This window comes from Vanessa cardui, chromosome 10 (genome assembly GCF_905220365.1).
Source record: "Vanessa cardui chromosome 10, ilVanCard2.1, whole genome shotgun sequence".
NCBI lineage: Eukaryota > Metazoa > Arthropoda > Insecta > Lepidoptera > Nymphalidae > Vanessa > Vanessa cardui.
The window spans coordinates 5,460,953-6,535,234 of record NC_061132.1 but is presented as its reverse complement, the minus strand read 5'-3'; the positions used below and the strand labels follow the sequence as shown (position 1 = coordinate 6,535,234).

The following is a 1,074,282-nucleotide window of genomic DNA, read 5'->3' as shown; positions in this document are numbered from 1 at the left end:
AAAGAGTGACAGATAGGCAGTCAGAGTTATTTTCACATTTATAATATTATTATAGATAAATAAAGTTAATGTTGGTATTTGGTGCAGCATTTACTTTTTAAAATAAGACCAAGCCGCATTGAAGATGCCTGCTGGATGAAATATGCTCCAAACTTTTTCCACAAAGGGAGACGAGACCTTCGTCTTTCAGCGGGATATTTACATGTTGTTCCCTTACCTTTTGTATTCCATTACCATTTACCTAATGTAGTCGGTTTATAAACAGTGTATTTTAACAAATTCCATATAATTTTGAGACTAGAATTCAAATTATTTCTCACAATTAAAAGGCTTTTAGCAAATGTCAATTGCATAATTCAAGGAAAATCTTTGTTATCCTGTAAGTCCTCCCAAGCGCAATGAGCTCAATGCCCTAATAGGATGCTCGGCTAATCAAAATTGTTATATTTGAAGTTATTTGCTAAAATAAGCTTAAAATAGTGGCTACAGTAAGTTATTTAAGATATTTGATGGTTGGTACCTGTTATTTCACGTATTATTATACGTGCTTTTATTTGTAATATTTCCGCGTAACGCTATGTACATTGTATTAAATAAATTTGGTTTTATCTAAAGTATTTTTTTCTATTTATCATATCGCAAAATAGCTGAAAATTTAGTATATGGTAATCATATGTGATTTTTTAGAATTCTGTTAAATTCTTTAGTCACATATTCCATGAAAAGGGGAACGAAACATTTTCTCAAGCTATAGTGTGCTTTGTATTTATGGAAATTATGCGGACGTCTCCGTTTGCGAAAACAATTTACAAACAATACAGTAAAATTCAATTCCTAAAAACCTTTTACTTTTTCAATAAAAATCTTATCAAGTATCTATGAAATCTTTTAAAAACATTAAATAATAATGCAATACATAGTAATGTTGTATTCCCATTGCCAGGAAAATGATGCAGTGTAATATTACAGGCACAAAGGACTGTCTTTGTTGTTTGTCTTTTAATGTCTTTGTTCACAAAGTTGGTTCCTACCATTGACAATGTGAGTGTTCGTCAATATTTCTTACCGTGCCAATGCCAGGGGCATACTGACCAGTCCGACAACCTACACGAAATAATAAAATTAAAATGCACTTCCTGGCTCAATTACTATTAATGAACAGCGAGGACATATTTGTATGCATTTGCATCCAATTAATTGACATATTGATCAAATCGACCCACATAAAGTATTTTTTATTCACGAATTGTAAAACAATAAATTAATGGTTATTTTTAGTGTAAGTCTTTGCGTGTACAGTCGGACAGTGGTACTTACATGCGTTTGGCTATATCTCAATAGACAGTTATCTGATAAAAGCGTTTACGTCATTTTTTGACAAAAAGCTTTTGCAGCCATGCTGAAATAGCAAATAGTTTTCTACGAATGTAAAAGTTACGATGTTAAATTAAATGCTTTGAACATTATTATTTTCTCCAAGAATTTTGGAATTGTGTCCTTTTTTACATCAAACAGTAAATCGACGATCCTTTCGTCTTGGCAGGGTTTTTACCAGTGGCTGGGTTTTTCGGAACCATAGGAATTGCTGAGGCAATCAATATGAAAGGCGACGATGTGTGCGTTCTGTTACAAAAGTGTCATCTTTGTTTCAGTAGTTTTAAGCCTCATTGTAGCGGCGAATATGAATAAAGCAAAGCTATAGAGATTACCCCCAGATATTCAGGCTATACATGGCTATACATACTATAGTTTACATGACTTATCTCACTCACTCACTGCAGAACTCAGTCTATTCGCCAATACTAATAATGGTCATCTATGCATATATATTCAAATTTATCTGCATACATTACATATCTTTTAAATTTTAAGATAAACAAAAATAATGTGTTCCACATTCAAATTCCTAACTAATAAATTAAATCGAAATTTGATTTTAATAGGAATACACCATTTAGGTCAAATACAAGACGTGAAATCAATAAACATTTTTTTATATGATAATTGTTAAAATATAAATGTAGTTATTGCTTGTGATACTTCAATATGTTGGGCACTCGTCAAAGCTGTCGGGTCTAAATTGAATATTATGCACAAATTGAATCCGCCCTACTCGGGCACCTGTCAACAAAATTCATGCCCTCCGCGATATTGCCTCGTATTGTGAAATCACTTACGCGGTACAAATAGAATTTATATTTATCAATTTTATCGTAAACTACTTCAATATTTTTAAATTAATAAAATCTGTTCAATTTAAGTTTAATTACAACACATCGTTCTCATTAAATCATTCTGTATTTCACTGAAGAATAAAATTGATATTATACAATAAGTATCGGTTATATTACTTAAATTAAAGTAAAGTAACAGCTTGGTAAATTGCCCACTGCTGGGCTAAGGCCTCCTCTCCCATTAAGGAACGGGATTGGAATATACTCCACCACGTTGTTCCAATGCGGGTTGGTGGAATGCATATGTGGCTGAATTTCGATGAAATTAGACACATGCAGGTTTCCTCACGATGTTTTCCTTCACCGGCGAGCACCAGATGAATTATAAATACAAATTAAGCACATATATATATGTATATATAGTGGTGCTTGTCTGGGTTTGAACCCGAAATCATCGGTTAAGATGCACGCGTTCTAACCACTGGGACATCTCAGTTCGATATATTACTTGCAACTCTACTACTAATACAGGTTTATCTTTTGCCCAGAGGATCGGAAATGCGACTCAACGGGGAAATTAGACAAATATATTGAACAAATATATTGGACAACATCACATACATAACTCTGATCCCAATGTAAGCAGCTAAATCACTTGTGTTATGGAAAATCAGAAGTCACGGCGGTACCACAAACACCCAGACCCAAGACAACATAGAAAACTAATGAACTTTTTCTACATCACCCGGAGTGGCGTATCCATGAAAACCGGTATACACACTACTCGACCACGGAGGTCAAAAAATACTGCTAGCATTATTACCAACAATCCACGCAGTCAAGATTAATATAGTGAATATTTTTAATTCATATTTAAGGACTTAATGTTAATAATTCTTACGTTAAAAACATCTTACAATTTAGAATACACGTTCACCCTTATTCACATTTATAAATATATACATATGCCTTTTTTAGACTTATTGGGATCTTGTTGGACGAATCGCCGAAGACAATTCGTGATAAAAACCTCATAATAATGCAGAGGAAATGGAGTTATATTTATATATCAAAATCAAAATAAACTTTATTCATGTGGGATTTTACAAGCATTTTTGAATCGTCATTTAACAATTAAGTGAACCTACCACCAGTTCGGAAAGTAGATTATACCGAGAAGAACCAGCAAGAAACTCAGTAGTTACTCTTTTTCAACATTTAAAAAATACAATCATATTAGTTAAATACAAAGACATATTTTTGTAATGTATCCTGCCTGGAAGTCAACAGGTATTAATTTCAAGCTGTTTTATCTTATATAAAAACTGTTTATTGTGAAGAAGAAAGAGTAAAATACATACAAAGTTACACTATCCAAATCACCTATTAAAGATTTTTTTTCTTGTTTTGTTTTGAGACTTTTGTCCTACACAGACGTCAGACCATTAAGCATGTTAAAGTTGCTATTTAAAAATCTTTCTGAGACACGCATCGAATGTTGATGCTACTTCTTTCACGTCGAACTTTATGGTAAATTTTTAAGCCAGTATATCATCACATAGGAGAGCTAGGTAAATCGTTCAGCGGTAAATAGTTTACATACGTAGGGTCGAGGATTATTAAAAAAAAATCTCTCGAATATTTATCGAAGTCAAAAGTTAATAGTTATGTAAATACAAGCTATCCAGGAGTCTGGGATTTAGCATAAGATGTCATATAATCATTTCAACTACGCATCTCAAATGCAATTCGTACAATATACAAATTTGCTTTCCATCTTTTAAACGAGAAATAAGAAAAAAAATGTGTAATCATTTTGAAGAGTGCTTTTTAAAAATTAAAAATAAAACAAATACACAAAATTTGAACTTCATTTCGTTGGGTAAGCAAATATTAGTTTTTTCACACACATCCAATTTATGCTTCTTGGAATTAAGTTTTACATTTTATAAGCATTTCCAGGTAACGAATATTTTCCGTTTTCAATTTGAGAGGCAAGGAAAATATATTTCGACCAAACATTGAGCCCTTTAATCATTTTTGTTTAAATTAAGCTCTATACTTTCGGAGATAAGCTATCAGGAATACTTTGTAATGGATTTTTGTCGAACAAAAAGTAATTTCAAACCTAAATATGAAACAAGGGTGGGAAACTTGTGGTTTTCTCTGTTGCTGTATCTTCATTGAAAGGAAACCGATTGCTTTATTGTAATGATTATTGTTTTAAGGCAGTCCTACGAGTATATAAAGTTAACAAATAAAGTGTTCATGTAATGGGCATACGAGTGAAAATTTTGATGTTAAGAATCAAGATTTTCGAACATTTTTCATTTGATATTTTCAATAATTAATTAGTGATAGTGATAAAAATTGTAATACAATAATCATACATTTTAAACGGTTTATTGTGTTAATTATTATAATCGAAAATTAATGATGGTAGAAACATATTTTTTTTTATGGTATAGGTTGCCGGACGAGCTTATGGGCCGCCTTATGGTAAGTGGTCACCATCACCCATAGACAATAACGCTTCTTAGAAATCTTAACTATTCCTTACATCGTCAATGTGCCACCAACCTAGAGAACTATGATGTTATGACCCTTGTGCCTGTAGTTACACTGGCTCAGTCACCCTTCAAACGGGAACACAGCAATACTGAGTACTGTTGTTTGGCGGTAGAATAACTGATGAGTGGGTGGACCCAGAGGGGCTTGCACAAAGCCCTACCATCTCAAATATTATATAAATGTTATATTCCTCCTTAAGTAATATTTGCCTTTTATTATTATCAGGAACTTTAATTATATAACAGAATCAAATTAACCTTCATATACATAATCCATAAGTGAACCATTTTTCAGTTATCACGTTTTTCAGCTTTTTTCAAAATTTGTCAAAAATGCAACTATAAAAAATAATAAGAAAAAAATATCAATAAAAATAGTCACCCCTAATACCTCCTGGTGGATGTACGTCGAATTACCAATAACCCTGTATATCACGACGTACTTTAGTGGAGGATTGAAGAAACCTGCACAATTCGACCCGATAAAATTCAACCAATAGTTTTACTACTCTTTTTCAGATATTCGGACAATAATGAATGATTATTGGATCTCGTTTAGGAATTATTTCAGTTAGTAAATATTCATAATATTCATCAGTCACTAATATACCATTGCTGGTCTCCTCGCCCTGTCAGGAGAAGGTTTCAAGTTAATGGACGTTCCTTGGTACTTATGTAACAGAGTATCATTGAAATTAGTCACATATAGGTTACCTCGCTGAGTTTTTGTTCGATATGAAATACACGAGATGAAAACCAAACAGAAATTTAGTATGTGGAAATGCTTGCCTAGATTTAACTCCAAATAATTTTAGATGTATCCGTTCTAATCCCATGTGGAAAGAGTTCACTATCAAGAGAAGAAGAATTTACCTGGCACCGTAATAAATGCAGGTATTTACGTTTTATTTTACGAAAAAGTAAAACAAGCCAGCAATAAGTTTTATGTGTTGTATTTCAAAGATAATGTTCCACAAAATAAATACCAGTATACTAAAGAAAATGTAGCTTACGGCGTTTACATTGAAATTCATGAGATATCACCCGTATAGCGCGACGCCGATCGAGCTCCTTTAAACGGAGAATCAATAAAATTGGTATACTGTATGGTATTTTGTATTCGCCGAGATGATTATTTCTGGCTTATAAATAAAATTGCTGTATATTTTAATCTATTCTTACAAAATCATTTGTATTGACTAAGGATAAGACTTAAGGATTTTTGGACTTTTCAACTTTATGGTCGAAATGTAAGATGGTGCGACTTTGTATAAATTTCATTCGTTGACAATTGGGACTACAAATATAGATTTGTAGTCTAATATTATAAATGTGAAAGTAACTATCTCTGTCTGTACGTCACTTTTTCACGTCCAAATCAAAGAAGCAAACTTGAACGACGACGAAGGACATAGGCTACATTTTTGACCTAACCTAACCTAACACAAAACAACCAACCCCTAAACGATGGCGAAGCTGAGGACGACCACTAGTTGTTGTATAAGTTTTGATGCTTAACAATAATAGATGAATGAGTAAGAATTGAAATAAAATATTTGTGATTTTGATAATCGTATTCACCAAGTCACATGTTACCCAGTTTAGAAAGATGAGCTCATTATCTTTGAATGTATGTAATTCTTAAGATACATTATTGAAATGCTGAATTTTCAAATGGTTATGTGGGCGTATAAGACATTTCGTGTTCGACGGTGAAGACACTGTGAGGTGCGTGGGTTGAATGCAGATCTTCCACACAAACTCATTGCAGCAACGTGCTAGAGTAAGCTCTCCGAAAATCTTCTCAAAATATTCTCTAAGCAAAAGTTCGAAATTTTCTTTATAATTTTATCTTTAAATTATAACAAAAATGACATTAAATACTAATGATATTAAATACTCCTAAAACCTATAAATAATTGAAGCAGAGAGAAGATTAAGCCATACTAGCATAATAGTTGACTCATAATAATTTTACTGATTGGTGGTTGTTAAAATTGTAGGTCTTATATAGCTTGCAAGTTCAAATCAGGGAATCTCCTCTGAGCTACATGTGCTAATTTTCTGTGTACGATTCATCTTATGCTCGGCTTTGAAAGCAAACAATGTTGGTAAAGCTGCATTCGTCGGATGGAATTCGGGCATAAACGAGTATGACTATGTGACAAAACCAATGCACATATGTATATTCACAACTTCGACCTAATTGTGAGGGACTTGGGTTGAAGGAATATTTATTTATTAAAAAAAAAAAACGATATTATTAAATTAAAACCAAAACATCCATTAATTTATTCAATGATAATTCTAAACATCATCTTTACATAGTATAAAACAAAGTTGCTTACCACTGTCTGTCCCCATGTATGCTTAGATTTTGAAATGATGAGAAATGATCTGGAAATGTATGGTTACCTTTATACCAATGTAATACTGATACTAAATATTCTACAGAATTGGTTTATTTCCAACACATTCATCATCATCATCATCATCATCATCATCATCATAATCAGCGCGTTTTTATCCACTGCTGGACATAGGCCTCTCCAAGTGCATGCCACTGTGGTCTTTCTCCGGCCACTCGCATCCAGCTCCTGCCTGCCGCCTTGCGTATATCGTCACTCCACCTTGCCTGAGGACGTCCTACACTACGTTTTCCGAGACGCGGTCTCCACTCTAGAACACGTTTTCCCCAACTCGTTAGAAACATCTAAAATTATCAGTGTTTCTTTACTATATTGTCAATGTATCATATACAAAATCCTTCCTTTCAAATCACTCAATCTATATACATACGGACATACAGTAAGCGACTTTGTTTTATATTATGTAATGATTATAATCTAAAGTTATTTAAAATTTCAATCTGATATATACATTCGGAAGCGGTATTAATTTCAGATTACAAGTAACATTGTAATATATATATAAAAATATATTTTGATTTAGTAATCCGAGAAATCAATTCTCCGAATTTGTTCATTCGTAAATATGTTCAGTATCCGTTATTATTTTCGATATATATTTTTTATTCAGACAATTCTTACATTGTTACTGGAAAGGAGTTGATTGGATACGCATTTCGATACAATGGTTTGATTTCACAAAGAAAACAATTGCGCTTATATCGACTGTTATTCTTATGCGATATTAAGTAGATACTTTTTCATACGGGTAGAATTGAAATATTATGAAAAATATATGCTGTTTTATATTTATATGTGAGTAAAATTTGTCCCGAATATTATCAAAGAAAATAATTTTATGTGTGTTTATAGATAGAGTTGCTAAAAATCGGCCTACGGTGATTAGATCTTTCTATGAGTAAAAATCTGATACCATTATTTAATACCTAAATAAAAATAAATTTATTTAAACTTGTTTTCTTTTTCAATTAAAACTCTTTTTAGCTTTGAATTTAAATTAACTAACTTGAAAAAAATTAATTGTGTTGCTTCAAGAATATTTTACTGTTAGTTTTAAATTAATAAAATAAATTTGAAATGATTTGTGTTCAGGCGTTTATTTATAGTTTTGTTTTTTTTAAGGCAGCAGTTTCTGAACGATTTTTGCTATCTTTTCTTTATGGTATAGCATGGCGGACGAGCACATGGGCCACCTGATGGTAAGTGGTCACCATTACCCATAGACAATGACGCTGTGAGAAATATTAACTATTCCTTAAATTGTCAATTCGCCACTAAGCTTGGGAACTAAGATATTATGTCCCTTGTGCCTGTAGTTACACTGGCTCACTCTTCAAACCGGAATACAACAATACTGAGTACTGTTGCTCGGTGGTAGAATACTGATGAGTGGGTTGTACCTACCCAGACGGGCTTGCACAAAGCCCTACCACCAAGAAAATTTCAAGATTTAAACCGATACATTCTAGATCTATTATAATCTTCAGGTATGACAATCGTTGTAATGGTTGACCAATATTTATGCTTTAGTTCGTAATATTTTCATACCTATTACATAGTGAGACATGATTATAGTGCTCTTATAGAAGTGTTGATAGCTATGTGTAGAGCCAAATCAAGTCAATTAATCAATCAGTGGCAAGATGCCTTAACTCATAGGTACATTACCGCCAATTCGTTCCTTATATCTATCAAGATAAGTACTATATTAATAGCGTAAGTCGTTTTTTGTCCCAGTGATTGTGGGACGACGACAAAAAATAAATGTTAAGGTCTCATTTTTAAGAGCTCCAGCAGTAGATATGCAGAAAATTGAAGAGGATTCTTGATTGCAATTTACTAAATTGTTACGATTTGTTAGAAAAAAGTTCCAGCTGGTAAGAAAGCGGCGTACGCCTATATAATTAAAAAAAAATGAATCACATAAACAAAGTTAAAGTAAATTGTAAATAAACACCAACTCTCTCTGAACTCTAAATTGTATTTCAAAAATGTTACATAACTAAGCCGGCAAATGTAAATCAAAATAAAACAAAAAAACTGCAATAAAATAAAATAAAATGAAAATATGTCACACGTTTGAGAAAAATAAATCTTTCGAATAAACGCGAAGTTTGGCACTCACTAGTTGGCACTCACGCACTCACACACTGGCGTGTACTCGGGTCCAATGAAGACACGAGTACACGTGTCGGTCTGAGAAATGGATCTCAACGTGCAGGCAGGTAGGCAGGTGGTAGGGGTGGTACCACCCACTCATCAGATATACTACCGCCACAGCAATACTTAGTACTGTTGTGCTCTGGTTTGAAGGGTGAGCTATATCGTCTTAGCTCTGAAGGTTGGTGGTGCATTAGTGTAATATAAGGAATGTTTACCATGTCTTACTATGTGCATTCATCTTCTATGGGTTGTGGTGACATCCTACAATCTGGTGATCCATTCGCCCGTTCCTCAGTCTATTTAAATAGTTTTATTTTTCTACTCGCATTTGTGTGTGGTGAAAAATACACATGCATATACACATGTATGTGTGTCGACAACATAACATTTTCGTAAGTATACACACGCACCACACACACGCAAGAGTAGAATTAATACATTTATCAGTAACGGAACGTTATATTGTTATTTGTTTTACTCAATAATTATTCATTGGTTTTCATTAATTTCAATGTTCACTTAAAATATTGAACTGCAAAAATGTCGAAAGTTACACTACATGAGAACCTGAGATGGCCCAGTGGTTAGAACGCATCTTAACCGATGATTGCGGGTTCAAAACCAGGCAAGCACCGCTGATTCATGTGCTTAATTTGTCTTTATAATTTATCTCGTGCTCGGCGGTGAAAGAAATCGTGTAGAAACCTGCATGTGTCTGATTTCATCGAAATTCTGCCACATGTGCATTCCACCAACCCGCATTGGAACAGCTTGGTGGAATATGTTCCAAACCCTCTCCTTAATGGAAGTGGAAGCCTTATCCCAGCAGTGGGAAAATTACAGGCTGTTACTTTACGTTTTTTACAGTAAATTAAGTATACATTTAAAAAAAAGTGAAAGATATAAATACGATATACTTCTTATCGTTTGATTTATTGGTTATCGATGATTATATCGATTAAAAATATAATATCGATTTAAAGATCTGTTATTGCAAATAGCTTCTTGTATTATCTATCCAAAAATCTATTAATGTATATTCGTTGTATAAACATAATATACAGAAATCTGTAATATATTAGCGACCTAAACTGGCTTTGCACCATAGAAGTCTTCATTTACAATGTTCACAGATATTTGTCGCTACATTTTAAATCTGTAATAACTTCGAAAATATTCATTTAAATTACATGCTGTACAAATCCATATTGCTCTGTATAAATTACATGCAAAATGTATTTAAGGTACTTAATTTGTTGTTGTGTTGTTGCTTCGTATATAAGCCATTAAAATTGGTTGGCACAATTTTGATGATTCTTTTAAAATTATAAAGGACTTACTTTAAGGGTAGTTTGGTGAAAGTTTGGTAAGGTTCTGAGTATAGGATCCATGACAAATTAAGGGAACGGGAGGGAACGGAACAATTCTGAGGAGCACGTTAGCAATACTCGGTCGAATCTTTTATTTATGGGTTACTTGGATATTTAAATCACCTTCCGGAACGTGGTTATGTTCATGTAATTGTCATAATCGAATATTATAATTAACTAGCGACCCGCCCCGACTTCTCACGGGTGCAAAACTGATACTAAATATACTAAAGAATTTGTTTATTTACGACATCACATTGCAAACTTCTAAAATTGTCAGTGTTTCTTTACTATATTGTTCATTTATTATATACACAAACCTTCCCCTTGAATCACACTATCTATTAAAAAAAACCGCATCAAAATCCGTTGCGTAGATTTAAAGATGTAGGGACAGAGAAAGCGACTTTGTTTTATACTATGTAGTGATGGAACTCCTATACGGCTCGCAGTTACGGTGCGATATGGGGCAGAATTTCTTACTATCTTTAATCAATTTTTGTGTATGTGATGTGATGTCATATGATGTACGAAATATAGTTGGTCTTTTTCAAAGTTTTTTGCTGAGGTCGATTACAGCTCTTTCGAGGGATCCTTGTAGTTTACGCAGCATGACGTATTAAATCCGCATTTTCGAAAGTCTATTTTTGCTTTATTCGCAAGTTTCCTTTGAAATTGTCCTCGAAGTAGTTTCTGACTCATATAAACGAAACGCTTAATCTATCCATATTAAAAAAAATTGTTAGTCAACATCAGTTTCACTTAAATCAAAAAATAAATAAAAATTTTAACAAAAAGAAAAACCGACTTCAAACTAAACACTATTTTAAAACAAATGAATATGCACGAAAGAGTAATAAAAATAATTCCGTATTGAACATATTTTTTAGAGTCCTCCTAAGTAAAATGAAATGAAAAATATTAGACTACTTAAAAGTCGATTTACGATTATATAATGTAGTTATAATTATTGTTATATTTGGAGTCTTTAGGGATTCTTGTATTGTTTTTGAGAGACATACTGTAGGGATTTCTTGAAAAAAAAAATCAGACGAATTGAGAACCTCCCTTTTTGAAGTCGGTTGAAAACGGCTATTATATGTACATTAATATAGAACGTTATTGTGATATATTATCTTGTAACGAAAAAATGGGTTTTAATTTACAACTTCACTTTAGAAACCTGTTAAATTATCAGTGATTTTTTACTGTATTGTGTTTGTTTTATACATATAATACCTTTCTCTTGAATCATTAAATCTATTTAAAAAAATCACATCAAAAATGGTTGCGTAATTTTATTGATCTAAGTATACACAAGGACAGACAGATAGGGAAGTGACTTTGTTTTATACAATGTAGTAATAAATATATTATATCCAACTATTATACACTAATTACTATTATAAAAAATAAAAAAAAAAATATTACAATATAAGGAAATTTATTGTAGTCATTAATATTGTTGATCAAGTAATATTTTTAACATAAATTAAAATAATAATAACACAATTGAATGAATCATTTTTTTTTTCAATAAAGCTACGTATCGCTACGCTTTCCCTGGAACACGATCTTAAGTTCACGATAAGTATAATAACGATTTAGAAATATCAAGTGAAGTTAGTCGGATACAAGTTATCGAAGCGGTATGGAGTTATTACAAAAGGATTCTATACTCGAATTCAACCCGGATACAATACAGTCTTTGAGAAAACAATACGGCTTGGATACGCCGGGGAGGATCGAGGAAGCTGTCAGTCTATTACACGACTGGATTTACAAACAACCACATTTTATGAAAAAATATTTCGGTAAGCTAAATTTTGATATGGTCTCATATTAAAAGGTATTATATACTATAGAAGAATTTAGATTTTATGGCTTTTACGTATTGAAGCACTTCAATACATACATAATTTGAATATCTTTTATTTGTAGAACTGTTAACGAATAACTTTGTATTATATTTTGTTTGATAATGTATTTACTGTAATGTTGTCTTAAATTTTCGCGATTACACATTGAAATAAAACTAGCTATAACGGATTTGAATCGCGTATATTAATTATTTTTAACAAATAGACAAATGTCACCTTAGTCTAGACGTGACCACGAACGCTGTAAAGTGCTCGAAACGTCGGGATGTTAAAAATAATTAATATACGCGATTCAAATCCGTTATAGCTAGTTTTATTTCAATGTATTTACTGTATGTGATGAGTGGCAAACGAGCAGGGGTTCATGTGATGGTAAGAACTACCACCATCCATCGGTATTTGCAATACCGGGAGCTTGCAGGTGCCGGACTTTAATGAAGGTGTGTGCTCTTTCCTTAAAGGATCCCAAGTCACACTGTTGATTATCCTTAGTAAATAAATAAATAAATTTATATCCCATATTCTACCAACAAGCTGTAATAATTAGTGTCGCTGTGTTCTTTTGGAAGGGCGAGTGAATCTATGTTAAGGGATCACATAATATATGCTCAGACTGTCTTTTTGATTTTTGTATGAACAGATAATTATTTATTTTATTTTCAATTACTATATTCATTATTAGTATTGACTTCTCATTATCAGACAATAAACCTTAAAGATTTAAGCATGACCTTGCTTATAATATTCAATATTATAGTTTTTTCTTAGATGTTCTTACAAATTACCTACCAATGATATGTATATTTATTTCTCCTCATATGATATACGCGTGAGGTCAAAAATTTGAAGGTCATGTGTGAAAAAATCCATATCTCGTTTGTTATTTATATACTGAGTTTTAAATTGATTAGAATAAATTTATAGAGCATTGAACTCTGTGCAGTTAAGATGTTAAACAATATTTGATAAATTCTGAAATTAATTTAAAGCAAGGATTTTTTTTTAGTTTCGTAGACGGATACATAGTCTGCTTCTTAATGCTTATTTTCTCAGAGCTTATTGAACAAAAAATTCAGCCTTATATATAATAATATATAAAATCAGATGTCTTAAGTCAATCGGTATCACCGTCGTGGTCATTATGCATTTATAAAGATATTTATCGATATGTATATGTATTATCTGTTAAAAGATAACAGCTTGGTTGCAATCAAATTTAATTATCATTAATTATTATGAAAAAGTACGAGTATATTAAGACATGTTTGAAATTCATCACCATCTTTCGGAATACCAAAATTATCCTAAAGATTAATATATTTTTTTTAAATCGGCCACCTAATGGTCACTTGAGCAACAGTCTATAAATATCATAAAAAAATGTCGAATGGGTTAATTGTATGAGCACACTCGAATTAATCAATAGATTTTGTATTTAGAATTGCACTTTTTAGGGTTCCGTAGTATATTAGGAATCCTTATAGTTTCGTCTTGTCTGTACGTCTGTCTGTCCGACTGTCTGTCCGTCTGTCTCTGTCCTGGCTCGTTCTCCACCTTTTCTTCATTGATTGCCACGAAAATTGGTGGAGGGGTGTATACTGATAAACCAACATTTTTTTTTAAATAATCGAAAAATAATTATTTTTACAACACAGCGAAAAAAATAATTCGACTTATCCCATCGTGTGGGGTACCGTTAATAAGGTATCTTTAAATACAACAAAAATTGTCTTGAAACTATGTGGATCAAACCCACCAGTCTCGAGATATACTAATACAAAGTTAAAATTAGAGCGCCCCCCCCCCCCTTAACCTTTGAAATACTATTACAATAATTCTGAAAATAATGTGCTGTATACTGTAGGTATATAAGAAAGTACTTTCAACGAAAACTATAGCGAACTCTATATCATACATAGTTATTTTTATACAACTCGACCAACTTATGACGTGCAGTTGCCCTAACTAAATGGTAATGTATGGAAATAACTACCTACAAAAATATCAAAATAAGTAGGAATGTTACATACCTACATACAGAAGTGGGCCAGGGTAGAAATAGAGATTGCTAAATTTCCATCTTATGGCTACGGAACCCTTTCATGTGCGTGTCCGACACGCTCTTGGCCGGTTTTTTTATAAAATGGGATTGTAAACATGAATAACGTCACTAGTTATTGAGAAACTGTTTTATACAAATAAAATAATAATAATATAATCACAATCATAACAGTGTTCTAGTCAATTATTTGCACGTGCTCATATTTTTTTTTATAAAATTTACTTAATTGTATTCTTATACGTCACGAGGAAGAGTAAAATAGAGTCTTCGTTCGAGGCTCTTGAAAGAAGTAGTAGAGGCATTTTGGCAACTGTTGTTTCAAAATTGTTATTATGACAGTGGTGTCACATATTTAATTGAATATTATTTTTGTACCAATATTCATTCATGCAAAATTAAATGTTACCTAACCCTTGGATTCACAAAGTAAATAATTCGTTTTCAGGATGAGGTTTACTTAATTCTATTCCGTAATGTACACATGACTTGCCGGTTAACAAGCTTTAAAATTTTATTATAATATTCTCACGATTAAAATGTATATGGAATTTCTTTACAACGTACTTGATATATATGATAAAACATACATAGATTGATTGATTGTTGGTTCTTGTGTAGAAATCATCTAATTGAATGTACTTAACTCAATCTTATAAAATTTTAACAAAAAGAAAAACCGACTTCAAACAAAACACTATTTTAAAACAAATGAATATGCACGAAAAAGTTATAAAAATAATTGCGTATTCAACATATTTTTAGAGTCTTCCTAAGTTAAATGAAATGAAAAATATTAGACTACTTAAAAGTCGATTAACGATTATATCATGTAGTTATAGTTATTGGTATATTTGGAGCCGGTGTCAGCCACGGTGCCCTTGCCCCAACAATCAAAAGAAAGAAGCGATACGAGCCCCTTGATTGATCCAGTATATTATTGTTTAAAAGGTAATTTGTAAAAAACATATTTGTTAAAGTATTCTCGTTTTGATTTTTGATAGATATACTGTAGGGTTTTATTGGCTGACACCGACTCCAAATATAACAATAATTATAACTACATGATATAATCGTTAATCGACTTTTAAGTAGTCTAATATTTTTCATTTCATTTTACTTAGGAAGACTCTAAAAATATGTTGAATACGCAATTATTTTTATTACTTTTTCGTGCATATTCATTTGTTTTAAAATAGTGTTTTGTTTGAAGTCGGTTTTTCTTTTTGTTAAAATTTTATTTATTTTTTGATTTTAAGTGAAGCTGATATTGACTAACTAATTTTTTTTAATATGGATAGATTAAACGTTCCGTTTATATGAGTCAGAAACTACTTCGAGGACAATTTCAAAGGAAACTTGCGAATAAAGCAAAAATAGACTTTCGAAAATGCGGATTTAATACGTCACGCGGCGTAAACTACAAGGATCCCTCGAAAGAGCTGTAATCGAACTCAGCAAAAAAACTTTGAAAAAGACCAACTATATTTCGTACATCATATGACATCATATCACATACACAAAATTTGATTAAAGATAGTAAGAAATTCTGCCCCATATCGCACCCTAACTGCGAGCCGTATAGGAGTTCCATCACTACATAGTATAAAACAAAGTCGCTTTCTCTGTCCCTATATCTTTAAATCTACGCAACGGATTTTGATGCGGTTTTTTTTTAAAAGATAGTGTGATTCAAGGGGAAGGTTTGTGTATATAAAACATGAACAATATAGTAAAGAAACACTGATAATTTTAGAAGTTTGCGATGTGATGTCGTATATAAACAAATTCTGTAGTATATTTAGTATCAGTATTGCACCCGTGCGAAGCCGGGGTGGGTAGCTAGTTGATTATAATATTCGACTATGATAATTACATAAACATAACCACATTACGGAAGGTGACTCAAATATCCAAATAACCTATAAATAAAAGATTCGACCGAGTATCGCTAACGTGCTCCTCAGAATTGTTCCGTTCCCTTCCGTTCCGTTACTTTGTCATGGATCCTGTGCTCAGAACCTTACCAAACTTTCACCAAATTACCCTTGAAGTATATATTTTATAATAAAAAAAGAATTATCAAAATTGGTTAACGTGATTTTCAGTTATTCACCTATTTGTCGCGCATATACATAATGCAAATTTAAGACTTATGTCGTTTTCACATGGATACCATCATCGGAAAAAAAAATAAAAAAATGGGACCCCACGGGAAGCACTACCTTTCAAACAAAAAAAAAATTATCAAAATCGGTCCACCCAGTGAAAAGTTATGAGGTAACAAACATAAAAAAAAAAAAAAAAAAAAAATACAGACGAATTGATAACCTCCTCCTTTTGGAAGTCGGTTGAAAATAGTATTTTGTTGAATTTCATTGTTATTATCAATCAAGTTATTAAAATATTAATACTTTATTTATCGAATATTGATGTTTATATTACAATAATATTCATAATCGCAGCCACAAATAGTTGGTAAGCCCCTTGACTTTGATTTTCGTGTGCAGGTAATTTATGTTCATAAATTATCTCATCATTGGATCATGTAAAAATATCGAGAAAAATGCATGTAGCATTGACCTCTAAGACCTTTTGTATCATCCATATATCTTGTATTGTCTGCAAATAAAAAACGTATTGAAATCTATACGTGTAGTAACATTGGAGTGTCTGTTTATATTATTGGAACATACATTTACCAAATTAACATTTTTTACAATTTTTTCTGTCTGTTTGTTCTGGCTAATCTCTGGAACTACTAATTTTTACGGGAAACTGATAGAAAGCTGATGTAATAAGGAGTAACTTAGGGTTAAAAATAACAACTTTTTGTTAAGTCCAAACGCGCAAGAAGTCTTGGGCACCGCTAGTAATTTCTGAAGTTACAAAGTCCTTAAAAGATCATCTTACAATAACAGTATTACTTAATCACTAAAATCCTGAAATAATTGTCATCAAGATTTTACTTCCACAAAGAAACCTTATTATAAAATTAGTATTATGTTCGCTTAGAATTTATACATCTAAATAGGGTTTAGTGTTAATAAAGAACTGTAAAAACGAAGCCAACATTATCTTAGTGTGCGTGATAGCTACGCTTATATACATGTAAAACGTCATACTTTTATAATTGTGTGGGTAATAACTATTGACCACGTCTTTTCGTAGCGTCCCCATCTTTGACAGTTCATTATTAATCAAACGATGTTTGTTAATGAAAAATGTATCTTTTACAGAGAGAGACTACTTGGAGAGGACAATTATTATATGCAAGGGTTCCGTGGAGAGAGCAAAAGTTAAAATAGAAAGATTATGCACATTTAGGACATTGTATCCGCATTTGTTTGTGACCGGTGATGTTAAGAATTTTAAGTCTCTTACGGATTTGTGAGTATATAATTCTTTAATAAATACCAATCTAGACCGTCAAATTAACCAGGGAGGTTCCATTGAATAATTTTAATTATTAGTATAAATTCGAAAATCGATCGTCTTAAAAAAATTCTAGTACATTGCCAATACATCCAGGAACTAGGGGAGTATTCTTTCTACAATTGGGTGAAGCTGTGGTCGGAAGCTAACGACTTTGCTTATAAATTTTGGCATTGGCATACAGATTTCTCTCTCTGTACCATAACATCTTTCTATCAGAACGTTTTTCAAGATATATTAATATACATAGAAATTAAGCCCAAACATCTAAGCGGTAGGTCTCGTTTCTCTCTATATTGTATTACAAAATATGCATGTATATATATTTATATTTTTTAAGTCTATACAAATACTGTTAGGCTGAAAATTCGATTTATGTGCAATGGGAAATATCGTGAGTAAAATTTCATAGAAATTCTTCCACATGTGTATTCCACCAACTCGCATTGGAACAGTTTGGTGGGATATGATCCAAAACTTTCTCCTCAAATAAAGAGGAGGCCTTAGCCCAGCAGTGGGAAATTAACAGGCTGTTGTTGTTGACATATTTTATCGTTTCTGCCTCTGTCATCTGGGCGTCTCATTATAATGAAGCTCACTAATTTGTTAATAATCAAGTACAATAATAGACCATGGATCCCCCCGCCCATTAATGTTTGGCCTATCCCGATTACTTACTCCTGATAGTTACGATCAAGAATGTATGCTAAAAACATTTAAGCCTTGAGGTCTTTGTGCACTGGAGATTATTATGGACATTTATTTTATATCCAGTGCGTTATAAACTATATGGGTGTTAATTAACATTTTGATAGTAAGACCTCACTATCAAATGTTATATAGCGGAGAATAGTTCACATCGTTAAACATAATTCTCTCTCTTTCTATCATAAAAAAATTACACTCGAGTGAAAGAGATAGAGTAATGATAATTCGAAATGGTATAGTTAAATGTATAAATATAGTTACGTTTCTGGAGTTACTGTTAATAAACTACAAACTTCACAATTGTTCACTACGTACTAATACTATTGTATTTCTCTCATTAATTTAATGTGCTGTATTTTTTGGAAAACTATTTTGGTAAATTATAATTGGTTTAGCTCTGAGATGTCGTAGTTATTAGAAAAGTAGAATCTTAAGGGAAGATAGCTGGTTCGATTTGGGACAAAAAGAACTGTATTTTTACCTTAATATAAATAAAGTTTCTCGGCATATAAAAACATCGTATGGTAACCGAATGAATTACAGCTACATCTTCGCTCCAACTCTTTTCCTGGAGAGGATATTATGCCTGATGGTCCCAGTTGGATATCTATACACTTTTCTTATTTGAAATTATGTTTGTAATCATGCTTCATATGTCGATGTGTTTTAGAAATGGCGCGTTTCTCCCGAAACTGACAGAGGACCATTACAGAGTCTACATATTTAGAAATCAAGCGAAACTTCTAGAAAATGGATTCCATGAGTTTTACCGCTATTTTTTTAAGGTTAGGAAAATAACAAATCGACATAGTATATCGTTCCAATAATTATTGAGATTAACACTACCTAAATACCTAATTATGTGTCAGGTGATCTCCTGTTATCAATACATGAAACTATTAAAAAACTTGGCAAGGGAAAAACTTTAAATACAAAATATATTAACAGTAATTGTGTGACTTAATGAGTGCATGTGATATGAAGTACAATTGTTTTGGTAATTAATATAAAGTTGTTACTTACAGTTTAAAAGTTTTTACCAAAATGTCGTGGGTAGTATCAGCCGTCATCACATATTCTAACGCTAAACCACAAGAGTTTGTACATTTAAGCTTCGGTTCGAAGGGTGGCTGAATCACTGAATCGACAGGTTAGGAACATAAAATTTTATTTCCAGAGGTTGAAAAATGTAAGGAGCATAGTTTTTATATTTTTACTGTACCAATTTATGTAGGCTTTGGTAACTATTTAACATAAGGTAGTCTTTTCACTAGTCTGCCTACCTATTTTATGATTTAAATAATGTAAATATTATCATTGGGCCTTAACATAATTTGAAAACCGGTTACTTAAGTGATTATCCTTCGCAGTTAACTCTTATTTAATTGACCCTGATATTTGCATCCACTTAGACACGTTGACTGGTTTTTAATTATGAAAGCTTAATCCTTGTTAGTCAGGTAAGAAATTCATAAAATAGACCCATAGACAATGTATTGTAAGAAATATTAACCATTCCTAATATAACAGATGCGCTACCAATCTAGGTAACTGAGATATTATGCTCCTTTTGCCTATAGCTACTGGCTCATTGACCTTTCAAACCGGAACACAATAATACTGAGTACTGTTATTTGGCGGTAGAATAACTGATGAGTGGGTGGTACCTACACAGACGGGCTTGCACAAAGCACTACCACCAAGTGATTTAATATGTCTATAAAATATTTCAGCAATGCGAATATTTACAAGCTCACGATTACTGCAATGGAGTGGTGGTCTGTCTGGATTATAAAGACGCTGCGATTGTGGAAACTGTAAAAGCATTAAATGTTGTTGACTTGCGACAAACCTTGGAAGTGATGAAGGTACTTTACAAGTATACATTTCTATACATATAATAAAATTGGAGAGTCTGTTTGTAATATTAAAAAAAACTATTTTTTATCAAATTCATAATTATATGGTACATAATAAACGAAATAACGTTTTTTACAATTTTTGATCAGATAAACATAGTTTGTCTATTTGTTCCGGCTAATCTCTGGAACTGGCTGAACCAATTTGTATAGAACTTTCAATGGCAGATACCTGATGCAATAAGGAGTAACTTAGTCTACAATGAATAACTTTTTATTAAATTCAAACGCGCATGAATTTGCGGGCACAGCTAGTACCAAATAAATAGGGATGATAATGGTAATTTTTCTTCGAAGAACAGCAAATTGGACGAGCGATGCATTTGCAAACACAGGTGCACTTTATACTTCCTTAATTTTACAATCCGACGGAAGTGGAAGGAGTTCAGGTTCCGTAGAGTTAGGTCAAGAGTCCCAAGTATAACGCAATAACTTCACTGAGCCTGGCTCAACTGGCTCAACAACTGAACTCAGGCTCAGATCTATCGTTTAATAAGTTAGCCAGTGAACCAAACGAGACCAACAGTTTATAATGAAGTCCTCTAACTAAATAATGATAATCAGATCAATATTGCTTAACGATGATGATGATGGTGATATAGTAGGGATTTTTTTTAAAAGAAATGTTTTTTCAGAGATTCATAGTATTATTATTTTTTTAGGAAGGATATGGCATGAGAATCAAAGGATTACACTTCCTGTCCGAATCGAAAGCGATAGACATTATATTATCTATATTTAAACAAGTGTTCAGTGCAAAGTTGTTTGAACGAATAGTAGTACATAAGGATATTGATACATTATACGATTTTCTGCCTAAAGAAATATTACCAGAGGAATATGGCGGCAAAGAGAAATCTCTATCTGAACTTCATCGTAAGTCAATAAACATATTTTCTGCTTTCTCAACTGTAATTATTTATTAACATATGATGGTCCAGTGGTTATAACGCTAGAATCTTAACCGTTGATTGGGGTACTTCTTCTCTTGAGGAGAAGATTTGGAATTTCTCCTCAAGAGAGGAGGCCTTAGCCCAGCAGTGGGAAATTTACAGGCTGTTTTTGTTGTTGTCAACCAATCCATGACCAGATCCATGATCCATGAACAGGAAAAATGTTTCCTCTTATTTTGGTAAAGACGCATAACGATTGTCAAACGCTAAGCCGGCTGATAAATTCCTCGAAAGAATTCGATTGTACAAACTAAACAGCATAAAATCGCCATATCATATTTAAGTCTAGATGGTAGGACTTTGTCCGTCCACTCATCAGAACTACCGTCAAAGAGCAATTTAATACTTAGTTCTGTTGTGTCATTAGTGTGATGTAAGGAAAGGTTATTATTTCTTACAGTGCCAATGTTTATAGCTGGTGGTGACCCCTTACCATCAGATGGCAATATTAATCTTACAGTACCAATATCTTTGGGCTTAGGTTTCCATTGATTGGTCATTTTGTTGCCTTACTGCAAACTATTAATAAATATAAAAACTTATTTTTATTTGGATTTCAGAAAAGTATCTCAACATACTGAGCTCCAAGGATTTCACTGATTACATAAATGAAATGAATAAAGCGAAAACCGACGAGAGTTTGAGACAGGGAGACAATGATTACTGTCTCGGTGTCACGGGGACTTTTAGGAAATTGAACGTTGATTAAAATTAATCAATTGAGATTATATTGCTACGTATTACCATCTTCCTGCCCTTATCCCAATTTTATTTGCAGTAGGCGCAGCATGTCTCCTTCCATACTGCTCTGTCTGATGTCTCCACAAGTAACATTATTTCCAGCGATATTGTCTACGCACAATCCATCCATCATTTTTTTGGATAGACCTTCTTCTCTTAATTTCTCTTTCCTCAGCATAACATGTCCCTGCAAATATATTTCAACACTCAATAAGGATAAAAAAATATTTTGGAACGGATATGACGATATGAAGTTAATTGAAAAAGAGAGCTATATATATATATATAAAGCTATACTCTTCTGTTTATGAAAGACTGATTGTATATGTAGAGGAGAAATTTAAATGTAAAATATTTTATAGTTGTCTACCAAATTATTTCAGTGAAAAAGTATAAACTTTTAACGCGACACAAAAGTACGTAAATACGCAACTTTTTTTTTGGACCAATTTGATTAATTATCTGGTCGTTATGTAATTAAATGGAAATTTCATTTATCATTATATATTTTTATTTGGTCACATTTCGTTTCATTTTCTTATACCTACAATCACACGCAACTTTTTGGCGTATTTGTGTGTGTAAGAGTGTGAGTGTGTGTATTGAAATCTGAATAACATACCCTATGTTATTCCCCGTGATAATGTTTAACGTGAAATTTTGTGAGTAATTTAGATTATGTTAGTAATATATGTTTTAAAATATTTAAAAAGTAACTGGAATCCCGATTGGGGTAAATGCCTCCTCTAAATATTGACGTCAAATAATAACATACAAATAAAATAACAAAACTTCAAAAGTAAGTGGTAACCAGTTACACTTGAAGTTGGTTAAAATATTTAAATACATTTAATCAATTAGTTGAGAAAAGATATTTCTCAGAAGTTGCACATGTCATGTTTTTCAAAAATCTGTATCATTAATTTTAACAACATTAAATCCTAGATAATGACATGACAGTTCAACGGGCGGCCATGTTTGAATTTAACGGATGCGTTCAGAATATGTTTCAAATAATAATTTCGTGCCAGCTTATGGTAGATAATATATTTTATAATTTGCTTAGTTCCATTTATTTTACTTAAGCGAAGTAGTCGGTATAAGATAGTTTTATCGTATATTAAAATAAAACAATAGAATTTGAAACACAATGAAAACCGACATTAGTTTTAACTTCGTCCGAATTCCCACATCTGTGATTATTATTATTGCCATGTAGTTTCTTATCACGTATATTTTCAGTGCGTTATCGTCCTAATATTGTCGTTGGTATCATTCCAACCGCTTTTATGGCCTCTCAGGGTGATATAGCAGACATCATCACATTCCTTGTAATTTATGACCGTGCAAAAAAAATATAACGAATAATATACCGTGACAACTCATTACACGAACTGAAACATAATGGCGTAATAGATGCTTTTGCGTCTAATTTTACTGTCACGGTTAATAAAATAAGGGAAGAAAGTATATTAGGCGATAGTTTCTGTTTGCGTAATTGTTTATACCAGAACTGTGTTACATTGGTAAAGTCAATTACATTTTATTGTTGTACATACAAAAAAATATGTGAATAGTTTTTTTTATGATATAGGTGGTAAACGGGCAGGTGGCTCACCTGATGGAAAGTGACTACCATCGCCCATGGACATTGCAACACCAGGGGGCAGGTGCGTTGCCGGCCTTTAAGAAAGGAGTATGAGTCATCATTATTATTATAAAACTTTACTTGATAATTATTAACATTAAGACTTTAAATATATACAAATATTAATTAAAAATAGGTATTGTATAAGTCTTGACAACGTGGCATGGTTGCAAGAATGTTATCAGCATTTCTTTTTGAATCGCAATTCCGATCCTTTGGGCAAAAAATTAAACAACTCTCTCATCACCAGTGGAAGCACAAATTCGTGGTGTTATATTAATCTATTTATCTCTCGTAGTCTTATATCTTTAGTCGAGTTTCAGGAGACATATCGTTGCAGAGGAGTTTTGAAGCCTTGCCACTATTTTTTTGTCTAATTTAACAGTCAGCTTGCCAGTAGTATTACCCAGCTAAAACATCAAAAATACGACGCAAAATGTGAATCTTCATACATAATGTTATAATTTGAAATTATCTCATACAAAATACTGAACGCCTACATAAATTATTCCGGACCACATTTTGTACATAGAGACGATTGCTCTCAAAAACTTTCAGGCGTCACGTATCTCGAAGTGTACAAACCGGCCTAAGTAAACTCAACTCTGGTTTGATTTAATTAAAACATTCAGAACAAATGTATCTTATATTACTAATGCTGTTTCGGTATAAAGAAGAAGAAAATTTTAAGACATTTTTGACATAATCATTTCTCATTAAATATTAAGTTATTGAGTATAATTTCACCAACCTGGAACAACAATCACCAAATTGGAACAGCACGGTGGAATATGTATGTATATGTTCCTTCTTATTCTCCTCAAAAGGGAGAGGAGGCTTTAGCCCAAAAGTGGGAAATTTACAGACTGTTGTTGTTGTTGAGTATGATTTGTCTAAATAATAACAAAAAAAGTATCTCTGGCTCAGTAATTTATAAAACTGAAATGAAAGCCTGAAACATTTACTGCCTCGTTGGTCCAAATACTTATTGACTTTTTCAAACAAAATATGTAATTATCGATCTCGATATAGGAAGTTTAATGATACTCGTTTCAAAGAAATTACCTTGACCCTGCCTTTGATGTCCCTCTGGTCATTTCCGATTGCCGTCTTGTTATGAAGTACACTTCTTTTTATGTACACTTGTGTATTATAATAATAAAAATGTTTAGAGGCATTGACAAAGTCGGTCAGTTCAATATCTAGTTTGAACTCCCTTTTATATTTTTCCATAGCCAGGTGATATTCCATAATTAATGAAACTTATATTCCTTTTACTATAAAAAGTTACTCTGTGTTTACATCAGACAATAGACACAATAAGCTGAATACACAAATAAACTGTCATTGTTCTTCTATTTGCGAATAAATAATACTTTTTTGTAATACCTTGTTACTGATTTATTACCACCAGAAGAGTCAGAATCTTTATTTTGAAAATATGCAGATATTTCCCTAACGATAGGGGCCCGGTGGCCCTAAGTGCCCACTGGGAAGAAAGGTCTGATCATTAATATGACATAGCCGCGGAGTATACGAACGTTCATATAACAGAATAGAACGGGTGCACTAAATAAGTATAGTGGTGTAAGAGAGCATCATGTTTTTCATCTTGACGTACGTGTGGGTCTTACTTTAGAGGCGTGCCAATACAAAACATATAAAAATAAAATGACGGACCGAAACGGACGAACATATAGGCCAGGCCACCTGATGGTGTGAGGTAAGTGGTCACCATCACCCATAGACAATGAAGCTGTAAGAAATATTAACTATTCTTTACATCGTCAATGTGCCACCAACATTGGAAACTAAGATGTTATGTCCCTTGTACCTGTAGTTACACTGGCTCATTCACCCTTCAACCGGAACACAACAATACTGAATACTGCTATTTGGCAGTAGAATAACTGATGAGTGGGTATCCAAACGGGCTTGCACAAAGCCCTACCACCAAGTAGTATGCACAATAAACGTAATTTCTCGTAGCAGATGAACCATATTTTAATTAAGAGCACGCGAGAACCTTCTCCATTGTCAAATGTCTCTTAAAAAGAACCATAAAAAATGTTCGTTGTATACGGTTAGTACTTTATTATAAAGTTAAATTATTCTTCGCCACCGTTATTAGACTTTGTAACGCTGTTTACATTGTTTAAAAGTAAAAGACATTATTCTGTTATCTCTAAAACAATGTTAGAAGCTTTCATAATTTTATACGAAATCAAGTCGAAGGGGGAACTGTGCGTCATCTAATTCTTAGTCATTAGTTATAGTTTATGAAATAAAATGTACATCAGGTCGTTCATAAACTTCAATAATTAATAAAAGTTGCAATATCAGATGGCAATAAAGATATCGCGCTAGGCACTTCCCTCGAGAAGAAGATTGCAGCACATTCCATCACATATTCAATCAAACATATATTCTTTCAACATTTGGTTTTTATCTTACCGCTGTCTATCCCTATGTATGTTTAGATCTTTAAAATTGCGCAACGGATTTTAATTGATTTTTTTTTAAACAGATTGACTGGTTCGAGGGAAAGGATTTTCTATATAATACATGGACAGTATAATAAAGAATCGCTGATAGAAGTTTCTAAGGTGATGTTGTAAATAAACAAATTCTGTAGTATATTTAGTATCAGCATTGCAACCGTGTGATGCCGGGCGGGTAGCTGATTTGTATATATTATATCGGATTTATAATATTTATATTTTCTTGTATAAGATAAAAATATTCATAATATGCTATAGTCAAACTTACTAAAAATAGATACAATAAATGTGGCTATTCTGAAAACGCCGACTCCACTCCAGCATCCGTTGAACAGGAATGATGTTTCAACGCTCATGAATAAACGATTTTTGTCACGCCAGTTTTTGTCTAAAGGTCACGCTACCTTCAGCAAATAACGTCTTGTATGTATCACATTTTTGAGTTACAGAAACACGTAACCTTTTTTATGATCCATGGTTGATTCGATGATTACCTTTGTCTTTGGTCTTTGCATTCCTGGAATTTCAAATATATTTCCTAAGATGGAATTCAATCTAATACATCATATGTATTTGATTGCAAATTATCTGATTGAGTTTTATATACATATCAGCTTTGGAATCAATCAATCAATCGATCAAAATAAACTTTATTCAAGTAGGCTTTTACAAGCACTTTTGAATCGTCATTTTACAATTAACTGAAATAACCGGTTCGGAAAGTAGATTCTACCGAGTAGGACCTGCAATAAATACAGTAATTACTCTTTTTTAAAAATTTAAAAAATACATGTTAGTTAAACACAATTATTTAAATTAATATGGAAGTCAACACTCCACGATTATTTATCATCTTTAAAAACTTGTATCGAATAATATGTTTTTCTACCACTGTATTTTTTACAAACGATTTGAATTTACGAAACGGCAAAGTTAAAAATGTCTGCGGAATTTCATTACCTTATTAAGGATACTTTACCAAGCGGGCTGTACGCGTCATCAGGATATTGCCTATATTATACACTGTGTATCATTTGTGTTCATATTATACACTGTGTATCATCATTCCATTGTAGTTACAGAAGTTGTTTAGTTGTTTGCTTAAGTCAGAGTACCGGACTCCGTTGAGATCTTAAGGTTCATCAATTCATTTTGGAGACAATGCGCCTCCAGCAATAGAAATACTAAATTCTTTGACCATGAATCTCGACTATTCTGGAAAATAAAAAGTAGACCGATATATATCGATACTGACTGAAAGTGTTTTTAATTGTGTTGTAATTTTTATTGCTTTTAATGGAGAAATTATTATTTTTTCTAAACAAATATATAGTTACTTTATAGTTTGTACTTTTTTTGCACAAATTATTAGAGTGAGTTTTTGAAATTAGTTACTACTTTCTCTGATTCATTTACGCTGTTCACAGCGTCATAGTTTTTTTATCCTTCTGTTATAAAAATAAAAGACAGTATCATGTGCATACATTACAATGTCACAAGTTTTTTAACAAACGAAATAGTTCACATTAACCTAAAGTCCTAAAATTTTACCATGTACCCACCACATGGTAACATTTTGGGACCACCCATTGTACCAAAGCTCCAATTAATTTGTTGAATTACGGTATTTGCGGCTGAAAATTAGAAATTTACATTTTATCTTGTCACGTTTGTAGCTTCAGTTGTATTTTACTCACTATTATGTAAAAAATATCGAGTAAAAAAACAAACATTAGGTATAATAGAACCAGTAAGTAAAAAGTGGATCTCTTAACCTGGCTATCAATACAAGCTTGATATGAATTTATCTCGTTTGATATAAGAGATAATATAATGATTGTGTTTTGTTTTTGTAAGCAACGCAGTAGCAGCCTGGAGTTTGAAAATAAGTATTCTTGCATTTTACTAATTGGTATCTTATCTCAAAGGAATATATAACTTCGTGTAATTCACTTAAGAGGTTCTACGTTAAATGAACACGTGATAGATCAGAGGACTGACCGTCCAAATGATACTTATAACATATACCAGTGTTTAGTTTTTAAATGATAAATGATACTATAAAAAAATAACAAATGAATACTTTGAGAGAAATTTACAGATAAAATAAACGACGATTTTCCCTTTAAGTATTTTCAAATATACAATCAAAATATTCACTAATCTAAATAAATATTTATTTATAAAATATAATTTAGCACGAAATCGTCAAACAAACAAGATTTACCTCTTGTAAATACCTGAAAAATAAAAGCGTGCACCAAAAAAAAGGACACAAAATTTTGTAAACATTTTTTGTACAAACAATTTTCGACGCGTACGAGCTTTGAATATATTATAGCGACACAGAAAGGGCAAAAGACGTGTAAATATTTTACAAGGTCGGCTTTTTTGTTTGTATAACCAAACCCTAGATTACAAGTCACCTTTGTAAGATTGAACGATGAAAAATGATTTCGTATAAATAACCCTAAGTTATGGAAGTTCGAGAGTACTTCAACTAGGACATCTAATCTATTAATGATAAAAGCTAGAAATAAGGTTATATTGTTACAAATATTCATCTTCTTACAATAAATCTTCTTCTTTCTAATACATCATTGCTGATGATCATCATCATTATTCATTCATCAGCACCCATTCTTGTCCACTGCTGAACATAGGACTCAAATGCACGCCACTGTGATCTCTCTTCGGCTACTCGCCAGCTCCTGCCAGCCTTCTTGCTCAAATCTTCACGCAACCGTGCCTGAGAACATCCTACACTACGTTTGCCGAGAAGTCTCTACGTTTGGTCTCCACTCTAGAAATATAGCTGAAGATCGAAAGAAATTAATATATATTAAATAATTCTTCATAAAACTAAGTCTTTATCTAATGTGTGTCGTAGTATACAATATTGAGAATTGCAATCTCGAACTAACGACAGTTTTCCATATCACAACCACGAAAATATATTACCGATATAAAAATATTATTTTCTAAATCACCTTATAAGATATTATGAACACATATAAAAATATGAAAATGAAAGTCGAGTCTCCGGTTTGGAAAAGCGATTTGGAGTGAAATCCACTTGTGCTATCGACTGGATTATTTTAATAACTGAAATTTATAAAATGACGAAGACAGAAATTGTATCATACAATACCATAACAATTTATAATGTAATTTAAATCAATCAGTTAAAGAAATTATTAATTTCACTTATCTGTATGTGATAATGCAATGCAGTATTGGCGTAAACATTGAAAATCAATTAAATAATTATTTTGCCAATAAAGGCCAACATGTATTAGAAATATATAACGTACAAAAACATATAAAAAAAAATTTAACAAAAAGAAAAACCGACTTCAAACAAAACACTATTTTAAAACAAATGAATATGCACGAAAAAGTAATAAAAATAATTGCGTATTCAACATATTTTTTAGAGTCTTCCTAAGTTAAATGAAATGAAAAATATTAGACTACTTAAAAGTCGATTAACGATTATATCATGTAGTTATAATTATTGTTATATTTGGAGCCGGTGTCAGCCACGGTGCCCTTGCCCCAACAATCAAAAGAAAGAAGCGATACGAGCCCCTTGATTGATCCAGTATATTATTGTGTAAAAGGTAATTTGTAAAAAACATATTTGTTAAAGTATTCTCGTATTGTTTTTTGATAGATATACTGTAGGGTTTTATTGGCTGACACCGACTCCAAATATAACAATAATTATAACTACATGATATAATCGTTAATCGACTTTTAAGTAGTCTAATATTTTTCATTTCATTTAACTTAGGAAGACTCTAAAAAATATGTTGAATACGCAATTATTTTTATTACTTTTTCGTGCATATTCATTTGTTTTAAAATAGTGTTTTGTTTGAAGTCGGTTTTTCTTTTTGTTAAAATTTTATTTATTTTTTGATTTTAAGTGAAGCTGATGTTGACTAACTATTTTTTTTTAATATGGATAGATTAAGCGTTCCGTTTATATGAGTCAGAAACTACTTCGAGGACAATTTCAAAGGAAACTTGCGAATAAAGCAAAAATAGACTTTCGAAAATGCGGATTTAATACGTCACGCGGCGTGAACTACAAGGATCCCTCGAAAGAGCTGTAATCGAACTCCGCAAAAAAACTTTGAAAAAGACCAACTATATTTCGTACATCATATGACATCACATCACATACACAAAATTTGATTAAAGATAGTAAGAAATTCTGCCCCATATCGCACCCTAACTCGCTTTCTCTGTCCCTATATCTTTAAATCTACGCAACGGATTTTGATGCGGTTTTTTTTAAAAGATAGTGTGATTCAAGGGGAAGGTTTGTGTATATAATACATGAACAATATAGTAAAGAAACACTGATAATTTTAGAAGTTTGCGATGTGATGTCGTATATAAACAAATTCTGTAGTATATTTAGTATCAGTATTGCACCCTTGCGAAGCCGGGGTGGGTAGCTAGTTGATTATAATATTCGACTATGATAATTACATAAACATAACCACATTACGGAAGGTGACTCAAATATCCAAATAACCTATAAATAAAAGATTCGACCGAGTATCGCTAACGTGCTCCTCAGAATTGTTCCGTTCCCTTCCGTTCCGTCACTTTGTCATGGATCCTGTGCTCAGAACCTTACCAAACTTTCACCAAATTACCCTTGAAGTATATATTTTATAATAAAAAAAGAATTATCAAAATTGGTTAACGTGATTTTCAGTTATTCACCTATTTGTCGCGCATATACATAACGCAAATTTAAGACTTATGTCGTTTTCACATGGATACCATCATCGGAAAAAAAAATAAAAAAAATGGGACCCCACGGGAAGCACTACCTTTCAAACAAAAAAAAAATTATCAAAATCGGTCCACCCAGTGAAAAGTTATGAGGTAACAAACATAAAAAAAAAAAAAAAAAAAAAAAAAAAAAAATACAGACGAATTGATAACCTCCTCCTTTTGGAAGTCGGTTGAAAACTAGTTTTCTTGTAAACAAAATATGATTATTAATTAATAACAATAATTATGATATCAAAAGCTGAAACGAAACGTAATGAAAATGTTCTATTATACAAAATAAAATAAAACTACATTACCTAGTTTCAAATTATTTTGCAACATTTTCCTCTACAGTAAACGTTGCTGAAATACGAGGCAAGATGTAAAGGATATTAACGTTTCAATAATGTAAAATATTTCACCTGAATTCTTAATTAAAATGCTTTGGATATTTCTCGTGCTTCATTTTATTAATTCCCGTGAACTATTAGATATAAGACATTTGTAATTAATGAGTGACGAAATAGTAGCCCTTAAAATTCCCTCAGTGAAGGATAATCCATTCTTTTAAGTAAAACCTAGTTTATCCCATTAGATCAGAAGGACGTCGGTAGTTCAGTGAAAATGGAACTAGTGGGCCTCACGCGGTACATCGCGTTTTGTCAAACCAATTTTTCGGAAATTCGAAAGTTATGACAGGTTTTGTTCTTATATTGTAAATTGGAAGTCACATTGGGGGCCAAAATGATGGAACCTTTTTTAAATGAAAATTTTCAATGTCAAATAGTATTAGTGAACTACAGTTATAAGTGGGCTGTTTTTTGTAATTCTGATTTATTGTGTGTCTTTATTTGTAACGTGTATAAGATTTTAATTTAACATGGTTATTTATATTATTAAAATTATTAAATACGGAATATTTATGAAGTGAGACTTGAACCTCGTGAACAAGACATTCTTAGATAACATCGAAATATCGAGCTCCAACAACTAAAAATAAAAAACATGGCAATAGGCTATTTGACTGGTTTTTAAAATCCATTTTATATTAATTAGTAGAAGTTAAGGAATCCAGCAAAAGTTGATTTTTTTATTTCTAGTACATATTTACCGAAAAATATCATATTAAAAATTCCATATTTAAATAGCGTGCTAAAACGCTACTTGGACAAGATGGCGCTGCAATGGGGTCAGTGACGTCACTTTCTTGTGTTTTAATCTGTGTTACATATAGTAGAAAAGCAAGTAAAGAAAAAAAGTGACTTCATCATAAGTCACGTGACAAACGTTTGAAAAAATCATTTTTATTTAGGGAGGTTTGAATAAATTAATAAGTATTATTTTCAACTTTCATACACTGATTACAATAATTCACAATTTATTTTTCACATTGTCAAATAGCGGATAATATATTATCCCGTATTTAATAACTGTAAATAATTCAATTAGATAACTAAAACAACTGAACGAGGCGTAGACTTGGAGAGCTTATTCCAACACGTTCGCTCCTCGCTTGTTCCAACTGTATTTTAAAAGCATTATCGATACATCATATTGTTAATAACAACGCAAAGGTATCGATGCGTGAAACGTTGCTACAAAATATGACAATCGATACACAGTCCAGGGATGTATGTATCACAGTGAAATAACATTTTATGATTCTATTCCAATCATAACACGAGAAAAGCCAAATAAACAGTATTTGACAGCAAATTGACGCAACATAATTGGTCGAGCTTGATTAATCTATAATATTCTCTATGGATTTGCAAAAAATGGCGTTTTGAAATCGTTATCGAAATTTTTGAAGGAAAATTAAAATTAATTTAAGTAGTCAGTACAAACTCTTAATAGTGCACAATATTATAAATATAAGATTTACTAGCAAATCGCATGAAATACGTAAATTTAAGGTATTTCTTATCTTAATTCCTGAAGGAAAACATCGTGAGGAAGCCTGCATGTGACAAATTTCATAAAAAAATCTCCCACATGTGTATTCCACCAACCGGCATTGGAACAGCGTGGTGGAATATGTTCCAAACCTTCTCCTCAAAGGGAGAGAAGGCCTTTAGCCCAGCTGTGGAAATTTACAGGCTGTTGTTGTTGTTGTTGTATCTTAATTCCTACTTTTTGGAACAATAATGGAATGGAACAGAATTAGTAAGGTTTATAATGACAAATTTAGCTCTAAGCCTTCAAAAGAAGAGGTTTTTATACTGAATAAAGTTCTGAACCCTGAAAGTCAAATTTACCGATACTGTAAAATTTTTAAATTATCCCAAGTTTTGGTTTTGAAATACACCATACATATGAGGCATTTAACTTTTTCCAGTTTCTCACTTTTTTTAAACTTGGAATGCAATAAAGGTTAAACATGGTAGGAAATTGTTTTGTTGAATAAACATTTTAGAATGTCGTGTGAATATTGTCATTGTTGAGACCAGTACATAGTAATAAGAGGAAGATTTTTAAGCGGTCTCGATAGGGTCTTGTAACATTACACACAGCAGTATACACATTCACATATTTTGTAAAATATCTGTCAAAATAATTTTAAGTTTAAATATGTATAAACGTACAACATATTTCTTAGAGTCCTCCTCGGTAAAATTAAATTAAAACATGAGACTACTTAAAATTCGATTTACGATTGTATAAGGTAGTTATAATTATTGTTATATTTGGAGCCGGTGTCGTGTGAGGTAACAAAAAAAAAATAAAAAATAACAGACGAATTGATAACCTTTTTTAAGGCGGTTGAAAATATAGCCTAGTCATATATATAAATATATTTTCTGAAAACAAAATTTTTGCTATTTAAAAATATATAATATGTGTCATCAGTTACTATTCAATCAGTTACTATTACATACATGTAATAGTAACTGATTGATCAGTTACTTTTGGTGCCTGTATTAATTTCAAAATACTTTAAGTCGTTGTAATACTGTTTCTTTTAAGAAGTGTTTGTTATGTGGTCCTGTGTGCCTTATCTAGTCAGAAGCATCACGGAATCGCTAGATTTAACTTAAACTAAACAAATATCTTCATCATATAAATCGAGTCGCGTTATTCTAGCTAATGTGTCCTCAGTCTCACGGAGGTGTTAGTGCAAAAATTTTCCGTTTTGCGCACGGTACAATTCAAATTGGAGAGCACACGTAATTTGCACGGCGAGATGGAAATACGACTCGTATTACAAAATTTTCGAGATAAAGCGAGACGTGCAATTATGGTCAGAACCATCCTTTTTCTTACTTTTTATGGAGACGAGCAAGAAGATCAGCTGCGGGTCTATAGATGTAAGAGATATATTATTATAAAGTATCGATCTATTCACTCAGCGCACCCTTCTATATTAAATTAACAGCGTGCATTAGTATGAGTGACGTTTGTGCTTACAAGGTGTATTAGTGTGCGTGAAACGATTCGAATGAGAATAAACACAGAAAAAATATAAATTAGATTGTACTTGCAATAATTAAACGATTAATTGCAACGGACGGGCGTGCCTTCGAGTGAATGAACCTTTTACAAATACGTACGAACATCGGAACTAAGATGTTATGTTTTTTTTTATGGAATAGGTTGGCGGACGAGCAACCAGAGGTGGTGGCCCATATGGCCACCTGATGTTAAGTGGTCACCATCACCCATAGACAATGACGCAATGATTGTAAGAAATATTAACTATTCCTTGCATCGTCAATGCGCCACCAACCTTGGGAACTAAGATGTTATGTCCCTTGTGCCTGTTACACTGGCTCACTCAACCTTCAAACCGGAACACAACGATACTGCTTACTCTTGTTTAGCGTAAGAATATCTGATGAGGGGGTGGGCTTGCATAAAGCCCTACCACGAAGTAAATAAGTCTTTTTTTAATGAAAATAAACGAATGAATAGCCAATGATTGAATATGTTCCAAACCTTATCCTCAAAAGCTAGAGGAGGCCTTAGCCCAGCAGTGGGAATTTACAGGCTACTGTTGTTGTTGTTATTGTTGTATATGTTACAGCCAAATTAATAAATCTGGATATTATGTATAATGGCTAGCCATTTTGCATAATATCTACTCAATTTGGTTAAAGTGATAATGGACACAAAATTAATCACATTAACTAGCTATTATATATAATATCTTCGATGACTTGGATGATGTAATAAAACACGTAGGCATGTATTTAAAATTATAAAATTATATTTCAATTTGCCTTACCTAATCATAAAGATTATTTAAAAAATTAAAATAACATAAGATAGTAATTTCACGTCAATTAACATTTTTATAAAATTATTTAACTTTAATTTAAAGCTCACTGGCTATAAAACAAAAAAATAAAAACACAGGGATCAACACCCAATAAAGACAAAAATAATAAAGTTTTTAAAACGAACTGACATTAATTAACCAGGTCATAATTATTATTTATTCTTACAAGTAAGGCTCTTGTGACATTTTGAGTTACACATGAGGTTTGACTTTTTACATTTAACACCTATTTGAAACGCATTCTCAAGTACAGTTGCAATGCTGAAATCTTTGGCCGCCAAGATGTGACTCTTTTTTTGCACATTCCCTGATGGCAACTTCATTTTGAGGAACGGTATCTACTGTTAAAAACGTTTCTTTGCAGACAGTGAACTGATTCTTTGCGTAAAGTTGAAGATGAAGAGAGGGAGGGGTAACAAGTCGGCTAGACCGTATTTATTACTTTGACTAACTTTGACACGTTATTACGAATAATGTCCAGAGAAAGTGATTAATTTATTACTTTGTCTAGTGAATTTGGCCATTATATATAATGACCAGTCATTATGTATAATAGCTATTTAATCACTATGACTGTAACATATATTGATATATATGTTACAATCTTGATAGATTTTTGTTCAAAAAATCAATTAAATATTTTTAACCCAAAAATTTATCACTGCTTTTTTGCACTATATTAAGTATGTTAACATATCCATACATACATATATATTTGTTTAGTTGATGATGAGCTTGGTTAACGTTTAAAGAGTACTTAAATATATCTTCGTCCACTTCAATATTTACATTGTTAGAGAAAATTATTCAATTTTCTTTTATCAAATAATATTTAAGGGAAAGATTTAAGCAATGTGTATTTAGAAAAAAAAACGATGAAGCGTTCCGTGTTTTCATTTTTTCACAAAGGTCTGTAAATCTTTTAATGGATCAAAGAAAAGAAAATTAATTTATTACAATTAATATATATTTTTTATATCATTTAAGCAATGGAGTTCATAGATAACATGAATCGTTTCATAAATGTATAAATGTATTGTATTTACAGGCTGTAAATTTCCAACGGCTGTCCTAAGGCCTACTCTCCCTCTTCATCAACAGCCTGTAAATTTGCCACTGTTGCCATTGCCAGTCCATCATAATAATACAAATAAACTAAGACTACTACTTCAGAGCTATAGCAATATATATAATAGGTGTTATAGTTTTAACAAGTAATAACAATAATAACAACAAAAACAGCCTGTAAATTTCCCACTGCTTAGCCAAGGCCTCCTCTCTCTTAGAGGAGATGGTTTGGAACATATTTCACCAAGCTGTTCCAATGCGGTTATGACTGAATTTCTATGAAATTAGACACATGCAAATTTCCTCACGATGTTTTCCTTCATCGCTGAGCACGAGATGAACTATAAACATAAATTAAGCTCATGAATATTAAGTGGTGCTGGCCTGGGTTTGAACTCGCAATCATCGATTAAGATGCACGCGTTCTAACCACTTGGCCATCTCGGCTCTTAGGTCCAAGTAAATCAATAACAAATGACGTAAGTAAATGTACATGTATAGACTGCTTAGTGTATGTGCGTATATCCTAGATACGTAATACATCTTATTTATATGTTTCAATATATTGGTTGTGTACACCAAGGTAATTAGACGCATATGGGATATGACAGCGGTCTTGTGGTTGACAGCATATTGAAATGCAATTATCAACCTTATTAGTTTCGATCGTAGTATTGTTAAAATTTATTAATAAATTTTCATTGTTAATTATTGGCTAAGGACAGAAGAATCTCATTATAAATGACTATTGTTTTAAATGTGTTTCTTTTCTCTACCTTTAATGAACTAGATTCAGGTTAATTAATAAATATTTATACATTTTTAATAAAAACTTATTACAAGAATTTATACTATACCTTTTGTATTAGCTATATTTGCTGTTTCCTTTCAAGTATTTACTTTGAGTCCTCTTTTATTTATTAGCTGTGTTAGCAGTGATTTGTATCAATTGTATTATGTTGCAATTGATCTAAATGTTTTCACGAATGAGGTCAATTAAACGAATTTTCGTACATTTTTTATTTACAAAATTTTATGTACCGTTAAACTTTTCCCTAAATTATGTTATTCATTTTCTCAAATGATGATGATGATTGTATTGATATCCTTTTGAATGACTGACTTATTAACGCTCTTATTGTTATAGAGTGTGTACAAATAAGGGTTATTGTTTATAACGTAAGCAGGATGGCAGTGTAAATGGGCTACTTGTAGGAGCTGAGATGGCCCACTGGTTAGAACGCGTGCATCTAAACCGATGATTTCGGGTTCAATCATAGGCAAGCACCACTACATATATGTGCTTAATTTGTGTTTATAATTGATCTCGTGCTCGGCGGTGAAGGCAAACATCGTGAGGAAACCTACATGTGTCTAATTTCATAGAAATTCTGCCACACGTGCATTCCATCAACCTGCATTGGAACAGCGTGTTGGAATATGTTCCAAATCCTCTCCTTAATGGAAGAGGAGGCCTTAGCCCAGCATTAAGTAATTTACAGGCTGTTACTTTACTCTACTTTACTTTGATAGTAAGCATCACAACCGCTTACAAACATTGGTGCAGAAATTAATTTTAATTAATCCTGACGTCGCCAATGCGCCATCAACCTTGGGAACTGAAATGGATACACAAATAATACACCAAAGTATACGAGAGTGTTAACACTGCTAACTTCATAATTTCGGTTTACTACTGATTTTCTTGAACACAGGAGCAAAAAAGATCTGCAGGTTATCATCACAGATTTAATGTTGGTTAGACAACACTAACTATCCAAACAAATCGTGAACAACTAGCTATGCACAACATAGTACTAGTGTATTAATTTCTCAATTTAGGCGTTATAAATTGTAAAAACTCTTCTAGGGTAATATTAAAGTTAATAGAGGTATTAGCAATCAGTTATAATTAATTTTAAAATTATTTATTATATTCGAGTATAGCCAGGGCGTACTACTCTACCCCGGGAATCCCCTCTAGGTGTCGGAGGAACGCATAGGCGGGCCGACCGTTAAGGAGTCACGATAGCATGCGTAAGCGATCCCGTGGCGCCTGCCAAAAGACGGAGGGTACCGCTAGTTTTTTAATGAGTAAGCCCAGTGGACTCGGCGTCCAGGAACCCGGGGAGTGCCCCCCCCCCCCACTATCCATCACGTGGCACAAGCACGTAAAGCTTCTTGCCAGCGAGTAATAAAAGAGTGTACTACTCTAATTCTCTTATTAGAAGCTAGACCAGATTAACGAAAAATCTATATGTATTAATATCTAATCTATCAGAAATTCGAGTGTCTGTTTATAATATTAGATTCACTGATTTTATTTAATGAAAATATATACACGGTACATATACCATAACATTGTTTAGAATATTTTGACAGCAGTCTGTCTGTTTGTTCCAGCTGATCTCTGGAAAGGTTGGACCAATTTTGATGGCACTTTTACCGGTAGATAGCTTATGCAATAAGGAGTAACTAAAGCTACAACCATAACTTTCTTGTTAAATTCAAATACACATGAATTTACGGGCACAGCTAATCTTAGATATAGAAACATCTTATTATTGTTTGCATTTTAAAATAAAATGCAACGTAATGCAAGTATTGTATGAAACATAATAGTTGCAGATACAAGATCTCCGTAAGTAATTGCATTTTATTTTCAGAATACCGCAAGATTATTATAAAATTCACTCTTCTGGAAGTATAGTCGGCATTGCTCGTAAAGAGTTCACGAATCGAGCTTGACGGAGATTTCGCGATGCGTTCTTGTGGTTTTATTCTTTAAAATATTTTTCAATACTGTAATAATATATATCTTTGTAGGATTATACATTATTAAATATTTTAATAATTCAATAACTTTCTAATAAACTTATGTTAGTCATTGCTTATCAACCGTCAACGTATATGTAAATATAGAAATCAAATGGCTATGAGTAAATAAAATAGTAACTTAATAATATTTTGCTATTTTTTGGATATTTTACAACCTCTGTATGCCTTAACCCACCGACACGACAGGTTACACCTACGCTTGTTATGTCATTTTTAAGCGCGTTATTGGTACATGACAAGACGTGTCAGATCGTGCGGTATGCAACGCTTATGGGTTATGACAGTTCTTAAAGTATATATAGACATTTTACTGCCAAGATCAGAACAATTAATTATAAGTGGGCGTATATTCAAAGTATTTTTCACAAATTCAGTAAAGTGTTAATTAAGAAAATCAATTACACAGATATTTTCACAGTAGTTATAAATATCGCTACGTTAAAATATCACATACACAAACACACATAGAACACTGAATTTATTATAACATAAAACAGAAACTATTGGAAATTAGCCATTCGTCGCATACGTGGTGCGCTGGAAATCTTGAATGTAACTGCATTCAAGATGGCTGCCTCGCTAACATCGCCGCGCTTTATTCGAGCGCCGTTCGACTTCCATTGACACTCTTTTCGAGCCAGTACGAAAAACAAGATGGCGCATCATGCGCCGTCATATATAACTCAAAGGTGACTGATGGACTGACATAATGAGCAACATTTTTTGAGCCATCCAAAACCACTGGACGGATCGAGCTGAAATTTGGCTTGCAGTTACAAGTAATGACGTAGCATCCGCTAAGAAAGGATTTTGATAAATGAAAAAACCCCTAAGGCGATGAAATAGGGGTTTAAAGTTTGTATAAATCTTCTTAGATTTTCGACAGATTGAACTGAAATTAAAGATTGGAGCTACTATAATCCTTTATTTTATTACCAAATTCTATATATATAAGATACTCTAAGAAAGGACATAGGCTATTTGCCAAAAACATGACAACCAATACTCGAAAACGGGAGCGAAGCCGCGGGCGACTACTAGTAGTATATATAATCTTACAATGTTTTACCTTACACAATAACATAACTAAATATTATAAAACCTAACACATTAAAAAGCTCGCAAAATATGCGGAACCTTCTAATATTTGAAACAATCCTTCCTGACGTTGTCAAGTATTTCGTATTGCACTTTACTCGAGTAGTTTAAAGAGCTAGCACAAATACATTACAATTTAAATGTAATAACATATAAGGGATGTTTTAAATTTTATGGATATTGAGGTTCGTATTATTTTTTCAAATTATATACCATTTCACTATATGTATAACTGTATTTAAAAAAATGATTAATGGGTTTTGGCAAACCTTCTCAGTAGATTCCGAATCGAATGATTCAGAGGACGTAAAAGCCTACTTTTTATGCTATAGATTGGCGAACAAGCATCAAGACAATGTGATGGTAAGTGGTCATCACCGCACCTAGACAATTGCGCTGGACAATGGAAGATTAAACAGTCCTTACATGGCCTCCAACCCTGGGAACTAAGATGTTATGTCCTTACACTGGCTCTATCAACCTTCAAACGGGAACGCAAGAATACTATGTACTGTTGTTTGACGGTAGATATCTGATGATTGGAAGGCACCTATCCAGACTGACTTGACCGCTACCAATATGATCAAGTTCCGAGTCAGGCTACAAAAAAAATTGTATGTTTTCTTAGGAATAGTCTAGATTATAAGAGTTGCTATTTTTTACGCTACTGTGCGTGAAAACCATTGTATAAGTTGATCTAGTGCCCGATTAACTTCTAGTTATATCGAATTATAGAGGAATTAAGGGATAAAGAGTTGAATTGAATAAGCGTTATGCACACATTTGACACTACATGTCGATCGGGAGTTAGTTAAATTCCCATAATAATATTGGTTCATTATTCTCACATTTTCTTCTAAATGACAAATATCCCTTAATAGTTCAACGATTTTCTTAACTCACGAATTATACAAATTTATGATTTTTTTATTCGCTTGAATGTAAACAAAGCATTAATCAGATAGATGACCCAGCCCTATTGATAATAATATAAATCAGCTATTTCGTAAATAAAATTTCGAGACCCTACCGATGAGGCGTGGCTGTTGTGAGTTATGACTACAGCAGCGCTGCCTTCTATTGTCTTCTAGCCATTGGCCGCAGACAAAGTTTATTTTATCGCTATTAAGTGGAGTTGTGATTTTATTGGCTACTTATATCTAAATGTATTTTGTATATCCAGAAATGTCTTTTGTTTTTCAATTGACAAACGAACTTATTCTTGCTTTTGTATAGAAGACATACCCCATAATGGTGCAGTTGAGACATTTGGCAAATTACCTAAACATATCTTATGAAGGTTTTTCACCAAGGTATACTAATGTATGTTGGCCAAACATTTGACTTAGATTTTGTTCCAATTTCTTAAGTAAGTCTCCTCGTTGGAAGGAATTTCAGTAGAAATTCAAAAAATATTTGCTGTATTTATTCTTGCAATATTTGACTGAGATTTGTATCAACCACTGGGTAAATTAAGCTTTTGTTGTCACTCGCAGATGTGATTGAATGGTTGATAAATGATTTTTAATTGTGGAAAATACGAACTTTTACTTGATGTATTCCAATATTAAGATATTATTTGTCCATAATATCTTATAAATAAACATGTTTAATCTCTTTGTGTTAGAATACAATTCTTCAGTTATATAGATAGTTGCATTTTTATATTCTCGATAGCACACTTTGCTACTGGGATGATGGAATATCAAATAAAGTAGTTACGAGTTAATTTTGTGCATAGCATAAAGTCTTGACTTGGGAATCTAGACTACTCTAAATCTATGAATATAACATTTAAACTTACGCATTTAAATGTCTTTCATACTCAATATTTTCCAAATGAGTTTCAATATCGAAGTGATTTCTTAAAGAACATCACTACAAAAAATATTCTACTCAAACATTACATAGAAACAGCACTTAGCAGTTCGACTTTGCAATTATTTCCGTTACGCCCGATGAAGTTTTGATTTGAGCAACTGCGCATAATTAAGAATATACGTAACGATAAAATTTATCGTTCATGGCATATTATTGGGTTTTATATAATTATATGGATGATTAAATAAGTAAAAAGTTCTATGTATGGGTTATAATTTCGATGTTTATTTTTTTATTTGCGGATAGTTATTACTTTGTCAGAAGTTGCATGAAAGGCGCTAAATTTGACGTATGTGTATCAGACGTACTTTTACATAAGTCTATACTGAACAATGCTAATATTATTAATGTGATAGTAGCTCTGTCTGTCGCTCTTTCACGACCAAACCACTGAACCGAATTTGATGAAATTTGGTAAGAAGCAAACTTGAAGTCTAAGAAAGGACATAGGCTACTTTTTACGCCAAAAACATGACAACCAACCCTCTAAAACGTGCGAAGAGCGAAGCGGTTAGCGACAACTGGTAACTTATATAATTCAATGTTTACAGAATACACTGAATTAATAACAGCATATATGAGTATCTCATTTTCTATTATAGTCCTAAATAATTATTTAATGTTTACAAAATCAAAAACTTTTATATCAGGTACCCAATACTGATCAGAATACATGCCTGCATGTTATGCTGTCATTTTAGCAACATAAAATAATACATTAACACATTAGCATAATACAGTAAGAGATCAAGTGGAAATCATCTCCATATTAATTCCAATGTAATAATAATTTACAAATGAAAATATTTCGAAACAGTGGTTTATTTATTTTATTTATTTTTATGGTATAGGTTGGTGGACGAGCATATGGGCCATCTGATGGTAAGTGGTCACCATCACCCATAGACAATGATGCTGTACAAATATATTAACTATTCCTTACATCGTCAATGTGCCACCAACCTTGGGAACTAAGATGCTATTTCCCTTGTGCCAGTAGTTACACTGGCTCACTCACCCTTCAAACCGGAATACAATAATACTGAGTACTGTTATTTGGCGGTAGAATAACTGATGAGTGGATGGTACCTACCCAAACGGGCTTGCACAAAGCCCTACAACCAAGTAAATAACAGTAAGTACCAGTGTTGCCATCTGTATCTCCTTAGTCCGTCTTTAACTGATCATTTCGGGCTTAAAACCAGTAAGTATTATTATGATATACATTTCAATTTCCTTTAACTGTCGATAATTCATTTCGTGCTCAAAAGTAAAAGTGAACATAGTGAGAAATCTGCACGTATCTACAAACTTAAGCCTTCTCCTTAAAAGCAAAGGAAGCCCACAAACAGTGGGAGATTTAGAGTCGGTTCTTACTGAAAGTTTAAATTCCAAAGAGCCGATTTATTCGACTAGAATAAAAAATAACGAAAGGAAAATCTATCATAAAAATCTATCTAAAATTAAATCGAATTGAATTCAAATCAAAAACAGAAGCCAATATTTAAAAAAAACCCATCGCTCTTAAATAAAACGGATTCCAGTCATCAAAAATGCCATTATCTTGTTATGCTAATGAAGCTATATGTACGCTGTCGTGTTGTTATATTTGCTGTAGATCAAATGATTAATAGCCGTCATGACATGAACGCTCTCAAACATTGACCGATAATGTGCTCTAATTAAGCCATTAACATGCATGTCACATGATTGCATTGTAAATCAATTGCGCCTTATAGCTACGTCCATATTCACCTCCCGTAGGATTAAATTGTTAAGCAAACCATGTTTTTCAACAAACCGAATGTAATTTGTAACCATTGATTACTTAGCTGCAATTATTTTATCGTTGATTTAAATTACAGCGAATATTTTTCATAGATTTGATCGTGAATTTGTCTGAGCGTTCATTGTTATTTCAAATGTTTAAAAACTTTTTGTCAATACTAATATTATAAACGTGTAAATTACTCCACAGCTGAATCGCAAAGACGGTTTTTGAAAGGTGTTTCAAAAGGCTTCTGTTGGTCCAGATCAAATTAGAAATAACAAATTGTCTCCACAATACAATAAATATTTGTCTTAATAAAAAATAAGAATAGATTATTATTCTCGATTAACAATTTCATTTATTTATACCCATATTTCTTTATAAGATAAAAAAAATGATTAATATTTATATTAACGAAAATCTAGGTCTAGCACTAAGGATATTAGTAAAGCGCTTTCATTAAAAAAAATACTATAATTTGATTATTGGCACTTACTACATTTTTGTTTCGTGAAAATGTACATATCCTAGCGTATCTTATTTGTACTACCTAGCACGAAGTATCGTAGTAAAACGCTTTCATTAAATTTTATTAACTATAATTTGGTTTTTGGCACTTAGGACTTTTTTTTTTAATTTTAATTTACATATCTTATTTGTACTTCAAATACATCATCAAAACAAGTGAACAAGAGAAAGTTGACTATGGTTCAATTGATTTATTATATCATAATTAAGTGAACTATAAATAATATTCTTTAACAAGTGAAACACGTAAAAAATGTAATAGCCTTTTGATGGTCGTTTTTAATGGAGCAAGCATAGAAATGAGATCACGTGTAATCCCTTACACGTGTCAGTAAGGTCTTATATTTAGGTGAATACAGACGTAATCTTAATGAAATATAAGGATTTCTTCAAGTATAATAACCCTACAGGAATACTGATGACTCTCGAGATTCTTAGACAAAAGTTATCAGGGTCAATGACTTACAGAATGGTTGTGGGTAAATAATTTAAATAAAGAACTTTCAAAACAGAATCTTCAAATCTACAAGCTCGTTAATAATGTAATCAATGTTTGAAATATTTTAATACTCGCGAAAAAAAAAAAATCATAAAGAAGATTTTTTTCCTCGACGTTGACAAAGAGACACTCAGTTGTGATGCAGCTGTCACGACACGACCCGGATTTCGTGTCGCGTAAAATCACAAAAGGTTGGAATTATTATTTTTTTTTCATTTTAAAGTTCAAAACTTATACAAAAATATCACTCTCAAACAGTTAACGCAGCCACACAAAAGATTTCTGACCGTGTAATATTTTATACGAACAAAATATTTATCATTAAGGTATTTTTCAAAATCATTACTAAAGGAATAAAATAAAAGGAATAAATCCACTGTACAAACATTTATGAGGAGGATGAGGTCAGGATGGGTTGAAGATTTTCTTCATCAAGAGCTAATTCTGGGTGTCCATTCAGGTCATGCTTACCAATCCATTGTGAATGCAAATTAGCTCACAAGTTAAATTTCAACTATTTTGATGAAATTATAGATCAAATAAATATTTAGTTCGTACATTACATCTCTGTACATATTGTACGGTTTCCTTTATATTTTATAACCGGTAGCGAAATACAAGTACTACCAGGTAGCTCTGGCTCGAGACTAAACGACGAGCTTTTAACCCATTTGCTTAGTGTACAGTCAGAGTAAGAAAACGTCGTAAACTCTTAGTACCTTTTGAAACTAAAGGACTAAACCAACAACTGCATATAAAATTAAACTTACTTAATATGATAACTTAGTTCAAAATATTCTTTTTAATGGCGTAAGTAGTTAGTACAAATTTCAATTAGATACAATGTCTGCTACTGAATTGACAAAATATGTCTGTCAGTGTCATATACTATCGATCAGCAAAGCAGATTATCGCTCATACATAGGACACGAAAATAGATCTTAAGGTGACGCACCTTTTCTTACTCAGACTGTACATTAGTTACGACACTACCTGTCTAGAAACTGCTCAGCTGTTAGTATAATCTGTGATTATTTGCGACATTTGTTCTATTGTATAGCAAATACAATTATTTCTCGAAAAGACGAGGATTTAAATCTGATCGTAACAGAATATGAATATATTATATATGCAATAAATATTGAGCTGAGATGGCCCAGTGGTTAGAAAGCCTGCATCTTAACCGATGACTGCGGTTTCAAACTCAGGCAAGCACCGCTATATATATATATATATATATATATATATATATATATATATATATATATATATATGTATATGTGCTTAATTTGTATTTATAATTCATCTCGTGCTCGGCGATGAAGGAAAACATCGTGAGAAAACCTACATGTATCTAATTTCATCGAAATTCTGCCACATGTGCATTCCACCAACTCGCATTGGAACAGCGTGGTGGAATATGTTCCAAGCCCTCTCCGTAATGAAAGAGGAGGCCTTATACCAGCAGCGGGAAATTTATAGACTTTACTTTTACTTTACTATTGACTATGAATAATTTTAAGTATGTACTTAAGTTTAAAATGGTAATGAAATTACCTAGACGTTCATTAAAATATATTTATTCAATTAAATATCTAACACAAAGTAAATGGAAGATTTTATAATTAATCACTAAATAATATTAAAGTAAAGCTGAGAAGTCTGTTCGAGCTCATTAATTTGAGGTCTAAAAGTTCAATTTGAAACAAATTTATTGGGCTATGTAGCCCATTGAGGTTGGCTAAAGACTATAATTATCATTACGCTAGAAGCCGCAGAAGCGGATAACATTGAAACCGCTTAACTTACTAGTCTTATTAAATTAATTTAGAAATATTCCAAATAATCATCATTATTGAGGAAATTAATCTAAATCTAATTTCTTAAAGGACCCAACTAAGTATTCTTGTTTGAAATCTCCAGGTCTCATTGCTTCGTTTGATATGTGTTTACAGCATTCTATCAGATAATTTCTAGTGATATCTTCGCGTAATTCTTTGGAGTACATATCTGTAACAGTTGCATTAGCAAAAAGTATTATTTTTTAAACATAGACAAAGAAAAAAATAGGTCAACTGATCGTAATTGACTACCACTGTCCATAGACTACAAATACACTGGCTGAGTCATTCTTCAAACTAGAACAAAAAAAACCGAAAAATGGGGGTCGCCTATCTAGACGTTCGCAAAAGGCAAATTAAATATAAAGGCTTTGCAGCAAATTAGACTGAAATTATTACAACTATGTAGGGTCTCGTGATTGGAAGCTTCGGTTTCAATCCAGGTCTATACTTCAAATTTTTTGTGTGTTTAATCCATTTTGAGTTAGGTGGCGAAAACATTGTAAGGAAAAATTGCTTGGGTTGGATGAAAGACGCAAAAGTATATATACGCCAATTGATGGCTTGAGGTATACAGGAGACGGCTGTTTGAACTGTTCCAATGATTCATGGAATTGATTTAAGAAGTTATGTGCTTTTGGGGATTTAATATCAGAGTGGGTACATCTTAAATCTGGTATAATTATATTAAAAGAGTTATACCTTTAAATTCTTCTAGTGAAGGTTGTTCACCACCATAGTCCTTGGGTAAATATGTTTTCGGGACATATTTATGAAGATCCTCATCGTTGTCGTGGAACATGATACGTTCGAATATTTTAGGTTTGAGAAATTGTTTGAAAAGCGTCATCAAATGTTGAGTCAACGAATTCGTGTTCAAAACGTGTATCTCATAAATCTTGATGCCAATACCTTCCTGAAAGATCCAAATGTTATGATTATTTAAAAAGTTTTTAATTTGATTGAAATTTCAAATCAGACTTTCAAAAGGACAATGTGATGATAAAGTTCACATAAGAGCAAATCTGTTCATAGAATATATAAATATAATAAAATTGGTGTGTCTGTTTGTAATATTATATTATTTGTACACGTTACATATATCAAAATACGATTGTTTACAATATTTGTCGGTCTGTCTGTCTGTCTGTTTGTCCCGGCTAATCTCTGGAATGGCTGGAACGATTTTGACGGGACTTTCACTGGCAGATAACTGATATAATAGGGAGTAACATAGACTACAATAATATTTTTGTGTTATATTCAAAGGCGTACAAGGTCGCGGGCACGGCTAGTATACAAATAACAATTAATGTTCCTCTTTTATGCACTGCTAAAATATTTATCTGATTGTGGTGAAACTTTGTGAATATATTTGCGTATGCTAGCAAAAAAATACTTTGGCTAAAAAACGCCACATTTTTATTATCCAATAAATTTATGCCTTAAGTCCCTCGTGACTAGACCTTGAATGTGTCGTATCATTAGGAACCATACGATATATGTAATATATTTTGTGTGGTTTCAATCAGCGTGACACTGATTTCAGATTATATGTAATGTATAGAATAAACACAAATATAATTAAAGAAGCTTCGAAAACGGATGATATTATGCTTCATGTACGCAAACCGAAGTGAATTGTTTGATGGAATACGTTATATATACAAATATAATATATCTTTAGAGAAGATATGACCTTCAATCACCGGTGGTATATTTAAGTAAATTTTGTAATTACAATTAATTTAATCAGACAAGACTGAGTCGTGTTGACGTCATTTAGTTTTTGTTTTTGTTTCTCTTAAATATGCTTTATTATTTTTAGTATAGATGTACGTTTACGAAAACCGTCACAATACTTCTGTCTGCATCAGATGAACACTAATCATACTATATAATTAATACCTAATCGGTATCCTTGTCGACAATTGCGTAACTATTCAATGGGATTTGAACGCAAAAGAATCCATTTCTGATACATCAGAACGTGCTTTGCAATATTACTTGCAATAAATATGGTATTTCGAGTACAAAGGAATCACAATAGCATACGACTAAAAGTCTTTTACGATATTTTAAAATTGGATCCGAAGTTTACAGTTTCTTTTTCCTTAGCAACCTTATCCATTAAAAATCCTTTTGTTGAAGTAAATAAATAAGAAAAAAATATTGAAGAACATCACATACATTATCCTGATCTCAATGTAAGTAGTTATAGCACTTGTGTTATGGAAAATTAGTTGTAACGACGGTACAACAAACCCAAAACCACAGAGAAAATTAATGAACTTTTTTCTACATCGACTCTGCCGCGATTCGAACCAAGAACCTCGGAGTGGCGTACCAATGAAAACCGGTGTACACACTACTCGACCACGGAGATCGTCAAAGGTTTTGTTTTTTTAACGTACCTGTAGAATGTTTACGAATTTCTGCACTAAAGTCGGGTTGATTCGTAATATGTGTCCCAGGGTGGCGTTTTTCAGATCAAATATCCAAATGTCACCGATCATGTAGTCGAATTTCAAGCGCAGATCTCCTAACTGAAATTAAGTATCAATAAATTATATCATGTGATATAGAGCTGAGATGGCCCAGTGGTTAGAACGCGCGCATCTTAACCGATGATTGCGGGTTCAAATCCATGTGTTTATAATTTATCTCGTGCTCGGCGAAAACCTGCATATGTCTAATTTCATTAAAATTCTGCCACATGTGCATTCAACCAACCTGCATCGGAACAGCGTGGTGGAAAATGTTCCTCCTCCTTCTGGAAAACCTCTCCTTAATGGAAGAGGAGGCCTATTCCCAGCCGTGGGAAATTTACAGGCTGTTACTTTACTTTACGTTTTATATCATGTGAAATGAATATTAGCTGAACATGCATAATTCGTCATAAATTATATACCTTAACCTTTCTTATCCTCATGAAAATCCGTTCAGTTGCTTTAGAGTTTATTGCGAACAGACAGATAGATACAGTCGGGGGACTTTGTTTTATACCATGTAGTGATGACATCTCCCTTACGATTAAAACATAACATAAAAAATTTTTAACAAATTCGGATTGTATATATAAACAAATAATGTGGTACTGCGTTTAAAATATATAAACAATAATAAATGTTTTTACAAACAATAAAAAAATCTTATTTCCGACCGTGCGAAGCCGGGACAGACCGCTAGTATAAATATTTAAATAATAAAGTCTTCTCCGTGTGACCTTTCATGACTATAAAAGTCATAACTATTATTATTATCATACGTGTATCTTATAAGCAATTATATTTTGCATTAATTATCAACAAAAATGGCACTAATTAATTTATAAGGAGCAAAATTTCAGCTATACATGTTCATCAGACTTAAACGGCACGTGTAAAAGATACCTTTATAATATCAACTATAGTTCTATTCTGTAAGAATTCACATCTCATTGAAATGATGATAACTGACTATTAAAATGTCGCATTTAGATATAAAGCGTTGAGTTGATGAGTTTCGAGTATCTATTTACAGAATAACACTGCAAAATGATTTCGACAAATCCTGAAAATATATTTTAATGATTACAACGTTTTTTTTATGATTTGAACTTGTTGTTTTGACAAAGAGTTCCTTAATGTACTCATTAAATTAAATACATTGAATTGTATTTTCACTATTTTCGGAAATTTTCCTTAACAAACAGACAATTAAAAAGAACAGAAAACATCCTTTGGTGTTTTGCAAATAAGGAGATTAATTTAAAAAAGTATGTCGTATTCATTGGTGATAATGATTGTTTATTTTGTCGACAATTCTATTTTTAAATTTATTTGTAAAATATATATTCTAAATCCATTAAATATTCAAGTATATTTTCGATATGAATCAAATAATTTCAATCAATTCCAGCCAAGTGGCTCATCTTTGGAGATCAGTCAACTGCACAGGACATATAGTGCAAAGGTCTGTGCACAAACACAGATGCATCCTTAATTCCCGCACTTTCATCAATCTGATGGTCTGTTGCTGGTCGAAAATTTCTAATTTCCAATCTTCAGTCATATTAAGGTATACCAATATAGGCTTTCAATATAGCGATACAAACATCATCAACATTACATAGTATAAAACAAAGTCGCTCATCGCAGTTCGTTCCTATTTATGCTTATATCTTTAAAATTACATAACGGATTTTGATGCTGTTATTTTATAGATAGAGTGATTCTATACGAAAGTTTTTGTATATAATACATGGACAATATAGTAAAGAAATACTGATAATTTTAGAAGTTTCTAATGTAATGTCGTAAATAAACAAATTCTGTAATACATTTAGTATCAGTATTACACCCGTGCGAAGTTGGGCGGGTCACTAGTTTATTAATATATCTGTTCTTACCATAATAGTATTCCTGTATACTTCTTCGTTGCAGAAGCTGCTTGGGTCTGCGTCGTTTATTTTAAAAACGGATATCCGCTTTCCATTATACAGCTTCAACATAGCAGCTTGACGGCTGTAAATAATTAAATCATCAATAATAATCTTTATTTTACATACTATCTGTACACTGTATACACAAACAGTAACACTAATTCTACACAGCTGGGGCGATTTTATTGAAGTTGGTTCTGTGTTGATATGTGGTCATTGGTGGCTTCAATTGGACACAATATGTGACGTTGCGATTGATAAGTCCAAAATTTGATATCTCGACATATATATAACACCAAAATCTTCAAAAATAATCCCCATATTTCAATTCAGTGGCGGATTTAACAATAGGCTAAGTAGGCTGGAGCCTAGGGCGGCATATTTAGAGGGGCGGCAAATTTAGCCCAAATTTGTCTTACGGAAAATAAAAATAAAAACTTATAATTATATGTATACACAATACGTCCGTAATCCCTATACTCGCCACTACATATTGGAATAAAATTTTAACAAAAAGAAAAACCGACTTCAAACAAAACACTATTTTAAAATAAATGAATATGCACGAAAAAGTAATAAAAATAATTGCGTATTCAACATATTTTTTAGATTCTTCCTAAGTTAAATGAAATGAAAAATATTAGACTGCTTAAAAGTCGATTAACGATTATATCATGTAGTTATAGTTATTGGTATATTTGGAGCCGGTGTCAGCCACGGTGCTCTTGCCCCAACAATCAAAAGAAAGAAGCGATACGAGCCCCTTGATTGATCCAGTATATTATTGTGTAAAAGGTAATTTGTAAAAAACATATTTGTTAAAGTATTCTCGTATTGTTTTTTTGATAGATATACTGTAGGGTTTTATTGGCTGACACCGACTCCAAATATAACAATAATTATAACTACATGATATAATCGTTAATCGACTTTTAAGTAGTCTAATATTTTTCATTTCATTTAACTTAGGAAGAATCTAAAAAATATGTTGAATACGCAATTATTTTTATTACTTTTTCGTGCATATTCATTTATTTTAAAATAGTGTTTTGTTTGAAGTCGGTTTTTCTTTTTGTTAAAATTTTATTTATTTTTTGATTTTAAGTGAAGCTGATGTTGACTAATTTTTTTTAATATGGATAGATTAAGCGTTCCGTTTATATGAGTCAGAAACTACTTCGAGGACAATTTCAAAGGAAACTTGCGAATAAAGCAAAAATAGACTTTCGAAAATGCGGATTTAATACGTCACGCGGCGTAAACTACAAGGATCCCTCGAAAGAGCTGTAATCGAACTCAGCAAAAAACTTTGAAAAAGACCAACTATATTTCGTACATCATATGACATCACATCATATACACAAAATTTGATTAAAGATAGTAAGAAATTCTGCCCCATATCGCACCCTAACTGCGAGCCGTATAGGAGTTCCATCACTACATAGTATAAAACAAAGTCGCTTTCTCTGTCCCTATATCTTAAAATCTACGCAACGGATTTTGATGCGGTTTTTTTTAAAAGACAGTGTGATTCAAGGGGAAGGTTTGTGTATATAATACATGAACAATATAGTAAAGAAACACTGATAATTTTAGAAGTTTGCGATGTGATGTCGTATATAAACAAATTCTGTAGTATATTTAGTATCAGTATTGCACCCGTGCGAAGCCGGGGTGGGTAGCTAGTTGATTATAATATTCGACTATGATAATTACATAAACATAACCACATTACGGAAGGTGACTCAAATATCCAAATAACCTATAAATAAAAGATTCGACCGAGTATAGCTAACGTGCTCCTCAGAATTGTTCCGTTCCCTTCCGTTCCGTTACTTTGTCATGGATCCTGTGCTCAGAACCTTACCAAACTTTCACCAAACTACCCTTGAAGTATATATTTTATAATAAAAAAAGAATTATCAAAATTGGTTAACGTGATTTTCAGTTATTCACCTATTTGTCGCGCATATACATAATGCAAATTTAAGACTTATGTCGTTTTCACATGGATACCATCGTCGGAAAAAAAAATAAAAAAAATGGGACCCCACGGGAAGCACTACCTTTCAAACAAAAAAAAAATTATCAAAATCGGTCCATCCAGTGAAAAGTTATGAGGTAACAAACATAAAAAAAAAAAAAAAAAAAAAAAAAAAATACAGACGAATTGATAACCTCCTCCTTTTGGAAGTCGGTTGAAAATAATCTGGTAACTGACAGAAATATCCCCTAGTTTATAATCATACTGATAACGGGAAAAAGCCGATGTAATGAGGACGATAGAACACAAATCATAAATGTTGCAAAAAGTAGGGGCGGCAAAAATTGAATAGCCTACTAGCGGCAGATTTGTAAATCCGCCACTGTTTCAATTTACGCCCAGAGGGCCATGGGCCACCTGATGGGAAGTGGTCACCATTACCCAAAGACAATGAAGCTGTAAGCAATATTAACTATTCCTTACATCGTCAATGTGCTACCTTGGGAACTAAGATGTCATGTCCCTTGTGCCTGTAGTTACACTGACTCACTTTACCTTCAAACCGGAACACAACAATACTGAGTACTATTATTTGGCGGAAGAATAACTGATGAGTGGGTGGTACCTACCCAGACGGGCTTGTATAAAGCCCTACCACCAAGAAATGTATATACATCTATTTCTATGATTAAAGTAACAGGTGGCCCGTAAGTCCTTTAAAAAGTAAAATTTGAATAAAACGAACGGGGCGCGCGTAAGCAATGCAGGGGAAGCGGGGGGAGTTACTGCGGTTTCTGGGAATTTAGTCGCAATGGAGCGTTTTACCGGAGCGGACCGTGCGTTTTGTGTACGCGAGTTTTATCAAAACAACAATTCGGCAACCGTTGCGCGGCGTAAATTTCGAGAACACAAAGGTTTACACAACTTTGACGACACTCCAACTGTTCAAACGATTAAAAACTGGGTTGCTAAGTTCGAAGAGACCGGTTCGACGTTAGATAAACCGCGCTTGGGTCGCTCAAGGACGTCACGTACGGAACAAAATATCGACGCAGTTGCACGATCAGTTCGTGAAAATCCGACAGTCAACTCGTAAACGTTCCAGTGCATTAAACTTATCTAGGACATCGTTACAACGAATTTTGAAGAAAGATTTGGTTATGCACCCTTACAAAATTCAGTTGGTTCAAGAATTAAAAGAAACTGACGCCATTCAGAGAGAACATTTTGCGAATGAAATGTTAAATCGGTTTACTTCGTTCAATAACATAATGTTCTCTGACGAGGCTCATTTTCATATAACGGGCATGTAAGTAAACAAAATTGCCGTTATTGGAGCCCCGTTAATCCAAAACTTAAACACCAGAAGCCCTTACATAGTCCTAAAGCGACAGTTTGGGCCACTATGTCAGCCCATGGCATCGTAGGGCCTTACTTCTTTGAGGATAGCAGAGGGCGCGCGGTAACTGTTACTTCGGAGCGATATGTGGCTATGATCGAAGAGTTTTTCATACCAGAATTGCAAAACTTTTCAGGCTTTAACTCCAGGACATGGTTCCAACAGGATGGGGCAACTTCCCACACTTCTAATATTGCTATGCCCGTTATCCGTCAACATTTTCCTAGGAAATTGATCTCTAAGAGAGGAGACATTTCCTGGCCACCACGCAGTTCGGATATGACCCCGATGGATTTTTTTTTGTGGGGCTACCTTAAGGCTAAAGTGTATGACACGAACCCACGGTCAATTGATGCCCTAAAAGAAAACATTCGCAGAGAAATGGCAAGCATTTCAGCAGTGACGTGCCGAGCAGTGATCGACAATTTTAGACGTCGTTTGCAAGAGTGCCGTGATCGTAACGGATTACATTTAGATGATGTCATTTTCAAAAAATAATTCCCGTTTATCAAGCTTTATTTTCAAATAAAAATATTATTCATAATGTAATTAGTTTTATTTTAATATTTTTTTTTCATATCTAAGGACTTATGGACCACACTGTATATCGAAATCGACAACAGTAAACAGCTGCTATTAATCGCTAAGCAAATAATTATTCTTTAAAGTGTATAAGTCGATAATAAGGAGTGAATTTTGAAAAATATTTAAAGTTTGTGTTAAAGTCAATAAGTATAGCGTTAAATTAAATCTAAATTTAATCTTTTTTGAAATAAAAACAGCAAATTTCAAATTTATTCTTTAAGTTGCAATAGTGGTGTGCAGTGTTGGAAGTGAACGCGTAAGCGACGCATAATCCACGGCGCTTACGATCTTTTGGACGCTAACTTGACTGCAATTCAAGTATCGGTGTTAAGTAAAGTTGATTCTTTTAAGCTTCATCTACCTACATTATTGTTATTGTTATATAAACAAAATGGATTGTAAGCATTGCTCCGAAATTTTAAGACCTGAGGAAACAATCAAATGCACAGCTTGTCAATGTATGTCACATTACTCATGTGTGGGTATAAATGAAAGTGAATTTAAAAAGATTCTGCCTATGAATAAAGCGAAATGGAAATGTCCAGCTTGTAAAATATCTAAGAAAAACAATACTATAAGTCCAAAATTAAATACAGTGTCAGGAAAAAATAATCAAGCTCAAATCATAGATGTAAAATCGTTGATTGCTCACTTTGATGACCGTTTCAATAGTTTGCATTCCACAATGGAGTCATTCAAATCCTTTATCACTGAAGAATTTAAAAAGCTTTCAGAATCTGTAACTTTTTGGTCCACAAAAATTAATTCGATCGAATCTTCCATCACTTCTATTGTTGATCAAATAAATGATCTCGATAAGGAGGTTAATAAAATAGACAAATTTGGAACAGAACTCGAAGAGTTGAAACTTAAGTTTAAGGAATTATCAGAGAGTAGTAACAGAAATGAACAGTGGGTGCGACGCTCCAATATTCAAATTAATGGGATTCCACAGAAAAAGGGAGAAAACCTAGTTAATATTATCAAGACCCTCGGAAAAGCGGTTACTCCATAAACTTTGGTATGGATGTTGATTTTGTAACAAGGGTTGCGGTAAGGAATGATTCGTCTGACAATAAATCGCGACCTATTATTCTTAAAATGCAAGCACGTTACAAGAAGGACGATTTTCTTTCATCGCTAAGAAAATTAAAGAATTTGAAGGCGAGTGACATTGGATTTTCAGGTAGTAATAATCCTATTTATATAAATGACCACCTTTCCACCTACAACAAGGCTCTTCTGAATGAAGCGCGACGTAAATGCAAAGAGAAATGTTATCAATTCTGTTGGGTTCGAAATTGCACTGTTATGGTTCGCAAGACCAACAACTCACCAGTTATTCACATTACTTCCAAAGATTCTTTAAACAAAATTTTATAAGCGTTATTAATTTGTTAGTTTATCATATTAAATCATGTTACTTTGTTGAGGTTTTTAAGAAGTTTATTTACTTTTTCATATTTTTAGTTACTATTGTTATTATTTTAATAATATTTTTAAACAAGTTTATCCTAATGAGGTATGGATTTATGGACTTACAGGTATGTTTTATTTCTTATTTGGTATCTAAGTACATTGAAAAAAATTGTTTATTTAATATTACTATACACAATAATTATATTTACTATCAAAACGTCAGAGGCTTGCGCACTAAAACTGTGCAGTTCTATTCTAATCTGTTAAATTCCAATTATGATGTAATTTGTTTAAGTGAAACCTGGTTGGTTCCTAGCATATTTGATGAAGAACTTTTCGATTCACGCTATAACGTGTACCGAAATGATCGTGATTATGCACTTCTAGGTGTTAGTAAAGGTGGCGGTACACTTATAGCGGTACGTCGTAGCCTCTGTGTTGACATGCTGCACACTAGGATGCCTTTGTCTCTTCCAGGTGCTGATGTAACATTTGTTAGTATAGCAGTCGGACAGGGTTCAAGAAAACATAAATTATGGATTTTCTGCTGTTATTTCCCACAAAATCAACAACAGTGCGAGTCTGAAGCCACGTTTTTTGAATTCTTATCAGATTTAACGTTAAATAACCCTTTTGATAAATATATTGTTGTAGGAGATTTCAATATTGGAGGTATTGTATGGTCACATAAGTCTGATAATACACTTGATATCCAAAACCCGTCCGAAAATAATTTAAGTATGCAACTGTTTGCTTTTGTTTGCTTCTCTGGCTGGGGTCAGTATAATGGAATTTTTAATAGCAACAATAGACTGTTGGATCTCGTTCTGTCTAATTGTAGTTGTTCGGTCGAAAGAACTACACCCTTATCTTTGCCTGAAGACGCTCATCATCCGTCTTTTTCTGTCTTGACGGATATTACGTTGATTGAGTCCAATTTACGTTATGCGCCCCGTATTGTTCGTCGATTTCATGTTGCTGACTATGATGCACTTAACAATGCATTGAATAACATTGATTGGTTGAAGCAATTTGAAACATGCGACATAATTAACGCAGTAGATAAGTTTTACCTAATAGTAAATAGTGTTGTAGATCGATTTGTACCAGCTAAAACTGTATACGACGCTAAAAAATATCCTATATAGTTTAATAAGAGTTTGATTAAATTGATTAAAAAGAAATTATTAGTACATAAACGATGGAAAATTTATGGTCGCATTAGCGATTATAACAGATTTTCTGACCTTCGACATAGAACTAAATCGATGGAAATAGAGTGTTATAATGTATTTATTGTAAGGGCAGAAGATAATATTCATCATAGTTCCCGGAATTTTTGGTCATTTGTAAAATCAAAGAGAGGTAGCAACAACATACCTGACACCATGTTCCTTGGTAATACTATCGGTTCCGATGGCTCGTCTATCTCAAATCTATTCAGTCACTTCTTTCAATCTGTTTTCGAAGTAGATGATGGGAAAATAGCCGAGTATGATATTTTAAACAAACACGATAATCAGCCCCTAATTGGTACTTTTAACATATCACGCAGTACCGTTGAAAGATATCTCGCAAAACTCGATTCATCAAAGGGCAGTGGGCCAGATGGTTTACATCCTACATTTTTAAAACAATGCAGTAAGTCTTTATCACTACCTTTATATTTACTTTTTAACAAATCCATTAAATCAGGTATATTACCACCTGTTTGGAAAAAATCCCTCATTGTTCCTATTTTTAAACATGGTGATAAGCATAATGTTAAAAATTATCGTGGAATATCAAAGTTGTCAATCATACCAAAATTATTTGAGAAGATTATTTACGATGTTTTGTTTCCTTTAATAAAACCTCTGCTTATTACCCAACAACATGGATTTGTAACCAAAAGATCAGTTGAGTCCAATCTTGTCGAGTTTCTTGATGTTGTACTTTTAGCTATGGAGAGAGGACATCAAGTTGACGCTGTGTATACTGATTATTCAAAAGCATTTGATAAAATTCCACATTCATTACTAATCAAAAAACTTGAATATATCGGTATACACGGCGATTTGCTTAGATGGTTAACATCATATCTTCGTGATAGAACTCAAGCAGTTTCTGTCAAAGGACATATCTCTAGTTTCGTCCCCATAACATCTGGGGTACCTCAGGGCTCTCATCTCGGTCCCCTTTTATTTAACATTTTTATTAATGATATAGCAAAAAACTTTCAAAATCCTAATATTCTTTTATATGCAGATGATACAAAATTATTTAAAATCATAAAAAACAATGATGACTGCTCTAATTTACAAAACGATTTATTTATTTTAGAACAATATTGTTTGTCTAACGGTCTGCATCTTAATTTTGATAAGTGCTGTATAATAACATTTTCTAGGAAAAAAAATCCGATTTTATTCGATTACACAATTTCTAATCACTCAATTAGGAGGGTTACCGAGATTAGGGACCTGGGGGTGCTCCTGGATTCAAATTTATTGTTTGACAGGCATGTGACTAAAATTACTGCAAAAGCTTTCAGCATGTTGGGTTTCATATTTCGCCAGGGATGTGATTTTAGAAATATAAATACATATAACCTTTTGTATAATGCGTATGTAAGGTCCAATTTGGAATTTGCTTCAATTGTTTGGAATTCACAATATTCAAAGTATATTAAGGCTATCGAAAATGTAATTAATGCGCAAATTTGGATCCAATTCCGTTAATAAACTTAATATTTTGTCGCTTGAGAAACGCAGAGAATGCAAAGATCATATTTTTCTGTATAAAATTATAAATAACTATGTCGACTCAATGTACTTGGTTAACAACATTGATATCAAATGTCCTCATACCTCTGCCCGTTCAAAACATACCTTTTATGTACCTATATGTAAAACCAACTATTCCAAAAATCGTTTTTTGATAAGAGCATGTAATATTTATAATAAATATTATAGTAATGTGGATATATTTCACTTAAATCTGTTTAAGTTCTTACGAGTGTTAAAAAATAATATTTATCATTAACATTATTTGTAGCTTATTGTTTTGTTTCCTTTGCTTTTTTTTTCTTTTTGTTAATCTTAGAATTCATGTTTGATAACCTTATTTTATATACTTTAACAATATGTAACTTTTATTACTTGTTTTTTAGTTCACTCCATATTTTTAATGCAACAGTGGAAACTTTGTTGGCATTATGTTAGAATTATTATGTTATTAATTGTATGTACTATACTATGCTGTCTGTTTTCCTAAATAAAAAAAAATAAAAAAAAAATCTATATTTATATAATAAATGTGAAAGTAACTGTGTCTGACGCTCTTTCACGACCAAACCGCTGAACCGAATTTGATGAAATTTGGTAAGAAGCAAACGTGAACTCCGAGAAAGGAGATATACTTTTTTATACCTAAAACATGACAATCAACCCTAAAAGTCGAGCGAAGCCGCGGTCGACCACTAGTTTTTATTAACTAAGGATTTTAGGAGAAGAGTCGAGATGGCCCAGTGGTTAGAACGCGTGCATCTTAACCGATGATTGCGGGTTCAAACCCAGGCAAGCACCGCTGTTTCATGTATTTAATTTGTCTTTATAATTCATCTCGTGCTTAGCGGTGAAGGAAAACATCGTGAGGAAACCTGCATGTGACAAATTTAATAGAAATTCTGCCACATATGCATTCCACCAACCCGCATTGAAACAGCGTGGTGGAATGTTCCAAACCTTCTCCTCAAAGGGAGAGGAGGCCTTTAGCCCAGCAGGGGGAATTTACAGGCTGTTGTTGTAAGGATTTTAGGATGTATTATTACAACCCATCAACAAATTATTCTTTCTTTTCATCAAATTAAATATAAAATATTTTTATTATATTTTAAAATGATATTAACATATCGTACATGAAATCAACGAATAATAAGTATAATAATTTCAAGTATCTTTGTATGTTGATCATTTAAACCGAATTAAATTCATAATAATAATTACGCTTTGTCTAGTAATGTCTTTAAAAAAATGGATACTAATGTACTCGCGTGAGAATTTCTACGTCTTCGGCGCAATTAAAATAGATTTTTTTTCAATTCCACGCATTATTTGTTATTAAGGAAATTATTAAAAATGGAATAATAAGATTTTTTTATAAACGTCTTATTATAAAATATAACAGTTTCTTGGTGTTAGGGCTTTGTGCAAACCTGTCTGGGTAGGTACCACCCACTCATCAGTTATTCTAACGCCAAATAACAGTACTCAGTATTGTTGTGTTTCGGTTTGAAGGTTGAGTGAGCTAGTGTAACTACAGGCACAAGGGACATGACATCTTAGTTCCCAAGGTTGGTGGCACATTGACGATGTAAGGAATAGTCAATATTTCTTACAGCGTCATTGTCTATGGGTGATGGTGACCACTTACCATTAGGTGGTCCATATGTTCGTCCGCCAAACTATACCATAAAAAAATGTTGTGTTTTGGTTTAAAAATTCTATTCTTGTCGGCGATACGTTATAAGGAATCTTATTCCTTTTAAGCTATAGGTAGCAAACATGTAGAGGGCTCATATGTATGATGGAAGTGACTATCACCGCCTATGGATATGTGCAACACTAGGTTGCTTGAAGACGAGTTGCTGGCCTTTAGAAAAGATGTAGGTTCTTTGTTGAATGTTCTAAGGTCGTATAAGTTCGGAAAGCCGCTGGCGAAAGATGGTTCCTTAGAGTAGTTGTACGAGGTAGAAAATGTCTTAGAAATTGCGCTGTTGTAGATCCAGGAGGTTCTATTAAATATTGGAATTTGATGATTCAAAACTGCCTATTACCCATAAGAGCTTTCTTGAATACAGTATATTTTTTAATAATTACACATATCTTAATATTTTTTTATGTTTTTCAATTGTAACTTGTTACTCACTAAAACGTCCATAATTCGGTATCAGGTTCGAACAGAACTTTCGTTCTGGTTTGAACAAGTTCAGGTGCCAGAGATCTGCACCTGTAGAAGTAGTCGATTTTTTTCTTCGTTCTCTCTCGGGAACACTTGGAAAAAATGAACATCTTCTCAACGAAATCGCGGTCTGCAAAACGAGAATAAGCATTAGTATATAAAAAAGAACCTTATCCGTATCTGGTGTAGGAAATTTAGATGGAATTAAAATTATTTGACAAGAAGCATCCGCGTGTGATTTTGTTTATTTTCAGCATTGGGAATCTTTGCGATATTTAACAATCCAATTTCTTAAATATGGTCCAGTAATTAGATACGAGTTTTGAAATTTGAATTTTACTGCTTGTTGAAATAACGGCAAAAACTATTAAAGTTTCACGTATTTAATTTATATTTATAATTTTTCAAGTAGAGATAGACAATGTCATTAAAAAATCTATCTTCAACCATTTTATATTGAAGGATCATATGGATGGGACCGTTCATTCAACCATCACACATGGAAGGAGTGGCAGTGACACCAAGTTTTTTCAAGAAAACTTGGATGGAAAGCTTATAAAAATCCAAGAATGAAATACATCACAATTTCATTCTTGGATTTTTATAAGCTTTTTCTTCACAGAGCCTTATATGTATTAAAAAACATATGAACACATTATAACACGCATACTAATTGACGGTATGGTGAATATTATTAGTATCGGTATTGTGAAAAATTATCTTACTTATAGGTGCTTCAGCTAAATGAGGCTGTTTATAAAACCATTCGAGTATCGAATCGATGTCTTCTTCTAGTATGTTGTCTTTTATCCCAAACTCCTTGCGTATTTGAAGTTTCTCCTCATCTGTGTACGGATACATAGGATGGGATTCATTTATGTACATCTGTGAAAAATGAAATTAATTTTAAAAAACAATGAAGTTTTTTATACATTGTATTCAAACTCGGATATAGATGAGATAGATATCGCAAATGCGTCAAATTGTATGATATCTTGTAGTAATTTAGTGCTGTGACGCACATGGACGTCAAACGTCAAGCTTAGCTGGTCATAAATTCGAGCCATAATATGTTATTGAAAAATATATCTTATTACAAGACGTGTCGGTCTATTTTTATAAATCTCCTTTATTTCAATTTCGTGCGAATTTCCAAATTTAAATAGTCTTTTTATAAATACATATTGTTTAAATTTAATTATGACGATCTGGTACAACTTAAGCCGAATAAAAGTATCGTCATGATTCTTCTATTCTAATATTATTTGTTTATGATCAAATTGTTTTACTTAGTGGTGTTGTTTAAGTCTGGGTAGGTCTCTAAAATTCCGCAGACATTTTTAACTTTGCCGTTTCATAAATTCAAATCGTTTATAAAAAATACATGGTAAAAAAGGCATATTATTCGATACAAGATTTTATAGATGATAAAGCTGCATGTTGACTTCCAAGCAGGATATATTAATTTAAATAAATGAAAAAGAGTAACTACTGAGGTTCTTACTGGTTCTTCTCGCTAGAATCTACTTTCCGAACCAGTGGTAGCTTCACTTAATTGTAAAATGACGATTCAAAAGTGTTTGTAAAAGCGTACTTGAATAAAGTTTATTTTGATTTGATTTCAATAGTTATCCCATCGTTAAACAGCAATACTTAGTACTGTTGTGTTACAGTTTGAAGGGTGAGTAAGCCAAACTACAGATACGTTAGTTGACGTTACATCAAAACCCTTAGGGTTTTCAATGTATTGGTGATGTAAGGAATAGAAAATATAATAGCGTCAATATCTACGTATTTTGGAGTCATGGGTGTTCACACATCCAACTTCAAGACTGGCAGCTACTGAGATTTTTTTAAGTAAAAATTTAGTATGTTTAAACATAGAGTTGATCGCAAAACTCCTGTAATAATGGCTTGATATGCGATCAAATAACCATGTGAAAGCACACAGATTGAGTCATTAAGGCTTTTGCCATTCATACATTTTAATACTGCCTTCAACAAAGGTGTTGCATTTTATGTGTTCCAAGCCTTCTCCTTAATGGGAGAGGAGGCCTTAGTCCAGCAGTGGGAAGTTTCCAGGCTGTTACTTTTTACTTTTAAAGTAGAGAGTCCTATAGTCATGGCAAAAAAAAATTCATTAAACCAACCTTGAAACCAACAACAAATCAATAAAAAGCAATGGAAATCGTATTAAGACAATAAGAAGATTAAATTTATCAAATTTTTAAATTAAGATTATTATTGCAATAGACATACACTGAACGTTAATGAAATAATATCTTCCGTATTGTTGTTTGTATCGATACTTAGTCATCGACTCATAAAAATATTTTATCTATACCCAACCTCAAATGGACTAGACAATGCAATGTTTTAATGGCGATAGGATTGTGATTTACGCTGCACACGTGACAGTGACGCAATAATGTGTTCCACGTTATTGTGGAACATATTTAATACTAGGAGCCAGTGTAACTATGGGTGGTGGTGACCATCAGGTGGCAAATAATAACCATTCCCTGCATCACACTAATGCGCCATCATTTTTGCCAGCCAATAGGCTGGCAAAAATGATGCCATAGCGAAGTCAGGTAAAGTAACAGCCCGTAAATTTCCCACTGCTGGGCTAAGGCTTCCTTTCCCATTAAGGAGAAGCTTTTGGAATATATTCCACCACGCTGTTCCAATGCGGGTTGGTGGAATGCACATGTTGCAGAATTTCGATGAAATTAGAGACGTGCAGGTTTCTTCACGATGTTTTCCTTCACCGCCGAGCACGAGATGAATTATAAACATAAATTAAGCACATGTATATAGTGGTGCTTGCCTGGGTTTGAACCCGAGATCATCGGTTAAGATACACGCGTTCTAAACACTTAGCCATCTCGGCGAATATGCCATGGCCGTAGGTGAAATACAGGCACAAGAGCCATAACATTTCAGTTCCAATGTTGGTGGTCTACTGGCGATGTAAAAAATGGTTAAAATTGAATTTAATAAGTACTAGTGACTACATTAAGCATCAGATTACTTATTTGCCAGTCAGTACCAATGGTATTAAAAAATTGCCTCAGTAAAAATTGCGACTCCATCCGGGTCAAAGCGACTTTCGACAAAATTTGTTGTGTGTACTTTCGAACCAAACTTAAGTTGAGTAATTTGAGTGTCGATATTGATGTATCATGATGATAATTTAGAAAGGGTCTTGAATTACGTATTTGTACTATAATCATCTATAAACTATAATTTTGCAGGATAATCTCTAAATTGTGAGACAAATGGGCTATGTCGGATTTTTGGGTAAGAACCCTTACCATGGATTTACTTTAGATCGGAGAGGATGTAGTTTTGTTATTATATACTCACTGTACATGCATCATACTTCCATACTTCCATACTAATATTATAAATGCGAAAGTAACTCTGTCTGTCTTAATTTCACGTCAAAACTGTAACGATTTGAAATGAAATTTGGTACACAAATAGTCAAGAGCCCGAGAAAATATGTGATAGGATAATAGGCTGTTGTAAACAAAGAGGTCATACATAAATGTAATATTTTAAGTAATTTGTAAAGAAATTCATATTGAACTCGAGCAAAGCCGCGGGTAACAGCTATTTAAATATAAGTGTAGTAATCGAACCTATCACATATCATTAGCCAGAAATATCTGCTAATTCAATACGTTACGTCACAAGTCATGGCTTGCGTAACACACAACGCAATCAAATTAGTTGAAGTTATCATTACATGACATAATCTATTAGCTGCAAGAGTTAGACAAATGTAACCTTATTAATTGTCAACAACAACAGCCTGTAAATTCCCACTGCTGGGCTAAAGGCCTCCCCTCCCTTTGAGGAGAAATTTAGGAACACACACCACACTGCACTGCACGAGATGAATTGTAAAGACAAATTAAGCACACGAATTAGCGGTGGTTGCCTGGTTTGAACCCGCAATCGTCGGTTAAGATGCACTCGTTCTAACCACTGGGCTATATCAACTCACACTGGGCCATCTCGATACACACTCATTAATTGTCAAAATATGATGAATAGTTTTGGAACGATAGATATACTCTTATATGATATTCTTCTGTTTTGCTTTATCCACGGCGGTCATCTTTCACAAAGACTAGTTTGTTGTAGTTTCATAATTCGTATTGTAACTCAATGGTATATTTTATATTAATAGCGTGAGCCGATTTTTGTCTTAGTGAGAGAACGATAGCTGCATATAGAAAAGACGTCACGCTCTTATTTTAAAGCCGTAGATGATAAAAAGGAGTATTCTTAATTGTAATTTATTAAATTGTTTGTATTGTCATTATAAAAAGCGGAAGAAAGTTACTGGCCGATTATAGAAACAATTAATGTGCTTGACATTAACAATTTCATTTAGAAAAGGTTTCATTAGTTTAAAATGAAATGAAATTAAAACAAAAATTGTCATAGGGTTCGAAATACCTAAAAAATCTTATAAATATTACGCGAATATTTGCGGGTAACTATTAAGTATCTTGGTCCTTCTCAGTAGGATATAAGTTCCAAAGCGATTCAAAAACTTTTTATGAGTTCACTTGAATTAAGAATATTTTGATTTTTAAAATTTTTTAAACGTGCAAGTATCGTATGCAGTAAAATGTCAACATATCTCACTATATACAATTATTAAATATATGTACATATATACAACCTCTTTATCGGAAGAAATGCCGAATCAGACACAATCGGCAATAGTCAAGGCGAACTAACGACGTAATATGTTTTCCAAATCAAAATTCAAAATCTTCGAGCTTTGATTTTCGCCAGTTTTGCTACTGAGAATTTTTTCATGGGAAAACTAATCACTTATCAATGAATCGATTGTTTAGACCCTGGGACATCGAAATTTTCAGTATTTTAAGCTAAGATATAACAAAGTAGACCAGACCAACAAAAACAACAACAACAGACCAGCAAGTCATATATAATATCGTCAAAAAATATTATTATATTTCCTTAATTAAGTTATTATAAGTATTTTTAAATTGTCAAGTTGTAGGTTTAAACTTTATGTGTAAAATATACATATAGTTTGGTAAAGTAATCTACCAAAATAATCCTTCATTGATTCGTTGAATTTACATAAAAAAATAATTTAATAATTAAGGTATGTAAAAATCTGACGCAAAAAGAACTTTGAAATGAAATTTAAAGGCGATTATTTACGATTTTGTCAATTAATACAATGTTTATCTAATCTCTCGTGTAGTAAACAAGCAATTACATGAAAATGGACTAATTGGCTGAAACATTGCTTTAATCCTGAGAATATAAAAAGTCACGAGCTTCTAAGTGGATAAAAATAAATGTAAATAAAATCTTATAAATTGCATCAATTTCTATCGAAAATTAAATACTTATTAGACTTTAATTACCAACTATACCGCTGAATGTGCTATGGATATCTGAGATATAAGGCTGTATCTAAGTGTCATCGATAGACATGTACACATATAAAAATACACACATTGTAAAAGTAACAACACATTGACACTCGTGAGACAATATTTGTTGTTGAAGTACCTAGTATGTATAAACAGAAAAAGTTCATTAACCTCTCTAGATCCACTATAAGTTAAACCTTTAAAAAGTAACACTTAAAAAATCGCATGTAAATTATATAATTAAAAATATATATTTTTTTTAAAACTTTGTTGATTAGCCATCTGAATGTGACTGGTTTTCCAAATTCAAAATATCATGTATATTAATATTGTACACATACAAAGAAAATAAAAAAAAAAATTTACACTAAAATAAAATTATTTTTCAATGTTACAACACTGCACGTATAACTTACCTTTGAGTTTTTCGATAATAATGTATCCGATACAACACTCGGTCAAGACATGCGTCTTTGTAGACTACACGTTACGTTTTGATTATAAAACTGAAGCATCTCTTTAAATGTACACAAAAAAACGTTTCGCACGACCTTCTAATGTATTATATCAATTTAAAAAAAATCAATCAAAATACTATTATATACAAATATTATCTATGTTACTTGTAAGTTCAATAATAAAAATAATTTAATAATCATCCTCCTCCCCTTATCCCAATTTTATTTGGGGTCAGCGCAGCATGTCTACTCCTTCCATACTTCTCTCTCAGACGTCATGTCACAAGTAACATTCTTTCTAACCATATCATATTTCACACAATCCATCCATCGTTTCCTTGGTCGTCCTTTACCTCTATATCCATTCACAATATGCTCAAGGTCTTCCTCACAATATGTCCCTCATTCCTCCGCATTACATGCCCATACTATGATAGCCGCCTTCCACATAACTTCTCGGCTGTCGGTGTCACTTTCAAACTTCCTCTTATGTACTCATTCCTTACTCAAACGAAAACAATTCAAACAGTCGGCTTTAAATACACGAAACATTAAATATTCGTTGATAAATCTTGTTACGTTTTAATAGCAGATAATATGTAAATGTTGAATGTAAAGACGGAATGCCCTGTGATACGAGAAAATTTTATGAAATAGGTTGGGACGAGCATATGGGCCACCTGATTGTAAGTGGTCACCACCGCCCATAGATAATGGCGCTGTAAGAAATATTAACCATTCCTCACAAAGACAATGCCCCTCCAACCTTGGAAACTAAGCTGTAATGCCTTGTGCCCGTAATTACACTGGTTCACTCACCCATCAAACCCGAACACTGATGTTTGGCGGTAAAATATCTGATGAGTGGGTGTACCTACCCAGACGAGTTTACAGAAAGCCCTACATGCAGATTTCCGTTTCCGAACTTTTCCTTCACCCGAGATGCAATTATAAGCACAAATTAACCATATGAATATTTAGTGGTGCCTGTCTGGTTTTAAACCCGCGATCATCAGTTAAGATGCACGCTAACCTAACCACTCATCATCATCTCGGGTCATCTCGGTATTCAGATTCAGTTATCATCAGCAAAAAAAAACGATATTCAAACTTTATTTACAAGATGGTGGCGAACGCATATACGATTTCGTGGTCAGCAATTTCAAATCAACTCCAAAAATTGTAACTTTATTGTTTAAATGTATCGACTACTCTATCTATCGAGAACTCTAAAATATTTTGATCACTCATCGGTGTGTTGAGTTTGATTTAAAGTGGGTAAAAATATTAATGAATAAAAAAGTTAGTTAATTGTTAACCTGAAGAAGAATTTGCAATTATTATTTTTTAGTTTTCAGTTCATATCAATTTGTTTTGAAATAGTGTATTGTTTAAAGTCTGTTTTTTTGTTTACTGCCAAGTGAAAAGTAACTTTTACAAGATATATGTAATATAGTCAAACCTCCGATGGTGCTTTCGTACATATAAATAGTAAAATAAGTGTATAATGCATAATCTAATATATATATCTTGACGCCAGAAATTATCAAATTTAAAATTCATTGTATTAATATAATTAATAAAACTTATTTAACTTAATATAAAAATAATATAATATAATAATATAAAGATAAATTTATTTTATTTTATTAAATTGTTAAATACATGTAATGTACCGACTTGTTGAGAAACAAAAGAATATTTAATTCTTAGTTATTTATTTAAATAGTAAATAATAATGAAATACTATGATATACTACTTTTTTTTTGGTTTCTATAAATATTACAGTCTGTATAGGAGACATGAGCCCAAACTAGGTTGTCCTGTGCTAAATATAGTAGATTCTCATTCATTTGATAGAAAATATATTTTGTTTATTTTACACTGAACAGGAAAAAGACTAGACATAAAAAATATATTATCAGTTATGAAATAACAAATGGGCGCGACTCTATTTTCCTTGGTGGGTGTTACCCCTTAATTAAATATTTTTATTGTCTGTCCAGTTTTGCATTTGATATTATTTAACTGAAATATACTGGTGGTGTTTTCGTTAAGAATCATTTTTAGTGAATTCCCACAGCCTATGAGGAACCTACCAGCCACTTCAAGGATTTTATTATTAGATTACAAAAAATGTATAATATTCATTTAAAAATTAAAATGTAATTTATTTCAGTCTATATATATTTTGATGCAAAAAATATTCATTTAACGCATTAAGGCCTGGCTCTTGAACACGAAATTGAAACTTTTTTTTGTTTTAAAGCCTTTGTTTCGTATAATTGCTTAAGATTTTTTTTACGTCATATTTGTAAAATAAGCCGAGTCTGTAACTACACTTCTTGTACTGTATTTTTATAATTACAGTCTTTAAATGTCCGGTTAACGAGAAAATGCATTTTATATGCCTTTTATTTAGCCTGTGGTTGAATGGACTATGTAACTTCGAAGGTCAAAGTAATATAGTAATAGTCTTCCATGAATTTCACGTTTCTTCAAAAGATGTTTAGGAATTTCTAAACCTATATAGACTGTCAAGTACCATACAAGTTGGCGTTCCTGTGGCAGCACCTGCTACACCTTTGTTTTGCCACTTTTTAGTTCATTTTACCAATATCTCACTAGAAAATAATTCTCTACGTCTCATTTTTAATATAATTTAGGTAAGTTTTCTTAATAAGAGTAAATAAAACAAATAAGATATTAAATGAACAAAAAAAAAAAATTAGTATATGTTTTTGCCATACGACAACCAAAGATTTAAATCGTCAACTTACACTTGACGCGCTATAAGAGCTTGTACAATGTAAATTGCTTGGCGTCAAAGTGATGAAACCTTTTTTAAATGAAATTTAATTTCAAATAGTATGTTGTCATTTGTTCAGTTATTGGTGCTTTTTGATAACGACTCCCTTTGATTTTGTTTATATATATAAATTAGGCGTACATAAGTACGGTCATTTACTATTATATAATTTTTATTATATATAAATAAATTTTTTTATAGTTAATTTTTGTATCTGACAAGCTGTGCCCGCGAACTTGTACGTCTTTAAATATAACAAAAAAAAATGTTATTTTGGTATATGAACCGTGTATAAATACATATGCATTAAGTAAAAAGGGCTATTTTAATAATACAAACAGACGCTCCAATTTTATTATATGTTTGCACTTTTCGTAGACATGCTTAGATTATTTCATCTAATCGAAGCCTATTCAATTTCGTCTGCCTAGACACCTATAAGAAAATCTACCTCACTTAAACATATAAACATATAACAAACACTTAAAAATATTTATTTTTTCAAATGATTTGCATCAAATCACTCACAGAAAAAATTACAAAACAATTACAAGAAAAAATAAGCGCACATAATACAAATACTATAGTAACCTATGTAATAATATCAGTAGGTACAATATAGTAGGATAGTCTTCTGAAAATATATTGCGTTACCAAAATAATGAGAAGGAAGGAAGGTGAAATATCAAATCCATCTGATGATTTTAAATTAGCGTGTGGTGTGTGTTTTGATTATTTATTTACATTTTTTCACAGGAAACATTTCGTATGTAATGTATAAATGTAAATAAATGCACGACGCATTTACGAAGTAAGGATTGGTTCACATTTCGATACAAGCCTATTATTCGATACAAAATTTTATAGATGATAAAAAAGCGTGAAGTTAATACCTGTCGACTTCCAAGCAGGATATATTAATTTAAATAATTGTATTAACTAACATGAATTTATATTTTTTAAATGTTGAAAAAGTTTCTTGCCGGTTCTTCTCGTTAGGATCTACTTTCCGAACAGGTGGTAGCTTCACTTAATTGTAAAACGACGATTCAAAAGTGCTTGTTAAAGCCTACTTGAATAAAGTTTATTTTGATTTTGATTTGACTTTACAAGACTTTTACGGCGTCATTAACGGGGATGACTCTAACAGATGATATAACAGATGACCCATTTTTTAAATAAAAATAAAAACTTTAACATGAACCAGTAATATACGTTTGATTGGTGACCCAGCGTATTCACTGACTGGAACTCTGTTGTTTCGTTTTTCAACTCGGGAAATTGGAAACACGATTCGACAGGGAAGCGCTGGCATTCCCGACGCTTCTCTGCGCTCCCATGATTTGTACAGTAACTATTTTCACAAGGCTTTATTTAACTTGCAACGTCAGCCACTGTCTAGTATCCTAGTTGACATTTTAGATTTTTGTTTATTTCCAATGGCAATTGTTATCGTAAGCAAGACCTGATTCCATACACTGCATTGGCTCCGGACTTATCAACGTTATGTTTCAGCTTTCGTTGGTAGTTTTTCCTAACTGATACGATTTAGGAACCTCCAAGAAAAGGCCAGCAATGTACCTGCAAGCCCGGTGTTGCAGATATCCATGGGTGTTGGTAATATCTTTCCATCAGATGAGCCTCCTCCCCGTTAGCCCCGATTGTCTTTTGTATAGCATAAATAAATTGTCATCGGTACACGTGATATTTGTATGGCAACAATCAGTAAATATTTCGGTAAAATATTAATTCGTTTATACGTAAACAAGTCAAGTTTACAATTAAATGTAATTCATACAAAGCAATAAAAGCGCTTCAGTTACATTGTAAAATTAATATAAAATATATAATAATAAATAGATTTGAAAATTTATTAATTTTACGCAATATAAAAATGTTTTAAAATAAACACCTCTGTTCATTTTTAAATAGCAGTCTCTACAGATTATATAGGCTTATTCTATGCCAACATTCCACTAATTAGTGAGAAATTCGTCCATAAAACGAGTTCTTAACACGAAAACAGCCCAAGAAGTTAATATATATATAATAAAATAAGTAATTAAATAATAAGTATACCTTACTTCATTGTCAATTTTTTTATAAGGAAATTGTTACAAATTATGAGGCGAATCCTAAAATAGTTTCACATACATCCTTATTCGAGGTTCAGATTGATGGAACTCGTATTTAATTGGTCACATTTGTTCTTATCATATTATTATTGGTATTTATTAATTATTATTATATTATTACTTATGTTTAATTTAGATTTCAATAAATATTGTGCAATATGATAGTGCATGGCAGTGGCGGATTTACAAATCTGCCGCTAGTAGGCTATTTGCCGCCCCTACTTTATTTTTACAAAATTTATGATTTGTGTATACACCTACACCTCACCTCATTGCCTCCACTGGTGACAGGAGGGCTGGTTCGTTTTTAGCTCAGATGATCGGAAATGCGATTCAACGGGGAAATGATGCTAGCAAGTCAAGATTTATACAGTAACTAGTTTTAGTTCATATTTGTATATGTTTAAGCATTTAATGTTATTAATTCTTATGTTAAGAAATAACTCTATGAATATTTTGAAAATATAAGATAACTAACGACCAGCCCAGCTTCGCACGCGTGCAATTCTGGTACTAAATAAACTACAGAATTTGTTTATTTATTACATATTAGAAACTTCTATAAAATTATCAGTATTACTTTACTATATTGTCATGTATTATATACAAAAACCTTCCTCTTGGATCTCTCTATATATTAAAAAAAACCGCATCAAAATCCGTTGGGTAATTTTAGAGATCTAAGTATACATAGGAACAGACAGCGGTAAGCGACTTTGTTTTATACTATGTAATGATAATGATTATAACAATACTTATTTCTTATATACCTGCTTTGTTTTAGTTATTTACTGTATATAGATGTACGGATCCAGTAGGGTTTTTGTTACATCGTTCTTAATACAGTAGAATATAAAACAAAATGAATATTTAATTAAATATATAAATTTTCCATAGGCGTTGGCACCGTGAGAAAATTTTACTATTCCGTTACTACCTTAAGAAACTAAGATGTTGTGTTCTTCGAACCTTTAATTACACTGAGTACAATAACAGTAAACAACGTGTATTACCAGACGCTTAAAAAATAAGCAAATTAATATGTAATGATTAATAAACAGCCGAGATGGCCTAGTGGTTAGAACGAATCTTAAACGAGGGTTCAAACCTAAGCACCACTGAAGATTCATGTGTTTAATTTGTCTTTATAATTCATCTCGTGCTCGGCCGTGAAGGAAAACATCTTGAAGTAACCTGCCTGTGTCTAATTTTATAAAAAATCTGGCACATGTGTATTCCACCAACCCGCATTGAAACAGCGTGGTGGAATATGGTCCAAACCTTCTCATCAAAGGGAGAGGCTTAGACCAGTAATGCGAAATTTACAGGCTGTTGTAGTCGTTGTTGTTACTACCTTAACACATAACTAAGCTCTTATTTCCTTTTCATTACACTGGGTACACAACACGACAGTACACAACATTTAGTAACAGACGCTAAGAAAATAAGTAAATTAATATGTGTGATTGTATGATTAATTAATGCATTTAATGCGTAGAAGATATTACGGAGTTTGATAAAAAAAAAACGCAGAAACCGTATATTGCAAAATACAACATACCACGCGACTCTTCCGCCTCTACATTAAAATTTAATTTTTCAATAAAATTATTGCATACATAAACAAATACTTCCTCAATGAACTACTTGTATAAGTATCGTTGTACACAAAAACAATTTAATTTATAATTCACACAATTAAATAAGACGAATAATCAAGTTATAAAGTAATTATGGCAAGTCTTATCATTTAGATTGATCTTTTCAAAGCAAGTCTTTTAAAAATTAAAGCAGAACAATATTTATAACGACTTTTATATAAACAAGAAAATATCACAATGACACTACAATTATATAGAGGTTATATACAAATATTGTTACTTTTTTAATTATTTGTATGAATAGTTCAACGGGTTATGTTTCACAAACAATTAATGCAGCAGATATTGAAGTTATTTTTATTCTGCTGAGAAGAGTGGTCTGACTATTTACAATATTATTTATAGTACATAATTACACGAGAAATTTAAAGAAATCGATGTATTCACTGGCTGCTTCACAACATATTTATGGTAATATAACGTTTATTCAAAAGAATACAAAAAAAGTATTCCAGCAAAGCTGATATACAACATACTATGAATACAAGAAATAAGAATAAACTTGTAACCCCTAGTTTCCGTTTGCATACAGTAAAGAGAACGTTTTTGGGCAATGGTATAAGCATATATAATAAGATACCGGAAAATATAATCAATTTACTATTTTCAAAATTTAAAAAGATTATTAAGACTAAATTAATAAATAAATCATATTATTCATTAAAAGAGTACTATTTGGAAAGAAACGCCTGGACCTAACTCCAGGCGGTTCTTTCTCTCGGGTTCCATGATAGAACCCTAATTACTTGCTGTTTCATTCAGCATATAATTATTGACGATTCAAAAACGCTTCATTGTGAAGTTTACTTGAATAAAATTGATTTGACTTGATTTGATTTGATTTGAACAGTTTTGCTCGTTGGTTTACATTATCGTCGAATACCAAATGAATAATAAAGAAATATATAAACAAATCAAACGAATGAATACGCTATGATAGTACAATTTGGAAACATGATGTGTAGTTAGTATACACAACGAGCTATCGACCTTCTAGAATAGCAGAAAAAAAAATATTGGACAACATCTCATACATTACTCTGATCCCAATGTAAATAGCTAAAGCACTTTTGGTATGGAAAATCAGAAATAACAACGGTACCACATACACCCAAACCCAAGACAATATAGAAAACTATTGAACTTTTTCTAAATCGATTCGGCCGGGAATTGTAAACGGGACCTCGGAGTGGCATGCAAACCGATGTACACTACACGAACATAAAGGTCGTCAAAAAAGTAATGTAATAACCCACCACTGGGCTAAGGCTTTATATCCATTTTGAGGTTTGCAGCTTACTCAACCATGCAACTCCGATGTGATACACGTGCGAGAGTCTCACGGCGTTATCCTTGACGAGCACGTGATTAATTATAAATACCAATTAAGTACACAAATTCGTTGGTGCTTGCTTCGAACCCAAAAACATCGGTTAAAATTCATACCTTGTTACCGCTGGGTTATCACGGATCGACTAGTTTAGAAACGAAAATTAATTACGAGTAATGTCTTTATTTTTTTTACATTACACTACATTACATTACATGCCTTTAAATTTCCCACTGCTAGGCTAAGTCCACTCCCTTTTGACGAGAAAGCTTGGAGCATGTTCCATCACGCTGCTTCAATGTGGATCTATGGATACACATGCAGCAGAATTAGGTTAAATTTGTCACATACAGGTTTCCTCGCCATGTTTTCCTTCACCGCCGAGTTCGAGATGAATTATAAACCATAAATTACTACTCTACTTGGTGGTAGGGCTTAGTGCAAGCCCGTCTGGGTAGGTACCACCCACTCACCAGTTATTCTACCGCCAAATAACAGAACTCAGTATTGTTGTGTTCCGGTTTGAAGGGTGAGTGAGCCAGTGTAACTACAGGCACAAGGGACATAAAATTTTAGTTCCCAAGGCTGGTGGCACATTGACAATGTAAGGAATATTTAATATTTCTTACAGCGTCATTGTCTATGGGTGATGGTGACCACTTACCTTCAGGAGGCCCATATGCTCGTCCGCCAACCTATACCAGAAAAAAAAATTAAAACCCGTTTGAACCTGCAATCATCGGTTAAGATGCACGCGTTCTAACCACTGGGTCATATCGGCAATGTTGTTAAAAATATAATATCACAGTATTGTAATAAAAACTCGTTTATATTTATTTTAAAAAGAATGTATAACATTCTGTATTTTCTTGAAGATACAGCATCCACTTGCCGTTGTTAAGTGCAACGGAGTGTCATCGGTGTAACATGAATTCGTGTAGGCGACCTCTCTGAAAAGCGCCCGCTTAGAATAGGCCTAAGTATTTTTGACAGCTTAAAAGTCGGATATGTCGTTTCTGTTATATTTTTACTTTACATTTCTTCCGTGGCATATTCATACGAGAATCTATATTTGTGAATTGTTTTTTTTTTATACATACATATATGCTTTATTTAATGTTATCTATCATTTATTTATAAATAAATAAATATGAGACAACATCACATACATTACTGTGATCCCAATGTAAGTAGCTAAAGCACTTGTGTTATGGAAAACCAGAGGTAACAAAGGTACCACAAACACCCAGACCCAAGACAACATAGAATACTTATGGTAATCTACATCGACTCGGCCGGGAATCGAACCCGGGACCTCGGAGTGCCGTACCCATGAAAACCGGTGTACACACCACTCGACCACGGAGGTCGTCTATATATTATAGTTATACAATGCCTTACAGTCAAAGTGTTTTAAGTATATGCAGTTTCTATTTTTTATTTTAATAAAAATTTTAACAAAAAGAAAAACCGACTTCAAACAAAACACTATTTTAAAACAAATGAATATGCACGAAAAAGTAATAAAAATAATTGCGTATTCAACATATTTTTTAGAGTCTTCCTAAGTTAAATGAAGTGAAAAATATTAGACTACTTAAAAGTCGATTAACGATTATATCATGTAGTTATAATTATTGTTATATTTGGAGTCGGTGTCATTCATGTCATCATTTGTTTTAAAATAGTGTTTTGTTTGAAGTCGGTTTTTCTTTTTGTTAAAATTTTTATTTATTTTTTGATTTTAAGTGAAGCTGATGTTGACTAACTAATTTTTTTTTAATATGGATAGATTAAGCGTTCCGTTTAAATGAGTAAGTAACTACTTCGAGGACAATTTCAAAGGAAACTTGCGAATAAAGCAAATATAGACTTTCGAAAATGCGGATTTAATACGTCACGCGGCGTAAACTACAAAGATCCCTCGAAAGAGCTGTAATCGAACTCAGCAAAAAAACTTTGAAAAAGACCAACTATATTTCGTACATCATATGACATCACATCACATACACAAAATTTCATTAAAGATAGTAAGAAATTCTGCCCCATACCGCACCCTAACTGCGAGCCGTATAGGAGTTCCATCACTACATAGTGTAAAACAAAGTCGCTTTCTCTGTCCCTATATCTTTAAATCTACGCAACGGATTTTGATGCGGTTTTTTTTTTTTTAAATATAGTGTGATTCAAGGGGAAGGTTTGTGTATATAATACATGAACAATATAGTAAAGAAATACTGATAATTTTAGAAGTTTGCGATGTGATGTCGTAAATAAACAAATTCTGTAGTATATTTAGTATCAGTATTGCACCCGTGCGAAGCCGGGGTGGGTAGCTAGTTGATTATAATATTCGACTATGATAATTACATAAACATAACCACATTACGGAAGGTGTTTCAAATATCCAAATAACCTATAAATAAAAGATTCGACTGAGTATCGCTAACGTGCTCCTCAGAATTGTTCCGTTCCGTTACTTTGTCATGGATCCTGTACTCAGAACCTTACCAAACTTTCACCAAATTACCCTTAAAGTATATATTTTATAATAAAAAAAAGAATTATCAAAATTGGTTCACGTGATTTTCAGTTCTTCACCTATTTGTCGCGCATATACATAATGCAAATTTAAGACTTATGTTGTTTTCATATGGATACCATCATCGGAAAAAAAAATGGGACCCCACGGGAAGCACTACCTTTCAAACAAAAAAAAAATTATCAAAATCGGTCCACCCAGTGAAAAGTTATGAGGTAACAAACATAAAAAAAAAATACAGACGAATTGATAACCTCCTCCATTTGGAAGTCAGTTGAAAAGTAATAGAAACGTTTTTTTTTTTTCGTTTATATGACGCTCAATATTCCAGTAAATAAATATTGAATGGTTGGTTAGGATGACATTCACCACACTTTAGCAAATAGTGTGTGGAGTTATAATTCAAGATTAACTTATAATAACAATAGTCAGATACATTCAGTATATATAAATACGAAACCGCCGAATAGCAATACTTATTTTAGCACAAGCACAAGGGACATAACATCTTAGTTGCCAGGTCAGTGGCGCATTGATGTAGAGTTTTTACATCGCCACTGTACTGGTTGGTAAACACTCACCATCAGGTGGCCCAATTGTGCCCCACTAACCTCCAGCGAAGCAAACGGTTATCATAATATTTGTTTGTATACTTTATCCAATACTAATTTTTACACATAAAAATAAATAAAATTTTAACAAAAAGAAAAACCGACTTCAAACAAAACACTATTTTCAACCGACTTCCAAAAGGAGGAGGTTATCAATTCGTCTGTATTTTTTTTTTTTTTTTTTTTTATGTTTGTTACCTCATAACTTTTCACTGGGTGGACCGATTTTGATAAAATTTTTTTTGTTTGAAAGGTAGTGCTTCCCGTGGGGTCCCATTTTTTTTATTTTTTTTTCCGATGATGGTATCCATGTGAAAACGACATAAGTCTTAAATTTGCATTACGTATATGCGCGACAAATAGGTGAATAACTGAAAATCACGTTAACAAATTTTGATAATTCTTTTTTTATTATAAAATATATACTTCAAGGGTAATTTGGTGAAAGTTTGGTAAGGTTCTGAGCACAGGATCCATGACAAAGTAACGGAACTGAAGGGAACGGAACAATTCTGAGGAGCACGTTAGCGATACTCGGTCGAATCTTTATTTATAGGTTATTTGGATATTTGAGTCACCTTCCGTAATGTGGTTATGTTTATGTAATTATCATAGTCGAATATTATAATCAACTAGCTACCCACCCCGGCTTCGCACGGGTGCAATACTGATACTAAATATACTACAGAATTTGTTTATATACGACATCACATCGCAAACTTCTAAAATTATCAGTGTTTCTTTACTATATTGTTCATGTATTATATATACAAACCTTCCCCTTGAATTACACTATCTTTTAAAAAAAACCGCATCAAAATCCGTTGCGTAGATTTAAAGATATAGGGACAGAGAAAGCGACTTTGTTTTATACTATGTAGTGATGGAACTCCTATACGGCTCGCAGTTAGGGTGCGATATGGGGCAGAATTTCTTACTATCTTTAATCAAATTTTGTGTATGTGATGTGATGTCATATGATGTACGAAATATAGTTGGTCTTTTTCAAAGTTTTTTTGCTGAGTTCGATTACAGCTCTTTCGAGGGATCCTTGTAGCTTACGCCGCGTGACGTATTAAATCCGCATTTTCGAAAGTCTATTTTTGCTTTATTCGCAAGTTTCCTTTAAAAATTGTCCTCGAAGTAGTTTCTGACTCATATAAACGGAACCTTTAATCTATCCATATTAAAAAAAAATTAGTTAGTCAACATCAACTTCACTTAAAATCAAAAAATAAATAAACCGACACCGACTCCAAATATAACAATAATTATAACTACATGATATAATCGTTAATCGACTTTTAAGTAGTCTAATATTTTTCATTTCATTTAACTTAGGAAGACTCTAAAAAATATGTTGAATACGCAATTATTTTTCTTACTTTTTCGTGCATATTCATTTGTTTTAAAATAGTGTTTTGTTTGAAGTCGGTTTTTCTTTTTGTTAAAATTTTTAAAACAAATGAATATGCACGAAAAAGTAATAAAAATAATTGCGTATTCAACATATTTTTTAGAGTCTTCCTAAATTAAATGAAATGAAAAATATTAGACTACTTAAAAGTCGATTAACGATTTTATCATGTAGTTATAGTTATTGGTATATTTGGAGCCGGTGTCAGCCACGGTGCCCTTGCCCCAACAATCAAAAGAAAGAAGCGATACGAGCCCCTTGATTGATCCAGTATATTATTGTGTAAAAGGTAATTTGTAAAAAACATATTTGTTAAAGTATTCTCGTATTGTTTTTTTGATAGATATACTGTAGGGTTTTATTGGCTGACACCGACTCCAAAAATAACAATAATTATAACTACATGATAAAATCGTTAATCGACTTTTAAGTAGTCTAATATTTTTCATTTCATTTAATTTAGGAAGACTCTAAAAAATATGTTGAATACGCAATTATTTTTATTACTTTTTCGTGCATATTCATTTGTTTTAAAATAGTGTTTTGTTTGAAGTCGGTTTTTCTTTTTGTTAAAATTTTATTTATTTTTTGATTTTAAGTGAAGCTGATGTTGACTAACTTATTTTTTTTAATATGGATAGATTAAGCGTTCCGTTTATATGAGTCAGAAACTACTTCGAGGACAATTTCAAAGGAAACTTGCGAATAAAGCAAAACTAGACTTTCGAAAATGCGGATTTAATACGTCACGCGGCGTAAACTACATACACATACACAAAATTTGATTAAAGATAGTAAGAAATTCTGCCCCATATCGCACCCTAACTGCGAGCCGTATAGGAGTTCCATCACTACATAGTATAAAACAAAGTCGCTTTCTCTGTCCCTATATCTTTAAATCTACGCAACGGATTTTGATGCGATTTTTTTAAAAGATAGTGTGATTCAAGGGGAAGGTTTGTGTATATAATACATGAACAATATAGTAAAGAAACACTGATAATTTTAGAAGTTTGCAATGTGATGTCGTAAATAAACAAATTCTGTAGTATATTTAGTATCAGTATTGCACCCGTGCGAAGCCGGGGTGGGTAGCTAGTTGATTATAATATTCGACTATGATAATTACATAAACATAACCACATTACGGAAGGTGACTCAAATATCCAAATAACCTATAAATAAAAGATTCGACTGAGTATCGCTAACGTACTCCTCAGAATTGTTCCGTTCCCTTCCGTTCCGTTACTTTGTCATGGATCCCATGCTCAGAACCTTACCAAACTTTCACCGAATTATCCTTGAAGTACATATTTTATAATAAAAAAAGAATTATCAAAATTGGTTAACGTGATTTTCAGTTATTCACCTATTTGTCGCGCATATACATAAGGCAAATTTAAGACTTATGTCGTTTTCACATGGATACCATCATCGGAAAAAAAAATAAAAAAATGGGACCCCACGGGAAGCACTACCTTTCAAACAAAAAAAAAATTATCAAAATCGGTCCACCCAGTAAAAAGTTATGAGGTAACAAACATAAAAAAAAAAAAAAATACAGACGAATTGATAACCTCCTCCTTTTGGAAGTCGGTTGATAAAATTGGAGTGTCAGTTTGTAACATTAAAATGACAGCTTTTTACTTATATGTTTGTATACACCTTATAAACATGTGTTTGTTCCAACTAATCTCTGGAACGGCTGGACCGATTTTGTCGGGACTTTTCCTGGCAGATAGTTGATGTAATAAGGCGTAACTTGGGTTACATCAATAACTTTTTTGTGAAATTCAAACGCGCACAAAGTTTCGAACTGCTAGTAATACATGTAGTATGTTTGCTAGTGCGCTGTCTCTGTGTGTGTGTGTGTGCACTGTGCATGTGTTATGAGGGATGTTAATTTTTCCTTAACTTACAATGTAGTCAGGCAGTGACGACTTAACAGCACGTGAATCATTTGCAAAAAAAATAATAATATGTATATTATGCTAACAAAAATTGAAAAATTGAGATGAAAAAAATAATACAATGGAGTTAAAATTCATGGATAAATAACGTTTTAATTACATTCAATTAGCATACGTCATTAATTATAAACACATCATCGTTACATAGTATGAAACAAAGTCGCTTACCTCTGTCTGTCCCTATGTATGCTTAGATCTTTAAAATTACGCAACAGATTTTGATGTGGTCTTTGTTAATAGATAGAGTGATTCGAGAGGGAGGTTTTACTATATAATACATGGACAATATATTAAAGAAACTCTGATAAATATCGAAGTTTCTAATGTGATGTCGTAAATAAAAAAAAATTCAGTTGTATATTTAGTATCAGCATTGCACCCGTGCGAAGCCGTGCGAAGCCCGTGCGTGGGGTGGGTCGCTAGTAATTATTTTATTAATCATAATAAAATGTACGTCATGTCATGAAAGTAAAAATATATTTCATCAAGAATACTGTGAACTCAGTTTTTGATTTTGTCAACGATGATATCCTAAAAAGAAACACGTTTGCAAATATTTTTTTAAGGAAAAATATTTCATAGTTCAATGACCTAGGTAATAATTAAATATAATTGTTATTACTATCATAACCTTGACTGTCATAAAATAAATAAAAAATGCCTTGCATAGCTAATGCTTACATATTTTTGAAGTGTTAATTCCTAATGAGCGCGTAAACCGCTTTGTTACGTAACGCGTTACGGCGCTAGCCTATCAGGCGTCCCTTTCGTTTTCAGGCAGAGTAGACAGGCTAGAGGAAGATAGTCGTATTTCGGACAGTACAGTTTAATTTACGTCTGACCGGTGCCCCGAGACGCACACATATTCTATTTAAATTTATATTAATTTAAAAATAAATCATAAACTACTTTATATTTAAAAAAATACATAATAATAATAAAAAAAATACTATTTATAAAAAAAAAAAAAACAAACTATATTTTTTTAATTAAAGCTGTTCGTGTGTTTATAATAATTGAATTTTAAATTAATATTAAATGTATTTTATTTATTTCGTACTAAAATTAAGCATAATTCACTACATATTTATTTATATATAAAATAAAGTGCTTTTAAAAGCCTAACATATTAAAAATAAATATTAATGAGAAAAATATTTTATGAATTCTTTTTTAATCGTATATAGAACTAGCGACCCGCCCCGACTTCGAACGGGTACAATACTGATACTAAATAAACTACTGAATTTGTTTATTTACGACATCACATCACAAACTTCTAAAATGATCAGTGTTTCTTGACTATATTGTCCATGTATTATATACAAAACCCTTTCTCTTGAATCACGCTATCTATAAAAAAACCGCATCAAAATCCGTTGCATAGTTTTAAAGATTTAAGTATACAAAGGGACATAAGGACAGAGAAAGCGATTTTGTTTTATACTATGTAATGATAATGATTATAACAATACTTATTTCTTATATACCTGCTTTGTTTTAGTTACTGTATAGTGTAGTGCCGTTGTAATAGATCTCATTGATATTGAAATAGACAATCCTGAATTTGTTAATTTCTTAATTAGTTATCATGTCAATCAAGATCAAGGAAAACTTTGTTATATTCATTTTTACCAACCATCATTGGATTGCATTGCATCCTAACCAATGATTTCGTGTTTAAACCGAGGCAAGAACCACTATAATATATGTGTGCTTAATTAGTGTTTATAATTCCTCTCATCATGCGGTGAAGGAAATTATCGTGAGGAAACCTGCATGTGTCTTATTTCATAGAAATTCTGCCACATGAGCATTCTACCAACCCGCATTGCAACAGTGTGGTGGAATATTTTCCAAACCCTCTCCTGAATGGGAGCCATAGCCCACTGGGAAATTTACCAAATTTACAGGCTGTTACTTTACTTTACTATGTTTATACAGTTATGTACTATGCAGTTTCTAAAACCTTTTAATTTTATATAAACAGCTCCAAACTGTTCCTATAAACAGCACCGTTTAACCTCAAGCCATTGTGAATCAAAATTCCATTTTCGGCTTAATAAAGTCAATGTGGTCTTCAGTAAATTAATTTTCCTATAAGCTATTGTAGTATCGAAATAAGTTTTAAACTTCACTACCTGTTTTAATTAAAACAAGGTGGTTTGAGAGATATTGAACCTTTTTGCACAATAGACTCACTTGAGCCTCATCTAGACCACAATGAGTATTGTCTGTAATACACATTAATTGGTTGGAAATTAATAATTCACTCGCATTTATTTTGAGCAAACCTTAATTGTAACAATGGGTAAATAAAGAAGCCAAATGTTTTGATAATAATAATAAACAATCAAATCAAAATATACTTTACTCAAGAAGGTTTTGAAAGCAATTTTGATTCGTCATTCAAATTCAACGGTTCAGAAAGTAGATTCTTCAGTTATGTTAGCTAAATACAATTATATATGTGTGTAATGATGATAGAATAATAACACCTTTCACCTCGAGATGAATTATAAACACAAATTAATCGCATGTATGTATATTCAGTGGTGCTGTGGCGACGGCTTTCCACGCGAGATATTTGACAACAGATTTATAGAATATGACCTTTAAACTCGTGACGTAATTCTTCGCCGTTTTAACTCCAACTATTTCTTCACTCATTTATATGATGTTTAAGTAAAACATACTTGACATAGTTATCTGTTAAAACAATCTTAATCATCTACACGGATAATTTTATGCAAAGATTCAGGAATCACAAGAATAGAACGAACGGAACACATTTTACTGCGGAACCCTAAAAATGTAACTTATTATTTTAAAAAACCAATATATTGTTTTAAAAACTCACATATCATTTCAATTGTTTCAAATGACGTGTATATGTTTTGTCGTAAAAAGTCAATCAACGGAAGACATTAAAAACATATGATATTTTCAACATGTTTCACATTGGTAGTTTTATATTTAATGTCTATTTTTCGAGCCAGTTGATACAATAACAAGATTGTTTTCGCGTGAAGGTAAGCACTATAAAAATACGCCATTGTTTTCTAAGAAAATAAACGGCCACGTTTAGTCCTGTTAAAATAATCGACTATACCTCATGAAAACTTCAAACAACTTCAGTCCAAACTATATTATGCGGTCTATCTTATGTTTATATATGTAATAGGTTGGGGAAAAATTTTCTTCGTATTTTATATGAAAATTCAAAAAGGTTTTTTTTATAGTTTATTTACATTTGTTTGACTAAAGTATGTAGGTGCCATTTTGTTCCATAACTTTTTGCCATCTTGTTGGTAGTGACATAATCCCATTGCTGTGAAAAATTTGGGGCTTCGGATCGAAAAACTGCGACAAGTGGTTTTGGCAGTCCTCTCGTGATGTTAACCTGACACTGCCTAAGGAATTCTGCAGAGACCGAAACAGATGAAAATCTGAAGGTGCAAGGTCAGGACTATACGGGGGATGCATTAATACCTCCCAGCCAAACTCTCTTAATTTTTCTTGAGTGGCTAAAGATGTTTGAGGTCTAGCGTTGTCATGGTGAAAAACCACACCCCTTCTGTTGATCAATTCTGGCCGCTTTCTCTCAATTTCTTGCTTCAATCTCATCAATTGTTCTTAATACAGTTCTGAGTCGATGGTCCTGCCGGGCGGTAACAGCTCATAATGAATGATGCCCTTCCAATCCCGTTACCAGTCACAGCATTACCTTGTTGCGAGTTAATCCGGGTTTTGCCACAGTCTGTGAAGCTTGACCGGCCTTTGACCACGATCTTTTTCGCACGTTCTTGTCGTTCGTGATCCACTTTTCATCACCAGTTATCAGCTTCTTCAAAAATGGTTCGGTTTCATTACGTTGTAATAAAGAATCACAAATGAGTACACGGTTCATTAGGTTTCTTTCAGTGAGTTCATGAGGCACCCATATATCGAGCTTTTTTGTGTACCCAGCTTTATTCAAATAAGTCAAAACCGTTTTGTGGTCAATTGCCAGTTCTTCAGCTACATCGTAACTACTAATATGCCGATCTTGCTCCACTTTTTCAAAAATGGCATCAATTTTGTCCGTAACAGGGCGACCAGAGCGAGATGCATCTTTGATATCAAAATTTCCGGCTTGAAAACGCTTAAACCAAACTTGCGCTACTCTCACAGATACTGCATTAGGTCCATAAACATCACAAATTTTTTTCGCGGCTTGAGTTGCATTTTTACCTATTTTATAGTAAAATTTTAAAATGTATCGAATTTCTTCTTTAGACTTACTCATTTTAACAACAACAAAAACAAATGAAAATCACACAAATTCCTAATTTGAATTTGGAAGTGCCTTCTTTAAAATTAAAACTTTTTAATGACACCAAAACCAGCCAGATACAAATGGTATAGCCAAAGAGATTTTATTACAAGTTCATACATACTATATGCGAAAAGACTTTTTCCCCAACCTAATATTCGCATTTAAGGTAGAATGGTTCATACTTCCACCAACCCGCATTGGAACAGCGTGGTGGAATATGTTTCAAACCTTCTCCTCAAAGGGAGAGGAGGCCTTTAGCCCAACAGTGGGAATTTACAGGCTGTTGTTGTTGTTGTTGTTGGTTCATACTTCCTACAGTGCAACTGTCATTGGTTTGTTGTAAATTGTCATCAGGCGGTTTAAGTGTATAACTAATGTCTAGCCTGTAGATATTTGGTTACATATTATTTACTTGATTGAATTAGGTTTTAACTAAGTTATCTCTAAAGTCAAATGCTGCTATCATTATTGCCACCATTGCAAGCGGTCAAGATTTAAAAAGTAATTATTATTTGTTTTGTATCAATATCCGGAATCCATCTTGAGTCAAGCACCGATCTTTCTGCCCTAAATCAGTTTTTCCTACTTCCTCTCTATTACTGGCAGCCCTTGTTTGTTTTAAACTTGTTACTAGGTTACGCACTAGGTGACGTTTTGTCATTATAGCGTCGTTTTTTCACGCCGACATAAGTCAGCTCCTCAAATTTTATGTTAATTTACTTTACAACGTTAAATATTTAAGGCTACAAAAGCCTAAGTATATTTTTAGGTAAAACTCTCTATTTTTAATTCAAGTTTGTATGTATTTACGAATTTAATGTTATTAATTCTTATGTTAATAAATAACTTAATGATTGCAGTAAGGTAACATCCGATCATACGTAGTTCTAATTTATGTTTGATATCCTAAATAATAACAACGAATACACCGATCTCCTGTTAAAAATAATAGCAATTTCTTATTTAAATGATAATTGCTATTTGTAATTGATTGACTTTGGTTTATGGCAACACATTAGGAACATAATAAAATGTTATCAATGTTTTGTAGCTATTATGTACACGATATGAACAGAAATATTTAGCATAATATTTATCGTTATTGATACATAATTTATTTTTGCAACAGGCAATATACCTTAAATTTTAAGCAGACATTTGTGATTTATGTTTCCTTTAAATTTGTGTCTAGAAAAACTTTTCTAGTGCGTTCTTTATTTTATATATAGTTATACTAAAATTTACTTTTATTACCTCAATTTTTGTATTCATGAACTCAATAAATAATTGCAAATATCACAAAGGTACGTTGTGATAATTATGAATTTTATTTAACATATTACATTTTATGAGTATCTTATTTCATTTTATTGCATATTGTATAATTTATTATTCTTCGGATTTCATTTAATTACACTTTCTGTACCTACGTGTCCTTAATTTTTTTTTAAATTCTTCATTATCTTATATGTTATATTTATATAAATTTCAAATTCTTAATAAGACCCTGAGCCTCTACGATTTAATTCAATAGGGCACGTATACGTCAATAGACTATAAATCAATTACGGAGTTTGCGATAAATAATTGGTGTCGTCCTGTTCTGAATATAGGCCACGATAGCCAACTTCAAGAGAGTTTAGCCAACTACGCTCGACATATACAAATGTATGACACAGATGCACTCTCTGTTCCCAAAAACATAAGCCGTTGGGACAAATTTGGTACCGCTGGAAAGAGTTCCAATCAAACAGACCAACGACTTCACGTACATTTGGAAGAAATGGTGTGCAAATTATCAAGCACTGTCAATAACTTGTTTTTACTGAGAATATTTCTACTTCTACTATTGGGTGTTGTCTGTCATGCGTTAGGCCAAAAAAAGTCTATGTCCTTTTTTGGAGTTCAAGTGTGCTTTAAAACAAACTACATCAAATTCGATTCAGCGGTTTGATATTGAAAAAGCGACATACAGACAGACAGACACAGTTACTTTCACATTCATAATATTAATATAAATAATTCGCGTCTTATTGTTGTTTGTTCTTTAATATAAATACTTAAATCTTTGACTTATGTTTTATGTATATACCTATATGACTTATTGATATAAACCTAAATCCACTTAGCACCTTTCGCAAGTCACCAACGACCTAGTCAGTCAGTTAATATGAGAATTGAAGTTTTGTTTACAACTCTAATGTTTGATTGTTTCTAATTAATTTTGTAATTTACCTTTAAATGGATGTACATATTTTAGTTATAACAGTATTTTAGTAGGTACCTACTTGGTTAATATAATCTCGTTATTTTTTACTAGTTTAAGCAAATGTCTGTGTATGTATCAATGTAATATTTATCAATTTATGTATCAATGTAAATTTGTGTATACATATTTTCTTCTGCTCATTTTTCGTTTTCTTTTTTTTTTCATTTTTGTTATTGTAGCGAGTAATAGTAATTAATAGTTACATTAGCATGTAGTGTTTGCTTTTAAATGATTTTACATAATCTTTGTATGCATATCATCTAATTGTATATTTTACAAACCCAATAAATAAAATAAATTAAAAAAATGACATATAACTATATGACAAACAAAATAAAAATAGACTCTTTATCCCTCTTGGTATATATATAAGGTTGGGGAAAAAGTCTTTTCGCATATAGTATGTATGAACTTGTAATAAAATCTCTTTGGCTATACCATTTGTATCTGGCTGGTTTTGGTATCATTAAAAAGTTTTAATTTTAAAGAAGGCACTTCCAAATTCAAATTAGGAATTTGTGTGACTTTCATTTGTTTTTGTTGTTGTTAAAATGAGTGAATCTAAAGAAGAAATTCGATACATTTTAAAATTTTACTATAAAAAAGGTAAAAATGCAACTCAAGCCGGAAATTTAGAAATCAAAGATGCATCTCGCTCTCGTCGCCCTGTTACGGACAAAATTGATGCCATTTTTGAAAAAGTGGAGCAAGATCGGCATATTGGTAGTTACGATGTAGCTGAAGAACTGGCAATTGACCACAAAACGGTTTTGACTCATTTGAATAAAGCTGGGTACACAAAAAAGCTCGATATATGGGTGCCTCATGAACTCACTGAAAGAAACCTAATGAACCGTGTACTCATTTGTGATTCTTTATTACAACGTAATGAAACCGAACCATTTTTGAAGAAGCTGATAACTGGTGATGAAAAGTGGATCACATACGACAAGAACGTGCGAAAAAGATCGTGTTCAAAGGCCGATCAAGCTTCACAGACTGTGGCAAAACCCGGATTAACTCGCAACAAGGTAATGCTGTGTGTATGGTGGGATTGGAAGGGCATCATTCATTATGAGCTGTTACTGCCCTGCAGGACCATCGATTCAGAACTCTATTGCGAACAATTGATGAGATTGAAGCAAGAAATTGAGAGAAAGCGGCAAAGAAAGAATTGATCAACAGAAGGGGTGTGGTTTTTCACCATGACAACGCTAGACCTCACACATCTTTAGCCACTCAACAAAAATTACGAGAGTTTGGCTGGGAGGTATTAATGCATCCGCCGTATAGTCCTGACCTTGCACCTTCAGATTTTCATCTGTTTCGGTCTCTGCAGAATTCCTTAGGCAGTGTCAGGTTAACATCACGAGAGGACTGCCAAAACCACTTGTCGCAGTTTTTCGATCAGAAGCCCCAAAATTTTTACAGCAATGGGATCATGTCACTACCAACAAGATGGCAAATAGTTATGGAACAAAATGGCACCTACATACTTTAGTCAAATGTAAATACGAAGAAAATTTTTCCCCAACCTATTATATAAACGCCAACCAAGATAGCAGGACCATCTTCGATGCGGTATGCAGAGAACTCGTATCTATGGCGAAGCATGAGGGATGGCTTTGAATCTTTCAGTACACTCACTACTCTCGTAACACTTTTGTTTAATCATAAGATAATGAGGAAAACAAAATGAATAAACTTAATATGCATTTATATATGTCTGATGATTAGTGGTCTTTACCAGCGAAAGAAATTGGTGCTGTAAGAAACATTCCTAGCATATGCTACGTCAACATTGGGAACTACTTCCCATACAACAGGAACACAGCAATACCTAAGTATTACTGGCGGTAGAATACGAATACAGACGAATGGGCGGTCTATAGATTTGCAAACAAACTTACCAGCCGGATTAAAACCCGATCTAAGAGAGATATAGATACTTTTGAGATACAGTTGTGTAATACTGGAAACTGCTAAACTGAAGTGCCGGAACCTACGAGATACTCAAAAGGTATCCTTTATGTGAATCATAAGAATAAAATACTCTCACAATTTTTTCTACCATAATCCTATAACTTTTATACCCTACTTGGGTAAAAAAATTGTTTGCATGGTGATTTAAAAATGAGAAGCGACAGAGATTTTGTTTATTTTTTTTTATAATTTGTAGTGTAATTCATTGAATTGTCAATATACATGGTTGACTTCGAAAATATGTGTGCATTAAAAATGTTATAAATATTTATAAAATAGATTTCATTTCAAGTATTGTATTAATTAACGGAGACTTGTTCACTCAACAAACTAAAATTACAATAAACAATTTCGATCAGTATAACTGTGTATTATTTTTATTGATGACCATACGTATGGTACGTTTGTTGTGTATTAAATGCAATAAATATGGAATACTTATTGCATGTGCCTATAAAATTTGAGGGTTCTCCAGGATCCCATCATCTGACCCTGATATCCTCATAATGGTACCATCTCCAAAATCATCAAAATCACTTCTTTCATATATAAATATATACAATATACCCAGAACAGCGATCTTCACACGATTCTAAAAGAATAAAAGAAAATATAAATATAATTTTGTTTTCGAATAAAGTTTTTTCTCGACGTGTGATATTATTATGTACATTAAAACTAATTTTATTTTCAAAGCAATGAAATTCTAGGACTTATCAATTAAGAAAATTTGCGATATAGGCAGATCTTATATCACAAATTTGCTGAGCCGGTTCGAAAAATGTGTGGAGTTCACTCATTGTACTGTAAATACAGGCACAAGGAACATAATCTTTCAAAGGGTTGGTAGTGTATTCACGGTGTAATTAATGTTAATATATATCTCATAATCGTAATGTCTATGAATGGTGGTCTCCAGGTGGCCTTATATATGTAGATATGAAAAAAGGCTTCCTGCATATAATGTATATATATATATATATATATATATATATATATATATGTGTATATAGTAATGGTGTTTTTACTTTCACAAGTAAAATATGCTAAAAAACAAACATTTATGAAATACTTTTTTTACTATTTTTGATTAATCTTTATTTAAGAATTATAATTTTGAGTCTGTTTTCATTTTAGTTTCTTTATGAAATTGTACTTTTTTATAGATCGATCTTTATTCAATATAGAATTATTATACTTTCTTATTGGTTGTCAAATTTCTACCACCGTTTCGGGAAGAAAAATATCATACGATCGAGTGAAACATAGCGGTAAATTATTGTTTTGATCAAATATGTTTTCCTCCTCGGTCTCGGACCTCCTCGGTCGAGTGGTGTTTACGCCGGTTTTCATCAGTACGCCACTCCGAGGTCCCGGGTTCGATTGCCGGCCGAGTCGATGTAGATTATCATTAATTTTCTGTGTTTTTGGGTCTGGGTAAACAAAATCAGGAGTAACGACGGTACCACAAACGTGGTACCGTCGTTACTTCTGATTTTCCATAACACAAGTGCTTTAGCTACCTACATTGGGATCAGAGTAATGTATGTGATGTTGTCTCATGTTGTCTCATATATTGTAACGGTTGTCTATGTATGTGCTGCCTTATAAGTGTTTACACTAATTATTATCTCATAAATAAAACAGGTAATAAATAATTGTATTTATGTAATGGGCTATAATATCAAATTAACGGCAATAAAACAACTATTAATTATTACGCCAGTTAAAATAAATTTTACATACCGGTCTATATTTGCGATTTTAATATTAATATTAATATACTTAATGCACTATTATCACAATATTAATTATCAAAATCAACTTTTTATTGATGAACTCAATCAAAATTTTAGTGCGCAACCATTCAAGAAATGCGAGTTGTTATATCCTTTGTGACTATGATCCCTTTTCCTAAAACTTTAAAATTAGAACGAACTAATTACGAGTCGAGCCGAGATGGCCCAGTGGTTCGAGTACGTGCATCTTGACCGATGATTGCAGGTTCAAACCCAGGCAAGCACCGCTGAATATTTCTTGTGCTTGATTTGTGTTTAAAAAATTTGTCTCGTGCTTGGCGGTGAAGGAAAATATCGCGAGGAAACCTGCATGTGTCTAATTTCATCGAAATTCTGCCACATGTTCATTCCATCAACCCGCATTGGAACAGCGAGGTGGAATATGTTCCGAACCTTCTCTTCAATGGGAGACTAGGTCTTAGCCCAGCAGTGTGAAATTTACTGACTGTTACTTTTTTTTATCTAGTCTCTTGTGCCAAGCTCCGTTTGATCACAGACGAACGTCATTAGGCCTTAAAAATCAAAATCAAAATAAACTTTATTCCAGTAGGATTTTACAAGCACTTTTGAATCGTCATTTTACAATTAAGTGAAGCTAATACCTTAATGGCGTAACGAACATAAAGTCAAGAATATAATAAAAGTACAAGTATTTCGGATATTTTTATTACGTGATTATTATAAGCGCTTTTCCTTAAATAAACAGATCTCCATCTCCAGGATCATGTACCGTGCCTTTGAAGTTTTTATTGCTGCGATTGCGGTTTTTTTTTTTTTAATTAAAACTGCGTGCGTTTTTTCAAGCGTTTCTCTAAATCATATCTATATTTCATATCCACCCGTTATACTACTGATATTGATTGTTCTATAACTGATATTTTTCATAGTTGTTTAATAATATATTAATCGACGTCTAATCTTCTAAACGAACCAGGTAAACCCAGGTACTCTTCGTTGAACTTAACCGAACTACGTTTTGATTCATCTGTCACGAGCTTATTGCATTGATCGATTATTTTCTTCGATTCTTCAGTCTTGAAGACATTCTTCCATTGTTCTGTAAGAAAAAACAAAAGGAAATTATAAATAACTACTACGTAAAAGTACTATCTCCTATCAAATATAGGAACGAAATATTTATTTACCAAGCGGTTCAATGTTCATTTATTCAATGCCTATGTATGTATACACGGTACATATACCAATATAATTTTTTTTTCAATTTTTGTCAGTCTGTCTGTTTGTTTTGGCTAATCTCTGGAACGGCTGGACCGATTTTGACGGGACTTTCACTGGCAGATAACTGATATAATATGGAGTAACTTAGGCTACAATATTTTATTTTCTGTTATATTCAAAAGCGTAAAACGTTGCGGGCACAGCTTATATCTAATAATTCTGTTCCTCTAGGCAAAAAACGAACCAGCTCTCCTCCTATCACAAGCTTCACGGGTATACAAGGCTCTACAGCCAAGACAGATGCATACCATGTATCGTTATTATCACTTGATATATTAGGTTGGGGAAAAAGTCTTTTCGCATATAGTATGTATGAACTTGTAATAAAATCTCTTTGGCTATACCATTTGTATCTGGCTGGTTTTGGTATCATTAAAAAGTTTTAATTTTAAAGAAGGCACTTCCAAATTCAAATTAGGAATTTGTGTGATTTTCATTTGTTTTTGTTGTTGTTAAAATGAGTGAATCTAAAGAACAAATTCGATACATTTTAAAATTTTACTATAAAAAAGGTAAAAATGCAACTCAAGCCGCGAAAAAAAATTGTGATGTTTATGGACCTAATGCAGTATCTGCGAGAGTAGCGCAAGTTTGGTTTAAGCGTTTTCAAGCCGGAAATTTTGATATCAAAGATGCATCTCGCTCTGGTCGCCCTGTTACGGACAAAATTGATGCCATTTTTGAAAAAGTGGAGCAAGATCGGCATATTAGTAGTTACGATGTAGCTGAAGAACTGGCAATTGACCACAAAACGGTTTTGACTCATTTGAATAAAGCTGGGTACACAAAAAAGCTCGATATATGGGTGCCTCATGCACTCACTGAGAGAAACCTAATGAACCGTGTACTCATTTGTGATTCTTTATTACGACGTAATGAAACCGAACCATTTTTGAAGAAGCTGATAACTGATGATGAAAAGTGGATCACATACGACAAGGACGTGCGAAAAAGATCATGGTCAAAGGCCGGTGAAGCTTCACAGACTGTGGCAAAACCCGGATTAACTCGCAACAAGGTAATGCTGTGTGTATGGTGGGATTGGAAGGGCATCATTCATTATGAGCTGTTACCGCCCGGCAGGACCATCGATTCAGAACTGTATTGCGAACAATTGATGAGATTGAAGCAAAAAATTGAGAGAAAGCGGCCAGAATTGATCAACAGAAGGGGTGTGGTTTTTCACCATGACAACGCTAGACCTCACACATCTTTAGCCACTCAACAAAAATTACGAGAGTTTGGCTGGGAGGTATTAATGCATCCGCCGTATAGTCCTGACCTTGCACCTTCAGATTTTCATCTGTTTCGGTCTCTGCAGAATTCCTTAGGCAGTGTCAGGTTAACATCACGAGAGGACTGCCAAAACCACTTGTCGCAGTTTTTCGATCAGAAGCCCCAAAATTTGTACAGCAATGCGATCATGTCACTACCAACAAGATGGCAAAAAGTTATGGAACAAAATGGCACCTACATACTTTAGTCAAATGTAAATAAACTATAAAAAAAACTTTTTGAATTTTCATATAAAATACGAAGAAACTTTTTCCCCAACCTATTATAATAAATAACTTGCTCTCAAATTCTTGGTTGCTGTCTGCTTACATTTTTTTTTTAATTAAGATATTTATTGTCATTAGTGTAATCAGTTGTTACATACCGGCTAAATTAGCGCAACTAGGTCCATCACCGCCGTAGTCTTTTGGAAGAATTTCCTTAGGAATCTCTTTGTATAATTCCTCGTATGAGGAGTGAACGTGCAGTCTCTTCGCCACTTTCTCTTTAAGTCCTTGTTTGATTAAAAAAACAAATTTGTCTACAAATGAAGGAGCATTCAATATATGAATCCCTTTGATCTTCGTCCCATAGCCTTCCTATAAATTAAATTAAATTAATTCTAGATGAGTAAATACAAATTTTATGAACTTTTTATCAATTAAAAATTTTGTAATGACTTATAGCTAAAGTTTTTATGTCAAGTTCCAAATAATATAATATAATTATTTTTACACAATGATAATGCAGACAGACATAAAATAAGGAATATGTTAGATTTGTTATTACTAGATAGACCAGAGATATATAGGGAAATATTACAAGGATTCAAGCAACAGGCTCTATAAATAAAATTTTAACAAAAAGAAAAACCGACTTCAAACAAAACACTATATTAAAAGAAATGAATATGCACGAAAAAGTAATAAAAATAATTGCGTATTCAACATATTTTTTAGAGTCTTCCTAAGTTAAATGAAATGAAAAATATTAGACTACTTAAAAGTCGATTAACGATTATATCATGTAGTTATAGTTATTGGTATATTTGGAGCCGGTGTCAGCCACGGTGCCCTTGCCCCAACAATCAAAAGAAAGAAGCGATACGAGCCCCTTGATTGATCCAGTATATTATTGTGTAAAAGGTAATTTGTAAAAAACATATTTGTTAAAGTATTATCGTATTGTTTTTTGATAGATATACTGTAGGGTTTTATTGGCTGACACCGACTCCAAATATAACAATAATTATAACTACATGATATAATCGTTAATCGACTTTTAAGTAGTCTAATATTTTTCATTTCATTTAACTTAGGAAGACTAAAAAATATGTTGAATACGCAATTATTTTTATTACTTTTTCGTGCATATTCATTTGTTTTAAAATAGTGTTTTGTTTGAAGTCGGTTTTTCTTTTTGTTAAAATTTTATTTATTTTTTGATTTTAAGTGAAGCTGATGTTGAGTAACTATTTTTTTTAATATGGATAGATTAAGCGTTCCGTTTATATGAGTCAGAAACTACTTCGAGGACAATTTCAAAGGAAACTTGCGAATAAAGCAAAAATAGACTTTCGAAAATGCGGATTTAATACGTCACGCGGCGAGAACTACAAGGATCCCTCGAAAGAGCTGTAATCGAACTCAGCAAAAAAAACTTTGAAAAAGACCAACTATATTTCGTACATCATATGACATCACATCACATACACAAAATTTGATTAAAGATAGTAAGAAATTCTGCCCCATATCGCACCCTAACTGCGAGTCGTATAGGAGTTCCATCACTACATAATATAAAACAAAGTCGCTTTCTCTGTCCCTATATCTTTAAATCTACGCAACGGATTTTGATGCGGTTTTTTTTTAAAGATAGTGTGATTCAAGGGGAAGGTTTTTGTATATAATACATGAACAATATAGTAAAGAAACACTGATAATTTTAGAAGTTTGCGATGTGATGTCGTATATAAACAAATTCTGTAGTATATTTAGTATCAGTATTGCATCCGTGCGAAGCCGGGGTGGGTAGCTAGTTGACTATAATATTCGACTATGATAATTACATAAACATAACCACATTACGGAAGGTGACTCAAATATCCAAATAACCTATAAATAAAAGATTCGACCGAGTATCGCTAACGTGCTCCTCAGAATTGTTCCGTTCCCTTCCGTTCCGTTACTTTGTCACGGATCCTGTGCTCAGAACCTTACCAAACTTTCACCAAATTACCCTTGAAGTATATATTTTATAATAAAAAAAGAATTATCAAAATTGGTTAACGTGATTTTCAGTTATTCACCTATTTGTCGCGCATATACATAATGCAAATTTAAGACTTATGTCGTTTTCACATGGATACCATCATCGGAAAAACCTCCTCCTTTTGGAAGTCGGTTGAAAAGTAAGGAGACCAAACTAGAAACATTTGAAATTCTTTTTTCCTGAGAATACCTTACTCTACATTGAGTTTTCGTAACTAGAAATAAGTATTAGAAACACAGAATTAAGTGTTTTCAACCGACTTCCAAAAGGAGGAGGTTATCAATTCGTCTGTATTTTTTTTTTTTTTTTTTTTTTTTTTTTTTTTTTTTTTCCTCATAACTTTTTACTGGGTGGACCGATTTTGATAATTTTTTTTTTGTTTGAAAGGTAGTGCTTCCCGTGGGGTCCCATTTTTTTTTTATTTTTTTCCGATGATGGTATCCGTATGAAAACGACATAAGTCTTAAATTTGCCTTATGTATATGCGCGACAAATAGGTGAATAACTCCAAATTGGTTGGCACAATTTTGATTATTCTTTTTTTATTATAAAGGATATACTTTAAGCGTAGTTTGGTGAAAATTTGGTAAGGTTCTGAGCACAGGATCCATGACAAATTAAGGGAACGGGAGGGAACGGAACAATTCTGAGGAGCACGTTAGCAATACTCGGTCGAATCTTTTATTTATGGGTTACTTGGATATTTGAATCACCTTCCGGAACGTGGTTATGTTCATGTAATTGTCATAATCAAATATTATAATCAACTAGCGACCCGCCCCGACTTCTCACGGGTGCAATACTGATACTAAATATACTAAAGAATTTGTTTATTTACGACATCACATTGCAAACTTCTAAAATTGTCAGTGTTTCTTTCCTATATTTGTGTATATAATACATGAACAATCATGTATTATATACACAAATCTTCTCCTTGAATCACACTATCTATTAAAAAAAACCGCATTAAAATCAGTTGCGTAGTTTTAAAGATATAGGGACAGAAAAAGTGACTTTGTTTTATACTATGTATTGACGGAACTCCTAAACAGCTTACAGTTAGGGTGCGATTTGGGGCAGAATTTCTTACGTCTTTAATCAAATTTTGTGCATATGATGTGATGTCATATGATGTACGACATATAATAGCTCTTTTGCAAAGTTTTTTACTGAGGTCGATTACACCTCTTTCGAGGGTGGTACCTTGTAGTTTACGCCGCATGACGTATTAAATCCGCATTTTTGAAAGTCTATTTTTCCTTTTTTCGCAAGTTTCCTTTGAAATTGTCCTCGAAGTAGTTTCTGACTCATATAAACGGAACGTTTAATCTATCCATATTAATAATAAAATTTTAACAAAAAGAAAAACCGACTTCAAACGGAGTCGGTGTCAGCCAATAAAACCCTACAGTATATCTATCAAAAAACAATACGAGAATACTTTAACAAATATGTTTTTTACAAATTACCTTTAACACAATAATATACTGGATCAATCAAGGGGCTCGTATCGCTTCTTTCTTTTGATTGTTGGGGCAAGGGCACCGTGGCTGACACCGGCTCCAAATATACCAATAACTATAACTACATGATATAATCGTTAATCGACTTTTAAGTAGTCTAATATTTTTCATTTCATTTAACTTAGGAAGACTCTAAAAAATATGTTGAATACGCAATTATTTTTATTACTTTTTCGTGCATATTCATTTGTTTTAAAATAGTGTTTTGTTTGAAGTCGGTTTTTCTTTTTGTTAAAATTTTATTTATTTTTTGATTTTAAGTGAAGCTGATGTTGACTAACTATTTTTTTTTAATACGGATAGATTAAGCGTTCCGTTTATATGAGTCAGAAACTACTTCGAGGACAATTTCAAAGGAAACTTGCGAATAAAGCAAAAATAGACTTTCGAAAATGCGGATTTAATACGTCACGCGGCGTAAACTACAAGGATCCCTCGAAAGAGCTGTAATCGAACTCAGCAAAAAAACTTTGAAAAAGACCAACTATATTTCGTACATCATATGACATCACATCACATACACAAAATTTGATGAAAGATAGTAAGAAATTCTGCCCCATATCGCACCCTAACTGCGAGCCGTATAGGAGTTCCATCACTACATAGTATAAAACAAAGTCGCTTTCTCTGTCCCTATATCTTTAAATCTACGCAACGGATTTTGATGCGGTTTTTTTTAAAAGATAGTGTGATTCAAGGGGAAGGTTTGTGTATATAATACATGAACAATATAGTAAAGAAACACTGATAATTTTAGAAGTTTGCGATGTGATGTCGTATCTAAACAAATTCTGTAGTATATTTAGTATCAGTATTGCACCCGTGCGAAGCCGGGGTGGGTAGCTAGTTGATTATAATATTCGACTATGATAATTACATAAACATAACCACATTACGGAAGGTGACTCAAATATCCAAATAACCTATAAATAAAAGATTTGACCGAGTATCGCTAACGTGCTCCTCAGAATTGTTCCGTTCCCTTCCGTTCCGTTACTTTGTCATGGATCCTGTGCTCAGAACCTTACCAAACTTTCACTAAATTACCCTTGAAGTATATATTTAATAATAAAAAAAGAATTATCAAAATTGGTTAACGTGATTTTCAGTTATTCACCTATTTGTCGTGCATACACGTAATGCAAATTTAAGACTTATGTCGTTTTCACATGGATACCATCATCGGAAAAAAAAATAAAAAAAATGGGACCCCACGGGAAGCACTACCTTTCAAACAAAAAAAAAATTATCAAAATCGGTCCACCCAGTGAAAAGTTATGAGGTAACAAACATAAAAAAAAAAAAAAAAAAAAAAAAAAAAAAAAAAAATACAGACGAATTGATAACCTCCTCCTTTTGGAAGTCGGTTGAAAAATAGTTAGTCAACATCAGCTTCACTTAAAATCAAAAAATAAATAAAAAATTTAACAAAAAGAAAAACCGACTTCAAACAAAACACTATTTTTTTTTATAGTCGATTTACAATTATATAATGTAGTTATAATTATTGTTATATTTGGAGTCGGTGTCAGCCAATAAAACCCTACAGTATATCTATCAAAAAACAATACGAGAATACTTTAACAAATATGTTTTTTACAAATTACCTTTTACACAATAATATACTGGATCAATCAAGGGGCTCGTATCGCTTCTTTCTTTTGATTGTTGGGCAAGGGCACCGTGGCTGACACCGGCTCCAAATATACCAATAATTATAACTACATTATATAATCGTAAATCGACTTTTAAGTTGTCTAATATTTTTCATTTTACTTTACTTAGGAGGACTCTAAAAAATATGTTGAATACGGAATTATTTATATTACTTTTTCGTGCGTATTCATTTGTTTTAAAATAGTGTTTTGTTTGAAGTCGGTTTTTCTTTTTGTTAAAATTTTTATATAATAAAGCATTACAATGACCGAACAAAACGCTATCAGTCACCAAAACTATACCAAAAAATATTTTTTAAGTATTAACTGACATTTCCATTTGCTTTATTCATTTGCATATAATTTGTCATGATCATAGAATAATTGAGTCGAGATGGCCCAGCGGTTGGAACGCGTGCATCTTAACCGATGATTGCGGGTTCAAACCCAGGCATGCACCGCTGATTCATGTGCTTAATTTGTCTTTATAATTCATCTCGTGCTCAGCGGTGAAGGAAAACATCGTGAGAAAACCTGCATGTGACAAATTTCATAGAAATTCTGCCACATGTGTATTCCACCAACCCACATTGGAACAGCGTGGTGGAATATGTTCCAAACCTTCTCCTCAAAGGGAGAGGAGGCCTTTAGCCCAGCAGTGGGAATTTACAGGCTGTTGTTGTTGTTGTTGTATAGCATAATCATAAGGTGAGAAAGAAGTAGATAGATTCTGATTAACGTCTCGTAGGGAAATCTTATTCGTACGAAAACGAGTCTTCGAGATTCTTGAACACAGTAACCGAGCATTACAATTATTACTACATTACCTTGAACGCAATAACGCGAGTTCAAACTGAGACATGTTGTAATATTTAATGCATTTTATGTTTATTTCTCAAATAAAAACAACTACAAGTACCTCGGTCAAGATCTGAATGTACACAGTACAATGGTTATATTAATAATATACTGGCATTATTTGTCAACATATAAATGTTTATTTAGGTCGCTGTAAGAATTATTCGGCATTCCTTTATCGCCTTGAGGACTGAGAAGTTATGTCACTTAGGCCTGTAATTACACAGCTAATTGAGCTTATAAAGTGGAACTAAGGTAACTAAATAGCACTGTTTAATTTTAAAATAATATGAAGAGTTGATTTATTAAGAAAATTATTAAAATAATATTTTTGAATTTTTAAATTATATTTTCTCAACTGTGTCTTTTCCCGCGTTTCCCGGGTTGCGGGGAGAGGTGGATTTGTTAGGAGCTCTGTGTTTTTCCTATTGAGTAACTAAGACCATTATTTTTCTATTTCATTCAACGATATAAGGCGGACGTGCGAATAGGACTTCCAATGTTAAGTGTTTACAATCGCCCATAGAGTTTCAGCACCAATCTTAAAAACTGAAATGCTACGTCCCTTACTCCTGTGGTTACACTACTTACTTGGTGGTAGGGCTTTGTGCAAGCCCGCCTGGGTAGGTACCACCCACTCATCAGATATTCTACCGCTAAACAACAGTACGCTGTATTGTTGTGTTCCGGTTTGAAGGGTGATTGAGCCAGTGTAACTACAGGCACAAGGGACATAGTATCTTAGTTCCCAAGGTTGGTGGCATATTGACGCTGCAAGGAATAGTTAATGTTTCTTACAGCGTCATTGTCTATGGGTAATGGTGACCACTTACCATCAGGTGGCCCATATGCTCGCCCGCCAACCTATTCCATAAAAAATCCTTCAAACTGGAATACACAATAATATAAACTATTCCTTTTGTAGGTAGGATATATAATGTTATAACGAGCGGATAGTACCTACTTGGACTTGCCCAAAGCCCTACCACCAAGAAACACGTGTAACCCTGATAAATAAAAAATGTAATAAAATACTATACCGTGCATAAAATTTCCCCCTTCTTCAAAATAATTGGATTAAGTTTTGTAAGAAGCTGTACGTTGACATTGTTGAGATCTATTATGTATCTCTCCGAGAGACAGTAATCATGATGCAATCTGTATTCGCCTATCTGAAATAAGAAAAATTAATTATAACAAGTTTAATATATATATTTACATTTAATTATATATTGCCCGGAGATAACCAGACAAACGGGAAGAACTGGTTGTAGTAGGAAAAATTGAAGGCAAGAGATCACGCGGTCGACTACCAGCCCGCTGGTCCGAACAGATTCAAAATATAACTCAATAATCCGACCGCCCTGAGAATAGCCACACCAGAGTGGTGTTGAGGAAGCTAGTCGACACATCGGTAAAATCATTTCAGGACTAGCACGACCTTCAGTGATGAAGCATACGAAAAAGAACATAAGAAGAGATATATTTATATATATATAAATACTATAACAGTTTCCTCTCGATCACTTTGGGCCAGAACTGTTTCAAGTAAACTGATATACAAGGAAAACAATGGAAATGTTAGAGCGACATAGTGACATTGTTTTGAAATTAACGAATATTAGCTAAAGCACTTGTGCTATGGAATATCAGAAGTAACGATGGTACCACATTCACCCAGACTCAAGACAACATAGAAATTTAATGAATTTTTATCTACATCGATTCGGCCAGCAGTCGAACCTGGGACCCTGGAGTGGCGGAACTATGAAAACCGGCGTACACAAGAGTCGATCACGGATGTCGTCGAAATTTACATGGGCACCGTAAGATGTTTTAACCATTTCACAATTCCAATGGTCCACCAAATTTAATCGATTTTGTCCTGTGCCTGTTGTTACACTGATTGATTCCCTCAAGCCTCGAATATGTGATTAGTGGATTATATCTAATCAGAGGGGTATGCGCAAAGCCCAACCACCGAGATATAATCTGTATTTATAAGTCAGTGGTGAAGAAAACCATCTCAAGGAATACATCTTATGCAAAACATCAGTCCGGTGTTAACCCAACAGTGATATATTTACTTTATCACGTATATTGCTAGCAACCCGCCGCGGCTTCGCACGGGTGCAATACTACAGAATTTGTTAATTTAAGACAACCTTTTTATATATATATATATATATGTGCTTAATTTGTGTTTATAATTATATATTTATAATAACATCGTGAGGACACCTGCATGTGACTAATTTCATCGAAATTCTGCCACATGTGCATTCCACCAAACCGTATTGGAACAGCGTGGAGGAATATGTTCCAAACCCTCTCCTTAATGGAAGAGGAGGCCTTATCCCAGCAATAAGAAATTTACAGGCTGTTACTTTATTTTATTTTTTTGCTTTTTTGAACTTTATGTCATGATATAACCAGGATGTCAAATAAACTGAAATGAAGTAATATTTTTATTAGGACTAACTTTTATCCCAAATGACAAAAGTCTTAAGAAGTCTATTACGCTTCTGTAAAACGGGCCCAAATTTATTTTAATTAGGTCAGTATAATAATTGCATGTATTATGTGAATTATTAAATGCAATGTTCCATTACCCAAGTGCTTTATTAAAGCGAGCTCTTCTAGAATTTATGACATAGTTAATATAGTTATACATAAATTATCATTATGATCCTTGTGTTCAAATTTTCGACAAAGAGACATTATGAGTTTGCATTTTCAGTTTAAATTGAATGGGTGGGTGAACTTGTATGATCATTGTCATTAAAGTGATATAATATAATAAATATATTTGATATAGCAATCATTAATACTAAAACTTAAAATAAAATAAAAAATTTAAAAATGGAACATTAATTCCGGACATATCCATGTGTATAGACGGTTATGTCCGGAAGCAAACCAACATTACCTCTGTACAATAATTACGAAGCAAAGTCGCTTACCGCTGTCTGTCCTTAAATACTTGTATGCTTAAATCTTCAAAATTAAAGTGATTCGAGAGGAAGGTTTTTGTAAATAATACACGGACAATATAGTAAAGAAACACTGATAATTTTCGATTTGTAATGTGATGTCACGAATAAACAAATTCTTTAGAATGCTTAGTATCAGTATTGCACACGTGCGAAGCCGGGCCGTTCGCTAGTTAATTTAACATCTTGACATAATTATATATATATGTTAAAAAGTGTGTTAGTAATTTATGAAATTTAGACAGTGTGTATATTAATTTAATGATAGTTGCTTGACCTAACTACTGATATTTTTACCGGTTCCTTTTGATTCAATGTATATTCTGAATCAGTGGTATCATTACATTTAATAAAATTCAATAAAATAACGATTGTACCTCTGAAATTGTATTTTGAATATAGAACACTGATTGAGTAAGGAGGTTTCTTATGATTTTACTAGAATTGTTCTTGTTGATGAAATTAATAATAATCATACGTATAACCAAGTATTATGATAAATATGATTATTATTTGTCATTTCCTATTACGTTTACACCCGTATCTCACTCGTGAAATGTTGACCCAATTACGGTACGGCATGGATACGCTATTATGATGCTTATGTCCTACAAATATTATAAACATTAGTGTCAATTTTGCATATCAAATTATGACATTTAATAATCGTGTCCTGCAATTAGTGTCGAGTTTTTTCCTAAGAGTAGAGCATAACAAAACTTTTTTAATTAAAATCGAAATAATGCAGTTCGTTAAAGAAAATCATTCGAAAAAGATCTATACGCAGAACGTTCCAATTATGTTTATAAGATGTAAATTAACGAATCGTGAATTACACACTCGTAAATTTATAAGAATGTATACATACCATAAAACAATATCTTAAGTATGATAATAAACTAAAGTGCTCCCATTTTCCTGATATAATTTGTGTCACCATGACCCTGGATTGATCTGTAGGGCATAGTTTTGGCAATGGCACGTACAGCCTGCAACAAAAGTACGTTCATTTTTGAGGTTATACGAAAATAAAGTCCGCAGAATTTAATAGTTTTTTTGCTTTAAATTATGTATATGCAACTCCTACTAATATTTAAATATGAACGTTTGTATGTGTGGGTGATTGTTACACACACCGTGTAGTGTGAATGGGTTTGAAATATATAGCTCAGACATAACTTATAGGATACCTAACATCTATTCCTATACTAAGTAAAAACTGCTGCCTAAAAATAATTTTAAACATTTTTTTTACTGTTTATTATGATGCATTTACATACCAAAAACTATGTTGAATGTATCAAAATAAAATTTTGAAGTGGAAATTCTTAAGTCTAAATAAGAGTTTTCAGGGTCAAATTTGATCGCACGGTTTATACTTGTAATAGTTCTGACGCAGAACGATTTCATAACGTCATGAGTGTAAGTGCCGAGATGGTCCAACCATACGTGAATCACAAGTAGATTGCGTATTTAAATGCCGTTGGTCCAGTCCAGCTTGCATTTTAACCGATGATTGTGGGTTCAAATCTAAACACCACTGGATTTTCATGTGCTTAATTAGTATTCATAATTCATATCGTGCTCGGGAATCGTATATATATCTAAATTCCATAAATTGTACTAAATGTGTTTTCATCAACCCGCATTGGATCAGCGTGGTGGATTTAGTTCAAAAACCTCCTCCTTGAAGGCAAATTTTGAGGCCTGTAAATGTTGTATTCAAACCAGGAATCGTGGTCGTTTGCGAAAGAAACCATCGTAAGGAGAACTACGACACTCAACAGTTCATATTTAAAAAAAAACCACTATTCGATATTAAAAATTATTTCTAATACAAAGTTAAAAAAATGTAGGATTGACTATTACAAAACATTCACTTCGTCTGTTCACATTTAAATGGAAACTCATACAAATGGAATTTCTGCATTATGTTGGTATTGCATACGAATTACGATTAATGTTTACTATGCTTTGTTATATATGAATAAACAACGACCAAAAAATGCTTTGTACTGTTGTGTTTCGGTTTGAAGGGTGACCCAGCCATTATAACTACTAACACCAGGAGCAAAATATTTAAGCTCTCAAGGGTATTGGACCAATGCTCAATAGCATAAATCGTTAGTATTTTATATAGCACAGTTACATTTAATATGTAATATTTCAAAATTCGAATGTATTTTTTTAAAATATAATACAAAATATTTACACGCAATTCAGAAAGTTCTCGAACTCTTCGTAGGATTTGTTCAGACTCAATTCCGGCGTCATTCCTCTCATCGTTAAGAATTTGTCTATTTTTATTTTTGTCCCTTCTACGGAACCCCTTGACAAAATCCATAAGCGTTCCAGCATGTTTGTACCTGCAACGAATAATATTAATACCATTAAATAAATACCTAAATATATACTTATAGAATTAGGATAAGGGCCAATCAATTGCTTTGGAAGACAAGTTCTCTTCTGGCATCTTGAGAAAATGTATTTAACAAGACTTCCATAGTTCACTACCTTTATTTCTACGATTATTTTTATTAATACCATTTGGAACCAAAATATGGTTTGATAACCTCCCATATTATTATAACATCATAGAAAGATCAGTCGTTTATTTCGTTGTCCGAAAAAAATCCGATAATATTTACTTAGTAATCCTGGGTTACACTGGGTCCTGCGGACATCTGGATTTGCATTCATATAAATTAACTACTACGCTAATGAGGCATATGAACTTACGTAAGTATTGAAAAGCTTCCACCAAATGAGGTTGCTTCTTACACCAATCTTCGATCGCTTCCAAGCTCTCTTTGATTCTATTGATGTCATCTAAGTCGAAAAACTGTCGAACCTTTTTTACATCCTCCTGCTGTACTTCCAGAAGTGGATGATAGGCGATCGTCTCCATTTTATTTCAATTCCTAGAACAAAAATGTCTTATTTTTTCTTTGGTTCAAAAACAATTTAATCGATGATTACATTCTCAATGCAGACTAAATAATAGATACGCCAAACTGTCAATTTTCAAGTGTGGAATACACATAATATACTGTGTATTTCGTAATCAAATAATCTGATACGAAAGCAACCTGATTAGGCAAGAATCCGACGACTTCCTTGAATACAGGAATGATAGCATCGCTATCTTTCAGACTCTGGGTCGTAATTGACAATTGTTGGACAGTCAAATCCAACCTGAGGCTTGACCCCATCAGGAACTATAGATATATTCACAACTATTACAGCATATTTTAAGATTTAAAGTAAAAATGGTTGTGACTTTAAAGGGGATACCTGTTTTTCAGAATATATTGAATATTTATTCTGTTTCTTATGATGTAATAAATTGCAAAGGTACTTTGTACTACAAGTAGACAATAAAAGGTCACGGTTAATTTGATTGAAATTTGACCTCAAATGAATGAAGTCATTTCATTACACAACTGCTTCAGCAGATGAAAAACCTTTAGCAACAACAATTACCATAGAATTATATAAAGTTCAGAAGTCACACGATTTAATTGTATCAGTATAAATATAAGACTATAATTATGTAGATGTTATATATTATATCACACACAGTAACGATAAATAAATAAATAAATCAACCAGTAAACAGCCGTATATTAATACAATTTATACGTCATAATTACCTAATTTCTAAGGTTAGGTAAATTATTTTGTTACCCTGACAACGTGCATAATTTCATCATGACGACGTGAATACGGAACAAATCGATAAAGTTAAGTTGTGTTTGTATAGTAAAGTAACAGCCCGTAAATTTCCGACTGTTGTGCTAAGACCTCCTCTCCCATTAGGGAAAGGGTTTGGAACATATTCCACCACGCTGTTCCAATGCAGGTGGGAATGCACATGTGGCTGAATTTCGATGAAATTAGACACATGCAGATTTCCTCACGATGTTTTCCTTCACCACCGAGCACGAGATGAATTATAAACACAAATTAAGCACATATGTATAGTGGTGCTTGACTGGGTTTGAACCCGAAATCATTGGTTAAGATGCACGCGTTCTGAACACTCGGCCATCTCTCTCAGTGTTTGTATATTAATAAATAAATAAAATGTTGACAGATATTATCCAACATCTTATATAGGATAAATATTGATAAAGTATATGGCACATATAAGATCACGCTGCCAATAATTTCTTTGAGAGTTCTTGGATGAGCCTTTTTAGATAATTATGTCGGTGTAAATAATTTTATGAACACATCGCTGTTGAAATCAAATGACATCGAATCAAAACCAATTTATTTAGTCGCGTTATTTTCTTTTACCGTCGCGGAGATATATTCAGGGAATATTTAGTGACTAATCGATTATTTGAGTAAAATATTGTGGAATATCAAGGTAATTATATAGACAATATTTGATATGTATCTTCAAATATGTAATATAGTAATTGCTGGATTCAAGTCTCCCTCACTAAAACGGCTACAAACTTATTTAGTCACACTCCTCAAATGTGGATTGCTAAACAAAAATGTCACAGAATAAATGCAGGTTCCTTTGAGAGGAAATATCTTGTACCATATATGTGCTCGTATATCTAACACGAAAACATAGATCCGAGATGGCCCAGTGGAGGGCCGATATGGCTCAGTGGTCAGAACGCACGCATCCTAACCGATGATTGCGGGTTCAAACCCAGGCAAGCACCGCTGAATTTTCATGTCCTTAAGTTCTGTTTATAGTTCATCTCGAGCCTGGTGATAAAGAAAAACATCGTGAGGAAACATGCTTGTGTCTAATTTCAACGAAATTCTGCCACGTAAGAAACCCGCAACCAACCCGTATTGGAGCAGCGTGGTGGAATATGCACCAAACCTTCTCATCAAAAAAGGACGAGGAGGCCTTAGCCCAGCAGTGGGACATTGATAGGCTGTTGTATATCTAACATAAGTATTTTAACCTTATACGACTATTTTAAAATAGTACACCGAAATAATCATTATTTTGATTTTATTTATCTATGCGTGTTTTCGATGTAATCATCAGAACATGTTAAAAATACGAACGTAAAAACTGCAATGAAAAAAAAAATGAAAAAGGTAATCTACATCGAAATTCGTCGAGTTTTTAAAAAGTTATTACAACTTAAAAGTTTACATCACATCAATATTTGTGAAACGCTGTTTCACGTATAAATATTAAATAAAATAGCTGAAATATTAATTTCTGAATATATTTTGTGATACCATAAAAAAATTGCATGTTTATATAAGTAAAACGATTTTAAAATTGTACGTAACGTACTGTATTATTATTAAATGTTTATTTAAAATTTAACTACTAATAAGATAATGGACGAATTACCGTTTGCAACTTCGCGTTACTGCAAATTATTTTTATTTATTTCACGACGTTGAAACCGTAATTATATTTACTTACGTAATGTAAAGTCAAGGGTGTTACCAGTCAGTAATTATTTTAAACTAATACTAGCAGAACAAAACAAATCTCGTTTAGAATAATAAACTATTTTTATAACTATAAACAAGCTGAGATGGCCCAGTGGTCAGAACGCGTGCGTCTTAACCGATAATTGCGGGTTCAAACCCAGGCAAGCACCATTATACATATGTGCTTAATTTGTGTTTATAAAATTCATCTCGTGCTCGGCGGTGTAGGAAAACATCGTGAGGAAACCTGCATGAGTCTCATTTAATCGAAAATCTGCCACATGTGCATTTCACCAACCCGCATTGGAACAGCGTGGTGGAATATGTTCCAAAACTTCTCCTTAAAGGGAGAGGAGGCCATTAGCCCAGCAGTGGGAAATTTACGGGCTGTTATTTTACTTTACTACTTACTTTATAACTATAATAAGTGTATTGCCTCAAAGATATTGCGGAATCCGGATAAAAATCAATCACTTCTGTCTCGTTCCAGTCACGGCTCGATGGAGTTCCCTCGGAGTGATTTCAGATCGCTTCACTTATCTATATTGCGTGTGGCATGTGTGTGGCAGTGGGAAGCTGTCATCCCTCTAAGACTCAGGATCTAAACGAACGATTTCCCTTACGGTATCTCTGTCTAACTTCTTCTTTGTCTTCGAGACTACCCTACACGGACAACCAGAAGAAAAAGTCTACAAAAGTGGCCGAATGTTGGTTGAATTACATACATTAACAGTCTGTAAATTTCCTACTCCTAGGTCTTCTCCCCTTTGAGGATTTTAGTATATTCCATACATGTAGCAGATTTTTTATGAAATTGGGCTCATTCAAGTTTCCTCACGGTGTTTTCCTTTACAGCCGAGGACGATATATATTAAAAACACAAATTAAGCACATGAATATTCAGCGGTGCTTGTCTGAGTTTGAACCCGCAATCATCCATTAATTGGACGCGTTCTAATCACTGGGCCATTACGGCTCGCTTCACTGATACCGTCCCACCAATTCGTTCTTAAGATATCAGTCTCATAGAAGGTCACCTATATTCTTTCACACCAATTCTCAGGCGATCGCTGGCACAGTTTCTTTTTATGGTATAGGGTGGCGGACGAACATATGGGGCACCTGATGAAAAGTGGTCACCATCACCCATAGACAATGACGCTATAAGAAATATTAACCATTCCTTACATTGTCAATGTGCCACCAACCTGGGAACTAAGACGTTGTGTCCTTTGTGCCTATAGTTGCACTGGCTTACTCACCCTTCAAACCGAAACAAAACAATACTGAGTACTGTTATTTGGCGGTAGATTAACTAATGAGTGGGTGGTACCTACCCAGACGGGCTTCCACAAAGCCCTCCCACCAAGTAACAAAGACAGTTGCTCGCAAGAAAATGTCTTGTCCATATTTTTGGAATATCTGTTTCGTGGAATATTGATGGAACACAGGTACTTATCAAAACCGTTATCAGTCGCTTCTTGTTTTAATCCAAAAGGTTTCGTCGCTATACGGTAGCGTGCTAACTGTTCTTCCCGAGGAAGATCGCGATGGTCTACCAAAGTGAAATTATATAAATAAAAATTTTAACAAAAAGAAAAACCGACTTCAAACAAAACCCTATTTTAAAACAAATGAATATGCACGAAAAAGTAATAAAAATAATTGCGTATTCAACATATTTTTTAGAGTCTTCCTAAGTTAAATGAAATGAAAAATATTAGACTACTTAAAAGTCGATTAACGATTATATCATGTAGTTATAGTTATTGGTATATTTGGAGTCGGTGTCAGCCACGGTGCCCTTGTCCCAACAATCAAAAGAAAGAAGCGATACGAGCCCCTTGATTGATCCAGTATATTATTGTGTAAAAGGTAATTTGTAAAAAACATATTTGTTAAAGTATTCTCGTATTGTTTTTTGATAGATATACTGTAGGGTTTTATTGGCTGACACCGACTCCAAATATAACAATAATTATAACTACATGATATAATCGTTAATCGACTTTTAAGTAGTCTAATATTTTTCATTTCATTTAACTTAGGAAGACTCTAAAAAATATGTTGAATACGCAATTATTTTTATTACTTTTTCGTGCATATTCATTTGTTTTAAAATAGTGTTTTGTTTGAAGTCGGTTTTTCTTTTTGTTAAAATTTTTATTTATTTTTTGATTTTAAGTGAAGCTGATGTTGACTAACTAATTTTTTTAAATATAGATAGATTAAGCGTTCCGTTTATATGAGTCAGAAACTACTTCGAGGACAATTTCAAAGGAAACTTGCAAAAATAGACTTTCGAGAATGCGGATTTAATACGTCACGCGGCGTAAACTACAAGGATCCCTCGAAAGAACTGTAATCGAACTCAGCAAAAAAACTTTGAAAAAGACCAACTATATTTCGTACATCATATGACATCACATCACATACACAAAATTTGATTATAGATAGTAAGAAATTCTGCCCCATATCGCACCTTAACTGCGAGCCGTATAGGAGTTCCATCACTACATAGTATAAAACAAAGTCGCTTTCTCTGTCCCTATATCTTTAAATCTACGCAACGGATTTTGATGCGGTTTTTTTTAAAAGATAGTGTGATTCAAGGGGAAGGTTTTTGTATATAATACATGGACAATATAGTAAAGAAACACTGATAATTTTAGAAGTTTGCGATGTGATGTCGTATATAAACAAATTCTGTAGTATATTTAGTATCAGTATTGCACCCGTGCGAAGCCGGGGTGGGTAGCTAGTTGATTATAATATTCGACTATGATAATTACATAAACATAACCACATTACGGAAGGTGACTCAAATATCCAAATAACCTATAAATAAAAGATTCGACTGAGTATCGCTAACGTGCTCCTCAGAATTGTTCCGTTCCCTTCCGTTCCGTTACTTTGTCATGGATCCTGTGCTCAGAACCTTACCAAACTTTCACTAAATTACCGTTGAAGTATATATTTTATAATAAAAAAAGAATTATCAAAATTGGTTAACGTGATTTTCAGTTATTCACCGATTTGTCGCGCATATACATGATGCAAATATAAGACTTATGTCGTTTTCATATGGATACCATCATCGGAAAAAAATTAAAAAAAAATGGGACCCCACGGGAAGCACTACCTTTCAAACAAAAAAAAAATTATCAAAATCGGTCCACCCAGTGAAAAGTTATGAGGTAACAAACATAAAAAAAAAATTCAGACGAATTGATAACCTCCTCCTTTTGGAAGTCGGTTGAAAATATTAACAGCTGGTTTTAGACATAGATTGCGTCCCTTATATTTTCCGCGTAGATCTAGTAGTAGAGATCGGATAGGTAAGCAGATACCTTATTATTATTTATTGATTTAGTACTTTACTTCTGTTGAAGTAAGCGGTCGTAAATTTCCGCTGCGGTGTAACTTGTACAGGTTGTATTTCAATTGTAATGAAAACGATCACCACATTCAAATTAAAATTTAATAAAAAAAATCTGGATGAAAAACAACTCTTTATTGGCGCAGATTGAGGTTCCCTATATATTATTATTTAAACTTGCTGTACCTGCGGCTTTACCCCAGCGAAATTTAAATCCAAAACCATTTTACCCCGTCAGGGGTGGAGTTTCGTAAAATCCCTGTGTCCTAAACCTACCTGCCAGATTCCAAGTGTAATTGTTACAGTTTCTGAGATTTACATGATTAAGCAGTGGCTGCTATTTCGTTGTTATATACATATATAGATTAAGGCTTCTATTAGACGGTATGCGTTGTCCTTTACTCTTAGCCACTGATCTAGTTACCGCAACGATAACTGCACTCAGTAACGTAACGTAAACAACAACGTATATGGTCATATGTCTGACCACTTACATATATTTTTGAAACAATGTCACTATTTGATCCTATCTTGTGTTAATATTTTTAAAATCAAATCAAACAAAATACTCTTTATTGTACACTAGTTAATAAATCACATATTCACGGTTAGATGAAAGATGTACAAGAGGCGGCCTTATCGCTAACACAGCGATGTCTTCCAGGCAACCTTAAGGTAGAGGAAAACAGATATAGAAAAAGGTAGGGGTGTACAGAGCAGATATAAACATAATAAATAAATACAGTGTAATATTAATATACTAAAAAAAAAAAAAAAAAAAAATTTTTCTTTATTGATTGACTGTAATTTCGTTTTATTTTCTGCTTTACTTAAGTTATTAAAATTACATTATAATTGATGTATAGAGTTGGTTCGACCTGATCTTGGAATTCCATAGCATTTAATTACTCCTACTGCGCTAGTTAAATAATGTTTATGGATGTGGACCACTTACTATGTACTGACTAGTTTAGATTACTTCAGTATTATAATATTCTATAGATTTTTATATAAAAAAATTTAAATATATTGCTTCTTATTTCAGAGTCAACAATGAGGCACCATACATACATATATTCGATGGTGATGAGCAAATATTTGTAAGACTTCTCCTATACCAGTGTGATCGAACGCATACTTGAAGCTATCTGAAGTAGTTCAACAAAGAAACTTCGTAATGGCCTCCTCAAACAGGTATGGCTATAGCTTAACAAATAAATCGCCACTTATGACATTTTTGGTCCGAATCGACATGCAGGTGTTCTATCTTGACAATCATATGTTTACAATTATCGAGCTTGGAATAGTCAATAATGGCATAAGTAAATCTTTATAAGGACTGTTGTTTAATTAAGTTACTTAAACGTTATTATTGTAATTATTGTCTTGCTTTTGTTTGTCATCGGAAAATTATTGACGCACGTGACAGATGACAGGTGTCAACCTGTCGAAGAAAAGCGTGATTTTAGGTTAATCTTATGTCATATTTTGTAATGCTGACCGCCCTCGTGCATATTTCTGACTGGATTAGTGAAATTATGCAAAAACAAGCTTATTTTCACATATTATATGCTAGTAGTTCCCTGCGAATTAATTCGAATTTTAGGGGTTAATTGTGTCTAAGGACACTACGTCCTTCTTTTCTTTATTTTCTCGCTAAAAACGCATTACATTTTCCCCAGGTGAAGTGGGTGGGGCATGTGGGACACGTCGGTACCCATGACTGCGCCCTAATATACCGGAATACCCACTAAAAAACCAGTGATACCGTCTCCATATTTCAGCGACCTCCACACAATCGCCTTCACTCGCTACGCTGAAGCCCTGTCGGTCAGCCCACCTATTACTCCCAGGGTACTGAGAACCCTCCTAGTCCCCGCGGCGCCTATTTCAGCGAAGGGAGTAAATTCAATCGGTGCAGTGGTTTGGCCGTGAAAGAGAGGCAGATAGAGTTACTTTCATATTTATAATATTAGTACATGTTAGTTATATGATATTTACAGTTAACGTTAGCAATTATTTTTATTAGATGTAATTTAAGAATTATATATTAATTTGAAATAATTGTCAGTTTTATAGTCTAAGTATTTATAAAATCATTAATAACGTCGTAAATTTTATTAACTACTGAAGTGAAGAACCCCTCCATTATGTCTGACTTTGAATTTTATTGTAAGTTTCGTCGGTGATGGTGGTGGTCACTAATACATAGCAATACTTAGTATTGTTGTGTTAGAGTCGAGATGGCCCAGTGGTTAGAACGCATGAAGCTTAACCGATGATTGCGGGTTCAAATCCAGGCAAGCACCGCTGATTCATGTGCTTAATTTGTCTTTGAAAAACCTGCATGTGACAAATTTCATATAAATTCTGCCAGATGTGTATTCCACCAACCCGAATTGGAACAGCGTGGTGGAATATGTTCCAAACCTTCTCCTCAAAGGGAGAGGAGGCCTTTAGCCCAAAGGTGGGAATTTACAGGCTGTTGTTGTTGTTTTTTTTTTTGTTGTTGTGTTCCTATTTAAAGGGGTGACGCTGTTGTAACTACAGTCACAAGGAACATAATATCAGACCCAATGTTGGTAGCGCATTGGTGATGTAAGGAATGGTTGATATTGGTTACATGACATGGCGTGCTAATAATTACAAGAAACAGACGCACTACAATTAACTTGAAAAAAACGACATCAAATGCGTGAACACAAAAAAAAATCGTTCAAATTGGTTTATAATCGGCGGAGATATTGCGTATAATAAAGTTCATTCCCAATTTTTCACCCTTGGGGGTGGTTTTTTTATTATTAAATTTAAATGGGTGGTCCCATTTAAATTTAATAATTTTGAGGTATTACCTATACGCCGAAAAAAGATTTGTTCAAGTCGGTGCATAATTGGCGGAGTTATCGCGTAACAAACGTAGAAAAAAAACATACGGGTCGAATTGAGAACCTCCTCCTTTTTTTGAAGTCGATTGAAAATGAAATATTGTTGTATTTATTTTAGTAAACATATATATATGAACTTAAAAAAAGATTTTGGCACAGACGGATACTTAGATTATATTTGTGTATATATAAATAATTATATACTTTATGTGAACTGATGTGATAAGGTCAGGGCACCGCGAATGGTATTTTATTATTATAATTAAAATAAATTCGATAATTAAAATAATACTATGATTAATTTGATTTTAATAAAAAACAAAAGAAAGTATTTTTTATATAATGTCAATTTTTAAACATATTTATTTTGTAGTCGTTTAACTCAAACTAAAACCTTTATCTGATTTTATAGTGCGTATAATATTTGTTATTAGGAAAACAATAATTCAATCATTATTTTTATTTAATTTAGTCCATATGTATGTCTTGTATATGTTTAAACCAATATACATAAAACTGATATTTAGACCTGTTGCGGCTACATTTTACTATAATTAATATATTATTTTATAGCTATAATTCAGTCGCTTAAAATTAGACTACTGACGAACCAACGCTTTTCTTATGGTTGACAAATGAAAACAAATTAAATCAATATATACTTTACTTAAATAAACTTTTGCGAGAACATGTTTTTTTTTTGTCCTTTCGAATTTCATTAAATATAAACCTACCAATCTTACAATACAGACACGTTAAATGGACCTATATTTCTCTTTTTTTATGGTATAGGTTGGCGGACGAGCATATAGGCCACCTAATGGTAAGTGGTCACCATCACCCATAGAAAATGGAGCTGTAAGAAATATTAACTATTCCTTACATCGTCAATGTGCCACCAACCTTGGGAACTAAGATGTTATGTCCCTTGTGCCTGTAGTTACACTGGCTCACTCACTCTTCAAACCGGAACACAACAATACTGAGTACTGTTATTTGGCTGATGTGTGGGTGGTACCTACCCAGACGGGCTTGCACAAAGCCTTACCACCAAGTAAACACACATGTTCTCTACATAGTAAACAGACATGCACAGCCGCTTGTACGCTTAGTTCTATTAAACTAAGCAACGTATTTTAGTCATTTTTTATTAATATATAAAGTGATTGAAGAGAATGGTTTATTTGTATAATACATGCATATTATAGCAGAGTAAAGTCGAGAATTTCAAATTTTGTATGTATGTATGATGGATTTTTTTAATGCTTGTTCTTTAATCTAAAAGTTATTCATATATTCTTATGGTGTAGCTACACCTCCCGGCTACACACGGATAGACTAGCTAGTCTATACAGACAATAAAAAAGGAAGGTGTATGTCTGTAATATGAAAATAATCGCATTTTAATAAATGCATATGCATGTATACACGGTACATATACCAAAAAAACATTTTTATAATTTTTGTTTGTTCCGGCTCATGTCTGGAACGGCTGGACCAATTTTTATGGGATTCACTGGTAGATAAAATTGATGGAATGAGGAGTAACTTAGGCTACAAGAGTTTAAGAAATCGTGAGCACATCTAGTTGTACAAATTAGGAGTATTCATGAACAGATAAGTTTATCATTATATACGCATGTTATTATTATTAAACTTGTACGTCTTTTATATGAAAAAAATATATCTTACAGTTCTTGAAAAGAAATACTAAAGAAAACAATCGTGGTTTTATTTACTTGAATATATATTCCACAAGTGCTATCATAGTTTAGTAATAATTGTTGATGATTTTTGTAACACTTTAAATATAGGGCCTAGTATACTTTTAATTTACTATAGTGTCAAAATATAATAATAAATTAATAAAATAATATTATCATAAAAAAACGTCAATAATTCGTAATTCGAATTCGTTACGGTACAAAAAATTAAAAATCGACCTAATACACAAACGACAATTTTATGTTACTATAAAACTTGTGCAAGGCATACGAAGGAAAAAATATATAATATTACTTACCCGTGTAAAGTGACCAGCGGTTTGCAACACTTAGATACGACTAGTCTAAGGTTACACACAGCGTGCATAGGAAGGATAATATTGCACAATTTACTCATGTTTAATGTGTACACTTTTGTTAAGTAGATCTCGTTCGTATGTTGGATTATTTTATTAAATTGACATTGGAAATAGTATATAAGAAATACTTGAAAATTGAACTGTGATGGCCTCGTGGGGAAGAACGCGTGCATCTTAATTGATGATTGCGGGTTCAAACTCAGGCAAGCACCACTATATATGTGTGCTTAATTTGTGTTTATAATTCATCTCGTGCTCGGCGGTGAAGGAAAGCATCGTGAGGAAACCTGCATATGTCCAATTTCATCGAAATTCTGCCACATGTGAACAGCATGGTGGAATACGTTCCAAGCCCTCTCCTTAATGGAAGAGGTAAGAAGCAGCAGTGTGAAATGTACAGGCTGTTACTTTACTTTTACTTTTACATGAAATTTTTAAAAAATATCTGAAGCCCATATTAAAATCAAAATTATAAACAATATCAACTTAATTAGAATCATGGAAGTACGTAAATTAGTGCATGTTTCAGACCAGCTGAGTGTTTCTATTTCACTTAGCAATCTGTTGATAGAATTTTGACAATATTAAGTGTAATACTTTTATGTTGAAAAGAATTGTTTGAATTTGAATTTGGAGCATGATTTTTGTTTTCGATATGTTTCTGGTTACAACTACATATATTGTCCTATTTTGTTTATATCGTTTGCTCAGTTTACTTTCTATACGTCTCAGAGGAGCTCTACATTTGTTCTACTGACTTTGGCATTGAGGTCTGCCATTACTACAGTTAGATCTTCAAGCAGATCTCATTGCTCTGTATTAGCAGTAATCAGCTTAATAGCTTCGGTAGACGGTACAGTTTTGAGATCTCTATACTTTCTATATTCTAACAAATTAAAAGTATCTCTAAATTCACTTCCTAGTAGTTAATGAGAAACGGCCTCGTGACTAGAATTCCATACTTGCTCTCATAGGAACGTGGTGTCAATCATAAGACGAATCTTCCAAAAAAATTAATTCGTGCCGTGATTTTCCATTTGCCGCATCAAACATCGATCTAGCCGAGATGGCCCAGATGATAGAACATCGTGCATCTTAACCGATGATTGCGGGTTCAAACCCAGGCCAGCACCACTGAATTTTTATGTGATTTAGTTGTGTTTTAATTCATATCGAGCTGGTCGGTGAATTAACACTTCATGAGTAAACCTTCATGTGCCTAATTTCAAGGAAATTCTGTCATTTGTGTATCCACCAACCCTTATCGGAGCAGAGTGATCTCCCTCAAAAGGAAAAGGAGGCCTTAGCCTAGCTAGCTAGCTAGTAGCAAATTTATAGACTGTTAATGTCTTGTAAAAATATTCGGCCATTTTAGTAGACTATTTCGTCTGGTTGACCGTGTTGCATTTTTAATTAATGTCGTGCATTTCATCGCTCGCTGTGGAAAGTATTCTTCGTTGGGGTCAATTACGTGTCAGAGTATTTAATTATAATGACTTCAATATAATAGGTGAATAATAGCAACTAATAATAGCAATTATAGCTGTAACGAGGAACTCATCGGTTTTAACAAGGCTCTGGTGCACTACTGAAGGCGCGATATATTCATAGCGACTCGAGACTCGTGACTATGAGAACTAGCCAAGCCAGACCTTAGGCTATAATATATTACCCTAAGTTATGAAAATGAATGAAATTTTATGTAGTTATAAATAAATTCACGTCTGGCCATCGAACTTTTACCCATTTAGATTTAACTTCTTTTGTCGTTGAAGTCAACAACCAAGGTTTATCATAATATTGAACTTGGCTCTCATTTTACATTTATGTTTTTGATGGGATATCGATTAACTAAAATGGGTTGTTAATATATTATATGAAAGTTAGGGTGATAAGATTGAGAAATATACTTCATCTAAATACAAATTTTGAGGCTATGGAAATCGTTGAGGTCCTTTGAGAGTAACATAAAAATAAATTAATTTATAAATAAAGATAGCTAGCCAATAAAGATAGATAACTTATTTCATATCGTAAGATTTATAAAATCTGATTCGGTACAAATGTATAATATTGTTGAATTTTTCTGTTTGTAATAGCGTTACATTTTAATTTATTTATTATTTTTTTATTTAAGCAAAACCTCTTTCCTCGCCTTTTTCTGCCGAAAACTTATATTGTTTTCTATGCAGTTCCCTGGATCGCGATAAATAAGAGTGCTTTCACATAAACGGTAAAAAAATAATTTACAGGTTACATACATATATTGGCTAAGGCCTCCTCTCCGTTTGAGGCGAAGGTTTGGAACATAATCCATCACGCTGTTCCAATGCGGGTTGATGGAATACACATGTGACAGAATTTCTATGAAAGTAGACACAAGCAAGTTTCCACATAATGTTTTCCATCTCCGGCAAGCACGAGATGAATTATAATACAAATTAAGCATATGATTGATCAGTGGTGTGTGCCTGGGTTTGAACCCGCGATTATCGGCTAAGACGCACGCGTTCTAACAACTGAGCCATATGGGTCTTTATAATAAATAATTTAATTTCATCATCATGTGAAGATATCCCATACTACCTCAGTTCGCTCCTTCCGTTGGGAACCATTTATGAATACAAAAAGAGGCCTCGCTCAGCGAGATTGAATATCGTAGTTTTGTAAACTAAGAATTTATTATGTACATAACTTAAATAGAATATACCGTTCTGAGTAATCTGATGTGCATTCTACGAAAATATACTTTCATCGTGTAGCTTTTCACTTTAGAATCCTCATATTTAAAGATAAATTAAATATTTAGAATTATGCTTCAAGCAATGGGAACGACCAAATATTTATATGTGATCTGTATGACAAAAAAGGTGGAAAGTAAAATAAAATAACACGAATGACAATTTAAAACGCTTAGAATAAACGCATTACATTTTTTTGACGCTATAATAAATATTAATCATTCCTTACTATACGCCGTCTATCATAGGAATTAAGATGCAAATGAGAGTAACTGCTAGCGCGCATAGGTGATTTTTGTCACGGTGACTGTTTCGTCACTCTTGTCGAGTCCGTGAATATGTATAGAGTTCCGCGCACGTTACGACGTGACAATTGGGTGACATTTGTGTCCGCTCTTTATGATAAAAAATTGAAAGTATTCATATATTCACGTAAAAATTAAAGCGTGGGAAGAAATTATTACCCAGTATTCTCTTCGCTTTCTTTTTCTGCCGAGTCTCACGAGTTCACAAAGAACCACCGTCTCTTCGAAATCCAAAGTGGCTAATGACACTTCTTATTTCGAAAATGTTTTGTCAATGTCTTTATTAACTAGCGCACTCCACTTTGGAAACTTGACGTGACAATGACAAGCACTTTAAAGTCACCGTAACAAAAGTCATCAGTGCGCGCTAGCAGTAACATAGTACTTACCTGTTGTGTTGCTGTTTGGTATTAGAGCTGATAAGTTTGTGTACCATTCAAGACATGCACGAAGCAATGCTTTGCGGTATGTATTCAATTAAAAAATTTATTCTATTTATTTTATGTAGTTCTTCAAGAATGCGTACACGGATTATAATATTATAATACAACGAAAGTAAAATTTTATTCTGAGTGTCACAATTGCTTAAACAAGAACACATCGTAAACAAAAAGAAACCAACCACAAAAAGATATATTAATTTGATGTAGCTTCTTAATTTGAAAACTGTTCAAGTAAATTTTAATTAAAAGTAAATATAAAAAATCCATCAGTATATATAATACTTTTCCGTTACTGAGTGACTGAGTGACTGACAGACAACGCACAGCCTAAACCTCTGGACCTAGAGACTTAAAATTTGGCACACGTATGCCTTGAGTGTCCTAGAGGTTAACTAATTAAACTATTTTTAGGATATTTCAGAAATCCCAAGGGATAGGGAATAATATAATATATGGGACTTGTTCAGTATAAGCATTGTACCTGTGCGAAGCCGGGGCGGAGCGCTAGTGTAATATAAAATTATATATATGAGAAAGGATGAATCAATTTAGACATAATTTTCAACATACGAACAAATGAATGATTCAATTAATGCTTCTAGTATTCCTTGTACAAATTCAGGTAAACATCAGTAACTTTCGAGTGATAATAAATTTGCCACAATATATTCACGAACATCAATTTATTGCCATCCCCAAAGATGATGATGGTAGAAAGAGTATGTATGTTTTGTATTCTGATCTGCAGCACGATTCTGTAACAGATCACTTCGTATCTCTCTCGTGAAATATTGACAACCGATTTTCAGTGATACGCTATTTTGGCACGTGTATACTATAAATTTTGTAATTATTGTAGTCAAAATCGTATAGCACATTTTAACATTTCGAGCTGGTTTTTTTTTTGCGGCAAGTTCCTTGTTTCTTGTTACACTATAGTCTAACTTTCATGTAATTCGTAATTATAGATGTAGCAAATGTTAATTATAGGCATCAATCTAATCAAAGGGATCAGCTTAACTTTTAACTTTGTAATAACTCAATATCGAATATGATGTGGTTAATTCATCTAACTGAATACCTATTTTGATCACATAAATTGACAGGTCTAAACATGTTTTTTTTAGTTAAGCGAATTATTAATAATTTGTGTCGTTTGTGAAATAAGCAACCATCAAATGTATAATATTATAAAAGTGAAAACGCACGGCGGTGCATTAAGACAAGGAAGAAAGTGTCAGGCGCTGAACGTCTTGAGCTACCTAAAATTCTGCAATAAATTGATACCATATTAAATCTTCTCTCTCCACTAATTGAGAAATTTATCATGGCTCTTTCAGAACTGCGGTGGTCATGCATTTTCGGAAACAAGTTGTGGTTGTGGTCCTCGCTGATTTAAGCGCAAAATCGTCTGTACAAATCCGATAATGAATCTGGGAGGAAAGGCTATCTATGTATGTCTATCCCTATTATGCAGACTGCTCCTGCTAAATAAGGAGCAGGTTCAAATTTGGAAAAAGAGGACCCAGATCTTTCATTTGTTACCTCTGTTGCAACGCCTAGAGTATTGAATTGGAGAGTAAAGAAAAATGTGAAGATTCTATCGGACCATATACATCCGACTTCAGATATCTATCTCTAACGTGTCTGATGAATAAGCAAGAGTGCTCACCACTCTGTATAAGTGGTACCTTGGCGGTGAGGTACTAGCAGACCGCATGTACAGTGCTTTAAAAGAAGATTTGCGATGCGGTCACAAGGACCTGGGCAGGGCACCACGCCTTTGCCATCGCCGTAAGTATATTGGTCAACTGAAATTGAAGAGCTTCGGGTGACGTCGCCTAATAACTGGTCCTCCTAATGGCGGTACCCTGGATGGCCACGACCCCGCGATTATCACGCTGCTTCCGGAATTCCACCTGCACCTTGTTGTAACTTATTCCATGCAGTTTAGTAAGTATGGACACGAAGATGACCTCTTGCTCCATAATACAAGAGGAAATACATAAATAAAACGCAAGTATACAGAATGTATTATTATTTATTTGTTGACTTCAATCACACAAATTATCTATTTTACTTTTATATGTTGTGTATTGTTTTGAAGTAAAGGTAAGTTTTGTAAGCGCTGGGTCTAAATAATAAACTCAAAATAAATTAGACGAATAAATTCTTACAATAAATATGTATTTACAAAAAAACTTATTTGAATGAACACTTAACTAAAAACTTAATAATAGCATCAATAATCCCTTTTGAGGAAAGTTAATATACATATACAGAAATAACATTATTTAAATATTTAGATTGATGTGCATTGTCACGGTAAATATATTTAACTGACGTACTAACCGTAAAATATTTCAAAAAAAAAATTAATTACATACTGTGAAGAGATTTTATATTGATCTATATCACAATGTATTTAAGATACTTCATTTATTTCGTAAAAAGTAAAGGACAAAAAATAACCATTTTTGTTTATCCCTAAGATACAGAAATACATATACCATCGCGGACTTTTTTAAGTTGAGTAATACTTAGTATAGAATACTTGGTACATTATTTTGAACCTTGAATTATTATACTAAAAAACTTGAATCTTGTTTATATAATTATACTAAAAAACTTCCTCTTGTATCACTCAATTTAAAAAAAAAACACATCTTTTATACAATGCTACCTTTTATACGATAGTTCTTAATAAAAAAAAAAATATTGGAGAAATAATATTTAATGAATTTTAGATAAATTATCAATCGACACTGTTTACATTTGACTTTACGTGATCGGTTAATGCTTTTAACCAATTTTTTGAAAAATATTAAATTTTAATCTAACCTTTATTCTGAAGAGCTGGGGACAACTCTTTTACTTCAAGTATAGCTTGGCCGATTATCCGACCAACTAATCGGTTTCTGTAAAACCGAATAGGTAATCCTTTAGTCGGTCAAACAATGTTATTCTAATAAACAGATATGCTATACCCATACTAAACAACAGAAAAAAGTGTGCCGCGCTGGGGACCGTTTATTTTAAATTTCGTTACAAGTAAAAAGGATAGCTTGATAAAAACAATAAGTAAAAGGGATAACTAGATGTTTTAATTACGCAAAACGTATTACTACATAATTATGATGTATTATAACGTATTACTGGCGTAATTATGATGAAAACGACTAAAGGCAAACGTCCCAATTAGGACGTTTTCTAGTCTTCACTTTTTGCGCGTTAATGACATATCTGTTTACTAGAACATCATTGCGATCAAAGTAATAATCCGCACATCTCTAATAAATTTAAATTAAGAATTTGAAAATAGTTATTGAAAATTAAAAAAAAAAATCTTATATAAAATCCAATCCCTATACATATATCCCTTAGTTCTGGTATCACGATGTCGTCACTTATGTTGTCCAATGGGTACTCGCTCTAAGATAAGATATCTTTAAGAGTGAAGCAATGATCGCTTCCATTAAGTGGCCTATTTGCTAATCAGTTTTAAAATAATAATACAATTGAATATAAATTAATAATAAATTAATATGTTTGTTTTATTACTTTACAATTTAAATTATTGATTTGTATTTGTTAACAGAAGTGTACCATTAATAATATTAATATGATTATATTATACATTTTTATTAATGCCTTCACTTAACGTTTCACTTTGTTGTCCAGAAAAATCTTTGATTGTTTGTAAACATTGTTATTGGTCGTACTCGTACGATAACACACTTTTGTCATTTATTATCACGTGTTGAAAAAGAAAACGTTCTATTTTTAAATGTCATTTTTTAGGAACACACCATCCACCAACCTTAACGGTTCCTACTGGACAGATTCGTGGCACATTAATAAACGCTCTGTTCTCAATTACAAAAACAACTTCTTTTTTAGTTGTTTTATCAGCATTCCTTTTATTTAAATTAATATAATTATCATCTCTAAACACAATCGTACCATCGGAGTCTGAAGTCAATCCTTCTACCACTGTACTCGTAATTATTGCCCATATTATAACTACACAAGATAACTTCATATTTTATACTATACTGCCTTCGTACACGCGACTTGTTTCGGTCGTTTTAAATGTCTGACTAATAACAAAACGTATTGATAACGTCCCGATGACTTAATATACTAATTAATTAAGAGTTAAATATAGTAAAATGTAACAAGGAATTGTTTGTATGTTTTGTATTTTATGTGACGTTATGATCGCTATAAACTTTAGAGTTCTAGAGTTCTTCTGCGTCAAAGTTTTGTTGAATTTCAGTTGAAGTTCAGAAGGATCGATTGAAGGTTATTTGAAGTTCAGAAGGGTTACCTAATTGAAGTCCAGTTGAAGTTCAGAATGGCCATCTACTCGTTAGAAATTCCACCGCCAGACAGTAATATTGAGTATTGTTGTATTTTTTTTAGACTGAAGATCTTAGTTCACAAGGTTGGTGGCACATTGACGATGTAAGGAATAGCTTAGTTTTCTTACAGCTTCATTGTCTATAAGTGACTTACCATCAAGTGGCCCATATGCTCGTCCGCCAAACTATATCACAAAAAAATACCAAATTTAATAATAACTTACTAAAAAAATAATTTTATGTATATTTTTAGTATTTAAATAGAGATTTGGTTCGTTATGTTGGCTAGTTAAGATCAATGTAACGCTGTAGGTGTAACGTGTGAATTAAAAGAAAATCCAGGTATACTGTTTACTTAATAATTAAATTATACTGGTTCATATCTTAACCCTTATTGTTATCATTGTTTTAATTCATGCGACCTTTGAGACATATACATACATAAAAATGTATATAAATTACATGTAAATAATTTGGGTATAAAATGAGTATCTCTTCAAAACAAAAATGAGATAAATAATGACGCTGACTTCAAAACATTCAATGAAACTAGGTATGTTTAATGCTCGTTTACATAAGGCTAATTAAACAATCAGAAAAATGGGACGAACAGTAAAAAGTGAAATTTTCAAAGAAAATATTTCACATTGATTATAGAAAAAAAATTGCATTATAGGTTCAATGACCTGTCAAACTGGCAACGCCGCACGGCAGCGCGAGTGTTGGACATAACCGCTCCCCGCGCAGTCCCCTTTGACTTTAGCCTCCATTAAATGTTAATAATTTTGTGAATGAATGGTTCGGAGCGGCAACGTTTGACCTATTTTTGTTATTAGTATGTTTGATCCGCTAGTATTTAAAAAGATCTCGGATAAGGCCTCTTTATCCGACTTCTAAAATAGGAGGTAATCAGATCGACATGTATGTTTTTAATTTAATTGTATTTGAGTGTGTTGATCCATTTAGGCTTCCAAGTATGTGTGTCGAATTTTGTTCGTGTTTTTATGTTTGTCCAGGAATTTCTCGAAAACTAAAAGTCGTATTGGAAGATTATTTATAATCAGTCAGGGAGGTACACTTCAACTTAGGGAACAGTGTAAGTTTCATTAAAATCGATCTAGCAGTTTCACACACACAGTTTCCTTATTTATAGGAAAATAAGATGATTATCGTATAAATAATTTACATGATGTTTTTATTTTTGGTCGAATAATGCATTATTTGACAAAAAAAATTACATTCAAAACTGTACTCTAAATTTTACACCTTTTTTCGGTAGACAATTAGCATCGTAAGTCGACTAAAACAGCCGAGCAATTGTGTTCCTTAAAAACGTTGCTTTACTATCAAATAAGTATAAATTTTGTATGCGCCTTGCAACGGATAAATTATGTTAAATATTTAGTATATGGTGTAGTCATAGCCTGTTAATTTTCCACTGCTGGGCTAAGGCCTCCCTTCTCTTTAAGGAGAAGTTTAGGAGTATATATTTCGCTACGCTGCTCCAATGCGGGTTGGTGATACAGCTGTGGCAAATTTTTGATGAAGTTATAAACATGCAGGTTTCCTCACGGTGTTTTTTTTCACCAACGAATACAAGATGAATTATAAACACAAATTAAGCATATGAAAATTTAGTGGTGCTTGCCTGGGTTTGAACTCGCAATCATCGGTTAAGATGTACGCGTTCTAACCACTGGGCCATATCGTCTCCTTTTCTTTAATAAAGTACAATATTTCAAAAAAACTCGAAACTAATTCCAGGCCACGATTGTTAAATGTCATAATTTGATAAGCAAAATTGACACTAATGTTTATAATATTTATAGGACATAAGCATCATAATAGCGTATCCATGCCGTACCGTAATTGGGTCAATATTTCACGAGTGAGACACCGGTGTAAACGTAATAGGAAATGACAAATAATAATCATATATATCATAATACTTGTTGCTGTCGAAACGCTTGGCCCTTGGAGTAGTGGTGCAAAAAGCTTCATCAAAAGTATAACACCTCGCCTCATTGCCTCCACTGGTGACAGGAGGGCTGGTTCGTTTTTTGCCCAGAGGATCGGAATTGCGATTCAACGGGGAAATGCTGCTAGCATTCTTGCCACCATTCCACGCGGTCAAGATTTATACAGTAACTAGTTTTAGTTCATATTTGTATATATATATTTAAGCATTTAATGTTGTTAATTCATGTTTATACGTATGATTAATATTAATATCATGAACAGGAATAATTCTGTAAAAAGTATAAAAATCCTCCTTGCTTAATCAAAACATTATTTATTTAAAATTGAATTTTAAAGGCTGTTTCGAATCTCGGTCCAGTAAACCAGATATTCAAATCAAATCAAAACAAACTTTATTCAAGTAGGCTTTTACAAGCACCTTTGAATCGTCATTTTACAATTAAGTGAAGCTACCACCGGTTCGGAAAGTAGATTCTACCGAGAAGAACCGTCAAGAAACTCAGTAGTTACTCTTTTATTTAATAGTATTCTTATATTTAAAATTTTCTTTACGAATATATAATAAAACAAGATTTTTTGCCTAGCAATTATTTACATTAAAACCAAATTTTTAAATGTTCTACTAATATCACCGAGCGTCTAATAATCAAATGTTTATATTTGTTTTAAATAACAAATTATGAAGTGCGCTAATATAATTATAACACTTTACTCTATATCTTAGAATTGTTATGGAGTACTTACTTATACAACATTGATACCACAAGCTTGTGTTTTATTTTCTGTTTATTTATAGTGAGTTGTGACTGAATCAGAAATATCAACACAAATATATTTAAATTAAATCAAATCAAATCAATTTTCTTCAAGTAAACTTTAAAATTATGCGTTTTTGAATCGTCAAAAATTTAATACTACCACCGTTTCGGAAAGCAACTTCCAGCAAGAAGAAACGGCAAGAAACTCGCATAGTTTTCACTTTTCATATAAACAAATTTACAATGCTGTTATTTACCGTAATTAGTGTCCTATCATGGAACCCGAGCCTAGCTCCAGGGGTTTCTTTCCAAAAAGTACTCTTTTAATGAATAATACGATTTATTTATTAATTTAGTCTAAATAATCTTTTAAATTTTGAAAATGGTAAATTGATTATATTTCCCGGTATCTTATTATATATGCGTACACCATTGCCCAAAAACGTTCACTTTACCGTATGCAAACGGAAACTAGGGGTTACGAGTTTATTCTCATTAATGCTCCAAAGGCACTCAGGAATAATATAGCTTACTACCAGTACTTTTTTAGATTGGATCATTTATTCATGAAATTAATTACAAATAAACAAATTTGACCTCTCTCAAATATAGATGGATAATTGCTACAAAACCTCCCCCGAACTATATTGAGAAAAAAACACAAATGTATTTTGAATAGTGATTTAAACATCAATTTAAATGTAGAATGTTTTTTTTTATTCTTTACTCTTGTTTGTTGTATGATTATCTTGAAATAAAAAATATATAATATAATTTTGTAAGAAAATTAGTTTTTCCAAAACATATGACTATTACACGAGGTACTCGTTTATTTATATCCAAAACCACAATAATAACTATTTTGTATTGTCTAACAAAACAATTATTGGCTTTTTCTATATAAAACAATTGAAAGGACACGAATTAATTGTCTTTATTTAAACACAAATAATATACGGTAAACAAATTGCTAATATAAACAACTTTAACATTTGTAGTAACTTTAATATTTTCAACCGACTTCCAAAAGGAGGAGGTTATCAATTCGTCTGTATTTTTTTTTTTTATGTTTGTTACCTCATAACTTTTCACTGGGTGGACCGATTTTGATAATTTTTTTTTTGTTTGAAAGGTAGTGCTTCCCGTGGGGTCCCATTTTTTTTATTTTTTTTTCCGATGATGGTATCTATGTGAAAACGACATAAGTCTTAAATTTGCATTATGTATATGCGCGACAAATAGGTGAATAACTGAAAATCACGTTAACCAATTTTGATAATTCTTTTTTTATTATAAAATATATACTTCAAGGGTAATTTGGTGAAAGTTTGGTAAGGTTCTGAGCACAGGATCCATGACAAAGTAACGGAACGTAAGGGAACGGAACAATTCTGAGGAGCACGTTAGCGATACTCAGCCGAATCTTTTATTTATAGGTTATTTGGATATTTGAGTCACCTTCCGTAATGTGGTTATGTTTATGTAATTATCATAGTCGAATATTATAATCAACTAGCTACCCACCCCGGCTTCGCACGGGTGCAATACTGATACTAAATATACTACAGAATTTGTTTATTTACGACATCACATCGCAAACTTCTAAAATTATCAGTGTTTCTTTACTATATTGTTCATGTATTATATACACAAACCTTCCCCTTGAATCACACTATCTTTTAAAAAAAACCGCATCAAAATCCGTTGCGTAGATTTAAAGATATAGGGACAGACAAAGCGACTTTGTTTTATACTATGTAGTGATGGAACTCCTATACGGCTCGCAGTTAGGGTACGATATGGGGCAGAATTTCTTACTATCTTTAATCAAATTTTGTGTATGTGATGTGATGTCATATGATGTACGAAATATAGTTGGTCTTTTTCAAAGTTTTTTTGCTGAGTTCGATTACAGCTCTTTAGAGGGATCCTTGTGGTTTACGCCGCGTGACGTATTAAATCGGCATTTTCGAAAGTCTATTTTTGCTTTATTCGCAAGTTTCCTTTGAAATTGTCCTCGAAGTAGTTTCTGACTCATATAAACGGAACGTTTAATCTATCCATATTAAAAAAAATTAGTTAGTCAACATCAGCTTCACTTAAAATCAAAAAATAAATAAAATTTTAACAAAAAGAAAAACCGACTTCAAACAAAACACTATTTTAAAACAAATGAATATGCACGAAAAAGTAATAAAAATAATTGCGTATTCAACATATTTTTTAGAGTCTTCCTAAGTTAAATGAAATGAAAAATATTAGACTACTTAAAAGTCGATTAACGATTATATCATGTAGTTATAATTATTGTTATATTTGGAGTCGGTGTCAGCCAATAAAACCCTAAAGTAAATCTATCAAAAAACAATACGAGAATACTTTGACAAATATGTTTTTTACAAATTACCTTTTACACAATAATATACTGGATCAATCAAGGGGCTCGTATCGCTTCTTTCTTTTGATTGTTGGGGCAAGGGCACCGTGGCTGACACCGGCTCCAAATATACCAATAACTATAACTACATGATATAATCGTTAATCGACTTTTAAGTAGTCTAATATTTTTCATTTCATTTAACTTAGGAAGACTCTAAAAAATATGTTGAATACGCAATTATTTTTATTACTTTTTCGTGCATATTCATTTGTTTTAAAATAGTGTTTTGTTTGAAGTCGGTTTTTCTTTTTGTTAAAATTTTATTTATATTGTCATGAATATCTATCAACACAATTTATTGTTCATTTCAACTGTCAATATCATACAACCAACTTACAGTCACGACATTATATTATTTATATTATATGCCCATGTATTTTTATAAAAATTAACTCTTTAACTGATTATCCATGAGAATTAAAAATAGTACAAATTATATCCGCGTGGAATGGTGGAAAGACTGCCAGTAGTGTTATACTTCAGTGTTTGTCTGTAATGACGCAATAACTTAATTTGATTCAATCTTTCAGGCGATGATTAATATAATAAACTTTATATACAAATAACACTGAAAGTTACACTTACTTAAATTAATATTTAAAATTAAAGTAGTTTCGTATAAAAAATAAAGCAATCTATTCGATGGATGAATGCTATATGTAGATAGGTACTAGTTAATTATTAAAATATTTCATTTGAATACATTTACAAATAGCATAAGTGTTAAACTGATTACTTTTACAAAAATAAACGCGATTGGTACACTGGAAGTCCAAGACATATGCACGAATATGCTCAGGATGCTTTGACGTACGTTCGCAAGTATTGACAAGGTTGTAAATGTAATAACATCGATATTCGATAGAACCGGATAAAAGAGGACGTGTTGGATTGATGCAAACTTTTACATACTATAGAAATTTAATTAAAAATTTCATCGTAACTATATAGCATCGTATAAGTTTATGGGTGTTATGACCAATCTGCAGCCTATCGAGAACATCATTGGATGAGATGAAATAGATGACGAATATTAAATACTGCCCAGCGAAGCGGGCGGGTATAGCTAGTTTAGAATAACTATTTTAGTATTATATTCAGTTGCACTGTAATTATAGTTTTTCCTGATACATTCTAATAACTACTATTTGCTTAGTGGTTGAAATCTATCATCAACATTATTCAATACAAAGTATTTTAGTACAACTCAATTAATGGTCGTTATTTGCCCTAAATTAAAAACACAAGGATATTTTAATTATAATTTAAAGAATAACCGTTTTCACGGATTTTAAGGTTTCGCTTGATTGAATTGCAAAACCACAATCGTGTATGAGATAAAAACGCTGAGGATAGTCAGCAGTAGCGACGAGTTGACGGCGAACAGGCGCCAGACGGTGAACTTCACTGGACGAAGTTCCAGGAATTTTATTCCATCCAAAATTGTATTCCGTAGTTCATAGTCTGAAAAAGGAAGTGAATTTGTAATATCATGGACTTCAGAATTTACAACCTTTATCTTTTCCACATAAACGTTGGATTCAAGTGAAAGTCATATATTTTTTTCTGAACCGTTTTTCAAGACCTAGCTGCTTTTTGTATTTACAAACTTGATGATTAAAATATCGTTTGCGCCTTAACAAACTTACTGTTGCATATCCTAGATTGATTGGCCAGTATATTTTTTATCTTTTTCGCTTCTGCGCTGGCTAACTCTCCAAATGCAGTCGGAATACAAAATAAAAAGATATTAAGTACTAATTCAGTTGTCATATTAATGGATGCCTGTAAATAAAACATGTTTTGAATAGCTGATAACGAAACTGTAGTGATTTTAGCAGTATTTGAGGATTTTGCCGTATCGAGTGAAAATATACTGTCAGGAGACGGCCAATACTTACTTGAAATTGTGAACCCTTACTAATAAAGTCTGCGAAAATTAGCAAAACTAAGAAACAAATCGGCAAGTGTAACAACATCTGAAAAGTTCAAATTTTACTCAATTATATTGACAAATATTAAAATACCGAAAAGTAAATATTAAGCACAAGATTAATATATTAATTAATGTAAAAATCAAAGATTTCAATGTGCAAGTATTAAAACGGATTAAATTTCAGCATCCAAACGGATACATGTAACGTGTGAATATGACCTGTGCTTATGCGGACTATTTGACTCCATAACCATTAATATTCGACTACATAATATGCTAACTGATATCTGTATACGATAACTGTCGCCATCCCCTTACCAATAATTTCGCTGCGTGGCCGATATTTTTCTTATTATCTAATATATTTTTATAAGTTACCAAATGCTCCTTTAAGATCGTAGTGACCACAGAAACTTGTTCTACGTTGTCAACACATGATGTGCTAGAAAAACTTTCCATTCTTTTTCGCAGCGATTTTAGACGAATCCACAATATTTCAAACATTAGGATCCGGGTCATGTGACTTAGATGTATTGATAGTAACATTAGGAATTCGAATTCAAGCTGTCTTCCGTAATAATCGTTATTCAAAATCAATAATTTGACTACACGAGCAATGCGATACAAAATAATTAAAATAAAGAAAACAAAAGAAAAATGTGCTTCAGATTTTTCATCTCTACCAAATCCCAAATGATCAACTTTGTCAAAACCTTTTAAGTATTCGAAGAAATATTCGCCGTCGGTCAGAACTGATACTAAGATCGAGAAATTAAAAATAAACATCTTTGTGAGAAATGGTATGTACAAGTTTTCTTGCTTTAACTGAAAATATCGATCCTTACAGAGATATGTTGCAATGATTGCAAAAGTGACGCAATAGATCTTAGCAACAACAGTGAAAGCTAGACTGTTGTGGACTTTCGAATACAATCCACATACACCATAGCATTACGTTTCGTGGGCAACGTATGAGAGACTTGAATATCCATTATGGAAAAAACGTTTCAGAGTAGTAGTTCCGACGCGACAATTTTAATAATGATAAAAACAGGTGCTTTTTGTGGACATGAATATTTTCAATATAATTTACTTTTAATTTTAACCATATCCATTATAGAAACTAGCATAATTTACTTTAATAAGATTTTGTGTTGTGTTAGCTCATACCACGAAAAAGAAAGCTGTTCTTTTAGGTTCTCTCTTCGCGTCGAACTCGACTCTGGATGACCAAGGTAAATCTCCACCAACAATTCCGCGGTGTGATAGCACGATGCCGGAGTTGCAGTTGGCAAAGCACTTTTTTCCTTGGATATTCATAAGTCAAGTGGACCCGATGGCATCCCTCGAATCGTGCTACGGACATGTGCTCCCGAGTTAGCACTGGTCTTTTCCGGCAATTCTACACATTAGGCATCGTCCCGGACTCCTAGAAGACTGCTTTGATGCACCCGATCCCTTTAAAAAGGGAACCGCTCAGATCCGTCCAATTATAGGCCTATAGCCATCACCTCCTTGCTCTCCAAGGTAATGGAGTCCCTTATTAACTGCCAGCTCCTGAGGTATCTAGAGGAGAATCAGTTGATTAGTGTCCGCCAGACGGTTTCCGTCGGGGTCGCTCAGCCGGTGATCTTCTTGTTTACCTTACTCACAGGTGGGCGGAACCAGTTGAGAGCAAGGGTAAGGCATTAGCAGCCAGCTTGGACGTAGCGATGGCCTTCGATCGCGTGTGGCACAAAGCGCTTCTTTCGAAACTCCCTTCCTATTGGCTTCCCGGGAAATTATGCAATTGGATAACCAGCTTTTTGGCAGATCGGAGCATCAAGGTCGTTGTCGACGGTGCATGCTCTGATTTAAAATTCGTCAATGTTGGTGTTCTACAAGGCTGTGCTCTATCACCTACTCTGTTTCTTCTGCATATCAATGAATTGTTGCAAATCAGTAACATTCACTGCTATGCAGACGACAGTACCGTAGACACCTCATACACCGGCCGGGCTAATATATCGTAAATTTATCGTATCTCCTCTATTTGAGAATATTCTGATAGCCGCCATAGCTACTAGTATCGCAATACTTGACGTCGATGTTTCGAACCTTGTTCATTGGAAGGCAAAGCCAAATTGGCATCAAAAAAGCTCGGTGTGCTCAGCAAGGCAAAACAGTATTTCACGTCAGCCCATCGCCTAAAACTATACATGGCACAAATTCGGCCTCACATGGTGTACTGCTCTCACCTCTGGGCTTGACTTCTACTTATTCTAAAGTACACGTTTTACAAGATCCTGTATAATATATTATATTAGAGCAAGTTTTTCACCTTCCGACGGGCCTAGCAGGTTCAGTTATAATTTATTTTAAAGTAATAATAAACTGTGTAAAGTAATAAAAATCTGTGTTCACTAGGTTAGTTATTAGTTCGCATCGATTTAGAGCAGTCATATATTTACATAATTTACTTTAGTTGTGTGATTTTTATGATAAAAAACGCAGTAGTAACATAATAATAGCTTTATGATAGACTTTTCAAAATAAAGTTACCTTCACGAATGTGGTGCACATTTTAAAAATACATTATTTTTATTTTTTAATTTAATTTTGTTCATTTGGTTAAGATATCTTTTTAGAATCAAATTTCATTTATAGCTACAGCACACCATTCAAAATAACAACCGGATATATTAAGGACTTATAAATTGCTAAGTTCAGCAAGATTTTATGAATATATTCGACTGCTTAAAAGTCGATTTACAATTAAATATCATCAGCATAGTAACAAAAAACAATAATAGAATACTGAATATTAAGTATACTGTAACTAATACTGAATACTAAGTCTTAAATTTGCATTATGTATATGCGCGACAAATAGATGAATTACTTTAAATTGGGCCAACCGATTTTGATGATTCTTTTTTTATTATGAAGGATATATTTCAAGGGTAGTTTGGTGAAAGTTTGGTAAGGTTCTGAGCATAGAATCATTGACAAAGTATCGGAAAGGAACAATTCTGAGAAACATGCTAGCGTTCCTCGCCCTAATTTTTTATTTTTTATATGTTAGTTGGGTGTTTGAATCACCTTCCGTAACGTGGTAATGTTCATGTAATTGTCATGGGCGAATATTATAATCAAATAGTGACCCGCCCCGGCTTCGCACGGGTGCAATACTGCTACTAAATATACTACAGACTTTGTTTATTTACAACATCATATTGCAAACTTCTAAAATTATCAGTGTTTCTTTATTGTGGTGTTCATGTATTATATACATAAACATTCCCCTCGAATCACACTATCTTTAAAAAAATGTATCAACTTTCGTTGCGTAGTTTTAAAGATATAGGGACAGAGAAAGCGATTTTGTTTTATACTATGTAGTGATGGAACTCCTAAACGGCTTACAGTTAGGGTGCGATTAGGGGCAGAATTTCTTACTGTCTTTATTCAAATTTTGTGTGTATAATGTAATGCCATATGATGTGCGACATGACAGATATTAGCTCTTTTGCAAAGTTTTTTTTACTGAGGTCGATTACAGCTCCTTCGAGGGTGGTACCTTGTAGTTTATGCCGCATAACGTATTAGAGCCACATTTTCGAAGGTCTGTTTTTGATTTATTCCAAAGTTTCTTTTGAAATTGTCCCCGAAGTAGTTTTGTGATTCATATAAACGGCACGCTTTATCTATCTATATTAAGAAAAAATAGTTAGTCTACATCAGCTTCACTTAAAATCAAAAATAAATTAGACACCGGCTCAAAATATAACAATAACTATAAATACGTTATATAATCGGAAATCGGCCTTTCATTACCTAGGAGGACTCTAAAAAATATCTTGAATACGCAATTATATGTCTATTTAGAGATATGTAGTTTATTGAAGAGAGGTTGTTTTACGAATAATAATAAATAATCACAGAGTTGTTGCCGATAGCAGCTACATCACATATTGTTATAATTATTTTACTTTGTGCCAACTTTAAAAAAATAATTGAATACCATCCGAAAGAAATACAACATTACTTATATCTTTGTCATATATAAATAAAAAAATTAACAAAAAGAAAAACCGACTTCAAACAAAACACTATTTTAAAACAAATGAATATGCACGAAAAAGTAATAAAAATAATTGCGTATTCAACATATTTTTTAGAGTCTTCCTAAGTTAAATGAAATGAAAAATATTAGACTACTTAAAAGTCGATTAACGATTATATCATGTAGTTATAGTTATTGGTATATTTGGAGCCGGTGTCAGCCACGGTGCCCTTGCCCCAACAATCAAAAGAAAGAAGCGATACGAGCCCCTTGATTGATCCAGTATATTATTGTGTAAAAGGTAATTTGTAAAAAACATATTTGTTAAAGTATTCTCGTATTGTTTTTTGATAGATATACTGTAGGGTTTTATTGGCTGACACCGACTCCAAATATAACAATAATTATAACTACATGATATAATCGTTAATCGACTTTTAAGTAGTCTAATTTTTTTCATTTCATTTAACTTAGGAAGACTCTAAAAAATATGTTGAATACGCAATTATTTTTATTACTTTTTCGTGCATATTCATTTGTTTTAAAATAGTGTTTTGTTTGAAGTCGGTTTTTCTTTTTGTTAAAATTTTATTTATACCAATGTAATTTTCACAAAAGATTTGAATTTACGAAACGGCAAAGTTAAAAATGTCTGTAGACATTGAGATTGCAGACACTACCCAAACAATATCAATGTAAGTTGTTGTTGTAAATTATAACATACTTTTTCGTTTATTAATATAATAGAATGCTATATTTAGCATGTTAAGTGTTTAAATAAAAATAAATATTATGAATTACATCACGTTTAATAAAGACTTATTAATGGCATATCAACAAGGAAGGAAGGATGGAAGGAAGTCAGTAAATAAATCATTATTATTTTTATACATATTTATGTATGTATTTAAATAAAACTCATTATAACGGATTTGAATCGCGTATATTAGTGGTCACGGGTAGACTCTCTCCACGAACACTGTATAGTGCTCGAAACGTCGGGATGTTTAAAAAATAATTAATATACGCGAGTTTTATTTAAATGTGTAATAATCGCGGAAATTTAATAACTTTATGTATGTAGTAGTAGTATTTCAAAATATATTTAATTTACTGGTATATATATATATCTTTTTATATTAATATTTTTGATATTTCTTGTGGTGGTAAAGTATTGCGCAATGCCGTTTGCGTAGGTACCACTTCCTCTCCGTATATCCTACCACAAAACAGCAATAGTATTGCTGTGTTCTGATGAGTGAGCCAGTACAGGCACAAGGGACAAAACATCTTAGTTCCCAAGGTTAGTAGCACGTGCGATTGCTATTATTTCTTACGTCGCCTTTAACTATGGGTATTTATTAATGGCTTTTAATTGTCAACGGCAAAAAATCTGTTTTGAAATGGGATTTAAATGACTCGTCAGTTCATAATAATTTCAAAACATTATTTCCAACGTCTGAGATAGCATCCCAGAATTTGAATGTTGGAAGTGTTTATTTACTCTCGTGCCCTAAAAGGAACGTGATCCCAACTGTACTGCGCCTGAACTTCTATATCGAGTAATATGGAAATACCGCCGTGGTCGACATTGGTGACGTCAGGATTACATCGTAATCATTATTTATCAAAACGTAATAAGCGGTATAATCTCCAAAAACATGAGTTGTATTTTGATTTGTAAAATTAAATCAATAGGTCAGGATTTAAAAACAAAAATACCTTCAAAATGTAATGTGGCATATAAAATATTTTTAATCATATTAAAAAAGACGAATGTGTGCGTGCCTTTATTCATTGATAGGGTTACACCCACACAAAGAAAATATACAATTACACAATTGACAATAGGGCATTGTTACAAACGCTGCTTGTAATCTACAGCAATTACTCTGTTTACTTTACTTCGAATACTATATTTTATACGTATTTCACACTGTGATAGGCACACACACTGCTGTAAATGATAGTGTGTGTGTAACCGTATACGATTAGTCCGGAGTGGAACATCAATTTATTAGTTATATACGTAACGAAATAAGTATTTGTATAAAATCTGTTTTAGACTGGATATTTTTACTTTAACTTGGTCTGTGATACATCTTTAGACATAGATAAAATTTTAACAAAAAGAAAAACCGACTTCAAACAAAACACTATTTTAAAACAAATAAAAATGCACTAAAAATAATAAAAATAATTGCATATTTTACATATTTTTTAGAGTCCTCCTAGGTAAAATGAAATGAAAAATATTAGACTACTTAAGAGTCGATTTACGATTATATAATGTAGTTATAATTATTGGTATATATTTTTTTGAAAGATAGTGTGATTCAAGAGGAATGTTTGTGTATATAATACATGAACAATATAGTAAAGAAACACTGATAATTTTAGAAGTTTGCGATGTGATGTCGTAAATAAACAAATTCTGTAGTATATTTAGTATCAGTATTGCACCCGTGCGAAGCCGGTGTGGGTAGCTAGTTGATTATAATATTCGACTATGATAATTACATAAACATAACCACATTACGGAAGGTGACTCAAATATCCAAATAACCTATAAATAAAAGATTCGACAGAATATCGCTAACGTGCTCCTCAGAATTGTTCCGCTCCCTTCCGTTCCGCTACTTTGTCATGGATCCTGTGCTCAGAACCTTACCAAACTTTCACCAAATTACCCTTGAAGTATATATTTTATAATAAAAAAAGAATTATCAAAATTGGTTAACGTGATTTTCAGTTATTCACCTATTTGTCGCGCATATACATAATGCAAATTTAAGACTTATGTCGTTTTCATAGGGATACCATCATCGGAAAAAAATTAAAAAAAATGGGACCCCACGGGAAGCACTACCTTTCAAACAAAAAAAAAATTATCAAAATCGGTCCACTCACTTGTAATAGAAGGATTGTGATTGCTATTTTTAATAAACTTCTTAATTCTTAATCTGAGTTAATAAAAGAATTTGACTTTTTTTGTATAAAACAAGCTGTAATTCTATTCTCCGAGCCACATGTAGGGGATTGTACGGGAGAGACCGCGCATGCATAATATTGATACGATTCTGCAGCCTCTTCGATTCGTGCCGACGGCCATCGCGTTATATACAGGGTTATTGGTAATTCGACGTACATCCACTAAGAGGTGATAGGGGTGACTATTTGCAATAATTTTAATTGCTATACCCCCATATGCATGAAAAAATAACTCTCCTTTCAGGGATCTCTTCGTGAGAATAATGATAAGGATAGAATTCAGCATGATGCACTATAGAACATGCTGTGTGCACTGTGCTATGTTGTAGAGAGTTATAGTTTTTTACAGAGGACTCGCTTATTAAATCTTTAATTAGGCTATATTATGAAATGTCTTACTTATAACTTAGCTATTGAACTGTTTATGTATTTAAATTTTATCTTAAACTTGTATTAAGTACGTTAAGTGTGTAAGTAAGATTTTTTATATTGGATATTATTTTTGATTATTTTTGTGGGAATTTTAAAGAGCGACCTTTGGTATAAATTCATTCATGTTCGAATACGAATTCCTACCAGCGTCCTTTCTGGTCATTTTATTTCAGCTGCTTTGAAATAAATTCCTAGTTTTTATACATTTTTGGAAAGCTAAGAAAACGGTTATGTTTTTGAAACAATCTGTAGAACAAATTTCATAATGATTTTTTTTAGTTTTTAAGGCTTTTTTGAGGAAACAAAAATTAAAAAACATTGAAATAATATCGTTTTCCGTCTCCCATTTTTAAATTTGGGGTGATAATGATTGTTTAAATAATCACAAATATCCAGTGTTTATTCGTTTTTATAAATCAGAAGAAAAAAAATTGAATTTTATTGACACTTTTTTCTAAATAATGCATTTATTACAAATTTTGAAAAAAGGCTAAAAAACGTGATAACTCAAAAATGATTCACTTTTGAATCATGCATATGGGGATTAAAATTATTGCAAATAGTCACCCCTAGCACCTCTTAGCGGATGTACGTCGAATTACCAAAAACCTGTATAGTGGGTAAGAATCCCACATAACCCAGTTTTCCTCCCAAGGGCCCGGGTACCTTTCGAAAGATTTCCTGTCTCTCTTTATATCTAAGAAATATCTAAGAAAAGAGGCTACAATTTGTGTTTAACACTTACCAGCCCCTAAATAGCGAGGAATGTAAACCATAAAAAGATATATGTTCATTGACGCAATAAATATTTATCTTATTGTTATATATAGCAAGGATGTATAATAATTGTATATAGTATAGACGTCACAAACCGTCACAGGGAATTCCAGCGGTGTAATATGATGGAATAAGAAAACGTCATACCATTTGCTGCCATGGCACGTATGCGTTAAAAAAAATCCTAGAGAAAAATTTACAGTAACCATTACTCAATGGAAATATAAATCTATACATATAATAAAATTGAAGTGTCTGTTTGTAATATTAAAATAGCCGTTTTTTACTCAATGCATATAACACCAAAATAACATTTCTGTTTGTTGCGCCTAATCTCTGGAACTACTGGACCGATTTTGACGGGACTTTCGCTGGCAGATAACTGATATAATAGGGATTAACTTAGGCTACAATATTTTTTTTGTTATATTCAAAGGCGTACAAGGTCGCGGGCACAGCTTGTAATACAATATAATAAACTATAGCGATATATAGATAATAATATTTTTTTTTTTTAATAATTTGGACTACTTATGAGAGATATATAGATTTATTATTATGAATTACAGACGATTAAAAAAGTATTTTAGAATAAGAAAAAGAAGAAAAAGTTTATTTAGTACACGAATATTGTACAATTGGAAAAAATATACATGTTTTAAAAAAACAACCGCTACTGAATTTCCTCCTGAGATATCCTTGTTATTTCTACGAACAAAATATAATCAATTTCAAAAGTTTCTTTATTTTTTAATATGACAGCTAGATTCCACTCGTGACTTTGCCTATTTGACTTCACCTCAAGATGCTTCAATACTAACCTAACCAGAATATTATATAAACACATCACCTAAGCAAGGATCTCGGGTACAAGAAGGTTACGCTGCGTAAAATAAAATATAAATATAGCTGTAAAATTATTATTTCCAAACTCATTATAATTATAACAAACAGATACATAAGAACTAGGGCGCACTGGTAATTTTTGTCACGGTGACTGTTTCGTTACTCTTGTCTAGTCCATGAATATGTATGGAGGTGCGCGTACGTTACGACGTGATATTTGTGTCTGCATCTGTACATATTCACGGACTCGACAAGAGTGACGAAACAGTCACCGTGACAAAAGTAACCAGTGCGCGCTAGATCTCAGTTGATCAAGTATAAAATAATTATAGGACATTTTTTGACATATAAATTAAATAAAGAAATGAATATTGTCATGTCAAATTTATAATTCTATTGCCCCCTCCCCTCTCTCCCCTGGCCTCTTCATCAATTCTCATAATTATAGTCATTCGTCTCTTCTTTATTTAACTGAAACCTCATATTTACTGAACAACGATATACCGTTAAGCTTAAAGAACGACTTAGATAAAAAATGATAACAATATTTAATAGCATATAAAAAATATACTCTCTCTTACTTTTGACAAAATATTTTATTTGTCATAATGACATTTATCAAATAATGGGTTTAATTTAATTACAAAAAAGAAAAAGTCTGTAGTATCACTTGGTATATATAAAGTTTTAATTTTATGGGCGAGTCAGCCAGTAACTACATACACAAGACGCATATCTAACTACCCAAGAATGTTGACACATACGTCTGATGGACAAAACTGTATCTTATAAAGAGATAGAGACGAACTCTCTTTAGACTTATGGAACATTAAAAGCTGCCAAAAAATCACAAAATCATAACGCGATCCAAAACATTTAATTTACTAATTAAACATCCACAACGCTACTTATTATTGCTTTTGGAATGAGCGTTTTTTGTTTTTTTACCCCAAGATACTAGATTATAAATAACATATTATTAAATATTTGTTATTTCAATCTTGTTCTAATTTCAATCCACATTTAATCTTCTAAACGATCCAGGCATTCCTAAATATTCTTCATTGAATTTAATAGAACATCGCTTTGATTCATCACTGATTAGTTTATTTGATGTTTCCAAGATTGTTCTAGCTTGATCCGTTTTCAAATATTCTTTCCACTGTTCTATAAAAAAAAAATATAGCTGTTATGATATATGATATAAAATATTTTTCTAATTAGTAACATTACAATATTTATGCTGTACATGATCTTCTACTTTTAAGTATTTTGTATGAATGCTACGTTTAATTACAAGCTGCTACTGTTACTTTAAGTTATTGATAATATTATCATAACCATAATGGTCATCATTCCCTTGTCCTTCGAGGTCAATGAACTTGACGTGGCGTATTTGAGACTTCAAGAATATTGAGAACGCTTTAGCTGTTTTTGTATGGGACGTTGAGGTTTTAAGGTTGGTGATAGAAATGTTTGTTGAGTCTCCTTAATCGGTTTCAAGACATTTTAGTGGTTGGTCTGGACTCAACCTATTATTGTTTAATTAAAACCACTTATGAACAAAATTTATATCCACTCTTAATCAATATTTGTATTTTATCAGGAAGATTGACTTTTTTATGGTATAGCTTGGCGGACGAGCATATGGGCCAACTGATGGTAAGTAGTCACCATCACCCATAGACAATGAAGCTGTAAGAAATATTAAATATTCCTTTCATCGTCAATGTGCCACCAACCTTGGGAACTAAGATGTTATGTCCCTTGTGCATGTAGTTACACTGGCTCACTCACCCTTCAAACCGGAACACAACAATACTGAGTACTGTTATTTGGCGGTAAAATAACTGATGAGTGGGTGGTACCTACCCAGAGGGGTTGCACAAAGCCCTACCACCAAGTAGTGGGTCTCCTGGACTGGCTTTAATCAAGTTTTTTTCAAATATTTCATTTGGGGCAGAAAAATATCAAGATTATTTTAATTTGAAATAGACAGACTGGCACAAACGGCATTCTAATGATAAATAAAATCAGCATTGCTCAAGTCCATTGGGACTTTTCTTCGAAGTATAGTAGTGTAGTATAGTAGTAAGTTTATTACTACCTGCTAATTTAGCACAGCTCGTCGATTCACCGCCATATTCCTCCGGAAGAATTTCTTTAGGTATTTCCTTGTGTAGATCCTCGTATGAATTATGGATGTAGACTCTGCTGGATATTTTCTCTTTAAGAACTTGTTTTAATAAATTTATAAGTTTATCTACATATGGCGGTGCATTAACAAAGTGGATTCCTTTAATTTTTGTTCCATAAGCTTCCTGAAATAAAGAAACTATTTTGAATTAAAAGGATAATTTTAATTTTTAATATGGTAATAGAAATTAAAGCGGAGTGGATAACTGTCGTGAGTGAATCAAAGATTGAGGGATAATTCATGTTTATAGTTCCTGAAAATTGTTATTTAGTGAAAATCACATCCACTAATCCGCAATGAAGCAGCATTGTGGTTTATACGACCACCATCTATTTAATAGGAGTGGCATTTACAATGCCTGTTTGTTAGTACAGATTATTTTTAACTAAAGAGGACCTTAACACCTATACCTCGCCATATTGCCTCCACTGGTGATATGTGCTAGTTCTTTTTTTTGTCCAGAGGATCGGATTTGTAATTCAACGAGGAAACTCTGCTAACATTCCACGCATTCAAGATTTATATAGTAACTATTTCTAATTCATATATATTTTAGGTCTTAATGTTAACAATTGATATATCCCAAAATTAATAATGTATTGATGATTTAAGGGATATTAACAATTTCTTAGAGCGCCAATGGCCATGGTCCACTCAGGCATATTGGCAAATGGGCCACCTATTTGCCAATATGCCAAGCTTTATGTCTTTGCCAATAAGCAAAAGAACATGTTTTTTTGTTTATCTATTAATATGTAATCAAAAGTACCATTCAGTTTATCTTACCGTGCATACCGTTTCTCCTTTCTTCAAGAGCACTGGATTTATTTTTGTTATAATATTCATATTAACGTTTTTCAGATCGACAATGAATCTGTCTGACATACTATATTCGAAATATAATCTGTATTCTCCGATCTGGAATTTTATGTGTGATATGATAATGCAGTTTTATTCTTACATTGTTACTAATGTTGTAATTATTAATAATAACCGTAATAAATTAATTAATATGTCATTTTTAACCGTGGATTCAAGACTTGTAAGATCAGTTGGGCCATAGATCGTGTATTCAAACGTGTATCGTCCTGGGCAGTAATAGAAAACATCGTCAAGAAATCTACATTTTTCAAATTAAAATCGACCACATTTTGTAGTGCGTATGCAGTAAGAGGGGAAGTGGGGGGAAGGTTATTAAAGCTTCATATCTTTTCCATAGCCAAGCAGTAAAACATCGGTGGTTTACTTCATTTGTGACTTTAATTTTATACAAATAATAGCAATTATCAATTTTGCAGTCAGAAAGTGAAAAAATCAACACATAGAAACTTTTTGGTAAGGCTTTGTGAAAGGCTGTCTGAGCTGCTACACATCAGTTATAAATTAATACAAGACATAATATCTTGGCTCAAGCTTGGTTGCGCATTGGTGATATTAGGAATAGTTAATATTTCTTACATGGCCAATATATAAGGTTACCAATTACCATCAAGGGGCCTATTTTTATAATAAAAAAGAACTGTCATTTTATATCGAATGCGATAAAAGGAAGGCGTTAAAAATCCGATGAAGTAGACCGCTATTAATAGTGCACTAAAATTTTGCTTCGATCGGATTCCACGGCAAATATTAAAATAATCCGCCTAGCAAAATAACAAACTTTTTAATTTTATCACATATATTACCCCGCTTTACGAAACCCTGCGCCAGTGTGTAAGTGTATGTGTGTTGATAATAATTATTATTTTTATAATTACATAATTATATTTGTGGATAAAAGCGTGTGTTTCATTGAATGAACTGCTTACTGCTTTTAATATAATAATGTTTTTTTTTTATTTCATCAAATATAGATTTAGTAATACAAACTTTTTTTGTATAATTTATATAAATATTAGAAAAATTGACATACGATAATCAAGATATATCGTTGTGTTGTTTCTTTGAAAAAAAAAATATAATGCGAATACTTGAATCAATCACAGCAATCCCATCCAAAGACATTCCCCGCCCATACTCATCCATCAAGCCTATTAATACATACTTGTACATACGAATTTATACATATATGCCGTACGCTTATCTTTATCCCATCTGTATGGGATCGATGCAGATACATATCAATATACATAATCACAGAAGACTTAGGGCAGGCAATATACCTAATTATAACCTTCCTTGAGAATACTTTTTATTGGATCCCACACAATTTATACCTATATATACCCAATGGTCTTTTTTATGGGATTGGTTGGCCACCTGGGCAATATGGGCCACCTGATGGTAAGTGGTCACCATCACCCATAGACAATGACGATGTAAGAAATATTAACTATTCCTTACATCGTCAATGTGCCACCAACCTTGGGAACTAAGATGCTATGTCCATTGTGCCTGTAGTTACACTGGCTCACTCACCCTTCAAAGTAGCATATCTGATGAGTGGGTGGTACCTACGCAGGCGGGCTCGCATAAAGCCCTACTACCAAGCAAGTAGTAAGTTGGTAAGACGTCGCCACCACTGTTTGAAATTTACGTTGTAAGAAATATTAAAGATTCCTTACATTGCCTCAGCGCAGCTTGGTAACTTAGATGTTGTATCCCTTGTGTATTTCATTACACTGGTACACTCATCCTTTAAATACAAGTTAGTATTGCAAATATATTAAATACAAAAAATAAAAATCTTCACTTACCATAAAACAATACCTTAAGTAAGTTAAGAAACTGAAATTACTTATATTTGGATTCGTTATTTGTGATACGAATATTCTCGAATGGCAAACTGGGCTTAGATTTGGCAGCGTTATAAAAACTCTGAAAATCGTACCTTAATTTAGTGACAAAGAAAACGTATTGAAAAGACTCTTATATCGAGCGTATTTTGAATTGTTTTCTATAAATAAGACAACTAATGATTCACGACCTCCATGGTCGAGTAATGTGTACACAGGTTTTCATGGGCACGCCTCTCCGAGGTCCCGGGTTCGATACTCGGCCGAGTCGATGTAAAAAAACTCATTAGTTTTCTGTTGTCATGTTCTCATGGATCTGGATATTTGTGTTACCGTCGTTACTTCTGATTTTCCATATCACAAGTGATTTAGCTACTTACTTTGGAATCAGAGTAATGTATGTGATGTTGTCCAATATTTTCAATCGACTTCAAAAAAAGGAGGAGGTTCTCAATTCGAGCCGTACGTTTTTTTCCTATGTTTGTTAACTCCGCTAATTATGAACCGATTTGAACAAATATTTTTTCGGCGTTTAGGTAATACCCCAAGGATGGTCCCATTTATTTATAATAAAAAAAAACTATAGTAAAAAAACAACCCCCAAAGGTGGAAAATTGGGGATGAATTTTTTTATACGCAATATCTCTGCCGATTATAAATCAATTTGAACGATTTTTTTTTTGTTTACGCATTTGAAGTCGGTTTTATTTTTTTAAAAAAGTTAATTATCATTTTTTTTATTATTTTATTATTATTATTTAATAATCGATTAACTTACACATTATCTTGAAATTTTATAAATTCATCAACAGATTTATTGAGCATTATTTCTGGTATCAAGCCGCGGGTTGTCAAAATTTTATCGATTTTCTTTTTCGTTCCTTCGATTGATCCCTTTGCTAAAATGTGTATGCGTTCCATTATACCGCGGTCTGAAAATATACAACATGAGATAAAACACACACATACATATAAACACGCACATCCATACACATTTGTAAGTAATAAATCATTATAACACAGTTTGTTTTATATTTAATATAATTTATATTCAAAACTTAGAACACTAATGAAAAAAAATACGTACGAGTTTAACAAAAAAAAAAAAAACAAAATTACATTAACAAAAAAAGTAATTAAACTTAAAAAGCCCTTTCAATTGATACCCATGATAGGAATGTATTAAAAGTAACTATTCCGCCATCTTGGATGGTCAACCATATTTGATATAGAATGACGTCACAAAAGTTTTCCTGTATTGTCATCTAAACTAAACGTGTGTACTAAATTTCAGCTCAATCGGTTGAAGATATCTGCTTCAAAATTGAGTAACAAGATTCCACCCGAACAAGAATACATTGCAAGTTGCATAAAAGCATTAAATAAATAATTAATAATAATAAAAATCGTGTCATAGGATACTGGGTTGGAACAGAAACTATATATTGTGTGTTTATTATATATCAGACATTAAATTTTATTAATGATTCGATATAATTAAATGAGCCGAGATGGTCCAGTGGTTAGAGCGCGTGCATCTTTACCGATGATTACGGGTTCCAACCCATGTAAGCACCGCTGAATATTCATGTGCTTAATTTGTGTTTATAATCAATCTCGAACTCGGCGGTGAAGGAAAACATCGTGACGAAATCTGTGTGTCTAATTTCATAGAAATGCTGCCACACGTGTATTCCAAACCTTCTCCTCAAAGGGAGAGGAGACCTTAACCCAGCAGTGGTAAATTTACAGGCTGTTGTTGTATAATTCAATGACAAGAGACATATAAAAATAAAATTAGCAAACAGACAGACAAATGCGCTCAATGGATTTGTTATTTAATATTTACTACATATATGTAAATAATATATAAAGTACACATATATATGGTAGACGAGAACGTTATCCATTTTCTAGATATAAAAATTAAAAAACTAAACATACTCAGATATTGGACGGCGTCTTCTAAGTGACTCTGTTTCTTACACCATTCCTCGATTTCATCTAAATTTTCCTTAATTTTGTTTGTATCTAAGTTGTACTCTCGACGAATCTTTTCTATATCAGCATCGCTTACCTTTAGCAGAGGATTATTTGACGAGACTTCCATGATCTAAAAACAAGATAATATATAATAATATTATAAATGAAAGTGAAAGTGTCTCTGTCTGTCTGTCCGTCTTTCACGGCCAAACCGCTGAACCGAATTTAATGAAATTTGGTATGAAGCAAACTCGAACTCCAAGAAAGAACATGGGCTTTTTTGTCGTCATGGCAACCAACTCGTAAAACATATTTTTCTTAATAGTCTGAAATTAATGAGCGAGACGATTTCCTTATTGCGAAGTATAATATTATATTTTCGACTGGTCTAGTTAATAGTCAAGATTGACCAACGATTAAAACACCTTAATGATAATTACGAGTTGTAAACCTGACAAGGACAGATGAATTTTCTTGCTTAATATTTTTTAATAATATAGCAAGTCCCCAAATTAATTAAGGAATTATATTCACCCCTCCTTTTAAGATTATCACTGTATTACGAATGAGGACGACAATAACTTCGCTAGGTCTGTAAACCATTGCGCCGTTGATTGCTCAATTAGTGTTTATAATTCATTACCAACCTGCATTGGAATAACGTTTTTGAATGAACTCCAAACCTTTTCCACAAAATTGAGATTAGAGTAAGAGCCAGCAGAAAGCTTATTCGAGTACTAGCAATAGTTGAGTTTAAGCTTGGACGCGTGTTCCGTTCTGGGGAAGTATGATACAACTGTGACATTTATATACTGTATTAGATAATGTATCAGGTAATTGGTGTTGAAAATTATCTTTAAGTTGCGTGAGTATGCTAAAATTCTGACACGTGTAAACCTTATATCACGCTACTCTTAAACGTATGGTACGTTTAAGAGTAGCGTGATTGGATTCACATATCTTCTCCCTAGCAAAAGACCTTTGCTTATATTATTAAGCTACCCAACCCCGACTTTCCGTTAAGTAATTTATATTTGACGAAAAAATTAAATCAGTTATTATTTTGTATATTTTTTTTATGATATATAATGCAGTTTAGTTAGTAGTACAGGTTTGTGAAAGCCCTTCTGGCTAAGTAGCTAGGTAGAACGTCTAAATAGAGTTGCTATTTAGACGTTCACTAAGTACAAGGGACGTAACATCTTCGTTTCCAAGGTTAGTGGACCATTAGTGATGTTATGTGCCATATGACTGAAGTTACACTCACTGACCCTTCAAACTGGAACGCAAAACTCGGGAGTGTCGAGTGACCTACCTTTGGGTCTTATCGGCACTGCTCAGTGTAAATGACTACCATTGACACTTTTATTATAAACTTTTTATAAAGTTATTTTTCTCTATCATATAAATTGAAGATATTATAAAAGATTCTGTTATTTATGACGGATGAAGGTAACTTGGCAATTTTCTTCTTTTTCTTGTATCAGTGTGAACAATGATGACTAAATAACAATTTACAGTAAGAATTATAGTCATTTATTATTCAAATGTGAGAATAAATGATACTCTTAGCATTAGAGATTCAAATCCCTACCAATTTATAAAATAGGGCCTTTTTATAATAAAATTTACTCTGATAATATTAATAAAAAGTATAGTAATATAAAAAAAATCAAAGCACATGTCGAAAAACATTGCTAAATACAAGATTTTACTAAATATAAAAAAATTGGTCGACTTAGTTTTTGATTTCAAACTTAATCATTTTAATTTTAACCGACATAATCTTTAATCAAAATATTGGAAAAGTGGAGTTTCTTGCCGGTTTTTCTTCATAGAATCTACTTTCCGAATCGGTTTTAATTTGACATTTTATTTAATACTGTGATATGACGATAAAAAAGTGTATTTATGAGATATACCACCCACACATCAGTTATTCTACCGAACCAGTGTAACTACAGACACAAGGGACATAGCATCTTAGTTCCCAAGGTTGGTGGCACATTGACAATGTAAGGAAGAGTTAATATTTCTTACAGCTTCATTGTCTATGGATGATGGTGACCTTTTACCATCACTTACCATCGAGTCCATATGATCGTTCACCAACCTATACCAAAGAAAACACTTCAAAATTAGAAACAACTAATAAACTGAAAACAAAAAAAAATCTATGAAATTACTTGATCGACTTTAAACTATTACCTAAGCTGAAGTTAATGTAACTTAGATTAAAAATTATCTCCATACGAATTTTTGTTTTCGAGGAATTCGTGAACAATCATACGTGTTGAATCGGTTAATAAAAATTTTACCAAAAACAAAAACTGACTTCAAACAAAACACTATTTTAAAACAAATAAATATGCACTAAAAAGTAATAACGTATTCAACATATATTTTAGAGTCCTCCTAAGTAAAATGAAATGAAAAATATTACATTACTTTAAAGTCGATTCACGACGATCGACGAATTGATAACCTCCTTCTTTTTGAAGTCGGTTGAAAACAGTATGTTGTAGTACAGATATAAACAGACGTTTTACTTAATAACACAATAGGAATTATATGTTATTATAATAGTTTGTATATACTTGTTATGTAATTAGTATAAAAGTACTAGCCGTTCTAAGGTTTCACTTAATAACGTTTAATTACGATTATTAATCACTTAACTGTGATTACATTGAGGTAAGAAATACTATGTCTAGGTTATCGATGGCCTTCTTGGTGACATTTACCGGTTAGAACCGGTTCGTTGCTACCATTTAAGTCTAACTGAATGACTGACCGGGATTACTAACTTAAAATCTTGAATGTCAATTTAATAAAGTGTGTTAAGTATATTCATAGCATATAATTGTATGTACAATTAGAATATTTATGTTATCAGTTATTTTATAGTTAGGATTTGTGTAATCCTGGGTTGGTATCAAACCAATCATGAGATATTCTACCGAAGCAATGGTTGTGATCCGGTTTGGAAATAGTTAGCCAGTGTATTATCAGATAATCATTTCCATACCAATGAACATTAAAAAAAATTTTTTTTTTCATGTTCAATTCTTAATAGCCTTCACACAGATAATTAAGTTGTAGTTCTACTTCATTATATTTTTTATATAAATAACATAATCATCATTATAATTAAACGCACCTCGAGCCATATAATTTACAACATATAAAGGGTACTAGGTTCATACTTTTCGTTTTATTGCAACAAATATTTTTTTCAACAGTAACAATTTTAGTAAATTTATAAAGATGGCGGTGTTCCTGATTATTTTAGTAGAATAATTAGTAGCTAGTATAATACGGTTAAACAGCAACGATTATTTGTCGATTCGATTGCGATGAAGTGACAATTTGTTAGTAGAATCCCCCTCCTGACTCCCACTGCAGGTGGGTATAGGCTCTTAATGGAAAAATTGTTTATTCCACAACGTTGCCCAAATACTGCGGGTTGTATATATGTCACCGTAAAATTATAAATACGGTTAGATTATAGTCTATCTCGCGAGATAATGAACTATTGAAGAGTGTGAACTGTAACATACTGCTTATAATTTAACGCATTATTATTCGACAACTTATAATCTATATAAGTAAATTTCAGTTAAATCATAAAAACTCCAACATTATCGAAATGATATATGTTTTATTGTAAAAAGAAAGAAAGAAAAAAAAAGCAACAAAAATAAAAAGAAACATATTAAGTTAGATGGAATAAACGTACAGGATATTTCGACAGTTTACAATTGCGCGATATAGATTACAATCTAAACGGTATTTACAAATTTACGGTGACATATACAATCACGTGACGGAATATTGTTACACTAACAGTAAAGTATGAATTGAGAAAAAAATTCAATGATCACTTTGATCCTTACTCGGGTTTGAACTCGCTACCATCGATTAAAATATCGAAACGCATACAACTGGACGAATAACACTTCGTTATGGAAAAGCGAAAATGATAATTAAGTTGATAATAAACAAATATAACATTTGTTTGAAACTATCATTATGATCCACATATGTATTTTTTTTCTATAATAATTGATATAATTTGTTTGAAACTATCATTATGATCCACATATGTATTTTGTTTTCTATAATAATTGATACATCAAAGAATATATGCATATGAACTTCTTTGAAAATAAACGTTATATCGTACCAACGATAGTAATTGAAATTACTTACCTGTAAATTTGTTTATATTTTCTGTTCCAAGATGACGTTCGATTCTATTGAATTCTTAGTTCACAGTGTCGTTTCGCTGACAGGGTACAGATTGTATCACCAAACTCGTGTAGAATACCTACGAGTACATGTAAGGCGTTGTTCGATGGACGAGACTAGTACGCGATTAGATCTTTGATGTATAATACAGACTATTTACCTGCAAGCTCTTTTGATACAAGTTACGTCATACGATGCAAATTAAGTTCTAGAATTAAAAGGGCTCCGTACCCTAAGAGTTAAATTTAACCCTATTAATAAAACTGCACTATCTGCCTGACACCAGGCTGCATCTTATTATGTGATGGTTATATGTTTGAAATCACATATGATGTATGCCTGTTGCCGCTATAACAGATATTAATAAAAAAAAAAACAGGATAGAATAAATATTTAAAGGGGAAGCCATACATCAGACGTGACTTTTTTGATCGTTCTAGCTCTATATTTATATAACGGCATCAGCTATATTCTTGAAACATCCACAGAATATTTTATTATACAGAGTGACTTAAAGATGGCTGCAAAAATTTAAGGAGAAGCTAGTATAAGCAATCCAAAACTATTTAGGCCAAGGTTGTCATAGACGTCACGGTAGCATGCGTAAGCGATCCCGTGGCGCCCGCCGAAAGACGGAGAGGGTACCGCTGGTTTTTTAGTAGGTAAACCCGGTGGTCCTGGGTGCACTCGGCGTCCAGGAAACTGGGGAGTACCACCCCCCCCCCCCCCACTTCCATCACGTGGGGGAAGCGCGTAAAGCGGTTTTCCAGCGAAAAAAAAAAAAAAAGGTTGTCATAGACAAAGTCTGCCTATTTTTTTTCTAGCAATATTTGATGATTTTTTTTAAAAGACCCAAAAATCTGCACTTTTTTTTAAAATAGCTTAATATAAATAAAAGTAGTCAAAGTTTGATTTTATTTTACTAAATTAATGTTCAACCAATCTTCGGAAAGCAATTACCAAGCATGTACGTCATAAAAAAAAATACAGTCATTTTAAGTGTGTGAAATCTATCAAACAAAATTCTATTGAGTTGATTTCACATTAATTAATAAAAAAAGGAGATAACATTTTTTAGTTCAAGACTTTCTAAAAATATACTTGATTATCCCTAGTATATTATCTTAGTTATATTTTCCATTTTTATATAACAGTACGGAACCCTTCGTGTACGAGTCCAAAATCGCACTTAGCTGGCTTTTAGTTGAACACTTCTATTTTTCAAATTCGATCTCTATTCAATGCTGGATACTCGTATGAATTATTTTGTTAAAATTTTGTAATTACATCGACGTCAATTATTACGTTAATTAAACTAGGATATGGCTCTTAATGTAAGTTCGAACAGCAACTAGCTAAAGTTTCAAATTAATCAGATTAATTGTATGTATTTGTATATACGAATTGCTAATGGGTCGAAATTCGATTTGCATCCAATAATCATTTGTAACATAGATTGCTAACATTGATTGAATATGGGGCTCAAATTTTTGTTATGCTCTAGTTAGTAAAGTAACAGCCTGTAGATTTCCCACTGCTGGGATAAGGCTTCCTCTTCCATTCAGGAGAGGGTTTGGAACATATTCCACCACGCTGTTCCAATGCTAGTTGGTGTATTGCAACTGTGGCAGAATTTCGATGAAATTTGACACATGCAGGTATCCTCACGATGTTTTCCTTTACCGCCGAGCACGAGATGAATTATAAACACAAAGCGCATATATATAGTGGTGCTTACTTGGGTTTGAACCCGCAATCATCGGTTAAGATGCACGCGTTCTAACCACTGGGCCATCTCAGCTAATGCTCTAGATAGGCGCACGAGAAAATCGACCACTTTATGGTAAGTGTTACCATAAATAATGTGATAGACAATATCAGATTAATCAGGAATATTAATCATTCCTCTCGTCGACAATGCGAAAGCAACCTTATGAACGAAGATGTTTCTTTTATCTTATACGTGAAAACATTACTTGTAAAAAATAACATTAAAAAAAAAACACTGAGTTTCTTTCGCCGGTTCGTCTCAGGTCTAAGATGTTTTCTTCCGAACCAGTGGTGCATTTTTGACTATCATTAAGGAAGAACTATTTAAACTGAAACTCAAACTCAAATAACTTTATTTAATATAGAAGTATTACACTCTCTTATTGATGGTCACTTGACACAGTACCACCAGTTCGGAAAAGAAAATACCCTGACGTGAGAAGAACCGGTCTCATGTATTATATAAAAAAAAATAATATGAAATGTAATAGCCAGGAGGCGACCGTTTCATTCCCAAGGTGTGCTATCGATCATAAACTCATTAATTGTATAATAACATTTTGCACATAAGCGATCCTTAATATATTTTTTTAAATTTGGCAACAGAGGCATTTTGAATATAATAATACTGAGCATTGCTGTTTAAAATGAGAATATACGATAAGTGGTTGGTACCTACATAGACGGACTTGTACAAAGACCTGCCACCAGCCCTTAGCCCGCAATACATGAAAAGGAAGTTTTTGGAGCCGGCATGTACATATATATTCAACAATAAAAACATTATTATTATTACTGTTCTCGCTTTATTGCCTCTACTGGTGACTTGCCCAGAGGATCGGGGAACTGCTACGGGGAACGGGGAAATGCTGCTAGCATTCTTAGCATCATTCCACGCGATGTAGATTTATACAGTAACTATTTTTAATTCATATTTGTATATATTTAAGCATTTAATTATTTATAGTTTAATTGAAAAACTCTTTGTTTTAATAAGTGTAAAGTAGCCATGAGTTCTTTCTGCCTCGCACAACCACTTTGTGGAACCAGCTTTCGCCGGCGGTTTTTTGGAACCGATACGACATGGGAACCTTTAAGAAAAGAGCGTACTCCTTTCTTAAAGACCGGCAACGCACTTGCAAGGCCCCTGGTGTTGCAGATATCCATGGGCGGTGGTAGTCACTTTCCATCAGGTAAGCCTCCTGTTTGCCACCTATGTCATAAAAAAGCCATGAGGACGCGCAATTCAGGAACTCAAATTCGTAGTATATTCAGTAAGTCATACTTTTTATCAAAAGAAATAATCTGCGAATTAATGTGCGATTAACGTATAAGTTGTTTTTAAAAATACTTTAATGAGCTCATTTTTTTTTCAAGATCAACAGCGAAATAAAGTTTTACTTCTTTTTTATTTATTTTTTTGATGAATTATACTTCATCCGCTTTACATTTGTATCGTGATTTTTTAAATGGAATCTTCAAATTATTATGTGAATAAATTATTACACATTGTACGTCGTCTTATAAATATCACGCAAATTTGGCTCAAAGTTTATAGTAGGTATATTTTTTTATAAAGAGCAAGGCGTACGGTGATATAGACCACCTGATATAATGCGATCATCAAAGCCCATAGATAAAGGCGCCGTAAGAAATATTAACTATTTCTTACATGATATGTACCTGTAGTTACGAGTTCAATCACCCGTCAAACTAGCACACAAAGTAATGAGCACACAAACATACTGTTTGTCAATACGTTTGGCGTCAGAGACTGATGAGTGTGTGTACTTAAACGGACTTCCACAAAATCCTACCACCAATTGGAATTCATATATATTTTTTTATAGAATAATATAGGTTGGCGGACGAGCATATGGGCCACCGGATGGTAAGTGGTCACCATCACCCATAGACAATGACGCTGTAAGAAATATTAACTATTGCTTACATCATCAATGTGCCACCAACCTTGGGAACTAAGATGTTATGTTCCTTGTACTTGTAGTTACACTGGCTCACTCACCCTTCAAACCGGAACACAACAATCTTGAGTACTGTTATTTGGCGGTAGAATAACTGATGAGTGGGTGGTATCAACCCAGACGGGCTTGCACAAATCTCTACCACCAAGTAAAATATAATGTATTATTCAAGCAGGTTACACAAAGGAATTTGCAACAAAATATATTAATATAACTGGTTTCTTAGAATCATTGCAGAGTTGATCCTTTAATAGAATGGTATTAAAACTGTTAACACTCTCAAAATTAGTTCTTCAAGTTATTTATTATATTTGAGCTCGAGACTCCTTTTGGATTTTTTGAACAAAGATAAAATACTTAGGTCTACTTAATATTATATATAAAACAATTTACATATCTGATAAAAATAATAATCAAAATTATATTAGATGACAAAAGTAAATTTAATAATAACACCAAATTTCAACTTTGCAATAAATAGTATAAATTAATGAATGTCTTATATTAAAAAGAGATTAGCTGTAACAAACAGATAAACAGACATATAGACAAACAGACAATATGTAAATAAAAGGTGTGACAATGTGACATAGGTAAATAAAAGGCGGTTATTTTGATATTACAAACAGACCGCTCCCGTCTAGGTTGCCTGAGAACCTTATACCAATATATATTTTGTTTCTTACCATGTCACAATTTTATTTAATAATTAATCTATATTAATTTGCTTAAAGGAACCCGGTGTGCCCAAATATTCTTCATTAAATTTAAACGAACTTCGTTTCGATTCGTTAGAAACAAGTTTACTAGATCGTTCTATTATCTCCTTCGCTTCTTCAGTTTTGAAGTAATTCTTCCATTGTTCTGAAAATATAAATTAAATATATCCTTTTATTTCCTACTCATACAGTGTTTTAAGTTATCAGGTAAATGTATCTTTACAATACATTTATATTAGTAGCCGAGATGGCCCATTGGTTAGAACGCGTGCATCTTAACCGATGATTGCGGGTACAAACCCAGGTAAGGACCGCTATATATATGTGTGCTTAATTTGTGTTTATAATTCATCACCTGCTCGGCGGTGAAGGAAAACATCGCGAGGAAACCTGCATGTGTCTATTTTCATCGAAATTCTGCCACATGTGCATTCTACCAACCCGCATTGGAACAGCGTGGTGGAATATGTTCCAAACCCTCTCCTTAACGGAAGAGGAGGCCTTATCCCAGCAGTGGGAAATTTACAGGCTGTACATAGTACTAATTTTCTTTGTATTATTATTATTTTATTTTGACTATCTTCTTTGCTTATTAACAATCTTAATTAAAAAAATCGTAAATGCTACGAAAATAGAAAAGTAATATGGGTTGTGAGATGTGAATACAATATTTTGAATATATTATTATTTAATAAACATACAACATGAGAATACCAAAGCTTATTTACTTTTTTTTTCTTCTAAATCTATATTAATTTAATTAGACAGCAATCTGTCTAACTAAGCTATCATAGCTATCTAAATAAGAATCATAATAATAAGTGAATACGTATTTTATAATACAATTGCTGGAAAAACTAGTGTTATTGTCATTCTGGGGAAACAGGCACATATTTTAGTATGTCATACGTACCAGCTAACATTTGACAGCTTGGTTGATCACCGCCGTAATCTTTAGGAAGGATTTCTTTAGGTATTTCTTGGTAGAGATCTTCATACGTACGGTGTAAATAAATTCGACCTGCTAGTTTTTTATTAAGAACCTGTTTTAATAGACGTATAAGTAAATCCACAAAAGGTGGAGCGTTTATTAAATGGATGCCTTTTATTTTTAATTTGTATGCTTCCTGTAAAATAAGATTTTACAAAATTACAAAAAAAAAATCAAGGGGTTACTAATTGAAAAATAAATTACAGAAATTCTTTTTTTGTTACATATATAAATCTTTTTAAAACTTATATATGTATTTGTGACAAATCTTATAAATTATGTAAAAAATATTATTACCGTGCAAAGAAATTCTGCTTTCTTTAGTAACATCGGATCAATTTTTGATAGCATATTTGCCTTCACGTTCCTCAAATCTATAACCTGTCTATCATGAAAGCTATATTCGTGACGCGATCTCACATCAGCTATCTAAAAGTAACAGATAGAAATTGGTAAATGAAAGGATATAATTATTTGCTACGTTTAAAATTACCAAATAAAAATTGGAAGCACATTTACAGACACGGTAGAAAGGAATACTCGGAACCAGTGACTCGGCACAAACTAACTCTGTCGCTGTCATTGCTTAAGAGATCAAGAGTCACATATAAAAAGTTTGATACGAAATCAGTGATCAACATAAAAAATCAACAAAATTTAAAAAATGACCTTGAAAGTACATAATTGACATCTGCAGCATTTTACAGTTGATTAAAACCTCTTCGCATCTGCAGGACATTTATCTACTCCCAGAACAGAACATACGAAAAGTAAAAGTTCTCTAATGGTATTATGAGAATTGTCTTTAATGCCACTTGCCTTTTTGTTTTTGTTAAAAATGTATACAAAGTTTTAAAAATACTTACAAATATACCAAACCTCATTATGGTCAATATTTTCATGTCATCAAAGTTTTCATTCATTATCTTAAAAAGTGTAATTCTCGTAGTATCGAGTGGGTTTAGTCTTGGCAGTGTTGTGTACAAGCTGAAATACATTTAATTTTAGTAACAATAGTTGTATGTAAGACTTAAAAATTTTCCAATTTATATAATAAATAAATTGAGAGCCGAGATAAAATGCCTGCATATTAACCGATGATTGCAGGTTCAAACCTAGGCAAGCACCGCTTAATATTCACCTGCTTAATCGTGCTTATAATTCATCTCGTACTCAGCGGTGAAGGAAAACATCGTAAGGGACGTAACATCTTAGTTTCCAAGGTTGGTAGCACATTGACGATGTAAGGAATAGTTTATATTTCTTAAAGCGTCATTCTCTATGGATGATGGTGACCACTTACCATCAGGTGGCCCATATGCTCGTCCGCCAATTTATACCATAAAAAAAGTGTCTAATTTAACAGAAATTCTGCTATATGTGTATTCTACAAACTCGCATTGGAACAGCATGATGAAATATGTTAATATATTGCAAAACTCCTCCAAGGGAGAGGAGGCCTTAGATCAGCAATGGGAAATTAACAGGCTGTTGTTGTTGTTTTATATAATAAATAAAATGATCAATACAAACATGTTATCCAATAAAGTTTCAAATTCGTCAAATGAATGAAATACAACGAGTTCAGGCAGTAGACCTTTAGTCGTTAGTATTTTGTCAATCATCATTTTCGTTCGTTCAACGGAACCTTTCGCTAAAAGTAACACACGCTCAATCAAATGAGGTCCTGAAAACGTAAAAACAAAATAATAATCAACTAACATTATAGATAGTGAAGCAAAAAATTATTTAAAAATAAAAACATTTTAAGCACCAAGATTTTAGTATATACCCTAAATTCAGCATATACTAAACTTTCTAAGTCAAAACAAGCAACATCTTTGAGTTCTTAATTGTAACTTTATTGTATTGTGATTAGTTTTAAATTCGGTACAAAATTCAATGTTTTGCTAAATAAGATCCTAGGTCATAGAATTTGAAAACATTTAAAAGTGTCACAAGAACCATCTTTCCGCATCTGTTTAACGACATTTTTCAATTTTAGGACTCTTGATATACCGGTATATGCTGCTAAGTTCATGTTCATGGTATGGACATATTATAAGGAGGAATGAGGACCATGTTGCAAGGAAGGTCTTAAGGGATGTGGTTGGATATAGAGCTAGAAAATACTACCAAAAAAGCTATGGATGCATTGTGTGAAAAAAGATATGGTCAGAAAGAATGTTACTTGTAAGATGACATCTGACAGAGAAGTATGGAAGTAAAAGAGATACTGCTCTGATCCCAAATAAAATTGGAATAATGGCAGGAGTATGATGATATGATATACCTGTATATGGTAATGCTTCAACTAAGTGATCTTGTTTCTTCCACCAATCCATTATTATTTCTAAGTTTTCTTGGATTTTCTTTGAATCTAAATTGTAAGTCTTACGTATTGAAAGAACTTCTTCTTCAGTGACAAGTAATAATGGATGTTTTGATACAGCTTCCATTTTCTAAAATAACTCTTAATTTTTTTTAAAATGATTTACTATTTGAAAAATTATACTTAAAATAATGGCTGCTTCCCTGGCAGCATGGACGAGAATTTTGTAGGACACTACATACATTTTTTAAGTTCAAATTTATTTTGACTCAGAGACTCTCTTTTATTAAAAAATATCGTAATCGTCATTTGTACAGGAGCTCTTGTTCATTTTTATTTGTACATACTTATGTAAGAACTCAATGTAAATTGTGACATAAGTAATAGCGAGGCAGATGGGCCAATAGGTTATCTGAATGTATGTGATCTTCACAATCCAAACTGCTGTGAGAGATATTATCCACATCTAAGATATCCAATGCACCAACCGTGAGATTTATGACGTCATGTTCTCTTTGTCTGTTTATTAACTTGGTGTTAGTTTTGTCCAAGGTCATCTCTGTACATACCATTGACTCGTCACATATTTTACGAGCAAATAACAATACTTAGTATTACTAGTACTAGTATTCGAGTTTTAATGGTAAGTGAGTCAGTGTAGAAAAAACTATAAGATCCAAAAGATTTTGCCCTTTTATGTTCGAGCGATTTTATTTATGAAACCAATTATAAAACTTATTCGCAGTTAAAAAATAACATCACGTTTTCGTAAAAATAAAACCCTCCATATGCTTACCTGCACGTACAGTCAACACTTAAAAGTAATATTTTATATTTTTATGAAGAAAACTTTATGCGAGTAAAATGTAAATATTAAAACAAATTTTCTCCCAACTTTTGAACTAACATATTTTTTCTTTATCAGAATAAACACGTATTGTATAAAGTATCAATATCAAAAAGTACAAAGCGACCGAGTGATCGCAGATCTTTCTGGTCAATGATGTTTCTTTTCGAAATAAGGTGTTTTAAGATTACAATAATTATTACTTAGTAGTGACACTCGAATTCGAACGTCGAATACGTTCGAAAAAAAAACAAATTATAAATAAAATAAATGAAATTTTACTTGGTCGTAGGGCTTTGTGCAAGTCCATCTGGGTGGGTACCACCCACTTACCAGTTATTCTACCGCTAAATAACAGTACTCAGTATTGTTGTGTTCCGGTTTGAAGGATGAGTGAGCCAGTGTAACTACAGGCACAAGGAACATAACATCTTAGTTTCCAAGGCTGGTGGCACATTGACAATGTAAGAAATAGTTAATATTTCTTACAGCGTCATTGTCTATGGGTGATGGTGACCACTTACCATCAGGTGGCCCATATGCTCGTCTGAAAACTTATACCATAAAAAAAATGAAAATTTTTACTAAATGAAAAACCGACATCAAACAAAACACTATTTTAAAACAATTTTTTAGAGTCCTCCTAAGTAAAATGAAATGAAAATATTAGACTACTTAAAAGTCGAGTTACGATTATGTAACGTATTTATAGTTATTGCTATATTTGGAGTCGGTGTCAGCCAAGAAAACATCTAAAGTATATCTATCAAAAAAATATATATCTATCAAAATAAATAATGTTATGAGGTAACAAACATTAAAATAAATACAGACGAATTGATAACCTCCTCCTTTTTGAAGTCGGTTGTAAAGAAAGGCATATGTAGTGCAAATGCTTTACTGATTGGGCAGTAGTTGGAGCAGATTCAACGCTTGGCTTTAAAATAGAAGAAATAAGAGTTTTATTGAAATCGTTCGAAGTGTGCCGGTCGCTCGTTAAATGTTCGATTTTTAATTGTAAATTATTATTTATTAATAAACTAACTTTGAGACGAAATATCATTTAGATAAAAACAAGTCTTTTTAAGTAATTGCTGTCATTTACAAACTATTAATTTTAGATTTTAATCAGTATTTATTTAGTACAAGCTGTGACCGCGACTTCGTTTCCTTTTGAATTAGCCGGAACAAACAAACAAAAATTTAAATAACCTTACTTCGGTATATGTAGGGTACATATACCGAAGTAAGGTTTTGTACATACATATGTATTTAGTAAAGAGCGGTTATTTTAACATTACAAACAAACACTCTAATTTTATTATATGTGTAGATAACATAATTTAGTCAATACGGTTTAACATATTAAAAAGACTTCATCTCAAGTCTAGCAGATTTTTCATAGTATCTTCATAAATCTTTATCAAATTTCATTTAATAAATATTTATGACAGATATTAATTATCATATATATTAATAATCCAACAATTCTCTTAATATTATTGTTATTACGGCACAAAATAGCAATTCCCATGATTTAAATAAAAATAAAAAAAATACGAGTCGTATTCAATTATTGTGTGAAAAATTATACATAATTATTTACATATACGTTGAATCTAACTGTAAATATAATATATTAGTTTAATATCTATATTCTGTTAGATAATTTAAAATTATAATTTTGGCACGCTGTATTTTATATACGAAACCGTTTTCTATTCTTACTAATTAATAATTATTAATAAAAATCAGCACCTTTTCACATCTAATTTCCCAATGTTATAAAATAACTATTTAGATTGAATTGCTTTATTTTAATAACATGACAAAGAAAATCGTTAATAATTTTAATTTCATCATTACATAGTATAAAACAAAGTCGCTTACCACTGTTTGTCGCTATGCATGCTTAGATCTTTAAAATTACGCAACGAATTTGAATCCCTTTCAATAGATAGTGTTTCAAGAGAAAGGTCTATACATGGACAATATATCTGAACAAGAAAAAAATATCTGAAGTATATTTAGATAGCCTTGCACCCACCCATGCGTCCCGGTCGCTAGTATTATGTTAATATTAATCTTTAAGCCTCTTTTTTTTTACGTAAATTAATAGCATTTATTACAATTAATAGCATCAATTATGAGAAAATGCAGCTGAAACAAAATACGGCTGCGTCGCCGTCACCTAGCTAAAGGAAATACTTATTGAATGTTACGTCAATGTTCGGTTCAGTAAAAAAAAAATATTACATTACAAAAATTTTAATACTCGCGTTTGAACTAAAAGACTTACATTAATAAAAATAAGATTCCATGGAATAAACAAAAAAAAAGTATTTAATAAGGCATTTTAATGTTGTAAAACATTAAAATGCCTTATTAAATGTTTTTTCTCAATCATTGTTTTATTTAATTTTCAAGTTTACGGTGAGCATGTGTGTTTTAAATTTAAATAATACGGTAATCAGATGTACTAGTGAATTAATTATGATGTTTAAAAATAATCTCAATTTAAAAGTAAGTGAAACTTAAAGTTTAAACCAAAACTACAAGAAGCCTTTAGTCAAATAATTCAATAAGTTTGGAATAAAATATTTTCTATCAGTTATAAAAATAGGTATACCACAAGGATCAGTTTTCGGCCTTTTTTTATTTGTAGTATATGCATGTGATACATTTACGCAATAAAGGCTAATTGTAAATTTTTATTAAGTTTTAATTTCCAAATAAATTTCATCTCACCCTGTGTGAGAAAACAAGATTTAGAACAGCACAATATCTATCTTTAATTAAGCGATGTTATAATTTTCTTCAATTTTCAAAAATCGAAACCTTTCTTTTTGGAAATGAAAACTTTAAGCATGTATAGGTATAGAACTTCGCCTCATGGATTTCCTTTGTTTTTATTATCATTTAAACAAGAGATACACATAAGCAATTGAGCATAATATAATATAATACATATAAGGTACTTAAAAAAATGAGAAAGGTTTTCGTACACTTAGGTTTGCCATACCTAAACTGTACTAACTTATCTAGTTAGGCAGATAGAAATGCCTAAAAACTTAAGGTACGTTAAATGTGATAAACGTTCTCATCAAAAAACATAAAATCAGAAAGGGATAAAATAATGAAAATCATTTTTTGTAGCTATGCTTTTATTAATTTTACGGTTTATCTATGTCTCTTGATATATACACAATTTATATTATTTACGTAAATCCAAAACCATATTTAAATATTTCGGTGAAGTAAATTGTGCTGGTGTTTCACCAATACGTGAAATTTTGAGTCAGTAATTTGAATTATTACGCTTTCTTTCCCCTGCACGCATTACCATTCAATTAAAAATATTTCATTGTACACATCAAATATTTATATTTTATAATAAGATAAACGATGTACAACATAGCGAACTTAGCGCTAAGTATCGCTTAAATTCAAGTGATTTATTGTAATTGTATATTTGTTTTTGATATTTTAAGCAGTGGCGGTTTTCCTACCTGATTCTCTCTAATCAGGCATATTCTCACAATTAGCATCAGCTGCTTCGGCCTACTTTATTTGACTAATAAGTCAATCAACTTCACACTAGAGGGATATAAGTTTTGTTGATACTTGTGTAAAGGTTTATGGTATATGAATCGTGTATGTCATTTTTTTATCAAGGAATTTAGTAAGTTTTTGCATTGAATTCAATAAATATGTAATGGTGCCGACTGACAGCAAGTAAGCAAAGTCTAAAATATTAGTGTGTAATACGTATTTGGTATACTTTTTATATATAAAATATTGTTAATAGAATTACTAAAAATATGTTTTCAATATATTTAACAAATTGAACATTTGATAGTAAATAGTCACTCTTTAAATGACTAAAAATCCATACAATGACAATTCGCCATCTACTATGGTATCCATGAAATGACATTTGACCTTGAGGCTCAGTTAGATAAGCAAACTGAACCGCAAATACTAAGTATTAAGTGATTTATGTAATTGGTAGGACAACCAACCAGTGGGTGGGTACCCATCCAGATCCAAATATAATTAATCTACATTCAATCGCTTAAAAGAACCTGGCATGCCTAAATACTCTTCATTGAATCGAATACAACTTCGTCTTGTTTCGTTTGCGACGATTTTACTAGAATGTTCTATTATCTCTCTTGCTTCATCTGATTTAAGGTAATTCTTCAATTCGTCTGAAAAAAGTACATAAATTTAATTTATGTGTACACTACGAGAAATTTGTTGACAAACTAAAAAAAATCGTTAGTATTAATTCATTTTTTATTTATAAGCTGTCATTTAGAGAGGCGACCACAGAGTACCAATGTAATTCTGATAGATGTCATCGAACTAGTTCTAATTGATTAAAAGCACTTAATTAAATTGTTTAGATTAATGTTAACTTTTTTTATTTTTATTAATGAAATAGGTCCCTACCTAGGGACATTTTAAATATGCTTTATGATAGTCAGTGACAATCGCCATTGGCGCTGTTAGATATATTAACCATTCCCTACCTCACTAATTCCCCACAAATCTTAGTAAGTTAAATTTCATGTCCCTTGTGGTTGTAGTTTCTGGCTTACTTACCCTTCAAAACAGAACATAGCAATACCTACTTAGTATTGTTATATTCTGTACAACAAATGTAGAATAAAATTTAAAACAATACTAATTATTTATGTTGGGTTATCTATATAGTATGGGTATCTAATCAGACGTGTTCACACCAAACCCTCTAGAATATAGTTCCATAGCATCGAAAATGGTTTCAATACAAAATAAAACATGTGAACGATCAAACTGCGTACCAGAAAGCTTACTGCAACTTGGAAGATCGCCTCCGTACTCTTGGGGAAGGATTTCTTTAGGTATTTCTTTGTAAAGTTCTTCATACGAATTGTGGATATATATTCTGTTTGCAATTTTCTCTGTGACTATACTTTTGAATAGATAAAGTAATTTATCAATTAACAGTGGAGCATTTAGTACATGGAATCCCTTTACTTTCACGCCGTAACTTTCCTGAAATATTAAAGAAATATAATCATGGAAAGTAAAAAAAATATGTTGGTGTTATTAAAACCTCATCAGTAATAGTTAACATGACACAGATTTTTTCGAGAGAAGACAGCAGCGAGCGATCTGGAAGAGTAAATCACACAACGATGATTTTTTTCCGACATCATCAACAACCATCATCACAGCCAACCAGCCAAAATTGACTTTGTCCCTAAGTAAATCCTTTCGATAGTTTATGAGTGTGTTGCGTTCAAAATACGCGATAGAATTTTGTTATAAAATATGTAGTGATTATCATATATCTCCAATTAAGGTAAGGTAGGTAATAATAAATGTTACAACAACAACAACAATAGCCTGTAAATTTTCATACTGCTGGGGACTCCTCCCCCTTGGAGGAGAAGGTTTGGAACATATTCCACCAAGCTATTCCAATGAGCGTTGGTGGAATGCACACGTGGCAGAATGTCAATGAAATTAGACACATGAGTGTTTCCTTACGATGTTTTTCTTCACCGCCGAGCACTAGATGAATTATAAACACAAATTACAAGGAATAAAAACAAAATATTATTTACCGTACATATGCTTTCTGCTCTCTTCACGAGCACTGGATTGATCTTCGAAATCAAATTCGCCTTGAAACGCTGACAATCAATAACGTGTCTGTCTGAAAATACGTAGTCATGCCGAAGTCTTGTTTCCATGATCTATACTCAAAAATTATACATTTTGCGTGTAAGAATAAATACAAATAACAAACTTTAATATTAGTAATGTGCGTCATGACAATAATAACTTGTCATTAAATATTGCATGGGTGATAAACGAAGTGAGTTGTAACAGGATAACACTTTTAATTTGTATATTTTATTTATAAACTTGGCATTATAATTTAAAACTTATGACCTTGTCTTAAAGAAAAAAACAAAAAAAAATAAAACATTTATTCAAATCTGACGTAAATTATGTTGTATTATTCTTATTATTAAATAAAATCGTAAGTCATAAAATTTATTATGTACTTACAAAATTACCCAGCTTCGCAAAGGTCAAAATATTGAAGTCATCCAAATTTTCATTTAAATTCCGCCACAGAAAAACTCTTGTATTATCTTTAGGGTTTAGTAACGGCAATGGTGTTACCAATCTGAAAATATACTTTCATTTTTAAATAAAATTGGATAAAAGTCGCTTGCCAAATTTAAAACAATTATTTAAATTTTTTCCTGTTTAAAAAAAAGTAACAGATTATAAATGTCTCTATTTTGAGGTACGGGCTCTTTAATGTATCTGGAAATAATTTGCGACTAAATACTGACGCTGAGATGGCCCAGTGGTTAAAATTCGTTCATCTTAACCGATGATTTCGGGTTAAAACCCAGGCAAGCACCGCTATAAATATGTGCTTAATTTGATTTTATAATTCATCTCGTGCTTGGCGGTGAAGGAAAACATCGTGAGGAAACCTGCATGTGTCTAATTTCATCGAATTTCAGCCACATGTTCATTCCACCAACCTGCTTTGGAACAGCGTGGTGAAATATGTTCCACACCCTCTCCTTAATGGAAGAGAAGGCCTTATCCCAGCAGTGGGAAATTCACAGGCTGTTAGGTACTGTTTTACTGAAGCTGGACATATCACTCTTACGATGATTTCAATGGCAACCATAATAATTGCTCGCTTGCCAAGATTTTAACCACCAATTATCCATTAAGCTGTTCTGAGTCATCTTAATTTCTTATATAAAAAAATTAATTGCATATCACAAAATACATACATATTGTCCAGAAACATGTCAAACTCTTTCAAAAGAACATTTGGATTTGTCAGAACGAATTCCGATAGCAATCCTTTGGTCGTTAGTACTTTGTCAATTGTTATTTTTGTCGCCTCGACGGATCCTCTTGCTAATATGTGAAAACGTTCCAGAATATTACGACCTGTAAATCATATATAAGAAAATCAAATGCAGAACATATTTAAATTAAATATATTATTCAGATTGATTACGATTATGTATGTTATATGTTAAATGTTGTTATGTGTTATGTGTTATATATTATGTATGTTAAAGGAGTCATGTTATAAGGAGTAGATGAACATTACATTGAATAGTTTGTTTAATGGATTTGTATATCGGATTATGTTAGAGTTTATCGACCCATTCACGGATTTTAAAAGTAACATACATAAATAAAATTCCGATTTTGAAGCCACATAAATTGTATATAGGTCATGTAAATTGATTTTATTTATGTATATGCTTTCATTTGTTAAATATGTGTGGTATCTTGTCGTTATTTAATATTAATTTGTTAATAGTGTTTAAGTTCCATACGATTGACGAAAATTTCACACATTATTCACAGCGGTGAAATAAATATATTACTCGTATATATCACCGTAAGAATATAAAATTCGTTAGATTACAATTTGACGCGATAGATTGTAAACTGTCGAAATATTGTGAACCGTGAAATATGATTGCATTTTAACGCATAATTTTTCACTATATTGTAATCTATCGAAGTTAAACTGTTAGATTACGAACTATCCCGCGTCAGTTTGTCAACTGTCGAAAGCTCTTCCTGATTGGCTGGTCTTATTGTAAGATCGACCTGATATATGTTGTGTCTGTAGTAAGTAAGTTAAACTTACTCAAATATGGTACAGATTCAACCAGATGATCTTGTTTTTTCATCCATTCCTCTATAGCGTCCAAATTTTCATTTATTTTCTTTACGTCTAAGTCGTATAACTTTCGAACATATGTAACATCATCTCGAGTTAGTTTCAGAATAGGATGGTAAGATAAAGATTCCATTTCTGAAAGAAATTTCATTAAAAAAAATCTATAGAAAACAAACCGTCACCCAACATTTTACCTCCTCACGGGATGAATTAAAGAGAATTACCTATTACCCATTTTTTATCTAACTCAAACTATCGCGATACTAACTATCATCTGAAACGCTTTAGCAGTTTAAGCGTGCTGAGGTAACATACATAGTTACATGTGCCTTTTTAATATTAGGATATTTATAATAATACTATATGTTTTACTACTATAATTATGACCGCAAAAATAATTCCAATTATTTTATACACTAACTCATTCACTATAACTGGTACCCAACTATACTGTGTTGCTTGTTAGCGATATAATTTGTCATAAGGTTTGCACAATCTTCCAACAAGTAATTTCAAAGATCACAATTTTTACTTTAGCGAAACCTCACTATGACGATTTTAATATATTATATAATATTAAAAATATAACTGTACCTTTTGTAAGTACGACTATGTATAACCAAGTATTTATTATGAATAAGGTGTTTAAAATAATTTATGTAACTTTATATTATATTAAAAAAAAAAAAAACAATTGTGGGAAACATTTCACAAAATGTTTTCTCGACCATATCGTAAACAGCTGTTGTTGTTAATGTCTAACAAACCGTTGTAGTAAACAAAAAACAATGTCATTAAAAGTGTACAAGTATAAATAACTAGCGACTCGCCCCGACTCCGCCCGTGTGCAATGAAATGACACCACATTAGAAACTTTTAAAATTATCAGTGTTACTTTAGTATATTGTCTCCAATCCAATCCAATCCATCAGCCCATTTCCGTCCACTGCTGGACATAGGCCTCTCCAATTGCACGCCACTGAGATCGTTCTTGGGCTACTCGCATCCAGCTCCTGCCAGCCGTCTTGCGTAAGTCGTCACTCCACCGTGCCCGAGGACGTCCTACACTACGTTTGCCGAGACGCGGTCTCCACTCTAGAACCCGTTTCCCCCAACGGTTATCGGTTCTGCGGCAAATATGGCCAGCCCACTGCCACTTCAGCTTACTAATCCGGTGGGCTATGTCGATGACTTTGGTTCTCTGGCGGATCGCCTCATTTCTGATGCGATCCCGCAGAGAAATGCCGAGCATAGCCCTTTCCATAGCACGTTGAGCGACTTTAAACTGGTGGACCAGCCTTGCCATGAGTGTCCACGTTTCGGCTCCGTATGTCATGACGGGTAGGACGCACTGGTTGAAGACTTTCGTCTTAAGGCACTGTGGGATCGACGATGTAAAGATTCGACGTAATTTTCCAAACGCTGCCCAACCTAGCTGAATTCTTCTATTCACCTCGTCCTCAAGGTTGTTTCTACCAAATCGCAGAGTCTGCCCAAGGTAGACATATTTTGAACAACTTCGAGGACGGTACCGTGTATCGCAATCGGTTCCGGTAGAACATGTTCATTGAACATGACTTTGGTTTTATCCAAGTTCATCCGTAGGCCGATACGCATAGAAGAATCAGCCAGATCGTTCAGCATTTGTTGTAGGTCCTGCAGCGTTTCTGCTACGATGACAATGTCGTCCGCGAATCTCAAGTGAGAGATGTATTCGCCATTGATGTTGATGCCACGTCCTTTCCAGTTCAGCGTCTTGAACATATCCTCCATTGCATTAGTGAACAATTTGGGGGAAATAACGTCCCCTTGTCTCACTCCTCGATGCAATGGTATGGAATTTGTTTGCTGATTCTGTACTCGGACGGACATGGTGGCGGCTTCGTAGAGACATCTCATCACTTGGATATATCGCCAATCAACTTGGCAACGCTGCAGGGACTCCAGAACAGCCCAGATTTCAACCGAGTCAAAGGCCTTCTCATAGTCCACGAATGCAAGACACAGGGGCCGATTATACTCTTGGGACTTCTGTATAATCTGCCGCACTGTGTGGATGTGGTCTATGGTGGCGTATCCGGTCCGAAACCCGACCTGTTCTGGGGGTTGGAATTCGTCGAATCTTCGCGCAAGACGGTTCGTGATAACTCTTGAAAACAGCTTATAGACGTGACTCAGTAGGGTTATGGGACGATAGTTCTTCAGCAGGGTTTTGTCTCCCTTTTTGAAGAACAGGACGACCACACTCCTACTCCACGCCTCCGGAGTTCTCCCTTCGAAGAGGACAGAGTTAAAAAGCTTTTGGAGTTCCTTGAGTACCGGATTACCTCCTGCTTTTAATAACTCTATAGTAATACCGTCCTCTCCAGGGGCTTTTCCATTTTTAAGCTGTTTAAGAGCAATCTCGATTTCGCCAACACTGACTTCAGGCAGGTCTTCTGAGAAATGGCGTGTTAATGTAGCTCTAGAATCCTCATTTTCAGGATCAGGTCGAGGTGCATGCGATGCGTATAATTGGCCGTAGAAGTCCTCTACTTCCGAAAGAACTGCCGTCTTGGAAGAAACGACTTCTCCAATTGATGTGGTCAACTTCGTCAGGTGGCTCCTTCCAAGAGATTGTACGAACACCTTAGACCCCCGATTCTGCTCGATGGCTCTTTCAATCGTAAGAGTATTGGAGCACCGGAGGTCGTGTCGTACGCGCTTGCTGATCTCTCGGTTTAGTTGCCGCTTCTCTGACGAAGTGACAGGTGAGTTTTCAGGTCGTTTCTTCATTAGCCCTAAGGTCTCTTTTAAAAGTTTGGACTTCCTGCCCTTACGCTGCATGCCACAAAATCTTGTACCTTCTTCCCTGAGAATTCGAACTACATTTTCTTGGGTCTGGTTTACGTCTGTTGTGGTTTTCACTGCAGCGAATCGGTTCTCCAGGTTTGACTGGAACGTTTCAGATCCCGCAATGGGTTGGAGCAGCTTTGGTCGGAGCGTGGACTTCATCAGACGGACGCGCTCGGCCCTAAAATCGATATTCAGAGAGCCTCGGACAAGTCGGTGATCACTACCGTTATTGAACCTGCTGATCACAGAGACGTCTCTGAATATGTGCCTCTTGTCTGTCATGATGAAGTCTATCTCATTTTTGGTCATAGTGTCGGGGCTTTGCCACGTCCACTTCCTTTGGGACTGTTTCTTGAAGAAGGAGTTCATCAAGAAGAGCCCCTCCCGTTCGAGGAAGTTGACAAGCATTTGCCCCCTATGATTCCTACTTCCAAATCCATGGGGTCCTACTACCGATTCGCTGCAATTCTGTACTCCCACTTTAGCGTTAAAGTCCCCCATGACAACGTTGTAGTGGGTTTTCGTGGTGAAGTGGAGGGCCCTCGATATATCATCGAACAATTCTTCCACTTCATCGTCCGAGTGTGTCGAGGTCGGTGCGTACGCTTGCACTACCTTGAGGCTGTACCTCTCGGTGAGCTTTATTACGAGGTACGCAACCCTGTTCGACACACTGGAGATTTCCACAACGTTGTCAGCTAGGGACTTATTTACCAGAAACCAAACGCCACCTTGGGATTGTTGGTCTCCCTCTCGGAAGTACATTAGGTGGCCCGAATCGAGGGTTACGGTGTCCTCTCCCTCTCTCCGGACTTCACATAACCCTAATATGTCCCACCTAATTTTCCCAAGTCCTACCTCAAGTTGCGCCAGATGCGAGTCAAGTCGTAGCGTGCGTCCGTTGTACGTCGCAAGGGTCAGTCGGTTGTGGTGGCCTCCCGTAGCCCGGTGATTCTTAGCACCCCCCGTCCCGCCGTTACCATCGTCGCCACCATGACGAGGAATAGCGGGGCTGCCGGGAACTGGGGGCCGGGGCTTGTGTGAGTGCTGCATATAGAGGATATTGCCCATAATCGCCACGCTGGGCAGGCGTGTTGGCGATCGCAGAACGTAGCTACTCGCACCGGTGACGCTGCTGCCCGTCATCGGCCTGTGGTATTTAGCTACGTTTATTTTGATGGTTATACCGCCATCATTCGGTCGCCAGAGCCTCGTTTGCTAGTTGGCAGGATGCACCACGGGCAGGTGAGGTTGGCTTGGGGCGCTAAGATATAATTTGCGCCCCCTTACATCCCTATTATCTATGTATTATATACTAACATAGAGAGAGAGAACGAAAGTAATTCTACACAAAAATATTTTTTAAAATGTGTTTTTTTTTTATTGGAAACGATTTTGATTGAATTATTAATGATTTTTTTTTTAAATAATTCATATACCTTTTTAACATAAGAATTAACAACTATATATATTTAAGCATTTATTATCTTACAAAATTTATGATAATTAGATATACATATATGAGTCATGTTTTTTTCAATATACTTTTATAATTTTAATTGAAATAAAAATATTTAGTACGGTTTTGATTTTTAAATACGTTTTTTTATTGAAATATCACTTATTAGTATGATTATTGATTGGGTTATCGACACCGTATAGTGGGCCTCCCGTCACTTCCTCTCAGGGCAGGGCAGAAGAAAGCTAGATTCTTGGATGGGCGGAAAAGGATATAATTATTTATATACAGGATAAATAATATACGTATTGATTGTTAAATTAATTTAGTGACATAAATTAATGTTATGTTAGTAGTTTTATTACATAATATGATACCTAAATATTATTTCAGATAAAAACGTAGAATATATTTAAATATCAACTGATTCCATACCTACGAACTAACCCAATAATACGTAACATTTTTTCATATATTAATTATCATAACGTATCGAAATACTTGCCCAATCCTACCAATACATAAGTTTTTCCTTCCAACAATATCGATTGCTTAAAATACAGTACAAAAGGAAATTCATGACCTACCATCTCATCAAACGATCGTTCTACTATACTATAACAGTATCCATTGAAGTGTACCATTTTAATTAAGCCAATACACCGGAAGCAAAGTTATCTTGTAACAGACGTGTTCTATAAAGATACTGACTGATAAAAAGGAAATTGTTTTTCTTTTATAAATAATACGAATCACTGAGTTCGTTCGATAGATATAAATCAAACTCAAAATAAACTGTTACAAAAAACAATCACGTGAAAGTCTGTTACGAGACTAGAATTCAAATTATTACTTATCCATTTATTTTACGATGACATTGTAAGGTTTTAGTTTGAACCGAAATGGCCCAGTGGTTAGAACGCGTACATCTTAACCAATGATTGCGGGTTAAAATCCAGGCAAGCAGCACTGGATATATGTGCTTAATTTGTGTTTATAATTTATCTCGTGCTCGGCGGGAAGGAGAACATTGCGAGGAAACCTGCATGCGTCTAATTTCATAGAAATTCTGCTACATGTGTATTCCGCAAACCCGCATTGTAACAGCGTGGTGGAATATGTTCCAAACCCTCTCCTATGGCGTAACACCTAGCCGAGATGGCCCAGTGGTAAGAACGCGTGCATATTAACCGATGATTGCGAGTTCAAATCCAGTCAAGCACCACTGGATATTTGTGCTTAATTTGTGTTTATAATTCATATCGTGCTCGGCGGTGAAGGAAAACATCGCGAGGAAACCTGCATTTGTCTAATTTCATCGAAATTCTGCTACATTTTTATTCCGCGAAGCCGCATTGGAACAGTGTGGTGGAATATGTTCAACAACAACAACAACTTGCAAATAGTCCAGCAGTGGGAAATTTACAAGTTGTTGTTGTTATTGTATCGTAAGTTTAGTACATTTTACATCTCAATATCGGCACTGTTTTTATTCTGTTGTCCTTTTTTTTATTAATAAATTTTTCTTTTCACAAATATCTTATCCATAACTCTAGTGTATTTTATTTCTTAATTTGATTTTTGTGTCTGGATATTTCATGCAGCATCACAATTAAAGCTCGATATTTAACAACTTAATTTATTAAATATTACTAGGGTATGGGGTTTTTTTAACCGAGAAGTACCTTCTAGAAGCTCCGTAGTTAAATTTTAACAATATTTAAAAAATAATATTTTCAATTTTATTTCGGCATTTTTGTGGAAAAAAAAAATCAAGAACATATTGAAGTAATATCGTTTCCCGTCTCGGATTTTTAAATATGAACCGTTAATCATTGTTTTAATATTTAAAAAGAACCGGTGTTTAATCTTTTTTTTTTATAGATCAGAAGAAAAAAATATTTTTTTAATTTATTTTTTTTTAAATAAATTTTGGCTTTTTTTGGAAAAAATTCTATCATCATCAGCCCGTTTTTGTCCACTGCTGGACATAGGCCTCTCCAAGTGCACGACACTGTGGTCTTGCTCCGGCTACGGATGCGATCCAGCTCCTGCCTGCCGCCTTGCGTAAATCGTCAAAAAAAGGGAGACAAAAATCTATAAATTGCAATAACTCATAAATCGTTCACTTTTGCATTCTTATACTGGGTTAAAATGATTGCAATCGCCACCCCTATTAACTGCTAACGGAAATACTTCGAATCACCAATATCCCTGTATAATATATATCGAGGTTCCATTACCTCTCTTAATTAAACGTAGAATAAAAATCATTTCAACTCTATAGTTTAAGTAGATCCTTTTTATTAATAAGCTTTATGTTTGCGGTTTCCTTTGTGGTCGCTTTATATTTTTATTTATCATACTGCTAAACAGACAATCTCTTTAAAAAAATATTTCTATTTATTCTGCTTTTATTTCTGTAATTAACCCTTTACTTAAATCTTTAAAAGTAAAGACGTTAAATAATTCTTATCTCTACTTATTTAATTTGATATAAACAGATTCCAGCTTCGTAAAATTTACACCTTTACGTAATTAAGATAATGTTCCACAACAGAAATTATACTAAAACATTTTCCTCTTTAAACAAAAGGGAGGAAGATTTAATGACAATTTTTATTTAACATTTTTCATGTTTTATTTGCAACAAACAAACGTATTGGACACTAGCTGAGTTCGCGACCTCGTACGCGTTTGAAATGATATTATTGTGGCCTATGTGACTCCTTATTATATCAGTTATATGCCAGTGAAAGTCCCGTCAAAATCGGTCCAGCCGTTTCATAGATTAGCCGGAACAAACAGACAGACAGACAAAAATTTTAAAAATATTATTTTAGTATATGTACCGTGTATAGATAGATATACGGGAGCTGAGATGCCCCAATGGTTAGAACGCGTGGATCTTAACCGATGATTTCGGGTTCAAATCCAGGCAAGCACCGCTATATATATGTGCTTAATTTGTATTTATAATTCATCACGTGCTCGGCGGTGAAGCAAAGCATCGTGCAACCTGCATGTTTCTCATTTCGATGATATTCTACCAACCCGCATTGGAACAGCGTGTGGGAATACGTTCCAAACCCTCTCCTTAATGGGAGAGGAGGCTTTAGCCCGGCAGTGGGAAACTCCACCATAATAAAAAACTACGTCACGAATCACCCTATCTATTAAAAAAACCTCATTAAAATTCGTTGCGGAATTTTAAAGATCTAAGCCTATATAGAGCAGTAAGCGACTCTGTTTTATGCTATGTAATGATGACAATATTATCCTTTGTCGCTTCATAATGTGATACGCTAGTGTGATCGGTAAGAATATTTTATCCACTAAACTGACCTATATAACAAAAGTATTTTTTTAATATTTACCTTATAGCTCGTGTTCATTTCTATACTAAAAAAATATGTCAAAAAATTTATATAAGTGAATAAACTCGGAGGGTTTCTTCTAGCTTTTACGTAAATTCATTTTTTTTTTAAATTAATGTTGCTAGTACTTACAAATATAATTTTTAATTTAGGTTTTAAATCATTTTGAGGAAATCTTAATAGTTGGTGAAAATATAAATGTAGATAATTGAATTATTTAAGGACCCTACAAAATGCTGTATGTATTTAGAATTTTACGGACAAATAAAAAATAGCAGTGTGTGAATGGTACTACATGTGAGGCACATTTACATCCTATGCAGGCTTCCTCACGATTGTTTCGTTTATTGACGGTGACGAAATTAATTGTAAACATAGATCTAGCACATGAAACCTCAGTGGTACCTCTGGGGCTTGAACACTGGTCCATGACTCGTTTTTATAAGACAATAGACAATCCCTTCCACCACAAAAATAAATTGACTTTAATTTTTATATACTAGCAACCCACCCCGATTTTGCGAGAAATTACGCAATAAATATGTATATTTTCTGAATTAGATTATTATTTCCGTAATGTTGTACATATTATATTCCCGATAGTAAAATATATGTAGTATTATATATAGATATAATACTAATTTTATAATATGTATAGACATATTATAAAATTACTGTTACTGTTTGTAATATTTAAATACCCATTTTTATGTATGTTTAAAATTTTGCCTGCCTATCAGTCTGTTTGTTCCGGCTAATCTCTGGAAGGGCTGGACTGATTTTGACCGAACTTTCATTGGCAGATAGCTGATGTAACAAGACGTAACTAAGGCTACTTTTATTTTAAAATTATTTATTCAGACGTGCGTCTGAATTAGACTGAAAAATTTGAAGTCATCACAACTAGACGTTTGTATGAGTAAAGATACCTAAGAATTAGCCTATACGTTTTATTAACAGAATATTATATCAATAAAAATTTCAAATTACGATGAAACATTTTAATTGACTTACAATAGAAAATTAAAAACAAAAAAATGTTCGAAGTGCTTACTTTCTGACAATCAAAGCATTTTGTTTCATCAAAGAGACCTGAGCACGCTGACTAAGTTTCATCCAAGTTTTCAGTTAGTCTTATATTAATTTCACACTTGGCGAGTTGCTTGTCTCGGCTCAACATCGAGCAGGAAATGAAAATTAAATGCGCAGAGCGCCGCATAGTAACGAAGTGACAAATTTGGGAATAAATTGTGTTACCGCAGCGAAATTGCGAACGTTCATTGAAAAGATAGTTGGACGACACGTTTAATAAATAAATAAATAAATATGAGACAACATAACATACAATACTCTGATCCAAATGTAAGTAGCTGAAGCACTTGTGTTATGGAAATCAGAAGTAACGACGGTACCACAAACACCCAGACCCAAGACAACATAGAAAACTAATGGTAATCTACAACGACTCGGCCAGGAATCGAACCCGGGACCTCAGAGTGGCGTATGGAAACCGGTGTACACACCACTCGACCATGGAGGTCGTCTGAGGACGTTTGTCTGAACGAATTCCCGGTGAATTTTGATGCAGTGACGTGTCACTTTTATTGAAACAAATTTACTCTCGCGATGTTATCTGGCTTTTATAGTCTACTGAGTTTCTTGCCGGTTCAATTTCGGAACCGGTGGTAGCTTCACTTAATCGTTAAATGACGATTCAAAAGTCCTTGTAAAAGCCTACTTGAATAAAGTTTATTTTGATTTGATTTGTTTTATTATAAGACAGAAATCGAAGCCTTGGACTCAAACTATTCGGTTTAATATGAATTTGAATTTTTAATATTATTGGAAGAAAAATAAATAAAAATGCTTTGTATTATGTATTAAATTTGAGATACTCAATACTTTAAATTAATTAAAACATCATACATCTCTCAATAAAAATAGCCTATAAATTTTACATTGCTTGGCTAAGGACCCCTTCCTCTTTAAAGAGAGGGTTTGGAGCATTTTGCACCACTGGACTCACATGTGGCAGAATATCGTTGAAAATAGATACATGCCGGTTTTTGAATTATAAACACAAATTAAGCATTTCTTCTCATTTCACACCTCAATCATTAGTTAAGATGAACGCGTTCTAACCACTGAGCCAAAGAGACAAAACTGGCCCTGGCCATAGACTGGCACTGGCCATCTCTGCTCTTTTACTATATTGTAATTTACTTAATTGTTACAGTACAACAAATAATTAATTTTAGAGAAAAAGTTACTGGCCCCTCAGAGAGCGGTGTACGGCTGTTTAAACAAAAAACGAAAAACGATAACAAATTAAAATAAATTATTCAACAAAATACAATTCCAATATTAAAAAAATCATTTGAATATGGTTTCATCGGTTTTGGCGCGAGATATTTATGAGTCACTTGTAGTGAAATACATTTACAATGAAATTAAATCAAACAAAACCTTTCATAGCTATTGATACTCCTAAAAAATCTTTTGAATAATGCGAATTTTCGCAACCCGCTAGATTGTTATAAAAGTTCAATCCATACAAAGAATGATACATCTAGCCTTACGAGTATAACTCGAAATCGACGTACAATTTCGTTTCGTTGAAATATTCGGTTACCAATCCCCTTGGATTTGAAACGTATTAAGTCAATCCCTCACAAATATTCCGACACCGTTTGTTTTTTTTTATTTACAATTGGAAGGCAAACTGACAAATGGGATACGTGATGGTAACCATCGTCAGACTTTAACATTGTTGAAATATTATTTATTTCTTACACTGCAAACTTTAATATAATATATGTAGATTTTTCTTCTGGCAAATTATATTTATAATAGCTGAACCAGCTGATCTAACCGTGTGTAAATTATAAATTTGCATCTGTTATGCCCCATTTTAACCCCTCCAGGGGATAAGTCGAGATGGTCCAGTGGTTAGAACGCGTACATCTTAACCGATGATTGCGGGTTCAAACCCAGGCAAGCACCTCTGTTTCATGTGCTTAATTTGTCTTTATAATTCATCTCGTGCTCAGCGGTGAAGGAAAATGTGTATTCCACCAACCCGCATTGGAACAGCGTGGTGGAATATGTTCCAAACCTTCTCCTCTAAGGGGGAGGAGGCCTTTAGCCCAGCAGTGGGAATTTACAGGCTATTGTTGTTGTTGTAGGGGATAATTAAACTAAATAGACTATGCCCTAAACTGATACTCCAACTAGGTATGTCCATAAAATCTATACTTAAGATTATAAATGTGAAACTCTGCCTGTCAGTCGCTCTTTCACGACCAAACCAGTGAACCGAATTTGATGAAATTTGGTAAGAAGAAAACTTGAAATCCAAGAAAGGACATAGGCTTTTTTAGTTAACAAATGACAACCATCGGAAATTTGAGTCACATTCCGTAACGTAGTTATGTTCAAATAATTGTCACAGTCGAATTTGGTATAAAAAATATTTTGAATACCTAATTATTTTTTTCTACTATTTAGTGCATATTCATTTGTTTTTAAATAGTGTTTTGTTTGAATTTGGTTTTTCTTTTTGTTAAAATATTTATTGATACGTCATTTGCTCATAACATAAAGATGCATATCAAGTACTCGTACGAAGCGGGGGTTGCTAGTTTGATATAATTAATTATAATATCCTATGACGTATCACCGTATTGGAAGCTATATCGCTAACAATAATTAAGAAGACGTCAGTAATTTTAAAATTTCGTACAATATATCAATCAAATTATACGGAAAAAATCGTATACAAAAATAAAATTGTTGATCGAAGTTAAATTAAATTCAACTTTAATCAGTCATCGTTTCATGTTTTCAACAAAGAATGTTTTATACAGCTTTGCAATATCAATCCATAAAGCGTCCAAACTTCAAACACGATCTCCGTTATTTAATAAAACTTTCTATTCTTGTAGACAGTTCGCCGGAGGTTTTGCTGGAGCACGTCAAGAACAGCTGAGACCTGACGTGCATTGGGCGACTGAATCAATAACACTGTAAGCATGCTGAATAATATTAAAAAGAAAAAATCTTAAAAAAAAAAAAAAAAAAACTAAGATACTCTTTGTTGTTTTAAGCGCCTTACAGTTACGAAATTATGTTACGTCAACGTGTTATTCCCCCAGGCAGTCCTTCCTCTCTTTATTTTTATTTTATTTTTTATTTATTTATTTGGTTCTCCAACAATGTGTACACTAAATATATACAATTTTCAATGAATAAATCTTAAAATTAAGTGTCACAATTATTTACAGGAGAACTCAGCATGCACGAATTATTTAGCGGAAAAACATTTTATTATTTGTGATATAAATATATTATAGGAATTACTTTCATGAGCACAAATATTTAAAAAAAACATGGAAATTTAAAAGCAATTTGTTAATGTTATTTAATTATTCTTAAACATTATTAATTTATTTGAATGTGTCCATTATTTTAATAAGCGGTGGACCGCCTGCAATTCTTCGCGTTTATTCATCAGATGTTTTAGGAATTTCGAAACCTTATAACTGCAATTTAATCATCTACATTTTACGCTAGAATTATGAAATCATTTAAATGACATATTTCATTTTTTTTCATACAACCGTTCTCTTATCTGCTAGTAACTTTTTACTTTTTAAAATTAATACTCTGTAAATTGTAATAATAAAGTAAATTACAATCAAGTCCCCCCAATCAATCAATCCCCTTCAATTTTCTGCATATTAGCTGGAGCTATTCAAAATGAGGCAATGACTGTTTATATTTATTTGCCGCTATCCTATAATCACTGAGACAAAATGTGCTTACACTATTAATATATAAGATAATTTTTTTTTTTGTACATATGGCGGACGAACATATGGGCCACCTGATGGTAAGTGGTCACTATCACCCATAGACAATGAAGCTGTAAGAAATATTCACTATTACTTACATCTTCAATGTGCCACCAACTTTGGGAATTAAGATGTTATGTCCCTAGTACCTAAAGTTACACTGGCTCACTCACCCTTCAAACCGGAACACAACAATACTGAGAACTGTTATTTGGCGGTAGAATAACTAATACTCATCAGTGGTACCTACCCAGACGGGCTTGCCCAAAGCCCTACCACCAAGTAAAATTTTGGAAAATTCATTTAATTATTCTTAAACATTGCTAATTTATTTGATTGTCTATCATGTGTACAAAGATACGTCTCTCGATACTTGCGGATGCGATTAGCCGGAACAAACAACATACCAACAAAAAAAAAAGTTTTGTATAAGGTGTATACGTATATAAGATTTCTGTAAAAAGCGGTTATTTTTATATAAAAAACATACACTGCAATTGTATTATGTGTATAGATTGTGAAAAGAGCATATGTAACTTTTATGACGACCTCCGTGGTCGAGTGGTGTGTACACCGGTTTTCATGGGTACGCCACTCTGAGGTCCTGGGTTCGATTCCCGGCCGAGTCGATGTAGATTACCATAAGTTTTCTATGTTGTCTTGGGTCTGGGTGTTTGTGGTACCGTCGTAACTTCTGACTTTCCATAACACAAGTGCTTTAGCTACTTACATTGTGATCAGAGTAATATATGTGATGTTGTCTCATATTTATTTATTTATAACAATTATTCTCCAGCTTAACTTTTCTGAAAGACGCTTCATATTTTAGTATAAGTTTTATATAAATTGGTTTAGTCATTTTCAGTTCAGAAATGCACCAAAATGTTTCCTTAATCTTATAATAGTATATCTTTATTTTTAAATACAAATGAGCATATATCGCAGCTTCGTTAACTTAGACTGCACCTGTTTTCTTAACGAACTTCTTTTCAATGTTGTTTGTGAGATTGCAGGTCGTAAGGCGCCTTGGCATTTTACTCCTTAAATACATTTCAAGCCCTTCTGTGTATATACTATTCACGCTAGTGGATATCGGTCGTGATAGTGGTGTATAAGTGGGTAACTTGGGAATAATATAAATAAATAAATATTGTACAACATCACATATGTTACTCTGATCCAAATGTAAGTAGCTAACTGTGTTATGGTAAATCGGAAGTGACGACAGTACCACAAATACCCAGACCCAAGAAAACATAGAAATCTAATGAACTTTTTCAAATCGACTCGGTCGGGAATCGAAGCAAGGACCACGGTGGCGCACCCATGATACACAATACTCGACCACGGAGGTCTATAAAATATATGGTAACGATCAACAGTTTCCAAAATACAAACTACTAATTAAGGAAACGTATATGTACTAATTTATTTTGAATCTAGACTAAAGCACACGTTTTATAATAACAGTTTGATTACAAATATTACCTAGTGTTGTATTACGTATCTAATATTATAGTATATTCGAAAAATACCTTTACGTTTTATGTTATTTAATACTAGTATTTATAGTAATCGGCTTCTTCCAGAAGTCGCGGTCAAGCTCCATAACAGTATACTCCAACTTTACCATTGTAGCATTTCTCACAAAAATTTGATTTCGTTTAACAAACCAATGTATTCTCTATTAGAAAGAGATAGAGGCGTTTTTGGCTTTTAAGCATTTTGACTATAGAACATTTTGCGTTCTCATCCAGTGAGGCGAAGTAAGATTAATCGTGTGAATGATGCTACACTATCTAAGGATGAAACGAGCGAAACGGCGGTCTTCTTGCAGATAAGAAGGATTCTGTTAATTCAATATAGAAATAGCTTTGTTTATGTTGATGTTATTATAGTAATTCATTTTTACGGAAATAGATATTGGACATACAACTTTAAGAGGTTAATATGATTGCCCAATTTTTTTTCACTTTGATCCAGTGCGGATTGGTGGATGATGAAATAGCAGACTTTCCTTTAAATTAGACACATGCAGGTTTCATCACGATGTTTTCTTTCACCAATGAAGTCGAGATTAATTACAAACACATATGATAATTCGTTTATTTTTTTTTTACATCACATACATTACTTATCTATATCATATATTTGATGCGGTTTTTTTTAATAGATGGAGAGATTTGAGTGGAAGGTTTTTGTATAAGTGGACAATATAGTAAAGAAACACTGATAATTTTGACATTATTTACATATAATATAATATGAGACAACATCACATATATTAACTCTGATCCCAATGTAAGTAGCTGAAGCATTTGTGTTATGGAAATCAGAAGTAACGACGGTACCACAAACACCCAGACCCAAGACAACAGGAATCGAACCCGGGACCTCGGAGTGGCGTACCCATGAAAACCGGTGTACACACCACTCGACCATGGAGGTCGTCTACATATTAAGCATAATGAAAATTCTTTGGTGCTTCTGGGTTTGAACTCGTAATCTGGGTTAAGGTGCACGCGTTATAACTACTGGGCCACCTCGACCCTTAACAATCAATATATAGATAAACACCTCCCCAACCTATACACGTATTGTTATTTACACTGTATAACAATACGCACACATTCAACAGAAACACAAATACCAGGACCTCGACCTCTGCAGAGGCTTGCATAAACATTTGTTATTTGCTGGAATCGCATCAAGCCCAGCATAGGAGAGGGCAAATAAGTGTCGCACTAATTGACTGACATGTGATATGTTTGATTTTATACTGGAATGAATTGATGTTTCAGCGGTTAGAACTGCTTCATCTTAACTGATTATTCTGGAATAATCTGGACTCTGGAGTCGAACTCAGATAAACACAAAATGTCGTTCAATTTGTATTAATAATACATCTCTGTTCTCTGCTCTCTGATTGGTGGTGAAGGCGTCATGTGGAGACCAGTATGAGTCACATGTCAATGAAATTTTTGTTAGGGTATCTCTGTGGAATTCTCTCCGAACCTTCTTAAAGGATGGGCAAACTTTAGTCCAGTAGTGGTTTAGTTTAATTTAACTTCTAGCTACATTATATTATATTATAGGATATAATCTTCAATTGATTCTACGATAAGTGTTTTGTAGCTTGTGCATATTATTGTTAAAAATGTTGTTGCTCTGGACTAAAAATTTTATGTTTAATTTTCTAATTTTCTTCCAAGATAGTCAAAACATCCGATATACATGTACTAATGGTACTTTTTAAAGGATGTTGCACATGGTCAAATATGCCACCGGATTGTGATCCCCACTGCCCATAGATTTGGCCCCGTGTGTAATTTTATTGATCTCTGACATAACCAATGTACCACCAACTTGGTGAACTGATATGTTATATTTCTTTTCCTGTGGTTACTGGGTCACTCGCCCTGAAAAACGGAATGCACATTTGGTGTTACAAAATATGACAAGTAGTTGGTATCTATCCAGACTATCTACTACCAAGTAAAAATCTAACCTAAAGATTTAATAAAAGATCTTTCAAGCGAACTTTCAATGCGATGATGATAATAAAATCGAACAAATATAAATTTTGCTTTTGATAGATGTAACAAAATCGCGAAGCATTTGAATGAGAAACGAGACAAATACTGTTTTCATTATCAATAAAAAAATAAATATTTTAATCAAAATATTTCATGGTATCTGTTTATCACGTGTTACTAAAATAATCTTTATGATATTCGAAATAGAGTTCATTTTCGTCATCTTCGTTTGACACGTAACACATGCCCATTCTGAGAATATCAAGGATTGTGCTGACATTCCAATATGTATTATTGCGCCTTTACAGAATTGTATTATCAAGTATTTTGTACGTATTGACGCCTACGGATGTTTTTTTATGTTGCAATTTATTCGTTTATTGAAAGTATTTTATTTATTTGTTACTCAGAACATTTCACTGAGCTTGTAACAGACTTGCCCATATGTTTTTGGATATTGTTGGGATCCCATTTCGAGAACGTTTCACGCGTATATAAATTGATTCTAAAAACTTGGTCAGTTAAATAAAATCATACAAAAATATTTTACGGAATAAAATGAGTTTTTTGGAACGCTATTCATCTTAACAAGTTAATCGATAATTATGAAATTTGTATTCACATTGTCCGAACTACAATACAGGATATAAGGTTCTCACTTGGAAACTTGATTTTTATGAAATAGGTTAGTTGGAAGGGCAAATAGGTAATTTGGTGTTAAGTAATTATAACTTCAATAGATATTGGTATTATAAGAAATATAAAGTAATATAATTTTTTTTAAATTCAAACACACTACCAACTTTACTACGACTTTACACGATGATGGTTATAGGAGCAATGGAAAAATTGTTTCTTTCGTAAAAAAAACGACCTTCTTTCAGAATTAAAAAAGCCTACTTTTTTCAGAATCTGTAAGTAAGCAAAAATAGCGCATAAATATTATATGTGCAATTTTTTATACCTATATTCTAAGCCGTTGAACATAATCAAGCCGCTAATACTTACGTTACTATAAACACTTAAAACGATATTTTCACTGTAATGAAGCAGAAAATAATTTTATCTCAAACTTTGGCGACAAACTTGTGTGCATTCATTAAGTTATTTAAAGTAATTAGAATTATTATAAGTTCATGAAATTTGGCAAGTTGCATTTGACTAAGTTTTTAGTATCAAGTTTAAGTTTGGCATGTTATGCCAGACCAGCGGATCATTAAAATAGAATAAGTTCTGAAGCAAAATGTTTGCATCAATTAAGAAGAGAAAATTGTTCATTATTTAAGATTTAGTTTCATCATTATTTCCTTTAATTAAAGTTCAGACCTGAGTTCAAATATATTGCGTGATTCCGAGATTGCAATGTTCCTGATTTTGGGAAAGAGGCTTTTTCAGATCAAAATGAAGAATAATTAAAGAATCTAGTAAAAACTGCATTGGTATATATTAATGTTTTCTGAAATTTTAGAATTTCTAGCAATGTCATGACGGCTGCTGATCTTCTTACTGGACATCATTCTGTTCCTGATTCCTATCAACTACACCAATCATACTTATAGTATTCTGCTTAAATTCTAAACTTTTACTCAACATATGTTGTTTTGATAATGGCAAAAAAGAATTGTGATCTACGAGAATACATCATCCCTTTATCCCAATTTTATTTGGGGTCTTCTTCCATACTCTCTGTCTGACGACATCTCACCAGTAACATTCTTTCCAAACATATATCTTCTTTCACACAATCCATCCATCGTTTCTTTGGTCTGCGAGAACATAATCAAAAACATGAGGTATAACTTATGAAGCCAATGTATGATTTCTATATTGTGGGCGATTTCTTAAATTAAGAGTAGGATTATGGTGTCGACTGCTTAATAAGCGGCTGAGTACCAGAGCCTCTTTCTATTCGGTTTGCATCTGTCGGGCGAGATAGAAGTGTGTCGTAATTTACGTTTTTTCATATCCTTATCAATTGTTATTTGTTTTAATTTTTAAAGAATTTGTCTCATTTAATTCCAAATAACTGTTTATGTTGTAATTACAAATTTTAGTTTTAGGTAATAAATTGTATTTTTTTTTTTATTTAAACCGCTTCTGATTTCTAATAATATATTAATAAATCAATTAAAACATATTAAAATGCTCTAAAGAAAACTGTTATGCGAATTTAAATCGAAACAATACAACCAAATATACTCGATTCGTAATTAGGGTTAGTCTGAAGCGTAGTAATTATATGAATCGCAAATTAATTGACCCCGAATATTTCTTACAATAAATCTCTTCCGAGAGTAATGGGAGCATCAATTTCATCAAGCCCCATTTTAATAAACGGCGTCGGCTACAATTTATCATGGCAGATTATAGTAATGATAATACTTATGTTATTTTGGTTGCCTGTATAAATTTCTTATGAAATATTTTTGTTCATTATATTTATAATCTGTGTGAAATGAGGATGCCCATATTTATACATAATTTGCTCCAAGCGGATGACTTTTATAAATGATCTCCTTACCACGGTATTCATTATTATTAATTTGGACAAATATATTTTATACTGGTTTGGTTAAAATTTTACATGAAAAGAGAAGATACCTAGAAGATCGCGGGAATGGAAGAGGGCTTGGAATATATTCCACCACGCTGTTCCAATGCGGGTTGGTGGAATGCATATGTGGCAGAATTTTGATGAAATTAAACACATGCAGGTTTCCTCACGATGTTTTCCTTCACCGCCGATCACGAAATGAATTATAAACACAAATTAAGCACATATATATAGTGATGCTTGCCTGGATGCACGCGTTCTAACCACTGGGTCATCTTAGCTCCTCAATGTCTTTAACCTTATGACTTATACATAATTGTTTTGAACAGTATTAAGAATGTGAAAAAGAAAAAGAAAAATCTGATATTTATTATCGATAGCATTTTTTCTTTTTTCAACAAATGATAAATAAAATTTTAACAAAAAGAAAAACCGACTTCAAACAAAACACTATTTTAAAACAAATGAATAAGCACGAAAAAGTAATAAAAATAATTGCGTATTCAACATATTTTTTAGAGTCTTCCTAAGTTAAATGAAATGAAAAATATTAGACTACTTAAAAGTCGATTAACGATTATATCATGTAGTTATAGTTATTGGTATATTTGGAGCCGGTGTCAGCCACGGTGCCCTTGCCCCAACAATCAAAAGAAAGAAGCGATACGAGCCCCTTGATTGATCCAGTATATTATTGTGTAAAAGGTAATTTGTAAAAAACATATTTGTCAAAGTATTCTCGTATTGTTTTTTGATAGATATACTGTAGGGTTTTATTGGCTGACACCGACTCCAAATATAACAATAATTATAACTACATGATATAATCGTTAATCGACTTTTAAGTAGTCTAATATTTTTCATTTCATTTAACTTAGGAAGACTCTAAAAAATATGTTGAATACGCAATTATTTTTATTACTTTTTCGTGCTTATTCATTTGTTTTAAAATAGTGTTTTGTTTGAAGTCGGTTTTTCTTTTTGTTAAAATTTTATTTATTTTTTGATTTTAAGTGAAGCTGATGTTGACTAACTAATTTTTTTTAATATGGATAGATTAAACGTTCCGTTTATATAAGTCAGAAACTACTTCGAGGACAATTTCAAAGGAAACTTGCGAATAAAGCAAAAATAGACTTTCGAAAATGCGGATTTAATACGTCACGCGGCGTAAACTACAAGGATCCCTCGAAAGAGCTGTAATCGAACTCAGCAAAAAAACTTTGAAAAAGACCAACTATATTTCGTACATCATTTGACATCACATCACATACACAAAATTTGATTAAAGATAGTAAGAAATTCTGCCCCATATCGCACCCTAACTGCGAGCCGTATAGGAGTTCCATCACTACATAGTATAAAACAAAGTCGCTTTCTCTGTCCCTATATCTTTAAATCTACGCAACGGATTTTGATGCGGTTTTTTTTAAAAGATAGTGTGATTCAAGGGGAAGGTTTGTGTATATAAAACATGAACAATATAGTAAAGAAACACTGATAATTTTAGAAGTTTGCGATGTGATGTCGTATATAAACAAATTCTGTAGTATATTTAGTATCAGTATTGCACCCGTGCGAAGCCGGGGTGGGTAGCTAGTTGATTATAATATTCGACTATGATAAAAACATAAACATAACCACATTACGGAAGGTGACTCAAATATCCAAATAACCTATAAATAAAAGATTCGACCGAGTATCGCTAACGTGCTCCTCAGAATTGTTCCGTTCCCTTCCGTTCCGTTACTTTGTCATGGATCCTGTGCTCAGAACCTTACCAAACTTTTACCAAATTACCTTTGAAGTATATATTTTATAATAAAAAAAGAATTATCAAAATTGGTTAACGTGATTTTCAGTTATTCACCTATTTGTCGCGCATATACATAATGCAAATTTAAGACTTATGTCGTTTTCACATGGATACCATCATCGGAAAAAAAAATAAAAAAAATGGGACCCCACGGGAAGCACTACCTTTCAAACAAAAAAAAATTATCAAAATCGGTCCACCCAGTGAAAAGTTATGAGGTAACAAACATAAAAAAAAAAAAAAAAAAAAAAAAAAAATACAGACGAATTGATAACCTCCTCCTTTTGGAAGTCGGTTGAAAAAGCAATTACTCGATGAAACACAAACTGCAGATGCTGAACAAAACGCACGTGGCCCTGTAGATCCGATTTCGAATCTTCGCTTACAAAATGAATATCTATGTTCATAAACTTTGATTAGAAACTTTATTCGGGATCGTTATCAATTTATGAAGGGTCTACACTAGGCAACTTGGTTAAGATATCGTTATTTATTGGTTGCCTTTTTACCTTCAACAATTTACGCTCTTTGGTTTTATTACATAATACAAAGCTATATAATCTTGATACTCAATCTTAGTAAAATAATTGGAAATAGGTATCTTCTTTTTTTTTCTTAGTAGAAAATCTGTAAAAATATTTTGATTTTCAGGGCATAAGCTATAATAGTTTGTAAGTGTTCTGATTAAAATATGTATATTTTGTAATCGGTGTTAAACCTTTCTTCTTTTTCGGCAAATGTTCGCTAGGCTCTTCTGATGGAAAGTGACTATAACTGCCTATTTGGACATATTCAACAACCTGTTACAAAGCCTATTCATTCCATCCATCCATATCGTATATCAATGTCTTCTCATATATTTGAGTTTTCGTAAAAAATGTCGTGCATTCTTATTTAGTATTGTTGTGTTACGGTTTATTGATTGAGTGAGCTGGTAGCTGCAGGCAGAAGAGGCATAATATCTTAATTCGCAAGATTGGTGGAAAGTAGGTAATGTAATGGATAGTTAATATGATCAATGGTGGTGACCTCGAACCATATGCCAACATCTTATAATTAAACAGAAAAAGTCTCTCAAAACAACTTAAATACTGACAGAGGTCAGTTCCTTAAAAAAACAATAGAAATCTGCTTAAATTATGTGTCTTTAATGTAAAAGGTCATTGGTCGATGGCAGCGGTGACGCAATAATCAGCCAATCAGCGTTCAGAATTAACTCGGATTTGTAAATCTAGCTAATAAATGCGTAATCAAATTAAACCGACTCAAGTTTGAAAGCAAAACTTCCTTTATAATCAATGTTATCGCGTTTGAAACATCTTTATGTATTATTTCGTACATAATGAAAACAAATAATTATTTGTATATTTTCCTGCTAACGCTACTAAATAACATGTGTAACACTAATTGTATATTTTTTTGTTTCCTAATGTTTTAACTACTATTTTGAGTGGTACTGCCCGACAATAAAGATTAGTATTATAAATTTTGTTTTATATCGAAGTTCTATTTAAAAAATACGTTTTATAATATGTGTTATTTTTTAACAAATATATGTATACTTTTTATTTCATTTTATTTTATTTTCATAAGAGAAAACCAACAGTAGATACAATATCATATACAAAAATTAATTACATTTTAAAATATCAAGGTAAAAGTTCTGCTACTTACAGGTGAAAGTTTACAGTAGTAAACCCTTTCCTTATTAGGAGAGGAGGCCCAGCAGTGGGAAATTAACGGGCTGTTACTTTAATTTACTAATTACTTACAGGTAAATCTCACAATGCGTAATTATATAACACAATCTAATTATTGAAAATATAAATGAATCATAAGCATAATAAATAAAAATAGGAAATATAATTCATTTTTAACTATTATGTAATAAATAATAATTAATAAAACCATACGATTAAAATTGAGCATAAAATAAAATTCTTTATTTTTAAGATTGAATTGAAGGCGACTATCGTGACATATGTTTAAATCTTTTACTTTAAAACTGATGGTGAATATATAACTGATTATTTTTGATAGATTTGACTAACTTAAAACTGATGGTGATAAAGTTTCGTATAAAATAAGCCGAGCCGATGATAGACGAATTTCACTCATACACAATATAAGAAGAATTAAGCCATTCTGTACAGTGATCGCTAATCAAGATAATACATCTTATGGAGCTTGTTTACACTGAGATATTAATACCTTAAACAGGAGCTTATCAATACAAATGATTAACTGATTGGCGATACAAACATTTGTGTGTATGTGTTTGCGTGTGTGTGTCATATATACGGGCACGCGCACACACGTACTAATACTATTAACTAATGAGATCTCTCTAACATACTGTTTATATCTTTGTTGCACTTTATGTTCAGCAGAAAATATTCGCCACATGTAATCGGTTTAAGTTTTAAATTTGAATACAAATCAATAATACATAATAGTTAAAACAACGATGAAATATTAAGATGTATTTATTACTAATTAGGTATACTTATACGTATGTATTTACTTACTATCCGTATATACTCATAATAACTGGAATTTATTGCTATTTTCGGTATTTATTATTTTATCCATTCGTTTCATTCTTATTATTAATAATAGATCTCTTCACTGTTTGCGTATTCGCCTTTTGTTTTAAATAAATAAAAATTGGACACGATCATATATATATAATATATTTAATTTTGATTTATTCTAAACAATGAGACAACATCACATACATTGCTCTGATCCTATTGTAAGTAGCTAAAGCACTTGTGTTGTAGATAGTCAGAAATAAAGGTTCCACAAACACACAGAACCAAGACAACGTAAAAAACTAATGAACTTTTTCGATATCGATTTTGCCTTCGAACCTACTCTACCCATTAAAACGTACACACTACTCGACCACGATATTAAGAAAAATATTCATACAACTGTGATAATACATGTAAAAAGAAATCCTCACACTTGAAGCACCATTCGAAGTCGTTTAAAAATCATCAAGAACACTTTGTGTAAAGTAACGATCACCATTTGCAATTCCTTCTGCATCTTCCGGTGTTCCGACATCTTGAGGCAATAAAAACTCATGATAAGTACCCCCCACTATATATAAACGGTAATAATTATTTCTCATGAGACGTATTAAATTCAACAAGTGGATTAATTAACGCTCGAACAATAAGGTTGTTATGACTGTTTAATTACATGTCAAATTGCGCTATATCATTGAATTATGTATTGTGGTATTATGTTATGAATTAAGGGCGCTGTTACATATTCTGTGTGTTTTCGAATTATTTAATGCTTTTCTAATACATGCTTAATTTGTGTTTATAATTCACCTCGTGCAAAACATCGCGAGGAAACCTGCATGTGTCTAATTTCATTGAAATTCTGTTACATGCATTCCACTAACCTGCATTGGAACAGCGTGGTGGAATATTTTACAAGCCCTCCCCTTAATGGGATGGGAGGCCTTAGTCCAGCAGTGGGAAATTTACAGGCTGTTACTTTACTTTACTTTTTTTTTTCTTCTAATATAATACTTGTGATATTTTTATATTTACATAGTATAAAACTAATTTTCCTACCGCTGTCTGTCCCACGTATGCTTAGATCTTTAAAATTACGTAATGGATTTTGATGCGGTTTTTATCAATAGATAGAGTGATTCGAGAGGAAGGTTTTTGCATATAATACATGGACAATATAATTAAGAAACGCTGACAATTTTAGAAGTTTCGACTGTGATATCATAAAAAAACGAATTCTGTAGTATATTTAGTATCAGCATTGCACCCTTGCGAAGCCGGGGCGGGTCGCTAGTGAACAGAAAATTGTAGTAATAGGTCTTATTGAACACTGCAACTGGAACACTTCTGCTGGCGTTTACTCAGCTTAAAGACTAAGAAGAATGCCAGCGTTGGAATCAACGCTATAGGAAAATCTTATGGAAAGTTTTTTTCAATACTTATATCGCTTTAATTAAATTTGGAAGCAGTGGCTGATTTACCAATAGGCTAAGTAGGCTAGCCAATTGAATTTAGCCCAATTTATTTTTTATATTACAGAAATAATTATAATTATATGTAATACACATAACGTCCGTAATCCGTATACTCGCCACTACATAGCGGGTTGCAAAAAATATGTAGTAACAACGGGAAAAGCCGATGTAGTGAGGACGATAGTACACAGATACAGTTGCAATATCAGAATAAATGTAATTAATATGATTGGGAACTAAACTAACGTATTGAATTTCAAAAATACAGTAGGGGTGGCAAAAATTGACTAGCCTACTAGCGGAAAATTTATAAATTTGCCACTGCGTGGAAGTATCGAAGATCTTTATCACTATATCACTTTTTGTTTGAAGCTCGTCGTAGCGTCAAACCTCTTTACTTTGATTCCGTCATTTCGTGTTTTTAATTAAGTGGACACTTGATTCAATAGGCTTTCACTTTGAAATTTTAATGAGTGCCGCCCAAGACTTCTCTTATAAATATTTTGTTATATTTGAATACATGTTGTAATTGATATCGGATGATACGTTTGGAGTGTATTCTACCACGCTGCTCTAATATGGGATGGTGGATGACACGTGTCAAATTAGAAACGTATAGGATTCTTTACGATGTCTTCCTTAACGAGATGATTATAAACACGAATTAAGCACATGAAAATTCAGTGATTTTTGTCTGGGTTTGACCCCGTAATCATAGGTCAATATGCGCGCGTTCTAAGTACTGGGCCAGTCTCATATACTTAATATAAATACAGTATGATAAAATTACGTTTTAAATACTAGTAACATAAGTTTAATAACACAATGAAACTGAACTGAAACACAACTTTATATATTTAAATTGTTCCCAAATTTAGTTCTATATATAAAATGTTGTACATCGCTCTTCATGATCAGGTTCTGTAGATAGATTTGATGTCCTTCTGTATCGGCATATAAGCGACCTGATGGAACGTGGTCACCACTGGGCAGCATAACATTGGCGCTATTGTGAAAGTGTAGTAATTCATTGCTTCGACAGTGAACCGCCCGCTTTCCTTGTGCCTGTAATCACACAGGGGCACAAACCAAAACACAACAATACTATTATTTTTATTTATCAGTAGAAAATAAGATAATTGATACCTACCCAGTCCTGCATACAGTCCAAACAACAATTAAGTTTATAATAACTTAAATGGTTGTCCCTGACATAAGGAATTTAAAATTACAAATTTTATTTTTATGATATATTTTAGTGTAAAATGACGAACGAGTATTATAAAAATTAATAAATTCATTCGTATTACAATGGAATAAGAAACTTAATTCAATAAGTTTACTGTCATTTATGTCTTTTTAAAATACTGACTCGAGGGTAAAACTGAAATTTAATTTACCATCTTTCGTAATGCACTGAACAAATATTTCCACGTATGAAAATTTTCGTCATACCTTTCGTGAAAAGTAAACGAAGTAGAGTCATATATGTGCATAGAGTCGTGTGTATTTTTTACTCCATTTATTAAATTTCACTTTAGATAGTGCATAGTGTATTAACTTACACTTATAGTAAGAATATTACACTTATATTTATTAAAGTAGCTGATATATTTATTTAAGAATATATACATATATTATATTGAACAACATCACCTACATTATACACTGATCCCAAGGTAAGTAGCTAAAGCACTTGTGATATGGAAAATCATAGAAAAGCATAGAAAATTAATGATCATTTTCTATATCGACTCGGCCAGGAATCGAAACCGGAACCTCGAAGTGACGTAGCCATGAAAATCGGTGGTCGTACACACTACTCGACTACGGAGGTCATCAAAAGAAGGCGTTACAATGCCCTCTTCAATTAGTTTCTTAAGTATTATTAGATATCACTTGCCCTAATGTGTAGTAATTCTGCTATATACTAATATTATAAACGCAAAAGCTATTCGGGGAATCTAATTTATTAAGCACAGCTTAACTTTCTTAATAACAAATGGCTGCGATCGACAAATACTATTGTACATTAATGACAAACTGTAATCGCGATCTGTTGAAGGTTTAGAAGTTTTCCTGCAGCGCCATCTAGAGAGAGTTACGATGTGTTACACAAACTGGATTCAATTTACCACTAGGTCCACAGGACCCGGATTCATTGAGTCAGAAGATGACGCGGAGCCGAGGCTACTGGGGAGAAACAGCCCGAGTAGGGATGGAAATCTTGAGTAAGTAAATCGTCCACGATCTGATTCAATTTACGATCAGAAAAAAAACGAAGTACCGTACCGTGTCATAACTCGCTAATACCCACTTTTCTACTTAGGTGGTTTCGGTCACTATCGCTGCCGTACAACCTTTATTTGTATCGCAAGTTGACTGGAATAAATTCAAGATAACGAAACGGCCTGGCATATATTTCATTTACGGTGATTATAAAAATAATAATAAAAAATGCTACTAAGCCCTGCACTACTAAGTTTTTATCTTTAATATAATCTTGTATTCAGTAATATACCTTATTTAGTTTTGGCATGACTGTTAAATTTTGTACAATAATAAATGTAATATATAGTAACCTTAGACAGTGTCTCCGATAATACATTGTTAAGGGCAAGTTTTTCGATATTTTAGTTATTTCTAGTAGAATACATTATTATTATTAATATTAAGAGCCTGTAAATTACCCACTGCTAGACTAAGACCTCCTCTTCCATTAAGGGGTTAAGGGGTTGGAATATATTCCACCACGCTGGTCCAATGCGGGTTGGTGGAATGCACACGTGGCAGAATTTCGATGAAATTAGACACATGCAGGTTTCCTCACGATGTTTTTCTTCACCGCCGAGCACGAGATGAATACATACAATAATTAAGATAAACGAACGTATTTATGTACTACCGACTCGCCCCGGATTCTTGATACGTCCCTTTATATGAAGAAATTACATAAAATCACCATTAATTGTAGCCATTGTTTTATTCCGATATAACCTATATTAATGTAATATTTCAACCAAAATCCGTTTAGTAGTGATTTCGTGAATGAGTAACAAACATACATACATCCATCCTTACAATCTTTCGAATTTATATTATTAGTAGGATGTATTCAAGGTTTTCAAAACACGCGTTTTAGGATATTTGTGTAACTGTAAGAGATATTTATTTTGTATGAAATTTGATAGGCTTGTAATATGATATGCTAATAATTAACGTTCTATGAATTACGTTTCGATAATTTCACTTGAATATAAAATATATAATATATTAATGTTGTCTTAAATTTTCGCGATTATTACACATTGAAATAAAACTAGTTATAACTAGTTTAATAGAGTATATTATTTTTAAGAGTCGAGATGGCCCAGTGGTTAGAACGTGTGCATCTTAACCGATGATTGCGGGTTCAAACCCAGGCAGGCACTGCTGATTCATGTGCTTAATTTGTCTTTATAATTCATCTCGTGCTCAGCGGTGAAGGAAAATATCGTGAGGAAACCTGCATGTGACAAATTTCATAGCAATTCTGCCACATGTGTATTCCACCAACCCGCATTGGAACAGCGTGGTGAAATATGTTGCAAACCTTCTCCTCAAACGGGGAGGAGGCGTTTAGGCCAGCAGTGGGAATTTACAGCCTGTTGTCGTTGTATACAGTATATACGTTCTCAGAAAGTTGATTAATCAATCTCATTTATACGATTTTTTGTAAATATGAAAGTTTTCCCTATGAAGTTTGGAGAATTGGTCACTTTTGCTATACGATCGGAATATACATACATATATACCTAAGTGACAACAACTTTATGTGCCTTGTGATTAGATTATCATTCTGCAGAGGTTCTGGATTTAAAACATAAAATCCTATTGTTACTGAAGTTCGTAATAAGTATTTGGAAACTGTGTTATTTCAAGGAACTACCTAATACTTTACTATTAGCATTTTTTTTCCATCGAAATTAAGATGAAGTTTGTGAACTATAGGAACTGCCTCTATTATAGACGACGCATGTATGTCTAGGTACTCTGGGTAATTAACACGATGTTGTCTTAAATTTTCGCGATTATTACACATTCATCATCATCATCGTGAACCACGGAAGCTGTAAAGTGCTCAATACGTCGGGATGTTAAAAATAATTAATAAACGCGATTCAAATTCGTAAAAACTGGTTTTATTTCAATAATTAACATGGTTTTAAAAACATTCGACGGTCAGTATAACCTATTCAGGTTATATCTAATATTGTACATTCTTTTTAAATAAAAAGTGCTCAATGTTCTACTATTTTAATGTTTTTTTTTTTTCGTATGAGTTGTAGTCGATTTATTATTTTAGAGTCAAACTTTAATTACTAAATTTATTTCTTTCACAGGAGTACCCTTTTGTAACATTAAACTATTCATACACTTCGATGTTTGTCTAAAAACTCTTGGGTACCGTGAAAAATATTTAAATATTTATTTATTTTTTAGTTTTAATCATTGCCTCACGTCGATTTAAGGAATTATGCACCTTAACAACATTGGCATACGGTCACAAATGAAAATACAAGGTGAAGGGTTTTATGTACTATATGTATACTCGATCGATCAAATATCAGTGTCTGAAATTAGCTAAAGGAAACTTTAATAAGACTGTCCCTTTTAAATGTAGGTCTACCCAACATAATCCAATGACTATGGAACGTATAATGATCCGTTTTGGGCATTCAAGCACGTGAGTTTAATTTCGTAAATGTATGTTTGTCCACGAATTATTCGAAAACTGAAAGTCGTATTGAGATGATTTTTAATCTAAGTTAGATACATTTCAACTAAGGTAACAATGTATCATTAAAATCTGTTTAATACTTTCATCGATTTATATATTGTTGGAATAAACAAGCATAATTTGCGTCAAGTCACACGACTTCCCTTAAAAAAAGAAGGCGGGAGATTTTCGGCTGACACATTGGGATCGCCATTATGATTATTACTGTGTACTATAAATTACTGATGGTTATATGTGTTATTTAATAATTTATTTTCTTTTGTGGTAGGTTTATTGTTATTGTAAATTAAAGATAATTGTTTGTTAGCCTACTTCCTACTTCTGGTTCTAAAGATATATATTTGTGCATCTTGGACAAATAGAATATTATAAATGATGACAGGAAATTAAATATGTATAGAATTATAATTATATATTAAGATATTTTAGAATCCATTAATAAATTTTCAATTAACTTCGTCTTACAAATTTGATTGAAATAAAGACAAACCCTTCCAAATAAAAGGCTTGAATGACAATGGCCTTAATAGGTTGAATTTATATGGACCGGGGATTTTAACGTCGAATGTTTTGAAACCTTTGGGATATTATTGAAAACAAATCTTTGCCTTCAATTTATTGATGGCAAAAAATTTGGTGCAAAATATATTTATTATTATGGAACAAAATGATATTTAGTGATTACAATTGGTTAGGGAGCCATGAAAAGTCACCTTAAGGCTTAATGCCGAATATTTAGAATTCGTCCAATGTTTGAAAGAGAGGAACAGAGTAAGACATTATATGTTTTTTCAAGTCTTATTTCCATTTTTTTGTTAACATGAAAGCTACTACAAGAAAGATTGTTAAAGAAGGAAGGCAGAAAAAGAAGGTTCTGAACTGATCGAATTCATATAATAAAGATATCAAGTCCACGATACAAGAGTTTGATAGTACACATACACAAGCTTTATGAGTTACGAAAACTCATTACATTTTTTCAGATAAAACCATTTATTGGCTAGTACGTAGTTTATAATATCATTTCTATACATTTAATGACACCACAGCATCTGACGTCAATTACACGAATTTAATAGTTAAGTTAACTGGCAGTTTATAAAAAAAAATCCCATTACCCCAACACTTTACAGCGTAATGTTCGTTTCGATCCCGTTAACTGTTTTGGGTTTAAATAATGGATAGAATTTCGATTTCTGTTATACCTTCGAGTTTCAATGGTTATTTTTATTATTTTCACGATCTGTTCGCTTTTCGTGAGAATACCGGCCAGAGGGACCCAATTATACTTGATTACAGTCAGGCCTCAATATCAAATAGTTTTAATTGACCCCTAAGAGAGATAGACTTTTGATCCCTATGAAAAAGATCATCAGTTTCAATCAAATAAACGACTTTTAAAGATTTATTTTCAGTGAAATAATTAGAAAATAATATACTCTAGTCATATTTTGAGCGTGCTTGTTTTATTCTTTAACGTGCTTAATGGATTTCTTAAATAACACAATATGTATTGTTTAATTGTTTATTTTTTAATAAATTGATATTTTTACAAAGATACTATTCACATGAAAATTTTTACACCTAAATCATATTAACAGTTGACAATCAGATTTCGATAAAAGATGTCACACATCATATAAGAATTATTCTTAAATTTAAAGTAATATTTACAACAATGTACATATAGTTTTTTTTCATAATGATTACAATTTTATGAAAGTAAATTCGATAGTTAGTGTTTGTTTCAAAAATGATAAGTAATACATTTGATTGTAATGAAATCACAGCCAGTAAATCAAACGACAAAGAGAAATTATTTACAAATACAATATTATTTATTTGTTAACATGATCAAGCATTTCAGGTAATACGTTATACGCTACCATATTCCCCATTACAACCTTGGGTTCTTTCTTTGTTACTATAGCAACGATTTCTTCTGCAGGCGGTGGAGGCGGAAAATCTGCATTCGATTCCATCGCTAAAGTCATTTCATCTACACTTAAAACTACTTCCCTACTATCAATTTCAACTCTATTTCGTTCTACTGTAGAACTATCTTCCATTATACTGTACAAATTTTCGGACTTGCCTTTATACATTTGTCAGGAGCTCATATAATATGCCTCGCTTATATTAACCTCATCGTTTACAATGTTACTCTTTTGCGACCACTCTTTTTGTTGATGTTTTATACGATAAATTATTTCATCGTGAATCACACCGAAACACATAGCTGTTAACGCCAGGCCAATTAGTGTATAAGCCGAGCAGAACCACAAAACAGTGGAATTAATTGTGTAATATCTAACAGCGTTAATTGTGGTGTAACTCATTCCTGGAATAATATTACCAAAACCAATTGTGCTTAATGTCATAAAACAGAAATAAAAACCATCTGTAATACTCATATCGTCTAAATTGAATAACACAACCGCTCCTATTGATATATAAATGAATATTGCTCCGAGACAAAGAAAAACAGGAGCTAAAATACTAAGTCCATGCATTGATAATTTTGAATCAGTATCTGGCCAGCTAATAACATCCTCTTTTGCTGTACTAGTTGTAGGTCTCTCCGATATTGAATCTTTTTGACTGTCTGCTTTTAATACATAGCATTCTTCTGTTGGAGTTTTACTTGTGTTTTGACTGTTGAGCATTTCTTCTTGTTGTCTTTTCAGTTTCATTCTCCTTTCTTTTTCTGCCATTCTTCGTTCATCATAGCAACAGTAGCCGCAGTTTGAACAGAGACAGCAACATAGTGCTCTGCTGAAAACACTTCTTGCCATTTTTGATAATAATGACCCGACGCTTGAAAGGTATACAAGTGTTAATGGGATTCCAACAAGAGCATAAGCAATGGTGACGCTTTTCCCCATTACGGTCCGCGGAGCGATGTTACCGTAACCTGTAAAAAAATACATTGACTTCTTTATATGATTGAAATAAGTACTTTATGTTCGTTTTTAATTATATCGCAAAATTATTTAGAACTGTTTAGTATTTATAAATAATGTATATATTTGTGTCTTCAAAGAAAATCTTATTAATTAGTTATGTAATTATATAAAATATTAAATATAGTAATTTAGAAATACATTCATACTGACGATTTTACTTGATGGCATATTAAAATAAAGTGTTTTTCTTAATAACTTTTTAGCGAACCCGTAATATAAACAAAGACTTTTTAACTCACCAATTGTCGTTAAAACAGTTAACGAGTAGAAAAATGCCAGCGCCAAATTCCATTCGTGCTCCTCGTAATGGTTGCTAATGTCATTCCCGGTAAATTCACCCAGCGCCATTTCTCTGTAACTGACGCCATACTGCGACGCCATTTCTGTCGTGACTCTTTGCATCAACTCATTTTGAAACTTCAGAATTTCCTGTGCAGCTAACCGCGTCCAATTTTCTCTGTATAAAATATTTAACGAGACTGTTATTTCCCAGATATTTTCGACGGCTTTGCTTCTCGCATCCCAGAAATAGTTCGCAGAAAGCGTTAAATTTCTATAATCATTATCGTCTTCTATTTCTTTGTTATTTGTATTACTATCTTTATGTGTTATTTTTTGTTTATCAGGTAGTATCCTAGGTCGAGCAGGAACTTCTACACCACCTTCTATTGCTAAAAATATGACTGAACCTAGAAACGTATATGCCAATAAAACTGAAAATATAACGCCATTTGTTAGGCAGCCGATAATGAATTGTTTTCTTCGGTACTTTGTTGTTTTAAAACAAAAGCAACACACAACTTTCTGCCGCGAAGTTTGGGTTCTCTTTTTACTATTAGATGCCATCGAATCGGCATCCTGGCATTTCTCCAAAGGAATTGCTCCATTGAGATTGGGTTTAGCCAATGTATACTGTTCGAAACGGTTGATCGCTTCTTTATCCAATACTACATGGTTGATATCCATTTTTGTTGACTATATTCCAACTTTGTTCGTCGATAGTACTATCTCTTCTTAGTGGCTTTCATCTGAAACAATAATTGATTACATATTAATACAAATATTCCCTATTTATAGGAATATTTTTTTCTCTAAATAGGAGATCATTATTCAACATCTTCTAAAGCGGAGGAAAAATTAACGATAAATGAAAAAATATAGAATACAGTAATTATTAATGTTTGGCAAGGTATCTTATTTATTACATTTTAAAATCGAGAAAATACTTGAATTTGATTTATTTAAACAAGACTAAATATTTTATCTTAAAATTCATTTTATAATGATCATAAGATACATACAATGTTTTAAAGCCTAACATTATAGAGTAGTTGTACCGTAATTATGATAAAATTATTTAAAAAATTACTCCAAATTTACTTTCAGTTAGTACTACCTAATAAATAGTTGTTTTTATAGAGTGATGACACATATACATAGGTCAATGCCAGGTTATAATCTAACGAGATTATAAACTACCAAGAGGTTGTAAATTGTATTCAATTTTATAATGTTAAGGTTACGTTCAATATAAAACTGTCCAAGTACTCATGCAATTCTAAGGATTAAGGTTAAAAAAAAACACTTATAAATTTCTAACTTTTCAAATTTGGTACAAAACAAGTTTGGTGCTTTTCCTTAATTACCGTTCAGAGGGTGTTGAATTGGGAATGAATTGAGTTATATGAATCTGAAAATTTTAAATTTGACAAAATTCTATAACAATGGACCTTTTGATGTAGTCATATTTTATCAAGATAGAAATACGATTTTTTTTTATCAAATTATCTATACATATAATAAAATTGGAGTGTCTGTTAATATTAAAAATTTTTACTCAATGCATATGTATACACGGTACATATACCAAAGTAAACTTTTTTACAAATTTTTGTCTGTCTGTTTGTTCCGGCTAATCTCTGGAACGGCTGGATCGATTTTGACGGGACTTTCAATGGCGGATAACTGATATAAAAGGGAGTAACTTAGGCTACAATAATATTTGTTTTTTGTTAAATTCAAACTCGTATATGGCTGCGGGCACAGCTAGTTTCGAATAAAATTTACATATTATGTATATTTATTTTAATAATATACAATAATATAGTACAAATCCGTTTTCAAGACACGTACAATCGGCTTGAATTCGAGCGAGGATCACAAGGAGGAACGTTGATAGCACGTCATGAATAAAAAAAATATTTAACATTCGAGGAACCCCTTATAAGGTAAGTTCACACACCTTATGAAGGAAAGCCGAGAAAATTGATATTTTGATGGATTGATTTTTATTTTCACTTTCCCAACGGGATAGGAATGAAAACGTTGATTAAAGAATCTGACGCACTCTTGATTTGGGGTTAAACCTTTTGACCATTTATATCTTTGTTTTGAAATAGATTTATTCTTTGGATATTTTCCTACACAATTACTACTCAATGTTATGTCAAAATTGATTATTTCATAGAATAATGATTATTACATATGTGTAAATTAATATTCAATAGCTACTAAACTAGTAGGCGATATTTCTCGGTAAAATATACAGTCCAAACTAGTGGGTGCTGTATATCAAATTTAATAAACTAAAACTAAGATTTGAAAGTGCTTGCAAGTGGCAATTTGAGTATACTGTTATAAAAAAAACAGAGATGACCCAATGGTTTGAACGCGTGCATCTTAACCGATGATTGCGGGTTTGAACTCAGGTAAACACCTCTGAATTTTCATCTGTTTAATTTGTGTTTATAATTCATCTCGAGTTCGGCGGTGAAGGAAAACATTTTAAAGAAACCAGCATGTCTGTAAATCCGACAAAATTTGTAGCTCGGCCGTTTCGTTACTTAAATAAATATTGTATAACAAAAAAATAATTACAGTGGATACATTTATGTAGTGAATTGGGAGTCATATGATCAGTGATACAATGGTTTTGACAGGTTACACCTTCAATTGATTATTGCACAAAAAATGAACAAAACTATTATGATAAATATTAATATAATCTATACTAATTTATCATATCACAAATTGATCAGCTAATTGGATTGTTTTTAAGGAATTGATTGATGGACCCCAACCACATGGATTGACTGATTGATTTCGTACGAGGCGACCATGCTTGTAAGAGTTTAGTCAACAGAACAGATGATATATGAGTGTGATGATATATCACACATATTTGTATAAAGCACATTGGTAATTTTTTGGGAATCGAGATTTAAAGCAAGCTACTTTAAAACTCATTTTCTAAAATAGAATTTTGGCGCTTTAGCTCTTTTTCCACCAACAGTATAAATGTTTAATATTTTGTGTTATTCAGTAGCAAGTTTGGAATTTTGCAGTTTCAAAATTTCTACTATCGAAGTACAATCTCGGGCAGCACATAAAACTATTGACACTACGTCTTAACTCTTTTTGATCATGTTAAATTTGCTTTTGCAATAGGTTATGAAACTAGGAAATAAAAATAGCTCGTATGTTTTGCGTATTCGTCAATTATAGTGGCCAATTGGACCACAAGAAAGCTGATGTATTCGTTTTAAAGAAAGAGAATTATCCTGGTACATATCTTTGTAATGAAGTTACCTTCGCCCTATATTATGAGTTTATTACATAATATATAACAGACGCAATAAAATAAATTATCAACGTTTAAGAATAATTAAATGACAATGACAATATTTTAAGTAAAAATCTCCTATGAATTAAAGCAAAAACTGAAAATAGATTTAAATATATAACTGTATATAATAAAAAGAGACATAGAAAAAAAGAAAGAGATAGATTGCCTAGACCAATATTGTTCTGAATCCCGTGACGATTTCTGCCATTTCACTACATCATAGACCGTGTAAAAGAATACCGTTCCAAAATGAGAGGCTAATATGATAAGTAGTTATCATAATGACCTATAACACTAAGAAATATAATCAGTCTACTCGCTAATAATGCTCGGTCTACATTATAAGCAAACATATCCATTAAGCATGTATCCTCTCCTATAGTTTAAACACGGAAATACTAATTATTTTGCTTGAAATAGAATCGATATGATTAGTGGACGGGCTGTAGCTACCACTAATTCAAGTTAATTACTTGAATATCTTGCATTATATAGTTGGTTTCTCTCTGTGATTGTTCATGTGAAACATCATTTGTTTGATTCATGCACATGTGATTGTTCTTTTGGAATACTATATTAGCATTTATTATATGCCACAAACCAGCTGGTTTTGTTGCCATTAAAATATTTATCATTTCTTATATCACCGATGCGCTATCAACCTTCAATACTGAGGTGTTATATGCTTGTATTTACACTGACTCACTAAGCCTACAAATCGGAACTCAAGTGTCGTAACTATTAAGACAATCTTTCTTTGATTTAAATGGCTTGGACAGAGTCAATGAGCGAGGTGATTTTTTAAATACTCCGATGTTTGTATAATCCACTTAAGGAGTCACAGTTCACGTGTCCTAAGGGTAAATATGAAGCTTGACCTCAGCTTAGGACACCATCGACTTTGAGAGGGTAATATAAGGTGCAGGAACTTAAACTTACTTTAACTTATAGCTCATTAGACCAACGAGACTTTATTTCGCGTAAAACATAACATTCATAGCGTGTGTGTTTGAGCTATCATTTTAGCTCCTCGGCTATACCTCTTAGTCTATCATTACATAGTATAAAACAAAGTCGCTTACCTCTAACTGTACCTATTTATGCTTAGATCTTTAAAATTAAGCGTTTTTTGAATAGATAGAGTGATTCGAGATGAAGGTTTTTGTATATAATACACGAACAATATAGTAAAGAAACACTGAAAATTTTAGAAATTTCTAATGTGATGTCGTAAAATTCTGTAGTATCAGCATTGCGCCCGTGCGACGCCAGGGCGGGTTGCTAGTTAAATATAAAACATCTTTAGTATTCTTAGTCGCTTATTACTCTACTATAGATTAATAGAACAATATCGACTTCATATTTTGAGTATGGAGTTCTAAGTATTTTTTTTTATGAATCTGTTGGCGGACGACCATATGGGCCATCTGATGGTAAGTGGTCACCATCACCCATAGACAATGACGTTGTAAGAAATATTACTTATTCCTTTACATCGTCAATGCGCCACCAACCTTGGGAACTAAGATGCTATGTGCCTGTAGTTCCTGTAGTCCCTTGTGCCTGTAGTTACACTGGGTCACTCACCCTCCAAACCGGAACACAACAATACTGCGTACTATTGTTTAGCAGTAGAATATCTGATGAGTGGATGGTACCTTCCCAGGTGGGCTTGCACAAAGCCCTACCACCAAGAGAAAATAAAGAGTAAAGCCAGTCATATTAAATTCATTAAATATTTCATAAACAGTGTATATTCGTTGCAAAATTTGAATACATATTGTTCACCAATACTCAATAAATGTAATATGATTGACCGCTAATGAACCACATTCGGATTTGCAATCATATATCGGTTTAACAATTCCACCTCGAGTTAAGTCATGTCAATTGAGATATTAATATTTATTTATTGAAAGCGATCCCGCTTTATTAAATGCCATAATAAATTTTGCCTTTTTGAAACAGTTAGAACGAGCACCTGAACCGATGATTGCGGGTTCAAACCCAGGCAAGCTCTACTGAATAGTCATGTGCTTAATATATGTTTATAATTCATCTCGTGCTCAGCACTGAAGGAAAACATTTGACATAATTATGGGTCAAACTAAGAACCTCCTCTTTTTCGAGTCGGTTAAAGTACGAAAACCTGCTCCTGAATATTACAAATACTTTTCTGAAAACCGCATCCAAATAGCTTTAGCCAGACGCAAGATAATCGCGGACAAACATACATACATAAATACATACAAACAATCGAGCTGAGAACCTCCTTTTTTGAAGTTGGTTAAAAACCTGCATGTGTCTATTTTTATCAAAATTCTGCCACATGTGCATTCCACCAAAGCATTGGAACAGCGTGGTGGAATATGTTCCAAACCCTTCCTTTCCGAGCAGTGGGAAATTTACAGGCTGTTACTGTTACTGTACTGTTATAAATTAGAATTAAAGTTTCAAAACTGTATAGCTCTTTCATAGTTTAATTTTATGCGATATACCTTTAGGGTGGAAATGGAATGTGGTCAAAAGTAAACTTAGTTTAAATAGTCAGTTCGAAGTAATTAACTTCAATATACCCTTTTGTTTAATCCGGTGTCTATTCTGTGAACATAGTAGCATGTTTGACCTTAAATAAAACGAAAATTGTTCAGTGTTCTGCAAACGGTTGTGTGTACAGTCAGAAATTAAATCTACGTAAATAATTTTCATGTAAAGTTTATTATGCTACGATTTTTGAAGTCTGAATATTTTCCAGATTTAAAGAATTGAACATTATAGGAACATTTCCTTTCTTTTTTTGTAAAGGTCTACGTTCCTGGCCACTTATAAAAGTAGGTCTTATGAGATGCCTAGATGATTATTATTGGAATTGATTATAATTTCTGATCACACTAAACCTATAAATAAACATTAGTTCAAATAAATAGAAAGAAAAATCGTTAGAGAATTTTACTAATATAATATAGCTGTGAAGTATACAATAAACGACCCACACACTCGCACACACACACGAACACACACAAAGGAGTAAATGAGGTATCGGAGGGGAATGCTGGCATAAGATAGCGTCATATCATTTGCTGTCACAGCATACGATTCAGTTTGTTAGGGTATCAATAATTTGTACTGTTGTTAAGTTAAAAAGAATAAGAAGGCCAGTGTTATAAAGACACAATACATCACATGTTATTTAAAGGATTTATGTATTTATTAGCACAAATTATGCCAAAGGTCTTCCAGCCAACCTTTAATGAAACTGAAAGTTAGTATATGAGAGACAGTGTACAAACTTAAACTAAAAATTGTGTGTCTGGTTGTTAGTATTTCAAGTTTAAACTGATCATATCATGCAATTATGCACACACACTGGCAAAGTTACAGTAAAGGACAAAAAGGTGCCCATCACCTTTCGCTATCATGGGTGATAATTTAATATTCAACCAATGATAGATAGAAATAAAAAATAGGGAGATCGGATTGAAATAGATATAATTTTTAACATCAGTATTATATCTATTGTTATTTGAAATTGAAGGGAACTTAGCTGATAGTCATCTTAATTGAGTATTTACGTCAAAGGCGGTAAAATTGAAGGTTTTAGTAATTTTATTTTATCAACTAACACCATTAATATATGAAACTGATTTAGTTTTTTTATTTTTTTTTAATTCTATTATAATTTTGTTAAAGTTTCCCATAAAATATAACAAATACCGTCTTAAAAATAATGGTTCTAGGAATTAAAATAAAATGTATACAAGTATGAAAGTATGATGAAATTTTTAATTCAGCAGTCGAAATAATCCAAACAATCCCTCGGAACAATTTCCGTGAATAACGCGGTAGAACATTCAGAGTGATCCAAAATTTCTACGCAAAGCCAAAGGATCAAGCCGATCGGAAAGGGTTTGAAGGAATTTGAGTCGTTCTGCGTTGTATATGGTCAACTGGGGAGCACCCGCCCGGACGTGAGCAGTACTCTATGTGAAGAAGAAACTTGCTTGATTGAATTCAAGCAGGATTGCTGAATACACCAAGTTTTTCAGTTGAGAATTTGGATTTACCTATACAATTGACTGCGGAATTGAATAAGGCTCGAAACCTCAACACTAAATACTCCAATACTAGCTGTGCTACAGCCAGTATTGGAGTAGTCAATTGAAACTGTACCACCGGATCGGAAAAGAAAATACCCTGACCTGAGAAGAACCAGCGAAAGAAACTCAGCGGTTTTTTTTTTGTCTCATGTATTATACAATATAAACAATTTAAATGAAATGAAATAGCCAGGAGGCGATCGTTTCATTCCCAAGGTGTTGTATATAAGTAACAAGTTTGTGTCAATTATTAACTATTATTATTATTAACTATTTGATTTAGCCTGACTTAATGGAATTTTTGAATAGGCACAAGAACTATATGATAATATCCTCATGACGAATTTTAGCCGCGAAGACCAACTTCAAAGGAGACTACTTAACTATGCACAAGTAGGTCGGATAACCCAGATGCTCTCTCATGATCTGATTTATCAACGAATCCAGCGCGATCTGAAATATTTCAAGCGCTGGATCAGTGGATTTACTTTTCTCAAACACAAGAATGATAAAGCTCCGGGCTGCTATTCAGAAATTTTCATAGAAAACTCCAATAACTTCCTACAGGCTTGACCTGGGGCTCGACCCCAGGACCTCTGAATCTGCAGCGTCATATCTGGCCACTGGCTTAAGCCATAAAGAAGGGCTTATTGTTCAGTTAAGTATTGTACAGTTTTATGTTATTCGTAACAAAACAATGTCAGTACTAAGTTATTCCCACAGACAAATATTATACCGTTAGTTTGTTACGTCAGTTTTAAGTAACTATGACGTCATTAAAGTAATTTATTGATGTGAACGCAAATTTGTTGGGCTACGAACATCGCTTTTTTATTTTTACAGCATAGCTTACTTTATCAGTGTTTCAATTAAATTGTACTTTTGTTGCAAAACAATTGTTATCACCTTACGCGTCGATTCATTTTTCCTTAACTCGGCTTCATTATTGGGTCACTCTTTTCTATTTTGGTGATTTGTAATTATTCCATGACCAATAATACGGAGTTTGGCCTACATTGTTATTTATCTATTATAAATTCGACGATGTCCACACAGGAGCTTCAACTAAGAAGTGTCAAGGTCAATCAAGGTAAGTCTCTCTGGGTAGAACTCGTTCACCACATGTTGTACTAGCAAACAGTATCACTAACACTTAATGTTAAATGAGCCAGTGAAACTACAAGCACAAGAAACATAAAATCTTAGTTCTTAAAGTTGGTAGTACATGCTTACAATCAGGTGTATAATTTAACAAATTGTATACTCATTTAAAATAATTAAAAAAAAAACAGAAAATTCCATCGCAAAAAATGTGCACAATGTGAACATTTGCTTGTCAAATTACCTAACGCGTAGCACAAGATACGTGATAAGAACAAAAAGTCCTGAGTGACGTTTCGTCTGGAGCAATACCTAAAACTATTTCTTATTGTAAGCCATTACACTACAAAGACTTGAATAAAAGGAAGACTGAATATTGTTCTTTTTTTTTAGAGCTTTGAGTCTGGATAATATTTTTACTATCATATTTCATATTACTATCATAATTAATAAAATTATTTTTATCGTTTCTGAAAAGATGTTAAGATAAAAAGAAAACGGACATTTCTCTAAAATATCCTCAACCTGTGAACACGTTTATTCTTACTTAAAAATAATATTATAATTGTACCCACAGGTTGAGCACTTATTACAGTAATGGAAATTAAATTTTATTTCTAGTTGTAGAACTTGGTATGTGTGCAAGCATGTCTGTGAAAGATTTCTTAATAATACATATTTATTGCCTAAAAATAAAACAATTAATAATCAATAACTTTTAATAACAATTATATGATAAATTAGTATAACTAGATATTGTAATTGGCATGTAAAACCGTTTATGTTTTTACTGACCGTACTGGTGATGAACAGACTTCGTATTATCGTAATTACAGCGGTTTTTGCGTTTTGTGAGCTATTATAATAGCTAATAATGAGCTATTATAATAATATAGGCCATTATTACGCGAGTTAATTTGCGGTCATCAGTTTATTCTAATGTATTTAAAACGATACGTATTAATGTTCGAAAACATTCCGGTAAACTGAGGTTGATCATACAATTGTACAGGTCGAGTTGTACGGATAGCAGAAAAAAATTAGAACCATGGAACATTTTAGTTTTTTTTAAAGTTTAAATAAGATAAAACTAAAAACGATTCCTTCAAAATATTTATTTTCAACCGACTTCCAAAAGGAGGAGGTTATCAATTCGTCTGTATTTTTTTTTTTTTTTTTTTTTTTATGTTTCTTACCTCATAACTTTTCACTGGGTGGACCGATTTTGATAATTTTTTTTTTGTTTGAAAGGTAGTGCTTCCCGTGGGGGTTTATTTTTTTTTCCGATGATGGTATCCATGTGAAAACGACATAAGTCTTAAATTTGCATTATGTATATGCGCGACAAATAGGTGAATAACTGAAAATCACGTTAACCAATTTTGATAATTCTTTTTTTATTATAAAATATATACTTCAAGGGTAATTTGGTGAAAGTTTGGTAAGGTTCTGAGCACAGGATCACAAAGTAACGGAACGGAAGGTAACGGAACAATTCTGAGGAGCACGTTAGCGATACTAGGTCGAATCTTTTATTTATAGGTTATTTGGATATTTGAGTCACCTTCCGTAATGTGGTTATGTTTATGTAATTATCATAGTGGAATATCATAATCAACTAGCTACCCACCCCGGCTTCGCACGGGTGCAATACTGATACTAAATATACTACAGAATTTGTTTATATACGACATCACATCGCAAACTTCTAAAATTATCAGTGTTTCTTTACTATATTGTTCATGTATTATATACACAAACCTTCCCCTTGAATCACACTATCACTAAAATGAAATGAAAAATATTAGACTACTTAAAAGTCGATTAACGATTATATAATGTAGTTATAATTATTGTTATATTTGGAGTCGGTGTCAGCCAATAAAACCCTACAGTATATCTATCAAAAATCAATACGAGAATACTTTAACAAATATGTTTTTTACAAATTACCTTTTACACAATAATATACTGGATCAATCAAGGGGCTCGTATCGCTTCTTTCTTTTGATTGTTGGGGCAAGGGCACCCTGGCTGACACCGGCTCCAAATATACCAATAACTATAACTACATTATATAATCGTTAATCGACTTTTAAGTAGTCTAATATTTTTCATTTCATTTAACTTAGGAAGACTCTAAAAAATATGTTGAATACGCAATTATTTTTATTACTTTTTCGTGCATATTCATTTGTTTTAAAATAGTGTTTTGTTTGAAGTCGGTTTTTCTTTTTGTTAAAATTTTATGATTATAATTTATAATGTCAACTTTTTAGAATGATATTGAATGTTTAAATAACTCAGGATCTAAAGACCTTTTACACTCATTTAAGATATGTATAGCATATCATATACACTTCTTTTTGAGTGCTGACCAAGTATTTACCTATAAGAAATCAATACGAATTTGAAAATAACATAATATTTTATGTTCTCTCTTTTTTGCTTCTACTTTCTTTCATGTTATTTTTATATGAGGCCTTCTGGGTAAAGTCTCCTCTTCTTTTGAGAAATACTTGTGAAGCTTATTCCATTACACATGTTATAAAATTTAATCTCGCATATTGAGAACAAATCATGGTATCGACCTCAACTCTTAAGCTAATTTTACAAGACGTGTAATCGCATAATAAGCACACGCTTAGTTTTTATTAAATTAAATTTATCAGACTTAACACTGAACTGAATTCGAATAAATTAATTCTATCTCTAAAGGCTAGTCTGCACAGTGCGAAACAAAAGCGCGGTTTTTAATTTTTGCATTTCTGTAACTCTTGGAAATTATGTATGTACACGCATTAGCGATTAAAAGTTTACGCGGTAAAGTATTTGTTGTTTGATATAAATTTGACGATGTGCGGATTTGAGCAGAGAAAACAAAGTTTGTGCGGTGTGATTTCGTAATCCGGCTTTAGCCTTTACTTGAGTAGGATTACTTTGAGTAGGCTCGAGGTACCACCCACTCATCAGATATTCTTCCACAAGGGGAATACTTAGTATTACCGTGTTCCGGTTTGAAAGTGTGAGTGAGCCAGTTTTCAGACAAGGGACACATATTTGTTCCCAAGGTCAACTGGTGTTAGTGACCAATTAACATTTTCTGTCTCACGATATTTTCAGCTTTTACAGGCGGTTTTTCCCAACCAATAGGACTTAGAAACCAGACTACATAAATCATTATAATCAACGTGGGAATGTCTGCTAATGTTATATCCACTTGTATTAGTTATATAACTGAAAAATAGTGCTTAGCTAGTTAACTTTTAAGAAATACTCTTAAGAGTATTTCTTCATCTTGCCAATCTCTTAAAATTAGTATCAATGGTCTAGCTTTTCATTTTCAATATCCTGATATTTATTTCATATTTTTAACTAGCTGTTACTCGCACCTTCACTCGCATTTTAGCAGTTGTTAAAAAAGTAGCCAATGTCTATCTGTAGCCAAACTACCAAATTGAATTTGATTGTTATCAAATAGTTTGGACGTGAATAAGCAACAGGCAGAGTTACTTTCACATTTATCACAACATCAGTACAGAAAGAAAAGTGAAAGAAAAAGTAAAATAGATCCGATAGTCGTTTTTGAATTTAGAACTAGAATTACAATTTGACGGTTATAATATAAGAGCGAGATAGCATAAGCGCTGCAAGCTGTTATTATACTTCTAACAACACGAGAACTTTGATAAGTTAAATGCTAGCGCAACAAATACTAGGGTATTTATAAACGTAAAGTTTATTTCGTTTCTGCGAATATAAATTCGTTCATTTCGATACGTGATGCATGTGAGCTTTAGTTATAAGAAATTCCTTGTAACAACCTGGATTTATTCATGGAAGTTATACTATCGTGTATCATATAAAGCCACTGCCTGATCTCACTGTACCCGAAGGTTTCTAATTAGCGCCGAAATCGATTTATAACGATCTCGTAAAATTTAACTTAAAAAAAAACAAATTTTATTTACTTTTAGTCAATTAAATATAGATTAAAAAAAAATAATTAGATTTACATTTCTAATATATTTGTTTTATGTCGGATTATCCTTATTTTAAAAAAAATGTGTGGGATGGTATTTTTCTTCATTAGCTCTATTTAAATAAAAAATGTACGCCAAAGAGTCAATAAATACAGGTGATATTTATAAAGGTTATATATTTATAGTTAATGTTATTGATAACTACCATTTTGTTTCAGGCGAGTGTAGGCGAGATGGACAAGTGGTTAGAACGCGTGCATCATAACCGATGATTGTGGGTTCAAACCCAGGAAAACACCACTGACTGTTCATGTGATTAATTCGTGTTTATAATTCATCTCTTGCTCGGCAGTGAAGAAAAACATCGTGAGGAAACCTGCATGTGTCTAATTTCAAAGAAATTCTGCCACGTGTGTATTCCGCCACAATGCATTGGAACAAGGCGGTGAAATATGTTCCAAACCTTCTCCTCAAAGGGAGAGGAGACCTTAGCCCAGCAGTAAGAAATTTACAGGCTGTTTAATAACATTTCTTTTACGATTATAATATCATCTGTTATATATTACTAGCGAACCCCCTCTTCGCACGGGTGCAATACTGATACTAAATATACTACAGAATTTGTTTATTTACATCACATTACAAACTTCTAAAATTATATAAAAACCTTCCCCTCGAATCAGTCTATCTATTGAAAACAATCGCATCAAAATCTGTTGCGTCGTTTAAAAGATTTAAGCATACAAAGGGACATAGAGACAGAGCAAGCGACTTTGTTTTATACTATATCCGTATATACCAGTTGACTTCTAGGCAGGAAACATTACATACATATATAATTGTATTTAACTAATATGACTGTAACTTTTAAATGTTGTACTTTTTTATGGTATAGATTGGCGGACGAGCATATGGGCCACCTGATGGTAAATGGCCCGTAGACATTGCCGCTGTAAGAAATATTAACTACTCCTTAAATCGTCAATGTACCACCAACCTTGGGAACTAAGATATTATGCCCCTTGTGTCTGTAGTTACACTGGCTCACTCACCTTTCAAACCGCAACACAACAATACTGAGTACTGTTGTTTGGCAGTAGAATATCTGATGAGTGGGTTTTACCTACACAGACGGGGTTTCACAAAGCCCTACCACCAAGGAAAACTACTGAGTTTCTTGCCGATCCTTCTCGGTAGAATTTTCCAACCGGTGGTAGCTTCACTTAATTGTTAAATGACGATTCAAAAGTGCTTGTCAAAGCCTACTTCAATAAAGTTTATTTTGATTTTTGATTTTGACTATGTAGTGATGTAACTAAAATGAACGGAAGTTAAACAAAATATAAATCTGGGGCATGTTTCCTGTTAGCCCTTTATTATTGTGACACGGTTCATGTGCTTAATTAGACGAATTATTCCGATATATTATCGTTTCAGTCACGACACACACATCTTTTGTGTTTTATTAGCGACAGATGTTTAATTTTATAATTTATTACTTGGCATTTCTCACGTAAAATATGTTTATGTATATGGATTAATTTAGAAACCACAATTATTTAGAAGCTAGTTTATAACGCTGCAAAGCTCTGAACTTGTTTCTGAACATAAATAAAAATTTTAACAAAAAGAAAAACCGACTTCAAACAAAACACTATTTTAAAACAAATGAATATGCACGAAAAAGTAATAAAAATAATTGCGTATTCAACATATTTTTTAGAGTCTTCCTAAGTTAAATGAAATGAAAAATATTAGACTACTTAAAAGTCGATTAACGATTATATCATGTAGTTATAGTTATTGGTATATTTGGAGCCGGTGTCAGCCACGGTGCCCTTGCCCCAACAATCAAAAGAAAGAAGCGATACGAGCCCCTTGATTGATCCAGTATATTATTGTGTAAAAGGTAATTTGTAAAAAACATATTTGTTAAAGTATTCTCGTATTGTTTTTTGATAGATATACGTAGGGTTATGTAGGGTTTTATTGGCTGACACCGACTCCAAATATAACAATAATTATAACTACATGATATAATCGTTAATCGACTTTTAAGTAGTCTAATATTTTTCATTTCATTTAACTTAGGAAGACTCTAAAAAATATGTTGAATACGCAATTATTTTTATTACTTTTTCGTGCATATTCATTTGTTTTAAAATAGTGTTTTGTTTGAAGTCGGTTTTTCTTTTTGTTAAAATTTTTATTTATTTTTTGATTTTAAGTGAAGCTGATGTTAACTAACTAATTTTTTTTTAATATGGATAGATTAAGCGTTCCGTTTATATGAGTCAGAAACTACTTCGAGGACAATTTCAAAGGAAACTTGCGAATAAAGCAAAAATAGACTTTCGAAAATGCGGACTTAATACGTCACGCGGCGTAAACTACAAGGATCCCTCGAAAGAGCTGTAATCGAACTCAGCAAAAAAACTTTGAAAAAGACCAACTATATTTCGTACATCATATGACATCACATCACATACACAGAATTTGATTAAAGATAGTAAGAAATTCTGCCCCATATCGCACAATAACTGCGAGCCGTATAGGAGTTCCATCACTACATAGTATAAAACAAAGTCGCTTTCTCTGTCCCTATATCTTTAAATCTACGCAACGGATTTTGATGCGGTTTTTTTTTAAAATATAGTGTGATTCAAGGGGAAGGTTTGTGTATATAATACATGAACAATATAGTAAAGAAACACTGATAATTTTAGAAGTTTGCGATGTGATGTCGTAAATAAACAAATTCTGTAGTATATTTAGTATCAGTATTGCACCCGTGCGAAGCCGGGGTGGGTAGCTAGTTGATTATAATATTCGACTATGATAATTACATAAACATAAACACATTACGGAAGGTGACTCAATTATCCAAATAACCTATAAATAAAAGATTCGACCGAGTATCGCTAACGTGCTCCTCAGAATTGTTCCGTTCCCTTCCGTTCCGTTACTTTGTCATGGATCCTGTGCTCAGAATCTTACCAAACATTCACCAAATTACCCTTGAAGTATATATTTTATAATAAAAAAAGAATTATCAAAATTGGTTAACGTGATTTTCAGTTATTCACCCATTTGTCGCGCATATACATAATGCAAATTTAAGACTTATGTCGTTTTCATATGGATACCATCATCGGAAAAAAATAAAAAAAAAATGGGACCCCACGGGAAGCACTACCTTTCAAACAAAAAAAAAATTATCAAAATCGGTCCACCCAGTGAAAAGTTATGAGGTAACAAACATAAAAAAAAAAAAAAAAAAAAAAAAAAAAAAAAATACAGACGAATTGATAACCTCCTCCTTTTGGAAGTCGGTTGAAAAAGGGTTTTTCTAAATTTTGAGCATAGAGTGATTAATTTGTATTCTAAACAATTGTTTCCAAAGATTACACCTTAGCAGATAACTTTACTTGGCGTAGGGTGTGAAAGTACGTCTGGATGGGTACCACTACTGAACCACTCATCTTAAACTTTGCTTATAAGTAGGAGTACTTGTTATTATTATTTAAATAACTTAAGGTACCAATAATTATGAGTGACACTTTTTATGCATCTTTAAATTTAGATATGTTTGTTCCAATTCTACCGATAAAACAATGGACGATTTGACGACCTCCGTGGTCGAGTGGTGTGTACACCAGTTTTCGTGGGTACGCCACTCCGAGGTCCCGGGTTCGAAACCGGCCGACTCAATGTAGATTATCATTAGTTTTCTATGTTGTCTTGGCTCTGGGTGTTTGTGGTACCGTCGTTACTTCTGATTTTCCATAACACAAGTGCGATAGCTACTTACACTGGGATCAGAGTAATGTATGTGATGTTGTCTCATATTTATTTATTTATTATCTCGAAACAATCTATTTATTTCCTTAAGCTAAATACTGTATCGTAAGTATAATGTCTATATGTAAAAAAACAAATTAAAGAAAAATAAACAGTCTCGCTTTGAATGAGGCTAGATATAAAGATGCAGATTCCGAGGTTCTGATGTTCGAACTCCAAGTCGACTGACAAGACTTCCTGCATTGTGTTTTCAATTAAAAAAAATTGAGCAGTTCTATAGCCGAGATGTTGGATATGTATAAAGTCCCGAGTATTCCAAAACGCAGTTGATTATGCGCTTGAAATCTTTATTCTCGTGTCAGAATTGCCATCCCATTGGATTATGAAAGTGAGGTAATTGATATAGCAAGGCGCATGATATAATGATTCTAATGATATCAAAACTTAATGCACCCAAGTAAAGAAACTCACATATGAATTCCGCAACATTATAAAACATAAAAATGTTGGTAACCTAAAGTATATCTAACTCTTCTTCATACCGGTTCTCCTCAGTAGAATCTACTTTCCAAACCGATGGTAACTTTATATTAAATACAATCTCCATTCAGAGTTGTTTTTTATAAGGCTTCAATAAAAAATATTTTGATTTAATTTACATTTTACGTATTTCGTTAAGCTGTATAAAAACCATGAGTCCTAAATGCTTGGGCAAAAAATAATTCAATTATTTTTTAAACGAAACAAAAGGCGAATGACATCAGTCACAAACATGGTTAGTTTTCCGAACGTTAATTAAATATAAATAAAACTGACTGTGCCGTATAATATAAGTTTGAATGTAACAAAAAAAAATATTATTGTAGCCTAACTTACTCCTTGTTATATCAGTTATCTGCCATTGATCGTCCCGTCAAAATTCGTCCAGCCGTTCCAGAGATTAGCCGGAACGAGCAGATAGACAAAAATTGTATGTGACATAAGCATTGAGTAAAAAAGGGCTATTTTAATATTACAAACAGACATTCTTATTTTATTATATGTATAGATTAAACTTCATTATATTCGCAGTTCGACCATCCATCATAGACACGCGTCCGCTGCGCTTAATTAGACAAATTAAATGTATGGTTTCATCCAAACCTGTTACATGTTTTATAATGTACGAATGAACTATCAAATATATTCAAAATAATTAATATTATCATCTCTGTATTTTTATTTTTGATTCATTAAAATATATTAATGAATTCATTATTCTGGAAATAAAAGAGATCAACGCTGAGCATTATCAATGCTATGATCGGTAGCGAGGCGTGCTAGTAGAATATGCGCTCCTTCTACGAAAATGCCATGACGCAGAAGGAGGCAGCGAGACCGGAGCGGGAGTTGGGCGTGCTGCAGACGCCATTCACAGAAGAAGACCGGGGAGAAGGCAACAACGCAAATCGCACCTTCATCCCCTGCCTCAATATGGACCTCAGGGAGAGAAGGGTATGGCGGTTCTCTGTAGTCCGGGAATCCCCTTTTGGAATTGGAGGCCTGCATAAATGAGCTTAGTGTATTAGAGCGCAGTCTTAGGCACCAGTGAGTCCCACATGGCGCCTCACCTCGCCTCATCGAAAACGCGTAATGCGTTTTTTAATTATTGGCAACAACAGCTGCGCGCTTATTGGTTAAATCAAATAGCGTATGTTCTGGCTCACTCGCTTCCATTTATTTTCAAGAAATCACTCTCACAGATTGCAGGTAGGCCAAAAGGAAGATGTTAAACGTAGAAACAGGCAATAAAGCGCTTTTTGTACTGAATTTATTTCTCTATTGTTCTAAAGATATTCGCTGTATAAAATGTTGAATAATAATACTAATAATCAATTTACTTACCTCATCGGTTAATTAATCTGGTTTCCTTTATATTGTATCATGCTTATCTGTAACAAAGTAAAAAATATATTTAATACAGAGCTTACTAATAAAAAAATTGTAACGGTACCAAGCACATATGAAACGTCAAAATTGATGGATAGGTTTCTTTTATAAATAAAGAAAACCAATAATAACACTGGACTATACATTTATGTATGTTCGAATTGACACTACTCACTTAAATGATATGAAAGTTCCATATGAATCGGGGACCTTATCGGTCAATAGCGCAGTGGTTTTCGGGTCTAGGGATGGAAAAGTACACAGGACAGGTTCGATCACAACCATTTGCAATTGTTATCCTCACTCGTAGTACAAGCTTTAAGTTTAATTATAGGACACTCTCGTCACTGGATTGTTATTATGGTGAGATGTTAATTTACTTTAAAGAAGAAAAAATAACTAAACAGTATGATTATGATGTCCTGACGAATTTCGGCATTCGTGGTCAATCTCAAGGGTGACCAGCCACCTGTGCAGGATATATTACAATGCATAAATTTGCGCACAAACACAAGTGCACTATGTCTATGTGTGTGTATTCCTACACTCTGATTAATGCGACGAAACGGTAAATCCAGCACGACCGGATATAATTCAAGCAAGGACCAATGATTTGCTTGCAATTCAAGGTATACAACTTTCAGACTCCAAACTTTTACCGAGATTTTCGATCACACAATCCAATAATCCTGTTTCAGCCCCGCCTGGAGCTTGAACTAAGAACCTCGGAATCTGCGATTTTATATCCACACTCTAGACCAAAGAGGTCAAGTACAAAAATATAGTTATATTAATATATATTCAGTGAAAACCCTCAACTAAGTTTATACGTTTTCTAAAATATATATTTCATGTAGAGTTTGTAGTTCGCTATAAACTTTAACTTTTCCGTAGTTCCTTCGATTGTTGCAATTCTTCGAAGGCATAAAATACGCTTCGTAACGATATCCACGGACGCTAAAATATATGATTCCGTTCCGAGTGGTAAATACTGAATTTATGGCAATCTTCGAGTACGAATTGCACATTATTAGATATATGTACTTTGAATCGATATTGATTTTTAACTTGGTGGTAGGGCTTTGTGCAAGCCCGTCTGGGTAGGTACCACCCACTCATCAGTTATTCTACCACCAAACAACAGTACTCAGTATTGTTGTGTTCCGGTCTGAAGTGTGAGTGAGCCAGTGTAACTACAGGCACAAGGGACATAACATCTTAGTTCCCAAGGTTGGTGGCACATTGACGATGTAAGGAATAGTTAATAATTCTTACAGCGTTAATGTCTATGGGCGATGGTGACCACTTACCATCAGGTGGCCCTGATGGCCAAAAAATATTTCTTTACAATATGGTGAAGGATTATTTTGAGGATTTTATTTTTTTGAAGTGTAATGTTGTCTTAGATTTTCGCGATTATTACACATTGAAATAAAACTGGTTTTAACGGATTTAAATCGCGTATATTAATTATTTTTATCATCCCGACATTTCGAGCACTTTATAGCGTTTGTGGTCGAGGGTAGACTGACTGTCTAGTAGTACTAGTTTTGGAGTGTGTTATAAAATTCGCATCTGAAACACTTTAATTACTAAAATACAATCTAACAAAATTAATTTTTTTATAGGTGGAAATGGGCGACCTGATGGTAAGTGGTCACTACCGCATGTACGATGGCGGTTTAAGAAATATCCACCATACTTTACATTGTCAATGTGCCACCAACCTTGGCAACTAAGATGTTATGTCTCTTGTGTCTATATAATTATACCCTGGCTCATTGACCGTTCAAACCAGAGCACAATAATACTGCTGCTTGGCGGTAGATTATCTGAGGAGTGGGTCGTACTTACCCAGACGGGCTATCACCAAGGTTTTTTAGTATTTTTTGTAATATTTATAGTCATTCAACATCCCATGTCACCCTCTACTGGCGACATTAAGGCTGGTCCATAAATCGCTCAGAGAATTTGAACTGTGATTCAATGAAAACACTCCAAGCATTTCTGTCATCCCACGCAAGTATGTTTCATAGTTGTACATATTTATGTAAAAATAAGATATAATTTTTACGTTAGTACATTTATATATTTTATTTTGATCTCTTGATAAATATTAGTAAAGATGCCTAGTACGAGATATAAAAATATACAGAGAATTTGTCTGTTTATTTTAGTGACCTTTCTCTTTCTCTCTCACTGAATATAGTTATCCGATTTTAAAATATATTTATTATTATTTGGTTAATAAGTTAGCTATAACATAATACTATCATAAATGCGAAAAATACTATCATAAATGTGAAAGTAGCATCTGTTTGTTTATTGTTCTATTTCATAGCCAAATCATGAAACCAACTAAATATATAAAGCAACTTTGTATTCAAGCTTGGCACAGTTTTAAAGGCAGTTGCACGACACGCAGCTATAACAAGTTTGATGATTCCTTCGAAAACTTTCACTAATTACATTCATAACAATCAATTAAATACACCTGAATTTAGCGTTCCATCACAGGACACAAATTATTGGAAAAAATAGCATTGCAAAATTTATTTCTGCTCGGTGGAGGTTGCTTTCTAAATAAGGTGTTAATCTTGAAAATTGACGATTCAAAAGAGAGAAAAAGAAGGAGATTGTGAAGTTTACTTGAATAAATTTTATTTAAATTAAAGAGATTTGATTTGATCAAATATTTAATCATACAGTTAAAAAAAAATGAGCAGAAATTTATTTCTTTAGCTGTACTTTTAATTATGAAATATTATACTTACACTAACACGCTAAAGCTCTCATTACGGATATTAAATATCATAAAAGTTACATCAACGAAATACGTCTTTACAAAATAACACTTAGTAGACGTCTCAAAGTCTCCGGTAGTCTTTTAAAATTTAAGAAAACGATCGATCTTTGATATGTGAATAGCACGACACGCTGAACGGAGATCAGCGCCATAAATCTCTCCTTGGTGCATGCTCGCGGGTTTATTGCCACTAAACTGGTTTGCGATAACCGAGGTACGTGAAAAATGAATTTGCCGATGTACAACAACATTGTAAACTTATAAAACATGCGCTGTGAACTATTTTATGTGAAATATTTACGTTTTCCTTGTTGAGTATTTGGTTACTTGTTTTATTATTGACGGCCTATTATTCTATGCGCTAGATCATAATGATTACGGTGCCAAGTCGGGTGATTAAATCTTATGTTTTTTTTTAATATATCTTTTTCAGCAAAAGTATGTAGTTTGGAAGTCAAAAGTGTGTACATCCATGCCTCGAAGAGCACGTCAGTCGTTGCCAAAGCTATTGGTCGTTGCCGAAACCCTTGGTCGTTGCCGAAGTTGTCGGTCGTCGCAGAAGCTGTAAGTCAATAAATACCCAAACCATTGGTCGTTGCCAAAGCCGTTGGTTATTGCTGAAGCTGTTAATTGTTACCGAAGATGTTGGTCATTGCCAAAGCTGTTGATTGTTACTGAAGATGTTGGTCGTAGCCGAAGCTGTTGGTCTTGCTTCTGAACTTTTAAACTCCTCCATGACTTCCACGCTATCGTATTATGATATTATGATAACTTGTATTTGCGCACACATTTATGGACTGTAATATGTCCAGCGAAGTTGGGTGGTCTTTCTTGAAATTACTCGTCGTAGTCGTAAACATTAAAGGCGACATAATCATTACTTATTTTAGTATGTTATAGTAATCATTTACTACCACTACTTTAATTAATTATGGAGTAGGAAAGACATCCACTACCTAATTAATACTTTTTTATGGACTTTTCCTGCTATTTTCAAACTATCTGTATACCCCCAGTACTGACAGTTTTTTTAAAGTACTTTTGTATTGGCGCGTTATTGTAAAACAATTAATATTAACATGTTTATTTATTCATACTGCTTACGAATTTGAAATTTTGAATTTGTTTAATGCTCCATTTGTTAAATTATTTATCTCGGCCATGTGATGGCACTGAATGCTCTAAACACAAACAGACAAATTCTTTACCAACAAAAAATATATACTTTATTTTATTATATAAATATCATAGAATATTGAATATGCTATTTATAATATTAAATTTTGATTTGAGAAATATGGTAACATGGCATGCACTAAAATAAATTCCAGTACCTATACATTTTGAGATATTGCGACGAAAATAACGTGAAATAGATTGACATACTTGCTAGCGAATTTAGGTTACAATGTGGTACGCGAGAAAGTATTGACCAGGTATTTTAATAAAACAATTTTTAGGCTAAAGTATCAAAATTGCTTATAATGGTAACCGGGCTCGTGTTAATAGCTTGAGCTACTGTAATGTCATGCTACGCATTCCCTAAGATCCAAAGGGCCCAACAGTTAGAAACTGTTTAGAATTTTAAGACATCCGCTTTAAGTCATGTTTTTCAATAAAACCATATCGTTTAATATTAAAGATAAAACAAGAACAATCCTTTCAATCCTTATGAACACCGCGAAGAGTTACATTGTGATAAAGAATCTCGGTCGTATGTTAACAAAGAGCCTTAATAATGGATGTGACATCGATTGAGTAGTGCGTCCAGCACTACTCAATGCAGACGTTGCAATATCAACATTAGCTTTTTATATATTTTCGTTTATTGGAGTTATATATCGTTTGGTAAGTTAAAATAAAAATGTATTTTTTGTATAGCACAGCTGTCTTGTAAAATGCATGACGAAGTTGCTTGCTAAACCGTCTCTTGAGTGCCATGAAAAATGATTTTTATGTCATATAAATAACTATGATTTCAATATAAATAAGTAGATTTTTTTTAATTTCATTAATTATATGCTTGCAATTAATTACATTTATTTATGACGAAGAAATATAACTTCTTTTGCGCGTACAGAAATATGTATATTTTTTCGTTCACTTATGTATTGTTTCGATTTCAAAGTGTAGAATTATTATTAAGACATAAATTGTTCATCGAAATACAGGCCAGTCTAATAACAGGCAGTGCTAATATTAACCGTGTACACAATTGTATTGTGTCAATAAGTTATTTACTGTTATGATTAAACGAAGCTTTCTATTCCGAGCATTTTGTTGAAATAAATACAAATGCTATATATTATTTGAACAAACATGAAATCTTTAAAATGCTATCATGCAGTTAATTATAAGAATCCCATCCTGCAAAGTTACTTGGAAATCGCATTGCCTTGAATTCAAGAATACACTCAAGAATTGCTTTCTTTTAGGAATTAACGATGACGTCACTCTAATTCTCCGTACAATACGTGACGGATTGGATGTCACCATCCGCTGGCGTCTGTTGACACAGCACTAGTGGGAATCGGAAATAGGCACGAACGATTCTCATTTTTCTTCTATATCACCCGTATATACAGTATATCATAATGTTTAATGTATTTTGTTTTTTATGTCTCAGAATGCATTATATGACACTCAAAATAATGACACCGACTTCTTTAGTGCATTTGAGTGAAGATGGAGCGGCGGCGACTTGATTAGTGTAATAAAGCCTCATTTAAATGATTTTTTATGTCAAAAAATATACATTCGTTCAGTTAGAATTTCATTTCGTCGAGATTACCGAAGATGTTAGTCATTGCCGAAGCTGTTGATTGTTACCGCAGATGTTGGTCATTTTTCCACCAACCCGCATTGGAACAGCGTGGTGGAATATGTTCCAGACCTTCTCCTCAAAGGGAGAGGAAGCCTTTAGCCCAGCAGTGGGAATTTACAGGCTGTTGTTGTTGAGATTCATTTTGTTTCCTTATTATTTTTATTAAATTATTATATATTATTTTTATGCAGCCGTAGTCGTCTCTAACCGCCCGTTAACTTTTTTCCGCTACCTTAAATTTTTCTTTGTTAAATTTTAATAATTTAGTAAATTGCAATCAAGAATCTTCTGAAATTTTCTGACCATCTACTGGAGTTCTTCAGAGAGAGACAATTTTTTTACCAATGTTCTATGTGTAGCTATCGCCAAAATAACTGCGACAAAAATCGGCTTACGCGATTAATATATAAAAATATGTTATAAATTGAAAATTCTTCACGACAGAGATATAAACAATTTCACTTCCACTGTATGAATTGCACACACAGTTTCTATGACAGAAAAATATACGAGGAAAATTTACATTTGTGTCAAAAACTATCTACCGGATCTAATATGTCCCTTATGCCTTTAATAACATTAACTGCTTCGTTGGTGTATTGGCTTATTAAAAGGTCAGAGATCCTGAGATTCTGGGTTCAAAACCTAGGTACTGATAGAAAAATATTGCGTTTTTATATCGCAAAAATTTTCAGGAACAGAAGTGCCTTAGAAAACTATATTACATGTCATAAGTGACTTGGTGGTCTCTATGAACTTGTTCGCTGTAGCTGAAATTGGTCGGACAATATCTTCATCGATTACATGGAGTGTCTTACTCTGAAACCGAAATATAAAAGAGTATCATTTTGCAGTAGAGTTTCTCTCTAACACCCCCAAACTACTGTCTTCATTTATCAATTTACCAGTGAAAACAAACGAAATGTTTTGCATAATTAGTTCGATGTCTGTTATCGTAAAATATATACGCATAAAATAAAAGCATAGTTCCGAAAATATCAAAGGCAATGTAGGAATGACGCATGTAAAATTTTTGAATAAAAATATTTATTTAGTGGAAATATTGGATTGAAAATATTGTTTTATAAGATTTATATTTATTTGCTTAGTAATAAAAAAAAGTCAAAGTTAAAAATAGAATGTTATTTTATACTCATAATCTTTTATTTTATCAATGTCCTGGATTTTTTTTTACATTAACAACATGTATGTATTATTAAACAGCTCTTCCCAGTTCACAGTATTTTCTTTTCCAAACTGATGGTAGTGTATAATTGGACGTATAGTAAGTAAGAGTAATGCTTCTAAATTGAACGACACTGACAGCTATTTAACTTAGTCTACTAAAAACTTTTAAGATAAATAAGGTAGGATAATATTAAATATAAAAAAACGTAGACTTAATATCTATTGATTTCTACCCAGTGTAAATAAAAAAATATTGTTGCTTACTAACATAATAAAAATGGCCTGAAAGAGTAACTACTGACTTTCTTGCTGGTTATTCTCGTTAGAATTTTCCGAAAAGCTACCACAGCTTTAATTCAACTTGACGATACAAAATTGCTTTTATGAGCCTATTTATATAAATTATATTTTTATTTGATTTGTACATTACATGAAATTTACTTATAGCTCTTTTATTGTGTGTAAAAAATACTTTTTGATTGATATATTGAAGATATATCAACAATATACAATAATGCCCTATTTCACCTAAATATTTATATTTGATTATTTAATTTTACCTCCAAGGTTCCTATAGCAACTTTCGCTTCTATTCCTTTATGCCTTTATAAATCTACAATTACTAGCGTATATTCAGATGTCAACCTATGATGCCATAAAAGTACAAGGTCAACGATTTATTTCAATTTCCTCCATGATAGGAATTAATTATAGTTTTCAATAAATCGTACATCGTAAATCACAATACAATAATTTAGGCCCAAAATTATCACTGTAATATAATGTGACAAAATTAATAGTAGGTGTTAATTATTCAAACTTAACTCGTAGTTTTTATACAATTTACACCCAAACTTGTAGAGAGTATTAAAATGATTTAATCAATACACCTAGCCGAGATGGCATAATGGTTAGAACGCGTGCATCTCAACCGATGATTGCGGATTCAAACTCAGACAAGCACCACTGGATTTTCATATGCTTAATTTGTCTTTATAATTCATATGGTTCTCAGCGTTGAAGGAAAACGTCGTGAGGAAATCTGCATGTGTCTCTGTCTTGTTGTTGATAGCATCTTGTTTTTTTTTTCATTCATATTAGGTCTCGTTAAACGCCCTTGAAAAACACCAATATAGGTAGGCTATGTTATAAGTTTCAGTGACCGAAAAAATACCGTAAAGCTTATTAGCTACATAGACGATGATGCTCAAATACTCGAGCACAGCAAATACTCACTTTTATCCAACAAATATGAAATTGATTTTTGAATAGATCTATGGTTATTAGATACAAGAATAAGATAGATAAAAGAAAAACTCCAAAGAAACTGGCCCAAAATGGTGACTCACTAGCGCTTACTTAGTACTGTAGAAACTGAATTGGACCTCGTAATTCAGAGAGGTGAGTTATAATGGCAGCGACCTGGGTAAAACGTTATCGGACAATCTTAAACATATCTATCATACCTGTAATGTTCGGTTGTTGTATAGAAATCGGTTAAGGAACTTCTAAATAATCATATTATAAGGAGAACTAGTGTGACTTTCCGAACGTCATGTGTCAAGCTGACAGATAGCTTTTAAAATTCTTTCTCTTTTTGACCGAAGGTGGCACGAAATACGGTCAGGCGTATCATTGTTTTACTGTTATTAATTTAATATTATTAGAAAACCAGAAATTGATTGAAGTATTTTGTTGTTAATGATTATTATTTTATATCCTTGCAATAAATTTGTTATAAAAGTAATTTTGTTTTGTTAATAATATCATATATAAACAATAAACAAAACAGTAAAATAAAATCACTGCACACTGAATAATAGATCTTCAGAAGTAGTATATTTTATGAATAATAAAGAAATATAGCTTAATCAACAAGTGATTTCAGACAAGTCACAAGTTGAAAGAACTCAAAGAAAAATCAATTCTGCCCCATTCGTTTCCACCGAGCCGCATTGCAGTGCAGATAAGTGGAACAAACACCAAATATTATCTTTATAAGGTGAGAGAAAATTTGGAAAAATGTAACATTTATGGCTTTCTTACAATAATATTTAGACAATATGAGTTACAATTGGAGCTTTCAGCTCTCGGAGCAATACAGCCAGGTGCCAGATGCTTTGCCAAGTACTTAATAACATTGTCTGTACTGGTGATTTTTTTGGCATTCTTTTGTAACTGTTCGAAATTCAAATCTTTTTATCTTTTGTAAACAAATTAGTATTTACTTAAGTATTAAGAAATAATCACACCATGCATGATACATGGCCGTTCCTTGAAGTTAATATATGTTGTTGATTGACGGCCGTTCCTCGAAGCTAGCACCTGTGGCTACCATCGCTGCTTTGCTTCGCAAAACTCGCACACCGAGTGCTACCAGAAATTACCATAACATGGAGTGGGATTGTGGTATATATATATACTTCAGGCTACAGATCTTCACTCTTTGTTCTGACATCGAACAGATTGTCAGATTACAAGTTAGATATACTTAATTTCTCAATTAAATATTTAAGTACATTTGTTCGGTTTCATTCTGCATCCTCAACGGCAGCCCTACGTAATTTAAGTGTTAATGTTTTGGTAGGTGTTGTTGAAAAGCAAAATGTCTGTTTCCTTGTCATACCATAAGAGAATACCTAGCTGTGCGTATATATAGGTGGTCATAATGAAGCAACACAGAATAGTAAAATACTTGTACATAATGATAAGAAATTAAATTAAGTCTTTTGTTAAAGAACTCTATTCGAAACTTGCACTAATGTAATTATATTTGAATAAAATGTAATCGGTTTGAATAATCTCTATACATAATGGAATGTTTTTATTTGTTTACATTTTGCAGTGCAAAACCAATTACCATATTAAACAGGATCGTTTTCAACGATTTGAATATATTTGCCTAAAGGTACATGCATGGAACTTTGAATAATTACAATATTGTTGTAATCCCAAATGTTTTAAATTGGATACAGTGTTTTATAAATTTAGCAAATAACTATACAATTTACTTGGTGGTAGGGCTTTGTGCAATCCGTCTGGGTAGGTACCACCCACTCATCAGTTATTTTACCGCCAAATAACAGTACTCAGTATTGTTGTGTTCCGGTCTAAAGGGTGAGTGAGCCAGTGTAACTACAGGCACAAGGGACATAACATCTTAGTTCCCAAGGTTAGTGGCACATTGACGATGTAAGGAATAGTTAATATTTCTTCCAGCGTCATTGTCTATGGACGATGGTGACCACTTACCATCAGTTGGCCCATATGCTCGTCCACCAACCTATACCATAAAAAAAACAATAAAGATACATACATATTTTATGAATATTAAATTTGTAAATTAATACGATTTTAAATCTAAAAAATAAATATTTGTTATAATCGAGTGTCGAGAAATTCTCAGAACAGTCCATTGTCTAAAATTTGGCAGTTCTCTAAAATTTGACATTCTGCATGTTCATTGTTCAGCGCTTCAACATTCCTATCGAATTTGTTACCTCACTGTGCTTTCAAGCATACTTATACTGTATCCTGCGTAGGTGACTTATCTCCCTTGAGAATGATAAGATAATGACATAGAGCAATGACCGTTTAATGAATATTTTTTTTTTGATAGCCTAACATTAATATTGGCAATGGGTTTTAAATCTAGAAAATTTTATGCTCCAATTACAAAAAAAAAATTAAACAAATGCACATCACAGTATTTAATTTTTCCAATGATATAAATGAACGATTAATAATTCAATGCAAGTTAAACTCGAGATATTAACCAATCCGCACTGAAATAGTCTGGTACAAATATCTCTCAGATTTCTCATCAGGATAAAACTAAACTGGAATAGATGTACTTGATTTTAAATTAATATTCTGTTGCCATTTAATTCATACAATAAAAATAGTAAGCAATAAATGTATAGCTTGTACTAAAAATATTTATAATCGAAGCGTTGCATCATATTAAAACTCAACTCGCGTACGTAAATTAATTATCTTCAATTTCGCGATATTTTAAATCGGCGAGCTGTTTAAGGGTGTTAATGTTATTTTAAAATATTTCACTCCCCAGAATTTATACGAACATTTTGTATTTAATTTAATTTTTATATTATGAAAATGGAAATATTTATAGATAGTCATTGAAATTTTTATCTCGAATTTTAACGTCGATATGCCATATAATTATGCCATTCCAATTTTTTATTCAATGGAACCGAACTAAATCCAGATTTAGCCAAAATATAAAAACTCATATCTAAAGAAAATCTACTCCAAAATCTGTGATATTTTTTTAATAAAATATTCATATAATTTTGTTCGAAGTATAAGCTAAAATTGAGGAGGTAAACTGTTTACAATAGGAAAGCTGATATTAAAAAAATAAAAACCAAACATTCTAGACCGTACATCGCTTTATATCGCCTTATAAAATTCTTTAACGTCAAAATTCCATGAACATTTCAAACGATTTTTATATCTCATGAGAGCCGAGATGGCTCAATGGTTGACCAATGATTGCGGGTTCAAGCCCAGCAAGCGAGACTGAATATTCATGTGCTTAAGTTGTTTAAAAACTTGCCATATGTGTCCACCAACTCACATTGGTACAGCGTTTTGTAATTCGTTCCAAGCCTTCTCCTCAGCGGGAGAGGAGGCCTTAGCTCAGCAATATGCAATTTACAGGCTGTTGTTGTGGTTTGTTGTTATTGTCTCTCATTGATAAAATTATAGTGTTAGCTTTGGAAATAAATTCAATTTATCAAAAAAGCAACGCCGAGTACCTGACAATATACTTCTACTGAAGTATTATTTAAAGACTACGTTTGTGATTGATACGAGTAGTGATCATATTATAATAAGAAAATATAAAAATTTTTAAACGACTAAATCTTCAATGATTGATTTCCTGGAAACCTAAAAAAAATTAAGACTTTTGACTTCTACAGGACATCTGGAAGCAAATTGAAATGAACTGACATCAAGTAAACATCTTCGTTTATTAGAACCACTATTCACACTGTTTATCAGTAACATTATGTTATGCTATTTGCTTACTAGATAACATTAGAACACAAAACAAAATAAACTTTATATTTCACTGTAGAATTACTGATTAATGGATCCGACAGACCTTTACAAAATAAAACCACCAACAAATTTTATGGTAAATTTTATACCGATATTTCTGACGTAAAATTTTGTTGACGTATTCAAGTAAAAAAACTTTCACGTTTCGACTAGTACATTTTCATAACTTTCGCCTTCCCAGTGTAAACTATAATAATAAAAAGAAGCAACACCAACTTCTATATTCCAGTACCTTTGAGCTACAAGCGGGCAAATGTAAAGTAAACTCGAGAACCGTGGAACATTCTTCAAAGTAAACTTAGAAAAATGATATATTACGAGAGTTTTAGAATTAATTTTGTAGTCTCGTACCGTGCACGAAATTCAATTCCGTTAATGCTTGTTTGAACTGTTAATAATATTTTCAGTTTCATATTTTTCAACGTGAAATTAATCATGGCTAATTGATGTATGGAATTCTGTTTACACTAGAGTATGTATTTTGATATATCTTCAAAAATTTGTTTCATGGTCATGTGTTTCCGTATAAGATTGACTGCCTGGTCAACTGACCAGGCAGTCAATCTTATACGGAAACATGGTCCAAGTGTCCAAGGTTGGTAACACATTTGGTAACAATGTGTTACCAACCTTGAACACTGATGTCATGTCCCTTGTGCGTGCCACTAAATTGGCTCACTCTTCCTTATACAGAGATTTTCTTTTTGATTGGATATCTGAAGTGGTTGGTACATGGGCATCAATCTATATTAATATTAAAAATATGAAAGGAGCAGTGTCTGTTTGTCTGACGCTCTTTCACGAACCGAAACCAAAACCGATGAATCGAATTTGATAAAATTTGGTATGAAGCAAACTTGAACTCCAAGACTGTACTATTTTTTTATCTAACACATGACAATCAATACCCTAAAACGCGTGCGAAGCCGCAGGCGACTACTAGTATGAAATATGGAAAAAAATAAAGACTTACAACGTTTTTCTGTAAAACACTACTCAAATACAGCGTGTGAAACATATTGCTCCAAAAATTCGTTACAATAGCAATAAAGTACGAAGATGTCGCAAACGAAACGGTAGAAATTTTGTTACAGTTGGGGGCAAAACTCCCCTTTGTATAACACAACGATGTCTATTGTGCGCTGAGACAGATACTAATTTCCAACAATGCGATATACGTTCGCTGTATGACGAAACAAAACTCATGACAAATACGCAGTTAGCCTAATTTCTCGCGTGAACCATGAACCTTTGAAAGTATTAGTGAATTTCCGAATTTACCTGGCACCTTTGGGCACTTTGTTTCTCAAGAAAAACAGTTAAATAAAAGACAATTGTTTCAATATGTACTATAATTACTATTGTGCTATTCAATGATATAAAAACGATTCTTTAATATACATCACATATGTCTATTACTTAGACACTGGAGGCAAATAATCTGATAATACTCAATTAAACAAAAAAATACTTTATGACTAGTTTAATCTTGACATTATTGCTATATAATTATACGTTTTTTTTTTGGTTACTTTATTAACATAAGAATTAACAACATTAAATGCTTAAATATATATATACAAATATGAACTAAAACTAGTTACTGTATAAATCTTGACCGCGTGGAATGGTGGCAAGAATGCTAGCAGCATTTCCCCGTTGAATCGCAATTCCGATCCTCTGGGCAAAAAACGAACCAGCCCTCCTGTCACCAGTGGAGGCAATGAGGCGAGGTGTTATACTTTTGATGAAGCTTTTTGCACCACTACTCCAAGGGCCAAGCGTTTCGACAGCAAATGGAACAAAAAAGTAATTAGATATAATACACGAATATTTAGTTATTTTTTTGGCTTCAGCTTTTTCCGCAGCGGCACCGGCTCTTAACATTGTTTCTCGGATATGAGATGGGGTCAATAATTATACGTTGTTTCTTTGTCATTAGTAGTTAGTAAGTGCATAAAAAAAACAAAAGAAGATCACAGAACATTCGATTTTACACATTACTTTTTCTTTTTGAATGTTGTAAAAAAAGGTTTCATATATGGTAAAATAATGTTTATTAAAATTAAATTAATTAAGATGTATTATTTTAAATATTTTTTTTTTATTTGATGTTCGCACCTACGCTTTTTATTTTAAATAAAAAGCGTAGGCGCGAACATCATTTATGATCGATTATTATAACTATGCCTATGGATTTCAATCGAACATTGGTAGGTTTAGCCAGGGGAAGTAAAATCTAATCAGTGTTTATAATTTACTTAGAGCTGGTGACTAAGGATAAAATCGTAAGGAAGCGGTCATTTGTCGGATGAAAATCTCCCGCACGTGTATCCTTCCGTATTCTACCTTTTCCTCGAAAGGAAGAGGAGATTCTGACGTGGAACATTCATAATGGCTATAGATGACTTATTAAATGAATCGTTATTGTTAAAAGAGATTTTTAATGATTTATCTTATAGATAAACGATATAAATGTTAAGTAGCTTACTTTTCTATGAAGTAAAATCATTGAAGTTGGTCAGAATCGATATATTTATATCTGCAATATCACTTTCAGCTTATTTTTACTTACGTAAAGCGCTGTTGATTGTGTACAAGATTAAACAAATCATTTTATTATAATAGAAAAAAAATAAAGTAATAGCCTGTATATTACCCACTGCTAAGCTAAGGCCTCCTCTTCCATTAAGGAGAGGGTTTGAACATATTCCACCACGCTGTTCCAATGCTGGTTGGTGGAATACACGTGTGGTAGAATTTCGATGAAATTAGACACATGCAGGTTCCTCACGATGTTTTCCTTCACCGCCGAGCACGAGATTAATTATAAACAAAAATTAAGCACATGAATATTCAGTGGTGCTTGCCTGGGTTTGAACCCGAAATCATCGATTAAGATGCACGCGTTCTAACCACTGGGTCATCTCAGCTCTAGTATTATGATAATTAAGTGTAATCAATTAAGAGTTACTAGGAAATAATTTATTTTCAAGTGTAACTTACTGATTTCATAAATCGACCTCGCTCTAAATTTTCTTCGAGATTATGAATGGAATTAATTTTCCGACTTAGATTAACACTCGACTCTTAATTGCTTGTCATTTTATTAATTTATTATTTTGCCTGAAAATAGTACAACACAGAAAAGTATTATGTTTGTTTAAATTATAAATCATTTGCGACCTTTTACTTATGGAGAGCCTAAATATCTGTTGGGTATGACGTCATTAAAAATAATAATATATCTACTTTGACACGCCTTTTATTATAATTTCCCTTTTTTATATTCTTATATCTATTTTACTTTACTGTTGTGTATAAGAAAGGATAAAATGAATATACATACAATGTTCAAATTTTAAATATTCATAAATATGTTATGTATCCTTAATACAGAATTTCATGTAAACTTTGTTGAAAATGCCGGGAGTTATATCACGATCCAGCATCCCTTAATGGATTACTTTAAGCGAATTTTCTGTAAACGCACGCTCATAATATTTTTAACGCTGAACTTTATGTCTACCTGAGATGAATGATAATGTAAGGCTCGGGAATCATACAACCTCTTTCGTTGAAGTATTACATCATACTTGCAATAAAAATTAATTTCCCACTGTTGGGTTATTGAGAAATAATTGAATTTTAAGGCCGTTGTATCCGCTGATAGAATAATTTCGAACAATATTTGGACATTGTTCGAAAAAAAAAACAACAAAAATTTCAATTGTTGCAAATGTTTTGATTGAGGGATTTTATCTCGCAAGTCCGGTCAGAATATCTTCTGAAATAATCTCCATTCAGCCAAATGTTTCATTAGGGCAAATACTTTTTACAACATTGAATCTGAATGGTTATTATTCTGAACATTACATTTTTATGTGTCGACACAAAATGGAGGAACAGAAAGCGAATTTATTATTGTCATAACATTGGAAGTTTTTATAGAAGATAAACTGTTTAAACGATGAAAATGTTCAGTTATGTTTTCATTTTACGAGAGTCTTTTACTGTAAGGTTACGGCCATCAATAAACGTAGTTGGTCCTTCGTAGTTGAATGACCCCGTTCACTGTATGTGTCAATTTCAATTGCAACCGCTCTTAAGTTTTGCGTACAAAGGGCTCTTTTGTTGATATATTATTTTGGAACTCCTTGTTGGGTGATGCGTTTTTACTGGCGATTTGGAATTAATATTTTTTATTGGAATTACATGTATTAAGGAATAGAAAAAAAAATCGGAAAGCATTTTTTTCTTGCGGAAATGTCCTACTGTTTTGGTAAGGCCTATTCTTTCATCCTTAGAATAAATTTAGTAGATTGATGGATAATCTTATGACAAAATTTCAAATCCGATTAAAGCAAAATCTATGAATTTGCTAAATATAATAGGACTATAGAATAAATATACGGATATTCAGCGTCGCGCTACCGCTCTGTGGAATAAATTTAATTATCGTTCTCTTTTTTAAAGGTTGGCACCGCACCTGTAAACCATCAGTATTGCAGCTGTCTATGTGTGGTAATCCCATTGGACCATAAAAATCAAAAAAAAAAAATCGGCATTATAGATTTTTATCACTACCGCCGGTTTGAAACACAAAATACCCTGACCTGAGAAGAATCAGCGAAAGTTAATCATCCGTTTATTTCTTGTCATTTAATGCATTGAAATATTATGAAGAAATAGCCAAGAGAAGAAGGAAAAGGAGCATTTAACTCCTAAAGTGTGCTATCAACACATATGACCTTATTAATTGAATCATAACTTTTAACGCATTTTTAACCTTCTCATTAAATTTAATTTGGCAGCAGTGGCAGTTTGAAAGCTTTCTGATGTGGTAAAACCGAATACAAACTTGGATATATCAAAATAAAGAAACGTGCGTTATCTATTTACACTGCATGGAAAAATCCACAATCAAATGAAAATTTCTTTGCTCAGAACATGACACTTACAGACTTTCATTCCCTCGTGACTAATTTGACTGTATTCAGTTACGTCAGTTTCAAAATTGAACAATAATTTTGATCACACTCATCCAACAAACTTGTCACTTTCAGCGACCTTACTTGACGCAATCCATTCTCTCATACATCTTTGAATATACCTATATGGGATTGTGTTCTTTATTACGTGCAGCGTAGGGTGTATAATACCTTCACCTTACTAAGTCTATTTTCAACGCCATTATTCTTTACCTGCGTTACAAGAAAAGGAATGGTTTGATAGATACAGGTTGACTGATTGCCCTTGAATGGTTTCGAATGTTTTCCAACATTTCACATAAAATCGTTTTATTAAAAGTATGTATTTTAGTATTTCTGTTCGATTTCTTTTTTATGAAATATCACATAAAAATTAAATTAACTTGATTACTCCTAGCTAGATATTATAATTACATAGTATCACTGTCCCTCTGGGTGTACCCAAAGGTGGAGTTGGTAGTAACCTACTCGTCAAATAATCCACCGCCAGTCAGCATTCAGTGTGTTTCTGATATGGTTACATCTTGGTTTCCCACGAAGGTGGTGAATTGGATGTAAGAGATTGTATCCTATAGGTGACAATATGGTAGGAGTTTCACCTACTGGAAAGTGACTACCACTGCTATTACGATGTAAGAAATGGTCAGTAACAAGAACACATATTTGTCCAATTTACATGTAGAAAATGAAGGGAATGAGGTATTCAAATAAGTACTTATTTTGACGGATACTTTAATAGTTTTAGTATCGCCTCCATGTATCTCTGATTAGCCTAATAGTAGACTAAAACTATACTAAATTAAAGATATTGATGTCGGGATATTTATCATGTTTTTTATTTTTGTTTGGTGGTGAACGTGAACAAGACATTCGTAGATAATGTCGAAATATCGAGCTCCACCGAACAAAACTAAAAAACATGGTATATATCCCGAAATGAATAACTTTAATAATAAAAATAACCATGTTTATATAAAATCTTATAATAAATTAAATTTAAAAAAATCCGCCATCATGGATGTTCCGCCTTGCAGGATTTTGAATCATACAGACGCATACAAACTAATTTCAGCTCAATCAGAATCATAACTTCAAAATTTATTTTAAAGATTTCCCAAAAATATGTGTCGATTACAACTACAATTATAAGTAAATAAAGCTTCGAAATATAAATAAATAAATAATAACAATATTATTATAAATAGAGCACATCCTGTCGCCAGCGCTGTCACTTGTTTACAGAAATCCCGTCGGAAGTCATACGGCTTGTTATCTTGAAAAATTACGATAGTTTATGTTCTTTGGAGCTTGAAACAAGATTCTTCGTATAAAATAACACAGTCAGTACTCGCTTATTCGTTACGTGTCTCAATATTTCTTTTATATAAAGGCGGTATTCCACTCGAGCGACTGCTTAGCTTATCCTACTTCCCTGCGACACTCGATCGACAAACGCTCACGTAACAGAAATATTTTATCCGATAAATAAATACTAGTTAAAAAATGTGAGATATTTCTTTCAGCAACAACAACAGCCTTTAAATTCTCACTACTGAGCTTAGGCCTCTTCTCCGAAAGGAGAGGGTTTGGAACATATTCCACTTCGCTGTTCCAATGTGGTGGAGCAAACATTTGGCAGAATTTCTATGAAATTAGACACATGCAGGTTTCCTTACGATGTTTTCCTTCACCGCCGAGCACGAGATGAATTATAAACACAAATTAAGCACAGGAATATTCAGAGGTGCTTGCCTAGGTTTCAACCCGCAATCATCGGATAAGATGCACGTGTTCTAACCACTGGGCTATCTCGTCTCTTTTTTCAACGCTGATATGCATTATTAACATAAATTGAAAACATGATAATTCAGTGACTCTGATTTGGGTTTGATACCGCAATTACATCCCTGAACCAACTCGTTAGATATCCCCAAGTAACAAAAATTCATCAAAATATCTTTACAAAAATATCTATCTCATCATCATCCTCCAGTCCTTATCCCAATTTACTTGGGGTTGGCGCATGTCTTCTTCTTCCATACTTCTCTGATGTCATCTCACAAGTAACATTATTTCCAGCCATATCATATTTCACATAATCCAACCATCGTTTCTTTGGTCGTCCCTTTCCTCTTTATCCATCCACAATCATGCTCAAGACCTTACTACTATCTAGCGAATCAAATTTATAGGGCTTCGTGCCAGTCTGACTGGCAACTATTTCACCATATTTTTAAGACAAACCAGAATAAAAAAAAATGTTATTTGGGTATAAGTACCGTGTATACATATGCAGTTAGTAAAAATCGGTTATTTGAATAGTCCAAACAGACACTTCAATTTTATTACATGTATAAATACTAATTCATTTTGTTGTATCTGTTACTTAATACACAATATATAGTGCAGATACTGGGTATCACACTCGCCTCTTTTTTACATTTAAATTATGAGGACGACTAAGATAACGTTACTTAGAGATTGAGTGCAAAACGCAGATTTATCTGTCAGTCGACAATTTTCAGGAATAAAAAATCGATATTTTAATATTAAGCAAATACATAAATTACTAGTTGTCACCCTCAGCTTTACGCTTTTTGGGTTAGTCATCAGTTGTTCATTATAGAAAGTACAGAATATTATTCTAAAAACGCATATATCCAGTTAGGATTTAACTGAGGTTGTTATTTGTAATATATAATAATCGATCGAAAGTTGGATCGACTTAGTCATTTTTAAATGATAAATTTTGCATTACGCTTAAAGTAACGCGTTTTATAAATATTCATACATATAGCAAGCGTATTCAAGTCTTGATAAAAATTCACTACTAAAAATTCAACGCTATTCAAGCCCTCTCAATGAAACATTTCACTGTATCGTCGTTTATCGCTTGTATCGTAGACGTTGACAATAAAGCATTGTGAAGCATTTGAGCACATTCGTGTCATAGAAAATGGAGCTTACAAGACTTCTAACGGTAGCATAATGTGATTCCGTACGATCTATTGACTGATGCCAGTATTCATTTTATCTTTCCTTGTCTTTGATTGGATGATAAATAATTACAAGAATAAGAAATATGAGAACGTTTACTATTATTAATCTTAAATGTATGTATGACAATTCTAAGAAATAAATAAAATAAAATAACAAAATGAAAAACCGACTTCAAACAAAACACTATTTGAAAACAAATTAATATACACTTAAAAGTAATAAAAATTAGGCTGATACCGGCTCCAAATATAACAATAACTATAACAATGTTATATATCCAATTGAAAAGTTATGAGGTAACAAACACGATAAAAATACAGACGAATTGATAACCTCCTCCTTTTTGAAGTCGGTTAAAAAAGAGTTTTTCTTTTTACAGTTTGTCAACTGGTTTCTTATTGGTTTTATTACGCCACTGACACAGAAGAACTATCAGAAATCGGCATGTTTGAAGCTTTATCTCCTCCATAGGCGACTTTTTTTCTCTTTCTCTTTATTTTGTATAAAAAATCATACATTATTTAAAGTTTTTTTTTTTTTTCATTTTTAAGCGGATTTTTATAAATAATAACTTATATATTTTCAATGTGTGTTCATTTATTCCAGTGTGTCCGTTTCAAATGAATGTCTGATGACATATTTTTTTGAAACGTGTTTCAAATATAAATTTAGAATTAAAGAATAAATCTAATCATTGAAAATCTTATTCAATTTCCTTAAGGATATAAATAATGGTTATGGTTGAATTCTGAGTGTCTGTGTGTTAGTGAACAAAACTAAGTCGTTAAGTAAATGCAGAAAAGTTTCATTTAAGCATAAGATGTTAAGTGTAGGAAGTAACTTCTACGATTAAATCTCTCGAGTAAAAAACCTTCGTAACCGCGTTGAAAGAATTTGTGCTATCCATTCTAAATCGTTTTCAATTTAATATTCACATTAACATAAAAGCATTGGCATATTAGCGTGCATTGCATGATACACTGGGAGTTTACAGGTCAATGAACTCTTATCATTCAAGAATTAATTTGGTAATATATACTAATATTATAAAAGCGAAAGTATGGCTGTCTGTTGCTATCTCTCGAGACTGTACGCTGTAACAAATTTGATACCGAAGTTGATTTGATACAGTAAGGAAAGACATAGGCTACTCTTTTATGCCTATCACTTAACGACCGATCCCTAAACTGTGAGAATTTATAAATACAATAAGAGTGTTTATTCTATCTAACTGTATGAAGTGAATTCTTTGATGGGTTAATGGGGTTCTAAATTTGGTTCCTTGGATCTGTGAGTTTGTAGTGCAGACGAAAACCTAATTATTTTTTTAAATATTTAAAATAAGATTTTTAAGTCACACACACATTGTTCTACTTATGTTGCTTTCAAATTTGTAATAAATCTTAATTGAAACTCTTTCTGATTACAATAAAGAAATAAATAAATAGTTACAAACAATTATGAAATCTATAGCTTAATAAAACATAGTCTTAGTCATAGTAAACTGCAAGTCACGCGTTCGATTACACAAGCCCTAGCGTTGAACTGGAAATTTAGAGGAAAATTAGTCATCAAAATCTTTATACGTAGACAAGGATGGATCTGTGACAAGATTCCTATTTAACGAATATACAACTGGAGCAGGAAACAACAAAGAAACATGAAACTATTTATCAATTTGTATATCAGACAATTAATTCACAAATATACAATTACTATGCTCAAATTAATTCGACAAAATAAATGAAGGCGTTTGTATCCATATGTAAAAAAATTCAAAAATCAATTGACGCATGTATTTCTAAATAAACGAATAAAATATAATGAACATATTTTTGGAACAAAAATCTTTTACGCAACTTTAAAAGAGTGGATTGCGAGAAATAGTCTCTTTTTTATGATATATGCATTAAAATTTAGAAACATGTAATAAAGTACATATTGTTAAACTGTTTTGTAAAAATCGAAACTAATCACGTTGAAACAATGGTATGGAAGAGCCGAACCTTCTGGCACGGGTATTGTCATACTTAAAAGAAGGTTCCAACAATTATTGTAATAGTGATAAATTTTCAGACAAATAAATATATTTTTCATTTTCATTTTTTTTCATATAGTTTGGCGGACGAGTACATGGACCACCTAATGGTAAGTGGTCACCATCACCCATAGACAATAACGCTGTAAGAACTATTACAATTCCTTATATCGTCAATGTGCCACCAACCTTGGGAACTAATGTGTCATGTCCCTTGTGCCTGTAGTTACACTGGCTCACTCGCGTAAGATAAAATTTTATCTCACACCTAGACAAAATTTGCCCTCCTTATGTATCTCTTTGTCTCTCTCTATTAAATACATATTCATATACATATATTTAAACCTTGTTTCAACCCGGTTTTCACGCACATCTATTTTTTAAAACAAATATTAACTACTCCGGTTACTCTGAGGTCCCAAGTTCGATTCCCGGCCAAGTCGATGTCGAAAAACTTCAAAAGTTTTCTATGTGGTTTTGGGTCTGGGTGTTTGTAGTACCGTCGTCACTTCTGATTTTCCATAGCACAAGTGCTTCCGCTACTTACATTGGGATCAGAGTAATATGTGATGTTGTCCCATATTTATTATAATTTTACTTATTTATTATATTTTGTTTTTTAAAAAAATAAATGGTACCACACTTATTTTATAAACGAAATTTTATTATATATTTTTATATTGGTTTCCTTTACTTGTAAATTCAATAATAATTTATATCGTTCGTAAATTCAATAATCTGCCGGACGTCCAGTGGCGGCCAAATTTTTTCATTAATAAAATTATTAATCTATTTTACATTTTGTCTCGTTGCCCCACAAAAATAACTTATCAATTTAAACACTTTTGGCCCATTACGCGAGCAGTTCCAAAGTGCTCCCATTCTTTGTCGCGCAAATGTTTTAAAGGAATTCCCTCCAATAATTGATGGATTGTTTCCAGAAAGTTTCCGTGCAAATTGTTAATTATGGTAATTCGTGTCGGCGGGCCGAATTGATAAAGTCGAAAATTTACGAATAATTTCTTCCGCGCCTTATTTAAATAATTCATTTGTGACCGTCTTTTCGTGTCATGTTTTACGAAAACATCTTTGAAAATCTATAGTGTACGATATACCCTAGTGATAAATTCTGTCAGTACAAATAATAACTATCTGATCGGGCCAAGATCTCCTCCTCATTTACCAATAAGACTCGGAGCTCATTTGACGTTCCTATAATGTTGATAATTTGTTAATAGTGGATTTTTTCGAGCATATTCAAAAAATTAAGATTAAATTGTGGTATCCTGGACCTGAGCCAATAATCATCGATTTATTTGGGACTAGTTTTCGATCGTGCTTTCGCTTAAATTTTAGGGTTTAGGTTGTCATGTGTCAGGCAAAAAAGTAGCCTATGTCCTTTTTTAGAGTTCAAGTTTGCTTCATACCAAATTTCATCAAATTCAGTTCAGCGGTTTGTCCGTGAAAGAGCGACAGACAGAGTTACTTTTACATTTATAATATATTATGATAGATATAGATTTAATCCATGATTCCACCCATGAGCGGGCTAGGGTTGAATTATAAGCACAATAGCAAATGTCACAAGAGTCATAGACACAGAATATTTGTCAATACATTTCTGATATTTTCACTATGACGTTTAATGTTGAATTAAGTGCAAACTGTTCCACGACAATGAGCAAGAATTTCAACGTGAGGAAGTAAACATTAAGGCATATATAGTGCATCCAAACTATTTCGCCGAGTAAATATGCTGAGGACTTGTACAAGTGCCCTGAATAATCGTAACCTCGTAAACACGGAGATTGTACATGAGGTTGCGCGAACACATCACTAATGTCATGCATCCAACAGAGACTTATGACTAACAATAAATCCGATTATACGTTCGCTTTATACGGAATATTCTGTATCACACTTGCTTACGTGAGTAAATTCGTAGTGTGATTTATTAAACGGACTTCTTTTTATAAATCTTTTGGAGCTATATATAGCATATACGTTTGGGTGTTCACCACCACATTTAGTATTTATATGTTCCGATTTGAAGGGAGAACTCCAAGGTTGGTGGTTGACGCAATGATGACACTTTATAATCAGCTAGTCCTTCTGTCCTTACCTTTATCATCAAGTATATAATGTTCGTGACAACATCTAATTGTTAACAATAAGCTAAAATCATTATACCTATATAATTGCAGCATGTGTTACAAATGTTCTAACATAGGATCATCTTACTTCCCAAGGTTGGTGGCGTATTGGTATGTTGGCATATGAGGATTGGGGAATATTTCTTACACTACCAATGTCTGTGGACAATGTAAGAAATATTACCATCGAGCACATTTGCCTAGAAATATTAAATAAACAAATATTTTATATAACTAATTAGTTTTATTTTGGACTGTATAAACAAACCAATCGAACATATTATCGAGGGATTAATAGGTAGCTATTGATTCAAGCCTTTGTAAGTTTGTTTAGTAAAATTTTAATCAATATAGCTAGATAGTTATACACCTTCTAAACAAATGATGCATGAAGCAAAGCTTGCAACAAATAGGGTCAAACAGTGTCAGATTCAGAATTGTCTTTTGGAAACGGTTTGACTCCATTGAAGGTAGGTTTTAGAAAAACACTAGCAACTTACACAACAATAACAAAAGTGTGTATTTTATAATAATATTTAACAGACGAAGTTTCGAGCCCCCAAAACACAACCAGCACCCCCAATCCTCAGTCAGGATCAAACCTCCTACCCTCACATCTCTTTAACATTCAGTCACCAACTTCGAATTCATTTATTTATAAAGAACGAATAATAAAATAAAAGCGAAGAAAAGTTACATAAATTTGTTTATACTTATAATAAAATTCTTGTACTCTTAAATAAGCATTTGTTACAGTCGAAATATACTTTGCAACTCATTCAACGAATCGACATGTACAAATCGTACAACTCTTTAACAGTTGCTACAGATGTATTATTTCACGATGTACCGCGCTTAGTACGAGTAAGCCGATAAAAAATGGCACCGCCTTGTTACCGACGAGAATGCTTTATTTTACTCCCGTTAGTTGAATAAATTTTGCACGATTCTCTTCCCGATTATAAATAGAATCGCCAAATTCGCCATTGCTTTTAAAGAGTTTGTTTACTGGATGTGTCATCCTATTCCATCGATTACGATTTTATAACACTTATTTTATTTTAGGTACCCTGACAAGCTAAACATGAGCATGAATCGAGATGACCCAGTGGTCAGAATTTGTACATCTTAACCGACGATTACCTATTCAAACCCAGGCAAGTACTCCTGAATTTTCATGTGCTAAATTAGTGTTCATAATTCATCTTGAAAACACCAATCAGCGTGGTGCAATATGGTCCTAACTTTATCCTAAAACGGAGAGCAGGCCTTAGCCCAGCAGTGGGAAATTTACAAGCTTTTACTGTACTGTACTGACATGAGAACGATATGTTGATGAATGAGACAAACATTAGCCGTTGAAGTAAGTGATTCCTCAATGACAATCTCCGTGATCTAATTGTAGATTATCTCAATATCTCGTCTGTAGATACTTTGGCTTATTTACGGTGGTAGCTACACTTAATTGTAAAATTACGATTCAAAAGAGCTTGTAAAAGCCGACTTGAATAAAGTTTTTGTTTTGATTTGAAACTGATACCGGAACTCGCTTGCGGCTATTGATGGGTAGAGGTAGATAACAATCATGTTCAAGATCCATTACAATAATTATCGATATTAAACTTATTTTTCTTTCGGTAGAGGTGATTAAATATTCAATGTTCTAGTAGTCTATAATTATGTGAACGTTTTCTAACTTCCACGCACACTGGGTGACTTTTGAGCAATATTACTGGACGGAGCTGTGATAGCCCAGTGAATAGAACTTTTGGGTTCAAATCCAGACAAGCACCACTATACATATGTGCTTAATTTGTGTTTATAATTCATGTCGTGCTTTAAATTTTTTTTACTGGACGAACGCTTTAATTGAGGTTTTAAAGTTTACATCTGAAAAATCTTTAAAATGGGAGTTGCATAGTACTCTAATAGCATACATTATGGCGTGGTTTAAATGTCTACTAACGTGATCTATTATTTAATATAAAAAAAATATTAAGTACTTTATATTGCCTTAAAGAATTTTGATATAACACGTTTTTCCATTAATATACAAGCATACCATTTTTTTAGGTATATCATACATTTCTAAGAAATAATATTTTTGTATAGATAAAAGACGAAATCCGTCCGTCCATTACATTGGGAAGGAGCAGACTGAAAGACGTTAGGCGTGAAAGTGATTAATAGCTTAAATTTTTGTTCATTAGTCATTGTCAAAAGGTACGCATCTAGAATTGTTTATGATAGTTAATTTCATAAGTTTCAAAAATCATAATATTCCAATAGATATGCACGCGTTTGTGCAAATGTGTAAGTATCATAATAATTGTATTGGAATCAACTAATTTGATAATAAAATATAAAACTAGGTCCTCTATATCTCTATGTCTTTACGATGTGATTTCAATACGGTGCGCTTATCGATTCAATAAAATCATAGTGATTACTGGTATATTAACTAAGCTACATACAATATATTATTTCTTATTTTTGTCTAACGCCTTTTTTGAGGTAATCATGAAGTAAAGAATTCTTCTTTTTCCTTGTTCGAAGCTATTTGGAGTTGCAGTATGTCTTCCTTCCCCTCTCCTTTATTAATCGTCATCGTTCACATCCCTCTCCAGAGACTTTATTCATGTCATCTAAGGTGTCACTCTATTAGTTATAAAAAGATCCGCCAACTTATATCTAGGTAGTAGCTGAACAAACGCTTTTATTCGCGCGAAATTATGGAACACAAACTTCCAACCCCGTTTTACCCTCTCAGGGGGTCGAATTTCGTAAAATCCGTTATAACTGTCTACACCCTAGTCAACTTACCTGTTAAATTTCAAATTTGTATGTGTCATAATTTCTGAGATTTCCTAATTATTGAAAATTAGAACAACAATAAAGTCTAGTACATAGAAGTACCTTACATACAATTAAATAGCAATATATAAACGAAAGGTCAAACTAAAAAAAGAGTATAATGTATTAGTATTAAATGTTTTTTTTTTTTAAATAAAAAATATACTAACTTTTTTTTAGCCATTTCTATACTATTAGATCTTTGGACGCAATAAATTACGAAGTTTTTCTTATCCGCAGCGTCGCACGGTAAAAGCCTTGAGATCTCCCACGATATTAATCAAGGATTTCACATTTGATTCATATTCCTTTTTCAATGTCCATTGCTTTATTGAATTACATACGATCTTATTACCGAACAATTATACGTTGAAGGAATATGGACAGTGAATATAATAAGTAAATAAGGCTCATTATACTGTAGAGTATTCAATTATCTATATTCATGTAATATATATGCTATCTATTCATTTGGTATGTATATAAAAATGAGCGTAAATTCGCGAAAATATATATTTATATTTCAATGTCTCAAGAAGGTTTTTAAAAAAAACTCGTAATACACGTGTTATTTCAATTCACCCCTTGAAGGCGTAGAATGAGGGGTAAAAGTTTGTATGATACAGGCAAAATTTTATTAATATTGTGCAGGGGTCGAGCAAGTAATTGATAAAAGAGGTTTAAGTTAGTATTCATTAATATTCATACAATCTACATAAATGTAGAGTAACAAATGAGTTACTTACATACACACACATACAAAACACTCACACTAAAAAATTTGAATTCTTAACAAAAACATTAAAAATTAACCATTTAAAACGACGATGCAAATATTACTCACTACAAATCTTCTTGTATCAAGTATATTTTTTATCGTAGTATACATTCATCTTAAGGCAATTTTTAATTCATTTGTCACTATATTAAAATTAACTTCACAGGGCACTGTTTTCTTTGCACAAATAATGTTGTCCCGCCTTAACAACTCTTATAAAATTTGGCTAGAATTTTCCCGACAGTTAAACGAACCTAAATAAGCACTCAACACCGATATAACCTCAGTCTTTGAAGATGATAAATTATATTTCAGTAGTTATATGTTTCATTCTCATAAGTAAACATTTTAACCTGAGAAAATTGCGCCAAGTTTCCAGGTAGGATTTAAATTTTACGCTCAATTTTACCTCTCAACAACCAACAATAGCCAGAAATTTCCATGTACAAAGCAAGTTCAAAATTGGTTTTAGAGCTACTTCACAATTCCCTTTCAGTCGCGTTACCTGTTTAACTTGATTATGTATGAGTCTATTGGGTTATTTTAAAAACTTTCTTGAGACATTCAAATTTAAATGTATATTTTCTTGAACTTATATTTATTTATAGAAATTAAAATAAATGTTACTGGACTAATCCTGACTGTGTAGTAATGAAAATAATGCTAGTACCGTATCCTTGTTGACTCACAATTTCGATTATATTGAAAAGTCCGTTAGCCTGTCTTCAATGGAGGCGATGAATGTCAAAGTAAATAAGTCTGGCTATCTATTTCTTTTTAATGATGTGTTTCATTTCACCATGTGAGACAAACAAACAGGCAAATAGACAAAAATGGGAAGAAATATTATTTTACCGCCCGATTTTTAAGTTTCAAATATAACAACACAAAATTGATGGTTTGATTGTATAAAAATGTATCATTTTGACATACATTTTCATATATCATAATAATATATAACTGTACAATTGTACAAATTCCATAAAACATCAAACGTTATTCAATAGAAGCGTGTTCCAGCCATTGCAATAACCGCGATCTCATCCGAGCGTCTGTCTGTGTTCAATTTTATTCAAATAGCTTTAAGTATCGACAAGATTTATTTCAATAAAACGAAATTCATCCCTTTAATCAGATTAGGATTTTATTTAATTCAAATGTTCTTTTTATTTTTAATAGGAAACGACTACGGGACACTTAAATTGAATATTTTTATCATTTTATCATATTATAATCAAGAGTGATTTTTTTTAACACACTGCCGTAGTTATACTTGTACGAGTACATATGCGTAGTGAGTGCGTGCTTGTGCATGTGTGTGTAAATGTTTTTTTTTACTAAAAAGGTTGTAAGGTTGCGTCATTAATGTTTGTGATAGTATAATGTTGCCAGGTTCACGTGTAAACGATTATGAATTTAATGAATTCAATACATAATATTAAGATTATGATTTTTATGAAGAAGATTCAATTAATTATTTGTTTCGTTAAGATATAGAATATTATGATCTTTTTATTAATAACAGTTTTTGTAACTTCCTGAAAATTTCACAGACTTGAATTGTTTTGACAGCTTTGATTGTAAGTTTGTCTTCATATTATATGCCTTAAATGATCTTATACAAATATCGAGGCAACGATATGACCTCACGAGAAAAAGTTTGGCCTGTAGATAACTGTACCGACTTTTAATGGATCTACTTTCGCTCAAAAGTATTTTAGTTTTTTTGTTTCGTTTTTCGAACAAACAAATCCTATAACACATATTAATAGGATTAGTAGTTTTAATGTGAATCCGGAAAAAAATCAACAATTAGGAAAACGTATTACCAATATTTAGATTATAAAATTTGTACTAGGTGTGGGGATAACAACAGCCCAAGGATTGATCCTGCGATCATTTACATCGCTAGACGGCTCTTACACCACTGCGCTATTGACGATATTCTTAACGGAAATAACATAAGAACGATACTTCAAAACTTTCTTTTAACGGCAAAATTCAAATACACAATAAGTTAAAATTAAACACAGGATCAATATCAAACATATGTTCGGCAAAGTTTAAACATATATCTCAACAGTTAACGTAATACTTTATATTATATCCGAAATTGCCAATACAAAACTTCGGAAGATTTGTTGCCAGGCGATAAAATAACGCGTCGGAAAAAAGGGAAAACATTATTAACCATACGACGCGAACCCGAATGTTGGTGTTACAATCTTGGAAATATTCAAGACGTTCAATATTGATTTTTTTGGCACATTGGCTGCGGCAATATTTTTTTCCATTCTTGCGGTACGGGGCTTATTAGACCCCGTAAAGTTTAAGACACTAAAACTCTGATGTGATCGAATTTTATTTCTTCGTAGTAAGTACCTACTTAAGACCTACAACTGAATGCTATGGTGTACTTACACTATAGCATTCTGTTTTTATTAGGCGTCATATAAATATATTTATTACTTTCCTACAAAATATCAAATAACGATACGGCCTCCGCATGACAATTAATCTATGTCCTTCTTAGCCGCACTGCAAGGGATACAAGACACATACGAGGCGCATTAGACCTCGCTCCGCTTTGAACGTGTTAACACACCAACTACGGTGAAGCAAAAAAGATGGTTATGATTTATTAAAAAAAAAAATTATAAATTGTTGTCGTCTATCACCAATTCTAACTGAACTAATGTATTTATGACATTTAAAAAAATCACAATAAATTTGTTTCATAATTTTAACGCCAAATGTGATTGTGTGCTGTGTGACTTGCCGATTACTGTCAAATAAAATCGCAAGAATACTTTCATAATTTTCAAAATTAATAAAAAACTGTTTAATCTACACTGAGTTTTGCGAGCGACCCACTAGTAGAAATTTATTCGTGTAGTGTCCTCCTCTTTAGACCCTCATTACAATCCCGTGACGTACGTCAAGTACATAGATTCTATCTTAACATAAATTTCCAAAAATATTCTCAGACATATTTTTATTTATTGGGCATAAATTGTTTGTTTTTTAGGGCCTTATATTTATTTACTAACAATAAAAAACGTGCTAACGCGATTCACAAATGCTTTTATTTAACAATAAATTAAAAAAAGGTATTAAATATAATCAAATTTCATCTAAATCGGTTTAGAAGCTAGTGTAAAGAGTTAACTAACAGAGCTACTTTTGCAAGTCCCCCAGCCGCGTCTGTCTGTCTGTTCGCGATAAACTCAAAAACTACTGAACAGATTGTCATGCCATTTTTACATATAGATAGAGGGATTCGTGGCGAAGGTTTACGTATATAATTTATTAAGGTTTTGTATAAATTAGTTGAAATAGAACGACAGTTTTTAAAGATGTCGGAAAAAAGTAACAAAAAAATATATAAATATTATATATAAACAGGTCATGTCCACAAGAAAATAAATGTTAACGAATAAGACGTAGCAAGTAAGTAGACGATCATAAAATCAACTCAATAGCACATACATCAATAAACTCGAATCAAAATTAAAATCAACCCAAAGATCTTATAGAATCATAAGATAAATTACTAACACAAAGAAAATATTTGATTGAATCGATCCTAAACCATCTACATTGAAAACCAATGAGAAATTCAAAGAAATCCGTCGACGAAATCTTAATTAAAATCCACTTATATCAATCACATATCCCTACCACTCGAGTTCTTCCATCTTGCGATGGACCGACATTTTCGAGTAAGATCAGATCGAATGGAGGCCCCAACATTCATTACGTCAGATACTTATTGAACGTCTGAAATTGATGGAGAGCATCGATCTCCACGTTCTAGTCACCAATAAAATTCATTTTATCAGAATCTTATCACACATTGACTTCATCGAATATTATTCTAATTGGTCAGTTTTGTGGATGTCTGTCGTTTGATTGGTTACTAGAAATATATTTTGTTTGTGTGAGTGGATTATAATAGTATGAATTATAATTACAAGAGTATTCAGTCATGTAGGCATATCTTCGAAATTTCTCGACAAATATATGTTTTACGACGTTAAGGGTACCTTTTTGGAAATACTTCTGTTGCCCTGTATATATATTTTGGAATAATCACTATTATTTTCCTATATAGAAATGTCCTGTATGGCCTGACATTACCATTTGTGTTTTTGGATTATGATATTTGCCTCAAAGCTACAAGGTAATAAATAATAAAAACCACAAAGTGTATTATTTTAAGGAACAAATTTCATCTTTTTATGGCAGTTGTATTACAAACTGATTTGATATTTTTTTCTATTTTTTGTTTAGGGACGTTATAGTAGGCAATACATGCAATATTGTAATCCGGAAGGATGCACGTGACCTGACAGGAAATCTAATGACAAGAAAATAAATAGCAAGATAAACAAAGAAAGATTTGACACAGTTAAAGACAGCACGTTATTTGATAACAATAAGGGAGTTACTAAAGAGGTCTCTTGAGAGGGAAGGATATCAAGATATGAAAGCGAAGACCACACTTATCAAAACAAATGGCGTTGAGTCAAAAAACCTGGATCTCAATCGCTTCCGATAAAAATACGAATCCATTTCCTTAAATGCATACAAATGAACCATTAATTTAAAGTTTTACTGCAAATAATTGCTTCAAGAATACCAATTAATTAGGCCAAAAGTTTTATTATTCGCTGAAAAAATTAATAACAATGACAGAGCAGTTTAAAAGGGTCACTCGGTAGAACTTTTGTTTATTACATCCGCCCACCGAAGTTGGTTGAAAATAGTGAATAAAATTGCCAAAGAAGAAATCAAGCGAGAACTTTAACTGAAGTCGGTCCGAAGACTTGAAAAATAAAATTATGCGCAAAGTTGCTTCGACCGTCTTTATGTAAACACGGGCTACGGAACGGATGCGAATAAAAACTCCTTAAATGAAATTTCTTGAACATCTTTATATTTGGCTGAGAAATTAAACAACCGTATGAATCTGTTAAATATTAGTTTCCAATATTTAATTTATAAGCGTCTCGGATTCTATACGAATAAAAAAATACGTCGGAAAAAAATATAACCCAGTTATATGGGACTCGCCGGTTAAACTTCACGATGAGGTAATGTGTAATGCATTTTTCCAGTCAGAAAAAAACAACATAACTTATTTTTATTGTTTTATTCTCATTTGAAAGTAAATAAACATTTAATAATAAAAAAATGGTGCCACCATCGACGTTCCTTTTCTTATTGAGCAACGTGGAATTAGTCCTGATTATATCAAGAGACCCAACACACAGTAACTCTGGTTTCCTGGGAACGAAGACGGAACTTAGCATGGGACGTTGCATGTATTGACAATATGGCTTAATCTCATATCACTGGTCTTTGTGTTATGAGCCGGAGCCACCTCGTAAAAAGCTGAAGCGAACAAACGATCGAAATATTCGCCTCTTATTCCAATTTATTATATTTTTCGACCAGATCATCGGAATTACGATTCAAAGAGGTAATTCTGCTAACACTATTGTAATAATCCACGTGGTCATAATTATTACAGTAATATATTCTAAGTAAAAGGGATTAATGTAAAGTTTTTTTTTTAAATAACTTTATATAGTAACAGCCCGTAAATTTCTTACTGCTGAGATAAGGCCTCCTCTTCCATTAAGGGGAGGGTTTGGAACATATTCCACCACGCTGTTGCAATGCGGGTTGGTGGAATGCACATGTGGCAGAATTTTAATGAAATTAGACACATGACGATGTTGTCCTTCACCGCCGAGCACGAGATGAATTATAAACACAAATTAAGCACATATATATAGTGGTGCTTGCCTGGGTTTGAGCCCGCAATCATCGGTTAAGATGCACGCGTTCTAAACACTGGGCCATCGCAGCTCATTCTTTCGACTTTATGTATGTGTATTTAAAAGTTCCAAGGTTGTTATCGCATTAGCAGTGGAATGTTTAATATTTTATACAGCACCGATGTCAATTGGCGGTATCAACTTTATGGTGGCCTAATTGCCAGTGTACCTACAAAACAATAATTTTGTTTTTTTCGCTTTTTATTTAATGAGTAAACAAGCAAGCAAGTGTTCCTATGCCCACAGCCTATGGTCTCGTATGAAATCTCAACTATAAAATTATGTGAACATAGAAATTTAATAGATAAGGGCCATCTTTGTGCCTGTAGCTACACTAACTTATCCTTGAAACCGAAACACAACAATCTACATTGCTGCATGACTGTATATAGATGATTGGGTTCCTACCCAGATGGGCTTGCACAAAGCCCTACTAGCGCGAAAATACCAAATAAAATACGTTATTTGAAGGAAAATTTTCCGTAATATAATGTGTGTTGAGGTACATCGCTGTCTCTAGCGCTAAAGCGCTGACAAATACAAGGACGCTTTGCTTTGAGAATGCAATACGCGACACTATTTAAATTGCTTTTCTTTCCAAGCGTATTATTGTGAGGCAATTTTATTTATTGCTTATCGGCTATCGTCGTATACGTCAAAAGAAAATGTTATTTGTTTAAGTATTGTAGATCTATTCCAATATAGAGCATTATTGTTTGTTTACAGTTAGTTATCTCAAAATTTATATTCCAATTTTAAAAATAGGTTTATTATTAATAAAACTTAAATTTATTAATAAAAGTTATAGATTGTAGTTTAATATCATGGAAGCTGAGCAGTAACGTTTAAAGCAAGTTCGTAATATAATGTTATTTTCACCCTTTTTAATTTTTTTTATTTTTTTTTTGGAATAAATTGGCTTAGACATGGCGGATAAAAAAATGGACAGTAAGTGGCCCACTGCCCGTAGTCATTGGCGCTGTAAGAAATATAAACTATTCCTTGCATCACCAATGCGCCAATTTGGGAACGAATATTTTATATTTGTTGCGCTTGTATTTACACTGGCTTACTTGCTTTTCAAGCCGGAATAAAACCATACTAAGTGTTGCTGTTTATAAGTGTGTGGTACCAATCCAGATGGTCTTACATAAATCCCTAACAGGTATATAGATGCATTTTTTTAAATGTAATGGTATACATCAACTTTTTGTAATATTCATACCGACAAAAGATTCCCTTATTTAAAAATTTCATATTTGCTACCTCGATGGTATAAAATCATTTATTCCTTAAATTTTTGTCCCAATATTACGTTATACTCCAACAATTCGAATACAAGTACTATCTCGATTAATTAAACTGTCAACGCCATCTATTCGAAATTTTCGAAAACTAATTACTTTTAAAATGATTAACATACAAAAATGTGCCACAGAGTCTTACGTCATTCATTTTAATTGTTGCATTCAGCGACGAGTTTGTCTCTACATTTCTAACATAGTTAACAATGAAGCTACAACTTAAGGATGATTTAGTGTTGTAGGGAAGATATAAAGGAAGTCTTTTGTTTTCGTTTAAATTAATCTGAAGTTAGATTTAATTAAAATTAATTGAATTTTTGAATACCGAATTCCAAGATAGGAAATACGCTATCAATATATGACAGCCATGATAATAGCGCTCCCAGGAATCAAGAGATGGATAGAATATAATCATCGTAAAATTATTAAAACTGTTTATAATATTTCGCAACATTTGAAATTTCTTAAACAATTATAAATAAATAGAGGGAAAGAAAGTTTTTTTAATGAACAAGCTTTTATTTCTAACGAGCTTAAAATAAAAAAATAAAAATATTTTTCTTTAGAATTTAACTATTAAGTTTTAACGTCATAACTCAATTTATATAGTCCAATAACTTATCGTGAGATTTGCGTGTATTAACAAGTAAATTAAATAACTTGATCTGATGCATAAATTTTTGAAAATTTTTAAACTAAGTATTTACTTTTATATTACATTAATTGTATAATGAGTTAATGATTTGGTAGTAAAAATCTTTTTTTTTTTAATTTTACAATTTAAATAAAAAAAAATATGTAAAAAAAATCAAACTCTTAGATTTCTTTTTTACTTTTACTCTGGATGATGGTACTGCTTGGTTACGGTTGGGTGTAATATGACTTCAGTGTTTTGAGGCATGCGCCAATTATTTAATCTTGAAGTTTACTTGTATCTTACGCTCAGTTCCGGATTTGATTACCCTTCTCCAGAACAGGTTGCAAACTAATTCTGTTGATGCCTATCTTGTAATATTACACAAGTTAAAGAGAATCAACCTATGGTACAAATTTGAACAGTTCAACATCAAATTATAGAGTAAGTATAAGGTCATAAACCTCCTCAAGTACATCAAAATTTCAGACGGATTGGAGAGTTTAACTCGCCTTTGTATTTGTAACAAGTCATTTCATTTGATACCCGTATTTTAGGAAAGCATACAAAACTAAGTCTGCATTCCTCAAAAGTCCGCCCCTTGAATTCTGAGTGACGTCACTGTATTCCTCGAGTTATTCACTGCAAGCCTTTTTGATTTGATAGCCATATAGCAGGAGTGCTTTAAAAGTGTCTAGTCTTGTTAGGTATTCCACCATGTCAGATTTAGAACGACGTAACTTAGCTGAACAAACATTGTCATCATAACTAAATATGTATATACAAAATTTTAGCTAATCGGTTGAAAATATCTTTAAAGTAAAATGTAAGATACCCCACAGTTATATATGTTGCAAGTTACATAAAGTTTTTGATTTTGAGTCGAGATGGCCCAGTGGTTAGAACGCGTGCATTTTAACCGATGATTGCGGGTTCAAACCCAGGCAAGCACCGCTGATTCATGTGCTTAATTTGTCTTTATAATTTATCTCGTGCTCAGCGGTGAATGAAAACATCGTGAGGAAACCTGCATGTGACAAACTTCATAGAAATTCTGCCACATGTGTATTCCACCAACCCGCATTGGAACAGCGCGGTGGAATATGTTCCAAACCTTCTCCTCAAAAGGAGAGGAGGAATGAATATATTATTGTATCACCATAATTACATATACTATGTAATTATGATGATACACTAATGAATATAATAAATCAAAGTCACTTACCGCTGTCTGTCGCTATCAATACTTAGATCTTTAAAATTACGCAACAGATTTTGATGTGTTTTTTTTAATAGATAAAGTGATTGAAGAGGTTTTTGTATATAATACATGGACAAAATAGAAAATAAACACTGATAATTTTAAAATTTTCTAATGTGATGTCGTAAATAAACAAATTCTGTACCTAGTATATTTAGTATCAGTATTGCACCCGTGCGGAGCCGATCGTGTCACTAGTAATTTTTATTCTGTGAGTGTGTGTAAAGTGTAAAAAATCTAAATGTAGAATAATGATCTCAAATACTGTGTTTATGCATTAGCTTGTCATTATTAATTAGTCTTTAATTATAATTGTTCCTTTTTTTTAAATAGTTTTCCTCCCCCAATAGATCCTGTAGCTATACATTTCATTTCATTCAACATTGCAACATAACAATCTAAAAATGCATTTATGAACATATTTGAAAAAAGAATATTTTGATTTTTTAATTAAAATTATTTTTCATCTATAAACAAGCAAAGGTTTCTCATACGAAACCTCTACTTATATGTACTGCACAGAATACGACAAAATAGATTTGAAAAATATTTTAATGTTACATACAATAGATAACAAAAACAGCTTTTATATTATGAATTAGTCTTTGAAATAATGCATGTTGTTCTTAATTTTAAATAAAGAATAATTATGCAGTCCTTTGTCCGCATTCTGGTTTACATTTAAATTAAATACTGTACCATTGTTATTATAGAACCAAAAGTACGTCCATACAAATATTAAGATTCCTCGATATAATATTATATTTATGATAATTAATAGTGTTGCGTCATTTGTTTGTTCATATTTATTTTTCACTATCAATATCCTTGACAACCCGCGTGCAAAAACTAATGAGTTTTTGGTTGGCCGAGTTGGATAAATGTTTAGTTAAGACTTTGAAGTGTAACCAACAAACAATCTCACTTCGCTTTTATAATATGAGTAAGGCTTAGCCTTTAGGAGAGCTGAGATGGCCCAGTGGTTAGAACTCGTGCATCTTAATCGATGATTGCGGGTTCTAACCCAGGCAGCACCACTACATATATATGTGCTTAATGTGTTCTTAATTCATCTCGTGCTCGGCGGTGAAGGAAAACATCGTGAGAAAACCTGCATATGTCTAATTTCATCAAAATGCCGCCAAATGTGCATTCCACCAACCCAAATTGGAAAAGCGTGGTGGAATATGTTCCAGACCTTAGCCCAGCAGTGGGAAATTTACAGACTGATAATTTTTACTTTTTTTACTTTAGTCTTTAGCTTAGAATTGAATGTTATAATATTATTGGTACTAATATTCTACCGCTGAGATGCAATACTTAGTATTGTTGTGTTCCAGTTCCGGTGAGTGAGCCAGTGAGGGCACATCTTAGCTCCCAATGTGCGGTGGCGACCCTTTACCACCACCTATGTATTGGGTCCTTACACATAAAATTAGCATTTTGACGTACTGATCACATTGGACTTAAATAATCCTCATATCCTCTTTCGTTAAGAATTCTAAATTCAAATTTTGCAATTCATTTAGCTGGTACATTTGAGTTTTGAAAATAGTTATTCATTTGTTTTTTCCTCATTATTTTTTTCTTTGGTGTCTTATCGCACAATGGAAAATTAAAAATAATGGAATATTGACGAGCATGATTTCTTTTGTGGCACCAGTGCTGCAGAAACAGCTCGAAGCTAAAAACGCCAATTTCATATGTAAGCACCTAAAATTAATAAAAACATTACATAATTGATTACAAATTCAATCAACGCATTTTCATATATATTTTTTTTCACATCCGATGTTGATAAACAAGGTTATACACCAGAAACAATATTTTGTTTTGTTAATTGTGTTATAAAACGTGTAGAATTCGTAATTCGAATTTTACGTCATGAATAAAACATTCGACGTTCGAATGAAATACAATTTTGTATATTATGTATATTTGAAAGTCATTTATGAACAATTGAAAGTTATTTTCGTTGACTCCAATCAAGTGGAAATTTTGGTGAAAAAATGGCTTAGTTAATATTTCTTTTTTTTTATTTTAAATATTAACATTGTAATAAGTACGATACAAGTTTTCTTTGTTGGCTACATTTTTTGTAAGACAATCACAGCTTTTTTTAATATATCGTTTACATAAGCAATCATACTAATATTATAAACGTGAAAGTAACTCAGTCTATCTCAGTTATTTACACGGTCAAATCATTGAAAACGAATTTGATGAAAATTAGTTTGAAGCTAGCTTAAACTGTAAGAATGGACAAAGATGAGCGTGATGGAAGTTGGGCAACTAGTAAGGTATATATTATTAGAAATAATCATGAGCATTTAAATGTTGATAAAGATATAAGAGCGCTTACAGAGTGGTCCATATATATATATTTTTATTATTATTATAATTGGGAAACATACAGTATACACTACATACATTATACAGCAATTAATTCGTTCACACACCAATCAAGTTTCTACTTAAACTTTTTGTCGAAGTAACCTTGAAAATGTACTCCGATAATATTCCCCTACCCAACGATGATAGTTAAAGATTGATGGATGTAGCGCTTTGCTTAATATGCAAAAATCGCAAAATTTTGCCACTGCTTCTAAATAACGAGACAAAGTTCTTCTCGATATTTTTCACTTCATTTATATTGGCTCAAACATTGGCTCCGTACATAAAAATCAATAAAATTGTAAATATTTGTTTTCTTGCCACTATCAAGTGATTATCGGTTAAATTATTGTACAATTATTCGCGATTACCGTTTGTAGGGGGTTAACTTGGTGATTTTTGGTGTTTGAGGTCTAATTGTTATCTTCATAATATTAACCTAATAGTGCATATCAGAATAGTCTTTTCTGTTTAAACTGTAGAATAATAAGTGTTTGTTAGTTTTATTGCTGTCAATAGTGCTTAAAACATTCAGTGCATTACTTTGAGAAGGTGATTAAGTGTTTTTTTTTTAAATTGCAAGTTAGAAACCAGTATTTTTATTCAAACGCTCAAGAGGATTGCGTCCTTACTCCTGATTGGTCAAGAACCAATTGATAAAACCCAGCTGTTTTAAGTAAATCATCTTTTTCACAAAAAACTTCAGGAACAAACTGGCCGAAAGGTGTTAACGCAGCGTTATACGCGTGGAAACGAGTTCGATCCCGGGCGTCGCCTGCGATAAAAAGCTTGAATTTTCATTTTTTATTTTTTTATTTTTTTTTTCTCCTCATTTTGAGATTACACAAAATTAATTTGTAAAAAGACCATGGATGATAATATGAAACATCGTAGAGGTGTACGAGCGAACATTGCTTCATCCAAAGTGGATTCAAAAGTTATACCAGTCTCTAGTGAGGAAGTTCAAGATATTGTATCCAAAGAGTTCGACAAGTTGTGGCTTAAATTGGAAAATACTATAACCGATATAATCTCTGCGCAACTCAAACCATTAAAGGAAGAAATTGCAAACTTCAAAAAAAGTGTATCTTTCATTAATTCCGAGTTTGAAAATATTAATAAAAAAGTTGAACATATTGAAAAAGATGTCAAGTCTTTAATATCTACTAAAGCGATTATCGGCGAGTTAAAGGATATAACAGATAAAATTCAATCTGATAACAATGATCGTGAGCAGTGGGGAAGGCGATCCAACATAGAGATCTATGGTGTTCCCGAAAAGAAAGGCGAGAATCTATTTAATATTTTTAAGGACATTTCACACAGGGCAAACTGTCCGGTAAATATAAGTACTGACCTAGACTTCATTACTCGTGTAGCATCTAAGAATAGTTCTAAAAAGTGTAAGCCGATTGTAGTTCGTTTCTTGGCGCGCTATAAAAAGGATGATTTCTTGAGTAATGTGAGAAAGCTGAAATTAAAAGCATGCGACTTAGGTTACAGCAATGTCAATACTCCTATATTCTTTAATGATCATCTCACTAGTTCTAATAAGATTCTTTTACAGCGGGCTAAGAATAGAGCTAAGGATAACCATTATCGTTATATATGGGTAAAAAATTGTTCCATCATGGTCCGCCGTAATGATACAAGTCCTATTGTGCACATCTCAAGCGAAAAAGATTTAAACAAAATAAAATAAGAACTATGGTATTTATAAGCCTAAAATATATGGTATTAGGCTTTCGTTATTTGTTTATATTTTTAATTTTGTTATTCATGAATGGCTACAGTTTTTTTCCCATAAAAGTTGTCGTGACTTTAACATATAGTTTTTTATATAGCTACGGCTTTGTATTAGTTATTTTTTCAATCTTCAAATATTTATATTCAATAACAAACGATTGTTTTCTTATTATAATGTATTTTATTATTATTATTATGTTGCATTTTGGCAGAAAAATCAAAAAACCCTTATAAGAGCTTTTATTAAGTGTATTAATTCCTTATTTTTCAATGGCTGCAAATAATATTTCTATTTATTATCAGAATGTTCGTGGGCTTAGAACGAAAACCAACGACTTTTTCAGGAATATGATGATGTCTGATTTTGATGTAATATGTTTGTCTGAGACTTGGTTAAACTCTGGTGTTTATGATGCTGAGTTGTTTGACTTCAGATATAATGTGTATCGGTGCGACCGAGATTATGACTCGAGAGGTGATAAAATGGGCGGTGGAGTACTCATAGCTGTAAAACGCAAGTTTTCTGTCTCTTCATATAAGTCTATTATGTTATCTGGTGCAGCAGCTGAAGTACTGGAAGTAATTATTAATTTTAATAGCCAACCTAGCTCCAACTTGCGTATATACTGCTGCTATTTTCCGCATTCTTGCCTCCAATCAGATGCGTTGCTTGAATTTTTTGAAATGATATCGGATACATATACGAATAAACCTTGCGATACATTTCTGATTCTTGGTGACTTCAATATTAGTAATGCAAAATGGGGCTTACCTAATCTCTCTGGAAATATTAACTTAATTAATAATAATAGAAATGACCTCCTAATCAGATATTTGTATTGCTTTCTTAGTTTTACTAATTTCACACAGTTTAATTTGACATCGAACGTAAACGATAGACAATTGGACTTGGTGATGAGTGGAAATCAGTGTACAGTCTGCCATTGTGCTGATCCTCTTATTAAGGAAGATGGTTATCATCCCGCTTTGTTGATTCATACCTTTACTCCAAGTGTTAGTTCACTACGTCCCCTTTCAAGTACTATACCAATATTTAAGGCTGCTGATTATGATTCAATTAACAACGAACTTACGCAAATTGATTGGACCGATACCTTAGATTCTGATGATATTGAAATTGCTGTTAGTAAATTTTATGAAATAATAAATATTATTATTATTAAATACGTTCCTTTTAAAAAATCTTATGGCACTCGTTACCCCCCTTGGTACTCAAAGGCTTTAATAAAAATTATAAATGAAAAGCTTAAGTATCATCGAAAGTCTATGAAAGATCAAGTGACTATGAAACTTTTAGCTTGTTAAGAGAGCGCCAAAAGTCAATTCAAATTGAATGCTACGATAATTTTATTAAACATGCTGAACGAGTCATTAAACATAATAGTAATTTTTTTTGGAATTTTGTTAAACAGAAACAAACATCACACCAAATACCAAGTTCCATGTATCTAAATGACACACATTCTTCAAATGGCTCTGAAATTTGTAATATGTTTAACAATTTCTTTCAGTCTTCTTTCGAGGCTGTAAATGTTCAACCAATCTCTAGCCCACCTACTGTTACACATATGAGTAACGAGTATATATCTATTAGTTATATTGAATTATCAATTGAATCAATCAAAAATTATCTCAAGCAATTAGATGTTAATAAAGGCTGTGGTCCCGATGGTATACCATCTCTTTTCTTAAAATCTTGCTATAATTCCCTTGCTCAACCTCTGTTAATTTTGTTTAAGTTGTCACTTAGTTCTGGTAAAATTCCCAAGGTCTGGAAAGAGTCCTACGTAGTTCCAATTTATAAAACCGGTGATAAACATAACATTCAAAATTATAGACCAATTTCTAAACTTAATACAATAGCAAAACTATTTGAAAAAATTATTAATGATGAAATTTAACTGCTCATCTTTTGTACCCATTACTTCCGGGGTACCTCAAGGCTCCCATCCTGGTCCTTTGTTTTTCAATATTTTTGTTAATGATATAAATTTAATATTTCAATACAGTAATATACTACTTTATGCTGATGATTTAAAAATTTTTAAAGAAATCAATTCCATCAACGACTGCAACTTATTACAGAATGACTTAAACAATCTATGTAACTATTGTGATAAGAATTTTTTGACTTTAAATGTTGTAAAATGCAACACTATTTCATTTACCCGGAAAAGAATTCCACAAATGTATATGTATAATTTAAATAACATTTCTTTAAATAGGGTGTTTGAGGTTAAAGACCTCGGCATAGTCTTAGACTCTAAGCTTACTTATGCTTCTCACATTTGTTACGTAACATCAAAAGCTTATCGAATGCTTGGATTTATTTTAAGAGTTGGTAGGGACTTCAGACAGTGCTCAACTTTGGTTCTGCTCTATAACTCATTTGTTCGGTCTACCCTTGAATATGCCTCTACCGTATGGAATCCTCAGTATAAAACTTATATAAATGAATTAGACTCCATTCAAAGAAAATTCTACAAACACATGTGTTATAGAGCTGTATCTTCTGCTAAAATGCAACTCTTGTCTCCTCTTACTTTACGAAGACAAGCTAGAGACCAACTTTTCCTATATAAAATAATTAACAGTTTCATAGATTCACCTTTCCTATTGTCTAATATTGAATTTAATTGTCCACGAATAAATTCTAGATATAAACCATTATTTAATGTGCCGATTTGTAAAACGAAAAGTACTAATAATATCTTCTTATATCGTAGCTGCCAAAATTATAATAAAGTTTACTCAGATATTGATATATTATTCGAAAAAATGTATTCTTTTAAAAATAAAGTTAATAAGATTAATTTATGTATCAATTCATAGTTTGTTCTGACGTGTATAAATGTTTTGCCTGTAATTTAACTAACCGATGTAGCCATTAATGCCTTCAATTTTGTTTAATGTGTTTTGTTACTTTTTTTTTTTTTAATTTTGTTTCGTTTCATTATATTTATGTTAGATTTTATTCATAACTGCCGAAGAAATTCGTCAGTATACGTTTTTAATGTTTGATTTTATGTATGTTAGTCTTTTTTTTAACTTTAATAATATGTGTCTAATTACCAGTGGAAACTTAGCTGATATATGTAATTTTGTATATTCCTATCCCATAAGTTTATCTTATTGTTTGTTTCCCTAAAATAAAATAAAATAAAATAAAATAAATAAAATATTCATAAATAAAGTTTAAATAACGATGGAATCTTATTGTAGAAACGAAATACTATGGCCCAGAAAGGTTTTTATTTTCTTTTTTTTATGCGATAGGTGGCAAACGAGAAGGAGGCTCACCTGATGGGCAGTGACTACCACTGCCGAAGGATTAGGACTTAGTATTGTTGTGTTCCAGTTCCGGTGAGTGAGCCAGTGAGGGCACATCTTAGCTCCCAATGTGCGGTGGCGACCCTTTACCACCACCTATGTATTGGGTCCTTACACATAAAATTAGCATTTTGACGTACTGATCACATTGGACTTAAATAATCCTCATATCCTCTTTCGTTAAGAATTCTAAATTCAAATTTTGCAATTCATTTAGCTGGTACATTTGAGTTTTGAAAATAGTTATTCATTTGTTTTTTCCTCATTATTTTTTTCTTTGGTGTCTTATCGCACAATGGAAAATTAAAAATAATGGAATATTGACGAGCATGATTTCTTTTGTGGCACCAGTGCTGCAGAAACAGCTCGAAGCTAAAAACGCCAATTTCATATGTAAGCACCTAAAATTAATAAAAACATTACATAATTGATTACAAATTCAATCAACGCATTTTCATATATATTTTTTTTCACATCCGATGTTGATAAACAAGGTTATACACCAGAAACAATATTTTGTTTTGTTAATTGTGTTATAAAACGTGTAGAATTCGTAATTCGAATTTTACGTCATGAATAAAACATTCGACGTTCGAATGAAATACAATTTTGTATATTATGTATATTTGAAAGTCATTTATGAACAATTGAAAGTTATTTTCGTTGACTCCAATCAAGTGGAAATTTTGGTGAAAAAATGGCTTAGTTAATATTTCTTTTTTTTTATTTTAAATATTAACATTGTAATAAGTACGATACAAGTTTTCTTTGTTGGCTACATTTTTTGTAAGACAATCACAGCTTTTTTTAATATATCGTTTACATAAGCAATCATACTAATATTATAAACGTGAAAGTAACTCAGTCTATCTCAGTTATTTACACGGTCAAATCATTGAAAACGAATTTGATGAAAATTAGTTTGAAGCTAGCTTAAACTGTAAGAATGGACAAAGATGAGCGTGATGGAAGTTGGGCAACTAGTAAGGTATATATTATTAGAAATAATCATGAGCATTTAAATGTTGATAAAGATATAAGAGCGCTTACAGAGTGGTCCATATATATATATTTTTATTATTATTATAATTGGGAAACATACAGTATACACTACATACATTATACAGCAATTAATTCGTTCACACACCAATCAAGTTTCTACTTAAACTTTTTGTCGAAGTAACCTTGAAAATGTACTCCGATAATATTCCCCTACCCAACGATGATAGTTAAAGATTGATGGATGTAGCGCTTTGCTTAATATGCAAAAATCGCAAAATTTTGCCACTGCTTCTAAATAACGAGACAAAGTTCTTCTCGATATTTTTCACTTCATTTATATTGGCTCAAACATTGGCTCCGTACATAAAAATCAATAAAATTGTAAATATTTGTTTTCTTGCCACTATCAAGTGATTATCGGTTAAATTATTGTACAATTATTCGCGATTACCGTTTGTAGGGGGTTAACTTGGTGATTTTTGGTGTTTGAGGTCTAATTGTTATCTTCATAATATTAACCTAATAGTGCATATCAGAATAGTCTTTTCTGTTTAAACTGTAGAATAATAAGTGTTTGTTAGTTTTATTGCTGTCAATAGTGCTTAAAACATTCAGTGCATTACTTTGAGAAGGTGATTAAGTGTTTTTTTTTTAAATTGCAAGTTAGAAACCAGTATTTTTATTCAAACGCTCAAGAGGATTGCGTCCTTACTCCTGATTGGTCAAGAACCAATTGATAAAACCCAGCTGTTTTAAGTAAATCATCTTTTTCACAAAAAACTTCAGGAACAAACTGGCCGAAAGGTGTTAACGCAGCGTTATACGCGTGGAAACGAGTTCGATCCCGGGCGTCGCCTGCGATAAAAAGCTTGAATTTTCATTTTTTATTTTTTTATTTTTTTTTTCTCCTCATTTTGAGATTACACAAAATTAATTTGTAAAAAGACCATGGATGATAATATGAAACATCGTAGAGGTGTACGAGCGAACATTGCTTCATCCAAAGTGGATTCAAAAGTTATACCAGTCTCTAGTGAGGAAGTTCAAGATATTGTATCCAAAGAGTTCGACAAGTTGTGGCTTAAATTGGAAAATACTATAACCGATATAATCTCTGCGCAACTCAAACCATTAAAGGAAGAAATTGCAAACTTCAAAAAAAGTGTATCTTTCATTAATTCCGAGTTTGAAAATATTAATAAAAAAGTTGAACATATTGAAAAAGATGTCAAGTCTTTAATATCTACTAAAGCGATTATCGGCGAGTTAAAGGATATAACAGATAAAATTCAATCTGATAACAATGATCGTGAGCAGTGGGGAAGGCGATCCAACATAGAGATCTATGGTGTTCCCGAAAAGAAAGGCGAGAATCTATTTAATATTTTTAAGGACATTTCACACAGGGCAAACTGTCCGGTAAATATAAGTACTGACCTAGACTTCATTACTCGTGTAGCATCTAAGAATAGTTCTAAAAAGTGTAAGCCGATTGTAGTTCGTTTCTTGGCGCGCTATAAAAAGGATGATTTCTTGAGTAATGTGAGAAAGCTGAAATTAAAAGCATGCGACTTAGGTTACAGCAATGTCAATACTCCTATATTCTTTAATGATCATCTCACTAGTTCTAATAAGATTCTTTTACAGCGGGCTAAGAATAGAGCTAAGGATAACCATTATCGTTATATATGGGTAAAAAATTGTTCCATCATGGTCCGCCGTAATGATACAAGTCCTATTGTGCACATCTCAAGCGAAAAAGATTTAAACAAAATAAAATAAGAACTATGGTATTTATAAGCCTAAAATATATGGTATTAGGCTTTCGTTATTTGTTTATATTTTTAATTTTGTTATTCATGAATGGCTACAGTTTTTTTCCCATAAAAGTTGTCGTGACTTTAACATATAGTTTTTTATATAGCTACGGCTTTGTATTAGTTATTTTTTCAATCTTCAAATATTTATATTCAATAACAAACGATTGTTTTCTTATTATAATGTATTTTATTATTATTATTATGTTGCATTTTGGCAGAAAAATCAAAAAACCCTTATAAGAGCTTTTATTAAGTGTATTAATTCCTTATTTTTCAATGGCTGCAAATAATATTTCTATTTATTATCAGAATGTTCGTGGGCTTAGAACGAAAACCAACGACTTTTTCAGGAATATGATGATGTCTGATTTTGATGTAATATGTTTGTCTGAGACTTGGTTAAACTCTGGTGTTTATGATGCTGAGTTGTTTGACTTCAGATATAATGTGTATCGGTGCGACCGAGATTATGACTCGAGAGGTGATAAAATGGGCGGTGGAGTACTCATAGCTGTAAAACGCAAGTTTTCTGTCTCTTCATATAAGTCTATTATGTTATCTGGTGCAGCAGCTGAAGTACTGGAAGTAATTATTAATTTTAATAGCCAACCTAGCTCCAACTTGCGTATATACTGCTGCTATTTTCCGCATTCTTGCCTCCAATCAGATGCGTTGCTTGAATTTTTTGAAATGATATCGGATACATATACGAATAAACCTTGCGATACATTTCTGATTCTTGGTGACTTCAATATTAGTAATGCAAAATGGGGCTTACCTAATCTCTCTGGAAATATTAACTTAATTAATAATAATAGAAATGACCTCCTAATCAGATATTTGTATTGCTTTCTTAGTTTTACTAATTTCACACAGTTTAATTTGACATCGAACGTAAACGATAGACAATTGGACTTGGTGATGAGTGGAAATCAGTGTACAGTCTGCCATTGTGCTGATCCTCTTATTAAGGAAGATGGTTATCATCCCGCTTTGTTGATTCATACCTTTACTCCAAGTGTTAGTTCACTACGTCCCCTTTCAAGTACTATACCAATATTTAAGGCTGCTGATTATGATTCAATTAACAACGAACTTACGCAAATTGATTGGACCGATACCTTAGATTCTGATGATATTGAAATTGCTGTTAGTAAATTTTATGAAATAATAAATATTATTATTATTAAATACGTTCCTTTTAAAAAATCTTATGGCACTCGTTACCCCCCTTGGTACTCAAAGGCTTTAATAAAAATTATAAATGAAAAGCTTAAGTATCATCGAAAGTCTATGAAAGATCAAGTGACTATGAAACTTTTAGCTTGTTAAGAGAGCGCCAAAAGTCAATTCAAATTGAATGCTACGATAATTTTATTAAACATGCTGAACGAGTCATTAAACATAATAGTAATTTTTTTTGGAATTTTGTTAAACAGAAACAAACATCACACCAAATACCAAGTTCCATGTATCTAAATGACACACATTCTTCAAATGGCTCTGAAATTTGTAATATGTTTAACAATTTCTTTCAGTCTTCTTTCGAGGCTGTAAATGTTCAACCAATCTCTAGCCCACCTACTGTTACACATATGAGTAACGAGTATATATCTATTAGTTATATTGAATTATCAATTGAATCAATCAAAAATTATCTCAAGCAATTAGATGTTAATAAAGGCTGTGGTCCCGATGGTATACCATCTCTTTTCTTAAAATCTTGCTATAATTCCCTTGCTCAACCTCTGTTAATTTTGTTTAAGTTGTCACTTAGTTCTGGTAAAATTCCCAAGGTCTGGAAAGAGTCCTACGTAGTTCCAATTTATAAAACCGGTGATAAACATAACATTCAAAATTATAGACCAATTTCTAAACTTAATACAATAGCAAAACTATTTGAAAAAATTATTAATGATGAAATTTAACTGCTCATCTTTTGTACCCATTACTTCCGGGGTACCTCAAGGCTCCCATCCTGGTCCTTTGTTTTTCAATATTTTTGTTAATGATATAAATTTAATATTTCAATACAGTAATATACTACTTTATGCTGATGATTTAAAAATTTTTAAAGAAATCAATTCCATCAACGACTGCAACTTATTACAGAATGACTTAAACAATCTATGTAACTATTGTGATAAGAATTTTTTGACTTTAAATGTTGTAAAATGCAACACTATTTCATTTACCCGGAAAAGAATTCCACAAATGTATATGTATAATTTAAATAACATTTCTTTAAATAGGGTGTTTGAGGTTAAAGACCTCGGCATAGTCTTAGACTCTAAGCTTACTTATGCTTCTCACATTTGTTACGTAACATCAAAAGCTTATCGAATGCTTGGATTTATTTTAAGAGTTGGTAGGGACTTCAGACAGTGCTCAACTTTGGTTCTGCTCTATAACTCATTTGTTCGGTCTACCCTTGAATATGCCTCTACCGTATGGAATCCTCAGTATAAAACTTATATAAATGAATTAGACTCCATTCAAAGAAAATTCTACAAACACATGTGTTATAGAGCTGTATCTTCTGCTAAAATGCAACTCTTGTCTCCTCTTACTTTACGAAGACAAGCTAGAGACCAACTTTTCCTATATAAAATAATTAACAGTTTCATAGATTCACCTTTCCTATTGTCTAATATTGAATTTAATTGTCCACGAATAAATTCTAGATATAAACCATTATTTAATGTGCCGATTTGTAAAACGAAAAGTACTAATAATATCTTCTTATATCGTAGCTGCCAAAATTATAATAAAGTTTACTCAGATATTGATATATTATTCGAAAAAATGTATTCTTTTAAAAATAAAGTTAATAAGATTAATTTATGTATCAATTCATAGTTTGTTCTGACGTGTATAAATGTTTTGCCTGTAATTTAACTAACCGATGTAGCCATTAATGCCTTCAATTTTGTTTAATGTGTTTTGTTACTTTTTTTTTTTTTTAATTTTGTTTCGTTTCATTATATTTATGTTAGATTTTATTCATAACTGCCGAAGAAATTCGTCAGTATACGTTTTTAATGTTTGATTTTATGTATGTTAGTCTTTTTTTTAACTTTAATAATATGTGTCTAATTACCAGTGGAAACTTAGCTGATATATGTAATTTTGTATATTCCTATCCCATAAGTTTATCTTATTGTTTGTTTCCCTAAAATAAAATAAAATAAAATAAAATAAATAAAATATTCATAAATAAAGTTTAAATAACGATGGAATCTTATTGTAGAAACGAAATACTATGGCCCAGAAAGGTTTTTATTTTCTTTTTTTTATGCGATAGGTGGCAAACGAGAAGGAGGCTCACCTGATGGGCAGTGACTACCACTGCCGAAGGACATCTGTCACCAGCTAGCAGGGGCGGGTGCAGGGCTAGCAGGTGCGTTGCCGGCCTTTAAGGAAGGAGGGAGGAGTGAGTATGCTCTTTCTTTTCTTGAAGGTTCAAGTATGCCGGCATGTGTTGGTGGTTTTATTATTTTACCTCATCATCATCATCATCGTGTGTTTAAAAACAGTTTCGGTATCGGTACCGTTACCTCAAAGAAAAGTATCATATCCTGTATGATACTATGAAAGTAATCGAGCCATATGAACATCAGTTGTCTAACTTTTCTAACCGCGTATGTTGCAGAGCTGAGTCACCCTGTCAGGGATGGAATGGATGAATAAGGATTCCACTGAAGTTTTTAGTCTAAAGTGAATCCTAAATTTTACTTTCATTAGGTAAGGCACGTGGTAAGCATTTTGTCTCGGTGGAATCTCGAAGTTAACCATTTTTTTTTGTAATAATATTTTGTATTGGTGATGATGATTTGATTACGTCATCATTTTCTCTCAACCTTAAAAACTAATATGTTTACACTATTACCATTATCATAAAAAAGTTTGATCAATTATATATAACAAAAATAAAAGTGGTCCCAAAATTGATCCTTGTGATAATGTATGCTTCGAATATATTAATATGTCTACATACACTGTCAAAGCTGAAAACGCGTCAAACATAGCAGTTAGCCACTAAGTACAAGCACACTGGCAAAGCAGTATAGAATTACGCGAGTGTCAGGGTTATCTTTTCATTCTAAAGATTTTAATTGGTTTGGATCGGCTCGTTTGTTTCAGTTCTTCTGTACAATGTTACTATATATACAAATAATCTAAGAAGTCATGTTTTTTTATTTATTTTATAACATCCACAGGTTCGCAGATGCCTGTGCGTTTTTTAACATTCTATTTTAAACATTTTGGCGTTTTATATTTTTTACTAAACATCAGCAGATCTTCGCTGGATTTCATTCGTCTTCTTGGGAGACGTATCCCACACTGACTTTTTTTAAATATTTTAAAATAATATATTAATAAATAAAATATAATAAATAAATTACTACAATCCAGCGGGTCCTGGCCCGCGCTTGATCAGAGAGAGTACAGCCTCGGCGACTTTGATGTCGCGTTTATTTATAGAGGTCTTTAGAATTCGTTTTAATAATTCTTATAAAACTCCTTGTGGTAATATCGTGAGGAAACTTGCATGAGTTTTTTTTACGTTAAAAGGGGCAAAAAGACGTCTGCAATTTAGGCGCTATGTCCGAAGGTAAAATTCATCAGCTAGCATTAATTCAACCGATTCCTCGGAACGTTCTCCGTGATAAAATCGATAGAAGATACAGAGTTACTGTGGTATAAATCCAAAAAAAAAACAGATAATTAAAATAAAAACGTTAACAAAACATAAAATAATTCCTACATCAAATCACATACAATACAATTTTGTTACAAGACCTCAGATATGAATACAAACGTGTAACGTTCTCGTATAATTGTGAATTCGCCTTCAACAATGAGACACAGATGTTTCGCGCATTATCTTTAGGAAACAACTTAAATCTTGTAACGAAACATGTACCAGAGTTCCATAATTGGAAAACTTGAAAGGTGTCTGCTGTAAGTGGTTTGTTTTGAACGCGGACTTTCACTTTAGTTCCTACCTCCCAACTAATACTTTAAGACTGACTCGATGTTTATTTAAAATACGTGCTTTGAAAGCGATGGTTCAATGAGAAATTAATGCTTCTTAAATATAGATCTTAATTTTAAATACATAAACAATTCATATTACGTATCACCTTATTAAATATAAATAAACAGATTTATTTTCGTAAGTAATATTAAAATTAGTAAGTAACTCTATCTGTCTGCCTGTCGCTCTTTTACTACCAAACCCATGAACCGAATTTGATGAATTGTTAAGTATGAAACAGTATGAACTTCAATAGAATGATATAGGCTACTTTTTGCCTAACTCGTGACAACCAACCCTAAAATACAAGCGAAGCCGCGGGCAACAATTAGTTATCTATAAAGATTATTGTAGTTTTCAAAAAATGGACTCACTGGTTTCGTCTGCAATCCGTCTCTTCGAAGGATGCTACGCTATTGCTTACACACCTTTAGAACGGTATCCGAGTCCTCTTGGAAAACGCGTTATGTGGAATTTCTACCTACTAAAAACAATGTGACAGCAATCCTTATCACAGATCGGAGAGGCATCCACGCTTCCCGTGTTATTTTCTCGTCTAGTAAGGTCATCTCTCGGCGGAGAGCTTAAGGACGTGAAGACTATCTCACTGTGACCGAGGTGAGAAGGCCACGAACCCATGATAATGTTCTAAACAAGAAGAGGTTTTAATGCGAAATAAATTTAGTAAGTTAGTTGATGGCGCCGTTTATTAAATAACGAGGCTAGTGAAAACTAGTTTTGGTTGTGATGTACATAATTATTTTTATCATTACGTGGAATATGTTACAAACATTCTACCCAAAAAGGGAGAAGGTTTAAGTATCAGCTTTAGCCCAGCAGTAGAAAATCTGCAGGTTGTTGTTTTTAAGTATAAGACTAAATCGTTAACCGCTGCCTGTCCCTATATATGCTTCGATCATTTAGATATCAGTATCAGTATTGCACCCGTGCAACCTACATATACTTAACATTTGATTAACGAAAAAATATAATATAACAGCTCTATTACTCGTCAATTATGAGCCTCTGCTCAAGCCTTTGACCATCTGAGATTCATTATCGAATACGTCCATACCTTTACATTGAAAATTTTAAATTGAAGCTATTACTAAGCACAAAATAATTTTTGATAGATAAAGTATACGAACCATGCTACACAAATGTTAAAAGCTGGCCCGAGTATTATAATTCAATTTCATTAAAATATCATTTTAACAAATAGCGCTGTCTAAAATTGATTTTCAAGTAAAGAGTCATTTGTTAAAGATTTGTTCCGATTATTAAATGAAATGACAATGTACGTAAGCATTGCATAATTTATACATCACGGTAATTGCAATCAAATATATCGTCTTACAGTAAAGCATGTTATAAATACACCAATAAAAGTGTTTATTTTTTTTATGTGATAGGTGGCAAACGAGCGGGATGCTCAGCTGATGGAAAGTGACTAGCACCGCCAATGGACATCTGCAGCACCAGGGGGCAGGTGCGTTGCTGGCCTTTAAGGAAGGAGTAGGCTCTTTTTATTATTTATTGTTTGTTTTATTTCTATGAAATAATATAATTCTGAAGTTAAAAATTCAATTCACAAAAATCTCCCATTGTCCTAGTGCTTTTTTTCTTAATTATTTCTAAAATCGATTACACTTTTTATGAAATCGGATACACTAACAAAATTGAGTTAATTAAATATATAATTATAATATAAATTTTACTAAATAAATAAGTATTTCTAACACTTGTGAAGACCAAGCTTCAAGTAAACAAGAACATCAAATAATAAACGATATTTAATTTTACAATTTTTGTTACAATCATCCATTATCTTCCGTTTTTCATCCGATAGAACAATTCCGCTGTCAAATTCGAAAATATTATTTTTCTACTTTTATTTATAAAAAGGTCAAACTAAAAAGTATCTATTACATTTATATCATTCTGTGATTGAGATTAACTCTATATAAAGAAGCTATATAACCTATAGTGATTATTTATAAATATGATATTTAAAATTATTTATACGTATAGGCTTACACTTGATATCTTACTCATATTTGTGGTAAAGAGATTTTTGTTTTATGCCTGGAATTTGGTTTTTAGTGGGGAACTCAAGGGGTATTACGCGAAGTTATACATTAAATACTAGTTTATGCTTGCGGTTTTGTACCTACGCGCGGAAAGGGTCAGATGTTAATGAACTTATGAGTAGTTTTGAATTGAGGGAACGAAAGAGTATATTACGAATACTAGGAACATATATTGTTATATAAATATGAATATTTCCATATTTTCATATTGATAAAGTAAATCTTATTGTCGAGAAAACCGGGACCACTTACGTTATGTATCGTATTCGTTGACATATTTTTGGATTCATAGATTATTAGTAACATAAAGCTTTTAATAAGAGTGGGGACGTTGAATAATCCAGAAGGAGGGGTTTTTATAGAAATTGACGCAGACTATTTGACTACTTGAATTAATTGTATCGCAAATCAATTCTATTTAATAAAAGTCATAATATACCACGTATAGAGTATAATTGTTTTCTAAATTAGTTATAATTTTTACAAATTAAAAAGTTTATATAAAAAAAATATAATTTTTTTGAATAAAATTGCGAATAAGTGTTGCAATATTATAAAATAATTTTAACTGGCAACATTGACGGGAATAATTAATTATGTCTGGTAACTCTTTTTATGGATGCAATTAAACTTTACTTATTAGGGCACTGTTTCTTTATTTAAGAAAACAATAAATTTTGCTTAGATGATATTCACTTTTCATATAAAAACTCTATTTATTAAAAAAAAAATTATACTCTTTTTTTGTATTCACGATCTAATAAACACTTCCAAAGTTCCTTTTGACAGTTGTCATTTAATTAATACACAGTTTTGTCAAATGCATTTTTTTAACTGTTTGTTGCTGTTGGCCCTACTGGCCTTTACAGCGTCACCGGGTGCGGTAGGCGAGTAAAACTATTCAAGCCTTGTGACGAGAGAAAACTTAAGGGCTCAGAATACACGCGTCCTAAGGATGGTTTCTGTAAGGCCGGACCTCGGTTTAGGATGCCGTCGTCAACTGCAGGGAGGAATGACGTGTGCATTCATCGTAGTACGCCTAGGCGCCGACAAGTCGGTAAATAATCAACTACATATTTTTAAAGTAGAGACCTCTCGGTGATATGTGTTTGTAGATCACAGGTTCATCACATACACACAACTGCTGAATAGCAATATCAGCCAGTGTACTGGCACAAGGGACATAACATCTAAGCTACCATTACAAGCCGACATGGCCAAGTGGGTAGAAAGCGTGCATTTTAACCGATGGTTGCGGTTTCAAACCCAGTCTAGCACCACTGAATATTATTTGTACTTAATTTGTATTTATAATTCATCTCGTGCTCGACGATGAAGGGAAACATCGTGAAGAAACATGTGTCTAATTTCATAAAAATTCTGACACATGTGTAATCCACCAAACCTCCTCAAAAGGCAGAGGAGGCCTTTGTCCAGCAGAGGGTAATTTACAGGCCGTTGTTGTTGTACCATTATATGGTAACGTTGACTACAGACACAAGGGACATAACATTTAAGTCATTCATCCTTATATGGTGGCATTGTCAATGTAAAGAATGGTTAACATTTATTACAGTGCCAATGTCTAAGATTACTTTGCCAACCGATAGGTGGAACATTTGCCAGCCCACTTTTCATTAATTTTAACTTTGTAAGTAACACGCGATTAACAGAATCGTAAGCGCAATTAAGCAATAACATGTACATGCACTAAACGGAATATGAAAAATCGAAAACGTGCCGTTTTTGTTTTTTCATTGCTAAATATTTGAATACATTTGAATTTCATATAAAACTATTTACTTAACAGGGCTATTATAGTTTTATATATATTTTTTACTAGCTGTGCTCGCAGTTTCGTGAGCGTTTGAATTGAATAAGAAAAGCTACCAGTCGTAATTAACAGTATAAATTAGTAGCTTATGATTCAGCCTCAACTAGGCTTCTAGACATTCTCTCTCTGTAAAAATTTGGAGCTGAATTCACAAAGTTGCATTGATGCGTGTGAGTGGCAACACAAATGCCAGACACTCATTGATATTTAACACATTTGTATTCTAACTATGTCTTTCTTTAATGCAGAGCACAAGATTATTAACAGTAAGTGCTTAGTTAAAGCACATGAAAATTCAGTGATGATTGCCTGGGATTGAACACGAAATAGTCGGTTAAGATACACGTGTTCTAACCATCTCGCTATGAACATTTATGGAATATGTCAAATATATATGTGCTTAATTTGTGTTTATAATTCATATCGTGCTTGGCGGTGAGGGAAAACATCGTGAGGAAAACTGCATGTGTCTAATTTCATCGAAATTCTGCCACATGTGCATTTCACCAATCCGCACTGGAACAGCGCTGTGGAATATATTCAAAACCCTCTCCTTAATGGAAGAGGAGGCCTTAGCCCGACAGTGGGAAATTTACGGGCTATAACTTTACTATAAATGTTCATATTCAATGAAAATTTTCATAATGTAAATAAAGCACTATATAATACATATTCTACATTGGCTAAAGTAATTCAGTCCACTCAGAAGCGTTAAAGGGTGGCAATTTGCAAGCCGCCGGCTGGACCGACACCCATTGACAAGTAAATTGCTACCTCGGACTTGAGATTAAACGAATATTAGATTTGTACAATACTTACCACACTCGGTGGTTGCGACATTTTATGTTATGTTTTAATTATAACGTTATACAGTGTTGCCAGCTTATAAAATGTTTTTGACTGTAATTATTTTTGGCACTTATGGCAACATATTGAAAGTGAATAAATAATAAGTTTCTTGCTGGTTTTTCTCGCTAAATTCTACATTCCTAAATAGCGTTTTTTTTTATAATACATATTTGTTTAGGCAACTCATTTTACATAGACGCTGTGAAAGTGTGTCGCTGTAAAAAACTATTAATCATTCCTTGAATCGCCAATACGTCGCGATTTGTCAACTAAGGTATTATGAAGGAACATTATACCTTGTTGACAAATCGCGGCGTTTATGTAATTATACTTGCTCACTAACCCTTCAAAACCGTACGCAGCAATACCAAATAAATTTAAATTTATCTTTCCTTACATACTTCTCTTAATAATCTATTTGAATAAAATATATTTTGATTGTATTCAAATATACTTGACTCGAATGACATAAAACGAAGACTCTTATGAGATTAACAATGTAATGTTAGTATATATATAGTATAGTGGACAGATGTTCAATTTTCCTCAACCCAGTAAAGCCTCTATAGGGCAGTGTAGAAATGGAACACAATTCATGCCCTTTAATGATGTGGTTCTGCTGAGATGAGTGGTTTAATTATAACCTATTGTCATGTTAAGTAATCTCTTGTAGAGTACATGACAAAATATAATACATACTATAGTTACAACTCAAAAGAATATCATGGTTATTTTAAGTTTGCTATTTATTTCAGTCATGAAATTACAATATTTTCATTTTGAAAAGGATCCCAAAATAGATTAATCAAATTTTGTGATCAGTGATGTGTTAGTGGACACATCACATACATTATTCTGATTCCAATGTAAGTAGCTAATGCACTTGTGTTATGGAAAATCAGAAGTAACAACGGTACCACAAACACCCAGACCCAAGACAACATAGAAAACTAATGAACTTTTACTACATCGACTACACCGGGAATTGAACCCGGGACGACAGAGTGGCGTATCTATGAAAACCGTTGTACGCACTAATAGACCACGGAGGTCGACATAAAAAAGTTTACTAAATATGATTCACAGACAAAGCGTAATACCACGCGAGTACTCTAGACGGCTTTCTTCTCTGCGACATACAGACTGCTGACACTGTTTTTGGCATTAAGACGTATATCAAAAGTTTATGCTGAAACAGGATATCGCATTTAGCATTTAAAAGGGGATCGTAGCCTAAGTGTAATGCTTCAATATGGAAAATAAATATTTTGAATTTGTCTTTTCATAACAATACATAAATGTTTTCTTAAATTTAACTTAAGATGAGAACAGAAACGTATAACAAGTAAATGAATCATTTTTATACAAAATACGTCAATGTAAGGAACAATTTTAAGAGACGTATTCTACCAATATCGTCAAATATAAATATTAATAAATGAACGTAAAATCTCACCAACATAAAACATCCAATGTGTGATTTGTCCAGACCTGAAACAAATAATAAACTTGTTATTTTCATTCGTAATAATTCTACCAAAAGGTACATCCTTATAATATCCCGCAGGCTATCTTTTCGGCTTGAGAAATATGTGCGGAATTCAGACAATCAAGTGTATTCGATTTCAAATTCAAGGACACTGAATAAACATTATTTTTTTCACTTTCATACAAAAATTACTCACCCAATTAATATATAACGACCTCTAACGACCCGTCCGGGTTCGCACGGGTGCAACCCCGATGCTAAATATAATTCAGAATGTCTTACAGATTTTCAGTCTATAGACAATGCAAAACTGTGTACCTTCGTTTTAAATCTGTAATATCTTCGAAAATATTCATTTAAATTACATGCTGTAATGACCACCTTAATCCATATTAAATGCAAAATGTACTAAAGGTATTTCATTGGATAAGAATTAATGCTGTATTTGTTAAAGTCGTATCGAAAATAACCCTCGATAAAGGTAAAGGATAAAAATAGTTCTTGTAAGTTATCCATAACAGATAGACAGATAACACATAACAGATAAATTCAACAAAATCAAAATCAAACTAAACTTTATTCGAGTAGGCATGTTACAAGCACTTTTCAACCGACTTCCAAAAGGAGGAGGTTATCAATTCGTCTGTATTTTTTTTATTTTATTTTTTTTTTTTTATGTTTGTTACCTCATAACTTTTCACTGGGTGGACCGATTTTGATAATTTTTTTTTGTTTGAAAGGTAGTGCTTCTCGTGGGGTCCCATTTTTTTTTTATTTTTTTCCGATGATGGTATCCATATGAAAACGACATAAGTCTTAAATTTGCATTATGTATATGCGCGACAAATAGGTGAATAACTGAAAATCACGTTAACCAATTTTGATAATTCTTTTTTTATTATAAAATATATACTTCAAGGGTATTTTGGTGAAAGTTTGGTAAGGTTCTGAGCACAGGATCCATGACAAAGTAACGGAACGGAAGGGAACGGAACAATTCTGCGGAGCACGTTAGCGATACTCGGTCGAATCTTTTATTTATAGGTTATTTGGATATTTGAGTCACCTTCCGTAATGTGGTTATGTTTATGTAATTATCATAGTCGAATATTATAATCAACTAGCTACCCACCCCGGCTTCGCACGGGTGCAATACTGATACTAAATATACTACAGAATTTGTTTATTTACGACATCACATCGCAAACTTCTAAAATTATCAGTGTTTCTTTACTATATTGTTCATGTATTATATACACAATCCTTCCCCTTGAATCACACTATCTTTTAAAAAAAACCGTATCAAAATCCGTTGCGTAGATTTAAAGATATAGGGACAGAGAAAGCGACTTTGTTTTATACTATGTAGTGATGGAACTCCTATACGGCTCGCAGTTAGGGTGCGATATGGGGCAGAATTTCTTACTATCTTTAATCAAATTTTGTGTATGTGATGTGATGTCATATGATGTCCGAAATATAGTACACCAGACACCGGCTCCAAATATACCAATAACTATAACTACATGATATAATCGTTAATCGACTTTTAAGTAGTCTAATATTTTACATTTCATTTAACTTAGGAAGACTCTAAAAAATATGTTGAATACGCAATTATTTTTATTACTTTTTCGTGCATATTCATTTGTTTTAAAATAGTGTTTTGTTTGAAGTCGGTTTTTCTTTTTGTTAAAATTTTTATTTATTAACATTTAAAAATACAAATTCATGTTAGTTAAATACAATTATTTAAGTTAATATATCCTGCTTGGAAATCAACAGGTATTAACTCCACGCTTTTATATCATCTATAAAATCTTGTATCGAATAATATGCTTTTACTACCAATTTTGATCTATCTCGTAGAGTTCAGCCTGCGTTTGCAATGTTAGCGCAAAAAAATGTGCCTCTTTTACGACATCATTTTAGAAACCTCTTAAATTACCGGTTAATAAGTTATACTCAAAACATGCAGAATGCTTGGAAATTCTTAAACAATGAGTAAGGAGTCTTGAAAACAAAACAATAATAAGTCATTAGATTTTTACCACTGAATACTATAATATAAAATAAACTTTATAGAATGAGATACGAAGTATTAGTTAAAAAAACCTACATAAATGTATACATACATTTGTGAACATATAACATAAATGTATTTGTTATATTAATAGAATAATAACTCTAAATAGCAGAGTGATCGAGAGTATCGCATTGTATGTCAATGCGGGCTCAATATCTTGTAATCAACTTATCTCTATCAAGTGCTTCATCTGTTATTGATATTGATAACGTTAAAATATTATCTCATCAGTAACAGATACAAAATTATTATAACAGCCAGTGGTTACAAGATGTGAATCGTGAGAGAGGATTCTAAATTCAAAATCAAGGCAATTACCACTGAAATTCTATTCTTCTGTTTATATTAATCTCGTGCTCGTGAGTCAGGATACGCTACGTGTATTTTTTATGTTAAAGGTAGGCGGACGAGCATATGGGCCACCTAATGGTAAGTTATCATTACTCATAGACAATGACGCTGTAAGAAATATTAACTATTCCTTACATCGTCAATGCGCCACTAACCTTGAGAACTAAGATATTATGTCTTGTGCCTGTAGTTACACTAGCTCGCTCACCCTTCAAACCGAAACACAACAATGCTGAGTACTGTTGTTTGGCGGTAGAATAACTGATGAATGGGTGGTACCTACCCAGACGGGCTTGCACAAAGCCCTACCACCAAGTAAATACACCAATCCATGTCGGAGAATTGTGCAGCGTGGTAGGTGAGGCTCCAAACCTTGTTCTCAAATGGAAGAGGACTTTGTCCAACAGTTTGACAGACACCTTTTATAAATACTAAGGCATAAACAGATATATACAATATACATACACAAACAGTATTTATAAATATATCTATTAGAGTAATTGGTAAACGGAATAGTTATTCGCTATACTTATATTTGTAATTAATTTCTTGCATTAATGAAAATCTGCTATACATCGATTCACCGACCAACATCAGAGCACAGACATAAAATAAGTTCCAAACCCTCATCACCAAAGAAAGTCATTGCACACCAAAAGAATACTGACAAACATAATAAGCAGAGTATAACTTACTTTGGTATTCTGAAACGAGATCTCAAAAAGATTAAATTTGGTATAAAGTATGTTGTATACATGGCAATAATATTTCGTCTTCTGTTGAATTAAGAAATGATTCCATTGAAAGTGTTTCCGAAAAGGATAAATGGTTTACTGATTAATGAATCAGATTACTGATAGAATAACCTAACGCGAATTCGTCTGTGTATTCCAAGAAGCAGTCTTTAAAATTGGTGAATGAGTGTATTTTTTTTATAATTTAAATTATTTCACAATTATCTACAGATATAATAGAATTGGAGTGTCTGTTTGTATGTTAAAATAGCCCTTTTTTACTCAATGGATGTATACACGGAACGTACACCAAAATAACATTTTTTACAATTTCTGGTATGTCTGTTTGTTCCGGCTAATCTGTGGAACGGTTGGACCGATTTTAACGAGACTTTCACTGGCGGATAACTGATATAATAAGGAGTAACTAAGGCTACGATAAAATATTATTTTGTTAAATTCAAGCGGGTACAAGGTCGCGGGCACAGCGAGTGTTATAATATAACTAACGACCCGTTCTGGCTTCGCACGGATGGACATAAGTTTATTTTTATAGATTTTGTTGCTTTTACCAACATGTGTAATAGTTTTTTTCTATTTCAACTTATTTACAAAAAAACCTTAATGAAGGATACACCTAAACCTTACATATGAATCCCTCTACCTATTAATAAAAACCGCATGAAAATCCATTAAGTAGTTTTTGAGTTTATCGCGAACATACAGACATACAAACGCGGCTGGGGGACTTTGTTTTATAATCTGTAGTGATATTGCATCTACCATTCAACTTACTTGTACATAATAAAAGTAGTTAAAGTAAAATTTTTTAACAGTAATCTTCTAGTTAACCTGTGAGGTAAGCTTTATATGTATTTCTAATATCAACCAAACACGTCCAGCCATATTTTTGTAACAAACATACATTTTCAGATTTATATATTAATATATATGTCATACAATAAAGGCAAGTACAATAAAATTTTTAAACCACAATAAGAATTTTCATTACTGAAAACTTTGTTGTTTTCATATAACATTTTTTCTATGAGTCTTTTTAGTAACAAAAGTTCAAATGGAATTTTAATAATATGAAATAAAGGCAGGAAACTGGTTAGTTACTTTCGTATTGAAATAATATTATATTTTTGGTAATAAGAGGTTAACATACATATTATATAAATACTTTAAATACCTTTCAAAACGTATCACACAGTTGCTCTAATATGACAGTGGGGACCCGCAGTATTATAATTAGTGCAAATAATTCCTTTATATATATTCGTCGAATTGTTTTCGAGCTAATGAGAATCAATACTAATATCATTAATAGTTTAAATATAATTATTAAATTACGAAACAATTATTCGAAAGATATTTGACCATGTCCGGCTATGGTTTTGTAAAATTATGTCTATATATCTTCAAGGTTTTTCTTGTTAGAATCTTCATTTCGGACCGGTAGTAGCTTAACGACATATACATATATATGTATGTTATGTTTTTTATGTCAATCATATTTAAAGTTATAAACACATAACTTTATTTCTAGGATACTGATTATAACGAGTAGATACGTATTTAAGCGTTTTTGTATATCCTACCCGCAGGGGGAAATAAAGGTTAAAAATTTAAAAAGGAATATATTTTTTGCATAGATAATTCTAGCAGCTCTACAAGCAGTCTGATCTAGCTAACGAAAGTCGAACTACAATTATGGTGTATAAAGAAGAAGTCCTCAGTTAACGTAATACTTAAAATTATTCTATAATATAATCAATTTCGCTAGCAAAGCCGGGGTAACAGCTAGTCAGAAGTATTCTGAACACAGCACAGATGTGGACGGTTAGAAGTTATTAACGGAAATTTCTTTTAATTAAGTATAGAAATTTTCATATATTTTTTTAATTGAATAATTAAAAAACACACGAATATATTTTTGTTAAAAAGTGATTTTTCGAAATAGTTTTGGTAAAATCTACAATTATATAAGTACCTATCATAACATACGAAAAAAAAGGTTCTAGTACATTAAAAAAAAAATTATGAACCGGAAAATATAACGCGAAATAATGTACAAATAGTTTTCTAATGAATACGGAAGCATACAAATAACTCTTTATAAAATAAATATGATTAAACCTTTTGAAGCAAAAGTAATCAAATAAAGTCGGACGTAACTCAATGTGAGCATTTTATAAATAAACGAACATTTCAATTCCATTAACGTAACACAGGGGACAAGACTAAACAATGACTGGGAGACAAAGAAAAGAGATTTTTCCTTTTATTCAAATGAGAATCAAAGTTTCAAAACGTACCTCGGATGATTCCTGAACCGTATAACTTTTAACCGGTATTTTCATTTCTTATATTTACTCTGTCCGCTGCGACATTTACATAATCTGTGGAATCTATCGCGGCGGGAAAAACACTGGAACGAATCCGTAAACTGTTGAATGTTGACAAGACATTGCTTTTAAAAAGTCAACGTAAATTATTATCTGTGTTAAATGGTAAATTTTTTATCATTTTATTGTAGTGCTGATCTCAAGATTTAATGGATGGTTATTAATGAAAATTTTGCTCCGTAAGTCTGAAATATTTATAAATTATTTTCAGCTTTTATTAGGTTTGACTTTAAATAATCTCGCCGATATTTTGTTTTTTTTTATGTGATAAAACAACTTCGAGGTCAAATTGGGACTCTTTTTTTTTTGAAATTTTCTTCTTGATTGCTAATTGTTAAATACCAAAGAAAGAAGGAATTCATCATCCACTTGCCCTTATCCCAATTTTATTTGGGGTTGGCGGCATGTCTTCTCTATCCTGCTCTATCAGACGTCATCTCACTAGTAACATTATTTCTAACCATATCATCTTTCACACAATACAACCATCGTTTCCTTGGTCGTTCTCTACCTTTATATCCATCCACATCCACGCCCGAGACCTTCCTTACAACATGTTCCTCATTCCTCCGCATTACATGCCCATACCATGATAGCTGCCTTCCACATAACTTCTCGCCTATCAGTGTCACTTATGTACTCATCCCTTACTCCGGGATCTAGGATCGGGACTAACGGGATCCGTGTGGTCCCGGACTAGAATAGGACCTCCCCAACTTTACCCGTGGGTGTCGTAAGAGGCGACTAAGGGTATATATTAGGGCTCAGTGAATATCACCTGCACATTGGGCTACCCTCAGAGTGGTGGGTAAAGTACCACGATAGCATTCCCATGGAGGGTTAGCGTCAGGCAGGCGGCGGACTTTAAAATTTAAGCCGAAACATTACAATCATGAACAAAGAAAACCATAGGAATGATAGGACTAGGGCGTATCCCACAGGCGACGCGCAGAGGCAGCACCCAGCCAGCAGCACTGAGGGAAATGGACAAGGTTTGTCGCACCAAAACGGGCGGGTGCGACGTAAGAAGCGAGCTTGAAGTGTGAGAGAGGTAAAATTGAGGTGTGCGAGTTGGAATATAGGATCGATGTCTGGAAGAGGAAGAGAGCTAGCAGATGTTTTGAAAAGGCGACAGATAAATGCAGTGTGTCTGCAAGAGACAAAGTGGAAGGGTGCAAGAGCTAGGGAAATAGGAGAAAGATATAAGTTATTCTTTGTGGAAGTGATGGCAAGAGAAATGGTATGGGTATTGTTTGAGATAGAATGTATGGTGAATGTAAAAATGATAGACTGATAGCGATTAAATTAATTATGGACGCCGTGACACTGAATTTATTAATTGTGTACGCACCACAGTCAGACTGTGAGGAGAGCGTGACAGAAAAGTTCTGGGAGAACTTTGACTGTCTGCTGATGAATTTACAGTAAAATAAATAAATAAATATGAGACAACATCAAACATCACTATGATCCCAATGTATGTAGCTAAAGCACTTGTGTTATGGAAAATCAGAAGTAACGATGGTACTACAAACACCCAGACCCAAGACAACGCAGAAAACTAATGATAATCTACATTGACTCGGCCGGGAATCGAACCTGGGACCTCGGAGTGGCGTACCCATGAAAACCCGTGTATACACCGATCGACCACAGAGGTCGTCATACATATTTACAGGATACCAACGAAGGAATTATCGAGAGGAATTAAAACCAAATTTTATTTATTTTTTAATGGTTTAGGTTGGCGGTCGAGCATATGGGCCACCTGATGGCCACCATCACCCATAGACAATGACGCTCTAAGAAATATTAACTATTCCCGACATCGTCAATGTGCCACCAACCTTGGGAACTCAGATGTTATGTCCCTTGTGCCTGTAGTAACACTGGCTCACTCACCATTCAAACCGGAACATAACAATACTGAATATGTTATGTGGCGGTAGAATAACTGATGAGTGGGTGGTACCTACCCAGACGAGCTTGCACAAAGCCCTACCACCAAGTAAACTCTGCCGGCTATTATAAGTATAACAAGTGCATCTTAAATTATAACCCAAAGAGACCATATATAGACAATCCGACACGCAATTACTTCTACTGGAAGACGGACGGAAAGGCTTATGAGGCACGGGAGTGTAAATGAGCATGTTGTTATAAAGATAATAGCTTAAACAAAAAGTATTTTAAACTATTGGTTAAAATACTTTTCGTTTAAGCTGTTGGACTGTCATGCTGAGGGTTCCGTACCATAGAATAGGTATAACATCATACATTTATTGATATCGAGCAAAAATAGGAAAAAAATAAGTTTTGTATAGTTTTTTATATGTGAGCCACCCTCAAATATTTGTTTACTTTTATTTCATTAACTATAATTATTAAAGTAATAATACAACTAAGTATTTTGTGAATATTTCCAGTGTCTACCATTGTTGATATCGATCAAAATCCTGTTTGATGTATGAGAGCCTTACATAATACATATATTATACGAATTATAATATTAAAAAAAAAAATTACTAAACATTATAAAACAAATTACGCCGGCCGCGCCTGTTTGTCTATATATTCGCAATGAACTCCAAAACTACTGAACGGATTTTCATGCGGTTTTCAGTAACAGACAGGGGGATTTAAAAGAAAGGTTTAAGTATATAATTTATTAACGTTTTTGTGTAAATAAGTTGAGATAGAACGACATAATTAAAACATGTCAAAAAGATGAAAACATGTGTAAACAAAAGGTAAAAATAAAAAAAGGTTTTGTCCATCCATGCGAAGCTGGGATAGGTCTCCAGTAGTATATAAAACCGAATGAAAATAGAAAGAGACAGCGAAATCTCACCTGGAGGCGGCATAACGCTTTCCCCTTACATTACTGCCAATTCACTCAACTATAAGCCGCGTAAAAGAACTACGTTCCAAAAATATATATTTCCCAACAAATTCTAAGCTGTTATTTATGTAGGTTACTCACATACACATTTAGTAAGCACCCTCGTGACGTAAGCGATGACGTCAAAGATGTCTTGTGAGCGGGACATTTGTTTGACCTAATTATATGAATAGGGATTTACTTTGACGTTTTCTTATAAAAAAACTATTAATATAAAATATTACGTTACATACATTTTATATTAACAGCCTGTTAATTTCTTCCTCTGAGAAGAAGGTATGGAGCAAATTCCTCCAAACTACTACAATGCTGGTTGGTGTATACATATGTGGCCGAATTACAATGAAATTAGACACATGTAGGTTTCCCCACGATATTTTCCTCGACCGCCGAGCACGAGATGAATTGTAAACACAAATTAAGTACATGAAAATTAAATGGTGCTTGCCTGGGTTTGAATCCTTAATCGTCGGTTAGTTGCATACGTTCTTACTAATGGGCCATTTAGGCTTTAATATAATACTCAACTATATACATCCAAAGGGACATTTACTGAATATTACTTTGAATTGAAATGAAATTGTTTGTTAAAATATTCAAAATATATTTATGTTATAAATATTGGGTCTTTTTTACGCAAGCTTTGATTACCTCGACGATTTTATTGTAGAATAAATTTTTTTGAATAGTGTTCTTTTTCTATTTGAAGTGTATTCAAATGAGATATTTTAATCTTTAAATGAATATTTTATTTTAAATAATAAATTGTGTAAAGTACGATACAACTTAGATGTAGCATCAGCAAAATTCGTAAAACCGATCACATCCGAATTAAATACGCTATCCCAAACTATCAATATTTATTTCTTGGTTTCCTTGGATTTATTGAAAATGTCGATGCGACATCTAAGTTGTGTCGAACTATAAGCGTATCGCTCCTCAAGTCTGATTATCGGACAAATAAGTGCCATTTATTTATCTGTGATTTTCATATGAAAATGTTACATACTATTTAAATAGTTATACCGTAGAATTATGAATTTTCCTTCTTTATAAAATTATTGATGTTTTTTTTGCATCAGCGAGCCACACTTCGAAAGTAAATTTGCTCAAAATAAATATTATATAGCATTCATGATGTGAAGCATTACGATTGAAAAATAGCTTTCACCTTTTTCGGTAACAATTTTTATTATCATACTTTTGTTTGTTCACGTAATCAAGATAGTTTGCATTCCGTTGTAAAAAGAATTTAATGGAAATCGATTCGGTATTTTTGAAAAATTTCTATTTCAAAAAGTATGTATGTAATAAACAAAAGATATTTTTTTTTATGGTATAAGTAGGCTGAAAGGTACCGAGACAAGCTTATAGTAAGTGGTCACCACCGGCCTTAGACAGTGGCGTTGTAAGAAATATTAACCAATCCTTACATCCGGTAAAACTTGAAAACACTTGCGAAAAAAAAGTACTAATGGTACTTTATTACATACATTTTTATAAAATATTTTATAACAATATTACAACGCGATAAATCTTCATTAAAAGTATAACAACCCGCCTTTTTGTCTCTACTGGTAACGGGGAAATGCTGCTAGCATTCTTGTCACCATTTCACGCGGTTATGATTTATATAGTAACTGTTTTTAAGTCTTATTTGAATTAGTAAAGGCGTTAATGTTAATAATTATTTATTTAAACAAATGTTTAAAATTAGAACGACGGATGATATTCGAAAAACTTCAGCGTTTAATTGAATGCGTTGAGTACAGAACCACCTGTATTAACTCAGGTTTGACAGGTAACTGTCTAGGATACTTAGGTACTGTTTCAGGCGACATCCATCTAGATGTCGACTGAAATAGTACATATACCAATATAACATTTTTCCGAATTTGTCTGTCTGACTGTTTGTTCCGGCTAATCTTTGGAACGACTGGAAAGATTTTGACGGGACTTTTATTGGCAGATAGCTGATATAATAAGGAGTAACATAGGCTTCATACATAACTTTTTTAAAATCAACCGAAGTCTCTGACACAGTTAGTACATAATATAAACTATCGACTTCAATGCAAATCATAATTAAAAATGCATGCAATGCAACGCATTCAACTTAGTATCATAGTAAGCATTTTATGAGAAAATAGAAAAATTCCTTGCTTAGTCTGTAAACGGATCCTTTGACAACATCGTTACTAAAGTTGTAAGTTTCCTCAATTAAGACTTTCAAGTGGACTGATTTTATTAAATATGACACCAATGAACGAAAGTTATAAATAATGTATATTTGATTTAAATTTCGTAAAATAGTTTAGTTAAGATAACTAAGCGAGAGCCGAGATGGGTTAGTGGTTAGAACGCGTGCATCTTAACCGATGATTTCGGATTCAAACAGAGGCAAGCACTACTATATATATTTGCTTAATTTGTGTTTATAATTCTCGTGCTCGGCGGTGAAGGAAAACATCGTGAGGAAACCTGCATGAGTCTATTTTCATTGAAATTCTGCCACATGTGCATTCCACCAACCCGCATTGGAACAGCGTGGTGGAACATGTTCCAAGCCCTCTCATCAATGGAAGAGGAGTCCTTAGCCCAGCCGTGGGACATTTACAGGCTGTTACTTTACCACCAAGTCTAAGCACCAGTTGTGATTTTTACTATCCTCTTTACCTTCAGTATTTTTAATGGAAATTATACTAAAATCAGCATTGTGCAAGAAATAAAAGGCTTTTTATTTTATTTTTATTTATTTATTTTATTGTCATGTTTTAGTTAAATATCTATTTATTAATAAATAATAAATCGTAAGTAATTACTCGCTTGCGTTTCATTTAAAATGTTTATTAATCAATCATATGGATTGTCAAATAATATAAATGAGATTACACGAATCCGAAAGAAAGATTTAATTTATAGAAAAGAGTATTATTATTGACGTGATACATCTCAAAACTTCCTTTCTACTTAAGGCTTAGAGTTTAATTCAATAAACTAATTCGTTTTGTGTCGGCATATATGTGGTAGACATCCGCTCACAAGTTATCTAACGAAGTATTCACCAGTGAACATGAAGTGAATTATCAACTAGATTTGACCTCAATGGTGTTCTTCCGGATTTGAAGACGCTACCTTCAGTTAACAACCACGTATTTGAATTGTTTTTACTTACTTATATATGTATAAACAATTAAAGTAGTATCCGTGTAATATAAATAAATAATAATGAAATAAAATACCCATGAATACCAAAAGCAATTTCAATTTTATACGTTGTTTTTTTTCTCGTTGTTGTCTTTCTCTTACAAAAAAAATTATATTATTTAGATTAATCAAGAGTCAATATATTTATCGTCAAAAATCCTAAAGATATACGAAAATTATTTTTTTTTGTGAAAAAAAATAGGTGTGTGCCCATGTACGCCCAGTATTCGTTAGCCTACCCAAGATAATTCATGTACCTCAAAGAGTACTGCATTTTTTATATGGAAACGTGCTCTGGCCGATATTACAATATTCTTATACATCAGACATGATTATAAGGGAAAACATTCTTTATTACAACCAAGTATACTCATATATATTGTACATTTACAAATGACATTATTCTTTATTGAAATAAGTTCTTGTAAGCGCTTTCGAATAATGTTACGGAATTAAATTCAATACAACGCTACCTACCGTTCGCAATATAGATTCTTCTGAGAATAACTGGCTAGCAAGTCGATTGTCACTCTTTATTTAAAATGAAATTCACAGAAATCTAAGTTCTTGTAACAATGATTTTGTGAGAAATCAAAGTTTGATTTTATTTTAATATTAACGAGGTTGTATAATTTGAAAATGGAATCCGAGATAATCGTACGCCAGTCTTTGAACTACCTACTAAAATTACGATTTTTGTTTTAAAATTAAAGTTTGTCTAATCATTTTATATATGTATACTGAATTAGTAAGACTTGTTCAAGGTAGGTTTGCTTGCTTGCTTGACTTGTCTGGGTAGGGCTTTGTCTGCGTTGTCGGAATCCTGATCCCATAATAGTCTATTCGTTGTGTGTTTCAAACGGAAAATAACAGTACTAAATAGTGACCAAGGTCGGAGGATTCGTGGTCGTTATAAGGAATGGTCAATATTAAAATGCCAGTGTCTAAAGATTGTGATGACCCTTCAGATCATGTATTTTCACCAAAATTTGACTGAAGATTTATAGAAAGGCAAGGATCGCTTTTTATTATAATCATCTCTTAAAGTATTATAGGGGTACACAATATGTTCATATAAGTAACTATAATAACGAGAAATTGTTGAGTCAATAGTCTAATTTTAAAGCGAATGAAACTACAAGCAACACTACTTATATGAAAATATTATACAATTTGCAAGTCTGCCTCACTAAATATAAAAAATAAAATAACTTATAAATTATATACATAAATAGTTTTGTATACAAAGTCTGGTGTACCTGCAAATATCAGTGATCACTTGAAGGTACATGAATTATACTTTCTGTAATATAGAAGAAGAGGGTAGTACTTAATTATTGACGATTCAAAAACGCTTCATTGTGAAGTTTAATTGAATTAAATTGATTTGTATTGATTACTTTCTCTTTCTTTACATATTCACAATTAATACAAATGAATCACACATAAAAAATCTGCGATACTCATTTTATACTATAATATTCGAAAAAGCCGCGGGTATCGTTTGGGTCAAAATAAAAACACATTATTTAAATTATAATACATAACGCTTTTTGGATTTGTCGTTGTTGTACAGTTGAAATACTTGCCCAAGTAAAGTTACCAACATTAACTCAAGATTGTATAAATTTTGGTGACAACAAAAATAAATTTAAGGAAGTTTTGTCGCCAACGGGCGTTGACAAGAAAAAAATTGCCCCTGCTGAGACGCAGTTTTATGAATGTTAACTTTAATTTGTGATTTCTTATTTACAACAACTTACAATATTCAATAGGAAGTAATAAGTTTTGGCATACTTTTTTTTCATTTAATACAACACTACATAACTATTCAAAAGTGCTTTACAAGCCTATTTGATTGGAGAATATTTTGTGTTATGTTTATAAATAAATATATGTTAACGTATTTAACTTTTAAAAACTAGTATAATTTGGATGATCTTCATGGAAAATGTAACGTCCCAGCGTTGGGCTAAGGTCTCCTATCCCTTTGAAAAGAAGATGTAGCTTAATTCACCACGTTGTTCCAATTGGTCAAAACGGATTAGTCGATACGCATAAATTTGAACCCAGGATATAAAGAAATGCGAGATCTGGTCTAACTTAATTTATAGTAAATACCTTATAAAACCAAGGTTGCGCTTCAAATATTGAATTGCGAATGTTCGGTGTTAGATATTCCTTTGAGCCATAACGTCATAAAGTTATAGTCACACGTACTTTAAACTTTCCAAATTTAAAACTTTACATTTAAACTAATAACAAGACAAAATAAGGCATATCACTCAATACAAGACAACCTTTGAATGCTGAGTGTAAAGATTCAGTAGAAGAGTTTCTTGTTGATTATTTTCAATATAATTATCATCAGTTGGTACATCCTTTAATAAATAAATTTTTTTACAAAAAAAACCGACTTAAAAGAAAACACTATTTTAAAACAAATAAATATGCAGTAAAATGTATTAAAAATAATTGCGTATTCAATATATTTTAAGAGTGCTACTAAGTAAAATGAAATGAAATATATTAGACTTCTTAAAAGTCGATTTACGATTATCGGACGTAGTTATAGTTATTGTTATATTTGGAGCCGGTGTCCGACAATAAAACCCTACAGTATATCTATCAAAAAAATAACCACACGGCAAGCATAAAAGCTTCCAAACAAAAAAAAAATATCAAAATCGGTGCACCCATTGAAAAGTTATGTGGTAATGATCATAAAAAAAATACAGATGAATTGATAACCTCCTCCATTTTGAAGTCGGTTGAAAAGAAACTCTAAACTTACAGCAGAGCATGAGTTTGAAATGCCAGAATGTCATATGTGACGTTTATTATAATACTTCTAATATTTATGGGGCACACGTATCAAAATGGCTTATCACCGTAATCGTCAACTTTTCACGGGATATATGAATTCGTACATTAATTGTATCTTGTAAAAGTAAATGCATTTAATGTTAACTTCCTTTAATAAAGTATTTGTATAGGGATTTTCGATTGTTTTAATACTAGCTTTTTCCCGCGGCTTAGCTCGCCTTTTAGGTCAAACAAGTAGACTTTCTTGCAGTTCAAGTTTGCTTCATTAAAAATTTCATCAATTTCAAATAAATTAATATTAATGAGTATTAAAGTCACTTACGAGTATTTCATAAAAAATAATATGGAGCACCAAGATTTTCTAATGCAGCTTGGTCAATACACATGCAGCTGAATTTCAACCAACCAAGGAAACCTGCAGTGGTAGTTACCTTAAAATCTTACCCTACAAAGCACGATATAAATATTTACTCATACGTAAGTTCTTAATGAATATAGGAACGCTTTATATCAAAATTCCGTCATAAATATGAACGCCATTAATGAATATCATGACTCTCAGCTAAAGATAGTCGTGAGGGGAAACTATGGCATTAATTTTATGGCCAGGCCAATTAAATAAGTTTACGATCATCTGTCACTGTCGTGTTGATAGCGGTGTTAAATCACTCTTATTTTTCTGAGAATACTGATCTTAGATTTATTTTACAAATAACATGTACATTTTATTTTATAAATAAATAGTTTTACCCATGTATCCGGAAAAAGAAAGGGTTCCATATATAGGTTTTAGATATAAAAAGTAGTGTAGTCAATTAGCATTTTAGAGTGCACCACATGACGATCAGTGACCACCTCCTTCCATGGAACAATACGTGTTGGTATTGTTCCTTTAGTTACTCTAACTCACTCGTGGCGAGCTAAGTTTCCAAGAAATGATAGGTCCTTTTTAACTCCTAATATCAAGTTAATATTAACAAGTACGACTAAATGAAATGACCCCTTCACTCACTTCACTTCTCACAACACGGCCCTAATACTATTATATACTAGTTAAAATATATTATTTATTTCACCTTAAAGCAACAGATAAATGTCAATTTATAAGCATTTATAAACTCATTCTCTACGTCCGTCTGTTAACAATCTTTGGTGTAAATATTTTAATTACCGGCAGCAAAAATTAAACTATCGAATGCACGTTTTGACAAACATGTCTGTTAAGAGGAGAGGGTACCGCTGGTTTTTTAGTGGGTATTCTGGTGTACCGAAGCTAGCTCGGTGTTTAGGGCACCGGTGCGTCCCACAACCCCCCCTATACTTCCACATGGGGGAAACTCACAACCTGTTTTTATAGCGATTTCAAAAAGTAGGTTCGGTTGGTAAAGCATTCGAAGATAATAATAAAAACTTCAACAACAAACCACAACAACAGCTTGTAAATTTCCCACTGATGGCCTAAGACCTCCTCTCCCTTTTTGAAGAGAAATTTTGGAACATATTCCACCACGTTATTCCAAGTGGCGCCATATTTAAACAAGAGTATCATTATATCTCCGTGCGATAAATCTAAATCGATATCCAATTTAAATTATAGTCATGCCTCCATGGCGCAAATAAATCATTTCGCAAAGGGCAAAGTAGCTAACATGAATTTAATCTTCAGTTTTATCATTAGATGATAAGTAATTAAGCCTCGGATGAGGGTCGGACCTCATTACGATTCGATTCACAGGCCTGATTGGATTATAAGATAGGTATTGTTTGAAATGCTTACCTTTGTTTATACTTGTTAATGTTATGACTATTCAAGGTATATTTTGTGTTGACAATTTTTGAACATATACTTCTTTAGGCGTGTCGAGAGTTAAATTACATATATTATGGAATTTTAGATTATATACTTCTCTTTGTGAGTTGAGATTGGAATCGAAATGACGTCACAAATAAAACTGTGAAGTTTCTTAGCTAAATACATGTCGGCGCGAAACCACGAATTTAAGAAAACCACGTGTCCAGGAATGATTATTTTAATAACAATAACAATTTAAAATTGTTTGATTGTTAAATTAATAATTTTTATTGAATTGTGAAATGTTAGTCTGAAATATTTTAATGTTTGTAAACAACTGTTATCTTGAGTGAATAAGTCTAGCCACCTATTCTTGTTATTATTATTTATTAAATTATAGTTCCAAATATGTATTATACTTCTTATCTCTAATTATTGCTTAATATATATTATAAGCCGAACTTATTGCGGGTAGTTGGCGTACCTTCCGACTCGTATAAAAAAGACCCCTCGATGGACTGCAAGTCACTTTGTCATCAGTCGTCGGTCGGTAAGAGTGTCGGTACTTTCACTACTTAGCAGTAAGTTCGTTTATTTATAATTGTGGTTCTATGTATATTTATGTGTTTGTCATATCTGAAATTAACGGTTGTTTGTGATTGCTCAAAATTTGATTACAATTTGAATTATTGGTAAAAATTATTAATATATAATATATTTTTAAATAAATTAGCTATTGGTTGTTTCAATTGTATTTTTTAAATTATTTTTCCTTCTGATTGCTAAAATATATTATTTTTAATATACATTGTGCAATATGATAGTGAATGGTGAGACTGCCTGTAAATAGTGAAACTTTTGTTTACATAATTTTGAAATCTATTTTTTTTATTTTGATGTTATATTCTATTTACTGTTGGTTGTCTTAATGAAAATGATAAAAATAATAAATTAAAAAATAAATAGTTCATGCCAGTAAGACGCTTTCATCACGTTTACTCGCTATCAAGAATCTATTGAAAAAACTAGAATATCTCGAACGTGCATAATACAAATTTATTTTTGTCTGTTATATAATATAATACAACGAATGCTCAATCAATCTCGATCGTGTCTTCTCTGTCAAATAGTGTCTTTAGTGAATTCTGTGACATATTAGTACAAACAAAAGTCACAAAAAGTTCTAAATATAAATTTTACATGGAAGTATGTATATTGTTTTGCATTGTCAATGGCTAATTACCGCCTTCTTTGTTTTCTGTTTGAAAAGTTGCCTGGCTGAAAATGCTTTCATAAATGCAAAAAAAAAATACATTATGGGTCAATAAAGTATTAAAATTAAAATATTTAATTTTGTCCATTTTATTTGGGTTAATCCACTTTCTGTATAAAGGTGGTGCCATCATTTCGGTCCTTTACTTGCCCTTATTCCACTTATGAAGAAAAGTACCTCATAACTTGCAAAATGCAAGAACAACGTTTTGGCCACCTGGCTCATACAATCCAACAATGGAAGGCCTTTAATAGATTACTTTATCCACCACCCTTTAGGTGATTTAAGCGCTTATGTAACTGGATTAAAAATTTTAGTCGTTTCTATTCAATCGGTGACTAATCTTGAACGTAGAATAGATTATTCTGCTTGATCTATATTTAATGAAGAAATCTTTTTAGTGATGTTTAGTCAATGATTGTAATGTATTCTACCTATAAACTTATATTGGAATAACATGGTGAAATTACTGCTAAACTTTTTTCTTTAAAGTTTTTTCTGTTTTTTGCAAAGGTTGAGCCAAAATGGCGTAATAGTCGGAGCGCGTACATCTTCACTGATGATGTGTTTATTATTCACGTGCTCGACGGTGAAGAAAAACATCGTGAGGAAACGAGTATGTGTCTCATTTCAAGGAAATTCTGCCACGAGTGAATCCATAAACCTATATTGGAGCAACGTCTTGGAATATGTTCCTAATCTTCTCCTCAAATGGAGAGGACGCTATAGCCCAGCTATAGAAAATTTAAAGGCTATATCTACATGGCTACATACAAAGGTTTAATAAAGTCGTAAGTAAAATCATTACCAATTATTCCGTTATACTGGTGCACTCTACCATACTGTTGTTTGGCATATTAACAGGATATCTTTCGGCATAGTTACAAACCATATCTAACCTCAAAGCTGAGCATGAGAGGAATAATAAGAACCAACTAAGCCTATGAAAACTCAACTTTTCCGGATCAAAAACCACAGTCTTCGATTAAAACCCGCGTCCTCTATTTATTCACTGACCGAACGGCTCTCAAACAAAACTTTCCTCCTTCTAATTATACATGGATGAACATAACTGTTGACTACTAAATATAATTTACGAATTCATCGTTTTACGTCCGAAGTACAATCTGTTAGAGTGAGTTTGCTTTAAGATATAACAGTACTTTAGTTTATTAGAAAATTGAATGCCTAACTTTAATTAATGCACTGTCAAAGGTTTAACTTGGAGCCTGGAGATTTCTTGCAAAATTTGCATATATTCAAGTTCCAGCGAAGACCAGAATAAGTTACGATGAAAGTTATCAGTTATGTGGCATACTAGCTTTGTTCCATGGTTTCACTTATTTTAAATTTGGAATATGTTTGAACATTTATAATTATACCAGTTGAACCACACGGCTTAATACTCGCTAAGCGTTACTTCGCTCTCTACGTGGTTTTATAAGTTTTCTAAACGATTTAAATATCGAACGTTTATTTATTGTTTTCAGGCTGACAATTATAGCTTTATATTTAGGTAGAGATTAGCAGGTTGAAAAATAAACTTCTATATACATACACAAGACAGTTTTTTTTGTATAACTGTATAAGATAATCTTCTATTGATGGATCAACATTGCAGCGTTCACTTTAAAATAATAAGAAGATGAGGGTATAAAGACGGCTCTCCTTAACTAATTTAGTTTCTTCTATAGTATAAAGTCTTTTGGCATTGTACTTTAAAACAACGCAGAAGACTTTAAAACGATCTATGTAATCAAGATTCTGTACTTTTCTTAAAAAATCTATTTAACGAAAATGAAATCTCTTCAAAATCTTCAAAGTTAGATGATATGGAAAAACTCACTGTCTTATTGGTTTAGTGGCCAGCGAGGGCTTTACATGGCGGCAGATTTAAAGGTCTTGTATTCAAATGTCAATTCAGGTCACTAAAAGGTTATTGAGCTTAGAAAAAATTCTCAGTAACAGCAAGCAACTTAAGATAGGCAGCACTAGGTGTGTATACTTTTCATTGCATTGGATTTAACGTTACTTCGGATTATGAATGTGAGAAAATGAATATAGTGCTTGTATTAGATAGAGCACAAGTAGTAATTCCACTGCAGCCACAAACCACATACGAGAATGACCACAAAGGCCGTAATTATTCATATAAGTCAGGAATATAGCAAAATCATTTAGTATTCAATTATAGACTATATTATATTTAAATGAACCAAAAATTTCAATTAGCAATTCTACCTCAAAGAAGGATCGTTTTCCAAGATCCAATTAATCATTACACATCAATATAAATTTGGCTATTTAATAAATAGACAAAAAAATCATAAATTAAAAAGAAAGGAAAGCTGATATTCGCCATTAAACTCTGGAGATCAATCAACCATAAAAAACGATCACGATGAAATGTTGGAGTGTTTCTAAAAGAGGTGTTTGATCATTGATTTATCACGACACCTGATGATGTAATGGATTGCGTTAAATGCAATCTCCTTTTTCATTCCCTTGACGAAAATCTGACTACGTAATGTCAAAGCACGCCAATTTCACAGTCGACTTTCGTCAATTACCAGTCATTAATGACCTTTGTGACATTTATACGACGTGTCGGATTAATTCAACGCATTTGGAATATCAGATTTTCTATCCCAAGAATTTATTTACGTTAGTGTGTGTATTGATTTTTTTTTTAAATATATATTTCTTAAAAATATATTTTTTTTTGTTCTATCTTCAGTATCATTTTATGTAAAAAAAATGTAATTGATACTTCAAGACTCAACATTGTATTGTGATCAGAATTTCCAAAGCTATAATAAATTGCAAATATTTCTTATTGAATAAGGTTTTTGCGTTTTTATTCATTCGAATAGTTCATTTCATTTAGTTAGTCTGAGCTTGTACACGTTTCAAATATATTTTAAAGAAAAAAATATACAACGATTATTTATCGTCAGATTTCTCTGAAATGATTCGATTTTTTAAAAGTTTATCGAATTTTTCAAAGAAATAATTTGTGCTCTAAATAGTATTTTCTGATATAATTTATTTTTCATTTCATTTAAATGTACTCTCATAAGCCTTAATAGGTATTATGTTATGGGTGAGTGATCTGTGATAGGGCTCGGAACAGACTCCTTTGGTCTTTTTATCTCCCTTACAGGTTTGATATTTCATTGGAGTTGAAATCTACACTAATTCAACATGTCTTGACTGTCTACTAATACTACTAACTATTAAATTAAGTACTATTAACGCCATAAAATTTGGTGAGTAGGTTCCTTTTATTGAGAAGACACCCACTAAGGAAATAATTTTGGATATTCTAACCCTAAGGGGGAAGAAATAAGGATTAAAAGTTTGTATGGAAGTCCGTAATTTTTTAAGTTAGAAACATGAAAATTTATTTTGGGATAATGATTGAAACTGAATAGATGCATATTTGAGTTTCTGGATATTCTACCCTGATGGGTGAAATTTACACCAGTGTGCTGCTATATAAAGAAAATCTTGAGATAATATGTAAATATATTCAATTGCCGATCGAGCAAAGAAGCGAGCTAACAGCTAGTCACAAATATAACTCTTGATACTTTGGAGTCCATTTAATACATAGTATCCATTTATGATTTAATAAAATACCGCTAAAAGTAAAATATATAAAATAAAAATTATGTTGAAATTTTTCGATAGCAAACATTTTTTTTATTATTTATTTATAAAGAGTTAGAAATTAAACATTACAGTATTTCAAAACTATTAATATAAACATGCACTGTGTTTATTTGAACGTATTCGTATGATTGTAAATAATGAGACAGAATAAATATAATACGATGCTTTTTATATATTTTAATTAAAAAAAAAAGTGCGATTCGGACTCGTGTACCGAGGATACCGTGTCACCAAACCGATAGACAAACAGACACTGATGTAACGAAAAAAAATTACGATTTTCGGAAATTTTCCTGAATTTGTCCTGCAATTTATTGCTTTTTGCCAAATTTCATGATTCTAGTTCAACGGATAGTAACCTGTCAGTTTTGATTGCCTTTTTGAATGTACGGAAAATGCGATCAACATAAATGACCATATATTTTTATTGCGTGGTTTCGTAGAACTGAAGCAATTTAGTTATTACTTTCAACTCTATATCTATAAGTGTTTCTGAGAAAAAGTTCATGCTAGACAGACAGACAGATAACCAGATGGACAACGACTTATAAGGGTTCCTTTTTTTCTTTTATAGGCAAGGAACCCTAAAAATCCTCGCTAATATACGCTTCGCGAAGTGAGCCGGCAATGGCTACTATAAATAAATAAAATTTTAACAAAAAGAAAAACCGACTTCAAACAAAACACTATTTTAAAACAAATGAATATGCACGAAAAAGTAATAAAAATAATTGCGTATTCAACATATTTTTTAGAGTCTTCCTAAGTTAAATGAAATGAAAAATATTAGACTACTTAAAAGTCGATTAACGATTATATCATGTACTTATAGTTATTGGTATATTTGGAGCCGGTGTCAGCCACGGTGCCCTTGCCCCAACAATCAAAAGAAAGAAGCGATACGAGCCCCTTGATTGATTCAGTATATTATTGAGTAAAAGGTAATTTGTAAAAAACATCTTTGTTAAAGTATTCTCGTATTGTTTTTTGATAGATATACTGTAGGGTTTTATTGGCTGACACCGACTCCAAATATAACAATAATTATAACTACATGATATAATCGTTAATCGAATTTTAAGTAGTCTAATATTTTTCATTTCATTTAACTTAGGAAGACTCTAAAAAATATGTTGAATACGCAATTATTTTTATTACTTTTTCGTGCATATTCATTTGTTTTAAAATAGTGTTTTGTTTGAAGTCGGTTTTTCTTTTTGTTAAAATTTTATTTATTTTTTGATTTTATGTGAAGCTGATGTTGACTAACTATTTTTTTTTTAATATGGATAGATTAAGCGTTCCGTTTATATGAGTCAGAAACAACTTCGAGGACAATTTCAAAGGAAACTTGCGAATAAAGCAAAAATAGACTTTCGAAAATGCGGATTTAATACGTCATGCGGCGTAAACTACAAGGATCCCTCGAAAGAGCTGTAATCGAACTCAGCAAAAAAACTTTGAAAAAGACCAACTATATTTCGTACATCATATGACATCACATCACATACACAAAATTTGATTAAAGATAGTAAGAAATTCTGCCCCATATCGCACCCTAACTGCGAGCCGTATAGGAGTTCCATCACTACATAGTATAAAACAAAGTCGCTTTCTCTGTCCCTATATCTTTAAATCTACGCAACGGATTTTGATGCAGTTTTTTTTAAAAGATAGTGTGATTCAAGGGGAAGGTTTGTGTATATAATTCATGAACAATATAGTAAAGAAAAACACTGATAATTTTAGAAGTTTGCGATGTGATGTCGTATATAAACAAATTCTGTAGTATATTCAGTATCAGTATTGCACCCGTGCGAAGCCGAGGTGCGTAGCTAGTTGATTATAATATTCGACTATGATAATTACATAAACATAACCACATTACGGAAGGTGACTCAAATATCCAAATAACCTATAAATAAAAGATTCGACCGAGTATCGCTAACGTGCTCCTCAGAATTGTTCCGTTCCCTTCCGTTCCGTTACTTTGTCATGGATCCTGTGCTCAGAACCTTACCAAACTTTCACCAAATTACCCTTGAAGTATATATTTTATAATAAAAAAAGAATTATCAAAATTGGTTAACGTGATTTTCAGTTATTCACCTATTTGTCGCGCATATACGTAATGCAAATTTAAGACTTATGTCGTTTTCACATGGATACCATCATCGGAAAAAAAAATAAAAAAAATGGGACCCCACGGGAAGCACTACCTTTCAAACAAAAAAAAAATTATCAAAATCGGTCCACCCAGTGAAAAGTTATGAGGTAACAAACATAAAAAAAAAAAAAAAAAAAAAAAAAAAGAATACAGACGAATTGATAACCTCCTCCTTTTGGAAGTCGGTTGAAAAATTCAATTTCGGCTACGTCAGCCGAAATTGAGCCAAAAAGAGGAAACATACACTACAAAATACACAAAAAGGGAATGAAAAATAACCTACGAAACTACTACAACGCAAATAATTAAAGATTAATCTAAGCCCCAATGAAATGCAATATTTTTTATTTTTATGCTATACGAAAAATACCAAAACAAAAAGTTTGTTTTTTTTTTTAGGTCGGGTATATCCGACAATTGATCGAGGCCTCCTTCAATAGAATACTTCTCAAATAATAATAATGTCTCAAGCTGTTTCCGAGAAAACAATGAATATACTAAAAATACGTAGCCATAAAGGAACTTTGTCATTAAATCCCTAACTAATATATATATTCAAGTATTATTACACTTACAGGAGCTGGATGCGAGTAGCCGAAGTACGGTCACAGTGGCGTGTAATTGGAGAGGCCTATGTCCAGCAGTGGACAAACATGGGCTGTTGATGATAATTATTGCAATATACTTTTACTTTATGGTAGGGCTTTGTGCAAGTCCGTCTGGGTAGGTACCACCCACTCATCAGTTATTCTACCGCCAAATAACGGTACTCAGTATTGTTGTGTTCCGGTTTGAAGGGTGAGTGAGCCAGTGTAACTACAGGCATAAGGGACATAACATCTTAGTTCCTAATGTTGGTAGCACATTGACGATGTAAGGAATAGTTTATATTTCTTACAGCGTCATTGTCTATGTGTGATGGTGACCACTTACGATCAGGTGGCCCATAAGCTCGTCCGCCAACCCATACCATAAAACAAATAAACATACTTTAGTGAACAAAGATAATCATAGATGAAAATTAACTGCAGTAATAACTTGTATCCGCACGCGACTTGGCCCGTGCGTGAGGAGGAAGGACCATGGGAGGAGACTCATATATGAGAAAATCATGATAGTCAGTAAAGTAGGTGTGAAAGCGTAACAAAGAGACAAATAAACAGACTATTCGCTCTATCAACCTTACTTCACTAATGTGCCAAATATGGAACTCAAGCTGTTATGTCCCCTGTATTCCATTAGCTAATTCAACCTTTATGTTGGAACATTGGAACACTCTCAACAATTATATTGAAGCAAAGTGCAAGTACATATAACGACAGAAGGTACAGTGCAATTACCAATTATAATTCGACTAGAAGTAGGTCTCAAACACATATACCTTCTAACGAATGTACACTCAGAGTAAGAAAACCTTCGTCAGTTTTCAAATTAATTCCTTTATCAAGACATTAACTCTTAGTACCTTTTGAATCTAAACATCAAATCATTGCGACGCAATATGTCAATTTCAATCGGTAAAGCAGATTATCTGTCATACTGAGCACACGAAAATAGATCTTAAGATGAAGAACCGTTTCTTACCCCTATTGTACATTTAAAAATACCTTCTATATGCATATGAAAAAGCTGTAACAGAGCCTAGACGCCAGACGCCATACGTAGACCAAACGTATAATCAAATTTATTTATTATGACTTATTTTTATTGTAAAACCGCAGAACACAGCTGATATTATCAAATTACTGAATATTGTCTAATATTGAAATGGGCAAGTAACGAAAAACAGTTATGCCCTCAGACGATCCTCAGACGATCTTTGTAACTCTACTTGGTGGTAGGGCTTTTTCTTGGTGGTAGGGCTTTTGCAAGCCCGTCTGGATAGGTACCACCCATTCATCAAATATTATACCGCCTAACAACAGTACTTGGTATTGTTGTGTTCCGTTTTGAAAGGTGAGTGAGTTACTACATACACAAGGGACATAACATCTTAGTTCCCAAGATTGGTGGCGCATTGGCGATGAAAGAAATGGTTTATTTTTCTTACATTATGCAGCGTCATTGTTTATGTGGTGGTGACCACTTACCCCAGTTATTTTTTGTTATTATTATTATTTACACGAAATATTTATTACTAATACATCACATTGTAAAATTATTCATTCTCTTATTTCATAAATAATAAGCGACTTTTTACCAACCAAGTCGCTCAACACATTTCTCTTTTATTTTACACTATTTAGATTTTTTAAACAGAGAACCATTATCTGCTTTATTTCAAGAATCTCCTTACTAATTTACTATTAGCTAGTTCCTTGAAACTGAAACCTTGCCAAGTATCAAGTCTGGTTTATGCCTTAAGTTCATTTAGATGGTTGAACTGAAATCTAAAATTCTATTGCAATTTTAAAACAAGCGAAATTATATCTTATCCCATTGAGATAAGAAAAAGATTTGAATGGTCGTAGTTATAGAAGATTTCTACACGAGATGGGCCTTATAATGAGAGCTCTGTGATACACCTCCGACCATTATAAAGTTACACAATAAGCATGATTACATTGTATAATATGAAGCTTTTGTAGCGTATGAGAAGAAATTAGATGTCTTGCAGTTATATGAAATGTATTTTTTTATAATAAAACTGACGAAGGACTCATGTTTCTTGTACAAAATACTATTTATTCTATACTAGGAACCTACCCAAGCTTCGCACGGGTGCAATGCTGATACTAAGTTTACTACAGGTTTTTTCTTGTTTCTCTACTATATGCTGAGGTGGCCCAATGGTTAGAACGCGTGCATCTTTACCGATGATTTTGGGTTTAAACCGAGGCAAGCACTAATACATATATATGTGCTTAATTTGTGTTTATAATTCATCATGCTCGGCATTGAAGGAAAACATCGTGAGGAAACCTGCATGTGTCTAATTTCATTCAAATTCTGCCACATGTACATTCCACCGACCCGCATTAGAACAGCGTAATGGAATATGTTCCAAACCCTCTCCTTAATGGGTGAGGAGGCCTTAGCCCAGCAGTGGGAAATTTTCGGGTTTTTTACTTTACTTACTTTTACTCTACTATATTGTCCATGTTATATACAAAAACCTACCCCTCGAATCACTCTATCTATTAAAAAACCGCATCAAAATCCGCTGCGTAATTTGAAAGATCTAAGCAAACATATGGACTGACAGTGGTAAGCGACTTCGATTTATTGATTTACCATACTGCTTCAGTTAAATGAATTCAGGGTTGTAATAAATCGTCTGAGAGATGTCATATATGCAAAATGCTGCAATTAAACATAAATAGCGTATATATATAATTGATATTTTATTTTGGCCTAAAAGCGTCGCTGTCGGATCAAAGATCATGATTGATTTTTAGAGTAGTTATAAAGTTACTCCTGTAATCTTTCTAGACCTCTGATATGATATGGAAAGGAGTATTATTTTTACTTAAGTATTTATGGTAGTGATAACTTCTTATGCGAGGGTAAAACACATCACGTTACGTAACGCGTTACAACGTAATTTTATCCAGTTTCCCTTTCTCACACGTATACGGCAGCGGTAGGCAGGCTCTTTCTCTTTCACTTGCCCAGAATTAATTTTTAAGTTATCACTTCTATCTAGGTCCCAAGACGCAGACGTCCTTTTAACACACTTTTATTAGCTTCATTAGTAACTAACTATGTATGTAAGAAAATCTTGGAATCTTTATATTGACACACTTCCCGGTCTTCCTACGTAGCCTAATAGTAGTACTCAGCCGATGTAGTCAATAATTTTAATTTTTCACCATTTTTTTTATTTCTTATTTTTTTATTATTAATTAACTCTTATAAAAATAATTAATAAAATCAATTTAAAGTATAGTTAAATGTATTTATTATAACTTTGATACTAATATCTCTATGTATTTTTGATCATTTATGTTACCATGCTTATTTATTTATCATATATTTGATTAAGTTTTTTTTAATATATATGATATCATTCTACTAATCAGAGTTTACAAAAAGAAATGATTATATTTCTGATATCACAATTTGTTTAATTACAAAACACTTAAGCTTGAAACATTCTACAAATATAAATCACACGAAAAATCCATTAACATGCGATAAAAACACCCTTAGCTAAGCATTTAAAAAACTTAGAGAGTATTTCAAAACTTGCGCAGAAGTAAGTGCTTTACTGTTACTGAATTCCTTAGCGGGCGGATTGATATAGAATCACTTGGTGAAATTAAAATTTCATCCGGTTTTATTCTATCTCATCCGGCTGAGGGGTAAGTTTAAGATAAATTTTGTTCAATTGGTTTGATTTGATTGGGAGTTCATATTTAATACGGTTATTTTCAAAACTTTTTAATGCCAAGCTTACGATTTCGTGAAGTCGTTTTCATAGGAGAAGGTATTCTATAAAACGATCTATAAGTAATTTAAGCCCATTAATAACTGAACGGTATATAAAATATAATGGTATTAATATTAGTATATTTTAACCAATACAAATATGTATCGATAGCAAATAATAATATTATTATAGTATAAGAAACTTAAAAATCCGTAAAAACATCCGAAATGATAACATTTACTATTACTGGAGAGCCGGTACGTGAGCAACATGATCATGGCGACGTGACACAACATGGAGAGCCTGTAAATTTCCCACTGCTGGGCTAAGGCTCCTTTCTCTTTCAGGAGAGGAATTAGGCACATATCACATGTGATGACAAACGGACAGAGTTACTTTCGCATTTATAATATTAGTATGGATTGTGTATTTCAAATTCATTGCTTAAAAAATGCCACAAATACGCAACAAAACAAACAAAAAAACCTTTATTTATTTATTTATTTATTTATTTATACTTCATTGTACACCACATGTTACACATTATAATATGTTACAATATTATATATAATATTGTAGAGTACAACGGGCGGTCTTATGGCTAAGTAGCCATTTCTTCCAGACAACCCAATAAGGAGAGAGGTTGTATGAAAGTTGGGTAGGTGGTGCTAAGTCGGTAATATACATATATTGCATACAAATATCTACATGTAAATACTCATACAATGTACATATAATATATATATACATACATATACCCATACATTCATATATGTACATACACATACATACATATATATACATACACATACATACACATACATACACATACACACACACATATACATATGTAAACATATACATATCAATATTATAGACTAATAAATAATTATAACTAAACTAATAAATAAGCACTAATATAAATCGTCTCTATGCAGATTCAAGATAAAACTTCTTTAGGGAATTTTTGAAAATTAATAGTGTTTTGGATTTTTTTATATTTAATGGTAAATTATTCCACAACTTAATTGCCTGAACGGTAAAAGAGTCACTGTAGAATTTTGTTTTATGTACCGGTATTTTGAGTGTAAGACTCCGGGAAGATCTCAAAAGAGAAGGATCGCCTTGAAATTGAAACTTCTCCTTTAAATAAGAAGGAGCCCTTAAATTAAATAACCCACAGTACAGAAAAGACAAAATATGCAAGTTCCGGCGAAAGCGAATAGGGAGCCACTTGAGCTTCGAACGAAATACAGAAATGTGGTCATATTTGCGAAGGCAGAATATGAACCGGATGGCGAGATTTTGAAGTCGCTCAAGCTTATTGAGTTGGTCCTCGGTCAGATTAGTATAGCTTGCATCGGCATAATCAAGAATAGGTAAAAGGAGAGAATTTGCTAACATAATTTTGGTAGGAATTGGTAGAAGGGATCGAAGCCGTCGTAGCGAGTTCAGTGAAGCGTAGGTTCTTCTGCTCAGTTCTTTTAAGTGATCTGACCAAGATAATGTTTGATCTAAATACACCCCTAGATTTTTCACAACGGAACAGTAAGGTAAACAGGTACCATTGTACTCAACAGACGGTATATCAGCGTAATTAACCTTAGAGACCATGCCCGGACTACCAATAATGATGACATGTGATTTCCCGGGGTTTATAGCAAGTCCGTACAGTTTACTCCATTGGTGAATTTTCTGTAAGTCGTAATTCATGCCCTCAATCGCAATGTGAAGATTTTCAAGCGTAGTGTGGCGATAAATTTGAATATCATCTGCATACATATGGTAGGAGGAAGAAATATATTGGGAAATGGAATTAATGAAAATAGCAAAGAGCAAGGGAGATAAGACGCCACCTTGAGGTACCCCTGCCTGGACATTACACCATGAGGAAAACGTCTCATTAAGGCGTATACGTTGTCGACGGCCTTTGAGGTAACTCAGAAACCACTCAATCACTGATGGAGATATGTTAAAGGAGCTTAACAAACTCAGTAAAACATCGTGATCAACGCAGTTGAATGCGTTGCTAAAATCTAAAAGTGTTAAAATAGTGAGTTGTTTGTTGTCCATGGCTAACCGAATATCGTCAGTAACTTTAATGAGAGCAGAGACCGTACTATGACCTGCACGGAAGCCGGATTGTAAAGGATTAAGAAGTGAGTGTTGATTAAGGAAGAGGTTTAATTGGTGGAATACTAGCTTTTCAAGGACTTTAGATAGGAATGGTAGGATGGAAATCGGTCGGAAATCACAATAGTTGGTTGCATTCGACTTTTTCGGGATTGGGATAATAAGGGCATTTTTCCATGTGTCCGGGAATTTATTACAGGTGATGGAGTAATTAAGAATATGGACTAAGATATGGATAATAATATCTAGGATGGGTATGATCATGTTACGGCTTATGCAGTCAGTACCAACGGCATTCGAGGACACAGACAGTATGTTCCTTTTAACATCACATTCAGTGAAAGAGCAGAAGGTAAACGGAGGGAAGTTAGAAGTTGGTAATGATGAAAGAAAATTCAGCGTAGAATGTTTATCAAAATTTGCTGTTGTAGAAGAGGAGGAGAAATGTTTAATCAAGAGTTCGGTATCTATATTTATCGGGGTATTACGAGATTTACCAACTCCAAGTTTTTCAAGAAATTTCCAAGTTTTTGCGGTGTCGCCGTTTTCGACAGATCTGTGAGTATAGCGTCGTTGAGCATCTCTACATGATGTATTACAGTGATTTCGTGCCTTCTTGTATTTATCGCGATTGAGGTCAGAATTATTAATTTTATATTTCAGTTTAGCTCGATTTTTCTTTTCAATGAGCTTCTTTAGATCTTCCGTCAACCACGGTGCAGGGAGATGTTTCGTTCTAACTGGTCTTATAGGTGCATGTACATCGTATAACCCTACAAGCAAACTATTGAAGGTATCCACCTTCTTGTCAATAGAATCAGCAGCTATAACCGCAGACCAATTCAATTGACAAGCATCCTCGCGTAGACGATTTACATCCATTCCTCCAAAATTACGTAGCAGAAGCGTTCTTGATTTTGCTTTGGGAGGACATATTTTATAAGAGAGAAAAATTAAGTCATGGTAGGAAAATGCATCGGCAGAACACTGACCATGCTTAGAAACTAAATCAGGAGATGAGACCATAATGAGATCAAGGAGCGAGGGGGTACAGCCGGGAGAAAAGTGGGTAGCTGTGAGGGGTAAAACATGTAGATTGCAGGATTCGGTAATTGTTAATAGCTTTTTACTATTAGCGTCACCTTTAAGTAAACATGTATTAAAATCTCCCATTAAAATTGAGTGGCTGTAATTAGGGACAAAATTCTCTAGCAAATTTTCAAAACTAGGATAATAATTAATAAGAGAGGAGGGGTTGTAGAATACACCAAGAAGAATTTTAGAATAAGCAAGACTGACTTCAATAAGCAAATGTTCACCCGCATCGGGTAGAGGAGGTTGAGCAGACGAACTGATTACATTATAAGGAATATATGAGCGTAAGTAGATCGCAACTCCACCACCCCTCCTGCCGACGCGGTCATTTTGAATTAATTGAAAGCCAGGTAATGAATAGGATGTCGAAGGAAGACATGGTTTCAACCACGATTCGGAAATAAGAATAGCATGAACATTACGGCAGTCGAAAGAAGCAAGCATATCAGGATAATGAGCCGGAACACTTTGAGCATTGATATGGATAACATTAAAATTTTTCGGACAGTCTGAGAAATGTGAACTAAGGGTGACATTAAGTGAAGGAGGAGATGTACTGTGGAAACTTTCTTCACCGGACATTTCGTCAGACGACGACAGAGACATATAAAGGTCACTTTGTATACTGCTGTGAGACGACATAATAAATATTTAAATATAATTACAAATATAAATGTAAATATAAAAATAAATAAATTAAAAAATAAGGTGAAGAAAAAATTAATACAAAACAAAAACCTTAATAAAAATAGTAACTAAATTAAGTTATCAAAAATAGAAATATCATAGACTACCTACCAGCTGTACTGTACAAAAATTAAACATACGATACATTTTGCATAGATCAGAAAAAAAAAACAACGATAGCATAATTAAAAAATAATACAACTAAAATATGTTATCAATTAACATTAACTCTAACAAATTAATAAAGTAAAAAAATATCTATTCAGTTAAAAATTCGGACCCCTTTTTTTGCTGTAGGCTCTCACTCCACAAAAAAAAGTAATTCTGAACGCAACTATAATGTCAAACCGTCACTGTCAATAATCAGTATTCAGTCGAAAGCAGTATTACCTTAGAAATGTAAATATAACAAGGTATAAATAAAAAGTAGTTAAAATCATATCAAAAATAATAAAGAAACTAAAGTTAATTACGTTAAAATAAATGGAGAACTCGATAGAAAAGAACAATACCTACAGCAAAATAACGCGCAGAAAAGTGATAAGAATATATACAATAATTAAAGCGACCTGGCGGAAAATAAAGGAGTCGGCTATTTCTTCATAGTCCTTTTGGTTCTCGTTATGGTTGGCTTCGAAGGTTTAGAGACATCTTCATTCGGAGACGTGACGTAAGCATCGGAAGTGCTGGCATTGGAGCTGGGGACTGCATCTAGATCAGGCATGCTTGACAAACGGTGTCTTGTTCCATCCGCGCCCAAGACAAAAATGACACCATCACGAGTCCAGCATTTTGCGACTCCGAAGCGTTGGCGAGCTGCTACGAAGATCTTATGTCGTCTTTTCGTTAGAAACTCGGATATAGTTACGCCAGTGCCCTTCAAATTAGATTTTGATGTCCACACCTGGTTTCTGAGGGAGAACTCCTTAAACTTAATGAGAATTGCTCGCGACTTGCCCTTTTTCGGATTACCCAGCCTATGGCAGAGAGTAAAGTCACTAGATGTAAGTTGTGTAAGAGCGAGGTGCTTATTTAACAATTGAGCAACACAAGCAGCCGAGTCTTCTTTATGTTCCTCCGGGACTCCATGCAGTAGAAGAATCTTTTTCCGGGTGCGCATCTCCAAATCATCTTGCTGCTTAGAGAGGAATTCCACTTGAAGGTGTAGATTTTCTAGGGCAGTGAGCACAAATGTACGAAAGGAGTGGAATTGGGAGTTTATGTTTGAAGTGGGGCTCGCAGCAGGGATACTCCCTTTCAATTCACGCTGGAAGTCATTCATTCTGGCATTAAAAATTTGAGTGAGCTCGTCCAGTGTATGTTTGATTGACTCCATAGTGCCAACAAGGTGATGATGATTTTACAGTTCTACACAAATATAGTTTAAATAGCTGGTAGGTAAATATAGTTCACAGGTACATTTATATATAAATATACACAAAAATTGTAATTTTTTAAGAATATTAAAATCGGAGCAACAGTTAACGCATTTACTTATTTCACGCCTCATCAATATACAAAACAAACACCAACAATTTACTTTATTATGGATACAAATAAACATTTATTGTTGTAGAGTCAACAACAAACTAGTGTTGGGAAAATGTTGTTATCTTGTTCCAGCAGTCGCGGTATTACGGCACGCCCGAGGCGTGGCATTAAAATTGCATTTAGAGTATTTATTTTCACTCGCATTCACACATTGCGCTGTCGCTTATTTTTGTTGTTATGTTATGAAAAGGCTTAAGAAATTATGGTAATTTTGCTGTCTTGTTCCCTAATATAGTCAAGAATACACACACTTTCATTAAATTGGTATACTTGTGGAAGAAATATGCAGATTAATTGGTATCACTGATTAGTTTTCCTATCTATATAAATAGATGTCCAAAATAATTGTACCACCTTCTTGGTGTGTAGATGGTAAACGAGCAAGGTTCACCTGATGGAAAGTGACTGCCACACATGGACATCTGCCTTTAAGAAATGTAGACGATCTTTACTTGATTGTAAAAAAGTAAGTTTCTAAAAAGTCCATGCCCCTAACAAAATTTTCCTGACCTCTTATACCGAGTTTCTAGCATATAAAATTACAATACAATATGTAACTTGTTACAGTTATTAATTACGGAATATTTACCATGTTTTTTATTTTTATCCATTGGAGCTCGATATTTCGAGATTATCTACAAATGTCTTGTTTATGAGATTAAATGAGTCTCGTGAACGTTACTCACTGAGTGTACACTGTAATAATAAAAATAACCATGTTAATTTAAAATCTTATACAATACAGGTTGATTTAACATACATACGAAATGATTTTTAATGTGATAAAATATGTAGTGAAGTTGAAAAAAAAGGTTTCAATGAGAATTCAAATGTAAATCTATGAACCCATGAGCTGAATTTAAACTCGGGGCCCGCACCAATGAATTAATGTGCTTAATTTGTATTCATAATTCATCTCATATTCGCTGGTAAAAAAAAAAAACATCACAAGGACATCACAATCAGCATGCACGTTATTGAAGAGATGCTGCTACGTGTATCTATATGTTATCAACTCACATGAATGCAGCGCGGTAGCTAGTTGCCAAATCTTCTTCTGAAAAGGGAGAGGAAGTTTTTGCCCATCAGCTGGACATTAACAGGCTATTATTTTACTTTATTGAAGTTTCATACCTGCGGATGTTCTCACGTTTTTAATCCCCTTTAATTTAAACACTATTAGAGAAGTTAATTTACTCTAAAGTTATGTAAAAAATTGGCCAATTATTCTAAGAAAACTAGCTGAAGTGCCCATTTAACACCTTCCCCCACAATTCTCGTTCATTGCTTCACCAATTACAGTCTCTTAAATTGCTCTCGTATTCCGACTTCTAGTATTAAGATAAAAACTTGCTCAAAGTATTTTCATACATATAGATATAAAAGGATTAATGTGTGGTACATTCATTCATACTACTGATGATTGCGGGTTCAAACCCAAGCAAGCACCACTGATTCATGTGCTTAATTTGTCTTTATAATTCATCTCGTGCTCAGCGGTGAAGGAAAACATCGTGAGGAAACCTGCATGTGACAAATTTAATAGAAATTCTGCCACATGTGTTCCAACCCACATTGGAACAGCGTGGTGGAATATGTTCCAAACCTTCTCCTTAAAGGGAGTGGAGGTCTTTAGCCCAACGGTGGGAATTTACAGGCTGTTGTTGTTGTTGTTAATATCGTTGTCATATTCGCGCACATTTATTTTGGTTTTTGAATGTACAACGCCGCTTTCTAAGTGGCCAGTAACTTTCGTTTATTATCAAAACTTAACACTTTAGTAGATTGAAATTAGGAATCCTTTTCAATTTTCTTGATTCTACGACTGGAGCTTTACAAAATGAGACCAGAACCAATGGGACAAAAATTGTCTTACGCTATTAATATATAAGATAAATACAAACGTGTTATACTTCTTTAGCCACTAAACCATTACAACAACTAGCCATACCCGCCCGCTTCGCTGGGCATTTGTCGCAGAAAAAAAAATTGATTTTTCATTTTGTAATTAATTACTGATCATCAACAATGTACAAATAATAAAGAAACAAATAAAGAGAAAAAAACATGCGAGATCTAGTCATATTTAAAAAAAAAATATATTCGTCATCTATTTCATCTTCTTCAATGATGTTCTCGATAGGCTGCAGATTGGTCGTAACACCTATAAACTTATACGATGTTATATACATAGGTACGATGAAATTTTTAATTAAATTTCTATAATCTGTAAAAGTTTGCATCAAACCAACTCGTCTTCTTTTATCCGTTTCTATCGAATATAGCTATTATTACATTTACAACCTTGTCAATACTTGCGAACGCACGTCAAAGCATCCTGAGCATATTCGTACATATGTATGTTTGGACTTCCACTGTACGAATACCTTTGTCCAATATCAGCAGATACTATATCATTCGGTATTCTATCTCGTAAATAAAATGTACTCTTTGGCTCAGAGTTTTGATTGGTTGTATCGAATGTAGTTTAATCGTTCGTTCTCTACCATAGCGTACATGTCAACAATGAATTGTTAAAACAGTTGACGACACTTCAGAATATGGTTAGATTGATTGTTTCTAATAATTATACGATACGCAAAAAAACTCTTCGATGTCACAGAGCCTGTCGTGAGAATATTTTGATACAGTCCGAGATTATATCCATCATCTGCTCGCATAAACATAATTGGATAATAGTAATAATTGTCATACTATTGATGTGTTTCAGCGACACCTTGATTGTTTTTGTGTCGCTTAGTGATAACAATACCTCGTTTTGTAATTTCTGTACCGACAACTACAGCTGTGACTTCAGAAGCTACGGCAGCATTTCAGCATTAGCGATTAGTTGTGGTACTGAACATGCATCGAAGATCAATCTTTTTCTACGTTGTCCATGGAATAAATGTCCAGAAACTGGATTTTATTTAGATACTGAAAGAAGTGAACCAATCATATGATACATTTTAAACGTTGACGCGAAATTATTGTATTGTACAATATTTGTTGCTCCAAATGATGTCATTTCAAAGCAAGAATTGTAATTTCTAATATGCTAAAGGAAATATTCAGACTCCTCAGTAGTTCCCGTAACGTAGATAAGAAGAGGTTCTGGTGGTTCAACCAGTTGTGGTAAATACATTTTGTGAGTGTAGTAGCACTATATCAGCAGTTTTTTTTAAACATCATAGCGTGACAATATGGGCATACTATATTCATTGAACCAATGATCACAGATTGGTTCTAGTTCTTAACTTAGTCTATTTTAATCGTTGATCATCCAGTCGTTGGGCTCGGTCGTCAGGTTTTTCAGTATCTCTTGATAAAGATTCTTGTACGTAAATCTGAAACTTGATCATTACGTTGACTAACTGTTTTGGCAACTCTCAAAGTAGAAATTCGGATTCTATTTGTTTCTAAACGTATTTCTTCTTGGTATGTTGTTTCCGTAGCTCTTTTGGATGACGCTGCGCATATATTGTTGATGTTCCGATCTTTTGTTTCTTCAATTTCATGGTAGTTTCTATTTATATAAATTATTTTATTCAATGATGATCAATGATTTGCATTTTTTATTTCATATTTTATACTTATCGGTTGATGGACATATAAATGCATCGTGATACTCGTAAGGGCCATCTGTCGGTTATTTTTAATGATGCGGGTGAAATAATCACTTTCTCCGTGAAAAAATACTTGTACGTACTCATTTTCATGACAATCGGTTGAACGGTGTAGATATATTTATATCGCAGCGCTACTTGGTGGCGAGTTACATCAAAGGGGATAGTATAATCTCTTTATTCATTTGATCTGAATGATCGATCAAATAGTTCCTGAGTTTATCGATGATACACATAGAAACACATCTACTTTTGTATATAGATAGCCTATCATTTGCGTTTGTTCTCGAGTTGTAGCAGGACATACAGACAGACAAAAATGTCAAAAATGGTAAAAATTATGTCAGTCAATTATAAAAAGAATACTTATAACGAATTATGTCAAAAATAAGTGTGCCTGTTCAGACTCTAGAGATTTATATAATAGTATAGATTTAGTATTCACGTGCGATAGCTTTATTATTAGCGTATTTCATGTATTAATTTGGTGTTTCTATACCGAGAGTGATATATATATATAAACGGAATAGACAAATATAATCAGAAAGCTTCGAACTACTAAGCTATCAGGAGTGACAGGTGTTATTGTGAGTCAACCATAAAAGAGAGACAAAGGCTGTCATGGGATATTTTTTATATAATTTTAAGGAGAATATTTCCGTAATACATAATTTCTATGTAGCATTAAACATTAAGGTTGTACATGCGACGGAAGCTTAAAATATGAAGTAACTTCTCCCGATTTCCTGACATTTCCCTTCACTGCTCTGCTCCTATTGACTGTAGCGTGATGAAAAGTATACTATAACCAGCTCAGGAGTATGAAAAATAATTGTACCAAGTTTCGTTAAAATCCGTCGAGTAGTTTTTGTTTCTATAACGGTTATATGGACAGACAGACAGACAGACAAAAATTTTACTGAATGCATTTTTGGCATCAGTATCGACCCGTGATCACCCCCTGATAGTTATTTCGGAAAAATATTCCATGTACAGAATTGACCTTCCTACAAATTTATTATAAGTATAGATTAGTAGACAGTTAAACAAATAATTGGTAAGTGGTCACTCCTGACCTTGGACATTTAAGAAATATTACCCATTCCGTACATCGCCAATACACTATCAAACTTGGCAACTAAGGATATAAGCCCTTGGTACATGTAATTATTGGCTCACTCAACCTTCAAACAGAAACAAAACAAAGTAGTTAAGTAGTTCTATTGAGCGGTTGAATATATTGAGTGATAATTAGTCTGTAACCCAAGGGTACAAAGCCCTATTATCAAAACTTTGTCATTTTTTTAGTACATGAATGAATTAGATATTATCATAATAATATTGCTGGTAACATATCTATTATATTAGGTACGCTGCTCTATTTTATAACACTGCATAAAATATATTTTGGCAAACGTTTGCCGGCCAACAGCCCGACGCCCAACTCTCGTTGCGTATTGGCTTGGCTTTGGATTCGTTTTCTCTTACCAGACATTTAAATGTTCGATTTTTAAATGGTCTGATCAATAATTAATTGTACTTTCAATGCTAAAACAACATAATCAACAAGATTTTTTTTTTAACAGTAAAATCAAAATGCACCCAATTTGAAACGATGATGATGATAAAAAAATTTATACCTATTGGTAGGGCTCTACCCATCTGTGTAGGTTCCAATCACTCATCAATTATTGTACCGGCAAAAAGTGATGAATGAATGATGAAACATGGATGAGTAACCCAGTGTAGTCAGTGTAACTATAATCATAAAGGACACAAAATTCTAGTTCCCAAGGTTGGTGGCAACTTGGTGGTGTTCTTAAGTGGTGACTACTAACCATCAAGCCGTTGCCTACCTATATGTATATTATAAAGAAGTTATTTGCAACAGTGGTTTATTCACAGCCTGTTAGTTGGAGTCCAGTGGGTCACTAGAGCTGACTACTTGGCTCGTTTCCAAGGTACATTAGGGTGTTAGTAATATTTCTTTAAATTTAAAAAAGTCCCGAATACAACCCAATGTTATAAATATCGTCCAAAAATCCATTTCAGTGCCAAGTTTTTGCAGCTTAGCGCATATTTTAGAACTTACCATAAATATTTAATTAAAATTTATAGCAAAAACAAAGTTATTTTTTTAATATTAAATGTGTTTTGTTATAGTTGTTTTGGCTGAACCTTCTGATATAAGTTTTATGGATATAGGTTTAGTATTAAAGACATTAGTATCCAATTACTGTACAACTCGCATGTTCGTACATAAGCTTACTTTGGGAATAAGCGGAACCAGGAAAACACTTCACTACTCAAACTTATATACTATCCTTTTTTCTTCACGTATACATTGTTATTGAATACACAAACATTACTCAAACATTGGTATTTACAACAATGCCAAACATGAGCGCGATTTTATTTCGCTACAGCGACACCTATTATTTAAAAAATAAAACATATTAGAAATGGCTTTTAACTAAATACTTTTTGCGCAGCTCTATCTGATATTGAATAAAAAAAAGGTCAAGTAACAGCCTGTAAATTTTCCAATTCTGGGCTTAGGCCTCGTCTCCCATTAAGGAGAGGGTTTGGAACATATTCCACCACCCTGTTCCAATGCGGGTTGGTGAAATGCATATTTGGCAGAATTTCAATGAAATTAGATACATTCATGTTTTCTCACGAAGTTTTCCTTCACCGACGAGCATGAGATGAATTATAAACACAAATGAAGCACATATATAATGGTGCTTACCTCAGCTTGAACCCGAAATCATCGGTTAAGATGTACGCTTTCTAACCACTGGGACATCTCAGCTCAAAATGCATTTAAAATCTTACACTTAATGACACTGACTGACTTATACCGATTATACAATTACAACAAATGCACAAAATAATTAAAAAAAAAAAACATATTTTAACAAACGAATAAATACTTTTTATGATTTTGAGATTAACCTTAAATATATTAATTAAATGTCTACTTAATTCGAACATTCCCTTATCTCTTAAATTAATGAGACTTAGCGTAATATAGGGTCTTCTTCAAAGTTTACTGAAACTTAAACGAAAATTCCAAGTCTGTAAAATCCCACAGGAAACGCAACAATACGCAACTCTGCGGTTCGCACTTGACATATATTATAGCAATATCTTGGTATGTTTATATTATTCTAAATAGTGATTTTCTTTGTCTTACATGTTTGTATTGAGGAAACAGTATCGTATTCGAATATAGCTGTGATTTTTTTTAGAATGTGTAACTATTTTGCTGTCGGTCCTTTCCAGTAGAATCCATATTCATAACTCATGGCAATAATTAACGATACAAAATTACTTTAGTATTGTTTTTAGAACATCTCATTCTATGATCATTTTAATTAATTAGCCGGAAACGCCGGCTAATTAATTATTAGTATAAAACAAAGTCAAAGGAAATTTACGCAACAGATTTTGACGCGGTTTTTTCATAGATAGAGTTATTCGAGAGAAAGGTGTTTGTATACAATACATGTACAATGTAGTAAAAGACTACTGATAATTTTAGAAGTTTCTTATATGAGTCGTAAATAAACAAATTCTGTAATATGTTTAATACCAATATAAAACCCGTGCGAAGCCGGGGCGGGTCGCTATTAAACGTTAACATCTAAGTTCCAAGACCGTAACGGCGTAACTGATTACATAAATTGTATGGCAAATCTACAATAGGATCTCGTGCAACATAGCCACGCATTAGCTATTCCGTAATAAGAAATAATTCAAATAATACTGTCGTTTATACACAAGTATTATTTAAACAGTTATCCTCCAGGCCGCTATCTCCTGAACAGCCATTTATAACCACAGCCATAAAGGCTAAAATCCAAAGTTCGGCTTAAGAACTTAAGTCAGGTAATTATGTAAATTAACTCTCATAATGTGCATAAACTCGCATATAAGTGGACCAGAATATGAACTAAATTTATGTGGTTAACGACGTGACTTACTAACATTTCACCTCACGGAACTTGGACTGGTAACTTTAACAATCCACGAATTTAATTATAAATAAAATTATTAATGAGAACGACAGGACACAACTTGTTCAGCTATCTACATTCTTAATGATTGTCAACATTTTTATAATTGGCTTCAAACCAGACCCAAATGCTATATAGATTAAAGTAACTAACTTGGTGGTAGGGCTTTGTGCAAGCCCGTCTGGGTAGGTACCACCCACTCATCAGTTATTCTATCGCCAAACAACAGTACTCAGTATTGTTATGTTCCGGTTTGAAGGGTGAGTGAGCTAGTGTAACTACAGGCACAAGAGACATAACATCTTAGTTCACAAGGTAGGTGGCACATTGACGATGTAAGGAATAGTTAATATTTCATTACAGCGTCATTGTCTATGGGTGATGGTGACCACTTACCATCAGGTGGCCTATATGGTCGTCCGCCAACCTATACCATAAAAAAATAGATTAAAGTATTTTTCAAAATTTTGGGGACGTTCTGGTAGGTGTTTTGAAATTCGATTATTTCAATAAAAAGTAATAAATACAATACAAACAAATTAAATTTATACTCGCGTGTCGAAATAATTTTCCTGCTGTGTCAGATTTATTTAAGGCCTCCGTTACGCCATTCTTTACAAAATATATCTAGGGATGTAATTCGAAGATATAAATGTCATATTACGAGAAGTTTGTGAAAACTATAAGGTAAAGACAATAATAAAATAATTTTAGGACATATAAAAGAGATGTGGAAACTGAGAGTGTGACTTCAAATAAATCAGAATGATGGAGCAAAACCACATTAATTTGTCCCTGAGTGAAACAAAGTTAATTAGTGCAAGTGGTAGAGTATGATCATAATATAATAATTTCTTTAAAATTAGGCCATCAGTAACACGATGACATTTCATTTTTCGGTTGGTTTGGAATAACATTGGAACCTTCTACATTAGTTATTCTATTGTCGAAGAGCATTACTTTATTTTTTTCTGTTTGAACTTTGATGAGCCAGCCTTATTGAAAATCCTGGAGTCTAAGCACATAATATCCTCAATAGTTCTACGGTGCATTGATAGTAGAAGGAATGACCATTTCTCTAAAAATAATAAGTGTTATTTGACTCCTCGATTTCACGTTCTTATGTAATTCTAAGGCCTGACTGATGCATAGCCTAAACCAATTGGCCTATCGAGATGAAACTTAGCAAGGAAATTTATTATAGGTCTCAGGTCTGGATTGATTGATGATATTGATCTTGTAAGGGTAAATAGAGGATGAAAGTTTGACGACCTCCGTGGTCGAGTGGTGTGTACACCGGTTTTCATGGGTACACCTCTCCGGGGCCCCGGGTTCGATTCATGGCCTAGTCGATGTAGATTACCGTTAGTTATCTATGTTGTCTTGGATCTGGGTGTTTTTCGTGCCGTCGTGTCTTCTGATTTTCCGTAATATAAGTGCTTTATTTATTTACATTGGGATCAGAGTAATGTATGTGATGTTGTCTCATATTAAATAAAATATATAAATTATTTAGGATACTCTTTAAAAAAAAGTTTTGATGGAAATTTGTATTTAAAAGTTGTATGCATTTCAGTGATTAGGTTTCGCTTATGAGTAAAACAAAATCCGTATGCCGTTTAATTGTGATTATCTCATTAAGTGGATACCTAATATTACGATTAATATCACACAATAATAATATATGTATATTCAACAATGTAACAATGATATATTATGTACTGCTGATGCGATAGTGTAATAGACATATTGCATTGGAACCTCGGCTTCATAACAATAGAACGCAAATTACTAGAAATTGGGTGGTGCCTTGACTTGATGAATTTGATTATGATGATTAAATATTCATTTTCATAAAAATATGAAGTAAAATAGTAACAATCATTGTTTCATTACATGAACACGTTATCTAATTCGATTTTATATGTAACTAGCGACCCCCGCCTTCCGCGGGTGCAGTGATATGACATCACAGTGGAAACTTTTAAATATATCAGTGTTTCTTTACTAAAAACATGGAGTATTATATATACAAAACCTTCTTCTCGAATCACTCTATCTTTTAAAAAAACCGCATCAAAATCTGTCGAGTAGTTTTAAAGATTTAAGCATAAATATTTTCGTTTTCGTAAAATTTATAGTCGTATGTTTTGGATCCTCTGATATGCTCGTGAATAAATATATTTATAATCTAAAGAACTGATATGACCTTTGAGTAGAATTCATAGATTGTAATAGAAGATCACGACTTTAATATCATAAATATTAATAAATGTTTTCATAATTTTCAGAAGCGATTCTGTGAGTACTCCATTTTTCTCTGAATCATGCTGGATTATGATACCTGTGATTAAATTTCACATCATAAGCAATTTTCACCGCGAATTATTATTCCTAGATATCGGAACGGTATCGATAACGATAACAACAATTAAATAAGGTACAGCTTTAGTAATTAATTGCATGAGTCTAATGACATTGCCTCTGTTTTAACGTGCACCTGATTATTATCTTAATATGGATCTCAATATTGACTTCCAAAATACAGCGAAAGCTAGGTTGGAATTCAAGGCTGACATTAAATAATGTAAAGAAAACTTGTGTGTAAAAAAAAATAAAAAAAAAATAGGGCGTAGATGATCGGACTCGTAAAACTTCTTTCTCTACATCCTCCGTGGTCTAGTAGTGTGTACACCGATTTTCATGGGTACACTCTGAGGTCCTGAGACTTTCCGTCCATTAAAGGACGAATGCCTCCCCATAGAACGCAACTATCTCAATCTTGGGCAATTCGCATCCATCCTGTACTTATCACCTTTTTGAAATCACCATTGATTACGTTTATCATATAAATTAGAAAACATTTTACTTAGCATTATTTTAAGTACATATTTATAGCATATTAAGATATATTTTCGGCCACTGTTCAAGCTGAATCAACCACTACACGAGCTACTTCCACATCATGCCCTTTGGAACGTTTCATGAATATAACATGAAGAAAATTGTTGCACAAAATGAACTATTGTCTTGGATACGACAATAGTTGCCCTGGTTTATTTTCGAATATCCGTTTTCCAGGTAAACAGAGTTTTCATTCAGATAGCTCGCGCTGAAGCGAGGGCTTACGTTCAGATTTTTTTTATTTTTTTATTAGAGAAATTCGTTTACACTTTATATGAACGAGGTTTGCGCTAATTAAATTCATAGGTTTACCATTTTGTGTAGTTTAATTAAATTTCACGTGCAATATTATAAAATTTTAAATATTATTTATATATTTTAATTAATGTGATATATTGATGGAGAGGAACGAAAGGTGAGGGATGTGCATATTGCGATTAATGTCTGTATCTGTGATTTAAATAACGATAGTGAAAAATATAAACAAGTCATTAGATTGCCTCATTGATTTGACAAGATTTAAAGCCGAATATGCTGAGATCCTTATTTCAAAGACTAGATAAGGTCAATAGGAGTTTGGAAGTAGGTACTGTGACCACTACCATGTCTCGGAAAACAAGCACGCATTTTTTCCACGCCTGAACTCTTTGCGGCGCGTTAGCTTTAGTAAGGGTATAGATAGTTCGTCCATATTTTGATTTATTTAACTCATGATTATGATTACATAGTATAAAACAAAGTTGCTTACAGCTGTCTATAGCTTAGATCTTTAAAATTAAAGAACGGATTTGGATGCGTGTATTTTTAAGAGATAGAATAATTCGAGAGGAAGGTTTTTTTAATATAATACATGTACAATATAGTAATAAAACACTGATAATTTAAGAAGTTTCTAATGTGATGTCGAAAATAAATAAATTCTGTAGAATATTTGGATTCAGTATTGCACCCGTGCGAAGCCAGGGCAGGATGCTAATTATAAATACTTTCAAACACCATAAACTTAGATGTCTCAAACCTAATAGTAATGTTCACACTTTCTTCTATGTAAGCTTCATATAAATTTAGTGTATTCTTATAAGTAAAGCGATTACTTTCACAATTTCGAACAAAAGATCAACCGGTACATAAGGGATCTATAACGTGACGCCATTTTGTTATTTGTTACGAACGAAACCCTTTTCCGTGTCATTTGTTTGAGGGGACCTATTTCTCGCAACGATACATTGAACCAAAGATTGAGTGCCTAATTTGTAAACAGTCTTCTAACCATTCTTTGTTCAATATAAGTTTTTTGTATAAATTGCTTAATGTATAAATTCTTTATATATTTCTATTTTTTTTTATTTATATTATCGGAAATAAAAAAATAGGTACGTACTATTTTCACGTCAATTGCGTTAGGGTAATGTAACCTCAAATACAAAGTATTTTTAGGAATTTAAGGAAATATTACTAAAATATCTATTCAGTACCTTTAAATTTATTATGAATATTGAAATTGAAGATCATTTAATAATCAATAATCAACTTTTACATTAAACTGAGTTAAACTAAGCCTATAAAGAATATACTATGCAGCTGACATCATACGTTTGTAAAAGATTTATGTAACTTTACTCTGTGGTAGGGCTTTGTCTGATAGCACTTACACATACAACAACAGCCTGTTAATTCCCACTGCTGGGCTAAAGGCCTCCTCTCCCTTTGATGAGAAGGCTTGGAACATATTCCACCATGCTGTTCCAATGCGGGTTGGTGGAATGCACATGTGGCAGAATTTCTATGAAATTTGTCACATGCAGGTTTCCTCACGATGTTTTCCTTCACCGCTGAGCACGAGATGAATTATAAAGACAAATGAAGCACATGAATCAGCGGTGCTTGCCTGGTTTTGAACCCGCAATCATCGGTTAAGATGCACGCGTTCTAACCACTGGGCCATCTCGACTCATTACTTACACATACATTACACAGTATTTCGTGTTCCAATTTTGACATCTGAGTTTCTAAGATTGGAAAAATCGTTAAAACTTCGCCCACCACCTATGTCTATAGTGTGTAGTGTAGACTAATTTTCCTTGTGTTGGTAACCGATGTCGAAAAAAAACTTATTATCAAATCCCCCAAGAGTAACGCCTCATCGCGCCATTTGCCCACGGTTACATGCTCATCCATACGATTGTATCCTTTCATGTGATTATATGAGCACACTTTTTATAAAGCATTTCGATCAGAGCTGTATATTCTTATTTAACATTTATTCGATAAGCAACAAGCGAAATTCTTGACATTTCATTTGAGTTATGTTTAGGAGAAATTCTAAGTCAATTTTATCGGTCTTGAATGTGTATCAAAAACTGTCAAAATCTGTCTTCATTATTTAATAAATTTCTTCATATATAAGACCTCTTTGAAACATTCAAAATAACTTTTTAAGGAGTGAATTAAATTGCTGTAAATCATTTTATTTTATTAAAAGTACATAACAAAAAAAACAATTTTAAACAACAGAATTATCAAAGCTATAATCTTCAATATTTATGTATTACTTTGTAAAATTAAGAAGAAAATAAAAATATACGAGAAAATTAGAAAACGAGGTTGCATTTAAATAAATTTGCTATTTAGTGTAAAAAAAACGCTGGTACACTGTACGCATAATCCCGACCCACAATGTAAGCTACATTCTAAGTGTATCCTCGCTTGATTAGCACGGAACTAGGTCTGCATTATCCTTTTAAATAAAAGCAAAGAACAAATGATATTGTTGCATATTTCCATTGTAATATAAAACATGCTTAAACGTACATTTATTCAAATCTCTTAAGTCATTTTTTGAGTAAGTTTAAATTAGCACAGATAATTAATTGATTCTTGTAACCTTCCAGTTTTGACTGCTTTATGAGATACTACATAGTATAAAACAAAGTCACTTTCTCTGTCCCTATATCCCTATGTATGCTTAAATCTTTAAAACTACGCAACGGATTTTGATGCGGTTTATTTTTAATTGATACACTGATTTGAGAGGAAGGTTTTTGTAAATAATACATAGACAATATAGTTAGAAAACACTGATAATTTTAAAAATACTGATAAGATTCTAATGTGATGTCATAAATAAACAACTTTTGTGGGATATTTTGTATCAGTATTCCACACGTGTGAAGCTGGGGGACTAGTTGAATACAAAATAAATCCTTCAAAATAATCAGTAGGTATATTTAAATTTAGAACTTAAATATAGGTTGCCAATAACCAATTACTTAACGACGTCCCATTTCTTATAGATAAATAAAACATTTCGGTGTCGCTTGTCACATTTGTTTTCGATTTCGTTCGACTTTCCGAGACTTATTCCATCTTAGACACGAACATACTATTTAGCTTTTAGGGATCTTTAGGTCAAAGTACAATTATATTTATATATATTAGTTATAATATATAAAGTTCGTTCTCGTATGTGAATATCAGAATTGCAGTATTAGAAACATGCGTGTGTGTTATATATATTATTGTTTTTTATTGTATAGGTGTACACCCTTCAAACCGGATCACAACAATACTGAGCACTGTAGTTTAACGGAAGAATATCTGATGAGTGATTGGTACATATCTAGGCGGGCCTGTACAAAGCCTTACAACCAAGGAATACTAATATTATAAATACGAAAATAGCTCTGCCTAATTGCCTTTCGCGTACAAATACATTGATTGATTGATGTAGAATATTTAAGCCTAATAACAAACATTGACGACACAAATAATACGAGGGTGAAGGCGCGAGCGAAAACTAGTAGTTAATCCATATACATTAAATTTAATCCATTAAGTTAATCCATTTACATTTTGAGACGTTTTCAATATTATTCCCGCAAAATACGAAAAGAATCTCATTAAATGAAATCGAAAACAATAATGGAATACTATTCGAAACTGTCATATTTAAATCGTAACAAATGACAAATCTATTTTATTTATTTGTTTGTTACGTCTTAATGCGTACTCTTATTATTGTGCAGAAAGGGCAACATTCTTTTTTTTCTGAAATTGTCTTCACGCGTACAATATGTATTTAGACCATATATTCTATCGCTGAGCAGTGGTCTCCTTGTACTCCGGTTTGAAGGGTGAGTGAGTCATTGGTAATAGAGGAAAGCAGTAGTGACTATATACAATCAGGTGACCCATCGGCCGGCCGGGGATAATGCCAAATAATAATAATAATTGTAGCAAAATTTAAAAGAAAATAATGATTTTACTTAGTGGCTGTTCAAGTCAATCTGGGTAGGTACTACCCACTCATCAGATATTATACCGCCAAACAACAGTACTTGGTATTGTTGTATTCCAGGATTAGTGAGCCATTATAACTACAAACACAAGGATTATACCATCTTAGTTACCAAGGTTGGTGGCGTATTGGCGATGTAAGGAATGGTAAATATTTCTAACAGTGCCAAAGTCAATGGGTGGTGGTGACCACTTACCATAAGGTGGCCCACCGTAAACCTATAGTATAAAAAAAACGGTCTGCTATTAAATTCTCCGTGAAGTCAATTCCTACAGAACCCTCTCGAGTTTCCACAGTGAATCGTAATAATTTCTACAGTTCATCGGTATCCATTTGTCATTCTGGTTTCGTGAATCTATTTGCTTAGTAATATTCCGTATTTCTTATATCGTGGTTATTTAGTGTCATTGAGTTGGTTTCTGATCATGTTTACGATAGAATGATCTTCGAAAGGGACAGTTATTACGTGATCTTGAATACGTCTGAATTTGACTTTTGTATTCCACCAACCCACATTGGAACAGTGGAATATATTCCAAAACCTACTCCCCAAAGGGAGAGGAGGCTTTAGCCCAGCAGCGGGAAATTTACAGGCTGTTGATGATGATGATGATGAATACCGACACAAATGTTCCTTTACGTGGTAATTATTTTGAGCACTTATAGCTCCTCTTCAGGAATCCTATAAAAATCAGATAAATCAGTAGAAAAATGCGTCATCAGTCATTTATCATCATTTTCATTATCATTATCACCTTGTGTTTTCTTTTCATAGCTGGACATAGGCCTCTCCAAATGCACGCCACTGTGGTCTTTCTCCGGCTATTCGCATCTAGCTCCTGCTTATCAATCAGTAGAAAAATAATATGTAGATAGAAATTCTTCCATCTGGATGCTCACGAACTATCAGGATAAACTATCTATCTTTATTATTTCTTGATAAAAAAGAAGACTAAAAATACTTTTACGATTTAAGTTGGAGTTTTTTATTACTCTTAAAAATGTTGCTTTAAAAGAATTCAAGAAGCCTGAATAATGAAGTGAAATATAACTCAAAGAGATTTATGGTCTAGCTGAAACTACCACATAACGGCCTTAAATTGGTGATAACTTCTATTTAACAGACTAACTTTATCCTCGGAAAGTTTGTTCGGAAAATAAGTGATAAATCTATGAGGTCTGTTAGTTTGATAAACAGATGTTACAAGGAGTCCCTGGAGCACAATATCATAAAGAATTATTGGTTTATGACCTGAATCGGCAAGTATTTTGACTCAATCTTCTTGCTGAATAAGACATCTTTTTTTTTTATCTAAACAATGCCTTATTCCGTACTCACTTAATACGTATTCCGAGGTGTGGAATCGAAACTGTTATTTTCTTCCGCTAAATGCTGAACTTTGTGTTTACGTTAACAACTTCAGTGGTCAAGTGGCGTGTACACCGGTTTTAATGGGTCCACTCCGAGGTCTAGGGTTCGATTCCCGACCGAGTCGATGTAGATTAACATTAGCTTCCTTTGTTGTCTTTGGGTCTGGGTGTTTGTGGTACCGTCGTTACTTCTGATTTTCCATAACACAAGTGCTTTAGCTACTTACATTGGGATCAGAGTAATGTATGTGATGTTGTCCCATATGTTGATTTAACTATTTATAGTCTTAGTAATGTCTGCACTATTTAAACAACGCAAAGCAAGGCATAGAAGCAGGTAGATAATCACTTAACATCGGGGAAATCACGGATCAGATCAGAGAAAAACAGAAGAATAAAAAGATCAAATGATTCTTTGTGTTAATATTCGTATTATGATAAGTTCATTATGTTAGATTATTTTACTGATTTCTGTTCAGTATTCATTGGATTTTATAATGTCTCGTGAGCAAGAAATCAACTGACTAGCGTTTTAATCAAAGTCGGACAATCAGCGACTCCGTTCAATCTATGAGATTTTATAATTGGAATAAAAGGGAAATTTGATCGCTTTTAATATTAAAAATATATATAGTGTCTTACCTTAAAAGGTTTGAAGCTCAACATAATTAAGCACTTAAAATAATCCTTTTAAAACTGAAATCAAGTATTAATTTTAATCTTTTTGGAGGTATTTTACTATGTTATTTCACTACCTTGTTGGTGGCTATATATAAGGATTATGAGTTGGTTTCAAGCCCCATGTTAGGTTGATACGAAATTTAATGATAGTGTTTCTGTCAAAAATTCTCAAGAATAATTGGAGTATGGAAATTTGAAGTACCCTCTCCTTTGCCTCAAACGGCTCGTTAAGCATTTGGTCTTGTTCCTGAATTCCTTTCAGTCATGTCCGATTTTCCATCCCATCGGATCATGAGATTGAGGGAATAGCGCACCTGTGCACTATAACACGTCTGTGTAGCTGTCCGGTCTCCCTTGAGATAACCGCCGTGGCCGAAATCGGACAGGACATAATTAATGTTATCGTTAGTTCGTTGTGTATCTTTCAATAATATTGTTTAAGTGAAAATGATTAATAATATTTTAAAAGTCTGTTTTTAGAGCTCGAAATTAAACACCCCAAAATGAAACAGGCGAGAAAATTTGCGCCTGAAAGCTCCAAAAAATTAACCCAGTAAAATGATTGATTAATACCAAAAACTCGATTATGAGAAAAATTCCAACCCAGTTATCATAATATTGCATTAATACCGAGTTTTACTGAAATTAAAATATAAAAAGGCACATAAAATAAACAACCTTCAGTTATGTCAAAAATACGATTATGTCGTAATAGTTTATTTCGTTCAGTGAAAGTTATTAATGTCATTTGTGAGCTATATCAACCCGTCAATAGCTATAATGCGGCTAGGCTTTTTGGGGGATGACAAATGGCGCTTTTAGGGTGCCGTGTTATACTCAACACATTTCATCTACGGGATTATATTAAAATACATCACTTCATTTTCCTTATCACTTAAGTCGTTTTATGTAGTTGTACCAAAAATCTTTCTTAATATTTTTATTTTATAAATTCATTTAAATGTTTCTTGTTTTGTTAGTTTGGGATATATTTAGATAGATAGCTATCGTAAGCGAAAAACAAAAACAGCCAGTAAATTTCCCACTGCTGGGCTAAGGCCTCCTTTCCCTATGAGGACAAGGTTTCGAATATATTCTACCTCGCTTTTCCAGTGCGGGTTGGTGGAATGCATATTTGGCAGGACTTCAATGCAGTTAGACATAGGCTTACTACTGAGTTAGAACCCACAATCATCGGTTAAGATGCACGCATTCTAACCACTGAGTCATCTCGGCTCTACTCTTTCTCCACGATGCGAAAATTTGAGGTACATGTAAAGCATGACAAGCTGTGGATAGCACATATATCTTTTTTTATGGTATAGGTAGGAGGACGAGAATATGGGCCACCTGCTGGTAAGTGGTCACCATCACCCATAGACAATGACGCTGTAAGAAATATTAACTATTCCTTACATCGTCAAAGTGCCACCAACTTTGTGTCTAAACACAACTTTCAGCTTAACAGTGGTGTACCAATAATTATCTGTATTACAATATTTGTGGCTTGATCAAGTTTTTATATCACCCATAATTATCATTCACGTAATTAAGGCTAGATAGGTAAATACGGAATTAGGATGTATTATTAATTACAGACATGTTAACAACTACGCTTCGTTAGACAAGCTGTAATGTAATCGATTAATGTTAGATAGTTGTTTCAGTACCTCAAGTGGCTTAGCAATGAGAGCCTTGTTTAATATTTGAAATGTTTTGAAAACATGGAACATTTACGCGCTTATGAACGAACTCCCAATTCAAAGCTGTTAGAGTTGATCTCATTTTGCGACGTACAAATTTTGGCAACATTTTCAAATATTCAGTGCGCTATTTTATGATGCAGGAAGGATCGTTTATGGTTTTTGTTACTTCGTAAAGTGTACATAGTGTCTCTTTGTATATTTATGTCTTTAAATGTCCTCCTAGGACCAAAGTCTCTTCGACTCTTCAAGTCTTAGAAAATAAATTAGTCTAAGAAAATTTTGGTCAAATATGGGATATGCCCAAAATTTTCTTAGACTCCGATATTTTGATCATCACTAGAATGCATAACCAACATAGCTCTTTATAGTATTAAAATATACCACCTCAGTAAAATTACGGTCAGGTTGCAAGCAACAAGTGTTTTTGGGGTCATTATACTGGGTATATGAGGTTTCAAGCTCATTCCATCACGATCTAATAAGACGATGCATACATACATGAGAAATTCTCTATAAAGTGTGTTTAATGCGGGTTAAACGTGAAGCAGCTAGTTAGATATAAATTTATTACTATCGAACTACTGATATCTACTAGAGTCGCTATAAAAGCTATATTTGGAATATTGTTCTGGTATCAAAAGTAATCCCGTTTATGAGTATTATCGATAGTTTATATTTGGCCGACAGAGCATTGTCAATATTCGGAATGGGTTACGCTGGTACAGATGACAACTTACTGATAACAGTTGTGATGTTCTTTTATTATTTTCTATTAAGTCCTGATTCGGATACAATTAAAGATTGACAGAGTTCATTCCTCATATTTTTATTATTTTATATATTATGAAACAAACTCAGATTTTTTAATATTATGGAAGCGTTACACTTATTGATCGTCAAAGTAAATACTACCACAGGTTCGGAAAAGAAAATACCCTGACCTGTGAAGATCTGGCAGAAGAAACAGCGGTTATAATACAACAGTATATTCTCACAAAGCACAGCATAATTTCGTTAGTTATTATTTCAATCAGCACAACTAAAGCCTAAATCTATTTTACTGAGTACAGTTATATTATATACAGGACAGGCATGAATAGCTTGCAATAAATAAATGTCTAACGCAATTTTTACTCAGCGTTGAAACACTTGTATGCATGTATCGTTTGCCAGTGTTTAAAAGATTGCGTCTTATGTGTAAGAAACGTTTGAAAATAAGAAAAGTTCAAAGCAATCTTTACCTAGAACTTTGTTCATTTTTTGTATTAAAATTTAGCTTGCGCTGTAATATATCATCAGTTTTTGAGATTATTATCTTCATTTATGAACATTGGGTTCATTTTTAGAGAAAAATAGAAAATATATAAAATGGAAAGAAATTTTCACATTCAGAACTCAACTAAATACAAATAAAATTTAAAAAAGTTACTATAGAAATCATGAGTACAATCGTGTGGATTAGTGGCAAGAATGCTAGCAGATTTTTTCTGTTACATGGCAAACCTGATCCTCTGAGTTAAAAGTGAATCAGCCTGTCCTATTCTATCCTGGTACCTGTGGCTGTACAAGGCGAGGCAATACTGCTTATGAAGAAACTGATAAAACAGTGAGCCCGAATTTATGGGTCAATGAAAATATCCCATATCCATGACATTGAGATGAAACACATTTAAAGATAAACCAAAATGAAGCAAGAAAATCCATCAGACATCATATAAAGAAATTAAACCTGACCATAGACAAAAAAATCAAACTGTCAACTTCCATATTCAAATTCAGTTAAAACCAAATCGAGTTGTTCCAGAGATTGGATTAGTTCCTCCATAATTCACAAACACAAAATGTAAATGTTATTATGTAAAAGGAGTGAACGAATCACAGATTAAACACGAATTTAATTTCGCATGTCAATAAAACCCTTCAGCGTTTGAAGCGAATAATTCAAATTAACTTGTAAATTCGCCGTGTGTTATTCATACACATTTAACAATCAACAATTCCTGTTGATCGGCCTAAAGCAATGTACCGTAGAGAAATAAACCATCGCATCGGCAACATTATTGAATTCAACGCATCTAATAAGGATACGCCGAATTAACCCTATGTGGTGATATTGGGGTGTTCTAACAATTTTCGGGAGGTTTTCATTATTGCTGATATTTTTTTTCTATACTTTATGCTTCTAAGCAGTTTCTAGAATATTGAGTTGAGCTAGAAGATACTTATGGGCAACATGGTTTATTTATAGTTATGTATAACTATAAAATTATATATAATTTAAAAGATGATGAGATGAAACAGATATAATAATAATAACAAATATATTCGTATCTAAACCTTATCTTTTTCACCCAGCAATAATCATATCGAGCCATATAGTAAAAATTAATAGAAATATTTTCACAGCTAGTTGATGCCTTCTAAGATAAGGAGTAGATTTGGTGGTTATTTTACTATGCGGGTTCATGGAAAAACGTGGCTAATGTTTGTCCCACATAATATGTCAACAATAAACACATAAGCGTACTGATTGGTGCGTGCAAGAAAAAGAACCCACAATCATTGGTTAAAATTCACGTCTTCTATTCATGGGCCAATTGCCTTATTTCAATTCACAGGTAATAAAACTAACTTCAAGTGTATTCTAAGCTCTAATGTGATCTCATATATTACATTTTGATTAAGCCATTAAGTAGAAGATTAAGCTACTTTGCCAAACTTTCCGTTAGTGAGTAAATAGTTAAAGTTGAATAAATTAGTTTCTAACTTGTCAAGCATCGTCGTTTAAAGTAACCTGATTTGTTAATCTACACATATAATGAAATTGCAGTGTCTGTCTGTGATAATAAAATAATTGTTTTACTATGCATATGCATGTATTGTCTGTTTGTTTGCTCCGCCAATCAGTCAGCAGTAATCTCTGAAACTGCTTCACCGATTTTGACGGGACTTTTGTTTATAGATATATTTATATAGATTAACTTAGGATGCAACAACGACTTCTTTTGTTAAATTACTACCAAATCCAAACTACTTTTTAGTATTCGATTGATTATATAAATTAGGTATAGCTTTAAAATATACGTATTGTTTAGTTATTTGATTTCAATGTAGTTTTTTTCTCTCGTAATCCGATAGAACAAAAATTAACCAAATAAATATTTAAGCATCATAGGATTGTAAGAAATACAGAGTACCTACGTTTGTGCTATCGAGTATAATATGCAATTTGCAAGTCCTTCTTTATGATAGCCACAATGGACAAGGATGCTTTCATTATCATAATATAAATAACAATGTCTCAAGATATTATTTTAATTTGTGTATGGTTAAGGAAATCTTGCTTTTATGGAGTAATTAACTTTCTGTTATGTTTTTATATTTATGATTTTATGTGTCGTATAATATGTCCACAAAGTTTTACTTTGATAGATGCAGTAAAGATTTTATTTTTATAACCGACTTCAATAAACAGGAGGTTATCAATGCGAAATGTATGTATGTAACATTGTTAAAATTTATTATTTGTGAGTATGATGATGAACTTAGGTATTCAAACACGTGTGCTTTATTTCGTGAGTGTATGTTTGTTTGTTTACATTCGCAGGATCGCCGGTGGAGGCTGGATGAGGGAGGCAGAGGACCGATCAGCGTGGCGCGCTCTGGGGGAGGCCTATGTTCAACAGAGGGCAGCAAAAGGCTGGTGATGATGTATGTTTGTGTGTGTGTGTGTCCACGAATTTTTGACAGGTAAATGTCTTATCCAGATGATTATTTTTGATTTAAGTTAGGTATACGTCAACTTAGCAGTGTAAGTTTTATTAAAATCGGTCTAGAAGTTTCAGAGATATCGGTAAATTTCTCTTAGTAGTTATTTATTATTAGGTATTGTTTGATAACATTGTCTGACTCTGCAAAGTCAACATCAGGGCAAAGTATCCGATTGTTTAATATGCAAGTCTACACACTGCAAAATTAGTGTCGTGACGAAGTAAAGTTGGATCGTTTGTTTTAATTATTCTGTACTATGACACTTACTTGGTGGTAGGACTTTGTGCAAGCCCGCCTGGGTAGGTACCACCCACTCATTAGATATTCTACCGCTAAACAACAGTACGCAGTATTGTTTGTTCCGGTTTGAAGGGCGAGTGAGCCAGTGTAACTACAGGCACAAGAGACATAATATCTTAGTCCCCAAGGTTGGTGGCGCATTGACGATGTAAGGAATAGTTAATATTTCTCACAGCGTCATTGTCTCTGGGTGATGGTGACTACTTACTATCAGGTGGCCCATATGCTCGTACGCCAACCTATTCCATAAAAAAAAAAAACAATACAATAAATATACAATTTAATAAATAGTAATAACATATTAAGCAAGATATGCACGTGTTATTAAATAAGATTGTTATTTAATAAGATTGCTTATTAAATAACATTAATAACGCAAGTGATTTTTATTCAAGTGATTATGGGATAGCTGCACGTTAAAAGTCCGTTATGGTCCCATTTTGAAGCGTCAGCCGTAGATCTGCAGAAAAATAAAGAGGATTCTTGATTACAATTTACAAAATTGTGACAATTTAAAAACGGATTAACTTAAAAGATTTTCATGTAATAGAAACTAAAAGGTGCCTTAAACACTTCTTATAATAAATCAGTTATTTAAAATTTTAATATTAAGCCATTTGAAAATAAGTTTTAGATATAGTTGTTTTGGTTTTGGTAATATGTAAAATATAACCATATGAACTGAAAAAAGTTTTTATGTTGAAATCACAGAGCGTTACGATTTTATTAATCTTATACATACATACAACTATCAATACTAATATAATAAATACGAAAGTAATTCCATGTCTCCCTCGACATACTTAACCGAATTTGACATTATGTTACATTTTCTACAAAAACGACACACAGCAAATAAAATAATATTCTCGGCTACGTATGACATAATAAATAAATTAGATAAATTCTCGAGAAGTAATAGATGGTCTATGCTAGCACTAATTGTTTCTAACCCGTCTGCGATACCAACTTGATTAAACAGGCCGTCTCCGAGCCTAACGTTCGTTACCTGAAACCTTAATTTAGTTAACGTACCGCTGAATTAATCAAGATGTTTCTCTTCTCACTAAAATTTGATTACACGTTACGATACGGAGTTTATACCGATGTGTATATTCTTTGCTTGTCTATGGACTCAATTACGTATTGCTGTTTCAGTGATTTGTTGAATCAACTTATAATATGTATGTAACAACAAACCTTTTATTTACTATTATAATTATTGTATGTGACGTCATTGTTATATAAGAGCCGACGTGGCTGATTACGGGTTCAGATACTATTTTTTTACTGCAGAAGAGGAATATTCATGCAATTTATAACTTGGGCCCAAAAAATTCGTTAAGGTGTAAATTTAAAGAAATTAAAATAATGACTGTCGCTTCTCAATTTGTTTTTGATAATGTTATGTATGTACGCAAAAACATAAACGATTTTACCAAAAATTGTGACGTACATTCCATTAATACTAGGAACAAGAATAAACTTGTTACGCCTAGTATCCGATTACACAGGATTAGTAACTCTTTTTTGGGGCAATGTATACTTTTTTACAACAGGATCCCAGAAAACGTTCAACAATATTCAATTATAAAATTCAAAAGAATCGTTAAAGAGCGTTTGTGTGCTAAAGGATATTACAGCACTAATGACTTTCTAGTTGACTGCACACGTTGGGATTAAGATGTTCGCCTCCAGGCTGTTTAAAAAATAAGAATATGTTTATTACTGTAAATTGTAAATTGACATTATAAAAAAATAAAAAAAAATCCAGCTCTGTTAGATGACGAATGAAAGTACTATTGATCCAGGAAACTCAAATTTTATTTGGAACATTGCTTTACATATTGTAACAAAAAGAAAACATCTATAGCGCGATTTAATATCCTACTAATGCCATCTATTAATGACAACTAATAAAATAAGTTGATAAATATAAACATGAACATGCCGCCCGCCAAAAGGCGTCAGGCCTTTTAACTAATAACTATTAAAAAAACAAAAACAGAAACTAGTTACATTATACTATAAACTTTAACTAATACATAAATTTTTATAAATAAAAAAAAACCGCCTTCAAAAATGAACTAAAAAGAAAAAAATAATCAGTTACATCCATATCCAATTTACGATTTTTTAATCACCTCTCAAAGTCGGTGCCGACATTGCTACTATAGGTACATAATACATAATACATACATACAAAAACTAAATCTATTTATTGTATAGATGACACCATTAGACAAACCTTACTATCGATACAAATTAAATGATTTCAATATAGGAATTTATTAACTTTGTTGGCACCGACTTCAAAAGGTGATTAAAAAATCGTAAATTGGATATGGATGTAACTGATTATTTTTTTCTTTTTAGTTCATTTTTGAAGGCGGTTTTTTTTTATTTATAAAAATTTATTTAATGCTTTTCAGTGTTGTTTTGTTATTTATAATTACAATTGGTAGTGTTTATCATTCACTTTATTATACTCAGTACATTTCGGCTTTCGACTCTAAACATAACTCAACCCCGTTTCAATACGATGTGGACTGCAACTCAAATTAAGCGTTACCTAAGTTACAATAGCCTAATGTTAACTGCTCATCGCCAATTAGACAATACCATTTTTCCCGATGCAATGCCGTTAATCATTGAGGAATTCTCCGGGTAATCCACCATCAGCTAGACTTCATCATAGGCATGTTTACTAACATCAATTGCTTGACGACTATCTTAAAGAAATAGAACTAAACCCGTAAAATAGTTACTTACTAATAGGTTTTGATTACCAGTTGTGGTCTTCATCATCAGTTACACTTCATCAAATGTCACTTTTCGTGAGCATATGACCAAGGCACTTTGAATAAAACCAAAATCACTATAGGTGTGCCTATAAAATTTGAGGAGTTCCCTCGATTTCGCCAGGATCCCATCATCAGATCCTGATCTCCTGACAATGGGACCACCTGTAAAACATGCCCTTTCAAACAAAAAAAGAATTGTCAAAATCGGCCCAGCCATCTTCGAGTAATTCGGTAACATACATAAAAAATAAAAAAAAAAAAAAAAAAAAAGGCCCCGACGAATTGAGAACCTCCTCCTTTTTTTGAAGTCGGTTAATAAAATATTTTACTAATCCTCAATTGGTAATAAACACAGCTTGTGAATAGGACGTTTAACGATAGTGTTCTTACATTTTACACTAACAACACGGACATAGCCATCTGCCCCAGGATGTGTGGCAACTACACGACCCAATAACCACTTAGACGGTGGAAGTCTATCATCTTTAATAAGAACAATATTGTCAACCCCTATGTTAGTTTGAGATCTCAACCATTTATGACGGTTTTGTAACTCAGTTAAATATTCTTGACTCCATTTACGCCAAAAATATTGTAGTTTTTGTTGTAAATAAGTCCATCTATTATTGTAAGAATATACAACATTTTCATTGCAAGTTTCGTCAGGAATTGTAATTAGTGGCTCACCGATTAAGAAATGTCCCGGTGTTAATGCAAATAATTCATCATTATCATTTACAGTAGTTAATGGACGAGAATTCAAACAACTCTCTATTTGATATAATAAAGTAACATATTCTTCATAGGTAAGTTTAGTCTCACAAAGTGTTCTTTGTAAATGAAATTTTACAGACTTAACTGTAGCTTCCCATAACCCTCCCATATGGGGTGCTCCGGGTGGATTAAATTTCCATTCAGTTGAATCTTTAGCCAACAATTCAGCTATTTCGGGTGATAAATTAATCATACTTTGTTCAAACATCTTTTTTAATTCTTTACTAGCACCTATAAAATTAGTACCACAATCGCTTATAAGTTTTTTACAGTGTCCTCTTCGAGAGGTAAATCGCCTAAAAGCAGCTATAAAGCTTCCACTTGTAAGACTTGTGACTAATTCTAAATGAACTGCCTTAACTGCTGTGCATACAAAAACAGCAATATATGACTTTTGAACTCTATTTGACCCTCGACCACTAAAAAGTTTAAGCAAGACAGGGCCTGCGAAATCTACACCGCTTATACTGAAAGGTCTTTGTTGAGTAACTCGTTCTTTAGGTAAATTGACAACTTCCATGCATAGTTTTATAATGTGCATCAAGAACAATTAAGTATGAAAGTTTACATTTTTTGTCTAGTATAATAGGATGCTTAATAGAATCAGAGAGATTAGAGTTTTGTAAGCGACCTCCAACTTTTAACAAATTATTATTTATAAACGATTTAATTTGTTAATTTATTACTTTTACTTAAACCTTTATTATATTTAATTGCTGGATTGTTGCCCTTAAGTATACTTATTTCATTACTAAAACTCCTTTCTTGTGATATCCTAATCAAAGAATACAATGAATTCTGTAATTCATAAGTTGTTAGGTAATTGAAATGTGTACATTTTTCTATTTTCTTAACTTTATATTGACATTTATAAAAAAATTTAAAACAATATGCAATTACTCTAACTAGTTTTTGTAAAGTTGAATATTTATCAAAAACATCAAAACAATTATTAATTAGATTACTATGAACTAAAACTTTTATAGGTACACGAGTTTCTAATTCTGTGACTGGAATGTCCACTTGCTGTTTGATAAAGTTTTTATCACTATGCAACCATGAAGGTCCATTCCACCATAAATAGTGATTTGGAAGATCTAACGGGGAAATGCCACGAGAAGCAACATCAGCAGGATTCTCGTGAGAAACAACATGGTTCCATTTCTCCTTTTCTATAACATTTATAATTTCAGTCACACGATTCGCAACGAATGTACTCCAGTGTCTAGGAGGTTTTTGTAACCAGGCTAAAACAATTGTGGCATCTGTCCATGCGTATACGTTATTCGAATCAATATTTAGAGTAGCCTTCACCCTCTTTATTAATTTAGCTAACAGTACAGCACCACATAACTCTAACCTGGGTATTGATATCTTTTTCACGGGAGCTACCCTTGTCTTACTCTCTATCATAGTAATTTTAATGTTTGTAGATGTTATTATTCGACTGTAAATTACAGCTGAATAAGCTATATCAGAGGCATCAGAAAATCCATGCAATTCGACTTTCAGTATTTTATCTGACATGCCAATCCATCTATCTAGTTCTATCATAGGCATTTCTTTCAATTCTTGTCTAAACTTAACCCATTCTTGATTTAATGGTTGTGGAATAATATCATCCCAATCGAGTTTATTTATCCATAACTGTTGCAGCATATTTTTAGCCTTTACGACAATAGGAGCTAACCACCCGCTAGGATCATAAATTTGAGCTATGTCACATAAAACAGAACGTTTGGTTATTTTGTCTCCTTTATGTTTAAGATCTATTTTTAACTCAAATTTATCACTGATACTATTAAACCAAATGCCTAGTATCTGTCTAGTATTTATTGTTGTTGATTCTATTTTTGGGTGATTAGACGTGATTTTGTGTAAAGTAAACCCTCCTTTTTTAAGAACTTTAATAATATCTTCTTTGAGTGCAATTGCAGCTTCAATGTCAGTTGCTCCGGTTAGTAAGTCATCGACATAAAAGTCGTTCATTATAGCTTTAATTACTTCAGGTCTATAGTTACTGTTTTCATCTTGAGCAACTTGTTTAAGAGTTTTTATAGCGAGATATGGTGCACATGACGTGCCGTATGTTACTGTTGTTAAACGATAATGTTGTATTGGATTGTCGACAGTAGGTCTCCACAAAATTCTTTGATAATTCACATCTTGTTGATCTATCCAAATTTGTCGATACATCTGTCGAATATCTCCCAGAAAGACTATAGCATGACATCTCCATCGTAACGTAACATTGCGAATATCACTTTGAAGCGGTGGTCCAATTAATAAGTTATCGTTTAATGACTTACCGTTGCTAGTTTTAGCAGAACCATTGAATACCACACGTAGCTTTGTTGTAGTATGCTGTTCGTTTATGACAGCATGGTGTGGCAAATAATATACCTGTTCACTATTGTCATCAAGCGGCACAAGTTCCATATGGTTTTGGTCTAAATAATCAGCCATGAATTCCGTATATCTTTCCTTTAATTTTGGTTGTTTATCAAACCGTTTCTCTAAGATTGAAAATGATTTTAATGCTGTTGTTAATGAGTCTCCTAAGTTTGGTGGTTGAGTTATGAATGGTAATCTAACTTGATAATGCCCATCTTCTCTTTTAATATGAGTTGAATCAAAATATGCTTCACATTTCATTTCTTCATTTGTCATTACCTTTTTATTATAAATCGGTTCCTCTAGTTCCCAGAAACGACGAAGCTCTTTATCTATATCAGTTTTAAAATGATAATTATGAACATAATTATATGAGTTATTGCTTTTATTTATACTTTTTCCTGATATCAACCATCCAAGTGTAGATTGCTGAGCAACAAGTGTGTTATTTTCGTTTTTATGAACTATAATACCTTGCTGAAGAATATCTGGATAGACATCTGCACCTAAAATAAGGTCTATTTTGCCTGGCCGTTGAAACGATGAATCAGCTAATTTCAAACTATTAAGTTGCGGCCAAACAACCTTGTGCTCGCATTGTGGCAAATATGATGTTAGAGACTTTAATATATATGCCATAATCTTAACTTTAAAGCTTGGATTTTGAATTGATATTATCTCAAACTCGACGAAAGCCTTGGTTACAGTTCTATTAGAATCAACTCCTACTATATTTCCTATTATAGGTGTTCTTTTGAGTCCTAAACATTGGCAGGTTGATTCAGCTACTAGTGAGGCTTGCGAACCAGGGTCTACAAGTGCACGTAATACATGTAAACTATTATCTCTTTTTGACTGCACAGATACCATTGCCGTAGCTAGTATAACAGGACAACTATCTATGGAATTTCCCAGTGTGGTAACGTCATTTGTCATCTGAGTCGGTTGTAAATTATTCGCAGTAGATGGTGCCACCGAATAACCATGCAATAATGAGTGGTGTTTTTTGCCACATTTACGACATGAAGTGGACTGTCTACAAGTTTTGACTGAGTGGCCTTTTATCAAGCAATTGAAACAAAGATTGTTCTTTTGAACAAATTCTTGTTTTGAATTCGCACTCAATTTCGCAAAGTCTTGGCATCTATATATATAATGATCTTGCTTGCAATAGGAACACGATAAGTTTGATGATATGTTTGTGGCAAAACTTTTAGTAGTAGGCATTACTTTATATTGTATGTGTTCTCTGGATTTAATGGCTTCTAAAGTTCTAAATCTAAACTCTAAAAATTCAGACATATCTTTCCAGGTTGGTAAATTGGAATTAGATTCAATTCTTTGTTCAAATAATTTATGAGATTCTGGGTCCAATTTTTGTATTGTAATATATACCACTATGTCATCCCAACTTTCTGTCGGTATGTTTAAACTCTTCAAAGTGACCAAACATTCAGAGGTGACATCTAATAACTCTTTAATAGCCTTTGCAGATTCTATGTTAATTTTTCTTTGACTGAGTAATTTTCCAATAAAAGCATTAACTATACTTCTTCGATTATCATATCTTTTGTTTAAAATTTCCCACATAATATCGTAATTATTATCAGATACTTGTATCTGCTTGACAAGACTTTCTGCCTCTCCAAATAAACTTGACTTCAAATATTGGCTTTTGTTCACTTTATTTATTTGCTTATTTTCGTGAACTAAAGATAAGAACAAATCACGAAAAGATAACCATTCTTTATAATCGCCAGAAAATTTTGGTAAGTGAATCGGTGGTAACTTCGCAACAACTGAGGTATTTTCTTCCAAATCTATATGAGTTCTAGAAGTTGTCAGCACTTTTAACTCTATCTCATTTAACCGCTCTTTTAGACGTGTTTTAAAGTCTAAGTAAACGTCTAATGTTGTGTCATAAATGTTTTCAATAAAATATGCTAACTTTTTTCTATCATCTGTTGAAGCTGATGTCAAATTTGAATGTCGTTTTTGAAATTCGTCCCAATAATCTGTCAACATTTCTAGCCTAGTCTCTAAAAATGCTTTTGTTATTCGCTCCTTTGGAGATTTTTTAAAATTATCTAACATTTTTTTCATTTGCATAGAAATATCTATTTGGGTTCTCTGTAATGCTTCCATTTTAAAGTTATATCAACTAATCACTTAGCACGAAAAGTAATGGTCACAATTTAGGCTACAAATTTTAAGTATTTTAATAGAATAACAGCTAATGTCAATGTGTTTTTTGAATTTTTACAAGTCCAAATATTGAAATTATTTTAAGTCTATATCACTTTTCACCAATTGTCTATGTCCTTATTCTAGTACTTACGGTTACCAGTCCACCACCACTAGTCCGTTTGTATGCACTGTAATCCCGTTTTACACACACTTTGCCACACAAATCACTTCCTTTAACTTCACTATTCCTCTCACTCACTTCTATACCGTAATTCCATGGCAGCTAAGTACCATTATACACTCCGCACAATTTGCACTTTTCACACTGCACTTCGCGAACCGACTCGAATTTTCACTATTATTTAATCCGGAACGATAGGACCAATGTTAGATGACGAATGAAAGTACTATTGATCCAGGAAACTCAAATTTTATTTGGAACATTGCTTTACATATTGTAACAAAAAGAAAACATCTATAGCGCGATTTAATATCCTACTAATGCCATCTATTAATGACAACTAATAAAATAAGTTGATAAATATAAACATGAACAAGCTCAGTTTCTTTCGCCGGTTCTTCTCAGGTCTGAGGTATTATATTCCGAACCGGTGGTAGATTTTCGACAATCAATAATAAAGTTTAAACACTTCTATTTTGAATAAAGGTTTTTGACTTTGACTTTGACTTTGACTTTGAAATTCAGACAAGCACCACTGTATTTCCATGTGTTTAATTTGTGTTTGTAATTCATCTCGTGCTCGGTACTGAAGTATTACAGCGTGAGGAAACCTGCTTGTGTTTAATTTCAGAAATTGCGTCACATGAGAATCCACCAACCACCATTGAATCAGCTTGTTGGAATATAAACCTAAGCTTCTCCTCAAAAGCAGAGGAGGCCTTAGCCCAGCTGTAGGAACTTCACAGGCTGTACATGTAGTAAGCATGTATAAGAAACTTTTTTAATAAATATTCTATTTGATAATATCTTCCAGAGACAGAAGAGCTACTTCATTTCTCACTTCTATTAAAATTTTAATTCAACAGGCAAATGCTGGCATTCTTGTAACAATCTACGCGGTCGGGATTTGAACTGTAATTATTGTTTAATCACTACATATTATAAAACAAAGCCGCGTTTGTCTCTCTGTGTGTTCGACGTAAACTCCATAACTACTAAATGGATTATTATGCGGTTTTCACTAATAGACTCATGGATTCATGAGGAAGGTTCAGGTATATAATTGTTTAGGTTTTTGTGTAAATAACTTGAAATAGAATGACAATTACTAATAAAGAAATGTTTGTGTACAGTCAGAGTAAGAAAACCTTCGTCAGTTTTCAAATTAATTCCTTTATCACGTCATAAATTCTAAGTAACTTTTGAAACTGAAACACTAAACTGACAACTGCATATAAAAATAAACTTACATGGTATGATAACTTGGTTCAAAATAGTGTAACATCTTTGGACTATGTATAGTTTTTAATCAACATGAAACCTTTTTAATGGCGTAATTAGTCATAACAAATTCAAATTAGATCTTATACTGAATTGTCAAAATATATCTATGTATTATCATTCATACTGAGCACACCAAAATAGATCATAAGGTGACGAACCTTTTCTTACCCCAACTGTACATAAATATAAAAAAAAAAACTTATGTCTATTAATTATTGGTTGATAATTAAATTCTGTTGTGTGGAATATTCCAGCTGTAATAAAAGTTATTAAGATGACGAGGGAATGCATGTAATGAAATGTCATTTGAATAACACGCATAACATGTAACTTGTCGTGTCACTGGCAAAGTGGTTTCCTCTTTTAAATCTTAATAACTTCTTTTCATATTTCCGTGTGTTGGAATATTCCGGAAAGCAAATATTAATTTTTCCTGTTTATCGTTTTTTTTTAATAACTTAAATAAATAAATATGAGACAGCATCACATACATTACCCTGATCCCAATGTAAGTAGCTAGAGCACTTGTGTTATGGAAAATCAGAAGCAACGACGATACCACAAACACCCAGACCCAAGACATTATAGACAATTAATGACAATCTACATCTATTCCCTGGGTTTGAATCCGAAGTCATCGGTTAAGATGCACGAGTTCTTAACACTGGGCCATCTGAGCTCATATTCAAATAAACTCAGTGAAATATATTTCAGTCAAGTAAATGCCAAATTTGTTTAAAAACAAGTGCGTATTGGACTCGCCCACCGAAGGATTTCTTTTTTCAAATTATCATTGTATTTTACTATATTGTCCCACTTTAAAATAAAACGCATTAAAATTCGTTGCGTAATTATAAAGATCTAAACATACATAGTGATAAACAGCGGTAAGCGACACTGTCTTATACTATGTAATGGTTTAAAGTACACTAGCCATATTTAATATTGACTAAATATAGTTTGTTATAAATAAAGGCTTACTTTAAAACCTTGTTGTACAAAATGTCATAACTCAACACTGTTAGTAAACGTATTTAATGCCATAACTAAGCGGGATTTAGTTAATAGGTTTCTCACATACAAGTAAAGAGAAACCGCTTCTTAGTAAGTTCACGCCGGCTTGAATCTGTTCGCTCAAGGTTTAATCTAGAAAGTTTGAATTTTCCAACGTCGTTCGTTCATGCAGTTTTGGGTCGGAAAGTCAATTTATTATATGATTCTTACTTAGTGGATTCGTTAAAATTAGCAAAAGTAAAATCTAAGTAAAAAATGTTAAGTAATCCTTTGTAATTATTCGTATGTAAGGTGCTGTAAGAAATATTAAACGATTTTTCTACAGTGTTAATGCCTATGAGCAATAATGCCTAATGACCATCAGGTGACCCATATGCTGCACTATATATAAGATGTATGAATATTATATAAAATAATTCTACAACTTTTATTGAGATTATAATCTAAAAAACAGTCTACAATTTTATGCGTCTTCTGTTTTTTTTTTTTTTTTTGACACTTATAATATTTGCCAGTTCACTTTCTTGAACTTGAGTGGAAAAGTGGAGGGGGGAAGAGAGTTGGAGGAGGTCTTTGCCGACTGGCAAACAGATCTACAAATGATAACCAAGTAACAGATATTAGTCTAAATACTCTATTTAGTTAAGTTTATTATAACTTGTTTAGAGATCTGAATAAAAGGCTATTATTATTATATTATTATCACTTTCTTGAAAGGGTGTTATTTATCTTATAAAAATTCTGTATCCTTAGGTCTGGTATTCGGCCACTCTATAATGAGGCCATTTATATTATAACAACGGCCTATAAACTATAAAAATAAAATTGAAATGTTGCAAAAGATTACCTAACTACTGAGTTTCTTGTAGGTTCTTCTCGGTTGAATTTACTTTCCGAACCGGTGGTAGCTTCACTTAATTGTTGAATGACGATTCAAAAGTGCTTGTTTTTACAAGCCTACCTATTTGATTAAATAAGATTTTAAATTAACATGGTTATTTTTATTATTTAAGTTGATGATGTTAAAATATGTTGAACTCGTGAACAAGACATTCGTAGATAATGTCGAAATATCGAGCACCACCGAACAAAAATAAAAGACATGGTAAATATCCCGAAATGAATAACTTTAATATTTGACTAAATTTATTTTGATGTTGATTTGTATACCTTTTCAAGCAGTATATCGAATTTTGACAAATGACAATCTTGGTTTGGAATATATATAGCTGCTCCACTCAATAATTTATTAGATTCCATAATCGGTGGATGTACTTAGTTAGTAAGCTTATATTAATGCGATCATTATGGACCCTGTTGGGCATACAATAATAGCAGTAGTTAACTAATTAGTATAATTATGTATTTAATAGCATTACTTAATTTAAATTATTTAATATCATTTTTTCGTTTTTTATCTAACTGAAAAACTGTTAAACGACACAGAGCTTTTCGAAAGAGGTTTTATTGTATAAGTAACGCAGATACACTCTTTTTAAATTTAGACTATAGACGTGAGAACCTTACATTTCGTGTTCTTGTTATTTAATAGTAGCTTCACGCCCCGGCTTTATACGGGTATAATAATGGTCGATAGCAATGACTAAATTAAAAAAGAAAATTTCAAGGTTTTTCTAAAATTGGAATCCTTATTTGTATTTTAGTTCACTGCATATTTTTAATGCAACAGTGGAAACTTTGTTGGCATATGTTAGAATTATTTTGTTATTAATTGTCTGTATTATACTTACTATGCTGTGTTTCCCTAAATAAATAAATAAATAGAATGCAGATAAAACATACTCTTGTTTAATGACTCTAACAGAACGAATTATAGACACAATTAAAATTAAAAACTCAACGCTGCCCGGTAGGTTTACAAGGTTTGACGACCTCCGTGGTCGAGTGGTGTGTACACCGGTTTCATGGGTACGCCACTCCGAGGTCCCAGTTTCGATTCCCGGCCGAGTAGATGTAGATTATCATTAATTTTCTATGTTGTCTTGGGTCTGGGTGTTTGTGGTACCGTCGTAACTTCTGATTTTCTATAACACAAGTGCTTCAGATCTTACATTGGGATCAGAGTAATGTATGTGATGTTGTCTGCTGCTGGGTAGGAAGTACATATGTATTCAAAACATATTCTATCGCTACACAGATTTTTTTTAGTAATATTTTGTTTCGGTTCGAAGGTTGAGTGAGTACAGAGCATCTTAGTTCCAAAAGTTGACACATTGTTTTTATAAAGAACTAGCTACCCGCCCTGGCTTCGCACGGGTGCAATGCTGATACAAAACAGGTATTAACTCAACGATTTTTTATTATCTATAAAATCCTGTATCGACTTGTTTCTCTACTATATTGAATATACGGATATTTTTGAAAATACGGATTTTGATGTTTTTTTTTAAACCATATAGGCTTAAAAAAAATCAAAATCCGTTTCGTAATTTCAAAAATCTAAGCATGCATTGGGACAGACAGCGGTAAGTGACTTCGTTTTATATTATGTAATAACATAACACTGCTTAAGGCATCGATGTGTACGTTTAATAAAATAAAAAATAACGACTCTAAAACATACCGTAATTGATAAAAATTTAATAATCCATTTCATTTTATATGGCTGTACCGTACATACGTTTAACATGGCGGTCGACGATACAAAAGTACTTCAAGATACCAATTTGCTTACAGAATCACGTCCCTTAAAAATGGTAATGTGGTATATTTAAATTAATTTTCTTATCTGAACATCTGAACACATTGCGCCTGAACCTCCCCTAGTAAGATCAGAGTTAACGAGTGATACCATTCTCGCTCGGTTTCCCCTCTAGTTGATTAAAACACGGCGGCATTAAGATGGTTGTCGGCAAGAATTTGAGAATATATTTTTTGTAAGATGAAAAAATGAAATTATACAATGTTGACTTTTTATTTGGGTTTAGCATACATATTAATAAGGGTGTTTCGCAGTTTATATTACAAGAGAAATAAGAGTTTCATAATTGTTACTTCGTAGAATTTATTACGACAGGAGTAAAATATGCTGTTCAGTTGCGATGGTAAGCCTCGCCCGAGTTGATCAATGTTATTGGTGTTTCTGTGAATGTGAATTGTTTAAAATATTTTTATTCTAAATTCAAACTATAAGCTTATTTACGGTCTTTCAACTGATAGAATAAGTTACAAATATTTTTCTCATAATATTAATCCAAAAACGATTTTATTTTCAAGATATTTCTTCTTACTTGAGCCGAGATAGCCCAGTGGTTAGAACGCGTGCATCTTCACCGATGTTTGCGGGTTCAAACCTAGACAAGCATCACTGAATTTTCGTGTGCTTAATTTGTGTTTATAATTCATCTCGTGCTCGGCAGTGAGGGAAAACATCGAGAGGAAACCACTGGTACTCCACCATTGAAACAGCGTGGTAGAATACGTTCCAAACCTTCTCCACAAATGGAGAGGAGACCTTAGCCCAGCAGTGGGAAATTTATAGGCTGTTACTTTACATGATTTTTTTTATATGATAATATCGTTCGCAGTTATATTGAGAGTTGAATGAACTATTACGGAATTTTGATGTTGTTTGTTGTTGTCAATACGGAAAACCTATTAAGAATTGACCCCTTAAAATTCGGCTTTTAGAATCGGAATCCGGGTTAATCGGAATTTTACCCGATAGACTCCCATTATGGCCGATAGAATGTTTTGAAACAAGTCAATTCAATTCTTAGTTTAATGGCTTTTAGTTGTGCGAAACAAGTCATCTATGTCCCTGCGTAGAACTATCAGGATAGTCGACTAAGTTTTATCTATTCTCGTTTCTCAATTTCCTAGTAATATTTCTCACGCATTCAGAAATACACCTTAATAGTGGCACACGCCTTTATAATTAAATGTCCACGATAAAAATATAACCTAAAAACGACAAAAAATATACAGACCACGACATCCAGACAGCGTCAGCTTATCCATCTTGGTAACACGGACTGGACGTACATTCAACGCCTTTATATATGTACACACTTCAGAGTAAAACTTTGTAATAATTCCAAGCGTTTTTGACCTTAGATACAATGCCTCTTCTACATTTGAGCCTTCCCTCTGCTGATCAAGATTTCCTTAACACTTAATGATAATTAATAAATGGAATCTACGTATCTAGCCATATGGACTGGAGATGCATTCAACGCCTTCATATGTGTATACACTTCAGAGTAAAACTTTGGAATAATTCCGAGCCGTTTTTGACCTTAGATACAATGCCTCTTCTACATTTGAGTCTTCCCTCTGCTGATCAAGATGTCCTTAACACTTCATGATAATAAATTAATGGAACATGGTTACAACTAATATAGTGCTAATGTCGCAGAAAGAGGCTGCGGAGCGAGCGCGTGAGGAGAGCGCCTCCGCGGATTTGCTTCGACGAAGAAGACTGGGGAGAAGACAGCAGCGCTATGCGCAGCTTCTCCTCCAGCTGTAAACGTCGCCGGGAGTAGAGATGTTCTCTGTACCCCGGGAACTCCTCTAGCTTGGAAGCCCATGGTGGGCCAACCGACGGGACGTCACGGTAGAATGCGTAAGCGATCCCATGATGCCCCCCCGTAGAGACAGAGTAGGTACCGCTGGTTTTTTAGTGGGTATTCCGGTGCCTTCAGCGCCGGCTAGCATACCATACATACTTGCCCCCCACAATACTTTTTCAACAAGCAGAAATATCAGAATCGCTTAAACAGAGTTCAATGGTTGAGTAATAACATTATTTGTCAGTCAAGTACCAAAACATACATAATATATTTCCACTAATGAATGTCACTAGCAAACAGAAAGTTTTAATGAGTCTGGCTCGGTTGACTTGTTGACTTAAAATTTCTGAACCCGTAAGACTGTTTCGGGGTACGATTTCTTGTTAGCATAAGTAATATTAAAATTAAATAAAAACGTAACCATCTCATGAAATATAATGTTTTTCTGGTAAATTGCCTTGAAAACGATTTGAGTTTCAACTGTTTGGATACTTAATTGGTTAACGATTAATGCTGCATTGCTTACAATTGCTTCGTAAATAAGCCGTTATTTGTCGTGAAAAGTAAAAGATAAAAAATGGTTGTGGGTTATTCCTGATAGACATACATATACCAATGCGGACTTTTTTGTAGATCTGTTTACAAAAAAACTGTGTACTGTAGTATATAATTTTGAACTATGTCTTGTTTACCGAATACTATGAAATAGCAAAAACAATAAAACTTTTCTGATTCGATAAAGTCAAAGATCTGCCTATAAGACGATCTAGATATTACTCCATCGTAAGTGACAGAATTTCATTGAAATTAGAGTGTTTTGTCGGAGTAGTCGCGGTTGGTGCCTCTTGATTCAGTTTTTTTTTATGACATAGGTGGCAAACGAGCAGGAGGCTCACCTGATGGAAAGTGACTACCACCGCCCATGGACATCTGCAACACCAGGGGGCTTGCAGGTGCGTTGCCGGCCTTTAAGAAAGGAGTACGTTTTTTTCTTGAAGGTTCCCATGTCGTATAGGTTCGGAAAAACCGCCGGCGGTAGCTGGTTCCACAAAGTGGTTGTACGAAGCAGAAAATATTTCAGTTAAACATTATATTCTAAACGTATTTCCTTCCATGTAGAAAAACTGCAATTTTTGTCTCAGTTTAAGAAGCAGAAGAGTCGAGATGGCCCAGTGGTTAGAACGCGTGCATCTTAACCGATGATTGCGGGTTCAAACCCAGGCAAGCACCGCTGATTCATGTGCTTACTTTGTCTTTATAATTCATCTCGTGCACAGCGGTGAAGGAAAACATCGTGAGGAAACCTGCATGTGACAAATTTAATAGAAATTCTGCCACATGTGTATTCCACCAACCCGCATTGGAACAGCGTGGTGGAATATGTTCCAAGAACCTTCTCCTCAAAGGGAAAGGAGGCCTTTAGCCCAGCAGTGGGAATTTACAGGCTGTTGTTGTTGTTAAGAAACAGATTAAGCTCACACTCTAAGGCCATCTTTTGAAGGAAATCTATCCCAAATTTCCTTCCAATTTAAAAACGGCAAATGTTCTTTCAATAAAAAAAAAGATCACCGAATCCAGTCTCATCAAGTTACATTACAAGTATCGAATCCACTATTTTCCATTCTTATTCTATTCGTAGGGGTGGAATATTTTCTTTAATGCAAATGAGATTCCCCACAACGTATAACTTATACCGCAAAAAAAGCATTGAAATCTGTTCACAATCAGCGAAGATGAGCGAGCTATGTATACAGAAATAAAAAAAAATAACGCTGAATTGAGAATCAGTTTATTTTTCAACTTCAGCTGAGAATAAAATTTAGATACATAGATGACAATCTTATTTTATATACGGAACCAGTTTTGACAGTGCAATGATCCCATTATTCAAATGCAGAATACCACGCTATATATATTTATATGTTATTTACATACGCAGAGCTCAGAGGGCACTTATCAAAACTTTACGAACCGTATGAAGCTCATAGAATAAATATTTTACCTGCTGAGATACCGCCCTCAGCTTAACAGTAGACCCTTTGGAATTTGCATTAATTACACATCAGAATTCACAATTGCATAATTAGATTTCATAGCGTAGCTGTTTTGTAGGCTGAACGATATTACGCTAAAGGCTGTTCTTACTTACAAGATTATGGTACGATTTAAGTTTTAGTTGAATGAAGCTGAAAGTGTCCTTAATGTTTGTCGTAATTACTGTTGATTCATTTTCGGATTGAAACGCTGGAGTGTTGTTAGGTATTAACCATCTGATGTAGCCTAGCCTAGAGAGTAAAACCGAACCATACGCCGTGATGACAAGCAGATTCATTACTTCTCTATGTTATCTTGGGACGGGGCGTTTGTGGTAACGTCGTTACTTCTGATTTTCCATAACACAGGTGCTTTAGCTACATACATTGAGATCAAAGTAATATATGTGGTGTTGTCTAAATTTGTTAAAAAAAAGTGTACCTTTTTTGCTATTTTACACCATATTCATTGAACCATTCTAGCCACCACTTCTTTTATTTGTCACATTTGTGCTAATGTCTGTTCACTAACATTTCATTCACTAACAGTTTTACATTTTATATGATTTTGTTAAATGGTGATTCTAAAACAAATCAAAATATACTTTATTCGAATAGATTTTTATAAGTACCTTTGGAGCATAATTTTACATACTTGTATTAAAAAGTTATCACCGGAGTTATGATATGACGACCAGAGAAAGTCTTTTTAAAAAGATTTATTTATTTATTTATTTATTATACAAACATAACTTTAATTATTGGAAACTGGATTAAGACTGAATTAATTATAATATTGTGTTATTAAGTAAATTTCTAAAATATGTAACCCATTGTCTTCTTAACTGCGGTGTCAGCGGAATGTGTGGGAGTCGGCGCTGGAATGCGTGTATTACGCCGTGGTAACTCCTCCCTCCTTAAGATGGAAGCTGGTCCTGCAGCTTTCAGGAGCGTCCTCGCGACTTGTGTCCTTGTGTCTTGATTGTTTCTTATGTTTATTCCAAAACTTCCAAAAAATTAGGGTCCCAATTAATATGTATAGGATTAACGTGGGCCAACTAGGAATTGTCATTAAGTTAACCCAGTGAAAATCATCTTCTGCTTCTTGAATATCTTCGACTGTGTTCATGAGTTCATGGATGCTGTCTAACGAGATGTCTTCTAGGTGCAGTTCATAACGGACCTCTTCTTGATGTTTGAAATTTTGATCTGGTAACGGAATTACTTCATTAATCGTGATGGTGTTGCTGTGTGTTCTTATTGTTCTATTCATGATATTTATTTGGCAATCTTCTGAGATAGTTACTAGAAAAATGTTTGATGTTTTTCTGTAATTTGTTTTGTGTCCACACTGAGTTCTTATTACTTCTGGTTCTGGCATAATTCCTAACCAGGTATTTTCGTTGATCTTCTGGAGTTTTCCTTTGTTAAGATTCATGCGAGCAAGGGTGCAGTTTCCTTTTTGTTTCTTTATTAAGGCGATGGTGCAATCTTCAGATTTTTCCGTTGTTCTTAAGTCTAGCGAGTTGCAGAGCAAAGTGTCTTCGGAGATTCTCTTGCAGGGTTCTTCTGAGTATGCGTACTCTTCGCTTCCAAGGACAAGGAATTTGGACTTAGGTATTATGGTAAGGTTTTCTTTATTTGGGATAGAATATATGTGTATATGATCATAGATATTAAAGTCAATGGACGGGATTACTAATATAAATGTTAAAGAGTGTCTTGTACTATACGCTTTCACGCTTATAGACTTTTCTATTTTATGGATGTTTTCCATATTTATTTCAGCAACTGGTTTTAAAAAAGAAAATTTCTCTAAGTTTCTAATTTCTATAACTAAATTACGAGGATTAATAATACTAGGGTGCATTATACCTAACTGCGAAAATGACATAGCATCTTCTAATATCATTAACTTATCTAATAAAAGCTGTAAACTAAAACTTATTTGTACATAAATCTCTAAAAAGTGTAATTGGTTTGTAATAGTATTTGAGTTAACTGTAATGTTATGTAATAGAGATGCTAATCTGTTTTGATTTTCGTTTATTTTATTTAATTGATTAGAAAATTCATTAATTGTATTTTCTGCCAAAGATAATGTTCGCTTTTGAGATGTTTGAATATATGAAACTGAACTGCGAATTTTATTAATTTCATTTTCAAAACGGATTGCATCTTCGTTATCTAAATTGCCTGTAATTAATTTAACAACTGAGCCTAAGCCATTAATGATACCACGTTTAACTCTATTTCTAGGTGCTATAAACATTAACTTTTTATCAATTAAATCTAAATTATGTTCTATTTGATCTCTATATGTTTTATGCAGATTTTCTGATGCCTTATTATTTTCAGCTGCTTTTGTACTTGCATATAAGGACATTAGTTTAATAGAAATTAAACGTAAATCAGTTATATTATATGTACAAGCAAGGTTAAATGAATCAACCTGTTTAAGGACACGTCCTTGTTTAAGTAAAAGGATTCCATTATTATTATCTACGGGTTGAAATATTACGTCTGATTTTGACTGGAACACGAGGGATCCGAAGATGAGGGTCCTGGAACAAGATGAGGTCGTCGTAGAAGTTTGAAGTGAACTCTGATTGACTTAGAGTTAGGGTGACTACCTATTATCTCTGCTATATTATTAGGATGAAGGTGAATTATCTTATACGGACCTTTAAACACCGGCTTCGTTTTGTCGTTTCTCGCGGTTTTGGCTACCTGTTTAAAAACTGTTTCACCTACCTTAAACGTTATATCTTCTGCTGTCTGGTTACGCTTCGCTATTACCTGTTCTTTGTTTTTAGACACGTGTGCTGCCACGCATTCTTGTACGGCTTCAGCGTTCCTTCTATGCTTAAGAATATAATCTTGGTAAAATTGTTTAGTGTAATGAAGCTCTAAAGGGTTTCTAGATGCAGTATGTCCAAAAAGTAGCTCGTGAGGGGTATATTCTGTTGCCGAATGAATAGTGTTATTATATGCAATAATAGCAAATTTCATGATAATTTGTATAGGGTCATCCTTATTCGTCATCCTCTGTATCCTAATAATTTCTCCTATAGTTGAGTGGAATCGTTCTATGGGTGAATTTGAATTGGGGTTATAAGGGGTTGTAAAATGAATGTTAATGTCGTGTAGGGCACACATCTCCTTTATAACTTCGTTATCAAACTTACTGTCAGAGTCAGTTGTAATTTTCAAAGGGGTTCCTAATATTGAAAAAACATCAAATAAAGCTTCAGCTATGTGTACGCTACTAGTTGCATTTAAAGGGACTGCTTGAGCATATTTTGAAAGGTTATCAATAATTGTGAGGAATGTTGCACCTCCTGTAGAATATAAATCCATGAATAAATGTTCCATGGGTTTACTGGGGGTTTCAGTTAGGGCTAATCGGGGTCTCAGGGGATTTCGTTCATATTTAGCTTGTAAACATGTAGTACACTTATTTACAAACGCTTGAATAGTTAATAGCATATTGGGCTAATGATAATTTCTATGGATTTGCTTGTAAGTTTCCTGAATGCCACGATGGATTGTCTTTCCTTCGTGATATTTTTTAATTATTTCCTGTTGTTCTGTCTTATTTTCGACTAAGGTAACGCGTGTTGTACATTTAAAAAGCTTTGGACCTCTATCATTAAATATCGTTGTGTAGACTCTAGAGAATACTGGATATAGTTCGTCGTTATAGAAGTAGCAGTGGAATACGCGATCGGCAATAGTGTGCTGTTTTAAAAACTGTATTATTTCTTCCTCCGTGTTATTGACTGGGATAAATACGTCTTTGATAACCGTGCGCGAATTTGTTGATCTGTTTTCAACTCTATAATGCGAACCAGGAGTTGACCTTATATGAAATTGCTTAAGTTGTCTATCTATAGCGTCTTCTAAAATTGGTATCCCCTTATTCTCATTGTCGGGTTGTGTGTGGTTGGTCGAAATTAAATTGTCGGGGTCAAGAATGTCAGATTCTGTTCCTATACTGGGTGGTTGTATGTCAGGTCTAAGTGTTGCGTCGTTGTCATTATTAAAATTGTCGTCTATTGTAGGGGGTTCTTGTACTGTAACCGTCTCTTCTTCCTGTCTTACATTTTCGAATATCCTATTGATTATTTCGTCGTCGTCATTATCGTCTAAATTGACTGCTAGGGAATCTATACTTTTATGAAAGATTTTTACGCGGGAGAGAGCGTCTGCGTTTGTATTCTGTTGTCCTTTTTTATACACAACTTTGTAGTCATACTCGGCAAGTTTCAGTTTCCATCTAGTCAGTTTAGAGTTTGTGTCTTTTAGTGACATTAACCAAGTCAGGGGCCTGTGATCTGTGTAAATGATAAATTTACGACCATAAAGATATGGCCTGAAATATTTAACTGCCCAAACTATGGCTAATAACTCTTTTTCTATGGTAGAGTAACGAGTTTCTGTATCTGAAAGGGTTCTCGAAGCGTAAGCTACAGGTTTATCCGCGCCTACGGGGCCTTGAGATAATACCGCACCAAGGGCTATATCTGATGCGTCTGTTGTCAGTATAAAAGTCTCGTCAAAATTTGGATATTGTAAAATGGGTGCATTAGTCAAAATCTGTTTGCATTTCTTAAAGGATTCTAAAAATTCTGGGGAATGTATTACTTTTCTATTTTTCTTAAGGCATAAGGTCATGGGTTTAGTCAATTTGGCAAAGTCTTTAATAAATTTTCTGTAGTAACCAACAAGTCCTAAAAAGCTTTTAATATCTTTATGGGTCTTTGGCATTGGGAAATTCAAAACAGCTTTGATCTTGTCCTGATTCGGTACAAGTCCTCGCTCTGTCAGTTCATGTCCTAAAAATTTAACGTGTTTTTTCAAAAATTCGGATTTGTCAAGTTGTATTTTCAAATTATGGGTTTTAAATCTCTCAAAAACTTGTTTTAGTTTGTCGATATGTTCTTGTAAGGAAGTCGATATTATTATAACGTCGTCTAGGTACGTAAAAACGTTGTCAATACCTCTAAGAATATGATCCATTAGTCTCTGAAAAGTGCTAGGTGCATTTTTCAAACCAAATGGCATCCTAAGAAATTCATAGTGTCCTCTCTCTGTAGTGAAAGCCGTTTTCTCTATATCATCAGGGTGCATCTCCACTTGATGATAACCACTAGCAAGATCTAACGTGGTAAAGTACTGAGCTCGTCCTAGTCTGTCTAGAATGTCATTTATGTTAGGAAGAGGGTATTTGTCTTCTATGAGTCGGTCGTTAAGTCGTCGATAGTCTATGACTAGTCTCCACTTAACCTTTCCCGATGCGTCTGATTTTTTAGGGACGATATGAACAGGGCAAGACCATGGAGATATACTCTCACGGATGATACCTTGTTTTAATAAGTTATCTACTTGTTTTTGTATTTCTATTCTTTGTTGAGGGGGTTGTCTGTAACTTCTAACAAATATTGGGGTCTGGTCTGTCAGTCTTAGTTTGTGCTTAACAGCGTGTGTAAAAGAAAGTGGGATTTTTTCAGAATAAAATATGTCTCTAAAACGATAACAAATCTTATTAATTTCACGACGCTCTTCGTCATTCATGTGGTCTGTTCGTATTTTACGTAAATTTTCACACAATTCCTTATCTATATCTGGGTTTACTTTAATTGAATTTAATTTACATTTATCTAGGTCTGAGTTATTACGAAAACTTTCTAATGGAATATTTGCTGAGTTAGAAATTATTTTCTTCACGGTATTAAAATTAATTATTGATGTTTTAAATTTTCCTTTATTAACTTGAACTATTGCTGCAGGTGATTTTAAGCCATTAGACCAAATAAATTCGTCCTGGATGTATTGACCGTCAGTATAATTCGTTTTTACGGTTATAACTTTCTCACATCTGGGTTCTACAGAGATTTTTTTTGTGGGGTAGTCAAAGTAAATAGGTATCTCGGCAGTAGAAGTATGTAAAAGCTTGTTTTTTATGTCTATGTTACAGCCTAAAGTCTTTAATAGATCTAAACCTATAAGTCCTTTGTACTTCGGGTCAAAGTCAAAAATTAAAAATTTATGTATAATATCGCTATTAAATATTGGTGGAAGGGGTAAATAAACTACTTCTTCATGACGTGTAGTAGCATGTGCCGTTTTTACTTCAAAAGGTTCGTATTCTACAAAATTTTGAAAAACCGTTTTCCGAATAACTGTAGGGGATATCATAGAACGTGATGCTCCCGTATCTATGAGGAACTTACCTTGAAATTCCTGTAGTTCTATATATGGAAGGTGATCTTTATCGTGGTTATTAAGTTTTACTAACTCGAGCCTTCTTGGTCTGGACTTGAGGAAAAATCCTGCTGGGTATAGGTCTCCTCATTATGAGACTGATATTCGTGCTGGTTGGGGTCGCAACTATCAAAATATTCATACTGACCTTGCTGATAACCGTGGTCCATTCCATCATCGACTGGTTGTTCATACGATGAGGGTTCATTCGTGTAGAATAGTTCCTCAGCTGCAAACTGTGGCTTCGGTGGCTTAGATATCGATCTCATGGTCACATCCGAAACCTTTTGGGGATTAAATTGCTGTTGGGATACGTTATTTCTAAAGTTACCGGAAGAAGGTTTATAATTACCTGCTACTGGGCGGTTCTTCCATGGTAGCATGGATTGTACCCATTGCTGCCGCTGTTCCGGGGTCAAATTATTTTTTTGAGGGACAAAAGTATTAACTGGTTGATTAAATCTAGGGGCTGGATTATGAAATTTAAAAGGTGCGGGGGTCGGGAATTGATTAAAGCTTTTAATTGGTTCCTTAACCTTTGCTTGCGGTATATTAAAACTACTACTATTTGTCCGGTTATAAGCAAGTTTTGCCTCCTCTTGCCTAGCTATTACTATTGCTGATTCGAGTGTAAGAGGCTGCGCTATTCTTACACCTATCGAAACTTGAAATTCCAACTGGTTGGTGTATTGTTCTATTACCATATTTTCGTAATATGATTTATTTGAATGTGTGCCTACCGAAAAAAGTGTGTCTAATATGTCTCTTAAACGTCTGCCAAAACTCTCCGCATCTTCGCTTTTATTACGTCGCATTCTACTTAATTCCTGCATAACCTGTATTTCGTTTCTTGGTTCTCGTAGTCTCTGAACAAGAGCCGCTTTTATAGCTTCCCATGAAGTAAGGGAATCTTCATATGCTATGGCATCGATAGCGACGCCGCTTAATCTACTTTTAATTAAACATAAAATAGCGGGATGGTTTCTGGCTGTGGCTTCTAGTAAATTTAAGATATTTTCTACTTCTCTAATATAATAGTTTAATAATTTTGGATTGCCATCATATTTTGGCATAAATTCAGAAATTAGCTTGAAACTAGAGGAATCGCAATTTTCAAAAGACATTTTCTTTTTTAAATTTATATACTTTTTTCAATTTATATTTTACCTATTTATAATTTATTTGAATTTCAAAGTATATAGCGAATATAATAATATTCTATATTTTATGTATTATTTCAATTGAAATAGATTATGTATATAGATTTCTCTTTTTTTCGAAGTGAAAGCCTATAGCGATTTTAGCTTCTAGACAAAACACCTCTAAAACACTAATTCTATACGGAAGGAAATAGAGCACAGGAACATGGAATAGCGAGAGTACTCACCAAAATATCCTCTGCATCTCCTTTCCGGGTCTTCCGGTTTCCAGTAGACTCCTCCGATGCCGCCGTTGTAGACTCGTTGAGAAGGAAGTTGCGGTTAAACGATCAAAATCGTTCAACTGATCCAAGATTCTATTTTCTCAATTGCCGCAACTACTACCGACTGCGCCAGTTATGATATGACGACCAGAGAAAGTCTTTTTAAAAAGATTTATTTATTTATTTATTTATTATACAAACATAACTTTAATTATTGGAAACTGGATTAAGACTGAATTAATTATAATATTGTGTTATTAAGTAAATTTCTAAAATATGTAACCCATTGTCTTCTTAACTGCGGTGTCAGCGGAATGTGTGGGAGTCGGCGCTGGAATGCGTGTATTACGCCGTGGTAACTCCGGTTATGAATGTAGATTCTAGCAAGGCAAGAAACTCAGTAGTCTAATGCCTTATAAGGGATGTATGCCTATCTGATAAAGTAGGTTTTGATTTGAAGTGATTTACAATGAATTGAGTTAACCCTACGTTCCTAAATTCCACATAGAGGAATTTCCCAAATCTCTTTCCCAAAACGTGATGTTTTCTTGAGATATTTTTTTTAACCGCCATCTTTACGATTAATATTGTTTCAAACATCGATTTTATTTAGTTTTATTAAAGAAATACATTTTAAAACTGTTCATATAAGTTAGTTTTTACCAAATATAACAAAAAAAAAATATGTTTATGTACATATAAAAATTTTTTTTTTAAAATAAAATTATAAACTTTACCCTTTTAAAATAAAAAGGGTTAAGAGTAACGTATATAACGTATAAAACACAAGTTCAAATATGATGAAGCTTCGAACTGGAACTTGGAACTGATTATATCATGGAAAACTAAAAACCAAACACATTCACATCCCTTGAAATCACAACCCACATACAAAAAAAAATCTAGGACTGAATCATGAAAAAATAATATTAACAAATAAATAGTACATAAAAAAACTTGTGTAACTACTAACAATATTTGCGTTTAAAAAAGGTTAACAAATAAAAAGGATTTATATTTATTTAATATGCACATATTCTGATGCATTTATTTATTTCAGATTTGATGACTACATTCGCTTGAAATTCGGCTGAAACCGATAATTTGAAAAGGAAACCCATATAAGTTCAAAGCAAATTGGCCCTTAGCCTATATCACAGAGAGTAAATTTTGTTTCTATTCCGTTAAGCATTAGAAATTCACGTCGTATTTCTGGCAATACTAAGGATACAAGCTTGTCTGTATTTCACACTATTGTGTATAACTAACCAAACCTAGCTTGGGATATAGGCTTCCTCATGGTAATTGCCATAAAAGACATAAACTTAAATATATATATTTCTCAGAATATCTTACTCACTTTTCAAATCGGAACACAACAATACTGGTTTGTTGTTTGTTTGAAGATATAATGAGTAGATGCCTACCCTGATGTACATACTGAAAGCCTCCAGAATGACTCCTATCCCTACTAACTATTCTCCTATTAGAGGATAATGTTTCAATTTAAACTCAACAGCACTATAATTCTCACGATTTTTTCCTTGATTTTTTTTTTATTTCAATCACAAATTAAACAAATAGAAACCCATAATTATCAGTAAATGTTCAGGAGTTCTAACCACTTTATCGTCTCGGCTTTTAGTTGTATAATCATGTGAAAAAGAGACATAAGGCATCGACGAAGAGGAAGATCAAAATGTGATTTTTGATTGATGTTAAAAATGATATGTTAAGTTGTGAGCTCCTTGACGAAGACATCCTGGCTTTAACGAAATTCAAGACAAAGTACAGGATATCAGACTTTGTCATAAATTGGGCCTAATGGGTGGTAGTCACTTTCTAGTAGATGAGCCTGCCTGCTGGTAAATATATTTATACTAAAGCTCAAAATGGCGGCGCAAAGATTTTGAAGAGTCGCTGATAAGCCATGTCTGTGAAGCAAGTCACTTGCCGTCAGGTCTCATTCGATCGTATGTTTTTCCAAATCAAAAGGAATATAAAATAAACTTAATCAATATAAAAAAGTGAATTATTTGCATTGCAAATATTTTTGTTATTTTAAATATTCACTTGATGTCCATATCAGGAGTTTCTAGTTGAATGGACCCTTAAATTCTCTAAGAGACACAACCTTTAGTTTCTTAAACATTGAAACAATTCTTTTAAAACTTCACGAAGTTATCTGCGTCAGCTTCTTGTACAGAAATGTTTCATGCAAGAACTTATTATTTTCAAACAAAGCATTTATTGAATTGTCTATTGTAGTCATTCTTTTATTATTGAAATAAATGAAAACATCCAATGATCGAAAACAAATAATTAGATATAGAAAATTTCTTTCATTAACTAGGAGAAATGTATATTCCACTTTTAAAAAAATATAACTTGATGGTAAGTGGTCACTAACACCAAATAGCGCTGTAAGAAAAATATTATATTCCTTACATCGCCAATGTGATACAAATCTTGGGAAGATACTATGTCACTTGTGGCTGTGATTCAAACCGGAACCGGTTTGGACGTAGAATATCAAACAATTTTGTATTTTGAAATAGTTGAAAAAGAGTAACTACTTAGTTTCTTTCTGGTTCTTCCCTATAGAATTTTCAATCTGAAACGGTGGTAGCTTAATATAGTTTGAAAAAATACCATGATTTAAAGGTGCTTGAAGAAAGTATGTTTTGATTTTGCATATTTTAAAACAACCAACTTTGCAAAGGTAAAACTCGTACTAACATTAGCGACCGCCCTCTCCCCTTCTTTCCTTGCGTGATGATTTCTACCAGTTGACTCTACAACAAGACACGTATTAAAACTTCATTCCAGAATGGAAATATTTTACGTAATAAAAACCTGTAAGATGATGTCATAAAGATAGTTGTCTTTACGGACGATGCAAAAAATAACATAATTCTAAACAATTAATTCAATAATTCATAACAACTTATTTTTTACTTGTTATTTACGGTCTCATTTCTCTTTAAAACAACGCCACATTTAACTTTAATTAGTCTTAAAGAATGTCATAAAAAATTCTGTAAAGAATCGCTTGAATAAAGTTCGAAATTTTCTTTTAAGTTCATAATATTTTTCGCTCGTAATTATTTACTGTAATCCGATCACAAAAACTATCGCTTCATAATGTAAAACCGATACGCTCGCTTTAAACCATTCAAGTTATAATTCATGGAAGAGAAAAAAACTTGGAGTACGACTTAATTCGTGTAATAAGTTACGACTTTGAGAACAAAATCCTCGAAGCCATAAACTAAAGGATTAAAGAGCAATAAAATTTAATTTTACCGTTCCAAAACCAATATCGGCCATTTATACACAGATGATCACCGCACCCCCCAATTATAAATAAGACAGAGGCACAATTACTTTCTGGGACCACTTTAGAAACAAATGGCAGTGGAAACGTAATGAATTGAAACCGTTAAGATCGTAATGTACGACTTTAGGGTACCACGAAATTAAAGATATATAATATAATTATATATTTGTATTAAGTGGCTCGTTGGTCTATTGACTACCTCATAAAGCTGTAGATGTGTAGGTATGGTTTCCAAAACTCGGATTGCGGCCGTAAAAAGATATGGAGTTTTTCTGACAAGCTATTCTATACCAGTCTGAAGTTTCGAAGTTGACAGTTATACATTCACGTGCCTTAGCGGAAAGTCGTAGATAGCACTGGATCCCTCTCAAAAATGGATTGGATTGCCATCCAATTTGATTTTGAAAGAAATGTAGAATGCAGCCATATTGTGCAATTTCAAAATGACTTGAATATTTCCTGCCTTCTTGGTTGTCCTTTGCTGAAAATGTTTACCGTGACGAGATAGTTCATTGAAGATTTCTTGTTCAAAAATGGGTAAGAACAAATGAGATTTCGTAACGCAGTTGGCGAAAATCGGCATTGATTGTTATTTCTTGGAGGTAGCATAATGTGTAAGATCATCTAATTCAGTCACCACATCAATCACCCCGGGAATCCCCAAGGAGTTAGAAGCCGGCCGATCGTCACAGTAGCAGCCGAAGAGACAGTGAGGGTACCACTGGTTTTTTAGTAGGTATTCCGGTATACCAGGACGTACATTGCGTCCAGGGCCGTCGAATCACACATAGCTTTCATTTTCAAGAGGGGTTAATGCGTAAATTGAAGGCACTAAATGAGCCAGTGTAACTACAGCACTATAGAGCAGGTCATAACAACTTAAAATTTCTTAAGCCATCAATGTCTATGGTGAATGGTGATCATTGAAAATAAAACTAGTTTTAACGGATTTAAATTGCGTATATTAATTATTTTTATTTGCAATGCCGAATAAATACTCATTCTGTATCTGCCAATTGCTCTGGTGTTTAGCGGTTAACTAAACCACCTTAAGAGGAAATGTGATCCAATTGAAGGATACAGGCTACACAAAAGGCGTTTTTTTAAATTTTTAAACTTTGTCAAAGGTATGAAAGAATCTAAGTGAAAAAAGTATTTAAATTCAAAGAACGATGTATTTTTCAGCGGAAGCGCTGAGGGCGATTAGAATCTTACTGAGAGTGATACCAGCTTTTATTTACAACTTCCTTTAAAAGTAACTTTAAATTTATTTAAATACTTTAATTTAAAATTTTAAAATAATTGCAGATTAACATATTATATATATTTATGTAAACGAACTTAACCTTTCAACGTATGATAAATATATAATTTTAATCATTTTCTTATTAGAAACAAGAAATTGCAATTAATCTTAGAAAAAATCATGTGATAAGATTTTTTAATATTTATTTTTTTAGCTATTCTAAAATAGCTAGGCAGACAGTCAAACTACTATTTAGTTATATCATACTGATATAATGCGTTCTAAAATACAATAAATATCTTCATCTATATATATAAAAATGAATTGCTGTTCGTTAGTCTCGCTAAAACTCCAGAACGGCTGGACCGATTTGGCTAATTTTGGTCTTGAAATTTTTGTTGAAGTCCAGGGAAGGTTTAGAAGGTGAGTAAGTATGATAAAAATGCTAAGAATATAATAAAAACAACAAAATTGTTTTTCCTTAGAAATAGATTTATTAAAGGATTATCATTGTTTTTCTATGATTATCGATGTTAGACAATAAAACATTGATGTTTTAAAATTTATTTTGCATTATTTACATCATCGTTACATCAATTTTTCGAATTTATAAATATAAAAATAAGTGGCATTTTCGATGTCACTTTATAACTCAAGAACGGACTCACCTATCCTAACCAAATTTTCAGGGGTTGTTCGGACTATTTAGTAGATAGTTTATGTGAAGTTTGCACAAAATCGGTCGAGGGGTTCTTCATTTATCACATTTTTTGTAACAAATGAATTCAAAAAATGGCGGGTCATTTTATTAATGCAGATTTTTTAGACGGGGAATTGTACTGTCAAAATAAAAGTAAGTATTAATTAAAAATGAGTACACTGATCCACCAGTTTCAATAAGTAATACGAATAATTTCAATTTATTATTATCAAAAAAAAAATACATTTAAACGTACAGTGTGTGCATTTATTTTCATGTCTAAATATGCAGAAAAAGGTTAGTGCCATGAATTTTTATTCGTATCGATTGATGGTTCGTCCACTAGCACAAAATCATATCTCGAGATATGGTAAACTATATCATCAGTACATCGTTGACCTGCATGCCAAAATAGAAACTGACCGTCTTAATTTTAATCGTTAACAAAGCAAAATTAAGATCCGAAGAATATATTCATTTGCAAGATGCGATAGCGAATGATGCTAATGTAAATGGCATCGGGCGATTGACTATATTGCCATCTTCGTTTATTAGTTGCCCACGGCATATGAACGAATATGCACAAGACGCAATTTCTTATCATAATCGTATAATGGTCGACCGGATATGTTCATTACATTTACATTTAATCCGCAGTGGGATGATATTAAAAACAATTTATTTGAAGAACAGTCGACAACTGATCGTCATGAAATAACAGAACGTGTTTTTCGGCAAAAATTTAAAGCACTTATAGATTTAATCGTAAAATTATGTATATTTGGAGAGATGCCATATGTACTCCACTGAATAGCAAAAGAGGGGATTCCCTAATGCAAATGTATTAATTTGCCACTTCCTTAAAATAACTCCGGATCAAATTGATAACGTTATATCAGCTGAAACTCCAGATCAAACTCTTGATCCAGAGTTATTTCACGTTGTCGTTAAAAATATTGTTCATGGTCCATGCGGTGAGCTACATATGAGTTTGTTACATCTATTTCTCGAATTTACTAATTTCTTCCAGTCGCAAAAAAATGCAGATGTTAAACCATTACACGCAGTGTAACTGTTCTCCCGTGTGGTCCCATTTTAATGATGGTATCCATATGAAAACCACATAAGCCTTAAATTTGCATTATGCATGTGCGCGATAAATAGGTAAATAACTCAAAATCACGCAGGCAATTTTGATGATTCTTTTTTTATTAGAAAAATATATACTTGAAGGGTACTGTTATCTGTTAAGGGGTGAAAGTTTGGTTAGATTCTGAGCATGAGATCCAAAGTAACGAAACTCTTCAATTCTGAGGAACACGTTAGCGATACTCGGCGGAATCTTATATGGGTTATTTGGACATTTGAGTTACCTTTCGTAACGTGTTCAAGTAATACAAGTCAACAACAACAAGTCATAGTCGAATATGATAATCAATGCAACTCCTAAACAGCTTACAGCGAGGGTGCGGTAGGTGGGTTATTGTCCTTAGTCAAATTTTAATGTGCTTACGTTCGTTGCTGCATTTCAATATGATGTACGACATACATTAGCTGTTTTGCAAAGTTTTTTACTAAGGTCAATTAAATAAATAAATATGAGACAATCACATGCATTTCTCTGATCCCAATGTAAGTAGCTAAAGCACTGTGTTATGGAAAGTCAGAAGTAAATACGGTACCACAAACACCCAGATCCAAGACAACGAAGAAAACGAATGATAATCTACATCGACTCGGCCGGGAATCGAACCCGGGACCGTGGAGTGGCGTACCCATGAAAACCAGTATACACACCACTCGACCACGGAGGTCGTCATATTTGGACTTGGTATCAGCTCTTAGCTGGCTTGGTTTTATACGATAATATACTTACTCGATAACAACAACAACAAAAACAATAATTGCAACTACGTTAATATAATCGTAAATCGACCTTTGAGTACTCTAATGCTTTTCATTTTATTTTACTTAGGAGGACTCTGATAAATATTTTGCATACGCAATTATTTTTATTACTTTTTAGTGCATATTAGTTTGTTTTAAAATATTGTTTTGTTGAAGTCGGTTTTTCTTTTTGTTAAAATTTTAATTTATATAAGTATCTAATTGTTGTAACGTGACTATTTATGAGCAATATAAATCAGACAATATTTTCAAAATATTATAGGCAACAACACCATAATAAAACTTGACCACCTATATTATTTATTTGTGTTGTATTTAGTGAAATTATATTGATTTGTATTGCAAATGAGTTTCAAATTAAAACTTATGGTATAGCCAGTTTACAATAAATGGTTTTGCAAACTTTATGTTGTAAGGACTTAATTAAAGCGACATGGGAATTTATTACACAACCTCATGATTCCTGTGTGAAAATATAGAAAAAAATATTGATAGTGTCGCTTTTAATGTTAGTATCAGTTATTTATTGTTACTGTTAGATCACCAGTGTCGCTGCGTGCAATGGTTTCTATGCTTATCACATTTTGACTATTTAAGTATTTCGATTGTGGCAGTACGAAGTTTGCCGGATCAGCTAGTCTTTAATAATATTAAGAAAACGTCACTAAAGTTTCTTTTAATTATTATTAATTCTATCTATTAATCTGTTGATCTTCGTAACTCATGAACAAAATTTATTGAATTTGACTATAAACTCTTAGTAATGGAAATTTTTGTTACTTTATGGAAATTTCTTTATGCGTAACACCTGACGACCCTTAAAACTCAAGCAAATCCAAAGGCGGCAACTAGTACTTTATAATTTACAAAATTAATTTTATTTGATATATATCACACTAATAACTAAAGATTCATTAAATACAGCCAAGGAAAAAAGTCACTAATTGTATAGAAATATATAAGTTACGTTGGTCTTGTCGTAAGTTGAATGTATTATAAGTATCTCTATTTCTCCTAAAACTACGTGTGAAGCTTGTGTTTCGGTACGATAATGGTGACGAGGATTAGTATTGAATTAAGGGCATTTACTTAGCTAAATGGCTCATAATCCAGCTGACTATCGGTTTTAATTTAATTAAAGTGCTTAGTTAGGATATATTCGTACTATTATATTGAGACTCGAAATCATATTATACTTCAGTTTAATAGGCCTTTAAAACTTTGAAATATATAGAAAATAGTTTACTCATATTTATTTATTAATACTGATAAGGAAAAACAGCTAAATTTTAATATAACAAGGGGATTACACACAAGAGTATTATTTTATATCGTTTGCTGTCAGAAATTCTGAATATTAAAACAATTAAATCATAATAATTAAATAACATACAAAAACAATAAAAAGTATGACAAGTTAAGTACGTATGTATATTCCATTTCATAATGGATGGATAAACATATATTAATGCATTAATATAATACACCCACAACGTGAACACTACCTACATTTTAGCGCTGTAAAAACTGATAATTAAATCTTATATCGCCCTATATATCGGAACTAAATTTTATTTATTAATTAAGCATTTAAAGTTACTTGCAAAATTTTTTTGTGAACATACGTCAATTTTATAATGTTATCATCTGGTTTAAAAAGACAACAGACACTGTAATTACTGAGATTACATTAAATGATTTTCAAAATCTAAGAACTATACTTCTTGCAATGTTATTAAAAATCGAGTTGCCCATTTACCAAACACTCCTTCGTTTTGCCATCGTACAATAAATAATATAAAAAAAATACTGTATTCGAGTAGGTACTTATAAGGTCTTTTGAATCTTAATTTAACAATATTAAGTGAAGCTACCACATAAACACTAGAACAGCTAAATATAGAACTCATTAAACTTCGAAATGTCAATGTAATAAACTGTCAAAAATATGTTAAGGTAAGTTAATATCCATCAAAGAAACGGGAGAGTTAAAATGAACTTGATAGCTAATAAAATTTAGAAACCCCTTTCACAACGAGTCGCAGTTAATAACTCGCTTCCTTTGTCCAAATCAACTCGAGCGAGCAGACAAAAGACAGATTGGAAAACTAAAATGTTTTTTAGTTTCGTTCGGAAATACTGACGTTTTGTGGATCGTCAACCAAAGTAATCCAACAGATATTTGATGTACAGTCGGGGTAAGAGAACCTTTTCAAATTAATTCCTTTACAAAGTCTTAAACTCATAGTACATTTTGAATCTAAACATCAAATCATTGCGACGCAATATGTCATTCTCGATCGGTAAAGCAGATTATCGCTCATACTGAGCACACGAAAATAGATCTTAAGGTGACGAACCTTTTCTTACCCCGACTGTACATACCTTACGATAAATTAACTGTTTTATTTATCATATATGAGTGCATTGTTATTTAATACTCATACTAATGTTACAAATACTATTGTAACTTTGTCTGTATGTCTGTCTGTTTATTTTGTGACTAAACTCAAGTAATAAGCTTAAGAGTAATAAGCTTAAATTCTTAGGGCGTACATGGGCTACTTTTTTCACCCATCAGAAGGGCATTTTTGGGGACGAAATTTATAATATAGAAATTCTTGTAGAGTTTTCGTTCGAACTGAATTCCATGGGTTTCAAGGTAATTAAATGGTTTCTAAGTGGATTTTGGAGTTTGCACAAGCTAGTTACAAGTTGAGCTCTCAGTAACAGCGTTACCAAATAAGTAATAAAATACCAAGATCGTACATACAAATCCTGAATCAAGCTAAATTACCAGCTCAAAGTGAAGAATTTTGAATTTCTAACGTTTCCTAGAAGGCACTTGAAACCGTTTCTGCACCTGATATATTTCTTGGGTCCTATGGGAGACAGGAAATAAAGTATGGTATGAAATAAGGTATGTGTTGCTTAATCTTAACACAAACTCAAGCACATATAGATAATAATCAAGCAATATAAATAATAAATAAATTATTGGACTAAATCATAGACATTACTCCGATCCCAATGTAAGTATCCAGAGCACTTGAGTTATTGAAATTCAGAAGTAAAGACCACAAACACCCAGACCCAAAACCACATAGAAAACTAATCAAACATTGACTTGACCGGAAATCGAACCCGGGACTTCGGAGTGGCGTACCCACGAAAACCGGTGTACACACTAATCTACCACGGATCATTATTAGTCAATACTAGAAGAATATGTGAAGTAGTTGCACGACATTTTTGTCGTACGTCTGCTACATCAAGCGGCGTTTAATTTACGTCGGCTCAAACTCTGCCACTTTTATTACTGGGTCGAGATACTCATCAAATTAAATATTACAATCATGAATCTAATTTACTCGAGTCACTTTTTGTATTACACTTTTATGTGTCAAATTCTACATTTAAGTTTTAATATGTTCATATTTTGCAATAAAAACAATTAACTCTTAAACTAACTAACTAAAAAACTCACAAAACAAAATTGCTTATGTTTATGTATGACACTAAATTATTATCTTAGTAATTATTATATTATTAATTATCGTAGCCTTCTCATATGGTTGTCATGGGGTCACACCATAGCTATTGAAATTGTATTTATTTTGCAGAAAAGATCTCTATTAAATATTCATAATATGAGTTATAGGATATCATTAGGTGAAAATTTGAAAGAAAAATTAACTTCACTTTTTTTTAGTTATATTTACGACATTATAATGTCTATACGCAATAAATGCAATAATGTTCGATAAAAGCTGATATGTACATACTATTAATTTTATTGGATAGGATTGGATGGAATTTATTGGATACCTCCAGCCCCACCGGGTTCTGTGCAAGCCCGTCTGGGTAGGTACCACCCACTCATCAGTTATTCTACCGCCAAATAACAGTACTCAGTGTTGTTGTGTTCCGGTTTGAAGGGAGAGTGAGCCAGTGTAATTACAGGCACAAGGGACATAACATCTTAGTTCCCAACGTTGGTGGCCCATTGACGATGTAAGGAATAGTAAATTTTTCTTACAGCGTCATTGTCTATGGGTGATGGTGACCACTTACCATCAGGTGGCCAACCAATACCATGAAAAAAAGAAATAAGTAAGCTTGCTTCCTGCTTTCATAAGACACAGAGAACATTTTAGGCCAAATGTTATACGCCTACATTATAAGATACCGGAAAATAATATCAATTGAACATTCAACAAATTTAAAAAGTGATTAAGATAAAATTAATCAATAAACCCCAGCCATAATCGCCTTAAAGCTGGGATTCCAACGCAAGCCTGATAAATGATTGTGAATACTATTGGAGAGGTTATTTAAAAGATCAGCTATGCGACTTCCTTGCCGTTTCTTTGTAATGGAGGCCGCATTCTGAAACGGTGGTTAAGTCGAAATATTGGAAATTCAAAAAGTGTACTGTTAAGATTTTTATACATACAAATAGTGTTTATTTATTTTTTGTTAGAAACAAAAAAGTAATTTACGCGAAACAATGTTGATATACTATTACAATTATTGTTTTCAAACTAGTAGTCACCCGCGGTTTCGCTCGCGTCTTAGGGTATTGGTTCTCATCTATTAGATAAAATAGTACCTTATGTCCCTTCTTGGAGTTCAAATTTGCTTCATACCAAATTTCATCAAATTCGATTCAGCGGTTTGGCCGTGAAAGAGCGACAAACAGACAGAACTACTTTGACATTTTATAAGAATTAATATAGATTAAAAAATAAAGAGAAGCGACATTATGTTATCTATAAACACTTTGTTCATATCCCTTCATTATAGAAACATTTATATAACTTAGTATGTCTTGTGTACATATTTTAATGGCACTTTATGGAACCATGACAATTACACAAAACATTAACATTGATATTTGTCGGTAAAGCAACTAATTATATGGTTGAACGTAATGAACACGTGGTTAATTAATATTCGAATGACGATGAAATAAATACCCTTTATGTTGTAAACAGCGGAGATGGCCCAGTGGTTAGAACATTGTAACCGATGATTACGGGTCCAAACCCAGACAAGCACCACTGAATTTTCATGTGCTTAATATACGTTTATAATTAATCTCGTGCTCGGTGGTTGAGGAAAACGTGAGACATGAGGCAACCTGCATGTGACTTATTTCAACGAAATTCTGCTTATATATCCACCAACAAGCATTGGAGCAGTATAGAGTAATGCTCCAAGCCTTCTATTCAAAGAGAGAGGAGGCCTTAGTCAAGCAGTGGTAAATTTCCAGGCTGTTAATGTAATCTATAAAAAATGGTTCTCAATCATTATACCTATGATAGTTTACGGTGTTCACGTAATACAGTACCGTGACTAAAGTTATGTACTCATGATTCTAATTTACTGTAAAACAACAATTGATATAATTTGAAACGTATTAATCACACAATTGATTTAATCAATGCACTTACGTAAAACACACGTATTAATGTATTTCAGACGACAAAAGTTACAATGAAAAAGTGTATATTTATTTTTGTGAAAATTGTTGACATTAAGGCCTTAAAAATAAATAAATAAAACAAGTGCTGTAGAATTCATGATCACGTTCGTGTATTAATTTTATTCGATATTTGTCATTTACGAATATATTATAGGTTTTTGATCATGGTCGTATGGACTTCAGAGAGTTTTTTCAGAGATTTTCATCATTATCGGATATGAAAATGAAAGTTGTAATGAAGAAAATCCTACGCTACAGTATACTGTAGTCCGAAATCGCATTTCGTAATATCGTAAGACATCAATGAAATACGATAACATAATCACATATATAATCTTATAACATATTTTTTGAAATAAGAATAGTCTTCTAATATATATGTTAGTAGGAAATCACATATTTAAGAACAAACAACAACAATGACCTGTAAATTTCCCACTGCTGGGCTAAGGCCTCCTCTCCCTTTGAGGAGAAGGTATGGAACATATTCCACCACGTTGTTCTAATGCGGGTTGGTGGAATACAAATGTAGCAGAATTTCTATGAAATTGAACACATGAAGGTTTCCGCACGGAGAGCTCGAGATGAATTATAAACACAAATTAAGCACATGAATAATCAGTGGTGCTTGCCTGGCTTTGAAACCGCAATCATCGATTAAGATGGAATATTTTAACTTCCATAAATATGTGTTATATTGATTGAATTGTCTACCCACCCAATTTTGTTATAAAAGGCGAGCGTCCGTCTGTATGACAGGCTTCTTCGAGCCGTCGGAGAGATCGGACCTCCTCGGAGAATAATATATCCTGAGTTTATTTTCAAACCTTCGAGGATGGATAGAGATCCAAACCTTGACATTCGTGACGTCAGCATTGCTCTTTTAACCCTTAATCGGGCACAAGGAACTATTTTCCCACTCTTCTTATCTAGCTAAATTCCCCAACATTTTTAAAAATGGCTACCCTTAGGTTTTTTTACTGGTATATGCTTATAGCTTTCAAATGTATTTGACATTCAAATGTTTTTGACTCCGTCATATATAAAACGGTCGATATTAAGAACTATTAAGAACACGATAACCCTAAATAAATAAGATCAAAGAAATACCGATTTATGGTAAAAAATGTAACACTCAAAGCAACCGCTCAAATAATAATGAAATGTTATGAAAATTATGACGAAGCTTCACTCGTTTCAATTACAGCATAAAGTGCCGTTTTAGTCATTTTTCTTAAAAAATAATCCACTCGTAAAATATAATTAACAGAGATCCTTTGGGATAATTCCAGCTTGTGCACACTCAATGTTTTATTAATGCCAGATGCCGGCTACACCGCGGATCCGTATAAAAATTTCACACGAACCACTGGGATCTACATTAATCATCTGGAATCCGCAGAATTCGCCGTTATTAGGGGTAACTCGTGAAGGTTCCAACAACAACCTCTCTGTAATTGGAATGATATTGCACATTGGTATTCCGATAGTGAGGGAACGTCGATTCTAGTGTAAAAATAAAACATTTCTAACCTGTGTTTTGCGAAGGATTATCAGAGAATACTAATTGATAATGGTAATTGGTCTGATAATAATGTCGAACTATTTATTCGATGACTTTCAAGAAGAAAGACTTTTCAATTCAATAGTAATTTGTATGCAACCCGTCGGCATGTCTTGGGAGTAAAACAGATTTGTACGCATTGACGTCACACGGTATGACTCTCCTATCTCTCTTCTTCTCCCCTCCCTTTTTTGTTTGCTTATTAAAAATATACTAATTTTATAAACAATGTATCTTTAATTATAATAACCATGATATTTGATGCTTCACATCTCGTCGTTAACGGATTAATATTTATAATTTTCGGAAGTCATTCGTTCAAATTATATGGTTGATAGTTAGATGTTCTATATCCATATAGGCAGACTAGAAGGTACAGACCCAAGCACACAATCAACTATAGGAACTACGAGGACGTGGTTAATTAAGACATTGTGGATATTTTGAGGATCGCGGAAGGCCAATGCGGGTCTAACTCTTTGTCCAGCAGTGGACATTTGAGATGATAATGCTGATTGTGAATTTGTGACTAGCATACGCCTGCATGACTTCTTACAATAGTACCTAATATATCTGTTATAATGAAACTTATTATAATTCAGACTACCACAAACCATACTAATGTAGCTTTCTCGATTCCTAACTCTAGAAGACTCGTTAATAAACTCGCACAAATAAGTGTATAACCTCTGAACATACTATTAGCATAGTGTATTTAGCACGAACAATTAATTGCTTTTATAGTTGTTTAGAATTGTCATTTACTTCCTAACAGTTTGACTCAGTTAAATTTCTGGCAATTCCATATATCCATATAGCCTGGAAGCTTTTAGTATTTAAATACTATTTATCAATCTATATTAATATTATAAATGTGAAGGTAACTCTGTTTGTCTGTCTGTCGTTCTTTCACGGCCAAGCCAATGAACTGAACTTGATAAGGTTTGGTGTGAAGTAAACTTGATCTGCAAGAAAGGACATAAGCTACTATTCTTACAAAAAATATGATAACTAACCCCTAAAATGCGAACGAATCCGCGGGTCACAACTAGTATAGAATATGAAAGAGGAAATAAATATTCCACTGCTTGTCAAAGGCAGTTCATCCTGATAAAAGCTTTGGAACTTATTATTTAATTAAAAGTCTTTTATTATGTCAAACAAATATATTTTATATATAAAAATGAACACGCATACTCATGGTGAAAATTCAATTCAGAACCCAGTGACCCAGTATACACAAACGGAGACCTCGTCTTTTAAAAATTAAACAACTCTGAAATAAAGTTCCTCTAAAATAAAGAATATAAAATGTTATTTATATTCGAAAACACGTAACAATAGTTTTATTACAAAGGCATATTTTCCTTCTTGTTAACTTAAAAGGAAACATTTCGACAATATACGCTCGCATGGATATCAATGGACTGGAAAACGGTACTGGTTTTCGTCGGGTATTTTATTATTATCAATAATATATAATAAACGCCTTTGGGGTTTAATATTAGGGAATATTTAACGCTGTTTTGATACTGTCTATTGAATTATCATTTAATAAGACATTATTATAATCTTATACGTTTACTAGCGACCAATACTTGCAATACTCGTACTAAATATACTACAGAATTTGTTTATTTACGACATCAAACTGCAAACTTCTTAAATTATCAGTTTTCCTTTACTATATTGTTCCCCTTGAAGCACATTATCTATTAAAAAAAACTGCATCAAAATCCGTTGCGTAGTTTTAAAGATTTAAGCGTACAAAGGGACATAGAGACAGAAGAGCGACTTTGTTTTATACTATGTAAAGATTAATAATAATAGCATAAGCTGATTTTTGTCCCATTAGTTTAGGTCGATAACTGCATATAAAAAACTCTTATGTTGTCATTTTGAAGAGCTGCAGTATATTTTGCAGAAAATAAAAAAAATGTTTCTTCAATGTAATTTACTAAATTGTTATGATTTAACAAATAATTAAATTTAGAAAACCGAAAAAGTTACTGGCCGTTAAGAAAGCGATACTACTAGGCTGTATAATAAAAAAAATTAAAAAAAAAAAAACATATACTTTTGTTTTTGGACGTAAATGATAATGATTGTCTTGCAGTTTACAATTAAATAAAAAAAAAAACTTGTCATAACTTGAGATATGACAAACTCTTTTGAATGAACGCGAAGTATAATAAACGGGTTGTTTACACAATAATACATATCATAAACATGTAAACACAGAAGGTGACTTGGTGGTAAGGCTTTGTGCAAGCCCGTGAAGCGGCATTTCTTAATATTGTTGAGTTCCGCTGTGAAGGGTGAGTGAACCATTGTTACTCGTGACACGAGGGATAATATCTTAGTTCCCAAGGATGCTGGCATATTGGCGATATAAAGAATGTTTAAAAAAATAACGTAAGAGGCCTGACTAATTTAAAATGTGTAAGATATCTCCTTATATACAATTAATAATATAAAACAAGTCGCTTACTGCTCTTTATCCCTATGTATAATTAGATCTTTAAAATTACGCAACGAATTTTGATACGATTTTTTTTGAAAGGTAGAGTGATTCGAGAAGGTTTTTGTGTAATACATGGACAATGTATTAAATAAATAAAATTTTAACAAAAAGAAAAACCGACTTCAAACAAAACACTATTTTAAAACAAATGAATATGCACGAAAAAGTAATAAAAATAATTGCGTATTCAACATATTTTTTAAGAGTCTTCCTAAGTTAAATGAAATGAAAAATATTAGACTACTTAAAAGTCGATAAACGATTATATCATGTAGTTATAGTTATTGGTATATTTGGAGCCGGTGTCAGCCACGATGCCCTTGCCCCAACAATCAAAAGAAAGAAGCGATACGAGCCCCTTGATTGATCCAATATATTATTGTGTAAAAGGTAATTTGTAAAAAACATATTTGTCAAAGTATTCTCGTATTGTTTTTTGATAGATATACTGTAGGGTTTTATTGGCTGACACCGACTCCAAATATAACAATAATTATCTTATCTGACGATGGTAAATTTTTGAGCTTTAGTTTTATAACTTTTGAATTAATAACAACAACGTACTTTGTCATGTATCTAGCTGTGCTCGTAGGAAAATATTTATATGTTTTTTATGTTATAGGGGGCAAACAAGCTGAAGGCTCTAATGGGAAACGATCACCACCGCCCATGGACAACTGCAACACCGGGGGGATTGCAGGTCCGTTGTCGGCCTTTAAGGAAGGAGTACGCTCTTTTTTTCCTCTATGTGAAAGCTGGTTCCACATAGAGGTTGTGCGAAGTAGAAAGTGTCTTAAAAATCGCGCTGTTGTGGATTTTCAAGTGGTGTGGGTGGAATTTAATATAATATATATAGTAACTTATTAATACAATACTAGACAGCTTTTGTGATATTAAGTCGTTGGTGGGAGGCATCCGATATGGCAGCGGAGTGAAGGCAGTGCGACTTTATATATAGTCATTTCAGGACTGACCATTGAACTTGGTACCCATTTAGATCTCACTTCTTTTGATGTTGCAGTCAAAAACCAAGGCCTGTATTGAACTTTGATATCATTTCAAATTTACGTTTTTGATGGGATAACAATTATTAAAAGCAATACACACGGTGCTACTCGCCAGTTCTGTTACCTGAACTTGGCTGACACGCTACCGTGTGTCTAGGTATTTCAGGACTGACCATTGAACTTGGTACCCATTTAGATCTCACTTGTTTTGACGTTGAAGTCGTCAACCAGGGTCTATATTGAACTAAGATAGGATAACAATTATTGAAAGCAATATATTCTGATATATGTAGCATGTATACATAAATATGCGGTTATTTTAATATTTACAAACAGACACACCAATCTTATTACACGTATAGATTACGACTGTTTAATAAAGAGGTACGAACGTTACAAATTAAGTCAATTAAGCCGTTTCGTTCAATCGAATTACCGACTTTCGTTTCCTCGTATAACATCGAAATGGTAAATCCACCGTGAACTCAATTCTAAACATGACAAAAGATTTACGATCTTCACTCAAATTCTCGCCAAATCCCCGTAAAAGACGAATCCATTCATTGAACTTCGAAGTCCTATTTGTCGTGCTCGACGTACGTTTTAAACAAGGAAACTTTTATATCGTTCTCCATTATACGACAGAAACGCCTCGGGGTCGCTAAGTACAAAGCATGTTTATATGGGACTAAAGGTTTATATCCTCTTAAAATATATATCTAATTTACGCTGTATATTGATTAAACTTTGAACACGAGGATAATCTGTATTATCTTTTGTAATTGATTGCCAAAAAAATGTAAATCTATACATACAATAACATTGTCTCATTGTCATTGAGTGTCTGTTTGTAATATTAAAATAGCCCCTATTTACTCAATGCACATGCATGTATGCACGGTGCCTATACCAACATAATATTTTTTGCAATTTTTGTCTGTCTGTTTTTTCCGGCAAATCTCTGGAGAGTCCAAATCGATTTTGATGGGACTTTGACTGGCTGATATCTAATGGCATAAGCAGTAACTTACTTGAATTTAACAAAAATAACTTTTTCGTTAAACTCAAACAGGCACGAAGTCGCGGGCACAGCTAGTTTTGATATTTTTTACAAGCATTGACTACATTTGACCTTTTTTTGTTTTTGTTTGTTTTTTAGTAAGTTTACTTGGTGGTAGGGCTAAGCCCGTCTGGGTAGGTACCACGCACTCATCAGATATTCTACTGCTAAGCAACAGTGTTTAGTATGTTGTGTTGCGGTTTGAAAGGTGAGTGAGTCAGTGTAACTACAAGTAAAAGGAACATAACATCTTAGTTCCCAAGGTTGGTGGCGCATTGGTGATGTAAGCATTGGTTCATGTTTCTTACAGCGCCTTTGTTTATGAGCGGTGGTGACCAGTTACTATCAGGTGGCCCATATGCTCGTTTTCCAACTTATAGCATAAAAAAGTAAGTCGTAATTACAATCAAGAGACACAGCAACTCTCGACGTTGAACGACATAGACAACTAATTTTGCTAACAAAAGTTTTTTTTTTGTTAAATCTTTCTAAATAAATTGTAACAATATTTTTCTATATTTATATTAAGTGTATTTTTTGCTTTGTGCTTAAATCAAATAACTCACAAGTAATAATCATAATACAGTACAAAAGGAAATTTATTTCGAAATAGATTCTCAAATATATAAATGTCAAAATGTCATTGACCTTGTACAAATTAATCGATAAAATAAACAATTACTGAATCACATTGAATTTCTTGTTAGTTAATTCCTCGCTGAATAATCAGTATAACCAGAAAGTATTTATTCAAAAGGAAACTACCAAGCTTCTCGTGGGTGCTTCTCGATAGAATCGACACTCGAAACATGTTTCAATCGTTTTTATAAAAATATACGAATATCAATTTGTATTCGCTATTCTTATAATTGGGTGTAACATTGTTATTTATTATCAGAAATATTCAACGTAATCGGCGAGATCATGTTGATTTGTGTCAGACTGTCTAGATAGTTCGCCTACACATAATATGTAGGTCATATGTTACGTATATGTTTAGCGTTATAAGGTGAGTCAATGTAATTACATGTCTAAAGGTATAGTATAGGTAATAACACTTCATACCGTGGATATACGTGAAATGTTTCAAAATCAAAATAAACTTTATTCAAGTAGGCTTTTACAAGCACTTTTGAAACGCCATTAAGTGAAGCTTTCACCGGTTCGGAAAGTAGATTCTACCGAGAAGAATCGGCAAGAAACTCAGTAGTTACTCTTTTTCAAACTTTAAAAAATACAAAGTCATGTTAGTTACTATAATTATTTAAATAAATATATATTGTGCTTGGCAGTCAACAGGTATTAACTCCACGCTTTTTTAACCGTCAAAGTTATATAGAATATATCTTTATAATCTTAGAACTATATACGTAACCGTATATAGTTCTATTCTATTAAGCGTTCTAAATAACAAAAAAAAATGTTTATAATAGTTTACCGAATAGTAGAAAAGCATGTAGGTACAAGTACTTTTAAAGACGACCTAAAATTTTTTGGTAGAGAATTTGGTATATGAATAAAATGAGTAAAGATTATTTATAGAATAATATTTATGTTTAAAATGTTAATTTAATGTTGCTAATTTTAATTAATATACTATATAGGAAAGACATTGTTATATATATCTAACTCTTAACAACTATAAATAATCTATAGCATTTATATGTTTGAATGTTTATTCGTCATCCATGTAAAATATGCAAGAGTATCTAAGTTTTAATACAGTTCTGTAAATACTTCGATAAAGTGTTTGTAACATTTCTAATAGAAAGAGCCTTATTACTTAAAAAAGAAGTAAAGTAACAGTCTGTAAATTACCCACTGCTTGGCTCCTCCTCCATTAAGGAGAGGGTTTGGAACATATCCCACCACGCTGTTCCAATGCGGGTTGGTGGAATGCATATGTGGCAGAGATTCGATGAAATTACATACATGCAGGTTTCACAATGTTTTCCTTCACCACCGAGCAGGAGATGCATTATAAACACAAATTAAGCACATATATATAGTGGTGTTTGCCTGAGCTCGAACCCGAAATCATAGTTAAACTATGATTGTTTTATTTATGAGTTAAATATGGTGCACGCGCTCTAACCACTGTGCCATCTCAGCTCCCCTTATCCCTTACTTAATACAAAGTCTATCTTACTACCACTTCCCCCCACCACCTCTCCCCGTCTGAAGTCTCGCGCAGAATCTACTTTTTACATAAAAAATGTACAATATCAATATCTTAGATCGTAGGTAAGATTAGATGACCTATTTTCTTTTATCAATAACAGAAAAACTGCGCCCATAAAAGCATAAAACGCCACGTATTATTGTAGCATTTATTCGATACAATTTTAAAAACAGAAGGCGGTATTTGTTTGCAAATCAAATGCCAATATCGTCCCGATCAATACAAGCGGCTTTTACATATTTGCATAATAGGATTTTGTTTGAGGCCAACGATTGGCAAAATATCTAAGCAAATGTTTTGTTACGAATTCTATTGGTTACTGTTACAACAATACAGTTAGAACGAATTAGTGAATTAAAATTAATGATTTTAAGACTTTTCGTGTGATATTTGTTGCAATGATATAATTCCTCAGACATTTTTAACTTTGCCGTTCCATAAATTCAAATAATTTGTAAAAAATACATTCGTAAAGAGGCATATTATTCAATACAGGATTATACGGACGATAAAGAGGGTGGAATTAATACTTGTTGACTTCCAGGCAGGATTTATTACATACATATAAAATTGTATTTAACTAAGATGACTGTATTTATAAATGGAGTAACTACTGAGTTTCTTGCCGGTTCTTCTCGGTAGAATTTTGAATCGACGGTAGCTTTACTAAATATATATGTAGTTGTTAAATGACAATTTAAAAGTGATGTTATTAATTTCGGGATATTTGCCATGTTTTTTATTTTTATTCGGTCCACCGAATATCAAGCTTCAGCTCTATATTTCGACATTATCTAAGAATGTCTTGTTCACGAGACTGATCACAGTCTCGAGCTCCACCGAATAAAAATAAAAAACATGGTAAATATCCCGAAATTAATAACTTTATTAATAAAAATAACCTTATAATATTTAAAAGTGCTACTAAAAGTCTAGCCGTATAAAGCGTATTTTGATTTAGATTTTGTATACAAAGATGGCGATTGATGTAGGACATCAACCGGGCATTCCACAACACTACCACCACTTCTTTGGTAGTTTTTCATAATGAAAAATAGCAATCCTTTGAAGATAAATTGAACTAGCAATAAATAGAATCTATTCTCCCCATTCGAAAATATTCTACCAAAAGAATCCCACAGTTGGGCTAAAACTACTGCACATTTTGATGAGGATTCAAGACACATTATTCCAATCTGGGAAACGATTTACGATTTCCAACCACTGTGCTGTTTGAGGGCTATACATATAATAAAATGGATGCGTATGTTTATAATATTAAAATAACCTCTTTTACTAAATACACGGTACATGTACCAACGTAGTATTTATTTTAAATTTTTGTTTGTTTGTCCGTATAGCCGAAATAAACAGACAGACAGCTGTCTATTTCGGATATATTCCGGGCTGAACTAATTTTGACGACATTTTCACTGGCAGATAACCATTTTGTTAAATTCATACGCGAACGAAGTCGCGGGCATACCTAGTAGTTAATATTCTCATAAATAATAAATATACATTTATTACCTCACGTTACCTCCTCCATATTTAATTAACTTACCATCCGTTATAGACGCTATAAATAATGATATAACTTTATAAGCTCTGGGTTTATGTATCACTAAATATAATCAAATGAATATCAAACAGGCGTGTTAATTTGTTTTGTTTTTACGAATAATACATCACTTGTTATTGTTTGAAGGTGAAGCGTTAAATCCTCTGGAGGAAAGAACGTAAGTCTGATGATCGATGGGCGCTGGAGGCTGCCACCGCAATATGATTTACACAAACACGGCACGGTGTGATTATTCGGTTGACTTCGCTGAGATTTATCGCCAGCTCTCGCCATTTGTGAATGCCTCGAACTATATTCAAGGGATTTCATTTGCAAACAATTTAATTGGTCGAATTAAGTATTCGTCAAATTTGGTTTCTCAAATTCAAATTCCGATAAAAGTTACGTTTTAATGTTTCCTTTAAAATTAATAACATATTCCTAATAAATGAATATTTTTTTATTGTTATAGTACCGAAAATGTTCAAATAATCTTTTTTTAACCTACGCGAGGACGAGTGTTTCAATGGGTATGCTTAATGGCTATGTTTAAAACTTGTAGTACTATAATTAAACAAATATTGACTATGAAAGAAATAATAAAAAGGAATGAAAAATAAGTTTATTACGATTTAAATGTACAAAAAAACTATTTGAAGTCAATGTAAATATTTTAAATAATATAAATTGATTTAATTTAACAGCAAATCAAATTCAAAAAATATTTGTATAAAAATCTTTTGAAATGACAATTGCAACTTGAAACATGATTTGGTCAAACCGAAGTTCATCCAAGTTAATATTCGCGACAGTGCAGCAAAAATATTTTCACCAGTAAAAGTATCAATACACGAACTTAAGTATCCGTGTTATAAGATTCTCATAGATGTGTGTAAGGTTGATGATCGATGTGAAAGAACGGTCGGCTACCTTTATATGATTTATGGTAACCCGGTACTGTGTAATTATACGCTTGACTTTGCACAGATTTATAGTTGACCTTACAGTTTGCGAATGGTTCCGCTGAAAATCAAGGGTTATGGTCCGAAAATAGTTTCTACGGTCGAGTTAAAATAAACTATAAATAAATGAGATTGCTTCCAAAATAGACATTAATAAAATATTTTAGGTCATAAATATAACTAAAAGTAAAAAAAATTGTTAGATTTTATATTCTTCTGATTTAAATATAAAACTCCTTTGTGGCTTTAAAAAGACTTGAATGATTTATTTTAATATTCATAATTAAGTTATCCATCTACATGAACAGTAAACAATAATCTTTAAATTAATTAATATGGCTAAAAGAATCCCATTTAGATTTACCACCTCTTGTAAAAGCCACGAAGAATACCTATAATTATTGATTCAAATTATAAAAAAAAATACTTATTATCTGTTTTATTATTTATTAAATATAATAAAACAGATCATTACCATTTTGCTTAAACGAATTATTTTAGAATCTAAAATTAATACAAAGTATTTTTTTTATTTTATCTGTCATCGATTTATCATTACTATCTTAAATATTTTAATTATATAATTTAAAAAGCTATAATATAAATATTTAATTCAATAAAAAACATTTCCGATAAATTTCTATTGAATGACAATAAAAGAATTCTTGTCATGTCACCGGTCTAGGCGTAAGGTTCTAAGATTCCAATTATATTGGATTTAAATATCTTTGCACAATTGATTTTATTATCTGAATGAAATGCTTAATGAATTTTATCATAATATCATAACTATCACATGACAATTATAATTTGAAAATCGAACATTAAGTCTTAGTGTATAATGTATGTAAATTAAAAGTAGCTGATATATATTAAATATATTTGGGAAGGTTTTGACCTATTTTATTCGACACGTTATTATATCACAGATCACAGTGTTGATAACTATCGATCTATATATTTCGTAATAAACTTCCCATCAACATTCCACATTCAGGAATTCTCGTAACACATTGAGCATTCTGGGGAATACAACACAAAGCCCACCTAAGCGATCGTCGTGAATTCAGTAATTCTTCGTAACACATGATGTGGGAATCGGACAAGTTACGACCACAGATGAATCGGTGCCAACCATCAGTACTGAGTAAAAAGGAAACTTCACTTTAGGCTCACGCTTCTAGCAGTAGACTGGGAGAATAAGTTGATAGGATAAATGTTATTTCTTTACTTCTTGTCCTTCATAAATAGCTTAAGATTTTGAACGTTTTATTAACGCCTCTGGGACTCGCTCATCATAGTTAGCATGCTACATTTTCCATCATCAATACGGTTAAGCATAAGCAACTTATCCAAGACCACCTGGTTGCTTAATTTGACAAGCATAAATTTTGTCTTATTTCGAATCAATAAAAAAGAGAAGGAGAATGCTTTCTTATTCATGAATTCGTCCTAAAAATGTCAATTTCAGGCGACGAATCTGAAGAGAAACAAACCAACTTCGCATGACATCTGCACAAGTGTGCATGTCTTTACTTATTTATACTTTTTAAATTGATGTGCTTATTGATATATAACCAAAAACCGATTACATATTTTTTTAATTAAAAAAAAATCGCCCATAAAATTTAATCAGAGCTTACCTGAAATTCTTCTTGAAAGACTTAAAGGATAAATGAAATTTTTGGTGAACGCTTGAACTGACATTAATTATTGCAATTACAGCAATAATTTATCGATTCTGCAGCCATAATAAAAAAAAAAAACCAATAAAGCCACGTCAGATCCCACATCACACGATGGACAGATTTTAATTGAAAAGCAGTTTTATCAACGTTCGCAAAAGAAAAAGCAATTCATATTTTTTTTTGGGTGCGTCCAAAGCGTAATTGAGGGCAAATATTCAAATTTTATATTCTGTAGTCTTTCATTTATGAAATTACTCTTTTTTCTGTTTTGTAATTATTGTAAATACTTTTACAAGGTTTTACTGTGGATAAAAACTAGATTAATTAATTCGACTTAAATGTGAACGATCTTTGGGTGTGCAGATATTGATGTAACAGATCGATTAGCATCCAAAAACACCATCCATCTCACCAGGCCATCTCAGGTCCTCAGGTTGTCAGGATGTAAGATAAAAAAAAAATCCTAATAAAACTTTTTGGTGACTCATATATAAGAATCATATAAAGCTACGTAAAATAAAACTACTATACCTACGTGATGAGGATTTTTTATATAATTTAATTTCACTTTTATAAACGTTTCACTTAATAAAAGTCGCTGGGGTGTAAAACGAGCACCACGCTGGGGACACGACATTTTATAGCACAATCCAAGTAAACGCTTTTTTATCGCATTCTCCTTACACAATGTTTTGTCATTATTAAAATTTGCATGCATTATGAATTAAGAAAATGAAAATGATTACCGTGAAATTGAAAGTAGATACGATATTAAAAGTCTTTTAATTGGTACATAGTAAAATATTTTAAGCTTTGAAGAGATGAGGGAGTATGTACCCTAAAACAATCATACACTGGACAAAATAACATATGTATAATTAAAAGAATATAATTAAACATTAATCAATTAAAAGCGAGATGGTTTAGGAAGTAGATCACGTAAATCTGAACCAAAGAATACTGAATAAACCTGCGATAGTACACTGATCGTTGGCGGTAGTTGCAAATAATATTTTCTTTTGTTATTCAAATAGACAAATGCCACCTTAGTCTACCCGTGACCACGAACACTGTAAAGTGCTCGAAACGTCGGGATGTCAAAAATATACGCGATTAAAATTCGTTATAACTAGTTTTATTTAAATATATGTGGAAGCCCATGGATATCTGCAACACCAGGGATCTGTAGGTGCGTTTTTGTTCTCTAAAAACTGGTTGCACATAATTGGTGAAATCTTTTGGAGATATTCTTCTTGGTATATATGGAAACCCATGGATATCTGCAAGACAAGGGATCTGTAGGTGCGTTTTTGTTCTCTAAGACGGTCCAGCGAGAACTGGTTTCACAGAATGGTTGTGCGAGGTAGAAAAATCTTTTATAAATCACACTGTTGTGGATTTTCGACGATTCTTGTAGTGCAAATCAATTTTGGAATTCTGCTACGATAGACGAAGATGAAATTCAGAAGCTGCAATTAATTTAAACAATATAAAATGCGGTAGAAGATGCAGAGTGACCCGACGTCTCTAAAAGTCAAAGCACCAAGTAGGTGGCTATATAAGTAAAATACATAAGTAACATGTAATTTATACCTTATTGCACTCAGGAATAATGCAGCTTTCTTTCTGTGATTTTTTAATACATTTACTTGATGAAGTCGAGTAGTGGCACCGGTTTTTATACGTACGCCACTCTGAGGTCCCGGGTTCGATTTAGTAGAAACGATGTAGAAAAAGTTCATTAGTTTTCTATGTGGTTTTGTGTCTGCTTGTTTGTGGTACCATCGATACTTTTGATTTTACATAACATAAGTGCTTTAGATACTTACATTGGGATCAGAGTAATGGATGTGATGTTGTCCAATATTAGATTTAGCTAGTTCCGGAATTATACCTTACAAGCAAAATAAAAATTTGACTCCCTATAAAATTTATAAAGATTCCAAATGGTCACCGGACATTTATTTGTGTAACATGACGATCCAACCTTGAATAAAGAATATGTTGATTCAATGAATATTGGAATCATCAATCTGTCGGTTGTTTCATTTATTATTTTATTGAAAGGAAATACAATAAAGTCTTTATTAAGGCAGTTTAATGTAAACAATGTTATGGTACATCGTAAAGCGAGGATTAAGGACTGTAAACCCAGCGGTTGGTATCATAATTTTGATCTACATAGCACTTTCACTGCGGAACTTTGACAAACAATGGCCGCTTAAATTTTAATCCGTATAGACGAACATAAAATCTTAGAAAAGTTTATTCTTTTATTTATACAGTATGTACCAAAGATCTCGTTACACTGGTTTTGTAAATTTTTACACAAAAAGCAACTTAACTGCTGAGTAAAAATATATGTCATTTTAACTGATAGGTTTACGACGATGACGACCTCCGTGGTCGAGTTGTGTGTTCACAGGTTTTTATGGGTGACGCTGTGAGATACAGAGTTCGATTCCCGGCCGAGTCGATGTAGAAAAAGTTCATTAGTTTTCTATGTTGTTTTGAGTCTGGGTGTTTGTACCGTCGTTACTTCTAATATTCCCTAACAAGAGTGGTTTAGCTTCTTACATTTGGATCATGTGATGTTGTCCAATATTTATTACAGAAATCATAGAACAGTATATCTATAATAGATTCATATAGATTATCGATGTAGCGATTTTTTCATTTCTTCTCTACCATTTGAACGGAAATGAGACCCAAGCACTAATGACTTCGACAAGGCGTTAAATAGTCGCCGGCACGTAACCTTCGTTTCCTCTTAACTCGAAGGGTCGAACTTACTCCGATGTTTATTATAGATAATTGGGTATCAAATATTTTCTTTATGTTTCACAAGCTACCTCTCGTCTAATTGTATTTACAAAAGAATGTTTAGTATTTTACACAAAGTCAATATGTGTTTGGTTTTGATTAGAATGAATGGTGGAAATTATGTATACATTCATATAGACATGTTTCATCTTACATAATAAATAAATACATTTTCAATCTATCCTCCTCTAAGTTGAGATGGTCCAGTGGTTAGAACGCGTGCATCTTAATCGATTATTTCAGGTCCAAACCCAGGCAAGCACCATTATGTATATGTTTTTAATTTGTGTTTGTAATTCATCTCGCGCTCGGCGGTCAAGGAAAACATCGTGAGGAAATCTGGAGGGGAGGAAATCGTGAATCTGATTTGTGACGCATTTGTTTTGTCAAATACTTGAATTTTCTTACAGCGATATCACTAACTAAACTATATCAGTAATGTATGTATCCTTTCAAAGATCTACCTCACTAATAACTATCAAAAGTGCAATGACCCAGATTGAGGTAAAGTTAAGCTAATATTAGCATAATGCATTCCCGTGTTATAACAACTTTGATTCTCAAGCGATTCACGTTAATATGAAAGTTTTAGACAACATTGTGTATTAATAACTGTTGTGGACGGTTTTAAATACTTTGATAGGATACATGGTGTATTAAAAAGAAACATTATACCTTCAATTTGTACAATATGATTTTATAGGCAAGAAGTAAAAAGTAAAGTAGCAGCCTGTAAATTTTCCACTGTTGGGATAAGGTCTCCACTTCCATTAAAGAGAAGGCTTGGAACATATTCCACCACGCTGTACCAATGCGGGTTGGTAGAAGACACATGGCACAGAATTTCTATGAAATTAAACACATGCAGGTTTCCTCGTGTTTTCCTTCACCGCCGAGCACGAGATGAATTATAAACACAAATTAAGCACATATATATAGTGGTGATTGCCTGGGTTTGAAACCGCGAACATCGGTTAAGATGCACGCGTTCTAACCACTGGGCCATCTCAGCTATTAACAAAACTGATACTATTAATAAAACTATTAACAAGCTTTAAATTCAATTGTATCGAACTCTCACACGATCTACTCGTCCGTTTCAGAGCAGTCGCTTGTGAGCGGACATAAGCATCGTTCGCAGCGCAAATTCGATCTAATCCCGCGTATTGGTATATTCGCCAACTCGAACAATTTCATAACATTATGGTCTCATAGTTCGCTAGCCATTTGTAATGCAATTCGTTTCCATTGTCCGTTGATTCTTCAATTTCCTATAGACATTTTGTTGATGTATATCCCATTATGTTTGTAAATGGAAATCTGTATTTATTCCATTGTAACAGACGATATTTTATATATATTTCACACTAGCAGTGTGTATTTTACTTCGCTAGTGGCATTGTAATAGCCCATCGTAGGTTCAATTATTTATTTTATTTTATGGAAACAAACAATAAGATAAACTTATGGGATATGAAAATACAAAATTATATCAGCTAAGTTACCACTGGTAATTAGACACATATTATTAACATTACAAAAAGACAAACATACATAAAATCAAATATTAAAAACGTATACTGACGAAAACCTTCGGCAGTTATGAATAAAATCTAACATAAATATAATTAAACGAAACAAAGGTTAGGTTAGGTTTAGGTTCCACCCACTTATTAGATATTCTAACATGAAACCGCAATACCAAGTATGAAGTACTAGCGCAGCTGAATCACTCACCCTTCAAATCAGAACACAACAATACTGAGTACTGTTATTTGGTGGTAGAATAACTGATGAGTGGGTGGTACCTACCCAGACGGGCTTGCACAAAGCCCTACCACTAACTACTACCACTATTTCAGACCAAGCTCAAAGTTGATAAGATCGGTACCAAAATAAATTTAAAGATATAATATTAACACGTTGAACGCCGTACATATATTTCCTCAAACAGGAAATCTCATATTAAAACTCATAATACATCGTCTTTTTGTTGTTTAAATGATGAAATAAAAAAAGATATTGTGATAACAAAAGGTAACAAAAAAACCCCGTGTAATTGGATAATATTCATTGTGACACCGATGTCAGCTTCGGCCTAGATGTAATATTTTTCGTTATTTTAGCGTTGTGGGCCGCGCGTTATGCCGTTACTGCCGCCGTACCGGCAAAATTTATAGCACCAGCTCAAATATTTATTTTCTTTTAACTATGCAGTATTCCATCAAATAGATGGCCTATTAGGGTAACCTAAAATAGAGCAAAATTAATACGATATTGGTAATTTTTATTAAATTTAGTTTCGGCTGTTATCAGTGCTTTACGCCTTACATTATTTATTTTGTACCTGTTTTGAGGGTGTTGGTTGTCATATGTTACGCAAAATGCCCTTTCTTGGAGTTCACGTTTGCTTTATACCAAATTCCATCATATTCGGTTCAGCGGTTTGGTCGTAAAAGAGCGACAGATATACAGAGTTACTTTCACATTTATAATATTAATATAGATATAGATTATGTTTAAAATAAAACTAGCTGTAACGGATTTGAATCGCGTATATTAATTATTTTTAACATCCCAACGTTTCGTAGACTAGTCTACCCATGACCACGAACGCTGTAAAGTGCTTAAAAATAATTAATATACACGATTCAAATCCGTTTTAGCTAGTTTTATTTCAATGTGTAATCGCGAAAATTTAAGACAACATTATAGATTATGTTTATTCTACGACCACTTTCGTGCCGTCAGAGATCTTATCGTATTTAAAAATATATATTTTAGCTTTGAAACTGAATCAATCGATCAAAACAAATAACACTTTCCTTTGTATCAATTTATAGGACTAGACTATACATCAAATTAGTCGTTCCATATAAATATATTAAATACAACCTTCAAATAACCTATCAGAACCCTCCCCTTCTAAGAAAGAGAAGGTTTGAAGGATCTTAAAGCTTATATACTAAATAGTTAAAAAAGCTTATATAGTTTGAGATACTCAAGTATCAAAATTTCATCATGACTTATATTTCTTCTTCAATGTCGTACAATAGATGACTTTTATAGAAAGTCGAAAAATTAAAAAAACAACGATCCAGGTTTAAGGGGGCCGTCCTTACGGAACGCTAAAATAGCACTTACTAGTTTTTAAATATCTGAAAACTGGAGCATCGAATATGGATAAAAAATTACATGCAGTATCTTAATAGATATGTCTCAAGTTTCACATCATGATATATCTAAAATATACATCAATAACCTAGCATATTCATCGCCAACATGACTCCAAACACTGAAATCGACCTTTTTTATTTAGCTTTACTGAGCTATTTAGCTGTTAGTTTATTAATGTATTTTTGCTTAAAAAGGGTCTCAAAAGTGCAAATAATAAGTGTACCACATTAAATTTTTATTATATTACACAATATTTTAGTATTTTTTATTTAAATATTGGTTACTTTTTTGCATTCGTCGTCCATACATTTTAGTATGGAGAAAATCATTTGACGGTTTTGATTTTTTATTCGACATCGCTGTCAATAAATCTTCAGTCCCTCCCCAGAGCTCAAGGTGAGAGCACGTCAATTTTATTTCGAGCCGAACATTATAATTACGCGAAACGTCTACGCACACATTGATAAGCGAACATAAGGGTGGGGCCCGAGTGTCGTAGGACGCAATTGCTAATTTTTACTTTTCAAGGAATCAGGTGAACTGAACAAGTATGATTGCTAATTGGTTAATGTTTTACTTATCGTTGCTTATTAGTGCAGTCATTTCGTCGAAAAAAAGGCAAATAAATGACAATGAAAAGCCATGAATTCCGAAGCGCTAAGGCTGCCATCTTGAAAAAATGGTAAAATTTGTTCCCGGCAATAACTCGGCAATCCGATGAGATTCGAAAATTTTTACGAGAACCGCTTTTGTACCTTTTTTTGTGCTCTACAAAGATATCTTAATCATTTTCGCGTTCGTCGTTATCGTCATCATCGTCGTCATCGTTATGAAAATGTCGATCAAAAAAGTCAAAAACTCAGCAACAATTTTTGTTTTAAATTTTATTTTTGGTCATAAATATCGAAAAATTTGTAAGATGCATTGCGTAGCTCGATTGCCCGTTCGCTGGAATGGATATTCGAGTTGTGGAGATCATGTTGCACAAGTCTCGTGATTTTTAGTTTGTCTGAGCCCTATCTGATGAAGAAGATGGATACCTCGTCGCTCCTGCATGAGCTGCAGAGTCTCTGCTGAAGGAATTTCTTGCCTTCATCTCGCAGAATTCCTACCACTTGTACAAGTTTCTGGTCAACGTCGTTTGTTGCTTCCAAGGCAGCGAATCGGTTGCTATCTCCGGCTTAAAGCATGTTTGGTCTAAACGTAGACTTCATCAAATAGGCACGTTCGAGCTTGAAACGAATATCCAGAGTGCCTCGTACGAGTTGGTGATCACTTCCGGTATTAAACCCGGTGACTAAAGAGACATCTCTTAGTATCCGTCGCTTGTCCTTTATGATGAAATCTATCTAATTTTTGGTCATTGTATCGAAGCTTTGCCCTGTCCACTTCCGTTGGGCTGTTTCTTAAAGAATGAATTCAGATTGCTCCTCTTTTTCTAGGAAGTTCCACTCCTGATATGTCTTGGTACATATTTTCCTCTTCATCATCTGAAGGTGTCTTGTTGGGTGCGTAACCTGTACAACTTTGAAGAAGTACGCAACCCCTGTCAACTCACTGGAGATTTCGACAACGTTATTAATGAGATTTAAAATTAACATGGCTATTTTTATCATGAGACTCATGCATAAGACATTCGTAGATAATGTCCAAATATGGAGCTGCATCTAAGAAACATAAAAAATATGGTAAATATCCCATTTGTATTGAAGTTATTGATGAGGTCCTTATGCACCAGAAACCCGGTCCCGCCTTGAGATTGTTGGTTTCCCTCCCTGAAGTTCATAAGAGGACCCGAATCTAAGTGATTTTGTCCTCTCCCTCTCTTCGGACTTCGCAGATACCTCATAGGTATTATCTTATATATTTCAGTTCCTCTTCCAGTTGCACCAGATGTTCATCAAACCTAATCGTTTGTTGATACGATAAACCTAAAACTAAGTTTAGTTGAGTCGAGATGGCCCAGTGATTAGAACGCGTGCATCTTAACCGATGATTGCGGGTTCAAACCCAGCAAGCACCGCTGATTCATGAGATTAATTTGTCTTTATAATTTATCTCGTGCTCTGCGGTGAAGGTTAACATCGTGAGGAAACCGAAGAACAGCGTGGTGGAATATGTTCCAAACCTTCTTCTCAAAGGGAGAGGAGGCCTTTAGCCCAGCAGTGGGAATTTACAGGCTGTGGTTGTTGTAGGGTTAGTTTGTTTGTGGGGCCGTTCGTAACACGGAGTTTTACTGTGGCCACCGCCGTAATCAAGAATAGTAGAATAGTGGGGCCGTGGACATTTTGGTCCCTCTTTTGGAGTAAATGCTATACTCGCCAAGCTTGGCTTTCAGGCTGGAAATCGCAGGGCGTTCACGCATAGGTGACTATGTCTGTATCACTTATTTACGCTGTTTTAGATGTTCATCCTACCATCAATCGGTCGCCAGGGTCGCCTCGTAGATCAGGGTGCACCACATGCAGATTTGGATGACTTGGGGCACTGAGATGAAGTTGCGCCCCTTTAGGTACACTTTTACGAGCAATTACAGAAAATCAAAAATCGCAATTCGGCTTTTGGATACATGATTTCAAGCATCTTCAACTTTTAAAAGAAAAAAAAGGATTTGCATTCTGAATTTACCTCTGTAAAATCTTAAATATTAATGTACAAAATTTGTAATGTCGAATTAGAAATGCAAAACTGTGAGGATGAAAATTGTGGAAACCTGAATATAAATGAGACTGCTGTGTCTGGTTTTATGTCGAAAGGTACTGGTTATGCTGGATTAAAACAGGTTTCAGCTTATTTTGCAATACCCTGTAAATCTAAAAACCTGTACGATTAATGTTATACATGGAATGGAAGAAGCTGCATAGGAATTTGATTTAGTGTTACTAGACGTCGCAGTAGACATTAACGGAATACCTGTGATCACAGTAGTAACTCATACATGCTCGTCTAACAGATCATACAGAAAAAACTACACGGCTCTATCATTTAATGAAAGTCACTCTATCGTCATATATTTTTTAAATTATATTCCAAAGTATTATTATATTTCTCGGTTGACTTAACTGGAGAGTTTTACTGCTTTGGAGCTGCTGTTTTGTGGAGGATTTGCTGCCTCACAGTTGCCTAATTTTTTTTTCTAAATTCCAAATTTAAAACGAACGGTAACTCATACCATTGCTCATGATGTTGATGACGTTAGTCTGCTTAATTCTTAAATATTTAACTGCTTTATTAATACATTAGTTAGTACATAGTGCTAAGCAAAAATGTTGATATACATTCCTCTGTATATTGATGCTTAGTACTTTTTATGACCAGATCCCGTCAACGGCCCAACCCCTTTATTTTTATATACCTAATATAAAATAATTTTAATTGAATTATTTCATAAAAAACATTTTCTTGTGTTATTGACTTGTTTAACAAAGACAAAGATTTTTTATCCCCCATAACACCAAAAAATTTGTTTTATTTTTTTGTAAATGTATTATTAGTTTTTTCTGCTTCTGATTGTAATTTATATAAAAAAAGTTGTGTTAGGTATTTTTTTCATATCGCTGTTATCGTAATAATTGTCAAATTGTAATATTTTTTGTGTTTATTTAATAGATTTTAGTGAAATGAAAAAACAAAACAATATATTTAATAAATGCTTCCGTTATTTTATTTATTAAATATTAGTAAGCGACTATTTAATGTGTCTAAAATATTCTCAAAATAATAATTATTTATTTAGAAGCAACAAAAGCAGTTGAAAATCTAAAAATCATTAGGTATATTTGGCATCTTATTGCACTCGGACCGCACCCTTTGCTAACAAACAATTTAATATCGATTTTGCGAGTGACAACCTCATAGCTAATTACATTGCTCGTATTTAAATGTATTTTTATAAATCCTACGTTATGAATGCGCAATGAAAATATAATTTATTCGTTGGATCGACAAAAAGCAACTAAGTATTTCAGGGGATGCGTACGATACACCGAAAAATGCAAATTATTATTATTATTATTGTAAAATACCTATGTGTGTGTTCGAAAATAAATTCCCACGCTTAGAGACTGCGCTCTTAAAATTTATTCTTATTATATAAATCTATTCTAAATTCAAAATAGTCGAATTCTATCAAAAGAACCATTAAATCAATTTAACACATTGATAATGTCAAACAAAAGTTAAAAACAGTTACATTATAGTTGAACAGAAAAGAAAACATCCATTTATATTCAGCTGTTATTCATTCACCTTTTAGTTGCAAACTAACGAAGCGTGAAACAACACCGAGCAATATCTAAAGGTAAACTAAAAAATTGCGCCGTCCATCACCTCGATGTCTGACAGGTAACTTATTTTAGTGTGGCGGTAAAAAATAGAACTAAAACGCGTTCATGGCAGATCCTGTTCGCGTCTTTCTGTTGCGCTCGTTTCGAACAATAGCCCAAATTGATACAATGTTTTAAAACAGTTTTATGTGAAAATTATATTTTCTGTTATCATTGAGAATCTGTGGTCGGAACACGTAAATTTTAACTGGATTGCGAGTTGAAACCCATGTGCTACTAAATTTTAGGTTAGATTTTAATAATATATTTGTCATAAGACAATTGTTTTATTTATAATCATACATAATATGTATATGTATACAAATTATTTCTACCTTTCGATGCATATTTTTTTTTTAGAATTAAAAAAAAATAACAAATAATATGATATTCTAAAGAAATTTAAGAGAAGAGATGGGCCATTGGTTAGAACGCGTGCATCTTAACCGATGATGTCGAGTTCAAATCCAGGCAAGCATCACTGAATATTCATGTGCTTGATTTGTGTTTATAACTCATCTCGTGCTCGACGGTGAAAGAAAGGAACGCGAGGAAACCTGCATGTGTCAAATTTTATAGAAATTTTGCCACATGTGTATTCCACCAACCCGCATTAGAGCAGCGTGATGGTATATAAGGGGAGAGGAGGCTTTAGCCCAGCAGCGGAAAATTTACAGCTTGTTGTTGTTGTTGTTGTTATAAGAAAACTCAACATTTTTAGACAAGGCGTACTAGTATCTATAGTCTTACAAGTGATATGTGATTTTACTTGTGTATTGCTTACACTATAAAGTATTTAAAACATTCGTATTAAAATAATGATAAAAATCACTAACATTATTATTATTACATATATTTAAATAATTCAATAGAATGGCTCTTTTCATGAAACAAATGGCCAAATGTGTCACGTTATAAGCTTGTCATTCACTCACGTCACAATGTGATTCGGATTGAGAATATATTCATTCGTTTCTTACAAAATACCAGAGTATTTTGTTACGTAATTTATATATGTTTCCTGATATGAGTTCTTGCTCTTCCAACAGTAAGATTTACTGATTCAGTAACAAATACCTACTAAAACTGTTAAAAAAATATTTATTTGCAAAATCATACTGTAAATTTGGTTCACTGTCTTTAATTAAAAAAAAACAAGAAAGTCTAATGACTTGAAAATTGGCGGGAAATCGATAGACGTCAGAATAATCGATTCGTTGTAAGATAATTAAAAATTCTAAGAAGTAAGTAATTACTGTTTGCTAAAAATAAGTTATTTTGAGAAATTGTTCATAGTATCAAAAATTATAACAAAGATACATAGATATATAGGCATCTAATATTAAGTATTAGGTTAAGTTGATAATATTATAGATTTTTTAGTATAAAAATAAATCATTTGGAATAGTAAGACAACCTAACATCGAATTGATGGGTAATTAAATATCATTAATATATTGTTATTAAAAGTATAATCAAATACTAATAACAAACACACTCAACAGATTAGCTAAACTTTGCCTCTGTAATCGATTTTCCTTATAACAGTTCAAAATGATTATTTTCGGCACTCGATTAATTTTCAGGCGATCGTTGGCGTCAATTCAAAAAGTAGTTCACATAAAACTGCAAATGTAATATCTGGTATATTCGAAAAGCAAGCCGATAAACCGTTATTGGATGTGTTAAATCCTTAATTGGATTTTCAATTAATTGTATAATGCAACGGCGAGATATTTGATTAAACTAAATTTAATTAAAAGGGTAGTCTTTTATCAAAGGTTGCTCTGATTAATATTATAGTGTTTTGTACATGAACAAACAATTTTGAATATCGAATCTTCAATATTAATAATATTTGTATTTCTGGTCGATTTGAGCCATGATGGGTTATCTTAAAGGCGACCAGCCTACCATACTACACGATCAGGTACAAGTGTGTGCACAAATGACGGTAAATCTTAATTTTAATCTTGGTGGTAGGGCTTTGTGCAAGCCCGTCTGGGTAGGTACCACCCACTCATCAGTTATTCTACCGCCAAACAACAGTACTCAGTATTGTTGTGTTCCGATCTGAAGGGTGAGTGAGCCAGTGTAACTACAGGCACAAGGGACATAACATCTTAGTTCCCAAGGTTGGTGGCACATTGACGATGTAAGGAATAGTTAATAATTCTTACAGCGTTAATGTCTATGGGCGATGGTGACCACTTACCATCAGGTGGCCCATATGCTCGTACGCCAACCTATACCATAAAAAAAAAAAAAAATCTGATATAATCGAAAAGGATTCAGGCCCAAAACCCCATGGCTTTACGTGCTTTCCGGAAATTTCGGGCTTTACTCAGAATATTTCGATAGCAGTACCCAATAATTTCTAACTGACCTAGTGGGCCAATTGGTAAATCGCAGGTTTGAACCTTACAGGTCTGGGGAACACCCTTATATCTTTCCCCTTATTCAACAAGGCAGTCAAACTGAGTAAGTAGTAACAGAAATATGATATGCCTTCCGAACTGTAAAAGAAGTAGATGATACATTTTCAAAACATAAAAAAGCATAGCCAAGTCATGAGCCTAAAATTTCTAAAAATATTGTTTGAGATGAACTTTCTACTTTTAGTTAGATAAACACACTCTGGTCAAGATTTATATTTATGGACGAGTACGAAATTAATACATAGATAGTCACACTCAAACGCATATGAAAACTCGAGATTATTTTAAATGTATTTCTATAATAATAATTTTTATACACTTTTAATGAAAATGTTAAATTTGAATTTGAACTCTCTCGGCGCAAGTAAAAGCGCCATAACTTCCAAAGATTCACCGGTAATTTTTCAGTGAAATCTGAAACACTGAACAAATATTTACTTTACATCCAAAACTGCATTTATTGGCGTTTTAAAAAAATATTATTAAAATATACGGAATAAATATGAGTTACCTAAGTTTACTTTTCGTTGAATTTGAAAGACTATTTATTTTATTTCAAGTCAGTTGAACAACTGGATTTATTTCACCTTGGCCCAATAACTCAGAATCGTATTTACCTAAAGTTAAAATATAATTGTTTTTTAGTCGACAACATATAAGCAAATTTGGATAATCGAGATATTTCGATATAAAATCTATAAAATTCAATAATATGACAGTTCAACGGGCGGCCATGTTTGACGTTTACGGGTGCGTTCAGAAAGCGTGTTCCAAATAATAATTTCGTGCAGAGGTACTGCAGACTCGATGAAAACTTATCCACAGTAAATTATATATCAACGTTAATTAAAAAGTTATATGTTTTATAAAAAGTAGATGATAAGCCATATTTGTTTAGTTTTTTTATTATACCGGAGCGAAGCCGGGTTTACTGTCCCTATGTATGCTTAGATGTTTAAAACTACCTAACGGATTTTGATGCAGTTATTTCATGAGATAGATTCATTAAAAAGGAATCTTTATATGTATAAAACATGCACAACACAGTAGAAAAACAGTGACAGTTTTAGACGGAAGAAGCCGGGGCGGGTCGCCAGTAATTATATTAGTTCTTTTTAGTGGCATATTATACGATATTTGCCATGAACTTTTCATTACTTTAGCTAAAGCGACTGACCTGAATCTATTTACGATAGAACGCACATTATCGAGGTCAATGTTTGTACATTAAATAAAAAGTTATCGATATAAACTCATATAAAATAATTTATAACCTAGAGCTAATACATTAAATGCGAATATAGCTCTATCTGCTAGTTACCTCATCACAGATTCGACAAAGAACGTACCTAAGTTGGAGATATAGGTATATTTATAATTTTGCATGTTGGTCGATTTTATGTATTCAGAGAAATATTACTATATACCTATTATTTTCTTTTTTTTAATTAATTCATTTTTTTATTTTTTCTCGTAGCTTTGAAATGATTACCGTGGCTGGCAGTGCAATTGAAAAAGAGTAACTATTGAGTCTATTGCCGGTTCTTCTCGGTAGAATCTACTCTCCGAACCGGTTGTAGCTTAACTTAATATATTTGTTAAATGACGGTTCAAAAGTGCTTGTAGAAAGCTACTTTAATAAAGTATGTTAAAAAATAAAGTATATTTTCTTTTTTCTGATTGATTATGACTACGTGACACGACCATGAGCTTCTCCAATCCGTACTGAAGAAGCCCATCACAGTAGTTTTAGTGGCTAGGAGTCCCTCATATTCCAGACCAAGTGAACCGGATACCTTTTGTGAAGATTTCCACTGGGAAGAAAAATAAAATAAAATGGCGCAGTTATTTTAAGATCCTGTTTAAATTTATCATACAACTAATTAATTGGAAATAGAATTAACGAAAACAAAAACTCGTCGAAAATTTCAATTATAACGACGAAATGATTTAATTGATTCTAAATTCAAATTATTTATATCGGTACTTCTCAACAGCTACGACATTTCATTGACACAGACAACCCATTATATTTCGTAGCTATTTTTTTTCTGATTCAGTTTATTTTGCTATGTAAGTATAAGTCACTGGAAGATTACAAAATTCGTTAGATTACAATCTAACGAGACAGATTGATTTTTTTTCCATTAGTTTCGAAGATTACCTTCATACAATTGAATATATAAAAATAATAATAGTATCATCTGGATTGTGTGTGATAGGCGTTGCAATTCCTCCTTGGTTTGCGTAAAAGCTAGTAACTAATACGACTCGAGCGCCACCTATACTTAAATGATACCGCTAGCACTTAATAGCTTAAAGCACTTTCGAAACTATAAGCTATCAGAAACTTCTACATTAAATAGATGAATAGTTTATGCAGTAACTTCGCGACACAAACAATTCTCTTCTCAAATTCCAAGATCTCAAACAGAATTTAAGACAATTACGGTTACATAAATCTACTTATCACGACTTTTGTAGCCTCGTTCAAATACCTTTCCTTCCGCGTGCAAAAACTCATCTACACTCACATTATAGAGGAATGAAATTGGTTCGTTTACATGTAGTCATTATATGTCCAAATTATTGAAACAATTATAAAACAAAACTATGTATTAAAATGTGCATTATTCCTGAGGGTTACACAATGTACACAACAACAAAAGCCTGTAAATTAACCACTGTTGGGCCAAGGCTTCTCTCTTTGAGGATAATGTTTGGAACATATTCCAGCACGCTGTTTCAGTGCAGTTTGGAATACTGATGTGGCAGAATTTCTATGAAATTACACACATGCATGTTACCTCACAATGTTTTCCTTCTCCGCCGAGTACGAGATGAATTATAAATACAAACTAAGCACATAAATATTCTATGGTGCTTGCCTGGGTTTGAATCCGCAATCATCAGTTAAATATACACGCGTTCTAACCACTGCTCCATCGTATAAATTGCCGTGTAAAGCCAGGTCGGATTTGGAGTATGTCATTATTTTAATATGACTTAATAATATTTTGAAGCATATAAAGTCATATTCTAAGCACAAGTTAATGTAAATGGATAGAACTAAACACAGGTAAGGATCCTCTTAATGACGAGTATTACTTTAATTCCACATTTAGCGTGTCTATCTAGGTTGCCTGGATTATCTGGATAATCTGCACTTTGCCGGTTTTAGGTACATTAGCGGTAACATACACGATCAATTCACAGTTTTAATAGCTATTAAATAAGATAATACAAAAATCTACCTAAAATTTGTACTTTATTTTATTTATTTCTATTAACATTTTCCGGTGAGAACGGAGAGTTAGCCTATATCTACCAATATTGGTGGTGCATTGGCCGTATTGGAGCTGTTAAAATTTCTGACAGCGCCAATGTGTATTGGTGTTGGTGACCAATTACTATCTGATGGAGCAGTTATTTCTGATAGCGCCAATGTGTATTGGTGACAAATTACCATTAATTTTTATTTTTCTATTTTAAATTTTAAATACCTCATCAGATTTGTATTGCTGTCATTACAATCCTTATATCTCAGACTCTAGCTATAATACTTTTTTTGTTCGTAATGTCGACGTTGATGTTATCAAGTTATTTATTTATTTTTAAAGAAAAATGATTAAAAATCTTAAATATACACACATTTAATAAATATTCCTTTATGAAATAAATTTATTACAAAGTAACTAAAAAATAGGCGTAGCTCTATCATCGTGTATCTTCATGAGCTCAGAATATATAAAACACTAAAGCCTACCTTGAAACAAACATGCATTAAATAAAGACGGCAAAGTAAGATTTTTTAGGAAATTTCGGACGAAAGAACTTGCTGTTTCGTGTAATATTTATTAATACAGTCAATATCGAGAGAAGCAGGGCTACCGGGAACTGAGGGCCGTTTCTTATTGTGCCTCATTCCATTAGGGGGAAGTGCCCATAGTCACCACGCTGGGCAAGCGGGTTGGTAGCCGCAGTGTGAGGTCGACATCTTCGACAATTTGAGAGAACGCTGATGCCCATTCTCTCATGTTTCCACTGGAAAAAAAAATAAAGCCTGCGTCAGAGCCTCGTCTGTTGATCAGCAGGGTGTACCGCTAGCAAGTGAGGTTGACTTGAGTCCTGAAGGTGTTGGCGGGGATGAGTGACGCAGAGGACCGAGCAACGTGGCGCGCTCTGGGGAAGAAGTTCAGCAGTGGACAGCAGTGGGCAGATGATGATGATGATGACAGTCAATATAGCATTTAATATAATATTTTTTTTACTTAAACAATTTTGTCACTAACGTTTTTAGTTCATCAATTTCAGCTTTTAAAAGAGCCGTTAAAAACTATGCCTAAACAATAATTTAGACGACTTTAATTAATTACCTTTGTATAATATTTATTATGTAATTTTATGTATTTTTATATCATTTTATTATCTTATGTATGTATTACTGTATAATAGAGATATATATTATTTATACATAATATTTATATATGTAGCAGTATTAGTGTGTAAATATTTGTATGTAAATATATAACTGCACCGCCTACGCTGATGGTTTTGAAATCTCCCTCTGATTGGGTTGTCTGGAAGAGATGGCTAATAAGCCATAAGACCGCCCGTTGTACAACAGTCAATCTACGTCTTTTTTTAAATTCAATTTTTGTATTTTATCAATTTTGTGTTACTTTCTTTTTTTGGTTTTTTTTTTTGTGGTGTGCAATTAAGTATAATTCATTCAATTGTTAACATTAAATTAAAGTTTCTTGTTATTGATTAACCTTTCGAATAAAATTAACACGTGCACATACGATTATCTACAGTTATATATGACTACAGATTCGACTACGTGGGAAGATATTATGAGCCGCAGTTTCAGAGGGCCGAGGACGAGGGGTGAGGGGGCGGTGTGACTTTTTGATTAATGATATCTGTTAATCACAACTAATGTGTTGGGCGTACTTTATAATAAACAAAAACTCTATAATAATTACTGTAATCTATATTAATATTTGAGGACAGTATTGTTGTGTTTCAGTTTAAAGGTTGATTGAGTCATTGTAAGTACAAGCACAAGGGGCATAACATTATACAATTAACAATGAATCAATAGAAAGATTTTTTTACTTCAGAACGAATCACTTATTGCGTTGGCAATAGAGAACCGCACTTTCGATTAACATGAAAAATAAAAGCTTGTCGCAAATATTAAAAAAAGAACACTATTATATTTAACTATAATGACTATAAATTATATACGGTTTTTTGTATAATATGTTTTTGTCTATATTAGTGTGTTAATAAACGCATGTATGTATATGTTTGTGTATGTGAAGATTATTGCATGCGCTCGAATGAAATTTAATAATAATTATAATTGTTAAATAATTGTAGCCATATTTAGGCCGATAACATTAAAATTATACTTTAAGAACATACATAATTTATTGTATATAATTTAATATTCTATGTAAATAAAATAACAATAAATAACAAGCATACATGTTCTCGATGCAATCATTATTCAACCGAGTGATAAATTAAAACTAGTTCATTGTTCCACCCACTAATTACCTATTAAAATAATACCTATGGTTAATTGTAAATTAACCTTCAATACAAATATATGTCAGGAAACTTAGCTTTATTATACCCGATGCTGCTACGGATAGTTAATAGTTAATAAAAACGTAATCCCTTAGTTACCATCACTTAGATGCCTCCCCAAATAATCGGATACAAGATTCACATAATTTTATTAGCGCCAGCCTATCTTTCCCGAGGATATTACACTCGAGTTATTTATTTGAACGTCTTATGTTACCTTCATGAGGACTAATGTTCATGAATTATGTAATGGAAGTATTTCGTGATCCCTCTACTGAACCAAGAATTCGCCATTCGCGTAAAGTGCATTCGTACTAAAATATGGGCATACTTTAAGTTGTAATGTTTGAAAGTCCCCGAATATAAAACGGCAAGATTTAAAATACAAAAAATAAAACTCAAATAAACAATTATTCCTCTCACTATTAGTTTGCATCACACGGGTGATTTCATAAGTGCAAGATTAATATTGGATCGCGGACTTGCATATAGGCCATGTGATGGTAAGTGGTTACCACCGCTCATAGACAATGGCGCTGTAAGAAATATTAACTATTCCTTACACCGCCAATGTGCTACCAACCTTGGGAACTAAGATGTTGTTGGATGTTTTTGATGTGTGGATTCAACACTTCAAACTGGAACAACATTACTTAGTTGTTTGGCGGTAGAATATCTGATAAGTGGGTTGAGGATTCAACAGTGTTTGTAAAAGCCTACTTGAATAAAGTATATTTTGATTTTGACTTTTTTTTATTTCGTTCGAAGGATAAGTGTATCTGAAACAAATCGTCTTGGTTCCAAGGTTGGTCGTGCATTTGCGAGTGCGTTTCGTTGGCAATGAATTTTTTAAGCCATATCCCATTTGGATAATTCATTGGATGTTGGTATCAAATGGTCATGTTTGACAAATTTTCAGTCAGGAAGTTTTCAACAAGTCCTGGAGTTTCAGAAAAGCGAATTCACTGGAAATTCGATGTCTTGTACACAAAAACTTTCGGGCCACAAAGGGGCAGCCGCGAACTAGTCTCATCAATCAATCAGATTGTTACGTTGAAATTTGTTCGCGTACAGAAATACAGTTTGGACACAATTTCGTTGCTAATATGTTTGTTTTGTAGTTAGAGAATTATCAGATACTAGTAGGCGCCCGCAGCTTCTCTCGCATTTTATGGTATTGGTTATTTTGTGGCATGTTTTAGGCAAAATTTAGCCCATGTCCTTCCATGGTGTTCAAATTTGCTTCATAACAAATTTTATCAAATTCGGTTGAGCTATTGGTTAATGAAAGGGCATCAGACGGACAGAGCTACTTTGACATTTATAATATAAATATAGAAGTATAGATTTATAGGTGAATTCAGAATAAATTTAAAATATTGCCCTTTGTCCATCAGTGGACAACTTCCAGTTGAGATGATGATGAAAATAAAACAATTATGTTTTCATTTACAAAAACTTTACTTACACTTACATAAAATTTATTTAATTAGTCTCTAAGAGCTACTAAACCAATTAGTTGGACCCACTGATTTGTATAAGAAAAATATGATTTATTTTTGTCTGTCCGTATTTTAATCTAACAGTGTTGTACCGGGTAGCAATTTTCCAAACTTTTGGCAATTTAGAACACGTATAGCATTGCAAAATCTAGAGCACACTTGTGTAATATCTGTTCATATTAGTTAGACATGATGTTATTATAGGTTACATTCTACCGAAACCAACTCGAACTTACGCCTTCGAGGTAGAAACTTGAACGCGACCGACCGCGCTAAGTTTCTGTACACGTGTTCCAAGAACAGATGAAGTAATATTACGAAGATCGCACTTTCTAGTTACAAACATGAGCACGTTATCCCAAATTATGTTAGAAAATAATTCCTCCCACAAATCCACATTGGAAAAACGTAGTGAACTATGTTCCAAAACTTCTCGTCAACGAGCCTCAGTCTAACCGTGGGAAATTTACAGGTTGTTGTATTTGTTGTTAAAAATAATTCCATTTGTTACCCTTCCGCGTCTTAATTTTTTTAATATAAAATTGTTTGAAGGACTGGCAAATGGATGATGATTAGCGGACAGCATCCACAGGTGCTGTAAGAAAATTTAGTCATTTCATCACACTAAAACCCCACCAAATTTGGAAGCTGAGATGATATGTCACTTGTGACTTCAGTTGCACTGGCACCGTCACCCTTTAACCTGAAATCAAATCAAATCAAAATAAACTTTATTCAAGTAGGCTTTTACAAGCACTTTTGAATCGTCATTTTTCAATTAAGTGAAGCTACCACCAGTTCGGAAAGTAGATTCTACCGAGAAGAACCGGCAAGAAACTCAGTAGTTACTCTTTTTTAACATTTAAAAATACGAAGTCATGTTAGTTAAATACAATTATTTAAATTAATATATCCTGCGTGGAAGTCAACTGGTATTAGCTCCACGCTTTTTTATCATCTATAAAATCTTCTATTGAATAATATGCTTTTTCATCCAATGTATTTTTAACAAACGATTTGAATTTACTAAACGGCAAAGTTAAAAATGTCTGCGGAATTTTATTATAGAAGCGAATACCCTGCTCCAAGAAGGACATATTGACTTTGCGGAGTCGGAAACTTGGCGTTATAAGCTTATCCTTACTCCTAGTGCACATACAATGATTATCACTGATTTTATCAAAGTTAACACAATAATACTATGGTATTGTTGTTTGGCTGTTAAACATTTTATCAGTGGATCTAGATGGACTTGCAGAAAGAACTGCCAAGTAAACTTAAAAACTCAACTGACAATCATGAAATATAACATAAATGGAGTCAGGAGTGCAGATGATAAAAATGGTACTAAACATTAGATTTATATTCCTAGCCAAAAGCCAATTGTCAAGTCTTCTGTTTAACAAAAAACCTTCCAGCATAACTTAATATTTTAAATCTTCACTAATTACCTAAGCTAGCTCACGCTTATATAATTAAAAATTAGTTCGTAACTAGATTGAACTTGATGAGGCCTTCAGACTGGTATTCATTCCAAAGAGACCCAATATTTACGTATGCTCTACGATTGATTATATAGATAGAGATAGAGTAACTCATTGTTTATATATATATACAAGGCAAGCACCACTAAATATTTATGTCTTTAATTTGTGTTTATAATTCATCTCGTCCTCAATGGTGAAGGAAATCATCGTGATGAAACTTGCACGTGTCTATTTTCACAGAAATTCTGCCACATGTGTATTCCACCAATCCGCGTTGGAACAGCGGCTTGAAACAGCGGACCTATATATTCCGTTATGGAATATACTCCAAAAACCTTCTTCTCAAATGGATAGTAGGTCTTAGCCCAGCAGTGAGAAATTTACTGGCTGTTGATGAAATCTGATGCATAGTTTTAGTTCTGTAATTAGAATGTATCTTACGAAAGATATAATTTCTTATTTTCATTTAAAATAATCAAACTTATGGATTACTAAAAGTGTATTCTTATCTCGAGCGACACTGGCAATAAAATCATTCATTCAATCAGAGCAAAAATGTTTTAAATTTGGAACTTTGTTATTTTTACGTTGATAACGATGAGTTTGTGTTATGTAATCGGTTTGAGAACAAACCGTATCATAGATCCATAATCCAAAATTGAAAAGTATTGAATAGTTTGCCAGTTCTTCTAAGTACAAAACAATTTAATAAACTATATAGGTATTAACATTTCTGACGGCGTAAATATTATTTACGATGACTTCTACGTAAGTAATTTTTCAAAAAATCTCCCTAAAATAAGAAGAGGCTTTAGCCCAGCTTATACTTTTCATTTACATATTTATATTCAATCAAAATAAAAAAGCAAATTTGCAATTCATTATTCCAACTTCGATTGATTACCATTGTAATCAATTTATTGTATTTTAAATTCATTTTTAAAATAAAAATTACCTACAGTTTAATACATTAGATAATATAATGTAAATGTTACTCAGAGCGAATATATATACATATAATAAAATTGGAGTAATATTAAATTAGCAATATTTAATTTGTAATATTAAAATAGCCCTTTTTACTCAAATGTATATACACGGTACTTATACTAAAATAACATTTTTTACAATTTTGATCTGTCCGTCTGTTTGTTCCGGCTGCACCGATTTTGACGGGACTTTCACTGACAGATAATTGATATAATAAGGAGTAACTTAGGTTACAATCTTTTTTTTATTAAATTTTAATGCGCAAAAAGTGAACACAGCTAGTATTTAATAAAGACACAGGACACAAAGTTCGCGCAAATAAATAATTTTGCATAAACTAGTTTTTGGACTTAATCTCGGGTTGACGAGTTTCTGATGGCAAACTGTTTATTTATTGGTTTTAAAGTGGTTCGTAACTCATAGCAGTGATGCTGTAAATTCAGAAGCTAATTTCGCTAAATTATTATTAACGAGTTTCACTTGTTGACGTAGACTTTAGTTACGAAGCTTTATGACAAATAGATCTTCAAATAGTATATTACGACGAAGGTTTCTTAATATTTTTTAAAGTGGAAAGTTAACAGATGACGATGGATGAATTGTATGGAAGACGATATAATTAGAAAGAGTAATGATTAGAATGTTAATTGTGAGATTACGTCAGATATTATGGAAAAAGATGATACGCTGCGCCGACCACGAGTAAAATTGGGATAAGGGCAGAAGGATGCTGAATAAGTTAGCAGACTTTATATATTCCACTGGTTAAGGCCTTCTCATTCTCTGAGGTGTAGGTTTGGAAGTATCTTCTTATTGAAGAGAGCAATTGAACAATAGTACCCTTATCCAAGTAGGTTACAGTTCGGAACATATATACCATCTTAAGATATCTCATATACAATATATAACAGACACTAAATCGATATTATAAATTTAATTACAAATCCAATATACTATGTACAGTATAACTACAGCCACAAGGGAAGTAACATCTTAATTCTTAATTGATGGCATCAGTTATATGAGGAATGATGAATATTTCTAACAGTACAAATATCTATAGCCAGTGGTGAGCACTTAACGTCTGATCGCGGATTTGTTAGTCAACCTACATAACCTAAGACAAATATATACAAGCATCCAATAAGACTACCTACACATATATTAAATTAGTTGAGAGAAAACTTCGTGAGGGAACCTGCATATATCCAGTAAAAAGAGGACTATATACATATATCACACCAATAAGAAACAGGACAGGCTCTAATATTTTGAATTACACTGACTAATTTTAATGAAAATAAAAAAAAAATTAGAACATTTTCGTGAAAAACAAATCAAGAAATGACCTCTGACCCGAAACAATAAGCCAGACCTTGAGGTCTTGCAAGCGACCTCAAAAAATAGCTACTAAATAACCGAGGCACCAATATTCTAGCATTAAATATACTTTTAACAAAATACGAAAAATACATCTTTTAAGTAATACAAGTAAAAAGGTTTTTTACAGCGTATTTTAAAATTTTAGCTCTATTTTTAGGTAAACTATATTTTTCATAAGCATTTAACAACAGCAGTAGTTATTATATAATAAATGTTTAGTACGAAGCTACCCAAAATACGCCGCATAAATGCGCTTGAAAGAATTTTAGTTTGCATTTCTGTAATTACAAAACCCTGTTCCATAATACATTAATAAAAGGCACACTTTGAAGTTTTATACCGTTCGATATGACCACAGAGACATTTTATATCCTTAAGACATCGCTACGATATTGGTGACTCTTTAATAGCATTCAGAAAAATATGCAACATATACATATAACAAAATTGGAGTGTCTGTTTGTAGTATTAAAATAGCCCTATTTTACTAAATGCATATGTAAAATAACATTTTTTACATTTTTGTCTGTTTATTTGTCTGTTTGTTCCGGATTATCTCTGGAACGGCTGGACCGATTTTGACGGGAATTCACTGGCAGATAACTGATTTAAAAAGGAGTAACGTAGGCTACAATAATTTATTTTTTGTTAATTTCAAATGCGTATAAGGTCACGGGCACAGTTCCACTATATACTACAACTACTTAAAAATAAAAGACGTGATTTTTATTAAAAAGCTATATAAAACTGTCAAATAAAACACATCTGAGGCAAATGAGCTAAAAGCTCTGTTTAGTATAGTCTAGTGACTGTAATTGACCGGGAACCTTAAAATTAGTAGACTAGGGGTAAAAAAGGTTCGTCACCTTAGGTCTATTTTCGTATGCTCAGTATGAGCGAATATCTGCTTTACCGTTTGAGAATGACATATTGCGCCACAATGATTTGATGTTTAGATTTCAAAGGTACTAAGAGCTTAAGACTTGATAAAGGAATTAATTTGAAAACTGACGAAGGTTTTCTTACTCTGACTGTATATAGCACAACACAAGTATTCATCATTATTCAATAATATTATTCATCAGTGAACAGAAATAAAACAAAAATAATTACATTGCATCGATCAGACATCGTTTCGACATTAAAAAAAATTACCTACATGACCATTGCGGATAATTATACGTAGAGTACATAAAAACAGCTTATAAACATATTTAAATACCTTATTAAAATATAAAATATATATAAATATAAATATGAGACAACATCACATACATTACTCTGATTTCAATGTAAGTAGCTGAAGCACTTGTGTTATGAAAATCAGAAGTAACGACGGTACCACAAACACCCAGATCCAAGACAACATAGAAAACTTATGGTGATCTACATCGACTCGGCCGGGAATCGAACCCGGGACCTCAGAGTGGCGTACCCATGAAACCCGGTGTACACACCACTCGACCATGGAGGTCGTCAAATTAAATTCACTCTGTATTTAGAACATAGAATTGTTCACAGACGAAGAAGTAAAAGTGTGCGTCTTGTTCTTAGTGTGCGTGAGGTGACTAATGCATGAAAGCCGACGGCAAAAGTAAGGCAAAGTAACAGCCTGTATACTTCCCATTGCTGGGATAAGGCCTCCTCTTCCATTAAGGAGAGGGTTTGGAACATATTTCACCACGCTGTTCCAATGCGGATTGGTGGAATGCACATGTGGCAGAATTGCGATGAAATTAGACACATTCAGATTTAGTCACGATATTTTCCTTCACTGCCGAGCACGAGATGAATTATAAACACAAATTAAGCACATATATATAGATATATAGCGGTGCTTGCTTGGGTTTGAACCCGCAATCATCGGTTAAGATGCGCGCTTTCTAACCACTGGGCCATCTCAGCAACAGATAAAATAAAATTTAAATGATTGAATTATACTTTAGAAAGATATGTCATTACAGGATCATTTAAATTTAAAACTACCACCGGGTCGGAATATAGATTCTACAACAACATCACGGAAAGTTAATAAAAATACAACTAAATTTATTGCCTACAAGTCTACCGATTCTTAGTATATCCATTGATTCATCATCATCATCCTCCTGCCCTTATCCCAATTTATTTTGGGGTCGGTGCAGCATGTCTTCTTCCATTCTTCTATCTCATCGTCGTATTCTCACAAGCAACATTATTTCCAGCCACATCATCTTTTACATAATCCATCCATAGTTTCTCTGGTCCATTTATACACATAAGCATAACACAACAACAACAACAACAACAACAGCCTGTAAATTCCCACTGCTGGGTTGAAGGCCTCCTCTCCCTCTGAGGAGAAGGTTTCGAACATATTCCACCACGCTATTCCAATGCGGGTTGGTGGAATACACATGTGCCAGAATTTCTATGAAATTTGTCACATGCAGGTTTCCTCACGATGTTTTCCTTCACCGCTGAGCACAAGATGAATTATAAAGACAAATTAAGCACATGAATCAGCAGTGCTTGCCTGGGTTTGAACCCGCAATCATCGGTTAAGACCCACGCGTTCTAACCACTGGGCCATCTCGACTCCAGCATAACATAAAGCATAACACACACAACGTCATTTATAATTTATTTAATTTCAAATAACTCTTCATGTTACCAATTATGTATTTAAATTATATTTTCTATCATGTCTAACGAAGTTTTATTTAAAAAACTGATGAATATTGAATAAAAAGTACTTAATAAGCGAGACTTTAATCCTTGTAAATATTCACTGTAAATTCAGCTTACATTGCTTTAATGCTCAATATAATATAACGTTGATTAAGTTTATTATCTGATTAATTTAATCTGTGGCTTTTCCATGTATGTGTAATCTAGAACGTACATATATACTATTTTTAATTTAACACTTGCAACAACAACATGCACAGCCTGCAAATTTCCCACTGCTGGGCTAAGGCCTCCTCCCCATTTGAGGAAAAGGTTGGGAGTATATTCCACCAATGGTGATTTAAACATGCAGGTTTCCTCACGATGTTTTCCTTCATTGCCGAGCACGAGATTATAAGCACAAATTAAGCTCAACATGAAAATTCAGTGTTGCTTGTCTGGACTTGAACCCGCAATCATCGGTTACACGTTCACTGAGCCATCTCAGTTCGATTGAATTGAACTTATACATAAACTCGTGTCGGGAAGTTCAGAATATAAAACAGGAAGCCTTCCAGACAACCGTGAAGTAGATAAAAAACAATGTACAATTTAAAGAAAATTTATTTATCGAATAGAACTTTTATACCTGTGAATCTGTTAATGTTGTTTTATTATGTGGTATTAAATAAATAAACTATACTACAGTTAGTATATCAATTTTATACGCATACGTCTCTTACATATACACAGGTCTTTTTATTATCTTACCCCAACAAAGGACTAGTCTGATATCGATTATTATCAACCTTTATTGTCTAAGTTGAGGCGAGACGGCCCAGTGGTTAGACCGCGTGCATCTTAACCGATGATTGCGGGTTGAAACCCAGGCAAGCACCTCTGAATATTCGTGCTTAATTTGTGTTCATAATTCATCTCGTGCTCGGGATGAAGGAAAATATCGTGAGGAACCATGCATGCCACGTATCTATTCCATCAACCCGCATTGCAACATCGTGTAAAAGTTCCAAACTTTCTCCTCAAAGGAGGCCTAAGCCCAGAAATGGATAATTTACAGACTGTTGTTATTGTTGTTGTTTTTGTTGTTGTCCAAGTGTAAAAAGAATAAGTTCGATCTTCACATCTAAGTTGTTGTGACGCACAGACATACATTTACGTAATTACTAGCGATGGGCCGAAATTGTTTCACGTTCGGTTTAACCGAATTTCGGCTCGACGAACTTCGGTGATGTGTCGTGGGACATACAGTTGGAAGTTGCTTTCGCTTTATTATTTATAATATATTAAATGTAATAAATAACAAAACTTTGAGAATAATTACATGACGAAAATTAAAATGGTATTGAAATCCCGTATATAACAGAAAGAGACAAATAAGAGGAAAAGAGAGGAAAATATACTTTGGACGGGGGCCGGTTACGTAAAAAAATCTTTCTAAAAATATATCTGAAATAATACCTATATACTCAAGGTAAAATATACTTTAATTGGTACGCGATAAAAACTTAATTAATTTGTTCCTCTTAATTCACCAGTGCTTTTGCTTAGTCCAATATGCATAAAAAGACATATAAGCAATCTATACATATAATAAAATTGTTGTGTCTGTTTGTAATATAGAAATTTCCGCCTTTTACTAAATGCATATATTTGTGTATACACGCTACATATGCCAAAATAACATTTCTTTAGATTTATGTCTGCCTGTCTATCTGGTCATTTCGTCATTCTCTGGAACGACTGGACCGTTTTTGACAGGACTTTCACTAGCAAGATAGCTGATGATATAAGGAGTAACTTAGACTACAGAAACACCGATTTTTGTCAAATTATTTTATTTTGGCATAATATGTACCATACGAAGTCGCGGGCACAGGTAGTATGAAATAAAATTACAATGCTTTAACAAGTGAATGTCACAACTAATTCGGTTTATCACAAATAATATTTTTTAAAGTGATATATAGTAACTTCACGAAAATTTTCAATAAATACCTTATACATAAACAAAGGCTTATAATTTGATTACACATAGAGAGTAATAAGTTGATTAGAAGGGTACTTGATGTTATCCCCTGCAGACAATCTAATGTATAACAGATTACCAAAGTTAGCCAGGCAAGCGTCGCAATATCGAGACCACGTAATAGATATTTCGTCGCATATATCCATATTGCTAAGCTATTATTTGTCGGGGTTGATTTTATATAAAGAAACAATTTTCGGCTAGTAACGTTATTGCCTCCAATGGTGACAAGAGGGCTGGTTTATTTTTGCCTAGAAAATCGAAATTGCGATTCAACAGGGCTATTCAAATCCTGCTAGCATTCTTGTCAGTTTTCCACGCGGTTAAGATTTATATAGTAACTATTTTTAATTAATATTTGTATGTATTTACGCATTTAATTTTGTTAATTCTTATGTTAATACAGTAAAAAAAAAATGGAATTTTGGGTAAGAGGTCACCACTGTCCATAAACACCATCGTTGTATCATTAACTATTCCTCCACCAACCTTGGGAGCTAAGGTGATATAAAGTAAAAAAAGGTAATAGCCTGTAAATTTCCCACTGCTGGGCTAATGGCCTCCTCTCCCATTAAGGAGAGGGTTTTGGAACATATTCCACCACGCTGTTCCAATGCGGGTTGGTGGAATGCACATGTGGCAGAATTTCAATGAAATTAGACACATGCAGGTTTCCTCACGATGTTTTCCTTCACCGCCGAGCTCGAGATGAATTATAAAGACAAATTAAGCACATGAATCAGCGGTGCTTGCCTAGGTTTGAACCCGCAATCATCGGTTAAGATGCACGCATTCTAACCACTGGGCCATCTCGACTCTCTAGGATGAGACTCTGAAGGTGATATATGATTTATATATTAATTTTTTATAAGTATAAATAATATCTACACACATAAAAATTGGATTTTCTGTTTGTGATATTAAAATAAAATATTTTTTCTAAAAAGTAACACCGACTTCAAAGTGATCACAAAAAGTAATAAAATAATTTGAAAAATATTTTATTTACTCTTTTTTGTGTTATTTTCTCAAAATAGAAATTAAAAGTCCTTATGTAACAAATCGTAATTTGTTAATTTTTCAAACTATTAGTTATAGTATATTAACTATAAGTTTGCAGTTTTTTTATTCATATTCTTCTGGAGCATAATATTAGGTTGGGGAAAAAGTCTTTTCGCATATAGTATGTATGAACTTGTAATAAAATCTCTTTGGCTATACCATTTGTATCTGGCTGGTTTTGGTATCATTAAAAAGTATTAATTTTAAAGAAGGCACTTCCAAATTCAGTGTCACAAAATTAGGAATTTGTGTGATTTTCATTTGTTTTTGTTGTTGTTAAAATGAGTGAATCTAAAGAAGAAATTCGATACATTTTAAAATTTTCCTATAAAAAAGGTAAAAATGCAACTCAAGCCGCGAAAAAAATTTGTGATGTTTATGGACCTAATGCAGTATCAGTGAGAGTAGCGCAAGTTTGGTTTAAGCGTTTTCAAGCCGGAAATTTTGATATCAAAGATGCATCTCGCTCTGGTCGCCCTGTTACGGACAAAATTGATGCCATTTTTGAAAAAGTGGAGCAAGATCGGCATATCAGTAGTTACGATGTAGCTGAAGAACTGGCAATTGACCACAAAACGGTTTTGACTCATTTGTATAAAGCTGGGTACACAAAAAAGCTCGATATATGGGTGCCTCATGAACTCACTGAAAGAAACCTAATGAACCGTGTACTCATTTGTGATTCTTTATTACGACGTAATGAAACCGAACCATTTTTGAAGAAGCTGATAACTGGTGATGAAAAGTGGATTACATACGACAAGAACGTGCGAAAAAGATCGTGGTCAAAAGCCGGTCAAGCTTCACAGACTGTGGAAAAACCCGGATTAACTCGCAACAAGGTAATGCTGTGTGTATGGTGGGATTGGAAGGGCATCATTCATTATGAGCTGTTACCGCCCGGCAGGACCATCGATTCAGAACTGTGTTGCGAACAATTGATGAGATTGGAGCAAGAAATTGAGAGAAAGCGGCCAGAATTGATCAACAGAAGGGGTGTGGTTTTTCACCATGACAACGCTAGACCTCACACATCTTTAGCCACTCAACAAAAATTAGAGTTTGGCTGGGAGGTATTAATGCATCCGCCGTATAGTCCTGACCTTGCACCTTCAGATTTTCATCTGTTTCGGTCGCTGCAGAATTCCTTAGGCAGTGTCAGGTTAACATCACGAGAAGACTGCCAAAACCACTTGTCGCAGTTTTTCGATCAGAAGCCCCAAAATTTTTACAGCAATGGGATCATGTCACTACCAACAAGATGGCAAAAAGTTATGGAATAAAATGGCACCTACATACTTTAGTCAAATGTAAATAAACTATAAAAAAAAACTTTTTGAATTTTCATATTAAATACGAAGAAACTTTTTCCCCAACCTATTATACCAAACAATAACATAACAAAAGAAATGTTTAGTGAACCTCTACTTCTCTTCATAAAAGCTACAAAGAGGAGTATGAATCCATATATTAATGTTGAAAGACCTATTTCCTAACTTCTAGTAATTGAGGACTTACTTCTTCCATCATCAGCTCAGCAGTATAACATTATGATTGCCAGAAGCAAATGCCAATATAACTTCAGGAAATATGTAAAACACGGTACATGTGCCTATAAAAATTGGGGGTTTTCTCGATTCGAAGCGTTTGTTTAATAGATAGATTGATTCAATATGTGTATAATAAATGCACAATGTAGTAGAGAATGACTAAAAAACTTAGAACATTGACATTCATGACACAAGACATTCTACAGTATATTTAATACCAGCATTGCAACCGAGCGAATCCGGGGCGGGTCGCTAATATATAATTTATGTACACGACGCCAACATTTACTTGAAATTATAAATCATTTTTCTTGTTAATATTGAATATTGTCAAAGCGAAATTTGGATCCTCTTTATTTTAATACAACATATATGTTAAGCAATCTTTACAAGCATTTCATTCTTCAAAGCTTCGAAGTAATTATTATTTAATATTCAAATTATTTCACATGTATAAAGCAGCTTGTACATTTTCATAAAATGTAATTTGCCTAATTTCAAAACTAAATTGAAACGCTTAAATTCTAAACAAGCCATGCTAATGCTCTTATCAAATACTTGTCAACTGTGAAATTGAAAATTGCAAAATATAATAATAATAATAAAACGGCATTTACCTGGTTTCAAAGGCTGCGGATTGTGAGGTGAAAGTTCGAGTATTGGAGACAGTCAACGTCAGCTTTTTCTTATGATATGCTAGCAACCCGCCCCGCACATATGACAGCACAGTAGAAACTTCTAAAATTATTAGTGTTTCCTTAATCATTTTTTCATGTATTATATATAAAAACCTTCTTGTCGAATCACTCTATCTATTATAAAAAAAAACCACATCAAAATCCGTTGCGTAGTTTTAAAGATTGAAGGATACATAGGGACAGACAACGACTTTGGTTTATAAATCATATCTAGGGATAACTAATAAGTTAAGCACAGTCTACATTTAAAATATAATAACATTATATGATATATGTTATTTATATGATGTTATTATATTAAAATATAATAACATCATATAAATAAGATATAAATGAATAAAATGGCCCCAATTAGGAAAGGCTGATGTCATTAGCGATGGTATATTTGGAGCCGGTGTCAGCCACGGTGCCCTTGCCCCAACAATCAAAAGAAAGAAGCGATACGAGCCCCTTGATTGATCCAGTATATTATTGTGTAAAAGGTAATTTGTAAAAAACATATTTGTTAAAGTATTCTCGTATTGTTTTTTGATAGATATACTGTAGGGTTTCATTGGCTGACACCGACTCCAAATATAACAATAATTATAACTACATGATATAATCGTTAATCGACTTTTAAGTAGTCTAATATTTTTCATTTCATTTAACTTAGGAAGACTCTAAAAAATATGTTGAATACGCAATTATTTTTATTACTTTTTCGTGCATATTCATTTGTTTTAAAATAGTGTTTTGTTTGAAGTCGGTTTTTCTTTTTGTTAAAATTTTATTTATTTTTTGATTTTAAGTGAAGCTGATGTTGACTAACTAATTTTTTTTAATATGGATAGATTGCGAATAAAGCAAAAATAGACTTTCGAAAATGCGGATTTAATACGTCACGCGGCGTGAACTACAAGGATCCCTCGAAAGAGCTGTAATCGAACTCAGCAAAAAAACTTTGAAAAAGACCAACTATATTTCGTACATCATATGACATCACATCACATACACAAAATTTGATTAAAGATAGTAAGAAATTCTGCCCCATATCGCACCCTAACTGCGAGCCGTATAGGAGTTCCATCACTACATAATATAAAACAAAGTCGCTTTCTCTGTCCCTATATCTTTAAATCTACGCAACGGATTTTGATGCGGTTTTTTTTAAAAGATAGTGTGATTCAAGGGGAAGGTTTGTGTATATAATACATGAACAATATTGCAAAGAAACACTGATAATTTTAGAAGTTTGCGATGTGATGTCGTATATAAACAAATTCTGTAGTATATTTAGTATAAGTATTGCACCCGTGCGAAGCCGGGGTGGGTAGCTAGTTGATTATAATATTCGACTATGATAATTACATAAACATAACCACATTACGGAAGGTGACTCAAATATCCAAATAACCTATAAATAAAAGATTCGACCGAGTATCGCTAACGTGCTCCTCAGAATTGTTCCGTTCCCTTCCGTTCCGTCACTTTGTCATGGATCCTGTGCTCAGAACCTTACCAAACTTTCACCAAATTACCCTTGAAGTATATATTTTATAATAAAAAAAGAATTATCAAAATTGGTTAACGTGATTTTCAGTTATTCACCTATTTGTCGCGCATATACATAACGCAAATTTAATTGATAACCTCCTCCTTTTGGAAGTCGGTTGAAAAAATAAAGCGAATTCTACGCAGGTAACATCATGCGCTCAACTATTAACTACCTTTATGGAAAAAATATGGAGTTCGACCCACTACGCTGTTGCACTTTTATTTATCATTCTTTATAACATTCTGTAGAATTTGTATAGTTATGTTCTTAGTTCCATTTTTAAAAATAACATTAACTGTATATCTTTTTAGTTTATGTCAAAGAAATCAGATTTCGAAATCGAATTTCGAATTTCGTAAATAAAAAAAGACGAATATACGCAGGCGATACTAGTTTCAATTAAAAACCGTACACAGTCACAGTAACCGTGTTATACGTACGAGAGCATACAAAAATATTAGACAGTTCTATTGTGATTATAATTTTATTTTCCAACTATCGACCCGCCCCCGCTTCACACGAGTGCAATGCTAATACTAAATATACAACAGAATTTGTTTATTTACGACATCGCTTAGAAACTTCTAAAATTATCAGTTTCCTTACTATATTGTTCATGTATTATATATTAAAATCATCCTCTCGAATCATTCTATCTATTAAAAGAAACCGCATAAAAATCCGTTAAATTTTAAAGATCTAAGCATACATAGAACAGACAGTGGTAAGCGACTTTGTTTTATACTATGTTATAATGATTCTATCGTGGCAGTGGAACTAAAAAGGTTCCAAACCCAAGCCCCGATAGTATTTACACGTATTAGTATTCGAGATGGTCCAGTGGTTAGTACGCGCCTCTTTATCCCGACTCAGGAACTCGTGCTCTTCGGTTAAGGAAAACATTGTGAGAAAATATGCATGTATTTCAATGAGCTCCATGCTATGCCACCAAACCACATTACAGCGGGTTGGTAGAATAACCCCATAATCTTCTAGAGAGCAGAAGAGACCTTAAACCCAGTGAAACGTTAACAAGCTGTTACTTTTTTAAATCTGTAATTATAAAAAAAAATCTGTGTATGTTATGTAAAAATACATACTGCATTTGAAATATTATAGAGCGAGGTAGGGGCAATGAACTAAATATCGGATATTCAACTTATCCGAATATAATATAAATAGAAATTTTAATAAGAAAATCTAGATTTTAATCAAAAGTTCTTACAAAGAGCCTCACAAAAAATATATTATTTATAAAATAAAATGTTTACTTGAAATTTTTTTTTAATCTCAAAAAATATTGATTGTGTCAGACGACGGTGGTTTTACTTCAATAAAATTTTCATTACAGCGTTCACTCCTACGACAGCGTGAAATTAAATCGTTATTGGATCGCCGACCTTAGACTAGTACTTCAGATGCGAGAATCTTAAGCCTTTACGTAAAATATATATCGTTTCAATACAATTAAACGTAATTAATACACGTAATATTCTGTAGTTACATTTTAATGTATGAAATTTATGAATATTATAATATTAAAATATTTAGTGCTACGATTTTGTATTTACTACATATTATGAATTGTATTGCATCATTATATGTATTGTTACTAGCTGCCCGTCCCAGCTTCGCAAGAGTAGACATTAGGTTATTTTTATACTTTTAACTTTTATTCACATTTTTATGGTTTCGGTTGGCGGACGAACATATGGGTCACCTGATGGTAAGTGGTCACCATTACCCATAGACATACGCTGTAAGAAATATTAACTATTGACGCAACCGGGGACTTTATAATATGTAGTGATAGTTAGGAGGACGCGTTTAAATAATTGTATTAACTAACATGACTGTATTTTTTTTAAATGTTGAAAAAGAGTAACTACTGAGTTTCTTGCCGGTTCTTTTCGGTAGAATCTACTTTCCGAACTTAATTGTTAAATGACGATTCAAAAGTGCTTGTAACATCCCACTTGAATAAAGTTTATTTTGATTTTTTTTTTTTATATAATAAAACGATTAACCTGAGCGAGACAACCCTTACAACTATATATATAATCTAGAAAAGATTTAATCATAGTACGTATCTACTAGTGACGGTAAAGCTGGTTAATTTTCTCCGAAAATTGGAATTGCGACACAATTCCAAGAATTCGTGATTGTATGATATTTTACTGAAGACCCCGATGTCAAAAGATCGCTGTTTTTTTGAACGCATATCACGCAAAAGTCTCTGAATATTTTGGAATAAAATTTGTACCTTTATATTCATCTTATTCAGAGAAAGTTCTTAGGTAAATATTGTCATACAATATAATTCATATTACATTACGAAAGCAACGCGTAATCGCATTTTTTTGTTCCTGTATTAAATTATTTAAGACTAGCTGTTAACCGTGGCTTTGCTTGCTTGTAAAATACAAACATATTTACAAATTAACTTAAATTATATTGATGTAAGACCTCTTTGTAATCAACACTTTTTTCCAACTAATAAAATATTTTTTCTAAAAAATAACACCGTCTTCAAAGTGATCACTAAAAAGTAATAAAATAATTTGATTTAAACACGTGTTATTGAAATCGGCCAATCGTATGTAAATATTTCTTCATTTTGTTTTTAACTCAAAATCGTCCGACTTTAATATAGATCTGATATGGCATATATCATGTTACCATTCCAGGAGTATATTTTTTCTAACTAAAAAAAAATCATAAAAATCGGTTCATAAATGGCGAAGTAATCGGCGAACAAACATAAAAAAATATACGGGTCGAATTAAAAACACTCCTTTTTTTGAAGTCGCTTAAAAAGTAGCCTATGTCCAGGTTTCAACAACAAAAGTTACCAGTGCGCGCTAGTTCTTAGTGTACCAAATGTCATATAAATCGATCCAGTAGTTATAGCGAAAGCAAGACAGACACAGTTACTCTTGCTTTTATAATATGAGTATGGAAATATGGATTTTATCTAAATGAAAAGTTTTCATATAAAACAAACACACCTATCACAATAATCAATTACATTAAACATACCTCGCTGTCGTCGGGATACGTTAGTTGTTCATTATCTGTAAAGATAAAAAAAATGAATTATAAACAGATGACATTTATATATATTATATATTTAATATATATGATTCTAACTATGTCTGATAATTGAAACTTTGGAAGTTAAGTGACGTTATTAGAAAAGTTGAAGGAAAATTGTTTTTCATTGAGAAACCACGGTTGGAAGAAAGTAATGGGACTAGATGATATTTGAATGTGTGTATTGATGGAAGGAAAGAGAAAGCAATACTAAAAAAAGAGATGGCTGCTTCGTGTGAGTGATGACGAAATTGCTAGAAACGTTTGTATAGGTGACGTCTGACCAGAAAGAAAAGGTTAGGGTGTTAATAGACTGTAAAATTTAAGTTAAATAATAATAACTATATTTTTAAAGTTTAAATTTAACAAAGAAATGGTAATTGGATTGCTAAAAATGATTGATATTTTAATATTCATATTATAAATGTGAAAGTAACTCTGTCAGTCTGTTTGTCGCACTTTCGCAGACAAAACAATGACCCGAATTTGATGAAATTTATTATGAATCAAACTAGAACTTCTAAGAAGGACAAAAGATATTTTTTTACCTAACATGTAACCCCTAAAATGTAAAAGCAAAGCCAAGTGCAAGAACTAGTAAATCTAGATTGTTTATACAATCAGAACCAAAAGGAATAAAAAGAATATTCTTCATAATGAAAACCACTAAATAAATCAAAAGAAACTATAAAAAAAACATTGCTTCATAAAAATTGTAAATATGAATGAAATAAAATCTTTAATGAAAATCTAATTATTTGGCTACTATTAAGGTTGTCGATTAAGTCTTCGACCGCCTTTGAAGTCATTCTGCTTGTAATCGAAAGGCTAAGGACGAAAATGAGACTTTACAAGCTTGTACGTGCTGAGATAAAGTTAAACAAATTACTTTTCGTAATACACTTCGAATGAGAATATTTTTGACGATAATAATAATAATAAAATGAAGTTGACTTTTACTTTATTTTAATAACAGCTATGTTATATAAATACATATTTAAGCGAATGGGACAGCAGACAAATGATGGTGAGAGGTTACAACGAACAATAGACTCTGGATTTCCTAAAAACATTAACCATTCCTTAATTCATCAATGCAGAACCAAACTAGGTGCGACAACTGATTTGGGAACGTGTTATATCCATTACACTGGCTCACCATTAAAACAGAGACATAATAATACTAAGTAGAGTAAATTGTTTAATACAATAATGTTATATGTGAGTAGTACCTACACAGACTGGCTGGAGTAAAGCTGTAACCATAAAGTAAATTGATGTTATTGATAAGATACTATATTGCACACAAAACAAGAACTATGAAAACTTTAGAATTATACATAAAAGAAAAAGAGAAAGAAATAATACTAAAAAAGAACATAAACCCGTTGTACAAGAGACAAGACAAGAGACTTATGGCTAACCATCTTTTCCAGACAACCCAATTCGAGAGACACAATTGACACAATTTAATATGGCTTTCTCTCTTTAAATTATTAAAATTAAAAATACTACTATAATCATGTCATTTTCCTGGCATGATTTCATTTGAAGTACTTCTTAAATAACAGGAGATTACTTTCTTTCAACTGGTGTCCTCGACTCGAGTATACTGAAAATGTTCTCAGACGATAGTCAACTGTCCAGCAGACGTTATATTACTCACTCTCATAATTCTGTGATAAAACAATATCCAATCACTACCACGGCTGCAAATAGTTCATGCTCGAAATAACGCTGTAACTATATGTTCGGAAGTAAAGTAAATACTCCTGATATTTTCATTACCAACTATAAAATTTAGATCTAGTCAGATAAATAAAGTAAAAATTAGTCACTTAATTTCCCACTACTGCGCACAGTTCTGCTTATCATTTTGAGGAGAAGGTATGGAGTTCATTCCATCGCACTGCTCTAATACAAATGGAAGTACGAGACAGATTTTTATCGACTATGTACGTGCAGGTATCCACACGATAATTTCCTTCACCACTGAGCAAGAGATGAACTATAAATACAAATTAAGCTCATGAATTTGGTGGCTTGCCCCGGGCTTAGACTCAGAATGATGAGTCAAGATTCAAGTCTTGTAACCACTGAACCATTACGGCTCAACGAAATGTGACAGAATAAAGTACCTTGGGTCTGTCTATAAATATGTTGTTGGTATGAATGTCAGATATAGGTATGATTTGCAGACAAATTCATTGCATAATAATTTACCATGTTTGTATAACATATAAAAATTATAAAATGTTAATTCTGGATATCACGATATATTTTTTGAGTATGTTTTTCTAGACACAAGTACCCACAAGCTTGTTAACCTAATTTTCATAACAATCCAGTTTTCGGTTCGTTTAAAGCAAGAGAAATTTTGACAAAGCTATTTCTGCATCGCTGGTCCGTACGTCAAACATGAATCTGTTAATTCGAAAGTGCGGCCTATATTTTTTTAAATTTCATCACACATATACGTTCCCTTGATCCCGGGATGAGGGGCCAAACTTTGTTAATTTCACGTAAAGTTTCACTCTCGAGAGGGTTATTACGCAAGCGTGAAAAGTCGGCGAGCTCTAAAATAGACTGTACGATATAGAAACAGTATTAGAAATGCTGTACAGTCAAGAACTTACTTTCTGGTTTACAGTTGAAGATATTTGAACGTTATTTTTTAAAACTGTTATCTCTATATCATCATCATCGTCATTAATCTGTACATTATTCCAATGCTGGATATAAGCCTCCCCCTAGAAGCGTCACTGTTACAGGCCTATTCATCCACGTTATTGCAACTACCTTCCGTACATCATCACTCCACCTTACCACAGAAAATCCTACACTTGTCGATTCATGGTCGCCACTCAAGAATCTTCTTCCCCAACGGGTTTGAGTTTTTCGACACAAAATATCTAAGAAACCGTTTTCTCTAAAGGTTACAGCGCTCATTGTACCAATTTGCTCCACAGTTGGTGAAAATGTATTACACTCGATCATCCGACACAAGAAAGTTTCCTCGAGCAATTTTCCTTAACCGCCAAAAACGATAAATTATAAACACAACAACAACAACAACAATTAAGCCCATTAATACTTATCGATTTTTTCCAATTGATACGACTTTGGAACCTTTAAGAAAAGAGCCTACGTATTTAGCAGCGTTAGTCACTTTTCATCAGGTAAGTCTCCTGATTGTTTACTAAATATGCCACGAAAAATACTTGGTTTTGAAAACGCAATGTTTGGTCAAAATTGTCCGACTACTACGCCATTCCAGCTATCTCTTTACTTATTTCGAATTGTTTATTTCCGTTGAACCTGCAGGTTTTACAACGTCACCAAGGGGGTGGTCTGTCCTCAGATTTAGCCGGGAAAATAGAAACTCTTATCGTATACATTCTCATATATACTTGTGTTGCTTATAAGAGTGTCTCATGTGAGATCGTACCTCGGCTTAGAACGTTGTCTGTGAAAATCTACGAGTATACTTAAAATGTTCTCGAAGTTTTATTTTATTATGTGAACAAAACTTCAGAGTGATTTAGAGCTCTTATAAAGCCTGAAACAAACACACAAAAATTACATTTAAATATATTTTGATGTGGAAATCTTTTTGTACGCCTTGAGGTAAGACCGAGTGGTGTCGTGACGTCAAGGCGCTCTCTGATGCGTCATACCGCCACTTCAATACAAGAACTTGAAATTCATACTCGTCATGAGAATATTCTAAATTTAAATTTAAATAAAGATAAGTTTTATGTACATTTAGAAGAAGATTTGTAGGAATTGAGACAAATATCATTTCCTCTATACTCGGTGATCTATGTCCGTCGCATGAAAGCAACGTTCATTAATGAATTTAAATGGTATTCCCAAAGTTATTATAACATGTTCGATACCTAACGCTCAATTGATGAGACGATCACATCTGCACGACCAGGCAAGATAACTACAACAAAAGGCCTTTGTAAGTTCGAATCACTTGCTCGCACTGATGTGTCCTTAGCTTTAGAGATCTTGTACCACAGCCCTTTTATGCATTTACGATCCTAAAAATAACACCATTTCTGCATATTGAAATCGTTTTTAAAATTTTAATTTAATATATAGGGAAATTAAATATGTAAAAAATTAGAAGCACTGATTATTTTACGACGAAAATAAAATAAAAATAATAGAACTTGTAAAACAGGTTGCATATGTACCTTACTGTTATTCTCGGTTTATTATAATCGTTCATAATTTTTTAATAATATTTTAAACCGACTTCTGCTTATGAATTTTTCTTCTTAGGATAGCCCCTAGTTGGTCCCTTGGTATCTGATATTAAAAAGTTATTTTTGTGTCTTAAATTTTATGGATGCCTTTGAGGGATATGTAGGCTCTTTTCTCGAAAGTTCCCAAGACGATCGCAAAAACTGGCCGCAAAAACTGGTACCACAGAGTGGAACAATCACTCCCAAGAGGCAGAAAATGCCTTAATGCGTTTTTGTGGATTTTCGGACATGTCGGTGGTGTGGATAGATCGTATAATGATGCAAATTAATGAAATATCATCATCAGAAAAATAACACCAACATCATCATTACATCCTATATATTATCATAGAAAGAAAAATTATATTCTGCCAATCGTATAAAAGTATCAATATTTCTTAAAACCCAATGGGGTATTTTCGAAAGCCCTGTTTATTCTTTTCGAAGGATGCCTGAACTTTCGAGGACCAGTAAGACATACTACGTCTAGTTACGTTTCCAACTTACATCATCAATACATAGTTAACGAATTATCGCTAATTAAAATACGTAAATATATATTTATTTAAACTTCTTCAGAGGCAAAATTAACCTTTATAATTCAAAATAAAATTCCTCAAATATAAGTATCACTTGTCAATAAAGGACACTGAAAGATTAAGGCACCTTCCCTTAATGCCCTATTTTTAATTCCGTCAACACATTGCGTAAAATGAAAACTTACGTCAAACTAGTTGCAGCCCGCGGCTTCTCTCGCGTTTTATGAGTTGGTTGTCATGTGATATACAATAAATAAAAATTTTAACAAAAAGAAAAACCGACTACAAACAAAACGATATTTTAAAACAAATAAATATGCACTAAAAAGTAATAAAAATAATTGCGTATTCAACATATTTTTTAGAGTCCTAGGTAAAATGAAATGAAAAATATTAGACTACTTAAGCGTCGATTTACGATTTAATAACGTAGATATAGTTATTGCTATATTTAGAGCCGGTGCAAATAAAAAATTCAGACGAATTCATAACCTCCTTCTTTTTGAAGTCGGTTGAAAAAAGTAACCTACGTCCTTGGAGCTAAATTCTGTCTCATACCAATTTACATGAAATTCATTTCATTGGTTTGGTTGTGAAATAATAGCGACAGACAGACAGAGTACTTATTTTCCAAGAACAGGGCTTTCAAAAAATGTTGACTTCCAAGCAGGATACATTAATGAAAATAATTGTATTTAATTAACATGACGTTGTATTTTTTAAATGTTAAAAAAGAGTAACTACTGAATTTCTTGCCGGTTCTTCTCGGTAGAATCAACTTCCGAACCGGTGGTAGCTTAATTGTAAAATGACGATTCAAAAGTGCTTATAAAAGCCTACTTGAATAAAGTTTGTTTTGATTTTGATTTTTGATTTTGTAAGAGAATATTATTTATAGAACATTACATATTTATACAAGCACATAACGTAATCAGCGAGTCGGAATAAATGGCCGGAGCCCATGTTCCTCCTTGGTCCAAATCGTGAACTGACGGTCACGTCGTTTTCGCATTTTGGTCTCGTTACTGCCGAACACGCATATCTGTGTCACGTACTTCCACTGTTTCCATTATACTTGAGGGTTAACAAATATATCTCTGTTTTAGGTTATTTTCGCTTCTTGTAGTACAAGAAGATAATTAATTACAATGAAAATTATACTTAACGAAATTGATCTTGTCATTTTAGTATTCATATCTTCATTAAAATTTACATGAAATAGGAATGAGTTCAAATAATTTATAATTAAAAGTTATATCGTTTATAAAGTTATCTTTTATCTATTCTAATATTATAAAGTTGAAGAGTTTATTTATTGAATGCGTTTATCTCAGGATCTCACAGTATGATTTCAATAAATATGTCGTTCTTTGGATTTTATTTTAAAAATTTTACTGTTTATTTTATTTAATATAATTCATTGAATAGAAATTTAAAACAACAAAATAAAAAATAAAACCTTGTTTTTTCTCAAAATATATTTTTTAAATAACTCACTTACACAAATCTCAGCTACTAATAAGGAGTATATGTGTATGCAAACCGATGTCATTCAACGCACCAATGGACGCGCCAATGAATTTTCATGTGTGTGTGTAATTTGTGTTTACAATTCATCTTGAGTTCGTCTTTTGTCGAGTGAAGAAAAACATCGTCTGGAAACCTGCATGTGTCTTATTTCAACAACAACATCTGCCACAGCTGAATCTTCTAATCCGCATTGGAGTAGCGTGCTAGAATGCTCCTAGCCATCTCCCAAAGGAAGAGGAGGGTTAAGCCCAGCAGTGGGAAATTTAAAAACTGTTGCTGTATTTTATTGTAGAAATAAATAAAAGCATTGAGAATGCTCATACAGCAGCGTTATCATACAAGACATTAAACCTCTACAATAACTAACGATAACTTTACACAATGAAAACATTGGATTAATACAAACATATACAATGCATAGAGTCGAGATGGCCCAGTGGTTAGAACGCGTGCATCTTAACCGATGATTGCGGGTTCAAACCCAGGCAAGCACCTCTGATTCATGTGCTTAATTTGTCTTTATAATTCATCTCGTGCTCAGCGGTGAAAGAAAACATCGTGAGGAAACCTGCATGTGACAAATGTCATAGAAATTCTGACACATGTGTATTCCACCAACCCGCATTGGAACAGCGTGGTGGAATATGTTCCAAACCTTCTCCTTAAAGGGAGAGGAGGCCTTTAGCCCAACAGTGGGAATTTACAGGCTGTGCTTGTTGTTGTGGTTTTTACAATGCATTTCTCATTTTGATTGTATTTGTATACTTTTTATAACTTATATAAATTTCGGATAATGCTATGGTATATAATTTATAAGCAAAGGCTTACATGTTTGAATTATAAAGATAAAAATAAGTGTCTCAAGAGATATACGACGTATATTTATATCCTGAGATGTCACATTAAACATTAAAGCAATATTATTACTTCTTATAAATCTAACGCAAAATTTTTGGCTTTGACAGATATCACCGATCCAGTATAAGTATCAGCGGATATTATATGTCATAGAATTTAATGAGCTGAAAACCTCGAATCATTTCAACGAGTTTGATAAAAAAATCTTGAAGATTTATTTATCGTTACCAAATTCTACTTCAAAGCCTATTACGGTCTAGCGATATAAAATATTTAAAAATAGTCGTACAAGACCTTTTCAAGGAGCTTTTAGTATTTTTTCTTATCTTAATCTTCTTATATAATTTTAATATAAAGTGGTTTTAAAAATGTGTCTAATATTAATTCATTAAATAAAACTTATCAACATTTTTTAGACTATAGGTTTAAAAGTTCACGAAAATACTCAGGTATACGACTAAATATATGTTTAGTATCTTTATCAAATTAAAAACTAACTAAAGATATTTAAGAGCTGAGATGAGCCAGTGGTTAGAACGCGATGACGATAGACGCTTAACCGATGATTTCGGGTTCAAACCCAGGCAAGCACCACTATATATATATGCTTATTTTGTGTTTATAATTCATGTCGTACTCGGCAGTGAAGGAAAACATTGTGAGGAAACCTGCATGTGTCCAATTTCATCGAAATTCTGCCACATGTGTATTCCAGCACGCTGTTCCGATGCGGGTTGTATTGGAACAGCGTGGTGGAAAATGTTAAAAAACCCTCTTCTTAATGGAATTCCTCTTCGTCGTAAAGCTGTTACTTTACTTTTACTTTTACAGTACTACACTATAGAAATCTCAAACTACGAAATGATTACTATTACTTAAAGATTGAACTATACCAGAAGAATACACATTATTTCTAATATTCTAAAGAAACTTAATACATATAGGTTGGCAGTGTAGGTATAACTAAAGTAAAACTTTAAGGCTAAAAGAAAATTATTTATTAGTAGCGACCTGCCTATATGACATCGCAGTAGAAAACTCTAAAATTATCATTGTTACTTTACTAATTTTTTTATATATTCTATACAAAAACCTTCCTCTCGAATCACTACTACTACTATTAAAAACAAACCACATCAAAATAGATTGCGTGATTTTAAAGATCTAAGCATACATAGGAACAGACAGTGATAAGCGACTTTGTATTACACTATGTAATGATGACGATACTTTATTTTACCGATACTTAAAACTAAATCATACATATGTATTTAAATCAACAAAAGTTGCATGAATACAAGAAGCATCATCGCGAAAACAGGGATCTTTTTCAAGCAACCTTTGGCAGAGGACTGGTTGTAAAACAAATTTGTGAGGGTACTTACAAGTTATAAACTGTAACAAAAACATTACAAAACAAAAGAAAAACTATCATACAAGGATAGGAAATATATGATGAAATCATACAACTAATTCATTCAACAGGCTCTCTGAAACCGAAAATTTTGGAAAGTTAATATAATGAGTTACGTACCGTCAGTTTCGAATATAGAATTTCCTGAGGAAACCCGGTAAGCTCATTTCTTTACAAATCATATTACACGTATCGCGCATTAAAATCAACGAATATTCACTGAACGTGTTCAGCATCTTAAAGATCTTGTATATGATAATTTATATGCCTTATTTTTTAATGTTTCTAGCACAAGATTTCAATTTATTCATTGGCAATCGTAAACGGAATATTGATTATCTAACTTGTTAGGTAGGCAATTCATAAGAAAATCAGCGCATTTGTGTTTGTACCCACTCTTGGGCACTGTTGCCTTTGTCTGAGCAACAATGTCCAGAAATAAAAATGTTGTCTCATTTTAATAATCTAATGAGAAGGCATTGTAAAACCAATTGCAAACACTGTATTGTTATCGATTATAAACCGCCAGAAAGAGTCAATACATTTTTTATTGACTAGTTCGATTTTTAAAAATTCAGATATCCTGACTCTGTGTCTGCAATTTATAAGATACTTTAGGACCAACGAGTGTCTATTTATATGTAATTTTATATCATAAATATATATCATACCTGGGTAGGTACCACCCGCTCATCAGATATTCTTCTATCGCTAAACAACATTACGCAATATTGTTGTGTTCAGGTTTGAAGGGTGAATGAGCCAGTGCAACTAAATAATGGACATAGCATCTTAGTTTCCAAGGTTAGTGGCACATTGACGTTGTAAGGAATAGTTAATATTTCTTACTGCGTCATTGTCTATGGGTGATGGTGACCACTTACAATCAGGTGGCGCATATGCACGTCCTCCAAGCTATTCCAAAAAAAAACAAGATCAGTATCATAGTTTGAAATTAAATTGTTTCTTTATATCTCATATGAGACCAAATAACGTATCTCTGTAATGGAAATGCGCAGTGATTGTTCTGCACTAATGACTCTCTTGCTCAAAGGCCCGAATATGGTGTTTAGTTTGGTTCGTGTTTGATTTTGTATTGGGGCTGCGAATTCAAGAACAGTTTTTGCTTTAGTTCATTGTTTTGTTTTAACTTGCTTTAGTTTAAGCCTTTGTTCTAAAAAATAATAATAAGGGAATTCGAAATTTAAAAAATATATATTGTTGTTCGAACAGCGTTCTAATATTTTTGGATTCTTTTTCCAAATATTCAAATTAGTTCAATGGAAACCTACTAGTGAAATATGTGGTTTCTAATAGCTATTAATAGAACAAAATTAGTTTTTGGATCTGTTTGTGGCACATACATATAATCAAATACAAATACATATTAATATCCCACATTAAAACAATGGCTTAGCGGGACGAATATTGAAAATGTAACCACATCAAGTAACTTTTGGATTATTATTTTATTCGTCTATTTGTGGATTATTTATTTTCATGTTAATTTTTTTCGATTTTTAAGTGTCTTAATGACCATTTTGTTTTGATTAATTAATCATAATAGTAACTAAACTCAAAAATTGGACACCCGGCTAAAACAAATTTCTTTTACGTATCGCAAGTGAAAACCTAACATAACAACAATAACAACAACAACAACAGCCTGTAAATTTCCCACTGCTGGGCTAAGGCCTCCTCTGCCTTTGAGAAGAAGGTTTGGAACATATTCCACCACGCTGTTCCAATGTGGGTTAGTGGAATGCACATGTGACATAACTTCTATGAAATTAGACACATCTCGGTTTCCTCACGATGTTTTTTGTCACCGCCGAGCACGAGATGAATTATAAACACAAATTAAGCACATGAAAAATTAGCGGTGCTCGCCTGAGTTTGAACCGGCAATCATCGGTTAAGATGCACGCGTTCTAACCACTGGGCAATCTCGACACTAACACTAACATAAATATTCAAAATACGTTTTATTAAACAATCGAGTTTGTTATTATTTACTTAAACTGGTTGGAATTTCATTGTTGAAAGTTAGAAATGTTAAATGTATTGTAAAAAGACCCATCTTTTTACAATACCTAAAATTAATCATACATATTATTGATATGAGAGGAAAAAAAAACACATATTTCCCTGAAATAGTTCGCTATCAATAAATAAACAAACGGCGGGAAAACATCGAATGGTTTTTTAATATGTATTACTTTGATTCGGTTTGATTCATGGTGGTCTGATTCAATTTGATTTTAAAATCAATTTTGCGCTTTCGAAGTTTTAACTACCTAACATTCAATTTTTTTTTTTCAATAAAATTTGTCGAGTAACAGGAGTAACAAGTTTGTGATTGTTCCTTGTGCCAATGCTATGAGTATCACATTTTCTCATAAAAAAATTTTTTTCGTACATACATAACATTACAGAATATATATTGAGAAGCAATCTTTAGCTCCTAGGTTATAGATTGCGCGAATAGCCCTCTTCTGCAGCCAAATATAGTATGGATAGCAGCTGCGTTGCCCCACAGCATAATACTCGTAACTGAAATATACTAAGCGAACCGTATCAAAATCGGTAAATAATCTATTTTTTTTTTAACCGCAAATGCCGCAGAACTCAGTCTACCCGCCAATTCGCTAAAATGAGGTCCCCATTGCAACTTCGCATCAACAGTTAGGCCAAGAAATCCGCAGAATCAATTGGATCCATCGATTCTACATCTAATATTTATACTTAAATATATGAACATGCAGTTTAGGCTCACGCTTGTCAATTGTCTAAGTTTAAAGCGGGTGAAACTGTGAACTGTAACTACGTTATACAATAATACAACTACGTATATTATATACTAGTAGTCGCCCTCGGCGTCGCTTGCATTTCAGAGTGTTTGTTGTCACGTGTCAGGCAAAACAAGTAATCTATGTCCTTTCTTGGAGTTCTAGTTTGTTTCATACCAGATTTCATCAAATCGCTGAACCAGCGGTTTGGTCGTGAAAGAGCAACAGACAGATAGACAGACAAAGTTACTTATTATTTATTTATAAATATTAATTTAGATAATACAGACATAACTTTTCTCCAGATCGCAAGATTCAGACAGTAGTTTTATGTACGTTGGTTTAGTAGCTTTTGTTTCAGATAGAAAAACTTTATTCATCTATCCGTATAGAACTGTAATTTTAAAGAACATTTTTAAGCCAATCCGTCTTGTTCCAAGAGTCATAAAACTGTCGGTTACATCGGAGTAAATATATCGCCTGTAATAAAACTGAAGTCCGAATGATTTTGGTGATAAATCCGAGTTAACAGAATAATCTATTATTAATTCGCCTCAAGAAACACATCGCAAAGACTTCATGTAGGGAATTTACAACAATATTATGTACAATCATAGTAACATTGATCACTTCGATAAATTTTGTGATAATCATTGTGCACAAGAAGTAAGGATTGAAAAAGAGTAGCTAAGTTTCTTGCAAGTTCTGCTCGGAAGAATCTTCTTTCCGAACAGGTCTTGCAAGAAAAGCTTTACTTGATATAGTTGTTAAATGACAATTCAAAAGTGCTTGTAAAAGCTTATTTGAATAAAATATATTTTAATTTGATTTTCCAGTCTCGGGTTATTAACTAAATTTTCTTTAAGACGACAGTATATGTTTGGTCGACAATGGAATATGTGTCGGTTGTTAGTATTAGAGTCGAGATGGCCCAGTCATTAGAACGCGCGCATCTTAACCGATGAATGCGGGTTCAAACCCAGGCAAGCACCGCTGATTCATGTGCTTAATTTGTCTTTATAATTCATCTCGTGCTCAGCGGTGAAGGAAAACGTCGTGAGGAAACCTCCATGTGACAAATTTCATAGAAATTCTGCCACATGTGTATTCCACCAACCCGCATTGGAACAGCGTGGTGGAATATGTTCCATACCTTCTCCTCAAAGGGAGAGGAGGTCTTTAGCCCAGCATTGGGAATTTACAGGCTGTTGTTGTTGTTGTTAGTATTACTTTAATCTTATGTTAGGAAAACTTTGTTAAATAACGTTATTTTTGTATTTAGGCATTATAAAATAATTTTAACCCCATGTTTGACTGTATCATTCATTGATTTTTATTTGCTTAATTGTGAGTATATTTTATTTCTAGCTCCATTCTGCCTTATCCACCAACCCGCATTGGGCAACATGGTGGAAAAACCTGTATAACTCCGGTCCGTAAGCTATCTTTATGCAAAACAATACCGATCTAATTATACCTCCGTTACTAATTCAATCAAAAAATATATTTAAAAAAAAGCATTAACAATATTAGTATTAAATATTAGTAGAAACGTTTCGGCGTTCTCTAACCATGCATGGCAAATGTATGTGATGGAAAGTATTCGTTTTCGAATTTCGAATTTTCAGGAATCCGATGTATAATCTGCAGTTCCATTCCGCGTTTTAGGTTGATGTTCAAAACTGTGTTTATATTAACATATATTCATAGTATATGGTACATTTATGTTGTCATAAAATCTACGAAGAAGAACCGACAAGAAACTCAGTAGTTACTGAATTATTAAACAATTAATATATATTAAAGTTATACTAATATATTTTTAGTCTATTTTTTCAATTAAAATAGAGTATATGAATAATATTATCTGTAAAAGAGATATAATATTTGTCAAACAAAAAATTATTAGACAATCTATATCAATATTATAAATGTGAAAAGTCAATCTGTTTGTAACATTTTCCCGGCCAAAATACTTATTCTAATTTAATGAAATTTCTCGCGAAGGAAGCTTAAACCCTAATTTATAGTTCTATACCTAAAACCAATGAAAGAAGATTCAATCGCACCCGCACGCCCCCTAAAACTAGCAAAACTATAAAATATTGTATTTTGTTTAAACATATCAAAGATTGAGACAAAAAACATTTTTACTTTACCTCTTTTGGAACAGACGAACTTATCATTTTCAAAATATCTTATGTGTATGTGTGTGTGTAATAATTTGAAACCTTCTAATTCCTCGTGTATCATGAAAGTTTAAATTAATCCTTTAATCATTTCGACTCATATAACCTTCCCTAAAATTCTGCTTAGAATAGCCCTGAACTAGAATATTAAAATATTTAAGCATTACAGACAATATACTTAGTATCATATAAAAGATCTTTATAACAAAATGGAAGATTATTTTTAAGAATATTAAGAATAGAATAGAATATTTTGATATTAAATAAATATAATATATGAGACAACATCACATACATTACTCTGATCCCAATGTAAGTAGCTGAAGCACTTGTGTTATGGAAATCAGAAGTAACGACGGTACCACAAACACCCAGACCCAAGACAACATAGAAAACAAATGGTAATCTACATCGACTCGGCCGGGAATCGAACCCGGGACCTCAGAGTAGCGTACCCATGAAAACCGGTGTACACACCACTCGACCACGGAGGTCATCATTTTTATATTATTTGTTAGACATAAAGTAAAGTAACAGTCTGTAAATTTCCCACTGCTGAGATAAGGCCTTCTCTTCCATTAAGGACAGGGTTTGAAACATATTCCACCACGCTGTTCCAATGCCGGTTGGTGGAATGCACATGTGGCAGAATTTCGATGAAATAAGACACATACAGGTTTCCTCACGATGTGTTCCTTCACCGCCGAGCACGACATGAATTAGACATTGGCTCGGTAAAAAATATTAAGTAATTCTCAATTTGCCAATGCGTCCCTACTACTTTTTTTATACTACCTAACTCACACTGGAACTCAACCTACTAAATATTTCTGTTTGGCGGTAGAATAGGTGAGTGGTACCTACCCAGACGGGCTTGCACAAACCTAACTAAAAAGCAATATACTAGATTTGCCGATATCGCTATTTGAATAGGCTCGATATACCTCAATAATATATTCTAATACACGAAGCGTCCTTTGAAACTTGTCCAATACCTAACAAGTCGCTTTGTATTGATCCACACCAAAGATATGAAGGTTTCAAATTACTCATGAACTTAGTAACGGTATCATTATAAATCATATTCAAAGCAATTTTGAAGTATTTTTAATTGACGGGCTTGCACAAAGCTCTGGTAGCCAGTTAAAGTATACGAGCATGTTTTATATTTCATTATATTTTTCCTACCTCGTCAGATATGTTAGGAACCCGGTGTTTATGATTTATTGTGTCCTTGGATTATCTTCGTCAAAATGACCCGAGTTTGAAATGATCGATAAATATAACAACTCTTTTAAATGTTTATAATAAAAATAAAAATTTAAATACATATCTACGATAGAATAGAAGAAATTATTTTATTTGAGTATATATCACTAGAAGAATATAAATATTTTAAAATTCAACTTAAATATTATAATAAAAGGTTATCTTATGAAGTCTATTTCGTTAAGTTAACTCTATTTTAAGTCTAAAACTAAGGTCAATCATTAAAATTTATGATTTATTATCATTAGTTGTTTAACAAATAAAATATATTACAGGATATCAACAACTGTAAAGAATTCCAAGCTACACGAAGATTATCTTCACCCGAGTTAGACTAGCAGCTTTATAAGTCAATTGAACCTACGAGATAGATAATACACAGTGTACATTATATAAAATACACGAATAATATCAAATATAGATAACAAAGAATGGATGCGGGAAATGGTAGCCTGCAGCATTTTTCCTTTGAGTCGCCATTTTGTTCCTGAACAAAAAATGAACAAATCTTTCCATATTTAAAATATGAGAATATCATATGAAAGTTTTGCCAGAGCTAATACACAATAATACAAAACACTAACAAGAACTGTCCTTAATTGTATTAATGTTTGCAAAATATTAAAGTAGAAACTGTACTTAATTCTACGAGAGAATATGATCATGCTCTTCTATTGTGTTTTTTTAATCTTATTAAACACTCTCAGCCGAGATGATCCAGTGGTTAGAATAGGATTTTTTCACCGATGATCGCTGGTTCAAACGCAGGAAAGAACTTCTGACAATTGTGTTGATAATTCATCTCATGTGGGGCGTTGAAGTAGAACATAGTGGAACCTGTATTTGTCTAATGATTAATGATATATCCAGCGATCCTTGGACACATGTATCTTGAATTCGAGCAGCGTGGAATAAACTTCTAAAGCATTTCTACAAACTGTGAGGATATCTTAATCTAGCAGTGGAACATAACTCTTTTAGGGACAGAATACAGACAAAAAGCTGTTTTGGACGGTCCACAATCAAAATAATCAAAATCAAAAATATACTTTATTCGATTAGGCTTTTACAAGCACTATTGTGTCTTTACTTAACAAACTATAATAAGTGAAGCTACCACCGGTTCGGAATGCAGATTCTAACTAGAAGAATCAGCAAAAAATTCAGCACTTACTCTTCAACTTTTTAGACTAGACCAGATTAGACCAGCAACCATGTCATTTAATGGTATGTCATAATCACTCATTGAACGAATACTTTAATCACTTCTTAGCCAGAAACTGTACAGTAACAGAAACAGCCTGTGAATTTCCCACTGCTGGGCTAAGGCCTCCTCTTCCACCAAGGAGAGGGTTTAGAACATATTCCACCATGCTGTTCTAATGCAGGTTGGTGAAAAGCACAGAAATTAGACATGCAGATTTCCTCACGATGTTTTCCTTCACCGACGAGCATGAGATGAATATTATAAACACAATTAAGCAAATAGCGGTGCTTGCCTGGGCTTTAACTCGCAATCATCGGTGAAGATGCTCGCGTTCTAACCACTGGGATTTTTACACTACCAAACTAAAACAGATGGGACTCAAGTACAAGGTTTGTAAAAATTCTTCCGATCAAACTCAGCAACCGCGGATAATCTCGAGAACGCTTCTCGGATGTTCACGCGGTTGGTTTACTGTAAGTTCACAAGAGTCACCTTAACATATTATTCTTTTCTTATATTATAACCCCTTTATTCAACTCTCATAAGCCATGAAATGGCAAGACATGGGTGCTACAGAGCATATCTTATATGAAAATCTCAAATGTAACCCGATTGCAATTAAAATATTTGTTCGTTTTGGTAACTGGAGAAAAAAAATAACTTGCTCAACCTAGAATGGTTAGGTTTGGTTAGATTTTTTATAGATGTTGTTTCCGACTATAACCAGATATTAGTGACTATTTTGGAAAAATAATAAAATAATTGAGTAATTTAGACATAAATCGACTTCACTCGTTTTTAGGCATATTTGCTTTTATTTCCTGTCTTATATCAAAATCAATTGCTACAATATCATAGTTCATTGTAACATACGGATCAGCACCTATAATAGAACTGCGTGTGTCAGAATCTATTCATTATGTAGCGTTCAACTACACTGATCACACCCAAAGCGAATATTGTAGAAAATCATAAACATACAAATTTACACTGGTACTCAATAAAAGTCAAGAAATTTGGCGACTCCTGTCTTTGTCACACCGTCAACAAATGGAACTCTCTACAAGCTCACGTGTTCCCCTCCTCTCATACCCAGGGTGCCTTTAAACGAGGCGTGAAGGGGCGAGGGCGACTAGTGCAGCTTATTCTTACTGACTGTACCGATGGTCTTCACGTTTTGACTTCACTTCCACTTACCATCAAGTGGAGTTGAGTCATATACCTTTTCGGAAAGAATGAATAACAAGAATAATAGTATTTCTAACATAACAAAATTTTTATTTGAAACGGAAAAACATTGTATTGTGTGATATGTTTTTCTAGCCCTACCCAACCGCCATCGTGAAGCTTTCGCTTAGTTAGTTCTGTATAGTGTATAATATTTTATGGATGACCCATATCACGAACATTGTTTCAAAATATAAAAAACTTTAGACTCAGTGCAAAAAAGAACATAACAGAAATTTCGTAGGATCCTAATAGAGTGACTTAACAAAGAAACAGTCGAGATGTAGTAAGCCTGTCGAAAACAAAAGGCAAAAAACTTAATACAATGTAATATAGTTCTTATAATTAATGGATTAAGGGTTGCTATGTTCTGAATAGTTTAGTGACACAATAAGTTGGGTCTGATCCATGGCTCGGAATGTTTTGTGCCACACATCCTATCCGCATCTAATGTGCTGTTGAAATGTTTAAGCCGTAATAACCGTGTTTATGCGTACTTTAACGTACGCATTGTATTATGTAACCGCTTTGTATACAATATACGGTGTGGTCGAAAGTGTTGGGTTCAAATATTTACAAGAGAATTTACCTATTAGTTACCTTAGATTGGACTGTAAATTCAGTCAGCTCATAGTAAATAAAATTTTAATTTCCAATAATTTGGAAGAATTATAATTTAAACATTGCTATAGAATAAATTTAATTCGAAAAATCTCTTTAATTATATATAAATACTAACGACCCGCGGCTTCACACGAGTGAACTGCTGATACTTAAAATAATCCAGAATTTTTCTTGTTTCTTTAGTATTTTATACATGTTTTATATACAAAAACCTTCCTCTCAAATCACAATATCTATCAAACAATATATAAAAATCGATTGTATATTTTTTTAAAGATCTATAAATTAAATTTTAACAAAAAGAAAAACCGACTTCAAACAAAACAGTATTTTAATACAAATTAAAATGCACTAAAAAGTAATAAAAATAAATTGCGTATTTAACATATTTTTGAGAGTCCTCCTAGGTAAAAATAAATGAAAAATATTAGACTACTTAAAAGTCGATTTACGATTATATAACGTAGTTATAGTTATTGTTATATTTGGAGCCGGTGTCAGCCACCGGTACACGCTTCAACAATCAAAAGAAAGAAGCGATACGAGCCTCTTGATTGACCCAGTATAATATCGTATAAAAGGTAATTTGTAAGAAACATTTCTTAAAGTATTCTCGTATTGTTTTTTGATAGGTATAGTATAGGGTTGGCTGACACCGACTCCAAATATAGCAATAATTATAACTAAATTATATAATCGTAAATCGACTTTTAAGTAGTCTAATATTTTTCATTTATTTTTACCTAGGAGGACTCTCAAAAATATGTTAAATACGCAATTTATTTTTATTACTTTTTAGTGCATTTTAATTTGTATTAAAATACTGTTTTGTTTGAAGTCGGTTTTTCTTTTTGTTAAAATTTTATTTATTTTTTGATTTTAAGTGAAGCTGATGTAGACTAACATTTTTTTCTTAATATGGATAGATTAAGCGTGCTGTTTATATGAATGAGAAACTACTTCAGGGACAATTTCAAAAGAAACTTTCGAATAAAGCAAAAATAGACTTTCGAAAATGCGGCTTTAATATGTCATGCGGCATAAACTACAAGGTACCACCCTCGAAAGAGCTGTAATCGACCTCAGTAAAAAATCTTTGCAAAAGAGCTATTCGTGTGCTATGTCGTACATCATATGACATCACATCACATACACAAAATTTGATTAAAGAAAGAAAGAAATTCTGCCCCAAATCGCACCCTAACTGTAAGCCGTTTAGGAGTTCCGTCAATACATAGTATAAAACAAAGTCGCTTTCTCTGTCCCTATATCTTTAAAACTACGAAACGGATTTTGATGCGGTTTTTTTTAATAGATAGTGTAATTCAAGGGGAAGGTTTGTGTATATAATAAATGAACAATATAGTAAAGAAACACAGACAATTTTATAAGTTTGCAATGTGATGTCGTAAATAAACAAATTCTTTAGTATATTTAGTATCAGTATTGCACCCGTGAGAAGTCGGGGCGGGTCGTTAGTTGATTATAATATTCGATTATGACAATTACATGAACATAACCACGTTCCGGAAGGTGATTCAAATATCCAAGTAACCCATAAATAAATGATTCGACCGAGTATTTCTAACGTGCTTCTCAGAATTGTTCCGTTCCCTCCCGTTTCCTTAATTTGTCATGGATCCTGTGCTCAGAACCTTACCAAACTTTCACCAAACTACCCTTGAAGTATATATTTTATAATAAAAAAAGAATCATCAAAATTGGTTAACGTGATTTTGAGTTATTCACCTATTTGTCGCGCATATACATAATGCAAATTTAATACTTATGTCGTTTTCATACGGATACCATCATCGGAAAAAAATAAAAAAAAAATGGGACCCCACGGGAAGCACTACCTTTCAAACAAAAAAAAATTATCAAAATCGGTCAACCCAGTAAAAAGTTATGAGGTAACAAACATAAAAAAAAAAAAAAAAAAAAATACAGACGAATTGATAAACTCCTCCTTTTTGAAGTCGGTTGAAAAGCATTTATAGGGACAGACATATATAGAGATTTATCGACGGCAACGTTTATCAATCCGCAACAATTATTTGATTTCAACAGTTGTTATGCTTATAACCGTAGAAGTACCACAAGTGCCTCGTAAATGTTTTAAAACAATTTTTGTTACGTCAAATTATGCAACTTTAATAACAATTAAATTTCACCGTCAGAAGGTAATAATGAGATCGGTGTCAAATTCGGATCAGAATAGTGCGGTCTACTTGGATGACTGAAAAATATAAAGCGGAAAGTATCACGGTCACCCACATCTTTCATCAGCCCTCTGGCAAGTCATACATCTCAGAAAGCAACCATGAAACTCGGTAACCCATATTTCTTTATGATATACTAGCCAGACTTTCCAAACGACGAAATTTCCAAAATGTCTTCCCTTAGCGAATGCTAACGTTACAAACGAAACTATTGTTGCAAATGTCGCCTTTTAAAGTCAGTAGTTTTGGCTGTGCGTCAATTGTCAGTCAGGTTCAACTTTTATTATTATATGATTCTATGTTTTTACTTCTTACTACCTTTATTTATTTACAGACTGTATTGTACTCAAACTTAATACATATAGCACAGAATAAACAGGCTAAAAGTACCGATTGTTGTAGCGATTTCTATGAGGTAACGAATATTGCACAATTTAGCCGAAATGGTTAACTGTCTTCGTACCAACTTAAATTTTATAGTACTTATTTACTGATATGTTTTGTATTTATATTTAACACTATTTGTGTTCGAAAGTCGAACATAATAACTTCTATCAACTGACCCTATAAGTTGAAATTAACGATACTAAATAAGGTTTTATATTTTTCATACAACAAAAACAGCCTGTAAATTTCCCGCTGTTGGCCAAAGGCCTCCTTTCCCTTTGAGGAGAACTTTTGGAACATATTCCATATTTTACAGGTTTCTTCACGATGTTTTCATACTAATAGACTAATAACAATTGTTTCGAATCAGACCTTTTTAGCTTGAGATTCTCAAGACACTAATTCATATAAACTTTGTGTTCTTGTCTTTAGATATCGATTAGTAGGTAAGAAATCCAACACGATTGGTGAGATATCAAGCGAAGCGAAGTGTTCTCCAAGACTTTACGTGCTTTCCATGTCAGCGTGAAAGCTTCAAATTCCTAACAATTGATTTTAAGATTCTTGAGCGTCAAATTCCGAACTCTTCGATTTGTTGACATAAAAATTTAATTAATTTTATAGGGATTTCAACACGGGTCTTATAACCTGCAGAATTATAAGGAACCCAAACAACAATTTAATAAAACGAATGAGTTTGTATGTGTCTTTTAAATTGGCCTATTAAAAAAGCGACGGATTTTAATCAATACAAAAGTGTACTAATGATTAAAAAAATTCCTGAACTTAATATTTGGTGATCTGCAGGTAGGATATATACTATAATTTAAATCAGATTACTTTTAATTGTACTTTTAATTAAATGAGCCGAGATGGCCCAGTGGTTACAACGCGTATATCTTAACGATGATTTCGGGTTCAAACCCAGGCACCACTATATTCATGTGCTTAATTTGTGTTTATAGTTCATCTTGTGCTCGGCGGTGAAGGTAAACATCGTGAGGAAACCTGCATGTGTCTAATTTCACCGAAATTCTGCCACATTTACGTTCCAAACCCACTCCTTAATGGGAGAGGCCTTAGCCCAGCAGTGGGTAATTAATAGGCTGTTACTTTACTTTTTTTGTACTTTATTGAAATATGTACTGTGCAATTAAAGTGGAGTGCGTTGCCGGTTCTTCTCGGTAGATCTACTTTTGGAACTAGTGATAACTTTTGATTCCACACTGTAATATAAAACAAAATGCTTTCATAAGCCCACTTGAATAAAGAATACCTTTGCATTAAATTTGAAAAATACGTCTTATAGTAGTAATTTTATCCTAGAATTGGTATTTGAATTATATGTGACGTCCGAAGCGATATAGGATTTCCTAGGATCGTTGAATATGCAAAGTTGTCATCAGTTTCCATATACTATGAGAAAGCAAATACACGATAACTTTTACTTGGTTGCACTGGAAAAAATCTACTAAAGATACTCTGTGGTTGGGTCTCTTTATATATATCTTTTATCTTCATATTTATTTCTGGTACCTATGTTACAATAACTATATGTCGCTCGCAGATCTGCTCCGATTTAGAAGTACTGTCGTCAGATGCTAGGCATACAAATGAAGCCTATGTAAGTTCAGTAGTTTATATACGACGTATAAAAAGCTACTTTGGCATTTAAAATATTAGTTATTATGATAATTTCAAAATTAAAATGTATGAATCATCGAAAACAACTCTTCAATTGCAGCTCGAAAATGCTTGTGACGTATACCAAAATAACATATATTAAAAATTTTGTCTTTCTGTTTATTCCAGCTAATCTCTGGAATGGATGCATCGATTTTGACGAGCCATTCGCTGGTAGATAGCTGATGTAATAAGGACTTCGGCTTCTTTTATTTGAGAATGATGTTTATCTATCATTTTAATTTATACGCGCATGAAGTCACGGTTCAAAGCTAATTGAAACTAATTTGATACGAATGTCAAGCGGCAAAATTCGAAAATCGAAACACGGGCGTGAAATGGCAGAACGTTCTATGCGACATTGACTATAATTATTATAAAATTGACAAGATACACGTATCAAAATTCCGTATCAACTTTAGTCAGCTGTCAACATTTCAGGAGTGAAATGCGAAGTGAATTCTAACTAAATCGCACTGCAGAACATCTGAAGTGGTTTTCAGTTAGAAAGCTTTATTACCAAGGAAGATAATGAACAAGCAAGTCATCGATGTTTTTTCTCGGATACGTTTTGTATTTTGTAGCATAATTATATCGTTACATAGTATAAAACAAAGTCACTTGCCCCTATAGGTCCCTATGTATGCTTAGATCTTTAAAATTACGCAACGGAATTTGATGCGGTTTTTTTAATAGACAGATTGATTTGAGAGGAAGGTCTTGGTATATAATGCATGAACAATATAGTAAAGAAATTCTGATAATTTTGGATGTATCTAATGAGTCATATCATAGTCATGATATCAGTAATTGACTTTGAATTTTGAGTCAACAATCCAAGCCGGCTTAAAGGTTGTTTGTTAAATTGATCCCTTGAACGTGACCTATGGGTGAGATGGTAACCCAATTTCCTGACAGTCTGACAAAGCTAAGAACGCGTCTTAAAAATAGTTGCTAACTGTTGACCAACAAGTACACACACCTACTAAAGTAGTATGACCTTGAGCGCTTGTCACGCACACAAAGATAATAAATTGGCTAGTTTGTTTCTGTTCTTATATACATTAGTTTATATAATGAGGAGATAAAAAGAACTATTAAAGAAATATTTATGTCTATATATAGTTGAAATTATTTAATTTTTAGAACAAATATCAAATATCTCTTGTATTATAGCTTCCCTTTTTCGACAGTTATTGATATCGATAATCCCATAAAGTCTCGACTCAGATTTTCGACAGCCCGTTACGTAGTTCGTCAAAAAGCCACATCACTACATCGATATTGGCACAAACGGCTACTAAAATCGAAAAGCGTTTGAATTTAAGCCGGGAGATACGGGCTGATTGCAAAAAATGGGCTATATAGTAACGCCGGTCGTTAGTGTAACAGGGCATACAAAATTAATTTTCTCTAGTTTCAGTTCTTTTTTTGAAAATATATTATCATTTACTTTTTTATTCAAAATAGTTTTAGAAGTGGACTAATTAAATTTTGTATCGTTAATACCGGTAAATTGTTTTAGTGTTTTTCGTTGTTCAATTTTAGTGCTAAAATTTCTCTTTAATTATATTAAATTAATACACAGTTCACGAGTCGGATGCTGTATTACTTGCAAATGAAATAGATTTGAAATATTCCACTGTGATACGAACTAATTCTTATAGAAAAAAAACACTACTGAACGGAAATAATTACAAACATTCTATACACCAGTGTTGTATCTGTGGCAAGTCATCACATGCGCCATAGAAAACCAACGCATACTTATAAAAAATTGAGTGCGGTTTAATCAGAGCAACAAGCTATATACGGCCTATATAGTATACATATTTTATTTGGTCGACGCCACGAACGTAAAATATACATGTTTTCAACGTAACTGCGGCTACCGGTCGCTTTCCACCGAAAAGTGTGACGCCGCAAAATTAATACGAATTAAAAGATTTTATTTTCGTCCTTTGAATTATTACACGCGATGTAACGCGCTTTCATAATTTTACGTCTGTTTCCCTTTTATATTTAAACATATGACAATATTTAATGATTCCGTTGTTAACTTGTAAATAATTTATCAACAAGACTCTACGACTCAGAAAATATATCTATAATATATACATACATCTGCAAAATACGCTACTAAAGCCTGGCTTACATACAGGTCAATATAATAATTTTGATTTAGTCTAGATTTCCATTCTTACTAAACGTGAAGTGCGATAAAAAATTCTGAATATTAATTAAGCACTTATCCATAATGAGTGCTGAATTAGTATTCAGATTTTTTTAAATTATGATTCGAATTCAAACTCACGATCTTCAGCGGTGATCACGTATACTGCACTACAGCACTATGAACTCAGACATCTTAATTTTGTTGTAATATAAACAATCAGTAAACTTAAATTCTGCCACGTAACATTATGTTTATCCTATGAACCATTTTCATCCATGCTAAGATGTCATCCATTTTAAATTCATTTCTATCAATTATTTAGTTCAGTCATACCGCAAAAATCAGATGGACACAGACACATGCTTCATATTAGTCTCATATCAAACTAGAGGCACTACTGACCTCCTTTTAAACATTGTAACTATTTTTCAATATAACCTATATTCGGCGAAACAAATTCCAGGCATCAAAGGTGCCATATAAAAGTATTTACCATTCTTTAACGTAGAAGCGCGCCGCCAACATCGGGGACTACGATTTTTTTTATGTGATCGGTGGCAAACGAGCAGAAGGCTCACCTAAAGGAAACCACCGCGCATGGCCTGTCAGCCCTCTTTTCCATCTCTGCACAGGGACGGTGAGTCATTGGCCCATACCGCGAAAGAGAAAGCTGATCTTTTAGGCTCTCTCTTCGCGTCGAACTCGACTCTGGATGACCAAGGAAAATCTCCACCAACAATTCCGCGGTGTGATACCACGATGCCGGAAGTTAAATTCCGGCAAAGTGCAGTTCGTAAAGCACTTCTTTCCTTGGACATTCATAAGTCGAGCGGACCCGATGGTATCCCTCCAATCGTGCTACGGACATGTGCTCCCGAGTTGGCACCGGTCTTAACGCGTCTTTTCCGGCAATCCTACACATTAGGCGTCGTCCCGAATTCCTGGAAGACAGCTTTGGTGCATCCGATCCCTAAAAAAGGCAACCGCTCAGACCCGTCCAATTATAGGCCTATAGCCATCACCTCCTTGCTCTCCAAGATAATGGAGTCCCTTATTAACTGCCAGCTCCTGCGGTACCTAGAGGAGAATCAGCTGATTAGTGACCGCCAGTACGGTTTCCGTCGGGGTCGCTCAGCCGGTGATCTTCTAGTTTACCTTACTCATAGGTGGGCTGAAGCAGTTGAGAGCAAGGGGGAGGCATTAGCAGCCAGCTTGGACATAGCGAAGGCCTTCGATCGCGTATGGCACAAAGCGCTTCTTTCGAAGCTTCCTTCCTATGGGCTTCCCGGGAAATTATGCAATTGGATTACCAGCTTTTTGGCAGATCGGAGCATCAAGGTCGTTGTCGACGGTGCATGCTCTGACTTAAAATTCGTCAATGCTGGTGTTCCACAAGGCTGCGTTCTATCACCCACTCTGTTTCTTCTGCATATCAATGATTTGTTGCAAATCGGGAACATTCATTGCTATGCAGACGACAGTACCGTTGACACCTTATACACCGGCCGCGCTAATATTTCTCGGGAAAACGTCGAAGAGAACCGGAACAAACTTGTGTCTGAAATCGAGTCTTCATTAAACGAAGTCTCGAATTGGGGCCGGCTAAATCTAGTCCATTTCAACCCCAAAAAGACGCAAGTTTGCGCGTTAACCGCTAAAAAAACACCATTTGTCGTATCTCCACGATTTGAGAACATTCCGATAGCCGCTACAGGTAGTATCGGAATACTTGGCGTTGATATTTCGAACCTCGTTCAGTTCCGCGGTCAATTGGAAGGCAAAGCCAAATTGGCTTCAAAAAAGCTGGGCGTGCTCAGCAAGGCGAGACAGTATTTCACGTCGGCCCATCGCCTAAAACTTTACAAGGCGCAAATTCGGCCTCACATGGAGTACTGCTCTCACCTCTGGGCGGGTGCTCCCCAGTACCAGCTCCTTCCATTTGACCGCATCCAACGTAGAGCGGCTCGAGTTATCGACGATCAAGCCCTTTCCGATCTCCTTGATCCTTTGGCTTTGCGTAGAGATGTCGGATCACTCTGCATCTTCTACCGAATTTTTCACGGGGAATGTTCCGAGGAATTGTTCGGATTAATCCCGGCTGCTGAATTTCACCTTCGGACATCTCGTCAAAATTCTAAGTTTCACCCGCATCATCTTGATGTCCGAAAATCCACAACAGCGCGATTTCTTAGACATTTTCTGCCTCGCACAACCACTTTGTGGAACCAGCTTTCGCCGGCGGTTTTTCCGAACCGATACGACATGGGAACCTTCAAGAAAAGAGCCTACTCCTTTCTCAAAGGCCGGCAACGCACCTGCAAGCCCCCGGGTGTTGCAGATGTCCATGGGCGGTGGTAGTCACTTTCCATCAGGTGAGCCTCCTGCTCGTTTGCCACCTATGCCAAAAAAAAAAAAAAAAAAAAAAAAAAATGGCCATCTGCATTACCAGGGGGCTTGCAGGTGTGTCACCGGCCTTTAGGAAGGAGTACGCTCTTTTCTTGAAGGTTCCCATGTCGTATCGGTTCGGAAAATCTGCCGGCAAAAGTTGGTTCCACGAAGTGGCTGTGCGAGGCAGAAAATGTCTAAGAAATCGCGCTGTTTTCGATTTTCGAACATCAAGTATCAATAAGGGCGTTTTAACAATAAATGAACTGGCTCATTCTTCCTTCAAACAAGAACTATAGTAACTTTAATTTTATCTAAAAACACTTTTAACTATGCCCCCTTAATCAGGTTTACGCCGTCTTAAAAAGACTTTTTTTTAATAATAGAAATGAGTTTTCTAAATCTATATACAGCTGCTCAGGATTGCACAAAGTACAACCAAATAAGGTAAGAAGTACAATACAACAAAAAACGTTCTCTCTAGAAGTACTGCGGCCTGGTGTTGATTCGTGGTTTATTATTGTGTTTGAGGAGAGACTCGTTAGTGGTGGAGTGAAAATAAACGACGACGGTGTAGATTGTGTCAACCTCAATACTCCCGCTGGGAATTAAAGCGACGCCTCTGTGTAATTGACTGTGATTCGATACTATTGTTGATTGAAACCTCCTTAATAATGCATTATTTTTTTATGATGAACAAAACAAAAGAATAAATTTCATATTTACAACATGCATTTATGAATATCGGTCTTGCATCATATTACGCTAGCTGTTATGCCTTTGCCTTGTCATAATACTATTAAAAAAATAAGTATGAACATTGTCAAGGATATGTGTATCTCATTATCATTAAATAGTATAAAACAAAGTCACTTACCGCTGTCTGTTTCTATGTATGCTTAAATTTATGCAACGGATTTTGATGCGGTTTTTTTTAACAGATAGTTTGATTGGAGAGGAAGGATTTTGTTTATAATACATGGATAACATTTCTAATTTAATGTCGTAAATAAACAAATTCTGTAGTATATTTAGTATCAGTATTGCACCTATGCGAAGCCGAGGCTGGTAGCTAGTTGCTTATAATGTTTACCAGTAAACTAAATGGATTATTAACTCCAATTGATTTTATTTCGAATTAAATTGTTTACCTTCAACATCTGGATTTCATTTTCGTATATAATTACAATATTGTTGTGAGTTATAAATAAAGACATCATGTCTGTTATTTATGATATGGCTTGACACAGACATGTAATATGACGTAGATGTTTTCATGTCCTTCCATTAAAAATATATACACAGGCAAAGGAATAAGCTCGTACCGCCACGTAAGTGACATCATGACACGTTTTAATAGTTTTATTTTTACAACGAAACAAAAATTCTAGCTTATATTTGAAGACAAATAGAGAAATTTCGTTTTTTTTTTGTTCTGTATTTAAAATATATTATTCTAAATTTAATTGCAATCTTAAAAAAGAAATTCTAAATTTGATTTTCGATTTGATGATTATTAAAATTTCAACGTATTTAATATTTAATAATCGAACGCATTTTGACAGAAAATTTCACGCGTACTGTATTTTTTTATTAACATTTTATGTATGTATGTATGTATAAAGCCCAGGCATTTTTCACAGCGACCGTAAAGTTTACAGCCTACGTGGGATAAAATTTCATGATATGACATGTTCCTTTATAATACATGTTTCAAATTTCATCGAAAATTTTGCATAGTTTATACATACATTACATTAGACGGTGTCATTTTATAAGATCACTATGAGAATACTTGTATTAAAGCTGGCTATTTATAAATAATACAAGAAGAAAAAAATATATATTTAAAGAGGATTTTATCGAGTGCTTTTTTAAATTAGGAAGGTAGATTAGTAATTGAATTTTATCTGTATTGTTTTGTCACAAGCAACAAATTGGGTATACAAAATATCAGCTAAATTTTTGAATAGCTGCTAAATATTGAATAGAACTGGTTAACTATCTGACTTACTTACTTTTGTGTAGTGTTTCGGTTTGACTTACATTTCCTCAAAATCAGGTGGCCTGTTTGTTCTTTAGCCTATGTATATGTACACATATACCTATGTAAGCAGAAATGACAGCTACGAAAATAATAACTATGAATAATCTTTGAATCAAATAATTCAAGCTCTGCGGTAATTTCAGTGTACGTATTTGCACTGTCATCTGTAAACTGTTTAATTATTCATTTTATATAAAAGCCTTAGTTAAATTATCATGCAGGCCAGGAGGTATTTCTGTTTAACTAAGCGAAAATTTTAGCGCTTAAAGCGTATAAATAGAGCATTTACTAGTGTCAGCCATCTGGCCAGCGGCAATACGTCTTATTTTTTGCTTACATAGATAATCATAAATTTGAGGTCCTCATTTTTCTTGAAGGATGTTTGATATACATCGTCTCAACCTACCAATAGTTAATTATAATAATTTATGAGAAAAATTCGATTTTTAGTTTTCAAAAAAGAACCATAAATTTAGAGAAAATATCATATTTCGCCGGCGTTTTTACCAAGCAGGTACGACTTGGGAACTTTCAAGAATAGAGCGTACACATTTGTTAAAAGCCGGTACCCTATCTGCAAGTCCCCCTGTGTTGCTGTCCATAGGCGGTGGCAGATGCTTTCCATCAGATCAGCCTCCTGTTTCTTTGCCACCAAAATTCAATATTAAAGACATAATTATGATTCTTTCCAAATTTACTTCTTCCGACATGTATATTCGTAACCGGTTAACATATTAATAAGTTTAATTAGTGATTTGTGGCAGCTTCTTTGACCAACCCGCATTAAAACAGCGTGGTTGAATTTGCTCTAAACCTTCTCATCAAAGAGAGAGGAGGCCTTAGGTCAGCTGTGGGAAATTTACAGGCTGTTGTTGTTATTGGTGCAATGCCATATTTTTCAAATATGTAATAAAAAATATTATACCTTTCATTTTAAATGTATCCATTTTATAATTGTTGTATTATACATAAAGCGTGTTCACAAACTGCTTCGTTTGACTCTAAGTCTTCAGCAGAATATCATCGTCGCAGGCTACGTCGCTAAAAGCAATTTGATGCTGAATTGAAAACATTTTAGTTTACAAACACACGGATACAATTCCTGGTCCTTCTTTTCATTTTATATTTCTTTCATTGGTTATTTTATGAGGCGAATATTTTAAGTAACATCGACTTAGATTTAGTATAAGTTGTTGCGCTGAAATTGGCAATCACGTAACGCTATAATGTGTGTATACTAGCGACCTACCCCGGCTTTGCACGAGTGCATTACTAATACTACAGACTTTTACTCAAAATATACTAAATATACTACAGAATTTTATTCAAAATATACTACTAAAATTATCAGTGTTTGTTTACTATGTTGTCCATGTATTGTGTATACCAAGACCTTCTTCTCGAATCTCTGTATCTATTACAAAAAATCGCATCAAAGTCCATTGCGTAATTTTAAAGATCTAAGCGGAGAGGAGACGGCGGTAAGCGACTTTGATTTATACTACATTATGATAATAATGATAATGTGACATACTATAAAGCAAAAGTGAGTGTGAAAATACAAGTGCACTCAATTTATATGAGATATCAACAACGATACGAGCGAAAAGAACACTGGAACATATCACAGATTCTCCACAATATCAGATAAGAATTTCTTTACAACAAACTCTTTAAATAAGATTGGAAACGTTTGGACTTATATATATTATCTTAACACCAACGAAGTGTTAAAATTTCCACATAACATTTGCCAACTTTGTGCAAATTTCTACCGTCAAATACTATATTTTGTATTGCTGGTTTCAGTGTGAGTAAGTTAACCTAAATGAAGACTTAAGACTTTTGACCTAATTGTCTATAGGTAGTCCTCCTTGATTGATTGGTATTCCTTAAAATTTTTAGTTGATTTCATTCAACTTTACCTAATCCAACTCCTTTGGTATACATGAGTCCAAACTTCCAAGTGAATTTTGAAATAGTTAAGTCCATTGATTGACCTACCTATTTAATTGAATCGTTATATTATACTCAAGGCACTTGTGAAAATACATCACTTAGATATAAGATAAATTTTATTCGCTTTGTTTTTTTTTTGTGTGTCATATACATAAATGACATAAGCATGAGGCTCATATGATGGAAAGTGATTATCATCATCCATGGACTTTGCAACACCGGTATGCTTGAAGATGCGTTGCCAGCCTTTGAGGTCGGAATAGGCTCTTTTCTTAAAGGTTCCCAAGTCGTATCGGTTCGGAAAAACCGCCGGCAAAAGCTCCAGGGGTTGTGGGAGTTATTAAGCATAAATGTTTAAACAAAAATTATAGCAATTTATATTACGTGCAGTTGTGACTTTTTATCGTCTGACCGTTCAAGGCTACCTTCCTTATTTTCAACCAAAAAAGTTTTTTAGGAATATTACGTATAGAAGGTTTCATAGCGACACGCGATCGTAACTTTAAAGACACATTCCGAAGAGTTTTCAATATACAGAGTTGAGAACTATTTCAACAATCTGATGCCGATTTTCCAATAAACTTGAGACATTTGTATGAATGAATTGCTGAAGAAATAAAAGAAATTTAAAGACAGTTTATCTAAGATTTTGGATATGAATTTTGGAAATTAAATTAAATAATATGTCTTATTGAACGAAGTAAATTATTACAATTATAATATATTCATAATCATGTATAGTGAAATAGCCTTTATTGCTTTCACTAAAACCACAGTTTCGGATAGCAAAGTTCCTTTACATATTTGATATAGTTTGAAATACGTCTGCTGATTGTATTCAATGTAAATTCTAGCATATATGTTGTACTGTAGGAACATTTGTATCTAGTTCTGGATACAGAAAGGCTTATGTACTTAAAGCGATCCTTCGGCAGCAAGATGATAAATGATATTGCAATAGTTGATCGAACTTGGTTATGGTGGCAGGTCCGTGACAAGGACAAAAAACATATATCTATCAGCGCGTGAAGCTCAACTGCGATGTATGAATATATTATTAGTAGCCAACCGGCTTTGCACGACTGCATTTTATAAATAAAGATAAAGAAAGTGTTTAAGATACTAATCTTAAAAATGCGATAGTAACTTTTAAGGTTTGTTGGCCTCTTCACTACTGAACCGATTTAGATGGAATTTTGCTTGAAGATAGTTTGAACGATGTAAAAGGATAAAGGCTTTTTTAAGTCATCCGTCGAGGATGTAAAACGGAGGGTGACGATTTGTGTGATATGGATAGTGTTGTATATTGTTAGTTTTATTGTGATTGTAGGCTGTTCTACAAAGGCTTAGCCAGAAATAGCCATATACAAAATCAGTTTTTATTACATGTTCATAACTCTTTCTATTTTTAAAAATCGAATCAAAATCCTTTTGAAAAGGACTTGCAATTAGGACTTAATTAGGACTAAAAGGACCAAATTATACTTAAAGAGATACTCTTACTTTAAATAAGCTTGCAATTTTAGCATTACTACGATTCAAACTGGCTTTTAATATACCGTAAGGCTATTTCATTTATAGCTAATGCTGCTTTAGCAATAGCTTCTCATTGGACGAAATTCGAAGTTTAAGCTGTCAGCTTAAGTTACGTTTAAGCCAGCCTCGAAATATCGCTTACTTTCATTAAATCTTTACCTTTAAAGAAACTTTGAAGGAATTCATTTCATTATTAGTTTGCAAGCATTTCTTTTTTTTTATTTATGTCATGACGTCATTATGATTTTTTCACCTTATTCGATATTCAAATTCGAACCTAGTGAATCGAAAGATAATTTTTCAAACATGACACTATTGAAAAACTTAGATGATGAAGAACAAGCACGGCCATTGAACTATTATGAACTGGGATTCAACAAGATGCAGGTAACACACAATATTGTCAATCAAACAAGAAAATATACATATTTTTTTTTAATAATAAGGAAGAAGTTCCTATTATCTATTACATTTCTTTAGAAGGACGATAGCCACAACTCGATATCGAAATTGCTTTTTTCATAACAGAAACTTGATCCGCCAACAATATTAGTGACAATTTTGACTGTAATTATGAAATTATTGTTGTAATTTGTTCTTTATTAAATATTATATTACATGGCATGATATTAAAGATTGGCATAAATACATATGTATATACCTTTTATTTAATTTTAAAAGTTTATTAAGACCTAATTACTAAATTAATTTTATTATACATTAAAAGTATACTTTTTAGAAAAAAAAAAACGCCTATATTTAGGCGCGGGTTCAAACACGGACACTAATTGTTATCGTCGTTAAAAACAGCATTGTAAATGTGTTTTTTGTTTTTATTTTAATTACTGGAGGCTGCTTTACGAAACCGTGGTAGTATTTAAAAAATCGACATTTCAAACATGCTTCATTGAGAATTTAATATGAATAAAATTGATTTGATTCTCTAGCTTCCACTATTTTTTTTACAACATTGCTAGACATTATAAAATGTAGATATTGGAGCATTATTATCAAACGTGATATTATTTTGACATCTTAAACTACTGAAAACACACATATCTTATATCGTTTACGCTCCACCTCCCTTGGGAACTAAGATGTAATCGCTTATGCTTGTGGTTTCACAATCATTGGTTATTCCAGCCTTCATCTAGGTGAGTTTGCATAAAGTAATTTATACAAACTTTATGAATTAACAGTAAACATGAAATATAATTTATTATTAAAAACGTGTCTGACTAATTTTACACAATTATAAAGAGTTAGATAGTAGATACTTTCACGTTTTTGGTTATCGTCGGGTCATCATCCGTATCCCAATTTTACTTGGGTTCGGCGCAGCATGTCCTATCCTTCCATACTTCTCTGTGTGACGTCATCTCACTAGTATCATTATTTCTAACCATATCTTCTTTCACATAAGTTTAGTTTATCGTCAAGTGTTAGCCAAAATTAAAGTAACCTATTCTTCTTTTGAGTTCAAACTCGTTCCGTAGCAAATTTTATCATTTGCAGTTCAGAAGTTTTCTGTCAATTAGACAGACGGACTAAAAGTCATAGTCAGTGATTTTCGCATCTATAATATTAGTAAAAATAATTGGCGCTCCTCTATAACTCGAATTGTTTCAAATCAAGAAAATATCCAATTAATGTTTGAGAAGACTTAAATTAATGCCGACACGTGGCCCGTCGCCAGAAGGGAACTCTCAAAGGCAGGAATGTATAAGTTCTATCGGAAAATTAGAAAACTTGATCAGACTTTCCTCATTTCAGGTGACTCTGAGAGGAATCAAAAGTATGATAAACTTTACAAATGAAACGAACTAGTCAATTCGAGATTCATAGGAAAAAATATTTTGATTAAAACTTAAGTATTATTTGTATGTTATCTCTATCACTACATATTATAAAACAAAGTCCTCCAGCCGCGTCTGTTTGTATGTTTTTATTTTTAGGTTTATGTACCTAAAGGGAAAAACAGACCTTGCGATTCATCTTTCACCATGGCTGTATCTCATGAACCGTCATAGATACTTGAAATTTTTACAGACGATATTTTCTGTTGCTGTTTTTTATTATCTGTTATTATACAAGACAGTTTTTTAACGTTTTTATAGATAATGGTACGGAACCCTTCGAGCGCGATTCCTGCTCGCAAAACGACCGGTTTTTTAAAAATTAAGCGTGATAAGTCAGGCTCAGCTAGAATTAAATAAATCAGGGATTTCACAATTCAAATGATCGTATGTAATTATTTACAAAACGAAACTTCGCTTGTTACTTGAATAGTTTAACCATTTCTCTGTCCCGTGAGTCATAAGAATCATGGTCATTGTTTTATTTTCGTCTCTACTTTATACAGAGTGAAGTTATAAAACTTAAATCCAATAAAATCGTGAATAAGTTTCACAGTAGGATAATGTCATATCATACTAATATCATAGTTGTAAAAATTAAAGCTTTTGATAAAAAAATATTGATTTATAAGACATTACGTCTTGACTTCTATGCAGGATATTTAAAAAAATAATTGTATTTATTAAAATACTCTGTAATTCAAATGGTGGAAAAGACTACGATACGATACGATAACTACGATATCGCCCTATTTCTTTCTATTGTTTTATTCTGTTATGCAATACAAATTAATAACTTTTCATACATCAGTTGTATAATAAATATAACCATACTAATATTATAAAAAAAAATTGTTAGTTTGTATGGTGGTACTGGATCTAATGATAAAATAAAAAAAAACATGCAATATTACAGCCAATAAATTACATTATTCCTGATTGCTACATTAAATTATATTAAAGTCACATCAATTTATATCACATAATTGCATCCTTACAAATCCAAAACGGATATCTAGTATGTAAATTTCAAACAATTTCAAATAGAACAATTTAAAAAGGGGCTTATAAAATTACAGTATTTTCCGTAGCCGCGTAGAACTAACGCAAGTTACCCTTCATTTTATGAAGTAAACAGGAAACATCACTTCCCCGGAGGGCTGATAGCGAACCTTATTTATCTCGTGGTGAACAAGGGTTAGAGTGACAAATCCGTTTAAAATATAATAGCTTTCATGATTCACATCTTGTCACTGGCGCTAATGTTTGTTTTATGCCTGTTACGTAAAACGTGCGAGTTGGCGTATCTTATATTTCGATACAAAAAAAATCGATTCCTGATCAAATTTCGAAGTCATTCTGAATTCGATAATTCCTTTTGTGTTTTGATAGAGACTAATCTACACAAGACATATATGAATGCACATATGTGCGTATCTAATGGGATGACATTCTAACACTGCCGGAAACAGATCAGATACAAGATAAAAGACTACGTGTTCTAGATATAAATAAATAAATATGAGACAACATCACATATATTACTCTGATTCCAATGTAAGTAGCTAAAGCACTTGTGTTATGGAAAATCAGAAGTAACGACGGTACCACAAACACCCAAACCCAAGACAACATAGAAAACTAATGACTATCTACATCGACTCAGCCGGGAATCGAACCCAAGACCTCGGAGTGGCGTAACCATGGAAACCGGTGTACACACCAACACACCGTCACAGTAAGGCCAACTATGGAACATCAACAGAGATTTGAACCCGAATCATTAGAATCTGTGCTGCTAAACCAATCATTTAATTATATTATACTGATGAATTAACAATGGTCTTATTAATACCATCAATAACGTTGATTGAACTAATTAAGTTACGCGGTCGTGTCGAATGTATGGACATACAACGTGACGTATTTACAATATTTACTAACGTCAATATTGTTTCAACTAGTCTAGTATTAAGTCTAAATTAAAAAAATATATATTGTATCGTAACTTCAAGTACTAGGAAGAACTAATATTGATGTCAAAGAAGCTTGAATGCCTCGTATGTCAAAATGACAAATAACCATCTGATAAGGGATATATTCCTAGTACAACGTATCCCTAGGACTGGATCCTTATAATAAGGGCGATCACGGTTCGCTGTGGTCCGATCTTATCCTCGTTTAGTACCATTTTTATTTCTTTATTAATATAAATAAATATGAGACAACATCACATACATTACTCTGATCCCAATGTAAGTAGCTAAAGCACTTGTGTTAATGAAAATCAGAAGTAACGACGGTACCATGAACACCCAGATCCAAGACAACATAGAAAACTAATGATAATCTACATCGACTCAGCCGGGAATCGAACCCAAGACTTCGGAGTTGCGTACCCATGAAAACCGATGTACACACCACTCGACCACGGAGGTCGTCATTAGGTATATATTATATAATCATATATTAAAGTATATATGTATGTAACAATAGAACAGCACTTAGATTATGTAGCATTACCATTACCAGCCTGTAAATTTTCCAGTGCTGGGTTAAGGCCTCTCAAACGTGGCAGAATTTCGATGAAATTAGACACATGCAGGTTTCCTTGCGATGTTTTCCTTCATCGCCGAGTTTGAGAGAAATTATAAACACAATTTAAGAACATGAAAATTCTTTGCTTGCCTGGGCTTGAACCCGTAATAATCGGTTAAGATGGACGCGTTCTTAACCACTGTGCTATCTCGGCTCATATTAGTTCTTATTTCAATTCGAAAAGTAACTTATATACCTTAACAATATTATGAATATACTTTAAAACTGTCATTTCAACCATTGTTTCATTGTATTAATAATAGTACGACACAACTTAGATGTAGCATCGGCAACTTTCGTAAAACCGATCACATCCGAATTGAGTACGCTATTACAAATTATAAATATATATTTCTTATGTGAATATGATCTTTACACGAACGTTATAACTTGTAATATCATATGACCTAAATGGCCAATTTGACACGTCGATTTAAATGCACTTGCTTTCTTGAATAACGCCGAATGGCGCAATAGGGACCTATTTCTAGTGGCTGTTTTATTTATTGTATTACTGCCGATTTAGATGATAAAAAAGCATGGAGTTAATACCTGTTGACTTCCAAGCAGGATACATTAATTTAAATAATTGTATTTAATTAACATGACGTTGCATTTTTTAAATGTTAAAAAAGAGTAACTACTGAGTTTCTTGCCGGTTGTTCTCGGTAGAATCTACTTTCCGAACCGGTGGTAGCTTCACTTAATTGTAAAATGACGATTCAAAAGTGCTTATAAAAGCTTACTTGAATAAAGTTTATTTTGATTTTAATTTTGATTTTGATTTTATTGAATTTGCCGATGCTACATCTAAGTTGTGTCGCACTATACAAGGTAATACCTACCTCAGCAACCGAATTTAATATCGACCAAATAGTTCATACTCAAATGCCATTGTTTCAATAAATATCGCACAGTTACGACATTGAAAAGTCAGACTATTATAGAAACCTATTAAACGGGATATTTTGAAAGCATTAAATGTATACCAACTTTCTTATATCTGGATAGAGTGACATTCCAGAGTTATTTTTAGCTTGTCCTATTAGAAAAGTTTAAAGCTCATTTAAAAAAAAAAATTAATAAGGTAGGTACACCACTTTCTTAGTCAACATTATTATTTTGTCATGTTATTTTCTATTACTAAGGCACCACCACACTATAATAGCCAAAACAGGTTGCAAATGTTATTGCAGTTTCATTTCACGACTACCTACGTGATCAAGTATTGTGTACTACACCGGTTTTCAAGGGTACGCCACTCCGAAATCCCGGGTTCGATTTCCGGGCGAGTTAATGTAGAAAGAGTTCATTAGTTTTCTTTGTTGTCTTGGGTTTCGGTGGTTGTGGTACCGTTGTTACTTCTGATTTTCCAAAACACAAGTGCTTTTGCTAGTTACATTGGGATTAGAGTAATGTATGTGATGTTGTCCAATATTTATGATATGTATTTATATTATTTTATTAATAATTAGCTATGTCCGCACCCTTGTACGCGTTTTAATTAAAAAAAAAATGTAGCCTAAGTTACTCCTCATTGTATCATTTACCTGCCAGTGAAAGTCCCATAGATCGGTCTAGCCGTTCCAGAGATTATCCGGAACAAACAGACAGACAAACAGAAAAAAATTGTAATAGAAAATATTTTGGTATGTGTACCGTGTACAAACACATATGCATTGATTCAAACAGGGTTATTTTAATATTACAAACAAACATTCCAATTTCATTATATGTATAGATACTACAAATTTGCGTACGTTTATTATGACTTATCTCACACATTGATTTGAGGCTTTTTGACGCCGTAAATAGATTAAGCTTCATTAGAGTGACAAATGTAATGCGTTAAAATCAAAAAGGTACTCACTCGTTAAAGGCAGCGCAATTTGCTGTTTGGAACAACGCCAACATCACCTGAAACAGAAACGAATTTTGAGTCCGAATTGAATTTTAATTTTATCGACCTTTCCTAACACTTTCCTGTTAAGTGTATACAATTTATTACGGTAACGAACTTCGCTAACTTCGGTCGTTTGAATTCACTTTGGAACTCTTACTTTAAATTTTAGAATTTCGTATGAGATACACATCCGAAGTTCAACGTTAAATAATAATGACCTTAAGTGACTTATCGTGTTAAACAATTATTAAACTCTCGAAGAAAGGGGATAGTATTTCAACCGACTTCAAAAAGGAGGTTATCAATTCGTCTGTTTTTTTTTTTTGTTGCTTCTCTACTTTACTAGGTGGACCGATTTTGCTCCAAATATAACAGTAACTTTAACTACGTTATGTAGACCCAGCTTCAGATAAACAGGAACATCAAATAATTAACAATATTTAATATGATTTAAAATATTTATTTTTTACAGTTTTCCTTACAATCATCCATTATCTTCCGATCTTCCTTCCTTTAAAAGCAGATTAACAATTCCCATGTCAAATTTAATAATATTCTATTTCTACTTTTATTTATTAAAATGTCAAACCAAAAAGTATTCATTACATTCATATAATTCTGTGACTGAATATAGCTCAACAGCTAGAAGTAATACAACCTTTAATGATTATTTATAAATATTATATTTAAAATACTTTATAGGCTTACAGCTGTATTATCATAAATTGACTTTTAAGTAGTCTAATATTTTTTATTTCATTTTACTTAGGAGGACTCTAAAAAATATGTTGAATACGCAATTATTTTTATTTCTTTTTAGTGCATATTTATTTGTTTTAAAATAGTGTTTTGTTTGAAGTCGGTTATTCTTTTTGTTAAAATTTTTATTTATTTATTATATTTTTGTGCTATATGAAAATTCGGTTCATTGGTTAGATCGTGAAAGAGCGACAAACAGACAGTCAGACTGAGTTTATTTCACATTTATAATATTAGTACTGAAGTATAGATTATTTCTTTATTTGAAATAAATACCGATGTCTGGCATAATATTTTGGGCTCATCTAGCAAAAACACAATAAAGATAGAAACAAGTGTCAATTTCTCATTTTGGAACAATGACAATATTTTTAAAATATGGTATGTTTCAACATATATAAAACCTTTTTATACAATATTCAAATAGAAAAAGTAATGTGTAAAATCGAACGTTCTGTGATCTTCTTTTGTTTTTTTTTTTATTCACTTACTATCTACTAATGACAACGAAACAATGTATAATATTGCAATAATACCAAGATTAAACTAGTTTTTAAAGCATTTTATTGTTTAATTGAGTTCGGATTATTTGAGTTCGGACTCCAGTGTCTAAGTAATAGACAGATATATTCTTCGATTCGAGCAAAAGAGGTTTTAATGTCACGGTATTTGTCATTAATACGCCCATTTATGCGACATAAAATGTAATACTATTGAACACGATATAAGGTAGTTACTTTCACGTTTATAATGAATATAACGTATCCGATTACATTCTTTAAAAGACTTTACCTATGCGGTCGTATTCTGTTACGAACCATCATTCCCTTCCTATTTAGCTAGACATGATACTGTTTATTATTTATTTGGTAAGGGATCCAACTGGTTGCGTACCATTCATCATACATTCCACCGACAAGTAGCATTTGCAGTTTATTTGGTGGTGGGGCTTTGTGCAAGCCCGCCTAGGTAAGTACCACCCATTTAACAGATATTCTACCGCTAAACAACAGTACGCAGTATTGTTGTGTTCCGGTTTGATGGGTGTGTGAGCCAGTGTAACTTCAGGCACAATGGACATAGCATCCTAGTTTCCAAGGTTGGTGGCGCATTGACGACGTAAGGACTCGTTAATATTTCTTACGGCGTCATTGTCTATGGGTGATGGTGACCACTTACCATCTGGTGGCCCATATGCTCGTTCGCGAATCTATTCCATAAAAGAAGCGATGCTTTGGATTGTTATAACTATAGCTACATTTCAGTTACCAAAGTTAATGGCGCTTCCTAATCGTTAAAATCAATCAACCGTTATCATCAGGTGGCCTATTTGCCAGTCCGCCTACTTACACAAAGAAGGCAATGATATTACTTGGAATTAATTTTTCTCACAGATCGTCTGATATTTGTAGAGAAGACTTCTGTTACTAGGTTAGTAGGACTACAATATTGGTATTGAAATCGCTAAGTGTTTTATATCTCAATGCGTTATACAAGAAATCAGTCAGTCGATTTTCACAACACCCTTAGCTTGAGACGTGGGGGTTCCACTCCGTCGGATCCCCGCATGAAAATGAATAAAATATGACTACTTAAAAACCTCCGCCATTTTCTTTAAGATCTTAGAAGACATTACAAGGCTTTCACCTTTACTATACCTATTGAAAAATCACAAGATATCTTAAAGACTTTTACGATAACATTTCTTTTTAAGAATATTTTTAACAGATATTAATCATATCTATACAGTTCGTTCATTCGCATTTTATTAGAAAACCATAACTTATTATACTTGAATAATAGAATTATGCTTAGAAATAAAACGCCTTTGAATAATATATAATATTAAATCTGAGATACAGTATATAGCATAGTTATTCTGTCACATTTCTCGTATTTGATCCTGAAGTTCTGGGCTCAAAACTCCTCCTCCTAACAAAAGTTTCTGACCACTGGTCGATAAAAACCTAAGTTCCGTTCTGACTAGAAATTCACAGTAGCATCCCGAATTTAGTTATCACGTTAAGTTACTCATGCACTCAAGTTTTGGATTGCCATCCCATCAGAATATGTGAGTATACAAGTATTTTTGCGCCCTATAATATCTGCTCAACGCACTATTTGTCATTGAGGAAAGAGCCGTGACCGAAATCGGTCTGAAGGACGTCACCATGACAAATATTAAATAAGTGTGCGAGTACGAGACATTTAGAAATTGCCATAAAAATATATTTTTGTGATTTTCTCTCGCAGAAAAAGATCAGTTTTGTAAAAGTATGAATCTGTAACTTTCTGTTAGGTATCTTTAAAACTCCTATATTTTCTCCAATTATAAGATTATTTTGTATATTATTTTGTCTTTATAATTCATCTCGTGCTTGGCGGTGAAGGAAAACATCGTGAGGAAACCTGCATGTGACAAATTTCATAGAAATTCTGCCACATGCGTATTCCACCAATTTGCATTGGAACAGCGTGGTAGAATATGTTCCAAAAATATTTCTCAAAGGAAGAGGAGGCCTTAAGCCCAGCAGTGGGAATTTACAGACTGTTATTGTTGTATACGATTATATTTTGTTACGAAACTTACTAAAAATTATTCGCTCAAATCTCACATCTACATAATAAAAACATATTATTGCTTAAACTAATGCGTGATCATTATTTTGAGCGAATTAAATTATGTGTACGTATAACTTACACATAGATACACGAAAGGCACACGTGATCACATTATTATTTATAGTGCGTGATCATTATAATAAGCAACATTAGTATGCGTGTGTAATATACACATACATGTATACCGAACATTTTGAAATGAAGGAAAAGATACACACATACACAGTAAGCCGAGTTTCACCAAGTGATGAAATGAAATAAGGGTTTTTACACATATAAACTTCGTCGACTTATCCGATACAAAAATATTAAAGAAAAGTTTCTTACAAAGCGTTATCCATCGTTCGCAAACAACGTTCATTTTACAGCGACAAGCAAAGAAGACGAAAAAGAGCGAATAAAACTTGGTTACGTTACTATAGTTTAATATTATTTATGGACTTAATACCCTTCGTCTTGTTGCTTATGAAAATTTATTAACTTATTCATTAAAAACTTAATGATATACTTAGTTAATAAAAATATAGAAAATTAAACCGATTTCGGAATTAGAAACAAATAGTGAAATCAAAATGAAATATATTTATATCTTTGAAACTACAAGACTGATTTTAATGAAACTTACACTGTTAAAATTGAAGTGTATCTAACTTAGATTAAAAATGATCATCTCAATACGACTTTTACTTTTCGAGATTTTTGTGGACAAATATACAAACCTACATACACACATAAACTTACGAAATCCTAAATCATCTTACTCAAATATAATTAAATTGTTACAATGATACATACATACATGTCGAACTGATAACCTCCTTTTTTTAGAAGTCGGAAAAAATATAATATGATGGGAGGATTGAGAATTATGATATGAGGAAGTTCTAGAGCATTGATGTCAAATCAGAAGTAATGACGGTAACACAAACACCCAGACCCAAAACAACATAGAAAACTAATGATAATCTACATCGACACGGCCGGGAATCGAACCCGGGACCTCGGAGTAGCGTACCTATGAAAACCGGTGTACACACCACTCGACCACGGAGGTCAATTTAAATATGGTATATATTCCAAGTGGCATGTATATTTTTCGTATATCAGATAATCAATATCACCTTTCGCTATCAATAATTCTGTTGAGATAATAGGCGTTAATAGGTTAATCCTCTTCCATGTTCAGATTACTAACATATTAATGTTAACAATTGAACGTATTGTGTAATCTGAGGAATACCACATGTGAGATATGTCTTAATCTGAGCATATGACAATATTGTTTTTTAATAAAGCCTTTTTTATTTATTATCATGTTAACATATTTTGTAAAAGAGAATACTTTTATATCTATGTTAGTGTTGTATTCTTTCTGTTTTTTTCTTGTACTATTTTATACAGCCATACCAATAACGTTCTAAAATCGATTACACTTTTACGAAAACGGTATACACTAAGAAAATATGAGTTTATTAAATATATGATTATAATTTAAATGCATAAAGAAGTATTTCTAACATTTGCTAATTTTATCAAGTCATTCCCAGTGGTTTCTTCTATGTCGTCTCTCCAACGTCTTTGTGGTCTACCCACAATTCTTTTTCCCTGTGGGCCGGACCATTTCTTACTCTTGAGAGTCCATCGCTGGTCGGTGCATCTCGCTACATGACCGGCCCAGCTCCATTTCAGTTTTAGCACTTGGTGTAAAGCATCTGTTTTTTAATAAGAAGAGTAATATAATTCTGTAATTCGTAACTATTTATTATACATACCAGAATCGAAATAGATATGCAATAAGAATTACGTATACTTATTAAAGATAAGATAGATAAAAAGTCTCAACTTTTTCTATCTATATTAATTCGAGATTATATAATAGTGAAGTAATGACGTTTATTGAAAATAATTTTACGTACATATGTAGTGTCAATACATATATGTCATAATAATACTTTGAGATTCATCCGACATTGATTTTGATTGTATGTTAAATAATGACCTATAGTATGTGTGAATGCTTGGAAAGCATGTAATAAAGCCTTTGGTCCAGCGCCTGAACTCTTTCGAATAGTGTTATTCTTTCCATTATGAGTTTAAAAGAATAGAGATTGCACAAATTTGTGTAATATTATAGATATGTACTGCGACATTTATTTTTTTCCCTTGATACTATATAGGTTACTGGCGTGACCGAAACCGAGTTTTCACAGTAACCTTAGACTCATATGAACAACAACAACAACAGCCTGTGAATTTCCCACTGCTTGGCTAAAGCCTCCTCTCCCTTTGATGAGAAGGTTTGGAACATATTCCACAACGCTGTTCCAATGCGGGTTGGTAGAATACACATGTGGCAGAATTTCCATGAAATTAGACACATGCAGGTTTCTTCACGGTGTGTGCCCTCACCGCCGAGAATGAGATGAATTATAAACACAAATTAATCACATGAATTTTGGGTGGTGCATTGCTGGGTTTGAACCCGCAATCATCGGTTAAGATGTACGTGTTCTAACTACTGGGGCATGTCGCTCGTATGAACACTTAACTAAAAAACAAAAGAATACTATGATAACAAAGATTTTATACTACTCGAAACTGTATAATATTCTAGAATATGCTGCTGAAGTCTACATATGTATAAAGTTAAAGATAAGTCGAGAGAAACTGTGAGCCACATCAGAGCTATTGTCACGTGCGAAATTTTAAACTTTGTGTTCAACCAACGTACCGTCCGGCGAGCATCACATTTAGCGAAAACTTCGACGGTATTCGACAGTAACATTAGATGGTACGTTTATATAATACATAATACCTACCTACCTACTACATTATATTAAAACTTTTTGGTTTAATTTTAAAAAAAATACTTTATTTAAATTTGTGTCTGATGTTTAAATATTTGTTCACGAATATTATGGTATTTATGAAACAAAATCAAATAAATTTTTCACCGCTAGAAATGCAGATATTTAATTGAATATTTAAATACTTTTATTTCATATTTTATGTTTATTTATCTTGCGTATCTTTTTTTCAAGCCCGTCTAGGCTACACGACTACATTCGACGCCAAGCAGTGATAGTATTTTTGTGTCCCTGTTTGAAGGAAGTAGTGTAACTACAGGCACAAGGAACATAACACCTCAATTCAAAGTTCCGAGGTTAGTAGCACATAGACTATGTAAGGAATATAAAATTTGATACGTTTCTAATGTCTTCGGGTAGTTGATAAAGATGCAATAAAATTAATTACAGATACATAGTCACAACTTCAAAATCAAAACAAATTTTATTCAAGTAGGATTTTACAAACACGTTTGAATCGTCATTTTACAATTAAGTGAAGCTACCACAGGTTCGGAAAGTGCTTCTACCGAGAAGAACCGGCAAGAAACTCAGAAGTTACTATTTTCAACATTAAACTGAAAATTTTTCTTCTCTCTCTATGAGTACTTTTTTAAAATAGCATAAAGTTTTATTGTTAAATTATTTCCTTACCATATTTCCATTCAAAAAGATTATTTAGCTAATAGTTTATTTCTTACAAGCGCCAGGTTAGTAAATGATGGGTCAATACAATTACAGATTCTTAGAAACCGACCATTGACGGTTTGAAAATGAAGTCATAACAGTGATAACACCCGTATTTGTTGGGTCAGGTAACACAAATGGTACCATCATCGAGTAACCATTTCAATAAAAAAATAAAAAAGTAATTCGTCTCATTATCACTTATCAAATAGTCGACCAATTTAAATTGTGACGATCCGTGAAGATTCAAGTGTTGCCAGTGAGGTTACAGCTCTTTTAAAAGTCCGGTGGAAAACAGGTGACTATTCGTAAAGATACAAATGTTTTCGGAACGAAGTCCTTTTGCGCGGTTTACAGTATGAACTGGCGAAAATGGTCACGTAGGGAAACAGCGTCATTACCTCTCCAGCCGGCCTTTCTGTATTTCTATATCTTTATTTTAAATACTTCTTCATTTTTCTTAACCTATATATTTTTATTCTTATTGATACGGTATTTTTAAAAACACCTTGATATCATTGTATCTATACTTTCCATTGAGAGCATCTTCGTCCCAACTGACGACACCTCTCATTTTTCCCAGTCGAATAATATTCCCCTTGCATATGTCCCACAACTGGGCTGAACAGGAAAATTCGTTGTTTTAGGATTATTTTTTTTGGCATCTTCGATCGCGCTGTAATGCGGGATGGTTCATACACATATGTCAGAAGTGTATTTGACTTTCGCAGATTAGATCACGATGTTTTATGCGTTCTCCTCTGAATTATAAATATACGAAAGATTCAGTCACTTCTAACCACAAGGCCTCGGCTCTTTATACCCCATTGGTATTCTATTCACACAATACAAGAAAAGTATCTCGGCTTGATCTACTCCGTGTTTACAAGAGAAAACATTTTCGACCAAGTTTCTCTGGAATTCTCGGTCTAACGCTAGATTTTATTTTCTTCTAACATTGCGATTGTGAAAAAGGTGGAAATCGAACGATTGCTGGTTCGATTTTTAGTCTGTTTGGATCAACCTTTACAGATAAAAGCGGATGCCTGAAGTAAAGAATGAAGAGAAGAAACGATAAGATTCAAATATTCAAGCGAATGCAACAATGGACACATATGATATCGGTGTTTATACCTGAGTGTAGATATTAAAATAGAAGGAAATAAATAAGCGACTAGGCAACGATGAAGCTTAATTAAAACTTGATTCACGATGTGTCCCATTATTTTAATTGGTCACAACGACCCACAAATATCTGAGTTATAAGAAATATTAACCAGAAATTGTTGTACGCGGTTTGCTTGTCTTTTAGGGGTTGGGTATCATGTTAATATAGCACTTAGGGTATTTTTTATCCTATAATATGGAGCGGTTACCTTGGTATGAATTTACCCTCCCCTCAACCCGAACACGTGGCCAAAGGCCGCTAACAAATTACACAATCACACACACACATACCCACACACACACAATCTTAGTTTATAGAAAGGACTCACTACTACCAACTTTCCATAATATGTTCTCAATGATTCTCGATCTCGTCTGTACGTTACGCAAAAATATTTTCTATATTTTATGTCGTTAAGTTACTAAATGACTTTTGGGGACATTGCTTGATGTAATCACTTTTGGACCTTGGAATAAAAGTGCAAAATAAAGAGTTAACACCCCCATCTTAATGCCGTCTCTGGGGACAGGAAGTTCATTTTACACCTAGAAAATCTGAATTGCAATTCAACGCGAAAATGTTTCCAGAAATTCTTGCATTTCCAAATTATTTGTACAGTGATTATTTTTTGGTTCTATTCGTATTTACTTGATCTTTTGTCACTGTACATAATATATATAAATATGAAACTAAAATTCGAATTTATCATAATTGAAGTTTTGGTACAAAACTATGCTGATAATTTAACTGTGGAGGTATATATGTCCGTCTGTCTGATGCTCTTTCAAACCATCGAGCAATTCACCTAATGATCAACCCTTATAACGAGAGCAAATCCGCCAAAGACATACAGTAGTTATATAAATAATACAGTATATAAATATAACAGTAGTTATAAAATAATTTCGTGTCGGTTGGGCTTTGTGCTAGCCCGTCTAGGATAGGTACCACCCACTCATCAGATATTCTACCGCCAAATAACAGTACTCAGTATTTTTGTATTCCGGTTTGAAGGGTGAGTGAGCCAGTGTAACTACAGGCACAATCATTAAGAAAAAATACTTAATATTATACCGTGTAATTTATATTCATGATAAAAATGCATGGAATTAATATACTTTGATGTTCTTGCAAGTTTCGAAATGCACCAAGTTTCAAAAGAAAAAGGAGTAATGAGTTTCTTGTCGGTTCTTTTCGATAGAAACCTCATTTCGTTCTAGTAACTTTATGTAGAACAGAAATGACAAATTCGAAAAGTAGACGAATCAAAAGTTATGTAAATTTTGAAACAAATCTGACAATGATTTTATTAAAACAATACACAAACATAACTTATCATTATTTAAAAAGAAAATTATTTAGTAATTGCAAAAACCGACAACATCTCCAAATTCTATTATACAATTATCAATATGTCCAAAGCACCCAAACTTCCAAACAAATACAAACCCAATGATATTACAAACACCAATGTTATGGTACCATTTTTTTTCTCTTTATCTTTAACCAGTGCTAATATTTATTATTAAAAAAATAATGCTATCTATTTAAATATTAATTAAGAATCTATGTAATTAAGAAAGATTCGTAAGTAATCGAATTTATGTTACGTTTACATATAGTAAAGTAAATTACAATTACAAAAATAACTGAACACGAAAAACTAACATCTGTGAAAGACCTGTTGTTGAAACATTTGGTTAATGAGATAATGCTGGACAAAGGCTTCGTCTTCTATGTACGCGAAGTTTTTGTAACTACTCTAATGCATTTAGATACTCAAGTCTCAAAAGTTTATTCCTACATACAGAATTCCTCACGATGTTTTCCTTAGCAAACAAACACTCGTGACCTCGACACACACACACACAAACTATGTAATAACAATTACTTAGCTTTTATGTGTTCGTACCCTAAAAATATGACGCACCTGAAAATCGGCAGTGCTTTGAATTGGAAGTTGATTTATTATGTCAACTGTACCGACCCACTACCATCCCACGTGACATTGGCATATATACTTGATATTAACATAGCTAAAATGATAATACAATGTAAACAAAAACATTAATTTCTTCAGATACAATAACTTAAGTTATAGGTACAGATTAATCATTAAAATTATTAATTGAAAATATAAAAACAATTTAAGTCCCTACCAACCACCTCGTTATTTTTTTAACATAATAGAAAAACACTTAAAATATTGTTATACAATACAAGAGCTGAGATGGCCCAGTGGTTAGAACGCGTGCATCTTAACCGATGATTGCGGGTTTAAACCCAGGCAAGCACAACTGAAAATTCATGTGCTTAATTTGGGTTTATAATTCTCCCCGTGCTGGGCGCTGAAAGAAAACATCTTACGGAAACCTGCATGTGTTTAATTTCATCGAAATTCTGTCACATGTGCATTCCACCAACCCGCATTGGAACAGCGTGGTGGAATATGTTCCAAACTCTTCCTTAATGGAAGAGAGGGCCTTATCTCAGCAGTGGGAAAATGTACAAGCTGTTACTTTACTTTTTACTTTACAATTGTAATACAATATAATCAATCTAGAATAAAATAATTAATTTAATAAATAATTAATATTATTAAAGCCGGATTTCAAGGCTATTATTAATACAAAATATATCAACAATGTAACTTATTAGAAGAACACATTCTACACATGAAGAATTATTATATTTAATAGATATAACTGGCAAAGGAACCACCTGTTTATTGGTTGCCGCCTTCAGACATTGGCGCTTTATGAAATATTAATCATTCCTTACATCACCATAGCGCCGGAAACCTTGGTAATTACGATGTGTCCTTCGTGCCTGTAGTTACACTAGCTCACTCAGGATAATAGCCGGAACACAACCGTAGTTAGTATTACTATTTAGAGGTAGAATATCTAAAGAGAGGGTACCTAGCCAAACTCACTGAAATCCCTATCACAACGATTCCCGTGGTCGACTAGTGTGTACATGTGTTTTCATGGGTACGTCACTACGAGGTTCCGGATTCGATTCCCGGCCGAGTCGATGTAGAAAAAGTTCATTAGTTTTTTATGTTGTCTTGGGTCTTTGTGTTTGTGGTACCGTCGTTACTTCTGATGTTCCATATCACAAGTGCTTAAGCAACTTACATTGGTATCAGAGTAATGTATGTGATGTTGCCCAATATTCATTTATTTATAACTGGTCAATCATACAAAAATTGCCCGTTTAAAACTAGATAGTGAGAAAAAATGAGCTATCAATATAGTAAGTCATTATTTAGGTCCAAACTCATAGGTCATTAGGTCTGGTCCGTAGCAGTCTGGTAGATACGCTACTTTGTCACAATTTGATTGATGTTCCGATCGCTTCTCTAGATAAGACTGTCTAATCAATGTTCGGCAATGTTCAGACGAGCATTAGATTAAGTGATTACAAGCTAAATCGAAATTACTTCATTGATCTTAATATATACGGGGAAGTCATTTAAATGTTAATGAAATTAAACATATGATATATAAGGTATTTATTACTACAGTTTCAGTACTAAAGTCCTTGCTTATTAGTATTATTTAAATGTAACATAAAAATTATAATAACCAAAAATTTTAAATTGCTGCCTTTGTGATAAGAGTTGAGATGGCCCAGTGGTTAGAACGCGTGCATCGTAACCGATGATTGCGGGTTCAAACCCAGGCAAGCACCGCTGTTTCATGTGCTTAATTTGTCTTTATAATTCATCTCGTGCTCAGCGGTGAAGGAAAACATCGTGAGGAAACCTGCATGTGACAAATTTCATAGAAATTCTGCCACATGTGTATTCCACCAACTCGCATTGGAACAGCGTGGTGGAATATGTTCCAAACCTTCTCCTCAAAGAGAGAGGAGGCCTTTAGCCCAGCTGTGGGAATTTACAGGCTGCTGTTGTTTTTGTTGTTGTTGATATGCATTAATTCATGCATTTCGTACATAAATTAAGCAGGTTGATAACGCTTCCGCCACGGTAGCATATATATAGCAAGCGATCCCGTGGTGCCCGGCGAAAGACGGAGAGAGTATCGCTAGTTTATTGGTGGGTAAACCCGGTGTACCTGGGCGCACTCGGTGTCCAGGGCTCCGGAGAGTCCCACATACCCCCCACAACCACCACGTGGGGGAAGCGCGTAACACGTTTTTTCAGCAGAGAAAAAAAAAGGTTGATAACGCTTCGGTCTTGCTTTACAAATGCCAATATTTCTGACTTAATATTTATTTTACTAATACAAAATATAGAATAGTTCCTAATAAATTAACTTCATATTATAATTATGATTGAAGTATTAAAATTCAATGCTTATCAATTCTCATTAGCATCAGCTCGTAATAAAAATATTATATATTCAAGAACTTACCCAACCTTTAACTAATAATTTCAACAATATCTAAAACAATTTCAATGATTAATGACCTAAAATGTTCTCAATTTATGAAAATAAATGGCGGGCGCTCATCTCACCCAATATTAGGAAATCATTTTGATCAGACCTTTGCTATAAAATTAATAGCATGCAAAAACAACGACGTCCCGCCGGCGAATAATGTGAAAATATTACAATAGCTCAAGGAAAAAGCGAAAAGCGATTTTTTTTTCATTCAATACTTTATGGGCTGATATTTTTCGAGCGCTTAAAGTGATTTAAAATTAATACAGACATTCGCGTCAATTTGTTTCCTTATCCATGGAAATGGTAAAGTATTTTTTATAATACTAATATTTGGTGTTAAAATGTTAAGCTAAAATTTGAATCGCAGAAGAAAAAAGCAAAAACAATTTTGGTTTCTGATGAAAAAGAAAAAAGTACTAAGTGTAATCTATTCTAGATAACGTCCAGAGATTTGATGATTCCTTTCGAGCCGATTTTGGTCACAAGGGAACATAGATTAATAGCTATAGATCAACCTAAACTGGAAAGATGCCTTTTTACTTAGGTAGGCAATCCACGGCACTTTTGGATATAAAGATGATTTTTTTTCATGTCAGAGGTAGTAAACGACCAGGAGGGTCACCTGATGGGATATGGAAAGATTTATGTCTCTACTCTTTTGTGTCTGTAGCTATACTGGTTCACTCAACCGGAACACAACAATATTAAGTACGACTGTTAGGCGGTAGAATATCTGATGAGTGGGTGGTACCTACTTACCTAGTTGTGTTAAAACTGTCAACCAAGTAAGATTATTTATATATTCATATTTGTCCCTGTTTTCACCTCTAAAACTGTTATTTTTTCTCTACTATGTTCTGCATGTATTATAAATGTAAACCTACGTCTTAAATCAGTCTATATATTTAAGACGTAGGTTTATATTTTTTTTTTTGGCAGGTAGACGTGGAAAAAGACAGACATACATTTCGAAGCTCTATTTTTATTTAATTTTTAATTTATTGCAAAAGTACATATGTTTTAAAATTTACATTACCTTCGTATAAGTAGGCTATCACTACACTCACACACAAGTTTTCAACACTAAAAAATGGACACTCCTGTTGAACAGCTGGTCAAAAGTATGGAGGAACTTTCTTCAATGTTTAGAGGATGGGTGAGTTTGAAAAGAACTTAATACCAGCCAGCGCCTCTGCTTCTACTAATCCTACAATTAAGTCGCTATCCGCCGAGTTCTACGCATTTAAGTCCCTTGTATGGAAATCTTTGGGCCTACTTAAGGCCCAAATAGAGCTCATCGCCATGGGTTTGGATCGCATGGAGACTCACAGTCGCAGGAAGGTTCTTCTCTTCCATGGTGTCAAAGAGGAACAAGGTGAAGACGTCCTCAAGAAAACACTAGGGGTATTAACCGGCCATTTGAAGTTGTCTGATGCTACACCTGAACTAATTGACTCCTGTCATCGCTTGGGGGTGAAGAGGGATGCTTCCCGGCCTATCTTAGTTCGATTTGCCTCCGTACGCTTTCGCTCCAGAGTATGGAATGCCAAGACGGCACTCAGGGGTTCTAAAATAACTCTCTCAGAATTCCTGACAAAGGCCCGTCAAAGTATCTTCATAGAAGCTCGCAAACACTTTGGGATGAAGAAGTGCTGGTCAGCAGAAGGCGAAATAATCATCCTTCTTCCCGATAACTCTCGTAAGAAGATTTCTGCATTGTCCGAGCTCAAACAATTAGTCGCCCAGTATCCAAAGGGCAACAAGTGAACTCCGGTACTTTGTAGGTTACATTTAAATTTAGTCGGTTTATATGACGATGATACGGACGTTTGCATTGCAGGGTATAGTTAATTTCCGTTTTGTTTATTTTATGTTTTTAACTATTTTACTTTATAAATGAATTTTATAATTTTATTTCTTTACTACCTTATCTTAATATTATTAAAGAGTGACAACTAACAACTCAATGTTGAATGTCAAACGTCATTGTTTTTAAGTCTGGATTCGAGTCTTTTGAGCCGTAAGATTATCTGTTAATTTTTATTCTTTTTATTGTTTGTTTTTTCTATAGTTTTCATTTATGTCTACTAATTTGTTATATCTTAAATTTTAACACTTTCTTTATTTTTTGTTTGTTTTAGTTGTGTTCATTTTGAAGTGTAAAATCATTTTTTTTTCAGTCAACTTATGCCTGAGGTTTGTGTTTCGAATTAGTTGTTATTTATTTATTTTTTTGTTTGTATTTATTATTATTATTATTTTATATTTATTTACTTTATATTCTTTTTATTTATATTATAATTGATATAAGTATATATTTTAAGTTTAATGATTTTAGATGAAGAATATTTTTCTTGCTCGTCAGATGAATTCTTGAGTATCTCGAGTAGTAGTAGCAACACCTCGTCATCGGACTCAGAACCACTTGAAGTGAAGCTGCCAAAAATATTTAATAATCCTAATCTCCTATCCTTAGTGCATATTAACGCGCAGAGCTTAGTTGCTCACTATTCCGATCTTCTCACTTCCTTCAGCAACGGCGTGGTTGACGGAATTCTGGTGTCTGAAACCTGGTTAAAACCGTCGATTACATCTACTATTTGTGCTCTTCCAGGCTACCAGTTTTTCCGTAATGACCGCACTGATCAGGGTGGGGGTGGCGTTGGGATTTACCTTCGCAGTGACATTCCTGCCCGAGTAGTTTCTCTTTCCTCCTCAGTAACAAAAGGATTCCTGGAGTATCTTTTCCTGGAGATAGTTTTACACCATAAAAAGATCCTGCTGGGGGTATTATACTGTCCAAATGATAAAATTAACTATTTTGACATATTAGAAGGTGTTCTGGAAAATCTCGTCCCTGTGTATGACCATGTCATATGTATGGGCGACTTAAACACTTGTATATTAAAGAATAATTCTAGAGCACAAAAGTTAAAAACACTAACGTCATCACTTAATTTAAACATTCTCCCCATGTCCTCTGCGACACACTATTTTCCCAACAGTAGACCAACTCTAATTGATGTAATTGTCGTCTCTAACCCTAATTTTGTTTCCTCCCACGGTCAAATGACTGCTCCATTCTCGTACCACGATTTGATTTTCCTCACTTACAAAGTGCGTCCTACAAAGGTTAGAGGCAAAATTTATCTTCTGCGCGATTTTAAGCATATGGACCTGGATCGTTTGAGAGAGGATGTGAAATGTATTGACTGGTCGTCACTATTATCAGCTAATGATATTAATGCCATGGTTGAATCACTAACTACTGAGCTGATTAGAATATTTGATAAACATGCACCCGCTCGACCAGTACGGATGAAACATGCACCTGCTCCCTGGTTAACGCCAGTGATTAGAAGAACTATGGCTAAACGTGACAGAGCAAAAGCTCGACATAAAAAACTACCATCAAAGGAAAATCTTGACGAATACAAAAAACTTCGTAACATCTGCAACAGAATGTGTAGGGATGCTAAACGCCGCTATATTCACAGTAGACTTCAGAATACTTCCCAAGCGCAAGTTTGGGGATTCTTACGGTCATTAGGTGTGGGCAAAACCACGGATAGCTTTCAAACTACCGTGGACCTCAATGAACTAAATCAGTACTTCAGCACGCCACCTATAACATTAGATCCTGACACTAAGTCTGCTACACTTTCGTATCTATCTAATCTTGTTCCACCAGACCTGCCCCCTTTCACTTTTGAACCAGTCTCGGAGGAAACTGTTAAGAGGAATGTCCGATCTATCTCCACAAAAGCCATCGGTAGCGATAATCTTAGCCTGGATATGATACTTCCTGTGCTGGAGGATATTGCACCTGTGATCACTCACATTATTAATTTCTCACTTTCGTGCAATATCTTCCCAACACTCTGGAAGAACGCCTACGTTATCCCGCTACCGAAGACCTCCAATCCTTCCTCTTGTTCTCAATACCGTCCCATATCTATACTGCCTATCCTATCAAAAGTCCTAGAATCTATAGTTCACAAACAACTGTACTCCTACTTTACCATCAACAACCTCATGTGTCCTTTCCAATCCGGTTTCCGTCCATCACAGAGCACCGTCGGAGCACTGCTGAATATAACCGAGGACATTCGGTATGCTATGGATAACACCAAGCTTACTGTAATTGTTCTGTTAGACTTTAGTAGTGCTTTTAACTCTGTAGATCTTGACATTCTTCTTGGTACCCTCCGAGCGGTTAATATTTCTTCCTCTACCATTGATTGGTTTCACTCTTATCTTTTCGGGCGCCGGCAGTGCGTGAAAACAGAAAATTCATCGTCTGATTGGTCTAACTTATCTGCCGGTGTTCCTCAAGGCGGCATACTCTCTCCACTTCTCTTTTCTGTTTTCATTAATAACATTTCACGTGTCATCTCTTCTCCCTTTCATCTGTATGCAGATGACTTACAGCTGTATCGTCATTGTCAATTGTGTGAGTTGTCTGAGACTGTTGACTGCCTAAACGAAGACCTCTTGGCTGTTCAGTTATGGGCCAAATCTTTTGGCTTACTGGTTAACCCTGCCAAATCACAAGCAATGATCATTGGTAGCAGTAGGCTAAGAAGTAAAATTGACTGGCCATCTGTGCCCTGTATCAAGTATGCTGGGGTTCCAATAGCCTATCATGATAATGTAAAAAACTTGGGCCTGATCATTGACTGCAACATGTCTTGGACGTCTCATCTCAACGATGTTAGTAAACGTATGCATTTCACGTTTCACTCTCTCAGACGTCTCCAATATTTTCTCCCTTTCAACACCAAAATTATGCTCGCTCAATCTCTTCTTCTCCCTATTCTCGACTACGCTGATGTTTGCTTTCTGGATGTGACAGAGGAACAGCTTAATAAGTTAGAGCGCTTACAAAATCTTGCTATTCGCTTTATTTTCGGGCTACGTAAGTACGACCATGTGTCTCTTTTCCGCGCTCAACTTAAATGGCTGCCTATCCGATTTCGCCGTGATATGCACATCCTTTCGGTCCTTTTCAATATTCTCACAAACCCTAATATTCCTGAATACCTCAGCTCCCGCCTCAACCTGCTTCCTCCTTCAACCCGCTCCAGGCGTTCTTGTATCACTATGATGCTCGATGTGCCTCGGAGTAACAGCAAATTTCGACTTCAGTCGTTCACAGTACGAGCTCCGCTACTATGGAACAAACTTCCTAAATACATACAGGACAGTACTACTATCGATATGTTTAAAAAACGATTAAGACAGCATTTCCTGACACAAGTTTACCCTTCATCATAAACTTTGATATTAATACGTGTGTATCTATGTATATTATATATATCTATATATATCTATATATGTATATATATATTATATATATGTGTATGAATGTGTATTTATATAAATATTTTTTTATAAGTAATTATGTGTGTAATAAATAGAAGTATATTTTTATTTGCTATCCATTATATATAAATATATCAAATCTATCTTATTTTAGTCTGCACTACATTGCCCGCTGATTGACTCTTATCACTCACCTCCATAGGTTGACTGGAAGAGATCTCTTTTAGAGATAAGTCCGCCTTTGCTCATGTTTTTTCTATTTTATTATTTTCTGTAATGTCTTTTTAGTGCAATAAAGAATATATATATATATTTAAAAAACCGCATCAAACAACGGTGATCGACTTTGTTTAATACTATGTAATGCTAATAATTGTACGTACCTAATCTATAATCACAATAACACTTGATTAGAATCCACCGCTCAGCATAGGCCTCTCATTAGGATTGCTGTTATTAAAACGTTTCCAACGCTTATCCATGTGCAAATTTTAGTGAATTAATCAACAATTACTTTTCATCATACATAATTTAAATAAAGCAAACGTCTGTTGAATGGAACAACTAACCTTCTTTTCGAACCATTAGGCCTTAGCCAAGCAATAAGACTGATGATGATAAGATAAGGTAAGAATTCCTCTAATTCTACTTATAATATCTACGATTTAAATGAAAGTTTTCATATGTTTCAAACCGCTTTCAAAGTTGGAGTTGATTGAACAGAACAGTGAGCCTGTCACTTAAATTTTCGAGCATTGCAAACGAAATCCTCTTAAGACATATTACTAGATAGGTTTCGTAAATCGTTTATAACTTGAGCCTTAACCCGTTTCTCTCAAGTCCGTGCCTTGAACCAGAGGAATAATGATCACACATGACACGGGGGTGAATGATGAACGCTGTACGTTTCCTTTGAAAAAAGGTGATTGATACCTGAACATTGGAATATCCAAATATTACTTGTATTGCTTTTATACTACGTTTTTTGAGACCTGAAGTTTCAGCTGTTCATATTTTTACATACGCGCCAGCTAACAGCTTCATAAATCAGAATTTTTCATGCAATATGACTACGTTATGGCCTAACACAGTGTCTCTAGTTTCGAAAAGGCTGCATATTTTATATGCACATGTGTAAGCTGGAATATTTTTATATAAATTTAAATATTTTATATTAACCTACCTGGAATATAAATGAGGTTATATTTAATTCATTATTTTAATATAGTTTCGTTTTTAATAGCATATGTTAAAGTATTATTACGTTTTTACACATCAGCAAACAGTGGATATCGGAGTGGAGAATTATAATTCCCTCAGCCAATTTACTATGTAATTATATCTTATACTAGCTGTACCCGCGACCTTGTACGCGTTTGAATTTAATATATCAGTTATCTGCCCGTCACAATCGGTCCAGCCGTTCCAGAGATTACCCGGAATAAACAGATAGACAGACAGACAGACAAAAAATGGAAAAAATATTTTTCTTTTTTATATAGCTACCGTGTACGTACACAAGTCTTTTTTAATATTACAAACAGTCACTCCAATTTAATTACACGTATAGATATTATATATTGTTGGAGATATTAAATGAGGACGAATTATTTTTTTTGTCATATTTTCATGCCACCAAAAGCCTATTTTAATGAGCACACAAATGTGACTGTAAATATTATTGAAATAAGGATTTATTACACATGGCTTTATCGTATAGTCAAGCCGTATCACAGAACAGGGCATGATTAACACTGTCAGTTACCAAGTGTTACGGGTTGAAACAAAAATAGCTTCAACTACATATTATATATTAATAGCGTAAGCTGTTTTTGACCCTGTGATTACAACACGATAGCTTTACATAGAAAATTGGTTATCGTCTCCTTTTGAAGAGCCTTAGTCATAGGTAAGAAAAATAAAGAGGATTCTTGTTTGCAATTTACTAAATTGACGAGACTGAAGAGACCAGAAAAGTTACTGGCCAGTTAGATACCTGTACTACAGATGTATAAGAAATAAAAATGATAAACGTAAACAAATTTGACATCGATAAACTCTAATTCTTTTGAATAAAAACGAAGCTTCACGGGAGATACACTACTATTTTTTAAGAATATAAGTCTTATATACATATATACATTAATCAGTAAAGGAAAGCCTAAATTCAAATAATGGAACACATTCTTTTTTCATTTATTTTTGTATGCAGACACTCGTATCCGTGTCAATTTTCGATTGTTTTTTTTTATTCTATCACCCTCTGTTTGATCAGATTCATCCGTGAATCCGGCGTGTAGTAAAATTTTAAATCTAATCATCTAGTGAACTCCTCTTTAACCACGACTGATCTTTAGAACACAATGTTTAAGAGCCATAATGTTGGTAAGTACATATTGATTATAATTAGCCTTCTTATTATCCGCCTGCTCCTGTATCTGAATAAGAGCAATTTCTTTGTAAGCGAATATAATATAAGCTTGTTAGTGAGCACCGGCTCGCTAACAAGTATGCATACAAAATATAGAATCTATCTATAATAATGTACCTGGAACAGAGCTTTGATGTTATCGTCAGATGCTCGTTTGTTTAAAATGAAAATTTAAGGTACACTAACATTTCTGTTTCATAGTATTTCGTATGTGTTTATAATAACCAATAATTTCATTCAGTTTCTTACATTGTGGTATAAAACGTCTTATTGCTAGTGACTGGCTGATAAGATGGGACGCGAGGTCGTAGGGTCGAATCTCGGGTGGGATGTTAAACAACTATTGTAGTTTGAAATTTAACTGGGTATTATGGAACATAGATTTAATACTATACTGCTACTATACAATTCAAATGTTTATTTTAGTGGAAACCATCAGCGTTGGTGTTTTTTATTGTATAAGTTTATGTAGAACATAACATAGTCAAGGTTCATCGAATCTGCAGTACTTCTGCATGAAATTATTATTATTTTGAAAACACTTTCTGAGCGCACCCGTAAACGTCAAACATGGCCTCCCGTTGAACTGTCATGTCATTGAATTTTATGTATTTAATACAGAAATATGACGATTGTACGAATTTTGCGAATATATGTTCTCGACTAAAATTTTTAACGATCTATTATTGTGGGTAGTATAATGAGTATATCTTATTTGCACGAAATTATTAATATATAGATAACTAACGACCCGCCCGGCTTCGCACGGATGCAATACTGATACTAAATATACTGCAGCATGTTAATATAATTTATAGCTTTGTGTCATTAGACAATACAAACCTCTACAGACACATTACTTTGATATACCTTGTAGGATTAGAAACTTTTAAAATTATCAGTATTCTTTACTATATTGTCCATGTATTATATTCAATAACTTTCCTCTCGAATCAATCTATCTACTAAAAAAATCGCATCGAAATCCCTTGCTTAAAAGATCTTAGTATATATAGGACAGACAGCGGAAAGTGACTTTGTTTTATATTATGTAATGATACAAAATATTAGACACTATTGTTATATTAATGTTTATATTCCTTATATATTTTTGTTATTTCAATATTACGCTACTAGCAATAGAAGTTTTTCCTTTTATTATTGTTTGTAGCTATAAAAACTTTTTCTAATAGCACACAACTTAACAAGATTCAACAATCTTCAAGTTGAACATTTTAAACAGCTGTTTAACTAAGTTAACGATTTTGTGTAACCTTATAAACGTTTCCTGTTTTAATAAAAGACCGGTGGATGAAAGTTCTTAGATTTAATCGAATAGATATTTTTTATATTGGAATCCAGTCAGGATTCATGTTCGTTATTTGAAATTATATCATATAACCTTTCATTCAATTTTCATTGCTTTATTTATCTTATCTATATTAACATTATATCTATATCAATTTGAAAGTAACTCTGTTTGTTTGTCTGTCTGTCGCTTTTTCACGACAAAATCACTGAAACTGAAATTTGGTAACAAGCAAACTTAAACCATTTAAACCTTTTATTTTGCTACACACATACGTTACATAGATTATAACGAAAAAATGATTAAATTTAAAGAACACAGTGTAGCTAGCAAGGGGTTCATCTCAGTATAAGCTGTGCTAACGCACAGCACTGATTTTCAGATAGCCCCTGACTATTGGGTAAACATTAAAACATGCGCGCACACTTCAACTTGAAATCCAAGGATGGATATCGGCTACTTTTTTGCCTGAGACATAACAACTAACCCTAAAACGTGAAACCCTAGTTCTATACTTATACTAAATACCGACAACTTTGAAACACGTGCTATTTTATTTTTTTAATTTTTGAATGACATACTTCGCACGCTTCAACCGCCGAGTCTAACAGAAACATTATTCAAATATTTCCTTATGGAAAGAACGTGCGCATTAAAAGGGGATTTTTCAAATTTCATACCCTAAATGGGATAAATTTTAGTAGAAAATGTTTATGGAAATTTGTCATTATATCATAGTAAAAATATGAAATCCTTTCTGTTATAAAAATATGAAAACGATTCTGTTTAGAAATTATGGGTGATTGCTTTGATAGATCTGTTTTTTAAATTCGTCACCTAAGAGGAGAGTTTTGGGATAAAAATTTGTACATAAAAGAAATTAGACACTGGTCTTAAGGCCATCTTAATTTGTTAAGTGTTTATTCCACTACTACTCCACTTTTTCTTATGTTATAGGGGCAAACGAGCAGGAGGCTCGCTCGGAGTTCGCTCTTTTTTCCCAAAGGTTCCCAAATCGTATCGTTTCGGAAAAACACCAGATTCAGACCAGACCTTTTCTGGTTCCACAGAATGGTTGTACGAGGTAGAAAATGCGAGTTGGTAGTTACACATAGAGTAAGCTTCCATTTGACACGTATCGCAAACTTACGATGTTTTGCAAAATTTTCCCGGATTCGAATCCAATTTTCTTCGATAAAGTTACAAATGCTCTATAACCACTGGGCTATTTCATTTTATCAAAAACTTTAAAAGGACTATTTAAATTATAATCATTTAAATATTTGCATTTTATATTATATTTATTTAGTTTCGGTGTAAATTTTTTCATATTATCATAGAATTAAGAATTTATAATAATGATTTTCTATCCGAACTACAAGAAAATCGATGTACTAGATACTCATTAAAAGTAAAAAAATAAATATATTATTAAAACTATCTTGTGTATAACTTGAAAATGTATCATTGATCATTCCTACGGAAAATTTCAATTGACGATACAAGAATACGTCTTCATAGTCTTCATACAACAAATTCAAGTAACTACTGAATCCTGCCGGTTTCTGCCAGAATCTACGAACTGATCGCGAAGCTGCGGAGCGAATCGCTGACCTTTACATACTTACAAATATAACACGATGATTGGTTTTATGAGCCTACTTGAATAACAATAGTTTGTATTTGATATTAATTAAAAGTATCACATGTTTAAATTAAGAATGGTTGAGTTCTATTCGGTCTAAAAAGGCTTTCAAATTACGACTAAAACCTTATTTTGCTAACGCTACTTTCACGAACGCTAATGATGTTATAAACATAACTGACATTATTTAATCTGGCTGAGAGTTTTGGCAAAATATTACTCGAGTCACTCTAAGCTGTGGCCTATTTATGAAGCTAAAACCTTTTAGGATCAAGTAAACGAAAAATTAAAAACACCACAATATAATTACTTAGAAAAAAAATAATTAGCAGATTATAGAAGAGCTATTAGTAAATCAGATGAAACTATCGCATGAATATATTTTTTTATTACCTAGATAGGACCTTCCAAGTAATATAATTATTTTTAGTTAGTTCTTGTATTGCTTCTTCTACAACTGGAAAAGCCTGCATTTCATTACTTAGTATAAAACAAATTCGCTTACCGCTGTCTGTCCCTATGTATGGCCAGATGTATAAAATTGCGTAATGGATTTTGATGCAGTTTTGGACAATATACTAAAGAAACACTGATAATTTTAGAAATCTCTATTAAGAGTCTCGTAAATAAGCACATTGTCGCGCTTATATTACAAAGCGCTGGCTGAATCCTACGAGTTGGATCAAAATAATGTAATACAACAGCTTAAAAAGGTCTTAAAAAAACCTATGATGGAATATGTTTATGTATTTTCAAATGACAAAAAGCTGTGAACATTTAAGTCATTCTGTAGTCTATTTTGCATCAGTATTGCATCAGTATTACACCCGTGAGAAGCCGGGGCGGGGTCGCTAGTAACTAAATAATATATTTTAATACACGAAGCTTCCTTTGAAATGGCGTGAACTATTAACGCGGCTAAAACTTGTCCAACGCCTAACAAGCCACTTCGTATTGATCCACACTATCATAGATGTAAAGATTTAAAATGAACCAAAAGATATATTAACACTATAATTAATCATCATTTTAAAGTATAGTTTTATTTTAAATAGACAGACTGGCTATTGGCTGGTTAATTTGATAAATTGCTACCCCAAGTCTATTTGTCAAAACGGACCCGTTTTGGAACCCTTAGAAATACTCTTGGTGGTAGAGCTTTGTGCAAGCCGTCTAGGTAGGTACCACCCATTCATCAGATATTCTACCGCTAAACAACAGTACGCAGTATTGTTGTGTTTTGGTTTGGAGGGTGAGTGAGCCAGTGTAACTACAGGCACAAGGTACGTAGCATCTTAGTTAATATTTCTTACAGCGTCATTGTCTATGGGTGATGGTGACCGCTTACCATTAGGTTGCCCATATGCTCGTCCGCCAATCTATTCCATAAAAAAAACCATTGCATTGACGAGGCGCCACCAAACTCAGGAAGTAAGATATTAAGTCCCTTGTATAGTCAAAATAAGAAAACCTTCGTCAGTTTTCAAATTCATTTCTTTGTCAAGTCTTAAGCTCTTAGTACCTTTTGAATCTAAACCTTAAATCATTGTGACGAAATATGTCATTCTCAATCGGTAAAGCAGATTTTATCAGTCATACTGAGCACACGAAAATAGCCTTTAACGTGATGAACCTTTTCTTACCCCAATTATAAATATTACAGTATCTTTGGCTCGTGTAGCTTTTAAAGAGGGACGTCACAATACCAAAAAGTACTGTTAAACGGTTGAAATGTTATGATGGTATGGAGATGTGTGTGGGTACACCCACACAGACAAGCAAAAAGATTTAGAAAACTAAACAATTAATATGATCATCACAGATCTCCTACTAAAAGTTTTATATAAGATTGGTATTTTATTAAATTAAAATGAACTTAAATAATTATTAAAAGTTACTGTATATTCAAAGACAGCCAAGGAATCGAGGCAATATATTGTACGAGATAGCGAGGTTTATGCTTCTTGTAGAGAGAACACGTACATTTTTAATGAAGACACTTCTAGTACTTTATAAGTCCCTCACATCACTAAACTGTATTGGAAACAGCTGGTCGTAACATACCTACTATAGAACCGCCTTGTTCAATAGTTCATTTGAGTGAAGCAAATTTCAAGAAACGCTTATTAATACTTGTATATTACATGAAAATGTTTCAAGTAAAAACCAATAAATTCCAGTAAATAAATCAGGTTTAAACTTTACTGTTTACTGTTTAAATTTTACTGTTTTCCACGTTTCGCAAAACCTGATATGAAGTGTTAGGTATAATCGCCATTGATATCCAAGTAACAATATATTCACGTGTTTACCGAATTTCATGCAAGCGATGTATCACAAAGGTTTTACCCATTTCCACGTGAGATGTTACAGTACACATGAAGATATTTGTATATCTTCATCTACCTCTATTTGTATAGAGGTGCAATACCTGTCTTAATCAACATGATATTCAAATATAGATATGTGTATATAAATAATAAATAAATATTGGACAACATCACATACATTACTTTGATCCAAATTTAAGTAGCTAAAGCACTTGTGTTCTGGAAAATTTGAAGTAGCGACGGTACCACAGACACACAAAATAGGACATAGAAAACTAATTAATTTTTTCTACATCGACTGGGCCGGGAATCGAACCCGGGACCTCAGAGTGGTTTACCCATGAAAACCAGTATACACACTACTCGACCACGGAGATCGTCTATATAATATATAGATTTGAATTTGGTAATTTGGTATCAATTCTTTTGAACTTTAAATAACTTCTATTTGTATTAACACAACAACGCAATTATATACTTAAATTTTATTCAATATATGCTCTGTTAAAAAAATACAAGTATCCTTGTATTAACATTATGTATATTGCTTATTATAAAAATAGCTTATTTCCTGTCCCTAGTTTGCTTCATACCAAATTTCATAAAATTCGGTTCAGCGCAAACCGCTGAAAGAGTCATGAAAAAGTGTTGAAAATGGGAGTTCCACGAGGTTCAATTTTGGGTCCCTTTCTATTCCTAGTATATATAAATGATCTTCCTTTCTATGTTAAGGGTATTTGTGATATAGTGTCGTTTGCTGACGATACTTCGCTGATTTTTAAGGTTGACAGGAAAAAAATGACTATGACGATGTGAACGGTGCATTATCACAGATACACAATTGGTTTACAGTAAATAATTTAGTTTTAAATGCTCAAAAAACAAAATGTGTAGTTTTTACCCTACCTAATGTTAGCAAGCAAAATTATAATGTATCTTTAAATGGTGACCGTCTTGAAGTAGCTGATACTACGGTGTTTTTAGGAATAGAATTGGTTTCCAGACTTCAGTGGACTTCTTATTTATCATCCCTACAGGAAGACTCAGCTCCGCAACATACGCGGTTAGAAAAGTTAGACAACTAACTGATATTGATACCGCTCGTTTAGTTTATTTTGGTTATTTTCACAGTATTATGTCTTTATTTTACAAAAGAGAGCAATCCGGTTTATTATCTTGGAGCTAGAGATTCTCTTCGGGATGTTTTTAACAAAGTGGGAATACTCACTGTTGCGTCGCAATATATTTACAACAATATTATGTATATTCACAGTAACATTGATCATTTTGATAAAATCAGTGATAATCATTGTATGTGCACTAGGAGTAAGGATAAGCTTATAACGCCAAGTTTCCGACTCCGCAAAGTCAATAAATCCTTTTTGGGGCAAGGAATCCGTCTCTATAATAAAATTCCGCAGAAATTTTTAACTTTGCCCTTTAGTAAATTCAAATCGTTTGTAAAAAATACATTGGTAAAAAAAGCATATTATTCGATACAAGATTTTATAGATGATAAAAAAGCGTGGAGTTAATACCTGTTGACTTCCAAGCAGGATACATTAATTGAAATAATTGTATTTAATTAACATGACGTTGTATTTTTTAAATGTTAAAAAAGAGTAACTACTGAGTTTCTTACCGGTTCTTCTCGGTAGAATCTACTTTCCGAACCGGTGGTAGCTCCACTTAATTGTAAAATGATAATTCAAAAGTGCTTATAAAAGCCTACTTGAATAAAGTTTATTTTGATTTTGATTTTGCTAGACAGACAGACAGACAGACAGACAATTACTTTCACATTAATATGGATAATTTGACAGGAAATCTGAATCCATTGCATTAAAGCATAAAATGGAATCATTACTCATTAATCTGTGTTTGGTTATATAACAATCCTTTAAATTAATATTATGTTTTCAAGAATAAAGATCAAACACAAACACCTACACCATGAGTAATACATGTGTTGCTTGAATAAATATTCGTCGTGAACGTTAAAACCGCAACCAAGCGCAGCATTCGCTCAAGCAACAACTGAGCAAAGTCGTCACATCCATATCTATAAATATAATAAAACTGTAGTGTCTGTTTGTAACATTAAAATAAGCACTGTTTTACTAAACGTATATACTCGTATGTACACATAGTACACATAACAATTTTTATTTTTATTTTTGACCGTCTGTCAATCTGTCTATTTGTTCCAGCTATTCTGTAAATTATGAGTTTCAGAGATTAGCTGGAACAAACCGATTTTTACGGCACACGCGAATGCAACTCCGCCGTCACGTCTGGTACCTCGCCAACGACTTAATATCACAAAAGCCTAAGAATGAATGTGATGACTGTAGTAGAGTAGTGTGTACATTGGTTTCATAGGTACGCCACTCAGAGGTCCCAGGTTCGATTTCCGGCCGAGTCGAAGTAGAAAAAAGGTAATTAGTTTTCTATTTTGTCTTTGATCTGGATGTTTGTGGTATCGTCGTTACTTCTGATTTTCCATAACACAAGTACTTTTGCTACTTACATTGGGATCATAGTAATTTATGTGTCCAATATTTATATATTTTAATAACGTAAAATCTGCCAACTGAATAATGATTTTTTGTAAAAAAAACGCGCGCAAAGTCTCGGGCACGGCTAAAGTGTCGTATTAAATTTAATTGTTATTATTTATTACGGTTGAACAATTGTTACCAATCCAAACACTTAAAATCCCACATGACAAATTATCGTGCTCATTTATTTATTATTATTATGATTATACACAGAGTTAACTACGAAGGAATAGCTTATATTTCTGACAGCTCCAATAGGCGGTCTTAACAACAAGTGGCCATTTGACAGTCTGCTTAATGATTTCATATAAAAAAAATAATTTTAATTCCTGGATTTGAACCTTCAGTCTCGGCTTTAATAAATAACATTTAATTTAAACCGATATTATTTCAACTCAAGGCAGGTAATTATTTCGAGTTGCCGCTCGCAATTCTTTATAAAAAATGCCTCTTGCAGAGCAATAAATCTTCGCTTGTATTAACTGGGATCGTACATTTGGCAAAAAACAGCTATTACTGTGCTGTTTCTGCGTCATCCACTAACATAGACAGTTATACGTGTTAGTGAAAAATATTTATACTTTACGAAATGGGACTTTTAGATTTGTAGGCAAGAAGTGTAGGAAACATTAGGAACAAATTCTGCGAATGCGAAAACGTGTAGGTTTATAACGATTGTTGACATATATTTCTTGTTCAAACTCTAACTTTACATTATTTTTCATGAACAAATTCTAATTCATGTATTCTATATTTAAAATGGCTTTCAAAAACAATTTGGATTTGTAATTTTTTTTTGTATCATTAACGTCAGTTGTATTTCAATAAAAAAATATTTTATTAGTCGTACAAGAGTTTTCATTTTGATTGTTTAAAAATAAGTATTATTGTTTAGTACACAATCAAAAGCACAGATGAAAAAATAACGTATAATTATCTCTTATATGTATTATGGAATAGTATAATACATAGTATTCCTTGTTTATTCAAACAAATAAAAACAATTTGTTATTTTCTAATTTGGACCACACTTACGCTGAACAGTCACAATTTATACATTTATTTCTAACAAAAATAAAGTCTATTTAGTTTCATTTGTTTCACAAACTCCCCATTTCCTTCAAACGAAGAAGTATTCAATTACAACTTGTAATGTAAGCACTTCACGAATGAAGATATTGAGACGATGTACGTTATACATTAAATGCTTACTAACAAGCAATCGTTAAGACTCAATTTGACGACGAGCATTGTATTACAAATAACAAAAACAAACTATATTACATTAAATATTGTCTTACGTGGGCGGTCTTTGGTTAACTGATACTGCTCAAATTGATTACTCCGGGGAGGAGCTGATCCAACGCTATCAGTAAATACGATAGCGTATCAAGGCAAGTATCATTCGTTTGTTGTTTTTGGACGATAATTGATACATTACAAAAGTAAGCTTCGATTATTGGCAAGCGGAGTACAAACAATAATAAAGTAAAATTAAGGATCAAAGAATAGTATTTGTTTTCATTATGTAATGACTACTCTATTCATTATATACTATCATACTAAGAAATTAAGGAGCTGAGATGGCCCAGTAAGGAGCTGCGATGGCCCAGTGGTTAGAACGCGTGCATCTTAACCCATGATCGCGGGCTCAAACCCAGGTAAGCACCACTATATAAATGTGCTTAATTTGTCTTTATAATTCATCTCGTGCTCGGTGTTGAAGAAAAACATCGTATGGAAACCTGCATGTGACAAATTTCATAGAAATTCTGCCGCATATGTATTCTACCAATCCGTATCCGGAACAGCGTGGTGGAATATGTTCCAAACCCTCTCCTAAACGGAAGAGGAGGCCTTATCTCAGCAGTGGGAACAGGCTGTTACTTTACTATGAAAATGTTAAAGATATAAAATCATCTCAATGCTAAGCTTTGAAATTATTTGTTTCTTCGAGTAACGAAAACTGTTTAATGAAACCTTTAACAGCTTTTTTACTTCAAAAACTATGATCCAAATGTAAATAAAAACACGAATGACATCGAAGTGTCGACTGGCATTTGAATAGTAGCGTCCGCAAAAAACTATTGTTTCGATATAGACTATTTTAAAAATTCTTAAACATTTGATTTATATATTATGACAAGCTGAATCTGCGGTTTTACCCACAAATTTAAGGAATAGAAACCTCCAGCCCACCTTTCCCTCCTGGGGTGAAGTTTCGTAAAACCGTTCTGTGTGGATATCTACACCCTAAATGGAAACTACCCACCAATTTTTATGGTTCTTAGGTAAGATTTGCTCTAAAACAATCTTTATATATGTAATTATAATGGCTTTCCACGTTCATATTCTTAATGGAACGTTACGCCCCGTTTGCTCATCCTGCTTGCCTGCTCAGCCGAATTCACAAACTTACATTAGAACTTAATACTCAATTTTTTTTGCTAACTGTACAACCTGTCAAATAATGAACTCGGCTATAAGCCTTCGTTGTCGCATCGCTTCTTCAATGCCATCGAGTGATATTGAATTTTAACTTTGATTTAATAGTTGTCGACTTATTTTGTATTATACTGCACCTTCTATTTTATTAAACATTTCGATAAATTTTATGTCATTGATCTTTTAAAGGTATATAGAAATAACTATGACCTTGATTTGAAAATTTGAAACCTGTCAACTAACCCATAAAAACAAGTGAAGTCGCTGAGTTAGTTTAGTAAATTTTATAAGCTGTTTTCAAACTATTCGAAATAATATAATTGGCACATATATACGAACGTACATATAATGATACATACCGTGACTTTTACCTTTTTTTAACCTAATAAATGAAACACACAATCAAACCAGGATCTCATTATGTTAACATAACGTTATGTCCAATTGAACCACCAATTGGAAGAAGGAAATAAACGCCACTTTTTGACATATTCACTTTTATACACTCTTATATTCGTTAGACGTAGGGCTAAATATAATACATTTAAGGCAGGTCTGTCGATGAATAAATCAGGATTGATATTTTCTTAATAATCATTGGTGTCCTATAAGTTTATAAGTTGAGAGCAAAAAGTTATGAAGTTTTTTTATTATCACCGTTCCTATTTTTTGGATTTATTCCCTCCTTCCAATTGAAAGTTCAATTTATAACGTGACAGTACAGGTGTTCAGGATGAAAAAAGCTCCAAAAATTAATATAATAGTAACTACATTTTTGATTTTAAATCGAATTTAAGTAGTCTAGTATTTTTATATAATTTTACTTAGTAGAACTCTAAAGAATCTGTTGATCTGATAAAGTGGGTAGGTTACCAACCTTCTTGCGTGGTACACTCATAGATCTTACCTACATATTGATGAGTAGTAAAAGTAAGTCGATTATTAAGATGTAGAAGAATACGAAATTATATTTGTTTCATTTTAGTGCATACTATTTTGTTTTGAAATAGTGTTTTTAGCCGATTTTTATTAAAGATTTGAATTATTTGCTCAATTGGCGTTTATGCGAATAAATGAAATTCTAGTGTAATATTGTCAGAATTATTGTTTCAATAGTTTTTGATTGACATCTATATAGAAAGAAGAAAGTATGTACGAAATGAGATCGTTTGTAATGAAAAAGTCATTTTACAGATTTTTGCAATAGTGACGATGTCGTTCTGGATGAGCGATATGTCCTTTATTGGAGTTCAAGTTTGCTTTATAAATAAATTTCATCAAATTCGATTCAGCGGTTTGGTGGTAAAAAGGCGATACACAGACAGACAGAGTTACGTTCATATAAATAATATTATTATAGATTTTTCCAGAGAACACTTAGCGCACGAAGGCACTATCGGATCGGATATTAAGGAAAGTACACCCTTATACTAGTGAAACGGAAACGATTTCAGTTTTATTAAAAAGTATCTTAAGTTTCTTTGCAGTTTTATACGGATCAACGACATCGAAGTGTACTTTCAATCACTTACCCGCGGTATTAAAATAAATAAATGTTTATTTCATCAATAACCAAACAACAAAAACAGCCTGTAAATTTTCCACAGCTGGGCTAAGGCCTCCTCTCCTTTTAAAGAAAATGTTTGGAACATATTCCACCACTCTGCTCCAATGCGGGTTTTTGTAATACATATGAATACACATAAAATTAGATACATGCAGGTTTCCTCACGATGTTTTCCTTCACCGCCGAGTACAAGATGAATTATAAACACAAATTAAGTACATGAATATTTAGTGGTGCTTATGGGGTTTGAGCCCGCAATCATTGGTTAAGATGCACGCGTTCTAACCACTGGGCCACCTCGGCTCATAACAATATATAATAATAATTAACCAACACAGTACAATGACGTCACAACGGTTGACTTCTTCTTCTGAGTGCTACAAGCTCCCGTGCCAGAAAGGTCGCTCTTCCTTAACACACTCGTACTTTAATTCAAAGTTATAAGATGAGATAAGCTAAGAATTACAAAATATACTAATGAAAATAATGAGCGGTAGTAAGGGCCGCGTGTGTGTCTCTCTCTCTATGTATGTGTGTGTGTTTGTGTGTGAGTACGCATTTCTATTTCGTGGCTAACTGTATAGATGCCCAATCCAATCTACAAAATATGCTTGAGAAATCAAATCAAATCAAAATAAACTTTTTTCACGTAGGCTTTTACAAGCACTTTAGAATCGTCATTTTACAATTAAGTAAAGCTATATTGATAATAAGAGTCGAGATAGCCCAGTGGTTAGAACGCCTGCATCTTAACCGATCATCGATTCATCTCGTGCTCAGCGTTGAAGGAAAACGTCGTGAGGAAACCTGCATGTGACAAATTTCATAGAAATTCTACCACATGTGTATTCCACCAACCCGCTTTGGAAAACCGTGATGGAATATGTTCCAAAACCCTCTCCTCAAAGGGAGAGGAGGCCTTTAGCCCAGCTGTGGGAATTTATAGGCTGTTGTTGTTGTTGTAGTTGAAGCTATATATATAATTCATTATCTACATAATTCAAATTTTAAATCGTACCATTACAAAATATTTTGTAATGCAATTTTTCCGTTCAGTCGGGTGTGGCTGAACTTTACCTGTCATTGTCAGTAGAAATAATTGGTACTTAAATATTGGATGTACGTGCCAATTGTTTGAGCGAATATCGTGTTCAATATATTAATTTGGTTAGTTATTTTAAATTGAATTTGTTGAGTGAAATCGATAAATTGCTATAAATATTGTGCACAGTGTTGCCTGTGCTATGAAATGTTTGTTGTTACAATTATTCCCTCAACTACATTAACATTATGTTATATGTATATCATAAAATTAGAGCGCGTATATATATTTTTGATAGTAATAAAACGTTTCTTTTATTTCTTATTGCATTTCTACACTACAGTACAGTACACTACAGTATATATTTGCATTTTTGCAAATATACATATCTGGTAGAGAATATTTACCACCTTACGGTAAGTGGTCACTACCGTACCGTTCCATAGACATTAGTGCTGAAAGATATGTCAACCATTCCTACTGAGGAAATTTTCAAACCGGAACAGGGAAATACTGAGTATTGCTGTTTCACAGCCTGCAATTTTTCCACGGCTGGGCTAAGGCCTTTTCCTTCGAAGGAAGGTTTTCAACTTATTCCAACACGCCGCCCCCTTGCGGATTGATGGATATACATGAGTCAGATTTTTTGAAAAGAAAACTTAAAATCTACATTATCACATATATATGAAAAATTAATTATTATAATAGAAAATAATCCAGAAGTGCTTGACTTGGGAAAACTATTAATAATAATGATTCACATTTTTTTATTAACATAGATATTCATATAATATTAATCTGAAAGTAACTCTGTCTGTCTGTCCGTAGCTCTTTCACTGCCAAACCAATGAACCGAATTTGACGAAATTTTGGAATGAAGCAAACTTGAACTCCAAGGTAGGACATAGGCTACTCTTGCCTAACACATTGTCATGTGTTAAGTTAGATTAGAACAACATCCCCTTAAACACGAACGAAGACGCGGGTTACAACTAGTATAGATATAGTAAAAAAATTAAGATTATATATAGTTAAAAAAGGAGCTGTGATGGCCCAGTGGTTAGAACGCGTGCATATTAACCGATAATTGCGGGTTCAAACCCAAGCAAGCACCACTATATATATGTGCTTAATTTGTGTTTATAATTCATCTCGTGCTCGGCGGTGAAGGAAATTATTGTGAGGTAACCTGCATGTGTCTAATTTCATCGAAATGCTGCCACATGTGCATTCCACCAACCCGCATTGAAACAGCGTGGTGGAATATGTTCCAAACCCTCTTCTTAATGGAAGAGGAGGCCTTATCTCAGCAGTGAGAAATATACAGGCTGTTACTTTACTTTACTTTAAAAAATATATAAATCCACCGCTGCAGTATAATTTCAAATTTCATTCTGCGTTGGTTAATGTTTGTAATACACGAGTTAGAAGATCATGTTTCAACAAATATTTAATCATAACAAAGTATTGATTCTGTAATTAATCAAATCTAAAGTTATTTCGCGTAAATAAACCGATACGTTTAGGAATTGGATAGCCCGTATTTATTTACTAACAATTAATCCATATGATTTTACAGATTGTAAAATAAATTTCATATATTTTAATCTTTGGTTGAGGAAAGTTTTGAAGGGTATAGATATTATGCGGGAAGTGACTATAAACGATTCCGCAGACTCAATACAAGCATGTATTGATTTTGCGGAGTCAGATGTTTGACTTCAAGAATAACTTTAAAACATCTTATAACGACTTAGTCATTATTAATTTACTTGTTGTCGCCCGCGGCTATGCTCGCGTTTTAGATATTTGGTTGTCAAGTGTCAGGCAAAAAAGTAGCCTATATCCATTCTTGGTGTGGTTCTTGGCTTCATATCAAATTTCATGGAATTCGGTTCAGCGGAGTTACTTTCACATTTATAATATTAAGATTAATATATCCGTCAAAAACATTAATCGTTGTGTAACATACGGTCTCAGTAATACAGGAAACTTTATTTTAATTCAAAACGTATCCCGTTCTAATTACGCGGCCCATAAGCGCTGAAAAAGACGTCACGTATTTATGTTAGAGGATTTGAAGTTGCAATAGCCTCCAGATTTTCTTATGTTAGAAATTAGTAAATCATCATTACATAGTACAAAATAAGCCAAAAAAAAAGCGATTGGAGATGGCCCAGTGGTCAGAACAGGTGCGTCTTAACCGATGATTTCGAGTTCTAGCCCAGGCAAGCACCACTAAATTTGTGTTTATAATTCATCTCGTGCTCGGCGGTGAAGACAAATATCGTGAGGAAACCTGCATGTGTCTAATTTCATTAAAATTCTGGCACATGTGCATTCCACCAACCCGCATTGGAACAGTGTGGTGGAATATTACAGATTTAGATGCGGTTTTTTTAATAGTGTGATTCGAGAGGAAGGTTTTTGTATATAATAAATGGACAATATAGAAACACTGATAATCTAAGAAGGTTCGAATGTGATGTCGTAAATTTAGTATCAGTATTGCACCAGCGCGAAGCCAGTGTCGTCAATTGTATATTGAAATAATATGTATATTGTCTACATAACAAAATATATCATATGGAGATTAACCTACCACCAGTGGCGGGATTCTATTCGTTACATAAAAGTTGCATCACGATATTCGCCATTCGTCCACTAATCTGCCTGTGCGGCACGCCAATAAATATTTCACATAAAAAGTAGGAGGGTAGAATACTAAAACTTGATATTTATATTGTTCAGTGAAAACTCTTTGTGTAGGTGGGTATGAGTAGGTACCACCCACTTATCACATATTCTTTCATCAAACAGTAATACTCAGTATTGTGATGTTCCAGTTTAAAGAAGCCATTGTAACTACAGACACGAGGCATATAATTACTTACTTTACAAGGTAGGTAAAGCGTGGTGAATATTTCTCACACCGTCAATATTTAAGGGGCGACGGTGACAACTTACGTCTGCTGAGCTGATTGATCGTTCGCCTATTATATACCTATAATATACCTGTTTTTCTAATTTTTATAGATTATTATGTACTCGATAATAGGACCAAAATTTCAACTACGATTCACACAGAAGCACCACAGAGATTTATACAAAATAGTTCAGGGTTCCATAAATCAATAAATAAATAAATATTAGACAACATCACATACATTACTCCGATTCCAATTTAAGCAGCTTAAGCATGTGTGTTATGGAAAATCAGAAATAACGACGGTACCATAAACACCCAGACACAAGACATCATAGAAAACTAATAAACTTTTTCTACATCGATTCGTCCGGGAATCGAACCTGGAACCTCAGAGTGGCGAATACATGAAAACTGGTGTACACACAACTCGACCACGGCAGTCGTCGTCGTTCTATAATTCAAATTTCCTTTTATAAACAAAATGACGTTTTATTTAAATAGTCTTAGCAGATTTTTGCTTTTAAATTAAAAACGTTTTGACCTTTTCAAAATTGTTTGATTCAGCCTTGCATGAAACTACGGCTAAGTATTCAGTGAATTCATATCAAATACGAAAGAGAAATAAATTACTAGGTAGACCTTCGAACAAAAGCCGTCAATCCAATTTCCAATTGGCAATTCCGATGCAATTCTCATTTGAGTTAAAAGTTATTGTATCTACGATAAGATATATCATATATTTTAATTAATTCAAATAAAAAAAAACTACATCATTTCATAACACTAACAATAATACAAACACGTATTATTTAATTTAGTGTGATTAAAAGTAAGTGTGATTCATAATAATACTAGCGACCCGCCCCGGCTTTGCATGACTGCAATACTGATACTAAATATACTACAGAATTTGTTTATTTACGACATAACATTAGAAACTTATAAACTTATCAGTTTTTCTTTACTGTATTATCTCTGTGTTATAAACAAAAACTTCCTCTTGAATCACTCTATCCTTTAAAAAAATCAGCATCAAAATCCGTTGCGTAATTTTAAAGATCTAAGCGTAGATAGGGACAAATAGCGGAAAGCGACTTTATTTTATACTGTGTAATGATACAAAATGAAATTAATTTACTTTTTTTTACTAAAATGAGGCTCAATATATCCATTATAATGCCTCGTAATGTTTTATAGTCATCTGCAATGTCCCCTCTGCGGTTACCACAGCGAGTGTGCAAAGACTAAACCTATGTATTTACTAGCCTTGTTTAAAGTGCTAATTAATGTACGGCTGCAGGCTCCGGATCTAGAATAATAAAAGCCACACTCGGATACTCGTATCATAGTCTCATTAATCTCATAATATTTAAAAATAAAACGACCTGGTGATCTCTGTAAAAAGTATTTATGTTGTAATAATTGTGTACTACGAGTACATTTATATATTGAAATAAATCAAGCCATTGGTTAAGTAGCTTACTTTTAACGTATACATCAAGGTCCTGGATTCAAAGCCCAAATGTCACGCAAATAAAACATATTCCACCTCGCTGTTCCAATGCGGGTTGGTGGAATGCACATGTGGCAGAATTTCGTTGAAATTAGACACATGCAGGTTTCCTCGCGATGTTTTCCTTCACCGCCGAGCACGAGATGAATTATAAACACAAATTAAGCACATATATATAGCGGTGCTTGTCTGGGTTTGAACCCGCAAACATCAGTTAAGATGCACGCGTTCTAAACACTGGATCTCCGCTCTGTCAATAACTTTTTTAGTATAATTCTTGTGTATTGTTTATGTGTACGGGATCAATATAATAATTTTGAATGATTCATTGATTTTGGAATGATTTCTAAGTGTCAAAATAATTCAAAAAAACAATTTATTCTTCATTTTTCCTTTCCTATATTAGTGATGATTGGTCAACTTCCAAATAGGAAATATGATAAAATAAAAATGGGAAAATATGAACTGTCGCTCTGTCGGAATATTGACATGCAATTTTGGTAAAATGTTTGAACGTGATAAAACTAAGTCATCCTCTTCATCCCCTTAATTCTCATCCATCATAAATAAGCTAATTTAATTGATCGCTGTATTTTCCAACCCGAAATAGAATATCTTTATCATCATCATGATCATTACATAGTATACAACAAAGTCGCTTAATTATGTATATCTGTCCATATATATGTTTAGATCTTTAAAATTACGCAACGGATTTTGATGAGGTTTTTGGGTGATCCGAGACGAAGGTTTTTGTATATAATGCATGGTCAATGTAGTAATGAAACACTGGTAATTTTTGAAGTTTCTAATGTGATGTCGTAAATAAACTGAAGTATATTTAGTATCAGTATTACACGTGCGAAGCCGGGGCAGATTGCTAGTTCGTTTATAAATTTGTTTGTATGTGCCAAGATGGGGACAAAGAACTCTTGAACTTCACTAAAAGACTTGAATTTATATTCAAAATTCATCTCGTGCTACAGTAAAGGAAAATGTTCGTGAATCTTCGTATATAGGAAGGAATTTTAAATTATCGATTAACACAACTACTGCTCGGTATTATGCAATAACAGTTATATTATTCTTAGCACATTAAAAAGTAAAATACAATTGTATAACTTTAATTATTGTACGTTGGCATTTTGGGCTACTTAATGTCGATAATATTACTTGCCAATAATAAACCACTATCAGTAAAATCAAGTAGGAAATTATCAAGCGTTAATTTTCGGCATCTATTACAAACTTTCAAGTAAATAGATATTTTTTTTCCAAAAAGGGTTATTCTAACTTTGAGTCACGAGGTGTTCAAATAAAGTCCATGCACCGTTTTAATCACCGCATACTCTTCGTAACCAAGGTTTCTAATTATACTCCACACCTTAATTAAATCGCTGAAGATAAATTTTCATCCAACACGTTGTAACAAGTAATGGCGGTAAATTGCAAGTACTTGAGAACATTCAGGTAAAACGTGTTGAATTTATACAAGCATACCTGCTTTGGCGTATATACTTTAATTATTATAAGTGGCACTAAGTTACTCCACTTTTAATCTTAGTTGCAGATCCTGGCTCATCGCTAATGGGTTATGAAAATGTATTTGAAAATGAATATTTCAAGGAAGATATCGTTAGAAGTTTATTTAATAATTGCATTATCTGATTTAACAGCCTTCTGAAATCAAAGGCCTTAGTCCAGTTGAGAGACGTTTTAAAACTATTTCATGATATAGAGGTAGGGAACAACCAAAAAAAGGATGGATGGATAGTGTGAAAGACAACGTGGGGTAGAAAGAATTTTACTTGTGAGATGACGTCCGACAAAGAGGTATGGAAGAAGAGGACAAAATTAATATAACGGCAGGAGGATAACTTATATACATTATCTGGACTAATATTATAAATACCCATGTACTAATATTTATGATGTATTTCTGTCATCATGTTAGAACCACAGAACCGATCATAATAATTTTTGGGAGGGTCTCGTGCTCTGGGTACGTTAGGTTATTATAATATAGATAGTTGGTCGGCCAATTTGGCTACCCAATGAAAAGTGATCAGCATCACATCAGATTTGATGGGTACTACATCAACCATTAGTAAAACTTACCATCAATAAAAAAATCACATTGATGTAGTGTGTGATTTACATTTATTAAAATATACTATTTCGCCAATAACAGTTAGTACATACATTATAAAACTAAATTGGGGATATTGTTCCCAATTTAAATATTGACCACATAACTATTAACGTAAATAATTTTATATTTATGATATGTCTTTTGTTAGTGATAAAAAGTTATCATAAGATACCCTTACGTAAGCTACATTTTACTGTTTCGAAACTTAAGTTAAATCCACATGTATTAACACAGGGACTCGGTTCTACAGCATACACAGCTAGAAAATTTAGACAACTAACTTTGTATGTTTTCGTATTTTGGTGTATTGTGGTTTAACACTTTGTATATTTCACAGTTACCGTATGGTGATATTGAAACCATTTTCATTCAACAAATAAAGAAGTCTCCGGTTTTTTTTAAATCTTGGAGCCTTGTTTGATGTTCTTAATTAAGTAAGAACAGTTGTTATTTTAATTTGCCTAGCAAATATTGAAATTAAGATTCAAGTCAAATTTAAATCGAACCGTGACGCGTAGATACATAAATAATAATAATAATAAATATTGAAACCTACCCGAAACGCTCAGATTTTCAGATAGGTATCACAAAGAAACAATCATCTTCGCGTTTTAGAAGAACAATATAAAAGGATTGATGAGGTTGTCCTGACCGATTTCCGTCGGAGTAGTCAATTGCAAAGGTACCAGCAAACTATGCTGGATATATTTTAAAGCACAAGTGAGTCTGCAAACGCAGATACACTAGAATTGCCCGTACTCACATCATTCGCTGGAATTCGAATCTCACACAATCGGCCAGAGTTCAAACGCAGATGTTACGGCTTTATATATTATGATTATAAAGTGTACAAGTACATTCTCCCAAGTTCCAGTATCCGAAATGACCTCGCTGCGAAACACTCAGCGAAGTTTTTCGACAAAGGAACCGAATAAATTTTAATCCAACCATTGGGGTTTGAACCCAAAACCTCGGAATCTATCTCGTCCCTAAACCAACGAGGCAGTTGCCAAATAACGCTCATTACATAATCAAACAGCATATGTTATTTAGTATTTGACATCAACTCAGAAAAGTTGGAGTTAAATAATAACAGTAGTTAGGCTACTTTAAAATCAAAGAATTAACATAATCTCATCTAAAATCAACCTTCACATTTTTACATCGAAAACGTTACATTAAATCTGGAAGTGAAAATAAATTCAAGATGGCTTGAAATTAAGGTCGCCCGCGGCGTTCCTATATAAGGATTGCTTGACACTCATTTTGTTTTTGCATAATTCATTAAGACCTCCCAGCGCCTATTCGATTTTAAATTTTGTCTCCGGAGTGTACTACAATTACCCTAACCGTGTGCCGTTACGAAAAGATAATATCTGTTATAATCTGGCCTTCAAACGAGGCGTGAAGGTTGATCTTGCGGGCCGGCATGGCGAGGGTGACTAGTGCAGCTCATTCTTGTGCGTACTAGTCGTCTTCGCATTTGGACTCCATTTCCACTTACCATCAGGTAGAGTGTAATGTGCCTACCCGGGTAATGGAAAAAAAAATCTGAATTTAATTATAATCTTATACAGTTTTTATTTTAGAAAAGGCCGCGCAGTCCACGACCCGTACACGCAGTCTGATTGTGCCGTGACACAGAAAACAACAACGCATCCGGCGCGAAGCACTCTAATGAAAAACTATATGGCCTTGTATGAACTTGTGTGTTATAGTCTAGTGACTAGCTTACATGCAAGTAATATAAATGTCCCATTGGATTTAGTGAGCTATGAAATAGAGAACATAACATCAAAATATTGACTAAAATGACATCGGACAATTAAAGTTACTTCTGTTTGAGAAACGGGAAATACGTTGAAATTTGGCATTATTATATAAGTAACAAAACAAACTGACAATAATCATGTAGACTCCAAAAGTTTTGGCATGGAAATAAATAATAATATTTGTTTTGAAAATATAGACAATACTGTTTCACGAGTTACGTTTTAGTCATCAAGCTTGGTACCCTGAATTCAAATCAAATTAAATCACATCACATACTTTATTCGAGTAGGCTTTTACAAGCACTTTTAAATCTTTATTTAAAAACTATAAGTTAAGCTACCATCAGGTCCGATAGATTCTACCGAGAAGAAACAGCAAGACACATTAGTTACTCTTTTCAACATATAAAAATACAGTCATGTAAAATTGTGTTGGAAATGAGTATCCCTAAAATTTTCCTACTGCATTTTACAACAAATTTAATTTTAATTGGTTTAAAAGTTAAATCTGATATAAATGTATCTGATAACAGACCGAAATAATTTTCCATTTAAAATATTATACCAATTGGTATTCACTGTGATCAATCCTTAATCTCGATCTTATCTCTTTTAGACGTTTTGTAAATAATCTCAATGCCGTTTATTGAGATTAAAACTTTACTCGTCGTCAAATTCGAAACATTAAAACTGAAAGAATAGTTCATAGACGACCTATTATACTTATATTTAAATCGTAACAGTTATAGCCTTGATAACTGAAGGCTATAACATTTGAATCAGTTCCAAGTTTTAGCTATCCAACGACTTTTTTATTGCGCTTAACTTCAAAATAATCTGTTTAGGCGTTAAGTCTTCAACATTTTTATATCTCTAACTTTTAAGACTTTATGATTTAACTAGAAATATGTTTGTAATGAAACTGTTGAAAATGGTTTTATTGAACTACGTTACATAGTACAAGCTCATTATTGCATTTCGTATAATACATTCAACTTAAGAACATTTATAGGCTTCAGAACTTGAATTTGGATACACGTGACAAAAATCATACTCACTCCTAATCATTAGTAAGTTATAACTCATAAATGATGAAGAGAATCTTGCTAAATAGTATTATAGATACCTAACTCATTAACCATGTACTAACATTTTATGTATTCTATAGTTAAGCCAAAGAAATGACAGACTTAAATAGATTACATTTTAAAAATTGATATTTTAATTGGAATATTTAGTTGACCTTAAAATTAACGTATATTAAGATATTAGAAAGCTCACAAAAATTTAAACTTTCATATCCCCATCCGTAAATGTATTCCAATAACTAAAAAATCAAATACAATTTTTTCCTTTTTCACTAAGCGACACATTCGCAATCACATTTAGAGTCATACATAAGAATTTCTAATGGGAAAGATTGCAGGTTCTATTTAAACTGTTGCTGCAAATCTCTAAGCAGTAAAGTACGGTAAACGAAATAAATAAATTCGTAAAACAACTTAGGCCGTCGTGATAAGAAAACTCAGGTATAAATAAATGGGAGGGTAACCTCGCTGCAAAACGTTTTCAATGAGTAAATTTGTGTTTTAATCTGGGGAGACGTTAAGTGGGGAAGACCTTAAGCCACATATCCTATGCTCGAGTAAGCGCAATAATATATATCTGTCTCTGTTCTACACTGATACCAGGCACTGTAAGAAAGAGATGAAATATGTTAGACTTGAGTAGGGAAATGTGAACATGACGTAACAATTTTCTATTAATTATTACTGATCTTACGTTTCAAATGTACGTACAAACATGACATCAATTTTGTTTGTATTCGTAATATGATTGTGTTATTTTTTGGTTGTAAGAACATTCAAATATACGATTAGGTATTAAGAAGAAAGGCATACTCTTATTTTTCTTTAAGCATATTTTAATATTTATAGCTTCATAGGTTTAATGGCTGATAAAAAAGTTGGGGTTGCCTTTTAAGAAATTGGAAGATTCTCCCGTGTCTGGGATAGCACGAAAAGCCGTTGGTTCTGCGCGCGAATATTTCCTGTCGTGTTGGATTTGCTGTCTAATCCGATAATGAAAGTCCACTGGTGTTAACGTACTCACTTATGTACTATATGGCTACGCAATTGGCTGAACTGTATTTATATTTGTCACAGTAGCCAAAATCGGTCAGAACGATATCATCTTTAATATTCATAAGAGCCAAAATAATACCCTAAATACAACCGTCTCATCTGAAAACGCGAGATTTGAATCTGGAGAATATTATCATTCAAGTGAGAATTGGGTAGAAAGCCTACATCTGTCAAATATAAATTTACTAAATATGACTTCATAAATTTACTAAATATGAATTTATAAATGTACTAAATATGAACTAAATATGACGGATCAATCCGTCTGGATTTGGTGTCAAGTAGAAAAAATTCTAAAACCTTTTTTCCAAGACAGGTTTTCTGCATGATTGGATTATAAGTATATAAAAAATAATTTACTATTTATTATCTTAATGAAACTCTAGTGTCTAGATAATAAATTGCACATAATGCTATATTCTGCGAAACAAAATGTATCGTATTAAAAGCTGCATTACCCAAGTTAACTCTAGAGATTGTTAGAATATTATACGGAGAATGTATTTGAAATACCCTTGGCTAGGTAAAGTTTATTATTATAACATAATAGACTACATTTGAGACAAATATATGTTAAATTTATACATGGATTTTTTACTCTTAAAGCTAAAATGTCTATTGATAAAACGCAAGCAAACTGTTGGACAAGAGATGGCTTTGAATCGACGCTTCAGTTTGTGAAACTGATGGAACTATTCTCACCAAATATAGCAGCACCACTTTCTGTATTCTTGCTACAAGCGAACTATCAAGGAACCTAATAGCTGATTTTGAATGAGGTTGATCTTATATCTGAATTGTGTACCTTAGAATTCACAGCAAACAAAATGATGAGATTCAACCTATGGATGACGTTAGAGCAGAATCAAGGATTATTTCTGAAGCGTATCTATTAATCATGTATTCAAACAACTCACCAGATATGGCGCTGGGTAATAAACCTAAAGATATTGCAAGAGGGTGGCAGTTGTAGATGTGCAAAAACCTTTTTTTGCTGACTATTTAGGCAGTTAATGTTGAAATTGAAATAAAACTAGTTTAAACGGATTTTAATCGCGTATATTAATTATTTTTAACATCCCGACGTTTCGACACTTTACAGCGTTCGTGATCACGGGTAGACTGGTCAGTTTAAAATCCGTTTAAACTAGTTTTATTTTAATATTTAGGCCGTTTACACTTTTTTGATACAGGCAAATGCTCTTAAACATCTAAAATGAGACAAGATTACCCAAAAACTAAAAACCAATTACAATTACTTACAATTGCTGTCTAAGTATAATATAAGTGCAACTTATAAATTACGTCACACAAAAAACGGAATGAGGCCAATTATTATAACGGAACAAGGACAATGATTCAATCAAGATAATGATGATTTAAATCTTGATGGATCTCAATGGATCATTACACTATCAATAATTTTCATACAGATTAACACAGTTACTCTTGTTGAGTAACTCGTGAAATAAAACTTAAAAATGTGTTTTTACCAAAAATATTAACCTGCGAGCTAGATATTGATGAAGACTCTATTAATGTTAATCGCTTCACAAAGATAAAAGCCATACACGAACAGACATATATAATATAATATAGAATATATGTACAACATAATCAGTCGAATTGAGAAATTCTATCTTTTTGATGTCAGTATGATTACAAGAACACACATTAGGAACATTAGAAGTATTCCCTATTGGTACTCGCTCGGTACGATCCGATTACTAATATAATTTTAACGAAAAAAAAAAAAACGTAATGTATCTAATGTACGAAAAGTAATGTAGGCAATTTAAGCGCCTTATTCAGATCATAAATGTTAAAAAAGCCACGTGCTACCTACATTAAACCTGGCACTCAATAAAACCTCTTTGAATATTTTAAATTAACCTGTACAATGGAGTTTCGAATCGAGGGCACCTTTATCATCGTAGATACTGCTATTATCATGCTTCTGACAAACAACGAAATATCATTACCAATATTTATTATTTCACCAATTTACATTACAGGCCTATCTGATGAGGCTGTTCGTTAGGAAACACGTGCTTTGGATTAATGTATCGCTCAACTGAATGCTTAATATCAGCTTGTAGGGTTCATTATCGTAACGTATAAATTACATGCGTTACAAATAAATAAGATGTATGGAGTTCGTGTATTAAAATTTTGGTCGCTGAGTAACTAAATTTCACCGGAGGTAAATTTACAGCTAAAACGTATTATTACACTTTAGAGCAGATAATAGCATCAGTGAGTGTGAGAGTGAGGTTTTATTTAGATAATATAATATCTGAGTTAAGAGTACATAAGTGCGTTGATCAAAGAACGGCCTATGCACTATAAACTAAGTACCTTGATGGTAGTTGGGGTTTCGCAATTAAATACTGAACATTTTGGCGTAAAATATATACTGGCTCGTCTTGGGAATAAGACTGACTTAAATGCTGGGAATCAAATTATCATCAAGTTATCAGCAAGCAAAAAAAGTTAAGTGACGTTCAGTTAATGTGAGGTACATTAACAGGGACTTTGGTCGTAAGGGAAATTAACAGGCTGGGGACAGGCTCTCCAAATAAGTCTCAAATAAAATATTTCTAATCAAGTAGATATAAAATTACTTCTGATTAATCATGTAATAGTATTAATTTCAAGGTAAAACTACCACTAACTAGGCATGGAGATTCTAAGTTTGAGTACTGACAACAAATTTAACACTTACTGCTTTATTAAATAAGATGTCAAATTTAATTGGAGTCTATGTAACATCTTAATAAATAAATACGAGACAACATCACATACATTACTCTGATCCCAATGTAAGTAGCTAAAGAAGAAAGTGTTTTGGAAAATCAGAAGTAATGAAGGTACCATAAACACCCAGATCCAAGACAACATAGAAAACTAATGGTAATCTACATCGACTCGGCCGGGAATCGAACCCGGGACATTGGAGAGGTGTACCCATGAAAACCGGTGTACACACCACTCGACCACGGAGGTCATCAAAAATTGTAGAAGACAAGCACCAAGTTATAATGGAGTATGCTCATAATGTAGCTGATAGAATTCCTTTTAAAGGTTAATTAACTATTGCAGGGTGGAGGCATGTAATAGTGTTCTCGCTGACCCTGTATCAGAACCAGCACATGTTTTGTACAAATTAGTGGTCGGTATTTTTAAAAATCGTTGTAATTAATCCATGTATTAAGTTTTACGTTTTGTGAACACTAGGATGATGGCATTTCTTAAAGAATACTAAATTATTAAGACATCAAATTAATAAACTATCGAATATCCTTAGAGATGTCAAAGTTAAGTTCATGACTGCATATTATAGCACACACATTGTATTATGAAGTAGCTGTAGTCAATATTACTCACCAAAAATATTTGAAAACATTATCTCTAAGTAAAAAATGTATCCACATTTCAACTTGAACCAAACAGTAGCTTCGAAGATATTTAAATAGCCGTAGAAAAATACGTGGGGCGTGCGGTAAAATGTATTACAGTAAGGGCGGATCGATCACTCGACTTGATATCTCATTATTTAAAAGAATGTCGCGGGGTGAGCCCTAAACATTCACTTACAAAGCCAAGACGGATGGCTAGTCTTGTAAAAAATAATTGTATTCGATTGTATAATAATGATAATGTTATATCTCCTTATGTAATAGGTATTCGGACTGACAAATGGGCCACCAGATGTTAAGTGGTCACAACAATAGATATTGGTGCCACTAATCTTGGGAACTAAGATGTTATGGCCCTTGTGCTTGTAGTTATACTAGCTAACTCAACCTTCCAACTGGAACACAAAAATACCAAGAATTGCTTCACGGTGGCAGGAATTCTGATGAGTTGGTGGTACTCACACAGACGGGTTTGCACAAAACAAAGTATCTTAACCAATACCCACCTCAATTCTCAACGGATTTTTCAACGGCTTTACGTGCTTTCCGATTACATAACTGTCCAAAAATTTCAAGAAACAAATTGTTACCGTGGTTTTTTTATACAAATGGCGACAAAAAATCAGCGAAAATTTCCTAGCCTGCAATTTCCCAGAAATTAAACTAGCTACTCACCAAATTTCATATTAGAAACATTGACGTTATTAGAAATATTAAATCGTCCACACTATCCCCAAATATTGGGTATGTTGTAGCCCTTACTATGCCGACTCCTTTTCTGATCAAACGAGAACTAAGCAATATTGCCTTTTGGCGTTAGATTATGTGGGTACCTACCGAGACAAACTTGACACAGACTTAGTGGTAAGCCTGTGTCAAGTTTGTCTCGGTAAACTAAATATTTATTGGTTACAGCACCATTACCAATACATAGCATGTAATATGTATCAGAATGTGCCCAATAAAACATTGATTACAATAAATAAATTGTAGACAGAGACAGCTCATTAGCTATCTCTATCTAAAAATGTTCGAGTACTTTTCTGCTCGTTGAAGTTGGATTCGGCTGATTAGTTTAGTTATTGTGTAATGAAATTTACATATATGAACCTAATTACTCACTTCATCAAGTGCTTCGTAAATTTTGAATTTCGAACCAAATTTCATTTTGCATCAATTACGAAATTCAAATTCCATCTGTCATGTTCATAAAATATAAACTGCTCAAATGATCATCATCGGCCAACGTATGAGCCCCCATCGCGCAATGTGTTATGAAATATGATTAAATTTATTTATAGAAGCCATTACACATTCAACTGGTGCTTAAAATGAAATGACGTTTCCTATTACAACTTCTATATAAATAATTCATATATAATTAATGTTACTAAATATACGAGTATACCTACAAATGACGATACATAAATAACGTAGATGGAATCATTAAATAAATTGAATGCTTCTCTAAAATACTATAATATAATAGTAACAGCCTCTAAATTTCCCACTGCTGCGCTAAGACCTCCTTCCTTTGAGGAGAAGGTTAGGAGAATATTCCACCATTGCTGTTTGCTAGATTCACATGTGACAAAATTTCGTTGAAATTAGACGCATGCAGGTTTCCTCACGATGTTTTTCTTCACCGCCGAACTCGAGATGAATTAGAAACACAAATCAAGCACATGGAAATTCAGTGGTGCTTGCTTAGGTTTGAACCCGCAATCCAATGTCCAGGCCATCTAGTTCTTCAACATTATATTTGTTTATAAATCAAGCAAAAAAATATCAATTCAACTTATAAAATTGGATTATAGTTACAACTGTATACGTAATTCTATCTCTTCGTTCCCTGATCACGTCTAAACTGCTGAACCGATCGTAATTAAATTTGACATAGATGTAGTGATTACTCAAATCAAATTTGACTCGAATGATGTTGTGGGAATCAGTAACTAGATACGAAGACTAAATAGTTTCGCAAGTACAGCCTGTAAATTACCCACTGCTGGGCCAAGGCCTCCACTTCCTTTGGGGAAAAAGCGGTTTGGTGAATTCATACGTGGCAGGATTTTATTAAAGGTAGACACATGTTCCTCAAATGTTCTTCACAGCCAAGCACGAGATGAATTATTAACACTAATTAAGCTCATCATAATTCATTGGTACTTGACCCGTTACACGTACACGTTCTAACCACTGCGCCATCTCGACTCGTCTGAAAGTAACTAAAAACCTTATTAATGAATATCTAAAAGTATTGTTAAAATGCTCCTAAAGGAGAACTTTTAGACAAGCCAAATAATTGTAATAGCCAAGATGACACAAATTTCTAGAACAAATTATTCTTTACCGAAGAATGAGATTTCAAATCCGGTCAAATCATTTTTATTTGTGATATTTATATCCTTAAAAACTAAAAACATCGTGAGGAAACCTGCACCTTGAAACGTGAAGGTCTGCAAACTATGTCCTTAAAAGGAGAGTATTGCTGCTACAAGTTATATACAGTTAATCTATTTATGTGTATATAAAACAAGTTATTTCTCTTCTTTATTTTACAACCGATTAAATGGTCGAGCCAGACTCGACATAGTGAGCTTAACTTCTTCGCAATTAGCCTGGAAGTCGCACTTTCTGGGTTTGAGTGCGGCTTCACAATAATCTTTGAGTAAGTTGGGTCAGTTTAATCGACCGTCTCTTTTATGTAAAACCAAACTGATTTATGTAGTTTTCGAACTAAACTTTAAACCAACACATTTAATTTAAATGAAATTTATTTTATGTAGTATTATTATGGTAGCAATATTTACTTAGTTTTGTCTAATTTAGTTTTAAATTCGATAAGTGGAAGGCTGATGAAGAAGAAAGAAAAAAGAAGAATGAAGTGTTACTTAACACAGATTAATTGTGTCTATTTAATTTTATTGGTTGTAGAGATTTACAACTGAGTTCACAGGATTCTTCTCCAATATGATTTTTTAACTGATATTATTTTACTTGAGGTCACACTGCCTAATAGATATTAATTTTATGTTGTTGAAAAAGCAAGCATAAGCATTTCTTTCATAACCAATGCCGTTTTCAAATATTAAAACTATTTGAGCATTTAATAAATTCAATGGTGTAGATTTGAACCCGTAATCAAACGATGATTTCACATCTCGGCTCATACGATTATATTATACTATTTGTCGCTCGCGGCTTCGCTCGCGTTTTATGGGTTAGTTATCAGTTGTTATCGGTTATCAATTGTTAGCCAAAAAAAGTAGCCTTTTTTTAGAGTTCAAGTTTGCTTCATAGCAAATTTCATCAAATTGGGTTCAGCGGTTTGGTCGTGATAGAGCGGCAGACAGATAAAGTTACTTTTAGATTTATAATATTAATTTAAACAATTATATTAATTAGCATGACTGGATTTTTTTTAAATGTTGAAAAAGAGTTACTACTGGGTTTCTTGCCGGTTCTTCTCGGTAGAACCTACTTTCCGAACCGGTGGTAGCTTCACTTAATTGTTAAATGACGATTCAAAAGTGCTTGTAAAAGCCCACTTGAACAAAGTTTATTCCGATTTTGATTTTGAAAATATTAGTATCGATAATATAGATTGTACGTTCAGCTATCATACTGACTTTTTCTCTAAAAACGTAATAGATGTCTAAAAAGAAAAACATAACCAACATCACACGAACAAAATAACGAAAGAGATTTTATTAAAAATATAAATGTAACAAACGACGAAAATAGCTATGAAGAGGTAATATATAAGATATTCACAATAATACACAATACGACCGAGTCTGAAGGCCTTTTTTACTAATGTAAGTAGTCACACTGACAACATCTAGCTTCTTTTATCAGAATTTGTTTATTAAGACATTCAAATCAAACTTGACATTCCATTTATTCTATTATAAAATCTTCATTTGTTTTGTAAAAATTATGAAAAAAAATACTGATGTGATTAAAATAATTGCTATGGAAAATTTGTATGAAGTGTCAGGTTTCTGAATCGTTTGGTTCGTCCCAATATATAAGTTCACGACAGTGAAAATACAATACTTTGTAAAATTTAACTAAATAGCCTATTCATTCTTCAAAGACCAGTAATGCACCTGAAGGGCTTCGGTTTTCGTTATGATATTTTAGTTATCTATGGGCGGTGGTAGTAACTTTCCAACAAGGAAGCTTCCTGCTCGTTGACCAAAAATACTATAAAGGAAATATTATTTTTCTTGCTTCTAGTACTTCCCTTTAGATTGCCAGATTTAGGGTTCCTGTTCCGCTCCGCAGAGTTATACCATGCTGTTATATTACTCATAACCATCCACAATAAATGGGCTATATAACAACAATATTTTTTCAAATCCTTCCCAAGATTAATATATTCAAACGATCGGCCTTAACACTCATATGATATTGTTGGAAAATATTTATGAAATAACATATACATGTATCTAAATAAATAGCAAATAGGTATAAATAAAATACCATGTATTTAGTCAAGGCAAAGAGGCAAAATTGTATTATAACGTATTGTAAATATTTAAGGTACCACAGCTCCTTGGAAACCAAGGAACCTAAAATATTTATCATATCTGTGAAACTAGTAAAAAAATCTATTACAATAATATTTATGTTACAGTATTATTATGACATTGAAGGCAACATTCATATTTATTAATTTTGGAGATCATAGTAGATATATCATGAAGGTCAATTATATCGTGTTCAACACCAAAAGGGCCTAACTATAAAATCAACGTTTCAAGTTTGATATAAAATAGTTGATACAAGTTTGGTCCTACATAAATAGACCATTTCCGAGAAATTTAAGGATATTATAATACATAATATAATATATCAAATAGAACGATATATCACTGTTAGAGCAAGAGAAGACACTTATTTTGTTTATGTATGACAAGGAAGTGGAATATATGATCGTGTCACGTATATCAAATTCCTCCTACCGGATATTAAAGTTGACCGGAAGAGCAGACAGGCAGACGCGACTGCTTGCATAAGGAGTAAACAGTGACCCTTTACGAATTGTAAGAATAGATTGTTGGTACCAATACTGCATAGGCTTTAGATTATTTGTATATCTAGATAAAATACTTTATCACAAAATAACTACAAGAGACAAGTCGTAACTTCTTTGACATTCGGCAAACTACAATTCTATTTTACTAGTATTCGTGTACTTAGTTATCAATAGTTGGACCACTTTTTTAAATATTTTAAGAAGAGTTCGCAGCTGTGCAATTCTATCTAGACAACATAAAGCATTTAAAGTGATTAGTATCTGTTTGTTAATTACCGCTTTATTTCGAATATACTATTTAATCTGACTAATCTATCGATCTGAATTTTCAACTGAGTTCATTTGAAGTTTTCTATCGCTTATACGTTTGATTATAACGTAAATCACCGTTCAAAATCTTTTGACAGTTCACAATCTCGTATGAGTTATAATATAGAATGTTTACAGATGTACAGTCAGATTAAGAAAACCTTCGTCAGTTTTCAAATTCATTCCTTTGTCAAGTCCTAAATTCTTAGTACCTTTTGAAACTAAACATCAAATCATTCCGACGCAATATGTCATTCTCGATCGGTAAAGCAGATTATCACTCATACTAAGCACACAAAAATAGATCTTAAGGTGATGAACCTTTTTTTACCCTGACTGTACGTACACAAATAATCATTGAAATAAATCCTGTACAACATATAATATGTAAATATTGACGTCTGGAATGGTTGGTGCCTTGGTATGAGCACGTTTGGCTCTACCAAGCCACACCTCTAATCAAATGTTCAACCACCACACAGCATCATTTAGTATTGTTGTATTCCGACAAGAAAGATGAGTCGGTGTTACTGCAGAGGACGTAAGCTTCCAAGGTTGGTGGAGCATTGGTGATGTAAAAAATGCCAATGTATGTATATGGAAGGTCACCAATAGATGGCACATTTAGTCCATCCAACTATGGTATAAAAAAAGATTGCAGAATTTCCTCATTGAATCTTAATTCCAATTCTCTAGATGAAAAATGAACCATCTGCCAATCATCAGTGGACCCAATAATACGAGGTGTTTAACACGTACATTATTTATACAATAAACCCAATGTAATATCTCAAGTCATTACGTGGAGTGTAATTATAAGATAGAAGAAACCGTAATGACTATTTATTAAAGTACATCACACGAGTGACAATCCTTGATGTGTCAAACCCTCTTTGCGGTCTACCCTCTTCACCGCTCGAATTTTACTCATATCAAATCGAAACGCAAAGGAAAATATCAAAATCGTGATTTAAATAACATACAGCAATCATATTATCTGTCACATTAGTTCAATTTATTTCAGCAAATAATGTAAAGGCTTATTTCCATAAGGATTGTCTACTTATGTAAGGCTTAAGTTGCTTGACTGAAAAACAAACGAATGTAAGAAGATTATGAGCAAAATGATCAAGTCAAATTTAAATTGTTTAAATGGTTTATTAAACTTAGTTTTTTTGGGTATTTGGAATTGTTTGATATTTAAAAAAAATGTTCGATATTTAAAAAAAAGAAATAGTTAAATAGGAATGGTGGTAGCTTCACTTACTCCAAACGGGCTTGCACAAAGCCTTACCACCAAGTGGTAAGGCTATAGTTATTCTACCGCCAAACAACAGCACTTAGTATTGTTGTGTTCCTGTTTGAAGGGTGAGTGAGCCAGTGTAACTACAGGCACAATGGACATAATATCTTAGTTTCCAAGGTTAGTGGCGCATTGACGATGTAAGGAATAGTTAATATTTCTTTCAGCGTCATTGTCTATGGGTAATGGTGATCACTTACCATCAGGTGGCACATATGCTCGTCCGCCAACCTATAGCATAAAAAAAAAGTTTAATGACGATTCAAAAGTGCTTGTAAAAGCCCACTTGAATAAAATTGATTTTGATTTTAATTTTTTTTTTTTGTTAAAAAAACGAATGTATCTTAAGAAATGACTGCAGATTCTACCCTAGTTAAGCACTAGTGAATTTTCATTTGCTTAATTTGTGTTTATAATTCATCTCCTGATGCGAAAGAAAGTAACAAAATCTGCACGTGTCGTATTTAATTAAAATTCTGCCACATCCACTAACCATCTTTGTAGCAGCGTAGTCGATATTGCTTTAAACCTCCAAGAATGAGACCTTTGCGGGCTGTAATTTTCCTTTTTATAATCCTTAAATCATTCATTGCTATTAAATTTTTTAAACGTTGTTGGACGAGAAAATAAGCCACCAGATGGTAAGTGGTCACCATCGCCCATAGACAATGGCGCTGATCAATATTTGCATCTAAACCAAACTCATTATTGCGGACTCTCGACTTATCCTGTCCTTTTCCGACCTTTTTACAGGCGCGTTCACAAATCTTCTATTCACATAAGCAACCCAAAGCTTAATCATGACAAGGGACGTTTAAATTTCATCAAGAATCGTAAGCACCTTTAATTTAACGTTGAAATAAAACATTTAATCCGTCTGATCTGATTACGAAACGGTTAGACATTGAAAATAATTCTTATCAAATCTACAGTTTATGTAAAAAGCCACAGATTTCTATAATGTTAATTCAGATATTTTCTTGAATTCATCGGGATCCACGAAGTCAATCCGAATTACATGTAAACCAATTGTCGGAAATTATATTAGAATTTTTGTCAATGTGATATAAATTATATCATGTATGAATGTGTGTCTCACTCACACACACACACACACACACATATATACGTAATATATATTTTTATGAATAAAGATGATATTATAAGAAATGAGAAGAGATTTGTATTGAACTCTTTTGTTATTATGGTATGCTTAATCTTTAATAGTCGTAAGTAAGTTTGTTTGTAACGTTGTCATGTCTAAATTACATCATAAGCATGTATACTCAGTACTCACATATAGTATGATGTCAAGGGTTCACAGAAAAGGTCTAATGTACCCAACTTAACCTTCCTTATACGCAAGAGAAACCACGATCGGGAAATTGTGTAAATATTATAATTTTATGCCTTGAAAATTAATCACAATTAAATAAAAAGTAAATCAAAAAGATATTTTGTTTACACAACAACAACATCCCGTAAATTTGGCACCGTTGGGCTAAATCCTCCCCTCCGTTTGAAGTGAAGGAAAACATCGTGAGGAAACCTGCACGTGACTATTTTCAACGAAATTCTGCCACATGAGTATCAACCAACCCGCATTGGAGCAGTGTGGTAGTGGAGAATATGCTCCAAACCTTCTCCTCAAAGGTGATGATGAAAAAGGATTGATGTAGTATTAAAACAGCTGAATATTTTAATAAAAGGATTTATGTAAATGGTGGAAACAGCTGTTTAAAGTCTGTAGCCAAATAATTGACGACTATATCCTACTTGAAACAAACAACTTCAATCAATAATAACGGAGTATTATTATAATTGATACTTTTAAACCTTTAAGCTTTACTATGATTTTATAAATCTACAGACTTTCGTTAATATTATCTATAAAATATTTGTTAATGATACTCAATATTAACAATATATTATTAATAATATTTAAATTGAGCTGAGCTGGCTCGAGGTTATAGTACGCGAACATTAAGCGAAGATTGCAAGTTCAAACCGGTCAAGTACCATTAAATTTTCATAAGCTTAAAAATTAAGCAGAATAATGCCATTATTATAATTGATCTTGAGTTTGACGATGAAGAAAGTAGAGAACCTACATATATAATAATAGCTAGTTGTTGCCTGCGATTTCGCTCGCATTTTGAGGGTTGTTTGAGTCATGTGTTAGGCAAAAAAGTAGCCTATGTCCTTCCATGAAGTTCTAATTTGCTTTACACCAAATTTTATCAAATTCAGTTCATTGGTTTGGTAGTGAAACAGCAACAGACAGATGGAGTTACTTTCACATTTATAATATTAATAGAGTATAAATAAAAATTCTGTCGCGATTTTCAGTGTTTGAAACTGTAATCTGAAGGCTTTTTTCACGTACGGTGCAAGATTCAAGTTCAAAATTTGATGACGATCAGTTGAAGAATCATGAACTGATATACAGTATCAGTATAAAAATAAACAAGAATTGTCCCAGTTGGAACAAACGTGCTTTTAGAAAGTGTCATAATAATTAAACGACAAGATGATAAAATTATTTTTAAAATTCCATGTGAATTAAAAAAACGCAATCTATATATATATTATAAAACCTCATTGGTTTTTTAATATTATAAAAGTTGTCAGGATGCATTTTTCTCTCGTATCGTTTATGTCAGTTGAGTTCAAAATAATTGAATTCCAAAAAATAAACAAAATGACTTTACAATCTTTATATATAAAAATGAGTTGCTGTTCGTTAGTCTCGCTAAAACTCCAGAACGGCTGGACCGATTTGGCTAATTTTGGTCTTGAATTATTGGTGGAAGTCCAGGGAAGGTTTAGAAGGTGAGTAAGTATGATAAATATGCTAGGAATATAATAAAAAAAACAACTTTATTTTTCCTCAGAAATAGATTTATTAGAGAATTATTATTGATTTCCTATGATTGTCGATCTTAGACAATAAAACATTGATGTTTTAAAATTGATTTTGCATTATTTAAAACATCGCTACGTCTATTTTTCGAATCTATTTCTACAAAAATAAGTGTCATTTTTCGATATCACTTTACAACTCAAGAACGGGCTTACCTATCCAAACTAAATTTTCAGGGTTTGTTTGGACTATTTAGTAGATGGTTTATGTGAAGTTTGCTCAAAACCGGTCGAGTGGTTCTTCATTAATCACATTTTTTGTAACAAATTAATTCAATAAATGGCGAGTCATTTTGTTAATGGAGATTTTTCAGACAAGGAATTGTGCTGTTAAATTAAAAGTAAGTATTAATTAAAAAATGAGTACACTCATCCACCAGTTTCAATAGGTAATACGTCTTATTTCAATTTATTATTTAAAAGTACAATGTTTGCATTTGTTCTCATGTCTAAATATATAGAGAATAAAGTTACTGCCATGAATTTTTATTTGTATCGATTGATGGTTTGTCCACAAGCACAAAATTATATCTCGAGATGTGGTAAACTATATCACCAGTACATCGTTGATACGTATGCTCAAATAAAAACTGAACGTTTTAATTTTTTTCGATTCAAGCAAGCAAAATTAAGATCCGAAGAATATATTCAATTACAAGATGCGAATGATGCTAATGTAAATGACATCGGGCGATTGACTATATTGCGATCTTCGTTTATTGGTTGCCCACGGCATGTGAACGAAAATGCACAAGACGCAATTTCTTATGTACGAAAAATGGTCGACCGGATCTGTTCATTACATTTAAATGTAATCCGCAGTGGGATGATATTAAAAACAATTTATTTGAAGAACAGTCGACAACTGACCGTCATAACATTACTGCACGTGTTTTTCGGCAAAAATTGAAAGCACTTATGGATTTATTTTAATTATATCAGGTCCTAATTTTTTTTTGTTTTATCTGTTATTTATAAGTGCTGAATATTTGTGATGTTGATGTACCTTTTAAATAAATAAATATATTTACTCCATTGAATAGCAAAAAAGGGGATTTCCGCATGCACATGTATTAATTTGGTTGGTACTTAAAATTACTCCGAATCAAATCGATAACGTTATATTAGCTGAAATTCCCGATGAAACTCTTGATTCAGAGTTATTTCACGTTGTCGTTAAAAATATGATACATGGTCTATGCGGTGAGCTACATATGTTCGTTACATCTATTCCTCCATTTTAATAATTTCTTCCAGTCGCAAAAAAATACCGATGTTATCGATTAACATCGATGTTTAGAGCTCCATAAACATCAAGTATCAGTGTTCGGTATTGATGTCATTATCAACGCCATAATCATGCTTTTGTAACATGGCTTATGGATACGGCACCACAGACCACATCCATACAGTATGGTAGATTATACAGAAGTCCGATGAGTATAATCGGCCCTCGTGTCATTTATTCATGGTCTATGAGTAGGCCTTTAACTCGGTTGAACGTGGAGTTGAGCCGAAACGTGGACACTCACAACTAGGCTGGACCACCAGTTTAAAGTCGCTCAGCTTGCTATGGAAAGGGTTATGCTCGGCGTTTCTCTGAGGGATTGCATCAAAAATGAGGTGATCCTTCAAAAAAACAAAGTCATCGACATAACCCACCGGATGAGTAAGCTGAAGTGGCAGTGAACTGGCCATATTTGTCGTAGAACCGATAACCGTTGGGGAGAACGTGTTCTAGAGTGGAGACCGCGTCTCGGCAAACGTCGTGTAGGACGTCCTCGGGCACAGTTGAGTGACGATTTACGCAAGGAGGCAGGCAGGAGCTGAATGTCTGAACGGGCTGATGATGATGATGATGATGATGATGTTATTAGCGTGCGCATGCGCTCTCTTACCCGCGCTCACTTTACCCAGAAAGCCAAATATCAAACAAATGACGGCCTATTCCCAAACGCTCAACATAACCTCTAATCACACTTTACAATCGAAAGAAGAATGTATATTTGATAAACGAAAGAGTAATTTATCGTAATAACAGAACAGTTTGAGACGTATCAGTGTTTTTCCAAAACACTGAAAAGTTGAAAGTAAATCAACGAAAATACTTTTTTAGCAATTACTAACAAACAACACATAGTTCGGCGCGCAGGCAAATCGCAACTAATTTACCATTTAGGCCCCTCTGATTGGTCGAAACAAACCCCTCGCCTCCCGCACCTTATTCCGGAGATACAGGCAGTGCGCTCGCTTACCCACTGAGCTCGGTTACCCTTTACGATTATATACACCATAATAAAACTTGACCACCTATATTTTATCTGTGTTGTATTTAGTGAAATTATATTGATTGGTATTGTACATGAGTTTCAAATTAAAACTTATGGTACAGCCAGTTTATTATAATTGGTTTTGCAAATTTTATGTTGTAAGGACTTAATCATAGCGACATGGCAATTTATCACGTAACATCATGATTCCTGTGTCATTGAAAATATAGAAAAAATTATAGACAGTGTCGTTCTTAATGTAAGTATCAGTTGTTTATTGTTACAGTTCAGATCACCAGTTTCGCTGCGTGCAATGGTTTCTATTCACATCACATTTGGACTAATTTAAGCATTTCGATAATGGCAGTACGAAGTTTGCTGGGTCAGCTAGTTTACAAATATAATTACGATTGCACTTGTTTATTATTTGTCAAAAATCTGTCATCGGTTCTGTATGTAAATGTTTCCCTCTCTCAGATATTTCAACTACTAATACATATTTAATACTTGTTAAAGAAAAGTTTCTTCGGATATATTTATAAGTTTCACAACAAACTGGTTAAACTGTTTATTTTGGTGTTATAGTTGTCTCTTGTGATTTGAAATGAACGGAAATGATGTAATTATTAATTAAAAACCTATTCATAAAAGCCATGCCAAGTTAAGGAGATTTAATAAATACAACGGAATTATATTGAGCAGTTGATACCCGATTGGACTAAGCCTAGAACAATAATTAGGTCTACAAATATTGAACATCATCACATAAATTTCTCTAATCCCAATGCAAGCTAGAACCACTTGTAATGCAATGGTATTTGACTCGGCTGGGAATCGAACCCGGGACCTTGGAGTAGCGTACTTATGAAAACCGGTGTACACACTACTCGGCCGCGGAGGTCTAAGAGGTGTGATTGTGAAATAATTTGAGAGGGCTGCGTTCACATCTTATAACTACTGGGCCTTTTTTTATAAGAATATATAAATCACGGAAAATGTGGCGTTGAATCGTATTAATTAGAAATGCCCAGTAGAATATCATACATACATATTAAAAATATAGTTGTGACCGCGACTTCGCGTCACATTTGAATTTAACAAGAATGTAATTGTTTAGTTCGCAGTTTCTATATTAACTTCTTAATTCTGTAATAGCTGCCTATTTGCCTTTTGTGATTTTTGTTGGTAAGAGGTACCCAACGTGACGGCGGAGTGGTGGCTCGAGCTCAACGTGACAAAGCAACATAACTCAGTTCTGGTAGGTTATGTAAGATACATAACGACGTAAGGAATAGTTAAAAATTTCTAACAGCGGCAATAGGCACTGCGTCTCTAGGTAGTAGTAATGACCTCTTTACCTATCCTGGTGACTGGTAGTAGTAGTTATTCTACCGCTAAATAACATTACTCAGTATTGTTGTGTTCCGGTTTGAAGGGTGAGTGAGCCAGTGTAACTACAGGCACAAAGGATTTTAGTTCCCAAGGTTGGTGGCACATTGACGATGTAAGGAATAGTTAATATTTCTTACAGCGTCACTGTCTATGGTTGATTGTGATCACTTAACATCTGGTGGCACATATGCTCGTCCACCAACTTATACCATAAAAAAATAAAAAAATAGTAGTAGTTGCACAAAGTTCACCATTACAAGTTTTCTCAAAAGTCATATACAATTTCAGTTATAAATTTCTAGAAACAATTGATCCGACGAATAAAACCTGTACAAGCGAATTGTCGAAAGTCTAAATCTTCTAATATGTAACCAGGCTTCAAAGTAACACTTTCCAAAGGGGAAACGCTCGAAAAGGTCCTTTGTCCGACATGAGTAAAAAGCCTATTGTATTGAATCGACGTGTTGTTGACTTTGAGAGATATCCAATTGTAGGTTAATCTTTAAAGGATCGATTTGCACAGTAATACTACAAAAGGAATCATTATTATGTAAGAATTAATTGAACTTTTGATTGATATTGTCATGATCTTTTAAATATATTTATATAATTTGATTTGAAATAATAATATTTAGTATAGCTTTAATTTTTAAATACGTTTTTAATTGAAATAACATTTATTAGTATGATTATTGATTCGGTTATCGACACCGTATTGTGGGACTCCCGTCACTTCCTCTCGTGGCGTGGTGCGGCGACTGGTACTGCCTGGCACGAGAAAAACAAAAGGCGGTGGATTTTGAGCGGGCAGGGCAGGAGAAAGCTAGATTGGTGGATGGGCGGAAAAAGGATATAATTCTATACAATAAGCGGATAATTAATAAATGTATCGATTGGTAAATTAATATAGTGACATAAATGAATGTTGTGTGAGTAGTTTTATTACAATATGTTTTATTTGAAATCTGTGCGTACTGTATAACAATTGTTTTAGGAACAGAAAATAGTCATCATGTATCAACAACGACAATGCGTAGAAACTTCTTATGTATATTATTGTCATAAAGATTTGTGACGAATGGGCAACCTGATGGTCACTGATTACTGCCCATGAACATTTTTTTAATAATATATGCAGGATGAGCCAATGAGACACCTTCAGTGACGGTAATAAATACCATTGTCTTACTAATGCCAATGCTTCAACAAACTTGGGTAGGTTTGGCTGTGAAAGTGAAACAATAGACAGACACACAGATAGAGTTACTTTATTTCTATGGTAGTATAGTTTATATTTCAAGCTTAATATACTGATAACAATTTACTTGGTGGTAGGGCTTTGTGCAAGCCCACTCATCAGATATTCTGCCGCTAAACAACAGTAGGCAGTATTGTTGTGTTCCGGTTTGAAGGGTGAGTGAGCCAGTGTAACTACAGGCACAAGGGACATAATATCTTAGTCCCCAAGGTTGGTAGCGCATTGACGATGTAAGGAATGGTTAATATTTCTTACAGCTTCATTGTCTATGGGTGATGGTGACCACTTACCATCAGGTGGCCCATATGCTCGTCCGCCAACCTATTCCATAAAAATATGTATATATAACGCATTGTATTCCAGTATCGAGATTCTATGCGTTTTATTATTAATTTAATTACTATTCACAATATTACGACATCCTATAATCAAGTGAGATAGATATCTAATACGTAACCTAGTAATCAAAATCGTAAAACATCACAGGAAAATATAAAAATGTTGGATAAAATTCTACCCCATTTTAAAAACACTCAAAGAGATATGAGAATATATATTTTTATATATAAGCTATACTGATATCTACATCCACAACACCTCTTTGTTCGATGTAACATGTTAAGCGCATTTGCATGTAGTTAGTCTTTTTTTATTAAGCTGCGTTCAGATTTATTAATTTTATTCATAGTGTATTCCTACATTGCACTTGTATGTATCCATCGATGTTTATTACTACATATTACGCGAATGTGTAGACTAACCAGGTGATTTTTTTTTCAATATCAAAATATACTCTATATTAATTAGGCTTTTACAAACACTTTTGAATCGTTATTTAAGTGAAGCTACCACCGGTTCGGAATTATATAGTTACTCATTTTCAATATTTAAAAATACAGTCATATTAGTTAAATACAATTATATATGTATGTAATATTATATCCTGCCTGGAAGGTTTCTCTTCCTTTCTTTAATAAGTTAATTCATGCATACTGTCTGGCTGGGTACCACTCACACTTAGACACCAACTTCAAACAGCAATATGAAGAACTGTTGTGTTTTAGTTTGGTTAATGATTCAGCCAGTGTAACTAAAGACGCAAGGGTGATAACATCTTGACTTCCAAGTTTGGTAGCGCATTGGCGATATATCATAATCGACATTAGCACGTCCGCTTACCAATATCATAAAATGAATATAGGACTTCAAAGTCAGCATCCTTATTTCCTAACCACTGCACCAACATAATACTTACAATGAGGACATAATTAATTACAAAAGTTCCATTTAATGAACACCAAGACTGTGATTAAGCGCAACTGAGACTGGACTCGGTCTGTTTGAAGAAATAAAAAAAGTCTAGTTGATTGGACTCGATTCATCGTACTCGTTTTAAAATCGCTTTACGCACAAAGAGGTTTTATAAACTAATTTTATAATTTGAATTTAAATTGACGTGTGAAAATCTTGAGAAAAATATTCCACCAAATACTCGATTTACCTAACCGTATCCTATTTAAAACCTTTCGTAAAACTAATTAAAAATATCATTTTGGAATACTGGCATTGACTATCAAAAAACTAGTTCATACTGGTTTGAATTTACGTGTGAAAATCTGGAGAAAAAATGGTCCAAAAATAGTCCGTATTTATATTCATATTATTTTTAAAACCCTTCGTAATAATAATAATTAAAAACACAATTTTGGCGCAGTGGCATTAACGATCAAAAATCTAGTCAATACGTGTTTTACTTGAATTTTATGAATGAAACTATTTCAAATATCAATTTCTATACATGTTATGAACATTAGTTGAATTCGTGTAAAGCCAAAGCAATCAAATTCAATTCAAATATCAGTACCGTTCACAGACCTCCTTTTATGATAACGACATTTCGAGATTAATATTCCTATAGACCCTCGGTGTTTGAATTAAGCGTCCCATTTCTCCTCGAATGTCACAATTCGGACAAACAACATGATAAATAGAGCTTGAGATGCCATTATCATTCTATATTTTGATTATGAACAAGTGAACTAGTTAGGTTTAGTACAAGAACATCTGGGTAAGTACCACTCACCATATATCAACACCAACAGAATTACTTATTATTGTTATATATCGGTTTGTAGGGTGAATAAGCCAGTACAGATTTACAAGAGGAAAGTACTTGCATAGCAGAAATAATTGTCTCAAACGTTTCATAAAGAAACGTTACACGTTCCGTCCGAATAAGTTTGAATTATTGCATAATCTATTTATAATATTAAAGTTAAAGATTAATATTATAAATGCAATAATTCAAACTTATTCGGATAATTTATTCGAAGATAAAATTACGTTATAAGACTGACTACTTAATTAACTGTAGTGTTAGACTCACTGACCAACCACAACTAAGAGTACGTACTGACAACCATAATAAGATTGAGATTTTTTTAGCTTCTGTAATAACAACAATAATATTCTAAATTTAAAATAAAAAGATTTGCCGATGCATTTGTGAAAGCTTAATGTATCTGTATATGTGTGTGTGTTATTTTATATGTATTTGTAAAGTAAATATTAAATCGAATTAAGTACAGTATAAATCATTTACATATCGAAATAAGCTATCAAGTTTGCAAAATGAACTCGTGTATAAACATAACCCACGACATCGCAATCTGTTCCCAAACAATAAAATATTGCTGAATATTTTCCGTCTCAACCTTTTTCACACAGGCGTAACAAATCGCCTCCATATAAATCTATCCTATTAATTAATATAAGGTTTTGCAAGTATAATTCAAGATAGCCAGAGATTATTCGTGTACAGAAGTAACAAATATCTCATCATTTGACATATACCCAACCTGCCATGAAAAAAAAGTCCGGCTGAGTATCTTTCGCCGGTTCTTCTCGGGTCAGAGTTGTTTAATTCCAAACCGGTGATAGATTTTTGTCTACCACTACTTCTATATATATATATATATATATATATATATATATATATATATATATATATATATATATTTGACATTAACATGTTATACAAGACATAAAAGTACAAAGACATTAACATTTACGTCTTGTAAATGGTAAGTTGACTTAATGAAATGAATATTCCCGCATCCGCTTAGGAACGCAAATATGAAACGAGATTCGATACACAAAAACAAACAACTAAAATAACACGACATTGGAGACGGCTGTTTTTACATTTTCTCACTTTTATCCCTTTTCGGGAACGTATTTGTACCATTAATCTTTATCCCCGGGAGTACCACTTACATTTCGCATGTATGGAACAGTCATTTTATGAAAGCGAACGCCCATATACCCATAAAAGAATCATTTATAACGAACAAGGTCAAAATGGAATATTTTTTGTGATAATAAATCTGGTCGTGTTTAAGTTACGTGACTCTGATTCATATTTGGAAGCATACGACAGATAATAAAGATGTTTATTCAACAAGCGTGAATATGGTACATACGTCACTTCAAAAATTACAAGTACATTTAGTTTATATAAATTCTAAACGAAATTGTGAACGAAGTTCAACATTATTCTGTCTGTCTGATTTTGTCTTTCACTGGCAGATAACTGATGAAGAAATAAATTAGACTCCAACTATTTTTTTTTGTTAAATACAAACGCGCATGAAATCGCTGGCACAACTTGTTCAATATAAAGTAAAGTAACAGCCTGTATATTTCCTACTGCTGGGATAAGGCCTCCTCTCCCATTAAATAGAGAGCTTGGAACATATTCCAACACGCTGTTCCATTGCGGGTTGATAGAAACATGATACACACAAATTAAGCACATATATAAAGTGGTGCTTGCCTGGGTTTGAACGCGAAATCATTGGTTAAGATGCACGCGTTCTAACCACTGGGCTATCTCAGCTATATAGTTTAGACACGTTCCAGATCTAACGTTCGTGTATTGTGTAAAACAACCGAACACTGCCAACATTTTGGGACCAGGATGCCGCTTAGTTTCTCCCCCAAGAGGAAATAACAGAAATTAGACTTCATTAATTAAATGAGTTCGGAACTAACTTGATTGCTACATTTCCTGCTTAAATCAAGTTTAGGTCTCAACATAAACAACAGAGATATACTGAGCTTATTGCTCGATATTGGACGCTATATTTTTGGGAATAATATTTATGCTGACGTAGAATTTAAAGTGGTCTTTAAATTTAATTCCACACCGTAAAGTCACGATTCAACAATGTTTTTACGAGCTTACCTTATTATAGAATATTTTGATTTAATTAAGATATACTCCTTAGATAATGACATTCTTAGATAATGTCGAAATATCGAGCTCCAACGAACAAAAATAAAAAACATGGTAAATATCCCGAAATTAATACCTAGTAATAAAAATAACCATGTTAATTTAAAATCTTATATATATTCCTTATATTTCGGCAAATCTATCCTAAAACATGGAATAGTTCCACATCACCTGTTTTTAACGATTTAATTGTTTCACTAACATACTTAATGATTTTTATTATTTTTTAAGCACTAACTTATATATTAAACGACTAGTAGTCCCCTGCGGCTTCGTTCGCGTTTTAGGGTGTTGGCTGTCGTGTGTCAGGCAAAAAAGTAGCCTATGTCCTTCATTGAAGTTCAAGTTTGCTTAGAACAAAATGTCATCGAATTCGGTTCAGCGGTTTGGCCGTAAAAGAGCGATACAGGCAGACAGAGTTACTTTCACATTTATAATATTAATAAATATTTAATCAGTTATAATTATTTTAAGTGGACTATTTTGTTAATCTTATAAATTATCTATATCTCTACGTGTAATCTATCAATCTGCCACTTCTTTGTTTGCTGAGTAAACACTGAAGGTAAATTTATTTTTGTACGTAGGTGGTCCTCTATGTTATACGCTGTATACATTTATATAACTGACTGCCTCATTAATCTAGTGGACATAAAATAGATCCACAAAAATCAAGCCCAAGAAATTTATTGAGATTTTCTGTTGAAAAAAATTTCAATAAGAACTTTGAGTAACAATTAAACTCGATCTGGTCGTGTTGTACTTACTGCTCATGAAATGGACGATGATGAGAGAGATGATCTTCCTTAAGGTTGTCCGAAGTGTACGAAATCAGTTAGGGCGACATCATCATAGCGCTTGCCGATTTCCTCAATTTAATTTTATATATTTTTTTAAAAACCTTCGTCAGTTTTCAAATTAATTTCTTTATCAAGTCTTAAGCTCTTAGTACCTTTTGAATCTAAACATCAAATCATTGCGACGCAATTTGTCATTCTCAATCGGTAAAGCAGATTATCGCTCATACTGAGCATACGAAAATGGATCTTAAGGTGACGAACCTTTTCTTACCCAGACTGTACATTTTTTTTATGTTATAGGTTGGCGGACGAGCATATGGGCCACCTGATGGTAAGTGGTCACCATCGACTATAGACAATGACGCTGTAAGAAATATTAACTATTCCTTACATCGTCAATGTGCCACAAACCTTGGGAACTAAGATGTTATGTCCCTAGTGCCTGTAGTTACACTGGCCCTTCAGACCGGAACACAACAATACTGAGTACTGTTATTTGGCGGCAGAACAACTGATGAGTGGGTGATACCTACCCAGACGGGCTTGCACAAAGCCCTACCACCAAGTATATCAGCATCTCTATCAACTTAAAAATAAATATCATTATAATATATAATGATACTTAAACAAAGGCCTATATGTGAGATTTGAATTGCGCGTACAAGAAGTAGGACTTCTTTGGCCCGTCTATTTTGTGACAGCATCTCAGCCTCTACTAATTTGCGTTCCCTTTCTATCTCAAACACAAACAATCTTCTTTGTCGCGAGCAAAAAGCTTTGAGACATCACATGACGCGTCTTTACAATTTTACTCTCATTGCAAACGAAGAAGTTTTACTTCAAAAATAATAAAAAATATATTTTATATTCATTGCGGGTTCAAATTTTTTTCAAACTTTCAAGCAAACTCTCCGAAAGTCTTTAGTGAATTTACGGGATATAATTCAGAAATAGTTCGAGCACTTTTCATAAATATTTGATTACCATTTGTTTGGCATTAATAAATCTAAATCTAAATAATTAAACTTCATTCAAGTAAGCTCTTATGAGTTCTTTTAAAATTTCATTTAGATATATTTTTTTGGTATTCTACTATAACTGGTCATTATATAGTACTCTCCGTATATATAGGTATTATGAGAAATGTACGCCATTCGAATATTCTTTTTTATTAAAATTTTTATTAGATTTACATTAACTAATTGGGAATTTAAAAATATACACGGAAATTTTATTAAAACAGAGAGAAAAGGCAAAGCTGTGTAAACATGAATAACGCATCCACCATTATCTTAACAAACATTTTTTTAAGGTTTTAATTTAAATGTACATCCAACATTTGTTTGATATGGGTTAATTTTAATTTATTACTTTTTATTGTATTTAGTCAGCCTGCCTCAAAACCTTTAGAGACTAATCATGAGTGTACTGAGTGTACGAGCGGACGGTAGTATGATTAGGAAAAGGGGAGTCGTTATCTCGAAATCGGAGCTCTTACTTTCAAAGACACTTTCTTCTTAGGAGCGCTCTTGGTCTTCACACACTTGAAGAACTCAAGCCAAGGGACAGGTGATGTTATTCGTATGACAGGAAAAGGATAAGATTACTTTACACAAGCTAACTTCTAAACTCGGCGCACTCACGATGCCACGGCCCACATAAGAGGGTCAGTAAGTCATACGTCAAAATCTTACCATGGACAATGAACAAACTTACCACATATGCATTACTAGCTATCGCTCCCGGCTTCCGTCGAGTTTAAGGGGATGGTTATCATATGTATTGAATTTCAAGAAAGGACTTCTTGAAATTCAAGTTTGTTTCACACAAAATTTCATAAAACTCGGTTCATTGGTTTGGTTGTGAAAGACAAAGTTACTTTCACATTTATCATTCATAATTTTAGTATAGATTAGTACGCTACACTCACAATCATGACTAAAACAATTCGTTATGCAACAGCGAGATGGTAATATGAAATTGTCAGCAATGATCATGGTGATGAAAATTGTACTATCATATAAATAATACGAATACAAATAGAACAAATGAGAGTCAATAATCAGAAGTGAAATCAGGCTGAATAGTAACAATGAAAATCAATCAACCCCACACATCTCGATCTTTGTGTTTTGATCATACTGTATTAAGTAATGTTCTGTTTCTGAAACTCGAATTAAAGCTTTTATTTCTCATGTAATTTCTGATAAAAGAGCCTCTCTATATATGTATATAGGGCACTAGTTTTCGATGTTTGTATATATTAATCACAAATTAAGAATACACTAATTATGATAAGTATGTTACTTTCAGACATTTTTATCTTTGCCGTTTATATATTTATTTTATAAATTTAGATCATTAGTAAAAACTACTTTTTTTTTTTACAAATCAAATTATTCAGTACAAGACGTTTTGTGCAGTCGATAAAAAAGCGTGGAATTAATACTTGTAGACTTCCAGGCAGAATAAATTACATACATATATAATTGGAATAAACTAACATGACTGTATTTTTAAATAATGAAAAAGAGTCAATGACTGAGACTGAGTTTATTGCTGGTTCTTCTCGATAGAATCTACTTTACGAACCAGTGGTAGCTTAACTTAACATAGTTGTTAAATAACGATTCAAAAGGGCTTGTTAAGCCTACTTGAATAAAGTATATTTTGATTTGACAGCGGCTGGCCAGAAATGGATGGTTGCTGCCAGGGATAGAGAAAGATAGAATTTCTTATCTTAGACCCGTAGGGGGTCCACACAACAATACAATAGCACCCGAAGTGCTCGATAAAATTAAATCAGATTGTTATTTTTTTTATATTTGGTTAATCTGCATGTTATGTATTTTATATGTATTTTTGAATTTTGAATTTCAATTTTGTGTGGATATAAATAAATCTGTAATAATAATATTTATATAAGTAAATTAGTATTATAACGTAGTCTATCTTCTTAAGGAATCGAAAGGCAGAAGGTCGACTGGTCTGGAGAGCACTGGAGATTGAAGCGACTTATGATGGTCACAACACTCAGTCATGTGGTTTCAATTTGATATTATAATTACTTTGGGTCGGCAAGTACCTATATTGAGTTTTTCTGCAATCTCTATCTCTTTGATTTGAAATTCTTTGACAAGAATATTACGACTATAAGGTCGACCTAAATTTTTCTCAGAAATTCTTCAATAAAATGGATTATTTTCCTGGATTACTAATGTAATTCTGATATAATAAGCTTCTTAAGAGCTTGTTGGTACGAATTCTCATCAATATAAGATGAAAATTTAAATCTCTTTTACTATTATTACTCTTATTAAAGTAAGTAACATCCTAAGAAATTGAATCTAAAATATTAACAAGTATCTTACCAATAATTCCACCGCTAAATATTTAATTTTTGTTTCTGTGATCCACTTAAAGGGAAGTGACTTCACGATTGAAGGTCACGTGTAAATACTGTCTGTAAAGAGGCTTTTGATGATTTCCATGCCGGATAAGTGATAATTTTATTATTACATTTTATACTCTATGTAACTCATTGTCGAAAAAGAGTAACTATTGAGTTTTCGGTGTCCATTATCAATAGAATTTACATTGTCAACTGTTGGTAGCTTGAAACTTAATTAAATTATGTCTAAACTTTTAAAATCTAGGTGTCCGAAAATCCACATCAGCGCGACTTTTAAGACATTATTTTCTTCTCATGTACTCATGGCAAAAATAACCATTTACTATGTGATTCATTTTCATCGGCTGCTCTCCAAAATTTAAAAGATTATAGATGGGTGTGCAGTTTAGCAGAATCGAAAATTCGTATCTTGATAAATATAATATATAATTTATTTCAATATTTGCACTTTCTTAAAATGCAAACATATGCTATTAAGTGTTTGATGAACTAGCAGTTTAACCTGGGTGTTCCACAAGGACCAAATTTGGGTTTTTTTTTTCATATATATAGATCAGATTGGTCTTCTTTCCTGTTAAAGATATTTGTGATATTGTATTGTTTGCTGACGACACAATGCAATATCACTATTACACAATCGTTTGTATCCGCATATATCGTCCGTAACAGGAAACTGCAGCAGAGTTAGGTAGCTTTGCAGCATACGCGGCTAGAAAAGTTCTACACGTAACTGATATTAATATTGCTCGATTAATATTTTGTATATTTTCATACACATTTCCATTCGCCTTTAGAACGTATCTAAAGACATTTAAACTGTTTTTATTTTACGAACAATAACTATCTGTACTAATCCGGTGAGCTATGTTCTTTGACGAATCGCCTGATTTCTGATGCTATCTCTCAGAGAAACGCCTAAGTAGTAATAATAGGATTAGTAAGCTGAAGTGGCAGTGGGCGGTCTATGTTTGTCGTAGAACCGATAACCGTTGGGGAAAACGTGTTCTAGAGTGGAGACCGCGTCTCGGCAAACGTATTGTAGGACGTCCTCAGGCACGGTGGAGTGACGATTTACGTAAGACGGCAGCCAGAAGCTAGAGGTGGAGTGACGATGGCAATACGGCAGCGTGGAACTGAATGCGAGTACCCGAACAAAGACCACAGTGGCAAGCATTTGGAGAGGCCTATGTCCAGCAGTGGACAAACATGGGCTGCTGCTGCTGATGATGGTAATGAACTATTTGTAAAATCTTGGAGTTCGAAACTTCTTTTATCAAGATGCTTAAGATACTTTGATCAATATACATTCGGTTTACTATTTCTGATGATAGACAAAATGAAAAGGAAAATTCACTCTTGGTAAAGAGAAATAATTATCAGGCATTATATGTATGAACATTGCTTTATTTGAACTGCTATTTTGTTCAGGATAGAACTAACACCTACCCTTCAGTAGAGAAGGGGCATCAGAAAAAAATTGTCCTCAAGTAAAGCAATTAAAGAAATATTGAAATATTCATAATCTTTTAGTATTTTACGCTTTAAATAATTTATTTAGTTCCTTGAATTCGCAGTTTAACTAAATGTAAATTTAAATCCTGCTGCAAAATAAACAAGCGAACGACGAATCTTGGTGTTTTACTTGAAACTTAAGCGTGATTTATTGATGCATAAGAATTAAATTACTCGGTTTTAATAAATTACACAAAGAATATTTATATACCACTGGGTTTTAAGAGTGACATATAATGAATATTATCAGAATCACAGATGAGAATATAGGTCACCTTGTTGTATATGTTTACCTTCCATAGATCACATTCAATCCACCAATGTGGTGACCATGAGATCAAAGTTTTACGAGTATTTAACTAATCTATATTAATATTATAAACGTGAAAGAAACTCTATCTGTCTGTTTGTCTGTCGATCTTCCACAATCATAACCTTCAGAGGTTTTGGTTATGGAAGGATGTGATGAAAATTTGTATAACGTTTTTGTGATCAAAACTGAACAAGAAAGAACATAGGCTACATTTTTGCCTGATACATGACAACCAACACCATAAGACGCTAGCGAAGCCGCGGGCGATTACTAGTGTGTCTATAACCACACTGGCTTATGCTTGAAACTCGAGCACACTATTTTTTTAGTTGTATAAACATACAAGAATGTAAACATTGCTTGAAAATAAAATCTCTGAATAAAACCTTCTTTGTTAAAGTAAGACGATTAAGAGATTTAGTATAAATTAATACTGTAAGTCACAATGGTGAGTAGAAAGATGATATAATATAATGTTTTTGTTAAATGATAACTGCGAGAAATAGACACAGATTATGACGTCACCGGTTAGACGTCATGTGACATCGTGCTAGTTAGCAATCTTATTAATAATTATATTTTATTTCTTATTACTAGTGTATTCCTCGAACTTTCATAATAATGTATTAAATAGACACATATATTAGATTACAATGTTAATTAAATAGTACATAGCTGTGTTGTGATTGAAAGTGAGCCAATGTAAATATTGGTGTAAAGGACTTAACATTAGTTCGGAAGATTTGTGACACATTGCCTTTCTCTCTACATACGAGTCTATTGATTACGTCATTTGGTTATTTACGTTCTGATCAATTTAGCACAAAACACACCCTATCACTAAGAATTTAACATCTGTATGGTCCCGAATAGAAACATAACTATAAATAAAAATCAATGTATTTATTTGTTATTGAGGTAATTGAGATGAAAACTCACAGAAACGCATAAAATACAATTTACTTCTTAAGACAAGATATATCAATCATTGAAAAATACTACCCATTAAAATAACTTCCTACTGGGACGTTAAAGAAACGACCAACATTTGTATGAAACCAGTTTTCTTCTCAACGAAAGTTGGAGAGCCGCAACTAAAACTAGCACATGTTATTTTTTGCTTGTCTACCAGGACGGGACAGTTGTAAATCTTCCATCCCGTATCTTTGCTAGCCATAGTAGCTAAGAAAAAATAAGATAGATAATAAAAGATATATAGAAACAGCAAATTTATATAGCACTTTTTAATCTGAGGAGGAGTTTAACAAACAAAAACCTAGAAATTATGTAATTTTCAACAATAAAAATATTATTAATGTTATACAAAATATTCATCATTGCCCTGAAACTTTAAAATAAGATAACTATGTCATGTTTAGCTTCACACTTAATGAGGTCATCGTTTAATATAAAGATTCTGACAGAATCAGTACCAAAGGCTAGCAACATTTTCCAGTCAACTTCCATCAATTCAACAGAGCAAAACTGAAAAATTTTGAAGCGAGTTTTGATGAAAATTTTATTGTGAATGAATTGTTTATTTGCTTTTGGTTTTTATTAAAACTCGAAAACACTTTTATAGTTCCATATTTAATCGTACAAAACCCGCGCTAAAAGGACTAAATTACTTATTTATTCCGTCTAATGTATCGACTAATATGGACAAATGAGACAAAATACCCGATGGTTAAACATTTGAATATAAAACAATTACAATTGAATCACTTGAGGTTCATCATATAGTTTATTTATGTTGATATGGCAGTGAATAAAAATATTGTGAGGAAACCTGCCTCTCCTGTAAAATTATTTATTATTCAACACATATGGACTAAACGTTTTGCACGATTTCCAAGGTACAGAAGAAGTATTCGTGATACTGCTGTATGTGTTGCTACATCGAAGTGAAATTCGAATCCGTAACTTCATGTTTTCGGTTCTCATCTACATCTATCTATTTCAATGTCTTTTGAAATAAAAATGAATCACAGAACCCAAAAGTACCGATGATAATGTGGATAGAATAACATTCCATTTCCATAGTTAAATCCCCAAAATTGTGTTTTCGTCAGGAAGCTATGAATTAACATCGTCCTTTTAGAATACAGTGAGCATTCTAACATGGCCTAACATGTCAACATGCTGTGTTTCTCAGAAGATACACAGAATTCAACGTGTTAAAATAGATACTACACCAGCTATGTCGGTTGATGTAGCGTGACAAATTATACGTAGCAGCTTATATAGAAACTAAAACGTATTTAGTGGTCAATACTATACCGAAAATCAATTGAACTAGTCGGATTGCAACCAGTTTCCAAGTTTTAATAAGCTTCGCTATTCAATTACTTAATTCTAAATTTGAATAACCAATGTTTGAATAGTATTTAAGTCAATTATTTTATATTCTATTAACAATAGTACAATGTAAAATTAATATTAATGCATGAATTTATGTAAATGAGTTTTTTTCTTTTTAATATATAATAAGCATATATTTCTTTTTTTTTTTTAATTGTACAACATGCCTACACCGGAATATTGAAAATTGTCGCACATATTTTAATTATTGGATATTGACGTCAAAGGAAAATTTTTGTGTTAGTGTCTGGTGTTAGGGATAGACTTCAAGGATCGATTCTTGGACCATTTTTATTCCTCATATTCATTAATGTCATCTATATTGTAAGTAACAAATATGATTATATGATATAATGTATGTAGTGCTCAAAGTACTTCTCTAGATATTAAAATTATAAAAAAAAAAAACAAAAAATAGAGTCTGAGGATATAAGCCATGCTACACTACATTTGGTAAGTGTAAATGATCTAATGTTAAATAGCTATAATCATAATTCTTAGTTTACCACACCATATTATATTTAACTATATTATATAATATAATAGCTATTAAGCTATTTAATATATAAACTTATTGCAATCAATCCTTTGAGGGATGAATGGTCTTACTAAGAGTCCCACAAAACATTCAAATATGCTTTTAGTCAAATTTAAGGTTATATATAGAATCACCTCCTGATTATTTCTTGTTCAAATTGTTTATATTGTTTATGTGAACTAGGTACTACATTCTAGATAGATCTACCAGATAGTCCCCCTAGTGGCAAGTGTCCATCACAATATAACACATTTGTCCGTACGATTACCAACTTAAAAAGAGACTATCTATTTATTGAAAAAAAAACTGGATTGAAATATTTTCTTAAAGCAAATAACGTACCATTTAAATATCATCGAGCACGATTCGATTCATATTAAAAGAAAAGAAACTGGGTTGCCTGAAAATGCAGTCACGGGATCAGCGAACCGATATGTCAAATTGTGAAATTCATAGCTTTACATTTGAAATTCAACGTTCAGAGAACACTAAACGTCTTTGTAAGCCTCTTACAAATACTTCCAGCGGCACCGTAAGGGAGTGGAAAATCCAAGATAATCTGGCGACGACACGGTTTTGAAATTAGGACCCGACGAGTTTTTACATCTAAAATGAATTTTGTTAAGACAACGTTCGCTTAAATCGCCGAGTTGCGAGATACGTACTTATTATTTGAAGAAAATTTGTAGGATCTTTAGGCTTTTTGTCATTAGGCTTCGCGTCATCTAATAGACGAATACAACAGCGTACAACAGCAACAACGGCCTAGATTAAAAATAAATGAAGGTCGAATGTTTATTTTGTAAGTTGTATTAATGTTATAAGCGGCCCGATCCGACATGGACACAAGTTCTTTTAACTATTAATAATTTTGTTTCTGTTTTTAATAATTGTTATTCCCTTTAACTTATTGACACAAAAACCTTTATAGATTATATACCTAAACCTTTCTTATAAACTCCTCTATCTATAAGTGAAAATATAAAATCCGTTCTGGAGTTTTGGAGTTTATCGCAAACAGACAGACAGACTCGGCCGAGGGACTTATTTCATAATATGAAGTGATTTGCAATCGTTGATTTAGATTTTAACCATTATAATTGCAGTACATTCATATAATACGATTACATTACCTGTTGTTAATTTATCATCAAATTATATTTAAATTTACATATTATAATAACTTCATTCATCATGTAAAATCACATTTAGTTGTATTTTATTGAAGTTTGAAATTTTTATAAAATGTGAGTTTTATTTGAGTGGACGAGTTGGTATCGTGGTTAGTTTTTAAAGCTAAATATGTCGAGGTCTGAAGAGTCCTAGGTTCAAATACCTTATCTGCCCTGTATTATACTTTTTTAGTCGTCTTAGTAGTTATACAGTCGATATACCCATTATATATATGTAAACTTCTACAAAAATTTCTAATACATAATTTTCTTTTGACATTCTAAGGCTATTCTCAGAACCTACAGAAATAATTTCATCTTCTACAATATTGTCAATTTTGTTTTCAATCAATTTTGAATAATAAATCAAGTTTCAGATTTACATTTATAAGTAAAAGTCTAACGCACCTCTGACCTCTTTTATATAACATTTCACTAGAATTAATATATCTAGATAACATAACCGAAATATTTTACAACGCTTGTCCTGGGAACCGTTCTTAAAAGACTTTATTTGATATCTTAAAGTTAAATTGATCGTAATAAACTTTTATCAGATCTTCGGCCGGGGGAGCGAAAAATACTAAAATAGCTCTTAACGAGTAAATAAGATTTTATCCAGGGTTTTTATCTGTGCCTTGAAAAGATAAAATATTTAAAGATATTTTTGATCATCAGGTGAAAAAAAGTCCAAAACATTTTAAGCCACGAATCTCACTATGGTGTACGACTTAATTCTAATTTAATACTTTTAATCAATGATGAATGGATAGAGGACAATCATTTTAATATATTGTACAAGCGACCCGCCCCGGCTTCGCACGGGTGCAATACTGATACTAAATACACTACAGAATTTGTTTATTTACGACATCACATTACATAATTATAAAATTATCAGTGTTTCGTTACCTTTGTTTATTTTATATTCAAAAACCTCCCTCCCGATTCAATCTATCAATTAAAAAAAAACTGCATAAAAATCCGTTGCGCAGTTTTAAAGATTTAGGAATACAAAGAGACATAGCGACAGAGAAAGCGACTTTGTTTCATTATATGTAGTGTAGTTCAAAACAGTACCGTTTGCGCTTAAAGTCAATTAACAAAGCACAAGGTCAAATCTTTAAAATGGACTGCATGGAAATGAATGAACCACCGTGTTCTTTACAAAGAGTTCTTAAAGTAACAGCCTGTAAATTTCTCACTGCTGGGCTAATGGCCTTCTCTACCATGAAGGAGAAGGCTTGTAACATATTCCACCACGCTGTTCCAATGCGGGTTGGTGGAATGCACATGTGGCAGAATTTCAATGAAATTAGACACATGCACGTTCCCTTACGATGTTTTCCTTCAGCGCCGAATACGAGATGAATTATAAACAGAAATGAAGCACATATGTATATATAGTGGTGTTTGCCTGGGTTTGAAACCGAAATCATCGGCTAAGATGCACGTGTTCTAACCACTGGGCCATCTCGGCTCTTTTCTTTAAAATAGTTCTTAATTTAAAGTAATAATTTAAATTGGCCTGGCAAGCTATATTTAACCATATTTCACACGAATTCGTTTTAATTTGAAAAATATAAATATAAAATCATTGAAATTCGCATTCCCAACACACACCCACCAATAATTTTATGCTCGCCACTTACATGCATATTATAGAGTGCTGTTAGTACTACTTAATAAACTAAATCGTACACTGTAATTAGGCTAATGGCTGAATATATTCGCAATAGAGATGGTTGGTATAGGTTTAAAACGTACATCGTAACTTTTAATACTAAATTCAAATTTATAATTTCTATTTTGGACTAGCGACCCGCCCCGGCTTCGTACGGGTACTTGGTATGTCTTGATATATCGTTATATTGTGACCAAATTACATAATGTAAACGTCTTGATGTCCTAAAATCCACAACAGCGCGATTTCTTAGTCATTTTCTGCCTCGCACAACCACTTTGTGGAACCAGCTTTCGCCGGCGGTTTTTCCGAACCGATACGACATGGGAACCTTCAAGAAAAGAGCGTACTCCTTTCTTAAAGGCTGGCAACGCACCTGCAAGCCCCCTGGTGTTGCAGATGTCCATGGGCGGTGGTAGTCACTTTCCATCAGGTGAGCCACCTGCTCTTTTGCCACCTATCTCATAAAAAAAAAAAAAAATCATTGTAAATTGTAGTCAATGTATTATGCTGATTTATAACCTATATTACTGTAAAATTTCATCCAATATACGACATTGACTTCAATGTTCGTTAAGATATAAGTATCATAATTGCATATCACAGTAAGTCGGTTGTCATCATTTCAAAATGTGATAGACGAAATTAATTCTTACAGAGTCGCACGGCTGTTTGATTTCAATGCCTTCACGAAATATTAATTCGTTTAATAATGTAGACCCAGCTTCAGATAAACAGGAACATCAAATAATTAACAATATTTAATATGGTTTACAATATTTATTTTTACAGTTTTCTTCACAATCATCCATTATCTTCCGCATTTAAAGGCATATTTACAAATCCTATGTCAAATTTAATAATATTCTATTTCTACTTTTATTTATAAAAATGTCAAACCAAAGAGTATTCATCACATTCATATAATTCTGTGACTGTATATAACTCAACAGCTAGAAGTTATACAACCTTTAATGATAATCATTTATAAATATTATCTTTTAAATACTCTATAGGCTTACAGCTGACTCATTATTTCAATGACTAATAGTGATTAGACGGTGGATTATTGTTAAATATTAGCTAGGATTGCACATTATGATCTTACCCAATATGAGCAAAATAAACAGCAACAGATTCTGTTAAACAGCCGAAATCGCGACGATCGACTACTGTTACAAATAACAACTCTAATTTTAATAATTAATTAATATAAAGCGAATAAAAATTATTGTTATGCAGTACTAAAAACAATATTTTAAAAATACTCTACCTTTTCATCCGTTGATCAGTTTCGCGAAATGTAAAAGAAATATATATATTTTCAAAAGGTCCAGTCAATTTGCATCTTGTTAAAAAAGAGTTGAAAAGTTCGCTATCGAATGAGGTAATGGTGGGCGGTTCGTTAGTGGACGGAATTTTTTAATTATACGGAAGTAAGTAGACGCGGGCTACGCTTTAAATCAACTCAATTTTTTTTTTTTAATAAATCTTCGGAACGTTTACTGTAAATGATACCGAATATTATTAATTTATCTCGAAATTATCAGTATTTAATACTGATTATTTCGTATTAACTTTGAGTTATGTCGTATCGTATCAAACTTCGTAAATTACATAAGGAACTATGTCCATGTTTTCTGTCATGGAAATTGGCCTTTTTCTAATCAGAACCGGTCTTGCAGAACCCAGGATCGAAATGTGCAGTCTTTTGAACGAGTCATTAGAGTAATGAGTCACGTTGTCACAACCCACCTTAATCACAGAAGGTACAATTACCATAACATTACCATTTGTGTTTTAATTACAAAAATAATATTTACTAATTGTATTCATATACATTTTCGTTTATAAAAAAATTTGAGTTTGATTTTAAAGTTTCAGCTTTTACACGCTTTTATACAATACGGCAAATATGTTTTTTTTATAATTACATATATTTGATTGGATTTGAGATTTGTTGATGTTTTTGTTACATTTTAGCTACCGTACGTTTACTTTATATTTGACGTTTATTTTATTTATTTATTTATTAGGATCCAATTTAAAAAAAAAAGAAAACAAATATTGCACATGGGTCTTCCATAAGTTATGAATAATCTTACAATTTGAATGTACTTATTTTAAGAGTACAAGCGTCTGAACTAGGCCGAGCCTGTGTCTCAGACGCTAGACGTTGATAAATCTGAAAAGTTTTCATTACTGATTTTCGAATATTTTTAATAAATATTCACCACAATAATATTAGTATTTCACATTTGCAGATATTCATTAAATAACGAATACCATTTGCACAGCGTGAATGATAAATTAAATTTACGTTCGAATTAAAATTTAAGCTAGATTAGAAAGCAGATGAAATAGGATTTACATTTTATAAATTTTAGTATGAGATATAAACGTAGCATCAAACCTCGCCAAACCCGACTGTCTAAAACTTCCACAATTTATATATTTTCGCCAATATTTTTTTTATATCAGATTATGTAATATTTTTATAATGTTTAAGTACTTGATCATATTCAATGTTCCTTATAAGTAGCCTTAGTAGGTGCGTTGTCCAAAAATTGTAATTTGTAATAATATATTAAAATACAAGCCTTGTGTTGATTGATTAAAAAAATGTGATTCGATTTAGTCAAGCTATAATTTAAAAACGTATGAACGAATGAACGTCTAATAATATAATATGATACATTCATAAATTATTTAATTAATGAATCTATGCTATATATAAAATCCTATCCTATTATAAATGCCAAAGTTTGTGAAGATGTATGTATGTATGTTTGTTACTCTTTCACACAAAAACTAGTACAGATTTGGATGAAATTTCACAGTAATGTAGATTATATATCTATATTGATAATTATTTTAGGTAATTTCGTCAAAATATAATGATATCAAGTATCTGTGCGAGACCGGGGATCGTCGCTAGTATTTTATAAATATGTAAGATTTTTTTACGGGTGATGTTCAGACCTAATGGACGAAAACCAAATATTTTTTCCTGCAATAAAGTTAAATCATACCTGTTATAGGGTATAAATTATATTGATGCCATATTCAATAATACGAACCCGGGATGGGTCGCTCGTCAGTAATAAAATTATTATACAAAATGTTAGTAAGGAAATACGATCGTAAAAGACTATAAAATCATTTCTCTTCCCGTATAAAACTTATATAAAAGTTATACGGCTAAACATTCTAAGTAAAATTAATTGTACTGAAAGAAAAGGTTCATCACCTTAAGATCTATTTTCGTGTGCTCAGTATGAGTGATAATCTACTTAACCGATCGACAATGACATATTGCGTGATTTGATGTTTAGGTTCAAAAGGAAGGAAGTTGAAAACTGACGAAGGTTTTCTTACTCTGACTGTACCAAATAATAACTCGTCAAATAGAAGCACGAAAGCTCTAGCTGTATTTATTGATACAAGCAGCGCCCGCAAAATTGTACGCGTTAAAATTTAATAAAAAAAATATTATTGTACCCTAAGCAACTCCTTATTATATCAGCTACCTTCCAGTGAAGGTCCCGTTAAAATCTGTTCAGCCGTTCCAGAGCTTAACCGGAATAAACAGACAGAGAGACAAAAAATGTAAAAAATCTTATTTTGGTATATTATATGTACCGTGTATACATACATATGTATGGAGTAAAAAAAGGGGTATTTTAATAGTACAACACACACTCCAATTTTATTAGGTATGTGCATAGGTTATAATTTACATTTTCATAAATTACGTCCACTGAAGTGGTATATAAGTCTCGCATATAGCGATTTCCTGCAGACTTCTGAGCAGACAATTCAAGAGCCAAAGACCAAAGGTCGACTGAGCTCTCCTACGTAGCTGCCAGTTACGGACCGTCATGTGTTTTTTACGGTTGATTTCTTGTCAAATTTTATTTTATAAAATTTTAAGCCATTTGGTATAACCTTAAAACGAGGTTTTAATACAGTATTTGTAATAATGTAGGATTTTATATGAGTACTTCAAAGCTTAATTTTCCGTACTCGATTTTTGATGTCAAAGAAAAGTTACTTTACTTTTATTTACATATTATTATTTTATTTAAAAATACCAACGGGCTCATGCTTCTCACGGGAGAAATGCTGATGCTGATAAATATACTACATGTCTCACAACGTTCATAGTTATACAGTCTTAAGACATCACTTTAAAAACTAAAATTAATTATCGGTGTTTCAAAACGATAACAATGCAAATCACTCGATTGACACTTATTGCATAATTATTAAAGCTCTCATTATAAGCTAAACGAATCTTGCTGGTTTCTTCCTAAATAAATAACAACAATGTATTTTTAAATCATGAACTGTAGAATTAAAATAAATTCAGTACTTTTTATCTCGAATTAAATTGAGTTTATTAATTATTATTTAAAGTCCCTAGTAAATATGTAAGTTGTATATAGTGAACATTGGAAGGGTTTTAATTAACATATCAAATAATTATAAGTCGGAATTAATCCTCTCCTGCGGCAACAACACTGAGATACCAAAACATTAATTAATGTCAGGTGTCTAAAATAATCTCTTCGAATTAATCGAAGCAATCAATATAATTGAAAACCATCACTAAATTGGCAACTAAAACGAATTAATTTTATCAATTATATAAATCGGAGCTATTATAAAATTATTACAAATTACCGAAACATTCAAAGTTTTCGTTAATTATTATCGGTTCTGTAAATAAATATAACAAAATATTTATGAAATTTAACGAAAGGGGCAAATTAGTTTTCGATATAACCAATAGGGGTGTTCTTCTTGCAACATACATATATTTAATTATTATTACGTAATTAACAATCAGTTCGAAACGGACATTTTCTGAGAGGATGTTAATACTGATAAGACAAAAAATATTATTTTGTATTTATTTAATACTTGCCCGCACCAATGAATTTTTCTTTTACATTACAATAAACAATTAAAATTAACACAGTGTCGGAAAGATACTATAAGTACTAGAAAGTCATTTACTTACATGCCTCTATAATAATAATCTTTATTTGAAAATATAAGCATTACAGTATTTACACCAAGTCGCTTATTTACTAATTTAACTAACATACTAACTACCAGGGAAATAATTTTAGTAAAAACAAAATTACAATTAAATTTTTTAAATTAATTGTAATTTTTTTAAAAAATATAATTAATGAAATTTGCCGAACAAAATACGGCAAATTTCATTAATTATATTACTATAGATATATTTGTAGAATATATTACATGAAATATAATCAAAGTTAAGTGAAATGAGAGAATTTTAAAGCTATTACTATAAGAGAAATTTAATTTTATCTTTTCTGGGCAAATGCCAAGCGAGTGAGTGGTAAATAGCTTGAAATATGATTCAACTTCAAATATCGAAATGTCGACATAAACTTTTATAATGATTTTACAAAAAAAAAACTTCAAACACCTACACACTTAAAAAGTTTTAGAACTTTCCTAATCTTATTAATTAAAAACCGATAAAAAATTTCAAATTATTCATCAATATTTAGTTCACGTTTACACTCACAAGTAATTCTGGTTTATTAAAAGTTAAAGATAGATCAACTTTGTTTAGCTAAGTTTCATAATTAATGTTTCTACAGTTCTAACTTTAGGAGTGAAGTTTTAACTCGAGAAGACAGCCCTAATTATATTTTTAATTAAATATAATTAACGTTATCTTTCCGTGCACCTGAAAATTATGATATTAACACTTTGATCTGTAAAAATGCTCAATTCAAAGAAATTTGACATAAATTAATAGCAAAAAAACATCCATACTTCATTACATAGTATAAAACCAAGTCGCTGACCGCTGTTCGTCCTTATGTATTCTTAGATCTTTAAAATTACAAAACGGATTTTGATGCCTTTTTTTAATTAGATAGAGTGGTTCCAGGGAAAGGCTTTTGCATATATTACACGGACAACACAGTCAAGAAACACTAATAACGACTGAAATACTGTGTAACATTTTGTAGTATATTTACTGTCAGCGTTACATTCATCCGAAACAGGGACGGGCCGCTAGTATATTATAAATGTATAAGCAACTCTGTTTGTTATGCTTTACGACTAAATCACTACATGGTATTTGGTTTCAAGCAAGCGTGAACGGCAGAAAGTACTTGGCTACTTTTTGAACCTCTAAAACGATAGATGCCGCAGGCGACAACCAGACGCTTACAAAAACAAAACAAAAGTTATGTATCCTTATTACGTTAAGAATTACATTCGCTTGGAGCGAAAACTGTGAATCAAGTCAGTACTCGTTAAGTTAAAAACACATAGTCATCGGAACTTAATCACCGTGCATTCAACTCTAGGATAAGAAAATGTTCATTTTAAATCGGTTCGCAAGATTTAACTAATTGACAATCAACAACAACAACAACAGCAGCCTGTAAGTATCCTACTTTTGGGCTAAGATACCCTCTGCGTTTGAGGAGGAAGTTTGGAACATATTCCACCACACTGTTCCAATGCGGGTTGATGGAATACACACGTGGCAGAATTTCATATAATACAAAATAAGACTCATGCAGGATTTTCCGCGATGATTTCCTTCACCACTGAACACGAGATGAATTATAAACACAAATTAAGCACATGAATATTCCATCAGTGCTTGCCTGACAACCATCGGTAATGATGAACGCGTTCTAACCACTAGGCTCTCGGTTAACTAACAATAATTGCAAATTAATAAAAATAAAATAATAAAACTAAATGAAAGCAGAAATAGTCACCCTTATAGAAATTGGAATTTAGTGATTAATATTTCGGAGATCCTTTTGACCGAATTTCCATCATAGCGATCGTTCAGTACAATCACGACACAGTACATCGGCACTGGTGTATCCGAAAACACTCCATTACGTCACTCACTCAGTCTAATAGGAGGGAAGCTCGACACATTTATACTGAGACCAATTCAAAATTTCACCAGCACCACCTAGATGTCCGAATATTCACAACAGCACAATTTTTAAGACATTTTCTGCCTCGCACAACTACTCTGTGTAATCAGCTTTTGCTGGCAGTTTTTCCAAACCGACACGACTTAGGAACCTTAAAGGTACCGCACTACTTTCTTAAAGGCCGACATCGACCGGTACGCGCCATTCTCTAATCAATAATTGAAATTTGGAACACTAACAATAAAATAAAGCTCATTTAAAAAAAATATGATAAAATGGAGTTTTACCCAATAAGGGATTATTTTAAACAGAAAGAAGAATCCTCGCGTGCTTAGACTTACTATTTACTTACTTATAAAAAAAATGTTATTTACATATACTCCGTCATTAAAAAGGTGGAAAAGAGTAACTATTGATGATTTACCGGTTCTTATCGGTAGAATCTTTTTGCGAACCGTTGGTAGCTATATATTTAATTCAATACTATAACATGATTATTCAAAATTGATTCATAAGACTATTTGAATTACGAATATTTTGACTAAAAACATTACCCTCTTTCTCACTAAATAGACAAAAAATACACCAAAATCTATCCATTACAGACTGTCTCAACAAATCAAAGCTGTAAGTTAATAGACGTTCAAGACTGATGGAACTCTAAGGGCTTATTAGGGTTGCTATTTCGGGACACTACGTCAATGGCATTTCCAAGGAATGTGTCCCTTAGCCTATCGCTTCACCGATTGACATACTAAGCTTACAAATCACAATGCTTTGATAAACTGATACATATTTATACGAAATTTCATTATTTATAATTTACTAGTGACCCGCCACGGCTTCGCATGGGTGCAATACTGATACTACATATTCTACACAATTTGTTTATTTACAACATCACATTTGAAACTTATAAAATCATCAGTGTTTCTTTACTATGTTTATTTTTTACCATGTATTATATACAGAAACCTTTCTCTTAAATCATTCTAACTATTAAAAAAAAAGCATCAAAATCATATATAGGGACAGATAGGTAAACGACTTTGTTTTAATACTACATAAAGATTAAAGATATGTGTTCCAAATACTTAATTATATTTTAATTATGTCTCTACTCTTCAAAATCGTTGGAAGCAAATATCCCGTGAATTAAATCTATTCTAAGTTTTACCATTGTGACACCTCGGAACGTGACGGCGAACGGTATGCCACCATGCTCCCACGACATCAACCCTTTCTACTTCTATGTGTGGGGTAAAACGTATATGCTATACATTTCGTGAGTTCTCTATATTAGTGTGAGTGCCGTCACACATGCACCAAGAAATATATTTTTTGTATTAACGAAATTCGATATTTATATATTTTAGTTTTTTTTTATTTCTTAATTTTCTAGTAGTGTCTAGACTGTTCAAATTATACAGATGTTCGTGAAAGCATTGACGCTTGATATTAAAGAGTATGATATAATTCGAACACTATTCTACTTGCTTGAAAAGAAATTTAGAGCCATGCATACGCTTCGTCTATAAAAGATCACCTTAATGCATGTCTCAGCTCGGAGTAGTTCAACACAATAGAACAGGGTTAATAGAGATCCCCTTCAATCAAAATTAAGCCTCAGTCGAAATGCTAGTTCTGATGACTTAAGCTGGGTCCACACGGCTTATGACTTAGATACAGGCCCATATCCATTTCATTAAGATAAAAGATATAAGGCTCAAGACACAACAACGAATTTACAAATTAAAATTTCCATAGGAATTAATGTATGCCATAACGAAGTTTATAAACCTTTGTAAACCTCATACAAAATGTCGTTATATAAATAATGAATCATATTTACGTCAATTAAATTGATTAATTTACTAAGAGAATTGTTACAATCAAATGGACGAATTACAATTGAATACATAAATTACAGATATAGGTATTAATCAAAATAATTTATCGGAACACAGTTTGTCCCGCTACACTACTATGAAACTCCGGGATGGGATTTTTGATAGTCCGAAGACTGAAGGAAAATGTGTAAAAAAAATCTCATCAATAATAATAATATAAGTAATTGAATCAATGAAATTATCAGGTTCCTGTTAACAAACACTCAATACCAGAAGCATCATATTTGATATTATACATGGTTTTACTCTCGTGAATACTGCCTAGTACGGCAGATTCTCAGGGGAGGCAAAATTGTGAGAATAGGAACACATCTTTACCGTTACTGAAAATGCTTTTCATAATGAATGACCATTTAATTAATTAAAATTTATGCATCAAATCTTTATGAAAAAATCGTTAGTAAGATGGCATTTTTGGTTCGACGCTGACGTTGAATCTGGTACTAAGCATATCTGTGTTAAGAAGTTGATAGTGACTTGGGCAAAACGTGGCGCTTAGTTACTGTGCTTGATTTCTCTCCAATCGTGTCCAATTTCCATCCCATCAGGATAAGTATTTGAAGACTACATTGCATATACGCTTACATAACCAGCTGTATACCACCTTTACAGATTGCTAGTCTTCAAGATAATCCGTCATGACCTAAATAGGCCAGGCTAACTATATTACCTTTATTGAGGTTGACAAAATATTTGCTTGTTTTGATATGTTTTTCGTCATATTGTGTGGATATAATACCTGAAAAAAAAGAAAATAACAAATTAAAATACAGACAATACTCACAAGAAAATAGAATCGTGAAAAAAATTAGACAATAGTCATTATTATTTATGGCTTTTGTAGTGGAAACATTGATTTGATTGAGGAGTCTTTATAGTGTACTTATACTATTCAAAATCGTGTCATACATGCAGATGTTGGGCCATAAATTTACTTGGTGTTAGGGTTTTCCTGAGTCGGTAGGTACCACCTAATCAACGACCAAACAGTAATACATTGTTTTGTTGTGTTGTTATTGAAAGAATCTGAATCAGTGTAACTATAAGTACAAGGACACCTACCTACACCTAATAACACCTTAGTGTCCAAGATCAATGCATTGACGACGTAATTTTTAGAGTTCCAGTATTTATTGGTGTCTATTCTGATTAACTTTTTTTCATTGTGATTATTCTCTATTGTATAATTGTATTTTTTTTATCCAATTCGTGTTGTAAAAATTTATATTATTAATTAATTTTGAATTTTTCTTGCACAAATCTTCGCCATATTAATCATGACAATTACATCTAAAATATAAATCAATCAAACTTTGAAAATTAAATTAAATAATAGACAAGTACCTAATGTGTTATATTTATGAAAACCTTTTCTAGTAAAGTTATCGCATATATATATATAGAATTAGTAAATTTCGTAAGCTTATAAAACAACAAAAATATAATGATATCAGTAGGGACTAATAACAACATCGCTCGAAATTTTTCCTCTATGAAAACATCGCTCGGCAGCCACTAAGCCACAAAAATACATTAAGCACTTACACAGCGCTTTATTTAACACACCGCTTTTATGATACATTATTTATCATTTTGAAGTCTTATAATACTCAATATATTTTTAACGAACTTCTTAAATAAGTAGGTTGTCATTCGATACATTTTTATTGCTAAGTTCATTTTAAAATATTAAGTTCTTCAGCTGAACACGAATATAAAAAATACATTTAGAATTATTGATCTTAAGTCCTTAAATATATACAAATATAATAGTTACTGTATAAATCTTGACCACATGGAATAGTGGCAAGAATGCCAGCAGCATTTCCACGTTGAATCGCAATACCGATCCTCCGGGCATATAACGAACCAGCCATCCTGACACCAGTATAGGTAAGTTAATTATAAATATTACGTAAATTCAAAATTAACTTTTCGTAATAATACCATAATAAATAAAATAAAAAAATGATACCTGACGCAAAATTCTTCTACAGTATAAAAATCAGTTTTGATACATTACGAGCGGATTGTGAATACATTTTACTTACGTTCAATAAGCTACAATAACTTAAGCCGTTCTCATAACATACACGTTTTGGTATATTTTCATTTATTTCGACATATAATAACTGAAGGGTCAATCTTATTTCGGGATAAAGGGGATTTAAAGAAACAAAACATCTGCTTCTAACCGGCTTAACGTAATTCAGGATTTTTTACACTTTTATATAATATACACAAGCCCTGTCTGCGGTCGTGCGCATCGCCTTTGCTTGCGAAGGATTCTGTTTACGATTATTATATTTTGGTAACCTACCTTTTCATAAAGGTATGATTTACGTGCAAATTTTGTGATGATACATATACATCGTCCCCGTTTAATTTATTGCTTTATTAATATTTAGATATAAGAGTCTAGGTACAATTATGAGAGGTAAACTTCTGTTTGTCAGGAAGACTGTCCCTTACATTATATCAATTAAAAATATATCTTATATGGCATCGGAATCGGACAGGCTAATAGGGTGGAACGTCCTGATATGGTCATAACTGCTCGTAGGCTGGCGCCTCATGAAATTTTAATCATTTCGTACCAAATAACAACTTCGGAAACAAGTTTGAGGACTGAGATGTCCCTTGTACTAACCAATTTGGATACAACCTCGAGTACTGAGATGTAACATACAGTTCTACTGGCTCACTCGCTCTTCAAATTGGAACACAATAACACTAAATAGTTGGTACCTAGACTTGGGCTTGCACGAAACGGTACCAATCATATAATATCTTTGTTTTGAGTCACTTTAATTTCAATACTTTCTGCCAGACTTTTGTATTTCTTGGTTGGTGCGTGACTCGTCACGGCATGCGTAAGCGATCCCGTGGCGTCCGCCGAAAGCCGGAGAGGGTACCTCTGGTTTTTTAGTGGGTAAACCCGGTGTACTTAGACGCATTCGGCATTCGGGGTCCGAAGGGTCCCACACTCCCCCCACTTTTCATCACGTGGGTAAAGCGCGTAATGCGGTAATAATATTCCAGCGTTAAAAAAGGTGGTTGGTACGTGACTAACAAAATGAAGGTTCAATGACCTTTTAGTCAATTGAACAATATTACCACACTCATTCCGGGACATTACTACAGAATACTACTATCGACAAACTAGACCGTTACTCCCTCATAAAACAGCTATATCGTTAAACTTCCGCACACTGCATTAGCGTATTGCCGGGCTAACTTTGTTCACATTGAAGTTACACTTTGAATAAAGTCACAAGTGTACCCGTTACGAGTGACAATCACTTTAAGAAATAAAAAATATATTTTTTAGTTTCAAAGCTTCCAATGTTCCCAATTTATGACAACGCCTGTATAACGACTTACTATATATAAACCCAATACAGATTGCTGCAATAAGGTCTTAACCATCTTTTTGAGGCGTGAGAAAACCTCCAGTAATAATATACAAAACCATATTACGGTCTGAGTATACAGGGTGTTAATATAACAATGAGGTTTGTCATGCATATGGAATTTGCTTTCGCTACATTTTATTATTATTATTATTTTATATTAGACCCAATAACGATGGTTGGATTCTGTGAAAGACGATATGCCTAGAAATAATGTTACTTGTGACATGACGTCATTTTGGAAGGAGGCATGTAAAATTAAGAAAACTAAAATTGGGATAAGGGCAGAAGAATGATGTTAACTACTATTGGTAAAACAATAAAATAAACTAACGACTTTTGAGAATAATTAAATAACAATGATAGGAAGGTATTTAAAAAATTCCGTACGAATGATAACCATTAATCATAAATATTTAGAAAAACAGGCAAAGATTTTCTTGAGATGACGCAGAACGGCGTAGCGATTATCCTACGGGAAGACTTCTACCAGAAACTCTATCGTTATCCTCGTAAATCTCTTAAATAACAATCGTTGCAAAATAATAATAACGTGAAATAAGTGAACTAAATTCCTTAAATGATTGCCTCTGATTGGTTCTAATAAAAAAATAGATCTTATAAATCATTTGAATAATATTATCACGTATGTAAAACTTTAGCCAAGAGCATAGTTCTTTGACTTTACCTATATGATGTAAATTAGGGGATGATTAGTTGAACAAAACCCTGTCGTTTTCGTGTCAGAGTATGAGATAATTATGTACCTATCTAAACTATTTTTGAAAAGCATACGCTTCCTATCTGGAAATAGATACACCTGATGGCAAGTGGTCACCACTACGTAACCATGAACATAGACGACGTAAAAAAGTTACCAATGCTCCACCAACCTTGAAAATTGATACACCCCATTGATTTTTATGTCCCTTGTGCCTGTAGTTACACTTGCTCACTAACCTTTAAAGTAGAAGACAAGTATACTTGGTGGTAGAATATATGATGAGTGGTACCTACTCAAACGGACTTGCACAAAGCCTTGAACAACTTTGATGAGTAAGACCACATAATGGCCTTCTCCACATTGGTCTAAAATTTCAATGGTCTGCATAACGAACATGGCATGCACTTTACGGTACAGGCATGTGAGACAAAATATCTTAGTTATCTGGAACAGCTACACTGCTAAGCATCTGGTATTTGATAAGCAATCTATCAATAACTATATAGCTTATAGGTAGTCTACCTACCCCTTCACCTGTATGAAATCGGGACGGAAAGATGATAATTTAATTATTTATGTTACAAAATTCATCGATACTGATATGTCCTATCAGCCCTAATTAAAACATTCAGGGACCTATTCAAAGTCTGTCAAAATTTTATAAAATTCGCTCCAGACATAGAAGATATGTATGTATTTATTAAATAAAATTGGAGCGTCTGTCTGTAATATTAAAATAGCCTCTTATTATTAAATGCATATGTACATGTACTAAAATTATTTGTCTGTCTGTCTGTTTGTTCCGGCTTATCTCTGGAATCGCTGGACAGACTTTCACTGGTAGATACCTCATTCTGATCAGGGTACAACTATAACTTTTTTGATACATTCAAGGGCAAAGTCGCGGGCACAGCTAGTATTGTAGCGAAGTATTATATAGACATCTATAATAATATTATAAATACGAAAGCAACTCGGACTGTAACCTCTGCATGCTAAAACCGCTGAAACGATTCAGATAAACTTTGGTATGGAAATAGTTTCGAGTCCCAGAAAAAGACACAACAAATTAGAATTTTTGCCCCCTCTAGGGTGTACAATGGAGAGTAATGATTTGTGTGCTAAAATATAATGGTATATTATATCTCCTACATATTCATATTATAGAACATAAATAAGGCTTTACGTTATGTTTGTTTAAAACACATAAAAATACAACATATAGTATAGCCACGTTCGTATCATAAGGGTTTTGAACCTGGGACTTTTGCATGTCTAAATGCCGTATACCGTTGCGCTAATGACGTTCATTAGGACACCTGCAGAAAAGCTTAGACAGATTTAATATGTCACCTTATTTTACATATGAATAACATAAAAAAAAAACAAAGCCTTTCGTAATATATTTTTAATTAGTTGTCATTAAAGATTTTTTACATTTATCATGTGTATATTTGTAACTCATTGCGTTGCTTTTAATACAGCTACTTAGATATCTATCTATCTCTTTATCTATGTATATATCTATCTATTTTGCAGTGTACAGTGCGCAGTAATAACAAATATTATAAAAGTTTACACGTTTAATGTGAACAATCGTAGACAAACTTCCATAAAACGCAAGTAAATGACACTTATGCTCTAGAATGTTCTCTGGAAAGAGTTTTAAGAACTATCGCGACCAGCCAAAGAGCACAGATAATAAAAACTTCACTCAACATACTGCGTTATCAGAAATTTTATGATATGTAGTAAATGGCGATATACTTCACTATATATAAGATTGAACATAAATTTAATATCTTCTCATAAACTCAATTGGGGTAAATATTCATGACCTATATATCATAATTTCATTTTAAATTATGAAAACAGATAATAAAATTTATTTATTGGCTATGAAGTCTCAAGACTATTTTTATCTATAGTAATGTTTTTCGAAGAGTTTTCTCTTTATAGATAACTATATCTCTGCTTTATCACCGTTTGTCAGTCTATAAAATAATAATTTCATTAAAACCTCCTTTTTAGTACTCATTTATATACTGACTCAGTGTTGGATTTATATATTATATAAAATAAAAATCTGTTATAAAAAATGTTATGAATAATTCAATTATATTTTATTACATAATTATTTATTTATTGTAACAAGTTTTCGGAAATGAATTAATTGATGTTTGGCCATCACCCTGAGGGAGTTATTAGGCGCCCTTAGGTAAGTACGTCCTTTTGCCTTGACCTTGACAAATTCTAATTCTAATATCATAATGATATGAACCACTAGCTGGGCCTGCGACCTTGTACTCGTTTGAATTTAACTAAAAAATATATATAATTGTAGCCTAATTTACTCCTTATTATATCAGCTATCTGGTAGTAAAAAACCCGTCAAAATCGGTCCAGCTGTTCCAGAGATTAGCCGGAATAAACAGACGGACAGACCAACACTAAAAAAATATATTTATTTTGGTATATGTACCGTGTATACATATATATGCATTGAGTAAAAATGGGCTATTTTGCTTATTACAAACAGACACTCCAATTTTCGTATATGTATAGATTAAGACGTGAAATCATAAACAACCAAAGTTCAAACGCAATCAAAAGTTTAGTAAGAAAAACTATCATTATAATTATGTATACGTATAGGTTGTGTATACCTTTAGCTAATGCTAATTGATCAACAAATAACAAGACCGGAACTAGACGAAACCGAAATACGTCCCGGTTGAGTTATTACGGAAATGGAGGTTGTGTTCAATTAATAGAATAGTTTTGTTACAGTGATTCGAAAGTCATTACTAATTACTATATGTACAGTAATTAGTGAAACTTTGTTTAAATTCTAATAGTAATAATTTGCTCGGTTACAATAGATTTTAATTCGCTCGCTTTCATGGTAGTTGGTGTCTGGTTTTAAATATAAAAAATATTCCATAATAAAACAACAACAATAGCCTCTAAATTTCCCAATGCTGGACTAAAACCTCCTCTCGATTTGCAGGTTTGGAAAATATACAACCACGCTTTTCCAATGAGCCGGTGGAATACACGTTTGGGAGATTTTTTATGAAATCAAACACACGCAGGTTACCTCAGGATGTGTTCCTACACCGCCGATCACTAGATGAATTATAAACACAAATTAAGCACATTAATTAAGTGGCACTTGCCTGGGTTTGAACCCATTATCATCAGTTAAGTTACTTTCATTTCCTTAGATTCTTGCTTAATTCCAAATGTCGTCAGATTTGATTCAATTGTTTTTTCCGTAAAAGTAGTAGGTAAACAGACAAACAAGGGTACTTCCACATTTATAATTTTAGTATAGATAAATATGTTTGTCAAATTCATATAGCCATGTTTGATCACTAGATATAACATGTAAATTTTAAAAAAGTTTACGGCTGAAAATCCTGACAAGAACTGTGGCTAGCGTTGATTGAATTTGTTTGTTTTAAATAATAATTAAATGAACTATAATTGAAACTACAGACACAAGAGACATAACATCTTAGTTCCCAAGGTTGGTGGCACATTGACGATGTCAGGAATAGTTAATATTTCTTACAGCGTTTTTCTTTATGGGTGATGGTGACCACTTACCATCATGTGGCCTATATGCTATCAACCAACCAACCAACCTATACCATAAAAAATAATTTTTAAGTAAAACGTCCTTTCATCCTATGATGAATGATTAAGCTTTAGAGAAATAAACCTGTACCTACATCAGGATATTTTTACGCCTTGACAAATTAATTCTTAACAAAATATTTACTAACAAATTGTCGAAAACAAATTAAAATTGTGTGTGTGAGTCGATTGTGAAACGTTTTTTATCAATTCCTGTCAATTAGGGCAAAAATATTTTGAGCTGTTTATGATAAAGGAATGCGTAAAGTTTACTTGAACAACATTTCATTTTATTTATTTTATCTATGAAAAACATATATATACAAGCATGTATAGATAGCATATACTGTTTTACTATGCTACCAAAATCGTTTTATACATATATATACAAACATAGTAAGTAGAGTTAAGACAATTTCCCAGTTCGTAGCAATATTATATATGTATTTATTAAGCACATATATTGCTTTTAGATAATTTCAAATTCAAATTGTGTGTATTAAATACCCATATTGTTATATGTACTAAACAAACAATTCCTATCATAATATTACATATCAAATCAACTATATCAGGTATTATTTATTATGGGCTCGCTCACATCGTGGTTTGTATCGAGAGCTCTATTTTTTCTTTTGACTTTATGACAATTAATAATAATCAACTCCCAAGATTATAATTTAAAATGGCACATACCTAGGTTTCATTTTTATTGCCTAGCGTCATCAAAATTATTTCAGTATCATAAAATTTCACCTGTAAACATGTATTAAGTAATTATTAAAACGACCTAAGAGCAAATTAATTGTTTTTACATACAGATCTTTTCAAAATGGTGATGGTTTTGTCACAATTAAATAAATTGCCTTTTGAAAATAATTCAATGATAAGAAATGACATTGTTATTAAGACTCTTTTTAAACTAAGAAACTTTTTTTTAAATAATATATGTCACTGTAAAATTGTTAATACCGTTAGATTATAATCTATCCCGCGAGATCGTGAAGTGTCGAGATTTTGTGAACCGTAACATACTGCACACAATAAAATGCATTATTATTCGGTATTTTATAAATCTAAATTTCAATTAACCGAAATACTATGAACTATCGAAATTGTATATGTTTTATTGTAATTTAAATAAATATTCACAATTTTTCCACAGTTTACAGTTGCGCAAGATAGATTATAATCTAGCAGTATTTACAGTTTTACAGTGATATACATAACGGATACAGAAAGACTGAAAATTCGATCAGAATAATAACATAACGCTTAATTCTTACGTAATGTTTTTTATGATGTAGTTTTGCGGACGAGCATATGGGCCACCTAATGGTAAGTGGTCACCATCACCCACAGACAATGACGGTGTAAGAAATATTACAATTCCTTACATCGTCAATGTGCCACCAACTTTGGGAACTATATATATGTCATGTCCCTTGTGCCTGTACTTACACTGGCTCACACACCTTTCAAACCGAAACACAACAATACTGAGTACTATTATTTGGCGGTAGGATAACTGATGAGTGGGTAGTACCTACCCAGACGGGCTTGCACCAATCGGCATTGACATCGGCTCCAAATATACCAATAACTATAACTACGTTATATAATCGTAAATCGACTTTTAAGTAGTCTAATATTTTTCATTTCATTTTACTTAGGAGGACTCTAAAAAATATGTTGAATACGCAATTATTTTTATTACTTTTTCGTGCATATTCATTTGTTTTAAAATAGTGTTTTGTTTGAAGTCGGTTTTCAACCGACTTCAAAAAGGAGGAGGTTATCAATTCGTCTGTATTTTTTTTTTTTTTTTATGTTTGTTACCTCATAACTTTTTACTGGGTGGACCGATTTTGATAATTTTTTTTTTGTTTGAAAGGTAGTGCTTCCCGTGGGGTCCCATTTTTTTTTATTCTTTTCTGATGATGGTATCCCTATGAAAACGACATAAGTCTCAAATTTGCATTATGTATATGCGCGACAAATAGGTGAATAACTGAAAATCACGTTAACCAATTTTGATAATTCTTTTTTTATTATAAAAAATATACTTCAAGGGTAATTTGATGAAAGTTTGGTAAGGTTCTGAGCACAGGATCCATGACAAAGTAGCGAAACGGAAGGGAGCGGAACAATTCTGAGGAGCACGTTAGCGATATTCTGTCGATCTTTTATTTATAGGTTATTTGGATATTTGAGTCACCTTCCGTAACGTGGTTATGTTTATGTAATTATCATTGTCGAATATTATAATCAACTAGCTACCCACCCCGGCTTCGCACGGGTGCAATACTGATACTAAATATACTACAGAATTTGTTTATTTACGACATCACATCGCAAACTTCTAAAATTATCAGTGTTTCTTTACTATATTGTTCATGTATTATATACACAAACATTCCTCTTGAATCACACTATCTTTTAAAAAAATCGCATCAAAATCCGTTGCATAGATTTAAAGATATAGGGACAGAGAAAGCGACTTTGTTTTATACTATGTAGTGATGAAACTCCAATACGGCTCACAGTTAGGGTGCGATATGGGGCAGAATTTCTTACTATCTTTAATCAATTTTTGTGTATTTTATGTGATGTCATATCATGTACGAAATATAGTTGGTCTTTTTCAAAGCTTTTTTGCTGAGGTCGATTACAGCTCTTTCGAGGGATCCTTGTAGTTTACGCCGCATGACTTATTAAATCCGCATTTTCGAAAGTCTATTTTTGCTTTATTCGCAAGTTTCCTTTGAAATTGTCCTCGAAGTAGTTTCTGACTCATATAAACGAAACGCTTAATCTATCCATATTAACAAAAATTAGTTAGTCAACATCAGTTTCACTTAAAATCAAAAAATAAATAAAATTTTAACAAAAAGAAAAACCGACTTCAAACAAAACACTATTTTAAAACAAATAAAAATGCACTAAAAAATAATAAAAATAATTGCATATTTTACATATTTTTTAGAGTCCTCCTAGGTAAAATGAAATGAAAAATATTAGACTACTTAAAAGTGGATTTACGATTATATAACGTAGTTATAATTATTGTTATATTTGGAGTCGGTGTCAGCCAATAAAACCCTACAGTATATCTATCAAAAACAATACGAGAATACTTTAACAAATATGTTTTTTACAAATTACCTTTTACACAATAATATACTGAATCAATCAAGGGGCTCGTATCGCTTCTTTCTTTTGATTGTTGGGGCAAGGGCACCGTAGCTGACACCGGCTCCAAATATACCAATAATTATAACTACATTATATAATCGTAAATCCACTTTTAAGTAGTCTAATATTTTTCATTTCATTTTACCTAGGAGGACTCTAAAAAATATGTAAAATATGCAATTATTTTTATTATTTTTTAGTGCATTTTTATTTGTTTTAAAATAGTGTTTTGTTTGAAGTCGGTTTTTCTTTTTGTTAAAATTTTTCTTTTTGTTAAAATTTTTATTTATAACAATTGTATTGCAATTACAGATGCATAACCACGCGATATGGTGACACGAAATAGCTATTACTAAACATTAATTATTACCCGACTAAATAAAATATCGTTACAGTAACATAAAGCGTCTTTGAGAAAAAATGTAATTTATGTGCGACCTAATTTGACACTATAAACTGCCATCACGGGACTATTCCGTGCACTTGCGTCTCAATTACAAGCAGCTCAGCCAATTTCCGCGTTAATTGCTCACGAGCTAATAGATTGCGAGCTGTTGTGGATAATACAGAGCACCTGTAACAATCTGTCCCACAGGTGGACAGCGTCTTCTTGTTTGAAGTTACCTTATTCACACCTTACTTATTGACGTTAGTTTAGTTCTCGACAGAATATTAATTTATATAGTTACAAGCTGTGCCTGCGACTTTGTACGCGTTTGAATTTAACAAAAAGTATTGTAGCCTAAGTTAAATAGAATAAAACAACATATTAATTGTCTACGTGCAAATAAAAGTTACATTCTATATTTAAAATTTTGACAAATTCAATACACCTGCAAAACTATTTAATAAAAATGTATTTTTTATTTTTAATGACACATTTGCTCCACCAATGTGCTGTCCAAGCCGTTATTGTATCTTAATTATAATTTAATTAATGTCATTTTGACGTATGCGTAGTTTTATTACGACAACATAATACCATTTATTTTTTTAAGAACAATAGATCTCTCCGCGTTGTCACTCTGACCGGACAATGCAACTTCCCATAGACGTTTCGATTAGATATTTTTTATTAGTATGTTATTGTTAAATATTTTAATACATTTGCTAGATATTTGGAAATGGCTTGAAAGATTTAACTACATATAAGCACCCCACAGCAAGGAATCCCTATCTGTTTAAGAAAAAAAGAATACTCATCGGAGTATATAGGTATGTTTTTAGTCTGTTTCCAATATTCTTTGTTTCGACGAAATTCTAATTGCTCGGATTTGTCAAGACTAAATTGAAAATTCCTCTCGTTGCTTATCTGCTTCCTACGTATCTCTATACGGTTATATTATTTCCAATCATGAATTCTTATATCTGCCATGTTTATTAGACTACAGAAGGGTAATAATAATACGATGATTACTATTTGCGAAGTGGTTAGAAAAAAGTGAAAAATTAACGCTAATAATTTGCTGATAATTACTTTAAAATAGAGAAATATCACGCGCTTTGCATCTCAGTTACACGGAACTAAAGCAATTCCCGCTTTAATACCTATCCAGCTAACAGATTGCCAACTAACTTAATAGACGAGACGCAGAACATGTAGTGCATGTATATACAATATAATTGTTTGAAAGCGGTGCCTTTAACAAGTAAAATGGATAAAAGTATTGTTTAAAATTCTGAATAATTTAAACAATACATTTTACTTATATTCAATAATATTGCAATACATTAGCTAACAAGTAAATGAAAATAGAAACATTACACTTACTTATTGTCAAATCAAACACTACCACCGATACGGAAAAGAACAAACCCATGACCTAAGTAAAACCGGCGAAAGAAACTCAGTGAGTTTATTTTTTTGTCAAATTTATTATTTACAAATGACAGAAGTGATCGGAAATACATACGGCTGGCTTTGTTAGAGTGAGAGAGGAAGGGCATGCCTAAGACTGCTGCACGCGTAAGAGAAAGACAGACAGATTGGCGCCGTAACGCGTTACGTAACGAAGCAGTCTACCCTCCCATAAGAAGATGTCGCTTCAATAATTATATACAGTGCGGAACTATGTGAGTAAACACAATAAATTATCTGTTTTCATAATCATAATATCTATTATAAAAGTATTGCATACAATATTCCAATCAAAGAACGAGATGATAATCAAACAATAAATTTACATATCCTCTATTAAATTATGCACTACAAACGCTTCTTGATGAATAGATATTAAATTTATAATACGACACAGTTCTAATTAACTTATATCCACTTTAACTTTACATCCTTATCGCAATTTATTTGCAAATCAATTATGAATAATTGTTGTACAAGATCTCGACCAATGACATCACGTCATTCGCTGTCATAATTGTTTATTTGTCTTTGCGCTTCCTGTAATTGGGATAGTCTATAGAGACATACACGACAGTAATAATTAGTCCTTATTGAATGTGCATTCAAGATTAAGCAATTAGAACATTACTTAACTGTATTTAGTTGAGTTTTTTTATATAGATAGGTGGACGAGCAAATCAGCCACCTGATAGTGATTTGTCCGCATAGACAGCGCTGTAAGAAAAATTACCAATTCCTTATATCACCAATCTGTCACCAATCTTAGGAACTAAGATGTTATGTCTCATGTGCCTGTAATATCTGATGAAAGATAACCGACACAGACTGGTAACGCAGAGCTCTAGCACCAAGGAAAGTTAAAACAACCTGTAACTAACCCAATGTCTGAAACGCCTCCTCACTCACAGTATATTCATAAAAGGTATTGCCACATAAACCCACATTTATTTTCGTTTCTTTGTCCTTATATTATAAAATAAACTCGATCTCAATAGTAGTGAGCAGCATTGCAACAGCTAAATGGAGATCTAATTATGTTTGGTGGTAACTTAAATGGTCAATAAAAACAATAGTAGTCTGTAATGTTTCTCTTTATCAACTATTTAATACAAGCATCTAACTTGCTACCCCCTGTTACCTTTTTCCCCTGCTTCCACTAATTCTAGTTCAGGAACGCTAATACATATTTACATGTACGTATTAAACGGATATAATAACATTTTGAATACATTATAAACATGAACAGTTAAGCACAAAATACTTATAGTTAAAAGATTTAGAAACTATAATAGTTGCTACTTTTATTTCAGCTGATATTATTGCATTTAAATCGGAATCGTTTTGTTTTGTGAAATTTATATTTAGTTTTATCTGTTGCTATCTGATCTGTGCTCGTTCGGATTTTGCATTCAACAAAAACTATATTCAAATGCAAAAATATTCGCGTCCCTTTTTCCAAACGAGACAAAATATTCTGTAAGTTATACATATATACTACATCTAGAATATAAAGCACACATTGGTTTTATTTTGAGTATATAAATACTAGATATATTAAAAAACTAAACAAATAATTATTATTGAAAATTTTTATTCTGCTTCAAGCTTTTAGTCAATTTAATAATAATAGTAATAAGCATTTATTTCAGATTATTAATCCGTATACAAACAAAACAATTAATGTGTTATTAACAAAAATAAATGTATAAAAGGTTTAAGGTTTTTATCATAGCTTTTTGATTTAGAGGGTGAGACTACTGTCATATATGATATGACATTTCGGTTACCAAGGTTAAAGTACATTGGCAATGTAATGGTTTATTCTTACAGTACTAATATCTACGGTTGGTGTTCACCACTTACCGTGAAACACTGCCATTCTGGGTACGAAGATTAATTTAAAAAAAGAACATATCTATGATAATTACCTAAATAGATTTATCTTAAAAATTTTTGAATAATATAACCAGCTTGGCATGCTTTCACAGGCTAAAAACCAAGAGCATTACTCGAAGTTACAAGAAAACAATAACAATTTAAATGCAAAAAAGAAACAAGAGCTCACACCCAGTTTCATTGCCCCCACCGTCGTCAGGAGGGCTGGACCATTTTTCGCGAAGAGAATCCAAATTTATATTCAACAGAGTAATACTAATAGCGTTCACGTCACCGTTTCGCGCGGTCACGATTTGGACTGAAGTTATTTTTAAATTTTCCATTACCGCATTGTGTTCAAATTTTCTAACAAATATATATTTTGTGAAATTGAGAGTAATTTCGCTTAAGCGTTAATAATACGCTGAGGCTAAATTGAGGTTGAGGCGAGAAATAACAAATTAGTCGGCTGATACAAAGTTTTGAGTTATGAGTAAACAGATTGAAAGAGAACGAAATTTTCTTGAAAATCCTGTTTAGTTTCAACCTAGAGTTGAGGTGGCCCAACAGATAAACCACTTGAATCTTAGCCTCAGATTGGTTCAAGTTTGTGCAATGAATTTAGCTTTCTTTGCTTTTGAAATTCATCATTTGATGTATGCTTAACAGGTCTATATCAGGTAAAAAATCAATTTACATTTTTAGTTTAATTAATAAAGGCCAAAAAATTGAAGAGAGACTATCTCGCATTCCAAATATGAAATATTGTAATCTTAATAAGTAACCAATAAACGATGTATATAATAAAATTACAAAGCAGCATCTAATCACTGCGTAACAATAGACAATCTTCGAATATCCAATAAACCACTAAATATATAAACTGGGTACATTCGACCACTTATACATTTCAAGCAAATGCTGAATGGCTACGAATCATTGGGAACAACGATCGGAATTTCGTTCCCCTTAATTCTACTCGTACTCTTCTAACAGTATACCTTTCTCCCTCTAAATCTGTTCAAAAACAAATCTCTTGACTGCCCCCTTTGTAAACTATGGTAAGAAAATTGGATGAAACTCGACATGATTTCGTTAGTAATGTAAGCCCAAAAACCTTCGACAAAGTTTATTGTTCGGCACTGTCGCATAGGTTAATCTACTTTACGGTAACGAAATTGTCCAGTGGATGAATACTAACCAAGAGTTCCAATTTCCAATCTGTATAAATTCCACAGAATTTTGATGTGCTTTGTGTTAATAATGATGTAGATTGTGTGAACTGGGATACTTTGGTATTGTAAGCTCCAAAAATTCTCCATGAAAGCCAAAAGTTTTGTTATTAATTTTGGAAATAGAAGAGTTTTTATTTGGTTTACTAAATAGTATTGTATAATTTTTATTTATAAATTTGTTGTGATTTATAAACTTGCTCTACTGGGCCATCTCGACTCTAGATGTCCCAGTGGTTAGAACGCGTGCATCTTAACCGATGATTGCGGGTTCAAACCCAGGCAAGCACCGCTGATTCATGTGCTTAATTTGTCTTTATAATTCATCTCGTGCTCAGCGGTGTAGGAAAACATCGTGAGGAAACCTACATGTGACAAATTTCATAGAAATTCTGCCACATGTGTATTCCACCAACCCGCATTGGAACAGCGTGTTGGAATATGTTCCAAACCTTCTCCTCAAAGGGAGACGAGGCCTTTAGAACAGCAGTGGGAATTTACAGGCTGTTGTTGTTGTTGTTGTTGTATAAACTTGCACAAAGCAAGACTTGCACTATTGAGTTCAGCGGTTTGGCAGTGAAAGAGCGACAGGCAGACAGACAGAGTTCCTTTAACATTTCTAATATTAGTGTAGATATAAATAAAATACTTTATATTCAAAAGTAAATAATTTCTTCTAAAAAATAAATATGTACAGCTTAGTACAAACAGTGCTATAATTATTTTTTTTTTGTAAAAAAAAACCAATTTCCAATTACACGGACGAAGCGATTTGTAATTAAGGGCAGGTTTTATTTTCTACATTCATTTGATATTCAATTTACCATAAAAATATTTAAAACAAAAATATACAATTCTAATAAAAATATATAATATACAATTCCCCTGATATGTTAGAATTTTACTTACCATATTGTCATTAAGGTAACACGGCGATTCGCAATTTTACCAATAATTATTTAACAATTAACCTACCTGATTTTAATATAAAATGACGACTCATTTTGGAAGGATTTCTATATTGAAAACAGATATCTTTATGGGATTTTAACTGACAGCTGTGAAAAAGGTAAGGCCCAAATCTGTTTGGAATTTGAATTTAAATGCCAAAGGGATTATTGCTTTTCCGTAGATAAAAGATTAACTGCCGTATTTATATAAAACGAATGGCTTTGCAGTACGTAACTCATGATCATTTTCTCAAAAGAATTAGTGGTATAGGTATCCTTTGATAGACATATTGAATTAAATCTCGTTTATACAAAAGATATGGAGAGGATCTTTTGGAAAAGGAAAATCGAATATTATTATTATTTATTTTAGTAATAACATTGGTGGACTTACAAAAAAGGTTCGATTGATAGTAAGAGATCACCACTTCAAATAGACATCGGTGCCGTAAATTAGTTATTCCTTATCAATGCACCAACAGCCTTGGGAACTAAGATATTAAATCAAATCAAATCAAATCTATTTATTCAAGTAAACTTCACAAACAAGCGTTTTTGAATTATGTTCCTTGTGCTTATTATAGCACTGGCTCAAAGTTCCTTGGAACCGAAAAATAACTATAAGTAATGTTAAAACGAAACGAACATAAACAAAGCACTATCAAGCAAATCTTTACTTCTACTAATATTATAAACGTGAAAATAAGTCAGCCTGTCTATCTGTGGCTCTTTCTTTTCTCTTTTCTTTTCACTACCAAACCAGTGAACCGATTTTGATGAAATTTGGTATGTAGCAAATTTAAACTCCAAGGAAGGACTACTTTTTTGTCTAATACATAACAAACAATGCTTTTAAACAGGAACTACGCTGCGGGCGTCAATTACTAATACATCATTGTTAACCTCGAGAATTAATCACAGTGAAAAAAGAAATTATTTCACTGTGAATAATGCTTAAAATTACTTATAAATTATAGAGCTGAGATGGCCCAGTGGTTAGAACGCGTGCATCTTAACCGATGATTGCGTGTTCAAACCCAGCCAAGCACCACTATATAATATATACCTATGTACTTAATTTGTGTTATAATTCATCTCAAGCTTGGCGGTCAAGGCAAACATCGTGAGGAAACCTGCATGTGTCTAATTTCATCGTAATTCTGCCACATGTGCATTCTACCAACCCGCATAGGAACATCGTGGTGGAATATGTTACAAACCCTCTCCTTAATGGAAGAGTAGCCCTATATCCCTACAGTGGGAAATTTACAGGCTGTTACTTTACTACTTTTTACTTATAAATTTAAAATAATATAATCAAACCGCCATTTATAGATTAAAGATTACTAGTTGACTCCAATAGTTACCTTCAATCAAGAGAAAGATTTCAAGCGCAGCAATGCAATGTTAATATGCTAACGATCAAACTCCGGGCTGCTAATGAAAATATTTCATCAGAAAAACCAATAACATTGCTGGCAAGATTTGCAGTTTTTTGTGCACTTTAATCATAGTGGTTTGTTGAATATTTAAATATTTTTGGTATTAAAGAGATGATTGATGACAATCTCTTTTAATAATGGAATCTTGTAGAGCACGTAATATAAAATGTAAGGCATTTTTCAGGAAAAATCTAAAAAGAATTGAAAAACATTAATTTTCCGTCTGTCATTTTTAAATTTGGACCGATAATTATTGTTTAAATATTGACAAATATCCAGTGTTTAATCATTTTTTTGGTAAGAGTCGCTAAGACTTGGAACGACCTGCCTGCGTCTATTTTTCCTGATAAGCTGAACTCCGTAGCCTTTAAAAGTAGATTGAACAGGTTTCTTTTGGATGTTCGTGTACCACCTTTGTCTTTATCTAAACTTTCCATCAGGTGTGATGGAAGACAAACGCCTATTGCATCTAAATATGTGAAATGAAAAAAGAGTTAATAATAATGCATACTACACATTAAAGCCTTCTCGGCTTTATTGTATATTAAATCAAATAAAACACGTGGAATTCAAACAACGATACAAGCTCAAATCCAGCCCTTTTTGAATTTCAATTACTTAATTTGTTTTTATAATTAATCTCGTGTTCAGCGAAGAATCTTGTATGCGTCGAATGGAATTAAGGGATATGTTTCACCACACGTGTTTGTATAGCCAGTTTTTATTTTATTATTCAGACGTCCTGGCAAATTGACCAGCTAAGGGTAAATGCTTTTTCTATGGAGCATGTGAGTCACCTAATAGCTTTGATCACCACCGCCCAAAGACAAAGGCGCTGTAAGAGATATTTACCATTCCTTACATGGTGGGACCTACCTAGACGGATTCGCACAAAACCTTACCACCAAGAGGAGACGAAGGTTACTGATGAACATATTATATACATAGGTACTGTAAGACATGTTAATCCTTCCTTTTAACGGCATAGTGGTGGCAAGGATTAGCAGCGTGACTATAATATTATTTTATGCATCATTCTTAATTTATAGTTAATTAAGTTATTCCGTATTACATCAGCTATCCGCCAGTGAAAGCCGTGTCAAAATCGGTCTAGCCATTTCAGAGATAAGTCGGGATAAACTGAAGACAGACAAAAAATGTAAAAACGTTATTTTGGAATACATACCACGTATTTGGAATACATTTAGTAAATAGGTGCTTCTTCAATATTACAAACAGATACTCCAATTTAATTATATGTATAGATATACAACATCAAATATAAAATCATAATAACTCAAGCTATCTGTATAAGACTGAATCGGGTCATCATTTAGCGATGTACTTATTTATGTACGACAGGAAATGTAAAGACTCATGCCTTTGAATAAATGTATGTACAAGTAATACCTTTAATATACATTATGTTCAAACATTTCACGTCTATACAAAATATTTACCCATTCACGAGATGTTAAATTCCACAACTTACATCGGAAATCAAGTTGACGCTACACAATATTTAGTAAGTATTTGTTTGCACAAAAGATTTCCTTTAAAACGACACGATTCGTTTTGAGATTTCACTAAGCACAATATTTTCAATACAATTTTTATTTTAAACATAAATGAATGAACGAAATATTTTAAAAAAAGAACTACACAATCTTGGCATGACAAAGCTCGTATTTGTAACGATTTATATAATAAAATAAAATATATACATGGAATTGAGCCGAAATGGCCCAGTGGTTAAAAGGTGTGCATCTTAACCGAGGACTGCGGTTTCGTACCATGGCAAGCACCACTGAATAGTCATGTACTTAATTTGTGTTTATAATTCATCTCATGCTCGTGAAGGAAAACATCGTGAGGAAACCTGAATGTGTCTAATTTCATAGAAAATCTACCACATGTGTATTCCACCAAACCGCATTGGAACGGCGTGGTGGAATATTTTTGACTAGTCGTCAGGTGTTAATCATGAAGATATAGCTTATGTTCTTCTTTGAGGTCAAGTTCATATCAAATTTGCTTCAAAATAATTTAAAAATACAATCATGTTAGTTAAACACAATTGAATATGTACAAAATACATATATGTAATATAGTATATACACATGGATTTGTCTAATCCACCACTTCCTGTAAAAATTTTCTTTCACCGCCGAGAACGAGAGAATTATGAATACAAAACTGAGCACATTAATTCACCAGTGCTTACTTCGGGTTTGAACTCAAAATCATCGATTACAAATTCAAATATTATAACAACCGATCCATAACGTCTCTTATCTAATCTATACTAACAATAATCAAATAAATTCCACAACAAAAGGTGAAAACTCAGATAAAAATCTAACAAGGAATGTGAATGCGATTTAAACAAACTTCAGGAGGTATTAAAAGTAAAGTACAGGAACGATTGTTTCAGCTTAAAGTATACACGATAACATTAAAAAACTTTTAATGAGAAAGATAATACGCGTACAATATAGTTGTTCTTTAAAAAACGCATTTATTTTTTAATATGGCTGAAAAGTAGCCTTGTCAGTTAGCAATCCCATGTGGTACCAGGTACCATCGATTCTGTGTATCATATGATTATGATATACAGACAGCATAACTTTGTATTGAGTTTAAAGGGCCAGTCAGACGCAATTAAAATAAAATTTTTATAATAATCTCTGATCCCAATGTAAGTAGCTAAAGCACCTGTGTTATGGAAAATCAGAAGCAACGAAGGTACTACAAATCAGACCCAAGACAAAATAGAAAACTAATGAACTTTTTCTACATCGACTCAGCCCGAAATCGAACCCGGAGTGGCGGTGTATACAATACTCGACCACGGAGGTAATTAGTTAAAACATTTTTGGTCACAGGAATTAGAGAGAACCTACCACTAGCCCAATTAACAGTCCAGTACATACCATAGAAATAAAAAAGTAAGGCATTTTTTTTAGCGTTGTTATAAAGAAAATCTTGAAGAAAATTAAAAAAGTTTTTATATGTTTGTCATTCGATACAGAAATGTTAGTTTAAGCGGGAATATTAAACATATTTTAATTAGTAAACTTTACTGTCCCGCTTCTACGGCGAGGTAGTGATAAAGTATGACGATAATAAGGTTTTATTTTAATTAGCGCTGTCTATTTAAGTTTTTTATATTGAAGGAAAACGTAAAAAGAAAAATCGTTGTTTTTTTTTCAACTAATATAATCTGCTAATTACACATATAGACTCTTGAATCACTCTTTTAATTAATAAACGGCGTTAAAATCTGTTATGTATTTTAAAACATCTAAGCGTACATACGACGGGAAACCAATTTGATTTATATTATTTATAGATTTGTAAATAAACACATTATATTTAATAGTATATGTTAAAATAACACGTCATACTACCTACATAACATACATCATTCACTAGTCTGTGCATTTTCTATTCACACATTCAAATAACTTTCTGAAACGGCATTCAACATTACTGGAGAGCTCATTGACAGTATCATAAAGTTATATTTAAAAACCTAATGTTAATAATACACTTTTCCAGATTCGAATTCAGAGCCTCAAAATCCGCAGACTTAAAAGGCACAATGCACTTTTTTTGGTTTTAAAATATATTAGAGTTATTTAATACAATCTTGAATCTTGTAACATTTTTTTAATAGAATCTAATTTATATGATTGTATTAATTAAATGTGAAGCTACTTAAAATAGTTTCTATAAAGGGCAATCAGCAAAGGTAATTTCTTTCTATCGTCTATATTAAGACACCAATGTATTTTAATCAAATGCAATATTCTACTTTTATATCCTGTTACACAAATAGATTCGAGAATACCTATTTATCATTTTTATAACCTCGTATTTATTTATTAATGAAAATATTCAATTTTATACTGCAATAGAATTTAATTTGTACATGTAAGAAATTAGTATGCATACACGGTACATATACCAAAATAACATTTTTTTTTAATTTTTGTCTGTCTGTCTGTCTGTTTGTTCCGGCTACACCGGTCCAAATATAACAATAACTGTACAATACGTTATATAATCGTAAATTGACTTTTAAGTACTCTAATATTTTTCATTTCATTTTACCTAGGAGGACTTTAAAAAATATGTTAAATATGCAATTATTTTTAGTGCATTTTTATATATTTTAAAATAGTGTTTTGTTTGAATTCGATTTTTCTTTTTGTTAAATTTTTTATTGATTATTGTTAAATTCAAATCTGTCAAGGTCGCAGACACAAAACAATTAGTAACAAATCCATCCAATGCACTAATTTAATGTACTAAACATTTCTTGTTTGCATTTGTCCTTATAATTAATCGTGTTCACATACCCATCAAATAAGTAATGGCTCCTACGAGCCCAACAAGCACGACAAAGATTTTCAGGTGCTGAATTCGTGTATTAAACACGAACTACGATCAATGACCAGACAGAGCGGCTATAATATATATAAGTGAGAATGAGCGTCTAAGCCATGCAATCGATTATGAAATAGCAACGAATATTTTTGACCACTTTCATGATAAAATAGTATTCTTATACAATATAAGTCCCGTTCCTTCCCTGTCCCTTGGGAATTCTGAAATATCCTAAAAACAGTTTTTAGTTGTTGTTATAACCTACTTGCATGCTAAATTTGAAACCCCTAATAATTATAGTTACGGAGATAGAGCTACTTTGGTTCGAAAATATAAATCCCATTTATTCCCTATCCCGTGGGAATTTTGAAAAATCCCTTCTTAGTGCATCTCTAGGACACTCAAGGCATACGTGTGCCAAATTTCAAGTCTCTAGGTCCAGTGGTTTAGCCTGTGCCTTGTCTGTCAGTCACTTAGTAACGGAACAGTTTTATATATATTGATTCAAAGTTTTTACTAACAATCCGTAAATACTACTAAAAACACCCTTTTTGGAATGTTTGTCGCTCATTGTACCAAATCGCTAACTGCAGTTATGTGTGGCAGAATTTCTGGCATAAAATTAAAACACGGTGATCTTCTCTATTGGATTTTACTAAACAATCTCAACTATTTATGTCAATAACTAATTAATGGTACAAATGTAACAAAATCGAAAACAATATAACAACGCCACCAATATGTATTAAAGAAAGGAAAAAAAACTTATAATAAACAAGTCGAAGACTACGGCTTCGCTCTAGAAGGTTTATTGTCAGGTAAAAAAGTAGCCTGTACCCTTCCTTGGATTTCGAGTTTGTTTCAAATCCAATTTCATCAAATTCGGTTCATTGGTTTGGCCTTGTAGCCCAGTCAACGAAGGCCAAATTTCACGAAATAAAAATAAAAAATACGAAAGATTAGAAATTCGGTTACAATGTTCATTCTGGCTTATTAATGAACGGGTTAAAAGTCCTGAACAATTGTAGCTCCGAAATCGCCGCCATCTTGAAAAAAAGGCGCACTTACATAGTTTTTGCTAAATAACTTCGCAATTATGATATTTATTGAAAAAAATGTTTAAAAGTTGGAGAGCATTAAATTTTCTTTGAAAAAGCTAAAATGTATAATGTATAATGTATGTATGTATATTGTAACCAAATTTAAAAACTTTCGTATTTATTATTTTTATTTTACCTTCGTTGCCTGGGCTATTGAAAGAGCGACAGATATACAGACAGACAGAGTTACTTTCACATTTATAAAAATAATAAATAAATAAATATTGCACAACATCACATACATTACTCTGATTGCAATGTAAGTAGCTAAAGCACTTGCGTTATGGAAGATCAGAAGTAACAAAGCTACCACAAACACCCAGACCCAAGACGTCGTAGATACTAATAAACCTTTTACATCGACTCGGCCGGGAATCGAACCCGGGACCTCAGAGTGGCGTACCCATGAAAACCGGTGTACACACCACTCGACCACGGAGGTCGTCAATATTAGTATAGATAGTATACATTACCAATGATTTTAATGGTAAAGAAGGCGAAATGGTTATCGTTATGAAAACATTCTAGAATATTCCAAAACAGTTAACAGAGAACTGTTACAGGATTTTAATCCTCACAACTGTGTGAATGACGTAAATATCAACTCAAATGGAACAATTCAAGATAGACTTGGCACTGAGTAGATGCATATATCTCCCTTAACACCACAAAGCCTGTATCAACAGTCAAACAAGAATTACTGTGTTAGTAATCTCAAGGCACAAATTGCACGATGATACCGTACATTAAATAGACCAGATTTCTGTCAATTAATCTGATTGGTCGATTTCGAAAATAGAACGCTTCTGATATTTAAATTATTTTGCCCGTATGTTTTGTGATAACTTCAAAATTAACACTTTCAATATAGAGGGAGATGTAATACGCCTCATATTCATTTCCCTTGCAGCGCAGCTAAGAAAAACATAGTTTTGCCTGTTGTGCGGAGGCCGTAATATCTATTTGATATATTGTGCGAAAGTGATAATTATATTTTTATGATGCCTATTAAAAACAGAATACTACCTACTTTAATACGGGATCTCTTTGACCACTGAAGAATTGAATTTCGATCAAATCACATCGAGTTTTAAACGTTACGGGGTCTAATAAGCCTCGTACCGGTAATTTGAAAGTTGGCATACGAGGTCTTAAACGCCCCGTACCGCAGAAATGGAAAAAATGATGCCACTGCCAACGAGTTAATGAATATTAATTTAAAAAAAAAACACATTTATTCATTTTATGGACGAAGGTTGAAAGGAAGTTTAAGAAGTAAATTAATCACAAATAATTTGCAAAAAACGCAATTAACTTCAAGGTCTATAATGTGACAAAAACGAATTGAACTTGGCGTTGTTTTATTTGAGAAAGACGATGATCGCTATGTATATATAATTATTTGATTACAAATGTTGTATGTCATGCTATGTAATGTATAGTGTCTTCATAACAGTTAATTAGTTAACAGTGGTAGGGGTTTATGTAAGCCCGTTGGGAAGGTAACACACACATCAGACATTCTATCGCCAAATAGTATTTTTGTGATCTGGTTTAAAGATTGAATAAGTCAGTTTAACTACAGGTGCAAAGGATATAACATCTTAGTTACCAAAGTTGGTAGCGCAGATGTAGGGATTATTAAATATTTCTTACAATTCAATCGTCTATCATGTCATAGGGCGGTGGTGACCACTTAACATCAGGTGACCTAATTGCACATTCTCCAATATATACCTTACCAGCTTAGCTTACCAAAGCGTATAACCAACCCAAAATACCACAAAGGAAAAACATCAACAAATAGGAAACGAGAATCTGTCATTGTCTTTCAAACACAAAGTCACCACGTGACGGTTAGCAATGAAGAATAAGCGAAATATTTTTAGCGAAATCATCTCCAAAACATTGTCATGACAAATATTAAAAAACTGTCACGCTCAACTTCACGATACACGGTTTCCATATCAAAGATTGAAACAATTTTCATTGCAGCGTATCTAGCGCTATCGGGCTCGTGAAATTGACGTTTGAAATGTACACCGTGAGTTGCATTTACAATTTGAACTTACATGCAATCTCGCCTTTCTACTATGTACTGCAATATTCTGACATTGATACGATACCACACAATATAAACAGTAAAGAAATCGAGCAAGCGTTCATAAAAAATTTACTTTACGTAGTGTTCTTATTTTGAATTACCCGGACTTTTAACATAAAACGAATATAAGACCACGTGTTTTAAATATTATATAGTATGTGCAAATAATGTGCAAATGTCTAATACATTTAGGTGTCGATCTTGCATGCTCGTTTGTTTATTGTTATTTCAATTATAAATGCCAATTTATGCTAACGGAAAATGTTGAAAGTCATATTGTAAAGATAACTGAATAATTATAATTATAAAGGAGATACTAAATATTCTTTGTTATATGAGAGAAAGGGTATCACACCAATTCTCCTCAGTATAAATACATATATATCAAATCAAAATATACTTTATTCAAGAAGGCTTTTACGCGCAATTTTGAATCGTCATTTAACAACCATATAAAGTGAAGTTACCACCGGTTCAGAATGTAGATTATACCGCGAAGATCCGGCAAGAAACTCAGTCGTTACTCTTTTTATACTTTCAAAAACATGTTGTCATATCAGATAAGTCAACAAGTATTAATTCCACCCATTTTTATCGTTTATATAATCGTGTATTTAATAATATACATTTTTTACAAATTTGAATTTCTGAAACGGTAAAGTTAAACAATTAATTTAATTTAAGCATTTAGATATAAGAATGACCTATTTATGGGTCATTAGCCGGCCACGTCTACCCTAACGATTCCTGATTGTCTTGGCACTAAGACACGAGTATATCACAATTAACATCACAAAGCTGGAATTAATAGTCGTACGAGAGAATTGCGCTGCATAAGTACTTCGAGAACACAATGCAATTCAACAGTGTTTTGTTTCTCGTTTTTAGAATCTGCATTTCAAGAGATTTAAGACTCTTGATGCAAGATAATCTTACATGTAAAATAAATACAGTGAAACGAGAAATAATTTACTAAGACTGCGAGTTTAAATCAGGAAATGTCCACTGAATTGCTATGCGCCTAATTTGTGGATGTATTTCGTCTCGTATTTTGCGATAATGGAAATCATTTTGAGGAAATCTGAATGTGTCTAAACTCAATGAAATTTTGCCACTGGATACTGGAACATTGGAACCTTGTGATGGAATAAATTCAAAACCTCCTTAAAAGCAGAGGAGGCCGTAACCTAGCTGTGTTACTGTTACTTTATTTAATTTTAATATATTGCATATTAACATACCTATATTAGATAGTTAATTGTTGGTAGGTTGGGTGGTTATACTTCAAGCCCATCTCGGCTACCACCCTCCAATCAGATATTCCGCCGCCAAGCAGCAGTACTTAGTATTATTTTTTTCCAGCTTGAATTTTGAGTAAGCCAGTGTAACTACAGGGTGCATATTATCTTAGTTCCCAAGGTTACTGGTGCATTTCCCAAGTAAGAAATGGTTAGTATTTCAAACAGTGGCAATGTATATTGGTGGTGACCAATTAATGTGAGGTCACTATATAAGCAGTGATGAGTAAGATGTTAAATTCCTTGTGCCTTTCGATAGACACTGGGTCACTCACCCATCAAACATAACAATACTAAGTATTACATTTTGGTGGTAAAATTCATAAGCAATAGGTTTATTCTATCACCAAGTCTATTCTAAACAAGATGAACTGTTTTCATTATATCCCAAAAATGAAAAACATAACTTTGTATTTATATGTAAACTAAAATCCGTCAACTTTTTTGTGATTGCTATAAAGTTGAAAGGTTAAATCTCTATTGTAATAAAGATAAATTATTATTAGAATTCGTTATTCCATAACAATTTTCCAACAAATCTCTTTTAACTTATGGAAGCAAACACATTTAATATCCTAACTAATTATAAATTCGAAAAACTTTTATATTATCCTGTCATGAAATTTATCATACACGTTGTCAGGGATACAGGGGGTACTTATATGACTATCACCTGCCCCCTCACTGGTAGGTGAAGCCAAGGACAAATAGGGACACTAGTTTGGCAATAAAAATATTTTCCATTTTGTGAAAGTTTATTTCTGTTTTGCTTTATTATATTCATCTTACACCACATCAGCTACACGAAGCATATTTTATTAAATTTACTAAATATACAGTGATGTGATTATATAAAAGCCGTGATGGTGCAAAAGCCGGGATAGTCCAGGGGTTAAAACGCGTTCATCTTAACCAATGATTGCGGGGTCAAAACCAAGCAAGCGCCGCTATATTTTCGTGCTTAATTTGTGTTTATACTTCATCTCGTGCTCGGTGGTGAAGGAAAACATCGTAAGGAAACCTGCGTGTGTCTTATTTCAACGAAATGCTGCCACATGTGAATCCAATAATTATATTGGAATTTAACATTGGAACAGCGTGGTGTAATATGCTCCAAATCTTTTCCTCAAAAGGGAGAGGAGGCCCAGTAGTAGGAAATTTACAGGCTCTTGTTGATGTGTTTATATATATGCTTCGAAACCCATTAATCATATTATCTTAACGTGTGATTCGAACCCAGAGCTTCAGAATTTGTAGCCTTATATGTACTCAACTAGACCAAAGAGGCATTCAATTAAATTACAGTATTAACAAACGTTATTGAGTGTGTATTTGCAGTTAAACATTGATTTGCCTCTATCAGATCATTGATTTGATATTCATGTAAAGAAGACGCGGCACAATTTAACAATCACCCCCTAAATGTAATACTAATGATCTCAACTTCGAGAAAATAAGCCACAAAGAATATGTACATCAACGATGAAATTATTTAATGGAAATATTTAAGAGCACTCAGGCATGTTTTTGAAATCAGATTTTCGAATATCATATTGTAACTTGAATGATATAAATATGTAATATAGGTAGATGTACTTAACGAGTAGATGCTCGTAAATTTTGAATTGCTGGGCTTGTAATAATATTTTCGTTTACCGAACTGTGAAGCCGAACTGCTTGGTCATTGCAATTTTTATTGAAATAATGCATATATACAATTACGCAATATTAATCATCTTTATAACATGCATTTTTGCATACAATAAAAATGAAAATTATCCTCATGTGTTACCACCAAAAGTCCATTGGAACAGCGTGGTCCTGTCCTGTCCTCATGTTGCTTCTTTACGTAATGTAATTAATAAATGACCAATATCTCTCCTCCAATCATCTCCAATACCTCTTTCTGACTTATCGCATTTTTCATCAAGTAGACAGAGATAGCACTATAACATTACAAACAAAGCAAGCATTTAATACTTAAGTGCAATATTTGAAGCTAGAAGCGGTTATAGTTCGACACAACTTAGATGTAGCATCTGCAAATTCGATAAAACCGATTACTGCCGATTTATACAACAAATAGAAAAAAGCTCCCTATCGCGCCATTCGACGCTATTCGTTGCTGTAGATTCTCGCGTCAGTTTAACCCGAGAAAGCGAATGCGTGTAAATCGACCTGTCAAATTGACGCATATATACGGTCATATGATATTATAAGTTATTTAAGTTACGTTTGTATATAGATCATATTCACTTAAATAAATATTGATATTTTGGGATAGCGTACTTAATTCGGATGTGATCTGTTTTACGAATTTTGCCGATGCTACATCTAAGTTGTGTCGTACTATACTAAAATATAGATACATTTTAATGCAACACAATGTTTGAATATTTTTTAACGTGAAACGCATTATTTTTTACACATCGTGACAGTCGGCGCGGCAAACAATACACATACGAGAGCAATATCGAATTCGATGTAATTTAGCTCGACGTCGATACACGAATCCAATTCCGATGTAGCACTTTTCAGTGAAATTAACCAAATTTTGTTTGAGTGATTAGTTTGAATTGTTCGAAATGTTTGCGTGTTTTTTCTTCTAATTTGTTTGCATTGCAATACTGGCTAACCATCCCGGCTTCGCACGAATGAAATGTGATTAACTACAATTCGAAAGCTTATACGGATAGTGGATGATTCTTTTATGATACTATTAGGCAGACGAACAAATGGTACACCACGATGGTAAGCCCTTCAAATCAAAACACAACTGTACTAAGTACTGCTGTTTGACGGTAGAATGAGTGAGTGGTGCCTATCCAGACAAGCTAGCCCTACCACCATGAAAAAGTAAAATAATCTTAGGTTTAAAATGTTACCTTTATAGCCCGAGTAGAGAATGTTCCTAAGATAATTTCACCTTCGGACATCTCGCCAAAATCGAAATTTCAACCACCTTGATGTCCGAAAATCTTCAACATAGCGATTTTAAAGAGACATTTTGCCTCGCACCACCGCTCTGTGAAACTAGCTTTCGACGACAGTTTTTCAGAACCGATACGACTTGGGAACCTTGAAGAAAAGAGCGTTCAACTGTAAGCCCCCCGGTGGAGCAGATGTCCATAGCCAGTGGTAAGCACTTTCTATCAGGTGAGCTTCCTTCTCGTTTACCGTCCTGTGAGTTAATAGTCAGTCAGGATATACGATATTTAGTTTAGATAATGTTGAATTTGAAAATGTAGTTATCTCCGGCGGTTTAGTATGGAACCTCATATAACCTAATCACCTAATATCGCCGTTAATAATATTTCATTTTAATCGTCCGCCATGAACGTTATATAAAATTAAATTATCCTACACATTTAATATTACGTAAAAATCGAAAATTTTGGTACATTTTTTCCAAAAAGTCAGGATCTTGCACATGGGTACAAACACTACTTTAAAGAAAAAATATATGTATAAAGTACCAAAACATTGAAGAAATATTTTTGCATTTGATTGTGACTTTTTTGAGGAAGTTGGGATATATCCGTGGTAGGGTTTTGAGCAGAACCAATAATCGCTAAGCAGCAATATTTTGAAGCATTAATGAGCCAGTTTAACTAGAGGGACGAGGGTTATAATACCATTGTCAAAGTCAAAATTATTTTTATATATCTAATAACTTGCTTAATTTCAGATAATTTACACAATACAAAAATAAAATATAATATATATAATTATATCAGAATTATTTACATACAACAACAATCTCAAACTCAAACTCAAACTCAAATTCCTTTATTCAATATAGAAGCATTACACTTACTTATTGATTGTCAAATAAACACTACCACCGGTTCGGAAAAAGGAACACCCTGACCTGAGAAGAACCGGCGAAAGAAAGTCAGCGGGTCTTTTTTTTGTTATTTTTTTTTGTCAAATTAATAAGATACATAGTAGTATATGATTAGAAATAGCCAGGAACAACAACAACAGCCTGTAAATATCCCACTGCAGGGTTAAGGCCTCCTCTCCCTTTGAAGAGAAGGTTCGGATCAATGCGGGTTGGTGGAATACACAAGTGGCAAAACTTCTTTGAAATTAGACGCCGAGCATGAGATGAATTAGAAACACAAATTAAGCACATGAATATTCAATTGTGCCTGCGTGGGTTCGAACCCGCAAATATCGGTTAAGATGCACGCGTTCTAACCACTGGGCCATCTCAGCATTATTTACATAGAATACTTAAAATAATGTACACAAAACAAATTAATAATAGGTACTGTACAAATCATGAAAGCGTAGAGTTGCCAGCTTACTAAAAGCATTGCCCTTTCAATCAAAATTCCGATTTACCGGACAAAAAATGAACCAGCCTTCCTATCACTAAAAAATCTATCCATAAATATACAAAGAACAGTGCAATGACCTTTATAACCTCTTTTATGTCAATTCATTTTTGGTCAGTCAGCTTTACTATTTTCAATAAAAAATAAATTGAAAATAAAACTAGAAAATGTTCGAAACATGAAAAATTATTTATATTCTCCACAAATATTTGAAAATTTGGCTACTAAGCGAACTAGTAAACTAAATTAAAAGTTTCTAAGAAATAATTGAATACTTCATTTAAAAAAACTCTTCATAAATAACTATGTTAAATATAAATAGATTATTTGATCTTTTCGAAATTCAAATAAATCGTAACGATCAAGATCATTTAATTACTTTGTAAGTGAATCTCAGTGAAATAAAACAACAATAAAAAAATAATATATATTTTTTAAAAGTAATATACGTTTAATTTCATATAGAACCACATTTAATAAAAAGAGTCAGACAGAAAGAGAAAGAGAAAGACACGATGATTCCGTAAGGATTTCTGCCAGTTCACTCTCTTATAAACAGCGAAAAATGACATCTTTTCAAGAAAACACTATCAATTTTTATACTACTATTTATCTATTGTAAGATCAATCCCAAAGAAACACCACAATCTACTTATTAAGTTTATTAGACTTTACACTGCACTCATTTACATATACTATTCGTTCAAATATTATAGCAGTACTACAATATAAATTATACAATTATATCAATATATCTCGACTATAATTATATCAATATATCTCGACTAGACTTTCGTCTTTTCAAGTTCGCGCCAGAATGCCCCACCGCCAACCAGCCAAGAAGAATGTCACTTTTTCCCGCCATAAAACTCTGCTCCCGATTGGCTCATGTTCATGACATCACGTTGTCATCAGCCAATCGTCGAGCAGCCCGCCAAATATTTTACGTATTAAGTGTTGCTATACTAGAAATTAGTTTTTATAATCAAGCCTTTTTTTTAAATATAAATCAAAAATTAAAAGACCTAACACTATATTTATAGTAAAATTGGAGTTTCTGTTTGGAATATTGCCGATACTACTAAAAGCAAATTATATGCTTAGATAACGCTGCTTGCTTCTCCGTAACAAATCAAAATACATACATAAAATTGAAAATAGAGTTACAATACTCTCAAACTATAAGTGTTACTTATTATTACATAAAATATATTCATAATAAGTTATATAATTATTTACACGGTACATATACCAAAATACGAATGTGGTGAGTTACATTTAAATAGTACCAAACAAATAGCCCTTTGGAATGATTGAGTCAATGATGTTGTAGTAAACAGATATGTTATTAACGACGTTTGCCTTTAGTCGTTTCACGTAGTAATACGTTTTGCGTATTTAAAACAACTAGTTATCCCTTTTACTTATTGTTTTTATCAAGCTATCCTTTTTACTTTTAACGAAATGTAAAAATAAACTAACATAAACGGTCCCCGGCGCGGCACACTCTTTTCTGTTGTTTAGTATGGATATAACATATTTGTTTATTAGAATATCATTGGATTGAGTACATAGTATTTATTATTAAAAGAGATTGTAAAACATCAGCACTGTAAGCGTACGGCATTTATTTTTACTTTTAACTTGCCAAAGTGACTACAAAGAGCTGGCCTCGAAAAATACATCCTCATATGGAATTCCTGGCTCGTTCCAGTTTCCAAGTTGACTTAAACTATAAGGAATCAGTTCCTACTAGTTGTTCTCTTATGTGCTCACAATTGTGCATTATACTGCATTTTACTCCCGAGAGAAAATGCCGATTGTTTTTATTTTCAGACAGCGCAAACTAAAGCAATTTTTACGAATTTAAAAACGCTAGCGGAAAATACTAAGTAAGAACGGCTGGTTTATATAGAATTAAAAATGAAACGGTCTGGTGGATTTGTTAAATTTATCTCTTGTGTGTAATATGTTCGTATAGGTGTGTGATATACGCAGAACATTTTCACCGGTCAGAACTGGTTTCAACTGGTAATGTGGCTGGATTTAATTTTGACAAATCGGGGTCCATTTTTATTTCTGTAAGCGTATTATCTGATAAATCGGACTAACGGGATTTTAATGTTATTATCTGAAGTCTTAGTATTATACGTCACTTTGTTCTTGAAGAACGATAATTGAGCCATTAATATCATTATTCCATATTCAAATTTCAAGCTTCTTTAATTGACATTTTAATAATATAAGAATGATTTCATTTATTTTCTCTACAAATTGTAAATATTATAAATAATTAAGATTGATATAACTCTTTTAAGTGTGAAAACACTTGTCAGAATGCTTGCTTCTCCGCAACGAATCAAAATATATAAAAATTAAAATACAGTTACAATACTCTCAAAATAAAAGTTTTATTATTATCACATAAAAATATATTGATAATAAGTTACATTATTATTTATCGTTTACTAAAGCATTTGTATATTTTAGAAAAAAAAAAATTCCATCAAATGACTTGAAAATTAATCGAATTACGGACTATATATATCAAGGAAAACGTATTATAATATATAGAACCTTTTTTAAATGTCATGGCTGTATTCAAAGATTAATTTGAATTTGGAATTACTTTTTTTCGTGGAGCGAAATATATTTTCACGAACCACTATTAAAAATTCGATATGATGTTCGTGTCAAAATGAGTTTGACAGTATTTGTTTTAAGCTCGTTACTGTTACGAACAAAATAAAATTGGAAATATATTTTACAACTCAATGATTTATTCATTTAGTTTTTTAAAAGAGTATACAAAAAAGTATTTATGAAATGAACTATTTTTTTATAGACGGATTTTTCTCTTTTCAATTCGATTAATACAAGTGTTTATTGATACGTTAAGTCAGTTTATTTGTAGTTATGTGTGTTTGATGGATAATGTATAACATGTATTTTATTGGATATAGGAAGGCAGACTAACAAATGGACTGCACATTTACACTGACTCACTTATACTTTAAATCGAAACTCGTAGATAATAAGTGATTATGATTTAGATGGTATCCATTCGGACTTGCACAAAACCCGGGAAAGGTTTATCTAGTAAGTCATGTAGCAGCATATTTATGACTCATGTCTTAAAGATCACTTCTTCCCTTAAGGATGAGCTACCACCACTCTGCTACAAAAACTTAGTATGCCACACACAGTTTGACGATTATACATTATTGAACAACATCACATACATTACTCTGATCCCAATGTAAGTAGCTGAAGCACCTGTGTTATGGAAAATCATAAGTATCGACGATAACCCAACCGCCTAGAACCAAGATAATATAGAAAATTAATTAATTTATTCTACATCGACTCGGCCGGGAATCGAACCCGAGACCTCGCAGTGGCGTACCCATGAAAACCGGTGTACACACTACTCGGCCAAGGAGGTCGACTATCCATAAATATGTCTTTAAGCATAAATAAAACACATTCTTTATTATCCAACCACAAATATTTGAATAGCACAAGTCTTGTTAATAAATAATAAATCTTGCTTATTAATAATAATAATTGATGAACAGATAAACCCTTTTCATAATATACAATCATTCTCACTCAAACTTAATGAAGTATTTTAAAAAATTAAACAAAAAACGTCTATCGGCCCTTAAAGAATTGGTGGCAAAAATGCAAAGGGCTAATCTCGAGTCCTCATTTAAGCGACGGAAGACTGTATTTTACGAAAAATAATAGGCACCTCGATTTTTCGACTGCTTTATTAAATTGATGGCGCCGAATTTTTCGTCGACTCAACAATTTTTTTTTTCTTATCTTTATTAATCATTTTACTTGAACGCCCGCTTTTTTTAAAAGGCTTACTGAGCTTCTAAAAATTTAGTCAATACTAGCCCTTGTGAACGTCTTTGCTTTGACTTATTGTAACCTTTTCAATGAACGTTTTTGTATACATTCGACGACCTCCGTGGTCGAGTGGTGTGTACACCGGTTTTGATGGGTACGCCACTCCGAGGTCCTGGGTTCGATTCCCGGCTGAATCGATGTAGATTACCATTGGTTTTCTATGTTGTCTTGGGTCTCGATTTTCCATAACACACATGCTTAAGCTACTTACATTGGGATCAGAGTAATGTATGTGATGTTGTATCATATTTATTTATTATTATTATTATTATAGTGATTAGTTCAATTGCTTTAATTAATTTCAAATGATAAATGTATCACACATAAAAACCTATTTTCAATCATAAAGCTGTTAATTTCTCACTTTTAATCAACTGATTGACACTATTACATCAAATTATATGTAATTGATATGTTGTTAGTTACCTTTATAAATAATATATGTTGTACGAACAGCAAGGTCATGTAGCTGACCACGAGACACGAGTTCGGCGGTGGTTTAGTAAACACGTTTATACACAACTAATTAGTAAATAATGCTGTTAAATAATAATTAGCGTTTCCAATTTAAGTGTCACTCGTGACTCATCAAATATTCTACCGCAAATAGTAGTCATCGTTCTATTTTGGCTTGAAGGATCAGTGTAACTACAGGCACAACGTTTATAACATCTAGTTCTCAAGATTGGTGATACATTGGCGATATAGGGAATGGTTTAATGCGGTGGTGACCACTCAACATTAGGTGACCCATTTGCGCATCCGCCAAAATATAACATCATAATAAAATTGCTTGCCCTACATATAATAAAAAATTCGTTTTATATAAAGCGACATCCCTTGTTGGAAAACATTTTTAACTTATATAATGAATGCATTTACTGTGATCAAGAAACTTCTAGTAACATCTATCGTCAATTTGATCTACAATCAACTTCATAGAATCATGTTTTACAAAATTACAAAAACAACAACAGCCTATAAAATTCCCACTGCTGGGCTATAGAAGGCCCTCTTCCTTAGAGGAGAAGGTTTTTGGAACATATTCCGCCATGATGTTCCAATGCGGTTTGGTGAAAAACACATAAGGCAAAATTTCTATAAAATTTGACACATGCAGGTTTCCCCACCAAGTTTTCCTTCACCGCTGAGAACGAGATGAATTATAAACAAAAATTTAGCACATGAATATTCAGACGTGCTTGCCTTAGTTTGAATCATTGGTTAAGATTCAAGTGTTCTAGGCTATCTTGCCTCTAGAAAATTGTCAAGATTATTTCAAGGGTTTTAGGTTATTTACATAGTAATGTTGGCATTCATAAAATCTTCACTTAATCCCACCTTACCGAAGATACGCGTATTTCAAATACCTATACTGAACAAGCTAGTTATTCCTCGTTTGTGTATTTAGGACAGATAAGCCGTTTTCCTTGCCTTAAAATACATAAAATAATTTCTGGAAATTGCAACATCAACATCGTTCATTTTTCCATTTTTATTAAACCAAAGAAGTTACAATAAAATATATAGATTTATTGATTACAGCCGTTATTTATTACTGACTATTTGCCTTGATTTCGCTCGTTAATCCTATTTGTGAGATCTCTCCAGACATCTTGAATTACTGACCCTATACTATAAAACTTGCACGGTAATCTTTATCAAAGCCACAATAATCTTCATTTATAGTATATCATAATTGGTAAAGATTTTCGTTTATTATTTGCACCGTCATGGTAAGAAAAGGTTCGTCACCTTAAGATCTATTTTCGTGTGCATCAGTATGGGCGATAATTTGCTTTACTGATTGAGAATGACATTGCGTCTCAATTTCATTATAAGTCGCGTCTAGCAAAAAGTAAAAGTAAATATATGTTTAATTTTATACACAGCTATCTGTTAAGTGTTTTAGTTTCAAAAGGTACTAAGAGTTGAAGACTTGATAAAGGAATTAATTTGAAAACTGACATAGGTTTTCTTACTCTACTGTACATATGTTAGTCTTTTTTATTACATTTTTATATTTGTTGTAATTAGTATCAGTGGAAACTAAGCTGATCTTTGTAATATTGTATATTTTTATACCATAAGTGTCATCTCATTATGAAAGGTAAGTTTCCCTCAAATAAAATAAAAATATGTCTTATATCTTGCTTAGCAGCCGTGATTAATAATTGGTAAGACAGTCTAATCTATTTTACAATACTTTACTTAAAAGATTCTTAACGTGTGTGTCAAATATTATAAATCAATTTTGAATATATCAATTGGACTCAAGACTCCAACACATGGTGGCGAAATATCATTCCATTGAGAATTTAAGTATTTATCGGAACCTGTGAGTAATAAAGATCTATATGGAACAATTTGCAGGGATTACGAGTCACATTCAAGTGTGGTATTTCGCAGAGTCACTCCTCGCAATTGGTATGTTATAAGTGCATTCAGTATATGTGTATAGTTATACCTGTACGAGCTTGAACGTATTCTCATATGCCTCGTTAATTTCCATGATATCAACACAAAAAAATAAGTTCAACCTCTATGGTCGAGTTTGTACATCGGTTTTCATGGGTACGCAATTCCCGTTTTCTATGTTTTCTTGGATCTGGCTGTTTGTGGTAACGTCGTTTGTGGTGCTTTTCCATAACATAAGTGCTTTAGCTCCTCTCATTGGGATCAAAGTATATATGTGATGTTATCAAACATTTATTTTAAAAGAAAAATATTATATTCATATTTATGACATTTTACGTTTTAGTATTATGACTTGCAATTATATACCTTTGCAGAGGATTTAAGCAGAATGTATGGGTTAGTAAACAAACTATAATAGGTACGTTTGATTACAATATATGTTAATACGAGAACTACAGGTTACACACTTCGTGCATACATTTCGCCAAAAGGCGCCAAAAGACTCACTCCAAAGATTCACTCTCTTCACTGAAAATGTATGCAACAAATTGCATTTATTTGTATTAGTAGAGCCTTTTTTTATTCTTTTTGACACTCGCCTATTTATCTTTCAATCTATAGAATGAACGAGTACCTCTCATTTAACGTTATTGAATATCCCAATAAATTCATAAACAGTTAAGGGCAAACGCTAAGGTATAATATACAGTGTTCTAAATTTAAATAAAACATCGTTTTAACAAAACCCAATACATTTTATATTCATAATATGTTGACATAGCGTCTAAATATCAAGATTCCAAGTAACAAATACGCGTCTTTAGTACACAGTTTGCATTTCGAACGAATTTCAATTCTATATCCATTGTATAAGGTTAAATTTCTAATTCTCTTTATCGTTAAGAAGTGTAAATATGAAAAGCAATACGCTATGCGATGCTATTTACAAGTGAAGCAAACACCTAACTCGTTAACACGTATACTGAAAGCAGTGAAAAGTGTTTAATCGCGTTAATTTCCTGTATCCCGCTTCATCGGTACGTGAGGGTTTAGCAATTCGTGAAATGTAACACCTATTTGATTATCATTTAGCGAAACAGAACGTGTTATTTTAAGACAAAGTTTAAACAAAGTTATATCTTGATAAATTGAATTAATTCAATCGAATACCTTTTATCAACCGACTTCCAAAAGGAGGAGGTTATCAATTCGTCTGTATTTTTTTTTTTTTTTTTTTTTTTTTTTTTTTTATGTTTGTTACCTCATCACTTTTCACTGGGTGGACCGATTTTGATATTTTTTTTTTGTTTGAAAGGTAGTGCTTCCCGTGGGGTCCCATTTTTTTTATTTTTTTTCCGATGATGGTATCCATGTGAAAACGACATAAGTCTTAAATTTGCATTATGTATATGCGCGACAAATAGGTGAATAACTGAAAATCACGTTAGCCAATTTTGATAATTCTTTTTTTATTATAAAATATATACTTCAAGGGTAATTTGGTGAAAGTTTGGTAACGTTCTGATCACAGGATCCATGACAAAGTAACGGAACGGAAGGGAACGGAACAATTCTGAGGAGCACGTTAGCGATACTCCGTCGAATCTTTTATTTATAGGTTATTTGGAAATTTGAGTCACCTTCCGTAATGTGGTTATGTTTATGTAATTATCTTAGTCGAATATTATAATCAACTAGCTACCCACCCCGACTTCGCACGGGTGCAATACTGATACTAAATATACTACAGAATTTGTTTATATACGACATCACATCGCAAACTTCTAAAATTATCAGTGTTTCTTTACTATATTGTTCATGTTTTATATACACAAATCTTCCCCTTGAATCACACTATCTTTTAAAAAAAACCGCATCAAAATCCGTTGCGTAGATTTAAAGATATAGGGACAGAGAAAGCGACTTTGTTTTATACTATGTAGTGATGGAACTCCTATACGGCTCGCAGTTAGGGTGCGATATGGGGCAGAATTTCTTACTATCTTTAATCAAATTTTGTGTATGTGATGTGATGTCATATGATGTACGAAATATAGTTGGTCTTTTTCAAAGTTTTTTTGCTGAGTTCGATTACAGCTCTTTCGAGGGATCCTTGTAGTTTATGCCGCGTGACGTATTAAATCCGCATTTTCGAAAGTCTATTTTTGCTTTATTCGCAAGTTTCCTTTGAAATTGTCCTCGAAGTAGTTTCTGACTCATATAAACGGAACGCTTAATCTATCCATATTAAAAAAAATTAGTTAGTCAACATCAGCTTCACTTAAAATCAAAAAATAAATAAAATTTTAACAAAAAGAAAAACCGACTTCAAACAAAACACTATTTTAAAACAAATGAATATGCACGAAAAAGTAATAAAAATAATTGCGTATTCAACATATTTTTTAGAGTCTTCCTAAGTTAAATGAAATGAAAAATATTAGACTACTTAAAAGTCGATTAACGATTATATCATGTAGTTATAATTATTGTTATATTTGGAGTCGGTGTCAGCCAATAAAACCCTACAGTATATCTATTAAAAAACAATACGAGAATACTTTAACAAATATGTTTTTTACAAATTACCTTTTACACAATAATATACTGGATCAATCAAGGGGCTCGTATCGCTTCTTTCTTTTGATTGTTGGGGCAAGGGCACCGTGGCTGACACCGGCTCCAAATATACCAATAACTATAACTACATGATATAATCGTTAATCGACTTTTAAGTAGTCTAATATTTTTCATTTCATTTAACTTAGGAAGACTCTAAAAAATATGTTGAATACGCAATTATTTTTATTACTTTTTCGTGCATATTCATTTGTTTTAAAGTAGTGTTTTGTTTGAAGTCGGTTTTTCTTTTTGTTAAAATTTTTAATTTATACGTATTAGCATCTCGAACGCCTGGCTCTGAATGCTTATGTGACGAATCATTTTATAGTATGAAACAAAGTTGCTTACAGCTATCTCTATGTATGCTTAGATCTTTAAAATTACGCAACAGATTTTGATGCAATATTTTTAAATAGATAGAGTGATTCAAGAGCAAGGTTTTTGTATATAATACACGGACAATATAGTAAATAAATGCTGATCATTTTAGAAATTTCTAATGTGACGTCGTAAATAAACAAATTCTTTAGCATATTTAGTATCAAGACACGTGCGAAGCCGGGGCGGGTCGCTAGTTATATATAGATAAATGAATTAAATAAAAGTCGGGATGCCAAAAATAATTAATATACGCGATTCAAATCCGTTATAACTAGTTTTATTTAAATGTGTAATAATCGCGAAAATTTAAGACAACATTAAATGAATTAAATTATTATCTCACTATTGTCTACAAAGAAATTAACTAACTTTCATTTGAGTCATAATAATCTTTTTTTTTCTATATTAGTATAATTGAGTACGCTTTGTCAAAGTTTATATAAAATAAAACATCAAAGTAGTTTATACGACTGAAAGCCTTTGAAATTATGCTCTTCATTTTGATAGCGTCTCCTCGCTTGGCTTCATTTCTTAGTGTCACCCAAAGTATTTATTTAGGATAGCGACATTTTCATTGTCTAGTTCCATGCGGTAAGAATATGAGATAAAATAATACGAAGTCGTTGAAATAGTCCCCCGATAGTAAATAGCGGTAAGATCAGTTTCAGTACAATTTCAACGGGAGATAAATACGACCGGTGACTAAAAACATAAAATTATTAACTTTAGCGAGCCTGTTAATGTAATATAGAATTTAATTATACACTTGCAGCTTTCATAAAACCAAAAATCAAAATCGGAATATACTTTATTCGAGTAGGCTTTGACAAGTTCTTCTGACATGATTGACATTTAACAAATAGTTGTTAAATTAATATAGATTAAGTGAAGCTACCACCGGTTCGGAATGTAGATTCTACCGAGAAGAACCGGCGTACAACGTATATTGATTTATTTGTTATTTGTTTGATCAGAGAATTGTTAAGCGAGAATATTCTTAATCTGTTCAGCTGTTTGGGATTTAAGTAACTTCTACAGATCTGATCGATTAAAACTTTGCCATCAAAATAAAATCGTACATGAATAAATAATAAGTACTTTTTCAAGCTCCTTATCTGCTCTATCTTAGAATCTAAATCCAAAAATAAAATATTACCAATAAATTTTACTAAAGAATATTCTAATTTTAATATATCATACAGGATTAAATTAATATAGTATATTTTTATCAAATCGTTTAAACTTTTTATAAAAAAAGATCAAGAACGGTAATACTCTGGATTTGAAGCGAGCTATCTTTTTTATCTGTTGCCGTAAAGTATCCGCTCGTATCACAAGCATACGTGCTTCTGAGTTTGTTTCAACGCGCTACGATACTGAAGTTTGTTTTATTCAATACAATTACATTTATAATTTATAGCAAGTGTTGAAACATAAATTAAGTCATCTCGGCTCTGACGCAAATTATATTATTATATTAATATTATAAATGTGAAAGTAACTCTGTCTGTCTGTCTGTCCGTCGCTCTTTCACAACCAAACCGCTGAATCGAATTTGATGGAATTTTGAATGAAGCAAACTTGAAGTCCAAAAAAGGACATAGGCTACTTTTTGCCGCGCGAAAACGCGGTCGACTATTAATAACTAATATGAAAATTATTTTACTCGTAACATTTTTTTATGTTCATTTTAATATTAAATTTAAATAATGTAAGCGTAATACATTAAAATATTTTAGACGTAATTTTTTTGACCAATATTGACCGCCTTGCTGATCTATGGAATAGATTACATGACTCAGATATACAATCACGTGGGTTGGGTTCCAACCCCAACTCTAGCAATTAAAATAGATAAATAGATAGAGAGTTGAAATAAAACTAGTTATAACGGATTTGAATCGCGTATATTAATTATTTTTGACATCCCGACGTAGACTACTATGGGTCTACCCGTGACCACGAACGCTGTAAAGTGCTCGAAACGTCGGGATGTCAAAAATAATTAATATACGCTATTCAAATCCGTTATAACTAGTTTTATTTCAATGTGTAATAATCGCGAAAATTTAAGACAACATTATGTGAACCATATAGAGAGTTTACACCAAGTCTATACCGCGCAAGTGCTGTGATGTGCACTGCGCAGTCAGCTAGTGTCCTTTGAGAACGGCCGCCGTTGCCGCGGTAGGTCAAGAGAGCATTACAATCATTCAACCATTCGTTTCAGTAGGTATTCTGGAAGAACTCGAAACTCACCGCAGAATACGACCGCAAAAAGGTTGTATGTAATATGCAAAATAATGATGAGGATACATGGTTTGACGAGTGCGATGCGAAGTGACTTTTCACAGAATAGCACTGCACATAAAAATACTCTAGAATTGCATCAAAGAGTGTGCGTATAATGTAATGGATTTATATAATTATACAGGGTTATTAGTAATTCGACGTATATCGTCATATAAGTTATAAATAAGACATTTTGTAATATAGCCTAAATAAAGTATTAATAAACGAATCCAAGAAACTCTCTATAACAGAGCACAGCACCCACAACACGTTCTACAGTGATTAATGCAGAATTCTATTCTTACTATTATCCTTACAAAGAAGTACCCGAAAAAACGTGATAACTCAAAAATGGTTCACTTTTGGATTATGCATGTGGGGGTTAAAATTATTGCAAATAGTCACCCCTATCATCTCCTAACGAATATACGTCGAATTACCAATTGACGAATTACCAATAACCTCTATTTAATATGACGAATATCTTAAAACATAACAGTACCCACGAAAATAATAGCTAGCTGTTGGTATAGCAACAACTTGGACTTTACATTGCTTAAGTAATAAATAATAAACAATTTAACAACAACAGAAACAATTAAAAAAGAGAAGTACCGTGGGACTCAAAGTTAGAACAAAGTTTTCTTTGCATATTATAAATTAAAGAACAGACGATGAATATATAAACAAAGTTTGATTGTAAGTATTTGACAGACAATAAGAATTTACTACGTCCACACTTGTATTGAATAATATTCTTTATTTTATGAATATATTTTGACATGAGTTTTGAATAGGGTGTAATAATAGTAAAAAATAAATTAAGTACTTAAAATCGATTTATCGTAGGCACGAAAATATTAATACAAATATGATATAGTAAAATCTTCTCCGAAAACTGCTGCAATGTGCCGCAAAGTTTGGTGTAATATACACAATATTGGCGTTAAATTTTTCTTTAATAAATGAACAATATTATTATTATTATTACTAGCCGTGCCCGCGACATTATACGCGATTGAAATTAACAAAAAAAAAAACATTGAAGCCTAAGTTACTGCCTATTATAACAGTTATCTGCCAAGTCCCGTCAAAATCAGTCCAGCCGTTCCAGAGATTAGCCGGAACAAACAGTAAGACAGACAAAAATGTTATTTTGCTATACGTACCGTGTATGCATACAATTTGATTACATGTATAGATTAAATTCTGTTCCATTATAAAATTTAATGTTTTCATTAATAAATACGAGGTTATAAAAATGATAAAAAGGTATTCTCGAATCTATCTATTTGTGTAGCAGGATATAGAATAGAATATTGATTAAAATACACTGGTGTCTTAATATAGACGATAGAAAGAAATTACCTTTGCCGATTGCCCTTTATAGAAACTATTTTTCATTATTTAATTTTTTTTAATTGCATTGAGTAAAAAAGGGCTATTTTAATATTACAAATAGACACTCCAATTTTATTAAATGCATATATTAGTTCGAGTTATAGGATTGAATATAAAAACATGTGTATCCTGTCATTTCTATTACAAATGTAATAAGTTCTGACGTCGTATTAATGTGTATTTCATTGCTCCGGTTATGTTCAAGTTTATCCGAATCTGTCTAAACTTTCCCGACAAAATATTTAAAGCCATAATTCTATTTGTTTCGATACGCTTCCACTAATTCTAAACAATGTTTTATCGGGTTATTTTTTCAACGATGTTTTTTTAAATTCATTCATTCGCTCAGAAAATTGTTTTATTTTTATGTAGATACATTTTTACTTCTTTTATTAGAGTTGAATTTAAATTAGCTTTATTTTTGTTTCTTTTAGTTCATTTTAATAGAATTTTTATTTATATCTACGCTTAAGATTATATACATAATAACTTTATTATCTTTGTGTGCATAACTACTACATGTACTTAGTGAATAAATAGTGGCCAACGCTTGGCCAAGAGTTTACCACTATTCTTTTCTACGCGTTCTCAGTTTTGACAGTCAACCTACAAATATAAATTATATTATAATGGGTATAAATTCGTAATCTTAGGTCTTCTAAGGTCCCAACTATGGGAACTGATATGTTGCATTCCCAAATGAATATCGGTAGACTAATAATGATGTGCTTTGTTCAAAGCTATGAAAACACGTACAATTATCGTTAAAAAAATAATGATTTTTTTTTGGTAGACATAATTCGTACATCCGAGATATTTTCTTTTATTATTTCATCGATAAGATTCGTTTTTACGGGTGCGTTCAGAAAGTGTGTTCGAAATAGTAATTCGTAATAAATGTTTACGAGGTACAGTACTTAGCATATTTATATTTATAGAAGTCGCCCTCATCTTAGCTCGCGCGTTAGGTATTGTCATGTATTTTGGTGGTAGGGCTTTGTGCAAGCCCGCCTGGGTAGGTACCATCCACAAGCAAGGAGTTAAATAAATAGAAGCGCTTCGCAAGTACACCCGTTTTAGTAATTATTTGATATTTTTTCCTCATAATGTCATTTCAGATTAGAAATCAATATATATATTTTAAGTTATCCTGAACTTCCGCCCTGAACAAGGAAAATAAATAACGTTTCGTGTTGATGAGTTTTTTATTTGTTGTCTGTACATTTTTTTAGTCAAATGGTTTATTCGTAGCTTACCGTAACTGAGCGTAGCTCAACGTAGCTCGGCGTAGCGTTTCAGCAGATTAGAATAATATATCCACCGCTACTGTGGGTTTCCATTTTCGTAAAACGTTTTTCCTAATTCCTCAGTCGCGGTTCAACTAAAAATGGTGATGATTATGTCGTCCTTACCAATGTTGGTCACGATAACTAATCTCAACTGGTATCTACCAGCCAATACAGGAAATATTATTGTGCGCAAGTGTGAGGGCAAACTAGAAGGCTAATCTATCACAACGACGTTCACAAGACAATACTAACTCTTGTGAACGTCTTTGCTTTGACTTATTGTAACCTTTTCAATGAACGTTTTTGTATACATTCGACGACCTCTGTGGTCGAGTGGTGTGTACACCGGTTTTCATGACATAATATCATCATAAGTCATTTCATAAGATTCCCGGCCGAGTCGATGTAGATTACCATTAGTTTTCTATCTTATCTTGGGTCTGGGTGTTTGTGGTACCGTCGTTACTTCTAATTTCCATAACACAAGTGCTTCAGCTACTTACATTGGGATCAGAGTAATGTATGTGATGTTGTCTCATATTTATTTATTATTTATCACTCGCATAATCTGCTTGAATACATAGTTCCATCTTCCAAATTCCGGAAGATGGAACTATGTATTTCGAATCAATGTTTTTCGAAAAGAATACCCAACATCTTTTCACCGACCCGTCCTTGGGTATGAATCTAGGACTTCAGAATAAAGAATTATGTAAATTAAGGAGTTTGTAACGATCAAAAATAAACATCGATAATAATTAATACATTTGAATAATCAGCGACAACCCTAAGCCGTGTTTCTTTTATCCGTTATAAAATCATTGTATACATACAAAATTATAAGTATATAATTATAAATAAATTAAATCATCAAAATCACAAGAATGTTTTGTATCATTTCTCCCTCATTTTTATAATAAAAACATTCATTTAATCTCGTATGTTTGTTTTCATTACAGATATAATATCAAGCAAAACCTTAACAGTATTACGTCGACCCACATCGTTTCTTCGCCCCTGGAGACGAAAGTACAATCGTTTTTAGGGTTCCGTACGTCTGAATACAAAAACGGAACCCTCGTGGAAATAGGATCACTCGTGTGTCTGTCCGTCCGTCGCTTACAGTAAATTATCTCCGAATCTATTAGGCCGATTACGTTAAAATTTGGTACACATATCAATTCCTGTTACCCAAATACAGAGATGTGACATGAGCAGATGAAATCTGTATATGGGGGGTCATTTTTGGGGAGGAAGGGGAAAATTTTAAAAAAAATCTGAAAACTGCATCGTATGGCATAATAAATGAAAGGTCTTGTTGAGAAGATCTTAAATGTATTTTTTTGTAATTTTAAAATAAATAGTTTCCAAGTTATTCAAGAAAATAGACGAAAATTGACCATTCCCCCCCCCCCTTATCTCCGAAACTACTGAAACTAAAATTTTGAAAAAAATACAGAAATTAGTTTTCTCCTTATAGATTATAGGAAAACCTATAAGAAGTCCATGATATTAAAATAACATGGTAAATCACTCAATATTGTGCGTACCAACTTACATTTGCAGGTGGAATGTGTGGGGGAACATATTTTTTAACTCCATGTTAAGTTTTGTTGAATCGGTTTGTAGATGAAAATACAACCAATATTTTAGGAGATATTAACATCGTACGGAACCCCCTTCACGCGAGTTCAACTCGCACTTGTCCCCTTTTATTTTTTCTTTAGCTTTAAATTGTCAGAGAATACGATAAATACAATTAAATTATAATTATAGGATATATACTTCAAAGTTAGTTATATCTGCTTTTCTTAGCGTCAAATTAATTACGATAATAAAAAAATATACAAATATGTGGCTTCTAATTTAACGTGTTTTCAATTAATCATGTTTGTTACCTCATATCTTTTCACTGGGTGGACCGATTTTGATAATTTTTTTTTTGTTTGAAAGGTAGTGCTTCCCGTGGGGTCCCATTTTTTTATTGTTTTTTCCGATTATGGTATCCATGTGAAAACGACATAAGTCTTAAATTTGCATTATGTATATGCGCGACAAATAGGTGAATAACTGAAAATCACGTTAACCAATTTTGATAATTCTTTTTTTATTATAAAATATATACTTCAAGGGTAATTTGGTGAAAGTTTGGTAAGGTTCTGAGCACAGGATCCATGACAAAGTAACGGAACGGAAGGGAACGGAACAATTCTGAGGAGCACGTTAGCGATACTCAGTCGAATCTTTTATTTATAGGTTATTTGGATATTTGAGTCACCTTCCATAATGTGGTTATGTTTATGTAATTATCATAGTCGAATATTATAATCAACTAGCTACCCACCCCGGCTTCGCACGGGTGCAATACTGATACTAAATATACTACAGAATTTGTTTATATACGACATCACATTGCAAACTTCTAAAATTATCAGTGATTCTTTACTATATTGTTCATGTATTATATACACAAACCTTCCCCTTGAATCACACTATTTTTAAAAAAAAAACGCATCAAAATCCGTTGCGTGGATTTAAAGATATAGGGACAGAGAAAGCGACTTTGTTTTATACTATGTAGTGATGGAACTCCTATACGGCTCGCAGTTAGGGTGCGATATGGGGCAGAACTTCTTACTATCTTTAATCAAATTTTGTGTATGTGATGTGATGTCATATGATGTACGAATTATAGTTGGTCTTTTTCAAAGTTTTTTTGCTGAGTTCGATTACAGCTCTTTCGAGGGATCCTTGTAGTTTACGCCGCGTGACGTATTAAATCCGCATTTTCGAAAGTCTATTTTTACCTTATTCGCAAGTTTCCTTTGAAATTGTCCTCGAAGTAGTTTCTGACTCATATAAACGGAACGCTTAATCTATCCATATTAAAAAAAATTAGTTAGTCAACACCAGCTTCACTTAAAATCAAAAAATAAATAAAATTTTAACAAGAAAAACCGACTTCAAACAAAACACTATTTTAAAACAAATGAATATGCACGAAAAAGTAATAAAAATAATTGCGTATTCAACATATTTTTTAGAGTCTTCCTAAGTTAAATGAAATGAAAAATATTAGACTACTTAAAAGTCGATTAACGATTATATCATGTAGTTATAATTATTGTTATATTTGGAGTCGGTGTCAGCCAATAAAACCCTACAGTATATCTATCAAAAAACAATACGAGAATACTTTAACAAATATGTTTTTTACAAATTACCTTTTACACAATAATATACTGGATCAATCAAGGGGCTCGTATCGCTTCTTTCTTTTGATTGTTGGGTGCATATTCATTTGTTTTAAAATAGTGTTTTGTTTGAAGTCGATTTTTCTTTTTGTTAAAATTTTATTTATATTTATGTAGGTGGAATGGAGTCATATGCCTACCCGGAACGTATAAGAAAAAGCTTTGTGCAAGCCTGTGGTACCCTCTATTTTACCGCTAAACAGCAGTACTTAAAACTGCTGTATTCTTGCTTGAAGGGTAAGTTAGCCAGTGAAACTACAGTCATAACAAGGTAGCTCCTAAAGTTGGTAGCTCACTGCTGTGGTGGAAGGAACGTTTGAAATTTCTTATATCTATTCTTGGTGGTAGGGCTTTGTGCAATCCCGTCTGGGTAGGTACCACCCACTTATCAGTTATTCTACCGCCAAATAACAGTATTGTTATGTTCCGGTTTGAAGGGTGAGTGTGCCAGTGTAACTACAGGCACAAGGGACATAACATCTTACTTCCCAAGTTTGGTGGCACATTGGCGATCTAAGTATTAGTTAATATTTCTTACAGCGTCATTGTCTATGGGTGATGGTGACCACTAACCAGGTGGCCCATATGGTCGTCCGCCAACCTATAACATTAAAAAAAATCCAGGCTGAGGGTTAATAAAATATAACGTTTATATAAATAATCTTATAAAATATCAGATATTCTATCAATAAAAGGTATCATGTTGAAACGTTATTTATAAACCAACTGACGTTTTTAATTAAACGAAAATCATTATTTCAAGCGCTGCTGAAGTGCTTAAATAAACGACTAAGAAAAAAATACGTGGGACTTGATGAAGGCGATGTAATGAATTTCCGCGTTTTGATAGGTCGCAGGATACGAACGGTGGGTGTATCTCGCTTGAGATTACTATAATTAATTACGACACCGGCTTTTTAAAACAAAACATCGTAAATAAAATTTATATTAATCTATACTAATATTACAAATGCGAAGTAACTCTGTCTATCTGTCTCTGTCAAATCAATGAACCGACAACAACAACAACAACAGCTTGTAAATTCCCACTGCTGGGCTAAAGGCCTCCTCTCCCTTTGAGCAGAAGGTTTGGAACATATTCCACCACGCTTTCCCAATGCGGGTTGGTGGAATACACGTGTGGCAGAATTTCTATGAAATTTGTCACATGCAGGTTTCCTCACGATGTTTTCCTTCACCGCTGAGCACGAGATGAATTATAAAGACAAATTAAGCACATGAATCAGCGGTGCTTGCCTGGGTTTGAACCCGCAATCATCGGTTAACATGCACGCGTTCTAACCACTGGGCCATCTCGACTCGATGAACCGAATTTGACGATATTTGGATATTACATAGGATTTTTTTGCCTAACACATGATCAACCCATAAAAAACGAGCGAAGCCGCGGGCAACAACTAGTGTTAAAATAAGATCCAAGATGGCCGCGTTTAGAACATAAGAATCTCAAACTAAGATTACGATTTCAAATACAGCCAACATGTCTGAAAATGTGCTTAATATGTACATCTATTCATCTCATTCATCTCGTGATCAGCGTCTTATGTCGAATTAAATCATCCTGTTTAAGAAGCAAATGCATCAGCGCAACCGTGGAATATTACACAAACTTACTTTTACTGAAAATAGTCGCACATATATTTATAATTTCATTAAATAAAAAGAGAATTTTGACTTAAGTCCATTTTGTTGAGAATATTCGACTTCAATAAGTTAGGACTTTTTTATATATCCAATTTCAAACAACTAGCCGCTAGGTGTTGTCGCTATGAATTATCAATTTTCACATATAATGCTGCTATAAAGGCTTGAAAGGATTTCGGAACGATGTTGTTTTAAGCGTCTTACAGTAACTGGCATAAATCTTCACTTAAGGAAAAAAGCGTTATGACCCCAATCGACCTTTCTGTCTCTTTCGTTCTATGTCCGTCTCATTCTAACTCACTCAGCTTAATAAAACATGTTGTAAACTATTTTTGTAACGTTACTTTAATTTACACGGGTTTTTTAATATATATATTTTTTAAATTATTTTTAAATACGATTAATGAAATAACGTAAAAAAACCTTCGTTTCAACCGTTCGGTTCGGGTATCATACGACACATGTATACTTTTAATTATTAATATAAAATATTTAAATGTACATTTATTGACATAAGAATTATTAACAGTCCTGTCAAAATCTTCAATATATACAAATATAATAAAATGAATATGAATCAAAATATAAATATTGGACATTACATACATTACTCTGATCCCAAGCTAAAGCAATTGTGGCATGGAAAATCAGAAGCAACGACGGCACCACATACACCCAGACCCAAGACAACATATAAAACTAATAAATTCTCTACATAAAGTCGGCCGGGAATCGAATCCGGGACCTCGGAGTGGCGTACCCATGAAAACCGGTGTACATACTACTCGTCCACTGAGGTCGTCAAAAATAAGTTACTGTATAAATCTTGTATAAACATATAATTCTGTTATATATCTCATGTCCTCGACGCTATAAATAATAAGAAAAATTAAAACATAAATTTTAGTATTCATAGAATATTTTGTTATGGGAAAGTAGCGCGCGTAAGGTCCTAAAGTAAAGGAAGGTATGTTTAAACATCCACTGTGAGAGATAAGAATCACTTCACCTGGTTTTTCATATAAGGTTTATCTTGCTTAATCCTTTCTATCTTATCCAAAGTGACTTTTAAGCAAATATTTTTATTATAACAAGAACGTTTAAAAATTTCATTTTACAAATTCAATACGAATATTTAATCCTGATTGTTTAACTTCGCTTAGATACACAATCATATCAACGCGTTCATTAAAATTGAAATTTTTTAATTAAATATTATTCGTTTTCTTTTTTTTCGTTAAAGATGATTTCACTGAAAATTTGGTTTGAGTTTCGGATTTAGAACCGAAAATAGGACCGATAAGATCCGAAGAGAATATTAGTTTTTGTGCATTAGCTTTTAGTTAATTATCACGTAAGACCTTCATAATTATAATTAGTTGAATCAACCTGCATCAAAGTCGTCAATTATTGATATTACATAATACTTAATTTTATTTTTATATAATTTCAATGTTTTATTTTATTCATGGTATAACTATGTATGTACATTATAATTAAATTTGACATTCACAATATGTACCTACTTATTTTAAAGATTGACAATCAATATGACAAATTTTTGAATAATGTACGTAATAGTTTTAGCAGTAAAAAGCCATATTAGCTCAAAAAAAATTTATTTTCGTTTCACATAAAAACGCTTAAATTTACTTGTACATAAACGTTAATTCAATTATATTACCGAAAATGACTATAAATTCGTTATCAATAGTTTCAATTCGTATTCACATGATATTTAATTTTTATAGAGGGTTGTATAACTATAATCCTAACTGTAACGAATATTCTAGTCACGCAGGGACACGCAATTTCAACCTATACACGTTATTTAACTGAAATAACTTTATAGAAATAAATGTTTCTGAAGTAAATACAAGTCGTAACGTTTTGTAGTTTTATTTTTTAACGACTTAAAAAAGGAATATAATTGACCCTTAATATTTCACTGTGAGAAGAAGCTATGGCTCTGGGAAAAGAATTTGGAGCATTTGCTTGGTAATAGTGTCTGGGCCACTCATCAAAGATACCATTAAACGAAGTCATACTTATGATTTTAAAGGATGAGTGAGCCAGTGTAGCTACAGGCACAGGGGTTATAACATGCTGGTTATTGACGCATTAGCAACGTAAAGAATGTCTATTTTTTTTTAAGTTGTCGGATTAATAAATTTATAAACTGTATCATATGTATCTTTAAAAATTACTTATTATTATATTTTTTTGCCACTATGGCGCTATTGATCTTGCGAGATACAGTAAACTTAGTATGTGGACAATACAATCTGTGCAATGCAATATATTTACAGCAATATCATGTATATTCACAGTAACATTGCTCACTTTGATAAAATCAGTGAAAATCATTGTATATGTACTAGAACTAAGGATAAGCTTATAACGACAAGTCTCCGATTTCACATAATATTCGACACAAGATTTTAAAGATGACTTTGACTAACATGACTTGTATTTTTAAATGTTAAAAAAGAGTAAATACTGAGTTTCATGCCGGTTCTTCTCGATATAATCTACTTTCCGAACCGGTGGTAACTTCACTTAATTGTAAAATGACGTTTCAAAAGTGCTTGTAAAAGTCTACTTGAATAAAGTTTATTCTTGATTTTGATAGGACTAGTCCAGATTTGAATTGTCAGCCTTTGACAAGGCATTCACGCGTTCTGTAACCTTAGCGACCTCATTAACCATCTTGATCATAATTGGTTGCACGTATGTAATAATAACAAAAGCCCTTGCAATTGCTGGATTGGTCAAGCGACACATTATTATATTATACATAGAATTATATTCGATTATAGATTTATGTGGAAATCGAATATAAAATAGATGATCTAAATTCCTTTTTTGAAAATAATATAAGCAGGGAATAATTTGTTTTTATTACCTATTTATTTGTTTTATAATTTAAAATGTTTTATTATTTGTTTTATAAACTATAGGTTATAAAAGAAACAATCTAAGTACTTTATTCTTTATTAATTGCATTTTATTGAATCCTTAGCCGTTTATTTAGGACTGTATTAGCGTCCCTATATGTTTACATTGAAATATACTAAATATTTATTGCTGAATAATTAAATAAATGGAATCTTCATAATTATATTTAAATGTAAGAGTTTTCCATTCGAGCGTTTGGATTGGTCACTCTTGATCCCAATCATTTGTTTTACAAAATTCTACCTATTTATATGTACTTAAACCTTAGAATTGTTCTTTCCAAATATAATAACTTAACGTTTGAAGCTCGCATCTATTTATAATATTAAATAATAATTTAATTAGTTTATAATTACATTGTAAATTACCTTAACAATTTTGGTAAAGATCGGCATTTACAAGAACCTTCTTCGAAACTTTCTCCAAGAAAAAGATAGACTTACGTATATATATATATTGCGAAAAGTGAAACTACAGTGGCCTCTGCTCTGTATATTATAGTAAAAAACTTTACATTAAATATATGTAAGCAATTAAATTATGGATAATTTTTTACAAAAATCATTATCTATAATAAGTCATAGCTATTGTTGGCCTCAGAAAATATATTGAATGGAGGACACTTTGAAAAATGAAAGAACAAAGTCATCCTTTGTAGGCCAGTCGAAGACAATAAAAATTGTACTTGGACTTTGAGAAAAAACTATAATTTTCAAAGGCTCTCTTCGTCGCTTCCAAGATACACATTGTTCGTTTATTATATTTTAGTTCTTGTAATGAAATGTAAACTTACATAAAAATGTTAAAAAGATAAAGAAAGAGAATGGCAAGGATAATATAGAATGTATATTTTTAATTCATGGGTTGAGTAATGTTTATATTAGGTTATAGTACGACACAACGTAGGTATAGTATCGGCAAAATCAATAAAACTGATTACTGCCGAATTATACAACCAATAGATATAGCTCCGTATCGCGCCATTTGACGCTATTCGTGGCTATAGATTCTCGCGTTACTTCAAGCAAGTGCATATAAATCGACGTGTCAAAATGACAAATATATAAGGTACATATAAGATACATATGATATTTACAAGTTATTACGTTCTTGTAAATATCATATTCACATAAGAAATAAATATTGATAATTTGGGATAGCGTCCTTAATTCGGATGTGATCGGTTTTACGAATTTTGCGGATGCTATATCTAAGTTGTGTCGTACTATAACAGAATATTTGGAAAATTACGTCAAAAGATTTATTGAGACATTAATCAGGGTTTGTTTGAACTTGACGTTAATGCTAATTATTACTTTGTACAGGGTAAGTAGGCGAACGATTTGTCTATTAATTTAGAATACAAGGCAGACCATTTAAAAGATGAAGTGATGACTTTACAGATGTAGCTGGAGCGCTTTGGACTTTTAACGCAAAATGAACTTAAATAGAATAGTAGATATATGTAAGAGAAAACAAACAAAGATGTAAGAAATATATATAATTATTATATTTTATAAACAACATACTAACTACTAATACATAAACGTTGAAACTGTTATATATAAGTAACTATCGATCCGCCACGGCTTCGCTCGTATACAAAGCTGATAATAAATGTACTACAGAATCTGTTAGTTTACAACATCACAGAAATTCCTAAAATTATCAATATTTCTTTACTATATTGTCCATGTATTATAAACAAAAACCTTCCTCTCGAATCACTTTATCTATACAAAAAAACCGCATCAAAATCCGTTTAAAGATTTAAGCATACATAGAGATATAGGGACAGAGATAGCGACTTTGTTTTATACTATGCAGTGATAGTGATGCAGCAAGTATAATTTATACATATTATAAAATATTAAAAGGTATATTGGTGCCAAGTAATATATGTATTTGCAATCAATAAATTAGTTATAGACTTATATTTAATATAGAGTATATGTGAAGGTATTGTTGTGAATCATTTATTGGTACGCCTTGGGCGTAACGGCGATTCGAACTAAAGATAAGCTATATTTTTATTTTTCCATTTATTTATTGTACAACACAATATTATATTATATATAATGATATTTATATTCATAATGATATTTATATTTTAAAACACATATGTTTATAAAAAAAAAAATTGTAGGATGTAGAATTGGGTTACTTGATGGTAAGTGGTCACCACCACCATTCTTTAAATCGCCAAAGCGCTACCAACCTCGAGAGTGAAGGTTCTGTGGTATACATGCCTGTCATATACTGATGTCATAATTTCTATAGAGATATTAATTATTTTGTCAAGTAAGGGAAACAAAGTTTAAATACAAAATAGAAATGACAGAGCCCTGCGAAGGAGGATCGTTCATCTGACGAATCGTATAATTTTGTTAAGGGAATACAATTTACCACGAGTCAAAAGACCCTTTTAAGAGCATTTATTCATAAGCCGTACTCTGTTCAGAGTTTGTGTTCCACACATTTAACGCTAAACGAATTAACATATTATTTAATTTATTAAAATTAATTCATCGCTACGAAATACGAGATACAATACACGGCATGTATATAATTGTGTAGGAATCGTTGAAAGTTAATGGAAACCTACGCTTACTTGAAATATAGCCCAAAGTAGAGCTTAGTAGAGCAAGCAACAAACTATCTCTAGAAAGAATGAAGAGTACTTAGCCCAACAGTGGGACATCCTCTAGCTTATATATTTCATTACAATTTGATGCCTTAAATTCCGTTGTAAGAAACAAACATAAAAAAAGTGAATGACTTGAATTATTTTTTCCATTTTAAACGAAAAATAACGCGAGAGATTTTTCTGTCCCCAATCTATAAAAATGTACGCAAACTCCTGAGGTCTGATGACGAGCTGAAATTGTGTTTCAGGGCTGACCCGAAGATATTTTACAGATATTTTTCTTACAACGATTTCGTATTTAACCACAATAAAGATTATTTTTAAGTCACTAATTACCTCTAGAGCTCTTTAATACATATACATATATTAATCGGTACAATTGTGGAAAATTATTAGCATTTCATTTACAACTGATTGCAATAAAGTATACAACATCGTAATTATTTTTGTTTACTACTTAAAAATACAGAAACTTTATCATCATCGTATATTGGCAACACCGTTTTTTTGCGATAAGACAGTCTAACAGCATTTTCAATATTAAGACATAAAATAATAATCAAATGAATTTATTCGAACATTTATTTCATAAATTAGAAAACATTCGATTACCATTTCAAAACGGAACAATACGGTTTTTTTTCTGTTACATAATGAAAAATTAACTTGAATGTATCTCCACTATTACTTATTCATAATACAGTGGGTTTAAAACGTTCATCAAAAATTTAAATTCTAATGACGAGTAGTAACTGCCGGTTCAAAGCTGACCTAATTTTTTGCCCCACGAGCAATTATAAGTCGGCGATGTTATAAATGTCACAACGAAATATCATAGTTAAGGCGTATACTAATAGTAGAAAGGTTATATATCATATTATATTTATACAACTTATGAACAAATTTTAATGGGTACGCCACTCCGAGGTTCCAGGTTCGATTACCGAATCGATTTAGAAAAAGTTTATCAGTTTTCTATATTGTGTGATTGTGGTACCGTCGTTACTTTTGATTTTCCATAACACAAGTGCTTTAGTTACCTACATTGAGATCAAAGTAATGTATATGATTTCGTCCAATATTTATAAACAGTTTTAATTAAGTATATATACGATAAAAACTAGACATATTAAACGTGTATCATTAATTATAAACGTAGTATTAATTGCAATAAGTTGTGATTATTCTTTTTAATTCAAAGTAAAAATTATGAGTTATATAAGTGACGCAAAGCCCTGAAGACCCGACGGCAAACTGAATCTGTCGCGTTCAGAACTGACCCAAATTTTTTGTCCCACGAACAATTTCAAGTTCGTGACGTAATATGGTCTTGTAACTAAGGAGGTTTGTGGTTACTCAATCAAACAACGCCTACGAGAATTCCGTGACTTCTAGTGATAATTAAACAATGTTTACTTTAAATGTTGTAATGTCTAGATTTACGACCACCTTTTATTGTTTTAAATGAAATAGAATTAACGCGTTTATTTTAAAGTCCTTTTTTTAATTTCACCTGCTAGTAAACGTGTCTTATCAGGTAAGGATTTTTAAAACAGTTCTTTGAAACCATTTGAACTCGATTTTATGATGAAGAACCGGCGACTCAACTCAGTTGTTAAATACAATTATATATCTTGTCTACAAGCTAACAAGTAGCTTTATGATTTTTTATCATCTATTATATATGTATCTTGTGTTTAATAAGATTACGAATTTATTGATTTTTTATTCAACAAACAATTTGAATTTTCAAACGGCAAAGTTAAAAACATACAGAATGAGATTACTGACGCTTAGCGGTAAAATAATTAGTCAGTGGGTACATCCAAAGAAGTCAGCACAAAGCCCTGCCTAGTAAATACTATTAGGCAAACTAAATTTTATTACTTGTAGTACAATAATTGAATATATGAAATCTTGCTTTCATGCTTACTGTTATTAAAAAAAAATAAACAATTTTGAAATTAGAACTAACAAAACCTATAAATCGTTTTCAATTTTATTAATTAGTTAAACAAGTTGCTGTGTCTCGTTCTCTCACATGTGCAATCAAAGTTATTAAGGAAAGAAGCAAATAGTGCTAATCTGTAAGAATTCTCTTCATTTTTTATAAACAAAATGTTGATAACCAACTTATGGGTGATACGCCAATTTAATACGTGTATACTGTATATTTTATAATAATTAAAGTCAATGTCGCTTATCACGATTTGGTGAAATGCCAAATGTTCTGCCGTGAGTTTCGCTTCAAACATTGACGATGTTTAACATCCGCTACGTATGAGTAAGTAAATCATGAATGTAATGTTCATATGTAAGATCGATTTACAAGTTACATTAAATATGTATTATATTTAAATATCGACTCTTTACTTGTTGGTAGGGCTTTGTCCAAGCCCGTCTGAGTACCATCCGGTACTCAGTATTTTTGTGTTCCGGTTTGAAGGGTGAGCGAGCCAGTGTAGCAATGTAAACAGGCACAAGGGACATAACATCTTAGATCCCAAGGTTGGTGGCGCATTGACGATGTAAGGAATCGTTAATATTTTAGTCTATGGGCGGTGGTGAATTACCATCAGGTGGCCCATATGCTTATCCGCAAACCTATACCATAAAAAAGCACTCACCGTGCACACACACCGTCTTCACCTGCGCCTAAATCATATATCTTTATATTCCCGCGCTTTCCGCTATGTATGTCACTCGAAGTGACAGATACATAAATACACAGATAATATACATATCCATATACAATATACGTCCTATAATTATTATATTATTACAGATCTGTGTACACTACAATAAAATTAGATTCAAACCGAAAAAAAACCTGCCGTGTACTGGAAAGTACTAATTTTATTACAACCTAATTAAAAATATTTTTGATGACATTATAATTAAAAAGGTATCAGGCTAGCAATATTTTCAAGAATGCTATCATGATGACTCAAGTCTGATAAGTCTGGACTATAATTAAGCTTATGTTTTAAAAGATATCACAGTTTTAATTGAATATAATTATTTCATACATAAACGAAAATAAGAAAATATTTTTAAGCAGTTATTTTTAAAAAGTTAAAGAGTCATTTTAATAAAGAATTATTTATGTTAAATTAATTAATCATTTGTGACCTATTCAAATCATCATCATCATCATCATCAACAGCCTATTTTTGTCCACTGCTGGACATAGGCCTCTCCCAGTGCACGCCACTGTGGTCTTTCTCCGGCTACTCGTATCCAGCTCCTGCCTGCCGCCTTGCGTATATCGTCAATCCACCGTGCCTGAGGACGTCCTACACTACGTTTGCCGAGACGCGGTCTCCACTCTAGAACACGTTTTCCCCAACGGTTGTCGGTTCTACGACAAATATGACCAGCCCACTGCCACTTCAGCTTACTAATCCGGTGGGCTATGTCGATGACTTTGGTTCTTTGACGGATCACCTCATTTCTGATGCGATCCCTCAAAGAAACGCCGAGCATAGCCCTTTCCATAGCACGCTGAGCGACTTTAAGCTGACACGACAAGGCTGGTCCACCACCAGCCTTGTCGTGAGTGTCCACGTTTCGGCTCCGTATGTCATGACGGGTAGGACGCACTGATTGAAGACTTTCGTCTTAAGGCACTGTGGGATCGACGATGTTAGAATGAATCTTCGCGCAAGACGGTTCGTGATCACTCTTGAAAACAGCTTATAGACGTGGCTCAGTAGGGATATGGGACGATAGTTCTTCAGCAGGGTTTTGTCTCCCTTTTTGAAGAACAGGACGACCACACTCCTACTCCACGCCTCCGGAGTTCTCCCTTCGAAGAGGACAGAGTTAAAAAGCGTCTGAAGTTCCCTAAGTACCGGTTTACCTCCCGCTTTTAATAGCTCTGTGGTAACGCCGTCCTCTCCAGGGGCTTTTCCATTTTTAAGCTGTCCAAGAGCAGTCTCGATTTCGCCAATACTGACTTCAGGCAGGTCTTCGGAGAAATGGCGTGTTAATGTAGCTCTAGGATCCTCATTTTCGGGATCAGGTCGAGATGCATGCGATGCGTATAACCGGCCGTAGAAGTCCTCTACTTCCGAAAGTACTGCCGGCTTAGAAGAAACGACTTCTCCACTTGCTGCGGTCAACTTCGTCAGGTGGCTCCTTCCAAGAGACTGTACGAACACCTTAGACCCCCGATTCTGCTCAATAGCTCTTTCTATTGCAAGAGTATTGGAGCACCGGAGGTCGTGTCGTACGCGCCTGCTGATCTCTTGGTTTAATTGCCGTTTCTCTGACGAAGTGACAGGTGGGTTTTCACGTCGTTTCTTCATGAGCCCCATAGTCTCTTCCGAAAGGTTCGACTTCCTGCCCTTACGCTGCATGCCACAATATCTCGTGCCTTCTTCCCTGAGAATTCGAACTACATTTTCGAGGTTCTGGTTTACGTCAGTTGTGGTTTCCACGGCAGCGAATCGGTTCTCCAGGATTGACTGGAATGTTTCAGATCCCGCAATGGTTTGGAGCAGCTTTGGTCGGAGCGTGGACTTCATCAGACGGGCGCGCTCGGCCTTAAAATTGATATTCAGAGAGCCTCGGAGGAGTCGGTGATCACTACCGGTATTGAACCTGTTAATCACTGAGACGTCTCTGAATATATGCCTCATGTCCGTCATTATGAAGTCGATCTCGTTTTTTGTCATAGTGTCGGGGCTTTGCCATGTCCACTTCCTTTGCGGCTGCTTCTTGAAGAAGGAGTTCATCAAGAAGAGCCCCTCCCGTTCGAGGAAGTTGACAAGCATTTGCCCCCTATGATTCCTGCTTCCAAATCCATGGGGTCCTACTACCGATTCGCTGCAGTTCTGTGCTCCCACTTTAGCGTTGAAGTCCCCCATGATAACGTTGTAGTGGGTTTTCGTGGTGAAGTGGAGGGCCCTCGATATGTCATCGAATAATTCTTCCACTTCATCGTACGAGTGTGTCGAGGTCGGTGCGAATGCTTGCACCTCCTTGAGGCTGTACCTCTCGGTGAGCTTTATAATGAGGTACGCTACCCTGTTCGACACACTAGAGATTTCCACCACGTTGTCAACTAGGGACTTATTTACCAGAAACCCAACGCCACCTTGGGATTGTTGGTCACCCTCTCGGAAGTACATTAGGTGGCCTGATTCGAGGGTTACGGTGTCCTCTCCCTCTCTACGGACTTCACATAGCCCTAATATGTGCCACCTAATTTTCCCAAGTTCTACCTCAAGTTGCGCTAGATGCGAGTCAAGCCGTAGCGTGCGTCCGTTGTACGTCGCAAGGGTCAGTCGGTTGTGGTGGCCTCCCGTAGCCCGGTGATTCTTAGCACCCCCCGTCCCGCCGTTACCATCGTCGCCACCATGACGAGGAATAGCGGGGCTGCCGGGAACTGGGGGCCGTGGCTTGCGTGTGTGCTGCATGTGGAGGTTGTGCCCATAATCGCCACGCTGGGCAGGCGGGTTGGCGATCGCAGGGCGTAGCTTCTCGCACCGGTGACGCTGCTGCCCGTCACCGGCCTGTGGTATTTAGCTACGCCTATTATGTTGATGGTTATACCGCCATCAGTCGGTCGCCAGAGCCTCGTTTGCTGGTCGGCAGGATGCACCACGGGCAGGTGAGGTTGGCTTGGGGCACTAAGGTGTAGTTTGCGCCCCCTTACATCCCTATTTCTATTCAAAATGGTAAGCTAATTTATATTTCGTGTACTAACAAAACATACGTCATACTCCATACCGGTACAAGTTATAAGTAAAATAAAAATGTTAGTAAATCCCGATGTTCTTGATTCAATTAAAAATATATATCGTCGTTATCCTGTAACAACATAGGATTGTGTACAGTCAGAGCAAGAAAACCTTCGTCACTTTTCAAAAAAAATCCTTTATCAAGTATTAAGCTCTTAGTACCTTTTGAATCTAAACGTCAAATCATTGCGACACAATATGTCATTTGCAATCGGTAAAGCAGATTATCGCTCATACTGAGCACACAAAAATAGATCTTACGGTGACGAACCTTTTCTTACCCCGACTGTACATAGAAATGTCAAAATAGATAGAGTGCCACACTACAAAAGAATGTTATAAAACAAACAAACTTTATTATCTTAGTGTGCGTGTCAGCTACGCTAAACACTCATACGTCAAACAAACTACGTTACTAGTGTGCGTGTACTTGTTTGCCAAAAGATGAGAAACATATTTTTGGCGCTTTTCATTGAGTCCTTCATTTTTATTTAGAGATATAAATAATAATCAAAGCCAGTCCTTTATAATGTTCTGAAAAAAAGATTTACCACAATTCTTTTTTTAAATTTCGAACAAATAAAACGGCCAGTCTGGCGTTTAGAGCGGTTCGAACGAGTGAAAAACGACCAACGCAGCGCTAATATCGTGAAATATCTTACATAAACAACACCATTGGACAATTTTTCCTTGTATTTTTTCTTTGATAACTGTATTAATTTTATTTATACGTGATACTGGCCAGTAATAGGGGTTTTTAAGAATGTTCTCTTTACAATCAATTATAAAATTCTTTGATGGCCCCAAAGAAAAATAGTTAGGAATTTTTACTAAAAATATATTATACTGATTACCTTTGGGATGGTTATATCATCTGTAGACGGTCGTCATGCTGTCCACACGTGGGATAATTAGCATTTCGCATTTCTTTTCAATTATTATTATTGTCAGTCATTTAGTGTAATAAAAGTTATTGTTACATTCTTTATTTCGATAAAACGTAAAATAAGAGTGTTTTGTCGGTAGATTGTTTTTTTTTAATAAATTACCACTTCTGATTCTTATATATATATATATATATATATTATTATAATATATATATTTTTTTGTTACTCAAAGTTTTATTCAAAATTACATTACATGTATATTTTCTTTTCAATCCCAAAACCCAAAATATACTTCAACGCGTCATTTCACTGTTTCTTTAAGGGAGGGTCATTTTGTCGTCCATAGAAGGGGTGCCATCGATTTTAGACCTTGTTTGAATAACGCCACTTGTAAATTATTTTACCGAGTAAATTTAAACTTTGGTTTTACTCATTATCGTTTTGTATTTTCCTTGCTTGTTCAAGAACTTTATTACAGTGCAATTTCAATTTTCTCATTGCAGTTTTTTCTAGATTCACTTAATTTAATATCGATTAGATTCAATAGATACGACTCCACGTTAAATAACATACAAATCATATATTTATCTCACTTAGTGTGTGTGTGTTTTTTTTATGGTATAAGTTCGCGGACGAGCATATGGGCCATCTGATGATAAGTGGTCACCATCACCTATGGACAATAACGTTGTAAGAAATATTAACTATTCCTTACATCGTCAATGTGCCACCAACCTTGGGAACTGTGATGTTACGTCCCTTGTGCCTGTAGTTACACTGGCTCACTCACCCTTCAAACCGGAACGCAACAATACTGAGCACTGTTATTTGGCGGTACAATAACTGATGAGTGGGTGGTACCTACCCAGACGGGCTTGCACAAAGCCCTACCACCAAGTACTTAGTCTTACAAGTGTGTGTCTTAGCTACTTTATCGACTAAATAGTAAAGGCAGAAAAATAAAAAGCATTCGATGTAGAACTTACTTAAAATACGGAAGTTCCACTGAGCTTTTTAAGCTGCATGTACACGCGCTACACATATGTCAGATTTTTTCGCAACTATATTTACTTTAACCGTTTAGCATGGGATTACATACAATAACCGTGGAAATTAAATGGTGCTCACCCAGTTTTGAATCCGCAATGGCTTAGTTAGATATTATGAGATCACGTGCCCTAACCACTGAACATTACCAGTTTTTAATAACTGTTTAAAAAAAATATATCATGCAACCCGTTACAGTACACGTACTATAAATGAAAAATTATACACAAACATTTATATATAAATAATAAATAAAGGACAACATCACATTACTTGGTTCTAATATAAGTAGCTAAAGAACTTGTGCTATGGAAAATCTAAAATGATGACGGGACCATAAACACCCAAACCTAAGACATCATAGAAAACTAATGACATTTTTCTACATCGACTCGGCCGGGAATCGAACCCGGGACTACGAAGTAGAAGTATTTGCCATACACATAAAAACCGGTGTACACACTTCTCGACCACGGAGGTCGTTCACTAAATCAATATTTTCTCCTTGAATCTCACTCTTAATTAAACATCAGTATTGGCGAAGTCAATATATATTAAGCCATTATATATTATTAGCTATAAAGTAAAAGCTAGCATTCTCTAGAACAATACATGTTCTATATTGTATTGTTCATAAACGAGCAACTACGTCCTAAAATCGAACAATATGATACCTTTAGAAAATAATTATTATATTAAAGTTTGATTCAATATTATACAAGACTATCTAAAACTGCGGTTTTACCCGTACGAATTTTAAAAAACATTGCGTACATGATAAATCCTTGCCTGTAAATTTCCCACTTGGGCTGCCTCCTCTCCCTTTGAGGAGAAGGTTTGAAACATATTCCACCACGCCGTTCTAATGCGGGTTGGTAAAATACACATGTAGTAAAACATCGATGAAATTAGATACATGCAGGTTTACTCACGATGTTTTCATTCACCGCCGAGCACGAGATGAATTATAATAACAAATTAAGTACATGAACTTTCAGTGATGCTTGCTCGGTTTGAACGCGCAATCATCAGTTAAGATGCACACGTTCTAACCAATGGGCCATCTCAAACATTGCCTACAGCACACAAATCATTACCCCCAATTTTAACGCCTCAAAGAATTAAAATTTAGCCAATGTCCCGGGTCTACTCCCATACCAAATTGCATCTAAATCGGTTCTATGGTTTAAGCGTGAAGAGCTAACAAACAGTTACTTTTGTATCATTATATCACTTTAGATATATTTACTTAATAAAGCGCATCCTTCCGTATAAATATAATTACTATCTAATAAATAAAACTTCACAAATATAATCTAATGTATTTTTTTGCTGTCATTACATAGTAGTCTCACTCATACTGAGACACAATGTTAGCACGAGTGTCAATCACTCATACTAACACACGCCATGGAGAATATAACACGGAGTCGCCTTCATGAGTAAACAGATCTATACTCTATTTTATACCGTCAAGTTTAAAACAAATAGAAAATAATAAGAAAACTTTTGTTCGACGGCTTGCAACGGGAACAATGTACAAGTAGCCAGTATTAAAAATACCATCTATTAAAGAGGTTTTTATTCTTTATTTTCGATAAAACCTTCTTTTGTTTTTAAATCGCCCTCGATTATATTCGTTAAGGAAAAAAATATCTAGGTAGTATAATTCGAATTCACTTGGAATAAGGAATTCTCAGTTTGAATTATTTATCCTTTCCTTCATATAAATAAATTAAAATACGACCATAAATTTTTGACCATGCCTCCTAAATTGTATGTTGGTAGTTTCATTGTAAAGAAAAGATTATATACCTGATCTTCTATAACTTCCATATTTAAAATATACAAAAAGATAACAAAATACGTCACTTGATGTATATACTTTTATTACAAATAATAATACTTTTTTTACAATCCGTGGGAGCAAGAAGAATAACAAAGTTACTATATGTAAGTATTACATTTCATTATTTCTTCCTTTTATTACAGAAAGGAAACAGCGTTACACAGATAAAATGAGATACATAGGTATATAGAAGATCGATTCAATATTTCCACGAAACCCTAAAAATAAATATCATAAAATTTATTGATTCACTCAACTAATGTTTCCGTGAGTGAGATTCGCAGCCTTAAGATATGATCGTCGAACTATCTTTAAGTTAATAGTAAATAGAAAACTTGCTTGATCGTATAGTTAACTTTATAGTCTTTAAAACAATCTTCTTCGAAAGATTTTTTATCTGTGGCTTTGTAAATAAATATAGGAAATATAGGAACGAGCTGAGATGGCCCAGTGGTGGAACGCGTGCATTTTAACCGATGATTGCGGATTCAAACCCAGGCAGGCACCACTGATTCATGTGCTTAATTTGTCTTTATAATTCATCTCGTGCTCAGCGGTGAAGGAAAACATCGTAAGGAAACTTGAATGTGACAAATTTCATAAAAATTCTGCCACATGTATATTCCACCGGCTTTCATGTGTACGCCATTCCGAGGTCCCGGGTTCGATTCCCGTGCGAGTCAATGTAGATTATCGTTAGTTTTCTAAGTTGTCTTGGGTGTTTGTGGTACCGTCGTTACTTCTGATTACATAACACAAGTGCTTTAGCTACTTACATTTGGATCAGAGTAATGTATGTGATGTTGTCTCATATTTATTTATTTATATTTAGAACGATAATCCGAATGTCCTACACCTTCACCGGTACACTATAAGTAACCAAAATGTTATTACAATGGAATAAATGGTTTGGAAACTCAGAAAAGAGTTACATGCAAATAAAACATAAGTACTATTAAAACGCAGACTATGAACATATACAGATTAGGTCACTCAGAGTCCTAAATATGCCACGCCGTGACAACGATCAATACTCCTTCGAGGCATTATTGCAATAGTCCATATCTAAATGTTTACTTGTGTTAAAACTGTTGTATGAAATTATTTTTAAACAAGCAGTCGCTTGCGGCTTTACTGTAGAAAAAGAATAACTTCTGAATTTCTTGCCGGTTCTTCTCAGTAGAATCTACTTTCCGAACCGGTGGTAGCTTCACTTAATTGTAAAATGACGATTCAAAAGTGCTTGTAAAAGCCTACTTGAATAAAGTTTATTTTGATAATGTACGTTTTTAAATTTGTTTTTGCCGTAACGATCTAAATTTATTTTATAACTAAGCCATATTTTATTTGTGTGTTAATGTTATTCTTCTGAAATGGCGTTTTCATGGTATTATATTTTGTATATTTTTAAAATTTATTAGAATAGTTAGTGTCCGCGACTTCACTTGACTTTAAAAGATTTGTTCGCCAGGTGTTAAGTTAGTTAAAGTATCTTGTTTCCTCCGTTGTAATTAATACCTACGCATTTATAAAATTAGTATAGGTAACAGCCTGTATATCTATTGGTCAGCTTATATGTTAATATACTTCATTTTATTATATTATAGGTGGCAAACGAGCAGGAGGCTCACCTAATGGAAAGTGACTACCACCGCCCATGGACATCTGCAGCACTGGTAGCAGGTGCGTTGCCGGCTTTTGAGGAAGGAGTACGCTCTTTTCTTGAAGGTTCCCATGCCGTATCGGTTCGGAAAAACCGCCGGAGAAAGCTGGTTCCACAAAGTGATTGTGCGAGGCAGAAAATGCGGTGGTGCGGGTGAAACATTGTACGCCACAGACATCAAATAAATAAATATTAAAACTAAACAAAAAAAAGCCGAAAATCGTATTGTTCTAGTCAAACTTTTGTTCGAGCCAATAAAATAGTTATCGTATATATATTACGATATAAACCATATAATATTTTATTACTAATTTTTCGTGCATTCATTATTTAAAAATTCTTTATAATATTATTCCTTTTCACGATTAAGACTGATCTGCAAAACAAGTACACGCTCCGCTTAAGAAATGAGTCAAAGCTAAGTTCGTTTTATATAATTGTACTAAAAATATAAACAACGAACATTAAAACAACATAAAACTGTTACAACTTTTTAAGAAAATATCTTATCGCTTATAGTAATCTCTTTCAGAAGATCTTTGGATAAAGTACATCTTTGTTAAAATAAATAATACCAATTCAAATAACTACATAAAATATTTACTTTTTAAAGTATACGCCTGAAGTTTAATGTTGTATAATTATTTGTTACATGAACTTAAAAAGGTTATATCGTATCTTTTATATATATAATGAAATTAGAGTGTCTGTTTGTAATATTAAAATAACCGCTTTTTTACTAAATGCATTTGTATATTATATACACAGTCCATATACCATTTCTTACAATTTTTGTCTGTTTGTCTGTTCCAGCTAATCTCTGGAACGCCTGAATCGATTTCGATGGTAGTTTCACTGGCAATTAGCTGATGTAATAAGAATAATCTTAGGCTACAAATATAATTTAATTAAATAGTTGTGATAACTTACTAATATAAATTCGAAACAGCTTTTTCGGTCTGTCTGTTCTTGCATCATCACACAACTGAACTGATTTTGATTACTTTGGTATGACGCAAGCTAGAACACCAAGGAAGGGGCAGGAGGTGCTTAATCTTAATGTTTCTGTTTTGTTCCTATTATTTCTCCCCTTTTAATTTCTAAACCATTTATTCGATTGTGATGAAATTTTGGTAAGTTGACCGGTACGCCAGCAAAGATACCTGATTAAAAAAACATTTTTATTTCTTTTAATTTTTCGTTAATATAACTTTATATACGTCTTGTACCATATAAGCGAAGTAAGTGAAGCTGATGATATATAAAAATATCGAATCATATTATTAATTATAATAAATTAAATGAATCTTACAAGTACATATAAATAAAACAGTATGTTTCCATTTCGAAACGCCGCAATACCATTCTTCTGTTTTGTTTCCAACCTCAAGTTATTCCGAACATTCTAGAAACGACGTAGCCTGTTATGGGGTGGACCTGAATGTATACATCGACCCAATATTTACATGTAACCCTTTCTTTATTGTAAGTCAGCAAACATACGCTTCTTCTGAGCGTACTATTTACTACGATTCCGTATTCAATAAGATAGTATTGATATTTTTTCAACCGGATATTCCTTACGTTCGTTTTGATAATAATAAACAAAATGTAGACTTAATCGTACTATAGAACCTTCCGTTATATGATTTATTAAAGGAATTACTTCATTTACTTATTAAAATATTATAGCAAGACTGATTTAAAATATAAATAATATAATGTTGTGTCATAGAAGGATGACGTTCGCGGTTCGATCCTATCATTCTATTCTTAATTCAAATTAGGGCACGTTTTCGTGTAAAGAGTTTGATTATAGTACAACCTCATTGGACAGTAGTGCCATTTAATAAATAAGAAAAAATACAAATTTAAAAAATAACGGTTGTTTCTAATATTAAAATTTATAATTATACTAATAGTAACATTTTTACAGAGACCGTTTTAATAGAAACTACAGATCATTTAGTTTTTTGCCATATAAAATAACATACTTCATTTCTAAGATATTCTTAATTTATTCTTCAACGTATTTATATATCAAATGATAATAATTCAAATAATGTCGTTACTGACTTCGATTTTTGAATAAAAATCAACACTGTATACTACAGTACCTTCATCTCATCATTTTGTATGGCTGTTCTGGTTTGAAGGGTGAGTGAGCCAGTATATACGAATCCGTCACGACTGAGAGAGTTCAAGCGTAGACCAACGGCCTTACGTGTTTTTCGAGGCATGACATTGAAATAAAACAACGTACGTGCTGGTTTTACTCGGACAGACTGTCACAGACGAATAATAAATTATTGGCCGATACTTGCAATTTTCGATGGATTTTCAAATATGCACTAGATGGCGCCAATGATCTATAAAAATAGACGATATTGACACGGCCAACCCAATCCCAAACTCCAAACGTCAACCAATGATTTTTCATTGTTAATTAATTTATTCTTATAGAACAGTAAGAGCAAACGGGCCAACTAGTGGCAATTGGTTCCAACTGTCCAAAGACAATGATAACGTGAGAAATTTGAACCATGTCTTACATCACCAATGTCCCACCAACGAAATCACAAAAACTTAGTTAAATTTGGTTTTTGGATCATGAAACAAATACATCGATCTCTGCAGTCTTATAAGCTATCGATAAAATAAAATCAAAACATGTTAAATAAAAAATGGAATGGAACAACGACGCATAAGAACCTCACTATTAAGTTTTTATATTGGTTCGACTGTATATCCCTCAGTTATTTCGGCTTACATTGCTGTATTAAAAACACGTATACACACCCTGTAGACACTGAGTGCCGCAATGAATGACGAACACTGCAAATACTGTAATCCAATGATTTTATTGATGACTTCTTAAGTTCAATAACGGCTGTTCACAGTAGAAGATATTAAGAGGCACAAGTTATACGTGCCAACTGGATACCCTATTTTCTCATTTTAATAATAGAGCGCAATAAGACTCGACGAGAAAGAGTTCAAGTAAATTCCACACTTCGGATACTATTAAAAATTTATTGAGAGAAACCCCCAATTTTTATTGATACGGCTGAACTTGAAACAGACCTGAAGATCTTCAAACACATAAACTAGCCACTAAAATATCGATACAGTCCATTCCATGATAAGTAGAGTATTAACAATATGAAGAAAAGTTTATGGTGTTTCAGTTCTACCATTCAATTCTACACGCCTTATCTTCTTGCAAAAAGAATTAAAGTGTCAGTATAAATAAATCTAATCACAACGTTACAGATTAAATATTTCCTGAAAACAAACTACTACACTCAAAACCAACGTCTAATACGATACGATTTCTTTTCTCTCTTTTTTTTAATTCGAATAATGATAAAGGTCGTTTTTGAAAAAAGTTTTTATATGATTATAAATGGCATACAATATCTCAATAAAAAATGGCGTGATCATTATTAACCTTAGCCTTAGCTAATATATCAAGAACCTTTACGGCTGAAAATATTTTCACATATTATTCTCAGCGGGCTTACAAAGGAACGTAACTTCTTACATCTGACTTATACTGACGCACATAAATCGCAGTGTGTAAACGTATGTTTGCAGAAACTATAAAGTAAATAAGTTTGTAATCGTGAGCAAAACAAAACATGACTTCGTTAAATACACAGAAACAGCAAAAACGAATACGTTCGCAGTTACTTTGGAGTGCTATTGTCGAAAGTATACACTAAATCCCTGCACAGTGTCGCAAAGTTATGTGGAAGGGAAGTTTACCCGAAGATATTTTTCACTGCGCTTTTTGTATTGGAATGAAAATCTGTTCGATAACGCAACAACCCTTGGATTTTAAAATCTAGCTCTTGTGGAATAAGGTCGAAATTCGAATAAAAGTTTTTTTTATCTCGTATAATTTACAAGATAACAGGAGCTGAGATAGCCCAGTCGATAAAATATGTAAATCTTAGATATAGGTAAGAGTTTAAATAGATAAAAACGCACCAATGTAATTGAATATGCTTAATTTGAGTTTATAATATCTATTTTATGTCGCCTTTTTGTCTGTATATGCATAAGTCAGATAACCAGGAAGTAAGTTATATTTCTAGGAGTCAGTCAAGAATGATCTAATTATTATTACGTTTTTATTTATAGTTTGACCGATGAGAAAAAAGGCCCAATGATTGTATGAGGGTTCCACCGTCTTAAGAGATTGACGCCATATGAAATGCGGCCAATGTATCAATTTTCGGAACTAAGATGTTTCTAGTGCGTTTAGTGACACTCCCTTACCATTCCACTCAAAACACAAGCATACTAAGTTTGATGGTAGTAAAGTAGCAAGTATATCTGATGGATAGGTTGTATCCAGACAGACTTGCACAAAGCAGTAACAGCCTATAAATGTCCAACTGTAATGGCTAAAGTCGCCCCTCCATTTTTAAGAGAGGGTTCGAACCTCATTCTACTGCGCTCCAATGGATACTGAACCATTTTTCCCCTCCAGCCTATAAACACGAAATAAGCACATGAAAATTCGGTTGTACTTTTTCGGAATTGAACCCGCAATTCTCAATTCGACTTTCATTATTTACCAACATAGATATTATATCGTAGCAATTTATTAACATTACAACGGATATTATAATAAACATCTTTCAGTAAGCCTTTTATCAAAAAAAAATTGATAAAAAAAATCGTAACAAAACATCTCCATTGAACGTTCCAACAAAGGAATAATATCCTTATTCGGTCATATTTCTTGGAAGAATGCTTTTTATTTTCGGTCAACCGAGCGTCGGGAGGTATCTGACTCGACTATGACTTATTCTTTTCCACTACGACCGATATGCACTAGGAAAATATAAACAACTAGTGATCACGGCTTCGCTCGCCTTTTAGAGGTCATCAAGTATTAAACATGAAAACGCCTACATCCTTGGAGTTTAAACTTGGTACCACATTTCAACAACTTCAGTTCAATGAGGTAATGTTTAACAGACATGTCTGTTCTTTTTTTTATGCAATAGATTGGTAAGTGGTCACCATCACCCATAGAGAATCACGCTGTAAGAAATATTAAGTATTCCTTACATCGTCAATGCGCCACCAACCTTGGGAACTAAGATGCTATGTCTATGATGCTATGTATGTAAGTGCCTGTAGTTGCACTGGCTCACTCACCCTTTAACCAGAACTCACATACACAATACTGCGTACTGTTGTTTAGTGGTAGAATATCTGATGAGTGGGTGGTACCTACCCAGGCGGGCATGCACAAGGCCCTACCAAGCCTGTTCATGAATATTTAACAGGCAGTCATATAGTTACTTTCTACAGACAATATTTTTTGTAAAAACTTATATTAACAAATATGTAGACTTTATTTATTTTCATTGTTCTTAAGTTCGTTTATCTGAAGCCAATTTAAAACAAGTTATGTTTATCCTTAACATAAAAATTCATCTTAACTACCAATATCGCCCGTGTAATAAAAGCTTGTTTCTAATTTTTTCTATTCATTTACCAAAAGTTTAATGGAACTTTGATGTAATTACAGTTGAATATTACTAATCAGAAAACGCGAATTTAGTAGTTAATGCACATTAAAAATATATCCAACGACACAGTTTCCATTGAATATAGAATTCTTCTAAATACATATCCAGTTAAAATTCATTATAAGCAACTATTAGACTGAATAGGTTCAAAGAAGCAGCGCAATTCAAAGATCTTTTACTACAAGAAAGTTAATGAGTTAAATTCTTCACATTGCTTAAATATAAGCGGTCTGCTTTCGTTTGAGATTTTTTTGCAAAATTCGGAGATTTTCTAGCAATTAATTATCTTCATGAAATACATTGAGATAAATCCTTCTGTCTCTTTCTAATATATACTGTGAGAAAGGGTGAGTATAATATTTGGCATCATTAAAGTTCATACTGAGAAGCAGAATGATGTAAACTAGGCGGAATGAGGACCATGTTTTAAGCAAAGTCTTGAGCGTGGAAGTGGATGGATATAGAGGTACGGAACGACAAAAGAAACGGTGGATAGATTGTGTGAATAAAAATATAGTTAGAAATAATATTACTTGTGAGATGACGTCCGACAGAGAAGCATAGAAGAAGAAGACATATTAGGATAAGGGCAAGAGGATGGAGAAGCATAATTATAGTAGGAAAAATGAGCTGAGATGGGCCAGTGGTTAGAACGCGTGCATCTTAAACGGTAGCCATGGGTTCAAACCCAGGCAAGCGCCACTAATAATTCATGAGTTTAAATTGTGTTTATAATTCATGTCGTGCTCGGCGGTTGCATTTGTCTAATTTCATAGAAATTCTGCCATATGTGTATTCCATCAACCCGCATTCGTACAGCGTGGTAGAATTTTTTCCAAACATTCTCCTCAAGGGAGAGGAGGCCTTAATTTAGGCCAGCAATGGGATATTTACAGGCCGTTGTTGTTGTTGCATATGTTAAGCATATATATAAATAAACGAAATCTCATTGGATTTTGACGAGATCGCCGAAACGTCATCTGATTGACTAACAATTTACCAAAGTTAAAATAATAATTTAAAATAAATAATATAAAAAAAATTTCGTTCGTGAGTAGGGGAAAGGATTTTTTGGAAAGTTCAAATTCCATCGGGAAATGGGAGTTGAAACTTTGTATGAATTTCACCCGTACGAAGTCAGCGTGGACGGCTCGTATAAAATAAAACATTTGTTGTTTACGTACATACGGTTCGTACTGTCAATGTCAAACACAGCTGTCTAAGTTAAAAAACCCGTCAAGTCCGAGTTAAACTCACACACTGAGGTATCCTTAGCAACAGGCAAAATACGAACAGATGATGATAAATTGAGAGTCGAGATGGCCCAGTGGTTAGAATGCGTGCATCTTAACCCATGATTGCGGGTTCAAACCTAGGCAAACACTGCTGATTCATGTGCTTAATTTGTCTTTATAATTCATCTCGTACTCAGCGGTGAAGGAAAACATCGTGAAGAAACCTGCATGACAAATTTCATAGCGGTGGTTCGTGGTGGAATATGTTCCAAACCTTCTCCTCAAAGGGAGAGGAGCCCAGCAGTGGGAATTTACAGGCTGTTGTTGTTGTTGTTGATGATAAATTTACAGATTATTTTCTATATTCGTGCTACGAGATATTGTAATGTTAATATCACAACGAAGTGATCAATTACGCCTGTCTATATAATTTTTATTTTTGCCGACCATATTTCACCAACTATAACTCGAAAATAAATGCGTAGGAGAAAAATTAAAAGGTATATAATTTTAAACTTCTATGAATTTCCAGTTTTATTTTTGTTAGCAATAATTTACGATCGAATTTCGACCACCAACACCGACTATTGACCTTTAACCTCCCGGCAACGGTTGAATTTTGAAAACGAATTTTAAAAATTTGTAATAGTTCGAATTCGAACGCGCGTCTTTCTGTAAAGGTATCACACTGCACCATCTGAGCTTAAGAACAACTTAAGCTTACCTACAAATTTCCCACTGAGGCCTCCTCTTTCTTTGACGAGGAGTCAGGACCATTTTCAACCACGCTGCTCGAATGCGGGTTGGCAGATTCACATAGGGCAGAATTTCCTTGAAATTAGGCACACGTAGGTTTCTCACGAAGTTTTCCTACACCGCCGAGCACAAGATAAATTATATGCACGTGAAACCTCAATGGTGCTTGCCTTGACCTTGCCTAGGTTTGACGCCGCAGTCATCGGTTAAGAAAAAAACGTCTAACCACTGCACTGGTTCATTTCGGCTCAGGTTGAGTGAAATAGTGTACATGGATAAGGAGCTCAGTTTCAATTGGTAATAACTTTAATCCAAATTATAACATTACTTACAAATTACTTGAATTTACGTTGGGTCGAATGTAAACTGGGTCAAATGCTTTTCACCACGTAACGGACGGCCCATAGCAGGAAATACCACAAAAATCGATACATAAACCGGATGTAGTCCTTTATTTCTATACAAAGTAAAAGAATAATAGAACCTATATTCATTCTAGCTTTTACAATACGATACAATATATTTTTTTTATTTTATATATATGTACGTCTATACAATTACATTATATTTGGTTCAGTAGTTTGGCTGTGAAAGAGCAAAAGACATACAGAGTTACTGTCACATTTATAATATTAATATAGATTAATAATTTTATTTATATATAAAATAACTGATGCCAAATTTGTATTTTCAATATATTTTTTAATTCAAATAAGGTGAGTAGACTGACAAATGTCTCTAACTTTGGCACCGTTAAACAATAATAATATAATTTTTTTTATCGGCATACAGTGTGATTCATAGAGCAGAGCTGTATGTTAACCATGTACTAAATTAGGAGACCCCGTACTTAAGGGGCTAGTGGCTTCTTAACATCGCCAATACGCCACCAACTTTAGGTAATACAACATAATATTATCTCTAAAATTAACATACATATAATGAATGGGTGCGACCAAGACGAGCCTGCACATAGCCCAACCACCAAGTAATTATTTCACATAATATTAGTAAAATTAATAATTAAGTATATTCACGCTTAGTAAAACTTTATTAAAAATTAAATAAAATCAAATTGCATGCTTGCAAAATACTACTTTTTTTTCGATCGTTAAGTAAATTAAAGTACCTACCGTGCTACATAAATAAACTCAACATTACTGCAATGAGAACGCTAATAAACTGATAATTGGTAGAATCGTACTCCTCTAATTAAAAGCATTTAAAGCAATCAGGTCGAAGGAAATAAAATATTAAACGTAAAACCGAAAACCGTCACAGAGCACAGAGAAGCGCCACCGTAACGTAAAATTGAATAATTTCGCTAACGAAATTAAACTGTCGAGGCTCCTTTACGTGATAATAGTTATTAGAGCAAGTAGACTTGACATATCCGACTTGCTTTCACTGTAACGTTATTCAAATTGTATTGTTGATATAGTCTAAATAGACGTTGATATTTACTGAGTAAAGTTAAAACCAGGAAAATGAGAAAGCACTTTAATTTTGTTATAACGATATAGAAGAAATAACATAAACTGTCACAATCTTTGTCTCAGAATGTCAGGTTCTTGTCTTTACATCAACACTTTGATTGTTTCAATAAACAAATCACACTAATACTATAATTTACATTAGTCATGGATTTTGTGTGGATTTCTTATAAGATAACAATTTCAAAGTAATAGTCGCGCCCATCTTCGCTCTTTAGGGTGTTGGTTTACTCTTTAAGGTCGCGTTTTAGGGTGTTGGTTGTTATGTATCAGGCAAAAGCCTATGCCCTTTCTCGGAGTTCAAGTTTGCTTCATACCAAATTTCATCAAATTCGGTTCAACGGTTTGGTCGTAAAAGAGCGACAAAAGAGTTATTTTCACATTTATAATATTACTATACATTGACATTGATTGATACGTCATTTTGACATGTATGACTTTTAATTTGGCGTAAATCACTTTCTTATTTTTCTAATCTGTGGTGAGATTCGAGCTCATTCATACAGAATGGCTTTATAGATCATTTTAAATTATGAAAACGATTTATAAAATTTAATTTTATATTAAAATCCTTAACAAGTTGCCGTCTCACTGTAAACAGGGCCCCAAAGAGTGAAAATTCTCAGACAATTCCGACCCGCTAGCTGCATAAAGAATTTTATCGAGCCCTTAAAGGATATTAAATTATATCTAGATGAGTGCGCCATTGATAAGGGACTTTAGGCGTTTAAATAACACAATTTTATAAGAATTATAGTCTTTATTTGATAGGGAATAAGAACTAACTCACTTGAATTTATTTTAATACTTTTCTCAGGAATTAATAAAAAAACGAATGACGTCATCAATTTTGAATTATAATATCTATAAAAGAAGGCTTTCATTTGATATTTCCAGTTTTTTCTACCACGCTTCTTCATGCCTCTTGATTACACAGAAACCTTGAAACTAGATAACAGAACAGATAGATGAAAATTCAACACATTGCTCACGTCATTGTCTGTAATGCTTGCCCGGGCTTAAAGAAAAATTACAGTAACAGCCCGGCAATTTCCCACTGCTGGGCTAAGGCCTCCTCTCCCATTAACGAGAGGGTTTGGAACATATTCCACCACGCTGTTCCAATGCGGGTTGGTGGAATGCACATGTGGCAGATTTTCGATGTAACTAAACACATGCAGGTTTCCTCACGATGTTTTCCTTCACCGCCGAGCTCGAGATGAATTATAACAAATTAAGCACATGAATGTTGAGTGGTGCTTGCCTGGGTTTGAACCCAAAATGCTGAAACGTCTGCTGTTGTTATTAAGTGATTATAAATGAATAATCCGTGTTAAATAAATCGACCAAATAACCTCAGTATTAAAAATATAATCTGTTATGAAGTCAATATATTCCGGATACGACTTTATTAACCAAAGCGTAATTAAATTACATTTTCACAAAACGTATGAATATAAAATAACTGTATATTAAAACGGACTGTTCATTTATTCAATATTACGAACAGACGCACATTATTGCGGTTTAAAAACGATCCATCGAACCATAGCTGACGTGAAACTGTTACTACGGATAGTTAGCTTAGAAATTCATTCGATACGTGCTTAGTGACGAATAATAAGAGAACAAACTATCACTAAATATTATGAAACAAAGTCCCCCGGCCGCGTATGTCTGTCTGTATGTTCCCGATACACTCCAAAACTACTAAGCGGATTTTCGTGCGGTTTTCAATAATAGACAGAAGGATTCATAAGGAAGATTTAGGTTAATTAATAAATAAATTTTAATATACAAAGGTTTTTCTGTAAATAAGAAATAGAACGACAATTGTTAAACATGTAATAAAAAAACAACAAAAATATATATAAAAAAGGTAAAAATATATTAAAAAAATTATTCCCACCCGTGCGAAGCCGGGACGGGCCGCTAGTATAATTATAAAATACTTGGCAATAATAATTCGATGTTATCAACTTCATTAATCAATTAATGCGACAACACACAATATCATCTCCTATTGGGTTACCATTGGGTTACCTCACCAATAGTCAACGCAAAATGAAGTACACCAAGGTTTCACTTCTGCGAACTGAAACCCCTCTTCGACATAAATTCATTCAACCACAGCGGCTTCTCGATTTAACTATAGTAAATATTTAAACAACATATCTTATAATTTGATATAACTGAAAACAATTATCGAATGAACAGGGATCAGGTCAAGGTGTATAATTTATTACGATTTTGTGTAAATTGCTTAAAATTTAATAGTTGTTAACAATTATGTAACGGATAAATATTATAACAATTTAACCCTTGTGAGAACCTTATCTTGGCCGTGCGAAACTGGAAGTGGGTAGTTACTATGAGAGTTTTTAAGTTTTACGAACTAAGAATATATTGTGTTTATAATTAATATCGTGCTCGGCAGTGAAGGACAAACATCGTGAAGAAACCTGCTTTCGTCTAATTTTATAGAAATTCTGCCACATGTTTATTCCATCAAACCCACATTGAAACTGCGTGGTGGAATATGTTCCAAACCTTCTCCATAAAGGGAGATAAGGCCTTAACCCAGCAGTGGGAAATTTACGGGCTATTATTGTTGAACTAAGAAAATATTTACTACTCCTTAAATTAAAGCATTCTCGTCTCAGATTTTTAGCTAAATGAATAAATACGGTCGTAAATATTTTGGATCTAGATGAATTCCTGCCCGTATATTTTTGATATTCTACAAGAGTAACTGCGGAAAGCTATTATTTGTGTACTCGCATATGACGGAATTTCATACACATACAGGTATCCTCACGATGTTTTCCATTACCGGCGAACATAACATGAATTATAAATATAAATTAAGCACATGAAAGCTCAGTGTTTTCTAGAAATAACTTACATTCTTAAGTTTAGGTTTACGTGTTCCATCGTTAGCTATCTGAGCTTTTTACAAATTCACATATAAAAACAGAATTAACTGAAGCTTTGCGTGGCGTGATTTGAAGTTTATATGATTTTATTCATACTAATATTATAAATGTAAAAGTAACTCTTTCTGTCTGTATGTCAGTCATTCTTTACTAAAACGCTGAACCAAATGTGATATAATTTGTTATGTAGCAAATTTGAACTCCAAATAAGGACATAAGCTACGTTCTTGACACATGACAATAAAACCCCTAAAACGAGAGCAAAGCCTTTGGCTGTAACTAGTTTGATATATCTATATCTCCGATGAAAAAATGGATCACCCAATGGTAATTGGCCACAATCGACAATATGTGTTGGCGCTGGAAAACAAATTAACCATTGCTTATGCCAATGCACCGCCAACCTTGGTAACATGAATGCTATGTCATTTGTTCCTTACATCACCAGTGCATCACCAACCTTGGTAACGAAAATACTATGTTCATTGTGACTGTTACACTGACTTACTCAGCCTTCAAAATGAAACACGACAATAAAACAAATACGCGCTTATTACTGCTTGTTGTTAGAATATATAATGAGTGGGCGATACCTACCCAGGCGGGCTTGTAAAGCCCTACCAACAAGTTAATGAAATATTACTGATGTTTGTATATAATTTATAAAATCGAAGTTTATTTTATACACAAGAAAAAAATATAAATGTATTTTAAATTAAAACCGGCAAACGTTTCTAAACCTTGTTTTAATAAAATACATCACGTCTGAGTTTAATATATTAAATATTCTTTCTGGAATATAAATTTAATAGAAATACGATTGTAAATACAAATATTACTGTAAATAAAGTAACATTAACGTCTCCCAAGCGTTAAATAAAAATTCATAGAACGTTAGAAGTAAATTAATTTTTATTTATATAAACGCTGATTTAACGTCTCGTGGGTAACGTTTGAAAATAAACGAGCGAAGCAATAGAATTTAAACATAAAATAATGGGAGTCCCGGTGGTTCAGTAGATAAAACGTATTGTTTTTAAAAAAACATTATAAAACTCCTTGGTTACTAACCAAGGAGTTTTACTTTCAAGCGGTAAAAACCAGGGAGTTTTTACCGCTTGAAACTCCCTGCTCGCTTAACAAGAGTTTTTACCGCTTTTTTTAGAAGAATAATAGAAAGTAGCAACTTGTAAATGAGCTACTGAGCTACTGAAGGTTACTCCATGCTCTTCCATTACTGCTTAGTGGATACACATTTGTTAGACTTTCATTGAAATTAAACAAAGGACTATCATGAGCACGAGATGAATTATATGAATATATGACGAGTGGGCCACCTAGACTGGCTTACACAAAAATGTACCACGAAGAAAAATTCAAAAATATTTGGTGATATTGAGTAGGTAAAACAAAAACTACAGAGAAAGTCACTCTTAACTAATGTCAAAGTATATTTTTTCGATATTGGATTTGTTCAGAGTTTATCAGAATTTGCTAGGATGCTCCTGTATTTATATTTAATGACTATTAATAATTAATAACGTTTAAACCAAACGAACATTCGCAGGATCGCCGGTGGAGGCTGGATGAGGGAGGCAGAGGACCGAGCAGCGTGGCGCGCTCTGGGGGAGGCTTATATTCAACAGTGGACAGCAAACGGCTGATGAAGATGAGGATGAGGAAACAAAAGGAAGAACTGACAATAGGACTGACGTACCAGTGTTGGACATAAGTCCCAAAATCAAATAAAAACAAAAACTAATAAAGTCTTTTTAATATGAATTATACAATTAATTGATATTCATTCGTTTTGTGATAATATAATTTAATTATTTTTGGATAATAAAGTCATATCCGTAATATATTGGCTGCATAACAGATCATATTTTTAATAATGGTTTTGTTGACATTTTTATTCAATTACCATAATACCCAGCATTTGTGTAATTCCGCTGATCATTAAACACGGATTATTAATTTATATCGTACCATAACGATTATATGATCCGCTGTAGTCCAGTGGTTATATTACGTTAATTCCGAGATAGTCATCATGAATTTTTCTGTGCTTTATTTGAGTTTATAATAGATAACGTATAAATAAATTTATCGTGGTCAATCTTGCGTTGGATGACATTCTTCACGTATATGACCAGCAACCCAAAATTGTACAGAGTCGAGATGTAGAATGCCCAGTAGTTAGAACGCGTTCATCTGAACCGATGTTCCAAGCAAGCACCACTGAATTTTCGTGTGCTAATTTGTGTTCATAATTCATAAACCTGCATGTGTCTAATTTCAACAAAATTCTGTCACGTGTGATTAACCAACCTATATTGGAGCAACGTGGTGGGATATGCTCATTACCATTTCCTCAAAAGGAGAAGAGCCCTTTGCTCAGCACTGAGAAATTTACATTTTATTATATATTAATTTGTACATTACGTTGGAATAAAATCTTAACCTCCTCAATATAGTAGGAGGTCTTAACACAGCAATGGAAACTATACAGACTGTTATTTCAATTACTTCACTATAATAAATTTAACTTATAAAATTAAATGATTTGCGAGAAATAATGTACCATACACGCTACCTAAATCATATACGTAGATCAATCCAATTGATAAAATTCCATACTAACATAATGAGCGAAAACTAAATCGCCAATACTATAATTATAATTATGACCTACAATTAAAAAGTCATTAAACTCAAGTCGATTTCAAACTAAATTAAAATATACAAGTTACAACTAAAAACGGTTCAATATCAAACATTCAAACATATCTATAACATGAACCAAGATTGTTGAACTTCGCGTGACCGCTGGCTGTTATATTAAACCCTTATAAGCCTCAACCTTAAGGCTTAAGCGCCGAAATAATGTCGAAGTATAAAGGACTGGAGGTACTCAACGAACCTAAACAAACACGCGTTCGAACTGTGTGATTAACAACGATCGAGAAACAGAATAGAACTTTTAAAAAGTTAAGGATTTGACCATAATTGTAGACGCACACACACATATATAACTCTGTATGTACATATACATACTCTGTAAATGTATTGAAGTAACAGATATGGCTTATGGTTTCGCGTATGAATGTTTTGTCGTCAGGTTGTAGGCATAAAAAGTAGCCTACGTCCTTGCTTTGCCTTCAAGCTCAGTTCATACAAATTTCATGAAATTTAGTTCTATGATTTGGCTGTGAAAAAGAGACAGACAGACTGTGTGAAAGAGAGATTAATTTTCGCATTTATATTGTTAATGTGTGTGTATATTTTATAATGAGTTCTTTAAAACATAATTGTAAACACACCCACACATATACAAATACTGAGTCTCTTTTATTTATTTTTATATCAATCACGTGAAAACTGCTGAACGTATCGTTATGAGACTACAACCAAACGATGAGGAATCGTCCAGAAATATTACAAACTATATACAACTTGAATTTCGTTGAACGCTCCCAATTTTAATACCCAGTGAATATAATGCATAACAGCTAGTATAACACAGTATACGGTATATGAATATTTAATGTGTAACTCGTGTACTTAAGCAAAATTATCATTAAATTATAATAAGTTTACTTCTTGGATAATCAATACCATTTGTTATATATGCCGTATAAAAATCGCATTGAAATAAAGAAAATACGGTAATCTTCAAAATTTCTAAATCATTAAAACAAATTGATCACGAAAAAGTCACTTACTAATCGCAAGAAATATTACGGTTAATTTTATCTACGGTGTTAATGTAAGTGACCGCCTATTTTAGGTGGCCTATTGATCTTACAATGACAATTTAAAAAAAAATTGGATATATAAAATTGGATAATTGGTCTACTCGTGACCACGAACGCTGTAAAGTGCTCGAAACGTCGGATGTCAAAAATAATTAATGTAGGCGATCCAATCCGTTATAACTAGTTTTATTTCAATGTGTAATAATCGCGAAAATATAAGACAACATTAAATTGGATATAAACAACAAACTCGTACAATCGGCACTCATTTCACTCGAATGAAAAGCGCGATGTTATTCATTCTCTATTGAACTATGTCACAATAATTGTTCTTTGTAAAATTCCAACTACATAGCATAGAATACATACAACGCCACTGCTTCATAACAATACCACAAAGACAACTTCAGTTCTTCAGCCGCAAATACTTCGTGCAATATCTGTTTATTCTCAAAAAAAAGCCTACATTTTATAGAACCTTCGCATTAAATAGATTGACGGTGAAAAAACATTTTCTAGGCTGAAAAGCCGGCCTGACCTACCTGTGTTACATGCGAATAGTGGATAAAGATCAGGGTGACCATTCGATCGAATTATTATTGTCAGCTTATTTTTTTTAATAATTAACGTATCGTAAAAATATTCGTATCTATTGCCAATATTTGTCAATATTATGACTGGAATATGATTTTGACCTATTATACATATACCAACATATCTAATTCAATTCAATCAAAAATTGCAACTGTGACGTCATAATAGGACTTATTTCAACAACAACAGCCTGTAAATTTCCCACTGCTGGGCTAAGGCCTACTCTCCTGTCGAGGAGAACTTTTCCATTGCGGGTTGGTAGAAAATTTTTATTTTCTTTGTATTTTTGTTTTTGATTTATTTCAAACTACTATAAAAATGTTAATATCACAAAACTTAATATCATTAGTAAAACAGTTTTTTTTTCTTGGAAACTGTTTCACACTTCCGTGACCCTCAAGCTAGCGCTTACTCAGCAAAAAGAACTAACTTTGCCATTCAGAGAGGTAATAGTGCCAGCGACCCAAGTACAATGTCACAGGACAATCTTTTAGATGGACTTTTTCTAGAATTACTTTCATTTATTTTCTTATGTAAATCTGTTATCAAATTAAAACAAGAATATATATACATTATCTTATTCCGCGATTGAGATTAAAAACTTGTACGATAGTAAACGGAATGACACTCTTTTATATCGACAAATCTCATTTGAACAAATCTATTTCATCCTCCCATTTTTATTATTGGTTTTTTAAATTATAAATTCTGATGTAACACTACTGCCGATCATCTTTGGTCTATACATATAATAAAATTGTGTCTCTTTGTAATTTTAAAATAGCCCTTTTTTCTCAATGCATGTGTACGTATACACGGTACTTATACGAAAGCAACATTTTTTTATATTTTTGTCTGTCTGTCCGTCTGTTTGTTCAGGCCAATCTCTGGAATGGCTGGACTGATTTTGACGGGACTTTCACTGGCAGATAACTTATATAATAAGGAGTAACTTAGGTTACAATATTTTTTTTTGTTAAATTCAAACGCGTACAAGGTTGCGGGCACAGCTATAATAAGTTTGATGATGAAAATGTATTTCATTTAGCTTCATCTAGGTAGACGTTTTCATCAGTCATTCTATCATCAATCAGCTAGACTTCGTATTGCTTTGTTCTAGTTCAAAAGGTGCAAGAGCCAGTGTAATTACAGCTTCAACGCCATAGATCTCACAGATTCGGAGCAGGCTAGATAAAACAACGGCTTATTGGGGAGAGTGAAAAATATTGGCTTTAAACTTTTAAAAACCAAAGTATCACGCCTGAACTCTCCAAATTCGTGACGGATTGGTAAACAAAAACTTCACGCTTAATTGGAAAAAGGGAATATTAAAAGTAATTCTCTGAAAAAGAACTTTGTATAAAATATTTTTCGCCGTGATACAGGAGAGTGGGGTTCATAAAATACTCATTATTTATCTAATTTTTCTTTACAAATGACTACACTCATGATTTCAACATTTACAGCTAATATTTGTATTTAATTTTTTTTTAATGTTTATCCAAAATTATTCTCAACAGGTTCAACTTTTTCGATTATGTTCTTCAATAAAATAATTTGTATTCCTTTTTTATATCATAAATTGGAGTTGAATGCGGATAGGCAAATAGGATTCCTTACGGTAAGTGGTCACCACAACTAACGCCCTAAGTAATTATAAACTGATGAGAGTACCTAGATGGTTAGCATATCTTTATCATATTGGAAGAAAAAATTAACATTGTTTGAGTATTATGAACACAAAAATAATTGCTTAGAATTACTTCCTAATAAAAAAACATATCAATTATCTTGGAAGAGTTTTCGGGTATTACCTTTTTTATATAGTTTTATTTTAGTATTAGTAGATTGACAATGATGGCAGATACAAAGTAAATTCCCGATACAAATAGATTTAGAGGAAGCTGTAAATTTTCCGTGTATACATCAATAAAAAAATTAACATTAGTGAGGTTCGTTCAATGTCGTTACCAATCGTCTTATATTCCTAATAACATTAATTATTCCAATTTTATTTATAATATGATGAGAAGAGTCACTGTAATTTTTTTGTCACCATATAAAATATTCCCTTACCATTCTTCTACCAAACAGCAATACTTAGCAATGATCAATTTGAAGCTTGTGTGCAAGTAAAAGGAACACAATACCTTAGTTCCTTAGCTCAGTAGCTATTTAAGGAACAGCGGTGACAATTTATCATCACGTGGCCCATTTGCACGTAAGACAACCTATTTCATAAAAAATAACCCACAAAAAATCAAACAAAACATATCGTCAAATAAACGTAAAAAATATTACATACTCGTCTATTTGTCCTAAAAATATAATAGCGCCTCTCAAAACGTCACACGCTTAATGCCGAACATTCCTCAACTGCGACGAATTTGTGGTGAACCTATATTACGTTTGGAAGTTTATTCACGTTATGTAACAATACAACGCAAAGGTGGCAGTCTATTGATGAGTCGGGACTTCGGGCCGCTTAATATAATTTTATCTTTGACATGTTTTTCGATGTAAGTGTGAGAGTGTGCGAACTATTACTATATTAACAACACAAGTGCAATTAGAGATTATTATGATTAATTGATTTTCTTTCATGTTATTTATAGAAGTTTGTTCGCTATGTTTTGGATATACTGACACTTGTTACGACATTACTGAACTATAATCTATACATTTACAATACATATACATTAAGATGATATATGATGAGAGATAAGATTCACTTGGCGGTAGGGCTTTGTGCAAGCCCGTCTGGGTAAGGGACTTAGTTTCAAAGGTTAGTGGCGCATTGACGATGTAAGGATAAGTTAATATTTCTTATAGCGTCATTGTCTATGGGTGTTGGTGACCACTTACCATCAGGTGGCCAATATGGCCAACATTTAAATTAAGATGGATTCCAACGCTCGACAGTTCAGTATAATAACATAAAAACAATAACAATAACACAAAGTTAGTTATCGTCTATGCATACAAGGTACATATACCAACATACTCTTTGTTTTAATTTTTTGTCTGCCGTAACAAACATTACGGCTAATGTCTGGAACGGCCGGACTGATTTTGACGGGACTTTCACTGGCAGATAGCTGCTATACTAAGGACTTACTTGGGCTACTTTTATTTAAAGATATATATATTAAATATTATTAAGTCATTAACTGAACAATAACTTTTCGTTATATTCAAAAGCACACGAAATCGCGGGCTAATCTAGTTATGTAATATAAAACAAATTACGATAGGAATTTATGGCATTTAATATTCAATAATTAATATTGGTGAATAACAATCAGGTGAAACATTTAGGAAAAGCGTATCACACAATTATTATGATACATTACAAATTGTTAATTAAAAAAAATGTTTGCTATTTTGCAATTTAAGTACAATACCTGCATCCTCAAAGATCATTGATTTTTCCAATAATTATTAACATAAGAATTAATAATATTAAATGCTTAAATATATACAAAAATGGACTAAAAATAGTTACTATATAAATGGTGGCAAGAATGCTAGCAGCATTTCTCCGTTGAATCGCAATTCCGATCCTCTGGGCAAACGAACCCTTCTGTCACCAGTGGAGGCAATGATGCGAGGTGTTATACATTTAATGAAGCTTTATGCACCTCTACTCCAAGGGCCAAGCGTTTCGACAGCGAATGGAACAAAAAAGTAATTTGATAAATACGATTATTGATTGGGTAAAATTACAACAAAATGCGTATATCATTATATAAAGAGATGTGAAAAACACATCACCAAATTGTACTAATGGATTATTTTAACGTGTTTCGGTCCTTTTATCGTTCTTCCTTTGTTTTCCGTAACAATCACTCTTTCAGTCTTTGCGGTCCTTTTTCCAGATGTAAAAGGCATAGATTTAGTAAAAAAGTCCTACATATTTCACACAACAGGTCACAAATCATCATCATCATCATCAACCCGTTTTTGTCCACTGCTGGACAAAGGCCTCTCCAAGTGCACGCCACTGTGGTCTTTCTCCGGCTACTCGCATCCAGCTCCTGCCTGCCGCCTTGTGTATATCGTCAAGCAAAAGCAAACATAAATCGTTTATATGCTTTTAAGTAAAGATGTTTTCTCTGTTGAATGTTTAAACAGTTTATATCCCTGTAAAGTTTCCACTGCTGAGCTAAGGTCTCCTATCAGATTCACCTGGAGGCTCTCACATATATATCTATATATTAATTTTAGGAGTAAATCAATTATTTGTGAATAGTTGTGGAGGTCCCAAAAAATTGCCCCGGTGGCCCTGCCCTGAATGCGTACCTGACAACTAACACTACTTTACTCTGCATTCCATAACGAATTACCCGAATGATTATCCACATAAATGCTATCAAAGCCATCGAAATCGGTCAGAAGAACTATGCTCTTAAATTTAAAATGATGCACAATTTTCCACTCAAACTATTCATCGCCTACGGGTCTTGTATAGAATATTAAACCTATTTAACGCATCAATGCGCCGATTCCGATACTACCGTGTAGCGCCTGAGCTGATGAATGTCAACCACTCGCTCGGAATAGATTAGTCGATAGCTCTTACACTGTTTAATGAACTATTAAAAAGCACTTTATGAAGTTCTCTAAAGCACAAGTGCAATGCAAATATGTTAAGATTCGCTTTGTGAATGAATGATTCGTTTTAATGTTTCATGAAATCTTTTATGGAGACTTTTCTGAGTAGGAACGGGGCAACAGTTAGGTTAGGACCCCTTCTGCAACCAACAAAATTAACTGATAATTTTATCGTGATTCGGTGGAATAGTTAAGACGTCAAATCATAACAACAAAACATACATACAAATGTACAAAATAACTTTCGCGTATATATTATTGGTAGAGAGTCAATTCAATGATTTAGTAGTATAACTATGCAGCAAGTACCTAAATGGTATATTTTTCAAATAAAGAATGAAATAACGTACGTCCAAGTACCATGGGTACCAATTAACGTGATAATTCTGTCCAAATACGAACCTGTGAAATTCGATTAAGCTCCATACCCACTTCATCTCAGAACCGAACAAAAAATATGCAGAAAACATGAAACTTAATCACGAAAGTAATACGAAATTACGTAAAAACAATTTTCGACGTAAAATAATTCGACACCATACTTTCGTTGATTGTAAAAATATTTTACCCAAAATTATTTCACAAAAGGTTACGCTTTTGAATAAGACAAACCGCTAAAGAAGCTAGCGGAATATATTTTATACAAACATTTTGATATAAACTCGAATGACAAATTGTTCGTTCCAAAACACAAATATTCCGAATTAACTGTATTCGACAAAATGGCTGATTTACGATAAAAGTCGACATCTGTTCATTATTATTGAAAATGATACACTTTTATAACGTTAAGGGTTTCTATTTACGAATTTTGTCCCATAATATTAATCCACATTATATTCTGCTTCATATATTACTTCTATTCCTAATTTTTCATTGGTTTTTGCAATGTTTTTTATAAATATGTCCGGAAAACTACGAATCCAATTGATTTGAATATTCACATTAAATTAAAGCTTCATCAATTACGATATAGGTACAGATTTATAGTCTATTTCTATTATTTATTGTTTAACAACTGTTCTGAAGAATGCCATCAATATTATAACAGGTTTCTTACTATTATGTAACGTATATGCCGTAGCAAAATCATATACTCGTGTATGACGTTTAGGAAAAATCAAAGAAATATTGGTGTACTTTAAGGCGTATTTATATGTATCATTTTATTACAAACGTAGTAAATCTTTTATTAGAAGATTAAAGGAAATGTCTGTAGCTTTTTATATAATTTCATTAAAGTAATGAAGTCTGCTATGATAAAAAGGTCGCTCCTCAAGCATCAATTTTAGGTCCTATTATATTTTTAGTATATACAAACAATCTACCTTTTTAACTTAAATTTCCATATTTGTTACATTTTATAATGTACTTATTACTTTTTATAGTTAATGAATAACTTATTTTTGAATGCTAGTAAAACAAAACGATGAATAAAATAACAATTTAAATATACATTGAGTATCCAATGAATAAATCCGAATCACGTGATTAAGCAGTAGGTACTTATTAAAAGATTATCGTGCGAATTAAAATAAATCGATTGTTATTTATAAACGTACTTATGCAATTTAATTGGTAAAGTTATATTATTACAATTTCTCTATGTGGCTTTTATTTTTTCCGAGAGAGCACAGATTATTACAAACATTGAACATTTGACATATTCTTGTACCGCTTTCTCTCCAGTTGTCATTAATCTAAAATGTCGAAGGCACAAATGTTTACAGCCAATTTTTTTTATTTATCTTTTTCATCAATTGTAATATTAAGACATAATGAAATTAAATATTCATTCATACATAAATAAATTACCAATTAAACTTCCTACGTCACTTTTCTTAAGGAAATCCATTTCAAAGAACAGCTACTAAGGTGAATGGTAACGTTCTAGCGACTTCTCTTAGTCTCAATTGGTCAAAGAACGTTTCTTTAACCTAAACTAAGCTCGGATTCGTGTACGTACATTAATGAACACTTACCTTTAATTAGCAGTTAGCGAAGTCTCGACAGTTCCTGAAAGAAAACAGATTAAAAATAAGAGCTTGGTTACTGAGATATGTACTAATAAAATATTCTATAAAAAATCCCTAAAAAATAGAAACTAAAGAATATTACGACGACGAGTTTATCGTTATCGAATATTTATGAATTAAATAACAAAATATAGGTAGGCTGACTGACCAAAATTACTACCTACCACTAATAATGACTACTTTACTAAAATTCTGACGATTTTATTTCTATTTTTTTAAGGTAACGTTTTACGCATTCGGGAAATCAATTTTATCGAATATGTGGCACTTCTTTATAGTTATAAACAAAACATTTTACAAGTCCCGAAAAAAGAAAAAGTACTTTGTTCAAGCCCGTCCGGGTAGGTACCACCCACTCATCAGTTATTCTATCGCCAAATAACAGTACTCAGTATTGTTGTGTTCCGGTTTGAAGGGTGAGAGAGCCAGTATAACTACTGACACATGGGACATAACATCTTAGTTCCCAAAGTTGGTGACACATTGGCGATGTAAGGAATAGTTAATATTTCTTACAGCGTCATTGTCTATGGGTGATGGTGACCACTTTCCACTAGGTGGCCCATATGCTCGTCCTCCAACTTTTACCATAAAAAACACATTGAAAGGAAGCAACAAAAAATATAAACAAAAGGTAAAAAGTAGTATGTTTATAAATATGTAACATAGCATTCAGACGATAATAATGTATTTATTTGCAGTAATCTTAAAATTATTATTTAATTAAAATTAATTAAATCTAACACTGGCTCATTCACCCTTCAAACCGGAACACAAAATACTGATTACTGTTATTTGGCGGTAGAATAACTGATGAGTGGGTGGTACCTACCCAGACGGGCTTGCACAAAGCCCTACCACCAAGTAAAGTTGAATGTTTAACAATTGTCGTTCTATTTCAACTTATTTACTCAAAATTCTTAATAAATTATATACCTAAACCTTCCTTATGTATCTCTCTAACTCTTAGTGAAAACTGGACGAAAATCCGTTTATTGGTTTTGGAGTTTCTCGCGAACATACAAACGTGGCCGGGGGACTTTGTTTTATAATATATAGTGATTTCTACTCTTATTGAAATAAAGTTAATTTACGCGGTTACACTAACAAAAACCGTCACGTAAAAAAATATTAAATCTTCAGATGATCGGAAGGATCTCTCTTTCTTTTTTCTATCTGTCTCTTTTATGTGTTTACATTTCACATGTAACGATAACAAAAATTAATTTCAAGCAATGTTATTTAAACTGTATACAATAGAAAGAGACAGATAGAAAAAGAGAGAGAGAGATCTTTCCGATCATTTGAAGACATAACAAAAAGTTTTCAAAGAATTTAATAATAATTGTGTTTCTTATATTCAATTCTATTCTCAAAGTTTATTTATTTCATAGTCTGTTATTTAACATGTAATATACACCGAAAACATATCCTTATTTTTTTATACATAAATATTGTTAAATTAATTGCTGATATTTATTAGATTGTATTTAATAGAAATTGTATAATATTTTAGTTTAATATATTTCATATGTATGACATGTTTTATAAACAATTGTATAAATATTTGTATAGGGATTCATTTCCTGGATTTATGAACATATCGCTAAACATAAATATATATTATGAAACAAACAAATTTATAAATAGAAAACTAAACCTAAAATTTACAGTTAGTGAAATATAATAACACGTAAGCAATATTTATTTTTATAAAATCAAATTATTCCGAAAATATTATTCAAGAAATTTAACATGACAGATTATATTTATATGTAAAAAATATAACAATGACCTACACGAACATTAATTGCCTATTAGTTTTTTCCAAACTTTTCTAATTCATTTCCAATCTTTTTATGTCATAAAATTTAAAAATTCAACATTAACATGATTACATTTATTATCTTTCGGGCAATTTCATACACAGGCAACACCAAGCAATAAGCTGGGAGTAATATCTCCGTATTTATGTAATCAATCATTCCACAGACACTCCGAGTTTAAGAGTGTCAAATATATGTTTAATTCAAATTGTTTCTTGGTTTCAAAGCTACGTTGTCACAATATAATCTCACAAGATTTAATTTTATAGCACATACGAGTATTTGCCTCCGAAGAAACTCAAATACAGCGCGAGCGTTAAAGCGACCATAGATATACAAATCGACAGATCTACCTTTAATTAAATTTTTTTATGATACAGTTAGGCGGACAGGCAAATTACCTTATGGTAGGTGATTACCACCGCCTATAGGTCCTTACATCGCCAACGCGCCACCCACCTTTAGAACTAAGATATTATATCCCTTGTGCCTGTAGTTATAGTTACTCATTCAGCCTCCAAACCGGAACAAAATAATACTGAGTACTGTTGTTTGGCGGTAGAATATCTGATGAGTAGGTGGTTCCAAACTAGATTGGCCAGCACAGAGGTTTTCCCAAAGAACACAACTAAAATTATAATTAATGATCATTTCATTTAAGATAGATTAGAATATCACTAAACCACAGATCTTTTACATCGATCCATTTTATATTTTAATTTATTAATTGTTTTGTAGACTGATCAATTAAAATAATCTATTACGATTATAATTAAATTAAATAACAATGGTCCCCAAATGGTGTCATTATATCACTAATAATGACCGGCTCCTGTTAGGTCATTCATACGCCTACAACTTATCACACCCAAGCGATCTAGTCTATTGTCCGAAATACAGATAACATCAATTATTATGACGTGAATCTGTCCATCGACTAAGGGAATATTTTTTGTAAGCATAATTTTAGGGTAAGCCTACTCATAAGACAGCAGACGTTTAGAGAATCAAGTCACGGATCCTCTTGTCAAAAACAAGATTTCAACCTGCAGGATATTTTATTTTAATTCACGTGCGACCCTTATCGTAGTAAAATTTAAATAAGGAAAATTCGGAAGCACGTGACATAACAAAAAAAAATCCAAATTAATAATGTCCTTTTGTTTTGTAATCCAATAAAGAGTACAGAAATATTGCCTCAAATGTGTCAAAAAGTTTTGAAGACTAAGAAATAGGTATGAATAAATATAGGACAACATCAGATACCTTACTCTGATCCCAATGTAAGTAGATAAAGCACTTGTGTTATGGAAAATCAGAAGTAACGACGGCACCACGAACACCCAGAACCAAGATAACACAGAAAACTAATGAACTCGAAATCGAGACCTCGAAATAGCGTGCCCGAAAACCGGTGTACATACTATTCGACCACAGAGTTCGTCGTAAGTAAAATAATTAAAAGTATTCAAAAAACCGTTATTGTTTCTGAATATAATTATCTTCACTTTACTCTTTTTTTATTGGAACACCGGTTTCCCATCTTAAATTAGATTAACCCAACTGTAGGTTCATCCACTAATCCATAAGTAGCAAGGTTCTGCATTACGCCTCGTCGAACATTTTAGAAAATTCCTAATAAGAGGGCAAAACAATCGTCATTTTCTTTAGTACTTAATGAACATGTAAAAGTAACAATGATAAGGTTCTGTTAAAAGTTTTTTCAGAGAATTCGACAACTCAAATGAAACACTGGGGTATAAAGTTTAATGTAAAGCGGTCGAGTGTTTTAAGGCGTAGTGGCCTACTTTAGTAAAAGTCTTGAAGAAAAGTCGAAACTTGTACAATAGCGCAAATTATATAGATTGCTTTAGTGTCTTGCTGATTACTTTACACTTTCCCCTGTAAAACTTTAAATAAATATCAGGCTAAAATTACTTATATCTTGTGTATTCACTTTTTCATACATATAAGATATAAATAATTTTAGCCTGATATATATTTATTTATTTTACATGCTGTATGCAAGCCGCTACTCACCGGTCAGGGTGGAAGTGATTGGGAGATGCCTTTCAGCAGTGGACGTCTTACGGGTAATATGATGATGATGAAGGTTTCATCATCATCCTGCTTCCCTAATCCCAATTCTACTTGGGGTCGGCGCAGCATGTCTTCTCCTTCCATACCTCTCTGACGGACGTCATCTTACAAGTAACACGTCGACGTCATCTTTCTGGCCATAAAGTCTTGCACATAATTCATTCATCGTTTCTTCAGTCGTCCTTTACCTTTATATTCATCCACATCCATTCTCAAGACCTTCCTTGCAAGATGGTCCTCATTCCTCCGCATAATATGTCCTTACCATGACAATAATTATATATTTTCAAATATAAGAGAACCGATGACGCGTGCCAGTTTCCTTTCACTTGTATACAGGAATGAAATGAACCGAGCCTTCGAAGCATATAATAAACATAAAGATAAAGCCTTCGAAAAAATAATGATGAATTTCTTAAAATTATAAAGTAAAAAAGGAAAGTCTAGAATATTATGGTACATACTTCTAATAATATAATCAGTCTGTATGTTTGGACTAAAACAACAGCCTGCAAATATCTCAATGTTAGCCAAAGGCCTACTCTCCCTTTTTGACGAGAAGGCTCTCTGGCGAGTTTGTTAATTTTATTTGTCTTTTCATTTATTAAATTGAGTATCTAATATATCTTAATTGTCAAATTATTAATAAATTTTTAGAGTAAATTATAATAAGATCAAAAATAATGAAATTTCTTGATAATTTTTCAATTTCTAATTTTACTAATTCATTTAATTATACTTAAAGTAATTTTGCATAATAAAACTAAAACAGCAAATTTAAAATAGAAACGATTAATTAATTTGGGGCACTACACGTTCTTGAAGACTACGAATTTTCGAAAGACCGTTTACAATTATAGAATAATATAATTAAAAAACCCTCGTCACCTTTGGATATACGTGATCAAGTTTGTGCAATTATTACTTATTACGACTGACTTAAAAATAACGATTTTTTTTCTCTATTTAATTTAAATTTGGAATTAACTTCATTGTTTTCTTCTTACTGCATATCATTTAAATTTCGAATAAATTGTATTATTTTCTTACTTTATTAGAGCAGAGAGCAAGTGTTATAATTCATTAGTGTTCGTTTTGTTAACTTTTTTTTATGGATCTTTGGATAACATGTTTGAGTGTTATTATAAAATAATAGACGCAGGGAAAGGTATTGATGGATATTAGACTAAATGTGTACTGTTAAGACTACTAATAAAATTCCGCAGGCATTTTTAACTTTGCCGTTTCGTAAATTCAAATCGTTTGTAAAAAATAGATTGGTAAAAGAGGCATATTATTCGATACAAGATTTTGTAGATGATAAAAAAGCTTGGAATTAATACCCGTTGACTTCCAGGCAGGATACATTACATACATATATAATTGTATTTAACTAATATGACTGTATTTTCTAATGTTGAAAAAGAGTAACTACTGATTTTCTTGCCGGTTCTTCTCGGTAGAATCTACTTTCCGAACCGTTGGTAGCTTCACTTAAGAGTTAAATGACGATACAAAAGTGCCTGTAAAAACCTACTGGAATATAGTTTATTTTGATTTTACAAAATAAAACCTGTATCTTAAGCCCAATGTATATAATGAATGATTGTTGAAATGGCTAGAAAATCATTTAATTTATATTGATTCGTTTTCAGTAATTATTATCGGAAATATTTTAATGAACCAACAGATATGAACATCTACTTTTGATATATTTTATAACGATATGCTATCATTACTACTTGAAATTATTTTGAAATAATAACAGCGATAGTTGACGAGTCGCCACATGTGGTATATAAACATACGAAATAAATTTTAAAATTCTTCAAGTGTTTGGCACCGAGGTCAGATCCGTCGAGTGAATTTAAAACATTTTAATATAAAAGCCATTGGGAGTTATTTTCGACCTTTTAGCGCATTTCTGTTATTTTTAAATTTGTTAGTTTATATTTTCTTTTTTCAGTGTTGAATTAGAATTAATATTTAGTGCGGGAAATGTAGGTAAGGTCATATGGTTTTAATATAATTTATGAAATATACTTCGATTTAAAATATACGTTTCTCACTGAAATTCATAGGTTCGACTAGGTCGAAACCAAATTAATGTAAATGGTTACTTATTACGTTTGTTTCTAGGCCGTATCTATCGTTATTACATTGTTTTTTAAATTTAGAACACATAAATAAAGACATTTGTGTATGCATATGACATAATAGATACTTCTTAAATATATAGCTCTCTTTCTTTTTCCGTTTGCATCATATCTTCCCTTTCATTTAACGACGCGTACCTAAATGCGACCTATCCATAACTGAATTGCTATCTAAGTGTAAATTTAAATAATTTAATTTTTTTGAAATTAATATATTTAGGAGTCAGCAATATACATTCTATTTGAAGTCCCTGGTTCTTATAAATAATACGAAAACATTACTTAACGATTCAATATCAAGTGACCGACCCGTAAGAGGCTTGATAGGGCCCTGTCATCCAGATAAATATTGGAGAACATGTTTAGATAAGATAAAATTACGTACAGTCCGAGTAAGAAAACCTTTTTTCACTAATTCCTTTGTCAAGTATTAAACTCTTAGTACCTTTTGAATCTAAACATCCAATCATTGGAACGCAATATGTCATTCTCGATCGGTAAAGCAGATTATCGCTCATACTGAGCACACGAAAATAGATCTTACGGTGACGAACCCTTTCTTACCCCGACTGTACACGCTGAAGCTGATTCCTTACCATCCCTTGACCATATCTTTGAACCGAATTTAATGAAATTTATAATATAATAATTATATATATATATATATATATAATATGAAACAATCTTGAACTCCGACAAAGGGCATAGGCTTTTTTTCCTTACAATTGACAACTACTAGCTATTACATAGTATAGCATATTAGTGATAATTTTAGAAGTTTCTAATGTGGTGTCGTAAATAAACCATTTCTGTAGTTGGTACATTTTGTATCTTTGCGCCCAAGCGAAGCCGGGTCGGCTCGCTAGTGAAATACGAGTTTATCGATAGCAAACACTTGTGGTATTCTTAACAAAATTTGTTTCGGACGGTTTCGCCAATTTAATCGTAAGCGCGGCCGCGACATAAGGCCCATTACCGTCTAGTCCCCTCTTATCTTGTTAACGGTTACGCTTCCTTTTAACTTTGACTAAATCCGTTTCAGAACCTTTTATTGATAAATTTTCGCGACCTTTTATAAGTTTAGCGACACTTAAAAAGAGTCGTCAGTCAATTATATTCGCAGCGAATAGAATGCTTATGGATTAATTATTTTATGTGGAATATGTTTTATTCGAAATAAACGAGGTGCCTTTCCAGAAAAACATAGATTTCTCTGTCTTGCGGAGATGGTAACGTCTCTTTGCTATATTAGAGGGTAGAAATAAACATATTTATATGATGCCCATTGAAAAGAGAATGCTGAGTGAATGTACCTGCTTTTATACGGGATCTCTTTGACAACGTACCGCACTGAAGAAATAAAAATCGATCGCATTACTTCACAATCGAGTTTTAGTTTCTTAAATGTTACGGTGTCTAAGGCCCAATAAGTTCATAATTTTCATACGAAGTCTTAAACGCCCCGTACCGCAGAAATAAAAAACAAGTTATGCCGCAGCCAACAAAGAATCTATAATTTCTGAAAAAAGAGTTCCTACTATGCCTTAGTCGCTAAGCCATTGGAGCATTATCAGACTAATTTGAATATAGAACAATAATAATAGAATACTTAATTAGCAATATTATGTTACACTGCTTTTAAATTTCGAACAACTATATTAAACGAATACGCAAGAACAATATTCGTACTAAAAGAACTGTAATAAATACGAAAGAATACACTTATCCCGTGAAGACTTGTAGTGTTTGATTACAAGTGGAACAAAGAACCTCATCCATCGCGAGGCCTTTGTCTCCTTCGAAAATAAGGCCTCACACTTTGTAACAGTGACGTATAGTACGACACAACTTAGATGTAGCATCGGCAAAATTCGTAAAACCGATCACATTCGAATTAAGTACGTTATCCCATATTATCAATATTTATTTCATATGTGAATATGATCTTTACACAAACGTAATAACTTATAATATCATATGACCCAATATATTCGTCAATTTGGCCGATTTACTTTCTCGGGTTGAACTGAAGCGAGAATCTATAGCGACGAATGGCGCGATAGGGAGCTATTTCTATTGGTTGTATAAATTTGCCGATGCTACATCTAAGTTGTGTCGTGCTATACACATATATGAGCGCGTATTTTAGCCGAGTAAGGACGAAAACACGTCTCAAATAGGGTCGCACCGCACAGGGATCCGAGTAAGTGGTTACTTAATGTGACTTTTGAGTATAGTTTTAAAGATTGACGTAGCGTGTACTGAGTCTACGTTACGTAAGTTCTAAAACTTTGAAATGTTTAAGTTATTTTTATCTTCGTACCTTTTGGTTTTATGTTGTAAAGTTTAATTGTTCACTTTCTCCCTTGTGTTAAAAATAACATTAATTCATAATGATACGTCAGGAAACATATGGTGAGGAAGGCATTGAGCATGGATGTGCATGGATATAGAGGTAGTGTACAACCAAGGAAACGATGGATGGATTGTGTGAAAGATGATATGGTTAGAAAGAATGTTACTTGTGAGATGACGTTTGACAGAGAAGTATGGAAGGAGAAGTCATGCTGCGGCGATCCCAAATGAAATTGGGATAAGGGCAGGGGCTGATGATGACGTCAATAAAAAGCAACTATGACCAGACCATGAGATAGGACTTTATGCAAACCCTTTTGAGTAGGTAGAGTACATCTCATCAGATATTCTACTCACATACAAAAATACTCAAATACATCAAGATCATCTTTGAGCTGTACTACATCCAACGCAAGATAAGAATAAATAATTTATAATAAACAGGTACATATATACATATATTAAATGTATTTATATATGCGATAAACAATTAAAAACATACCTTTTAACATAAGAAAATTGAATAAAAACTGAAACAAATTCATAATACGAAATAATAATAAAAAGAGCCTCTTTTCTTACAATATTTTATTCGAAAATAATCCAAACAATCCAAGGCATAAAAATTCAATTTAAATGAAGAGGAAACACGTCCGAAACACCTCTCTCTTATATTTGTAATTTATTTTGTACGAGGTGTTTTTGCGACTTAATGCTCACGAGGATTGAATATGGTAATATAATCATACTAGCTGTTACGCGCCCATTTCACTGGACATTAAATAAACCCGCAGAAAAAGGGTTAAGGATCAACGAAATTAAAAAAAATAATGGCCTATTATTACCATCAGTGGACGAACCCGCGTTGATTGCTCATATTCACATACCGACTTTCAGAGTGTCTCACATGTAAGATTTTGATAGACGTGTTCGTTAACATTTCACAAATTATTTTACTTAATTATAAAATTATATTATTAGTAACTAAGGTAGATTGGCACTTGACTAGTTAAGCTTTTAGATTATAGTTGTGAATTTGACTAAATCTGTGACAACCAATCAAAAACGTTGGCGAATCACAGCGACTTCTTGTGTTATTGTTAGTGTTATTGTTTTGGTTTTACTCACTTTTAAACAAGGGTAATTACAGGCACAAGGGCACACAATCTTGACTCATATAATGAATGAATAAAAATATCACTACAAATTTGGTTCTAATTAAACATCAGACTTTATTAGGATGAACAGACAATATTACATTTAGTTACTGGTATTTTTTAAGGCGTCCGTATTTATATCCTTATTGTACTATGCTGTTTCAATAAAGGTTATTCAAATTCCAAACGATAATTTCCTTAACAACGCGCACGATATGATTTTAACACACAAATTAAGCACATGATACCTGAAGACCTAAAGCGCAAAGCGCTTTACAAAGTCGCTTCTCAAATACGCTCTAAACATAAAGCGATCGAACTACTCGAGAGTTTGATCGCTTCATGATTGAACGCGCTAATTACTGCCGGTATGATTTGTGTGTTTACTGATAAGTATAACAGACTGAACAGTGTTTACTACAGAAATAATAATGGCAATGTATTATATTATTATCTAATTTTAAAAAAAGGTTAGGTTTCGGACTGTGCAATTTCTTTATAATAAAATAATTTTACGTTTACTGCAGTATAAATTATAAAATAAATGTTTAAAAAAATAAGTTAACAGATAATAACAAAATATACTTCTAAAAAAATTTACAAGATTATTAAATGTAAAGTAAGTGAAAATCGTGTAAACCAGAACGTTTATTGTTAAATACATACAGCTCAAAGTCAACGACCTCATGACATACGTAAATACACAAAGACACACACATATAAAAATATTACTTTTAAAAGTAGAAGCTATTGCAATAACCGCAAGGTAGGCGAAGAAACCTTACCAAATACCTTTGTGTACGAGTATATATTGACATACATAAACACACACACATAAAAAATATGACCTAGGAGTAGAAGCTATAGCGATAGAAGCTCGTAGAAGTGAGTTAAACATACAAAACAAACGGTGATCAATCAGTTTTATTAGATACAAGTAAAACCTGATAGAATATGAGATTTCCTAGATATCTGTTAATTGCTAAAGCTAGAATGCTACTTATTTTTAAGTTTTTTTTATGGAATAGGTTGGCGGACGTGCATATGGGCCAGCTGATGGTAAGTGGTCATCATCACCCATAGACAATGACGCTGTAAGAAATATTAACTATTCCTTACATCGTCAATGCGCCACCAACCATGGGAACTAAGATGCTATGTCCCTCGTGCCTGTAATTACACTGGCTCACTCACCCTTTAAACCGGAATACAACAATCCTGCGTACTGTTGTTTAGCGGAAGAATATCTGATGAGTGGGTGGTACCTACTCCGGCGAGCTTGCACAAAGCCCTACCACCAAGTTACAACAAAATTATTATTATATATATGGTTCTGCTTGGAATAATACACATACAAAGCAAACTCAATAGTGATTGGTAAATCGATATAAATAATCACACACACACACCAATACCCATTTAAATGTATTTATAAAGATAGCAAATAATCTGTGAATTGTTATAATAACACTTTTCAATTTTTAAACACGTAATTGTTATTTTTATTGTCATTCAACTGACGCTACTAACATTATAGGGTTCCTTAGAACACAAGAAGCCTTGAATAAAAACCTTTAATAAGAGTAAAATTCAAAGTATATATTGCATTTCCAAACAGGATAAATCTAAGATACTGTACTATTATAGAAACCTATACAAGAATTTCATCAAACCTAATCAAAATAAACTTTATTCCAGTAGGCTTTTACAAGCACTTTTGAATCGTCATTTTACAATTAATTGTAGCTACCACCGCTTCGGGAAGAAGAACCGGCAAGAAAATCAGTAGTTACTCTTTTTCAACATTTAAAAAATACAAAGTCTAGTAGCTTAATACAATTATTTAAATTAATATATCCTGCTTAGTATTGATGCAGGATCAATACTTAATACTAAAATATACGTACGATATCGATGAATATTGTTTAATTCGAATATCGAATTAATGTGTCAATTCTAGTCAATCGAGAGCAAAATTGATTTCAACACCCTGAATTTTAAATTCCTTAAGTTTAATTGATTATATGTTGTATTCGTTTGAATTTTATAACGCAAATATACTGTTAAAATCGCACAGTGTGGTTCCGACATAAGAATCATAGTCCTTTGACATCTCTATAGGTTTTTTTGATAGGTTTCCGTGGAAAGCTAGATAAACGATCACTTTGACAAGCGGTTTGGATTTCTTTCTCTTATTTTATTCGTTCGTCTGTCGACTAGCGATTTCTGTATAACATTGGTATTATGTAAAAATCGCTAAAGAAATCGAAGTTAGAAAACGCTTCGACGATTTTATCGAATGCATTTTGTCAAACGAAATGAAGAGAAAAAAATTGTTCTGGAATCGAAATGATTGTAAAATGAAATCCACACTAATATTATAAATGAGAAAGTAAATTTGTCTGACTGTTTGTCTGTCTTGCTTTCACACCAAAACCACTAGACCGATTTAAATTAAATTTGGTACACAAATAGTCTAGAGCCTGATAAAGAACGCTACTTTTTGGAAACAAAGGGTTAAAACCTTTTTATATACAAATCATCAACGTAATATTTCAAGTTATTTTGTAAATATAATCATATTCTTCGATAGTAAAGCCGCGGGTAACAGCTAGTTAAATATATTTTACTTACTCTATATATATATTAGACAATGCGAGTAAATATGAATAAATAAATATTGTACGGAACCCAGTAGCATTGATCAGATTCAATCTTGTACAGTTTTTGATTGTGGCTTTTAGGCATTCAGCTGCCATCACAAACCGATTTTCGCTGTTACCGTCGAAATTAATTTAAATAAAAACGCCACACACGTGTTTGCACTGAGTGCTCATACATTCAGAGTTTATCACGCCATAAAATATTTCTTTCAACGCCACCTCATATTATGGGACGTTATAAGAGAAAAATGCTACGTTACATAAAAAGTCTATTGAAGTGATTCCATTTATTTCTTTCATCTTTATCAAATTCATTGACTTAATGAACAATTTTATTGAAATCATAAGATCTTTTTCTAATCCATTTATATGAAAGGCGGCGTCCTGACTGCTTGTGTCTCTGTCGTGCGATCTGTCAAATCGTAGCCTAAATTAGAAGGCATAGAGATTTTGAATTTGGAAGTAAGTCCGTGGTACCTTCATATGTCTTCAACTTCACTAAATTGACCGATTCAAATCATCTTTTCATCATTTTATACTAGTTTTCGCCTGCGGCTTCGCTCGCGTCTAAAAAGTTGGTTGTCAGGTACTATATACAATATATCGAACGCAAGGTTGATGTCACACCGAGTCATGCTTGAATGCGACCGTTGGAAGGGAGCTCACTCTGATTTTGAAGCTGACACCGAACGGACGTGTTCGTTCGAGAAGCGCTATCTATTTGTGTATTTGTATCTATCTAATTGTGATAATTAAAATAAACTTAATTTGGATCCAAGTGCTTCGAGATATTTTATTTTGCTTGAGGTACCCTATAATGTTGTGTGAAGATACGTGCCCACTAAGTCAGGATTACCATGTTATTCGATATATTTATATTATAGCCTGTTTGTTATTCAGATGTATAAGCTATATCATTGTAAAGTTTCATTATCATGAATTATTACTCGATTAAATATTACATTATTAATCGATTCCGTTGTTTTAGTGTGAAAGGGCAACGTTCATACAAACTTTCATCTTTATAATTTGTAAGAGTTCATGAGTATGTCATATTTTCTTTAATTATTTATTTTTGATGCATAGTGTGTTTTTAAGGAATAAATCTTGTTTCGTTTGATAAAGTGTTTCGGTTTACAAGGTGAGTGAGGCAATGTAATAGAAATTAAGATAAATAATAAATTAATTTCTTAGTTGTCAAGGTTGGTAGCGCAACCTTTAGAAAATACTTCTTACAGTTTTTAATTTATATTTCTTTACTGGGGCTTTATGTTAAATCGTCTTTGACTTACTCATTAGATAACGACAAACTGCAATACTAGTATAGTTTTGAAGGACTTTGAAGGTTGAATGAACCAGTCTATTACGGACACAAGGGACATAAGATCTTGGCTCCCAACGTTGGCCGTGCATTGGCGATGTTGGGAATGGTTAATATTTTTACAGCGCCACTGTCAAAGCTAGTGATCACTTTACATTAGTGGCAAAATATATCAGTCAATATATAAAATAATAATAATTTTGTTTACTCATAGACTTGTTTAATAATAATCTTATAACATACTAGCGACCCGCCCCGGTTTCGCACGTATACGAAACAGATACTAAATGTACTACAGAATTTATTTATATATCGGGACAGACGGGGTAAACGAATTTGATTTATTCTATGTAATTATAATAATGGTATAATATATTTTTACGAGGCCGAGTTTAATAACAAGAAAAAACCAACTTCCTATAAGCGGTGTCGAATTACATTAATTCACAATCTCTTAGAACGAGTCTACCCATTTTAAATAATATTAAAATACAACAATGGATCACTTCTAGGTAACTTTTATATCATTGGATATGACGTCACGGAAACATATTACACGAATATTACATTTCAATAATAATAAGAGCCTTTGATAGTAGACTTGGTCTAAGAATACTCATACCACTCACGTAGCGTTCATAATTTTACCGTATAATATTACCTTGGTTACCTTTATCCATTACAGACAGGTAAACAATGAAATTGTTCTTACCTGTATCTTTACTAAGATGTATGTAACGCTGGAAATGCCATATGTTTGGACTTTTTACTGGAATACATATATCACGCTACGAGCGTTCGATTGAGGATATTGAAACCGCCTGGAGCAGCTAGATACATAATAGGGCAGTTAGGTATATAAGAGGGCGTTGAAACAGAGCATCCCATAGCTTATTTGTCGTATAGAATAGTAGAATTCTTAAGTTTATTTATCAACCGACTTCAAAAAGGAGGAGGTTATCAATTCGTCTGTCCTTTTTTGTTATGTTTGTTACCTCATAACTTTTAACTGGGTGGACAGATTTTGATATTGTTTTTTATTTAACAATAACTATAACTACGTTATATAATCGTAAATCGACTTTTAAGTAGTCTAATAATTTTCATTTCATTTTACCTAGCAGGACTCTAAAAAATATTTTCAATACGTAATTATTTTTATTACTTTTTAATGCATATTTATTTGTTTTAAATTAGTTTGTTTGATGTCGGTTTTTCTTTTTTTTTAATTTTATAATGAATTGAAATGAATTAATTTTATATATGTTACACAAATGTTAATGTCAGATTGATCTCAAATCTATACCAGTAACTGAGAAATTAACTATTTCTATTATCTCTTCACGCTTACAGTGCAAATCAAATTTTGATAAAATGAAATGTGGAGATATTTTAGGTCCCAGGGAAAGACATATGCAACCTTTTTTTTAATTCTTTACTTGGGCGGTAAAATAATTCTGTGTTATAGGTAAAGTTTTATAACTTCAATTCAGCTAGTATAACATTATCATAAAACCTTCATCTTCAAACACCCATAACTTGACAACCCCAAAAACAACAATAATTTGGATTGTCTGGAAGAGATGGCTAATTTGCCATAAGTCCGCCCATTGTATAACACATGAATTTTGATCGTTATTACTAATTTTGTTTTATTTTTTTGTGTTGAATCCTAGACTTTCTTTATTTTTATTTTCATTAATAACTTAAACAAATGTAGTATCATATTTTTCTATAAAAGATTACCTCAGAGATGCTCGAAAGTAGTGTGTCCATTAAAACAAAATTTTAACACTTTATGAACAGAACATGATATAAAGGAATATTTTAAAATGATTGACTCATAGTTTTCATAGCGGTATCGACATCAAACGCAGTCTTAGCAGTTTAAATTTAAACAAAAAAGATTTTTTGTATGCAGATGAAAAGCTTCATCGAACTCGGAATGCTTTGAAAAAAGAAACTTTATACACAAAGATTTAAACTCTTAAACAACTCTTTAAAACGTTTCAAACATGCGTATTAACTTTGCGAGAGTAATATAATTTCTTTTTAAAACCATACTCATGTGTTCAAAACTTTCAATGTGGTTTAAAGACGTTTTTCAATTTATAAGTACTTTTATTAAAAAATTGAACATTAGTAACAGCTTGTATATATCCCACTACTGGGGTAAAATCTCCCTTTGAGCAGTAGTTTTTGGAGTTTATTTCACCACAAAAAATCATTTTTATTAGATATATGCAAATTTTCCTTCGTCGATGATCAGGAGATAAAATATAAACACAAATGAAGTACATGATTTTCTTGGTGGTAGGGCTTTGTGCAAGCCCTTTTGGGTAGATCTGGCCCACTCGTTATTCTACCGCAAAATAACATTACTCAGTGTTCCGGTTTGAAGGGTGAGTGAGCCAGTGTAGCTACAGAAACAAGGAACATAGCATCTTAGTTCCCAAGGTTGGGGGCACATTGACGATGTAAGGAATAGTTAATATTTCTTATAGCGTTATTGTCTATGGGTGATGGTGACCACTTACCATCAGGTGGCCCATATGCTCGGCCGCCAACCTGTACCATAAAAAAACAAGAATATTCACTGGGGATTGCCTGGGATTCACGCTGCAATCATCGGTCACACGGCACTCGTTCTCTCGACTACACCACCTCAGCTCGGAAAAATAGAACATAGAATTTTATAATTAATTTCATAATAACGTCCCGTCCTAGCCTCGCATCGGGGCATTAGGAGTTTACCCCTGACATAGTTTTAAATAATTATATATAAACAAAAAATATCATACCCATTATAGTCATTAAGTTTGCAATTCAGCATGTAATTAAAATCCAGTTAGCGAACAAATGAGTCGAGATGGCCCAGTGGTTAGAATGCGTGCAACTTAACCGATGATTGCGGGTTCAAACCCAGGCAAGCACCGCTTGACCTTCTCCTCAAAGGGAGAGGAGGTCTTTAGCCCAGCAGTGGGAATTTACAGGCTGTTGTTGCGGCGAACAAATGAACTTGAAAAGCGAAAGAATTTGATGTGATTTTCACTATTAGGTACTGAGATGATTTCTCATAAATTACATTTTTAGGACTGACGTTAAATCGAATTGTATTGGACGGTGTACGAATTGACATGTTCTTTTACCGTCGTGATTATTTTTCCTCCACAGCTTACTATTGATTTGTGTGTGTGTAGCGTGACTATTATGATTTTATTATGGAGACTAACTCGAGGATTTATGTGGAAGCTAACAGTCAATGAATGGGCATGTTAGGCGGAAGAATGAGGAACATGTTATGAGGAAGGTCTTGAGTATAAACGTAGATGGATATAAACGAAGGAGACAACCAAAGAAACGATGGATGGATTGTGTGATGGACGATATGGCTGGAAGGAATGTTACTTGTGAAATGACGTCAAAATGAGAGGTATGGAAGAAGAAGATATGATGCGCCAACCGCAAGTAAAATTGGGATACAGACAGGAATATGATATTCTTGATACTAACCGTCTCTGCAACATATATAAAGGGCACGACACAGGTGTACTCTCTCTCTCTGTGTTTACTTACTCTCATATTCTGAGGTCTCACTTTTAACTTCCATTTCTGAGCTTTTAAGCTTGGGCTCTCGGCCCCTTGTTCTATAGCAAAACCCAATAGCTTTTTATCGGACTTGGCGTTTTGGAAAAAACACTTCAGCCTTCGGGAGCTGAGGCCTTAATCTAACCAACAAACTAAAGGTGTATATAATTTGTAAACGATACTTTGTTTTTATTTATTTATTAGTTTTTACTTTACAAATACTTCATAAAACAACATCAACTTCGATGTTCAACTTCTACCGGGTGTCATGTGATGGCCACATTCTTTTTTCTAGTATATCAACGACACTGAAGTTTTTCCAATAGTATTTGAAAAACATTGCGAAAAAAATATTCATTTAATCCTTTCTATTTTAAAAATAAACGACGCATCGTCCACCGACAACAACTGTTGAAATTTTAACAAAAAAATAAGCTTTATTTAAAAGTTCTATTGAAAGCTCCACACTAAAACATGTTAAAGGTTCAATAGCCGACACTTTACACTTAGCTTTTTTTACATAGGTAGTCGGACTGGCAAATGGATGATAACAGGATAAGCCATGGACTTTGGAACTGTATGAATTTTTAATAATTTCTCATTAGACCGTCACCAAGATTGGGAACTAAGATATTTTATTCCTCGTGCCTGTTTCAAAATCAACATAAACTTTATTCAAGTATGCTTTTACAAGCACTTTTGAATCGTCATTTTACAATTAAGTGAAGCTACCACCGGTTCGGAAAGTAGATTCTACCGAGAAGAACCAGCAAGAAGCTCAGTAGTTACTGTTATTCAACATTTAAAAAATACAAAGTCAAGTTAGTTAAATACAATTATTTGAATAAATATATCCTGCTTGGAAGTCAACAGGTATTACTCCCGCACATTTTAAACCAATAGAACAATACTAAGTATTGATCTATCAATGAACTAAAAATTATGAATCGTTAGCATTTTATTTCTCTCATAAACTAATTAATTATTAATATTTTTAAAAGGCATTGCAGCCACAGCGGCTATTCTCAAGACTATTTGCGCAATTCACTTTGCTGAATCAATACAATAGTCATTTGAACTCTACGAGCCTGCCTTGTCATATAACGCATGATACAATCAATAAATTCTACTAATATTAGGATTCAAATATGCTTTACTAAATCTGTCATCTTTAATATATTTTATTTAAATGATATATTTATATGCATTGTTATTACGTTCTCGAAGAAGTTGTCCGTACCTTACGTGTATCTTTAATTTGTTTTTATTATTAATTATGATATATATTATATTAATAATGTCTTTAAGAGTCTCTAAGTAAATGTTATATACATATTGATTTCAGTATTAATCATGATTATTCAAGTTTCTTAATAACAACATTTTTTTGGTCCTAAAAAGAAAGAGAGAAAGAAAGAAAGAAAGAAAGAACGAAAGAAAGAAAAAGCATTAAGCAAACTATACATCGGCAACTAACAAGGAAACTTAAGACGTTACGCCCCTTGTGCCTATAATTATACTGGAACACTTCAGTCGAATAGTTCAAACAATGATATAATTACTGAGTTTTCGATTTGGCAGAAACGGTTTTAATTAAACGTCTCTTCTGGACAAGTCCGTATTCTGTGCGAACACATATGAATTTCGAGAAATGAAAAACGTTTTCATGTTTGCATACATCGGACAGGTTATTTCCTCGTCTGCCAATGTAAGTCCTACGTGGAAAAATGGAATAATTACATAACCGTCGTCTGTTCCAATGAAGATTCTATTCATACATTTTGTCCTCGCTTATCATTTCAACTGTCTCCGTGAACATTTCAACGAATCGATATTCGTTGAAATGTTTCGGCTTTTGTTTTTTAAGCGCCGTTTTTATGGACTATAATCATTTGCGCATGGAATGTTTCCATGGTTGTTTCTATTAGTGTTATATTATACTAATATTATAATATTGATTGTTGATTTGTCATGCTTGCTTAGCCGTTCCAATCTTGTATTTTAAATAAAATATACTAACATTTAACCTGACCTAACATTTAATTGTAATGCTTTACTTTAAATATCTAATAGGTAAAAATATTATAACAATAAATGCACATAATGATAAAATACAGAATACATTACAAACGGATATTAAGTATATGCGATCTCCTTTTCGAGAAACTTTTTACAGATTCGAATTATAATATTTCGAGTATTTATTTATGTCTAGATGGACTATCAGAGGTGAGAACTCGTCAAAAATATGTGGCCACTAAGTATACGCACACTAATAAATTTCGTAAAGTTTTGAACATTTTTCATTTTTTTTTTATTTTACAGCTATAGTAAGTACCGTTCTGTAACCAGCCAGTAATAATATTTGTAATGGCTATCATTTAGTAAATTGTAGTCAAAGTTTCTCTTTACTATTTTGCACATATATGGCTAGAGCTCTTCAAAATGAGACCATCCGGCTTTCGACATGGACCTATCGGATAAGCACTGGAACAAAAATCAGCTTACGCTATTCGTATATAAGGTAACGGTATATGTAATGTTAATACCAGACCTTTTTCGATCCAATTGCACACGTGTAATTAAATTGACCTATCTACGCCGTTGCTCTCCTACTTACAGATCCTCCCAATCAGGATGTTTGTTTAGTAGATCCGTTCTGAAATACCTTGTGTGAACCAGCCATTAACTTAACAAGACGTCAAAGAAATATTCGCTAAGCTAATCATTTTTATTAATAAATTATAGTAACAGCCTGTAAATTTCCGCAAAGGCTAGGCTAAGGCTTCCTTTCTCATTAAGGAAAGTGTTTGGAACATATTCCGCAACGCTGTTCCAACGCGAGTTGGTGGAATGCATATGTGGCAGAATTTCGTTGAAATTAGACACATGCAGGTTTCCTCACAATGTTTTCCTTCAGAGATTAATTATAAATACAAATTAAGCACATATATATAGTGATACTTGTCTGGGTTTGAACTTCGGTTAAGATGCAAGCGTTTTAAACACTGGGTCATCTCAGCTCAATAAATTACTGTTTCATAATAAGTAAGGTAATAAAATAAACAGGGTATGAAAACTGCAGTGTTATTATTTGGTAAAAAATATGGTCTCACTTAACGCGAATCGGGTTTTACACAAAGCAAAAACGATTAGACCCCATAACACCTAAGTTTATTGCCTCCATAAATGTTTGTCGGCATCGGGAATAGAAAATATCGATTATCGCTGAAGCCGGTAATAGTAAGCGACTGCTTCGTTGGCTACGTATCCCCATATCCCCACTCACGACTAGTTCCAACCCCAAGTGGAAGAATAAAAGATTTTTTAATAGTTTTTTCTTCTGTAACACTACAGTCTAGATTTAATAGTGTACTATGAAGGCACAGAAAAAACATAAATATCTACAAATTATAGTTATTAAATACGGGATATTTACCACGTTTTTTTATTTTTGTTCGGTGGAGCTCGATATTTCGACATTATCTACGGATGCCTTGTTCCGAATTAAAATAAAAAACATGGTAAATACATATATAATATACACATTTAATAATAATACATATTTAATATCTGTAATAATAAAAATAACCACGTTAATTTAAAAATAATAATATCTACAAAGCCAAAAAACACATACAAACAAACACACACACACACACACTTGATAATATAATTATGTTATAGTATTTTATTAATAGGTAATAAATTAGGTTTTGTCATAAATACTGTAAAATTAAATAAATGAATAGTTTCTAGCCTGTAAGACCATAGTTACAATAGTACAGGGCAATCTAGCTTAAGCGTCTGTGTCCCACGCAATGGTACTTATTTTTGGGGCACATTAATGTAAACTGTAATATCTGTAGGAGAAAATAAATAAATTTATTATTATTATTACATAATATATCACGACTTACGTCTTACTTACGTTAATCTTAAGTGCCCGATGCCCGATTATTGTCCTGCCTTCATCCTTAATAGAATTTACCCGGAAGAAATCAATGAAGGAGACTCTTTTATATTTTTTATGTGAAATAGAAAAAACATAAATAACTTGTATATATGCGTGCACAGTATGTATGGATCAAATTTTGTAACTGTATTTAAAACAAAATATTAAATGCTGTACAAAATATTAAATAAGAGTCGAGATGGCCCAGTGGTTAGAACGCGTGTTTCTTAACCGATGATTGCGGGTTCAAACCCAGGCAAGCACCACTGATTCACGTGCTTAATTTGTCTTTATAATTCATCTCGTACTCAGCGGTGAAGGAAAACATCGTGAGGTAACCTGCATGTGACAAATTTCATAGAAATTCTGCCACATGTGTATTCCACCAACCCGCATTGGAACAGCGTAATGGAATATGTTCCAAACCTTCTCCTTAAAGGGAGAGGAGGCCTTTAGCCCAGCAGTGAGAATTTACAGGCTGTTGTTGTTGTTGTTGATTAAATACTAATAAAACTATCTTGTGTAATAAAATGTCGTAGCTTAATTACTTTAAATGTTTAGTAAAAATATGTTTAGTATCTTTGTAAATTTCTAGTTGTAGCCCGCGGCAAATAAAAGACAAAAAAGGAGCCTATGTTCTTTCTTGGACTTCATTGAAATTTCATCAAAATCAATCATCAATCGGTTCGGTGGTTTGATCGCGATTTGGTTGGAGCGACAGATAAATACAGACAGACAGTTTCATATTTATAATATTAATGTATATTATATCATAGTTTGAACTATTCAACTGAAATGTTCCAGTATAATTATAGGCACAAAGGGCATAACATCTTAGGTTTCAATGTTGGCTGAAGATGTAAGGTATGGTCAATGTTATTTAAGAGTGTTCAATGGCCAATGTTGGGGGTTCATTTGTAAAATAAAAAAAAAAAAAAAAACAATTTCTCAAATAATTAATCGTGTGACACAACTAGAAACTAATGCAGGTGTATGTTAAAATAACAATTATTTTAATCATATTTTTAAAATAAATTAAAAAATTATATCGCTATAGAAAAATATTATGAAAAACAAACATTTCAAGCTACGTACAATTTAATGCAAGTGAGCTTGACACTTGACCTTTTTTGTCCACCATCTTTAATTTTTCTTGAACTTCACTTTGAAATGAGTTCTAAGAATAGAAATGAAGAGACAGAAGCCATGCCCCAGTTACGCCTATTAATAACGACGATTTTTGGTTAACGAACGCTTAAACAGGAGCTAAAAAGATTATCACGATTGAATTTTATGTTAAATCTCCTTCAGTTTTTAATCGTTTTTTACTAACTTTAACGTTAAATTATTTTCAATTTTGCAACCCTTTTATTAACTGGGTTTTTGCGATGGAATTTAACTAACCTATTGAGTTGAGTTATGATATGAGGTAAATAAATATGAGTCAGACTTGAATTGACTTTAATAAGTTAGAATTTTATTTACAAATATCCGAAGTGCGAATTAAAAAAAAATAACAAAAAAACTCGAGATATACTTAATTCAAGTAGGCTTTTACAATCACTTTTGAATCGTCATTTAACAACTATATTAAGCGAACCTAATATGTAGAAAGTAGATTCTACCAAAAAGATTCGGTATACCCTACCTCAGATACCCTTTTTAAACATTTAAAAATTCAGTCGTGTCAGTTTAATACAATTATTAAATGTAATATATCCTGCCTGGAATTCAATAAGTATTAATTCCACGCTTTTTAGTAGTGAATAACTCCTTTTAGCTCTGAGCTACTTCTGTAAATTTATTGACAGAGAAATCCAATAACTTATATTGATCCGACTCCGCATTCGAAGCGTAGACGTAGATAACAGTAATACTAGGCTAACAGTAAAAAATGAAAGTACTAAAAGCAATTATGTTACGCCACTGTCTATGAACGAAGGCCAACGTGCCAATAGGTGGTACATTTGCTCGTCTGCCTTACTAAAACAAAATAAAAAAAAAAACTTTAGGAATATCTGTTTCATCCTTATAGGAAACATAATTAACGTGATATTACTAGAGTTGGAACAGCGTGGTGGAATATGTTCCCAACCCTTTCCTTAATGGAAGAGGAGGCCTTATCCAAGCAGTGGGAAATTTACAGGCTGTTACTTTACTTTAATAGAATTTTATAAGCAGCGCAAATACTACTCGACTGATTTTAATGAAAATTGCACTGTTCCCTAAGTTGTAGTACACCTAACTTAAATTAAAAGTGATTATCTGAATACGACTTTTAGATTTCGAGAATTTCGTAGACAAATATTACACCTAAGAAATTAAGCACACTTGCTTGGAAGGAAATCAAATCTATATATATAGTATAGTATATACTTATAACCTCCTCTTTTTAACGGTCGGTTTAAAAACATACTAGCACATATACCAACTGACACTAACATTAAAATTACATATGCATCCGACTTTCAATTCCCTACCTGGCTTACATTACTTATTTTATATTGGATTCATGACTTTCTCGCGTCCTCTAAAATCGGATGTGTTACATACTAGGTTTTAAGGTAGGACCTTATAAAAAGTGCAAACGTCACGTAAAACCCTGGGGACTATTTCAATTCTATGGTCAGAGCAGACGGTACCTACCAAGGAAAATTTTAATTGTCTTGAATAATTTTACCCCGGAGAGCTATAATTCCACAGCGGAATATATAATGCGAAATGTTTTATTTCATCACTTCGCACGTTTTCTGTGGTTTTGTAATAGTTATGAGGGGTAAGTCGTTTTGTACGTAATTTTAAAGCTTAACATGATATAAGAATTTGTGAAATGTTTTACGTTTTAAGCCGTCCATTTGCAAGGTGAATATTTGAAAATTTTTATAGGAATGTCTTTGTGTTTAAATGCGTAGTTATTATATTTATGTGTGTGTATATATATTTTTATGTGTTGTCTTTCTGTAATCTGTGCAACTTATTCTATATTTCTTCTTTCTCGCCTATCCTAAGTACAAATCACGAGAGTTGCACAAATAAACAACTGGTGTTCGTTGCAATTATGTGTTATGTTTTAAGTTGATGCTGTGGCATAGCGCATTTAATAGGGCAACGAAAGCAACATTTTTAGGTCAAGATTAAGTGCAACGTTTTATATGTAACGCTATAAAAAGATTCTATTACAAAAGTACGGAAACAGATTAAATATATTCAACTTAGTTCGATAAAAAAAAATACTAAATTGTTTGATTGTCCACTGGCTGTAATCACACAGATTCATTCGCTCATCACAAATAATCAGATTATAGTTTGCCTTCGGAATAGTTAGGAAGTGAAACATACAAATACAAAATTTCTTAGTTGTAGGGCTTTGCCCATTAGGAAGGCACTAAACACTCATCAGATATTCTATCGCCAAACAACAGTACCTACTTCGTATTGTTGCGTTTCGGTTTGAAGGGTGAGTGCGCCAGTGTAATTACAGGCACAAGGGACATAACATTTTAGTTCCCAATGATAGTGGCGCATTGGCGTTGTAAGAAACGGTTAATATTTCTAGCAGCTCTAATGTCTATGGGCAGTGGTGACCACTTACCATCAGGTGGGCCATATGCTCCTCTGCAAACATTTAGCATAAAAAAGAGTTATTATCATTAGACATCAAGAAAACGGCTGATTTATGGGGTATTTCTCTAAAGGTGATAAATTCGATTATTGATGTGATTGCACCTTATCTTGCTTTAATATTTAATAGTTGTGTCCAACGTGGTATATTTCCTGACCTGATGAAACATAGTAAAGTTATTCCAATATTTAAATCTGGTAGTTCTTCAGACCCCAACAACTATAGGCCAATTTCAATTCTACCTACCCTGAGCAAAATATTTGAGAAAATAATTCTAAATCAATTATTAGAACACTTTAACAAACATAATCTGCTTCATAGTAAACAATTTGGCTTCACGAGGGGTCGCTCGACTACAGACGCTGGTATCGAGCTTATTAAGAATATCTATGAAGCCTGGGAAGAGTCACGGGATGCCTTAGGGATTTTCTGTGACTTATCCAAAGCCTTTGATTGTGTTCAACATGAGACTCTGGTCAGGAAACTTTATCACTATGGAATTAGAGAATGTGCGCTCGACCTTCTGACTTCCTATCTTAACAATAGAATTCAGAGGGTTGACGTTAAAGGAAAAAGGTCTCCTGGGGTCTCAGTTGGTATGGGGGTCCCTCAGGGATCAATTCTTGGACCTTTTCTGTTTCTCACATATATAAATGACTTGCCCTTTCTTGTTGGGAACAAACATGATATAGTATTGTTTGCTGATGACACCTCCTTAGTTTTTAAAACTAATAGAAAACAGGTACAGTACGACGACGTAAACAATGCTATAGCTGATATAGTACATTGGTTTAGCGTAAATAATCTTAAACTAAATAATAATAAAACTAAAATTGTGAAATTTAGTACGCCAAATGTACAAAATGTAAAAGCCGATGTACTCATCAATGGGGAATCGATGGATCCAATTGATTCTGCTGAGTTTCTTGGCCTTACTGTTGATGCCAAGTTGCAATGGGGCCCCCATATTGACGGATTGGCGAGTAGACTGAGTTCTGCGGCATTCGCGGTCAAAAAAATTAGATTATGTACCGATGTTGATACGGCTCGCTTAGTATATTTCAGCTACTTTCATAGTATAATGTCATACGGTATTGTGCTGTGGGGCAATGCAGCCGCTATCCATACCATATTTGTGCTACAGAAGAGGGCTATTCGCGCAATCTACAACCTAGGAACTAAAGAATCGTTAAGGAATAAATTTAAAGAAATCAAGATATGACTGTTGCTTCTCAATATATATTCTCTAATGTTATGTATGTACGAAAAAATATTAATGATTTCAGATTTGAGAAAATGTGATACTCATAACATTGGTACAAGGAACAAACACAAACTTGTTACTCCTGTTACTCGACTGCGTAGAGTCAGTAACTCCTTTGTGGGGCAATGTATACGGTTTTACAACAGGATACCAGAAAGCGTTCAAAATGCCTCTGTTGCCAAATTTAAAAAAATTATTAAGGAACGCTTGTGTGCAAAAGGTTATTATACAATTAATGAGTTTATGATCGATAGCACACCTTGGGAATGATACGATCGCCTCCTGGCTATTTCATCTCATATTAAATTGTTTATTTATATAATACATAAGACAAACAAAAAAAAAAACCCGCTGAGTTTCTTTCGCCGGTTCTTCTCAGGTCAGGGTATTTTCTTTCCGAACCGGTGGTAGTGTTTCAATTGACCATCAATAAGAAAGTGTAATGCTTCTATATTGAATAAAGATATTTGAGTTTGAGTTTGATCAAAATATATAGATAGGTATAGCGTTGTTTCTACCAAAAGTTTGAATCTAGAACCTCGAATTGTGCAAAATCATAAACAGTCCACTAAGCAGCCAACGCTTGTAGATACAACTTAAGTATTGTTAAAAAAGTATCCATTACTTACGGTACGTTTACCAAACCAAGTTATTGAATCATTTTCGCTTTTTATAATGAAACAGTAAGTGTTATACGGCGCCCACAAGTTCGTAAGCGTGATTTATGTTAATGTAACTTACTCGCTTCGTCCTACATCTACGAGCTTACTGTTAGTAAAAAAATACCTTTTGATATATTTTCATCTACTATTTTAAATTAAGACGAATAGTTTTCATGATAAAATTACTTGTTCATTTACACTTAATATCAAATCAAATCAAATCAAAATAAACTTTATTTAAGTAGGCTTTTACAAGCACTTTTGAATCGTCATTTTACAATTAAGTGAAGCTACCACCGGTTAAGAAAGTAGATTCTACCGAGAAGGACCGGCAAGAAACTCAGTAGTTACTCTAGCGTTAATACAATCATTCGTTTCTATATTTTTGAATTAATTTCTGATGTCAAAATTAAGCATTTGGAAACCCAGTTTAAAATAATGAGTCGTAAAAAAAAAACATATTATTAATATCAGATTGCTAAGCTAAGGTATCTCAGGAAGAAACAGTTCAGGAGTTTTCTCAAACTACTCCAATGTGGATTTGCTCACGACGTTTTTCCTTAAACATCGGTTTCAAAAAATCAAATACAAAGTCAATAGTGCTCGGATTTGAACCCGCAATCTTTGGTTAGGTTACGTGTTCCATTAAATGATAAATAACCAAACATTTGATTTGTTCCAATTTTCCTCATGGAACATAAGCCACTCGCTTCTACGACACTCACAGGTTGAAATGGGGTTATATTCTGTTTTACCGGTAACACGTATTTGAAATAAAATAAATATAAAAAGATAACAATGTTGTTATTGATCAGAGATGATACAAAGATCAGAACACGTGTATCTTAACCGATGATACTTAAAATTAAAACAAAGTTAGAAAAGACTTATTGGAATGAAACAATTTTAAAATTTGATTCGCTAAAAAACATACTAGTGATAATTGTATTAGGATGATATTTTTAAGACTGCCTCGTTTTATCCGCTTTTAAAATTCACCAATTTTTTTGTGTTTGATGGCAAATAACCTAAGACAACATAGAAAGTTAATGAATCATTTCTACATCGACTCGACCGAAAATCGAACCCTCGGAGTGGCGTACTCATGAAAACCGGTGAACATACTCCTCGACTACGGAGGACCACGGAGGTAACTCCGGAGGTCGTCGTTAATAATTTTAATATACTTTGTTTCATTCTAGGCAATCTTTACTGAGTAACAGCACTGATAGGTCGAACTCCACCCTCACTTTAAAAAAATCATTCTAAAGTAAAAATTTAATACTTTGTATTGCTGTTTCCTCTAAAATGTTGAAACAGTGTTATTATAAGCACAAAGGACATAACATCTTTGTTCGTATGTTTGCTGTTACATCAATATATGTAATTGACGCATAGCAATCAAAATTGTTTTTTTTTCCTATTATTTACATCGCCAATATTTGGTAATGTTTGGTCCATTAATCCAATAAAATATAACACGCTTTGTTTTAATATTACTAGTATTTTAATTGAAAAACAGGAATTGTACAGGTACATAAGACAAATTGATATTTTATGTGAAATGATAGATTTCAAACTCCACTCGGCTGCAGCTCTCTGCGATTGCATTTTTCATCGCAAACATATAAAAAATCTAAAAAGTAAGAACCAAACGTGCACCAAATGTTCCATACAATAACGAAAAGCATCTCACTTTTCAAATCCTGTAACAACCTCTAAAACTGTGCCAAATACCAAATCGATAGAAATAACAGTCGCTGAGAAATATTTTCGTAAAAATATAATCCAATTACTTTATACTAGTTTCCGCACGCCGTTTCAAACGTGTGAGAGAGAAAGGTGAATGTGTGTCCTTTTCTAAGCTCGTGACAACGTGTATGCATTGTCCATGACGATTAGTTGATAGATAGTTTATGTAGAATAATTTGAAAGCTGTGACATAACTTACTTATATTTCTTGGTGGTAGGGCTTTATGGAAGCCTGTCTGGGTAGGTACCAACTAATCTTCAGATACTCTACCAACAATAATATCAGTAATAAAATGTTGAGTTCCAATTTAAAGGTTGATTGAGCCAGTGTAACTTCAGACTCAAGGAACATAACATCTTAGTTCCAAGTCTTACAGTGATGTAAAGAATTGTTAATATTTATACCACTTACAACAGGGTTGGACCATTTGCTCCGCCTACCTATATCATAACAAAAAAATAATGTTATTTCTACAATATTCAAAAAGTCATATTGGATTCTATTTCAATAGCTTTTATTTAGATCTATTCCACATTTATATATAGAGTTATAAATACCAGACCGCTGAACAACTTAAATGGCGATTCATTGCGATATTTTTTTCCATTAATGTAACATTCGGATCGTATTTATAGAGCTGCAGATAGGTCGCGTGTTCAAAACAATTCGAACAAGTTTTAAAAATACTATGAGTATTGACTACACGACACAGTACGGGTAAAAGTATAGATTGGTAAATTTTTATATCTTTTAATTTAGAATAAAGTATAGGCTGAGCTGAGATGGCCCCGTGGTTAGAACGCGTGCATCTTAACCGATGATTGCGGGTTCAAGCCCAGGTAAGTACCACTATATATATGTGCTTCATTTGTGTTTATACTTCATCTCGTGCTCGACGGTGAAAGAAAACATCGTGAAAAAACCTGCATGTATCTAGTTTCATCGAAATTCTGCCACATGTGTATTCCACCAATCCGCATTGGAACAGCGTGGTGGAATATGTTCCAAACCCTATGGCGTTGTATGAAATGGTTTCTTACAGAGCCAATTTCTATAGGTATGATGACAATATTTAAAAAATAATAATATGAAATACAGATGAATATATAGTATACCATCATAGAGAGAAACTTCGAAAAATGATTTTATTTATTTTTAAAATTATACTAGCACTGTCCCATAAGTAACTATTAATATTTACCACTCCATTTAACCACGACAATAGCCCAAAGGGCTTACATACATAGATGGCCCTTAAACCACAAACAATATTGACGCTTCAATGACGCTTAATTTGCGATTCGGATGTATTTAAGGGAATTCCCTTTGCAGTACGCATCAACGCTCACCTTCACAGCTTCATTTGCTCCGTCTGACTATTTAAACCTGGTACTAACCAGTTAACGCACCTTAATCTATTCGTTCAAATATAAAATTTACTGTAGGTCAGGCCAAGGTCTTTTTATAATACTTTTTCATACGTGATGTATAAGTTAAATGTTTTTAATTTTGGGTATCCATTAAAAACATGTATTTACGTTAATGTCTTAATTATTTACAATTATTAATTAAAATATATACTTCTATACTATAATATTATTAATGTGAAATCAACTCTGTCTATCTGTCAAACCACTGAACCGAATTTGATAAAATTTGGTATGAAGCAAATTTGAACTCCAAAAAAGGCCATAAGCTACATTTTAGCCTAACACATGCCAACCAATCCCTAAAGCGAGTGAAGCCGCGTGCATAACTAGTAGTTAATATACATATCATGACCGCGTGGAATGGTGACATGAATGCTAACAGCATTTCCCAGTTGAAACGCAATTTCGAGCCTCTGGCCAAAAATATTATCCAGATCTTGAAACAAATATTTAAGTATGTTTATGTTACTATTTTTGCAAGTAACTTTTTTTAATATTAGCATATTCACATCACATTAAGACTTCAATGATTGTTGGTTTGAGTTGACTAATTTAAAATTATTTTATATTCAATATTTTCATACAAATATTTATTCATATAAATAATTAAATAACATTTCAAAATTAGCGGAGCCGAGATGGCCCAGTGGTTAGAAAGCGTGCATCTTAACCAATGATTGCGGGTTCAAACCCAGGCAAGCACCAGTGAATAAAAAGTTAATTCTAAACCAGCAACCTAACCCTTATATATAACAAAAAAAATAGAACTCCGTCAAACTCTGACTGGCAGGAAGATTTATATGTATATATAAAACGATATTAATCGACTTACTTCATTCTCATCATTTAGACAAATTAATAAAACTTCAATTATGATAAAAACAAGATCACAATTGTATAACATACTACATCAATATTTAATCAAATATTTTTTTCAATCAGACGCCTTGATGAAATGGCTACGAATCAACTACTACGAAATGCGTAGCACTGCTACAGTGGTGTAGAGCAGCTACGATTTATGAAACGGAATGAAACCGACAGAATGTGCGCGGTGCGGCTTCGTTCTCAACGGAACGCTGCTATTTGCTTTATGAAGATTTTTTATGAGAATTCCTCAAGGAGTTGCAAATATTGTTCTTACTCTCAGAATTGTATTTTCCCACAATACATGCACGAATCTCTCATTCGAGTGAAGTAACGAAAGGGACCCTTGACTCAAAACAATAAATACATTCATGTGTTCATAAATGTTATGTTTGTGATATAATTTATTAACTACAGTCATTATTCGAGGTTATGAATGTAATACCGTCTGACAAATAAAAATGAGGAAAAGATTTAAACAAATACAGTCTTCGTTGTTTGATTGTGTCCAATATCGTTGAATGAAATTAACAATTTTACATTAATTACTTTTATGATTCGTATTAAAACATGAATGAAATATTGAACACAGTGTCAATACTTTTCAGTAAGTAATATGATTAAGATATAGGTAGCATATAGTGAATACTTTTTTTAATAATTGTATGTCTCTTTATACATATTCTACGTCCAAATAGCAATACTTAATATTTTTGTGTTTGATTTAAGTGCGACTTATAGTTAGTTCCCAAGGTTCTAAAAGGACGGTGTATATTGATAATATTCTTGGCCTACTTATTGCCATCAGTTAGAAAATTTGCCAGACTGTCTTCCTATGCCCAATAAAATAAAATAAAACAAATATTAATTTTTTATTTATAGTTATCCCATTGCTAATTTCACAACGCGATGTTTTAAATTCAGGCATAACAATTTTGGTAATTAAAACAATATGATTATACCGAATCAAAATATAAGCAATTTAGTTTCAAATATTCAAATTTATTAATAAACTATTATAGTTTTATACGCATAGTTTATCATATTAATTTATTTTAATTTGTATTTTGCAATATTCAATAATAATTACCATTGTTTACACTTAATTATTCAAGTAATTATTTATCATTTTATACACGCGTCATTCAAAATATCTATAAAACACAGTATGTTGAAAACAGCTGATATTTTTTTATTAATATTAAAATTTGACTTTATTTTAGTACTGTCTACTATCAAAGCGTTCAACAGCAACAGCCTGTAAATTCCCACTGCTGGGCTAAAGGCCTCCTCTCCCTTTGAGGACAAGGTTTAGAACATATTCCACCACGCTGTTCCAATGCGGGTTGGTGGAATACACATGTGGCAGAATTTCTATGAAATTTGTCACATGCAGGATTCCTCACGATGTTTTCCTTCACCGCTAAGCACGAGTTGAATTATAAAGACAAATTAAGTACATGAAACAACGGTGCTTGTCTGGGTTTGAACCCGAAATCATCGGTTAAGATGCGCGCGTTCTAACCACTGGGCTATCTCGACTCGAGAGCGTTCAACTAGTCTTTAAAGTAAACATCTACGTATATTTAGACGCAACTAGAAAGGTTCTAGACATACTTTACTTAATGGAAGCACTTATGGAAATTATTTATTATTAAAATGATACATATTGAGTGTAAGTATATAGTGAGCTATAAATTCATATACATAATAAGTGTGAGATGTATTTTCTTTCATGCAATTTGTTCTTGCCACAAATTACAATATTTCATGTCAAGTCAGTGACAGATTAAGATATTTATACTCTAAATCATTCATTAGAATTACTTCGAATAATTGTATTGAAAATTTTTGGCCGTCCATAAATGTTTTTTCGTTTTTGTAAATTACAAACATCTACATGTGTCGCTCATATAAAAATCTGGTATATCACAACGTAAAGGTTTCGTGGATTCATTACAATATTCTTTGGTAGGTAAATTGTATTGGCTGTTACTGTTTGAGTACTAGTACTCGGTAGCAGGTTAGGTTAGAAAAAAACATTGACGGATACATCTAGATGTGTCGTTGTGTCATACGTATGCATAAACACCGGTTTAACAAAGGTTTCGTGGCCTAATTACAATATTCTTTGATAGGGAAAATGTATTGCCTCTTACTGTTTAGGTACTAGCACTTGGTTGTAGGTTAGTAGCGACTCCATCTAGGTAGGGTAGTTACCATCAAACACTGTATTTGGTACTTTTTCAATTTGAGTGGTGAGTCAGTCAGTCATGAATGCAGGCATAAGGGACGCAACAACTGAGTTACCACCGTCGATAGTAAATTGGCGATCTAAGGATATTATACTAGTAATATTTCTAATAGTGCCAATGCATATGGGCGGTGGTGAACAGTTACCATAATGTGGCCCATTTGCCAAGATTTATGAAAACTGCGTCAAATGAAATTCTATCCTGTCTGGATTGGAGCAGCGTAGTGGACTCGATCACTCTACATGTAAGACTACATTCATTTTTTTGAAGACACAAATATTAGTCCCGACTTCGCACGGATACAAAAAGGAGACGTTACATGTTTCACAGTTAAAAAAATAATTTCAACTAAACGCTATTTAAACCATCCAATAATACATACTAATAAACAAAAAACATCAAAAAGTCCAGGACGTTTTTACGAAGGTTTCAATGACAATAAGAAAAAATATTAAACCTCATCGTCCCACCTTTAGGTAAATCTAGGTATTTTTTAAATAACAAAACTTATTTAATTCAGCTTAAAGCCACAAAAAATGAAGTCACAGCGATGTTCAATGAAGTCAAGGGTAGGCTTTTAATTCGGCCTCCCCTAGCGTCACCATTGTTGGTGCGAAACCCACGGCTATATCGCAAATGAGTAAGAGTAATTAAGGTAATTAACTTATATTTAGTTAAGTAATTATGTTGACGTACAAATTAATTTAAAATCAAATAATATACAATATAAAAAAATGATGAATAATAATGATAAATGATAATGAAAAATACATTTTATTTTGGTACCTTAAATAAAAGAGCTGAGATGGCCCAGTGGTTAGAACGCGTGCATCTTAATCGATGATTTCGGGTTCAAACCCAGACACCACTATACATATATGTACTTAATTTGTGTTTATAATTTGTCTCGAGCTCGGCGGTGAAGGAAAACATCGCGTGGAAACCTGCATGTGTCTAAATTCATCCAACTTCTGCCGCATATGCATTCCACCAACCCTCATTGGAACAGCGTGGTGAAATATGTTCCAAACCCTCTCCTTAATGGAAGAGAATGCCTTAATGAAGGTCATTTATAGACTGTTACTTTAATTTTTTTTACATAAAATAAACAAGATATTCTTTAATAAATATTCGTGTTGTCATATAGGTAGGCGGACTGTCAAATGGGCTTCAATGGTCCTGTAAGAAATAATAATCATTTCTTATATATCACTAATGCGACACCCACCTCGGGAACTAATATTTTATGTTCCTTATATTTACACTAGTTCACTCGCCATACAAACAATACCAAAATAATACTACGTAAGTCTTGCTGTTTGACGAATCTTAGAATACCTAATGAGTGCTTATACCCATATTACCCAGACGGGCTCACACAGAGCCTTATCACATAAAAAATCTAAAATTGTAATTGATTAGATTTTTACTGTTCTTTCAATCTTTTATTTTATTTTTAGGCAATTAAAATTGTAAGATTACTGACGTTACTTTAATTTTTTTTATAGCTGGTAGCTACCAACGAGCCGCCCCGACTTCACCCGGGACCAATGCTTTAACACTACAATAGAAACTTCTAAAATTATCAATGTTTCTTTACTATATTGTACATGTCTTATACACGAACACTATACTCTCCAATATATCTATTGAAAAAACCGCATCAAAATCCGCTGAGTTATTTTAAAGATCTGATATTACATAAATATAAAAATAAATTTTTATAAATAAAAAAAAACCGCCTTCAAAAATGAACTAAAAAGAAAAAAGATAATCAGTTACATCCATATCCAATTAACGATTTTTAATCACCTCTCAAAGTCGGTGCCAACATTGCTAATATAGGTACATAATACATAATACATACATACAAAAATTAAATATATTTATTGTATAGATGACACCAATGATTTCAATATAGGAATTTATTTACTTTGTTGGCACCGACTTCAAAAGGTGATTAAAAAATCGTAAATTGGATATGGATGTAACTGATTATTTTATTCTTTTTAGTTCATTTTTGAAGGCGGTTTTTTTTTATTTATAAAAATTTATTTAATGCTTTTCAGTGTTGTTTTGTTATTTATAATTACAATTGGTAGTGTTTGTCATTCACTTTATTATACTCAGTACATTTCAGCTTTCGACTCTAAACATAACTCAACGCCGTTTCAATACGATGTGGACTGCAACTCAAATTAAGCATTACCTAAGTTACAATAGCCTAATGTTAACTGCTCATCGCCAATTAGACAATACCATTTTTCCCGATGCAATGCCGTTAATCATTGAGGAATTCTCCTGGTAGTCCACCATCAGCTAGACTTCATCATAGGCATGTTCACTAACATCAATTGCTTGACGACTATCTTAAAGAAATAGAACTAAACCCGTAAAATAGTTACTTACTAATAGGTTCTGATTACTAGTTGTGGTCTTCATCATCAGTTCCACTTCATCAAATGTCACTTTTCGTGAGCATATGACCAAGGCACGTTGAATAAAACCGAAATCACTATAGGTGTGCCTATAAAATTTGAGGAGAAAAAAAAAAGGCTCCGGCGAATTGAGAACCTCCTCCTTTTTTTGAAGTCGGTTAAAAATACGTGTATTCTGTTCAAAAATATTACTATTATATTGAACTCAAATAATACGTTCACACACATGTAACTCAACAAAAGAGGTTCTACTTATTAGTATTACGTAATGTATTGATTTTTCTTTTCTATATATAAATTCTGTAATCACTCTATGCCTATATTTGATGTACAATTCCGAACGGTAAACGTATAATTGTATTTACAAATAACAATAATGTAATCAGCTTTATGTTTAAGTAGAATACAATGGTTACAAATCGTTTATTTTGACAGTTAGTGTAAACTTATTCTATGTATCATCAACCGAATAGTAATAGCCTATAAATTTCCCACTGCTGGGCTAATATCTGCTTTGAGGAGAAGGTTTGAGCGTATTCCAGCACGCTACTCCAATGTGGGCTGGTAGATAAACATGCGGCAGAATTTCGGTGGAATTAGAAACATGTAGGTTTATCCTCGATGTTTTCTTTCGAGGTTATAAACACAAATTAAGGACATGAAAATTCATGGTGTCTTGGGTTGAACCAGCAATCATCGGTTAAAATACACGCGTTCAAACCACTGCGCCATCTTGGCTCATTCTAGAAATCAATAGCGAACAAACGGAAAAATAAAAGAAAAGCAATGATATCGATAATATTTCGAGGTTGTTATTTGGAAAATAATTTCCTATCGCAAACTTTATAAACCAAACAATAGCGCGTTGAACGGTTGCAAACTATTTCAGTAGCCTAGCAAGTTTCCTTTTGTATAGAATCTTTACCGAGTAGGAAATGTTGTTTGTTCGTATTATTATTGCTAGATAGTCAAACTTTATCCTATTTTTGATCCAAATTGGATCAAAAATAGGATAAATCGTAATCGCCTAAGTTCATCGTAATATTCCTTTGCAGGCTTTATTTAAATAAATATTGAATTACACGTATAAATATATTGGTATATAAAGCGAAAACATTTTATGATTTTATACGTACGTTACATACGTTTTTATGATTTTATATAATTACACTGACGAAGGATTTTGAAGTTGATATATGGAAATAGTGTAGAATGCTAATATTTTTATATAATTTTTATATTAGTAAGTCACACGCACACATACATATACATTCAATGTGATACATGCATGTACACAAAGGTATCATTTTGATGAGCCTAAGTTGTTCTATCTTTCGAATCAATGTACATATCTTATATTTTTGAATTTCAACCAATAAAGGACCATTTGTACTTTTAAATAAAAAAACATAATACAGTTCAGTTACTTTCCATACTCTTTTTATTAATCGATTTTTTTAAGTGGCTCTATTGTTATTAATAAAAATGCTGGAAATATTACTTAAATTCATATAATTTGCTGTATAGTCTTATGATTATTAATGTTATTGATTTCGGGATATTTACCATGTTTTTTGTTTTGTACGGTGGAGCTCGATATTTCGACATTATCAAAGAATGTCTTGTTCGCGAGACTCGTGAATATCCCGAAATCAATAACTTTAATAATAAAAATAACCATGTTAAACTTATATAGTCATATGCTAATTAATACAAAGAATATTTAAGCTCCCACCGGTTCGGACTGTAGATTCTACCGAGGAAAACCGGCAAGTTCAGTACTCTTTTTCAATATTTAAAAATACAGTCATCATACTAGTAGAGTAGACTTCTTCATCATCAGTATGTTGCAAATATTTTATAAAAAAGTCAATGATATTCTAATAAACAGATATGTTATACCCATACATACTAAACAAGAGAAAACAGTGTGCCGCGCCGGGGACCGTTTATTTTACATTTAGTTACAAGTAAAAAGGATAGCTTGATAAAAACAATAAGTAAAAGGGATAACTAGATGTTTTAATTACGCAAAACGTATTACTACATAATTATGATGTATTATAACGTATTACTGGCATAATTATGATGAAAACGACTAAAGGCAAACGTCACAATTAGGACGTTTTCTAGTCTTCACTTTTTGCGCGTTAAAGACATATGTGTTTACTAGAACATTATTGTAAAAAGTTATAGTTTTTTATAATACCGATAAAAACTCGGCTTTGTAATTCACATATCCTGATAGGCAAAGGAAGTCGAAAGCGATTTGCGCTTGACCCAAATCCGCTTAAAACGGGAGACATCGCTGGGCCAGCACTTCAATCACATTTAGATCTGAAAAAATCCCATTCGTCGGCCGCTGGGGACGGCGACGTGAGAACTTGCTCCGACCGATCTACATGAGATAAACTCATTCAATTTTCTTTGCCAAATTAGCTTTTTACGTTTTTTTTTCTTTTAGATCTTCTCTGATGAGCAATTCTGAATGACATCCTTTTAATTATATTGTCAAAATATAAAGAAAAAAATCACTTCCAACTATACTATGGCTACATACTAGTAGGAAAAATATATACATTTTTCCTTAAAATATTTTGCGTGTCCCAAGATATATGGTGGAAGCCCGCCTGGTTACCACCTACTCATCAGATATTCAATCGCTAAATAACAGTATGCAGTATTGTTGTGTTCCGATTTGAAAGATAACTGAGCCACAGGCACAAGGGACATAGCATCATTGCGCATGGTGGCATGGTGGCGCATTGACGATGTAAGAAATAGTTAATATCTTACAGCGTCATTGTCTATAGGTGATGGTGCCCACTTACTATCAGGTGGCCCATATGCTTGTCCGCTAACATATTCCATAAAAAAATATAGTGATATACATACACAATGAGATATAAAATATTAATAAAATACATTTTATTACTTAGCACATGACGGTAACAAGTTGCATAACATACGGACCAGATTTGAGAGGGCCACTGGGATACAAAGGGTGAAATAGCATATAAAAGCAAATAAATGGTATGTTTAATACAGTTAATTTATAAAACAACAATTTGAATATTAATTCAGAAAACAAACATATATGCATATTATTCGACTAAAGAAAACAACCAGATTTGACCTTTAAAACTATTATCGGTCAAAGGATTAAATAGTTGCTGATTTGACTAACAAATTATGAAGTATGATTATTCTGATTTAACTAATATGATACGCGACACAATTGTTAATATGACACGGTTGTTAAAGTTTTAAAACATACTAGCAATCTAACCTACACGAGTAATAGTAATCTTATGGGATTTCCTTGTCGAATTTTATGAAATTTGATACACTTTTTTGCCTAACATTTGACAACTAACACCCTAAAACGGAGCGAAACCGTAGGCAATTGCTATGTAATCTTTAAATAAACTTTTATCTCAACTGACCATCAACACAGCGAAATTGTAATACTTTAAATCATATTGAAAAACCTAATAAGGTAACAGGCCTGTTTTTCTGGTCATATATAAGTAATCCTAATTATTTTTATAAGCTACCATAAAAGAGGATGTCGGTGTTAATGAACCCTTATTAATATTTTTCTGTGAAGTCTGAGAGCCTTAATACCGTGGAATTTTCTAAGGCCAGACCTTTTTGCTCGAAATATAAGGAGTATTGAGGTTTTGTACAAATACAAAAGGTCGTAGACATGAACTGCTTACAGGCTTATTTAACCACTAGCTATTCGGCCTGACTTCACTCGCCGATAACATGATTTTTGCGAAAGTTCAAACCTAAATAGCGGAAGTTCTCAAAAGGAACAGTTCGCATTGATTACACGCTCCTATTGGTCAAAGCATGATGGTTTATAGACTATAAATCTTTCTCGTTAGATAGACTATTCATCACAAAAAAATTGCATTTCGAACCACTACTTTCTGAGATTTACGCGTTCAACCAAACGCATATGTATATTTATTTACCACACAATCGATTGCTACAAATACAAGTAGAACAACTGCCTTATTACAAAATTATGAGTTTCTTTTTTATATAATAGAAAACTATTATTACTGTAGTTAATGAGGTACCAACGATTTGTATCGGCTCTTTAATTAATTGTTTACAGGATTTTCTATTAAGTCTCGAAAATCCCTATCATATATTGATACTATTAAAAGTAAAAAGTAAAGTAAAGTAACAGCCTGTAAATTTCACACTGCTGGGATAAGGCCTCCTATTCCATTAAGGAGAGGGCTTGGAACATATTCCACCACGATATGCCAATGCGGGTTGGTGGAATGCACATGTGGCAGAATTTCGATGAAATTAGACACATGCAGGTTTCCTCACGATGTTTTCCTACACCCCCGAGCACGAGATAAATTATAAACACAAATGAAGCACATTTATATAGTGGTGCTTGCCTAGGTTTGAACGAGCAATCATCGGTTAAGATGCACGCGTTCTAACCACTGGGCTCACTCAGGCTGCAACAAAACAAATCCACCGTATCGGCAACCACACGCACACACGCGGTTGGTACGCAACGATATTTATTTTAATAATTATATAAACATAATGCTTCTTTCAATAAAATAATTGTATATTCGTGAAATAAATAAAACAGATTCAGAGCACCTTTAGATTTTATCAATCACAAACAAACAAATCTTTTCATTTTATATATATTTATAACAACTCCAAACGATTCAAATATTTGTCTCGTATTCGAAATTATCTTTTCGTCCCATTGGCAGTTAAAACACTTGGACCTCTGGGTAATATCCTTATTAAAAGTATACCTTCATTAAAAGTATAACACCTCGCCTCATTGCCTCCACCGGTGACAGCAGGGGTGGTTTTTTTCCCAAATAAACGGAATTACGTTTCAACGAGGAAATGCTGCTAGCATTCTTGCCACCATTCCACGCGCTCACGATATAACTATTTTTAATACGTATTTGTATATGATACGTTAATAAATATGTTCTGCTTTTAGTATAATATATAAATAACTATTTAAAATGTAAGATTATACTACGAAATTTTATATTAAATAATTCTAGCTTAATATTAAATCCAAAAGTTATACTTAATTTATAATATAAACATAATCGAAATCTATTTTTATGTTAACGGTATTTATGCTATTGTTTTGTTTTGTTTTGCATTTACCATAAAGTTAATACAAATCAATTGAAACGGTTATTTTGCATAATACTTTTTGGTCTTAAACGCCACACATATCACTTTTTATAAAATCGATACACGGACTAGGCCGCCAAATAGTAGCACAATTTGACTTGGGCGCTTTGGAATAATCCCATACATAAATATCTTTGGGAACTGGGGGCATCCTTGGGAAAAGAGCGTACTCCTTCCTTAGAGGCCGGCAACGCACCTGCAACGCACCTGCAAGCCCCCTGGTGCTGTAGATGTCCGTGAGCGATGGTAGTCACTTTTCATCAGGTAAGCCTCTTGCTATGACCTCTGTTCACACTCATTCAAGCTTTAATCATTGCTTAGTATTGTTGTTTTTGTAGTGTTGCCTCTCAAGTAATTCTTGACGCTTTAATAAAATGTCTTAAGTGGAAATGGTTCTAGGAATCAATTTAGATATAGTTCAAATGGAATTCTCATTAATCATACGCTGCAGTTACGCTTCGCAGCCCAAGCGGTTAGCAAAGTTAGACGATTAACTACTATTGATACCGTTCATTTAGTTCAAATTCCGTATGCTATATAATTATAAAAAATATCTTAATTGCAAATTACAAAGTGACAATCTTGACATAACTAGGCGTGTTGCAAAGATGCCTGCAGGATGCATCGAGCGAATGCTATAACATATATATGTATATATGTTATAGCATTATCATATGTATGGTGATCACCAATTACTCGTATATATACATATATATGTTATAGCATTCGCTCGATGCATCCTGCAGGCATCTTTGCAACACGCCTAGTTATGTCAAGATTGTCACTTTGTAATTTGCAATTAAGATATTTTTTATAATTATATAGCATACGGAATTTGAACTAAATGAACGGTATCAATAGTAGTTAATCGTCTAACTTTGCTAACCGCTTGGGCTGCGAAGCGTAACTGCAGCGTATGATTAATGAGAATTCCATTTGAACTATATCTAAATTGATTCCTAGAACCATTTCCACTTAAGACATTTTATTAAAGCGTCAAGAATTACTTGAGAGGCAACACTACAAAAACAACAATACTAAGCAATGATTAAAGCTTGAATGAGTGTGAACAGAGGTCATAGCAAGAGGCTTACCTGATGAAAAGTGACTACCATCGCTCACGGACATCTACAGCACCAGGGGGCTTGCAGGTGCGTTGCAGGTGCGTTGCCGGCCTCTAAGGAAGGAGTACGCTCTTTTCCCAAGGATGCCCCCAGTTCCCAAAGATATTTAAAATTGAGAATCGGTTCCTAAAGATACTATAACATACAGATAACTAGTAATCCCATTAATAATTACATTAAAGTCAATTAAAAGTATTTCTTGGTTGTTTATCATTCCCTTCTTGCGAATGATAATAAAAAATAATCTAAATTTATCTTAAAGCTCAGCTGGATATACTAAATTATAATTACTTACAATAACTAAATAAAATGTCTTTATCGATTTCGATATGAGCAGTTTTGTGATAACAAAGTTTATTAATTATACACAATATAATAACAAAACTAACATATCTTGGGAAGATGTTAAAACTATGAGAAACCTTGAAAATATTAAGAATACATCTCCAAGAAACCGCCAAGTCTTTCCGTTACTAACAATATTACCGAAGTCGTCAAAACTAAAGAAAGGGCCAGACTTTGCGAGTTAACGAAACTTCTACACCAGTTATGGTTTGACATATTAAGTAACAATGTGACGACCAAAATATTGTTGCCAACTTTATTTTATTATTCAATACTAGCTGTGCCCGTGACTTCGTGGGAATTTCAGTTTAACAGATATGTTGTAGTTAGAGCCTAAGTTACTCTTTATTACATCAGCTTCCTGCCAGTCAACTGCCCATCAAAATCGATTCAGTCGTTCCAGAGATTAGTATGAAGAAATAGACAGATAGACAAGAAAATGTTAATTTAATATTACAAACAAACACTCCAATTTTATTATATGTATAGATTAGAATATCTCATAATTCTTACGTAACTATCGGGTTGTAATTTCGAAATGGCTTTCTAATTGGATTTCTTAGGCGCAATAGCTGTACAGATTGTATCGGAATAATTTTCTAACAGAACAATTTTCTTTAAATGCATAATAAATAGGGTAGAAAGAGTTCCTACAATATCCGGCTTTGCGTGCTTGCCAAGACACCGTAGTACACACAATCACAAAACTGCAGACTGTTACTGGAAATATCTCTATAGAAAACCCAATAATTTTACTAACCAGGATTTGAACCCAGGATCTCGGGAACTGCGATGATAGCTAGCCATCAACAAGTCCATCGAAAATGTTTGAATGACACGACAAAATGATTCCGCATTACCACGCGTTTTAATGTTTCCTACGTGAAATATACAAATATAACTCGCCCATAATTTCATAATAACATGTATAATGTAGACGCATTTCATTCCATTGTTAATACAAAGCAATCATATTTCAACCTTCTCAAAATGTCGCGACACATTAAGCGCTGAGAACAAATTACAATGCTCAATATTTGTACGCCATATTCAGAGTGAAAGCATCATGAAATTTCGAAAAGCGAGTAAAGGAAATTTCATTGGATCTTTAAAATATATTGATGCTCTCATAACTTATATCTATATACATTCAGTACATAGTTGAATATCAGCTTGAAAACATCCCACTGATGGACCTAGATTTCTTGGACTACGAGTAGATTTAGTTGCGATATTTTCCCAAAACAAAAAACGACTAAAGGAACACGACGGCAGCTAGTACTGCTAGCTTTTTGGAAGTTACCTTACCCTCATCGCATTTACAAAAGTTAGTATTATTGTGTGGGTAAATCCGGATAAGTGAGCCAGTGTAACTACACTGTTTTTTCTGCATGTTAGTGATATGTTCCAAATCACCAACATTCACTGCTGTGCCGACATTCGACAACAACGCCATAGATATCTTACACGAAGCACATCAACGAAAACCGGATAAAATTGTGTCACAACTCACTCAAAGTCTCCAACTCTGACTGTACTAAGTTATCCGCAAACAAAGTCAACCTCAGACTTATATTTTTCAAAACACCCCTTGGCTGCTAGCAAGGGATTCTTTGCCGATGATATTTCGAGCATCGCTCAATCCAAAAAAATGCACGAGGGACTTACGGGAAATAAAAACAAATCTGCCAACCTATATCAAAAAAAAATCCAGAAGTTCAATCCCCTGGGCCATTGTTTGGGAGCAATACAAGCTAATTTTATAAACATTACATTCCGAATTTAGTTTAAATCCAATTACACGATAAATAATATTCCATTCTGACCTAAAAAACTTTGCCTGCAAACATTGTTTATTTGTACCTATTCCATTGTAGCCGGATATTTACATTTAATAGATGCAAACGATAAATGTTTATCTACTTCATTGAATACAAGCACAATTTGATAAATTAATTAAAAATTTATAGTGAACGAGTACCCGGTGAGCGTTGCGACGAGCCAAATTGTCATAATAAACTGCGAAATTCGGTAAAGCGGAATAAATAAAGGACGCAAATAAAGGAATTAGAAGAACTGCGGCCGAAACGATAATTTAGTGAATAATTCAAGAAGTTTCTCGCTCAGCTGCCTTTCTGCCATCCAGGTGGGTTTGCCTTACACAAACCGCCATAAGTAATTCAATTAGGCACTCAGATTCGATACTCGATACGATTTAATGAAGACCTTCGTTATAAAAGAAATTTAAGATCGTTTTAGAGAAATCTGACTGTATATTGTTACTTTAAAATTTTCAGAACGGTTATTCTTTTCGTAACACTCAAAGGCCTTTCGAAAGAAATATTTATTTAACAATTTTTGGTTTAGAAATTTGATAGTGAGCATTCGTTCGAATTTCGTGTCCGAGGTATCTGAGAATATTAAAATGTTTAAGCAGTGTTCTGTATTCCAAATTGTTTTTATAGAACTTCTTTTGGTATATATATAGTATATACACTAAATTATTTGTGATTGGAACTGATACAGATCAATGAATAATAAACAGAGGTCGGTGGTTCAAACCAGGGCAAACAGAGGTACACCTTTCGTGTACTTGATTTCTCAAATTTCGCAAAACAAATATGCAGTGACAGATGAAATTATATCATTTCTGTATTATTTAATCCGCTGAAATATTATGGTAAAATAAGCACAAAAAATAGTCCTTAAAAATAGAGACGGCCTATAGAGCTAAAAGTACATATTAGCAAATATATTATCATAAAATATTTAGACTCTTTTGATACACTGAAGCGTTATTCCGATCTATTTTTACCGAATACCAAGGATTATTGATACACAGCAAAGTCACCTTGACTTAGCTTTGAATTCGCTACAATTTTTAAATCCATATAATAATTACATTCATTATAAATTTTCTTAAGAAACTCGTAAACAGAGACAAATACTAAAATATTCAAAACATGGTTAGGTGTTAATCTATCTCGACTTAATTGCTTTCCAACTTACTTAAGTTATTATGTTTAACATTGCTTTTGTTTGTTCGAGAAACAAGATTTGAACAACGATACAATTACGTATAGGATTACCTTCAGATTAGTCTAATATTACACTCAATTAAAAAAAACGGTTTAATCGAACCTTCTTAAGTGAATCTCTTCCAAAATTGATTGATGTACATCTAAGAAGATTTAAATTAACATTTTAGTCCACTTTAAAAAGGGTGAAGCTATGAATTAATTTGAAAAAAGAATTCTCCATTTAGATATCTCATCAATTATGATGTTTTTATATTTCGCATTTATTAGTTTAAAGTATTTACATTTATAGATTAAAATAAAACTGCTGAAAAAAGTTACTACGATATTAAAACTAATTTAAAAAAAAATTGTTCATCATGAGACAGGTAAATAGGCTTCATTGGTTGAGCTAAAGCTTATAAGGCGCAGATCCTAAAGGCTTCGTTCAATCTTCGGGTCAAACCAATAAAAAGTAATTTGGTTTTTATGTCAAGAAATACACAAAGAACTCTCGATGAAATTGCTTAATATCTTTAATATATATATTTAGGGAATTCTTTTATCCATACAACTGGGTAGAACAAATAAAAAAATTAAGAAATAAAAAACAAAAGCGCGCGAAACTGAATTAAAACGCCATTAATTTTTCTTTTTGGGCGCGGACAGCGAGGTCGATATTGGTGCGACTTGTAATTTGTTAAAAAATGTTCGTCGTATTTCATTTTGAACTTCTAAGCTTAACTTATTTTATATGATTCAATGTTCGAACTATTTTTCGTTTGTTTGTAAATCATCTTGAGTATTTTAAATTCTTGTCTTTTTAATCTATATCACTTATGTAATCTAAATATACATAATTATTTATTTTGCTTACAGTATATACAATAAAAAATGTTTTCCGTTTTCTTGGTAAGTGAGTCAGTCAAGCACAAGGGACACAACACCTCGGTTTCCAAGGTTTCGCATCGTCGCTTTGGGGTCGATCATTATTTCTAAACGCCAATGTGTTTATGCAGTAACAATTACCATTGGGAAGCCGATTTGACAAACAGCCTTATTAATTTAATTTATAAAGAAATATTTTAATTGAATTTTTTTTAATAATAAAATAAGTTCACATATTTTAATATTAATCAAATTGACGCTTTCGACATATTATAAAGGAAATACGCGCATCGAGATTTGACACTTGATTTTCATTTCCTATTCGCTTATATTCCTTCAATATTATATTTGCTGCGCTGTGACTACCAGACAGGATTTATCACATGCATATATAATTTATGACGATTAAAAAGTGCTTGAATAAAGTATATTTTGATATGAAGAATCGGTATCCACAATGTCAAATAGTTCCGTAGTTTGTTTTACTTTATTTATAGATAATATATTATTTTTATAAAATAAGGAATGACAAATCTAATGTAAATTATTTATATTATCCCTATTCACTTGGTAGGGCGAAATATTCTCCCGCCAAGTAATACTTTTTGTGTTATGTTCTCTTTTGAATGCTTAGTGAACCAGAGCAACTACGGGCACAAGGGACATAAAATCATCCCCAAGGTTGGTGGCGTATTGACGATGTACATGTTTTTTACATTGCCAAGTTAGGTTGCACATTTAGTCGCCTACTTACGCCATTAAAAATATGAATATCATAATGCCACTCATCACTCATATAAATACATAAACTATTTTATCGGTCGGGTCATTATACTAGTTTAATATCAGTTAAGATTAATTAATTGAAAATATCCGTCCATATATTCTTATTCATAAATATAAACCCTCGTTCGAAACAAGACTTGAACTAAACCGGTCCTTAATTTATTTTCTTTTAAAGTTTCTCGTAACTAAGTAAAACAGACTTAAATATAATAAATTCTAATACTATGTCAGTTAGTTGTACTTTATATAATAATTATTTTAAAATACGACAAGATTTATACAATTCTTAATGGAAACGTGGTAGTAAAACTGGGTCTTTTATGGTTACATAGAAATGCAATCAGACTGTTATGAAATTTTATGTTTCTACGTTTATTATTTCGCAAAGATACTTGAAGATATAATAAATAACACAACATGTTTAATAACAAAGAAATAATTAGAGAAAAGAAAGAAATAATAAAACAAAGTCGCTTTCCGATGTCCCTATGTATGCTTAGATTTTTAAAATTACGCAACGGATATTGATGGGACATTTTTAATAGATAGAGTGATTCGAGAGGAAGTTTTTTGTATAAAATACATGAACAATATAGTAAAGAAACACATATAATTTTATGTGTCTAATGTGTTGTCGTTAATAAACAAATTCTATATTTTTAGTATCAGTATTGCACCCGTGCGAAACCGAGGCGGGTCCCTAGTTATTAATAATTGACGTATTTACAAATTGTTAATTACACACGGTAATGGGAATTCGCATTGGTTTCTGTTGCGCCGCTAATGTTCCGTGCGCTCCACCAGCCTTTTGTATAATCAGAACATTTAAACATTTAAATTATTTCGAGCATCATTATTGCATGTCACTTTCTGATATTCCGTAATCGATTTCAGTGAGATTCGAATTTGTTCCGACTGACTTTTGTGACATATACATTAATTTTTTTATAGTTAACTATCGCGTAATGATAATATAATACTTACACTGCAATGAAATACAATTAATACCCTTTTGGTTAAAATTTGAAGCATAATTTCTTACGTCAATACTATCTTCTTTAGTATAATTATTATGAATTTAATATCAATTTCTTTCCATTGGTAATAAACTGTGCAATTCAATCATAAGAAAAAAATAGAATATTATTATTATGTGCTTGAGAGTATCAATAATATATAAACTTATTTGTAAATTATAATTAATAACTCGTTCATTTCATTTCACGAAATTAATTTGTAAGACAATTGTATTGTTTTAATAAAATATCACGTATAACGGAACTTACGAATGACTACATAAATTAATCATGTGGTGACAGTCGAAACCATAAAGTCGGCAATAAATTCAAGGCGAAGCCCATTTTCATACACAGATTCACGAAAATAATTGTCACTGGATGCAAAAGTTATTCTACTTATAAATGAAATAAAACCTCGATCAAAAATAAATTGTCTTTATAGATGCACGATTTTATTATAAATTTATTTTGTATTTATACATATACGTATATACTGTTAGTCACTGTTATTATTATTAACATTGACTTTGAAAAGTTATTGCTGGCTGAAAGTACGATACCTAAATAAATAAAATAAAAACTTACCATTTAAAAACAGAGTAAGTTTGCAGTCCCACGTCACAAGTCTTTTCAGCACATAAACACTAATAGTTAATTACTATTTAAACACTTTTAAGTACTTTAATACTTTTAAGTAATAAAATATTTACATTATTATTAATAATCAAAGAATAATTATTACGATCACTATAGTAACTAACACCAACACTTCACTCTTAAGCACAATAGTTTAAAACCTTCGCGTGTATCGAAGCATATATTTAAGAAAAATAAAACGAACGACACGACGTTTCAGCTGGCTGGCTAGCCTTAAACTGACTGAACGAACCTTGCCGACGGAATATAGCCATCCCTTTCGCACATCAGGCCTGAAACCTCCTTAGCAGAATATAAAGTTAAACTTGCAAAAATATTTAAGAGGCGATTAAGAGAGCATAATGCAACGAAATGCAGCCCTGAAATAATATACTATATGAACGTTTTATATTCGACGTTACGTGAGTCAACCCTTACTACGACAGCTTCTTGTTTTACGTGACGTTACGATAAGGCTGAATGCACATGAATCGTTAAAAACATAGTGATTCGTGTCACGAATGGGAGTTTGAATAATAAAATGCATACGGTACCATTAAGAATCAAAAGAAATATAATTGTAATTTCAATTATGAGATTTCTTTTTTATATTTCGTTTTAAATATAAAATTAGGGACCCGCCCAGCTTTCACACGGGTGCAATACTGATACTAAATATACTACAGAATGTCATTATATACAAAGTTAATAGCTTTTTGTCCTTAGACAATACAAACCGCTATATCCTTTCATTTTAAATCTGAAATATCTCTGAAAATATTCATTTAAATTACATCCTGTAAAGGGCTATATTAATCTATGTTAAATGCTCAATATATTTAAGGATATTGGATTAGGATTAACGCTGAATACTATACTCTTTTTGTACATTCACTTTCATAGCTTCGTTTTTAAGACATATCTTTAGCATAACGTAGGGTATAGATACCATCTACGCATCATATATTCCCATACATCCTACTAAATTTTGTGAGGATGGATGTATGTATGTTTGTTCACGAAAAAACTACTAAACAGATTTTGATGAAATTTTACACATATGAAATACATAGACTACAATTTATAATAATTTTATCTAATTTGATCATTTATAACGATACATATCAAGTATCCGTGGCTAGACCGGTCGCTAGGTATTCATATATATCAAAAGAAGAATAAAAAAGTATCTTAATTTTTTTATATTACATAAACCTGTATATGTACTCATTTGTATTTCTTCAATGAATTAAATACAGTCTACATACAGTCCAATGGCTTATAATACATAAATCTTAACCGAATATTGGGGTTTAAACCTGGCCATGTACAATGCAATTATTTAATTTGTGTATATAGTAATTTCTCACATCATTTTCTTTTACAGCTTGATATAAGTTGGTGTGCAAGAAAACATCGTGAGGAAATGCATCATTCAAGCCAATAAAGCAGCACAGCAGGCATAACCTCCAATGCTCAGTGGCATTTTTCAGTGAGAAATTTACATTACTCTTGTCACTTAACATATAAAACATATTCGTAATAAAATGGTAATGTCGGCACCATCGAAACGTATCCCGAAATCCAGACGGCTGACACGTCCTCGCGTATAGTACGACACAACTAAGATGTAGTATCGGCATTCGTAAAACCGATCACATCCGAATTGAAACGAAAGTACTCTATCCCAAATTATCAATATTTATTTCTTATGTCAATATAATCTTTACACAAACGTAAAAACTTGTGATATCATATGATCTAATATAATCGTAGATTTACATGCTCTTGCTTTTTCGGGTTAAACTGACGCGGGAATCTAAGGCGACGAAAAGCAACGAATGGCGCGATAGGAAGTTATTGTTATTGCTTGTGTAAATCGGCATTAATCGGTTTTATTTGCCGGTGGTAGCTTCACTTAATTGTAAAATGACGATTCAAAAGTGCTTATAAAAGCCTACTTGAATAAAGTTTATTTTGATTGATTTTGATTGGTTGATGCTGCATCTAAGTTGTGTCGTACTATCTATCTTTCTTAAATGTCAATCAGAATTCGCGACGGGTGCGATCACTTGAATTCTGATTTAATCTTCCAATGTCAGTCTTGATCTTTTGACGTCGATACCGATCGGTCTCGAGCGAATGGTCTACACTCAAAAAATGCTATTTTACAAGATTAATTTCAAGAAATGCCACCGCTTAGTAATCTCATTTGATTATCCATGATTTTTTTATCCAGATTATAATAGAAACGTGATTGTAAAAAAAAAGACATCACTAATAAGGCAAAGGCCCAGTTTATTTCACCAAAAAGTTTCAATATCACTACATTTATTTAAAACGGGATGTTCACCTTAATTTTAATATTATAATATAATATCGTGATCAAGACATTCGTAGATAATGTCGATTTATCGAGCTCCAACAAATAAAAATAAAAATACTGGTAAATATTATTAAAAACTTGTAGTAAGAAAACCATGTTAATTTAAAATCTTGTGTTCCAATATCATTCGATATCTTTATATACATACAACAACAACAACAGCAGTAGCCTGTAAATTCCCACTGCTGTGCTAAAGGCCTCCTCTCCCTTTTTTTAAGGAGAAGGTTTGGAACATATTCCACCACGCTGTTCCAATGCGGGTTGGTGGAATACACATGTGGCAGAATTTCTATGAAATTTGTCGCATGCAGGTTTCCTCACGATGTTTTCCTTCACCGCTGAGCACGAGATGAATTATAAAGACAAATTAAGCACATGAATCAGCCGTGCTTGCCTGGGTTTGAACCCGCAATCATCGGTTAAGGTGCACGCGTTCTAACCACTGGGCCATCTCTGCTCTTGTAACCACTGGGCCATCTCAGCTCTATTGTTTTTGTTAAGAATGAATGAACGGTGTTAACCTCATACAATATTTGATTTAAGGTCATTCAAGGTCGTGTAAACATTTTATACGTGCTGGATTAATGCGGCCACTGAAATATTTGTATTATATAACTTAACAAGTGCTGCCACGAAATTAATTGGATTCCGTAGCTATTATTTTACTTTGCGATACGACTAAGCCAGTCTTGATATACGTTCACAACATTTTATACAACAATACTGATTATTGTTGTTCTAGTTTCAAGGATGATTGAGTGTTAATGCACAAGGGACATACCGTTTTAGCTTACAAGGTAACGCGACGATGCAAGAGTTGATTAAAATTTCTTGCAGTCCCAAGTTGTGATCACCCTGAACGTTGACGAGGTACACACACACACACACACACACACATTACGAACAAACGAACACAGGAGACATTATCTATAAACTCTAATAATATATTTGTGAAAGTAACTCATAGTGTCTGTCGCTCTTTCACGACCAAAGGATTAATCAGAATTTGATGAAATTTAGTGTAAAGGAAACTTTAACTTCAAGGAAGAACATAGGCCTCGTTTTAACCTAACACATGACAAACAATCCCCTAAAACGCGCGTTAATATTATTAATTTAATTTTAATTACTATTGTTTGAAAGCAACTCTTTCCGTATATTATGTCTAGTCCTCTTTTACGGCCAAACCACTGAATCGACTTTTATGAAATATATTAAGAAGCAAGCTTCAGGAGAGGCTACATTTTTATGCAAAACACCAACAACATCTAAAACGTAAACGAAGCACCGTGTGATTCATAATGAGTTTATCTTACAAAGATTCTTAATTGCCAAACTATCACAATTCGATTGGGTGATTATTTGAGACGACCCGAGTTCGGATGAATGAATGATAACAATGCAAATTTGTATATATATTAAGACCAAAATGCTAACATGCTTCAGTCAGTCTATATGTGAGGTGTTCCATTTTAATATTCAAGATTGTGTCCAAGAATATAAAAAAAAATTGTACAAAGCGTTCACTTAATATTTAATCAATAAATAAACATTTTAACAAAACAAAACAGAAAAACCGACTTCAAACAAAACACAATTTGAAAATAAATCAATATCCACTAAAAAGTAAAAATAATAATTACATATTCAAAATAATATTAGAGTTCTTCTTAGTAAAATGAAATGATAAAAATTTGACTACTTAAAAGTCGATTTACGATTGTATAATGCAGTTACAATTATTGTTATATTTGGAGCCGGTGTCAGTCACGGGCACGCGCCTCACCAATCAAAAGAAAGAAGCGATACGAGTCCCTTTATTTATACAGTACATTGTAGTAAAAAAGGTAATTTGTAAAAAACATATTTCTTAATGTATTCACGTATTATTTTTTGCTAGATATATTGTAGGGTTTTCTTGGCTGACACCGACTCCAAAATCAGTTCACCCAGTACAAAATTATGAGGTAACAAACATAAAAAAAAATACAGACGAATTAATAACCTACTCCTTTTTGAAATCGGTTAATAAATAAATAAATATCAAAATCGAATCCCATTCGAAGCTATCGAGGAACATCCAAAAAAAAGGCTAAGAAAATAATCCTCCTTATTTTTAAAGTCAATCTCATAAAGGAGTTTATCTTAAACAGCGGAATTCTAAAAACCAAATCCACAAAAATAAATTATCAATGTTTAAGATTTATTAACAAATAATATCCAAGCGAGCAGTCCGACGGCCGAGTAATTTGTTTCGTCCATTTTGACCTAACCTTTACCATAAGTATATAAAATATTAAGTTTCAAGTCGACTAACTCTTATCATTTATATAAAGTGTCAATCTCACAACCTATTTCAAACTAAAAGTCTTCTAATTAATCATGGAGTTCAAAGGTTTATTCTTATTGAACAAACTTCGATAACAAAATCCTCAGTGAGAAATATGATATTGATTGAGTGATTCAAATTTAATTCGATACTGCAGATAAAAAATGAGATGCTATTTTTATGTCAATATCTTTTAAAATCGATAAAAAACTAAACAATTTAATACATTCTGAAAAAAATAATCTGAACAATTAAAATATTACTAGTTTTCGGCCGCGTTTGGGGCTATTATACCTAGTTGTTAAGTATAGAAACGCTCCATGGAGCTCAAAATACCTTCATATAAAATGTCTTCAAATTCTATTGAATGGTTTAACTGTGAAAGCGTATCAAGCAGACCGAATAATTGCGCATTTATAATATGAATGCAGATTAATAATAATAAATTTGATTTGTTGTGCTTTTGTGGAATAAACATCACTCATCCTCCTGCCCTTATCCCAATTTTACTCGGGGTCAGCGCAGCATGTCTTCTCCTTCCATACTTCTCTGTCAGACGTCATCTCACAAGTAACATTCTTTCTATCCATATCGTCTTTCACACACTCCATCTATCGTTACCTTGGTCGTCCTCCACCTCTATATCCGTCCACATCCATGCTCAAGACTTTTCTCACAATATGTTGCCCTAAAAGAATTTACGCGATATACCCATCTAAATATAAATAAAAAATAAACATTACAAATGTGTTTTTAGTAAAAACGTAGCCAAGGTCGGCCTACAACAGTACAATGTACGATTAATTATTGCACGAGGAGCATAGCATATTAGATGATCATGTTTGACGGCGCATTGAGGCCTAGAAAGGATCAAAAATAGAAGAAATATCAAAAATTATACCGCCAAACAGCAATACTTCATATTGTTTTGCGGATTAAAGGGTGATTGAACCAGTATATACACAAAGACTTACCATCATATTTTGGCGGCGCATTTGCGATGTAAAAATTGATTAATATTTCTTACAGCTCAAGTCTATGAGCGATGATGACCACTCACCATCATTGGTCCGTTCGCATATTTATACAAAAAAAAATATTTCTAGTTGGTCTAGCTTATATGGCTAATGAGGTCACAAGTTATATAGTCTAATCCCACATGAGGACTTCAAAATTTCTAGATTTTAATACTCAATAATGACACTTATTGTCACACTCAGAGCTCTTCTGGGTTTGTTAGATAAGTAACTCTCCTCTTACACATTAGTGATGCATATCTTTACCATTGGACAATGAAATTAAAAAAATATAATAGTCTTATATTTACGCACACGCCCGCGGAGTAATATCTCCTTCGGGAGACTTTAAATATAAATTGGAAATGCTTTGTTTTTTTTGGAAAAATCGTAACTAGTCTGTCTCACTTTGGGTACAATAAATAGTACTAAAAATAGTATATAAGCCAAGTAAGCTTAGTTTAGAAGGTTTTTGAAAAGAAGAATACCGGATGCGAATATTTACCTTACAGGGAAATAAAAATTACATTCATAAGAAAGATAACCGAACGCACTCAGACCACAAAACATAACATTCGGTCTACGATAGCCAATTCAGCTTCCCTTCGGCCACTCAATTAATCGCTAGAATTGGGTCTGCTACGAGTTGAAGGATCTCTAGGGGTGAAGTGTTCTCGTATGTTTCAACTATGTACTTGGAACCACTCGAAGCACGACACAGGGTAAGAATAACGTATCGTTTTAGGAATGCTTAGTGTAAGGCTTGAGGGTCAAACGTATTGGGTTATATTATATTTTTCCTTTTTTTCGATACTAGAAGTGGTCTTCATTAAATCCAATGTTATCGGTAATATTTTTTTCTTTTTTCCTTCGAAATAGGCTACGTGATACGATCACTACTACTCATAGATATTGGCACGAATTATGAACTTCCATCTTAAATAATCAACGCACTTGGATGTGCTTTTTATTTCACAAACTGGCTCATCTACTAAATCGAAACACAATATAACGAAATAAAGACTATTGACGCTGAATAAATAAGAACCACAAATTTGTTCCATATTAGTATATATATACGAGTATGCAGTGTTGCAAGGCTCTTGTTTATCTGATAAGGTTGCAGACCTGGATCCAAACGGCAGGTCAGGTCAATAAAAAGTTTTTCAAGAATTTCTCAGTAGCTCGTCACTAGAGTTATAAAGTTAGCAGTGCTGTAAACTCTAAGTACTTATTTTTAGCGCTGTAAACACTGCCAAGTTTACTACCCCGTTCGACGAAATAGATGATTTATTATTTATCGAGGAATGAAATATTTGTTTCTAAGATACAGTTTATTACAAAACTCTCAGAAATTTTGTCGTAATTTAACCAAAATCGGATGGCCCAGTGGTTATAATCCGTGCAAGCAAATATCACTTAATTTATAATTCATACCGTGCTCCATAGTGAAGAAAAAAATATCTTGGAAAAAATGCTAATATTTTACTTGCCATAACTATGTATTAAAAAAAATGTAAAACTTTATCACGTATGATTTCACTTCATATAAATAGTTGTTTAAAGTAAATCCTCTGAATCTCAATTTTTATTAGCTTTCATATTAAGTCCAATTTCAATCAATCCGAACATTTAATAAGAGACTGCTAGAGTTATAATTTCGCCCTGTAACTTTGTAAATTGTTATCAATTTCAGTTAAAACTATACTTCAATTTATAAGTCAATGATCAAATCAAATTTAGAAAATCTACATAAATATATACGAAAGATGTCCAATCTACAGCTTAGTAAAAAAATCTTTCAAAAGTTTTGTATGAAGTTTCTTTAAGTTTTCTACATTCATATAATGAGTTTATTTTTCAGCTTTATTGTATAAACAATTCAATTATATAATTAATTGCTGTAGACGCATTTACCAAGTAAATTGAATATAATTAAAATACATGATATATTAATTATTCCACCAAAGGTGCAATATAAATAGGTACCCTTTTATCAACTCTATAGGAGAGGAGATAAAAAAAATAATAATAATCATATGCATATAGCATATGATTATTACATAATTAATGTAAAATATTAACTACTAATACCCTTTCTTTCAAATCAAATCAAATCAAAATAAACTTTTTACAAGGCTTTAACAAGCACTTTTGAATTTAACAAAAATTCAAACAAAAATTTTAACAATTAAGTGAAGCTACCACCGGTTCGGAATGTAGATTCTACCAAAAAGAACCGGCAAGAAACTCAGTAGTTACTCTTTTTCAACATTTAAAAATACAGTCATATTAGTTAAATACAATTATATATGTATGTATGTCTATACAATTATGTCTGTAATTATTAATTATTAATCTTGTATCGAATAATATACCTTTCTTACCAATATATTTTTACAAACGAACTTTCTTCTAGGTACTACAAAATAATTTATATTGAACAATAAATTCACAGGAACTATTGTGAAATATTTGTTATTATCTGTGAGAAAACACTTTTGTTCCACGGGAGCAATGATTGTTTGAGTTCAACTTACGCACAGACGAAATTGACTACATTGTCTGTAAAGTTTAATGCAGAACTAATATTCTGCGGTAAAATTAAATTTTACCAAGCAGTTATATAACCAATCGTAATAAAATTATAATTATAGCAATAGTTTTCTTAATCTGGCAATACTATACGTACTCCTGAGACAATTTCTTAATATGTTCTGACAAAAATTATAAAAATATAAGTAGGCTGTAGGCATTTTTAACAATGGATAATTAAAACAATGAATCTCCATGTACAAAATCATATCCACCCTTCAATAGAATTTTAATATAAGTAACATAAAACCTTTTTAGTATCCATCTGCTAAGCATAGGACATGTCCTCCTTTCCTACTGAAGGAAGATTCACAGCTTGTTACATTGCGCTTTAGTTCACTAGAACAGATCGAGTGTGAATTAACAGATAATAATGATTATTAAAAAGCAATAAAATGTTTTTTTTTTTTAATACGTGTACAGTGCAATTTGTGCACAATCCATTCTGCCAATACTAGCGACCAGCCCTGGGTCCGCTCGGATGCAAAGCTGATATTAAATGTACTACGAAATTTAGTTTACATTAGAATGTATTATTCACAAAAATCTTCCTCTCGAATCACTCTATCTATTAAAAAAACTGCATCAAAACCCGTTGCGTAGTTGTAAAGATTTAAGCGTACAGATAAAGCGACTTTGTTTTGTACTATGTAGTGATAAATTAAGTTAACACAGATTATAAATACATTTATTTATAGTTGAAATAGAGACTTAATAACAACAGACATAAAATACTTGAAGTGAGCACATATAAATAAAGCAATTTTATTATTTCAAAGCGGGACCTACGAGACTCCAATATCACAGCCCATAACTCAGGCGGTAAAATTAAATTTGCAAGCAACTGCTCTCAAAATACAAGAGCAAGGTGAGTTGTGAACTATAGTCAATGTTCGTGTGTAGAGGAACTTATTCAGTTTATTAATTGTTGAACAACCCGGCTGGGACATACTCGCTTGTATTTCGCAATAACACAATCACGTGTAGCTTGAAACTATGTTGTGTTTACGAAGACACAACTTAGATATAGCGTCGGCAAATTCAATAAAATCGATTACTGCCGATTTATACAACCAATAGAAATAGATTCTTAACGCGTCATTCGATGCTATTCGTCGCTATAGATTCTCGCGTCAGTTAAACTGTCAAATTGACGAATATATTAGGTCATATGATATTACAAGTTATTACGTTCGTGTAAAGATCATATTCACATAAGAAATAAATATTGGTAATTTGGGATAGCGTACTTAACTCGGATGTTTTCAGTTTTGCAAATTTTGCCGATGCTACATCTACGTTGCGTCTTACTATACATATTGCATAGTATGTTCAAATTGAGAACACAAACTTCCGAGAATTCTATTTTTAAAAATTTGTAAATTTCTCCTCTACTATCGGACGCGTAATAGCATAATGAACTCATCATGTTTTCATTAAATTCTCTTCAGCCCATTTTTTTATCATAGGTATTCGTACTTGAGGTGTCCGAATTTGGAAGTCAGCATTTCCATTTCCATTAACTTTTTTAAATTCAAAAACTGCTTTTATATCTGTGCCTATTTGTAAATAATTATCATAAATTAGGTTGAATGGCGTAAACTATATAAAAAAACTAAGAAAATCGAGTCCTGGACGTAATCCTCGGCTTAAAAATACATTTGGACTTACGTTATATTAGACTTGGTATGCTAAGTGGTCACCACTGTCAAAGAATATTTCTGCTTTGCGGTAGAATGTATTTGGTTAACTATCCGGCCTGGGTACGCCTGCGTACCTAACGCATCAAGTAAAATGTTATTATTATGTTATATTAAGATTTATGGCCATCGAAACGAGTATTTCAATGGTTCCTTAAGATATCGCCCATTGTGAATTAGTTGACCGAAAGCCGTATGAACTGGTATGAATATGGGATGAGGCCATACAAAGATCAAGCTCTATGCAAAGAAGAAGGGAAAAGGCTCGCAAGTTACGTGGTGAACAAATGATGCAAAAGATTTTAAAAGAGTTAAGATCAACGACCAACTTGGCACCTAGAACGAGAACGGCCAACATGAAATGAAACCAGTAGAAGTAAGAGTGTACATATGTATATTTGAGTGAAAAAAAATATCAGCTTAGCAAAAAGTTACATATGCGGAAGAATATTATTATTATTTTTAGTTATAGATGAAAGGGGGAAAAGATTGTCAATTACGTTGTATGTTTTTATGTTTATTATCTTTGAACTAATTTACGTACCAACTTGGTGTTTATTGTTTTGTATTTGGGAGAGGAACTTTCTGGTCCCATTTCAATTTAAAGATATAATTTTGAACAAAACATTCATTTGTAAAAAAAAATATATAGGTAATGTAACAACAACAACAGCCTGTAAATTCCCACTGCTGGGCTAAAGGCCTCCTCTCCCTTTGAGGAGTAGGTTTGGAACATATTCCACGACGCTGTTACAATGCGGGTTGGTGGACTACAACTGTGGCAGAATTTCTATGAAATTGGTCACATGCAGGTTTCCTCACGATGACCGCTGAGCACGAGATGAATTATAAAGACAAATTAAGCACATGAATCAGCGGTGCTTGCCTGGGTTTGAACCCGTAATCATCGGTTAAGATGCACGCGTTCTAACCGCTGGGCCATCTCGACTCGAGTTCATCTTGAGTCGAGATGGCCCAGTGTAATGTAACATAACAATGTTAAATTGAAGCAGTCTATCCTGAAGAAGGGTTTGTAATTCATACTGACTACAACCGTTTTATTTCAAGGCTAAGCATAGACAATAGACTCAAGCGATAGACTATCGTGTAATACAGAACTTTAATTACAAATTCTCAATAGGTTTGGGTACCTTCAATGCTAACAACCCACCCTAAACAAGCATCGGTACTTATACAAATTAGACGATCTTGTTTTCCAACACTATATAAGACATATATCTATTTCTTCACATAGAAAGAGATTGTCTGTTGGTTTTTGCAACTAAAATGGCTGATATGTATTCATTCTGACTGACATAGAACATTCACATATTATTATAGAATACCTCACATAGTATAAAACAAACTTGCTAAATCTTTTTAACTTCGCAACGGATTTGTATGCAATTTAAAAATATACAGAGTAGGTACCTAATTCAAGAGAAAGCTTTATGGTGGTAAATATATTATTCTGAACAAAAGCCGAGATTTTGATTTAAATTTCTAAGGCGAATATTCAAGAATTTATACTTTTATATATGGTCTGTAATCTATGCCATATAATTTTTACACGTTTCTTCTCGCTTTATTCGCTCTCCGAAACGATTATAGTGTTTAAATATTAATAATTCAAAAGTCCATCGCCACATTTTTTGTGGCATTTTTTAAATTATATTTTATGCAAACAAGCAATGGGCTCACCTGATGGATAGTGATTACCACCGTCTGGTGGCATCTGCAACACCGGAGGGCTTGCAGGTGCGTTGCCGGCCTTTAAAGAAAGACGCTCGAAGTACGCTCTATTCTTGAAGGTTCCCATGTCTTATCGGCTCGGAAAAACCGCCGGCAAAAGCGAATACGAAAAAGTGTATACGTACATATATACTAACCCAGAAAAAAGGATCAATCTTTTTATGTTTGTTCATCAATCTAAAAGTTGTATACAGACCCTTATTGTATCATGTTAAGCCAGGACGGGTAGCGGGTATAGGTAATAATTAATTATATAAACGTAGATGATGACTCAGGTAAAATGATATTTCTTTCATAATTATACTGAATATTTTGTAAGAAATTATTAAATTTACTAAAAAATTACCCTTACCTGATTGCAAATATTCTTTTAAGGACTGACTACTTTATTTTCCGAGCATCCCATACGTATCATATTATGTACTATTTTAATATTTAATTAGTCGATAAATTTGGCATATTATTACAAGTTAGGAATAAATTTCAGGATACATCCTACAATACCTACATGGACTAAGTTGACATTGATCTAACTTATTATTTTAACAAGGTTATTGAAATATGCTATGAAACATATATTTTTTTGTTTTATTTAAATTTACAACCAGTACTTTCATATTAATATAATTGTTGCGCATATTTTTATAGTACTTTCGTATTAATGTACTTATTGCGCGTATTTTTATATAAACACAAAGGTACAATTTTCTATTGTAAAAAAGAAGTAAAATAAGCTTTAAGTGCTGAAGCTGCTGGTGCATGGCCTCCCCTCCTTTAGAAGGAAAGGCTTTGAGTCTTAGACCACCAACTTCGTATTCTGGGCCCTTCAGTGGGCCCCCATCACTAGGCCTGAGCATATAGCTCGCCTACCCCACCCGGTGACGCTGTAGAGGCCAATAGGGCCAACAGCAATACACATTTCGAAAAAAAAAAAAAAAAAAAAAACTTAGACCACCACGCTGCTGTAATGCAGGTTGATGAAAAGACGTGACAGAGTCTTATTCAGCACATAAAAAATTTGAAACGATTTTTCATTCTCCACCGAGATCGATATAATTTATAACACACAAATCCAATGTTTCTGATCCTGGTCTAAATTCAGATTCATTGGTTAAGATTGGCGAGTTTCCGACTCCGCAAAGTCAATAAATTATTACTGTTTTCGTTTCTTTAAATAAAATCTACAAATTATTGTAACTTGACCGTTTTATTAATTTTAATCTTTCGTTAAAAAATATTTATGAATAAGTAATATTATTCAATAAAAGATTATGTAAATGATGAAAAAGCGTGGAGATAACACTTATTGACTTTCACGGAGAATATAATATTCAACTGACATAACTTGGTGCTTTAAATATTGTAAAGGATTAACTACCGAGTCTCATGCCGGTTCTTCTTGATGGAATATACATTCAAAAGTGATATAGCTCTGTATTAATACAATTATATAAAATTTCAAGTAGTCACATCTCCTCGTACGGAACTTGCATGTCTTCTGTCCTTGCGTATCAAAGCAAGCTCACTTTCACCGCATCAATTTGTTGGAGACTGTATTTTGTTTTCTATAGCAAGCGGGAATTGCCTCCTTCCACGCTTTAACCACACTTTCAGTGCTACCAATATCAAAATTAATTAAGTAAGTCTATATACATAATTTTAAATTTAGCTGGAGACTATGAGCCAACAAAAAACTGCCAGATTCCAGAATTATTGGGGTAGTCTGCAAGTGTCTAATTTTTTTTGTTTTCTTTTTTAGTGTGATAAAAATACTCACATAATTTTGCAAAAAGTTAATTTCTTAATTACAGTCATCAATGAAATGTAATGTAAACCTCGTTTGTTAACTTTAATAATAATATAAGTGACTTAAATTGTATTTTAATGAAATTGCTAAACTTTTTACCAAAACTGATTTTTTAATGAAAAATATTAAGTGAAATCTTTTCAGTGACAAGCTCAGCATAGAATTAATCACAATAATTCAATATTATTCATATATAATATATGTTATAAACCTTATGATAAAGTTATAATAACTATATATCACATATTATGATGTCAGAAAATTAATCTTATAATGAAACAACAAAACACATATTTTACTTTTTTATTGTCTATATTGCAATATATCTGACTGGTAAATCCATACTCATATTCCTATAGAAAAGCCCGTTCATTCCGCTACGAGGTGTGAAATACCGTCTTAACACTTCCCTCACTTCGGCGACTGTTATCGCCGGACAACCTTCATAACCAGACTTAATATAAACGGCATTGTTTAAACTCTGTGGATTGCAAAAGTAACCACCCTCAAATTTACTAAATGGATCCCCACTCTTCTTTTTACTGTCCTGTCGTATCAAGAAGACAGCATCCACTATTTCTGCGACTGTCTCATAAGCTAGAAAACATAGGACTTCCAAAGCTAGCGAGTTTATTTTTAGTTCTTTATTTGGATTGATCCATCTTTCCAGCTTAACAAATCCTTTACTAAGACCGTAACTCGAACGAAATGAACTACACCTAGCTTTGTGATAAGCTTCATATTTTTCATACGACATTGATTCAGTTATTTTTGATGCTCTTACTTTTCTTAAATAGTCAATAGCATCGAATTTGATTAAACTCATTTCATCTGTTTCATCGATTTCCTTTATGACATCGATGTGTGTGCGTTTTTTCTTTAATGTGACCTCTTTTTCTTCTTCTAAAATAATACCTGGTAGAATTGTTTCCGTTGGCGTAGTGACTGTTGATTGACGATTTTTATCAATACGGTCAAGCTTTATTTGATAATCGTGAAGTCTTTTTAATTTTACAGGATTTTTCCTCACTAAATAAATTATATCATAATTTGTTATTGTATTCGAGCCTCTCATAGTGGAGTTATTCAACGATTCTTGTAACATTGATCTCAGTTGTTGGAGAACGATATTTTCTACTAAAACAACTGTTGCAGCATTTGGATTCGGGTTATCTCCAAACCCATGCATCATGTTTGATATCTCTTTTTGGAAATTCGTACCTTCACCAGTAGCGTCAATAGTGAAATATGAAACCATTGTTTCTCTGTGATGTAAACGAATTATTCGAAAACAGCAATATAACTGTTTAGAAACAAATATGTACACTTATGTTCTATGAAATTATTTTAAGTATTTTAAAATGTATGTATGTTTATATTTACAAATTATATTTATTTAAACTGTACATGTCAAATGTCAATTATCCTAAACAAATTGTCTATGGAAAATTTATCAAAAAAAATCCTATTAACAACACTATCTAAGGAAAACATTCACATAATATACTTATTATATTTATTATATTACAATAATGTTTAACATTATGAACAAATAACAAAAAAAACTGTATAAATAATATCTAAGAACAACTAAGTGGTTGTTAGGTTAATTTTAGTTCTTTATTTTTTATTAATATTTTGTATCAAAATGATACCTATATTTCAGTTCAAAGATTCAATCAGCTGATTTTGACATAAGAATTTGACATATGTCATTAATGTTATTCAATATTCAACACTGATGGCTAAGTCATGATATGTCTGTATAGTGTAAGTGTATACCTCTAAAGAAGTAACTTATTTGAATTGTTGTGTAATATTATTAAAAAGAAAATAGTCATACCCTTAACGAGAAAAGTATGTATTTATATTAACGTTAAAACACTATTAATAGTTTATAAGACATTTCAGACACGTCATTTTTTTAGCAGTATCGTAATCAGAGCCGCATAGTTTAAAAGTCTTTTTTTGAATAGTTTATAATTTTAAAAAAAATGTTGACTCAAAGACTTTTTCGGAATCTTTCAATAATCGGAACAAAACACCAAATTAGATATTTATCATGCTGGTCATGTGGAAATAATATTACTACCATGGTCTCAAATCTCTTCTGTTCCAACTGCAAAGTCTTACAAAGACCTGATAAATCAGAAAATTACTTTAAGATTCTTGGCGTCAAGGAAACATATGACTTAGATGAAAATGAACTATCAAAGAAATATAAGGAATTACAAAAATATCTACACCCAGACAAATATGCAAACAGGTTTGTAATAACTCATTTTTTATTATATATTTATATTTATAAATACGATTAAATAATTATTAAATATTAAGTTCGTACAGAGATGACTTTCAATTAATTTTTAATATATAACGTAAAAGTTTCCAAAAATTAGTATCCAGTTTCAAATAACATTACAGAGCTTTTAATCTGCCATCATACAGTTAAAATAATTTAATTACAGTATTTCTTATTGCTTTCATCCCCTAAATAAAAAAAATCATCTAAAGTGTTTTTAAAATGACGAATACATTTGTTTAATTTTTATTTCAGAAATAAGGAAGAACAAGAAATATCTGCACAGTATTCTTCATTAGTTAATGATGCTTACAAGACACTACTAGAACCATTATCAAGAGGTTAGTCTATATATATATTTATAAAACTGCTATTGATAATAATATTTTTAATTTTCAACTTATGACTTCGGCCTAAAAATGTTAATTCATTCTATTATTTGGAGTTTTTAGTTCTGACAGGCATAAAAGATTATTTATATATTTCACAAATGTTAACATCACTTGTCACAATTAAGTGGAAGTAAATTGACAATCCCAGAAGAGCATGTATTGTAAATTCAAAAGAATACAGTTATTCTTGAAAAAAAATACATGTTATACAATACCAGACTTAGAAAATTGAATGATGTACCATTTCAAACTTCATAAATAAATTTAAAAAAAAAATTATGAATGAACTGAAGACTTACATTCAGTCAGCTGACTGATAAATGATGATGATATTGAGAGACAATTGATGCATATTTTTTTTATGATCAATGCTTTTTTAAGTAGTTAAGTAGCTATGGTAATGCTGTTCTACTCTACGGGGACCATACAGTAAATAATACATGACTAAATAAGCATAGTCATCACTTATTATCATGACAAATATTCTCTTTGTTCCAGGTGTATATATGTTGCGTTTAAGAGGTAAAGAAATACCTGAAAAAACACAATTAGACCAAGAATTTCTATTTAAAATTATGGAAAAGAATGAAGAAGTAGAAAATGCAGACACAGAGGAGGAAATAATGAGACTCGATAAAGAAAATAAAGCTGTCATCAAGGACCTACAAAAACAGCTGTCCACAGCATTCTTTGATGGTGATTTGAAAAGAGTTTTACATTTGTTGAGTCACATGAAGTATTACACGAGTATAGATAACCAAATACAGTCAGCAATTCGAAATAAAGGAATTTTTAAATGAAAATTTATTCTATTTTTAAAACTACAATTTTATAAAAATTGTTGATATTAATTTGTTACCAAATAAATTTAGTTGTTGATTTCTGTTTTTTTTTTCCATTATCATTTACATACTAAATTATGTATTATCATATTCTAACTCATAGCCATGATTTACCTGTTGTTACAGAAAATATATTTATGAAATTATACCCCTCTTTATTAAGTGATAATTAATTATCATTTTATTAACAATGATTATTATCATTTTACTGTATTTATTTATGTGCATACATTTAGAAAAAAAATAATTAAGTACTCTGAAGAAGTACTGTAGAGTACTACTACTACTTTTATTATTCTATACTAGTACTATAGTTAAACGAACGTGAATGCCCCTTTTGAGCACAGTGTATATTTTACAAATCATTCCAATAGCTAATTTCTTTTGGTTCAGTATGATCATACCCCATGCGTTTCAACACCTCTTCGATCATTTTTTTCCTTTAGCGTAATAATATATAATATTACTAAGTGTATAGCAAGGAGAAACATCTTAGCAACATCGTAACATCCAAGGTTGATGCCACATTGCCGTGATAAATGGAATAGTTCATATTTCTTGTAGCTACTAATGAACTAATGTCTATGGTAACTGCTTGCCATTGTCAGGCTGCAGTAAATAAAAACTACGAGTTGAATGCTTTTAATAAACTTCCTTCTTTTCAAAAATTTCGGGAATACCGGCATTATTTTAAGTTGCATGAAACAAATAGGTATATATAGTATACCTTCATTTAACAGTCTTGTAACTGTATTCTCACGTTAAGCTATTATCTCATAAGTAGGAGAAACCGTTTAACTGTGTTATCAGTTTTACCTCTTGAGGTATAAATTAAAAAAGTAGCCTAGGTCCTTGTCGGAACTTAAAACTAAATTTCAGCTGACTGAACCCATATGGTTCGGTGGTTTAAGCGTTCAGACTTCAGAGGTAGCAGGTAGTAGTAGAGTGACTTTGGATTACATGGTATTAATATAAGTCTCATAGTGTAAAACAATGTTGTTTTCGCCTTATTAGAAAGTTAAATGAAAGCCAAATGTCCAAACATGGGTTATCAAAGGAGGAGGTTATCAATTCGTCTGTATTTTTTTTATTATTTGTTACCTCATAACTTCTCACTGGGTGGACCGATTTTGATAAAATTTTTGACCGATTTTTTTGTTTGATAGGTAGTGTTTTTTAATTTTATCCTGTTCCGATGATGGTATCTCTATGAAAACGATATAAGTATTAAATTTGCATTATGTATATGCGCGACAAATAGGTGAATAACTCAAAATTATGCCAACCAATTTTGATGATCCTTTTTTTATTATGAAGGGTATACTTCAAGGGTAGTTTGGTGAAAGTTTGGTAAGGTTCTGAGCATAGGATCCATGACAAAGTAACGGAACGGAAGGGAACAGAACAATTCTGATGAGCACATTAGCGATCCTTGGCCGAATCTTTTATTTATACGTTATTTGGACATTTAAGTCACCTTCCGTAACGTGGTTATCTTCTAGTAATTGTCATAGTCGAATATTATAATCAACTACCGACCCACCCCGGCTTCGCACGGGTGCAATACTGATACTAAACATACTACAGAATTTTATATATGACAGAATTTTATATACGACAGAATTTTATATTTATTTACGACATCATATTGTAAACTTCTAAAATTATCTGTGTCTTTACTATGGTGTTCATGTATTATTATATACACAAACCTTACCCTCGAATCACACTATCTATTAAAAAAAACCGCATCAAAATCTGTTGCCTAGTTTAATGATATAGGGACGGAGAAAGCGACTTTGTATTATACTATGTAGTGATGGAACTCTTAAACAGCTTACAGTTAGAAATTCTGCCCCAAATCGCACCGATTTGGGGCAGAATTTCTCACTGTCTTTAATTAATTTTTTTGTATATTATGTGATGCCATATGATGTGTGACATATATTAGCTCTTTTGCAAAGTTTGTTTACTGAGGTCGATTACAGCTCTTTCGAGGGTGGTAGGTACCTTTTAGTTTATGATGCATGACGTATTAAAGCCGCATTTTCGAAAGTCTATTTTGGCTTTATTCGAAAGTTTATTTTGAAATTGTCCCCGAAGTAGTTTCTGATTCATATAAACAGCACGCTCAATCTATCCATATTAACAAAATTTAGTTAATCTACAGCAGCTCCACTTAAAATAAAAAAATAAATATAAATTTTAACAAAAAGAAAAACCGACTTCAAACAAAACAATATCTTTAAACAAATAAAAATGCACTAAAAAGTAATAAAAATAATTGCATACTTAACATATTTTTTAGAGTCCTCCTAGGGAAAATGAAATGAAAAATATTAGACTACTTAAAAGTCGATTTACGATTATATAATGTAGTTATAATTATTATTATATTTGGAGTCGGTGTTTGGCCTTAATAATACAGGCTTTCAATTTTGGCGATCTTATCACTATATAGCGATCTCTTTCAGGCAACCAACAATTAACTATTTCAGTTGTGCAATAAGATTTTCGTGACAGAACCCTACTTATGTTAGGCTTGGCCAGCGTCAAAGAGCTTTGAGCCAAACTATACATGGACAGACTAACTTGCATTTACCAGCATAACTTTCTTGATAAATTTGCAACATTCTTGATATATTTATGCCGTACATATATTCAATCAATAATTTCAGAGATTTGTATTGAGTAACGTATGCGTATTCGTGTCTGTGATGTTAACCAATAAAGGAATGTTAATTGTAAGGATAGTTGAAAGCCAACCTAAGTGCAGCAATCAAGTCACAGTGTAACTTAGAGATAGAACGGTCGTATAACTATCAGTCGAGTCGAGATGGCCCAGTGGTTAGAACGCGTGCATCTTAACCGATGATTGCGGATTCAAACCCAGGCAAGCACCGCTGATTCATGTGCTTAATTTGTCTTAATAATTCATCTCGTACTCGGCGGTGAAGGAAAACAGCTTTAGCCGGCGGTTTTTCCGAACCGATACGATTTGGGAACCTTCAAATAAAGAGCGTAGTCCTTCCTTAAAGGCCGGCAACGCACCTGCAAGCCCCCCCGGTGTTGCAGATGTCCATGGGCGGTGGTGATCGCTTTCCATCAGGTGATCCTCGTGCTCGTTTGCCCCCTATAACATAAAAAAGGAAAATATATTCTATATTAAAGAGTTACATCGTCTGTTTAATCCTGGATCTAGAATTAAGTAATTATTAAAGTAAAAATTTACCGTCATTATAAGCGAACTGTGAAGCAAAGTTTCAGAAACTTAGAAAATTTTAGAAGTGGTGCTAATTCAGCTTGCAAATATTGACCTGAAAATAATTGAGAAACAATAATTGAAAGTAAAATAGATTGTAAGATGAACAAGTAATTTCAAACCATTTTCCATCCAAATCCCTTGTATTAGTAAACAGTAGTACAAGCGCTTTACGCTTAAATGGAGTAGAATATAGAAAATAAATAATCATCCTAAAAAAAGTTACACCTATATTTTAAAAAAAAATGTTTTAATTGTGTTGTAAACGAGAAATTGAAGATGTTTCCTACAAATAACAACTACTAAGCTTAAATTTTTTGTACTCACATATCAATATAAAAATTCCAAACAATAATTACCTATGTTTTTCCATGCAAATTGTTATTTTGTTTTAGATACCACAGATAAACCATTTATCATTCTGATGTTACTATACCTATTATTAAAACTACAGAGTAAAAAAATGTGAGTAATTGATTGTAGTGCTTAATTATTCGTATGCTTATTAATTATATACAATTCAACTATCATTAAGCAGGTATCATCAATTACATTCAATTTCTGTGCTTTTTAAACACACGACGAAATAAGGAAATAAAACAATCATTATATTTAAAAAAATACCTTCGGCATTCTGACTGATTCTGATTACTCACGACAGTCACTCTTAGTATAAGCAGAGGAGTAGAACCAGATTTAATGGAAACAGAGGTAACAGCTCTAGGACCTTCACAAGAGAGATTCGGACAAGTTTACTATTAAAATGTAATGTGATAGGCTACATCTGCTGAGATGGCCCAGTGGTTAGAACACGTGTATCTTAATCGATGTTTTCGGGTTCAAACCCAGATGAACACCACAGTAAATATGTGCTTAATTTTTGTTTATAATTCATCTCGTGCTCGGCGGTGAACGAAAACATCGTGAGGAAACCTGCATGTGTCTAATTTCATCGAAATTTTGCCACATGTGCATTCCACAAACCCGCATTGGAACAACGTGGTGGAATATGTTCCAAACTCTCTTCTTATTGAGAGAGGAGGCCTTAGCCCAGCAGTGGGAAATTTATAGGCCGATAATGTATGCTACATCTAGATATAGTCGTATTATAATACCTTCAATTAATCAGGTAATAGCTATTTTAAAAGTTACACAAAAAAGGTTTTTTTTTATGGTATAGGTTGGCGGACGAGCATATGGGCCACCTGATGGTAAGTGGTCACCATCGCCCATAGACATTAACGCTGTAAGAATTATTAACTATTCCTTACATCGTCTATGTGCCACCAACCTTGGGAACTAAGATGTTATGTCCCTTGTGCCTGTAGTTACACTGGCTCACTCACCCTTCAGACCGGAACACAACAATACTGAGTACTGTTGTTTGGCGGTAGAATAACTAGTTAACATAGTATTATTGACAAGCCTGTCTGAAAGAAAGTAAAATGTTCAGATTAATTTATGCAATAATTATTACGGCCTCCACTATCTGTTCTAAGGCCTCAAGAGCTTTAAATCCGACTTTGTCTTTGAGTGTAATCACATAGTCTGTGTTCCGATTTGAAGAACGACTGAGCCAGTGTAGGCCACTGATGATGTACTTCCTATAATGGGTGTATATTTGTGACTACTTATCTGTAGGTGGTCCAGCTTATATAAATACCTAACACAAAAAAGTGCTTTGGCAAACACCAGTCTACTTTGTTACTTTACTCCTATAATCCAATGGGGCCATAATCCAATGATATAAATAGCCTCCACAGGAAATAGCTCAGTTAATAAGACCAATAGCTTTAAGTGTTTCTAATGGACATGGAACTTGCGAATCTTCAAGATTCCATGATACTAAGTGATTTTATAAACTTTGTTTTATGCGGAAATATCTAATATTTCTTATATTACCTTGGTTTATCTTTGGTACGGTTATAATAACGATATTGCATTAAGATAATGTTATGTCAAACGATTTAAATACGGCCTAATTTTCTTATAACGATGATTAATGCACATAAAAGTTACTATAATTGCTGGGCATATTTAATTCGTGGTATAGATCGATTCATCTGCTTTGAGACTTTACATTTTTATTAGTGTCTCCTTGATGTAATCTACAAAATCATACAAATTGCGGTTTATTAATTTATGTAAGTATCTAATTACTATTTTAAACACATGTAAATATGCAAGTATCGATATGTTACTATACGAATACTTGGTGGTAGGGCTTTGTGCAAGCCCGTCTGGGTAGGTACCACCCACTCATCAGTTATTCTACCGCCAAATAACAGTACTCAATATTGTTGTGTTCCGGTTTGAAGGGTGAGTGAGCCAGTGTAACTACAGGCACAAGGGACATAACATCTTAGTTCCCAAGGTTGGTGGCCCATTGACGATGTAAGGTAATATATCTTACAGTGTCATTGTCTATGGGTGATGGTGACCACTTTCCATCAGGTGGCCCATATGCTCGTCCGCCAACCTATAACATAAAAAAAAAAAAACTTATAATAAAAATACAAACACGACTTCATGGTAGCGCTTTGTATAAGCCTTTCTAGGTTGCTACCACCAATTTATCGCATAAAAATACTAAGACATGTACTACAGTGAAACTATAGTGGTTTGCTTGTAGTATATAAGCCTTACTACAAACATAATCAATATATCATCTTAGTTCCCAAAGTAGATGGCACATTGGCGATCTACGGGTGATTAATATCTCGTTCATATTCCAATGTTTAGGTGATGACTATTTACCATCAGCAAAACTATTAACTCGCCTTCCCTCGTAATTTAAATTAATAAAAATGTACCGTGAAGTTTATATTCAAATAGTAAATGTCATCATTATTTACTGCTATTTAAATAATTCTAAAATATGACTCTACATACTAGTCACCAAGCAGTAATTTTTATAAGAGGTAAACGTTTACGAATACGGTATTTTATTTAATAATAATAACAGAAAATTTTGTTTATATCTTATCTTTTATCTTAATGGTCTCTTTTTGACTTTTTAAACATTTTTATTGTGGTATAATTTATGTGTTTATTATAGAGATGCACGTGCAGTAGTAGTACATACTCTTATAATTTATTCAATGTTATGTATAATATGCCATATTAAAGAGACATCACTCTTTCATTAAAAATATTTCTTCATATAGGTACATATTTTTTAGTAATAAATACTTTCGATTTGACGTCCCTAATATATTGTGTTGTTTCAAATAATTTATCGATCCAACGAACTGGTATAATTTGATACATGGGTACAAGTAGTTTTAGTATAATGTAAACGTTCAAGATTCTCACATTGCGCTACATAATGATCTTCCTATACAGTTAGAAAAGTTTACGCTACCTCAGCTTAATGAAAGTTATATAGCATTTGAATCATCAGTCTAAAGAACTCTAGCAAAGTGCGCTAACATTCCGCGAAATAAACTACCATTTAATGTCGTAGGTTCAAATCGAAATTACTAAAATCTTGTTTTGGTTTTAAAATGTGGCTTCACAAAGTGAGATTGTTTTTGTTTCTGATTTATTTTATAAAAGGTAAGTACATATTCTACAAAATATTAGATTGAATTAAAATTTAAAAGATGGCAAAATGACCTAACGTCGAAACAGTTGGATCTGAAACGAAGATGAAGTAATATTGAATTTTTAAGTGATAAATTTATGTTTATAATTCAGGTTGCGCTCGGTGGTCAAGGCATGAAAAAGCTGCATGTGTAACGGATAATGATTCTATCTAATTTTCCACATGCGTATTCATATAAGCTTCTAATCTTCTCTTAGAAAAGACGGGACTTTGCCCAGTTGTGGGACCAGCTGTACTTTAGCTTTTCGTACGAGGCACAATGAGGAATGTCTTCTTATTCTATTATTACCTGGACTTTTGAAAGATATTTAAATAGGCTCTAACTGTAATTTTTTACACTTTACTTGGCGGTAGGACTTTGTGTAGTACGTCTGGGTAGGTACCACCCGTTCATCAGATATTCTACCACCAAACATTACTCAATAATGTTGTGTTCCAATTTGAGTGAATGAACCAGTGTAACTACAGGCACAAGGGAAACAACATATTAGTTCCCAAGATTGGTGGCGCATTGGTGATGTAAGGAATGGTTAATATTTTTATAGGCGGTGATGACCATTTACCATAAATAACATAAAGCAAAACAACAAAATGACTTCCAGGTTTTATACTTACGGTTATTTTTCTAGTTAATGCACAATACGATTTCCTGCGAGTGCTGAACGGGTCACCAACGACCATACAAAGGTATCCTATCCTCGCTCAACTGTTGCTGGACGTATGGGGCACACAGGAATACATACAGCATTGCGCTGGAGTGATACTTACATCACGTCATGTGATATCTGCGGCGCATTGCTTCCAATATAATCAGGAAACAGGTAGAAAGTGAGTGACACTTAAATAGTGATACTAGTTGTCTCCCGCGGCTTCGCTAGCGTTTCAGGGTGTTGGTTGTCATGTGTCAGGCAAAAAAGTAGCCTATGTCCCTTCTAGAAGTTTAAGTTTTCGCACTGCCAAATTTCATCAAATTCGGTTCAGAGGGTTTGAAAGAACGGCAGAAAGAGTTATTACATTTATGATACAGACATAGATTGATGATAAAAATATACAATAAGAGCATTAATTGCGCTTGTTACGTTCAAAGTCTAAATTAATTATACATTGTCTAAATGAATAGATCAGTATGTTCTTGTACAAGTTCCATTTAAATCAGTGACTCCCAAAGTTGTCCAGGTGGACCCCCAGGAGACCACGGGAGACATGATAGGGCTCTACGTAGGAGTGAATAAAAAATAGGGGTCCTAAAGATGTTAATGGGGGTCCACTAAAATTAATCGGCTTTTGATAATAAAGAGCAAAAATGTAAGCATTGGTATAGTAAAGTAAAAAAGGGACAGAACTCAGAAGCGACACAATTTTTATTGTTTGGCGACTTTTAGAATGTGGTAGAAATGTAGCAGCATGGGGTCCACCGAAACCAGTAAAATTTTGAAAGTGGTCCACGAGAAAAATAAGTTTGGGAACTATTGATTTAAATGTATAAGCTTAGAAGTAATTTTTTATTAAACCTTAGAAACAATAGCATCGGGAGAAAAGGTTGCCCAGCAATGGGTCATATATGTTAGTACATAATAATATAAAAGTCAACCCTCAAACTAATATTCATATAAATATTCTAGCTACTCATTTCCTCAATACTGGCGAATCCGTGTTGGTTCGACATATCGGACGAGAGGAGGTGTGTTGCATAAAATTAAAACAATTGTAACTCACTATGGCTTTGATAGTCAGTTTTATACCAATGATATAGCCGTAGTCGTTGTGGCTAAAAGATTTACCATTGGCAATTTGGTCAGTCAGGCTACAATTATTAAGCCAAAAAGTGAACTTATGCCAAATTCTGTCTGCACTTTGGTTGGATGGGGATCAACTGAGGTTAGCAAACTGATTATTTAATATCGAATCCAAAGTCCGAAACAAATATTTCGTAAACTGCATTAAAGAATTAATGTTTTTTTTTTGTGTTGCATGTAATAATATTGACAGTATTCCATTAATTACGTAGTTTTCAGTACGCAATCATCATCATTTTTAAAAATATGATGGCGTCTATTATAGAAATATTAATCATAGTGAAACCAAGACAAGTAGGAGAGTCTTTCGTCTTCGCTAGTGAATTAATCTATTTGGTGACGAACCAGGCATAAATATGAATATTAACAAATTATATTAATAGATAGAACAAATAAACAAAACACCAATTGTTATTAATATTAATAAATATTCTATTTTACTTTCTACACTTACTTTTTCAGAAAAATGGTCCACAACCAGATCAGCTTCAGAGGACAATGATGTTCGTGATAGATCAAGAATACTGCAAAGCACAGTATCAATCAATCGGTGCAATAATTGCAGACTCAATGATGTGTGCTGGACGAACGGATATCGATGGTGTTGACGGATGTTTTGGGGATTCTGGTGGTCCTTTGATTTACAAAGGCGTCGTTGTCGGCCTTGTATCATTTGGCTACGCTTGTGGTCTCAGATATTATCCTGGAGTCTATACAAAAGTGTCATATTATACGAATTGGATCATTAGTACAATATCCACTAATAAATAGTTTGTTTAATTCTACCTGGACTAATTATTATTGGACAATAATGGCCACTAACAATCTCAAAAGCTTAGCGCACGTTTTTGTTTAATGACTTGTTTACGAAGCTTTAAAATAACTTGAAAAATAAAAATATTTCAATACTTTTAGATCTCGTAGATAAACCATAAAACAAATATTTTTATGAATAAATTATATCCTGCCATACTAATATTACTTTTACCAAGACAATATTCGTTTATAAAATTTTGAATACCTAGTACTTTGCACGAATTAATTGAATCGTTGATATTAACATCCCAGTATTACCATTTTAAAATTATTACTGATGCCCATAGATAATATAAAATGACTGTAAATCTGTCAGTGTCAACTAAAACCGTCAAATAGATATCGGCAGTGCGTTTTGAGTGTATGTTAAAAATCTTAATTTTTCTCCAATAGTAAAATTATAAGTTATTTCAAAATAATAAATAAATATTAGTATATTCTTATAATATATATAATGGGTAAACAAGGTTTCGTTGCCATAGTCAAAGATTTTTATTACGACCCTTTCAAATGGTAAGTAGCTATAACCTCGAAAACGAACTGCGTAAATTCATGTTATGTATCGATCCACTGGTCTATAGTGTTCTACAATATCTATAATTTGCCCGATATTTATTCTTAAATTATAAGTGTTATTAACATTAGAAAAAGCATTAATTGAATATATTTTTGAATATATTTTGTGATTTTTTCGGAATGGAATGTGAATTTTGTATTTAATTATTTATATTAAATTTTTCTTTACTCAAATTTATTTATATTATTTATAATGTGCATTATTAAAAACAAAATCATTATTTTTGTAATACTGTCAGTATTTTTTATAATAAAAACAGAAAATGATCGATTCCACATATGTTTTTCTTAGTGTCATCATTATTACTTAAAAAGTTATTAGAAATGAAAATCAGAATATGTCTCATAATATTATAATTGAAAAATGTGCTATTGTCATTTATATAATCCTTCATCCGAGTGGCATGTTTTTATTTCATTATATTTCATGTATTTATTGAAAGTAAAATATTGTTAGGCAATTATGTTTTGTACATGTGATCTCCACAATTTTAATTGTATTGACTGTAATGAAAATAAACAGATGATAACAATTTTGTATCTCTTGCAAGGTTACTGTTGTACTTACTGAGTAAAAATATTAATGTCTAGGTGGTCTAAAATATTGTCCATTTAAATACATTAGACAATTTTTTTAAATTGATATTAATGACTTTTTTGTAGGTTTGTTAAATAATTTTATTGTAACTTTAACATATTATGTGAACAAATAAAAAAAGTATTTTTTCATTGAGGTAACACTAAATGATTTCTTAAATAAAATATTCTGAATCAATGTTTGTTTATAGTTATATTGTATGTAAAAGATATTACTTCCAGTATCTCATACATTGTATTATATTATTGAAGATATTTTTATACTACTAGTAAGAACAAAGTTCACCTTTGAAAACTTAGAGCCCTCTGAATTAGAAAAATAATTACAGACCTCAATTTTTTCACTAAAAACATTTGATAATCAATTTTGGCACTTTTAAGTCACACAAAGACACACATCATTGTTTATATATTATTTAAAATTTAAAATAATTCTACCTATACTCACAATTTTTTTTTTTTTTCATAAAAAGTCTAAAATAAAGAAATACTCTTTTCCAACCATCTAGATCTAGAATATATGTTGCCGTTTCATTCAATTTTTTTTTTAATTCTCTGCGATGCTTTTATCAATTGGTACCTATCATGTATTTTATTAAATAAAGTTATTTATAGATTTATGTAAACTGTGATAAGTAACAGTCTTTGATTATAAAGTTTATTGATCTGACATATTATCTTACAGGTCACTTGTGAAGAGTGTCGGATTTTTCGCATTTGGTGTCGCCATCGCGAGCGAGTGCACTGGCCTTGAAGTGATGCCCTCCGTTCCACAATAGTCAAATTAACCGCACAAAAAATTAGAAAAATAACGTTAAAATGCTAAATTATTTACTAATAACGTTATGCCTAGCACACGTTGCTGTGTGCCAAGTTCAGAATCCAAACATTGTCGTTATTTTAACCGACGATCAAGATGTCGTGTTGGGTGGCATGGTTAGTAAAAGTGTTAAAATGAAATATAAAAATAAATAGTTTTATTAAAATGAACTGTCGTTTTATTTAAATTTTTCAGAACCCAATGAAGAATGTACATCGCTTCATTGGAAATGAAGGGACTACTTTTACGAATTCCGTAAGTATACGTAACTTAATTTTATACATAACGAGCAACATTGTTCAATTATTATTTGAACTTATATTATTATCAACGTTGTAATGAACAATTATAGTATTATTTTTTAAATTATTTTATTAAAAAAAACTTACTTATATAAACAACTTCAAAAAGTTATTTCTTAGCAAAAGTAAATTTGTTTCTTGAACATAACAAATAGGATTTAATAATAAGTATATACTATGATTTTTTACATATAAAAAACAATATCTCCATATATATGGTGATTTGGATTAGATATGTAGTATGTTGTAATAATGTTGGCGATCGTCAAAACAAAACCCAGAACTTGATAATTATAACGAATTCAAGTGAAGATATATAACATTTATTATAGTTCGTCACGTCCCCGATATGTTGTCCAAGTCGTGCCAGCTTCCTCTCTGGTCTTCACGTGCACAACCACATGACTTGGAACAACAGCATCAGTGGTGGCTGTTACAGTCGCACCTGGAGGAAACTCGAAACTCGCACCTTCGCTACCGCACTGCAAGATTCTGGATACAATACGTTTTATGCTGGGAAATATTTAAATGAGGTAGACATACAGAATAATAAAATTATCTATATTACCAAGCTTGACAGTTTGCATGTTAGAACACTTTCAAGTTCAATCTTAATAGCAGTTGTTTTGATTAAACCTAATTGGCTAATTTATGAAGCAGAGCAATAACCATAAAATAAACGCTAAAGAGGATTTTATACAACCAATATTTATATTTTTACAAATATTACTATTGTATTAAATGAAACAGCGTGTTATTCGTAATTTCTATTTAATTCACAAAAAGTGCTAAAACAATTATATGAATATAATTTAAATAATCTATTTCAATAATATTATATTTCAATAAAATGTTTTTTTTATTCTTAGTATGGTGTCCATGCGTCTGGCGGTCCCGAACAGATTCCACCGGGATGGAGCGAGTGGCACGGCTTAGTTGGCAACTCTGTCTATTACAACTACACTATATCAAATAATGGCGTGCCAACTTATTCCACTGATCTATACCTTACCGATATCATTGTAAGTTTTTTTTGCCATTAATTATCTATTTGTGTGTTATTTAAATTAAAAGTAATTAGTATATCATTTCCATAATTAATATTTTTTAAATCTTTATCTTAGTATAAGAAGGAAACTATATTTTCAAATCTAGACACGCGGTAGCGTGTCAGCCAAGTTCAGGTAACAGAACTGGCGAGCAACACCGTGTGTAATATTACACGAACCATTTGGAGTAACTTTTGGCCCCCTCATAACTAAAAAACTATTTGACATAAAGAGAATTTTCTTACTAAAGAGAGCCTAAATTAAAAATTGCATCTTAAATCATTGTAAATATTTCAGCGAGATTTAAGCTTGAACTTCATAGAAAATCAGACAGAGTCGCAGCCTTTCCTCATGGTGTTGGCGCCCCCCGCTCCCCACCAGCCCTTCACTCCAGCTCCGAGACACCAGGGTGTCTTCAGCAACGTCACCACTGTCAGACACCCAAACTTTAATATTGCTGTCAATGTGAGTTTCTTCTTGTACCATATAGTTTAAGCAAAAGTATAATAGAGCTGTCCCATCTCAACTAGTGATGTGGTATGAGTCTTCTACTCATTGAATTATTTTTAGCGATTACATCGCTCCATAATACATCAAACAAGATATCAAGATCCCTACTAGCAGAATGTAGACAATTTTTTATAAGAGGGACCAAGTTTGGCTTAAGTTAAACATACTATTTGAAATATCATTTTTTCCGAAATCAAATAAAAAAAATAAATCAAAATACACTTTATTCAAGTAAGCTTTTACAAGCACTTTTGATCGTCATTTAACAACTATATTAACTGAAGCTACCACCACTTCGGAAAGTAGATCCTACCTAGAAAAAACTCCAAGAGACTCGAGAAGTTACCCTTTTTTAACATTAAAAAAAACAGTCATGTTCATTCGACGATTTTTATCGTCTGCACAATATTGTATTGAATAATATGCCTTCTTTACCAATTTATATTTACAAATGATTGAAATTTATGAAACGGCAAAGTTTACCAATAAACTGTAATATATTCAGGATAAGCACTGGCTCCTATCAATGCCCCCTTCACCGCTGCCCGCTGAGATGATACCAGACTTGGACAAAGTATATCGAAGTCGATGGGAGAGTCTCCTGGCTGTTGATGAAATGGTCGCGGATGTTGTCGAAGCTTTGGATTCCAACTCCCTCCTGACCAACACCTACTTAATATATACATCCGACAATGGATACCACATTGGTGAGTTATTTATATCAATTAAAATCTTAAAATGATGTAGGACATCAATAATTTATTAACATAAGAATTAACAACATTAAATTCTTAAATATATATATATAAAAATATGAACTAAAACTAGTTACTGTATAAATCTTGACCGCGTGGAATGGTAGCAAGAATGCTAGCAGCATTTTCCCGTTGAATCGCAATTTCGATCCTCTGGGCTAAAAACGAACCAGCCCTCCTGTCACCAGTGGAGGCAATGAGGCGAGGTGTTATACTTTTGATGAAGCTTATTGCACCATAATTGCAATTTACGTTTCGACATCATAATTTAATAATAATAATCACAAATCTTAATAGTACAGGCGGTAAAACTTTACAACAACAATACTTTACAATAACAATTTAACGACGGTTTATTTTAATTTAATTATTGAGTAAGTTTAAGAGTTTATTTAATATGTAGACTAATTATTACCACAGAGTTCAGCGACATAGTTCCTACTACAACACAGCCTCCTGACATTCTGTGTATATAATCTATTCGGAAACAATGAGATTTAGACATAGACAATACTACTTTTTAGTAACATGTATTATTTCTAATATTTTTTTTGCGCAAATATATTAAAAAAATACAATTAATTATGATCAAAAATGAGAATTGTGAAAAAATGCTGAAATTTTCGACTTTAAGTTATCCATTAAAGTAAAAGTTATTTTAAAAGAATATAAAAGCATATGGAACGTATCTATATTATAATTTAAACTTAATAGATACAAGTTTTTTACTAGTAGTTATCAAAGAGCTCAGCTCAGCTTCATTCGCTTCAAATAGATGACATCTTTTCAAAAATATATATTATTAAACTCATTTATATTTTCAGGTCAATTTGCTCAAGTTTACGACAAAAGGCAACCATATGAAACTGACATCAGAGTACCACTCCTCATACGAGGTCCTAAAGTACAAAAAAATGTTACCAATGACCAACCAGTCCTGAACATAGATTTGGCGCCTACGATAATGGAGCTGGCTGGTCTATCGCCACCAAAGAGTTTAGATGGAAAACCTATAAACTTTGACGCTCAGAATAAGGACTTCGAGCGGAATATGCTCGTTGAATATTACGGGGAAGGGAGGGATGGAACCGTGGATCCGAGTTGTCCTTGGAAATATGATAGCGATAACCTTGCTGTGAGTTATTTATCGTTAACTAATACAATCTTTGAAACTTGATGCATATACTTTAGTATGGGATCTAAGATGTTATGTCCCTTGTACGTGCAGTTACACTGGCTCACTCAGTCATCTAACCTGAACATGACAATACTTGGACAAAAACCACGTTTTCATTGAAATTGTTGCAACTATTTTTATTTGTCTGCAATTTCCAAAAAGCCACCAACATTGGTATCAATTTTGACATCGTGTTGGTGTTTTATTTTGATACCAACAGAATCATCGATGTTGGTACACGAGAGTAGCCAATTTCCATTAATTTCAGAAAGTTTTAATAAATAAAAAATATATACAATTCTTTACAGCAATGTTACCCGGAATACGACTGCAAATGTCAAGACTCTAAAAACAATACATTCGCCTGTTTGCGCCACATATCAAATCGCATAAACAAGAAATATTGCAGCTTCGCTGATTCCGAGGTACGATATTTCTTATATTAATTTCCTCATTCATTCAAATTAAAACAATATCTGTCTGCCTGACACTAGTATATATCCCTGACTGTTTATATAAAAAAATAAAGTAAATTTATAGCCTGTAAATTTCCCACAGCTGGGATAAGGCCTCCTCTTCCATTAAGGAGAGGGATTGGAACATATTCCACCACGCTGTTCCAATGGGGGTTGGTGGAATGCACATGTGGCAGAATTTCGATGAAATTAGACACATGCAGGTTTCCTCACGATGTTTTGACGTTTTCCTTCACCGACGAGTACGAGATGAATTAAAAACACAAATTAAGCTCAGATATATAGTGGTGCTTGCCTGGGTTTGAACGCGCAATAATCGGTTAAGATGCACGCCATCTAACCACTGAACCATCTCACTACTTACAAACATTAAATATAATAATAGATAAGTCAAAACTTTTAAATAAAACTAAAGTATCAAAATTATTCATTATAGCAACAGTAACTATAAATATATTTATACTTTTTTTCAGAACTTCACAGAAATGTACGACATAGACAATGATCACTATGAACTGACGAACATCATAGACAAGGAATTACCTTCGGTGAAACATTGGTACAAGCTGATGCTGTCACAAATGATCAGCTGCAAGGGATACAGCAACTGTGACAACCCGCTTCAACAACCCAAAATATATGGATAAGCTATAATATAAACATTATATAGTCCAGCTCATTATGATCCAGAATACATATGCATTTATAATGAATTGATCGAATATTTAACTTATACCCTTAGGAAATATTTTGTTATTCCGGTTATTATGTTTAAGTTACCTTTTAAATTAAAAATGTAGATTGGCTGAGTAGATATTAACTCACAGTTATTATTATTAAATAATCGTGATGTATTACTGTGCTGTGAAATGGAAGTGAGCCAAATATAAGGGCTGATGTTTAACATGTAGTTTAGGGCATTATTCAGAAAATCAAATCCTAGTTACACTGGGCTCGCCATTTTGAGGCCCCATCAAACTATGGCCTAACTTCAGGTCATGGCTAGGTAATATTGAAAGAAAATCTATATAAATCAGAAAGTTATTTGCATGGCTAATGTGTTAATATTATTAATAGATATAAAATTCTAGTAAGTTATCATTGAATATTATTAAAAATAATAAAAAATATTAGACGGACACAGAGACTTTTATTTAAATCACAAATAAATGTCATATAAAATATAATATAAAAAAAATAAATATCAAAACAACATCACAGTCAATAAGTCAACTTAATAATATTTTAATTGTACCTGAAATGAAACATACAACAAATCAATTTAACGCATTTATATGTGACAGACGATAAAATGCAATATTTCTAATGTTGCCACTAAAGAAAATCTTTACTTTGGCACTGCAAGTCACTCTGTAAAAATAATTATTGCCAGACTTCTAATCGAAAGACAATGTGTATTCTTTGACCACTAATTATAGCCTTAAATAGCCTAACACTAATAACAGGGCTATGTGGAATTCTTAGGTAGTGTTATCCTTTCGATTATTGTCCCAACACTTTAAAAATAGGCAATGAACGGGGCTGCCAGCATATTGACAATACTTGCCTCGTAAGTGTGCCGCTGGCTTACAAGCTTCAGTTGTTTCTATCGTGTACAGTCAGAGTAAGAAAACCTTCGTCAATTTTCAAATTCATTCCTTTATCAAATCATAAACTCTTAGTAACTTTTGAAACCAAAGCACTAAACTGACAACTGCATATAAAATTAAACTTACATAGTATGATAATTTCGTTCAAAATAGTGTAACTTGTTTAGACTAAGTCTTGTTTTATATCAACGTGAAACCTTTTTAAAGGCGTTATTAGATATTACAAATTCAAATTAGATATGACATCTACTGAATTGTCAAATATGTCAGTGTCATATATTCTCGATCGGTAAAGCAGATGATCGCTCATACTCGGCACACGAAAATAGATCTTAAGATGACGAAACTTTCTTACCCCGACTGTACAATTAGCATTTTATTTGTATATATTGTAATTGGTTTAAATACTGCTGTCATTTATAGACTTTTAGCAATAAAAACATTTCATTTATCCAAATTTAAATTGTGGCACAATAAAACAAAATCACAGAAAAATACTTACTAAAATTACATTGTTTATGTGATGTTACGTTTTAAATAAAATCGACAGTACATTATGTAATTCATAGTTAGGGAGGTGACGAGAAATTCGACAATTTAGGATTTGTTCACGTGTCCCATAAAATATCGATTAGTTTTCAGATCATGATGAATCGTTTTAGTCTAATTCAGATCTATCGTCGCATTTTCCAGTTACAGCATCTCAAATTTGTAACAAGGCGAAAAGTCATGTTAGTCTCTGAAGATAATGGACCAATCATTCTAGAAATAGTAAGAAATAAAATCCATGAGGCAGGTATGAAAAGGTATCTCATGGAAGCAAAATTCTGACGGACAAATTTTCTATGACCCTTCACAAAGTCGATATATCATTAAATATTTTTTATTATATATATTTTATAATCAAACAATATTAGTGCAAGTGATACACCCTAGTATGCCCTATATTTTATGCAAGAACACTATTTTAAATCAAATTAAATTGTATAGTTATCACTATTGAGTTCGTAGTCTTGTTTAGTTACTATTTACATTATACACTATATACTTGGACCCTTCTCTAACAAAGCCTTCTGGCGTTTTATCAAATATAATTTGAAAATAGAACGAGATTTAGACATAGACAATATTACTTTTTTTTTACAAGATATTAAGTACAAGAGTCAAGAGCCGGCTGACTATCCCCTTGGATCTTAGACGTGTTCAAAGAAATTTAAACGTCAACGTCAAAAGGACACATGTGCACATAACATAATATCCTTTTATTACAAATCTGAAGTGCTGTGAATTGACAATGCAACGTTACCGTACAGCAAACGCATTAATTAAAATTTACACACAATTAGAACTATTAATAATGTTTGCCACTTAACCAAATCATATAGAGTTTTTCTCGTCCGCTCCCTGGTGTAAATAATTTGTTTCAAACTATTATTTTAATATGAATATGGCAATATTTTTTCTCTTTTATATTCGAAATATGAAATATAAATGCAATTAGAGGTTGTCTTTGACAATAGCTGTGCTTTATAGACTAATTATTACTAAATACATCTATTTTTAATGTCAATGTACAATCGACTACATACAGATAATGATATTCTAAAGATCGCTTACTATATTCAAAATACGATTTGTTTTGCTTTGAATCACGCGTCGTACACAAATCTAACAATCCGTTAGCAGAACGAATCCTATCTTGAATATATCGAGAATTACAGGGCCATGTTATAGCACGTTTAAGCGTTAGTTTAACTATGTTCTTCCAAATTATAAAATCAATATATGTACATTCTGTTACCGAAACCATATTAAAGGATTATCAAGTGAGTTTTTAAAAAAAAACAATTTTCACGAACAATACTGTATGAGTTCCAATCATTTGATGTTTAATCTTAAAAGATTTAATTTTAATTCCGATACATTTTTCGAGAAACATGGTTACCATACCTAACAAATACGCACTCCACGTACTACCAAAATCGTTACACTATTAAGCTGTACATATACAACGCTTGAGATGCTTTGCTGTATCATGGCCCTAAAGGAGTGTCCACAGATTAACACCCACTGGGAGACTTAAAGCTTCACTCATATTCACGAGAATGATTCAAGTCTGTATATACCTTTGCATTGTACTAGTGGAATCTATGTCGAAACCACATGCTTTATGAACACTCCTTTATAATGAAATATGTTTTTAACTAAACACAAATATGAATAACGGTAACTACAATCGAGAATAAAATTGCGCTTTAGCACAGACTATACTACGCTAATGGGGTTGCCATCTATCCGAGTTTATACGCTTTTCTTTTTTTTTTGTGGTCACGGTATTATTAAGTCTGACTGGTTTTAATAAAAAAACAATAATTTATTTTCAACGAACGACCATAAAATAACGACATTCTATACGACTTTTCTTTCCTAAACGGATTTTAAAAAATATTTATTTTTTTAAGATGGCAATCCCGAGACGTTTGGAAAACATATCTCTAATGTGTGCATTGGATTCAGCACACACACAGCCATTTTCTAATATATTATATACATATATATATATTGTACATTTTCAATGATACAATTACTGACCTAAATATTTAAGTGACGGCGGGCACTTGCTGTTGGTTCTGTATAGTGAAGTAATCCGTTAATTTGCTCTGACAGTGGATATCTTCTTTGCTTATCAACGGACACGGGAAATACTTCTGCAATTAAAAAAAAATAAGGACTTGTAATCCTAATTAAGAAAGTCGCTAATGTGCGAAGTCTCTAATCATTATTTTTTTTAGAAATAAGTACAGTCAGCAAAAAAAGAGATTATCAAAAATATCGTTGAAATTTTTTTCAAGGAAGGTTTTAATTAATTAATATTTAATATTTTTAATATAATATAAATAATATAAATATGAGACAACATCACATACATTACTCTGATCCCAATGTAAGTAGCTGAAGCACTTGTGTTATGGAAATCAGAAGTAACGACGGTACCACAAACACCCAGACCCAAGACAACATGGTAATGGTAATCTACGTCGACTCGGCCGGGAATCGAACCCGGGACCTCAGAGTGGCGTACCCATGAAAACCGGTGTACATACCACTCGACCACAGAGGTCGTCGAGGATTAGCTTGTTACATGTAATAATTGGTGGTAATCGTTAACAAATCAACATGGTACACTTATGTATAAAAATCAATTGAACCACCAATTGAAAAAAGGGAATAAATCCAAAAAATAGGAACGGAGGTAATAAAAAAAAACTTCATAACTTTTTGCTTTCAACTTATAAACTTATAGGACATCGTTGATTATAAAGAAAATATCAATCCTGATTTATTCACCGACATACCTGCTTTAAATGCATAATATTTAGCCCTACGTCTAAAGAATGTTAAGAGTGTATAAAACTGAATATGTCGAAAAGTGGCGTTTATTCCCTTCTTCCAATTAGTGGTTCAATTGAAATTAAGTTATTCCTCTCAAACAGTCCAAATAAATATATTGCGGCAACAGTGTCAGTGTCTGTTGCATTAAATATATAGACCTGGGTCTATCATTGTGGGTGTGCACACATGGTATGCACAGCCAACATTGCCCAGTGGTTAAAGCGTCTTGACCAATGATTACGGGTTCAAACCCAAGTAATCACCAATGTATTTTCATGTGCTTAATTTGTATTTGTAATTCATCTCGAGCTCGGCAGTGAAGGAAAACATCGTAAGGAAACCTGCATGTGTCTAATTTTAGCATACTCCTGCCACATGTGAATCCACCAACCCGGACTAGAGCAGCGTGATGGAATATGCTCCTCTTGGAAATTTACAGATTCTTTATTAATTTTAAAGCTCAAAGAAGTTAATAGGCTAATCTATTTAATAACTTAAGTCTGCGGTCAGACATGACGAGAAAAAAACAAGTTTAAAATACTGGTACAAATTCATAAGTGTCATACTAACCTGCACAGCTTTTATACCTCCGGATATATAGACAGTCGGAATCACTTGCTTAGGCTTGAGAAAGTTGACGAAACGAATCAGTTCGGAGAAGCTGGAATGTTCACTGTACGGTATCCCTGAAACAACGTAACAATTAATCTTCAGCGGTTTTTGTATTCCAAAACAAAAACTATATTTTATTTTAGAACTATTTTATTTTGGAAAATTAATAATGAAAAACGATTGTGATTTCTTGACATAAAAATTATATTATCTTTGACAGAAAAAGATTTTATTAATACTCGATATATTTCGTTGATAAATGAAGATGAATTATAAATTCCTTTTACATACTCTATTGATTGATTGTCACAGGGCAAATTAAAAAAAAAACCTGACACAACATACCGATGCAGCGAATTTTAGCATTCAAAAGGAAATACTTATGATTTTCTTTTTATTTTAGAACCCATAAGGAGAACGTTGCGTATACCGTGGACAGCAAAAAGAACCAACAAGTCTATTCTCGAACAACTGAAGATAACTACCAGACTATCCACTATATGTTACCAACTAGCTCTAAGATATTTTGGTCATATTGCCGAAGACAACCAGACAAATCAAATCAAAATGAACTTTATTCAAGCGGGCTTTTACAAGCACTTTTGAATCGTCATTTTACAATTAAGTGAAGCTACCACCGGTTCGGAAAGTAGATTATACCGAGAAGAACCGGCAAGAAACTCAGTAGTTACTCATTTTCAACATTTAAAAAATACAAAGTCATATTAGTTAATACAATTATTTAAATTAATATATCCTGCTTGGAAGTCAACAGGTATTAACTCCACGCTTTTTTATCATCTAACAATCTGGATAAATTGATGATCGCGGTCGACTAACAACCCGCTGGTCCGATCAGGTTCAAAATATAACAAGACTCAATATTCCGACTGCCCTGAGAATAGCCGCACCAGAGTGGTGGGGAGAAAGCTAGTCGAACATCGGTAAAAGAATTTTAGGCACAACCTTCAGTAATGAAGCATACGAAAAAGAAGAAGAACTCATAAATATATCCCATGTAGGTTATACAATCGATTTAATTATCAAATTTAATTGAGATTGTTTGTCATGTATTAACCAAATTATATTTATTAATTTATAACTTATTTATGTGTTAAACTTTGCGTGCATCTTAACCGATGATTGCGGGTTCAAATCCAGTCAAGCACCACTATAAATATATGTGCTTAATTTGAGATTATAATTCATCGTGCTCGGCGGTGAAGGAAAACATCGTGAGCAAACCAAACCATGTGTCTAATTTCATCGAAATTCTGCCACATGTGCATTCCACCAACCCGCGTTCGAAAAGTGTAGTGGAATATATTCCAAACCCTGGAAATTTACAGGCTGTTACTTTACTTTACTTTTTGTATTAATAATTTATACCTTCTGCTCACAATACACATGTTTGATTTTGAACAATTGCAAAAGCCTACTTTAATCTATATTGTTAATTACATAAATGTAAAAGTAACTCTGTTTGTATGTCGCTCTTTCACTGCTAAAACGTTGGACCGATTTTGATTTAATTTTTTTGGTATAGGTTGGCGGACGAGCTTATGGGCCATAGACAATGACGCTGTCAGAAATATTAACTATTCTTTACATCGTCAATGTGCCAACAACCTTGGGAACTAAGATATTGTCTTGTGCCTGTAGTTACACTGGCTCACTCACCGTTCAAACCGGAACACAACAATAGTGAGTACTGTTATTTGGCGGTAGAATATCTGATGAGTGGGTGGTACCTACCAAGACGGGCGAGCACAAAGCCCTACAACCAAGTAAATTTGATATGAAGCAAAAGCAAGAAAGGACATAGGCTACTATTTTTGCCTAACACGTGACAAGCAAACACCTTAAACGCGAACGAAGGGGCGACAATAAGTATTTGATAATCAAGTGGTACTTGACCAGAATTGCACAAAGTCCTACCACCAATGGAATATGGTTCCCAATTAAGAAAGTCCAAAGAAATTACCATGTATTGAAATAAAACTAGATTATAACGGATTTGAATCGCGTATATTAATTATTTTTAACATCCCGACGTTTCGAGCACTTTACAGCGTTCGTGGTCACGGGTAGACGAACGCTGTAAAGTGCTCGAAACGTCGGGATGTTAAACGAACGGATTTGAATCTCGTATTTAATATACGCCATTAAAATCCATTAGAACTAGTTCTATTTCAATGTGTAATAATCGCAAACATTTAAGACAACATTAATTACCATGTATAGTGACGGAATCCTTCTCGACGGACGGGCTCTTGCCGTTCTCCCAGCCACTCGGCTTAAACGCCACGACTTCACTGAACGCTCCCTTGAGATTCGCGAGGTAACTTCGCATTTTCTGTAATAAAATATAATATACAAAAATTAAACAATCACAAAACTTATTAACTTCAATCGTTACAACTCTAATCAACACATATAATAAAATTGGAGTGTCTGTTTGTAATATTAAAATAATCGCTTTTTACTAAATTTTGTAAAACGTAGTCTGTCTGATTGTTTCGACTAATCTCTTGAACGGCTGAACCGATTTTGACGGGACTTTCTCTGGTAGATAGCTGATGTAATAAAGAGTTACTTTACTTTTATTTTTTACTTTTATTTTAAAATTATATACAAAATAATAATGTAGTCACTCTGCAACGTTCATATATCGTCCGGTACCACGCGTAGTCCTTACGAACGCCAACACTCCGCCGTCACGACGTACGTCTACTAACGATTTAATATCACAAAAGCTGCATTATACAGAATTAATAATTTATAGAAAAGTCTGTGAATGTGACAACAACAAAACAAACAAACAACAACAGCCTGTAAATTCCCACTGCTGGGCTAAAGGCCTCCTCTCCCTTTGAGGAGAGGGTTTGGAACATATTCCACCACGCTGTTCCAATGCGGGTTGATGGAATACACATGTGGCAGAATTTCTTTGAAATTTGTCACATGCAGGTTTCCTCACGATGTTTTCCTTCACCGCTGAGCACGAGATGAATTATAAAGACAAATTAAGCACAACACACAACAATTTTATTAAATTCCAACGCGCCCTAAGTCTCGGGCTAAACTAGTGTTAAATCTATACCAATATTATAAATGTGATAGTAACTCTGTCTGTCTGCCTGTCGCTGACGAATTCGATGAAATTCGGTGTGAAGCAAACTTGAACAAGGAAGGACATGGGCAAACTTGACAACTAAAATCCTAAAAGCAAGCGAAGTCGCGGGCGACGACTAGCAATATGTATATAAATCGCTTTATTTCTTAGCGACTTACCTCGTGAGCAGAGATGGCCCAGTGGTTAGAACGCGTGTAGCGTGACCAATGTCATGAATGCGGGTTCAAGCAAAAGCAAGCACCAATGAATATCCATGTACTTAATTTGTGTTTGTAATCTCATATCATATCCTCTCGTGGTCCGAATCTTCTCCTTAAATCGAGATGCCTTAGCCTAGCAGTGGGAAATATACAGGCTGTTGTTTTCGTAGTTACTAAGCAAGCATCACTGAATATTCATGTGCTTAATTTGTGTTTGTAATCTCATAACATATCCTCTCGTGGTCCGAACCTTCTCTTCATAGAGAGAGAATGCCTTAGCCTAGCAGTGGGAAATATACAGGCTGTTGTTTTAGTTGTTACCTCATGAGTCAAGTCCCGCATTGGCACGACGTGCAGTTGGCACGACTGGGGGGGCACGAGGCTGAAGCTCCGCCCCTCCACAGTCTGCAGTACGAGGTCCTTCTCGGGACACGCCCACACGGTGCAACCCACGCGACGTGCCATGCCGTGGAAGAATTTCTCTTTTCCTACATTCAAAAAATCAAAATCAAAATATCAAGTAGGCTTTTACAAGCACTTTTGAATCGTCATTTAAACAAGTATATTAAGTGAAGCTGCCACCGGTTCGGAGAGTAGATTCTACCGAGAATAACCGGCAAGTAACCCAGTACTTACTCTGTTTCAACATTTAAAAATACAGTCATTTCTATATGCATCTGCCATTTCTTTAGTTATATGTTAATGTAATAATGTTTAATTTGAAAATTAAAGAACCCAAGAACATTAATAAACCTTATGCTTTAGTTCAAAATATTCGATACTAGCGACAACTACTGTAACAAATATAGTAGTTTGTTTGTAGTGTTTCTCTAGTCTCTACAATATTGTCCATATATTAAATACATATAACCCTTCCTCTTTAATCAATCTATCTATTTAAAAAAACCGCATCCAAATCAGTTGCGTATTTTTAAAGATATAAACATACTTAGGGACACACAGCGGTAGGCGGCTTTGTTTTATACTAGCGACCCGCCCCGGCCTTGGGTGCAATGTTATGACATCACAGTAGAAACATCTAAATTATTTTTTTTATGTTATATGTTGGCGGACGAGCATATGAGCCACCTGATGGTAAGTGGTCACCATCAGCCATAGACAATGACACTGTAAGAAATATTAACTATTCCTTACATCGTCAATGTGCCACCAACCTTGGGAACTAAGATGTTATGTCCCTTGTGCCTGTAGTTACACTGGCTCACTCACCCTTCAGACCGGAACACAACAATACCGAGTACTGTTATTTGGCGGTAGAATAACTGATGAGTGGGTGGTACCTACCCAGACGGGCTTGCACAAAACCCTACCACCAAGTGAATTATCAGTGTTTCTTTACTAAATTGTCCTTGTATTATATATTATATAAAAAAACCTTCACCAAACACTATCTATTAAAACCGCATCTACGAATACATAGGGATATAGAGACAGAGAAAGCGACATTGTTTTATAATATGTAGTGATAGTGACTAACTTACCGATGGTATACGTGCCACAGACTATGAGTACGGATGAAAACTTCTTCCCGACTTTCTCGAGCGCCGTTTTCTTCTCGCGGAGCAGATTCAATGCCATTTCTAAGCTTTGGTCTTGTTTCGGAAAATCGTATCGGGGGTTGCAATATCTAAAAAAACATTTTGCATATTAAATAACGTGAACATTTAATGGTCATTTTTTAATGTTAAAGTTATTTGCCAATTGGGCACATGTTATTATGCACACACACAAACACAAATCTCACACACATGGATGATTAATAGCTTTATGTGTTTACCGAGGTACAGGACTATAAACATAGTTCTTATCCACGATACAAATTAAGTAGACGTTTAATTACAAGACACAAAAACATATCGTTTACAATTATTACAAAATGAATAAATAAAACAGTCGTAACGGTTTACGGATAAGGAAACTGTCAAGAGAGTTCTTGGCCAGCTTAAATACGTAAGTACCATCTAATGCTTAGAAAAGTAAAAACTTCTATAGACATACATATATACTTTGTACAACGATTTTTTATTAAAGAATAATAAGAATAATAAATATAAGCGTATAACTTGTGTTAGGAGTGGGTACGCCAATAGTAGGGTCAGAATCGATCCTGCGCCTTTATATAGCCAGGCGGCCCGCAAACCACTGGGCTATTGACGCTAAAACATTTATAGCACAAATATTGCATACAACTTACGTAGTGTCGAGATAAATTGTGTGTACGTCCTTATTCCAAAACACTGGATAAGATTCCATAATATCAGAGGCACGGAAATCACCAGTATGTAGAATGCTCTTTCCATTCGGCAATGTAAACACAAACATGAGTGCACCGGGACAGCTGGAACAATATAAAAAAGATAGATAAACAAAGATATTACTGGCCGAACCTGGTCTTCGCTCCACAACTACGCTTGGAATTGAGTTTGTGACGAAAATGTTTCAAAAACAGGAAGATTTATTCCCAATATAACAAAAAAGATAAAAAAGGGTTTTTCCATTTTTGGGATTTCAGTTTGCTTCGTACAAAATTACATCAAAATCGATTAAGTAGTTTTGATACATTAGTACGGTTTCGGATTTATAGAATAGGTACAGATATACAAAAGCTATCAAACCAACGTCCGCTCTACCATTATCCAAAATTAATTTATAAAGATATATAATCTATGTTGAATTTCATTACTAATTATGACTACGACAATAGAACAAGGACACAGGATCAAGAAAAATATGGTTTCATCATATAATAAGAAAAAGTAGATAAGTACAACTATATATAAGTTTTGTTGTTAGGATACAAAGATTAAAAAATGCGAACTAAAATCACAAAGAAAACAACAAATAATTCTTACTGGTTCGCGTCGATCGCTGTCACCTCCACGCCATCGATAACAATCGTCTCATCGAGATTTATAATATGAACACGCTTAAAACTCACTCCCAAACGCAAAACGCATAAATCCGCTAAAAAAATAAAACGCAAATTAGAACAACATCACGGATGCCACAAATATTACAACATCTATCAACTCACCCGTTATTTTGGAACAGAATAACATTTTATTGAAATTTCTGTTAAGTCCCATATAGTGGTCAGAATGAAAATGTGTTAAGAAATAATGTTTAACGTTCGGAATTTCTCCATACGAGAATGCATCAACGGCAAAATGAGTCCCTGTTGACAAACATGGTAATATCAAAATTTTGGTTCATTCCACGATCAGTGGCATAGCTAGGTGAGGAAGCTCCGGTGCATAGAAAAAGAATCAGGCCCTCACTACTAATAATTATCCTTTAAAATTATATAAATATAAAGATAATTAGTTTAGAGGCCCCTGAAATCCAGGGCTCTGATAGCTATTATAGCTACGTCACTGTCCACAAGCCTATCTTCGAATTACATCAAGAAAATCCATTATCACCTGTTACTATTTTATGATAGGGTATGTTTCGCGCAACTGCTGATGTCTTGTTCGATTTTGACTTAACTGGAAGCGTGAAGTGAATGGAATCTATATTTCGCCGAGGCGACAAAGACCCCGCACTTTCCTTTTTAGATTTCGACGATGAAGCCCGTTGTGCTTCAGATATCGATGATTTCACCTCCCGCTTCGGAGATGGCGATCGTGGCAATGAAATCCTTGGAGATCGCGACGGTTCAGGACATTGCTTATGTGATGTCCGTCCAATTAAATCTGCAACCACTGAATTCCTGTTCATTTCCTGCGCATCATCACGCCCTAGTTCCGCAGCATGACATACACTTGCAGGAGCATCATTCGCCAATGAGTCTGAATCTTTCACAGGAACCAAGGGCTCTATCTTCGAAGTATTATTACTTTTTAAGTAAGTGTCTATAGACTGCTGCTTCAGTTGCTCATTTTTTACATGTTTCCCGTGCTTAATAACAGACACGTAGGAAGGTTTTTGTTTAGATCTAATGTAATTATCGGTATCATTAATTTTCCGTTTCACTAATTTATAATTTGGTGGTTGAACTATAATGTGTGTAAGTTTCTCAATGGCATTTGTGTTCAAAATAAGAATTTTCGTATTCTCTGCTTTTTCTTCTGTGCCTGTCACTTTTTGTTTTTTAATTTCTAAGTTGACAGAGACTGCTTTTCGTTTTGATGTATTGAGTAAAGAGTCACTCATATTTATATCACTATTTATCGTGGCTTCGGACAAATCCGATCCTTCTAAAATTTCACAGTCTACATCTATGTCCGTCTTATTATGTGCTAATACAATTTTTTTTATGTTACTTTTTTTCGTATTTATATCAACATTATCACAATTTGAAACAGAGAAAGAAAGAGCTATTAATGGTTTCTCATGTACATCATAAATAATAGTTTTATCGCTATCAATACTTTTCGCTTTGTGTAATTCAGGCGTTGATGGAATCGATAATACAGAAACGTTTTTACTATCAATATTTTTATTATTGACCTCTAACTTTAAAGGAAAACTTCTTAGAGAAAAATCATCATTTAAACTGTTTATATCTTCAACAGCTGAAAATCCTAATGAATTAACATCGGAAATAATTTTCTGTTGACCTACATTGTGGATATCAGTTGGGTTACAGTTTATTTTATTTCTTAAATTTTCTTTATCAAGACTATAATCCTGTGAACAAATATTCCATATTACTATTTACAATCATTAGTTACATGACTATAGAGATTTATAAAATTAAGAAAGGTGTGAATGGCTTAACTCGGAAAGTAGATTTATTAACTTGTAATGTTGCAGAATGATATTGTATGGAATCTTTATTATTTATTTTTGTGTCAATGTCTGTAACAAGACATACCAGTTACTTTGAAATGACCCAATTGACGATTTAGCATTATTATTTAAATAAAAGGATAACAACAATAAAATTCTAATTGAGCTTAAGTTTTAAACAAATAACTATACAGAACATGATATCTGGTTAAGATTAATGCCATTATAGTGTTAAACTGTGAATTTGTCAAAAGTTGGGCCAATCATTAAATTGATTTCAACCAACAAAACTCAAGTCAAGTTTTGGAGTTGGCCCAATTATCAAATTAATTTCGACCAACAAAGTTGTTTGAGTCAACTAATGCCAAGATTACTGTGGCAGTGGTAAAAAGTTATTAAATATATTTATTTACCTGCTTTATACTGTTGTTGACATTTATACTTGCATTGTTTCGTTTTAATGTCAAAGATGAACGACTAACCGTTGAATTCTAAAAATAAAGTAATCAAACATAAATAAAATTTTTACTACTATTATAAAATACGAAAGTGGAAACCACTGAACAAATTTAGATGAAATTTTGTGTGGAGATAGTTTGGGGTTGGGTGAAGGAGATTGGCTACTTTATTTATTTATTTATTTATGTACCAACAGAGTATACAGAAAATTATGTAAATGAAAATGTGTACAAAGGGATAACTTATCTCTTACAAGAGATCTCTTCCAGAAACCCTGAATCTAGTGGAGATTATTTGTAATACATATTTATGGTGTAGGTACAATATCAATTAATTTAATGAATGCCTCAAGGGTAAAGTTTTAGAAATTGTGCACAGGTAAAGAAAATATTTTCCAAAGTGAAGTTCTAAGGGTACAAAAATAAATTAAGAAAAGTTTTTAATTGAAATGTAGAGACATATCTGTAATATTTTACTGAAACAACACTAATATTAAAAATATTCTCAAGCTACTTGTTTTAGATTAAGTTTTGGTACATGTGTACCCACTAAATAGTTTTTGTCCGATCATTATATATTTATTTACTTATTTTATGATTTTTATATAGTTCTTACAACTTTTTTATAACAATATTGGTATTCTTTATTGGATGGGTATTCTTTAAGATCATTTTAAAATGAATTTCATAGCAAGATATTTTAGAATAACTTAATATATTTCTTGTACATAAAGCCTTTAATTTTTAATTAATAGAAATGGTTATGGCATGGGTCAAATTTTGCTTTTAAATCAAATTGCATCATATTAAATTGGATGAGGTATGTTTGTTTTACTTAACTATTAACGATACTTAATATTGTATTTTTTTTATTTAGCTTGCACGTAATACGTGCCGTATTATTGTATAATATAATAAATATCATTTACTATTAAATAAAATAATAAGTACCTGAGTAAGAGATATATCCTTGTTAAATATTTTCACCGCCCTTGGATTTAAAATGGAAGGCAAATAATTATTAATATCTTCATTATTCATTTTCCATTGTACTAAATTATAATTATTATGTAAGAAATAAAGTAATGCCAAAAATTAATTGTTTAATTAAATTAATTTAATCAATCTCATACATCTATTAAAATATATATTGATAATGATATTGATAAATACTAAGTAGATTGTCTATAAATATTTTTTAAAAATATAGAAGTATTTAATAATAAATACGTCATACGCTATTGACACATGACAGTTGACAATTGAAATTGACAATTGATATCGCGGGTTACACATGCGTGAAGCGATAAATCGCGACATTACACATTCAGCAAAACGTTCAAACAATATTCCTATAGTGAACAAATCTATACTCTCCTACTTTTTACATGTAAAAAAATGTTTTAGAAGAAGTCTATTAAAATCTTTAAATAGATACAACTACATTACTCTGCAACGCAAATTTTAATATATTATAACGGCAACACTAGCAAATTCACGTGAGAGAATTATGACAATTAGTGAGATAATAAGATTTTTATAAAATTAAAAATATTAATTCATGAACTTAGTGGTCGGTTGTTATTTTTGTTTTAATTGAATGACATTGGATTGGAATACAATTTAATTTACATAATATAATTCATTTTCATGTCCGCACATTAAAAGGTTAAGGTCTAAAAATCCAAATCTTCTATAACACTCTGACATAATAATAATTGATTATATTATTAAATTAAGGCTGTTTAATACAAGATGTTTGCCATAATATTAGCGATTAGTAGAAATACACGTCAGGTAGGTCGGTCTATTTTATAGTATTGCCATATCATAAAGTTTGCCCGACAAATTTTATTATTTATTGATTTTTAATTATTTATTTAAAATTGACAGAATATTTGTTCATAGAAATATGGTCATTTTTTTAATGCAACTAATTTTAAACCAATAGTTTTTTAGTCTACTATTTGAAAAAAATAATAATGGTAGTAAAGTAAGGTACATTTTTATTACATATATGATGGAATATTATTTTTAACAGTGGCTACAAAAATTTAGTTCGCTACAAATTTTGGTATAGAGTGTATGTTTTTTATCGAAAAATAAAACATCTTGCGATTTTTAATATTATGTTGAGAAGTAGCACGCAAATTTGATTCTATTTTTAACTTCTGTAACTGGATTTGTTTTGGATGTAAGTATTATTTGAGTTAGCACTTTTATTTTTGTTAGGTTAGAAGTTGCATCAATTTCTGCTGACTGTCCCGAATGATTTCTGATAATTTAAATTAAGCTTATTATATTAGGGGCTGCAGTGGCTTTTTGTTTTGTAAATGCCTATAAACTGAGCCTAGAAAAGTCATTTTCCAAATACATTATTACACTTCAATGGTCATCAATAAAATCGATAATCCTTTAACTAATGCAATCCGTTTATTAAAAATAGCAGAAAATCGATGTCATCCAAGTGTAAGCCAAAAAATTATACGACATATTTATATGAAAGATCTATTATATTAAAAACCTGGAATGTTTTACCTTGTCCAGTATTACAATCAGAATAAATAATTTTATTATTATTTTATGTATTAATATTTATAATTATTATACTTCAATTCGTCTCCTTTGTTATTATATTTATTTTATGGTGTTTTTTCTTTTTATAAACATTTATGGGAAGTCTTAAATTAATTGAACTTTGTAATTCTCTTGACATGAAGAATCTTGTGAGATAGTGCTCTGTAGTTAATGGACTCAGAATAATGACCAAATTAGCTGGCACAAGACGTGCACGAAACCAGGCTACATCACTAGCTATACCTCGGCAAAACTCTATTACTGATAATGGCAAGACTCGTCAAAATTTAAGCCCAGAAGTACTGGCTTCTATGAATAAGGAGCAATTGAGAGCAGAATGCAGAAAAAGAGGTCAACGGACGACAGGAAACAAAAATGAGCTGGTATAAAGCTGTTTGCAAGTGTCTTTGTGCTGTGTGTTTATTTTTATTTTTTTTAGCCAGTGTTGTTGTGCTAATATTATTTTTAAATTTAGTGCATCATATTTATAGTTGACCACTAATTCTGGACTGTTTATTGTCTTTAATCACAATAATTTCAACTTTGAATTTGATTATTGTTCTTTTTTCACAATTGTCTTTAATTTTTAAACTATAGTAATATTTATCTAAAAGCAAATTATAATGCAATCCAGAAATAGTGGATAAACGGACTGTAATATATCCATAGACAAGATAGCTAATAGAGAAACACTCAATTTTATTTTTCTAAATGATTTCTATGCCATAAAGCACAAACACATAATAAAAGTCTGCTTTAATAAATAATTTTAAAATTACATCATTCCAATTAAAAGACTAAGTTGAAAATATTTGACCCATAATGTATTATACAAAAATAAAATCCCATCTCTCAGTATAAAGAAAATGGCCGGTTTTTTGAGAAACAGTTTCTGGGATTGTTGGTGTTAGGTGGTATTTTATGCAGGCTTGTGTTTAGGTACCTTCCACCCATCATGTCATATTCTTCCACCGAACAGCAGTACTGAGTATTGTTATTTCCTGTTTTAAAAGTGAGCCTTTACACCTACGGGATATTAACATCCTTGGTCCAAAGTTTGGTAATGCATTTGGTTTTCTTTGTGTTGGTGACCAATCAATATTAGGCTATTCTATTTTATTATAATAATTTAAAAAATATTATTTAAATAATGCACATTGCTAGACGGTGTGGTAATGGCTGTTAATTTTTTTTTTAATTATTTAGTATATTATTTAGGAAAGAATTTCTATTTACCAATGTTTTTATTTATAAAAAAAATTAAATAATGAAACGGTCAAAGTGTAAATATTTAGATATTCATTGGAATATATGAATGGAGTAAATAATTTTTTTTTTTAAATAAAACTGAATAAACCCTCTATCATGAAGTGGAAAAGTACTGAAAATAAATAAAATTGAAATCAATGCATTTAAAGTTAAAATCCAATAAATATTTAATCTACCAGTCTATGAATGTCTTGTTTACTTATACAGTATATTTGTAAATCATTAAATGATAAATATTATTAGAATCATGTTAGATAAATCATTCTTGTAACATAAACATTATTTCTAAGATAAAATAAGTATGCTTCTTCAATGAGGCTCTTATATTCACTTATACATTGTCATTTTGTATGATAAACCATCCAGTTTTCTAATAAGCTCAAAGTCAGCTTAACTGATTTGATTTTAATCTAAATGATGATTGGTCGGTGGTAGGTGATGACGTAATCAACGACCAATTAGCGTTCAATATTGAGTTAGATTAGTTGATATAACTTCGATCATGTCAGAAATTGGCGCCTAATTAAACTTGAAAGCTATCATGGGCTTGATATGTAGAATTTTTTGTGTTATTGTATGAATTCCATATAAAATGATACATAATTAGTAAAATAAATGCGGTACTTATGAATTAATATTAATGACAAACTCTTACCATAAAAAATACTCTTAAAATTTTATGAATACCGAAATAACGATGAAATTTTTTTTTTTTATTCGAATACTTTTATATAGGTTCGTGGCATTCTATACAAATCTCAGTAAAAATATATATATATATGTATAAGCTTGAGAGATTGCTTTCTTGATAAGAAATTACGATGTATATACTCATTAAATTTTATTTGTTCTATTTCTAACGTACTCTCCGTTATCTCTACTTTGTTTTGACACTGAAAACATTAAATAAAACGCCGCGAAGTAATAATAGAAATATAAAAGTACAAAGAGAACGTGTTTCACTTTTGATTATTATCTCGAAACAAACTGCTTTTTACTTTCCACATGATTATTATTGATTATACATTAAATGTGTCATTATTTTTTTTTCTAAAAATGTATTATTATTTTTATTGGTACGGGTCATTGTATCTCACAGAGTATACAATATCCTATGATAAACTTCTACGAGTCAATTGGGTCTTTTTTATATTTCCTAAATTGGGCTTTGAACTCGTTTAAGGGAATTCACTGTCGAATGAAACACGATAGGATAAGATGTGTTGTTTCTTTTTTTTCTTGAACTAATAGATGCTGATGATAAATATTATACAAACCGCGATGTAATTCGTTAGACGCACTTCACGTACTTTACAATCGTGATAACGAATTCATTCGAATTAAGTAAAATGCATCAGCCATAATTAAGTTTTGATTAATCTTATCACAACGTCATTAATTCACATGCTCGTCTTTCTAAGTAGGTAATTAAAATGTAGAATAATTATTTAAATCCGTATTTTTAATTGAGACCATTGCCAACGAAGATGTGAATTAAAAAAAAACATAGTACCTCCTTTATTTACAAGGTTACAATTGTCATGTAGATATTCGTAATGAATTCGTCAAAATATTTGAATTTAGGATTAGTTCCGCCCAACTCAAATGAGTTGAAATTTTGAGCCTACTTCAGGTGTATCGTGTATCAGGTATTCAATGTAATAAATTTTATAATAAAAAAAAGTTCAAATATTAATATCGAACATTGATTTATAGTTTAAATTATTCAAAATCTACATCATATACGATAATTATAGTTCCTCTTGTAATACTACGAATAAAAGAAACCTTAATTACAGAATTGCAGGTCACTAGTCTGCGTACGCGCCACGCGACGATCACGCCACATTGTCTTAGCATATATTATTTCCGTAAATCACTTTTCAATTCGATACAATGTAGACTTTGCTATATCAGAAATAAGATCGATAATCTATTATTAAAAATATATGTGGTGTATTATTTCAACCTTTGTTACTAGCGTCATAAAGTAGAAAATGTATTGAATTTGGTACACTGTTTTTCGTAGGTAAATAAGTTTAATTAATTTGGATGATCGCCACAATATCGTCAGCTGTTTGTATTAATTAATGTAATAGTATTACCTACCTCTGTACTATAAGAGTATGACAATGTTATCGTATAAATAATATGACTCCGGAAATATAGAGGATCATAATAGTTCAGTTCAATTCAATACATTAAGTTGATTAACTTAACATCAATTTTATTTTAATTTTTAATAGAAATAAAATGAAAATCAAATTTCGCAAATGGCAATTTTAGTGATTTTATTGATAGTTGGACATTTAAGCGTTCACACAATAAAATTCTAAATTTAAAAATATTTTTGTACTGGTAATGACGAATGAAAAAATAACTCAGATATGAATAGAACTATCTTTATTTTCAACTAGGAGCTGAGCTAGGGATTTTGCGAATGCTGAATATAAAAAAAAAAAAACATTTGAACAATAAACATTATTTTTTATAAAACAATGGAAACAAATGATGCTTCAAACTTCTTTGTTCGTTCGTAAATTACACACATACAAGATTATAACGGCGTGACTAAGCCAAGAGCGCTTGCATGCTTATAAATTATCAGAAATAATTAAAGTTCATTTTGTATTTCCTGAAAGTATATTGTATTCTTTAGAATTTTAATTTATTTTAAAATCGTGACTGTCAAACTAATCCTTGATCAGTACGTATGAATTTTACTTTTGGCACTGCGTCCTCATTCAAACAACCTTGTTTATGCCGCGACGGCAAGACAATAGATTAATGTTAATCAGCATGCGTACGCAATTAATTTGTAGACGATACTTTCCGTCTATAAATAGGAATCATTTGGCGATACCAGATTTTTTTGTCAAAGCGTTAAATTCTTAACTTATATTTTTATAGAATTTTTATCTTTAATTGGAAAACCAACCCAGACGTGATATGTTTGGAAAGTAGCGACTATGAATGTCATTTTAGGAATGAAAATCAAATCTAACTATATTTATTTTGTTGTTGTGCAATTTAAGTATTTCTTAAGCTTAGTAGAAATTAATAAATACTAATATGAAAGCTTACCAAACCCTTAAATGGAAGTGATCATTTTATACATGGGCAAAAATAATTTATATTTGACTATGTCAGTATATACAATTCGTATCTTATAAATATATGCATTTTTTGTTTTAGTTTAATGTACCTCATCTTTTTTTCTAAACATTCCCCGTACTTGTAAGTGAGTCATAAATCGAAGGATTAGTTACCGTTTAAAAATAGCTTCAAAGATAATATTACCCAGACCACAATCGTCGTTGGAACTTTGAATTCGAAATTTAAATTGGCAAGAAACGTCTTATTGGTTCCACTGAGCCCTGATAGTGAATGACCTCCAACGAGAGTGAAATTAAAATCTAGTGAGAGCGGTTCTTTTTGAAAGTGAAATGGTTTTTTGTAGTCGCGTGATGTCACAGTTCACTCATTCCACTGTAAGATCAAACGCGTTTTACGTTACAGAGCGTGGAAGTTCGAAATTTAAATTTTATGTGTTTTATCGTAGTTTATACGGCCATTAATCAAGTTTTTTTTTTGTTAATTTTTATTGAGCATATTTTAACGAGTTATAATCGCGCATAAAATTAAATAGTTTGTTGTTTTTTGTGAAAGTAACGAGAATGTAAGCATTGTTTTCTTTTTTCGTATTTAAGACAAGTTTTGATTTTTTGTTAGACTTCTCTAATCATTTTTAGATTATATGTCTGTTTGCTTTAAAGCGTATTATTTACTTTGCTATAAGAGAAATCAGCGAAACAGTGCCATAGTGTTGTTTGAAGGATGAGTTAGCAAGGTGTACGCACAAGAGATATAACATTTTTTTCGTATGCTTGACGAAGCATACTTGCCTTAAGGAAGTGTGATATTTCTACATTTCCAATGTATGTGGGTCCTTAGAATGAGTTGGCTCATTCGCACGACTGCATTCCAATTTTAAATTTAAAAAAAAGTTACCTTTATATAGGTTAAGGTAGTGATTTTGAAATAACGATTTTTTATCTGTTGTAAGTGGTAGTTTATCTTTAAGTTGTTAAGATAGGAGACTTATTGAGTTGTTTTTTTTTCATTTTGTATTTGAAATGAATACGATCAACAATGCATGCGTTTCGATCATTATGCATATGATTTATAAAGTCATAGTTATCGCACCAATGCACTTGCATAGTTGCATGATTTTTTAATATGTAGTTAGTCTTACGTAACTTACGTACTAGACCTTTTCCTATTAGATAAAAAAAAAATACCCATTTTTTTCTTTATTTTTAATCTGTTTATAGTATTCTTAATTATTTTTAAATAGCAATGATATACAATTAAATAGATATTGATGTATTTAGATTGAAATAAAAATCTCAATAAATTGATCGATTCTATATTTAAACTCAATTTTGTTTTTCATTTTCTTCTGGAAATATTTTATTCGGAATATACTGGAAACATTTATGAAAAATTTTTTTTAGTGATGTTCGATTTTTAAAATTAATAAAAAAAATAAAACTTTTTTTTTCAGCTGGCCCGTCTCGGGTATTACAAACTGGCGGCGGCAGTGCAAGTAGAAACCGAACAACGCACGCGCAACGGCTTGCACCACACACATCCGAAGGAAATCAAGTTAGTTGAACTGGGATGGAAATATTTCTTTTTATAATTTATTACTCGTGCCTTTATGACGTCAGCGATATATTACATTGGTACCGCTAAACAGCAATAATTCGTATCGTTGTGTTCCAGTTTGAAGGGTTAGTCAGTGTAACTACAGGCACCAAGACCATAACATCTTGTTAGACGGAATTAATCTGTGGAAGATTTACCAATAGGCTAAGTAGGCTGAAGCCTAGGGTGGCAGATTTAGAGAGGCGGCAAATTTAGCCCAAATTGTCTTTATCTTACAGTAATAAAAGAATCTTATAATTATATGTATACACATTACGTCCGTAATCCGTATACTCGTCACTACATAATGGGTTGCAAAAATAATCCAGTAACTGACAGAAATATCACCTAGTTCATAATCACACTAATAACGTGAAAAAGTCGATGTAATGAGGTCGATAGAAAACAAATCATAAATTTTCAGTTTCAAAATAAATTGGTATTGTGAACTAAGCAAAAGTATCGAATTTTAAAAGTAGTGGCGGCAAAAATCGAATATCCTACTAGCGGCAAATTTGTAAATCCGCCACTGGAATTAATATTTAAAATACCTTACGTACATGGGCGTTGCTTAACTTATCAGGTGGAAATTTTTCAAGCCCTTCTATATTCATTAAATAAACATATATAGTGTAAATCAAAACAGTATTCCATTTTTTTTTGTAATGATTTTCTTTAAAAATGATGTCGGATTCGATCAAACTATGTAACTTGTACCGTTATGAGTTATGGTATTAGTTATTACGCACGAAGCGCGCTTCCTCATTTCTAATAAGCGCAGCAGAGGTGTCAAATGTTTTTCCGACGTCTGTATGTATCTTCAAGTAAATAGGCGTTGTCGAGGTAAGCGTGCTCTATCTGAAATAGCGCACCTCAGCGCGACCTAACAACATCAGTGTAACCCTTGACTCGAAAGAATGAAAAGAAGAAACAAATTTGAATTAGGAATTTGTTTTGGTGTATTTTGTTTAACTAGGATTTTATTTTGAATGATTAACTGATTTGTTGAGTGAATGAATTCATTCATTCAATATAAATAAATAAATAAATATGAGACAACATCACATACATTACTCTGATCCCAATGTAAGTAGATGAAGCACTTGTGTTATGGAAATCAGAAGTAACGACGGTACCACAAACACCCAGACCAAAGACAACATAGAAAACTAATGGTAATCTACATCGACTCGGCCGGGAATCGAACCCGGACCTCAGAGTGGGGTACCCATGAAAACCGGTGTACACACCACTCGACCGATGGAGGTCGTCAAATATGAAAATTCTCACAATTCACTCTCAACCCAAAACGTAGTGATTTATGTCTGTTCCGTCGGTTTATTGATTGTCAACAATCTATTACGTAAATAATGACCCAAAAGTATCTCGAAAAGGATGTGACAAAATATTTTCATTTAATTCGTGAAGCGAAGGGCAATGACCTGTGCTGTGTAGGGGGACTTAATGATAGAAGTGCATTGAGATAAAACACATTTAGAAAGTCATTTGAAAAAGTTTCTGTTACATAAGTCGCTCAATAGAACTGCGACAAATGATTTGGCTGAATATTGAATAGTCGGTGGTTTTTTTTATGTTATTATTACTCGCGATGCTTTTTTGAGAGTTCTCAAGTTAATTGAGTTACCCTCTGTAAAATTTCTGTTTATTTAAATCCACCAATACCAATAGGCTAAGTAGACTGGAGCCTAGGGCGGCAGATTTAAAGGGGCGGCAAATTTAGCCCAAATTTGTCTTACAGAAATAAAAAAGAAACCTATTATTATAAGTATACACATTACGTCCGTAGTCATTATACTCGTTACTACATAGCGGGTTGGAAAAATAATCTAGTAGCCGACAGAAATATCACCTAGTTTATAATCCTACTAATAACGGGAAAAAGCCGATGTAATGAGGACGATAGAACACAAATCATAAATGTTGGGGCGGCATGAATTGAATAGCCTACTAGCGATAGATTTGTAAATCCACCTAGCTTGTGGTCATAATTAAAGATGAGATAAATTTTAAAAATATTATTCTATAATATCATTAACATCATTACCTAATATATAATATATATATCAAAGTCACTTACAGCTGCTGTTCCTATGTAAACATAGATTAGATCTTTATTTTTAAAAAATTAAGCAACGGATTTTGATGCGGTTTTTTTTATTGGATAGAGTGATTCGAGACGAAGGTTTGATTTGAATATAATACATGGACAATATAGTACAGAAACACTGATAATTTAAGAAGTTTCTAATGTGATGTAAATAAAACTTCAAACAAATTCTCTATAATTGTTTTCCGTACAATTTCATCCAAATGATGAGAATATAATGATGCCATGCTGAAAAAAATGATTTTACGTGTTTTACAGTCGTATTTTAAAAAAGTGTTAAATAATTAAGTATTTCAAGTATGGCAGCACTTTTTCCCCCTACTAAAAGTATGGGAAAAATAACAACGGTTACATTTTACCAAATACTTTCCAAAAATCCAAATGCAATACTGGTACAAATCGTTTGGCCATAAAAAAAAAATTACTCCTTTGCAGTGGTATGGCGGCCATTGGGAACAGTCGGAAAAGTATGGCAAGGTGATTTTCGTGAATGGCTACTCAACGATAATTAGCTATGCAAAAATTAGCCTGGTACAAATGGTTGAATTGTTCTATTAAAATTAATGCATTCGCGTCGGTATGGCGGGCTGAAAGCCACACCCGAGAAGTATGGCATTACGCTACCGCTTACTTCTTTTTTTTCGACTATCTGAAAATACAAGCATTTTTGTGGAACAAATCGTTCGACACTCGTTATTTTTCCGACGCGTTCGGTTAATGCCCACACGAGTGGGCCGCCGGTGCGAGCGCTACGACCATCATTTTCCTTTTTGCCTTTACGTGATTAGACCCCTGAAGAACCGCCATACTGGTACAAATGACCAAATATTTTGTCATTATCATCTCCCGGTCTAAATATTTAGTATCAATATTCCATTCGTGTGAAGTGAAATTTGCAAAAATCATATTACAAGATAAAATGGCCGTATATGCATGTTGACAGTTATTTGATTTGTCTGTTTGAGATTGATGTTCGGAATCCGATAGTCGGGAAAATAATTGAATTCCGATGCTTCGGATTCAGACCATTCAGTCACGTTTTCGATTTTGCTCGTACCATAAATATAATTCTACTCTTTTAAAATGTCTATGAAAGTTATAATGTAAAGTTACAAATTTGTAAGCTTTCATTAATAAATCTTTATCATTTCATGGTATAAAACAAAGTTGCTTAGAGCTATCATAAGATCTTAGTATACACAGGTATGCTTAGATCTTTATAATTATGCGACTGAATTTGATGAGATTTTTTGTAATCGATAGATTGATTCAAGACAATAGAAAAAAATTTAGAATTTTCTAAAGCGATGATGTAAAAAAGCACATTCTGTAGTATCGATTTTGATGCGGTTTTCACTAATAAACAGAGGAATTATTATGAAGGTTTTGGTACATACATACATGTAAATAATTTGATATAGAACGACAATTGTTGAACATGTTGGAAAAAAGTACTCAAAAAATAAATAAAAAGTAAAAATATAAAAAATAACTTATGTCCAACCGTGCGAAGTAGGGACGGGACCCTTGTATCGACTAATTTAAACATCGAATGCATATCAATTCCTTGATTAGTAAATGTGCATTATTTTTCATAATCAGGAAGTTTTAATTAATCACATTAACGTCAGAATCGTGGAAAATGGTTCATTATAGTATTCATAATACTATATAAAAAAATCCTACACTGTCAAGAATACGTAATGTGCTAAAGCAAAGCACATAATATCTGGCTCATTAATTTTCTACGCTATTAAAATGATTTACTAGATAATGACAGGTAAGAAGCTAATACTCGTCGCCTTCCAGTGATATGTTATATACATATATAGATGTATTAAATAAACATAACTATATCTTAAAGGTTTTAAAAGAGTAACTACTGAGTTTCTTGCTGGATCTTCTCGGTAGAATCTGCTTTCGGAACCGGTGGTAGCTTCACTTAATTGTTGAATGACGATTCAAAAGTGCTTGTAAAAGCCCACTTGAATTAAGTTTATTTTGATTTAGATTTTAGCGAACCGCCCCGGCCTCGCACGTGTACCTTCAATGTTGCTAAAAATATACTACAGATTTTTGTTGTTTCTTTATTATGTATTATATACAAAAATCTTCCTCTCGTGATCCTATTTACTGAAAATACAGCATCAAAATCTGTGGTGTAATTTTGAAGATCTAAGCATATATATGGAAAGACAGCGGTAAGCGACTATGTTTTATACTATGTAATGATGATGATGCAAGTATATGAATATTACTTCATCATGATCACTACATAGTATCATAATCCATAATACTGATTTATCGACTGCAACACTAATCAATCCTCAGCAAATATTTGATAGCAACAGTTGCTACGCTATAATCGTAAAAGCGTTACTAAACACGTATAAAACAAATAATACTACTGACACTTTTAGTTTATAAAAGTACTAGTAACCGCCCCGGCTTCGCATGGGTAATGCTATGACAGCACAGTAGAAACTACTAAAATGATCACTGTTTTTTTACTAAATTGTGCATGTATTATATACATGGAAAATCCATCAAAATCCGTAATTTTAAAGATCTAAGCATCGAGCTGAGATGGCCCAGTGGTTAGAACGCGTGCATCTTAACCGATGATTTCGGGTTCAAACCCAGGCAAGCACCACTATATATATGTCCTTAATTTGTGTTAATAATTCATCTCGTGCTCGACGGTGAAAGAAAACATCGCGAGGAAACCTGCAAGTGTCTAATTTCATCGTAATTCTGCCACATGTGCATTCCACCAATCTGCATTGGAACAGCGTGGTGGAATATATTTCAAACCTTAATGGAAAAGGAGGACTTAGCCCAACAAAAATTTACCAGGCTGTTACTTTAAGCGACTTTGTTTTATACTATGTAATGATTTGTCATTTCTCAAAGTAAATATTCAAACGTTGATTGCCATTTGTCATGGATTTCATGTCAATATGTCACGACTACTATCTCTACGATCTTTACTACAGTTTTATGTACAATAAAATCGAGTGTACATTAAAAATGATTGCTTACACATAGTGATGTTTTTATTTAAAGTAATTACATTTATATATTTATAACAAATATGACGACATGATGACCTCCATGGTCGAGTGGTGTGTACACCGGTTTTCATGGGTACGCCACTTTGAGGTCCCGGGTTCGATTCCCGATAAGTCGATGTAGATTACCATCAGTTTTCTATATTGTCTTGAGTTTGGGTGTTTGTGGTACCGTCGTTACTTCTGATTTCCACAACACAAGTGCTTCAGCTACTTACATTGGGATCAGAGTAATGTATGTGATGTCTCATATTTATTTATTTATTTAAGTAAAAAAAATGTGTTTTTTTTACAAATTTTAAGCGAAAACCTCTAATCTTTAATTAAATATACCTACTCTTTTCCAATCAAACTAGGAATGAAGATCGAAGTAGAAAAACTCTTTATTACACTTAACTACTTATATCCACTGATGTCTATTGTGCCTGTAGTTACCAATGTTACTTCAAATCTGAAATAATCGATACTAAGTAGTGCTTTTTGGCGGTAGAATATATCATGAGTGGACGGTATATTCCCCCTTGGACTTGCACGAAACTCTACCACTAAAGTAAAGCTATTTATAGTGGTCGCTGTAACTGAAATTGGTCAGGATCAACTTGCACCTTCGTATATGCTGGTCTAGCATCTATACGACAGATTTACAGGGTTTAATTACCAGGTCTTGGAAAGCATGAAAAGGCTTTGTCTTATCAGTCTCGACCTGTAAACTAAACCCACTCAGTAAATTTAAAAATGTTCTTTTGGGTCGATAGCGCTTATTACAGTCAGGCTAAGAAAAGGTTCGTCACCTTAAGATCTATTTTCGTGTGCTCAGTATGAGCGATAATCTGCTTTACCGATGGAGAATGACATATTGCGTCGCAATGATTCGATGTTTAGATTCAAAAGGTACTAGGATTTTTTTTTGGTGTAGGTTGGCGGACGAGCATATGGGCCACGTGATGGTAAGTGGTCACCATCACCCATAGAAAATGACGCTGTAGGAAATATTAACTATTCCTTACATCGTCAATGTGCCACCAACATTGGGAACTAAGATGTTATGTCCCTTGTGCCTGTAGTTACACTGGCTCACTCACCCTTCAAACCGGAACACAACAATACTGAATACTGTTATTTGGCGGTAGAATAACTGATGAGTGGGTACCTATCGAGACGGGCTTGCACAAAGCCCTAATACCAAGTAAAGTTATGACTTGACAAAGGAATTAATTTGATAACTGACGACTCTGAATGTACACTTGAACATATATTATTTTTGTCCTGTATGTAGTTTATAAGTCTTATTAAGTTTCATTCAGTTTTCTTTTTCCAGGACTAAAGTCGTATCAATGGATACAGACAGTTTCGTACTATGGAGGAAACCATTTATAACAATAGAATACTTCTTTCGCGAACTCTTAATATTATGCAACACAGGGTTACGGAGGTGAGTTTAAATTAATTTATTACTAATATTTTCAATTGTGGCAACCCTATCCAATGCTGCCAATTTTATATAGCATACGTTTGGGAAATAATTGAAATGACAGCTAATTATTAACATTTGTTTTTATTACCAATTCATTAAAGATTTTTTATTTTTGAAACAGACAGTGATATAAAACGACTATATTCGATATTCAAATATTTAAATACTTTTTGAGTGCTTATTATTCCTTTTTTTCTATTCCAGGTTATTAGCATATAAATTACTTGCATTAGCAATAGTCTTCTCTATCTCTGGTACAGCTGTATCGTATTATGTTAGTGGGCCACACCAACCTTATGTACAGGTATGCATCAGTGTTACCATTTCATTATTATTTTTGTTAGTTTATTTTATTTATTTATTGAAAATATATTATTTTTTTATTTTACTCTAGTTGTACACTTAGATATTGAAAATGTTTATATTTACTTTATACTAAAACTGTGTTAATAGTAGTTCTGTGACATTTACATTGTTAAATCGACTACACTACGTTAGCTCGAGAGTTAGCGCACACTCCGCTAATAATTGTTACCGTAATATAAATCTATTGTTTTTTAAAATTGCCTTCAGTGAGTGTTTTATAAAATTTGGAACGTTACTTTTTATATTTTGTCATGATTTTTTTAATACGTATAAAATAACATTTCAAGCAACTTAGCATAAGAAAACGATTTTCACTGAAATTCGAGTTAGCGTTGTATAAATTGTTGGTATCGAATGTTTAACAGTAATCGCTTTAATGTACTATAGCTTTCTTTTACGTAACGGAAAATAACATATAACATTTCACAGTGGTCTCTAGTTAATCTGCAACAATGATTACAACATTACCTAATACATTTAAATACTAATGGGTAATTGTTTCGAAATGGTTCCAGGAGGCAATCCTGACGCTGGCGTGGTGGGGTTGGTGGGTGATACTCGGCGTGTGCAGTTCGGTGGGTCTGGGGACGGGCTTGCACACGTTCCTACTGTATCTCGGGCCGCACATAGCGCGCGTCACGCTCGCGGCCTACGAGTGTGGCGGACTCAACTTCCCATCCCCACCATATCCTAACGAGTGAGTTGGACTTTATCTATAATATCTTCATTTTATTCAAGTAAACTTCACAATGAAGCGTTTTTGAATCGTCAATAATCAAATACTACCACCGTTTCGGAAAGCAGCTTCTAGTGAGAAGAAACGGCAAGAAACTCGCATAGTTGCTCTTTTCAAATAAACACATTTACAATGCTGTTATTGACAGTAATTAGCGTCCTATGATGGAACCCGAGCCTAACTCCAGGCGTTTCTTTCTAAAAAGTACTCTTTTAATGAATAGTATGATTTATTTATTAATTTAGTCTTAATAATATTTTTAAATTTTGAAAATGGTAAATTGATTATATTTTCCGGTTTAATTTCCGGATTATAAATGTGAGTTTTTATTTATATATTTGCATTGCACTCACATAAGTATAAGTATAATAATTTAGTATATATGTATTTATTATATTATAGATATTTATGTAAGCGTAATACACATTATATTATAATTATTTTATATTATATTGAAATTGTTCCTTTTATATAATATTATTTATAGTATCTAATGTTGCCCTATTTATACCTACTATATAACACTATCTCTTACAGCTGTGGGTTGGCTGGAAGAAATTTCTTTTAGAAATAAACCCCCCATTGTGAACATTTCATGTGTAAAATTACCGTGTAAAATTTCACAGTGCAATAAAGAGTGTTATATTATATTTGTATAATTAAACCTACATAATGTCATATTATACAGTAACACTGAAAAAATCGTGGAAATGATAGTTTAAGAGTAATAATATATTTTGTGATATCAACTGTTACTTTAAAACTTTAAATAAAATTTAAAAAATATACTTTGATAAATGTACTTAGAAGTTAACTACACAAATGTGTTCTACAGGTATATTTTTTTTTTTATGGTATAGGTTGGCGGACGAGCATATGGGCCACCTGATGGTAAGTGGTCACCATCGCCCATAGACAATGACGCTGTGAGAAATATTAACTATTCCTTACATCGTCAATGTGCCACCAACCTTGGGGACTAAGATGTTATGTCCCTTGTGCCTGTAGTTACACTGGCTCACTCACCCTTCAAACCGGAAGACAACAATACTGAGTACTGTTATTTGGCGGTGGAATAACTGATGAGTGCCTACCACGACAGTTATATACTTATTAAGTAAATCAACTAAATAATTTATTCAAAGTTACAGAATAATAACAGAAGCGTTTCGTTTTCAGTATAATATGTCCGGATGAGGTCGACCCTACGTACGCGGTATCAATCTGGAACATAATGGCCAAGGTGCGAATGGAGTCCATGCTGTGGGGCGTGGGCACGGCGCTGGGCGAGCTGCCGCCCTACTTCATGGCGAGGGCGGCTCGCCTCTCCGGCGGCAGCGTCGCCGAGCTGGCCGAGAGGGATGACTCCAGGACTGGAAGGTGAGAACGGAAACCAGGTTACAGATCATCTGCCACTTCAACACAGAAGGATGTAACGATATATACGAATTAAATAAAGTACAGAATACACATAGCCTAAGCTATATCTAGAAATATATCTGTACTTAGAATAATTTATAATATTAAGAAATTTAAGTCCCTTTGGGCCATATCTTTCAATAAGCAGGATATGCTCCAAGATCTAAAAAAAAAAATCACCGGCATTTGTGAATCCGCGGATGTTGTGAAATTAATTAAAAAAAAAAAATTAAATTCATTAGGTTATAGAGCAATATTTCCCATAGGTCTAAAGGATTTAGATACTCCATTTATTATTTGTACAGTAGTCCAAGATTTTTAGATATAATGCTCTGCATAAAATCCTTCTACGTGATTTTTCGATTGGATTATGTCGGAGGGTGCCCCCCAAGTATAAATCCGAGTTTCTGTCGTCCGAAACCTAGAAAGCATATGTCTCGAAAACGGTAAGTTTTACGTTAAAAACCGACGAAATCTTTTTTGTAGAGAACAAAATTTCCCACCTTTTTCATACCAAACTTTTCCTCCTATTGTTGATATTTTCCGATATATTTAAGTAAAAAAAAAAAAACAATTTTTTAGTTTTTGTAAAGTAACTCAATAATTTTTGGAGATACGAAAAAAATGTTTCAATTAAAATTTTATGCAGAGCGGACCGATTTTGGTGCTAAAATTCTTGGACTACAGACAAATAATGCATGGTACGGAATCATAAAAGAAGGTTGCAATATATTCCAGGGCGAAGGTGATGGTACAGAAATTGGTGCAGCGCGTGGGTTTCGCGGGTATCCTGGCGTGCGCCTCGATCCCCAACCCGCTATTCGACCTGGCCGGCCTCACGTGCGGTCACTTCCTGGTGCCCTTCTGGACCTTCTTCGGGGCCACGGTCCTGGGCAAGGCGGTGATCAAAATGCACATTCAGAAGATGTTCGTAATCGTCGCGTTTAATGAAACGCTTGTAGGGTAAGTTGTCTTTAGCGTTGTATTTTTAATTATGTCAAAAATCTTTAACTTAATTGTATTCGCTTGGTCATATCATCGCCACAATTAATCATCTTTGGTAAATAACTTGCTGGTGAAATGGTTTCCTGCATACAACAACAGCCTGTAAATTCCCACTGCTGGGCTAAAGGCCTCCTCTCCCTTTGAGGAGAAGGTTTGGAACATATTCCACCACGCTGTTCCAATGCGGGTTGGTGGAATATACATGTGGCAGAATTTCTATGAAATTTGTCACATGCCGGTTTCCTCACGATGTTTTCCTTCACCGCTGAGCACGAGATGAATTATAAACACACATATATATAGTGGTGCTTGCCTGGGTTTGAACCCGCAATCATCGGTTAAGATGCACGCGTTCTAACCACTGGGCCATCTCGACTCAGTATTTACTAAACTTTTATGTCACAATCACCATACCATTGTACTATACAATCTTTGGTACTCATGCTGGTGGAATGCGTATTCCCTGCATATTACATGCCAAAAATGTCTCATCAGACTCATACGACGTTTTTGAATTCAGATGATAATGATTGAGGATGATTCCTTTCTTTCCATCCTATCTTAATCCTAATGTATCAAAAGTACATGGTAAAATAAACTGTTCTTTTAAATTATAAAAAAAGACAAATTAAAGAGAGGGTCAGCGTTACTTTCAAAGAGACCAAAATGTTGGTAACATTGTAAATGATCACCACTGCCCATAGACAGTGGCGCCGTGTTAATTTTTTTTTAACACGTCTAATGCACCTCAAAATTTGTGACTACTTACACTGGCTCACTCACCCTTCAAACCGGACACCAATTACTAAGCGTTTCTGCTTGGCAGTAGAATATACATGTAATAAACTTTTGTATATTTTCTTGTTCCAGACAAGCTCTGTCGTGGGTCGAGAGAATACCATACATCGGGCCCAAACTCGAAGCGCCGTTGTTAGAATTTTTGCGCAACCAAAAAGCGCGCTTACATAAAAACGATTCGACGTCGTTACCGGAGAATCAAGGATCGATTCTATCTAGTCTCCTAGAAAAATTCGTATTGGCTATGGTCCTATACTTCGTGGTGTCGATAGTGAACGCTCTCGCCCAGAACTACAGTAAACGGGTTGGTAAGAAGAAGGGCAAGAAGAAGGAATAGGGGTTGAAGACGCCGAGTCACGTCATCGGCGGTCTAGGTAAGCAATATGGCAACAGGTTCACAGATAAAATTTATATAATAATAAAATACTATAGTCAATTATATTTGATATTGGTGGATCGAACTATCATAATGAATCATAAAATCAAAATCAAAATAAACTTTATTCAAGTAGGCTTTTATAAGCACTTTTGAATCGTCATTTTACAATCAAGTGAAGCTACCACATATGTTTTTTGAATACATATTCGTATATCGTATCCTTGAATCGATGTTCGAGAACACGATTAAAATTTGCTTCCATTAAAGCTGTTAACATTTTATCTGAAAATGAGACCAACCTAGATGTAGCGTCTGCAAATTCAATAAAGCCGATTACTGCCGATTTAGACCAATAGAAATAGATCCATATAGCGCTATTCGACGCTATTCGTCGTCGAGTGCATGTAAATCGATCGGTCAAATTGACGAATATTTTAGAAGTTATTACGCTTGTGTAAAAATCATATTCACATAAGAAATAAATATTGATAATTTGGGTTAGCGTACTTAGTTCGGATGTGATCGGTTTTACGAATTTTGCCGATTCTACATCTAAGCTGTGTCGTACTATAAGCGACATTAGAAATTCGCCACCTGATGGTAGTATTCACCATTCCCCACATATCAACATATCTGAATTTTTTTTAAATACATTCCAAATTTAAAATTTAACGTTCAGTTATTGTATTAGAATTAATAGGTTTTATTTTATGAATTAGCTTGAATGATTGAGTATTTTGAATTAAGTTTTTTTTTGCAACGTAAGCGCCATCTTGCGAACTAAGATGTTATATCATTGTGCCAGTCCTGGCCGACAACCAACACCAACCCAACGCGAGTGAAGCGGCGGGCAACAACTAGTATTTAAATAAAACTAGTTATTACGGATTTAAATCGCGTATATTAATTATTTTGGATATCCCGACGTTTCGAGCACTTTACAGCGTTCGTGGTCACGGGTGGACTAAGGTGACATTTGTCTATTTGAAGAACAAAGGAAATATTATTAACAATAACCGGAACGTTACTCAAGATACCAATTGATAAATCGTTGGCGGTTGTTGTTAATAATATTTCCTTTGTTCTTCAAATAGACAAATGTCACCTTAGTCCACCCGTGACCACGAACGCTGTAAAGTGCTCGAAACGTCGGGATATCCAAAATAATTAATATACGCGATTAAAATCCGTAATAACTAGTTTTATTTAAATGTGTAATAATCGCGAAAATTTAAGACAACATTAAGCAACTAGTATGTTCTAATTTTGAATCTGTATCCGCAGCGCGACGGTCAACAGACAGCAGAACGCACCCGCGGTAGTACACGACGACCACACGAACATTTGTGTTTACAGTTAAGCGTTTGCTCGACGGACGATACGCGCGTGTGATATGCCTTAGCTAACACCTTGTCCAGGGATTTTATTGCTAAATAGTCTTAAGTGTCTAGTTAATTGATATAAAAGACGTCTTTATGGAAGTGCGGGGCGTTCGGCGGTGTGAAGCGCTTGAATTGAGCTTTTTTTTTTAAATATTAGATAATTTATTTGTGGACTACCCACATAGTTAATATTAATAATTGTAAAAATAGGGGATTTTTCTTCTTAATTTCAAAGATTAAAGCAGAAGCCATTCCTTATTGACATTCTTACTAATGCAATATAAATATAATAATAAATTTAAAAATAAAATTGTTTGGACGTTTTCGTTTAAAATCTAACACCAATATTTCAATTATTTAATTAATTAAAATTATAGTTAATAAATAAATTTAAAAAAATACCCATGGATCACTTAACCCAATAATTTAAGTATAAAACATGTATCTCATCTAAATATCTGTGGATTTTATATGTGTACAATTTTAAGGATAATATTCTATAGGCGTAATTTGGTTTTGGAGCTGCGTGTTTAAATTAGTCGAATTATGTGCTACTCTGTACTGAAGAGTTAAGGATTATTTCCCAAACATTGTCTATGGATACTGATGTAAAAATAATAGCTCAATGTATAATACTAAAAGTCCATCAAGACTGAAAAATTTAACAAGCGTTAGACACACAACGCCTCGCATCTTCTATAATACAAATTAAGAATTAAATACGGTTTTTGTAAAATTATTATTTTTATGTTATGTCATTATAACTTTGCAAAATTATATTGTACACCTCCGAAATACAGGTTCTATGGTTTTGGTGACGTTTTAATTTTGACGTATATATTATCGTAAATCTCGTTCGTTCTGTTATTGAAATACAAAAACCGTATCTAATTTCAATGATATTGTTTTTAAAATAGGTGAATAATATATTTAATAATAGTTAATAGTTACCAACTTATCAGAGGCAAGTCATAACCTACGCCTTACTTAATGTTATGATCGCTAAGACTAGTAAAGATTGCACATTTATAATTTAAATTATTATAAATAAACCATTTTGACTTATATCTGTCACCGTAAGATTACAAAATTCTAGTTAGATTACTATCTATATCGTCAATAAACTATAGAAATATTATGAACTGCGAAATATGATTGCAGTTTAACGTATTATTCTTCGCTGTATTGTAATCTATTAAAGTTAATTAGATTACAATATGTCCAGCGTCAAATTATTAAGATTATATAATTCGTTAGATTGTAATCTAACGAATTTTGTAATCTCACGGTGAGATATCCATCTATAAAACACAATATAAATATAATTTATTATACACAATAACACGAGGAGCAACAAGAATACAGATAAAAAATGATAATTGATTAATTATCTTTGTCTTCGGTTTAATTTAAATTAAAAAAGAAAATAATATATATCCATTGCGTCCTTACAAGCGTTCTCGATAAAAACTAGTTAAAATAAGCGAAATGAAAATAATAGTAGTTGTTTTACACGTGTGTGGTGTGATTTGTAGTTTTTATAATTATTAATAATTAAACAATTGTAGCAGCTATTGCACGACAGTTTGTTATCTTGCCCTTATGTAATATTATTACGGAAACATTTAGTTTTAAATATATTAATTATTCTCTATGTATATATTTATATATAGCTTATTCCAATCAAAGAAGGGGTATAAAAATGCTGCTATAATTACAGTAGAAAAATCTTCACTAATATCCGACGACGACCTATGTGGTCCAGTGGTGTGTACACCGGTTTTCATGGATACGCCGTACTCCGAGGTCCCGGGTTCGATTCCTGGTCGAGTCGATGTAGAGTATCATTAGTTTTCTATGTCGTCTTGGGTCTTGGTGTTTGTGGTCTTTGTTACTTCTGATTTACCATAACACAAGTACTTTAGCTGCTTACATTGGATCAGAGTAATGTATGTGAGTTTGTCTAAATGTATATGTAATAACTACATAATATATAATCATCATACATCCAAATTTAGATGACGTAATGAATATTATAGATTAAATTTTCGACTATTGACATCGTGTCAATTTATTTTTCAAAGTTGTTCATTTGGATTTACTTCTCTTGTGAATGGAATAAGCTGTAAGGTAGATGTTTGAATTGATCGCTCAAAGAAAGGATAACATTATTATAATATAATATGTGCTATGGTATTTCATTTAGAAATATATGGTGCCTAAGATTGTATGAAGACATTTTGTTTGTATAAAAAGAGAGGCATTACATGGATATATATAATCTGTGCTAATAAAGAAAATATTTTTGAATGGAGACCGATACAGTGCTATCTACGGGTTAAACCATTTTGTTTTTTGGTATAATAACAAACCAAATTGAATAATTATATAATTAAATTATGTTTTTTAATTTAATTGCTTTAACGTTGTTTACTAGTATAATATATATTTTCTTTATTGGCATACATTATATACTTCCCCAGTCTTGAGTATAATATAGGAATGAAAACTCTGAAAAAAATATATGTGAAAGGAATAGTTAACAGAATAATTGATACACAATACCAGAAATATATTTAAATCCATTATATAAATTAAGTTCTTCTTTGTATGATAAGTTGGATAATTTCTTTGTTTTTTTCTTTTAAAATATATATAAAACTTTTGTTATACAAGAAAATATAGCATGTAAAAAACAAATACTAAAAGCAATAAATTTTACGAAATAATCATATTGTGCGTGACTAGAATACATAACTCATAAACTGACAATGTCAAATGAATGAAACATAATAGTTATATCATAATGATCTGATAATATAGATATATTCATTAAGGAAAGCGCGACTTTTAAAAATAATTATTTTTATTTTTTTGCCGTCTCTACTTAGTCGTAACACACTAAGACGCCTTGTAAGCACGAGTGTCACTCTCTTATAAATGAAAGCAGATAATTTAATTTAACATGACAGGCCGCGCTTTCGTAAGAAAATAAGAACTAGCGCGCACTGGTAACTTTTGTCACGGTGACTGTTTCGTCACTCTTGTCGTGTCCATGAATATGTATGGAGGTGCGCGCTCGTTACGACGTGACAATTGGGTGACATTTGAGTCTGCATCTGTACATAATATTCACGGATTTGACAAGAGTGACGAAACAGTCCAGTCACCGTGACAAAAGTTAACAGTGCGCGCTAGTTCTTAATCTATATATGTATGTATTACATTAAATTTCTACAGGTAAATAATTGCAAGGTAATTTGTTATAGCTATGTGCTAACTGACTTTGTTTAATATATTCATACATGTCATATTCACTTCTGACTTTGCAAAGATTTTTTTTATTATAGTTACTTATATTCTAGGATATATGCCACTTGGTGCTTCTAACGCCGATCAATTGAACACCTAATAATTTTGATATATTTGTAATAAACAAAATGTGTTACCATACTTAAATTATATTGGTATACTGTCTTAGTATTGCACTATAAACCAAATTTATTAAGAAGTTCAGAATATTTCTTACTGTATAATATACATTTGGCACCTTTCAACTATACTCGATGTACATATAGAAGACTTTAGTGTCGCCAGTCGAAATAATAAATAATATTTTAAATTATTCGAAATCAATTATGCATTTGATACATTAAATATGAGATAATTTGGAAAAAAGTGCCAAACATGATAATACGAGAATTGTGTAAATTGGTTACCAAATATTTTCTATTATAATATTAAAAGTGTACAAACGAACCGCGTGACTAAATAAAACAATTGACTACTTTCAACAGAAAACACTTGGTGCTGTTCCTATTTATTATTATTATTATATATTTTTTTAATTAATATCCAACCTAGTCGGTACTTTCCCTCAGCTCAAGCATGATAACAATAAAAAAAATCTAACTTTTAAAAATAAATTCCGATTTTCTGCATGTAAAACAAAGGCGCAAATTTTATTATATTTAAATATATATTAAGGCATGTTCTACACTGTCATCTTACGACATTAATCATATGCATTGTGTAGTGGTGTTTATTTAAACATAGACCTCTCTTTCTTGTAACCATTGATTTAACATTAGAAAGAGGGAGACAGAGCATTGTTTATTAAACCCGTCTCATTTATAGGTAAATTCGTATATTATTAATTAAAAAGACATTTTAGTAGATTTTTAAGGAACAGTATGTGCACGAAGCGAAGTCCAGTATTAATAAGTTTACTTATTTAAGTGTGATAGTGTATGTTTCAGTCGCTGGCATTCCTTTATTTATCTTGAATGAGATATAAAATTAATCTTTTTCTATATTTAATTTAAATTTCGAACATATTAAAACTCTGATGCAGACTTTAAAAATAATGTTTAGTAAATCTTATTCGGTTTGGGTAGTTTTAAATTTTGAAACAATTTCCAATATTTTTTTTTTATCTGGAACAGATTAGTTATCGTTTAAGACCTACGATTGATGCCAGTTCCATTTATAGGAAATAAATCTTTCGTTCACTTTCAACTCTGAAGTACTTATCTGTGTATAAAAATTTAATTGAAAATATTTTTATCATAAATTGTTATAATTTTAAAATGTAAAATCACTTTTTTTTCGTTTGTAAATATTTATTTCATTCTCATCTAAGCTTATAATATAATATAAACATTCCATATTTAGTTGATATTATGTATTTATGAAATCACCATCCCGCAGAGCAAAGCAAAGCTCTAAACTATCTTGCTTAAGTGAGTGTAGGATTATTCCCTAGTGGGAAAACGCCCTATTACTTTTATGGAATGTTATAATGTTTTGCAATTATATTTCTATTTATTATTCCGATTAAATATTGTAAAAAACTTTTCTAAATATTATGGAATGGTGTGTGTTATTAGAACTCAAAATTTGTCAAATATTCATTAATCTTTTATTACAAATTTCAGAAATTTAAATATACAATAACTGATCTGAAAAATACTGTACAAATTCTTTAATTAAGAATTACTTTGCACATGTCATCAGTAATATAAATGAAGAGAAATTATATTATTATTTCGATAAAATTAAATAAATGCAAATTAAATTTGCAAATTATTGTTTTGCGTTACTTTTCGATTGTTTAGTTTTTATTATTTTATGTCATTGTTTGATATTTAAAACATGTATTTACCATAAAATATTTAATTTATAAAAAAAATAGTGTAAAAATCAGTCATAGAATGTACACATTTAGTACAAAATCTGCTGTAAGATTATAAGTGTTTCTAAGTTTGAAGTTCATAATCTAAAAGCAATAATAAAGAGTGTTTATGAAAACATTTTTTGTTGTTTAATTTATAATAAACCTATTTCATATAAATAACTATCATTATAGTCATATTTTTCATACTAATATATTTTTTTATTACAGTCAATCAAATATTTGTTACAGCAAAGAGTATTGAAATGAAAAAAAAAAACATTTTAATTAAAAAAAAATGAGTTGTGATAACATTGTATCTAATATTTTAAATTCAATCCTCAAAGCTAAAAGTTATTGTAGTAATGCTTTTGTGCGATAAAATGTCGAAAACAGCGGATTTTATATTGTTATGAATGTTAAATTTATTAATAAAGAAAATGACGTGGAAAAAAAAAATATAGTGTGTGCTTTATTTCTTTTTCTTCCAGAAGTTTGTATAGTGTATCAGTTTATCATAGTTTCACTGTGAACCAGATCAAAATACGTCCACATCTTATAAATTTTGATACTTTAATCTACCAAGTACCCAGTATATTATGCTGTAAAATACATCTTTATACATCATATAATCATCTAAAGAGTCTAGTCACTGGTTGAATTCATTACCCTCTAAAAATCTTGGGACACTTTTAGATAATGAATGTTACTGGGAACACCTCTGTGTTCTGAGCACAGATGCCCGTGTGGAAAGGAGGTGGACTCTTTCGGTTTACATGGTCTCTCTTGCCCAAGGAGTTCAGGTAGGCTTTTCCGCCACGGTACTCTTAATGACATAATAAAAAGGGCTCTTGCCACCATCGACGTTATCCGGCTCTTACTGAGCCTCGTGGAATTAGTCGTGATGATGGTAAGAGACATGATGGATTAACATTGGTTCCCTGGGAACGAGGTCGGGCCCTTGTGTGGGACGCTACATGTGTTGACACACTGGCGCCATCTCATATTCGAGAAACAATGTTAAGAGCCGGTGCCGCTGCGGAAAAAGCTGAAGCCAAAAAAAGAACTAAATATTCGTGTAATATCTAATTACTTTTTTGTTCCATTTGCTGTCGAAACGCTTGACCCTTGGAGTAGTGGTGCAAAAAGCTTCATTAAAAGTATAACACCTCGCCTCATTGCCTCCACTGGTGACAGGAGGGCTGGTTCGTTTTTTGCCCAGAGGATCGGAATTGCGATTCAACGGGGAAATGCTGTTAGCATTCTTGCCACCATTCCACGCGGTCAAGATTTATCCAGTAACTAGTTTTAGTTCATATTTGTATATATATTTAAGCATTTAATGTTGTTAATTCTTATGTTAATAAATTATTATTAAAATTCAAAGATTAAGTTAGTAATGAACATAACTCAAAAATAGTGATATGACATGATGATAGACATATTTGTGTTCCCTAATTCATGAACTAATATCATTAAATTTCTCATCTTTTGATTGATAACAATTTCTTCGCTATTTTCAATAAAAATAATATCAACAATTTAAAATTTATGAGGTTTAAACTTTGAATGACAATCGAACGTTTTAAATTTATAAATTAAATGTGTTACAAGAAAATATAAAACAGTTGTTGATACATAAAAAATATTGTCATGTGAGCCGCACTCTATTAAAATCTGTATTGTTACATAGTTTTGGTAGACAAAAAATCTAAAAATTATAAACATCAAGTCCCTAATCATATAAATTATGAATACTTTGTTAATAAATGATGATCACGTGGAATGATGGCAAGAATGCTAGCAGTAATTTACCGTTGAATCGTTGTGTTACCCCGTTAAAGTGTTGCCTGGAATGGGTCCACTGACAGTACAGACACCTGATCTGTCTGTCAATATACATTTGTCAATGTCGTTGTCAATTATAACTTTATTAAAGAATTGTAAGGTTATAATATAAGTATTAAGCAATAACAAATTTATTGTAGATATAATGTTACGTCGTCTCACGACTTCGATTATTCCATCTCGTGGTGTAAAGCAATTGGTTAACATAAAATGGGTTAGACCGGAATACGTACCTGCCTATAAGCAAGAAAGATCGGGTGATTTAGAAGCTCTCCCAAATATCCCTTCGAATGCTATCCCTGAAGTGTATGCGTTAAGTGATGAATTAAAAGAGTATGTATTAATAAACAATTTATTATTACATGACATATTTTTATTATTTTCCTAAATATAACTTTATACTGAACGAAATTATTAATGAGTATGTTTGTTTTAGTGCTCCAGAATCAGTAAAAAAGATTTTCTCCGTTGAACATCTTGGAAAGAAGGAATACAATGCTCTTGTTAAGAAAGAATTGATAAACAGAGTACGAAGACATCAGTATGATGAAAACACAGCTGAAACAAGAAGTAACTATTTTGATTAAAAAAAATCAACAAGTTTCCTTATTTCTAACACATCTTACATAAACATTACATTTTAGTTAAAAAAACTAACTAAATAAATGCACAGAACACATAAGCATTCTGTTTTCATATCAACTGACATTATCTTTTATAACACTTAAAAAAAAACCACTGAATTGTTAAAAAAATAAACTAATTTTATTTGCGATTATTTCAGTTGCAAGAATCACCGGACACATCCGCTGTCTGCAAGACACAATGGAAAAATTTCCTCGTAATGTTAAAGCTAAGGTAAAATATTTACTTCGTTTTATATAAATATTTATCAAAAAGCATGAGTGTACACTTCTAAAGATAATTCATGATTGTTAATACATAAAATATCTGTAAATATAGTTCAAAATGAATCACTTCATTTTGAAAATTAATTTCTGAGTGTGAAATGGCACATGAAATTGTCTTTAACCAAAGTTTAAATCATACAAACCTGTAATATAATCTCTTAATGTTTTTTCCAGCAAACAGTTCAAGAATTGATAGATAAAAGAAAAAAGTTATTGAAATTCTTAAGGCAGTATGACTATAAGAAGTTTGAATGGCTGCTAGAAAAACTGAATCTTGAATACAAAGCACATCCAGAGTAAGATATATCATTATATACAAAGACTTATAAAAATCTTATCACTTTTTGCTTAATTAAAACTGATATTGTATATTTTTATTGATGTGTATGAATAAACAAAACAAACTGATGCTACTAACTTTTAAATAACAATATTTCACTGAGAGGAATACTAAGTAACAATCTTAATTTTTTTATTAACCTAAAAGTAAAAGTAAAGTAAAGGAACAGCCTGTAAATTTCTCACTGCTGGAATAAGGCCTTTTCCATTAAGGAGTGGGTTTGGAACATATTCCACCACACTCTTGTATTGTGGGGTTGGTGGAACTCACATGTGGCAGATTTTCGATTACCACTGGGCCATTATATTATTTATTTTCTCCATTCCATTTGGTTCTTTAATTTCTCATAAAATATATTGATTTTTAGGACATATTACAAATTATCACGTAAAGAATCATTACGCAAGTTAACTGAAATGCATTGCGAGGATATACGTCAAAACAAACTCGCAGACTACAGGAATTTGTTAGAAAGTCAACAGGGACCTTTTCTCAAACAGAAACTTGAAGCGCTGAAGTTCATAAAAAGCGAGCAGATGGAATTACAACTTCCTGTAACTGTTTCGGACCAAGATATCAAGAAAGTCGAAGAACAATTAGAGGATTGGAGAATAAAAGATGAAATCAAACAAGAAGCTAGGAAAAAGAAGAGAAACATCCTCTTAGACTAAATAGTTAAAGTTTACAAATATTTTGTTTAGGAAATAAAAGTCAATAAACTATGAAAATCTTTTATTTTAAACTAAATCTTATTTTTAAAATTACCCAAAATATAATCATAGAATGTATCAGTCATGTTGGACGGACAATTTACATAAATTCTTTTCAATCAAAACCTTAAAGGTATATTTTATACCTAAATACTAAGAAAAACTTACGAATAAACATGTACAAATTTAATATGTCGAATATATTTGGCGCCTATGCCTAGTATGCTGAACATTTTAAAATAAATGAACAGTGTATTATCTTAATATGTAAATAAGTCTACATTTAGTAGATACTACAATAATAAAGCATATTTTTTTTAATTAAAATTAGTTCTGTAACATTTTTACTTGATCAGATCTCCAAAAAACATAATAATTGTGCATATTATATAAATAGTAACTAGAAAGAGGCCAATTTTTAATTTAATTTTAAATAATTGACAACTTAACAGTTCACCTAACTTTACTCAAACTTTTAGAATTAATATACAGTGTCATTAAAGAGAAGGGAAGCGAAGTAAGTTTTAATATATAATTGTGCATAACATAACAAGTGAGGTGTATAGGGGCGTTGTTACGTTAACGCATGGATATTCATTTGGAGATGTGCACGGAATCTTGGAAAGCCGGTGTTGCCTCCAAATAAAATAGTTGAAAATCAAAATTATATAAATTAAATTTAAAAAAAAAACTTTTTTTTACTTATAAAACCTTTTTCTTTTCTGGGCTATAAAAATACAAATTCGCTTTCCATCTCTTTTCCTCAACAATGTAAAGACTGAAGGAATGGCTTATTAATTATTAAAATACACTATACATACATAGAAACAATATTAAAAAAAAATCATTAAATGACTCGCTTAGTTAGTCCATAGTGACTATTATAAAAAAGGCAGCACTGTACAGTTTGCCAAATTAATTGATGTTTTCTTTCCGCTTCCATAGCCATCAATTATATTTTTATAATTTTCTTAAAAAAGTAATTATACATGCAAACTACAACTTTATAGAATATATGTAGATTGCATGTATGGATTGGATGTGTTTGGAGGAAGGGGGAGGGGGGGGGGTGTTGTCGCTATAGCGCGGTGGTGTGGGGCGCACGTGCGTAGGCGGTGGGGATGAAGCCCGAGCGCCGCGACTTGGGCGCATGGGCCCACAGCCAGCCCTCCACGGTCTGTTGAGTCAGGTCTGCGTACACCCATTCCCCTCTTTTTACTGATAAATCATCTGGAGCTTGTGCCTGAAAACGTTTTTTTTATATAAATGTAATTAAAAAAATATCAATCTTGGCCTTGGCCTTGGCCTAACAACTGGCTTTAAGTAAGACACAAAGAAGGGATATTAAAGATTAAATATTCAATTGTTATTGATCAAAAACTAATTTATTATATTACTACGTTTCCTTAATCAAATATAAACACTGCCTTAAGCCTTAGCTTATATAACTATAATCCAAGAACTCTCATCATAAGCATTAAGTTATTATTTAATTAACGAAAAATCATTATATACTATTTACTATCAGGCCTACAGTATGTTAACCCTATCCCTAACTTAAACCTGTCATAATCCTATGTAGTTATCCTTCATGTATTTGGTAAAACAATTATCAATTTACCAACATTCAAAGATGATGAGATTTAAAAATTTAGTCAAAGACATAAAGTAAAGTAACAGCCTATAAATTTCCCACTGCTGGGAATGCTGGAATAGGGCCTAATCTTCAATTAAGGAGAAGGTTTGGAACATATTCCACCACACTGTTCCAATGCGGGTTGGTGGAATGCACATGTGGCAGAATTTCGATGAAATTAGACACATGCAGTTTTCCTCACGATGTTTTCCTTCACTGCCGAGCTTGAGATGAATTATAAACACAAATTAAGCACATATATATAGTGGTGCTTGCCTGGGTTTGAACCCGCTATCATTGGTTAAGATGTACGCGTTCTAACATCTCAGTTCTACATAGACATTAACTCTTTTTTATTGTTTGTTATATTCCTGACAATGGTTTGAGGGTGAAATATGATATAATTTTGAAATTATTCCTCACCTTATAATCATAGAGCATGACTAATTCAGTTCCATGATACCTTCCATCGTTGTCTTGTTGTGTTGAATTGTTGATACTGTTGTTGTTGTTTGATATCATTGTGTTATTTGAATTTGTCGTTGGAGGTGAATGGAGTCCCTGTGTTGTATCTTGCTGTGGTGCTATAAAATAAAATATACAACATATTTGATATATATATTACATTTACTTAATATATTATATAAGAATTACACAAGAAACATCTATTAATTGTTAACTTTGCAAGTGCAGAAATAATTATTTTGTAGCAATATTTTGGGCGACAAAGACAGGGATCAATTTTTTTATTAATTTATTAATTCTTACAAGAATACTGTGAGACATGTAGATCCAATTACCAAATAAAAGGATATACTGGGCCCTAATTGAAGAGAATTTAAGGTTCAAACTTAGACTTTCCCATTAATCAAATTCGCAGTTACATTCATGAGCCATCTCTCCCCTATACTATCAAAAATCATCAAAATACTTGAACCATGCTCTCAGGTGGGTTTGTAATTCTATCTGAGCATATGTAGATAATCTAATGTTAATGTATGTAACACACCAATATATTTTATATGATACTATCAGAACTCTATTCCTGATAAAAATGTTGTATGATTTGAGACTGGGTAGTACATGAACATTTAGATATAGTATCTGAGATAGATAGAGTATAGAGTATATGAGATAGGTCTTACGTTGTACAACAGCAGGATAAACGAAGCCAGAGGGAATAAAACCTTCTTGACCATCACTTCTGACTATCCAATACCAATCTGGATCTTCTCTGTTTAAAACTAAAAAATAAAATTAATAAATATTTATATTATTTAATTCCATAAAAGACAGATAGATTTTATTAGACAGAAAAATTTACATATTAAGAAAAGTTATTGCACATTTCATTTTTCAATATATTCCATATAAATATTATTAGTTAAGTCAAATAGACTCTCCGGCCTGTGTTTTTACCAATCATCAGAGCTATTGATTGAACAGTATGCTTTTTTTGTTTGTACAAATCTGATACAAGTGTTTTCACACTTAAAATAGAGGAAAACTTTAAAAATATCTTATGTAAAATTTGTGGTATAATTAAATAATGAAATGGTAATTATAAGTATGTAAATTATTACGCGAACATGTTACAATCAAATGAGCAAATATGTGTCTGCTCTTATGAAATATACATGTTCGGTAATCATTTGAATGGTATCAAAATTTATTAAATTGAAATGGATATTCCAACATTCATATTTATATATAACATAATAACAAGTTAACTTGTGTTATTTAAACAATATATATTTTTAAGGAAAGGAAGTAAGGAAATAACCTCAAGTTGAATTACCTGTAACAAATTCTCCTCTTTCAACATCAACATCATTCTCATCTCTTGCAGTGAATGTGTAAAGTACGACATAACGTCCAGATGGGTCTTTGCTGAAGGGACACGCTTCACCTTCACTGCCGAGTTCCGAGTGACCATCATTTGTTGCACCATCAGATAAGGAGAGCCTAAATATGAATATTACAATTATTTCAAAACACTTTGAAAACAAATATTGAGTAATGAGAATTTAAACAAAACTGTTTGCCTTCTTCCATAAATATGTAGAATTCAAAAAAGTTGTTTCTAATAATGCAGTCGCTGAGGTTCTGGATTCAAATTCCAAGTTTTGTCATTAAAATTTATGGAAGCTTTTCTTTTAAGAAATAAGATAATGCTTAATTTTAATTTGCTTCTTCTAAACTTTTGTTTCCATCTGTGTGTAAAAGTACTCGACACACACCTACATTATAATACATATAATAATTAATAAGTCTTCTATACAGTTTGCTAGTCCTCGAAACTATAACTATATAACAACAGTAACTATTACTTACTCTTGTTATAAATAAAAAAAATTTTATGGTATAATTTAAATTTAAGTATTGTAACTTACTGTGAAACATCTCTATGCGCTAAGTCAGTTGGTGAACGACTCCGGGGCAGCTTTTTCTTCAAATCGTGATGATCACAAGGTGCACAATATGAATGTGGAATGAAGCCTTCTCTCCGAGATTCAGTTACTATCACATATACCCAATCGTTTTCTCTATACAGCACATTAACAATTTGTCCCCTTTTCACCTTAAAATATGTAAATATTAAAACCATTTTCAATGCTGTTAATCTATATTAATGGACATATTTATTTGTTATAATTTATTCTCATGTCTTAATTTTTACAGCCTTGTGTGAAATCAAGGATTGGTATCAATGACTTAATTCACAGAAGCAACTTGTAAATAGTGGGTGTGCTATCAAAGCATGACTCGGAAAATACCTAAAGCCGTTAGACCTGGTGACTCTTGGTTGTGTTGGATTTTATGGTCTTGTTTATAGATTATGAAAAAATTTAGAGTGGATTTGTATGTGTCCTTCACAGGTGGACATGTCCAAAATATATCTTTGTTTAGCAAAACTCATATCTTAAAAAAGCATTGAATATATAATGCTAATTAGGTAGTATGACCTTACCTCAAGTTCATCATCAACACAAGGCGCAAAATCGTGTAGCACCACCATCTTGGAGTCAGGGCTTAGGCCATGTTCCTTTTCTATACCAACTCTCACTAATGTCTCTATACTAGCAGAGCCTGTAATGCGGCCCATGCCAGGACTTAAGCCGGATCCAGGTCTAGAGAGTTCCTTATCCGAGTCGCCACTGCTCGCTGAAATAAATTATTATGATAGATGAATAATGACGTGAAAAGTTTTATACTAATTTAGTATATTCCACTCAATATTTATTTTTATGACAAATTATTTTTGTTTTTTTTTTTTTTTTTTTTACTACATTAGAAAAAACACGATAGTAGGAGACTTCAAATTTAGTTTTCTAATAACCCAAAATCCCAATACATATCAACAAATAGTTTTGATTCTTTGGTCTTACATGAAACGACAGGTATAAGTTAGGCGAAACAAGGTGATTTTACTAGTTTTATTTATAATTATGTAGAAAGTTTGAGGTCATTGACTTGCAAAGTTTTCTCATAAAAAGCTCGTTGTAACTTACATTTCTTCTTTTTTCCCCTTCTTATCCTCACAGGACATAAAAATGCCATCGTTTATTTAAAAATTATACCATATTCTCTTAAAAAAATGAACCAAATGTTCTAATATCAAAAAATAAATTTAGCGAAATAATTAAACAAAAGTATTTCACACGATGTTTCTGTGTTACTAAGGTAGGGATGTTCAGCAATCGAATCGAAACTCATAATAACCGAGAATTAATGAAAGTTTTTACGTTCGAGTCATACGATACATCGATTTCTTTTTTCGATGTATTGATTTATTTAGAAAAATAAGTAATAAATGAAATATAATCTTCAATATACATACACTAAAAACAATCATAAAAATATAATCGTGTTGAAATTTCATAAAAAAAGAAAAAAAGTAGAAATAAAAGTACATATTTTTATCTCGTATAATTACGAAAAATATATTATTTTAATTTTAATTCTTTTAAAATCATTTAACTTTCAAAAAATAAATCGGTATACTATGTTGTGATAAATTTAAAAGTGACTAAAGTTTTGGATATGTAAACTTAAAAACTTTTTTTTTAAATGTGATAGAGATAAAAAAATACTCAAATAGGATTTTGTAATAATACGTTCCCTTTTTAATTTTTTTTATTCAATCGTATTCTATGTTATTGTACCAGGATTAATAGGGATCATGCAAATATAATATTTATTAAAATTTGCTATTAAAATGTTAAAAAAATATAAAAGAAAGGTAAAGGTTTATATTTGATATAATTTTGGTTTTTTACCAATAATTATGAATTAAAGCAAAGTGAAATGGAACGTCGTTCAAAACACTAATATAGCGTTCAGTGACGTCACTCCTGTTATGACTACTTATTGGAGATTATAGTTGAAAAACATTGAACTTTTTGTTTGGAATTTGGGTTCGTCAAAACAGACAATTTATTTGAAAATATTGTTCAAGTTTACATCTTAGCATAAAACATACGTAAACACGGGATTATTTCGGAGTATCCATAGTTTGTTTTAAATTTTCACAAATATGTCTCAAAGATCGAGAAAAAATGCATAAGTATAAAAGCTAGTGAGGACAAGTACTCATCAGTGGGCCAGTGACAGATAGGAGTGACGTCATACGACAAATAGTTCCGTTTTCGTGAGAAAACTTAAATTGACAATTTGAAACCGCATTTTTAGAAGTAATTTACATCGTTCTAATTTTTAATATACTTGTGGTTTATTCAATATGGAGTTCTTTCAAATAAACACAAAAATAAAAGAATCGCATCTTCCCTAATAATTTATCAAACATATTATAAGGTATTAAAGAACATGTATTATTTGACATCTTGAATATCAATGTTCTCACACAGACAAAACGGTAGCCGCGTTTCGTTTTTACATTATTTATATGAAAGTAAGGAAATTAAAATAAAATAAAAATGTACTTTGAAAAAAATATATTTGTAATTTTTTCGACACTTTTAAACATTTACTTACACATTTCAAAGGCAGCAATAACAGTAACAATTAACGTAAAGATAAATTAGCTTTGGCACATTTGAAAATATAATACAAAACTCTCTTATTATTACTACAATATAGACTTTAAAAACATTAATCTTGGCCAGGCTTTTGGTGCCTAATTTTATAAATTAATAATGTTTAATTCAACATCTTTCTATATATTCTAATATTTATTACATAAGCAACATTTTTACGGTTTTATTTATTTAAACTTTTTTCGTTAAGAAATAGCATAAAAATATTTAGTGTAATTAAATAATTCTATTGTCCATATCTACATTTGTTTACAAGCTTATTTTTCATGCAATTATTATCTTGTCGTCAGCCTATTTTCAGATAGTACATTACATGTTGTGCGTTTTGTTTTTGTTTATTTTTTTTTAAATAAAATCTTTAAAACATCAATTGACACATAATGTTAAGATAAGGTTATAGACTACAGACTAATGCACTAATATATAGAGAAACCAGAGTACGATATTATCGATTATGCAAGTGTATCGATTAATGTAACTATAGTCTTTTAAGAACAGCATTACAAATGTTGAGTATCGGTTAACGAGTGCCATTGTTCATGTCGATGATCAGGAAATTTTATGCAGTCCATCCAGTGTTTTAATCGCCTTCCCTTACTGCTCGCTCCGAGCACTAAGCTTCCTAGAAAATCGTTTGGCTTTCCGTAGTCCTTATCCCAAACTGTCAATGTTAAATTTTGCCGGGAAAGCTCGGTTGGTCGAGTCTCAAAAAGGAATTCTTCATTCCAAATCGGATTCAAGTTGCGCCATTTAATGGAAGTCTTATGTTTTTTGTGGTAAGGATCTGGATCTAAATGTCTGCGTGCAAAAAAATTAATAAATCAAATTAAATATATCACATGTTGAAAATTTTCAGTAATTGGATAACCTTATAGTAAAAGTTATTGTAATCGACACACCTTTAAATACCTTTAATATAGGTACCATATTTTTTAACTTAATTCTGTTTACACTAGCAACGGTAATAATTAATTAATAAATAATCAGTATGACACAAAAAATCAGTAAAAATATATGTCGTTATTTTTTTTACTTTATAGGTAGGTAATAATTGGTTATGAAAAAAATTAAACATCCAAATTTTTTATTAAATTTCAACAAAAAAAGAAACAAATAATTATAATGATATAAAAGTACCATACATAAGATAAATTCAAGTACTTACAATTTAACGAAAGGATCTGAATATCCGTTGCTGTCTTGCGGCGGCAGTTCGGCGCCTCTACAGACCGTAGTAACAAGCGCTCTTTTTTTCGTACTGTAGCACAACGCTAGCAATAATCTAGGTCCAGTGGGCTCGGAGCCTGAAGCACCGGATAGCGCTAGTCGAAGTTGTGAGGGACACTTCAAACATTCTCTTAGAGAGACTGTGGCTGAACCCATTTCGTCGCAGCCATATCTAAAGATATATTTGTAACGATAAGTACACAAAATCACTAGGTACTTAAACTAATTATTATTATAAAAATAAATAGAAATATATTACCTATCGTCGTCAAATAAAACTATTTCTAAGCATTTGGTGTCCAAATCCGATTCTGTTATACCAAAGAAATGTAGTGTCTCATTGAATTCAGGATTTTTCGTTTTATGCACCGTCTTAGTCCTGAGTCTGTTCGAATACGAACCTTCTACAAAAAAAAAGCAATACAGTTTTTGACATATGTCATATTATGATGACAGATAATTTTCTAGAATCTTGCACTGCAATCGAAACTTACCTCGTGGCAATATTTCGAGTCTACAGAATGGGTCAGAGAGACCAGTCATGTCCATTCCAATCAGTCCTCTTGCTCTTAAAATCGTTACTGCCACTGACGATGTACCGTTATCGTAGGACAACTTGATTTCTAGCGTGCCAAATCCTGCGTCCGGAATCGTGGGTGGCCTTTCTATTTGCGTCATTGTTTTTGGCATTTCTTTTCTTATGCTTCGGATGCTATATGCGCTGCCTTTACTGCTAGTTCGTTTTAGACCTAAAGGTCTTTGGGTGAGGCTATCGGTTCTGTGAAGACTTAAACCGCTGACGCCGTGAGATAGGATGTCCGTTTCGTTCCATTCATGATCCTGTAAATATATTTTTAACGGTTAAATATTGTAGTCGATTGAAAGAGGTCGCCCCTAAACACTGCCTGATATTGTCAACTGCTAATAACTATATACTCTTAACTTATAACTCGTGTTTGCTAGCACATTAACTATGTGATAACTTGTGAATATTATTTATATTGTTCATATTCTTACAGTGTCAGTTGCGATCTTTTAAAACTACAATATAAATTGATAATTTCCTAAGTACCCATCCCGGCTTCCTACCGATAAAATAACGGTTTTATTTTGAGCCAGGATTTTTTATGCACATAACCAACTTTGAAAAGATTCATAACAATCAAATGAATGGTTTAGAATTTTTTTGAGGTTATACATTCATTTTTAATAATTAACATGAAATATAAACATATAACAAAAGTCGAACGCAAAGAAGTTGTGACGTATTATTTTCAAAGTTGCGTTGATAAAACTTTTATATGATTGAAGCAAATAGAATAATAACATTTCAATTTATCTCTGCGGGAACGCTATAAAACCAATTAGGTAAGGATATCAAGTAATAACTGTAGGTATCTACGAGAACAGACCGTGAAATAACTTTGTGCATTTTCTTTATCATATCACACATTTTATAGATAATAATTTCTATTTTATTAGATACATGGGTAATATTTAAAAAATAAGGTTCTACTGAGGATATTATAATATTAAACTGTTTTTTAATGAATATATTATTTTATAACAATTACTTTCTATTTATTAATAAAATATTCCCGAAACACTAATATCTAGCTGTTTTTTTAGAATAAAGTTTTACCATTAATTTCATTTTAAAAAAGAAATATAATTTATTTTCGACGAGAAGTAACAAGACGAGAGTGTATGAAAGCATAATTTCTTCAGATAAATTATTTGAAATTAATGTAGATATAAATTTTCTTATAGGCATAGTTCGTAGAAATTTAAATATCTACATATTTATTTGGGATAAAATAGAACCGTAGAATGATTTTGAGTTTTGTATTTCTATTTAGACTTCATTAATTTTTGTTACTTCAGATTTTTTTAACATGTTTTGAATTGTTATCAAAATGAAGAGAAAATAACTTTTACGCCTTTTTATAAATTAATTTATTATTTACGCTTCGCAATTTGAATCTGTTATTCGGATAATATATTATATTTAAGAAATCGCAAAGGAATAAGACATGCGACGTATGATATATTAGTGAATACGAGTTGAGTGATCGCTAAGCTTGACACTGATTGTATTAATCAGTACTCAAAGCAATGTAGACTTCTTGCTTTTGAAAACAATAGAACTGTAGCTTCTAAACTTCAAATTACAGTCAGGGAATTTCAATAGATGTTATCGCACGAATACTAATTACAAAATCATAAAATTGCGTCATAAAAAGTTTATTTTTAAAATGAGTGAAATATCTATACTCCAGCCAAATTCGATGTGGAATGTTTAATAACAAAGCGTTGCTTAGCAACCAACGTCAGGCAGATGCTCAAAACATTTTAGAAATATGTACAACAATTATTTTTGATGTTAATAAAAATTAAATTTGATGATTAATAATAAAATATTTAAGACAAAGGACTAAGCGCATTCTTGGTTATAATTATAATACTTATGATCATCTGGAATAATGTAGATCTCAAAAATAATACCTCCAATTTTAAAATGATATCAGAAATTACCTTGTAAGTAGTTATATAATTCGCTTTATTAACTTCGCCTCCCAAACGACAGGACTCATTAAGATTAATTTGAAACAGTGATTTTAGTGCTATATTTATGCTAGCCAAAACAAGATGTCTTTTTTTTTAATCTATGTGTAATGAAACGTTGTGTGTAATGTTAACATTCTTAACCTGTTGTGGTTATACTACCATTATAATACGACTAAAAATATACACCACCAATTACGAAGAGCCTGTATCGCTATTATATATCTTCCTAAATCTGCCAATTGCTTAAAAAACACTCCAAATGTTACAAACCTGTGATTTCTTTACGTCAGTATTAAAATATAGGGTTGTTAGTTTTGTAGTAATATTATAGTGGTAATTAAAAAATTTTAAACTTTTATTTTAAGCTAATTTTCATATAAATTATGTATTGACCGGCTAAATAAAATTTTTGGATTCTGTATTAAATTAAATTTTTTGTGTTTAAACAGGAAATTGTGCTATAATGAAAATAGTTGTACTTATAATGATAATTATTTTTTATTAAGAGTGTATCAACCCTAATTATGATGACACATGGTTTGTTTACTAAAATTCCAGATCGAATGTGGCTGGAGTATAGGCGTAGTTACTTATCTATCTTCTTTTTTATGCTATTGGTTGATGGATGGGCATATGGGCCACTTGATGGTAAGTGGTCACTGTTTCTGTAAGAAATATTAACCATTCCTTTAATCGCCAATGCGCCACCAACCTTGGAAACTAAGATGTCTCTTGTGCCTTTAGTTACACTGCCTCATTCATCGTTCAAATCGGAACACAAAAATACCAAATACCTACTGTTGTTTGGCGGTAGAATATTTTATGAGTGGTTTGCACAAAGCCCTACCACCAAGTGAATGTATTCTATAGACATATATAAATTAACAAGATCTGACTGACTGATTCATCATCGCCGAAAGTAATCTTATAATGTTAGGGCCTTGATATTTGGTGAGTAGGATCGCTTTGAATAGAGATTTATTATGGAAGGAATTTTCGAAATTTTACCCCTAAGAGAGGAAATAGGGGTTGAGCGTTTGTATCGAAACTATTCGAGAGTGAGCCTACAGATATTCGTTTTGTAATATTATAGTATTTTTATAGATATACCTAATGAAGAGTCTGTAAATAGGGTGGGTATCAACCCAGCCTAGCCCAGGAGGATGAGTGTATAAGTTGATGGGTAAATCAGCGAATGGGTACATAATGGGTCTATGTTATTGATAACTGAGAGAGAGACAATATTTATTCGGTTTGGTAGCTTTAAAGATAAAAAATATAACACGATTTAAGCAATGGTTTGGTTTAATAACAAATAAACAAATGCGATGGGTAGTATGTAAGCTAAATAGGAGATTACGTCTCGAAAATCTAAACAACATTATATAGGTAATATAATACGGTAGCCAGTGCAAGTTTGCTAACACTTTATACGAGAGATATTAGCGTCAATAGCGGCGAATTATGTTATTCACTATACACATATTGTCCTCTTAAGCGTCGCCTGCAGCGTGGTCGTGATATAATTAGGTATTGAAGCGCTACTCATGAACACATCGTAGTTTATGTAGTGAGACTTGAAGCGTGAAGCGTGTACGTTTTTACAAAAGGATCCCAGAAAACGTTCTAAAATATTCAATTGTAAAACTTAAAATAATCGTAAAAAGAGCGTTTGTGTGCTAGAGGTGCATTGGATAGAATGTATGTGTTCGTCAACAATTAATTATATTTAAAGCCAAGTGCTGTTAATTGTTTAAAGTATGGATTTTTTAAATATAGAGGCAATGTCCCATTATAAGGAATGACTAATATTCTTATTGACCCCGCTAATTAAGGTTAAAGCTTAATCAGCAGGGTGAGTGACGACATTAATAACCCAAGATCGATCCTGTGACTTTTAACATCACTAGGCGATCCTATAACCACTGTGCTATTGACCCTTCAAAATATTACCCGATTTCAATGACATTTTAAACACTTTATTGAAGAATTTCAACTCTGGAGGTTGTTGCGGTTATTTTTATCTATCAAAGCTAAGCGATAAATCTAATTTTGGATGATCTAAAGGCATCCATTATGCCTAAGGCGAAGGTCATTAAAAATAAATTTTATTTTTACAAATCATTTAAATAAAGGAATGTGTACATCACAGATTACGATTAGACTGGATATCATAAACTTAACGCGCTCCTTTAGTTTGTACTCTTTTAATTGTGTCGTGTTAAAACGTAAAAAACTCTTCTATAGTACTGTTACTATATTGCAAATCCTGGGCTAAGACTTTCTCTCCTTTTAAGGAGAAGGTTAGGAATATATTCCACTACGTTGCTCCAATGTACCCACATTTACATGTGACAGAATTTTGTTGAAATTACTCACATGTAGGTTTCCTCACGATGTTTTCCTTCAACATCGAGCACGTGATGAACATATATTAAGTAAGTGAAAATTTGGTTATGCTTGTTTGGGTATGAACCCGCAATCATCGGTTATGATGTACGCGTTTTAACCACTGGGTTCTGGCACATCTCGATTCTTCTAGTCGGTATTTATTCAAGTTTGGAGGTATCCTAGTATCGATAAGTAGCGTTGGTGCTCAAGTTGCTGTAATTAATTTTAATTTTTTTAATTACGGTTTTCAAGTAACGTTGGTGTGACGTCATGGTATGTTTAAAAAGATGGCACAATTTTCTTGTATGTATTACCATCCCTTAATCTGTAACGTGAAACTTTATTAAATGGGTGAAGTGTAAATAATCCCAAGGTATATCATACCTGAGCCTAGTTCAAAGATTATTTAGTGTTAATACTCTGAACCCCTTGTTTCATTTTACCCTTATCAATAGTAACCTTAGTTAAATGGAACTGACCTTAATTAGCGCCTATTAAATCAATGAAACAACCCCAAGGGAAGAGACTTATATTGTTCTCTCAGCTGAGACAGGGTCGGATTTAAAAGCTACGAGACTTATACACGGCGTAGAGGCGTCTAGTGAAAAAATATTTCCAATTCATACAAATAAAAACAATGTCAAATTGAAAATGTTTTTAGAACGTACGTACTTAGTGAAGGTGAACGTTTTTTTTTCTTTGAGAGTTCTATTTTATCTCTTATCTTTATATTTTATATTAGTTTTCGCCCGCGGTTTCGATCGCGTTTAGGTGTTTATCGTGTGTTAGGCTAAAAGAGTAGCATAAGTCTTTTCTAGGAGTTCAAGTTTGCTTCATACTAATACCAATACTTGGTGGTAGGGCTTTGTGCAAGCCCGTCTGGATAGGTACCACCCACTCACCAGTTATTCTACCGCCAAATAAAAGTACTCAGTATTGTTGTGTTCCGGTTTGAAGGGTAAGTGAGCCAGTTTAAATACAGGCACAGGACATAACATCTTAGTTCCCAAGGTTGGTGGCGCATTGACGATGTAAGGAATAGTTAATATTTCTTACAGCGTCATTGTCTATAGGTGATGGTGACCACTTACCATCAGGTGACCAAGTTTCATCAAATTCGGTTCAGTGGTTTGGCTGTGAAAGAGCGACAGATATGTCTTACTCTGTCGAGTTACTTTCACATTTATAATATTAATATAAATTGAGACCACTTTCTTGTAGAGGCTTCAGGGTCAGAGCAATTATTTTCTTTCCTAAATCCGGCCCTGATCTAAATCATAAATAAGCTGATGAGAAATAAATACTATTAATATCGTTGTATACATATAGCCACATAGAACGTTTAGATTTATATATAGTACAGTCTAATAATATATGTTTTAATTATATGCTTCGATAGTTCCAGCTTAGTGACCACTGATTTGTGTTACATTCAGTGACCTTTGAAAACTTATTTATTTTTTACGAAAAATACATTATTCTATATTTATATATGTATATATGTGTGTATATTACAATCGACCATTCACTAAAACCAGTGTGAGCCAGTGTAACTCCAGGCACAAAGGACATAACATCTTATATCCCAAGGTTGGTGGCACATTTAAGACGTAAGGAAGAGTTAATATTTCTTACAGCGTCATTGTCTATGGGTGATGGTGACCTCGTACTATCAGGTGGCCCATATGCTCGTCCGCCAACCTATACCATAAAAAAAAACATTTCAAATGAATATAAAAGGACAGTAATTAACCAAGTTTCAGTTATCATCAATAAAATATTATCCAATTCAATAAGAACGCAATTGACTAATTTGTTACCATGACAACTCAAGATGGATGCTCCTTTCTTTTACTTCGTCTGAAAGCTGACGTCACATCCTTGACCTCGTCATTCAGTTTTAGTTCTTCAGCAATGCATAGTAAACTACCTGTGCACGCGACCTAGTACGCGTTTGAATTTAACAAAAAAAATATTGTAGTCTAAGTTACTCCTTATTATATCAGTCATCTGCCAGTGAAAGTCCCGTCAGAATCGGTCCAGCCGTTTCAGAATTTAGCCGGAACAAACAGACAGACAGACCGAGAAAAATTGTAAAAATATGTTATTATGGTATATGTACCATGTATACGTACATATGCATTGAGTAAAAAAGGGCTATTTTAATATTACAAACAGACACTCCTATTTTAGTATATGTATAGATAATGTTTGCATATTTGACGTCTGTGTGTTCCTAAGCCCGACGCGATTGTGATTTCTGTGTGTAAAGAGTGTGCCTGGTCCAAAAATAACAGGTTTTTATTTGCCTTCAATTTCAACGTTTGATATATATATATACTATCCGTAAAAAGCCAGGGCGGGTAGCTAGAATAATCCAAATACAGTTTCGAACAATAACATACCTACTCTATATATAGTCTTATATAGGTAGTAAAGCCTGTCAATTTTCCCACTGCTGGGATAAGGCCTCCTCTTACATTAAGGAGAGAGCTTGGAACATATTCGACCACGCTGTTCCAATGCGCGTTAGTGGAATGCACATGTGGCAGAATTTCGATGAAATTAGACAAATGCAGGTTTCCTCACGATGTTTCCTTCACCGCCGAGCACGAGATGAATTATAAACACAAATTAAGCGCATATATATATAGTGGTACTTGCCTGGGTTTTAACCCGCAATCATCGGTTAAGATGCACGCGTTCTAACCACTGGGCCATCTCAGCTATATAAGTAGGTTATCCTATTAAAACTACTGGATTTATAGAAATGCTTATGATTCTGATTTAAGTAACAAGCCTTTCATCATTACGAGCTCTATTGGGACCTCTATTAAATAAGTTCAAGGCTACGTACCTCAATATTATATATATTTATTATTATAATGAGTCTCTTTATTTACTTTAAATGAGTATCTTATTTATTTTATATCTTATATTTAATATATATTTACTTATGATATAAAATAGTGTTTTAATGATTTTACGAGAACATCTGTATTTATTTTAAGACATTACAATTCATAATGAAAGATGTTGAATGTTAACATTTATATTGTTTACGACTAATCGGTACAAATAATATAAATTCGAAAGTAACAATGTATTGTTGTCTGTTACGCTTTCACTACTAAACAACTGAAACCTTAAGTGAAGAATGTTGAGAATAAAGGCTGATATACAAGTACTTATAGCCTTTTTGTTAGAAATTGAATTCCAAGCGGGCAAAGCCACAGTTCGATAGTTATAACACTACGCTCTTAATTTTCACATAACAATGAAAATTGGGCGTAAATCATTAAACAATAATTTAAACGTACCTACTACTTCATAAAGTATAATTAGGTATGTATTATTACGCAGAAAACACCAGAACTACATGAATAAATTATTTAGATTCCTAGAAATAAGGTAACTGTAACATTTATAAATATACAAGCAATAACCAGAAAAGTTCGCACAAAGGAGGTATTTAATTTAGAGGTTTAAAATATTTTAAGGTATATACTGATTGATCATTTCTAACCTAATGTTACGTGTTAATATTTGAATATTTGTAAAAAAAAGTAAAGTAACATCCTGAAAATTTCCCACTGCTGAGATAAGGCCTCCTCTTCCATTAAGGAGAATGTTTGGAACATATTCCATCACGCTGTTCCAATGCGGGTTGATGGAATGCACATGTAGCAGAATTTCGATGAAACTAGACACATGCAGGTTTCCTCAAGATGTTTTCCTTCATATTTCCGCTGAGCACGAGATGAATTATAAACAAAAATTAAGCACATATATGTAGTGGTGCTTGCCTGGGTTTGAACCCGCAATCATCGGTTAAGATGGACGATTTCTAACCACTGGGCCATCTCAGCTCGAATATTTGTACAGTCAGTATATCGAGGTGGGACCGATTCTCCGAATAAAATGTAATTTTATCGAAACCGATACGAAACGCTATTATTGTCAGAAAACAGTTTTACTATTCCACTAAGTTCTAAAAGATCTTTGAATCGACGAATTGATTTCATATCTTTTGTTGATTCTTCATTGATATTAAACTTGGTTTATAGAACTTATCAAAAATTACTTTAATAAAATGATCAAAAATAACCTTATACAGTTTTGGGAAAACAAAGGTTGTACTATTGAAATAAAACTGGTTTTAACGGATTTGAATCGCATATATTAATTATTTTTAACATCCCAACGTTTTTGTCTACCCGTGACCACGAACGCTGTAAAGTGCTCGAAACCAGTTTTATTTCAATGTGTAATAATCGCGAAAATTTAAGACAACATTAGAGTTTGTACTAATTGCAATAATACTAGTTATGTACCGTTTCAAGAAAAGCCGACGTTAGCTATAAACGCGGAAATATGTCAAATAGTTCATAAACTGTAACAGCAGGATAAGTAGCATATTTTGTTAAAGTTAGATAAGCAACATTCGATTGCATGTCATATCGAAACGCTCAACGATGTGTCAAATATTATCAAATGTGATCCGTTATTGTTGTTTTGTGGTTCGATGTTTCATCAGAGCTAAAAGCTAAACTAAGATTTGAATTTAATTGATGTTTCTCTTTGATGAGTTTAGTAGAAAGCTTAGTTTTATACATTCGATACGGCAAAATTGATACAAGACCTGATTTTGTGAACTCTGATGCTGTCTTGCTTGTCGATTTTACTACCCCTAACACAAATTAATTAATGATTTTATATAATTTGGTCATAACTATCAAGTACCCGTACCACGGCTGGTCGCTTGTAAAAATATGAATACAAGTAACAAATGTCAATATCATTGATTCGTTTTACTATTAGAATAAATAATAATTTATGATGACTTTAATCTAAATTAAATCATCATAGAAACATATCCGTTAATATCAATAATTTATTTTTGCTAATGGCTACATCTATGTACCCTATTAAAAATATAGTTACCTAAAATGTTTAATTATACATAAGTTTAAAAAAAAATCTTAATTAATTGAACTAAAACATATTGACATTAAAGTAGACAATTTAAAGTATGCTTTTAACATGACTATATATTTTAATATTATGTGGATATATACGTATATATCTATGATTTCGAGGATCAGCAGATTGGTCGGAATAGAATCGACAGCGTATCGTAATCATTATAAATTAGATTTATCACCCTGAGCCAAAGCCGTTTGCTTCGGCCGGTTTTCGGATCTTCCCTGACTATCGTACACCCATTTCCATTTCATTGTAGTTCAGGTCAATATTATGTGAAGCTTTGAATTTTTACCAAACACGATAACTAACATGACTGTATTTTTAAATGTTGAAAAAGAGTAACTACCGAGTTTCTTGGCGGGTCTTCTGTGTAGTGATTGCCTACTTGAATAAAGCTTTTTTTGTTTTTAATTTTGGTAGATGTTATGAGTCGATCATGCGTTTTAATTTAATGTTAAGTTTGAGAAAAAAGCAGAGAAGGGCCGATATTTCCAATTGGTTAGAATTTATCGACGATTACGGAATCAAAATCGATTAATCGACGAGTTGTCCCTAGAAATTTTCACGTATATAATGACTTTATATTGTATCGTAACCTTTATCCCAATATCAGGAGAGGAAATGTTAGTCCTGCAGTTCGATATTTACAACTTGTTATTTTAATTTTTAAAGTTTTAATAAGACCTCTTTACAAAGTCGAATGAAGTTCAAGGTCAGGTATTTTCTTAACGTTGTCGCTTCTCCGCTAAATTTCCTTTGTGGGTACAATTTCTTAAGGAGAATCTGATTTCAAACTCTCGTTGCATTTCGTAACTATTCATATTTTACATGGTAATAAATAATTAATTTACTTAAAATTTTGTGTATAAAATTCGTGTAATAAATTTAATACAAATATATATATATATATATATATATATATATATATATATATACATCCTACAACCTTTTTGGCGTCATGCACGTGGTGCATCATTACGACGTCCCCAAGTTCCTCTTACTTTACTTAACATGTCTTAATGAATACTGCTTAGTTTTTTGATTTCCAGGTCCTTGGGATACGTTGTTTTCCGATAAAAAAAAATTCCACGATATTCGTCTTTCAGTCGTGCCCAAACACTTTTGAACCCCTAACCATGATGATACATTTAAGGCATCCTAGATATATTGATCATAATTTACCTAAGGCATCGATTATTTAGCGTCCTCACAGGATGGACTGTATTTGGAAATGCGACGTTGCCAGCTTTAGGTTTGTTGTCTCTTTCTTTTCCTATCGCTGTTCTGTACAAACAGTTCAACGTTTATTTTGTTCCAATATTCGTAAGGCTTATACGGATGTCCGATATATTATAATGTGTAAATACGAATCTTTTGCTTCCTACCCATGATTACGCCGAGGACTTTTATCCAGATTTCACGGAGGATCAGCGAAAAACTTGAGCGATTTCAAATTTTTTATATTAGATTCATATTAGGTTTGCGCAAATATGATCGTGTCTCTCATTTTCACTCTTAGCACAAGTGGCTCTGCCCATAAAACTTCATCGGAATAATTATGACTTCTCTATCATATTACTTTGTTGTTGCATTTGTTATCTCCTGTGTTTTATTTTTCCTGTATGTCATAAAATCTACCTACCAAATTTCATATTTACGATAATAAAATGATAGTATTTATAATAAAATGAAATTACTGGGAACAGTGCTTTCATTTTATACTTGGTAGCATACAGCCACATAGTACCACCTAAAATGGTACTGTATGCTTCAAGATCACGATCGCTCGGCTATTGTACAAGGTTCAATTTTGGGTCCCTTTCTATTTCTGGTATATATAAATGATCTTCCTTTTTATGTTAAAGGTATTTGTGATATAGTGTTGTTTGCTGACGATACTTCACTGATTTTTAGGGTTGACAAAAAAAACTGACTATGACGATGTGAACGGTGCATTATCACAGATATACAATTGTTTAACAGTAAATAATTTAGTTTTGATTGCTCTAAAAACAAAATGTGTAGTTTTTACCCTACTCAATGTTAGAAAGCATAATTATAAGATATCTTTAAACGGTGACCGTCTTGATGTAGCCGATACTACGGTGTTCTCGGGAATAGAAATGGATTCCAAACTTCAGTGGAGTCCTCGTTTATCATCCCCAACAGGAAGACTCAGCTCTGCAACATACGCGTTTAGAAAAGTTGGACAACTATCTGAGGTTGATACCGCTCGTCTATTATATTTTGGTTTTTTTCACAGTATTTGTCATATGGCATATTACTTTGAGGTAACGCTGCAGGTATTGAATCTGTCTTTATTTTACAAAAGAGAGCAATCCGGTTTATTTATAATCTTGGAGCTAGATACTCTCTTCGGGATGTTTTTAAAAAAGTAGGAATACTCACTGTTGCGTCTCAGTATATTTACAACAATATTATGTATATTCACAGTAACATTGATCACTTTGATAAAATCAGTGATCATCATTGTTTGTGCACTAGAAGTAAGGATAAGCTTATAACACCAAGTTTCCGACTCCGCAAAGTCAATAAATCCTTCTTGGGGCAAGGTATCCAATTCTATAATAAAATTCGGCAGAAATTTTTAACTTTGCCATTTCGTAAATTCAAATTGTTTGTAAAAATACATTGGTAAAAAAAGCATATTATTCGAAACAAGATTTTATAGATGATAAAAAAGCGTGGAGGTATCTGTTGACTTCCAAGCTGAATATATTAATTTAAATATATAAATAATCGTCGTTATAATTTGCAACAGTCTTAAGAATGATCGTTTTAAATACTTATTTATCATACTTGCCTAATTTATATAAAGCGCAGTGAAATTTTAGCATTAGGGACAAACCTTTATGGTTTTTTATAGTGCTAATCAACACATTGTACTGTAATATTGTTTTTTTTTTCTGATAAATAAATAAAAAATAATTGTATTTAATTAACATGACTTTGTATTTTTAAGTGTTGAAAAAGAGTAAGTATTGAGATTTTCGCCGGTTCTTCTCGGTAGAATCTACTTTCCGAACCGGTGGTAGCTTCACTTAATTGTAAAATGACGATTCAAAAGTGCTTGTTAAACCTACTTGAATAAATTTTATTTTGATTTCTTTTTTTTTTTTGATTGAGCGTCCGTATGCAGCTATTAGGCGTCCGTATAAAGCTATTGGGCGTCCGTATACAGCTATTGGGCGTCCGTATACGGCTATTGGGCGTCCGTATACAGCTATTGGGCGTCCATATATGGCTATTTGGCGCCTGTACAAAGTTACTAAGCTTTACGCCGGTTTGTTTACCCCGAATAATAAAAACAACCAATCACAGATAACAGAAGATTTAACAGTACAGATACCAATCACGATTGATATAGATGTTGTACAAACTTTCACCCCCTTTTATCCCCTTAGAGGATGATTTCGTGGATGGAAACTATCCTATCTTCATACCAAATTTAATTTAAATTAGTTTATCGGATATAGATTCCCTGTACCAACTTCTACTTTCCTTTTTTATCTCGTTAGGGTATAATTTTGGAAACAAAATTATCCTATGTTCTTCTCTACATACCAAATTTCATCTAAATCGGTTCAGCAGCTTAAGCGTGTAAAGATAACAGACAGACAGACATACTTTATATTATTATTATGAATAATTGATATACATATTAATTAATGTAATATATTTAAAAAAAAACTTCCACGAAGTCCCCGGGAATTCATATATTCATTATTTATAAACATTAAATGACTGATGTAAAACAAACAATAATCAAGCACCGAATAGGTATTATGTAACGCGTAAGTAATGAGCGAGATGGCAACGTCGCAATTTTGGACGCCAAATAAGCGAATCCGTAGTCAGGAATTCCCCTCGATATACAGTGTGCGATATACGCGCTGCGGCAGCGCCTCATCTGCGCGGTGATTTCTTCGAGAACTTTTCAATATTTTATTGCAACTATTTAGAGCGATTTTTAGCTTCCGTCGATTTTCGTACTACGGCTAGCTAGGATGTATAGGACCTCAGTGCCACCGGCTAAAAAAGTGGCGTCCGGTATACGGACGCCAAAAGCAGGTGGACGCCAGTTTAAATGCATTTTCGCCTTCAGTGGACGGCCAATTGTTTGCGGGATAAATATATATATATATATATATATATATATATATATATATATATATATATATATATATATATATATATATATATAGTTGTATTGTAACAAGAGCCGTTTCAAGCTATGCTGACGCCTTTCTTTGGTAGATATTTACCATTATTACCATGACATCATTTGCTTATAGCCGGGCATCAAGTTCAGTTTTAAATAGAAGGTAATTTTCCTAAATTCTTTGGATTCTGATTGGTTGTACAATCTTGAGGCTATAATATATCTATTTCTATCATAAAGAGCTATATATGTGATAGCTATATACTTTCAATATCGACTATCATCAATAGCCTTTTGATAAATATGTTAGTTATCTCTTATAAATAGGGCAAATTTGGATATATATAGGAGTCAACGTAAGCACAAACATTTGAAAAAAAATTGTTGGTATTTCGGGGCCCTCTCATAATGCACATGCACCGTCTGCCTTATGGTTAATATTTTAACTATTAAATATTTAGTAAGACGATATGATGTACCTGTAAGTATAAATAATAATAAAAAGTTTACTCAATAATAAAACAATTACAATTATTTTATCTCGCAAATAATTAAGTTTTCAACTTCATTGTTGAAACAGATAGCTCTCACGAGCAATCAGTATCAGTGTCTGTTTCTAGGCTATGCTTTTTTCTTTTATTAGTTCTTATTCAGTCCGTGTACATTTATTACAAAATATTACCTATTTAGAATTAGATGATAATAATTTTTAATTTTTTTTTTTTTAACATAGTATTTTGCAGCGATTCCGTAAGAGTCCGTGAGCACAATTTAGAGAAAAAAATATATTGATATCACTTTATACTATTAATAATTATTAAAAGTACATTATTGCAAAGTATTAGTACATGTGAGAGTGTTTTGAAGTGGGGTGGATGTGTAAGTATGTATTAATTAATTTGCAATTTTCTTTGTTGTGGAATAATCTATATAGATTACATAGAATAGAAATCATAAATTAAAAAAAAGTCGTAGCTCAATTGTTTCCAATGATTACTACAGTTACAAAGACAATATTAGTTTCTTTTATCCAAGAAATCGATTTATTATATATTACGTTTATTTTTTTTTCATCAAAAGCATTTAATTGTGTTTTAATCCGTCCTATACATTTAATAAAGAACTCGAAATGATATAAAAATTTGTAATATGAAAGTTAAACGCGATTCGTGAATGAAAGTTCAAAATAAAATTCATGTTTAATTAATAATTCCAACGTTATAAGCGACGAACGTTGCTCAAAGGCTCAGGTAATTTCCTGCTGATGAAAAAAAACTGAGATTTTCGGCCAGCAACGCTTAGGACTATATATCAACATTTCTGAAAAGACAAATTCCACTTCTCGAAGGTAGAGTACAGATTATACTGTTAATCTTTGCATTTTCGACATTCAAAATGTGTGAGGAATTTTTAATCGTGTCGTATTTTATATCACTATATACAACCTCTTTAACTAACGCAACCTATATTACATTAACAGCCAGGAAATTTCTCACTGCTGGGCTAAGGTCTTCTGTCCTGAGATTTTGGAACATATTCCAGCACGTTGTTACAATGCGGTGGAATACACACGTGGCAGAATTTTTTCCTTCATCGCCGAGCACAAAAAGCCAAACACAAATTGAGCACGTGAATATTCAGTGGTGTCTGCCTCGGTTTGAACCCGCAATCATCAGCTAAGATGCACGCGTTCTAATCACTGGGCCATTTCGGCTCGCAACCTATATACTTGTGGTTAAATGAGTAAAAGTCAATTCCAATGACACATAGCATGCGATTTTCTCTATTATATTATGCAGTTATTGATTAATATATATTTATTTATAATACGACACAATTCCACTTGATTACTTATACAAAGTTCATTTTACACGAGACATTTATAACGTTCATTTTATACGAATCAATAAACAATACCTCATATTATTTTAAATCTTGACCAATGACGTCACATTAATTCAAGGTCAAGTTTTTATTTTTTTGTTTACGGCATAGATGCTGATGCTAAGTTCCACTACCACCCATAGACAATGACGCTGTAAGAAATATTAACTATTACTTACATCGTCAATGCGCCACCAACCCTGGGAACTAAGATGCTATGTCCCTTGTGTCTGAAGTTACACTCGCTCACAACAATACTGCGACTGTTGTTTAGCGGTAGAATATCTGATGAGTGGGTGGTACCTACCCAGGCGGGCTCGCACAAAGCTCTACCACCAAGTATACTTCTCAATCACTATACTCAATACTAACTACTGGTATATGGTAGAATATACGATAAGTGGTTGGTATATATCTAGACGGGCTTGCACAAAACCCAAAAAAATAGTTTCAATATCTTACTCCCACCATTGCAAAATATTGTAACAGTCAGTTGTGGAATGTATTCATTTTTATCGTTCGCAATTTGAATTTGGATTTTTTTAAATTAAAAAAATATTGAATAGGCACTGGCCCTCAATTTTATAACATAATTTTTATATTAAATGAATAAATAATATGTGTAATCTTTGCATGTTTAATTTTTGCATATATAATTGATGAATAATTAAACAGGAAGGCAAGGCTTTAGAGGACTATAATCATAAAATATTGTACCGCCTCACCGCAATAAATACCTACTATTTTCGATTTGGAGGGTCTGTAAAACAGGAACGGTTTAACTAGCCTCGTAATATTATAAATACTAAAATATTTTAAAGACTGAGTTTCTTTTATAAAAATAATAAGCCTGTTTTGGGGAGGTTAGGTACATATTCCACCACGCTGCTCCAATGACGGTTAGTGGATTCACACGTGCCAGAATTTCGTTCGAAATTAGACGCATGCAGGTTTCCTCATGATGTTTTTCTTCACCGTTGAGCTCGAAATGAATTATAAACACATATTAAGTACGTGAAAATTCAGTGGTGCTTGTTGGATTTGAACCCGCAATCATCGGTTAAGATATACGCACTCTAACCACTGACCTATCTGGGCTCTTAAAACTCTTCGAACGTTAATGATTTAATTATTTTTAATTATAAGTGGTAACTGTACGAATTGTGAACGTAGGATGGGGGGCATGAGTGCTCGTAGCATCTCTCTATTGAATCGCAATTCTGAACCTCTGGGCACAAATGAACCAGCTCTCATATCTCATCTCACCAGTGGAGGCAATAAAAGGAAGATTAAGATAATTTACAGCCATTACACGACGACAGACCGTGAGCAAGATATTAGGTCAGCTTTAAGTAGGTTACACAAATTGGTAAGTACTTTTTTTGATATGGCAACATTTTTTTGTTTCTGTCAAATAAACAAGTGAATACTCATAATACGTTCGAAACATACTTTGTCTTCTCCATCGCACGTGACCACAAAAAAAAAAATACTTTATTGGTAAATGAAAAAGATTTTATGTATTGAAAAATTCAACCATTACGACGTTTAATACGTAAATGATGCATAATTATTGCGTGGTCTGTATTGCATGTTCTATTCCCATGTTTACGGGAAATTCAATGAAATGAAAACAGCGTCTATAAATAGTATCGATAGAATGATTATCTGTACTTTATCATCAGCGCTGATACATCACGGTTCAATAAAGTGGGATTTGCGTGGCAACGAAATTAATCATTATCGATGTTTTTAGCATAAGGTAAATTTCATTACCCTACTTAATATTTGTGACGTCATAATTGAGTGAATGAGAGAATGATAAATTGCTAACTCAAAAATATAATCCCCATAAAAATTTTATGTAATTTATTATTTTAAATAGAACTACTAGCCGTCCGTGGCTTTGCTCGCGTTTTAGGGTGTTAGTTGTCAAGTGTCAGGCAAAAAAGTAGGCTATGTCCTTTCTTTGAATTCAATTTTGCTTCATACCGAATTTCATCAAATTCGGTTTAGCAGTTTAGTCGTGAAAGAGCGGCACATTTATAATATTAACATTGATTAATATAGATTTTTATGTGAGTGATGAAAAATAAAACAGATTAAAAAACACATTTGTTGTCTGTACCCCAATCATACTAAAACATTTATAATTTTATAAAACAGAAAAACGTTATTGATATACCGAGTATATTTTTATAATTTGAAATTAATGGGTCCGCCTGTCTTATATAGGTTTCAATGTTTTTTTTTTTATATATTTCATTCATGCAAATATATATTTGTATTCCTCTCTCTTTCCTTCTCCAACTGAGGAAAGAGTAAAGATAAAAAAACTTAAAAATGCTATATTGCACTATTAGAAGCAGTACTTCTACTTCTAGTAATAGATAATATGATATATGCATAATAGTTCTTCGCTTATAAGAGAGCCTTATTTCACTCAAGTAATTGTATCTACTTTAATTTTACTTCTACTTATGCGATATTATCTATTTTTAATAAAGGAACTATTGAATAGGCACAGACCGATAGCGATTAGGACCAATTACGTTTCAGAAAGCAACCCCATTTCTATCAGAATCATGTAACGAATGTGAAACATATTTCGAACAACAGATCAAATCTCCTCGTTTACAGTTCATTTTGCTTCTCTTTTTGTTCTATCTCTTTCGTGCCACTCGGTTAATCCTATCACAAACGACAGACCCAAATAGTCACACAACTGGACTAAAACCTCTTTTATTTCTTTTGAGCTTATTCTTTCTCATTGCATAAATATTTTACAATTGAGCTGAAGAATTTCAAAGGTACATTACAAAGGACATGACAATTTGTATTGATTCGGTTTCAAAACAGTAATCATCGGGAAAATTTAAAATGTTACCACTACGCTTGTATCAGTGCTATAAAAGTTTTATTATATGAAATGAATTTTAATCAAGCAAGCTTCGCAATGAAGCGTTTATGAATCGTCGATAATTAAATCCTGCAATCGTTTCGGAAAGCAGCCAATCTCTATTGACATTATAAATGTGGAATTAGCTCTGTTCGTCGGTCTGTCTGTCACACTTTTACGACTGAACCGCTTAACCGAATTTGATGCGAAGCAAACTTGAACTCCAAGAACGGACACAGGCTACTCTTTTTGCCTAACACATGAAAACCAATACCCTAAAACGCGACTTAGCCGTGGGCGATAAATAGTATCTCTATATAAATAAAAGTGAAATACCGCGCACTGATTAATCATGAAATCTCAGAAACAATAACATCTATAAACTTGAAATTTGGCATACGTATCTACAGAAATTTTTAACTTTGCCGATTCGTAAATTCAAATCGTTTATAAAAAATACATTGGTAAAAAAGGCGTATTACTCGATACAAGATTTTGTAGATGATAAAAAAGCGTGGAATACCTGTTGACTTACTTCCACGCAGGATATATTAAATAAAATAATTGTATTAACTAACGTGACTTTGTAATTTTCAAATGTGGAAAAAGAGTAACTACTGAGTTTCTTGACGGTTCTTCTCGGTAGAATATACTTTCCGAATCGGTGGCTTCACTTAATTGTTAATTGTCGATTCAAAAGTGCTTGTAAAAGACCACTTGAATTAAGTTAATTTTGAATTTGGATTTTTTGATTTACACCCTATAAGGTCCCTTATATGTGGTAATAATGGATTTACTCAAAGGAAAGCAGCAAAGCCGCGGGCGACTACTAGTTAAATATATAAGTTTATATTTTCACCCTGTTTCCGATACATATTGCTCCAGACAAGGCCACCTCTTCCCACATTTGTACGATTCCGTCACTAATGCATCATGACGCACGAGTGACGTAGCGACGCGACGGAGCTCGTATTATTATCATTATGTTATGTCCTGCGAGCAATTAGGTTTACAATTTCGTTTCAATCCTTCAGCCAAATGTTTCGTGTAAAATAATGCTGAAGGGTTTTTGAGTTCTGATGAGTACCAAATATGTTTTCTTTACTCAATATTAAAAAAATCTACCGAAATATTATGCTGACGTCATTGTTTTAAGTTTTACTTGGTGGTACGCATTGTGTAAGCTTGGGTAGATACCAATGCAAAATATTTTTTTAGTTTTCCAATGTAAGAGGCACAAGGGAGGTTATATATTTTGTGGCATTGGTGATATGACATATGGTCACCGAGAAATGTGTCTACGAGATGTCATTTGGACCAAATTTTTAGTCCATCAGCTTATTTTAACAGTAAAACACAAAGGATGTTATATATTATACAGGTATCATTCATAAATACAAGCAGAAGTTTGTAAATATTCCACAATTGGGCTATAACCTATTTTTTTGATGAGATAATTTTTTGTTAATGCGACACGCTATCCCAATCAACAACAACAACAGCCTGTAAATTCCCACTGCTGGGCTAAAGGCCTCCTCTCCCTTTGAGGAGAAGGTTTGGAACGTATTCCACCACGCTGTTCAGATACACATGTGGCAGAATTTGTATGAAATTTGTCACATGCAGGTTTCCTCACGATGTTTTCCTTCACCGCTGAGCACGAGATGAATTATAAAGACAAATTAAGCACATGAATCAGCGGTGCTTGCCTGGGTTTGAACCCGCAATCATCGGTTAAAATACACGCGTTCTAACCACTGGGCCATCTCGACTTGGCCAATCAAGTTGGGTGGATTATAATTTGGCACAATTTTCTGACTCTTGCCATCTTCACGGCCGAATTCAAAATGAATAAACATAATTTATCTACTCGAAAACCCAGTGCTTGTTCCAGTTTCATCCCCTGATGATATCTTACGATAAGCACTTTTTTCTCACTAGTCAAAGACTCTTTAATATTATTAACTTTCACATAAAGATATGTGTCCGTTTATTTATGTGAAGTTGAATAATCTATGCTCTATCTATAATCTTTGTTCTATGCTCTTAAGTTATATGAAGGCAATATTGTGGATCTCGTCGAATTCGTGATTTAGAATTTCCTAAAAAAACAAATATTAGTAGCTGTTTGTTTATTTTATCATTAATCGATACGAAGATTTCTATGTTACATAATTTAATTCTTGTAGCTCATATTAATTCAAGAAAAGATAAAAATCTTCACTTTTTTATCTATTCTTGCGTTAATATCAGACAATCAAATTTTATATTTCGATGCTTATGACTAACACAATGAAATAGTGAAAACTTAACATGTTAAAGAAACTTCTAAAACAAGGATAGTTACGTCAATCATTCAATCAAAACTGACAGAAAGAAATGATATCATTTAATCATTTAATAGAATGGATTGAAGGGAAACAGCAGCTGATTTAATAACGTGATTAATGATAAAGGTAAGTGTATTAAGCCATAAACTAATGTTACAACGTCGAAAGCGAACATAATGGACTACTGTTCGTCTTCAATCGATGTTTAATTGTATTCTCTTTGATTGCATTATACACGCCTACGAATCCGTCATATTATCGTTCAAAGTAAAAGAAAAAAAAGTAACAGCCTGTACATTTCCCACTGCTGGGATAAGGTCTCTTCTTCCATCAAGGAGAAGATTTAGGACATGTTCCACTACGCTGTTTCAATGCGGGTTGGTGGAATGCACATGTGGCAGAATTTCGAATAAATTAGACATATGTAGGTTGTCTTAGGATGTTTTCCTTCACCGCCGAGCACGAGATGAATTATAAACACAAATTAAGCATATATATATAGCGGTGCTTGCCTGGATTTTAACCTGCAATCATCGGTTAAGATGCACGCGTTCTAACCATCATGGGCCATCTTGGCCATCTTATTATCGTTCCGTTGCTTCTAATAAGATGGTGATTTTTAATTTGTTACCCTTTTTTGTATTAGATTGTGATATTGATATATTTTCTACTGTCTACTTATCTATACATATAATAAAATTGGAGTGTCTGTTTGTAATATTAAAACTGTCCTTTTTTACTCAATGGATATGTATGCATACAGCAAAATAAAATTTTTTACAATTATTGTCGGTCTGTCTGTGTTTTGAATGGCTGGACCGATTTTGGCTTTCACTGGCAGATAACTGATATAATAAGGAGTAATAATAATATTTTTTTTTGTTAAATTCAAGCGCGTACAAGGTCGTGGGTTCAGCTAGTAATTGGATAAAAGAGTTCGAACGTTGGAAGTATTTTAAATGATAATTAACCATATCAAAGGTCATATTGTTAAAAGAATTTAAACATGAATATATTTTATCATTTATATCATGTACAAAAACACAATTGCCAAAGTATAACACTTCAAAGGTCAACAAGAAGCTTAATTCTTGACCGGTAATGCTCTGTACTAAGCTTATTTCCAAAGTTAAAACATGGGGCTCATTCACCCTCCATATTGGAAGACAGTAATTTGTATTATTATTAATGAGTGTGTTATATGGGTGGGCCTGTAATGAAGCTCTCCCAAAGATAAAATACCAAACTAGCTATCACACGCAGCTTCGCAGGCGTTTTTGGGGTTGTTCGTCTTGTATAAAAAAATCGCCTTTCTAAATCCCTAAATAAAGCTTAAAGTACTAAGAAGTATAATATATATATATAATAATCGAATCACAATGGTATTTCTTAATAGTTTATGATTTATTTAGATAGATTGTTAAATGGTAACAATTGAATAATATCAATAGAAAGTTTTGTCAATGATTGACTAACGTCAGAACAGGATCGTCAAAAGTGAATCGTCGAAGGGTGAATGCTCCCTCACAACAATCTAACAACTTTATACAGCTTGACGGGGAATCGTTGTTCGAATTGTAGATCAGAATAGTTTGAGAAGTCGAATGGAGAACAATTATGTACCCTTTCCCGAGATAATCGCGTTTCTTAAGTTGAGTCGTAATTACACAACCAAATATACATAGCTGTGTACAATGCCGGTTATTTAAAATATCTGGGAAGATTGGGTCAATTTACTGTATTCCTATTGAACGTTCGACCATTTTCCCTACACAGTATAAAACTAAGTCGTTTTCTCTGTCCCTATATCTCAATGTATGCTTAGATCTTTAAAACTACGCAACAGATTTTGATGCGGTTTTTTTGATAGGAAGGTTTTGCATATACATGGATAGTATAATAATGAATCACTGATGATTTTAGAAGTTTCTAATGTGATGTCGTATCGTATATAAATAAATTCTGTAATACATTTAGTATCAGCTTTGCACTCGAGCGAACCAGGGGTGCGTTGCTGGTTGTTTTTTAAAACTATTAACATTCAATTTAAGCATAAGCATACAAACGCTGCAATCGTATTTTCATGTAACACCTTGTCATATTCAACGTATCAGCCTCTACAATTTAGACACATCCGTTTCTGTTTGAACCTCTTTTGTTATTAGTTTTCAAAATAATAACAGCATATGACTGGTATACTGTTTATAATAATAACTTTGCAAATTGTTAGTAATTATTCTCAAAAAATGTCACCGTAAGTTATTCACCAGAAATCAATCTATACTAATATTATAATTGTGAAAGTAAGTCTGTATGTTTGTCTGTCGCTCTTTCACAACCAAACCGCTGATCCAAATTTGATGAAATTTGGTATGAAGCAAACTTTTTTTTTTTTAAATATGAGACAACATCTCATACATTACTCTGATCCCAATGTAAGTAGCTAAAGCACTTGTGTTATGGAAAATCAGAAGTGACGACGGTACCATAAACACCCAGACCCAAGACAACATAGAAAACTAATGATAATCTACATTGACTCGGCCGGGAATCGAACCCGGGTACTCGGAGTGGCATAACCATGGAAACCGGTGTACACACTACTCAACCACGGGGGTCATCAAAATTTGATGAAATTTGGTATGAAGCAAACTTGAACTCCAAGAAGGGACATACGCTACTTTTTTGCCTAATACATGACAACCAACTCCCTAAAACGTTAGAAGAAGCCGCGGGCGATTAATAGTTTGAATATGTTTTGGTAAAATTCAGAGCTAATGCCATTTCCACGTATAAAATTCTACGTCAACAAAATCTTAATGAAAGTATATAGCATTAATTATACTATTAAATCTTTGATGAAGGGTGCTACGTCTCACGGACGAATATAGAAATGAAACATATTTTGGTCCATGACCTTTACAAAATTTTTACCAAGGATAACAAAGTTTTTCGGAGAGCTTGATCAAAATCCTTAATAAGTAAGTTCTTTGTTTTGTTTCCACGATTAATTACAAAACAAAAAAATAACTGCCTCGTTTGTCAAATGGGTAGATTATAGTGCTGCAAATTCGGAAATCCTCACTGGTCCAGGAAAAGAAGCGATTGACTTTTTTTTGTCAACGATTTTCCGCAGTAGTCCGTAATTTGGCAGTATTTTATATTTGGGGAATCTCTTTGATTCTCGTGTCAGATATCTATCCCATTTTAAATATAGAGGGTTGATTGAGAGTGCACCTGATAGACTTGTGCTCTTCTGTGAAGAACTTTCAAAACGAAATTTGGCCAAGAAGGCAATATTTCATCCATTATACCATAATAACTAAAAACAAAAATTCAGCTCATGAATGAGTTAACAAAGTGAGAATTGATTTTTTTTAGTTTTATTGTACTTATAATTAATTGCATGGTAAGGTTATATGTTGGTTCTATGTTATTTGGGTATATTTTTTCAAAAGTTGAAGAACCTATTACGAAGCACCATTTTCCCTTATTTAAATTGATTTGCATGAGAACTCAACGTTTATATTAGTAATGTTTAATAAGAATTAATAAATAAAAGATCAGGATAATATAATCTTTTTGATGTGTGATATGTTTTCTCTCGCTTTCGGAAAAGGTTCGAAAGTGTGCATGAAACAGGAATTCAGAGAAGGGTGCGTTATTCGATTGAATCAATGAACCCTTATTAAGAGTGTGATTTCAGATGTCATACATCATTTATGCGTCTAATGAAATCTAAATACTCTTTATTATACAGCAATAAATACATACGTAAGTCACATACAAAAGAAGTACACAAGAGGCGCCCTGATCGCTAAAATAGCGACGCCTTTAAGGCAACTTTAAGGTAGAAGAACAGAAATAAAAAACATAGCTCAATAATACTACTCAAAGTAAAAATCAAAATGAAAATATACTTTATTCGACTTCACCATTTGAATCGTCATTTAACAAAAATATTTAGTGAAGCTAACACCAACACCGGTTCGGAATGCAGATTGTTCCAGCAAGATTTTCAGTAGTTATTCATTTTCGACATTTAAAAATACAAAGTTATGCCAGTACATAAGTAGATAAATAAATCCTGCATGAATGTCAAAAACTATAAGCTCACAGCTACGTGACATTACTACAGATTATAAATATTTTAAAAATAAACGTGTAAAGTAAAATAAAAATGGCAGAAGATATATTTGAAATATAAATATGCGTGTTTGGGATTAGCAGTCTATTTGATATTATAGTTACACCTGTCTCTGTATTGTTCGAAACAGGAAAGCAGAAATAGTTAGCCTGTACGTTAGGTCGTTTAATTAGTCGGTTTAAGTGGAATTGCATTGTCGGAAAACGTAAGCTAGTTGAATAGATCCCACTTACAGACGGTATCCTATGCTTAAACATGACGTCTGTTACTAAAAGGAGCTTAAGGTGAAGCTGAAGATTTCTAATTTAAATGTTGATTAATACTAAAACAAAGGTCTTTTTCAACTCTTATTACAATTGTTAAATATTAAAACCTAACAAACATCATCATGGGTATATGTTTTTGTTCCAGTGATTTGGGACGATCTCTTCACGTAGAAGATCAGTTATGGTCTTATTTTGAAGAGCTCCGTGGATGTGCAGAAAAGATGATTCATAATTGGACTTTAACTAAATTGTTACGATTTAGCGAAGAATTAATTTTAGAAACTGGAAAAATGTTACTGGGCAGTTAGAGCGGTGATATAGCGGAATGTAAAAAAAAGTAAAACGTACGAACAGATGTTGTCAGTTTACATTGAAAATTGAATCAAAACAGAATCTGTCACAGATTTGGAAATTTTGAAAAATCTTTTATTTGTTAAATGTTGATTGGACCAATTTGGGGGATAAATTGTTTTGAGAAATTACAGATTCGTCGTTCATCTCCCCTTTTTCGTGGAAGATATGTGACCTTATTTCTAAGAATCTATCCTTAACGACCAGCATTATTATACTCCCTTGGTTTTTTCTTCTTGCTCATATTTCACAAATTATTCCAATAATATGTTATAAAATATGTTGCTTTAACTTGTATTACTGGAATGAGCATATTTATGATACATACTATATACTATATATTATTTATTTTGAATCATAAATAATTAGAATAATACATAACATTCAGATTAATCAAATTAAAAATTAAACAATAGTAAATGAAATAAATTAAAATTGTAACTAACCTGAGACAGACTAACAGACTTTCTGCTGTCCGTTTTGCTGGGCTGTCTTGAAAAACTTGGAGGATGAATGCTAAGGGGCGAACCGGGTTCGGAGTCAGTTTTGCCTTCATTGCTGCTGGTTCCCGCTTCCTAGGAAACAAAGAATTTATATTAGCTTTGGTTGTTTATAATAAGAATCTAGTAGCTAGAACACGTGTATCTTAACTTACAGGATAAGATTAAAGCGCGGTCCCAAAGGCCGACACAAGGCATCTAAGCTCTGTAACTTGATGCTCAATTAGTATTTACAATTAATCCCGTACTCAGCTCTGAGTAAACTGGAAGAGTCGGAGATCTCTTCTTAATGTATATCTACCAATCTTGCGACGCTTCGGACCAGCAAGGGTTTTATGGATATGGTGGTAGGGCTTAGTGCAAGCCCGACTAGGTAGGTACCACCCACTCATCAGTAATTCTACCGCCAAACAAGAGTGCTCAGTATAATGTTGTGTTTCAGTTTGAAGGGTAAGTGAGCCAGTGTGACTACAGGTACAAGGGACATAACAACTTAGTTCCCAAGGTTGGTGGCGCATTGACGATGTAAGGATTAGTTAATATTTCTTACAGCTTCATTGTTTATGGGTGATAGTGACCACTTAACATCAGGTGGCTCATATGCTCGTCCGCCAAACTATACCATAAAAGAAAACTCAGCTGTGAGGAAACTGGAAGAGTCGGATATCTCTCCTTAATGTATATCTACCAATCCTGAGACGATTCGAACCAGCAGGGATTTTATGGATATGACATTTCGCATGTGGATATGTCATGTGAGTATGAATAATATTTTACCTGTTTCAGAAACGGTTATGGATACAAAATTATAACGAAATATTCGATTGTTTCAGATTAGTGAGATAACCTAAACGGGATTTTAATCATGCACTTTGGTATAAGTATTTTTAAATTTTCTCATTATGTATACAGCCTTTTTTTCTTTAATAATAAAGAACAATTAAATCCTTTATATTAATGTATATTATAGATACACAAATAGTCTCCCGCGTAGGATACGCTAGCGTTTTATAGTAAATTTTTAGAATAAGGGATCATAGTAGCTCCAATCTTTAATTTCAGTTTAATCGGTCAAAAATCTAAGAAGAAGAATCTTTAAACAAACTTTTACCCTCTATTTTATCCCCATAGGAGTGAAATTTATGAATATCCTTTCTTAGCGGATGATTACGTCATAACATCTAACTGCATGCCAAATTTTAGCCCAATCCGTCCAGTAGTTTATGCTGGACTTTGATAGAATTTCAGTCAGTCACCTTTGAGTTATGTTTATTTAAGATGAATATAGAAGTAAGTAAATTATTAATTTAAATGTAACGAAACGACTGAAGCCGAGGGCAAATACTATAGAATATAGAGAACGCAATAGTCTAATTTAGAGAAAAAATATAAACGTACTCAATTAAAAATGACTATCTGACGTAATATTTCATTAATCCTTTGGAATGTATGCTACACGTGTTTCCAAACTCCATTAAGCCATTATTGATTTTATCTAAAAATATTTCTACATGTATTTCGTCGAGATAGCGGCCGTTTTCAGGTTGAAACTAATGAAAATAGTTTGTAACTTTTACAAAAGGAACTGCATTGCAGTCTTGACATCGAGTAACGTTTTCAGGAATATCTTTCTCTATTTAGGGTTCCGTGATATGTGAATCATTTTTATTATTGTCATTTATTTTGTTAACGGATTCAAAATGAATAATAATCGTTTGAGTTATTTTCATAATTTTCGTGCTATGTGAACGGCATATCTTTTCAAACAAGAAGATAAATAAGAAAGAAATAAAAGCTTTGCAAGAAATAAATTAAAATAAAGTGTTGATCTTAAATTTCGAATAATATTGTAACGTATATTATGTATTGAACAAGTTTCAGAGATTTAATAAAAAAGCTTTGCAATAATAGACTTATATTGTAATGTAATTTGATTGTTATAAATCACATACACGTATATATTGTCTTAAAAATGTGTAATATTAGCATCTCTACGTCTGTTTTCAACCGACTTCAAAAAGGAGGAGGTTATCAATTCGTCTGGATTTTTTTTTTATGTTTGTTACCTCATAACTTTTACATCATTTTTACCTCATAGCTCCAAATATAACAATAACTATAACTACATTATATAATCGTAAATCGACTTTTAAGTAGTCTAATATTTTTCATTTCATTTTATCTAGGAGGACTCTCAAAAATATGTTAAATATGCAATTATTTTTATTACTTTTTAGTGCATTTTTATTTGTTTGAAAATAGTGTTTTGTTTGAAGTCGGTTTTTCTTTTTGTTAAAATTTTATTTATAAATCAAAAATTACTTAGTAACAAGTTTTGTAATACTAATTTCAAAAGAGGATTTATCATCATCATGTAACACTTTAAACGTAGCTATTCCGAATAAAACTAAATTGTAAAAATATGTGTTATACCGATATATGTATATCTTCTAAAGTGCTATTATATGCGAATAGCAGTACGTCAAGCGTTACGTTCAAAATTTTTATTTAAGTGACTGAGAAATTGCCGGAATTTATTGAATTTCGCACTCCACGAGCTTTCAAAGTGACGAGTTAACTGAATTATTATTAGTTTTTCCATACTTCCTGCAAAATGTTACCGGTCATATTTCATATTGGCTGGGGAGATACTTCTACTCAAATATTATACTGTCACTATTATATTGCTGTGGTACAGTTGGAAATGTGATGGACCCCATATTATTACAGGCATAAGGAACATAACATCTAAGTCCCCAGTTTATGTACGGCTTATAATGCTTTTTCATACTAGCATTAGTTCCTCGACTTTATTTATATAAGAAATGCACTTGATAACCACTTCCACGGCTAACACTGACGCGCTTTAGGTAGGGAGCTACTTTACTTGGTGGTAGGGCATTGTGCAAGTCTGGGTAGGTACCACCAACTCATCAGATATTCTACCGCCAAACAATAGTACTTGGTATTGTTGTGTTCCGGTTTGAAAGGTGAGCGAGCCAGTGTAACTGGCTCGTGAATGGTCATGGTCTATGGACTGTGGTGACCACTTACTATCAGGTGGCCTTAATGCTCGTCCACCAATAAATAGCATTGAAAAAAGGGAGCAGCTGGATTTTTGAAGGTTACAAGGACAAGTCCGTTAGAAAGACTGACGGCAACAGCTATTCCCAGTTTTGTACACACATTGCCACACGATTATACATATGTATATTTAAGAACAAGCGCGGTGTATTTTTATGAAACATCTAGTAATCCGTATTCCCAAATACTTTTTTTTAATTCGTCTATTGCTAAGGAATTACTTAGCCTAAAGTTTGAAGTAGGAATCTCATTAGCCCAAAAGATCTGAATAAGAACTTACTAACTAACTTAAATCCTTATGATTTATATAAAGGCTTACATTGAAAATATTATCAATATTTTTATTTCATTAAAAATTTCCCCGACTTTAATGCTTTTCTCGAGCTATTAGTATAATAAGTCGGCTTTAAACTCGTTGGCTCAGATCGTCAGATTTTTTTTTTAAATGTATTTAGTATTCAGGGACTTTTTTCCACTATGTTTGATTACAATTATTCTTTAGGTTTTTATTGGAATAATAGTTAACTTAACGCTATATATGGTACATAAGTGGATTTGGTCAAGTTCTGATTTGATAATGAGATACAAAAAATCATCAATAGGTACTTTAATTTTCAAAAGCATCTGAATAAGATATGGATAGAAGCATAGCAAGGTTAATAATTTTTTGAAATAGCAAATAGTTTTATATAAAGTCAAAATCTTACACGGGATCCAAGGCGGAAATATTTTGAAGTATTTTTTTTATTATTATTTTATAATGAGTTATAACTAGTAATTCGGTAGTATATACTTTGACCCAAGCAATTATCCTTTCCCTAATTCATCTTTTTATGGGTTTGTTGAAGAAACTTCTTTAGAACGAAAGTTATTTTAAATCGATATCTATACGTATACTAAAATTTGAGTGCCTGTTTGTAATATTATAAGAAACGCTTTTTACTAAATGCCAAATATATATACCAAAATAAGATGTTTTAAAAATTTTTAACCGTCTGTCTAATCTCTGGAACGCATGTATTGACTTTGACGGTACTTTTACAGGCAGAAAGCTGATATAATAAAGAATAATATTAAAACGTGGACAAAGTTGCAGGTACAGCTATTAAACAATATAAAAAACTACACAACCTTGTCTATCACAATATCCTGTAGTTTCTGAAACGATGATCAAAGAGAAATTAATTGATTGGGCCTTAAGCTGGATGGTCGTTGGTCTGTGGGTTTCCGATGACGTCATAAGTGAAACAACGCTAAATCTGACGATGCTGAAAATTTAACGTGTCAATCTCCTTCGTATTTAAGTAAAATTGAATAATAGTAAATAGTAAATAAATATAGGACAACATCACATACATTACTCTGATCCCAATGTAAGTAAAGCACTTGGGTTATGAAAAAGAAGAAGTAGCGACGATACCACAAACACCTAAACCTAAGAACAATATGGAAAACTAATGAACTTTTTCTACATCGACTCGGCCAGGCATCGAACCAGGGACCTCGGAGTGGCGTACCCATGAAAACCAGTGTACGCACTACTCGGCTACGGAGGTCGTCAAAATTAACGGCAAATGCAAAACGAAGCTTCTTAATTTCCATAACAAGGTGTTTTACTAGGAACTGCCATCGTGTTTTTTGCGTTAGGTTAGGGGTAACGAAAAATATAATATTCGATTAGGTAAAATATCTATACAAATAAATAAAATCGGAGTGTCTGTTTGTAATATTAATATAACCGCTTTCTGCCACATGCATTTGTCTTTATATACGGTACACATACCAAAACACACATTTTTAGATTTTTTGTCTGTCTGTCTGTCTGTCTGTCTGTCTGTTTGTTCCGGGTAATCTCTGGAACGGTTGGGCCGATTTGAACAGGACTTTCATTGGCGGGTAGGTAATGTACTAAGGCGTAACTTAGGCTACTTTTTATACGCAAATAATATAAAGTTTTGGAAATATACACGCCTAACTTAAATTGAGCTCTTTCTAATATGGTTGTCGATATGAATTGGGGGTCAGCTTATACTGGTACTTGATCGGGTGTATGTTGCGTTGCGTTTTGCAAATTTCCCACGCCACGCGGACGTCGTCGTCTGTTTGTAATTTTTCTACTACGTGGACATGAATGTATGGTTGTCGATATGAATTGGGGGTCAGCTTATACTGCTACTTGATCGGGTGTATGTTGCGTTGCGTTTTGCAAATTTCCCACGCCACGAGGACGTCGTCGTCTGTTTGTAATTTTTCTACTACGTGGACATGAATGTATATACGGTACACATGCCAAAACGTATTTTCTTTGATTATCAAAACGTAGATAATATGGTTTTGTCCAATGTTCAATGAGTGATGTAGTTTACCATTTTGCAACTGGATGGCGTTAATAAAAAACTCTTAAAAGCTACAACTCGCTATCTAGATTTTATCCCATCTGGACTTAGTATCTTTTGTTTAATGTTCAAAAAGTGATATAGTTTACTATTTTATAACTAGAGTAATTTTTATAAATAGTAACCACCATGCCATTGAAGAAACAAAAGATCGGAACATATATGCGCAGCGTCATTCAAAAGAGCTACGGAAACAACACACCAACAAAAATTAAGAATTTCTACTTGGACAGTTGCCAAAACAGTTAGTCAACGTAATAATCAAGTTCCAGATCTTCGAACAAGCATCTTCATCAAGAGATACTGAAAAACCTGACGAGCGAGCCCAACGACTGAATGATCAAAGATTGAAATAGACTAAGTCAAGAACTAGAACAAATCTCAATAAATCCCGATGTGATCATTGGTTCAATGAATATAGTATGCCCATATTGTCACGCTATGATGTTTAAAATAAACTGCTGGTATGTGCTACTCCACTGGCAAAATATATTTACCACAACTGGTTGAACCACCAGAACCTCTTCTTATCTACGTTACGGGAACTACTGAGGAGTCTGAATATTTCCTTAAACATATTAGAAATTACAATTTTTGCTTTGAAATGACATCATTTGGAGCAACAAATATTGTACAATTCAATAATTCCGCGTCTACGTTTTAAGTTTATCATATGATTGGTTCACTTCTTCCAGTATCTAAATAAAATCCAGTTTCTGGACGTTTATTCCATTGACAAAGTAGAAAAAGATTGATCTTCGATGCATGTTCAGTACCACAACTAATCGAGAAATCATCGCTACTATTAATATTATGCTTTATGAAAATAAATGTTTAGTTGGAGATTTTAAAACTGCTCTAGAAGGTGAAACAACAAATGATTCAAAGTCATTATCAATGAAGATAGAACGCCATTGAATGCAGAGCATGAAAGGCGTTTGAATGCTGCCGTAGCTTCTGAAGTCACAGCTGTAGTTGTCGGTACAGAAATTACAAAACGAGGTATTGTTATCATTAAGCGACACAAAAACAAGAAAGGTGTCACTGAAACACACCAATCGTATGACAATTTTTACGATTATCCAATTATGTTTATGCTAGCAGAAGACGGATATAATCCTGGACTGTATCAAAATATTCTCACGACAGGCTCTGTGACATCGAAGAGTTAGTTGTATGGATTTTTTTGCGTATCGTGTAATGATGATGATAGATGATATAATGGTGAGAGATAATCAATCTAACCATATTCTGAAGTATCGTCAACTATTTTAACAATTCATTGTGGTATATTCATATATGTACGCTATAGTCGAGATCGAACGATTAAACTACATTCGATACAACCAATCAAAACTTTGAGCCAAAGAGTACATTTATTTACGAGATACAATATCGAATGATAAAGTAGCTGCTGATATTGGGCAAAGATCTTCGTACAGTGGAAGTCCAAGACATATGCACGAATATGCTCAGGATGCTTTGACTTACGTTCGCAAGTATTGACAAGGTTGCAGATGTAATAACATCGATATTCGATAGAACCGGATATAAGTGGACGTGTTGGTTTGATGCAAACTTTTACAGACTATAGAAATTTAATTAAAAACTTCATCATACCTACATAACATGGTATAAGTTTATGGGTATTATGACCAATCTGCAGCCTATCGAGAACATCATTGAAGAAGATGAAATAGATGACGAATATTCAATTTTTTTTTTTTCAAAATTTGATTAGATCTCGAATGTTCCTTTATTTGTTCCTTTATTATTTGTACATAGTTGATGATCAGTAATTAATTACAAAATGAAAAATTAAAAAAATATTTTTCTACGACTAATGCCCAGCGAAGCGGGCGGGTATAGCTAGTATATTGATATTATAAATGTGAAAGTAACTCTTTTTGTCTGTCTCTCTCGCGCTTTCACGAAGAAACCTCTGAACCGAATTTAATGAAATTTGGTATGAAGCAATCTTAAACTCCAAGAAAGGACATAGGCTACTTTTTTGCCTGACACATGACAACCAATACCCTAAAACGCCAGCGAGGCCGCGGGCGACTACATTTGAATTTGGAATTTTTAATCGTGTTCATTTAAAAATACAATTTTGATACTTAAATATTTTTAAATTACACACACGCACACACACACACACACACACACACACACACTCTATTCTAGTATACAGTAAGAAATAATTATTTATCATTTATTTTTATTTACATAGAACGATATGACACTACAATATGAGAGAGGACACTGATTTCTGTAATACAGGTCTTTGAGCTTAGCTCAGAAATCAGGGACTTTATTATTCTTTGTAACTTTTTATGTGAATAAAGATTATTTATTATTATTATTATTATTTAATTATAACATTTTTTTGAAAAATATACGAATACAATTTTGTATCGTATAATCGTACAAATTCTGCGTAAATATAATCAGTACCGGCTTTTCAGAATATATCGATTTGTTCCTCGTACAAGTTCCTAAATGTATTATGTAATTTGTATAATAACTTGTACACGTGTCAACTATATTAAGTATTCCATCATATATCAAACTATATAGTATCAAATTGTGTTGAATAATTATTCGTAAATATAATTGTGGTTAATGAAATTATTGTTCACGTGAATTTAATTTATAAACTAAATGTTTGGCAAATCCATACATATGTGTTAAGATATAATCACACCATGCAACAATCACGGCCGTTCCTTGAAGCTAACACTAATTCTAAAGACCTTCCGAAATCCTAGCGCTGCCAATAATTACCACAAAGTGAGTACCACCCAGTGATTCGCCGATTGTGGTATATCATTCGATCGTATTTAAATGTACTTCAGACTACAGATATTTACTCTTTGTTCTGACATCGAACAGATATTACATGATTATATGAAATAATTAATTGTTATATCTAATTACCTACTTATAAATAAATATGAGACAACATCACATACATTACTCTGATCCCAATGTAAGTAGCTGAAGCACTTGTGTTATGGAAATCAGAAGTAACGACCTTACCACAAACGCCCAGACCCAAGACAACATAGAAAACTAATGGTAATTTACATCGATTCGGCCGGGAATCGAACCCAGGACCTCAGAGTGGCGTACCCATGAAAACCGGTGTACACACCACTCGACCATGGAGGTCATCTAATTACGGCAGTCCTACGTAATTTTTGATTAACTAGCGAACCGACCCGGCTTCGTACGGGTGAAATTTAAAGCTTAAGCGCAAAAAAATTCAAGATATCACTTTAAATCTTCTAAAATTATGAGTGTTTTTTACTGTATTGTATAAATCTTTCTCTTGAAACACTCTATCTGTTAAAAAAACCGCATTAAAATCCGTAGCGTAGTTTTAAAGATTTAGGCATGTATACAAATATAGGGACAGAGAAAGCGACTTTGTTTTATACAATGTAGTGATGATGTTTTATGAAAAAAAAAATGACAAAATAGGCTCAGGAATGTATAATTACATAAAGAAACATAAATTAAAATGGTAAATAAAACCTGCATACTGGGTTACTAGGTCATTCTACAAATTCATAATCTAAAAAAAATATATAAATTAAAACCGCTTTCGTACCTTATAAAGGGAAAACATGGACGAATACGAAAAGCAAATGGTTTCCTGTACAAAATGATATTCACAACAGCAATAGTCAAAGCTAACTAAAAATAAATCACGAATCGCATAACCATATTATTATATTATAGTCTATATTTTCAACTTAAAATATTTCAAGATACTATAAAACGAAATGACAGAAAATAAATTATTATACGTTAAAGCATCAATAATGGTATATGGTATGGTATTATGAAATAAAGTCAATTGGTATTTGTTAAACGTCACTGAATATATAGCATTATTATTATATAATAGTAACAATATATTTAAAAAATGCACAACAATATTTGTAACTAACTAGTCCTCAATCCACGATCATATGCTGTGAGATAATATTGTTAATTAGTGGAAAAGTTGTGTGCATCAATATTATATTTTATATGCAGCATATTATTCATTCGCAATTCAAAATAACTGTATTTCTTCCCATATTTAATTTCCAATCAGGCCCTAGCCAAAAGTTGACTGTTTTAGCGATAAGGCCCGTTGCACGCATGCAACTTTTGTTTAATGCAAAAAAATAATAACTTAGTTCTATGTTATGATGTACTATGTTCAGCATATTATTAATTCGCAATTCAAAATACTGTAATAGGCTATTTGACTGGTTTTTAAAATATTATTTAGTAGAAGTTAAGGAACCTAGTAAAAGTTGCGTTTTTTATTTCTAGTACATATTTGCCGAAAAATATCATATTAAAAATTCCATATTTAAATAGCGCGCAAAAACGCTACTTGTACAATATGGCTCTGCAATGGGGTCGGTGACGAAACTTTCATGTATTTTCATCTGTTGTACATATAGTAGAAAAGCAAAGTTTACAAGAAAGTGACTTCATCATAAGCCCAGCCAATCAGGAGCGTTTTGTGTCACGTGACAAACGTTTGAAAAAATGCATTTTTTTTTATGAATTTTTGAATAAATTAAGTATTATTTTCAACTTTCGTAGTAAATAACCATTTTTAAACTCATAATATATACACTGATTACAATAATTCACAATTTATTTTTCGCATTGTCAAATAGCGTATTCTCCCCATACTTCATTTCCAATCAGTTACCAGTCAAAAGTTGCTTAAAAAGATAGCTGTTTTAGCGATAAGGCCCGTTGCACGCGTGCAACTTTTATTTAATCCATATGTAAAATTTAGTTCTAATTATTGGTGCTATATATATTAAATAAATAATACGAGGGTCTGTCCGTCTCGCTAATATTCCTTTTAAATCAAATTTACACTGTACCGTAAAATTGAATTTATACAATGTTACAGTGTCACTATTCTGTGACTCACTTCTAATCCCACTCGTGAAATGTAACTGACTTACGGTGTTACGCTGTTTCTGATGTGTGTGTGTAATTTAATATTGTCAACTGCAATTGGACATCTTAGCATTGAGTTAAAATGGCCAATGGTTGGAACATGTGGATCGTTAATATAATTCATCGAAGTTCTCGAGATCAAACCTCAACAAGCATGATAGAATTTTATTGGTTGTTTTTTTTTTTACAGCCGAGATATTATGTGCATCTTAACCGATGATTGCGGGTTGAAACCCAGGCACAAACCACTGAATATTCATGTGATTAATTTGTGATTCCAATTGGTGCTCGGCGGTGAACGAAAACATCGTGGAGAAACCTGCATGTGTCTTATTTAATAGAAATTCTGCCACATGTGTATTCCACCAACTCGCATTGGAAACAGCATCAGCGTGGTGGAATATGTTCCAAACTTTCTCCTTAAAGGGAGAGGAGGCCTTATTTAGCAGTGGGAAATTTAAAGGCTGCTGTCGTTGTTTCTTTTTTGTAAATTTCGTGTAATTGATATTGGTGAGTGTTTATCCAAAAACCGGTATTAAAGCAGAATGATGGTTAATTTCCAAATCTTTTCCTTTAAAAGGAAAGGAGTTACAGCCTTATATGTTCATGCGTTATTTTACTTGACAATTTTATGGACAGATATTGTTACAGAGTCGTTAGATTAAATATTTATCAATGAACGATCATCGCTCAGATTCGTTCGTTTATTTTTAATGTATTTTTTTAATAAGTTCTAATTTTATGGTTGTGACGTTTACAAAGCACTGCGTTTTTTTAAATCCTCAAAATCTTATTCAACTATAAATCGAATCTGTCATTTCACTAATGGTTTATGAAGTGTGTTACAACAGCTATTTATAATATTAATATGTTCTCAGTTTACGTAGAACAAACTTAGTCACCTCTAAGCTTTCATCGTTATATAATCTTAACAAGTATCAAATATTTACTTACGATCAAAATACACGAGAAGATATTTAATTTAATTTACTCGAATTTCAACGATGATGTGAGTGTCTTGTCTTGGGTAGTATTATCTTTACTTACAAATGTTGACATTTATTATAAAGGTACTAACTGAAGCAGTAACTTCGCTGAGAGAATAATATAATTTAATTTTATCGAGTACCTACATTTTACAGGAACTCTTGAACAAAAACATTTTTTTTGCGAACTTTGCGAAAGAGTCGAGATGGCTCAGTGGTTAGAACGCGTGCATCTTAACCGATGATTGCGGGTTCAAACCTAGGCAAGCACCGCTGATTCATGTGCTTAATTTGTCTTTATAATTCATCTCGTGCTCAGCGGTGAAGGAAAACATCGTGAGGAAACTTGCATGTGACAAATTTCATAGAGATTCTGCCACATGTGTATTCCACCAACCCGTATTGGAACAGCGTGGTGGAATATGTTCCAAACCTTCTCCTCAAAGGGAGAGGAGGCCTTTAGCCCAGCAGTGGGAATTTACAGGCTGTTGTTGAACTTCGAATGCCTTTTTAGCGGACACGTATTGTTTACGTTCTGAATATGTTATGTACGGTGCTTTAAGACATATAAAAAATTGCGATAATAACGTGTTCACCGGAATAATTATTGTAATGTATTTCTTTTTATGAGATATCTTTGTAATTAGGTTCTTTGACACGGCTTACGGTGAACGGGGAGAAACCGTCGCGTAAGGAAAAAGCGTCCCTCCAGGCGACTTTTCGCTCTTTTTCCTTTCCCTTTCTATTGTATACGATTTTATGCAATACTAGCAGCCCGTTCCGGCTTCGCACGGGTGGATAAAAGATTTATTTTTATATTTTAACTTAATTTTTTTTGTGTTTCATTTTTATAGTTTTTTCATTTTATATATTTATACTTGCAATCCGAAAAAAATATTAAATCTTCAGAGAAAGAGATTTAATTAGTAATATCTCTTAAATGTCAGCCATTTCGAGCGATTCAAAAACTCTATATGAATCTAAACAACCTTAAAAATAATATGGTTTATTTGTTCTTCTTTGTTTTTGTTCTATCATCAATAGTTCCATAGCGCTTGTAACGGAATACGTTTTAGGACATTTTTTTACAACTTGGGTTATATTACTTAAGTTTCAGTAAGGATACTTAATCTTTTCTAGCAATAAATATAGCCTATGTTACTCAGAATAAATGTTACTTTCCAATGGTGAAAGAATTATTGAAATCGGCACAGTAGTTTTTTAATTTATTCATTATATTCACACAGATACAAAAATATAAATTTTTCTTCTTTATAACATAAAAGTAAAGTTTATTTAAAACTTTGTGTTATTGTTATACTTCACATTCAGTTTTTATTAACAATTTCATCATTTTCATTTTTTTATTCTCAAATGTTGTTTATAGGTTTGGTATTATCTGTTATTTAATACATAATATATATCGAAAGCAACCTCGTTCCAAACGGGATTCCCTCGACACCAGTGCTTATTTATTTACTTAACGTCTTATTATGCGTACTGTAAATTATAAAGGATACAACGCTCGTCAAAAGAGAATTTAATATAAAAGGCATGCCTGCTCTTTGAAACATAATGTTTCCATAATACCCAAGAAGAAAAAAATGTTAAAAATAGAAAAAATATTATGTAATATTTTTTCCACTTAAACAAAGTACAATTAACTCTTTAGTTATGCATAATAACCATGCCCAGTGGTTAGAACGCGTGCATCTTAACTGATGATTGCGGGTTCAAACCCAGGCAAGCACCGCTGTTTCGTGTGCTTAATTTGTCTTTATAATTCATCTCGTGCTCAGCGGTGAAGGAAAACATCGTGAGGAGACCTGCATGTGACAAATTTCATAGAAATTTTGCCACATGTGCATTCCACCAACCCGCATTGGAACAGCGTGGTGGAATATGTCCCAAAAACCTTCTCCTCAAAGGGAGAGGAGGCCTTTAGCCCAGCAGTGGGAATTTACAGGCTGTTGTTGTTGTTGTTGTTGTATGCACATTATTTTTTGACACAAAGAATAAATTCAATTTTAATAATTAAATTATTTACTGAAGTAAAAATATGTTTTTATTATTGAAATAAAAACAAATCTTCATTTGAAATACAATTTCCTGGAGGCAAGTTCTTACAAGGCCTTTTGAATCGTCATTTTACTGGATTAAATTATATATAATGCCACCACTGGTTTGGAATGAAGATCCCATCACGAGTAATCGCGCGTACTCAGTCGCTCATTTTTTTTCTGTAAGTTTATTTTTAAATGAATATCGAACAGGCAAATCTATGTAAATTACATTATTTACAGGAGGGGATCTTGGGATTAAGTACGGTATACGGTGCGAGTACGGTATATTAATATGATGGCGATTATCTCCATCAAAGAGTCGAGATGGCCCAGTGGTTAGAACGCGTGCATCTTAACCGAAGATTGCGGGTTCAAACCCAAGCAAGCACCGCTGATTCATGTGCTTAATTTGTCTTTATAATTCGTCCCGTACTCGGCGGTGAAGGAAAACATCGTGAGGAAACCTGCATGTGAAAAATTTCATAGAAATTCTGGTACATGTGTATTCCACCAACACGCACTGGAACAGCGTGGTGGAATATGTTCTAAACCCTCTCCTTAAGGAGAGGAGGCCATTAGCCCAGCAGTGGGAATTTACAGGCTGTTGTTGTTATCTCTATCATCCTTTAGAGTACCTTTACTATAAATGAGTACTGGCTGGAACATCTCATCAGAATAGTAAAAAAAAAATGATTATCAGATATACCTACTCAAATAGGTTAGATTCGTTGAATAGTACAATGTAACGTGACGTTGACGCCTGTCTTTTGAATTGCAGCATTGTTAGGATTCACTTTACATGAATTTTAATAACGCGCTCGATTTTTTTTTATTTTCTAACTCTCCATATGGACGCACCATGCACGCAGATATTAGCATAACTTTGTTATCGACGCTCGTTGGGGAATCGTAACCATGAATGTCTGACAAACCCAAGTATTTCGAAGTAATTTTTTTTTAATTTGTGTTGTATTATATTCGCTTTTCCCGCTGCTAAGAGAAAAATTATAGGTACTATACAATCTTTTATTTTGTATTATCTACTAATATATAAGATCCAATAGGCTCAATGATTTTCCAGTAAAACCCTATAAGCCTTCATGGGTTTTTATAAAGATATATAGTTTTAATAAAAAAATAGTTAGTTTTTTTAGCGTTTATTTCTGGAAAAAATTGATTTTTTTTTTGTGATAATAATACTTATTTTTGTTATCATTCAACTTCACGTTTAGTGATGTAACTGACAATGCAACCAACGTGGGCGGATGTGACGTCAGCGGGCTACAAACGATTCCTTTTTTTTAAGCTTTTCTTCGATAAGGACTCTCACGGACGTTTTAAAAAAAATTCAAAAATGTTTTCGCACAACTGTTTCAACTATAACATTTTTAGGTGAATGTGGTAGTAGTATCTTTGATCTTACCGGCAAAGTCACTTCAATTTTTTTGCATTACGACCTAAAAAGGCTTTTTACGCCATTGATCACGTTAACGCTCAGGGCAGCTGACGAGAACTATGAACAGGTAGTTGAATTGTTTCCTTTGTAAAACTTATAATTATTTGAGAAGAAATTAATAAGTTTAAACAAATATCTATGAGCTGAAATGAGATAAGATCTCAGCTGAAAAGCACCGCCGAAAGTTTTGTTACTATTTGTATTATATTCAGTCTCATTTAAAAGACAAATGGAAGGGATGGCTGTAGTTGTTTTGCCATATTTTAAGAAAAAAAAAATGGTAAACAATGACTAGATTATTTGAATATAGAATAAGTTTCAATAAAAAGTGTGACCATTGAAATAACAAATACCACATATTATACCATATATTTTATCAGTAGATAACTAATGCCGAGATATTTGACTATTTCCTGGCCATATATTTATTTGTTTGCATGAATTATGCGAAAACAAACATAATGCCGAAAGGCATTTCACTTCCTGTTAAAGAGATAATATAGTATGCAAATATTCCACAACAATAATAAATTAAATAAACATTATGAAATTATCTGATTCGTAAACAATACACAAAGTTATAATAGTATCAAAGTGAACACACGTGTTTGTATAACAAGAAAAATAAGAACAAAACGGATGTTCCAAATCAATAGTGAAACTAAATCAAGGAGGAAATTATGTAAGAGATTGTTGTTGTTTAGCTTGGTAGTGGTAACGAGACGATAAGGTCAGTTAAGTTTGTTCAAACAAAGCAGAATACGAGTGTCAAAAAGTTAATCCAAGTTATTCAACAAGAGTTTGTTTAGTTCAGAGTTGGGAATGTTAGGTAATCAATCAGAGAAAGAAATAATGGTTGAAACTAAAAGGCTACTGAGCTAATCAGTTGTAAGATTTCGATTAGATTGTCTGTCATTTCACTAGACATTCTTGCGAGACGTCCTAGAGATAGTAGCGCTGAAAAGCCAAAATTTTTTTCATCCATTCATATATGTTACCGCTAATAGCAGCACTTTGTAACGATGTGTTCCGGTTTCAACTGTAATTGAGCCAGTGGAACTATAGGAACAATGAACGTAATATTTAGTTCCTGAGGTTAGCACGCATGGGTGATATGTCATCACTTTCCTCCTGCCCTTATCCTAATTTACTTGGGGTTGGCGAAGCATGTCTTCTTCTTCCATACTTTCCTATCTGAAGTCATCTCACAAGTAACATTATTTCCAGCCATATCGTTTTTCACACAATCCATCCATCGTTTCATTGGTCGTCCCCTTTCTTTATATCCATCCACGTTCATGCTCAAGACCTTCCTCACATTCTCCTTTTTTTTTTCCTCACGCATAACGTCCCCATATCATGAATGGCACCTTTCACATAACCCTTCAGATATCGGTGCCACTTTCAAACTTTCTCTTATGTACTCATTCTCTATCCATTCTCGTAACACCACATATTCTTCTCAAGATTCTTATCTACACTATATGCAGTTGCCTTTCAATTATTCCTTTTGTGGCCAAACACACTGATCCATATAGGACAGCAGATCTGACCATGGTCTTACATTGGTGATATATATCAGAAATAATAACCATTCCTTATATCACACTAAGGCCATAGATATTCCAATCGATGTAGGAGAAAAGATAAACAAACCTTAACTTTAATTATACACTACAAACAATTCTTGATTAATATATCTTTATTTATAATACAACACTATCCTACTGTACTACTTGTATCCACATTATTGTTTGTTCCAAAGTTCCGATAACGATTCGTCGATGCTTAAAACGCCATTTTGCGAATCCGTTATGAATATCATAGATTTTATTACAGATCTCGATCAATAATATTATGTTAATTCCAGGTCAAAGTTGTGTGTAGTTTTTACTTTTCTTGTGGTAGAAATAGATTTTATATAGTGACACCCACGAGGAGCCAGTATCACCGTCCGGGGGACTGTGATCAAGGTGCAGACCCAGATGAAGTATCTGGGCCTCATCCTGGACGGTCGATGGAGCTTTGGGCAGTATTTTGTGCATCTCGGCCCGAGGCTCATCAACGCCGCCCGCTCGCCGAAAGACGGAGAAGGTATCGCTGGTATTTTAGTGGGTAAACCTGGTAAAAGTAACCTGGATCTGAGCGCACTCGGCGTCTAGGAAACCGGGGAGGACCCCCCCCCCTACTTTATGTCACGTGGGGCTAGCGCGTATTGCGTTTTTTCCATCGAAAAAAAATGGGTTTATATAGTGACCTCAAATACGCGTGTAAGCTATTGGCATGTCGAATATAATTGACTGTCATTCAATGCTGTCAACTCGAAGGGCGCAAACATATCAGAGATTTAAAAAAATTGAAACTATCGAAATTATAATTCCATCACATAAATAATCCGTTTTATAAGATTATGGCTTCGGTTTCGAATCCAAGCAAGACAATCAAAAATATCCTGAGGTAACCTTTATACCTATATGTTTTTCTAAAGCGACTGTTTTCATAATTTTAATTTGTAGATCAAGATGCCGGGAAACACTCGAAAACAAATGAAAATTTAGTACAATTTATGTACATATTCAAATTATAAGGATTTTTTATCATTGTCTAAAGTCTATCGTTCTTGGACCAAGATTTGGAACACAATTGTAAACATTCCCCTCCTCTGATATGCATCACGTTTTGTGCTACATTAATTGATGTAGTACGCAAATATATGAATATTTATATTTATGAAAGTAGGTCAAATGCTGAACACGTGCTTCTGAAAGAGTCAAGTTATTGATACGTCGTTACATCGTGGTCCTTGCGTTGCGACCCAAAATATATACTACTAGCGAACCGCCCGGCTTCGCACAAGTGCAAAATAGATACTAAATGCATTAGAAACTTCTAAAATTATCAGTGTTTCTTTAATATATTGTCCATGTATAATATACCTTTCTCTAGAATAACTCTAACAACTAGAAAGACCGCATCACAATCCGTTGCGTAGTTTTAAAGATTTAAGCATACATCGTGATATGGAGACAGAGAAGGCGACTTTGTTTTATACTATGTAGTGATTAGTTTTTTTTAGTGTAGCATCGATAAAAATAATCTGAAATCGAAAATCAAGTCTATCTCACCTGCAGTGTTTTCGCCAATTCGGTATCATTGTATCGTCCTGTTATTTTCTTGTCAGGCATTATGTACTTGGGCAGGGATTTGAAGAACCATGCGCCAGATTTCTTCCACATTTCACGAGTTTCAGCGCAGAGGATGCACGTGTATTGTTCTCTTGAATATATGGACGATCTGTTTTGACAAAAATCGAGAATACAAAACATATTTCAAATGAGTGCGTGCTAAATATAAAGAAGATTTAAAATTAACATGGTTATATTTATTATTACAGTTATTTAAATACGCGATATTTACTATGTTTTTTTTTATTTTTTAGTTGATGGATCTCGATATTTCAACCTTATCTATGAAAGTCCATGTGTTTGGAGGAAGCATTGGTGTTCATCAGGCGTCGGAAAGCAGATGCGATTCAGAGTCTCGTCAACAAGACATTTGTAGATAATGCCGAAATAAAAAATAAAAAACATGGTAACCCGTATTTAATAACTGTAATAGATGTAATGAAATATCGAAAATATAACCTAACTTTGTCATATTTTATGTTTTTGCTTTTCGCTAACTTGGTTAAGTTCCAGTGGTGGATTTAAACACTTAAGTCAACAAGTTTAAGTATAGCCTTATACTTGTTAACTTTTTGTTTGTATAAAACAGTATTTATGTTTTTGCTATCTTAGTAAGTGGGACCAAGGAAAGAAAACATTAGTTTCTCTAAATATTTTATCCCTTAGATCTACAGCCCTAGGCTCAAGACTAATCAGAATTCTATTAAATCCGCCACTACAAAAATTAAAACTAAAACTTTTAGCTGTCTCGATAAATAAAAGTATATTTCAGACTCAGAGTCAGAACAAGTTACTTTTCTTTTTACATTCTTTGCGAGCCGAGATGGCCCAGTGGTTAGAACGCGTGCATCCTAACTAATGATGCGGGTTCAAACCCAGCCAAGCACCACTGAATGTGCATCTTAGCCCAGCAGTGGGAAATTTATAGGCTGTTGTTGTTGTTGATACACTCTTTATGATTTTTTCTGTTTACTTTTATTTTTTTCTAAATTTTTTAATCGTTGAATATGTTAAAAATAAATTTATTCGATACATTGTGATATACAATATCAGAGAGAGTTATAAAATAAATTTAAGTATAAACGTTTGCGAACGTAAATATATTCTGTAAAAGTAAATTTAAAATAAATAAATCATGACCATATTCATACGCTTTTTGTGAAATGAAGTAAAACGTGAATAATATACCCGTTTATGTTTACATTATGTTCTCTCGTATTTAATTTAACGTATATAATATTTTGAATAGAATCTGAATTGATCTTATTTTAACATAAATTATTTAATACATAAAATAAAAATCGAATTTAAATTTAGAATAATTGCCTGGCTCTATTATCCATTTCACTTATTACGGTATTAAATTAGTGACATAGAGTTTTCATATGAAAACTAACATTATAAATGGATACTTACCTATGTGGAGGCGTGTCAATGACACATTTGGGGCAAGCTGAATTTCTACAAATAGCGCACGTGCGTAGTGGAGCAAGTAATCGTGACGTCTCGCCACATAGGAGACAAGTTCGCGGAGCCGGACCTTGTGCGGAACGACGCATGCCTGTAAACAAAAAGCCTATTTTATTAGTTATTCTACCGCCAAACAACAGTACTCAGTATTGTTGTGTTCCGGTCTGAAGGGTGAGTGAGCCAGTGTAACTACAGGCACAAGGGACATAACATCTTAGTTCCCAAGGTTGGTGGCACATTGACGATGTAAGGAATAGTTAATAATTCTTACAGCGTTAATGTCTATGGGCGATGGTGACCACTTACCATCAGGTTGCCCATATACTCGTCCGCCAACCTATACCATAAAAAAAAAAATCATCATCATCATCATCAGCCCACTGCTGTCAACTGTTGAACATAGGCCTCCCCCAGAGCGCGCCACTTGCTCGGTCCTCTGCGTCCCTCATCCAGTTTCTACCGGCGATCTTGCGAATGTCGTCGGACCAGCGGGTCGGAGGTCGTCCTACATTACGCTTTCCGAGACGCGGTCTCCACTCTAGGACTCGTCTGCTCCAGCGGCCATCGGCCCTACGACTATTTTATTACAAATCACTTAATATTACAAAATCAATAGCGACTGCTATCTGGGTCCGATAAACTCAATAATTACCGAAATAATTTTCACACGATTTTCAATAGACATATTGACGAGGGTTTAAGTTTGTAATTGATTGAGGTTTTGTTAAAATTAGTTATTAATTACGATTATTGTTGAAGATGTCAGAATATTGTGCCGACTGGGAGTTAATATAGGGTGTTCGCGTCTACGATTTTTATTTTAATAATATCTATATTATATATACATCTAAATTAATTTAATTTTTATTAACATTATTTTGCTATATATAAAACCTCTTTATACAATATTAAAAAAAGAAAAAGTAATGTGTAAAATCGAATGTTCTGTGATCTTCTTTTGTTTTCTTTTCTTCACTTACTAACTACTAATGACAACGAAAGAATGTATAATTATATTGCAATAATATCAAGATTAAACTAGTTTTTGGAGTAATTTTTGTTTAATTGAGTTCGGATTATTCGAGTTCAGACTTTTTTATGGTATGGATTGGCGGACAAGCATATGGGCCACCTGATGTTAAGTGGTCACCATCGCCCATAGACAATGACGCTGTAAGAAATATTAACTATTCCTTACATCGTCAATGTGCCACCAACCTTGGGAACTAAAATGTTACGTCCCTTGTGCCTGTAGTTACACTGGCTCACTCACCCTTCAAACCGGAACACAACAATACTGAGTACTGTTATTTGGCGGTAGAATAACTGATGAGTGGGTGGTACCTACCCAGACCTGCTTGCACAAAGCCCTACTACCAAGTAAAATCGACTGTAGTGTCTAAGTAATAGACTTAGGGTTATACGTTTTAAGCGAAATTTTTGGTGCGTCAATGTTTAGGGCAAGCGGTGCACTGATCATGAAGCAAACCCAAAAAGTGGATTTCTGAATTGTTAGAGGCTGAAGTTGGACGCCGTTCACTTTCACTTTGACATTGCGAAGGCGGTCTTGTTCTTTCTTACCAAGACCCTCATATCCTCTCCGTCTATGACCATCGTGCCGAATGGCTTGTATTACATACTACCGATCATGCGAGTAGATCTGTTCTTGACTTCACTTTAGCATATAATTTGATATAAAGGGTCTTTTCATTGTATCTGGAGGATTGTACACCTTTCCTTTTGGAACTTCATCTCATTAGAAACTAGTTTGGTCATAGCGAATTCTCTTAATAGCGTAAGGCACAAAGCGTTTCGTTTAAATGGGTTTCTGTAAAATAATGCAAACTGATTATCAGCTATTTGGCAGATCGGAGCACAAAAAGCTGCTTACTATCGCCTACTCTATTTCCTCTGCCTAACAATGATTAAATGAAAAGAATAATATTGACTGCTAAGAAGACTACAGTACCGTATACACCTTATACACTAACTTTTCTAATTTTTCTCGGGACCACGTCGGCGAAAATCGGGTAAAGCGAAATTGGCATAAAAAAGCTCCGTGTGCTCAGCAAGGCAAGACGGTACGTCACGTTTTAGATGTCTATGGACTGTTTAAGTCGTTTTCCATTAGTTTTAGGAGTGTCCTGTTCATTTGCCATCTATATAATGAAAATCCCTTATTTTACCCGCGTGAAGCCGGACCTTGTGGCTAGTTATTTTATAATTAATTATATTTTGCAAAATTGTAGCTTCCCTTGCCTAGAGCATTGGAATGAAAATATTTAATAAATATACCTATACAATATTCTTCGTTATTTATCTTCACTCTCCTTAATTATGAAATTCTTTTGATCAGTATTGGGTATTCTATAATTTACATTTTTATAGATTTTATTATATATTCTTGAATGTTCTTCATAAAACCCTATAAATTGTAAATTTTATTTGTTGTAGAAATTCTTTTAGTAACTTGGTGTATTCAGATTATTGTTTGCATTCATTATTTTACTCTTTTATTACCTTGTGTATAAATGCCTTTAGAAAAAGGTCATAAATGTTCAACCACGAATAAGAAAAAAAAAACATTCTCATCGTATGCCTGTTAAAGTTTATTATAAAAAATCTAATAAAGTCTTAGGTGTAATTAACGTTGGGGATGAAAGTATCATCTCCAGATCCCAAAAAGAAATATGATTGTATTGTAAACAAAAATAGTATGAGAAGAAAGAGAAATATACCGCTGACTTCTCTGCTGGTTCATCCCAAATTTGACGTGTTTCTTTCCCAACCAGAGGTAAAATTTTTACGACCAATAAATAAGCAAAGCTTCTATAAGAATATTTTGAGTTTCAAAACACAATATAACTACGATATTACTGCAGATTTTGATTTAAAACACACACTATATGGTCCATTCGCTAATCACGCTTTTGCAAAACAAAAGTTCGATCTCATCGCTGATGGACTAAGCAACGAGATAGTAGCTATCGATCACGCAGAATTGACGTATTGGCAAGTAAATATGCGATAATTTGTTTCTATATGCAATATTTTTTATGATGATCATACTATTTTATTGAGGTTATTTTAGATAACATAGAACCTTATTATTTTTAATTTTTAATCACCGCTATTGTGTTCGATATTCAAATATATATTTTTTAATTGAATTAAAAATAATAAAACTAACCTTATTCAAATTCAACGCTCTTACAAAATACTTTTGAATCGTTATTTTACATAATAGTATTAAAATAAAACTACCATCAGTTCTACTGAAAAAGCATAAGAAACTACAGAGTTTCTTGTTCTAGAATCTATATCACTTTACACTTGACAACAATCACTCTTCAGAAATTCTATCGTCAAACAGCAATACTTAGTATATACTAAGTAAACACAACTGTTTGTGTTCCTGTTTGAAGTTTAAGTGATTCAGTAACAACAAACACTAAATACATTTTCAACTTTGTCCATATAACGAAATGTGTTTACTGAATTTTAACGTTATTAGATTTAATTAAATGATCAAAGGAAAATGAAAAAAAATATTTTATATTTTGAACTTCTGCAACATGTGTATTCCACCAAGCGTTGGAACCTTCTCCTCAAAAGGGATGCCTTAATAACCCAGCAGTAGGAAATTTACAAGCTGTTGTTGTTGCATATTAATGTCATAATTATAACATAACAATCAGATTTTTTTGAATTACAAATTTTTGCCGAAAACTTTGCATTAAACGTTACTTCTTCATTTACTCGGAATCTGTCTTTGTTGAGAGATCAATATGTTATATTTTTTTATTTTAATTTTGTGATATCATAAGAAAATGAGCCACTTGAGCATTAAAAGTTATTATTTCCCATGGGTGTTGGTTCTGTAAGACACATGTAAATGTCGTCCATGGAAGGGATGATAGTTTTTACCTTGTATTTGTATTTACACAGGTTCTAATGAATGGCTGCTACCCAGGCGAGTTTGCATAAAGTTTTACCATAAGTGAACTCATTTATACGGCTTGTTGGAGCGAAAAAATAAGCTGATGATATTGGAGGATGCGATGCGATGAAAAAAATAATCCTTAAGCGGCTTTATTTTACTTTCTCTAAAACCGGCGCGTACCTATTAATTTTTATATATTTTGTAGACAGACGAGTTAGTACTCCACCCGATGGTAAGTAATTGCCACCACCCATAGAAATGGTACTGAAATATTAACTATTTCATAGATCGATAACGCACCATCGACCTTGGGAGCTAAGATGTTATGTCACTTTGTGCCTGTCAACTGTGGTGCATCTGTTGCAACTGTTGATCTTGTGGCTCACTCAACTGTCATCAGCTGGTACTGCTATTTGGCTTTAGAATATCTGACTGGTTAGTAAAAATCCCTAAGTAAATGTAAGATGTATAGGTAAAGTAAAAGTATTGTAAAGTAACAGTTTGTTGCATTGCTAAGACTTCCTCTCCATACATATATTCTTCCTCTTCTTCCTCTACGGATCCAGAAATTATATGTACGCAGATGAGGCAGATGTTTTATATCAAGTGGTGCTTATCGGTTAATATGCACAGGTTCTAGCCAATGTGTCAAATCGGCTATGTAGGTATTTCACATAATACCTTTTATTAAATAACAAACAGCACGAAATTCATTAGAATTATAGTATTCATTATTCAAAATAAGTTCTTAACGCTAGACCGAATTTCAATATAAATTGAAGGTTTTCAAACGGCTTTGTTTACACGTTTCAGATGCCCTCGATTTCCCGAGTTGTCAGTTGAAATAAGAAAAATATTAAGGGTGAATTAAAAAATATCTGTTCACGCTATGAATAAAAATAAGCTTATGACATTTATTAATTAAGTTTAGGTCTTATTAAATCTCGAATTAAAATGTTTTTATAATGGTAGAATTTACATTTCTTCTTAACAACAGCATGTAAATTTTCCCACTGCTGGGCTAAAGGACTCCTCTCCCTTGGAGGAGAAGGTTTGGAACGTATTCCACCACACTGTTCCAATGCGGGCTGGTGGAATACACATGTGGCAGAATTTCTATGAAATTTGACACATGCAGGTTTCATCATGATGTTTTCCTTCACTGCCGAGCACGAGATGAATTAATAAACACAAAATAAGCACATGAAAATTCAGTGGTGCTTGCCTGGGTTTGAACTCGCAATCATCGGTTAAGATGCCCGCGTTCTAACCACTGGGCCATCTCGCCCTACACTCCTCATCTCATCTTATACTTGGTGGTAGGACTTTGTGCAAGCCCGTCTGGGCAGGTACCACCCGCTCATCAGTTATTCTACTGTCAAATAACAGTACTCAGTATTGTTGTGTTCCGGTTTGAAGGGTGAGTGAGCCAGTGTAACTAACTACAGGCACAAGGGACATAACATCTTAGTTCCCAAGGTTGGTGGCGCATTGATGATGTAATGAATAGTTAATATTTCTTACAGCGTCATTGTCCATGGGTGATGGTGACCACTTACCATCAGGTGGCCCACACGCTCGTCCGCCAACCTATACCATAACAAAAGTCTTCGTCTTAATAAATTAAAAAATATATTTATGTGTTTGTATATTATTGTTTTCGATTACTTCATACTAACATAATGAATCTCAAATATTGGAAAAGAGCAACTTTCTCTTTTGTTTTTCTCGGTAGAACCTACAATCCGAACCGGTGGTACCATTACTTAAATAAAGTTCTGTAAAATAACTATTACAGTCCTTGTTAAAGCCCACTCGAAAAAAGTATATTTTGATTGTGTGAATGTCAATAAAAATCTTTGTATGTATGTACTTCAACAACAGTTTTATAGCGTTTGATACAGAAGAGTATTTGACTTTCTCTCCTGCCCGCCCCGGTGGAATATTTAGAACCGTTGGTAGTTTTAAAATCCATTGTATTTTTCAAATTCAATTCAATGTGCCCGTATAAGCTTAGCTGAATAAAATATATTGTGTTTTTTATTACAAATCCCGTTCTACAGTGAGTGCTGGGTTCGTTCAAGAATAACTCAACAGATTTTAGATAAATATCGCTCCTCCATGTTTTATATTACACTTTATGTCTCAAGATATATATTTTATACACTAGTGAAAAAATATATTTGCCTTACTGAGTGGTGGCTTCGCGTTATTTAAAATATTTATAGTAGATATTTTATATGCAAATTTAGTGGTTACATTTCAAGGAAAAAATAAATTACAAAAACATGACATAGTTAAAATTCATCGATACTAATTAATTCCGATTCTTAAAGTAATAAAGTAACAGTCTGGTTAATTTCCCACGGCTGGGCTAAGGCCTCCTTTCCCATTAAGGAGAGGGTTTGGAACATCTTCCACGACGCTGTTCCAATGCGGGTTGTTGGAATGCACACGTGGCTGAATTTCGATGAAATTAGACACATGCCATCTGGGTTTGATCCAGAAATCATCGGTTAAGATGCACGCATTCTAACCCCTGGACCATTTCTGCTCTTATTTAATGTAAGTTTTTTTTTTTTAAAGAACGCATTCATGATTTATTATATGAGAACCGAGATGGTCCAGCGGTTAGAATGCCGGCATCTTAACCGATGACAAATAGAAATTCTGAGGTTTTTGTCTGAGTTTGAACCCAACTCAGACAAACTACACAATTTCTATGTGCTTAATATGTGTTAAGAATTATTTTCGTGTTCAGCGTTGAAGAAAAACAACATTCCGCCTCATGTGGAACAGTGTGGTGAAATTAAAACCTTATCAAATAAGAGGAAGTCTCCGCCCAGCAGTGGGACCTTTGGAGGCTTTTACTCTTTACTAAATATCTGAACTAGGACTATATTTATGTATGATATAATTAGAGGTAGTACTAGGAGTACATAAGTTACTGGAGCTTACCTTCAAGTCTGGCAACCAGTCGGCCGACGCGTCGAGCTTCGACTTCATCCACTTTTTCAGCTCGCTTGACAACAGCTGCTATCGCCTCCCGTTCGCTTTTCGACAGCGGGGGCTCGCTCCGGGCAGCGCTCCATCCCGTACGGAGCCTGCGTATTTATGTAGCCTTGGATTAAACTATCACATTAGCAAGGTCGAATCTAAGCTACATGGTCATACGGGAAATGGAACTCAGCGTGTAGTTAGAAACGTATTTTCTTTTATTGTTCGTTAATACCTTCAGCGCTAATCTAACTTACCTACCTATTAGATATTTCGAAACTATTTTTAAATATCGAATACATCGGAATAGATGAGCATCTACAAAAGGAGTAAAAGTATTTTCATGTATATTTCCTTGCGAGACGAAAATGTAAAGTATATTTTTATTCTTTGCTATTTCTTGGAACGGAATAAAAAGTCAATACTATATTTGTTTTAGACCAACCTCATTATTTCATATTTATAAATAATATAACTGATTTGTTTTAATGGTAAATTCAAAAACTGTCTCGTTTTTTTAATGATGGCAACACTAACGATTATTTTACCAAAACCAATTTAAGCTTTCGATGAATATGGTTACATCTTAATGAACGATGAAGTTATTGTGACTTATGAACAACATTGAAGTATTTCCCTGAGAGTATTAAACGTCAATATTTTGAAGTACAGTACGACACAACTCAGATGTAGTATCGGCAGATTCAATAAAACCATTACTGCCAATTTATACAACCAATAGAAATAGCTCTCTATAGCGCCATTCGACGCTATTCGTCGCTATAGATTCCAGCGTCAGTTTAACCTGAGAATGCAAGTGCATGTAAATCGACGCGTCAAATTGACGAATATATTAGCTCATATGATATTGCAAGTCATTACGTTTGTGTAAAGATCATATTCACATAAGAAATATATACTGATAATTAGGGATAGCGTACTTACTTCGGATGTGATCGGTTTTACAATTTGCCGATGCTACAACTAAGTTGTGTCGTACTACACATTGTATTGATTTTAGAATTAATTACATACGAATTTCATTAACAAACTAAACACAATACAGAGTTTTTAGTTCGCATTACTTTGCAAAAAATGAAATTATAAACTTTTATCAGTTCAGCATGTGTTGAATTTAGATAAACAGGTTTCAGGTAATCAGAGATTACATCGATTACGCTTACATTATTGGTGTTGGATATCTACCCCTCGGAGAGCGGGGCTTTATCTTGTCACAATCAATAAGCACGAGGAACAATGACTATTTCATATTAACAATTAATTTGTCTTCAAAGTTGAAAAGTTTCGAATAATCGATATGAGGAATCGATTTCTTTTTTTTTAATTTAAATGTGGAACACCTGATCGTTAGGTTTTAAAATAGATAAAGATTCTGTAGGAAATACTTCTCGTATTTCTAACAACGTTATTGCGTTGCCAATGTTACCAATGTTACCTTTATGCCTTTTACTACATATACTTATTATTTAAACTCACACAGACCTATTGCTAGTAGCTCTTATTGTTAGAGTATAGTTACTTGTTGGACATACAGACTCAAAACAGTTATATCTACAACAACATTCTATATATAATTTATACAGATCATAAAATTGGAGTGTCTGTTATTAAAAAAATTAAAATAATCGATTCTTATTAAACGCATATGTACATATGTATACCCTACAAATACAATTTGTTTTTTAATTTTTGTCCTTGTGTCCTTCTGTTTTTACGGCAATACTGTGGAACGGCTGGACCGATTTTGAGGGGACTTTCACGGGCAGAAATAAGATGTAATAAGGAGTAACTTACGCTAAAACAATAACATTTTCTAAAAATCAAACGTGTATGAGGTCGCGTGTACACCAAGTTAAATAATAATGTTATCGATTAAAGGCTACGTATAGATATGTATCTAGTATTACGTTGTTTTAAAGCTGGTTCAGGTGCGTTCAGAACGAAAAATATCGTCGCAAGCCGACTGCTTCGATTTAAAATCTGTAAATTTATTTCGTACTCCAATATTAAACACGTATTATTTTGCGCACATTTTTACTTCACTGGCAAATGGTAGATGAGTAAATACATGTATAAGGTAGAGCTGAGATGGCATCTTAACCGATGATTGCGGGTTCAAACCCAGACAAGCATAACTTTATAAATGTGCTTAATTTCTGTTTAAAAATCACCTCTTGCTCGGCGGTTAAGGAAAACATCGTGAGGAAACCTGCATGTGTCTAATTTCATCGAAATCCTGCCACATGTGCATTCCACCAATCCGCATTGGAACAGCGTGGTGGAATATGTTTCAAACCCTCTCCTTAATGGAAGAGGAAGCCTTATCTCAGCAGTTGGAATTGTACAAGCTGTTACTTTACAATACTTTACTAAGGTATACGCAAGTAACTGTGATACAAATCGCCCTGAATTATTTGATAGCTGCAAGAAAATATCGTATGATACTGATAGTAAATCAAGCAAAAAAATGCTCGGATTACCGATAAATTTGTCGTAGCCGATATTATCAGATCCTACTATTGTGAATATGGGTAGATATTGAAATACGAGCGCCAATACACTTGATACATTTGCCGGGACATATGTGCCCATTATACCTAATAAGAGCCAGCTATAAGTCTAACTAACATATAAATCTGTCAATGAAAAGCGTCTGATGGAAATTCTACCTGTACCCGCCTGTGTCCATGCTCATCAGGTTGTCTTAATAAAACTATATTCTATAAATAGTTTTATGTCTAGGTTGATTCTTTTCATTTTGATTAAATATGTTTATCCGTTCTATAACATCATTAATTTGTAAGTATTTCTGTCTGTCTATAGCTCTGTCACTAGCAAACCGCTAAACCGAATTTGATGTAATTTGGTATGAAGCAAATTTCAACCCCAAGGAAGGATATAGATACTTTTTTTGCCTAACACATGACAGCCAAACCCCTAAAATAAAAGCAAGGCCGCGGGTGACAACTAGATAAAAAATTATAATAATATGGTTTTATTTTGACTATAAATTGAACTCATAATAAAAGTCGTATAACAAACCATTCGTTTGCTTTGCTAAATGAGAAAAGAAAGATGTTCGGGCAAAAATAATTATAACATAAATATAGTAAGAGTCTTTAATTATAATTAAAACTACACCGTCCCCAAAATATAGTGTAATAGTAAAAAATAAAGCGTTGTGCAGGATGTGACTAAGATGATAAGAAAACGAAGTAACAATATATTCTACCGCCAAAAAGATTGCTTTTTTAAGTATTGACTTAGAACAGTTGTTCGGTATGAAGGATGGGCTAACCAGAGTAACAACAGGTTTAATGGACATAACATTTTCAGTTACCAAGGCAGGTAGCGCATTGACTATGTAAGGAATGGTTAATATTTCTTACAGTGTATGTTTACATGGGCTGTAAAGAACACTTACCACAGCGTGGATCATTTGCCAGTTAAAAAAGATGTAAATAGATTGAATAGTAGCCTATAATAACGTCGATAGCCCGAAAATATGATATAAAAGTAGTGATAAAATCGTTGTAGATATGCCAAACCTTTGTTTGAACTTTTTATAGTCCTTGGATATATAGAATCTATTCACCCTTACGTAGTTACCTTTTATATTACATTTTGAATTTGTAAAGGAAATCGCGGAAGAATTACATAATGAGGTCGTATATTATTAAAAATCGGGCGTCTAGTTGGTCTGTGGACGAAGGGTTCCGTACCATTATCTACAAAAACGACAAAAAAATCATATCTGTTGTATGAACTCCATTTATTTTTTTGTTGTTATGTTTTTAGCATTTGTTACTACAGCGACAGTAGAAATAATTATTTGTAAAATTTCAAGTGTATAACTTCCGCGGGTCACGGGATACAGCCTAGTGACAGACAGACAGACGAAAGGAGTACTTCCTTTCGTCAGAGTCTCAGAGTCTCTTAGTAATAGGATCCCGTTTTATCTTTTATGCGGAACCCTAAAAATGTTATAGTATATTCGTAGGAAGTCGAGTAGCTTGATGTAGGTCTTGGTTCGCTCGCAAGAGAAACTTGTAGTTTGTTGTTGTATTGTTTAACTTCAATTCGATGTCTTGAAATTTAAACGTATCACGTGTGCTCTTGTTATGTTTAAGTTTTATATATTCTCATTGCTTCGTACCATAGACAAAGAGCTCAATTCATAAAAGGAATTAAGTTTCGTGTCTATGTTGAAAGAAAGGGATTTAAAGTCTTCTCCATTTATGATATAAATTTTCCTGAGTTTGAATCATATATTTTTGAGATGGTTTAGTTGTTAACGTCTTTTAAAATATATATTATTTATTTTAACAAATGTAATGAATGTATAACTCAGTAGTTATTCTTTTCCAACATTCGAAACACATTACGTCAGTGGAATACAATTATACATAAAATATCCTGCTTGAAATTCAAAGAGTCATTAGATCAGCGCATTTAAGTCACATAATTATCCTTTGTTAAAAGATTTACTTTGTTCTTTTAACAAATGATCTAAATTCATGGATTTGCGGATTTTTATACAGAATAGACAAATAGTTTCAAATTCCTGGCACGCATTAATAGGTTTGAAACATGCATTTTCATATTATGGGCGTAACACAAATGAACCACCATGATGGCGAGAGAACACCTCTAAATATATACATGGTCATCAAGATATATGCCAATCGAATTTGGACCTATAAACTTTGGAGCTAAGATGTTATATCGTGCTGGTAGTTACAATGGCTAACTGACTGTTCAAACTGAAATTCATGAATTCTAAGTATTGCTGATAGGTGATAGAATATCGGTTGAGTTACCATCAACGGTAGTAGAGCTTTGTGCAAGCCTGCCTGGGTAGGTACCACCCACTCATCATATATTCTACCGCTAAACAACAGTACGCAGTATTGTTGTGTTCCGGTTTGAAGGGTGAGTAAGCCAGTGTAACTATAGGCACAAGGGACATAGCATCTTAGTTCCCAAGGTTGGTGGCGCATAGACAATGTAAGGAATAGTTAATATTTCTTACAGCGTCATTGTCTATGGGTGATGGTGACCACTTACCATCAGGTGGCCCATATGCTTGTACGCCAACCTATGCCTTAAAAAAAAGACACCAAGTTTGAGTGTTCTTGAAATTTTCCGTAATGATAATTAACTTTTACCACTGATAATAAAGTACGAATTAAATTTAAATACGAATTTATAAAATATTCTAAGAAGGAAAAAAAGGCTTAACCAATTTTAACCAGTTTTAATACGCCTCAATAAGTATACATTATAATTGATTGTATGTTTCGACAAAAGACTTTAACTTTTCTTTTATGATAAGCTGCTTGCATAACGAGATTAACTCCTAAGGAAATTCAACTTTCAGCTAACTCAGAACATCCTTGGAGTTAGTCTCTTTGAAAATCTAAGTGCAGATTTCCTGTATAGCAGCGAATTGCATTATATTTTGAAAATAAATGTAAATAAATTAAAAATATATTTTCGCATAGTTAATATTATTTTTGACTCATTAGAAAACTTGCGTTTTGTAGACTCGGAAGAACGAGAATTAAATATCCTTCTTATCGAGTAAACTTTTTTAAAACGTTATTTTCAAATCTATAAAAATTGCCACCAATAGCTTCACTGTACTATAAACAAGACAAAATAGTTAAATCAATACCAAGATTTTAGATGAATGCATAAGTAAATGTCTCCGTTGCTCTTTCACGACTAAGCCTTTGAACTGACTTTGATGAAAATGGTTTGAAGAAGGCTTTGATCACCAAGGAAGCACATTTTCTACTCTTTATACCAATTGTAGACCAAACTCTAGCGAGCGAAGCCGAGGACGACAAATATTAACTCCTATATTCTACAACTTCCCATCTTTGTCTTAAGCATTGGATTAAGGCACAATATACGTCACAAAAGAGCCGAGATGGCCCAGTGGTTTGAAAGCGTGCATCTTACCGATGATTCCGGGTTCAAACCCACTGAATATTCATGTGCTTAATTTGTCTTCATAATTCATCTCATACTCGGCGGTGAAAGAACCATAGTGAGGAAACCTCAATGTTTCTAGTTTTAATTCTTATTCCACCAAACCGCATTGGAACAGCGTAGTGGAATGTGTTCCAACCTTAGCCCAGCAGAGAGGAGACCTTAGCCCAGCAGTGGGAAATTTATAGGCTTGTTGTGTTGTTGTATACATTTCAGCCTACTACCTAAAGGTACATCAACACTTTAACAGCCATAAATATTTAATATTAGAGCTGCTATGAAAAATAATTCGGCAGACTTTTACTGCCGGCCGTCTGTCGGACGCCAATGTTCCCTGGAAATGTTTTACTGGTGCCCGACCACCATAAGTGGCTGCGATTACGCACTCGATTTATAATTGTTGATATTAAACGGTTCTATAAAGTTTGGCTGGAATCACACCACTTTGACAAACACAATAATAAAATGAAGCCAATTTTGTTTTTATTCTGTGTGATTAATAATTATTGGCTATACCTTTAAGACATATGAAATAAATGTTATATTATATTTTTCATTTATGAGGTTCTGTAGCTGTATTAAAGACTTTTTGTGAGTATGTTGTAATGCATGTTGTTTTTATTTTTACTTTATATATTTGAAGCCTCTAGCTTGAGGACAAAAACCTCTGATGATATTATTATTTTAAGATTGACTTTCATTTATTTTAGGATTGCATACATGTCCTTGATTTTTTCCCTTGTAGAATATTTGTAGAAATATGTCGAGTATGACTAAATTTAAGGAAAAAAGTAATATGTTTTACTTATAAAATAATTCCAAACTCTAACAATAGACATTATACTGAATATATTAGTATTTCTGTGAAATGAAATGGGAATTTTAATGATTTGAGAAATTCGGAGTACTGATCATATTTGAGTCGACCAAATATATGTATAACGTTTGCATAAATTTTGGCTACGCTTAACTTTATCTAATTGCCTCTAAGTAATATTCAGAGATCATAATAGATGAAAATAGATAAGAGAAGAAAACATTCCAATGCAACTTGATTAAAATGTATAAAGAAAATTACATAACCTTCTCGATATAGCCGTAGCTACTTAGGATTAATTTCAAATGGGACAATTTACATACTCAGGTTTCTTACATTTTTACCAAAGGATTAAGAGAAGATCTGTTTGTCTTTAGCCCGTAATAGTAATTATTATTAATCGCTGAGTGTATTCGCTGATAGATGGGAGTGTCCAATGCTGCGTCATTGGATTAAAATCCATATTGAATATTAAAAATAAATAAATGTAACTGTGATGTAATTCTCTACTAACACTAGTTTTAAGAACATTGTTACTAACACTATATGGGCGTAGCCTGAAATAAATGATTATTATTATTATTATTATTAATTCAATATATGGTCGGTATTAATTTAGTAACAGTTGATTGAGAGTACATCGAGAGATTATTACATAATATAGGGGAGGAGATAAGGGGAGGTGCTAACTTTGTCTATATCTATAAAATCGAAATACCGCTTACTGATAAATCATAATATCTCAGAGATTATATCACCTACAAACTTGAAAAATGGCAGATAGATTCCATATAGGGTGTGGATATCCGCCAATAATAATGGATTTGATGAAATCCCCCATCTAAGGAGATAAAAAGGAAGTTGGAGGTTTGTGTTTTATTAATTTCGCGTTTCGTACACTTTTTTATTAATATTCTTTTACCAAAATTAACAAAAGAGGTATTGGTCTCGGCTGAAGAATTAATAAAATCCAGTAATATCACGATCAAAAGTGTTATAAAAGCCTACATGATTAAATTATAATTTAATTTTGACTCGTGTACACACGTAATGTAATTATAATCATATGTTACAACAAATTTATTATAATTTACTCCAAAGCCCTTTTAAAGTATCAGCTCTGTGTCAGCTTCAGTAACAAATTTAAGTTAATGAATTTGATTGAAAAGTCAATATGGGGAAGAGTTCTAAAAATAGCGAATATTGGCAAGAGTTCGCCGGCATAAAAAGTTTGGGGAAGTTTATTGGATCGGTAGATCAGTTTAAGATACGGTCAGAGTAACATTTAATTGATTTTATTTACCTTTATTACCTTTCAATTCTTTTCAATGGACAGATTTATACGATGATATCGGAAATAAATATTTAAGGTATGAAATATACAGTATGAGATTCAGTACTTTGATAATTATTAAATACATCAGTGGTTTAGTGTTTAAAAGGCTAAGGTCCATGACCCTATCTTTTATCAATTAGGAGGATTTTAATAGGAACAATAACGTGATATCATTTGTTTTATATATGTATAATCTAAGATATGCCTTTTGTGACAAGTGATGCAGACCCTTTGCTGATATATCTATATATATAAAAATAAGTTGCTGTTCGTTAGTCTCGCTAAAACTCCAGAACGGCTGGACCGATTTGGCTAATTTTGGTCTTGAATTATTGGTGGAAGTCCAGGGAAGGTTTAGAAGGTGAGAAAGTATGACAAAAATTCTAGGAATATAATAAAAAAAAATCTTTGATTTTCCTTAGAAATAGATTTATTAGAGAATTACCATTGATTTTCTATGATTATCGATGTTAGATAATAAAACATTGATGTTTTAAAATTGATTTTGCATTATTTAAAACATCGTTAAGTTTATTTTTCGAATCTATTTCTACAAAAATAAGGCATTTTTCGATGTCACTTTATAACTCAAGAACGGGCTCAAATATCCAAACTAAATTTTCAGAGATTGTTTGGACTATTTAGTAGATGGTTTATGTGAAGTTTGCTCAAAATCGGTCGAGTGGTTCTTCATTTATCACATTTTTTGTAACAAATGAATTCAATAAATGGCGGGTCATTTTGTTAATGAAGATTTTTCAGACGAGGAATTGTGCTGTTACATTAAAAGTAAGTATTAATAAAAAAATGAGTATACTCATCCACCAGTTTCAATAGGTAATACGTTTTATTTCAATTTATTATTTAAAAGTACAGTGTTTGCATTTATTTTCATGTCTAAATATACAGAATAAAGTTACTGCCATGAATTTTTATTTGTATCGATTGATGGTTCGTCCACAAGCACAAAATTATATTTCGAGATGTGGTAAACTGTATCATCAGTACATCGTTGATATGTATGCCAAAATAGAAACTGGATGTCTTAATATTAATCATTTTAACCAAGCAAAATTAAGATCCGAATAGGTATATGCATTTGCAAGATGCGATAGCAAATGATGCTAATGCAAATGACATCGGGCGATTGACTATATTGCCATCTTCGTTTATTGGTTGCCCACGGCATATGAGCGAATATGCACAAGACGTAATTTCTTATGTACGAAAAATGGTTGATCGGATCTATTCATTACATTTACATGTAATCCGCAGTGGGATGATATTAAAAACAATTTATTTGAAGAACAGTCGACAACTGACCGTCACGACATTACAGCACGTGTTTTTCGGCAAAAATTGAAAGCACTTATAAAAATAATGTATATTTGGAGAGGTGCGTTGCCATATTTACTCCATTGAATGGCAAAAAAGGGGACTGCCACATGCACATGTATTAATTTGGCTGGTACATAAAATTATTCCGGATCAAATCGATAACGTTATATCAGCTGAAATTCCCGATGAAACTCTTGATCCAGAGTAATTTCACGTTGTCGTTAAAAATATGATACATGGTCTATGCGGTGAGCTACATATGAGTTCGTTATATCTATTTCTCCATTTTAATAATTTCTTCCAGTCGCAAAAAAACACCGATGTTATCGATTTACATCGATGTTTAGAGCTTCATATACATCAAGTATCAATGTTCGGTATTGATGTCATTATCAACGCCATAATCATGCTTTTGTAACATGGGTTATCCCTACTTTGTCAAACATTTGATGTTGTCCCCGTTATGCAGAAATCAAATTGAAAGAATAGTTATATCTTCATAAGTACATGTTTAGGAGGTACAAAAATAACCTTAATTTTAACTAACTTCAGTTGTTTACCGTCTACAGATCAATTTTAAGTACATAGATTGTTTGATAAATCTTAAGTTTTGTCACATATTACATTTATTAACGCCAACATAGGAGTTTCCCTGTTTCGCGCATGGACATGGATACGTCGCGTGTTCGTGCGCCGGAAAACCTTCATTTTTGTTTATTTACGCACCACAAAACAAAAAATATAGTTTATCAGTCAGCTTTAAATTGATTAACAGAGTGTATTTTTACTACTGTTTGTGTGTGTGTGTAGGTCAACATCAAATTGAAAACTTTTAATTAGCCAGTATTTTAGACAAACTTTGTTTTGTAAGTATCTAATTGTTGTGATGTGGCTATTTTTGAGCAATATAGATTATTTCGTAAGTATTTCGTAAGTAGTCTTCAGCTTCCATGCGCAGAACTAAAGCAAAATTTGAGCAATAAAATAGTTTCGAAAAGAATACTTATTCGGTTATTCAATTTAAACCCGAATAAGTATTCTTTTTCATAAAAACATAAAACATCCCGTTCAAAAAAATATCCCGTAACAAAAAAATTAACATTTTGATAATAAGTCGGAATGCGGACAGTTGACCCACATTGTGGGTAAGTGTGCAGACATCCGTGGGGTAAGTAAACGCAAAAGGTTAAAAAGCGCAATCTATAACTAATCAACTTTTAACAGAGAAATTAAACAGATTATCCAAAACAATATTTTATCCACTATACATTACAAAAACCCTGCTGAAGATCTATTGTCCCATATCCCTACTGAGCCACGTCTATAAGCTGTTTATAAGAGTGATCACGAACCGTCTTGCCCGAAGATTCGACGAAATCCAACCCCCGGAACAGGCCGGGTTTCGGACCGGATACGGCACCATAGACCACATCCATACAGTATGGTAGATTATACAGAAGTTCCATGAGTATAATCGGCCCCTGTGTCATGCATTCATGGTCTATGAGTAAGCCTTTGATTCGGTTAAAATCTGGGCTGTTCTGGAGTTCCTGCAACGTTGCCAAGTTGATTAGTGACACATCCAAGTGATGAGATGTCTCTACGAAGCTGCGACCATCCGTTCGAGTACAGAATCAGGAAACAAATCCCATACCATTGTATCGAGGAGTGAGACAAGGGGACGTTATTTCCCCCAAATTGTTCACTAATGCAATGGAGCATATGTTCAAGACGTTGAACTGGAAAGGACGTGGCATCAATATCAGTGGCGAATACATCTCTCACTTGAGATTCGCAGACGACATCGTCATCGTGGCAGAAACGCTGCAGGACCTACAACAAATGCTGAACGAGCTAGCTGATTCTTCTATGCGTATCGGCCTACGGATAAACTTGCATAAACCAAGATCATATTCAATGAACCGTCCTCGAAGTTGTTCAAAGATATGTATGTCTACCTCGGGCAGACTTTGCGATTAGTTGGAAACAACCTTGAGGACGAGGTGAATAGAAGAATTCAGTTGGGTTGGGCAGTGTTTGGGGAGTTCCGTAGAATCTTTACATTGTCGATCCCACAGTGTCTTAAGACGAAAGTCTTCAACCAGTGCTTCCTACCCGCCATGACATACGAGCCGAAACGTGGACACTCACGACAAGGCTGGTCCACCAGCTTAAAGTCGTTCAGCTTGCTATGGAAAGGCTTATGCTCGGCGTTACTCTGAGGGATCGCATAAGAAATGAGGTGATCCGTCAAAAAATCAAAGTCATCGACATAACCCACCGGATGAGTAAGTTGAAGTGGCAGTGAGCTGGCCATATTTGTCGTAGAACCGATAACCGTTGGGAAGAACGAGTTCTAGAGTGGAGACCGAAGAATGTATATTTGATAAACGAAAGAATAAGTTATCGTAATTACAGAACAGTTTGAGACGTATCAGTGGTTTCCAAAACACTAAAAATTTGAAAGTAAATCAACGAAAATACTAACAAACAACACATAGTGCGGCGCGCAGGCATGTCGCACCTGATTTACCATTTAGGTCCCACTGACTGGTCGAAACAAACCCCTTGCCTCCCGCACCTTATTCCGGATATACAGGCAGTACGCTCGCTTATCCACTGCGCTCGGTCACTCCCTATGACTGTATACACCATTATAAAACTTGACCACCTATATTTTATTTGTGTTGTATTCAGTGAAATTATATTGATTGGTATTGTAAATGAGTTTCAAATTAAAACTTATGGTATAGCCAGCTTATACTTAATGGTTTTGCAAATTTTATGTTGTAAGGACTTAATCATAGCACCATGGCAATTTATCACGCAACCTCCATGATCCCGTGTCATTGAAAATATAGAAAAGATTATTGACAGTGTCGTTTTTAATGTAAGTATCAATTGTTTATTGTTACAGTTCATATCACCAGTTTCGCTGCCTGCAATGGTTTCTATTCACATCACATTTGGACAATTTATGCATTTCGATTATGGCAGTACGAAGTTTGCCGGGTCAGCTAGTTTACTTAATATTTTTTAAAAGTTTTTGTTTCGAAAAATAGGTACTTAGGCCCTTTTGCCTCAGAACAGAAACATACATAACAGAAACGCCACTGAATAACGCCCAATTTTGTAGAATAAATATTTAATTTGATGAACTGGTTTATCTTAATAAAAAAAGGTAGCGGGGATAAGTAAGTAAAGAAAGTAAATTACGGGATTTTATTGTAAAAACATTTCTTTCACGATAAAAGCGGTGAGCTCCGAATACCTTTACGGTTTGCTATAAAGATAACGTTGCTTCAAAGGATTTTAATTACAGGCATTTATTTTATATTTTATTCGAGTTTTTTTAATCGATTCTTCATTGAATTATGACAGAATTATTTTAATTATCTATGTTTAATACTGGCGGGTTACGTTGCATTCTATTTTCAAGTAGTTTTATATAACTGAAAGAGATCGCTGTTTAGCGATAAGGCCGCCTTTTGTGAATCTTTCTTAAACGTGACTGATCTGTTTGTTTACTGGTGTACAATAAAGAGTATTTTGATTTTGATTTGATTTGATATAATAATTATAATATTATGAATAGTTTGTATGTATGGGTAATGTCTAGAATAATGATCAAATCCAAAAAAACAAACCACTTACAAAACTCTACGTTATTCCTGAGTCCTACAGGGTGTAAATTATTTATTCTACAAGCGACCCGTGCCGCTAAAATATTTACATTTTAATAAATAATTATTTTTAAATACACGTACACAATTATATTTTTATGTTATATTTATTTTTTAAGCAGCTCGTACATTTAGATACGTAAAACATGCAATGATGCTGCTTCTTGTGTTGAAGTTTTAAATCTGCCAATACATATGTACATATTCGATCTTATTGAATATTTGTATGTATTTCACTCCTGGGTCTCCTTTCTCTCCTCTTAAGGAGGCTAAAAGCTTCTTCCGACTCGCTACTCGAGTGGGGATTGAGATACGTTAGGGTGTCACAAACAGATTTTCGATTGATATTTTTGTCACCGTCAAGCACCCAATGAATTATGAATCAATAAAGATCTATAGAACAAAGTCGCACATATATTGTCTGTATTTTCCTTTACTCATATATACGGTTTTCATTCATGGAAAGAACGATATAATCAAAGAAGATTTTTATATATTTTGTACGAAATGGTTTTGGTCTAATTACACCATTTTTATGTAATAGAATAATGTATTTTTAAAAAGGCCTACAGATAAGGTCACAATAAAATGTGCCTTCTAATTAAAACTCATAATGACGATTTTTATCTCTTACAGATAAGCTAAAAGTATAGGTCCAAATTTAATTACGTGCAATTAAAAAAAATCGGCTAAAAATATTCCCGTAAAATAAACTTTTAAGTCGTGTACGAACTTTGATCAACGTTGCACTATAAACGACTCATTTTTTAAATTATTACATTTTCTCATTTATGAGCAATACTAAATATATTTTTAGTAACGAAATCACATCTGAAACCTCTAAAATTATCAGCTTGTTCTATCAATTTATTTATTTTTTATCTGTATCTCCATTGACCTATCTTTTATGTATTTCATATATTTAATCTATATCGATGGCTTTTTAAGCTTTTAACCTTGATGTTTTAGTTAATCTTAGTTTCAGGCTATTTTAGAAAGGAAATTCGTATCATTAAGGTTTATCTATTACGACATTTGAGCTCTATATTATGTACTACGCAAGTAAATGAAACGTAATAATCAGAAATTGTTCTAGTCCTCGTGAAGGCCTTCACTCCGATTACGGAAACAATTTGCAATTTTTAACTTAGCATATTACGTAGGTTTGCTCACGAAGTTGTTCGTACAAAAATGAATTATAAACAGAAAAACGATGTACGTAAATCTATGTATCTCAGTGTATATGAAAACATTATGACATAATTTCGAAGCATTTTGTCACTCTATGATGATAATTAGGGGATTATTATGGATCACTAAATTGCGATTAATGAATATTATTATTCGAGTTGGTTGAATGAAATTATATTAATAATCAATTAATAATCCTCGATTCATTTCATTGTAATATTATTGTTATTAAATAATTCAATTATTATTTCAAATTCAAAATTCGAATAACATTAACTCTAATGGTTATTAGTAGGTTTGCGTAAAATATTATATATTTAATGAAAGCATTGTTTAAATTTCAATACTGCTAATTAACCGCAGTTTTTGAATTATCAATATTGCGTCCGTTCAGGCATTTCTCCTGTTATGGTAGAGCATGATACAGTGATTGCATTATATTCCAGCGCGGGAAAATTGTTGCTTACTAATCAGCTACAGCAAGAAAAATCTACACTCTTTTGAATATTGTAATTAATCTAATTTTTTTTTTTTAATATTATGGTTAACACGAACTCTACAGGGATATAAGTTACACTACGCACAGATAATCGTGAAATATCGCTCTTGGGCGCCATATTGAAATGGTTTTTTTTTTTAAGTAAGTATTTTTGTTGCAAAGACCATTGTTTGATCATCTTATATAAATGTAAAAATAAGGTTCTTTATTGTTACTGGGAAAATATTACTAACTAAAATCAAAGCCTATAAATCCTAAAGCTATTATGTTAAATAATTATACCTATTACTTGTTACAACGTGATATATTAACGTTGTTAAACGATCTAGTTAGATCTATCACTTTTCTCTATAACGTTTTGGAAAGTGAAATTGATAGGGCGGAAATTAACCTATCCAGTATCCTCAATCATATGTCATCTGTCTACAGAAACGCAATTCGTAAATGACGTTGGAGACAAAAGGCAAAACCTATTGTTGAGTATGCTGGTAGTGAGTGTAATTACAGATAGAAGATACAAAGCCATTATTATCTTAGATCTCAGGGTTGCTGTGCATTAGCATAATATATAAGAATTGTTCACTAACCAAGTAGTATACTTGACTGTCACTTCCCTATAAATAATCGATTCAAAATCGATATTTAGAAACAACGTCACATTACATCCACGCGATTAAGCTTTGTTATATTTTGTAAGAGACTAACATTAAAGAGCTGGATTTGATTATTTAGCAATACATCGAAAACTTTAAAGTATATTTGTTTGTACATATTTTTTCTGTACAGGTTCCAAAATTAAATGTTTGAAAAACTTTTGTTTTGGCCTTTTTAATTTTTGCCTTTTTCATATACCAAAAGTATTGCGGTTTCAGCCCACAATTATTCTGGCAATGTCAATGTTAATAATAATTGTATTTAGGGGTCGCAGAATGTTTTTCCGAGTTTCAACATAACATCAGCTGAGTGACCTTCTATTTTGTGTCGGTTGACTGTTCTAATAAAATGTGTTTCCTGCAGCAGTGTATGTCACAAATATATTACAATTTTAAGAGAAGATATCTAATATCTTTTAACTTATTTATATGAAAACGCAGTAGAGTTTGATTTTTATTTAAGGTTGCTTAGATTGTATTAGAAAACTTATTATATTGACATAGCTCACACGGTGTTAATTACCGTGAATGGATTCTTAACAAAAGTCAAATCTCGGTATCAAATCAATCAGTACTAACAGCAGCAGTAGCTTTCATTGTACATACAACAATACCTACTAGCAGCAATTTCGTATTTACATTAGATTTCTGCCGTAATTAAAACAAAGCAAACAGGAAGCGGACGTGAGCTCAGAGATAGTGAACGATGTCGCAAGGTCGTCACATACTGAAACAACCTCGCTTTTATTTTTAGAAAACAAACTCTTCGATCCCTATTTCGAATTATCCTTAAGCCATGACCCTTCATAACAAATTACAGAACATTTTTCTTCGTTAGCTTTTAACAAATTGTTGTTTAAAAAATAATACGTCACAATAATATAATACGCGACAAAATTATAATGTAGTAGGGTAAGGTAATGAGTAAAAGCTTCCAATAGTTCAAAGATACAATAAAACTGTCCCTTTCCATGCCGTAATAACTTTAAATTGAAACAGCACTCAGCTAAAAATGTAATTACCTTTATTTTAAAACATATAAATGATTTATGTTTTGTAAGTTGTCCTTATATAAATAAATAAAAGATATACGAGACTGGTAATTTGACTGTCGACGTTTGATCCTGACTGCTAAAAGTACTATCCACTGTAAACAAAGTTTCACACTTAAACGGGGTAAAATGGTTAAATAGTAATTCTTTGTAAAAAAGGAAAAACTAGCATTATTTTAAATAAAAACTATTCCGTAGAGATAGTCAGGCGCGCCGTCTATATCAATTATAGAAGCTAGATCTAAATATAGACTGTTTTTAATAGAAAATAATGCTATTATTCACAATTTTAATTGCCTATTGGCTGTTGTTATTGAATTATTTTTTATTACTTCTATATTTATATCATTTTCACAATTTTATACATATAAATACGTGTGACAATTTCACTACTTTTTACTGATTTGATTTATTGCTGACAGTTGCATAAAAGATTTTAAAAAAGCCCAAGGTTATAATAATACCACTCGTAAAATAAAATAATTCATTAACGTATAAGTAACATTAAAATTTAAGTGTTGGTTCAAATTAAAATAAATAAGTAGCAATTATTGCTGCATATGTATCTTAACAACATAATAAAGTACATCAGTAATTAGTAATCAAATTCGCTTCGAAGTAATAACAACTTACTTCAAGGAAACGTAGATATTTTTTACGTTTCGCTATTTAAAATGTAATTAAATCCTTTTTTAATCCTAAAGTTGAACAAGTTTGATTAAAAAAGTTTTGTGTAAATAATTTCAAAGGTAATGATTATTACACTTCTTTCCGTTCCTGTGCTTTCAAAAGGGAAATTATTAATTATTCGTCGACTCTTTGCTATAATTATTACTTTTGTTAAACAACCGTATAAAAGAGTACCTAACTACTTAGCTTTTTATCAGTTCTTCCGGTAGAATCTACATTCTGAACCGGCATTTTTTGATTTCATTTAACGCTATAATAATATAGTATCATAAAATGTTCTTTCATTATACCTATCTCAGAATCAAATTATATTTTGTATACTCATAGCAAAAATTGCGCAAATTTTCAGCTCAACCGACTGAGCGCAATTGTTTTCTTTTAAGGTCTACTTGAATTTTAAGTATATTTTAATTAAATTTTAGTTTTAATTAATGTAAATTTAATATCGTTACGGCATTACTAAAAAGTTTTAAGATTTTTATATTATTCGGTTATAATTAATTAAAAAATGCCAAATGCCTTTTTCACATTTCCCAACTAGTGCTTATTGTCCAGATATGTTACATTAATTCATTTGGCTAAACCGATATGTATTATTGAATTATTGACATTTTTCTTCTAAATATAAATTATTTTTCACATTTTGAAAGAAAATACCTATAACATCCACTCATGTTCAAAGACACGAATAGAATAACATGCAAAGTCTACTTTTATACATTTAAATAAGATTAATATTATACACAATGTTGTTGTCAATTTAAAAAAGTTTGCAGACTGTCTTTATAAACTATGTTCTTCCTATGCACCACGTGGCAATGGTTTACATATGATATCATAATAATATAATACACATATAAAGTAAAGTATATAGTAAGCTTCGCTGTAGTATTAGAAATAAAAAAATAACGCTTTTCAAATTTAAAACACTACATTTACTAAAATACGTTACCATTATTTTATACACGAGTTAATAAAAAAAGGCAAGCGTCTAATAAAGAATGCCATATAAACAAATAGACTGGAAAACAAAAACAAAACTAATATATCTATTGTAACTTTATAAATAACTTAAAGTACTTACTTTGCTCGTAAAGAAAGTTGACGATCATTAGGACACACATATTTATTGGCTTTACTTTGATAGTTCATAGCGCACTCGAATTTAAAATAATTAAAAATAAAGAGAATAGTTTGATTTTCGCGGGCGAAAGGAGTCGTGCCGCGCGCTCCTGCCTGTTGATTTCATCCAACTGTTGCTTCGCGCGTGGTGACGACTAATAATCGATATTTTAACAACGTTCATGAAAACAGAAATACATTAAGCGCCTTCTGTCATCCCTTATCAGCTGTAACAGTTAATATTTTGCATTTTCAAGTACCTACGTTTATAAGGCTTTCATAATTCATTAATAAAAATCTAAATTTTGATTTATAACGCTTATATTATTATTTTAAATTATAAATACGTTATGCTATTAAAAGTATTATCTTTATAAAGTGTGTTAACACATTTTCCTATTGGTGATGTAGGCATAGCTTTTTAATTTTTAAAAAAAATATTTACAGTGGTATTGTTATTTATAGTGGAAAGGCTTAAATTAATTGTTAAGCTTTAATAATTCCACCGTTGAGCTAAAAATAAATTTTGTTCTTTTTGTCCTATTGTGTTTTATTCATTTTCAATAAATCTTGTTTTGTAAGAGGGAATAGATAATCTTAAATTAAAATAAAATGCATAACAATTAACATGGGTATTATTTATTGTTTGCAAAAACCAAACGCTCAAGTTGGTGTGTGTGTATAATGTACTAATGAATGCGATCAGTGACGATTTAGGGATGGAAGTTACTGGCTATAATCGTTTTATCTTTGCGCTTCACTGTTGTAGTGTAAAATTAAAACGTTCTACGCACCTACTTGCAATCAGTAGTAATACGAGGGCGTGGATATTGAGACAAATAGAAATATGAAATGCCCATTTTTAATAAACGATTTTTCTATTACATATTTATAATACAATAAAAATGTCAACGATTTATCGAATACAATGATGATAGAGATAAATAATAAAAATAAAACGGATACAACCTAAGGAATCTTCGTGACTTTAATATATATATTAAAAGTTTGCCAATAACGACGTGCCCTCTTTATGTGTATTTGGTCATCGTATGTTAAAATTACAATTACTTAATAGGTACCATTACCTTAAACACATTAACTATGATCCTACAAATTAAACAAAAATTTAACATCGTACACTATGTAATATAATCATTAAATAATACTTCAAAGTAATAAAAATAATCGATAAATATATAATTACTGCCTAGAAAACTATTTAAATCAATACAGCCATATTTCTATTTCTTAAAAATGAGTAAGCATTGGAAATTATTTATGTTTGTGTATCCGAACATATCGGTCTCAAATCTTTCATCGATGATAGGGAGGAAAGCTACAATACCGATAAAAGAAAAACCGAAGAAATTAATAAAAAAATATGGGAAAATCGAAGCGTAATTCGTTATATATTCAGGAAAAACTAATCAATTTCAATTAAAAATAATATATTAAAAAAAGATGTCCTTTGGAAAAGACATTCAACAAATTTTTTTAAATAATATAAGTACTTCTTAAAGTACCAAAAATACACATTTTTTTATCTTTATCAAATAAAACGATGTTTCATTTTAAAATTGTTTTCTATTGTGATTTAAAAATAAAGTATCGTAACACATTATTTCTGTAACGATTAAAATATATGTCTACTTAATAATACCGTATACTTATTTAACAATAAAATTCTTAACATGAAACCACACACATTATGAACAAAAATCGATTTTAGCTTTCCATCGTTACCCAAATCAAAATCGAGTAACTCGATTAATCGGTAGAAGTGTCAATTGACAATTGACAATCTTAAATTCAGTAATAATGGCGCACTTGCGAAAGGTGGAGACCTTTCTGTAAAGTTAGTTTATTTGGTGAGGTGGAGTGAAAACAAGGTGATTTTTAATGCCGTACCGCAGGCGCTTCTCCGCGAAAATGCCAGACTTCGATGACGAGGTGACCGTTGTTGATGTGTACGATTTGGCGTCGGATATTGGAAAGGAATGTGAAATAATTATCGAGAAATACGGCCCTGAAGCCGTAACAGCTCTGCTGCCGAAGGTGATAAATGCGCTTGAACTATTAGAAAATTTGGCTGTACGTAATGAGAAGGAAAATCAGGCTTTGCACGAATTAACAGCGAAGATATCACAATTAGAAAATGATAAGATCGAAAAGGCGGAGTACAGGCAACGTTTCGAAAAGGTAAGTGGAAGAGGTCTTTGTTATTTGGCGATTGAACGAGTACGTGCAAAAACACGAAACGTTTGCTAAAATTTCGACATCTACGAACGCATTGACTTGCACTTACAACAGTAGTTTTGTTTGATGGGTATTGCACGACACTGACATCACATATCATTTACGCTAGTATGCTAATCACTTGTCAACTTTTTTATGTTTTAATTCTGTTTACGACTCCAACTATACGATAAAAAACCATCAAAAAAACTGGACAATTCATATTGTTAGTACTTGTCTTGTAATATAAATGTAACCATAAAAATATAATTGTTAAATATAATAAAGGATTACTCAGATAATATACACAGTCTTATACTGTTAAAGCAGATTATGTTTTTAACACATCTTGGTAAATGATTTTTTTATCTTTGAATAAAGCAAGCATTATTTTAGTATTTGCTTAAATAAATACATATACAAAACTGGTTGCCTTGAATTTTGTTTATTATATAAATAATTAATATTAGCACAGTTATTTTGGAGGAGTTAATTAAACAGAAGAAATACTTTTATTAATATAAAAAATAATCAAGATGAATTGAATGCTATTTCATAAAATCTCTTAGAATTGACATGTATGAAATAACTTTGTATTCAGATAAACTACAAAACATATACTCAATTGAATAATTGGATTGAATGTACTTATGTTGCATGCAAAACTCTATTCATTCTTGACTGTAGCTCGCACAAATCTGGTATTTTTATTTGTAACATTGCTAAAATTATAAATGAATTGCTTTTTAAAATAGATCCAAAAAGTTTAAAAACATCAATGATTAACTAATAACATATTATATATTCTTCACTCAAGTAATATAATTTATAAAAGGCATGTGACTAAAAAAGTATATAGACATAAAGGAATAAAGATTAATAAATCTTTACATACTTGTGATTTGCTAATAACTTAGCTATATTGTGCATTATTAAGATATTATGATTAATATATCTTTATAATACAACACTATCACACTTTACCACTTATGTCCATGTTAATCTTACTTCCAAAATTCTGATAACCGTTACAGCAATATTCAATTGTCATTTTTTGGCAAATGGATAATGAATCTCATAGATTTATCAAGCTCTCAATCAATGATATTGTGTCAATTTCTCGTTAAATTTGATTTGGGTTTTCTGTTCTTGTAGTTGGTATAGAATTTAGTGAGTAATTCTTTGTAACTGGCACTCTAGAGGTCACACAACTCTGCTCCTGTTATGGAGATTATTTGGAGTGTAGATTCGACAATTTTTTTCATTATCTTTTCTAAGACTGAGCCATAAGGACAAATTGTTGTTTTCCAGATTTAAACATACAATGTTTACTTAAGATTAACATTTACCTCCCACAGAGAACATCTCAGTACTCTCATTGTTAAACGAAATGTTTCTAAAATTATTTCTGCCCACATAACAATGAGAGCACATTATTACAACTTGCCATTACTATTACATTATCTAATGGTTTCTTAATGATGTACAAGAAAAAGTAGTAAATTTATGTCAGAAGTATTGTATTAGGTTTAAAACATTACATAAATATAATATTACTAAGAATAATTAATTATGTTGTCATCAAAACAGTTTGCGAAACTGCTCAATGATGGAGTTAAACGAGCTTAAAATGAAACTGTAAAATTTGACACACACTTATGAACAAATACTTAAAAAATAGTTATATGTAATAGTTCTATAACCATTTGTATGTCATTCATAATTAATTATATGTGATTAGATTATTAATGTGTTATAAGTATAATATCGATGAAGTATCCTTACTATATTTAAATACTTGCTTATATATTCCTAAAATATCAACACATTCTATAATTAGAAAATCTAAATTGAATCCATATATAATGGAAATATGAGAGCTTGCCCTACTTTCATGCTCCAAAGTAGACATGTTTCATCACATACATGGCTTATTTGAGATGTAGAGCTGAAGATAGGGTTATTATGAAAATCAAATGTGTTACATCGCTAAAGAACTCTGTGGTAAAATCTAGAACAAAAATTGAAACAGTTCATAATTTGAAAGAAACAAATTTCCCCACATATTATGAAAGACTAGAGCTCAAAATAGGACTACTTGAAATGAGGAAAACATATTTATTTGTTGTCATGTTTCCACTCATTTTAGTTACATATGTTGTACTCATATTTCCAATACTTTTTAATTGTTAACTCATAAGAAGAAGGTAAAAAAAATATGAACTGTTTACACAAAAATTATTATCATTAATAATTGTTCATGACTTTTATAAGCAGATTATATCAGATTTAACAACTTAATTTTGAAAACAAAATAGTAGTACATTCTATAAAAAATATTATCAAAATCAGTCCAGTCATTAAAAAGATCAGTGATAATGTATGTATAATCACAAATGTCAAATAACATAATAATATAAAACAATGAACTGCGACTTAAAATAGTATATAATGAGATGTTTTGATTTAAGTACAATGCGTTAATTCGATATGCTTCGTACCTTGACCAACATAATTGTAATGTTCAGTAGTTGCAGGATTTGTGTTGTTATTAAATGCTAACTGTTTTCAATACATTTTCTGATATCGGCATAGGAAATTTCTTATTATGTGATTAGTGATGGCTCGCAAGATATTTCAAGGTTATCATTTAAGAATTTTTCATGAATATTCAATAGTAAGTCGTTAAAAAATCTGCTAGAAAATCTACCACCAGCTTCAAATAGAAAATATGTTAACCTGAAAGAGAGCAAATACTGTATTTAATACCCACATTGACTGCAGTAATGAGTTTTTATTTCTGGATATCACTGCTACTTTATAATCTTTTATTATAATGATTATTTTTACTTTTTTTATTGATTAAAAACAATGTTGGTAAACAAAACATTGTGTATATCAGGATAGATATATATATGACACTGATTACAAGTTCTTCCTGCATTTTCTCTGTTAGAATGATACGTAAGTTGGATTTTGTAACAGATTTTTAACATAATTTAGTAACAATTTTGTACACATTGTTACCAATATAATAAAATTTATCGTAAATAATACATAGATATTAAAAAATATTTTGATTAAAGAGGTGTTCATATTCTCAGAAATACTAGAACTCATACAATCACAAACATTAGATTTGAAATAAACTCATTGAAGGTACATTATGCTTATCAGTATTTATTGTTTAATGTTACGTTTGCAGAACTGTATTTGCAATTGCTGAACAAAAGCAGAGATGGCCCAGTGGTTAGAACGCGTGCATCTTAACCGATGATTGCGGGTTCAAACCCAGGCAAGCACCGCTGATTCATGTGCTTAATTTGTCTTTATAATTCATCTCGTGCTCAGCGGTGAAGGAAAACATCGTGAGGAAACCTGCATGTGACAAATTTCATAGAAATTCTGCCACATGTGTATTCCACCAACCCGCATTGGAACAGCGTGGTGGAATATGTTCCAAAACCTTCTCCTCAAAGGGAGAGGAGGCCTTTAGCCCAGCAGTGGGAATTTACAGGCTGTTGTTGTTGTTGTTGTTGTTGAACAAAAATACCTTTGCTACTAATATTTACTTACTAGTTATCTAGAACTACTTAACACTTGTTTTAGTGAGTATGGAATAGGTTGATTGTCTGACAAAAGAAATATTTATTTATTTACAACCAAGTACACAAATGGAACTTAAAATATATCTAATTTAAGCAATATGTGCTGTAATAGAAAGAAAAATAAACAAAATTAAAACAAGTGGTATTAAAGTTAGGTTAAAAAGAAAAGGTTCATAAGATGCCTTGCATTTTCATTAATTTGCAGTCTTGTATTTATTTGATATATTCCATATGTTTCTAACTCTATTGACAGTTTACTAACATGGTTCCATTGAAGTGAGAGTGCTGATGAGAAAGGCATATAAAACTCCTTAGTGCTTAAAAATAAGTCAATTGTAATTGGCCTTGTTCAACTTATCTCATTGAGATGTAAGTAAAAAGTGTTACATATATACAAAATTTGTAACTTGAATGCCACAGAACACTGTTTTGGATGCTTTGTTTATACCATCATTAATATTGTATCTGAATTGTTTTATTTCCTTTAGTTCAGTTTATTATTATTACTATTTTGAAATATAATGTTAAATACAGACCAGTATATCAGTTAATATTTATTGATAATATATATAATCTTATACAAAAACATTAAACATGCAACAAAAAAAATTTTAAAGTATAATTATAGATGTTTACATTGATAAATGTAACTTGATTCATAAATAACTACTTACAATAATAATAATTAAATACCTACTTACATGATTAATAAACTTATTGTTATAAATGTATTTATTATTATCTAAAAAAATAATTGCTGCCTTAAGTTTTGCTGTTTTTAAATTAATATGTAAAATGTTTCAAAAAGTGTTGCTGTTATGTAAACGGCATTTTTATGACTAAAAAGAGGAGAATTACTCTTTAAAAAACCAACTCACTAGAAATTTTATATGTTTGAGAATATTTTAATACGTAGTTTTAATTCTTATATTCTGTCATATAAGCCAATTATGAACAGTCAAAGTAAGGAAACCTCCGTCAGTTTTCGAATTAATTCCTTTATCAAGTATTAACTCTTAGTACTTTCTGAATCTAAACATCAAACCATTGCGACGCAATATGTGATTTTCAATCGGTAAAGCAGATTGTCGCTCATACTGAGCACACGAAAATAGATCTTAAGGTGACGAACTTTTTCTTACTCCGACTATACACTGGCGTCACTCCTGTAGAAGATGACGAATTGATTATCTCATAAATTTCTTAAAGACATATTAATTGGACAAAAATATTTCATTCAGTTTTTAAAATAAAAACTTTTGTATATTCAAATCAGGATGATATCGTGAGTTCAGGTCGACATATATCGATTTCTTAGTATAACGATGTAAATTAGTTACATATTTAATGATAATAAGTACTAAAACAAAAAAGCTTCATAAATTTACTTACGATCTTTATGTTTCCAACGATTTAGCGAACCATTGACGTAATATCATTGGCCGTGAACTAGAATATTCTATGGTATTAATTAGATATTCGCGAAAAACTGTGAAGTTTTTATCGGATCTATTGAAGTGAAGTAAAAGTGGATATTAGTAGTTAAGTGGAATACTTAATGACATAATATCACTAACTATTTATTGCTTTTTTGATCAGAATAGGCTATATACTTATATACATATATATAAACGTTTTAATTAAAATGCTTCTTTGACCTTGTACGTATATTCCAACTTTAATTTCACCCACTTCCGGTCTTCCGAATAATTTGAAATTGATATATATAACGAAGGGAACGTTGGAGATTGTGGGCGATCTTCTTCCATGATGTATATTCAGAAACGCGGCGAAGTCGGACGTTCCTCAATTCTTTGCTTTTTCTATATAAACAACCCTTGGCAACCGTCAGCTGTCAACAATATCAGTGTTGTCCACCATTGTGTCCGAATACGCCCAAATCGATTAGGATTTGACGTTCCGTTTTCCAATCTCCGACATATATATATATATGTATATAAACACATACAAATATATGTTAACTCATTTTTATGACCTGTTATAATCAATAAATGCAACGGTATAATATTGCAATTTGTGTGTCACCTACTTCCGGACTACCATATAATTTTAAGTTTTGCACACGTATTGAGTGCAAATGTTAGAAAGGTATGGTACACAGCTTAGATGTAGCATCGGCAGATTCAATGAAATCGATTATTGCCGATTTATTCAACCAACAGAAATAGCGCCAGTGTATGCCCATGGTTGGTGGCACATTGACGATGTAAGGAATAGTTAATATTTCTTACAGCGTCATTGTCTATGGGTGATGGTGACCACATACCATCAAGTGGCCCATATTTTCGTCCGCCAACCTATACCATAAAAAAGCTCCCTATCGCGCCATTCGACGCTATTCGTCGCTATAGATTCTCGCGTCAGTTCAACCCGAGAAAGCAAGTGCATCTAAATCGACGTGTTAAATTGACGAATATATAAACATTAAGTTTTGGTTTAATAACATTAAATGCTTAAATTTGTACAAATATGAACTAAAACTAGTTACTGTATAAATCTTGACCGCGTGCAATGGTGGCAAGAATGCTAGGAGCATAATATATTAGGTCACTGTAACTTGTAATATTATGATATTACAAGTTATTACGTTCGTGTAAAGATCATATTCACATAAGAAATAAATATTGATAATTTGGGATAGCGTACTTAATTCGGATGTGATCGATTTTACGAATTTTCCCGATACTAAATCTAAGCTATGTCGTGGTTTATATGAGTAGGAATAAAAATATTTTACTGTAAATTTACCTTGAATGTGAAATTTATTTTTTGTAACAAGATGTAAAATTTGTACATTCAAATAAAAGTAACAATGGTTGGTACGTATACGTATTAAATTACCGCAGCAAAAATCTCCGAATGCGCCCAATATTGATTAGGTTGAATTTATTTGACATTCATTTGTTTAAAAAAATATATTAATGAAACTCTATCTAACAAAGATTTAAATCGTTAGATGCGCCCTCACCTTCAAAAACTGTGGAATATTTTTTAAAATGCTTGTGTTGACAAGTCGCTTACGCGCTCACACAGATGCATGCGAAGTACGGTCAACAAATTCATCAAATTGTAAAATGTAAGAAATTAGGTTGTTTTAATTATTTGTAATTAACAAAAAGATATTATTGTATTATAAAAAATAGTATTATATTTTTTTTGTTATTACATACACGTTATTATATAATATTTATTCTCCGCGAAATAAAATCAATTTATTATACTTTTGCCTGTTTGTTCTCTGAACATGTTTATGAATATGATGAAGGCGTACATCAGCGTAGCATTTAATTACGAACTTAATTAATTGTATTTTATGGATCCAAGTTGTTGTTTGTTCTAGGCAGGACAAACTCGACTAAATTTCGTAGGTGACCACGCCTCATTTCCCTGGTCTCGCTGTATTACCTTTATCTACTATTCTTTCCAAGCTACTAGATTTCTAAGAGCAAAAATATACTTTGACGGACTAATATTACAAAAATATTACAATGTCATTTAAAACATTTTTTTTTAATATAATATTTAAAACACATAATATGCCGACGCTACCACAGTATTTTCGCTGTTAATGTCCATTTATAGATGATCCCTTTCCAAACCACTTCCGTAGTACTTCCGTGTATCTAGTTATATTTGTTAATAGAATGGTACTGAGACAATAGTTTCATCTCTGTTAATTACATAAATTATGCCATACTACTTTCTCTGTCGCACAATTTCTTTCATTTCGTGGTCTTTTCGGACATCGGAATAAAATAAATTCAATATTAAAATAAATATAAATAGTTACGAGTGAAATGTTTCAACCTGGGCTTTATTAGTATTTCTTGAGTTGTGATTGCACTTTCGAAAGGCACATGACGGCATTTTGCGATTTTTTTGGATTATAATTAGCGCATTAATTACAATGGATGACGTCTGACTGTCACTGCGTATAAATGAACACTGGTAGCGAATGAGTAAGCTCACTCATTTGAGGATTGACACATTTTATAGCGGTTATACTATGGCAGGGGCGCATCTAACGATTTAAATCTTTGCTATCTAAACGATATTGGCGCATTCGCAGATTTTTTGCTGCGGTATTGTCAATACGTAAGTACTCAATTGTTTTTTATTCTGTCAAAAAGAAAGGAAATTGGACAACTTTTGTTATTAAAATATTTATAAAATTCAATCAATTTTAAAGTCGGTGACCAATTTATCTATCGACGATATCATGTATTTATGTAACCGTATTATTTCACTGCTTAAATCAAAATATTCGATATCCGACACTAAATTAGATTATAGTTTTTATCAATGATTTTTGTATTTTTATTTAAATTCGCGTATTGTTATGTATCCATTGAATATGACAGCTGCATTTTAAATCATTTTCAACAAGCAATATTTCAGTTTTTTTTTATACAGCCAGTGCTAGTTATAATACAGACTAACATAAATTTTAGCCGTTTTAGTACCGCAGATAATAAAAGCGTTTTTATTCATAAAAAATGTCATTCGTACTGCCTTTTAGTTTTGAATTTTGTCATCCTTGTACCTAAAGCTAAAAATTGCCTTTAAATACATAATTTATTATTTAAATACGCTAAACGTTATAAACTTTATTTGTTTATCTCAACAAAAACATGTCATTGACCTGTGTCGAATAAAATACCTTTCATGAAGTCGTGTGAATGTTATCAATGCCTAAAGATACCTCGTGGTTCAGAATCTGAATATAATACCACTTTTATTTTCTTAGGAAATTGAGGCGATTGAAGAACAATGGCGTACGGAATCTGCCGAGCTGGTTACGGCTGTAGCGCGCCTGCAGGATGAAAACAAGCGCTTGAGGCGCACTATAAACTCGCCTGCGGATGGTGAGTCATCGAAAACAGCACTTTATGCTTAATTACTAAAATGAGTGCATCAATAAAATAAGTAATTTAGAATATTAATATGTCATTAGTTTTTTTTATACTAATCCCATTCTAATATTATTCATGCAAAAGTAACTCTGTCTGTCTGTCTGTCTTGCTTTCATGCCAAAACTACTGGAATGATTTAAATGAAATTTTGCATACAAATAGTCTAGACCCCGAGAAATCACATAGGCTACGTCATCAACGTCATCTTTTAAGTTAATCTGTTAATCTATTGATATTCTACGCGAGCAAACCGCGGCTAACAGCTCGTATTATATATACGAAAGTAAAACTTGTGTATCTGCCTCTCTTTCACGGCGAATCCTCTGAAACGAAATAAAAACAAATCTCCTATGTACTTATAATATACTTCTTTCATAAGTCATTAAAATAGTAGACAATAGATATTCAAGCGGTTTAACTTAGATTAATAGTTGTCTAATAACACTTAGTCTGGCGCCATTACTTCCGAGTTACGGTATGAACTGAACATGGATAGCCACACTAACTACTATAGTGACAGTTCAAATATCGTTCACTAAATATCGCCAAGTGATTATAGGCCGAATGGACTTGATTGTACGTAGTTGTTAATCTACTTGGTGATAGGCTGCAAGTATATCTGGTCCATCTGGGTACATACCACCTTAATTGTTCTAAAAATAAATAGCACTGTTTACAATGATGTTCTAGTAAACAGATATGTCATTAACGCGCAAAAAGTGAAGACTATAAAACGTCCTAATTGGGACGTTTGCCTTTAGTCGTTTTTATCATAATTATGCCAGTAAATACGTTATAATACACCATAATCATGTAGTAATACGTTTTGCGTAATTAAAACATCTAGTTATACCTTTTACTTATTGCTTTTTTTATCAAGCTGTCCTTTTTACTTGTAACGAAATGTAAAATAAACAGTCCCCGGCGCGGCACACCTTTCTGTTGTTTAGTATAACATATCTGTTTATTAGAATATCATTGACTGTTTAGTATTGTTGCATTTCGTTTTGAGGTAAGTGAGCCAGAGTAACTTTTGGTACAAGGGTATTAACGTTTAGAGTATTTGCCAACAACCAAAACCGATTTAATGACTTTTGGAACAGGAATATCTTCCAAACGTTCTCCTCAAAGGGAGAGGAGACCTTAGTCCAGCAGTGGGAAATTTACAGATAGTTGTTGTTGTTAATATTTGGACCTGAATATGTTTTTTTTTTTAATTAGGTTCTAGCGCTCCGCCCTCACCGGCAAGGGAACACGACCAAGAGGTGCTATCGCGACTGAGCAGTACCGCTGAGAAACAGAGAGCAACTCTCCGTCATCAGGAACTGCAGCTGCAAGAGAAACAGCAACTCATTGATAGCGTGAGTAACATACATTCACATTTATAACTATTTTCCGCCCGCGTTTGTGGAGTTTGTAGGGGGGGGGGGGTCGTATGTCAGAAGAATGTTTCAAGTGTTCCTTTGATTATTTATAAAGGTTACTTTTCCAAACGTCGACATTCCTAAGGATGTACATAATCACGTCATCAACTGTTGACGTACCGTAGACTTGATTCGTAAGATATGAAACAAATTTTTTTTTTCTTTTTTAAGTTATCTAAGTGGATATACTAACCCATGTCTATATTAATAATAATTATGCATGATCAATAGATCGTAAGGTAAAAAGTAACATAAGATATTTGTATCCAGGAATTACCTTTTTCTAACGTTGTAGAGTTTTACAAAGCTTACGTACATTTTTTGTGCATTTATTATAGTTTCGTCGGCGTTTTATTTGATAGACAACCTTGACGTAATAACCTATAACTATACAACATGTAAATCTATTCGTCAGTTATCTTCGTTCGTCCTTAAAATCAATATCAAAACATGGATATTCCATACCAAAATAAAACCTACAAAACATACTTCTTGACAATATTCGTGAAGTAATGTTATTGTTATAACTTTCTGTCTCAAAAGTTCAACGAACTCTTTGAATTTAAATTGTCTATTTCTCTACTTCTATAATTAAATGCGTCCGATTATTTTGGTTTCTTTTACATAATTAAAAATAAAACAAAGCTGTGTCGACTCGTTCAAATCTAATGGAAACGAATTTTTGCTATTGTAGATTTTATCTCTGATTATGTCTTCCACGTAAAGTGTCTCTCAGTTCATTTATCAGCGGAGGTCTTACTTTTACTTTTTAGAAAGAGTATAATTTATGTGCAAAATTTATTTCTAGTTGCGTAATGTAACCTCATTATTATGATGGTAACTTTTACCCGCTGACCCGCCTGTAAATTTTATATTTTTCTTATATATTCCTGAACGATATCCAATCCTGTACTTATTTCAAGAGTAATGTATTAAGCATTAATGCAAGAAATAAAAAGCTCACTCTGAACTTAGCTATTTCTGAATATGTTGTAATGGAAAGCATTCAAACATCTGCGCATGCGCAACACGCCGTGCGATCTTCCTGTTCTGCATTCGAAGTACTTAATGTCTTTATAATTCATATGATGCTCTAGGGACTTAAACCGTCTTGGGAATGAAATTCCACCACATATGTAATGGGAGCGTTCAAGCAGCGTAGTGCACCAACCTATGTGCTCTAACCTCCCATCCAACGGAAAGGAGGCTGTAGCCTAGCAGTATCCTATATATAGGCTGTTTTTTTTAGTTATATCCTTAAGTTTGACGTAGAATTTAATTGTGAGTGACGTAACTACTCATTTCCTTGCTGATTCATTTCGATATATATCTCATTTCGAACAGATATCAGCTTCACTTGAATGAAATATTTGCAGTGACATTTTTTGTCTGACTTCTTTATACCTAAACTACAGTGACTAACTGCGATTACGATGTTTTTGCATTATTTTCCCTAACGTTTCTACAGAGATGAATTTGGAAACATAATTCGTGGGATTAAAAGACCAATATAATATGAATGTGAAAGTAACTGTGTTTGTCTGTTCGACTATTTCACAGTCAGTCCACTGCATCGAATTTGATGACTTTTGGTAGCAATAAGTTTGATATCTGAGGAAGAATAAATGATATACTTTTTTTACCTTATCCCTGACGACAAACCTCTAAAACGTGAGATAATCCGCAGGCGAAAACTTGTATTATACAAAATGGTTTAATGCGAAGCAAGTATTAATGCTTATCTCTACGTAGTATAAAACAAAGTCGCTTCCCGCAGTCTGTAGGCTTAGATCTTTTAAACTACGCGACGAAATATAATGCGGTTTTAATTAAAAACAAAGTGATATAATGGGAACAGGTATATATAGCTATGTATTATAGCGGAAAAAGCCGTGAATTTCATATTTACGTACATATAGTCAATATACAAAAAAACATCCCGAAAATGCAAAGAAACCGAGCAAATTGATTTTTGTATATGTTGTAGGAGGGACTCTATATCTCAGTAACCGTTAATTTAAAAACAACGTTAGTTTAAAAATGTATAGAACCTAAACTGTAGAATGTTAATAGCAATAAGAAAGTATGTTATCATAATTCTCATATCACAACGTACATCCGAGTAATCGCAAATAAACGAAATTCAACCCCTTTTTTCAAGATGGCAGCGAACGAACATAGAAAATCGAGGTCGACAATTTCAAGTTAAGCCCCTCCTACGACATACAAAAAAAACTGAATTCTTGGTTCATTTGCATTTCCAAATCTCTAATTTGATTGGACTTTTTTCCCTTACATATACGACCTTTTTGTACTCTGAAGCCAAAATGGCTTTCGGCTAGTATGTAATGGATAAATACCTTTAAAGCTTTAAGATTAGTATAAAAGCAATTTGCGGTCCCTATTTTGCAATTTATCGTGTACTACCATAGCGTCAGAATTCATAAACTTCGCATTCGACCTCAGCGTCCCTTCGCCTATTTTTAGCAACGATAAGGGCTCGGAACAGCAAATGTCACGTAAATCAAATATAATGTTACGAACTGACATTTCCAATAAAACAAGTCGTGATGATCTCATTGTGTATTACATCACCTAAAGCTATTACTATTACCTGACAAAATTACACGTGACTTAAAACTTTACGGCCCCTTTATGTTGTTAAACTGGAGCTCATAAGATCAAATAACCTCTTTACTTGTAAGGATTCTCTGTTAACAGTTCTAATGGTGACATTGAATGTCTGTGGTAATGTTTTTTTTTTTTAAATCTACATAATTTTATTATGAACCGTGGCTCAGGATTATGACTAACGAACTACGCGATAATTTTGAGATAGATTGAAAAAAACATCTGTCAAGGTTCCCGGTTACAAGTCTTCTAATCAATGGGTCAAGTATCCCGGTTATTCCCGGTCTTCTTATAATGGAGTCATCACTACTCTGATGCTCTGTAAACTAGATGTTGTCATAAGCATTACTTCCCATATTATACATTATTTCACCTCAATGGTTTGCAAGGTATTGGAATCAGGTTAAAGATTTGATCCACACATCCATACTAATATTATAAATGGAAAGTAACTGTCTTTTTGTCTGTCTCTCTTGCTGGCCACTAAACCGAATTTGATTAAATTTTGGCGTGAAGCAAACTTGAACCTCTAGAAACGTGAGCTAGTTTTTATGCCTGACGTCAACCCCCAGATCAACCCCCAAACGCGACACCGAATACAGGATGAGTTAAATGTAATTTATTGTTTCCAGTTTTCAGGCCCCAAAATCCGCAAAGTAATATGATTTTTGTTGTACATAAATGAATAATTCGAAACGATTTAATTACAATATCCAAGAACGTTTTTGTGATTGGAGAAAATATTTTAATATGGGTAACTACACATTGTTCGGTTAGCGGTTGTTTTGAAGGCTTGCTTTAAAATATTGAAACATTTAAATTCAATATTATAAACGATGATTGTAATTGCATTGATATCAATTTTATGTAATTTCATTGGTGGAAAAGAGTGTTGAACATCTTGTATCTCTATTCGATAGGATTAAATATTACTGACTGGTGGCAGTAAGATTACTTAGTAGTAGTTTATTTGTGCAAACTGGGTACCTCACTTATCAGATATTCTACCGTCAAACAGCTATACTAAGTATTGCTGTGTGTTCCAGTTCAAAGAGTAAAGAGCCAGCGGCACTAAAGACACAAGGTCTGTCAACATCTTAGTTTCCAAGGTTGGTGGCGCATTGGCGATGTAAGGAATCATTAATATTTCTTACAGCAACGATAATTATCGTGGTGGTGACCACTAACCATTAGGTAGCTCATTTGACCATCCACCTATTTTATAAATCAAATCAAATCGAAATAAACTTTATTCAGGTAGGCTTTTACAAGCACATTTGAATCGTCATTTTAAAATTAAGTGAAGCTACCACCGGTTCGGAAAGTAGATTCTACCGAGAAGAACCGGCAAGAAAATCAGTAGTTACTCTTTTTCAACAATTTGAAAAATACAAAGTCATGTTAGTTAAATACAATTATTTAAATTAATATTAAAAAAGGCACATTTCTTTTAATAATGCAACATGACGTTTCAAAAGTCCTTATCCGAAAGTAATGTATAAAGAATATTTTTTAAATGGCGTGGAACATTATTTTGTAAGCTCATTTTTGGCTTTTAAATTTCTTAATAATTTAAAATACGTCTGAACACTTACCTTTTCAAAGCAACTTTTTTCTTGCTTTAAGCTGTTTCGTATATAAGATTTAGTGACTAATGTACGGTAATGACTGACTAATATTATGATGACTAAAATAAATCTTACTCATTAAAGTCTCCTCTCTCATTCTAATATCATTGATTTGTAATTCGATAGAAAAAGACAGCTTTATTTGACTGAACACGCCCTAAACACAATTTACAGGTAAAGCCGTAAATTTTTATATTTGTGTACAACAAAGTCGTAACCGAGGTATGGGTTGTGTAAAATGGGACCATACCATTGTAAAGCCGTGGTTTGTCTTGGCTAAAATAATGTTTGTATGTGTGAATGATAAATTAAACACATAACTGTAAAGATGCCTACGTGATAGTAAGGAAGAGTCGTCTGGAAAAGCGGGGAGAGTCAATCTCGAGTAAAATATTCTCAATTACATTTGGTATCAGACGCTTCGCCGTAAACGTTTGCCAAATTATTTTTCGACGTAATAAAATGTGATTAGTAAGCAAAGGACTACGAGTTTATGGTCAAATTAACTTCGAACATACTTAATGTATGTAATGTTAATTTACAAAATACAAATTAGGTTAGAAGATGAATAATTGTAGGTAAGGTTATATATAATTTATCAGGTGCTACGAATAGATGCCCCATGTTCTAATCCAGATTATAATCTCATTGATAAATATCATGATGAACAGTTTTTGGACATTGCAGTGTGAGTTTATAGTATCTTGAGTTACTATTTAGTACATCAGCTATCTGCCAGTGAAAGTCCGTTAAAATCGGTCCAGACTCCAGCTGTTCCAAAGATAAACAGAGAGACAAAGAATTTTGGGATAAATTAATTCGTGGATGTATACATATGCGTTTAATAAAACGCAGTTATTTTAATTTTAAAAAACAGACCAAATTTATTGTATGTATAGATAATTATATTATGTTTTCAATTATAATATTAAAATAGCACAGAGCATTAAAAACCCAGCCTTGACACGAACCAAATATACAAATACTAAAGCATTTCAACTTCGGATTATGTGTATCGAGCGAGTCAAACTGTAACTGTGACTAAAAAACTTAGCTTTTTAGAATCTTTAATTTTAATTATTGCGAAATTACTCCTACGCTCTTGGCCTGTTCAGACATGAATTCAAATTTTATTGCATGGCTTTATGAAAATAGTGTCAACGATGGAAACGATATAAACAAAGTTTTTAGCTGATTTTTTGCATAATGACCACTTGGATTGTTTGAAGTGCTGGCTCGGAAAAACTATGGCCTTTGAAACAAAATAAAATGTCGACGTTTGAATTTAAAATACGTAATTGTTATTCACAAAAAAGTTTATCATATTATTAAATACCAGTTTCCTACCGCGACTTCGACTGTGTGCTGGAAGGAAGGGTTTTTTATGGCTTTGTATAAAGTAGAAAACCAGCTACCACAACAGGTTATCGTCTGCAATACCAGGGTGATTGCAGATGCGTTGTTTTTTAAGGAATTCCACTTATAGTATTAGTCGGGATAGATTTATGTAGTAGAAAGCAGTCAGGGTCAAAGGAGTTTTCAGTACAATGTAACGCGACGTGAAGACCATTCGTCGGGACGGGGATGTACTGATGGTTTATAAATGGTAGTTTGGCATTTTGCCAAGAATCTCGTGTACCCCGTTTAGGGTGAGGGAGGCATTATAACAGCCATAAAAAAAGCATATCGTTCTTATCGACTTTCACGAACATGGCTCGGCCATCGAAGCCCCCAATTTAACACTTATGTTTCGATGTCAATCCTCACCCCTTATTCGATGCCTTGTCTGACATACCTAGCTGGAGGAATTTGTAAATTTAACGCTTTTATTTAAGAATTGTATAGTATCGAATTGATAACTATAAATATGTTTGACACGGGTGTTTCAAGTAAAATTGCTTATATTTTATTTGATTAATCATTTCAAAAATAAATAAAGAATGTTGTACATTCTGCGTTATATTTTTGGTTGTGTTTGATCAAAACTATTAATGGATAATTTTTATTGTAATTAATAAACGTCCTCTATTTTTAATATTTCTTGTCTCTCTCTAATAATATCGGCAAAATGAGAGAGATATACAGAAATTTGGCCCCCAAGCCATAGCCAAGGTGGTTAACTTCATCATTAAATTTATGAACAAGTTCAACCCGCCCGTGCCTGCCATAAGATGGCCGCTGATTTAGAGCATTTACAAGGTTTATCTTAATAGGCCTCAAATACATTTAATTAAATCTTTGAGCAGGATTTTTTAATTCAGGACTGAACTTAATTACGCTATACAATTTTGCAACTGCTGGAATGGAATTAGGTCACCATTTTGAATTTGGACTACCCGCAGGTATCTTCTAAGTTAGATTAGTAACATTTTTATCGGTAGTTTTTATAGTACAAGTCTGCTTTGGACTCACCAAAAATTGTAAAAAATTGCAGTAACTTATAATTGATTTTTATTTTTATTTCGTACTTTATACTTAATAAAATAATAATTTTATTACAAAATGCCTTTCACCTGAAATCGAAGACTTCTCAGTGTCACGGTTAATGAACGAGATAGATTTAATAGAATAGAAGATACATGTAATAATTTTGACATTAAATCATTTTGCAATTAATATTTTTAAAAAAAATAGTATGTCTCGTAATCTGATCCAAAAAGTTTGCCCGTACATCTGCAATAAGTATTCAAGAACAAAGATTAGTTATCATCATCGTCATCAGCCCATTTTTGTCCACTGCTGGACATAGGCCTCTCCAAAAGGCACGCCACTGTGATCGTTCTTGGGCTACTCGCATCCAGCTCCTTAAAGGTAAAAGTATTGGTTTTTAATACTTTTCACGTAATATTCATGGTTTATATAAAAATATAGACAGATTTTCAGCTCTGCCAGTCATGTAAGCTTAATGCTATTTGTTTTACTATTTTGACAGGACATATTATTACAAATGTTCGAATTTGTATTCTTTGATATTTCTATTAGATACATAAATATTAATACTAGTTGACTTTCAGGCTACTACTATGTATTTCAAATATTGGAAAAGAAAATTTCTTCTCGGTTCTTCTACAAATTACATTCCGAACCGATGGTATGGCTCTAGTTGTAATAGAGTTCTGTAAAAAGATGATTCATAAAATTTATTTGAAAAAGGAAATTTTGATTTGATTGTTTTGTCCATTTTTTATAAATGAAACAGAGTATCATATTCGTATCGATTCTTCTTTTTATAATTTGAAATTCGAACCTGCGCCAAAAATTATACTCAAGCCAATGAGACTATCGCGTGCTTTTTTAATACTAAAAGGTATTGATGAATTGGGTGATAAGACTACATGTATATAACCCATCAACATTAACAAGAAGTTAATGTAGACATTTTTGAATTTCGAATATAATTTAAAATAATATAATATGAAAAAGATGAAAGTTAAATATGCGTCAAAGGTTATTGTTCGTTATTTAATTTTGTAATATTATCTCTTGTGCTATGAAATAATACCACGTTCTTTTTTTAAATTATATGTTTTTTTTTTTAATAATATAGACACATGTTACGCAATGACATTACGTCATAAAGTTTATGTAATCAATAACATGAAATGAAAAAGTATTTGAAAGTTATTTGTACTAAACGTCGATTACGATAAGCGGTAAAAGTAGGTAGAATGTTGTTTAGAACAATCAATCAATACAAAGACAAGATTACTTCCTCAGTCGAAAAATTTACAGTATATAATAGGTATAAAAATATTTGCCTCCTTTTCGGTCGTTGACCTCAGATATAACGTACATAGCTTTTATTTATTTGTTTTTAATCAATTTATAAGATACTAGCGGCCTGCCACGGCTTCGCTACGGTACTGGATTGTATCGTTTTCTTATGACCAAATTAAATAAAATCATTATAAATTGTAGCCTATGTGTTGTTCTGATGTATAAACATATATTACTGTAAAATTTTATATAGTCCGTTCTGTAGTTTTTCTTAAAACAGTAACAAACATACATACCTACATCCTGAGAATCTTTCGAATTTATAATATTAGTAGGATATAATATGTAATTGAATTATGAAATGCAGGGCTAACCGATTTTGTAACGGGCCTATAGAATATAGTAAATTATTGAATTTTGATCTCTTTTATTATTTTTTATTTTATATCGCTTTCTTAACTTTGTTTTTGACTGATATTTAATATATATTTATTTTTTATTTAAGCTCGTAAGCGGTATATTTTTATTAACAGTCAGCATCACAATTTAAGTTTTAGTTTTTTTTTATGTCAAATCATTGGTCTTAGAAATATTTACTTAAACTCTTTGTCCGTTTTATGAAATTCAATTAGATAATTGTTTACGTATCAAATTTAAAGGATCTTATAAAAAGTATATTAATTAATAGGCATCCTTTGAAACAAGACAATTAGGAAAATTCAGAAAGGAAATTTGTAAAGATTTTTACAATAGAAACTTTTGTTAAAAATATATTTTCGAACTAACTAGCTTGAAAGCTCAACTCTTAAGCCCATAAAGTCTATAATGATGACACTTTAAAGATCTGATACGCTGATGTTAATTAAAAATATTCTTCGTTCAAGTATGCACTCACAAGAACTCGTTTATATTTTACAGGGTTAATTTGGAATGTAGATATCGAAAATAATTTTTGAACGGTCTCAACTAATTTTCTCAAATGAAATATATACTGAATATTAATCAGTAGTATTTATTCTCGGAACTTTTTTGGCTATATAGCATTATATTGTGTTATAGATAAGGAAAATCTTATGATTGAAACGATAAAGTAAAGTAACAGCCTGTAAATTTCCCATTGCTGGGATAAGTCCTCCTCTTCCATGAAGGAGAGGGTTTGGAACATATTCCACGACGCTGTTCCAATGCGGGTTGATGGAATGCATGTATACATGTGGCAGAATTTCGATGAAATTAGACATGATGTTTCCCTCCACCGTCGAGCACGAGATGAATTATAAAAACAAATTAAGCACATATATACAGTGGTGCTGGCCTGGGCTTGAACCCGCAATCATCGGTTAAGATGCACGCGTTCTAACCACTGGGCCATCTCAGCTCTGAAACTCAGAAACGATACCTTACCAATTTACTGTAAGTACATTTACGGTAAATTGGTAAGGTAAGCTACATCTAAATAAAATCTAGATACATTGCTTAACCCATATCTTCCCAGTGTTCCTTTATTGGATTTTTTGGTTTGTCTAAAACGATAACAATCAAATTTCCTAAAAAAAATAATATATTAAAAATTTCTATTGTGTTAAAAATAAAATTTGATTTACTAAACGAATATCACTACCGAAAAATGTATCAATAGTCAAGATCGGATTAGATATCTCTCGGCTTTATCTAAAACTATTATAGAAATTATATGATGAGCAGACAGGACAGGTTGATTGTCCTTTCCACATGCATTTATATATTCATAGCAACCAACAAACGGCCACTTAGCCCCCCGTCGGCAAGTTATAACATCCGCCTATAAACAATGGTACTGTAAGACGTAAGAACTTCTCTATGCGCCGGCGCAATGAGATTTATAATGTTATGTCATTTGTCTGTATGTAATTAACCTAGCTCGTTCACTTGAGGACCGGTTTGGATTTTGTGTGACTTCCGAATAACTATGAACAGTTTGTGGAGACTGTACGCATGATTCGAGAGTCGAGATGGCCCAGTGGTTAGAACGCGTGCATCTTAACCGATGATTGCGGGTTCAAACCCAGACAAGCACCACTGTTTTATGTGCTTAATTTGTCTTTATAATTCATCTCGTGCTCAGCGCTGAAGGAAAACATCGTGAGGAAACCTGAATGTGACAAATTTCATAGAAATCCTGCCACATGTGCATTCCACCAACCCGCATTGGAACAGCGTGGTGGAATATGTTCCAGACCTTCTCCTCAAAGAGAGAGGTGGCCTTTAGCCCAGCAGTGGGAATTTACAGGCTGTTATTGTACGCATGATTTATGATAGAGATGTCCGGTCGTATATTGTATAGTAAATACGATAAGAAGAGACTTAGGCCTAGTGATAGTTGCCTGTAATTATGTGAAACTTAACCTTCAAACCGTAAGGTATCAATCGATGCTATTGAGCAGGCTACCCACACACCTGCAAGTTCTCAGGTGTTGCATTCGTCCATGGCAGGTTGTAGTCACTTTCCTATCAAGTGAGACAACTGCTCATTTGCCACATAAAAAATGGGGCTTACGCTTAGCCAAGAACAGCCTGTAATATATGTATCTAGCAAAGAAGAATACATTCTCGTATTATTTTTTTAGAATTTTAAGAAATATGTTTTTTTACAAATTACCTTCAATACGACAATATAGACACTCTTTCAATCAAGGGCCTCGTATCGCTTCTTTCTTATGATTGTTGAGGCGCGTGCCCGTGGCTGACACCGGCTCCAAATATAACAATAATTGCCGGTAACATTATATGATCGTAAATCGTCTTCAAAGGAGTTTAATATTTTTCTTTTGTTTACTTAGGACAACTCTAAGAAATATTTTGAATACGTAATTATTTTTTTTTTTACTTTTTAGTTCATATTTATTTGTTTTAAAATAATGTTTTGTTTGAAGGCGTTTTTCTCTTTGTTAACATTTGTATTTATTATATTTATCATTATTTATGAAAACCCATATTAATGAAACAATCTCAAAAGACCATTTCATGTTATAATTTTGTCTTAAAATATATTTGTTGCATTCAATGTTAATAATTCAACTGTAAAAACAGCTTTGAAAATGTTTCAAAGTTTCGCTGCATCGCATGAAAATTCAGTGTTAAAATTAAACATTCATGGAGGCTCGAGCCGCCGTGTACATGCATAATGACTTCCAGCTATGATGAGACTGTTTGTTCGGTTACTATAAACACGATACACGTACAATATTTACAAATGATTCTATTGAATAGAAGCGCAGAGCTCGCGACACATCTTCAGATAAATGAAGTCTCGAAATAAATACACGTTGTGCCATGACGGCCTTTTGAATACCGTGAAATGTTTTAAAAAGAAATATCTATTTTAAGTATGTCGAAATCATAAGCTTTCACAATTTTAGGTTTTGTATGCAGGCTAATTACCGTATAATCAAAATGAAGATAGTATTCATTGTTTAGTATTCGTTTCGTCTAGTTATGTTCTATGAGGGATGTGAATTGAAATATTTCATTATGGTATAAAGGATTTTAGAGGTAGGTGGATAAGCAAATGGGCCATACGGTAACCAATGCGCCACCAACCTTCGGCGGTAAGATGTATTTACACTGGTTCAACCTTTAAACCGGAACACAACAATACAATTCTAGCGGCAGAATACGATGGCCGTTTTGACACATTAAAAAACGGATGTGAAATGTAAATTTATTCAAATCTTTGTTTTTTTGCAAGTAAAATTTAATTCAAGTTTTTGTTGCAAGTACTATCTGATTAAAAAGGTTTATTTAAAAATATGTAAAATAAGTTTAAGTAATATATTCAAACAAAATCAATTTAAATCAAAAATTGGAATTTGAATGAATAACTAAAATAAAATAAATAAATAATTTATAAAATAGATAAAATATTTACTGTCAACAGAGTGAGTGCGAGGTACACGTTTACGCAAAAGAAAAGTTATCTTCGCGGTACCCTAATATTTGTAGTTTAGAAATCACATTCGATGAATTTTATGACTAACTGCACGTCACTATTGACAATAAAGAACAACAATTTGCTCCTTTGATGTAATTATTTATTAAATACGAAACTTCATGAGCGGGCAAAAGTCAAAACGGCCGTCATAGCGTGCCGCTACAATAAGTAATTGCTGTTTGTCTGTAGAATCTTACGAGTAAGTAGTACCCAGACGGGCTTGTACGAACACTCTCACCCGGGTAGAGACCAGTGAGTAATGACATTCTCTTGGTTAGCGAGCTACCGCAGACAGTCCAAGTTGAGAATTGGACACAACGCCGATGTTTAATAGTACTATTATATCGAGCCTTATCTAGTTCGGAATGTAGATTTTAACGGGTCGAACCAGCAGAACTAAGTTTATAGTGACTGGTTTAGGTTATTGATGTACTAGCGACCCGCCCCGGCTTCGCACTAGAGCAATACTGATGCTAAATATCCTACAGAATTTGTTTATTTACTACATCACATTAGAAACTTCTAAAATAATCAGTTTCATGACTACATTGTTCATGTATTATACAAAAAAGGTTCCTCTTGAATCACTCTATCTATTAAAAAAACCGCATCAAAATCCGTTGCGTAATTTTAAAGATCTAAGAATACATAGGGACAGAAAGCGGCAAGCGGCTTTGGTTTATACTATCTAATGATTTCTATCAGTTATACGTGAAGTGAGTGTGCAGTATTAACACCTAACAACCCAAACAGAAAATTATTGCTTTGTTATCTATCGAGACTTGTTTATCAAAACATGACTTGACTGACTTTTTACTTGGTGGTAGGGCTTTGTGCAAGCCCGTCTGGGTAGGTACCACCCACTCATCAGTTATTCTACCGCCAAATAACTGTACTCAGTATTGTTGTGTTCCGGTTTGAAGGGTGAGTGAGCCAGTGTAACTACAGGCACAAGGGACATAACATCTTAGTTTCCAAGGTTGGTGGCCCATCGACGATGCAAGGTAATATATCTTACAGTGTCATTATCTATGGGTGATGGTAACAACTTTCCATCAGGTGGCCCATATGCTCGTCCGCCAAAAAAACATGATAACTGATTTATGCAATGTAACTTATATTCTATGTTTTGTAACGTCTGGGGAATTACCACTTTTACCCAAATAATCAACGTTGATTGGTAGCTAAGCTACCACGATTGGCTCGGTATGTGGGAGTCCCGAGTTCCATCCCCTCTCCACTAAAACATGATGTCTGTGCTTTATATCTTATATGTCGATATGTAATTGATATCCGTAATCAATTAAAATGTATGAGATAATAATTTATATCTTAAAGCGTGTAATTAAAATGTTACACTTGCCATTTCAAATTGCTAGATTAACAAAATTGATGACTGTTTTTACTGTTTATGTTTTCGACTATCATTACTTGGCAACAAAATGAATCTATAATTAAAAGGCGATACGATAAATTTCATTTATTGATAATTTAAGGTAAACATTCATGATTTCGTTTGTTTAGATATTTTTTTCTTTGATAAGAGCCATAACCCAAAAGATTGCGTTTTTGGCGTTTGGATTGGCAACGTGCGTTACAAAATAAGACGTGGCGCCAAAGGGCTCCATAGAAATTTAAACCCTCGCGACGTGCACCGCACCAAGGAATTATAAAATAATAGCTTGTCAATACCAACCTAAAGACAATCGTTAGACAAAAAAAGAATAAAGAGTACTGATCTATATGTCTTTTAAATCTTTATTAATATTATAAATGTGAAGGTAACTCTGTCTGTCTGTCTGTCACTCTTTCAAGAGCAAACCAATGTACCGAATTTGTTGAAAATTGGTATGAAGCAAACTTGAACTCAATGGAAGGGCATAGGCCACTTTTTTGCCTAACACGTGACAATCGATCCCCTTGAATGCGTGCGAAATCTAGTTTTTATATATTTTCATCCATGCCAGTCCTAAAATCAATTCCTAGAATATTAAAAGAAGGTGCGTGTAATTATGTACGCGCGTGAGAAGTTCTACTTCTTCGACGCAATTAAAAATAGTTTTAATTGCATGCAAATAATTAATTACAATAAATTATTGTGATTAATGTAATTTCTACTTTTTTCGCCACTACTGTAATACTCTTTCCAAAATTTATACGTTCACAATTTAAATCATCATAATTACATATAAAACAAAGTCGCTTAAAGCTGTATGTTCTTACGTATACTAAGATCTTTAAAATCACGCCACGGATTTTGATGCGTTTTTTTTTTTTATTAGATAGGGTGATTCGAGAGGAAGGTTTTTGTATGTTATGCATGGACAATATATGAAACGCTGATCGTTTTAGAAGTTTTAGTAAAACAAATTCTGTTGTAATACATATACAAACCATTTTGTATCAGCATTGCACCGTTTGTAATAAAATAAACATTTTAAAAGAAGATTAGGTGTGAAGTTGTCTATTTCAAGTGACTTGACAGTCAATTGGTGGTTAAACCACTTAATCCACTACTTCATCATATAGTTCTAATGTCAACTGCGCGCGCCCACGATAAAAATCCACTTCCATCATGTTTTCATGACTCGCCAAAAGATAAAAAGATCAAAATGCCTATGTACTGAGAGCATTTAGCTCTACAAGACGCGGAAAAGTTTAAATTGCCAATGAATAGTTGCACCACAATAAATGTGTCTATTGTTGACATTATTACGACAATATTAAATGACTATCGATATATAATATGAAATATACAGTCGGTTGTCTTTGTAAATAGTTTTTATTTCATAGTATTTAAGTGAAAAGTCTAATGTACCGTAACCAGAGCGCGACTGTTCGGCAGCGCTAACATTGTGACCTTCGTGTACGGTACGACCAATTATCGTTGAGCTCGCCTAAAATTGATAAGAATTTGAGTATATTTTCCTTTTAAATCGGGACGTACGACGTATTTTGTACTAGTAGTCGTACGCGACTTCCCTCGTATTTTAGGGCGTTGGTTGTTATCTTTTAGTTATGTCTAGGAGTTCAAGTTTGCTTCATACCAAATTACATCGAATTCGGTTCAGCGGTTTGGTCGTGAAAGAACGACAGACAGATAGATAGACAGGCAGAGTTACTTTCACATATATTAATATATTTATATTTATACATTTTGTATTTAAAGTAGCTGGCTTCTTCACTCACGTGAAACGTAACGTGATACGTTTATACTTTAACCTTTCGTGACAAATGGTCGTATAACGTAAAATATTTTTTTGTATCGGATTGATAGTGTCTGAAATTATCGCGTTTAACTAAAATTCAGCTATATAGACATCTTTGTATAGATAGATACGTTGTTGCATTTTTCCTTGTAATGTTGTTTTGGTAATTGTATACCATAGTTAGTTTTTTTTCTGTTTGCATAGAATACAAATTTAGAAATATATGGAGTTTCTAGACTGTTCTTTTCGGTAATACCAACATTCCGAACCGGTGATCGAATTTCATTTATTTTGACAACAACAAAACGACACAAAAGTGCTTAAATGTGCGTATTTGAATATGTCTAGCTATATTTTTTGTTTCGCCAATTTGTTTATTTATTAAGAATCTTCAACAAAGTATATATACTTACGAGTACATTATGTCCAATAATGTTTTAAAATTCATCACAAGATGGATAGTGTTATAGAAATATACTTTAAAATCAAAACGCGTTACGGTTCTCTTTGATTGTTTCCGTAAATCTAAATATACTTTACGAGTAAGCTTTTTGAAGCACTCTTGAATCGTTGTTTCAGCTGATCATATTTACGGTATCCAACTTGGAAGCTGAATGGTACGCCAATGTGACACGATTCCAGTCATTGTATTTGAAGATCTCATTTTCTATTGTTGTTTTTTCTTTTGATTGAGTAATGTATACTAAATTAAAAATATAATACTTTTCGTCACGTTAAGCTATGTTAAATATAACGTATATGAATTATACGTTGGATGATGATGATGAAGATGATCGCTCTGAAATTCAACAGCAGAGAGAACACTACACTTTTCGCACCTATATCAACGACACTCTTACTACTTTTATCTATCAATACCATAATCATTGTATACAATAATACTTTAATTCTGGGAAAACGATTTTCCGAAAAATCAAATAAAAATATATTCATTTTGTTCAGAAATAAAAATTCACAATTTTAATATTTTCGTGGGTAGACTAAAATACACAGTAACTGCCATAGCGGTGGCGTGTAAGCAGGTCGAGTGTGCTACAAATATGAACCGCATGTACGCTACACTAAATCTCAGTGCGGTATAAAAGCGATTCGAGCGCTTAAAGCTGGCTTACATACGGCGCATTCACAATTATTTACTTCGAAAACCGAAATTTTATAATGACGATACAAAAATCAACTTTAATTGGATATATGAGAACTTTGCTTTCGATACTACGATACTTTTTTTACATTCGTTTAAATGTATCATCAAGTGATTAATTGTTTTTTTATATATAACATGCATATTTGCATTTTATTTCTCTTATTTGTTTGGGCATACTCGTGTGCATGTGTCACCAACTTTCGGAAGTAAATTATCATTTATCTGTAGTTACACTGGCCCACACCGTACAAACCGCTACACAAAAATACAAAGTATTCCTGCTTGACGGTAGAAGACGGTATTTGGTGGTAACCTAGTCGGTCTTGCACAAAACCCTAGTAAGTAAAGTTTAGTCTGGATTGATTGATTATAAACTAACTGCCCTTACACAAACATACATACATATATAGGGACGAGAAATGCGTTGTCAATTTAAACAATTTGTTGTTCTTTATTTAAACTACGCAGCTAAAACAAATGATCATTGAAATGTATAAGCATGTTATCATTATCCCCAAAACAATTGCTTATCACTGGATTGACATATCTAATCATTTCAAAGGCAATATCAATAAACACATTTCATTATACATAAACTAACCTACATCGTATATTTTTCTCTATCTAACATACTCCAAATTTTATCAGAATTTGATACTATGTAGTGTTTTCACATATGTATTTTGTTTATATATGACTTGTATCGTACGTCTCGTTGATAAGACATTTTACGTTATTTTATTTGGTCTTGGACTTAACAATTTATATTTATTTATAATAGACGTATAGTTTAAAGTAAAATGGCTATTCTGGATACATTACAGTTGACGAGTCAAGTGGAGAAACTAGCGCAGGTCAGCCGTGATCTCCGACGAAAACATAAGCAACTACAAAATCAGGTATTAATGCTTTGATTTTTTTTTTTTTGTGAATGTATATAAGCCGTGCATCTTAAACGACTACAACCACCAATTTATTTTCATGTCCTTACTGTATGTTTATCTCATCTCGAGATCGGCGGTAAAGAAAAATATCTTACGGACCTGCATGAGTCTCATTTCAATGAATTTCTATGTAGAAATGTGTGTATTGGAGTTCTTCACTACTAAGGCCAAGGTTACAAAGAGGTTACTTATAAGCCTAATCAATATGTTTTTAGATCTGTTTTAGTCATTTAAATATTCATCAAAAAGATTAACCTAACGTAATCCAACGTTAATCAGATGATAATCTGAACACCAATTATTTTGTCAATGACAGCCGATGACATTATGGGTAACCAACTAGAGTTCAGTATTGAGTCATAATTTCAGTGGTCAATTAATCAGATGTGTCAGTTGAAGATTCCATAGAATCCAAAGAACCATATTCTTTTTTGTTTATTTTTAACCAATCGATAAATATTTCAGATGCGTCTAGTATGCGAGGAACGCACTGAGCTGACCGCAATAGTCCAATCACAGCAGCGTGATATCGCCGTCCTGCAGCAGTCAGATGCACAGAATAAGGTTAATTTATTTCTAAATTATCCCCCAAAAATTAATGAAATGTAGTACTTAGCACTTTACTTGTAAGTGATATGAGCGGCAAGACTAAATTTGAATCGCCAAATACTGAGTCCATGGTTTTTTTGTTGATATTGATCTTCTTCAATCAAATAAAATAAACTAATACAACAACCAACACCAAAAATATGTGTAAAATTTCAGCACAAACTTTTGGGAACAGATTTAGGATACAGTTGTAAGGTTTCACTCATACATACAAATATACACGCATTATACTCGATGTTTAATATGACGATGGTATAACTCAAAGTAGGTGTCAAATCACTGTGATTAGTGTAATTCTCAGTTAGTGAAAAAATGGTGATGAATACTCCTTTGTTAAAAATAAGAAAAATGTCATGGTACACTGGAGTGGAACGTAGTTGCCTTGTATTAAATAATATATTTAATGAAACAGAATTGTTATTTAGAGTCCCGTGTGTATCAAAACATGAGTTAAATAAGGTTAAATAAAAAGGAAAAGGTCGGCTCGAGGAAATATAATGTTTTTTCCTTACGTGACGAATTCGGCCAGCTCAATCAATACTAAGCCGCGTAAAAGAACCGCATAATATTGTATATTAGATTTTATTCGTCAATTTCATTTTTAATCAAATTTAATTACTTTATGGTCGAGAATTGTATATTTAACAAGGAAAAAAAAAAACCAAAGTCGATAACTGTTTTATAAATACACTAAATCGAGCGTATCCCTTATCCCTATCTCGCCTATTTTGTACCATCATGTGTTCTCAGTCCTTAACCATACACCAAAATATTTTTATCAGTACCGTGTCCTTCCTTGGAGTTCAAATTTGCTTTATACGAAATTTCATCTAATTCGGTTCATTGATTTTGTTGTGAAAGAGCGACAGACCTACAGACAGACGAAGTTACATTCACATTTATAATATTAATATAGATATAATAACTTCGCATTTCAATGCCTTTCAATCCTAAGTGCCTTTGAATCCTAAGATTACCCTACCCTTAAGGGTTGTTAGCCTGTTTCATATCATGTAGATGAAAAGCCTAGGTTGGATATGTTTGTGGACTACGTCTAAATTAGACAGGGTTATATCAAAGACGTATAAACCTTAGGCTTGGTTTGTGTTGCAATTGGATTCATTCCAATTTTAATCAGGGTATAACGACATTTTATGTCTAGGCCGGTAAAATCCTATTGGATCCACTAAGGATGAATATCAATGTTTAATTTAGTTTGGTAGATTCTAGTTTTAAAGTCTGAGCGTTCGTCAGAGAAGGTGGATTTTTGGACAGTAGCGATAGGTTGAAATATATACTACGTAAATTGTAAAGTGTAAATGAAGCAAAAAAACGTGTTTTGTTTTTCGGATCACAGCGTGTTTATAATAAAGAAACGAAATTCAACCTATCTTTTCAAAATGGCGTCGAACGCACACATGAAATCGAGGTTGACAATTCAAATCCAAGCTTTTCTAAGCTCTCCTATATCATAGCTAAAAATCAGCCACCTCGTTAGCATTTCTCAGCCTGTTTTTTGTGTATGATATAACTAGAATATGTCGAGAAAATAAGCATTTTGTTTACTTTCAAGGTGACTAAGAGTCCTTTCAATACATTCCTATTTACAAATACTATGATAGAAAAGTTAGCGAAACATTGACGTCATACAGAATACCTTACGTTATTTTACAAGTACCATTTGTCAATGTCTACGCAGCACGTGTGCGTCACAAAAGTGATTATCATATAACTTTGCCTTCTTCCGAAAAAAAGGTTTATAAATCATAATGGGTAAAACCGAATTATTGTTTACAGTACCGATGTTGTGGGTAATCCATTACTATCATATGATAGGCCTGTGGTTCCAGTTAAAATTAAAAAGTAATGTAAAATCATGAGTACAACTTTTGTTATAGTAAACATCAGTATCTGAAGTAATAAGCAAATTGTAATTAAATTTAAATATTGGAATTTAACGTAAGCGGTATTATCTCTATGGTATCTTTACTAATCAAATACTGAACGCTCATTGGTCGTCTAGGCGTTATCACCACCATCGACCAATCACAGCCCAGATTCAACTGAAAATTTGACAATGAATTTTAGAAACTAAACGCTGTGTAGTCGGGGAAAGTGAATCGCAAACTATGATATATCTTGGTCTTGTTCTTGTTACATAATGGGGGAAGTCTATATAAATGCAAAATTGTTCTTATCCAGGGTCGGCTTTACAGGATTTTAATAATTTATTACCAAGCGCGACAAATTAACCTTCTAGGTATCAAATTAACTATGATTCAATGAAAATGTTGTGTAAAATCACTAAATATAAATAAAATTCATATCTATAAAATAATGTCATCATTCAGGAGGATGTCCGATTCCAAGTTAATTGGAATAAGATCTCCTGCTCTTATTTAATTTACTTGGAGTCGGCGCAACATGTCTTCCATACTTTCCTATCTGACGTCATCTCACAAGTAACATTCTTTCCAGCCATATAATTATTCCCACAGTCCATCCATCGTTTCATCGGTCGTCCCCTTCCTCTATATCCGTCCATAAAATAATATATTGTTAAAATACACTATTTTGGTAGTTCAGTATTCAAGCTCCTATCAATGAATAGACTCCTCCATTTGAATCTTGTTATAAAGAGACGTATAATATTTTGAAATACGATAGATTTTAAACTAAGAACCTTGTCTCTGCCATTTTATAATATTATATCACTAAATAAAAGTTAACTTAATCCGACAAGAAACACGTCGGAATTTAAACCGCGATGATCGAAAGAGATTTACTTCTCAATTTGAAATGATAATCTTTTAATTTTTTTTTTTTTTAATTTTAATTTTCAAATGCAATCATATAATGAATATACGCACACGCTGATAAACTTTCTCACACATGCACATTCACATATATTAAATATTTTTTACATTAAAATAATAATACAATTTTATATGATTAGTGCCGCAAATATTTTTCGACTTTGATCTTGACTTCGATGCAGCCAACCGGTGACTGCAACACAATTATAATTGTATTTTTTTTTTTAATTTCCGCGTTTAAAGTCAAGTACCCAACGTGCAAGTGATGACTAATAAATGTACAAAATTTAAGTAAAATAAACTTTTGTACTGTTTTTTTGGTATTATATCGAACATCTTTTTTTTTTATAAAATACATAATCAGTTCATTTTTAATGACCCATATATTAACTCGTTTCTTAACGTAATTATTTTTTGTCGAATTAACACTAGCTTATTTTTAAAGTATTATGTAATATTATACTGTTTTTTTTTTAGTTAAAGAAACTCGCTAGTAAGCACGTCTTATTACAGATCTTGTAAGTTACAGCCTGTACATTTCCCACTGCTGAGATAAGACCTCCTCTTCCATTAAGGAGATGGTTTGAAACATATTTCACCACGCTTTTCACTTGGTGGTAGGGCTTTGTGCAAGCCCGTCTGGGTAGGTACCACCCACTCATCAGTTATTCTACCGCCAAACAACAGTACTCAGTATTGTTGTGTTCCGGTCTGAAGGGTGAGTGAGCCAGTGTAACTACAGGCACAAGGGACATAAAATCTTAGTTCCCAAGGTTGGTGGCACATTGACGATGTAAGGAATAGTTAATAATTCTTACAGCGTTAATGTCTATGAGCGATGGTGACCACTTACCATCAGGTGGCCCATATGCTCGTCCGCCAACCTATACCATAAATAAAAAATAAATAAATAAACGCTGTTCCAATGCGGGTTGGTGGAAGATCTTGTAAGAAGATTATTGATATTGTAAATTTGAACCAGAAGTGCACTTCATGTGGGGTGGCGCTTCCCGACGGTGGAGATGACGAGGATCAGTCCTCAAAGCCGACGTTCAGCGTTCGTGAGCTCCGCGCCATATTACACGAGAGGAACGAGCTCAAACTCAAGCTGAATCGCGCTGAGGAGCAGCTGCAAGCGCTGCAGGCCGAGCCGCAGCCAGACAGGTGAGCCAATCGCCTTTGGGCCAAATAGCATTTTCCAGGTCTAAATAAAATTGTTACTTGACAAGCTATTATTTTTTCTTAGTTCATATACAGCTGCAAATGTACAGATACAATATAACAATTAGTACTGAATGTAATTGACCTGGAAATTAAAAAAAAATATGTTTTGAAATTGGAATTACCCTAGTGTTTTCATTTTGTGGTTAATTTCTTTTTGTATCGAATTTGATGTAGTGGTTTGACTGTCAAAGAGTAGTTAAAAAATAGATAGTTGATTTCGAAATAATAATATCAGTCTAGTTTAGGATATAACTGTACCTTAGATATAGGACTGTGGTTTCTGGCAGAGTAGAGGGTATAGAGTCACCCTTTTCAATCAATAGATGATCTATGACCAAAAGTTTACAAGGGTACTTTATCCCTAGGACAAAATATATATAAGATTCGATTTAATAGCTGTACTTGATTATGCTCTACAAAGAGTTCTAGATTTAATATAACATAATGTATTTACTTATAAAAGTATCACTATGACACTCCACTACTTATACCAAATTGAATATGACTTCCAAAGTTCGACTGTCTTCCAAACTGTCAACTCAGGTAACGACCAATGCTATCACGTCAAATGGTATCAGAGGTCACTTAGGCCCATTTGTGTTCCGGCCTCGTAACGACCAATGCTATCATGTAAAATGGTATCAAAGGTCAGATAGGTCCATTTGTTCTGGCTCCGGCCTCTGGAGTGGTTTGTAAGGCACGCGCCTGTGTCCCGCAGCTCGGACGCGTCGCCGTCGCCGCCGTCGCTGGGCGCGTGCGCGGAGGACGACGAGGCGCCAGTACAGGGCCCGCTTCCCGCCGAGCCGGACGACGCGCCCTGGAAGCGCAACAGCGGCATCCGGAAGTTGTGAGTACACCCCCCCCTCTCCCCCCCTCTCCCCACACCTCGGACTCGCCTAGTGCATGACGAGTACACAAATGCCTGACTGTAGCAAAACCGGCTATATCATACGAGACTTTTTTTGCAATAACTACAACAGCCTGTATAATTTTTATTGTTGGGCTAATGCCTCCTCCCCTTTTGAGGAGGTTTTGAACATATTCCATAATGCTATTGATTTTGTAACAAATATAAAAAGGTCGTTTTCACTATGAGAACTGGGTGATGATACAGGGTGTATTTCATTTCAGCTTTCTCATACGAGACTTTTTTTGCAATAACTGTGCTGGGCTAAGGCCTCCTCCCCTTTTGAGGAGGTTTGGAAGACATTCCATAATGCTATTGATTTTGAAACAAATATAAAAAAGGTCGTTTTCAGTATGAGAACTGGATGAAGATACAGGGTGTTTTTTATTTGGTTTTGGCATTTGTTTATTCGTACTAGTTCCTTGTAAATATTCAACCATCTTTTCAGATCTTGTATATAAGAGGAGTTCGTATTTTCCATTAAATAAGTGCACGTGGTTTATAATTAATATGAAATGATATTTATGCATGCCTAACATCATTTAATGTATTGGGATTAATTTATTAATATACTGGGTGCTCGTATATATGTATTAATAAGTATTTTTGATAGGAGGTATTAAAACAACAAGGATGCTTACGCATGGCTATTTACATTACAACTGTTTAATAACATCAAACCTGAGCTGTACTAACATGTTCATTTAGAATATCTAACTAATTCACCAATCCAAAAACAATGCTTATTTTCTATTTATAATGCCAGATGTAATGATTTGTTTATGAATGGATGTAATGATTGTACGGACAGCAGAAAAATGTAAAAAAAATAATGAATACTTTCTGGCAATTTGAACGCCTAGTGTGTTTTATAAATACACTTTACTATCAATTTGTGAGTATTTTAAATGGCGTCAATTTGTTGAATAGCAATTAGTGGAGGAATTTCCTTATATAATGTCCTAATAAAACTACGTCACAAAATCATTAAGAGCGCGTGTATATCTGACGCTACACGCGACGAATGTGAAACAAAAGATATCGTTTGTAAGAAGAGAAACGCTTTATATCTTAAAATGTTCATCATGCCGTAAAAGTTTCATATATAATACAATGTATATATGTTACTATTGCGATACATATGCTTATGTCACGCACGCAGGAGCTAATATATACGATCACCACATTATTATCAACAAAAACATATATATTTATATACTATATACTAAACAAATTTGTGAACATCGACGCAGCTTCTAATTGGTTCTGGTACATTTTTCCCACGATATATAATTATTGGGTGAAAAATAAAAACGCATGGAATTTCGGCTTTATTTATCAAAATTGTTTCAATTCTTTTTAGGTGCGTTATTGTTTAAAAAAAAATATACGGAAAATGCGACCAGGGCCGAAAGAGATCTCAAAGTGCCAAAGTACGGAACCATCGTAACACTAAGCACGGCGCACGGAATGGCATGGACGTAAATACACTAAACGCTTTTACCGCTTGACCACGCCCCTTGTTGTTGTTTAGTGTTATTTTAGTGTCGAACAATCAGCTAACATATAATTCAGCAGTTTTGTATCAGATATCATATCACTACATATGAAGCAAGGCTAGTCTGTGTGTCGATATTTTTAGTGTTTCTTTTTTTTTTTCATTTATGATTTTCTCGAGGTTTTTTTCTGTAGCTTGATGCTACTTAGTTATTCATATTGAAGATAAATATGTTATAATTATTTGTATGCCCCGCATGGAGTCATATGAAATATAACACACGTTTCTTTTTACTATTAAACTCCTTGCATTTTCAATTTACATATTTTCCGACTTTAGCCTGCTGGCTTAGCTCAGAACGTATTCAATTTTCATTATTATTATTCTATTTACAAAAATCTCGAGACTAGAATTGTTTTTTTTTTTTCGTTTTGTAATTTTTATTTTATTTTTCGTTGAACCCGTCCCTGATATCGATGGATAGATTCTGGTTGGCGCTGACTACCCGTCACGAAGGTCGCCGGTCGCCACCGCCGAGGATCTCTTTCGGCCCTTGGTACTGATTCGTGGAATCAAGGTATTAAAATTTAAATAAAAGAATTATATTACAGGATCACGAAGAATATTCAGGACTATTTATAATTTTTTTAAGTTACTAAATATTAGATTTTAGAGTAGCATACCGTAACAACTGCAGCACTCGTCACCGAGCATAGTAGTGTCCGCTCATTTACCCGCCACACACGCGACGACAATCGCTTTCGTTAGTCCGTAGTCGGCCCGATCGATATGTACTAAGCGAGATGTCCGTCCGCAGTTTTCGCAAGCTCTTTGCTGAGTCTGATATCGCCGTGGGCGGGTTCCCGCGCCGGCCGCTGTCGGCGCTGGGCAAGGGCGCCGCCCCCGCCGGCGCCGCCTCCGCCCCCGCGTAGGCACTCGGACCCCGCCCCCGACCCCGCCCCCGCACGCCCCGCCCCGCAGACCTTACACAGACGCTTCTCCGAAATCCGGACCGTCCGGCCGGAGCTCGACCTCCGGCGGGAGCTGCTGCAGCTAGACCTGACCCGGCGCGAGGTGGACGCGTGGCTCGGCAGCGAGTTCCAGGAGCGCGACGAGCTGGAGCCGCCGCCCGGCTTCCAGCACGACGTGCCGCTGCAGCGCTCCATCTCGCTCGACCGCGGCCTCGAAATCTTCGAATACTTGCAGTCGTTCTCCGTCGGCTCGGACGGCGGCGACGACACGGCGTCGAATTGGACGATAGGTTCCGAGGATGTCGAATCGACCTTGCGTCTCGAGCAGTACAGGAGTTTCGAGGATATACCGGCTTCTCCGGTGCGAGCGAGAAGCCGGCACGTATCTTTGGATGTGACGAATTCGATGTTTGGCAACAGTTTGGCGCTATCGGTGCTGAGAGAGAGTTTTAAGGGTATCGATACGGAAATTGGAAAGGTGACTCCGCAAATCAGGAAGTTGCAGAAGACTTATTCCAAAAATTTCGATGAGTATAGAGAATCTACTAGAAGTTCGTTTGGACATTTGGAGAGGGCTGCGACTGAGGTCGATATGAGTAGGTTGGAACTAGCCGGGCCAATTTATCGGAGTATATCGTACGAGGCAAAAGGAATGGGACTGAATGAGGATGAATCGATGAATACAAGATTACGCCAGAGACGATTCGGCGTGACGTCAAATGAATGGCAAGAAAATCCTATCAGAAATTTGAGGAAGGAAGTTTTGATCAGACAGAACCTGAATCGAATGAAAAATTGGGATGAAGATGATGATGATGATGTATTTATTAGCAATAGAGATCGTTCACGTCGCGGGTCGGATGAAGCGATTGATGACTCTATACCGTTTGCGTATCTCAAAGAATGTTACAAGAGGACAAAAACCAGCGGTAATAATTTAAGCAACACTAAGCTAAAAAGAAATGTATCATTCCGTACTAATGATGAATTCACAAACAATGTACCCACAATTGTCGTTAACGATGTTTCAAATCGTGCTAAAGATAATAATGTTGCCAGAAAAGATAACAATAGACTAATAGATTCTTCCAATTTAATAGAAGTAGATAGATATTGTAATTGTAGTATTTGTAGCGAAGAAGTCGACGACCATAGGAAATCATTTTTGAGCAGGAATTTACATAAAATATTTATGAAATTAGTATCGTATAAGGAATACGGGAGGAAGTTAGCGCTGTGGGACGAGAACAATTGTATAAACGAAAGCGAAATGTACACTTGCGTTATACACGTTCTGAAATTGTTGCTCGGTCTATGGTTAAGGCACTTCGATCACAAAGAAACCAACATATGTTGCTAGGCTATGTTGCTATATCTGAAAGTTCTGAACGAGGGTGCGAAGTGGTCTAATACAGTGCATAATACACAACAATAGTTATTCTGTGGGTAGTAAAAGGATTTTTTGGAAAATTTTCATGAATTTCTCTATAGTATAAAAATTACGAACTGTTTGGGTCGAAATTACGAATTTCACAATAGAATAAAACTAAGTTATAAATTCAATATATCAACTTCGTAATTAAAATTATCGTTAAAAAGGAGGAAACCTATTAATAATATAAACTCTTTTATTATTATTTTTTTATACATAAAAAGTGAATATAATCTGTGTTGATTCAGCACCAACGAAACAATAACGTCAAAAGAATACCGCTGTCACCGTCAGTCATCAATACATATTGATCCAGATTGGTTGAATATTAAATTAATTTTCTAACATAACCTTTTTTGCTGGTGACGGCGTTTTTAATATTTACATTTACTGCGATAGAGTATATATCTTTCTTATCTATTAGTGAATCAGTATTTCGAAACAAAATATTATTCTAACCAACAATTGGTCGATGGTAACTTTTATGTAGACCGTACCCGTCTGTCAGTTCGAAGGACGGTTACAATACGCGCAATTTTCAATCGGCCGGTGTGAAGTCAGACTCCGATAGCGTTAGCAAAATAATTTTAACTATAATCGAAAAATACAGCAACACTTTACTAATTTCAGACCGGTCATTTAAGATTACGCGTTTTTATATCTTATAGCTCCGACATATATACCTAAAGTTTTATTCATTTACTACATATGAATACTCCAATGCCATTATCGGGGACGAGTTTTATTTTAATTATTAATTTATTCTTCGTTGTTAATATATTAATCGTTCAACTATATCAAATGATATGTTTTAGGAGTGACCAATATATTATTATTATAGGGCTGTGTATGTGTGAAACTCGTGTATGTGTGTGTTGAAAAATGTAATTAAATAGAGGTCTAATGAATAATATTTATTTTAAAATATCAATGTATGGATTATAGTCGATAGATTTGCGTATATCGCAATATTAAAGACATGTATCCCATTTAACGTCACGTATAATATTCTATAAAGTTAATCGGTGTTTGTTCAAGAATACGGATACCTTTTTAAGTTTATTGTTAACGATTAATCATAAGTTTATCAATATCGATATTCAACCAGTGATAATCGAATTATTTTAAAGCAATTGCGTTTAAATAATCAATGCTTAGAATGTATTACTTGTACACTACTTGTAAGGAGGCTCCTAATTCATCAGATGTTGATTAATATTCTAAACGTCGAGGCCCCTTTAGGATAGGGGGTCTTTATTAAACAAATGTTACTGTGTTACACTTAAGTCTTTAATGTTCTTCAATGAAAATTAAATGCATGTTAATGATACAATTCAATTAATAGTGTGTTTAATATTAATTGTAATATATTTATTAATATTAGTTCGTTGTTAGTTAAAAGTACGTTTACGGTTCTATATAATACTGGTCGAGGGCAAGTAGCATGGTTTTATTTTTTTTTTAATTTATAGATCTTGGCATGTTACAACTGATAAATATTAACGTTTAAATTTAGAGCATTTCATTAATTTACCGAGTTCATTATTGTTGGACATAAATTAAATTCGGATTTTAATTCTTTAATTTCAGAAATCTTTTTATTTTTTAAATTGACAGATGTCATTTTTATTCCAAAGACATAATGTCTTTATAATCTGTCCAACATAATTTGCGAGGTAAACACAACGCATGCGATATTTATGAAAGAAATAATCAAGTTGTTTCTTTTATGTCGAAAAGAAACATTTAATTGTCGACAAAAAAATGCGTTTGTAAAGTAAGTACATAGCGAATTCAATTAAAGCTAGTTGTAGATCTATAATATTGAAGTGAGTCGTTATCTTTATTTACTCAGTAAAAAAATCTTTGCAGATGGCTTACATTGGTGTTCAAATGTACGTATTTAAGAATTCTGAGAATGAGAAAAAACAACGATTAAATAAAAGTAGAATACGAGAATATGTTGTTGCTTGTTAACTTGCCAATTTAAATTAAATTTGTGCTAATTTAACATTATATTTGGTTCTGGCAACATTCTGTTTATTATCGTGCTTTTTTTTTAATATTTCATTTTGCCCCAATTCTTTTTTTAAATCTCTCTGCTAAAATGTATTCTGTACTTCTAGGAATAAATATTGATTTTTGTGGCACACTCTGGTACACATTTTGGCCTAATAAAAATGAATAATTTTCTAAATATATTTTTTTTATTCTTGTGACAAAGACGATAATCTTAATTCATGTTTTATTACTTCTAAATGCTAATAAATTTTGGCATAACTGTATTATCTCTTCAAATTGTTTTATAGAATGTGACTAAGAAAGAAATCCTAAAATGTCAGGATTTATTTGATTGAATAGTGTTGTAATTGAATGTTATAAAATTAATCGTTAACGTAGATAAAATAATAATACTAATTACTATCTGGACTTAGGAACGTTCCGCGGTGAACAATAATGTGATATGTAAAAATTTTGATCGGAAGTTAATGAGTCAGACACACCTGCGTGATGTAGTAGATATGACAGGGAAGGTTTTATGTCAAACAGTACTGGCACTACTAGACTAGCCATCGTCAACATCAGTAACATTAAATTTGTCGCAATCATGTGACTGCAGCATTAAACGCCATTTCGTATCACAGGCGCTAACTGACTCTAACAAAGGTGTGTTCGATCCTTTATACTTTCGAATAGATTAGACTTCATCAAAACGCGTATAGTTTTGTGTGCCTCCTATAGTAGCGGTCTTCATCACACTATTGAAAGTATTGCAATTTCTATTATACACTATTTTTAATTAAGTTATTATCCGAGCGTATTTTCTGCTCGTTAGTATAAGACAAATGTAATCATTCCTAAAACTTCTTTCATAGGTATGTGTATGGCCTGCGTTACGTATTTAACATGCATTCCTGTATTTTGGTCTTGAACAACAAAAAGCTCAGCTAGATTAATTTTCCTTCTCAAATGTTTTTGTTATCTGGCAATACCTTAACTATGAAATAAGCATTTGATAATTATTATTTACTTATTTTTTATTGACAATCATCAGTGTCATGCGTTAAAAAATGCTAGTCATAGTACTACTGGGTACTAGATTTAAGTTATTCGATAAATAGTGGAACGTTCTGGTGTTCTTTTTTTAAACGAAGGTTAAACGATTATTTCCCGTTTACTTCAAAATGGTTCGATTTTTAAATCGAAGTACGCTCTGCCTTCGTTAAATGCCTTGACCTTGCTATGCTATACCTAGTAATGTTCCACTGTTCATAATGAATACAATTACATTTTTTTTTGGTTTTCGGGGATCACGGCAGAAATTTATACACAATTGTCTCCTATGTAGTGATAAATTAAAACGTTTTTATGTTAATCTTGTAGAATGTTAAAAATGTACGACAGTTTATTGGTAAATAATTACGAAATTTATAAATTGACGGTGTCAAAATAATTAAAATATGTTTATAATAAGTTGAAGATGTGTTTTATTTGTGTTATTCCCGTGTAACAAATTAGCTATCGATAGCTTCGCTAGCTTTATTGGGATTGTTCATTAAGTTCTAGGTAAAAAAAGTCTATGTTTTATGTAGCCTGTTTCCTTGAGGTTCATACCATATTTAATCAAAAGAAAAATAGACAGGCGGAGTTACTTTCGCGTACATAATAGATATATATTTGTATGATTTCTTCGATTCAGATGTTTGCGTAAAGATCAGTAGGTTATATTGGCTTAGCATTTTTGCGCTAATCATATGTAAATATGTATTTTATGAGAGAAATATTCAGAAGAGTGCGCAACTATATTGATATCTTTTCTTTTAAATCCTCTCTTACTTAATAGTTTGTGCAAGCCCTTTATAGGTATCATTTAGTCATCAGATATTTTACGGCCCAAGAGCATTATTCAATATTGTTGTACTGTTTGGATGGTAAGTAAGCCAGTGTAACTAAAGACGGTAATGCAGTAGCGATCTAAGAACCAAAAAAATCAAAATAAACTTTATTAAAGTGGGCTTTTACAAGCACTTTTGAATCGTCATTTAACAATTAAGTAAAGCTACCACTGGTTCGAAAAGTAGATTCTACCGAGAAGAACCAGCTAAGAAACTCATAGTTACTCTATTTCTAAGGAATGAAATACCTTGGCAGCACCATCTGATGGTTCAGTTGCTCGTGCGACTACCTATGTGCCTACAATAATCCAATCAGCCAGCCAGTGTAACTACAGGAACAAGGGACATAACATCTTAGAGGTTGGTGGCACAGTAGCGATGTAAGGAATAGTTAATATTTCTTACAGCGTCATTGTCTATGGGTGATGGTGACCACTTACCATCAGGTGGCCCATATGCTCGTCCGCCAACCTATACCATAAAAAAACAAGAGGAATATAGGTAAACAATAAACTTTATTCAAGTAGGGTTTTTCAAGCACTTTTGAATCGTCATTTTACAATTAAGTGAAGCTACCACCGGTTTGCTAAGTAGATTCTACCGAGAAGAACCGGCAAGAAACTCACTAGTTACTTTTTTTCAACATTTAAGAAATGCAAAGTCAAGTTAGTTAAATATAATTATTTAAATTAATATACCTACCCTGCTTGGAAGGTATTAACTCCACGCTTCTTTTTCTTTTTTTCTTCTTAGAAAATAAACATTATACAAGAATAAAATAGAGGAAATGGCGAAGCCCGACCGACTTCACACATATATACCTACAGAATTTGTTTATTTACGACATCGAGTGTTTCTATACCACTTATTGTCCATGTAATACAAACGAAAAGCTTCCTCTGGAATCATTATCGGTGTAATGATGATGATTAACTTTAGAAATAAATTGTGCTGGATTTGGAGGTTTGTGTATAAAATACGAACACTTAGTTAATTAATTATGTAAAAAGATACACAATGAAAATTCATGTTTTTAATTATTTATAGAACAACTAGTTTGCATAGACATCGTAATTTATTAAAATGTTTGTAAAAAATATGTCATTAGTTCATTATCAAATTCTATGATCCACTTAAAATAATTAATGAATATCATAAACATTTATTATTGGTCGAATTTAGTCATTAAATTCAGTCTGTGCGATATGATAATGAACACGTTTTCGTATTCCAATTTTCCTCTCGACAAAAATATTTTTATAATTCTATGTAAATCATATACGAAACTAAATTAGACTTGCAATAAATAAAGAACCGTCTGGCATTTTGATTGTAACATTAGCCTTTATGACATATTTTTAAAGAATATAATGATGAAGTAAGAATTTTTAGATTAAAAAAAACCGCAAGAGTTGATGTTTTTACCCTGGCAACTTATATATAACCTCATTTCAAGATTAATTTTATATGAAAGTATGTTACAATCGTAAATAAATAAAATATTTATTTGAAAAATATTAGTTTGTAGTAATTTAATTTAATAATAATTTTTTTTAGAGAAATTCAAATTGATTTTTTCTGTTATATTTATTAATTTTCTAAAACAATTTAATTCCTTATGTAAGTCACATGTAAATAATGGTAAGTAATAACTCCGTGAATTGTCAAGTATCCAAAATAATATAAAATTAAACTTTTCGAATGTATCTTAAATCTCGTATAGCTGTTTTTCTTGTCGAATAAAATCAATCGAAGAATTACTTATCGCCCATCAGCGCCGCCATCCACTGGACCGGTTTGGGTGAGCTCACGACAGGTTGTGACTTGCGACCTACATAGACCAACTTTCTTTGGATCGAAAAAAAAGCCGATGGTTGACAGGTCGAATATTTTTGAAGCCCCGGGTTAAGCTATCCGTTACTCACAAACACTTGTTCCGATCAGTGGTGCTCAAAGTTTACCTCCTGATTTATATAATATCTAATACGGTTTCAATGATCATGAACGAACTTATTTTGGCTCTCTGGGATTTCAAGATATCTAAGCTATGTGTTATCACTTAAAACTATTTGAATTTTTCGAAACACAAAGTCTGGGATTAACGTTGGGTATATTTACCATTTTCATATTTTAAAGATGTTCAAGCAAATCTGCTGCCTCATGATGTATTTGCATGAATTAATAAGCATTCCTTACAACTTTATTGAGCTTCTAAACAATGTAATGTAATACAATGAATAACTGAAGTAGATTGTAGTCACACCTTACTTTACCATCGAAAAATAAAGATTAATTTGTGAATTTACTATAAGTCTGACTTTTTTATGATAATTTCGATTTTTCATTTTTGTTTAAACAGTCAATAGTCCTAAAGGGTGAAGCCGGTATATGGGTACTACGATAAAGAAAATGAGCCTTACAGTATTTGCATATGATACCATCTGCCATCTTGGTAATAAGGAACATTCACAATATATTCTATTAAAAAATTAGTTGGTACCGTCTGACAGCTGACTTTAGCACTGCTCATTGGTCAAATCAAATAGCGCGTACAACCCCTGATTATTGATTCAGAGTTCCGTTCCTTTTCACGATATGATTCCCACAAAGATTGCAGGAAAGTAGCACCATTAAACGCTTGGTAAATTAAATAATGCGCACAAGTTTGGAGAGCGCTGGACTAGAATTATTGTGTCTAAGAATGATAAACAGTTTAAGCTCAATATTATTCAGTTGTTCAATTTGTAAGTAATGGACATCGAGAAATTGGACAAGTGACTCGGTGACGGTTATGTAAATTAGATGTTTGGCAGTTTCAGGTAATGTGTGCGCTATATCTTTACTGGACCGTACATATCAAGTAGTTTTTAAGCTACGGTAGCACATTCGTGGAATTAGTAGATCATAATCAGAGGTCGTTGATGCAAATATGAGTCGAGATGGCCCAGTGGTTAGAACGCGTACATCTTAACCGATGATTACGGGTTCAAACCCAGGCAAGCACCGCTGTTTCATGTGCTTAATTTGTCTTTATAATTCATCTCGTGCTCAGCGGTGAAGGAAAACATCGTGAGGAAACCTGCATGTGACAAATTTCATAGAAATTCTACCACATGTGCATTCCACCAACCCGCATTGGAACAGCGTGGTGGAATATGTTCCAAACCTTCTCCTCAAAGGGAGAGGAGGCCTTTAGCCCAGCAGTGGGAATTTACAGGCTGTTGTTGTTGATGCAAATATGAACTAGCACCAGCTCAGTGCTGATGGAAGACGTATTAATCTGACGACTTTCGATGTTACGACACGTCCTCGATTCAACTTCGATTATTCCTCGAAAAATATACCTCAGCTAACTGTTGTTCTGTCGTGACTGTGGGACGATTCTACTAATCTATGACTGTATTGATACGTTCTTAATTGTATTCCAAGCAACTTCAACCGAAATCCACAACTAAATTGTTGTTTTAATAGAATATGAAAACTGAAATGATTACGTTTCGATACGTTTGTTTCTAATTCGCAATTTTATAGTAGAATTACCCCTAGTCATATAAGACAGAGATGTACAAACACCTTTATTTGAATATTCATTTCAGATATACAGAGTATCTTATCAAGATTTTTTTTTTTATTATTAGATATTGTTTCAATAATGTATTTGAACTGATATCTAGATAGTATCAAGACAGCTCGATTCATTGAGTATTATCTACTAAGTAACTAATCTATATTTCTTCAATGTTTTACTTCATTTCATCTTCGATTATATTTTATTTATCTATAATAAAATTAGAGTGTCTGTTTATAGTAATAACATAAACAATTTTTTACAATTGTATCAGTCTCTGTCGGTTTGTTCTGGCTAATCTCTGGAGCGGCTGGACCGATTTTGACGGGACTTTCACTGTTAGAAAGCTGATGTCATGAGGAGGATGTTATTTTAGAATTATATAATATATAAATTGTAAAACAATAATGAAATCACAAGAAAAACAACTACTACTTTTTTATTAAACACAAACACGCCCGAAGTCGTGGATACAGCTAGTTTCGAATATATCATAAGATAATAATATGTTGCTAAAATTACTAAATCATAGTTATTTGAAATTATCGGTCGTTAAAATACCGGAGGAAGCATAAATATACTCGATCGACAGGTCTTTCATCACACTCACAATGAATGAACCGATCGTCACTCGTCACCGTTTCACTATTCGCCGCCCACGACTAGAATTGCCTTCGTTAAAAATTTTATTTCCATTTAGTTTCCTTCGCAATATTGCATGTTATACGTGTGTGATGTTTTAATTTATTCAAATACTAGTTGTTGTTGGCTTTGGTCGCGTTTTAATGGTTTGGTTGTCATGTATTAGGCTAAAAGTTTGGAGTTCAATTTTGCTTCATACCAAATTTTATCAAGTTCTGTTCAGCGGTTTAAAAGTTTGTCGCTCAAACAGACAGATTTACTTTCACATTTATAATATTAGTATACATATTCCATCTGCTATATATGTAGCAAAAATGAAATAATTGCTAAAATGTAATATGTCATAATCATATAAAAAAAGTAAAACGCGGGTATAAAAAGTACTATATTATTTTCTAGATAGACTGAAAAAGTTGAGATCGCGTCGAAAAATCTTTGTCGTTGTAAAAACAGTTGAACGCTAAATACACGAACACTATTAGAAAAGTATGACGTTTGGTGTTCTACAAACTAGCACTCAACAAAGATAATAAAGATGTGAGATAATAAAGTGTAAGATCTTTTGCAGTGACACTAAATAATTCATTAATCTAAGTCCCAGATATTATTAAGTTTATACCAATTACTTATAATGTAATATGTATATTTGTATATTCTCTTTATTATTTTACCTTTAGCTTAGTCTTTTTAGAGTATTATAATATTGTATACATTTTCGGAATCTGTAAAAGGAAACCATCACTATAATTCAAACTCAAAAATTGACGTATTATGTCAATTCTCCATTATTTTTTTAATATGACGTCCACGCCACACGCAGGACTCAGAAGCCAGAAGATAACGACAGCTCACCTCATCTAATTTTGACAAGTATGTCAAAATATTGGTATGAAAACTATATAAGAAAAGATGGTACATAAAATACATATATAGACCGCTAAAATTGACGACCTCCGTGGTCGAGTATATACACCGGTTTTCATGGTTACGCCAGTCCGAGGTCCCGGGTTCGATTCCCGGCCGAGTCCATGTAGAAAATGTTCTACGTTGTCTTGGGTCTGAGTGTTAGTGGTACCGACGTTAGTCGTTACTTCCGATATTTAAAAATAAATGAAGCTGAGATGGCCCAGTGGTTAGAACGCATCTTAACCGATGATTGCGGGTTCCAATCCAGGCAAGCACCACTATATATGTGCTTAATTTGTGTATATAATTCATCTCGTGCTCGGCGGTGAAGGAAAACATCGTGAGGAAACCTGCATGTGACAAATTTCATAGAAATTCTGCCACATGTGTATTCCACCAACCCGCATTGGAACAGCGTGGTGGAATATGTTCCAAACCTTCTCCTCAAAGGGAGGGGAGGTTTTAAGCCCAGCAGTAGGAATTTACAGGCTGTTGTTGTTGTTGTTGTTGTTGATAATCCACAATTTATTTTTTCGTTAATATATAGCGAAAAAATAAAAGATATGTGTATTCCAACCTTATTACTCGCTAATTGCCGTAAAATGTTATCTTACGCGGGATAAAATGTAATTATGTTTTTTAGATACGTCATTTTCGTTCATGAACATAAAAAAAAATTATACTCGTAGAACTGCGTGTTACAAATAACATGCATATTTAATCTCGGAGCGTGCAGTTTCTCAATTTTCTATTGAAGTCGACAATCGAGACACGCGCAACCGTTTCGAAACAAATGGAAAACGAAAAATAGACATTTTTACTTTTAAGTAATAACCGATTATGACATTCGGTTCGAACGCGATCGCGGCGGATTGTTGATACGATAACATTCATATTAATTGATTTAAAATAACATTTTTAATTATTAATTTTTTCATCTTTTATCACGAATGTTTTGAAGAACCGATGGTCCAATGGTTGGAGCACGTACATCTTAATAATTGCGGGTTCAAATCCAGGTTTGAATTTATGTTTATAATTCATCTCGAGCATAGCGGTGAAGGAAAACATCGTGAGGAAACTGCATGTATCCAATTTCAAAGAAATCTTGCCACATGTGAATTCAGTAAATCGCATTGGAGCTGCGTTGTGGAATATGCTCTTAACATTCTCCTCAAAACCTTAGCCCAGCTGTGGGAAACTTACAAACTACTACGTCACGAATCACGATTGTTTCTCTGTTAATACCTTTATTGAGGCGATGTTTGGCTCATGTTGACAGCGTTCCCATAATTTTCTTACATCAAAAAATATCTCATAATATGTCTTTTTATCTTAAGTGACTACCTTTATCGACGACGATACTATAGAAGCTGCCTTAAGTATCTGTTATCGATGAAGACAATCCGATACAATCTGGGACTTAAAAAAAAATCTTGGGAAAGTAAGGCCTGAAGTAAAATACAATCATATTTTAGTTTAATTTGTAAATATCAGTAATGTAGTAGTAAGTTAACTTTACATACAATCACTACATATTATAAAACAAAGTAGCTTTCTGTGTCCCTATATTCCTATGTATGCTTAAATCTTTAAAAATGTACTACGGATGTTGATGTGTTTTTTATATAATATATGGACAATATCGTAAAGAAACACTGATATTTTAAGAAGTTTCTAATGTGATGTCGTAAATAAAAAAATTCTGTAGTATGTTTAGTATCAGTATTGCACCCGTGCGAAGTTGGGGCGGGTCGCTAGTAATATTATAAATGGGAAAGTAACTGGGTCTGTTTCTCTTTCACGGCCAAACCCCTGAACCGAATGTGATGAAATTTTGTATACGGCAAACTTGAATTCCAAAGAAGTTTTAACTCTACTACAGCTAGTGTTCAATGGGCTATTTACAGTTCTAACATATTATTATTTATTGCCATATCTCTTTCTGTGTACAGAATATAATCTATACATATAATATAACTGGAGTGTAAGTAGTATTGGATAGTAATATACATTGTACATATACAAAAACAAACATTATTTACAATTTTTGTCTATGCTTTTGTTTCGACAAATCTCTGGAATGGCCGGACCTATTTTGACTGGACTTTATGGGCAGTTAGCTGATATAATAAGGAGTAACTTAGGCTACGAAACTATATTTTTTTTTAAATTCAAACATCCCCGAAGTTGCGAGCAAGTTAGTGTATACTAAATACCTAGAACTACTTAGCGATTAAACTCTTTAGTATCAACTATTACCTGTCATTAATAAATCTCTAATGGAAGCCGAGAAATCAATCAATCATGGAGTTATTATTTATAATTGTGCCAGTAAAAGCAATTAAGCGATAAAGTTGTTTGAAAATTCGAAGGTAGTTGAAGTAATGCGTTATGCGACGCTTCGGAGGTAGAATGTGAAGGTGTGGATTATTTTTTGCAATCATCTATCATTGGCAAACGATTCTCGTGGAAGTCATGAATGTGGAATATTTAGTTGGAGTGTTGTGTTTGTGTGCGTTTACCGAATATCGAGGCCGTACCACGGGATGTCGACGGGGATACCGCGCTCGATGCGTCGTGATACTTTCAAGATTCTACTGTTCTTGTTTTATTTTGCTTATATTGTTTTGTTTGTATAATAACTTCGCGTTTTTCATCATATTATTACACACAATATCCTATGTTATACTTAAGTTACTTAATTGCAACTTATATTCACTTGCCTTATTAATAATTATGCAACCGATTAAATATTTATTATAAAGAAAAAAATCTCAATATAATAAAGAAGACAGAGTCTTCTTATTGATTAAAATAAAGCTTTAGTAATAATTATACTTATCAAATGTATATGAAATCTTTAAAAAAAATTATAAATTGTGATGTATTTTAAGCATTTTAAATACTTCAACTATCAAAACTAATACAATCATACTATAATAAGTAAAGGTGAGCTCGGCGCGGGCGCAGCTAGTGACGTGTCTCTCACTTCTCTTCCTCCAGTGAACCGCCGACGGTCGCGAGAGATTGACGTGTTACTGCATCGTTACGAATTACTCAACTGGTGTTCACTTACAAGTGTCTACAGCTATTAACTACTTAAAACTAACTTTTCGCTTTCGAAAAGTTCGCTTTTGTTATCAAGGACAAGTGCTTCAAAGTTTAGATAGATAAGTGTTATTTGATACAATTTGTGACTTCCAGGATTGTTGCGTGCTTTTAACGGATCGATCGGTGAGTTGTTTTCGAAACTGATTCCGTTTTGTGTTATTTTTGTTTTAAAAACAGTATACCTTTTAATTGCGAAACGAAAACTTTTATACGTACTTGTAACCTGAAAAAATAATAATGCCGTTAGTAAGTTGATATGTAGTGTTATATTAGCCGAAAAATGTCTTATGGCATACAACGGAAGTTATTTCAATGGAATCTATACCTGTTAACAAAAAACTAACAATGATCATTTTTTTGCGGGTATGTGAACAATATCGTTACTAAAAACAGCTCGTATGACCTCTCGATAGAGTACAAAATGTTCGTATAGACTGCGATTATTTTCGAATGTTTGCTATGTAGATAATATTATGATATAATTTGCACTGAGAAACTTGTCCGTGATGTAACCGTTGAGGTAGTGGTACTTTATTTCCATCTCAAAGATTCTGTACCGTAATTCGTTAGAAACATATGTCAATAATCAATATAGCTTTAGAATTATAGTATAGAAATTATGCACTCGTAAGATTCTTCGTGTATACATTTAAGAGATAATATGTATGTGCCTTTCACATCTGGACATTAAATATCTAGTCTTCAACTGCGTTCGAACGTCAATTAAATAGTTATTTAATTGACCTAGGTTCAGTTAACAACTAAGATTGACTCATTAAAGAATCATTTAAAATATATACTTATATATATATTCATTTTACAGTTTAATTAAAAACACACAAATGTCTAAAAATAGTTTGAACATTTGAATAATTTCAATTCAAAATAAACATTCAAGTAGGCTTTTACAAGCAATTTTGAATCGTTATTTAACAATTAATTGAAGCTACCACCGGTTCGGAAAGTAGATTCTACCGCGAAGAACCGGCAAGAAACTCAGTAGTTACTCTTTTTTAAGATTTAAAAAATACAAAGTCATGTTAGTTAAATACAATTATTATGAAATTATACCTTAATTACATAAATCAGATTTTTCCATTGATAGGTCTCTTTCATAAACCATATTTAAACATCACAGGAAATATAATCGAAATTAAAAAGACATCTTCGTATTTATAACATACGGTCACCATTTTTAATATCATGTTCATTTTATTAAAAAGTTTCCGATATCTTAAGGCTAACCTAGTTATCTACCTGTACAGTTAATTCAAATTTATTTCAACGAATTAAATATGTGGTAAAAACAATGATAAGTGTTCTAGGACATTGCGGACATCCTACATGCATTTATAAGTTAAACGAATAAATTTTAAACTTTCTAATAAAACAAAAAAATAATATATTTAATACAACAAAAATAACAGTAAGATATCAATTTACTTACAGTAAACAGGTTACTATTATCAATGAATTTTTATGACCGTTTCAGATTTTACTTTTACGATAAGATTTCTATCAAAATACCAGACGATTTTTAAAGTAAATTTTATTCTTATACAAAATCAAATATCTTTAAAAAAAAAGCATTTAGTTTATTTTAGCAATTTCGCCTAATTAGTTTGGACTTTCTATCTCATATTATTAAATTAAGTCGGTAAACTTTTATGTATATTTCGTCTAATTTAAACAATGTTTTTAGATTGGTGTAGTAATTAAATTAATATGACGCGCGGTAAAAATTGGATTTCCTATTTATTGTTATATTAATATACAAATATGTGATTGATGAAAAGGACAATTTATTATTGAAATACTTTTTATAGTTGTACGTACAACGTAGATGTTAAAAGCAAATATATTAAGTCACAAGGAATGGTTTTAGTATTTGACATGCTATTAACTTTCAAACGTCCTAGTTTTTCTACTTTTAAAACGATTCCGGATTCGAATTCGAAAAAATAAACATTATGTAATTATCAAATTAAATTAATCCGTAGTTCATTGGTTCAAAATAAATAAATAAATATGAGACAACATCACATACATTACTCTGATCCCAATTTAAGTAGCTAAAGCACTTGTGTTATGGAAAATCAGAAGTAACGACGGTACCACAAACACCCAGACCCAAGACAATATAGAAAGTTAATGATAATCTACATCGACTCGGCCGGGAATCGAACTCGGGAGGACCTCGGGTATCCATGATAACCGATGTAAAAACCACTCGACCACGGAGGTCTTCAAAATAGGTGTGATATGATTATAACAATAATTATGTCTCAAAAACAACAAATAACAAAAGGAAATATAGTATAATTAGAAGTTCTCAAATTGAAAGCATTGCACACGCGACATAAAATAATAATACTTAGTATTTATATAATAGTAATTGTTATTAATAAACAAGTTTATTAATTGGATACAATGACGATTGTTTTGACTTGCAAAGAATTCAACCATCAGTGTATCTGTTTTCTTATTTCCAAACAACAAAAAGTAATTCAGTTTCAGCGTGACTCATTAATATAAAATATGTTATTAGAAATGATCAAGATTTTAAATATTTTGCTTAAATTAAGCGGTGAATTTAATTTCACTAAATCTTTTGCTTCTGTTGAAGGCTCTACTCAAAGTAAAGGCATCGACATCAGGTTTTCAAAGGAGTAACTACTGAGTTTCTTGCTGTTCTTCTCGGTGGAATCTATTTTCCGAACCGGTGTTTTACTTAATATAGTTGTTAAATGACGATTCAAAAGTAAAAACCTACTTGAAAAAAGTATATTTCGATTGGATTTGATTTCGGTTAAGATGCTTTACTAAACTAGACCTAAAACTAGCATAATCTATTCGATTGGTACAATTAGTAATGTTTTAAGGCTCTGTTAGTACGCGTAGTTTGAAGTTAGCTTATTTACCTACTTAGTATACATATAGTATGTGTTTAAAAGGGTTTACTTGCGAAAAATAGCATTACTTAATCGCAACAATCTTTTATTACGTGCTATCTAGCACAAGGTGCGACGCACGTGTACCTCATAAGTATACACCATTAGAATGCTTTGATGACCTTATATTTATTGGTATACATATGTCCATACACAGAGAGCATGTCTCAACACTATCTAGTCAAATCAAATCAAAATCAAAATAAAATTTATTCAAGCGATCTTTTACAAGCACTTTTGAATCGTCATTTTACATTTAAGTGACGCAACCACCGGTTCGGAAAGTAGATTCTACCGAGAAGAACCAGCAAGAAACTCAGTAGTTACTCTTTCTTAACATTTAAAAAATATGTTAAACGTAAAAAATATGTCATGTTAGTTAAATACAATTATTTTAATATATCCTGCTTGGAAGTCAATAGGCATGCTTGTTTGAAGCATGCTTATTGCAAATAATTGTAGGTTAATATTAATAGGCTTAGAATCATTACCGGAGTGATAAATCAGTGCATTTTTCTTCGCCACGTACGAGAAGAATTGAAACTTAAACGTGCTTATTTATGTATATATTATTATAGTGATAATTATAGTATCCAGCTGTTGCTTACATTATTTTGTAAGAAATTTGTTACAAAAATGAAATATTGAAGGAATAGATAAACAATTAATTGTTATCAGAATAAGAAGTAAACAACAAAGTTTAAATGTATTTATAATATACACTCAGAGTAAGAAAACCTTCGTCAGTTTTCAAATTCATTCCCTTATAAAGTCTTAAACTCTTAATACCTTTTGAATCGAAACATCAAATCATTGCGACGCAATGTCATTCTCTATCGGTAAAGCAGATTGTCGCTCATACTGAGCACACGAAAATAGAACCTTTTCCTACCCCGACTGTACATTTCGAGTGAGATTCAAATATTTCAAACTCTTTTCTCATTTCTTTTCGAATTCAAATACTTGCGACATTTCGTTATTATAAATGACGATATGATAACACTATTTATTATATTACCTAACATATTAATCTAATTAAGTACTTTAGTAAAATATAATGAAAAATATATCTATAAGAATATAGATACATGATGTAAAAATATAACAATAATAAATAATACGCATTGTCAATATCGTAATACAAAAGACATCAACGATATCGTTATCAAAATAAAGATAATATTTGTGATACAATTTTTAACTCGTTAATTATTTTTTATTACTAATAAAAAGTCGCCTAAAGCATCAGGTTCCTTATATTAATAATACTTGCTATAATAATGAGCCGAGATGGCCCAGTGATTAGAACGCGTGCATCTCAACCGATGATCACGGGTTCAAAGCCAGGCACCAAGCACCAAGCACTTTTGAATAATTATGTGCTTAATTTGTGTTTATATCTCGTCATCGTGAGGAAACCTGCATGTGTCTAATTTCATAGAAATTCTGCCACATTTGTATTCCACCAAACCGCTTTGGAACAGCGTGGTGGATGATATTCTAAAACTTCTCCTAAAAGAGAGAGGAGGCTAAAGCCCAGCAGTGGGAAATTTACTGGCTGTTATTGTTGCCATAATAATCTCATGGGTTTTATCACATGTTTCAACTCTGCCTAATTCACACGAAAATTTCCGCCATGCAACGTTAACATATAATACGACCACTTAAATTTATATGTCAAACGAAATGAGCGCGTTAGTAATTTATTACAAGAGAAAGTTAATTATTTCCTTGAAGAACAAAGCTAATTTTTACATATTAACGAAATTCATTTATCAGGTTTAACCATGAAATAAGTTTCCTCATTTCAATTTCAATGAAGATTAATTGCGAGCGCAATTTGTTCGCTTGTTGAATCGCGACTGGTATGGCATGCGAAAGAAAGTCGCTTGCGGATTACGAAAAATATATACATATAATAAAATTTGATTGTCTGTTTGTAATATTAAAATAGCCCTTTTTTTACTCAATGCGTATATACTAACATATACCAAAATAACCTTTTTTACAATTTTTTTTTCTGGAACAGCTGGACCAAGTTTGATGGGACTTTCACTGGCAGATAACTGATTTAATGAGGAGTAAGTTAGGCCACTTTTATTTTAGAATTATGTATAAAATCTTATCCCCGTGCGAAACCGGGTAGGGCCACTAGTAAATAATATGTGCAGTTTCGCATACACAGCAAAGTACAGCTTTTATTTTTCATATTGCACATGAATACTCACATAACGATTGCAATATTGTCATAGCCTAATTATTATTTAAAAAAAAAAACAACGCCGAGTCATAAAAAAGTCCATAAATACTTTTTGCACGGACAGATTTACTAAATTGATTTTAATTTTATATTGGATATGTGGAATTGAATTATTTACGACCTTTAGGATCGCACTTAAAGAATTTAATCAATGACCGTGAAATAACATTAACCTTCTTTTTATTTTAGTATAACGCGTTTTTATTTACATAAATTCACGTCCGCATCTTTGAAAGAAACGTAATGTGTTGATTATTCTTTAAGTGTATAGTTGCGTGTATACATATAACAATTAACTACTTCGTTTGTCAAGTGGGTAGATTATAAGGGCTTAGTATCTGATAGGTTTAGGTAATTTGGTAGTGTGAACTCGTGCGTTCGAAAAGCCGCTCGTCATACTTGAACCCTGATCAGTCTATGAGGGTAATGAATTAAAGCGCCCTATGTGCACTTACATTGGAATATTATAACATACCTTCCGCTTGGGTAGTGTTGTTGTAATAAGTACTGAATACATCAAAAAATCGTCTTGTACAAAGTCTATTTTATACAGTACTCGGCGCCGACAATCTCGCTCACGTAAAGCATACAAAAATACGCTAAGTAAATTTAATACCAAAACGTCATCAAATTCTAATCAATTTTCAAGCAGGTATATTTGCATTCATAACATCAGTATAAATATAGACGAATCTATATATTGAATATTTCCACAAGTTTTACAGATTATACCGTCCACGCCATGATAGGTTGTACTCGTAAGCATTATTCGGTAGCGAAGTCAGATTAAATTGCCAGTAGGTCGTTATAAAAAGGGATTTGTTTTGCGACTGTCAATCGTTTATTTATTACACGCATCCAAGAAATACTAGATGACAGCGACCACCCATGCCAGTCCCTTGCATATCTTTTTATTTTATCTGTGTAATACCAGTAATAAGAGAAATACAGACGAATATGAACCTTATTTCGAATGTGTTACAGTTTATTTTTAATACCGGAAATGTAATGATTTAAATTACATGAGGAAGAACTCTATAAATAAAAACGTACGCTTAAGATATTTATATTACAATTAATGTAAATTTTATAAAATCGTGAGGTCGTACGTTAAACGCTTATAAGATTTGGAAATATATTTATAAACGTGTTATTCTGAGTTCATATCTATGTTCGAATAACAGGTTAAGTGTAATAGCGTTGTGTTATAAAAACATTTATCATGAACTCTTAGTAGTGCATGATATAGATTACTATAAGAATGAATAAAATACATAAGTCTTAGGTATGTTTACCTTTTTTCCTACTTCCATTGGCATAGTAGTTTATATAAATTTCTATACTCGCAAGAGTGTGTGCAACACTATTTGACCCAAACATATTATAAGGTGGAACTCATGTTTTTTTAGTTTTATTTCAGTTCACCTTAATTTTTTTTTAAATATAAATAAAGGTGAAGGTAAATATAACTAAAAATATGAGTGTTTTATGATTTGTTTTCTACGAAACGTGTACATATTTGTAAGCTAAGTTATTCTTTTCTAACTTTACAATTTATTTCTTTCACCAGAGCGGAACGCCTACAAATGTATGATTATAATATTGTTTTATAAATAATTCCTACTAGCTCTCTATTTTAAAAAATTAATTTCATTAAAAAAAATCGATTTTTAATATGAATTGTGACCTTGAATTTAGTATTATAATCAGGACAGTCCCGCTCAAAATGGGGCGTGTGGTCACGGTAATCTTGCATCGGTTTCGTTATCAATTTTCAACGTAGTTATCTGCGTTTCGTATTGTACTTTCTTGTTTCAAAGCATCATGGTCTTAGTAGCTTTTGTAGGCCATTCTCACCGCTTGTCACGACTGACATTATTTTATTTTGTAATATTATAAAATGAAACATTTGCATTAAGAGAATTATTATTTACTGGCGGTTTCCATTGAGATTCAATTCAATTTAAATATAAAAGAAAACAAAATGCTATACAAATTTAACTTTTTTCATGGAAATGAATAACTACATTTTGTAATCAAAATAATATAATTTAATTAAGTTTTGCGAAACATAAACGAAGTTACAGCTGAAAAAAACCCACTATTGAGCTAAACACATCCCTCCCGTTTGCGGAGAAAATATGGACTTTACTACTTTCCAATGTGAGTTGGTTGATACGTCTGACACATTTCCTCATCATAAGCACATGAAACTTCAGTTGTGCTTTATTAAGTTTGAAAGCGTAAACCTACTCATCGGATATTCTACCGCTACACAACAGTACGCAGTATTGTTGTGTTCCGGTTTGAAGAGTGAGTAACTACAGGCACAAGGGACATAGCATCTTAGTTCCCAAGGTTGGTGGCACATTCACATAAGGAATAGTTAATATTTCTTACAGCGACATTGTCTATGGGTGATGGTGACCACTTTCAATCAGATCCATATGCTCTTCCGCCAACCTATTTCATAAAAAATAAAATTATAATTCACATATCACAGGGTATTCCGTCTTTACATTCAACGTTTACATATTATCTGCTATTAAAACGTAACAAGATTTATCAACGAATAATTAATGTTTCGTGTATTTAAAGCCGACAGTTTGAATTGTTTTCGCGCTCATCTAATGACAAAATCGTGTTCGATTTGTGATTAGACCGCAGTGAAACCTCTTTTGTAATTAATTTAGTTATTTAACATACCGAATGACTTGACGTAATGTTTTAATAAATGTTATGATAAATATTTCATTCTTTTTTTAATATGAGATTTTATATCAATTTCTTTTTAAACAGTCTACCTGAAAAAGCATTTTAATGAACGTAATTGAAGTCCGTAATCAATATATAACAAAACTAATTAATTTATTGATGGCAGTACTTTCACGAAACAATAATTAACATACACCTACCAATACTATACAATATATCACATATTCATTTAATATAGATTACTGTGTAATTAATTTGAGAGCAACAGAAAATACTAAGTTACTTGCTGGTCCATCTCATATTGTATTGTTAAGATTTATAAGTTTTTACAAAAGCCTACTTGACAAATACTTTGATTATGGTCTTATATTAACAGTGACGACGATTAAGGCCATGGTGACTTACAGTTTTGTCAGTCAGCCTTACGATATGTAAGAATGGTTACACAAAGGATCTTAAATGATGACCTATTGGTTAATAAAAAAAAAGAATAAAGAAATTCCTATTTCAAAACGTAATAACATTACATACAAGTTTCTCATAAGGCAATATATCTTCAGCGCTTTCTAGAACATAAATAAACCAATTCATACAAAACAATCTTAAGCAATCCACGTTGCTAGTGCTTTCGAAAGTTACCGACGCGCCATAATTATTGACGTATCTTCGATTGGTCCCTCGATTTTATGTAACATTTATTAACAGACCTCAAAGTAAAAGATGCCGGTTAAAGGTCTCGTATAAATAACGTAACGCACTCAACACATTTAAGATTCTCAATAGTAATGTTTGAATCTAAATTCTTGTCGGTAGCTTAACATTTAATTTTAGCTCCTATAATGACGATACAAAAATACTTACGAGTGAATACTTGGATCAAGAAATATATTGTTCTCTAAACGGAGAACAAGTTCAAGAACTGATATGGCTGATACTTAGTTGAAGACTGTATTAATATTTCATCATCATCATCATCATCATCATCATTAATAGCCTTTTTTCGTCCACTGCTGGACATAAGCCTCTCCAATAGCACGCCACTGTGATCGATCTTCGGCTACTCGCATCCAGCTCCTGCCAGCCGCCTTGCGTATATCGTATTAATATTTAATACTATTAAAATTTATTTTATGTTTTTTTATTTTTAATTTAAAATACTATCGTGAAATGCCGAAACTTCTGTGCGTACTTTTTCTAAACAAAAAGTTTTGCATTAATTGTTCCTAGTTTTAATCGTAAAACAAACAGTAACTACTAAGTTTCATGCCGGTTTTTATCGGTAGAATTTAACTTCATAACCGGTGGTAGATTCACTCAACATAATTTTGTTCAATGACGATTCAAAAGTGTTTGTAAAAGCCTATTTGAATAAATTATACTTTGATTTTGAATGTATATGTACGTCATATATGTATCTATAATTTATTACATACCGTAAAATAGCTTAAGCGTTTTGTTGTATTTTAATATAGGTTTAGTTGCATTTATAATACAAGACTTCTATAAAATTTCGACCGAACGAAGTCAGAAGTAAATCTGGTTCGGAATAAAGTTCAATAGTTTGGTGTAGACTCCGATGGGGAGATCAAGTAGCTGAGGTGAGGTGATTGTTCGGTCACGCTAAATATAGAATTGCCATAGGGCCTGCGCACCATAGCGAGTACCCATACTACGTGAGGTTTAGATAGTCCCTGATACTGGCATTACGATAGCAAGCTGTTTTGTATTTACGTTGTTTATAGGTTAGTTAAAGGAATTAATAATCTTGATATTTAACCTGTTATGGTATTCTGAATAATTTACTGAACTAATAAGGCAACGCGATCTGGTTTATTTCTGATCCAATTTGCATTAGGCCAGTCGTGTTTTCAGTGTGAAACATCTATTGGCAACTCTGAGGACAAAGATGAACTAGGACGCTAGCTACTGCCTAATTTCTTGTCGGTTCTTCTCGGTAGAATTAAGAATATATTTTCCAAACCGTTCGTATATTTACTTTTAATTATTTTGTTGTTAAAGTTAATTTGGTAATGATATTAATATTATGAACAATTTTCACACCGTATTTATTTTGTAAAAATACTTTTACATACAAAATTACTAACGACTAAATTTGAATAAAAACACCAGTTAGAAAGGTACACAGTTCCTAAATATCAATTATTTTTTGTCATATACATTTATTTCTCTACTCTTAAATAAAATTGTTTATTCTATTCTTTGAGGGCAGTAGAAATAGAAATGTGTCTCTATTTAAAAAATAAAATCAAATGCTCATTTTACTTTTTACAATTTTGTGAATCTATTTTTATTACGTAATTTTGTTTTGTTTGCGAGACGTTTTATTTGCGAAGTTTGCCATAACATATAAAACTGATGTCTCAATATTTAGGTATTGCAAACATATTTAGAAATAATGTCGAATTCTAGGAAACGAAATTATGTATCTAGCGCTTATTACAAATAGTATTTCGTTAGAATTCTGATTGTTTTTATTTTAGCAACTAATACGTATAATAATTTATATTTAAACTGATTTGATATTTATTAATTCTTTTTTTCAATTGTACTAACTTAAGTACGCATTGCTTTAATAATATAAAAATATTTAATAAAATGAACACATAGTTCAAGAAGTAAATGTTCATTTGTTTTCATGGGCCGGTAATAATAAAAAAAAAAACATTTTATATATTGCGTTCAAATTCTAGTTCGAAATTCAAGTGTTAAATTTTCAATTTTTTTAAATTAAATCCTCTGGCCGAGGGCTATGATCTGAATATTTTTGTTTTTTAACAATGAATATAAACTCAAAAGCTTTTTAAAGGGATGTGTATTGATGGATATGAGGATTATCTGACGTAATTTATTGATTTTTTATTTTTGACACTTAATTTAATATTTTTGCTTTTATCGATACTCTCATTAAAAAGTATAAATAACTGGTTTTAGTTAGATAATCTATAACAAAACTGAAGGTACCGCAACACATGTTGAGTTAAAGTATTTGTTCGAATAAGGCGTTATCGATATTGTATAAAAACTTATCGTCGAGTTGACTAGCACCGACTCATCGTTAACCGAGCGTGGACAATAGACCGTTTTATTATAAGCACGTGAAACGGTGAAAGTCGGAGCCTACGCAAGGCACCTTATGTCACTCTCGACGTGTTATAGAAATAAACATTTAAATATAATATGAATGATTTAGTATATCCTCTTTATAGTAATTGGTGTGTAAAATTATGCGATTTTTAAAGTTATGTTTTACATAAATTACATTATATGACATTTTGAATGTACTGGTGTTAATATACCTAATTGACGCAAAAAAAAATTCTTCCATTATTCATCCATTATTTCCATAAGTTATAAATACTAAATAAATAATGAATTTTGAAACTGTACTAATCAATGTTGTTTCGTTTATTTCGAAAACTACATCGACTGACTTAATAAAAATACACATTTATCGAGAAAGGTTAAAGACTAAACCATTTAAATCGTGTAAAACCACACGACACAACCAGTGAATAAATAAATAAATAAATAAATAAATATAATGTTATAAGAGTAATATTATGTTCGATAGCAAAAACTCGTCCAATCCTTAACTAAATTACAGTATAAATATTATCGAAGACCGTGGAAAAGGACAAATAATCATAATCATATAATATCTTAGTCTAAGAAGCGAATGCTACAAAAGTAACAGCCTGTAAATTTCCCACTGAGGCCTCCTCTTCCATTAAGGAGAGGGCTTGGAACATATTCCAATTGATTTTTTTATGGTATAGGTTGGCGGACGAGCATATGGGCCACCTGATGGTAAGTGGTCACCATCACCCATAGACAATGACGCGGTAAGAAATATTAACTATTCCTTACATTGTCAATGTGCCACCAGCCTTGGGAACTAAGATGTTATGTCCCTCGTGCCTGTAGTTACACTGGCTCACTCACCCTTCAAACCGGAACACAACAATACTGAGTACTGTTATTTGGCGGTAGAATAACTAGTGAGTGGGTGGTACCTACCCAGACCGGCATGCACAAAGCCCTACCACCAAGTCCCCATTAGGTATATATTGAGATAATGAGGACACTTAATCAAGTTTGAATGAACAGGATGTCAAAGTCATTAACTCATTCAATTTATTCAGATATTTTGATAAAACGTAATATTAATTGAATACATATTTCAAGAAAATCTAATTAAATTGATTCGTTAAAATATTTTCGATGTTTCTATTAACATATATTTTAATAAAATTGACTATCATTTATATATTCATTTTTATGACTTATTTTAGTTCTATTTTAAATGAAACGTGCTTTAATGTGGATTAAGTGTGTAATTATAATCGGTTGAAATACTTTTGATTTTGTAGTAGTATTACAAAAACCGTTATAAATATATACATATATAGTATAAATATATACTTTATATTGTTATCCTGTCATGCTGGAGCGTAACTATAAATCAACAAGGAAAGGGTTCTAGTAGGATAGAGAGGGCTTCCTTTCTCGTCTTAATGGTTCTTAAATGCGAAATCCCCAAATCCTTAAGATGTTTTTTTTGTTAATAATATAATTTTGAGCTGAAACTGTTTCCGGCTCTGTATTAATTGATGCTTATAAATCTCATACATTATAACAAACGTTAAAGGTACGACCGATATTTATTATTTAGAGAAAATATATTCTTTTATTCGTATATGACTTTACATTTTATTTTAACCGTGTCTCTTGTCCATATAGGTTAATTCCAAAGATTTTTTACATGTACAATTTATAACACACTTTATACTAACTTTTACCAAATTCAGCTAAATAATTATGCCCGTAGAATACTTTTGCCAGTAATTTCAATGTAACACGTCTGGTGTAAATCGAACACTGATCATTAATTTAACGGCGCCTGATTAAGTACTTGTGTTATTGTTAGAAAAGTAATTTCTCTGTCGGTAAGATCTTTAACGATGTACTAAATGGTTTCATGACGTTATTAACATTCCTTTTTCAAATAGCGAAGTATCAACGTTAATTTGTTTTTTATATCATTATCATTACACAGTATAAAACAAAGTTGCTTACCACTGTTTGTCTCTATGTATGCTTACATCTTAAAAATTTCTCAACGGATTTTGATGCGGTTTTTTAATAGAGTGTATCGAGAAAAGGTTTTTAACAAACACTGATTATTTTAGATGTGTCTAATGTGATGTCGTAAATAAACAAATTTTGTAGTTAGTATATTCAGTATCAGTATTGCACCCGTGTGAAGCCGGGAAGGATCGCTAGTAAGTATATAAAATCAATACATAGAATCATATTAGGATTGCCTTTAGTAAAAGTACGGATATGTTCCTTTGCAAGGCTAGTGTTTTATTATAAGGCTTGGAAGCTATTTCAACGCTGCTCCATATTGGATATATCTCGTAGTTGTTTTTATATGCAACATATAAATTTATCACAAATAATATTTAATTACAATGTTTTTCTTTACTGACAAACGGACAACTATTGCGTAGTCGAATTTGAATATTAATGAATTTTAAGGTTTTTGTTGAATATCAACAACAACAACAAAAGCTGTTAATTTCCCACTGCTGGGCTAAGGCCTCCTCTCCCCTTGAAGAGAAGATTTGGAACATATTCGACCACGCTGTTCCATTGCGGTTTGGTGGAATACACATGTGGCAGAAATTCTATGAAATTAGACACATGCAGGTTTCCTTACGACGTTTTCTTCCACCGCCGAGCTCGAGATGAATTAAAACACAAATTAAGCACATGAATATTCAGCAGTGCCTGCCTGGGATTGAACCCGCAATCATCGGTTAAAGTGCATGCTTTTTTACCACCGGGCCATCTCGGCTCAATGTCTGCGTGTTCTATTTACATGACTATCTTAGCTGTGCATGGTTATATGCTGTGATATACCACGGGCTTCCATACCTTATATATACCATATACTACGATTTCAAATTAAAGTTTAATTGCCTCGATACTTCACAGCGCTTGACCACCACGATACTTTAGTCAAGATGCCTTTAAGAAGCGGTAAAATAGTGAAATGACCATTACCGTTGATTGTTTCCTCGTCTTTATGTCACGTACACATATATTTATAGACATTCTAAGCTGTGTGAGTGACGGATTTGTTCTACAGATAAGCTTGTGTGAGTAATTAAAACAACTATTTTATTTTTCGGAACATGCTTTTTTTTAATACTAGCAACCCACCCCGGCTGCGCATGGATGCAATAGATGCGTAAATTTCTTCTAAATGGTCATCTTTGCTTTTGGTGTATTGCAATACTTAATTGTCTAAATTCAATTAACTTTCAAATTCAATCAATAGACTGTCCATATTCATCACGAATGATAAAACAAAATTGATTAACGATAATATGGATCTTAGTCGGAGGTTTAAAAAATAAAGTTTTGTATGTATATGTAGACTATACAACCTACATATATATGTACCTATATCTCATATATAAATATGTACTTAAAGATAAAATTTATTTCCATTTCTACCAGTATCAGTATTTAAGGACGAGTCGATACCACATAAAGGGAAATTCTTCCCTCGTTGCTAAAATAAAAAATAAAAACTATATGACATAATCAATAATTCTGGCCGTTTGCATTTCCCACGAATTATTATTATGTCATAACTTGCGTGAACTCATACAAAGTTAAGTTGAAAACGTGTGAAATACACATGTGAGGGAAAGTTGACTAGTCGCCATACAAAATCGTTACACTTGTCCGAGAGGCACGCAGGCACTTTCAATTTCCGAACGATATCTGTAAATGAATTATTTTCATTCGGATTGTTAAAATTCTATGCGTAGAAGCGCACCCGCGGGCATTCGATCATCTGGTATTCTCTATCGGCTTTCTTTTTCGCTTTTCCTTTTAACTAACTCTTGTATTGTAATCGTTATTCTGGCTGGATTAGCTGATTCGAATTTCAAAAAATTAAAAATGAAACTTTCGTTTTGATAGATGATAGATGCTGATTATCAGGACTAATATTATTGCGAAAGTAACTATGTATTTTTTTTATAGTATAGGTTGGCGGACTAGCATATGGGTCACCTGATGGTAAGTGGTCACCATCACCCATGGACAATGACGCTGTAAGAAATATTAACTTTTCCTTACATCGCCAATGTGCCACCAACCTTGGGAACTAAGATGTTATGTCCCTTGTGCCTGTAAACTATGTCTGTTAAACTGTCAAAACATTTATTCTACCTCATTAACAGTTAAAAAAAAACTAAAACATCACTACATAGTATAAAACAAAGTCGCTTTCTCTGTCCCTATGTCCTTATGTATGCTTAAATATTTGAAGCAAACGCAACGGATTTTGATGCGGTTTTTTTTAATAGATCGAGTGATTCGAGAAGGTTTTTTATATTATTATACATGGTCAAATTAGTAAATAAACACTGATAATTTAAGAAGTTTCCACTGTGATGTCATATCATTGCACCCGTGCGAAGCCGGGGCGGGTTACTGGAATAGCATATTCCAATGAAAATAGGAAAAGAGAAACAAATCTTAGATAACTACTTGTTTAGATTAACTACAGACTATTTCCTCAGATTTGCTAATAACTCATATGTATTAAAACTTATTTCCACTTTAATTTTAATTCCATAATTCCGATAACAGTTTCGTCTACGTTCGAAACGATATATTTTCGCAAATCCATAGAGAATATCATAGATTAATCAAGCTTGACGTATAATACATCAACTCGCTGTCAAATATTGTTTATTTGACTTTTCCTGTTATGGTTGGAGCAATGATATTCTAATAAACAGATATGTTATATCCATACTAAACAACAGAAAAAAGTGGGCCGCCCCGGGGACCGTTTATTTTAAAAAGTAAAAAGGATAGCTTGATAGGGATAACTAGATGTTTTAGTTACGCAAAACGTATTACTACGTATTTATGATGTATTATAACGTATTACTACGTAAAACGACTAAAGGCAAACGTCCCAATTAGGACGTTTTCTAGTCTTCACTTTTTGCGTTATTAACATATCTGTTTACTAAAACATCATTGGGTTGGAGAGTATACATACACATGCATAAAATTTGAAGCGCAATGATGACTCATACTCGCTTAACTGTTATCTCCACGATATCTCCGTTAATATTTAGCTTAGAGATATTATACTAAGCGATTAAAGAGACGGTATATTAGACCGTGTCATTAAACATGATTACCTTCGTAAATTATCACTAGTATAATATAATATTTTATCGTGTAAATCTTGCGAAATATAATAGATCCATCGACAATGTTTTTTTTTTTTTAATTTTGCCAATGACTAGAGTAACAAAGGTTTATGCCTAGTCTATGATTTAGGGACTACACTAATAATTGTAATTGTAAGCTTTTCATCATTGAATAAATGAATAATAAATAAGTGCCTAATTAGTTTTAGGGAACCAATCGAGTAAATTATTCCCAACAAGGCTCGACTAACTCAATATCCGCGTTTTGAGTTTCAAAACAATATTTCTCGACCTATAAAGAATGCAATGAATGAACAGGTGAATGGTGATGCGTTACGTTATTTTTAGAATATTTTATTTACATACAAACAGTTAAAAAACAGTTTGATTCTCGCACAGAGGGTTCCGTACCGTAATCTATAAGAACAGCAAAATCATATATGGGAGCCTCATTTAAATATTTATTTATTTTTATCTGCTTTTTTTAGTATTTGTTGTTATAGCGGCAACAACTGTAAAATTTAAAGTGTGTAACTGTCACGGTTCATGCGATACAGCCAGATGACAGACGTACAGATGGATAAACTGCCGATTCTAAATAAATAGTAGAGACCCGTTTTACCCCTTCGGCACGGAACCCTAAAAAGGGTTTACAATAGGACTGTATAACAGGAATTCGATGTCAAAATAAAAACTCCTAATTTCAAAATAGTATTAACTGCTTACTTTTAATAAAGTCTATTCTAAGTGATTACATCACGTTGATACGCCTTATTGCTCCTGAGATATGATTGTTTGCTTTACGCTTGTATACAATGTAATAAAATATTACCTAAATTTTATTTGCATAGATATTTAATTACAACCCATAAACGACAACAAGCCAACATGATAACGTCATCTTCTAAAATATTAGAATAGATTGTTTTACCTTGTTTCGCCTTCCACTATACGAGATGACGTACTTAGGTCTAAAACACATATATACACATGATACGACGATACATAGAGTATGTTTAGATAGAGTGTGTTTTGGGCCTTACATTCCAAAAAACTTTTGTTTTAAAATAATTTTATATGTAAATAATTACATATAAAAGCATATATGTATCGTCACATTACATTGTTAATTAAAAAAGGACAATAAATTATTTAATTACTCTTTTCTATCAATTAAAATAGTATATAAAATAGTATATAAAATATAAGTTTATTATTTATCATGAAAATAACTGACATTTTAATTTTTTAATTCACTAAATAGTTTTTATTAAAAACGCTCCGTTTACATCAATGTTTTCGATATTTAAATTTATGAATGTTAGAAATATAGTAAGTCCCACACTCCCGCTGCCTAAATTCCTCCATTACCTTGGAGTTTGTTGAACATGTACTGAGTAATACTGGTATTCGATTAACGAGCCAAGGCTATGTTAGGTCATCGTGTAGAGACAACATACATAATGAATGCAATTAGCCAACATACTATGTATAAATTGTTTTGTTAATAGGTTAATGTTGTTTTTCAGTAACACTAAATGTGTTTTGCGCTTAATTAGTAATTAAATAAAATTGATTTATGAAGTAAATGCTTATACTTATACGGTATCGATAACTGTTCTTTTTTTTTAAAAAAACAGGAAGTATATTTTCTTTGTTATATCTATATAAACGGACATTTCATTTGAAATATGTCAGTTTCGACACAAATATGCCACTGCGATGAAAAAAAAGACAGTTCAGGAATTGTAATCACTAGGTCATATCAAACGAAGAAAAAAAATAGATTATTCATAAATTCGGTAACCTGTATCAAATCAAATCATGACTTAGGGGAAAGGAACGGATATAGAAGGAGGTAAGGATGTATATAACTGGTGTTAAAATAAAGTACATTACAGTGAAATATTAATATATTTAAAGAGAAAAACCGATTTCAAACAAAACACTAATTTCAAAACAAATTAAAAGAAAAAAAAATTGCGCATTCAAAATATTTTTTAGTGTTTTCCTTATTAAAATGAAATGAAAAATATTAGACTACTTGATTTAACATTTTATAATATAGTGACAACTTTTGTTATATTTGGAGTCGGTGTCAAAAATACAGCCAAATCGGTAACCTCCTTTTTTAAGTCTGTTAAAAATAATGTTCAGTACTTGACATTATATCAAGCATGTGGAGGTAAGTATACATATAATAATGATTTGTTTCCATTAAACGAGTAATGTTTACAAGTGAGTAATGAGAAAGTGTTTATAAAACGGAATACAGCCGACTCTCACAAGCTCTCTGCTTTTTCGCCGCCGCAGCGCGCATGCCAATGAAATACTCATTCACAGCTAACCTACGTCTCGTACTTACGTAACAAACGAGAAATTTCCATACATCCATCTCAATGACGAACATATTAAGTTGATAAATACCTTAATATATAAAAAAAAGTAAAGTAAAGTAACAGCCTGTAAATTTCACACACAGCTGGGATAAGGCCTCCTCTTCAATTAAGGAGAGAGTTTGGAACATATTCCACCACGCTGTTCCAAACACAATTTGTTAAGCAAATCTAGTAAAATATTAATTATACGTTGTTTATCACCTTGGAATAGTGCCACGCGATCATATTTTATAGATATATATTATAATAAGAAAAAAAATTAAAAGAGTCAATTGCTAATTAATTCAATAAAATATTAGCAAATAATGATGTGACGTTTTATTAGACTTCCCACTGTCAACGACTAAGAAACTAGAACAATAGTCAGGAAGCGTCTACGTTGTTTCCATACACGAAAGGGAAATGAATGACAGCTAACTTAAAAACTAAATATATTCAGCGTTTTAATCAGGGCGTAATTCTAGTAACATAATTTTCACTTTATTGCAATCGAATCAAAGTATCGTTGCTGTCGAATTTCCTATTCTATTAATTGGATCAGAATATATATATTTCTTTCTCTTTGGTATAGGTTGGCGGCCGAGCATATGGGCCACTTGATGGTAAGTGGTCACCATCACCCATAGACAATGAAGTTGTAAGAAATATTAACCATTCCTTACATCGTCAATGTGCCGCCAACTTCGGGAACTATGATGTTATGTCCCTTGTGCCTGTAGTTACACTGGCTCACAACAATACTGAGTACTGTTATTTGGCAGTAGAATAACTGATGAGTGTAATTTGAGATCAGGACCAGCCTAAAACATCTAAGCGCTGACTGGATATAAAATACGGCCCTTAGAATACATCGGATTAACTTTTTTTTTATCTAGCGAGCGTAATAGCAGCGAGTTGAAGAGGTATGCATAGAGTATTCACATCTCGATGCCCCTCCAAATTTGGCGCCCGGGCCTCCCTAACACCAGCACTGATTGGGATCGTATCTTATTTGATAAAGATAAGTAGAATTACTCATCTGTTACGATTAAGCTGAGGTTGATTTTTGTAAGGAATAGCAGGAGTTTCATTGTATAACAATGAGAACTCATAACCGTTGTACTTCATCTTCAAAGAACACGGCTTAAGAGACCAGTTAGTGCTTGTCTGGACTTGAATGCGTAATCGTCGGTTAAGATGCACGCGTTCTAACCACTGGTTTATATCGTACAGATTACATATATGTACAGATTAGATCATAGGTCGCAAAGAGGTTATATACGAAGCCGGTCGTGTCACAAGTAATTATTGAAGTTGAATTAAAATGATACGATACGGAAGGCTGCGAGGTTGATATCGCTGCACTAATAAGTAATCCAAGCGTGATGTTTACGGTACACGGGAGAACGGCTGTTTGTTTTACACTTGTACTTTCGATCATTTTTACTTTTCTTTCACTTTTAATTTGCTTTATTAATGAATGATTTGAAATCAAAACATTTTAACGGGGTGTCGAGATGGCCCAGTGGTTAGAACGCGTGCATCTTAACCGGTGATTGCGGGTTCAAACCCAGGCAAGCACCGCTGATTCATGTGCTTAATTTGTTTTTATAATTCATCTCGTGCTCAGCGGTGAAGGAAAACATCGTGAGGAAACCTGTATGTGAGAAATTTCATAGAAATTCTGCCACATGTGTATTCTACCAACCCGCATTGGAACAGCGTGGTGGAATATGTTCCAAACCTTCTCCTCAAAGAAAGAGCAGGCCTTTAGCCCAGCTGTGGGAATTTACAGGCTGATGTTGTTGTTGTTTGTTGTTGTTGAACAGGTAAATTTAACGTCGGTTTGAGTCGGTGTCAGCCAATAAAACCCTACAGTATATCTATCAAAAAACAATACGAGAATACTTTAACAAATATGTTTTTTACAAATTACCTTTTACACAATAATATACTTCCAGTATCTTGATCAATCAAGGGGCTCGTATCGCTTCTTTCTTTTGATTGTTGGGGCAAGGGCACCATGGCTGACACCGGCTCCAAATATACCAATAATTATAACTACATGATATAATCGTTAATCGACTTTTAAGTAGTCTAATATTTTTCATTTCATTTAACTTAGGAAGACTCTAAAAAATATGTTGAATACGCAATTATTTTTATTACTTTTTCGTGCATATTCATTTGTTTTAAAATAGTGTTTTGTTTGAAGTCGGTTTTTCTTTTTGTTAAAATTTTATTTATTTAATTTCTTTACAAATATATATATAAACTTCATGTTGGAATTTCATTGCTGGCAAAAATGGCAACACTGTATTTTTTATTTTTAAAGCATTTTACAGACGGCCAATAATCTAGAACCAGTTCGGAGAGAAACAGCTGATATTGACAATTTATAATTGAAGATAAATAATATAAAATAATTCAAAAAGTTAAAAGTGGTTTTCTCAATCTAATTAAAAATAATATCAAAAAACGATGAACAAATTCTACCTTTATTATCTTCTAAGGTTTTAATTGCCATATATTTTAGCTTTATCATTTATTAAGAAAAGATGCACCCATAAAAAAAATCATTAAAAAGGAAAAAGGTCATATGTGAGAAATGGTCCATTAAATTAAAGCTCATAAGTATATCTGTCGTGTGTACTATATTCTTTTAACATAAAATAATGAAACATGACCTTCTGCTCTCCATCAATTATTCGTAATTTATGAATGTTAATATTTTTGAGAAATAAATTAAGAAAACTGATTCTTTTTTTATATTTATATATATATATTTAAAATCTATACTTATATTATAAATCCGAATGTAAATCTGTCTGCCTGTCTGTCTGTTATGCATGGCTAAACTACTGAACCAGATTTATTGAAATTTGGCTTGGGGCATTGAACTCCAAAGAAGGATTTAGACTACTCTTTTACACCTAAAACTATGGGCATTAAGTGGAGATGCGAACGAATTATTTTATGAATGTTACATTTTTATTTAATTCAAATAAATTGTTGTTTAGTTCGTGTATTATCCGTACAGTTCAGTTTAATCTAATTAAATTTTAAACTGCTATTTACGTAAAGGAGTTTAGCTCAGTAGTTCTTACCATGAAAGTATATTAAGTGTCACGCAAATTCGTTTCGGATAATTGTTTACAAAACAAAAAGGAGACATGGTTACGCATGACCATCAAATGATAGTATTTAAAAATAAAACAAGGCATGAACCCAAATTATTGAGCCTTATTTTGAAACGTAAAAACTTTTTCCTTATCGCCTCTTTACGTCAACCATTATGTTATTATAGTAAAGTGAAAAGGATGCTGCGTATCGAGAGAACTAGTTTGTTCATATTGTTTTGTATAATTGACTACAAAAGTTTTATAATCGGTTGTATTTATCAAACAATTTTTATCTTTTCTGTATTAGACACATTACAAGTATGTATATTTTTATCAACATTTTAGCGAATAGAATCGTTGCAGCTATTACTAGTTTGATAAATACGGACAGTATTTTAGTATTAGGAAGGGGTTATTCGTGGGTTGCATGTTTAAAAAAATAACCTGGAAAGACTTGGAGCACTTTTCGTTTTTTTTTATTAACTAAATATAGTTAGTCTATCCTATCGAACTCTTTTATGACATAAGATAATTGACACTTGTCATGTAAATAATCTATAGTTGATATATAATGGAGGAAACAACACTACATTTTCTCGTAAAAAAAATGTATGTCTTTCATGTTGGCTTAACAACATTTTCAATTTTCCTTATTAATAGTATTATATATTTTGGATAGAAGATATTTTTTTAATAGAAAAGTAAAGAAACAACCAGACTACCAACTAAGACTTTCTTTCTCGACTGTACATTCAGGTATTTTTTACGAGGCTGGTAGGTGTGTCTGGAACGTTAATGGCGCAGGTTCGATTCTTAATCGCGTGCCTCGTGATTTGTTATTTTTTTTTCCATTACACTTACGTGGTTTTATACGCGTGTTTTTTCATTTGTGTCGAATGGAGTCGAAATGCAGTGGAATTTCGAAGTAAAGGATTAGGACGGGCCGGCGGAATCACTAATTTGTTATGGTGATCTTTATAACGATTAGTTACGTTTAGTAACAAATTCTTGTCTAATATAATGCTACTTCCTACCAATATATATCCTATTAATAATATTTGATGCGAAACTGAAAATGGATCTTTGTGTGAATGAGTACATTAAAGAAAAAAACTGTTAAATTTTACAGTATTAATCAGAGAACATACATGAGAATCAGACATAGGCTGCAATTTATAAGAATAATTGTAAGAATGCTTAGGACGTTGTAGCAAAAAAAAATTGCAAAGTATTTTGTAACCTTAAAAGATAACGTGACATATTTTAAAAGTAATTGTAAAGTATAGAATGTTACAAATCATCCCGTTTTTGTAAATTCGTTTTAAATTACGTGTTTCTAAGAAGGTTTTACTTGGTGTGGTCTTTGTGCGAGCCTGTCTGGGTACCCATGCGTCTTTTATTCTACCGTCAAAAAGACTTAGTATTGTTACCATTATATATAAGTTTCAAATCTTTGATGTATATTTATTACTGTGGGAATATCTATTGAACTAAGTGACTACTTCACATTTGAATTACAATATTTATAAATTTTTTTTAACTGCATTTGCATTAGGAAGGTTTTCAAATTTTCAATTAAATTCTACTGCACGAGGAACCAAACCATTGTCCGATTTGTTAAGCACTTGGCCGACTTATAGTATCGAGTCGCCAATTACTGCGAATCGATTCCGGAAAATCGATATAATTTGTTACGTAACTTAACGTGGACTGCCCTAACCAAAATATTTAGACGTTTGATAGATTATCATTAATGTTAATTTAAAATTTATAAATCTCTACTGCATTGATACAATGCAGTAGAGATTTATAACAGCTTTTTACCATAAATTCAAATATATATTTTTTTAATATTAGAGGGCCAGTATCGATTATTATCGTTTCGAAAAAATCGTAATGTTTTAATTTGAATTCAGTTTATGAATTATTCAATAACTAATTAAGCTATGGAAATATTTATCCGTCAATAGAACGTTCATCTAGGCCTTTGTCATGAACGAAGCGACCTTCGTTCAGTCCCCCACATTCACTCGTCAACCTAACTATTCTCGAATCGATACATTCTAACAAAGAGTCTTTACGCACTGTAAGGCCAGTGGAAATATGCGGCAGTTGTCCTTTTCCTTTGTCGACTTTTTTTTTTAAATTAAGAATGTAACGCAACTTTTTTTTAATCTACGGTAGATGATTGTGATTTTACTTCCAAAAACTGTCAGAATTATTTATTACCAACGATTCAGCGATATATCATTTGAAATGTTACAAGGTTGTATTACATGAATTTAAGATTAATTAAACGTTTGTTTTATTATCTTTATTAGTGCATTTAAATTTACAGATATAGTTTTTGTATTTTGTGAACATGACGGTATTTTAAATGTCAATCTATAATATTATTTATAAATCTGAAAGTAACGTCTGTCTGTCGATCTTTCACGACCAAACAGCTGAACCGAATTTGATGAAATTTATTATGACGCAAACTTGAACTCAAAGACAGGACATAGGCTACTTTTTGTCTAACATATGACAACCTTAACCCTAAAATGCGAGTGAATTCGCGGGGAACTACTAGTAAGTAAATAAGTTTTTACCTTAGAACAGAAAGATAATAACAACCAAGCTGTATCGTATGAAGGAATATTATATGTACGCGGCAAATATGTTAATGGCAATTGAGCCCTTAATACATCACTCATTGAACGTTGTATTTATATAGAAACTCTTTTGTAATTTCCACAAACATACATACACGATACGACTATATAATCTCAAGTGGTATTCATCTAAGATGTATTTAATAATGTAACTACTAACTAGTGAATAAAATTGACGGAGAAATGAGGCTATACCTGTTCGTGATAATTTGCCGTGAGATAGCCTGACCTATCGCCTTGGCGAAAGTCCAACAAGCCTGCGATAATCACTGTTTACGGAATGAAGCCTGTCTGAGACAACTGATGCATTGATAAGAACCTATTCATCTGGTCCTTTTGGGATTTTCTAAAATGTCTAGTTATTTGTTTTGACAGGCTTTTTTTTTAAATCATAGACATCAACTGCTACTTACAGAGCTAGAAATAAATTATTGGTATTCCTGTATACCCTTAAGGAAGTACTGTATTTATGTAATAATATATGTATGTAGTACATACTATATAATGTATGAAAAACAAAATCACAGAATTTATAATACTTTCGATCTTTGAAGTATAAATTATTTTAATTAAAATCGAAACGTTAAGCAATAAAAATGTAATTTATAAAGCATAGCGTTCACAAACATTAAACCGTAAATCGTTTAAATATATTATTAATAAATGCAAAGTTATTTAAAATCGATAAATTACAATAATATGACAGTTAATGCAATAAAGTAAATTACGAAAACCATTCATAAAGCCAAATCATATTTTATTAAAGTGGACTCATAAAAGTATCCGTAAGACATTTTAAAAAATTCAATTTGTTTTTAAGTTAACATTGTTCTAATATGTCGAATACAATTGAAAAGGAAAATGAACATATGTACATAATATAATATGAATGATGATATTAGGTCATGCCTTTGTTATAAGGCCTAACTAAAAAAATACTAAGCCAATTTACATAAAACTTATACCAGAAAAACGCGTTTCTATATGCGAAAGTAGTATTGTTACTTATCTCTTTAACTGCTGAACCAATTTTGATGATTTTTTTATGGAGATAGAAAACTTTTATTTGACCCCTTGAAACTTAGCTATATTTTAATTTTTAGTGTCTATATGACGTAGTATTTTGTATGGAAATTAAGATCTTAAACCCAGATGCGCTTAACAATTTCACCTGCTTTATTTAAGACTATTGGCGTGACAAGCGCATGACAAGACAACGAAAATCATGTTCTTTGTAAGTGTATATATCCTTGGTTACCTAAGTGAGCCGAGTCATTCAAAATGTCACATTATATTCGCTATCTCGTTGCGAATTGTGTGAAAGAATTCGCCACTTTCTTTTTATACATTTGCCGTGAATACGAGTTTGTTTTACATGATATGATTGCACGGAACGTGTCTTTGTGAAGCCGCTTTAATAAACAACGGCTTAACATATATTTTCCGACTTTCTCCTTATCCTTTATGGCAAATGATTATTTCATACAATTAAAGGGAAGTATTTAATTTTACGATCGCTATCTGGTCATCCAATTTAGACGAGAAAGCTAAGTTGTATGGGCAGGAAATAGCATTGACGTAAGATAAAGTCATCGATATCGATACGACGTTTTGCATCTGATTTTATTATATAGATGTATATAAGTGAGATTCGATTAAAAAAAAAAAGTATTCTAAATTTAAAAATATTCTTCTTTATATTTTGATTTTCTTTTTATTTGTCTTTGGTCATAGATTATCTGTGCATAGAAATAGTTCTCGATGCGCCGCGGCAACTTTAACAATGAACCCGATAGACCCTTGTTCCATTCAGTTGAAGTTACTTGAAAGTCGCTATGGACTAATAAACATTGTTCAGACTGGGCGCCCTCCAGCCAAGGTGAGGCGGTTGACCGGTTGCATTCCGTTTAAGTCATCGACTATTTTCGTTTTTATGCTTTTAAAAAATCTTTCTGATTATACCGGTGTTGTTATCTTAATACCATTAAGCGATTTCGGTAAGGTTTACCTTTGGAGACCACACGTTCAATTTTAGTGGGATAAAATCAATTTAAAACTACGTGACCATTAAAATTGTCATCTTTCGCTGCTCGCTGACTTATAAGTTACTACTACTACTATAACTAATTTAAAAAGGAAAGGTAAATATATTGATACAAATATGCCCTTTCCTTTAGCGCTTTACGCCATTCTACTTAAAACATATACTATTTAAAAAAAAATGTGAATACCAGGCGAAAGTCACAGTCTATATACATACATGATTTAAAAATACATGTGATATGTTTGTTATTTAAATGCGGAACAACAAGCTAAGCCATAACAAGTTTTTTTTTTCATTATTGACATCGTCAATCTACATTTATCTTAGATCGACACTTGCAACACCGATAGAAAAATCAGACATATTTTCAACTATAATATTTTAAATAATTTAAATGAATTTCCTAGCATCAAATTTAATAATAGTATCACGTAACGTACTCTAAATTTGCAATGTTGTGCTAATTCAAAACTATTTGCGAACGCTTGCTAAATAAACTAATTACGAAACACTAAAATTCTTATGGAAAATATCTGACGTTGAAACTTCTTTAATATTAATAATATAAATTTATAAAAGGTAATTTTTTGTGCTTAGAATTTAACGATCTTATTATATTTTATATAATAGGTAATTTCGATGGCTTATTAAAAACGCAGTGAGTTTTTAATAACACTGTTGTTTTTATTTTCTGTGAATATGCACGTTTGGGCACGAAACATTCGGCCAATGTCACGTAGACAGACATTTAAAAAAAAATATATTATTCTTGACGCGTATTCGTAATGTCAGCTGTCATCGGCAGGTGTAAATTATAACAAGCAAATTAAATTACACACTTGTAACATATTTGAAGGACATCTTTAGATTTTTTTTTTATAATCGTAGAAACACATTGGATAGAATATCGAATCTTACTCGATTATCTAATGACGTAAAATCTAATATACTGTAGTTTTAAGTGCTCTGGTTGCATTTTTGATTCATCTCGTGATGAAGAAAATCGTAATGAGCTGGCTCACATGTCTTAGATAAATTCTGGCTTATGAATAACCCGCAGTGGAAGGAGTAGAGCGAATAGAAAATTGAACCTTTTTATCAAGAGAGCAATTTTTGATAATAAAGTTACGCTAAGCAGCCACCACCTTCCGTTCAAAATGGCGCTGAGAGAAATATGAATCCTTTCAACTAAAACGTTATGGCTCTGGCTCATTAGCTCACTCACTCTTGTGCCTGTACACAGCCAGTGTACTGGCACAAGAGACATAACGTTCCTTTAAATCGGAACGTAACAATACTGATTACTGTTGTTTGGAGGTAGAATACCTTTCTAGACGAGCTTGAAAAAAGCCACCGAGTAAATTTCCCTCTTGTTTTTGCCCAACAGTAAGACATTAAAGAATAGTTAACGTGTCAAATTACGATGCTTTCAGCAAAACAAGGGAAGCGATACTTATCTTAAATTCGATTGATTTGATAAAAAATTATGTTTAAAATATTTCTCATTAATTAATCTCCCAATCGAATTTATAATTATGTTAAAAGTATATTTTACAGGAAATATCAGATTAAATTCGGTGATCTAATAAAAAACTTGTGTATACTTTTATTTAAATACTTCGTAACGAATGCAGGTCGAACTGTAATTGTAATGTTCAATTATTTGATATCAGCAACTTTCACGCCTGAGTTCGAGAACGATCTTGATTCCACTTTTGTTTCATTTATATATAGATAAGCAGTCGATCTTTTATCTTTCTTTTTTTTTAAATAATAAAGTATTGTGTCAACATTTTTAATGGACATTCGTAACACGTCGGTTTTCACCGGAGTATACGAAATTTTATACTTAAATTTTATACTCGACACTTAGTTATGGGTTAAACTTTCAATCTTTTTTCCGACTGAAAACTACGACTTTATTAATCCCCGTGGCCTTAGTCTTATCTGTTAAGAGCCGTATTAATTGTTTTTTTTTTTGTTTCAGCTGTGTATAAGAAGCAAGGGCCAATCTCAGAACTTTTAAGGTAAAAATTAAAACAATTCTTTTTAATTCGATTCATACAATGTTGTTTGCTTTAAATTAAGCAATATATGACTCTTATTAGATATTTAGATATTTTTTTAATTGATGTACAAGGTGTGAATGTTTTGTATATTTGTTATTGATAAATCAGTGTGTGTTAGTATGTTTATATGCGTGAAATATCGATGTCGATTGGGAGGGATTTGACCCCGCTTATTATAGATTAAATCATTAAAAAATATGTAATAAATAAATTCGCATACTTTTTATATTGCCTTAAATAGTATTATGTTTGCTGAAAACTTCAATTAGAATAATATCAAGTTCGATTTGAGATTTGTCCCGTAAGAACTTACATTATTTGGGCGGTGTTGAAGCCATATACAAATCCAGATTCGGTCACTGTGAAATATTTTAAAAGTATAGTACGACACAACTTAGATGTAGCGTCGGCAAATTCAATAAAACCGATTCCTGCCGATTTATGCAGTCGCTATATATAGTAAATGTAGCCGCTATAGATTCTCTCGTAAGTTCAACTCGAGAAAGCAAGTGTATGTAAATCGACGTGTCAAATTGACAAAAATATTAGGTCATATGATATTACAAGTTATTATGTTTGTGTAAAGTTCAAATAAGAAATGAATATTGATAATTTGGGATAGCGTACTTAATTCGAATGTGATCGGTTTTACGGATTTTGCCGATGCTACATCTAAGTTGTATCGTACCACCTTTACAAATAAATTATTTGACATACATGAAATGAAGACGATATCAGTTCGAATATTAGTTTAATATATTAACATAAATTCGTATTTTATGCTTTCACGCATCGTTCATCTGATTAAGTTGAAACGTACCGTCGTTGGTACTTGCTTGTAGGTTTCTGACGTTCGACCATTAACGTTTAAATGGCGCGTGAGTCTGAGAAAACTTAGACGTGTTAGTAAATCTTATATTAATATTATAAATGTGAAAGTTTGTATGTTTGAGTATTAGATACTCAATCATATAAGAACATGCATTTATAGAGAGATGGTTTAACCTGTGCACGGGTAAATCCGCGTGTGGAAGCTAGTGTATTATAATTTAAACTCATAATGCTTCTCATTTGAAGGTGATTATAGTTATCTGGTAAAATTACTAATAACATTGGAATTTAAATTTCGAATTCATTATTTAACTTTTTAAATTGCAATAATTTTGCTTTTAGTGAAAAAAGTATAAGTTTAAAAATCTCAAGTAAACTAATGTTTTTATTCAATAGCTGTACTGACTAATGGCCCACCTGATAGTAAGTCAACCAACACCATCTGACATTTACGCGTAAACCATTTTTTACATAATCTATGTGATACCTCGCGAAGTAATTATGTTATTACACTGATTCTGAGTGGGTGGTACCTACCCAGAGGGGTATGCAAAGCTCCTATTAGCAAGTGGTATTCGATTGGCTTCCTATTTCTTATTCGTTCGACGTTTTCTTTGTTTTATATTTATATAACTATACTGTCATTAGACGAGGTCGAACAAGTGTAATCTCGCATTCATATAATTATTTAATTGTTACATACACTACCTCGACCTCTAAACATCTAATAATGACGCTTAGTGAAAAAAAAGTGAACGCAAGTGACTCGTGACAAGAGTCATACAGGTTATTCTTTTTTTGAATTTGTTTTTTTTATGTCTTTTAGAGACAGCTAACTGCCAGTCCCATCGTTTCCTTTTTAACAGTACCACCACCACCAACAATAATAGTAAACTTATAATCACAACTAACTTTAACATTGCCATATCTGAGTCGGTCATGTTATTTTGAAATGTTACTTTAAAATCGTTGCGTTCAAATTTGACCTTGAAATTTTACTTTCACGGCGTCCAAAGAAGTATTTTTAAAACATATATTTAAATATGTAATTATTATGGTGACAATACAGATTTAAATAATTGTGAATTACTTATGAATGTCAAAAATTGGAATATATTATATATTGGAATAAACGCTCTTAATAATCCGTTAATAAAGTATTGCAACACTGAATCAACCCACCGGTATTTTCGTATATTTTTTATGACTGCTTGTGTCCCAACTAAACATATTCTTATTATTGGTGGTAGGGCTTTGTGCTAGCTCGTCTAGGTAAGTACTACTCGTCAGTTATTCTACCGCCAAATAACATTACTCAGTATTGTTGTGTTCCAGTCTGAAGGGTGAGTGAGCCAGTGTAACTACAGGCACTTAGTTAGTTAGTTCTTAGTTCCTAAGGTTGGTGGCACATTGATGTAAGGAATAGTTAATATTTCTTACAGCGTCATTGTCTATGGGCGATGGTGACCACTTACCATCAGGTGGCCCATATGCTAGTCCTCCAATCTATACCATAAAAAAAAGAAATGAATAAGTATATATTGATACAAAACTTATGGTATCTGAATTTCTCGGCGTATTTTTATATACATATTTATATATATATGCAAAGATTTTCTCTCGTCCGTTTGAGGTCATAATCTGAACGCAACGTATGTAAATGTATATGACCGAGTAAGATAGGTATTCGTGTCGAGACAAGGACGAAGGCCTTGATTAACACACATTGATATTATTCGCGGTTTATAATTGAACGATCTATAAAATAACAATGACACATGAACGTAACTGTTTATGTTTTACGATAACAAAACACGATACAGCTTAATTAAATTTTATGTTAAAGTGAACGCACTATTATTGTAATTGAAAAGAAAAATATTCTGACTATAGAGGTTTTATTTGTTCGATATTAAATTTAAAAAAATACAAATTTAATTAAATACAAATTCGATTTTAAAAGCATGCACAGATAAGAGAAAAACTCAAATACCACACGTAGTACCTGTCTTTTAATCTGAAGGTTATTTGGAAGATTCTCGTGGTAACAGAACCGTATTAAAGTGTAAGTATATTTGTCTGAAATAATGCCACATTTTATACATTACTAATTTTTGGCAATATATAACTAGTTTAAACACAAAACAAACTCCCCACTTTTGGGTAATAACATTATTTTTCTCCAAGACAACACTTGATACTTTGACGGTGTCATTGACCTATCGGCTTGAGGACCCGCGTTTTGTCAATCATGCCTCGGCTACCGGTATCATCATGGCTTGCTGATTTGCCTAACTCTATTTAAATTGTTTGCCAGTTTTTTGTTATGCTGCACTTCCGTTTGATGTCGGAATTTAAACGGTTTCTTTTTTTTTAAATGTTAATCTATTGTTTTCCTTCATTACTTTATGTATATCTGTGAATGTTAAATGAAAAAAGCTTTTAATTAAATAACTATACAATCTATCCTAATATTATAAATGTAAAAGTAACTCTTTCTGTCTGACGCTCTTTCACGAGCAAACCAATGAAGCGAATTTGTTGAAATTTGGTATGAAACAAACTTGAAGTCCAAGGAATCACATAGATTACTTTTCTTCTTAACACACGACAACCAACTCTCTAAAATGCGAGTGAAGCCGCGGGCGACGAATAGTGTACATAAATCCAAGTTTGCATTTTAATATTGCTGTTGATTCCGCGCTAAGGAAGCTGCGCTAGGCAGTATGGTAATAAAAGCAACCCTTGGTTTCAACTGGAGTTCGACAAGAAGCTGAAGGAAGAAGAGCACAGCTCTGGTTATCATATTTTTACCTCGAATGGGTTTTATTTTTGTTTGTTTTTATGGAATAGGTTGGCGGACAAGCATATGGGCCACCTGATGGTAAGTGGTCACCAACACCCATAGACAATGACGCTGTAAGAAATATTAACTATTCCTTACATCATCAATGTGCCACCAACCTTGGGAACTAAGATGTTATGTCCCTTGTGCCTGTAGTTACTCTGTTCAACACAAATACGACATAATATTATTACATAAGTGACCATAATGATGATGAAAGTCAACAAACCTGAGCAAAATGTTATGACCGTGATCGAGGTGCTGATTCTAGGTTTACCAACAAAGGCTCGAAGTGGACACGATTTCAGAAATAAGCTTTACTTAACGTGTTTTTTTTACTTAACATTTAATGTGATTTTACGAGTGTTTGGAAATAATATTGACGATAGTCAGTACGCTGTCCTATTCCAATGGAATTAGGAAAAAAGATAAATAAAACTTTGATTTACGTATTTCATACAATTTGCTAATACCTCAGCTATATTGTACACTAAGAGTTTATGATTGATATATCTTTGTTCAGAACAAAACACAGTTTCACTTAACAACTTATTTCCACTTTTAATGTCATTCCAAAATTCCGACACCAGTTACATCGACGTCCAAAACCCCATTTCATTTCATTCGAAAATCCATAGTGAGTATCGTAGATTGATCAAGCTCTCGACCAATGGTATCGAGGCAATTTCCTGTCAAATGTTGTATATTTGGCCTCCTTTGTAAAATTATATTGAAAATGGAATTGTGAGGAAAAATAGTAGTATCATTCGATTTTCAAATTTTACAGTAACACCAATGAGATGCAATTTTTCAATCACGAAAGCAGTCATTTAAGCAGTTGGAAATAACTGTTTACGCTTGACAATATCTAGTTCAGAGAAAATGGGAAACGGGTTAAACTTCTGACTTAGATACAGGCAAGCGTTACGTCTCTACAATTTGCTAAGCTGTTCATATCTGTCTTTTGTAGATACATGTAAAATTAAAGCTGAAAAAGGAATGGATATAACGCGGGCATCTTAATGAATATTCATGTGCCTAATTTGTGTTTGTAATTCATCTCGTGTTTGACGGTAAAGGTGAACATCGTGAGGAAACCTGCATGTTAGAAATTCTACCACACGCATTATGAACAGTGTGGTGGAATATGTTCCGAGTCTTCTCCTCAAAGAGAGAGGAGGTTTTAGCCCAACAGCGGGAAATTTACGGGCTGTTGTTGTATATACATATAAAATTAAACCTGAAGAAAAAATGTATGTAATGGTAAGCAGTGTTGGAAGAAAATATTTTTTCTTGTACAGTAGTTAGATACAAGCATATATTCACATGTTTGTTAAATAAAAGAAAGTCAAAAACAAGTTATATGCGCATTCCATAAGACGTTCCTAATCGACTAAACTATCAAAGATTTTACCGTTAAATTATTTGGATTCATAGATACGTTTGGAGTTCCTTTCGAATTTATGAATTAAATTCATTATCACCTTGTTTTTTTTTATATCGATGTTTATATTAATGATCAAATAATCAGTTTTAAGGGAAAATATCGTCAGGAAACCTACATATGTGATTGTCGCATTATCCATTATAAAGTAACATACATACTTTTTTAAAGTGTTGATTACATCGTAAATATCGGTTTCATGAGTATTTTGAGCTAAGCATTAAAGATTTTTGTATACTATATTCCCGACCATTATGAAATTTATGAAAGATGATATGGCTGGAAAGAATGTTACTTGTGAGATGACGTCAGACTGAGAAATATGGAAGGAAAAGACGTGCTGCACTGACTCCAAGTACATTAGAATAAAGACAGGGTGACTCCATTCCAAGCACAACAGGAAAAAATGCCCAAAAAAACAACATTTGACGGCAAATCTATGATATTCGCTATGGATCTTTATTACAATAAATAATGAATTTAACAATTACTTAAACAAATTAATCAGTCTCACTATTGTTATATTCAGATAAGAATATTCATATTTAAAGAGTGATAGAGATGAAACGAGGATTATTTATTATACAAACAAAATAGGCCCATGCAGATCGTTTTTGACGACATCCATGGTCGAGTAGTCTGTACACATCATAGGGGGCGTACTCCAAGATATCGCGTTCGATTCCCGGCCGAGTCGATTTAGAAAAAGTTCATTAGTTTTCTATGTTGTCTTAGGCCTAGGTTTTTTTATGGTATAGGTTGGCGGACGGTCATATGGGCCATCTGATGGTAAGTGGTTACCATCACCAATAGACAATGACGTTATAAGAAATATTAACTATTCCTTACATCGTCAATGTGCCACCAACCTTGGGAACTAAGATGTTATGTCCTTTGTGCCTGTAGTTACACTGGCTCACTCACCCTTCAAGTCGGAACACAACAATACTGAGTACTGTTATTTGGCGGTAGAATAACCGATGAGTTGGTGGTACCTACCTAGACGGGCTTGCACAAAGCCCTACCACCAAGTAAGGTATTTACTTTTGATTTTCCATAACACAAGTACTTTAACTACTTACATTGGGAACAGAGTAATGTATGTGATGTTCAATATTAATTTATTTGTCGTAAGTATTAATGGACTTAAGTCGTTTATTAAATGTAAATAAAGTCAATGATATAATTAATCTGTATGTATAATTCTGATTAATCGGATTATAACAGATCTGTTAGCATATAATGAGGTGTATAATACCGGTTAAAATTAATCAACTCGTGGTGATCAACCTTCAGCGTCGATTTGAAGAGAAAAAACAAAATGAAACTTATTATACTATAATTATAAAGTCGGAATTAGTCTGCTTTAATTCACTGGTTCAAAGGTACATTGGCGTAGCGAGGTTGCGCTTGCAATTTTTCTTCATATAACTATTCTTTTCTTTAGTCTTTATTATTATTCTTATATAAATACATATATATGTAAATAAGTATATATATATTGCCCCGTCCTATATATAGGTATGGGACGGGAAAAAGGTGATATGACATTCAGTTGGGATTTGAACAAAGTAATTGTTACAACTATAGTTATACATAGAGTAAAATATACCATCGAATTATTCACGTAAGTACATTAATAAGGGTAGTAATAGATATTATTTTCCAATATGTATTTTATTCATTAATGAATTATTATTTAGAACATAAGTTTTCCTCATAAATCACTGTCATTGGTGAAAACTGTACGAAAATAGGCAAATAAAACACTATCAAAATCTTTCTAAAATCCACATACTATAGTCGATGTCGATAATCAGATGACACATATTTTTTATCGATCGTCCGGATATAAACAAACATTTCTTCTGATAAATACGGAATGTTGATAAGCGATGTATCTTTCGTAATGTCGGCAATGTTCGACAGAATTTGCTTTAGATAATTCGATGAACTATTGAGATAAAATTCTTTTCATTTTTAGGCATAATATATAAGTCACATGTAAGAACTATTTGTATTGACCTCCTTCGAGGCTGAGAGGTTGCGAACGAAACATAAAAAAAATGAGAATCGTTTAAGTTGCTGTGATACAATACCTACTTTTTAGATTAAGCCAATTCACTTGGAGATTTAGTGATGTAGCGCAGAAGTACAGGTGTAATTGTAATCCGGTGGGAGGGTTATCAGATACTATCGGAGTTACGGCACAAGACCAGCGGTATGTGATATAATTTTTTGAATAAATAAATTCACTTTTATTCCCTGCTAACTGCTCATCTCGAAAGCGCTTTGCTATTACATTTTCTACCAGATTTTGCTCCTATCGGTCGTAGCCTATTTATAGCATATAGTCTTCCTCGATAAGTCTATCTTATACTCAAAGTTAGTTTTTAAATCTGACTAGTAGGTAGTTCCAGAGATTATCGCGTTCAAACTATCGCAACCAAACTCATTAGCTTTATAATAGTATAGATGTGGTTTGTTTTAAGTATTTGGTTGTAAGATCATTATTATTCAATTCTCAACTTTTTACTTGATCGTCTAAGTAGACGAAACTTAATTTTTCATGTCTATATCAGTTGTAACTTAGGTATACGTATAGTTATGATACACTTCGCTCAAACGTGAGTTAACGGACGGGGTCGTTGACAGCAAGCTTACAGGTACGTCTTCTCTGCCAGTAAAATATTAGGCCTATTTCACATTAGCAAGTTTTTACTATATTAATACACAGATATACACATAACTACTTCCATTGAATGAACTTTACTAATATAAATCGTCTAATAAAGTGCAATAAAAGTCTGTTATAGATTAAAAACGCTTAATTTATTTGGTTTGATTTGGTTATAACGAAGTTTTCTATATATATTTAAATATTATAAATGTAACAACTATGTAAGCAGGATATCGTCTCAGCTATCCCGTTATCCTGTCTCTAGACCGGTAAGAGCTGGATTACTAGGAAGTCAACACTAGCCATACCTTCAGTTGATATTGTTAATAGAATTGAAAAAGATACGAGCTGAAAAATATGTTGCCTGTGCCCATTTGTAATATACATCTATAAAAAAAAGTTATAAAACACTTTCTTAAATTTTGGTTCTAAATTCGAATTTGAATGTTGAAACTAGTAAAACGTAATACTTCAGACAGAGAGGGAGGCTAAGCCCAAAAGTGGTACATTTACCGTCTTTACTTCAAACTTCTATCTGCAAAAGCATAAGGTATTAAAAACATTGTAATAATACGACTCGATACTCAAGCATATTTCAACATTTCAATAATATTTCGATTAAACGACAAAAAAAGTATCAACAAATGTTGTTTAAGTAACGATTTTTACAATGACGAATCAAAGTTCATTGACCACATATAATACATTCAAAGAATTTAATTTGAGAATGACGAAATAGATATGACAATTATATTGTTACATAAACACTTTCTCCGTATCTTATTTAGATATCGAAACTACTATATCAATTATTGAAGCAAAGAAAAACCGATCAAGAACCTTCGATTGTTTTTTTTTTCGAATACTCGTGTACTTTGAAAATATTGTATAATTATAATGCTATATATAATATAAACTTTTTTATGATTTGATTTGTAATTTAAGTGCTTAGTATGTTATTTTAGAAGTTTAAATGAAAATCGAATGGCTTTACTTTATGATACCTATGACTGTCATGAGTAGAAAATAAATATACGAAAAAAAAAACATATTTACGACTCCTTAGTTTATTTTTAATACCTTACATTAAAATGAAACCTTAGTATATAAAATTTAAAATAAGATAATATTACAATAACAATATATTAAATCTATTAAACATCTTAAAAATTCCCAATCACTCAGTATCTTAAGATATGTATCGTATGATGAAAATATATCTTATCTTCATCGTGTGTGTTCCATTGAATTCTATAGAAAGCTATGTTTTATCTTAAGATAAAATATTATGTAGTGTCTTCGTGTGTATCAGGCGCCTCACAGATGAAAAATCAAAGCAGGAATGTAATCTTTATGACTTTCGCCGCGAATATTTTAAAGCAATAACGATACTTTATATCATTTCTAACCTCTTTTGATTGGATAATGAACTCACATACACATGCGTATCACAAAGAGAAATTAAGCATTGTGTAAAACTAGGACCACAATCAAGTGTTGAATTAGTAACAATCGAACCTGACCGCTTTCCTTTAATTCTCTTTCATGAGATTATCGTAAGTTTTCTCTCGTATATAATTTGCAATTAAAACGTAGTACCTTGCTCGTAACCGATTAAATACTTTCTATAATCTCTGAATAATGAACACGGTAGAATTAGGTGTTTAAATACATAGTAATTTCGCTGAGCGTCGAACTTAAACAGTATTAAACCTTTGTGGTATGTTTAAGTCGATTTTGAATCTGTGGCCAATTTGTGAATACGCGCCATAATTTTTCTGACGTCATTAGTTGACATTCCTGGTAATTTTTTTAGAATATTGTAACTCGTGTTCCTATTCATTTTCTATATATAACTTGTGGCATATATATAAGTATATTATAATAAATATATTTTTTAAATTAATTTAATTAAATCGAATAAAGTTGAAGTCTTTATTTGGTTGCTGATTTGAACTAGAATTGAAAACATTTAAGAATACATCTATATAATGTACATTCAAATCCAATACGATAAAAAGCATTACTTTTATAGTGTATGCAATCCACATTATTTATCAGTGACCTAGTTTCGTTTTCTTTAATTAAATTTATATGATTTCTATATTACAAATTGTTACATGTCTACGAAACAGCCAGTAATTGCGTTTCAATTATAAAATTCGAAGTGTTTTTCGAATTATATATGCGTGAACCAAAGATTAAACCTTGAACGTGCCTTGAACGAATAATTAATGAAAATGCCCATATGCAATGTTTTGGTATCGTTAGCAAAACAGTACAACAATTTCAACAGTTGTTTCATTTAAAAATAGAACAATGAAACTTCAGTGTTAGAAATGTTAATTGTTTTTTTAACAGTACTACTAATAGTTGTAAACCAATTATTTTGTTATCGCTACTGATTAATTCCTTAGTGTGGGAATTTCACAGTAATGTTATATTAGCGTCAGTCTCGCAAAGCAATAAGTATAAAGTACAGTTCGAATGTTACATCAAACTTATTCAGTGTTCTAATTAGATTAGACATTGCATCTCCTATTTTGTATTTAATTTAAGACAAGACACTCTTGAATTTTAAATATATTAAGAGTAGTTGAGATTTTTTAATAATTTATTATTCTTTTAAAAAGTGTTTTCGCTTTCGAATCTTTCTTTTATACACGTACATTTTTTAAACTTACTATTGAAATAAAACGAGAAAAATGTACGGTCAAGTACATTTTTCTCGTTCGTCTACCTATATTATATAAATTAAAAAAAAATACACGATACTATTACATTGAGATCAGAGTAGTATATGTGATGTTGTCCAATATTTATATTATATTAAAGATATAATGCGAGGAGTCTGTTGATTTCTAGAACACATACAAAATTAATAGTACTTTGTGATACATACTTTTATGAGTTTACTTGAATACAGCATATTTTTATTTTTATATAGTACATATATATACAATACAATGTATTTTATCAGTGTTATGCTATATAACAACAGCTTGTAAATTTCCGACTACTGGGCTAAGGCCTCATCTCCCTTTGAGCACGAGATGAATTATAAACACCAATGAAGCGCATGAATATTCAGTGGTGCTTGCCTTGGTTTGATTCTAACGCGTTCTAACCGCTGGGCCATCGCGGGTCGCTCTTCTGTATAGAAGTGTTTTATTACACATAATTTTATGTTGATTATCTTGACTCAGTTTGTAAATAATTGCAGCTATCTGCTATTAAAATAATTTGCTCAAACTCATTACAGCTTCAAATGCGCTTCTGATCTTATTCTGATGTTACTGTACTTTGAACGCATCTCTAATTATAAGCTTATCTCGGGTCACTGACCTTTGAGAACCTCTTAACTGATACGTATACGAGATGTCCTCGCTTAACTATGTGTTATGAAACTTTGTTAGTTGGTAATTATATGTTGGTATTTCTCTTTATTATTTGCGATTTTTATTGTATTCATGTATGTATTAAGCAGATATATTCCATATTAGCACTTTGATAATGTTCTCGCCCTGTCGTAAGCGTTAACGGGAGTAGGGGGGTTTTCTCACCCCGGGAAACTCTTTTGCTTTGAGGCTTAATAGGTGATGCCCTACGAAAGGACAGACTGTTTTTTTAGAATGCACTAAGCGTCAGCGAGACTCTCGCGTCATGATAGGATAATTTTGTAATTCCACATTCAAGGAAAAAGTTCTTTTTTTCAAATTTGTACAAAAAAATATTTTATTATTGAGTCAAATCAATATCCGTACGAAATGTATAACATCAAAAACCTCTTAGTGAAGTGCAAATTTGACGGATATCGAAGTTATAAAACTTGATTGATTTAGACTGCTTATTCGACTTTTAATCTTTAGTGGGACAATTTTATTTGTTGCATAAACCTAGTTCCAGTTTAAAGCGGGTTCAGACTTTCGCTCCTCCGTTTTTGAAATATAAAGTAATGGTTATTTTTACATAATAATTTACATGACTTTCGATTTCACATTTTAGAATTTCATAGTTTAATTAATAGCGGTAATAAATAGATATTCCAATCAATACAGATAAATAATTAAATCTTAAGTTTACGACGACATTTATAGCGTTTAGATTTACATTTAATAAAACGCTGTAAAATGAAAAAGTCGAATTAAATATTTAGATTTTAAATTTAAAAAAATCACAAATATAAAACAATTTGTTTCTATAAAATAAAAAATAACTTATACTTGAAATAGTATATCACTGCGGGTTAAAATATCTGTATAACAATTTTTTAGTTTAGTTAGTTGTTTGTTTTTTTAATGTACAATCCTGAGCTATGGGAGTGCCCAAAACTAGAGGCATATACTTAATATATGTCATTCATTTATTAAACTGAAAAAACAAGTTATCGAGGCGTCTTTTATCAACTTTTATATTTTTATTAAATATATTTGACATAAACTACAATTAAATCAAAGTTCCTCGTAAAAACAATAAAAGAACAAAATTCATAAACCACAGATTAATAAATAAAATAACCATGCACATATGCGATCTTTTTGCTAATTGATCTCTACAGACAAAAAATATGAAGACACGTGTAATGCTTAGTTGATTATACTACTAAACCATACATACATATATCAGTGGATGCAGTAATAGCTCCAATGATATATATAATACACAGATAATAAATGATCGATGTAATTAGCTGAATTCGAAGTGCTTGTTTAGGTACGTATTTAGTCCACTGTTCCACTGACAAGTGGTTTGAAAGTTACACGTCTGTTGACCGACAGACTTCCGTTGCAGGAAGTTACGTCATACTTATACGTACCTAAAGCTGAGCAAATGTGTGTTCGATTAAAATAAGACTCGGTAGTCGGTTTTAATTTTTATTTCAATTGATCTTAATTAGTTAATAAAATAATACAAACCACAGATAAAATAAAAATCGATTAAATGTCCTTGAAGTATTAGCGTATTTCTTGTAAATTTGATATGATAAAAAAGGCTATAAGACATAGGCTACTTTTTTGCCTAACAAATGACAACCAACACCCTAAAACGCGAGCAACGCCGCGGGCGACTACTAGTATTTCAAATATAGGTACTTGTCCTTACTGGTGACTTGTTGGTATGGACCAATTTCCTATTTAAAGAATAGCTAAAATGTCTTAAGTCAATTTGAAATTTCGAAAAATGCGAGCTTTGATTTGTACACGTTTATTTAAAATTAAAAATGTCATTATTATATGTTATTAAATATGCTTATGCTGTTTAACTTCTGACGGAAACTTATATCCGTAAAGCCTGGTTATTACTTTACAGAAACAGCACACACGCAAGTACGCACACATACACATGGGATGTAACTTATGACAGTCATTTTAAACTTCAATACTACACACGCATATGGGCTTCGGACAGAGCATCTAAGATACTAGTGAGCCCCGGCTTCGCACAGGTCTACTACTGATATTGAATGTACTACAGAATTTGTTTACTTATGACATCACATTAGAAACTTCTTAAATTATCAGTGTTTCTTTACTCTATTGCCCATGTATTGTATGCGAAAACCTTCCTCTCAAATCCCCTATCTATTGAAAAAATCCGCATCAAAATCTTTTCCGTTTCCTTGTAATTTCAAAGACCTCAATATACATAGGGATAGACAGCGGTAAGCGAGCTTTTATACTATGTAATGATGATGCCGCATAATAATTTAGGCTATATCAAAAGTTCCCAGACAGGTCGAGACATAGATATTTTTTGTACGACACGTAAAAAAACTCAACCTCATTTTACTACATATATGTAAATAGTTGCGTGGAATGAAACGACAAATTAAAGTCGCAATAGGCAATTAATTACCAGCCATTTGCCGATTAGTTTCCGGCTTTCTTTACGTAAAACGAAATAAAAACATGACACGACCGAGTGCATTGAAATGAAGTAAAAAACCTCTTTTTTTAAAACCTCATTTTCTTACCAAATAATTCAATAAAAAAACGATTGACTTTATTTTTACATCGATATCCCGGTCCATTTTAATTTTATGCTATTTAGCACTCTTCTTGTTATTAATTTAATTTTATAAGATATTTAAATAAGATAAGTGCTTTGTATAATTATATAGTATCGTCGAATTAATTTAATTTAAAATATCAAAAGTTTATCACGTTTTATAGTAATGACTGCGTTTTTGTCGGTTATTTTCGTTAGATGACATTCTATATACCAGTGTTGTTTCAAAGGTCCTTGTAACAACTTAAATATACACTAAGAACAATATATAGTATGTTATTCAAAACAAGATTACAATAATAATAAAAAGCGTGTACTTTCAGTTAGGATGTATTATATGTACCTAATTGTATTTCAGTCACATACTTTATCTCTAAAGTTGGGGGAGTAACTAACAGATTCAAAATATATACATGACGGACGTGAATATCAAGTTCCTGTAAAGATAAATTTAAAGTAGTTGAATTTTACGATCTCAAATCCAACATGGCGGAGAAGTCGTTATCTAAAATAATTATATTTAATTAAAATTTGAAAAGGTAAAATAAATAAATTGTTTCTACAAAGTTCACACCGACCTACTCTTTAGGACAATAAAATTGCTTGCTTATATGACACCGTACACTCCCAAGCTATATTAGTTCCTATTACGACAGTTTTAAGTGTTAAAATTGCTTGTTATTAAAGTCGTGACTTGGTAGAACAATAAGCTATTATACTAGCACGGATTGCGGACGGAAGACAAACCCAGCTGAAGAATCGACACCGACAATAGGCATATGTACTGCCATCATTCTGCCCTAATTGTCCCACTATAAATACCCCGTAATGCGTATAATTGGATATAAGCCTAGTCACATGAAAAGTATCCTTTCAATCTATTTAAAAACTAGTAGTCGCCCGAGGCCTCGCACGTTAGGGTGTCGATTCTCATGTGTCAGGCCAATAAAGTAGCGTGTGTCCATTCCAGTCGGTTGTCATGTGTCAGACAAATATGTCTATAACGCCGGTAGATAAAAAATAAACACTGCCTTTGATATTAAACTCATTTAATCACTCTTTCACAACTTTAATATGATAATTTATGTAACAAAAGTAACCCGAATCACACACTGCCGCCTATTTTATACTACTCTCCTCTCCTCTCCACAACGCACCTCCCTTCCTCGCCCCTCCTCGACCACAACTTTCCTCCCTAGTCAACACACCATCTGTTTTTCGTTACATGTCCATTCTTGGAGTTCATGTTTGCTTCATAGCAAATTTCATGAAATTCGGCTCATCGGTTCTGTTGTGAAAGAGCGACAGATAGAAAGAGTTACTTTCACATTTATAATACTAAGATAATATTGATATAAACAATAAACAAACGTACAAACAGTATCACGTCAGCCGATCTCTTTGACCGTACCCAGCTTAGCTACCTAGCCAATTTAGTCAGCTATTCCACCCATAACAAGAAAAAGCCAAATAAACAACATTTGACAGCAAATAGACGCGATGTCATTGGTCAAAAGTTTGAATAATCTATGATATTATCTATGGATTTGCGAATGGCGTTTTTAACGTCAACAAAACTTATCGGAATTTTGGAAGTAAATTAAAGTGGAAATAAGATTTTATGTAAAATAGTGTGTATTACAAATTTATTCATTATAAATCTTTAATAGTACGCAATAAAACTCAGTTATTGGCAAATAAAATCGAAATCATCTAAGATTTGTTTATCTGTTTATCTACTTATATTGGAATGCTCTACATCTAGCCTTGTCTCAATTGTCACAAGTATGTCTTCTTCATTTCTTTCAAATACAGGAAAATATATTCGTAACAAAAATGACGATAACTAATTTTTCATATTTTTTTTTTCCGAGTCCAACCGACTTCAAAAAGGAGGAGATTATCAATTCGTCTGTATTTTTTTTATGTTTGTTATCTCATACATACCACCAGCTCCAAATATAACAATAACTATAACTACGTTATATAATCGTAAATCGACTTTTAAGTAGTCTAATATTTTTCATTTCATTTTACTTAGGAGGACTCTAAAAAATATGTTGAATACGCAAACATTTTTATTACTCTTTAGTGCATATTCATTTGTTTTAAAATAGTGTTTTGTTTGAAGTCAGTTTTTCTTTTTGTTATTTTTTTTATTTATTATGTACTTACTCAATGGACTGACGTAACTATTAAATTATAGTTAACATATAAATTTCTTACTGATCACAAACAGACCTCCTTTCCTCTTAAGCCGTTTGTAGTTTACTATATATGTATATACATACGGAAAAGGATGAGACATCCTTTCACCATCAAAGTAGCAAGAACAATGTTAGAAAGCGGAAGTAACACATTCTAAACGGTCTGCCTTGTACCCAACCCGGAATTAAGTTTTAACGTTATACCACAGATTATAAAACAAATGACACATGCAGTGCACGCAACATTTTATTGCCAATAAGATGTACTAAGACGTAGAATAATCATATCTATCAGGTTATTTGTATTAGTGTTCTCACTATCGACAGTCTTTTATTTTAAATTCTGTATTTACTGAACTGTTAGCAACTAATCATTTCACCAATTTTTGTTTGGCGGAAGAATATCTAATGGATTACTCTTAATTAGTAATCTAAGGTAAAACTACCCAGACAAGTCTGCACATAGTAGTCATTTTTTGAAAGGTTTACCAAAATAAAATGACAATCAAAAAATATATACGATCACATATTTGATTATGTATGTACATGGCATGCTTTAGATGTTAGTACCAATTTACTTCTAATTCATGACAGCATACAAATTATTTATTTATTATTTTAGTTGATTTATTTAATGTATTGAAACATTTTATTTTAAAACAGTTTTTAATAAACGGTCATCTTATCACAAAGTATTATATTACTTACTAAGTATTACGTATACTTTTGTCAATTTTATTTAAAAAAAAGTGTTTTATGTACGCCTATTAATATATATAAACAAGTTATAGGGACAATAGTGCTAATTTTACTCCTTCTGTGACCTACGTACGTATGTGGGTTGCAATTAACCAAGGTTGCGGGTTGGCACGGGTGCGGGTTACATAACAGTTAACTGTGACGTTAACCGTTAACGGCAGACTGTAACGGTAACCGCGATACTGTCGCTTAAACGTTATTAGTTCGTCTTCACGTCACGCTTGATACACATGCCTAGGAAGTAGGAACTCGGTGTTTGATAGTTTGATTACAAATACCAAGACTATTTGTAATAGCTTAACTATCAATTAAAATAAACGAAATCCTTACTAAGAAATGAGTCTGTAAATTTCCCACTGCTGGGATAAGGCCTCCTCTTTCGTTAAGAAGAGGGTTTGGAACATATTTCATCACGCTGTTCCAATGCGGGTTGGTGGAATGCACATGTGGTAGAATTTCGATGAAATTAGACACATGCAGGTTTCCTCACGATGTTTTCCTTCACCGCCGAGCACGAGATGAATTATAAACACAAACTAAGCACATTTTTATAATGGTGCTTGCCTGGGTTTGAACTCGCAATCATCGGTTAAGATGCACGCGTTCTAACCACTGGGCCTTCTCAGCTCTCAAGAAATAAGTATACTATTTCGTTATAATTAAAATACTACTGAACTAATATATATATGCTTATAACAGATGCAATTCGATTCCAAGAATATTTGATACAATAGACTAATTGTAACCCGCAGTTTCGCTCGCGAATTTGATTCGTCGTCAGGTGTAAAGCATAAAAAATAGTCCACTAAAAAATATCAAATTCAAGAATAACAGTCAAACATAGTTACATTCGCATTTATAATATTAGTAATTAAAGAAAGGTGACAGCGGAAGTGACTGAAGACCGTTTTCTTTTTAATATCAAAAGCATACATAGCAGCAATCGTGGTTGCTTTCCTGCTGGCAGTTTCCCTGTATCTCCAAGACTGATCACCAGATACTGAAACATAAACGGATATAATCCGGAATATTTCAAAGTTTTGCTCAACCCATAACAATAAAAAAAAAAAACAAAAATATTCTTTATTCAAATAGGCAGTTATGTTACAGTTATTAATAGGACTCATCACCAGATACGTACCAAACTTAAATAGATCCAATTCGGAATGTTTCAAAGTTTCGCCAAAGCCATAACAATAAAAAATAAAAAAACAAAACAAAAATATTCCTAGTTCAAATAGGCTGTTATGTTACAGTTATTAATAACACTCTTCATCAGATACGAACCAAACTTAAATAGATCCAATTCGGAATGTTTCAAAAGTTACGCTCAAGCCAAAATAATAAAAAAAAAAATCTTTATTCAGATAGGCGGTTATGTTACAATTATTAATAACACTCTTCATCAGATACGTACCAAACTTAAAAAGATCCAATTCGGAATATTTCAAAGTTTCGCTCAAGCCATGACAATAAAAAAAAAATAAAAATATTCTTTATTCAAATAGGCAGTTATGCTACAATTATTAATAAGACTCATAATCAGATACGTACCAAACTTGAATATATCCAATTCGGAATATTTCAAAGTTTTCCTCATGCCATAATAAAAAAAAAAAACAAAAATATTCCTTATTCAAATAGGCAGTTATGTTACAGTTATTAATTAAATCAGAAGGGACCACCCACACCCGAACTGAGAACCTTCTCCAATTATGAATACAAGTGAAAAATCAGAGGTGATTGACCGGATAATACCGGATTAAGACATACAAGGCTCATGTCATAAGTATCAACAACATACAATGTGTAATCGCTTTGTTCCTTCCAGTAATATTTAAATAATCCCATATCTATTTCCTTTAAGACAATAGCTGTTAAATAAGCATTCACACGTTATATTCAAATCATATTTACGACGTATATTTTTTTTGATTTACTATTCATTTATAGTTATTAACTTGATCTATTAAAAAATGTATAAATCAAAAACACTGATATATAAGGCATATTACTCAATACGAGATTATATTATAATAAAGAAGCGTGGAATTAGATTTCCAGGCAGGATATATACTAATACAGTGTAATTGAAATATGTAGTAGAAAAGAGTAAATTATGAGTTTGTTGCCCATTCTTCTCGGTAGCCATCGGTCTGACACTCTTTCAATACCGAAACAATGAAGCGAATTTGATGAAATTTGCTATGAAGCAAAGTTGAACTTCAAGGATACGTTTTTTGCCTAACACATGATGACGACAACGCAGGCGACAACTCGTTTTTCATACACAATGACATCATACTTTTATTTTCTCACCGAAAAACTTATTGCAAGTTTCCCCCACGTGAAATTTGGAGGGGGGTTATGTGTAACTTGCCGGTATCCACTAAAAACCAGCGGTACCTTATCTGACTATACCGGGCGGCACAGGATCATAGGGCATCATACCATCTCTAACACAGACGAATTCACTCTCGGAAACTTATACAACTTGTTTAAAACATACACAAGTACGTCATTATAATTCCACATGACTCCCACATTACATAAGAGACAATGTAATTATTTATGCCCAAGCGACTCGTACCTATATTGAATTTATAAAGAATCGCTATAAAAGTACCTGACCACAAACAATTGTATTGTTTTTACCAGACGGGTCATTGACCATATATGTATCTAAATAATAAATGTTTTCATAAATAATTATGTGATATTTGTGATTATTAATGATATGTTTAAAAAATAGAAAACAGATCTATATCAAAGTACATTGCAGTTCAGTTTTAAAGAACAGTTCAAAGTAAAAAGAATAGTTAGTATTTTATGCCCCGCACAGGACAATGACCGTTTTCCAAATTGGTTAAATCAAGGTTAAATTCCAGTCATTTTGCAAACTGTTATACGCTACTGAGACTCGATTGTTTGGTTAAACTTGCGTCACCCACTAACTCGCCTTCAAGTACCGTGGCGGGTTACACGCCGACGCACCTGTTAACAGAATCATTTGTAAATAACATTCAATCTAATTTCGTGAAGAAACTTTTGGAGCAGATTGTTTTGTTGTCGACCAGTTTATAAATGTGAGCCGATATGGCCCAGTGGTTAGAACGCGTGCATCTTAACCGATGATTGCGGGTTCAACCCAGGCAAGCACCACTCAAAATTTGTGTGCTTAATTTTTTCTTTATAATTCATCTCGTGCTCGGCGGTGAAGGAAAACATCGTGAGGAAACCTGCATGAATCTAATTTCACAGGAATTCTGCTACATGTGTATTCCACCTACCAGCATTAGAACAGTGAGGTGGAATATATTCCAAACCTACTCCTCGAAGAGAGAGGAGGGCCTTAGCCCAGCAGTGGGAAATTTACAGGCTGTTGTTGTAGGTATAAATAATTTTAATGAACATTAAGTAATGAATGATCATAGCTTTAATTGTGATTATTATTTCTTGATTTTATTAAGTAATAAAACTATCTGCATACCGAATTGAGTTTGAATCGCTTCAGTGATTTTAGCGTGAAGAGGTAACAAATAGAGTTACTTTCGCGTTTAAAATATTATTATAGAAACAGATGATCCAGTATTTGATCATAGACAATAATTTTAACTCATCACTACATAATATAAAACAAAGTCACTTTCTCTGTCCCTATATCCCTATGTATGTATTTTTAAATCTATAAAACTTTTAATAGATAGAGTGATTCGAGAGGAAGGTTTTTGTATATAATACACGGTCAATATAGTAAATTAACAAATTCTGTAGTATATTTAGTACCAGTATTGCACCCGTGCGAAGCCGGGGGGGTCGATTGTTAAAGAATGCACGAAGAAATTTATATTCAAAAATTAGCGACAAAGTAGGTTTCTCTTTCCGAGAGTTTGTTTGCTGTCAAATAACTATACTAAATTTGATGAAATTACCTGTAACGCTTGCACATATAATACATAATCTACTTTTAAGACCTAACTCCTGACGACCAATACCTATAACTCGAAGGCGACAACTAGTATAACATACTATGTACATATAATACAATTGGAGTGTCTGTTTGTAATATAAAAATAAACTAAATGCTCATGTATATATACAGTTATACCAAAATAACATTTTTACAGTATTGTCTTTCTGACTGTCTGTTCTCTCTAACCACTGGAACGGCTAGACCGATTTTGATGGAACTTCCAGTGACAGCTAGATGTAATAAATAACTTAGGCACAAATATTTATTGTTAAATTCGATAGCAGACGAAGACGTGCGCACAGCTAGTCTAAAATTAATTTCAAAAAGATGACCGAATTAAAGATGCTTGTCTGTGTCGTTTAAAGATGTTATTTCTAGATAAATGTTATGACTAACTTCACACAACCTGATATGTTAATAGGCAGATGTTTTCGTAGATGAATAAAAACACAATGCGCTTTCAAGACAGGTATGAGAGCCTCATAACCGACTGACCCTAATATTCGGCACCGAGTCTCATCTCATATTGTTCTACGGACTTCCCATACTTAATAAATGTGTTTTGTTAAACTTACTGTGATAGAAGTAAAAGTGAAAGATCATCAATTAACTCGCTTGCATTTGAACGTAAACACGATCTAATCTATTCATTTCGAAAATGGCTTATAACGTATAAATCATTGTTAGAAAAATAACGCTCAATTATTTTATTTTTGCCTTTTTATTACTATTACTACCTGTGACGGCCTTCGATATTGATTTTTTAAAAAAAGTTATTGTTGTAGCTTAAGTTACTCCTTACTACATCAGCTATCTACCAGTGAAATTCCCATCAAAATTGGTCCAGCCGTTCCAGAAAAATTGTAAAAAATGTTATTTTAGTAATACTTAAATTATTTTACTACAAGCAATAAGTTATTGATTCAAGTATTTAATTAACGATTTTTTTAAATGAAGAGTAATTTAATAAAACGCTTTTTTAAATATAGTATTATTGCGTAATATTTACTGTCATAATTATTAAATATATATAAAAAATAGATACATTTCATTTTTGAAAATGAAAAAGACATCAATTATATTTTTTGTGCCATCAGCAACGAAAATAATTAGCCATTGTAATCCCATAAACACATATTATAATGGCGTAACATTAAAAAAAAAACAATGCATATTGTTTCACACAATTATCATCACATGTTTGCCTAAATGAACGTTGTTTTTTCTTAGTATCGACACGTCATTGACATACCTAAAGCCGAGCAATTGTCTGAAAATACACAAAAAAGTTCCAAATTATATATATGTATAGTACGACACAACTTAGTTGTAAAGTAAAGTAACAGCCTGTAAATTTCCCACTGCTGAGATAAGGCCTCCTCTTCCATTAAGGAGAGGGTTTGGAACATATTCCACCACGCTGTTCCAATGCGGGTTGGTGGAATGCACATTTGGCAGAATATCGATGAAATTAGACACATGCAGGTTTCCTCACGATGTTTTCTTTCACCGCTGAGCACGAGATGAATTATAAACACAAATTAAGCACTTATATATAGTGGTGCTTGCCTGGGTTTGAACCCGCAATCATCGGTTAAGATGCACGCATTCTAACCACTGGGTCATCTCAACTTAGATATGGAAAATTCAATAAAATCGATTACTGCCGATTTATACAACGCGCACGTCGCTATAGATTCTCACGTCGTGCTGCATCCAGTTGGAATGAAGTTGCTTTCGATATATTATATATTAAATAACGGGCACAATTAAATATAATAAAATTAAAATAATTAGTCACTCCCAATTTTATTATTTTTAATACATAACGCTTTCTACGCACTTGTTTCAAAGTAATCATTACATCACGCACAGCAAATTTTTGATCATGAAAAAGTGATACACAATGATCAAAAGGGCGTAACGACTAATTTCTCAAACTTTTTTAGTGTTATTCGTTCGCCTATAATGACTCTTCGCTATACATCGTATGTAGATGATAGCACTTAGGTTTTTTATTCAAACATCTGTTAACGGAATAAAATTCTTGCATCAGTTCTTCAAAACTTCTAACGGCTATTTGGCCTGAGGTCGTAATTTAAAGATATAAAGTATGATTATCTATTACGTGGCCTCATTCATTTTTTTGACAAATGGGTGTTAAGAAAAAATAATTACAATATATACAGCATGTAGAAAACTGTACATTTTAACACGCTATATAGTGATTTAAAATTGGCAATATAGTCATGAAATTATAAATGTATTTTTTATTATTTATAATGTTACGAATTATACTCAAATAAACAAGAAAGAGATAATAAAAAAATTAAACTTGGATACAGTCCAAATAAAAGTGGCGTATAATTTTGGCGACCGTATCGCTACATAGCGATCCCTACCAGGCAACCAATAGTATAGGTCAGGATAGCTCATAGAATATCAAGTGCATAGTCCTGTGAATTATTTTAACTGGCAACTTTTATTTGGTAATCATAAATTAATGTTATGCCAAGAGTTACACATTTAGTGATTATGTGATCTTACGTACTGAACTAAAATATCCTTAGTCGGTTTATGCTCTATGGATTTGGCCCACACCACAATCACACGAGCTTATCAAAAACTAACGAATCTTCGTACGAAGTTAATTTAGTAATTTAGAAAATGAATAACATTGCTTTAACATAATGGATACCTGTCACTCAAGAATAATGTAATTTAGAACATTAGTTCTAGAAACTAGAAATAAACTTTTTTTAAATACATATTATTATAGATTAACAGCTTGTAAACCTGCTACTTTATATTATATTCTTTGGCCTATTTAAATCCGTCAAAAGTATCTCACGATGTTTTTACAGCATTGTACGTGTCGAATTACAAACACAAATTAAGCAGATACACTCAGTAATTTCACCCGAAATTGAACACGCAGTCATCATAATGACTTAAGAACTTACTACCCAATGGATAACTCCGGCTGTAGGTACACACAAAAAAAAATTACATAAAAAATTATAACGTATGCAATTACGACTCGGTGTAAAGACAACGTAATGTACAACAAACAATAACAACAACTTGTAAATTTCCCACTGCTGGGGTCTCCCTCTCCCTTTGAGGCGAAGGTTTGGAACATAATCCACCACGCTATTCCAATTCGGTTTGTGGCAGAATTTTATGAAATTAAATATATGCAGGTTTCCTCACGATGAATTATTAACACAAATTAAGCACTTGAATATTGCTTGTGCTTGTCTGGATTTGAACCCGCAATCATCGGTTAAGAGCACGCGTTCCGACCACTAGGCCATCTCACCGTAATGTTATAAAATTACAGATTGCAAAAGTGCGTTAAGCACGCTCCTCACCAGACGATGTTCTGACACGTGAATCGGTGCCGCTATACGTGTCGTTACGTTTTATTACAGCAATACATTATTTATAGTTATCACCTAACGTTCATTTGAATCGATCCAATTTAATCGATTAAATATTAATCGATATAAAAACAAAATCGATTTTATGATACTTCTAATAATTATCTATTTCGTATGGCTCGTTCGATCGATGGATGAGTACCAATTTTCTTTTATGGTTTAAATATAACAAAAGAAAATCGGTGGAGGAACGGACGAGAAAAATAAACTGAATGATCTTTTCTATTCATATATAGACTACCTATTACTTAACTACTTCGTTAGGTATTAAATGAATATGAATAAAAGTAAGAATCGATTCTGCGTCAATTGGTCATAATCGATAGATCGATACGATACACAGTCAAAGAAGATATATGGAATGCCGCATGTGAGTTTACTTAAACAGATATACCACATATTAGTTAAGCAAATATAAATACTTGTAAAGTAATATTGTATTGACGGTAGGCAATAAAAATAAAATGCTATGTTAAAAATGCCTCAGTACGTAATCAATTAACGGACCTCATACCTTATTACAGAAATCTAATTAAGATGTTAGCAATCGTAAACATTGAGCAATGTTAGCATTTTTCATAAGTATTAGTGGTTTTCGTATATTCTCAGTGAGCTGTTAAGAAAAGAAGTCAAGGTTTGTGAACAAGTGAAGCAATGAATGCGTGAGAGAATTCTTAATAAACAAACGGTCAGTCAAACTGTGTAAATACAATAAAATTGCAACCTGCATTCGAATGTTGCATATGTTTGATGTTCAAACGTATACATATTGCATTTTCATATTATTATTTATTTTCTATTTGTTATGTGAAAAAAAACTAAAAAAAGCTGAAGGTATTTAATTTCGGGATATTTACCATGTTTTTCATTTTTGTTCGGTGGAGCTCGATATTTCGGCATTATCTACGAACCTGAAATTAATACGTTTAGTAATAAAAAATAACCATGTTAATTTAAAATCTAAAAAAAAAACTGTAACGAAACTATCTGTGCCTGTCGAATTATTCGATTAAAAAAACAAATGACAATTCTTTTTTTATACAACTTCAAATAATACATCCCAATACATAATGTTATTTGATTAAATAGAATATTTGAAACAGTAGATTAATAAATTTGAATATAGTTTAGATTAAAATATATCTATAAATTACATTTTAAAATTCAGAAAAGTTTTAAAGAAAAATATTTGAGTATTTAGTGTTTTCCAAATAGCCTTTTATAATATGATATGTTTGCAGAATAAGATGTTCATCACCTGAGTAATTCTAAACTTTAGAGTACCTTTATTTTTTCAACCTAATTTATTTTATAATCTGTGTCCATTTAACAAAAATAAAAAAAAACTGACTTCAAAAAATACTCTTGTGATTATGCTATTACTAAAATTCGACCCTATAAATAAACACCAGTATTTCTTTTAGTATTTTATTTTCAAATTTAAATCTTTTCTCTTTCCATTTAAAGAACAATTCATAAATGATTATAGAAATTATAAATTACGAAGTACTGAATAATTTGTTAGAAAGAAATTTTATGTAAACAAGGTACAATCTTTATTGTTACAATAGTCACGTGATTATTGGAATCTAATATCGTATTTTGCAATTGTTTACTATGTTTACATACAACTTAAATATGGACAATTCGTCACGTGCCCTATACCACTCAGGTGCAGAATATAAAAGACTTGGACACAGAAATTGAATACATATTACTTATTACGATTAATAATACTGTTTAGCCTCAAAGAAACCCTCATCTTATTGAAATTTAATTAAATATAAATATTATAATGCTATTGTACAACTAAAACTGAGTGATATGGTCAAGGATGTGATGACACCCTTTAAACGTAGAAAAATAAACAGGTAGCCATCTTAGTTGTCACGGCGGTCAGTCTCTCAGTTTCATTCTTGATGTATTTCATAATATTTTTGGTAATTAAAAATTAATTTATCAGTTTCAATTAATATTTATTTTAAGATTGTAATATCTACATATAGTTATAATATATGCATTAATAGTAATGTCGACCTAATATTATTTTTCAAATATCCTAACTCGAAGATCGATTGTTTCACTTTACTAAGGGATAAAATGTATTTTGTCCTGCATTTCTTTACATCTTTTTTTTAAATAATTATACCTGATAATTATTGCGAACAGCTGTACAAAGTTTCAACTGCATGTGAACGCTAAAATTCTACAGAACGAACAAAATAAGTATTATTATATTAAACAAGAATTTAGCTTACAATGTGAAATTAAACGGGGTCAGTGACGTGCCCAAGTTGTTTTAAAGTATGCAAAACTCATTTGCACTGATTCAAATTCATTATAATATAATGCCGTTACATGTTCGATTAAGGTATTTGGATTTGAAGAGCTTGAATACCACTTATTATAAATTCTATATATATATTCTTGGTGGTAGGTCTTGTTGCAAGGCTGTTGCTTAGCCAGTTTCACTACAACTACAAGAGACATAACATCTTAGTTCACAGGTTGGTGGCGCAACGGATTTATTGACTCCGCAAAGTCAATAAATCTTTCTTGGCACAAGGTATCCGTTTCTATAATAAAATTCAACAGAAATTTTTAACTTTGCCGTTTCGTAAATTCAAACCATTTATAAAAATACTTTAATAAAAAGGCATATTATTCGATACAAGATTTTGTAGAGGATAAAATAGCTTGGAATTAATACCTGTTGACTTCCAAGCTATCGTACCTGGATTAAACTAATATGATTGTATATAAGCTAGCATCTAGAGATAGTCTAGGTACATATACATTTATTAATAACAACTTAAATCACAGTATCAGTGTAGTTTATTTACTTTATTATCTATTTGATTACTAATCATGTAAGGTTGTGTACTTATACAATAGAAACGTTATAGCAATCGACGTGACGATCATTTCAAAACCAAACCACAAATCCGTTTCTTAACTTCAAATCTAGACTAAAATCTAACCATAATTATTTATATTTCAGATATTCAACAATGACATAGAAGTCTTTTCAAAATGGCGTTGAGACTAAAGAAAGATATAAAGAAAGCGTCGTACTACGTTTGGTTTCTTGGCGCGCAAGAGTCGCGCGGTCTGCGAGGTGAAGAGTTCGCCTTACCTGCGATAAGACTCCTGGAAGAGCGGGCGAGGAACTTAGAACCATTTAAAGTTACTCTACAGGTAATGTCATTTCGATAAAATTAATAGTCTGTATTGTTGTTTTTGTTTTTATGGTATAGGTTGGCGGACGAGCATTTAGGCCACTTGATGGAAAGTGATCACCATCACCCATAGACAATGACGCTGTAAGAAATATTACCTTACATCGTCATGTGCCACCAACCTTGGGAACTAAGATGTCATGTCCCTTGTGCCTGTAGTTACATTGGCGATAGAATAATTGATGTGTGTGTGGTACCTACCCAGTCGGGCTTGCACAAAGCCCTAAGACCAAGAATATTAAGTATATTGTTTATCATTATACTCGAGAGTAGTATGTTGATTCTCTTTTATCAATAATTTTATTTAATACATGAATGGACAATCAAGAAAACACATACATATTTTTATAAATTATAAAGAACTATGTCAAAATAATTCGTATATAACTATATAAAAAGCAGGTATCCTGTTTCCTGAATGAGAATATTAAATAAACTTTTTTTTAAAACTGTACGTTACGCTATTCTATATTCCTTTAACATATATAAATATACAAGCGATCCTACTTCTGTCCAGCCTTATGATATTATTCTATATACATTGATAATATTAGTAACGCTAAATTAACTGTCTTTCTCAATGAAGGATCAAGGCTATTTTTATACGTAACTGTTAACGACCAACCTCTAAATAAAACGCGAGCAAAACATAGAGCAACAACTAGTGTTGATATATATTTATATATGTAAGCAATAAGTGCTTAAAATATAGTTTACGTACCTGCAGACACATTTAATTTCTCGTTATGACTATAATGTCGAAAGAGTTTTTTTTTTTTATATACGACCTCCTTAGAAAGTTGCACTCTTCAACGAAATATAAAAAGAAATGTAGGTATGAGTAATTCGATCTCGAAACTTTTTTCGCTTATTAACAACAAGGTTATATATAAAATTATCATTAAAAACGAGGGCAACGCGAACAAAAATACAAGTTTTCATTTAATTCGTGACTATTACGTCTATACACAGGCCATTTCTCGAAAAACGAAATGAAACAAATTTATTATTGCGTGTAGTGGGTTTCTATCTATTTAATTTAGATATTTCTTTATTTTTAATAGTATTGGTATTCGAACGAGCAAGTGGGCCACCTGATGGTAAGTGGTCATCATCGCCCATAGACAATGGTGCTATAAAAATGTCTTAGAACGGCAATGCTATATTAATTTGATTAATACTTATATAAATAAGTATTCTATTAATTATAATAAATGATAAATTAACAAATTAAAAGAAATCTCGAATGAGGTCTTGAACTAATATCAATGTTACAAAACTTATGTAAAAAAGTTAATTATTATTTATTTATGAAAACATTTATTTATTATTTAGATACAAGGTCAATGACCCGTCTGATAAATACAATACAAGTTTTAGTGGTCAGGTACTTTAATAGCGTTTCTTTATAAATGTTAGAAATATTCCGTACATCGCTAACGAACTTTGAGAACAATAGCTCACTCACCCTTCAAAGCAGAACAAAACAATACTGAGTATTTGGTGGTAGAATGAGTACAGTATTTGATGGTAGAGTATCTGATTAATGGGTACCCAAACAACAACCAATTGAAATCCTTAAGACGTAAATAATAAAGACGTAAAAATGATTTGTCTCTTGAAATCTTTTGGACTAATGAGACAATTCTAAAGTTATTTCACTGATAGAAAGCTACATTATTCGTGCAGGTTATAGGGAATAAAATTATATTTATAGTAAACAAGCTCGAACCCGCAGCTTTGCTCGTGTAGAAAATATGAATATATTTACAAATTAACTTAAAATATTATATTGATGCAAGATCTCTTTGTTTGCAACACTTTTTTTCAATTAAAAGTAGGCTATGTCCTTTCTCAGGCTCTAGGCTATTTGTGTACCAAATTTCATTTAAATCGCTCCAATAGTTTTGGCGTGAAAGCGAGACAGACAGACAGACAGAGTTCCTTTCGCATTTATAATATTAGTATGGATAGTATGCATTGCACCCGTGCGAAGTCAGAGCGGAGTTACAAAGAAAAATATTATAGTTTATCTATGATCGTTTCTTAGTACATTCTTTAACGTAACTGGTGGTTACTTAAACTAAATAAAAATATGTGTTTAAATTAAACAGGTATCCCATAAGGGCCTGAAGATCATCCAGAATGTGACAGCGAAGGGCAAGCAGCAAACGATCAAGCACTTCATACCGCATGGCAGCATCACCAGCGCCGTCGTGCAAGGGGACGTGGTGGCCTGCGTGCTCCTCTTGTACAACCCCATCACGGGCTGTCCGGTGCACGTGCATGCTTACAGGTTAGTAATCTATAATCTAGATATATAAAGTACAAGGTGATCCAGTTGAGTTTCTTTCGCCGGCTCTTCTCAGATTAGGTGTATCTTTATCGAACCGGGGTAGTGTTTAATTTAACTATCAATAAGTACACATTTACACTAATGTTTCTATATTTAATAAAGGGATTTGAGTAGAATTCTTAGAGGTAAGTTTATACATCCTCGGCTATTGAGGAAATCTGTATGATTCGAAAATAATACCTCATCATCAACTTCTTTACCAAAAACTATATATAACACTTCGCTATAAATAGTCTCTCCATTTTATTACATACTTTTTATTCCCGTTTCCTATTCGAAATTTGAAATATTTAAAAATATTAATGTATGTTTTTTTAGCGTGCATGGAACGTGCCAATATTTCAGATATATAAAACCCTATTATATTAAACACTTATCCTTCAAGGTGTGGACGTATCAAGTGATCGTTACAACATTAGAAACGCGGTCGTGCTCGGTTAGACTGTCGTGATTTGCACATTTCTATAAAATGACATCAAGAGGAATTGTGTTCCGTAATATAATGCAATGGTAGCTTACCGCAAATACTGGCCGGTATGAAATATCTCTAGTTCAGGAAACGCAGAGATCCATTAAAACATAATGACGTTTCTCATTTCCACTTTTCCTGTATCGCTGAGGAATCGTTCGTCAATGACGTTCGTTTTTTAAAATCGAATTTGATTACGTCATCGTGAGATAAGTTTTTTTCGTAATATATAATGTTTACCGTTGAGGAATTCTGGAGCCAATACTGGATGTTTGTAAAAATATATTTTGCCATGAAAATTTCAAGTTTAGTGTAAAAGACAGTGATTCCAAATTGGCTTGTATGATTCAAGATAATATTACAAATTTTATAAAAGAAAAATATTATGCAGTCACAGCGAATTGCATATTTAATTTGTTTTATAAATAGATTAATACCCAACACACTGCAATAGCTTCAGTTGTCTTGTTTCCAATTATACAATCGCACTAACTAGTATACATGGATTGTGTATGTGGTAAACCTTCACACATGTACGCGAAAACTCTATACAAGATAAATTCAAGTAAATTAACGTACTCACACATGTATAATAACAAACGAACCCATACTAGTAAAATAAGAACGAAAGTGTGCATAATTTTTATAACATTTTTTTTATTTTTTAAATTAGGAACATGATTATGATTTCTTTTTGCGATTTCACGGCAAAGGTAGGATTAAATACATACCTTTATAGTTTTAATCGAAGTTTATATTTCTTGAATCGTTAGGTACAGTGTACTTGTAACAATAAAAAAAATACATACATTATAAATTATTACGTTTTGCCAGTTTTAAGATACAAGCACTATAAAAACTAAAATTAACCTTGATCTTTAAATATTTATACATATCCTGTTATTAATACTAGAAAAATATACAAAAATATGTACATAAGATTTGATGTAACAGATAATACAACGATTTGTATGAGATAAAGTCACCTTACAGCGCATAGGCCAAGAGTTTAGACCAATCAAATAATTTTCCCAGGTTAATCAGACTGTTAGTATTCAACACATGTTCGAAGTTGGCGATTGTAATGTAACCGACGGGTGACCTACCGTTTGCGGAGCATGTAACAGGTTTACGATCAACACGAGATAAATCACCGTACGCTGACCCGCCGAAAAAAATACACAGATTAAATAACGTACAATGAGGTTTATTTTGCATATTCACATCATTTTTCTTTCTTATCTGTGAACTTATGTTGTCTATGTATGTAAAATATAAAGATTACGGGACGGTGTTTTTTTTTTAATTTTAATCGTAGATGATGATTGTGGATTTTTATTCCTAAAATATTTTATTTATTTTACATTTATGCATAATAAAAATCGCTCATTCAACTTATATTTAATTCTGAAAAGAATCAGGCTTTCAAAACATTGTACACGTAGTGTCCAAAAATCCCAGTGGATGTCTAAGTCCGCGGATTAAATTCAGCTAAAACCCTGAGAATTCATTATTTTTATAATTCATCTTGATTTCGGAAATTGAAGAATAACATCTCGAGTAAAGGTACATCATTGGGAAGAACTTCCATACTATCCAACAAATCAGTGCAATCAGAACAGTGAACAAGGCACTAAACAATCTAAACCTTTTTAAGAGAAAATAAAGCCTACTTGGGCTTTATTTTCTCTTAAAAAGGTTTGGAAATTATTGACGTAATTCTATGTCCAATTAATAATTATATTATAACAGTCGATCGTGAGCTAATAAATTCATTAACAAATATCGATAACCTGTGTCGTTATGCAGCTAAACATAAATATAAGACAGCCCTGTGCCCTTTACATACAATTCACAAAGGCACAAGACAAAACAGCTGACATTTACCGCGTTTCAATACTTTGTGTCGCAATTTGAGCTTGAATGGTTCTATCGCGAATCATCTGCTTACAACACACACACACACACACACACGCAAAAACTAAAACATATTATTTACTTCTTTACATAATATTTATATTTAGCCATAAATACTACGTATTAATTGACGAAATAGAAGAAATAATTCACTTACAACAAATACCATAAATAAAACGTTATTAGGGTTCCGTACGTCTGAATACAAAAACGGAACCCTTATAGGATCACTCGTGTGTCTGTCCGTCCGTCGCTTACAGTCAATTATCTCCGAATCTATTAGACCGATTAAGTTGAAATTTGGTACACTTATCAATTCCTGTAACCCAAATACAGAGGTGTGACGTGAGCAGATGAAATCTGTATATGGGGGGTCATTTTGGGGGGGAAGGGGAAAATTGAAAAAAAAATTCTGAAAACTGCATCGTGTGGCATATCAAATGAAAGATCTTGTTGAGAAGATCTTAAATGTATTTTTTTTGTAATTTTGAAATAAATAGTTTCCAAGTTATTCAAGAAAATAGACGAAAATTGACCATTCCCCCCCCCTTATCTCCGAAACTACTGAACCTAAAATTTTGAAAAAAATACAGAAATTATTTTTCTCCTTATAGATTATAGGAAAACCTATAAGAAGTCCATGATATTAAAATAACATGGTAAATCACTCAATATTGTGCGTACCAACTTACATTTGCAGGTGGAATGTGTGGGAGAACATATTTTTTAACTCCAATGTTAAGTTTTGTTGAATCGGTTTGTAGATGAATATTTAATGAAAAAAATAAGCCCACAATGAGCATTCTACGACCAATATTTTAGGAGATATTAACATCGTATGGAACCCTCTTCACGCGAGTTCAACTCGCATTTGTCCCATTTTTTTTTACACCTCTAGCGACCCGACCCGGCTTCGCACGGATATAATACTGATACTTAATATACTACAGAATTCGTTTCTTTACGACATCACATTTGAAACTTCTAAAATTATAAGTTTTTCTTTACTATATTGTCCATGTATTACACACAAAAACCTGCCCCTGCGAATCACTCTATCTATTGTATTAAAAAAAACGCATCCAAATCCATTGTGTAATTTTAAAGATCTAAGCATACATAGGGACAGACAATGGTAAGAGACTTTGTTTTATACTATGTAAAATTTAAATTAAAAAATCATATAGCTAACATTCAAAGTGAGACGTTTCCATAGGTGTGAACATAGTTTAAACGGGGTTAACACTTTTAAAATAACCATTGACGAGTACAACGCTTAAGATTATAGTGTGCAAAGTTTTTAATATTTCAAGTGATAATTCATAATAACCTGCTATATATTTAAAGTAAATTCAAACAAACCTATTCCTTAAACGGAGATGTGGCCTCTGCATCAGTCATCACCATATTAGAAAAATTTAGAACATTTTGAATAAAACCTTTACAATGTTGAGTTGACTTTCCATTGAATAGCAAACGTATAAAATGCCAGCTATTTCAGTGGAAACGCACCTTAAAACGCATAATACATATTCGTAGACAATTATAGATCAAAGCGAAAATAAATTGTAGGGTTAGTGCAAAATTGATTATGTATATGGAAAAATAATTCTAATACTCACTTCATAAGGCTCAATTTCGCTTGTAAACATATAAAACTTTTAAGCAATGCAGTAAATTGTAGGGATTGTAACATAAGCATTATTATTTCTACTTAATAGTATTGTAAATTGTATGATTCGCTGTATAGAAGGAACGTTTGCATAACTTTCAATCGAAGGGATGCTTAAAGGTTACTTTATCTAACCTTTAATTAAGCAAATTAATACTGACTAACGTAAAATGACATGAATTATGAAAATATACAATATAATAAAGTCATTACAGTCATGTCATTATAGTGTATAAGTATGCGCAAGCGCAGATCCATTCTCTATTCCGTTACTCTCGTAATGCGATTGGACGGCAAACATGTCGCGAGCGAAAACAGTTTAGGCCTTACTTGTTTTTTAAGGCACGATAGTGTAAACATTGTCATTCAGATTACAGATTACTAAGAATTTCCCAACGCATAAATTTATGATCTGACCAGGGGTTTGAACCCAGAATCTCTGAATCTTAATATCAAAATATATATTATTCACGTAGGCTTTTAAAATAACTTTTGATCGTCTTTTAACAAACTGTATTAAGTAAAGCTATCACCGATTTGGGGTGCAGATTCTAACGAGAAGAACTGGAAAGAAACTCAGTAGTTATTCTTTTGGTATCTAATTGAAAAACCAACGAGGCAGACACACAATGTTAATTCGGATGTTTATTATTGTTGAGAAAATGATTTTAAAGTTGCAGTGAATGAACTGAATATGTTTTCCATCGGAGCCGCCTCCGCTTTCAATATTTTGACTCAGTCATATTAACTATGAGTTAGAATATCACAATATAAGTTCAATGATCCGATCCGGGGTTCAAAACCAGCCCTCGGGTTCTGCGATTAATAAACTAGCTGGTAAAACAACGAGGCAGTTTGTCAGCGTAAGTACGAGTATATTAACGTTTACCAGGATTTCAGATAAACATTGACACATGGCCATTATTTAAGAGTCTATATTTTTTTAATATTTATAAAATATAAACAAACAGCCAGATATATCAACGGATTTATCGACTCTTAGTGAAATTTGAAATTAATTTGTATTGTTAAATAATGGATCAGTTCTAAAAAGAAATTAGTTTTTAATTTTAATTTATGTAACTAATTAATGAAATAAAAAAATTTCTTTACTACAACTAATAGTAGCTTCACTTAATTGTAAAATGACGATTCAAAAGTGCTTGTAAAAGCCTACATGAATAAAGTTTATTTTGATTTGATTTGAAAAATTAGATTTGAGGAAATACGTGTAGTTTTAATTTTTTCATACCATTGATGTATTTAAATAACACATAAATTATCAAAAAAATATCGAATTGAGAATACGTTGTGCATATTTATAAAAATACGAATTTTAGCACGTCCTCAAATCTACGAGAAAACATAAATCAAAGTTTTAAAGAGAAAGTGTGTTACGATAAATCTCCTTACAATATATTGTTGCCAGTAATTAGTCATGTCTTCGTAATTGACATGTTTAAAGCGATATGCGTTTGTAAGTCTAGAGTTAATCATCGTAGTTAATCAATGTGAAAAATAATAGATCGTACTGACTCGACTTCCTGTTATTATCTTCCACGAGTGGAGGTGATAGCACTGTCACATTGTAATTGGATTTATGAACAGTTGTGCTCAGTGGATTTAATGCCTTAGCAAATTGTTGTCTTGTTTCGAATGGAAAACGTCGTGAATTATGCCAGATGTAGGATGTCCTGCAACAGCGTATTGGGATAACATAACACCTTTTCCCCAGATATTACAGTTGAACAACACACAAACAAACAGTTATTATATAAATTAAATATCTGAATCCGACTTCTTATTATTAATAATGACTTAAGTTTGCATTTCGATATCTCTTTATTTCTAAACTCTAAAAATACGAAAAAGAAATGTATAATAGTTCTAAATATAAAATCTAAAATACATATTTGGTAATATTAAATAAATATTTAAAAAATGATTCGCTCTGCAATCACTATCATTTCTACATAATACTATATAAAAATATATTTTTTGTATACTACAAGCGGCTCGGAATGTATATTCTACCTAGAAAAATAGAAAGAAACCTTCCTTAAAGGCTAGCAACGCACTTGCAAGCCCCCCGGCGTTGCAGATGTCCATGGTGATCGCTTTCCATCAGGTGAGCCTCCTGCTCTTGTACCCTATAGCATAAAAAAAACAATGTAAACAAAATCGTAAAACAAAATACCTTTTGTTCTTTTTTTTTATAAATTAGAGAAATATTATGTATTAAATCTATAATATTTATTGTAATTGGTAAAGTTAAAATCAAGCAAATATATGCATAAAAGTAGCGGTTTTTGAAACCTAAACCAGCCATGTGGCAACACCGTTGACATATCACGGCGATCCATCGGGGTCGTATACACTCGCGAAGTATTTGTGACAAGGCCTATCTTCATAAGCATAACCTTTTGCCTATTAAACACCTCGGCGACCCTGATACCCGTATAAGAAATAGAGCAAAACTTCTTGCTCGATTATATAATTCTTTTTAATTTATTTTAGGAAGAAGGCTTACAATTAGTCGGCCACGGTATGTTTAGAACGTCTTCTTGTTTATAGTTCTGCAGGAAATATATCTACTGTGAAATTTAAAATCTTGTATCCTTTGTGCTCATAATATTGTTAAATTATCAGGTTTTGCGTTTAGTATTTTTACAATTAGGTTATTGGCGAGTGTGCTGGATCCATTAACTTTATTAAATATTAAAAATGAAAAAGTAACTCTGTTTGTCTGTCGCTTTTTCACAACCAAACAGCTGAAACGAATTTCATACAATTTTTTATGAAGCAAACTTGACTCCAAAGAAGGCCATCAACACAGCCAATATCCTAAAACGAACGAGTGAAGTCGCTGCCGAGAACTAGTTTAACATACAATATTTTTGATCGCTGAAATGAAACCCCAACCTTATAACATTTGACGATCTTTCCCACGTTATGTTAAAACAAAACACTCTCGCACAATTTAGATAACCACCGGTTTGGACGTGTCCAGTAGCATTGACCTCGAGACGTAGTCAGGAAAGCAAATAGTACTGTCATTGCGAACTGAAATCCTGCTATACAAGTTCTAAAACTTAACACTAACCGTCCACTGGTTATCGTATCACATAGCTTCGTAAAGCTTTCTAACAGCGGCCTTACTGATTGCAAATTCATTGACTAGTTCGTTTGTAGAAAACACTAATATATACCAAAAAGCTTCTGCAAATCGCTCTGCATCATTTCATTACATAGAATACAACAAAGTTGCCTACTGTTGTCTTAAATTTTCGCGATTACACATTCCGACGTTTCGAGCACTTTTCAGCGTTCGTGGACACGGGTAGACTCTACCCGTGACCACGAACGTCGGGATGTTAAAAATAATTAATATACGCGATTCAAATCCGTTATAGCTAGTTTTATTTCAAAGTTGCCTACTGCTGTCTATGTCCATATTTGCTTTTCTTTCAAATTACGCAACGATTTTTTATAGATATATTGATTTGAAAGATTTTTTGTTAGATATATTGATTATATTGTCCATGTGTTATATACAAATACCTCCGTAATTGTATATAACACATGGACAATATAGTAAAGAAAGACTGATTTAGAAGTTTCTAATGTGATGTAGTTGATAAACAAATTCTGTAGTATATTTTTGTACCATATATTGCACCTGTGTGAAACCGGTGCGAGTCACTAATATTATATAATTATAAGTATAAACATATAGAACTATATGTATATAGATTTGTATTTGACATATCACGTGGTCTAAAAGAACCACTCTTCGAATTGAATCGAATAGATTATATTCGTCTAATTTCTGATTTATATATGAGAATTATTATTGTAGGTATAACACATACATTTGTAATAATTTCTCGCAAATTAGCAGAGCATATTGTCGCGAGGTATATTACGTTGCGTTTAAAAGGTGGAACAGTAAAACAGGTACCATTACTTACCAATCTAAGTATGGTGTGATAAAATTATTATTTATAGTCAGCTTCCTCCGGCCTTATATAAATATTCTAACTAATGATATTTCTCGTTGAGCGATATTTCTACCCATAGCCAGTAAGTCTATTAACCAGTATTAAATAATATAATAACGCAAGCCCTTATACCTTTTTTTAATTAATATTATTCAATTAATATGTGGTCTCCCATCTATAAAATAAAGAGGTCTTACTACAAACTTTTTTAATTTAATTAAAACTTAGAATAAATGAGATTATAAATCGCGTGCATCTGTATTATGTTTGATTGTGTTTGTAATAATCAATTCATAAAAAATAAATACAAATATTTTAATAATATTTACAAACGCTATTAAACGGAATTTTCTCTTTATATTTCGAGATTTACACTAGAGATATGTTTGATGGAGGGTTGACTTTAATCAAAGCGACGACGTAATGTGTTTTCACATTGCATTTCTCTTTGTTAGAGTGTATGACAACACTAAAGTCATAGACCACTCGCGAACATAATAAATTTCACAGAACATAGAGAGTATTCATAGTTAATCATACAACTTGAAGTGGAATTTTCTTTACATTCAACACTTTCTTTATATATAAATCATGTAAAAGTTGTGTGTATTGAATTGTATAAAATTAACTAAATCTCCTAAACGGCTAGATCGATTTTGATGACTGATTTAATATTTGGAGTGATTTCGAGTTGGTCAGTAGTTGGACTACGATTGAGAAATAAATAAATCTCTTATTCAATATTTAACCCGGTACATCCGGGTTACATTTTAACTTTGCGTGGCCGGGGTTGCTAGTGTTGTATAAGTCCCACCGATGTGTTAAAATAGAATAGGGCGGGGAATACACATTTGGCAGATGTCACAACCTAATACAAGAATAAGCTTTGGGAGTGAAACGATCGCCTCCTGGATATTTCTTTTCATATTAAATTGTGTATATAATATATGAGACAAAAAGAAACCCGCTGATGTTCCTTTGCCGGTTCTTCTCAGGTCAGGGTGTTTTCTTTTCGGAACCGGTGGTAGTGTTTCAATTGACCATCAATAAGAAAGTGTAATACTTCTATATTGTATAAATTAATTTGAGGTTGAGTTTAAACAAAATACAAATTAAGCTAATAAACATTGAGATTGTACCCGCAATCTTTACTTAAAATTCTCGTCTTAAACACTTAGACATCCCACCTTATAAAATAAAATATAATATGTTTAAAGTAACTGTACATGGAATAGCGTCAGATTTTTTACGCTAGGACGATACGTAACGAGTACCTTCGGAGCCATTAACGAGCTTAAGTAATGTTCATTAAGTAATTACAACGTTGTCAAGCACGAACACTATCTGTTTTATTTACGATCACTGATTTTGTATCGTCAGGCTTGTAATCATTACTTATACTTTCTAATTATAAATAAATGTACAGGATAAGAGTCTACACGCTCTATGCGTTCCAGATATTAAAAGGCTTTAAATACATCCTTCGCTTGCTTAAATAAAATGACCTCTGTGTTCAAGTAGTGTGTACAACAGTTTTCATCATGGGTCAATTACGAGGTCCCAGTTTCGATTCCTGGCCGAATCGAAGTAGAAAAAGTTCATCTGCTTGTCTATGTTATTTTGGTTTTGGGTTTTGGTGGTACCGTCGTTACTTCTGATAGTACTGGTTTCCATAACACAAGTGATTCAGCTACTTACATTTGGATCAGAGTAATGGATGTGATGTTGTCCAATATTTAAAGTAAAGTAAAGTAACAGCCTGTACATTTCTCACTGCTGAGACAAGGCCTCCTATTCCATTAAGGAGAGGGTTTGGAACATATTCCACCACGCTGTTCCAATGCGGGTTGGTGGAATGCACATAGAGCAGAATTTCGATGAAATTCGACACATGCAGGTTTCCTCACGATGTTTTCCTACACCGCTGAGCACGAGATGAATTATAAAGACAAATTAAGCACATGAATCAGCAAGATGCACGCGTTCTAACCACTGGGCCATTTGGACTCGTCCAATATTTATTATTATTAAAAAAAGTAGTTCTAAGCCCTCTTACTTAATAGGAAGTATGGTGAAAAATTCTCAATAAATTTTTAGGCTGACCAAAAAAACATTTGTCTGATTTTTCGAACCGGAATATCACAAATAGTCATAAAAATTCAACGATACTTTCACCGGTGTTGTCGTTGTACAGTTCCGCAAGAAAAAAAAAATTATATCTGTTGTTTAGCACGGAACACGTTTGGGCGCCAAAAAAATCCGGTTGAATGGGCGACGAACAAACCGTGAAGTGAAAATTTATAAAAATTTCGTCAGCAATTATTCATACCGCTTTTATATAAATTGTTGCGTTATTTTTTTATGTGTCAGTGAGGATTTTTTAAATAGATCTCAAACCTACATTTTGCACGGTCATCACGTCAATTTATTTATGATTTTTTTATTTTTAAAATTTCGAAACCATTCGAATAACAAGGTCACATAATTGTCAGCCTTTGTCATACCGCTAAGGAATAAAAAAAAAAACTAGTTTCAGTCCGTATTATGCAATGTGCACTCGCGATGGGATGAAAACGATTTGCGTTATACAATAAAATATTTACACATACATATTTATTTTAAAGCAAAGTCAATAAACTTTGTGTAGTTGATGTCCTTACCGAATCAAAAGCAAATATCCATTATATCTTGACCTACTTGTCAAGAAATACCGGCGCGGAGGTCTGTCTTAGCGACACGCCGCCGTGTATAGGTTCATGACAGCTCAAGAAATTATACTAACCCAACTATATGACATCAAACTAACATCGTGAATATATTTCGAAAATATTATAATACAATAACAATGATCTATTTTTTTTATTTTTTTTTATAATTAATAAATAACTTTATAGTTAATCCGAAGAGTTTTGATACTTAATTTAAAATTATAAAACACTAGTCGTCGCCCATAGCTCGCGCTTCGCGGGTTCGGTCGTTTTGTTGTAATATTTCCCCATAACACAGGATTTTCCTAGAATGGGGTTATTAATCTACTATCTTGATAAATGTTTTTCTAAGTACTTTGTATGTGTCATTCATCTTCTGTATTACTGTTATTGGAAAATAAATATTATTATTATATAGGTGTGTTTTGTGTCATTCCGCTATAACAAATTAGCCGACCTTAGCTTCGCGTTATTAGGATTCTCATCAAGTGTTAGGTAAGAAAGCCTAGGTTGTATGTAGCCTATGAACTTCCTAGGGTTTCTAACTTACTTCATATAAAATTTCATCAAAATCGTTTCAGTGATTTTATTAAAACAGAGTCATTTTCGCATTAATAATATTATTATAGATGTTCTAAATAGTACTAGTTCGAACGATTTAAATCTATACAATTCGATGTCATTCATAATTTCTACCGTTTCGTTCTCTATGTTGTTGTATTCTAATTCTGAGTGAGCCAGTGGTTATAATATCGTAGATTTCGTGATTGACAGCCAATTAATGTTTTAAGACTTGTTTTTTGCTGTTCTATGTGTAGGCGAAAGTTACCACTTACCAATGGTTAGCGTTTTTATCGTTGGTCTTTTTTATGAAATAGGCAGGCTGACGGGCGGGCGGCATGACTTTGTAAGAAATGTTGGCCATACCGTAAATCTCTAATGTGCCAACCTAGGGAACTGAAATATTAAAAATAAGATCGAAAAATACCTATACATTAAAAAGAAATTTTTTTTTCGTTACTAGTTTATTATATTGAATTGATCTACTTTATTTTTATATAGGGCAATAAAATTATAAATATTAATTGTAGACCTTGACATTCGTCGTAAGGTGCCGTATTACATTCCTCGCGAGTCAAACGTCAAAAACGAGATTTTGCAGGTCATATATTTATGTTAATTTTTTTTTTAATTATTGTTTTATATGCGGCTTGTATTAAATAGTTTTTAAAATTTGAGTTAAATCATCTTATATATGTGTAGTTATGGAATAGTCAAATGAAACCATACGACTCGTATATCCTAATAACATTAGTAAAAGATCCCTCAACATCATCTACAGAGACTAGGAAGTTTAAACTAATCTATTAATGAAGGGTTTGTAAGTATTATTGATGTTCAAATCAAATCAAAATAAACTTTACTCAAGTGGGCTTTTACAAGCACTTTTGAATCGTCATTTAACAATTAAGTGAAACTACCACCGGTTCGGAAAGTAGATTCTACCGAGAAGAACCGACAAGAAACTCAGTAGTTACTCTTTTTCAACATTTTATAAAATACAGTCATGTTAGTTAATACAATTATTTAAATTAATATATTCTGCCTAGAAGTCAATAGGTATTAATTCCACGCCTTTTTATCATCTACAAAATCATGTATCGAATAATACGCCTTTTTACCAATGTATTTTTTATAAACGATTTGAATTTACGCGACGGCAAAGTTAAAAATGACTGTTAGGTAAGCAGCAGTATTTATGGGTTTGGTTGTGCTTATGTTTGTTTAAAAAATACACGAGAAAAATAGGACAAATTTGGTATACTCAAAATTTATATATGGATATAAGTATGAATACAGGCAAAATTTGATCTTTCTCATGACATAAAACAAAAATACAGGAACTTTCTAAGAAATTCGTTAATTTGTTTAAAAATTGGGATTGCTTGCACGTGTAGACTGTGACCATGCCTAATAAGTATGAGTCATGGATTAGAACGTTATCATATGTATTCTACGATTGATGAGGTGGAAACAGAACTTGAGTTTGATAGCGACGACGACCTTCCATTAACTGAGTGGATTCAGCAGGTCAACATGGCAGGAAATACAGTAAATTTTCATACCTACATCGAAGTAGACAACTGCCTGTTTACAACGGCTTCACTCACAGACATAGAAATTTTGGATTCAGTGAGAAAAAACTGAGGTTCAAGAATAAAGAGATGAAGAAGATGAGACGGATGAGCTTGAGCCTCCGCCAAGCGTTAAAGAAGTTCTGAAAGCAGCTAAATTATTGGAAAATTACTTCCTTTATATAAGATATAAATAAAAAAAATAAAAAATATACAACAAAATTGGTCGTGCAGCAAAAGGCGTCAGACAAAAATAACAGAGTATACGCAATAGCGTTCAAATAATATATATATATTTTTTGTACATAACTACTAACAATAGACTAAAATAAACTTTTTTTTCGAATTCTGATTTTTCTTCTCTTCATTTAACGACCACTCTTTATAACGCCATAAAATGCACAGTCCGTTCAGTGTCGTTATATAGAGTTTACACTGTATATTAATTCGTACAATATTCTTACTAACATTATAAACGCAAAGGTTTCGATGGTTGGTTTTTAATTCATTTACGTCAAATCAGCTGACAGCACCTAAATTTGACACAGATTTATTATAGTAGATGAGCATATAGATTACATTTTATCCCGAAAAAGAAACCTAACATACAAACACGTCACAAGCGGTCGTAGTCACGTGCGAATACTAGTATTACCTATATTAATTAGTAGAGATATAAAATTTTAATATTTACATTTATTATAAACGTCAAAGTAAGAAAGACGTTTTATTGTTAGCCTTCTTGTCTCATAAGACGTTATGATATCCGGGTTGGAGCTACAGATATGACCTTTTGAATGGTAACATCATGCAATACGAGCCATCTTGCGAACACGACATTGAATCTAAAATGTCAGCATTCCTACACCTGTTTGTAACTTCTGAAGATAGCTACATATATTAAAATTACTCATATAACATATAAAAAGACTGATGTTTGTTTATTTGTTATTTATATTTGATGATTTAAATAACATTTTACAGTAACATTATTAACAGCGTGAAAATCATCGCACTGCTGGACTTTAGTCCTTCTCCTCATAGGAAAGGAGTTTACTCCTTTCCTATGAGGAGAAGGTTTGGAACATATTCCACCACGCTGTTCCAAAGCGAGTTAATGGAATACAGATGTGGTTTTCGCACAATGTTTTCCTTCACCTCCGAGCACGAAATATAAATACAAGATGCACACTTTCTAACAACTGGGCCAGTTAGGCTCATTTTGGGACTGAAATTAGCACACGTATGATTTTTTTTTATTGAGTAGATTTGTATACACTGTGTTGTAACTTGACACTAGATGGCGTTGTAGCATCTTCCATACCATCCAACGGATCTATATGACAGTTAGTATTAAATATACCTCTAAGCATGGTGGTGTAGCGCTAGTTGATATGGAATATAACTCAAAAAATATCAGGAAGGAAGGCTAGCACACCTGGCAACTTGCCAGTAACTATGTACACAAAAGCGTTATTAAGCCTTTTAGTAAAGCAACGTAAAGAGTTTTTATACCTTACTTTTTTAAATATAGAATTCATAATATCAATTCTAAAATGCCAGCAAACGGTATTGCCTTCATTCTACCAGTTATGTGGTAACAACTTAACAAGTGGTTGTTAGTACATCAAACAATTCATCTTCTATACCGTGCATATGTTATCTCGATGGTAGGTGTAAAATTAAAATTATACACCATTATTCACTTACGCCGCCCACTACGTACTGAAATGATTTGTAGCGGTTTGTACGGGTTATCGTAGAAATAAACAGCTCTTTTTATAAGTAAGAAATATGTCGTCTATTTTTAATATTTTTTCGTTAACATTTTTTTGTTTTGTTTATATTTATATTTTGTAGGTCAGGCCAAGGAAGACGAAATGTTTGTACCTAAAATCTAGATTCGATTCTTGGAAGTTATTTTTTTTTGTTTTTGTCTTAATTCACTTGAGACGGTTTCTTTCAATATCGTGCTGCCACCGAAGTATGTCAATACTTCGAAGGCGGTCTTTAATATAAGTACATTATCACTTATTATAAAACAAAGTCCCCCAAGCGTCTATCTGTCTGTGTGTTCGCGATAAACTCCAAAACTACTGAAAGGATTATCATGCGGTTTTCGCTAATAGACAGGGGGATTCATAAGGAAGACTTAGGTATACAGACAGTCCTCGACTTACGTCGTTTCGACTTGCGTCGTTTCAAGTGACGTCCAACAATGTTTTGACACTATTCCTCAATTTTACGTCAATTATTTCGATTCCCGGCATAGGAGTGATAGAGATTCACTTGTCGCGAGTTCAAAGTGTCATATCAAGAAGAAAGAAATGAAGCAATCTGATATATCTCGACTTACGTCGTTTCAATTTACGTCGCGCATTACGAGAACCTAACATGCCGTAAGTGCGAGGTCTGCATGTATTATTAATTAGGGTATTGGTGTTAATAAGTTGAAATAGAACGACAATTGTTAAATATTTCGAAAAAGCAACAAAAAGAAATATACATAAAAAAATATCAGTGCGAAGACGGAACGGGCCTCTAGTTTATAATCAAAACTAAATATAAAATTTCGTCTGATTATATATAAGTAATGAACTTTTGTGCGTCAATTACGTGAAAACTACGCAATGGGACTATTGCTAATTCACGCGTAATCGCCCGTGATAATCGATAATCATGGGCTATTAATTACTCAAATTCCGATGATCCCTTTCATTCGGTAACAGCTAGATGCTAGTCAATAATTTCGTAACATTCTAAGTATAGGTTACTAACTTGTCACAACGCATTTGGCTCATGGTGAACTGGCATTGAGTCCTCCACATGGTTATAACAAAGGCAATGAATGAACTTAATATGAAGTTACCTAACTTATGTTAATACAAACCCGTTTCATATTTAAGCCCCGCCCATATACACTGTCATCCTGTCTTATTACATTATATCCGTTAAGTAGCTTATTTTATTGATACTACTAAATAGCTAGTGATGTTTTATCGATAAATTTTTATCGGTATATTTGTTGCGACATTTATAAAAATATTTTTTCTTAAAAAAATAGTTCAATATCTTAATTCAAATATAAACTAACTGTTGAATCTTCATATCACAGTTTTGAATTAAATCTGTCAAATAAAATAGTATATACAAAAACTAAAGAGAATGAATGGTTAGAATTGAGTGAGTGAATGACTTTTACTCATTCATCAGTAATTTGCCCTTATCAAACGTTTTGGGTTCACTGCGAGTTAATGCTCTTTCATTATACGAATAGTTACTACATGTATATGATAAATATGCTTAACAAATCTATAATAATATGCGTTAGAGCACTTTGTTCTATTCTACATAAAACACATGTCAGTCAGTATTATGTAATAGTAAAAAAAAAGTTTCGTAAGGCTTTAATAAGATAATATTGATATTAGAAGTTGATACTACTACTAAAATATTAAAATCATATGATTCAAAGAAGCTTTACATCATTAATATTACTTATTAAATTAACATGAAGAGATATTATAATTATAAAACATCAAAGATCAATTAATCCATACAGCATCAAAACATTATCGAAAAACTAATATATTTGTTAAATTTATTATATATTAACGTAATTTGCGAACACAAAAAGTGTGACGCAAGATGAATTAACAGACAGGCCTTGACTATATATTTCAACTTTGACATTAAATCACAATGCAAAGCGTTCGTTCGCATATTTGGCAATAGCCATCGATATCGACAATCGACAGTGTCCCATCTCTATGCGATAGTTGACACGTTTTAATAAAACGGTTACGGTTCGCAATGCAATACCGGATTTGGAAAAGTATCTCGTAAGTTACTCGGTCAGTCGTATTACGGTGATTCCCTTAAAGAGTCACTAACAACCTAATTCGCTATGTACTGTTATAGGATTGAATTAATGAATGTGATGAATTTGTTTGCGCTAAACGATACACCTATCTACAGTACGTTTACAGCCTTAAAACACGTGTTAATAATGATCATCTATACATACATATAATAAAATTGGAGTGTCTTTTTGTAATATTAACCTATACACCAAAATAACACATTATTTTTCAATCGGCTGAATCGATTTGGACGGGACTTTCACTGGCAGATAGCTGATGTAATAAGCAGTAATATATGCAATAATAACGTTTTTTGGTAAATTTTAACGCGCATGTCGCAGGCACAGCTAGTCGAAATATAAAATACGTTTTATTTACATTTACATATTATTTTTTTTTGTAATTTTAGGTTTCGTGCTCAAGGTATAACTTAAATAGCTTCTCAAATGACTTCCTTAAAATGAAATTAAATAATGATAATGAAAAAAAGATTCAAATAACAATGATGAATAAAAAATTGAACTCCCTCGTTTGGTTTACTGGCTAGTTTGTTTCGGCGTTGATTATATCACTAGGTTCAATTCCGTATGATCAATAAAACTAGCAATTTTTTTGCTAAGAATTCTTATCAAAAGTCTGGTGTTCGGCAGCTGATTTCTTCCAATATATACATAATACACTTATGACGTTAGGCTTTTATGTGAGGCTAGTCTTCATTTAATCTTAAATAGAAACAAAAGTTGAAACAACCTTTTATTTATCAACTTGAATAACTTATACATTTTATTAATTTCAGATGCGACTCCGATCACACAGCCGAGATGCTCTACACTCATCTCCTCGCGCTGATCGAAAGGCCAGAAAACCAGAAGAAGTTCGCAGACATCGAGCGCAAACTTCAGATGCGGGGAGCTTTGCCTTCGAAGAAGCCTCCAGACTCCTCGTTAGGGAGCGAAGTGTCCCGAGAGTCTGACTCTGGTAGCAACGAGGACAGGAATGTGGCGAATCTATACGACAGCCTCGCTGCAGAACTCAAGCAAAAGTTGTCTACAGGTAAAAAGGGTCTAGGTCAGTCATATTTTCATTTTTACGTAGGTTGTTGATGCTTTCACGCATATATTGTGCACCTTAGACGTACGTATTTATATATGCTTTATTTGTTAATTGTCATCGATCAACAAAGTTGGAGAAACAAGGGACAACGTCTTAGTTCTTATTATTTGTGGCGCATTGGCGTTGAAAGGAGTGGTGGTGAACACTTACCATCAGGTGGCCCATATGCTCCAACCAATAGAAGAAAAAAATTGAAATGACTGCCCAAAGTTTGAATCCGCGATGTTCCATTAATCACGTGTTGTAAAACACTCGACTTTTATTTTATAATTGCTTGGTCAAATAACGAGATATGAGTATGTTGATCGATGTTTATGTGTGTGGGCGTGTGTTGTGCGCAGGTGCTGGTGATAATTGTTAGCGAAAGTAATTGTCCAATTAAATAACAAGTGCCAAATTTGTTTAGTTACTTCACTACATAGTATAAAACAAAGTCGCTTTCTCTGTACCTATATCCCTATGTATGCTTAAATCTTTGAAAGTACACAACGGATTTTGATGCGGTTTTTTTTAATAGATAGAGAATGATTCGAAAGGAAGCTTTTTATAGTATATAATACATGGACAATATAGTAAATTATGTAGTATATTAGTATCAGCGTTGCAACCGTGCGAAGCCGGGGCGGGTTGGTACTAATAAATATGATGAAATATTACTAAAACACAAAACTTATATTTGTAGTTATGAATTGTAATTAATAATAGATTGAAAATAAAGAACCGCTGAGTTCCTTGCGCCGGTTCAGATCAGGGTATTTTCTTTTCCGAACCCGTGATAGTGTAATGCTTCAATATTGAATGAAAGAATTTGAGTTTAAAGTTTGCAAACATTATGTATGGCTGAATATGTATTTTACTTTGCATCAAATATTATTATTATTTATTGCATTTGCTTTAGATATTATTAAAAAAAAAAAACAATAATAATTTTATTCTGAGACTGAAATTTTAAATAGCTGAAATTAATTTACAGGCAAAAGTCCAATTCTATTGCCTCCACGGGACTACGATACGGTACACCGTCAGAAGGGCAACCTGAGCAACATCGACACCAGACGTTGCTTAAACCAGAATATCGTGGGCATCAACGCTCGGCGCAAGCTGGAGTCGTCAGGAGGCAGTTCTGGAATAGGGAGCGACCTAGCGCCCTCGCCGGAGCGAAATGATTATCCAAGACATGACAATCATAGCACGAGCGGTGAGTTCTATCGTTATTCGATTTTCCTATTCGAACAATACACATGTTCCATTTTCAAATTCCGATTATCATTACACTACATAACTTTTTTTTTATTTGTATGACGCCATCCTTTATGTTATAATTCGACGAAAAAAAAGGTTTTATTCACTTTTTTTTATTTAAAAAATAAATAAACTTGGCAGCAGATGATGTCATTAACGAATCGAAACAATTATATGTGTGTGTTTTTTTGCACAAACACGGATGCGAGATGCGTAAACGACCGGTCACGATTAATGCATAAACCGCCAAGCTATGTTGACTTTAATTTGATATGTCGTAATACAAAAATTTATAGAAACTTAATATCTATGTATCATTATATAATAAACATCAATATCAATTATAAATTTATACTGATAATAGCTGTTATATTTAAATAATATAATTGGTCTCTTTATGAGTATTTAAAAAGCAATAAAAGTAGTAAAGTAGCAGTCTGTAACTTTCCCACTGCTGGGCTAAGGCATCCTCTCCCATTAAGGAGAGGGTTTTGGAACATATTCCACCACGCAGTTCCAATGCGGTTTGATGGAATGCACATGTGGCAGAACTTTAATGAAATTAGACACATACAGGTTTCCTCACGATGTTTTACTTCGCCACCGAGCACGAGATGAATTATAAACAGAAATTAAGTGCATATGGTGGTGGTGCTTGCCTGGGTTTGAACCCGAAATCATTGGTTAAGATGCACGCGTTCTAACCACTGGACCATCTCAGCGCAAAAAAAACAATAAATACCAGATCTATTCTGTCGTAATATTATTGTAATGCATTCAAATGCAAGCATTTTCATAATCTTTTACCAAGAGAATGTAAATAAAATTTGTATTTTTATTTACATTCTCTCGGTTCGTGAACGAATGATTTACCTTCACTTACGCTGATTTGACTACAAATTACATTCATATCTCGAATATCTTGACATTCTTTTGAAATTCGCTTATGAGTTCGAAATATAAATTTCGATTAAACATTCTTAATTTAAAAAGTTTTTTTCTTTATTATCATAGACGTAAATGATCATTATAAATATTTAAAATGCGAAAGTAAATCTTTTAAACGATTTCACAAATTAAAAAATGAATTAGTTTATTTTTGTGAACTTTGGTATACCGCAGTACCAAGCTAGGTTATGAAAAAAGACGGTGACATATTTTTTTTATTTTAATCTTTAGAGACATAGAAAGTGCTCATTAATAGCGGGAAAATTGCGAATAAACGCTACAGATAACCAAATTATGATACGATTTTTTCGACCTTGACCAAGCTTAGATTTTTATATTTACATAATGTCGCACTACAGATTAACCAAAACAAAATGGAGACAACATTGTTATCGTGGTGTGAGTAACAGCTACGCTCTACACACGACATAACATAATACTTCTTATTGGTGTGCGTGTACTTAGTTGCCATAGACACGTCAACTTTTTAAGTCTATCTAGACGTAAATAATCAAAGTTTGAAAGTGTTACTAAATAATATCTTATAACATTTAATACAATGATACCAACATAATAATATTAGAAATATAATTGAACCTTTTTAAAGATTTTTTTTAAACAACGCTGTTTCAAGCATTAAATCGAACGCATCGCTAACAGGAAACAATTTCGTAATTGAAGTAACTATTTTTAACAAATCATCTTGCTTATTATTATTGTATTATTTGATCAACACGAGTCCAAATTATGGTGTGTTATTATGTATTACACAAAAAAAACTACAAGGTGAATCGACTTTTTTTCGCATAATGGTAAACTCTCAGTTTTATTTAAGCGATCCTATATAGTCTTCTAATGTTGATAGTAGCTTTGTATAGGCCCGTCTGGGTAGGTACCATCTTATCACGTGTTCTACCGCCAATCAGCAATACGTAGTATTGTTGCACTACATAGGCAATGTAATATATGTATATAAAAAGTAGATAAGCATCAACTCGCTATCAGTCATTATGATATTCGAACTATAAGTTTAGTGGTTTACGTTCGTAATAACTCTTTTCGATATTCTCTGATAAATCACAATTTTTTGTCTCGTGTTCTACGTCATACTAATGTTGCCAGTATGTACGATAAAAAAATATTTTTTTTTAGTATTATATAATATTTTCTTAACGTAGTTTAATTACGACAAAAAATTTTTTTTTTGGCGTAATTAAACTTTTTATACTTCGACATATATATTAAATATAGGTATGACTATAATATGTGCTGACGAAAATGACTTTCTCTAAACGATTAACAATGTTTAATTCAAATTAATTTAATCACTTTCACTAGTGTTTCGAGTAAACTGGAGCGCTGTAACAAAAAAAATATGAAATTTTAAGTGATGTGAACTTTAAGCAGAAACCATTTGCGCCTTTGAAGCGATAGCGGGCGATAAAATTAAAAAAAAAGACACGTGGGAGCATGACAGGTTATTTTCTATGTCAAAGAGTATCTTTGTTTTAGCGGAGACACTTAACAGCTCCAAATAATATTGTCTACTATGATTAATGGATGAATACATTTATCTTAATGAAACTTATCTTTTACTTTCGATATTTGATTATATCCTAAGTAAAATAACAGAAAGGCTTAAGCGCCAAAAGTACCTTTTGGAAAATGAGCTTTAAAGTTATTTCTATTTGAATATTGAATATCATTTCTTCCTTTTAACTAGCGATATGTATATATGTTTATTTATATACTAATGTAGTGACTGCCTAGTAGTTATATTGTCTCAAAGTCAAAGTTCGATATATATTACTAAACCGATTTTCTTAAAACTTACATCGTTCCTTAAGTTGAGTTAGTTAAATACGACTTTTAGTTTTCGAAAAAATCGTGGACAATCATATAAACATACACTTATATATATATACATGTATGTCAAACTGTTATCCTCCTTTTTTAGAAGTCGGTTAAAAATACAGAGCATATTGTATCATTACAACAAACTAACTAACTTCATCTTATAATATGCCCTATGCACTTGTCTTTAAGGTATAATTTAATTGGTTCAAAATACAGAGTTGTAAAAACAGAGAGAACGCATTTTTACGCGCTTTTAACATCTCTTAATATATCTGGGTTAAATATAGCAATTAAATTTTAAGCCAGTTACACACAACCCATTCAGTGAAATTTCGCACACGATTTGCTTCTAACAATACAATGTACGTATTTTTAATTGTATTCGTTTTGGTGCGTGTATTTAAAGACTAATCTTATTACTTAGAAAGCGTTTATGAAATTACTATGTGAAGTCGTTTGCCGACTATTATTATAATTTAATTCGTGAGCGTAATACACTTTTAAGTAAATATTATTTCTGATATTTAAAATGAAATTTGATACTTTAGTAATGAAATTCGTTTGTTTTGTTTGAATGAAAGAAATTCCAAAAGCATATATCAACCGATATATAATATATATGTATATGTATTTCGTAAAAAAATGTGTTTTTTGTTTATTTATTAAATTATTCTTAATATATTATATACAAAATATATAAAATATTAAGCAAGCAAAGACTTTGCCTGACTTCACTTACAGTGATCTCAGGCCACTATTGTAGCTCAAGGCAAAACAAATATCGGCCAATTTGTATTTTCAACCGACTTCCAAAAGGAGGAGGTTATCAATTCGTCTGTATTTTTTTTTTTTTTTTTTTTTTTTATGTTTGTTACCTCATAACTTTTCACTGGGTGGACCGATTTAGATATTTTTTTTTTGTTTGAAAGGTAGTGCTTCCCGTGGGGTCCCATTTTTTTATTTTTTTTTACGATGATGGTATCCATGTGAAAACGACATAAGTCTTAAATTTGCATTATGTATATGCGCGACAAATAGGTGAATAACTGAAAATCACGTTAACCAATTTTGATAATTCTTTTTTTATTATGAAATATATACTTCAAGGGTAATTTGGTGAAAGTTTGGTAAGGTTCTGAGCACAGGATCCATGACAAAGTAACAGAACGGAAGGGAACGGAACAATTCTGAGGAGCACGTTAGCGATACTCGGTCGAATCTATTATTTATAGGTTATTTGGATATTTGAGTCACCTTCTGTAATGTGGTTATGTTTATGTAATTATCATAGTCGAATATTATGATCAACTAGCTACCCACCCCGGCTTCGCACGGGTGCAATACTGATACTAAATATACTACAGAATTTGTTTATATACGACATCACATCGCAAGCTTCTAAAATTATCATTGTTTCTTTACTATATTGTTCATGTATTATATACACAAACCTTCCCCTTGAATCACACTATCTTTTAAAAAAAACCGCATCAAAATCCGTTGCGTAGATTTAAAGATATAGGGACAGAGAAAGCGACTTTGTTTTATACTATGTAGTGATGGAACTCCTATACGGCTCGCAGTTTGGGTGCGATATGGGGCAGAATTTCTTACTATCTTTAATCAAATTTTGTGTATGTGATGTCATATGATGTCCGAAATATAGTTGGTCTTTTTCAAAGTTTTTTTGCTGAGTTCGATTACAGCTCTTTCGAGGGATCCTTGTAGTTTACGCCGCGTGACGTAATAAATCCGCATTTTCGAAAGTCTATTTTTGCTTTATTCGCAAGTTTCCTTTGAAATTGTCCTCGAAGTAGTTTCTGACTCATATAAACGGAACGCTTAATCTATCCATATTAAAAAAAATTAGTTAGTCAACATCAGCTTCACTTAAAATCAAAAAATAAATAAAATTTTAACAAAAAGAAAAACCGACTTCAAACAAAACACTATTTTAAAACAAATGAATATGCACGAAAAAGTAATAAAAATAATTGCGTATTCAACATATTTTTTAGAGTCTTCCTAAGTTAAATGAAATGAAAAATATTAGACTACTTAAAAGTCGATTAACGATTATATCATGTAGTTATAATTATTGTTATATTTGGAGTCGGTGTCAGCCAATAAAACCCTACAGTATATCTATCAAAAAACAATACGAGAATACTTTAACAAATATGTTTTTTACAAATTACCTTTTACACAATAATATACTGGATCAATCAAGGGATCACTCGTATCGCTTCTTTCTTTTGATTGTTGGGGCAAAGGCACCGTGGCTGACACCGGCTCCAAATATACCAATAACTATAACTACATGATATAATCGTTAATCGACTTTTAAGTAGTCTAATATTTTTCATTTCATTTAACTTAGTAAGACTCTAAAAAATATGTTGAATACGCAATTATTTTTATTACTTTTTCGTGCATATTCATTTGTTTTAAAATAGTGTTTTGTTTGAAGTCGGTTTTTCTTTTTGTTAAAATTTTATCAATTAACTTAAATAAGACAACTCATCATAATTATATAAGCACTGGTTGTCCAATCCGATTTTGTCCGAATGAAATAATAATTTTAATAACTTCCCGATCGCAGCGCCACCTAGATTCCAATCAGAACCATCCTTAGATATACACACAAAAAAACATCATCGTTATCGATTTGCCTGTCTTAGAGGACTTCAGTTACATTTATATATGTATTTATATATATATATACATATATATAAACAAGAAACTCAGTAGTTACTCTTTTTCAACATTTAAAAAACAGTCATGCTAGTTAATTTGATTAAAAAAAATATGTTTATACTATATGAGTTTATGTATGTTATATATATATAACAAATCAAATGAACTAGCATGACTGTTTTTTAAATGTTGAAAAAGAGTAACTACTGAGTTTCTTGCCGGTTGTTTTCGGTAGAATCTACATTCCGAACCGGTGGTTTTTTAAATGACGACTCAAAAGTGCTTGTAAAAACCTACTTGAATAAAGTATATTTTGATTAAATAATAATAATAATATAGCTATATTCCTAAGAAGTCGAGTATTGTATTTCATCTACAGTCTACGCTCTCCAACACTGACATAAATAGTTTGTTTTAGAAGAAATAAACTCCCGTTACACGTAAAAGTGTATTTGACAATAGCCTCAGTGGGTAAACTTTACACACGAGCATGAATATATTATAAAAGTAGGCAATCAGGCCAGGAGACCACTACCAAATATTTTCTTACATTTGAAACGTATTCATATATTTCGATATTTAGCTTAAGTTAAGTATGTCAACACTCATTATAATATAATTATTTTATAATGTTACTAGTTTCCGTCCGCGGCTTATCCCGACTTATCCGGTGTTCATTTCCTTTTATTAACCAGGTCCGGCCGTTTTAGAGATTAGTCTAAAATATAGCTAAAATACAAATAAACACCATTATATTTCTTTTTTCTTGCATTGTTCTACAAAATATAATTTTGCTAGTACACAATACACCGTTTAAGATTTATAATCTAATGACATTCCTCGTACGCAAATGCTTACTTTGCCAGTAACACATTTTCATAATTTATTCAATCTCTAGTTGACAATAAAACATAAAACATATTCTGCCAATGTTTTGTGGTATTTGTTTTAAATGTATATTGTTTTTGTATTGCAGAAGAAGACTGGGCAGAAAGCACAGCATACCTCATGCACGAAGCATTTGATGCGTCGCCGCCGCGCCGCGTTCCCTCTCCCCGCCGGGCCTCGCCCCCTCGTCGGGCTACATCTCCACGCCGGGCATCACCCCCGCGCCGAGCCTCACCCCCGCGCCGCGCCTCACCCCCGCGCCGCGCCTCTCCTCAACGTCGTACCTCACCTCCTCGTCGCACACTTTCTCCACGCAATCATGACAGAGCACCCTACAACGATGACTACAATGACCAATACCGTGACCAGCTCGCTCCGTTCCGCGACCAAACCACCTTCGACCGCCGGTTCCGCCACGAATCTTTGGAGCTTGTCAATAAAGACAAGACTGAGAAATTCGAAGAAGATACACCAAGCTATCGGCGAAGGTATGTTGCCGAAACGAAACCTTCAAACAGAGGCATTGAAAGAGTGGAGGAACGTAGATTTGGCAAACTCCAAAGAGGAGCGAGCGAAGGTAGTCTGAAAGTCAGTGACACTTCCCCAAAAGAAAGATTTAACGTTGCCAAGGAAAAATTCATGAACTTGGAAAGAGAAAGATTTAACAGGGAGCTCGAAGCTCATATGGCGATGAGGAGAAGCATGCTAGAAAGGAACAGTCGCTCTACTTCTTCCCCAGAGGAAGAAAGAAGAGATGAGCGACTGGACCGACACCGAGAATCGGGTTCTCGAAGAGAAAACGACCGCTCACATCGGGATTTAGAGCGGTCTCACAGAGAACCAGAAAGGCGCAAGGAAGACAGGGTACGCGATTTGGGTGCTGTAGACTTAGGCCAGCGGGAAATTGAGCGACTTCCACGAGTTGGTCGGAAACGTGACGAAGTTAAGAGGTACGAGTATGGAACCGAGGAATACTTAAACAGGATCGAACCAAAACCGCACAGGGAAGATTTCGATCGCTACAGAGAGAGAAGAGAATTGGATCGCCGTATCGAGGAGGATGAAATTATTGAGCCAGTAATAGAAGAACGAAGGAGAGATTGGACCGATAGGCAAAGAGCATTCAGTCGCTCGCGTCTGCTAGACGAACAACGTCAGTCTTACGTCGAAGGTGACAGGGATAGGTTTTTCGAAAGGGATTACAGAGATTTCCGTGACCTGGCCGATAGACAACCGCCAAACTACCGACACAGTTATGCGGAACCAATACCGAGAGGTCGCCTCGGTACTGTAAGACCTTACTAGAATTGCCATAATAGATTTTTAAAAACCTTAGTACTTGTTATAATCCAGTATAATGAATGACGTCGATTACATTGTAATCAAAAATTTCATACCCTTATATTGATACAAATTCTTTATCATTTTGTACCTATAACAGACCATCGATACTGTTTTTAGTACGAAATATTCATAGTGTAAATAAAAATGTCTTGAAGTATATAAACGATCTAATATGTACCTAATAAAATAAATGTTTATGTTTATATACAAAAAGTGTAATAACCGTTTTAATCAACTAGTCTTTTTGTATTACTGTAATACGATAACTACAATGAATTAACTTTTATTTACATAAACTAAACACAGAGTCTCTGACTTTATATAAATTATTATATATAGAAACTCTCGATCGATATAAATATTTGTTAATATTTAAATATTTACGTGTGATGTGTGACTTTGAAGTTTATCATTGGACTCGAAATGTAGCTTCGTAAATCATTAAGACATACGATTCAAACTGAACACAAATACTATAAAAATACTCATAAAATGTCACAGAAATATATTTGTAAATATAAATTATAACATTACTGATACAATTTAACATAGAGTTAATATTATATAGTTATACAACCGAAACAAATGTTACGATATAAATTTATAGCATTATATAAAAATAAAAAAAATGTATAATACCGATAAGGGTTTTTTTTTGAATGAGTTAAAAGTCGAATAATAGACGTATTAGTTAAAATAATATATCCCGCGTTGGATATTATATATATTAAATATTTGTTTAAGCACAGCATACACAGAAGGCGTTACGTACAAATGTATAACCTATTCCAATGAAAGGAGGAAAAAAGTTAAAAAGCTCTAAAAAGTTAAGACTCTTACTAACGCACAATATAGCTGATATTGTGCGTTACTAAGAGTCTTAAGAGTTTGTGATTGATATATCATCAGATAACACTGTTACACTTAACTATTTAAAACAACTTTAATTTTACTTCCAAAATTTCGATAACAGTTTTGTCGACGCTCAAAACGCCATTTTGTGGCAAATCCATAGTGAATATCATAGATTCAAGCTGTGAAATGACATCTCGTAAATTAGCCGTCAAATGATGTTTATTTAACTTTTTTCCTCTCATAGTTGGAATAGAGTATACTTTAGTAGGTTATTAGTGAAATAATGCTGTCTTCTTCTTTGGAATGACTATTGAATCATGACAGAAAGAGTCAGTGTTATAACTAATAACCCGCTAGACAAGGTTTATAAGTAAGGTTGTAAGTCGGTATATAATATCCGCCAGTGACGACGGCAATGGTCATTTAATTCCGTCCATTAACTTTTTGACAATGTATCTGTGAAATGTTAATAAATGTTTATTGATTATATTATTTTTGTTTTTATTTATTTATTATTAATTTGTTCTGACAAAACATTTTAAGGCTATTCCGCCTCCCTATTTGATGCTTTTTTATTCAATATGCATGGAAAGTTAATATGGAAGACTAATATTAGTTTTTTCAGTACATGTAATTTTATAAGAGTAAGTAAATTATTGAAACAAAGTAACGGCCTCGAAATGTAAATACTGCTGTAGAAAGCCTTTCAATTTTCAATTAATTTCACTACTCAGCTCCATGCAGGTTTGGTGCATACATATGTAGAATTAATTTCATTGAAGTTATATACGAGTACATGTAGGTTTCACAAATAAAAAAATACGCAGTATTGACGAATACTCCATATTATTATTTCATCCGACTTACAGAGCGCGCCTTTGAAAATTTGTGGTTGTTTGATACATTATTGTGTCAATACTATATGAATAATAACTTTCTTGGTATCAGTTTGGTACAAGCCCAGCACGAAGTATAGAATAACCAATCACATATTCTTAGTAATATTTTGATAGAAATACTTGTAATGTGTACTCGATGTGTGTAAGGTGGTGTGTAAAAGTGTAATCGATTTTAGAACGTCATTCGAATGGCTTTAATAAATGATACAATATGTTTTGCGCGCAAACTAATTATTAAATAAAAAAACAAAAGAGAGTCACGCGTGGAACGACAATAGGAGATTTTTGTTAACTGGATTTTTAATTTCAGAACCATAATATTCATAATATTATATAATTTATAATATTCTTTGTACTGGTGTATTTATTAGGTACAAGCCGTCAGATATGATTTCTCATTCATTTTGGTGAAAGAGAATTATTAATTTTTGGTTGTGCGTTTGGTATATCGCCATATAACAATAAAAGTATAAAGACTTGGGAATTGCCGAAAAAAAGAAATGTAAATAACTACATACAATACACTGTTATGTAATAAAAAATTATTACGTAACATTATATAATTATATATAAGAAAAAAAATCTTTTGTTGTAAGACATAATATTTTTAAAACTCGTAAGTGAAAAAACTTGTAGAAATTAATGTGATTACATAATGATTAATTAAAAATAAAACACAATTTTAGTAAAATATTTTTAATTTTATAAAACTTGTATTTACAATCATTTTATTGCACTTAGAAATTTATTTAAAATATTGCACGTAAATTGCACAATAGATTCGAAGGAATCGTTTCATTATAATCTAAAGTAATTCAAATTATACTTAATTATAATAAAAAACCACGAAACGATATTTAAAGTAATGGCATGACAATGACATTAATAGAACAAATTGTCATAATCAAATTAAGTATGTTATGACATCGCTATTCTCTTTGTGTCATTTTAACGACATATTTGACAACGTCATTTATTTAAAAATTAAAACGGCACGTTCCTTTACTCTTAATTAATTTGGTTGAGTGAAACCTTTTTGGTGACTAAATTAAGCTCAAAAATAAAGATTAATAAATGACATTTATGATCTGTGTTCAATGTATTTCATACTTTTTTTTTAATTTGAACAATAAACGAAGATTGTTCGAAAATAGTGATAGAGATGTTTGAATAATAATTATCACGAATATATACAATAAAAATCGTTTCGTGTTGTAAAATTATATTAATATTAACTGTTAATCGTGACTGAAAGAACCTAACATATGCATAACGGTTATTTTCTGAATAAATAACTACATACATTGTTTATTTATAAAAACTATATACCTAATAAAAATCCTTATTTTTTACGAATAAGGTGGTATACGTGATGAGATACTTGAAAATGTTAACGAACTATTATTAAAACACAGATAAAATATGACAAATTGCACCAAACCACAGAACATCAATAACTGAATACATATAGAAAATAAATAACTATCTTTACAAAACATCTATGTGTATTCAGTATTAATTTATTTAAAATAATAACTCGTAAAAAGAAGTAACTGTTATTTTGAATAGCACTGACAACTTTTTAAACAGTTTGAAAAATATAAATTCAAAAGAAAAATTACGTTTATGTTAGTGTTTATTAATATGGAATATTTGCGATAAAAAAATAATAAGAATATTATTAGTAAAATAATTTTGATAATGAACCACGTTGGGCGCCAATATGACTGAACATTAATTTATTTTATATGATTTAAATTTGAATAAAAACCGATTATTTTAGATAAAATACACCGATTTGAATGCAAAGAGTTTATTATATGATTTAAAAAAAAAAAAAACATATTATGGGAAATAACCCAATGTATCCTCTAAGCTAGGATTTCTGCTAAGCGGTCTGTGGTCAAACATTCTTGCGAGAGGTGGCACAGGGTGTGGTGATGGCGACAAAGGCGGAGGCCTAGCTCTTCGCCCTCCGGCTAAAGAACGTACATCAGTGCGTTGGGAGAGACGAACATCTGCGAACAAGGCTGCCATCTCCGCGGACTTCTTCACGCTAAGGGCGTCATGGGAACCGGCTCCGGTGCTTCGTACTGACAATTAAAAAAGAAAAACATGCTGAAATTATTAAAAAAAAGTTTTTACTTTGATGTACTCTAGACCACTTTCGGTCCCGCTGGTCAATCTCAAGAGAGACTAGCCACCTTTCATGTTATATTGCATACGTGTTTGTGTGTAGAGAAATGTGTGCGCAAATTAAATTGCTCTCTTTTCTTAAAGTGTTTGTTATAAGGCACCACGAGTCACGACGTACGGCTAGTCTTCATATGACCGTCTGTTATCGGACAAGTCGTTTCAAATAGGTGAAAACTCCAAGTCATTATAAGTGGTCACACACACTCACCGGTAAGTCGCTGCATGTTCCTGGCACGCGCGTCTCTCGGCTTGTTCTGCAGAAGCAGCTCGTAGTCGAGCGCGAGGCTGTCGGAGCTGCGCGCGCGCCGGCGACGACTCGACGCGCCAGACCTTACCAACGACAATCGTTATTAATCAATATTTAAAATGGGAGATGTATTGGTCATAGCCTATATGGCTCTTGGTGGTTTTACCTACAAATATCAATTTTGCAATTTTGATCTATGTTTTTGCTGGTTTAAAGAATGAATGCTATATAGTATGCTATATAACGTATCCTGTGGTTGCGGGCACGTTTATTTTGCAAGAGCTACCGTATATTTATTATTTTGTATTAATATTCATTATGGTTTCCATATGATAGTATTATCTTCTATCGCATTGAAATTATTCTATACTAATATGATAAATATGAAAGTAACTTTGTCTGTATGTCTGTCGCTCTTTCACTCCCAAAGCAATGAAATTAGTTTGATCAAATTTGTTATAAAACAAATTTGAGCACCAAGAACGACATAACATACATCTCTGCCTCACACATGATCACCGACCTCTTTAAAAACGCATAAAAACTAGTATTGAATACATTTTGGTATCAATAAAAACTATGACATATCTTACATTGACAACTATGATATTCTTAATGATAATGTTACCTGCTTCTCGGTTTCCCTTCGTAGTCATCGTAGGCTCTCTTCATTCTATCGGCGTATGTTTTGTTCGAAGGACTTTTCAAATACTCCAAGCTTTGGGAACTTTGCATGACAGTTCGTCTCGGTCCAGTACAGTAGCACTTATTGCTGTCGGCGCAGCTTTCTGAGTCGCAGGAGCAGTAACTATAGTCACCGTCATACACTTCTCTGAAAGTAAAGACAAGTGCTCCATAAGTCATATATTTTATACTACAATCTCAATACAACCTTTAAAAAAGAAGTATTAATTATAAATGAAATTTTACACACACTTTTCTCGCTGTTGGCAGTTAAATCTGGCTCAATTAATTTGATTAAGTATAATAGACCTTGTATAAATAAAAAAATGTCTATGCCCATATCTCTTTGTCTTCGATTTGTGTCTAATGCCTATTATATTTGACATAGCGCCAAAATATGTGTAGTATATGACGAATAACCCATAAGAACTACGTAATAAAAATACAAGTGATAAATAATAATTTCATATTTAACATAAATAGGAACTAAATTTAATTAATATATTGTGCAAACAGATCCAACTTATCAAAAGAATAAACAATGTGTGTATAGATTAATAATAATTTGGTAGTTAAGAGTGCAACCGCCTCTTAAAATGATAAAGTCAGACGTGACCACCATGATCAGCTGATTTTCGGTTATATTATTTTTTTGTGAATGTATCATATCAGGCATAATATATAATATTTACAAGTATACAAAGCGAAATCAGCAGTTGTATAAAAATTTTCAGTGCATAGACAATAAACTGCTTCTAAGTCGGCGATCTCGTTTCGAAAGACGTCTTGGACACTTGATGTATCGTCGAAAATACTGTTCCGATGTGACGCTTAACAATTTACGAGAGTGTAAACGCGAAAGTTTGGAAAGAATTACGCTTCGATCATAAATTTAAACCAATTCGCAACAAATTATATTAATTGCAAAATGAAAATAGAAATAAACGCTCAGCGAAATATATTCTAAGCGAAGTGCGCGAACATCACTTTAATTTGGTTCAGTAATCAGTTACTCACGAGGCGTCCCGCGCCGCGGACGAGTTATGCTCTGATTACTCACGCACATTTCATTTCTGTTCAAATGAGCAACACTAATTTGGACCTTAATTTAATTACAAATGGGTATATATTTGCTTAATAGAAAGTCACTTTATTTAATTATTTAACATCACCAGCAATCTTGCTGGAGATGTGCTCTCTTATAAATCTTGCTATTAGGTAAACGAAAGCAGGAAAATTTGAAAAATTCAATTCAAAGCAAAACAAACAAAATATCTTTATCTAAGATTTAAATCAGAAGATATTCTTTCGATTTTACTTTTATCTAGACAATTTAGATTAAATTTTTACGAAGAAAATGATTTTACACTAGATCAATGAATACTTTCACATACAAGAAATAAATAACTGTTTTTTATAGATTTATTTCTATTTGGATTGGCAGTTTCTAAGTTTAGTCACAACTTAAAACAGAGCAAACATTGCTTATTTATGTGTTCGAAAAACAAACACACTCTAAGCAATAAACTGTCAATTTGTTTTTTTTTTTTAATTTGCTGGTAATAAATCGAACGACTATTGTGAATAGCCTAACACAAATGTTCAGATAAGTTAGAGATGAACAAAGCAATGATTAAGAGATGCAAGAAGAAAAAGCGTTCAAAACTGGAAATAATTTACCGTACCTATATACTCTAATATGCTAAGACGATAGAGAATGCAACTGTATTTCCGAACAAGCAATTGTGCACTTCAATATTAAATTGCCTTTAGCAGTAGCTGACATTCGTTACAGACATTATTTACATTGTTAAAAGTATGTTTTAATACCTTACTCTCTGACTATGATAATCATATTACCTAATTCATTTTAGATTTAATCTGTGTGACTTATTATTAAAAATGAATTTTTCAAATCAAGGAATATATTATGTAGATGAAACACATGCGAATGTCTTTTCTATAAGAATCATCCGTAATGACGTCAAAAATCTATCAACAAAAAACACCTGCTTTTAGACTTGTTTTATAAATTGACACTTATTATAATATTTAGAACATAATTTACTTTTCCGAATATAGATTTAATGAATGCGAGAAGAATCAAATGGCATTTATAACATAGTAAACTAATTCGCGAATTATAAATGGGAACAAAGCTTGGATTGTCAACGTAAATTTCCATCACAATTTTGTCTGTTTTATTTGCATATCTTTAAATATAAAAACTTGTTTGAAAGTTAAATCTAATTGCCATAGACAATATATATTTTATGTTTAAAAGAGAAAGTTTCGCAATTATAAAAAAAGTTGAATCCTTTTTACCATTAAACTTGAATGTCACGTTGACAATTAATTAGACGATAATAAAAAACGTGTCTATCGAGTCTCTTCGCTTAATATTTGAATATGTATTCGGATAATTTATTACCGATTCAATAATTATTTATTTTGGATGATTAAATCTTTCGCTTATTCTAACCGAATTTATTATTGTGACGGAATTTTTAATAATAAATATGTTACTTACTTCGAGCATTCTTTACAGTTTTTTCCTAACAACTTGACTTTCACGGAATCTTGTCCATTTTCAAGAGCAGAGCAGTCACATCTGGGCTTGCAATCGGCTTTTAGGGAGCAATAACATCGATCGATACAACTCTCAGACTCACACTCCGAGCAGGAAACATATCCACTCGAACTATTTCTGTTCTGACATCCGAGGCGATTGCTCAACGTCAAGAAATCGGAATCTTCCGATGTCGATGTCCTCTCCCCAGGCCTCGAAGTTTTACCACTTCGCTTGGAAACGTGAACAGATTTATCCGAGCGTTTTGAATTCCTCTGTCTCATTGTTTGCCGTTTTGGAGCGGGAAAATCTGGTTCCTTCGGTCGGAATTGTCTCAAATCGTAGCTCGATGTAGAAACGGAACTTTCAGAGATTTGCTCCTTAACGGTGACAGCGTTTTGCAGTGATTTTATATCAAAGTTGCTGTGTTGCTTTTTCTTGTCTTTCTTACGAAAGTCTTTACCGAACGGTAATCGAAAGACCATCCGGAGTCCGTTGGCACCTTTGAAGATTTTTCTTCGCTTGTTCTGAAATGTGCTGTTTCGTCTTAAAATCTTTTTCTTTTGCTTTTTCATTATAGCTTTGCTGTGCTGAAATATTTCATCTTTCGTCAGCGTAACTGCTAATTTTAACAGAAACTCTTTGTAAATCGGTTTTAAATCATTAAAGGACATTCCTTCGGGGTCGATTATTGCATTCAATATTTCATCCATAGAATGCAAGTTTTCCTGTACTTTGAATTCATTAAAGAGTTCATTAAATCCCAAAGGTGATCCTCCCCCTTTCTTTCCGTTGTTTCTGAAATAAATAAAATTATTTGATTAAATTTTGCAAAACAAATAAATTAAATACACAATGGCGAAGTTAAAACGATCTGGTTAATTGCTATTATTACACTGGATCAGAGGAATGTAGCGGACGCGGTTGCATTAGCACAATTACATACACGCAAGATGTCGAAACACTCCGCTAAGCATGGTCTATTCGATCTCGTTAACGTTGCTATTTCTGTTCTTTGATTTGTCAAGTGTGACGAAAGTGTTAATTGATGCAAGTACTTGAAAGTGTTCATTGTGTTTATTTTAAGGTGCTGAAATCAACTTACCTTTGTCCGATAGACTTATAACGAGTCAGTCCTCCGGCGTTCAAGAAACTCCCAGATCTAGGAATGGCCACCTTTGTTAGTATATCTCCAGATTCACTAAGCGATTTTCTACCGCTTTGACTACGCCTCAAAGGCTCTTTAGGGAGATCAGTTTGAGCTTGTGTCGGAGGCTTAGAAGGTACAGGAGGAGGCAAATTCGGTGGTCTCTGTATGCTTTTTCGCCTCTCTAACTCTCGAAATAATTCAATTTTTTCTGATATTTTACTTCGGACTGAAGATTCACTACTACTTTGCAAATTTTGACACGATTGAACTGACGTGAGATTAAGGGAATCTTTCGGAACAGAGTGCTTAGATCCTTGAGACTCACTACTGGTGTCATTTTGTCTTATTAAATCTAGTTTAGCTTTTACTTCCTCGACGGTGATTCGATGAGAACCAAAAGGTGGCAAGGTCGGTATTGCAAAACGAGGCAAATCTTCATTAACGTTTTTAGTTTTCTCTAATTTCGATTTCTCACAAAATGATTCGCTTGCTGAAAAACCATCAGCTCTATCGCTATCACCGCTCAACGAGGAAGTACTATGCTTCTTACGAGGTGGTCTAACGGGGATATCATTCCCTTGCAAGCTACTCGTGATGCTCATACAACTCACTCCATTCCTGTTTCTCAACTTTTTGTTATTTGCGTGACCCTGCCGACTCATATGTGACATAAGCGATTTGTATAGCGTGGCCGCTATTACAATAGCGTCCTCAGTCGTCTGACATACAAACCCATGACACTCCAATTGTTTTGCAACGCCTATTTTCCTCATCACAACAGCGAAAAGAGGTGAATGCGAATTTTCGTTGTGGGAGAGGATATATTTCTTTTCAGAAGAATCTAATGATTTGAATAGTGCGTGTCGATCGATATTATCGGGATCAGTGATTAATGGAACAAATGCGTAACTTAAATCGTTCTTATCATTGTCTGATGATTGAACTAGAAATTTTACTGCTGACCAAACTGCTATTGTGGGAAAAGGATTCAATTGTTCTAGATCTCCCTTTTCTCCTTTGTATCTTACTTTTAAGCCACTTTTTGAGATTTCTAATCTACCGGTGAAGGTGTTCTTGTGGCGATGATTACTTTTGAAGGCGAAATACAAATCTCTGAGGGGATCTTGCAGTCCTGAAAGGCTCGTTACTTTACTCTGTAAAGGTGTCGATCCCAGATAGTGCACACTGAACACGTGCACCCCTATGCTCTCAGCATTCTGTCTAGACTCCCCCGCCATGTCCGCAAACATTCTCTCTATTCGATCTTGAACAGTGTTGTTGATCTTCTTGATCTTATTTTGACAGTAAGTGTTTTCATCTTCTAGTATAGTTGTTTTACCGTCTTGGATTAGACTGGCCTGTAAAACGCAAAGAAAAATATTAGAATGTTGATTTGACCATTTAAATCTTACACTAACATAGTATAAAAATAAAAATTTAAAAACCTTACAAGAGTAACATAACCTTTTTACCAGCCAGCACTCGGGGCTATAGTTGGAAATGAAAGTGAACGCGCACGGAAAGTTTATATAATAATACATAAAAAAATAGATATTGCACAGATGGTATAAAATTTACAAGTAAATACCATAGCCAAACAATTAGTTCCGTGAGCTAGGTAATGGAATATTAATAACCTTGCTATCTTTCCGTCCGGTTTCCGACGTGGTGTACTGCGGGATGCTGCTGATGGAACGCGTATCGTCAAACAGCGCGTCGATCTTCTGCTTGTAGAGCGACAGGGAGGAGACGCTCGGCGCCCGCGGGCGGTGGTCATCGTGAGCGCCGAGGTGGAAGCCGCCAGCAGACGCGCTTTCGTTATCGCACGTCACCATCTGTTTAAAAGCAAATTTTCCGTTGATTTAAGTTAATAATATATTTATACAATTAATGTTCCAACAGCATTAACAGCAACATCCTGTAAATTTCCCTACTGCTGGACTTTTAGACACATGCGTGTTTCCTCACTATGTTTTCCTTCACCGCACGAGATGAATTACAGATGGTGCTTGCCTGGGTTTGAACCAATCATCGGTTAAGATGCACACGTTCTAACCACTAGGCCATCTAGGTTATTAATTTTACACTAAGAATAAATTTCCGACTCCATCTGCGTACATTTTTACATATATTATCGTAGTTTTATATTTATATTATAAATGTAAAAGTAACTCTGTCTGTTTGTTTGTCGCTCTTTAACGACCAAACCGCTGAACCGAATCTGATGGAATTTGGTTTGAAGCAAACTTGGAATCAAAGAAAGGACATAGGCTACTTTTTGCCTAACACGCGAGGAGCGAGCGAATCCGCTAGCGACTGTTTAGCAAAAGACATAACATATCACAACACTTATAGCTAGTGTCCAATCGTAATATCTACATCATGTACATTATAGTATAATAATATTCAGGTATACGGAACTGGTATTTCTAAATAAAATGATTATAATTATTGTTCCAAAAAGTTATTTTCAACAAGTAAAGCATTTTACCGAGTAACGTGTATTATTATAATACATCACATTACCCTTGCCGGTAATAAAAGTGAAACTCATTTAAAAATATATTACGTAACGGCGCTGAACAAAAATCTCGCGGTTACGGCTTATGAGTTAAATTCATAAAATTTCGTTAAATATACATTAAATTTATCTTTATCAAATTCAAATGGAATATATAGCTTACTCTTTCAACCAATGTTAGCACAACACAAAAGGCATTGAAGATACAAGGGCTGATTGGAATTTCATGATGTGCCAATGTTTTGGGAGATGGTAATGATCTATATGACCATGACCACGTTTAGAAGCAGACTGGCATATGAGCATATGCCAGACTACTTCTAATAATTTAATATGAATCAAAAATGCTAAGTTTAAAAGAAAATATAATAAAATTGATTATAGCCGCATCAGATCAAATAAAAACATCTGCATATTTTCAAAATAAAGTATCTGACTTTTCCGACGGGCATAAATCGGTAACTACGTATTTAAATAAATTTATTATTTATTTGAAAATTGAAGAACAAATTCATGGACCCGTTGTCCTAATATTCCCAGAGCCTCCAACGGTTAAAGACGGCCCTGTCACCAAGTACATACGTAACAAATGAAATACATAAGTACAGTAACAAATGACATATCTTGTAAGTCCTTTGAACTTTGTTGGATTCGAAACAATATATTTATGTTAATGTGTTGCATTGTTGCTAATGATGCGTATAAGCCGGCGGTCACGAAGAATGCAAGCTTGCACACCACATGCACGCTATTGCATACGTACAAAAACGTTAACTCACACCAACTTCCTACTGTTATAAAATACTTCCCTTTTCATGGTAATACTTGTATACAACCTCGTTGGTTTAGTGGCTAGTTTATGAACATTCTAACGTTTAGAATTCAAATCCCGTGTGGATAATAAATATTGGGATTACCTATCAATTTTTAAGTGTCTCTGAGTTTGGCATATTTTAGTCTTTGGGGCCATAATAAGTACTAAAATCAAATAGAACTGCCTTCACTCTTTCTAAAATTGGTCGTATTGTCGTTCCATCAATTTTTTTGAATTTGGAATTAGGGAACACAGACTGCGTTTGCCAATACAAGTAGGCACGTATGTACGTCGCTATAGTGCCAGATCAATTCACTTGACCGCATTGATAAGATCGGTTAATAGGTCATTGATTTAAGTAGTCATTATGACAAGAAATAAATATATTGTCTAGACAAGTTGAGCAAGTTTTAGAAAGAAACATACCCATTAAAATGCTTTTAAGTGTCACTCTTCTTAACTGACGCGTATTTTAGAATGTCAAGTAAATCATTTTATTTTAGCTTATTTACTTTTACCTTATTCACTATTGATTTATTAATACTTTTATTTACATAAGAATTAATAACATTTAATACATAAGAATTAATAATTTTAATAACATTTATTTTTTTGTATGATAAAATTTGACCAATGAAGAAAAGGTAAGTGGTCACCACCCATAGATAACTATCAGAGCCAAGATATTATGTCCCCGTGAAATTACAACTTAATAACATTTAAAAACAGCTTATGTAATAATTATGACCGCGCGGAATGTTGGCAAGTGTGCTCGCAGTATTTCCCCGTTGTATGGCACTTCCGATTTTCTGCTTTCCTGTCACCAGTAAACGCAAGAAGACAGAAACAAAATTTTTACACTATTACTTTTATTATCATGCTGCTAGCATTCTTGCCATCATTCCACGCGGTCGAGATTTATACAGTAACTAGTTTTAGTTCATATTTGTATACAGGGTTACAGGTTAAGTCGACCGAAATCCTTTAAGAGAGGATAGATTCCATCATTCCTAACCGATTTGACTATGGAACCCCATATCCTAAACCTAACCCTTCTCAAGTTATTGGCATTTGAATTTATTTTATAAAAATGACAGATTTTTTGACGACTGCCCCTTTATTTTTGTTTTGTGTCCCAATTTTGTATTCTTTTTGCTATTTTTGAGTAGAAGATTAGTTGCTTTATTATTTTAAGCTACAAAACTGCCAGTAACTATACCAAATGAGTCGTAGTAGACAGTCAATTGTTAAAAAAAATAATTACATTTAAAAAATATATTTTTTATTTCTAAGATATCTTTAAAAAAGTCTATGACAGATGTACTGCAGATATGCTAAAAAATATCTACGGCTCTTCAGCTTTCCGATAAGGTATAATAACATAGGGTATTATTAGAATCCTTGGAAAAAATCTTTAAACAAAGACGCCCGAGTAACAAACGTTAAGCCGCTCGCAGCGCCTGTTGTCCTGCAATGAGTGCGAGCGGGACATTTTTCAATGTAAATAGGTACGAGAGGCATAGGTAAAATCTATTTTGTTGTTATTGTGTGTGCTTTTTGGTAATTCCTTAATTTCTTATTCAGTCTGCTTACGCGATTCGTCCGTGGTAAATGCGATACATAGTGCTCTTGGTTTTTTACTCAATTTGGCTTGTTTTCTGGACTGTTTCTTCCTATTCGTGACTGTGCTTGTTAACTGGACCTTGATTTGTATTTCTGATTTGGAACTGTTGAAAATGACGACCTTTACAAATTAAGAATATGCTGATATTCTGATTTGTTATGGGTACTGCAACTGTGTATCTTCACGAGCACGTGAAGAATATATAGTACGTTATCCTGGCCCCCGTATACCGGATATTAGTGTCTTTGACGGAGTTTATCGGCAAATTAGAGAGACTGGCTCTGTTTCAAGATGACGAACAGACGTAGGCAGACCACGAATTCATGACGACGACGAAGAGCAAGGTAATGAGATAATTCGACGATTTCGACAGGATCCCACTACGTCAACTAATGTTGTTGCTCGAGGACTTGGACTCTCACAGTGGAAAATGTGGTTTACAGTGCATACTGTTGGTCTCTACCCCTACCACTTCACGCCAGTACATATCATCGAAGAAGGAGATCCTGCGAGGAGACTAGACTTCTGTAGATTTATGCTCAACGCAGATTTAGAAGATCCGTTGTTATTTAGAAGAATCTTGTGGACTGATGAGTCAAAATTCGACCAAGACGGGATAACTAATTATCATAACACACAAGTTAACAAACGTCACGAATAGGAAGAAACAGTCCAGAAAACAAGCCAAATCGAGTAAAAAACCAAGAGCACTATGTATCGCATCTACCACGGACGAATCGCGTAAGCAGACTGAATAAGGAATTAAGGAATTACCAAAAAGCACACACAATAACAACAAAATAGTTTTTACCTATGCCTCTCGTACCTATTTACATTGAAAAATGTCCCGCTCGCACTCATTGCAGGACAACAGGCGCTGCGAGCGGCTTAACGTTTGTTACTCGGGCGTCTTTGTTTAAAGATTTTTTCCAAGGATTCTAATAATACCCTATGTTATTATACCTTATCGGAAAGCTGAAGAGCCGTAGATATTTTTTAGCATATCTGCAGTACATCTGTCATAGACTTTTTTAAAGATATCTTAGAAATAAAAAATATATTTTTTAAATGTAATTATTTTTTTTAACAATTGACTGTCTACTACGACTCATTTGGTATAGTTACTGGCAGTTTTGTAGCTTAAAATAATAAAGCAACTAATCTTCTACTCAAAAATAGCAAAAAGAATACAAAATTGGGACACAAAACAAAAATAAAGGGGCAGTCGTCAAAAAATTTGTCATTTTTATAAAATAAATTCAAATGCCAATAACTTGAGAAGGGTTAGGTTTAGGATATGGGGTTCCATAGTCAAATCGGTTAGGCATGATGGAATCTATCCTCTCTTAAAGGATTTCGGTCGACTTAACCTGTAACCCTGTATATATTTAAGCATTTAATGTTATTAATTCTTTTGTTAATAAATTAATTAATTAATTTATTTATATATGTTGTTTAAGAATATTATCGACTATTAAGTTTATTACTTTACAATATTTTTTTATGAACTATATCATGATCTATCAACTTATTGTATAAGAACGCATTTATATTATTCTTTTGTACATATCTTATTTGAAGAGTTATGTAATATATAATAATTTAACATACATAAATTACATAATATACAGAGTCTCATTTCCTGGGGCACAAAATATGTAAATAATTAAAATTTTTGGTCAATAATTTGTAATATGCGTATTTAAGCTGAGCGGACTCGCAAACTAGCCACCTGTTGGTAAGTGGTCACCATTGCTGGAAATAATCATGCCTCGTATCACCATTAAGACCTCGAGAACTAAATAGTTTCCAAGGTCGTCAATTTTAGGTGGTAGGGCTTACAGGTAGCGACCACTTACCTTCAGGTGGCCCCTATGCTCGTCCGCAAATATATGCCATAAAAAATAAGTGATATCTATTGTGTCTGTGTTGTAATATCTAGTCACGCTTAAATAATAAGTATTTCTGTTTGGTATACGATGAGCTAATTGTACGTAATTGTCCAGACGGACAAAGCCCTATCAAGTGCATGACAGCTAATAAGAAAAATATAAAACCTTTTTTGTAGACCGTTGTTCAAATTAAAAACACATTTGGCTTTCTGTATCGACAGCATGCATCTTCATGGATTTCAATTTATGATATATTCTGTGAACACGTGCATCATTCTGACACCATGATGAGTAGCCATGTGCATCTTATAAACTAAATACCCAGTCACCGTTTAGTTAACATTTATGATAACTTACAGGCTGCGTTACTAAAGTTAAATTATCTTACTAATAATAGAAATAATAAAATTGTTTATAGTTATTTTATTAATAAAATAAATATAAGCGCATGAATATAATTTTAAAAGGATTTTAGAATCGAATACTTTTTTATTTTACTTTACAAAAAATATTACTTTTATTAGTTATTAAGTATAACTTTTATTAGTTGTAATATATAGTGTTTACCTCTTCAACCGACTATGGGCCCCCGGCCCAGTAATCGTTAGCATATTGATGCACTCCCGCCTGCTATATCGAGCAACTGGAACAAATATTTAAATATTAATGTTATATACTTATAACCATATATAGTCTCAAGTATTATTATTTAAATATGAACACTGAACAAATGTCGAGTTTAGTCTGTGAGAAAAATGCTTCAAGAACTTGTTTTGATTCTATTTTTCCAAAGAAGTTTCTATGGAGAGGTTCTATCTTGTTTCAAATCGAAGAATCAAAAATGCTTGCCCAGGGTTTGGTCTGCAATTCGTATAATTGTTTACATTAGGATGACCCAATTGGTTTCAATGGGATCAATGATTGAAAATAACCAAATTTAGAACTAAACAGATTTGAAGCCGAGGCAGACTTTACCAAGGCACTCTTTAAATTAAGTGTTCGTGCAACAACACCATGAAATTAGTATACAGTCAAACATTAAACTGACTAGTTTATTTTGTTATTTTTAATTACTTATGTTTGTTTTTACTTTCCATTGAATTCGTGGAACTTACAAACGACAAATAAAAGTGAATGACCCGAGAACGTTATTGCTATTTTCTAACACAATCAGCATTGCTAATTCTCTCGTGTTTTCTGATACTGTCGGTTGAATCAATCAATTTCATAACAAGCACATATTTAACGATCGTAATAACTTACATTGAAGTTGGAAAGACGAGATATTAATACACTTCAAAAACACTTCTATCATTGCATGAACTATATATACCGAATCTGATTTGTTCAGGGGCTTATTATAAAGGTTCCATAAAAAATATTGGGATTTTTCTGTCGAACTGTCTATAGCAGTTTCAATTATAAACGAGCTGTTTACCCGTCGTACAGAAATTATCAATATTCGTATATGTTTGAAATAAAAAAGGCAAGTAGAGTCAACTCTTTCCAATCGTATCGCATTGAAAATTGCACCTTTCATATAATTGCGCTTACACTTGTGGTCCTTAGTATAGTGGGAACCTCCCCTTAGTTGACGATAATTTCTTATGGAGTACTCAAGAAGAAAATCAACGTATGTCATGTATTTACGTATGCTATAATAAAGTGATTTTGTAGATTATGCATATTTATTCTGGTATCTGCATTTAGGTCTGTACTGTTTTATTTTTGTTTTTTATCATCAAAACAAAAATATTTGAAAAACAAATCTTTATAAAACAGTTATAAAATATATGATAAAATTATATTTATCGTTCCTTATCCCGTTAATTGGATATAATTTTAATACGCTCGGAACATTTAATTGAGTATTTTAAGTAATTAAGTAGTTGACATCCTTAAAAATCATAAAATTGTTTATCAACATACATATATCAATCAAGTTTCATGAGCTTTTAATATCATTAGCTTTTAATGATACTAACATTAAACGTACATATATTATATACTATATAACACGATGTTTATTAAATATGTTTCGTTCTACTTACTTTTTATTAATATTGTAAATACTTAACTCGTATTTGATGATACAGAGAGAAGTAGTTGAATCTGTTCTTTAAAAAAACCTTTATCCATGAAAACGCAATAAAATATGAGAAAATAAATTAATATATTGATTTGTTAATTGTTTAATTATATAATGAAAAAGTGGTATTAACGCTATCTTTAAACATTTAGTCAGTTTACAGTTTAACACTGTAGGCGCGCTAAGTTATATTTTGGCAACTGTCTTAACTACGATATACATAAATTATATTAATAATAATATTTTACTACTAACACTACTTTTAATACTTTTAGTATTGATTGAAGGACATACTACAATTAATAATAATCTGTCCGGGTTTAATTAGAAAAACTATTAGTAATAATTTATTAATTATAATTTTCAGCAACGTATCCTAGTCTATAATTTAAATGATTTCCCTACAAATAATGTTCGGTGTTTAAAAAGTTGTGTAAACAATATTTTAAACCACGATTAGTGATAACGGATTACTTCTGAACGATTAGTGATAACGGATTACTTGTGAACGGTATTTACTATTTATCAATGGTTATTTGGCTGTTTACACAATACAGTTGAATGGCCGGACTTAACCGTTCGTATATTACGTACAAGGAGGGTAAACTTGAAATAAAATACCAATATATTGGAAGATTATCATACATTCGAATTGCAACGGGAAAGTCTACGTCATATTCATATTCACGGATTATTAGCGACCTGACGAAAATCGACCAAGGCGAACAATAAAAGCGAGGTTAAGATAAGATACACAAGTGCGCACCCAAAGGTTACATTAGCGATGCCCTAGCTGTCATTTATGCGTTGTCAGATATGCGACGATACCGAAAAGATATCCCGCAAAAAGCAACAACAAATCGTGCTTTTCCAGACAGTACAGGCTGTAAATGTCAGTAGACATAGCAACTGTCTACTGCTAGTCTAGACTACACGTAAGTTTTTATTAAGAATATCTGTGTTCGAATTTTGACAGCATCCTAAACGCATCAGCATTCCCTATTCACTAGATAGAACCTACTTCCGAAGTGCTATTAAAATTGTTTATTTATTAATTAATATTGTTATTTTATTTTGTGATTATTATATATTAAATTTCAAAATAATTTATAAAGTACAATACACATATGTAAAAAACCATAAATCAAAGCTCAACTATCTAATAGAAATATTTATTTATAGATATGATTGCAATCATCGTGTACTTATTCTATTCTCTCGATTCAATTACAAAGATAGCGTACGTACGTCGAAGCATCTGTTCGATCGTAACAGAACTGACCAAGTTTTATCTCGTCGAATTCAATCAAAAGATCGCTTTGGATATTATAACGGTCGAGACCGCAAGCACTCGTTGTCTGTTACCCTCATAGCGTACAGTTACTGATGTACCCTACTTCGAGAGATTCATATCGCAAAATTTATTAAGTTTCACTGTCGCTCAGTTATAGTTATTAAGCTAGCGAAATAGCCGTAAAACGAAACGTTACGCGTAATTATTTCATTAGTGCAACCTTTTTTATGTTATTTTTTTTTTATTTTGAAATATTTTTTAAAAGTTGATAAGATAAATTTGATAAGTCTGCATCTGTGACTATATACAAATATGAATTATACATAGTTACTGTATAAATCTTGACAGCGAAAAATGGTGGCAAGAATGCAGCATTTCGCCGTTGAATCACAATTCTGATCCTCTGTGCTAAAAACGAACCATCTCTTCTGTCATCATTGGAGGCACTAAGGCGAGTTGTTATACTTTTGATGAAGCTTTTAGCACCACTAGTCCAAAGGCCAAGTTACAAATATCTGTGAAATGATTACAATCCATACCAGAGTATAATAAGCTAGCTATACCATCGAGGCAATAAGTATTTCGTATGTGATGATATGAATTTTTTATTACAACAAATTTCATAATGTACTGAAATTTAAATACAATTCTATATATTTTTCCGCAATGCTTAACCTTTTTGCTAATTGTTTATTTTATCGTCGATAATTACATTGCATACATCTAAAAATAGGTGAAGTGTTCAATTTAAATATTTATATCGATTATCGATTGACATTAACGATTTATACATTTTTAAAATTCGAATTGTTATGGTTTTTAAAATATCGCAAGTCAAGTAAACATATAATGTAACAATTTGTTACGCACACACTACTTTCCCTTATATACACTTAGAGATAATATCATCTTATATTAACGCACTTCTTTCTTATTTAAAAAAAAAAAACAGTCCTCTAAAAGCGTTGTTAAAGAACACTTATTTCGAGCGCGCTTGGTATACAAGTGCTTCTTACTTCAAGCCCGGGCACGTGCTAATTTTAACGTCAGTCAAAATAAACACATTTTTGGATGAAAACATTAAAATATTATATCCGAATTCATAATGTTAATAATAATAGTTCATGTTCATTTCAATACCGTGTAGATATTACATTACTTTGAAAATGAATTAAGTAGCATGCTCGCAATGTTCCATCGAAATGGAAAATGTTCCAAAACTTCTCCTCAAAAGGAGAGGAGGCCTCAGCCCAGCATTGGGAATTTTGCAGGCTGTCGTTGTTTGTTATTGTTGTTCGAAATAATAAATATACCGTTAAAAAGTTAAATATTTCTTAGATATAACTTATTAACGGCTATTAAAATGTAGTTCAGTTACAAGATACACCCGACTCTATTATTTATCGTTTACTAGCGACCCGTCACAGCTTCGCACGGGTGCAATACTCATACTAAATATTCTACGCGATTTGTTTATTAATGACATCACATTAGAAACGTCTAAAATTATCAGTATTTTTTTTTTACTACATTGTGCATGTATTATATACAAAAACATTCTGCTCGAATTACTCTATCTATAAACATAAAACCGCATCAATACCAGTTTGTTAATTTTAAAGATATGAGCATACATAGGGACAGACAGCGGTATACAACTTTGTTTATACTATGTTACGATTTAAAATATACAAAAACAGTCAGAACTCTAAATTTCTAAGTTGTCCGTTTTCTACTATTTTCTATCTCACTTGACTAAGTGTTTACGCAATACCAAACGCTTATAATATACTTTACATAACGTGTGAGACTTATCGCGTATCTTTACTCAATTACCTAAAATAAGCGTTATCTTATGTCCTATAAAAGTAACTTCCTTTTACAGCTAACAGATCTTAAAGACACTTTATAATCATTGCTGTTATTTAAATAACTAGTATTTATATGAATGTTTATTATGCACTAAAAACGCAATCATGTGTTTTGATTTATTGCTTCATATTTTAATGGTTATTATTATTATTATATTTATTAGTTAGTGCATCATTAACCATATGAACTAACGCAGGTTTGTGCAATTTTGTTACATAGACAATTAAGCGTGAAAATAATAAGGAAACTGAAATTTCCAAATGGGTTCTTTATTTTCTTTCGAGGATGTTATTTTTTTATGTCATAGGGCCAATAGAGCAGGAGGCTCACCTGATGGAAAGTGATTACCACCGCCCATGGACATCTGCAACACCGGGGGGCTTGCGTTGCCGGCCTTTAAGGAAGGAGTACGGTCTTATCCCAAGTCGTATAGTAGTAATCGTTGACGCGCTAGGCAGAAAATGTCTTAAAAATCGTGCCGTTGTGGATTTTCTGATATCGGGGTGGTGCGAGTGACTTCGAATTTTGACAAGATGTCCGAAGGTGAAATTCAGCAGCCGGGATTAATCCGAACAATTCCTCGGAATACCCCGACGCTACAATGTTGGTTGTTGGATATGCATATGGCAGATTTTCATCCAACACATTCAGCTCATGATGATATCTTGGACCCCAAACACGATGTGAAACACAAACAAATGACAAAATTAAACCCTCAATATTGGATTAAGATTACATATTGTAATGGAGTGAAGGAACAACAAATTAGAATCAACAATCGTAGCGTTGCGTAAATTGATTTAGTCATTCTTTCTAAATGCAATAAAAAACTAAGTCTCTTTGTATTAATTTACCTACAAAACTTTCATTTTAGTCCCTTACTATTTTGTTGTATTACTATTGATGACAAACATTTTTAACTAAATTAACAATCATTTCGTACACTTTGTCATTTGTTTTTTTTTTATTATTAAGTTATCTTAAGAGGCATTCATAATCTTTTCTATAGAGATTTCAAATATTTAATTTATTTTATCTACAAATCTTTCATACAAACTTTTTGTTTATCTGTAATTTTAATGAGTAGCGCTTTCATGAACAATCTCTGACTGGCATTTTTATACAAATACAATAGTAAAAAGTCTTTGTCTAAATAACAGCTTTTTATATGAACTTAATAGATACTTAAACGCGTACTTACAAAAGTACAGTAACATGTAAAAAGTAAGTACATTAAGAGGTGATAGGGCTATTTGTAATAATTTTAACTCCCATATGCATAATGCAAAATGAAGCATTTTTGAGTTATCACCTTTTTGTAGATTTTTTAGAACGAAATTACGTCAAATTACCAATAACCCTTTATATATCGCAGGCAGGTATTTATGATGTTGAAATCTTATAATATAATCTGTCTTAATATACGAGTAGGTGCGATATTATAGATATTAAGAATTTGACCAAATATATTCCAGGATAAACTATCAATATAAATATTTTTATTTTTAATTACAGTATGAGATTCCTTATTCTGTATATTGGCGGATGTATTCGAGGTTGTATATAGGCCGCTAGTTGACCGGCGTCGTTTAGTAATAATAATAATAAATATTGGACAACATCACATATATCACTCTGATCCCAATGTAAGTAGCTAAAGCATTTGTGTTATGGAAAATCAGAAGTAACGACCGTACCACAAACACCCGGGACTCAATACAACATAGAAAACTAATGAACTTATTCTACATCGACACGGCTGCTGATCGATCCCAGGGCCTCGGAGTGACGTACCCATGAAAACCGGTGTAACCCTACCATGGAGGTCTTCATGTAATGTAGATGTCGTCTAGGCTGTTTATTCAAATGTCTAATTTAACTATTTGACTGCGACACATATATAAGAGAGTGTCAAATGTCTTATACGATTGTTGAACGACAACACAAGGCGCAGACAGTCCGAAAAGCTCTTGACATGAGCAAGCGAATACAAACGTGTTTTCTCGTACATCGCAACATGTTTTACTAGCTTTCACTAGTAGGCTTTGATTTTCAAATTCATATTACACCGACCTTGATAGTAACTGACCGTCTATTTTTTGATGTACAATGATTTGCGTCTTTTATATTTGATGGTTTTATTGTTCGGTACTGTGGATCGTAACGACCTAAGTCACTTGTCCAATTTAAAACTGTGACCCCAAAAATTAGACTCTTGACTTTTGAAAACATTATCTTTAGTCAAAAGACTACTTACCACTGGTTATTTATTAAAAGAAAGGTTACAGACTTTTAATTTTGGCCTTAATATTAATAATGACGTTTTCTTTTTTATTTCACCCGATTTATTTATTAAATTATATAGGTGTATGTTTTTGTATTGTTTATTATTATATATTACATTTAGTATATTATTTATTTAAAATTACAAATAATTGTAATCCTATCCAAAATTAATTTAACAACCAGAGTTCTGCCTAAAGATTGACTCGAAGAGATGACTGTTTTACTATAAGGCCGCATTTTCATGCAACTTTTCTTTAATCACTGTATAAAATTAAGTTTTAAAGAATAAATAAATAAATTAGAGCTCTATATTCAAATGTACCGATAGAGATAATGTTGTAGATATTTTGTATATGTATGTTCTCATTGGCCTAATAGCTGTTCTAATAATAAGACAAAGGTCTAAGTTCAAACCTCAGGTCATGGTAGTAAAAGTAAGTAAGTAAAAGTACGGACTTTCTTCCCAGGAATTCTCAGTTGCATAACAAATGATTCAGCCAATACTTATTGGTCACCTGCCTATAGTCATTGACATAAAGAAATAATGCCCTACATCGCTGATGAGCCAATATTGGTAACGAAGATGTCACCGGACACATGTATAATTGATCCAGTGTACTTACATAATCAAGCACCCTTTAAAGCGGTACTGTATAACATAAAATTTTACTGTTTGACGGTACTATATAATTATCTCCTAGCTAAATACTGTAAGCAAAATCCGTCAAGAGGCTAGCTTCCTACACAAATCAAATACAAAACCACAGCAAGATTTTAAGCTTTCCGTTTACAGTATTGCTGTATCTTTTAAATAATCAGGTAATGCTTTTTTATTTAATCTTACACACACAACATATCGGCACAGTTAGCAGGTACGATATATAACATATATAATAGTCAAGTAAGGGCCAATCCTTACATGTGTAAGGATGTAAGGATACACACTCACACACAACACATTGTGTGTGTGTGTGTGTGTGTGTGTTAAAACTAGCTTATACATAATAAAATAAAATTAAATTAAAAAATCAATAGCAAGAAAAAGTAATGGTTTTAATTTTATCTATGTCTAATTCTTATGAGAAATAAAGTTCTTTAACCACAAAATCAAGAGCACAATATACTACTAATGTGTTATAATCAAGGAATACATTTCTGTCTCTATATACAATTTATTTGTAATTTTCTGTGTAAATGTACCTCGTATAAAACAAGTTCTGTTGAAGCATGATACGCTGCTTAGATCTAGGCTTAGACCCATTAAAATACCCTTATGTTGATATCTGTCATTAATTTCTTGCGAACGTAGAATTTTCACGGTGAGTCCATTGGAGGACTAAGAGCTTATCATTCGCCGTTTGACGTATTGAGCATGCTTTCTCTTAGAACATTAACTGTCAAGAAAATTTATATTGAAAACGTATTAATTTATAAACAGAAGCTAATGAAATTTTAATATTTTTGACGTTGATTGATTTAATGGAAATTTTCTCTATAGAACTATTTGTACGTAGAATTCATTTCATATTGATAAATCTTTACAATGTACATAACGATGATATTAAAAAACGAAATACATAAGTATTATACTTATCACTATATAAAACAAAGTCGCATCCCGCTGCCTGTCTGTCCCTGTCTATCCTTAGATCTTTAAAACTATAAAAGTAAAAAGTAAAGTAACAGCCTGTAAATTTCTCACTGCTGAGATAAGACCTCCTCTTCCGTTAAGGCATATTCCATCACGCTGTTCCATTTCCAATGCGGGTTGATGGAATTTAAAACTATGTAACGATGCAATTTTGATGCATTTTTTTAATAGATAGAGTGATTCAAGAGGATGATTAGAAGTTTCCAATATGATGTTGTAAATATGCTATTTATTACACTTACTTTACTTCTGGTTGATCCCTATTGTAGATAATCCTTATCTCTTAAAAATAGTCCACAAAAACAATTTAAATTCTTTAGTTTTTACGAAAAATGATGGCCTATATTCGATTCTAAGCAATTAGGGACCTTAAAAAAATATCAAATACACAACTTAATGTAGATCAATATGTCTTTTACAGTATGAAATTAAAATGAATATTTTCAAGATGTTACATACTTAAAATGTATGGATATAGCTGTTTGTATTGTCTAATGAACAAAATAGCTGAACGGATCACATATACATACCTGTCTAATCTGTATAGTACATATACATGTATAGTATTGTCATAGCTTATATTTAAAGCCGATTATTAATATATATTACGAGATAAATTATCTTTGTAATGAGCGATACATGATAAAATCTTAGATTATTTATGTCTAGATAGAAATGTCAAAGCAAACACAAAGTATCCGCAAATTAACAATAAAATATGAAGTTTTGCGAGTGTCAAGCGTTTGGCGACGACACGCACATTAAGATAATAAAGTTGACCTTATGTTTGCGTTGTTCTAGGTTAAGGATTTACTTGGTGGTAGTGCAAGCCCGTCTGGTTAGGTATCACCCACTCATCAGTTATTCTACCGCCAAATAACAATACACACTATTGTTGTGTTCCGGTTTGAAGGGTGAGTGAGCCAGTGTAACTACAGGCACAAGGGACATGACATCTTAGTTCCCAAGGTTGGTGGCACATTGACGATGTAAGGAATTGTAATATTTCTTACAGCATCATTGTCTATGGGTGATGGTGACCATTTACCATTAGGTGGCCCATATGCTCGTCCGCCAAACTATATCATAAAAAAAAAATAAGGATTAACAAAGAAATTACTACTACTATGCTAGTCTTCAAAATTTAATTGATTTTGTTTAATCAACCGTAACAATTAATCTCTATCGTATCTCCTCCATCCTACGTGACATTGACGAAATAATATGTGCCGTGTCGGCACAACTAAAAGCCATTAAACATTGAAGAATTGAATTGATAGTTGTTTTTTTTTAATTATTTTGTACTGACACCCTCCTCTATCTATAAACAAAAATTTTATTCGCTTTACTCACCTAGGCTCTTTAAAGCACTTTTGAATTGTCATTTATAAGATAACTAGCTGAACCTGCGGCCTTCCCCGTGCGAAATTATGGAACACCAACTTTCAACTCTCTTTATACTTTCTTAGGGATGGAATTTCGTAAAATTAGTTCCAATGATGTCTACACCTTGTCTAAGCCTGTCAAATTTCAAGCTTGTAGATTTTATAGTTTCTGAGATCAAATTATAATATATATATATTATTAACAAAACTCATATGAAATGCAATATAATATAGGCTCAGAATAAAGATTATAACTTAAAAACGATAAGAAACTCAATAATTAATCTATACAATCAAATATATATATTTAACGAAACTATGTATTGATTTAAATTTCCTAATAATTCCTTCAAAACTGAAAGAATATTAGAAATACTTAAACACGGTATGATAGTCGCTCATGAGTCAAGTCGTCTTTTTGCTGTTAATCTCTGTTCGGACGCGACACTATTATTACCACGTTCACACCTCATCTCGTTTACAATAAATGATTAATGATCTTGCACGCAAATCGCTCTACGAAAGTTATTTAATATGCATCTTATATATAACTTATTATTTAATACATTCATATATATAAACCATACATATGTTAATATTTTCTATCATGTTTGTGTTATATGTTGTCTTAGATTTTCGAGATTTATGCACATTGAAATAAAACTAGTTTTAACGGATTTAAACGGATTTAACGGATTTTATCATCCCGACGTTTCTAGCACTTTACAGCGTTCGTGGTCACGGGTAGACAGTCTAACCGTCACTGCGATTTAAATCCGCTAAAACTAGATTTATATCAATGTTTGTGTTTATTTCAATTCATATTCCAATGCTTAAAATACGTAAATATCAAAAGGAGGTTGTACGTTTAAGCCTGGCTGGAAAACATCGTGAATTAACCCATAAACCTACTTGTATCGGATAGGAGTTATGTGTAATTGTATCTATCAACTTGAATTCCTATACATTTTTCGAAACGCCTCAACAGCAGTTACCCTAGGAATTTTATAGACTACTAACGAACCACACGCACGGATGCAATGCCGATACTAAATATACCACAGATATATTCTTGTTTTTTTTTTACTATATTGTCCATGTATTATGTATAAAAACATTCCTCTCGAATCACTCAATCTATTAAAAAAATCCGTTGCGTAATTTAAAGATCTAAGCATACATAGGGACAGACAGCGGTAAGCGACTTTGTTTTATACTATGTAATTATAATGATTACGTAAACGATTTTTACTATTATAAGAAATTTAATAAACACAAGTACGTATCCTCATTTCTGTAAACCAAAGTAGGCACTTTAGTTTACATCTTACAGTCTTATGAGCTTTTATTAGTATATTGCTGGCTTGCCTCAAGCGCCCATTTCTCAATATTTATGACTTTCTGCAAAACGGTATCTTAATATGTTACGGTATGCAATATAGTATTAGAGTCACTGAGCCCGCATTATTGAGACTAATAACAACGTACGTCACAAGACAAGATAAATTCGAGCAATCCTTAATGTGACCACTTTTTTTATTACTGGCTCAAAAACCTAAATTCAGAACACAATATAACGTTCTCAAAAACCCAAAAAATACTTACTCAGACGTGCCTGAATCTTACTGTTTCACGTCGATTAAAACTATCTAGTATCCCAGTATCTAATAGATCGTTCTTACCATTGAAAGTGAATCCTGTTTTCGTACAAGTTTTACCGACTTTACATAGTATATATAATTTTATATGAATAAATAAATATGAGACAACATCACATACATTACTCTGATCCCAATGTAAGTAGCTGGAGCACTTGTGTTATGGAAATCAGAAGTAATGACGGTACCACAAACACCCAGACCCAAGACAACATAGAAAACTAATGGTAATCTACATCGACTCGGCCGGGAATCGAACCCGGGACCTTAAAGTGGTGTACCCATGAAAACAGGTGTACGCACCACTCGACCATGGAGGTCGTCAAAGTGAAAAAAATATTCGGTTAAATTCGTCCACTTTCATAACAAAAGATTTACAGAAAACGTTAACATTTAACGAACCGCTGTTTTATCTCGTATTATTATTTAACATTAAGGCACAGTATAAAAAAGCAATAAATTACCTTTCCCTTTTAATAAACGTGGTATCTATAGACATAACATCATGGTATCTATAGAAATTCACCATGACCAAACCGGTTAGCTTATGCAAATTTACATAACGATTGAATTAATATTCGTTTTCGTTTTTGAATATTTTATTAGTATAAGTAAAAGTGGACGATTATTTTTCACGATTATTTTAAATTGTTTTCATATATACCAGTGAAAGTTCTATCATTAGAGTCAGCGCAGACACGGCATGGGTATATCAATTAAAGAGAGAAAATTGTTCCATGATGTGGCGTTCACTGTGAACTATCTCTCATCGCATCCATAAAACATAAGATGACATTAATGAAAGTAACGGCCCGTCGAATGTTTAATTTCCTCTGAAATTTAATTAGACTGTCTACTTAAATACATTTAATTATTTACATAATGTTAAAGTTAATTTAAATTAATGAGACAATTTTGTTTCATGTTTTGTGCGTAATGTGTTCGTATTTTTATTATAATTATACAATTTATATATTACTAGCTGCAGCTACGGCTTTACCTGCAATTACCTTGCCTTACCTGAAATTTATAAAGCTACCTATACACACGACGAATTTAATAAGTAACCTTTGCTTCCTCGGGACTCAAACTACCTTTATTTATCTAAGCGTGAAGAGGTAACAAACCGAGTTACTTTCGAATTTATACAGAGTCGGATTTAAAGTTCTAGAGGCCCTGGGGCCACTAAGCAGTGGAGGCCCTAGACCAACAGGAGCGTGGAGACCCCAATAATTATATTATGGATTATTAAACGTTTTTATTTCAATCAGTAAGCTATGATTTATTTATTGATATCGGTAACTTTTAACACATTAAGTAGTAAGATTATAATAATTTGACTATATCGGTATTTGTTAACTCGCTGAAAAGTGTGGCCCCCACTCATGTGGAGGCCCCAGGGCAGTTGCCCCGTTTGCCCTCCCCTAAATACGGCCCTGCATTTATAGTACATTAGGTAATAAATATTTTTACTCTATATTTACCATTTATTTAAAGGAAAGAGTATCAGAAATACTTATAACACGGTATGATACTCGTTCATAAGTCAAGTCGTCTTTTTGCTGTTATCTCGGAACACATTATAACGTTCTCAAAAACCCAAAAGGTACTCATTCAGACGCGCCTGAACCTCACTGCCTTATTTGTATTTGTACTTATTCTCTTTTTTATTTTAACTCAAATATAAGTATAATCTCGTATTCAGATTATACATATATTTGAGCAGCGTCAGCTCACATTTAAGAAGCGTCATAAATCCTCCTGAAAAGGATACCGGATGCCTTTTCCCAGTATAAGAGATATGTTCAATTACTTTATATGTAGTCATCTTAATTTATTTTCTTACAACTGTTTTATGAACCGTATACCACGTGTCTAGGTACTAACAGTGCTCTGGTTCCTCTCCCTAACACAAAAGAGTTTTTAAGATAACTTCTAGGGCACTAATGGTCCAAGACTTATTATATAATTTAGTATCTACAACCGTATACCAAGTATCCAGGTATAAGCAGTACTCAGGTTCCTCTCCCTAACCCAAAAGAGTTTTTAAGAGTACTTCTAGGGCACTTATGATTCAAGACTTATATCATTTAGATTGGGCCTGATTGCAGCATTATATCAAATCGATGATCGTCTGATGATCACCTACAACTTTATCCTACCTAGAAAACCATTCTTTGAATAAAGGTTCTCGTCCTAATTTTCGATATGTTTTAACGGTAGATTATCCTTGAAAATGTGTGCAGACTTTTTATAACTATTCAGATAAAATGAGTGAAAGTTACAGTGAGATAATGATCGTAAGGCTCTTTAGAATTGCAGTTTGGACTGCGTATTTTAAATTTCAAAACCCACTAATAACATAAATAGATTAGCATGTTTAGCGTATAATCCTTATTTACGACTACATAACGTGACTTGCCTCATAACGGGACTGCCAGAGACAAATTGAAATTACTTTAATACTTCAGTTTACTTGTAAGACAATGATAAATTATTGGTATTTATTTCGCATTCAAAGTAATTTCGTTAGAATATATTTAATGACTCGGCTTTCACTGGATCCTAAAGTACAAGTAAAGTATGTAGAGATTTTTATTTAAACATATATTTAAGAGCAGAGATGTCCCAGTGGTTAGAACGCGTGCATCTTAACTGATGATTGCGGGTTCAAACCCAGGCAAGCACCACTGAATATTCATATGCTTAATTTGTGATTATAATTCACCTCGTGCTCGGCGGTAAAGGAAAACATTGTTAGGAAACCTGCATGTCTCTAATTTTCATAGAAACATGCCACATGTGTATTCCACTTACCCACATTGGAACAGCTTGGTTGAATATGTTCCGAACCTTCTCCTCAATGGGAGAGGAGGAAGTATTCCAGCAGTGGGAAATTTACAGGCTGTTGTTGTTGTTGTTGTATATATTTAATGTTAAAATAAACCTGAGTTTTGTTAACGCTAACTTAAATACTTTCTTCTATTTAAGCAAAAAAATTACCAGAATACGGATATCAGATATAGATAGATAGATAATAAGGTCGTAAATTTTAGGCAATGATATGCGACGTTGGCTATTATCATTATGACATTTGAAGAATACAAACATCACAATAGCGTGTCACTATAAGTGAGTTACATTATTATAGCATTGCATCCAATTGTTGTGCGACTAGAATAAGTTAAACTTCGCTTCAGTGGAGACAGCTTAAGAATGGAACCAAAAATTCAAAAGGAAAGTAGGTATTTAATCTTTAAACTATTTCAACTGTAAATGACCATTCCATATTCAACTTTCACATACCGATATACAAAGGATTAGCTCAACGTTATATTAACAACGAATATTATGTGAAAGTTTATCAACAGATAATAGATTTCTTTAAAAGATATATATTTTGATTGGCCTAAAAATTTCTATATATTTTTTTTTATAAAACAAGACGTACGTAAATGGATGGTAAGCTGTTTTGGTTTATTGAACATCGGGCGTCTTATCCGTTTGATTTAAATTAATGATCGAAATATAAATCAAGATTGTAGAACGTAGAGGTTTTTCTGTTCTAATGCTTAAAAATATAATGATTTATTATCAGATGATTAATTCAAAAGCAGTTTAATAATCACTGAATATTCCTATCATCTCGATTTATGCTTCGTGTCATCAATTTAAACGAAATAAATAACGAACAAAAATATTAGAAAATTAATATATAATATTAAAATGATAATACGTTTTCTTAACTCGATATGCCTATAAGATTAGCGTAGAACAACTTCGTCGCGATTTATGGATTTTTATTTCAATACCTTTCTCCTGAGAGGTTTTCTGAGTTCCTCTTATATGTTCTGATGTTGTATAGCTCTGTTAAATTCTTATCAATAGTTATATTAATTAGACTGTCTTCTCACCCTTATTAGCATTGGTACAATAACGTCTAGTACAATGATTTGAAGGACAGACATAAAAATACATGAGTCTGAGATTATTATTACGCCACAAAAGAGGGCTTTTTCACCATGTTTTCCTTAACCGATGATAAATGATTTATAAAAATATGAATACACATGACTGTAAAGACATGAAAATTGGTGATTATAAGCTGAAATCGGAATCGGTTATCTTTCATCGGTTAAGCTTAAGATGCACTTTTACACCCTGTATCATTAGATTTTTAACTTATTTACATATAAGATTTAATTAAGATTACTTAATCAATGCTTATATAAAACTTCAATATTTGCTTCTATTAAAGTACATATTTGTCGAATTTCATTTTAGATAAAACTTGATTATATCAACATCTAATTTATATATGTATTACATAATATATCGTACACTGGCTCACTCTTTCATATCGAAACATATTGTTTAACATAATTATTAGCTATTTGTTAAACTTGCACGAAGCAACAACCAGTTAATAATTTATTTGTTCTAGAAGTAAATAACAACTTACAGAAATACACATTATAGCTTACAGGTACGATAGGTACTGAAAAACAGCATTATCAGTAGCACAACAAAATGTACTTAATTGCATTATAATATTTGAATATGACTCCAAGTAAGGCTATAAGAGATGGCTCAGTGGTTAGAACGCGTGCATATTAACCGATGATTTCGGGTTCAAATCCAGTCAAGCACCACTATATACATGTGCTTAATTTGTGTTTATAATTAGTCTCGTGCTCGGCGGTGAAGGAAAACATCGTGAGGAAACCTGCATATGTCTAATTTCATCGAAATTCTGCCACATGTGCATTCCACCAACCCGCATTGGAACAGCGTGGTGGTTTATACTTAATGAACCACACAAAGTCCGAGCAAATGGCAAATTTTGATAACCAAAACTCACAAAAATTTTTTTGACAAAGTCGGAATTCGAATCATGAACCTCGGCATCAACAGCCGTAAAAGCTAGCCACAAGACCATCGAAACTATTATATCATTAATAATATCCGACTGTAATAGCAGTTACTCGAATAGTAATATAATTTATTAGTTAAGTATTTCTATTCACACCCAATGAAACTTTTTGTATGCTTCCTTCTAATGTAATATTTCATCATAATCGCTTCCTTCGACGTCTTATGTGGAATTTGTAATTATGTTAACTGATAATGAACGAAACGTGTAAACATAATGTACAACAAAAAACATTTATATATTTCTTCATAATAACATTTAATAATATTCATTTAAACCGAGATGGCCCAGTGGTCCGCCAAGCTACGATTGCGGGTTCAAACACAGGCAAGCATTAAAGAACTTTCATATGCTTAATTTGTGTTTATAATTCATCTCATGCTGGGCGGCCGAAAGGAAACCTGCATGTGTCTAATTTCAATAAAATACGACTACATGTGTATCGACCAACTTGGATTGGAGCAGCGTGATGGAATATGCCCAAACCTTTTCCTCGAAGGGAGAAGAAGAAGAAGGAGCCTTAGCCAGCAGTGAGAAATTTACAGCCTTTTAATGTCTGTTAACATTCATTTTAAGCATAAAAAAATAATTTTATTATGTTCGTTATATCTAATGTAAATGAATGTTTAAACATTGATAACATTTATTTAATAAAACATATTGCGTATAGCTTACACAATCTACAAATCTTATACTTTCATTGAAATGAAATCAAATATTTTTAACATTTGTATAAACATACTGTATGAGTGTGTGATTGATACAAATACTATTGAGTCGTTAAGTCGACGGAATCTGGATTAAAGTACCAAATGTATACTAAAAAGAGAGATCTATCAGTTTATGACGATAAAAGTGTTACAATGAGCATAAATTTAATTTTAGGCTCATAATCTTTTTAATAATTATTTAAAGGATTATTACTTTTATTAGTCATCAACTACGGAGTCTCTATCGGAGTATCTTGAAGGAGAGAGGTATCAGAATGCCGGAAACAACAAAAGTGTCAGTCTGTTTTGGGATTGTTTGTATGTAATAGGTAAGCAGATCGGCATATGAGCCACCAGATGTACGATGATCGTTAAATGGTCACCATCGCCCGTAGACTAACGAGCCAACTTTGAGAATATATTAGGTACTAATAACATAACTACTTGGCGGCAGAATAACTGATGTGCCTACCCAGTTGAACTTGCATAAAGTCCTACTACCAATAAATAAAACGAGAATAACAACTTGATTTAGATTGACTTGTGGCGTGACCAAACCTTTCATGGCTGGTTTATGAGTTTAGGGTTATAGAAAAGTAACATAATGTTGTTCGTGTTCATGTTCTATTCTAGTACAACAGAACGCCGATTATCCGAATCGGGATCGGGTTCGATTCGGATAATTGAGAATTCGGATAATTGGACATAGACTGGTAATAGAGCAAAACGAACTGTCACACATAGAATAAACTTTATTAAGGTTACGACCCACACATATAGTCTCTTGCATCTACAACAAATAAAACAAAAATAACTTGGTTTTTTTTTTATATTCAGCTTAGGACCGATTCGGATAATTGGCGTTCGGATAAATGACGTTCTACTGTATTTTACAACCAACAGCGTTATAACTACTAATTGAATAAATAATATAAGACATCGCATCTTGACGTTATGTCATTTTAATAAGTAGAATATTGTAAATGTTAAGTTAATGAGATTCATCTAAATTCAACCTCAATACAAACTAAATTATTTTTAAACAATGTTGATACTTTTTTCCATTATATAACACAAAATGTTTTAGTTTATATATACGTAATACGCTATCAATCTTTTATGTCGGTCTTTCTAAGATTTCACTTATAAAGTACAGTCGGGGTAAGAATAGGTTCGTCACCTTAAGATCTATTTTCGTGTGCTCAGTGTGAGCGATAATCTGCTTTACCGATTGAGATTGGTATATTGCGTCGCAATGATTTGATGTTTAGATTCAAAAGGTACTAAGAGCTTAAGACTTGATAAAGGTCATTGAACTTCGTCAATTTTCTATTTGAACATTTGATGTTCCTATGTTTTAAGCAATGGAGGCCTTATAAGGGCGTTATCAGCGGCTTTTTATGATCATTTAAAAATCGAGATAACTCCGATCTTTTCGTATAAAATCATAATAAAATATTTCCTAATATAGCCTTATATGTGTGCCTTTATAGAAATAAGTAGACAAATATAAACAGTGATTTTACTTTATGCTACCAAAAATTACGATTGAAAGAGCACACAAGAACACACACACACACAAGAGCTGTACACTATTAAGATATCTCCGATCTTTTCTTATAAAACCACAATAAAATCTTTACAAGATTTGTGTTGCTTTATAAAAATAAGTACTACTTAAAGATTACGATTGAAGGAGTAAAGGCTGTACACTACTTTATGACAAAGATACTTTTCAGAATACTCCACCATGGTGCTAAATCCTTCTCGATGTATCTTCATCTCAAGCTTGATACCGCTTTGTTCCGTTATGAATCACGTTCTTTCATTTGCGCAAATATTTAAATATATGGAACGATTTTTAAGTATGCATTAAGTAAAAATAATTCAGTTACCCCTTGACAATCTTAGTAAAGTAAAAAGTAAAGTACCAGAAAGTAAATTTCCTACTGCTGGGCTAAGGCCACCTCTCCTAATTAGGAAAGGGTTTGGAACATATTTCACCACGCTGTTCCAATGCGGGTTGGTGGAATGCACATGTGGCAGAATTTCGATGAAATTAGACACATGCAGATTTCCTCACGATGTTTTCCTTCACCGCCGAGCACGAGATGAATTATAAAAACAAATTAAGCACACGTATATAGTTGTGCTTGATTGAATTTGAACCCGAAATCATCGATTAATATGCACGCGTTCTAACCACTGGGTCATCTCTTATAGTCTTACTTGGAGTCATATTCAAATATTATAATGCAATACGTTATTAGACTCATATGAATAGTACATACATTAATGCAAATGTCATAATTACATATTCTCGTAATAACATGCAAGGCTTATTACATTTATAAATTGCCGTTTTCGCAATATTTCGTTGCCTACGAATATCAGTAAAAAGATATTACAGCATATTTTTTAATTCGTGTTTACTCAATTCCCTTTTGAGGCGGCTTGCACTAATCGTAGTTCAATTCTCGGTAATGTTTGCACATACGTACTGTAATAGTAAAAATGCATTTAATGAAAAACACGATTTTTACAGGCAATGCCTATTTCAAATAATTACTGACGTTTCAATATTAAAATATATGAAAATACGGCTTCGTTCGTGTTAAATATATAAAAATGAACAAATATAAATACATATATTACCAACGTATTCCATCACTAAACTGTTATTTGGAACAGTTTCCGAACGCACCCGTAAACATCAAACATGGCCGCCTGAAAAAAAAAACATGACAGATCAACGCTGTCATGAGATTGAATTTCGTGGATTTAACATCGAAATATCACGATTATACTAATTTTAGTTTAACAATGAACCCATTATGATCTGCTATTATATCCAATAACATATACGATTTGGCTTACACATAATAAAATATATAAAGGTATATTAGTACTGTGTCTATTAAAACATTGATAACATCAATTTGACAATTCTGCTATGCAAACAGATACTATACAAAAAAAAATATTTTTTTTCGACCTATACTTTGTAATTGTCTATTTTCACGAACGAACAAACCTTGCACACGTATTATTTTAAAAAACCGGAACCAAATTACAGCTATTTTAATAAGAAATATATTTCAAAATGAATAATATTACGAGTAATTAGTCTTAATCACTGTATTTGAGTAAAGAATGATAGTAGCTGAACGCATGAACGATTAAATGTGTAAGTGGTTGTCATTATATGTCTCGACTCTCAACGGATATCTCCGTCGATTTCCTAGTATTATCCATATTACTTATAATCAGTGAGCATCGCGGCACATGCTACACAGACTAGTTTGTAAGATCTAGCTCAAAGCATTAATTTTCTGTCGTGTAATAGAAAGTAGTCTTGTCTACATTCGTTTATTAAAATTTAAAACATCTGGATCGATTAGATCAACTAATGTATTTATTTACTTATATATAGGAAGCGGTGGCAGGCGACAGCTAATCGTATATTATCACCAACGCCCAAACATTGATGCTGTAAAACATTACATAATTGTATATTTATTTATGCATATAATAAAATTGGAGAGTTTCTTTGTATATATAAAATAAGTGCATTTGAATGTATACACAGTACATGTAAGAAATGTTTGTTTGCTGCGGCTAATCTCTGGAACTGCTGCACCGATTTTGACAGGACTTACATTGGCAGATAGCTAATGTAATAAGGAGTAATATAGACTACAACAATAACTATTTGTTAAATCCAAATATGAAGTCCTGGTCACAGCTAGTATATTATAATATGCTTCTAAATTATATGACAATTTGTAATCAATGAGATGTGTTAGTCGCTAATAAATTATGAAATAAATTTCGAAAAATGTTCGTACATATTTAAAAAGTAAACTCAATAGAAATGTTAATGCGTCTAATTTCAACATTAGTGAAATGCATGGGTAAAAGAAATAAAAATTACTAAACTAAAAAGGTACGGAGATAAATTCATACACAACAATACTCTTAAAGCACCAATAGAAGAAAAAAAGTTTTCGTCCAAGTAAATATACAATAAGATTTTATTTTTTAATTCTCAATATTTTAACTCTGCCAGCAATCTTTCGACTGTCATCAAAAAGTTCGAATTAAATCTATTCACTCGCAATTTCATTTTACATTTAGTCCGTCGCAACCTCTAACCTTAGCTTTCAGATTATAATGCCGACGAAATAACAATGCAGTTTCCGCTTAGTCATTTTGAACTTGAAAATGCCATCCTTGAACGAACAATGTTACAATATGAAAACGTGACATGTTCTTTAAAGAGAAATTTGCCTTTGTTTGGCGTAATGCAGTGCTTGTGTTTGGGCAATACTCTTGCTTATTTGCAATTTTAATGAGTGCAATTCGCTCTTGAGGATAATATTTTGGTAAAAGTAAAAGTGCGTTTGTCAAAATACTACACGTAACATTACTTTAATTCCTCTTCCATTAAGGAGAGGGTTTGGAACATATTCCACCACGCTGGCGGGTGTTCCAAGGCGGGTTGGTGGAATACACATGTGGCACATGTGAGTTTGGATGAAAATTAACACATGCAGGTTTCCTCACGATGTTTTCCTTCACCGCCGAGCACGAGATGAATTATAAACACAAATTAAGCACATATATATGCTATGCTATGTGGTGCTTGCCTGGGTTTGAACCCGCAATATAATTGTGTAAATAATTGAGAAAGAGTATTTTTTTTCGAGGTGATATGTAAAAACGATAATGTTATAATGGCCGCATCAACGATCTTGTTTGCATAGTTGCCATGCGTTAATTGGACTTAGCTTCCCAGGAACGCAATATGCAAAGTATTTCCAGTGAACGATCAACATTTCTCTGTTATTTTATTATCATACAAGAGTTTTTGCATTGACGCAACCGTGCATGCTGTTCCTTTGATTCGAGTCTTCATGTAACAAGTTACACTCCATCTCACGCTGTTTTTTTTCCAAGAAAATGGATAAAATACAAGGCACCATTCAAATTTATAATTTATATTTTTATCATATTATAAATTCACTTAACATATTACACAAGTAATTACGCAGTGTAGGTGTTCCGATTTTTCTGACCGAACTTCTGTACCTGCTGGTGTTTCGCAAGGTGGCGTTTTGTTCCTGTATTAAATATCTTCTTTTTTCACTTTACTGTTATCGAAAATCTGCCACATGTGCATTCCAGCAACCCGCATTGGAACAGCGTGGTGGAATATTTTCCAAACCCTTTCCTTATTGGAAGAGGAGGCCTTATCCCAACAGTAGGAAATTTACACTACATTTACTGTTACTTTACTTTTACTATACTGTTTTACTTTCTTTATAATAATATAGCTAAAGTTAACAAAATTAATAAAAAAACCTATCACCATAAACCAGTTATCGTGAAAATCTAACAAATAAGTGGAATACGCCAAAATATATTAAATTATTTTGCAAACGGTCGCATTACTTTTCCTATCAAAAATTTGAAGTAACTAAAAAGATCTTACATCACTAAAACTATGAAATCTCGATGATACTCACACATGTTATCTTATCTTAAAGAGGAGCAACATCAACAAACATTTTATTTCGATTTTATAAGAGATTAGAAAATATGACCACGCGTCTGAATTTCAAAATAACCTGAAATAACTCCCAATTCTTTATTAAAGGAATACTCTATTTTATAAAATCAAAAACCCACTGACATGTGTGGTCTTCCGTCTGAAGATAATTCTATTGTAGAAACTGCTATCCATTCGATATCATACTATGTTAATTTTGTTACAAATGAAGCCATACGTTTGTTGAACCCTCTTTCTCTCGAAGCAAAGCGTGCAATTTTTTAGGCGATGCAAGTGACTGCACTCGCGTCTTTAAAAAATTGATAGAAACATATTCCTATTCTGTTATCTTGTTCTTTAGTTCATATGCTCATCTAGTATTTAATAAAACATAGTTTTACTAACTGAACCTGTGAATTTACTGGCACGAAATTTATAAAACACAAACGTCCAATCGCGTTTTATGTTCTTAGGGGTGAAAGTTCTTAGCGAATGTTTACACCATATAAGCAACCAGCCAAATCTCAAGTGTGTAGGTTTATAGTTTAGAGATTTCATGATTAATTTGTAAGTGTTATTTCCCTTTTATATATAAGTATTGATTTAAAAAAGGTCGTTGACCTTAATAGACGCACTTTCTCACATCAACATCCTAAAAAAATGTTTATGAGAAAAGAAGATACTATAAACAACTAGACATAAATAAAATCAATTATGTATATTTAGTGGCAAATTTTAAACAAATTACGACATTAGTACTTTTTTTTAAGCTACCTGTTTGGCAATGATCACTACATCAGACATTATCACTGCAAGAAATATTAACAATCCATCTCTTAAATACAAAAATAGAAATAATTAATTACCATCAGCCTTTATATTTTAAATTTTAATTCATATTCAATGTGCTTAGTTTCAGCTCAACCAATTCAAAGGAACATAAATGTCTTCTAAAATTTGTTCGAATATTATGGATTTTATTAAAATATTTAAATACCAATCAAAAAATTGTTACGATATAAAATGGAATCGAGTGGAATAGCAATTTCAATCGTCTGTGCAAAAAATTAAACCAGCCCTATTATACTTTTGATAAATTACTGTTTATACATTATTTAAGTTTTGATTGATGTTTTATTGCATATAATATACTGCCACTATGTACTAGTACAATTATGATGCTTGCACGTAACATATAACATATGTCAGTTGAAAACATCACATGTCATGATACACTAACTAAAAAGTTAAGTATTCCGATTATTTCGGTCTACTTATTTAATTTAACTGCAACATAGTTGTAAAAAAATTCGATACACTAACACACAACACGTAAAATATGAAGACGCGTTAAAATGTAAAATGGCCGTTACGTGCTCGTAAATATTACTAATATATCATATCTGCGTCACTTTAATCATTTGATTGGGTTAATAAAGTATTCAGTTGATGTATAAGCTCATTCTGTCACGAGCTGTTCTTACTCAATTGTTTAGCTCCGTGCCTATCTAGGTAAGTTCACTTAATAATTATTGGACTATCAATATTACGACAATTATTGCTGTATATCTGAAATTTGAGGTTTTTGGTATGCCAGTGTAATTAAGAGTGTAAAAGACAATATCTTAGTATATTTAATTGACGATGGACGCATTGATGCCATATAGAATGATGAAGTGAAGTTATCACCGGTTCGGAATGTAACTTTTACCGAGAAGCTTCAAGAACTCAGTAGATAATCTGTTCCAATATTTTAAATACAAAGTTATGTTAGTTAAATACAATTATATACGTATATAATATGTCCTGTCTGAAAGTCAAGAAGTATTTGCTCCACGTTTTTTTATCATGTATATAAACTTGTATTGAATGATATGCTCACTTTTACAAATGTGTTAAATGTATATTAGATGTTTCGTACACCGTACTACTTATTTGGTATAGTTACCGCCATTAACATCAGATATAGATACAGATCTATTGTGCAATCACAAAGAAGCTAAAAACGACTTCATTATCATTACTTAGAATAAAGCAAAGTCGCTTACCGCTGTCTGTCCCTATATATGCTTAGATCTTTAAAATAACAGAACGGATTATACGCGGGTTTTTTGAATACATAGATCAATTCAATAGAAAGGTTTATACGTATAATACATGCACAATGTCCTAGGGAAACACTAATAATTTTAGAGGTTTCAACAAAGTCAGTCAGACATTCTCTAACATGTCTTGTATCAGTATTGCACCCGTGCGAAGCCGGCGCGGGTCTATAGTTATTTTATACAGCCATCTCACGCACACTAAGACATAGGCACTAAACATAGACATATTATAAGCATGAGCATCACTCCACTAACGACCAAATCTATAGCCATATATGAAATATATTTTTTCTTTGTATTTAACTTGAAAATTGTAGTTATACTTTTGTATTGTATCTGTCAGATTGCGAGTTTAAATCTGGGTTCGAACCACATTTTAGATGTAATTAAATTCAATTTATAATTTAAATCGTGCTCGGCGGTATAGAGGAATGTAAAGTAAGTAGTTTTTCACCTGTCATTGAAAGATGTTTAAATAACGATTTATTAAAAAATTACAAAAAATAATGATTTTTGTTATCTTTCTTGAGATACACATCGAAATAATATCAATCATCAAACTAGTAGAACAAGTTAGTACCTTAAATTTAATTTTATATAGCCAACAATTATTAATTATTAATTTACACTTAGATGAAAATAAATGAGTTTTATTTTTATATCTAATATAGAATACTAACCAAAAATTTATGTCAATCGGTTCTTCAAATACGGACAAGTCATTCTGAAAGTTGAATGCTATTCTTGAACGCGATGCGAGCTGTATTATTATAACATTCTTAATTTTTAGTAGACTTTCAAGTTGTAATAAAACTCTTATGCTACTAATATTATAAACGTGAAAGTTTTAGTTTTTATATTTATTACTTAACGTCCCTCTAAACATTAGACGAACTCTTAAATGTAGAGAGAAGTTGTGCATTAAAATTATTACTTATACGTTCACTAAAATATTCCGGATTTAAAAATAGTAATATCTCTATATTGATATATGATAATTTATTTCATGGTAGAGTATTTGCAGGCCACCTGGCAAGGTACCACCTACACATAATATATTCTAATGTCTAACAGCAATGATTAGCATTATAGTATTCCTGTTGAAAGAGTGAGTGAGCCTGTGTAACAGATCTTAGCTCTTAGTCGCGCATTGGCGATATAAGGAATGAGTGATGGTGATCACTTACTATCAAGTCTAATTGCCTGACCATCTATATATAATATTAGTTATGTATATAAATGTAATAGTAACTGTGTGTGTCTATAGCCCGTTGTAAGATTTGGTATGAAGCAAGCTTCAACCCCAAGGAAGGTTGTAGATATGCTACTAAACTAAAAAGCGACGACACAGACGACAACCAGTAATAAATGATACAATAACAGCCTGTAAATTCCCTCTGCTGGGCTAAAGGCCTCCTCTCCCTTTGAGGAGAAGGTTTGGAACATATTCCACCACGCTGTTCCAATGCGGGTTGATGGAATACACATGTGGCAGAATTTCTATGAAATTTGTCACATGCAGGTTTCCTCACGATGTTTTCCTTCGCCGCTGAGCACGAGATGAATTATAAAGACAAATTAAGCACATGAATCAGCGGTGCTGCCCGGGTTTGAACCCGCAATCATCGGTTAAGATGCACGCGTTCTAACCACTGGGCCATCTCGACTCTAATAAATGAAATTTAAACGTAAATTAAAAAATGTATATTAAAGTTAGGAAATTACAAAACCAAGCAATATTCATTTTTAATTCATTAAATATATGTTACTGTATGTGAATTGTCTATATTATATACATAAATGTCTATTGTTAAATATATAACCGCTTGGATAGATTACATAAAACTGTTCATAACATTATAAATATGTATATTATTAAGTAATTTAAATGTAATTCGTAATAGATTCAATTATAACTAAAAACGTAAGCTCAGCGGTACACGGGCCAGCAAGCGATGTGAAAGTCTTGTCTGCCATCCTGACCACTTTTTCTATTGTCGTCACCACTTGCCCATAACATCAGTCAGAAAAAAGGTATAATATAATTCCTTGAAAAATTGCAGTATATCATTATCATTACACAATATAAAACAAAGTCGCTTACCGCTGTCTGTCCCTATGTATGCTTAGATCATTAATATTACACAACGGATTTTGAAGCGTTTTTTTTAATAGAAAGATTGATTCAAGGGGACGGATTAAATGTGTACATAATACATGCGCAATATAGTAGATAATGACTGAAAAACTATGAACATTATAAGACATTCTGCAGAATATTTTGTGTCGTTATTGCAACCGTACGAAGCCGGGTGGGTCTCTAGTATATGCTTAAATCGTACGTGAGTTAATTACCATATTCTCATGTATCCAAAACATAAAATATATAGAATGTTATTTGTATATTTCAAAAAATAAACAACTAAATTTACTTTAGTTTGATGCGAGCGATGACTTGCTCATTTCAACGAATCATATGAAAGTGTGTCTGGTTTCGTCTTAAACTGGGGCGCTATTCGCACATGAGTGATACTCGTTAACTTAACGAGTCATCGAAAATGCTCATCTGTAATATAGTAAATGGAATATTTTTCACGTATTTTACCTAAGAATTGATTATTTACTGTTACAAACTAAAATGACACAGGTTCGAACGCAAATTGAATTTTCATGTGCCTGATTTTTGTTTACAATTCATCTCGTCTTCGGTAGTGAAGTAAATCTTCGTGATGAAACCTGCATGTGTCGGATTTAAATTTGTTACACGTGTATCCAAACCGCATAGCCCAAAGGAGGTCCTAATCGACCAATTGGACATTTACGGGATGTAACTGACTTCAAAGTCAACATTTCATCACGGCATTTTTTTTTTTCAATTATTTTAGGACTGTTAGTATTTTGACCACAGACATAGCATTAAAAAAATCACTTACTTCCGGTCAATTAAAAATCTAAATCAAAATATACTTTATTCCAGTAAATTGTTGTCACTTTTAAATTGTCATGTTAGATAAAAAATGTAAAGCTACCGAATTCGGAATATAAAGTCTACCGATAAGAACCAGTAAGAAACTCAGTAGTCCTAAAATGGATATTATAATCAACTCTGCTATTAAGAGCACTGATTATCGAACTATAACAGCACAGGTTTGCTTACCATAATATGTTTATTTAAATAACTTTACTCATCTTCGGTGGTTGTACAGACATGACGATTATTGCAAAACGTGATCTAGACTTTTTACCCAGAAAATTATATGACATAATATGTTATGTATTGTTAGTAAGCACTTAAATAATTAAATAAAGATGATTGTGTTAAGTCCGTGTTTGCACATTGAATAATAAAAAATAAAAAAAAAATCACACGAGCATACAAGCAAACCACTATTTTATAGCTATATGATATAACTTTTGCAAGTGATAAATTTTTATTAAGCCTTTTAAAAAAAGGTATTATGTATTATTAAAAACCGTTAGACATTTCGCTCTTTCAGAACGTATCAAATTTCCCGTCCCATCAGATCTGAGATTGAGGAAGCTGAGAGTGTTTATTTTATTGAGGTAACCTGTATGCACACACTCGTAGAGTATACATCTTGATTTCGCAGATAGCTTGGATTGATTGAGAGTCACCGCAATCAAAATCGGTAAGGACATTTGTAGGAGTTGTTACAATATTAATATAAAATTTATTAATTTAATTGAAAGAAAATTAAGTAAAATAGATGAAATTAATAAAATAGGCCCAAAGGTCGACCTAAAACCAACTGGACATATGTAGTCAAAAAAGAGCTTAGTTTCTACGATGTTTCTCAAAACGATACGTCAAATAGAGTGGAAGCAAAATACTAGGAAGGCAAACTTCATCATCAAATGGGAGAAAGGGAGAGGTGATCAGAAAGTTTCGTATTAAAATAATTAATTAATATCAACTCTAATGAGTTCAATATTCAATGAAGCATGTTCGCGAGCAAAATTAATAAATCTTTAAGTAAGTAATTACAATACAATGAACACTATTACCGTGCGACTACATAATGGGAAACCTCTTTGGTTTTTTAGGCTGTATAAGTTGTTTCCTTAGCTTAAATCCAAAATAAAGTTAGGAAGTTCTAGGGTTACCGCGACTCAAAAACGTAACAATTGAAACTCTGATTGATTCTGTGTCTGATTGAGCATTTGAATAAAAATGTGAGGGTTAGAAAATGCTCTGTTGATTCATTCGTGTAGCTCGTGCTCTATAATAATCTGCAACACAGTTAGCCGGTTTCCGTCGAGAGATACCGCCATCAAAATCGGTCAGGAGGACATTTGAATTTGCAATTTATGTTATAAATGCTTACACATTGTAATAGGACATGTTGTCAATTTTCCTATTATGAATACGCAGCTTTATATGGCGTTAATTTAAAAGCACGATAACATTAGTTATTGTGAGAATTAATGTTTATATTACCGAGCTAAAGTACACGTAATGGCTTCGTCGTTGATTAGTCTGAAGTGATATACAGTTTTATTTATCTCTGATTAAATATAATTATGAATATTTTGTTAATTCGCACTACAAGTAACAGCGCGGTGGATATTCTCTTAATTATGGATATTAATTGTGTAAAATTTCAATCTCTTAATTGCGTAAAATTTTATTTAGACCCTTAGGTATTGTTGATTTGACTTGGTTGAATTTTTAATGTTAGTGTTACCACTTAAAGGACAAATATTTACACAAATTTAAAACGATATTGCAACATAAGCTGTCTAGCACTGACTAACTATTACATACAAACAAAATAGTGTAGTTTAATACAGTTATTTTAATAATTATTTTTGATGATAAAATACAAGTATACCTCAGCAGTTTACGTAGGCATTGCTTTCATGAATTATTCCAAAATTAAAAGTAAAAGTTATTACGATATATACTCGAAATGGGAGCTCAACTTAAACTGGCTTTATAGGCGTGAAGAAATGTTCTTTAATTGATATATTATCATATATATCAACTGTTAAACACATAACGTTTTCATTCGAAAGAAAATAGACATAAATAGTCATAGATTCTTTGCACTTACATTTTATAAAGTAATCTTAGTGTTGATATTTTTTTTAGAAAATTGTTGTGTTTGAACACAACAATTCTACAGTTAACTGTGAAACTTGAAACACAAACGAAAACAACAGATAGTTTTATTCACTCGAATCGCAGAGTCCACTTTCATCTGTTACAAATTAATATTCAACGTGTTTCAAACGTAACGTAGGTTTCTCGGTGTTTTATTGAGCGCTTACGAGGAAAGCGTTACACTTGCCACTCTTTCTTTTTCGTCAAAACATCCTTGTATAAAAATATGAATACCGTTTCTATCATATATATTTTTAAGTAGGCTACCTCAACCTGTACATACATATTTTAATATTCTTTCATAGAGATGGAATTATCCGGATTTGAAACCGGAACTTCGTAAACTTCGTGGTATCCACTGAGCCAATACGGCTCTATTCAACTTGGTATTCTTTCTTAATAAACATTTGGTCGAATACGTATCATAATTAATTAACACAAGCCGAGGATTTTCCATTTGTTTCAGAATCAGATTTTATTTATTTCAAAGATTTTCTCTTGCCTCCGCTGATCATCTCTATAATATTCTTATGAAAATTTCAGCGAACAAAATAAAACTGATCATATATCCTGCTCTCTATAGGATACCTTACACAAAATTTAAATTCATAGACTATTTTTGATAGGTAGTTAAAAGAATTGATGTAAAAAATACTTTAGTGTCAGATTATTAATCAATCTACGTCCCTTTGTATAGAATAGTCAAATTACAAGTCATTTCAACTCATAAGTCGAAATCATCATAGTCACGTTGTACTACATACATTTCATAGACAGTGTTTTGTTTTAAAGATTTCACTAATTTTAATCTTTACATATCCGCTGTTTTAAATTTAATGTCACACAAATAACATTGCTCTACGAAAAAATGTACAACAGTAATTATACTTATTTAAATTAAATTAATAACATTAAGAATAAGATCTGTGTAATCTGTGTAATTAACATTTAACTCATCGTTTATTTTTTATATATAGTAATTATAACAGAAAAAGCCTTTTATCTTGACTTAAACACAATATTTTTTTTAGTTACCTGTTTAATTTTTTTTAATTTCTTAATAATATTTTTTATTTTATTATAACATTTTTTTATTATTAATAAAAATAAAATTATAAACACACAAATTAAAAAAATAAAAAGTTACATATAAGTGACAATTAAGTTAAAAAATAAAATACATACCATAATAAATTTTTAAAAAACTGCTAAGGCCAGAACGCAGAAATCCAAAAAATAATAAAGTTTCAAATCCAAATATCGAACCATAAACAATTGAATCTTCTTTGAAAATAAAAACCAAATTAAAACATATGACTCGTCACGATGTTTATCACTTATAAAAGACACATCACATTCCAAATAGTTTCATTCGAAATTTAGATCGCGCGAGTAACATCCATAGACAATGTTTTCTTTTTAATTGGGCGTTTTTAATAGTTTATCGCGTGCCAGTAACAATAATGACTAGACGGGAGTCGCGTGTAGAGCGTGCTTTGTACTCGCCGGACGGTGGTCAACTGCTTGAAGACGAGCTTCGAGCATGCAACTTCCCAACGGTGCCTTACCGTTGGCAATACGTATCGCTGAAACTAAATCATTAACAGATAATTATATAGTTAAATTATATTATAAAAAAAAAATCCTTACCATCATAAGTTACTGAATCAAGTTTTTTAGATTTTCACATTTGTAAAGAATCATTCGGAACTAGTAAAATTACTTTTTTTTTTTAATTAATTAAACAAAAATTTCAAACACTCAGGTATGTCCTAATAGGTTTTATAATAATTACGTTAACACTATAAATAGATTCAGTGTGAAAGTTTTTATTTTGTGTATCTAGCCACTCCCTGGCGAGTGCTAAGGTTGTGAAAGTGTGCACTTTTGAAAAGATTAATTAACATTTAATAACGTTATGAATAACGTATTAGTGTTAGCTCGGAAATAACTAATTAGTTTTAATTGCTCTTATTTTCTTAAACTATGAGATATTTTGTTTGTCATAGATTGATTTATATGAATAGTTTTAAATGATCGGTTGCTATGGCGCACGTGATGCCCAGTGGATGGAACACAATCTTATTTGGAATATTTCGAGGTCAAATTTGGACAAGCATTTAAATTTTTTAATTGATCAAGTGAAAATATAGTGAATATGATTCTGACGTAAGATTCGAGATGGCCCAGTGGTTAGAACGCGTGCATCTTAACCGATGATTGCGGGTTCAAATCCAGGCAAGCACCACTGATTCATGTGCTTAATTTGTCTTTATAATTCATCTCATGCTCAGCGGTGAAGGAAAATATCGTGAGGAAACCTGCATGTGACAAATTTCATAGAAATTCTGCCACATGTGTATTCCACCAACCTCAATGGGAGAGGAGGCCTTTAGCCCAGCAGTGGGAATTTACAGGCTGTTGTTGTTGTTGTTGTTGTTGTAAGATGTTCTGCCACATAAATACACCTTCAGTCTATACTGAAGAAATTAGTTAGTTTAATTAAGCTGCAATGAAACCAACTAACCTTAAAATGTGGCTTGTGCCCACAAGTGGGACTGCCAAGCTCACACTTAATTTCATTTTGATAATTATTATAATTTTAAAAAGTAATTATTTTTTTTTCGATATTTTTAATACAAAGTACATGACATAAAATAAGATTAAAATATAAATTGGCATCCAAATTGATCCGTGAATGGCAGAAAGTGCGCGTTGCCGCTATCTGCAAACATCCGAAGCGAAGCGTACGACGCGTTATGAACGCAACAAAGATTAAATTACGGAGACATGGCTCCGGCACACAGAGAGAAAACTATTACACCGAGATCAAAATATTTCAAAGTTAAAACAACACAGTACCGTTACTTTCTATAAAATTTTACTTCTTACTCTATTTTAATGATATTAGGTACATTAATGAAAAGTAGAATAGGCTATTAGACAATGCGAAAAATAAATTGTGAATTATTGTAATCAGTGTATATTATGAGTTTAAAAATGATTATTTACTAACGACACTTGAAATAATACTTAATATATTCAAAAATCAATAAATAAAAATGCATTTTTTCAAACGTTTGTCACGTGACACCAAACGTTCCTGATTGGCCGGGCTTATGATGAAATCACTTTCTTATAAACCTTGCTTTTCTACGATATGTACCACAGATTAAAATACAGCAAAGTGACGTCACCGACCCCAATGCAGCGCCATATTGTCCAAGTAACGTTTTCACGCGCTATTTAAATATGGAATTTTTAATATGATATTTTCCGGCAAATATGTACTAGAAATAAAAAAAAACAACTTTTACTGAGTTCCTTAACCTCTACTAAATAATATAAAATGGATTTTAAAAACCAGTCAAATAGCCTATTGTATATGGCATTTTATTAAATGAACGAAGTATTTAAAGAAAATGGTAATTGTCTATGGGATCATCTTAATGTCATTGGTTAGTGTCCATATTATTTGGCGCCACAATACTATTTACAGGCAGAGTTTACGTCGAATAGCATAACCGTAATTAATGCGTGTATTAACTTAGAGATTAATTTTGGTAGCAATATGGTGAATACCGTAACGAATTAATTGAATAGATTTCGATCTATACTGGCATTATTAGTCGAAATATCGAATTTAATTTTGGCTATTGGCTTATCTCAATGCTGTACTTTCGATAGTAAAAAATAAATTAATAAATTTGATAAAATTTAAAGTATATAACAAGTATGTTTTCTTATATAAAATTAAAAGTCGTAATTTAGAGTCTGTATATCACATGTCCTAAAACACGAGCCGCTATGGTGTGACGTCAGATAGGCAAAGACTATCATTTCAATATCTAGATGATATTAATAAATAATTTTTCTCGAGTTATAAAGTATTTGCACATAACACAGCAACGACAGCGATTTTAATTCATTAGTTTTTCCGAAAAAGTGTTTATTGCTGTTAACGTTGTATGAGTGCCAGTCGTACATATACAACTGTTGCTTTTATCACTGTGACGTCACCAAAATTTTATAGACAGTTTTGCGGCTAATGAAGCTAAATAATAATTTAAACTGAATTTAATTTATTTCCGTAACAAGGAAACGTGTTTATTTTGCCGAAATATATTTTTTGTAGCTTTTTATTAGGAAAAACAACATTCTGAAATACTTTTTCAGACATAGTAGAATATCTTATTATAATAACAAGCATTATATATCTTAATTCCTTCTTCGATTAGAATAGTCTATATCTTAAATCATTCAAGATCCTAATCATTTCATAGATTACTAATTTAAATATGGAAGCTATATTTCCGAGTATAAAAAATAAACATCTCAAAATCTATATATATCTGTGCCATTTCTAGTTGATCCTATACCATAGGGTGTGTAATAGTGCAGAAACATTACTAAAACATGTAATTACTCATCTTATTGCTTCCACTGGTGACAGGAGATGGTTCATTTTACGCCAGAGGAACGGAATTGCGATTCAACGGGGAAATGCTGCTGGCATTCTTGCCACCATTCCATGCGTACATGTTTCGCGCAGTAACTATTTTTAAAGTTTATATGCGTAATATACAAAAATAAAATATATACTGAACCTACGGCTTTACGCTCACTTATATAAAATTAGCTGTTGCCCAAAATTACCCAATTTACAACCCTAGATGTTTATTCAAAAATCAAAATCTAAATAATAATTAACTTTTTAAAAAAAATAAAACCGACTTCAAATGCGTGAACACAAAAATAATCGTTCAAATTGGTCCATAATCGGCGGAGATATTGCGTATAAAAAAGTTCATTCCCAATTTTCCACCCTTGAGGGTTGTTTTTTTTTATTATTAAATTTAAATGGGACCACGCTTGAGGTATTACCTATACGCCGAAAAAATATTTGTTCAAATCGGTTCATAATTGGCGGAGTTATCGCGTAACAAACATAGAAAAAAAACATACGGGTCGAATTGAGAACCTCCTCCTTTTTTTGAAGTCAGTTGATAAACTTTATTCAAGTGGGCTTATACGAGCACTTTTGAATCGTTATTTAACAAATAAGTGAAGCTACCAATATTAAAAAAAACATGTTCTCCCCTAGCCTCAATACCAAACCTATCTCCTATACCAAAATTCATGTAAATCGGTCTTACGATTTAAGCGTGAAGAGATAATAGACAAAGCAACTTTCGCATTTTTAATAATAGTATAGATATTTCGGTAAGTCTACAATGTATATAATTTTCTTATAAATTACAATGAAACGAAGTCGTAGGTAACCATTACTTATTTTGGGCAGCTGCATTAAAACCTCATTGGTACACACCTTCTTTGTAACTTGCAGTGATGATTTGAAAAAAACGTTCAGACTCCTCTATCAAGCGACCTCTGGTATCGACAGGCTTGGTCGAGCCGTCGGAGCGATCGGGGCGCCTCATATTGGAATAAATCAGAGAAGAATATTCCCTGAGTTTAATTTCAAACCTCCGAGGATGGATAAAGATCGAAACCCTGACACTCATGACATCAGCAGCTGACGTCATGAGTGTCATGTTTTTTTACAAACGAGCTCGGACATGCTGCTCCGTTATGCAATATGTTTTTTATGTCAATTGGAAATGAATTTCGCAAAAATTGGAATACATCAAATCATTAGAAAGCATTTCAAACGTCTGTCTTCATCAATTGTCTATGATTAGTTCTAGAAGTAAATCTGCTTTTACGACTACATACATCTTATCGAACTATCAATATAAATGGCTACCTTACTAGGCCATCCCACCCATTCCGTTATTAATTATACCTGTAAACGTATCGCTCGAATGACGATCGATTAGAACAAATGCTTATCTGTAACAAATCGCGTCTTCGCGGATATTAATGACGGTGAAACGTCAAACGGATAATATAACAAGATTTAAATTATAACCTTCGAGTTTACAGCTAGACGTAACTTGTAGGCATCGGCTTGTCTTATTACTCGCATGAGGCTATCATTAAGTTAATTGTATGAGTTATATAATTGAGGATACGGAGGTGCCACCTGCAAATGTGACTTGAGAGAAAATGAGCATATACAACGGTTAAATACAGAAAAAAAGAACTTTATTCATAATGGTTAAAATTACGTCTCTGAATATGTAATATATCTTTCAATGTTTCCGGCCTCATTGCTATTATACATACAATTTGTCAATTTGGAACATGTAGGTATAAAAATCGATTTTCAATGGTGCTCTCTAATTATATATGCTTATATCCTACGACTGTTGTCTACAAGGTAGAAAACACTCTTATAGAGAAACCTATTTTGTTACCGCCACGATGGCCCAGTGGTACCAAAAACTCGTCACGGTAGCATGCGTAAGCGATCCTGTGGCGTCCATCGAAAGACGGAGAGAGTCCTACAAACCCCTACACTTTGAATCATGTGGGGGAAGCGCATAATGCCGTTTTTCCAGCGAGAAAAAAAAATGGTACCAAAACTTGGATTTCATTCGATGATTCTTTGTTTAAACAACACCGGCTGAAAACTTGCACGTACTGGAAAAATTTCAGTCAAGTGTATCCACTACGTATAATGAAGCAGCATGGTGAAGGAAACTCTGAAGTGGACCTAGGGATATAAACAGGCTGCTAGTGACTTATTACTTAAACAGTTTGCAATACTGATACTAAATAAACTACAGAAATTGTATATTTACGACATCACATTAGAAGCTTCTAAAATTATCAGTGTTTCTTTACTATATTGACCATGTACTTTATACAGAAATCGAATCACTCTATTTAAAAAAAAACACATCAAAATCTGTTGCGTAATTTTGAAGATCTAAGCAAACATAAAGACAGACAGCGGTAAGCGGCTTTGTTGGCTTGTTATGGTAATGATGATATAGAAGATTATTGAGACAAAATTACTAAAATTCATTCTATATCAATAACATATAAAGATTAAAAGAAAAGATAAATTAAAATTTCATGCCATATTACGAAATACATAATGAATTATAACATTCAACAACAACAACAACAACCTGTAAATTCCCACTGCTGGGCTAACGGCTTCCTCTCCCTTTGAGGAGAAGGTTTTTGAACATATTCCACCACGCTGTTCCAATGCGGGTTGGTGGAATACACATGTGGCAGAATTTCTATGAAATTTGTCACATGCACGATGTTTTCCTTCACCGCTGAGCACGAGATGAATTATAAAGAAAAATTAAGCACTTGAATCAGAGGCGCTTGCCTGGGTTTGAACCCGCAATCATCGGTTAAGATGCACGCGTTCTAACCACTGGGCCATCTCGACTTATAACATTCATTTTATTTAAATTAGTAATTATTTTACATTATATATTATTTTTGATTATGCAAGATCCGTATAGAGAGCTATTGCGTATTTAGTTTTTGCTTAAGAAACATCCACTAAACACTAATAAATATATTACTAACTAAGACACAATTTAATTATTCAATCATTTAAACGAAAGAGTCTATATTTCTTGTGTTTCTACGTATTAAACGTGTTAAATTTAGATGAATGTCATTATTATGAATTGCATCGTTTTTGGGTAAAAATGTTCATAAATTTGGTAGGTATTTTAAAAAATTCTATCTTTATTTTTATTATATAGGATTCCTAGCTTGACGCATACTCGATAATGGATCGCACATCGGTATTGTGTAGCATTATTTATTATATTCAGGCATCAGCGAATTATAGCTGTCACAATTATTATTAATAGATAAATTGAAAATAAGCGGTTCGAGATGAGATCCTTGAGGTACTCCTGACATATTAGGATGTATTAATAAAGAACATGCAAAAACCTCTACTAGTTACCGCTTCAATACGCCCCTAGCTACAATTTATATAATTATGTAAATTTATATGCTATCTTCAATTTTACGGTAAATTTGTCTTATTTATATGTTCATATATAGCAAATACAATTTTCTATGCAAGTAACAGCGCCATCTACGTCGAAATAATATTATTAACATTTCCGATCGACAAAGTGAAAGGGAAAATGAAATTGTGAGGCAACAGAACTATAGATGGCGCTGTAAGATTTATGAATTCTTACTTTGTGCTTCACTAGTACACATAATAATAAAACTCAAAACTGAATAATCTTTGGATTAAAACTGTAAACTGAAACTCTTTTTTGAAAACAAGAAAAAAAATCGAAGTAGTATTTATTTTAGATACATACATTTACAATAGATATGTTTTAAAATAATTTTTATATATAAATATTAGTTATGAAAAAAAGAGTCTCATGCTCTACCGACTGAGCTAGCCGGGCGAAAAAGAGTCGAGATGGCCCAGTGGTTAGAACACGTGCATCTTAACCGATGATCGCGGATTCAAACCTAGGCAAGCACCGCTGATTCATGTGCTTAATTTGTCTTTATAATTCATCTCGTGCTCAGCGGTGAAGGAAACATCGTAAGGAAACCTGCATGTGACAAATTTCATAGAAATTCTGCCACATGTGAATTCCACCAACCCGCATTGGAACAGCGTGGTGGAATATGTTCCAAACCTTCTCCTTAAAACGGAGAGGAGGCCTTTGGCCCAGCAGTGGGAATTTCCAGGCTGTTGTTGTTGTTATTGTTGTATGAAAAAAAAGATCAAAAACATTTTGTAATTATACCGGCAATTTGGCAAGACAAATTTTCGTAATAGAACTTTGTGGAGATCTTAATTTGGTCACGCTTGTTCTAGTTCGTTCTCTTTTAATTTAAAAACAGTATTTTTTCGATTTATAAGACGCATAAAAGGAATCACAAACCCTACTACATAAACACTTGTATCACATCTCATAAATAGAAAAAAAAAATCATACAGATCTGTGCTTAGAAAGGGGTTCCACAAGGATCAATATTAAGTCATTTTTAATATTTTATTTATAGAAATCATAAATGATCTTACTTTCTGTGTTAGAGTATTAATTAATATTATTTATTTATTCAAAACACATAAACACGATGTACACACTACTAGAAGAGTTGATTAACAATTTTTAGTACTAAGATTCTTGCCAGATCTTATGCGTAGAACCTACATTTTAATGCCTGCAGTAGTGTTTTTATGTCCGTGTATATAATCCTGAAAAAGCTCAATTCAGAGGTGGTATACGATGAAAAAAGCAACGAAATTCCTTTTAATGCATATATTACGCTGTTACATTACATTATAGATGAGAATATTACAATACCACTTATCGGGTCCAAGCATCTGTCCTTGTGATATTCAGCAAACATATCATGTGAGTAAAAGTTCAACTCACTTTTAGTTACTGACTGTACTTTTCTTCTAAACAAACCCAATAGAATTTTAATTGAGATATGTCGCTTACATTTTTCCGCCATTCAACGCAGCGTACACATAATTTATACGATGATGCCAACTACATTGATCATTCTATGCGAAGATTACTCAAGGAATCTAGATTAATAATATGAATGTGAAATAATTTTGTCTGTCTGTCGCGCTTTCACGACCAAACCAATGAACCAAATTTGATGAAATTATATGAAGCAAATTTAAAGTCCAAGAAAGGACAAAGGATATTTTTTGTCGAACACCTGACAAACGACCCCCTAACGCGAGCGAAGCCGCGAGCGACAATCATTAACTCATACAATCCAATCAGTAGGCATTCCAACACGTCTGGTGAGAATGCACTCGCAGAACCTAAAATGCATAGCGAGAGTAAACAAATGACAACTTTTAAACTAGGCCTATGTAAATATACTATAGCGGAGATGAAATAAAAAGGCTTGACATCTGTAACATCAGTCAGGTGCGGAAACAGCAACGGCAGCCACTAAACCAGTGAATCAGTTAAATAAACTTACTTGTATCTATAATTAAAGATACTTCTCCGTATACAAATAGTAAGTCGAACTTTAAAGTATATTATTTTAGTCAAATAATTAAATAATAAATCCACAGTTCTCATAAAAACAGTGTTTAAAAAATAAAATCCTTAGAAATATTAAACTTAATTAACATTTAAAATGCTACCAATAATAACTAGCGCACTCGCTGGCAAAAATGTTACACAACCATGTTAGGAATATATGGAAGTTTTTAATTTGTCTACGCCTAAATCCTTCTTGACACCTCTAATAGATTTATTTGACGGTATTCCAGGAAGCTAGGTAAGAGGATACAAATGGCAAAAAACAAGACTTGGAACTCAATAATAATTATACAAACAACACAAGAGTTGCCATTTACGGGTAGAATAATTTTGAAAGTATGCTGTACGCACTCTATCTTCTTACAATATCGAACTTACTTAAATGAAGACTCGATTAGAATTTAATACTTAATATTAAATATTATATAAATTCAAGTTATCTTTATTTATTTTTTTTTACTCATATATATTACATTTTTAAATATAAAATACAAATTTTATTAAATATATTTAAAAATATAAAACACAGAGGCCACCAGTGGCGGGAACAGGGTCCAAGCCACCCGTGGTCAGGGCTCCAGCGAGAGGAACTTCCTCATAATACGTGCCGTGCCGAGGAGTACTGCCTTCTGCATCAGGCCCTTGACCCAGCTGCCTAACGAGAGCCTCTTAAGGTGTTGGTCGAGGCTCTTGGCCATTAGGCCATTCGCTGAAATGACTATCGGCACAATAACTGCTGTATCCACTTCCCACATGTCGACAACCTCGTGAGCTAAGTCAAGATATTTTATTTGTTTATCCTTCTCAGCCTTCACGAGGTTCTCGTCATGAGGGATGGTGACGTCAACAATTATCGTGCGGCGCTCTGACCGATCTATCACCACTATATCAGGCCTGTTGGCGACAACAGTTCTGTCAGTGATTATAGATCGGTCCCAGTACAGTGTGATATGACCATTCTCGAGAACTGGGTCGGGCCTGTAGTATGGTACCTCTGATACCACTTATATAAATTGTTATTAACCATATATAAAAGATGAGCTGTCACTTTGCGCAATAATGATTACAATATTATCTTTTTAATCTGGCAACATGGAATTTGAAGAAGGCGGGAAAATAGATTCTTAATAATTTTATAACCAATTACTGCAAGAACGGAAATTGTACGGAGATAAATAAAACGAATATATACACATTTGTTTTAATAATTACAAACTATATTTTAAAATATTATATGTATAAAAAATGAAATTAATGAAATACAATCGTTGTTTATTATTTATAAAATAGACTTAGAAATTCATCCTACCATTACACCTATGTATATACAACAAAAAAAAAACTAATTTAATTCTTACATCAATACAATAAGTTCTACGCATTTCGAATAAAAATCGTTGTATAAAAAGTGTAAAACAAAATAACATTAATGGCACTCATAGCCTAAAATATTTATGAATATTTCCTATCTGTGATTTTATTATTTACATGTTAGTGAATATTTATGATGGAACACTAAATACATAAATTTATATTGATAAAAAAGACACGTTTTGCAATACACGTAACAAATGCAATTGAATAAGTACATTATAAATATTTATATTATTATTCAATTTGAAACGTTATGTAATGACGAAGACACGTAATTAACTATATTATTATAAAAACATGATATATTTTTGCAATACGTATATAAAACGTTGTGTTTCGTCTTTCTTTTAGTACAGTTGTGAAAAAGAGGTCAGATAATGTATACAAAATTGGAGATTATGTACTTTTCTATCATGTATAATTACGTTAGTTATTTAATGAAATTATCCACTATTAAACGCTTCTGTAAGTTAAAAGGTCGTATAATATATTCCAAGTATAAAAGAAAAAATCCATATAACAATTTGACAAATCGACGCGATATAATTGGTCCAGAGCTTTATTACTCTATAGATCACAAAAAACGGCGTTTTAAACGTCAGCGAAATTGTTATTTGTATTTTACAAGTAAAACTAATTAACAGAAGTAAGTGGTTTAGTGCATTAGTGCTGTATTTTAAATAAAGATATCATAAACTCTTGTGTTGTGTAGAATGTAGCCATGTTATGTATTAGCAAATCGAATGAAATAACTGTATCTGGTAATATGGTTTGTGTATCTTTTTCCTTCTTCCATTGGAAAAGGTTTTATGTTAAAAGTTTATAATTTATAGAAGAAAATATAATTATGAAGGATATACAACATAATTCTATAAATTTAACCAGTACTATATTGTATTTAACTCTTTCATATATTATTATAGTTACAGTAAATTTTTAGGCTTCGTTTCTGAATAGAATGTTTATGGTAGATTTTATTTTACTAATAAAAACTAACCTATGGTTTTTTTTAAGTATTTCATCGCAAATAAATTTTAGAACGACCTTTTGACCTTACAGTAACGATAAGAGAACTAATAACTCTATAAACTGCATTTCGAATATATTGTAGAGTTATCTTTGGCCAGTAAATATATACAAACTATTTAAAACAAGGGCCTACGTATTTACTTGTCGACATGTATTACAATTTTATTACTGCGACCTTAGAACGAACATTGTTTAAAAAATAGTGAACAATTGATCTTTAAAGAGTGGTCTGCCTTGAAACAAGTAGACATGTGTAAACAGACCTTAATTTAGTACAAAACCAGATTAAAAAAATATTTTTATTATTGATACATGACATCTGTCGTAAATAATACATTTATAATAATTATAATTGGCATTGGCAGAATATTTTGTGCTCGTAGATACCAGCTGGAAAAAAAGTCAACATACTATTATTAAGCTGCATAATTTTCACGTTTGGAAGCTCTAATCTCAGGAACTAACGGTCTGATTTGAAAGATTTTTCTTTCGTTAGATAGCCCATTTATTGGGTAAGGTTTGAGGCATCACAAAAACGTCTACCAATATAGCAAAGGAAAACTACATTCAAATTATTTTAGACGTGTTATTAATAATAACGATATATTGTTAAAAAAATATATAATTATTTAAATTTTTCGTTTTCGTAAAGATCGCTTTCATTATGATATTTAAATTTTTGTAACGATTACATAAACTTTAATTTTATTTTATTTACGCACAAAGTACCGCGTCCGTGACGAAATGCCATTTATATTCGGAGGAATCTCTCCATTTCTCTTTTATTTAACTAAAGTCTTATTCATTATTATATATGACTGGTTCTCTATAATAAGTGACGTGTCTCATAAGAATGTTTCGGACTCATTCAAATTAAAAGAACGCTCGCGTGATTTTATCGCTAGAAACAATTAAATATCATATTATTTTTTTTCATGTTTTCCTCAATTTATAAGTTACAAACACGAACACTAATCTGACAGTGGAAGCATTTAACACTAATTCATTAATCCATTATAAAATTAATAGCGGAAAAATCATAATTTTGTAAATGAATACGTTATTTTTAATATGTCCGTTGTATGAAAATTCGTCATTAACAGGTACTCGATGTAAAAATGTTTACATTATAAAAAAAAAATTGCAATCGATTAGTGACAGTTGCTCATTCGTCAATTGATATATGTAAAACGAATCGCATACAACAAAGACATGACACCATGTCAGATGATTCGTCGATAGTTCGAATAGCGTTCCAGTACGAGAACAATCGTGACAAATCGATGCAAATGAGTCGTACTGTATTGACATCGAATCAATTTAGCAATCGATATTCAACATCCGTGCGATTGCTTATTACTATCGATATAATTCATGGTTGATATAGCTTCGTTGAAATGTAATATTCACGCTCGGTTTTCGTTCATTCTTAAACTCGAGGCTGGTTGGGTACTGCTGACGTGGCGTGGTGTTATCTGAAATAGAGAAAGTAATAAATCAGAACACATCCATTTATATAGTGTAATGGAGGAGTGTATACTTTTCCAATCTGTCTACATAATAGGTTGGGGAAAAAGTTTCTTCGTATTTTATATGAAAATTCAAAAAGTTTTTTTTATAGTTTATTTACATTTGACTAAAGTATGTAGGTGCCATTTTGTTCCATAACTTTTTGCCATCTTGTTGGTAGTGACATGATCCCATTGCTGTAAAAATTTTGGGGCTTCTGATCGAAAAACTGCGACAAGTGGTTTTGGCAGTCCTCTCGTGATGTTAACCTGACACTGCCTAAGGAATTCTGCAGAGACCGAAACAGATGAAAATCTGAAGGTGCATGGTCAGGACTATACGGCGGATGCATTAATACCTCCCAGTCAAACTCTCGTAATTTTTGTTGAGTGGCTAAAGATGTGTGAGGTCTAGCGTTGTCATGGTGAAAAACCATACCCCTTCTGTTGATCAATTCTGGCCGCTTTCTCTCAATTTCTTGCTTCAATCTCATCAATTGTTCGCAATACAGTTCTGAATCGATGGTCCTGCCGGGCGGTAACAGCTCATAATGAATGATGCCCTTCCAATCCCACCATACACACAGCATTACCTTGTTGCGAGTTAATCCGGGTTTTGCCACAGTCTGTGAAGCTTAACCGGCCTTTGACCACGATCTTTTTCGCACGTTCTTGTCGTATGTGATCCACTTTTCATCACCAGTTATCAGCTTCTTCAAAAATGGTTCGGTTTCATTACGTCGTAATAAAGAATCACAAATGAGTACACGGTTCATTAGGTTTCTTTCAGTGAGTTCATGAGGCACCCATATATCGAGCTTTTTTGTGTACCCAGCTTTATTCAAATGAGTCAAAACCGTTTTGTGGTCAATTGCCAGTTCTTCAGCTACATCGTAACTACTAATATGCCGATCTTGCTCCACTTTTTCAAAAATGGCATCAATTTTGTCCGTAACAGGGCGACCAGAGCGAGATGCATCTTTGATATCAAAATTTCCGGCTTGAAAACGCTTAAACCAAACTTGCGCTACTCTCACAGATACTGCATTAGGTCCATAAACATCACAATTTTTTTTCGCGGCTTGAGTTGCATTTTTACCTTTTTATAGTAAAATTTTAAAATGTTTCGAATTCCTTCTTTAGATTCACTCATTTTAACAACAACAAAAACAAATGAAAATCACACAAATTCCTAATTTGAATTTGGAAGTGCCTTCTTTAAAATTAAAACTTTTTAATGATACCAAAACCAGCCAGATACAAATGGTATAGCCAAAGAGATTTTATTACAAGTTCATACATACTATATGCGAAAAGACTTTTTCCCCAACCTAATATATCCATGCTAAATTCCAAAAAGATATGTTCAGCCGTTCTGGCTTGTTTGGGTAATAAGCTTCCATCCTCCTATAACGTTTTTTTTTAACAAATGGCCACAAAAATATTTTGTCTACTATAATCATCACAGATTAAAAAATATATTTCAAAGGCGAATTTAACTATTAGTGAAGTGGTGGCGTTAAACCAGGAAATTATCGTGTTATTTAGCAACATTCAATGTTTCAAATAAAAAAAAAATACAATCGAAAGATATAGAAAGATAAGCAAGAGCTGTAAATAATTGATATTTTGCAAGAAATAATGCGAGCAAGGAATTCATTTCTTGAATCATTACTAGATATAAAAAGCGAGAACTAATTCAAATAACACAGAACATTTACATTAACATAACTATAACACTAGTTTCGCCCGCGGCTTCCAGTGGCTTCGTAGTTACCTCATATTCCAGTATCATTTGCATCGTGTACACGAAATTCCATAACGATCGGTTGAGTAGTTAAGATTGAAATTGTAACAATTAAACATATAAACAAACTCCCTTACTTGTTTATAGTAAAAGTTAGATTACAAACAATTGAGTTTATATTTTAAATTTATTGACATCAATTTAATATATATACTTGCATTATTATAAATAAAATATTTACAAAAGTATTTTTGTATCTTTTGTTTCGTAATTCTAAGTAATTGCTTTTAACTTGAAGAAAGTGACGAAAATAATACGAAATACTGGGGCCGTTTCATGCGGTTAATGGACATGACAATTATGAAACTATAGTAAAGTAAAGTAACAGCCTGTACATTTCCCACTGCTGAGATAAGGCCTCCTCTTCTATTAAGGAGAGGGTTTGGAACAAATTCCGTGAAATTATTATGAAACTTATCTGATTATAATTATTATGAATCTTAAGACCCCCTACGTGTTAATATAACATATTTATCTTTATATAGTAATATAAAGTCGCTTACCGCCGTCTGTCCCTGTATGCTTAGATCTTTAAAATTACGGAACGGACTTGGATAAGGTTTTCTTAATAGACAGAGTGATTTGAAAGGAGGGTTTTTTCTGTATAATACATAAACAAAATAGTAAAGAAACGCTGACCTTTTAGAGTTTTCTAATGTGATGTATAGTATATTAAGTATCAGCATTACACCCAAAGGCCGGGGCGGATTGCTAGTACAACATAAATACATACTATGTCAATAAATGACTTCAAAAAAGTCATGAAATCATCTATATTTATTTTCTTATGCATGTTCGCGAATAACTTTTATCATTTCAGTTTTATATAGAGTGCGGTTGACCATTTTGTAGATCTATAATGTAACACAACGCAAGCAGCCGTATAAACCTATAGAACCCATCTTAATTTCGTATTTAAGTAATCATCAGAATCGTGTATTAAGAATTCGTTTATTTGAAATAAAATATATTCATAAATTTATCTATATAAGTGGTTCGAAAGTTAAAATTATCAATGTATGATATGTACTGCCACAGATTCTACATTTAAATCAAACTTTTTATGTAAGTTATATGTATTGCTTATTGTAAAGTGAACTGTAAGGTTCTTTATGAGTAATAAAATTCTTTAACCTGATATACCATTTTTTTATGCTATAATAAAGCAGGAGTACGGGTAATCGGGCGAATGCTGGAATGTGGTCACCAACGCCCTTAGACATTGGCAAAATCAACAAGACATCCTTCATCACCATCCCTTTCATGCCAATGTGCCAACATTAGGAACTAAGATGTTGTGTCCCAAACCGGAACATGTGTTCAATTTCGGTTTGAGGTTGATTAATTGAGTAATTTGTGTGGCAGTAGAATATCTTATGAGAGGATACCTACACAGACGGGTTTGCACAAATCTATCAGGTAATATAACGTAAAATGTTACTAAAGAACAACGAAGGTAAAAATATGAGCAAGAGGTTAAATATTTCAGTCATCTTAATAAAATATATTACGATACATTGTGGCACAAGTGCCTGACAATATTTTAGTATATATTGTTAATATATTCTTACATAGCATACTTAAAGACAATGTATTTAAATACGTAATAAATAATCTATTGTTCGAAAAGGTTACAATTTAAGCTACTTCCTACATTGTGTTAGTGTCAATTGTGTAGAAATTAACGATACTAAAATATTGTTAAACTAGATAAATACCCAGCTACGCTCGTGTTAAATAAATTAAGGTAAACAAATAGGCTTTATATAAAATATAACTTTTACTTATAACGTAGATCGAGTCCCCTGCATGAAATTATTATTTAGAACGCACCCGTATACATCAAACATGGCCGCCCTTTGAACTGTCATGCCATTGAATTTTAAGGATTTAATATCGAAATGTCTCGATTACGAATAAAAAGTAGTAATTTCTTAACGACATAAAATAACAGAAAGATTTGAAAAATGTGGGCCGAGTTATAAAAAAATATTAACAAAAAACATTTGTAGCTTCTTATCGCCAGAATAAATTTCGTTAAAACAAATTAAAAATTATTCTTTATTCGAGTAAGCTAGAAGTCACTTGTGTGTCGTCATGTTGGTATGGAATAAAATGTCGGAATATATAAAGCAACCAAGCAAGCCAAGAAAATCGGCAAGTACTATTTTCCAGTAGTTTAAACAGAAATTTTATTGAAATAAAACTATTATTAATCTCATAAATTTCTTTTTTAAAATGCTGACTAAGTTTGAATGCTTAATTAAATTATAGATTATTAGCGACCCGCCTTTGCTTCGTACGGGTGCAACACTAATACTACATATACTACAGAATCTGTTTATTTACGACATCACATTAGAAACTTCTGAAATTATCAGTGTTTCTTTACTTTCCAAGTATTATATACAAAAACGTACCTCTAGAATCACTCTATCTCTTAAAAATACCGCAACAAAATCCGTTGCGTAATTTTAAATATCTAAGCATACATTGGTACAGGCAGCGGTAAGCGACTTTGTTTTATACTATGTAATGATAATAATAAGGATTTTAGTCAGGTATAGTACCTTGGTCCATGCCGCGCACGCAGCATATGAGGCGGTACTTCGCGCCGCTCAACGTCATCCGAGTTGAGCTGAAGACCTGCCACCAGCTGCATTATCTCACGCTCCTTCTTTAGTTCTTCTCGACCTGTCTCCACCTGCAAATCAATAAAAAAACAAATTATAACAAAGCCCAATCATCATATAGGTACATACATATATTTATTTAAAACTAGCTATGCTGATGGATTTAGAAGAAAAGTTATTGTTGTACCCTTACTCCTCATTACATTAGATTTCTGCCAGTGAAAGTCGCGTCAAAATCGATCCAGCCAGAGATTAGCCGGAACAACCAAAAAGACCAACAAAAATTGTCAAAAAATATATTTTTGTATATGTACATATTGCTACATATTCATTTAGTTAGAAGCGATTATTTAAATGTTACAAAAAAAAAGACACTCCATTTTTATTATATATAGGTGGTAGGTAGTATGTATAGGTAGTTAACAATAAATAACAACAACAGCCTATAAATTCCCACTGCTGGGCTAAAGGCCTCCTCTCACTCTAAGGAGAAGGTTTGGAACATATTCCACCACGCTGTTCCAATGCGGGTTGGTGGAATTCACATGTGGCAGAATTTCTATGAAATTTGTCACATGCAGGTTTCCTCACGATGTTTTCCTTCACCGCTGAGCACGATATGAATTATAAAGACAAATTAAGTACATGAATCAGCGGTGTTTGCCTGGGTTTGCGTTTTAACCACTGGGCCATCTCTGCTCATAGGTAATTAAAGCTGGCAAATGGACCACCTGATGTTAAGTGATAATAACCTAGCATACAACACAAATGCGCCACCTTATGTCCTTTATTCATGTATACACTAGCTTAGTCACTCTTGAAGCCGAAACACAACAATCTTATAAGAAATTGTAAATCAAACTAATCGATATTATAGTTAAGGTCATTTAAGTTCATACCAAGGATTTAATTTAGAATTCTGACTAATTCTATTCATGTCATAAATATTGATGAAGGTTCTCAGTACTTCGAGCGTTAATATATCATTGACGGCTTCAGAACAGATTATAAAACTTCTTATCTGTATAAACAAACTTGTATTTATTTAATTTTTTTTAGTCGAACATACAAAATATCGTCCATAGATACTGGCCAGTTATTTTAACTTTTTATGACTTTAATGCCCCGGTATCCGTTGGATCTAAGATGTTGAATCTGTGCCTCTAATTACTCATCCTTCGAATCGAAACACTTGACCAAAAAGATTATTATCTTCTAAAAAAAAAAAAAAGAATGTAAATGATATGAAAATCGAAGTCAATTATATATGGACCCAATACCCAAAGATGTCAAATGGAGCGTAACGAATTAATCAATACGAAACTAGAATGTAGAATGTGGGTTACACGCACCAAAGCGATCTAAAACGGTAAGTATATTACAAATCGTTAAATTGGCAAGACTCGATCGCGGTATCACATCGAGTCAACGTAACGACTTATGCAATTCGCATTATCGTAATCTTTTGCAGTGGGATGCAATAGCGATATTGCTTCCTGATGGACATTCTGTACGTGATTTCGTGTGTTACATTTGGCATCATATAATGTATGTGTGTGTATGTGTGTGTGTGTATCAAAGCGATATACAACACTGATTAAGAATGGCTACACGCTGTCTAATAATGTCTACACGCTGTTAAAGAATGGCTATACGCTGTTTAAGAATGGCGATTTTTATTTTTTGTGTTTGTTTATTATTATTTCTTTTTACTAACATTAGTTATAAGGTTGTCTTGCAATACTAAAATAAAAATATGGACTATGTCTGATACAAAATAAATAAATAAAAAAAAATTAATCTTGAAATCTCAGAAAGGATGATACCTACAAAATTTCCATTTGGCAAGTAGGTTTCTTATAACTTGTAGACATCCGCTAATTTTTTTTTTTGGATTTTACAAATCTTCACCTCTAAGAAGTAAAATGAGTGTTGAAAGTTTGTGTTTTATAACTTTGATACTATTATTTTAATTTAAAGAGCTAAGATGGCCCAGTGGTTAGAACGCGAGCATCCTAACCGATGATTGCGGGTTCAAACCCAGGAAAGCACCACTATATATATGTGCTTAAGTTGTGTTTATAATTCATATTTAATTTTACTTACAAAGTAAAATTAAAGGGAACACACATTCGATAGCGACTATATCGAAATTCAAAACGCCATTCTTTTTTTCGTTAATCCGTAATGATATGATATTCATTCTAGCTTTTGAGAGTCTCGACCAATAATATCGCATCAATTCGACGTCAAATCGTGTTTATCTGGCTTTTCTCGTGTTCCAATTGGATAGAATAGACTATTTGACAATGCGAAAAATAAATTGTGAATTATAGTAATCAGTGTATATTATGAGTTTAAAAATGGTTATTTACCAACGAAAGTTAAAAATAATACTTAATTTATTCAAAAATACATAAATAAAAATGCATTTTTTCAAACGTTTGTCACGTGACACTAAACGTTCCTGATTGGCCGGGCTTATGATGAAGTCACTTTCTTGTAAACCTTGCTTTTTTACTATATGTACCACAGATTAAAATACAAGAAAGTGACGTCACCGACCTCATTGTAGCGCCATATTGTCCAAGTAGCGTTTTTGCGCGCTATTTAAATATGGAATTTTTAATATGATATTTTTCGGCAAATAGGTACTAGAAACAAAAAAAAACAACTGTTACTGGGTTCCTTAACTTCTACTAAATAATATAAAAAGGATTTTAAAAACCAGTCAAATAGACTATTAATACTTATGAATTAGAATATCAATAAATAAATATAAAATAATAAATACAACTAAACACATAGTGTACGGTACTCGTCGGTATTCACATGAATGACCAAACACGATTTAAATCAAAGAAAGCGTAAATAAATGAAAGAAAAGGTAAAAGCTATTTGTCAATAACCGCAGGTGCGAGCAACAGCTGACCAGATAGAGTTAAATGAATTTAAACTTTATATCCATAGTTTAAGGTTGAAATTCTATTTAAAACGGTTCTATTGTAATATTATATGCATACCTGCGCTGCAAAATGTTACTTACACTTTGCAAATAAAAAGTTATGTTGAAGTCGTTATGCGTTTTAAATAAATCTATGGGATACCTTAATATAATTAGAAAGTCACACGTAGTTTCTAAAAATTAATATTGACTTTTATTTTGAATCGTTTTGTTGAATGGTTTTTGATTTTTACATTCATTGCCAATACATTCTATACTCACAAAATAACCCCACTATACATCGTCGTATAACAATCCCAAAACACAGATAAAATATAAATTTTATTGTATAATATAATTAAATTGTTAATCTGTAGGACAATGTATCACGGAAATGTACATACATAGATATATCCTGTGTATCTCTTACAGTGAGCATTGTGGATTCTATAAAATCGTAAAACCTTGTCCAATACTTTTTTGAGTCAAATTTCATGATAAATTTCATGATTGTCAAATACTTATGCTGTCAAATTGACGCAACTTTCTTTTATCCACCCGCGGAAGTTTCACTTGCATTTCAGAAGTCATCATATTTTAGAAGAAAAAACATAGTATTTTTTTTGGGGTTCATTGATTTGTAGAGTACCGGACAGGCAGACTGCAATTACATTAATGGATAATACAACTGAATCATCAAGTCATTCATTAAAAGAATTCGAACGTCAGCAATATATATCGAGCTTAGAAACCATCTATTATAAAACGGCACCGCTTAAATCAACGGAAATATATTTATATAATCGGTTACATCTGTTAAGAATTCGCGTCAAATCGCTAATTAACCATCAACTCTTCCCACACGTCATACGAGCAATAGTTTAGAAATTCGTATCAAGCACTTGTGTGAAAAAAGGTTGTGCAATAAAGAACCTCAGAAGGCAAGTTTGGTTGGAAAGTTGGTTCGCCGTATGTGTCAAGCGAGACTCGTACCGGATGGAAGGAATATGACGTATTGCGTTTAAAGGGAAATTTGTGAAAAGTACGTAACATGAAACGTAATCGACTTCGATCTTCGATACGTTATGCGCATGCGCTGTATACTTACACAAGAAGATATCTCGTCTTGACTATATGGGCATACTATTAAAAAATTTAATGCTCATGTAATATATTGATAAAGAAAGTATATATCAATACAAGATTATATTATAGACAAAAAAGATGTGGCCTTAGTTTTTTTTCTAGGCAAGACATACATATGTACAAAAATTTCATTGTTCATTGACATTATACAAGTGTGACTGAATTTCATTGTAATTAAACAAAGGTTTTTTACACAATTATTTCACGATGTTCTTGTTAATTTATCTGGAAAGATATACCATTGCAAACTTTTTGTGATTAGTTAAAAGATCATATCTAATTTTTAGTGTTTCTTTACGACACGTTACATTTCATTTTGACAACGGTCGCTCGAAAGGCTTACGCCTAACGGAATTGCAATTTTACCAAACTTAATCCAGAAATTAAAAACTATCTAAACTACCTAGAAATCAATAAATACCTATTCCACGCTTTTGTTATTTTTATAATGAGCCTTATTTATCAATGCTTTTTGACCTGGCATTTAATTTTTTAATATATTTTATTATATTTAAATAATTTAAATGACAAAGAAAGAATATTCAATGAAAGAACGTGAACGTCATATTAATTTTATGTCTCTTCATAGATATTTGAATGGTTAGAATAAAATTAAAAGTAAATAAATTTAATATTTTACTGCACAGAGATAAGGGTTGCCAACTTCCATTCCAACTGCAATTTGTTTAGCAGATAAATAATAAGCCGCCTAGGGTAACATGCATCGCCTAGGTAATAAAAAAAATACACACTATACGTACCGTCATGGTAAGAAAAGGTTCGTCACCTTAAGATCTATTTTCGTGTGCTCAGGTATGAGCGATAATCTGCTTTACAGATCGAGAATGACATATTGCGTCGCAATAATTTGATGTTTAGATTCAAAAGATACTAAGAGTTTAAGACTTGATAAAGGAATGAATTTGAACTGACGAAGACTTTCTTACTCTGACTGTACAAAGCTTTTGCAAATGTTCAATAGAATATCATTAAATTCATATCCGAAGTAATAATATCGTTGCTCGAAATATTATTCCAGAAACACTGCAACAGTCCAAAGCTAGGCTGTTTAGAAATCTGCCAAAGGCAATGAGATATTATTTTAAACATATTAGCCTCAAAAGCCATAGATTACGGGTCTGCCTTTTGAAACATATTAAATTCGATAACTGACAAGTATCAATTATCCTACTTAATGTTATATTTCAACTACAAAATTTATTTACGATATCTATGTATTTCATTGTCGTTTGAAGCCGTATTCTTATCATTTATATGCAGTTTTATGCTACAAACTTGAACGATATCCTCAATGTATTATTGTGCATTCGATATATCTTTTCAATTTAAATTGGCAATAGACACTGGTAATGGTAAAAATATTATCCTCCACATCATCAATGCGCCACAAAGTCGATCTCCGTGGTCGAGTAGTGTGTACACCGGTTTTCATCCCAAGTCTCAGGTTCAATTCCCGGTCGAGTCGATGTAGAAAAAGTTCATTAGTTTTCTATCTTGTCTTGGGTCTAGGTGTTTGTAGAACCGTCGTTACTTCTGATTTTCCATGACACAAGTGCTTTAGCTACTTACATTAGGATCAAATTAATGTATGTGTTTTGGATTAATATTTATATTTATTTACAAAACTTGAGAACTAAGATGCCTATTGCCTTTCCTGCTCGTTTTGTTTCGAGCCCGAAATCATTATGACATATGCGTTCTTCATATAATTAATCTCGGCTTCAAAAAGTGTATGAAAATGTGTGAAATTTTGCATAACATTTCGTCTCCATTACAAAACAATAAGTAATATTCAACACAGTGACATTTCGCAATCGATGTATCAGCGTAGGCGTCATTGTTGCACGTATATTCCACTACATATAACCAACTGATAGTCGTACAACACAAGCAGCTAGAAAAACCTGTACGTGTGTTGTTACTCAATTCGAGAGACAGGTTATTTTCGCTTTAAATTTTCCAGTCAACAAATGTAAACGGTTCACATTACTCTGAACAAAATAAAAATAAAAAAAAACATGTTCTATCATGATTATACTAATCAATAAACATGAAAGCAATTTACGAGTAAGACCATTTTGTAATTCAATCTTCAATACAAAGTGTAACGCATTAACAAAACACACAATACATTCATTTCAAAACCTATGAGTCTTACTTTCTACCAACTATGTAAACAATGTATTTACAGTTTAACACAGCACACGAGATGTTATGTCTGTTAATAACACGTTTAAGAATGTGCATATTCGTTCAATAATGAAGACGGACCATAGACTAGCAAAGGTATAACGCTCTACGTCAAATAAATTACATGCTTAATCAAGTGTAGATTTCTTTGAACGTAAATATTATGTCAGCGCTGATGACTTGACAGGCAAAACATCGCTATAATCATCTTGTGCGTGTATATTAAGAAAACATAAATAATAATATACGTTTTGAATTATTCCGCAGGCAATACTGGCGACTTGATTGGAACATTATCGCACTTTGACGTTTTATGTTTTATTATCTGTGGATGCGTCGTTAATCTTGGGACTAACTTATACAGCCACAAATTGTGAGGTTTTAGGCTCAAATCTCAGTACAAGTGAATAAAAAAGTATTGTTTTTTTATCGAGATATTATATTTGAGCTGCAGCCTGCAGTTCTGATATTTCCATACCATCGAGTTATTGGCCCTGCCTCTGCCTCAGGAAAAGAAAATGATCTTGTGTTTATGAACGCTTTGACTGAAATGGGCCTAAATCATCAAGAAATACTTTCCTCATTATATTTATGTATTTCTTAATTTCAGAATTATATTTTTAACAAAGCATTTTAATACAATCATTAGTAATTATACATCGCCCTCGAGCGCTGAAACTAAGATGTAACGTCCCATTTGCTCATAATTACACTATAATCAGTCTGTGTACAAAGTAATATACGTGGGAATGCTTACATCTTAGCGACTAGTGAACCGGTTTTCGTTACATTAGAGGAAAGCTAACATCTGGGGCATATTGATTTTTATTCTATATTACTAATTTTATCTCCTCACATTTTTTTATCTGTGCCATTTTGTACCTTTGATTTGACAGCCGTAAATGCCGCCATATTGACATTTGTGATCTTGCTATTTTTAACTAGCTGTGCCCGCGACCTTGTACGCGTTTGAATTTAACAAAATATATATTGTAGCCTAAGTTAATCCTTTTTATATCAGTTATATGCCAGTAAAAGTCCCGTCAAAATCGGTCCATCAGTTCCAGAGATTAGCCGGAAAAACAGACAGAGAGATGGAAAAACAGACAAACAAAAATTGAAAAAAATGTTATTTTGGTGTATTTACCTTGTATACATATGCATTGAGTAAAAAAGAGCTATTTTAATATTACAAACAGACACTCCAATTTTATTATATGTATAGATATTGCTATTTATTTAAAAAAATATATAAAGATGCCATTGCTGGTTAACTTTTTAGATTTTATTTTTCAATTGAACTAAAAGTATATTTTCTTATAAGCCCGATGAAACAGAAAAAAGTTGCAGCAGTTCATAGCTACAGAATAATTTATACGCGTGTGTTCCTCATTCTTACGTTCAAGGGTAAATTTATTAAAAAAATATATATTTACGACGAAAGCTGACGACCATGAATTATTAAAGTTGGACACGATTTATTATGAAGCGTTTTTATAAGATATCATTAGACAAACGCACACGACATGCGTGAAAAACAAATTAAAAAAAAATTAAACTTCGTATAGTTGATTAATTGTTATTATAAATTTATTTTGTAAATGTATCTCAATTATCGAGTCACAATAAACATTACCTTATAGTAACTATTTATTATAACGAATAAAATCTAAATAAATTAAAGATAAATATGTATGCTAATCTTTAATCAATTATGCACAAGAGCAGAAAAGCTGATGTAATTTAACATCGGTGATATAAATTTCAATGCTAATTTTGTACGTAAAATTCCCGCGGCTCAACCGATTAAGAAGATAATTAGTACGACACAACTTAGATGTCGCATCGGCAAAATTCGTAAAACCGATCACATCCGAATTGAGTACGCTATACCAAATTATCAATATTTATTTCTCATGCGAATATGTAGTACGACACAACTTAGATGTCGCATCGGCAAAATTCGTAAAACCGATCACATCCGAATTGAGTACGCTATACCAAATTATCAATATTTATTTCTCATGCGAATATGATCTTTGCACAAACGTAATAACTTGTAACATCATATGACCTAATATATTCGTCAATTTGACACGTGAATTTACATGCACTTGCTTTCTCTGACGCGAGAATCTATAGCGATGAATATCGTCGAATGCCGCGAAAGGGAGCTATTTCTATTGGTCGTGTAAATCGGTAGTAATCGGTTTTATTTTCACTCCATTGCATTTTCCGATGCTACATCTAATTTGTGTCGTACTATACTCAACTGGAAGCCAATTCAACTAACAAATTGTCAATGTCGCTATCGAATCGAAACGATATCGTTTCCGTTCATTCGCGTGACTACTAACTTCTACTCTTCTATTAACAAAACGATCCAGTTGAGGTTGTCTCGAAGTAAAATCGTGAAGCATAATTAGCCCTCTGCTACAATTAAGCTAAGCAATTATTTTTTTGGTTGGCTTTGACATTTGACATTAAAATATGTTATTGTATATCTCCAGCATATCTGAATATTTTAAATTCAATTTTATTCATTTGTTTTTTTTTTCATTTGTTAAGTCGTGTAGAATAATTTTGTGGTCAAAGACAATAGTATGACGTAAAAATAATTCTTATGTTGTCATTAACGTGTAATAATTTTTCATACATATAAATAATTTATTTATATAATAAGGTTGCTATAAGTGTAATAGAAATCACTTAACGAAGGTTTTATAAACAATAGTTTATTACATCAGTGAAAAGGATAAAAAAAATATTGAACAGTCGTGAATAAAACCTTCAAATACAACAGCAATTTTTCGATAATTTATGCATTTAATTGTTTCGTTCTCATTACAACTGAATTACGTTCTTTAATAAGTATTTTTAACCCAAATTTCTCATTTACTTATTATATTAATTATGCAAATTAGACATTTAGCGAACTGGTATTGCTTATAAATATTTAAAAGTATTTTGGAACGGGGGCAAGACAGCGACGTGACATAAGTCGCCTAGTTCATGGGCAATAAGAAATATTAATAACTTGTACTGTCAACCACGCGATCTAAAATCATTTGTGATAATTCTAGTGGTTCAACAACTACCTGTCAATTTCCCACTGTTGGGCTAAGGCCTTCTCTCCCTTTGAGGAGAATATACAATGCGGTTTGATGGATTCAAATGTGGCAGAATTTCGTTGAAATTATACACATGCAGGTATAATATAAACACAAAATACACACATTAAAATTCAGTGTTGCTTGCTTGGATTTGAACCCGGTTAATATGTACGCGTTCTAACCACTGGATCATCGCGGCTCTATACTGGTGAACCAGTATAGAGCCAACCCCTAGTCAAATCAAAACACTACAACACAATTACTGCCTTACTATATTGTAATACCTAGAGGTATCTGAATAAACCTCTTTCATCGGTAAAGGATATTGTTTACACATATGTCGCTAATACAAGTATTACTTTAGTCAATGTATGTTTACAAAATCTGCAGCAGCTATACAGAGAGAAAGACGGCAAGAAGCGACATCAAGAGCGGATACTAAACGCTAATCCTCAAGAGAATCTCTAAGTTTCATCACATACGACAATTTTATATAACTACGTGTTAAATTCTTCGAAACTTTTGAGTAATTATGATAAACACGAATGGTTCCCCTGGTTTCCATCAAACAGTGTGTTGTAATGGGTTTGCCATCGGCAACTGGTTCTTACTTCCCTTAGCGATCCACAGTTTTAAGTTTAGTTATCACGAATTTTAATTAACAAAAAACAATTTGAATATTCTGTAAACAAATGTAAATCAGTTAATCTTTAAGGTATAAGTCACGAAGAATGACCTTAAGACAAGTCTTTAGACAAGTAATGGATTTGGAATCGTTGATTTGTGTCAATACTTCGATGTGGATTTTATTTTTATTTATGTAATAATGATTTAAATAGTGCTGTCTTTTTCTTTCGAACTTCGTATCAATGATGACAGAAAGAGATAAATCTGTATTTAACTGTAAAGCGTGCAAAGGTATATATATAAAGGTATGTATATATATATATATATATATATATATATATATATATATATATATATATATATATATATATATATATATATATATATATAATTTAATTTAAAAAAAATATTGTATGGAAAAAATGCTGCTTTTGCTTTTGCTTTTGCCTTGTCCAACTAAGCATAGACAAAATCGGTCTATATAAATATGCCATGGCATGAGTATATAATTCCCGCGCAATGTTTGAAGTATATTCCGCAATACTCCATTGATGGTGGATGGACTATGGTATGACTCCCATTAATCACTTATGGGATACACAATGCATACATATATTCGTATACCGATATGGTAGGGTATGTACATTCAGTAAGGTTACTAATTAACTTATTGTTCAAATCTGAACACACTCAAAGAGTTCAAGTACAAATGTAAAAATATGCAAATTTTATATTTTTAGCAAGTAGGAATGTAAAATGCACTAACTATGTATTAGTATTTAATGCACTAAAAACCCCGACAATATCTATTTAAATTTACTTAATCATCTATGCTTAAAAAAATACTCAACAATGGTTTGAATAAAAATTTATTTCCTAAGTACTTCCATATTTATATATAATATCCTTATTATATATAGTGTGTATTTATATTATATATGTATAGATAATATAATGATATATTTAAAATAATTTATTAGTTTTAATTATGATTAATATTATTTTATTTATTGAGACGAGGTCTCCAAAGTTGTATTTTTATTATATTGTGTTCTTTGTAAGCTACAATAAAGTATAAGCCTAAGACCAATATTCTACAGTTACAAGAATATTAAAGTAACTTTTATCACGTAATATTTAAATAAAATTTATTTTAATTAGTCCTATAGCTTATTGTGAAGCGCTGTGATACAGACTTAATAATTTGATTTGTACCGCTACAAAAATATCGAATACAGTTTGATTGTGACGTTTGAAGGTCAGAGCTGATTATCAAGTATCCATTCACAGAAGCACTCTACAATACGCCCGTTCAAGGTTATGGCTTTCACACAAGCTGGCGTGTCCCTAGCTTTATTTTCCTCGCTAATGTTAAACGACGATTGAATCCTTATACCTTATTAAGTTTACCAGCAACCCTGACTTTACATACAATTTTTACCCTAAAGCATTCAAAAATAATTTAGCTTTCTGGCAGTTTTGTTTAAGAATTTGATTATTAATTCCGATTATTAGTTCCGTCTACATACGAATAAACAATTTGTAGTCAGTTAGTCGATAATCTTTAAGACATATTACAAAATATAGGGCTAGAAGAAGGGCTCTATTACATACATGCTGTGCACTGTTATGAAAAAAATATATTTAAATAATTGATTAGGTATTCAATAAAAACTCTTTGTTTGTTATACCAAAGAGGTTTCAACAGTTTGCTTATTTCACGTTTTTAGTACAAATATACACTTATATAACTTTATAGCTCGTGTAACGAGTCTTTATTTATTCCATAAAATTATTCATATTATTATGAATACGATAGCCTGCAGTTTTGTAGGTTAATCGCCGAATGTATGTAATTAACGGCAGATGGACTTGGCCAGCTATAAAATATTTACTTCACGAAATTTTACATAACTACTTAAAATTTCATGCTTTCTATATTAAAAATATATATACAGGAAAATCTGACCACAATAGCAATCTAACTCGAGATTTCATACAAAATAAAGCAAAACGCACCGCAGATTGAGAATATTTTTATTGATTTTATTCGTCAAACACGCTTCGCTCGCGGAGTTTTCGGCAGCGAGAAAGTAAAACACACAAAAAAAGTCGTCTGTCGAGTTTCTCCCGCCAAAACTGAGATCACTGACCGATTGACATTCGATACTCCCTCACGACACGCACTGGAAGACGAGAATGGGATTCCGCTGGTTCCCATCAGGCAGTGTCTTATGACCAAACGGGTTTGCCATCGTAAACTCGTTGCTACTTCCCTTCCCTACACACACATACACACACACATATATGCTTAGTGATCAAGATATTTTTTCCGAATTTTACATCACCGTGGATTGTATTGACTACGGGCAAATGTAAACGTGTCTGCTTGTTGCAAAAAAAAAGTAAGCAATACAATAAGCTGATAGCAAGCATTGTGCCTTTTTACTCAATAAGGTGCATTCAAAAAGGTTTTATTGACAATTCAAAAACGTGGCATAAATAGTAACTTTTCTGAGAAAAAGTTTTCTTATTCAAAGTAAGAAGAGATACAGGAAGTGACACCTACTTTACGTTTTTAAGTTATTCGATTCATTATTCGTTATTTATTTATTTATGGCATAGATAGCCGAATGGGCAAACCGATTCATATGAAGATGACAACGTTATACGAAATATAAACGATCCCTAACATCGCCAATGTGCCACCAACATTGGGAACTAAGATGTTTCCCTTGTGCATGTATGCTACATGCTTGACTCTCATAGATACTCAACCTTCAAACTAATACAACACAACAATACTGGTATCTATCCAGATGGCTAAGCACAAAGCCCTAACACCAAGTTACTCTTATCAACCTATACATGCAATAAAATTGGAGTGTCTGTTTGTAATATTAAAATAGCCCTTTTTTACTCAATGCATGTGTATTACACGATACATATACCAAAATATCATTTTTTACAAAAAAAATTCTGTCTGTCTATCTGTTTGTTCCGGCTAATCTCTGGGACGGCTGGATTGATTTTGACGGGACTTTCACTAGGAGATAACTGATATAATAAGGAGTAACTTAAGCTACAATATTATTATTTTTTGTTAAATTCAAACGCGTACAAGGTCGCGGGTACAGCTAGTTTGCAATTATTGATATTATTGTTGTATTATACAATACTTTAGACGTTATCTGCTATATTATGTGGGTACTTAACCGAAACGCGCCACATTATCTGGTTCAGTAGGTATGTTCTGTTAGGCGATACAAAGAAATGACTGGCCGATATACATATAAAAAATTGGAGTGTCTGTTTGTATTAATAAATTATTCGCCCTTTCTAAATACATGTATACATGGTACATGTATAAAAAAAAACATTTTTTTATATTTATCTGTACTGGCTTATTTCTTGATCTGCTGGACTGATTTTGACGGAACTTTCACTGGCAGATAACTGATGTAATAAAGAGTACCTTGGGGCTACAACAGTAACTTTTTTGGTAACTGCAAGAGCAAGAACTCGCGGGCACAGTTTGTTTATTTATATAGATTTTACTAATCATACCATTACTGTTCTTTGAATCTGTATTTTTTAGTTTCTTTGTAAGCACAACACTACAGACATTATTTTAAATTGATTTCGCAGTAATCAAATAGGTACCTACTGTTTATATGCTGTTTGATATGAATTATTTATATATGAAACAAAACCAAATAATAATAATTAATATCCTTCGATCTACTAAACTAATATACGTGAAACTTATACCAGACATACATCAATTTTAGGAGATTTCAGTAATTTTAAAAGTAGCCGTTTTACCCGTTTTAAATTTAGACACTCGCCGTGACAAACGAGAACTTTATGTTTGTGTATAAATTAACACATTTTCTTACTTCCCTAAAAGATCTTTATGTGTCGATAGCATGAAATACACCTTTTAAAATAAAAAATGGCTGCAAATTACACACCAGCGCGGTGTACGTACACATTAACCATACACAATGTCGCTTTACACGTAGTTGTAAATTTTAATCTCCTGTTTTATTCCTTCACGATATCGTGTTCATCAATAATTAAAAAATGCACAAAGTATCAAAGGTCAGTGATTTCTTTTGCAACTTCTCATTCTGATTGCCTTATAGTGATGGACATAAGGGTGAATATCGCTTGTTATAAACCAAAGAAAACATCAGACGAAGTATTGTATTCGGAACGCGACTTCATTCGAAACCCGCATTCCAATCGACGTTCCACTTGCCTGACATTTGCATTAACGTACTTGGACCTACATAAAGTTATGCAAATTTCATAGCCTTTATTTCACAGGACCCAAGGTCGAATTTCGTGTCTCAATTGTTACAAAGCGTTATCGTACTAGCTGCAAGTACCTTGCAAGTTTTCATAATTTGTGCATGGATATGCATGCAAAGTTAGGAAGTATTCTACCTACTTAATTAAACATACCTCCATAATTATCGACATAGAACCCACATAATTTTTCGAATGATTAATATGTTTAACCGCATTCTTAGTGGAATATGTAAATTTAAATAACTTACGATGACTTTAATGGTCATCGTAAACGTGGTATGTTTTATTTTTTCTATATAAAAAAAAAACAATGTCATTACATACATTTTGTAAAAAAAGGTTTTAATTATGTGGTGTTTTAAACTAGGAAATAAATAATACTATTATATATAAGCATTTTATAATGAAATAATTTGTATTTTTTTCAATCAATTTCATTAATGCAGTCGATGAAATTATCCACCTAAAAACCCTAGCAAGAAGACCATTCTTAATTTTTTCAATGCGTGACATTGTTATTACTGTATTCGCACTTTCAACGATCCTTCACACACACACAGAAATACAGATTATTAATATTTGATCATCTTATAACTGACGGATCTGCGATACCTACCACTTGATAAATGAATACCGTAAAGACGTCACTGTGATTTATGACAAAATTATAGTGAAAGTAAGCGCGATACTGCGCGAACTATCGAATTAGTATTATTAAATTATTAATTATCTTGATCGCATTACAGAGAGCGACATCATTGCGCAACTAGCACGCACGCTCAAGCAAGACTCGTCTACATAATATGTGCTTGGACACCGTGAAGAACATACCCGTTTCAAAACTATAAAAATAAACCTTATTTTCATATAATTATGGTATATTTTTCACTTGCAATTTATGTAAGGGAATTTAAGTTAATAACGCGACCACAAAGTTGGCACTAAATACTTTACCAGATGCTGTAATCATAATTAGATGCAGATATTGTTGAAACTGCGATATTGTAACACGCAACGTGCTGTTATTTGTTTAAGGCTACGATGAAAATTGATAAATCAATATGAGACTAAGTATTCTTTTGTTTTTGAATGTGATTGACAGTTGTGTACCATTGTATAGTAACTCGAAAAACGTAGACTATTGCAACTGGACATTTATATATAGTAACAGATAATAGAAATAAAAATATATACAAGATCATAATCATGTTTTAAGGTCGCGCACATTTTTATATCAACAGTTCATATTGCTGTAGGTTATTGTTTTAGTTAAAACTTTTTGTAATTCAAATTAGTAAAAGAAGGTTTCATTCATTTATTTATTTTTTATTCAGAAATTATTTAAAAATAATTCACTGTCAAAAATACAATTTTGTTTCAATATATAATTTATGTCAAGAAATCACAATCGTTTTTATTATTAATTATACAGATAACATTTCTTAACAGTTATAATATCGATTTTTATTATCCGAGAACAAATCAATTTAGAAAAAAATTGCGTTATGAACATCGATAAAACTGTTATCGGAATTTTGGAAGTAAATTGAAGTGAAGTATTTTAGTGGTATAGTGTTGTATTATCCTAAATATCTCAACATATGAACTTAACGAAACTTATTAATGTTACAAAAAACATTTTAAATGATAAAACCATTAAAATATTTCTAAACGTAAATTTTATATATTCGAAAAAAAAAATTATTACTCAGAGAACATAGATCCTGGCTTTTTTATACATACATGTATATTCTTAATTGTTTACAATATATTAGTTGTTATTAAATAATGAATACTGTATATTTCATAAAGTAGACGTTTTACTCATCGAGGCCTAAGATTTGTAACGGTAAAAAAAAAACAAAAGGAAAAGTAACTATAGAGCAGCCAAGGTTACAATCAACACAAGAAAAATGAGATTATTTAAAAAAAAAATAAACCGTCGATCTCAATGAATCTCTTTAAATACTGGCTGGTAAAGCGTCTTGGTGACTTCTTATGTAATATTTTACAATTAAAAAAGGTTTATGTTTTTTTTTTCTGAATTTTGATTACAACTTGAGAATTAAGAAACTTTTAGTAATTTAATATTTCTTTAACGACTACAGTATAACTTAGTATTGTCTATTCCAATGGACGTAAGAAAAAGGATAAAGAAACTTTAAATTACCGTATTTCATGCGTTTTGCTAATAACTCAGATATATTGTGCACTAGTAAGAATTTATGATTGAAATATCTGTATTTATAACAAAACGCTGTTACACTAAACTACTTACTGCCATTTTAAATTTTACTTCCACAATTCCGATAACAATTTTCTGGATGACTCCATTTATATAATACTGGTGAAAGGCTGGATTCATCTCTTATCATACAATCAAACAGTATTCTTGTGTTCCATTTTGAAGGGTACCTTTTTCTTAGTTTCCAAGAGTTAGAAAATATCAGGGTGCTAATAGTCATTAACTAACAGGTGGTATTTGCCTGTACACCTAACTATTATAGATATTAAAATATAGCCCAATGAACTCTTAATACCTTTCATAAAATAGTTAATTTAAGTTGTTAAGTAATAGTAGGTAAATATTGTAGACACTCGTGCTAAGTAAATTATAACGTATACGCCTTATTTATATAAAATTATGTTTAATATTTCTAGGATTGTCTTGATACTGGTTCGATAAATGTAACAGGATATCCTCATCCACTTTCAAATCAAATTAATTAAGAATTTTCTAACGCAGAATAAACGAGAAATCTTCGCCAAAAATAATTACCTACAAAACAATTTACATGATATTTAATTGAGGTAATTATTTAAGGTGGGCGGATCGAAATCAAAATAAACTTAACTCAAGTAGACTTTTGAATCGTATTTTTAAGAAAACTATATTAAGCGAATCTACCACCGGTTTGGAATGTTGATTCGACTAAGAAGAACCGGCAAGAAACTTAATAGTACTAAAATACTTTTACAAAATTTAAAATACAAAATTATACTAGTAAAATACAATTACATGTGTATAGGTATATAATTATTCTATTTCCAACTGTCATAAATTTGATCAAAAATTTATTAAAATCAATTTATTATAAAAAAATTAAGACAACGTTATATTATGTTTGATTAAAAGTAATATTTAGTACTTTCATTATCTTTAAAAATATATAGCTGTAGTTTTGTTCAACTAATTATAATAAAATTGATCTCGGTTCGTATATCAAAGAGATTGTCAAATATTTTCGTGTATTTAGGCGCATCTAGGTAAGTAAATTATAATGTCTTATAAAAGTTACACACACATGACCTGAAAAACCAATAAATAAATCATAATTATATGTATATCATATAATAATTTTGTTATAATAAATTCTCAAGCGATACAGATAATACAAATACATTTTTAAAAATTCACCCTATGCTCAATATATTTAAAAAAAACAAAAATGAAAATTAAAAAAAGGAAATGTCATCATTACAGAAGTTCATTAGGAACAACCAAACGCAATAAAAAAAAAAACAAATGAAGATGTCAACTAATAGGCATTATGGGAAGAATAAAATTAATAGTAAAATGTAAATTATAATTATATAATGTTTATAAAATTCGAAAGTCTTCATTACAAAAAAAAAAGTTCTCATTAAATAACAATAGACATATTACAATTACTTGAAACATTCGCATGTTATAGATTTTCTAGGCGCATTGACAGGCTGTCAGAAAGCATTGAATGAACTAATTAAGAAAAAATATATTATAGCTATTTATTAATCTTTATTGATTTATAGTGTAGTGTACACAGATCGGTAATAATATAATTAATATTATTGGACTTATATTGTATATGGACATATACATAATCTGTGTATTTATGTATAAAATATATGATTTGGGTGCGGGTGAAGACGGTGTGTGTGCACGGCGAGTGGATATTTAAATATAATATATATTTATATGTAAATTGTAAATCGATCTTACAATCATATATGTGAACATTACATATAACATTTCAGATACTTCTAAATTAAGTGATAAATACATCTGAAGTTTTAAATAAATTAATTAAATTATTAAATTAAAAAAGTACCCGATCGATCTGCATTAAATATTTTTTACGACGGCATACAATCTCGATGTCGTGAGTTAACAAGAGCTCATAATAAAAATACTTACCTAAATGAGGCAATAAAAACGTGTCGATCGTGAAGCTCCCCGATGCTTTTCATCACGAATCGTGCAATAAATAATTAAAATTAATATTATACGCCGTAATATTGTACAAGACTATATAGATTATAAAATAACTTGGAGTTATTAATGGTTGGTTTTAATAGATGATACATAAATTTAATAGTATTTTAATGATTTTTTTTTTTAATATTTTTGTAACGAATGCATATTGTTTTTGTTTTTGTGTCAATAAATTTTAATTACGGACATTATCTTCTCGTATGTATTTAAGCATATCAACAAATATGGGAAACTCATTTTGACCAACTTATAACGTTCATATCGGTTAGAATTTTTATATTGTGTTTCAGATGCCAACACAATTTTGGATATAAACAATTTGATTTACTGGATAGTTTTATTATTATATAACTCAATGTATGCTCAAGTTTTAACTGAATATTTAAATTCAAAAGTTAAGTATAATTTATTTAAATATTAAACATAAAAATCAATGTATTTATACGAAACATCTGACCATAAACAATTCGAAATATAGATTCTACCGAAAATAACTGGCAACACAGTGATACTCGTTTCCAACATTTAAATAAAATAGCTATTACGTTAAACCAGATGTAACTTTAAAACTTGAATGCATTTAACTTAAAAACCGATCCCAAAAGTAAAACATTATTCGTATAATTCATATCTTTGCTGTTTTATTTAACAAATACCAAACATTTTAAAATAAAATTCGGACATTTTATTTAAAAATATATCCCGCTATAGTTACTGTCCGTTGACAAATGAAACCGTTATCAATAATTGAAATACGAAAACTATACGTTACGCTGATTCGTTTTATGGAACACGTAGTAATTGACACTTCGATGTCGATTGTAACTGTACTGCTGTTATGTGGACCTCTCGCTGAAAGGATCGTCTTAATATATTTAGTGGAAGAAATAACTTTACATTATTTGTTATGATATAATATTTCTAACCTTGCAAACTGGCTTAATAACTTGGAAAAACATTTCAGACGATGTAACAATTAGAAATCACGGGAATGCAAAGCGAGTCGCTATATAATTAATCTTATCAATATTTCCTGACGTCAAAACAAAATATTAATGTTACATCAAAAAAGGGAAAAACAATGAATTAATAATATTTTATGGATCTGCTGTCGTACACAAAAATGACTTAACCTTCATTAGATTGCCTGTAACATAATTCTTACGCGTTTAAATATTTTATGCTAGTGACACACGAACAGGGGTTTTTATAATAACATTTGTATGGCGATTTCATAAGTCATATTAAAAGTAAGTAAAGTAACAGCCTGTAAATTTCCTACTGCTGGGATGAGGCTTCCACTTCCATTAAGGAGAGGGTTTGGAACATATTCCACTACGCTGTTCCAATGCGGGATGGTGGAATACACATGTGGCAGAATTTCGAAGAAATTAAACACATGCAGGTTTCCTCACGATGTTTTTCTTCACCGCCGAGCACGAGATGAATTATAAACACAAAATCAAAATCAACTTTATTCGAGTGGGCTTTTACAAGCACTTTTGAAGGTCATTTAACAATTAAGTGAAGCTACCACTGGTTCGGAAAGTAGATACAGCGAAGAACCGGCAAGAAACTCAGAATGGCAGAATTTCGAAGAAATAAGACACATGCAGGTTTCCTAACGATTTTCCTTCACCGCCGAGCACGAGATGAATTATTATAAACACAAATTAAGCACATATATATATAGTGGTGCTTGCCTGGATTTGAACCCGCAATCATCGGTCAAGATGCACGTGTTCTAACCACTGGTCCATCTCAGCTCTCTCTCTCTCTCATATTAAATTGTCTATTTAAGTAGAACTCATATCAAATATTAAATGGATCATCTTCAGGTGAGATGCGAAAACCATGAGTGAAATCGAAAAATAAACATATTATTATTTTCATTACAAAAATACATAAAAAAAGCGGAAAGAAAAACATTCATACACAATTCTACATTCGAGGACAGGCGATATGTACGACGTAACTCTGTAAGCTCATTAACTATCAGGTCTTTAAGAAAGATATTTATGTATTAGAGTCAGTTTTTTGATAATGGTTATACACTACATAAAATTACTACCAAAATGATGCAGTGACCATAATTATCAACGAAGATATTATGACATCATAAGCCCTAAAATAACTTAGAACCGAATAGACTTATAAAAGGTTTCAAAAGTGATTACCTCGTTTGAATGTCAAATTATTGATGGCAGAAAGAGGCATAATGTTCTGTCACTAGCTCACTCGCTCTTAAAACCGGAACACAAAAATAACAAATATGCACAAAGCCCTACAAGAAATGTAATACTTCAAAATAAATGATTATTAGTCATTAATAATGATTTATTTGTCTAAAATGAACTTTTTTTATTAATGATATAATGTATGTATTAAATTTCGACGAAACCCGATTTTAGCTGACATAAAATCTGACACCTTTTGCTACGTTTATCACAAATATCGCACTGCAGTCATAATTAGAACGTCTAATATACAATTGCTATGTCGAAATTTAAAAAAATATTGTAAATTATCATCTATCATGTTACGTATAGTGTTGCCATTATTATTGATGTCACGAAAAATTATACGAAAAAAATCTATCACACATTTAAGTTCTTTTTACTTGTTGGTAGGGCTTTGTGCGAGCCCATCTGGGTAGGTACCACCCACTCATCAGTTATTCTACCGCCAAACAACAGTACTCAGTATGTTCCAGTTTGAAGGGTTAGTGAGCCAGTGTAACTACAGGCACAAGGGACATAACAACTTAGTTCCCGAGGTTGGTGGAGCATTGACGATGTAAGGATTAGTTATTATTTCTTACAGCGTCATTGTCTATGGATGATGGTGACCACTTACCATCAGGTGGCCCATATACTCGTCCGCCAACTAATACCATAAAACAAAATTAATAATAATTGGTTCCTCTAAATGTGTGATAGAGTTAAGTTTGTTTTAAAGTAAACCTTGGAACCAATGTTTGTCGTAGTTTTTGGCCGAGTAGAATAATTTGCCACCAAATCTCAAGCTTCTTGTGGCGTGAAATCCAATGCGACCTAAGGAAATGTCTGCGTTCATCCATCCATCAATACATATAATCATATCTTGCCTCGTCGTATAGTGACATGAATTCCAAATGTATTTTCTTTTGGGGATGTAAACAAGAGCAAAAGCTTTGCATTAAAATAGAACCGAAACAGTTAATTGCATTGTTGAAAGCTCACACTTGATAACACGAACAAATGAATTATGATTATAATCATGAAAGTTTCCGGACCGGTTCGGTAAGTAGATTCTAACGGGAAGAATCAGCAAGAGTAACTTAGCAGTTAATCTTTTCCAACATTTTGATTTAAAAGAAAAATTATATAATCTGCCTAGAAATGTCAGACCTCAATGAACCATAGAGTATGTATATGGTGTAAATAACAAATGGTAAAATTAAAATATAAATAATAGAATAACTATTGTAAGCAAACACACACACATACCTTCACACAAACAATATACAATCACACATATAAAGCTGACATTAGTGAACATAGAAACAATTAAAAAAAAAGGAATCAACTCAAGGGAAAAACTAAATGAATGACAAAAATAACGTATAACAACAACAGCCTGTAAATTTCCACTGCTGGGCTAAAGGCCTCCTCTCCCTTTGAGGAGAAGGCTTGGAACATATTCCACCACGCTGTTCCAATGCGGGTTGGTGGAATACACATGTGGCAGAATTTCTATGAGATTTGTCACATGCAGGTTTCCTCACGATGATATATAAAGACAAATTAAGCACATGAATCAGCGGTGCTTGCCTGGGTTTGAACTCGCAATCATCGGTTAAGATGCACGCGTTCTAACCACTGGGCCATCTCGACTCTTAGAATTACATCTCGACGTGCAAATTTACATCAATATTATAAATATGAAAGTAACTTTGTCTGTCTGTCGCTCTTCCTCGACCAAACCGCCGCGCTGAACCGAATTTGATGTTAGAAGCAAACTTGTGGCCCAAGAAATGATAGGGGCTAATTTTTTGTCTAACACATGACAACCGATGAGCAAAGCCGCGGGCGAGTTCTAGTCTCTTAATATATACATACGTTGGGGCGAAACAAATTCTTTTGAGGTTATGATAAATAGTACCTTTAATATACGACGGAATTTTCAAATTGCTATTAACTCGTATTGTATCTGTGTGCATCGAAGTGTTGAATGAAACAAACCAGTATCCTTGACCCGTTCAAAATTATATTTTTATACATTCTAAACACGCCTTTATAAGCCTTTGTTATAGAATGTTAAGCTTGGAACTGGCGACTCATATTAGTAACTTGGAATTTTATTAATAAAATAGTCAATTGGATGAATTTAAAATTATGAAAGACAAATAGAATTTTGTTTAACAATTATAAATGTAATACTTCTAATGCAGTCTATAGAACGGTATAATTTGAATTTCTCTCTTTTTGTCATGAGAAAAAGAAAACCATGCACAGCACCACTCAACCCGAAATAACGTGTCATATAATGCAAAAAAATTACTTTGTATTAAATATAATCATGGAACGGCAAAAAAAAAATTCGCTTATCGCTTTCTATCCCTATGTATGCTTTGATCTTTAGAATTAAGCAACGGATTTTGATGCGATTTTTTATAGTTAGAGTGATTGTGAGTAATAGTAGATGTATAATAGACACATTGACAATATAGTTAAGAAACAAGAAAAAATGTGTAGTATGTTTAGTATCAGAATTGCATCCGTGCGAAGCCAGGGAGGATCGCTAGTTATATACACATATGTAAGTACGCAGAGAAAAAAACTACCAAAAATATATTAACGTTTCAAAATAATTAACACAGTTGATAAACATTATAACTTAACCGTATCTTAAAGATTCATTGACCGTCGTCGAGCGACCGCTTCGAGTTGGTCTCACCAGTTACAAATTTGTTTATTCCGCCAATATGTGTCTTATTGTATTGTAATAAAGATGATTGTCATTAGCATAGCTGTACAGATATCTTGGCAATTTCTACAATAGAGGGGTCGCACGTTGAATCACGTTTAAGTAAACTAGTGCACTGTAACTGTGGCCTGGGATTTGTGGCAAAAACCGCTTTAGCCGACTGAGCTATTACTTCCGATATTTATTCTATAAAGTTGACATGATTGTATACGAACCTGATTCGTTGATACGTAAAAAAGTTGAGAAAGTGGTTGTTAATACCTTCTGCTTCAGAGGATCAGTCAACCACGCTGCTACAATGCGGGTTGGTGAATACGTGCCAAATATTCTGACACGTCATGGTAACATGGCTACCTCTTGATTTCCATCACTATCGCTAATATTTGAAAGACCAGTCGACCGAGACTTTTCTTGCGTTTTAGGGGTTGTTTGTCATATGTTAGGCAAAAATCCTATGTCCTTTCTTGGAGCTCATGTTTCCTTCTTAACAAATTTCACCAAATTCGGTTCAGTGGTTTGATAGTGAAGGAGAGAGACAGACAGACTGAAAGAGTTCCTTTCAAATTAATGATATTAGTATAGAAGTATAGATTTATACCTATCCTTATCAAACTTAAAGCTATCTCATTTGAGAAGGAACTCAGCGCGGACTTGTTATAACATGTAATACAGATTATGAGAATATGAGACAGACGCAACCGCCAAGTCGAACAATCAAAATTTATTATTATATATTATATCGTTAATTAAAATACAGTCTTTTGTTCTGAGAACCAAAGTGACGAGGTAACTTAAAGTTATTACATCAACAACGGTTATGATTGAATAAAGACTACAAATACGAAAGTATTGCTGAAATAGATCATTTTTTTTTTTTATTACGTAAAATTCATTTTATAATTTTATCTGATCCATGAATGAAAGTCAACGAACCATCAGTTGATGTCAGACTTCTTTTTTGAACACCTGTTTGAATCCAGACACGCCATAATTTAAGTTTTTTTTTTTAAATTTAATTGTGAGATGGATACCGTCATTTTGGAAAACTATTTTTCTTATAGAAACCTTTATTTCTTTCTAATAGAAAAACAAGCTTTGCTCGAGATTAAGGTCGAGTATAATTTTCATTTACCATATGCTATATCAGAATAAGCTAATTGTCCTACTTCATAATTTATTGACTATAAACATACATCATCCTCCTGCCCTTATCCCGAATCTACTCAGGGTCGGAGCAGCATGTCTTCTGTTTCCATACTTCTCTGTCAGACGTCATCTCACAAGTTACATTCTTTGTAACCATATCATCTTTCACACAGTCCATCCATCGTTTTCTTGGTCGTCTTGACAATAAACATACGTAATTAATATAAAAGACTTACAACTTTTTAAATGAGCCAGTGTAACTACCGGCACAAGGGACGTAACATCTTAGTTCCCAAGGTTCGTGGCACATTGACGATGTAAGGAATAGTTAATATTTCTTACAGCGTCATTGTCTATGGGTGATAGTGACCACTTACAATCAGGTGACCCGTCGAGGTGGCTCGTCGGCCAACCTATACCATTAAAAAAACAGTTACTCGACATAGAGTGCATAGCCTAGTAGTGTAATGATAACACAATCAAAGACAATGAGATTTAGCATAAACAATTTCATTACTTTTTGGTAATTTGATATATCCTAATGGATCTATACAGAATTTAATTTTTCATTTCACTTCACATGTAATCAGCGACGCCACATCAGATATGCGCAATAAAAGACATCAACGCGTACCAAATTTTGGCGGGTATTATAATATCGAAGTTGAAATTCGAATATAAATATATTCAACTTTCACAGAGCTATGTGTTTATAACGATTCGGAATTCAAAAACTATTATTCAATTTTATCTTTGTTTCTATATTTATACAATATATGACCAGTTACCAAACAAGTTTCGAATTAGGTCTTACAAAAAGCCAAACCGACATTGACCTTGAAAAGTTTGTATCCTTTATTTAAACAAAAATAAAAATTGTTTTGGAATTTACACGGATTAAATTGAATATAGCTTAGTCACATTATATCTATCTGAGTTTTATTACACGATAAGAGAATACTTGAAAACGCACGTTTCGAATTATAATAACATCTGTTTGTAATATTAAAATAGCCTTTTTTACTCAATACATATGTTTTTTACTATTTTTGTCTCTCTGTCTGACTGTTTGTTCCGGCTAATACCTGGAACGACTGGACCGATTTTGACGGGTCTTTCACTGGCAGATAGCTGATATAATAAGGAGTAACTTAAGCTACAATTTTTATTTTTTGTTAAATTCAAACGCGCACGACGTCACGGGCACAGCTAGTCATGAATACAAAATTGGTACATCGATGGGCAGAGTCAATACAAATAGTCAGCTTCTATTAATATTTAAATTTTATACCTATTACAACAAATCGCTTTCCGAAACAAGAAAATTGCGAGGTCAAAAGAAAACCTGATACCGGGCTGTAGCAATCCTATCCGTTTCCAGTTAATTGCATACACGCGCACCAAGGCATGTAAAGTATGCATGGATTAGGAATGTATTACCAAAGTAATATGTATTTATAAATTCTCATCGGTAACACTTTTTGCACTCAGCTTACGCAAGCGATGAGCTCATTCATTATAACTTAGTTGAATATTATATACCGGTTTCAAAATATTTATTTCGAAGCATTTTCATATTTAACGATTCAACAAAAATCTAATTACAGAGTTAACGATTGCTGCTATGCTCTTAAAACCGGTCGTATTATTGTTTTGAAATATCTGTTCGCTAAGGTCATAATAATTAGACAATGACGAAATAGTAATGATTACCAAAATATATAAACATATTTTTATGTTCATTTTAGTTTCTGTATAACAAATTTATAAAAGTAAAAAGTAAGTTTTGTTGTCAGTTCATCCAGTATTTATATGTGTACTAGTGACCTTCCCAGCTTCCCACGGGTGGAAATACGTTTTTTTTTATATTTTTACCTTTTATTTATATACCTCTTTGTTGCTTTTATCCCGACATATTTAACAATTGTTCTAATAGGTTGGGGAAAAAGTTTCTTCGTATTTTATATGAAAATTCAAAAAGTTTTTTTTATAGTTTATTTACATTTGACTAAAGTATGTAGGTGCCATTTTGTTCCATAACTTTTTGCCATCTTGTTGGTAGTGACATGATCCCATTGCTGTAAAAATTTTGGGGCTTTTGATCGAAAAACTGTGACAAGTGGTTTTGGCAGTCCTCTCGTGATGTTAACCTGACACTGCCTAAGGAATTCTGCAGAGACCGAAACAGATGAAAATCTGAAGGTGCAAGGTCAGGACTATACGGCGGATGCATTAATACCTCCCAGCCAAAGTCTCGTAATTTTTGTTGAGTGGCTAAAGATGTGTGAGGTCTAGCGTTGTCATGGTGAAAAACCACACCCCTTCTGTTGATCAATTCTGGCCGCTTTCTCTCAATTTCTTGCTTCAATCTCATCAATTGTTCGCAATACAGTTCTGAATCGATGGTCCTGCCGGGCGGTAACAGCTCATTATGAATGATGCCCTTCCAATCCCACCATACACACAGCATTACCTTGTTGCGAGTTAATCCGGGTTTTGCCACAGTCTGTGAAGCTTGACCGGCCTTTGACCACGATCTTTTTCGCACGTTCTTGTCGTATGTGATCCACTTTTCATCACCAGTTATCAGCTTCTTCAAAAATGGTTCGGTTTCATTACGTCGTAATAAAGAATCACAAATGAGTACACGGTTCATTAGGTTTCTTTCAGCGAGTTTATGAGGCACCCATATATCGAGCTTTTTTGTGTACCCAGCTTTATTCAAATGAGTCAAAACCGTTTTGTGGTCAATTGCCAGTTCTTCAGCTACATCGTAACTACTAATATGCCGATCTTGCTCCACTTTTTCAAAAATGGCATCAATTTTGTCCGTAACAGGGCGACCAGAGCGAGATGCATCTTTGATATCAAAATTTCCGGCTTGAAAACGCTTAAACCAAACTTGCGCTACTCTCACAGATACTGCATTAGGTCCATAAATATCACAATTTTTTTTCGCGGCTTTAGTTGCATTTTTACCTTTTTTATAGTAAAATTTTAAAATGTATCGAATTTCTTTTTAGATTCACTCATTTTAACAACAACAAAAACAAATGAAAATCACACAAATTTCTAATTTGAATTTGGAAGTGCCTTCTTTAAAATTAAAACTTTTTAATGATACCAAAACCAGCCAGATACAAATGGTATAGCCAAAGAGATTTTATTACAAGTTCATACATACTATATGCGAAAAGACTTTTTCCCCAACCTAATATTTCAACTTATTTACACAAAAACCTTAATAAATTATATACCTAAACCTTCATTATAAATCCCCCTGTCTATTAGAGAAAACCGCTCAGTAAGTTAGTAAAAATCCGTTCAGTAGTTTTCGAGTTTATCGCGAACATACAGACACACAGACGGCGGGGCAACTTTGGAGCTTTGTTTTGTAGTATGTGGTGATGTATAAGCTTCACTCGATAATTAAAAGCAACTATAATCACATGACAAAATAATTTGGTACATATCGTCGCAGAGACAAATCTACGGACATCGTTGGCAACATTTCTAACTGGTTTGACCGCGTGTGACGGCAAGTTCCTTAAGCGACGTAACCGCAATTGAGGCCCGACCCGATGATCAGCGACTGTAATACTGTAATCTTTCTTGAATTACTCGCATTCCTTACAAATCTTAAGATACTGTGCGGATATTAGCAGCGAGATTTTCGATTTGAAATAAATTTAATTATCACATATCAAAAATAAAAAATTATCAGAAATTATGATATCGATTCAATAAATAATTAAATCGATTTTAGTCGCAACGAAAGTGACATCGATATAAAATAATAATAATATTAATCATAATTTTAAAGTAGTAAGCTACCTTTTGCGACTTCAGAAAAGGACATATTATATATAGGTTCTTACTATACTATATTAAATTTGAAGCTGTACGTTGATAGCAAATCAGTTTGGATGTTACCTCCTATATCATACTTATGTAAAAAGCCGTTTAGTCACTTACCTCGGGTGGAGCAGCGAACTTTAGATTAGCGAGAGACCCGTGCGATCGACTTCTGTGCTCTTGTCTTATACTGTACGAGAACGCTCGTTCGTTCAAATGGCCCTTTTTTCTGTAGATACCCCCAGCATCCTCCACTGCTTCTAAACCTGTCATACTTTGAGCGGCTTTCATAGCCGATGGTGGAGGCTTCGAACGTCTTGGATCAACTGTCGCATACTGTATGCGGCCTCGACCAGGAGGAGGAACTGGCGGAAAAGGACCAGGGGCTAAAGCTGCTGGAAGACGACCTCTGTGACCCATTGTCGCAGGTCTAGCGTGTGGTAGAGTAGCTGCCGGATGTGCCACTAATACCATCGGATGTCCCGCCGCCGCCCAGGCTGGCGGTGCACGCCCTAATGACCTTCCATTCATTACAGCCGGCCCTGGCATCGTTGCGTATAGTTCATCAGCAGATGCAGACGATTTCTTTTTTGATTTCTTTGATATCGTTTTCTTTTTAGGCTCTTCTGGTGGCGGCGGTGGAGGTGGCACGGACGCAGGCCGCGTAATCTGTCGGGGGCGCGGTGCCCGAGTCGGGTGAGGAATGTCGTCGCTTGCATCATCGCGTTCTATTTCTCCAACCCAAACCTTATGGTTTTCATCCCCATCAAATACCTCCACTTCCTCGTCGTGGTCAGGAGGTAACTGCGACGGTGATCGTTCGGCCTCCAAGCGCTTTGCGTAAGAACTATCAGCATAAGCGTGGAAACAACATCTCACAAGGGCGTTCGCAGCAGCTTCGCGGCGGCAAATGAAGGCGTGACATTCTAGAACCTTAATACCTTGTGTTCGGCGCAGAACTGCCGCAAATAAAGGAGGTCGCCTCGCCGCTGGCGCTCTCGCAAACGGAGAATCCAATGGTAAAAATCTGGGCGCACCCTCGACACTCACACGTCTCACGGCAGCACAATAGTGTAAACTTGATATGGGGAAAAACCTCGACACCCTCGATCCACTCTCGTCCACATTCTCTAGCAGGATGCCATTCGACCACACCGACAGCCACGAGTCGATTCCGCCGGTAGTCGCTCCTTTTTCCGGATACAGCTCGCGCAGAGGCTCCTGGATGCCCTGTAAACCGTCCTTGCTCTGTTGCGGCACCGCAGAACCGAGATACAACACGCGGCACCGACAGATCGGTGTCGATTCCATTTTTAACATTGCACTATCACATGACACTCGATCACTCGAAGGCACCGGAATTGATAACTAATTGTCGGGTCGCTCGCAACACGAACGGCGTACGTGCGGCGGCCGCGAGACGGGCGCGGGTCTGAGTGAGCGGAATTCAAGATGGCGGGCGAGTGCGCGGGCGGCGCGGGGGCAGCGAGCGGGCGGCGGGGGCTTACCTGCGCTTACGCACCTGTGAAGACGCCTCTAAGGGTATAGGAAGCTAACGAGTGGTGCCGATGAACCGGCATTGTGTCGAATGAATCGTCGCGAATTCGGCCGCATTTCTCTCACTCGTCGCGTCATCACATCACGGATCGACGTGATGGAATGTCACACTTTGGTCTTGGCGTAGTGAAATCTGAAGGTCGGTTGACCGATGGAAGATATTTGTTTTCGTTGACTTTTCAATTTTCATCTTGGTTTGAATCGAATTCAATACAACAGAGATCACACGTGAACTTTGTAGTCTGTGACGTCATAGGATTAGGAATTATTTTGTGTAATCTGTAGACGCTTACTCCCAAACAACGTTATATTTTTTCCTAATTACCTAATGTTAAAAAGATTTATTCTGTTTTAAATAAACAAAACTGAAACTTAATAGATACACCTTGAGAATGAAATGATGACATCCAAGCTCAAAATTTTAATATAATATATGAATATACAGGGGTTATTGGTAATTCGACGTATTCCCGTTACCTTACGGTGACTATTTGCAATAATTTTAACCCCCATATGCAAAGTCCAAAAGTAAACCATTTTAGAGTTATCACGTGTTTTAGCTTATTTAAAATTTTGTCAATTATGCAACCTCAAAAATTTATTTAGAATTTTTTTTTTCTTTTTATTTATAAAAACGAATAAACACTGGATATTTGTCAATATTTAAACAGTCATTATCGGCTCGAATTTAAAAATGGGAGACGGAAAACGATAAAAAAAAAAGTAAAGTAAAGTAAAGTAACAGCCTGTAAATTTCCCACTGCTGAGATAAGGCCTCCTCTTCCATTAAGGAGAGGGTTTGGAACGTATTCCACCACGCTGTTCCAATGCGGGTTGGTGGAATGCACATGTGGCAGAATTTCGATGAAATTAGACACATGCAGGTTTCCTCACGATGTTTTCCTTCACCGCCGAGCATGAGATGAATTATAAACACAATTAAGCACATATATATAGTGGTGCTTGCCTGGGTTTGAACCCGCAATCATCGGTTAAGATGCACGCGTTCTAACCACTGGGTAATATATCATTTAAATATTATTTTCCTCAAAAATGCCGTTAATACTGTAAAAAATATTTTGAAATTTGTTCTGCAGATTATTTAAAAAACATAACCGTTCCCATAGCTTTCCAATATAGTATAAAAACTAGGAATTTATTTCAAAGCAGTCGAAATAATATGACCAGAAAATGCTGGTGGGAATTCGTATTCGAATATGAACGAATTTGTATTAAGGGTCGCTCTTTAAATTTCCCTCAAAATTAATTAAAAATAATATCCAACGTAAA

The 1,074,282-nt window shown here is 32.7% G+C and overlaps 18 protein-coding genes across 27 annotated transcripts; 8 read left to right on the top strand and 10 right to left on the bottom strand.

Moving 5' to 3' along the window:
* The first annotated feature begins 12,338 nt into the window (after positions 1 to 12,338).
* On the top strand, positions 12,339 to 22,488 carry LOC124533273 (alpha-tocopherol transfer protein-like). Its single transcript, XM_047108483.1, has 6 exons — positions 12,339 to 12,520; positions 17,885 to 18,035; positions 19,459 to 19,573; positions 20,522 to 20,656; positions 21,370 to 21,583; positions 22,221 to 22,488. Exons 1-6 carry the CDS (start codon positions 12,358 to 12,360, stop codon positions 22,367 to 22,369), a joined length of 927 nt encoding a protein of 308 aa, XP_046964439.1. The 5' UTR covers positions 12,339 to 12,357; the 3' UTR covers positions 22,370 to 22,488.
* Positions 22,489 to 46,904: 24,416 nt separating this feature from the next.
* LOC124533243 (retinol-binding protein pinta-like) lies at positions 46,905 to 67,820 on the bottom strand. The gene is made up of 7 exons (XM_047108448.1): positions 67,753 to 67,820; positions 62,627 to 62,786; positions 61,869 to 62,031; positions 51,541 to 51,655; positions 49,565 to 49,696; positions 47,853 to 48,066; positions 46,905 to 47,319 (listed from the first exon to the last, which is right to left on the bottom strand). The coding sequence occupies exons 2-7, from the start codon at positions 62,784 to 62,786 to the stop codon at positions 47,174 to 47,176; spliced, it is 930 nt and encodes a 309-aa protein (XP_046964404.1). The 5' UTR covers positions 67,753 to 67,820; the 3' UTR covers positions 46,905 to 47,173.
* A 25,469-nt stretch (positions 67,821 to 93,289) lies between these two features.
* Positions 93,290 to 118,319, bottom strand: LOC124533209 (alpha-tocopherol transfer protein-like). Of its 3 annotated transcripts, none has more exons than XM_047108398.1 (8): positions 118,171 to 118,238; positions 110,295 to 110,546; positions 107,196 to 107,377; positions 106,669 to 106,822; positions 105,325 to 105,445; positions 102,504 to 102,635; positions 95,539 to 95,752; positions 93,290 to 93,696 (listed from the first exon to the last, which is right to left on the bottom strand). In XM_047108398.1, exons 3-8 carry the CDS (start codon positions 107,362 to 107,364, stop codon positions 93,542 to 93,544), a joined length of 945 nt encoding a protein of 314 aa, XP_046964354.1. In that variant the 5' UTR covers positions 107,365 to 107,377; positions 110,295 to 110,546; positions 118,171 to 118,238; the 3' UTR covers positions 93,290 to 93,541. The 3 variants fall into 3 exon arrangements, with proteins under 3 accessions (XP_046964354.1, XP_046964355.1, XP_046964353.1); XM_047108399.1 differs by having other exon boundaries at positions 110,320 to 110,546; XM_047108397.1 differs by lacking the exon at positions 110,295 to 110,546 and having other exon boundaries at positions 118,171 to 118,319.
* A 24,831-nt stretch (positions 118,320 to 143,150) lies between these two features.
* On the bottom strand, positions 143,151 to 153,608 carry LOC124533191. Of its 2 annotated transcripts, XM_047108365.1 has the most exons (8): positions 153,416 to 153,602; positions 149,851 to 149,980; positions 149,165 to 149,333; positions 147,999 to 148,152; positions 147,182 to 147,302; positions 145,272 to 145,403; positions 144,396 to 144,609; positions 143,151 to 143,455 (listed from the first exon to the last, which is right to left on the bottom strand). In XM_047108365.1, the coding sequence occupies exons 2-8, from the start codon at positions 149,854 to 149,856 to the stop codon at positions 143,301 to 143,303; spliced, it is 951 nt and encodes a 316-aa protein (XP_046964321.1). In that variant the 5' UTR covers positions 149,857 to 149,980; positions 153,416 to 153,602; the 3' UTR covers positions 143,151 to 143,300. The 2 variants fall into 2 exon arrangements, with proteins under 2 accessions (XP_046964321.1, XP_046964322.1); XM_047108366.1 differs by lacking the exon at positions 149,851 to 149,980 and having other exon boundaries at positions 153,416 to 153,608.
* A 47,004-nt stretch (positions 153,609 to 200,612) lies between these two features.
* On the bottom strand, positions 200,613 to 685,799 carry LOC124532747 (uncoordinated protein 58-like). The gene is made up of 8 exons (XM_047107802.1): positions 685,530 to 685,799; positions 637,092 to 637,125; positions 459,987 to 460,033; positions 421,312 to 421,346; positions 278,908 to 278,942; positions 220,513 to 220,559; positions 202,261 to 203,049; positions 200,613 to 201,969 (listed from the first exon to the last, which is right to left on the bottom strand). Exons 7-8 carry the CDS (start codon positions 202,985 to 202,987, stop codon positions 201,164 to 201,166), a joined length of 1,533 nt encoding a protein of 510 aa, XP_046963758.1. The 5' UTR covers positions 202,988 to 203,049; positions 220,513 to 220,559; positions 278,908 to 278,942; positions 421,312 to 421,346; positions 459,987 to 460,033; positions 637,092 to 637,125; positions 685,530 to 685,799; the 3' UTR covers positions 200,613 to 201,163.
* A 13,653-nt stretch (positions 685,800 to 699,452) lies between these two features.
* Positions 699,453 to 700,592, bottom strand: LOC124533232 (transcription initiation protein SPT3 homolog). Its single transcript, XM_047108433.1, has one exon. It carries the CDS (start codon positions 700,421 to 700,423, stop codon positions 699,476 to 699,478), a length of 948 nt encoding a protein of 315 aa, XP_046964389.1. The 5' UTR covers positions 700,424 to 700,592; the 3' UTR covers positions 699,453 to 699,475.
* A 348-nt stretch (positions 700,593 to 700,940) lies between these two features.
* Positions 700,941 to 702,738, top strand: LOC124532866 (iron-sulfur cluster co-chaperone protein HscB). Its single transcript, XM_047107978.1, has 3 exons — positions 700,941 to 701,431; positions 701,723 to 701,808; positions 702,358 to 702,738. The coding sequence occupies exons 1-3, from the start codon at positions 701,160 to 701,162 to the stop codon at positions 702,657 to 702,659; spliced, it is 660 nt and encodes a 219-aa protein (XP_046963934.1). The 5' UTR covers positions 700,941 to 701,159; the 3' UTR covers positions 702,660 to 702,738.
* A 6,731-nt stretch (positions 702,739 to 709,469) lies between these two features.
* On the top strand, positions 709,470 to 712,137 carry LOC124533102 (trypsin, alkaline A-like). The gene is made up of 5 exons (XM_047108266.1): positions 709,470 to 709,484; positions 709,663 to 709,681; positions 710,173 to 710,398; positions 711,193 to 711,448; positions 711,829 to 712,137. The coding sequence occupies exons 1-5, from the start codon at positions 709,470 to 709,472 to the stop codon at positions 712,135 to 712,137; spliced, it is 825 nt and encodes a 274-aa protein (XP_046964222.1).
* Positions 712,138 to 712,488: 351 nt separating this feature from the next.
* Positions 712,489 to 719,556, top strand: LOC124532740 (N-acetylglucosamine-6-sulfatase-like). 2 transcript variants are annotated; one of them, XM_047107790.1, is made up of 10 exons: positions 712,489 to 712,695; positions 714,041 to 714,291; positions 714,371 to 714,430; positions 714,810 to 715,010; positions 715,347 to 715,499; positions 715,824 to 715,991; positions 716,542 to 716,743; positions 717,616 to 717,926; positions 718,277 to 718,393; positions 718,918 to 719,556. In XM_047107790.1, the coding sequence occupies exons 2-10, from the start codon at positions 714,175 to 714,177 to the stop codon at positions 719,089 to 719,091; spliced, it is 1,503 nt and encodes a 500-aa protein (XP_046963746.1). In that variant the 5' UTR covers positions 712,489 to 712,695; positions 714,041 to 714,174; the 3' UTR covers positions 719,092 to 719,556. The 2 variants fall into 2 exon arrangements, with proteins under 2 accessions (XP_046963746.1, XP_046963747.1); XM_047107791.1 differs by having other exon boundaries at positions 712,498 to 712,543.
* An 18-nt stretch (positions 719,557 to 719,574) lies between these two features.
* On the bottom strand, positions 719,575 to 733,847 carry LOC124532739 (DNA cross-link repair 1A protein-like). The gene is made up of 12 exons (XM_047107789.1): positions 733,560 to 733,847; positions 732,564 to 732,641; positions 730,839 to 732,048; positions 730,451 to 730,591; positions 730,269 to 730,380; positions 729,611 to 729,754; positions 728,898 to 729,043; positions 727,717 to 727,883; positions 726,295 to 726,415; positions 724,018 to 724,133; positions 722,647 to 722,762; positions 719,575 to 719,699 (listed from the first exon to the last, which is right to left on the bottom strand). The coding sequence occupies exons 1-11, from the start codon at positions 733,647 to 733,649 to the stop codon at positions 722,655 to 722,657; spliced, it is 2,433 nt and encodes an 810-aa protein (XP_046963745.1). The 5' UTR covers positions 733,650 to 733,847; the 3' UTR covers positions 719,575 to 719,699; positions 722,647 to 722,654.
* An 806-nt stretch (positions 733,848 to 734,653) lies between these two features.
* LOC124532944 (vacuole membrane protein 1) lies at positions 734,654 to 754,156 on the top strand. The gene is made up of 10 exons (XM_047108078.1): positions 734,654 to 734,802; positions 735,329 to 735,568; positions 741,022 to 741,122; positions 747,682 to 747,795; positions 748,042 to 748,141; positions 748,719 to 748,900; positions 750,119 to 750,319; positions 751,097 to 751,321; positions 752,234 to 752,535; positions 753,825 to 754,156. Exons 2-9 carry the CDS (start codon positions 735,371 to 735,373, stop codon positions 752,496 to 752,498), a joined length of 1,386 nt encoding a protein of 461 aa, XP_046964034.1. The 5' UTR covers positions 734,654 to 734,802; positions 735,329 to 735,370; the 3' UTR covers positions 752,499 to 752,535; positions 753,825 to 754,156.
* Positions 754,157 to 760,973: 6,817 nt separating this feature from the next.
* LOC124532980 (28S ribosomal protein S15, mitochondrial) lies at positions 760,974 to 762,916 on the top strand. The gene is made up of 5 exons (XM_047108120.1): positions 760,974 to 761,276; positions 761,380 to 761,513; positions 761,728 to 761,801; positions 762,029 to 762,150; positions 762,562 to 762,916. Exons 1-5 carry the CDS (start codon positions 761,089 to 761,091, stop codon positions 762,863 to 762,865), a joined length of 822 nt encoding a protein of 273 aa, XP_046964076.1. The 5' UTR covers positions 760,974 to 761,088; the 3' UTR covers positions 762,866 to 762,916.
* LOC124532979 (SH3 domain-containing protein Dlish) lies at positions 762,912 to 768,248 on the bottom strand. The gene is made up of 7 exons (XM_047108119.1): positions 768,053 to 768,248; positions 767,512 to 767,705; positions 766,934 to 767,121; positions 766,339 to 766,505; positions 765,686 to 765,784; positions 764,964 to 765,124; positions 762,912 to 764,147 (listed from the first exon to the last, which is right to left on the bottom strand). Exons 1-7 carry the CDS (start codon positions 768,099 to 768,101, stop codon positions 763,983 to 763,985), a joined length of 1,023 nt encoding a protein of 340 aa, XP_046964075.1. The 5' UTR covers positions 768,102 to 768,248; the 3' UTR covers positions 762,912 to 763,982.
* A 1,683-nt stretch (positions 768,249 to 769,931) lies between these two features.
* Positions 769,932 to 844,712, bottom strand: LOC124532994 (rabphilin-3A). 2 transcript variants are annotated; one of them, XM_047108141.1, is made up of 9 exons: positions 844,600 to 844,712; positions 823,854 to 823,999; positions 816,899 to 817,043; positions 815,423 to 815,591; positions 797,276 to 797,404; positions 771,319 to 771,664; positions 771,084 to 771,228; positions 770,763 to 770,996; positions 769,932 to 770,395 (listed from the first exon to the last, which is right to left on the bottom strand). In XM_047108141.1, exons 1-9 carry the CDS (start codon positions 844,638 to 844,640, stop codon positions 770,098 to 770,100), a joined length of 1,653 nt encoding a protein of 550 aa, XP_046964097.1. In that variant the 5' UTR covers positions 844,641 to 844,712; the 3' UTR covers positions 769,932 to 770,097. The 2 variants fall into 2 exon arrangements, with proteins under 2 accessions (XP_046964097.1, XP_046964096.1); XM_047108140.1 differs by lacking the exon at positions 844,600 to 844,712 and adding an exon at positions 842,254 to 842,442.
* On the top strand, positions 844,095 to 879,893 carry LOC124532995 (RILP-like protein homolog). 4 transcript variants are annotated; one of them, XM_047108144.1, is made up of 9 exons: positions 844,095 to 844,493; positions 852,906 to 853,023; positions 854,293 to 854,432; positions 871,640 to 871,714; positions 872,225 to 872,323; positions 876,167 to 876,348; positions 877,127 to 877,255; positions 879,298 to 879,390; positions 879,631 to 879,773. In XM_047108144.1, the coding sequence occupies exons 1-8, from the start codon at positions 844,194 to 844,196 to the stop codon at positions 879,374 to 879,376; spliced, it is 1,122 nt and encodes a 373-aa protein (XP_046964100.1). In that variant the 5' UTR covers positions 844,095 to 844,193; the 3' UTR covers positions 879,377 to 879,390; positions 879,631 to 879,773. The 4 variants fall into 4 exon arrangements, with proteins under 4 accessions (XP_046964100.1, XP_046964099.1, XP_046964098.1 ...); XM_047108143.1 differs by lacking the exon at positions 879,298 to 879,390 and having other exon boundaries at positions 876,170 to 876,348; positions 879,631 to 879,893; XM_047108142.1 differs by lacking the exon at positions 879,298 to 879,390 and having other exon boundaries at positions 879,631 to 879,893.
* A 13,320-nt stretch (positions 879,894 to 893,213) lies between these two features.
* On the top strand, positions 893,214 to 979,261 carry LOC124532836 (zinc finger CCCH domain-containing protein 13). 2 transcript variants are annotated; one of them, XM_047107938.1, is made up of 7 exons: positions 893,214 to 893,465; positions 921,730 to 921,769; positions 949,004 to 949,200; positions 951,356 to 951,537; positions 969,159 to 969,415; positions 970,449 to 970,673; positions 977,196 to 979,261. In XM_047107938.1, exons 3-7 carry the CDS (start codon positions 949,036 to 949,038, stop codon positions 978,410 to 978,412), a joined length of 2,046 nt encoding a protein of 681 aa, XP_046963894.1. In that variant the 5' UTR covers positions 893,214 to 893,465; positions 921,730 to 921,769; positions 949,004 to 949,035; the 3' UTR covers positions 978,413 to 979,261. The 2 variants fall into 2 exon arrangements, with proteins under 2 accessions (XP_046963894.1, XP_046963893.1); XM_047107937.1 differs by having other exon boundaries at positions 969,159 to 969,430.
* A 2,781-nt stretch (positions 979,262 to 982,042) lies between these two features.
* LOC124533186 lies at positions 982,043 to 994,735 on the bottom strand. The gene is made up of 7 exons (XM_047108358.1): positions 994,470 to 994,735; positions 988,689 to 988,886; positions 987,007 to 988,409; positions 985,863 to 986,699; positions 983,277 to 983,480; positions 982,610 to 982,731; positions 982,043 to 982,298 (listed from the first exon to the last, which is right to left on the bottom strand). Exons 2-7 carry the CDS (start codon positions 988,884 to 988,886, stop codon positions 982,051 to 982,053), a joined length of 3,012 nt encoding a protein of 1,003 aa, XP_046964314.1. The 5' UTR covers positions 994,470 to 994,735; the 3' UTR covers positions 982,043 to 982,050.
* A 43,239-nt stretch (positions 994,736 to 1,037,974) lies between these two features.
* On the bottom strand, positions 1,037,975 to 1,072,983 carry LOC124532870 (sterile alpha motif domain-containing protein 1). Its single transcript, XM_047107981.1, has 3 exons — positions 1,071,556 to 1,072,983; positions 1,042,791 to 1,042,924; positions 1,037,975 to 1,038,380 (listed from the first exon to the last, which is right to left on the bottom strand). The coding sequence occupies exons 1-3, from the start codon at positions 1,072,753 to 1,072,755 to the stop codon at positions 1,038,377 to 1,038,379; spliced, it is 1,338 nt and encodes a 445-aa protein (XP_046963937.1). The 5' UTR covers positions 1,072,756 to 1,072,983; the 3' UTR covers positions 1,037,975 to 1,038,376.
* Between the last annotated feature and the right edge of the window lie 1,299 nt (positions 1,072,984 to 1,074,282).

Coding starts and splice junctions, on each gene's coding strand:
- LOC124533243 (XM_047108448.1), bottom strand. CDS start 62,786: ATGTACATAAATGAATCCCATCCTATGTATCCGTACACAGATGAGGAG. Junction 62,032..62,626: donor TTTAGCTGAAGCACCTATAA/GTAAGATAATTT, acceptor CTCGTTTTGCAG/ACCGCGATTTCGTTGAGAAG. Junction 51,656..61,868: donor ACCGAATTATGGACGTTTTA/GTGAGTAACAAG, acceptor AATTATTTACAG/CCGTCAAGCTGCTATGTTGA.
- LOC124532995 (XM_047108142.1), top strand. CDS start 844,194: ATGCCGTACCGCAGGCGCTTCTCCGCGAAAATGCCAGACTTCGATGAC. Junction 853,024..854,292: donor TATAAACTCGCCTGCGGATG/GTGAGTCATCGA, acceptor TTTTTTAATTAG/GTTCTAGCGCTCCGCCCTCA. Junction 872,324..876,166: donor AGTCAGATGCACAGAATAAG/GTTAATTTATTT, acceptor AATTTGAACCAG/AAGTGCACTTCATGTGGGGT.
- LOC124532944 (XM_047108078.1), top strand. CDS start 735,371: ATGACCAAATTAGCTGGCACAAGACGTGCACGAAACCAGGCTACATCA. Junction 741,123..747,681: donor ACACATCCGAAGGAAATCAA/GTTAGTTGAACT, acceptor TTCTTTTTCCAG/GACTAAAGTCGTATCAATGG. Junction 748,901..750,118: donor TCCCCACCATATCCTAACGA/GTGAGTTGGACT, acceptor TTTCGTTTTCAG/TATAATATGTCCGGATGAGG.
- LOC124532866 (XM_047107978.1), top strand. CDS start 701,160: ATGTTGACTCAAAGACTTTTTCGGAATCTTTCAATAATCGGAACAAAA. Junction 701,432..701,722: donor CCAGACAAATATGCAAACAG/GTTTGTAATAAC, acceptor TTTTTATTTCAG/AAATAAGGAAGAACAAGAAA. Junction 701,809..702,357: donor ACTAGAACCATTATCAAGAG/GTTAGTCTATAT, acceptor TCTTTGTTCCAG/GTGTATATATGTTGCGTTTA.
- LOC124533209 (XM_047108397.1), bottom strand. CDS start 107,364: ATGGAGACGATCGCCTATCATCCACTTCTGGAAGTACAGCAGGAGGAT. Junction 106,823..107,195: donor GGAAGCTTTTCAATACTTAC/GTAAGTTCATAT, acceptor TATTCGTTGCAG/GTACAAACATGCTGGAACGC. Junction 95,753..102,503: donor AGGGGGAAATTTTATGCACG/GTATAGTATTTT, acceptor TTTAATTTATAG/GAAGGCTATGGGACGAAGAT.
- LOC124532740 (XM_047107790.1), top strand. CDS start 714,175: ATGCTAAATTATTTACTAATAACGTTATGCCTAGCACACGTTGCTGTG. Junction 715,992..716,541: donor ACTTTAATATTGCTGTCAAT/GTGAGTTTCTTC, acceptor TAATATATTCAG/GATAAGCACTGGCTCCTATC. Junction 716,744..717,615: donor CGACAATGGATACCACATTG/GTGAGTTATTTA, acceptor TTATATTTTCAG/GTCAATTTGCTCAAGTTTAC.
- LOC124532747 (XM_047107802.1), bottom strand. CDS start 202,987: ATGGATATCAACCATGTAGTATTGGATAAAGAAGCGATCAACCGTTTC. Junction 201,970..202,260: donor AACTGTTTTAACGACAATTG/GTGAGTTAAAAA, acceptor ATTTTTTTACAG/GTTACGGTAACATCGCTCCG.
- LOC124532870 (XM_047107981.1), bottom strand. CDS start 1,072,755: ATGTTAAAAATGGAATCGACACCGATCTGTCGGTGCCGCGTGTTGTAT. Junction 1,042,925..1,071,555: donor AGTTCGCTGCTCCACCCGAG/GTAAGTGACTAA, acceptor ATTGATTTGCAG/GTGGAGACAGGTCGAGAAGA.
- LOC124532994 (XM_047108140.1), bottom strand. CDS start 842,321: ATGAACTATCAAAGTAAAGCCAATAAATATGTGTGTCCTAATGATCGT. Junction 817,044..823,853: donor ACTGGTTGCCAGACTTGAAG/GTAAGCTCCAGT, acceptor TTTTGTTTACAG/GCATGCGTCGTTCCGCACAA. Junction 770,997..771,083: donor GTTTTATTTGACGACGATAG/GTAATATATTTC, acceptor ATATATCTTTAG/ATATGGCTGCGACGAAATGG.
- LOC124533102 (XM_047108266.1), top strand. Junction 710,399..711,192: donor AATCAGGAAACAGGTAGAAA/GTGAGTGACACT, acceptor TAAATATTCTAG/CTACTCATTTCCTCAATACT. Junction 711,449..711,828: donor TTGGATGGGGATCAACTGAG/GTTAGCAAACTG, acceptor TTACTTTTTCAG/AAAAATGGTCCACAACCAGA.
- LOC124532739 (XM_047107789.1), bottom strand. CDS start 733,649: ATGAATAATGAAGATATTAATAATTATTTGCCTTCCATTTTAAATCCA. Junction 730,592..730,838: donor CTATCATAAAATAGTAACAG/GTGATAATGGAT, acceptor GTTTGTCAACAG/GGACTCATTTTGCCGTTGAT. Junction 726,416..727,716: donor TGCGGGACTTGACTCATGAG/GTAACAACTAAA, acceptor ATTTTATTACAG/AAAATGCGAAGTTACCTCGC.
- LOC124533186 (XM_047108358.1), bottom strand. CDS start 988,886: ATGGTGACGTGCGATAACGAAAGCGCGTCTGCTGGCGGCTTCCACCTC. Junction 986,700..987,006: donor TATAAGTCTATCGGACAAAG/GTAAGTTGATTT, acceptor TATTTATTTCAG/AAACAACGGAAAGAAAGGGG. Junction 982,732..983,276: donor GAAGGGAAACCGAGAAGCAG/GTAACATTATCA, acceptor GTCGTTGGTAAG/GTCTGGCGCGTCGAGTCGTC.
- LOC124532979 (XM_047108119.1), bottom strand. CDS start 768,101: ATGGCATTTTTATGTCCTGTGAGGATAAGAAGGGGAAAAAAGAAGAAA. Junction 766,506..766,933: donor GCGCATAGAGATGTTTCACA/GTAAGTTACAAT, acceptor ATTCATATTTAG/GCTCTCCTTATCTGATGGTG. Junction 764,148..764,963: donor TCATGCTCTATGATTATAAG/GTGAGGAATAAT, acceptor AAACGTTTTCAG/GCACAAGCTCCAGATGATTT.
- LOC124533191 (XM_047108365.1), bottom strand. Junction 147,303..147,998: donor ATAAAATTTCAAGATAATGT/GTAAGTTAATCG, acceptor TACGATTTTCAG/AGTTTTTATAACGCTGCCAA. Junction 143,456..144,395: donor GAGCTGTGCTAAATTAGCAG/GTAGTAATAAAC, acceptor TTTTTTTTATAG/AACAGTGGAAAGAATATTTG.
- LOC124532980 (XM_047108120.1), top strand. CDS start 761,089: ATGTTACGTCGTCTCACGACTTCGATTATTCCATCTCGTGGTGTAAAG. Junction 761,277..761,379: donor TTAAGTGATGAATTAAAAGA/GTATGTATTAAT, acceptor TGTTTGTTTTAG/TGCTCCAGAATCAGTAAAAA. Junction 761,802..762,028: donor CTCGTAATGTTAAAGCTAAG/GTAAAATATTTA, acceptor TGTTTTTTCCAG/CAAACAGTTCAAGAATTGAT.
- LOC124532836 (XM_047107937.1), top strand. CDS start 949,036: ATGGCGTTGAGACTAAAGAAAGATATAAAGAAAGCGTCGTACTACGTT. Junction 951,538..969,158: donor GTGCACGTGCATGCTTACAG/GTTAGTAATCTA, acceptor TATTAATTTCAG/ATGCGACTCCGATCACACAG. Junction 969,431..970,448: donor TACAGGTAAAAAGGGTCTAG/GTCAGTCATATT, acceptor ATTAATTTACAG/GCAAAAGTCCAATTCTATTG.
- LOC124533232 (XM_047108433.1), bottom strand. CDS start 700,423: ATGGTTTCATATTTCACTATTGACGCTACTGGTGAAGGTACGAATTTC.
- LOC124533273 (XM_047108483.1), top strand. CDS start 12,358: ATGGAGTTATTACAAAAGGATTCTATACTCGAATTCAACCCGGATACA. Junction 18,036..19,458: donor TTTAAGTCTCTTACGGATTT/GTGAGTATATAA, acceptor GATGTGTTTTAG/AAATGGCGCGTTTCTCCCGA. Junction 19,574..20,521: donor TTTACCGCTATTTTTTTAAG/GTTAGGAAAATA, acceptor AAAATATTTCAG/CAATGCGAATATTTACAAGC.